This window comes from Lissotriton vulgaris, chromosome 8 (assembly GCF_964263255.1).
Source record: "Lissotriton vulgaris chromosome 8, aLisVul1.2, whole genome shotgun sequence".
NCBI lineage: Eukaryota > Metazoa > Chordata > Amphibia > Caudata > Salamandridae > Lissotriton > Lissotriton vulgaris.
The window spans coordinates 670,266,147-671,419,579 of NC_141696.1; the positions used below are offsets into that span (position 1 = coordinate 670,266,147).

General features: G+C 44.9%; 1 protein-coding gene across 2 annotated transcripts; it reads left to right on the forward strand.

The window, feature by feature from the left end:
- Positions 1-168,492: 168,492 nt before the first annotated feature.
- TMEM45A (transmembrane protein 45A) lies at positions 168,493-797,065 on the forward strand. 2 transcript variants are annotated; one of them, XM_086934543.1, is made up of 8 exons: positions 168,493-168,603; positions 363,400-363,490; positions 583,377-583,554; positions 584,726-584,935; positions 586,313-586,525; positions 592,226-592,410; positions 700,934-701,079; positions 795,556-797,065. In XM_086934543.1, the coding sequence occupies exons 4-8, from the start codon at positions 584,746-584,748 to the stop codon at positions 795,647-795,649; spliced, it is 828 nt and encodes a 275-aa protein (XP_086790669.1). In that variant the 5' UTR covers positions 168,493-168,603; positions 363,400-363,490; positions 583,377-583,554; positions 584,726-584,745; the 3' UTR covers positions 795,650-797,065. The 2 variants fall into 2 exon arrangements, with proteins under 2 accessions (XP_086790669.1, XP_086790668.1); XM_086934542.1 differs by lacking the exon at positions 583,377-583,554.
- The last annotated feature ends 356,368 nt before the right edge of the window (positions 797,066-1,153,433 follow it).

The window sequence follows — 1,153,433 nt, forward strand, 5'->3', positions numbered from 1 at the left end:
ATCTATGACTTCACTGAAGAACAAAGTCATTAATTGGCTCTCGGAAAACAGACCACTTCCGAGAGGAACAACTAGTGACATTTCTATGGCTAGGAGGGTATCGTGGGTGGGCTATACAGAGAAATCAATCGGGGGAGACTGTATTCTGGTCACTTTTAGAGACCCGAACACTGCCGCGTACATTTGTACTTGGCCTCCCGATGAGGACTCTGGTACTGTCGTTCAACCACTCCCTCTCTCATTTTTCTACCCTTCCAATCTCTATAACATAGAGGACCACAGATGGGGGTATCACCAAGAGCTGTTGGAGGGTAGGGAAAATTGTTATAGGGAGAGATTAGACCATCAGCAACTCAGGGGAAGACCACTAGAACAGTTTTCTTCACTCGGGAACGAGGCCGGCTGGGAAACTGTCCCGAGAAGGAGGGGGGGGGCGGTGCCCACATGAGAGGAATTCCTGGGCCATACAGAATACACTACCCTGCCTATCTCTCTACGCACAACAGATATAGTAGCCTAGAAACAGTAGACTGACAGGAGATTGAGGAGCGGAATGCTCTACTGGCAGTTCCCACGAACGAGAGCAGGACACCTCCCGACTCACCCAGCATAGTTGTCAATAAACCTACGGGCATGAATTACTCCCCTACAATCCAACAGGCGCCCATTGAGCTTACCTCTAATAACTCCGCCATTCCTGGTCAAGCCACTACTGTTTTAGCACAAATAATAGTGACCTCTTGGAATGTGGCAGGCCTTGCTAGTAAAATTGACTGCACAGAGTGGGGCTCTTATATTAGCTCTAAAAACATACTTCTCTTTCAAGAGACTTGGGCGCGTGAGGAAATATCCTTCCCGGGCTTTGCCTCCTTTTTTAAAGCTGCCAAATGGGGGGGAAGGGGCAGGCCATCAGGGGGACTCACGACATGGGTAGCTACGGACCTAGGATGTCAGGCCTCTTATCTAGAAATCGCCTCGGACGATCTATTGGCTGTTCTACTTGAGTGGCCTGACTCCACGAAGCTGCTAGTTATTAATATTTACTCAAGGCCAGTACCAATGCACAAAGAATCAGGTACTATAGATGAGTTAGCAGGGCTTTTAGAAGATATCCCATGTGAACTCGCATGCCTGGTAGGAGGGGATTTTAACTGTCACTACGAACCCCTGCCTGGACTGCGTGATGGTCCCTCCCATGAGGAAGACTCATGCTGGCTCATCCCAGAGACGGTGGCACCACCTCCGAGGGCTTGGACTCCCCTGGCCCTGCAGATAACTGCCCTTACCCTCAATTTAGGTCTAAGGGCCTGCAATGGCCGTTGTAAATCAGATATACCCAGCCTTTATACCTATAACAAAACGGGCAGTGAATCTAGACTGGACTACATAATGATTCAATTATTTATGTGGCCAACAATAGTCGATTTCCAAGTCACTGAAAGAATGGACAGTGACCATAACGCACTGGAATTGACTCTTTCCCTGCCCGGTGGTGAGGTTACACCCCACGGATCAGGCAAAGACAAGGAGGGCCTCCTACTAGAAAATAATCGGAGGAAAGTCAAGTGGGAGAAATTGGCCAACAGTCTAGACAGGATACCCCGGCTATACGAACGGATCATCCCATTTTTGGAGAATGCCTTTCAGGTAGGGAATGAGGTCCAAGACAATGCTAGCAGAGATAAGCTTGCACAAATACATGCTAATATGATTAATTCCTTAGAAGAGGACTTATTTTCCTCCTCAGGGAAAAGGAAAGGTCCCATGCCCGGGGGGCGCTAGAGGGCGCACTAGCTGATGGCCGCACCTCTGTGAGGCTCTGGCTGCCTGGCCAGCATAATCCTACTTTGCTCCGCTTTCCCCGCAGATGGATGCCTGAGGATTGCACCGCTGCTGGATATATCCGAGTTGCAGCTCCGGTCCGAATCTGGGGAGGATCCGATGTTCGGGACCCAAGTTGTGGCAATTTGAAGGTGCGCTGAGGTGTGTTGCTGCAGCGGGCCGCTGACCGGGACCGGGAGCTGTGCCACTACAGACCGCTGCTCTACACGAGGCGGCCAGGCCTCGGCGCCGCACTACCTGGCTGGACCTGCGGGAGCCCTGCTGGACGCCCAGCGTGGACGGGCGGAGGTGAGTCTTGCCCCCCCCCTGTGAACGCTGCAACAAGGGGGAGGGCTGCTCACTGTGTCAGCTCCCTTGCTGCGGCGCCGGTCTGCGCCCCTAATCCCGGCGGACGCTGCGGCGAAAGCCCCCGAGGGCACATCCCTTCGCCTGGAGGGCTCTCCCCGGACCGAGGCGGGACAATAGCTGCGCCTCACCCAGAGGCCAGTGGTGCCACCGGCGATTGCAGGCACTACTGGCGGAGCCTCACCGATGCTTGTTGTTGTGACATTCATGCACTGGACTCGCCTTCACTGATCTCCTTTGCCTGAGGTACACCGGCATTGGCGGGCGGCAGTGCTGGACCCCAGGGGGTTACGACACACCTGCGGGCGCTAGTGCTTTGAACAGAATCGGATCCCAAGACTGGGGGGGGTCGCCTGTACCCCCTTGATAAGCCGCTGCCAGGTTTATATCTGGGTGCTCACGTTGGGACACGCACTTCAAGACAGCTCAGCTGCGGGCGCTAGTGCTTTGAACAGAATCGGATCCCAAGACTGGGGGGGTCGCCTGTACCCCCTTGATAAGCCGCTGCCAGGTTTATATCTGGGTGCTCACGTTGGGACACGCACTTCAAGACAGCTCAGCTCCAGGGGACTGGCGAGCCCGCCACCCTTTTGCCGCCACTGGGTGCCAACAGCTGGGTCACCATGGGTAAGAACGACGCTAAGCAACCTAAACTGTCCTTCGAACCTGCAACTTCAAAGAAACCAACGCGTGGTGCGACGGGCGCCGGGAGCACCTCGGGACAGCCAAGTGCCGAGGCCCCTCCTGCGGTCATGACGCCTGAATTGCGCCTGATCATAGAGGAAATGCGGCAGGGCTTCGCGACTGTTGTGGATAAGGTGGATCGGCTGTCCTCTAGGATGGACGGCGTGGTGCAAAAAGTGGAGGTGCACGAAGAACGGTTGTCAGAGGCGGAGCGGCGCATCTCCACTGCTGAGGACACTGCCGCGACGCACGACACACGCCTCGACCGCATGGACAACATCCTCAGAGTGATAGCAGCGAAGAACGAGGAGTTGGAGGCGAGAAGTAGACGCAACAACATCCGCGTCACGGGGGTTCCGGAGTCCACCAACACAGGGCGCATGGAGGACTATGTCGAACATATCCTGAACACGGCTGTGGGCAAGGAGGCCTTCTCGAGCCAATTCATAGTTGAGAGAGCACACCGGTCCCTGGGCCCGGTCCCCAAGCCAGGAGCACCACCGCGGCCTATCATCGCCCGGTTACTCAACTACCGCGATAGGGACGTCGCTCTTCGAGCCGCCCGCACACATCGGAATTTGTCTTGTGATGGCGTGCAGTTTTCACTCTACCCGGACTTCACGCCCATGGTACAGGACCAGAGGAGAAAGTTCCTGGACGTGAAGAAGAAATTGAGGGACTTGCAGGTTGACTACGCACTTTTGTACCCGGCCAGGCTCCGGGTGACCCATCAGGGCAAACAACACTTCTTCACGAACCCGCAACACGCTGAGGATTATGTTAAACGGCTTCGCACTGACAGGAGAGACAGACGGAACGAGGGAGAGGATGTAGCGGGAGGGAATCCTGCTGAACAGGATGAATGAATTGTGGCGGCGCCCTCATGATGTTTATGCCACTCGCGCCCTTTAGCACTGCTGGATTGTGGGCTGGGCTCTGCTGACGATGCCATCGCCATTTGATTTGGGTATCTGCCTTTCTGCGCCATGGACCCCCAGCAGACTGCTGACCCAGCTGGTGCGCACTACTCCTTTGAATAACTGGTGCTTGCGGAGCAGGCACTGATGGTACTGCATGTGATCTTGTAGGTGACAGTTGTGAAGGGACGGGGCCATTGAAGTTGTTGTTGTTTTCTACAATTGGAGTGTTGTGGGTCCGAAACTGTTGGTCCTTTGTTGTGGCTCATATCTGCGGGACTACTATGGGCCAGGCACCACCCCTTCTTCTCTGTTTTCCCCATATGGTATATGCGGGTGGGGAGGGGAGTGTTGGGGTGAGCGAACGTGCACCTCTGATGCCCCCAGGAGGGGATTCCCCACATGGTTGTACTATGGTTATTGAGTACGGGGTTTGGGAGGGGGGGAGGGACCGTAATACTGGCAAGTTTGGGTTGCTTCAGTGGGATGGGGGAGGATATGGGGTATGGGGGTTCTGTTGCTGTGAGCGGAGTGAGGAGGGATGTTCACATGTTGGGGTGGGGAAAGTTGAGGGAATGAATGAATGTGCGGATGGTAGTCATGGCAAGCGCGCTGAGTCTGGACGTGTGAGATGTGTCAGCGTGAATGATCAGGTAACACGACGGTACTGTGAGATGTGGTATTTGGTACAGGATGCGGCACCACAGTGTGCCGGGACTCTTTGCAATCGTTGTTTACGGGGATGTGATGATGAGCATGGGTGACCATACTTTGAATAATGTGTCTATAATATCCTGGAATGTCAGGGGCCTTAATGACCCGCGGAAATGTAGGAATGTGCTGGGGTACTTAGATAGGCACCAGGTGCAAATAGCTATGCTCCAGGAAACTCACCTCAACCCGCGATGCACCCCTCGGTTTGCGAACAGGTGGGCGACGGTGAGAGAGTTTTCCTCCTATTCCACCTACTCCAGGGGCACTGCCATCTTGATTAATAAGCGGTTGACGTTCCAGAGGCTGGGGACTCGAACAGATAGCGAAGGGAGATACGTGATCCTTTGGGGTAGACTGGGCACTGATGTAGTGATGCTCATCAACTGTTACGCACCAAACGTCGACACACCTGGGTTCTTCTTGTCACTATGGGGTCATGCACTTGAGATCGAGGCCACACACGTAGTCTGGGGAGGGGACTTTAATCTCTCCCTACACCCGGGGATGGACAGGTCAGATGGTAGCGGTCAATACAACACGAAAGCTAGAGAGGCGCTGAGGGGCATACTGACGGAGGCGGGCTTGCTTGACAGCTGGAGACACTTACACCCAGGGACCAGGGAGGGCACCCACTTTACCACTCATGCGCGCTCATGGGCCAGGATTGACTACTGTTTCATCTCACGGGGTCTGGCTGGTGGCGTCACCGTGGTGCGACACCTGCCTCGCACATACTCGGATCACTGTCCTGTGCTGGCTGTCCTGGATATGCCTGGATATGCACGGGTACGCCCGCCATGGCGGCTGTTCCCCTCGGCTCTACTTGATCCGGTTTTCAAACAAGAACTCGGGGAGGAAATCGAGGCTTTCTTCCCTAGGAACAAGGGATCTGTTGCCAAGGTCTAAACGATCTGGGAGGCTTTTAAGGCCACTGTGCGCGGTGTCACAATCTCTAAAAGCTGCGGCGTGTTGAGGGAAATAGTGCGCACGCTGACGAGTATTGAGGCGGAGCTTAAAGCGCTGGAGGCGGAGATGGTTGGAAACCCTTCCCCTGACCTGGCGATCGCATTCAGGGCCAAGTTATCCAAATTTGAGGAGGAGGCGGCCAGGGAAGCCAAGTTTCGTGGCAAGTACTGGACGGCTCGTCGATATTGCGAAGGGGATAGGCCGGGAAAGGTGTTGGCGGCACTCACTAGGCACCAGCGATTTGCCACGCACATACTGGAAATCACTGATGGTGAGGGCAGAACCTGTCAGGACACTAAGGGAATACAGGACACCTTCCTGCAGCATTATAAACAGCTGTATACCACACAACAGGCTGGAGAGGTTGACCTCGGAGGGTTCCTCGATGACATCGCACTATGTTGGCTGAGTGATAGTGATAGGGCTTTCCTGGGATGTCCCTTCGAGATTGACGAAATCCGAGAAGCGATCATGTCACTGAGCAACGGCAAGGCCTCGGGGCTGGATGGCCTGCCGGCCGAATTTTATAAATGTTACATAGACATAATGGCACCAGTGCTGAAGGAGGTGTTTGAGGAGTCGTTGGAGGAGGGGATACTACCGGGCTCTATGAGGGAGGTGGCGATCACTTCACTGCTAAAGCCAGGGAAGGACCCAAAAGATACTGACGCCTACAGGCCCTTATCGTTGCTCAACTGCGACGCAAAGATTCTAGCAAAGGTGCTCGCGACTAGATTATCACTACTTATGACTACACTGGTGTTGCCAGATCAGTCTGGGTTCGTCCCGGGGAGAGCTACGTCCCACAACCTCCGCACTTTGTTCTCCCTCATACCTACTATCTCGCCGGATCTGCCGGTCGCTGCCGTGTTCCTGGACGCCACCAAGGCGTTTGATTCGGTGGAGTGGGGCTATCTCCTGGCCATATTGGGCAGGATGGGCTTCCCCCGGATCTTCATTGCCTGGGTGACATTGCTTTATACCTCTCCAGTTGCTAGGGTCATCGTCAATGGCGTGCTGTCATCACAGATGCCGATCACGAGAGGGACTCGGCAGGGATGCCCCTTGTCGCCCCTGCTTTTTGCCCTAGCTATTGAGCCACTGGCTTGCAGGATTCGGCAGTTGCATAAGGACAGCGCCTTTAATTGCAACCAGAGACAGATTGGTATATCCCTCTATGCGGATGACGTTACCTTGTATGTGCGACGCCCGCAGGAACACCTCAACCCCCTATTGAGAGAATTTGTATTATTTGGTGGAGTCTCCGGCGTGCACATTAATTGGAAAAAATCGCAGTTCTTCCCCCTCACGCCCTCGGTGCACCGGTTCCCGCTTGATTACCCGTTGGAGTGGTGTAGCACGGACTTGAAATACTTGGGAATTGTTGTGTCGCTCGCTAAGGAGGACACGATCCGACTGAACTATGGGGTGGCCATCTCCAAATTAGCCGATACGGTAACTCGCTGGTTGGCCCTCCCGCTGTCGATGGCGGGGAGAGCATCCCTTATAAAAAAGGTTGTCCTCCCACGCTTCCTATACCTTTTTCAAAATATACCCTACTACCCGGGGGCCTACTTTTTTAAGAGGCTTCGGTCTGAACTACTTCGCCTATTTTGGGGCGGGAAACAACCGCGCCTCAGCTGGAAAGTATTGACGCAGCCGTATGACAGGGGCGGGTTCGACGTGCCCGACTTGGAGGTATACTACCTCAGTGCTCAGGCTCAACATGCTTACTATTGGGTCCACCCCACTCCCTTTATGCCTCAGGTGGCGGCAGAGGATTGGATAGTTCACCCGCTGCCGCTTAAGGGCATGCTGCTGGGCTCGCCTGGCGACGTTGAGACGCCTGCCACCACTGTTACCTGTACCATGGACGCCTGGCGAAGAGTGACTAGATTACTGGAAGCCCCCATGCTATACTCACCGGCGATGCCCCTCTCCTATCACCCGAAGTTATCGCTCCTAACAGAAAATGGGTTTCATTCCATGTGCAACCGCATCCGACTTCATACCTGGGGGGACCTATTTCATGAGAAGCAGTTCCGCACTAAGGAACAGTTCTTCTGTGCTGATCCCCCGACGCCTATGGAGGTGTTTTATTACATCAGGCTCCGGCAGGGTATGAAGGAGATACTTCCTGGCTACCCGGAGGAACCGGGCACGGTCCTGCCGCTACACGTCATGCTCGTTTCGGACGGTAGACACTTGGTGTCGAAGCTATATTCGGCCATTCGAGAGCAACGCCCCCCTGTTCCGTCCAAGGCGCGTGCTGCCTGGGACTCTGACCTACCCGCAGCACTCACGGATGAACAGTGGAGATACTGCTGCTCGGTTACCGCGAGAATTTCCTCTAGTTGTAGACTGAAAATTATCCACTATAAATTTGTGCAGCGGTATTATTATACCCCAGCTCGGAAGCTGCGATTTCGACTATCGGATGACGACAGATGTGCGAGGTGCCGTGCTGAGAGCGCAGGTTTCCTCCACTTGGCCTGGGAGTGTGGAGTAATTCAGGAATACTGGGAGCAGGTTCATGCTGCGCTCCAGGTGATGGTCGATGGCCCTCTTGCCCTTGAGCCAATGGTGATGCTGCTGGGATATACCAAACACGTTCCCAAATCGGATCGCAAGTTTGTCGATCTCGCACTCCTTCTTGCTAAACGGAGAATTGCGTGCAGATGGGGGAGAGGGAGGGCACCAAAGTTTAAGGCATGGTTGGACGACCTCAAATATTGCCAAGACCAACACGGCGTTTATGCGGATCTGATGCCTGCCCGATGTAGGCCCAGTGACTTCTGGTCCCCCCTACAGGCCTATTGGCTATCCCAGGCTGCCGACAGTGACTCCTCTGGTGAGGGGGAGCCGGTACCTGGTCCATGAGCGTTTAGGTGCACACCACACAGCATTCACTGACTTGCATTCCACGCGATAGACCTGGCCCTTAACCAGCAGACATCCACCCGTAATTACCCTCCCATGAGTGGCTCCCTGGCATGCGGAGCGAGGCCACACACACTCGGCACACACGTGATGCATTGCTACTCCGGGCGCCGAGGTTGGGTCACTGAGCGGGGATGGGGAGGCTGAGGGCTGGTGTCATCGCGGATCCCTCTCTCCCTTGCCGGGGGAATGCCTAAATGCGTGGGTGGGGAGGCCCCCCCCCTCGGCTATTTGCACAGCTAGGATGGCGGGGGTATGGCTACAGGCACGGTGGCTAATGGCTCCGGAACAATGTTGGAATTCGTCTATGCTGTCCCATGCCCGGTGTAAATGATGTTTGCCCGCTGAATGTACCATGATCGATACTGTACAGGATTATTGATGTTATTACTGTCATGACTCTATGATGCACAATGTTAATAAAAAAGGTTTAAAAAAAAAAAGGTCCCATGCCCAAGACGTCTTGGTACAACGCCACTTGTAGGGAAGCAAAAACCCACTTGCTACATGCCATAAAAGAACGCCTTAACAGAGAAGAAATCCGTGCCAGGAGAAAAGCGTATAAAACTCTCCTGGAGAACGCCCGGGCTGAATGGGACCATGACTATTGGGAAAATCTCACCAAAGCACTAACAACAAGAGATTCCCGCAAATTCTGGCGTATAGTCGCGAATGGCACGGAGGACCTACCCTCCGCAATAGAGCCCAATATATCCCCTTTGGTGTGGCACAGTCATTTTGAAGCCCTGTACGCGGAGGGAGGGGGGGACCAAAATACTGATATAATTACATGCACATTCAGCGCCACTGGAGCTCCTTTTAACGAAAAAGAAGTGAGGGATGCCATAAAAGGTTTAGCTCCAGGGAAAGCCCCGGGACTAGACGGGGTGCCAGGGGACTTGTTCAAACAAGAACCTGGGATATGGGCACCTTACCTCACATTGATATTCAATGCCATCTTGGGGGGAATGGAGGTGCCCGATACTTGGAGGGGAGCTGAGGTGGTTCCAATTTATAAAAAGGGATCCCCTCTGCTTCCCTCGAACTATCGACCTATCAGTCTCATTGACATATCCCAGAAACTCTTTGGTAGACTGATCTTGAATCGATTACAGGCCTGGATAGAAGAGATGGACATCTTGTCCCCCTACCAGGCAGGTTTTAGGCAGGGTGTCTCGACCATAGATCAAATCTTCAGGTTAAACCTACTCTACTGGAGAACAGCTGTAATCGAGGGCGGCACTCTATATACCATCTTTGTAGACTTACGTGCCGCCTTCGATCTGGTACCCAGAGCGAGGCTGTGGAGGGTCATGGAAGAGCTAAACGTCCCTGGGGATATTTTGGCAATCCTGATGAGACTCCACTGCAACAACTATGCCCGCGTAAGGTGTGGCAAAGGTGGCAAGCTAACCGAAAGGTTCCCCGTTCGGAGAGGGGTGAGACAGGGCTGCGTGCTCGCACCGACCCTGTTTTGCCTCTTTGTGAACGGGGTTGTTGCTCACCTAAACTGGATTGCCAATACCGATGCCCCAAAGCTGTCAGGCAGCAGGGTGCCTGCAATTATGTTTGCAGATGACACCCTGCTGCTGTCTAAATCCCCTATGGGAATCCAACGCATCTTAGATGGCTTTCTGGAGTTCTGCTCCGAACATGGATTGGAGATCAACCCACAAAAAACTAAATTTATGATCTTGAATCCCAACCCCCAAAATCGAGCCCCACCCAGGCTAGGCACTGTCCAATTAGAACGCGTGCACAATATTGAATACTTGGGGATTACTCTAAACGAACATCTAACTTGGACGACTCACCAGACCAAAGTGACCATCAAACTGGCTCAGTTGGCGGGTGGCACGATGCGTCTGGAGAATAAATCTTCTTATCGCCCATTAACCCCAATTATTCATATTTACACAACCCAAGCCCGGGCGGGTGTCACATATGGGGGTGAATTGTGGGGGCATTCCAAACTCCCAAAATTACAGCTAATTGAAAACAAATTCCTGAGACAGGTTGTCGCTCTACCTCAGAGCACCCCCCTACTCCCCCTCAGACTAGACCTGGGAATTCGATCTATAACAGAGGAGCTGGGACTCAAACCGCTAACTTTTTGGAGGCGCCTGTGGTGTAGCCCAGACCTTATAAGCTACAGAGAGGAATTACAGGAATTTCTAGAGCTAAGGAAGGCCAAACGAATTCCGTGGATGATTTATGTTAAGGCAATGCTAGAGGAGATGGGTTTCTCTGAACTATGGAGGGATCCTCTTAACTTCTGTGTAAAGACTCCAAAGAAGGTACTCGTGAGAGCATATTATGAATTGATGTTGACAAAAGCTATCGATGCCACGAGAGAAGGATCCTTGACACATTCGTTCCTCAAAGCGAAAGACTCTTATCATCTTGAAAGTGCTCTAGACGCAATCTCCCCCACATTAACGAGAAAATTATTCTTACAGTGGAGGTATGGTTGCCTCCCTCTAGCTTCATTCACAGCGTCTTGGCAATCACGCTCCACCACAGAACTCTGCCCAGTGTGTGCTCATCCGAAAGAAGACGAAGTTCATGCCGTCTTCTTCTGCAAGGGCTACGAGAGGAGCAGGAGATACTGGCTAGTCCCGCTACTAAAAAACTTGGGCTTCAGATCTTTTCAACCTGCCTATAGAATTTTAAAGTCAGACCTCTCTCCCATTGTGGTCTTCGCCCTTTCAAAATTTTTGACCTCCATGTGGTTCATCCGGAGTCGAGCGTTGAAAAGACTTGTATAACAGTACCCCTGAAATTTTTACTGCTTTTATTGTACCCCATGTTCCCTTTTTTATAAGACAAATGTTCTTAATCATTGGATCACACTATGTTTAATCACTTTTTACTGTGTACAAATACTATGCATCTTTTATGATCTGTGATCGAAATAAAGATTTTTGAAATGAAAGAATCCTTCCTCACGACTACTTTAAATACCTACAGATATTTAGCTTTCTAAACTCGTTGTCGCTTAATGATTGCCAAGGGTTAAACATGATTCTGATGATAGAGAGTCTGTTCGTTAAAAGAAAAATAGGTTACTTTTATAACCTTCTTATAACTTTTCTTCCAGACGATCTCTCTGTGATCCAACATAGATGGGAGGAGAAATTGGGTGTAAATGACTTGATGTTAAAAGAATCAATTAAAACTGCTAATACTATTCTAATTACAGGACGATCACGAACTCAGCATTATATGGCCATGTCTGATCTCTATCATACACTAGCTAAAATTATGAAATGGGGGGGCTACTGTTGGTATAATTTTCAATCGATGTACACAGATTGGAGCAGATGCAATACATATTTTTTTTCCTGTTCCAAATTATATGGTATTATTTCACAAATCCAACTTTTCATTGAAAAAGTCACAGGGAGAACAATAATTCTTACACCAGAACTGATTTTATTTGGACTATCAATAGACACTTCAGAAAGCAAACAACAACACTTGATTTTTGTTATGTTATCTGAATTTCGGACATGTATCACTCAGGAATGGATTAATCCAGACCCACCATCGTTTTCTATGTGGAGGGCCCGTTTACTAGCAAAATTTAATTTTGAATCAGCTATATATGCAACTAAAGGAAGAAAGAAGAAACAATTAGGGATGAAAATTTGGGCTCCGATACAACAATGGATCCATGAGGAAATGACTTAAAATATTCATTTGCTTAACTTTTGTTTGTTTGTCTTGCTGTTGTGTTCCTCTTTCTTTTATTGTATTTTTTCTACATGTAAAATGTAATCAAGCTAATCTGTGTTTGTTTGCAACCTAAAAGCAATAAAAAATAAATTAAAAAAATAGAATATTACCCTGTAATAAGAAGATCCTGAGCCAATGCAAACTCAAGGAATACGCGAGCATTGTATAAAGAAGAAAAAGACTGTACAAGAGGATTAACTACCTGATCTAGACCTTAGCAAACTACAATGGCTCTGTCAGCGAGCATAAATTGCTTAGTTTATCAAGGATACATCATTAAGGGGTTTAGAGGAATCAGTATACTCAGTGAGTCGAGTAATCTGTAGATAGAATGAATCAGCGCGAGCAACAAAGCAAAAGCAAGTGTGAGAACAGCCCAGTACAAATAAAAGACACAAAGGTACTTTTGCAACAAGAATTTCTGTTATTAAGTTGTTCCATCAGATATCACAGATAAACATATTGCAGGGCAGTCCATGAAAAATTGAGTATAAAGGTGACAGGTGCTCAGTTCTGGTAACAAGGTGTATATATAATAATAATAATAATAATAATAATACTGTTTTTTCTATAGCGCGAACAGGTACCTCAACTAGGAGGTGTCCCGGCTCTGTGAGAGCAAAACAAAGCCAGACTGCCCGGTAAGCGAGCAAAGTTAATGATCCAGTGAAAATAACCAAAACTTGAGCTGTTTCCTAAAGCTCAGTTCTGACGGGGCCCTTTGCAAGTCAGGTGGTAGGGTGTTCCACAGTCGAGCCGTGTTAGCTGAAAAAGTCCGACCGCCCAGTCTTGCCCGTTTGACTCATGGCACACTCAGTAAAACCCGATCATTCGAGCTAAGAGAGCGGGTCTGAGTCTATCTGGGGAGTCGTGATCTCAGGTAGTTGGGGCATGTGCCGTGCAGAGCCCTAAAGGCCAGTGTGAGAGCTTTAAATTTAATCCTGCTGGATATCGGCAGCCAATGCAGAGAACGAAGATGGGGGGAAACGTGCTCTTTAAACGGTATATGCTTTAGCAGCCTAGCCGCAGCATTCTGTACAGTTTGCAGCCGTTGGGTCAGATATTTAGGAAGACCCATATACAGGCCATTGGCATAGTCCAGCCTCGATGTAATTGTGGCATGGATCACCGTTTTCCGACAGGACTCAGGCAGTAGTTTCAAGATTTGTCGGAGGTTCCTCATTTTACTCAAGCAGCATCCGGTGACTTGCTGGATTTGGGACGCAGAAGAAAGATTATCGTCCCATTTTACCCCAAGGTTCTTTGCCCAGTGGCTGGGGGAGGGGGGGTCCCCATCTCATATATATATATATATATATATATATATATATATATATATATATATATATATATATATATATATATATATATATATATATATATATATATATATATATATATATATATATATATATATATATATATTACCTACTGGCGGTCGCCAGTAGGTAGTTATAGTTAGGATTTTTTTCAATGTTAAATCTCAAAATTCTATTTGGAATAACTTTGGCACCGGTTGACGAATCTGCCTGAAAATTTCATGAAAATGGCCTCGTCGAGCTCCGGTCCTTCCCTGAAAGTTTGGGGGGGATACAATAAGCGGGGGCAGAGATAAAAGGGGGGTCCTAAAACGCGTTTTCCCCATGTTAATTTCCATAGGGCGGTCGATTTCACTTTTAGCCCGAACGGCTGAATGGATTTACACCAAACTTGGCAAAATTGTAGGGACTGGTAGCCCGATGTGCCTTTGCTATGTTTCAAGATATGTGCTCCAGTGGATTTTGAGTAATTTAGGTTCAAAAAAATATATATATCTATAGCAGCGCACCGGTGCGCGCACCGGAGTGCGCTCCAGGCGCGACACGCGAGGTGCGCATGGAAAGCTGATTGGCTCTCGGGTGTCTGTAAACATTCCAAACAGTCCAGAGCGGTCGCCATCTTGTGTCTCGGTAAAATCGAGACATAAGAGGTGGCTAAAACAAAGTGGGAACTGACCATAAGGCGTCAGGGATAGACCCCTTTGACCCCCTAGGTTTGATGTGGGGGCTATAAAAGGGCCCCGCGGGGCATTTAAAATATATATTTTTTTTTCGTTTTGCGCGGGGGAAGCGCTCGGTGCGCGCACCAGGTAGCGCACCGGGGAGCGTAAAATGAGGGAAAAAGATGACAGAGTTTTAAAAAAATGAAGTTTTTATTTAGAAATTGGAGGTAGTTCTTAAAAGAACTTTTTTTTTTCTTCTTTTTGTTTTATATTTTTTTGTGTTTTTGGAACTTTTTGAACTTTTTTTGGCTTTTCAAAACAGTTTTATATATTTTTTTGTATTTTTTAGGGGGAGAAACAAAAAAAGGGAATTGAAACTGGCTCAACTGGAGCAAAAAAACAAAAAACCCAAAAAATTATTTCTTTTTGGGGCACTTGTGATTATCACCTGCAAGGACGATGAGCTTAATACTTTGTTCCCCATAGGAGATAAGCTTGCCACAAGCAGTACAAGTAATTTTAAAATCAGCAAATCTCGGCTGAATGCAAGGCATCACCTCAGATGTTTCTGGTTGCGAGGAAGTGGGTTGGTTTCTTTGGGAGGGGGTCCTTGATGACTGGGGGAGGTTACTGGCCAGTTCCCGGAACTCTGCACGAGAGTAGTTGTTTGGATGTTTTCTTGTCATGTGCCGAATCATGGTATAGTTACCAAAAGAATATTTCTTGTTTGGGTTGCCCCGTGAAAGTTCATCATTGCAGATGAGGCAAGTCACCTTGGGAGCATTCACCTTTTTTTTCCCCTCTGGAATTGAAAAAAACTGCCAAACAATGTGTGGTTTGGGTTTGTAAGGTGTATTTTCTTCTGGCAGCCATCTTCTTCTCCCCTCCTCCTCTTCCTCTTCCTCCTCCTCCTATTCTTGACCACCAATATAATTTGGAGCTGGTCCTCTTGGTGGTGGTGGTGGTGGTGGTGGGGCAGATGCACCAGCTGATGCTACTACTGAAGCCATTATTTGGAGCAAAAAAGTAGAGAGAGCAACAAACAGGTCTTCCTCAGTCAAAGGACAAAGTCAGAATAAGGAAAAAAGGTGGGGTCTTTCATCATTTAGAAAAAAAAACTGTCCTGAACCAATGAGAAGTGTTATTTTCAGGTCACAAGACCAGGGGCTTCATCATTATGAAACTAAAACTGTTATGAACCAATGAAAAGTGTTATTTTCTGCTCACATGACCCGACGCGCTTACGCTACGCGCACGGGGGCGCGCAGCGTAAGCGCGTCGGAAGTTTACGTTTTGCGATCGTATTCGCTCGAGTACTTCCGGGTGCGCTTACGCCGTGCGTATCACGCGGTCGCGGCTACGCGATACGTCACGATCATGTTTTCGTTTGCGATATTGGCGCTCACGAGACGCTCCCCGGAGCGCGCCCGGGGGCGCTTTTCAGAAATACGCTTTTCGGGGCGCACTCCGGGGCGCGCTCTGGGAGCGCTCCCCCCAAAAATTAAAAAAAAAAATGGGATAATTGAAGAGACAGGTAGCCCTATTCTGAAGTGGTTTGTAAAAAAATTAACTTTATAAAAATATGTATTGTGCTACATTGGGCTTAATATATGTTAGAGCCAAAATGTAGCCCAAATGTAGCCCAAAGTAGCCCAATGTAGCCCAAAGATGGCCACCAGAGATCAAAAATTGTAAATGTAGCCCAAAATTCAACTAGATGTAGCCCAACTGTAGCCCAATGACAGAATGTACCAGAGTGTTAAAAAGAACAACTAGAGTGCTAACAGTCTTATTTATAAAGTGAAACTTATAGTAAGGAATTAGCATTAAAAAAACCTTTGAAATTCACTGAAAAAAACCATAGGTTTCACACCAGTTATAGTTAGGAATTAGCATTTAAAAAACCTATTAAATTCACTGAAAAAACCATAGGTTTCACACCAGTTATAGTTAGCTGGAAATTTTACTGATATAAAACCATTGAAATTCCCACGTTATAGTTAGTCGGACTCACTATAACTTGCGCGTGCAATGCACTGCTGATGACATCTCATATTACATCACTCATGACATGGTCAGTGACATCACTCATGACATCACTGATGACACCATCCAGTGAATATGTGTCTTTCTGAAAAATAAATATTAGTGAGTTATGTTTAAATATTTAAATACATATATTAGTGTTTCACTTTGTGTATAAGTGGCTACATGTGTTGATAAGTAGCTACATGCGTATGTATATGGGTTATTTGATAATTTTAGTAGTATCAGTATGAGTGTCTATGTGGTTTGGTGGAGGTATTACTTAGCACATAGATGCATGAGTGACTGACTCTTTGTTTGTATGTGTTTTGAAGACAGCATATGTACAGGACTGTATGGGTGGATGAGTGTCTATATGTGTTTGTTAGTGAGTGAATGACTGTCTCACTAGTGTCTTTATCAGTAACTACATATGTTTTAATCTAGTATATATGAATATTGATGTATATATGTGAGTATATGTGAGAGTAAGAGATTGTAAGATTTCCTGTTTAAATAAGTATGTGTTTCTATAAGTGATTGTTTAAGAGAATAAATATGTGTAATTTTCAGTAGAAGTAAGGTGGAAGTGTGTGTATAACTCTATATTCAAATAAATGGTTGTTCAATAGTTTATTTGCACGTGTGAATATGTGTGTGAGTAACTTTTGGATGAATGTCGGTGTGTAACAGGATGTATAGGTGTATCTCTTCATATGATGAGTGAGTATATGTATGAGTGACTATATAGAACTGTTGGTGAATGAGTGGATGTGTATATAGATAGTGGAAGTACAGAATTGCTTGTTGTAACTGATATAGGTATGTCCATTTTTTAAAAATTTCAGTTTCTATTTTTGAATATGTGTCTCAAGGGTTACTTTACACTGAGAGGAGGTCTGTGACTGTGTCACAAGGATGGTGTCATCAGTGATGTCATGAGTGATGTCACTGACCATGTCATGAGTGATGTAATATGTGATGTCATCAGCAGTGCATTGCATGCGCAAGTTATAGTGAGTCCGACTAACTATAACGTGGGAATTTCAATGGTTTTATATCAGTAGAATTTCCAGCTAACTATAACTGGTGTGAAACCTATGTTTTTTTCAGTGAATATATATATATATATATATACAATTGTCAAGCTATGTACACGTATATACAATTTTCAGGTATGGTCAGAACAAAGATTAAAAGAATCTAGACCTTGGCAAATCTGGTCCTGCTGTTGCTTTTCTGTCAGTTTCTCCGTCCTACCTGTTCAATTTAGATGCTGGTGGGTCTATGGATGATAGTCAATCTGAGTGGCGCCATGTCCCTCAGATTTTTCCTCCCACGTCAATGGCACCACAGGCAAAAGTGGCTGTAGGAGGTTGTCCCGCCAAGATTTCCACCAGGCCAATGACAATGTGCCTTCCCTCAACATAATTGTGGCAGATAAACCTCCACACCTGTGTTGGCGGTGGCAAAGGTATATAAAGTAGAAGCATACCTTTTTTATTTTTCCACTTCAATTTCCAACATGAAATCGATCGTCCAAGTCCTTCCTTTGCTGCTGCTGCTGCTTGGCCATAAAGCAAATCCACCCCGTTGTCGCCGAAATTGAAGGTAAGCTTATTTGTTACTTGTTTCCGTTAGAATTGTCTGTTTCCCTTAGCTCTGGATTCGAGCATTTTGAAATCTCTCTTACAAGCAATATTTTCTCAATGTGTAATGAATATGTATGTAATGTGGTCATTTAAGAAGTTAAAAAAGCACACCAGTATAATGTTATTTTATTTTCAAATTTGGTGCAAGCTGCCTTCATAAAAATTGACATCAATAAAAATGTCTAAATGTGTCCATATAGGTGTGTTTTTCGTAGGCTATCAAATTTAAGACATATGCATTACACATCATTGCAATAGTTTACATTTATTAAAATATAGAAATCGCACTAGACAATGAATAATAATTTCAGGACAAACTTTGTAAAACTAAAATATTTATAAATGAGATACTTATCTCATAAAGATTTTATTTATTTTTTTAAATTAAAAGGAGGACAAGCAGGATATACTGCAACAGCCTATGGCATTATTGCTCATAACTTGCCTTCTAATCATACTGGCAAAGGTAAACACCTCAGCAAGGGGCATCTATTAGGCACAGAGCAGACACCTCAATGATCTTTCTTTGGAGGGGAAGGTTTAGGTTTGACAGGGGTATGGACAGGTAAGATGTGAATTTGGTAGGAGGAGTATGTGTAGAAGGGGTGAGAGGGGGTTTGGATTTGAAGATAGAGGGAGCTCGAGCGGGTTATGTGCATGTGTCTGTATGTTTGGTAGCTGCATGTGGGCCTGGTGTATGTTGTGTATGTTTGGATGTGTGTTTTTAGCATGTGTTTGGTGTTTGGGTGAGTGTGTGTTTGGTTTTGGTTGGTGTTGTTTTGGGTATAGGTCAGTTTTTGTGGGAGTGTATTGGTTTGTATGAGTGTGCTGTAGAGGTGATTGGTGTGGTTGTGGTGCGTGTGTCGATATGTTTGGCAGTTGCACGTGGGTCTGGTGTATGTTGTGTATGTTTGGATGTGTGTTTTGTGGCAGGTGTTCAGTGTTCGGGTGAGTATCTGTGTTTGGTTTTGGTTGGTGTTGTTTTGAGTGCAGGTGTGCGTTTGTGTGAGAGTGTTGGTTTGGATGAGTATGCTGTTGAGGTGGTTGGTGTGATGCATGTGGCTGTGTTGGTCATTGTGGTGCTTGTGGGTCTGCTGGTGGTGATTGTGGTGGTTTGGGGTGTGGTGGTGGTTGTAGGTGTGGTGGTGGTTGTGGTGCTTTACAGGTGTGGTGGTTGTTGTCAGTGTGGTGGAGGTTGTTGTTGTTTTGGGTGGTGTAGTGGAGGTGGTTGCGGGTGTAGTATCAATATTGTGTGTATATTGTTTGTGTGTAGGTTTGTGCTTCTTTGTCTGTTTATGTTTATGTGTGTGTGTGAGTGTGCTGCTTATGTCTCTTCAAGTGGGTGCCTGCAGAGAAGTTTGTGTGCTTGGGATTGAGGTGGGCATTGGGATTTGGGTAGAAGAAGGGACATGAGGTGGGGCAGAAGGTTGGGCTGGTTGGGTAGCTGGGGTGAATGAGAAGGCTATTTTTGCTAGCGATCTCTGCATACCCGGCATTGAACTGTGAATGGCATTTAGAAATGTTGCATTTGGAAGCTAAGACCATGGATGATATTACCTATCACAGTTTGGCCTACTAAGATGCTGTATAAGAGGTGAATAGCCTCCTGAATCAGCGCTGCTAGAGTGACAAGACCAGGGGGTGAGGTGCATTTGGCAAAGGAGACCCCAGCCCTTTAAAGGGGTCAGATTGGACAACTAGAGGGGAGCAAAAGGGAGGGTAGAGATAGTTCTCTGGGTGGCAGGACAACAATGAGGTTGGTGCAATTCCTGTAGGGTGCACCACCACTAGAGACTGCTACCTGTCCACAAAAACTCTGAATTTTTTGGTAAGTGTAAGAAGATGTTGATCTGTCTCATCATTGTAGAAATAACATCTTGTAGCAAACCACTCAAAGTTAGTTGTGACATTTCAACAGATATTACAACAGTGTATTGGAATGATTCTGTGGCCACACAATGGAGTACTGCCATGAATTTTAATTTTAGTGTTATTGATGTGGTGTTACTATTGTGAGCCAGAGGATCTGGCTCCAGCTGATGACATAAATCAATATTAGTTGGCCTATTTAATCTGATTTATTTGATTATATTCCATCCTTCCAAGGTGGCCTGGTCTGGAACTTCAAATGAAAAATTGGCAATAAGTATTTTAGTTTTGCATGGGTTGTAGTGCTTTTGAAAAATATGATAACTAATTATTTATCCAAATTTAATAGAATACAAGTTTTTGATTTGTGTTTTTTGTTATTTTTTGTCATTTTTGAAAAATCTGTCACACTGGAGGAAATTAGGTTCTGCATCTCTTGCTGGTAGTGGTGGAGGTCTTGCCATCCTCTACTGGTGGTCAAGATGAATGTCCCCTCCTGAGGGGTGATGGTGGAGCCACAGGTACAGGGACTAAGGTGGTTGCAGGTGTTTCCTCTTGTGGCCGGCCACCCCTTTCTGTGGCTGAGACAGATGTAGTTGGCCCATATATTGTTGGACCACAGAAAGGCGAAGATCTTGATAGCAAAGCCCTTCACATATGAGTATTGTTTGCTCTTGACCCAGTGTGCCCCATCCCACTGGTTTCTAGCTGAAGTGGAGGGCTTGGTGTTGGCTCAACAGCAGCCAGGACTGGGGCCACAAGATTGGGGTGATGTTCCATGGGAAGTGGTGGTATCCATAGGTTGAGATGTGGTAACGGCTGGGTTTGGAGGTATAGGTGTGAGCCGTGTGAGACTCACATGAGCTGTATGCCTAGGAAGGCGAGACTGCCCCTCATTATCCTGTTAGATTTTGAAATTTCCCCTGCCTATCATGCACTCGTTATGCCATATTAGGTTAGCAATGTGTGGCTGTTAGATTTGGGGGTCTCTGGTTGGCACAGGTAAATACTTGTGACAAGCAGGGACCCTCTCCTCTAGTCAGGATAAGGGGATCACCCTCAGCGTGACCATTCTCACACTGTAAGAAGCGGTCGCTCCCCACGCTCCCTGCCAGAGATCCTCAGCGCTTGGCTCTGTCTGCTCCCATATCGAATCTTGCCACCTGGTATCGTAGCGCATTGTATTAGTCGCATTGCATTTGTGTAAATGTAAATGTGTACGCCCATCCGCACCAGGACCGCATTTCAATTGCTTTCACTGATCGCATTTCAATTGCTTTCACTGATCGCAGCGCTTGCTCGCATTGTATTTTTCTGCATTTGTCCGTATTTCACTGCTCACATTTGTTTATTTGCAATTAGCATAGCGCTCGCATTGAACCTGTAATCATTGCCTCATTGTACCGGCGCCACTGGCCATAGCGTAAATCACTATTGTTCCCCAAATCTCGCCCAGTTTCAGTTTCCCTCTGCTGCCATGTTGTTTGTTGTTCTCTGAAGCCAGCCTCTCCGCCCGCACCCGCCTCCCAGCTGCTCCTCCCTCGCCCCTCCCCTCCACTATCCGCATCTGATAGATGCATTCTTGCGCAGCATTCACGCGCAGCGGTCGCGCCCCATGCGCGCCGAAGGTGCGCCAAAGGTAAGCCCGTCTACGCCCGTCAGCACCAGGACCGCACCCAGCGCCAGACCCCCTGGCCCCCGCAAACCGCACTCCTCCCGTATAACGTCTGACGCCGCCACCCTCCTAGCCCTTAACACCGGACGTACATCACAATGCTATGAAGCTGTCCTAAGCCCGTTTATGCCCATCCGCACCAGGACCGCATCCAGCACCAGACCCCCTGGTCCCTGCAAACCGCGCTCCTCCCGTATAACGTATGACGCCTCCACCCTCCTAGCCCTTACCACCGGACGCACATCACAATGCTACGAAGCTGTCCCAGGACGTACCCACGGTCCCTTCGCCTGCCGCTCCTGCAAATTTACCAGCATCTAGACCCATACCACATCCACCAACCCCAAACACAACTCCGACTGTAAATGTAAATGTAAATGTAAATGTAAATGTATAGGCATTTATATAGCGCACTACTTACCCGTAGGGTCCCAAGGCGCTTCGACCGCTGAGAAACCCTTCCTGGCTTCCCTGAGAGATGGTCCCTTAATGGGTATCTCCAGGATGAGACCAGGCCTCCCCGGCGGTCTGGTGGGGCCGTTAGTGAAGATGAGGCACGCTAATGCCCAGAGTTGCCGAGTGTGATCGCTGATCAGAGTGGGCACCGAGGCGAGAGAATTATCGAGTCCGCTGACCCTGGTCCAGAAACCTGCCACGCCGGGAATCAAACCCTGGTCCCGGGCCGTCCTCTGCTCTCGGGTCTGCCGCCTCTAACCAGTGAGCCACACTACTTCACTACAACTCTAACCACCTGAAGTGCATCCTGCTTAACACCCGCTCGATCTACAGACATGCCACCGAACTCTGGGATCTTCTCGACACTACATCACCGGACATCGCCTTCCTTACTGAAACATGGATGAACGCATCATCAACACCCGACATCGCCACAGCCATCCCGAACAATTACAAGATCATCCGAAAAGACCGCACCGTCCAAACAGGAGGAGGAATCGCCATCGTCCATAAGAACTCCATCAAAATCACGACCAGCTCCGACGATAACCTCGCTTCCGCCGAACACCTTCACTTCCAAATCCACACCGACCCTAGGACCACACTCAGAGGCTCCCTCATCTACAGACCTCCAGGAACCCGTAAACAATTCAGCGAAGACATCACTGACTTCATCAGTCCACATGCCCTCGCCTCCGAGAACTACATTCTACTAGGAGACCTCAACTTCCACCTAGAAAAGACAAACAACAACACCACCACCACCCTTCTTGACAACCTGGCCAATCTCGGCCTCAAACAACTTGTTGACACACCCACCCATGTAGCCGGACACACGCTCGACCCAATCTTCACCTCGAGCAAACGCATCTCCTTCGACCGCACCACAGCTCTCCATTGGACGGACCACAGCTGAGTTCACTTCAGCTACAAAACCACCTCGACCCACAACCCCCCACAACCTATTCCCCAAAGAAAGTGGAACAAAATCACCACCGACCAACTCCTCTCATCGCTCAACCAAAACCCACCCGTCCCCTCATCGGACCCAAACCAAGCTGCCATCAAATTCAAACAATGGATCACCCACAGCGCTGACGAATTAGCACCCCTGAAAAACCTTTACACCAAACAAGACAGCAAAAAAGCCCCCTGGTTCAACGATGACCTTAAGAAATCCAAAAAGCTATGCCGTACTCTCGAGAAAACATGGAGAAAAAACCCAACCACTGACAACATGACCACCTTCAAGACAGCCACTCGCAAACACCACCAGCTGATTCGATCCACCAAGAAATCAGCATTCAAGAATCGACTCGACAACAACGCACATAACAGCAAGGAACTATTCAACATCGTCAAAGAATTCACCAACCCCACCGCAGCCTCAAACGACATCACTCCCTCCCAAGACCTCTGCGACTCGTTATCCTCCTCCTTCTACAACAAAATTGCCGACATACATAACAGCTTCGAAAACAGTTCCAACGAACAACCCTCTCCACCCCCCTCAGAACCTAAACCGCCCCCTAACAACCTCAACGCCTGGAACCCAATCACCACTGAAGACACCATCCGCCTAATGAACTCCATCCACTCTGGCTCGCCAACCGACCCATGTCCCCACCACATCTACAACAAAGCAGACTCCATCATCGCACCCCATCTCCGTGATGTCATCAACTGCTCCTTCAACTCTGCTACCTTCCCAGAAAGCTGGAAACATGCCGAAGTCAGTGCCCTCCTGAAGAAACCCACAGCCGACCCCTCTGAACTTAAAAACTACCACCCCATATCCCTCCTCCCATTCCCGGCCAAAGTCATCGAGAAAGCTGTTATTAGCAAACTCGCCGCTTTCCTCGAATCCAACAATTCCCTCGATCCCTCACAGTCCGGATTTCGAGCCAAACACAGCACCGAGACCGCCCTCATCGTAGCAACAGACGACATCCGAACACTACTGGACGACACTGTCTGTCAGAGCACCCTCATACAATGCCTCAGCAACATCGGCATAAAAGGAAAAGCCTTGGACTGGATCATCTCGTTCCTAGCTGGGAGAACTCAGAGAGTCCGACTTCCCCCTTTCAAATCAGAGGCCACCGAAGTCATCTGCGGTGTACCACAAGGATCATCACTCAGTCCCACCCTCTTCAACATTTACATGAGTCCACTCGCCTCCATCGCGCGTCAACACAACCTTAACATCATCTCCTACGCTGACGACACCCAGCTGATCCTTTCCCTCACCAAAGACCCCAAGACCGCCAAAACCAATCTTCATGAAGGCATGAAAGAAGTAGCCGTATGGATGAAACACAGCCGCCTAAAACTTAACTCAGACAAAATGGAAGTGCTCATCCTAGGATCATCCCCCTCTGCCTGGGACGACTCATGGTGGCCCTCGGATCTGGGCTCAGCACCCATACCCACAGACCACGCACGCAACCTTGGCTTTATCCTAGACTCCTCACTCTCGATGACCAAACAAGTCAACGCCGTCTCATCCTCCTGTTTCAACGTACTCCGTATGCTCAAAAAAATCTTCCACTGGATCCCCACCGAGACAAGAAAGACCGTTACCCACGGACTGGTTACGAGTCGACTAGACTACGGAAACACCCTCTACGCCGGAATGACAGCCAAATTACAGAAAAAACTCAAACGCATCCAAAACGCATCAGCGAGACTCATTTTGGACATCCCTCGCCAAGATCACATTACCAGCCACCTGAAAGACCTCCAGTGGCTCCCCGTCAACAAAAGAATAACATTCCGTCTCCTCACCCACGCGCACAAGGCCCTCTACAAACTAGGGCCCGAATGCCTCAACACTCGACTATCCTTCTACACACCCACCCGCCAACTAAGATCCTCCAGTCAAGGCCTCGCCGCAGTTCTGCGTATCCAAAGATCCACCATGGGAGGTAGATCCTTCTCCTACTTGGCAGCCAAGACCTGGAACTCCCTCCCCACTCACCTCCGCCTTACACAGAACCACATCTCCTTCAGAAAAGAACTTAAAACCTGGATATTTGATAAATAATGATCCCCCTCCCCACTCACCTCCGCCTTACACAGAACCACATCTCCTTCAGAAAAGAACTTAAAACCTGGATATTTGATAAATAATGATCCCCCTCCCCAAGCGCCTTGAGACCCTATGGGTGAGTAGTGCGCTATATAAATTCTTGAACTTGAATTTAAAATAACCCATGCTCACCCTCTAGGTAGTGTGGCGCAAGCAGACAAGGCTTATCTCAGAAGAGTTTTACAGGTTAAGCATTTGTGAACACATACAGTAACTCAATGATAACACCACAAAAGGGATACCACACTAGTGTTTGTATCAAAAATATTTATATAAGGCTTAACACAAGATCCAATAACGTTTAAAGTAGGCCACAATACTCTCAGGATTGCAGTGATTACTTCAAAAATGTGTGTCTTTATGGTCCATGCGCTTTGCGCCGACTATGCGGTTCTTTTGAGGGCGATCATATCAACAAAAGAGTTAACTAAACGTTGCGGACTCTCTGGTCCGGTGCGCACACAGTCGGAGTGCGAATCTCAGAGTACCTTTCAATTTGTAGTTCTCAACACGGGTGATGCGTGACAGGTGAAGGCGTCCCAGAAGCGTGCGCTGGCTCTTCTCCGGTGCAAGCCCGGCTCGGGTAGGCGCCTTGGTTCGGGGCGTTCAAGCGGGGACCACAGGGCGAAGTGGACGGTCCGGGTCGTGGAACTTCACAGTGTGGGGCGTGATGCGCATCGTGCCTTTGAGCGGGAATGCCGTTCAGAACCCAGCAGAGCAGCACGGGGCGGCTGGTACGCTTCGAACGCACGAGTCGTACTCTTCAATGCGGTGCTGCGGGTTAGATTTCTGGAGTGCAGCACCAGGGGGCCAGTACGCTCCGAACGTACGGGCCGGAGTCTCTTTGTGGGACGCTCCGGTCTTTGACTGCCAGCGGCAGGGGAGGCGGCGAGCAGTGCGGCTCAAGGGGGGAGGGTGCAGCGGGGTGCGGGCAGCCCTTCAATGGACGGTGCGAGCTACAGCTCGTGCAGAGCGGAGTCACACGGTGCGGGGCGGCCACGGACACGGCTGCAGAGCGAACAGGGTTTACGAGTCGCACTCAGATCGCAGCTCTAGTGGCAGGGCAAATCTTGGCAATGAATATTCCTGGGACTCCATTCAGGGGGCAAGCTCACCTACAAGCCCTTGGAGATCTTCAGAAGAACAAGTTGATAAAAGTCTCTTTCAGTCTTTTCCTCTCCTTTCACAGCAAGGCAACTATTACAGGCCAATCCCCCAGGTAAGGGACAGTATTCCTCCTTGCAGATTTCCCAGTTCCTTCTCGTCGGGCAGAGAATCTTTTTAGTTCACGCAGGATCTAATTTCATAGGAGCAGAGCTCCTATATTTATACTACAAATCTTTAGTTCTTTGAGGCCAGGGGACCTTGGCCTACTTCAGTCTAGTTTTTGAGCACTTTGTTGACATGAGGCTGCCTTCTTCTTTCAGAGTGCAGGGCAGAGACATCAGACGCTCCACAGGAGGTGGAGCCAGCATTGTGGTGGCAGAGCACAGCCCTATTCAGAGTCCAGGGGCACTCCTCCACCCATCCTGGTGTAATCTTCCTATTCACCACCTGGCTGCCCAGCCTGTCTCCTGGAATTCCCCAGCCCTGTCACACACAGAAACCAGACAGCAGATATACATCCTGGCAGAGGCGGTCTAAAATTGTTAGGCAAGCAAAGTCCAACTTTCTAAAGGTGGTATTTGCAAACACAGGATATTAAAATAAAATGTACTAAAAGATGTATTTTATTATTCTGAGTTCAGGCATACTAAACTTGATTTTCTACCATGTTCACTGAGCCTGCTAGAAATATAGAGTGTAATAATTCCAGCAGCCCATTCTGGCCTATGGAGAAGAGGTAGCCTTACAATAGTGAAAAACAAAACTGGCTGTAATTCACTATTAAGACATGCCACACACATCAGGGCTTGTCCTACCTTAGGCTTACAATGCACCCTGCCCTTGGGCCTACCATAGGGGGGACTAATATGAAGTTAAGGGAAGGTTTAGGGACTGGCAAGTAGGTGCACTTGCCGAGTCAGAATGACAGTACCAGACTGCACGCATGTTTTGCAATGGCAGACCTTAGACACATTTTACCGGGCCGCTTCGGTGGGTGGCACAACCAGTGCTGCAAGCCCACTAGCAGAATTTTAATTTACAAGCCCTGGTACTCCTGGTGCACTTTACTGGGGTCTGACTTTAAACCAAAATAAGCCAATCATGGAAACCAATCAACATGAACACTTTATACAGGGAGCACTTGAGGTGTGGCACTGATTGGCAGTGACACAGTGCTCTGAGCAGCTAACACCAGCAAAACACATGAGGCAACAGCAATAAAAATGGAAGGGAGACCCACGCCAATGGTGCCAGGTCTAACAGTGGCTAAATAGACGCCATTTATATTCACTTTATGTACTCCACTGAATTATCCATGCCATATGTAAGCCTTAGTTAGCCAGTGTGACTCCATTTTGTATTTCGCAATCACTGGAAGACTGCTTAGGCTGTGTTCGTATTAGGCCTTATTTTCTAACTCGCTTGCCTCAGCAGAACACTGTACTTCATTATTATTTTTCCCTGTTCAAGGTTGTAACCCGACTTGCTAATGAACTGTTATTCTGTTTGCACATTCGATCTCTACATGTAGCTCTGCTCCCACGTTAGGAGACCCTGAGATTCGGCACAGTGGTCTTGAGTATAGATAGTGCACCCCTCTGGCGTGTGCTGGATCATCTTTCTGTACCTCCATTGTTCATGCCTGGCTCAAGCTGGTAACTTTTCATTAGAGGCATGGCCAAAGTCTCCAGAGGGGCTTATCATGTATTAGCGTACCCTGGGGCGCCAGCTCCCTCTGCAAACACCTTAGGGTGAAGGTCTGACTGGGCTCCTCTGCAGAGTACTTGTCGAATAAAGTAAGTTCATATTCTCTACTGTCTGACCGACTCTTCATTTTGGGAAGGCATAGCAGGTGGTTGTATATAACCCATGTGGCCCTACACGGCCCTGTCCTTCAATCCGGACTTGCATGAGTGAAGTCCTCATTTAAGACTTGTTTCTGGTCTGGATTGGAGGTATCCTCAGTGGCAGATAGTTATCCACATACTCTGGGCGTTGGGCCTATTTTAAAAGGAAAAAGTTTGAAGCTAAAAATGAAGCAGCTTAAAAGGAAAAAGATAATTTATACAATGATTATACTTTTCAGTCGAACATTACACAAACAGTTTCAATTACACACAAAACTACTTCAGTATAACAGGCAAAAAGATCTCCTGAACTGAAAAACATAATTAGAAAGTATACATAAAATATACCTAACATTCAACACAACACAGTAAAGAGGAGAAATGTGAATTAAACCATTCCAAGGCCTATCAGTCTAAAAATCTGTCAATTAAACAACTTATAAGGTTAAATAGCATTAGTCATTTAGTCATCATAAAACATTGCAAAGTACATTTATTATCAACGCAACTTATATTTAACACACATCATAACACACATTAAAATATGTAAGTCAACATAGTTTGGTTTGTGAAACAAATTACATGAATTCAATGAAATAACAAGAAAATGACAGCATACAAAATTGAGCAAAAAAATTACATTTTAAAACAGCATAAAATAGAGATTGATTAATACATAACACTTTAACATGTGTGAAAATATGAAAGACAAGCTTGCATTATTAATTTCACGAAACAAAAACAATGCATCAAAGTATTTGTAGTCATTTCAATTAAGCATTAATAACACATGCAAAATTGTAAGTTGAACATACCTAGTAAAATGTATGCAGTGAAAATGAGCAGACATTTACAATATGAAACACATATATGAAATATGTAATTAGGTGAAAAAACACTTACTTTTGCGTAATTTTGCACAAACAAGATGTGGTGATAAACTTTTACCCACTGCTGCTACTTATTATGTATTATTATGATGTACTGTGATTTTAATGTATTGTATCTTACAAGGTTTTTTTTTAAACCGAATAAAGATTGAAATGAAATGAAATGAAAAAACACTTACAAGCACCATAGCTTCATGTGAAATTAAATGGAGATTGAAACCTGTAATCTAAAATACAACAAAATGCATTCAAACAAACAAGGCAAAGACAACAAATGATACATGAAATAAACACAAATATTGACCATTGGTAAAACAAGAGAAACAACAATATTGCTAGTAATGTCCTGAAAAAATTACATTTTATAGATGCATATATGGGTTTGTATGTTTTATAAAGGTGCAAAACACCTTTATTCACACTGTGGAAGAGGTGTGGTGGCGCGGCTAGGTCGACTGACTCTGGAATATGGGGATCACCGTTCGATCCCCGGCACCAGCGGCAGATTAGCCCAGCACCATGTGACTCTGGGCAATAGCTTGCTTAATCTTCCCGACGGCCCCCAGCGCCAAGAGACCCTTGCGGGTTATTGTGCACTTTACAAATGTGGATTTATTATTATTTTATTATTAGCAACTGCTAAATTAAAAGCAAAAACAACATTTAGATTTAGTGACACATTAAAAAGTAAAACCTATCAATCTCCACTCCACCAGGGATTCCTGTCAAGCCTCCAGGATGTAGGATCTGCCAGAACCTTTCCTTCCGGGAAAAGATTTTTAAGGGGGGCTGAGAGAAACACCGCCAGTCCTCTGGGCCTCCAGGTGATGCTTGAAAGCCAGGGAACATACTCTCCCCCGCAGTCATTTCACCTCCTCCTTATTTCCTCCTGTGTGGACAAGTTGTTTGCTACAATATTCACTCTATCACCCATTCTGGTGCATATTTGCCCTTTCTGAGCTATAGTTGTATTTTGTACTTGGGCTCCAAATAATTGTGGCTCTACTCTTATAATTTCATCCACCATGGCTGACAATTCTCCCTCAGTAAAATGTGCATTTCTCCTCCTTGTCCTTATGAAATGATAAACTTAAATGATTAAAAGAACCCACAAGATAATAGACAATAAAATGCGAAAATTAACGAGAAACAGTGATGGCAAAAAAACAACATAACTTTGCTGAAAAAGTGCTCAGGAACAATGTTGTGCTGCATTGGAATGGCAAAGGATAATGGTCTGAAATGGAATGTGTTTTATAGTGTGGTATGCAAGTGCAAACAATTAGCCAAAACTCATCAGGTGGGTGATGCTAGCATTCATTCAAAATCCACAGCATTAGTCCAATGGTGAACGTGTCCCACAACAGAATACTTCCATCGGCTTTCTGCCGCTAGGGCAACTCCAGTACAACTGTGAAATATAAATAGGCTTGTCACAATCCAGCCACCCTGACGGACAGAGTAATGTTAACCAGCAGAGGAGTTCACTGTGTCGACAGCGGTGAGCAGCTTACACAGCAGAAAACACTGTCAGCGCAGATGGCGGATCAGCCAGCCCACACCTTAATATGGCGGGCGGGAATCCATCAGCTTGATAGATTACTTGTAAACTCCGCCACAGAGGGATGATGGGAGTCCTGCCAAGATCTAAATCAGGTCCTAAATCTTTGCTTGTATTGTGCGAAATCTGGTGTTTTCCTTCATGACTGTACAGCTAAACGAAAAATACTTTCAAGCGTCTGAATCAGGATTGATCTGCACAGAAAATAATCCATTCAGAAGTATCTGAGGTCAGCCTTCAAAGTGTAAAATCTTTTCAAATCTCCCATGATTTGATAAATCTAGCATTACAATTGACTATACATTTATGATATCTTTCTCTGAAACAGTATTAGATCATACACAAAATCAGATAATAGTTGCTTTGAATGATTCTGGGGCAATTGAGAATTTTATGGATGTTACATTTGTCAATTCCATTCAAATGCCTATTATATGTAAGGAGAATTCAGAGTCAGCAAGCACAATCTATAGAACAGATTTACCCCCGACCTGTTAGTCTCACAAACAGTAGTTTTGCAAATGTGAATACAGGATATCATAAAGGAAAATTTGTATCAAATTTATCGACATCCCAATATTCCAGAATATTTTGGATCTGCCATAGCTATCCAAACATAATCCTAGATTGATTGACTAGCTCATTCTTTAGAATTTAATTAAGATTTTTGTAAAAATAAATTGAGCAATAGAAAATAAATCATTATTGTTTTAGATCAATTGCTACATCAGGTGTCATTTAGGAAGCACCAATACTGTAGATGTATGAGGAATTCATAGATGCTTTTGATAAGACTAAGGCAACCACTCTCCCCCAACATAAGGAATATACTTGTTATATTGACCTACAGCCAGGTTTCACAATTTCATGCATCCATATACATGGCCTCACAGAGAAAGAGAGTGAAAACTTGAGAAAATATTTGGATGAATTGCTGGGGATAGGTTTTATTCATCATTCAAAGTCTTGCAGCTCTTCACCACTTTTTTGTCTCCAAGAAGAGTAGTGAATTAAGGTTTTGTATTGACTATTCAGCTCTAGCTCATATTACCATGTAAAGCTCCTTTCCATTGTCATTAATAATAGATTTCTTAGATCAAAGCCATAATATATTCATCTATACTAAACTTGATTTGCATTAGCCTTGCTTTTGCTTTGGGTGAAGGAGGGAGATGAGAGGAAAATGTCTTTTCAAACCAAATTTGGGTTGTCTGAATATTTATTAGTTATTTTCAAGGTTTGTAATGCACATACAACTTTTCAATTTTTCATTAAGAAAGTCTTTCTGGAATATCTGGACATCTACCTGGTGATATATTGAATTACATTTTGATTAATTCTAACTTAGAAAAGGAACACACTGAACATGTATGAACAATTATTCAAACTTTGCAAGACAACCATGTAATTGTAAAACTTCAGAAATGTATATTTAGTGTGTCTACCGTAGTAATTTCGGGTGTGTTCTATCAGCAAATAGAGTAGCTTTGGATCCTGGCAGGGTTAAGGTCATAACTGATTGGAAATCATGGGGATCTGTAAAAGATGTTTAGTATTTGGGGGATTTTTAATCTTGTATAGACGTTTCATTAATCATTCATTTGTTAAAGAAAGAGGTGTGTTTTCTTTAGACAGAGCAAAAAAATTGTTAACAAATGTATTCAACCCTACATCATCATTACACAAGTAAACCGTTTCTAGCAAGGGTTAATGCATCTCGGGTGGGAATAGGAGGAGTGATTACCCAACATGATTCTGAGACAGAGCTGTTACATCTAGTAGCCTTTTCAGCTGGGTCTGGTGGCTCAGTGGACTAAAGCAGCCCCTGTGTTCGACCTCATGGTCACAGGTTCAAATCCCGGTGGGTCCACTCAGCCTTTCATCTATTTGAGGTCGATAAAATGAGTACCATTGAGTTGGGTAACAATAAACTTCTGTTATTCAGAGCCAGGACACCATTGGGTAATCGTGTGCTTTACAAATACACCTATTATGTTCTCTTGAAAGCTGTCTCTGGCAAACAGCAATTAATCAGTAGCTGACAGAGAGTTGCTCTCCATTATGACTTCCCTCATGGAATGAAGGCAAAATGTATTGGGGGCCTGACATACAGTGACAATCCTAACTGACCATATTAACTTACCATTTTTAAAAACTACACTGGCACTATTGGCTCAGCTATAGTGGTGGTCCTACTCTTTTAGTGACTATGACTTTATTAATCCAATTTAAATATGGGGAAAAAAAATGAAAGACTGCTACTGTATCATGGTATGCTGCTGAAGAGCCTTCTCCTGTTCCACCTTTAATCATTCCTCCAGATAAATTCATTGGAAGCATTTTGCTCGATTTCCATTTTGAACTAATGATAAAAACTAACTGTTATCTCATTTGAGATTATTTGAGATTTGATGAATTTTAGCAAAAGACTTCAAAAGTTAGAGGTAGAAATAAATTGAAAGTTCCCTATCGAAAACGAATGCAACCTTCACTACGATTTTCACGAGAGTGTTTTTGCAACAAATGCTTTTTAAACTGGATACATTTGTTACCCTTGTGCCTGCCCCCAACCTGGTGAACAAGTTGAATGTGCCTCACATGGTCTCTACCCTTAGACCTATATGGCTTTGGCAGCCCTGCATTGCTCTACAGGTGACTGAAACATGCAAGCCCCTCAACCACTTCAAGGTGGCGATCCTCTGTGGAGTTTAAAGATTATGTATGTGTCCAGATGATACCAGTAACGATTTACTAAAGTATTATACTGCTTTTAAGGGGTTTCTACTTTCTGGTTATATGATAGTTAACTAAAGGCAGACTGGTTTCTAATTGTAACCAGAAAGCCGCAATTACTTATACATCTTGTGCATTCAGATGGCATGGTTTTAGAAAAAGGAAAATATATATTAGAAGAAAGCTACATAATACTGATACAGGTTTTTGAATACTCATATTCTCCGTAGTGTTTTCATTGGTTGAATTCCATAATTCACAACACTCATAATTCCATTGAATTATGATACTAAATAATTTATCAGTATTGCATAATTCATGGAAAGAATGAATGTTGAAGCTACTGCTCAAAGGGAATCATAGTCAGAATCCAAAACCTTAAAAACATACTTTTTCACAAGTTAGGGATAGCTATGACAACATGGAAAGCTCCAAATCTACTGCTCTTACTCAACAGAGAAGACCCCTACACAGTCCAACTGCCAGGTAGAACATAAAGGTGCATGCCATATGTCCAGTTCCCATCTGGCAGTACCAACAGGGCACTGGGTCAAAGGTATTGATGGTGTCCATGTGCTATACACAAAATGCTTCCATGGTACTATGACACTGGAAAGATTTCAGAAATGACACCCTGGTTGCAGAGGAATTGAGAATCCATTAAAACCAATTTCACCAAATGTAAAGATGAATGACTAAAAAACTGAGCTTTGCCATTCATGCAATTTGTCCATTGCCACTGAAAGGTCCGAAGTCTGTTTGAAAACAGTTTGTTGGGGCTACTGAAACTGATTGATCACTCTTACTGAAATTGGTGCTCCTGTTATAATCTCTCCTTGGGTGTGTCCTGAGAGGGTAGACATTTCATTGGTCTCACAACACTGCAGCCTCTACCCTATGCAATGGTGAGAGAAATGGGCAACCCAAACTACCGAATCACTGACATAACCTCGAATGACCGAATATCGACTAGACAAAATATTGTTGCCAAATTATCGACTACAAAAATATCGACTCCCAACACTTAAACAAGAAAACACAAAAATATCGAAAACATAATATCGTCTGTAATAAATATCGACTACAACTATATCGAACAACAATATTATCGCATTTATAAACATCGGTTTTCACATCTTAACATGAAACATAGCCAAAATATTGACCACAAAAATATAGAATGCAAAAATATCGTCATCTAAACATTATCGACTTTACAAAAAACATAATTAATGCACTTTATAATTAAATATCTTTAATATATTATTCACAAATAACCATAAGCTCTTTTTTAAAATATAAACAACACATAATAAATATTGCAAACTTTAAAAAATAAACATTTATATCAAACAAACATTTTAAAACACATAAACAACTTTTGCAAATTATAAAATATTTAGTACCGCACATTATAACAATTCTTGCATTTTCAATGGAAAATAAGGCATTACCTACAGAAATAAAGTCCCTTACAAATAATAAAAATAGTAATTGGCGTCACCCATATAAGGAAACCAATCAGCATGAAATTTAAAAAAATTCAAATGCACAAATAGGAATAAGCTATCAATTTAAACTACCAATAAACTTTCAGAAACAATTAAACTAATGCTATAAAAACAAGATTAAAACCAGCAAGAATTGCAGTCAAAATCTCCAAACAAAAGGAAGGGGAAACTCTGCAGGATTTCTGAAAGAAAACTGATTGACTTCAACTGAAAACCAGCTAGACCTATCTAAAGTAAGTACTACCACCTTTATATATATCCAGAACCTAACTCTAAATGGTCAAACCTGTATTTAAAAAACAAATACCTAAAACATATCTTTTATTTCTACTCTATTTTCTACAGAGGAAAATAAAATAAAGAAGACCTACACAACATCTGCACTTCCAAGAAAAAATATAAAAATTAAGTATATAATTTAAAACATGGCTTAAAACCTTAATAGAGAGTTAACAAACTACAAACTAGCTAGCAGAGCACAACCAAAGAAACATAACTGCTTTAAAAAGATAGTAACACATTTTCTCAATCTCCACAGGTACAAAAGAAATACACAGAAAAGAACAAGTTGAAGAAAAGCAACAACTGAAAAGAACAGTTAGAAGAAAAGCAACACCTGAAATCAACATAGAAATATACAGGTAAATAATAAATGTGCAAAATTGTGTTTTCAGAATAGAACATACATGATTTATATACTTTCCTAATATTTAAATTTTAATTTCTCCTAGTGCCAAAAGGCAAGCATGACTGCAGGAGCAAAATGTGTTTATTCTCAAAAAGGGAAAATGCTTTTTTGTTACATGGGATATGTTTACACTCAGGAGAAACAGAAAGATATGAACGTTTTTGGGAAGTGCACAAAGTACTATTCTAGCAAATGTTATGGTAGAGCTATCACTCAGGAGACCACTGTTACTTATACTAAGGAACATAATCACCCACCCAATGTAACTGAAATAGAGATTAGAGAAATGCTTGATTCTCTCAAAGAAGCTAGTACTAGTACTGTTCAACCAACAACTGCTATTTTGAAACAACATTTAAGTGTACTGCCCCAACATGCTTCTAGCCAACTACCATCTATAGAATGCCTTAAAAGAACTATAGCTAGACAAAAAAGAGCTACATCAACTACTCCCACACCTACAACTTTCGAAGAAGTGCAAATTCCCCCTGAACTCTCTGTAACTCACAGTACAGAACTATTTATCCTCTATGACAACAAGTCTAAAGATAAAAGAGTTATTCTGTTTGCCACAGCAAACAACATGACTAAACTAAATCAATGCCAAACTTGGATGATAGACAGTACTTTTTCTGTATGTCCTAAACCTTTTTACCAAATGTACACAATCCACGGTCATTTCCAAAATGCAAATATTCCCTTCCTATATGCCCTCCTACCAAACAAACAGCAATCTACCTATCTGGAAATACTAACCCAAGTCAAACAACATACTAATGATTATTTTCCACAAAGAATAATCATTGACTTTGAGAAAGCAATGATAAACAGCATCCTTAAAACATACCCACACACAGCAATACAAGGTTGCTATTATCATTTCAATCAATGTATATGGCGACACCTGCAAAAATCAACATAGGGGTCCAATACGCCACAGACAGCACCTTTGCTTATCAAATACAAAAAACTAATTTCCCTAGCCTATGTGCCTGTGACAGATGTTGCAGAACCCTATAACTTATTAATAGAAAGCCCCTACTATAAAAGAAACTAAGAAAGACTAAGCCCTATGCTTGACTACTTTGAAGATACATGGGTAGGAAGGCTACACCGATCTTGCCATAGAAGACAACCGAAATATCAAATAGCCTGGTGCAATGTCTACCTTAACACACTAAACAAGGAAGCTAAAAACAACAATGCAGTTGAAGGGTGGCATAATGCCTTCCAATCAACTACAGGCAGAGGGACACCTACCCTTCACAAATTACTACAATCCTTACAAAAAGAGCAGAGTTACCAAGAGCTCCGAATGGAGCAATCAGTAACCCTGATTGGACCTAAATTAAGCAAAGAAACTAAAAAAATGTATAACACACTCCAAAGTCAAGTTACCCTCTATCCAACTAGCAAAGGACTGGAATATCTCTCAATGATAGCTAAAACTATTCTATAAAATATAACATAAATATACATGCAACATTAGCCACTTCTAAATATAACATTTCCTACCTTTGTTATATCTAACAAATTGTAATTAAATTATCAAATACATTATTAAAACATATATTAAATGTATTATGATAATTTATTTACCAAATGTTACAAATAGCATAACAATATAACAAATTTAAACAGTTTTCCCACCCAAAAACATTTTATTTAAATACTTACATTTCTCTCGCTGCTTGAAAAGTAATCCAATGTCAAACAATCCATACCAAAGCTTTAAAAATATCCATACAATCCAAGGAAGCCCAAATAAAATGGAAAAATACAAGCAAATCCATGGCGACTCCTCTCCAATGTAATCCACAGGATGTACCCTTCAAAACACGAAAATAGTAATTTAAAAAAATAAACGCTCCTGGAAAACCCGAAAAACAAAGTATGTGTGTAAAAATAAGAGTACATTATACTCGTCACACAACTTTATTAAAAAAAACCGACCTTATCCAAAACATTAAACCGCGAAGATAACCTGAAAAATAGAAATATACATACCCACCCACACAAATACATCCATACAGATATAAAAACACATATTTATGCTCTGAACATATGCATTACAAACATTTAAACATATTAGCATACCTCACACACCTACAACTGAAACGCGGTAAAAGCCAAATATCGTACACTCTAACTAACACCTAAAACACAATCTAGGATCAATAATACTATCTAACTAAACCTAAAAACACCACACATACACTTAAAATAACTTCATTAACTTATAAAATATAATGAAAACAAACTTACCCTCTCCAACGTGAAGCAGCATCCAACCGCGACCTGTTCCACCACCAAATGAGCCAAAGTAACATTACGCGGTAAAAAAATTAGTCCCTGAATATGTGAAAAGGCTATTTAATTTCTACTTTTCAACACTTTAAAATTAAAAACATAGCCTTACATTATATGTTATTACTGATGATTATTTTTCAAAATATTTAAAAAATATCCTTTGTTTAGAAAAATTGTTTGCACTGTTATTTAACTAACTGTTTAAAAGAAAAATGTTATTTAGATGTACACTTTGTAATTAATTTAAATGTAAAAATTGCTTCTATATGTAACTTTGTGTTAAACATTATGTTTATAAATATGTTAATGTTATTTTGATAATTTCCTATGTATTTAAATATATTCTGAATTATTAACCTATGAAACAATTATTATTATTAATATTTTCAATATTAATTTTATTAATTTCTAAATTAACCTATTTCCATTTTGTAACCCACAAAAATGTTACTATTGTAAAAAGTTCATCAAAATGTATCTATCAATATTTTCTACTTTAAAAGATGAAAACATGTATGTACAACAAATATAACAATTATTTTCAACAAGTTTATTAATAAAATATTTCTATTTTGTATGTGATTAAAATATTTGTTATTTAATCAAATGTACACTATGTTATTATGTTTGTTATTAAAAATTACAGTTAAAATAAATGTGAATAAACAAAAACATGTTTTAATTCCAATTGAATATTTTTTTATAAATGTATATATTGACTTGCTTTATTTTTTGTGATAATAAACAGTATCTACTTATTAATTTCTCTTGCTAATAAAATTATTTTCTCTACTTCTCATGTGTTTTTCCATTTCAATAAACTGTATTTCAATTGTTCCATTTAACCCTGTGTGTGTCTAATATTTTATTATAACATTTATTTTATCATTAAGTAACATTTTTAATATTTTGAGATAATGTTTGAAATTTCATAATTGTTATGATTTATTTAACAATTTATTAGTAAACTAACATTAATTAGAATTACAACTATATTTTTTATATTTTTATACAAATAAATCTTGTAGTACTGTAGCAAACAAAAATTAATTATTTACAAATCTTTTCCTATTCCCACTTCACCAATTTTAATCTCAGAAAATGTACTAGACATTAAACCCATAAAAATTATTATTTCCACTCCACCAAGTATAAACTCAGGGAAGGGGCTGGACACTATAACCATATAAATTACTATTCCCACTCCACCAAGTATAAACTCAGGGAAGGTGCTGGACACTATAACCATATAAATTACTATTCCCACTCCACCAAGTATAAACTCAGGGAAGGTGCTGGACACTATAACCATATAAATTACTATTCCCACTCCACCAAGTATAAACTCAGGGAAGGTGATGGATATTCAACCCATATAAATTACTATTCCCACTCCACCAAGTATAAACTCAGGGAAGGTGCTGGACACTAAACCCATATAAATTACTATTCCCACTCCACCAAGTATAATCTTAGGGAAGGTGCTGGACACTATAAACATATAAATTACTATTCCCACTCCACCAAGTATAAACTCAGGGAAGGTAATGGATATTCAACCCATATAAATTACTATTCCCACTTCACCAAGTATAAACTCAGGGAAGGTGCTGGACACTAAACCCATATAAATTACTATTCCCACTCCACCAAGTATAAACTCAAGGAAGGTGCTGGACACTATAACCATATAAATTACTATTCCCACTCCACTAGGCATGGGCGAATTTTGCGAATCTCGCGTTCGTGAATTTTGCGGATTTGCGAACTCGCAATCCGCAAAATCCGCGAATTCCCGCGAATTTGTGGATTTTTTTTTGTGTGTTCGTGCGGGTTTCTGCCAGGTCGCGAGGGTTTTTGTACAATTTCGCAAACGTGAACTTACCTGTCGGGTCGCAAGTTTTGCGAACTTGTTGTTTCTACGTGTCCAGCCTGTTTGGGACACTCTTCTTCATCACTGCCACCCTCTGTCACCACATGCCACCCTCTGGCTCACCCATGCCACCCTCTGTTTCATCACAGCACCCTCTGGTTGTCCAGTGTACATTATTGTGGCAAAGCAAAGCACACCTTCCCTGCCTCAAGTGACCTGAATTAATTTGGGGCTGATTAATGTGTCACAGAATATTTTTTTAGCTGGCACCTGCTTCCTTAGTGCTTCCTGATTAGTGATCTTTTGCACTTGCTAAGTGCTTTCATTGTTGCAAAATTAGTTACAACACCTGCCCTGCCCCAACTGACAATAGTGAATTAGGGGCTGATTAATGTGTCACTGGATTTGAACTTCCAGCCTGGCTCCTGCTTGTCTCCCTTAGCTGTAATTCAGGACCTTTGTGGCATATGTGTAACTATTCTGAGGGTCAGAGCAGGGTCACATAATAGTTGCAAGTAGGCAACTGAACTCTGGAGGGGCCCCTCAGGAAGCACTACAGGAAATGGCTACTAATGATGAGCTTGAACTTTTGAACCTGGTAAGTAGTTTCAGTTTTGCTAAGATCGTATTTCTGCAATTTAGTGCTTATTCGCGGGGCGCGAAGTTGAACTCGGAAGCCGCGAACTCACGCGAACAGTGCGAGCAAGCCATAAAATCCGCTGCTCGCGGATTTGCAGATTTTGTGGGAAATTCGCGAATCTCGCAGATTGCGAATTTACCGAAAGTCCGCAAAATCCGCGAGCGAAACGGATTTTCCGCCCATACTTACACTCCACCAAGTATAAACTCAGGGAAGATGCTGGACACTATAACCAAATAAATTACTATTCCCACTCCACCAAGTATAAAGTCAGGGAAGGTGATGGATATTCAACCCATATAAATTACTATTCCCACTCCACCAAGTATAAACTCATGGAAGGTGCTGGACACTAAACCCATATAAATTACTATTCCCACTCCACCAAGTATAAACTCAGGGAAGGTGCTGGACACTATAACCATATAAATTACTATTCCCACTCCACCAAATATAAACTCAAAGAAGGTGATGGATATTCAACCTATATAAATTACTATTCCCACGCCAACAAGTATAAAATCAGAGAACGTGCTGGACACTAAACCCATATAAATTACTTTTCCCACTCCACCAAGTTTATACTCAGGGAAGGTGCTGGACACTATAACCATATAAATTGCTATTCCCACTCCACCAAGTATAAACTCAGGGAAGGTGCTGGACACTATAACCATATAAATTACTAATCCCACTCCACCAAGTATAAACTCAGGGAAGGTGCTGGACACTATAACCATATAAATTACTATTCCCACTCCACCAAGTATAAAGTCAGGGAAGGTGATGGATATTCAACCCATATAAATTACTATTTCCACTCCACCAAGTATAAACTCATGGAAGGTGCTGGACACTAAACCCATATAAATAACTATTCCCACTCCACCAAATATAAACTCAGAGAATGTGATGGATATTCGACCCATATAAATTACTATTCCCACTCCACCAGGTATAAACTCAGGGAAGGTTCTGGACACTATAACCATATACATTACTATTCCCACTCCACCAAGTATAAACTCATGGAAGGTGATGGATATTCAACCCATATAAATTACTATTCCCACTCCACCAAATATAAATTCAGGGAAGATGCTGGACACTAAACCCATATAAATTACTATTCCTAGACCACCAAATATAATTTATTTTATACCACACTATTAACATACTAAATCACAAACCAATAATAATTTTGGTAATTTAAAAATCAATTAAAAGATATAAATATGTAATAAAAATATTTGAACATTTTATTTACTTTTGAAATAAATATGAAAAATATTTATACATTTTTAGCAAAATATCCCAAAAAATATACACAAAATATTCATACATTTCACTACTACAAATAAAAATCACTAACTATTAATAACTTTTACCAGTTAAATGAAATTTCGAATTTCAAAATATTTGCAAAAATCACATTTACATTTTTTAAATAAATTTCTAAATTTAAATTTCTAACACTATAAAAATATTCCAAGCCTATTCCTCGATAATACAAAAAACCAATATTATTACAAACAATCCGTACAAAAATTAAAACATTTAATTGTTTTTATTTTTGTGATTTAAATATATTTAGAAAAATATTTCCTTACACATATTAATTTTAAAAATTATTTGGAAAATTAAAATTGAAATTAATTTCAAAATTGTAATTTTAAATGTTAAAATATTATTTAATTTTCTTAATTTAAGTTTATTTCTAAAATTTGATATTTTACATTTTGTATACACTTCCCACCCTATTCCCCTAAAAACCCACAACCCGCTCCTAGAGCATAAATATTAACAATACTGTACATAAATTTTAACATTTATTAATTTTTTATTATATATTTTAAAACACTTCCCACCCTATTCCCCTAAAAACCCACAACCCACTTCTTACCATTATTATACATTTTTAATATTTTTTTTAATTTTCAAATGAAATATTTATATATTTTATAACACTAAATTAACTAACATATTATTTATTTTAAGCAAAAATATAAATATTGCAACATTACAAACAGTCTACATTTAAAATATAAATTTTCCGACAGTCGATATTCTAACAGTCGATATTCGGACAGTCACTATTCTGACAGTCGATATTCTAACAGTCTATATTTTAATTTTCGATATTTTTTACTAATACAAATAAACAATATTTTTAACATTCACTATTAATTACTCGATATTTTTAACTTCGATATTTTTTACTAAACATAGAAATCGATAAAAAATACATCGATATTACTTACCTCGATATTACTGCCATCTCGATATTCTGGAGTCGATAGTCTGTCCGTCGAAATAGAAAACTCGATATTTTGACTGCATACCCAAACTACCCTTGAAGGATCGGGCAAAGTAAGAGGGATGGGTAAATGTGCCTTCAAGGGATTTATTCAATTGAATGATTATTTTATTTTAAGATAATATTTGAAGGCAAGATGGAAAATATGATTGTTAATTGATTTCTTTCAGCTCATCAATTCTTTTAGCCAATTTCTTGTAAACGGGTACAACTCTGTTCAAGAGCAAACAATCATATGGAGTAAATCTCAAAAAGGTGTATAGAACAGAAAAAAACGGGTGTATATATGAAAGTATAACATTTTATAATAGAATTTTTCAGGGTACTTGTATACAATACATGCAATGAAACAAGAAGGTAATTATTATGCACTTGAAAACCTTCACTGTAAAAATTGCGACTCTTTTTCTTTAAAAAAAAACCAAATCATTATCAATGAAAAAAGTGTATAAGTCGTCGTTTCGGTCTCTAGTTTTGCATTAGTGAGACCATCTTCTGGACTGTATAGTATTGAGGTTGTAGACCCCTAGAAAAAAATCGGACCAACTTGTCTCCATTTCTTTAAAATTGTGGCGCTGGATATGTGCAACTCTTAGTGGCTCTTATGGCAGTGTGTTCAGATTTTATTGGGTGTCTGTGAAAACGTCCTCGAACTGGTGGGAAATCTCAGGATTCATATGAGTGTAGAATTAGAGATGGACTTATCTATCTTAATTACGCCGGAACACTCCAATTCGAAATTTATGGCGTGTTAGTTGAAACTTCGAGCCGGCACAAGGTATCACGTATTGAATCGTGGATGCCCCAGTTATTTTAACAGTCTTATTTAAAGCGACCAGCACTTTTCGGGAGACATCAGAGATAAGAAATTCAATACTGCACTCCAAAATATTACTATTGAAATGGAGTGCTTGACAGATAGATCAAATAAATTCTGTAATTCTCCAGTCAAATCAATGGCGACCGACACTATAGCAGGGCAGAAATGCGGTTTTCTTTCGAACTCCAGTTCTAAACTTGTATGAATCCTGAAATTTCCCTCTAGGGGTCTACAACCTCAATACTATACAGTCCTGAAGATGTCTCACTAATGCAAAACTAGAGATCAAAACTTTGACTTATACACTTTTTCTTTGATATTGACTTGTAGTTTATTTTAAGAAAAAGTTTTGCAATTGTTACAGTGAAGGTTTTCAAGTGCATAATAATTACCTTCTTGTTTCATTGCATGTATTGTATACAAGTACCCTGAAAAATTCTAATATAAAATGTAATACTTTCATATATACACCCTTTTTTGTCTGTTCTATACACCCTTTTGAGATTTACTCCATATGATTGTTCGCTCTTGAACGGAGTTTGTACCCGTTTACAAGAAATTGCCTAAAAGAATTGACGAGCTGAAAGAAATCAATTAGCAAGTATATTTTCCATCTTGCTCTCAAATGTTATCTTAAAATAAACTAATCATTCAATTGAATAAATACCTTAAAGGCACATTTAGCCATCCCTCTTACTTTGCCCGAGCCTTCAAGGTTAGTTTGGGTTGCCCATTTCTCTCACCATTGCATAGGGTAGATGCTCCAGTGTTGTGAGACCATTGGAATTTCTACCCTCTCAGGACACACTCAAGGAGCGATTAAAACAGGAGCACCAATTTCAGTTAGAGTGATCAATCAGTTTCAGTAGCCCCAACAAACTGTTTTCAAACAGACTTAGGACCTTTCTGTGGCAATGGACAAATTGCATGAAAGGCAAAGCCCCTCTACCCTATGCAAGCCCTGGTTGGTTTCACAAAGAAGTCATGTGAAGTTTATTATTTTTCGTGTGTTTGGGACATTCACAAATGTTAAGAGCATTGGGCCAGATTAACATAGGGTAAACTTAGACCTAAGTCTACTTTTACTACTTTTTGGAATTCACAAAGGTAATTTAATAGGAATAATCATAAATAATAATAATAATAATAATAATAATAATAATAATAATAATAATAATAATAATAATAATAATAGACATTTGTAGAGCACACAGCTACCCCAAATGGAGTGTCCCGGCGCTATAGCAGACAGCGACAGAGAAGAGGACAACACAAGACTAGTCATTCCAACTAAAAAGCCAGGTTTTTGAAGCCTTTCTGAATTTCTGTTTCGACTGCATCATGCGTAAGTGGGGAGGGAGGTTATTCCAACATTTGGTGATACCCACGTCAAATGTTCTGCCACTCATTCTTGCTTTCGCAAAGTACGGTGTGGAAAAAAAGCGTTTGAGGTTAGACCTTAAAGGTCTATCTTGTTGATAAGGGTGGAGTCTCCTCCTCAGATAGGTAGGCCCTCTCCCTTTGTCTGTTCAAAAGGCAAACGTCAGTGCCTTGAATTCAATCCACTTGGCTATAGGTAGCCTGTGCAGTCTCCTGAGAAAAGGAGTAACATGGTGTCGAAAGCGGGCCCCGCAGACCAGTCGGCTGCTGCATTTCGAATGATCTGGAGTCTGTGGATCAGACCATGTACAGGTCATTCGCATAATCAAGGTGGGAGGTGAATAGAGCGGGGACCACGGTTTTGCGGGTTGAGTCAGGCAGAAAATGTATACATTTCCTGATGGTTTTGATTTTACCAAAACAAGCCACCAAAACCGATTGTACATGGGTCTTGAAGGACAGATCCTTGCCCCATCTCACACCCAGATTTCTGACCGAGTCCTTCGGAGTGGGTGAGTTACCCAATTCCGATGGCCACCATACATTGGTCAGGGGGTGTTGGTCGATTAAAAATATGACCTCTGTCTTGTCCGCATTAAGTTTTAAGAAATTGCGTTTCATCCAGTCAGCAATATTTTTGAGGCATTCTTTTAGCGGGTCAAATGTGAGGTCTGACACTCCGCTAAACATAAACAGTAGGTGAGTATCATCAGCGTAGGATGTCACCTTAATCCCCATTTTGGTGATAAGCTCCGTCAAAGGTGTTAAATAGACATTAAAGAGCAGCGGGCTCAGAGGTTTGGCGGGCAAGGTGAAGGGGTGGGTCATTACCTTTTAGGTAAGGCCATGCAAAAAGGATGTCAACCAGTTCAGTGCTGTATCCTGGATGCCTATGTCCTTCAGGCGATCTAACAAGATGGGGTGAGATACCGTGTTAAATGCTGCAGATAAATCTAACAACACCAACATGGCCTTACAGCCTCCATCCACTGGCCAGCGTATGAAGTCAGCCATTTCATTCAGAACCGATTCTGTACTGAATCCTGGGCGAAAACCAGACTGAGACTCATACAAAAGGCTTTTAAACTCGATAAACGCTGCCAATTGCTGATGCACTAGTTTCTCGAAAACTTTCGCGGGCCGGGGAGCAGAGAGATCGGCCTGTAGTTGCTGGTTACTTCAGGGTCAGTATTAGCTTTCTTCAATATTGGAAGAAAAAAGGCATGCTTCTAAGCTGAGGGACAGACCTCCTGTCTGATAGAAGTATTCCAGATGGTATTAAGTGGGGGTTAAGACACTCAGCGAGGGCACTGTACAGTTTGGCTGGTCAAGGGTCACCAGGGGACCCTGATGTGCATTACTGAAGCTCTCTCAGCGATGCTTCTGAAGAGAATTTACTACTAGTTACTTTACTACTGGTAATCTTACTAGTAGTATATTTACTTATAATAACTTTACTGCTAGTAGGTTTAATAGTAGTAAAGTTACTAGTTGTAACTTACCCTTGTGAATACCAAAAAGTAGTAAACTTGGACTTAAGTAGTCAGTCAGTCATAGTCTTTATTTCGTCTGATAGCCATAGAAAGACAATTTAAACATATATTCAGTATAAAATGGATACAATTACATCAAGTAATTGCCATTGAACAATCACATTCCAGCAATAGGATAAAAATGAGATTTAATCAATTAAAACAGCATAGTCATAAAACGGTTAGCAGCTAAAGAGAGAGATGGATGGAAAAGTGCAGATAATGTAGACTTGGGTACAGTGAATCATAAGAGGTGTACACAAGTTGGCTTGTGTGCCCAGGCAGTAAAGTACAGGAGCTTGCTGTGGGGTGAGAATCATTATGGGCACCCATTCTCTGGCAGCGTGGCTCTGTGTTAAGTGAGCACATTTAAGCCTAATCCTCATCATCACTAGCAAATATTATGAAACTGCAAAGACAATATTTTGCTTTGTAGCATATTTTAGAATTCAGAGTGTTTCCACATATCTCTTGACTCCCATCTTCCAACATAGTGGAACTAGCCACTTGTTTTGCCCTTTCTTGTAGGCTGGGAAGACAGGGACCACCACCTTCTTGGTTGGGTCACTCGGCAGAGCCCACCTCATGGCGAAGGAAATAAGTAGAAGTGTGCAATAGTGAAATTGGAGGTAAAGCTTCCAGGTTGCTGCAGGTTCGATCTCATCAAGAAATCACTCTGATTGGAAGATATCTTTCACCAAGAGGAAAGCATCAGTCAAGGACCCATGTAAAGGTTGTGCGTGCATTTGGGTCGTCTATGCTGACTGTAGTCCCCCTTGATTGATAACTTGTTGATAGACAGGGCTGACCGTTGCTCGTCCCACAGAATCCCATTATCTGACTTCTGGGACATACTGAATATTAAGTATATTAGTGGAGCTAGGGGGGGAGCTAGAGAGCCCACAGCAAGATGGCCACAATCTAGTGCAGCTCTGCCGGGCAGAATCCGCAATCCACCAGAAATCTATATTATGGGTAGAAATCAGCAGCACTAGGTCATGGTACTTGGAAGCACAGCGGAGAGGAGCCATAACACGACTAAAATGCAGAGCTGAAAGCATGAAGTGGCAGACAACCACAGAGCTGTATGGCCTGGAGAAGCAACTAACAGAAAAGTAAGGTGGTGGCCTGGGACAGCATCGATGGAGTCAGAGGCGCCATTACTCACAAACTTGATAGCTGGGCTTCCACCCCCTGAATACGAATATCTGTACTACCTCTGTGCATCCACACTGCAAAGGGTCCCGAGCGCTGCATTGTCGGATAGAAGCGGCAACGTGGTACGTAGGTCCATTGCGGCAATCGGAGGAGAAGCTGCTCACACACGGACTGCTCCGGATGATCGAGGAGTGAGGGATGAGCTGATGCATAGCAGACACATGGAGATGATGGACGGAGCGCTGAAACTTTTCAGACACTCACCCCCAGTCACAGTTCTGGGTTGAACCCATATTCATTCTTTGGCTCACTTTGCCACACCAGTTCCGACACAGCTATATGCAAATCAGTCTTGACCCTGTGCCTCATGGGAACAGTCCAGCCCAAACTGCTAAGCCATGTCTTCCCTGGACGGGAAACAAGAATCCTGGGAGCGGTTTTGGGGTGACACCCCTTTCAGCCGCGCTAACTTGAATCCAGTGGCAGAGTGAGCAAGCGACCCTCGTCTGGGCATACCCTCCCAACTTAGGGTGAACAAAGCAAACACAGGAGATGATGGATGGAGTGCTTGAACTTTTCAGACACTCACCCCAAATCTCAGTTGTGGATTGAATCCATCATCATTGGGTGTGGAAGGAGTTGTATTAGATAAGCGAAGGGTGTTAGAATGGAAATATTCATGTTTGTGCATTGCCTATGTAAAGTTAGCATTCGCTGCACCATTTTCTATTCATACGCCATTTTGAACCACAACCAAAACTAACCCTTTGCTATTTTTGAGAAAATGCCTATGTTATGTTTAGTTTCTGCAATGTTAGGTTTTGCTTCACTAATGAATAGACTGTTCATATTACTGCATACCTTTCTCACTGGATAGAGGCCCTCTCCCAATTGTCTCATGGTGGGTACAGGGTGAAACAACCTTGGTTTGTATTAGGTGGTGTGAGATATGAGAATCAAAACTATTTTTTTTATATTTAACTGTCCAGCTGCATTTGCTTGGACAATTTCCCTGTGGGTGTGTTTCAGCCCGGGGACAAGATGTACATAATGCATCTTTTGCTTGTCGATTTCAGACCCTCTGCAGCACTCTTAGCGACTGGGCAGACTGGGTTCCACCCTGAAGGCCCGATTCACAGAATTAACTTAAGACAAAATTCTAAACTTACTACTTTTGGTATTCACAGAAGGCATTTAGTAGTAGTAAAGTTAGGATTTTGTCTTAAGTCTGTCCTAAGTCTGTCTTAACTTTGTCTTAAGTCTGTCTTAAGTCTGTCTTAAGTCTGTCCTAATTTTGTCATAAGTTTGTCTTGAGACTGTCTTAAGTCTGTCTTAAGTCAAAGTTAAGACAAAATCCTAACTTTACTACTACTAAATGCCTTCTGTGAAGACTGTGAATACCAAAAGTAGTAGGACAGACTTAAGACAGACTTGAGACAGACTTAGGACAGACTTAAGACAGACTTAAGACAGACTTAAGACAGACTTAAGACAGACTTAAGACAGACTTTAGACAAACTTAAGACAAACTTAGGACAAACTTAAGACAGACTTAAGACAGACTTAAGACAAAATCCTTACTTTACTACTACTAAATGCCTTCTAGGAATACCAAAAGTAGTAAGTTTAGGATTTTGTCTTAAGTTAGTTCTGTGAATCGGGCCCTGAGTGTATATGAATAAACAATTATTGGTTTGCATACTCTACTGTCTGACAGACTCTTCATTTAGTATGGAAAGCTGAGAGGTGGTCATCAGTAACCAGTGTGACCCAAATCGGTCCACTTCCTTCAGTTGGTGCCTCAGTAGGAACTCCTTCGTGTGATTGATCCATTCCCTTTCCGCAGATGGATGGGGGGGCCGAGGACATCGTTGGGTCGGACTGACGGTTCAGAGATCCCTTCACGAGGTGTATTATTTGCTTGCAGCTGCCCCTTCTGTCCTGCCGGACGGTGCCTCGCCAGTGATCATCCCGACTGGAGTCCTGAATGGCGAAATCCTTGGATCTGACCATTAGGTCTGAAGAGTCAGCAGTGGAGAATTGGTCCGTTTGTGCTACTCATATCAGGTGAGTTTGTTTTGGATCTTTATGGATATGATACCATTATGGTTTGAGTTTGGTACGGTCTGAGGACCATTTTTGATAATAGTATTTGCAACTACTTTGCTAGGTAAAAATAACAAACTTGTTTTCCTTTTAAAAATGCCTAGTCTTAGTAAAATTCCCTGTTCATGTTGTCTTTGTTGTTCTGCAGATGCTTGACTGGAAGAAGCTCAGCCAGCGCCTCCTGAAGGCAGCCCTAATTTGTGTAATGTATGTGAAGCATGGTCTTGGCCCTATTATGTTGACGCCCATTTTTGATGAACAAAAAATTGGGTTTTTATAGGAGCAATTATTTAAGAAAAGAAGTAGACAGTCCATGTTTGACTAGACAAAGACGGTTAAAGATAGAGAGAGATGCACTGAAAGGGGAAATGCAAACATTGGCACAGAAAGCTGTGGCATATGCCAGAGAAAAACAAGAGTCTGGAATTGAATGTGAGGATGGGAGATTTCGATAGCATATTGATAAGTCTTATTTGACCAAATAAGAAGATGATACTTTTGTAGAGGAGTTGTTAGACACTCGACCCCCTCCTCCTTGTGCCCCGCGGAGGATATATCTCGCTATTTCCTCATAGTCACAGCAGCCTGTTACATCTGCTCCGACTGTTCCTGTATCCATAACTGTTGCTTTGACGGCTGTGACTACGCCACCTCTAGCTCCTTCTTTACCCTTGCTGTCTTTGGCAACTGTGACCCTCAGTGTGAGAAGTTGGCCTGGTATATGATGTTCACTATTCTAGTGAGCACCTTGCACCAGTCCAAACAACCCTTATGGTGATGGTTGTAAAGTCAACCTTATAGACCAGATATCCTAGTGGTAGCATGGACAAAGCAGTCTTAGGCTCAACTCAAGAGGGCATGTGAAGCCAGCTGTTTTACCATATGTAACCCCTTTCATACCAAATGAAAGGACACCACACAGGATATATATAAAATATATATGTATTTATTTCTAAACAATCCCTCTGAACTCTTTATGAGGTTACAGGCACAAACACATAACAAGATACTTAATTAAATTACAATAAGTTGCACAAAATACAGTAGAGCCCTAGGGGCACGCTAAACCATATACTAAAATAGGGGTATAAGTACCACTGCTCCGAAAATGGATAGGCCTAGGGCCTAGGGAATCGCTGGGGCTACGCTGTACTACCAAGGAATAGGAAGCAGGAGGCCCACGGGAGGCGTGTGCAGAGTCTTTACTCACATACAAGTTACCATAGAGAATGAACGGAAACGAAAGAGTTAGAAACTAGTTCTTTTAGGGCATTTCTGACTGGACTCGATGAAAGTTACTTGAAACCTAGACAGTTGGATAGTCAATACCCACAGGAGCACTGGAGTATTTGCGTTACCTCACCCACAGGAAGCGGGTGCATAGGTGTCAAAAGTGTGTCGGGTTTCGTCGCTTTATCCTATGGAGCCGTGAAGAAAGATGCTGCAGGCGACCAGGAGAGAAGTGTCCGGTTGGATCCAAGGGCGGATCGAGGATGAAGAGTATCTGCAAGCAGAGGGGACAGAGTCTTTGTCACTAGCTTGTGACCAGGAAGGAACCAGTAAGGAACCAGGCGATGTCGCGAAGCAATCAAGTGATGTCATGAAGCTTGTCTCTGCAGCCACGTGGACCAGGAGGCATCGACGACAACCAGGAGTCAAGCACAGACTATTCCACAAAGGTTCTCACTGCCTGCAGTGTCGGCTTCCGGATTGGAGTCAACAAGCGTTGGCAAAGGCAAACCACGCAGGAATAGATGTTGGCTTTTTAATCAGACCAGCAAGGTCTGATGGGCTGCTTCTTTTCAGGGACGCAGGAACCTGTCTGGAGCCACGAGACCAGTGGTGTATATTCAAGGTTTCATCGTCAAGATGGCCACTAGCCAATGGGCAAGTGACCGGACAGACGCGGCGAGCAGGAATATGCAGAAGGGCCCCACGCAGAACTCGTGGAGTGTGCAGGGCTGATCCTCAGTGCAGATAATGCTCGCGGCTGGGGCTTCTCAATCCCCAATGTACAGCTTCAAGGATGCCTCAAAAGCTGCACGGAAAGCAAGTTGTTGACTTTTCAAGATGGCCGGTCCCACGTCTCACGTCGCATCCACGGGTCTCAGCTTTGCTGGGACTGTAGATCGGGCTGAAGGAAGTCTGGAAGTCTGGTTCTTGTCAGGCTCTGTGCTCAGGCTCCAGCAGGAGCATCGACAAAGCAAGCCGTTGATCGTTGGTTGGTGCCTGCTTGTGCAAGGTGGTCACTCCTTGACCACAAGGGAGATTCTTCAGTCTTCTATCTTCAGGTAGAATGTCGAAGGTCCAGAATTTGGTTTCAAGTTTCAGTCAGGGTAAATCTAAAGTCTTGGGATTCAGCTCCTACCTATATACCAAATCTAGGGGCTGAATTACCTGCTAGGTCCCTCCTATGGGTGGGACCAGGGAAGGGGGTGGTTACACCCGTTTCCCTTTGTCCCGTTTCATGCCAGAGCTAGGGCTGGAGTGCCCCAGCACCGGTTTGAACTGGACTATGCATGGGACACCTTGTGTGCCCCAGGTAGTGTCTCATTTCTTTCAGCCCTCCCTGCCCAAATACACAAGAGCCAGTCTGGGGTGGTGCTAGCACCTCACAAGACAGGAAACCTATTGTCCAAGCCTCCCTCGCTGGAAGGACTCCCAGCAGCAGGAGGTCAGACTCGTGTCTGTGGCAGCAGCATCCATTTTGTGATGCTGACGCTCTGGTTAACTTTAACCGGGATTAGTAGGAACAATATGTCTTCTCCTTCTAGAAGGGGGAATGCTAACCCCGCCGCCAGAACTGGCGAGGGGGTAGTATTCCAAAGCGTATGACACCTTACACAACATGTTTTGATAAAGCCAAACCAGAGTTAGCATTTAACCGCATGGTTCATAATGCACTTAAGAGTATATGGTATGGCTATATCCTAGAACAGCTATAAGGACATGGTTCCGAAAGCTGCAGACAGGCTCAGCTCATGCTAGAGCACCATCTCACATAAACCAAGCACTCTACCTCCAGGATTGTTAAGGCCTGCCATAGGAGTGACTAATAGGTGAATATGAGTCTAGATATAAGGTTAGATATAGGAATACTAAATCTAAGCAAGGGGTGATTACACGACCTTGCCCCAGCTCAGTGATCAGCCAGTTGTGTCAATGTGAGTGGCCAGCCAGGGGTGGCATAATACATGCTGCAGCCCCTGGTAGGCCTTGGATGCACCTATGCCCTGGGTACCTATAGTACACTTTACAGGGGCTCATAAGGTGACCCAATGTCTCTAATTGGTAATGTACCTAAAGTGCATGGTATTGAATTTAGAGAGAGCACAGCTGGGCTGTGGGTCTGATTAGCAGGCCCACAGCCACATTAAGTCGAAAACCAGTGAAGCAAAAAGCAAAAAGTGGGGTGACCATAGGAAAGCAGACCCTACTCTCCTACACTCAGCACATCTACTGTTTTGACTCCTGTATCTTCTGTTCTCTCTCCTCTGGTGTAAGCACCAGCAACAATTGTACCTGTCACTCCTGTTGTTTCTCCTTCCATGGTATTTCACCCTCCATTACCTTTGAATGTTGAGACACCAGTACGTGGATTTGAGGATAGAGATTGGACACAATTCAAGGAGCGAATCAGCCCGTTGGTGCAATTTGGGGTGGGGGATGAAGAGAAATAAGTAATAGGTGACCAGGCTGCATGGTGGGGCTGTTATGCAATTTATAGTGTGGAGGATGTTTGGGAAGTCATTCAAGATTTTGAACCTTTTATTCATAACATGCCTTTAAGCATATGTCTGCTACATTGATTAGTCTTTGGCAGCAACACATCGGGACAGAAGCACCTAAAATTTTATTTGCTATCATGTGTATGCTGCTAACTTGGAGCCAGGCCACGTATTTGGGAATGTTACAACTTTAGTTGCTTACATAGGTAGATTACATGAGAGGAGCCCTACTCCGGTATCTCAGTTTCCGATGCGGGAGGGCCATCCTATATATCACCTAGAAATACCTGTGATAACAGACCAGCACAGAAATTTTACTAGACAAGCTGTAGACGCCCGTTTTCAGGACCAACGGGTTTATACTCCATGGAAAAGACAGTGAGGTTCCGGCCCTAAAGGCTCATTTGCCTGATCCTAGGAAGAATCCTACAGCTTATTATAAAGAATTGACAGAGGCTGCTTCTTCTACTGTAATAACTCTCGCTGATATAAAAATGTTCTTTGGTCTTCTCGTTCTGGTTGCTATTTGGAGACATGTTCATGTTCAAGACCATATCCTGAGTTGGTGGTACATGGGTTGTGATTAAAGGATGGGATCAGAAAAGATAGGCAGGCGATCAACCGTGAGAAGAGATATTAGCTTTGCCAGGTCACATTATTACATAAAAGCATTCCCTTATTCCAGCCAAGAAGGTAAGCTGGGATAAATTGAGGGCTTGTCGACAGAAGAAGGATGAAAGTGTGTCTGATTTCTTTACCCAGTTCGAAGATACGTTTTTAGACTATAATGGGCATGATATGTCTATTGAGGGAGGAGTTCGGTTTCTTTTGGTCAACAGATTCGTTTCTAATTTTCTTCCTGAAATTGCATTTCTTTTACAGGCATTTGAGAGTACTTGGTCCATCTCCTCCCCCTCTGTTATTTTGAATATGGCTCAGTACTATGAACATCGAGATCAGGAGGAAAAGGATAGGACTGATAAGAAACATAAGGATTTAAAGACGAAGGTGTTGTTACAGCAAGCGTTTCGGGTAAATAGTAGGGGATGGGGTGGTCCTTCCAGACAGCTTCCACGTACCAGTAGACAGCATTCAACGAAACCTTTAGGGCCAAATCAGTGTGCCTTTTGTAAGGAGGAGGGTCATTGGCATAGCCAGTGCCCTGTGCTTTTACAGAGATTTGCAGCTCCTAGAGGGCGAGGATCTGGTGGGAGAATTCGTGGGTCAGAGAGAGCTCTGAATGCTACTGCTTCATAGGGTCATTCTGATAATAATTGCTTATTGCTTTGATGACCCTCAAGATGGCCAGTATTATCATGATGATTATGATATCGATGAGGCAACAGGTATGTCCTAATGCTAGGACAGCCAAGGACAGGGAGAGGGACCAGTTCCAATACCTGTAAATCAGCGTGGTCCTTATGTCACAGCAGATTTGCAAGGCTTGACAAAGGAATTCTTGGTGGACGCAGGTGCAACAAAAATTTCTGTTTCTTGGCATATGGTCCCTGGAGCAGCCCTGTCTGACCACAATAATGTTTTGGTAGGTTTTTAATATGTACTGGTTGTAAGTCCCATTGCATTGGCCTTTTACTGTGGAGTCTCCATTTTTTCTGACATCCAACTGTAGTGAGAATTTGATGGGTTTGGATTTGTTAAAAATGTTGTATGCTACAATTTATTGCTCTCCTGCAGATGTCTATATCACAATGGATCCGGATGCGAGTATTAAACAATGTTTGTCCCAGGATGCACCCCTTCCAGTTGAATTTGCTGATGTTCCGCCCTCTCTATGGGCCACAGGTGACACAGATGTAGGACTGTTGCATATGCCAAGCGTTTCTTTACAAGTCAAAGAGAATGATGTTTTGCCTCGTATTCTTCAGTATAAGATACCGCAGGGAGAAGGGGCTCTTCTTCAAACTATTCAGGGTTTAATACAAAAGGGAGTAGTTGAGGAAACGTCTGGCAATATTCGTGATAGTCCTATTCTTCTGATTCTTAAAAGGGCACCCTCTGGTTCCTCTGAGGACGTGGATGATGTTTATCGCTTTATGATTGATCTGCGTGAAGTTAAAAAAATAGTGGTTCCACATTTTCTCGTGGTTCCTGATATTACTGCGCTTTTGACGCTGATTCCTTCTACTGCTAAATTTTCCTCTGTTATTGAATTGAAAAATGCTTTTTTTAGCATTCCTATCCATCCAGAGAGTAGATATTTGTTTGGGTTCACACTGGTTGGTAGGAGTTCTAGATTCTGTTGCACTCCTCAGGACTATATGGAAAGCCCTAGGGGCCCATTAGGATGGCGGGCGGATTGCCTCCGCCAGGGTGGCGGTGGCCACCGCCACCCTGGCAGAGGCAATCCGCCCACCATCCTTCCCTGCATTCCCCCCGCCATATTACGATGGCGGAGGGGACCGCAGCGGTGAGAAAGACCGCCCGCCTGTTTTTCGCCCGGTCGCATAGCGGCCGGGGCGGAAAAGGGAGAACATGGTGGCGGTGTCTATCAGACACCGCCAGCCATATTAGAATAGGCATTTGTCAATGCTTTTCCGTGGCGGCAATGCCGCCACGGAAAGGCATGTGGTGTTCACTCTGGGGGCCCCCTGTGGGCCCCCAGAGTGAAGGCCAAAGGGGGGTGGCACACGGGGGGGTACCTGTGGTACCCCACTGCCTTTGCATACTCGAAGAGGCAGGCACCGCGCGGTGCCTGCCGCTTCGAATATGCAAATGCATGCTTCTGTTTTTAACATTGTGGCGGGAGGAGCAGCGAGCACCGCCCGCCACAATGTTAAATTGAGGAATGCGCCCGCCACTGTGGCGGGCGCATCCTAATGGGAATGTCGGGACCCCCGCCCTTCAGGCGGGCGCTCCCGAGTTCCGCTAGGGTGGCGAGCGGGCAAAGCCCGCCCGCCATCCTAATGTGCCCCATAGTATTCATAGTCAAGCATTAAATGGTCAGTTGGATTCCTTGTCGCTTCCCTCAGGTAATGTCTTGGCGCAGTATGTTGATGACCTCCTAATAGCTTCTGATACGGAAAAGGGTTGTGGAGACCATACTGTTAAATTGTTGTTGCATTTGGCCCATAATGGACATAGAGTTTCCCTTTCTAAATGTCAGTATTGTTTGCAGGAGGTCACCTACTGTCCAAGGAGGGTAGGAGGTTGACCCCTGAGTGCATCAGTACCATTGTTAAAATGCCCATTCCACAAACTCAAAAAGATGTAGGCGTTTTTATAGGTATTACTTCCTACTGTTGCCAGTGGATCCAAACTACTCACTATTAATCAAACCTTTGCTTGCATTCACAACGAAAGAAGTGCATGAGCCTTTGCCTTGGACGCCTAAATGTCAGCAGTCTTTTGAGCAATTGACAACTGCCCTTTGTTTGGCTCCAGTGCTTGGAACACCTAACTATGGCAAGCTGTGTGTGCTGTGTTTCCACGAGATGACTGGCTGCGCACTTTCTGTCCTATCACAAACATTTGTGATAAGCAATGGCTCTGTGCCTATTTCTCTACTGTGCTTGATCCTGTCGCAATGGCCCTCCCGAGTTGTCTAAGAGCGGTCAGGGCTGTGGCCATTTCAATCAGACAATCGTCTGGACTTGTGCTTGATACTGACTTCACAATTATGGTACCCCATGCTGTGGATACACTTTTAAATAGGACAAAGACACAGCACTTCACCAGTGCATGTCTTACCGGCTATGAATTGACATTATTTCCTAAACACATTACAATTAACCGATGTGCTACTCTGAATCCATCCATGCTGCTATCCCCTCCCTTCTGAGAACGATGCAGTCGACAGACATGATTGTATCTACTGGATGGAAAAAGAGACAAAGGGACGTGTAGACCTGACTGATGTTCCCTTACCTGACCCCCAAGGAGAACTATATATCGATGGTTCTTGTCCTAAATTACCAGATGGCACCACAACAGCAGCTTGTGCTGTCACTAAGCTATGCACATATGTAGAGACATCAAGGGTCCCTATCAGTCAGCTCAAGCTGCTGAGCTTTTTGCTCTTATTCAAGCTTGCCAATTGAGCGAGGGACTGGTTGTCAACATAAAAACTGACAGCCAGTATGCCTTCGGGGCGGCCATGATTTTGGGCGACTCTGGGCAGAAAGAGGGTTTCTTACTTCTCATGACACCACGATTCAGCATGGATACCTCATATTGAGGCTTTTGTCCACTTTAAGGCTCCCCAAGACTTTAGCAATAATCAAGTATCGTGCCCACAGGAAGGTTACTGATGACGTGGGCAGACAAAATGCTTTTGCAGATCAGACAGCTAAGGAAACAGCCAGAACAAAGTTGAAACGCATGTTTGTAGCAAGTCCAGCTAGGAGCGTCCCTGAAGTTGGCATGTTTGAGAATAGCCGTGAGAGTTTAAAGGAGATACAAAGTTGAGCCACAGTGAAAGAATTAGCGGAATGGCAGGAAAGCACTGCACAGTTAAACGAGGAAGGTTGTTGGATTGATAAATCAGGGAAGCAGAGGTGGATGTTGCAGGATGAATATGTCCACCGTGGTGACTATGGCACATGGTCTAGCTCATATCAGTGCCACAGGCATTTGTAAATTGTTAGGCCCTCTATGGCAGAATGACAATATTTCTAAGACAGCCGCACATTCAGTGAAATATTGCATGGTCTGCATGATGCATAATTCAGGAAATTGTACCCCTACACCACCTGGTAATTTTGCACCACCCACTTTTCTTTTGAAGTCCTTCAAATGGACTATATTGAATTAGAGTGATGCAATAATCTGAAATATGTTCTGGTGGTTGTACGAGCATTTAACAAATGGGTTGAGGTTTATCCCACTAAAGATAATACAGCCATTACGACTGCAAAGGTACTCCTGAAGGAGTTCTTTCCTCGTTTAAGCTTGCCCCGAGTTATCTCGAGTGACAATTAAGCATGGGCGAATTTTGCGAATCTGGCGTTCGCGAATTTGCATATTTGCGAACTCGCAATCCGCAATATCCGCGAATTCTCGCGAATTTGCAGATTTTTTTTGTGTGTTCGCAAGGGTTTCTGCCAGTTCGCAAGGGTTTTGTACCAGTTCGCAATTGCGAACTTACTTGTCGGCTCGCAACGGTCGCGACTATGTTGTTTCTACGTCTGGTTCATCATCACAGGTTCACAGCACCTTCTGTTTCACCACTGCCACCCTGTTTCACCCATGCCAACCTCTGGTACATCAATGCCACCCTCTGGTTCATCACTGTAGATTATGGAAGGGGAAAGCAAGCACACCTGCCCTGCCTCAACTGACATGAATTAATTTGGGGTTGATTTATTAATGTGTCACTGTTTTAAAATGCCAGTCTGGCACCTGCTTCCTTATCTGTAATTTGCTTTCTGTTGCAGTGCAATTTTTTTTCCAGGACCTTTGTGGCCTACATGTAGCTATTCTATGAGCCTGCTGTGAGGGTCAGAGCAGGGTCATAGAATTGTTGCAACTAGCAACTGAACTCTGGAGGGGCCCCAGTCAGGAAGCACTACAGGGAATGGTTACTAATGATGAGTTTGAACTTTTGCACCTCCTGAGTGCTTTCAGTTTTGCAAAACTCATTTTTCTGCAGAACAGCAACTGTAATGCCCCAAACAAACATAGGCAACTGAACTCTGGAGGGGCCCCTCAGGAAGTACTACAGGGAATGGTTACTAATGATGAGTGAACTTTTGCACCTGCTGAGTGCTTTCAATTTTGCAAAACTCGTTTTTCTGCAGAACAGCAACTGTAATGCCCCAAAGAAACTTACTTGTGAAAGTTGATGTCTAATCCAAAAGTGATCCAAAGAAAGTCAAAAGGCCTCAAATCTAAAAAAGTGCAGGCAAATGTCAACCTGAGGAGTTATTCTGATAAAAATCATCATTTTCAGAAGGTCTATGCTGCTTGCTAGTGGATTTCTTGTGCAGAATTGCAAATTTTGTAATTTCGCGAGTGCAAGATTGTTGCTGCCCGAACTCTCGCGATGCGTCTCCAAACTCCCGCGGGATCCCGCAGCAAGATCCAAAATGGCGCAGCACTCGCAAAATATTGAGAAAAACAACTCGGCAAACGCTGAATGACGGTAAGTGAACACCGCACGCCGCAATATGGTATCACCAAGAAAGAAAATCCGCTGCGTGCGAATTTGCGGATTTTCGGTAAATTCGCAAGAGTTCGCGAATTGCGAATTTACCGAAAATCCACAAAATCCGCGAGCGGAACGGATTTTCCGCCCATGCTTAGTGACAATGGAAGTCATTTTAATGCAAAAGTGATTCAATTGATTTGTGAGGGTCATGTGAAGCAGAGATTTCATGCTGCTAATCATCTACAGTCAGCAGGTTTGGTTGAGAAGTGCAATGGTGCTCGCAAACTGAAATTGGCAAAAATACAAGAGATTACAGGGTTAAAGTGGCCAAATGCTTTACCGTTAGCAGTCTTGTCAACAAGAATGGCAGCATATTTTAAGACAGGATTGTCTCCTTACGAGGTGATGTTTGGGTGCCCGGCAAACGTCTGGAGCATCCCGTGTCCTCTTAAGTTCTCAGATATTAAGTATCCTGTATGGCTTGATTACCTTGGCCAGTTAACAGAGAGTTTGTGTTCTATTCACTAACAGGTACGAAAGTCCCTACTTCTACACCAGAGGGACCCGGCTACAATATCCTGCCCGGTGATTACATCCTGTTGCACAATCTTTAGAGGAAGAAAAGTTTGTAGCTGCGCTGGAAGGGGCCTGAACAGGTTTTATTGGTGACACGTATTGCTGTGAAGGTTGCTGGCTGTAAGAACTGGGGTCATGCGACCCACTGTCGGAGGGTTCCTTTACCTCTACCATACAATCAGTTGGTTAAGGACGGCATCAGGGACTCAGAGTGTGAGCAGGTGGCCCGGTTTGTTCCATTCAGCAATGCCCAGCTAACGTGGATGCAGAGGGATAAGGGGGATGCAGATGTGTTGAAGGTGGCTGTTCCTCCAAAATCCGAGCTTCCAAGAGCCTTTGTTCACTGATCATACCATGCCTGAGGCTACCAGGTACAATTTGCATCCTCGGTTGAGGGAAACTGCATCCAAGGAAAAAAAAGATTAGGGATGGACTGTGTGAGCTAGGTTGTCCTAAATCATAGTATCAACGGAATTAGTTGAGATTGGTGAGGGATTACTGTGTATTTCATTTTAGTTGTTTGAACATTAGATAGGGAAGACCAAAGTATACCCTGAAGGTTTACCATCTTGATCGACGTGGGATATGAGCTTAGGACAGGGCAAGCTCCACCACCGGTGCTCAAGAGCGCCAATATATTGATGGACAATAGGAGCCTGTACCAGTGAGGCTCTGATGGACACTGGGAACTTATATATTCTTCTTGCATTTTGATCCTCTCTTTATCATTTGTTATGCATTCTTTTGGTAGACAGGTTGCTGAGGAAGAGCAGCCAGTGATTCTTGTTGCCCGGAATAATTTAGTGAGGACTCGCAAAGAGAAAATAACATGTGTTGCTCTTGTGGTTTTACTGCTAATAATTTTGTGGAGCGTATCATGGGTTTTGAAACATGATCAGGATGTGCCTTTACGCACCAAGGTTAAAGTTATTTCCCCAACAAGGAAGATGAAAACAGAACCAAATAATGTGTTTCTAGATACACACAAGAGATGCTGTGGAGAAGAGACAGCTTGTTACCCCACTGAGTCCGTCACTAGTTTATGGGATGCATACCTATTGGGGAATATTCACAAGAACGTGTGATAACTACTGCAAGAGTAGCGTAATGCAACTTTCACCATCGCAGCCTATTGCAGGAAAATAACCCTGTGGCAACGTGGAATTCACAACACGGCGGTAGCATGCTATAGACTGCCGAAACCGCGGACATCATCCGCGATACAACCACCTCGATGGCAACAAAAACACAAACCACAACACCAAAAAACCTGCGATGGGCCAAAGCATGATGACGAAACCAGCGATAAGCAGCGCCAGGCCTGCAACACACACCTGGCACGTGGGAAAAATCAACATAAAAGTAGAAAAAAAACACAAACACAAACTGTCACACTCCTCTAAGTCCTGGCACCCTACTCCTGACATTGGGTGCTCTGTTATTTCACTTACTGCTGTTATTGTTGAACCCATAGAAATTGGAGGTTTAAGAAAATCTCTCACTCAGGAAGAAAAAGATGCTCGGTGAAAAGCAGGTTTATGCTTATATTGCAGAAAAAAGGTCACTTTGTAAGAGAGTATCCAAATAAGCCTAAAGGTTACAAAATAACCAATGTCATTGCGTCAAATCAGGAAAACTAGAAGGCTCGAGGAAGAAACAGGGGATCTCCTCGAGTAAACCTCATGATTCCTCTGGTCAGCTAATTGCCAATGCTCTCCAAAGTTCTTCCCCATACTTGAATCTCAATGCCTTATTTATTGTCCCAGAGGTTTTAAGACGAGAAGTAACCATTATGGTAGACTCAGGAGCCACTGGAAATGTTATCAATGTTACCTTTTGCTCCAAGTTACAAATCCCAACCATCAAAAAGGACAAACCCAAAGCCGTTCTTGCAGTTGATGGTTCAATACTCACCTCTGGCATGATTACTCATACCACTGTTACCTTAACTATGATCATTCAAACTGCTGAACATGGACATACGGAAGTTCTTTTTCTTGATTTGATTGATGCACCACAGTTTGGGGTTATTCTCTGTATACCCTGGTTAAGCCTACATAATCCCTCCATAGACTGGGCCAAGAGAAACATCACATTTAATTCTGAGTGGTGTCTACAAGAATGTCTCACGTCATTAAAACCTACATCTCAGGAGCTAAAAATACATAATGAAAATCAAACTGGAGCATATTACAAAGCGGCAGCTGCTGAATAAGACATTGAGTTGACTACTCAGTATGCTTCTTTTGCTGATGTTTTTTGTGTGAAAAAAGTGCGAAAATCCTACCCCCACATCGTGAATACGATTGTGAAATTGAGCTGATCCCAGGGGCTAAGATACCTAGCACCAGAATATACGCGCTCACAGAAAAGAAAAACCAACATTTGCAGGATTATTTAGATAAATACCTGAAAAATGGATTCATCAGACCTCCAAAATCGCCTGCAGCCTCTCCTCTTTTCTTTGTGCCAAAAGCCAATGGAGATGTCTGTTCTTGTATTGATTATAGAGCACTAAACAATATCATGGTTAAGAATAGATACCCCTTACCACTCATTCCAGTGCTACTTGATCAGGTTTGAACAGCTCAAGTGTTTACAAAATTGGATTTACGAGGGGCATATCAACTGATTAGAGTTCGTCCTGGTGATGAATGGAAGACTGCCTTCCGCACTAGGTATGGCCTCTTTGAATACTGTGTAATGCCATTTGGCTTGTGCAACACTCCGGCAGCTTTTCAATTTTTTTTAAAAGATGTTTTGAGGAAATTCTTAGACAAGTTTGTCATTGTCTATATTAATGACAGCCTTATCTATTCTAACTCAAATTTGGAACATGAGCTCCATGTCAAGACTATCTTAACCATGCTAAGAAAACATGGTCTCTACTGCAAATTGTCTAAATGTGAATTTTACGTTAACGAGTTCCTAGGTTTTATTATTTCTTCTCAAGAAATCATTATGGTGGATTGGAAAGTACAAGTAATTCAAGATTGGCCAGAACCTAAATCTATCAAAGATATACAAAGGTTTTTAGGATCGCCAATTTCGGTAATTCATTGAAATATGTTCTGCTAAAGCAACTCCATTAACAAAGCTATAGCAAAAAACGATCCTTCCACTGGACTTTGGAAGCACAAAAAGCTTTTCAAGATTTATTTATTTATTTATTTATTTTGAAGAGTTTTATTTAGCGCAAATTTGACCCGAATCGGGTATCAAAGCGCTTTACATAGCACCAGTTACGTTACATGGGGACACACATTCATTTTTGTTAGGCACAGGGAGATTAAGTGATTTGTCCAGAATCACAGGATGTTCAGCGTCATTTCCGAGACTCAAACCCAGTTTCCCAGACTCGAGGTCGACCGCCCTAGTCGTTAGGCCTTCATGAAGGCCCCAGTACTGAAACATCCAGATATGTCTAAACCCTTTATCGTGTAAGCTGATGCTTCTAATACTGCTATAGGGGCTATCCTATCACAAAGCGAAGAAGGTACTAACCACCTTCATCCAGTGGCCTTTCTCTCAAAAAAGTATTTACCAGCCGAGAGAAATTATACCATAGCAGAAAAAGAATTGCTGGCTATAAGATTGGCTTTCAAGGAATGGCGACACTATTTGTTAGGTGCTCACCACCCCATCACTGTATACGCTGACCATCAAAACTTACAGTTTTTATGTTGTGCTAAGCCCTTACTCCTCAGCAATTACGATGGACTCTTTTTTGCTGAATTTGATTTTAGAAATACTTTTCGGACAGGGAGTGCCAATAAAAAGGCTGATTCTCTATCTCGCTATGAAGAAAGAAACCAATCTAATCCTCAACAGGAAAGTAGATCTATCATACCAAGCAATCATATCATTGGAATAACTATGTCTGGACAGTTTTTGAACGAAATCAGAGAAATCATACCCATGAATAAACTCATGTCTTGGAAAGCCTTAGATAAACAAAGAACTATGACAGATGGGCTTCCCCTCCATGGTCGTTTACTATACATACCCAAAAAGAGACTACAAAAACAAGTTTTATTATGGTGTCATACTGTTATGTATCATTTTAGGACCCTATTGTAATTTTCCCATTTCATGCCCCTATATAGCTATAAATCACTATATCCTTATATAGGCATAGAAATCATAACCATATTTAGGCATAGCTCATGCAGTCCAAATACGGCAGGGCTACTTTCCCTAGTTCCGAAAATCTACAACGATTTCTTGGAACACTCGGCTTCAGCAGCTAGGGAATTTTTCCTTGCTCGAGAACTGACTTGTCCAAGAACTCATGGAGTTGTCAAAGAACTGAGACTCTTTGATGAAGTTATTATGTCCACCTTTACGTCAAACTCAGCAACTTCAAGGTAGAATATGCCCACACTTGCCTTAGCAAAGACACAGTAGTTTGGAGCAGTTCGACTATCTAATTGCCCGACGCATCCTGCTACAGCAAGTGCCGAAGGAAGCCGACCCTCCAGCAGATGCACTGAGAACGACGCTGTCTTTTCTCCTGCCGAGAAATCCAGCTCCAGTATTTCCAAGCGACCCTTGCGGGTTGTTGGGAAATCGAGTCCCGAGACTGACCTTCTACATTCTAAACTAAGGTACGGAGCTGATTAGACCCTAAGCGAAATCTTGGACAGATTCATGGCAAAAGAATACTACATTTATGCTACACCTCACTTACTTCTTCCCTCGTACTAAGCTTAGGTTAGGTACACAGGGGTAGGCGTATTTTAGAAGCACCAGTTGAGTACTTTTATCCTCTTTTATTTATGTATGTATTTATCTACAGTTTAGGAACCATACAATGCTCTTACAGTATTATTTTATTCTACTCTTTATACTGTATGTATTATATTTTACAACCAGTTTTACGATTGTAGCAGTTCATTTCTTATGCTTGAGAAAGAAGACTGTTCAATTAAACCTTTTATTGAAAACACCCGTCTATCTATTTCTCTGCACCTCTAATGAAACGAAGCATGCACGATTGACTGAGTGAAATATCTATCTATTGTTTCCACAACTCTGATGATCAGTTTTATCTTGGGGAAACAAAGTTGTCATGTTTATGCGGTTGTCAGAAACTAATCCCTTCTTGTGAATTCGAGAACGTTTCTAGTGACCTCTGAGCTAGCTGGCACTCACAATTAAGTCTGGTATATTCGATAGAGACCTAGTAGACCTAAGTCCTACGTCTAATCTATAGGATATATTAGTCCAATGCGCAGAGCCTATTGGGAATATAGGAACTACACTAAAATACACATCCTTTAGCTGGTCATCCTGGATGCTCAAAAACTTTAGAGTTGGTAAGTCAGAATTTCTGGTGGCCTAGTTGGAAAAAAGATGTGATCACTTATGTAAAGAACTGTGAAGCCTGCATAAGAGCAATGACTGATCACACACACATCCAAAAAAGGATTTCTATTACCCTTACCAACTCCAACTCATGTTTGGGAAGACATTTCTTTAGATTTCATTACAAACTTACCAAAAGATCACAATAAAACTGTAATCTTAGTTATTGTAGATCGTTTATCCAAGGTGGCACATTTTGCAACCTGTGAAAAAATACCTTCAGCAGCAATTCTTGTAGATCTATTATTGAATCACATTGTACGATTACATGGATTACCACGTTCTATAGCAACAGATCGTGGTTCACAATTCACCTCCAAATTATGAACTGAATGGTGTAGGGCTTTACACATTCAACAGCACATGTCTACAAATTTCAGCCCTGAATCAGACGGACAAACCAAACGAATTAACTAAATACTAAAGCAATATCTGCAATGCTACGTGGCTCATTCTCACAATTCTTGGGTGGATTTGCTATGGGAAGCTGAGTTCGCTTACAACAACCTAATGCATTCATCTACCAAAATGTCACAATTTTTTGCTACGCATGGATGGAATCCACGATCTTTGCCTATTTTCAATCAAATCACAACACAAGTTCCTCATATAACCACTAAATTACAACAAATGATGAAACTAATGTCAACTCTTCAACAAAATGTAAACAAAGCTAAAACTCCATACAAAAAATTTGCCAATAAGAAAAGGCATGGTTATCTACTCGGAATTTACAATACAAACACAAATATCCTTTTAACCCACGATTTATAGGACCATTCAAGATTCTCAAATGCATTAACCCGGTGTGTTTTAAATTACAACTTCCACAATCTATGCGGATACATCCAGTATTCCATACATCGTTATTAAAACCGGCTACAATAGCTGTTCGTCCAAAACCTCCTCCAGTGATTACTGGAAATCAGCAGGAATATGAAATACAGCAAATAAAAGACTGTAAAAGAAGACAAGGCACACTTTGGTATTTAATCTCCTGGAAAGGATATGGTCCTGATGAAGATTTGTGGAAACCAGAGAATGCAATTTATGCTCCATGACTACTTCATCTTTTTCTTCAGCAAAACCCAACAGCACCCGTTCATAAAGGTGTGAATCCCTTTTCGATGGGGAGGACTGTCACGCTCCTCTAAGTCCTGGCACCCTACTCCTGACATTGGGTGCTCTGTTATTTCACTTACTGCTGTCATGGTTCTATGAATATTTCAAGTGCCTCTATTTAATGACACTATTGTGCTTTGCCTTTATTGCATGTCACTATTGAGCTACTTTGATAAAAGAATCAAGTAACAAACTATTTTGAACCAGAGCATTACTGAAAAGTCTTTCCTATGTATTTCATTTTCCTTTGTACTTATTATTTCTAAACAAAAAACCTTGCAGCTATTTTCTTTCATGTGCTAAAAGCCCTGTTTGTTTATATTCTTTGTGCTCCAAAATGCTCCAATGTTAATATGCTAATTATGCTCCATCGGTTCCAAGCATGTTGCCTTTCATGCTAATATTTCCCTCGGCGGCTGCTGTACCTTGTGCTCCTGCTTTTTAAGGCGACCGCACCAAGACACACCCTGCAGGTTATTTTGGAGACTTCCCAGGGCTGTTTTCCTGTTTGCGCATCCTGCGCCTCTCGTCTTTGAAGTATTTCCATTGCCGGTAACATAAAGCTGCTGTGCAGTTCGTGAGGCTTTCAGCTCCAGGTAAGGAACGTTGTTTGCTTTGATTAATAGCAGCATTTCTTGGTAACTTAGCTGGCTCTTTTCAGAAGTTAAAGGATATTTAACGTGCACCATTTTCTTGATTTTTCTAGTAGAACTAAGAGAAGAATATTCATGCTTTACTGAACGAGGGTTTTACAAAATCACTTTTTTGAACATTAAGGAACGTGAAGTTTAGATGAACAAATATCTCAAGACCTTTTGACCTATGTATGTCATAATTCACAGGCTGTTAATAAGACGAACTCCTTCTAAAAGAATGTACTATTTCCTGAACATTTATTTGTCTATTTTGTGCCTGACTATCAGAATATTACAGTGTTTTGGGAACTTAAAAGCCTAAGGTGCAAAGACTAAGTTGAATTCCTGATTATTGCTCTTAAAGATCTTCAAGAAGAGATCACTTGAATATCCTAAGGCACTATATTTAAACCAACCAAAAAAACGACACGTGCATTTAAAGAACTAAATCTGACTTTGGAGCAAGACTTCTACAAGTATTCAATCAAGTATTGAATAAGCTACTGCATCTACAGCAACCTTTCGTTTGACCTTTTTTCTTTGCAGGTAATAATTGTTTATAGACCAATGTAATTTCATGCTTGTGAATTAATCAGAAATTGAAGAAGTTTCTCAACAAATATTTTACCTCCATTCCAGATCTCCCTCCCTGCAGTACCCTCTCTAATTCCCTTCCCCCCATCTGGCCATCTTGACACTCTGGTGAATTTAAAACACAGAGTCAAGGCTGCTTGGAGGTGGGCTTCTTGAGGGTACTGGTCCTGAGGAACTGGTTCTGACATAAACTGACCACAACACCCTAGCACCACGGAGGCTGCTGGAGTAGGAGCAGAGGACGAGCGCAACCCCACACGTACCCCGGACGACCAGCCCGGGACCTCGGGACGGGGACGGGGAAGGGCAAGGACAAGAAGAAGAGGAAGATGAAGTTCAGTCCACAGGTGAACAAGATCATAGTCACAGAGGTGATGGAACACCATCAACAACTGTTCGTCACCTCCAACGTGTCATTGGGCACCAAAAATGGAATATGGCGGAAAACCGTGGACAAGGTGCATGCTGTCGGGAGCACAAGAGGACAATGGATGAGATCAAGAGGCGATAGAAGGACATCAAGCGGCGGACCAAGGAGAAACTCTTGGCCAACCATAAGGCAGCAACACAGACTGGAGGTGGGGACCCAGCGCCACAGCTCAAGCTGGTGTCGACAGTCATCAGTGTGGAGACTTTGGCCGGAGTCGGGGGATCAGACACTGCTCGAAAGGACATAACACAACCGCAACAGGGTGAGTGACACCAGGTACTGGGGGACGGGTGGAGATAGGCACAATGGCACACATGCACAACCAAGCATAGCACAGTGCACTCCCACAATGACACTGGGTCCTCGCCCACATCTAATGACTGTCACAATGTACAAAGCCATGCTGGCTGAATGTCAAATTGTACCATGTGGCTGCATACATGTGGGCACATTGTAATATACCATCTCCCCTTCACATTGCTGGGGCAACGTCAACACCTCCTGCAGAGCAGTCCCAGCAACTGATGACGAGAAGGACAACACCAGCATCGACACCCAAGCCACCCAAAACATCATTGACCTCATCCAAAACTCACCGCAGGATCAGGGCAGGCCAGCTGCATCAAGGAGACCCGACCCACGACCCACTACCCAAAGCACCCAGCAAGAGGCACCCACAGCCCGACACCCCTCCAAGACCACCAGGAACAACACATGGCCTTCCAACTCTGTGTGCTGGAGGGGCAGGGGGAAACTGCAGAGTAGATGTGGGTGGGGTTCGACCTCAAGGCTATCAAACTTGATGCCATCCTTGGGTGTGTAGCCGCACTCCATGGTCTCCAACAAGCCCTGACTGACATTGGTGGAGTCATGACGCGGAGAGAAGAACACCTCTCCACTCAGAGTGGCTCCAGCGATACCAGCAGTGAGCTGGCACACATTTGGAGGCTCATAGAGGACAGGGTGTGGATGGAGGCGGAAAGGATGGCAGCCACCGCTGAACATGAGCGGAATGCAGCAGGGATCTACCATGCCCTGCAGATCCTCATTATGGCATTGCTTCCACAAGGCGTGGTGATGAGAAATGCTGCTGCCCCCACACCAACCACATCTCCGCCCCCTGGTGTGGCTATGCCTCCTTGTTTGGCAGGCCTAACCACTCCGGCACCTGATGTGTCAGTGGCACACAGTGCATCCGACAATCCACCTCCGGCCCCTGAAGTGTCAGTGGCACACAGTGTGGATGACGATCCACCTCACGCACCTGAGATGTCAGTACAATACAAAAATTCCCTGTACCCAGGACTCGAGTTAACAATTATCTTGCGGGCATGAGAACAGTCTCCACTAGAATTTTCTATAGTAAAATTCTGGATATATCTCTTAGTAACTTCTCAGAGCAGGTATTTATTGTCTCTAATGCCCCACTGTCCTAAACAAACATTTAGTTTGTAAATACTAGTAAGAGAAAGGGGGTTAACTATATATTCAACTTGGTGCAACCAATACAATCAGCACTAAATAGGACTATACCAACACCCACACGTACACGTTTCGTACCAGGAAAAAATGTGTAAAACCTGAGATGTCAGTGCCACACAGTGTGGCAGACGATCCACCTCCAGTACCTGAGGTGTCAGTGCCACACAGTGTGGCAGATAGACCACCTCCAGTACCTTAGGTGTCAGTGCCACACAGTGCCGCAACCGGTACAGCAACTCCCACAGCTGGGGCTGGGCACATATCTGGGGATGAGGACATGGATGGGCCTGTGATCAGAAGGGCTCAGTAGCATTCCCGCCACCTGGCCTGTTTCTGCCTGGTCCCGCACTCACCTTGGACAGCGACATGGACCTGTTTGATGGCCAATGACACGGCTACCAGACATCAGACTGCACCCCTCCTCTTACGCAGTACTTGTCTTCCACAGACGGACTCTGGCTGGCCCTCCAAGGGCCCATATAGTGTGGTGTATTTGGCAGTGCCCTGTACCGCTCCAGCTGAGGAACAGCCCTGGATTTGCAATAACATCCAGTGACGCACTGCTGTGTCATGTGTTTCATCATTCATGTATGTATTTGTGGATCAATGTAGGGACAGTTATTTCCCTTGCATTAAGGATGCTCATCCTGAGGGATGTTAGTCAGAGGGTGCTACATGTCAGTTTGGGTCACGGGTCCCGTGGACACCACAACCGGGACATACGCACCAGCCACTTTCTTGTCCGATCATGGACTGATCCACGCCCGTTGCCCGTGAGTATTTTTGCAAGCCCTGCCCTGTTCCAGTGTACTACAGGCCATACCACTCAGGTAACGCTCCCAGGGGGGGCCTCATTGCTACCTGTCGCAGGTGTACTCGCTGGTGGTGTGCAGGCCACTGGTCTAGTTGTCAGCATGTCACAGCAACTCCCTGAGGGTCAGTTTGCACACACAGCACACCCACCCAGCACAAAATCACATACCCCTCTGCGGACTGGATGATGGATCCGAGGTCGGCACGAGCCTACCGCCACATGTCGCTGACTGTGTTGAACAGGGTTTGTGGCATCCGAGGCCTTGATGCCGGCACGGGCCTGCCACAGGATGCTGACTGGGGTTGGACAGGGTTTATGGCAGAAGCTGCATTGCGGTCGGCAAAGGCACCCCACCACAGGACGCTGACTGGGGTTGGACTGGGTTTGTGATAGATGCTGAATTGCGGCCGGCACAGGCACCCTGCCATGAGACGCTGACTGGGGTTGGACAGGGCTTGTGGCAGACGCTGCATTGTGGCCGGCACAGGCACCCCACCACAGGACGGTGACATTGAGTCATTGGCACCTTGAGCTGCTGAGCGGGTGTGCAGCCTGCGATGATGGTCCGTCCTCCCAGTCTCGACTGTTCAGGATTTGTGTGCCTTGCTGGACAGCAGTATAGGCCGTGCCAGTGGCCTGCGTGGGCCTACCGCGATGTGGCCCCGCTTCTAGGGTCACAGAGTTAGTGGCACCCAGTGGGCTGAGCGGCTGTGCAGGCTGCGATGTTGCCGGATGCCCTGGTATGTGCTATGCCATTGTGTGATCAAGACCCAGCACCAGACGTGTGACCTGGCGGCCTGCGCAATGTGGATGCATGGTGTGAAGGTGCCATATCTGCGGGCCACAGGCTTGTGGCTTGAAGCGGCACATGGTGGGACTTGCAGTCTACACACCGGTGGTGGAAGGTGAACAATGTCGCCCGGGTTTGCATGGGCGGGCATGCCTCCGATGGGGGGCGGGAGGGCCTGGGATGCCTCTGGCTGTGTGTGCATGGGCTGGCGGGTGATGTTGTCTTGTGCAAGTATGTGTACTGTGCCAATCATGTCCCTGGACTCAGTTTCAGATGACGGCTCTGTCTAAGATATGTGACCTGGTGTGCTGCTATACGTACCGGCAAGTGGTTGGAGGCACACCTGTGCCAGCAGGTGAACAGCATGGCCTGGGTGCGCTGGGTCAGCTCTCTCTCTCTCTCTCCCTCTCTTTTTCTCTTTCTCTCTCCCTCTCCTCTTCTCTCGCTCTCTCCCCCTCTATTCTTCTTTCTCTCCCCCTCTCTTCTTCTTTTCTCTCTCTTTCCCCTTCTCTTCTTATTTATATCTCTCTCCCCTCTCTTCTTCTCTTTCTTACCCCCTCTTCTTCTCTCTCTCCTTCGCTCTCTCTCTGTTCTTTAATGTGCGCAGGCCAAACATTCTCATCATGTTTTTTGTCTTTCAGGCTGTGACCTACAGATTGTGTTGAGTGGAGCCGTCATGTGTCTTCATTTAATTTCTGTGTTGTTTCAATAAAGTTTCATTGTTTACGTCGAAAGTGAATGTGTTATGCTCATTTCTGTGACAACACATGCATGTCACCAGTTGTGATTGTGCGACATAAGGTTGGATTATTTTGTGCATGTTTAGGTGTAGCTGATGTGGCATGTCTTTGTCTTTGCCGGGGGTGGTGCTGGGGGTAATGGCGGTGGGTGTTGTGACCCTCTTGTGTGTCCGGCCTAATCAGTTGCTTCAGGGCATATGTTGGCCTTCCGATGACACCCTGGGCTGTTCTCCCTTTTGTGGTGCAGGCTGCCGTCCCACTTTACACTAGGTCAGAGCAGGTGTAAAATTCCTGCTGCTAACGCACCTTATCGCGTGTTTTGTGTTCTTATCGCCGATCTGTCTGGTCGTTGAGAATGTTGAGGTGTGGTGGTTTTTTAATTTTTTTATTTTTTATTGAAGTCCTTTAGTGACATTTCTGATTGACATCACAACAGAAATTCATCAAGAACAAAGTCAAACCTTCAAATGCAACAGATAATTACAGTTAACTTCACTCCTCAGTACCCCTCATGGAATTTAATCAAAATAAGATCCCCAAATTTTGTTAAATCTTCTTAACCCCCCCTACCCGCAATGCATAAGTTTGTTCACTTTTCTTAACTCTCCTCATTTTCTGTAATCATTCCTGCATGGATGGGATCTGTTCTGACCGGCATTGCTGTAATAACAAAGATCTGGCCACTGCCATTGCAATATAGAATAATTTAGCTAGCTGATCGGAGAGCTTAAGATCGAAGTCAAAACCATATAGCATCAATTTTACACGATAGTCTATACAAGTTCTTAGGCTACCTTCTTGCTTCTTCGGTATGAAGAACAGTGGTGAGGACACAGGAGACTGAGATGGCCGGATAAAACCATTAGCAAGGTATCGATCTAGGTATTCTTTTAGGTGTACATTTTCAGCTTCTGTCAGGACATAAATACGACTACATGGGAGAACTGCTCCGGGTTCCAAATCTATGGTGCAATCATAAGCACGGTGGGGTGGCAACAATTTGGCTTCCTGCTCACTGAACACAGTCTCTAGATCTCGATACTCCGGAGGAATTTCTTCAGTCATAACCGCTCCAATGGACTGTCCACCAAACGACAACAGCATAGATGGCGTAGATTCTTTTTCACGAGTATTAGCACCATAACAGTGAGATAAGCAAAACTCTGAATGTAGGCTGACAGTCCTGTTTTCCCAATCTATGGTCGGGTTATGAAGGGTTAACCAGGGCAGTCCCAGGATCAATTGAAATTGCGGGGCGTCGATTAAGTTGAATTGCAACACTTCCCGATGCCCATCCCCCTGAGTAATTTCCAATTCCTCTGTGTGACTAGTAATTGGTCCGGAAGTCAAGTTGGTACCATCTACTGCACGTACTGGCTCTGGGCGGTCTTTAGCGATTGCTTTGATTCCCATCTGTCTAGCGTAACGGATATCACAAAAATTTCCAGTGGCACCAGAATCGAGCATGATTGCCACTCCAAAAATTTGATGTTCACGGAATTGCATAGTCACATGGAGAATTACATGGGGAGTCATGGTCTGTAGTGTATTTAAAATTAAATGAGATTCTGGAGCCGTCTTGTCTTCTTTCACCACCAGAGCGACCCCGTCTACTGGTGGTTCGTCTCGTTTCCCTTAAACGGAGTCTTAGGACGCTTCAAGCAATCCTTAACAAAATGGCTGGGTGCGCCACAATACAAGCACAACTTCTTTTGCCTCCGTTGTTCCTTTTCTTCTTGACTCAAAGGACCTCGAACTGTCCCAATTTGCATGGGTTCCGACTCTGAATTCCCTCCAGGTCCTTTTTCACTCTTGGCTCTATCAAAGTGCGGGAAATTTATCTTCCAATCTTTCTTCTTTTCACCTTTACGTTCCGAATTCCTAAAATCCAATTCCAGCAGCAAATCCACCAAAGTGGACAAATCTGTGGGTCTATTAGGGATCTGAGCCAGAGTGTCCTTGATTTCATCCCTTAATCCACGATAGAATAAAGCAGCTCTTTTTTCCTCAAGCCAGCTAGTTTCCAGGATTAATTTGTTAAACTGCGTGAGGTACGTAATTAAGTCTTTAGATCCCTGACGCAGTTCCAACAACTCGTTATCGGTGGCCTGAGATATCCTTCTCCGATCAAAGATCCTAAGAAACTCAGCCTTAAATTTGGGGAAGTCACTAAGCAAAGGATCATCCTCACTAACCAACGGCATGGCCCAATTGGCAGCATCCCCACTCAAATATGACAGGATAAATGCTACTCGAGATTGAGCATCTGGAAAAAGAGTGGGGCGGCACATGAAGTGGAGGGAACATTGAGCCAAAAAATATTGAGCCTTTTGAGGATCTCCAGAAAACCTTTCAGGAGTAGCCAACGGAATCAGCGGGGATACAGAATGAATTACTTGAGCTACAGATTTTGGATCCACAGTAACACTACTAGTGACTGGGACAGTGGAACTCTGCACTGGATTTCCCATAGCTAACCCATCTACCTTTTGTGCTAACAGCCTTGTCTCTTGACGGGAAGCCACTAACTCTATTTTTAAACTTTGATTTTCATCACGAACTGCTCCCAAATCTCTTTGAATACCCACTAAGATTGCACCTAACTCCTTCAAATCCATTCCCTCAGCCATACTGCCCGGGCGAAGAAAAATACGTGGGCACTTCAAACTGTCACGATGTCCTGGTGCTCCAACGCTTCGCAGGGGCAGTACTGACGAATGTCCCGATCACCCCTCCACCGGTACCCTCGCTTCAAGAGCAAGACCACCTGCAGCAGGGAAAGGGGAAGTGGACAGAGAAGAGAATACCTGTACTTCGACTGGCACCTCTATCTTCTAGTGACTGCTATATTTCTTGCCGTCTACTCTGAAGGTGCCTAATACACAGAAGGGAGAGAAGCAGAGAATATACCACAAACCTTTCTTCACTACGCAGACTGTTCTTAAAAGGGTAACAAAACTTGTCCTACCAGTTTCAGCCCAGGTATTTGCCTCTCTTCTATAAGTGTATGGTTTATCTGGCTGAGCTTCCTGCAGTGAAGACATATGCGTACATTAGAATCTCTACCCCAGATAATTCCTCCCACACTCTCTCACTCTCCCTCTGACTGAACTAGTACCTGTGAAGCCTTTTGCCAGACTTGGTCTCGGGGGTTCTATGAAGAGATGTTATTCTTGGAAGCTGTACAAGAAATAGTTCAACAGATTTCCGTAGCACGCAAAAAGGATACAGGGAGGTACAAAGGGGAGGAAAGGAAAGGAAAAACGCAGGGGGGAATGTCCGGGGGAAGATACGAATGCTGGACAATTTAGTTCTTGTACTTGAAGGCTTGACGTGAAGATATAACACCTTACTTGTAGAGTTCAGGAACCTCTTCTGCTGGATACTTAATTATGAAGAGTCTTGTCGAGTCTTCTTGAAGGCAAGTCTCTTCAGGAAACGGCTATGATATCAGGTTGACAGTTGACACCGCTCTATGACAGCGGCCGAAAACTTCGTCAGGACTGTGGTACCTCTCTGAACTGTGAAAGCACACTGTGAGAATTTATACTACTAAAGTCTCTGTATTCCCAGTTACTATGACTCTCTGACTTCCTACTATAATTGCTGTAATTCTCCCGTCATGAATAGTTGACGCGGAGCAGCGACAAGGAAAAGCTTCTCGAACGGAATCTTCGTTGAAGTGCGCAGTTAGAAGCGCGCGACTTCCAGAAGCCCACTAGAAGGTGCACTTCTCAATTACTCTAAACGGGACATTGAGCGGCCATCTTAGGGAGGGGAACTATGTACAGTCTTATCAGTTCTCTTGTTCAATGACTTGGATTACCTCCGGAATTTCTCGGCTTACCAGAGGAGCAAGGGAACCAAACATTAGCTCGTGTAGAGCGGGGCAATGACAGGGATTTAGATAACTGTCTTGAGGAAACTACAGTAGACACTCGATGAATCCTGACAGCTCTGGCCGCAACGCGGCACATGCCCTTGTGTAGCATCGAACCCCTAGTCAACTAAGAGTGCCACTCCAACTGCTTAAACCTACACCTTGACCATGGGTGGAGTCTAGCTCTCCCCAAACTACTGCTGGTGTAACCCACGGACACGCCTCCTGTTCAGTTCAATTTAGTAATTCATGGCACTGACAACCAGAAGTGCCTGCTGCTGGGCTGCGTAAATGCATCCCAGGGTGACCTTAAACAATCGGCTTAGTCTGGATGGGTGCTAATATTACCCGGCTTAAGTGCAATCCCTTTGACAATCACTCCTGATGAGATGTGCCAATGCAGGTAGAAGCAAGAGTTATCCAGCCTGCCTTACTTCCTGTCCCAGTTATCTGAGTAAATTAGTGAAAGATGCATGTTTGAACTGGCAGCTGATACTGTTACTTTTGCCTGCAAATGGTTTGCTCAGAGCAGCCTGCTAGAAAATGGCTACCATTGAAAGGCAGTCCCAACAGACCTCCGAACACTTAAGGCGGTACCTCTGAGTAGGGCTCTAATTTAACAGATGTCCCTTGCATCGGATACCGCCTCTGGCTGTAAGCCGCTCAGTGCTACTGATGCCTTGGCGCTTCCTGACCCACAGCCAGCTGACCCTGATAGAATCCACTTGTGACTGGGACTCAACAGTGTGGTGAAAGCACAAGACATCCTAGCCTGACCTGAGCTCTTCACCAGGCTCCATCACAATTTTTAATTACCCTTCGTATCGTCCATACAAGAAAGACTTAGCACCATCTGCCCATATTACCCTGTGCTACCAAACCTCATCATAACATCACAGGGATTACATAACTCACAAGATCAATCGGGCCACCGTCCTACAGCTCAGGAGTGAGATAAGTCTTTCGAACGTAGCAAACCAACGGTTTATACGTAAGTGACTGCCCCCCTTATGGACGACCAAACCAAGGGTGAAGCAATGGGAGCATGAGGCCTTAAGCAACGGGTGTCTTTGTGTACTGGAAACATTAACTAACCAACAACTTATCCAGTGAGACCAGGGACCACAAGGGCACCCGCGACATGACCTGATGGCGGGACCAGGAGGAAACAAAGAGGGAGGCGGGTGACGTTTTTGAGAAGCGTGCCCGAGTAAGCGCTCTCTCCCCCATGGCGGTGCAACTTGCCATGCTGATTGCTTTTGTGGAACATGTGCCTGCGTCCCTGTCCTGCAGCAGTGGGTGACTCCAGCCTCCCACGTGTCCCGGGCCCTCACCTAGGCATTTGCCTGTATAGTGCCTGGTACATTGAGAGGACTATTCAAGGGTCAGCCACTTAACAAAACACACCAGGCGGCATGCCCGGCGCAAACCTGGGCCGAAATGGTGGCAAACCCAAATGCGGACCTAGGGTCAATGCCCAAATAATTTAACCACACCACATCCGCGGAAAACGCGCCACATGATCTCCAACAACAAACCCCACATGCAACCGCTACGCTCAGGGTAAATGCCATCCCAGCTGAACCAATGGCTGCACGCAAATGCAAGGGCATTGCCGCACATCATTTTCATACTTATTGCACAATAAGACTCAGTCCTGAAATGAGCCCATGGGGACAGCCCACACGGGCAACACGACCCGCAGCGCAAAGGAACAGTGAAAGGATTCGAGGACAAACTCACTGCACAATAGGCCAAGGCGTAAAGGAGCACACGGGGACAACCCACAGCGGCGACGCGACCCACAGGACGCCTTCTGAAACTTTGAGTTTCAGCTATACATAAAAAGCACAACGCACCACATTCAAAGCCATGCACCAAGGATTCACAGCTCTGTGTCCTTAAAGAGAGGCCACAGGCCCCCCACATTGTCCTGTGCTCGCTCACTGCAGGGACCTCACTCATTGCTCTGGGTAACACGCTGTGCATGCCCTCATTCATTGCACGCAGCCCTTCCCACTGCTCAGTGAAACGCTGAATACCAGCTGTCACCAAGTAGAGGGGTCCACAGACAGGCGTGGAAAACTACGAACATCGGCCCTCAGCTGCAGCAGCTTCAATGTCCCCCACTCGGGCACGTAGGAGATGCGAGCCTCAACTTAAGGCCCGAGCTCCGACAGTGTGTCAAGCGTCAATCATTGAGCAGCAATTAAGCGATGACCGAGGCCCGCGTTGTATTTGCCTACACACCCATTCCGTACTTCATGATAGTGTTCAAGTGAGGCCGGCCTGAACAACATACCCGGCGCATCACAGTTTGGGCTAAGGCACTCAGGACAACCCAAAGCCCCTGCCCTGGGTAGCCACTGAGTCGGATCCAGTGTTGTAGCGGGACAGCCCCACTGCAGCCAACCCAACGCCCTCATACCTCTGAACCCTGTGAAATGACCGTACCTGTGGCAACTCTGAACTGAGGGCAGCAGCACACTTCTCCTGGACAGCGCGTCCAACTTTTTGAGATAAATCGGCCAGGCATGGTTGATTTGTCGGTTAAAGTACTTGACTGGAGATAGTGGGTGTCTAGATGTGGTGACGTGGTCAACTTAGATTTGATGGCCTCATTGCATTTATCAGCTTTAGCCATAGGTGCCATCGGAATTCATTAGATTGTTCAACTCACCCAGGAACAAAGCACTGCATCCTCAATGCAATGCAGCTGTAGTATCTGGTAAACATACCTGAAAGTCCACCTTTCAGGTGCGTACTCAAACTCCGAGCTATCTCGAAGCGGTGTACACATTAACTGCTCTGTAATTCATCGACACCAAAGCAGCACAAGGGCACGTCGTCCATGTAGTTTTTAACAGATATTATTATCCATCGCCTCTTTGCCTCATGCGATGTCGCTGCATAGTCGTGCCCACCTTTCCAGGCGGGGGAGGGGGGATGCCCAACTGGAGGAGAAAGCATGGCTCCCAAACCAAAAAAGAGGGGGGCATGGGGAAGCTCCCTGCTATCGCTGCTGAAGTCTGCCGGACTCCAAGCGACAAATTCTTTAGCTGCTCTGTGCCGGACCACGGGAGCAGTATGACCATTGCGGGGAACTGAGGAGTGCCGGGAACAAGGGTTCTCAACAGCTCAAACCCGCAGTCCCCCTACCAGAGTGCCAGGCTGTAGCTATAATCGTATACCATCCTAACAGCGACTTCGGTTTAAACTCATGACAGATGAGACTGTTTGGAATTCAGACTCCAAAGGTACAATGCAACTGCCAGACAAACTAATTGTCCATTTAGCTGTTTAATGAAGGAAAATGCTGGTCAACACTGTCTAAAAATATTACTGCGCAAAAGAGGCACAATAAATATTTTCCTTGGTGAACGGTAAAATATGCAAAAGAATGAGGATTGAAAATCTGACTAAATGGACAACGCATCACAGGGATATACACTATGCCCATTCAATGAATTACATTTTGCAGAGGTCAAGCACCAGTGGAAAATAATTTAACCAGAAGCTTTCTAAGATGAAATGAGGCTGCAGGTTCTGTATGAGAGGTGGATGTGACTGGGCCCCTTGGCTTGGTGGAGAAACTTGATGTAGGGTAACAGCAGATCTATTCTTGTTTGTCTCCCATCTATTAGCAGCAGCCCTTGCTAAAAATATCCCCTTGAGCCTAGCCTTTGTTAATTCGCGTGTAGAAGGGAACTCAAATAATTCTAGGAGCCCCAACCCCTCCAGGGTATGCTTTACATATTCCAACCAGGGGATCTTTAGTGAAAAGTTAAGGTTTGGGAAGTCTACCAATACACTTTGGTTCAAGATAATAGTCTCCCTTCTCCAGATCGAGTGCCGAAGTAGAATTGGTGCAAGCCTAATAGTGTCTATAATGTATGGTAAGCCCAAGTTCGCCTGCGGGCAAGGCTAAACGTTTTTTACCAAATGCAATCTCGAATCACTGGATCAGTGCGACATCCACCATCCCCCAACCCGCAGCCCCATAAGTAACGATGGAAATAACTTTGGCTGCATAAATATCTAAAATATCAGGAATAGGTTTCGACTCCAATTCCTTGGTAAAGTTGAAATTTGGTGCTATACTTTTTTCGAACATCAGTGACGTATTAGAGGCTGTATTTTTCTAGGAGGATTTAGCATCAAAGAGAATACCTAAATAAGAAAGTAATTATGCCACCTCAGCCCTTCAATGTTCTATATGGAAAATTGGACAGTTCTTTGGGCTTGACATAGAAATAAGTACAAAAGTCTTAGCTTCCTTTATATGAAGATCCAGCTTTGCCATATAAATGGTAAACTCCTCTATGAGTATCTGCAATGCTCGACCAGCCCTGGCTATGAACACTGCGACTGCATAGAGGAGAATAGGGAAGGGACTTAATCCAATGTAAGGGATTTCTCTAGAACACCCTACTAAGACTACCTCCACTCTATTGGTGTAGAGAGAAAACAGGAGTGATGAGAGAACGCACCCATGTCTGACGTCCTATTCAATAATGATGAGCTTAGTACACTCATCATCCCTACCATAGCGAATGCTATTGTAGGCATATTAGTGCTTCCATAGCATAGACAAACTGGGAATCACATTCCTCGCAGGTATATATTTCCTTCGCTGAGTGGCCAGCCATGTGGGGCGGACTTAAAAGCTTCAAGAGGGCCAAGTGGGATGTCCCTGATATACTGAGCTGTACTGCAGTATCTGTGAATTACAAGTGTTTGTTGTGTATATGCTAAATGGGATGGAGTGGCTACTAAAAAATGGATATAGAATGTGACCAGATGCAGTGACACAGCCATGAACTAGCAGGGCATCACCGAAAGCCTAGGGCAATCCCCAGCCTTAGTTAATGGTCAGTCCTGGTGTGACCACTACACCGTGACTGGCCTGTCTCTAATATTTTAGCCCTTACCTTCCGATGTTGCTACTGTCCTCCAGTCTACTAACAGGGTTGCATCGTCTAATGTATTTAAGAAGAACAGTAAATTCCATAAACGATCAAAATATACAGGCGATTTAGTGTGGGAAGTCTCTGAAAGCACTTGTGACACTAATGGTGCATACAGTGCTATTCTTTTTAAGTTTGATTTATTGAAGAATAGAAAAAGGGGGAATGAAGGAAGGGGGTGAAGGAGAAGAGTTACAATAAGCGGATGGAAGAAATAAACAATATAATAAAAATTTCATAAAAATTAAGCTTCACAAGCATGAAGAATTATGAACATATCATAAGAATACAAATACAATAAGTAAAACACAGTATATGGAGATGCAATAATTATAGAAATCAAATAAAGAGAAATAACAGGTAATAAGAATATCACTGGGGCTTGCTAACTTCAACTGTTTCAGGATTAGGAGAGGGATGAACAGGAGCAGAGGAAGAGAGGTATGTTACCAAAGGAAGCCAAATCAGGTCACGTTTGATAGCTAGGGAGATGGGAGATACATTTTGGTGTCTAAACGATGGTTAAAACAGACTGCATTCCACCAAGACTGATATGAAATATTTGCAGCCTGTTTCCAGTTAGAAGTGACAATACGAAAAGCTACAGCAAGGAAAAGGTCAAGTAAAGGGTATTGATTGGGAGAATGAGGGAGGTCCGATGAGAGGGAGCCAAGAACGACTAGTGAGGGTGAAAAGGGGACCTGAAACTGGAAAATCTTTTGTATTTGCCTCCAAACCAACTGCCAGAACTGGGAAGTAGGAGGGCATTCAAACAACACATGTTTAAGATCAGCAGAGGGGCAAGGACAGGACCAACAGGTAGAGGGAGTGTCTGGTGAAAAACGGGATAAGGCAAGTGGAGTAAATAAAGTTCTGTGATAAATGAAAAATAAAGTTTGGGTAGTATTAGCAGCTCTAGAGGTCTTATGGAGTTTAGTCCAAATTTTATCCCAAAAAGGTACAGGCTAATTCTGAGAAAAATCCAGCTCCCATGCAAGTTCAATGCGAGATTTCAATCTATCAGTAGTAAAATGGAAAGAATTATAGGGAGCGGATGCAGAAGGAGAAGTCTCCAGTAAAAGGGAAGTGGGTCTGCGATCTAAAGGAATATCGTTGGAGGGTGAAAGAGACCCTTTATCCAAGACTGGATAAAGGGTATTGTATTGCGATCGGGCAGAAGCAGGCAAAGAGAAAAGAGATTGAAGATCCTGGAAGGAGAGAGGCGTACCCTGAGAAAGTAATTCAGAAATCCAACATATTCCTCGAGAGTGCCAAGTTTTCCAATAAATGGTACGATTACGGATTTTGAGAAGAGAGTTATTCGAAATTGGTTGTTCGTGAATGGAGAGGAGGGATGGATAAGATGAAGTTAAGTAGGGAGAAAGGAGATTACGAGAATGTGAAAGAATAGGTGAGCGAAGACGAGTTAAAGAAGACGTAAAGGACAAGAAAAAGGAGAAATGAAAGAAGATTCCATACTTAGCCAGACAGGGGGATAATGAGACAAATTAGATGAAAACCAGCGAGTCGATTGCTTCAGGGAAAAAGCACGGTGATATTGTTTGAAATCAGGAAAGCGGACTCCAGATTGAGCTTTGTCCTTACGCAAAGAGGCAAGAGCTATTCGAGGACGTTTACCGTTCCATAGGAATTTCAGTAATAAAGAGTCAATCTTCTTAAAGAAAGAAAGAGGGATGTGTAAAGGAAGCATGGAAATAATATAGAGAAGCAAGGGGGATAGCATCATCTTTATAGAGTTGAGTCGACCCCACCAGGACAAAAAGAGCGGATGCCAACGAGTGATAGCCGTATCCATTTTCTTGTAAACATTATCAAAGTTTAGTTTGAGAGTGTCAGATAATAAAGGAGCAAACCAGACCCCCAGGTATTTGATTTTGGATGGTTGCCATGAGAAACCTGTACAAGAAAAGAGATGTTTCTGACAAAGAGGATTCAAAGTCAAAATTTCACACTTGTCAGCATTCAAGCGATATCCGGAAACTGCAGAGAAGGAAGAGACCTGCTGAAGAAAAGAGGGAATGGAAGTGGCAGGGTCGGAGCAATAAAAAAGAATATCATCGGCATAAACCGAGAGTTTGACTTGCTGGGAACCAAAATGAAAACCAGAGATAGTGTCATCTAAGCAAATTTTAGTAAGGAAGGGTTCTAAGGCTAAAACAAAAAGTAAGGGAGGTAAAGGGCAACCTTGTCGAACCCCGCTATGTAGGGAAAAATAATCCGAAGACATCCCATTAACAAAAATAGAGGCTTGAGGATTAGAGTAAAGTAAAGAGATAATAGAAATAAATTTAGGAGGAATACCGATCCAACGTAAAGCTTGAAACATGAAGTCCCACCCAATCCTATCAAAAGCCTTCTCCGCATCTAGGGAGATAGCTGTGAAAGGAAGAGTGAGGGAAGAAGATTTGCTAAGAATGTTAAGAAAAACCCGGGAATTATCAGAGGAGAGACGCCCCTTGACAAAACCAGATTGTTCTGGGCCAATGATATCCGGTAAAAGGGGATCCATGCGTAATGCTAATATCTTCGCTAGAATTTTGTAATCAGTGTTAACCAAAGATATTGGTCTATAATTTTTGCATAAGGAGTGATCCTTATCCTCCTTTGGAATTAAGCAAATTAAGGCTTGTTGAAAGGAACCGCTAGAGGAACCGGCATCAGAGAAAGACTGAAATAAAAGTAAGAGTTTAGGAAGAAGGAGAGAGGCAAAGTGGCTGTAAAATTAAATTGTGAAACCATCAGGGCCCGGAGATTTACCATGATGAAGTTTCGATACAGCATGGGATATTTCAGAAAGCGAAATGTCCTGTTCCAAAGTGTGAAAATCAACATGTGAAACCGAGGGAGATGGGAGAGATTGAAAGTAAGAAAGAAGATCGTCAGGTGTTGGAACCTGTTCTGGAGTATAAAGCGTATCGTAAAATTTGGCAAATTCCATGAGAATATCTTTATCCTTAAATGTGGATTCACCGGAAGAAGTTTTAATAGATTGGATTTTTGTGCGTTCTTTACGGATCTTTAAGTAGTTGGTCAGAAGCTTCCCCATTTTATTCTTACCCCCATAGTATCTAGAATTACATTTTAGCAGAATATTAGAGGCAGCATCCGTTGTGAATTTATTAAAAGAGATTTTTGCTTCAATAAGAGCCTTAAGGGAGGAGTCAGATTTAGAAGCGTAATAAGCATGTTCTAAAGCTTTGATGTCAGCCAAAATGTTCTCCGACTTGGCCTCTTGTAGTTTCTTCCGCCCAGACACAAAGTTAATAATAAAACCCCTAGAGGCTGCTTTGAATGAATCCCAAACCATAACAAAGGGGGAGTCAGGGGTTTGATTTAAAAGAAAAAATTCCTTGGCAAAAGCAGTAAATTCGGTACAAAAAGTGGGATCCAAAAGTAAAGCATTATTAAATCGCCATCTGCCAGAGTGGGGAGAGAATGGGAGTAGGTCCAGATCTAAAAAAACTGGGGCATGGTCGGAGAGTAAGATGGAGCCAATTTCAGAACGAATAGCGTGTTGGGATAAGGATTTACTGGGAAAGATATGGTCAATACGGGATTGGGACTGATGAGGAGGGGAGAAAAAACGATATTCTCTAACATCGGGATTGCACAGTCTCCAAATATCTACTAAGGCATTATTTTGAAAGGGGTTCACAAACTGTGTGTGCATTCTAGAGGGAACGAAAGTGACTTTTGAGTGTCGGTCAAGGAAGGGATCCACAATCTGATTACAGTCTCCAGCGAGAAGAATGTAATCTCCAGAAAGGGAAGACAACTTGGAAGAGATAGCAGGCCAAAAGGATTTGTCGATTCCAGGAGGAGCGTACACATTAAAGAGGGTGAGTGGGATGTTATCGATGAGTAAATTAACAATGAGCCAACAGCCATCAACATCACATTCATGAGTAATCGAGGAAACATTTAACTTTTTATGTAACAAAAGTACAACACCATTCTTCCTAGACGTCGTAGGAGAACAAAGAACATGACCCACCCAACAGCGTTTAAGTTTCAAAGCCTCCGGTTCAGCAAGATGAGTCTCTTGAAGGAGGGCAACATCAGTTTTAAGTCTTGCTAAATGTGAGAGAACCCTCTGTCTTTTAATGGGATTATTTAATCCCTTAACTTTGCATGTCGTTACATGGAACAAAACAATTTAGAAAAACAGCTAAGAGCAACATGCTCAGTAATGCATAAGAAATACAATGGAGAGAAAATGAGAAAAATAGAAGAGAAGAGTGAAAAGATAGAGGAGTCAAGGATGAGAACAATGCTAAAACCAGAAAAGAAGAGATAAGAGCAGAGAAGAAGAAAATAAAGAAAAAGAGAAGACGAAGAAAAGAAAAGTTGAGAAGAGTCCATGATAAGAGAAGTAGGAAAGAGGAAAGCAACAATAGCAAACAAGGAGACAGTATATGTCCAAAGCGAACGACTGAAAGGCATACTTACGAAAATGAGAAAAACCAAACAGAAATGGGGGATGGTGGTGGCAGGGGACGATGAAGACAACATCCAGAGCGAACACCAAACCTCAATTGCTATGACATCAAAAGGCAGCACGAGGAAATAGTAAGGTAAAACAAGGTGATGAGGTGAAGGGGAATACCTGTTGAGAGAAGAGAAACATTAGGATAAATACACAAGTTTAAAATAAGCAAGAAGAGAGATGGGATGAACAAGAGATGTACAAATGAGGTAATAACATATAAGGACAACATTAGGTGTTTTAAAACATCAACAGTGCGAACGATGAAAAGATCAGAACCATATTATAATGCGATCAAAAAGAAAGTTAACAGGGCCAGTCAACCGGGGTTGGACATATCCATGACATCGGGACCATGCCGACGAAGAAAAGCCTGTAGGGCCGCAGGATCCTCGTAGGTGGTTGTTTTGTCTTTATAAGTAACCTTGAAGAGACAAGGATGCAAAAGACTGTATCTAGCATTAAGGGCTCTGAGTTGTGGCCTCATGTCCAAGAACTTCTTCCTGCGTTCCGCGGTGGCCTTGGAGACATCCTGCGATATGTAGAGACGATGACCTTCCCAAGTGATCTGTTTCTTGAGTTTGGTGGCTGAGAGGACCTGAAGAAGGTCAGTATATTGGAGGAAAAGCATGATAACACCTCTAGGCTTGGTAGCGACTCTAGGACCAAGACGGTGAGCTCGCTGGATGTTGATGGATGATAGGGCTGGTGCATCTAAGATCTTGGCAAGGAAGGACTGGAAGAAGGCGGTAGGATTCACATGACATTGCGGACCTTGCTTTTCTCTCAGAAATTCATGGCATTTTGCTGAACCTTATCTTTTTATGCTACTAAAGTGCCTGCATTTTGCTCTCTTTCCGCTGTGCCTGGACACCTGCGTATTTTCATTTGACTCATTGCTTCCTCTTGCTATCTGAATGCAATGGAATGGAAAAGAAGGCATGGACGAAATCAATTACAGTGAACTATCCTGCCCTCCATGGTATTTGATACAGGATCACTGCTGGGTTCGGTACTACTCGGCAACATGGGACGACAATTTTATTAGTTTTTCGAAGGTGCTGGACCACCCTGTGCTTTCCTTTTGGTTTCTTTATGCCAATTATAGGTGAATTACAAGGACTGCTCATTATTTCTTCTAGAATGCCTTGTTCAACCAAACTTTCCATTAATTTTGCAATACTTGCTTTTATTTCATGACTTATTTTGTACTGTCGAATATTTGGGTAAACTGCACCTTCTTTCACTGTTACTTTAATGGAATCGACATCTGCCATCAAACCTACTTCTTTTCCAGAAAGATCCCACACATCAGGATTCACCTAGGTTTTTAGTTCTTCTGGTAAATCTTCTAGGAACATCTTTTTAACTTCTGTTTCTTGTTTGGCTAACATAATTTTGTACACTCCATCTTCAACTGGAGTCTGAATTTCAACACCATTTGATGTGCAAAAGATTGTGCAATTCATCTTGCACAGTAGATCCCTTCCTAGCAAGTTTACAGGACTAGAGTCGCACACTACAAACTTGTGCATCTCTCTAAAATTACCGATACAGATTTCCATTGGCTCTGTGACAGGGGTCCTAATTTGTTTATTAGAAACGCCACTACTTGGATCACTTCTCCCGAGAGGGGTAGGTTTGTGATGTCTGCTGTTCTCACAGTAGAACAGGTAGTACCAGTGTCCAACAAAAAAGTAACGTCATTTCCCTCCACTTTTTCCTTTATATTTATGGACCTGACTGATCTACCGGTGAAGGATGCGCCAAGTACGCATTCTTCTTCCCCCCTCTCAGGCACCGTCAGTAAGTTTCTTCCAAGAATGTGTCCTGTAAAAGAATCTGTGGTGTTACTGTATTTTTCTTACCACGTCCCTCCCGAAATCTGGTGTCCACACTGTATTTGGCTTGACTCACAAAATCTGGCATAGGGGCTTGAGGTAACTGATACTGTATTACCTGTTGCGGTTGTCTCATTGACACCTCATTCTGCATCTGTGGATGTAAATTTTGGACATTACTATTCTGTATTAATTTACATTTTCTTCTCCAATGCCCCAATTTTCCGCACCCATGACAGGGAAACTTTTTCTTTGCCTCTTCTTTACTCATTTTTTCTCTGGCTTTGCCTCTACTTCCTTCACTTTGGCCTTCCCCTCTTTACTGATTATTTGCTTGCTGACTTAACTGACGTTCCTGTTGTTCTGCCATTTTTATTTGAGCCCACATTACCTTTTCTTCTAATTTCTTTCGCTTATTATCTATTTCATCTTCACTGTATTTTGCATACTTGAGAATCTCGTCTACAGGCTTCGCTTGCCAACATAATTTATGTTCTTTAATCGTTTGGGAGATTTCTGGTTTTATTCCGGACGCAAAACGATAAATAAAACGTGTCATGTCCTTATTATCATTGTTTTGTAAACCACTGTATTGTTTAAATACTTGCAATAGGCGTTCATAATATGCATGTACAGATTCATCTTTATTTTGAGAGGTTCTGTCTATTTTAGTCCAGTCTGTTTCTTTTGGGGGAATCTTTCCCTTTAAGTAGGTTATTACCTGATTATACTTTTTCATTACCTCTTCTGACGGGACTCCTGTCTTAGGATCTCTAGAGTATGCATTATTTGGCCAATCTACTGTGATTTTAACCCGTTAGCTGCGGCAGCTATTCCGCCGCAGCGCTAGGGGGGAGGGGGGCTGCGCGGCGCTCCCACGGGCGCCTAGCTCGTGGGAGCGCCACTCCATCACGAGCCTCAGGTGGGCTGTGCTTGTGACGGAACGGTACCGTCACGGCTCCGCCCGCTTAATAGAACGCGCCACGCAGGCGCGAATTCAGCACCGTGCAGGCACGGTGAGCGGGCCATGACGGAACCATTCCGTCACCAGCACAGCTCACCTGAGGCTAGTGACGGAGCGGTTCCGTCACAAGCACGGAATGGGTTAAACTCGGTCCATAAATCAGCTGGAACAACTATGTCAAATAAACCATCCAAATCTTTCAACAGTATCTTTGAAACTTTCACAAACCTCTCAACTTGCCTCTACCATTCTACAGGGTTTTCTCTAAGCTTTCGGAAGTCATTAGTAAATGATAATATATCCTGTCGGAACCATGGGACATGTACATAACCTCCTCCTGGTACTTCTCTCATTGGACACAATCTTTCAATCTGTTCTGTGTCCCTAGAGTTACTCAGATATAACTTTATTTGCCTGTGCTTCTTCTTTTTTCTTTGTCCATCTAGCTTTCCATTTGTCTAATTCTCTCCATTTTTGCCACAACAACAATAATTGTTTTATCTGTAATTTTCGTCCTGACACATTCAAGTTTTCTAAATCTTTGTCACAAAATTCAGCTCTATACGGTTTCTGTAATACCTTTGATTTGCCAATGTCAATTCCCATTTCAGAAGCTAAATTTGTTAACTTTTCATGGTATAGTTTTGTATTTCGAGTAATACTTCTGCATATAAACAATTCATCTTCTTTAAAAGAATTGAATCTGTCCAAGCCTACATTTCCAGCTACCATTTCTTCCAATTCTACCCTTAATTTGCATATGTCCAATACCTTTCTCTCTGATTTTGGCTTCTCTATGTCTCGGGTCCATCTTTCTAATTCTTCTGGGATTACTACAGTTTCACTTCTCATTCCTGAAGATGTTTCAATCTGAACTTCCTTTGAACATCGGGCTATTTTCCTGATCGAGTCACCCACTGGTTCTCCATCAAGGAAATTACTGACTTGCATTCACTTGCTTGATCATCAACTATTAGGGTTTCTTTCCTAGGCTTCACTATGGGTATGGTCAAAACAGAAGTTTTTGGTCTAGTCTGCTTATCTCCATATAGAGGAACCACTGAGCCTATAGTTACTGGTATTGTTAGGGCTTCAGGACTTGTATTTAATTGAGTGATTTTCTGAATGAACTCACTACTCTGTCTGTTAAAAGCTTATTTCTCTCTTGTAATACCTTTTCCAATGAGGTTTCATGTATAATCTGCGGAACCAAAGGTGGTGGTAAAAATGTAGCATTAGGAATAACTTTATTAGTTTCTTCCTGGTAAGGTGCTGGATTTTTCATTAACAAATCATCTAAATAATCATCATCCGAATCACTGCCACTAGTCATTAACCGTTCCGTTTTCTCAGTGCTTTTACTTCCAGACTCTTCTTCTGTGGTAAAAACAGTACATAATCCCTACACTAACATTGACTGTCTCCATTGTTTTATCTGTTTATCTGGAGTCTCTTTGGGAAATCTGGGATAAAATCTGCTAACATTTCTATCACGTCAAGATTGATCTCGATCAAAAGCCTCTGTTTCCCACTTTTCTAAAGCTTCATGCTGCGTTAATCTGGGTCTGGGATCTAATTCATTCATGTGAGTTCGTAAATTATGCAGTATTCTACCATTAAATGTACCATGTTCTGGAAAGGCTAATATACCACCATCCTTGGTGTATTCTATCCAATTTTCTCAACATACACAAGTGTGGTAAACTCTTTCTATCATCATGTATGATGCGGGCGTTTTTGGTGATGGAATAATAATTCCTTCTCTAGTCTTCACTGGCTTATCCTTTTTAAAGTACTTCTTGATTTTCTGAATAAAATAAATTTTTCATTTTTCTCTGTACATACTATATGGTATTCCTCTAATACTCTGCTCTTGGGCAAAACCTAAATATCTTCTATCTGGACGATTTCCTACGATTCCTGGATCTAAATGCCACATATACCGCTGTTTAATTTTCTATGAATTTTCAGTTAATTCAATTAATTCAATCTGTTTACTTGCAGAAATATTTCTCAAATACCGGCATGTCTCTTATTTTCAATGACCAATGAGGGTTTGACTTACAATCAGCGATAGCCAATGATTGCTCAGCTTTTTTTGACGTGAGTCTCACTCTCTGCACTCACCCCTCGTTTACAATTTTCTCACGGCTACACACCCGCTGCTTCTACCAATCTCATTGCTGCTCTCTATGATGTCAGTGCAGCACCCGCGACTACTCCTCCTTTGCAAGGTAATAGGACAATTCAATTTCTTTGAATTCTAATTACTCATCTCATTAATTAACAACATGAAAACATTTGATACTGTGCCTGATTCACTAAATTCAGATGAAAAGACAATTTCTTTCACAACGAGTAAAACTTCTTCCGTCTACTCTTCATGCACAACGAGTAAAATAATCTTCCGCTTACTCTTCACTCAAGCAAAAAAGAACCTGTAACTCCTTCGGACTTACCCTTTCTAGGTGAGATAAGACCAAAGTTTCACCAGCGAACTCCTTTGCTATCAATCACTCTCACTTCTATACAAGAAAATAATCCCTAACTAGTGCTTCAAGTTTTACCTAACTTTTCCGCACTTACTTCATCAACTGCAAGTAACCTCAATGCAGCGTGGCTTCCATTTACCACTCGTTATTCAGTATCCTGGGATTTCCAAACAACAAATATCAATACAAACGGGTTTTGGTTAGTACATAAAATCAATAAAAATCAATAATCAATACGCAACTACCTATCTATCTTTAACTAAGCCCTAACCATCATACTGCTACCAGAAAAGTATACTGATGCTGTGCGAGACTACCAGCTCAATTTACCATTCTCACCTGATCCCATAAACATTCACACTTTGAACTAGTAATTCTGCTTCTACTTACAGAATATCAGTTCCTTTATTCCTTTTAGGACTTATACCTGTACACCATGACTTACCAATCCTTTGTCACCTATGCTGTAAATCCTAGGGATCAAAAAGGGAGTTAGAATAATAAGTAGTAGTTAACAATTTTACCTTTCCTGTAATAATCACAGACTCAGGAGAAGTTTTAAACACTTTATCTATGCAAGTATTGATGGGTCAGCGGCCATAATACAGTGACCAGAAATTTTACAAGTAAGAATATAACCAATAAGACATATAGTTTGCATGAAATCACAGTAACAACTTTAGACATTGGTACCTGGGAAGGGTGGAAAAGGGAAATAGCACATGGACATACCACATGGATTATATTTACCTATAATTAGTATTAGTAAGCATGAAGCGGCCATCTTGGCATTAGTGTGCAGAAGCAAGAAATTCCCACCAGAAGCGACAGACGTCACACCACGTAGATGTGGCAGACACATGCGCAGAAGAGTTCCCGCGTTTTCGGCGGCCATTTTAGAGCACTCAGGTTACTGTTAGTAAAAGCAGAAGGCATGTATGCATATCGCAATTAACTCTTTCTAACATTTCTCATTTTTTTGAAGCCAGGTATTAAACGAAGGAGCTTGTATTAACTTCCAATTCTGAAGCACCAGAGACCTTGCCACTGCCATTGCAATAAATAATAGTTTAACCATCTGTTCTAACAAACCACGATCAGAATCATATCTGTACAGTATTAATTTAACGTTATTAGTAATCTGGATCCCACAATACTTTTGTAAATATTCGAAAATCTCATTCCAAAAAGGCACAATTTTAAAACAGTGAGCTATAATGTGAGACCAATTAGCAGGAGTATATTGCTGACATCTAAAACAGATGGAACTGGTATTAGCATACATTTTAGAGATGGCAGCAGGAGTGCGATACGAGATTGCCGAGTTCATTGCTCGCAATTTAGACATGGCCCCGCTATTAAACAAACTACGACTTTACTTTATCAAAAAATCCATTCGCTCACTCTGCTTCGACAATCTAATCTTTCTAGTGATGCGCAAAATAAATTAAATGAGGCCAAACGTGAACTTAGTAAGTTTTTTTTTACACAGAGTGAACAGAAATTTTTGATAAAATCTCAGAGGATTTACGAGGAGGGTAATTTCTCTGGTAAACTTCTCGCTTGGCAGGCAAAAGAGCAAGCTGCTGCAAATTTGATCCATTCTCTAAAGTATCCTGCTACTCAGGTAGAAGTATCACAGTCGGATGCTATTGGCACTATTATGTTGTCCCATTATAAACAGATTGACAGCCAGCAGCAAAAAAATAGATCATTCCAGGCTCTCAAATTTTTTAACCAGATATGATATGCTCTCTCTATCTCAGGTAAATAGTGATGCAATGATGCGCTTATTTTCTAAGTCAGAATTAGAATTAGTGGTTAAGAACTTACCACTTGTTAAGGCTTGTGGTCCGGACGGCCTCCCAGCTGAATTTTTTAATATTTTCTTTAGTGCCTTCTCTGATTTATTACTACAACTATTTATTTACATGTTAGTGGGTGGGCAAGTTCCAGACTCCTTTGGGGAGGCGACAGTTGTTAGCTTTCCGAAGAAAGGTAAAGATCTAAAAGAACCTAACTCATACAGGCCTATCACATTACTGAATACTGATGATAAGATCCTTACTAAATTACTATCAATATGTTTTAATTCTATTGCAATGGATCTTATTCATCCAGATCAGAAAGGTTTTGTGGCAGGCCGGCAGTTAATTACCAATACACATTTTCTCACTGAGGCTTTAGATTATTTTCAGATAAAAATACTTATGATTGTTGATGAATTTATTTACATGTAACTACTAATTTGATTCCTAAATGCATAATCGAATCATTGTTTTGTCTATTCAAGAATGAACTTTATATAACTCAGAAAAACATTTTATTATATTATAAAAAAATAAACAAATATACTTATCAATAAAAGGTTTGGTATATGCATATCATGTTTTTGTAGGGTGCTTGTCATACACATGTCTATATCTTAGACACAGAAGGGTATTCTTTGGTATAGAAATGGTTTAAAATGTTTTCTAGCTATAACCTTCTTATACTAGTTTTATTCCCTTTGTTATAGCTAGATTGCTGATAGGGGTCCCTTGTTTCCTAAATAGTAAAAGCAGATAGTCAAGCTTCCCTAAGATGCTAGAAATGTTGTGTAAATGCAAGTATTAGTAAACAAAACATGTTGATTAATTAATTATATGTTATTTCGAGAGGGCTGATTACAAGTAAGTTTCTGTACGTATGAAAACCTTGCTCCATCAGGATACTAAACTTTTTCAACTGGTGACAGCTCAGTCAGGGGTTGAACTAGTGCCAGTATTCTGACAATCATTCAATCAATCAATCAAGGCATTTATAAAGCGCACTACTCACCCGGAGGGTCTCAAGGCGCTAGGGGAGGGGGTCCGCTACTGCTCAAACAGCCAGGTATTGAGCTGCTTCCTGAAGGCGAGGTGGTCCTGGGTCAGGCGGAGGTGGGTCGGGAGGGAGTTCCAAGTCTTGGCGGCGAGGTAGGAGAAGGACCTTCCCCCTGTGGTGGCTCTTCGGATGCGGGGGACGGCGGCGAGGGCATGGCCGGTCGATCGAAGCTGGCGTTTGGGAGCGTAGAAGTTGAGGCGGCTGTTGAGGTATCCTGGGCCTTGGTTGTGTAGGGCTTTGTGTGCGTGGGTGAGGAGACGGAAGGTGATTCTCTTGTTGACCGGGAGCCAGTGCAGGTCTCTCAGGTGACCGGAGATGTGGTTGCGACGGAGGATGTCCAGGATGAGTCGTGCTGAGGCGTTCTGGATCCGCTGGAGCCTCTTCTGGAGTTTGGCGGTGGTGCCGGTGTAAAGGGAGTTGCCGTAGTCCAGGCGGCTGGTGACGAGGGCCTGGGTAACGTCTTTCTGGTCTCGGTGGGGATCCACCGGAAGATCTTTCGTAGCATGTGCAGGATGTTGAAGCACGTCGAGGAGACGGCGTTGACTTGTCTGTTCATGGAGAGGGAGGAGTCCAGGATGACGCTCAGGTTGCGTGCGTGGTCTGTCGGTTTGGGTGCGCTGCCTAGGGCGGGGGGCCACCAGGAATCGTCCCAGGTGGAGGGTGAAGATCCCAGAATGAGGACTTCCGTCTTGTACGAGTTCAGTTTCAGGCGGCTGTTCGTCATCCATTCGGCTACCTCTTTCATCTCTCCGTGTAGGTTGGCTCTGGCGGTGGCGGGGTCGTTGGTGAGGGAGAGGATCAGCTGGGTGTCGTCGGCGTAGGAGATGATGTTGAGGTTGTGCTGGCGTGCGATGGCTGCGAGGGGGCTCATGTAGACGTTGAAGAGGGTAGGGCTGAGCGAGGAGCCTTGAGGAACGCCGCAGATGACTTCGGTGGCTTCTGATCTGAACGGGGGGAGGCCGACTCTCTGTGTCCTTCCGGTGAGGAAGGAGATGATCCACTCCAGTGCCTTCTCCTGGATTCCGACGTTGCTGAGGCGCTGTACTAGGGTACGGTGGCAGACAGTGTCGAAGGCCGCGGAGAGGTCTCGGAGGATGAGGGCCGCTGTTTCTCCGTTGTCGAGCAGGGTTCGGATGTCATCGGTGGCTGCGATCAGGGCGGTCTCGGTGCTGTGGTTGGCCCGGAAGCCAGACTGCGAGAGGTCGAGGCATCCGTTTGTCTCGAGGAAGGCGGCCAGCTGCTTGTTGACGGTCTTTTCGGTGACTTTTGCTGGAAACGGGAGCAGCGAGATGGGGCGGTAGTTCTTGAGGTTGGTGGGGTCGGCTGATGGTTTCTTAAGTAGAGCGCTGAGTTCGGCGTGCTTCCAGATCTCCGGGAAGGTAGCGGTGTTGAAGGAGGTGTTGATGATGTCCCGCAGGTAGGGTGCGATGACACTGTCTGCCTTGTTGAAGACGTGGTGAGGGCAGGGGTCGGACGGAGATCCGGAGTGGATGGAGTTCATCGTGCGGACGGTGTCTTCGGTGCTGATTGGGGTCCAGGCGCGGAGGGTGGTGGTGGGAGGCGCTGGTTCGGTCGTGGCGTGCATCGGTTGAGTGCTGAAGCTGTTGTGTATGTCCGCGATCTTGTTGTGGAAGTAGGAGGCGAGGGAGTTGCAGAGGTCTTGCGAAGGGGTGATGTCGTTGTTTCCGGCGTTGGGGTTGGAGAGCTCTTTAACGATGTTGAAGAGTTCCTTGCTGTTGTGTGCGTTGTTGTCCAAGCGTTCCATGAATGCAGTTTTCTTGGTGGTGTGGATCAGTTGGTGGTGTTTTCGGGTGGCGAGCTTGAGGGCAGTCATGTTGTCCGGTGTTGGGTCTTTGCGCCAGGCTTTCTCGAGGGCTCTGCAGTTCTTCTTGGAGCTCTTGAGTTCGTCGGTGAACCATGGGGCTTTCTTGCTGCCGGGTCTGCTAAGCGGGGTCCTCAGAGGGGCGAGGTCGTCTGCGCAGTTGCTGATCCACTTCGTGAGGTTGGTGGCCGCTTCGCTGGGGTTCGTTGCGCTGGTGGATGGGTTCTTGCTCAGGGAAGTTGCGAGCTGGTCGGCTGTGATCTTGTTCCAGCTTCTGCGTGCAACCTGTTGCTGGTGGTGGTGGATCGTGGTCCTTCTGAAGCTGAAGTGGACGCAGCTGTGGTCCGTCCAGTGGAGTACGGTGGCGTGGCTGAAGGTGATGTCCTTGCTGGATGAGAAGACGGGGTCGAGTGTGTGTCCGGCGTAGTGGGTTGGGGTGGTCACCAGCTGCTCGAGTCCGAGGTTTGCGAGGTTGTCCAGCAGGGTGGTGGTGTTGCGGTCGTTGTTGTTCTCCAGGTGGAAGTTGAGGTCCCCGAGGAGAATGTAGTCAGCGGAGAGGAGGGCGTGCGGGCTGACGAAGTCGGCGATGTCTTCGCTGAATTGTGTGCGTGGCCCCGGGGGTCTGTAGATGAGGGTGCCTCTGAGGGTAGTCTTTGGGTCGTTGTGGATCTGGAAGTGGAGGTGCTCGGCGGGTGCGAGGGTGTCGTCGGTGTTGGTCGTGATGCGGATGGTGTTCTTGTGTATGATGGCGATGCCTCCTCCAGTCTGGTTGACGCGGTCCCTCCGGATGATCTTGTAGCCGTCTGGGATGGCGATGGCGAGCAGGTTCCAGAGCTCGACGGCGTGTCTGTGGACGGAGCGGGTGTTGAGCAGGATGCACTTGAGGTGGCTGCTGCTGTTGGGCGTCGTGGTCTTGGTCAGTGCTGGAGTAGTGCAGGTCCGGATGCAGGTGAACTTGCAGGAGTGGCAGCAGAAGGGTCCGTGGGTGCGTCTCGGGGTGGCTCGGTAGCAACCCGGGGTTCGGCCGGCGTTGAGTGCGTAGAGTTCGATGGCGTCGTAGGTCCGGCGGGTGGGCTGGAGTCTGCGGGGGCCAGGGGTCCTGGCACTGGGCACGGTCCAGGCGCGGACGGGCGCAGACGGGCTTACCTTTGGCGCACCTCCGGCGCTCATTCGGTGCTCCCCCTGCGCGCATCCGCTGCGCGGTCGCTGAGGGGGCGTCATAAGAAGGGAGCCGGGAGGGCGGGTCAGCTGGGAGGCTGGAGCGTGGGATCCAATCGGCTGGCGGGTGGGCGGGGCCGCAGGCAGGCAGCGGCGGGAAAAGCGAGTGCGGGCTTGGCGGGCGGCCCTGCGGCAGCTGGGGTGCTTACTGATGGCGTAGGCGAGCAGGCAGGCAGGCACAGCAGCAGGAGGCAGGTGGCAGGAGCAGGAGGTAATAGGAGCATTGGGGTGACCAGGCCGAGGCGCAGTGGTCACAGTGTTTTTAACTTCAATTTACCCGAACCTTTACAGTATGAGGAACGCTGCCCTCCCCCAGTAGCTGGCTTTCTACTGCTAAACTAAGGTACATACAGGAACACAAGTATTGATATCATAGGTAATCTCTGTGACCATGAACAGGATTGGGTCTTAGAGTAAATTATTGTTTGTTCTTATTATAGAACTGACGGCCAAGTCCAAGTCCTGAGGAGACCCCTACAATCGAGACAGGTTCGAAACGCCTTGACTTCTATGAGTATGGGGCATTCCAATCAGGGGTCTGCCATAAGGGAATTAGGTTAATTCTCTCCCTTGCCAGACAACACCCATAAAAACTTGTGTAATCCCATCTCTGGCTCACATGCAGGATGTATAATAGTAACCTCCTAAAAAAGAGAATGTTTGCCTAGTCCTTATTTACAGAATTAGGACTGGTCAACCAGCAGTGGCGTCACTAGGGGGGTGCGGGGGGTGCGGACCGCACCGGGTGACACCAGCACATGGGGTGACACCAATCTGGTATGCTGTGTTGGCTGCTGGCCAAACTTTGCAGCCTCGCGCCTCTGCCATTAAAAGGGCCGGGCCCTGCAGTCCTTTCAGAAAACTTCCTCAGTCGCACTCCGGTTCCGGTGGACTTTTTTATGACCAGAGCCTTTGATTACTTAAGGGTGTATAATCTCGCCCAGTGTCTGCTAAATTTGATTGGTAATGGTTTATAATAGTAGCGTTTAAGCTTAGTCATGATAAGCCGCCTGCCAGTGCCCGAACGTTCACACACAGTCTAGTGTCTTCTTTGCGCAATACACAGTACTTCAGGGGCCCTGCGCCAATCGGCATAGTTGAAGTCGCACTCTAGTCAGTGGTGACAGAGTAGCGATAGTGTCACTTATAGTCATTGAAATGTCACTCAATTACCCTGAAGTTATGAATATGTCACACATAAGCAATCTAAAACTTTGGCCATGCATGGAGCTGAAAAAGCGTGTTATGTTCAAATAAACAAAACATAGGCAACACGCCTTTGCTCAGCTGTGACAGGACTGAGTGAAAGACTCAATGAGGCATCAGTAAACCACCACAGATTGGAGAGACACGCTAAACTCAAGTAGCTAGATCATGCCCTTGGACTGCAGAGAATATGAAGGCAGAACTCAAACATGCTGTAAAGGTAAAAGGTGCATAGTTCTTTCTTGTATATTCCTCAGTATGTCAGAATACAGGGCAGGTTTTGTGACACGATTCTTATGCAATGCTGAGAATATATTTGTATTCAGTTTTATTTTGTTTGCACATGTTCCCTACTAATCAACGTAATAAATATTATTAATTTGCTGTATATTACCATCGGGTGAAAAAAACATACATAAAATGTAACCTGTGTTTTTCTGACTTCTTGGACCCTGTTGGGGAAATGTGCAGTTTCCCGCTGAGCATCAGATAGGACTGCTGTTGTCTCTTCACAGACAAACACTGTGTCACCAACACAGGAGGAGGCAACGAGGCATCATTGGGCATCAATGGGTATCCTCTGCCCCACAAACCAGCAGAGAATCCCTCAGGGTCTTGGGAACTTGAGGATATTACCGGGTCATCCAACAATTATTTGGCACCAAGAAAAGTGAACCTATAGGGGTTTCCCACAATGCCAATTAACTTAGATAATGTAATTTCCCAGTAACACAAACCCTCTCTAGCATTCCGGGGGGAGGGGGGATGCCTAAACAAGAACTCGTAAACAAAGATGGCCTGCAAGCGCGACTATTTATTTGGGACTGTGGAGGGGAACTCGGATGCTAGGAGGTGAAACCAGGAGTGCGGAGGAGGACAACATGAAGGAGGATGCGGTAGCAGGATGACCACCGGGAAGGCGTGCCGGACGAGGCGGCCTTGGCTCTGTCACAGAGGAGATCCACGGGGTAAGTCATGAGGGGGTGACACCATGAGTTACTCGCACTGGGTGACACCAACCCTAGTGACGCCCCTGTCAACCAGTACTGTATTCACACATTTTTTTGGATGAATGTTCTTCTTTGTATGTGTTTCTGTCTCTATTGTATAAACCTTCTGTGTTGTATACATTGTGCTTGAGTAATTGTTCGAACGAAAATTGTATGTCACTGTTTTAATCAAGTGATATCCATTTCACGACGTGAATAATTGAATGTAATTGTTTCTTTATACAAAATATAAAAAAATTGAGCTCAATAAAGCAGAGGCGCCCTCTAATTGATGGTTTAGGGTGCCCATCATATCTATGGCATTAGTCTTCCTGTACATTTTATTTTGCTTACTTATTTGGAGTTCATAGCAGGAGGAGGATGTTTGGGATGAGTAAATGAGAGATGGAGGGGGAAGAGTCTCTAGAAGAGGGCTAGTGAGGAAGATGAGATATCGGATGAGTCTAGAAGGGATATTTGAGGGTAGGGTTTAGAAAGGATTGTTTGGGAGATCTGAATAGTAAAAGAGGTTTGAGATAATGCAAGGAACAATAGAATAAGGAAGAGTCTGGACAGGTTTATTTTAGGGATCATAGTAGTAGAATAGGGTTTGGGATGAGTCAGAGATTGGAGGTAGGGGATATATTTAGAGAGGTATGGGTGAGAAATAGGGTAGTGCATAGGAGAGAGTAGTAGAATTAGGTTTGGGTAGAGCCAAAGAGTGTATGTAGAGGATATATTGAATGGGGTAAAGGGTGGGATATACGGTAGTGCATTGGAGATGCTGAATTTGGAATAAAGTAATAAATATAAAGATTCATAAGTGCGTGGAGGGTATATATGTAGAGGATATATTGAGAGAAGTATAGGGTGAGACATAGGGTAGTGCATTGGAGGTGCTGAATTAGTAGTAAAGTATTAAATATTAAGATACATAAGTACATGGAAGGTCTATGTGTATAAGGAAAGTAATATATCTTAAAGTAACTGAAAGCCCACTTTTCTCATCTTATACCAGTGGCCGTCAATCATATTTTTCCGAATGACTCCGTCTGTTTTTCATTTGTATCATTTATACAATTTTTGGCTTCTATTTATCATTTACAGTCCTTTTTAGGTATAACATTTTTGTAATTCATTTTTTCAATATACCTAACAGGTCGACCTTGAATCTGGGGAACCGGTTTCGAGTCTCGGCAATGACGCCGAACTTCCTGTGACTGTGGGCAAATCACTTAATCTCCTCGTGCCTATGAATGCAACGCAACTGGTGCTATGTAAAGCGCTGTGATTCCCGATACCGGGTCAAGTTCGCGCCATATAAAACCTTGTAAAAAAAACAACACACACACACAAGTAGACGCACTACGAGTGGGTACCCCCAAACGAGAGCTTTGGCTCTTCAACTTCATACTCGTTCGCTCTGCAACTTGTGCTTTGCTTCCTACTTTATTACAACTTAACACAGATGCCTTTGATATTTTTCCTCCTTTGCTAATTAAGTGACTCGTTGTTAGCTTACCCGCCTCATCCCTGCATCCAATGGAACAAAACCAGCCCCTTACTGAGGTATGTTTACACATCTTGGTGATATTTGTAGAGAGTGAAGAGCTCCATTTTTTGGCACATATTTATATCCGGCATGTGCTTAAATAAAAGCAAGTCAACACTACGACCATTAATCAAATTAACAGTGCAAGCACCCTTAACTCACTTTTCATAGCAAGCTTGTAAGCGCCTAACTGTAAAAACAAAAATTGTGGAGGCGCATAGTAAACAATGCAAGAACCTTAATTCCACCACTCACAGCAAAATGATCATCAGGCTAAAACTAACCACTCTATGGTCATTTAGTTATGCAACAAAGTTATTATTTAATTCCATATACTTTATTTGATCTCCTAACCGTTCCCGGTCTCATACCTCCAATATTGTAATTGAAATGGATTCATACATTTCACAAGGCTAGTCCAACACAGCACCATCCCTCATTTTAACAAAAATTGTATTTCCTGCTTGCTAGAGACAGCACATGGACATAGTAGTTCATTTGCAACTTATTGGGAGCCTTTGGCAGAAAATAGTAGCATCCCATAAGAAACGTCATGACACAAGGAGCGACGCAGATATACACTCGTCTTTTACCCGATTTTGTACAGGAAAAAACGCGACCCACAGCCCTTGTCACCTAAGCATCATACACTACATTCATTCTCCCACACAAAGCAGAAGGTTAAAGCTCGTCTCTTAGCTTCCCATGATTTTAACATATAGCAGTATTCTGCTACATGTTTCTCTCAAAGCACTCTGTAGCAGATATTTTGGTATACAAGTTTAAATTCTTTTATGCAGCACTAGCACCAACCACTTGTAACTGACCGCTATTATCACTGGTAACTGTGTAGGATACATACCAATTGATATTATACACACATGATAATGTTAATAATCTTTTCACTTACATTGGGTGCACAATAGTGTCTACTTTCACATCGGGATCAGTTCATAGCAATTATTGTAATTTGATTGCTTATTTATTGTTTTTCGCAAGTATTCTTCCCTTTATCGCTCCAGGGAACGGCAGAGCACAGTGCTCAAAATAGGTAAGTAAATGCACTTACTACATTTGAAAAGCGCAGAGTGAAAGCCCGCTGAACTCACAGTACATCTAAGCCACAATATGTGTAATTTAGTGAATAATTGATATTTTATATAACAAACATAACATTTTACTAATTTATGCCATAACACTTACAACCTTCAGGAGGAGAGATATCAGAAGAGAGGAAGCTGAGACTCAAGCTCGTGACCTGTTCTGTAACAGCTTCAGTGAAGGAACATTCGAATCCTTTTATTATTTTTTCTTCAATTTTCGAGTGCGGTATCACAGCTGGGAAAATAGTGCAGCAAGACAGAGCTCATGTACTTAAAAAAAGACTACTTTAAAAAAAAAGACGTACCTAAAACATGTTTATCGAGGGTGTTCTAATAATACGGATTTAAATATACGGGTAAAATATACAGGCACAATAATGAATATATATATATAAAAAAAGCAAAAATGGGGATCTTTTGCTAAAATTGAGTCTTATACATCAAACTAATATAAAAGATTGAGATGCCCATACTGAGAGCGCTACCTCAGAGCAGTGCAAACTGCCTCTGCACCAACTGAACACAGTTCATCTGATTTCAATGGAACAAAAGTTATTTATGCCCGATTACTCACAGGTAAATTAAATTTCTGAATCCACCCTCGATTGCTTGATATAGAGTATAGAGAGACTGCAAACTCACTTGGGCCTTAAACACCTGCAATACAGTATCCAAATCAATTTTGGGGAGTGATGGCGGGATTTTTTTCCATTTGCCGTTGGCGGCTGATTGAAGAGTGGGGGTGTGGGGGTTGATTGCCACCTGAATACGGCAGGTAAGACGGGGGGAGGCTGCCATCCCTGAAACTCATGCTGCCCGCAGTGGACCGCCCCCCCCTTACTAGGCCACTGCTCAAGGTTTTGCTAGGAGCTTCACCTAAAGGCAGTGTCAAGTCTCACCACCCCAACATCAGACGTCTCAGTCCTTTTGGATTCAGGGTTGGGGATTCAGTGGACAATGGCCCAGGTTCTATCTGTCCTGGATCCAGGAGACTGGATGGTATCATTGGACATTCAGAACACCGTATCCCCATCCTGCAGCCCTACAAGTGTCACTTGTGGTTCAAGGTGGGCTACAAACATTTTCAGTTTGATCTGGACCAAAGATAGCCTGGCCATCTCATTAAGGGATTCAGAAAAGGGGTGGTGATGAACAGCGTGTCTGAATTAAGCAGACCACTCTTACCCAGTCCAAAGATCAGGGCTTGATCCATCACCGTTTTTTTAGCTCACTGCATCATCCCAGCTCAGAACTTGGCTATATGCAAATTAGTCTGACCCTGGCCCAGTGCATCATGGGAACAGGGCAGACCAAACTACCAAGCCAATTCTTATACTGGGAAGGAAACAAGCTACCGGGGACCGGTTTCTGGCATTTCAGCCGTCTTCGGCCCGGCTTGCTTGAATCCTGATGGTGCAATGAGCTAGGGACTCACATCAGAGTACCCTTCCACGCTTACGGTGGACAAAAATGATTCAGAAAAGGGGTGGTGATGAACAGCGTGTCTGAATTAAGCAGACCACTCTTACCCAGTCCAAAGATCAGGGCTTGATCCATCACCGTTTTTTTTAGCTCACTGCATCATCCCAGCTCAGAACTTGGCTATATGCAAATGAGTCTGACCCTGGCCCAGTGCATCATGGGAACAGGGCAGACCAAACTACCAAGCCAATTCTTATACTGGGAAGGAAACAAGCTACCGGGGATCGGTTTCTGGCATTTCAGCCGTCTTCGGCCCGGCTTGCTTGAATCCTGATGGTGCAATGAGCTAGGGACTCACATCTGAGTATACCCTTCCACGCTTACGGTGGACAAAAATGATTCCGAAAAGGGGTGGTGATGAACAGCGTGTCTGAATTAAGCAGACCACTCTTACCCAGTCCAAAGATCAGGGCTTGATCCATCACCGTTTTTTTAGCTCACTGCATCATCCCAGCTCAGAACTTGGCTATATGCAAATTAGTCTGACGCTGGCCCAGTGCATCATGGGAACAGGGCAGACCAAACTACCAAGCCAATTCTTATACTGGGAAGGAAACAAGCTACCGGGGACCGGTTTCTGGCATTTCAGCCGTCTTCGGCCCGGCTTGCTTGAATCCTGATGGTGCAATGAGCTAGGGACTCACATCTGAGTATACCCTTCCACGCTTACGGTGGACAAAAATGATTCAGAAAAGGGGTGGTGATGAACAGCGTGTCTGAATTAAGCAGACCACTCTTACCCAGTCCAAAGATCAGGGCTTGATCCATCACCGTTTTTTTAGCTCACTGCATCATCCCAGCTCAGAACTTGGCTATATGCAAATTAGTCTGACCCTGGCCCAGTGCATCATGGGAACAGGGCAGACCAAACTACCAAGCCAATTCTTATACTGGGAAGGAAACAAGCTACCGGGGACCGGTTTCTGGCATTTCAGCCGTCTTCGGCCCGGCTTGCTTGAATCCTGATGGTGCAATGAGCTAGGGACTCACATCTGAGTATACCCTTCAACGCTTACGGTGGACAAAAATGATTCGGAAAAGGGGTGGTGATGAACAGCGTGTCTGAATTAAGCAGACCACTCTTACCCAGTCCAAAGATCAGGGCTTGATCCATCACCGTTTTTTTAGCTCACTGCATCATCCCAGCTCAGAACTTGGCTATATGCAAATTAGTCTGACCCTGGCCCAGTGCAGCATGGGAACAGGGCAGACCAAACTACCAAGCCAATTCTTATACTGGGAAGGAAACAAGCTACCGGGGACCGGTTTCTGGCATTTCAGCCGTCTTCGGCCCGGCTTGCTTGAATCCTGATGGTGCAATGAGCTAGGGACTCACATCTGAGTATACCCTTCCACGCTTACGGTGGACAAAAATGATTCAGAAAAGGGGTGGTGATGAACAGCGTGTCTGAATTAAGCAGACCACTCTTACCCAGTCCAAAGATCAGGGCTTGATCCATCACCGTTTTTTTAGCTCACTGCATCATCCCAGCTCAGAACTTGGCTATATGCAAATTAGTCTGACCCTGGCCCAGTGCCTCATGGGAACAGGGCAGACCAAACTACCAAGCCAATTCTTATACTGGGAAGGAAACAAGCTACCGGGGACCGGTTTCTGGTATTTCAGCCGTCTTCGGCCCGGCTTGCTTGAATCCTGATGGTGCAATGAGCTAGGGACTCACATCTGAGTATACCCTTCCACGCTTACGGTGGACAAAAATGATTCAGAAAAGGGGTGGTGATGAACAGCGTGTCTGAATTAAGCAGACCACTCTTACCCAGTCCAAAGATCAGGGCTTGATCCATCACCGTTTTTTTAGCTCACTGCATCATCCCAGCTCAGAACTTGGCTATATGCAAGCTTGTTTCCTTCCCAGTGTAAGAATTGGCTTTTGTAGTTTGGTTTGCCCTGTTCCCATCATGCACTAGGACAGGAACAGACTAATTTGCATACAGCCAGGTTCTGAAACTCGGATGGTGCAGTGAGCTAAAAAACGGTGTTGGATCTAGCCCGGATCTCTTGACTGGGTGAGAGCTTTCTGCTTAATTCAGAGACTCTGTCCCTCACCACCCCTTGTTGTAAATATTTTTGTCCACCCTAAGCGTGGAAGGGTATACTCAGACATGAGTCCCTTGCTCATTGCACCATCAGGATTCAAGCAAACCGGGCCGAAGACGGCTGTAATGCCAGAAACCGGTCCCCGGGAGCTTGTTTCCTTCCCAGTGTAAGAATTGGCTTTTGTAGTTTAGTTTGCCCTGTTCCCATCATGCACTGGGACAGGAACAGACTAATTTGCATACAGCCAGGTTCTGAAACTGGGATGGTGCAGTGAGCTAAAAAACGGTGTTGGATCTAGCCCGGATCTCTTGACTGGGTGAGAGCTTTCTGCTTAATTCAGAGACTCTGTCCCTCACCACCCCTTGTTGTAAATATTTTTGTCCACCCTAAGCGTGGAAGGGTATACTCAGACATGAGTCCCTTGCTCATTGCACCATCAGGATTCAAGCAAACCGGGCCGAAGACGGCTGTAATGCCAGAAACCGGTCCCCGGGAGCTTGTTTCCTTCCCAGTGTAAGAATTGGCTTTTGTAGTTTGGTTTGCCCTGTTCCCATCATGCACTGGGACAGGAACAGACTAATTTGCATACAGCCAGGTTCTGAAACTGGGATGGTGCAGTGAGCTAAAAAACGGTGTTGGACCTAGCCCGGATCTCTTGACTGGGTGAGAGCTTTCTGCTTAATTCAGAGACTCTGTCCCTCACCACCCCTTGTTGTAAATATTTTTGTCCACCCTAAGCGTGGAAGGGTATACTCAGACATGAGTCCCTTGCTCATTGCACCATCAGGATTCAAGCAAACCGGGCCGAAGACGGCTGTAATATCAGAAACCGGTCCCTGGGAGCTTGTTTCCTTCCCAGTGTAAGAATTGGCTTTTGTAGTTTGGTCTGCCCTGTTCCCATCATGCACTGGGACAGGAACAGACTAATTTGCATACAGCCAGGTTCTGAAACTGGGATGGTGCAGTGAGCTAAAAAACGGTGTTGGATCTAGCCCGGATCTCTTGACTGGGTGAGAGCTTTCTGCTTAATTCAGAGACTCTGTCCCTCACCACCCCTTGTTGTAAATATTTTTGTCCACCCTAAGCGTGGAAGGGTATACTCAGACATGAGTCCCTTGCTCATTGCACCATCAGGATTCAAGCAAACCGGGCTGAAGACGGCTGTAATGCCAGAAACCGGTCCCCGGGAGCTTGTTTCCTTCCCAGTGTAAGAATTGGCTTTTGTAGTTTGGTTTGCCCTGTTCCCATCATGCACTGGGACAGGAACAGACTAATTTGCATACAGTCAGGTTCTGAAACTGGGATGGTGCAGTGAGCTAAAAAACGGTGTTGGATCTAGCCCGGATCTCTTGACTGGGTGAGAGCTTTCTGCTTAATTCAGAGACTCTGTCCCTCACCAACCCTTGTTGTAAATATCTCATTAAGGGAAGCAGGTATACTGAGCTGGGGCCAATTATTTGAAAACGAAGTCTGATTCCTTGGAATATGGGGCAGGAGATTACCAGCAACAGGCTATCAAGATTCAAATATCTTCAAATAAAAAGTAGGTGTCTCTCTGCTGAGGCAGACATTGGTTCCTCAAATGAACTAGAGTCTTTGATGGTCCGCAGCGCCACAAGAAAAAAGTAAGTGGCAAATTGGTACTGGCTTTTGAAGGACCATTCGGATGGCGACTTTAGATTACCAACAGACCTCTGGCGGAATAAATTGTGGGGGATGCAGTTAGAGACCTATTGCAAGTATCCTGTATTATTCTGTACTCTAGGGTGTGTGCCGCAAATTTAAGGATGAACCACTTTTTCCGCCTTCACAGGGTTTATTGAACTCCGTTTAGAATGTCTAAACTGGGGAATGGCCCCACAACGAGATGTCTGAAATGTGACCAGGAAAAGGATGGATGATATCCACATGTTTCTGGAGTGTCCTGAGATCTAATGTTTCTGGACAGTTGTGAGTAATTCTAAGTCTGTGATACTTGGTGAGACACTTCAGGTATTTAAAATTCTTGTCTTTTTTGGGGTTCGGGAATTTAATGATTTCTTTTTAATCAATAAAAGAAAGTTGTTTTTTTATTTGATGTTGCTTTCTCCTAAAGAGATATGTAAAAACTGGATAAATATCACCCCTGACCAAGGCGGAGTGGATGATTTCTGTAAAGTATACAATCTGGTTGGAAAGGGCATCAAAAATTAAGAGGAATGAGTTTTCGGCTCCTTCAAAAAACTGGTAGAAATCCACTGATTTAATACAGTCCTATGATTAGGCCTTTATACCATATTACTTAACTACTCCAGTGGTGGCTTCACAGATGGCTGTGTTAGGCTGAGCTAAACACGGTTGGAGAAGTTGTGTGTAAAGTGATCCATCCTTGCCTCAAAGCAAAAGATCTCTGGCAGGTGCTATGTTAAGGGGGACTCCTAAGCACGCCTTTTCTTTTCTTTTTCTTTCCAAGGCGAATGAGGACTTCAACATTCAACGTCAATTTTGCGACCCTCCCTCCCCCCCGCCCCCAGGGAGGGGTTGCTGGTGGGATTTTGTTCCATTTGCCACCCCTCAGCAGCTGATTGGAGAGCGGGGTGCGATTGCCACCCGAGAATGGCAGGTAAGAGCGGGGAAGGTTGCCGCCATCAAAACTTGTTCTGCCGGGGCGGATCGCCCCCCTTGCTACGCCACTGCTCAAGGTTTTTGCAAGGGGCTTCACTTAGAGGCAGAGTCAATTCCCACATAACAGCACACACCCCAGTCCTTTTGGAATTAGGGTTGGGGACTCAGTAGACAATGGCCCAGGTTTTATCTGCCCTGGATCCAGGAGACTGGATGGTGGCATTGGACATTCAGAATGCCGTATCCCTGTATTCCTTTTCAGTCTCACCACGCCGAGATGTCTGAAAATGTGACCAGGAAAAGGGGATGATATCCACATGTTTCTGGAGTGTCCCGAGATCTAATGTTTCTAGACAGATGTGAGTAATTCTATGTCTGTGATACTTGGTGAGACACTTCAGGTAAGCAAAATTCTTGTCTTTTTTGGGGTTCCGAAATTTTATGAATTCTTTTCAATCAATTCAAGAAAGTTGTTTTTTTATTTGATGTTGCTTGCTCGTAAAGAAATATTTAAAAATTGGATACATTTCACCCCCCCCCCCCCCCCCGACCAAGGCGGAGTGGATGATTTCTGTAAAGTATACAATCTAGTTGGATAGGGCATCAGAAATTAAGAGGAATGAGTTTTCGGCTCCTTGTGAAAACTGGTAAAAATCATCTGATTGAACACAGTCCTATGATTAGGCCTTTATACCATATTACTTCACTACTCCGGTGGTGGCTTCACAGATGGCTGTGTTAGACTGAGCTAACCACGGTTGGAGAAATTGTGTGTAAAGTGATCCATCCTTACCTGGAAACAAAAGATCTCTGGCTGGTGCTATGTTAAGGGGAACTCCAGAGCATGCTTTTTCTTTCCAAGGCAAATGAGGACTTCAACATTCAACGTCAATTTTGCCCCCCTCCCCCTCCTCCTCTCCCCCAGGGAGGGGGAGCTGGCGTATTTTTTTCCATTTGCCGTCCCTCAGCTGCTGATTGGAGAGCGGGGGCTATTGCCGCCCCGAGAATGGCAGGTAAGAGCGGGGAAGGCTACCGCCCTTAAAACTTGTCCCCCGAGGCGGATGTCCCCCCCCCCCCTTGCTACTCCACTGCTTGAGGTTTTTGCAAGGGGCTTCACCTAGAGACAGTGTCAAGTCCCTCCACCACAACAGCCCACACCCCAGTCCTTTTAGAATTAGGGTTATGGACTTAGTAGACAATGGCACAGGTTCTATCTGCCCTGGATCCAGGAGACATTCAGCACGCCGTATCCCTGTATTCCTTTCAGCCTCACCAGTGCTCACAGGTGTTCACAAATGTGATGGCGGTGTTTGCAGCATACCTTCTGCAGTCAGGAATACCAACCTTCTGCTACTGTGACAAATACCTATTGAAGGGAGGCTTGTCACAGTCCATCATAGACCACCTCTAGATGATCGCAAACCTCTTTATATATCTGGGGTTCACAATCAATGTGCCAAAGTCGCACCTAACTCCTTTGTTAGAGGTTCTCTTTCATTGGAGCCATCCTGGATATGGTGCACTTTCGGCCTTTCCTCCGGACCAACAAGTCCTCTGAGGTTTCTTGGCCTAATGGCATCCTGCATCCTGCTTGTCAACCATGTTTGATGGCACATGTGAACTCTGCAGTGGGATCTGAGGTCTCAGTGGCCCAGCACCAAGGGACCCTGCCAGATTCCATCCAGGTTTTGGAGGATACTGCAGAAGGTCAGCAGTGGTGGCTGCTCAACCGCAATTGGACCAGCAGCTGACTCCTCTCCATACCCCACCTAGAGCTGATGGTAGTAACAGACTGCTTGTGGGGAGGTCATCTAGGAGAGGTGGAGATCAGAGGACTGTAATCTCTGGCAGAGACCAACATTCCACATCAACTCATTGGAGTTGCAGGCCATCCGCTTGACATTGCAAGCCTTCCTACCATTGATCAAGGGGAGGCTTCACAGACAACAGCACCTTATTGTTAAATTACAACAAGCAGTGCAGTCTGGGGTCCTGGGTTCTGTGCTGAGAGCACTGTATTTCTAGACCTGGTTTAATTGTCAGGATGTCTACTAGATCGTGCACAACTGGGAAGGATCGTGAAACGCCAGGGAGGGTGAACTCAGTCTGTAACGCCTAGCAGATCACAAATGGCACCTACACCTGGTGTGGTACAGGGAAGCCGGGGGTTGGTGTTTTGCACTTTTGGTGTTTTTATGTTTAAAGCTTTAAAAAAGAACATCTCTGGTTCCCCTTATTGGATTTTTGTTGTTTTGTTGTTATTTTGTTCACTAAAATATTCTTTATATTTTTTAGGTCTCACTTAGAGCAGCGCTTCCGCTGCCTCTTTGAGACATGCAGTATTCAGTATAAGTGCATTAAGCTCCGCCCATGTCTTGCCCATCTTTACAATTGGCTTTACTTCCTGCCCTTTGTAAATGATGACTTTTGATTTGTCAATAGGCTTTGTAGTCCCTACTTAGTACCTCCTTATCTCTCGTTGTAACCTCCCATGAGGACTGGCCCTCTTACTGTAGTGTTACGCAGTATGTTTTATTTACTGTCTGTGGGCCCTATTTTCTTAAATGTCTTTTTCTTATTGCATGCACAACATGGTTTCCTGCAATTTGCAACTGCTTGTTTACAATTTACTACTGACAGACGCTCCCTCCCTCTCCACGGCTCCCTCCACCTTCCTACTGCTTTTTTAATCGATGCTGTCTGCTGCTAGTTTTACATTGATACCCCCACCCAGCTTTAATTTGCACCAACACCCCCTCCTGTTGCTTGTTTAAATTACCCTACAGAAAAGCCAGTTGTAAACAGAGGTTTTAGTAGTGCATGAGGGCAGAGAAAGATTCAACTTGGAAAAAACACTTTTTTTGGCAAGCCAACATTAAATGTAGTTTTCCCCACTGTCACCTTTTCTTTCTCAAAAACGAGAGTTTTGCAGCCATTCAGATGTTCAAAACAATTTCCACAAAGGTGAAGTGTGGCATTTTTCAAAGAACAAGATTATTTATGAAGTGCCCTCTCTCCTCCTATGCCCGCAGAGACAGTTTAGCAATGCATGAAAGACACATCATGTCCAAAACGCTCTGTATCTGGGGACATAGGAGGAGGGCGGGCACTTTATAAGTAATCTTGTTAAAGAAACATTCAGCATGCTTTCTGACCAAATGTTGACCCCACAGGATTTTGTTTTCTAAACAAACTAACAGGAAGGATTGGTGGTTCGCTTTTTAAGTACAAATGAAAACGTTTTGTAAACATGCATTTCATGTACCGACAAGCTTTTTAATTTATTCTTAAAAAGTGAAACAGCATTATCTTTCCTGTTAATTGTAGGATTATTTGTGAGGTGCCCACCCTCCTCCTATGTCCTCAGAGACAGTTTAGCAATGCATTAAATACACATTTGTGTCCAAAACGCGCTGTCTCTGTGGACATAGAAGGAGGGAAGGCATGTTATAAATAATCTTGTTATGCTTAATATATGTGCAGTAACAGCCCCTTGCATCTTTCATTTACTGTCATTTAATGCAGTTTTCTGGCTTTAATGCAAAGGGAGTGTTTTTCTTTAGCACACATTCGAGTTGCTAGAACACAATGCTTTAGAAAGTGCAAGGCACTGCTCTGCAAAAGCCAGTCTTTTGTTATTCTTAAGTAGAGTTTACTGGTAAGTCTTCACGCTACTCACAAGTTTTTTTATGGGTGCTCCGGGAAGGATACCGCCCTGATAACATAGGGATCAACAATCAAAGGCTATGTCTGTTTTCAAGAAACATGTGCTTCTTTTCTGTTACTATGATATGATACAGCATGGAATGTTTGCTAAAATCATCCATTTCTTTTTCTTTTTTAACAAACATTTACCCAATACTTCCAACACTACTAGCCTATGTAAAAATATTTGTGATATCTTCTAAGGCTTTTTTTCTTTAATATGGGATAGTGTGCTGCTTTTGTAAAAATGCTCCTTTTTTAATCTCTTTATTTTCTAAAGTGTCCACAATATAATTCAAAATCCAAGGTAACTCAAGACCTATAAACAGGGAATATCAGATGTAACCAATACATCTGGGCTATCTGTTCTAATCAAACAACCATCACCCACAAGTTTCTACAAAAGGTCTCCTCCTTTACTGGAATAAAAGCAAAATTCTGCTCACTCAGGAACTGCAAACAGGGCAGGTTTCTTTCTAGGAATTGTTTGAATGTTAACATTGTTTTTCTGAAGCAGAGTTTTTAAAGGAACTGCTTTTTTATATGTACTCAGTAAGCGCTGCTGTAGATAGAAAACAAGCATTCAGTGCCACATAAACCAAAACTATGCCACACAACTTTTACTGCACACAATTCAGAGCCACATAATTCCACACCACCCAACATAATTACAATCCACATCATACCACACAACACCACATAATTCAACCCCACCTAATGGCATGCTACTCAATCCCACATAAGTACACTCCACATAAATCTGCTTTATGACACATAACAATCCACATAAATACACTCTACACCATGCCACATAATTCCATACAACATATTTTCTCTGAACACCACACTGTTCCATGCCTCATTATTCAACTCCACAAAATCCATTCCACACTACATAAATTAACACCAACCCACATTATTCCACTTCACAGCACAGAGAGAATGTGGCCTAATGGTTAGAGTGGTTGACCTCAGAGCTGGGAAACCGGGTTCGAGTCTTGGCAGGGACACTCAAAATTCTGTGATTCTGGGAAATCACTTAACTCCCTGTGTCTGTCTGTCTGTCTGTAACGTTACTTGTGCTTGTGTTAAGCACTCTGATACCTCTGGGTCTAAATCATGCTAGTTAAAACTCCACACAATTTCTTTTTTTAATTCCGCTACACACCACATATATTTCATTTAGAATACAGAATTCAACAGCACACCACATAAATAAACTCTACTGCATAACAATCCACAACAATTGAACTCCACACATTTCAAATACACACCACATAATTCAACACCAAACCACTTTATTACACCCCACAACACCATCCCACTACAACTCAACAGCACAATTACACAACACACCACATATATACAGTCCACACCCCACAAATCTAATCCGCACTACACAATTCCACATCATGTCACAGAATTCAACAGCGTACCTGTTAGAAGGTGATTCTGACACTATGGGCCGCCAGGATTTTTCACATTTTGAGCACCTAATTGTTAAGCTTTTACTGTGGGGGAGCCTCATAAGTTGGGACTCACCCACAGTCAAATCAAATCAAATCAAACAAACTTGTAAAGCGCGCTTCTCACCGGTAAGGGTCTCAAGGAGCTGGGAGGGGGGGGGGGGGGGGGGGGGGGGAGTCGCTACTGCTCGAACAGCCAGGTCTTGAAATGTTTCCTTAAGGAGAGATGGTCCTGGGTCAGCCGTAGGTGGGTGGGAAGGGAGTTTCAGGTCTTGGCCGCCAGGTAGGAGAAGGATCTTCCTCTGGCGGTGGCTTTGCGAATTCGTGGGACGGTGGCGAGGGCGAGGCTGGCGGATCAGAGCTGGCGGGTGGGTGTGTAGAATGTGAGGCAGCTGTTGAGGTATTTGGGTCCCATGTCGTGGGGAGCCTTGTGTGCATGGGTGAGGAGTCTGAACCTGATCCTCTTTCTGTCGGGGAGCCAGTGCAGGTCTTTCAGATTGGCGGAGATGTGGCTGTGACGGGGGATGTCCAGGATGAGTCTTGCCGAGGCGTTCTGTATGCGTTGGAGTCTTTTCTGGAGTTTGGCTGTGGTTCCAGCATAGAGGGTGTTCCCGTAATCCAGACGGCTGGTGACGAGTGCCTGGGCAAACGTCTTCCTGGTTTCGGTGGGGATCCGCCGGAAGATCTTTCGGAGCATTCGCAGGGTGTTGAAGCAGGAAGACGAGACGGCGTTGACATGCTTGGTCATCGTGAGGGAGAAGTCCAGGATGAAGCCCAGGTTGCGTGCATGGTCCGTTGGCTTGGGTGCGGTGCCTAGGGCAGTAGCCACCAGGAGTCGTCCCAGGCAGAAGGGGATGGTCCCAGGATGAGGACTTCTGTCTTGTCTGAGTTCAGTTTCAGACGGCTGAGCTTCATCCATTCCGCGACGTCTTTCATTCCTTCCTGGAGGCTGGGTCGTTGGTGAGGGAGAGGATCAACTGGGTGTCGTCGGCGTAGGTGATGATGTTAAGGTTGTGTTGGCCTGTGATGGCTGCGAGGGGGCTCATGTAGACGTTGAAGAGGATGGGGCTGAGCGACCATCCTTGCGGGACGCCGCAGATGATTTCGGTGGCCGCGGATTGGAACAGTGGGAGGCGGACTGTCTGGGTTTTTCCGGCGAGAAACGACATGATCCACTCCAAGGCCGTTCCTTGGATTCTGGTGTTGCTGAGGCGCTGTATCAGGGTGTGGTGGCATACGGTGTCGAAGGCTGCTGAGAGGTCCAGGAGGATGAGAGCAGCTGTTTCCCCCTTGTCGAGCAGGGACCTGATGTCGTCGGTAGCTGCTATGAGGGCGGTCTCGGTGCTGTAATTTGCTCGGAAACCGGACTACGAGGGATCGAGGGAACCGTTAGTCTCGAGGAAGGCGGAGGGTTGTTTGTTGACGGTCTTCTCGATGACTTTGGCAGGAAAAGGGAGGAGTGAGATGGGGTGGAAGTTCTTGAGGTCCGTGGGGTCTGCAGTGGGTTTGTTCAGGAGGGCGCTCAGGTCGGCATGTTTCCAGCTCTCCGGGAAGGTGGCGGATGCGAAGGAGCTGTTGATGATGTCCCGGAGTTGGGGTGCGATGATGGAGTCGGCTTTGTTAGAGATGTGGTGTGGGCATGGGTCGGTAGGGGAGCCGGAGTGGATGGTGTTCATCGTGCGGGTGGTGTCTTTGGTGCTGACCGAGGTCCAGGCGCAGAGGGTGGTGGTTGGGTGCGCTGGTTCGGCGGTTGGGAGCGTGGTCTGTGCGCTGAAGCTGCTGTGTATGTCGGCGATCTTGCGGTGAAAGAACGAGGCGAGTGAGTCGCAGAGGTCTTGTGAGGGTGTGATGTCGTTGTTGCAGGTGCTGGTGTTGGTGAGTTCTTTGACGATGTTGAAGAGTTCCTTGCTGTTGTGGGTGTTGTTGTCCAGTCGTTCTTTGAATGTTGTCCTTTTGGTGATGGGCATTAGCTGGTGGTGTTTGCGGGTGGCGTTCTTGAGTGCTGTCATGTTTTCTGTAGTTTGGTCGTAGCGCCAGACTTTCTCGAGGGTGCGGCAGGTTTTCTTGGTGTTTTTGAGGTCGTTGGTAAACCATGAGGCTTTCTTGCTGCCGGGTCTGCTGGGTGGGTTCTTCAGTGGTGCGAGGTAGTCGGTGCAGATGGTGAGCCACTGTGTGAGGTTGCGGGCTGCTTTGTTGGAGTCCGTCGTGTTGGTGGGACGGTTCTGGCTGAGGGAGGTGGTGAGCTGGTCGGCAGTGATCTTGCTCCAGCTTCTGCGGGGAACCAGTTGCGGGTGGTGGTGGGTCGTGGTTTTCCTGAAGTCGAAGTGGACGCAGCTGTGGTCAGTCCAGTGTAGTCCGGTGGAGTGGCTGAACGAGATGTGCTTGCTGGAGGAGAAGATGGGGTCAAGCGTGTGGCTGGCGTAGTAGGTCGGGGTGTTCACCAGTTGCTTGAGTCCGAGGTTGGTGAGGTTATCCAGCAGGGTGGTGGTGTTGTTGTCATTGTTGTTCTCCAGGTGGAAGTTGAGGTCCCCTAGGAGGATGTAGTCTGAGGAGGTGAGGGCGTGCAGGCTGATGAAGTCTGCGATGGCTTCGCTGAATTGTGTGCGTGGTCCCAGGGGTCTGTAGATGAGAGTGCCTCTGAGGGTGGTCTTGGGGTCGGTGTGTATCTAGAAGTGAAGGTGCTCAGCGGCGGTGAGGGTGTCGTCGGAGTTGGTTGTGATGCGGATGGTGTTTCTGTGGACGATGGCGATGCCTCCTCCGGTTTGGTTAACGCAGTCCGGCGATGTCAGGGGCTGAGGGGGCATTCATCCAGGTTTCTGTGAGGAAGGCGACGTCTGGTGCTGTTGTGTCAAGGAGGTTCCAGAGTTCAGCGGTGTGCCTGTGGACGGAGCGGGTATTGAGCAGGATGCAACTGAGGTGATTGTTGCTGGTGCTGGACTTGGCGGGTGCGGTGCAGGTTTTGAGGCAGGTGAATTTGCAGACTTGGCAGGTGAAGGGTCCGTGTGTGCGTTTTGGGGTGGCTCGGTAGCAGGCTGTGTTCCAGCCGGCGTTGACTGCGTGGAGGGTGGTGCCGTCGTAAGTCCGTCGGGTGTGCCTACATCGTTGAGGATGTAAGAGAATGCATGGGGATTTTACTGGTGTCCCCCTGGCTTAAATAGGCCACTGCGCAGCAGCTGGAGTAAGGTACACCGGGCTGGTTACATGCAGACACATGTGTACATGCGTGTGCACACATGTAGGGGCTGCGCAGTGGAGAATCCTAGTGTGCACAGCCAAGGAGCAGGTGCAGATAGACTGGTGTGGCAGGAATTATGCAGAATAGGGTGATGACATGGAATAGGTTTTATACAGTGGGAAGAAACATGCCATTGAAAGTCAGTGTGCTTTACAGTGTGTATTCCATTATTCTCTTATGGGGATAGAGAGCACATGTACTAGTTTTACTTTCTTAAGGCCTGAAAATTCAAGTCACGCACTAAGTCCCCTGTAACGGATGTGAGAAGAAGTATTCTGCAGAGTCCATAGTCATATTTGTACTGCTTTTGGGTCATCCAGAAATGTCACAGTTCTCTGAGTCAGTCATAACCAGGGCCTGGCTGAGGGCTGACCTCAGCTGTATGGATTGATAACCTTTCTTCCACAAGCTAAGGCCTCCTCTCCACAAAGAGAAGATGGGTTGGGCTACAGGCTCATTCATCAGCAGCTATCACTGAGTACCAGGCACCAGGCTGCACCAAGGAGGGAAGACAGCGAGGGGGAAAGGGCTTTTTCAGAGATCATGTGGCCAGAGATCCTGGACGACGCCATTTTGAACAAACCCAGAGGCTGGACAAGAAGGAGAGAGCAGGGGCAGGGGAGTGAAGTGTTGCTGTCTGATAGGACAAACAGAGACCTCCTGCCAGCCCCCTACTCAACTTTTAGAAAGTGCTTGCACAGGAGGAGAAGTTCTCTCTGGGGTGTGGTCTTCTGAGGCAGAGCGAGCAGGAGCCTGGCAACGGGCAGTTGGAAGGAGGAACCCCCTGACTGTCCCCAGGGCCCTGAACAGCACCAGAGGAAGAGTCCAGGTCCAGTGAGCAGCAGCCTGGGCCCCTCCACAAGCAGAAGAGAGGTGCAGGGGAGTAAAAAGCTAATAGCTGGCACAGGGAGCCAGTGAATGCAGCTCCCTGCTAAATACCCCCTCTGAGAGGCCCCGAGGGTAAAGGAGAGTGCTCCCAGTGGCTGGGGGCACCACGAGGAGCAAGAAGACACAAAAATTGAGAAATTCGGCAGCCTGGGGGCCAAGTTATGCCTCCCAGAAGGTAGGCAACCTTTGACCATGCCTGGGACCGACAACGAAGTGCATGGGGCTCCGCCGTCGGTCCCAATTATGCCCCCGGGTCAGGTCCCGGGGCTGCCGCAGTAGGAAGCAAAGTTAGGGGAGCGCCGTCGTGCCCCCACAAAGATCTGCCCCGAAAACGGGGAGTGCCGTTGCACTCCCTGTGAAAATGAGGGAGACGGGGGTGCCAGGAGCCCACCCTGTCCCCTGGCGAACAAGCAAAGAAGGGGAGTACCGACGTGCTCCCTGTGAAGAGGATGCGGGGCCCAGGACCCCATCTCCAGGCCAGAAGGGAGGATTGGTGTGGGGGGAGTGCTGTTGCACTCCCCAAGGACGGAGGAGCCGGGGAAGTCCAGCGCGCCTGCCCTGGACAGACCCGAACTGCGTTGCCGGATCCTGCTGCAGCACGCAAGGGTGCTGGCTGGGCGGGGAGCCGGCGGGGACAGCCGGGGGTGGGCTCCCCGGGCTACCCTCCAACAAATGGACATGTGGGGGTCCCGTGTGGAACCGGGACCCCCAGAAAAAGACCAAAGGAGGTGCAAGTGACCCAGGTGTGACCGGGCCCCGGAAAACATTAGGAGCAGCCGGTGGTAGGCTCCCTGAGTCGCCATCATTCACCTGGGGGTCTGGGTGGGACCGGGCCCCCCAACGAGGGCTGGAGATGCGGCAAAGCCGCAGCATGATCGCAGCTCCCTCCGAAGCAGCGTGGGAGCCGCTACTATAATATGCGCAGAGAAGGAGCCTGAAGCGCCCCATAATGCCTTGCAAGGCATGGGGAAGTCATTGTTTTTGCTGCCTGGTGGCCCCCAGAGAAGGGGGGTCAACATCATGTGGGAAAAAGGTGCTGGGGGAGCGTCTGGAGAAGCGCAGTCCCCCCCTTCCCCCCCCCAGCATGAAGAGGAGTCCCTTCCTAAGTCATATGGGGACTTGAAAAGAATAACTCCTCAAGGGCTCAGTCTCCATTTAACACATTCTGGGCTGGAACTTTTGTTCTACAGCTGAGGGTGTATTGAGAAGTGCATCCAGGAGTGAAGGGCTGAGATGTCTGGAGAATGGTATCCCCTGGGGGCGGAGAGGTGTAATTGCACCAGATATGCTTTTACTAACGTTATTTCTTTTGGAGGGACTGAAGGTCACATGTGTAAGATAATGTCATAGGCAAAGTGGGGTTATGTTGTCAGACATTCCTGCTAGGGTGTCTGGCTGTATATGCGTAATCATGTGATTTCATCTGTGATGTCTTTAGGGGCTGTAATTGCAATGCATTCTAATGATTCTCAAATGTGGTGAGTATTATCATTCTAAAGGGATGCTTAAACATGTATTCTTGCTGCTGCGCTTAGGTGAAGAACCCAGACTGCTGGCCCTTAAGATGTAGAGGTGCATACCTCATGGTCAGTAGGAAATGCTCGGTCAGGTTTGTGGGTCACCAAGGCAGGGTTACCTATTTTAAATGCTTGTTGAGATATTGGGGGGGGGGTGGTGGCCACTCAGATGGTGCCAGTGAGCAGGGCCCGCGCTTCAGTTATGTTCAACTAACTGCATTGGGGCAAGATGATGTGTATACATGGGAGTGGTGGTACTAGACCCCACCCCCCTGTGGGAGGGGTTGAAATGTTATGCAATGTCACAAAGCAATTCCAACAGCTTATGTATATTTGTACATTGGTGCATAGTATTGAGTAGTGTGTGTGTTTAATAAATGTACTCTTACTTTTATAAAGCAAAGTGCAGACTGGACAATCAATTATTGAGTATTATTTCTGCTCGCCTGCAAATGGCGATTACTAGCCAACACCACCACCCTTGAGTAAGCCTCAGACTGCTCTGCAATGCTTCCCTCTGAGAGTCAGGCACTACAATTGGGTGTTTGGTTCCCAGTGAAGGACAAATGTAGTCATGTTATTTGTGCAGGACTCACAGATGCTGCTTCATTTTCCAACAGCATCACATCATTAAACTCCACTACATACCACTCCACAACACAAAATGGCATTCATCATAATTACACTCCATAACACAGAATCCCACTCCACATGATTCCAGTACACTAAATACAACATAATTACTATCCACATAATTCCACAGTACACCATGCCACATAATTCCACTACACAAATCCTATCCACACCCCAGAATTCCATGCCACACAATTACACAACTAACTAATCCAATACAACCCACATAATTCCACACACACCACATACATATACTCCATAACACATAGGTAAAAGACATTGCCATTTACAATGCTAATAGCTCTAACTCAAACTCATACAAGACTGATCGATTTTTTTGTTAAATAAATATCCCAGCATTAACATAAGTAAGGGTGCAGTACCTGTTATGGCTAATTGAGGTCAAACATTATCATTTCCAACGCGAATAGTTGAAACTCTCAGTAAGGCGAGACCTATTGCACTGCAAATGCTTGTTATGAATTGGAGTGTGATTGTTAATGTGTTGTGTTTTCAACTTTTTTACTGTTTTGGTACATCAAAATGCTTTACATATTTTCTTAAGTTAAGACTGTCTGCTCTTTGTCATAGCTACCAGGGGTTGAGTTCAGGTCTATATTACTGTATTGCCTTTACTGGACCTAACAAGAATAGTGACATTATAACCTCTAGTGGAGTACCTTCTACTCCAAAGAATAATTCACTTTTTCACAGCACTGCTAACAGTTATCTGTTGGCCCTTTCGATGTTTTTGCATTTACCGAACCAACTGCCATTGTTCAAATCACCTGTTGTGCTGTGGTTTGATTCAGATGTTTCCTTCTAACCCTTTGGAATATTTGCCTTAACTGCCACGCCCAATGAGGGGGTCATTTTGGCCATTCAGTCCTCCGGGACTTTTTCTTCTCAGTAATTTCACAGACCCACCACCAGAGGAGGTGAGGCTTTGGTATCTCTTCTAAAGATGTGGAATCTGTGGTTAGAAGTATCCATCAGAAGAACAAGTTAATTACCTTCACTAACACTCTTTTTGGTGGATACTCGGTCTAGCCACAGATTCCTCACCACCTCCCTGTTCTGTGGCATAGACTCTTTTCCATCTAAAACGGTCCCAAATTAGAGATCTGCTCACTGGCATACTAAATTGGTTTTTGGGCTCTGGGTCGATAGGTGCAAAGGGCGTACCAAAAAAAACGGACATCAGCGCGCTTCGGTGGATGCTATATGTGACTCTAGCCATAATTCCGGGGAGGAGTGGAGCGGAGGAAGCCGCACCACATCGCCTACTGGCATGCAGCGGCTATGCTGAAAAATCTTCAATATCTAGTTTGGAGCCTGGGTTGTTCTAAAGGTAAGTAATCTGCTGTTAGATAGAGTACCTAACTGAAACGTGTTCTTTAAGCATGTTCACTGATGTGATACTAGAATATAAAATACCCCCAAGCAAGTTCCTGTCCTGTTGCCTGATGACTCATGCAGCTTGGTTGACAGGGATCAATTGAACAGTGGATCCTCAAACTAATAAAGTACTGCAAGCTGTGCCGACTAGGGGCGAGGTGAAGAAAATAGCTTCAAACTTATTTAAGGTCTTCTTAGAATCCAAGGTAATACCGCTCACTGACCGAAAAGAAACATGGGAAGAGACTCTAGAGACTGAAATATGCTAGGATGACTAGAATACCTTGACTTGTAAACACAATTGCTTCCAAAGAAATGAGTTTTGGAGTGCACTCAATGCAAAAAATGAAATAGGCTGGACAGTTTTATATACGAAAAAAATGTGCTTTTGTTTATTATAATTTACAATGTAAAAGTATGTCAAAAAGGGGAACAAGGAAATGTTATTTAATATAAAATTGGCCAGGCTACAATTACAATTTTTGCATTGACTGCACTCCGAAACTCATTAATTTGCATACAATTGTGTATATGTATTATTTGGAGGAAACTACAAGCAGGGTGATTAAGTAGGTGCCAAGTGGGAGTTTGAGCTTGGTCTTAACGGTAGTGTTACCTCTAGTAATGATTATTATCCTGCTCCGGGGGCGGGGGTGAGGGGGATATGAGACCTCCCCAATCCCCAATTGTGATCCCTAGGGATCTGCCTTGGAAACAACTCAAAGCCCGAGCACACATAAGCCAGTAAACATTAGTGATATACAGTATAGATGTGCATAACAGTATTAGTTTTTTATGTGCTTTTGTTTTATTCTTTACAGGTCCAGCCAATATGTGTTTCATCTGTCGGGTGATCTACACCCACGACTTCCTCTGGGCTGTCTTGAGGCAATGAGTCCCCTTGTAACCTCCGCGCCAGTTGCACTTCCATCCGGCCAGAAGGTAGTAGTAGTTAATTTCTAATCAGGTGACATCTTGTAGGTGGTAACGTGAGGAGTGATGTACAAAATGTATGATCTGACACACGCCGAGCCGCATCGCGCCGGTAATGGGACGCGAATAAGACGTCATTCACAGACCACATTCGGGCCATATTTACTGTTCCTTCACCTTATATCCTGACAATGGGACGCGGATCGGTGTGCTTGTCAGATCATAAACCAGACCGACGAAACACGTGTTGGCTATACCAGTAAAGAAGAAAATAAAACCACAAGAAAAACAAATACCATTATGCCCATCTATACTGTATAGCACTAATGATTACTGGCATATGTGTCCTCGGACTTTGAGCTGTTTATATGTAATATTTAGTATTCTAGCTTCCTTAGGGATACTGGAAAATACAATACTATCTTGACTGCATATAATTCACAAGTCTATAGGAATAGTAGATTTAAACTAATATACCAAACTTATTTTACTCCTTTCAAGTTACTCAGAATATTCTGAACCTGTAAACGCCAGGGTCGGAATGGCCATAGCGGGCACCGGGCATTTCCCCGAAGGGCCTGCCAGTGTGGGAGCCGGTGTTGGGCCCCTGGGGGCCTTTTTTGTTACCAAGGGCTGGCAATATCCGATAACAAAATGAGCCGAAACTGGCCGCAGCTAACAGCTTGGTGGCACCCCCCAATCCCCACCGGGGTGGGGGGGGGGGGGGCGAGCATTTTACTAGGTCTGGTGTCTGTTCTCAGTCCGGCCCTGGTAAACACCACTCTCCAGATGTCATGGCGAGGTTTTAACTATACACAAGTTTTGGAACTGCCCTTTATTGTTCATAGAGGTAAAAGAAAATGTCTGACAACAACACAGCTACAGATAGCCACCTGCCTGCTTCACATGCAGTGTGCATATTGAGAAGGTTCCCACAAAGAAGTAGGAAAAAAAACAGAAGTGGATTTGAGGACCTGATGTCATTCATTGAGAAACTTCAGAAAATACATTTCTGTACAAAACAGTGAAAGAAACTGATGGAGCCCAGAAACTAAAATTCTTTATAAATGATGACTCAATCCACTATCACACTTACCAATCAATACCAGGCCCATAAACATAGTGAGTGAGGTGAATGGATACTATATGTTGTATAACTTTTAGCAATAAACTATCTACAATAAACAAGACCAGCTTGTCATTTTAAAAGGTTTATTTTTAAAATTCATAATTAAAAAAATCTTTATTAACTCTCTTTATTAAAATCAAGCATTTAGTTTTATTAATTCAAATCACATAATCATTGGCACAATGTAAGCTGTCAAGTTAGAAATAATCAAAATGATGAATTTAAGAAATCATAGCTTTTTCTCCAAGTTAATTTTCTAACCTGTAAGAGAAACAAATAATAAACAGTAGCATGCTTACTCTCCCAAGGCAATCCGACAGCGCTTCGCCCCTCTGGAAAAGACAGTCCCAAACCCCTCAAGAGAGCCAATTTTATATCATTTTTCGCTCTCAAAACTAACTAAATGTTATTATTTTGGAAAGTTCAGCACAGTGATTGGTTTATGGCCGTCAGGCCACCTCAGCTACCATTCCAGAGAATATGCGCGTCACCGTGCCATTGTCCATTAGAGTGACAACAACTTCCGAGGCATTGCAACAAAAAGTTGCCAATCTACTTCCACCTAAGCTCGGCAGATTCACGCTTGTCACTTCCTCGGCCTTGAATAAGAACATCCAGAGCAGTTCATGAAAATATTCTCCATTGTAAGAGTCTCTTTTTTATAAAAAGTCAGAGCCAGAGAAGTAAGTTCAATACCTCTTGCATAGAAAGTTTTTTTCTTTCAACGTGCAGCTTGGCTCCAGCTCCTGCTCAGTTCAGGCCGACCAACTTTTCTCCAAAGCAAAGACTAGGCCTCAGCTCACTCTTGAGCTATTATTTAAACAAACACAAAAAGAGTGATTAATTCAAGTAAAGCAAACCCTTCTGTACCACCCAGTCCCTTATTAATTATTAATTAACCCATTAATAAAAAACATTTAGCAAAAGCAAACATTTAAAGCAGCACATAAAATAACCACCATTCTTCATGTAGTCCAGCTTTATGTTTCTGAAAGAATTAAAAGATAATTAAATGATACACGGACAGACAAACACAACATAAGACTTACATGTAAGCACATATAATAGCACATGCCATGAATGATCAGCTGCATATTAATGGTGACAAAGACAAAAGGACAGACATAACAAACAGGACAATATTAATAATGTGTTACAAAAACAGACTTGCAAATGCAACAAGAGCACAAGTAATTAGTTTCCCGTGTGTTCATGTGTGGTGCAAACTTAATCTAGGTTGGATTAATGAAATAAATCATGCAACAGTGCATTAATTACTTTTGTTAATGTTATGGGGAATTGTATCCACAAGCCAGAATAAAATATTTTCTGCAGCCCGCTTCATCAACTCAAATAAATCTCCTGCTCTAAATACATGGTAATTGATCCAAGTCAGGTTTACCAAAAAAATCTGACACTATGCCCTCTGGATGCTACTGTTGAGACCTAGAGGTGTGGATGCTTATGATTATGGTGTGAACGATGGATAAAAAAATGGAAAAGTAGTGTAAGAAATGAAAATCCTATTGATAAAATTGCCAATGTCAATGACTGTAAGAAATTTAGTTTTTTTGCCATTACCCACACAGCTGTTTGTAGAGGAGACGTTGTGTATTTGGAGGGGTCGACTTACCAGAGTTGTGCTGCACAGTGTCCAGGTGATATTTATCCACTTAGGACTGACAATACTGGGGGATTATAGAGCTTATCATTGCTACAGTGACCATTGATATGATACTTATTTTTCTTTCTAAATGTGAAGGATTGGGAGTTTAGTATTGGTTTTATTGCGTAGGTCGCAGTATCCTTATTTGGAGCCTGGTTCTACTCATAATCGGATGTGCTGCAGTGACGGATTGCATATATATAACAGTTTGTCAATTTTCCCAAATTTTGCCTTGAAAAAGTCTGTGTATCAGACTAAACACGTGTGGCTAATCATGTGCTGGGAATTTAACATTTTTGGACTTCAATAAAGTATATAAGAAAACTCTATTTGATGATCTGATTGGATTCCTTTGAATGGACTGTTTTTTTCCTTATCATCCTAATTACGCAAGAGATCCAAAACTACATCATGGGATTACTTTGACCCATGACCAATACTGTTTTTTGGTCAACTAAAACAAGCTAGGTTAATGGGTGTGCTGTAATAGCTTTGTTCTTTTGTGTTAAGAAATGATACATAATATGGAGAACTTCCTGGTGCACTGATATGAACAATTGTGAACACTAACACTGGTCTAAGCACATCTTCAAAAAACATGTCTGCTGTTCCCTGACCCCAAATATTGTAAAACCATCGGCTCATGTTCAGATAAAGCTTCAATGCCTAAACACTCCCAGATGGATCACTGACAGAATATTGACAGTCAAAATATCAACTTGCCAAAATATCGAGGTAAAAATATAGAATGCCAGAATATCGACTTCCTAGCTACAAACAGGTAAGTACAAAAATATTGACTCCAAAATATCGATAGGAAAAAATATAGACAGTCAAAATATTGAATTTTTAAAATATCTTAAAAGTAATTTAAAAGTAATATAATAATAAATATAATTAATTTAAACATACTTAAAATAATTAAATAAACGTAAAATTAATAAATAATTATTGTAACTTTAAAAAAAAACATATATATATATATATATATATATATATATATACATATTATTAACAAAACATATACAATATTTTTTCCGTAGGATAGCGAGAGGGTTAAATTTACTATTCACACTCCAGAGAGTTCAACAGTAGGGAAAGCGTTGGATAGCGTAGGGGTAAAAATTACTATTCCCACTCCAGAGAGCGCAACAGTATGGAAAGCGTTGGATAGCGTAAGGTTAAAAATTACTATTCCAACTCCAGTGAGCGCATCAGTAGGGAAAGCGTTGGATAGCCTAGGGGTAAAAATTACTATTCCCACTCCAGTGAGTGCAACAGTAGGGAAAGCGTTGGATAGCGTAGGGGTAAAAATTACTATTCCAACTCCAGAGGGTGCAACAGTAGGGCAAGCGTTGGATAGTGAGAGGGTAAAAATTACTATTACCACTCCAGAGAGAGCAACAGTAGGGAAAGTGTTGGATAGTGTAGGGGTAAAAATTACTATTCCAACTCCAGAGAGAGCAACAGTAAGGAAAGTGTTGGATAGCGTAGGAGTAAAAATTACTATTCCCACTCCAGTGAGTGCAACAGTAGGGAAAGCGTTGGATAGCGTAGGGATAAAAATTACTATTCCAACTCCAGAGGGTGCAACAGTAGGGCAAGCGTTGGATAGTGAGAGGGTAAAAATTACTATTACCACTCCAGAGAGAGCAACAGTAGGGAAAGCGTTGGATAGTGTAGGGGTAAAAATTACTATTCCAACTCCAGAGAGTGCATCAGTAGGGAAAGAGTTGGATAGCGTAGGGGTAAAAATTACTATTTTCACTCCAGTGAGTGCAACAGTAAGGAAAGTGTTGGATAGCGTAGGAGTAAAAATTACTATTCCCACTCTAGTGAGTGCAACAGTAGGGAAAGCGTTGGATAGCGTAGGGATACAAATTTCTATTCCTACTCCAGAGAGTGCAACAGTAGGGAAACATTGGATAGCGTAAGGATAAAAATTACTATTCCCACTCCAGTGAGTGCAACAGTAGGTAAAGCGTTGGATAGCATAGGTGTAAAAATTACTATTCCAACTCCAGAGAGTGCATCAGTAGGAAAAGCGTTGGATAGCGTAGGGGTAAAAATTACTATTCCCACTCCAGTGAATGCAACAGTAGGGAAAGCGTTGGATAGCGTAGGGATAAAAATTACTATTCCCTCTACAGTGAGTGCAACAGTAGGGAAAGCATTGGATAGCGTAGGGGTAACAATTACTATTCCTACTCCAGAGAGTGCAACAGTAGGAAAAGCAATGGATAGCGTAGGGGTAACAATTACTATTCCAACTCCAGAGAGTGCAACAGTAGGGAAAGCGTTGGATAGCGTAGGGGTAAAAATTACTATTCCCACTCCAGTGAGTGCAACATTAGGGAAAGCGTTGAATAGCGTAGGGGTAAAAATTACTATTCCCACTCCAGTGAGTGCAATAGTAGGGAAAGTAAATACTTCATATATAAATATAAATCAAATAAATATTAATACCAATTACAAAATGTTTAAAATATTTAACAATTTTATTAAACATATTATTAATCAATTAAAATTACAAATAAAAATTAACTAATAATTAAAATTACCTACTAATACTAATTATTTACCAATTACCAATAAATTGATTTACAATATAAAAAGAAATAAAAAATTAGACACAAAAATTAAATTACTTCCAAGGCTATTCCCCTATAAACACACAACACACTACAGAAAATAATGTAATAAAAGTAACATATTTATCAATTAATCAATTACAATAAATTACAAATTATATTTTATTTAATTACCAATTAATAACTAAGTAACAATTAATTCTAAATAAATAGCAATACATAAAATAACATATTTAATTAATTATAATTAAATTACTTCCTACCCTATTCCCCTATAAACCCACAACCCGCTACAGAAAATAAATTACTAAAATTAACGTATTAATCAATTAATCAATTAAAATTAATGACCAATTATTTTTGAAGTAATTACCAATTAATAATTAACAATTAATTCTAAATAAATAGCAATAAATAAAATAACTTATTAATAATTAATTAATTATATTTAAATTACTTCCAACCCTATTCCCCTATAAACCCACAACCCGCTACAGAATTATATTACACAAAAATAAAAAATTAATATTAACTTACCTTAAATTCGATATTTTTGTTGTCTATATTATGTCTAGTCGATATTATGTCAATTCTATATTTTTGATTCGATATTATGTCCATTCTATTCGATCTTAAAATTTTCTAGTCGATATTTTGGTAGTCTATATTATGACTAGTCGATATTATGTCTATTCTATATTTTGTACTCAATATTATGTCTAGTCGATAATAAAAACTCGATATTTTGACTCTATACCCTCCCAGATGCTTCACACGATACGGAAAATGATACCATGGAAGCACAATTGGAGCTACTGATGGACACAGTAATTTGTTTTTTTCCCAACATTTCTATTTTACTTTTTGTTTGCGTATCTTGACATCACGTAATTAACAGGAATAATAAGCCTAATAAATCATTTTAAAAACGACATACTACAAATAAAAGAAATAACCAACATATGTCCGTTCACACCTCTCCTCACACAACAATGAATCACACCAAAATACACTCAACCCCTTACCATTTATTACCAATTCACTCTGACCTAGAAATTCTCATCTCTTTTTTTTTCGACCTACATTCCTATCCATGTAAACCGTCATGTTCTACTCCACATTGACCCTGCATAATACTCCTTTTGCCACAAGGCCTCTCAATCAACCCCCTGTTCCCACCCTTAGGTGTGCCAGTATACTCACTCTTCCCCTTTGCAATCAAAACCGCAATCTCCTCTTCCCCAACCACCTTGGGCAAGGCAAAACACACCATCAACTGCTTCTCATCCAGCAGTGAATTCAGCCTCCTACCGGTGCTAGCCTTCTCAACAGTCATTACATTTTCACACATCCTTACTCCAATATGGCACGGATGGATATGATTGTGGTGTATGTTTCAGTGAGTCTGTGATAAAAATGCATCATTCACCACCAAAAGTAATTCATCATCCTGGAACAAAACTGAAATGTGATCCAACTCAATCTTGTCAGGGAAATTGGGGCCGTTGGGAAGTGAAGAAACACTGTGGGGGCAGATTTACAAGCCCCTTGCGCCACTTTTGAGTCACTTTTAACATGGAAAAAAGGGACGCAAAAGTGGCGCAAGGGGCTTGAATATCTGCTCCAGTATGTCTCGGCGGGATTCAGGAAGGTTCACACCACTCAAACTTAGCAGCAGCAATGCTCACACAATCACAGCCACATACTCATCTATTGATACAAACACACACAAGGCAACTATAGGTATCTGTTCTGTTCAATAAATATGGTATCTCAGTTCAATGGCAACGGATATGGACTCACCTCATGCTTCAAATTTAGAATGCCGATTATAAACACAGGAAGTTACCAGAGACCTTTCTCAAGCTCAGAAGCACCAGGAGACACTGTCTACTGAAGTGCAGCGGCCATGTGCGGATGTCAGATTAGACAGCCCGATCCTGATACAGGGCCATCATTAAAAGGTCATTTCTATCGAATGGAACGAAAATGAAAGGAGAGAGAGGGAGAACAAAACAAAAGTACAGAATGTAAAACATTGAACAAACTCGCTGACTGAGGGACCCTGCAACTATGCAGTTGCAAGGCAGCTTGTTCCCGCTTCCTCTGCTTCTTAATTTGTCCCAGAATCATATTTCCCATTGATCTGATTGGTCCATACTTTTTGCCTTACCTGAAGGCCCAGCCTGTGGCTTAGCTGCAGACATCACTGTCAGGTCCTTGGCAACCTCCAGGTGCTATATCTCAGTCCTTTCATTTGTATTCATGCAATTCCTCTAAGCTGCACAGAATAATCCTTCATTCCTTTCCCTTGTTTTTGTCGAGTTATGACAGTATGCCCCCAGAAATCAATTTGCGCCCACTCTTGACTTTAAGGAAAGGGTTGTTGGGAAAATGCGAATGTTTCTTCTCTATCTGGGGTCACTCTAAAGAAAGATGGTCTTCATGAGCTATCTGATCCATTGTACTATTTCCACAAGAAGAGGCACTGTTATGTTATAATAACTTAGGGCCGGATGTACGAAGTATTTTTGCATGCACAACGGGTTTGCGACCTGTTTGCACATACAAAAATACCTAAGGACCATGTGCAAACACTAATTAGCGAGTCTCAATTTACTCACAACTGGTTAATCAGGATTTGCGACTCGATATTAGGAAGGGGAGTTTCAAGGGCATCCCTTCCTAATAGTAAGTCTGAGCCCTTTGTATGACTGTTTTGTGACTGCAATTACTTCAAGTAGGTGGTAAAGCATACGCAAATGGGAAGGAGTTCACAGGGAACCCCTTCCCCTTTGGGAATGAATGGAAAAATATTTTTTAAGGGCAGGCAGTGGTCCCAAGGACCACTGCCTGCCCTTAAAAAATGAAATGAAAAAGTTTCATTTTTTAAGAAAAAGATGCATTACATATTCCTTTAAGGAAAACGGGCTGCATTTTTAAAAAGAAAACCTGCTTTATTTAAAAGCAGTCCCAGACATGGAGGTATGCTGAGCCCATGGAGGGGGCAGGAAAGTGCCCCATCGACCGCACAATTGCATAGCGCCAATATGGCTCACATTTTCTTCATCTCGTTTCATTTTGTCCGTAATTTTACTTCTTCAACCATTTTAAATCTGTTTGTCTGCAATAATCATCCAATACTTCCATCCACACTCCGGGTATTAATGCCATTTTACAAGTTTCTAATGAAAATGCTGTGCCCATCCGGACCTCTTGCACAATCATGACAGATGCTGGGGTTCTTCAAAAACAGCGTTTATTAAAAACCAATGCATTTCGAGCATCAAGTGCTCTTTATCAGGGTACGCTGGAAATAATACAAAAAATTAATTACATATTTGTTAATTACATTAAAGTGCGCAATCTGTAACATAGTCAACCTGGTATCTATACTTAGAACTCAATACATACTCTAAAACTAAACTAGCTGTCATTGCGGTACATTAATATCATCAAGTGAATAGTCTCAAAAGACATTTAAAATTAGTCTTGTATTGTAACGAGTAATTCCACTCCAACAGCCCGTTTAGCTATAATCTCTCCCTTGCCAAGAATCTTTATTCAACTCCTACTCTCGAAGTAACCGCCCTCTGTATTCCTCCGGGCTGTGCCAACTTGACACATTTTTTTTTTTTTTTAAATTCCATTCATTCCATATATATTTTACACATCTAATAAACACATGCATCATCGATCACTCTCTCACCTTCCATGCTTTCTCGTATGCATTTATTACATGCGCTCTCCCTCTCTTATTCAAAAAGGTCCTCCCTCTCTCATTCTCCCAGCACTCATCACTCAAATGTCAAGATAATCCCCCAAAGCTAAAACGAACGAACACACAAATAACCTAACAACTCCTAAACCTCTCAACCTCATTATCAACAAAACGGAATGTTTGATTTTTCTTTCCTTCCTGTGCCCATATTTCACAACTAACAGTGTCCCACATCTAATCTCGTGCATCCGCATACCTGCTTCTGGCGGTCTCGTTACTTCGTCAGCTCAATTCGTCTCTCTAAATGGCTATGGTGGTCACCCTTATTTAAATCCCTCTCTCTCAAAGTCCCTCCTTCTAATTAAAGTGGTGATTGCTAGCTTCCCGCCTGCATGGCGCTTTTTACGAGAACCTGCATTCTCCTTAAGGACTACAATTCCCATAACTCAATTCTTTCTGGTATTAAAAACATTAGTGATTCCGCTTTCAATTACAGTTCTTTCATCTATGTTACATGCACAATGTTCCTGAGTGCATAAACACTCTCCAGCAATAATGTCCCAATAAACATAGTTTCTTCCAGGAATCCAGGTGTATGCTCCGTACGTGTGGAAAAACACCTTTGTTTCTTTGTTTCTTTGTTCTTCTGTGATTGGTTGGTGCTACCCCAAGATGGGTTTACATAAGTCATCAGAAAATAGGGGGTATGGGGAGCACTCCATTTCTTTACATATTTGACATTGTTCCATCCGGTAATTACAAAGTTACACATCTGCGTGCTGGTCGGATTGGTGCCTAAACCCTTGGCACCTGTGATAAAGTCCATGGAGGGGGCAGGAAAGTGCCCCATCGACCGCACAATTGCATAGCGCCTATATGGCTCACATTTTCTTCATCTCGTTTCATTTTGTCCATAATTTTACTTCTTCAACCATTTTAAATCTGTTTGTCTGCAATAATCATCCAATACTTCCATCCACACTCCGGGTATTAATGCCATTTTACAAGTTTCTAATGAAAATGCTGTGCCCATCCGGACCTCTTGCACAATCATGACAGATGCTGGGGTTCTTCAAAAACAGCGTTTATTAAAAACCAATGCATTTCGAGCATCAAGTGCTCTTCATCAGGGTACGCTGGAAATAATACAAAAAATTAATTACATATTTGTTAATTACATTAAAGTGCGCAATCTGTAACATAGTCAACCTGGTATCTATACTTAGAACTCAATACATACTCTAAAACTAAACTAGCTGTCATTGCGGTACATTAATATCATCAAGTGAATAGTCTCAAAAGACATTTAAAATTAGTCTTGTATTGTAACGAGTAATTCCACTCCAACAGCCTGTTTAGCTATAATCTCTCCCTTGCCAAGAATCTTTATTCAACTCCTACTCTCGAAGTAACCGCCCTCTGTATTCCTCCGGGATGTGCCAACTTGACGCCACCCCCCCTTTTTTTTTTTTTATTCCATTCATTCCATAATTATTTTACACATCTAATAAACACATGCATCATCGATCACTCTCTCACCTTCCATGCTTTCTCGTATGCATTTATTACATGCGCTCTCCCTCTCTTATTCAAAAAGGTTCTCCCTCTCTCATTCTCCCAGCACTCATCACTCAAATGTCAAGATAATCCCCCAAAGCTAAAACGAACGAACACACAAATAACCTAACAACTCCTAAACCTCTCAACCTCATTATCAACAAAACGGAATGTTTGATTTTTCTTTCCTTCCTGTGCCCATATTTCACAACTAACAGTGTCCCACATCTAATCTCATGCATCCGCATACCTGCTTCTGGCGGTCTCGTTACTTCGTCAGCTCAATTCGTCTCTCTAAATGGCCATGGTGGTCACCCTTATTTAAATCCCTCTCTCTCAAAGTCCCTCCTTCTAATTAAAGTGGTGATTGCTAGTTTCCCGCCTGCATGGCGCTTTTTACGAGAACCTGCATTCTCCTTAAGGACTACAATTCCCATAACTCAATTCTTTCTGGTATTAAAAACATTAGTGATTCCGCTTTCAATTACAGTTCTTTCATCTATGTTACATGCACAATGTTCCTGAGTGCATAAACACTCTCCAGCAATAATGTCCCAATAAACATAGTTTCTTCCAGGAACCCAGGTGTATGCTCCGTATGTGTGGAAAAACACCTTCATTTCTTTGTTTCTTTGTTCTTCTGTGATTGGTGGGTGCTACCCCAAGATGGGTTTACATAAGTCATCAGAAAATAGGGGGTATGGGGAGCACTCCATTTCTTTACATATTTGACATTGTTCCATCCGGTAATTACAAAGTTACACATCTGCGTGCTGGTCGGATTGGTGCCTAAACCCTATGGCACCTGTGATAAAGTCCATGGAGCCACCATCCCAGGGAGAGCCAGCCAATCCCAATGGGGTAGCAAATTGCGAGTGGCTCATTAATATTGATACAGCGCTACTCCGGAAATGTTTTCTAAAACCATACCACGTTTCCCTGAAGTACAAAATCCTACATTTACTCATCAGTGGGGCCCATAACACCGTGAGTTACTTACAAAACACTTCCAACCTGCTTCATGAATCGGTGAAATTCAAGGGATTGTTCCTGTATCATAGTGGAGCGTCTAAATCAAAACTAAATATTTATACTATTTACACCTGCAGTTTTAAACAAGTTTTACCATGGTTTTATTAACAAAACATTTTATTCAGACACACCACCATTATGGTCAATGGGTCTGCTAGTAAAAAGTAGGCGTAGGAAAATACAAGATCAGCTTAATTTTCCATTTAACTCATTTTTATTAAAAGCAAAGTTTAGCTTGTCTAACGGTTATTTTGCTTTATTTATTTCTTTATTCAAAAGTAACTTCAAAGAGGAATTTTTCTATCTCAAACAGTTATATTCTTTTTATTTCAAAGATTCAGAAAATAGACATTTTTATTTAGCTTTCAGAACATAGGTATTAGCAAAAGAAAGATAGTTCCCAAAATTCATTTTCTCTTGATTTCTCTAACTAATAACCTCAACTAAAGATTCAGTCCTTGTTCAAAATAATAGGACAATTATTAAACCATCTTACATCACAGGAAAATCAGCAGCTTATGCAGCTTCAGCAGAAATTAAAGAGTCTATTGTCTTTATTAGAGTCCGGCACAGTCATGTCCGCAATTTGCAAGTTCAGACTTTATTCCCACATTATACAATAGAGACGTCCAATTTTGTTGGCAGTCATCTGACTTCCAGGGCAAGTTGTCCTTGAACTGTTTTCATTCAGGCACAGGCAGCTCACATTCAATCGCAGCCTTGGACTGCGCATGCTCAGTTCATCTTCCATTCACAGTTAATAAAGCAGCCATCTTTTTACTAGGCCTCACGGGCCAGAACGGGAACTATTATAGAAACAAACACAAATAAATGTTAATTGTTGAAATATAACCCTTCTTTTTTCCTCCCCCCATACTAAGGTTTCCCTGTTAGTTAATATCTAGCAAATAAGCAACACATATGCGAATTATACTCACTTATCCTTCGGTTTCTGCCACAAACACATGCACAAAAAGCACCTTTCTGCCGCTTTTGATTAATTTGAAGCTTTTGCATTATTACATATCACGACATCAACATTAATTAGTCAGTTATATTTTTGCCATACAAGCAGATTAGTATTCCCACGTGTATTTGTGTGTGCATACTATATACACTATGTTGGTTAATTTTCCAAACTCACACAATTAATAAAGGTTACAGTTATGAGGAAATGACTTCACGAGAGGTATACAAAATGTTGTTTCTCTAGCTCGCTCCATCAACTCCCTCCTTTGGTGATCTTATCACTAAATATCTCCCAACATTTTTAAAAATTTTAGACAAACATGTTTAAGCTCTTCTTATTAGTATAGTTTATACTCTAGTATCTTCTTCTCTGTTTTCTTTATAACTCCTTTCTTGAAGTACCTCCATCTCTATATCACAGACTTCCCTTTCTCTTTCTCGTTTTTCTTTGATTGCTTTCTTTAAAGATTTTCTAACATTCCTTCCTTGTCTGCATATACAACACCATCTTATTATAAAAATTGCTAATACTATTACTTTTACTGGAATTTGTATCTTACCTATAATTGAACTACCTATTTCTTGATACTAATGCTTCACAGCTGAAAAACTTCTACCTAATCACTCAAGAACACCATCAACCTCCAGTGGTACAATTTTCTTATGCAATTCTGTAATGTTCGTAATGTACTTTTGAATATTCTGACTTTTGTCTGGAATGTAGGTACAACAGTGTTGCAACTTCAAAATTCCACAAACTCCTTCTTTGCCAAAATTATATCAAGAGCAAGACGATTTTGCATCACCATAGCTCTCATAGCAGCTTTGAAAGCAATGCAACGCGTGCACATTTTTGCCGGAAAAGCTGTGCCGATTACAAAAGGTATTTTTCCTAGGCAGCGAGACCTAAAAAGGTAAAACAAGGGCTCGAAATGAGACAGGCACCGAGCCCTTTAAACACACATCCGTGGAGAAGCCAAAACGCCACGTCTTGGGCGCGCAAAAAAGCCAGCCGTGCCCAACACACCTCCCCTCCCTCCCCGGGTGTTCCCAATAGAGCAGGGAACAAACCCAGAAGTCACCACCCCACACCAGGCAGTCCGAACCCCCAACCCCATGGTCTCGCTAAAGCAGGGACTCAAACGTATATGCACATAAGACCACAACAGGCACAGAAGGGGTTTAAATGGCCGCTTAACATTGCGTATCACACTTACCCAAAAGAAGGCCAGTTCTAGCACTCCCCATGATGAAGTCTGGCCGGAAGTTATTCCGCAGAAAAAACAAACAGGATGTGGATAGGCAGGTCACAGGGTTATATGCCTCAGGGTGTGGATGTGGCCTGGAGGGATGGTGCGGGTTTTTAGTTGCTTGGGATTTTCTGGTGGAAGGATCTATGCTTATGTAGTTAGGACTGAGATTGGGAGGGCTGATGAGGAGGTAATCACAGACCATCAGTCGCTGCTCCTACTCTTCAGGAACATGTCACCCCATCCTCCACCCCGGATCCAACATTGAGCAAAACAGTCGCAGCACTACCAGTTCAAGTTGATTTACTGAAAATGATCCAGGAATCCAGCTGACTTCTTATCCAGGCACCCTCTCAGAGCAGACAGAAGACCCGAGCAGGAGGCTAGCCGGATGGAGGAGTATGTACAGTTGGTGAGCCAGGGGGCATGCCTGAGGGCTTTGAGTATTCTCAAAATCTGCCAAGGGACTGCTGATGACACAGTGCTGATGAGGGTCAGAAAGACTGATGCAAATGTGGAGAGATTGCCATAGACTCAGCTGTACTCCGTATGGTCATATACTAAAAGGGCCCGCTTAGTCATCCCTGAAAGTCTGACAAGGCGGGTTTCAGAAGTCGCATGTGGAGGGCACCAAGACACAATGAAACAATGGCCCACCAGTTCAAGACCTTGAATTCTAGGGTTTGCTCCACTGCCTGGGTATACAACATCACATTGGCCGCAAGCTAATGGCAATGTTGAGCGCTTTATGCATACATTAAGCAAGGCTATGAGAATTGCTGTGCATGAGGCAGCGAACCCGGAAACCAGCTTACACCAGTTCTTTCTAGAACACACAGGCACCCTGAATAACACAACCCAGTTCCCTCCACGGACTCTCATGCTAAAGCAGTGGTTCTCAACCTGTGGCCCAAGGACCCTTGAAGATCTATGAGGCCTTTTCAGGGGGAATGAAAATTAATGCAGGATATACAAAAAAAAAGAAGGAAAGAAATTGAAAATTGTAAAACTTTTCCAAATTTGATTGTGAATTAAACTGCATATTCCAATATTTAGTCATTTCTTTGGTGTATACTTTTTCAAAATATTATTATGTATTGCTTTGAAAGTGCTTGGGTTGAGGGTCCCAGTCTTCCAATAATGACTCAGTAAGGGTCCTCGGATTCCAGGAATGATTCTGTGGGGGTCCACAGCAGTCAAAGGGTTAAGACCCGCTGTGCTAAAGGGTTACCAGCGTAACACAATTACAGTACACCGGAGTGGATCCCGCCTGAGTATGATCCAGATGGTACGCAGAACAGGCAAGTGCAGAACAACAAAAGGGCAAGCCTTTAAAGGAGAGCAACTCACTGCAGTCTTGGACCCGGAGAACATGTGCTCCTGAAGGACTGCCGGCCGGGGTGAAAGTTGTGTACACCATACAAACCTAGAGTGTGAAAGGTAACGACTGTGGAAGGCATGATGGTAACCACCCGCAGAGGAGTGGAGACTGTAATTCTGGACTTAACCTGGTTTTAACATGTGAACGCCCCTGACAGGGCTACAGAGGTTACGGGAGGTGATCAAGAGGATGCAGACCTCACCACAGCAGACATGCCCCATGACTACCAACAGGAGGTGATCAGTCTCAAGACCAGCTCAGGAGTGAGAGTCGAACAACAGATCCCCAAAGGGAAGTGAGCCAAGAGGAACCGCATAAAAGGTCCGAGAGCCAGTTAGACAACCTACATCCAAATCCTTAACCAAGACAGAGACTTGTGGTGACGTCGGATACCAGAGTTAGGCCTCAATCTCGGGGTATGAAAATAATGGTGACACGCACACTTGATTACTCTCTGGGCCAAGACTCCGAGCGGTCTTGAGCCCTTTTATTTATACCCTTGGGCGAGCCTGCCCTCGGGGTGCAGGGATGCGTGTGGTGCGTCAGTGGACAGGTCGGGTGGCTCTGTCACTACATCCCTCCAATCTTTTAGATACATTACCCTTCCGGGTACCAGCTCAGTCCTTTTTGGCACACCATGCAAAGTCTCCATGCAAAGTCTCGTAGTCTCTGGCTGGGGGTTGGATTTGGCCGGAGACCATACTTCTGGCTCCGGGGATTCCTCCTGGACTCTGACTTTTCGACATTCGTTCTTCCACTCTGGACCTCACACCCTTTGTTCAATGGCGCTATTCCTGCTTCCATTTCTCCTTTGGCAGGGTGTTGTGTTAGTTCATCTTGTTGGGGTGCGTCACCCGCGTGGCGGTTTCTTGCCTCTCTTCCAGATCTTCAGCACCTTGAGTGGCGTTCGGCCCGCAATCTTTTATTTTCTTAAACCAGGAGGTGTTCCTTGTTACCACTTGGGTTCCTTGCACGGCCGATACCATGGTGCTGTGGACATTGACAACATCCCACGCCTCCGGTTCATACGGGGTGCAATACTTCCAATTGGGGTGGCGATCTTTTACCATGACTTGATCTCCCAAGTGGATGTTCATGGATTCTGCTCTTCGAGCTTGGCCTGCCTTGTTGTTGGACGCCTTACTTCGAGCTTGGACTGCACCTTGATCTAACGTGAGTGGACTCCACGAGCCATCTGCCGGGACGAAGTCTCTTGGTGCTCTCTTGCACACTAAATGTGCTGGGGCACATTGTGTGGTGCAGTGAGGGGTATGACGGTATGCTCCCAAGAATTGCGAGAGGCACTGTTCGTCGTTTTCTCCCTTCTCGACCCTGATCTGGAGGGTCCGGTTCATGGTAAGCATAAACCACTCCACCTCTCCATTCGCCTGGGGCTATTGTGGCGTGATCCTCCGGTGTCGGATTTCTCTTGATGCAAAATACTCTTGGAAGTCCCTGCCTTGAAATGGCTGCCCATTATCCAACTTGATCTATTCCGGGAGCCCCATCATTGCGAAGATGCACTCCAGCTCTGTTTTGACATGGTGGAATGCCGTTGATGGTACTATGTCCACCACAGAAACTTTGAGTGGGAGTCAACCGATTCCATAGTGTTTTGCCCATCTGGGAAGGATCCAAAGTCAATGCTTACGTTGGACCATGGCTCCAGGTACGGGTCCTCTGTGATCACCGGATGCGGGGCAGGGTCACTGCCAGTGATGTTGCAGGAGTGGCAGGTCTGTAATTCTTCTTTGACAGCGGCATCCATACCTGGGAACCAGACTTTGCTTCTTAGTCTAGCTTTGGTTTTCGAGATTCCCTAGTGACCTTGATGCGCCAGGCGGACCACTTCCTTCTGCAGGCTCTTCGGAATGAGGAGTTTGGTCCCTCGCAAGATCACACCATGCAGGTCTATGCTCAACTCATTCTGCACCCTCCACACTTGTTGTCGGTAGAGTTGCTCTTCTGCAGTGAGGGCGCTGACACAATCCAGGAAGTGGGGCCAGTTCCGGTTGGTTAACGTGGTCTTGATCCTGTTGAGGCACTCATCCACCTCCGTGGCTTTTCCGATGTCTTCGAGCGCGAGGGCCAAATCGTAAACTTAAGAGGGACCCTGAAATCTCAATGAGGAGGAAGAGAGCAGGGAGAAACACAGGTTAAACAAAAGAGTCTTCCGCCATGAAATTATATTCTAGAGGGTAATTACTCCACACTATATAGTTAGTTGTCCCGCAGATTATGAAACATTACAACATGATATAAATTCACATTTTATTAGTATGAAAAAAATTAAATAAGGTAGACACTTAAAAACACATTTCATGTGACAATGTAAACAGTACATAAACAGAGGCCCATGGTGGAAACACAAGGCAACATACACAACATTGCATCTCTGACATTGACATGACATTTTTTTTTAACAATAATAAATACCTAACAAAGACACCATATGCGGTAATATAATGAACAACAATACAGAAACAAAGACTAGACTGTGAAAACGCCTACATTGGAGCAACCACTGGATATGTGGTATTGCAAGCTCACAAGCCGTTAATCTGCGGGCACAACAAAGTAGATAAGAAACCTACACAGTCTGATAAATAATACCAACCCAGTTTGAGCTTTAGAGGTGACATATGTCTAAGTATGCTAACATACATGAAAACGACGCCACCAATGTTCGGCAAAAGATCAGACTGCAGAAAAGACACCACCACCAGAGGAGTAAGTAGGCACAGCTTTAAGGTGGGCAGGCACCTACTGTGACAGAGAAAAGGTTAAACAAAAGAAATAAAGGTCAGTGTCTATGTGTAGATATATTCCATATAGAACCTACTCTGGAGAAACAAAGCGCCAATGTTGTCCTTAAGTCCATGAGAGTAAGTATCAGAAGGATCAAAAATCCACAGGAGTATAATAGAAGAATAACAGACAAATGACCAGTGAGGCCCCTGCTGGTAAGACAATGGTTAAGAAAACAGAAGTAAAAAAGCAGATGTGGAAAAGCAAATATTACCACAATGTGAACCAATCGCAAGTAGGCACTAAGTCCTAGAGGCCTGCTGACAATAGTTGGACTAAAGGTAACCATCCCCGTACGGGATTTTGAGAGGAACTGGGGAGACAAAACATATACCCACAAGTTCAGATAAAATGAGGTTCTCTGCTGGATACTAATAAATAGGGAGAGTAGTATTCCACAAAGCAGCGGTGGATATAGCTTCCAGACACACTGATGACCAAGGTGGCTGGGCGCAGGATACAGCTTTCTAGGGCGCAAGTCCAAGCAGATAGGTAGAGAAAGGAGGGCGCAGGCAACACCCTCAATCTAAAGGAATAAATAACCCATAAGTGCTCCATAAGCTATCATTAAATGCTGACGGAAGGGGGCGAGCCGCCACCTCCGTCAATTGATGTCTCCACAACTAGAGGGCTCACTGGGCATCCAGGCAACGCGGCTGTGTGGAACCAGGAAGTATGGAGCACAGGCGTGCTCGTATGAAAAACGACAACTGGATGGGGTAGACAGGCGCTGCTGGCATCAATAAGCGGACACAGTAAAATAGATCAGCTAGGCATACTCCGGACACTGGAAAGGGTAACAAAAAAGGAAGGAACTAAGCGGTAATAAAGGGACAAAGAGGAGTCGATGGACAAAGTGAGAATGAATAAAGTATGTGTAATAATGATGGGGCGAATAAACACTGAAGTTAACAATGAGGGATCAAAAATATGGTCCAAGTACAAAAGAATAAGGAAAAGGAAGCGTGGCAAATAGACAATGAAGATGGGCACTAGAAAAACACAAATGTGATTCAAGTGCGAGGGCATATGCAGATGCAGAGTAAGGGTCCAGGGATCCTTTCATAACAGGGCATTCTCCCAAGGAAGATGGTCATCGAGTCCTTGTTTCGCTGTTTGGAGAGTAAAGATCCAAAAAACTTCGCTTTGACTGATGATGGTATCTCTATTGCCAGAACCGGTGTCGGTGATTCTCTCAAGTATGAGCCATTTGAGGTCAGCTTCCACATGGCCACAGATATTCCAGTGTTCTACCAGGGGTCTTAATGGCCGATTTATGTTCGCTAAATCTAACTCTTAATTCTCTGCCTGTTTCCCCCTACATATCCCAGGTTGCAGGGACAGAGTATCAGGTAGATAACATTGGCGGTCTTGCAGTTGTTCATTTGCATGAAAATGAATGTTTGGTTTCCCCATTGAAGAACGTCAGTGACCATAGCAAAACTGCAAGCATGGCATTTGCTGCATTTATGAGTCCCTGTCTCCGGGTTATTACCGGTAATACATTTTTTGACAAAATCTGGTCTTGGAGTGCAAATGGATTTAGCCAGCGAGTTGAGTAGATTTCGGTTGCGACGAAATGCAAACATGGGTCTGGGTAGGGATTTCCCTGTCCACAGTTCAGAATGTGCCAGTTAGAGGTAATTATCTGGCACAGTTTATTGTCGACATTAGAGTGTCTTGTAATGCAGACAATTTTGCCTTGCCCCGAGTTGTTCTTACCTTAAAACAATGATTCGCATTACAGCCGTCTTCAGCTCGGCTTGCTTGAATCCAGTAGTGTGGAGAGCATGGGATTCACGTCTGAGCATACCCATCCCACTCGGGGTGACAAATACAAAAACCACAGTTGATGGACAGAATGCAGAACAATGTCATACATTCACCCCACCCCAGTGCAGAGATCTGGGCCTAAATCCATCGTTTTTTTGCACTCCACACCACCCCAGTTCAGACGGTCTGACCCTGTGCCTCATGGGAACAGTCCAGCCCGAACTGCCAAGCCATGCCTTCCCTGGACCGGAAACAAGCTTCTGAGGACCGGTTTCTGGCATTACAGCCATCTTCAGCTCGGCTTGCTTGAATCAAGTGGTGTGAAGAGCATGGGACTCACATCTGTGCATACCCATCCCACTCGGGGTGACAAATGCAAAAACCACAGTTGATGGACAGAATGCAGAACAATGTCATACCTTCACCCTAGTGCAGAGATCTGGGCCTAAATCCATTGTTGTTTTTGCACTCCACACCACCCCAGTTCAGACATGGCCATATGCAAATCAGTCTGACCCTGTGCCTCATGGGAACAGTCCAGCCCGAACTGCCAAGCCATGCCTTCCCTGGACCGGAAACAAGCTTCCGAGGACCGGTTTCTGGAATTCCAGCCATCTTCAGCACGGCTTGCTTGAATCCAGTGGTGTGGAGAGCATGGGACTCACGTCTGAGCATACCCATCCCACTCGGGGTGACAAATGCAAAAAGCACAGTTGATGAACAGAATGCAGAACAATGTCATACATTCACCCCAGTGCAGAGATCTGGGCCTAAATCCATCATTTTTTTGCACTCCACACCACCCCAGTTGGGCCTCATGGGAACAGTCCAGCCAGAACTGCCAAGCCATGCCATCCCTGGACCGGAAACAAGCTTCCGAGGACCGGTTTCTGGTATTCCAGCTGTCTTCAGCACGGCTTGCTTGAATCCAGTGGTGAGGAGAGCATGGGACTCACGTCTGAGCATACCCATCCCCCTCGGGGGGACAAATGCAAAAACCACAGTTGATGAACAGAATGCAGAACAATGTCATACATTCACCCCAGTGCAGAGATCTGGGCCTAAATCCACTTTTTTTTTGCACTCCACACCACCCCAGTTCAGACATGGCCATATGCAAATCAGTCCGACCCTGTGCCTCATGGGAACAGTCCAGCCCGAACTGCCTAGCCATGCCTTCCCTGGACCGGAAACAAGCTTCCGTGACCGGTTTCTGGCATTCCAGCCATCTTCAGCCCGGCTTGCTTGAATCCAGTGGTGTGGAGAGCATGGGATTCACGCCTGAGCATACCCATCCCACTAGGGGTGACAAATGCAAAAGCCACAGTTGATGGACAGAATGCAGAACAATGTCATACATTCACCCCACCCCAGTGCAGAGATCTGGGCCTAAATCCATCGTTTTTTTGCACTCCACACCACCCCAGTTCAGACATGGCCATATGCAAATCAGTCTGACCCTGTGCCTCATGGGAACAGTCCAGCCCGAACTGCCAAGCCATGCCTTCCCTGGACCGGAAACAAGCTTCTGAGGACCGGTTTCTGGCATTACAGCCGTCTTCAGCTCGGCTTGCTTGAATCCAGTGGTGTGGAGAGCATGGGACTCACGTCTGAGCATACCCATCCCACTCGGGGTGACAAATGCAAAAACCACAGTTGATGGACAGAATGCAGAACAATGTCATACCTTGACCCTAGTGCAGAGATCTGGGCCTAAATCCATTGTTTTTTTGCACTCCACACCACCCCAGTTCAGACATGGCCATATGCAAATCAGTCTGACCCTGTGCCTCATGGGAACAGTCCAGCCCGAACTGCCAAGCCATGCCATCCCTGGACCGGAAACAAGCTTCCGAGGACCGGTTTCTGGTATTCCAGCTGTCTTCAGCACGGCTTGCTTGAATCCAGTGGTGAGGAGAGCATGGGACTCACGTCTGAGCATACCCATCCCACTCGGGGTGAAAAATGCAAAAACCACAGTTGATGGACAGAATGCAGAACAATGTCATACATTCACCCCACCCCAGTGCAGAGATCTGGGCCTAAATCCATTGTTTTTTTTGCACTCCACACCACCCCAGTTCAGACATGGCCATATGCAAATCATTCTGACCCTGTGCCTCATGGGAACAGTCCAGCCCGAACTGCCAAGCCATGCCTTCCCAGGACCAGAAACAAGCTTTCGAGGACCGGTTTCTGGCATTCCAGCCGTCTTCAGCCCGACTTGCTTGAATCCAGTGGTGTGGAGAGCATGGGACTCACGTCTGAGCATACCCATCCCACTCGGGGTGAAAAATGCAAAAACCACAGTTGATGGACAGAATGCAGAACAATGTCATACATTCACCCCACCCCAGTGCAGAGATCTGGGCCTAAATCCGTCGTTTTTTTGCATTACACACCACCCCAGTTCAGACATGGCCATATGCAAATCAGTCTGACCCTGTGCCTCATGGGAACAGTCCAGCCCGAACTGCCAAGCCATGCCTTCCCTGGACCGGAAACAAGCTTCCGAGGACCGGTTTCTGGCATTACAGCCGTCTTCAGCTCGGCTTGCTTGAATCCAGTAGTGTGGAGAGCATGGGATTCACGTCTGAGCATACCCATCCCACTCGGGGTGACAAATGCAAAAACCACAGTTGATGGACAGAATGCAGAACAATGTCATACCTTCACCCTAGTGCAGAGATCTGGGCCTAAATCCATTGTTGTTTTTGCACTCCACACCACCCCAGTTCAGACATGGCCATATGCAAATCAGTCTGACCCTGTGCCTCATGGGAACAGTCCAGCCCGAACTGCCAAGCCATGCCTTCCCTGGACTGGAAACAAGCTTCCGAGGACCGGTTTCTGGAATTCCAGCCATCTTCAGCACGGCTTGCTTGAATCCAGTGGTGTGGAGAGCATGGGACTCACGTCTGAGCATACCCATCCCACTCGGGGTGACAAATGCAAAAAGCACAGTTGATGAACAGAATGCAGAACAATGTCATACATTCACCCCAGTGCAGAGATCTGGGCCTAAATCCATCGTTTTTTTGCACTCCACACAACACCAGTTGGGCCTCATGGGAACAGTCCAGCCAGAACTGCCAAGCCATGCCATCCCTGGACCCGAAACAAGCTTCCGAGGGCCGGTTTCTGGTATTCCAGCTGTCTTCAGCACGGCTTGCTTGAATCCAGTGGTGAGGAGAGCATGGGACTCACGTCTGAGCATACCCATCCCCCTCGGGGTGACAAATGCAAAAACCACAGTTGATGAACAGAATGCAGAACAATGTCATACATTCACCCCAGTGCAGAGATCTGGGCCTAAATCCACTTTTTTTACACTCCACACCACCCCAGTTCAAACATGGCCATATGCAAATCAGTCCGACCCTGTGCCTCATGGGAACAGTCCAGCCCGAACTGCCTAGCCATGCGTTCCCTGGACCGGAAACAAGCTTCCGTGAACGGTTTCTGGCATTCCAGCCATCTTCAGCCCGGCTTGCTTGAATCCAGTGGTGTGGAGAGCATGGGATTCACGCCTGAGCATACCCATCCCACTAGGGGTGACAAATGCAAAAACCACAATTGATGGACAGAATGCAGAACAATGTCATACATTCACCCCACCCCAGTGCAGAGATCTGGGCCTAAATCCATCGTTTTTTTGCACTCCACACCACCCCAGTTCAGACATGGCCATATGCAAATCAGTCTGACCCTGTGCCTCTTGGGAACAGTCCAGCCCGAACTGCCAAGCCATGCCTTCCCTGGACCGGAAACAAGCTTCTGAGGACCAGTTTCTGGCATTACAGCCGTCTTCAGCTCGGCTTGCTTGAATCCAGTGGTGTGGAGAGCATGGGACTCACGTCTGAGCATACCCATCCCACTCGGGGTGACAAATGCAAAAACCACAGTTGATGGACAGAATGCAGAACAATGTCATACCTTCACCCTAGTGCAGAGATCTGGGCCTAAATCCATTGTTTTTTTTGCACTCCACACCACCCCAGTTCAGACATGGCCATATGCAAATCAGTCTGACCCTGTGCCTCATGGGAACAGTCCAGCCCGAACTGCCAAGCCATGCCATCCCTGGACCGGAAACAAGCTTCCGAGGACCGGTTTCTGGTATTCCAGCTGTCTTCAGCACGGCTTGCTTGAATCCAGTGGTGAGGAGAGCATGGGACTCACGTCTGAGCATACCCATCCCCCTCGGGGTGACAAATGCAAAAACCACAGTTGATGAACAGAATGCAGAACAATGTCATACATTCACCCCAGTGCAGAGATCTGGGCGTAAATCCATTTTTTTTTTGCACTCAACACCACCCCAGTTCAGACATGGCCATATGCAAATCAGTCCGACCCTGTGCCTCATGGGAACAGTCCAGCCCGAACTGCCTAGCCATGCGTTCCCTGGACCGGAAACAAGCTTCCGTGAACGGTTTCTGGCATTCCAGCCATCTTCAGCCCGGCTTGCTTGAATCCAGTGGTGTGGAGAGCATGGGATTCACGCCTGAGCATACCCATCCCACTAGGGGTGACAAATGCAAAAACCACAGTTGATGGACAGAATGCAGAACAATGTCATACATTCACCCCAGTGCAGAGATCTGGGCCTAAATCCACTTTTTTTACACTCCACACCACCCCAGTTCAGACATGGCCATATGCAAATCAGTCCGACCCTGTGCCTCATGGGAACAGTCCAGCCCGAACTGCCTAGCCATGCGTTCCCTGGACCGGAAACAAGCTTCCGTGAACGGTTTCTGGCATTCCAGCCATCTTCAGCCCGGCTTGCTTGAATCCAGTGGTGTGGAGAGCATGGGATTCACGCCTGAGCATACCCATCCCACTAGGGGTGACAAATGCAAAAACCACAGTTGATGGACAGAATGCAGAACAATGTCATACATTCACCCCACCCCAGTGCAGAGATCTGGGCCTAAATCCATCGTTTTTTTGCACTCCACACCACCCCAGTTCAGACATGGCCATATGCAAATCAGTCTGACCCTGTGCCTCATGGGAACAGTCCAGCCCGAACTGCCAAGCCATGCCTTCCCTGGACCGGAAACAAGCTTCTGAGGACCAGTTTCTGGCATTACAGCCGTCTTCAGCTCGGCTTGCTTGAATCCAGTGGTGTGGAGAGCATGGGACTCACGTCTGAGCATACCCATCCCACTCGGGGTGACAAATGCAAAAAGCACAGTTGATGGACAGAATGCAGAACAATGTCATACCTTCACCCTAGTGCAGAGATCTGGGCCTAAATCCATTGTTTTTTTTGCACTCCACACCACCCCAGTTCAGACATGGCCATATGCAAATCAGTCTGACCCTGTGCCTCATGGGAACAGTCCAGCCCGAACTGCCAAGCCATGCCATCCCTGGACCGGAAACAAGCTTCCGAGGACCGGTTTCTGGTATTCCAGCTGTCTTCAGCACGGCTTGCTTGAATCCAGTGGTGAGGAGAGCATGGGACTCACGTCTGAGCATACCCATCCCCCTCGGGGTGACAAATGCAAAAACCACAGTTGATGAACAGAATGCAGAACAATGTCATACATTCACCCCAGTGCAGAGATCTGGGCGTAAATCCATTTTTTTTTTGCACTCCACACCACCCCAGTTCAGACATGGCCATATGCAAATCAGTCCGACCCTGTGCCTCATGGGAACAGTCCAGCCCGAACTGCCTAGCCATGCCTTCCCTGGACCAGAAACAAGCTTCCGTGACCGGTTTCTGGCATTCCAGCCGTCTTCAGCCCAGCTTGCTTGAATCCAGTGGTGTGGAGAGCATGGGATTCACGCCTGAGCATACCCATCCCACTAGGGGTGACAAATGCAAAAACCACAGTTGATGGATAGAATGCAGAACAATGTCATACAGTCATCCCAGAGTAGAGATCTGGGCCTAAATCCATCATTTTTTTGCACTCCACACCACCCCAGTTCAGACATGGCCATATGCAAATCAGTCTGACCCTGTGCCTCATGGGAACAGTCCAGCCCGAACTGCCAAGCCATGCCTTCCCTGAACCGGAAACAAGCTTCCGAGGTCCGGTTTCTGGCATTCCAGCCGTCTTCAGCCCGGCTTGCTTGAATCCAGTGGTGTGCAGAGCATGGGACTCAGGTCTGAGCATACCCATCCCACTAGGGGTGACAAATGCAAAAACCACAGTTGATGGACAGAATGCCGAACAATGTCATACATTCACCCCAGTGCAGAGATCTGGGCCTAACTCCATCGTTTTTTTGCACTCCACACCACCCCAGTTCTGACATGGCCATATGCAAATCAGCCTGACCCTGTGCCTCATGGGAACAGTCCAGCACGAACTGCCAAGCCATGCATTCCATGGACCGGAAACAAGCTTCGAAGACCGGTTTCTGGCATTCCAGCCGTCTTCAGCCCGGCTTGCTTGAATCCAGTGGTGTGGAGAGCATGGCACTCACGTCTGAGCATACCCATCCCACTCGGGGTGACAAATGCAAAAACCATAGTTGATGGACAGAATGCAGAACAATGTCATACATTCACCCCAGTGAAGAGATATGGGCCTAAATCCATCGTTTGTTGCACTCCACGCCACCCCAGTTCAGACATGGCCATATGCAAATCAGTCTGACCCTGTGCCTCATGGGAACAGTCCAGCCCGAACTGCCAAGCCATGCCTTCCCTGGACCGGAAACAAGCTTCCGAGGACCGGTTTCTGGCATTCCAGCCGTCTTCAGCCTGGCTTGCTTGAATCTAGTGATGTGGAGAGCATGGGACTCACGTCTGAGCATACCCATCCCACTCGGGGTGACAAATGCAAAAACCACAGTTGATGGACAGAATGCAGAACAATGACATACATTCACCCCAGTGCAGAGATCTGGGCCTAAATCCGTCGTTTTTTGCACTCTACACCACCCCAGTTCAGACATGGCCATATGCAAATCAGTCTGACCCTGTGCCTCATGGGAACAGTCCAGCCCGAGCTTAATCCAGAGTAAAAACTGATGGAGTTGTTTGTCCGGGCCCACTCCATATGAAAAAGATATTATCAATGAATCTATTATAATGATGAATATTTTCTGAGAAGGGTGCCACCTCATTGAAAATGAACCGGTCCTCGAAATCCCCCATGAATATGTTGGCTACATTAGGGTCAAAGGCTGCCCCCATGCTGACACCTAGTATCTGCTTCAAAACAGATCCGTCAAATTCAAAGTAATTCTCCTGCAGGACAATGGCCTAAGCGCGAGGGTGACAGGGCATGCTTCTAAAGAGACCATCCGGGCGAACTTTTCATGTACTTTTCATCCGAGGATGCACACAGCGGTTGGGCCCCTGCCGGGATGCGTCCATAAAAATTCAGCCGGGTTGTCAGCTCCGGGCCGGAAGATCACCTCGAAATGGTATGTTTGCAGTTGCACGGCCCACCTTTCGAACCGAGAGAGGGCAAGTCTGGTGGTGCCAACGAAGAGTGGGACGAGTGGTTTGTGATCAGTGATCATTCGGAATTTGTGTCCATACAAGTATAGATGGAAGTGTTGACATGCCCATTTGATAGCTAGGGCTTCACGCTCTATTTGGGCATATCTCATCTCTGTGGCGGTCAGTGCTCTGCTGACGTAAGCGGTCGGGACCTATTCTTTGGGATTCTGTCTCTTGCATGAGGACCCCTCTCAGTCCTACTGGGCTGGCATCCACCACAACCTCTGTACGACGATTGGGGCGGAAGTATGCCATGACTCGATTGTTGATGAGGGGTTGTCGATGAGGGCCTCTGACATCCTGAAACGCCAGATATTCCTTCACGGACCATACCCATGGCTGGCTGGACTTCATGAAGGCGTGAAGTGGCTCAGATAAGGACGCCAGATTGGGGGTGAATCTACCTTAGTAGGTGGCCCTCCCCAGAAAGCTCCGGACTTCGGTGGCGGATGTCAGTTTCGGGACGGTGCGTATGGCTTCTACTTTCTTCGGCTCCACTCGCAATCCGTCTTTCGAGAAGATGTATCAGAAAAAGTCTATGGACTCTTAATAGAAGGAGCATTTGGCTCTGTGGAGGGTGAGTCCGTTATCAGCAAGTTGTTGCAGCGTGGCTCAGAGATATGCGCAGTGTTCTTTTATCGTTTTGGAAAACACTAGGATATCGTTGCTTAGGTTTATTAGGCCTTGCAGTCCTTATCGCGTTCTGGAATACCTCCGCCGCCAATGAGACGCCAAAGCTCAGCCTCTTGTAGTGTCGTAGCCTGACGTGGTAGGAGAAGGTCATAATATTCCTACTGTTGGGGTGGAGTTCCAGGTGGTGATACCCCGTGTTGAGGTCTAGCTTGGTGAGCCACTTGGCACCGTTCAGGTCGGCCACAATGTCATCCATCGTGGGCGTGAGATGGCGTTCCCTCTTCACTGCCTTGTACGGCAGGCGCATATCAATGCAGAGCCGAATGGCTCGCGGCGGTTTAGGCTTCAGAGCTATGACTAAGGGGGACACCCATGGCGTGGGCCCGGCTAACTTCTATATTACTCCTAGGTCCTACAGCTTCTTCAGCTCTTCTTCCACTTGTGGCCGCAGGTGGAACGGCACTCTCTGGTGCCTCAGCGCCGTGGGCCGGACTGTCGGGTCAATGTGTAATTTGAACGTTTTCCCCTTCAGGCAGCCAAGGGCATCAAATAGCATAGGAAAGTCTCTCAGCATCTCCCAAGTGTGCAGATCATGCACCTGGTTTGCAAAGAACACCAGCTTCTGCCGTGTGGCAGCTGAGGAGTGTGCCCCACCTTCCTTTAGTGACATGAATCTTTGTGGTCATGCTGTGACCCTCACTGGTGATTTCGACCTCCTTGACACCCCGCAGTGAGAGGGGCTCATCACGGTCGTATGTGTATATCTTGGCTTTAGACGGTAAGAGTGTCCGCCGTGGCGTCAGTTTGCCGTATTGTTCACTGTCCATCACGTTTATTGTCACCCTGTTGTAATTTGGCAGCAATTAGGTTAAGCATTAGCAGAAGACATCCTATATTTAGAGACTGTTTTGTGGAATCTATTTTGTATTTCGGTCAGCCATTTTGTTTGCCATGTGCTCTGTCCTACCTTTCTGTTACCTGCTCTTGAAATCTGCCTAGAGACGAGATATATTTAGCACCCTCCACCTTCGCACATACTCAGTTAAGCTTGTAGCTGCTGTAGTCTGTAACCGCCAGGATGTGTCCACCAGAATTAGCAAACTGTCAGCTCTTCCCACTTGTTGCCTGTACACTTTCTGTATGACCTTATATGTACCTAAAACCAGCATTTTGTACTTGTACCGCCTTCATTTGACCCCTGAGTGGGTATAAAAGGACCAAGCTCCTTCGATTCAGTGTGCTACTTCATACATTACCGAAGGGTGCTGTGTGAATGTATTTCCACCTCATGAGGTTTAATAAACTCTGTCTTTTCTATTCCAGTTTCTGTGCCAACTTCTTCCTATTGGTCTGAGGGCTCTGTGCAGAGAAGGGAGAACCCCTAGCACTGGTAGGCCTTGCTGAGGCCCACTACTACAAATTGGCGCTTCCAAAGTGGGGCTCATCAGCCCGAAGGAGTGGTCGAGATGAAGGATTGGAATCTCGCTTTGGACGTGATCGCTGCCGGAGGAGACACGAGTCTTGGCAACCACAGCATTTTTCCTTTCTTTCTGATCTGACCATCCAGGTGGCGCCGGTCCTCGACTGAGATCTCTTCTATTGATTCGCCCTGCAGTGACCATTTGGTTGATTTGAGAACTTGGCAGTTGGAACCTGGACTCCATTTGATTGGTAAGAGCCGTTCTGCTGCACTTGCTGTTGGTTTTTTGATGCCTTTGATTGGTAAGGTAGTTTAGTAACACTTACTGCGGCTTTTGTTTGTAAGATTGGCCAATATTAGTATTTGTTTGATAATTATATATGCATTGCAATTCATATAGGCAGGTAATGAGGAGATTTTTCTCTATTTGAATTTGTTTGAACGGCGCAACGTACGAAGAGTACCTTAAGCGCTACTTTGATTATAATACTTCATATTCTGCACTATTTTGGCATGCCTGTTTCCAGCACACTTCATAGGATGTGATGCTTTTGTAGTGGTACCAGTTTGAAACTCGACAAAGCACAACCGCCCCCCGGAGGAGACGCCTAATAGGGACATGTATATTAAGTATGGTATTTCTTCCATAATGTACAGCACGTTATGGAATAAATACACTTGCACGGATCCTGAGTTGCTTTGGCCTATGCATGGGTCATTTGGTTTATGAAATATTCAGTATGTGGAGCAATAAATGTTTAAGCAAAAGGCTAGGCAAGATATGTTTGACTCTGTGCGAATGTGGGAAAAAGAAGTGCGTGAGGGAATGAAGCGTGAGGAAGCCTTGATTGAAAAAGAACAACGAAAGACCATTCATGCAAAAGCATTGGAAATGAAAAATAGAGAAATTAAAGAAATTAAAGAGAGGGAAGATAGGGAGCGTCATTTACAGGTAAATGGCCAATACGCTGTTCGTAGACCTCTTTATCCTATTCCTAATAAGCCCCAAGATGATTCTCTCTAATTAGATCGTTGTCCACCTATGTATTCTCTTCCTTCTGCTCCTTATGAGTCAGATGAGGACTCTCCTACAGATCAGGACAAAGCTAGAGAAACTCGCTTGATGTTATCTGCTGAACGTGCGTCTCAGATTAGATCTGCTGCACGTAAAGCTGTTCGTAGTACTGTCACTGCTTCTGAACTTTTAGATAGTATAAAAGGTTGGCAGGAAAGGGAGCAAATATATTTTACTGATACATTTGCAGCAGAAGTTATCGAACCGTTTAGAAAATATTCTGCAAAAATGGAGCCCGATGATGTAGCAGTTGATTGTAAACAACTACGTGAAGGTCTTCTTGTCTTCTCCCAGGTGGTGGACACGATCAGACGCTTGGTTAAAGTGCGTGTTGAAGCAGCCCGTTTGCGAGAGGAGAAAAAGGCAGCAGATGGAGCTGCACAAACATCCCAAATCAGCATGGCACAAACTTCTACTCCTGAAACAGATAAGAATTGTGTAATTAATGTGAAACCCATGCAAGAAGCTGCGCCTTTATATGTTCCTCCAAAAGGAACGGGTACAAGTGATGATAAGACTTCTATTGATGCAAAAGGTTATTATTTTATTTATAATTGGGTTTACACTCCTTGACGTAGAGCAGATGTTATGGCCCTTAAAAATGCATTGCCTGATCCGCGAAAGAATCCAGCAGCCTTTTATGAGGAAGTTGAGGGTGCCATTAGCTCTTGTACTATGACTTTGCCTGATATTGATTTGTTTTTGGGACTAATATTACCGCCTGATATGTGGTGAACTGTGCATACAATTGATGATCATGCGACATTTGGAGCATTGTGGAAAGATTTAGAGCAGTCAGATGAAGATAGAGAACCTGCACAGAAACCATGTCAGTTAATTCTAGCTCTCCCTACAGCTATATTAGTTAAGTTAAAAACTATTATTCCCCCTAAAAAGATAGATTAGACTGTCTTAGTGTTGTGTAAGCAAAAGGCAGACAAATCGGTTTCAGATTTCTTTACACGCTTTGAGGAGGCATTCCACGATTTCAGTGGCCAGTCATTGACAGATGACACGGGTAGGCATCTGTTTGTCGATAAATATGTCGCAAACCTTTTGCCAGGAATAGCTAGTCGCCTGAAGGCCAGTGGGAGTTCATGGACTACCTCTTCTCCGGTTTCTCTCCTAACTATGGCTCAGTATTATGAACAACAAGAATTAGAAGCTAAAAGTAATGAGGATAAAAAGACTAAAGAGTTGAAAACGAAGGTTATGTTGGCCCAAGCTTATGGCCCACCTTCTAGAGGTAATGATAGAGGTGGACGTGGATCTTATGGTTCATCCTTTCCTTCCTATACTCATTCGAATTTGTCTGTTGATCAGTGTGCGTACTGCAAGAAATTTGGACATTGGCTTTCTGATTGTCCAGTACTGCGTGCTCAGCAGTGTCCACGTGGTCGGGGACAAATGAGAAATCGCTCAGGATATTCAGGGCCTAGAGGAAGCACGAATGATCGCGCTAGGTTTGATGCTAATACATGTGCGCAGGATGGGTTTAACACTTTTGATATAAGGAACCAATATCAAATGTCTGACTATGTGCCGTCTGATTTACAAGATTCTGCTTATGCATAGGATTGCCTAGGATGGGGTAAGGAATCAGTTGAAGCTCCAGTAGATCAGAGGGGTCCCTATGTTACAGCACATGTTTTTGGTTCTACTGATCAGTTTGTGGTTGATACAGGAGCTACTCGTAGCGCCTTGTCTAAACAACTGGATCCTAGGGCTCCCCTGTCTGGCTTAACTATTACATCAATAGGTTTCGATGGAACACCTTCCCTTAGCCCACTGTCGCAACCACTTGCATTCCATGTTGATAAGTTTATTGCTCCATGTCCGTTTTTGCTCTCTCCTTACACACCAGATAATATTGTGGGCCTTGATATGCTCAAATATTTCAGGGCTATGATACGATGTTCTCTGGAAGGAGTACCGGTTATTTTGAATGACAACTACCCTGTGATTGAGAGATCCTGTATTGTTAAAGAGGACATTGCATTAGCTTCACTACCTAGTACTTTGTGGGCTACTTCAGACACCGATGTAGGGCAAATGGGTATTCCGCCAGTGCATATGTGTTAAGGAGGGGGCTTCTTTGCCAAGACTGCCTCAGTATAAAATTTCTAGAGAAGGAGAAGAAGCACTTACACGCATTGTTCATGATTTGATTAAAGTGGGGGTTGTAGAAGAAGTTCCTTACAATGTTTGCAATAGTCCAATTCTTCCCATTTTGAAAAATGATACTGACACCAGGATTTATAGATTCATCATTTATTTAAGAGAAGTCAACAAGACTGTAGTAACGCAGTACCCTGTGGTTTCTGACATAACGACATTACTTACCCTGGTCCCTCCAACAGCAACTACATTTTCTGTAATCGATTTGAAGAATGCTTTCTTCTCGATTCCTATTCATCCTGATAGCCGATATTTGTTCGGTTTCACTCTGAATAATCGATCATACAGATTTTGTAGAGTTCCTCAAGGGTACACTGAGAGTCCGAGTATTTATAGTCAAGCCTTAAAACGACAACTCGATTCCTTTACTTTGTCTGAAGGAGTGGCTCTCATACAATATGTCGATGACATCTTGTTGGCAGCTGATACGCCTGAGCAGTATGAAAAATTTACTTTGTCTTTGCTTTCTTTTCTTGCTACACACCATCATAAAGTATCACGAAAGAAATTGCAATATTGTAGACCAAAGGTAACCTACTTAGGTCACCTTCTGTCTAAGGAGGGCCGTGCATCGATATCAGATCGCATTCAAGCAATTTTAGACACCCCAGTACCTTCCACACATAAAGATGTCCGTGCGTTCATTGGTTTGACTTTGCTTGGTAGGCAATGAATATTGTGCTTTTCACACATTGTTGAACCCCTGCTAGCGCTTTTGACTAAAAACACTCCGATCCCCCTTCCATGGCCAGATGAATGCCAAAACGCTTTTCGTCAGTTAAGACAAGCTCTTTGCTCTGCACCAGTGTTAGGTACACCAGATTACACGAAGGCTTTTACGCTCTATGTACACGAGAAAGATGGTTGTGCATTGTCAGTTTTAGTACTGACACAAGGGGACAAGCAGCGTCACTGCGCATACTTTTCAGCTGTCCTTGATCCTGTTGCTCGTGCGTTGCCTGGGTGCTTCCGTTCAGTTGCAGCGACAGCTGTGTCCATACGTGAGAGTGAAGGGATAGTTTTGTCATACAAACTGTTGGTGCTAGTACCCCATGCAGTAGATGCCCTTTTTAAACAGACTAAGACACAACACTTAACTAGTGCTCGTTTGACAGGATACGAATTGACATTGTTAGCACCTCATATTACCTTGAAGAGGTGGGCAACACTGAACCCAGCCACTTTGTTGCCATATCCTGCAACTCAGTCTCAGTCAAAGGAGCCTCAGAATTGTATATTCCTTACTGAGGAACAGACAAAGGGTCGCATCGATTTGCAAGATACGCCCCTTTCAGATGTAGATGGGGAACTGTGGGTGGATGGGTCCTGCTTGAAGTTACCAGATGGCACAACTTCAGCTGCTTATGCAATTACCACGCTTGAGGCAGTAGTGGAAACAGCTCGCATACCTCAGAAGTCGGCTCAAGCAGCTGAACTAATAGCTTTGACATGAGCATGTGAACTTAGCACTGACTTGTGTGTGAACATTTACACGGATAGCCGCTATGCTTTTGGAGTGGTCCATGATTTTGGCCCACTCTGGAAGGAAAGAGGCTTTCTTACATCCCACGGGATGCAGATGATGCACGGAGAATTAGTGCATAATCTCTTGACTGCACTTACATACTCAAAGAAAGTTGCTATTATGAAGCGTAGCGCACACAATAAAATCATTGACAAAATAGGACAAGGCAATGCCCTTGCAGATCACGTAGCCAGTGAGGCTGCAATGCAGCGAAGCACTACATCCATGTGCATAGTGAAATCACAAGCTGAGCGTTTGCATGATGCTAGATAGGAAGTATTGGATATACAGGGATCTGCCTCTGTGGAAGAACTTGAGCAATGGTCTAAAGAAGGAATGTTAGACGACGAGGGCTGTTGGCGTAACAAAGAAATGAATAAGTGGAAATTGCCTGCAGCCTATTTACAACATATGGTTCAAATGGCACATGGGCTGGCACATGTTGGAGCTCTAGCAATAAATAAATCGCTTACGCAAGTTTAGGAGCATCCTGGAATTGCCAGCACAGCTAAAAGAGTAGTACAGTCCTGTTTGATCTGTTGGCAGTATAATCCTGGAAAAGGGACACAGAATCCTACAGGAGGGTTTGCTACACCAACCGCACCATTTGAAGTTTTGCAGATGGATTACATCCAACTCGAACGCTGCAATAATCTGAAATATGTCCTAGTGGTGGTATGTGCCTTCAGCAAATGGATAGAGGCATACCCTACCAAGGATAATACTGCTCTCACCACAGCAAAGGTGCTTCTAAAGGAGTTTTTCCCTAGATATGGTGTTTGTAAGCTTTTGTGGAGTGACAACAGTCCTCATTATATTGGGCAAGTTGTTGAGCATGTGCTGAAAGGATTAGGGATCAAGCAGAAATTCCATGCAGTCTTCCACCCGCAATCCGCAGGATAAGTGGAAAGGTACAACGCTACTTTAAAATTGAAGTTGGCGAAAATACTGGCTTCTACGTCTTTAAAATGGCCAGATGCACTACCTTTGGCATTGTTGTCCATAAGATGGGTGCCACACTCACGATCTGGGCTTATACCGTATGAGATAGTATTTGGGAGACCGATGAACATTTGGGGAGTTCCTAAACCACGCCCCATACATGATGTTCCTTGTGTTTTGTTGAATGATTATATGGCACAGTTAACAGACAATTTGATCTCTATTCATCAACAGGTTCGAGAAGCGCTTCCTGACAGATCTACAGGTGAGGGCCACGAACTCCGTCCTGGCGACCACGTGATGGTCAAGGTCTTCGACAGATCGAACAGCTTGGAGCTGAGGTGACGAGTGTGAGAAGTTGGCCTGATATGTGATGTCCACTATTCTAAAGGGCACCATGTATCAGTCCAATCAACCCTTATGGTGATGGTTGTAAAGTCAACCTTATGGACCAGCTATCCTAGTGGTAGCATGGACAAATCAGTCTTAGGCTAAACTCAAGAGGGCATGTGAAGCCAGCTGTTTTACCATATGTAACCTCTTTAATACCAAATGAAAGGACACCACACACACAGGTTATATATAAAAAATATTTGTAGTTATTACTAACACAACCCCTCTGAACTCTCTATGAGGTCAGAGGCACAAGCACATAACAAGATACTCAATTATCATACAATAAGTTGCACAATATACAGTAGGGTCCTAGGGCACGTAAAACCATATTCTAAAATAGTGGTTTAAGAACCACGTCACGAACAAAGGATAGGCCTAGGGCCTAGGGAATCGCTGGGGCTACGCTGTACTACCCAAGGATAGGAAGCAGAAGGCCCACGGGAGGCGTGTGCAGTGTCTTAACACACACGCGAGTTACCATAGAGTTATAATGGGAACGAAAGAAATGGAAACTAGTTATTTTAGGACACTTTCGGATGGACTAGGAGAAAGCTACTGAAAACTAGGACACTAGGATAGTCAATACCCACAGGAGCACTGGAGTACTCGTGTTACCTCACCCACAGGAAGCGGGTGCATAGGTGTCAAAGTGTGTCGGGTTTTGTCGCTGAATCCTATGGAGCCTTGGAGAAAGATGCTGCAGGCGACCAGGAGAGAAGTGTTCGATTGGATCCAAGGGCGGATCGAGGATGAAGAGTACCTGGAAACAGAGGGGACAGAGTCTGGGTCACTAGCCAGTGACCAGGAAGGAACCAGGAAGGAACCAGGCGATGTTGTGAAGCAATCAGGTGATGCCGTGAAGCTTGTCTCTTTAGCCACGTGGACCAGGAGGTGTCGATGACGACCAGGAGCTGCGAACAGACTGTCCCTCAAAGGATCTCGCTGTTGGCGGTGTCGAGTTCCGGATTGGAGTCGAAAAGCCATGGCAAAGGCAACCCACGCAGGAATTGAAGATGGCTTCTTGATCAGACCAGCAAGGTCCAATGGGTTTCTCCTTTTCAGGGAAGCACGGGCCAGCCTGGAGAAACCAGGCCAGTGGTGTAAATTTGTAGGTTTGTCGTCACAGAGGCCACTAGCCAACGGGCAAGTGACCGGACAGACATGTCGAGCACAAAAACACTAGCAGGCCCCACGCGGCACTCGTGGAGTGTGGAGGGCTGTGCATCGCTGCAGAAGGTGCTCGGGCTTCTCAATCCCCAATGCACAGCTTCGAGGGTGCCTCAGGAGCTGCACAAGTAGCAAAGTGCAGGTTTTCCAAGATGGCCGGTCCCACGTTTCTCATCGCCTGCACAGGTCTCAGCGTTGCTGTGGCTGTGGATCGGGCTCAGGGAAGTCTGGAAGTCTGGTTCTTGTCAGGCTCTCTGATCGAGCTCCGGCGGGAGCGTCGATAAAGCAAACTGCAAATCGCTGGATGGTGCCTGTTTGCACAGGGTGGTCACTCCTTGACCACAAGGGAGATTCTTCAGTCTTCTATCTTCAGTAGAACGTCGAAGGTCCAGAGTTTTGTTTCAAGTTTCAGTTCAGGATAAATCTAAAGTCCTGTGACTCAGTTCCTACCTATATACGAATCTTAGGGGCTGGTTTACCTGCTAGGCCCCGCCTATGGGTGGGACCAGGGAAGGGGGTGGTTACACCCCTTTCCCTTTGTCCAGTTTCGTGCCAGAGCTGGGGCTGGAGTGCCCCAGCAACTGGTTTCAACCGGACTATGCATGGGACACCTTGTGGGCCCCAGGCAGTGTCTCATTTCATTCAGCCCTCCCTGCCCCAATACACTATGGCCTGTCTGGGGTGGTGCTAGCACCTCCCAAGACAAGAAACCTATTGTGCAATCCTCCCTCGCTGGAAGGACTCCCAGCAGCAGGAGGTCAGACTTGTGTCTGTGGCAGCAACATCCATTTTGTGATGCTGAGACTCTGGTTAACTTTAACCGGGATTACTAGGAACAACATGTCTTCTACCTCTAGAAGGGTGGAATGCTACCCCCGTCGCCTGAACTGGCGAGGGGGTAGTATTCCAAAGCGTATGACACCTTACACAACATGTTTTGTTAAAGCCAAACCAAAGTTAGCATTCAACCGCGAGGATGATAATGCACTTAAGAGTATATGGTATGGCTATATCATAGAACAGCTATAAGGACATGGTTCCAAAAGCTGCAGACAGGCTCAGCTCATGCTATAGCCTCATCTCACATAAAACCAAGCACTCTGCCTCCAGGATTGTTAAGGCTTGCCATAGGAGTGGCTTACAGGTATATATGTGTCTATATGTAAAGGTAGGTATAGGGATACTACACCTAAGCAAGGGGTGATTACATGACCTTGCCCTAGCTGAGTGATCGGCCAGTTGTGTCAATGTGAATGGCCAGCCAGAGGTGGCATAATACCTTCTGCATCCCCTTGTAGGCCTTGGGTGCACCTATGCCCTGGGTACCTAAAGTACACTATACAGGGGCTCATAAGGTGACCCAATATCCAATTGGAAATGTACCTAAAGTACATGGAGTCCATTTTACAGTGAGAGCAGATTAGCAGGATCCCAGGCCAACTAAGTTGAAAACCAGCTAAACACTAGGCAAAAAATCTGGGATAACCATAGTCAGGTATCCACCTTCCTACAGCGAGGACCGGAGCAGGTGCTCCTTGCGACAAGGGCAGCAGTTCGAGTGACGAACAAGAAGAATTGGGTCCATAGCACACACTGCAAACATGTGTCACCTGCCTTGGTGAAATCTGCTGTGCTGACCGACCATCGAGAGATTCTGGAGACGGGACCACAAGATCGCTAGAGAATCCCGATATCAGCTGAGACCAAGGAAAGAATCTGCTTTGCCGAAATAGACTGGTTGAGCTACCGCCCTGGGTTAGTGAAATGGAATGCCGATGTGACAAGGGGGGATCAGTCCTGCGTAGTGTAGTGACACCCGTCGTGAAGAAATCAACGGCTGCCCAGGGATAAGAGCTGCAACGATTGTTTTCAACGAGTTTTCAGAAAGATCAATTATCGCTGTTGCTGAAATTAATAACAAAAGAATCATTGTGCTATAGGGTTTGTTGTTACTCTGGTGGTAATGGCAATAATCACCTGGTTTGTTGAGAAAGTGGCTCCTGCTCGACAGCTTTTTGTTGCCACTACTCCAGCTCCAGTGGAACATCATTACATCATGCTTTCCTACCATGAGCAGAAGCATTGACAATCCTACCTAAATAATACATTCATCCAGATGTTGCATCATACGCACAATGCCACGAATGCTACCAACTGTTGGGTGTGTGGGATGATACCTGCACACCAAAAGAAAGGAAGAACACCTTTTATTCCTCTACCATTTCCCCATAATGGTTCTTGTCAAGCTTGGTATGCACTTCTGTTTGCTTCCGGAAAACCTTTCACTTAAATAAAGTATGCTATCAGGATAAAGATGGTTATCCTCAAGCTGAAGGGACTAAATGGGAATGGGAAGAGTATCAACCTGACAATATTTTGACACCATATGTCTTCACGAATATGAGAAACATCAAGAACACTGGACCTTTTGCAATTTCTGTGACCAGAGCTAAATCAGATTTATGTATTGGCAGTGCTGGAAGAATTCCAGTAGGACGGAGTGAATGTATTTTGACATTGACTATTGAAGGTGCTAATAACAGCAGTTTTACGTCTTCACATAACACGTATTTTGTGTGTGGTAATAAAGGATACTATCAATTACCGGTTGGGTGGTCTAGGGTACGTTAAATATCATTTTTATTACCACCTGTGTTCTTTGCCCCTACATCGTATCACCGATATTTAAAGTTGTATAATGACATTTCCAAGAATAGATACAAACGAACGATAAGTACAGATGAGGTCGATCAGACAGATACAACTTTGCAACAATATGTTGATTTCAATTTGGGACTGTTCTTCTTTGTAGGTGCTGCATTGAATAGCAGAAAGATAAGGCGATTGACTCATGTTGTGGAAGCTGTCACCAATCAAACAGCACCAACAAGAGAGTCAAGTCGTTGGATATTAAAACAGCCAGTCTCACCACCGATGTCTCTGATCTCCAGACTGAGATCCGGACTCTTCGGACCTCGAGTGATCACTTTGCTCCCCGTTTTGAGGATTTTGAAAGTCCCGCTAGGCGCAATAATGTCTGCATCGTCGGTGTTCCAGAGTCCTCAGCTGGTCAATCGACGGACCTACTCGTTGAAGATCTGATCCTCAACCACCTCGCCCCGAAGGGCCTAAGTAACCTTTTTGCGGTGGAGCGTGCCCACAGAGTTCCGGGCGGTAGACGCAAACAAGGGGCTACACCGCGACCCATCATTGCGAGGATCTTCAACTATAGGGACAGAGACACCATTTTGCAGGCCTCGAGGACTAGCGGCCCCACCAAGTTTGAGAATGCGTCCATCAACTTCTACCCCCATCGGTGCAGAAACAGAGACTGAGATTTTCTGGGGTGAAGCGGAGACTAAGAGACCTGGGCATGAAGTATGCTATGCTTTTCCCCGCCAGATTACGCATTGAACATAATGAGCGGGTACTGTTCTTTGATATGCCAGAGGTGGTCAGTGACTGGTTGGACACACTATCTATGCCACGGGACAATGCAGAACATTCCAGAGGCGCGGAAGGGGGCCAACGGGTCCAGGAAGAGTAGGGACACCGGCGAGTGTTACCATCGTACCATGCTGCGGTGGCTTGTTATCCTTTTTTGGGTCAATGATACTCTTACAGACAAACCCTGGGGCGGCGGGGAGTTCTGGACTCTTCCTCCTCCGGGGGTGTTTCCTTTTCTACTTGTAGATTAGTTTTCTTGGGTAGGGCAACAGGCACACTGCAAATTGGGGTGGTTTTTTGGTTGTATGGCAGGGGCGCAGGGTGGGGGGTTGTTGTTCCGGGCATTTTGGAGGAGGGGGGGTTCCTTTTCATTGTTTGCATTGTTTTCGAGGCTACGTATTGTTGTATGGCTTAATCTGTGATTCCTTCATGGGGCCTGGGGGACCCTGCTACTTTTTTCGGGATGGGGGTAGGGGGCTGAGAGTTTTGAGTTGGAATGTCAACGGCTTGGGGATAAAATAAAGCGGGGAATTGTACTCCAATATGTAAAACGCCATTCCCCCAACATTGTATTACTGCAAGAAACACACTTGGTGGGGAACACGTTCCACGCAATGGACCGTAGAGGCTACCGATTGGTGGCACACTCGGGATTCACTTCGGGCTCCAGAGGGGCTGGGGTTATGATCCGTAGTTCCCTTCCCTTGGAGATTGATGATACGATACTGGATGATAGGGGAAGGTATGCGGCCATTGTGGGTAGGTGGGAAGATAGAGCGGTCGCCATCCTCTCGATATATGTCCCCCCGGGTTTGCAGGCCACCACGTTTGTCGACCTGGGGAAACTGGTGTTGAGGCTTCGTGAAGGGATTCTGGTGGTTGGAGAGGACTTCAACTCGGTGGTTAATGGCCTGGAGGATCGCCACCCTCCCAGGGCTCTTACACCGTCGCAGTCCTGCCTGGGTGGTTTCTTGGAAACGTTTGGTATGCTGGATTGTTGGCGGATGCTTCACCCAGGGCAGGCTCAATACACTTTCCACTCCGGGGCCCATGGGAGCTTAGCTAGACTTGACTATATTCTTGTGCCGGCAGCCCAGGCGACTACGGTGAGAGAGGCCCGACATTTGCTTAGAGGCATCTCGGACCACTCCCCGCTATGGATCCATATAGATCTCCATTTAGATGCAGGGGGCCGGGTCGCACCAATCAATCCCTGACATCTCCGTGTTCCGGAGACCAGGGCGGGGGTGATCAAAGCCATTGATCACTACTTTGTTGAGAATGTGGGATCGGTATCTTCGTCTGTGTACCTATGGGAGGCCTTTAAAACTGTTATACGGGGTCAGACGCTATCGCTGGTCGCCAGCTCTAAGAAGCGCCACAATGGAGAGGTTGAGCTTCTGGAGTCTGATATTGTAGCTTTGGACATGGATCTTGAGTCTAGGATCGCACGTTATAAGGTGCATGTTTTGCAGCTGAAGCAGTTAGATTATAAAGCCTTGGTTACGAATGCCGCGAAAGCCATGAGTCGAGAGCAACAGGGCCGTTTGTATGATGTGGGTGACAAGGCGGGGAAGTTGATAGCTTGGCTGGACAAGAGGGAGAGACTGAATCGAGTGGTGCCAGTGGTTGAGCGAGTGGATGGTGTGCGTGTGACGGATCCGTTGGAGATTGTGGAGGAGTTCGCTTGCCACTTCCAAACGGTGTATGCGCCGGTCTCGGACCGGCCGGAGGAGGACTCCCATCTTTTGCTTAGGGATATTGCTTTGCCTTGCTTGTTCGAATCTGACAGAGAGCTAATGGAAGCGGCTTTCTCCACCGATGAAGTAGCACTCGCTATTCGCTCCATCCGCTCTGGAAAAGCTACGGGCCCGAATGGCATACCCATCGAGCTGTATAAGTTGTGTCCGAACAAAATGGTGTCATATCTTCGCTCGATGTTCTTGGAGTCCAGGGAGAGGGGTTCCCTTCCCCGTGACCAGCGTCTAGCGTCTATTGTGGTGATACATAAGGAGGGTAAACCCCTTGAATTGTGTACCTCCTATAGACCTATCTCACTTCTTAATGTGGAGCCTAAAATTCTGGCAAAAATGTTAGCTAACCGTCTGATTAAAGTGATTGGAGATTTGGTGCACCCGGACCAGTCTGGCTTTATTCCGACTCACAACACTGCGTTGAATTTACGCCGTCTTCATGGCGTGCTGGCGAGGGCAGAGACGCTACGTGAGCCGGCCATTTTGGTCTCTTTGGATGCCACTATGGCATTTGACACAGTGGAATGGCCATATCTATGGGCAGCTTTGGCGAAGTTCGGCTTCGGGCCGGTATTCATTGGATGGATCCGGCCGCTCTATGAAGAGCCCCTCGCCCAGGTGGTTGTTAACGGTCGAGTGTCGGCTCCCTTTCTCCTAGGGAGGGGTACGCGACAGGGGTGCCCTCTGTCTCTGCTGGTTTTTGCTTTGGCCTTGGATCCCTTGGACGCTTGGTTGCGATGGGAGCCGTCACTCAGGGGTATCAGATGTACTCCAGGTTTTGAAGATCGCATTTCACTTTATGCGGACGACATTCTCCTTTACCTCACCTCACCTCGGAAATCCCTGGGGGTATTGTTCTACGTCCTTAATTCCTTTGGGAGGAACTCTGGACTAGTCATCAACTGGGATAAGTCCTGTGTTTATTCTCTCACTGACGACACACCACTCGTACCGCGCAATTGCCCAATACAAATTTCGCCCTCCGGGTTTAAGTATTTAGGTATTTATGTTTCGCGTGATCCGGCAGTCAGGTATCAACGCAGCTTGCTTCCCCCGTTTCTTCGCTTAAAAGCGGACGTGAAAGCCTGGAGCAGATTGCCTCTGTCCCTGGTGGGCAGAGCAGCTTTATATAAAATGATGTCCCTTCCCAGATTTTTATATGCGCTCCAAAACACTCTGGATCTAGTACCTTCCAGCTACTTCCGTGAGATCGAGTGCCTCCAAAGAAAACTGCTGAGGGCCGGACGTCCCAGGATTGCCTTGGCTAAGCTTACGCTGCCTTGGTATGATGGCGGTATAGCGTTAACTGATATCAGACGTTATTACTGGGCCTCACAACTAAGCTTAGTCAATCATGCGATGTATGGCCCAGCTCCTAACCCAGCTTTTGCTATGGACAAATGGTTGCTGCCGGGCGGAGACTACAACAGGGCACTTTACTCTAAACGGTCGGATGCAGCGTTGACGGGGCCCACCAAGGTGGCGGTGCGGGTCTGGTACAACGCTAATGCTGCTATGGGTTGGTCGGACACTCTCACTCGAGCGACCCCACTCTATGCTGCCGAGAGGTTAGGCAATTTGTGGACTACCAAGGGTTTCGAAAAATGGGACCTCATTGGTATTAGTAGGGGTGGGGACCTTTGGCGGAAGGACAAGATGAAGTCTTTTGAGGAGCTGCAACTTGAATACAAACTCAGCGATCGAGAATACTTTTGGTACTTGCAGGTCCGACACGCCCTTTCCTCTGTTTTTCCGCCCGGCACGCTCATTCCAGAATCCTCACCCCTGGAGGACAGAGTGCTCGACTGCCATGTCGCGGACAGTACGATCTCCCTTATCTATAAAAAACTGATAAATGACCGAGCGGACCTTCTTTTACAGCTCCGTACGGCCTGGACCAGCGATGGACTGGAACTTGATGATGAGGACTGGCAGGCGGCGATATCCTCCCCGAAGGAGGTGGCAATCCCGGCCCGTCTGAGATTGGTGCAGTTGAAAATCCTACACCGAGTGTACATGACGGGTCCTCGCTTGTTACGTATGGGGTATGCTTTGGATGGTTTGTGTAAGCGCGGGTGTGGAAAGGTGGGTACATTCCTTCATACTTTGTGGGAGTGTCCGGCGGTGGTGTCTTTTTGGAATCGTCTGCATGGTGTTATGGAAGAAGTGACGGGTGTCTCGCTTTTGCCTGAGGCCCGAAGGTGTCTACTGAATGTGTGGGAGCCCAATGACTATAATGTAGCTCAGACGCCAGTGCTTAATTTGTAAAAAAGGAAGTGCAGGTTCTGAAAATTTTGCCAAGGAGGCCACCGCTCACGTCTTCCTCCGGTGAGCCCCACTTTCAACACTCTCAATGCCTCCGTCTCTATCTTCTTACCTTGATCTGTTGTCTGTCCCCTAAGTCTTTGCTCTAAGACTCTATCCTCTCACCTCTCTAATTGTTTTCTATCATCTTTGTCACACCCTGTATTTCTGATTTGCCCTTTATCCATTTTAGCCCTGCACTTTTTTCTCTTCACTTTTATCCATGCTCTGCTCTCTCTCCCCTCGATCTTGGCTCTTTACCATCACTTTCTAGCAGTGATTAGCTGTGTCTCCATTTTATCATTTGTCTGCTTTTTTTCCTCTGTCCTGTCCTCCACATTCTTTCATTCTATCTTCTCTCTTAATCTTAATGCTCTCTTCTTCACATCATGGCTGCTTTCTCTTTGTATCTGATTTGCTCTCCTCCTTTTCTTCTACTTTTCTCCATTTTATCTCTCTCCTCTCTTGTTTCTTCTCCTCTTTACTCTTGCTGTCTCTCATCTCTAACACTGCTGCTGCCTGTGGCCCCTGTCGTCAGCCTGTACATGTCCATGCTATTTTGAAATCTGTGTTTTCCTGTTGTCATTCTTAAAGAAGCGGAAGATGACATGTTTTACTTTCCTACCTACACCGAGTGCAAAAACAAAATGTACACCAAATGAAAATACTTTTTTGCATATATTAATCAGTGTAGTATGACTGGGTTTATTGCGGAACAGGTGGCTGCTTGAGCACAGCAGGTCATGTCACTGCTAGTGCTGCCTGTAATTAGTAGGTCCAGGGATGACGACGACATCGGCATCAGCATCCCCTGCTCAGCTTGCTGTGATCCTGCCTACTACAGCACAGGTATTGTCCCCAGCAGTAATGCTGCCAATGCCGGTTTGTATGGCTGTGGTGCCTACCGGACTCAATCACGCTCCGCAATTATCATTCTGGGGTGCAGCGCACAGATTCTACTGGTGACGCCATGGCACACAAAAGTTGTGTTGGTCCACAGCTGCATCGAGTACATTGAGGATAGCAGCAATGCAGGGCTGCGGGATATGGTACTTTGGCTCCGCAACAAGTAGAAAGTCCACACTTACTTTCATTTATTCTTCCTCAAGAGCCCTCACATTCAAGTTCCAAATGTGCTCTTGCAGCTTCCTTGCCTCAACTCCTTCATGAGCCAGCCCCCAGCTACAATAATCCAATGGAAGGTTTAGGCTCAGGCAGTGGCAGGGTGCAGCAGACTAGGGGAATAGAATGCAAGCCATAGTTTGTCGATGACTTCTTGGATTTGTGATCAGCGTGATGACATCATCACTAACGTGGTGATACACAATTATGCCTGCCTGGACAGGTCACCATGCAATGTATTTTATTCTTTTTATTTTGAATTGAACAATTAATATTTAGACCACCACCTGCAGGTTCAGAAATTGTAGCCCCAGCCCTGTGAAAGAAGTGCAGGTGCTGAGCACCTGAAAGCACCTGCTCAAATTAGGCACAGTCAGACGCAGTGGGCAACCTTGGGTAATATGATCGCCAAGCGTGACATTGCGCAACTGTGGGGATCGTCAAAGGCACCCAATCTGTCGGCCTGGTCTAGAAACATGGACTGGTGCATGTTTTGTGAAAAAACAGTCTACATTGCTCGGGGCAGGCCCAAGAAGTGGGGGAGGGTGTGGAATCAGTGGAACCAGTATAGTGGTGAAATTTGTACTCCCCCTTTTGTACCTCCACCGGAGGTGTTGGACCCCCCCTTAGCGTGATGTTCCTTCTGGTCTGGATTTGTGTTCAAGTATTGCTGGCTTGCTCTCTTTCCCCTTTCCCCCTCCCGTCTGCTCTTCCTATAGCTTTCAACTTCACTTGTTACTACGTGACAGTTGTGGATGTGGTGCTCCCTTCCCAGAAGGATTGCATGTGTATCAGCCTTGCGTTCAGCCTCAGCAGTTGTTTTTCTTTCAATCTTTGATTTGTTGGTTTTTCAAAAAACACAAAAAACAAAGACCTAATTTCTCCTGTGATACAATGTATGGCTATGACATGTTTGTTTACTTGCCGCCGGGCCCTAGGGTTGTCGGCTGAAGTGCTGTGTACCTCATTCATCCCGTTATGATACTTGAAATTGTTGACAGCCGACCCTGAGTGGCTGTATGATTGCTGATGTATAACCATGTTTATAAATAAAGGTTTTTAAAAATAAAAAAAAACTCTGCAGCAGTACCACCGTTCACTGCTTGTGATATAATAGTTCTTCCAGTCTCATCATTTTCAGAACTGAAGCATTTTCAATATTCTAGACTACGAAGTCATAGTTGTTGCTTATTTATCTTACACAACTAACAACCATTGCCAAAGCCACTAGCCCTGACTTATTGTAGGTACAATTCTACTTGTTGTATTATATATCTATATGCAATGACAGAAACAGCAAAAAGGCACATTATGCTAAGCACAGATTTTTAGTTTGCGTCTTTTCAAGCCACGCCCTAATTACATCGACCACGCCTTTTGAGAGACCGCCCTAGTTTTTTCATTCCACTTAAAGCCCTGGAATAAGCCTCCCCGCAAGCCATGAGTACATCACTCAATCCTTTTTGAAATCTCATTACATAGACATAACTACTTTTCTTTACTTGAAGTATCACTAAAACTAAAAATGTAACTTACAGGCGTTTGAATGACACATGCATAACATGGACCTTATTGGAAATGTCACACGTAAGCTGTCTAGAAACTTAGTAGCTGTGTACTGAGTTTGACAGGACTTTATTTTCTATTGTGTATTTATAGTGTAAAAAGGCCCGAGACAATCCTTCAAGGGAGGAAGAAGGTCCAACTCAAATCTCCGTTTCGGAATTTGTTATGGAATCTTAAGTCTGACAGTGAATACTCTCAAGTGGAGATCAGCATTTTATGAGCGTCGCTGTGAGAAATGTCGAGGCTGCGAGGCTCTCGGGGAGACCAGTTCTCGCAGATGGCTAACATGCGTCGAGCCTCTCCCTGCTCTTCCCGTCTTCTTCAGGTTACTGCAGAGCGCGCAGCCAGCGGGACACGTGGAGCTCGCGGCACGGAGACCGGGCCACCGTCCGTCCCACTAGCTGCCAGGGCTAACAGAGGAGATCCGGGGAAAATGTCACGGAGGGCACGCTGCGAGGAGGGACAGGTCCAGCCCAACAGCAAACTCTCCTTGCCAGGCATATCTAACTAAATTACTGGATGTGCTGTCATTGGTTCTTTCCGAGGTAGAGGCGTGGCTGGAACAATATTTTTTCTGTTGGTAAAGCCTAGACTATTTGTCCTATAGAGAAGACGTGCAAGCCACGAAGCAGTCTTGGTTGGGTAAGTAGCTACGTGTATTCCGTGCATGTTTGGAAAGAAAGCACTGAGGTGCGCAGGCTGTGCTTAAATCTGTCAACCTCGAAAGTCATAAGTAGTGGGGCGAAAGTGTGTGAAACGAGAGACAAGGGAAAAAACTTTCTTAATGAAAATCTGAGGGGTCAGGGGAGATGCCCTTGTTTCTGGCTGAACTCTGTTTCCTTCACTACCTCATGCCCCAGCGAGGAGCAAAAGAGGGGCAGCTTCGATGCTCCCGCACCCTTCCTCAGTCCTTACCCTGAGGGGATCCTCTGCTGCCGGGGTCAGGGAAGACTCCGAGCGAGTCACGTACGAGCGAGATGATGGCTGAGTGCTGGGCAGAGACAACACGGCTGGTTTGCTCACACAGGGAGCCCTGTGTACCGTACAGTATACCCCCCCACCCTCCAGATGTGCTTTTTTCCACCAGCCCTAGTGGGCTCCCTTGATTCGTTTAAAGCGCGAACTTTGCTTTGAAGTGGAGTGCCTTCATTCTGTTTTTTAAGCAGTTTGGAATCATGCCATTTTCTGCCAGGGCGCAGGACTCTTAACATTATAAAAGTTGCAATAAACACTTATGCGACTGAAAGAAGGTAATGTTCCAAGTCGCCGATATGACTGGTTCCTGTAATCTTTAATTTTAATGGGTATCGTGGTAGCGATGTTAAACCGGAGATGTAGGGAGGTGCATGAGCAAAGAAGAAAATACACAGAAAGCTCGAGCCTGAGGCTTGGCTCGGAGTCAGCTCGAGGTCCCCATAACAAGCCGAGCTTTCATGTGACTTCTACCTGCCTTCCTCCCTCTAGGGTTGATTTCTACAAATTAGCACTATTCAATGAAAGATGTAATTGTTTTGGTTGTGTTCTCTCTCTTACTTTGTTTTTAAATCCTTGACTTTTGGTTATTTGTTCAGTTCATGCACCTTTTTATAAGCAGCTTTTTTATGACTTTCTCAATGTGATGCTTTTTTAGCGCAAAAAGGTTTTTAATAAATAAATTGTGTCACGAATATGGATTGATTTTTGATTAAAGCCCTGTGATAAAAATATTTAGTATGTTGTGTAACATCTTACCATTCGGGATTGGGGTGACGAGTACTTAACGCATGATCATTGGAATGAGATGTTGGTTGTCTGAATGCACAACTGACTGGTGAATTGGCGAGGCAGGTTGTATTTCCAAAAGGAAAAACGTATTACTTGACAAAATTAAAAAGCTGACAAACAAAACATTTCTCCTGCAACCCTGGCTCAGAGCTTCTTTCAGGTAATACTGCAGACGCAGAACTTCGAATGATGGTAGAATCGCTTTGTAAAGTTTGCATGTGTGTAGAGAGTCTTTGCTTATTGTTCCAGAATGTAAACCAACTTCCAGGCGTATCTGCAGGGGCGGCCTTAGGCATGTGCAAGCTGTGCACCTGCACAGGGCCACCAAACCCCAGGGGCCACCACGCATATATATATTCTTAATATAATAATCCTCTGAGGATGGATACATATTTGTGTGGTGGCCCCTGGCAGGGATTTGGCGGCCTCCAGCTCTGTTCCACTTCCAAACACCCTGACCCCCCCTCTTCACTGGCCTCCGCGCTCCGCCCTGACCCCCTCTTCTGGGGCACCCTACCTACGCTCCCTGCCCAGGGCCACCATGAGCCTAGAGCCGCCCCTGGTATCTGTGCTCGTTGGATATACTGTGGTAGCTGGAATACTCATCTGTAGGTAATGCATTGCATCTTGCCTAGTAATGTGGCCATTATCCTGGGGAAAGCTGGTTGGTCATATGAAATAGAGGGTACCAATTTCGCTCCTATTGCCCTCACAATAGCTTCCGCTGAAGGGCTATATAGCTTTGTATTTAGGTGACAAATTGCAAATATTAACTTGCAGGCTTATTTTTCCAGTGATCGCGAATGGAATTGTGGTTTAATTGTGTCAGTTTGCCATATTCCTAGCTAATTGTAAGTATTAGTGTCATCGATCTTCGCTCGGCCAAGTTTCCACACTTACCTGGCTTTCTCCTTAAGCTACCCGAATATCGTTACTTTTGTTTTGTTGGTGTTTGCCCCACTCAGCTCATCAAGGGTGTACTGTTTTCTTAGTGTTTTGTGGTCTAAGACTGCAAGATCAACTGCAAATTGTAGGATCGTTATCTTGTGTCATCCTATACTAGGGGAAAATGAGTTTGCATTCTTTATTGTAGTCCCTAAATCAGTATGAATTAAACAGCAGCGGGGCAAAAATGTTGCCCTTTTTGTGCCTTTATTTGTGTCTATTTGGTTTTGTGGTCTTTTCCTTTGGCTTAGTTTTACTCACACCCTGGTATCTATGTAGTGTGCCATGATTTTATTAAGCAGATTTTGAGGAATGCCCCACCTGGCCAACTTCTTCCATAATAGTTGACGATCAACCCTGTTGAACGCTGCTGAATAGTCTACATAGCAGATATAGAGTGGTGGCTGGAAAGAGCTTTTCGTTCAAGTGGCCAAGTATGATGAGGCAATGATATTGTCTACAGTAAGGCTTTATGCCTAAATCCAGTTTGGTAGTAGGGGATCTAATTTTCTTTCTCTGCCCAGCTTTCTAGATCTTATATAAGAGAATAGCTGTGTATGTCTTAGCCTCTTCATCAAGTAAGGCTATGACCTGTAGTTTGCAGGATTCTTTGTGTTCCCCTTCTAAAGAATCAGGTGCAGTATGGATCCACATCACGATTCTGGGACCTGTGCATACTGGCTCCAGCCACTTGTTGAGCATCTATATGACGCCCCTGGTGCTTCGTCAATAGTGTACATGTTTTTTATATGTGTCATCCACGTTTCTTGTAGTATACAGTTCACCTTTTTATACATGGATTCTTTAGTGTGTTCCCAAAGTGCCAACATTCAGATTGCTTTTTGGGTTATAGTAGTGCATGCACACTGCACAATTGGTTCTCGTGGGATGTATTTTTAGCCTTTCCAGAGAGCTTTCTGATAATATCTCCTTGCCATTGGTAGCTTCAGTATTATTTCATCTTTTGCTGGTTTAAATTTATGCATTTAGTTCGCTTTTCTTAATGATGCTTTATATTTTTTTAAGTGTGCATTTATACCATGAATTCTGCCTTGGGTGGCCGCCCCCAGGCCTGTGTTGTTAAGTAGCCTAGTCTTCTTTTCCACCAGGGAGTTGTCTATAAGGGTGATTGTTTGAACTGGGGCTGTCTAATTGGCACCGGTATACACCTTTGACCAAATAGGGACCCTTGCTTCTAAGTCAGGGAAAAGGGATTACACTACTGGATAACCCTTGCTCACCCCCTTGGTAGCTTGGCACGAGCAGACAGACTTATCTCAGAGGCAGTGTGTTAAGCATTTGTGAACACATACAGCAATACAGTGAAAACACTACAGATGGACACAACACAAGTTTTATAAAAATAAGTATTCTTTATATAGACTTATCATAAGACCATAAACGACAAAAATCCACAATACTGTACTCAATAAGAATTCTTCAAGATGGTAGAAAAAGTTAAAAAAATAGGTTATTCACTTAAAAAATTACGGCGCAGACAGCCAGGTGCACAGCCTTGGGCCCAGAGTCAAAACAGACCCACAAAGAACAGCACCTTGGAAAAGCGAAAACAAAGACAGCTCACGGAATCGGGGGGATGCAGCGTCGTTGGCACGGTGCAGTGTCGGTCCCTTACTTCGGAGGAGATGATGCGTCTGTGTCCTGGATGCTTGCGCAGGTAGGGGAGGCGTTGGTTACTGACCGGAGTGGAGGTAACGTCACGATGGCGCAGAAACCACGGTTCTTTACGATGTCAATGGATTCTTGACCACTCACGTCGACGATCGGCTTCGTGATGATGTCGGCATCGGAGTCGATGCGGCACAGCAGCTGGCGTCGGTTCGGCGTCGCAAGTCGGAGCAGCGCTCGAGGCTATGGCAGGCTTACGATGTTGTTCGCTGGCGTTGATGTGGCACGGCGGCCGGCGTCGGGTCTATGTTGCAAGTCGGAACAGCGCTCACGACCTCATTGCAGATTATGGCATCGCTCGCCGGCATTACAGGTTCCTTCTGTAGCACTAGAACAGCAAGTTCCAGATGCAGGCACACAGAAGAGGGTGAAGTCTGGTATTCCTGAGACTTCGGTCAGGAGGCAAGCTCAAATCAAGCCCTTGGAGTAATATTCTGCAAGATGATGAAAGTTCTTTAAAAGTTCCTTTTCCTTTCCTTGGCAATGAAGAGACCACTGCAGGCCAACCCAGACAATAGCACACTGGCAGAGGGGCAGTCTAAACTCCTGCAGCTTCCTTGTTTCTTCTCGTTGGCAAAAGGTTCGTCTTGTGCCCAGAAGTGTTCTTAAGTCTTGGGGTCTGGGTCCCCATATTTATATTACTATTCTCTTTGTTCTCTGAAGGCAGGGAGGCCTCTGCCTAGTCCAAACCAGTTCTCGTCAGTCCTGGAACACTTGGTTGATAAGACTCCTTCTTTCCTTTCACAGTGTAAGCCAGGGACATCAGACACACCACAGGAGGTGGAGCCAGCATTGTGGAGGGAAGGCACAGCCCTATTCAGGTCCCAGGTGCAGCTCCTCCAATCCATCTACATGCAGATCTCTCTATTCCGCCTTGTACTGACTCACCCTGTGTCCTGGAATCCCCCAGCCCCTGTCACTCAAACTCCAGACAATGAATACACAACCTAGCAGAGGCAGACTTGGATAGTTAGGCAAGAAAATACCTACTTTCTAAAAGTGGTATTTTCAAACATAGAATGTTAAAACCAACTTCACTAAAAGATGTATTTTATCACTCAGAGTTCTGGCATACTAAACTCGAATTTCTACCTAGTTCCCTGAGTCAGTTAGGATTATAAGATGTACTAATCGAACTGCCGATTCTGGCCTATGGGGAACAGGTAGCGTTGCAATAGTGAAAAACGAAAATGGCTGTAATTCACCATTAGGACATGCCACACACACCAGTAAATGTCCTATCTTATACTTACAATGCACCCTGCTCTTGGTCCTACCTTAGGATTGTCTGATATGAAGAAAAGGGAAGGTTTAGGGACTGGCAAGTGGGTGCACTTGCCAAGTCGACATGGCAGTCATAGACTGCACACAGTCCCTGCAATGGCAGGCCTGAGACACACTTTACAAGCTGCTTCTGTGGCTGGCAAAACCAGTGCTGCATGGCCAACCAGCAGCATGTAATTTACAAGCCCTGGGTAAACAGGGTGTACTGTACTAGGGTCTGATAAGTAAATCAAATAACCCAATAATGGAGTCACTAATTAGTACAACAATTTACCATAGGGAGTAGTTGCACTGTGGCACTGAATAGCAGTGGCACGGTGCCCAAAGCATCTAACCATCAAAACATATCAAAAACAGAGGAGGCAATCAGTAAAAAAAATGGAACGGAGACTCACACTATTGATACCAGGTCTAACACATGTCCCCTCCAGCTGAAATGTTGGGAGAACTACCCTTCCCCTTGGGAGTCCTTTTCACTAAGGCGGAAAAATCTGGACAGACCATCCACATTGGCGTGTTCTGTACCAGGGCTGTGTTCCACCGTAAATTCCATCGCCTGTAGGGAAATGGACCACCTCAACAACTTTGGGTTCTCATCCCTCATCTGCATTAAGCATCTGAGGGGCCTGTGGTCTGTCCGAACCCGGAAGTGAGTCCCAAACAAGTATGGTCTCAACTTCTTCAGTGCTCAGACCACAGCAAATGCCTCACGCTCAATTGCACTCCACCTTTGTTCCCGTGGAAGTAACTTCCTACTGATGAAGGCTACAGGTTGATCTAGGCCCTCTTCATTATTCTGTGATAGAACAGCCCCCACACCACCATGCTCTGAAGCATCTGTTTGAACAATGAATTCCTTTGAGAAGTTGGGCACCTGAAGCACTGGTGCTGTGCACATGGCAGTTTTCAGGGCGTCAAAAGCCTTCTGACAGCTGTCAGTCCAGTTCACTTTCTTAGGCTGCTTTCTGGAAGTCAGCTCAGTCAAGGGTGCAACAATGTTGCCATACCCCTTGACAAACGTCCTGTAATACCCTGTGAGTCCTAAAAAAGGCTCTCACCTGTGTCTGAGCCTTTGGGGGTTCCCATGGCAGGATGGTATCAATCTTGGGTTGTACGGGTGCCACCTGGCTGCTCCCTACTTGGTGCCCCAAGTACACCACAGAACTCTGCCCGATCTGGCACTCGCCTTGATCATGAGGCCTACCTTTCGCAGTGCCATCAACACCTCCCAGAGGTGGTGCAGATGTTCTTCCCAACTGGCGCTGAACAATGCAATGACATCCAGGTAGGCAGCACTGAAATCCTCCAGTCCAGCCAACACCTGTTTGACCAACCTCTGAAAGGTGGCAGGGGCATTCTTCATCCCAAACGGCATAACCCGGAATTGGTAGTGCCCATCCGGTGTGGAGAATGCTGACATTTACGGCCCCATCAGTGAAGGCGATCTGACAGTACCCAGACGTCAAATCAAACATACTGAGGTACCGGGCAGCCCCTAACCTATCAATGAGCTCATCCGCTCTGGGGATGGGGTGCGCATCAGTCCTGGTGACTGAATTGAGTCCTCGGTAGTCCACACAGAACCGGAGCTCGGGTGTGGCACCAGGCGCAGCAGCGTTTGGGACTAAGACCACTGGGCTGGCCCAAGGACTATTGGAGGACTCAATCACCTCTAAGGCAAACATTTTGGAGACCTCTTCCTTGATGTAAGCTCTGACCCGGTCAGTCACTCTGTAAGCCTTGTGCTTTACAGGAGGACTGTCCCCAGTGTCCATATCATGGACATCAGGAACCAGGGAAAACAAATCAGAGAATAGCACCAACAGTTGGCGACAATCTTGCTGCTGTTCAGGGGTCAGTGTGGCAGAGAGGCTGACACCATCCACTGACCCATCTTGCTCTGTTGCAGACAGGTCAGGAAAAGGCTCTGTCTCCTCCTCCAGCTGAGGCTGTTTGTTGTGGAGGGCGGACCGGGCAGAGCGAGACACACCCCGCTGACGTGGCCTCAGCATCAGTAGATAAGGTCATTAGCCTGCACGCGCATTTAGGGATCGTGAGTAGCGCGTGGGGTGGCTGTACCCTTACACTGTTGCTGTGGGAACTTCCTTTTTTAACTTTTTAACTTGAGCATTTTTGCACAGAAACTTGAGCATTTTTGCACAGAAACAATAGAATATTTTAAATACCTCAAGCCTTGCACTCCTTTGCCGTTCGCCTCCCGCTCCACCCCGGTCCACCACAGCTGAGGCTGTTTGTTGTGGAGGGCGGACCGGGCAGAGCGAGACACACCCACGCTGAGGTTGCCTTCTGGGTATAAATGAGGACACCTCCCCGACCGCGCAGCGGACGCGCCGGCGGCAAGCCCATCTGCGCCCGTCTGCGCAGGGACCGGGCTTTGGGCCTAATACTCTGCTCAAAATGCCCCTGATTTAGGAGATCTAAAATACTCTAGCAAGGAACTATTAGCATTAAGACCCAGCCCTTGCTGCCGGCCTCATTCGTCCCTAGCAGAAATTAAGCACTGCCTGAATTGCGGGCTTATATTTGCCTTTACCCAAAGTAGTACTTTAACAGCGAGTACCCGGTCAAGGAAAATAACACAAATACCCTTTAGGGTGGGCCTTTTGAACCCACGTTCCTTAGTCAAACACAACACCGAAATGGCAGACCTCATAGACTCACAGAAATTGGATTTAATCTTCATTACGGAAACCTGGGCGGATAAAGCCTCAGATACTGACCTACTACTAGCAATCCCAGAGGGATATGGAATTACTAGAGCAGAAAGGAAGATGAAAGGGGGGGGCTAGCTACTATTACCAGGAATGAACTAATGGTGAAGGGATGTAGCTTGGGCAGCACCCCAGATTGTGAAACCATATAATTTAACATTAAGTTAACCTATAACTACACCTTCAATGGGCTCTTGTTATACAGGCCACCAAAAGCTAAAACCCAGCTGACACTGTCACTTAATCCCTTCCTAGAAGCCAGTGTGAAGCACCCGGATTTCACCATCCTGGGTGATTTTAATGTCCACCTGGAAAAAAGAGATAAGGCAGATAAGGCAGCATTGATAGACACCTTTATAAACCTATCCATGGAACAGATTGTGCATAAAGACACCCACAAAGCAGGGCACACGCTGGACGGAATTTTCATGTCCAATAAACACATTGGAATGATGGACTGCCTTCCTGTTACCTGGTCAGACCATAAGGTCGTAATCTTCTCAATAACACCAGACAATGTTGAAGGGGTAGCATTACCTCTTATCACAGATATATCTACATCATTTGTTGACTGGTCCAGATTAGACCCACAAAAATTAAAGGAACACTTGGCATCGACGATACCAGGTTAGTGCCGGATAGCAATACGGCCACCGACCAAATTTGTAATTGGATAGCAGAGGCTATAAGAACAACTGCACCGCTGGGGAAAAAATCTACTCTCAGAAAAAAAAACAGGCTTCCCAACCTTGATTCTCTGAGTCTCTTAGGGAGAGGAAAATAATTTGTAGGAACCTTGAAAGGCTGTGGAGGGTTAGCTACGATCCTAACAGTAAAAAGGAATACAAAAAAGCCTTAAACTCCTATAAACAACTAATTTTCGCGGCTAAGAGCCAATTCTTCATCCAAAGGATAGAGGAGTCAAAAAACTGTAGTAGAGAGCTCTTCTTGACAGTAAAAACATTATCTAAGATAACAACAAACAACAATACACCCAGTAGTGATTTCTGTAACTCCCTTGGTCAATTTTTTACTGACAAAGTGACATCCGTATACGAGTCATTTAAATCAAACAACCTCCAGTCAGTGACCTCAAAGAACATCCCTCCTAGGAATATATCCTCTGTTGATGAATCATCGGAACCAGAGTTCTAGTTCTGCCCTCCAGGGCTAGAACAGGTGTTTCAGGCACTCCTGTCCACAAAATCTGTGGCCCTCGGGGATCCTTATCCGCCGAAAATTCCGCATCTTTTTCCTGAGCTTCTCAGTGAGCAATTGACTAAACTCACAGAGCATATAATCACCTCCGGGGTCTACCCAACCCCATGGAAATCTACTTCGGTCCTTCCCCTACTCATAAAACCCAATTTAGATCCACTAGATCCGGTAAGCTATAGACCCATAGCCAGGATCCCGTTTGGCACAAAGGTTTTTGAAAAACTGCTGAATAAACAACTGGCTCAGATTGTTAAAGAGGCAGACATCCTGGAACCATCTCAGTATGGGTTTCGAGAGGGACATGGCACAGAGACTGCACTGCTGATGGCGGTGGAAGAACTCAGGAGTGTGCTGGATGCCGGGGGGAAGGCCGCCTTGATCCTGTTGGATCTTTCGGCGGCCTTCGATACGGTAAACCATGGCACAGTCCTGGACAGGCTGACAGCAGTAGGGGTCCATAGAGATGCAAGAACTTTGTTGGCGGCATTTCTGAGAGACCGGTCCTTCACGGTGGAGATGGGGAACTAAATCCAAACCTTTCAACTCCCCGTGTGGGGTCCCGCAGGGGTCCTCACTGAGCCAGACATTATTTAATCTATATGTATCACCACTAGCTGAAGTTATCAGGGAATGTGGCTTCCTCCCAGTATCATACGCTGATGACACACCAATCGTGGTCACAATTTCCAAGGATGTTTTAGGCACGGCCAATAGGTTTAGAAATTGTATGAAGCAGGTTAGCCTCTGGATGGAAAGGAACTGTCTAAAACTTAACAGAGACAAAAGTGAAGTAATGATACTGGGGAGTAACACTGAAATTTGGTCTCCGAGTTGGTGGCCCTCCAACCCTAGTAATTGCCCCTCGCCGGTTGAGAAAGTAAAAAATCTGGGGATGCTGATAGACAACAAACTTACTTTTGAAGCTCAAGTCAATAAATTATCATCAACCTTGTGGTACACACTGAAAATGATTAGGAAACTAATACCTTATATCCCATTGGACTCAAGGAAAACAGTGGTCACCACATTAGCTTTATCAAGACTTGACTACGGGAACGCCTTGTTTGCCGGTATGCAGACCCAGCATTTGGTGAAACTCCAACGCCTGCAAAATTCAGCAGCTATGCTGCTATTAAATATCCCCAGATAAGAACGCATTTCTCATCATTTGAATTCCTTGCACTGGCTCCCCATAGCGAAAAGGATTACATTTAAATCCTTGTGCTTAACATATAAGGCGCTGCAGGGCTCTGGATCTCTTTTTCTGAGAACACACCTGAAACCGTATGTTCCAACAAGAGAATTGTGTTCTACCCAAGCCAAACTAATTCAGGTCCCCCGCTTCAAACAAGTGAGGTGGGGCGGCAGAAGCTTTTTACTGCACGCTGCTAAGGACTGGAACCGAGTCCCCCGGGTCATTAAAAGTTGTACTTCCCTGCTGTCTTTTAGAAAATTGACAAAAACCTGGCTCTTTAACTTACAATAAACCATGCTATTCCATTAGTACTGCTCACGTGTCCTCTGTTTAGCGCTAAGACGCCCATGGGCATATGCACGCTTTATAAAACCACAAATCAAATCAAATCAAATCAAAATCCATTCCATCATCTGTTACTAGAAGCATGCCCATTTCGGACCTTTCTAAGTGGGGCTTCAGGTGGTTAACATGCAGGACAGGCAAAGGGTTCCTTGGAGACCGCAAGTTCACCAGTCAGGTGACATCACTCTTGCGCTCCACCACCTCAAATGGTCCGGTCCACCTATCCTGGAGCGCACTAGGCTCTACAGGGGCCATGACTGACACTTTCTGTCCAGGTTGAAGCTCAATCAGAGTGGCATTCTGATCGTACCACGGCTTCATTTCCTCCTGGCTAGCTTCCAGATTCGCCTGAGCGAGTTGTCTGAATCGCCGAGTCTTGTTCCTGAAGGCCAGCATGTAACTGTGCACATCCTAAGGGAGGTATCCTGGGAGATTGCTCCCAGCCTTCCTTGACCAGACTCAAAGGTCCTCTTACCGAGTGTCCATACAACAGTTCAAAGGGGCTGAACCCTAGGGACATTTGTGGCACCTCACGGTAAGCAAAAAGAAGGCATGGCAAGAGGACGTCCCACTTACGCCTCATAGGTTCCTCAAGACCCATAATCATGCCTTTAAGGGTCTGGTTAAATCTCCCAACCAGCCCATTACCTTGTGGGTGGTAAGGAGTGGTGAACTTTAATGTAACACTGCACTCCTTCCACAGAGACTTCATATAACTAGAAATGAAGTTTGTAGAGAGGTGTGGCTCACTGGTTAGAGGCGGCAGACCCGAGTGCAGAGAACGGCCCGGGACCAGGGTTCGATTCCCGACGCGGCAGGGTCTTGGACCAGGATCAGCGGACTGATAATTCTCGCATCGGTGCCCACTCCGACCGGGGAGCACACTCGGCAACTCTGGGCATTAGCTTGCCTCATCTCTACAACGGCCCCCACAGACGCCAGGGATGCCTGGTTTCACCCTGGAGATACCCAAAAAGGGACCATCTCACAGGGAAAGCCAGGACGGGTTCCCCAGCAGTCTACAGCGCCGGGACACTCGGGTAGAGTAACTGTGCGCTATACAAGTATCCCACATTTACATTTACCTCAGTCAGACACCACCTCTCTGGGGAACTCCACACAGGAGAAAATCTCCATCAGTGCACGTCCCACCACGGGGGCCTTCACTGTCCTGAGCGGGATGGCTTCCGGGTACCGGGTAGCATGGTCCACCAAGACCAGGATAAACCTGTTGCCCATGGCTGTCTTGGGGTCCAGTGGCCCCACAATGTCAATGCCCACCCGTTCAAAGGGGGTACTGAATACAGGAAAAGGTTGGAGAGGAGCCTTGTGCTTCCTTCCACTTTTCCCACCTGCCTGGCAATTTTGACAAGTCCTACAATGAGTATCTAAACTCTTCCGCATCTCGAGCCAATAAAAGGGGTTGACAAGCCTTTCAAAAGTCTTGTTCTGCCCCAGATGTCCAGCTAAAGGTATATCATGAGCCAACCCGAGTAGGAAGGCTCTGACACGCTGGGGTACCACTAGCACAAAGGCTAACCCAGGCTCAGCAACCTTAGGCTCGCTATACAGGAGGTTGTTCTCCCAGTAGGTCCAATGTGATCCAGACTGATCACCTCCTGCCTGGTTTGTGGCCTGCCTGTTGCAGCAAACCCTCAAGAGAAGGGCACTTCCTCTGTTCTGCACAAAATTTCTCCATTTCTCCAAAGAGGGTCCTCCTTCTTGCTGCCAATGGGTCAGCTCAGGTAGGTCCCCCAGTTCAGCAATTTGTTCCCCTGTAGGTTCCAGGGCATCCCCCTCAATGTCTGCCTCCTCCTGGACCGTGGGAATAATGGGGGATGTTATCCCGCAGCCCCTACCTCTTCTCTTTAAGGCAGGTACCTGGGTCATGCTTTCAGGCTCCAGGATCTCTTGAACACCCATACTGGCTGCCATAGACCGAGTGGTCACACACACCCACTCATGCAGAGCCAACATTTCCAAATGAGCCTTCTTCTCCACCTTATCCCAAGGGGAGTTCTCTAAATCATTGCCCAACAGACAATCCACAGGCATGGCTGGCCTCACAGCTACATGAAGAGTACCATTGACCCCCCCCCACTCACAGGGAACTTGAGCCACCTCACTCTGGCTCTGTGAGTTGTCTGCTGCAACTACAGGGAAGAATGCATGAGGGATAACCTGCTCTTTGGACACCAACCGGCAACTGACAGCTGTCACACTAGCCCCGGTGTCCCTCAGAACCTCCACTCTATGGCCATTGATGGTCACCCACTGCCTGTACTTTTTAGTGTTGTCAGGCAGCTGAGTCTTAGGGTCCATCTCAAAGTCTCCTAATGAGACAAGGGACATTTCTGCGGGACCCCACCCACCTTGGGCACCAATATCCTCCCCTCCCTGGGCTACACTTGCCATCTGACGGGGTTCACGGGGTGGCACATACTGACCCTTTTGGGGACACTGGGGATCATACCAATGGTGTCCCACCTGCTTATACTGAAAGCAGATAGCAGCCCCCTGTGAATTGGTTTACCTGTCGGAGGTTCCTACTTCTTCTCAGGGGAAGGCTAGGAACCCTTCCCTTGGTTCCTTTGGGAATTACTTTGGAGCCCTTTCTGGAGCTCCCTCTGTTTACCCTTATCCCCCTACTCTTCTGCTGGGGACCCTCCCCACCTTTGGAGGAGTCTCCCACATGATCCTTGTGGACCTGGGAACTGACCCAGCGGTCTGCCTCCTCAGCAAGCTTCCTAGGGTTAGTCAACTTGCTATCAATAAGGGGCTGGTGTAGCTCTTGAAAACAGTTTGCAGACAAGTGCTCCCTTGTAATCAAATCATAGAGTGCTTCAAAAGTATCCACTTTGCTACCCTTCACCCAACCATCCATAGCTCTGCAAAAGAAGGATACATTTGTACCCAGCTTCCCTCCAGCTTCTTGCAATTCCTGAATCTCTGTCTATAGAGTTCTGGGGTAAAACATTACCTTGTCATGTGGGCATAAGACATCCTATTTTCACTGGGTAGGTCTAACAAAGTATCCCTCCCCTCACTCAGAGAGCTGCCCCACAACCCAGCTCCCCAATCCTTCTCGGGGACCTGGTGGGCCAACACTGCTATCTCATAGGCTGCAAACCGCTGCCCAATATCCCCATGTTTATGGAAATCTTTGATGACATTTTTGCGGATATATACCCTGCCTTCTGAAGGCACAGATGGTGCACTGCCACCAGAGGGGTTGATCTCTAAGCCCTTTGCCTTGATCTCTAACTCCTTCAACATCCTCTCAAGTTCCATTCTCATTTTCTCTCTCTCCAAGGACAATCTGTTGTCCTCTATTTCCCTCTGACCCTTCATCTTAAGCTTAGCCATCTCCAGCTTGTGTGCTCTATTTCTCTCCCTGCCTTCCAGCTCTCTGGGGGACAGGTCTTTGGAAGAGGTACTACTGCCAGGTGGGGACTGTACCCCTTCCTTAGCTGGAAAAACTGGCCTATCTAGTTGCCCATCTCCATCTGCATCCCCAGCTGGCTCCTCCACCCGATCTGAGGCATTTCTTGCTTCTACCCAGGCCCTCAGCTTCTTTTGGTAGTCATCCTTTTTGGAAATGCCTGGTGTAGTAACTTTCAATTTCTTGCACAGATGCTTGAGCTGTTTCAAAGTGTAGGTTTCCAACCTCTCTTCCTCAAAATCTAGAGCCATAGATGCAACTGATGCTGGTTTACTCATGGCAGTAAGAATTGGCAGTTCTCAGGAAAAATAATAGTCCAAGGAAAAAAAGATTAAACCAAAAAAAAGTATGTGGTCGCTTTTGGTCTATACTCACTAGTAGTGTACACCAATTAATGTACATGAGTCACAAATGCAGCTCCAAATCTTCATCGCTGACCACCAATGTTAGAACTGGGGGTCTCTAGTTGGCAATGGTATACACCTTCGACAAAATAGGGACCCTTGCTTCTAAGTCAGGGAAAGGGGATTACACTACTGGATAATGCCTGCTCACCCCCTTGGTAGCTTGGCATGAGCAGACAAGCTTATCCCAGATGCAGTGTGTTAAGCATTTGGGATCACATACAGCAATACAGTGAAAACACTACAGATGGACACAACACAGGTTTTATAAAAATAAGTATTCTTTATATAGACCATATTCTTTACAAGACCATAAACAACAAAAATCCACAATATTGTACTCAATAAGAATTCTTCAAGATGGTAGAAATAGTTCAAAAATAGGTTATTCACTTAAAAATAGTCTTTAGTAACAAACAACCTCAACTGGAATTATCACGACGTCAAGGTCAAAGAAATCCCAAAGTACGGTGTCGACCACGAGGTGTGCAGCATCGGGCCCGGAGTCAAAACAGACCCACAAAGAACAGTACCTTGGAAAAGCGAAAACAAAGACAGCACATGGCGTCGGGGAGATGCAGTGTCGTTGGCCCGGTGCGGCGTTGGTCCCTTACTTCGGGGGAGATGATGTGTCGGTGTCCTGGATGCTTGCGCAGGCAGGGGAGTCGTCGGTTCCTGACCGGAGTGGAGGTGACGTCACAATGGCGCTGAAACCACGTTCCGTACGATGTCACGATGTATATGGATTCTTGACCACCCACTTCGACGATCGGCTCAGCGATCGTGTCCGCTTCAGAGTCGATGCCGCACAGCAGCTGGCGTCGGGCCGGCGTCGCAAGTCGGAGCAGCTCTCACAGCTATGGTAGGCTTACGATGTCGTTCGCTGGCCCCGACGTGGCACGGCGGCGGGTCTAGTTTGCAAGTCGGAGCAGCGCTCATGACTTAGTTGCAGATTACTGCGTCGCTCGCCGGCGTCAGTATTTCAGGCTCTTTCTATAGCACTAGACAGCAAGTTCCAGATGCAGGCAAACAGAAGGGGGTGAAGTCTGGTATCCCTGAGACTTCGGTCAGGAGGAAAGCTCAAATCAAGCCCTTGGAGTAATATTCTGCATGATGATGAAAGTTCTTCAAAAGTTCCTTCTCCTTTCCTTGGCAATGAAGAGAGCACTGCAGGCCAACCCAGCAAACAGCACACTGGCAGAGAGGCAGTCCAAACTCCTGCAGATTCATTGATTCTTCTCCTTGGCTAAAGGTTTGTCTTGTGCCCAGAAGTGTTCTAAAGTCTTGGGGTCTGGGTCCACATATTTATACTACTATTCTCTTTGTTCTCTGAAGGCAGAGAGGACCCTGCCTAGTCCAAACCAGTTCTGGTCAGTCCTGGAGCACTTTATTGACAAGACTCCTTCTCTCCTTTCACAGTCGAGGCCAGGGATATCAGACACACCACAGGAGGTGGAGTCAGCATTGTGGAGGGAAGGCACAGCCCTATTCAGGTCCCAGGTGCTGCTCCTCACACCCATCTACATGCAGATTTCTCTATTCAGCCTTGTGCTGACTCACCCTGTCTCCTGGAGTCCCCCAGCTCCTGTCGCTCAAACTCCAGAGAAGGAATACACAACCTAGCGGAGGCAGGCTTGGATAATTAGGCAAGAAAATCCCTACTTTCTAAAAGTGGTATTTTCAAACACAGCATGTTAAAACAACTTCACTAAAAGTTGTATTTTATCCCTCTGAGTTCAGGCAATTGGTTCCCTGAGTCAGTTAGGATTACAAGATGTAATAATCGAACTGCCCATTCTGGCCTATGGGGAACAGGTAGCCTTGCAATAGTGAAAAATGAAAATGGCTGTAATTCACCATTAGGACATGCCACACACACCAGGGCATGTCCTACCTTATATTTACAATGCACTCTGTCCATGGGCCTACCTTAGGGGTGCCTGATATGAGGAAAAGGGAAGGTTTAAGGACTGGCAAGTGGGTGCACTTAACAATAACAATAACATCTGATGGTCCAAAGAACAAAAAGACTAAGATAGAGAAAGAGTGTGTAGCAGTGATTCCTATCAGATGTATGGCATCCAAAATTGAACAGCCTGAAAGACTGAGTTAACTCTACAGGGGGAATATGTTAATTGGATTTCCATCAACTGCCCTTCGTGGCCAGTGTCATCATTTGGAATTCCAGCTTCCCTGTCACAGCACCCCATTCAATCAGGAAGTGACACTGTGATCTAGGAGTATGAACTAGATAGCCTGGAACACCATGAGAACCAATGTTAAGTGACTAACAACCTATAGTCAAATATACACAGGCCAAAAAATAATAATGCAATGCAAAAAGTAGTGAGGGATTTAAAAAGGAAAATGGCGGCAAACCCAACAATTTTATTAATGTTTGCTGCCACACCTATTAAAAAGAATGCAGGTACGGCTTCCAACAAATGTGCCGCAAATTATTGGTCAACTAGTTTTAGCCAAATGGGGAAACTTGCCCTGGCTTTCTTCAGGACCTTCTTAAGTAAAAGCTACTGTAATAAGTGAAAAATGAAAAACTAATTAAGAATAAAAACACAGTCAGTGTACACACTTGTGAACATACAGAATACCTCTACACAGGAGGGGTGAATTCCACACCTATCCCGTATGAAGTAAAAACCTCACCTCACCTGGTACAGACTCAGGTATGTAGGAGGCCTCGCCCTATCCGTCGGTGCCCCGGTCCTCCTTCCAAACCTGGGGGCACTTGCCAAGTTGACATGGCAGTCACAGACTGCACACAGGCCCTGCAATGGCAGGCCTGAAACGCACTTTACAAACTGCTTTAGTGAGTGGCACAACCAGTTCTGCAAGCCCACCAGCAGCATTTGATTTAAAAGCCCTGGACACACAGGGTGCACTGTACTAGGGTCTGACAAGTAAATCAAATAACCCAATCATGTAGTCACTAATTAGTACAACAATTTACCATGGGGGCACTTGCACTGTGGCACGGAATAGCAGTGGCACAGTGCCCAAAGCATCTAACCAGCAAAACAAACAAAAAACAGAGGAGGCACACAGTTAAAAAAAAAATAGAAGGGAAACGCACACCAATGATACCAGGTCTAACAGTGATCATTACTGGTCAACCTTTGATGTGGTGGGGCCATTAGGCTGCCATGAGAGGTTCAGCATTTGCCTGACTGAATTCAAGTTGTAATTCTTTAAACTGAGCTGTAGATATGCTATCCCATTTGAATCTCTTAATTGGCTAATAGGTTTCCAAACCATCTGAAGTACCAATAACTGGTAGAGTTGTTCCATCCGCGTGCATTATCCTAAAGTTGGCAATCAGGGGACAGTGGTTGATTTATTTTCATTTTGGGATGGAGATATTTCTGCAACACTCTCTTAGGGCTTTAGATGGAATTATATAATCTAGTTGTTAGCCACATCTATGTGTGATTTGATTATTTATTCCAGGGATTTGGCCAGGATCATTATCCTGCAATGGGTGCAGATTATATACCTGAAGAATATTATGCAGTTTACTGGACTTTTTACCAGAGCAATCAGACATGTTTATAGAATGAGCAAGGTTTTTTTATATTGATGTCACCTAGAACTAAGATCTCATTTGTGGGGAAGGCACAAAGTATTCCTTCCATTGATTCGAAGAATCTCTCAAAAAAATGTTTAAGCAGCTTCACGTATGTGTTAATAATTTGTTTGTTATGCCAAGGTTATGTTGTTTAAATACTATTGTTTGAAACACTGAGGTTTGTTTCAGCAGTGATACCCTTGCTTCTATGTTTGTGGCTTCCTAAATTGCCAGCCCTCCAGATGGTCTTGCATACTTTATTTATTTGCTAGATAGTACACTCCCTGGTATCCATCTATCGGTATCGAGCATGTTCTGCACATTTTTCAGATACAGATTATGTCTCCAGATTAAAATAAATCTAGAGTGTCCTTATCTTGTATGATCTGTTTGAGTCCCACCACATTCCAAGAAATTATTTGTTATTGGCGTATCCAGTGATTTGTTTCATTCTGGTTTTCAGGGTCTGTCTTAGGGGAACAAATTGGTCTTTGAGGAGAGTGTATATGCCAACCAACTCGTATAGGATGTATGTTCTTTCATTATTTATATATATTTTTACTTGGGTATTCCCTAATTGTAACGGAGCACGTGAGGATGTTTCAACTTTAAGTATACAATATCCATCTGTCTTTTTGTCGAGGGGCCACCCTGGACCAGACAACACTGAGGGACATCTCTCTGGCTCCCCAGGCTTGATGGTAATCCTCCATTGGTCAAACGTAAGCGCTTCCCGTAGTACCTGGGTTCTTAATTCTTTGGTTTTCCAGGATACTATTGTAGTTTCTGTATCTGGTGTGTTTTTAGATTAATCAAATCTTATTCTGCTAATATACTCTGATTTTATATGGGCTGGTGAAGGTATATATCATGACCTAACCATAGTATACTTCACCTCCTTTGGTGTATCTTGTTGCCCTTGTGAAATGTATGTTGGTATACATATTAGTTCGAGTGTGGGGAGTCTTATTCTTCCCTGTTTTTACCCCACCTGGCCTATCCTGTGTTGTTGGTAAATGTGGTCTAGTTCCCAGTTTATTGGGTGTAAACATTTTAATATTTATTTTTCTGCTTAGTAACTTAAATGTATATTTATTTTGAACAAATGCAGGTTATTTGTTACATGATTGTCTGAGGTAGGAAGGTGTTCTGAGGGCCATGTATCCATACCTGGTTCATACTGATCCTGTTTGTTGTTTACCTGATTATTTGATGTTGGGCTGGTGTGTTTTGAGCCATGCTTCCTCACTTGGTCCTTTGTATTCCAGAGGGGCACTGCTCTCACCACTGCAGGTCTTTGTCCATGCATTAACTTCGCAGGGCTATCCATTTTTGGTTTACCTCTACTTTGCCTGTTTGTTGCGAGAATTGGTCCAGCCTCCACTCTTTGTTTGTATTGCGTCCTTCTGATAAATCCAGTAGAGTTAATATATTTTCCACTTTCCATTACCATGTCTCCTGGGTCAGTGTTATTGTCGGGTTTGTTCTTTTATAGTGCCTACTGTACTGTCTGTTTCACTATTTAGATTGTCTCTGATGTTTATGTTGTGACTCCTCATGCCTTTCCTTTCCGGAAGCTAGTCTTCTTCGGTTCCGTAAACTTGTAAAAACTTTTTTGTTCTCCGTTTAATCCCTGCATTCTTTTAGTAGTGTTATGCTCTGGTAAGCGCTGGGATGCCTATTGGTAACCAGGCGCTATACAAAACTCAGAAAAAAAAAAAAATAAAGATTGGGTAGTATTTCACCTATTCATCCCTCTGGTTGGCATCTTCGCTTTCTCGGTTAGTTTGTAGCTGATCCCTAGATCGGGTTTTCTTGTATTTTTATAAATCTTTGTATGCTTTCCTAGTTAGTATTCCGGCTCCTTCTATATGTTTCTCAGCCTGAGCGGAGGCTGAAAATAATTTGGTGGCTGATAAGTCCTGTAATGTCCCAACTTCTTTGTTACAGAGGTGGACATGTGCTTCTATTATTTTTCATCCTGTGGAGGGTATTGTTCCCCTGTGTTCATCCTTGATTTTCTCTGTGAGTGCAATGGACACTGTTATAGTTCTTTTTTGGTAATTTATTCTCTGCTCCTTTATCCGGTAATATGTACCAGTTGTCCTTACTGTAGGTACGCAGGGGCCATTACCAGACTTTGCCTGGATTGTGTTAGTGTAGGCCCTGGATTATTCGATTGTTTGTCTTCGACAGGGGAGCTTGTTCCAGAATAAGATTCCTTGAAGTTCTATTTGTTTGCGCTGCCCTCCGTTTTGTTTTTGTTTTTTTGTTTGCGCCTCATCGAGAAGACATTATGGGACAATTTTCAGTTGGATTCAAAAGATGTAGATTTCATTGGGCTCCGTAGTGCCAGCGCTCTGTTTTTTTAGGTTATTGCGTATTACCGTTATATATCTGTCTGAGCTTGCTCAATACTTACCACTGCCACAGCTGGTTGCTTTTGTACTTGATTTTCAATGTTAATTTCAGTGTTGAGGAGTTAATGCCGGATTGTGTTCAGTGGGCTCCTGATATTGTGCTGCTTTCCAATGTCCAGTGACATGTATCTGGCACACCTTTGCTAATTAAAACTGGTTGGGGAATTTGCTCCGGCGGGCTCTTGATGACTTTGTGTACCTCCTCCTGGTGCTGCTGGCATAACATAACTCACAATTTGAAGGGGGGGGGGGTGGGGTACTGAATGACCACTGTAAGAGTCAGGAGGACCGTGTGTGGATGGAGCTTGACAATGACCTCGATTCCTCTTATCGCTGGGCCTTGGCTCTAGGGGTTTGGGATCGGGTGGGCCATGCCCACCCAAACATGAGCCTTGGTCCTCACAGCGAGTGGAGACTGCTCACATTGTAGTTCTGTGCAACCTGTGAGAAGTGGCGTGTCTGTGTAATCCCTAGCTGACCTCGGGATTGGGTTATGGGTGTGGAACCAAGACCTATGACCTATGATACAACAGTAAAGCACCAACAGACCGTATAGTAGGTATAAGGCTTCAATGAATAAACAATAAAGCTTCAGTGAAAGCAATCCAACGTCATGAACTAAAGAAAACGGGTTCCTAGTCACCCAAAACAAAAAACATGAACTCACACGTCCTCCGCATGAATGCCGGTCCTGGCACTCCCCAACGGAGGGCACCGTGCTAAGTAATGGCCGACAATGCCACTCGAGCTTTGTCTGGCGGCTATCAATGGTAACAGGTGAACACTTGGACTAACCGTCCCCCGCAAGAATGTCGGTCCCGACACTCGCCAACGAGGGGTACAGTGATACACAGTGGCCGACAATGCCACTCGAGTAATATACTCCTAACTCCTGAGATGGAGCAAGTGTCCTCAACTCCCCAACAAAGTCTATCTACCAGTGAAGTCTCTTGGTCGCAGGACAGACAGGAATGCAAAACGGGGCTTCCTCTTTCCTTGGCTGTCCAGGTTAGATAAACACCAAAGCCCCCCGGTTCCGGTTCACACACGCAACAAACGGGACACGCAGGAGCAGCCACTCAACTCGCGCACTTTTCCCGTTATGTCCGGCAATAGTTTCCTTACTGCTCCAGCTAGACGTTCACCAAAGCCCCTGGGTTACTCACGTACCAGTCGGGAGGCGTAGGAGCAGCTGCTCGACTTACGGTCTTCTCCCGATACAACCAGCACGCTCGGAATGGATGGTGACGGAGACGCTGCTTCTTACCTCGCGGTACTCCAAAGAATCGTCGGCTCGGGCTCTGAATATCCGACGCTGTTTGTGGAGGCCGCCATAGTTTTATTCATGTTCGGACCTGCGCATGCGCCGCGCACGGCATCCCGGGAACTGTAGTTCGTTCATGGCCGTCCATGGGAGTTGTAGTTTGTTTCGTCCACTATGGTGGCTGCGTGTTGTTTTTCCTGCCGCTTATGCTCCGTGCCCCACAAACCATGACAGTCTGTCACTGTTGTGTGCTTATTTTAGCCAGAGAGTTGAAGCTCAGGGCATCCCCAGTGGTGTAAAAAAAGTTAACAGGTCCTCCTTATAGGAATGGTGATAAGAGGGTGGGAGGGGAGCATTATTTGCTATGTTTTGCCCTTTGTCAGCCAGGATCCATTCCTATCTTTCACTTAACACTCAGAAACTCTCCAGGGACAGGAAGGTGTGCATGTGCAATGCCCCGTCTCCCAACAATTTATGTCAAGCTTTGCTGAAGTGAGATATTCTACCATTTTATATTTAATGCCAAATTGATGTTATCGGGCACACTCAGCGCTCATCCAAGCAAACTGGATGCAGTAGAGATTTCTCTGCTGTTTAAGATGCGGGACGCAGTTATTTACCTGCATTTGGTAAGGACATTTTCCTCAAGGTGGGAAGAGGCGTATTTTAATAAGATGCTTAAGATCTTCTCGAGGATTTTCTTTTAATTAAGAACCGTGGTTTGTGCCCACTCTGCTGTAGCAAATGCTCAGCTCTTATTGATGTTTAAACAGACTTGCTTTATATAATTACAGCCAATCACTCGGTGAAAAGTGGAATAGTCTGTTATCTGCGTGTGGAAACCAAAACTGAATGAGGCATATTCCCAAGGAGCCATCGCCGAATTAACGGCACTTTATCGCAGCCAAAGTGGTGATAAATTTACCTCACCATTCACAAGTAGGTGCGAACAGCCCACAGCACCAGTATTCCTGTGAAAGCAGCCACAAAAACATCGCCACAGAGGACCCCCGCAAATATCGCTAATGAGCTGCAGAGTAGGCGTTCCAGTGCAAAAAGACGCAACACCACACCACAACATTCACAACAACCAGATAGATCGGTGATAAGAACACAAAACACGTGATAAGGCGCGTTAGCTGCAGGAAATTTACAAATGCTCTGACCTGGTGTAAAGTCAGATGGCAGCCTAGACCACAATAGGGAACCCAGCCCAGGGCGCCATCGGAATGGCAACAGATGCCATGGAGCAACTGATTATGTCCACGGACACCCAAGAGGGCCACAACACCCACTGCCACCACACCCAGGAACCCCACCGCCCCCCCCACAGTCAAAGACATGCCACAACAGCTACACCTAAACATGCACCAAATAATGCGCCTGATGTTGCACAATCACAATGGGTGACATGCATGTGTCGGTACAGAAATGACCATCACACATTCACTATCGAAGCAAACAATTAAACTTTATTGAAACAACACAGAAATCAAATTTAGACACATGGCGGCTCCCTTCGAAGCATCCCGTAGGTCACAGCCTGCAAGACAAAAAACATGATGAGAAGGAGTGTCCTGCGCACATCAAAGGACAGAGAGAGCGAAGTAGAGAGAGAAGAAGAGAGGGGGAGAGAGAGAGAAGAGAGAGAAGAGAGGGGGAGAGAGAGGGAAGAGAGAGAAGTGAGGGGGAGGAGAGACAGAGAGAGAGAGAGAGAGGGCGAAAAAGAGAGGGGGAGAGAGGGAGCCGACCCTGCGCACCCAAGCCAAACTGCTCACCTGCTGCCACCGGTGTGTCTCCAACCACTTGCCGGTACGTATAGCAGCACACCAGGTCCCACATCTGAGACAGTTGCCATCTGAAACAGAGTCCAGAGACATGACAGGAACAGTACACACACTTGCACAAGACAACATCGCCCGTCCGCCCATGCACACCCAGGCAGAGGTATCCCAGCCCCTCCCGCTGCCCATCAGAGCATGCCTACCCATGCACACCCAGGCAGAGGCATTCCAGCTCCTCCCGCTGCCCATTGGAGCATGCCCGCCCATGCACACCCGGGCCACACTGCTCACCTTCTGCCACTAGCGTGTAGACTGCAGGTCCCACCACGTGCCGCTGCAAGTCACAAGGCCTGGGTCCAAAGAAATGGCACCCTCTGCACCATGCATCCATGCTGCGCTTGCCACCAGGTAACACGTCTGGTGCTGGGACTAAATGACAACATAACATGGTATGAACCAGGGCACCCGGCAACATTGCAGCCTGCACAGCCACTCAGCCAAGTTGGTGCCACTAACTCTGTGACCCCAGAAGATGGGCCACATTGCGGTAGGCCCGTGCATGATGCTGGCGCTGCCTACACTGCGGTCCAGCAAGGCACACAGATCCTGGGCAGTCCGGAACACCAGGATGGGCTATCATCGCAGGCTGCACACCCACTCAGCAGCTCAAGGTGTCACTGACTCATTGCACCCTAAGTCACCGTCCCGTGGTGGGGTGCCTGTGCCGGCCGCAATGCAGCATCTGGCACAAACCCTGTCCAACCCATCTCAGCGTCCCGTGGCGGGGTACCTGTGCAGGCCACAATGCAGTGACTACCACAAACCCTGTGCAAACCCAGTCAGTGCCACGTGGTGGCAGGCCCGTGCCGGCCTCAAGGGCTCGGGCCCACCATCCAGTCACCACCGGCATGTGACATTGTCGGCCCCTTATATTTGCAGGGTCACATGGCCTGAGATGCCTGTGCCGGGTGGGTGTGGTGTGTGTGCAGACCTGTCCTCAGGGAGTGGCTGTGACATGCTGAGAACTAGACCAGTGACCTGCACACCACCAGGGAGTACGCCTGCAATGGGTAGTAACGAGGCCCCCCCCCCCCCCCGGGAGCGTGAGCGGAGTGATCCAGCCTGCCGAATGCCGAAACAGGGCAGGGCTAGCAAAAAAATGACCCGTGGGCACTGGGAGTGGTTCAGTCCATGTCCGGACAAGAAAGTGGATGATGCGTGCATCCCGGTTGTGGTGTCCACGGGACCCGTGACACAAATTGCCATGTTGCACCCTCTAACTGCCATCCCACAGGTTGTGCATCATTGATGCAAGGGAAATCACTGTCCCTACATTCATTCACACATACATACATGAATGATGGAAGACATGACACAGCAGTGCGTTACTGGATGTTTATTGTACATCCAGTGCTTTTCAGCAGCTGGAGCGGTACAGGGCACTGCCGAATGTACCACACTATCTGGGCCCGTGGAGGGCCAGCCAGAGTCATCCGTGGAAGACAAGTACTGCGGAAGAGGAGGGGTGCATTCCGCAGTCTGGTCGCCGTGTCATTGGTCCTCAGACAGGATGTGGTGGTCCATGTCGTTGTCCAAGGTAAGTGCATCTGAGTGAATTGGGGGTCAGTGGAAGGTCATGAGGCCACGTGCGGGACCAACCAGAAAATAGCCAGGTGGTGGAAATGAATGCTACTGAGCCCTTCTGATCACAATCCCATCCACGTCCTCGTCCCCGGATGTGTCCTGCCCCACCTTGGGGTGTTGCTGTACCGGCTGCAGCACAGGGAGGCATGGACACTTCTGGTGCCAGAGGTGGTCTGTCTGCAGCACTGTGTGGCACTGACACCTCAGGTGCCGGAGGTGGTCTGTCTGCCGCACTGTGTGACACTGACACCTCAGGTGCCGGAGTGGTTATGCCTGCCACACAGGGAGGCATGGTCACATCTGGGGGCAGAGATGTGGATGTTGTGGGGGCAGCAGCATTCAACATTGCCAGGCCTTGTGGCAGCAATGCCATGATGAGGTTCTGAAGAGCATGGTAGATCCCAGCTACATTCCGCTGATGTTCAGCGGTGGTTGCCATCGTTTCCGCCTCCATCCGCACCATGTCCTCCATGAGCCTCCGCATCTGTGGCAGTACACAGCTGGTATCGCTGGAGATACTCTGAGCAGACAGGTGTTCTTCTCTCCGCATCATGACTCCAGCGATGTCAGTCAGGGCTAGTTGGAGACCATGTAGCAGGGTTACACACCCAAGGATGGCGTCAAGTTTGGTTGCCATGTTTCTGAAGCCCAACCGCACCTGCTCTGCGGTCTCCCTCTGGCACTGCAGCACAGGGAGTTGGAAGGCTATGTGTTGTTCCTAGGGGTCTTGGGGGTGCTGTGGGTGCCTTCCTGCTGGGTGCTTTGGGTAGTGGGTGGGGTCTTCTCGATGCAGCTGGCCTGCCCTGATCCTGGAGGTGAGTTTTTGATGAGGTCCAGGATGTCTTGGATGGCTTGGGTGTCAATGCTGGTGTTGTCCTCCTCGTCATCAGTGATGAGTGGCTGGGACTGCTCTGCAGGAGGTGTTAATGGTGTCCCTGCCATGTGAAGGGGAGATGTTGTATTACGATGTGGTCACATGTATGTAGCCGCAGGGTACATGTTGACATTCAGACAGCATGGCATTGTGCATTGTGACAGTATGTTTATCTGGGCGAGGACCCAGAGTCATTGTGGGTGTGCACTGTGCTCTGCTTGATTGTACGTGTGTGCCATTGTGCCCATCTCTACCCGTCCCCCCAGTACCTAGTGGTCACACACCCTGTTGTGGTTGTGGTGTATCCTGTCGAGCAGTGTCCGATCCTCCGACTCCGGCCACAGTCTCCACACTGATGACTGTCGATACCAGCTCCTCCATGTCATCCAGCTCGAGCTGTGGCGCTGGGCCCCCACCTCCATTCTGCGTTGCTGCCTTCCGGTTGGCGGAGATTTCTCCTTGGTCCGCCGCTTGATGTCATTCCATCACCTTTTGACCTTGTCCATTGTCCTCTTGTGCTTCCCGACGGCATTCACCTTGTCCACAATGTCCCACCGTATTCCGTTTTTGGTGCCCAATGACACATTGGAGGTGACGAACTGTTGTTGATGGTGTTCCATCACCTCCGTGACTATGATCTTGCTCACCTGCAGGCTGAACCTCGTCTTCCTCTTCTTCTTGTCCTTGCCCTTCCCTGTCCCCGAGGTCATGGGCTGATCGTCCGGGTTGATTGTGGGGTTGCACTCGTCCTCTGCGCCTGCTCCAGCTGCCTCCATGTTGCTTGGGTGTTGGTCAGTTTGTGTTTGGGTGTTTTTTCTACTTTTATGGTGATTTTTCCCACTTGCCAGGTGTGTTTGCAGGCCTGGCACTGCTTATTGCTGGTTTCCTCATCACGCTTGGGCCCATCGCATGTTTTTTGGTGTTGTGATTTGTGTTTTTGTCTCCATCGAGGTGGTTGTATCACAGACATTGTCTGCGGTTTCGGCAGAGTATAGAATGCTACCGCCGTGTTGTGAATTCCACGTTGACATGGGTTTATTTTCCCGCAATGGGCTGCAATGTTGAAAGTTGCCTTATGCTACTCTTGCTGTAGTTATCACACCTTCTTGTGAATATAAGTAACTGGTACTCAGGCAAAGCACTCCAACAATATGGCAACATTAAACTTGAAATGTGTCAGACAGCGCCTTATATATTAGATCACTCAAGATTCCAGGCACCTGTCCTTTGGATCGAGTCGCACCAGCAGCGCTTTGTGTTTATGCCAAATTGAGAGCTCTGGAGCGGAGACTGAGGGCCCTGCACGTTTCTCATAGTGCCTGCAGTCAGTCAAACACATGTTCAGAATACATGGCATTCCACCCTTGGCCTCTTGGCAGAGAGCACAGAGTGGTCACATACTCCTGTTGTAATTGTGATTCTGTTGAAATGGTTGTGATGGGACCCTTTTGATAGGGCTACACAGTCTTCAAAATAATAAGGCTAAAGTAGAGTAAAAGAAAATGCAGTGCTCGCTTGCTACTTAAGTCATCCCTAACTTTACGCGTCCCACTGTCAAATGTCACTAGCTGCCACTGGCAGCGACATTAAGAAGGCCAACAGAAAATGGCTGCTGAAAGTTAAAACGTTCCTATGAAAGTTATTTTTCTTCTTCTAGGTGTTGCGTTATTGGGCCTGGGCTCCTTAATGATCCTGCTGGAGAGCAATCCTTTGTCTGTTGGTAGTTTTGAGATGCAGATAAACTGTAGTTTATTTGGATAGCTCAGTGGGTTACTGCCTTGGTTATCGAGATCCTTTAGTTACTTGCAGTTCAGAAGTTACAATCCTAACAGGACAGTGACCTATGACCTGTCATCGAAGAGCCACTTACAAACCTGAAAGGTATAATTAGAACTTCTTTGTTATGCTTTAAATCTTGTGTTTGTGCTTCTCCAGACCAAACGCTCTGAAAACATACTGCCCACCAGTATGGATGACATGTGATTCCTTCTCCTGGTAATCCTTATTAGCTTATGCGACATTCCCTATAGGCTGATTTACATACTTGTATGATTCATTGTCTCTGCTTAATGTGGGCACGATGTAAAGTACTGTGACACCCTACACTATGAGTTGGGCTACACAATCAATGAAGTGCATATGAGAGAGGGGCTACTGAGATATGAGTGGCACTGGTGGAGGTTGGTAGTGAGGGAGTCTGAGGAGGAGGTCATGAAATGGAGGGGCTATGGAGAGATATGGGGCACTGGTGGAGTGTGGCAGTAGAGCACCCGAGGATGGGGTGATGGGCTATGGAGCGATAAGGAGCACTGGTGGAGGGTGGCAGTGACTGAATCCAAAGAGGTGGTCATGGGGTGTAGGGGGGCTACAGAGAGATGAGGGGCACTGGTGGAGGGTGGTAGTGAAGGAGTCTGAGAAGGAGGTCATGAGAGCGAGAGGCTATATAGAGATGAGGGACACTTTGGAGGGTGGCAGTGAGGAGATCCGAGGAGGAGGGCATGAGGGGGAGACGCTATGGAGAGATTAAGGGAACTGCTGGAGGGTGGTAGTAAAGGTATCCATGGATAAAGAGGTCAGTGGTGGAGCACCAATAAAGACTTTTGCACCAGCGCTAAAGCCGGCCCTGTCTTGGCCTTTCTGTTTTTGTTTATTTAGTTACCAGTCTGGTCATTAGAGCCACTGTGGAATATATTTTAAAGTTTGTGCTAATTTGTTTTACTGGTATATTCAATGATGTAAGTTTGAGGGTAATTTTCCTAATGTTTTTCCGGGGAATAATGAAAATGTAGTTAGGTGGTGGCTGATATGGGGTTTGGGCCCAAGGTCAGCTGTGAGCTAAGGTGCACAGGAGATGGATAGTAGAAAATGGATAGTCAGGCCGGGAAGGGAGTGTGCTGAAGAGTCCGGTGTCTCTGCAGGTAGTAATGAAGAGAGATTCTCTCTGAAGACTGGCAATGAGGGAGGCTGAGTAGTGTTACTTGCCTTATACTCCCACCTCAGAAACCTCCTCTTCCCATCGAAAGGACCTTAAAGTGGTCTGTGGGTCCACTGCCTGCTCTTAAAAAATATTTTCGCATCCATTCACAAAGAGGAAGAAATCCCCTGGTCACTCCTTCTTCTTTCCGAGAGGCTTACCGCCTACTTGAAGTAGGTGGTAAACTGCGAGTTCAATTCAATTTTATTGATATATGATTTGGAACTCGAGTGAGGTCCACATAAAAGCAAGACATGGAAAAACAACAACAGTTACAGATACATGAAATCCATAAAATACATTCTATTAACACAGAAACTAAAATATAGAGATCATGTCCATTAATACAATTCTAAAAAACATTTTAAAAAGTTAAAAATTCATTGGGGGTGGGGGGGGTTAAGAATAGCATCGACTAAAGATTTGGCAGACAAAATGCTTAATTGTAAACAAATTGGTCTCACCCACTTTCGGCGATGAGCCATTAGGGCAGGGCATACGAAGAGAACATGGGCGGTATCCTGGATCGAATTATTGCACAGGTTACATTTGTCGGAGGAACCATACCATCTAGCTAGTAATTTATTCAAAGGGAGGAGATCCTGCCTCAAGAGGAACCAAAAGCGGCGTAAGCCGTGAGGAAGGTTCCAGGAAGCATAAGGTTGCATATGTTTAAATAAATAAGAATTAACAACATGAGTAACACCTTGCTTTGAAATAAAAGAATCTCTGTCCCTTCTAAAACTTAAATTCCATGTTGCTAGTTTTAGGGTGGACTTAAGCTGATGTGTAGATAGCAAAAATAGTGTTGATTCCTCCAATTCAAGGAGTGTAACGGCCCTTCTAAAATTCTTTATAAGTAGGGAGTATTCTTTTAGGGGACCCAATAATTCTTTTTTAATGAGGTATCTTAAAGTGGCCGGTTTTCCCTTGGCCAAACAAGAGACCCAACGTATTACTCCCGCCAAGCCCTGAACCCAGCTACTTCGTATGCCAAATTCAAGTCTAAGAGATGCCACTGTACAAGCATTGTTAACCGTGGTTAGATATCGCAAAAGTCTGCCCTCGACAGTATCCAAAAAACCCCATTGCCCCAGATCAATAAGTTCAATGTCATAAAGCAAAGAGGCTGGAATTTTTGCCCGGAAAGCCTCTAGCAAATGAGCAAAATGTCTTTTGCCGGTAGCTTTATAGAGAGCACTTAATCCATAACCCTGTGTCTTGGCCTTCCGAGTATTGTTATCTATGTGGGCCTTATCACTCATATTACCGCATACTATTTTCCCTAAGAAAACATAGGATTTTATAATTTCCAGCTTATGACCGCCTGGAGACTATCTAAAATTCCCAGATTTCGTTTTTTTCTTTCCCATCATACACATTACTTTGCTTTTAGAGATATTAATCTTCAGATGATGGGACTCAGCAAATACATGTAATGCCTGCAGACGATTGTTAAGTCCTTTCGGGGTAAGGTCTAGAAGTAATATATCATCTGCATACATCAAACATGTAATTGGTTTGTCCCCCAGAAGAGGGGCAATTCCTTCGCTTGAAGATAAGGTCTGAGGGAGGTCACAAACATAAAGGGAAAACAACAGCGGGGCTAATAAACAGCCCTGTTTGAGACCATTGGCTGAGGGGATCGCTTGGGATAAGCCTCTCTCCCCTCCCAATAATACTCTGCACCAAGTATCAGAGTGGAGGTCCTGAACTAGGTCTAAGAGTCGGGCTGGCATACCAAAAGCCAATAGTTTCTTCCACAGCAGAGGACGATCAACTTTATCAAAAGCTGTGGAGAAATCTATAAAGGCTGCATAGACTCTCCCCCCTCTAACCCTGATGTATTTATCGGATATTACTTGCAGAGCTGTCAAGTTATCCATGGTGCCATGGTTCTTTCGAAATCCCGTCTGCTCAAAGGGAAGTATGTTGGTCTGGTCTACCCAATCATTAATTAGTTTCAAAAGGCATCTTGCGAAAACTTTGACAATTGCATCCAAAAGGGCAATTTGACGATAGTTTTGGGGAGACAACCGGTCACCCTTTTTAAAGAGGGGAACCAAAATACTCCCCTTCCAAGATGAAAGAACCTTTCCGCTCAAAAGGCAAATGTTAAACACGGGGCATAGCAGTTTGCTCCATTTTTTGCACAACTTTGCTTTAGGACAGAAATTGGAAGTTCATCCGGTCCCATTGCCCCAGAAGAGCGCATTTCCTTAATAGCTAATTCAATATCCTTTTCAGAAAGTGGGACCAAAGGCTGACTGTTCTCATTAAAACTTATACAGGGAACCCCTGTTCCATTACTTGCATAAAGGGCTGTGACATAGTCCACCCATATTTGCTCTTCAATGGGGATAGGGAGCGGTCTTGTTCTGGCCCCGCAGCCCTCGCCTATGAGGGACCAAAACTGTCTCATTTCTCCATTAAAGGTAGCCTCTTTTAGTTGTATCTAAATAATGTCCTCCCCCTCTTTTCGTAGTTTTGCCTGTAACCTTCTCCTCCTTCTTTTTAGTAGGGCTACTCTACGCGCTCCTTCAGCCGATTTACACAAATATTGTTCCCTTACTAACTTATTTATTTCTATATTAAGTAGTCCCAAGGGACTGAAGGGTACTGTGGTATATCTTTTCTTATTAGGATTTTTAGCGACTGAAATCACTACCTCCATCAAATCTGAGAAACGCACAATTTCAGAGCCATGCCAATTAGCAAGGTCATTATTTGCTACATCAAGAACACTGTCCAACTCTCGTTGAGCTTTTGTATTCCAGTAGCACCTTCCAGATTTAACTCCAAAACTAACCAGATCGCTGTTAAGTGACCACTGGTCTGATTTGGGGGGATTTATATTCACAGAGGTAGAAAGTATATTATGGTCACTAAAAAGAGTTTCAATAACCCTAAGATCCTTCAATAGGGCAAAGGTAGAATGCTCTACTATTACATAATCTAGAATGGATTCTCCCTGATGAGATTTATGGGTGAAATTTGCAGGGGATTTGGAAGGGAGCCTTCCATTCGCAATGATCCCATCCATATCGGACAGTTCTTTGAGAAGTATCTTCCCTCGCTTATTTGTTTTAATATTCTCAGGGAAGAAAGCTTGGGGGATCTGTTGTGATTCTTCTTTGTATTTGTCACGAAACAGGCTCATACTCAAATTAGAGATTTTACAATTCAAGTCCCCTACTAGAATTATGTTGGGAGGAGGAGTTTTCTCCCTAATACTCTGTATATAAACAAATACCTTTTTTAAAGTTAAGTTAAAACAAACTTCGGGGGGAATATAAGTGTTAATCAAAACTAAAGGTTTAGAAACTTCAACATTGTCGAAATTAAACAAGGTTACAGCCTGAAAAAGATTACAAGGATCCAGATAGTGAGAGAAATTCCATTTTATAGACAGGCAATACCCCCACTAGCATGGCCTCTCGTGGAGGGGGAAGCACAGCCCTCCAGGACAAAGTAGTCCCTTCCTACCTGAATTTTCTCCGAACACCACGTCTCCTGGAGACAGATCACACTGGCTTCTAAAGACAGGAGGAATTGAATTTTTTCAGGACTATTCTTCAACCCAGCGGCATTCCAAGATAATATCGATATGTTGCCGCTAAAGATGAGAATGAGACGAGTACTTATTAGTCGATTTCCTCGAGAGAACACCAGGTAACCAGTTCCATCGGAGACTTTCATCCCCAACCTTATCCTGGGGAGGGGGCATAGGAGGGTTAGTATATGACACAAAACGGTGATCTTTTGATATGCAGATTTTTAAATCAGCAAAACCACCAGACTGTTCTGTATTACCAGAGGCTGCCTGCAAAAATGAAAAAGGAGAGCCTAAGTATTTTGAGGTAGTACAAGGTCTACCAGAGAGGATATTCCCCCAAAAGGGCATAACATCGATCCCTCTACTCTGGAAGTCTTCCGACCGTTGCAGGATTAGATTTGCTACTAATTTGGAATAAAACTTTACCCTCGTTTGAGTTCCAGCCTCTGTCTTCAGAATCAATACTGTGTCTATATCTGCAGATTGTATTAATTTCAAATTTGCGGATTCCTGAAAATTTTTAAGGAGTAATGATCTATTTAAGATGCAGTCAGCGTCAAATAGGGGGAAGAAGTCGAGAGTAAGGGTGTCAATACTTTCCTCTTTGGGCATTTCAGGAGGTTTGTTACAGACCACTTCTCCTTCCCTCTTGTCAGAGTAAGATCTGGCCAGAGGATTGAGAACTGTTAAAGCAGGGCCAGTAAATTTAATCTCATTTCCCTGTGGTACTGGGCTAGAGAGATCCCCTTTTTCCGTATTGGGCTCGCCAAATGAGCAAGGAATTGATGATAAGGGGAGGGGCCTTTGTACTAAGGAGATTGAGGTGTCCACAGCTCCTTTTACGTCCCCACTTTCATCTTTTAATGCCAACAGGGAAACCTGATATGACTCTTTATTAGAGGGCGTATCCAAATGTTCTCCAAAAAGGATTTTTCTCCGCCTATTTTTTCAATTCTTCTATTTAATTTCCTCTTTTTCCTCCCATTCTTGTGAACTTTCCCTGATTTACCCTTTTTTCTATTGTCTTCTGGTTTTGAAACCTCCTTATCTCCCTCACCCCGCTGCATATTAAAGATCGGGAAGAGTTCCTTGCCTACCTTTGAAACAGTTTCATGTAGGACCTCTATTGCTGGAGCAAGATCAACTATACCGTTTGAGGCCGGAGCTCTCAAATGTTGGGAAATATTAGGAGCCCCGTTCTCTATCTTAGGGTCTTTCTGCAATACAAGATCTTTCTGCACTCCGGGATCTTGTCCATTTGTCTCTAAAATAGGACTAATTTCCTTCTCATGTCGGTTGCACAATAAGACCTTCAGTATTTGAGTTACTGTTTCCAGTACACAGTCAGAGCCCCGACAATTTTTTCTAATAATAACAAAATGGAGGAAAGTAAATGTTCAAGAGAGGAGAGGGAGTCAGAGACAGGTTTATCTAACCTAGGCTGGTGGATGGCATCTATGCCTGTTATTTTAAGGTTGGGGCTCATCGAAGTGTTTGACTGGGAGATATTTGAGGGGGTACTGCTATAAAGATGGAGGCCAGGGGGAACAGATATTGCTGGAGTTGTTATAGGATCCCGAGCCTTACCAGTATCAACCTCAATATATCTCCTGCAAAGCTCCATGTCTAAATCAGAAGAGGTTAGATCGTTATTTCGCACTCCTCTAAAAAAAAAAAGGGCTAAATGCATGATGTGTAGGTGGAGACTCGCTGGATTTGGGAAAAGAAACATGTTCTATCGCCCCCACTACTTTTAAAGTGGCTTCAGGCGAGGTTTGTAAGGGAAGAGGGGATTGTATATTTTTATCCCTTGAAGTAAGCAAAGGAGGAGGCACACAATTGTCCAGAAAAGCCGAACCTTCCGTTACTGCAACTAATGTAGTAGCTCCCTTTTCCTTGTTGTTCTGACCCACCAAACCCTCAGTACTCAATCCCATCAGAGAAAAGGGGTCTTTTACCACTAGGTCTTTTACATCCATGTCATCGAGAGTGGGCTCTACAATTGTAGCTCTATTCTTTCCCCTTTCCCAAAGGTTGAATAACTGGCAGGTGCCCTTAAGTTGCACAACATGACTATCCTTATTACGAAGGGGATTCGATTTAGTTTTGGAGCACGACCTTCCGACTAATAGTCTCCCAGACCTTAATTTTTTGGCCGTCATTTCAAAGTATCAAAAGGGGAGCACGAAGGATCACTGAAACTATAATGAATCACTATAATACACACAATTGCAGCCACAAACCTACAGACAGTAGTAATTAAGATAAAATTATTTTTTGAAAAGGGATGGGCACAGCACAGCCTACTTCAGCCTCTGAGGGCCTCAGAGTGCCCGCCCTTTGCCCGGGCTTCGTCCGGGTATCGTTCCGCTGCGCGTAAAGTCTACCCACAGAATAAGTAGATGAGTAGATGAGGGAGGGAGCGGGAAGAGGACCAGCTGCGGCCGATTAGCGCCGCACAGCAGGCTGGTCCTCGCAGTCCTGCTACAGTCTGTGGGTGGGGTAAAGGTGATCAGCACCTCAGGTCTCCCGTAGCAAAGTCCACTCTCCCTTGGGACTCTAGGGCACGAGCGGCACCCGGGGAACGGGGGCCGCAAGATTTGGCGAAGTGGCCCGCAGGAGGTTTAGGCACCACCTTGAAGCAGCAAAACGGGACGTTTGAATAAACAGCAGTAGTCCCTCCAAGTGTTCGCTGGTAAAAAACAACCAAACAGGTACAGCTCCACCGGATCTTAATACTGGGAGGGGCGGGAAGAGGACCAGCTGCGTCCGATTAGCGCTGCACAGCAGGCTGGTCCTCGCAGTCCCGCTACAGTCTGTGGGTGGGGTAGCAGGTGATCAGCTCCTCAGGTCTCCCGTAGCAAAGTCCACATTCGCTTGGGACTCGGGGCACGAGCGGCTCCCGCGGAGCGGGGGCCGCGAGATGTGGCAAAGTGGCCCGCAGGAGGATTAGGCACCACCTTGAAAACGGGACGTTTGGATAAACAGCAGCAGTCCCTCCAAGTGTTCGCTGGCAAAACAAAACCAGCTTGCTTACTCGCTTGTCTCCTGCAAACCACCGGACACCGGACAACAAACACCAGCAGACACCAGGCTCCACGCCCCTCAAACTCACCGGCCGCTCCTCTCCTTCCTCGGGCTGGCTGGCCAGTACTTCCGTCCTGCCGTTCGTACATGTTGCGGGAACTAGGTCACACCGGTGATTGTGCTCTGCTTCAGCTAAACGGCTAAACGGTGCTCGACTGCAGGGTGTACTGAGAGCCGAGGCACAGAGGGCGCAGAGGGCTTGGGGACCTGGGGGCTGAAGGCTGGATACCCCCGATATAAAAAAGAAAAGCCCTCTTGCCACACACCACTCGTGGCTGCCGCCTCGGCTTCTGCTCTGGTTCGCTCGCTCGATTGACGCGCACACGATTGCCACCTAGCGGTATTCCGAAACTTGCACAAGAATCTGGCTGCGAGTGTTTCGCAACTGCACTTGCAGTTGCAAAAGAATGATACATAAAAATGCGGCTCGCTATTAGGAAGGGATGCCCTTGGAACACCCCTTCCTAATACAGTCTTGCACAATAGTGTTTGTACATACCAACACCCTTTTTTGCAGTTGCAAATAGGCCAATTGCCCATTTGTGACTGAAAGAAATGGTTGTACATCTGGCCCTTAGTAAACTGAAAGGCAAGTCTCTTGTTATGGGCGCCCTACTTGTGGCTTAGATCTTAGTGCAAATGAAGCACTATTATAGTAGACTAAATCAAACAGATAATGTGTTTTTAAATAAACTCCGTGTTAGGTGATAGGCCACCATGTGGTGTTGGCGCTCACTCTTAGCTGTATTATTCTAATTTGAAAATAGTTGCTATGGTGATCTAGGGAGGGGAAAACACCGATATGTGACCGCTAGGGATCTACCTTACAAGTGAGAACAAGCCCAAGCACTCATACATCAACAGATGTATGAGTGCTCAGGCTTGTTCTCACAGAACATTTGTTTTGTACAGTGCACATCTAGAACACATGTATTTGAAGGTGCCCTCTTATGTGATGATGAACAAAGGAGAATCAGGGAAATAAAGGTTTGACTAGGATCATATAATTTGCTCAAGCATGGAAGCCAGTATTGATCCCAGGATTTCTAGTTTCACATTGTGCAATTCAGCAACTAGATGGGTGTCTCATTCTCCTGTATTTCATTTTAGATTAATGCTTTATCTTTCATAATTTGACTATTTTAGCACATGAGAAAGGAGCTCACGGAAAACTATCTATGGATGAGGTTTTAAGGGAGTTTTCAAAGAATAATAGAAGGTTGCCTCTGTGACTGGACTGCTAATTTTGAAATGGTCGGTGTGAAAACAGCTGGCAGTTTTCATGAAATACTCCTTTTTCTTTTTTCAAATACGTCACTGTTTTTCAAGAATTTGTATCTTTGAAAGTACATCACAAAAGAATGACAAGTAAGTCAAATGTATCAAGTTATATTTGTGCATAGAAATAAGTGTTGGACAAATTGCAACAAGTAAACAGCCAGTCTTTCTAATACAATGATGTCAAGGCTTTTGTGTGGTCATAGGGACTTCCTTAATCTTGAACTATTATAATATGCTTGGTATTCAAGTACTTGTATTGAAGCCTGGCCTGCTGGAATTCGAGGGTTTGCACTTAGGTCCAGACATTGCTATTACTTTCAAATAACTCTCCACATGCTCTGTATACCCACAGAAGCAATCCGTTGTATCATGGTGACTGTTTGCAAGTAGATATGCTGTAATCTAGGGCTTGTAGGCTACCTCCAGAAGCAACAAATTGGGCCCGCAGTGCAGGTGCGGCTCCTAAGCTAGGGCGGAGGAGCGTTGCCCCACTGCTTTCTCGCAGTGCGAGAAGCAGAAACATAAAATGGTAATAACTTTCAGTTATTACCATTTTATGTTTGGTTGCGGGTGGGTAGGGCTGCTCTGCGAGCAGGGAAGGAGTGGTGTGCTGACTTCTGAGTGCGTAAAGACTGTTTGGTCGGCCCTCTGGGGCCGCTCAAACCAGTCATGCACACTCTGTCCTTCTCCATGCTGATTAAATAAAATTAACGTTATTATATTATACCCCCCCCAGTAATGCTTGCCGTGACTGCTGCAGTGACCCACCGAAAAGCACCCTTGGCCCACCCAAATAAAAATTCCTAGAGCCGGGCCTGCCTGCAGGTCATCTGCAAGTTACCCCCCCCCCCCTCCAGTGTACGAAGGTGGTGGCGAGGAGAGGCCAGAAAAGCCTGACAGGGGGAGAAGGTAGTGCAGGCTGCACCGGGCCCTAAGCCTCCGTACCTATGCTATCACTACCCTACCCCCGCGCTACTCTTAGCACCTGGTACCGGGTAACAAACAGTCTGTCACTGTTGAGGTGGAGGTTGGGGGCGGCCTCTGAGGTTCTACAGAGTGGGCTCGTGCTGGATGCTGCAACGAGTCACAAAGGCAAGCGGTAGCAAACAGACAGCAGGGCAGGCGAGCGAGGGCATTCAGGGCAGAAAGTGGCAAACCAACAAGCAAGAGACAGGACGAGGGCACAGGGCCCATGTGCTGCTGCACCCCACGCCCCGCAGGACACCGTCTCCCCCCACCCCCATTCCGACGCCCTGCTCCTCCTTGCACCCTTGTGCCTCCCTTACTTCTCTGGGGTCTTCTGCCCCCTCTGCTCACCTCTCCCGCTAGCCCCCTACACCCGCTCCACTCATCTGTTACTCAACTACTCTGCTGTACCACTGTCTCTTCGCTGGCCCTCCACACCTCTCTCCACACCTTTCCTCTCCTGTTTTGCTATTCCTCTTTTGCCGCATCCGGTTCGGTTCCGCACTGATGTTTACTATCATATGACGCTGGTATACACTAACTTAGAGTTTGAATCGAAGGCTAATTTTAACTTTTGTTCTAATTGTTTTAATTCTTGAATACATGCACTTTTGAAAGACCATGAATTAGTGCTTTTGCAAATTAATTCTTCTGAAGTTCATTGGTTCAGTACTGCTTTCACACAGTTCTGATTGATGAAATCTTTAATTGTGCCCTTGACTATGTTATCCATGAGCTTTCCCCTTGTGGCATTTTCATGTTTGGCTAAAATTGTCTCAAATTAGAAATGTGGTCTGTGGAGAAATGAGAGACTGTTCAGCCCCATCCACCTCAGTCAGCTAATGATTCTTAGTATTGTCATTGGCATGTCGATCAGACCCCATTCATCAGCTTTTGGTTAGTTGTAAATGTCATATGACCAAAAACCAGGATGTTTCTCAAACATAAAAGTAGTCCTATACTTTTGAATTGACTGAAGGGCACAGAATGGCTTAATTGACAATGCTCGCCAACAGTGAAAACACAGGCCGTGAAGTAAAGAGGGTAATTAAATGCAATTTATACACACAGTACCAACTGTGTTAAGTAAATTCATCATCAAAGAACTTTATTCGGATATACAAGTATCCACAAAAGTACAAACACATAAAATAACAATGCAAAAATAAAAAACATCATAAAATCCCAAAGTACATACAAAAATGGACCAAATTTATGGGCCAAGCATCGTCTGTCTTGCTCGAACAGCTATTCGCAGAAAAGTGCCAGTACAAAAGATATTCATTCCTGTGGCTCACAGGGTTACTCACTCCATTAATCCATCCTTCCACTCTGTCACTGAACTATATGTTCCTACTTTCACTCATTTATCCATCTAATCACATGTGACTCATATATCAATTCCATTCACTCTTAACCTTACTCGCAGGTGAATCGTACTGTCCACTTACCCACTTGCATCCCTCCACTGAACAGTTCAGTTACTCCCTCATCCCACCCATTCGCCTGTTGACCCATCCATCTGTATACTCACCTACACTTATCTATTGAACCATTAATCTCTTGTCCATTTATTCAACTATCCATCTATTGTCCATCTGTCACCTACCTATTTTTCCACTCATCCAAAGTCTAGTCATCCTTCCCCTGACTTATCCATCCTCCCACCTACTCACCCATGTGCTCTTACATCCGCCCCATGTCCACCTGCACAACTCACTCACCTTTTAACTTCCATCTGATCATGCACTTATCATGTCATCCATTCACCCACACACCCGTCTATTCACCTCATCCATTCCCCTGCTTGCCACCGCTTTCATCCACCAACACAGACCTTCACCATTCACCCAATCACCCATCCATCCAGTCATTTATTTACCCCCAATCGATCTGTTAGTCAACTCAGCCATACCTTCATCCTTCTATTCATCTATCCTTCCACTCCCTCACTGATCCATTCATAGGTGATTGGGTGGGAATCTTGTACTGGTCACGAGTTCAAGAAGTCCAAGCTCTTCTTACTGGGAATATCATGATTTTCAGTAACTTCTTTAGTCGCACAAGTAATTGTACTTTTATACAGCAAGACTGAAGGTGTATATGTTGTTGTACCCCGCTCATTTATCCCCTAGCCCAACTATCCTTTCATTCAACCACTCACCTGTCAAAACACACATCACTCACTTTTCATACATTCACTGAACCATACATTCATCAACCCATACTTTCATTCATTTCTTCTCCAACTCAGCCATCTACCCACCCATCTCATCTGCTGATGCACTCACCCAGTGGTGCATACTGTTTATTTTTTTCAAACATGTAAACACGACCAGGATGATTCCTGATGGCTCTTTGGCAAGCGTCGAAAATGGACCATTTATTAATTTGGGGTTGAAGGAACAGACAAAATACAATCACGCCATGTCTCACAACTTTCCTGGAGAAATTACTTGACTCGATTTTATCACGTATTATATGCTTTATTATATCTAATGTATTTTTATTTGAGCTGTATTGCACGCTGCACTTGTATGGTCGTATGACCGAAAATAAAGTCTTTGATGATGATTATGATAATGCTTATTGGGCACATATCATTGCCAGAGACTGCCAGGTATATGAATGTATATAATGTTTTGAGTTCTGGTAGTGTTCTGCCACAAGTGCACGCTAGCATGAATACACAGATTCCACACTGTTATTTTTAAAGGCTTTATCGCTGTCAGTTTTAGTGCAGAGTCCATGAAACAAACTAATTGCAGAAATCAGTAAAATTGTAGAAACAGCTTAAGCTAAAAATGTAAATAATATGAAAATTGCCAAAATATATGCTGTACATTTTCAGAATCTCTACATGTGCAATCTTTAGAGCATCATAAGTATTTTGCTAATGAGGGTCAGTGTTTCAATAGAGTCAACACATATCCATTCCTGTACTTAATTTATATTTGTCTAAAGAAGGGCTGTAAAACAAGATTAAGCTATGTCTCTGTTGGAATATATGTCATGAGACAAATAGCCTCAGATGGCATTCAATGACTTGCCTTGGATCGACCAGTGGCAGCAATGCTAAAAATGTATCATGCTAAGTGCATATCCATAGCATGCTATGGTAGTGATCTATGGGGATATTGCAACGTTGAGGGTCTTCAAGTGACAGAAAACAACTTCCTTAAACAATTATTGAGTGTCCCCAAGGGGACCGCGAACCTGTCTGTCCATGAGGGAAAGGGCATGCCCTATTTAAGTGACATATTGGCACTACGCCCGCTAACCTTCTGGTTGCAATGTTGGCTTAACAAGCATTTACATCTTACCCATAATATCCTTAAAGAGGCCTCGAGTCTAGACCACATGAATAACATACCCTGGTTCAAATATTTAAAACCCGTTTTTGTGAGCTGGGATGTCTAGACTTGTTTTTAAATCCTGAGGGTATTAAAAGGCAGGATGTCGACGCATAAAACACACCTTCACCCAAATTCGGAAAATGGAAAGAGAAGGAAAAGAAATATCTAAACCTTGCGTGAGGGCACATCTGATACTTAGTACTACTTTGGATATTGAGCCATATCTCACGTGGCCGTTGCCTGCATATGAGAGATTCCTTTTAATCAGGTTTAGATTTAATCTCTTTCATTATTTATTGGCAGTTCCAAGGGGCGGTCATAAGGGGAGCGTGTTGGTATCCTGTGGCTGCGACTTTAAGTCTCGACAGGATCTGCGTCACTTTATGTTCTTATGTAAATATTATGAAATGCCCAGGACTATTTATCTGAAACCTTTGTTAAAAAAGCTAAACTTAATTGTTAAAACCTGATTGTATCCCTTTTGTGGCCGGTTTCCTCAAATGTGCTTTGAGTTACAGAAAATGCTTGGACCTTTAAAATTCATTGTGACTTTCTGGTTCTTACGATTAGTACAGATTTTTCACTCTCCTTGCAGTGCTGCTGTAGTTTATTTGCTTTCTCTTTTATTATTCTTAAATATTGTATTTAACTGATTGTTTTTAAGTCATCAAAGGTGATGAATTTTAAAATGTAACTTTTATGGTGTTTTAAAAAGATGCCGAATAAAGTATCTGACTTGACTTGACTTGACTTGCCTTGGAGCCAGGCTGCTCTGCTACTTGGAGTGTCAAAGTTCCAAACTCTCTTCCCAGTACTAAATATCGCTCTAACCATTTTGTTTGAGAAAAAGAAACCTCTGATGGTATGTAAGGTGTGTCAAATAATGTGCAAATTCCCTTGCACGCATATGTTAAAGCCTAAAACTAATAAACTTTTTCCTAATGGGCATCCATTGAAATGAATCCAAGAATATATGACCTAGACCCCTGCTATCAAACACATCATAAATGTAACTTACATTGTTGTACAAAAATGAACAAAATTGGAGTCATTGCAAAAGAATAATGACGTGTATGTCCTATGCAACTGAGCAAATCTATGATATTGGGGACCCTAAAAGATATATAAGAACAGTACATCCAGCTTTACACCCAACCATCCATTTACTTATTCCACTCTCCATACATCCAGTCACAACCCATAGTTCCACACACACACATTCATCCACCTGTTCACCACACATGCATCCACTTGCTCATGTATTCATCCACTCACCAAACTCCATCTGTCCAGCGATCCAACCCACACTTCCATCCACCCTTTCATCCTCCTACTTACTCACACATACATTCATAAATTCAATCGAGCCACTCATTCATTTTACAACCAGATTATTTAATTTAACTGTGATTGCATGATCTGTCCACAGTACTTGCTGACTCTCAAAATGATAAAAATGTAACATGGCAGGCAGTAATTTACAAGGTTGTGGAAAAGTTTAATGTCACTTTTAATCGATATTTAAAGCATTAGGTTTTTTAAATACATTTTCTCAATAACAAAGGATTTAGTAGCCCTGTTTTAGAATATTAGATTACAGCCCCATTGCAAGGTGATGCAAGCAGTCATTTTGCTTTTCATGAATCATTGTGTTTGTTCCCATCTTTTTTCTTACATGACACGCAGCAACTGGAGGTGATTTATCATTGAGTAAGGGGCTCTCTTGAACGTTTAGCTGAGAATGTTCTTTTGTATACACTTTCAGTTTTCAAGGTATTATAGAATATGACTGCAATTGATTCTCTTCATTAGACTAACCTGTGGTTAGTCTTTCTAATTTGCTCTAGTCTCTGTTCATCCATTCAATCTTATCTCGAACTGCTTTCACTTAAAGACAATTTGATTGATAATGTGCACATTCTACATATTTAAAATAAATAAACTTGTATTAACATGTTTTCTCTGTCAGGAAGCTTTTCCAGTATTTTTTTCAGTATGTTCCTCACTAGGTAATTCAAAAGATCTGGAAATTGTTATAATCATCAAATAATTATTTTGGCTTATCCTTTATTTTTAATGTTTTGTAACTTTTGCCTTTTTCATTATTAATCTTTGTTTAGATATATTGGATGTTCATTTGTGTATATTATCTTTATCAATCAATTAGTAATTAGTATGAAAATGTCATTTTTGATGATCACAATCCAAGGAACATTACCTAATCCCTCACATACACTCCCCACACCAGGTATTGTATTCTAATCTGTGGGGTTTCAGCTTTGAGTGTGCAAATCTTATGGAGCTAATTTCCCCGCTAATGGAGCTTTGTAAATGAAATCAGCTACCTTTTTAATAACAAATCTAAAAAGTCAACCTGAGCACTAATCTTGTGGATCAGTCGGTTTTAGATTAAAGCTATTGTATTTATCCTTACTGAATCCTTCAAAAAATGATTATTTCTTCTCATCCAAAATGAGATGCAGATCATTTGTGTAACAGACTCGGATAACAGAAGGTCTATAGGATTAAATAGTTGCTTTTGTCCATGCTATAATATCTTCCTGCCTCTCGCATAAATGCGTATAGGATCTGGTAAATGGAGAAACCAGAGCTGTTCACTTTAAATAATGATTATCATAATAGTTATAGATCAACATTACATTCCTCTGAGGCTCACTAAAATATGTTGCAAATAACTGGCATAATGTTGGTAAAAAAAATATTTTATCCCCTCAAATCGTTATGATGGGCAAGACTGGTCAGTAACAAACTGTAAATATTACTTTTCCATAGTGTGAGATACAGTTTAAAAAATGTTTGTATGATTTGTCGCTCATAGGAGCTCAGTTTATTAATTTGCCCAAAAATATTGAGCCCTATTTCTAGGGGTCATCAATGGTTATTCGACAGTATCCGTGGTGGGTACTCACTTACTCAAGGTTCCTAAATGTCTCAGGCTCTATTTCACTCCTACTGGATATCCATGCCACTCTCTTTGTGTACTTGGCTCTCCATGGTTAACTGCTGCAAACAGTCAAGGCTTACGCTTGAAGGTGGTAGCAAGTTTTGGAATCAGAAAGTATAACACACAAATAACTATTGACAATAAACTGCAAGAAGTTGCAGGAAAGTAGATTTTGTGTATTTGACACATTATTCTAAAAAGGTATACTAAAAAGTTATACACAGTAGGACCTTCTCATATGTATGTATTTGTAATAGTCATCATGTGCATAAGTCACCTATTTCAATTGAAGGACCCCTATAATGTTTGTACTTTCCGCAAAAGGTATATGGCACAGGAGTGTGCAGACACTGGAGCAGTCAATGGATTAAAATAAGAGAGCAAACAGAACACCAAGAGCTCATGAGAACTCAAGACCCTGCCTCAGACAAAGATATAGAATTTATCCAGTAACATGTCTCAATTCACATAAACTGGGCCATAAAGCCAATGTTATCCTTCTGGCTACGGTTGGGGTGACCTATGCAATCTTCAGGAACTCATTGTCTTAAGTCTTTAAAAAAACCTGTGATTAAAAATGTCAGTCTTTGGAGCAAAGGTGCCAAACTTATACTATGGATCAAGTTGGCTATGCTGTGTCTGGCCTTTGCCCTAGGCTTTTTAGGGGCCAGGCAGTGCAACTCAGTCCTTTTTTACCAGTTGCCTGAGAATCCACACAACTGTTTTATTTAGAAGTTTATTTAAGTTTTAGGTACATATCTTGAGAGAGATGAAAAAATGTGACACTTCTGAAAAAGTAAATTTCTAGCACAGCAACATGGCGCATATCATATGATGATTGATATGAGGAACAGTGTACATTATCAAGCAAGATAATAATTACAGTGTAGCAATGAGAGGTGCCCTTTCAGAGTTGTAGTGAATTCCGTCTCTGGGTTTGACAAACAAGCAGGCAAGACTCCAACCATAAGCACTTCCTCTCACATAGGACCCATCTATCTTACATGTCAGGATATAACCTTACAAAGGAAACATTGTCAGGGCAAGCGACCATTATTCCCTGCCTTCCAAATATGCCCAGAGGAGACCCCAGATATCTCATGGACAGGAGGTAGAGAGAAGAAGCTTTAAGGTTGAAGATCTGTCATGTCATTACAATAATTCAGGTCTTACACCCACACCCGTAATGACAGCCGCAGACCTCTTCCTCAGCCATCTTGACAGTTCACTTTGCTATATCCAGTAAAATATAAGTGAATCTGTGATAGGTCTCCAGAATATCCAGTACAAATCCCAGTAAAGTGCGCAATTGGGATGTGGGCTGTGTCTCCCCTAACATAGTTAAAAGTTCCATAAAGACATCAAAAACGTGTTTGCATATAAGTGAACAGTTCCTTGCAAGATGCATAAGGTAAGCATCTGCTGTGTGCACAGGAGGTTATCTGGGGTTGGATGAAACTGGCTGGTACTTATTACACTGCTGTGAAATCTATGAATCTACAGACCAGTCTGAAAACATAAGGCACACACAACCCCACCAAATGTCTAAGGCTATGAATTCAGTATGCCATCGGCAAATTCCCACATTCAAGAGTTCTGGTGCTTTAGATATGGAGATTCAGATCTGTCTCAGGCCTTACGTTCCTTACGTTTGTGTTCCAAGTCAACAACCCTCGTCCCTTGTTGTCTTTCTAGCTCCACTGGATGAGGCAGATTGTGGGTTACTCCTACAACTGAAAATTGGATGGTGGTTGTGGGTCAAAATGAAGTCAGGGGCTGTTCAGGACTCAGGCTCCCACTTCGAAGAATTGCTGGTGGGTAATGGCACTAGTATTCTCCATTGGTGCTAGAATAGGGTGTACCGCCCTCCCAAATCTAGCAGCCAAAGGAAGTAGAAAGTGATTGAATGATTGAGAAATGTGGATGTGCCCAGTGACGGGATTGGCTGACCCAGCACTCTAGTTATTTTTTTAATGAAAATTAAATTCTCTGGACATGTGGGAGACAATTGGGGCATACCCTCATTCACTCCTTGAGCAGAGCTTGCCGGGAACAAGTGCCTTATTCTTGGGTGTCTTCTACCAGAGAAAAAGTACCTGGCAGTGTGGTGTGGATTACTGTTCACTGATCACCCTACAGCCACCATCCTCAAATAAGGTTAGATTTGGAAGGGCTACCATTGGAAATTAGGAAGCAGGGTTGTGGTCACCAATGAAGCTGCACTTTCCCTCCAAAGGAGATAAATGGATCCAGTGGCTTTTAGAATCAGCATTGATGAAAGAAGCACACGGTGCAGGTGTTATCACTAAGAAACAAGCATTAAGAAAACAAATAGGTCTTGATTTTGGGACCCATTGGTTATACAATTGCCTTTTGATGATGCTGTACACAGCCAGGCTTCTCCAGAAGTGGGGCAGCATTGTCAAAAAAAGAAAGTTAAGGAAAGGCAAAACAATATGATCACCTCATTCCACTGGTGCATGCATGCATGATGACCTATAACTATGCATGCATTTGAAAACATGCGCTCACTAATAGAATGGCAAGAGCGTCATTTGCTTTAATTGTTTTTTATTCACCCGTCCAAGATGGTGTAAACTACTTGGAATGGTAAATAAAATAAATAGCACAGAAGGGAACATTTTAAAAATAGGGGATTCAGTGGTGTGGAATGAGTACAGGATTAACTAATGGTCGGGGCAATGACAGCAAGAAGAGGAAAGGCATTGTGAGAGTGCAACAAGGGGTTGACGCAGGGAGAAGCGGCCATGAAAAGAAGAACACAGAGGGAGGGGGAGAGAAGAACACATTATGTTTAGGACTAATAAGAATATTTAATAGAATTTTTTGAATAACCTCTGGAAAAGAAGGGTGGTGCAACCAAGTTAAAAAGAACATTGTAAATAGCATAGTGCGGCCATCACCAAAAATATAGGGTTTAAAATGTCACTTTATATATTTTTTATGTGGCTGTGTTTACTCTTGGAGCAATGACTTTCTCTAACAAGCCGATTTATTTTACCCTTTCTTATTTCATTTTTTCAAGTAAGTAGATCATTGTAAACACTGTTTTTGCAGATTGGTCCATTTGCCATAATCACTGAGTAGTACCATCATAATTACCAATAGAATTCTGCCTGCGCACAATGAACTAATAACTCACTTTGAGTTGTTTTCGTTCCACTTGTAGACCAACTGCTCTTACTTCAATTTACATATTCTTGCTGTGATAATGACTGAAATGCTCTTGGCAACTATAGTGATCAGATCTGATTATTTGTGTACTATTATGTTCCTGAATCCCCGAGACCTATATTGCACAAAAACGTTCTAGTGTTCTGTTGTTTTTTTCGATCATACACACCAGTGCACTCTTCTTCACTCACTGTGTGATCACCTAAGCATGGAGCACCTTGTATTATGCTGCAAAATATATGTATAAAGGGTTATAGTGGGCCCTCTTGTCTTTCATTGATGTTTTGACCTTCTACCTTTTGGATTAAATGACTGTTTATTCATTACCTTCAGTACTCTAATTGAGCACACCACAAACAACTTCTGTTCTTCATGCGCCAGAATGGGCAGGGGTCAAACCAAAGTTACTTTTAGAAATGTCTAGGGGGCTGCAGGAAGTGCAGCAGCGCTCATAAACTTTTTTCAAAAGTCGCCCTAAGTCTTATAGGGCCTTAAATTTATGACACCGGGAGAGGCTCTATATTGGATCAAGCACGCCCGGAGTTGTTGCACCAGGGCTCTGAAGTACAGGGACATCTTTTGAATAGTCCTCCAGCTGCAGTAGCAGCATAGTGAAAGTACATGAAAGACTCTTGAACAAATGGAAATTCAATGCAATGCTTCACTGACAGTGTTGATGGTTGACAATGAAAGGTTTTAGAATATATTGAACGTTAATACTACCCACAGTGATGGGTTGTGCTATTTTATGTTATGAGAACTTGTTAAGCGTATGGTGACCCGGAGGTATCCTAGTGCTGACTGAGCAACACAGGCTGTGGGCGCAGGCTCCATGGGAGTTCGTTCATAAAGAGAAAGGTTTTAAAGTGTTTTCATTATCAATTGTCTGCAAGGTAAGTGGCAGAGTGTTGCAAAGTTTTACCACATTGTACCGGAAGGATCTTCCTCCATTTCAAGCCCTCTTCACTGGTGGAACTATGGCCCATAGGGTGTTGGAGGATCTGAGAGCTCTGTCAGAATTGTAGAGAGCAATCAGCTTTCATGAGCTGGAGGGGCTTTGATTTAGAAGGGCTCTGTGTGAGATGCACAGTGCCTTGACAATGATCATCTGCATGACCGGGAGCCAATAGTGGTAGGCTAGGGGCTGACATGCCGAAATGTGTCTAGTAATATATAGCAGGGTCCTTGCCACCGCGTTTTGCACCACCTGAAGTTTATCAATCACGGTTTTTGGAGGAGGGGGGCGTGGCTAGCGCTGAACATGGTGGCAGCCTGTTAGAGGAGCTCCGGACCCGGGCCTCCAATATCCTGCCAAAGATCCGCCTAAACCACACCAAAAGTCCGCACTGGACTTCCGAATCACCAAGGAAACAACGGGTCGGTCTCCACTGCCAAAGACCAGTAAAATCGCCGAAATCTGGACCTCAGAGATGCGAGCCTGGAGTCGCACATAAAGAAAGGTGCCGTTTTGAGCCCGTGGCCGGGGACCTGTTGGAGAGCTGCTGGCTACTGCAGGGACGTGCTCGGGGGACGCTGCAGCTAACTGTATGCGGTGGATGATCGGTGCAGAGAAGTGGGGCTGGGCCGTGAGACGGCCGGGGGCTGATGCGAGAGGGGAATGGCGGACTCACGAGACGGCCAGCGGAGGTACGCTAGACTGAGGCTGCGGTGCGGCCTTCTCAGCCCGCCTCCCCTTGCTGATGTGGCGGACCACGGAGCTGAGGCGTAGAGGCGCAGACATGCAGGCGGCCTACCTCTTGTCCCTTGTTTGACGGGTGAGTGGCTACGGCTGCGGGGTGCCTCTGGCTGCCGCAGCCACGCCTGCCTCAGGCGGAAGGAGACGACGTTGGTGCGGATGCGCTTGCGGTGCCCGTATCGGGGGAGCCACCCTGGACTGAGACCGTGGCAAGTCTACACCGCATCACTGAAGCTGTGCCCCCCACTGCGCTGAAGGAGTGCCGCCCTGTATCCGTGGCTGCCCCCAGGATGTAACTGAAATGTGTTCCTGTGCTGCGGGCAGATCCGATGGGCCCCTTGTGGTGAGCTTGCTGCGCGCGAGGCTGTGGCCTACCTCCGGCCCCTGCATCTATTAAAAGGAGCAGGCGATTCCTAGGATTTATGGAGCAATGCAGACTCCACGTGAACTGGGCTGTGATAGAAAGTGAGGCTCGCCCGGTTGCCCCTGGACCTCCGCGAATGGGGTGACTGCGGCGGGTGGACCTGCGGAGACTGGGTGCTGTGTGGTGTTGCCCCCGGGGACTCATGATGGTTGCCCTGCCGAGACCCTGGGCGGCGCGTGGCCCTGCCCCCTGAGGCACTGGTGAAGGTAGGACGCGGGGTGTGCCTGGTGGGCTGGGATGTAACACTGAGGGTGTAGCAGTGACCCACGTGAGACAATCCACATGAGACAGTCATAGAGTGAGCAGGGCAGAATATATGCTGGTCGCAGTGTGGGAGAGCCCGGGATCTTTGCAGGGATACGGACAGACACACTGGGGATTGACCTCCTTGGGGTGCACTGACCCCACTGCCTAGCATATCCTTATCTAATGGCCAATGGGGCGCAACAGGGCGAGGCAGCAGGAGCAGGGCCGTACGGACCCTGTGCAGGATTGAGCAGACAGTTTGGACAGCACGATTGCCTCTGGTTGTGTCCCGCCTACGGCCTTCACTGCACCGGTGGATAAGTTGGACCTTATCCTGCAGGAAGTGCGTGATTCCAGAAAACACTCGAGCTTCAGATTGGGACCCTGTCAACTGGCCTTACTCTACTCCGGGGGGATCGTGCCAAGACGTCCGAAAAGGTAAAGGAACATGCAACGACGTTGGCTGAAGTGGTGCCAAAACAGAAGCAAATCTAAACAGATGTGAAACAACTGCAGACACAAGTGGCCACTTTACTTGACCATGTGGAGGACGCGGAAGGCAGGGCAAGACAGAACAACATCTGTGTGATAGGAATGCCAAAAAAAGCGAAGGAAATGATGCACCACCATACATGGAGCAATGCCTACGAGAACACATCATGGTGGAGGGCCTCTCAGGGCAATACTGTATTGAACGAGCACACAGAATACCGGCGGGTCGACCGAAACCGGGGGCCCCACCGCAACCACTTATCATCAGGCTGCTGAACTTCTGGCTTAGGGCACAGGGACACTCTCTTACAAAAAGCCAGGGTATCAGCCCCAATAACCTTTGAGAATGTGCGAATCTCACTGTACCCCCGATTACACAATGCTGGTGCAGCGGCAGCGGTCCTCCTTTATGACGGTCAAACGGAGACTCAGAGATTTAGGCCTGAAATATGCTCTACTCTTTCCGGCACGACTAAAAATAATGCATGAACAGAAGTCATACTTCATTGAAAGTCCTGGGGACGTAGAAGACTGGTTGGAGGTAATGGAACTGACTAACGCTGCGGAGACTTCCACACAAAACAAGAACAGGAAAAGGCAATTTATCAGTGATGCTGTGGGATGCAAAGAGGGGCAACCGCGCCACACTCCGGTGCCCAAATATGTCACTTCGCAGCAGATACGGCAAAACAAATCCCAAGCGATTATTGCTACAGCCACATTCACGAACACCTCACTGCCGGACACTACATCCTCCACAGGGGAAGACACTCCTTGTGAATCAGACTCGGAGGGCAGTGTGGCCCTGTTCCCTTCGGCTACCCCGCAGCTGATAAACTATTTGTTTGGTTAACTGGACTCATGCAAGTATACATTTTCTCTTGTTTTAATTGTAATGTGTATTACTGATTGATATATTGGTGGTGCTAGCAGACCCATAGCGGAAGGCGTAATAACATTGCGGCCCGGGGTGCCGCAGAAGCTTCAGAGTACTACTAGAAAAACGAATCAACCCCACGAGTAGCGCTGGCGTGGTCCCCCACATGGAGAAGGCTCCTTTAGTAACCATTATGTTTTTATTGGTTAAGTTATGTTTTATGGTCCGGTATAGTTCGACGACCAGACCGAGTATTGGGGATGTTAGAGGGAAGAATGGTCTCAACTTGCAAAGTATTATAGGCTTGATAACTTACCTGTGTACAATATTGCTCAGTTATCTGATATACAGACCACGTGGCGATGCATACATTGGGTAAATACATTGTTATAACATGGAACATACAGGGTAGGGGCACAATACAGAAACGCCACAGGATACATGCGCACCTGCAATGCCGTAAGGCGCAGAAAATGTACCTACAAGAGTCGCACATGGTGGAAAGTGAGGTGGTGAAACTTCGAAAGAGATGGAGGGGTCAAATATTTTCAACTCTTTACTCGAACTATGCTAGGGAAGCCACAATTTGGATACGGCACGGAGTGCCGTTTGTGGCGCAAGAACAGAGGATCGACAAATTAGACAGATATGTATTTGTAAAAGGGACACTAGACGGTCAGTTAGTAGTGCTGGGTACAATACACGCACGCAACATTGACCAAAATAAATACTGGGATGTAGTGAGCGGGGCACTGGCGGGCTGGGAAGCACACCCGTGGATAGTGGGAGGAGACTGCAACACAATAATGGATGTATCTCTGGATAGATCGCACCCACCTTTGCGGTGCACTGGGGTGGTCAAACAGGCAGAGGCATTGGGGAGATGGACTGAAGAGTGGGGACTGTGTGATGTATGGCGAATGAGACACCCCACACACAGAGAATACTCCTACTATTCCGCAGTACACGATCTGCACACTAGACTGGACGGAATGTTCTGCTCATATGTAATAGCCATGCAAGTGCTCCAGTGTACATATCTGCCCCAAACTTTTTCAGATCACAATCCACTAGAGATAGTACTCACATGGGGCAGAGTACCCTCCCGGTACCTACATGGCGGCTCTACCCGCAGTTGCTTGAGGACCCAGTGTTTCGCAAGGATCTCTCTGACACCATAAATTGTTATTTTGCAGAAAACAATGATACGGCCACGAGCAGACTGGTGGAATTGGATGCCTTTAAGGCAGTTATAAGGGGGAAAGCAATCAGTGCGACAGTGGGAGCGCGACGGGAACTGCACAAGACTCTCATGGAAGTGGAAGAGGGAATGAGTAAATTAGAGCAGGAAGCAGCGACAAATATGGAACAAAAAGGCCCTTTACAGGAGATGCAAATCAGACACGTTGAGCTTTTGGAATCACTAAGGGTTATAGGCTACAAGGCATATACGCAACGCGCACATACTGAAGCGGACAAGGCAGGAGCGTTACTTGCTAGGATAATTCGGGACATTCCCCCAGCAGTGGTCATACGTGAAATTGACACAGGGAACGGGACTACGGCGACCAGCCATTAATGCCGCATTTAGGGACTACTATACCAAACTATACAGGGCAACAGATTATGCCACAAGGGAACAAACGGAAGCTTTCCTGTCCACCTGAACATTCCAAAAACTACCGACATCTGCACAGAAGGAACTCACAGGCCATGTAACACACCACGAGATTAAGGTTGCTATAAAGAGGCTGCTGCGTAACAAAACTCCCGGAATAGACGGGCTTCCCGTTGAGTTCTATGCCACATATGAAAATTTAAAAAAAAGAATCACAGTTTTTGGAGCTCCCATATAGAGGGAGTGTCTGTAGTCCAGACAGGAAAGAATCAAAGCCTCCTGGGAAGAGAGGGGATCAGGTGCAGAATATTTTGTTGCAGTCTGAGGATCCCATAGCAGCAGGTGGAGAGTTTAGTTGCCTGGGTCTCCATTGAAAGGGTTGTGTCGAGCCATGCCCTCAAACGCTTAAAAATCATTTGGGAGGCAGCAGGAGGGCATAGACAGTTGGTACAGCAAAGGGGCTTGTGAGGGTTTGCATTGTTCACTAATATTATCAGCTCGGTTCTATTTCCATTGAGTTTTGGACAGGACTTGTCCATTCAGCTAGCTACCCTCTCAAGGTAAGGTCCAAGGGAGGGAGCGGCGTTTTCGCAGTCCGGGGTAAGGGAGAACACCAACTGGGTGTCATCCGCACAGGACAGTAATGAGATCCCAAAAGGCAGTCAAATGTTGGCAATAGGCCGCATATATAGTTAGATCAATGTGGGACTCAGGGATGACCCCTATGGGGCACTGCATCTTAACAGGAAAATGTCTGAGGCGCATGTTTTATCGAAGACCTGGAAAAATCTATCTCACAGAAATGACCTGACCCATTTAGGAGCCAGGCCTGACACTCCTGCATTCCAAATCCTCTTAATGAGGGTCCTATGATCCACTGTGTCGAAGGCATCACTTAGGTTCAGTAGGACAATGGCTGCATTACCTCCTAGATCTAGTTTAATTTTTACCTCGTCCATGACCACCAAAAAGGTGGTTTTGGTGCAAAGATTGGGCCGGACCCTTGTCTGGGTTGGACGCAGGATGTTGTTGGAGGTGCAAGTTGACATATCTTCATTCACCTTATTCAGTCCTGGGAGTAGAGCGATAGGTCGAAAATTCTCAGGGCAGCATGGGCCGAGGTTGGGTTTCTTTAATGTAGCTTTCACCATAGCGTGTTTCCACGTTACGGGTACTATTCCCTTCTCAAGAGAAAGGTTCTCCATATCTACAAAGACTGGAAGAAGGATATTAGCTGCTCTTAGGAGAATGTGTGGGGGAGCAGGGTTGAGTGGGGAACCCATTGTAACTTTCGAAAAGAGACAAACAAAATTCTCATGAGAAATACACAGACATTTTGGGTCTCCTTTCACAGTCTTTCTCCTTATCGCTGGACAGTTCCAGGTCTAGGTCTTCTTTGGATTCTTGAAATGTCAGGTAAATGTCATCCATTTTGTCTTTAAAAAAAATGAGAAAGGTCATTGCATCTTGCATCAGAGGGGTTGGGCATAGGATCACTCAAACAGGGCTCCAATAATGACTTGGTAATTCTGAACATTTTGTGGGAGTAGTTGGCTGCCCCCAGGATTTTGGTTTCATATTAGCAGGCCTGATAGGAGTTGGTTTCAGAGTGGTACTGCCTAACAATCTCTCAGTAGTTTACTTCATTACCTCTGCATATTTTTTATCTATTTTCTTTCCACTATTTTACATTGTTTTTTACGGTCAGTAGGTGGGGGGCATACCAGAGAGAAGATTTATCTGTGGTTTTCCTGGTTTGGGTTGATATAGGAATGGTCTGGTCCAGAGACTGTTTGATCCACTGAGAAATCTTAGTGTGCACATCTTGAGGATCAGGTCTCAGCTCCTGTCTGGCTGAACTGAGGACAGATGCCCATTCATTCTCATTCAACTTAGACCAGCTGTGGTCTCGCCAGGTGAAAGGTTTGGGAGTAGGGAGACAGCAAGGAATTGTCAAGGTGAATGGGACCAAGAAATGGTCCAACCAGGTAACAGGTTTTGAATCCTGTACGTTTAAACGAGGATGGTTCGTGAAAATGGGGTCAAGTAAATAACCATTTCCATGGGTGAGTCCGTTTACCATCTGAGTTAACAGGACAAAAGCAAGGTCATGTAAAATCCTGTAGCTTGGTCCATGGCGGGCTCTTCTAAATGCACACTGAGATCGTCTAACACAGTAAAATTGGGTTTATTTACCACTAAGCTGGTAATTAAGTCTGGGACAGTCTGGATAAATTGATTAGAGGGACCAGGAGGTTGGTAAATAGGTGCACCGGAAAATGTAAGTGTGGGGGCTAATGAAATAGGGAATGTGAAACCTATAATGTGAAACTATAATATTTATGGCATATTGTTAATATACCTATTGATTTCAGGTTTTGCAATGGTGAAGTATTCCATGTTGTTGCTTTTACTGATGGGGTGACAGCCTGACTAAGCCAGCAGGCATGCCGTATGTATAATGACACTCTTTACATTATGGTAGTAGAGGTGGAGGTTTCGTTATAGGATCCAAGGCTCACTTGGGGTATAACGTGAGATGAAGGTATCACCAAAGGTATTTTCATCTTCCTGACGTACATATTTGTAATTTAATTTGAAGCATTTAGTGCACATGCATAATAAGGTGCCTTTCCTTGTTTTCTTCTTAAAAAGCACTGGCTGGACACTTATTTATTGACTGTTTTTGTTGTGTACCAGCAAGCTGGTTACTAGTCCACACAATGTCCCTTGAGTAGGCCTTGGGCTAGTCTGCTTCGCTACTTTTTAGAGGGTCAAGTGTTACAATGAAGTACTTGGTTTCCAGTAAAAAGACAATTGCGGACTTATTACTTTTGAAGTATTCACATCCTTCGCAACAAATAACCACATTTCTTACCGCTTTCTTTCCAGTTGTGGAACCATGTGTGCACCTGTATTCTGGGCTTTTTACAACTAAGCTGTCCACTTTTTGGGGAAAAATTAGGTATAAGGCATTCAGACTGCCAGTCCAAGAATTAGGTATTTGTACTGATAACAATATTTTTTTTACTAGTTATGCAGTTTTATAGAGCACAAACCAGACCTACCAAGGCAACATAGCTCTTTATAAAGGATTAATAGGTAAATACATTATGAGTTACTCTAGTCTCGAATAGTGTTCCAATCAATTGAATGTGTTTACTGGGACTGGAATGAGGTGGACCTGGAAGACGATATTTTACCAGGGTGTATTTAGAGATATATGGACATCTTTCGTGAATGGGAATCTCTGGAGTTTATGCTAAATAGGAGAGTCAACATTGAGGCGTGGAAAATATAAGGGAAGATCAGCTTTAGATCTGTCCTTAGTTTTGGAGGGCCACAGATAACTTACTTTTGCCTTTTCTACATTCAGTTGAAGCAAGCTTCCTGCCATCTAGTTATGGGTTTTCTCTCTGCATGTTTGCATGTTTCATATTTACACCCTGATCCAACTCCGAGGAGGAATTTCTGAGTTTCATCAGGATTAACAGTGATTGAAATCCATGTTTTTTATTAACGTGAAAAAAGATTTAATGTAGACATTCAACAGTCGGCAAATGTAGCAATCTGTGGTAAGCCTCACAGTGGAGCAATTGAGAACCCAGCTGTGATATTTGTTTGTGATTTTCAATATTAATGAAGCACCAGATTACTATATTGAAGATCTCACTGAGGACCAGTTGTATCAGTGTGCAGACATTATCTTTACTACGAACAGGAGATTTTCCCAGAGGGCACAGCTGATTGTTTCCCATGTCTGGGTCAGAAGCAGGACTGGTCATCATCAAGCAGGTTTCTATGTGGCCTTGCGGTTACTTACTACCATATTCTCATTTGTTTTAATCATTAAAATAAGTTAATTGACAATAGTCCTTGTGGAGGTATGAAATGTCACCTTATTTCAAACATATGTGGAAGATATAAAGGCTAATTTCCAAAGCGCCAGGCAAATACTCCAATAACTGCAACACGGATGGATGTAAGATATTGGGTTTATATCTTATGTGATATAAAGTCAAACTGTGTGCTTATCCCTTCTAGATTCATGTCCACACCACTGTTACTTTGTGGTGTCTTATGAGACTTAGCAGGTTTATCAATTGACTGGATGCCTTTCTTTGTTTTGTGTTGCAGCGCTTGTAGCACTTTTATCTTTTATATCTAATTTCTTTTTTTGGGCTATGAAATAAATTGCAATGTTGTCACATTGGCGAGAGCGAGGTTAGGAGTGTTGGTTATTATATAATGCTTGTGAGTAACTCTTTGGTGTTGTGCCCATAAGATTCTTTAGAATTGGACCTGGCCTGTTGTTCAGGTGTATTTATGGTAATATTGAGCCATGAGACTGTTGCACCTGACTCTGTTCTCTTATTTCATGGTGTCCTCCATTTAGCTTCCATTTGTGTACCTGCCTATTAATTTGTTCATGCGTAAGTTCATTTGCCCTATATATGGAATGCTTGTCGGATGCATATGCCAAGCTAATCCAAAACAAGCATCAGCGAAGCCAATAGTATTGACATTGACCTCAGGACTTAAGTCTTGGGAAGTGCTTGAATATTTTTTGCCATGATTTTTGCAAAAAATGTTGTTGTGAAGCTGCCAGGCCCTCATCAATCTAAATAAAAAAAACATTGGCTGAAAGCAAAAATATTGATTTTGGCTCAAAAAGCCCCAATTGCCATGGTGGCCCTTGGCACTTCAGGGAACTATTTTTGTGTTGATTTGCTTCTCATGAAAGTGGTTTGCTGAAGTTGAAGTAGGGCGACCCACTACCCCTTGATATATACTTTGGTGGGTGGAAGAACAGTAACAAACCAATGGATGCTGAGGGCATTCTGAAAGGTTATTATACATATTTATACATATACATATACATATACATATACATATACATATACAACCCTCATATTTGGCCTTCCGCAAACAACTTAAAACGCTGCTATTCCCCAATTAGTGAGTCCAACTCTACCCTCCCCCCTTCTGAGCCATCCTACAGTTCACAGCGCGGGGATGCCTTCGGGTCACCAGGCGCTCTACAAATCCTTAAATAATAATAATAATAATAATAATATAATTTTAGTGAAATCAAAAGACCTTGGCCACCTAAAACACATTAAATCAAAGGCAGTGCTCAGTGATACATACAGAGTAATGTCTACCTACCACGATCTGAATATGTGTTTATGCAACAAAGAACAACTGGTGCATGCCCTGAAAAAATGATGGATTGTCTGACTCCTGTCTGAGCGTGTTGGTGCTAAGCCCTCTACATTGCTGATTAATTGCATGTAATTTGGTCGTCTCTAAACTGGAAGCAGAGAGACATCTGTTGAAGATACCACTTTGACATTTTCCTGTTATCATTATAGTCTTCCCTATTAGACTGTTGAGTGTTATTACCAATTTCTGCCAATTCAAGCCCTCATGATGCTAAACAATTTTGAATTATAATTTACATTTTAAGAAAAGGGGTCACACAAAACAGTCGAAATATGTCTTGGCTGGAGCTTCAAAATGTTTTCCTAATATGAATGGGCAGATTTCCTAAAATTAGAGAAACAATGTTGTTTGTATAGGTAGGCATTGCGAGGAAAATAGATTGAAATAGGAAAATTGACAGAGGTGAGATATAGACAGATCACTTTCTCTGATGGGCGGGAGGTGGGCTAGTAAGGACCATTCCACACTTTGGCCATGTCTTCAAGATCCTGTGACCATGGGCATAGGAAGTTTGGGGGAGGCAGGGGACATATCCCCGCCAGATTTTGTAGTGCGGAGTCATGAGGAAAAAGGGTCGGGGACGAGTGGACATAAGAATTTTCCCTCTCTCTTCTGTCAGTCGCAGGGTCATTGGCACATCAAAGCACTACCTACAAGGGCCCTGCACTTGACCTGTGGCCTTCCCTTTGTTGTGCTGCAGACCTCAAGGATTTTGTTCACATCTTGCCCTTGCCCCACCGGTTGCCTGCAGTATGCATTTCCGGGACAAAAGGAGAGAGGTAATTTGTTGATTGCTGCCCGACCCTGCCTTATTTGACTGTTCACACTTCGCAATTCAGCCACACAAAAGCTAATGTTTCGTTGAAAGGTTAATTTTTTACCGGGGCGCTAGGTGGCACACAACCAATATACTTCTAATTAAGGGTGAGGGAGATGGATTGTGGATCCATTCACTTTCCAAGTTAGCATTTAATCATCAAAGGGGAATGGATCACTTGTCCTGCTCAACCATTAGGTATGCAGGAATGAGGATGTCCCAGTGAAAAAAGACCCTCATGCACATGATAGGTATGGTGGTATCTGAAGCGGTATATCTTTGTTCTCCGCTTATGGATCGCGTGTGTGCATAATCATTAGGTCTATTTATTCTCTATGGGAGTGCATCACTTGAACTGAGTTACGAGTACTGGATGCACTCAGAGTGGTTAAAAAGGGGGAGTTGTGGGGTATTCTTAAAAAAAGGTCGACATGTTTCTGCCTCTGTCTGCCTGGGTTTAGGACTTACGGGCATTCATCAGGACCGGTGGTGGGAAAACGTGAGGATATACAAAATTAAGTGCTCAAATGTGATAGAAAAAGGTGTTGACCTGTTTCTCTGGACTGGAGGTCTTAAGGTACCTGTAAAGAGTAAGCACAAGGTTTTCGGCATACATACAGGGCGGGGGGAGGGGGACACATACACCGAGCAGAACGTTGCTGCTTATATCTATCCATACACAAATACATAAACAACTAAAAAATGGCAATACTTTAAAAACCGGTTAACAATCATGGCAATGTCAACTCTCTCTTTTTCTCTCCAAACTCATGCAGCGGGTATTTAGCGTGCTATTCGACAGTGGTTACATTGTATTCAGTGTCGACTTAGAACGCTGATCTTAACTATGGTGATTGTGGTGAGCCATAGGTGGGTGCTGGTGTTCAGCGGTTGCAGTGGGGACTCGAACTATGTTAGTGATTACGAGTGCTCAGGAAATGTTACCTCACGCATTTGTTTAACACGCTCCTGTCGGAACGTAGAGCTCTTGGAAGGGGCTAAAGGGTAGAGATATGGGGTGGTTAGCATGGGTGGTTCAGAATACTTGCGGTTTTTTGGAGGCGTCTTCTTTGGTCTCGCTACCTGTTGCACCCGATCCTCAGCTTGCTTCCTGAGTGCGCTGCTCTGCCCTCACTGATCCGGAAACAGTTTGTGGTGTTTCCGGGTCGTTTTTATCAGGCTGGGATACCACTGTTAGTGATTACCTATTGGTCGGCTGTAGTTGTCATGGTAACAGGGGAATGTTTACCATGTTAAGAGTACAGGGGTGATACGTACGGGAAGTTTATCTCTTAGCCAAGGTCAGCCAGGGTATATTGTCATTCAGCCCTTCGCTATCAGTTTTGAGCCTATGCACCCATCTTTGTTCTTTTTCAAAAAGAATTCTTTCGGCATTGTGATCTTTGTTTGGCAAGGTTTCAAGGATGACCCACTGTAGATCTAGTACGGTGTGGCCCTTCTCTAGATAGTGAGTGGCCATCTTCGTCGTGCTCTTTTTACATTTCACATTGCTCCTGTGTTCGCACAGTCTCTGTTTAGCTTTCCTGCAGGTCATTCCAATGTACTTCAGGTTGCACGGACATGTGATCATATACACCACGTGTGTGGTGTTGCAGTTTGTGTGGCTATTCAGGGTCCATTTGAAGTTGGGAAGCAGTTGGAGCTCTTTGGTCGGTTTTGTGAGGCTACAAACGGAGCATGAACCACAAGGGTAATGTCCCTGTACTTGTAGGTTTCCCCATAGATTAGTGTGTTGTCTCAGTGTTTTTGGTGGTGGTCTCGTGTGGACCAAGATGTCTTTCAGGTTTCTGCTCCTTTTATTTGCAAATCTAGGTTTTTGCCAAGTAAGGTTGCCTGATGTCAGTATGCGCCAGTTTTTGTTCACAATTTTCTTGATGTTATTAGTCATGGCACTATATGTGGTCACACATGTAAGGACCTCGTCGGGTTGATTTTTTGGAGTGCATTCAAGCAGTGAGTCTCTATTTTGATTCCTGACACGTTTTTTGCATTTGGCAATGACCTTTTTTGGGTAGTCTCGAGCCTCCAGTTTTTTACATAGGTCTTCAGCTTGTGATTTGTATTCCATCGTGCCACTACAGTTTCGTCGTGACCTGAGGAACTGGCTGTATGGTAAGTTCTCTCGTAGAGGTCGGGGGTGGAAACTGTTAAAGGATAGGAGGCTGTTTTTTGCTGTGGTTTTAAAGAAGGTGCGTGTTTGGAGGGTGTTAGCTTCAGCATAAATCGTAACATCTAAGAAGTCGATACTCCTGTTGTCTGCACAGTAGGTGAACTTAAGTCGTCTTTCTGGTTGAGCCAGGTGTAAAATTCTGTTAATTTCTCCCGATCTCCCTTCCAGATGACAAAAATGTAATTAATGTATCATTTCCAAACAAGGATACATTGGTGGTAGAGGTTATTAGTTGCATTCAGGATATGTGTGTCCTCAAAAGTGCTCACGTACAGTCCGGCCACGCTCGGGGCAAAAGTACTGCCCATCGAGGTGCCATGGCATTGGAGGTATAGCTTGTCCTTGTACTGAAATTTTTTTTCCATAAGTGCCATCCGGCAGCACTCCAGAACAAAGTGTCTGGGTGTCTTGTATGACCACGATGAGCTGAACAAAATGCTTTCAAGAGTCTCCATAGTTTTCTCCTGTGGTAGACTCGTATAGAGGCTCTCGACATCGAATCCCACCAAGAGCATGGTGTTGGGTGAGTATTCGATGTCTTTAAGTTGGTTAAGGAGGTCTCTTGTGTCCTTCAGATATGTAGGGGTTTTTTGGACAAGGGGTCTCAGATATTGGTCAGCGAATTGGGAGAGGGGTTCGAGGATGGATCCGATTCCTGACACAATTGGTCGTCCTGGTGGTGGAATGCGCCCTTTGTGTGTTTTGGGTAATGAATAGAAGTAAGGGGTTTGGGGTGTGTTGGTCCTGAGGTAGTCCCCTTCCTTTTTGGATATCCAGTTGTTCGTCTCTCCTTCTTTTATCATCATTGCGATCGTCCTTTGGAGTCTGGGCGTGGGGTCTTCTGATAGAATTTAATAAAATTTTTCATCTGCCAGTAGATCTATGCATTGTTGGTCATATCCTGACTTTGTTAGGAGGACCACTCCTCCGCCTTTGTCGGCCGGTTTTATAACTATGTCACTGTCGCTTTTTAGTGCATTCAGTGCTAGTTGTTCAGATCTTGTGATGTTCTGGAATGGTTTCCGAGTGTCACGAGTGAGTTCATCAATGCCTTTGAAGATCGCCTGCTCGAATGTTAGAATCTCCATTGGGACCTGGGAGTTCAGTGGGCAGAAGGATGATTTCTTCTTTAGTGAAGTATCTCCATCATTTTTTGGGGGTTGGTCTCCTTGGAAAAAAGCTTTCAGTTTCAGTTTACGGCAGAACTCTGCCATCTCGCATTTTGTCTTAAATACATCCAATTTGGGTGTTGGCACATATCCTAAACCTTTGTTTAGTACACTCTCTTCATCTTTTGTGAGAATTTTTTCCGTTAAGTTCACGATGAGGGAGTCGTGGTTGTTCCGGTTTTGGCTTTTGTCACACTTCTTGTTTGGACCTGTCTCGTTTGATCGGACCAGGTGACCCCTCTTCTCCGTGTTTTCTCGGTTATCCGGCCATTCCCTGAAAAAGGAATCCTTTGTTGAAAATTTTGACCCCCTTGGTGTTGTAACTGGTGGTTCATCATCTGTGGGCCTTTGAAGTAGGGGTTCATCCATCCTTAGAAGTGAGGGTTGTAAGGTTGAAACAGCATCCCTTGATTGCCCATTTGGAAGAAGGGTGGGCGCCAGAAGTTGCGTCCTCGTCGGTTGCCTCTTTTGTTCTGCTGGCGGTTCCTGGGACTGTTGAAATTGTCCACTTCTTGGTCCGAACTAGTGCTAGAAGCACCACTGTCCGCTCCGTAAATCCTAGATTTTCTGCCATTTTGGATCTTGGCAGGTCGAGGGATGTCCCAGTGAAAAAAGACCCTCATGCACGTGATAGGTATGGTGGTATCTGAAACATGTCGACCTTTTTTTAAGAATACCCCCACAACTCCCCCTTTTTAACCACTCTGAGTGCATCCAGTACTCGTAACTCAGTCCAAGTGATGCACTCCCATAGAGTTTACCAGACCAATAACCGGGTACAATAAAGAATCAGAACTCCTGGCCGTTGTGTCTTTTTAACAGAACCCTTATCACTGGCTCACTACTGCGTCAACCATGGGTAAGAACCTCCTGGTGGAGGCTGCATAAACCGAAAATAGACCTAATAATTATGCACACACGTGATCCATAAGCGGAGAACCAAGATATACCACTTCAGATACCACCATACCTATCACGTGCATGAGGGTCTTTTTTCACTGGGACATCCTCATTCCTGCATACCTAATGGTTGAGCAGGACAAGTGATCCATTCCCCTTTGATGAATAAATGCTAACTTGGAAAGTGAATGGATCCACAATCCATCACCGTCACTGTGGTAAATAAAATTACCTAACTATTTTTCTATACATTAAATATCAATAAAGGACAGCTCAATCAAATGAGAGGCAGAGTCCTTGGTATCTGAGTCATACGGGCTATAATTATGCTCCTCGAGAAGCAGGATATCATGTTCCATCAACACTAAGGTTCAGGAAGGGACATTCAACGTTTTATTAGCATCACAAATTATATATAGTAAAACAGTATAATTGAAATGAATACAGTAGGCGTAACAGGTGAAAAGAGAGAGATAAGAACACATGTGCGTAACAGGAGGCGTGTAAAAAGGCGTACACATGGGCGTGTACTGGACATGTCAGAGAAACGTCACAAGAAAACGTCACAAGTGGGTGGATGCATAGAGAAAGTTTTGCAGGATCAGCAGAAACTTATGACCTAGATGCGCGCGCAACTGAACATGACGTGTAACTGGGGAGAACTGGGGCTTTGACTTTAGCACTAGTAGAGGAGACTGGTGTCTGGGATGTCAGAGCAACCTGTACCTATAGCATATCTGGTATCTCAAGTTTGGAGGATGTGGTGTCTGAAGTAAAAGGTCTCTCGGGCCGAGGCCATCCAATACTGAATGCTAGGGCGTGCATACGTGTCTTGGTGCAATGCGCGGGGCCATGGGCCTACCATGGTAACGGGTTCTGTAAATCACTTGCAAGGAGGACAGGAAGGCCGGGCCCTTTGCTCTGCAGCCGGGAATATGTTTACCTATTTCACTAGACTGGAATGTGTTTTCGAGGAGGCTGAGCAGATAACTGTAGGCAAAATACGATTTTGGCAGGCAGGCCAGGCTGAGCCGGGCACCGCTTCGCTGGGCAGGAAGTAAGGCAGAGGTCAGGGATGCATACAGCTTTCAGAGACAGGAGAGACTTGGAGCCTCGTTTAAGGGCCTAGCTCGACTGAGCCAGGAAACATGGAGAAAACGTGTGCGAGATCCAAAAAGTGTACCATGTAAAGACGTTGGCACCATAGGCCTAGTAGCCTAATTAACGGGATTTTCCTGCAGGACTGGATAGCTGACATGTTAAGGATGGACGCAAATGCATATGTGTCTTTCTAGCATGTACGGGAAGGAAGTTACACGACATACAAGGAACATGGGTGCATGGATAGGGTGCGAGTGGGGGACACATCGGCTACCTAAAAATTTCTATTACCTCATCACCCTTGATTAGAAGATTATCAGCAGCGCACAGCTGTGGGAGTCTTGATCAATACCTGGATTAGATAAAATGCCTCGACCTGCCAAGATCCAAAATGGCAGAAAATCTAGGATTAAGCTATTCCATAGAAGAAATTGACAAAATACTTGCCAGACTGGCACCATAGGCCTAGAAGCCTAATTACCTAAAAATTTCTATTACCTCATTCCCTCCTTGGCCCCTACTACACCCTTTAGTATATATCTATATTCATGAGACCATCTATCTGTTCATATAGCATCATTTGTTCTTCTTTCTTTATTCGGGAACGGGAACGTGTACTTGGACGGGGAATACAAGCTGTGGCGCACAAGCCGCAAATCGCTGGTCCACATTGCAGACAGAGACAACAACTGAATACTATGACCAATATTATTCCTAGGAATGATAACAACTTCCATCCCCAGGCGGATATCACACTCCAGAGCCAACCGGACCAAGTCCAAGTGTCTGGATTCTGGTGCATCTGATGAGCTATGTTATGGAGCCTGGCTATTGCCTTATACACTGATGGCGCGTTATTAGGAATAAACACGCAACAACTGGATCCGATGACTCTACAAGCCCCGCCCCTATCGGCCAGGATGATGTCAAGGACAAGGCGATTTTGAAGAACAACAAGTCTCATAGCAGACTGCTCCTCAGTCACGTTACCTAAAGCAAAAGTAGTCTCGTTCACTACTGCTTCCAAAGTTCTGGTCAATCTTCGAATTATCTTACTGTTTTGGACAGGACCTATGAACCAAAACTATCCTTTAATATAATCCTTATACTGATCCCATGCTGACTCAGAATAATCAATAACTGGAGGAAGGTCTCTCTTATGTCTCACATGTACAAGATGCGAATTTCGGTGATAATCAGGCGGGGCTAGGAAAACAGGTGGCAATAGGAACGCAATATAACACGTCCCATCCCAATCCAATGGCAGACGTACATAGGCTGTCTGACCACATATAAAATAAGAATGGCGGGAGGCTTTGAAAGTAGACTTTCCTTTATCACTGAACTCGACCACAGTATTACAATCACTGTGTCCTAGATGTACTGAACCATTCTTTCTGACGCATAATTCGCCTTTCACTGGCAAAACTGTAATAAACGGCAAGTCCGAATTAGTCTCAGACTGCACATTCAGAATCATGAGGTTAAGTGTAAAATTACCTAATCCATACACTTCATTTTCTAGATCGGTCCCTGTCCATTGGGGAAGACCTTCCTTGTCTGGGAAACATATTTTATTCATAACTGTATTCAGGTTCCCCCATATCCAATCGCCTTGGGAAACCGTGGACTTACTATCTAGGGAGGACATTAAAGTAAACCATGCACCGCACGAACCATTATGTGTGAACGGATAAGGAAAGAGGGGCAGAGCTCCCTTGTATTTTTGATAGGGAGGGAGTCGGCCACATACCCACCAATTGGTGGCATTGCTGGTCTGGTGGGAATGATGTAACATACGGATGAATGTATTGTTGCACATTGCTATCGATAGGTTAATTCGTGGGGAGGCAAGTCGCTAAAAGTGTGCTCTACAGTGTCATTAGAGGAAGCATGTACATGAGAATCAAGAGGAAAGAAAACATGTAGCATTAAACTTATGCATATATTCGTAAGACTCAGAAGAAACATGAAAATTAATGCGATAACGCATCGGCTGTGCAGATTTTTACAATATTGTTTTCTCTTTTCGATTCGCCTATCTCTCTGACTACTTGGGTCTATCTTATACATGTCAGAAACCTGTCTAACCGCTTCACCCGAGGGGGACTTAAACAATTAAACGCTGTCTGACTTACTAGACCTCAATTTGGAACGGTACTCCTGTTGAGGAGTTTTCTCTAACAGGGGGAGTTTAGAGTCAGTGTCTGAAAGGGGGCAGTCCTTAATCGAAGTCTCTGGACACAGTCCGTGAACTTTTTTAATATGACTGGAGTGGAGCCATCCCTTGCGGCCTTCTAGCTTTACGGCGGTCCTCGTTGTCATCAACACCAGCTTTGGCTGCTTCCATCTGGGTTCCAGCGGACTTGATCTGTCGAAATTACGGACATATACGAATTCTCCTGGAACGATTTCATGCGGTTTTACTTGGGTGTTGTCCGGGAAGGCAGCCGCGACCTGTGAACGACAAGATTGTAGTGCAGACATCAAGGAAGCCAAGTAATCTGTCAGCATATTACTTTCAACATCGGTTATTTTTCTGGGCATAGGCGTACCCCACATATTTGGGGGACGTCCAAAAATTATTTCATACGGGGACAATCCGGTTCTAGAATGAGCTACCATTCGCATGTAAAAGAGGGCAACTGGCAGGGCTACTATCCAATCTACACCTTTTTCTGCACAGACCTTCGCTAAACGTGTTTTCAGGGTTTGATTATGTCTCTCAACGAGACCAGCGGCTTCAGGATGTCGTACGCAGTGGAACTTCCACTGGTAACCTAACAGGAGTGATACCTGTTTCATAAGCTCGGACGAGAATGGCTGACCATTATCAGAGTACACGACACGGGGCAAGCCATATCGCGGGAAAAATTCACGGACCAGCTTCTTTGGCAGTCGTTACAGCAGTGTAATCGGGGACTGGATATGCTTCTGTCCATCGGGAAAGAGCACATACGACTACGAGGACATACTTGAATCCTCGGCATCTGTCCATCTGGATATAATCCATCTGGAGGACTTCAAAAGGATGGTCAGGAGGATGAAATCCACCTTGTTCCACGGGAATACCTTTGCCTGGATTGAACTGACAACAGATCATGCAAGTACGCACTTTCTGTTTTGCTGCTGCTCGTAAATGTTTGTTGAACCAAAGATTCTGTAAACTGTCTAACATGGATTTCTCTCCTAAGTGTGCTGGACTATGTGCTGTGTTAATGATAACTTGAACCATAGAGTCGGGGAGGAACCATGTGGCTCTTCCCTTTGTCATCCATCCCTGATCTGTCTGGATCCCTCCTTGTTCAGTCCATTTCTTGATTTCATCTGGGGTTGCATGTGTCTGTATGTCGAGTACATCTAGTGTGGGATCCTTAACTGTCATACAATGTATCAGTGAAGTCACTTCAGTCTTTGTCATGTCAGTCGGTATGTCTGTTTGAGTCTGAGCTGTGAGTTTGGCTGTTCGATCTGCTAGGTTGTTACCCTGGGAAATAGTGTCGGTGACTTTAGTATGTGCTTTGCACTTCATGATAGCTATGGCTGTAGGCAAGTGCATTGCTTCTAACAGGGCTTGAATGAGGGGACCATGCTGAATCTTGGCACCGTGAGAAGTTAAAAAACCTCTCTCTTCCCAGAGAACACCGAAGTCGTGAACGACTCCGAATGCGTACTGTGAATCTGTGTATATGTTTACTTTCTTGTTCTTGGCTAGTATACAGGCTTGGGTCAGAGCGATGATTTCTGCTGCTTGAGCAGATAATGTGTCAATACGATGTGTTTCTATGACTTCAGTTTCAGTGGTCACTGCATATGCGGCCACTAACTCTCCTGTGCTTGTTCTCATACATGAACCATCCACGAAAAGTGTCAGGTCTGGGTCGGGCAATGCAATGTCTGTCAAGTCTTGTCTGGGCTTTGTCACTGTATTAATGACTTCTACACAGTCATGTGGTGCTGGATCTGCTGTACTCGAGGGTAACAACGTGGCAGGGTTGAGTATGTTGCAACGTCTGATTTCTATGTGTGGCTGGAACAGTGTCAGTTCATAACCTGTCAGTCGTGCTATGGTCAAGTGTTGAGTCTGGGTTCGGTTCAGAAGAACTTCCACGGAGTGTGGAACCTGTACTGTCAAGGGATGTCCTAACACTATTGAGTCGCTTTGTCTGATAGCTAGAGCTGTTGCTGCAACTGATTTTAGGCACGCAGGCAAGGCCTGGGCCACTGGATACAATATACTAGAAAAATAAGCACAAGGCTTGTGGTGTCCTGCTTGATCTTGTGTGAGAACAGATAATGCTGTGCCATCGCGTTCTGTGACAAAAAGCGTAAAAGGTTTGCTGTAACATGGTGTCGCTAAAACAGGTGCTTGACATAAAGCTGTCTTCAAGTCATTAAAAGCTTGTGTATGTTCCTGAGTCCAAGGGAGGACAGTCGAAGTCGCTGCCTCCTGTGTTGTCAACTGTATGAGTGGTTTGACTAGATATGCATATTGAGGAATCCATTGTCTGCAGTAAGAAGTGAGGCCAATGAAGGCCCGTACCTCCTTTTGTGTCTCAGGTTGTGGCAGATGTGCAATTAACTGGATACGATCTGGTGTCAACTGTCTACCCCTCTTGGACAGCAAGTGTCCAAGGTATACCACTTGCTGGGCACAGAATTGTAGCTTCGAAGAGGACACTTTATGCCCCTTTTCAGCCAGAAAATACAAGACTGTCAGTGATGCGCGTTCGCAGTCACGTTCGGTTCGTGCTGTAATTAACAAGTCATCAACATATTGCAGCAGAGCAGTGTCAGTAGGCATGTGAATACTGTCTAGTTGTCGTTTCAGTGCTTGGCTGTAAATACTAGGACTTTCCGTGAACCCTTGAGGTGCACGTGCAAATTTGAAGCTTCGGCCATTTAAACAGAACCCGAAAATGTACTGGCTTTCGGGATGAATGGGGACACTAAAGAAGGCGTTTTTAAGATCTATCACAGTGAAAAACGCTGCTTCGGAATCAATGGCAGTCAATAGTGATGAAATATCTGGGACTACTGGGTACTGTGGTATTATACATTTATTGAGTTCTCGAAGGTCGATCACCAGTCTGTAGACTGGAGGTGCATTTGGGTCAATTTGTTTAAGAATTGGAATGATTGGAGAATTACATGCATTGGAGTCGGTTTCTACAACTACTCCTTGGGCAATGAGCTCGTCAATAATTTTCAGTAAGGCTGCTACAGCCTCGGGGGGCAATTTGTATTGTCGGATTCGGGGCAGTACAACACCTTGCTTGAGAGTGACACGATAGGGAGTAATGTGCATACAACCTACATCGGTTGGACCTTGCGCCCATAAATGCTGTGGTACATTTTGCAATCTTGGATCAAAATCTCTCAACACATAATGACCTTTAAAGTCACGTAAAAACAATCTCACTCCTTCCGGAGAACAACATATTACTGCTCCTAGTGCTTTCAACGTTTTAATACCAAGCAAGTTTTCAGGACATGATTTCGTAAGTAACAAATCTGTAGTACGAGACAATGGACCAACTGCAATTGGAACTGGCTTTGACACTTCGTTAACAATAGGCTTTCCTGAAAATCCAAGGGAAACATTCTGTGAGCCTGAGAGGGGTGCCCCTGGAACCTCGTCATGACTAATGGTAGTTCTGCTCGCCCCTGTGTCAATCAAAAATTTTCTGTCTTTCCCTAATACCTGACTATGTACATAGGGACCATCTTGATCTACAGGAACCTCGATAAGGGGCAAGCCAGCCTCCCTCTCTAGGCTGTTTCATGTATACTGCTGATAATCGGGGTAATCAGACTGTGCATACTGGTACATTTGCTGTGTGACATGTTGCGTTGCGGCAATGGGCTGGAGCTGGGGTACAGCTACTGTCTGCTGTTGTGCATTCTGGGGAGGTTGCGTATTCTGTGGAATATTCTGTGGAACGTGTTCTGGTCTAGGTGGACGCGGTCTTTCTTTCGTTTTGCCTGTAGCAATATTGTGTCTTAAAACGGCACATTCATTTATATAGTGACCTGGCTGTTTACAGTAATTGCAATTCCCTTTAACAGGAGCTGCCGAATGACTAGTCTGTGTGGTACCCCTCTTCTGACCATCTGCTGGGACGGACTGGGCAACTAGTACTTTCATTTTCGTATCTTTCATACGTCTCTGTTCATGTTCATGTTCCTCTCTAATTCTGTTCTGGTGATACTGTAACATTTGTAACATTTGGGAAGGGGTATTTGCTTGCCATGTGCTTTCGACTTTCAATACTCTGTTTTTAACCTGTGGTAAGGAATTCTCGACTAATTTGGTCACAAAAAGGTGTGGATATGATTCGCTACTTGTTTTCAGGCCACTATTAATAATGAAACATTTCTCCAATCTGGAATAAAAATCACTAGTGTCTTCGTCTTGTTTCTGTTTGCAGGCTGAGATTGCATCCCAGTCTTCCTTTTTAACTGTCAATAATCTAGGCAGGACCTGTACTAATAATCCTGGTAATGCTTTGGTTTTGTCCCCAAGACCTATACCTGGGGTTCGTCCCTTTTCTTCGTCCTCTAATTCAGTCCAAATAATCTTTTTATCTCCCACCTCCCATTCTTTCTCTTTCAGTTTTTCGTAAATACCAGCCGGCAACAATACTTTTAACATTTTAAGAATGTCGGGATACGTATAGTCTCCCATGAGTAACATGTCTTTCAATTCACGGTGAAAACCTGCCGGATCTTTATCATGACTGGGCACTATTTTCTTCATTTCCAATAATTCCATTTTGGTCAAAGGAGTGTATACGAATACTCGTTGGAGCTCACCCCCTGGGGTCAGGACGGGATGAACTTCTCGTAAGGGATTCTGTCTGTCTATGTAAAATGGTTGTCTTACTAGGGGTGGAACAGGAACAAAATGTGGAGTCAGAAAAGTTCTGTATTTGTGACGTTGTTCTAGAATGGTATTAATTAAATCAGTACCTAGGCCTCTCCATCTTTTTAGGAGTAATTCTTCCAATATATTATATAGGGGACCTGGATCAGAATGCTGACTTTCATATAGTGTAATGAGATGTTGGATCATGTACATACCAGCTAATCGCTGTTCGTCTGGGGTAAGACTCAAAAATGTTTGCGCTACTGAATCATCTTTATATATACTATCATTTCCAGCCCATTGGACTGCTGACCGTGCTAGTTCCTGATCATGCATTTTACTAAGTTCACTGTAACCTATTCTTTCTCTCAGTATTTTATCGGTGTCTTGGAATACATGTTAAAGAGAACATTGTTCTGGTATGGGAGAAAGGAAACGTTTCTTGTTTTCTAGACGAATGGGTCTGTCAAAAGGTCTGTCAAAAGAATACTGTTTAGAAAGTCTTGCTCTACCTACGTACGCTATTCTATCTGGGTCTTCTACTGTATTATCTATTTCTTCCTCCTCTGAGGTTTCATTCTTGTCTGTCTCGGCTTCTCTAGCCGCATCTTCTTTTTCGCGTATTATTATGATTTCTTTACGGATCTTTCTGTACATGGCTTCTATGCAATTTTGTTTATCATGTTTACCATCAGCTATATTGTTACTCCAATTTATCAGTATGTTCATCTCTTCTTTGCTTGTACCTGGCCGATCTCGTTCCCTTATCAAACAATTAATCAGAAATCGTAAGATCATTCTTTGTGTCTCAACCTTTTGATGTGCCATGGCCTCGCGAATGCATTCTGGTCTCTCCCCTGTTCTAATAAAATGATATATATTATCTAGATGGTTAGTCATTTCTGGTAAAAGAATCAAATAGTTCGTAACACGTCGTAGACGTAACGAATATAACATCATGTCTTCCTCGCCAGGTACTGAGTCATATCTACAATCTGTGATGTACTGTCTAAGGGATTGGAAAGTCGCTGCTTTCGGCGTACGCTGTAATGCTATTTCTCTGAGTGTCATTCGTTTTACTTGAGACGGGGTGATAGGCTGACCTCCTACGGCGCCTCCTGAAGCGGAAGCGTAACCATCAATTAGATGTGTTGATACTGCTGGTGTCGTAATTTGAAAAACAGGTGCAGGTAATGTAAGCGGACTCTGGGTTGTCGGTATAGCGAAAGGATTGTAAGGACTGACAGTAGGAGGAACAGTAGTAGTAGTAGTAGTGACAGGAATAGTTGTGGCAGGGACAGTGGTGACAGGATGGGAAACGAAAACGGATGGAGAAGTCGAGTCTTGAGTGGGTGGAGGTAACGCGTCTTGAACAGACTGAACGGGCTGAGTAGGCTGCTGTATGTTTTGAACAGGCGGGATAGGTTGCTGTACATTATTAGCTGGTGGTACGAGTACATTGGTATATGCTGGAGCTACATCATCTAAATAGGAAGAAAGGAAAATGTCCGCTGCGGTCTGTTTGTGACGGAGTTTAGTCGGGACCAATGGTGGTGGCAAGTTACGGGGTACTTCCGGGTTCGCCTTGGGCAGGCCCTCGGCAAGAACAGGATACATGCCTGTAATGAGTGCATTTCTTTGACAGTCTAATTGTTCTAATCTGACTCGTTCTCCTTCATCTAGTAACTCTTTTTCTCTGGCTTTTTCAGATTCTTCTCTACTTTTCTCTGCTTTTCTGATTGCTTTCTCTGTTCTTCTATGCGCTTCTTTGCGCCACAATTCTATGGCATCTTTCTGGGATTGTCTGGCTTTCTTTTTCCACAAGGCTTCTTCTACTCTCATGATGCAATCAGCATCCCATGTCCCTGAGACAGGCCATCTATACTTCTCTTCCAGATCCCTAGTGTAATCCACCCACAAATCTAGATACAGTATGGCATCTAAGCCGTGCTTGTGGTACATAAAATGTCCAGGAGTGTCCCTAGGCGGGACGGGAACTGCTTCTTCGAGTATCCCTTTCCTAGTTCCTATCTATTTTGAGAACAGCGGCATGATTAGACTAACTTAAACGTGAGCACAGTAAACACAGTAATGAATAGCAAACAATCATTCATACCACGACATTAAAACACATTGAAACATGTCAGACTGATATTACCTGATACATAGAAAACACGAATTCTGAAAATCTCGAGATACAATACTAGAATACTGGATTACTAGATGCACTGCTAAAACAGTACAGATAATACCGGTCCCATAAAGAGACACGTCATACCGCGTTCACCTAAGTGAACACGTCCGGACCAGGTCTGTGTACCCAGACCTGTCTTGACCGGGCACAAATTAATGAACCCGTCTAGATGCGTTCCCAACAACGGTACTCACCGGGAAGCAAGAAACTGAAGGCCTCGGAAACTGGACTGGACTGGACTGGACTGCTACGGCGACTGGCTGCTACACATCACGCTACCACGCATGCGCTTCGGAACAGGTGGGCCTCCGGATACCTCGGACCTTGCTTTCTCAACTTGGGGCTCTGGTCGGGATCCTCCGCATTCCTCACCGCCTCGTCTGGATGCCGGACCGCAGTCTCCGTCTCCTCCGTGGGCCCGAGGGAGATATAGCAGGAAAACCCGCAGGTGTGAACGGATTCCGTCGCGGCTGTAGAAGGGGTCAAGGCCTGCGTAACATCGCCAGCGAGTGGGGAAGGGGGGTCCCGGTTCGGGCGCCAGATTATGTGGTAAATAAAATTACCTAACTATTTTTCTATACATTAAATATCAATAAAGGACAGCTCAATCAAATGAGAGGCAGAGTCCGTGGTATCTGAGTCATACGGGCTTTAATTATGCTCTTTGAGAAGCAGGATATCATGTTCCATCACCACTAAGGTTCAGGAAGGGACATTCAACGTTTTATTAGCATCACACATTATATATAGTAAAACAGTATAATTGAAATGAATACAGTAGGCGTAACAGGTGAAAAGAGAGAGATAAGAACACATGTGCGTAACAGGAGGCGTGTAAAAAGGCGTACACATGGGCGTGCACTGGACATGTCAGAGAAACGTCACAAGAAAACGTCACAAGTGGGTGGATGCATAGAGAAAGTTTTGCAGGATCAGCAGAAACTTATGACCTAGATGCGCGCGCAACTGAACATGACGTGTAACTGGGGAGAACTGGGGCTTTGACTTTGGCACTAGTAGAGGAGACTGGTGTCTGGGATGTCAGAGCAACCTGTACCTATAGCATATCTGGTATCTCATGTTTGGATGATGTGGTGTCTGAAGTAAAAGGTCTCTCGGGCAGAGGCCGTCCAATACTGAATGCTAGGGCGTGCATACGTGTCTTGGTGCAATGCGCGGGGCCATGGGCCTACCATGGTAACGGGTTCTGTAAATCACTTGCAAGGAGGACAGGAAGGCCGGGCCCTTTGCTCTGCAGCCGGGAATATGTTTACCTATTTCACTAGACTGGAATGTGTTTTCGAGGAGGCTGAGCAGATAACTGTAGGCAAAATACGATTTTGGCAGGCAGGCCAGGCTGAGCCGGGCACCGCTTCGCTGGGCAGGAAGTAAGGCAGAGGTCAGGGATGCATACAGCTTTCAGAGACAGGAGAGACTTGGAGCCTCGTTTAAGGGCCTAGCTCGACTGAGCCAGGAAACATGGAGAAAACGTGTGCGAGATCCAAAAAGTGTACCATGTAAAGACGTTGGCACCATAGGCCTAGTAGCCTAATTAACGGGATTTTCCTGCAGGACTGGATAGCTGACATGTTAAGGATGGACGCAAATGCATATGTGTCTTTCTAGCATGTACGGGAAGGAAGTTACACGACATACAAGGAACATGGGTGCATGGATAGGGTGCGAGTGGGGGACACATCGGCTACCTAAAAATTTCTATTACCTCATCACCCTTGATTAGAAGATTATCAGCAGCGCACAGCTGTGGGAGTCTTGATCAATACCTGGATTAGATAAAATGCCTCGACCTGCCAAGATCCAAAATGGCAGAAAATCTAGGATTAAGCTATTCCATAGAAGAAATTGACAAAATACTTGCCAGACTGGCACCTTTTGTGAACAGTGACCTCGCTCAAACTCTCTCCAGCTCTACAGAATGGGACGAACTAACCGAAATAAAAAAAGAACAAGTCAGAACAGCCGTTCACGGCATTATTATGACGGAGTATTTAAGAGTAAATACGGCACCTAGAGGGCTCTGGGTTACAACTGCTCCGAGAATCTTCCTTAAGGATTTAGCCTTCAGAAAAGACTGGTCCGCCATATCATGGAAATGCACCAGGGACTACCTAGTCCTCATTATAAAAACGGCCACCAGACTGACAGATGAACTAACAGTAAAAATCCAGATCTTAGAAACCAAACTAAACAACACTGTCAACATCACGATATACAAAACAAAATTGGACGAGATAAATAAAGAGATGAGTGAATCGTATGAATACTTGGTACAGACCAAACTACAGAAACTCGCAAAAGAACTAAAAAAATATTTCGATGGATAAGGTACATCCGTACAGCAGTAAAGACTACAAGTCTGATGATAATGCCTCTAATTACGGATCGGACAGTGGTGCTTCTAGCACTAGTTCGGACCAAGAAGTGGACAATTTCAACAGTCCCAGGAACCGCCAGCAGAACAAAAGAGGCAACCGACGAGGACGCAACTTCTGGCGCCCACCCTTCTTCCAAATGGGCGATCAAGGGATGCCGTTTCAACCTTACAACCCTCACTTCCAAGGATGGATGAACCCCTACTTCAAAGGCCCACAGATGATGAACCACCAGTTACAACACCAAGGGGTTCAAAATTTTCAACAAAGGATTCCTTTTTTAGGGAATGGCCGGACAACCGAGAAAACACGGAGAAGAGGGGTCACCTGGTCCGATCAAACGATCAAACGTAACAGGTGAAAAGAGAGAGATAAGAACACATGTGCGTAACAGGAGGCGTGTAAAAAGGCGTACACATGGGCGTGCACTGGACATGTCAGAGAAACGTCACAAGAAAACGTCACAAGTGGGTGGATGCATAGAGAAAGTTTTGCAGGATCAGCAGAAACTTATGACCTAGATGCGCACGCAACTGAACATGACGTGTAACTGGGGAGAACTGGGGCTTTGACTTTGGCACTAGTAGAGGAGACTGGTGTCTGGGATGTCAGAGCAACCTGTACCTATAGCATATCTGGTATCTCATGTTTGGATGATGTGGTGTCTGAAGTAAAAGGTCTCTCGGGCAGAGGCCGTCCAATACTGAATGCTAGGGCGTGCATACGTGTCTTGGTGCAATGCGCGGGGCCATGGGCCTACCATGGTAACGGGTTCTGTAAATCACTTGCAAGGAGGACAGGAAGGCCGGGCCCTTTGCTCTGCAGCCGGGAATATGTTTACCTATTTCACTAGACTGGAATGTGTTTTCGAGGAGGCTGAGCAGATAACTGTAGGCAAAATACGATTTTGGCAGGCAGGCCAGGCTGAGCCGGGCACCGCTTCGCTGGGCAGGAAGTAAGGCAGAGGTCAGGGATGCATACAGCTTTCAGAGACAGGAGAGACTTGGAGCCTCGTTTAAGGGCCTAGCTCGACTGAGCCAGGAAACATGGAGAAAACGTGTGCGAGATCCAAAAAGTGTATCATGTAAAGACGTTGGCACCATAGGCCTAGTAGCCTAATTAACGGGATTTTCCTGCAGGACTGGATAGCTGACATGTTAAGGATGGACGCAAATGCATATGCGTCTTTCTAGCATGTACGGGAAGGAAGTTACACGACATACAAGGAACATGGGTGCATGGATAGGGTGCGAGTGGGGGACACATCGGCTACCTAAAAATTTCTATTACCTCATCACCCTTGATTAGAAGATTATCAGCAGCGCACAGCTGTGGGAGTCTTGATCAATACCTGGATTAGATAAAATGCCTCGACCTGCCAAGATCCAAAATGGCAGAAAATCTAGGATTAAGCTATTCCATAGAAGAAATTGACAAAATACTTGCCAGACTGGCACCTTTTGTGAACAGTGACCTCGCTCAAACTCTCTCCAGCTCTACAGAATGGGACGAACTAACCGAAATAAAAAAAGAACAAGTCAGAACAGCCGTTCACTGCATTATTATGACAGAGTATTTAAGAGTAAATACGGCACCTAGAGGGCTCTGGGTTACAACTGCTCCGAGAATCTTCCTTAAGGATTTAGCCTTCAGAAAAGACAGGTCCGCCATATCATGGAAATGCACCAGGGACTACCTAGTCCTCATTATAAAAACAGCCACCAGACTGACAGATGAACTAACAGTAAAAATCCAGATCTTAGAAACCAAACTAAACAACACTGTCAACATCACGATATACAAAACAAAATTGGACGAGATAAATAAAGAGATGAGTGAATCGTATGAATACTTGGTACAGACCAAACTACAGAAACTCGCAAAAGAACTAAAAAAATATTTCGATGGATAAGGTACATCCGTACAGCAGTAAAGACTACAAGTCTGATGATAATGCCTCTAATTACGGATCGGACAGTGGTGCTTCTAGCACTAGTTCGGACCAAGAAGTGGACAATTTCAACAGTCCCAGGAACCGCCAGCAGAACAAAAGAGGCAACCGACGAGGACGCAACTTCTGGCGCCCACCCTTCTTCCAAATGGGCGATCAAGGGATGCCGTTTCAACCTTACAACCCTCACTTCCAAGGATGGATGAACCCCTACTTCAAAGGCCCACAGATGATGAACCACCAGTTACAACACCAAGGGGTTCAAAATTTTCAACAAAGGATTCCTTTTTTAGGGAATGGCCGGACAACCGAGAAAACACGGAGAAGAGGGGTCACCTGGTCCGATCAAACGATCAAACGTAACAGGTGAAAAGAGAGAGATAAGAACACATGTGCGTAACAGGAGGCGTGTAAAAAGGCGTACACATGGGCGTGCACTGGACATGTCAGAGAAACGTCACAAGAAAACGTCACAAGTGGGTGGATGCATAGAGAAAGTTTTGCAGGATCAGCAGAAACTTATGACCTAGATGCGCGCGCAACTGAACATGACGTGTAACTGGGGAGAACTGGGGCTTTGACTTTGGCACTAGTAGAGGAGACTGGTGTCTGGGATGTCAGAGCAACCTGTACCTATAGCATATCTGGTATCTCATGTTTGGATGATGTGGTGTCTGAAGTAAAAGGTCTCTCGGGCAGAGGCCGTCCAATACTGAATGCTAGGGCGTGCATACGTGTCTTGGTGCAATGCGCGGGGCCATGGGCCTACCATGGTAACGGGTTCTGTAAATCACTTGCAAGGAGGACAGGAAGGCCGGGCCCTTTGCTCTGCAGCCGGGAATATGTTTACCTATTTCACTAGACTGGAATGTGTTTTCGAGGAGGCTGAGCAGATAACTGTAGGCAAAATACGATTTTGGCAGGCAGGCCAGGCTGAGCCGGGCACCGCTTCGCTGGGCAGGAAGTAAGGCAGAGGTCAGGGATGCATACAGCTTTCAGAGACAGGAGAGACTTGGAGCCTCGTTTAAGGGCCTAGCTCGACTGAGCCAGGAAACATGGAGAAAACGTGTGCGAGATCCAAAAAGTGTACCATGTAAAGACGTTGGCACCATAGGCCTAGTAGCCTAATTAACGGGATTTTCCTGCAGGACTGGATAGCTGACATGTTAAGGATGGACGCAAATGCATATGCGTCTTTCTAGCATGTACGGGAAGGAAGTTACACGACATACAAGGAACATGGGTGCATGGATAGGGTGCGAGTGGGGGACACATCGGCTACCTAAAAATTTCTATTACCTCATCACCCTTGATTAGAAGATTATCAGCAGCGCACAGCTGTGGGAGTCTTGATCAATACCTGGATTAGATAAAATGCCTCGCCCTGCCAAGATCCAAAATGGCAGAAAATCTAGGATTAAGCTATTCCATAGAAGAAATTGACAAAATACTTGCCAGACTGGCACCTTTTGTGAACAGTGACCTCGCTCAAACTCTCTCCAGCTCTACAGAATGGGACGAACTAACCGAAATAAAAAAAGAACAAGTCAGAACAGCCGTTCACGGCATTATTATGACGGAGTATTTAAGAGTAAATACGGCACCTAGAGGGCTCTGGGTTACAACTGCTCCGAGAATCTTCCTTAAGGATTTAGCCTTCAGAAAAGACTGGTCCGCCATATCATGGAAATGCACCAGGGACTACCTAGTCCTCATTATAAAAACGGCCACCAGACTGACAGATGAACTAACAGTAAAAATCCAGATCTTAGAAACCAAACTAAACAACACTGTCAACATCACGATATACAAAACAAAATTGGACGAGATAAATAAAGAGATGAGTGAATCGTATGAATACTTGGTACAGACCAAACTACAGAAACTCGCAAAAGAACTAAAAAAAATTTCGATGGATAAGGTACATCCGTACAGCAGTAAAGACTACAAGTCTGATGATAATGCCTCTAATTACGGATCGGACAGTGGTGCTTCTAGCACTAGTTCGGACCAAGAAGTGGACAATTTCAACAGTCCCAGGAACCGCCAGCAGAACAAAAGAGGCAACCGACGAGGACGCAACTTCTGGCGCCCACCCTTCTTCCAAATGGGCGATCAAGGGATGCCGTTTCAACCTTACAACCCTCACTTCCAAGGATGGATGAACCCCTACTTCAAAGGCCCACAGATGATGAACCACCAGTTACAACACCAAGGGGTTCAAAATTTTCAACAAAGGATTCCTTTTTTAGGGAATGGCCGGACAACCGAGAAAACACGGAGAAGAGGGGTCACCTGGTCCGATCAAACGAGACAGGTCCAAACAAGAAGTGTGACAAAAGCCAAAACCGGAACATCCACGACTCCCTCATCGTGAACTTAACGGAAAAAATTCTCACAAAAGATGAAGAGAGTGTACTAAACAAAGGTTTAGGATATGTGCCAACACCCAAATTGGATGTATTTAAGACAAAATGCGAGATGGCAGAGTTCTGCCGAAAACTGAAACTGAAAGCTTTTTTCCAAGGAGACTAACCCCCAAAAAATGATGGAGATACTTCACTAAAGAAGAAATCATCCTTCTGCCCACTGAACTCCCAGGTCCCAATGGAGATTCTAACATTCGAGCAGGCGATCTTCAAAGGCATTGATGAACTCGCTCGTGACACTCGGAAACCATTCCAGAACATCACAAGATCAGAACAACTAGCACTGAATGCACTAAAAAGCGACAGTGACATAGTTATAAAACCGTCCGACAAAGGCGGAGGAGTGGTCCTCCTAACAAAGTAAGGATATGACCAACAATGCATGGATCTACTGGCAGATGAAAATTTTTATAAAATTCTATCAGAAGACCCCACGCTCAGACTCCAAAGGACGATCGCAATGATGATAGAAGAAGGAGAGACGAACAACTGGATATCCAAAAAGGAGGGAGACTACCACAGGACCAACACACCCCGAACCCCTTACTTCTATTCATTACCCAAAACACACAAAGGGCACATTCCACCACCAGGACGACCAATTGTGTCAGGAATCGGATCCATCCTCGAACCCCTCTCCCAACCCCTTGTCCAAAAAACCCCTACATATCTGAAGGACACAAGAGACCTCCTTAACCAACTTAAAGACATCGAATACTCACCCAACACCATGCTCTTGGTGGGATTCGATGTCGAGAGCCTCTATACGAGTCTACCACAGGAGAAAACTATGGAGACTCTTGAAAGCATTTTGTTCAGCTCATCATGGTCATACAAGACACCCAGACACTTTGTTCTGGAGTGCTGCCGGATGGCACTTATGGAAAAAAAATTTCAGTACAAGGACAAGGTATACCTCCAATGCCATGGCACCTCGATGGGCAGTACTTTTGCCCCGAGCGTGGCCGGACTGTACGTGAGCACTTTTGAGGACACACATATCCTGAATGCAACTAATAACCCCTACCATCAATGTATCCTTTTTTGGAAACAATACATTGATGACATTTTTGTCGACTGGAAGGGAGATCGGGAGAAATTAACAGAATTTTACACCTGGCTCAACCAGAAAGACGACTGCCTTAAGTTCACCTACTGTGCAGACAACAGGAGTATCGACTTTTTAGATGTTACGATTTATGCTGAAGCTAACACCCTCCAAACACGCACCTTCTTTAAAACCACAGCAAAAAACAGCCTCCTATCCTTTAACAGTTTCCACCCAGACCTCTACGAGAGAACTTACCATACAGCCAGTTCCTCAGGTTACGACGAAACTGTAGTGACACGATGGAATACAAATCACAAGCTGAAGACCTATGTAAAAAACTGGAGGCTCGAGACTACCCAAAAAAGGTCATTGCCAAATGCAAAAAACGTGCCAGGAATCAAAATAGAGACTCACTGCTTGAATGCACTCCAAAAAATCAACCCGACGAGGTCCTTACATGTGTGACCACATATAGTGCCATGACTAATAACATCAAGAAAATTGTGAACAAAAACTGGCGCATACTGACATCAGGCAACCTCACTTGGCAAAAACCTAGATTTGCAAATAAAAGGAGCAGAAACCTGAAAGACATCTTGGTCCACACGAGACCACCACCAAAAACACAGAGACAACACACTAATCTATGGGGAAACCTACAAGTACAGGGACATTACCCTTGTGGCTCATGCTCCATTTGTAGCCTCACAAAACCGACCAAAGAGCTCCAACTGCTTCCCAACTTCAAATGGACCCTGAATAGCCACACAAACTGCAACACCACACACGTGGTGTATATGATCACCTGTCCGTGCAACCTGAAGTACATTGGAATGACCTGCAGGAAAGCTAAACAGAGACTGTGCGAACACAGGAGCAATGTGAAATGTAAAAAGAGCACAACGAAGATGGCCACTCACTATCTAGAGAATGGCCACACCGTACTAGATCTACAGTGGGTCATCCTTGAAACCTTGCCAAACAAAGATCACAATGCCGAAAGATTTTTTTTTAAAAAAGAACAAAGATGGGTGCATAGGCTCAAAACTGATAGCGAAGGGCTGAATGACAATATACCCTGGCTGACCTTGGCTAAGAGATAAACTTCCCGTACGTATCACCCCTGTACTCTTAACATGGTAAGCATTCCCCTGTTACCATGACAACTACAGCCGACCAATAGGTAATCACTAACAGTGGTATCCCAGCCTGATAAAAACGACCCGGAAACACCACAAACTGTTTCTGGATCAGTAAGGGCAGAGCAGCGCACTCAGGAAGCCAGCTGAGGATCGGGTGCAACAGGTAGCGAGACCAAAGAAGACGCCTCCAAAAAACCGCAAGTATTCTGAACCACCCATGCTAATCACCCCATATCTCTACCCTTTAGCCCCTTCCAAGAGCTCTACGATCCGACAGGAGCGTGTTAAACAAATGCACGAGGTAACATTTCCTGAGCACTCGTAATCACTAACATAGTTCGAGTCCCCACTGCGACCGCTGAACACCAGCACCAACCTATGGCTCACCACAATCACCACTTGACAATAACCATAGTTAAGATCAGCGTTCTAAGTCGACACTGAATACAATGTAACCACTGTCGAATAGCACGCTAAATACCCGCTGCATGAGTTTGGAGAGAAAAAGAGAGAGTTGACATTGCCATGATTGTTAACCGGTTTTTAAAGTATTGCCATTTTTTAGTTGTTTATGTATTTGTGTATGGATAGATATAAGCAGCAACGTTCTGCTCGGTGTATGTGTCCCCCTTCCCCCCGCCCTGTATGTATGCCGATAACCTTGTGCGTACTCTTTACAGGTACCTTAAGACCTCCAGTCCAGAGAAACAGGTCAACACCTTTTTCTATCACATTTGAGCACTTAATTTTGTATATCCTCACGTTTTCCCACCACCGGTCCTGATGAATGCCTGTAAGTCCTAAACCCAGGCAGACAGAGGCAGAAACATGTCAACCTTTTTTTAAGAATACCCCCACACTCCCCCTTTTTAACCACTCTGAGTGCATCCAGTACTCGTAACTCGGTCCAAGTGATGCACTCCCATAGAGTTTACCAGACCAATAACCGGGTACAATAAAGAATCAGAACTCCTGGCCGTTGTGTCTTTTTAACAGAACACTTATCACTGGCTCACTACTGCGTCAACCATGGGTAAGAACCTCCTGGTGGAGGCTGCATAAACCGAAAATAGACCTAATGATTATGCACACACGTGATCCATAAGCGGAGAACCAAGATATACCGCTTCAGATACCACCATACCTATCACGTGCATAAGGGTCTTTTTTCGCTGGGACATCCTCATTCCTGTATACCTAATGGTTGAGCAGGACAAGTGATCCATTCCCCTTTGATGATTAAACACAACCAATATAGCCACACTGCTGTGAGGCGCTGGCTTCCCAGCGCCAATATCCTGCTAAATATCCTGCCCATGACTACATGAAGAGATGCCGAACTGAACCAGCTGCTTGTGACTCCTCCCGACGCCCAATGTGTGCTAATTTATTGGGCGCCAGGAGGAGTCACAAGCAGTCAGCTCAGTTTGGTGTCGCTTCAGGCAGTCATGGGCAGGATATTTAGCAGGATGTTGCCGCGGGGTAGCCAGAGCTTCTTGAGACTTTAACAGTTGTATGCTTTGTTATAATTTATGGGCGGTGGGTGTAGGCGCATAGATACCAGCATGATTGGGTTGCTTTTGTGGGTGGGGGGGGATGGTACTGGGAATGTTATCTAATAGTTTCGTAAGACATACATTGATATAGATAGATTTGTTGATATATTCACAATGCACTTTAGGCAGTGGAAATTCTACATATTCTGGTAGCACTCATACGATACTCTGCCTATGACTCCAGAGGCTGACACTCTAAAAATACACTGACTGACTTGGAATGTCAGGGGTCTGGGAGACCCACGTAAACGTAGGCAGATACTGGCATACCAAGATATACACCATATACACATCGCTATGCTCCAGGAAACACACTTTAACCCAACATATCCCCCCATTTTTGCCAGCAAATGGGCCATGCATAGGGTGTTTTCTTCTTATTCCTCATACTCTAGGGGTGGTCCCATGTTTAAATATCGATTACAAAAGTATAGATGAAAAAAATATCGATGTAAAAATATTGATTACAAAAAATCGAATCTCTGTACTTAAACAGGTAAGTACAGTAATATCGACTCAATAATATTGATGTAAAAAATATAGATGTAAAAAATATCTACTTAAAAAATAACATAACTTAAAATAAATTAATTAAATATTATTATTAACAAAATAAATTGCATTTAATATATATTTTAAATAATTATAACAAATAAACTTAATTTAATAAATATAAACAAAAAAGAATGTGAACATATACATTTATTAACTTAAATACATTTAATTAACTATTATCGTTATTTAATTTATAAACTTTTTTAATTATATAAAAATAAAATAAACACATATAAAAACAAGTTAAAATAAAATATTCTATATTTAATTAACACTTTAAACTATTAAAAAAAATACATACATTAAGTAACAAAATAAGAGATAGCGCTGTATAGCGTAGGGGTAAAAAATACTATTCCCACTCCAATGAGTGCAACAGTAGGGAAAGCGCTGGATAGGGGAGGGGTAAAATTTACTATTCCCACTCCAGTGAGTGCAACATTAGGGAAAGCACTGGATAGCGTAGGGGTAAAAATTACTATTCCCACTCCAATGAGTGCAACAGTAGGGAAAGGGTGGATAGAGGAGGGGTAAAATGTACTATTCCCACTACAGTGAGTGCAACAGTAGGAAAAGTGCTGGATAGCGTAGGGGTAAAAATTACTATTCCCACTCCAGTGAGTGTAACAGTAGGGAAAGTGCTGGATGGCGTAGGGGTAACAATTACTATTCCCACTTCAGTGAGTGCAACAGTAGGGAAAGCCATGGATGGCGTAGGGGTAAAAATGACTATTCCCACTCCAATTAGTGCAACAGTAGGGAAAGCGCTGGGTAGCGTGGGGTAAAAATTACTATTCCCACTCCAGTGAGTGCAACAGTAGGGAAAGCGCTGGATAGTGTAGGGGTAAATATTACTATTCTGAATCCTGTGTGTGCAACAGTAGGGAAAGCGCTGGATCCTAAAACAATAAAAAACAAAACCATCAACATTTTTATTGAATTTAATTTCGAATATTAACATGATTAATGTGTAAATATATTATTATTAACAAAGATAATACAAAAAAAGTAATTACACATTATTTAACACTATAAAATCCACACACACCTACGATTAATTACACAATTACATTTAATAATGACTAATTAATTAATACATTAATTATTATTTATTAATTAATCTATAAAAAATTAATTACTTACCACCTTTCACACCATTTACACATATAAACAGCCAGCCAGCCAAAAGTGGCTGGCTGATCCCATATCTCTGGAAGGGGTACTGCTTAGCATGCCCCAACTCTGTGAGTCCGACCCTACCGCAGTCACATGTACAGTGAAAACTTGGCAGCGTGTAGCCAGGCGCATGCACGTTCCCATGTTGTATTCTCCTACACTTCCATTGGTGTACCACCCCAAAATGGCAGTATTACAGGAGTTTTTTTTTTTAAAACAAACCAAAACTAAATTTGGCATACACAAATGGGGTGACTTATACTTGAAAGGGAAATTCCGCACAATACAGCTGATGTTTGTTACATCCACACCCTCCCCCATGGACATTTTTTTATATGTTAGATTGCGACAAGGCATTAAATAATACACGCCGTCATACCTACAAAATCCACAAACAGTCCCTCCATTACACATGCTGTTACTGAAAGAACAGGTTTCGCATGTTGTGTATGCGCTTTACCATATTATATATACCAGTTAGACCGCGGCACGATGTGAGGCACGGGAGAAGTGGGAAAACGAATTAGGGCAAGCAATAACTGAGAAACAGTGGCTATACTGCCGTAAACAAACAGAGCTGGTCTCAGCTAGTTGCTGCCTGCGCATTATACATTACAAAATCTTACACCGTATTTATCATACACCTGTTAAAATGTGTTTGTACAAGCTGCGGGATAACGACCGCTGTGACAGATGTGGGATGAAATGGCAGGCTTTTTACATCTCGCTTGGAATTGCCCCAGCATCCTAGACTATTAGAAACAAGTATTCGAAGTGTTGCAGCAGATGACATCATCCCTGATTCAAGTTTCACCACTGAATGCTTTCCTGAACTATACAGAGGCTATAGAGGTGGGTTATCGACGATTCACTTCCTTAGGGCTGCTACTAGCAAAGCAGGGAATAGCATGCAGATGGGGAAGGGCAGAGCCCCTAAATTAAGGATTGGATTAAAGACATGTTGTTCTGACAGGATCAAACACTCACATACGCGGAATTGCTACCAGTGGCCTCGAGGCCCAGAGACATATGGGAACCCCTCATATCATATCTCCTTGCACACCTGATTGACACCACAAATACTACATATATACGTTAATGTCTGCTACTTGGCAATGGCCCACGCATGAATAAAGATCCGGGGATAAAGTGATGTTGTCTGAATACTCCTGAATATATCATTCCTATTATTACAAATAATGTGTTAAACTAGTGTATTACAGATCTCCTGCAATTTGATACTATCAATATCGTCGAACATATGTTTCTCTCTGCTGTTGATGTCTACAATGTATAAGCATTCACCTGCCTGTGCAGTTCATGTATCATAAATGTTTCATGGTTTTAAACTAATAAAAACAGATAAAAAAATAAAAGGTTAATTTTGAGCAGTTGAACCTCACTAAAGGAAAACAGCAGCGGTTTATTCCATCAAAAAACAAACGTTTCGGTGTTAGCCTTCGTCAGTGTTTCTGACCATCAGCACATAATTCCGATTTAAATAAAGTTATGTTGAAAAGGTAAACATCGATAAGGGACGAGCCCAACAAACATTAAACACCTAAATGGGTGCCGTCTTGGAACAGGTTTGTAAATTAAGAACCAATGTGAAATGATACCGACAATCGGTATATTCACAAAAGAGGTGGGCATTTAAACAATAGAATGTATAAATACATTTCATAAAGCCGTGGATCGGCAATGTCCCTTAACAGAAGCGTACCATGCATATAATGTACACATACGTTATATGCTTGGAATTGTCCAGAGGTATTCAACACATATCATAAGACATGAATCGACTGCATACATGATTGTATAAATATAGTCAGGCATTTGCAGAGGATAAGATAAAAAGAACCACCATAAAGCGAAAGCAGCCAAACCCTTGTCACTGGGAAATGAGAAAACTCGAATACTAAATTCAGAAAATAAGAGAAAATTTCATAGTAAAGTTTCATATGCCATTTTGAGGAATAATTCATAAGCAATGTAACAGTTCAATCAGGTAAATCGAAATAAGAACTTAATCAAGACATCAGCATCATGACATCAAATCACAGCTACAGGACATAGTCCTGAAATAAGGCATTCAATTGTGTTCATGGCCAATAGCAGTAGAAACAAATCCAGATTATATAAGCAATCATGTTTATCTGGTACAATGGATAAAGAATGTCATTATTTACCAAGGTTGACTGCCATATCCTCCCCGCTATTGATAACTTTAGGGTGCTTGGAAGACAAGTCGATGATGTACCTTGATTCAAGGCGTCTAAGCCTTCTCAATCTGTCCCCACCCCGTGGATTGTACGGAAGATGATCTAACCTGAGGAAACGTAATTTGGGTAGGAAGGGTCTACTCTGTCTATTGCTCTAAGATGCTCGAGCACTCTTAGCTTAAGTTGGTTAATAGTACTTCCGATGTAGCGTAAGCCACATGGGCGCACTAGACAGTACACAGCATAGACAGTACTGCATGTTATGAATTTGAGGATCTTGTTGGTTTTGCCTGCATCCGGGATGTCTTAGTGAAACACCCTCCAGCTGTTGGCACACGCTTTGCACTTTCCACAGGGAAAGAACCTATTCATTTCTTTTAAGGTTTTGGGCTGAGTGATAGGGACCTCCGAATGGCTATGTACCAACATATCTCCTAGAGATCTAGCCTTGCTAAAGGTCACTAGGGGATGTGGTGGCAGATCTTCTCTGAGCACCTCATCAGTTAGCAAGATGTGCCAGTTCGTGCGCATCATTGCTTTGAGGTTGCCGGCCCCCATGGAGTAAGGGGTTATCATTCTAAACATGCCCTTCTCATTGGTGTTGGTCCCACCTGGTTTCATTTTTCTGGGTTTGAGCAGGTCCTCCCTGGGGATCCTCTTAACTCTCTTCAGTGTGTTCTGCAGAAATGGCTCATCATACCCTCTTAGGCAGAAGCGGGCCAGACAATCTGAGGCAGCCGCCTCAAATTCCCGATCTTGGGTACTATTCCTCTTGATTCTCAAGAGTTCCCCATAGGGGATACTCTTGATGAGTTTAGGTGGATGTCCGCTTTTAGCGAAAAGGATAGAGTTCCCCGCTGTCTCCTTGCGGTAAAGCGAGGTGTGGACATGGCCATTCTCAATGTACACCCGTAGGTCCAAGTAGTTGGCTGCCACCCCACTGATTGTCCCAGACAGGTGCACATTGTAGCTGTTATCATTAAGAGATTGGATGTACTTCTCTGCCGTGTTCCTGGTCCCCTGCCACACGATGAACAAGTCATCGATGTAGCGGTACCAGTGTACCACCTTACCACTTTCCTGGCCTTCTTCCCAGCTCCTGGGCACCTGCTCCTCCCACCAGCCAACGAACAAGTTTGCATAGCTGGGGGCAAAGCAGGTGCCCATCGCCATCCCAGAGATCTGCCTATATAGCCTATCCTCAAACAGGAATATGTTATGGTTTAAGCAGACCGCACAAATTCAAGGATCATGGTATTGTGTTGTGCAAAGCGGATTTGGCGTTTGCCTAGGTAATGTTCAATGGCCGCTAAGCTGTGAGTGTGGTTAATGATGGTATAGAGACTGGTGATATTCATCACCAAGAATAAATAGTCAGGCTCCCAGTCCATAACAGCCACTTTGTTTAAAAAGTCTTTGGTGTCTTGAATGTAAGATTCCAAGTTCAGAACAAGGGGAAAGATATAATTGTCAACGAATCTGGACATATTTTCTGTCAATCCATCGATGGAAGCCACAAAGTTTTGAGGGATCTTCGGAATTCAAATTTCGTCGGGCACAGACGGAGATGGAACGGCAATTTGTTCCACAGAAGGGAGGCACATACCTGGAAGGTTTTCCCTCCAGCTCGAGTTTTTTTGAATCTCGGGGTGACCAGCAACAACTTGGTGTTCGAGCGGAGAGCTCTAGAATGGCAGAATGGACGAAGGCTAGACATGAGGTAAGCTGATCCTAAACCTTGAGTGGCCCGATATGCCAGGGTCATGGCTTTAAAATCCATTCTTTTAGTGATGGGAGCCAATGTAGGTCCCGTAAATGGGGGGAGATGTGTTGTTTAAGAGAAATGCCAGCGACCAAACGGGCAGCAGCATTTTGGACTATCTGCAGTCTGTGGCATAGTCCAGCTTTTAAGCCCAAAAGAAGTCCATTTGCATAGTCCAAGTGTAATATTATTAGTGCATGGACTGTGGTTTTGCGGGTAGTGCTGGGCAGATAGTTAATGAACTTTCTCATCATTTTGATTTTGCAGAAGCATGCAGCAGAAACCGACTGGATTTGGTTATCAAAAGACAGGCGATTGTCCCATCTGAATCCTAGGTTTCTAACCGTTTCCTTAGGCAGAGGAGCTGTACACAAGTCACCTGGCCACCAGATATTAGAGGCTAGGGGGGGAAGGTTGATTAAAAAACAAGACCTCAGTCTTTCCAGAGTTGAGTCTAAGGAAATTGAGGTCCATCCAAGTAGCAATATTCCGGAGGCATGACTTGAGGGGATCAAAGGTGGAGGAGGAAACCTCATTAAACGAAAAAAGGAGCTGGATTTTATCCGCATAAGAAGTTGATTTAATACCCAACTTGGATATCATGTCACCCAACGGGGTGAAATAGACATTAAAAAGAAGCGGACTCAATAAGGAGCCCTGCAGGATACCCCATTTAAATGGCATTGTTGAAGAGGTAAAGGGGGGGTATAGACCTGTTGTTTTCGGCCAGAAAGGAATGATGCGATCCATTTAAGAACCGTACCCTGAATTCCAATGGACCTCAGTCGCTTTAAAAGGATTGGGTGAGGGACGGTGTCAAATGCTGCTGAAAGGTCCAGCAGCACTAACACCGCCCTCGAACATCGATCAAGTGTCCACTGCACCGAGTCGGCCATTTCAATCAGGGCCGACTCTGTGCTGTAGCCAGGGCGAAATCTATGCTGAGAGTCATGGATGAGACCCCTAGATTCTATATAGTGGGCGAGTTGTTTATAGACCAACTTCTCCATGATCTTAGCTGGAGCTGGAAGAAGAGAGATCGGTCTGTAATTTTCCGGGATCTCTGAGTCTGCATGAACTTTTTTAATATCGGTAATAGAAACGCATGTTTCCAGGTGTCTGGATAGATGCCCGATCTCAAAGATGCATTCCATATGGCATTGAGGTGAGGATTAAGGAGTGTTGCCAGAGCTTTAAATTGTTTAGCTGGCCAGGGGTCATTGGGAGAACCGGATTTACATTTAAATTATTCCTGAAGGGATCGTTCTTCAGAAATTTCAGAGAATTCTGCAAAAACTGGTGCGGAGATTAGTTTGTCAAGCAGTTCTTCCTCAATGTCAGGGCAGTTCTTTATCGGAAAATAAGCGTAAATAGAAGCAATTTTTTCTTCAAAGAACTTGGAGAGTTGAATGCATTGAGCCTGGGATACTGGCTGGCGCCGATTCAGTGCCTGCGGGTCGGTGAAGGATTTAACAATGTTAAATATCTCTCTAGAAGAGTTGCTAGCTTTATCTATTCTGTCTGATAAACAGTCTCTCTTATGTTTTATTATCAGTTTACGATATTCTTTCAGAGCTGATCGATATTTATGTGTAATTTACTTCGAGAAAGTCTGTCTCCAGCAGCGTTCAAGTTTTTTGCATGCAGACTTTTTTAGTCTCAGCTCCTCTGAGTACCAGGGAGCAGCGGGGGAGGACCTAAAGGTTTTAATCGGTTTAAGAGGGTCTAATGAGTCGATGGCATTGCTCACCCACTCCTTGAGATTGATTATACTTGAGTCCAGGTCAGAGGTCAAGGATGGAGTGGAGTCTTTGAGATAGCCTTGTAGGGATTCCACAGTGATTTTGCTCCAATTTCTTCCAAATTGCTTAGGAGTTAAAAAGGGTCTATCATAGTGAGTTAGGTGAACAGTAAAAGGAATAATAAAGTGGTCAGACCATATAACTGGTATAGGTTCCTTGACCAAAATATCAGTGAGATTAGAGCAGATAAGATCAAGCATGTGGCCGGCTTTGTGCATAGGAAGAGTAACTAATTGAGTGAGATCACAGCCTGCCAGTGTAGAAATAAAATCTGAACTAAAAGTGCACGTTGCGTCCTCCGCATGGATATTCAAGTCCCCTAGGATCGTAAAGTTGGCATACTGCGTGCAAGCCTGGATAATATGATCTGTTAAGGGAGGGGCTGGAATTAGGTGGTCGATAATTCAGTAGACCAGCACAAGAGGTAGACGCAGATAATTTAATACAGAAGGGGAGGCCCTCGATACAGTCAATTTGTTCATAATGGGGCGAAGTAACCGCCCATTTAGTTTTATGAATGATGGCCACACCTCCTCCCCGTTTGCCTGTGGGCCGATTGGAACACAAAATACTGTATCCTTCGGGAATGGCCTGAGTCAGAGCGAGGTTAGTCTCCTCACTGAGCCAGGTTTCTGTCAAGAATAAAAGATCCCAATCGTTATTCATAAGCGACTGAAAGATATCTAATGAATGTTTAACCAGAGATCTACAGTTTATAAGACCGGCTTTGAGGGATATTGTTACCCCAGGTTCAGTTTGCCGTGGAGAGACACTGTCTCGACTGATGTCCTTGTTGCAGGAAAAACGCAAACTCTGCAAGGTGAGTCCGTGCCCAGAGGCTTAAAAGAGAGGGGAAGAGTATGGGGCACTGTGTTGGTCTACGGTTGAGTAACTCTGCCTGAGTATATGTCATTCTATCAATATTATTGGGTCGGACAGCATCTCTGGACCCGGCCACGACCTGGTCACGGACGGGCTCAGACGGGATTTCCTTTGGCGCGCAGTCGGCGCGCGCGACCGCTGCGCAGCCGGAGGTGGGTAACCATTATATGCAGGAGAGGGCGGAAGAGGCCAAGCGACTAGACCGACACCCAGAGACTTCCCAAGATGGCGTCCCCCGCGACAGCACCTAGTCGGCTGAGGGGGGAGGGGTGCGGTAACACAGAGTGTAAGTTGTGCAAATGAAGCAAAGTAAAAGAATGTTAAAATCACCAGTTTAAAATCATCTCCTGACTGTTCCCGGCTTCCGCCTCAGGCAGCTATTCTAATCTGCGCGCGTGCGTCCTAGCGCGTCTTTTATGCAGGAGAGGGGGGAGGGGCCAAGCAACTAGACCGACACCCAGAGACTTCCCAAGATGGCATCCGTCGCAACAGCACCTAGTCGGCTGAGGGGGAAGGAGTGCGGTAACACAGAGTGTAAGTTGTGCAAATGAAGCAAAGTAAAACAATGTTAAAATCACCAGTTTAAAATCATCTCCTGACTGTTCCCGGCTTCCGCCTCAGGAAACTTTGGCAGCTATTCTAATCCTTGCGATGCATTAAGGGTTTTGCCACCAACCAGCCACAGGAATGCAGGCGATAGGCTTCCAGCGTTTAAGAAATTTAAGAAATTATTCTCCCTCTCCTTCTTGTGCCCTGCTAAACCAGGGGCTTTCAAAAGGGACACAGCTGACTTCAATACTCAAAAAGACACACAGAATCCTCCACCATACTAATGGCCCTTCCAGCCTTAAGGTGGTCTTCCCCCAAAACTTTGGCCTGCTTACCTCATCTTTTGCTGATTATTTTTGTTGGCCATGGGACCCTGAGCACTTTTTCACTGCTGACCACTGCTAAAATGCATGTGCTTCTCCCCTAAACATGGTAACTTTGGTATGTACACAATTGGCATATTTAAATGTACTTGTAAGCACCGTGTACAGTGGTATACCATATACATAGGGCTGAAAATTAAATGCTACTAATGGGCCTACAGCACTGATTGTGCCACCCACACTATTAGTCTCAGGCCTGCTACTGCAGACCCTGTGTGTGCAGTTTTACTGCCTTGTCGACGTGGCATTAAAAACCCCTTGCCAAGCTTTCAGCTTACCTTTATTACACATAAGTCACCTGTAAGGTAGGCCCTCTGTATCCCATAGGGCAGGGTGCTATGTAACTAATGGGTTGGAAATGTACTTTTAAGCTTTGCATGTCTTCGAGTGAAAACCACCTACAATAATTTTTCACTACAGTGAGGCTTACTCCTCTCATAGATTAACATTGTGATTTATTTAATACACTCCTGTAAGCTGCAAATCCTGGTTAGAAAGGAGTAGCTGTTTCATGTTTTAGGTCTTTGGAATGGTAATAATAAATCCCCTCTACTGGTTTGGTTGGATTTCACATTACTTTTTTAGATGTGCCACTTTTAGAAAGTGAGCATTTCTTTTTCTTTTTTTTAATTTTCAAAAACCTTTATCAACATTTGACATAGTACAACGTTACAAAGGTTATGTACACTTAAGACACATTTAGTTCTGTCCCTGTTCCCACTCACAATCCTTCACATATTCAATGTGCTGAGCACCTAGTCCCCTAACCCCCACCCGTATATCGCAGCAATATCGTAGATTGACAGTCTGCTGTATCATCTGTCGTCTCGAAGCAGGACGCATGAAATTAGCTTCACGTAAACCGTCATTATCTTTTAAAGAAACATAACATTATATTGTGTTCCCAATAGTATTGAACAATACGGTAGTCCATAGATCCCCCTCATTTATCAATCAGTACTCCTAGTCTAAGGTGTTGTTCCAGGCTAAACCTGCCCCTCCGGCCTATTACTCTCCCCCCCTTCCATTGCGTCCTCTCCCCTTCTTGATCTACCTCAATATCCGCTCTGTGCGCCAAAAGATAGGTAGTCAACGGTCCCCAGATATCTTTAGGTCTGGATGTCACAGGTAGGAGTTCTTCATAATTATATAGCTGTTCCTGCCAAGTGGTGAAAACTCGCACCCATTCCTTAAACATAGGCTCGCGGCCTCGTCCCCATCTGCATGCCACTTGTCGCTTCGCTAGTAATATGCTCAGTGCTAAATATTTCTTGTCGACAGTGACTATATTTGTGGTCAGTCCTAGGAGAGCCGTTAATGGGGATGGGGTTAATTGCACTCCTATCATGGCAGACATAGCGACAAAAACCTCCTACTAGAAGGACGCCACCCTCGGGCACTACTACGCCAGATGCTGAAGTGCGCCCCCTCTCTCCCGCATCTGTCACATCTGTCATCTTCCCTTAGGCGGAATTTATATGACTTAGCCGGGGTATGGTATAGTCTGTGTAGGACTTTGAAATGTATTAGGCGTAGCCTGCTGCTTCCCGTAACCGCTTTTGTCTACGTGCAACAAGTGTCCCACTGTTCTTCCGTCAGAGGGGTTCCTAAGACCTTATCCCATTCTGTTTTGGCCCTTAAAGGTTGAGGGGGAGCGGCACTTCGTCCCTGCTTATAAAGCATGGATATAACGTGTCTAGGTGCTTCAGCCTGCAATAATGTGTGTAGAGGCACAAATGTGTCTGGTTCATTTGGAAATGTAGGAGTTATGGCCTTCAGACTTTGCCGAAGTCTGGTGTACATAGGTATGTGTTCCCCGTAAAATTGCTCTTTAGTTCGGAATTTTCCTGCAATGTAAAGATACTCCCAAGTGACACATCGCAGTTTGTGCAATAGTCTGCGGCATATCCCCTCACACGTAACGTACAGCAGTGTGGCATTTGCTAGTGCCATTCTAGGGGAGTACATCAGTGCCACTTCCATTCTGCATGCTAACCATCTCCATGATGCAACAGTGCAATCTAAAGTGGACGGATCTCGCTCCTGATCTTTCACCAACGTGACAATGTACCCTTCCGGGGGTGTCAGGCCATGTACCCATCCTCCACTGCCAGATGCGCATGTAAGGTGGAGGGTGGAACCAATAGATGGCAAAGTGTGCCTGTGCACAGTAGTAATATTGTTCAAAATTAGGAACGTCGAACCCTCCCTGTTGATATGGCAGTATTAGCGGGGCTAGGTTAAGTCTTGCCTGTCCCCCCCCTAGATAAGCCGAACCAGTTGCGTCCTAAGTGTGTTAAAGACAAATCTATCTGGGTGGTAAGGTATATTTGTAAACAGGTCAAAAATGTTGGTAGTATTGTCATCTTGATAAGTGATATTCGACCAGCCATTGACAGGGGTAATTTTATCCGTCACTTTGCTAATGGCTTTTCCATAATTGGTGCGCATTAGTACCTCTTTGTCCCTAGCGATATGTATTCCTAAATACTTAAATTCATCTGTCTCCCACGCCAATGGATAGTCCAGCTGCTGTTGAGTGGTTTTATTCGATAACAGGAATACCGCAGACTTATTCCAATTTATTTGTATTCCGGAAATGGTCCCAAATTTTGTGCTCTTGCGTAATACGGGGTTAAGATTATCTTGTTTTTTTTTCCGGGTTCACAACTGTATTGAAATCTCCCCCGCAGATGACATATGTAGTGCCTATCGTTTGAATTTTACTCCACAACTGGAGCATGGCATGTGTGTCATTGGTGTTGGGGATGTAGTAGTTAGCAAAGATTACATAATTCGAGTTCAATTTCCCCCAGGTTAAGCAGTATCTCCCATCGGGATAAGTGTCTGAGCCCCCCAGCAGAAAGTGCACCCCTCGTTTGATAAGGATGGCCACTCCTCTGGAATATCCAGAGTACGACGCATAACAACACTGTGAATTGGGGAGTAGCTCTGGGATCTAGATGGGTTTCCTGCAGCAGGGCCACCCCAATGTGATGTCTATCTAGGTACCCTAGGACCTGTCTCTTTTTCCTGGTATTATTTAGTCCCTGTACATTCCAAGACAGAACATTAAGCGTATCTGTGTTCCTCGCGGTGTCAGCCATTCCCTCTGCGCATGGTTGTGTCCTGTACATATATGCGATATCGATTAATTAAGTGTGCATAAAACAGTGATCCCCCATAAAACTCCCCTACCCCCTCCCACTCTGGCTTCCACAACTTGCCAAGCATATACACCCTCCCCCCAACAAAATACAAATTACAAAGTCAGTTAGCAATTTCCCCTCACTTGAGGAAGGTAAGGGGCTCGCCCACATGTGCGAGTCGCTAGGGGCCCACAACATGCCCACTCTCCTCCTCTATTTCACCCACCCGCCTCCTTGACCATACAGGCAGGCAGCATTAGTGGGACGGAGGCGAGTGTCCGGGCGGAACTGATTACGCAATCATTATCAATTATAATACATCACCAGTTCAAAGCCGTTCAAGTGTAGTCTTCGATGATGTCAGTCTTTCGAACAGCAAGTGGGTTCAGTCCCTTCACTCTGGGTTCGTCATCGGAGACTGGGATCTGGAACGTCTTTGCGCTTCCGCCTCACTAGACGCTACTCGGCGGGACTGTCGGAGATAGTCTTCTGCCTGTTGAGGAGTTGTGAAAAAATGTAGTTTTCCGAGGTGGGTTATGCTCAATTTTGCAGGATACATCATGGCATACGGTATGGCCTGTGTCTGGAGCTTTTTCTTCACAGTTGCGAATTTGTGTCAAGCTTCTTGGACCGCTTGCGTAAAATAAGGGAAGAACGCCAGGGTAGTGTTCTTGTAGCGTATTTGCTGCTTCTAGCGGGCCAGGCGCAGTACTGTGTCCCTATACCGGCAGTTCAGGAAGCGCATTGTGACTGGTCGCGGCGGTGCTCCCGGCGGTTGGCGTGCAGCCAGCGATCTGTGGGCCCGCTCTACCGTCAGATGTGCTGAAAAGGAGTCCCTCCCAAAGAGTTCTATAATCAGTTTGTCCATGAAGTCCTCCATACGGCCTGTGTTGGTGGATTCCGCTAGGCCAAGAACTCGGACATTGTTCCGTCTGGAGCTGGACTCCAAATCCTTGTTCTTATCCACAATTATTTTGAGCAGTTTGTCCAGTTGGAGTTCATGTTCCCTATTCGCCACCGCTCCATCTTCCAACTTCGACACCCTGGTTTCGGCCTCTTTGATCCGCTGGTTATGTTGTTCCAATTTATTCACCACTGAATCCATCCTGGCATTCGTGGTGTCCATTTTTGCATCAATGGAAGTTAGGCTTTGTTTCATCCCCAATTGCAGTGTTTTCCAATCTTCCTCTGGACGTTCTACTGCGGACGAGTCCATCTGCTCCGCTGAGTGGGAGTGAGGCGGCCTGCCAGAGTCAAACGTTAATTGCTCTTGCTTAGCATTGGCCCGACCCATATTGACTGATCTGTGTTGCCTTTGGGCTAATTATAGGGTTATGTTCGGTCTCCACTTCTAGCCTTCATTCACGGCAGGCAGTCGCACCAGTCTTCAGTCAACAGCTTTCGTTGGGTAGTACAGGGTTTGCCTTATGGTCAGTCCCCTGTGTAGGACAGTCCTTACAAAAACTTTCCTCCTTCTCGTAGAGCTACATGCGTTGCGCTATGCATGGGGTCTATAGTCTGTTGGACTGCAGGCACCACTGGGAAAGATGAATCACAGGCCTTGTAACCATCTCCCTCCTAGGCCTGGTGCATCAATGTCTGATCCGGGTGGCTCTGCTCAGTCAATGTGACTGCCCAATGAAGCAGGTAATGGTGATTCTGCCGCCCATCTAGTCTCGCCGTTCCCCCTCCAGATTCCTCAAGAGCACAACCTGCCGCCAGGTTCGCCTTGTCCTCGATCTCCAGTTCAGGGATATTCCACAGCAGGGGGGGTGCACCATCTCAACAACGACACCCAATTCTTTTACATCCACACTTTGTGGCCAAGATGGCGGACCTCCTTCTAGGTCTCACGGGCAGTGGTAGGATATGCTGCAGTGTCTGCGCCTATGGGCACTCACGTTTCTCTACCCATCAGACTGACCACAGGGTTCTCACTGTTCCCACAGCTGTCTACCGTGTGCACTTCTTACCGGTGACTCGCCTCACAGCAATATATCAATTGCGGGGAGCCGCGCGTCTCAGGCAGTAGATCTTGGCCTCTCTCACCTCACAGCTATGCGATGTGCCTCAGTGCTTGGTGGCGGCTGCCTTGACCTCCCGCCGTTACTTTCTCAGCCTTCAGAATTTGCCCCGACTTCTCACCGGTAGTCGCTCATCTCGCCACCTCGCTTCTGCACCAGCTTATGTGAGGCCTAGTCATCCCCGGCCTGTCCTACCAACGGCAGCCGTCTCCACTCTCCCGTCCGCCGCCTCAATTCACAGCTCCAAGTTCCGACAGCTTTTTCCCCGGCACAGCTTGGTCTTTACGGCAGCATGTTGGTATCACTGATATCAGCGTTTATTCCGCTCCTCCTTGGGACATGTATAGGGTTATTAAAACAATGCAGGATGGGGGTTAAGGATAACTTTCCGCCCGGTCTGGCAAGAGCCGTACTGGTGCGCAGACATCTTGGTCGTGCGCCACCTAGCGCCCCCAAAAAGTGAGCATTTCTCTACTCTTACAGCTTTGCGTGCCTGCAGCATGTCTCCAATACACTCCAACATTAGTCTAATTGCATTTTGAGGTTTAGGAATGTCGCGAAGAGCATTCAGTTTATTCTTCCTTTTTTTCGTCCCACCTTTGTTTGCTTGGTGCACGAAGACGTAAGATTCAAAAACATGTTTTTTCACATTTGGTCTAATTACTTTGTGAATGTAAATAACAATTAAAGCACACTTGCAAACTGTGACTACATGGCTGCCTTTATCAATGTTTCACTACAAAACTATAGGATTGTATTTGTTTAACAGAGCGTACATCTCTTAGACAATAGGCGATTTCTATTGGGCCACTGGAAAGTCCAAAAGGTTGTCCTAGCCCCCCCCAGAAATGTAGTGTCTCCTACGCCCCTACCTGTGACATGCCTTCTCTATTTCCCTTTCAATATGCCTACAGTGTCATCACTGCAAAGGCACAGCAGTGCAATATTCAAAATAACTTGAACAGATGCCAGATTTGAGAGTGTTTCTCTGCAGCAAAGAGGCTTGGGAACGGGGAAGAGGAAGAGCACCTTAAGCAGCTTTATCTCTTCCTGCCCACGACTGAAATGCACACCTGCCCTGCCGTGCGCGTGCATTATGTGGCGGGCGGGTGTGGACGGTAATGCAGCACTTTGGACTTTGGAGCCTCAGTTAACTGATAATAGAAGTGTTGTGTGGTGGTGGAGGGTGTGTCTCCATGCATGTAATGCATGTAGCCAGTCGCAAAACAGATAGACCTAACGTTATCAAATTCAAATTCAAAATTAGCTTTATTCGGTGTTTTGACAAAAAACCATAAAAGCATACAAAATACAAACATAGGCAGACTAAATAGCTTTTCTCATTAAAAAAACTTCTTACAAAAATACATATCATAAAGACAGAACAGATGAAGTTCATTAAAATGCATAAAAAATTTCTAAAATTCATTTAAAAGACTCATGGAATTCATACAGTCTCCTGTGTTACGTATTATTTGATGTGATAAGGTACAATATAATACGATTTTACAATTTTTGTTTATCCATGAAGTCCTAATCATTACCCATGGTCCCTCTACACTTTACAGTGAAGGTCAAAAATGTTATCGCTGTCACTATGGTGAGTTCATCTTGCATCATGTACAGTCTGATCAGTGCAGTTTTACAGGTTCTCACTCCCCATGTCTTTAACAATGGTAACAGGTATCTTTTTCTCCCCCACTGATAATATTTGCTAAAGAAAATGCAATGTAGATTTGACTGTTTGGATAGGTCGTCACACGGGCATTTTTCCAAGTTAGCAGACCAATCATTCGGGGCAGGAAATGATATTAACCTGTAGAATGACTCTGTCCTCATTCGAGTCAAGAGCATTCTGTGATAACACGAATAGGTTGGGGCTAGATAAGCGTGAAGGCCTGTACCATGTAGGATGTTACGATGGGCTACTATTGTAGACTTGTGCCCGTCTAAGTACCATCTCCTTTCCTCCAGTAAATCAAGGCATGCCACTTTTAGGGCTTTTTTTTACTATTTGTGAGCATGATGTGGGATTTAGGTAGAGATCTGGTTTGCCAATGGAGAACAAAAACTTTTTCACGTAGGCTAACCATGGCTGCTTACTGGAAGCAGAGTGATTCAAACAGTCTTGGATTACTTCCCTGTTGAAACCTGTGTCATCGCATGTCCAGATCTTGAACCACAACATCACTGGGGCTATTTTTATCAGATCGGTGATGTGGACTCTATCCAGTTCATTGTGGCAAATTGTAGTAGACGTGGAGCGGGGGACTGATAATAGGTGTCTCAGGAAAGCATTTTCCACTGTTTGAATTTGTGTACAATCTGCCAGTCCCCAAATACCCGCCCCGTATACAGCAGTGGACACACATTTAGCTGCGTAAATCTTAAGTAATATGTCTACAGGTTTCCTCCCCAGTCTTTTAGCAAATTGTTTAAGGGCACCTATCGTGCGAGAGAAGGCCAGGTTCCGGGAGGTTATTGCTGTTGACCATGTACCCCTGTTGTTGAATATGATACCTAGGTAAGAAAAGGTTTTGGTCATAGTGTTGTTGACGAAGGTTTTACACTCTGGTATTTTTTTCCTCATTGTGCATGACATTGTGAATGTTTTTCCCTCGTTTATTTTTAAACCTCTCGTGGTCATAAAGGTTGAGAATCCTGTTAGCGCTTTCTGAAGACCCACCTGCGTGCGAGCCATGATCACGGCATCATCAGCATATAATAGTAGTGGTACTGAGATGCCATTTATTTTAGGGTAATCCACTTCAAGATCTTTTAAAAAGTCTGCTATCTCGTTAATATATAAATTAAAAAGGAATGGCGCAAGGATGCAGCCCTGTCGAACACCCTTTGCTATAGGGAATTTTCTAGTTCGCTCACCATTTTTACCGTATCTGACCGTGGCGCCTGCGTCTCTATACAGTTCCTGTATAAAATAAAGAATGTTTTTGTCTATCCCCAATTTAACCAGGGTTTTCCATAGCACACTATGGTCTAAACAATCAAAAGCCGAGGTTAGGTCGACGAATGTTAGGAACAGATTCCCTTTTTTCCTTCCAATATATTTATTTGTTATTAAGGCCAGGTTTAAACCCTGCTCTACAGTGCCTACACCAGTTTTAAAGCCATACTGTAATTTCGATAGGATCCCTTTGCTCTTAGACCAGGTTTGCAATTTGGTTAACAATACTCTGCCTGCAACTTTCATCAGGGTGTCTAGCAAGGAAATAGGACGATAGCATTTTGGGTCCTGTCTATCCCTTTTTTTAAATATTGGAATTACTATGGCTTCGTGCCATGTGTCAGGAAAACCCATTTTGCTATATGCGTTTAATACATTTGCTAATAGAGGAGCCCAAAGGTCTACATTTTCTTTAAATAAATCAATGGGAACTCCATCTGGGCCGGGGGCCTTTAAATTAGCACTCTGGGAAATTGCTAGCTCGACCTCTAGGGGGTAAAAACTACATTTAAAGGGAAGCTATTTTGCATCACTGCCTGTTCCACCTGCCTGTTATTAAAGTCATATTGTGGGGTCATAGTTATTAGATCTTTTTTATATAGGGAGGTAAAGTCATCAACCCAGACGTCTTCTGTGATGGCTATCTCCATCGAGTCAGCCTTGCTATCCGTGGAGAAGAAAGGGGCATTGATTTCTTTCCAGAAAGAAATATTATCCCTTAAGGCACTTGCCTTTACTAGGGCTTCCCAGGCCTGATTTTTCAATTCATCCTGTCTATCCCGTAGGGTCTGTTTGTAGACTCGCCTGGCATCTTTAATCAAACTAGTGTCTTTAGGGACTGTCTTTAATGCCTGTAACAGATCTTTATGGGCTTTGGAACAGGCGGAATTAAACCAGCCGTGTGCTCTCTTTACTGCCCCTATCTTTAGTTTTTTGGTTAACTTATCGTTTATAGTGGCGGTTATCCTTCCATAAGCCTCTATAATTAACTGGGGGTTAATATTAAATTCTAGGCAGGTCGTAAATTGTTTCAATTCTTTCTGGACTAAGTCCTTCAAGAAATTTGTAGAATCGATTTTTGCCCATTTTATGGCATATCCATTCTTTCTTGCCAGTGACACTGAGTGACCATGAAGAATACTAGGAATGCTTGTTACAGGGCTCTCGGACTTCTCAACAGAAATGGTGGTGCTAATCGGAAAGTGATCGCTTATTGCCAGATCTTCCGTGTTAAACTCCTCCAGAGAGCCCTGGTTCCTATTGGACACTAGGATGTAGTAAATTACTGTGCCTGACCCTCGACCAAAAAAGGTTGTCTGGAAAGCTACAGAAGGCTCACATAATTCATTAGCAAACCCCAGGTCCCAATCATGCATTAGTTGGTTTAACATGTTACCCATAATAGAGTGTTCAAAATGTGTGGTGGGGTCCCCTCTTAAGTTATAAATTCCACAGTTTTTTGTGGCACTGTAGGGACATAGATGACAATTATAATCACCTACTATTAGAGTACAATCTGCGTCTTGCCCACCTCTCGTGAGCATTGTAGTGAGCTCAGCTATTAAAGCTTTAGGATCTACCTTTGGCACGTTGATGTATATGTTAATCACAAAAATGGACCACCCCTTTGCTTTGACCATAAGTCCTTGCATTGATCTAGCCACCCCAACTTTGGGTCCACTTGCCATATATGTGGACAGTTTTATGTTACACAAATTGGAGGCAAAGATACACAAACCCCCCGACCCTCTACCTCGATTACCCTGTATCGACGGGATGTAGAAGGTACTAAAGCCCTCAATGTGGGTCTCCTCCTGGTCCCAACATTCTTGTAAACATAGTATGTCCTGTTTTTCCATGAAGGATAGGAATGACTGGGCCCTTGATTTATTGTTTAGCCCTGCGATATTCCAGGAGGTTATTTTTAGGTTGGATTTATGTTGATTGGCTTCTGGTGCCAGTGTCTGAGAAGTTAGCCTCTCAGCACCCTCTACACTATATTCTACCTCCCTTTGGGTTTGTGTGGTGTCCCGCGGGATTGTGGGTATAGCCCCACCGTTGAATTTCTCTTGGGCTACGGAACCTTCCCCTTTTGGGGCCTTAATTAGATGGTATGATGGTTGCTGAGGTGTTAGCGATGTTTCCCCTATTGGGGAATCGGGTGTGTTCCCTAATGGCACAGTGTTAGCGTTGGGAATCTGGTGGTCATTTTTACTGGTCTCATCTGAGATGCCTAAATTATTTCCTTTCTGCTTTGTTATCATTGTTGGTCAATCGACCATGTCTAGGCAGTCGTACCTATTCCTTGTGGGGGCCCCCCTCCAGTAGTCAGGATTTAAGTTTTCTCTTCTTGGTGGTCAGGGACGATTATCCCACCCTCTATTCCAGTGGTTGTTACTATTCCTATTTCTGTTTCTGTTATAGTGCCCCACCTGTGTCCAGGGCCAGTCCTGGACTTCGTCCCAGCTGTTAGGGTCACCATAATTAAAAGTGTTTATGGGTGGATAGAAGAAGGAGAGACGCTGTACGTCGACCCCCCCCCCTTCTCTCCAGAGCTGGCCATGAGGAAATGTAATCAGCTGTAGCGGGGTCCTCACAATTAAGTACAATGCAATCGCCCTGTAAACTTTTTTTGGTATCGCCAATCCAGAACACTCTTCTCATTGAAATGATTCTGCTATGATTAGATGGATGAAGAGGTCTGTTTTGGCTCAACCACTGCAGTACCTTGTTACGCAAAGACCAAGGGGGTTCGTCTGTACCATCTGCCAGCTCGGTGACCCCAGTAAGTATGACAGTGTATGGGGTCGCCTCGAGCGGCAGATGTATCGGACGCCTGTACCTAGGGCCTTTCCTCACATTGGCCTGTGGCTGGGGTGGTTGGGCTTTTTGTGATGTCTGTGGGGTATCCTTCTGCTTCGCTGCTTGGCTATTTGACTCCACCGGAGCCGAGGTTTTTTGAGGGTTATCAATGGGGCCTTTTTGTTTTCCAATCCCTTCTGTTGGGACAGGTTTTGAAGTAATTTGTTTGTTTTGCCTGTCGTTTTTTGGAGCTTCAGTGTTTGCAACTCTTTCGAGCGGCGAGGGCTTGGGTCGGGTAACTGGTGAAGACAGGGGTTGAGCCAAGTTGTTTGTGTCTTTCGCGTTCCCCAGGCCCTTGGCAGGTGTTCCCAGAGATTTCTGCTTGAAAGCTGGGGTGTTTAATTTAGCTAATTGCTTCTCAATGATCATGATGCTCTTTTCCAATGGTTGCAGGTGGTGTTTTAGCAACAGCCCCATGCTTTTTGTGATAAAATCATGTAGTGTTACACATGCGGTGCATGGTTTCTGTATGCCACCCCAGAGGGCTTGGTTCTCTGTCAGCTCTCGGAGAACAGCGTCCTGTGAGATCGCTATACAATCAGCATTACTATTGGTAGGGATCGGTTGATCTGACAGGACTATGTCAGTAGTTGGTTTAAGGGAGGTCATGATGTTATGGAGGGCTGATGTAGTCTCGTGTGGGGTCATCTCTGTGTTTTGCCTCTTTGCTATGGCACCCTCCCGCTTGCACGTAGAATTAGGGTCTGCAATATCCACGTGATCATGGGAGAATTGTAGATCTGGTGTTTTTTCCAAGTCCTCACTGGAGTTAGACCCCAGTGAGAGTTGGGTGGCGGATAGATCGACAATATTTGGAACCGTGTGTATTAATACATTCGTATTGTCAGCTTCCTTAAACAGTGGAATAATTGGACCCTGTTGAGTAGGGGTTTGTGCAGAAGCCAGGGGCCACATGGATGATCTTCTTGCAACCTCCAGTTCATGGGATACCCTACGTTCTAGGATGTGTATGCTTTTGTCTATGACCTCGTGGGTCTTAGTAATGAATAAGTCTATAGGGCCAGTGATATCGGTTAGGCTAGAGGTCTTTTTACTTCTAGTGCGCTTATTCATGGTTGCGTAAAGTACAACAAAATTAATAATAAGTGCGGGTCAAGTACAATGACAACAACCAACAGGGGGTCACAGATAGAAGTGGCGGGCTGAAAATGTGAATGTAAATACCGTGGCCCAGTCCAGTCCTGCTCAGTCTGGAACGGGCTGAAACGGGCCCGCCCTTGGCCCGGGCTTCGCCCGGCGTCCCGCTCGCGTCCCGCGAGGCGGGGCTGACGCTGGATTTAAGCGCCTCCTGGCGCGGCTTGGTACGTTGCAGCCCGCTTGGGCTGATGGGGCTTGTAGTCTCCTGCCCCGCGCTCCACTCGGCGGCTCAGCTTGACCAGCGAGCGGCGGGAGGCGGGCAGGGTGAGCAGAGACTCCGAGTTCTTTTCCCCGAAAAAGGCGTCTATAATGCAGCAGGGCTCTCGTTTCCTGTGGCGATTCCACAGTTGTCAGGGCTGACGCTGGATTTAAGCGCCTCCTGGCGCGGCTTGGTACGTTGCAGCCCGCTTGGGCTGATGGGACTTGTAGTCTCCTGCCCCGCGCTCCACTCGGCGGCTCAGCTTGACCAGCGAGCGGCGGGAGGCGGGCAGGGTGAGCAGAGACTCCGAGTTCTTTTCCCCAAAAAAGGCGTCTATAATGCAGCAGGGCTCTCGTTTCCTGTGGCGATTCCACAGTTGTCAGGGCTGACGCTGGATTTAAGCGCCTCCTGGCGCGGCTTGGTACGTTGCAGCCCGCTTGGGCTGATGGGGCTTGTAGTCTCCTGCCCCGCGCTCCACTCGGCGGCTCAGCTTGACCAGCGAGCGGCGGGAGGCGGGCAGGGTGAGCAGAGACTCCGAGTTCTTTTCCCCGAAAAAGGCGTCTATAATGCAGCAGGGCTCTCGTTTCCTGCGGGCGGCAGACCGGAGAAATGAAACTACGAGGTGCCTCTCTGTCCTACTCGTCTCTCTGGCGTGTGAGCATCACCAGGCGGCAGACCTAACGTTATCATTTTGACATTACTTAGAAACAGGAGTCACATCAGCAGCTTCTCTTTTAGCCCTCATAGTAGGGGACATAACTAAACGGTGTGGGTCCTCGCAGCCTTAAACGTTTCAGGCAGACACATATTTGTAATTTGCTTAATTACAAATGTAGAACCCTTTTGTGTTTACCTTACACTAAATGTGCTGTACACTCTAATTGTGTTCCATTTCATATGCCTGCGAAATCCGACTTTTAGTTTTGCTTGTTCTATTCAATTAAGGCTTTGTTTTATTGGCAACATGTTTACCAATTCTCTCTTGTTCCACTCTTGTTATCGACCTGGCTAAGAGACAGATCGCAGGAGTGAATGCTTGAGTCCGCTGATCCACCAGACACGGCTACACTGTTCACATAATGACTTCAAGTTTTTTGTTATCATTGATTCCGGACTGATACGAATGATGTTTAGCAAAAGTGACATTGTTATATAAGAAAAGGAATATACCTTATGTGGGGCACTTTTAGAGTCACAGATCATCTAGGTTCGCTGACGAGTGTGTATCCTGAGGTTCAGAAATGAAAACACGAAAACTGTACAGGAAATAACATTATACAGGACTAGTGTTCAGTCGGCTGCATTTCATAGGACACAAGGATGGCGTGTACTGCCTCAGAGAGAGGAAACGAAACCGCTCGTGGAAAAACAACTGAGAACCTATTGGGGTACCTTGGGGTACCTTTGACCGGGAGCACTTGGGGCAGACTGAAACAGTGCACCGTAGTACAATAAATATGATGTTGGCTCTACTAGGACATTCCCATTTGTGAAGACAGACTGGCGGGTTGAAGCAGCTGGTCTGCCTCTGACTGTGCAAGATGCAATCTGGCCTGCCTTTGAAAGAGGGGCAGCTATCCTCCTGCAGGTGGATTCAATGTGTGACTGCACCTGCCTGCAGTGGTACGGTTGGTGGTCCTTTGGATCTTATTTACCCTTCCAGGGGGGGGCCTCGGGGCGGGGGGGGGGGGGGGGGGTGGCGCTGACTTGACTGCCTCTTGGCCCCTGCGCCTATGTCTGTAATATCGCACTGTTTTAAAGGCAAAACATTCCTTATTCCCAAATTATCTAATTTGCGTGCCACCATTCCCTGTGCACATAAAGGAAGCCCCCCGAGATCACCCTGAAGCACATTTAGTGCCAATGTGATCTGTTCTTCAGAAGGGGCCGCAAGTTCTGTGCTCCCTTCTGTATTAGGAAGGTGCTCCGGGTATGCCAAGAAGTGGACATGCAAGCACACCTGTTGCACCCCTAGAACATTTTATTTAGTATGGCTCCAGAACTGCAAGCGTCAAAAGGGTTAATCTAAGGTGAATGCTCCATCCAATACCTCAGATAGGACTGTGAGTGCCAAAGTTAGAGCTAACCTGCGGATCGAGAAGAATGGAGTGTCCTTCCGCACACAACATGCTTGATTACCTACACACAAAGACATTCTTTTCAAAGGGGCGAACAGAAAGTTTTGATTTGAAATTCAGAATTGGTGACTAGTATTCGAACTAAAGACTGCTTTCTTATTAAACGGAGGTTTCTACTTTTCAACAGATAACAATTTCCAACAAAATGTTTTAAAGTGCAGAGTTTAAACAGTTGTCATCAGGAATGATGACGTATTCCTCAATGCTTCTGTCTCATTTTTGCACCCCTCTCTTTCTTCCCGTTCTCACTTTCCTCTACTTCTGTGTTACATTCCCTTGAATAGTGTCTCAGTTATCAAACAGATTGCTCTTCATGTCCACGATACTTGAGACTGCCAACTGATTGAGTTAGCATCTTGATCCCAAAATGCATTTGGAGCTCTCTTGTGCTGAGTTAGAATGCAGGGGGCCACCAGTACCGAAGAGGTAGTGCACACCACTCTTGACATCAGAAATGGAACACCGTTTTACTCAAATGCATTCATATTCCTTCGCATTTTATAAAAATATTAAAAGAAAGTTCAGTGGTTGGAATGAAAACATGTATCCTAAACTCCCACGCCGAAAGCGGTTACTAACAGTGTTCCTATTTTGAATATTTTGGAGCTGCATTTTGTATAGTGTGAAGTATGTATAAAAGGGGCAAATGTACTAAAGCATTTATGACAACAGGAATTAGAACAACAGGAGTGGTCTTCTGTGTACTCTTACAAGCCTTTGAGAATCACCCAAAAGCATCCAAATTCTAATTAGGAAAAGAGCAAAAACTGCATAGAGCTTATAATTCGAATTGTAAAAGAATATTGCCTGAGTATTTCCCATTTAGATGTTTGGACTCCAATTCACAAAGTCATATAGGGGTGTAGGAAGCTGGCTCAGTATATAGTGCCAAACTATGGTGAGGCAGCTCCGTGCACTGATCCAGCCAACCCTTATTGATAGTGTTTAGGTCTCTGAAAACCAGAGCACTCAAGAAAGGGGTAGCTGTGCAGAGCAGCTAGGGCTTATTCAGGAGGGTGTAAAGCAGGTGCGTTTACCACTATAGTCAGTCAGCAAGCTTTTCACACTAGAAAGGACCACAGCAGGTGAGTATAAACATACCTTGTATTTAATATCACACTCTAGACACTAACTTGGTATATCTCCTTTCCGGAGATATCAACAACACACAAGAAATATTTCAGAAATAGCTAAGTAGCATAAGAAAACTGGGGGGACAAACTATATACTAAAATAGTGGGATGTTAAGTAAGTACCAACATTGGACTAATACCCAAGGATGGAGGACCCCAGGGGAATCACAGAACCACCCAAGGTGAGTAGCCAGAGACTTTCCACAAATATGACCTAGACCAAAAAGGCACTTACAATTTGCTTATTTTAAAGGTGTACCTTACGTTGCAAAACCATTACAACTAACTCCCCTATTTTAATTGATGGGGTAGGAGGTACATCCACATTGTGCAACGTTTAAAAATTGCCCAGTCCCTTTTGTAAAACAACAGTTGTGAGACGACGAACAACACACACCCATGTGCCAGACTCAAGACAAAGGAAAAAAGTGTGTGTGAGCGAGATGGCGCCTCACGGGCGCACCACCGACGAACCTGGCAGGTACTTACCAGGATTGCCATGATCTCATCATTGGCACCATCAAGCTCGAAAGAAAAGATGTGTCCAATAACAAACAGAAAGTGTGTTTGTGACGATGTGCAGTGTAAATAAACCATGAACAACATATATAGTGTCAAAACAACATATAAACCACAAACAACACAGATCTTTAATTTTATTCTGTCTCTTTCGTGTTGGCTGTGGGCTCTAAAAAAAGTGAGTATGGCTACTACTTATCCAACCATACTCTACTTGCCGACATGTTTCATTGCCATTCAAAATGTAGGCAATTTCTTCAGGGCGTCACACATTTTAAGCCACTGCATTGGACATATGTAGTCTTCACAACTGTAAAAACGTATAAAAACACATGATTGTCAACCTGCCTTGTAAAAAAGCCTTATGAAAAAGCTTTAGGTGTACATTATCCCAAATGCACATAACTACACAGTATTTACCCTCAATCGGCCAACTTGACTCATACCAGCCGAGAGGACGGAACCCTCGTGTGTTTCTGAACAACTACGGATGTGAGTCACTTTTCCTCCCCTTCGGTTATTTTCACTGCAGGGAATAGAGCACATCCAATTTACATGCATATTTTATCTTTCCTCCTTCATACATTCTAGGTTTTCACTTTCCTTTACTGCCGCTTGTTAAATACTCGATATCTCCAATTTCTTGCTAGGGCATTTGCGTTTCTTTAAAACAAAACTTTCTGTTTCCCTCGTGGCTATTCCCCTTGCCCCACGAGCGTTTGATTATCAACGGACATCACCCCAATGCTAAAAAGGCCTTCTACATGTCCGGGTGTTCTATTTCTCAACCCAAATCTCGGACCCGTACTCCTTACCAATAGGTTGAAGGACACTCAGGGTTTCATCAGCCTGTGTGCCTCCCCGGCAAACTCCTTCTATTTACACCTGGCGTTCAAATGTCATAGGATGGGCTTTTAAGCGCGTAGTCTCACAAGATCATGTGGGCGCCATCTTAGAGAGGGACCAAACTCAGTCTACTCTATGACCACGCTCCTATCTCGACACTCTCGCAAGATCTCGCGATCTATTCAGGGTTTCAAGCAAAACTTTATTAAACATGTTGGAACCGATCTTTATTTAGTGGAAAAAGGTACAACGCTATAACATCATTCGTGCAAGAAAGTATGCATAATTTCATATTATGCTTAGCCACAGCTGAAATTAGAATTACAATTTTTTCCAAACCTTTCAAAAGACTGCAAACTAACACAGACCCCATTATTTAGTCCATTTGCATGATAGTGAGATCAATAAAAATTGGGGTTGCAAAAGGACAGCTAGTATCCACTCACATCTAGCCCCATATCGAATAAACATTCCATTTTACTCCAACCGCAACCTATATTTTCTTTATATTGGGTTCAATATCTGAGCCTGGCGTTACAGGAGGCTGTATTATGCGAAAAGTCTAGGATGTATATAATGGGATTTTTCGCTTAAACACCTTCACCAATGTAAAAGAACTCCCAGTCCTCCACCTAAGGGGAGTACAAGTAAAGATTACATTAGTGTACTTTGTTCCATTCCAGTAATTTGTTGAGCCCTATTCTTTCACTTTTCTCCTGAAAAATCCATCTAGCCTCCTTAGTAGTGAGCAGCCGTTCTACTGATCTGGAATCTCCTGTCACTTTCTCTAAAACCACCCACTTAAATGTGTGCTTATTGCTGTGACAGTGTTGAACCAGCTTCGTGGTCAATTTCCCTGACCTTATTGTGCTCAAATGTTCTTGAATCAGCGTTTTTATTTTGCGTGTGGTAAGTCCAATATACTGTAAACCACACTCGCAGTCTAGCCTATATACCACATTTGTGGTGTTACAGTTGCTAAACTGCCTCAAACACCATTCCTTGCCAGATTGTAACACTACACTTGTCACCTTTAATGTTAAAGGGAAGACAGAGCATGTTCCGCAAGGGTAATGTTCCATAGGGACCGTGCTGTTCCTTGCTACATTACAGACTTGTGTACGTGTATGCACCAATTTATCTTTGAGATTACTTGAACGCTTGAAAGCAAACCTGGGCGGCGGCATTTTAAAGTCTTTATTTGACAGCAGCAACCAATGCTTCCGTATTGATTGCCTTATTTTTGTAGCCAATGGGTCAAACGTCATCACCTTTTCTTTGTGGTTTACCTCCAAAAGTGCACTCCTGGGAGTATTTAGTGCTCTCTTCTTAGCTTGTTTTATGATTTTTGCAGGGTAATTTCTTTTTTTCAATTTGTCACACAGAACCTGTGCCTGCTCATTGTAAATATCTGTAGTAGAACAGTTTCTTCGATATCGAAGAAACTGACCCACCAGCAGATTATCTCTGCGCGCCCTCGGGTGGTATGAATCATAGGACAGAAAAGAGTTCCTGTCGGTGGGTTTCTGATGGACACTCGTCATCAGGCCACCCTCACTGGCTTTAATGTCTAGATCCCGATATACTGCTGAGTCCCGGCTATAGGACCAAGTAAAGCGAAGGCTTTGATCTTGCACATTAAGCCAATTTAAGAATTCCAGTAGTCTGGATTCCTCTCCAGTCCCGATGCAGAGCACGTCGTCTATGTATCTCCTCCAAAGACGCACATGGTCTTTGAAGGGATTAGTGGAGGGGTAGACAACGTGCTCTTCAAACTGGCCCACATATATGCAGGCCAGGCTGGGCGCCATTGTAGCCCCCATTGAGGTCCCTGTGATCTGCAGGAACAACTTGTCCTTGTAACTGAAAAAGTTTCTTGTTAAGGCCAGTTCAATGCACTGCAATACAAAAGTTTGCGGTGCATCATAAAACCATTCCTGCATCCTCAAGGCATGCGCTGCTGCCACCAGCGCGGCATCCTGCGGAATGCAGGAATACAAGGATTCAATATCAATGGTCACTAATATTTCTTCAGACGGATCAAATGTCATTTCCTTGATTACATTTAGGATGGCCATAGTGTCCTTCACAAAGGATCTCTGTGTTACAACGGATTCTCGCAGAAAATATTCTGCGAACTGAGATAAGGGTTCGAGAACCGATTGTATTCCAGACACAATAGGCCTGCCCGGCGGAGGACGGGCAGGCTTATGTATTTTTGGCAAAATATAGAATGCAGGAGTCCTGGGGTTGGTATTCACCAGGAACTCCGCCTCCTTAGAGGAGATCCACTTCTTCTCTCTCGCCTCACCTACCATCTCTTTTATGGTTGTGAGTAATTCAGGGGTAGTAGCCAGAGACCCCAAGGCGCCCGGGTGCAGAGTGGTTACACCGGGTCAGTCCAGGTTGGACTTTCACAGTTCTAGGACCCTTCCAAAAGGACCACAAAAGAATCACTTGGATAAAGAAAGCTTGGTGAGCTGCCCTTCCCGTGAATACCCCGGGAACCAGGATACCTACACCAGGGAGCCCAGGTGCATAAGGATGAAGTGGTGTTGGAACCGCCAGTAGACAGGATGTTCGTGGAAGATCAGCAGCTACAGTGTCTCGTGGAACCAGGATGCTGAATCCAGATGAGAAGAACCTGAAAACAGAGGGGACAGAGTCCAAAGCACCCGGAGGTGACCAGGAGGCACAGAAGTACTATAGGTGAGCAGCCATCACAACGTGGGCATTACCACGCGTTGCCATTATAACACTGCTTTTACAACGCAAGTCGTTTCAACGGCTTGTGCTGGGGGGCGCTGTTGGAAAAGGAATAGTTTAATTTTCTATTCCAACACCTTCCCTACTGTAACGTGGGCTGGAGTTGGAATAGAAAATTAAACTATTCCACTATCCAGCGTATTAAAATGATGAATGCTCAGAATATATGATAAATCCATATATTTATTTTAAGATATGCAGAAGAAGCACAGCATGTCTGTTGCGATGTAGATCTTCAGTAATAACAGTTTTTCATGGAATCTGGAACCCAACATGTAAGATGCAGGCACGCTTCATACATTCCAGGCTCCAGCAACCAGAGAACATGAATAGACATAGACAACATAATCTAAATGAATAAAGAATGTAACACATCTTATCTCTAAACAAATTAGATATTATTTAAATATCTACTGGCTATTCTTTTGGGTCTAACACTATCTTTAACTCTAGTGGCAATTGATAAATCACTTTGTACCAAATTTTGAGGACATTTTTTTAAATTGTGTACTGATCTTCCCTGGTTATTATCAGAACAGGACATCTGAGAATTATGCAGCTTGTAAGTATCACTACACTTAGCCACTCTACGAACATTCCAAACTCTTCCATCTTGAGTGACCACACTATTTTTAAAAACCTTAACCACCTTGATGGGAGGAAAACATTTAGAAAACCCTTCGACAAGAAAACCAGGTTTTTTAATCCTCACCCATTCTCCCAACACAAAATCAGGACCTTTGACATTCATTTGTTAATCAAACAAGATCTTCATTTTCTGTTGTTTATCTTCAACACGTTTGGCAATACATTCAAGATCAACAACACAACTGTTTTTGTTTAACTTTTTAATCCAACTATCAATAGGAGCACAGAGGGAATCAAACAGGGCCGCCCTCCACTCAGAACTAGATACACAACAAAAGACCCTGTCGAGTGGACGTCCACATATGTCAGTTACTCGGGGATAGACCAGTCTGACTGTACTGATAACTATTCCAATCCCTTATAATTTGTAAGGGAATACTTCACTGCTTTGCGTCCCAATTTTAATGTTAAAACAGCCCAACTTCCTTGACAGCGACACAGAACAAAGAATTGCAGATTGTCTGACCTTCCGCGGTCAATACCAGTTATCCACACCAGCAACGTTGGATCAATATCTATATAGAAAAAATGTGTGAGAAAACAAATGGCACCTCACGGAAACACCACCAACGGGGTAACTGGTATGTAATTTCCAGACAAGCCCCTGTCTCATCATCGGTAGTCACTTGTTTCTCAAAGCAAGTAGAAAAAGGAGTGTCCAAAACAAACAACCAAGAAAGTGTGACAAACAGTGGGAAGCAGAGGCATCTGCTAGTGACAAACACAAAACATAAAGTAGTGCACACAACACAGTAACCAGATCCCATTAACCAATTTTATTCATAGGGAAACAGGTGTGCTGTACCAATAAAAAGGCTGGTAGCTATTCCTGCATACCATTACCTATTTAAAATTCCGACATGTTTCACTGCCACCACAGTTTTGGCAGTTTCATCAGGGCTGCACTATATGCTGCCACTCCACTCTTGGACACTTGTTCTGTGTTAACTGCCAAGGAAAAAGGCACATATAAACCATTAAAATCATGTTAACAGACTCAATAATGCCCGTATAGGAAGTGCTGGATGAAGCCCATAGTTACCCAGAGTCAGCCTTGGTTGATCATACCGGCCGCCCCGGGGTAGAAACGGATGCTGGGGTACTCCTAATGTGAGTCCTCGCTTTCACCTGGCTTTAAAGCTCTGTGGGCACCAAGAAAAATACCCATATTTAGTAAGCTGCACACTAACTTCATGCTCTGGAACCCTTTCCCACCATACTGACCAGCCCCTCCCTTCACCTGGTCTCTCCTCATAGGGGGACATAAAGTAAAACATCGCATAGAACCCTCCAGGGGTTTCCAACCCGCGCTGTTATTTCAAAAGTCACCCTGGGATTCTAGTACTCAAAATTCAAAATTCTCTCTACACACAACACACTCCGTGATTGCAAATGTATCAATTGTAACATCTGTTAGTGCTAATCGCCTGCACACCTCGTGTGGTTGCTTGACAGAATCACGTTCCAATATGAGTCATGCTGGCGTATAGGACTGGTCACAGCCTAAAAACAGGCTAGCAGTAGAGTGAATGTTCACAGCCTCCACAAAGCTAGCAATGGAGTGGAAATATGCCTCGACCCTCTCGCTACAAAAACGGCACACTCACGATCAACACGCCGCATTTGGCTCACTCGCCATGCCAAACCCAAAAGGTACATCTCAAATCCTCGTCTCGTCCACAACATGTGTGCCGCAGACGCCGTGAAATACAAAGCGCTCCACGTCCCCGCCCACTCCAAACGGTCACATGACTGGAGGCAACAAGCGGCGGCCATCTTTGAATGGTGCAAGGCGCTGCACCTACTAATACAATCCTATAAGGTGCACCCAAATGTTCTAATACCGCTTGTAACGGTAAAAGAACCAGCAAGAAAAACACCAAACAAGCGTCCTACTCACAAACAATTGTATGGATGCGTCCATTTGAGGAGATAAAGTTATGGAAATTATCGACATGACCGGATCATATTCCACAACCTTGACACACCCAAAAATACGGCGGCCATCTTGAACTAGTGCCAACAGGGAGGACACCCCACATGACTGTTCATGACTACAGGGTCACCTTCATACACTCGCTATATGGCAAGGATTTTCCTGGATATCTAGTAGATCAATGCCCTAGCTGGTAGGTGGCACCTTGAACTTACTTTCTCTCTGTCATATTTTTATGGAATTATTCAGATCACGCTCTCCTTTGGCACCCGGGTGTTTGACTCAGCAGTACTAGCCCTATCCCCCGGTGCAAGTCTTACTGTCTATGTATAGATGTGTGCACCCCTAGGCGATATGTACATTGCCACTAGTTCAAGATGGCCGCCGTATTTTTGTGTCCAAGAGTGGAGTGGCAGCATATAGTGCAGCCCTGATGAAACTGCCAAAACTGTGGTGGCAGTGAAACATGTCGGCATTTTAAATAGGTAATGGTATGCAGGAATAGCTACCAGCCTTTTTATTGGTACATCACACCTGTTTCCCTATGAATAAAATTGGTTAATGGGATCTGGTTGCTGTGTTGTGTGCACTACTTTATGTTTTGTGTTTGTCACTAGCAGATGCCTCTGCTTCCCACTGTTTGTCACACTTTCTTGGTTGTTTGTTTTGGACACTCCTTTTTCTACTTGCTTTGAGAAACAAGTGACTACCGATGATGAGACAGGGGCTTGTCTGGAAATTACATACCAGTTACCCCGTTGGTGGTGTTTCCGTGAGGTGTCATTTGTTTTCTCACACATTTTTTCTATATAGATATTGATCCAACGTTGCTGGTGTGGATAATTGGTATTGACCGCGGAAGGTCAGACAATCTGCAATTCTTTGTTCTGTGTCGCTGTCAAGGAAGTTGGGCTGTTTTAACATTAAAATTGGGACGCAAAGCAGTGAAGTATTCCCTTACAAATTATAAGGGATTGGAATAGTTATCAGTACAGTCAGACTGGTCTATCCCCGAGTAACTGACATATGTGGACGTCCACTCGACAGGGTCTTTTGTTGTGTATCTAACTTTTTAATCCACCAGGGACAAATATCAGAGGATGGTTATCTTCCCTTAAGAAGCCTGAAAGGACTAACACCAGTGACTGAGTGAGGCGTGATGCGATATGTCCACAACCTTTTCCTCACGACTTCCAACCAATCATCACCAGAAGAATTCACACTGTTAATACAATCCTTAAGAACTCGGTTGAAACGTTCCACCCGTCCGTTTTCCCTAGGCTCATATAAGGACGTTGTATGATGTTTAACACTACAACTCTTAAGGAATTCTTCAATGTCAGAAGAAATAAGTTGTGTACCATTGTCCGTGACAAATGTTTCCGCGAAACCCTCCCTAGCAAAAATCTCCTTCAAGAATACAATAATTACTTGTGATGAGGCATTTCCAACAAACTTCACTTCGGGCCATTTCGAGTGGTAATCAACCATAACCAAAGCATAACGTGCATTTAAGGGCAAATGTTTGAAATGGCCTGAGATATCAAATGCTACCTTCTGCCAAGGAAAATTAGGCCAACTCACAGGCTTAAGAGGAGCAGAAGATAGACGAAGCATGTTATCACTACTAATACAGTGTGAACAGTCCCTTACCATTCTGTCCACCATTTTATCAATGCCAGGCCACCAAATGTTTTCCCTAACTAGGCGTTTCATAGAAGACATACCTATGTGACCTTGATGAGACCGTAACAACATTTTTTTCTGTAATGAACAAGGAGGAATTATTTTACCAGCTTTGAACAAAAGACCACCAAACTCTTCAATCTCAGAAGAAACTTGACAAAAAGGAGCCAAATCTGCAGAAATACATTTATTATTCGGCCACCCTTCCCTTACATAGTCAAAAATCTGCTGGCACACAGCATCCTTACTCAATTCTTCAAACCACTCTTCTTCACTTAAAGTTAAAAACTCTTGAGAAACACAATCACCAATAGAAGCAACAACATCAACATCTTGTTCAATACTTGAAACATTATCATCATTACAGGGTAATCTCGAGAGAAAATCAGCCGTGACGTTACTTTTCCCAGGTACATAAACAATCTCAAAATCATATTCTTGAAGACGTGAAGATAACTGAGCTATCCGCGCTGTAGAGTTCCATCCACCTCCAGGAGATAAAATACCCACCAGTGGTTTGTGATCCGTCCTCAAGATGAACCTATTTCCCCACACATAGTTTCTAAAATGTTCCACTGCCCAAATACAAGCTAGCCGATCTTTTTCAATAACCGAATACCTTCTTTCTGTAGAGGACAAGGTCTTCGATGCAAATGCAACACACCACTCATCTTTACCTGAACACTGACTCAGAACTCCTCCAATCCCATACAGACTTGCATCCACAGTAATAATACATTTTTTATTAATGCAGAACGATTTTAGAGTAGGAGGATTAATAATCTCATCCTCAATCTGGTTAAAAGCAAGATCTTGTTTGTCTGTCCAAATACATTTGGCAGAATTCCTGGTAAATTCTCTAAGCGGTTCCATTTTGTAAGCAAAATTTTGAATAAATTTGCTGTAATGCTCGCATAAACCTGCAAATGAGAGTACTATCTCCTTATTATCAGGAGCTGCCGCTTTCACAATGGCATCCACAAGGTTTTTCTTTGGTACAACTCCCTCTCCAGAAAGAGTATGTCCAAAATACTCGACCGATTTACAAAAAAATGTACATTTGCTATCCTTAATCGTTAACCCATATTGTTCTAACCTGGAACACACCTCTTTAAGGTGAGTGTGATGCTCAGAGTCATTCTTAGAAAAAACAAGTATGTCGTCTTGAAAACACTTGACAAATAATTCTAGATCTTTAAATATATGATACATGGCTCTTTGAAAGACCAAAGCGGCCGAAGCCAAACCAAATGGCATTCTCCTGAACTGAAATAAACCATGAGGGGTGATGAAGTCTGTAAATTGTTTTGAGTCTTCAGTAAGCTCGATCTGGTGATACGCAGACCTAAGATCTAATGTTGAAAACACTCATGCACCATCCAACATACACAGCATTTCATTAATGTTGGGAAGTGGGTGACAGTCGGTAACCACATTCTTATTAAGTGCTCTTAAGTCCACACATAACCTAATACTTTTATCCTGTTTAATTTCTAAAACAATAGGCGAAACCCACTCTGAAGACTCCACCTCCTCAATTATGTTCTCCTTCACCATTGTATCTAACATATCTCTAAGCTCATTCCTAATACTAATAGGAACCCCTCTTAGCTTTTGTTTAACCGGAACAGTATTAGGTTTAACCTTAATCCTGTGACTGAAACCATTCAATTTTCCCAATTTATCAGAAAAAACTTTTGGAAAAGACTGGGAAAATTCAGTGGACATAGGTAATACATTAGACTCTCCATCAGATGCAGCAAGAACCGACACAGGATCCTTTAACCTGGGATTCAACGTAACTCCTAACTTTGCTTGATCCCTCCATCCCAAAACCTTCACACCTTTCCATGCAACATATAGTTTGATAACAGCAGAACTACTTTTGAAAGTAATAAGAACTTCTTTAAAACCAATAAAGTTGATTTTAGATCCATCAAAGTTATAAGCAATGAGTCCACCATAAGTTCTAAAACCTTCCCCAAAATATTTACAAGAGTTTTAGGAGAGGATAAGCTATCAGCTTGTGCAATATCAAATGAATCTTGTACGGCTACAACAATACCAGATTCCCTAATGTCTAGGTCATTCCTCCCTTCATCAGTAACATATGACACATTACCACTAGAACGTTTAAAAGTAGGAAATGATGATTTTTTAGTATCCTGGAAAGATTTGGCAGGAGTCTTGCACAGTTTTTAAAAGTGCCCTGTGCGTCCACATTTGTTGCATTGTTTATTAATAGCCGGACATTGCGGGAAAGAAGCAATATGGTCAGGATTGCCACATCTGAAACAAAAAATTGCTTATTCTTACCATCATTTCTATTGGGATAATAACTTTTTGTTTCTTGAGATTTAACAGTACTGACTTCACTGCTAGAGGTAGAAGAACTAGAAGTAGATACTTTATCTAGTGATTTAATCCACTTATCCGACTGCTCAAGAGCTTTTGCAGTACTGATAGCTGTTTCTAAGCTTGGGTCACCCAAAACCCATAACTGTTCTTGAACTTTCTTACTCTTTACGTGCACAATGATCTGATCTCTGATCATTTCATCCGTCATAAGACCAAAGTTACAATGCAATGATAGTGCCCGTAGAGCAGTAAGAAAATCATAAAAACACTCATTATCATCCTGAACTCTTGTATAAAATTTGAATCTGTTGAGATGTACACTAGTAATGGGTTTAAATCTACCTTCAATTCTTGAAACAGCTTCATCATATACATTAGTATCACCACCAGACCTAACAGGCGGTAATGTTCTAAAAACTAACTGCCCTTCTGAACCAAGGCAATGTAAAAATATGTTCTTTTTCCTCTCTGCAGACATCCGTTCTCTATCCATTGCTTTGAGATAAGTAAAAAAATCCTCTTTCCATCCCGTCCATGGAATTGGTGGATCACCTTTAGACTGTAAACATTTTGAGGGAGGATCAAATTGCATATTTAAGTGATATACAAAACCTTAAATATAACACATATACCTAAAATAATAATACAGACTGCTTATACAATAGTTCACCAAAAACCAAAATTGAATTAACAACCTAAAACATAAAATATTATCGCCAAATAGTACAAAATGTTGTTTCAAAATAAAGCTGAATCCAAGTAAATGAACTTCCAATGTAGAAATAAGGTAATGTCATGTAATGAAGACACAGTGTATTCTTCTTCCAGTCTTCGATGTACCAAAATACCAAAATAAATAATATCCAACCGTAGTTATGATGTTGTGTAAATCCCGTGAATAATTCCAAGTGAACCATAAAATAGAAATGACAACAGTTAGTCTAAAAAAAAAAACGATCCTTGATGAAAACGACAGATGTGAATTATATTCGTTGGTATGGATAGAGTTTAACTGCAAGCGCAAAATGTTTATATAATAAAACACGCAAGAAATGTATAAGCGTGTAAAATTGTACCTTTTTTTAGCGCAAAAGTAAATGTACTTCGTGTTTCCCTCTCCGGTAACTTCGCTTGACTAGTTACCATGGAAACAAAAAATGGCGGCCAGACGTTGTGCGTGATGATGCTGTTGCGCAGCTACATGTCGTGCGTGAAGAGGCAGCAATACAAGGTGACGTATCACGCAGTGAGCCCCACGCAATGACGTGTATACTGTGCCTCGAGCTTTCCACTCACCAAAACGCCGAAAATGCACAAAATTGTACAAATGCAGATAACTTCAGCCCAAAATCGCCGTATCAAAACAAGCGTAAAGTGGAGAGTAACCCGTTTCTCCTCACAGGTAAAAGTGTAGTTTTAGAAGTATTCTTCTGTGGATTCTTGAAATTTCTGCTTCTGTGCTTCCGAATACGTGGCAGAAATATAATGTCCCTCGTCGCCAATATTAAAATGATGAATGCTCAGAATATATGATAAATCCATATCTTTATTTTAAGATATGCAGAAGAAGCACAGCACGTCTGTTGCGATGTAGATCTTCAGTAATAACAGTTTTTCATGGAATCTGGAACCCAACATGTAAGATGCAGGCACGCATCATACATTCCAGGCTCCAGCAACCAGAGAACATGAATAGACATAGAAAACATAATCTAAACGAATAAAGAATGTAACAGCGCTTACAGCATAAGTCGTTGTAACGACTTGCGTTGTAATGGCACGCGTGGTAAAAGCCCGCGTTGTAATGTCATACAACCGTACAATACCAGCCCTTGGCAGAGGTTCATTCTGTATCACTGTGAGGTTGAAGCAGCAGCCGTGGAGAACAGGGAACAATGCAGGAGCACAAGAGACATCCACAAGCTGTACCATGCCGGTCTGTGAGTGCAGGAAGGTCAGTGGCCAGCAGGACCACTAACAAGCCTTGGCAAATGCCAACAATGGTTTGCAGGAGAAGATGCTGTGTTGCAGACCAGAAAGGTCCGTGGAACTAACCCAGCAAGGGTAAGTCAGAGCCGTCAGCATGCTGGAGTGCCAGCAGTAATCGATGAAGCCCCAATAAGGACCCTCAGGCAACAGGCACAAGGAGTCGTAGGGAAGCCTCAGCAGCACACAGGAGATGCAGGACCACGATGCAGAGGATACAGGAAGGATGTCATTCTTGGAGCTGTTCGATGCTGGAGGCAGGGGCTTCTTGGAGCTTAAAGATCTTTTGTAAAGAGAGCCAGCACGCCTTAGTAACGGCAAACATAAGCCGTGCAAAGGGAGGCGGTTCTCATTGGCTGGAGAGGGATTACAGTCACCCAAGTTGCAGGGAAGACTGGTCGGGCCTCTGGAGAACCAACAAACCACCACTTGTGTTGCAGACCTGGGCAATGCCTGTGGGACAACAGGATCAACAAATCAGTCCTTGTCATTTACTTCAAGAGAGAATCCTTCTGACTTGGATACAGGCTGAGTCTTTGGTAACTCGGAGGATGCACAGCCACAGAGTTGCCGAACCGGAAGAAGCACAAGGACAAAGATTCAGCAGGAACCTTCACACCAAAAGCAGTCTTGTCTTTGGTCCTGGCACGAAGAACAGCAGAGTTTCTAGTGTCCACCAGCAGAAGAGTCTTTTAAAAGTCTTCAGATGACAGGCAGACAGATCTTGAAGTTATTGTCAGGGCCGAATCTAAGGACCTACCCTCAGAGGAGCCCTTAAGTTACCCTAAAAAGGGGAGGGACCTCTTTTGTGATGACCCGCCTATTAAAGGGGGTCATTGACAATACTTAGCTGGACTAGCCAGTCAGATGTTATGTTATGTTAATTGGATTTGTTAAGCGCAGCGGTTAGCCTGGGGTGCCCTGACACTGTGTACTGCCTGTTCGTCAACGGAGGGAAGGTCAATGAGTAAACAGCCAGGTCTTCAGTCCCTTTCTAAAAGAGAGGAGATCTGTAGCATTCCTCAAATGGAATGTCAGGTCATTCCAAGCCTTATATGTACATGTAATAAAACTCCTGCCTCCCCAACAGTTTTTTTTGAAGTGGGGATTTGGACATATTTTTGCTCCAGCGGACCGAAGGGTACTACCAGGAACATACCACTTGAACTTTTTCTTCAAATGGTCAGGGAATATTCCATTAAGGGCCTTGAAATCTGTGCATAGGGTCTTAAAGCGTACCCTTTGTTTCACCTGAAGCCAATGTAACATAGTTAATTCTTTTTTCACCTAGACAAATGTGGGAATACTTGACTACAGCCTGGCTGCTGCATTTTGAGCTATCTGAAGCCTATTGATGTGCTGTGTTTGGACATTCAGATAGATGCTACTGCAGTAATCCAATCACAACATTACAAGTACTGTGACCACTGTCCTGAGATTTTCTTCTGAAAGATAGGGTTTTATTTTCCTAAGGATTCGTAATATCAGGAAACATGCGGATACCACAGAACTTATATCATCGCTAAATGTCAGTCTGTCATCTATTGTTACCCCCAAATTCTTTGCTTTCAGAGTCGGGGAGGGCAGTTGCCCATATCTGTGGCCACCAGTCGGGTGTCCATACATGGGGATTATTTCCGCATACAATAATCTCAGTTTAGCTGCAGTGTAATTTTAAACAGTTTTTTGCCATCCATCCTGCTAGCTCCTTCATTCAGTCATGAAAGCGTACTTCTGTTTCTTTTTCCTCTCCATCGTTGAAGGATAACGCTATTTGAGTGTCATCCGCATACAAGGTTAATTGGAAGCCGAAAGATCTAATAAGGCCCGCCAAAGATATCATATAAACATTAAATAGCGTTGGGCTCAGTGAGAACCCCTGGGGGACCCCACAAGGAAGGCAGAACAGAAGGGATTTATTATTGTCCAAGTCAACAGTTTGTGTTCTATAGGATAAAAAGAATTGCAAGAGTTTCCAGGCAACCCTTGTACTCCTACCTCCGACAATCGGTCCATCAAAACCATGTGATGGACCGTGTCGAAGGCTGCTGATGGGTCTAACTAAATCAGTATAGCCTTCCCTCCACCATCCAAAGCCTCCCTTACTTCTTCCAGAGATTTAATTAGGGCCAGTTCAGTGCTATATTCTGCTCTGAAACCGTATTGAGTTGGATCAAATAAGTTGTTGGTTTGAAGATAAGTGCTAAGCTGTATATTCTTAGCCTTTTCAATGATTTTTGCAGGCAGTGGAAGTCGCGAAATTGGCCTGTAGCTGCTAGGGTCAGTGGGGTCCAAAGTAGGGTTTTTTCAAAAGAGGGAAAATAGAGGTCCTCTGCCACTCCTTTTGAAAAATCCTAGAAGCAAATATATTATTAATCAGAGGGTATAAGGCGGATCCTATGACTTCCGGAATGGATTTCAAAATCGAAACTGGGCAAGCGCCTGTGGGGTATCCTGATCGAATGGAATTCAAGAGTTTAATGGTTACTGCTATTTCTAGTGGTGTGAAATGATAAAAGAGAGGCCCAGGATTGGGTTCTGCCTGGACTATTTTCTGTGGGTATATTCCTTCTCCCTTCTGAGCTGAAGTGTATATAGAAAATATACCTTCCGCCTTATGTTGGAAGAAGGTAGCCAATTTACTCCCAAGGGCCAAGATTCAACATGGCAGAATCAAGTGGCCACCTGGAGGAGCTCAGGGAACCTCCCTAGGGAGGAGCTTGACAGGGGGGTAGACACTCTTCTGTCGTTTTGCACCCTCCTGACCTGGGCTAAACTGGTTTACACAAGGAGTGCACCAAATGTGCCCTCAATGCCATCTGGTGGTGCTCAGAAGCACCCCCACCCTACCTCATTCTAAGAAAGAGGTGGTCACACCTCTTCTTCGCAGGAAATCCTTTGTTTAGCTTTCCCTGCCCAAGTTGAGCTCATCAGCTGGGGGCAAATCCCTGTCTAGGGTCGGCAGCAGCGGGGGCTGGCAGGCAGAGAGTGTAAGGCCACACAGGTAGGTATGGGCGGGTCCTCTAAGGAGCCCCTGAGTACATGGCATCATGCAACTAACACTGGAATCGGTGTAGTTGCATAATTCAGACATGTTTGATAAAAAACATGACCAGGTTACGGGCAGCCTTTATGTAGTTGAACATCTCAACTTGCCAGTGTCCAGTACATACCTTGTAATGGCTGTCCCGTACTATGAAGTGCAGAGAATGGAGTCCGGGGTTTGTAGGAGTACCTCTGCTCATGCAGGGGTACCCACACACTTAGAACCATGCACCCTGCCTTTGGACTTAATTGCCTACCTTAGGGGTGACTTATGGGGTTAAAAGTGCAGGGACCTGGATAGAAAGGTAACCTTATATCCACAGTGAAAAGGTGCAAGCACCATTTCACACAGACTTCAATGCAGTCCTGCAGATACAGTTGGATCGGCTCCCATGGGTGGCATAATACATGCGTCAGCCTATGGGAGCCCGCTGATGCACCATTGCCCTGGGGACCTGAGTACCATATACTAGGGACCTACAATGGTACCTCAGTATGCCAATTGTGGGGTGTACAAATTTCTTATCATTGAATTTAGAGGAGAGCGCACTGCCACTGGGGTCCTGGGTAGCAGGATCCCAGTGAACTACAGTCAAAACACACTGAACCAAGGCAAAACGCGGGGTATCTATGCCAGAAATATCCTACTTTCCTATGGTATTCAGATAAAATATCGAAGTTAAAGTTTTGTCATACTAAAATATCGTCTCCCAAATATTGTGATATGGAAATATCGTCTGCAAGAATATCAATTTTAAGGTAATAATAACAATTTTTAAACTATCGGTCATTCATATAGTTTTCAAACCATAGTTATTTATAATACCGTTTTAAATTATTGTTATGTATTTTAGTATATATTTTAAATGTATATGATGAAATGTTTTGTTTAATTATTGCTTATGTCTTTTAATATAGTTGTTAAATTTTTAGTAGTTATGAAATGCAAGAAATAATTTTTTGTGATTTTTAGTACCCTAGCCTGTTGTGGTTTCATGGGGGTACAGGGTGGGAAGTAATTTATTTTAATGAATTATCAATTCATTTTTAATTCATAGTATTTATTTAACTGGTACTGAATTATGTTAATTGTGCAGTACATTTTTTAAATTAAAATTTTAGGCACGGGCTGTGAGGTTTATAGGGGTACATGGTGGGAAGTAAATTAAATGTAATTAATTAATAATTATGGGCTGATTACGATCTCCGTCGTAAAGCTTTCGACCTTAGGTCGGAGGCTTTACGACCAACATCGTCGGTTTCAATTCAGACTGGATGATTATGATACAGGCGGTCGTAATTGAAGCCGGCCGGTCATTCCGGCTGGCTTCCGACGCCAGTCAGAACCGGCCGGCAATCCATATGGACACCAATTTATTTGTCAGGATTGCGATGCATGGTTTCCGGCACGGTGTCCATGCCTGCCTTTCCGACATGGAAACCCTGACGGAAAGCATGTTTGGGGGCACCCAGCAGGGTCCCCTTTCCCTTGCGGCCTCTGGTTGGGTGCCTGTCATGGGGTGCAAGGATTAACACAAGCTCCCATTTCTCTGTGGGAGCTTCTGATACAGCTGGGTTACGGCAGTAACACAATCTGCCATAGAGAAATGGGAGAATGCAACCGCACCATGTGTGGCCGCATCATAAGTAGGCGGTCGGGAGCGCCAACCGGAGATCAGGCGGTCCTGTTTCTGCCTCGGTAACGGTCGGTGGAAACTCCCACCTATATCGTATTAGGCCTCTAAGATGTTAATTATTATTATTTATTTTAATTGATAATTAATCATGTTAATTGTGCAAATATTTTTTTAAGTTTTAGGTGTGGGATGTTGGGGTTTATATAGGTACAGGGTGGGAGGTAAATTAATTCAAAATAGTTAATAATTAGTTGTTAATTATTATTAATCATTTAATTGATAATTAAGTATGTTAATTGTGTAATTCATTTTTTATATTTTATTTTAGCTGCAGGTTATGGGGTTTATAGGGGCACAGGGTGGAAGTGAATGAATTATAAGTAAATACATTTTTGTTTTTAACTAATAATAATTCATTGATAATTATGTTAATCGTGCAGTTACATTTTTTTATTTAAATTTTAGGTGTGGGTTATGGGTTTTGTAGGGGCATAGGTTGGGTAGTAAATACATTTTATTTGTTATAATTTTTTTGGTGAAAAATAATTATTAAATTAATCATTAATTAGGTTAATTGTGTAAGTACTTTTTTGTTACATTAAAGGTTAGGAGTGTGTTTGTTGGGGGAGATTGTGGGAAGTACATTGATTATAATTAAGTCATAATTTGTTTTTACATAATTATAATTAGTTATTGATAAATATTTATGGTAATAGTGTGAATTATATGTTTTTAAAGTTTCGTTTTAGGTGCAGATTGTTAGTTGGTAGTTGAAAAAGAAAATGGATAAATAATTTTTTAATACAATTATTTGTTTAAATGTTTTTTTTCTTTTAGTTCTAATATTATTTGTGATATGTATTTAACATTGTCATATGTATTTATTTAATTTAATTTTTAATATAAAATATATTTGTATTTGTTTTTTACATATTTATATTTTTATTTGTTAACTAGGTTTTTGCAATTATTTTATTGTGTTGAAGAGAATTTGTTTGTTTCTAATGTTGCACTGACTGGAGTGGGAATAGTACATTTTACCCCTCGCAATCCAACACTTTCCCTACTGTTGCACTTACTGGAGTATTAATAGTAAATTTTACTCCTCTGCAATCCAACACTTTGCATACTGTTGCTCTGAATCGAGTGGGAATAGTAAATTTTAATCGAGTATCAAGGAGAGAGAGAGAGAGGACTGGGTAGCCTGTCCGAATCCCCAGGGAGATTATATGTAATCAAGAATGGACTGGTCTATTAATAGTAAAAGACTCACAACTGTATATATCAGGGAACAGAGTATGTTCCTTCATGAAGCCCTCACCCACCAACCTAGTTGGTGGCATGCTTCATCACCGGGCCCACCCAGTGACACCGAATGTGTCCCGGTTGTGCTTCAACCCCTGTGTTACAGCGAATCTGGTATATTACTGAGAGTGCAGTGATGGTGAAGTGATACGTGAACAGGTTAAAAATAATCCAGTGGTCTTAGTGCCCTGGAGGGCTATCTTTAATGTCCGGGCCTCTGGTAGCATTAAAAACAAGGCTGTGGATGTAGGTGGAGTGGTGATTATGAATTCCTGCATCCAGTGGTAGGTCTACATGTTTCAGCCAGGCCTTTTATTAAACTGGCTTTCCTCAGGACCAATTAACTGTGCTGGTGAATACTGTACTAATGGTGAGTATGTGGTATTAAAATGTGTTGCACGCGCTAAGGTGCCATACGTGTGGAAGGGGGAGATTCCCTCTCCAAGCATAAGCTATCGTTTTGAAGCGAATACCCCTTTAGAGATGCCCGGCAGAGGAGTGGACCGCTACTGGCGTTCACGACCCTCTTGAAACCTGTTCGGCTGCGGCAGCTCTCTGAAGGTAAATAGTCAATTTTACTCCTCCGCAATCCAACACTTTCCCTACTGCTACACTTATTAGAGTTTAAATAGTAAGTTTTACCCCTCCATAATCCGGCACTTTCACTACTGTTGCACTGACTGGAGTGGGAATAGTACATTTTACCACTCCGCAATTCAACTCTTTTCCTAGTGTTGCACTGATTGAAGTGGAAATAATACATTTTACCCCTCCACAATCCAACACTTTCCCTACTGTTGCACTGACTGGAGTGGGAATAGTAAACATTACCCCTCCGGAATTCATCACTTTTTTCTACTATTGCACTCATTGGAGTGGTAATAGTAAATGTGACCCCTGCTCAATCAAACGCTTTCCCTACTGTTGCACTGATTGGAGTGGTATAAAGAAATTATAGCTAGCGAAGATAACAATGGAACTCATTGATAACAATACCTCCTTAGACAGAAGTTATATATCTACAATTATATAGAGAGCACCCTAATATAAATCATATCTACATATAGAAAAATTCTTCTTATGAAAATATTTATTTATTTTTTGTATATTTCATGAGTTTTTTTAAACATAACAGACATTCAAATACACATATAGAATTTAAAGATAACCACTTCAAAAAAATTCTAATTAAATTAGGCAGCCAACATAGGTATATACAAATCCCAATGATAGACGAAACGTTGATTCAGGCAGTGCGGCAGATGTCTACAACGCGCGTTTCGGCATACACGCTTTCATCAGGTAGCCGTCTATTGCTCTATAAGATGTACAATACAGATGTTACTCAGGTGGCAAGGGTGCCTATATAATACATGACATGATTATAACTGGAGGTATTTAATAACACAGTACTTGATATATATCTTATTGCACTTCAATACACTTATAAAGTCGTCAGTTCTTATCTACATATATACAAATATTATACATCATCATACAGTGAATAGAGAAAGAAAAAAGAAAAGAAAAATAGAAACACTCTTCTATACATATCATAGCAAAAAATATATTCTTATTTACAATTTATTTACAGCAACTATAGATATATCCTATTTCTAATACAGTGTAGAAAATATATATACACATATAGTGGGGCACGATTAGAAATTAAATGTATGCAATTTATTTACAACATTTATAAATATATCCTATTTCTAATACAGTGTAAAAAATATTTATACACACATAGTTGGGCACAATTAGGAATTCAAACCAGCATAAATCATTATAGTGAATATTGGACATAGGGATAGCATAGGCGATAATTGTATGCAACATAGATACTCTTACCATATGACTTTATTCAGGATGTGGAAAATGATTAAATGTGGAGTGGGAATAATATATTTTACCCCTCCGCAATCCAACACTTTCCCTACTGTTGCATTGACTGGAGTGGAAATAGTAAATTTACCTCTCCTCAATCCAACCTTTTCCCTAGTGTTGTACTGACTGATGTGGGAATAGTAAATGTCACCTCTATGCAATCCAATATATTCCCTACTGCAGAATTGACTGGAGCAGGCATAGTAAATTTTACCCCCGTGTAATATAACAGTTTTCCTACTGTTGCGTTGCATGAAGTGAGAATAGTAAAGTTTATACATCTTTAGTAGAAGAATTTGCTTACATTTGAATAAATTGTAGTGGGAATCGTACATGTCTTAAATGCTAAATTATATAATTTATTTCATTTTGCTACACTTTATATTGTTATGTTTTTGCTTGTTTACAATTATATTATTTATAATTATTATTGTTTTAATGTGTAAAATATGTTTATAAAATTGTAAGAAATGTATGTTGTTTACTTTTTTGTTTTTTATTATTTTATGTTATAAATATATGTCCATATATATATTTGTAAATAGTTATTTGTTATACTATTACATCATATAAATGATTTTGAAATTATAATATAAATTACAATTATTAGGTTAATAATAGTTTTTTAACTAGATATATTAAATATATATGTCTTTAACTTTTTGTAAAGTGTATTTGTATTTGTTATATTTGATGAAATATATAATAAATCTAATTAAATGTTATTACATGAATGTTACTATTTAATATTTAAATTAATATATATTTAGAAAAATGATATTTAGTACAACGATATTAATGACAATGATATTATATTTTTGTACTTACCATTATAAGTAAAGGATAACAATATTTTTGACATCGATATTTTGCTCACAATATTTTGGCATGGGGATATTTTCATAGACGATATTTTGTCAGTGAACCCTTTCCTACAAGGGGTACGTAAATCTATGTTACAGGAGTATTCATTTACATACTCCAAAGTGCCTTTGTGAATAGACCCATTATGTTCACTATTGCTTTTTATGGCTGAAAACAGGGTGAAGCATTTGGGCCAGATGTACTAAGAATACATTTGATAAAAAGGGCTACAATTTGCTCACTGACTTATAATAGGTTGGGTCACAAATTACAAAATAGTAGTTGGTCAGAATTCAGGCTACCTCATTAATATTAATGTGGAAAGTCGCAAGCTGCAACCCACTACATTTCATTGCCATCACAGGGATGGTGGCAAGTTGGGGTCAGCAGGCCACCATGTGAGGGCTTTCAAACAACATAGCTGTTTGCAAAGTTGATTCGTAATGGAAAGCTATACTCAAAGGACACACAGGGTTAAAACGAAGAAAACCCGAAGCTAAAAACAAGCTTAAAACAAAATTGGAATGTGCAGAAGAGAAAATTTGCATCTATAATTACAACAAGTGTGAACACAAAGGCTTGACTCCTGCTGAGTGCAACTATATATATATATATATATATATATATATATATATATATATATTTATCAATCCAATCAAATAATTGCACCCTCTCAGGCTCCAACCGTAGCGACCCAGGAAATCACGCAGATCCAATGTAGCTTTTGTGCAGGCACAAGTTTATTTAAGAGTTAAACCAAACAATCTGACGCGTTTCCGGCATCCGCCCTTGCTCACAGACAGTCAGTGTTGGAAATGACCACATTTAAATAGCCTATGCTTCACAGTGAAAATACATTTTTTTCTCTCATTTTTTTGTTTAGTACCACGTGATAATTGAAAGAGAGGACAAACTACCAATACTACAAATTGTAGTCTGTTTTCCAAACATTTACACAATTAAATATCGGGAATGGAATGCAATTTATGGTTAAAATCCACACATAATGCGACATTGTTAAAAAGTGTAGTTCATAAAAAGTAATGAAAGCGAAATCCATGCATAAAATGCCTATGTTTCATTATATCAAATATTAACAGATAATGCCCCAGCATATGAATTGATATTGCAGTGCAAAAATTCGCAATAAAGTTCATAGTGCATGATTTAAAATCCATATCTGTATAGACACAATAACAATTAATAACAGTTGTTTGTGCAAAATACGCAGTATAGTAAACATATATTATTGTATCTATTCATGTTATGTGCAAATCAACGCTATTTGTAAACATATGACTCATAGCAGCATATTTATGGGGCAAAGATTGTGTAGTATTGACAACTACGAACTACTGATGTCGCATATCCGATATTGTAATGTATCTTAAGGGAAAAACAAAAAATGTCTATTGTCTATGTCTTCAAAAAAATAGTGTTACCCTAAAGGAATAATACACAAACATAACATAATTTACAAACACCATGAATCATTATCAATCCCAGGAAAAATAATTAAGTGCAAAAGCCCAACAAGGAGATTTTAAAGTTAGTCATATGGAGGTGGGCGGCCCACCAAGTCTCTGTTGCCAAAGTAATTTAGTGAATAGGTCAGTACAAAACTTAATTACAAAAACACATGTAGATCCTCCGTATTGTTAAGTCCATTAGGGTATCTGCTATCCAGCTCAAGAATAAAGTGCGATTCCAATCTTCTGAGCATCTTAACCCTATCTCCGCCCCTTCTTGGTTTTTCTATTGCAGAGATAACAAAATAGGACAGGCACTCCAAATTGTTATTGTGGACAGCCTTGAAGTGCCTGGCCACCGGGTAAGCTGGGTCATTGTATACGATGGCTCGTAAGTGCTGGAGAATTCTAACAAGCACCGGCTGTCGTGTGCTTCCGACATATCTCAATGCGCATGTGCAAGTTAGAACATAGATAGCAAATTCTGTTTTGCAATTATATTGACCCATGATCTGAATTGGGTCAGGACTGAACGGCGTATAATACTGCCGTGTACTTTTACCAAATTTACAGGCCCTGCAGGAGGTGCAGCGTTTAAAACCTGATCTGGATTTCATCCATTCCTGTTGCTTTCTGAGTTCTGGAAAGTCATGGCAGATATGTGACTTAAGTGAGGGGCCCTTCCTAAAAGTAACCACAGGTGCATCTGCAAGTTGGGGTTTGAGTACTGGATCAGTTTTAAGGACTGGCCATCTCTTGGATACAATGGATCTTATTTGTCTGGCCTGTCTACTGTAGGAGGTTATAAACCTAGGAGTCGTGGTGTTATCATCCATCGTTTTTGATAGCTCACCAGTGTTTTTTGTCTCCATTAAAGAGGCACGGGATCTACCTTTGGTTTTTTCCACTGCTATTTTTAACACTGATTCGCGATAACCTCTTTTCCGAAACCTGTCTAGTGCTTCATTGGTACAGATTTTAAGATCAGACTCTGTGCTGCATATTCTTTTAATTCTAAGGAGCTCACCCAAAGGAATATTATCAACTACATGCCTAGGATGCGCGCTGCTGGCATGAAGGATACTGTTGCCAGCAGTGCTTTTCCGGTGTAGTTTTGTGGCTAGCTGGCCATTGTGAATAAAGACTCTCACATCTAAAAAGTCAGCCTCACAGTCACTGATTGAGCTCGTGAATTTTAGATTTTCATTGTTAACATTGATGGAATTGATAAACATTTCTGCACTGTCACGATCCCCCTGCCATAACAAAAAAACGTCATCAATATAACGAAGCCAAAGCAAAACATGATCAGAAAAAACTTTGGCGTGTTGCCACCTGAGGACCTGCTCCTCCCACCAGCCCACGTGTAAACACGCGTAGCTGGGAGAGAAACAGGCCCCCATGGCAACTCCACGCTTCTGCAGATACAAATCACTTCAAAATAAAAAGAAATTATTATTGAGACACCAAGTCGTTAGCTCAATTAATACTTTGTTGTGTTGGTAACAGTTCATGGGCCTTTTACCCAGAAAGAAGTCTAATGCCTTCAAGCCAGATCTGTGCTCTATGCTCGTGTAGAGCGATTCGATGTCCAAAGTAATCATGAGCATTCCATTATTCCACGGGGCATTTTGTATCTTAGCAAGAAAGTCCCCTGTGTCTCTCACATATGTAGGTAGGTCCTGGACTAAGTCTTGCAGGAAATAGTCTATGTATTCTGTGATGTGCTCAGCCACACCCGCAATTGCTGAAATAATCGGTCGACCAGGTACCGGTCTTACCGACTTGTGGATCTTTGGAAGTAAATAAAGTTTGGGCAAAACAGGAAATTCAACATGGAGGAATTCAAATATATATATAACAAAACCTCTGTCTTATCCATGCTGCAAATTTCCTCACATGCACGAAAAGGAACGGCAAGAACCCAGGAATAAGATGCCAAAATTGCTTTATTGTTTGTGCTGTCGCCATAACGTTTCTGCTCTTCTGAGCCTTGATCACATGACAGCGTGCAGTAGGGGTGAAGGGATTTTTAAAGTGCAAGTGCTACCATTTGTTTGGGCTAACATTAAGTACACATAGTAAACAGACATGATTGTAAATATCGACTAAAATGGAAGATATATACACCATAAAGTTAAAGGCAAGTTTGAAAGTATGCAGGTAAAATACCAACATTCCTCGAAATTACATTGCACAGTCAAATAAATAAAACCTGTAAGCAAATTTATAATACTCATCTTAAAGATACTTCTAAAATAACAGGTATGTCGTAGACCAAGTAAAATAGCAGGTTAAATCCCCTTGGTTAAAGTGCAAATGCATGATGTACTAATGTTTCACTAACCAATCTAAACCTAAAGTGCTACATAGATAAGTGCAAAGTGCAATGAGTGAAAATACAATTAAAAACATCAATTTCGAACATAATTCAGTTGGACAGACTGAGCCCAATGCTGTCCATGCTGTGGATATATATTACCAAAGGTACAAACTACATAAATATTCAGAGAAAAGGGTTATATATTATTAAGACTATAACAAAAGTAATATTCAGACTAGTATCATGAGGTAGACAAAAACATATTGCACAATTAGAAGGGAAAATACTATACGGCTTCACATATTACAAATGATGTAAATACAGCGGGGGTTTTTAGTTGTTGTTTTGTATGGTCCAGGACGCACATTGACTGATCTAATTTATAAAAAATATAGTCATAAGATGGTACTTTAAGATATAGGAATTGATTAAAACAACAAGTCATGTTTAAAACAATAAATAGTAGTAAATCTTATAAAACACTATTTAAAAAAACCATAATTGTCTCTTACATTCCAAGTTGGTTCATGTATCCTATTGACACCCCACAGAGCCTAGTGTAGACATGTATATAAATCTTCGGTAAGATTCAAACCTCCAGGCTGTTTGGTATCGAGTTGTAGGATGTATTTAGTTTCAAGTTTGCGCAACTTAGACTCCCTGTTACCCCCACATCTGCTGGCCAATACTGCATCTATAACATAATACCTAAGACCCTTATTGTTGCTCGGATGATATTCTTTAAAATGTCTAGCAACTGGATAGGTATTATCTTGTGAGGTTATGGCTCTAAGATGTTGCAGAATACGCTTATGGACTGGAAGCTTGGTGCTTCCCACATAGCGTAATGCACATTGGCATTCAAGGATGTAAACTGCGTATTCTGTTTTGCATGTAACCTCTTTGTTAATCTGAGGTTCCTGACTGCAAAACCCATCCTTGTATGACTTCGTGTTGGTGCCATATGTGCAGGCTTTGCAAGTTTTACACTTGTAAAAGCCTCTATTACTCAGTAACCATGAAGTTTTGTCCAAAACTTCTGGTCCCGTGTCAACCAATCTATCCTTCATGTTGTATATGTATATATATATATGTATATATATATATATATATAATATATATACTACTATTATAAAGGAAGAGCTTTGAACCTTTGAGGCGGGTAAACTCGGGAACGACAGCGCCAATCCACACACCCGATACATCGTTGAAAGTGTCAGGGTGTGCAAATGGACATAGGCTATATAAATTAAAAAAATATACTTTATTTAAAAAATTTCCGAGAAAAAAAAAGTAGTCCAATGGAAGTAGCGCCGGCCGCGACGTGCGTGCTGACATCAGGAGGGCGGGGAGGAGCGACGTCCAGGAGGAGCGGTGGACATGAGCGCGGGGAGGAGTGGCGGACAGGCGGGGAGGAGCGGTGAGGAGCGGTGGACAGGCTGGGAGGAGCGGAAAGGATCGGCGGACAGGTGGGGAGGAGAGGGAAGGAGCGGCGGACCGGTGAACTCAGGAGCGCAGGGAGGTGCGGCGGATGAGGTAAGGCTCCGGGGGCCCCACGGACAATGTCGGGGCAGGCGGGGGCCCTGAAGCCAAGGTCGGGATGGGCTGCTACTCCGGGGGACCCACGGACAATGTCGGGGCGGGCGGGGGCCAGGGCGGGCGGGGGTCCTGAAGCCTGATTGCTCACGGACAAGGTCAGGACGGGCTGCTAGTATATATATATATATATATATATATATATATATATATATATATTGCACTCAGAAGAGTAGATTTGCAACAAATAGCTCAACGCACCACAGTAACCAAAGTTCCTATACTGTTTTATGTTAAGGAGCGAGAGCAGCGCAACACCATCTTTATTAAATCTTTCCCTGCGCTGATACATTTTTGGTTGTCTAGCACCACACACACACACACACACACACACACACACACCCACCATAGTGAGAAGGCGTGTGTGTGCTTTCTAGCATAGAGTTTTCATAGTTGCCAACATTTGAAAAAAAAATCCTGGAGCACTTTGCAGCACAGGGCTGCTGCACATAGAATTGGGGTTATTCTGATGGCGGTCGGACTGCATCAGACAGCTCACCGGATGTGGTCCGACCACCATCTGCTGCAACGGTCCGACTGACGCATTACAATGCGTGCGTTCGGAGGCAGCAGGTGCAGGGACAGTCCGATGAGCTCGCCCGTCGGAGGGTCAGTAATCCCTACAATAGGGGCAGTGCCTACTCAGGCACTGCCGTAGGGATTACAATGTCCCTTTCCGCCTGCCATTTCATGGCTGTTCGCCCGCCATGAAAAGGCAGGCGGTAAGTGACTTTGAGGGACACTAGCAGGGCCCCTTCCCCTGGCCCTCGACTATGGGGCCTGCCCCTCCCTGCACCATGTAGCAGGCACTGCATGGTGCCTGCTACATGGTGCAGGGATGTTTTTAAAGTGTACATTTTATATTGCGGCTTGTGCTGCAGCCCGCAGCACAATCCGTAATGGAAAATATATACTTTGCGACTGCCGTGAAGACATTTGCATTGTAATAGGGGAAGCTGGACCACTGACTCCTGGTCAGGCAGTGCCGCTTCCGCTATGGTGTCTGACTGGCATCGGATTGATGCCCAAAGTTCTTGTTTGCCTACCTGTGTGTAATAAAGAGGAACAGTTCCTGCAACAATATTACCCAGGACAGTCTCCAACTTGCTGGGACTGTCCCTGCAAAAACGGGACAGTTCGCAACTATGGTTTTGTACTAAATAGTACCCATCCAGTACAAAATCCTATGCCCAGACATTTTTTAAAACATTTCACACATTGGATAAGTACTGTACAGTGCCGCACACATGCAATTTGTGAAATGTAGGGAAAAATACAAATACATCTTTGACTTTGTGACTGCCTCAAGGAGGCAATCTTTGTAGCTCTGACTTTTCGTAAGTAACTACGTGTGATAAAGTTGGAACACCAAATTACCCTCCGCATGAAATGCCCTCTTATGCACAGTAGTGCTATTTGTGCATTGTGCTACTTCGGGGGCCCTTTCCAGTACAAAAAGACTTTATCAACACTTTGTGCTGCTTTGAGTCTCTTTGGGGCTGTGCGAAGTCTGTCGTGTTGGGCAATAGGCCCACATGGAGCTGCAATGAGGGACGCAGACACAAGGTAGTGGGTTAGTAAGACTGGCCTCGAGCACGAGCGCTCACCCCCTTTATTAGCCAGGTCACCTGACTTGTGACGCTGGTGGTGGGTGGGTGTATCAGTGTGGGGTTACAAAGTGAACAACTAGAACGTGTCCAGCAGGACACTACATTCCTCCCCAACTTAATAAAAGTTGAGACGAGACAAAAAGTCCGAACCTGTGGGAGGAAAAACACAAAAATATGCAATCTCCGCATTTTTGGGAGGAGTCTCTTCAGCTGCTTGCTAGATGACGACGGTGGAAAATTCCAGCTGAAATGTTCGTTCTCTTGGACTCGGCGTCCTGGTCCTCGGTGGGCGTGCTCTTCTGGACTTGCGCCATGGCAGTGTGTTCTTCAGTCCCTTGAGAACTTGCTTTTTGGGTGCGCTGAATAGGACGACCAGATGGTGGACTTGATGGAGGTTGTCTTGTACTGGTTCGTCGGGTTTCGTCACTGTAGGCAGCTTGGTTTCATATTGCAAAGGAGGGAGAGGTTGAAAGGCACCCCTCTCACTTGGACACACCTCTTGCGGGCGTTCTCCTGCCACGAGATGTCCCCGAGGCCCTCTTCTTCAGGTTTCCGCTGGGCAGGGTGTTCTCTGCAGCGTTGCTCCAACTCCACAAGCTGGTGTGAATGGAGGAGGCGATGAGATTACTACCATGCATCCGTAGCTCCACTTGGAGGGTGGCTGTTGACTCTTTCCTTTGCGCACAAGTTCCTCTTTTTTTCTGGGACGTGCAGGGTAGACAGCGACGGATCCATCTCTCGTCTCGGGATCCTTTGCCACCGGTGTCCCTGAGGCCTTTGCCCCTTGGATATCCACGGGCTGGTGCCGGGTGGTCAGTTCTCCCTCTGCCGGGCGTCTGAGCGTTCTCCCCATCCAGACTTCCGCTCAATCCCAAAGGTGGGTGTTGCCAATGGTCCAGCCTGTTCATTCCTGCAGTCGACGGGTTGTCAGAGGGCTTGTAGATAGAGGCCTGTTCTTCACCTAGTGCTACTGATGTTCCCCAGGACTTGTAGGCCCTTGTATTCGATGTTGTGGCGCGTGTCACCTTCTCTTCTGGTGGGTGTGCAGACTTGTCACACCTCTCCTCACCTTTCTGGATGTTGCTGTTCTTGATGGCGTTGTGCCACATGACTCCTTTCTTCTTCTCCGTCCCTTCGTGGTGTTGTGTCACTCGGTCTCCATCTTCTTTTCTTCCTCGCGACGCGGTATAGTCATCTTGCCGCTCTTGTCCTCCTGACCAGGTTTCTCTGAGCGGTGTGCACTCCGCCTGTTTCCTTCTGGTCTTGTCCTGGCTCTAGGACACTGTCTTTTTTTCCACTCTGTGACTGGACCGGTCGCCGCGACATTCTCCTCTTGATGGTTTTACTTCTGGTTCTTGAGGATGTCGAAGCTCGTTGGTCCCTGTTCGCGGACCACGTCTTGCTTGAACTTCTCGGACCTCTTGCTGGTCCGCACTGCCAGTATCTGGCAGTGGTGTTGTTTGGCGCAGGTGCTGATGGCTGGGGTGATGGTGGTTGCCAGCCATGTAGAGACTCGGGATGACAGGTGTTGGTGACTTGCTAGGAGTGTTGGATGTCCGGAGACATTTGGCAGCCACGTGCCTCCGCTTTGCTGATGTTGACCTTAGGTGGCGGCTTGACACGTAGAGTGTACAGTTCCTCTCTTGCCCGTTGTGGGCCCACTGCTCACTCCATCTTGAGGCGGTGAGAGGGCGGGCACTCAGTGCTGATCTTTGCCCGTGGCATCTGCGGACAGGAGCAGGGATGCCGACTGACTCAGACTGCCGATGCTCGGGGATGGACGGTCGCCTGGGGAAGCGTTGGGATGAGACGTGGACTGCGCTTGCTGCGGCTTATGTTTGGTTCATCCGTGGGGCTGTATCCTGGGATGCCGGTCCGCCTTGGTGGCGTGTCAGGGTGTGCTTCTTGGCTGGCTGTGAGTCTTCGGTCTTCTCCCTTTGTTGGCTTGTTCAGCCCACCTGTGCTCATCCGGTCTTCGGGGTGACAGAGCTGTCACTCTTCTTCTTTTCTTCGAGGGCGTTGCGTTTCTACCTCGAGGCGGCGCTGTCGTGGCGCCGGCTTCTGAATTTGCTCTGGCACGCTTGTCTGGACTAGTCACTTGGTGACGTGTTTCTTGCTTGCTGGGCGACGTGACGTTCGGTCTTGTGTCGCTGGTTGTTGGAGCATCTGGTGCTGTGGCGGCCTGCCACGTGGGGTGTGCGACTCCTCTCTTGCACGTCATGGGTCACTGCCAACTCCATCTGGAGGCAGTGCGAGGGAGGACACTGTTGGTGGTCTTCTGCCTGCTGTAGGGCTTCGTTGTGGCGGCGGAGATGTGTGTGCTCTCCGACCTGCGTTTGCAGTGTTTCCATGTGGAGAGGTTTTCCTGGGTGCTGACTGTGCAGTCAGGTTCACAGGCAACACCTCCTGCGCACTTCTGGTTTCACGTGGTCTTGCATCTTCATGCCGTCCGTGATCCCTGGGATCGTCACTTGATTCCGTTGCAGTGCTTCTGCGTTGGCGCACTTTTAGTCCGCGCTCTTCATGTGCTTTGCTGTGTCCGGAGGGTTGCGCCATCGTTCCTGTGACTTTCGCTGTTGTTTCCGTATGGGGCTCCAGGCTTTGTTGTCCGTGTGGTGCTTCAGGAGGGTTGCGTCACCGCTCCGTTGACCTCTTCTTTTTCGTGTGCTGGTGGCTGTGCTTCTTGCTTTTCTTGGGGGCACTTGTTGCGCGTACTCTTAAGTGTTCTGTGGGTCGTTGCTTCAATCCTGGCACGTTCCTCGCGTTTCTGGCGCGTCCGTGCTGTCCTCTCCTGGGAGTCTGCTTGGCTAAGCTGCAGTGTTTCCTGGGTTGTTGAAGGTTTGTTTGTTCCTTTTAGCCTGCAGTTGTGGGAACTGGTCACTAGGTGGCAGCGTTGGATAGCTTTGTTGTTAGTCCACGTCGTTTCGTGCTTTTCTGGAGCTTTCCCCCGTTCCTCCTGATTGAGCTGCCGGTGCTGGGCTGTGAGCTGCGTGGTGTCCTGGGCCTCAGGCCAAACTGGTGCTGGACTGCTTTGCTGGGGCTGCAGGTCGAGTGATGCACGGCGCCAGTGGGGCACACCAGAGGGTTCTTTGGTGCCTGGTGAGTCTGGTGAGTCACTTCCCTCTCTGCAGCCGGACTATTCCTCTGTGGTGGGATAGTCTTCATTTCTCGTTATCCCAGGGCGTGCTGGGATTGATGCACGTACGGTGCTCAGTGCTTGGATGTGCTGCGGCGGCTAGCTGTTCACACTGTGGTCTCCTGCCCCTCACAGCAGACCTCACTCCTTTCAGGCTGCGCAAAGGGGTGTGGCTGGTGCTGCTCCAATCAGCCGTGGGTGGCTGATTTCAATTTTCTGCCTTCGTACTGTGTGTCTTCGCCTGCTCCGCTGTGCTGAGACATGGGCAGGCCCTGGGGACAGCTCACTTCATGCGGCCACAGGCTGGACCCGGTATTTTGCGCTCAGGCTGTGGACACAAATAGATCTGGAGTAGGTAGGGCCTGGCGTTTGCTAGAGGCGGTGGCAGCACCTCGAAATAGCGCTCTGGGAAAGCGAGCAGATTGCGAGGGCTCTCCTCTGCTCTCCGCAGGTCCCCACTGAATTACCGAGTCTTGGAGATCTTTTACACTTCGCTCTTATAACTGGTTGTAATTAACTTTGGTGCTTTTAAAAATATCTTTTTAATATTGTTACCTTCATTGTGCTTATAACTTGGTCTCCCTGTGCCCCGGTCCACCGCGGCTCCCAGGTGCCGATTGATGTGGAGGGCTGAACGGGCGCCATCTTAAGTCAGGCTCAGACCCGGCCGGACCCGAGTTAGCGGTCCAGCGGAGGGAGGGGCTGTGGACACAAATAGATCTGGAGTAGGTAGGGCCTGGCGTTTGCTAGAGGCGGTGGCAGCACCTCGAAATAGCGCTCTGGGAAGGCGAGCAGATTGCGAGGGCTCTCCTCTGCTCTCCGCAGGTCCCCACTGAATTACCGAGTCTTGGAGATCTTTTACACTTCGCTCTTATAACTGGTTGTAATTAACTTTGGTGCTTTTAAAAATATCTTTTTAATATTGTTACCTTCATTGTGCTTATAACTTGGTCTCCCTGTGCCCCGGTCCACCGCGGCTCCCAGGTGCCGATTGATGTGGAGGGCTGAACGGGCGCCATCTTAAGTCAGGCTCAGACCCGGCCGGACCCGAGTTAGCGGTCCAGCGGAGGGAGGGGCTGTGGACACAAATAATAATGCACTCTAAGACGCGCAGCGGTCACGCGCTGCGGGCGCGCCGTCTGCGCGCCGAAGGAGCGCCAAAGGAGGGCCCGTCTGTGCCCGTCCGTGCCTCGGACGGGCCCAGGGCCAGCCACTCTGCAAACACTCCACGACGGCCCCCTAATAACTTGATACGGTATGCACCCGGGCGTCTAATGTCGTTGAAAGGCGCCTCCTGTTTGTGTGATGTTGCATGGGACGTGGCTAACAGTGCGTCCCGGATCTGCCAGACGTGCCAATTCCGTTTTCGGCCCTTTCTTACCCATCCGCCTTCCCATCCCACTGATATCTCACTGGTGAAGGCCGGCTTGATCAATGCGAGGTCATTGGTCAAACACGCAGCAGATATCTTTGAGCTGCTGAGTGACAATCAGTTGGACTTATTATTTATTACGGAAACTTGGCTTAATGATACATGTGCCCCTTCAGTGGAACTTGCTATTCCACGTGGATTCAAAATCTTTAGGTCGGACCTCCCTCTGGGTAGAGGTGGCGGTACCGCGGTTGTTTTCAGAGAACAGTGGACTCTCTCCTCTGACCCCCAGGAACAACTGGCTGAGGCGGAGCTGCTACACTTCTCTCTGAAATTCAATGCCCACTCATCCATTGGTGGCACACTGGTTTACCGTCCTCCTGGATATATTGGCAATTTCGTACAGGTCCTGGAAGAAGTTATAGTTCCTAGGATTTTGCGTCATTCCAGGTACCTCCTTCTGGGGGATTTTAACATTCATGTCGACTGCCCGGACCTTCCAGAGGCAGCTCGCCTCTTAGATGTTCTCTCTATGGCCCAACTAAAACAATGGGTGGCCGCTCCAACCCATTTGGGCGGCCATATCTTGGATCTGGTATGTACAAACTTTGACATCAACATGGCCCACCCTGAGCCAGTACCTTGGTCTGACCATGAGCTCATCAGATTCACTTGGCCTCTGTTGCTCTCTACTGCAGCCCAGCCCCAAATTGCCCACACACCAAAGATCAATTTAAACACTCTTTCAGCGGGTCTTGCTGCTTCTCGCCCATCGCTCCCCCCTGACATTGACGCTGCAGCCAGCGCATTTAACCTATGGGTGAAGCGTGCGACTGCTGCAACAATTAAGAGCAGCCGGGTTTGTAGACTTCGTGCTACCCCTTCTAAACCTTGGTTTTGTTCCGCTCTCCGAGACCTTAAATCAGGCTGTAAAAAGCTGGAAAGGTTATGGAGACTAGCCTACTTGCCTGAGGCGAAAAAAGTTCTGCGGACGGCACAGAAAAAGTATTATGCAGCCATTAGATCTGCCAAAAGTAGCTACTACGCTGGGCGCATCAGCAAAGCTAACAACAATAGCAAGGAAATATTTGCGATTGTCAATAGCTTTGTATCCCCCTGTGCCTCAAAACCTCTGCTGTCCGCATCAGAAGAATGGTGCGAAGAACTTTCTGAGTTCTTCGTTGAAAAAATTGCCAAAATTCAGGTGGACCTGCAAAATGTACGTAATGGCCCCTCCTCTCTTTTGACAACTTCGCTTCCTATAATGCCCAGTCGCACTGCCAAACTGGCCAACTTTACCCCTCAACTAGATTCTGATATCACTGCCATTGTTGCTGCCCTAAAAACCGGATCTCCCTCGGACCCATGCCCGGCCAGAGTACTTGCGGGTGTTGCGGAATCGGTGGGAAATGAGGTAACCCAAATTATTAACCTCTCGCTCCACTCAGCTACTGTTCCGGATTGTTGGAAACAAGCAAAACTGCTCCCACTATTAAAAAAAAATGGACTTGACCCGGCCACCCCGTCCAATTTTCGACCAATATCTTTGCTGCCAGCGCTTGCAAAAGTATGCGAAAAGATTGTTTTTAATCATCTAGAGAAATTTGTGGAATCTACGGAGGCCCTTCATCCAGCTCAGTCTGGCTTTAGGGCAGCCTACAGTACAGAGACGGCTTTAGTCGAAATTTCGGAGGCTATTCGGGAGTGTCTTGACGGGGGCGGCAGAGCGGCTCTGATTTTATTGGACCTCTCTGCCGCCTTCGATACGGTGCCCCACTCTCTTCTACTCTCCAGACTAGCCGATATAGGTATTACTGGCTCCGTATTTGACTGGTTGACCTCTTTTTTAAACAACCGCACGCAACAAGTTTGGTTGCCCCCCTTTGCTTCCACTCCTAAATTGCTTTCTACTGGTGTCCCTCAGGGGTCTATGTTAAGCCCTTTGCTTTTCAATATTTATCTTACCCCTCTGATCTACCTGGCTGAACAGTTAGGGGCAAAAATTATGGCGTACGCCGACGATACGCAATTGTTGTTTACCTGGCCCAAAGACAACCTAGATACGTCGGCGGCCCAACTTTGCCTATCTTCTGTCTTCCAATGGTTAGCTAATGCCCAGTTAAAATGTAACGAAAGCAAATCCGAGATCTTGCTATATGGCTCTTTCCCTGAGGACTTTAGTGACCGTCTTTGGCCTACCGACCTACCCCCTCCAAAAGCTGCGTCAGGCCCAGTGAAGAATTTGGGGGTTTGGTTCGGTAAGAATCTTAAGTTTGAAGACCATATAAACAAAGTCACTGGAGTCTGTTTTTTCACCCTAAAAACTGTGCGCAGGTTTTTCCCTCTATTACCAAAAGAAGCTAAAGAGACTGTTATTCGGGCATTGATACTCTCTCGGTTAGACTACGCTAATGGACTGTTCTCTGGCCTACCGGCTTACCTGATTCATCGCCTTCAGGTTATTCAGAACGCCGCGGCCAGACTCCTGTTCAACGTCCCAAGGCGTTCCAGTGCTCGACCTCTTCTCCGTGCATTGCACTGGCTTCCTGTTGCCCACAGGATTTTGTTTAAAATCCTAGTGCTGGCGTATCGAGCCATTCATCACACTGGGCCTGTCTACTTGAGAAATAGGTTCTCCCTGTACATTCCCAATCGCCCTTTGCGCTCGGCCAATTTGTGCCTAATGACTGTCCCCAAATTCAAATTTTGCAGACTTGGCGGTCAATCGATTTCAGTGAGAGCAGCGAATTCTTGGAATACTTTACCTCTTCATCTAAAAACTGCTCCGACCCTCTGCTCCTTTAAGAAGAGTCTAAAAACCCATCTTTTTAATATTATAGCCTAAACCTCCCCACACCCTGTATTCCTAGACATTCATGCCCACCAGTCTGCCCAGCCTTCAACGCGCCAGGATACTATTTTTTTAGTAATAGAGCGCGATATAAAAGCCTTTAATAATAATAATAATAATAATAATAATCTTGCACTCCGCCCGCGTTCCTCGCCTTCCTCACGCTGCGCGGCGGGGGAGGGGTGTCCTCAGCATTGCGGGTGGGCTCCGCTTCAGGGCAGCGTTCATTTTGGCTGAGGGGGGGTCGGGGTGGTTAGGTAATCCACTCCCTCCCCTCGCTCTCCTTATTCGTCTCGGTGGTCGCTGAGGCAGGGTGAGCTCCTGCGGACCTCCGCTCACACCCAGGTTTTTCGGGCAGCCTGTGGGCTCACCTTGGGTCCGGCTGACGTCGCGACTGTCGCGGGTGGGCTCCGCTTTGATTTCCTTGATTGCGGCTGACACGGGTGGGCACCGGTCGATCTGCTCTTCTCCCCTTGGCACTTCCTCGCCGGGGCAGCTGCGCACAGGTACTCGAGGTACAGGGTGGGCTCCTGGTCGCCTCGGGTCGCGCTGCGGGGCTCCGTCTTCCTCCACGCGGTGGGGGTCACTCACGGCCGACCTGGGTGGGCTCCGGTCGGTTTGCGCTTCTGTCCGGGGCCCTTATCTCGCCAGGGCGGCTCACGGCAGGTCTCGAGAGGTGTGGGGTGGGCTCCCGGTCACCTCCTCAATAACATGTCGGCCTGGCGCTAAGCGCAAGCCCCACAGGCCTCTCGGCGTCCGGCGCTGATCCACAGGGGGTGCCCTCTAGGCGGGCAGCTCTCTCCCCCCTTTTCTCTCCACCGACAGGCAGTGGCTACACACGCAGGCAGGACCCGCCTCGTCGCCAATGTCGTGTTGGGCCTTAGGCCCACATGGAGCTGCAATGAGGGACGCAGACACAAGGTAGTGGGTTAGTAAGACTGGCCTCGAGCACGAGCGCTCGGCCCCCTTTATTAGCCAGGTCACCTGACTCGTGACGCTGGTGGTGGGTGGGTGTATCAGTGTGGGGTTACAAAGTGAACAACTAGAACGTGTCCAGCAGGACACTGCAAAGTCTTGATAAATCTACCCCGACTGCTTTCATCTGGAGGTATAAAGAACAGTGTTAACGAAATGGCATTCTTATGATACTGCCATAAGAGAGCCCACCAATGCCACAGAAAAAAAAATACAAGGCTAACAACTTTCCTTGGAAAAACACTCAAAATGTTCCCTTCGAAATTCAGCAGTGCTTATCCTCCTCCTAGCCAGAAGAGCCGCACGGTTACATTTGTTCACAAAGATGCGCCATACAAGTACTTCATTCACTCATTCATTTGTTCCTGTTGGTAGCATTAGCTTCTCTTACAAAGACATTTTAACCACCTTCGCTCTATGCAATTCATTGCTTAAGTGCTAAAATCTCCTGTCTGCTGCTACGAAAGTAGGGAGAGCTGTGAAACACCACTTTCTGCTATTTGTTTTGTGCTGCTAAATAATTACTGTTCAGAGGCGGAAGAATATGCCTAAGAGTGTGTAATGATTGTTTCTCCTCCGCACGTAGAAGGTTAGAATAAGGCTTAAGCTCGGAATTCCCTGGGGTTATTTTGCAACAGGTAATTTAGACCTCTGTATTAAACCATCTGTGTCAAGAGACCATTCATTTCACTGTACCTTGAGAAAAGTCACGTAAACTGACTACGTGTAAACAGGCACACGCGGTGACGTTGCTCTATTTCATTTAACTTGCGCGTGCCAGTTGGATGCGGAAACTGCCGATTGCATTCGAAGAGAACAACAGCTCCTTTGTGTAGTATGAGTGAGTTCTAGTCACAGTCTTTCAGCAGCAGCGTCTAGTGTTAATTAATCCCAAGCAGGTTTTTAGGCATTCATATTTACTTGTAATGTATTTTAGTTAGTCTGCAGTGGGTCCTTCCAACTCCCGAACTTAGTGACACTGAACATGCTGCACTAATGATAGCTATGCCCCAATTGGTTATTTAACATCTTTCCAAATCCGACACGATAGGCGTCCACCATTAGATGGGTTGGGTCCTGATTACGAGTGTAAGTCGCTTAGTTGGAATACTAGAGTCTGCTGGCTGGTGTGGGGGGAGGGTTAGGAGTTTAGGGGGGTAAAATGCAGATACAGAATGATGTTATTGACCAGTTATCCCTATGGGATGATCACTGTGATGTTTTTGCTGGAAGTATGGATTAATGCACCGCCCGGCCTCCGGGTTGAGGGCTAAATGGCTGTGTATGATTCTCTGTTTATTTTATCCATGCGTTGGGACACCATGAGTGTGCTGGTTGATCTATTATGTGCACTGGTTTCTAATTCTGCAATAAAAACAAATTTTAAAAAAAACATCTTTCCAAACTGAAACCTAGAATTCCTTTCCAGTGGCAATGAAAAACAAGCATTAGCATACCCAATAGGTCTCGCTTTTGGGACCTTATAAGTGTTTAGTTATGCAGCACAATATCCTCGGTGCAACATCATCATCTGTTACATGGCTAAACACTGATAAGGTCCCAAGTGTGAGACCAATTGGCTATGCCAGTGCTTGTTTATTAAAAGCTGTGAAGCCATCTGCATTACTGCCCAACGATTAGGAAAGCCAGTAACATACACGCATCACTGTGAAGACAGCAGCACTACTTCCAGGCACACTGCAGGACCAGCTGGATACCCGTCTCATCGTGGAGCCATCGGAATCACTGCCCAGCGCACTGCAGAGACAGTAGGAAACCAGCCACACTGTCAAGTCAATAGCACTGCAAGGCCCCTGAATGTTGCGTAGCACTACCCACCACATGCATACCCAGCACACTGTTCAACATGCCAATGGGACAGCAAGCTAACAGCTGATTGATTGTGGTGGCCTCGGACACTCTCGGCACCTTCACACCCTACTCAGAGAACGCTATTGCGCCCCAAGGGCAGTAACAAATCACGCTGTAAGCCGGATACAGCTCGTGGACAGGAACCTGTGTTGTGGGGCATGGCAGTAACTGAAACTACATTTAGTGTGACCATTCAGCACGACTTAAACTTATAAACATGTAGGGCCAGATGTATCAAGATACACTTTTGCGATTCTCAAATAGCGATTTTTAAGGAATCGCTATTTGAGAATTGCAGAATGTTATGTATGTAGAAATTCGCTATTTTTTTTGCGGCGATTTCTTAAAATTCCTTAATTGCGATTAGCAAATTGCTAATCGCAATTAAGGAATAATTTCCCATTCATTTCTATGGGCCAGGAGGCCCATAGGAATGAATGTGAAATTATTCTCAATTTGCGATTCGCAATTTGCTAATCGCAAATTGAGAATTATTTCAAGGGTGCAGGGGTGTCCAAAGGACACCCTGTTGCACCCCTGAAATAAGCATGGGTGCACATGTGGTGCAAATACATGCCCTAAGGGCATGTATGTGCATCACATGGCACTTTGAAAAATACAAAAATTGGCATTTTTCAAGAGATTCGCAAATTACCACCAACTTGAAGTTGGTGTTAATTTGCGATTCCTTAAGGACAATTAGCACATTTTTTTTGCTTCATACATTGCATTTTAGGAATCGCAAATTTTGAGATTCCTTAAATGCAATCGCAAAATAATGAATCGCAAATTTGCGATTCATTATTTTGCACTGAAATTTGCTACATACATACCATTTTGCTCAAATGAGTTCGCAAACGCCAAAATTCTGCGAATTTCGGCGTTTGCGAACCTATTTCAGCTTCATATATCTGGCCCGTAATTTACACATTCTTGCCAAAGCCTCGTTTTGCCAGCACCGCAGACAAGAATCTCGTGCATGGGAAACTGCAAAATAAAAATGATACCCCATAAAATACACAGTAGCGATAGATGTTGGCCAGACGTTCCCCGTAAGCTTCATTCCCATGTAAAGAGTGTGTAGTGTAGATGTGATGCAGTGCTGAAATCATGGAGCATATGAATGGTCATAGAAATGTGGTGTTTATGTTTCATGCTTTCAAAAGAAACTGCGGCTGTTATGCACCAGCTAAGACTCTGATAGCCCGGTATTACAAGAGTACGAGAGAGGCCACAGGCGGGGGCACTCGCACGGCCGGGATGGGTTATGGCTTATGGTGATGGATCGGATCGAGTTGTCCCTTGATGAGGAGATCTTTGTGATTTCAGTGCCCACTGATTCCATGCTATACTATGACTTTAAACATTATAGGGTAATGCGTGCTATCACGTGCGGTTCGTCCATTGGGGCGTGGGGGCGTAGCCCCCCCTGCCCGACGCCGCCCGCAGCTCCCTCATGACAATCATGTCAATGAATCAACATGACGTCAGACCGCCGGGCGGGCGTCATGTTGATTTATTGACATGATTGTAGAGACGGCAACACAAGTACGCATGCGTGGGGACGGAGGGTGAATTTTTACCCGTGCCCACGCATGCGCACTTGTGTTTTGGCGGCGTTGCGCATGCCCATCAGGAGCCCTAATGGGCGTGCTGCGGGCGAGAGGGTACCTGTGCCCCTGGCGTCATGATTGGCCAGGGGCGCTGTGAGCCTGTGAAGTGTGCGGGACCGGCAGCAAGGTAAGAGTGTGTGTTTTTCGGTGTTCCAGTAAACTAGCTCGCACAAATGACTTGAGATAGTTCAGTGTGTTAAAGCATCTGCTGCAGAAATGTGTGCGTCTATTCCAGGTCACCCGTTTATTTCACGGCATGGGGTTTTGGAAATGTAAAAATTCTCAGAATTTCTTTTTTGATAGTTGCAACAAAAGGCTTCAACAGATTTCATTTTATAAACATTTTCCAGAAAATGAGTTAACAACTGTCACCACAAATATAATGTACTCTTTGAACTAAGGTTATAACATTTCAAAATGTTAACAAACGGTAGAGGCGGAATAGCATGATATATGCATTTATTATTGCATGCATGTTGGTGTATGTTTGTATGTGAATTTGTATAGTACATACCTAGGGCTTACAGGATGGCAAATACATGGGTGGTAGAAGGTTTCCAGCATAAAAAGGTAGGGGTGATGTAATATGTAAACTGGCACATCCTTCAACATCGATCCTAACGGCTTGTTAGAGTCCATAATTTATTTTTATATGGTCATAAAAATACATAAATGATGGATGGATGCAGGGTGGGTGCATTAATGATTGTTCGGTGGATGGGTGGGTGGAATGGTGCATGGATGGATGCATGCATGATGGGTGGATGGATGCATGAATGATGGATGCAGGATGGATGGGTGGGTGGATGGGTGGATGCATGAATGCATGATGTATGGATGCATGATGGATGGATGGGTGGATGGATGGATGGATGCATGAATGATGTATGGATGGATGCATGGATGCATGCATGATGGGTGGATGCATGATGGATGGATGGGTGGATGGATGGATGGGTGGGCGCATGAATGAATGATGTATGGATGCAGGATGGGTGGGTGGATGGATGGGTGGATGCATGAATGATGTATGGATGGATGCATGATGGGTGGATGCATGATGGATGGATGGGTGGGTGCATGAATGATGTATGGATGCAGGATGGTTGGGTGGATGGATGGGTGGATGCGTGAATGATGTATGGATGCATGCATGCATGATGGGCGGATGCATGATGGATGGATGGATGGATGGATGGATGGGTGGATGCATGAATGAATGATGTATGCAGGGTGGTTGGGTGGATGGATGGGTGGATGCATGGATGCATGCATGATGGGTGGATGCATGATGGATGGATGGGTGGGTGCATGAATGAATGATGTATGGATGCAGGATGGGTGGGTGGATGTATGGGTGGATGTATAAATGATGTATGGATGCATGCATGCATGATGGGTGGATGCATGATGGATGGATGGGTGGATGTATGAATGATGTATGGATGGATGCAAGGTGGTTCGGGCTCGATCGCTGCGGTGCAATATGCAAATTAGTTTACGCCTCACCACTTTCAAATGTCACCAGCCGCCCCTGCGTGCTATGCTGACTACTCCGTTTGCGATGGATGTCTCCTCCTGATGCAACTTTGTGATAATAATGTATATGTAAAGGACTGCACTGGCAACATTATCTACACTTCTTGCCCACAGGGCACTGGTGTCACAGCAGCACTGACTTCAATATATGTAGATAACCTTCTCCACACACTGATCTTCTGTATTCTTCTTTATTGATGATAAAATAAAGTTTTTTAAACAAAACGCGGGTGAAGATATGGTTTTAAGAAGCAGACTGAAGGCTAAAATAGATATTTGTGAGGAAAGCTGTAGAGGGGCGTGTGCAGTGAAAAAAGGGCCTATTGCAAGGGAGCTGTCAGAGGAGCTGGAAGAGCAGATCTGCTATCATCAGTGAAAAAGAGTGTGTGCTGCATGTGTGCACGTGCGCACATGCACACGTGTGTGTATTGAACTAAAGTTATTAAAGAAGGCTCAAGTGTTGGTGCCATGGAGCTGATATTTACCTCAGAGCTGGCACAACTTATACAGGTGGATCTTCAAGTTGTATTAAATACAGCTCAGGGAATTCTTCGAGCTGAACAATGCACGGGTCATCTTTAATGACTCAAAAAGTATATGTTTCACCAACAACATTTAAAAATTTGCAAATTATAGAAAACATTTTGCCTGAAAATGTAGATGCTCTGTACACTTTAAAAACAAAAAAGCAACTACAACAATACCTACCTTAATAATATAAGGTAGTTAGATTTAGAAAAAATGCAAAAATCCGAACATTCCAGAAAACATAAATGCAAGACAACAATTTTACATTGACCAAAGGGCAGAGAATTATTTATTTAACAGTGCTTGTCACTAAGAAGAACACAGACAACAAGTCTCTGAGGGAATTGCAATGCAACTTTTGAAATACAAAATAATGTGTTCATTAAATTACTTTATGCTAGTGATAGCTAACTTATTCTGCAATAAAAAGAATTACAACTTTTCTGCCTTTTTGTTCAGTCAACCTTCTCTGAAAACCAAGATTTGTACTAAATGTGATGAAATTAGCCAGAACCGACTGTAAAAACCAGGACTGTCAGTCCAATCTGAGACGCATAGGCACCCTACCGTAATAATAAAATATTACAACTTCCAAAAGGAATACATTAGTCAGAGTAACACACACACATATAACACGGCTCAAAGGCACCTCCAAGCTCACAACAGAACTCGACTGCACTCTTCATTGCAGAACATACTCCCCAAGATAATGCTTGACATACTAAACCAACACCTCACAGTTAGTATGACTTAAGCAGATATTGTGGTCCTTAATGAGATGGCTTAGTCTCAATCAAGTCAAACACATACTTCAACACAGCCAGTGCATATACCAATGCTTAAGGTTGCTAAACACACCAAAGAACAATAACAATGTAAGACACGCACTCCTCTCTCTAATAATCTCTCTCCTTGCTCGCTCGTGTGCGCCCCCTGCTTCCAAAAACCCTGGCGAGTTGGCTAGAGCAATACCTGAGATGGCTCTGGGCTTTAAAAATGCATTTCCAATGGTGCCAGCCCCGGGGAATCCTTAATTTGATAAGTGGCCTGCCCGGCTGTGACAGAATGTTAACCAGACCCACACGACTGATGACTGCAGTCAAACAAACAACAAGAAAAAAAGCGCTTGCGCTGCAACAGGGGGGGGGGATTCACTCGCGGGAGCGATAATTGCGACCAGGTGGGCCGCGCGCTCCTGCGAGTGGATCTCCTGACGTGCATGCGTTGCCATTGAAGGCAATGGCAATGCGTGCACGTGCTTGGCTGAAAAGCCTAAGCCCTCGGAATAGGTCGTTGCGCGCTGCGAAGGCTCGACCTAAAAAGGTGGGTAGGTTTTGAGGATTATTTAAGCATAGGGATAACACGTATATATCTCAAAACTGTGTTGGAAATGCAGTTTAACCAGTTGTAAGTTGTTTCAACTGAATCTAGTTTGTCTTTAATTTTTTCAATAGACAACTAGTTGGAAAAAGAAATATATTCGAACTCAACTACATCTTAGATCTGGTCTTAAGGAGTTTTTAGTGTGGAGGATTTACTCTAGATGTTTTTTTCTGCTGAACACACAGAAGTGTGTCCAACCATACAACAAAAATGGCTCAGTTTTGGATCCTGTAGAAATCATTTGCAACCAGTCGACTGTAATTTTAATCAGGCCAACGTTTTTCCTAATCGCTAGACATACTGATACTGGTGTCGTGAAGGATAATTTTTAGGTATTGAAATTTGGAACCAGAAAGACAGGCCTACTATCTCCCGTGGACCTCTGGCCATGCCCAGGAACTCAATGGAAATGCATGCACCCGCCTCATGCTTACTCATGAGTGAGCCATTATCGCTTCTTTGAAGGAAAGACTTCAACATTGGGAACAAACAGCCACTCCATAGCTCTACTGCGCATTTTGCTGTAGATTTGGAAAATGTAGGTTTCATTATCTTTTGGTTAGCTAGCAATCCCTGCGGTTTAGTTTTTAGCCCTTAGTGAAATAGGGAGAGTCAAAGCCCTAACTTCTCTCCAGAAGAGGGGTCAATATCAATTAACACGCTGTGCAGAGTCAGCCAGACCTCTGATGACTCCGATTGAGACAATACTAGTCTTTGGCGGCCAGTCAAGTTGAATGACTGAAGGATAGTGTCACTGCCGCTTATCACACGAGGATGGAGAGTTAACATGGCAATGATTATGAAAAATGGGTGTTTTACGAGAGTGCACTATGCGCATAGGGCTTAGAGCCCCTTCACCTCTCAATACTGCGGTCGGCTGGATTGTGGCCTCAGGACTGCAAAGCATTCCACTTACCTCCAGAGCATCTCACAGCGGGGCAGCTTGCTATTTGTTTTCATCACTTAACCAGAGCTGGTCATTGCAGTCATTTGACTTTTATTTATGAATTGACATCGCTGTTGATACATTGTGTATTGGGTCTTCGTTCAGGCGTAAGAGGTCTTGAAGTAGTCTATAATGAAGCATACAGATAGCCCTCTCTTCTGTTATGCAGTTACGATATCAAGGACGGAGGAAGGTGAGAGCTGACTGCAATGAAGCTGAACTTATTCAAATGTTTGTAGGGGGTATTGTTGCTCTTTAATGTTGTAAAGATGGTACTGGTGTTAACATTTCAAAAGATAAGGTAGTGTTCTGTGTGGATAACAAGAAGGTTTAATTTCCAGTTCCCAGGAAGATTCGTGGTGGGGAAATGATTGCACCCACAGACTGTCCAGCTCAGTGCATTGTTCCATATATAACTTGAAAGAAGTTGAGTCTTTGATTTTTCAGGATATATCTTGTTTGAGGAAGTTTTTGTTTGGTCAAACCAGATGCTCAAGTTTTTCCCAGAATGCAGAGGTGCCTGTGGGATTCTAACATGTCAAGCAAGACACCTGCCTGTGAGAAGGTGTTTGGTAGAGGCTAGTATATCAGTAAGATGAGCAAAGAGACTGAGACACACCCATTCCTACATGCACTGATTACCGTGGGTACGGCTTGGGCATCATGTGAAGTGGTTTTATGCTGCCTTACAGTTACTGGCGGCGTCTCTAGAGCCCCTGTGCGGCTTAAGAGAGAGGTGGGAAAGGAATGTGGGGGAGGTGCTTACAGATGTCGAGTGGGGCAAGATATTACAGTCCCCTAAAAAGATTTTCCACAATACACGTCTAAAATATATACAATGCAATTTCATACACATAACCAACATGACGTCTCACTGTCTTAATGTCACCCTATGGAGGGGATGTGTGGAGGTGCCCAAGATGTGCCCAACTTGATGCAGACGTCATGCATATGACATGGGAATGCCAACAACTACTCCCTGATTGGAAAGCAGTTACTGCCAAGCTTAAAGAAGTTCTGGGAAGGGACCTGGCTCTCACGGCAAGGGTATGTTTGCTGGGACTCTTCCCTCGACCACATAAACGTAAAGTTGGGAACAATTTGATTGACCTAACTTTGGCCTGGCCAGACGTAGAATAGCACTAGAGAGGAAATTTTTGCATGGCCCCAGGGTTGATCTTTGGAATTGAGGCTTGTTTAATTGGGCTGGAGCTGAGGGCAGAGCGATATACTGGGAAGAGGCTAGGGGGATGAGGAAGTGCGCCATAGCTGAGCAATGGAATTAATTGATGATGGCCTGGGAACAACCGAACCATACTAGCAGTGAGAATGGTGAGGAAGAGCGGGCAGATCCAGGAGGGGATTCCGAAGCATAATATCCCTGTCTTACTCACATGTGAGTGGGTTTGTCCATGTGAAACTCCCAAGTTTATATAAGGTGGTGGAATGGGACAGTCTGAGCGAGAGCGACCGCTGAGTTTGGAGAGCCCCTCCCCCCGTACCCGCCCACCAGTGGGTCCCCCTAAGAGACACCTCACCGGCAACGACTATGATGGTCGCTACTATATATCACTCCTCTGCACAAGTTCAAGTTTCTGTTTCTGTTTTCAGTTGTTTATTAAAAGTAAATTCACTAATTTTGGATAGCATTGTTACTCTCTAAAGTAAGGATGATAGCCGCTCATGCACAAAATCGTGAAATAAGACACTATATTGTGTACTAAAATGCTTAACTGAGCAGAGCAGGCTGGCTTTGCTACCCTTAAGTAATCTCTGGTTCATATCAAAGTGATACAACTATTGACGATTATGTTTAACCCAGAATACTTATTTGCAATGTGCCCTAATGCTTTATTGGATACCGATTTAATCATTGTTTGCGTGCTGTGAAGACTTATGCAAAATGCCAATAAAAATATATTTAAACAAACAAATCAGTAAAATGAGCAAAATGAGGAGGGCAGGTAAGAATCAGTTGAGAATGTATTTAATTAATGGAACCTCAGAGAAACCATAAAAAAGGGCGTCCAGATTGAAGAAGCAATTATGTGCCATTAGTTGTTTTTTTGAGGACAGAGGCCAAGGGTCAGGTAAACTGTATGTTACAATGGTTTAAGTGACTGGAAGCAAGAAGACTCGGTTTGCAGTAGATGAAGCACTTAAAATGAACAATACTAAGTACAGGTAAGTTCTGCTTTGGAGTAACTGCTTCCTGCTCAGATAAACCACTATTGAAAATTAAAATACGGTTAGGATTAGACTTGCAGGGACTAGGCATTGAGGCTAATGTCTTGCCTGCCACAAGACAGTAGATAGTAGTTTGTCTACAACTTAATCTTTTTCTCCACACTGTGATTAATTGTGTTTGTCCAAAGACCTTTTCTTGGTTGCTTCCAGAATTACTTTGTAATGCAATAACTGAATTTTCCCCCATCCAAGGCTTCCTGTTTCATGCTCACTTTCGTACAAGAATTTGCAGAAATATACTGACCATCCTATATGTAAACCTCCTTCAGTAATTTTTTATGCACAGTTACCAAATAATTTCAAAAAGGATATTACTATTTAACAATTTTCCCCTACTAGTGTTAATGTCTGTTTCCCAAGTTTTGGACTCAGCTTTGTTCTGTTTCACTAAAATGTCAGACGTGGTTTAAGTGGCACTGCACCCCTTTGACTGCCAATGGCATCACTGGTTGATCCTTTGACACACACCTAACATCTGGATATTTGCTTCCCTGTGGCTAGGTAGAGGGAAATGTAATTTAAATAAAGTAAGGAGACGACCTTTAGAGCACTCTTTACTTACTAATGCTGCCACCATGACCCCTAAGACAGTGGGTAGCAAGGGCAATTCCATGGGCACCAAATGGTAAACAAGGGGCAGCAATTGCTACCGCTGGTAACCCCTAAGTGAACTTCGCGTGTGATGTGGGCGTAACCTGGATAGTCATGTGTACGCTCAGTTTCTATTCTTCATGCAGACTAATACAGGCGATCTTCTAAAACATCGGTTGAGTTTCAGGCTGTAAAATGTGAAAATCATGAATATTTGACAGGAGTTATATCAATACTTATGCATACATTTTTAATAGTCTTTGTGTAACAGAACAAGGACATGGGGCATCCTCTCAGACACAAAAATAATTGCCTATTGCACTAGAATCCTATTGTGCAAATAAAATAAAATGTGTGAAGTAAATGCAGCCTGAGCAGAACAGTAACTAAAGAAATGTGGTTAAGCTGCACGATTTGCTACCAATTTTCAAAACATCCTCTGGGGAAAAATCCTCAAATATATTGTTGCGGTTGTATGTTTTTAAGTCCTATTAGGTTGATGCAAGTGATCCAGTGAGTGATGGAATGTGTGATGAACCCTTTAAGTAGAGCCTATGTTCCACCTCGTACTAGGTCTACTGGCTTAATATGTGACAAACGAAAACATTTGCCATTTATTGTACTAATATTTATTGAGGGTGAACCCCAAAACCCCTAAAAATGATATTACCTCCTCGTCCGTCTTCCTCGCCACAGTAATTACCAATGAGCATTCAGCTCCCACAGAAACTCCAAGCAAAAGTTATCATACTAGTTTCCCTATCCCTCTAATATGGCCCCAAGTGGCAACCACCAATCACATAAAAGGATACAAGATCCACACCACGACCTGTTTTTTTGTTTCTGCACTACTCCGAGTGCTGTTCATGTTCCTGTTGTTCAGGTGAGTTGGGGGGCGGCGGTCCTGCTTTAGTGGACTCTTGTGCCCCGTTCTGAAGGGGGGAGGTGGTGCTGGTTTTCCTTTTGCTTGTTTTCTTCCCCCTTGGTTGGCACTTTTGGCGTTTCCCCTGTCCTGCTCTAGCAGACCCGGGGTTTAGTCATGCCTGTCTTTATTGTTTCTGTTGCCGCGTCCTGCCTTAGCAGACTCGACGTCTGTTTCTTGATTTCCACCATGTTTGTTTTCTTTGCTGTTGCTGAGTCCTACCTTAGCGGCCTAGGCGTGTTTACTGCACCCTCACAGTTGCCTCCAGCTTACTCTTTTACGGCCACGTCCGGCTTTTGCTGGCTCAGCGTGTTTCTGCTTTTTAGTTACGGCTGGGGTGGGGGGGCTGTGTTCACTCGCGGTTACCTCCCGCATGCACTTATTCACCCGAGTCCTGCTTTAGCAGACTCGGCGTATTTTCTTGGTTTTCCTGCCTCCCGGTCATGCTGGTGGGTCGAGTATGGGTTCACTGGAATCTCCCGCATACCTCTTTCTTTCTGTGTGCTACAGAGTCCTGCTTTAGCGGACTTAGCATACCTGGTTATGGTTAAGCTTTTGGGGGCTCATGGAGGTGCCGTACTCGCTAAGGGCGTGCTGATGGCCGGCCTGGGGTGTTTTTTATGTGGTTTCCGTGGCTTTATTGTGCGCTTTTGGGTGTTCTTACTTGCCGTGGAGTATTCTGCAACCACTAAGGGGTCTTTTGGGTCTATGAACTCAGCCCCTTCTCTAATCTTTGTGTCACTTATGTTTGTTGATGCTGTGTCTCCGGCTTGCATGATGGGTACTCAGTTCCTTCCTCATAGGGGGCCGGGTGTGACCCTGGTCACTCCAGTGGATCAGTTGGGTCATGAGTGTGGGTCTTCTGGTAATTATTATGCAGGGGTCGGTCGTTAAGGTTGTCCTTCTGCACGTTTGCTTCAACCTGTTGTTTTCAGGGATCTGTGGTATGTAAGGTGCCCTCTATTTCTGTTCACAGCCTCTGTTGAGGGAGCTGCTGTCTTGCCGTTCCTCTGTCTTGTTGGTGTTGATGTCTGTATGATTGGATTCATTTTCCCTGGTTTTTCACCACTTGGCTCTTTGCTGTTGTATTTCCGGCCTCGGTGGGGTGGATTCTATGACATGCTTCCCCTGGGACCCGGTTGATATTGGGTTCAATGCGGCTGCGTGTTACACTTTGCCACTGGCACTTTTCTACTTTGTACTATTTGTTCCCCCTATGCCTGACGGTCATTGTAGGGGTCTTCCTGTCATTGGTTAGGGTTGTTGGTCCAGGTGTGGACTTATCTCCTGCTCTCGCCCTGATGGTTCTACGGGTGTGGCTCCTTTCTGCCTTTTCTTTTGCTGCCTTGGCGACTGACATCTCTGCGGCGGGTAAGCATGGGCGAATTTTGGGAATCTCGCGTTCGCGAATTTTGCGGATTTGCGAACTCGCAATCCGCAAAATCCGCGAATTCTCGCGAATTTGCGGATTTTTTTTTGTGTGTTTGCGCGGGTTTCTGCCAGTTCGCGAGGGTTTTGTACAATGTCGCAAATTGCGAACTTACCTGTCGGGTCGCAAGTTTCGCAAACTTGTTGTTTCTACGTGTCCAGCCTGTTTGGGACACTCTTCTTCATCACTGCCACTCTCTGTCACCACTGCCACTCTCTGACTACTCATGCCACCCTCTGGCCCACCCATGCCACCCTCTGTTTCATCACAGCACCCTCTGGTTGTCCAGCAGTGTACATTATTGTGGCAACGCAAGCACACCTTCCCTGCCTCAAGTGACCTGAATTAATTTGGGGCTGATTAATGTGTCACAGAATATTTTTTTAGCTGGCACCTGCTTCCTTAGTGCTTCCTGATTAGTGATCTTTTGAACTTGCTAAGTGCTTTCATTGTTGCAAAATTAGTTACAACACCTGCCCTGCCCCAACTGACAATAATGAATTAGGGGCTGATTAATGGATTTGAACCTCCAGCCTGGCTCCTGCTTGTCTCCCTTAGCTGTAATTCAGGACCTTTGTGGCATATGTGTAACTATTCTGAGGTTCAGAGCAGGGTCACATAATAGTTGCAACTGGCAACTGAACTCTGGGGGGGCCCCTCAGGAAGCACTACAGGAAATGGCTACTAATGATGAGCCTGAACTTTTGAACCTGGTAAGTAGTTTCAGTTTTGCTAAGATCGTATTTCTGCAATTTTGCACTTATTCGCGGGGCGCGAAGTTGTACTAGGAAGCCGCGAACTCACGCGAACAGTGCGAGCAAAATCCGCTGCTCGCGGATTTGCGGATTTTGCGGGAGATTCGCGAATCTCGCGGATTGCGAATTTACCGAAAATCCGCAAAATCCGCGAGCGAAACGGATTTTCCGCCCATGCTTAGCGGCGGGGTCGTCTGTGGGGGATCATCGCATGTTGTGGTTGTGTTCTGTGGAGAGGATGCTGCACAGCCGTTTGCTGCTGGGTCCCTTTTTCTGACTTTGTGCCTTTTGGTGCTACCTTGAGGGTTCTGTTTGGTGAATCTGCACTTTGGTCCTGCTCTGCCCAGGCAGGCTCCTCTGCCCCTGCGAGGGCGTGGCGGGGGTGCTCGTTCCTCTGTCGAGTCCCGGTTCCCTGCCTCCTCTTCCTCCTTCTCTTCTCCCTCCTGTTATTGTCATGGTTGTTCGGGAAATGGGTCCTGTATGGGGTCACCTGTCTCTTTTTTGTGGTCAACTGGATGGGGACTGTGTCAGTTCACTGGGGTCTCCTGGTGGTGTCGGTAGGTTTTTGCCTTGGGTTTGTCCTGTCTCCCCAGGTTGTTTCGGGTAGCTCCTTGCCCCAGGGTTGCTCTATGTTTGGGGGCTCTTTTGAGTGTGGACCGTTCCTTTATGGGATGTGGCGCTGTCATTTGGTGACTGTGGATCAGCGGGGCTGGGAGTGTACTGTAGTTTCTTCCTGGTGGAGTTTTACACCAGGGTCCTCTGACCGGTAGTAGTTCTGCACTGGTTGTTTGGTTCATTGCTCCTGTCCGGTTCATGTGGGTGTCCTTGCGGATTATTCCTGCCTCTGTTCATTTTTTGGGTTTCTAGATTCCTTGAGCTTGCTGGATGCTTCTCTGCGTGTCCCTGTCTTTCTGATTCTGGCCTATGGCCATTCCGTCTTGAATGCGCCTGTTCTCTTCTGAGTTCAGTGGTTGGGAATCCTCTTCTTTCTCTTTGACGACGGTACATGTCCAGGAGGTTTGGGGCGTCCTGGTGGGTCACAGATTTCTGCTGACTCGGTGGATGTCCTGTCTGGTTCCTTCTTCGGTTCTGATGTACATTGGGGCTCCCTTCAGGACTCCGTTGGGTTCTGTGTTCATGCCTCATACACGTTATTGTATCTGATGCTGTTGATCCGGTCCCTGTTTTCGGGGGTCTCGCCAACCTTTGTGACTTTGGTTGGGATTCCTGGGTCTATTGTCATCCTCCTTTTGATGGTTCTTTGGGCTCGTCTCCTATGGTGGTCCACATTTTGTCTCGTTTAACGCCCTTGGTGTCGGTTTTGATCAAGGGGTTCCTGTGTCAGCCTGTGTGGGTTGTTCTGGGTTAGTGGCTGGAAGTCCGTCTTCCATCCTGGAGTCATCTGTTTCTAATTGTTCCCTCTTGTGTGGTTCCTACTTATGCCAGCCGGTTGGGCTGGGGTGCTACTCCGGTAGTTCTTCAGAGTCCGTGATCACTCACCCTGCACATATGTCTTGTTCCTCCAATTGCTGGGTGCTGCAGGCTGTTCGGTTGGGTATCTTGGATTTTTCTGCCCTGCTGGGGGGTCTCCATGTTTTGGTCCAGACGGCCTACCTGGTGGTCATGTCTTACGTCATACTTCATGGGGTTGCAGTGTTTGTTCCCTCTGTTGCCTCATTCGCCTGTATTGTTCTTGGCCTGAGTAGTGCTGAGCGTCTCTGTCTGCGATTGGTCTCCCGGGTCTGGGTTATGTTGTTGCTGACTGTCTGGGCTGGGTCTTTCCCTCCATGAGATCTTTATCTCTGTCCCGTTTGCTGTTCCGGGCTTTGCAGTGGATGTTTGGCTGTCCGGTGGTGGACTTGTTAGAGTCTATGGACATTGCCATGGTCCGTTGTTTCTTCATGTTTATACCTTGTCCCGCTGCATGGACGGTTGATGCGATGTCCTTCCTGTAGTCGAGGAGCCTGTTGTATGCTTTTAGGCCGGTACTCCTGATTCTGGCTGTGTGGCTGTTGCTCAGGAGGGTGAGGGCATTGGTTCTTCTGGTGGTCCTGGGTTGGTGCAGCCGCCAGTGGTTTCCTCTCTTGTTTGAGTTAGCGATTTGTCCGGGTTGGTTGTTGCCGTTCGGTCCACCTCCTTGATGGATCCTCTGATTCCTCTTCCAGTGTTCAGTTCCATGAGTCTACAGGCTTTGATCTTGGGTGGGAATCCCTGATTCATGGTGGTTGTTCTGTGGTGGTTGTTGGTCTTATTCGACAGTCCTGGTATCCCTCGGCTTAATGTTGTGCGCTTCCCATTGGGACTGCTTTGCTGCTTGGTTTCTTCACCATGGTTGGTCTGTTGTCTCTTTGGATCCTGCTAGTGTGCTGGATTTTTTTTTTGGGGGGAAGAGGGTTTTGATTTGGGATTGGCCCTTTTCTACCCTCCGGGCACAGTGGGCTGCCATTCTGGCTTTTCATGGACTCCCTTTTGTGTCTGTGGAGTCCTTGGTGGCTCGTATTTTTCGGTCTCTTGCCCTTCTGTGTCCTCGCCTGATGCTTTCTCCTCCCCCGTGGGACCTTCCGTTGATATTGAGGGCTTTGCAGCCGGTTCCTTTTGAGCCTTCGGGTTAGGTGGAGTTGGATTATTTGACTCTCGATGTGGTGTTTCTGGTAGCCATTGCTTCTGCCTGGTGTGTTGGGGAGTTGAGTGCCTTCCTACGTTCTGGTCCCTTTTTGCAGATTCTGGCTGTTAGGGTGGTTTTCAGTGCTCATCCCACTTTTGTCCCTTAGGTGGCATCGTTCTTTCATCGTTCGGCTGAGGTTGTCCTCCCTGTGTTCTTTCCTATTCCTTCATCCCCGGAGGTATCTCTGTTACATCATTGGGATGTTGGGCGCGCTTTGGTCTTTGTTTGGCCTGCGCCTCTTCCCTCTGTAAGGTGGGAGACTTGTTTGTGTCTTTTGGTCTGGCTGGACGGGGGCAGAGGCCGTCTCTTTCCACTCTCAGTTGGTGGATTACGGAGACTGTTCTTTTGGCATGTCTTACTCTCTCTGTGGTTCCCTCTCATCCGGTTCAGGGGCGTTCTGCTAGTCTGTTGCTGTTTCTTGGGCCACCTTTGGTGGTGTTTCCATGGAGGATATCTGCAGGGTGGGCAATTGGTCTTCCCCTCGTTCCTTTCTTGTCTCCTTCCCTGCTTGGGGTTGTAGTCAGTGCTTTGGTTGCCTTTCGCTCTTCGATTCTGGGCTGGATGGTTTCTGGAGATATTTTCTCTCTCCATTGTTGTTGTAGTGCCTTCTGTGTGCGGGCTTTGTTTCTTATCCATGAAGCTGATATTGCTTTGGTATCTGCTCATTGGTAATTACTGTGGCGAGGAAGACGTACGAGGAGGTAATGCCCCGTTTACTCACGGTAATCTTCATTACTCCGACTCCGAGTCCTAGTCTTCCTCGCCACAGTATAGTTTCCCTTCCCTCCCGGCCCCCTGTTGTGGCTTCATGTATACGGCTTTGGTTTGCAAGTCGTGGTGTGGATCTTGTATCCTTTTATGTGATTGGTGGTTGCCACTGGGGGCCATATTGGAGGGATAGGGAGACTAGTATGATAACTTTTGCTTGGAGTTTCTGTGGGAGCTGAATGCTCATTGGTAATTACTGTGGCGAGGAAGTCTAGGACTCGGAGTAATGAAGATTACCGGTAAGTAACCGGGGCATTCAATTCTGTTATGCGGAAAACAATGTTATATATTCAGTGTGCTATAAAATGCTTATTTGCCGCATGTAGTCCAGACAAATGACTCCCCTTATTATACATTGCACCACACTAGTAGGGAGCCCCCAATTGCAATTTTGGCATGGCTTCAATAATGTCTCTTCTCCACTGTTTGACGTGTTAGCCTTCTGTATCTGTCCCCTCTGAGCCCCCAAACATTTGAATTCAGTTACGCCCTTGACAGGTATCACTACACCTGGCCCTGAAAAAACAACTAGTCATCACATCCAGAGCGCTGTCCTGGGACAGAAAGTTTTTTATCAGAGACAGTGCTCTTTCACTAGATTTTGAAAAGTAAATAAGCTCTCTAGCTGAAGCAGACAGTAGCACTCATTTGAAATAATCATTGACAAAGGCGGTAGGTTTGAATTGTCAAGTGACAGAGAAGCACCAGTATCCACATACCTTGGTTTATGCTGCTTTTTTGCCATTTCAAATCACTCTAAATAACTGGTGTTACTATTACCCAATTAAGTAGCACGGTATCCAGTTTACGAAGCTCAGAAGAATGAAACCCCCTGACCAGCAGATCCATGTAAATATCATTGACAATGCATCAATGGGAGAGAGCTGAAAAGCGCCATATCTACTAAGATATGGTGCTCTTCAGCCCTCTTCCTGTGCTGGCGCACTTGAGGCTCCCTATTGCCAAAGCATCATGCTGCAACGGAGCATGCTTTACGGGCAGGATTATTTTTGTGCTGGAAAGTATACCTTCCTGCAAAAAAACAATCCTGAGAGGCATATTCCACTTTCTATGTGTGCTGGATTACGCAGCACACATCGAAAGACAAAGTAACGAGGAGAAATAAACACATTTCTCATTGATTTGTCTCACTGGGGAAGGCCTAGCATTTAATTCACCAACCTTGGAACTCCTTACCAGCGAAGGTAACTCAAGGCAGTGCTATAGTCTGCCTTGCGTTACTGTGTATTTACTAAACCACACAAAGTGGCTGTGCATAACTCAGTAAATGCCAAAAAGGATTTTGCATCGGGGCTGCGCCACAAAAGTGATGCCGCCCCTATGCAGAGCCTTAGTAAATCTGCCCCCTAGTTTGTATTTTCATATTATAGCCTGCAGCAGCTCAGAACCCAATGCAACCACAAACTGTTAGTGGTGGTACACATGTAAGAAATTGACATGGCCATAAATAAATGATGGCCTTATTGCATGGGTGGTCTTCTATTTGTAGTTAACAATGGTGAATATTTTATGGATCAGCCTTGTACAACATGACTTAAATATTAAAATATGATCAACACAATCACTTTCTGCTCTATACTGAAATACTCACAACACTTATAGTTCCTTTCTTGAGGCAAACCTCCAAATTCAAAATTGATTGTGTGGTTTTGAGATCGTAAACTCTTTTCAACACCCTATTGGAAATGTAAAGTATGTAAAGTGATTTAAATGGGTATTTGTTTAGATTATACTAGCACTTGCAGCCGAAAAATAAGATAATATTTTTATTGATTGATTTAGTTAAAATATTTACCTCCTGAAAATAGGTGCTTGCATGTTAAATTAATGAATTGTATCAACCTGTGCTATTGTAACTAACGGATCTTCTGCACAGTGACTTGAAATGTGTTGTCACAGAACTAAGAATAGGCATTGCCTTCCAATCATGTTGAAACCTTTGGTTAAACACCGACTATTTAAATGGAGAGGGAGGGCATCAAAGAAAGGTATGACATTCTGAATGAGTGACTCACCACCAAATTACCTTTCATAACATAACATTGGCTCTGGTGAAAAAACATTGATAAAACCAACGGTTTTAGCTGCTGGATAGTCAAAATCTATTTGTGCACTATTGGAAGAAGGAAAAGGGGAAATCAAAAGGCCACCCTCTGGGGTAGGATAGAGTATCTTTTGGTCGTGGAGATTGAACATATGTTGGTTAGTAGGGCAGCAGCATGAACTCTGGGTAGTTAAAGGATGTAGTAGAATGCCCTTTTTTGGGGAGGAACATGCACCTTGGGAAGTGTGGTCAAACAATGCACCCTCATCGGAGGAAGCTACAGATTACTCTGGCCTGAACTAGATTTGGAACACAATAAGAATGGAGCTAATACAATTGTATTAATAAAGGAACTTTCAACAACACTAACACATAAGCCCTGTTCCTTCACCCTGGAGTATGTGGTGTAAGTAGTGTGGACACCTGTATATCCTAAACATCTTTATTGTGGAGTTTCCACTCTTGTAGAAAACAAAGCATCCAGGCCTACTTTAATGCAACATTATTCTCCTCTTTCTCGCTGAACATTGGTTGAGTTGGTACTCACCCTCGCCAGTATGGGGCTCCTTGGTTAATAAACCCGTATTGCTTCAAGGGATACAAGACATTCTAAACATGACCTACTCGTCACCGTCTTCGCACTGAAACGAAAGGCCACTTCCTCCCACTGTGTTTGCAGAGTTCACCGTCAAGAGAAGAGCTGCTGCCCACCAGGAATCTGTATTAGTCTTGTATTGTAGAAGGGTATAAAACCAAGCAAGCAACTCTCCCTTCCTCACATGCCACAACTCATGACCCTGCCTAAATGTTTTAGCCTGTACTGCAGCACATAAGGGACAGGACTACCTTGAATCTAGACATAAGTTCAGTTGGCAATGTCTTTTCTCTTAGCACAGTAGCCTGGTGGTAGGTACTGGCCAGATACATACCAGGGTCGGTGGGATCATACCTCAGTGAGTGTGGTCAGTCAGCTTTGTGTTTTTAACTTCATTCTTCCAATAATTTGAAGATCTCAGGAACATGCACACTGCTGCATGATAATCAAGGGCAGGGCCAGTCAATGTATATAAGAGTGTTTTTGGATATGTCCCGGGACGTGTTGGTAAAGGAGACAAAGGGCTTTGAATGGGATCTCAGGAGGGATGGAGTCACAACCCCTTGGAGCTCTGCACTGCTTCCTTCGTGGGGCTGTAGAAAGTGGGACAGCGTCACACACAGAAACTTTCTCATGGACCCAGGATGTTTCCCACAGGCTATGAGTGAGACTTTGATTCATGCCCCCTGATCCCTGACTTCCAAGGGGGCACAGATGTCTGCACTGCTGAAGTGCAGTCCTCTGTTGAGACAAGGGCAGTGTGCCAGAAGTACCAACATGAAACGGTACTGGTGAACACTGAAGAATTAACAACATATCAGTTCAGTTCATAAACTTTATTCGGATAAACATAGTATCTATAAAAGTACAAAACAGTAAAAGCAATGTAGATGACAAGAGAAGAGCAACAATAAATGTTAATAAAATTACAATTACAAAGCACAATGTCACAAACTTAGGATTGTAGATAAAATGAAAAATCATTATCAACAAGTATAGATTTAACCATTCATGACTTAAAAACTCAAGTGTTGAGCATTGTCCTGCGTGCCCTAGTAGCAATTCTCAAAAATGTCCTTAGATGAAAAGCCAGCTCTTCATCGGTCAGTGCAAACATACTTAAATAGGCAGATTCCAAGCTAATAGGCCTGCTCCTGTTGAAAAAAGGGCAAAGAAGCCCCTTACTATATTTCAGATAATATTTGCAGAAAAGCAAAAAATGTAGGGTAGATTGGCCACTCACCCCGTCGCATGGACAGGGTAGTGAATCAAGATTCGGATGGTAACCAGGGGGAAAACACAGTGCAAATTTGACTGTCCCTGCTCTCAAACGGAATTGTAGGCTCCTTTCCCAATAGCCCATGGGTAAAACAAGATAATTTGGTTGGGGATGGATTACCGCTCCAGAGACATGTACCTAGAAACAAAGGGGTTTCTTTGATTCAAGTGCTTTCAGTGCTATATAACAGATAAAGGGCGCTTCTGAGGTCTTTTATGTGCAGAGTTTCAGCATTACCAGTATTTGAAAAGACAGAGCCTTTATTGATGCTACATAAACTCTGATATACTCCAGATAGCCAGGGGATATCCACCCCCTTCTCACACTTCAAACAATCAGTAATAATATCTCTGGTGAGAGTCACAGCCTCATTTTTGCAGACCAATAGCCAGAAAAGAGCTGGTCTAGCACGTATACAATCAGTTATGTAATTTAAATTTAGTTCTTTGTGGAAAACTTATTGTGGAGTGGAGATTGGGATACCCAACAGCTTCCTACAGAATCTGTTTTCTTCCTGCTGTATGCAGGTACTGTTCGCAGTACCCCAAAGCTCAGCTCTGTAAGTGGCCACTGGAACACATTGTAATTAAAAAAAAATTAAGATAGCTAAAATAGCGCCTGTATTCTTTGGACGAGGAAGACTGAGAATCGAATTGAATTGATGGTCTTTGAGAACTTGCTCCTGGAAAGGGAGAGATGCTCAGTCCAGGAGCCGTTCACAGCAAAGACCACCCCAAGGTAGGGAAATGTACAGGTGCTTATCAGTTTTTGACTACCAACAACAATAGAACTGAGCTGGCATCTCCGAGGGCCACAAGACATTAAAAATTATTTTCTAAAATTAACTCTTAGGTCCAGACTATCCATGTATTTAACGAAAGACTGTGCTAAAATGCGCAGGAAATTAGGGGTGCGACATATAAGAACCGCATCGTCGGCGTATAATAACACAGGAAGGGGTTTCCCATTAATCACAGGGACATCTTGGGACATGGATACTAATGATTTGTTCAATCCATTAATGTAGATAATAAAATGAAGGGGGGGGGGCAAGACACAGCCCTGCCTGACCCTCCTTCTGACCTTAATTGGCCCTGAAGTTCTCCACCTATGCCAATCCTCACTTGTGCCTGGAGGTCTTTATGAAGATATGCCAGGAAATGAACCAAGGGCTCATCAAGACCATAGGCCAACAGGATAGCCCACAGCCTTAACCTATTTACAAAGTCAAAAGCTGAGGACAAATCCATAAAGGCCAGGTAGACTGGAGAGTTATGTGCAATGGTGTACTTTCCAATTACAAGGCTGAGGTTAAGGCATTGTGCGTTAGTGCGACCTTGCTGCGGAAGCCCAGCTGGCAAGGCTCTAAAATACTACATTCCTCTGACCATACCAGGATCGTATTATATACAAGTCTGCCTAATATTTTGAGGGTATTGTCAATCAGTGAAATAGCCCTATAATTACTGGGCTGCGACCGATCCCCCTTTTTAGATATAGGGACAATCATACTCTTCGCCCAGGTGTTATATAACGGTGCAAACATTAGGTTATTAAAAACATTCAGGAGAATACGTGATGGGATAGGTACTACACCCTGTATAGTTTGTCACCAGAAGAGCTAAAAAGGAATACTTGACTAGTAAGAGCAAGACAGGCCAAAGGACTGCAGTGCCATACAGTAGGACCCTGCAGTGAGGTGATAGACCCATAGCTGAGCTTTGAGCTGAGCTTGCCTGTGGCTCATCAGCTATGAAGTCATCAAATAGACCATGGTGATTTGTAATTTCAGGAATTAGGAAGACATTCACAGAAGTTTCTAGCATGTTCCCCTACACTGGAGGAAGTCTATGCACCCAGTGGAAATAAATCTCAAGATCCCCAGAAACACAAAGCTGTTTTCTGTGCAAGAGCCTCATTTGTTCGATAGGGCCATCACTGGTAGACATGTTGGCTTAATCCTCGCATGGATCACCTGATCCAAGGGTAGTCTGTACTGTTGAATTAAATGTATAACCTCAAAGAGACTAAAATGTATTAAAAGCAAAGTCTTCTTCATGTAAAGCTTCTCGAAGAGAAAGACTAAAGTGGAGACCGCAGGCAATCTCTGGATCCAGTGGTAGTTAAAGTGGACTCCCTAGTTTAAGCTCATGAGGTTGAACATCTGTTAAATAAAGTCTTCTTAAAATGCGTACTGTATCACAAGCTATAAAGCAACTGTAGTCCCAAGTAAAACACCTGGATAATACAGCAAGTGGTTGCATTATAGGAATGCTGCCAAGTTCCAAGGAAGAAAATATAAGATAAATTCTGCCGAGTTTCCAGTTAGCTAATGGATATATTGATGTGTATGTCCCTTTTTCCTTATGTGCTTGCCTGAAATTGTGGGCTTCTGTCTTAATATTGGTATCATATTGACCCCAGTCCTTGATAATCCTAAATTAACAGCAGAATTTCTCACAATCAATTCACCAATTCTTGTTGATCTATTATCTGTATTTGTTTTCATCAACCATCTAATTTTGCTGAAATAGTTGACTGCTATTCGATTTCACAGCAATATTTTCAGTGGCTGTTGTATCTTCTTTCCGACAGCTGACAGATAGTCCTGTTTCCCTCTTCTCCTAGGAGAATGATCTTTGGTGTCCCTCCGGGCTTATTAGTGTTGTCCAGCCAACTGAAAACATATCTTCCTAATTCCACTGCCTCTGGGTTTACACATATGTAGATGACACACGTGTTCCCTCTTGTATGAAGGCGACGTGTCATTGCATCTATATTCAAAAAGTATATCATTGAAATGCTGGCTGGGATGGGCATCTAACTGCTCAAACTCAATGCTGACAAGACTGGGATTTTTCTAAATGGTGTCAGTAGACAGTTTTGCGGGCCTCCGTTTTGGTTCCTTGAGCTCATTATTTATCCAATCTCAGTAAAAGTGGTGAAGAATTAATTGCATGGGTCTCTTTCCGTTTCTTCTTCAACAACTCAACATGGTGCAGAATACAGCAGTATCTCTTCCACTGAGGTAGGACACTTTGCTTCAACTGCCCTATCATCTAAATTGCTTCACTGGCTCTACATTAATAACTATCTTTCAGCTGTCCTCTAAATTTCCTAAATGCTCAATTCTAAGTTATACTGCTACTGGTATTTTGTGATTCAGCAACTTGCTGATTTTGCTGTTCCTTGTTTTAACCCTATCCATGCTGATGACGGAACCGCTCCGTCATCAGCCGCGGTGGCGCTGTGCTGATGACGGAGCGGTTCCGTCATAGCCAAGCCGCCGCGCTAGCGCGGCGCGTTCTATTGAGCGGGCGGGGCCATGACTGAACCGCTCCGTCATGAGTACAGCTCAACCGCGGCTGGTGACGGAGCGGTTCCATCACCAGCATGCCCCCGCCGCGCCACCCCGCCCCCTTAGCGTTGCGGTGGAATAGCCGCCGCAGCGATGTGGTTAACACAAATGTAGCGGTGGCAGCTTCTTTTCTGTGTTGACCCATACTTACAATAAGTGTTCCCTCTGTCAATTAAAAAATGAATATTTCGGATACAGGGATCCATTTATTTATTTATTTATTTATTTGAATTTATAAGGCACAACAGCTACCCGCAGTGGGTTTCCCGGCGCAAGGGATAGACTGAAGTAGAGAAAAGGACACAACAACAGTACCATAGACCAATCAAAGCGGCATATAGATCTATTGAAAGAGTAGTGTTTTCAGTTTTTTTCCGAAAACAGAATAGATTGGTCTCTGATTTCAAAGCGATGGGTAGTGCGTTCCAGTATTTGGGGCCTAGATGGGAGAAGGCCCGACCTCCCATCCTTACAAGTTTAAATCTTGGAACAACGAAGTCGCAGTTGGCAGAAGATCTTAGTGTGCGACTAGGCTTGTAAGGTTGGACAAGACTCTGCAAGTATTTTGGGGGCCGAACCCTGCTTGATTTTAAAAAGATAACACAGGGCTTTGAATTTAATACGGCTAGAGACCCTGAGGCAGTGTAGATCGCGAAGAGCCTGTGAGGCCGATGATCTCCTCGGGATATTGCAGAGAAGTCGGGCCGACGAATTTTGTGCAACCTGGAGTTTGTTAATGGTAGCAGCGTCGGCACCGAGGTAGAGGACATTTCCATAGTCCAGGCGAGAAGTTACTAACGCCTGGACAACGGTTCTCCTGGTGGCATGGAGCAGCATCCATAGAATTTTCTGGAGCCCCATAGAGAGTTTGTCGTCTATGAGAAATCCGAGGTTGCGAACCACAGAAGATGGCTGGGGGAGGGGTCTCATGTCGCTGGGCCAATGTTGCGGGCCCCAAAGGTCTTTATGCTTCCCCAAAATGACAATCTCGGTTTTGTCACCGTTTAACTTGAGGAGATGCCTCTGCATCCACTCAGCTATACGTGACAATCCGGTCTTCAGGATCGATACACTGTTGCACTCACTGCTGAAAAGGGAGAAAACAATTTGGGTGTCATCGGCGTATGAAAAAATAGTCAGCCCAGCGTCCTCCGCGATGGTAGCCAGGGGTCTGACGTAGATGTTGAACAATAAGGGGCTGAGTATGGACCCCTGCGGAACGCCATACCCCGATGGACATGTGGCAGATGTGGCTTTCGTAGAGAAGACCTGGAAAGTGCGCTCGCTTAAAAAGGAGGCAATCCAGGCTAACGCAGGACCATCTACTCCCAGGGACTGGAGAGAGTTCAAAAGGATGGAATGGGACACGGTATCAAACGCCGCGCTCAAATCCAAAAGGATGAGTGCAGATGTTTTCCTGCTGTCGATACCGTGCAGCAAACTTTCCGTCACCCCGAGCAGAGCGGTGTCGGTGGAGTGATGCGCACGAAAACCGGACTGGGAAGAGTGTAAAAATCCTGAGCCTTCCACAAGATGGTTTAACTGAGTGTTAACATGCCTTTCCAACACTTTTGAGAGAATGGGCAGCAAGGATATGGGTCTAAAGTTGGCGAGGTTAGACACATCGGATCCTGCCTTTTTTAGGAGAGGAACAACCATTGCATGCTTCCAATCCTGTAACACATGAGACTCTGTTAGAGATGCATTTAAGAGTCTCATGAGAACCCGCCGGGGCTCGAGATCCAGTTCTTTTAGGATTTTCGCAGGTACAGGATCACGAGGTGAACCAGATCTTACACTGCCCAGGCAGGAGAAGAACGAGGTATCATCAAACAGTTGCCAGTTTGTGACCTTCGCCATTGGGAGTGGTTGTTCAATCCCTACAGCCTGTCCCGATTGATGTTCATTTACTGTCAAGGGAGCGCTCGTAGAATCGTATATGCGCTCGACCTTGGCAATGAAAAATTCCGCAATGGAGTTACACTGGACTTCCTCCAAAGCTGGGGGTATCGGGATAGTGTCCGCTCCTGTCAATTTTTTTGACAACGGAAAAAAGAGTACGTGGGCAATTCATAAAACAAGATACAACAAGTTTTAAAATTTAAAACAAATAGATTAAAAGCAATAAATACATACAATCGCATACAGGCAACAGAGCCACAGTCAATAAAATAGATGAAAATAGATGAAAAAGCAAAAGAAGAGAAACTCCAACAAAATTGTAGCAACATTCAGCATGGATACAGACAAGGAGGGAGCTTTTTTCAATGCTTCATTGCTTCTATGCTTTACCATTGAGCATGCGAATAAACCAAGCAGCATGCAAAGTTACCTCTCTCGTATCTGAACGTAAAGTGCTTAGTGCATGCTCATAATGATGGAAACCCAAAAGTTTACTTACTGGACTTATCCACAGTTTGCATGGTCTATCATACGCAGGGAAGAAAAAGGCAAAATGATGTGGAGTTTGCTCCACTAAGATACATGAAGGACACTTGTTGAAGCTGCACTATTTCACACCCCATTTTATACAGAAGCTATTTAATGGCAGAACTACATACCTCCATTTAAAAAAAAAGTTGCAATGGAATAGGACCTGGAAGGATATCCAGTAATAATTAAGAGGCAGGAGTGAGCTGAATGTCTAAAAAGTAGTAGGTTAAACTTCCCGCTTTTACGTATTTATATTTCCTCAACCATAAATGCTTCTTTAATAGTTTTGCTATATTTGTGGTGTCCCACAAAGAAAAGCAGGCCTATCTCATGCAGAATGGCCTTGATATAAGCAAACCAAGCAATCCTCTCACAGCCCAGAGATTTTAAGAGGACCATGATCGCAACTCTCTACCTCGAATGAATGAAACTGTTGTAGCCACAGACCTGAGGCCCACTGCTGGGGGCACCATCAGAGCCTGCTAGGTACCCATGGGGAGCTGCCCCATCCATTCCTGGACATACTTAGGGGTAAAGATGGACTCATTCGAGCCTAGGCAACATAGGGACTACCGAACTGCTCCTATTCTGAGCCTACCAACAACACTTTCCACTAGGGATTTGAATAGCAGAGCAGCGAACTACTTGCACATTCGAATGTAAATTTTTGGGTGGCCAGCTAATGCTGGACTGTTGGGTGTTGGGGCATTTATGGTTTGGTTTGCTCTCTTGGGACTGAATGCAATTTCGGGGGACGCAAAGCAGGGGAGACCCTAGAAATCCCAAATGCTACCGTCTCTCATAGCTGGACACACCATAATGTCAATATATTGAAGGCGGTGTGTACACATCGCCATGCTCCAGGAGACGCACTTTACCGGGGTGGAGGCAAAGCGCTTGCAGTGCCGTCGGCGGGAGCAGGTCCATGCCTCGACTTACTCAGTATATTCCGGGGGGGCACTGATCTCGGTGAGGCCGGGTTTCCCCTTCAAGGCCCCAACATCAGGATTTATTAGGAAATGCGTTTTGTCCTAGCGGAGGAGCGACTGAGTGGCCAACAGGTGTTGCTGGGTAGCATCTACACTCTCAACCAGGACCACAGTTCCTTCCTGAGACTACTCTCTACGCAGCTGGGCCACATGGCCAAGGGGGCCCCGATTCTTGGGGGTGACTTCAATCGCATGGTAGATACCACACTGGACCGCTCCACCCTGTCACTGCCTGAGCAATGGCTCTGAGGGTATGAGGGATTGGATGGCATACTTGGAGTTAGATGATGTCTGGCAAACAAAGCATGGATCAGATAGGGACGATTCCTTTTACTCCAGCATGTAAAAAAAGTGCACACAAGAATCAACTGTTATGTCTGGTCCAGGGGGATGTGCAGATATGTGACTCACACCGAATATCTAGTCACACTATCTTGGACCACAGTTCCCTCTTACTGGCGTTCCAGCCAACTGCTCAACTCTGGAGGCCAGGCTGGGAGCTCCAGTGGACAACCTGGTTGTTTGACGGGATCAATCAGATGGAATTTGGCCCGAATGGGTTGAAGTCGAACCAGAGGTCATTACTGGCCAAGCTACTTAAACCAGCACTGAAGTTCCTGCATCTGGGTCTCCTGTTGTCCGCTGCACTGCACTGCTGTTGGGGCTGCATCCAACGGCTCTGCAGCACTGTACTTTATGCACCTGCACTCCCTTTAGTGGGTTTGCTACATGGTGGCCCACTGTCCTACTTCACTGCGAGGCAGCTTGCTGCATGCACTGACGTGATGATAGTGATGGTGAGTGGCTGCTACCACTTGGACACCCTGAAACCACTGGAGGACTTGTCTGCACAGACGGACCTGCTCACCAGACCAGTTCCTCACCTATGAGGTGCTGTCGAGGACATTCTGAGAACTCTGGAGCAGGGACACTGATCAACCTCTGTCCCTCGAGATGCTCCATTACTGCGTACGCTGGGGTCCGGAAGGCATCTGATTACTTGATTCTACAAAGCATTGAACATGATGGGTAGGAAACCCATGGGTGCCCTGAAAGCGAAATGGAAAACAGTGTTAGTGATGTAAATATATAATTTACCGTCGAAATTTCTATGCAGGTAAGTACTTAATCAATAATAACTCAAGTCGGAAAGAAAGAACCAGAGTCCGTGGTGTTAGAGTTCTTAGGGGTTTTATTCCTCAAAAAGGAATGGTCAAGACCAGAATATCATGTTCTTCCCACCACAGGGGTGGAAGAAGGGATAGAGCGCTACTTTTTATTGACAGTACATAGCTTATATACTTAATTCATGTCATAGAAAACAATACAGTAGGCGTAACAGCTGAGAGAAGACAAGATAACAGTATCCACGTGTTACTAGTACGTAATCAGAAGGCGTGGACTAGGCGTGAACTGGAGGTGTGTGCTAGAAACGTCACAGGTAGGTGTCACAAAAGGGGTGGCACTAAACAGAAATGTTGCAATGTCAGCAGAAATCGGAAGCTTGGATGCGCGCGCAGCTGCATGACGTGTGATTGACGTGAAACTGGAGGGTGCAGGGGATTTGACATTTACACTAACGGAAAGAGACAGAAGTCTGGCATGTCAGATCAACTTGTACTTCTATCATATCTGATATCTGATGTTTGGGAACCATATTATCTGGACGGAAAGGTCTCTGGGGCAGAAGCTATTCTATACTGACTGTGAGTGCGTGTATAAGCGCCTAAGTGTCTGCATGAGAAGCGTGGGGGCATGGGGCCTTCCATGGGAGCATGGTAACAGAGGCTATGAATTACTTGCACTGAGACAGGTCGGCCCTTTGGCTCTGTAGCTGAGGGGGATGTTTACTGAAGCTAGTAGGCAGGAATGTATTTTCGAGGAGCGGAACAGATAACTCGAAGGTCATAATCAGTCTTGGCAGGCAGCAGGCTGAGCTGAGCGCGGTGGGCCGCGCTGGAAGTAAGTCAGAGTTCACGGGTACAGAGGCAGCCTGGGCTGAGGCTTTCAGAGTCAGAAGTCAGAAAAGAGGCTCGATGACAGAAATTCAGGGCCTACCTTGCCAGAGCAGAAAAACATGTAGGGTACACTATAAAAAGACGTTGGCATGGCATACTTAGGAACGGACTAATTAACCCATTCAGGGTGGGTCTGAAAGAGGACATGTTAACGTTGGACGCAAATGTATTTGTGTCTTCATAGCTGGCACAGGAGGGAAGTTACATGCACTTTAAGCTGGTACATGGAGACGGTGGGGTACGCGCTAGGGAACACAACTTGACCATAAAATGTATATTTCCTCATTAGGCTGCGGCATTGCTGACCCCAAATGGGGTAGAATTCTAGCAAACCCCCAGAAGGTGTCCCGAACCCCTCTCCTAAAATATATTCAGTTCAATCGCACACACATGACATACCTTACCCCTCACAACATTGCAGCCATATGTGGAGCAGAGCCTAGGAGATGTCCCCTGTCTGTGCACTAGAGGCAGACTTTAGCCCTTTGACCTAAGGTGCTTTTGACTTCATGTGTACTGGGGTGTCCTGAGGCGGCTGACAGTGACTCTGAATCACACCCTAGCGAACTTTATTGAGGTATGCATACTGGAATCCTTTCTCTGCCCCAAACCTAAGAAAGTGGGAATCAGGATACCATACATAGGCCCAAGCTGAAGGATAACTGACAGAATATCGAGGAGCAAAATATCGACCTGACTAAATAATAAATATAGAATGCCCGAATATCGAATTCCTATCTTCAAACAGGTAAGTACAAAAATATTGTTGTAAAAAATATAGACAGTCAAAATATCGAATTTTTTAAATGTCTTAAAAGTAATTTAAAATTAATATAATAATAAATATAATTAATTTAAACATACTTAAAATCCGTAAATAAACTTAAAATTAATAAATAATTAATGTAACTTCTTTTTTTTTAAAATAATTTGAATACACATATATATATATATATATATATATATATATACATGTTATTAACAAAACATATACAATATTTTCAACGTAGGATAGCGAGAGGGTTACATTTAATATTCCCACTCCAGAGAGTGCAACAGTAGGGAAAGCATTGGATAGCGTAGAGGTAAAAATTACTATTCCCACTCCAGAGAGTGCAACAGTAGGGAAGCATTGGATAGCGTAGGGGTAAAAATTACTATTCCCACTCCAGTGAGTGCAAGAGTAGGGAAAGTGTTGGATAGCGGGAGATTAAAAATTATTATTCCCACTCCAGTGAGTGCAAAAGTAGGGAGAACATTGGATAGCGCAGGGGTAAAAATTACTATTCCCACTCCAGACAGTGCAACAGTAGGGAAAGCGTTTGATAGCGTACGCATAAAATGTACTATTCCCACTCCAGTGAGCGCAACAGTAGGGAAAGCATTGGATAGCGTAGGGGTAAAAATTACTATTCCCACTCCAGAGAGTGCAACAGTAGGGAAAGCGTTTGATAGCATAGGGGTAAAAATTACTATTCCCACTCCAGTGAGTGCAACAGTAGGGAAAGCGTTGGATAGCGTAGAGGTAAAAATTACTATTCCAACTCCAGAGAGTGCAACAGTAGGGAAAGCGTTGGATAGCGTAGGGGTAAAAATTACTATTCCCACTCCAGAGAGTGCAACAGTAGGGAAAGTGTTGGATAGCGTAGGGGTAAAAATTACTATTCCCACTCCAGTGAGTGCAACAGTAGGGAAAGCGTTGGATAGCGGGTGGGTAAAAATTACTATTCCCACTCCAATGAGTGCACCAGTAGCGAAAGCATTGGATAGCGGGAGAGTAAAAATTACTATTCCCACTCCAATGAGTGCAACAGTAGGGAAAGCATTGGATAGCGGGAGAGTAAAAATTACTATTCCCACTCCAGAGAGTGCAACAGTAGGGAAAGCGTTGGATAGCGTAGTGGTAAAAATTACTATTCCCACTCCAGAGAGTGCAAGAGTAGGGAAAGCGTTGGATAGCGTAAGGGTTCAAATTACTATTCCCACTCCAGTGAGTGCAACAGTAGGGAAAGCGTTGGATAGCGGGAGGGTAAAACTTACTATTCTCACTCCAGAGAGTGCAAAAGTAGGGAAAGCGTTGGATAGCGTAGAGGTACAAATTACTATTTCCACTCCAGAGAGTGCAACAGTAGGGAACGCGTTGGATAGCGTAGGAGTAAAAATTACTATTCCCACTCCAGTGAGTGCAACAGTAGGGAAAGTAAATACTTCATATATGAATTAAATTAAATATTAATACCAATTACAAATAATATTAAATAATTAACAATTTTATATAATATATAAATGAATCATTTAAAAATACAAATGAAATTTAATTATTAAAAAAATTACCTACTAATACAAATTATTTACCAATAAACACTAAATTAATTAACAATTAATAAAACATTTAATATTACAACAAAAATAAGCAATAAATAAATTTAAAAATGTGATTATTTATAATTTAATTACTTCCAACACCATTCCCCTATAAACGCACAACCCACTACTGAAAATAAATTATTAAAATTAACATAAATATCAATTAATCAATTAATTAAAACTATTGACCAATTATATTTTAATTAATTACCACTTAATAATTAATTAACAATTAATTCAAAGTAAATACCAATAAATAAATTAACATATTTAATTAATAATATTTAAATTACTTCCCACCCTATTCCCCTATAAACCCACAACCGCTGCAGAAAATACATTAATTTAATTAACATAATTATCAATTAATCAATTAATTAAAATTAATTACCAATTATATTTTAATTAATTACCAATTAATAATTAATTACCAATTAATTCAACATAAATACCAATAAATAAATTAACATATTTAATTATTTATATTTAAATTACTTCCCACCCTATTCCCTAAAAACCCACAACCCACTGCAGAATTATATTATGCTAAAATTAAATACAATTAAATTAATTAATTAAAATGAATTATAAAATAAATATACACTTTTCACACATATAGTAACATAAAAACCACTTTAAAAAATTCATATTAACTTACTTACCTCAAATTCGATATTTTTGTTGTCTTTATTCTGTCCATTCGATATTTTGTCCATTCTATATTTTGGATTCGATATTAATGCCATTCTATTCGATATTTTGCTATTCTATTCGATAATTTTGTTATCTATATTCTGTCCATTCGATATTGTGCCTATTCTATTTTTTTTACTCGATATTTTGGCCAATCGATATTTTTTATTCGATATTATGACTGTACACCCAAGCTGAAGACAGAGCGCTGTGCATTGAGGAGGCCCATGCCCTACGCAGGAGTCTGACAACGGCACTCTGGCCGGAGGTGGTGGATGAATGGCATTGCCCTTCAAGTATGGAAACCTATCCAGTGTCCCCAGGCTAGATAGCGAACCTGATGACTCTGGCTCAGAGTAGTAGGAAACGAGGGTATGCTACGGGGCTCCCCTTACTGTGGAGAGCCTGCACTGACAGGCATGCATGGGCCCACTCCTCCCCCCCTCGAGTTAATGGTCAGGAGGTTACCAGCTGGTCGCGGTTTCCTTCCCCCCTCTGTTGTCCCCTTCGCCCCCAGGCGTCCGGCACAGCCCCCCCCCAAACAGACATTGATGCGTTGCACAGATATCTTATCCTCGAGACAACTGTCACCCAGTTTGGAGTTGGTTTTTTGTTCACTATTTGACCTATCCTAAAACATGGGTTAAACCATAGACAACACAGGACTGAGATTCCTCACTAGAATGACCCGCATGACTGAGGTTACGCACACTTCTGTCATATTAGAATCCTAGGTAGCCTATCAACACCGCACTACACATATGAGGGTCAACCTGTGGAACGTTCCAGGGGGAAGGACTCTGTTGAAGACAGATGTCGTATTACATTGTTACATTTCAAGATGCACAAAACTATGATATGTATGATAAAAATGGCAATAAAAAGATTTTAACAAAACAAAAGGTACAGAACTTTTATTTTGGAAAGTTTTGTGTACATTTCTCGAAAGACAGCAAAGCTATTAGGGAAACAAGAAATGCCTTTTGAATGGAAACTAACCTTACCATAAGTACTCACTGAACACAGCCCACTTACTTATGAATTACAGATTGGCTTTAGCCACTCTATAGTTATGATTAGGAGTACCAGAGACAGGAATTCCTCAGATTTTTCACCATTAATAACTGCACCAGTTTGACGGATCTCTTCGAAACTTTGATGACCTATTCTTCCTTCTATATTAGAGGATGATGCAAACTGTCATGGTGATTGGTCAAGGGGTTGCTATGATAAAAGGGGATCTGAAAGTGCATTTTTCTGCCAATGCTTTTTCATAGCCCTTTGTATCTTACATAGCACGATAACGGCTGAACGGATTTACATGAAATTTAACAGGATTAGACATTATGGTGGGAAGATGATCCTTTTGCACACAACAGGTTAGTAGGGTAAGTATTGTTTAATTTTTCTCTTAGTGATATCTGTTGTTGCTGTATTTTAGCAAACATTTGCAGTTTTTTGCAAAAATACAGTGATATATAGCGTTGAAAAGCTATTATGTGATTGGGTAATGACTGCTTTTACAAAAGTTGAAGGCAGCCATGTTGTTTTTAGGTAGACTTTTCCTGTGCTGTGTATTTTGGTTTTAGATGTAGGTAAGTATTAAATATGTTATTTTCCCCTACATTTTACCCTTTTAATGAAGTGGGAATAGCTAGGGGAAATTATTTATATGTATATATATTTTAATTGACGGAGTACCATGTTGCCGCCTCTGGAGTTCTGTAGTACCAAAAATAAATTGGAATTTAAAAAATAAAAAAACTACACTGTAGTACCCTATATTTTACACCACTCCACTCTACACCACTCCACTCTATACCACTCCATTGTATGCCACTACACTGTACCCCCTTCAACTTTATGCCACTCTGATGCACTCTATTCCACTGTACGCTACTCCACTCTATGCCACTCCACTGGATGCCACTTCAATGTACACCACTCCACCGTATGATATTCCACTGTATACTATTACACTATACGCCACTCCACTATATGACAATCCACGGTACGCTATTATATTGTACATCCCTCCATTCTATGGCACTGCACTCTATGCCACTCTGCAGTATATTGTTCCACTATAGGCTACTCCATTCTGTCACTACACTGGGCACCAGTAGCACTCAATGTTAATCTGCTCTTCACCACGCCACTGTATTTTTCTCCACTATATGTCAAGCCACTCTACACCACTCCACTCTTTGCTACTACACTCTATACTGTTTCACTGTACACCACTCTACCCTACAACACTCCACTCCATGCCACTCCACATTACGCTATTACTCTGTATGCCACTACAGTCTACCTTACTTCACTCTACACCACACCACTCTACTACACTCCACTCTACCACACTCCACTCTACCACACTCTACTGTATTCCACTCCACACCACTCCACTTTACACCAATACACCAGTGCACTGTACACCACTCTGCTCTACTTCTGTGCTAGTCCACAGTACGCAACTACACTATTCTTCACTCTATTCTACTTCACTAAACTCCACTCCATTCTACGCTGTTGCACTTTACCACACTCCAGTGTATGCCCTTCCACAGTGTGCATTCCAGTATTGGCCACTCCACTCTAAGGCACTCCACTCTATCCTATTCCAATGTACACCACTACACTGTACATCACTCCTACTCTACGCCAGACAAGCCTACAGCACTCCACTGTATGAGAATGATGAAATAGAAAGTGCCAGCGCAAGTAAATATATTTATAATCTTTTTTTGATCCTTTTTATTGAATCCAGTGTACTTTATATAAAGCTTTTTTCTCTTCATTGTTATTCAAAGACGTAATGTAATATAGAGATACAGCCGCCAACACGTGCTCTCCCCCCCAAGATGTATTTCAGCCTGGGCTTCCTCCGGGCCTAGGGACATCATACATCAGAGGGTTCTTACAAGGTTCAGTGCAGTCCTAGGCGGGGAGGTTCTTTACAAGGTCACTTAGTAACAAAGGTCTTTCAGTTCATTCTGAGTGGGGGTATCAGTCTGCTTGAGCTCCACTGTATGCCACTCTACTCTACGCTACTCCACTGTATGCCAGTCCAGTTTACAATACTCACTCTAAGCTACTCCACTGTATGCTGATAAACTGTATTATACTTCCATCTATGCCACTCCACTGTATGCCAATACACCCTGCATTATTCAACTATACGCAAATCCACTATGGGCACTCCGCTCTATGCTAATCCTCTCCCTGCTGCTCCACTCTACGCCACTCTAATATCCACTATTCCTCTGTACGTCACTCCACTGTACACCACTTCACTCTGTGAAACTCTACTCTGTCCCACTCCATTCTATGCCACTCCGCTCTACGCCACTACATTGTACGCCACTGCACCATATGCCACTCTACTCTATGCCACTCTACTCTGCCACTCCAGTCAATGCCACTGCACTCTTGGCAACTCTACTCTATGCCAGTCCACACCACCCTACCCTATTCCACTCTATGCCACTCTACTATATGCCACTCCATTGTACACTATTCCACTCTACCCCACTACACACTATGATACTCTAGTGTACCACATTCCACTGCACACTATTCCACTCTACGCCACTTCACGCTACGCTATTGTACCGTATGCCACTACACTGTACACAATGCTACTGCACTGTACACTATTACTCAACTCCAGTGTACCACATTCCACTTTACGAAACTATACTCTACCACAGAACACTTTACTGCACTCTTCTTTACTCTACTGTACCACACTCCACTTAATGACACTCCACTCACGGACAGTAAACTCTACAATTTCAAAACATTTTTTAGTTAAAAATAGGAAAACATTGAAATTCAATGAAAAAAACAAAGGTTAAATCTTTGTTATGGTTAGGAAAATTCTACTCTATCTATACAAACCAAACTTAAATTACACAAAGAGTAGAAATGTTATACCTTAAATTTATAATTTACTCAACACTTTTAAATTACTATAACTTTATTTATTCTTTCTATACAAACAAGACAAACTACCTTTAATTTATAATGTAGGCATCACCTTCAAATTATTGTAACTCGAGCACCTCCATACACAGTGTATTCAACTCAGTAGCTACAACGCATTAACTATAACTCGTCACTCTACCATGCACTCTGTTCTCCTAAATAATGTGATTTGCGACGGCATAAGTGTTGTTGTAAATGCTATCATTTTAAATGGTAATATTGATATAATATGAAAGGGTATAAGCAGTGCATAGAGAAGGCGACAGTTATAGTTCATGGTACAGGAAGAAATTACTAGCGGCAGCTCCTCCGCTGTGGCGTAGGAGCATTGCCTCACCTCCCCGCAAAGTCAAACCAAAAATAAAATGATAAACATTTTATTTTTCGTCCTGTAGCTGAGTCTTGGGGGGGCGGGGCCACAGCATTGCAGCAGGGGAGGAGTGGTGGGCACTGCTGTCAGTGCGCATGACAGTTTGGCCGACCCTCTCAGGACGGCCTAACCGTCATACGTACTGACATCTTTCCAACCCAAGTTTGTTGCTGGATGGAGAGAGCAGCAGGCACAGGCACCCAGCTCTCAAAGGAGCTCAAAGCAAGCCCTCTCCCCCCAATCCTGACACTGCTCTCATGGGTATGAGAGCAGCGTCTGGAGTGGCCGTAGGGGAGTCTGATGGCTTCAGCCTGTGACCAGAGGAGCAGAAGAGTGGCAGGTACGTTTTTTTATTGTTTGTTTTATTACAGGCCCCTCCCCCACTGCCAACCACATTGCCCTGACACCAGCCACTACTGGAGATTGCCCTCATTTTGTTAATTTCAGTGATGTCATTTTAAGTGTCATCAGTGATGTCATCAATTATGCCATTTAACATGTTGTGAGTGAGGTAATTTTTGAGATCATAACCAGTGGTATAGCTAGCTCAGTAAACTCTAGCCAGTGAATTTCAGAAGTTATATGGTTGATAAATGTTAGTCTTCACCTTTTTTCAAAAACTAACTATGTCACTTTAACACTTGGTTTTCCATACATACATATATACATTCATACTCATATACATACATATACATATTCAGAAAAAAACAAAGGTTAAATATAAGTTATAGTTGGGAAAACTTTTTTATGTTTGCTAAACAAACCCAACTTAAACTACACAAAATTAGACATTCTAAAGTTAACGTTCTAGTTTTAATTTATCGTTTATGCATCACTTTCAAATTAATAAGTCATACTTATAACTCACATTTATGCTTATGCGCCACATTAAAATTCATATAACTCACGCACCTCCGTACAGAATGTTCTCACCTCACTCACCGTTCTACATGAACTATAACTCGCCTCTTCTCCATGCACTACTTATTCCCATGTGAAATTATTGAATTAATACCAACACTTATGACATCTGAAACTAAATAATGTGGCAAAACATAGTGCATGCTACAGAGGTGCGTTATATCCTTGGAGGCCCACCCCCCTCCTGGGGCGCCCCCACGGCCGATCATCACCAAGCTCTTCAACTTCAGGGACCATGATAATGTACTTCACTTGGCGAGAGAGAAACATCCACTGTGATACTAGGGCCACATCTCCATTTATTTGGACTTCACCAGAAATATCCAGGAGGCTATTTGTGAGTTGCTTCCCGTGAAGCGCAGGCTGTGCCAGGCTGGTATCCCATACGCCATGGTCTATCTGGCATGCCTCAGGATTATGCAACAAAATAAACCACACATCTTTGAAACACCTCAAAGTGTGAACAGCACTCTTCAGGGGGCAATTTAAATGAAGTAGAATGATCTGGAACCCATCTTTGCCCTCCCACTTTACAGTGTTGACCAGCTTTTTTGTGGGTTTCATGTGTTGACTGCTCTCTACGCATACGTGATTGATGAATGAATGAATGAATGAATGAAAGTGAATTTATAAACAGCGCGATTGCTGCCCTGAGGCGTCCAAGCGCTAAAAAAGGAACCAGTGAAGGATAAAGAGGTTGAGAACCAGAAGAGGGAAAAGAACTGAGTTAAGTTAAACAGAATTGAATAGGTGTGTTTTTAATTGTTTACGGAAGGAAACGAGATCAGGATTGGATCTCAGGTGAAACGGGAGGGAGTTCCAGATCTTGGCGGCGTTGAAGGCGTACGTCCTTCCGCCAGTTCTAGACCTTTTGACTCTGGGGACTGCTGCCATGAAGGCCTGACTAGAGCGCAAATTTCTACCTGGGTGATACTGGCTTACTAGGTCACGGGTGATTGGAGGACCCGAATCCCAGAAAGCTTGATGGGCAATACACATTGCTTTAAAAAAGACTCTCTTACGCACTGGGAGCCAGTGAAGATTGGTCAGAGCCGCCTTTACTGACAATCTGCGAGGAATCTGCAGCAGCGTACGCGCGGCACAGTTTTGTACCAGCTGTAGTCTCTTTAAGGTGTACTCTGGTGCACCCAGATATAGGACATTGTTGGAGTCCAGCCGTGATTGTATCAGGCCCTGTATGGCTATCTGCTTTGCCTCCATTGGGAGCAAAGGAAGAACTTTCTTCAGTGTCCTGAGTATTCCAAAGCAGGTGGCTGAAAGCTTTGTGGCCTGGGTGTTGAGTGAAAGACTCCTGTCCAGCCATACCCCTAGGCTTTTGATGTTATCCTTCGGGGCCGGGGGGGGACCTAGACAGGGGGGCCACAATGAGTTGAAAAATGTGGGGTCGGCAGGGCCCAGGAGCATGAGCTCCGTTTTGTCACCATTAAGTTTTAATGATGACTGAGTCATCCAGGTCTTCTCCTCCTCCAGACATTTGGTAAGTCCCCCTGATCGTGGTTGAAGAGCCTCCTGCGCTAATGAGACCACCAGCTGGGTATCGTCCGCATAGGATATGATCTTAACTCCATACGGACGAACTACCTCAGCCAGTGGCCTCATATAGATGTTGAAAAGCGCGGGGCTTAATGAGGAGCCCTGCGGGACTCCGCACTTCAGGGGAATGCTAGAAGACACTGTCTGTCCATCAAACACTTGGAATGACCTGTCGCGCAAAAAAGATTTTAACCAGAGCCACGCCTTGTCCACAATGCCGACATTCGAAAGACGGTTCAGTAAGGTGGCATGACTGACCGTGTCGAATGCCGCACTGAGATCAAGGAGGACCACTGCCACTGATCCTCCCTGATCAAGGATTTTCCTGGACTCCTCGATGACCATTAGGAGGGCGGATTCTGTTCCATGCTTAGGCCTGAACCCTGTCTGGGTGGTGTCTAGCAGCTGGTTATCCTCAAGGAAGCTGACCAGCTGGAGATTGACATACCTCTCCACGATCTTACTCACCCAGGGAAGCAGGGAAATCGGACGATAGTTCCCAAAATCCGATGGTTCCAGATTGGGCTTTTTTATCAGCGCTCGGACCATCGCCCGTTTCCAAGCAGAAGGGACAATGCCCGAGGCAATGGAGGCATTTAGCAGGTTCCTAATGATCGGTAGGACAGTCTGAAAGACCAACATCATGGCCTCAGGAGGTGCCGGATCAGATGGAGATCCGGATTTTACTTTCCGAGCCATGGACTCCAATACTTCGAGATCCATGCAAGGAAAGTGACTGAGCAGAGGTGGAGGGGCTGGAGCGGAGTCTAAGGTCTTGATTTTATCCTGAATTAGCGGAGGGATGGGAGTAAGAGTGCAGGGAAAGGAGGCATATATTTTATTTACTTTTGCTGAAAAAAATTCAGCCAAGTCATTGCACTGGGAAACAGACTTTTCCTTCAAAGCAATTGGGGACGGGAGTTTTGTGAGTTTTTGCAGGGTTTGAAAAATTTCTCTAGGTTTGGATTTTGCAGCTAAGATCTTGTCAGAGAAGTACACTGCTTGGGCGGCTTTTAGTTCCCTTTTATATGCTTTTATCTCCTCTCGATATCGAGTCTTTTCCTCTATGGAGTAGTCTAGGCGCCATTTTCTTTCGATTTGCCGGCATTGGCGCTTTTTGTTCCTAAGTGCCTCTGAAAACCACGGTGCTGTTTTATGAAGGCGTTTTACCGTTGATTTCTTGAGGGGGAGGATGGATTCGAGAGAGTGCAGGATCCAGTTTTCATAGGCCTGGTTAGCCAAACATGGATCCTCGTTGTTAGGGGGAAGTTCTTTCATAAGTAGGTTTTTCCATTCCTCTATAGGTATCCGTGCCCAGGATCTGGTGAGTCTTATCGATGGTTTTACCGGCCCGGATTTCTGAGTAGACCAAGTAAAGGGCACCAAAAAGTGGTCAGTCCACGGGAGGGGGAGCGGAAACCCAACCACAAGGTCCTCGCAGTTACTGAACACTGGGTCTAACAGGTGACCCTTCTCATGGGTCGATGCTTTTACTCGTTGGCTAAGTTGCAACGCAGCCAGGTCATCGGCTAACGTGATAGCCAGAGAATCCAGCGGTGAGTCAAAATGAAAATTGAGGTCACCTAACACGGTATAGTTGGCAGAAGTGCTAACGTGTGGTGCCATAATTACTGATAAAAGATTGTGAAATTGTTTAGGGGGACCAGGTGGGCGGTATATCAATGTGCCTGAAAAGCAATGGTTAGGGGAGAACTCCAGCGAGAAAGCGAGGCTCTCACAGTCTGGGATAGTTTCAGGGATGAGTCTACAGTGATATTGTTCCTTGAATATAATTGCTAACCCTCCACCTCTACCCTCCGAACGATCTTGTCGGATGATTTGAAAGCCCGAGGGGAGGGAGGTTACAACAGCCGGGTCAGAGTCGGGTGTCAGCCATGTTTCAGATAGAAATACTGCGTCCGGCGAACGATCTTCTAGTAGAATCGAGATTTCCACCTTATGTTTTGGCAGAGATCTGCAGTTTAGTGAAAACATACGGTATTCCTGCTGCGGTGATTTAGTTTGCCACCGGGTGAAAGGGGCGTTGCAATGTGGACAAATGGTTGGAAGGGACGTTACCTCGTAGCGATGCAGCTCACAGACCGGACCTGAGGACCTCATGCCAAGGAGGACCTCCGCACTGTAGGTTATGGGATGTTTGGCATAGGATGTAGGGAAGGTGGCCCCTGGCCCGGACTCGGCGCGGACGAGCGCAGACGAGCTTGCCTTATGCGCGCCTTCGGCGCGCAATCGTCGCGCCCGCTGCGCTCGTCCGCTGCGCTTCCTGTATGGACACATGATGTCTCCATACAATGTGACTGTAGACTATTCGAAATATCTTACCTTGTACTGTGTGCCCAGCACATATTGTTAACATTTGGGGTATGTAGAGGTTGGCTGTACCCATATGGTCCACAGGTCAATATCCCTCTAACCCAGTGGCGTAGCTAGACCTACTGCCAAGCAGGGGGGACCCTAAGTTTGTCACCCGGCGCGGGTAGGAGCGGTGGGGGTGGCGGCCGATGTACGACTTGTTCCGGGGAGGTCTGGCAGCCGACAGACACCTTGTTCACGGGGGTGGTGGTGGTAATCAGACACTACTTGCTTACCTCCGCAGCCCCCCAAAAAAGCCTCCCCTCCGCTAACTATACCACTGCCTTATCCCCTAAATTAGATGGGTTGTTCCATTAATGTCTTACTCCCATTTGGGATAGAGTTTCATCACCATTGAGAAGATTCTTACTTAGAATGTTCTTGTGGTTGGTTACCATGTTACACCTGCCCGGCAGACTCTCCTCTTTTTTGGTAGCATTGGCCAGCCAGCACTCAGCTTTTCCTTGGGGTAACCCCCATGTGGCTAAAACTATTGCTGTTTGGTTTGATGTTGTTTTTGGCTCGGTTTTTGCGCCATACTGTGGGTTTACTTGGGAAGATGACTGCTGGTGGGTAGAGTTGCTGGTGTTACGGGGGTTGGGGTTTTTTGTGGTCTACATTATTGTTTTGCAGGTATATGCCCCCCTTTCTCTGTGCTGTATACACTGGTTTCTGCTCCTCACATTTAATTTTACCTATTTGTTCTTCATGCACCAAAGCAAACCACACATCATGTCTTAACACATGAGGCTAAGTGCACTAGCACGGCATCTCCTTCTAGTAAATGAGCACAGATCAATCTACTGACATGGAATATGCGGGGGCTAAATAACCCGCAGACATGCCAGCAAATACTACCTGGACATACACAAAATTGACATAGCCCTGCTTCATGAGACCCATCTTAGGGCGGGCAGCCCTCCCAGTTTTGCCTCCAAATGGTGTGGCTATAATGCATTAGCCTCTTACTCATCATATACTAGAGGTACACCTGATTAAGCATGGGAAACCCTTCCAGTTGCTGCACGAAATCAGTGGCCCGCTAGTTCACTTTAACTTAATTGAGGCCCTAATACATGGAAACACATTACCATCATTAACACATGCAGTCCCAACACAGACAACTCTGAATTTTTTAAGACACATTTGAGGCACGTATTGTCGGTTGGCCCCCTAGAAGATACTTTCAGAAGGAGATTTTAACCAGCTACTTGACAAACACAAGGACTGATCCAATGCTGCGGCCCATACACACAATACAGCTGCAGCTACATTATTAGCGATCATGCAGGTGGAGGGTCTGGTCGATGGATTGGTGTCAGTACAACGCGTTGTGTTACAACGCATTCCGTTACAACGCAGATTTTACAACGCGGGATCCATTACAACGGATGTCATTACAATGCATGGCATTACATCGCAGATGCTATTACAACGCATGGCATTACATCGTAAGTATAGGTAAGTATACCTTTTTTTAAAAATGTTATTTAGTTTATTGTAATTAATTTTTTTTTAATTTAATTAAAAGACATTTTAAAATTGTCATTAATTTAATTTAATAAAATAATATCTATTTAATAAATGTAATTTTATTAGAAATTGTAATTAGTTTAATTTAATTTAAAAAAAGTAATTAGTTTAATGTACATATTTTTTATAATGAAATTAAATTAAATTAATAATAATAATTAATTTAATTTAATTAATTTAATTAAATAATGTAAAATAATTAATTTAATTTATTAAATTTAATTTAATTAATTTAAAAAAAAATATTAAAATAGCCAATAATTTAATTTAATAAAATAATATCTATTTAATAAATGTAATTTTAATAAAAAATGGGAATAATTTAATTTAATTTAAATAATAAAATTAACTTAATGTACATTTTTTTAAAATTGATATGAAATTTAATTAATTGAAATAATTTATTTAATTTAATTAATTTAATTTAAAAATGTAATTAATGAAATAATATTCATTTAATTTATTAAACATATTTTAATTAATTTAACAATGGTAAATATAATTTAAGTAACCCAAAACACAAACCCCTGTACCCCAAAATCCAAACCCTGCCCTAAAACCTAAAAACACCCCTGTACCCCAAAACCCAAACCCTGCCTTAAAACCTAAAAACACCCCTGTACCCCAAAACCCAAACCCTACCCTAAAACCTAAAAACACCCCTGTACCCCAAAACCCAAACCCTGCCCTAAAACCTAAAAACACCCCTGTACCCCAAAACCCAAACCCTACCCTAAAACCTAAAAACACCCCTGTACCCCAAAACCCAAACCTTGCCCTAAAACCTAAAAACACCCCTGTACCCCAAAACCCAAACCCTGCCCTAAAACCTAAAAACACCCCTGTACCCCAAAACCCAAACCCTGCCCTAAAACCTAAAAACACCCCTGTACCCCAAAACCCAAACCCTACCCTAAAACCTAAAAACACCCCTGTACCCCAAAACCCAAACCCTGCCCTAAAACCTAAAAACACCCCTGTACCCCAAAACCCAAACCCTGCCCTAAAACCTAAAAACACCCCTGTACCCCAAAACCCAAACCCTGCCCTAAAACCTAAAAACACCCCTGTACCCCAAAACCCAAACCCTGCCCTAAAACCTAAAAACACCACTGTACCCCAAAACCCAAAACCCTGCCCTAAAACCTAAAAACACCCCTGTACCCCAAAACCCAAACCCAGCCCAAAAACCTAAAAATACCCAAACACCCCAAAACATATACATCAGTACCCCAAAACATATACTCCTATACTCATACTTATTTAAAAAATTACTTAAATTAATATATTTAATTTATAATATTTAAAAACGAAATAAATATTTTTTTTATAATTAATAATAATTCAATTATAAAATATTAAATAAAAAAAAAAAATTAAATACTTACCAATACTTACGATGTAATGGTATGCGTTGTAATAGCATCTGCTATGTAATGCCATGCGTTGTAATGGCATGCATTGTAATGGTATTTGCGATGTAATAGCTGCGTTGTAACAGCATTACGTTGTAATAGTTGCGTTGTAAGAGTAACACACCCTGGTCGATATATGGCATTTAAGACAACCCTCTCTTGCTGAAGGCCCGCATGTCTCCCCTGTACACAACTCCTGGGCACAGCTGGAATATTGGCTCTGTACTCAAGATGTGGGCATCTGGACGAAAGCTATAAAACATCTCCCTGCACTTTCTCAGATCACGCCCAGTCAAGTTGACGTTAAAAGTACCATAACCTAAACAATGTGCATTTACATGGAGACTCAATCCCACGGCCCTCCTTGACACTATCTTTAATGAAGAGCTCAAGTCCGAAATAATACACTACTTTCAGGTGAATGCCAAGTCTGTCAGAAGGGTGGGCACCCTCTGGGAAAGCCTTCAAGGCATATCTGTGCAGTGTCTGTATTGCCAAACAGCATGGAATCTACAATTTCCTGCACACACTGCTTGACAAGCTAGAGGCCAAGATTAAACCCCTTCGAGCATACAAGCAGGGCCCACCAACTGCCTAGAAGATGGCAGGACTAAGCCAAATGAATTCATGGAGGTTACAGACCAGGTGGCAAAACATACCCACAGGCCCTCAAACGCCAGAGCAATATGGGAAGGCAGAGCGGCTGAGTAGAAGCAATTACTGAGCCAGGCTCGAATGCCACAAGTGATCCTCCAGATCCAAAGAGATGATAGTGAGGTTGTATATGAAGCAGAGGATATACTTGAAGAGTTTCTTCAATATTACTCCAGCATATACAGGTCCCACATCAGCCAGGCCAAGACCATTTACACTGCAGACTTTGATCACATAGCCCTGGCGTGGCTGGAGGGACCGCAGAGCCAGTTCCTTGACACACATATTGTGCTGGTGGAGCTCACACCTGTGATATTGAGTCTTCCCACCTGCAAGACCCCAGGATGTGATGGCTTTCCTACGGACTTTTAAAAAGCCTTCTCTAAGCTATTGGCCCCTAAACTCTTGAAGGTATATAACGAAGTGGGGGAGAATTACATACTTCCTCCATCTTTAATAGAGGCCATGTTTATAGCCTTCTTAAAACCTGACAAGCTCCTGTCGCCCTCTATCTCTACTCAATGTAGATGCTAAAATACTTGCCAAGGTGCTTGCTAACCTGTTCAAGCTTCATTTTCCTGACCTTGTGCTTCCCAGACCAGGCGGGGTTCATACCAGGGGGCTCAAATTCTCACAATCTGCGATCTCTCTTTGGAGTGAAGCAAATAGGTGATTTCAGACTTGAATGTGGTGGCCGTCTTCTTAGACGCCACTAAGGCATTTAATTTCTTGAAACAGGCATACATAATTTGCTGTCCTGTCGCAAATGGGATTTCCCATCAGTTTCATAAACTCGGTTAAGTTACTATATTGTGAGCCACTAGCAGGGTATGATTGAATTGCTTGCTATTGCACCCATTTCTAAAAGTAAGGGGCACTCTACAAGGGTGCAGCTCTCGCCAGTGATGTATGCGCTGTCATCAGAACCGGTGGCATCTGCAATCAGGCCGATGCACCCTGATAGAGGCTGGTTTTTCCCCTCTCATAATTTTCTGGTTTCCCTATATGCGGACGACATCACTACACTTCCATTATCTAGCTAAAACCTTGAGCCCAGTCATCAGGGAGTTCACTATCTTCAGGACCTAATCGAGGATCACTATTAACTGGAACAAATTGACCCTATTCCACCTAACGCCTAGCACCCTCATTTGCTCCCTGGAGTTCCCACTTTCTTAGTGCTTTGCATCAATCAAGTATCTGGGTGTGCAGATAAGTAGGGATAACTATGCGGTGGCTCTAGCAAAAATCGAAGATCAGGTAGCTAGATGGAAATGCATGACTCTCTCGTTGATGGGCAAGATAGCCTACAATGAAAATGATCATACTGTCCAGGTTACTTTATTTATTTCATAACATCTCCGTCACACTGCATCAAACATTCTTTAAAACATTCAGATAATATATGATCGCCTTGGCTTGAGCAAACAAACAGCCCAGAATTCGCTGGGAGGTGTCGACCCTGCCATATGAACAGGGTTGCCTGGGTGCACCAGAATTTAAACTCTAATAGAACCTTGGCCAGGCACACTTTTCCCATTACTAGCTGCACCCTTCCCTCATATATGTAATATAGCAGTAGAATAAGATACCACACTCCCCCATGCACTGAGAGCGAGGCTGGGCCGGCTGCCTAAGTGTACCCACTGTGAGATTAACGTGGTGACAACCACTCTGGTGGATTGGCATAGAGCCTGCTGATGACCTGTCTACTCTCCAGAATAACACACTTCCCATTTGTCCAGCTCACTAGAGCGGGAACTGCTCTCCATAGACTACATCTGCACTGGGGGACTATTCCTGCACTGATCTGTGATAATAACGGCTGGACACCGCTCTACTATGGACGCTCTCACTTACCTTAGACTTCGGGAGCTGTGTAGTTAATACCCCCCCCTCTTTCCCTGCCAGCCCCCAACATACAAGGCACTGGAATTCCTTCTCACTACCACATCCAGTAAGAATCTGGTCAGCATGCGATATCGTACAATGCAGTCTGAGACTAAACTGACATATCCCAGGGCTATACTAAAGTGGGAGGTGGAACTAGGTGTTGAAATCCCAGATAAAGACTGGATATACAGTTGTGGACAAACTGGAAGACTGTTGCTCTGCTCTCGATAATGACTGGCACGCAAATGCTGCCATCTCCTAAACTTTTAGCACAAATGGGAAGCCATATCCTCTCTTGAAGGCTTGGGCAGTTCAATATGAGCAGGTAGGTGCGCCTACAAGGGATTTACTGAACTATATATTTGCATCAATTAGTATATACAATTTTGACAAGCTGTATCACATAGCTTGTAATTCAATTTCTTTCAAGAGCAATTCAAATTGTTTACATATGTACAGATCTTTCACACACGATTTAAGACACAGGTGTGTGTATTCAAAAATGATTTTATATTGATCAAAAAATTCTCAAATGTAAAGGGTACAAAATCATAAAACACACAATGCAAACAGAAGTTAGTCATATGAGATGAAATATCCTTCTTAGTTGCAATTGTGAACAACTTTTCACAAATAATTTACAGGCTATCTGAACAATTCAAACAGAAAACATTGCCCTTGATACAATAAAATGAGGAATGTGTGCAGCTGTCAACGTTTCGATCTAATGATGTCTTTGTCCACTAGACCATCTTCAGGTCTTTGGATATATAGATGAATAACCCTTCAGAATTAATAAAGGTAGTAATTGCTCTCGCTAATCCAAAAGAAAGAATGGCGAAACGGTCCACTCTTGTCCGGCACTCAATGGCTACTAGGACTGTGACCGGGAGCCTAGGTATATTTGGAAACTAGTCAGAGGAACATGCATAAGTCTGTGTTCAATAGGATAGAGTTCTAGAATGATCGCGCTCGCTCGAAAATCGGCTACTAAATGAAGAGTTGCGGGCGGCATCTATTTGAACTCACAGTCAAATTATACTAATTGATGCACATATATAGACTCCTAAAATAGCCCTCAGTGGATGCACTTGATGTCGAAAGTGACATCAGGCATTTTGTGGCTTTTGAATTGCTCTTGGCAAAGCAGTGTGTGCCCAGAGAATGGGCCCCTAAGGCTAGCACCTGGCTAGAAGGTATGATATACTGTGGTGAGCAATGGGGCCAGCTACAGCGGTCTACATGAAAGAGCCTACCTACCCCACTCATTGCTCCCTTTTACACATCGGTTTGAATTATGTATGCTAGTTTACCTCAGATTCGGGATATCAAACATCAAAGGAGAACATACCTTGCTGCCATGTTTCCTGGCTAAGATGTTTGTAAATGTGAGATGCTCCTGCACAGTTACCCATACTGTCATTGTCATTAATCGGACCATTATTTTATGTTTGTAATGTTTTTCTTTTTATCTCTTTTCTTTTCATTTCTCTTTGGAAAGCTTATAAATATTTTTGTTTTAAAAAAGTACATTAGGCCTTGGCAAGCATTTCCTTTTAAATTGTGACACTTCCTTATTCTTCTCCATTTCTGTCCAGTTTCCTGACTGAAAAGTGTTTGCAAAATAAACATACCACTTGCAAAGATTGAAAATATTGAATCCAATGAACAAGTTTGTGATACCATAAGGTATGTGTTTGCTTTTCTCTTTTCTCTAGTATTTAACATTGTCTTTTATATTTTGAAACCCTGCAAACATTGGCAAAACCAACATCTCCGCACGTATTCCATTAAGGTGAAACCTATTGCTTTGTCAGTTCTTGTTCATGAGTGTACCTGCGCTGAAAATATTTGAAAGCACTTAAGCATGCTCGGTGCATGTGAGAGTAGGTCAAACCTAACATAATTAAAGAGGAAAATACAGTGTATTCACATAGCTGGTTTTCTTCACTGAATTGAACATACGTTTGTTGGTGTATCTGAGAAGTATGTATGTGCTGTATGCCCACAAAAGCATACAGCAGATGTACACACACACACACACACAAATAATCCATTCACTCAGTCCCCCATAGTGTGACTGCCAACACGGTGCCTGGAAAAAACACACTTCACCAACATAGTCTGTGCCCCCTCAGGTCAGGAAAGAACTGTTCCAGCCCTGTACAAATTAGAGAGTGGGGAAGAAACAGAGAGTGTGTGTGTGAAAGAGAGAGTGAGAGAGAAAGCAAGAGACACTGTTATTGTAGTGGTATCCATCCCTTGCAGATAGTGCCTTTCTGTGTTTGCAGTCCCTTGAATTTTGGACCACCAGTGGTATCTGATGGACCCCTTGGTACTTGGTAGGCACCATGCCAAAATGGTGACTGTTCCTGGCATAAAGCTATTTAAACTCTACTTAGAGGTGGCTCTGGCATAATAATTTTGGATATCCACGCCCCAGTCATTGCCTCCCCTGGCACAACATTAGACATCCTTGACGTAATATAACCATTTCTAGTCTAATCATGGCCCTCTCTACAAGACGTTCTCCATACCTGGCACAAACTTGGTCCTGCATAATGATGGGCAACCATGACATGTTAGCATATCTGGGCTTATGGTGTTAAGCGCTAGCATAATGGTGGCCTGGCATTATCATAGCTATCATTGGTGCTTCAGACGACATCCGTGGCCCTGCAGTTGGTATCCTTGGCATGGGATTTCAATACATGGGCAAGAAAATTAAAGGCTTTTCAGAGGATTTTGATTGATGGATTCAAGAATGAAGGGTTTGCCCGTGATCGAAAAAAGTGCGCATTTTCAGAAACAAACACACCATCACCTGGAGACAAAATGAATGTGGTTCTAAAATGTATTTAACTCTGATCTTTGGATGAAAGCAGATTTAGAGTGGATAAAGGATATTTTCTGCTGGTGTTATTTCCTTCAGTTAAGAGAGCACCTGCTGCTATGACTCCTTTCATTACTCTTGTGGGCATTTCTCATAATGGAAAATTCTTTACGTCATTATGTTGCTGGCCCTGTTGGCGTGCTGAAGTTGTTGCTACTAGCAATCATGCTTGGGGTCATCTCTCTTGTGATAGTGTTAGTAGTTGGGGTGATTTCCATTGATCAAAAGTATCTCTCATTACAGACCAGGTTGGGGATCCCTAGTCTCCATCTTCGCAATGGGCAGAAAAGGGGCAAGCAAAGGCAATCATCTTAGGCTTTCGAAAGGGAACGGCAAGCGAGAGGGAAGAGGACACTTGTATCTTACACACTATACATCTCCACCAGTCTGAAAAAGGAGCAGTTGTGACTGACACAGTTAACTTGTAGTTGTGCTGCACACACAAAATACACTGAGTTATAGCTTTTGCAAATATAACACCTATAGCATTTGTAATGCAATATGTGTTGTATTTATGTGACTTATATGTATTGATATTACAAATAACAATGGCTTTTAATTTTTTAAAATAATTAATACTTGAATAAAAGTTAATTGTAATTGAGTCGGTGGAAGGGTGAAGTGAGTGGGGCAGCAAGTTGTAGTGGAGAGAAAGGAGGGTGAAGTTGGGAGAGATGAAGGTGAGACAGAGAAACAAGTTTGAGCAATTGGCATTGTAAATGACAATGCCTTTATTTTAAGTTTTGGTTTTTAAAACATAAATGAAAGGCATTGTCATTTCCAATGCCAATAGCTTAAACTCGCGTAAATGCGTGACAATAAAATACCGATTTAAATTTAGACACCTCAGATATTTCAAAAGATTCAGTTTGACACATGTTGCATGACACAGATAAGGAACCGGCTCACCTCCTTAAAGTGCAAAGAATTTCAAGTAACTAAAATAGCCAGCTGTGTTAAAGTTAAGGGGTCTGGTAAAAATTAAATGTGTGTCCTTAAAACAAAAAAAGCCCTATCACAATTTGTACATTTTATGAAGATGCCGCTGGAGTTTTTGCAAAAACAGGACAAGTGCTTGCAGTTTTCAAACAAAATATTCTGCCCTACTCGGTAACCAATGACACATTTCCATCTGTGACTAACAGGCCTTTCATCCATCATAAATCAATGAAATTAAAATGACTATTATAAATAAAAAATATGTTACTTCTGCACAAAAATACTTTTTGGTTGGCACGTGGCTTATAAATAATAACCGTGCTTATAGTATAGCTTGATGTTAGCTTTTGAAGCTAGCTGACAATTGAATATGTGATCAGACATTTTTATTTAATTCATAATATGTATGATGTACTTGAAAAAGACACTTGTGACGTCACGCGAAAGCTACCACTGCTTTATTTTCCCAGGGTCGGCCTAAGGCTCTTTTAAGCACTGACATGCACGGGGGCACAGTTTGTGTGCCCCCCTCAACTGCTCATAGCCCACTGCAGATTTTGGACCGTACACGGGTGCTCAGAAAACGAAGATAAACCCGAGACGGAGGAGGTGGTCTGTTGAGACGATCCCGCCTGCCATTTTGCCAGAGGCCATGGTAATGATCCCCACCTACCAGTGAGCCTGAGACTAGCTCTGCACCGAGCAATAGAGTTTTGCTTGGGTGCATTTTCCTGCCCCACCGTCCCCGCTGCTGACAGCGAGCCGCGCTGGGGAAACTGAGCGGCTCTGGGGGCTCCCCGAGGCAACGGATACGGGCGGCTCTGGGGATTTCACCCGCCATTTTGCCAGAGCCGCAGGAGCGACTCCCACCTGCCAGTGAGCCTGAATCCTGCCCTACATTGAGCGACGGGGGTGCGGGTGTTGCTGGGGTACAACTTCTTGCCCCGCTGTCCCCACTCCTGCCAGCGAGCTACACCGGGGGCTCTAAAGAATCGATGGCGGCTCTCTGGGACGACCTGTACGGATCCCAGTACCTGGTACCTGCCCAGGCTCTGGATGAGGCTCTGAACCAATGAGAATTTTATAGGGATTGCATTAGAGTCGTATTAGATGACCACCATGTTAGGAAGATTCCATGGGTTGTCCATATTGAAAATTGGCTTGTCAAGCTGGGTCTGGAAGATTTTTGGCTGCAGGCTTCTGCATTACCCCGTGGTGCTCAGGATAAGCTGAAAACGTCCTTTTGGAATTTTGTATTAGGAGCCAAACTCTCTGCTGCATTCTCTGACACCCTGGTAGATTCCTACTTGATGTTTAAAAGTGTACCTGAGTAGAAGCAATACTTGAATATGGTTATTAATCCTACTGCACGTGCCCTTTATTTAAAATTTTGATTGGGGATCTTGCAATTGGCCTTGTGTACCCAGTCCTGGATGAAAAAGGAAAATTTATCGAACCTGTGCCTGATGAGTTGTCAAGTACCAGAGAATGTTGAACAATTGTACTTTTTTTGTAAGGACTATGCTAAACAGCAATTACTCTGGACTATTCCTCTCTGTAAACTTATCGGTTTTAGGGACCACCACACAGCCCTTAGAGTATGTAAAACCAACAGCGGAGAATGTGTGGTATATTCAATAGCGAGATTCCTGTCGGCAAAATGGCACATTGGGTCAAATGCTCTTTAAAACAGTAAGAATATCTTTGCACACCTAATATCTTGTCCCAAATGTATTTATGATTTGTTTCAAATCATTTTTTTTTATGTCTTATCTAAATTTATTTGCAGGAATTGAATTGACTTTATTTGCAAATCTTTTTAGCTTTGGGATGCTTTAAAAAATATTTTCTACTAATTTTTCTTTTTTGATAATGGATTTTAAAATATGATGAAACTTGTATTGTCGGTCTGTAATTTTCCCAAAATTTTTGTATTACCTAAGCATTATTTTATGAATTTGTATGTTTTATTATATCTTGATTCTGAATGTTTTACATTGCTCTACTGAGCCGAAATAAAGAAAATATGATGATGTATGCTAGGGGGTACCTTATGCGAAACATAATACATTGAAACCTGCAATCCACATATAAGGTTGCTTTCTAACCTCCTTTTTTAGGTCTCGCCTAACATTGCAGTGCATGCACTGCTCGCTGGCGAGAGATATTGTGACAGAGGGATTCCAGAAGTGGGCTTGAAGCCCCGCCCCTCATTGCCATTCTCTGGTGTCACTGTTTATGCTAAATGGTGGGCTGCCATTGGAAATGAGCTGTTTGCGTTGCCTCCCTTTCGCCTTCTGGTCCAGGCCATCTGGACTGGATCACCTGCTTCACAGCTGTCGTGAAGCAATTTTTTATCTCAAGAGTCATTTTATATAAACAAGCCGTGAGATCCAGTCCGGATGGGCCGTCCCAAAAGGAGACAGGAAACTGCGTGTTTATTTTTGCATTGCGCTTTACTTAAAGTGAAAGAGCAATGCAAAAATAAACAGCAGCTGCCTTCCCGCACGCTGTGCATGGCAGGGTGTGACTGGCTCCAGGGGAAACTTCTGCAAGCAGAAATGAAGAGTTTTTGCAGGTGGGCTGAGAGTCAAACAGTGAAACTCTGTCCCTGCTGAGGCGGCGTTAGTGGCTGCAGCTGACCAGCTTTGTGGTTTTAGTGCGAGTTCTGTCCTCGTTTTTCATATATACTCAGTCACCTAAACCGGTATTGCAATTTGGTGAGGACTCAAAGTTGCAAGGCACGTGATTTCACTGTATCTGTATATTTTTGTAGCCACATTAAAGTTGCCCTTTGTTAGCAGTCGCCCCACTTGCCGACCAGAAATGTCCGCTGCCCTGAGCTAGGGCGCGGGAAGGCAAGTCCCCATGGAGTGGTGCACCACAGCGCCTCATTAAAACACTGCTATGGACAAGTGATACCCTGACCCACTCTCTTCTTGAACTGGTGTCCGGTAGAGCTCGCCTTATGCATTATAACTCGTAAGAAGATGGCGCACATTAGTCTTTGGATTTAGAACTAACATGCTGGGATCAGCAGCCACCTCAATGATCTGCCAATATTAACAATTGCGTTCAGGTGGGATTTGTATTTTACTAGAAGACACCCAGTTTTCCTTTAGAAGATATTGTCGGTTTAACAACCATCTTTTGAATACTGACCTGCCTTTACCCAATTCTAACTCTAAAACCACCAGTGCATGGTCTGAAAACCCATTTTGGAGAATTTTCTGCTGTAAAAAAACTAGATTCCTGGAAAAAAGAAAAAACTCAATATGTGGAAAAAGTGTGAAATCTCTCTGAGAAGCAGGTATAAGCCATTTCCGTTGGAAATGCAGTTCCCCAAGGGTCACCAATATCAAGCATTGAACTATAGCTATGTACAGTATCGAGATTTTTTAGTTTTAATAGTTTTTTTGAGTTAGATGAGGAATCGATCTTGGGGCTCATTGACAAATTGAACCCCCCCCCCCCACAATCAAATCTCCCGGGACTTGGATTAATGATTGGAAACGATCCTCATATGGGAGGGGATTATCCTCTACTGGGGCATATAAACTAGCAAGTGTCAAAGGCAGATGATCTACATTACAGGTGCCCCAGCACCATCTGCCACTTTGATCACTCGCAAACATTAACCGCCTCAGCCAGCAACTGTTTACTCAGAAAGATCGCCATCCCTCTATGTGCTGCTGAGGCGGAGGTGAAACCCCTGTAGGCTGCCCAGAATCTAAACATTGCAAAATCTGAGAATTTCCCGGCTGGGATATGGGCCTCTTGTAATAAAATGGCAGAGGGATTCTCTGTTTGCTCCAAGCCTCAATGGCCCGCATTTTCCTCTTGTCATTAAGACCATTCACGTTAAACAAAACCACTTTAAGTATTTCCTTATTTCCCATTACGTGGACAGAACAAATTTCTGAATGACCGCAATTCAAAAGATATACCTTTAACAAACTCAGAAAGAAGTCTCCAACCCGAAACTCAGAGTTCTTTGAGCGAAATCATGGCTCTGCACCATTCCACGTGGTATGGGATTCGTTCAAAGCTTTCTTTTGAGGCCTAGTAATAGGTAAAGATGCAGAGAATTCATTGAAAAGGAAGGAAGATAAGCGGGTATTACAGCAAAAAGTGCAAGGTTCTCTTGATAGATTTTTTTTCTAATCCCTCGGCCCTAAATAAACATCAGGGGGAACAGGCTAAGCGGAACTGGTCTGAATTATACTATGCTAGAAGTGATACTCTTTTCCAGCACAAAAGGCAAAAGGTTTATGAAGAAAGCAATTACACAGGGAGATTTTTGGCATGGCAGGCTAGGGAACGGGCTGCAAAGAACCAAATAGCAGCATTGAGATGCCCTATTTCTGGTTCTCGCACTGAGGATCCGGGTGAAATAGGAGATATAATGGTTCATCATTATAGGAATATTTATGGCCAACAGTTACCAATTGAAAGATCGTCATTGGAAGATTTTCTTCAGGGATATGATTTACCTTGGCTAGCAGAGGAGGATAAAGGGCGTATAGTGAGCCCTTTTACAAAAGATGACTTAAGGGAGCTCATTAAATATCTTCCAAATGATAAAGCTTGCGGCCCGGATGGTCTGCTAGCCGAATTTTTCAAGACGTTTTTAGGTGTATTTGGGGATTATCTATTTTTAGTTATAAATTCAATTTTAGAGGGTGGGCCTATTCCTCTGTCATTTAGAGAAGGAAGTGTAGTCAGCTTTTTAAAAAAAAGGTAAAAACAGTGAAGATCCTAACTCATATCGCCCCATTACGCTTTTAAACTCTGACTACAAAATAATAACTAAACATTTAGCTAATCGTTTTAATGGAATTGCTTCATATTTAATTCACAATTATCAAAATGATTTTATTGCTGGAAGGCAACTTGGCACTAACACACACTTTTTAGTGGAGGCACTCAACTTTTTTGTATCCTGGGCAGATTTGGTATCCCCTCTAAAATTACAGAGCTGGTTAAGAAGTTATACTTGAATGCTGAGACCAACATTATTATTAATGCTTCTAAGGTTGGCCAAGTAAAAGTTAAAAGGGGAACCAGACAGGGATGTCCGCTATCTCCGGTGCTATTTGCCTTTTTTATTGAGCGATAGCTATTAGTAAAAACAGGGATATCTGTCCTCCGCTGCCTAATCTGGACAAAATAAAATTATATGCTGATGGCATCATGCTTATTATAAAGCCAGAGAAGGAAGTGCAGGTAAAGGCCTTCCAGATTTTTGAACGATACAAGGTATTTCGAGGGTATAAAATTAATTTTAAAAAACCTGAAATATTACTTTGCGGTGGCGGGGCATCCAGTGATCTGCACCCTGATATAATCTCATGTTTAAACACCAATCCGAAGAGGTATCGAGGGTTTTACTTTTCACCCTTGATCACGGAATGACATGATCTAAATGTTGTTCCATTATTAAGAAAAGTTCAAGATCTGTTTACCCGATTGCATTCTCTCCCATTATCTATTCTAGGCAGGGTGGCTTTAATTAAAATGTCAGTGCTTCCACTTTTTAACTTTCTCTTTTCGGCAATTCCATGCGTCCTCGTTAATTCCTTTTTTTAAAATTAGAGTCTATGTTTAAATCATTTCTTTGGGGCAAGAAGGTCCCCCAAATCTCACAGAGCACTTGGGAGAGCTAACCCGCAGAGGGCGGGTTAGCTCTCCCTAATTTGAAGGAATATTACTATGCATATTTTGCACAATATATGTCTGGATTTAAGCAGGAATTACATTCGTTTTTTTTGTATATTTTGTAATGAATTTAATCTGTAAAGAACATCAAATCCACTGCCCACTATCAATTTTTAGATCCCCCTAAATTAGTTTGTTATAAGTGTTTACATTGGTTTTATTATAAACATCAGGCTTTCTATAGAAGATACTCTATTTCTGCAATTAACAGTTCAATTCTGATAGCAGGTTTTTTTGCCGCGGCAGGAATGAAAGATTCGTCTACAATCAATCAAAATTGGTCTAAGGCAGGGTTCCGGAAACGTTCGGATTTCCTGCAGAACGATAGATGGTTAAATATAAGCGAAATGTCTTGATTAATTCCCTGTGATTTTCTTCTCCTGGGGTCAGATAATGCTCATAGGAAGTTTTTCAGCAATCTGGACTTGACCCAGATTATCAATCAAAAAAGTTTAGTTCAAGACTTATTTGAAGATACGGTTTTAAAGAAACCTGGGGAATAGAAAAAATGTCTAGCCTAAATCAAAGGGAAAGATCTAAAAAGCTAAGGCTATAATTAAATGAGAAAAATATGAGGAGTTGGAAATTATTGCAAATGTTTGGTCTACAATTAATAAATTAAATTTCAGCATGGTCAGAGGGGCTAATTGGCTGAGGATGATATTCTTCAGCAAGTGGCTTCTGTTCAGACCTCCTAGTTTTATAGCTAAGGCCTATCCGAACCAATCGAGGCAGTGTTTTCGGTGCCACAATCACCCTTCTGCCAATTGGACGCATATAATATTACTGTGCCCTCTGATCCAGAAATTCTGTATCAACATTTTTGATTATTTAGCAACAGAATGTATATCATTAAGTGGCCCCAATGCTCTGTTGATAGTGCTTGGTTATGATCCAGACCTCAGCCTACCAGACAAAACAATTAAACTTTTATATATTGGAATGGCTGTCGCCAGATCACTTCTACTTCAAAGATGGCGATCAGATTTAATACCATAAAAACACGAATGGATCCGGAAAAGGGCACAGGTTAAAAGAAGCGAACGAGCGTATGTCTTACGAACGGGTGGGCTCAAAAAGTTCGAGAAGATATGGGCTGAGTTCATTAATTGTTATGCTTAATCTGTAGAATTGGTATTTGAGCTTTCATTGGTGGTAGCCCGACGTTTATAATCTGTAGGGGGGGGGGGGGTAGTTGCACTTTATTTAGTTTAGAATAGCCTTTTCACTTTTAGTAAAAAATAAATTAGGATCAAGTTACCTATGTTTTAACTTGGTTCATATTTTAGGAATGTAAGAACTAAGGATCGGTTTAAATTGTTAGTAATATGTGGCAATGGACTTTGTTTTAAGACAACAGGCGTATGATCATGTTGGATCTAAAACGCAGCTTTTGATTTGTCAGCTTGTTGAATTCCTGATTGGTATTCTCTGTTAAATTATATGAATGAATGAATGAATGAATGAATACCTTCTTCTATAGCGCATGGCTACTCTTGAGCATCCCAGCGCTGTAAGACCAAGGGAACGGGAAGACACTATTGAAACAAGTGTGTCTTTAAACGCTTCCTGAAAGCGAGATGATTAGACTCATGCCTGATGTTATCTGGGAGTGCGTTCCATTCTTTAGCTGCATGCACAGAGAGCCGGCGGCCACCCATCCGCGCCAGCTTTATCCTGGGAACTACCAACAAGCTCCGCTGGTTGGATCTCAGAGATCTCACTGATCGATGGCGACAGAAGAGGGGATCCAGAATCGGCGGTCCAGCGCCATAGATGGACTTATGCGCCAAGCACAATGTTTTGAAAGTAATCCTTCCCTTGATGGGTAGCCAGTGGAGATGTTGAAGTGCGGCTTTCGCTGAGCATCTTTTGGGGACTTTCATGAGCAGCCGAGCGGCACAGTTTGCAGAACTTTTATGGTGCCGACTGGAGCTCCCATATAGACGGCGTTTGCATAATCCAGCCGCGACAAGATCAGCGACTGGACCAGCAATCGTCTGGCTTCGAATGGCAGGAGGTCTAGGACTTTTTTTAAGACTCTCAGCAGCCCGTAGCAGGTTGCAGCTACCTTTTTAGCCTGATAGTGAAAACCAAGGGAGGAATCTAGCCAGATCCCCAGGCTTTTTATGTGAGTCTTGGGTGCTGGGGGGGGTCCCAGGCAGTGAGGCCACCAAGGGTCCAAATTAATTGGGGCTTTGTAGCCCAGAAGCATAATGTCAGTTTTAGTCCCATTTAGCTTCAAACAGGAGGAGGTCATCCATTCCAGAACCTTGGTGAGACACGGGGTCAGATTATTGATCCCCTGATTTAGGGCATCGTTCCTCACCAAGGATACAACCAGCTGCGTGTCATCGGCGTAGGTAACAAGTTGGATTCCCCAGGGAAGAACCACCTCAGCCAAAGGTCTCATATAGATATTAAATAGAGTGGGGCTGAGGGAAGATCCCTGGGGAACGCCATGATTCAGTTGCAGCTGGCTGGATGACACCTCTCCCTCAAAGACGGAAAAGCTTCTTTCTGATAAGAAAGAATGGAGCCATTTGATGGCCACTCCGGAGACCCCTGTGAGACGCAGCCGATGCAGCAAGAGAGAGTGATTTACAGTATCGAAGGCTGCGCTGAGGTCCAACAGGACCACCGCAGCACATCCTCCTGCATCAACAATGCCCCTAACTGCCTCCACTACGCCACCAGAGCCGTCTCTGTACCTTGTTTTGCTCTGAACCCTGTCTGGGTGGAGTGTAATCCATCCGTGGATTCAATAAAGGACGAGAGAACCTGGTTGACATGTTTTTCAGCTATTTTACTGATGGTAGGTAGAAGAGAAATGGGCCTGTAATTGGCCAGGTCTTCAGGATCCAAGCTAGGTTTTTTTAGCAAGGCTCTGACCTTAGCCTTCTTCCAATTGGGGGGCACAACACCGGAGGCCAAAGATGCATTGATGACCTGCCTTATCACAGGGCACACTGTCCCTGCTACCTGTTTCAGAACTGCCGGAGGTGCAGCATCTACCGGGGAGCCTGATTTAAGATTGGCAAGGAGACTTTCTACTCCATCCAGATCCAGAGGTGGGAGGACTTTAAGATCTGCAACTGGATTAGGGTCTACTTCCTGGTCCCCCCTTTGTCCGCTCTCCCAATTATCTGGGGAATCTATCACTGGTGCAAAGCCGGAGTAGATATTCGACACCTTGGATGCGAAGAAGATAGCTAACTCCTCACAGTGTTTCTGTGGGTTCAAAACAGGGCTAATAGTCCTGGATGTATTGGCTAGGGATTGAAAGATTTTAAAAATTTCCCTGGGGGCGTTAGCTGCTTCCGCAATTTTGCTCTGGTAGTAGGCGGCCTGTGTTGTTTTTAATAGGTTTTTGTATGGTCTCAGGGATGACCTGTATTCGTTTTTCGCGGCGACTGCGTAGTTCTTTCTCCACTTCCTTTCCGCACGTTTGCACAGTTGTTTGTGTTCCTTAAGTTCCTTGGTGTACCAGGGTTGTTTGTTGGGGCCCTCTCTGTGCAATAGATCTTTTTTGGGCAGAATAGGGTCTAGTGTGGAGTTGATCCAATGCTCAAAGGCTTCATTGGCAACAACCGGATCCTCATGGGGGGCGGGCGGGCAGCTTTTCAGGGCTGCCTCCCAGTTTTTAGCGGGTAATCTAGACCATACTCGACTGACCTTCTTTAGAATGGCGGCCTTGTGGATCTGTGTTACTGGGGACCACCTGAAGGATAGTAGTGCATGGTCTGACCATGGTACAAAACTGGGCTGACCACACTCTATGTTTTCAAGATTAGTAAAAAAGTGGTCTAATAGATGGCCGCCAGTATGCGTGGGACTAGTCACAATTTGTTCCAGTTGTACCACTCTCAGGGTATCCAGTAGACATTGCGATGACACGGCATTGACTTCATCCAGGTGAATGTTAAGGTCACCCAAGATGGTAAAATTGGGGGAACTGCTGATGGAAAGGGAAATCTTATCTAACAGATTATTGCAGAAGTCATGAGAATCACCTGGGGGTCTATAAACCAGGATCCCAGAGAAGGTGCAGGTAGGCGAAAGGGATATAGAGAAGCCAATACTCTCACATTCCAAGAGTGGACTATCCGAGGTTCTACATATGAGATTGTTTTTGCTGCTAATCTGATGTTAGAGATGAATTTTGATGAATGAATATCAAGATGCTACTTTTTGTAATATATGGATTTCAATAAAAATATTAATAATAATAATTACATTTAGGTGGGCGGGGGCATTGGAGGGGGGGGAGGGCAGGGGGCGGTTAATTTCACATGTTTACTCAAGTCTCACTCTCAGCCTCCTTGCTGAGGAAGCCAGACAACCAATTAGTGCGATTGTAATGGTGATTTTAATAATTGGGCAGATGGCTCATTTAGCAGCTGCTGCCTTCCTCTCCTCCCCGCCCTAGCCCCATCCATGTCATGCTGCCCTTTGTGACAGAGTGAAGCCCCAGGAGAGGCTTTCACTGACCTCACGTCTTACCAGCCTGGGAGGAACCGCAATCCAGGAGCCACCATCACTGCTCTTTTAACACTTAAATATGTGTGATGTCTTCTTGTAATAAAAGTACAACACTAAACGCCATGATCTTCTGCTGTGGCGTTTGCTCTCCTCCCCCAACGATGACCACCTTTTAAAGAAAGAACATTCTCTTAAAGGACCCGTCTGGCCGGGTTACAGGAAACTGCGGTGGTTCAGGGTGCAATTAAATATTTTCCCCTTTACCGCCTCCTGCCTCTGAGGGGGACGCAGTTTAAGAGGCAATAAGGGGCATTACCAAATTTTACCCACGCATAATCTATAGAACTGCCCTTCCATTCTCTCTCACACAAATGTTCATGCCTCCCTCCCACCCAACTAAGGCCTCTCTACTCTTACTCACACCTATATCAAAATAACGGACACTCCATGGGTTTTTCATCAAGGCATGTATGTAAGGCATGGGTTTAAGAATGTGAACAAAAGAACACCCGCCCTTCCCTTCAACAGTACCCAACAGGCTGCCCAGAAACATTTCATATCCCTAGCGTCAAGGCTGATTCTCTCAAAAATGCTCAACAATCGCAGAGTGTGCTGGGTGTTCGCCCGGTTGGCTACCCGCTGTGATGACGATGACAAGCTCCGAAAATCACGAGGCCGAGCCGGGGCTGCACAGTACATGGATGTCTGCTCGCGGCTGTGCCACCGTGTCATAATGTTGGAATAATTAGCCCTGCTGCTATGACGGAATCTTCAGAGGAATGCAAACTAATAACTCAGAACACACAAGCATTTGCAATGCAATAGGTCTCGCATTTATGAGAGTTAAAAGCTATTGGCATTGTAAATTACAATGCCTTTTATTTATGTTTTAAAAAGCAAAACAAAAATAAAAGGCAATGTCATTTACAATGCAAATAGCTCAAACTCTCGTAAATGAGAGATCTATTGTATTGCAAATGCTTGTTACAATTGGGTTGTGGTGGCATAATGGCTGGTTCCAGCAGCCAAAGTGAACAGCAGTTCACAAAGCATACCTACAGCTGCAGTTTAAATAAGGAAAACAAGAACAGGGTGTGCATTTGTTTGAACTCTTTTTCTGAAAATGAATAATGATCAGTTGGACGGATATATTTATGGCAATGTGTTTATTTTTTGCATACTATAGATCATTACAGAAAAGATAGAATCTCTGCAAGTTTCTACACATTTTGAACTACAGCATTTTTAGGTCTGGCATGACAGCATACTTGTTGAAGCACTGTTGAGAGGAGGCTTTGGCTTCGTTCATATGTCGGTTACCCTGAGTGCAGCATTTGATTCAGAAGAATTTGTGTATTTGGTCTGGGAAAAAATCGTGTTGCACTCTTATAGGCTTGAGGGGGGTGTTCCCTCGCCTAATATGGCCACCACATTCTAAGTTAATGGCTTTGAGGCTCATAAGGGGAGAAACTGCCCCATACAGCAAAAATGTTGGCTGATAGGGTTTTCCGTTCACCAAGTGGCTTGATCCAGCAGCAGTTTGGCCTTCTGAAGTGTGATGTTGTGCTGACTTGCATATTAAATAGAGCACAATCAATACAAAGTTAAAGAACCATATGAGTATATCATTAAGTCTTCCTGCTGATGTAGAAGACCTACTTTTCATACCCAGTGTCCTTTGTAAAACCTGCCCCTCCTATTATGGGATGGCACTCTTAGAAGACAGATGTCTTTTAAATTGTTGTGGAATTACATCTTGGCGGAGTCCTCCGGGTGTGTTTAGGAGACTGAACCTAAGGCATCGTAGACCCTGCAACAGCACTGAACTGTGGGTAAGTAGAAGTAAAGAAGGAGGGAAAGAGTCACACTGGCTATATATATATATATATATATCAATCCTCTTTCCAACACTTTACAACTCTGGCCCTTTAATTGGAACTGGTGTGCAGTGCATTCTCAGTGAAAGCCCTCTTTACTTGTACCACTTTCACCCTCCCACTCCTGGCACCATATGCCACTCCCTTTTACTGGCCCCCAGTCTCGCTGCCCATCTCTGCCTTAGTACCCTCAAGCCTTTTCCTTCTTTTCTGATATACCTCTTGGCTCTTCGGGTGTGATGTGGTGCCTCCCTTCCATTCTAACCACACTGGCACTCCCCTTTTCTCTGTTACTCTGCCCTACAAGTTTGAGATATATCTGCCCTTATATATTGGCTTCTCTTTTTCCTCCCACAACCATGCTAGTGCTCTCTGCCCTTCTGCCATGGAATCAATTCTCCTTCTATGCTGCTTACCCGTCCTTCGTGTGAGTACTGGTTGAGTGGTGTACCAACAAGGGTTTAGGTTAAAGAAGTATGCATGTGCGAATGCAGTCCTTAATTTGGTCACATGACCACATCAAAAAAGCCCAGGAAGTGCTACATCAAGAAGGAAAGATCATCTTCAAAATAGTCTGTATGGTCCACAAGGCTTGCTGAAGAAAAGGACAAGGATGCTTACCCCTCACTTCCTTCACAACAGAAACCTGCATTCAACTAGAGCAAATCTGATCACTCAGCATAGTTATAAGCCACTGAAAAATTGAGGATTATGCTGGTAGTTTACGGCCCCAGACTGAAAACTCCTGCCTCCAGGCCTAAAAGCAGACCCAAATTACTGTGATGCAGAAAGGGACGAAAAACAACAATTCCAACTTCCTTTATTTGAACTTAAATAGGGAAGCAAATATTTTATTTGGGCCTCTCCAGCACTGAATTTCCTCGTTATAATGTCTTGATTCTCATCTACATCGCTCTGAAGTATAGTCGCGACATGCAGCGCTGGATAAAAAAATTCAAAAACAAATAATAGAGACTGTGAAAACTGTCATAGTGTGTGCTGTCCCGGACCACAGCAGGTATGTGTTACATAAAAAGCAATGATGAAACATCGATGGCAATTGTGTTTTATAGAGATTGTAGATTTCCACCCTGTGTTCCCCGTTCATCGATACATCACATCGAATGCGTGGTGCCGCTTGTGTACACTGACAAAATGTTGTACAAGGCTTGTAATCGCATCTTTTTTTACTTCATGTTTTATTTTTTTAACTTTTGGCCATGCTGCACAACATCTTCCTGATGTACAGCATTGTCAATAGGTATTGGCAAAACCAACAGGTACCAAAGTTGAGACCTTTAGGCTTTGCCACTACTTGTTTCATATTGGAGTTTGTGTGACCTCTGCACAATGCATTGCAGTAGTCCAGGAGTAGTTTATGTAAACTAGTGGTGATTCTATCTTAGAAAGTAAATACTGGATTCTTACCTTTTCACTCTTTAATGCTGACAAATACAGTTTCAGGTAGTAGGGAAAAAAAGATGAAATTCCAAACTACTCTTCAGTGGGCTACTGTGATTCTTCGCTTTCCCAATTCAGCTCTCAGCATTGCATGTTGTTGTGTACATGGAGTGTAAACACAATATTGTCAGATTTGCTCCCATTGCCAATATGTAGAGCTAGAGCCATCTTATACACAGAAGCTGAGAATGTGCCACCCCTATGCATTGAGATGTTGATCATGCATATGTGCCCTTCTCCTATGACCTGGCTCAAACTGCACATACTTCTTCTTTATGTCACACACTTTCCACCAACTTGGAAGATTTCAACAGTATGTGTAGGAAAGTAGGATCTGCTTCTGTAGGATGGTTATCCTCACTTTTTGCTAAATGTGAGACTGTTTTTGACTAGTCCGACTTGGGTCCTGCTAATCAGGACCCCAGTCTATCTGCTTTCTCCTTAAACTGTTATGTTATGTACTTAGGTACACTCCAGATTGGATACTGGGGTACCCTTGTCAGTCCCTAGTATATGGTACCCATGTACCCAGGGCATAGGTACCCCAGAGGCCTACCATGGGCTTAAGCATGTATTATGCCACCCGTGAAAGGCCATACAAAATGGAACTACAGGCCTGCCGTTGCAGCCTGTGTAAGTTGGTGCATGCGCTACTTACTTAAGATATAGGTTTACTATAACTAAGGATCACTGCACTTAAAACCTATCAGCAACCCCTAAAGCAAGCCTTTACTATGGTGAAGGCAGGGCGCTTAGTTCTAAGTGAGAGGGTGCCACTGCATGAGCAGAACACCCCTGCAGCCTACAGAGTACATTCTTCCGGGCTGTCAGTGAAGCAGCCATTTGCGACATATAGAGTGGCATTATGCTACCGTGTGATGACCAACTCTAAAACGGCTAAAACAAACCCTATTGTGTTTGGTGTCAAACATGTTGGAATCATACCCTCACACCGGTAACCAGTGTGGGAGGTAGGATTCCCCCCTCAGAAGCAAGCTTTGTTGGGTCCCTGGTGTTCTTGGCACCAGTCTTCTAGTCCTGGGCAGCACACAATGGTTGCGGACGACCAGAGACACATTTCTGCCCTCCTTCTGCGGAGCCAAGCCTGAGCAGGGGAAGGCAGAATAGGCATCCTGCCACAGGGAGGTGTGACCACCTCCCAGACAGGATTTAGTGTATTAGGGATGGGTGGGTGCGCTTGCCAGTGACCAATAATCTGCATGAGGGGCACATTTAGTGTCCCTGTGAATAGTCCAGTTCAAACGAGTCCTGGCAGCTGTTTACTCCTGCTCTGGTGCGAAACTGGACAAAGGACATGGGAGTAACCTTCCCACTGTCCAGTCCCTCCCATGGGATGGCCCCCTGAATCTGTCCAACCCTCTCCCATGGGTACAAAAGAGCTTACCTGGCTGTAGGACCTTAGATTCGATTTGGACAAGATTCTGAACCAGAAACCACTGAACTTCAACCGTCTGGACACTCTGAACTTTGCTAGACTTCGTATGGGCCTGACTCCGTCTCTCTCTCTCAGTCTGAAGCATCGTCTGTGCCTGTGCACCATACAGGATCCATGCAGGATCTGTGGAGCATCAAGGACGAGTTAAGATATCTCCCTTGGAGTCAAGGAGTCACTCCCCTGCATTCAGAGGCACTGCAACACTGCTGTCCGGTCTGCTGACCCTGAGCTGCTGTTGACTCTGTAGGCTTCAGTAACACAAGAGGTAGGTTTCTACCTCCCATTAGGTCCGAGCTGCACTCTCACTAAGTTTGAGGTGAGAATCCCTCGTGGGGGCTGCAATACCTGAACCCCTGTGCACCATGTACATTTACAAGTGCATATGCTTGTTGGCGTTTCCCGAACAAAGAAATTGGGCTACGAGTAGCCCCAACCTCTGGTACCATTTCCTACCAAGAACTCTGGCCTCCTCACACCGAGTGCTCTGTGGACATTTGTTTGGTGAAATCACTTGAGGTTCTGTTGCGACTCGTGTGCCTCCGGCCTGTGAGTCCACTTGAGGGTCAACTTTGCTTTTCTTGGGCTCCCCTGGTTGCTCTAGGTCTGCCCTGACTTCCCTTGCTTTGGTGAGTCTCCTGGACCTTGTTGGTCCAAACCGTACACATCCTTGACCTTCTGCGTGAGTGTCACAAATAAGGCAGGTTGACTAACCTTGTGAAGATGGTACAGCAGGAGCGATGATGCTGCTAGTTTCTCTCTTCCCTAGGAGTGGCACCTCTCATGAGTCATATAAATATATTCTCCACAGAGAGGACCTCACCAGGGGAAGGGAAAAATGGAGAAATAAAATATAAAGGACTGGCAGCCAGAAACCATCTACAGCATGTGGTGACAAGGTAGTTGTTACACGTTCGGTCTGCATTCTGTTTCCTGCATGAAGACACAAGGAACATTCATGAATACACCCCCCAACCCTATGAACATCTGCAATAATTATCGATGTACCCACTCACTTTTGTAATCTGCCACAAGCATCCGAGTAAACAAGGCACAAAAAATAAAAAAATAAAGCAAAGGTGAAGAAAAGAAATTCAGATAATCAACAGTTCTTGTAAGCTAAAGCCTTAGCCATCATTAGAAAATAAAGTCGATAGCATAGGAAGCTACTTAGCTGATGAACAATGTCTCTTCTGACTCTTAGTGTAGTATTTGCAAGAGAATCAAAAAACAGGGAAATACCACTTCTCCCCAATAAACAGTACTCCTTAGAACATGATCCGAGCCACTCAACAGCTCTGTGGTGTCATAAAATCCATCAAGTAACAATGGCCCAAAAAAGAAAGGGAAATGTACAAAATAAATGTTTAGAGCCACACAACAGCTTCACACGTTAGTTCCTTCACTAATGGCTCCAAATTCGTCTTCTTTCCGGCACTCGAAAATAAACGGAGCAGAGAACGTCTCACCCGCTCTCAGCGCATCTTCTCCAGCACGGCTTCTCCAGCGCGGCTCACCGCGGAAGGCAGGTGAAAGCTCACAGCAATGCACAACGCGATCGTGAAATTCGTCTCGCCACAAAGTTCAAAACAAACAGCAATCCAAATGAGCATCTGCTCATCCACAGCGGCACAAGAGAAAGTTTCAAGGAATCCACACAGTGTGGACGTACCGGCAAGTCAGCTTCCAAAAATCCGGAAAGGCATCAAACTCAGGTGACAAGCACCGATGGCTTCCCAGGAGGAACAGTTATAGGAAGTGAAAGGAGGTAGAGGGACATGAAAAGAAGACAGACTACGTATCAGGCATTCTGGGATATGTAGTCCTTGGTGTCAATGGGGCTGAAATCGTGACAGTGAGTTGGCATTACCAATGCTTGTTGGTGCTCCTGCCAGACATCGACCCTTCAGTACTTGACATCCTTTGTTAAACAGCTCATATCTGGCTCCTGGTTGTCCTTGAAGTCTCCTGGTCCCTGTACCTACAGAGTCAAGAACTCCATCAACCAACCTGAAGCACCCAACATCGGTGGGCATTTGTCTACAGAGCCCCTGGTCACTATGAAGTGACCCAGACTCTGTCCGCTTTGCTTTAAGGTACTCTTCGACAAGAATCCACCTTTGGATTCCAACAGACACTCTTCTTCCTTCCAGCAGCAGCTCTTCTTGGAAGGCCTCCATTGGGTTAGACGGCGGATTCTGACCCAACTTCAGACCAATGCACCCGACTTCCCTGGGATAGGTAACTCGGGTACCTCGATATCCATGGGTGGTGTGTCCCTGCAATCTCCTAACTTCCACGGGGTTTCTTCGAAGCCACTGGGAAGGGCCCTTAAACTCTACGACTTCAACCGCGTCTCTCCCATAGAATTGAACGAAGCATGCAGTCGTGTTCCCACACTGCACCCGTCCTCCGTAGGGTGCATGGTTCCTTGGGGGCTCAGCGATTCTATGTCCTCTTGAAACTATCTTGACTCGAGTCTTGGTTCATATACCACTATTTTAGGATATGGTTATTGCATTACACATATTTCAGTTTCACACCTTACCTATGAAGTTGGCTCATCCTGCACATAATAGGCTTTAGCTAGCTCATAGCTGAACCCAGAAAGGGGTATTTTCTTCTCTTGGTCTGTACACATATCACTGGGTGTTGTATCCATCTCACTGAGCTTGGTGCCTTCAGTTACTCTTCAGAATTCCTGACCGTACGAATAAGGAAAATGTAACCACTATACTCTTTAGTTTCTTATATTTTGGTGGTTCCATGATTCTCACTGGTTAATACTATTAGTTGATTAGTTCTAGATTTGTATATAAATATATATATATATATATATTACCAACAAATGATTCCTCTATCAGTGCACTCTCGACCTGTGCAAGTATCGCGGAAAGGAATCAAATACCGCAATTATTCCTCCAACAAAAATTATACTTGCATCCAGGAGTTTCATTCCATTAGATTTCAGCCATCACCATCACCAATTGTTCACCAACACATTTCGACCAAAGCGGTCTTGATCACGTGATCAAGAACACTTTGGTCGAAACAGCTTGGTTAACACTTGGTGATGCCTTAAATCTAATGGAATAAAACTGCCTGAAACATAACTCCTGGAGTGAGAGTATAATTTTTGTTGGAGATATGTATATATATATATATATATATATAATGTGACAACATTAAAGTTTTGAACTAAAAAACCAAAACAGAAATTCACCAGTTATAGTGAGCCGAGCTAACTATAACTTGCACATCCACCATGCACTGCTTATGACCTCGCATATTACATCACTCATGACAAGTTCTATGACCTGATTTATGACGTCACCGATGACATCTCAAACAACAAATTTAGAAGATTTTTTTTAACCAAAACAGATTTCTTTATCACACCTAACTATAATGGTACTAACATTTCTTTTATTCCCCATATAAACAAATTTCAACATTTGCATGGCCTCCCTGGGACCTCTTAAGGCTTGGGGAGGGGGTGCCACGTGGCCCGCCTTCCCATAATAATGAATTCCTGCCCTGGCGGTAGGCTCCCCGGAGCCTCTAGAGGCTCAAGGAGGGTGGCCATGTAGCCCTCTCCACTTTATGAACACAGCCCTGGGAGGAGGATTCCCCAGGGAATAAGCTAAGTGAATGTGTCCTGGCTGCCATTTTATTTTTTTATCCCACAGTAGTCCAGCGGGTTTGCAGGTTTTTTTGCAGATTCTTTTTTTTTATTTTGGCCATGGAAGGGGACCTAGGGGGTCCGGGTATCCCTACTCTACCCTCTTATACTGTTTTTATATTTTTATTTCATGGCAGGATACTCAGTCCCAGAGCCCTGTAATGGCTGCCAGCAACATTTTTCTCATATTGCAGGCACCCAATCAGAGCACTTGCTCCAGCAGGAGTCTGACTCCCACAGGAGCGAGATGGCTCAAGGAAAAAAAAGCTCCATAGGTCAATAAGAACGGTATATTTTTTAAATTACTGCTCTTCTTGGAGACCCAACTGTCCAGATATACAATTATTTTTTAACCTTGATTTCTCAAAAACAACCAAATGGATTAACCCCAAATTTGGTGTAATTCCGTTAAGCAGTTTTTGCTGTAGCCTTGTCTAAAGAAGTCTACAGAAAATGCATGGGGATTTTGTGTTTAAGGACCCCACTTTTCTCACCCCTCGCTTGACAGATCCCCCCCCCCCCCCCGAAACATTCCATGCACAACCTATTCAAACAGTAGCAAAATTTTGGAAAGCTTTCTGGATATTTGTCAAATGAGGCTAAAGTTATGGAACAGCTGACCTTACTATCACTATCTAGTGAGCCCGACACTAGGTAATATATATATATATATATATATATATATATATATATATATATATTCGGCTCACAACATCCACAGATTCTCACCCTGTTAAAGAATCGCAGCACTCATGGGGGTGGTTTACAATAAGTTTTTATTCGTAAACCTCATAGCATAGCAAAGACGCGTTTCGGCATCGGCCTTCGTCAATTTGTCATACAAATGCGCGAGGGGTCCATAAATGTTTTATAATCAATGCATGTGAGCGTTTCATGGTAATCGACAAAGGACACAAGCACACCCGTTACAGGTACCGCCATCTTGTAACGTGTAAATGTCATAATATATATTTAGTGGGAATCCATAAACAATTCATGTTTTTAAAGTTCATCCATGTATAAGTGAACCAAGATGATTAACTTAACTTAAATCTTGCCCTGGATGGGCATTTCCCACACATGTGTCCTAATTGTCTATACTTTGATCTTGCCCTGGATGGGCCATGCAGTCATAATATTCCATTATTTGTATTCACATGTACTTCATAACTTAGAAACAATAAATTCATAATTCATAACAATCGACATGACCATCCGGCCATGTACTCCTGGCAAAACATCTAGTTATCATTACTCATAATTCACATAAGTTTCCGTAATGGTCAGCCGACCACACTAAATAGTCAGGTAGAATAAACATATCAGAAAGCATTGAATACACACATCAACCCAAATGTACAGCCAATTCCTCGTGCATATTGAGCCCCAACGGTGTTTTGCTCTGAAGATCTATGATATATCGCGATTCCAATCGCCTCAACTTTTGCAATCGATCTCCTCCCCTTATGTTAACAGGTACACTGTCTAGACAGAAATGCGTCAACAGATCCCTATTGCGTTTGTTCTCTGTCAAAATGTCTGGCTACGGGGTAAGACTCATCATTATTGTTTATTGCACGCATGTGCTCCAAAATTCGCATTTTCACAGGATGAGTTGTGCTGCCAATATATCTAAGCCCGCAGGGACAGCTTAAACAATAGATAGCATAGGGGGTAGAGCAAGTCAGGAATTTCTGTATGTATCTCAGTGCAATTAGTCCTGGTACTTTGTACGTTAACATCCGTTTACAGTACTTGCAGGCTTTACACCGTCCACATGGGTAAAACCCATTCGGTGGTGGAAGTTTCGGTTGTACTGTATGTGCTACATGGTGACTTTTGACTAGAAGGTCCTTTAAGACTTTGGCTTTCCTAAATGTAACTAGGGGATTAGTTGGCAACTCTTCCCTAATTATTGGGTCAGTCAGTAGGATGTTCCAATTTTTACGTAATATTCTTTTTAGTTCACCAGCATTCTCCGAGAATGTGGTGATCACTCTCAAAGTACCGTTCTTTTTTTCATCTTTATGGGACACTAATAGATCTTTCCTTTGGAGTTTGCTGACCTTATTGAGGGCTTGTGTTAAAATGCCCTCATTATAACCTCTAACTTTAAACCGTTCGATGCTGGATTTGGCAGCCTTGCGAAAATATCATTTGAGTTGTTTCTTCTAATACGCAATAGTTCACCGTACGGTATGCTGTCTGTAGAGTTTCGTCTGGATTTTCCCTCTCTCATCTATATACACTGTGAGATCCAAATAATTGACAGATGTTTAGCTGATTTCAACGTAAAGTTCAGATTGATTTCGTTTCTATTCAGTATTTCAATGTAGGTGGCTACTGTCTCAATAGGGCAATCCAAAATGATAAAAAGATCGTCAATATACCGATGCCAATCTATAATTCTATTGTTCCACTCCTGATTGACATCAGCCCAGGCAACCTGCTCCTCCCACCAGCCCACGAACAAATTCGCGAAACTGGGGGCGGAGCAGGTTCCCATAGCCACTCCCAACATTTGCTTGTACAGCTGCTTACCGAATAGAAACAGGTTGTTGTTTAAGCAAAACATAATGAACTCAATTAACATTTTGTTATGTTCGTAGAACCTCACAGGACGTTGCTCCAAAAAGCTTTGTACAGCCTTAAGCCCATCTACATGTGCTATACAAGTATATAGACTAGTGATGTCCAATACCAACATACAATAGCTATCTTTCCACTCAATGTTTTCAATGCAGTTTAGAAAAGGTTTAGTGTCTTTGAAATATGACTTCAAAGAAAAGAGTCAATGTACATGGATAGATGTTCAGTTAAACTCCCATTCGAGGCCATAATGGGTCTACCCGGTGGATTGTTCTTGTCCTTGTGGACCTTGGGGAGATAGTAGAAGGTAGGGATGATGGGACACAGACACCTTAAAAATAGATACTCATCAGTGTTTAACATGTTGTTATACCACTTAGAAATCATGTTGTGGTATTCATCAATGCTTTTGTTGTATACCTCTTCTTTTACTTTCAAATAGGTGTCAGTATCACCCAATTGTCACAGTGCCTCAGTTTCATACTGTTCCTGAGTAAGAAGCACAATATTCCCTCCTTTATCGGAGGGCTTACATACCAAGGAGGAGTCATCAAATAACCTTTTCAACGCTTGTTGTTGTTTGATAGTAAAATTGGCTCTTTTTTCAATATGTTTGTTCCTATTTCTCAAGCGTGCCAAATCTCTCATCACTGCATCAGAGAAGGTGTCAATGGCATCTGTTCCTGTATTAGGCATGAAAATCGAGGCAGGTTTAAAGGTACTTGCTCCTCCTTTTTGTTGCACTTCCATGACTCTCAGAACTTGTGTATTTCCTGGGTTACCATCCGTCCCTTCATTAATTTACTGATGTAGCCCTTCCATAATCCTCATACCCACCAAATCTCTACATTACAAACCATCCTCGGCCATTTCACTTGTTTCCGGAGGCTTGCCAGGCGATGGTTTCAATTTGAAGAATATATGGAGTTTAAGTTTTCTCGCAAACTTAAAAATGTCAATTCTAGTCTGTGCAAATTCGAAATTTCTACGAGGACAAAAGGAGAGTCCCAGTTTCAAAATGGATTCTTCCTCCATAGTGAGCGTCTTAGATGTCAAATTGATGATAGTTAGATTTTTTTTCTGCTTCATTAGATCCGATTAGTTCTTTTTCTTGTAAAAATTCCTGCTGCAGGTTACTGGTGGTGAGCCTACTACGTTTCTGCCCCCCACCTCGTCTTTCTCTTCCTGTTTGTCTCTCCGGGGGCTTTCCCCTGCCTCCCTCTGTCTGTTGTACCCTCATCACTTTGAACTCTACGTGAAAAGGAGAATGTTCTTCAATATTGTCCTCACTTGATTGTTCATCCACAGTGACTTCGGATTCAGATGTTTCTGGTGCCGTGGGTGCCGGACCACTTGCCTTTTTTCTTAGTTCTTTCCTTGGGTTGTCATATTTTTTGGCAAAAGTCAGTACCCTCCCTTGATTGTAATCCTTCTCATCTCTCTCAAACTTTTCCTCTTTACGTAGTTTGATTTTTTCTTCATATTTTTTCAGACTTTTTTTCATTTGTTCGCGTTTCTCATCAAGATTTGTTTTATCCTCTTCTTTAGATACTTCCTTTTCCAGATTTTTAATCAATGCCAGTGCTTTTTCTCGGTCACTCCAAGCGAAGCGCACCAAAATTTGTAGACTCCTTTTGCACGACTCAGCTGTATGTTCTGCCCATGCATCTAGCAACAGCGGGTCCGGGTTTTCATACGCCGGTATGGTGTAAATCCTTAAGCCCCTTGGGACCCGGTCAACATCTATATAGTTTTGTAACAATGTCGCCTCCCACCATTTTCTTAGCTCGCGTTCATATAGACGCTCCAGTGCTGCGAGTCTCACATTAAGAGCTGTTGGGCCTCCGCCCGCTTGACTAGTGCCCGCTTTTTGAATATCATTCTGTTTCTTTTTGTTCTTAAACATGCCTAATTCCGCCTCGCGTCTCTCTGTTTCACAAAACACCATTTCTGTTGTCAAATGCTGCATCCACAGCTTACAATACTCTGCGCTGTATGCCCCCTCGCTCTGTGTCAATAGTAACAGTTCGTAAAAGTCAGTGAAGTCTTTAAATCGACAAGCTCTGGTGTGCCACCAGCACCTTACCCGGCCAGTAACTCGTTGTCTAATCCGGCGTTCCGACACCTCTTTTACACAGCGTCCGGTTTCCGTGCAACCAGTGGCTCCATATTCGTGACATCCACGGTGCGCCTGGATAATAATCTCGCAGCTCCCACAACACCAACCTGCCCCACTCTCGAGCGGGTGCTCGCGTAACGGGGGTGTACCCGTCAATAATATTCGGCTCACAACATCCACAGGTTCTCACCCTGTTAAAGGATCGCAGCACTCATGGGGGTGGTTTACAATAAGTTTTTATTCGTAAACCTCACAGCATAGCAAAGATGCGTTTCGGCATCGGCCTTCGTCAATTTGTCATACAAATGCGCGAGGCGTCCATAATTGTTTTATAATCAATGCATGTGAGCGTTTCATGGTAATCGACAAAGGACACAAGCGCACCCGTTACAGGTACCGCCACCTGGTAACGTGTAAATGTTATAATATATATTTAGTGGGAATCGATAAACAATTCATGTTTTTAAAGTTCATCCATGTATAAGTGAACCAAGATGATTAACTTAACTTAAATCTTGCCCTGGATGGGCATTTCCCACACATGTGTCCTAATTGTCTACAGAAACGTAGTAGGCTCACCACCAGTAACCCGCAGCAGGAATTTTTACAAGAAAAAGAACTAATCGAATCTAATGAAGCAGAAAAAAATCTGAATATCAGCAATTTGACAGATAAGACGCTCACTATGGAGGAAGAATCCATTTTGAAACTGGGACTCTCCTTTTGTCCTCGTAGAAATTTCGAATTTGCACAGACTAGAATTGACATTTTTAAGTTTGCGAGAAAACTTAAACTCCATATATTCTTCAAATTGAAACCACCACCTGGCAAGCCTCCGGAAACAAGTGAAATGGCTGAGGATGGTTTGTTATGTAGAGATTTGGTGAGTATGAGGATTATGGAAGGGCTACATCAGGAAATCAATGAAGGGACGGATGGTAACCCAGGAAATACACAAGTTCTGAGAGTTATGGAAGTGCAACAAAAAGGAGGAGCAAGTACCTTTAAACCTGCCTCGATTTTCATGCCTAATACAGGAACAGATGCCATTGACACCTTCTCTGATGCAGTGATGAGAGATTTGGCACGCTTGAGAAATAGGAACAACATATTGAAAAAAGAGCCAATTTTACTATCAAACAACAACAAGCGTTGAAAAGGTTACGTGATGACTCCTCCTTGGTATGCAAGTCCTCCGATAAAGGAGGGAATATTGTGCTTCTTACTCAGGAACGATTCAGAAAAGGGGGTGGTGATGAACAGAGTGTCTGAATTAAGCAGACCACTCTTACCCAGTCTAAAGATCAGGGCTTGATCCATCACCGTTATTTATCTCACTGCACCATCCCAGCTCAGAACCTGGCTATATGCAAATCAGTCTGTCCCTGGCCCAGTGCATCATGGGAACAGGGCAGACTAAACTACCAAGCCATTTCTTCACCAGAAAGGAGACAAGCTACCGGGGACCGGTTTCTGGCATTTCAGCCTTCTTCGGCCCAGCTTGCTTGAATACTGATGGTGCAGTGAGAAAGGGACTCATGTCTGAGTATACCTTGCCACACCTATAGTGGCCAAAAACGATTCAGAAAAGGGGGTGGTGATGAACAGAGTGTCTGAATTAAGCAGACCACTCTTACCCAGTCTAAAGATCAGGGCTTGATCCATCACCGTTATTTATCTCACTGCACCATCCCAGCTCAGAACCTGGCTATATGCAAATCAGTCTGTCCCTGGTCCAGTGCATCATGGGAACAGGGCAGACTAAACTACCAAGCCAATTCTTCACCAGAAAGGAGACAAGCTACCGGGGACCAGTTTCTGGCATTTCAGCCTTCTTCGGCCCGGCTTGCTTGAATCCTGATGGTGCAGTGAGAAAGGGACTCATGTCTGAGTATACCCTGCCACACCTATAGTGGCCAAAAACGATTCAGAAAAGGGAGGATGGTGCAGTGAGCTAAAAAACGGTGATGGATCAAGCCCTGATCTTTGGACTGGGTAAGAGTGGTCTGCTTAATTCAGACACTCTGTTCATCACCACCCCCTTTTCTGAATCTTACTCAGGAACAGTATGAAACTGAGGCACTGCGACAATTGGGTGATACCGACACCTATTTGAAAGTAAAAGAAGAGGTAAACAACAAAAGCATCGATGAATACCACAACATGATTTCTAAGTGGTATAACAACAACATGTTAAACACTGATGAGTATCTATTTTTAAGGTGTCTGTGTCCCATCATCCCTACCTTCTATCTCCCCAAGGTCCACAAGGACAAGAACAATCCACCGGGTAGACCCATTATGGCCTCGAATGGGAGTTTAACTGAACATCTATCCATGTACATTGACTCTTTTCTTTTTCCTTTTGTGACATCTTTGAAGTCATATTTGAAAGACACTAAACATTTTCTAAACTGCATTGAAAACATTGAGTGGAAACATAGCTATTGTATGTTGGTATTGGACATCACTAGTCTATATACTTGTAAGGCACATGTAGATGGGCTTAAGGCTGTACAAAGCTTTTTGGAGTAACGTCCTGTGAGGTTCTACGAACATAACAAAATGTTAATTGAGTTCATTATGTTTTGCTTAAACAACAACATGTTTCTATTCGGTAAACAGCTGTACAAGCGGGGGCGTGGCTTAGCGGGCGATCATGGCGGACGTGGCTTGCTAAAGCTCCCGCCGGCCCGACGATTATCCTTGGATTTCTCCTGGCCCCCGGACCCAAACAGCGCATCTCATCTGGGGCGAAGGTGGCGGACAGCTACGGGAGTCATCCGGTGCCGGGGCCGGAGCACCGTAACCCTTCCAGGAGGCTGAGTGGACTGTGGCAGCGGGCGGCCTGGTGCGGCTCTGACAAGCCGGGGCCTCAATTTTAGCGCACCCAGACCAGTGAACTCGCCCTGAGGTCTGCGGCGCCGTTTTCGGTCCGCGATCGGAGGCTGTCTGCAGCGGGCGGGCCGTGGCGGGGCCCCCTCGCCTTCCCTCATCCTGTCAGCAAGGCGGGCCGGTGCCTCGGGGACGCCTCGGAGACCTTGTGGCCTATCTGGCCTTGGCGGAGTCGGGGCCTCGAGTTTGGCGGCCCCTGTCCGGAGACGCCTATACCGATCCTGGGGCCCGAGGTGCGGAAGCAGAGAAACACTGGGAGCTGGTGGTCCGGTCGTGCACCCGGCCCGGTCGGCGGGCCTCTCCATCCCTGAGGTTGCCGGAGCGGTGGTCGGAGGACCGGTGCACTGGTCAGGAGTGGACGGTGCAGCGTTGGGAGTGCCGGGAGTCCCGGTTTGACCTTGGCGCCGACCCGCGGTGGGGTCCTACGAACAGTGAGTACTGGCCTCAGGCCCCCCCCCCCCTCCTATCGAGCAGAGGTGCTGCTGAGAGACACTGTGCCCGGGGGGGGTCATTGGGGGCCCTGCCCGGACGGCCGTGCTGGTGGAATTCCCTGGCAGCTACTGGGACTCACTGGGTGCACCGAAACAGGCCGACACTTGGGGAGAGGTGCCCCGGGCGGAACCTGCACACGCTGGACCTCGGCCTGCGGGGGTCGGCGGGGACGACACGGGGGACCCCCCCTCCCTATCCATCGGCGTGAGAGGCGGCGAAGGGTGTGTGGAGGCCACAACCAGTGAGGGGATTAGGTCGGTACCCTGCCCTTGTTAGCCATTGGAGAGAGGATTGCCCTACTGCGGGGAGCAGCCAGCGTATTGCAGACGCCCTCTCTGGACTCAGCCTTGACCATGACCAGAGGGGGGGGTGGGCCTGCTAAGCAAGGGCCCATCGACAAATTCACGGAGCCGCAGGGGGGCCCCGGAGCGCAGGGCGGCCAGGGATCGGGGCCAGACAACGCAGCGCTGATGGCAGCTATCACCCAATCGAGAGATATGCTGGATGCAAAAATTGGGGCTGTTGGGGCTGATGTGACACTCCTGCGGCAGGACCTGCGCAACGCTGTAGCGCGCATAACAGAGGCTGAGTCCAGGATTTCTGTGGTGGAAGATGATGTCGGGACCCTGAAAAAGAGGATGGCGGCGATGGAGAGTGTCCAGAAAGGTCTAGCGCTCCGGGTGGAGGATGCCGAAGGGCGGGCGCGCAGGAATAACCTTCGTTTTGTGGGCTTTCCGGAGGACTGTGAGAAGGGGAACATGGGACGCTTCCTTGCTCTATGGCTGGAGAGCTGGCTCCCTCCGGATGCCCTGTCACGTTGCTTCGTGATTGAACGCGCGCACCGGGCCCTGGCGCAGAAACCACCTGCAGGTGACCGACCCAGGCCGGTGATCGCCAGAATTCTAAATTTTCATGATAGAGACACTATTCTGCGGGAGGCGAGGACCAACGATTCCCTTACGTACGAAAACCACAAAATCATGATATTCCCCGACTATACCAGGATGGTGCAACAACAGAGACACTCCTTCCAGGCAGCCAAGGCTAAACTTCGGGGTCTGAAGATACAGTACTCCCTACTCTACCCGGCTCGCTTACGAGTGATCTTTCAGTCCAGAACTCACTTCTTCGACACACCGGAAGACGTCTTCAAATGGACGGATGAGACAGTGAGGGTCAGGCCGCACTCCCAACCGGGCCTTGATCCAGGTCACTCGAGTGACTCATCGCAGACCCAGGGTGACCAACGCGCCCGGAGCCAGAGGAGTAGGAAGTCCAGGTCCTGGCGCCGCAATGCCTCCAACGCGGGGCGTGGGAATGCCGAGCCAGCTGATCCGGACAACTTGGGTGGAAGTGGCTGAGGGACGATGGGTGGTCCAGCCCGCCTACGGATACCGTCCGCTCCAACAGTGGGGGATGGTCCGCCGGTGCCACATATTAACGGAAGACTACGTGCTGTGTTACTTGTTACGTTTGTGGGCCGTCCCATTACAGGCTCAGACAGTGGGATGGGTTCGGGGTGCTCCGATATAGGGGCTGCTAGCCTCCTACCTGGTTAGGGGTGGTTAGAGGGGGGGGGGTGTGCTTTAGCGTTTGTGGGTGTTCGGGATCCATTGGTATGGTAGGCTCTGGGCGCTCTGTTTTGGGCCCGGGACCGCCCATATCGCGACAGATACTTCAATGTTCTATGAGGTATTGGGGGGGGGAGGGTGGCCGCTGGGGGGCTTGGTTGGGGGACAGGTTGGGAAGGGAGTTGGGGTTGGCGGGGTAGCTGGAATGGTTGGGGGGGCGGGGGACGGGAGTTGGGGGAAGAGACGGTGGGGGGGATGGGGGTGGGTGGCACAGTGTCTGCATTGCATAGGCAATTCTCTTGTGTGGGAGTGTGGCTTCAGAAGCACAGGACCTTCTATCTCCTCCCTATTGACAATGGTTGATCCCCAACAGTCAGGCCTACCAAGGGCAAAGATACGAGTGATGAGTTGGAATGTCCGGGGAATGCTGGATAAAATAAAGAGAGGGGCGGTGCTGCGGCAGGGGAAACGGGAGGGGGCGGATGTTCTCCTCCTCCAAGAGACACACCTCCAGGGCACCAAGACCCTCAGTTTGCAAAGATATGGCTATCAACAAGTATTCCATGCCGGGTTTGCGAGGGGGTCCCGGGGGGTGGCGATCCTGATACATCGTAGGATTTCTTATGTACACGAGACTCACTGGGTCGATGCACATGGTAGATACGTGTTTGTCAAGGGTCTGGTGGGAGATGAGTCAATGGTCTTTGGTAGTGTGTATGCTCCGCCCCCGTTGCAAGATGCCCTCATTGAGAAGTTGTTCGAAGTGTGGTCTGGCGTCCCGGATGTGCTGGCGATTGTGGGGGGGGACTGGAATGATGTGATGGATGGACGGATGGATCGCTGTAGGCCCGGTAGGGAATCCCAGACCGCGGCGCCGACGAGGCTACACGGCCTAGCGCAGGGCATGGGTTGGGTTGATACGTGGCGCTACCAACACGCCTTGAGCCGGGAATACTCTTATGTGTCGGCGGTGCACAAGTCCTTCTCCAGGCTGGACTACCTGTTTGTACCGTCTCCCTGGCTGGCGAGGGTCGCTTCTACGGCCATACTTCCCCGGGGCGTCTCAAACCATTCCCCTGTGTCCTTGGATTTGCTGTTGGATAAGAGGCGACAGCCCTTCCGATGGCGCCAGTCAGCGTGGCACCTACAGCAGGATGGCTACCGCTCACACCTGCGCGAGTCTATATCCAATTACTGGACTGAGAACGACGGACCGGAGGTTGACGCCGTCACCCAGTGGGAGGCAATGAAGTCGGTGCTCAGGGGGGTGGACATTGCCTGGTGTGCGGAGTCCCGCAGGACCCGTCTGCGCGAGGTGGATGAGGCGGCGGGGCGGGTTCGAGATCTAGAGAGGGACTGTGTCGGGGGCGACTCGGACGAAGCCGTGGGACAGCTCCTACAGGCTCAGCAGTCATATTCCTCCCTGTTACACAATGAAGCGCGCCAGCTTTGGCTCGCCACCCAGAGCAGAATATATCAGTGGGGGGACAAATCCAGCACCATGCTCTATAGGCTCTGCCAACACACCTTCCGACCTCAGGCTCTACCGGGCATTCGGGATGGCCAGGGAGACCAGCTGGTGGCCCCTGAAGACATAGCTGCCAGTTTTGCACGGTATTACGCGGATCTATATGCCCCCCGGGAGGTCCTCCCTGCGGAGGAAGTTGAGAAATTCCTGGCGGACATTCCGCCGCGCGCGCTTCCAGACGAGGCCAGGGATCAATTGGACCTTCCCCTGTCATTGGAGGAACTAGGCACGGCGCTTGGGGAATTGAATACTGGTAAAGCCCCGGGACCAAACGGGTTCCCGTGTGAATTTATGAAGACCTTTCACCTCTAGCTAGAGGGGCGTTACAGGTCGGCGCTGGAGACAGCCAGGGAGGGTGGTCGCCTACCCGCGGACTGGCGACACGCGGAAATTGTTGTTTTCTGTAAGCCCGGGAGGCCCCCGGAACAACACTCCTCGTACAGGCCGATATCCCTTTTGAATTTTGAGGCTAAGATATTGGCCAAGGCCTTGGCTAACCGCCTTCTCCCGTATATAACCGATTTGGTACACCCCGATCAGGCGGGGTTCATGCCCCATAGAGCAACTCGACAACATCCGCCGGGCACAGGTGGTGGTGGAGACGGCCCGGGCCGCTGGGATTTTGACGGCACTCCTTCTGGCCGATATCGACCGGGCGTTCGACTCTCTCAGTTGGGTGTACCTTAGGGCGTTATTGTCCCGCCTCAATCTCGGGCCAGTCTTTCTCTCGTACTTGTGCCTGCTCTATACAGACCTGACCGCGTCGGTGCGTGTGGCGGGAGCGGCGTCTGCGCCCTTCCCCATCGGACGAGGCACCAGGCAGGGATGCCCTCTCTCCCCCTATCTGTTCGCTCTGGCCATGGAGCCTTTGGCGGCGTGGGTAAGGATGGATGCACAGCTCTGGGGGCTGGAATGGGAGCTGGGCCCCTCTGACCGCATCGCGCTCTACGCCGACGATGTGATGTTCTTCCTCACGGCCCTAAACAGGTCCGGACCCAGGGTCCTGGAGATAATGAGAATCTTCGGGGAGGTTACAGGACTGCATCTGAACGTGCGAAAATCCAAGCTGTGGGTCCTGGGCGACAACGAGGAGTTGGGCGACTGGGCAGTGACGTTACAGAAAGCGGCGGGGGGCCTTAAGTACCTGGGCGTCTTTATTACTGATGTCCCGGCCTTGGCATGGGAGCGGAATGTGGTGCCTGTTTGGGACAGAGTGCGCTCTGACATCAGAACCTGGTCCAGAATGCCACTGAATATATATGGCCGCTCGGCGATCTTCAAGATGGTGGCCCTGCCGCGCCTCTTATACCAGTTGCAGAACCACCCATACCCCATAGCGCCACAGTGGTTTCGTCAGGTGAATGCCGCACTGAGTCAATTCCTTTGGGCCGGGGGAGCGGCGAGAGTGGCCCTCCGCACTTGCTTCCTCTCTACGTACTGTGGGGGCCTGGCCACCTCTGACATTTTATCTTACTATCAGGCGGCGCACCTGCTGGTGCTTAACGATTGGTGGTATGGGGATCGGGGCGACCCGACCTATGCCCTGGAACGGTATCTAATGGACCCGGACACAGTCCACACCATTCTTTACTCGGCGGCTATCAGGAAACGGCTCCCCATGGTCACCCAGGTGGTCTTCCGAGTGTGGCGCGCCGCCTTGCGCCGCATGGGATGGTGGAACACGTTGACGAGGGAGACCCCGCTGTGGCAGAACGGACGCCTCCCGGCGCTGGCGTCCCTGCAGGGATTCAAGGGCTGGGATGATATTGGAATTTCTACGCTTGGCCACGTCGTGAGGGGCACCACCCTTAAGTCCTTCCAGATGTTGAGGGAGGAATATGCCATGCCCAAAACCCAATTCTTTAAATATTTGCAGCTGCGTCATGCGTTGTCTCCCTCCCTGGTGGGCCTGGAGTCTCTGCCCGAGTTCAGCCCCCTGGAGGCCAAGGTGTTTATGGGGGCACTGGAAGAGAAGAAGATTTCCAACATCTACCAGACCCTGGTCACGCACTGCTCCTCCTCCCTAGATGGTTTGCGTGGTGCATGGGAGAGAGATATTGGGGCTCTAGAAGAGGAGGACTGGAGAGAGGCCCTGGAGGCCCCTAGGGGGGCGGCCATTGCGATGCGCCTCCGCTTTATTCAGTTCAAATACTTACATAGGGCCTACTTTACTAGGGAGCGGCTGTGGAAAGCAGGTTTGATTGCCTCCCCTGAGTGCTTGAGGTGTGGCCGGGAGGCTGGGACGTTTGTTCACACTGTGTGGTCGTGTACGAACCTTGCCAGATACTGGACGGGAATCTGGGACTGCTTGGCGGAGGTTCTGGGCTGGGACCTTCCCCGGACACCGCAACTCGGTTTGCTTCATGTTATGGAGCAGGTAGGAGGTAACATATACAAGCGTCACCTACTGGTCCTTGGCCTAACGGTAGCTAAGCGGGACATAGCCAGGGCCTGGAAGGACCCCAGGGCCCCACTATTGGAAGTCTGGAGGCGGGGGTTGGATTTCTGCATGGGACTCGAGCGCCCGATCTTCGAGGCCAGGGGGTGCCCCAGGAAACACTTCAAGATATGGAAAAGGTGGGCGGATTATAGGGGACTGTGGCTGGAACCACCGATGGCCCAGGACGTTGGAGAGGACCTTTAACAGCTGTATCCTGTGCGACAAGGAGTGCACACACTTGATATTATACTTTATACCTTAAGATTGCCAGACACTGTGTGGGGGGCGGGATGGGGCTGGGGGGGAAGTAGGGAGTTTAGGGGTTGGGTATATACCACATAATGGCTTGTACTGAATGTATATCCTTTGCATGCGTATGCTCATTGGCCCTGCGTTATGAAGCGGGACGGTGTTTCTATATTCTGTAATATGTCAGTACTTGAATAAAACTTTGTTCTGAAAAAAAACAGCTGTACAAGCAAATGTCGGGAGTGGCTATTTGAACCTGCTCCGCCCCCAGTTTCGCGAATTTGTTCATGGGCTGGTGGGAGGAGCAGGTTGCCTGGGCCGATGTCAATCAGGAGTGGAACAATAGAATTATAGATTGGCATCGGTATATTGACAATCTTTTTATCATTTTGGATTGCCCTATTGAGACAGCAGCCACCTACATTGAAATACTGAATACAAACGAAATCAATCTGAGGTTTACAGGTGAAATCAGCAAAACATCTGTCAATTATTTGGATCTCACAGTGTATATAGATGAGAGAGGGAAAATCCAGACGAAACTCTACAGGAAAGCCACGGCAGGCAACTCGACATTGCATGCTACCAGCAGTCACCCCAAAAAACTGATAGCATACCGTACGGTGAACTATTGCGTATTAGAAGAAACAACTCAAGTGAAATTGAGTTTGGCAAGGCTGCCAAATCCAGCATCAAACGGTTTAAAGTTAGGGGTTATAACGAGGGCATTTTAACACAAGCCCTCAATAAGGTCAGCAAACTCCAAAGGAAAGATCTATTAGTGTCCCATAAAGATGAGAAAAAGAACGTGACTTTGAGAGTGATCACCACATTCTCGGAGAATGCTGGTGAACTAAAAAGAATATTACGTAAAAATTGGAACATCCTACTGACTGACCCAATAATTAGGGAAGAGTTAGCAACTAATTTCCTAGTTACATTTAGGAAAGCCAAAGCCTTAAAGGACCTTCTAGTCAAAAGTCACCATGTAGCACATACAGTACAACCGAAACTTTCACCACTTAATGGGTTTTACCCATGTGGACGGTGTAAAGCCTGCAAGTACAGTAAACGGACGTTAACGTACAAAGTACCAGGACTAATTGCACCGAGATACATACAGAGATTCCTGACTTGCTCTACCCCCTATGCTATCTATTGTTTAAGCTGTCACTGCGGGCTTATATATATTGGCAGCACAACTCATCCTGTGAAAATGCGAATATTGGAGTACATGCGTGCAATAAACAATAATGATGAGTCTTACCCCGTAGCCAGACATTTTGACAGAGAACATAAACGCAATAGGGATCTGTTGACGTATTTCTGTCTAGACAGTGTACCTGTTAACATAAGGGGAGGAGATCGATTGCAGAAGTTGAGGCGATTGGAATCGCGATATATCATAGATCTTCAGAGCAAAACACCGCAGGGGCTCAATATGCATGAGGAATTGGCTGTACATTTGGGTTGATGTGTGTATTCAATGCTTTCTGATATGTTTATTCTACCTGACTATTTAGTGTGGTCGGCTGACCATTACGGAAACTTATGTGAATTATGAGTAATGATAACTAGATGTTTTGCCAGGAGTACATGGCCGGATGGTCATGTCGATTGTTATGAATTATGAATTGATTGTTTCTAAGTTATGAAGTACATGCGAATACAAATAATGGAATTTTATGACTGCATGGTCCATCCAGGGCAAGATCAAAGTATAAACAATTAGGACACATGTGTGGGAAATAAGTTAAGTTAATCATCTTGGTTCACTTATACATGGAAGAACTTTAAAAACATGAATTGTTTATCGATTCCCACTAAATATATATTATGACATTTACACGTTACAAGATGGCGGTACCTGAAACGGGTGCGCTTGTGTCCTTTGTCGATTACCATGAAACGCTCACATACATTGATTATAAAACAATTATGGACGCCTCGCTCATTTGTATGACAAATTGATGAAGGCCAATGCCGAAACGCGTCTTTGCTATGCTGTGAGGTTTATGAATAACAACTTATTGTAAACCACCCCCATGAGTGCTGCGATCCTTTAACAGGGTGAGAACCTGTGGATGTTGTGAGCCGAATATTATTGACGGGTACACCCCGTTACGCGAGCACCCGCTCGAGAGTGCGGCAGGTTGGTGTTGTGGGAGCTGCGATATATATATATATATATATATATATATATATATATATATATATATATACACACAAGCAAAATCCCAACCGCTCCTGGTAGCGGTTCGAATGGGCGCAGACCTCCACTCCACAAGATGAATTTCAAGATGTTAAATCATCAAGCCATCACGCCGAATAAGGTGTCAGCAGTGCATTTTTTATTTAGCAAAAAATGAAAGAGCAAGTGCCCTCCCTGACGCGTTTCGCCCCGCGAACGGAGCTTGGTCACATGACGCGTCAGGAGTAGGCAGTGAAATAAATGGTGATTAAAAGCCCAAGCGCCTAAGAAAACAGGCCGCACGGGTTTACAAAGAAGCAAACAAGCATTAAATTGAATGTCGTATCAACCATTGATACATACATGCGCAAAATACATAGAGACAAAATGAAAGCATAGTGCTCTAATATGATGAAACAGGCCAAGTAGTCAAAAGTGCAAATAATCAAATGAAAAAACGAGTCCATTAAGATATATATAAAACCTAACCGACTCGTCGTTAGCGTTAGGAAACCCCACCATAAATCCATTCCGTCTCACATAATAACAGAAGGACTATATCAAAGGAAAATAAGTATCAATTGCTAGTGCAAAAAGAGGTTCCTAAAACAAATACAAAATGATTGGCCTAATGCAAAACTCTTTATCTCAGAGATGCTTGAATGCTAAAGTGCAAATGCTTAGATAGACCATATAATAGGATGTTAAATGCATGGAATATAATAGGCGACAGGACACTCATGTGAAAACCTACACCAACAGTTTAAAAAAATATATATATACACAAATATATACCATTCAGCAATAATTCATCATCAAAATTAGAATCAAATATCACATGGGAAAAAAACAATAATGTGTATAAATGAGTGATCATAATCAGAGGGAACACATTTCATTGATCAAAGTTAAGGAAAAACTACATCCATTACAAATAGTGGTGTAATTCATCAAACGCATATAACCCATTGGGGGATCTGGTATCAAGCAGTAAAATAAAGAAAGCTTCTCTTTGGCGTTTGCCACAATGTGATCCTGCAGATATCGAGTGCGCTCCACAGTGTGTGCTCAGCCCAGGGGTCGGATCCTGACCCATAAATTACTTTCTGTCACAAAAGAGGCGGCACAACCGGATTCCTTATTGAAGCCTTTTAATCAGCGCTTCACCCCACCAACACGTTTCAGCCACACAAGGCTTTGGTCACGGTCAGTTAGTCCTTCTACCATTTCCATTTAAATACTAGCCCATGTTAGCCTTAGGTGGCATTATGCGATACGTAGTTTGGAACAAAATTATTTTAAAATTTAAAAAAAAGAAAAGAAAGACTGGTGTGATTAAACATTTGTGATGTCATTAGTACATTTTGCTACATGTTAATTCACATGGGCAGAATTATTGATGAGAGTTCATTCTCGGATTAGTTCCTAGTCACTAGTCGCCAGTAGGTATATATAGTTAGGACCTAGTTACCATAGGAAATCCGCAACATTCTATTGGGAATAACTTTGGCGTCGATTGAGGAAATTGCGTGCAATTTCCCCAAATTTTGGCCAGCTCAGTTCTGCTCCATCCCTGAAAGTTTTGGGGGGATTCGTCAAGCGGGGGCCAAGAAAAAAGGGGGGTCCCAAAACGTGTTTTCCCCATGTTAATTTCCATAGGACGATTAGACACGGCTACAGCCCAAACGGCTGAACAAAATTACACCAAACTTGGCAAAATGGTAGGGACTGGTATGCAGAAGTGCCTTTTCTATATTTGGTGAAAATCCCTCCAGTAGTTCCTGAGAAAATTAAAAGAGAAAATTGTATATATCTATAGCAGCTTACTGTAAGCTTACCTTTCCGAGCACAAACTGAATGCTAATTGGCTGTCAACTGTTTGTCAACACTCCAAACCAGAAAGTGTTGGCAGCCATCTTGTGCCTCGGTAGACTGAGGCACAGGAAAGCAGAAAAATAAACATGTAGAACTCAAAAAGGGGGCAGGGTAGAAGCACCCTGACCCCCTAGGCATGCTCAGGGGGTCCTACAAGGACCCCCCAGGCCCAAAAAAAATTAGTACAGCAGTTTGTTGGCTTTTACTTAGCAATTAAGCCCCCGCCTCAGTGGGCGCGGCCACCCCGGTGGCCTGATGGTATCTGTAGTGCCATCTCTTCCTTCAGTGAGTAGTGTGCCTTTAAGAGTCTTTAGTCGATAATAAAACCACAGTGGTGTTTGCTGCAAAACACCTCACAACATAGCGGTCATTACCTTCCAACAAAAGCCCCTTGCTCCCAATGTCGGCGGCGTTGTAAAACGTCTCCGTAGAGAAACCCTGTAGAAAAAGCAACAAGGTGAAAGAGTATGAAGTACCAAGGGATAAAAGGTTAGGAAGAATCATAAAGCTCTTAAACTGTAATGTTGTAGTGTATGTCTTGTAGTGCCCATGTGGGAAAAGATATGTGGGGATTTCTGTCCACCCAGCAAACAAACGAGTGTTGGAACACTATTGGGCAATTGATAATCAGGACACCACATACCCAGTGGCACGACATTTAGCAAAAACACATCAAAACAGGAGCGACTTATTGAGCTACTTTTGCATTGATCAAATATTGAGCAGGGAAAGAGGCGGAGACAAAGTTACACAATTGAGACGTTTGAAATCAAGGTACATTGTGGAACTAAGAACCAGAGCTCTCTGGGTTAAAATAGTGAAGAAGAATTATGGACACATTTGGGGGACTAAGTAGAGAGTTGAGAAATTAAGAGGAACACAACAAGTGAGAGGAAAATAGAGAGAGAAGAAGGAAATCAAACAGATACATTGAGGGTACAACACATATAAACTGAACTAAGCAGAATGTATTAAACTAGAATTCACCTTCTGAGAATGGACCAAGAAAATAGGAAATGTATTGATGATGAAAGGGTGGCCCATTGAGGGCTTCAGAACATTATTGGATGAATCAACATTATCAATAGCAATGAAAGTAGATTAGTTGTATTGTAACCCAAGGTTCCTGAGCCCATTTGAGGGCTTAATAACTATAATGTGAATGAATTGATACATTTAATACATCTCATTGATTTTGTATTAAACTTGTGATTTTCCGAATTTTTAGATCCCTAACGCTGCTGCTACAGTATTTTATCAAATGAAAAGTAATTTGAATTAGACTGAAATTGTATATAGATCAATGATGGGTCATTTATGGTTTTAACGCTGTAATAATCATGGAATAGGTGGGAAAGTAAAAAATGGCCAACCAATTCACTGTGAAAATCTATGTATATAAAGAGGCATAGTCTGCTTTTTATTTCCATGTGGCCTCAACCATCCAATCTGATGTAAACATGTTAGAAGGTGTAATGGGAACCGGAGACAAACTGAAATTGACAAAGCCGAGGTAGGCGGAACGAGTTTGTCAGTATTTTTTCTGTTGGTAAACTGGCAATTAAAGAAATATTGAAAGCCCCAAGAGTGCATGGCGTTCCTTTGTGGAGGCTTAAGAAATTGATGCATGAGTTCCCGCCCTCGTGAGGCTTTGCACCCGCTGAGCAGAGAGCGGCAGCTTAAACCGCAATTTTTATATATTACCTACTGGCAGTCGCCAATAGGTAGTTATAGTTAGACCTACTTTCCATAGGAAATCCACAACATTCTATTTGGAATAACTTTGGCATCGGTGGACGAATCTTCGCGAATTTCTCTAAGGAAATGGCCTGCTCGGTTCCGCTCCTTCCCTGAAAGTTTGGGGGTGACTCGTCAAGTGGAGGCCGAGAAAAAAGGGGGGTCCCAATACATGTTTTCCCCATGCAATTTTCCATAGGGACCTTTAGATAGGGCTACAGCCCAAACGGCTGAACGGAATTACACCAAATTTGGCAGAGAGGTAGAGTTCAGTTCGCAGATTGTGCTTTTTGTTTAATGGTGTAAATCCGTTCAGTAGTTCCTTAGAAAATCACAAGTAAATTCATAGCGATATCTAGAGACTGAGTACAGCACGCGTACGGAAATGCGTACAATTACGAGCACGAGCTACATGCTGATTGGCTGTCAACTGTGTGTGAACACTCCAAACCAGGAAGTGTTGGCAGCCATCTTGTTCATCGCTAGAAGCGACTCACAAGAAGACTGTAAAACAAATTTGTGAAAGAAGGAAAGGGGGCAGGGTAGAAATTTCCTGACCCTCTAGGCTTGCTCAGGGGGACGGACATGGATCTTTAGGCTGAATGTATTTATTTTTTTAAATAAAACGTGGGGGTACGTGTATGGTATACGTACGCGGTGGAAAAGGGAAATAAAAAATAGAAGTCCGTTTTATTCATTAGGTCCCGGGGGGAAATTTTTTTCATAGTGGGGGCTTGTAAGGTGCCCGAGCACCGGGGAACGCCACCCCTCTGTGGTTTTATTTTGAAGTATGCGGGGGGGGTTACGATCCCTTCCCCTCAGTCTCGGGGACCATCTGCCCAACAAGGCTTTTTAAAGAAAGATATATTTTTTTAAAAGTGTGTTTTCAGCTCTCTCTTCCCGTACACATCGTGGGGACCGCCACCTTCCTGGGGCAGTAATATGTAAAATGACCTTCCAGCCCCGGGTACCTGCACTCCCCGGGGTTTTTTAATGTTGGGAGGGGGTCCCGGTGCCCCCTCCTGGAACCCTTGGTGGCCCTGGGGTCTAGCATCTCCCAGGGTCGGTTCTTGTAGTGTTTCGGGGTGCGTACTTCCGGGATACTGCTGTTTGGTATGGTAGGGCGGTACCATCGCCGTTCCCACTTTACCACAGCAAACCGCTTTCCTATTTGAAAAAGAGAGCAAGTTAATCTGTTCTCTCTTTCAAGAAAGCAGATTGTTTTTCGAAAGAAAGAGCAGCATATAAGGTGATGTCTCTGATAAAGCAATGCGGGCTCACGAAGGACGCGGGGAGCCGTCTGCGATCGTGGAGGCATGGGGGCTAAAAAAAAAAATAAAAAAAAAAAAAGTTTTTTAAAAACTATCTTTACTGGTCAAAAAAAGAGCTATATTTCTATGATAGTATGTAAAACTTTACGGGTTTTTTTTGTGCACCAGTTGTATTCTCTACGCATGCGCAGCCTCGTTTCCAAGCCCGCGCTTTTTTCTTTTTCTTCAAGTTCGCCAAGCAAACCTCTCCTCATTTCAGGTATTAAATTTGCTGCTTTCTTTTTGCGGGCCTTGTGTGTCATCCGCTGTTATACTTTTGTAATATATTAATAAACATATTGTATCTGTTTATTTGAAATGAAGTGTTGAGGCGCCAAACGTTGATTACATACTCCGTCCACCACCATTTTAGTAGTTTTTGTCCGTTATTTTTATTATACCTGTTACTTTCATTTTACTCTCCGCTTATCTTCTCTAAGATCCATGAGATTTCCTGACACAGACACCATGATGTTTGTCCTTGGCCTCCGATCTTATGACTTGGTCACACGTATACCTAAAAACTGATTTGAAGCATCCCAGCCTCGTTTCCAAGCCCACGTTTTTTTCTTTTTCTTCAAAATCGCCAAGCAAACCTCTCCTCATTTCACGTATTAAATTTGCCGCTTTCTTTTCGCGGGCCGTGTGTGTCATCCACTGCTATACTTTTGTAATATATTAATAAACATATTGTATCTGTTTATTTGAAATGTAGTGTTGAGGTGCCAAACGTTGAGTACATACTCCGTCCACCACCATTTTAGTAGTTTTTGTCTGTTATTTTTATTATACCTGTTACTTTCATTTTACTCTCGGCTTATCTTCTCTAAGATCCATGAGATTTCCTGGCACAGACACCACGGTGTTTGTCTTTGGCCTCCGATCTTATGACTTGGTCACACATATACCTAAAAACTGATTTGAAGGACGTAAGCCAGAGCCATTACAACGCGTGTTCGTCAACACAAAGATACTAAGATTATGCGTTTATCATGCGTGGTAAATGCATACTAGTTGTAAAAGCATGTGTGGTAAAGCCATATGCGTGCTAATGGAAAGGGGCGACCACTCGGTCCCCCCGAACGTATGGCAGAGTGCCTCGATCCCCCCGGGAAGCCATTTTGGGCGGGAGGCGCGTCTCGGCTGGTATGCCCGAAGCGGCGTAGCCGGGGCGCGCTTTTTCCCGCCCTAGAGTGGGCTGGCCTAGACACTGACGCGGCCGGCCACGCCCTCGGGGCAGGCAGGGGCGGGTTTACGCCCGCCCTGAAGATGGATAAAAAGGGACGCAAGACCAGAAGACATCCTCTTGTTCCTGTGCTCTGAAGCTGCACCTCCTCGTTGCACGTGAGCTCGAGACGGAAAGAAGAGCCAATTTTGAGCGTTTTAATCGTTCTTGTTTGTTTTGCAGTTACTTGTTGGAGAATGCCGAAGAAAGTGGGAAAGCGCATGACTACTGACCAGATGCTGCGTGTTCTCATGAAGGAGATGTCCGAGCTAAAGAAGCGGGTGGACAAGAATGAGGAAAGGGGTCCAAAACGTCCTTTGGCGGGAGCAGCCCCGGGAGGGAAAAACAAGAGGCCCAGGAGGGGGGCAGCGGGTGAAGACATCCCGGGTCCCAGTGCCCCGCTCGAGGCTCCAACTCCCGTGCCGGAGGAGGGGAATCAGATTCCCGTTGTGGTCACCCCCGTGTCCGAGGACGATATGCCGCCCGAGCTGGCAGCACAATTGGTAGCGTGGTTGGGTAAAGGCAACGAGGGCGCCACGGCTGTCGATGCGCAGGCGCTGATAAAGCAATTGCGTGAGAAACGGGAACAAGTTGGGGACAAGACACCAGGGACGATTGCGACCACAGAGGCAGCGTCAGGTGCAGGTAAGCGGCCATTGCCGATCGCGAGGGATGAGTCAACACCCTCTCGGAGAGAAAAGTTGGGGCAACATGTCCCTTTGGCAATTAAGGAAAAGATTTGGGCGGGGGAGTATGTGAATATTTTCTCATTGCTTGTTGATCATTATGAGGTGGAGCATGTAAAGAGTCAGAAGGATCTCATGCATCCGAGTGTTTGGCGCGCAAAAATGGCCGCCTTTAAAGTGAATGAGACTATCGGCAATTGGGGAAATGCTTGGGGAATCTTTACATCAATCTTGGGGGAACGTAGACCTGAGTTGCTTTCCGAGTTCCCAATCTATCAATCACGAATCATGGGGTACTCGACATCGCACCAGGGTAATCATTGGTTTTGTTACGATAATCTGTTCAGAAAGGAAAAGGAGCATAATAAAAGTTTAACCTGGGACTGTTATGATGCCTTGACTTGGGATAAAATGAAGGAGTCAGGAATGTTGAAAATGCCGTTGGTGGGAAGTAATGTTGGCGAATCCTCCCGGCAATATGCGGGGACGCCCTTTCGATCAGGTGCGGGTGCCGACGATTACCCGAAACCTACCGGCAATACCGGAAAAAGGGGTTTCTGCTTTAATTACAACAGAGGTAAATGTACTAGACCCCAGGGATCGTGTAAATTCAAACATGAATGTAGTGGTTGTGGGTCGTCCCATCCTGAGGCCTCGTGCAGAGCCAGAACGGGTGATAACGGGGGGAGAGGAGGTGCCAAACAGGTCTAATATAGTCCGAGGGGCGCCTTTACCTACTCCGATTGATACCCTGGCGATGATTCCTTGGCTCAGTGAATACCCGGATCGTACTTCTGCTGGGGTGCTGCGGAACGGTTTTTCGTATGGTTTCCGCATCCCGGTAGGGGACTTTCAGGGTGTGGAAAAGTGTAAAAATCAACTTTCCGTCCTGCAACATACAACCGTAGTACAGGATAAGATCCGGAAAGAGGTGACTCGAGGTCGGGTCGCCGGCCCGTTTAGTGTACCCCCGGTCCAGAATTTTGTTTGTTCTCCCTTAGGGGTAGTCCCCAAGAAAGACCCCGGTGAGTTCCGACTGATTCATAATTTATCAGCGCCACGAGGTCTTTCCGTAAACGATGCAATCGATCCAGAAGTGTGTTCGGTGCGGTACGCATCCTTCGATGAGGCCGTAGCCATTTTGAATTGCCTGGGGCCCGGGGCGCTGATGGCGAAGTCAGATATCGAGTCAGCGTTCCGATTGCTCCCGGTACACCCAGACGACCAGCGTCTCCTAGGATTCATGTTTCAGGGTTGTTATTACATGGATAGGTGTATGCCAATGGGGTGCTCTATATCCTGTGCTTATTTCGAGAAATTCAGTAGTTTTCTACAATGGGTCTTCACAAAGAAAACAGGTTTCCAAGATGTAATGCACTACCTTGATGATTTTCTGTTTCTTGGGGCAGCCGGGGATCTTGAATGTGGCCGGGCCTTGGCCGAATTTTGTGTGTTAATGAAACAGTTTGGTGTGCCATTGGCGCCGGGTAAAACAGTGGGTCCTACGACTTGCCTCGAGTTTCTGGGGATCGAGTTGGACTCCATTGAAGGGTGTTTCCGTTTGCCAGCTGAGAAAGTGTTGAAGTTCAGGGCTGCGCTGCAAGTGTGTATAAATGCATCAAAAGTTACGCTGCAACAATTACAGCAGTTGGTGGGACAGTTGAACTTTGCCTTGAGGGTAATACCAATGGCCCGCCCCTTTTCCCGTTCAATCGCCCAAGCGATGGTCGGCCTTAAAGAGTGCCATCATCGCACGAGACTATCGGCCGAGATCCGCCAGGACATGCGTATTTGGTTAGCATTTCTGGCGGACTTCAATGGTAGAATCGTCTGGAATGAACCAGCCGTATCTTCTGAAGAGCTGGGGCTATGGACAGATTCAGCAGGAAGCATAGGTTTTGGCGCCATCTTCGGCACGAAATGGTCGGCACAAAGATGGCCGACATGGTGGCATGAGAATGGGCTGACGAGTAATATTGCTTTCCTGGAACTGTTTCCCATCTTGGTGGCCTTGAGAACATGGCCCGATGGGTTCAAAGATCACTCTGTCATATTTTGGTCTGACAATATGACCGTGGTCGAGTGCATCAATAGTCAGGCAGCACGTTGTAAACTGATTTTAAGACTGCTTAAGGAAATTGTTTTACTATGTATGCAATTGAACGTGCTATTCAGAGCAAAGCATGTTCCGGGGGTGATGAATCAGGCGGCTGACGCACTGTCTCGTTTTCAAATGCAGGCTTTTTCGGGTTTCCTCCCCTCAGCGGACCCAGAGCCGGCACCCTTTCCCGAAGCTCTCTGGTCTCTCGGTGCCCCGAACTTCGTCACCTCGTGGGAGAGAGTCTAGCACCAAGGACGAGGAAGGCATATGAAGGGGCGTTTCGGGCCTATTTAGCCTTTTTGGGGAGTGATAGAGAGCGACTTTGGGGTCACGAGGAATGGGTAGTGAATTTCCTGATGTCCTTACGTAGGGCTGGGAGATCGGTGGCTACGGCCCAGAGGCATCGTGCTGCCATTTCCTTTGTTGCCAGAGCACACGCTATCCAGGGCCCAACAGCGTCGTTCGTTGTACAGAAAGCGCTGCGTGGGTGGCAACGCCTTGAGGGTCGCAGAGTAGATGAAAGGCGCCCGATAGGTTTGGATAGATTGTCCCAGTTGTTGGCCACACTCCCGGCCACATGTTCGTCTCAATTTGAGGCGGTGCTGTTCCGAGCCGCTTTTACGCTAGCATTTCACGGAGCGATGCGGGTAAGCGAACTAGTTGCAAGGAACAAACTGGATGTGGCAGGGGGTTTGTGCCGTGAACACGTTCAGATCAGGGGAGAAACAATGACTGTCTCCTTTGTAAAGTCCAAGACTGATCAAGATGGGATGGGTGACTGCGTCATCATACGCAGGATTCCTGGGTCCTCCATATGTCCGGTAAAGTGTTTAGAGGATTACCTAGCACGAAGGGTGGCATCATGGGGGGGACTTTGTTAAGACACGCGGACGCCACCCCACTGACGAAATTTCAGTTTCAGCGGGTGCTTGCGATGTCAATTGCCGCTGCGGGCTTGAACCCGGGCGAATTTGGGACCCATTCCTTTCGGATAGGGGCTGCTACGGAAGCTACAGCCAGGGGTCTTAATGTTGAGCAAGTGAAACGAGTGGGGCGTTGGTCCTCCAATTGTTATAAAAGATACGTGCGGTTGCACATGTTGTGAAGCTGTAATAATGTACTCACGCTTCTTGTTTTTTGTTTGGTTTTCAGTTACGCAAGCCTACGAGGCGGGGCGGACTATGCAGTCGACCCTACACCGGGCCAGCGGTGTGGGTCGTGGGCCACTCATACGTGAGGCGTGCCGCAGACGTATTCAAAGCAGGTGACATGATTCACGTAGCTGGGGAATACGGGTACAGGATGTCCTTCTACGGAAGGGGCGGTCTCTGTATTGACCAGTTTCAAACATTTTTCGAGGGTTTGTTAGGGCGGACAAGGTCACCGCCGTCTATAGTTATAGTACATGTTGGGGGCAATGATTTGGTCACCATCGGTAGACGACTACTCCTGGAGGCAATGCTTTCCACTGTAAGTTGGTTGGCGAGGAGAGTTCCGGGGTGCACGATTGCATGGTCCCATTTGATTCCACGAAAGGTGTGGCGAGGGGCTATTTCTATTCCTGCTTTGAACCATTCTGTCAGAAAGCTTAACAATAAAGTGAGTAGGTTGTTCCGTTCCAGGACATTGCATTCTATTTCTCATAGCTGTATTAATGATGACAGTATGTATTTGGGGGATGGTGTGCATTTGTCTTGGGTGGGGAATGAGTTACTCTTAGGAGACTTTTTAGCATGGTTAAAATCGTTGAAACATGACCTTTAGGTAGGATTTTTGTGGGGGGTCCGGATAGCCGGTCAACTATCCGGCCTGTGGCGGTAAGGTCATGATCGGTGAGCACTAATTGGAAGATCCCTATGAGTGGGCGTCACCCAACACGGATGGGAGCGCTCGGGGGAGGTGGCCTTTGGCCCCTCAACGGGGAGGCGGTCCCTTCTAAGGATGGGTCGCCGAAAGAAGAGGAAAGGCGGTCAAGGCCCCTTCCTGTGTAGGAGGGGTTACAGCCCCCTCCTGGGGAATTTCCCGGGGCCAGTGACATCTGCGACGGCAGATGCGGTAAGTTGTGTGGGGTTGGGGGGAGGTCTACGATACCTTCTAGATACCTCACACGAGTCTTCGAACGACCTTTAACTGGCGTCGAGTTGATAAGTGCCCCCGTCAAGTCAAGGGAAATTGGTAGTAGTTGCACTTGAGTACGCCTCAGTGCTGTCGCCCCTCCCAAGTGGGGGGGGTATGTCTGGTTAGGGATCTTGACACCGGTTACGACCTTGCCGTTGGCCCTTAAACGTTAGGATGTACAATTTCAATATTTCAAGTAAATGTTTTGTAGGATGTTAGTTCGGCTAGGAGAACCTCTGTATTAGAGAATCTGTTAAGGTTAGCCAAACATCGCAATGTGGTATGAAATTGTACATTAATGTTTAAATGTTTTAATTTTTTGTTTTAATAAATACGGCCGGGAGGGTCACTCCCTCCCACTTCCAAAAACTTCAAGAACTGTTTCCGGTTTCCCTCCTTTGGGGATTGTGTTGAGAGGGGGTGGCGGGTATCTCAGCCATATGGGTTCGTTGTGACGATCACGCATGGTTATGCCGGCGTTGTAATGGCTGTTTGCCCCCAGGACACTGTAGGAACCGGGTCTTGGCGTGGTGGACTCCAGGGCACCAGGCGTAGGGCACGCAGTCCCCCTCATACAATATAGAAATTTTTGTAGGGTGATTGTTTCCGTGGTTTGAGGGGCGTTATTAAGGCCCAGATTTAATTTTGTAGGGTGGTAGGTTTGCATGGGAAAATGTCACAAGAGGTTTTTAAATGTGGTACACATTGTTTGGTATTAGTTTGATTTCTTTACCATGTTGTAGTGTACCCAGACAAAATATAAGTCAGTACTTTTCAATCTTACTCTTGAACATCTTACTGTAGTACTTCAACATTATAAATATTATTTTTTATTGTGGATCGTCAACACCCCCACAAAAAAAAGTATGTAGTTTTTTTATTACCTTTTATTAAAAGACAAACTGTAAACGAAACTTAATGATAACTATATTTTAAACAACTAGAAGTATAACTTTAAAAAAACAATATTATAAACAAATTGTGAAGTGGACTCCAGAGGACGTTGGATTGGTAATCTGCATAATAAGAAAGAAAATTAGAGTTTAGAATTATCTAGATGTGAGTAAATGAGATGAAGCATTACTAGTCAAGGTAACAGTACGATTTTACGTGTGCAGTGTGCCTGGTACATTTTACTTCTGTTATAGTGCCGCGTTCAAGTGGTGTCTATATGGAAGTGCCTACTGCGCCACTGACACAAAAGTGGCACAACGGGATTGTAAATATGGCAACTTATTTCTAATGCATTCTAATGAAGGCATTGTATATCTAGGCCTCTGTGATTACTGTTGTATAAACACCGCGGCCAGTGGAATTCACAACGAGGACACATTTTCTTCTACAGGTCGAAGCAGATAGCATTTTCTATAAGTTTGAAAGAGAAATTATGTCACAGAGAGTGAGAGAGAGAAAGAGAGAGAAAACATTAAAACTGTCTCCCAGAGTCTGGAGTTGAGATTTTTTCTTGAAAAGTTAGACGTAGATTTACAAACTGCTTGCGTCACTTTTCCCATATTAAAAGTGACACAAAAGTGGTGTAATAAGCTTGTAGATCTGTTTGTCAGACTGTTGTAACCTATCTGTTGTCACTGGTCGGAGGTAATTATATATTTCAACACAGTGAAGCTGGTGCACACTACCTACGGTCTCCTTTCACAAATGAAGGTAACAAGACAGTTTTACGTGTGCAGTGTGCCTGGTACATTTGAGTTATGTTATAGTGCAGCGATCAAGTGGTGTATATATGGAAGGGCCTACTGCGTCACTGACACAAAAGTGGCACAACGGTATTGTAAATATGGCGACTTATTTCTAATGCATTCTAATGAAGGAATTGTATATCTAGGCCTCTGTGGTTACCAATGTATAAACACTGCGGCCAGTGGAATTCACACCGCGGCCAGTGGGATTCACAACTTGGACACATTTTCTTTTACAGGTCGAAGCAGATAGCATTTTCTATAAGTTTAAAAGAGAAAGGGAAATGATGTCACAGAGAGTGAGAGAGAGAAAGAGAGAGAAAACATTAAAACTTTCTCGCAGAGTCTGGAGTTGAGATTTTTTCTTGAAAAGTTAGACGTAGATTTAAAAGCTGCTTGCGTCACTTTTCCCATGTTAAAAGTGACACAAAAGTGGTGTAATAAGCTTGTAGATCTGTTTGTCAGACTGTTGTAACCTATCTGTTGTCACTGGTCGGAGGTAATTTTATATTTCAACACAGTGAAGCTGGTGCACACTACCCACTGTCTCCTTTCACAAATGAAGGTAACACTACAGTTTTCCCTGTGCAGTGTGCCTAGTACATTTCAGTTCTGTTATAGTGCCGTGATCAAGTTGTGTCTATATGGAAGTGCCTACTGCGTTACTGACAGAAAAGTGGCAGAACGGGATTGTAAATATGCTGACTTATTTCTAATGCATTCTAATGAAGGCATTGCATATCTAGGCATCTGTGCTTACCGTTGTATAAACACTACGGCCACCGGAGTTCACAACTTCAGTTCAACTGTTCTTCTACAGGTCAAAGCAGACAGCAGTGCTATAAGTTTAAAAGAGAAATAGAAACGATGTCACAGAGAGTGAGAGAGAGAACGGAAGAGAGAGAAAACTACATTAAAACTGTCTCGTAGAGTCTGTAGTTGAGCTTTTTTCTTGAAGTCAGACGTAGATTTACAAGCTGCTTGCGTCACTTTTCCCATGCTAAAAGTGATACAAAAGTGGCATAATAAGCTTGTAGATCTGTTTGTCAGACTGTTGTAACCTATGTGTTGTCACTGCTCGGAGCTAATTTAACCTTTTAGACAGTGAAGCTGGTGCACACTACCCACTCACTCCTTTCACAGATAATTTGTTGTTGTTTCAGAAACAAAATTGTTTGTCACCTAGTGGCATTGGCGTGATTGAAACATGGTGCTCTGCGTGTGGAAGAAGCCTTCACTGTAATCAAGAGAGTTAATTCAGATAAGGTTGTATACAGCAGAGTGGAGATAGCAGCATCCAAATCTTTAAAAAAGAAAGAGAAATGATGTGAGAGTAGGAAAGCGAAAGGGAAAAAAGGATATTAAAACGTGGGAGAGACACACACGACAGTGGAGGGGTACGAGAAGGCAAAGGCGCAACCAGTAAAAATAAAACAGGGGTGGGGGGGCTAGAAAAAAATTTAGGATGGGGGCTTTAGTTCAAGCAAAAAGAAGAGTGGAGGTGCAGGGGCTGTAAGCGGGGGTTGGATTATCAAAGCCTCATTAACAAGCAAAAGGTCTTTAAAAGATCTGTCATGTACTCAGGTGCGAGTGTGTGGGCCTAGAAAGCTATCTCATCCTTGCTGAAGCTCCGTTAGCCGAATGTTTTTTTTGCACCTGGTGCATACTACATATTCTCTCCTTTGACAGATAACTTGTTGTTGTTTCAGAAGCAAGCTTGTTTGCTCACCTTGTGCTATTGCCGTTGTCCGTGTTACATAATCCATCCTGAAGCTGTACATCTAAAAGATATTACAAGAAAGATGTTATGATTGGTATTTCTTGCTATATTAATTTGGAGTTAGATAATGTCGCACTTTTATAGACGTTTGATTGTCAGATTTTACGAACTGTTTGTATTGTGAATATATTCCGGACATTTCAGCGATTATAAAAACTTTACTGCTATTGGGGTAAAACATTAAACATGTAAATTAATACATTATGTAGGAGTGTGTTTGTCTAAAAAGTCGCATTTTTGTATGTAGTAAGCTACTACTCTTTGACTCCTTCTGATGCATACTCAAACCTCCCTGCTCACCTTTTCATGGAAAAGACACCTTCTTCATGATGTAGTTCCGATCTCCAACAAAGAAGTCTCATATATGGTGCTGAGTCTTGATATCTCTACGGCTAACGACATACTCATGCTCACATCATCCTCATTGGAGGTTCTTCACCTGCTCAGTGCTTCAGGCACCACTAACTCAGTGACCAAAGAGGCCACGCATGTGGTAGTGGGCCCCTTGTTCGGTGCTTTGGGAACAACTCTAAAATGGCGTACAACACATGCCCCAGTCTTTTTTATACATAGGGTCACGTGTGTAGTGACGGATACGCTAAATGGGTGTGGTGTGGGTGTATACCAGACATGAGGGAGTGTGTGTCGATCTGACAACTAGACCTGCAACTAAGAAATCACTACAATGGAAATCTGGGCTTTGTACTGTTGTTGTGTTTTTCTGGTAGCGTAAGAGTGGCCTGTACTAACGTATTCAGTCTCGATTAATTTTTCTCTTCCCCAGGGAATTTAAAATGTTGGGAGAGGGGTCAATAATTGTGTTGACTTTTTTTCTTTAGTGTGCAGTGCTATATTGTTTTATAAAATGTATAAGTCTTCAAACTAGCTTTACTCTTACGATGTACGTACGATATTTCCGTAATTGATTTTAAGTAATATACGTTTTTTACAGTTTTAAATAACTATTTTTATGATTATCCCACATAATGTCTTTTCTTAATATGTACATTAAATACATAAATATATGTTTTTGAATAATTAGAATCTTACATGGAGTACGTGTACGGGGCGCCGTATATGACGTCAAACGCAGGGTAAGCGTTTTGGGTGAAAAAGAAAAAAAAACGTGAAGCCCGCTTTATTGTTAATTAGCCTCGGGGGGGGGGGTAAAATTTCCGGGGCTATTTGTTTTTCATAATGGGGGGCCTAGAGGGTCTCCCCTGCGCGGGGATCGATAACCCCCAGGATGTTTAACTGTATGTATGCGGGGGGACTCATGGTCCCCCGGAGTTCCGGGGAACGCTTTCTCCTCCATTCGATTCCCTCCCCCCTCCCCCACCTCCGGGGCCTCTTTATTTAAAAAAACTGTGCAAAGGTGTTGCAAATGTAGTATTTTGGTTTCGTTTCTGTCTTGTAGAGGATCCAAGGGAAATAACAGTTTTTTGTACAGCCACTACTTTTCTGCCTGTTACCATAATAACAGTTCATGGATCAGTTGCGGGAGTACCGAGGTTAGATGTTCACTACAATATGTTGGTAATTGAAATACTTACTGTGCTGGAGATTTATATTTATTTTTTTCATAGGAACCGTTAGTCGTAGAAGAAGTTTGTGGAAAAGTTTTATTAAGGATTCCTTTCTGCTCGGGAGTATTAGGGTAACGTGCTCCAAGCGGGACTTTATGAAGTTTAATGTTCATTGGCTGCAAAGTATTAAAAGTAGAAGGCTTAGCATTCATTCCTTGCTTGTCTTTGGGGAACATGGTCATTTTATTAGCTAAAGTGTTCCGAACACAAGTTTGCTCCTTATTGGGGGGGGAACGGTTCACTGTTGTCAGTGATATTGTGATGCATTTTCCAAAGGAGTATGGGGAAAGAAAGTAGGAGAGGGTAGGTTAGGAAAACTATTAATGGTGTACAGTGCCTATAAGGTGGTGGAGAGGAATTATGAGGTAAACAATTTTTTATATATGTTTCATGGGCCATTTATATAATTGCCGTGTGGTGTTTAAATCACAGCGGAAAAATGACAGTGTTTTGCGCTGTTTTCTTTTATCAAGTTTGTTGATGATATACTTCTTAGTACTAATATTTACTCATAATGTGGTGTTTCCTTTCATTATGGAAAGTTGTGGTTCCGCAGCAAAAAATTCAGTCTAGGTTTGAAACAGTTTTTATTAAGCAAATACAAATAAACTTTCTTCAGAAACTGTTGCAGTATATATGAAAGGGGTGACAATTAAAAATGGAATTTCATAAAATATCAGTTAAGCGTCGTATATAGTTAATTTTTGTGCTACAGTTTGTAAAAGTGTTGCCCCACATTCTTGTTGATGTAAGAGGGCATCAGTTACTTTTAGATTAAGTAGAATAAAAGTGCTAATACAAACATTCCCGCACTACATTATCTGAGATCAAGAGAACAAGTAAAACAGTAAAATATCAATTGTTTCATATTACATATAAATGCATGCATTATTATTTTTAAAATTTGTATTCTGTACAATTCAGAAAAATGCTGTTGTAGTGTTTACAAGTTGCAGACTTTTCCACTAATAAATCACATACTCTAAGAATATATAGAATTCTACTCTTATAATATATTGTACAGGTCCTATATATTCTTTAGGGAGAAGGTGAATAGGAATCGCAAATAAGAATAGAAATTAGAAAATAACATTCAGAAATGTAGGGTTTATTAAATATTTAAAGTAACAAAGTATGCATGATAGCTATATTTTAATATATATAAAAATATCTGATCGTTTAAAAAAATATTTGATAATAAAATTACAGATGGCGCTGAAAAATCTCCTATTCCTGTTCTGTAGCAATAGGACAATCTATTATAATATAACAATTGATACCATTGTTACAGTAAAAAGAAAAGGAAAATAAACTTATGTATTTAACAGAACATCCATAATGAAATAGTTTCGAGCAGTAATTATTTACTGACCTTCTTGTCTACGGGAGGTGAAAAAAATTAGATCTTCATGGTGACGGGTCATAAACTCCTCTGAGATCATGACGTTGAGAATAACATGTATATATTCTCACAGCATATGAACACAAGGGGAAAATAGACTGAAAGCTGTAAGCCGGTAACGTTGCTTACATATCGTTACTGTTTGTGACAATGGATTGTGAATTCCGTTAGGATCACTAAGACTGTTAATGTTATAATGTACATATTAACAGTATGTGATCTCATGGGGAAAACATAATAACAAGTGTATCATTGTCACGTTGATTGTAAATGTTTAGGGTTTGCGTCAACGGGTTAGCAACAGTAGCGAAGTACAGTATTATTATTATAATATAAAAAGTCACTATAAGGTAAAAGGAGCCAGAAAAGGAGTAATATTTGTTATAATATATCTGTTTCTAAGAACAAGCTGCTGACGTTACAGAGAAAAAGGGAAAAACATGCAATACATTTTTTTTCTACATATAAATGTTTAAATATTGACAAATAGTCACAATTTATGAATAAGTACTTTGCCTATGCCATCTTGAAACAACTTGCAACTCCAGAATATGTTTGCTGACGCAAAAAGAGAATCTGATGCTGGGGAAAGAAACCTGTAACAGAGATTGGCGATTCTGAAATAACTCGGGAAAACGAAACCAATTGCACAGTAGGTGTGGTTTATATAGTTTTTTGTTGTTTAGTAGTCTATGGAAGGAAGATGTGGCTCCGCCTATGTAGATGGCACGTTTTGCAGTTTACACGTGCTCACGTTTTAACTGTTTTTCATGTTCATGTGTTTGTAAAAGTTTCAAACTGTGAAGCTGTAAAGGTTTTGATTTTGATAGTAACACGTATAAGGTATTATTATCTACATACTTTGGAGAGTTTAAAAAGTGTTACTCGGTAAACTGTGTTCTTAGCATTTTCATAATTAAAAGCATCTAAATAGAAGACTTATAAAAAATATCGTTATCATTAGAAGAAAAAAAAGGTTTAATATTTTTTATTTTTATGGTTCCTAATTTAAAAAATGCTAGCGTTTGTAGATCGTAATCCTACCCTCGGAGAGGTGTGCTGGCGCTTGGGACTTTCGGAAGGTTATTAAATAATAAATGCCCTTTTCTATGCACCTGTAGACTTGGCTTTTAAAATTTTAATTGCCTAGTCTGTATATTTACACTTCCTCCAAACATTTTGTTAATGCTGTTTTAGTATTGCTGTGAGCCATTCAGCAGTATGTGTTTATGTTCTAAAAGTGAAGCTGCTGTACATTTTTCTAGACACTCTACTTTCAGAATTGTAATAATTCAGCCAGTACCCAAGTAGTCATGGTGCAAAGTGGGCCTTAGGGCATGGACTGCTTCAAAGTCCTATACACTATGCATGCACTCTTCTATGCATGGGCAAACTTGTCTTTTATAGCTTTTATTATCCAGTGTATGTTCTTACACTTCCAGCAAACTCTTTGTGATTGCTTATTCAGTATTGTAGTGAGCTATTCAGCAGAATGCCGTTATGTATGCACTGTGCTAAAAATGAAGCTCTTTTAAATTCAGACAGACACTCTCCTTGCAGAACTGTAATTATCCAGTCAGTACTCAAGTAATCATGGTGCAAAGTAGGCCTTAGGCCATGTACTGCTTTAAACCTGTATAGACTATGCATGCAGTCTTCTATGTAGTTGCACATTAATTTTTTATACATTCAATTCCCCAGTCTGTATCATTAAACTTTCACAATCACTCACTCTACTGTTTTAATATTGTAGTGAGCCATTCAGCAGTATTTCCTTATTTTGATATTTTTATATTTTGAGGGGGTATTTTTAAAGCACAGCGTTCGCTCCGGAGGGAGCATCATGGCCTGGAAAATCCTGAATGCCCGGTCAAGCGGAGGCGCGGGGAAGGCTATATGGCGGCTCTGGTCCAGTCGTCAGGGAGGTTGAAGATCCAAGTTTTAAGAAGTTTTCTGAAAGGCTTCTCTAAGGTCTACTGTCTCAGGTGTTTGGGCATGCTGTTCCAAGCCTTGATGGCCAGGGAACTTAAAGTTTTTCCGCCTTTTGACTTTAAGTTGTACCTGGCGGAGGACATGAGATTGTCTTGGGCAGAACAAAGGGAGCGACTCGGGCAGTAGTGTGGGAAGCGTCTGGTTAGGTATTTAGGACCAGTGTTGTTAAAAGCCCGAAAGGCAACAGTAAGTATTTTGAAAATAATTCTTTTATGTAGGGGTAGCCAGTGCAGGGTTTTTAGGGCTGCAGAGATGGAGGATTTGCGGGGTAATTTTAGGACCAGGCGGGCAGCAGTATGGAGGACGCTTTGTAGTTTGGTCAGAGTGGATTTTTTTAGTTCCAGCCAGGAGGGCGTTACAGTAGTCGACGCGCGAGATTATGAGGGCTGCTGTTACAGTTTTCCTGGCCTCAAGAGGAAGAAAGTCGAAGAACTTTGAGAGATTTAATTATGCCGAAGCATCTGCCGGCAACAGTCCTGGCATGCTGGTCAAATGATAGATCAGAGTCAAAAAGTACACCGAGGTTTCTAGCGGTAGTGACGGTCTGGGGAGGGGCAACTGAGTTATCCCGCCACCAGAGGGCTGGGCAGAAGGAGGTGTTCTTTCCGATGGGGAGGATCTCTGTTTTGCTGGCGTTGCAGCGGAGATGGTTAGAGTCCATCCACTGGAAGACCGCAGTTAAGCAGTTTTTAAGATTGAGCTCAGCTTTGTTTGAGTTGTCCTCTAGTGGTACTATCAACTGAGTATCATCGGCATACGATGTGACTGGTATGCCGAATTATTCAATCAAGGCGAGCAGTGGAATGAGGTAGACATTAAAAAGAAGGGGACTCAGGATGGACCCTTGGGGGACTCCAGAGGAGACCTTTTTCTCCTTAGATAGAAAAGGGCCAAGGGCGACAGTTTGCGACCTGTCGCTGAGGAATGATCTTATCCATGATAGGGCTGTGTCTGAGATCCCTATATCCAACAATCCTTCGATCAAGATAGAGTGGGATATGGTGTAGAACGCTGCCGTGAGGTCGAGGAGTATCAGAATGGCTTTCTTCCTCTGGTCTTGCAGCGTTTTGATTGTGTCAGTCAGTTCAATCAGAGCAGTTTCAGTTGAGTGTTTAGGGCGGAAGCCAGATTGTTGAGGGTGGAGTATGTTATGGGTTTCCAGGTAGGTTTTGAGCTCTTTATAAACTAACTGTTCAGTTATTTTTCCCAAAGCAGGGAGAAGGGTGATTGGGCGGAGATTGGTCAAGTCCACTGGGGATTTGTTAATCTTCTTCATGAGTGGTTTGACAACACCCTTTTTCCATAAGCGAGGGACAGATCCGGAGCTGAGAGACAAGTTGACTATGTCATTGATGGTAGGGTTTACCACATCTATGATTTGATGGAGAATCTTGGGGGGGCAGGGGTCGGAAGGGGAACCGGATTTGCACGATAGAATGGCTTCTCTGGTTTGAGCCAGGGAGACAGGAGTGAAGTTTTTGAGACTACCAACTGGAGAATCAAGTTGGTCCAGAGTAGGAGGCCCTTGAGGGGTATGAGAATGGGGGAAATTCCTCTGGATGGAAGCGATTTTTCGTCAAAGTAATCTGAGATCTTGTCGCAAAGATCTTGGGATGGGGGGGATTTCGGGTTGGAGAGCCTTGGGCTGAGTGAAAGTTTTTACTATAGAGAACAAGGCTTTTTGTTTCTGACTGGCTTCATTGATGGCTATTACATAGAAGATCCTTTTGGCCGATTTAATGTTAGAGAGGTAGTTTTTCCTCTGTTGGATATAGGCAAGACGGTCGTCATTGTCATAAGTTCGGCGCCATTTGCGCTCCGCTTTCCTGCATAGTAGGTGAGCGGTAGCTAAGTCAGGGGTAAACCAGGGGGCGTTGTTTTTTGTTTTCTTATGGGTTCTGCCAGGTCGATTAATGGGGTTACGGCTCTTAATTTCTTGTGTAATCCAATTGTGGAAGAGGTCAGCATCCCTTTCTATGTTGCCAGATAGAGCAGGGAACTGGGGTTGAAGGATGGGATTGAGAGTAAAGTTTTCCTGAACGGTTTTCCAATTGACCGAGTTGTCACGATGAGGATTGGTTTTATTGATAGTTTGAAGGCGGCTGTTTGTGATGTGGAATGGGATCAGGCTATGATCAGTCCATATCTGAGGGAGAGGGGGCAGGGTAGTGAGAGAAGGAAGATTAGTGCAGACACCATCGAGAGTGTGTCCAAGTAAATGGGTGGGAGAATTGACACTTTGTTGAAGATGGAAGATTTCAAGTGTCTGTAGAAAGTTATTAGTTTGTGAGTCAGATGAGGACTCAAGGTGCAGGTTGAAGTCTCCTAGAAGAGTGAAATGTGGATAACGAAGTAGGAAGTGTCCTAGAGAGTCGCTGAGGGAGTCAAGAAATTTGGAAGCATTACCGGGTGGGCGATAAATCAGACCGCCTGAGAAGGAGAGGGATTGGCTGAGTTTGATGGAGAAACCCATACCTTCTGTGTCAGTTAGGGGGGTCTAAACTGAACGTATGACAGTTGAAGGAGCTTTTCAGAATAATTGCAACGCCTCCGCCTCTTCCTTTTGGTCTGTCTTGTCTATGAATGGAATAGCCCTGTGGGAGGGCAATGGCTATATCTGGGTTGCTGTCTTCTGTGAGCCAGGTTTCTGTAATCAGGAGACAGTCCAGATCGGAGTCTATGATGAGGTCGTGAATATCTTGGCTATGTTTACACATAGACCGAGCGTTAATCAAACCACCTTTGAAGGGTGGCTGGAGGTCCTTAGGGAGGGGGAGGGGGATTGAAGGGCTGGGACGATGGTGAGGGACCAGCGGCATTGAATGCAACAAGTCAAGCCTGATACCTTTGCTAGGTCAAGTTTGCAGGGGCAGTCAAGGTTACCTCGTAGAAGGTGGAGATCGTCAGAGGGGTACCTGATAGGTGAGGCGATTGGGGCAGAGTCTCCGGCGCCTGTCGCGGTCTTGGCGCAGACGGGCTTGCCTTAGGCGCTCCCGCTGCGCTCGTCCGCTGCGCTTCCTGTGCATACACATTTTAAACCAGGAAGGAAAGGGTGTGGCCTAAGAGGTGGGCGGGGTTTAGGGTGCACGCCAAGGCTAATGGCGGCGGCTAAAGGGAGATGAAGTGCACAACAACGTTAAAGTCGGCTGCGTGCAAATGACGAAATCTGCTATTAAGATCAGCAAGTTTACACAGTGCGCAAATGAGTGACACCACACTAAAGTTTTAAAAAAGGACAAATATACAGTTTGCAGAGTACCTCCAGAGGACACCAGTCTTTGCCATAACTGAATAGCCATCGGGCAGAGAAGAGCCGTGAGGGAAACGGCGGAGAGAATTCCGGGAGGCACCGGGAGCTACGGACCACAATCCCCAGCAGCCCCTGGGGTACCAGCGCGACCGTGACGCGCTTGAAGCGCCCGGAGGCGCTGGTAAAACGCTGACCCCCACGAGACCAGGGGGGACACCAGTCTTTGCCATAACTGAATAGCCATCGGGCAGAGAAGAGCCGTGAGGGAAACGGCGGAGAGAATTCCGGGAGGCACCGGGAGCTACGGACCACAATCCCCAGCAGCCCCTGGGGCACCAGCGCGACCGTGACGCGCTTGAAGCGCCCGGAGGCGCTGGTAAAACGCTGACACCCCCCTCGCCCCCGCGAGTCGCGCGCGGGAACGCCCGGGGCTAAGCCCGGGCAAAGGGCGGGCCCTCTACCGCCCTCAGCGGCACGAGGAGGCAGGGCAGGGCCAGAAACTCTACAGGACTGAAATCAAGTAAGCCATATCGTTGTGATTAAGTATTTAAAGTTCTAAAGGTTGGCTGTGAGTACATTGAAAAGTATGCCTGCGAAAACTAAGGAAGCCCCACAGAAGACCCTTGATAATTTTCTTGTCCAGACTGTCAGGAAAATTAATATGCAAAGGAGAGACTCTCTTGGTCTAAGCCAATCCCCAGACCTTCGCTGTTTGTCACCTACAGCTTCCACCATGATTGATGACACTATTTTGCAAGAAACTAGCCAGGAGAATGTAATTAGCGGCCCCATTCTCCTGGATGTAAGCAGTGCACCAGATAATGCAGATACGGCTATTGAGACTTCTAACACACAGGCTGAGGGTGGTATTGATACTGACACTGTCTCTGATCAAGAGACACATGCACAAGCTGCACCCAAGGAGATGACACCAAAAGGGCATGCTACAAGACCAAGACGCTTATGCACAAAGATCCCCCTAAAGCTGAGTGGCCCGCGTATAGGGGCAAGAAAGAAAAGGGTTACTACCCCAAAGTCTAAACAAGCAAACGTCATGGAGGAAAATCAGTGTCATAATTTTGAGGACGCTCTTTTCGAAAGGATCTCTGACTTTGAGCATAAAATCAATGCCATTGTCAAACCCTTAATATCTAAGTTAGACAAATTGCATGCAGAGGTCAAGAGGTTGGGTGGCTTAAGCACTAAGGTAGTAGATGGGGTGGAAAATATCACCAAGATAGTCACTATCATGCCCAACAACATAGGGGGAGATGTGATTAATGAAGTCTTTCGCGATAATGAAGGGATTCAGTTACCTGTTGATAATCCATTGCCCCAGCCATTAATACCTTTGTCTACCATCTCTGAGGGCCCTCTTTTGGTTTCCATCCCAACCGATGTTCCCCCTTCTGTTGGACCACCCCCGGCAACTACCCAAACAACGGTCCCCCACCAATTTCTAGTTGAGGCCACCCCTGTGGTTCTGGTGCTTGCAAACGTACCCCCTCTGGAAGGGGGAATAGTCGAAAGCCCTACCTCCCTTACCAGTAAGGCTCTGCACTGGCTAACCAACAATATGCGGTTAGCCCCTGGGGGGGAAACATCATCTGGCAAATGCCATTACGTCTGCGACCAGGGTCCCTTGGCTGGGAAACCGCCCGAAAAAGTTTAAGGGGGACTGCGTGGCAGTGACCCTCTCGAACCAAGACGTTCTCCCAAACATCCTGGCCAATCTATTCCCCCCTCAACGCAGAAAAGGCACTGTTGTTCCTCTTACTTTGAAGTTTTTCTATGGGGAGCAACAAAATGTCACATACCCAAGGACTCCAGCGCTGGGGTGGGACAGACCCTGGGATTCCAACCCCAGACAAGGGCAGGATATAAGGCATAATTCAGTAGCTCAACATCCCTTCCTATCACTGCAAAATTCTTTTGTCGAACCTCTCCAGTTATTTAACCGCTATGCCCCATTGTCCTTCATGGACCAGAATGATTGACTCGCTCCTATAGAAGATACTAACAATGAGGATTTTTTACCTGTTTCTTTTCCTGCCCCTGTACATTTAGATCTAAAAAATAAAAGCAACAGGGTGTGTAGTATCTTGAGCTGGAACATCGCTGGCATTAACTCAAAAATTGGTAACAAGGACTGGCTGGAAATGGTTAGTTCCTACGACATTCTTGTATTCCAGGAGACCTGGGAGACGTCCGATGGATTTGCTCTAGACGGCTTTTCTCAGTTCTCTGTACCTGCTATTCCTAGCACATCTGGAAGGGCAAAGGGAGGCTTGGCTATTTATATTTCCTTAAACGTTCAGGGAAAGCCAAGACGAATTACCTTTAACTCAACAAACATACTAGCAGTTGAACTAACTACTTTTAACTCACAGCCTATCCTATTAGTTAATTTTTATAATTCTCCTGTCAGTCAACTGCTCAACGAGCATTTGGAAACCTTAGAGGATTTTTTGTCTTCCCACAGCGAAAACAGTGCCCACGGCTTTGACGTGATTCATGGGAGACTACAATATCCACCCATGCGACAGGGATTGCCGTGAGGAATATGAAGATTTTCCCCCTTATCTCTGTATTCCGCACTTTGAACACTCACCGCGTGGGGAGGCACTGGAATCACTTTTAGCAACTTTTAATCTTTATGAATTCTCTAGCAGTAATAGAGACTTGAGGTTACCGACATTCGTGGGTAACAACTCTGGCACAATAGTAGATTATATCTTTTTGTCGTCTAGTATTTTGTCTGAGGTCTCAACCTATAAGGTAGAAACCTCAGTTTTTAGTGATCATAACCCAGTAATTTTAGAGATTTTATCCCAGGGAGTTCTTGGAAAGAGAGAAGCTGCAGCCTCATGCACGACTAATTTAGTTCTGGGAGATCAGAACCGTAGGCTGAAGTGGGATCAAGTTACCCCGATCACTTTTATACAGGATACCCTGTCCAAAGTTGAGGGTGAGGTCGCAATCTGCCTAGATAAAAACAACCCGTCTTCTAGTTTGATAGAGGCTTTTAATATTATCTGCAACCAGATTGATCTGGATCTGACTGTAAGGAATAAGGGTCGGACATGTAGAGGTAAAAAATGGTTTAACACAGGTTGCTCAAAGGCCCACTCAATTCTCCTAAAGGCTTTAAAAGCGGAGCCAAGAGATAAAGTACAGATAGCGCTGTTAAGGAAAAACTACAACGACGCCATCAAAAAGAGAAAATCAGAGATCAAAACTGAGGCCTGGAGCGATTTGCTCTCGCCCGAAATTCAGAGAGATAGCTCAAAATTTTGGGCGATAATAAATCATCCCTTTTTTGTCGATCCAGATAAGCAGAGAGCAGATTGCACCATTCCGGACGACCAATGGGTCACACACTTCAGCAATATCTACAGTTGTCCTGATAACACCTCAGGCTGTGGATTACAATCCACACAAGCAGTCCCTCCCATTTCTCCTTTTAGTATAGAAGAGGTAAAAAAAGCTATCAGCGACACACATTCTAAAAAGGCTCCAGGCCCTGACGGGGTTCCCGCTGACTTTTTTAAGAGTGCCCCTGAATAAAGCGCCAAAATTCTTACCAACATTTTTAATGCCACAAGAGATTTTGTTTTTCCTAGTAGCTGGTCGAAGTCCACCATAATACCTATTTTTAAAAAGGGACAAAGAACAGACCCAGCCTGCTATAGGCCAATCTCCCTAATCGACTCAAGTGTCAAGATTCTGGGAAGAGTTCTCTTAGGCAGATTGACCCTGCTCCTAGAAGAAAAGGGCATTTTATTGAATGCACAATACGGCTTCAGAGCAAAAAGGGGAACCCTGGATCAGTGTCTGAATTTAGAATTGATCATTAGTAAGTATGTAGCAGCCAAGGGGGGCTCCCTGTACATGGCCTTTATGGACCTCTCCTCAGCTTTTGACCTGGTCAACAGGGCTAAGCTGTGGGGGGGTCCTTTTGGCCATGGGCTTTGATGCCCCATTAGTGGGATACTTGGCAGAGTTACATAGAGACCTCAAGACGTCTGTCAGAGTGACCAGAGAAGGGAGATGTACCTGTCACTTTGATTCAGGGAGAGGGGTTAGGCAAGGATGCATCCTTGCACCCCTTCTCTTTACACTCTATATAAATGGTCTTGAGGCAGTTTTGGCTGCGTCCCACATGGACATTCCGCGCGCAGGAGAAATAAAGATTCCTGTCCTCCTGTACGCGGATGACGCCGTCCTTTTAGCACGCTCTGGAGTGGCACTAAGCGAACTACTGTCAGCTTTTGGGGATTTCATGTCCTCACTGGACATGAAAACCAATGTAGAAAAATCCCACGTAATGATAGTAGGAGCCGCAGGCAGGAAAAAAAAGTCTAAAACTTTCTTTTGCTCAGGGAAGGAGGTCAGGAGAGTTCCATCTTTCCCCTACCTGGGTGTGATCTTTGACGAAAAAGGCAAGTGGGGCCCCCAGCTTTTGGCCAAAAGCAACGCAGTAGCAAGAGCGGCTGCTGGGCTGCTTGGCTTTGCTAAAAAGCTGGGTGCTCGCCCCATGGAGAGCATTATAAAGGTCTACAAATCTAAATGTTTATCGGTTGCCCAATACGGCTCTGTCATCTGGGGGCACACTAGTCATGAGTATGATAAAATTCAAAAAGTTGAAAATAAATTCCTGAGAACTCTGCTCTCTGTCCCCCAGTCAATTTCTACTTACATAATACATACAGAGCTCGGCTTGGGCTACATTACCGACACCCTGAAGGCAGCCCCAGTTATTGGCTGGTTGAAAGTGTGGCTCAATCAGGAGCTCACTCTAAACCATCATATTTTTAAAGATTGCTTAGCCTTGGACAATGTCCATAACATTCCTTGGTTAAAATATGTCAAGACGCAGCTAACTCTAGTTGGCCGATCTGAACTTTTTTCCTCCCCACATTTGATAAATCTAGAAGACACAAAGACAGTCAAAAATCTTTTGACTGAGCGTTATGTCCTGGAGAGGGAAGCCACAGAGTTGAACAAATACACGGTTAGGAAACATTGTATGATAATAACTGTCCCAGGTATGGAACCATATCTCTGTTCGGTACATAAACCATACCATCGTTTCCTCCTAACAAGATTCCGCCTTGATTTAATTCCTTTTATACTGGGCAATTTTAAAAAGTGGTCTAGACCTGAATATGCCGATCCTTGTGATTGTGACCAATTTTCTATTCAAGACACAACGCACTTTATCCTGTTCTGTGGTCATTACAAAGAGTGCAGAAAAAAATTCCTGCTGCCTATACTGTGCAATATGGGTTTTACTCAAGTTAAACCTGCTATGCTATTTCTGCAACTTTTATCCAGTTTAAAAGTGGCATTTCATGTTGCTATTTTTTTGGTTGCTGGCGCACGTATAAATAAGCATCGCTTCAACGCCAGGCACTGTGTCCTTGATCAATGATTACCATCTATATTTAAATGAATTTTTTAGATTATGGTACAATTTTATTCTTGTATAATGTGTTTTTAGGGTTTTTTATAAATTTTAAAAAATTTCATAAAAACTTTGTAAATTCATAAATTTTCCTGTATGTATTACTATGTGTCATGATGAAATGTTACCGTGTATTGCTCGTTCTTCTTTTATGATTTTAATTAATCGAATAAAGAAATTTTGACTGAGTACCTCCAGCTCCCGGCTTCCACCTCAGGGCTGGGTCAAAGATTAAAGGATTTTATGTACTGTGGTAAAACTGAAGGTCTTATAAATTCAGGTATGCACTCTCTTTGCAGACCTGTAATCATGCAGTCAGTACACAAGTAATTATGGAAGAAAGTAGGCCTTAGTATATGGACTGCTTAAAACTCCTATTTACTATGCATGTACTGTTCTATGCACCTCCAAATTTACCTTTTATATTTTGAATTCCTCAGTCTTTATCTTTACACTTCCAGCAAGCACTCTGTCATTCCTGGTATAGTTTTGTAGTGACTCATTGATCAGTGTGTAGTAATCCATTCACTACATTCAAACAGTAATCAGTAGATGTACAATAAGTGGTGCATCCCCAGAGATATGCCAGTTATTGTGCACTGTGATATCACCACAATGGATGCACCGTATTTACAATGTGGAGTATTATACAGCAAAAACGGCCCAGATATGTGATGTATTTGTGTTGTGAAGGTGGTGCTTGAGTTGCGTTCCAAGTGCAACGCAGCTTCAGCAATGCTCTTGGGGTTCTATGCTCACAATGCTGCGTCAATCCTTACACCTGTTTCAAGCAGGTGCAGGGTTTTAACATAGCATAGGCCTAAAGTGACTGAATGAAATCTTATAGATTTCACTCAGTCATTTTTAGGAGGCGTTCCTATGTCAGAACACCTCCACTCCCTCTTCTCCCCACTCTCTGCGCAGGAAAGCCTCTTTCTGGCGCAGGGCTTTAGAATGTGATGCACCTTCCATATGCATCACTTTGTAAATATCAGACACCATGGCACATATTTTGCACCACCGCTGCATCACAAAAGTGACGGAAAAGATATGCAAAAGAGGCACAAGGGGGTTGTAAATCGGCTCGTAACACATACAAATTCTCCCAGGCAGTTTCACTAGCAGTGCAATTGAAGCACAGACTTTTAACATATTAAATGGATATGTTACATTGAAGTGCTTCGGAGGTACTACAGTATACTATAGGTAAACACCTTATACATTTATGCTGTAGGACTCCCTTATAGTTTTGCACTTTCACATTCACCATACACTACTAATTCATTCATTTATGCACTACACAATCATTTTGACAAACTTTTACACACTGATATAGAAATATAGTTATTTCTTAAGCCAGTGGAGGTAGTTCTGAAAAGAAATGTTTCTTTCTTTTTAGTTTTCTATTTTTTTGTTATTTTTCAGAAAGTTTTTTTTTTTTTAAACCAAAAAAATGAAACTGGAAACAAAAAAACTGTGGAACAGCAACAAAAAAGAAAAAAATATCATTGTTTTGGGCAACGATGCTCTTCTTTCCTCTTCACAATGAGGTGAATCGACTGCTCACCGTAACAAAGGAGTTCTCTGCAAACTTTACAATTAATTGTAAGATCCGCAAACTGAGGCACAATAATAGGATGCGGACTGCTCGGAGGAGGTGGTGGTGCAGTTGAGGTAGAAAGAACTGCAGGTTGAGGGTTTTTCTGGAACCTTTGTTTTGCCATCCTTGTATAATTATTTTGATGCAAATTTTTGACATGGGGAACCATTGAGGCTGTCCCGAAAGAGTATTTTTTAGTGGGGTCACCCCTGGAAACTGTAACCTCACAGATCTTGAAAGTTACTTTCGGCACATTCACCTTTTTCTGTCCCCCCGGATATGAAAAAATCTTCCAAATGAAAGCTTCTTTTCTCTTTTTCTGACTTTGAAAGACTACAGCTCCACAGAATAGAGGTTTTTCCTGCGAAAGTTCAAGTAGGATGATCAAAATGAGAGGGGTCTTTCAACAGTTAGAATAGGAAGTATTATGAACCAATGAAAACTCTCTTTTTATGGTCACATGACTTTGCGTACGCTTACAGTGCTCTTACGGTGCACTTTAGATGCGAGTACGTACGACGGACCTGTGCGATTTGCGTAATTTCCTTTAAAAGTAATAATCGCTTATTAAAAGATTTAAAAAACTATTTTCATGATTGTCCTAGATACTGCCTTCCCTTAATATGTACATTAAATACATAAATATATGTTTTTGAACAATTAGAAACTTTCACACTGTACGCTTACGGGGCGCCATACATGACGTCATGCAGAAAAGTTAATGTGATGCGCAAGGTCAAAACAAATATGAAAAAGGAATTATACAGAATTTAATTGTAAAAAATTGGGGGGAAAAATTATTTAGAAAAAAAAATGGGATTTAGATGTGTTATTATTTTACATTAAGAATATGAAATATAATTAAAAAAAAGTATATAAATATTTATAATAATGTAAGAAATTAGTATAAAAAGAAAGAAATATAATGATTTATACATTTAAAAATGATCATTTACATAACCTTTGAAATTCACTGAATCAAAAGCATAGGTTTTAGCCTCATTATAGTTAGGAATTAGCATTTAAAAAACCTTATAAATTCACTGAAAAAAAACATGAGTTTCACACATGTTATAGTTAGGAATTAGCATTTAAAAAACCTTTGAAATTCACTGAAAAAACCATAGGTTTCAGGCACATGATAGTTAGGAATTAGCATTAAAAAAAACCTTAGAAATTCACTGAAAAAAACATAGGTTTTACACATCTTATAGTTAGCTGGGCATTTGACTCTTACACAACATTTGAAATTCCCTTGTTTTTTTGTTGCTTTTTTTTTTAAGTGCTTAAGGTCTTCTTTTATTAGCTTTTTAGCATGCCGGCCATTACACGTTTCGGTACACAACGTACCTTGATCACATGACACAAAGTAATGTCACCTGATCCCTTAAATGCCAACAGACCACTTTTTTTCTATTTTGGTGATGCAGTGTTAAAGTGACAGTGCTCTTTTGTACATGGAAACAGTGCTACTTGGTAATCTTGGTGGTAACAGTATCGGTCTAGTGCCTTAATTGACCAGTTTTACAGTATATTCCCTGGAAAATCATATATATTGGTTATATCTTTGACAAAAATAACTGTGCAAATAGCGCATTACAGTACATATTTTTGTGCAAATCTCTGCTTATAGCCGTAATTTACAATGTGCAAATTATGCTTTTCTTGTAAACAAACATCACTTATATGTGCAAATTTACGATGATGTGCAAGGCTCGCATTGAGTCACGGTATAAATACCCTATGTGCAAAATCATGCTGTTTTGTGCAAACTTATTCCTTCATTATCATGGTATGAATGCCATATGTACAACCAATATTTTTCTGAGTAAATGAACAACTGTATGTTACAAATATTTCATATAAAGTAAAAAATATATATATGCTAAAACATAATATCCTCTATATATATATATACATACTTAAAACCATCATTGTACATTTATCACATGTATTAGCACCAACTTGGTCTTTGTTCTATTTCAACTGCCACTCACATCTCGATAACATTAGAAGCCTCTGGTGGTAATGTGGTGTGCCCTCTAAAAACTTACGTGAGAAAAAAGGTGTTTTTTTCAAAAAGTGAAGTTGGATTAAAAACATTATTGTTATACAAGGATCACTGGTGGTAAGCTAGGAATAAAAACTTTTTTGTATTTAATTTAAATAGATGGTATCAAAAAAGTTTCCTAGTTTTTGTTTATGCCTGCTTTTTCCAATGCGTGAGGTCTTTGTTTATGTGGACTCAATTACACAGGTGTTGGCGTATGTCCCCTAATTTATTTAACATTTTCTGACTGGGGAGCGTGTTTTCCACCTGTTTTATCTAAGTATTCTTACCAGTTTAGAGACCAGTGTACAGGTCTTCAGTAGCGTTCAGACCATGCGGATGTTTAGAATCTAGATCCAGGATATACCTGGTTTCTAATCTACGTAATGTTTCATCCCTGTCCCCCCTCTCTTACTTGGGGGTATCATGTCTAATAAAAAATACTTAAGTAGCTCTACATCGCCTTGATGTTTCTCATTAAAATGTCGGGCAACTGGGTATGTAGGATCTTTATTCTTAATTGCACGGATATGTTGTAATATTCTTCTATGCCCCTGCAGCTTTGTACTTCCCACATACCTCAGCTTGCAGGGGCATTCCAGAACATAAATTACATATTCTGTTTTGCACGTTAGCATTTGTTTTATTTGGTGTTCACCCTTGCCAAATGCTAATTCAACACTCTTTGTGTTTACCCCATTTAAGCACGCTTTGCACACTTGACATTTATAGAACCCTTTTCTTTGGTTGAACCAATTCTTTTTGGGGAGTTCTATAGGATTATCTACAACCAATCGATCTTTCATATTTGGGGCCCGCCTGCTAGTGACCGTTGGTTTACTAGGGAGGTGATTTCCCAATATCGGGTCATTTTTTACTAGAGACCAATTCCTCTGAATTATAAGTTTGATCTCTCTGTGCTGCTTGTTATATCTTACAATCATCCTGAAGTTCTTATCAGATTGTACAGGGAGGTCAGTTGTCTCATTGGTCGTCGGTGTTTGTGCTAGGGCTGAGTGTAAGAGTTTTGATCTCGTTATTTCATTGCTTTTGTCTATGCATGATGTTGTGTACCCTCGCTGCAGAAATCTAATTTTGCTGGCCTGTTGTGCAATTTCTAATTCCTGGGGTGTGCTGCATATGCGCTTCAGTCTGAGCATTTCCCCATAGGGGATGCTTTGCACTAAATGTCTAGGGTGATGACTGTTGGCATGCAGTATAGAATTTACAGCAGTGGGCTTCCTATGGCTTTTTGTTTCTAATTTCCCACTTTCTATATATAGCTCCACATCCAGGAATGTTGCATTTGTTGGGCTTATTCCTGAAGTAAAGTGCAAGTTGATTTCATTCTGATTTAAGTTATCAATAAATATTTCAGCCTCTCTCTTTGTGCCCTTCCAAACGATAAATAAATCCTCAATATATCTCCACCAACATCTTACATGTTCTTTAAGTGTATTCTGAAATGCCCAGCTAACTATAACATGTGTGAAACCTATGGTTTTTTCAGTGAATATATATATATATATATATATATTTATATATATATATATATATATATATACACACACACACACACACACACACATTTCGTTAAACTCCCAAATGCTTTCCGGCAAGAACGGAAGAACGGAGAAACGGACACTCCTTTTTCTTTCAATTGCAGGTATTTTTATTTTCTTTTTCTTAAGTGAATCGCATGTGCAAAAACAAAACGCGTTTCAGCGAAATCGGTCGCCTTGAGCACTCGCTAACAATGCAGAGTAACCCAACAATTTTAAAACACCAATAACCAATCATGTGCTAGGATGTCACCTGACAAGTAAAAAACATGGTGAAAAGACCTTGGACACCAAGCTTATATTACTCAGGGCACTGGCAATTACATATCATATTAAATACATGTGTATTATCGGTACAATAAACCTGAGTAAGGGATGGTCTAAAGACACAAATTTGGACAATTACTATGTGTTCAAATACATTGACAATATTTATTTTTTAAACAAAATTGTTTCCCCAAGAACAATTGTTCTCGTGTCCCTGAGAAAGTAAATCACAAATATATATATATATATATATATATATATATATTACCTACTGGCGGTCGCCAGCAGGTAGTTACAGTTAGGACCTAGTTTCCGTAGGAAATTCGCAACATTCTATTTGGAATAACTTTGGCGCCGGTCGACGAATCTTCGCGAAATTCTCAAAGAAAATGGCCTGCTCCACTCCCATCCTTCCCTTAAAGTTTCTGGGTGATTTGTCAAGTGGGGGCCGAGAAAAAAGGGGGATCCCAAAACGTGTTTTCCCCATGCAATTTTCCATAGGGACCTTTAAGGGAGGCTACACCAAATTTGGCAAAAAGGTAGAGTTTGGTTCGCAGATTACACTTTTTGTTAAATGGTGTAAATCCGTTCAGTAGTTCCTTAGAAAATCAAGAGTAAAATTATAGATATATTTGCGAAGTTGTACTGTACGCGTACCGTCCGAGGACAGTTTGCGTACCATTACAAGCACGAGCTGCATGCTAATTGGCTGTAAACTGTCTGTCAACACTCCAAACCAGGAAGTGTTGGCAGCCATCTTGTGCCTCTGTTCTACCGAGGCACAAGAAAACAGAAAAAGAAACGCAAAATGACATCACTGATGACATCTCAAATGACATCACTGATGACATCACCAATGACATCATCCAGTGAATGTGTCTTTCTGAGAAATAAATATTTTTTCATCAGTGATGTCATTTGAGATGTCATGAGTGATTTCACTGACCATGTCATAAGTGATGTAATATGTGACATCATCAGCAGTGCATTGCAGGCGAGCAAGTTATAGTTAGCTGAACTAACTATAACAGGTGAATTTCAATGGTTTGGTATGAGTGAAATGTCCAGCTAACTATAACATGTGTGAAACCTATGGTTTTCAGTGAATATATATATATATATATACATATATACAACCTTTAATTTGTTGAGAGTAGAGTTTAATTCCCAACCAATGTATCCTCTCTAGAGTGCCCAACCTTTCTAGCAATAGTGATTTATAGTAGAAATACATAGATTTTGAGTCTTGCAAGCTATTAGGTGAAGGGTGGCAGTTTGCAGAATTTATCATGTACGCACTAATTTAGCATAGGATGTGCCTTAGAGAAACGTAGGCAGCCACCTGTCCCAAGGAAAAGAAGAGGACATTTCAGCTCCGAAATGGATGTTAATGAAGAAAACCTAGGAAAATAATTTATTCATGATGCTTTCAGTAGGGTACCATACTGGATTAAATTAGTATTTAATCCTGCCTCTTTGAATGCAATGTGCTGCTTGTCACTGTTTTTGATTGCTGAGTGATTTGTTTCTGCAAGCTCTCAATATTCCGAACGATGCCGATTATGGAGGACATTTTCAGAGAACACTGAACAGTGCATTGTTCAACATTCAAGATTTGGGGAAACTCTATCCTAAACATCATCTACGAGAGTAATCCTGGACTAGACTGCATAGCAGTTAAAGGTTATTGAGCTAATTAAAATAAAGGACTCTTTAAAAGTATTGTCAATACTATGGGCAGGTGAAAAATCTGCTTCACTGGCAGAGTTCACAGAGTTTTGCCCACTCTGAGTTCCTCTTGGAGTTTTTTCTTGCACCCTGCTCGCAAACATTAAATTGGCGAGAGAGTTTTTGCATCCCCTACAGTTATTTCCAGGCACTAGAACACCTCCTGAGATTTGTCAATCTGGGTGGTCACAGCAGGTCAGGACCATTCACATTGAAAAAGCTGCTGCTCAAGTACGAAATCTACTTAAGTGGCATAAAGAAGCAGCGTTCTCCGGCACGCTGCATGGTGCTGTTGCAGTGCAGAACAAGCTACCAGTGCTAAAAAATCAGCGCGACTTGCCGAATTTCACCCTCTCGCTAAACTCCATGGACTCTTGAGGAGTTTTTATGTAGCTCTGCAAGTTCCTCCCACCCCTAGTCAATACCCTTAAATATCTTTTTAAAAAGCCAATTTGAGATCTAGCAAACAAAAAGAAAGTTGAGGAGACAGCAGAATTTTGAGCCTGTGAAAAGGAACATTAGAGATAAATCTCAGTAACCTGAATCCCAAGAAGCAAAATAGGGACTAGCATTAGATACCCTTAGACCTATTAAGAAGGTCCGAGGTAATCTGAAAGTACTCAAGAATCATTGGGCATTGCTTAAGGCTGTAGACACCAGGCACCAAATAAGAAAGACTTGTCTTTATGTATGCCAACTGTGACATTGCACTGACAACAAGCAGTGTTGAGACTTGTGGTGGTGATCCTTAAACTGAAGCAATATTAGATAGCTAATGGCTTGGTTTAGAGTCTGGTGGATGGTTACTCAGTTACAAATGTGACAGATATCCTGTCCACCTTACAATAAGTGCATGATATCCTAATGCACTTATAATAAGGCAGACAGGATACCCGTCACATTTTTTTATATCCTAATGTATTTCTAATAAGGTAGATGGAATATCTGTCATGTTTGTGATGGGTAAACATCTACATCAGGCCATAAGTGAGGAACGTTACTTTCACATACACATTCTAAAGAATCAGTGTAAAATGCTGTTGAACTTTGTGTATTTAGATGGCTGCTTTTAATGTAGTCAGCCATTATCAATAAATCATCAACATGACTTTAGTTATTTCTGTGTACTGTACACTCTGAACTTTTTCTTGTACTTGTTGATTGAATATCCAACCATGCTCTGTGTTCCAGTGCTAGAACTTGGCTTGGAAGAACTATTTTGGCAAGATGTAAAACCCTATGAAGTCATCATCATCATAAAACTTTATTTCAGTCATTACACCCCTAAAAGTGCAAATGCATACAGTACAAGGAACCAAGATAAAAGCATATCAAATATTTGTTAGCTGCAAGACATCAAGTTCCAACTAAATAAATTATCCCAAACGTTATTATTGCCAATTAAAAGGACCTTCAAAGTGGTTAGAACTGGGAGACCAAGAGCCAATGCCCTGATAGAGTTGCACAGCATGGCCCGACATACAGTAGGAGTACTAAAAAGAACTCTATATTCAAAGCTAAAAAACACATACATTATTAAAAATTGACTAATAAATTGGTAAAAAATATTACAAACAATTACATTTTTAATTCGGACCTTCGAATGATCAACATTTTACCAAGAAACTTGGCAACTGCACAAGCGACTAGGAGACTAGAGATGGATTTTAAAATGTGCAACGCTTCTTGATGGCATCGAGTGCCAAGCCTCCTACAAACAGGAGATAGCCATTTAGTTCTTGGGGAATGTTATATGGGACACTGTTAGAAATGGGGGCCACTAGTTGGCAAGGGCTTGCACCTTTGTCCAAGTAGGGACCTTCTTCCTAGTCAGGATAAGCGATTCACACTCCTAAAATAATCCCTGCTCACCCCCTTGGTAGCTTGGCACGAGCGGTCAGACTTATCTTAGAGGCAGTGTGTAAAGCATTTGCACATAACCAACAGTAATACAGTGTAAGCACAACAAAAGGACACCACACCAGTTTAGAAAAATAGCCAATATTTTATTTACAAGACCAAAAACGATAAGAATCCCCAATACAGTACTTAATACTCTACAGTTATCAAAATACGCTTTAAAAACAGTTCCTTGATGTCGATAGCTCCGTCTGGGGCTATCACGACATCGTGAGCAAACAAATCAAAACAGTTCAGGCTGGTCGTGGCCTCGTGGACCAGCTACTGTGTCGGGAAGACCCACAAACAGTACCTGTTAGAGATGCAGGGCGCAGAGGCCCTTGAAGTCACTCGCGTTGCAGGTCGAGCTCCTTTCCGTTGGGATCAGGAGCGCTGGCGTCAGCAGGCGTCGGGTGGTGCGGTGCAACGTGCAGCAGTGACGTGCCGTCAGCCGTGGTGCGAGCAGCGGCTCTGTGGCGGCATCAGATGGCGTAGTCAGTGAGACCAGGGTTGCGGTGAAGGTGGTGCTCGTCACAGTGCTGGCAGGTCACGGTGCAGGCAGCAGCATCGTCGTTGCTGATGTCCTATCGTCAGCTGACGAACTGAAGTCGATGGCTCCGGCGTCAGTAGGCCAAGGCTGCGGTGCGGGATGAGGGTGATGCGTCGTGTAACTTTATGATCGTGCCCTTGAGCCATGGTGCAAGCAGCGGCATCTATTTTGGCGTGGAGCGACGTCGTTGGGAAGGCTAAGGCGTCGACGTGAAGTGAGTCGGTGCTGAGTGCGGTGCCCACAGGTCACGATGCGAACAGCGGCTTAGTGGCGGCGTCCGCAGGCATCATTGGTGAGACCAGGGTCGCAGTGCAGCATTGCAGCTGTGCCCTCTGCAGTGCCGTCAGGACACGGAGCCGTCAGCGGCGTTGTAGACGTAGTCGGGTTGCTTTTCTTCTGTTGCAGCACAAAACTCACAGTCCCCAGTGCTGAGGTCAGAAGAGCTTGAAGTCTTTGCTGCTCGTGAGACTTCTTGAACAGGGGGCAAGCTCTACCTCGAGCCCTTGGAGAAACTCACAAAAGTAGATTGCAGAAAGTTCAGTCCAGTCCTTTTACTGCCCAAGACAGAAGCAGCCACTGCAGGCCAACACAGCAAAGCACACTGCAAAGTGGTAGTTCCTCCTCACAGCTTCTCCAGCTCCTCTTCTTGGCAGTCTTCTTGATCCAAAAGAGTTCTAAAGTTCAGGGGTCTGGGCCCCAGTATTTGTTTCCAAAAATCCTTTGAGCCTCTAGGCAGAGGGTGTCTGTGCCCAGCCTGAACCAGTTCTGCCTTTTCTAATGTGATTTCCCGGCAGGGGTTGGAGATGGCATTGTCACAGGCAGAGTAGGCCCTTTGAGGTGCAAGGCAATCTCTTCCCTCTTCCCCTATCGCAGCCCAAGTGTATTCAGCCCTTTCCTGACCTACCTAGACTATCGTGACCCACCCTTGCTTCCTATCCATCTGTTGTCTAAAACTCAGACAGACAATCCACATTCCAGCAGAGGCACACAGGATGACTGAGCAAGAAAATACCTACTTCCTAAAAGTGGTATTTTCGAACAAAGAATGTAAAAATCACCTTTACTAAAAGATGCATTGGTATATTATGAATTCAGGCATACTAAATGTTATTTTCCCACCTAGTTCCGAGGGCCAGTTATGTTTATAAGATGTCTTAACAAACTTCCCGTTCTGTCCTATGGGGAACAGGTAGCCTTTCAATAGTGAAAAACAAAATGGACTGTAATTCACTATCAGGACATGCCACACACACACCAGGGCATGTCCTATCTTTCACATACACTGCACCCTGCCCACTGGGGTACTTTTATCCTAACCTACAGGTGCCCGACATGTAAGAAAAGGGAAGGTTAGGGACTGACCAGTGTGTGCACGGGCCAAGTCTACATGACAGTTACAAACTGCTTGCAGACTCTGCAATGGCAGGTCTGAAGTACCTTTTCCGGGCTACTCACGTGGGTGGCACAATCCGTGCTGCATGCCCACACGTAGCATTTAATTCCCAGGCCTTGGCACACTCAGTGCACTTTACCAGGGGCTGACAAGAAAACCAAACAGCCAATCATGGAAACACTAATCCATAACATACTTTATCACAGGAGCACTTGCACTTTACCACTGATCAGCAGTGCGAAAAGTGCACAGAAACACTACGCAAAGAAAAACAGAGTCTAAACCGGGAGGGCAGAAAGCAAAAACTCGGGGGAAACACGCCAAAAAATGCCAAGTCTATTAACCACCTGAGGAGCGTGTGGTCTGTCTGAACCCGGAAGTGAGTCCCAAACAGGTAGGTCCTCAGCTTCTACAGTTCCCAGACCACAGCGAAAGCTTTCCTTTCTATGGCACTCCATCTCTGTTCCCTAGGGAGTAGTCTCCTGCTAAGGAAGATAACAGGCTGGTCTAGGCCCTCTTCCTTCAGCTGTGAGAGCACCGCTCCCACACCATGCTCTGAAGCGTCAGTCTGCACAACTAATTCCTTGGAGAAGTCGGGTGCCTTGAGCACGGGTGCCATGCACATAGCGGCCTGCAGGGCATCAAAAGCCTTCTGGTAGGACTCAGTCCAGATCACCTTCTTGGGCTGCTTCCTGGAAGTCAGCTCAGTTAAGGGGGCAACAATGGTGCCATAACCCTTAACGAACCTCCGGTAGTACCCGATGAGTCCTAGAAAGGCCCTCACCTTTGTCAGGGTCTTGGGGGGCTCCCAAGCCAGAATGGTGTCAATCTTGGGTTGTAGGGGCATCACCTGGCCACTCCCTACTTGGTGCCCCAAGTACACCACAGAACCCTGCCTGATCTTGCACTTGCTGGCCTTGATCATGCGGCCTGCCCACTGCAGCGCCTTCAACACTTCCTTGAGGTGCTGCAAGTGTTCTTCCCAACTAGAACTGAACACTGCAATGTCATCCAGGTAGGCGGCACGGACATCCTCCAGCCCAGCCAACACCTGGTTGACCAACCTCTGAAAGGAGGCAGGGGCATTCTTCAACCTAAAGGGCATCACCCAGAACTGGTAATGTCCTGGGGTTGAAAATGCTGACCTCTCCTTGGCCCCATCTGTTAAGGCAATCTACCAGTAACCAGTCATTTAATCAAACTTGCTGAGGAACTTGACAGCTCCAACCGATCAATGAGCTCATCAGCTCTGGGAATGGGGTGTGTGTCAGTCCTGGTTGACGGCATTGAGCTCACGGTAGTCCACACAAAACCGCAGTTCTGGAGTGGCCCCAGGTGCAGCTGCCTTCGGGACCAAGACCAGTGTGTTGGCCCACGGACTGCTGGACGGCTCAACCACCCCGAACGCCAACATCTTAGAGACCTCCTCCTTGATGCTCGCCTTGACCCGGTCAGCCAACCTGTAAATTTGTGCTTCACAGGGGGGCTGTCACCGGTGTCCACGTCATGGGTACACCAGTGAGTAACACCTGGGGTCACGGAGAACAGAGGGGCAAACTGTCCCAGCAACCGGTGACAGTCGCTCTGCGGTCAGTGTCGGGGAGAGGATCACACCTTCCACTGACCCATCACCTTCCTTGGCTGACAGGAGGTCAGGGAGAGGCTCACTCTCCTCTTCCACCCCGTCGTCTGTCGCCAAGAGCATGTTTACATAGGACCTCTCACAGTGGGGTTTGAGGCGGTTCACATGGAGGACCAGCAAAGGGTTCCTGGGAGCCTCCAAATCCACCAGGTAGGAGACCTCACTTTTGCGCTCCAGCACCTCAAACGGCCCTATCCACTTGTCCTGTAAGGCACAAGGTTCCACTGGGGCCAGGAACCACACTTTTTGTCCAGGCTGAAACTCGACCAGAGTGGCATTCTGGTCATACCACTTCTTCATTTCTTTCTGGCTGGCCGCGAGGTTCGCCTGAGCGAGTTTCCTGAAGCGGGCAGTTCGGTTCCGGAAGGCCAGCAAGTAACTAAAAACATACTCGGAAGTTTTCCTGGGATCTGCCTCCCAGCCTTCCTTCACCAAACTCAGAGGTCCTCTCACAGGGTGACCATACAGAAGCTCAAAGGGACCGAACTTGAGAGACTTCTGGGGTACCTCCCTGTAGACAAAGAGAAGGTACGACAAGAGGATGTCCCAATTACGCCTCATGGGTTCTGTTAGACCCTTAATCATGCCTTCAAGGTCTGGTTGAACCTTTCTTCCAGACCATTACCTTGTGGGTGGTACGGGGTGGTGAACTTGTAAGTGATATATTTAAAAAATGATAGGGACCCCTTGTGCCTGACCAGGGGAGTTGGGTGCTACTGAGAGGTAGAAGTAAATGCCCCTTGGTGGAAAGTTATACCAATACTGGGTCTCAAGGTACCCAGCAAGAGAATGTATAGCCCATATGTTACATCATGCAGAATTATATATACAACCATTACAAATGTGAAATGTATATTAAAATATATTGTTTATTAAAAATCTACAAGTATTGCAATTAAAAACACTGTAAAAATGATTACACTAACAATAAAGTCAAATTCATATACCCTAAAATCATATGGTCCATACACAAAGAAAAAAACAATGATTCACTATAGGAGTGATTGCAAAATCATTGATACCTGATTCATGTACACTTGGGATTATGTATCTTATCCAACAAACCTAAAGATCATATATCTAAATTTTATGTAACGGCAAACATTCAACAGAGAGACAAATACAGACAACACATCCGGTCTGAATAATTCAATTGCTAATCCTAGATACAATCTATTTTTCTTATCTGTAGGATAAGCTATTTCCAGGGATTGTGTTAGTTGAAGCGTCAACGCGTTTCGATGGTTCTATTGATATCCCATCTTTATCAAGACAAATATAAGTATCTCTTTATCAGCACTACTTGGATGCCTTTGGTCTCATTCCTGTAGGCAAATACAATGTATTCATTTTAGTATATTTAAGAGCTTAACTTCATACGTTACTTTATACTTGCAACAACTCAATAATACGTTATTACTGTTCATTGTTTCATTTCAGTACACACTTATCTGAATAGTTTACATGGTCTGTTAGACATTTTGAAAACACCAGACAAGAGATGACATACATCTCTTGTCTGGCATTTCAAATATTCCCCTAGACTCCATCATATGGGCTCGTTCTAACATGTGCCTATATTCCCATGCAACCGCCCCTTCCCCTCTGAATGAATTGGAAAAGGAGCAACCCCTGCCGATCCCAGTGTATGAGGTAGTCATAAAATTTAGGACAGAGGGTGTTTTACCTTATTTCAGTTTACTGACATATCAGTTCACTCGATTTGCCTGGCATATTGTTGTCCCTTGATCCAGAGAGTCTAAAAAATATATGTATATATGCCAGCGGTAAGTAACCCATAATTGTTTTGACATGCTTATTTGTATTTTAGACATTATTGGAAGTATGACTGTTCTCACCTGGTAAGGTCAATGGTGGAATCCTTATGTTTCTTTTTTTTTTTTAAACAGATTTTATTAGTCAAGTGGCACATATCAAGCAGCACCCTGCAATCCAGAGGCAACTGCACAAACATTGCAACAAATTCACATTTGCCCCTGACTGTTCGGTTCAAAGTCTTTCAGCCCCCCAGGAACTTCTGCCCCGAAAACAAGAGCCTATAAAAGCCCCCCTGCCCATACCCCCAACTCACCCAACTCCCCCTTAAACACCCCCCCTGGTCACACAAGTCCACAGTTCCATATTCTCAGATATGGAAAATAGCCATATACAGTAAGGCACACACGGTCCACCCCACCACCCCATCGGCACAGCTCATAGTATCCATATGTAGTCTCCCCCTAGCCCGGCAGTAACTGCTCATCTGGCACCGGGGGGGTCCAGCCGCAGTCCCCGATATTCTGCCCACCTATTCCACATTTTATAGTGCTTGCGTGGACACCCCCTTGCCACAAAGATAGGCTGCTCCAGACCCATGCAATAATCAAGACCATTTTTCAAGACCGCCACCGAGGGTGCCCTCGTCGCTTTCCATGCCTGTGCAATATTTTGCTTCGCTAAGGTGAGCCCTAACAATAAGAGGTGTTGTTTGTATAAATTGCCACCCACCCCCTCCATTACGTGTAAAAGAACCAACTGCGGTGTGCGTGCTAGCTCCCACCCCAGGACCTCCGAGAGGCATGCAAAGACCCCCCACCCCAAAAGCGCTCTAGTGAGGTGCAGTGCCAGATCGTGTGGATAAATGTGCCATCCGCCTTATCGCAATGCAAACAGATCGGTGAGGAAATCATCCCCACCCGCCAGAGGCGCATCCTAGTAAATTACACCCTGTGAGGGTATTTAAATTGGACTAGACGAAGTCGCATTGCAATGGCAGCCCTGCGCGGAGACGCCAGCGCCTCCACCCAGTCCTCGTCCTCCAGCACACCCACATCAGCCTCCCAACCCACTGAAGCTTCTGAAGTATGGGGGAGCAGTGCCTCACTAGGGTTTGGTATATGTGCGAAATCTTCCTGTCTCCCAGATCCCCCATAAAAAGTTTGGCCTCTATGGGACTGAACTCAGGGATGTCCTCCAGACCCCGCAAACTGGGGAATAGCGCGTGTCTCAACTGTAGGTATTGATAGAACTGTGCAGGCTGCAATTGGTATTCCTCCTGCAGATTCCGAAAGGACTTAATAGTGTTATCAGCCACCACATCGCCCAGCATGGATATGCCAATGGCATCCCACCCCCTGAGTCCCGACAGAGCAGCCAACTGTGGCAGCCGCCCCTTATTCCACAGGGGGGTTTCCCGAGTCAAGACACCCCACCAAACCATGCACCGAAGCGCCTGCTTCCAGATCATGAACACCACCTTCTTAGCTGGCGGCAGTGTGCCACGCAACCTGGCTGAGGAAATCCTTATGTTTAAATTCGTGTACGAGTCGGTTTTCTCTATGGCGTTTTACATTAAAATCCTTGGTTTTAGATCTAGAGATCAAGACCTAATATTAGTCCTATATTTCTTCACAAATAGAATGCTAGTAGTTTGTCAATTTAGTAGCCCAACATACTTGTAAAGTCTTGCTTCTTATGACACACTCACTTTAAATCTTATTGATAAAATATTTTTTTTAACGGCTGTTTTGTGAAGTATTTCTTGTTAAAATACACTGAAAGACAGAAGAAACAAACCCCAGACCCATTAAGGTCGTTCTAAGAATTGGATGTTAACTAAAGATAAGGTCCCCCTGCTTCGGGCTCTCTCCTTCTTTGTTACCTTAGATTTCTGCTAGAAATGCTCCAACTCATCCTTACGCTGCAAGTAAGACGACTAAATTGGCCTACGCGTTCTTGGTTTAAATATCTGTGTCTCAGACACACGATTGGCTCACCATGTTCCTCTTAACAGGTAACAGCTGTATGCTTTGGACCTCTCATGCCGGACCCGCTGCTTCTGCCACTTCTTACTCCGGAAGTTTACCACTCGGGTTATAACCTAGGAGCATCCCCTTCTCTGCCTCTATTGACCCGGAAATACTCTGGTTTAAGCGTGGAGGCATACCCTTCACTGCCTCTCTTGCCCCGCAAGTTGACACATGAATTTTAAATCATGGCTTTCTCGTCGTCCTGCTTACATTATGGTATTTATTTTGTCATTTAAGTTATTTCTAAGGGTTCGAACATAATTCCAATTAGCAATTCGCCCATGTGGAGTCATCTTTTTTGCACTGGTAAAACTATCCACACCCTCATGGTTTATTGAGGAGATCTCACAGAAAGTAGAGATTTCAATATAACTTTTACAGACGATCAATTTCCGTTTGTGACAGCTATTTACTTATACTGTTCATTCCTAACTTATGTGTTCACAGCCCTACTGTTACCCCAATCTAATACAAGCCTGCTGTTTCTATCTTTCCTATATTTGACTGCCTCCCACTATTTATTGAGTCATCAATCTCACTTGATTCATCTGTATGTCCTACTCTACACTCGTTCACGCCATTACCCCCTGTATTCTCAAGGTTGTTTTATAATAGAATTGGCGTAAAGGTGCAAAGTCCCGTTCATAAGAAGATCTATTCATTCGTTCACACTTTCTACCTTGTGGGAAACCTTCTTTGTGAAACCCATGTACCCGTTCTTTTTTTCTTTAGTTGTTGGTTCCCTAGTGTATCATTAGTTTCTACTATTTTGCTGACCACTTGATATGGGGTAAAAAGATGCTGGCTTCTTCAGGTTAATATGGGTAGCCAAGTTAACTACGCCACAAAAAAATAGAGAGAGTATGATAAAAACTATTTTGTACAGTATACAGCCTCACAGACTACTCATTTCCGATACTAGATTTACTACTGGTTTGCAATCAGTTTCATCCAGTCTTCTCAAGAGTTTAATCCTTTTTCAATGGTATCTAGGTGGCACATAAACCATTGTTCCCTCATTTTTATGATAGCATCCAGGTTCCCTCCTCTCCTGCTTATGTTCACTTTCTCAAGTATAAACCAACTGAACTGGTTACAGTTGTTGTTCTTTTTAAAGTAATGGTCTGTCAGAGGTGCATTTTCTTTTTTATTTGTCAATGCTGACTTTTGTTCTAAAAGCCGGACACGCAGTTCCCGGCTTGTCTCGCCCACGTATCCCATGGGCAGACAAGCAGGTATACTACGTTGTTGCTCCGACAATTATTGAGCATTTTTGCTACCAGTATTTTACCATTGAAGTTAAAATATTTTGCCTCAATACAGTTTGGACAAATAGAGCAGGTGCCACACCTATAGTTTCCTATCGCTTTTTGATTGTACAGAGTGGTATGACTCTCACTATCAATTTTTTTATATGTCTTGACTAAAGCATTTCTTATGGTCTTATTGCGCCTCAATGAAAAAAGGGGTTTAGCCAAAGGTGTGGTAGTACACTATTAAGGATTTTCCAGTTCCGATTAATTACATTTTTTATTTTATTGCTCATGCCTGAATACTGACTTACAAAGACTATTCTTTCTAGGGTTTTATTCTTTTTTCTTTATTGACATTAAAAAGGTGCTCCCTGTCATAAAGCCTAGTACACTTGAAAGAATGTTTTATTATTTTTTTGGGCTAGCCCCTGTCCTTCAGGTTTTTTTCCATGAGTTCTGAATGATGATAAAAATCGGTGAGATTCATACAGTTACGACGTAACCTTAAGAACTTGTCAAAGGGGATTTTATCCTTTTGTGATCGAGGATGATTGCTTTCATACCGCAATATGGTATTTTTATTAGTGGTTTTGGAAAACAGCTCAACCTCCAGAAAACTTTGCGTGTCTTTCAAACAAATAACTAAAAAATCCACACTGGTGTCACTGTACTTGGCAGTAAATTCAGTTTGTCACCCCCAAATTAAGCAATTCTAGAAACAACATCAACTCATTGCTGGCACTGTTCCAAATGAAAAAAAAGTCATGTATAAATCGGTGCCAGCAAGAGATGTTCTCATAATATGGTGCCATTTAATTATTGATGTGTTTCTGTTCAAAGTTACTCACATAGAGGCAGGTCAGACTAGGGGCAGTGGTCGCCCCCATGCTGGTCCCCTTGCTTTGTTTATACAGTTCGTCTTTAAAGAGGAAGATGTTATTTTTCAAAACCATCCTGATACAACTCAGAATGAAGTCTTTATGTCCCCCATTGAGGTTTTCCTCGTCTAAAATGTACGATATCACCCTAATGGTGTCATCTTGGGGGATGTTCTTGTATAGGGCTTCGATATCCAGGGTGACCAGGAGTTGGGTCACCCTGTCGAAGCCCTGTCCTTCAAAGATCTACATTGTAGGGGCTGTATCTTTCAAATATGATTCATGTTTTTGGACGATGGGTCTTAGGAAAAAATCAGCATATTTGCTGAGTGGCTCAAGGAGTGAACCCAGACTGCTCACTATAGGTCTCATTGGTGGATTTGCTAGATATTTATGAATTTTTGGCAGCCCGTAAATGGCTGGAATAATGAAGTTGTTATTAAAAAGGAACTTGTATTCATTATCGCAAATCCATGCCTCTTCTCTGCCACTGTTTAAAAGTTGTGCTACCTCCTTTTTTAGATCATCAATCATTGCAAATGGTACACAGTTGTAATGATTTCTTACATTTAATAGTGTCCTCATTCTATTTTCGTATTCACTAGTATCTAAAACCACAACCCCTTCGCCTTTATCAGCAGGTTTGATAGTGATTAGATCACATTCTTGCAATGATCTCAGAGCCTTTCTATGATACAATGAGAGATTATTCTTCTGACTACATTCATTTTCTACAATGTTCTTGATTTCGATTGCTACTATTTTCTCAAATATTTCCACATTTTTATCCACCTGGCTCAAGCTAGGAGTGAAAATTGATTTTGGGTTGAAACCTGAAATATTGTTTGTTGGTTCATATATCTTATCTGCAAAAAACCTGTTTAATCTAATTTTTCTAAAAAAAAAATCCTCATATTTTTTTCTAATTCAAATTTATTAGGGGAGCAGTAGGGACAACACTGAACTCTTTCTTTAAAACCAACTGCTCATCAACTGTCAGTGCCCTATGTGACAGATTAATGATGGGAAATTCCTCTACCTCCAATACTGCTGGCTCCTGGTCTTGAGGTAATCCTGGGCTTAGTAATTTTGAGGTGGATGGTTCCTCATTGGCTCTTCCCTGACATACTTTCGATAGTTCCTCTGTCCTCGGTTCTGGCACCCGCCTAAAAAAGGCTCACTGTCAAAATTGGGCACTGATGTTCCAGATTGCTCATTTGTTTGTTCTTCCTCACTGAGTGAGACTGAGGACTCAGAGAAAGTTATTCTCTTGTTGCCCCCTCTAGAATAAACTTGTTTCTGGTATTGTGGTTTATCCCACCTCTGTTCCTTTTTAGTATTATAGTATTCTTTGCCAAGGAATGGGTAAACCGTTTCTGCACTAGATTTTTCTATGTCCTTTCTCAAGTTGGTGGTCTATTTATTGGAAAGATACTCCTGGTAGCCGTTGGTTTCTAATTCTAATTCCTCGATGGCTGTGTTCTGTTTGAGTGCAGCTTCTAGCTCCTCTATTTGTTTTCTTTCAATGATTATTGCTTCCTATGCAGTTTCTATTATTAGAATTAACCAATCCCTGCTACAACGGTTTGCTATGTGTGTCCAAACCTCTAGGAATTTTTTGTATTCAAGAAATAGCCCAGGTTAATTTCTAATACGTAGTCCTATCGGTATTACTCAAGCTTTTAGATACTCAATTAGAAAATCAGCATGGAGTTCCGTTCTTATTAGCTTTTTCTTAAGGTTTAGAATTTTTATTATTTGCTCATGACTACTTCTGTTAATCTTGGATCTACCTAGTGGCTTGTAAGTGACACCACACTATTATAAGTGACACCACACTCCTTCCATAGGGAAGGTATATACTTCAATATGAAATTAATCCCCCTGTCGGAAACCACCTCTCGGGGGAACCCCACACGGGAGAAGATCCCCATTAATGCCCGGCCCACCACTGGCACTGTCGGTGCTATGAAAGGGATCGACTCCGGGTACCGGGTGGCATGGTCAACCAAGACCAGGATGTACCTTTTGCCCATGGCTGTCTTGGGATCCAGTGGCCCCACAATGTCCATCCCTACCCTTTCAAAGGGAGTCCCAACAACGGGGAATGGTTGGAGAGGAGCTTTGGCCTTCCTCCCACTCTTACCACTTGCCTGGTAGGTTTGGCAAGACCGGCAATGTACATCTGACTGCCTTCGCATTTGGGGCCAGAAGAAGTGGGTGACAAGCTGGTCAAAGGTCTTGTCCTGCCCCAAATGTCCTGCCAAAGGCACATCATGAGGCAGACCCAGTAGGAAGGTCCTGAAGCGCAGGGGTACACGGATGATCACCAGTCACCTGGGCTGCGGCCTGCCGCCGCAGACCCTCCAGAGAAGAGCTCTCTTTCTGCTCCCAGGCAGAACTCCTCCCTGGCGGGACCCCCTTCTTGCTGCCAATGGGTCAGCTCAGAGATGTCCCCCAGTTCGGCTACATGTTCCCTTGTAGGCACCGGGGCATTCCCCAAGGTCCGCCTCCTCCCGGGCCGTGGGAACTTCAGGGGTGGTTATCCGCGCCCCTTGCCTTTTCTCTTGGCACGGACCTGGGCCACTGTTTCAGGCTCCGGGTCGCTCTGATCACCCTCTCTGGCCGCCATGGAACGAGTTGAAAGGCATGCCCACTCTGGCAACCCAAGCATCTCCAGGTGGGACCTGAGCTCAACATCCTTCCACCAGGACTGCTCCAGGTCATTACTGAGCAGACAATCTACAGGCATGGAAGGGCTTACAACCACCCTCAAGGGACCTGTGACCCCCCCCACTCGAAGGGAACCTGCGCCACCAGACACTGGCTCTCTGAATTGTTGACTGCAATTACTTGGTGGAATGCCCCAGGGACTACCTGCTCCTCAGAGACCAGGTGACAACGGACTGAGGTCGCACTGGCTCCAGTATCCCTAAGAGCCTCTACCCTTCTCCCATTGATGTTCACCCAGGTGCTGCGTTTCTTTGTGTTAGGGGCACCTGGGTCCCTGGGACCATCGCACTGTCCCCTAGTGAGACGAGGGTCATTTCTGCAGGGTCCCCACCCTCCTGTGGGTACTCCTCCTCCTCCCCAAGCGCTCCACTAGCCAACACCTTGGTCTGCCCACCAGTGGGTGGCTGTGCTCCCTTGGAGTACCTGAGGTCCCCTTTCATGTGCCCCACCTGGTCACATACAAAACATTTGCGGGGTCCGGTCTCAGCAGGCTTTCCTGATGAGACCCCTTGTTTCTTATCTCCGGGAGGATGGGAACCTTTACCCTGGGTGTTAGTTTGGGGCTTTTTAGAGAACTCCTGTGCGTTACCCTTGTCACCCCCCACTTTTCTGCTGAGAACCCTGCCCACCTTTGGCTGAGTCTCCCCCAAATGCTTTCTTGTGGACCCTGGTACTCACTCAGCGGTCCGCCTCCATAGCAAGCTTCCTAGGGTCAGACAGCTTACTATCAACTATGTGCTGGCGTGGATCTGCAAAACATAGACTGGACAAGTGCTCCCATGCAATCAAATTGTGTTGCCCCTGATAATCTGTCACATTACTGCCCTTCACCCAGCCATCCAGTGACCGACAAAACACATCCACACATTCCAACCAAGTGTTGGCATCAGACTTCTTACTGGACCTGAACTGGACCTGAACTGATCCCTGTACTTTTCAGGAGTAAGACCATACTTAGTGAGGAGGGCATCCTTCATGTCAATTGTCCCTTACACTTTTTTTTGCCATCCTCTCCTAGCCAGTCTTTCACCAGTGAAATTTGTATTATCTTTTGTCTGACTTATAAATTATTCTGATTGTGCTCACTAATGTGTGTTAATAAAATACCCTTATTTATAAGAACCAAAATTGTTACTTGTGGATGAATGTTTAGGATCTATGTACAGAATAAGTCCTATTCTTGAACAAATGTGGACCTAAATTGTTACAATTGAGTGCCGGGATATTGGAATATAAAGCTTGAATTACATAGGGACTGTCTTTGATATTCCCTCTGTATTTGTGCACCTAGGTAGTAGGGTGCTTTTTTCCCGAGAGGCACCAACCCCAAATGTAAATGTGCTAATGATCTATACTTTAACATTCCCTAAATATATAGCTTAATTGTATCCAAAGATCCTTTGATCCTCTAGGCAGAGGGTGTCTGTGCCCAGCTGAAACAGTTCTGCCTTTTCTAATGTGATTTCCCAGCAGGGGGTGGAGACAGCATTGTCAGGGGCAGACCAGGCTCTTTTGAGGTGCAAGAAAATCTCCTCCCTCTTTCCCCATTGCAGCCCAGGTCTATTTAGCCCTTTCCGGACCTACCTAGACTATCGTGAGCCACCCTTGCTTCCTAGCCATCCACATTCCAGCAGAGGTACACGGGATGACTGAGCAAGAAAATACCTACTTCCTAAAAGTGGTATTCTTAAACAAACAATGTAAAAATCACCTTTACTCAAAGATGCATTGTTAGATTCTGAGTTCAGGTATAATACATTTTATTTTCCCACCTAGTTCCCAGGGCCAGTTATGTTTATAAGATGTTATAAACAAACTTCCCATTCTGTCCTATGGGGAACAGGTTGCCTTTCAATAGTGAAAAACGAAATGGACTATAAATTCACTATCAGGACATGCCACACACACCAGGGTATGTCCTACCTTTCACATACACTACACCCTGCCCACAGGGGTACTACTTTGGGCCTACCTTAGCGGTGCCTGACATGTAAGAAAAGGGAAGGTTAGGGACTGGCCAGTGTGTGCACGGGCCAATTCGACATGACAGTTACAAACTGCACACAGACTCTGCAATGGCAGGTCTGAGATACCTTTTCCGGGCTACTAACGTGGGTGACAAAATCCGTGCTGCAGGCCCATGCGTAGCATTTGATTCCCAGGCCCTGGCACACTCAGTGCACTTTACTAGGGGCTGACAAGATAACCAAACAGCCAATCATGGAAATACCAAACCATAACATACTTTACCACAGGAGCACTTGCACTTTACCACTGATCAGCAGTGCGTAAAGTGCGCAGACACACTACGTCAGCAAAAACAGAGTCAAAACCGGGAAGGCAGAAAGCAAAAACTTGGGGGAAACACGCCAAAAGATGCCAAGTCTAACAGACACACAAAGAAAATGTGGCTAATTGACTCAACTGCAAGGGAGCAACTAGGACAAAACTGCATTCCAGGGGAGGGCTGCCGCCAGGCGGCAGTGAAGGGATTCACAGGAAGGCAGCCAAACCTAAACTGCATATAAAGCTTCCTATCCTGTGGAATCGTAATGGCCTCCGGGTATTGTTTATAGACATGTAACAGTTTGAATTCCATAAAATCCAATGTAAGGTGGCCCCAAGACAAACAAGAAACAGAGGTCTGTGCCACCCAATTCCAATATTGGTTCTTAATCAGTTCTTAGTTCAATAGTGCTGGGTTTTTTGTGTCCCATGAACTCCCCAGCCCTATCGTAGAAAGCTCTGACTTCACCTTAGCGAGCCAACCAATTTTCTTAAAACGGTCAAGTGCACTAACTTCCTCGAAGGCAGCAGCATATGGGAGGAGTTCAGGAGTGGATTTTAAGTGCAACCAAAAATGCTTTGTCCATGATTAGGGGTCTACCCATATTCAATCTTAGTGGGTGGAGGGGGTGCTCTGGGGGAGTGAGCAAAAAGCTCTCAAGAATTTGTTCAGTCGCAAGAAGACCCTCCAATATTTCAAATCCCCAAAGTTCGGCCATATAGAATGCTGAGCCCACTACCTAGTGATCATAAATCTGGAGTGGGGCTGCTACTGGTTTGCTCCGGGAGGTCCTATGCTCTTTAATCAGGACCACAGTAGTATGCCTATCCTGAAGAATCTGCTTTGTGATATGGTGCTTCCAGGCCAATTCCTCGGAGCGAGTGACACCAAAATAATCAAAGGTAGTCACTCTCTCCAGGAGAATCCCACCCAATGTCAACTTGCCTTTAAATGATTTTTGGAGATTCATCATTAGAAGTTTGGTCTTTGAGGTATTAACCTCCAAGCCTCTCATTCCACAAAAGGCCTGGAAGCAATCTAAAATCAGTTGCTGACCATTGGGCTCTTAACTATCAACGTATCATCAGCAAACAATAAAGTTGTCACTTTGACTCCCCCCAAAGTGGGTGCATCAGCAGGAATATCAGTGAGATATTGGACGACTCCATATATAAAAAAAACTAAGAGTGTAGGAGCCAATACACAGCCCTGTTGGACCCCCCTATCAACTCTAATCGGGTCTGTCAATTGTCCTTGGCTAGCCCAACAAACCCTTGTATATTTGTCCTCATGGAGACGAACAACCAACACAAGGATCTGAGAGGGGAGGTCCATGTCCTTTAAGATGCACCATAATTTGTGCCTAGGGATTAGGTCAAATGCAGACTTTAGGTCAATGAATGCAATGTACAGACTTTCCTGTCCAATCGTCAGAGTTTTCCTGGCAAATAAAAGGAAGCGAAAGACCTGGTCAATAGTGCTGGTTTTCTGCCTAAACCCTGCTTGGAAAGGGGACTAGATGTTATTGTCTCCCATCCAAGTCTGGATCTTCATAAGAAGTACGCAGGCAAAGACCTTTTGAGCACTATCAATCAGCTAATAAGCCTGTAATTGGAGGGCAGTGAGCGGTCACCATTCTTAAAGACAGGAATCACCGTGGCTTCCTTGTAGGAAGGTGGTATTGGTATGCCTGTGACAATTCCATTGGCTAATACCAAGATATATGTTGAAAGGTTGTCAATGTCACTAAGAAAGATATCGCCAGGAATACCATCAGGCCCTGGGGCTTTGTTCCTAATGATAGAATTAATGCTAAAGAGAAGAGCCCGCTAGTCCGGGTACAAATATAGACCGGAATGGGGATCTCACTGGCAAACTCCCTAGGTCCAGTATACAGTGCAGAGAAGTGATCATGCCAGGTGGCAATGGCAATGTTGGGTGGCCTTGGTCTTTCTGCGTCTCCCCATGTAACTAAAAGCCAAAGCTGTTGAGAGCCATTCCTAAGTTATGTTATGTTAATGTGATTTGTAGCATGCACAGCTACTCAAAAGAGTGTCCCGGCATGAGTCTGGTAGAGGGAAAGACAGAAAAGACTACTAGATAAAAAGAAAAGTCTTGAGTTTTTTCCTGAAGAGCTTGGGGTCCGGAACGCTGCGGAGGTCTAAGGGGAGAAGGTTTCTGGCGGAAGTCGCCTTGAAAGCAAGAGAGCTCCCTCCAACTCTCTTAAGGCAAAATCTCGGAGCGTGGACAAGGAGCTGCGTGGCTGAACGCAGCTGCCTGGAAGGAACATAAAAAACCTGAAGCGCTTTCTAAGGTAGGCGAGACCGTGGCCATATAATGCTGAGTGTGCTAGGACAAGGGATTTAAGCGTAACTCTTTCTATCAGCAGTAGCCAGTGTAAACCGCACAAGTGTTGCCTCATGCTGGTCTTTATAGAGATGTTGAGAAGAGTTCTGGCAGCAGCATTCTCTACCACCTGCAATTTGTTCAAAAGATAGCTGGGCAGGCCAACATACAAAGCGTTAGCATAATCAAGACGTGATGATATCAGTGCTCGGATGACAGTTTCCCTAGCTGACCTAGGGAGAAGAGGTAGGAACTTTTAAGGGATTTTAGTATATCAAAACACTGACCTGTGAGTTTTGTGATATGGGTAGAGAAGTTCAACTTCTCGTCAAACCAGATTACTACGTTTTTGGTCGAATGACCGTCAGAGATAGGCATGGGATATTCGTCTGGCCAAAGAAATTTCCGAAACTGAGGGAGGAAGTTCCCAAAAAGATGGATCTCAGTTTTTTTCTTCATTACACTTTAACTGGGCCGAGGAAAACCATCGAAAGATGGCTGACAGACAAGATTTAGCTACGGAAGTGGAGGAGTCATTTTTGGTCCAAGTGAAGAGGAGCTGGGTGTCATCAGCATAGGCAATGATCTTGATCTTAGCACCAAGCTCCTCAGCCATCTGTATTAGGGGAGTGACATATATGTTAAAAAGAAGGGGGCTCAAAGTAGACCCCTGAGGCACTCCTGTGGTCATGGTCTGGGCGGAGGAAGAGAAAGGGGGAACCAGACTTGTTGCTGTCTGCCCTCAAGAAAGGACTGCAACCATCTCCAGACACATCCCAAAATTCCAATTTCCCGGAGACGGTCCAGGCTCAGGGAATGTGGGACAGTATCGAAGCTGCTCAGAGGTCTAACAGAATCAAGGCTGCCCTACCTCCTGCATCCATAGTTTCCCAGATGGCTTCAGCAACTTCGACCAGAGCCGTCTCAGTGCTGTACGTGGCTCTGGAGCCTGAACTAGCGGGATGAAACAGGCTCTGAACTTCTACGTAATTGGATAGTTGTTAACTAATTTTTCCCCTACTTTTGCCACAGCAGGAAGGAGAGTAATAGGGCTATGGCTGGAAAGGATAGAGGGATCCAGGGTAGGTTTTTTCAATAATAGGACAATTTGGGCCAGTTTCCAGGCTATAGGCACCGTGGCTGACGAGAGAGACAGATTAATAAGTCTATTTACCACAGGATTGACCATCTCTGTGACGATAGACAACAGTATAGCAGGACAGGGGTCAGTCCGTGATCCCGATTTGAGAGACTTTAGGACTGCCAACAAGTCTGGTAGAGCAATAGTTGTGAAAGCGGCCAATAAAGGTATAGATGGCAAAGCTGGAAGCAGATCGTTCAGGGGCGTGTTCCATACAGAGAGGCTATCGCCAACGTCAAAATTAGCCTAAAGAGCTTGGATCTTATAGATGAAGAAACTAGAAAGTTCTTCACACCATGCAGATGAGGCGGGACTGGGGAATAGCCTCTGCACTAGGAGAAAGGAAGATTTGAACGATATTAAAAATTTCTTTGCCATTGTTCCTAGAGAGCAATGCATTCAACATAGTGGAGGATTTTTGCTTGTGCGATTGATGCATAATAGGGCTTTTGAGCCTTTCTAAGGGCTGTCCTAGTCATCGGGCAATACTCCATTCTCCATCTGCTTTCTAATCTATTACATAGTTGCTTCTGGGTTTTAAGAGTGATTGAGAACCATGATTTCGAAGGGGAGTCCCTGGTACTCCTGTGATAGGTTGTTGGAGACAAACACTCTACCGCCTGAGAGATCTAATTGATGAAACGGTCAAAGGATCCATTCAAGTTATTGAAGAGAGACGGGCTTGACTCCGCAAGAGCAAGACTGAAAGCAGCAGGATCTATTTTGACTGAGGCTTTTCCCTGGGGCCCTTGACAAGTCGGACCCAATATGTGATTGTTATGGATTTGCCAGGAAAAATAGATCGGAAAATGGTTAGACCGGGGCACAGGAAGAGGATTCTTGACTGAGATAGTGAAGTAGGAACAGATTGGATCAAGAAGGTGACCACCACAATGTGTAGGGGAGCTAACCCATTGACTGAGCTGGGCAGGATTCAGAGAGTCAAGGAACTCCTGGGTGTCCCCTGCTTCCTCTCAATCCAAGTGGATATTAAGATCCCCGAAGAGTATAAAATGGATGAAACGTAACACTCGAGGGATGACTATCTCATCCAGAGCTTTGAGAAAAGGGCCTGCAGGGCTGGGCAGTCTATAGACTAGAGTACCTCCCAGTGAGAAATGAGGGGAGATGGTAATGCAGAAGTCAAAGTCTTCTCCCTTCCCAATCCCCAGATACTCACCCTGATGGAAAATCCACTTTTCACTAAACACAACCGCTACCCCACCTTCCCTTCCAGATTTACAATCAACTTGTGAGTTCTTATAGCCCCTAGGGATGGCCAATTCAATCACTGGAATAAAGTGCTCAGTAAACCAGGTCTCAGTTATAAACAGCATATCTAGAGGCTAGTCGGAGAGTAGGTCAAAGAAATCTTGAGAGTGTTTGGAAACCGAGCAAGCATTAATCACAGCTGCTCTAATTAATGGTCCCATTTATCTTATACCTGGAGGAGTACTGAGAGGGGAAAGGTCGTCTGACCCTGGAGACAAGCGGAACTTACAGTGGCTGCAGACGGTGACCGGCTTAGCTAAAACCTCCCATCTACCTGTATCATTACATAACTGAGGGCGCAGAGAGCAGCATCTCTTCCGAGCTGTAGGGCCGGTAGACATACTTGCTGTGGGGGCTTAAACAGGCAGCGTGGCTGGTCCTGGCTGCTCCCGTGACTCGGACAGGCGCAGACAGGCTTGCCTTAGGCGCACCTTAGGAGCGCCAGCAGTGCGCTACGCAAGGTACATCTTTAAGTGCACTTCCCCTTCGGACGACTAGAGCATGCACTGCCAATTATGGTGTCTCTGGTCATCCCGAAGCACCCTCCAGAAGTTAGCAAATTCAATTTCACCACAGTAAATATTTAAAAGCAAGTTAGATATTTAAAACATAGTTGATTTTTAAATGAATTGATTAAGAAATAAAGTGCAGTTAAACTGCGCGGGCAACAGGCAGACAAATTGCAGGAACCCGACACTGAACATAGTGCAGGCAGGATCGGGAATGAAAATTAACTGACCACACAGGTGGCAAGCCTCACTAATCTGCAGCCATCGATTCACTTCCCATTCCTTTTTTGCTCTGAACAAAGCGGTCTTATAGAACCTACTAGTTTCTCTTAATTCAACCACATTATTTGCTCTAATTGTGGTGGCCAGTTTTGATCTAAGGTTCCTACACGCCTCGTTAAACCAGGAGTACTTTGGCCTAGTATTTTTCTAGGTGCCCTGTGAACGTTGTGCCATTCAAAGTGGGATGCCAACTGGTCAAAAAGGTTGGTATCGCATGCCGCAATCTTAGGCGAAATAATGGTTAGATAGATGCACAGCTGTATTTTTATTCGAGGTCAATCGTTCATTGATTAACTGATTTTTTGATTAGTTTGGTGGTGCTCAGCAAGGAGGCGTCGAGGGCCCAACGACGTCAAATTTAATGCTTACTAATGTGAGGCTAGAGAGACTCTAGTCTCATCCCTTAATTGGCACACACATGTTTGTGCTTCCTTGGTTGAAGAAAACAACTTCCATTCAATATTCATTATAGATCATTTCGTTTATTTCATAGTTTGGTGGAGATATTTTTTATAGAATCAATTCAAATTTCTTCATAATCATTGTCAACATGAAAATCAGGCACTGTCTTTTTAAGATGTCCAATGCATTTCGGGCACTAATGACATGCCCTTCATCAGGGAATTGACACTAGGAACAATGATATGGGTAAACATTAGTGTAAAATAATGTCTTAGTAACATGACAAATTAAAACAACGTAATAACATATGATGCAAAATCTAATACAAGGTCATGCATTACTTTCCAAAGCCAAAATGTGAAAAAATTAACATCGTGCGTGATGTGTGCTGGGGTGGACCGAAGAGTGGTGGAAGAAAGGGGTTCAGTTGTTCACTTACATGCCCTTCGTTGGATAGTTGTTTTAGAAATCTAAGAGAGAACAGATACACGCAAAAAGATCCGTCAGTGCCTGATGGCAAAAGTGCTCCGTAGTGCACTCTAATTTAAATGCGGTACGCGATAGAAACTGACCTGAAGGGTTACGTGTGAAGGAATCTGTCCGGTACTCATCTCCGTGAAACGCCGGTGGAAGTGGTGGCTTCCCGCGTTAGTTAAGTTCGAAAACTGGGGTATCACGTGATGTATCACGTGTAATATAGATGGTAGAAAGACTGTCGGTGTCGTCGGCAGAATATTGTTTAGGACTCAAGGTCCGATAAATTGTGGGCTATGGACAAGGTTTTGTGAAATTCGGCTGCTCGTAGTGAGGGTTAAAAAATTAGAAATATGCGTGGTGTAATAATGAGGGTAGAAAAAAATTATAATTAAAAATATAATAAAACGTAAACCCTGGGATCGAACTGGGGTACTAGCTTGTGTGGATTGCAACGTGAGTTGATGGTGTAGCTATTGTAGAATGGAACTAAAGTATGTGACAGGTTAGGGTATGAGGTGTCAACGGAAATAGGAACATACACAATGACAGCAAGATCCGTGTGCAGAGCAAATACTTCACAGATAACAAGAAAATTCAATTCTCTCATTCAAACCCGTCGGTTTTTGGGTTGATAGTTTATGAATCCAATAATTCTCTCGTCTTAAGAGGAATTTATTGGTGTCTCTCCCTTCTTGTTTTAGTACAGTCTCAAGGATGATGAACTTTATTTGAGAAACATTGTGTTGCTTTTCTACGAAATGTGCAGAAAGAGCTGACTTCAAGTTTTTGAGTCTGATGTTGGACTTGTGTTCCGTGAGGCGCACTTTGATACGTTGCTCGGTTTTACCGACATACATCTTCCCACAGGGGCATTTTATCCCGTATATCAGGTTACTGGTGTCACAGGTTGCATTCACTCTGAGCTTGATGGGATTACCTTGGCTTGGATGATTCACAATATTTCCCCTGATAATGTTATTGCAATTACCGCAATTTAAACAAGGTTTGGTTCCAGTGTATGTGGCTGTTTCTTTTGGTTTATCTTGTAGAATTTCTCCCAGGTTTTTCGCTCTAGTATATGCAAATAGCGGTGGTTGGCTGAATGCATTTCTGAAGTTGGGTTCTAGGTTGAGGATTGTCCAATGTTGCATGATGATTTTTTTGAATTTTTTGCTGCTAGTGGAATATTTTGAAACCACTACTGTCCGTGATTGCTCAGGCTTTGCGATTGGTGTTAAAAGTTTAGGTCTATCCATGTTCTCAATCCTCGTTTTAGTTTCTTCCACTAGAGTTTTGGGGTAACCTCTATTCAGAAATTTGTTGGACATCTCATTGAGTCTTTGATTGAGGGTGGTTCTGTCTGAGGTGATTCTTTTGACTCTTGCCATCTGGGAGTATGGTAAATTACGTATCAGATTGGGTTCGTGAAAGCTAGAGTGTAATAGCATATTGTTCCTGTCGGTGGGTTTGACATAAAGGTCAGTAATGAATCTGTTCGGTGTTACAGTGATTTTCACATCTAGGAAGTTAACTGATGTGTCTGAAATGTCCCAGGTTAATTGGATCCGTTGGTCAATAGAATTGAATTTAATGAGTTCCGTTCTCAATGTCTCCTCTGTGTACGTCCATATGATGAAAAAGTCATCAATGTATCGTAATATCATTTTCAAATGACTGGTCCATCCGGTGTTTGTCAGTATATGTTGTGTTTCGTACCAATGCATAAAGGTATTGGCATACACAGGTGCAGCCGAATTGCCCATTGCCATCCCGGTGAGTTGTTGATACCATTCGTCGTGAACTCTGAAGTAACTATGGTAGAGGGTAAAATGCATGAGCTCCATGAGAAACAGTTAAAAGTCTTGGTCTAAATCCATGTTCAAAAGAGCCGATTCCATTGCTTCAATTCCCATGTCGTGAGGTATGCTTGTATATAAACTGCAGACGTCTGCAGTGCATAAAAGCACTTTTTCTGTTGGGTTGAATGGAATTTGTTGTAGTTTGAGTAGAAATTGTGATGTGTCCTTAATGTATGTTTGGGTAGATTGTACTGACGATTGAAGATATCTATCAATCAGTTGTCCTATCGGTTGATGTATACTTCCTCTAGTGGAGACTATTGGCCTCATGGGCGGGTTCCTGAGGTTCTTATGAATTTTAGGTACCATTCTTAGTGTAGGACTTCTGGGGTTGATGGTTATGAGAAAGTTCTTTGTCCTTTCAGTGATGGTTCCCTGTTTATGTGCTTGGTCAATAATGCTCCTTAGGGTCTTGGAATATTCCTGGGTGGGATTGGAATCTAATTTATTGTACGCTGTCCTGTCCATGACGTGTTCCGTCACTTTGTCGTTATACATAGAAGTATTCATAATAACAATCGCTCCCCCTTTATCCGCTTTGGTAAAGGTTGTTAGATCATTCGATGCTATTCTGTTCAATGTGTCCAAGTCTTTTTGTGTGATATTTCTGGGATTTCACCGGGATGGCAATGGGCAATTCGGCTGCACCTGTGTATGCCAATACCTTTATGCATTGGTACAAAACACAACATATACTGACAAACACCGGATGGACCAATCATTTGAAAATGATATTACGATACATTGATGACTTTTTCATCATATGGACGGACACAGAGGAGACATTGAGAACGGAACTCATTAAATTCAATTCTATTGACCAACGGATCCAATTAACCTGGGACATTTCAGACACATCAGTTAACTTCCTAGATGTGAAAATCACTGTAACACCGAACGGATTCATTACTGACCTTTATGTCAAACCCACCGACAGGAACAATATGCTATTACACTCTAGCTTTCACGAACCCAATCTGATACGTAATTTACCATACTCCCAGATGGCAAGAGTCAAAAGAATCACCTCAGACAGAACCACCCTCAATCAAAGACTCAATGAGATGTCCAACAAATTTCTGAATAGAGGTTACCCCAAAACTCTAGTGGAAGAAACTAAAACGAGGATTGAGAACATGGATAGACCTAAACTTTTAACACCAATCACAAAGCCTGAGCAATCACGGACAGTAGTGGTTTCAAAATATTCCACTAGCAGCAAAAAATTCAAAAAAATCATCATGCAACATTGGACAATCCTCAACCTAGAACCCGACTTCAGAAATGCATTCAGCCAACCACCGCTATTTGCATATACTAGAGCGAAAAACCTGGGAGAAATTCTACAAGATAAACCAAAAGAAACAGCCACATACACTGGAACCAAACCTTGTTTAAATTGCGGTAATTGCAATAACATTATCAGGGGAAATATTGTGAATCATCCAAGCCAAGGTAATCCCATCAAGCTCAGAGTCAAGTCAAGTCATAGGATTTGTATAGCGCACTACATACCCAGAGGGTTTCAAGGCGCTTAGGAAGGGGAGGATGATTACTTGTCAAATATCCACGTTTTAAGTTGCTTTCTGAACGCTAGGTGGTTCTGGGTAAGGCGAAGGTAAGCGGGGAGTGAGTTCCATGTTTTAGCAGCCAGGTATGAAAAGGATCTGCCTCCCATGGTGGTCTTGTTGATGCGAGGTACAATGGCGAGGGCTTGGTTGGAAGAACGTAGTTGGCGGGAGGGGGTGTAGAAGGATAGTCGTGAGTTGAGGCAGTCTGGTCCGATGTCGTAGAGTGATTTGTGTGCGTGGGTAAGCAGTCGGAAAGTGATCCTCTTATTGACGGGTAGCCAGTGGAGGTCTTTAAGGTGACCAGAGATGTGTTCGTTACGTGGGAGGTCTAATATGAGCCTGGCTGAGGCGTTTTGGATTCGTTGGAGTTTCTTCTGGAGTTTTGCGGTAGTACCCGCGTAGAGGGTGTTTCCGTAGTCCAGTCGGCTCGTGACCAGAGAGTGGGTGACTGTTTTCCTAGTATCGGAGGGGATCCAGCGAAATGTTTTTCTGAGCATGCGAAGAATGTTGAAGCAGGAAGAGGATACGGCGCTGACTTGTCTGTTCATTGAGAGTGACGAATCCAGGATGACGCCTAGGTTCCGTGCGTGGTCTGTCGGGATGGGTGCTTTTCCGAGGGCTTCCGCCCACCAGGAGTCGTCCCATGCAGAGGGGGATGTACCTAAGATGAGGACTTCTGTTTTGTCTGAGTTCAGTTTCAGACGGCTTTGTTTCATCCATTCGGCAACTTCTTTCATTCCTTCGTGTAGGTTAGTTTTGGCGGTGCTGGGGTCATTGGTGAGAGAGAGGATCAGTTGAGTGTCGTCCGCGTAAGAGATGATGTTGAGGTTGTGTTGGCGTGCGATAGCCGCGAGGGGGCTCATGTATACGTTGAAGAGGGTGGGACTGAGTGAGGATCCTTGTGGTACGCCGCAGATGACTTCAGAGGCCTCGGACTTGAATGGAGGAAGGCGGACTCTCTGGGTTCTTCCGGTGAGGAACGAGGTGATCCATTCAAGTGCTTTTCCTTGGATTCCGATGTTATAGAGGCGTTGTAGGAGGGTGCTGTGGCAGACTGTGTCAAAGGCTGCGGAGAGGTCGAGGAGGATGAGGGCGACTGTGTCTCCGTTGTCTAGTAGCGTTCGAATGTCGTCTGTTGCTGCGATGAGGGCGGTCTCAGTGCTGTGTTTTGCTCGGAAGCCAGATTGTGAGGGGTCGAGGGATTTGTTGGCTTCGAGGAAGGTGGCGAGCTGGTTGTTGACAGCTTTCTCGATGACTTTGGCCGGGAATGGGAGAAGCGAGATGGGGCGGTAATTTTTGAGTTCGGTGGGGTCCGCTGTTGGTTTTTTCAGAAGGGCGGTGAGTTCAGCGTGTTTCCAGTCTTCCGGGAAGGTGGCGGAGTTGAAGGAGCAGTTGATGACGTCTCTGAGGTGCGGAGCTATGACGGAGTCTGCTTTGTTGAAGATGTGGTGAGGGCATGGGTCTGTGGGGGATCCTGAGTGGATTGAATTCATCAGGCGGATGGTGTCCTCAGTGGAGATTGGGTTCCAGTCGTTGAGAATGTTCACGGGGGGAAGATGATCAGCAAATGCTAGGGTGGGTTGATTTCCGGGTTGGTTGTCAAAGCTGTTGTGGATGTCTGCAATCTTGTTGTGGAAAAATGATGCTAGGGAGTCGCAGAGGGTTTGAGAGGGGGTGATGTCGTTGGAGTTGGCCGAGGGATTGGAAAATTCCTTGACGATGTTGAAAAGTTCCTTGCTGTTGTGGGCGTTGTTGTCAAGTCGATCCTTGAATGCTGTTTTCTTGGCTTTTCGGATCAGTTGGTGGTGAGTGCGGGTGGCGTTTATGAAGGCGACCTTGGTGCTGGTGGTTGGGTCTTTTTTCCAGGCCTTTTCAAGGGAGCGGCAGAGTTTCTTGGACTTCTTGAGATCATCGTTGAACCATGAGGCCTTCTTGCTGCCAGGTTTGCTTTGCCGTTTTTTCAGTGGTGCTAAGGTGTCGGCGGTGTTGGATAACCATAGGGTGAGGTTAGCGGCGGCTTCGTTGGCGATAGAAGAGAGGGCTGGGGTGTTTCGAAGGAGCGATGCGGAGATTTGGTCCGTGGTGATTTTGTTCCAGTTTCTTTGTAGGGTAGGTTGGAGGTGGATGTTGGGTTTTGGTTTGTTGTAGGTGAAGTGAACGCAGCTGTGGTCAGTCCAGAGGAGGTCCGTGGTGTGGCCGAAGGATACATGATTGCTGGATGTGAAGATGGGGTCGAGTGTGTGACCTGCGATGTGGGTGGGGGAGGTGACTAGTTGTTTAAGTCCGAGGTTGGCGAGGTTGTCCACGAAGGGAGTGCAACCTGTGACACCAGTAACCTGATATACGGGATAAAATGCCCCTGTGGGAAGATGTATGTCGGTAAAACCGAGCGACGTATCAAAGTGCGCCTCACGGAACACAAGTCCAACATCAGACTCAAAAACTTGAAGTCAGCTCTTTCTGCACATTTCGTAGAAAAGCAACACAATGTTTCTCAAATAAAGTTCATCATCCTTGAGACTGTACTAAAACAAGAAGGGAGAGACAACAATAAATTCCTCTTAAGATGAGAGAATTATTGGATTCACAAACTATCAACCCAAAAACCGACGGGTTTGAATGAGAGAATTGAATTTTCTTGTTATCTGTGAAGTATTTGCTCTGCACACGGATCTTGCTGTCATTGTGTATGTTCCTATTTCCGTTGACACCTCATACCCTAACCTGTCACATACTTTAGTTCCATTCTACAATAGCTACACCATCAGCTCACGTTGCAATCCACACGTACTAGTACCCCAGTTCGATCCCAGGGTTTACGTTTTATTATATTTTTAATTATAATTTTTTTCTACCCTCATTATTACACCATGCATATTTCTAATTTTTTAACCCTCACTACGAGCAGCCGAATTTCACAAAACCTTGTCCATAGCCCACAATTTATCGGACCTTGAGTCCTAAACAATATTCTGCCGACGACACCGACAGTCTTTCTACCATCTATATTACACGTGATACATCACGTGATACCCCAGTTTTCGAACTTAACTAACGCGGGAAGCCACCACTTCCACCGGCGTTTCACGGAGATGAGTACCGGACAGATTCCTTCACACGTAACCCTTCAGGTCAGTTTCTATCGCGTACCGCATTTAAATTAGAGTGCACTACGGAGCACTTTTGCCATCAGGCACTGACGGATCTTTTTGCGTGTATCTGTTCTCTCTTAGATTTCTAAAACAACTATCCAACGAAGGGCATGTAAGTGAACAACTGAACCCCTTTCTTCCACCACTCTTCGGTCCACCCCAGCACACATCACGCACGATGTTAATTTTTTCACATTTTGGCTTTGGAAAGTAATGCATGACCTTGTATTAGATTTTGCATCATATGTTATTACGTTGTTTTAATTTGTCATGTTACTAAGACATTATTTTACACTAATGTTTACCCATATCATTGTTCCTAGTGTCAATTCCCTGATGAAGGGCATGTCATTAATGCCCGAAATGCATTGGACACCTTAAAAAGACAGTGCCTGATGTTCATGTTGACAATGATTATGAAGAAATTTGAATTGATTCTATAAAAAATATCTCCACCAAACTATGAAATAAATGAAATGATCTATAATGAACATTGAATGGAAGTTGTTTTCTTCAACCAAGGAAGCACAAACATGTGTGTGCCAATTAAGGGATGAGACTAGAGTCTCTCTAGCCTCACATTAGTAAGCAATCTTAGGCGAACCCCCCTGGTGCTCAAATAATCTATAAATCTATCTTGTGCTGTCCAGGAGATTACATTTGATTGCTTCTAGTTTCCCAGTGTACATAGCTACACATGCAAATTCGAGACACCTGTTGTCATCGGTTTGCCATACCTCCCTAGCTGTAAGAATAGAACTTGGGAGGCTAGAGTGTTTAACCCGGAGTTATATGAAAGCGAGCTCAAAGGGGTTGTGGTCGCTGTCAGTAGTGGACCCCACTGCAATGTCGATCACTCCAGGCCAGAGTGTCACATCTAGCAAAAAGTAGTCAATACAGCTCATATTGGTAGTTCTGTTGAAGGTGTTTGCCCCCTTCTTATTAGATTTAGTGTGGCAATTGGAGGCCTTCCGGCCATGCTCAAGAGTTAGAGCATTGAGCGGCAGCGCCGTTCTGATCCATTTTTTAATGGGTGGTAGATCAAGAGGGGGGACGAGCCACAGCTCATCCTTCTTCCCAATATCACATATATCTTCCTTATCTAAGGACTCAAAGGTGACCTTGAAGTCACCTGCTATAATAAATGGGAACTGAAAGCCCATAGTCAAGACAATCTTCCAACACTTGAAGAGTAGGTGATTTGCAGCCAGCCTTGGTTCCTCTGGCATAGACATTAAAATGGTCTACCCTTAGGCCATCCCTACCCCTAATTTGGATCGCTAGTATATCAGGGCTATTGGGCTAAAGCTCACGAATAGTGCATTGAAGCGCAATTTTTATCCAGATCAGTAATACACCAGCAGGTCGACCTTCTTTGCTGGTAATTGCTGGACGATGGAACATGATATAGCGAGGAATAAAAACAGGGGAAGTAGACCAGGTTTCCTGGAGGATACATATATTGTATTGTTCGATATATTGAATCGAGGCAGGCAATACTTTTGACCTTACCCCAGCCAATGTCTATGATAGTAGGCTAGGTTTTGGGGGCAGTCCTTCATCAGCTGAATGAAGAGACTGGTTTCTATCTGTAATATACCCTACTTGTGTTTCTGCGAGGGGGACTGCTGAGAGGAGGGTCCTCTCGTTGGGGCTTTCATTGCTGGTCCGCTGCTAATCGGGAGTCCCAAGGCAAATGGGTTGGTGGTGATGTACCAGTGTAGTAACTTACTTTATTTGCTGAAGGATGAGTGTTGATTGGGCTTGGGAAATGGGAAAAATGAACTTGATGTATGAGTCAGTCATTGGTAGTGAGAGGTGAGTCAGAACCCAGTAAAGTGTCAGACTGGTGGGAAGGTAGCAACAGTGATCGAGTAAATGGTCTATACTTTAGTTGGATACCAGTGGAGGTTGGTGAGCTTGTCCTTGCCTCCAATGCTATAAGATTATGAGCCAGATTCCCATCAACTAGATGTAATTCTATACATTCTGATTGAGAGTTATGGTGGGTTAACCTTTTTGCCGGTAAGATGTCCTCCTTAATCACTGATCTATACCCCCTCACTTGTTAGATCCAAAGTATAAATGTGTTTATTAGGGAGTCTGCACCTTCATATTTCATGTGGGATGAGTCCTTGGGCACATTAGTCATTTAAATGCTCATGGCGGAGCATCAGGTCTGTTCACCACTACAATTGCGATGGATGTCTTCAGAAGCGGAAAATAAAGAAGCAGGACCAATGTATGATGGCGGACCCAGTATTTCAGATCAGCCAGTACTAGCATGCACTCTGTCGCTTCTAAGTACCGGTTCTAAGGCTTTCTTACTAGCAAAGATTGTGGGATGCTGAATAGGTACTGACATAAGGGGAGCTATGCTACTAGGAAAGCTAGTGTATTCTACTGGACATCTAATTGTCAGCTTAGGTGGCTGGACTTCAGGATCACCTCTATCTAATAGAAGTTTAACCTGATCCGTGAGGGCTAAGACTAATGCTTTTAATGAAATGACTTCAGTCCTCAGATCTGCTATAATCCTGAAGGTGTCCTGACCCTTCAAAATTGACTCATCTAGAAAGCCCTTGCCTCTACAATTGGCTATATCTCTCTCTCCATCGTCTGCTACCAACCCCTTTTTAGTAGGATCCAACAACACCTCAATCCCTTCTCCCTGCTGTTTACAGGTCAGATGCTGTAGTGGAAGAACCTATTATATAAAACCCACCCCTCGAACTCCCTCACTTCCGTGTCCAGCACCACTGCTTAGCCCACATGGGTGTCCGGACGTGCAACTAGAAGTATTAGCGCACCCCAAGGCTAAAGCTACCAGTTGGTTATTGTGCCGACATTTCGAGTGGCGATTGCTTTTAAAGATTGTTTTAAAAACAGCTTTTTAGATTTTTTTAAGTTGCGTGTTTTAACCTGATTTTAAGGGTAGGGACTACTGCAGGGGGGCTTACCTTTCTATGCGTGCTTGCACTTGCACTTTTTGATTTCCTCATGAGTCCCTGGTCTATCACGGCCTGGTTGTGCCAATTACAAGGAGGGACGTGACTCCACCCCTCAAACTCCCTCACTTCCGGGTGCAGCACCACTACTTAGCCCACGTGGGTGCCCGGACGCGCAGCAGACACGCGCAGCGGGAGCACCGCTGGTGAGCTAAAGTCTAGCACGCCTGCACCCGTCCACGGCCGGAGCGCTGCCAGCGCCAGCAATACTGCCCGACTGCCCAGAGGTTTGACGTTCAGTGGGTATAGGGATGTTTTGCTGTCTTGCAGAGGTAAGACTTGTCCGATCGCCCATGCTATCAACCTAGCCACCAATTTGCTTCCATACACATGCACTGACTGCTCGTGGGAGCTTGGGAAGTACACTGGGCTCTCGGGGATTAGCGACATGGATTGCGTTGTCCGTGAGTGGGACGGGCATGCTGACAGGATCAAGGCATGCCTAGTAAATTGTAGATCCCTGCCCAAGCATGCTGAGGATCTACGGCTTGTTTTAAGAAATAATGCGTGGGATGTCATGTTTTTGACTGAAACGTGGTTGAACGCGGATTCTGTTTCAACAGTGGCCATAGCCATCTCTCCTGGTTTTAAAATGTGCTGTGCCAAGAGAGAGAGTGGAGAAAGAGGTGGCGGGGTAGCCATCATTTTTAAGGACTCCAGGGTTTTAGCATCATCAGCACCACTTAACCTTGAGGGGATAGAGGGTCTTAACTTCTGTTTTCAAATTGACCCTTCAACCTCCTTCTCAAGCTTCCTCATTTATAGGCCACCAGATTGTACTGTCAGGATTATGGGCACTGTTCAGGGCGCTAGGTCAAAATCATTAGCAAAGCCAATTCGGAACAAGAAGGTACCAGCAGTTCCACGAGGAAAGAAAAGATTCCTGGTGTCCAGGCTAATGTGGAAACTATGTTTACAGGCATTATGTAATCCACAGCAGCATGGCAGCCTGAAGTTCCGTGATCGTTGTCCAGTGCCAGCAGTCTAGTGTCTGGGAGCTCGCGCTGGTGATTCAGCTGAGGGGTTGATTTGAACTTCAGAATGACGCACTTCAACTGAACTCGCACCGCGACGGGTGCGTTACTTGTGAAGTCCGCCGTTTTTTAGACATTCGTTTTTTGTCAAGCCCTTTCTGCTGACGGAGTTTCCAACAGCCATCAGGATATTTACAGTCAAATCGCATGCGCTACGTGGGAGCACCAACAGCTGCTGAGAAGAGTCCAGTAAGACGTTTTCAAAGCCAGTTTTTAGGCACAGGATTCTAGTGCCATCTTCAGGTACTTTAGAGAAAGACAGTTTTTGTTAAAGACTTGTGTAGTTAATTCTTCCGAAGGAACATTCTATATAAAGGTTTTTGGTCGCTGTCAAGAATACTGACATTTACGTCAGAGCTTGGCGTCGCATATCTGTTTCATCATTCCTCTGAGCATCAGTTTAATTACGGGACTTTCATTTTCCACAGTTGAAGTTTAACTAGGAACTGTCAAAACTTCCTGGTGATTAAGGTGGCAGCTACATATAGATTTGGTGAGTAGGGGTTCAGGTACATGACTCAAATTAGTGGCAGTGAGACTACATAAAACGCCATAGTGATTTAAAGCTAATATATATATATATACATATGTTTTTCAGACACAGTACAGTCAGAACTATAGTAGCAGTAAGCCACTCAACATATAAGAGAGAAGCAAACAGCCAGGTCTTCCAGGTAACCATAGTAATTGTAGGATTGTAGTTCTTTAAAATTGTTAAGAGTTTTACAGAGAAGATTAAGTGCATGTTTTACTGCAGGTGCCAGTGTTAATCAACTACGTTGGCCGAAGACCAGAGAAGAATATTCTTCAACCAGGCTGTCTCTCTTTTTCTGTCCACTTCCCCTTTCCCTGCTACTTCAGAGGTGGCTTAGTGGTTTCTGGCCGTCACTGAGGTGGTGGGGCATTGGGAGCATCGTCGGCTTCGATGGACTTGGAGTGAGCCTTCTGACAGATTGAAGTGCCAACTTTCCATCTGAGCCACGATGGCAGAGGGTTTAGATTTGAAAACTCTGGCAGGAATTTTGGACGGACTGCAAAGTCAGTTGACTCAGTCCGTCGAAGATAATAGGACTTTAAGAGAAGAAATAAAAAGGTCCCAACAAGAGAACCATGTAATTAGGTCAAAAATGGAGGAACTTTTAGCCGGTGGGTCTTCAGATTCAAGTAGGAATTCAGCTTCAGAAGCTGCTACTCAGGTAATTCATTCCATTGCGCCAGTGGTTCCATTGGCTAATCCAGAGAGGTCTGGGGGGGACCCGCACAAGGCCCAGATATTCCTTACGCAGTGTTCGCTGCACTTTCTTTGTCGACCCGTTGTGTTCAAAGATGATAAAGTAAAGGTTGCGTTCATGCTGTCCTACATGAGCGGCGATGCAGCAGCATGGTCTATGCCGTTAATTTCAAGAGATGATCCAGCCCTGTACAACTTTGATGTTTTTAAAAGAGAATTTTTGCGAATTTTTGACCGCAGAACTGCAGAGCAGGCCACAGACAATGAACTCTTAGACCTCAAGCAAGGGAACCGGGAGCTAATTGCTTATATTGCTCAATTTAATAAGCTAATAGTTGAAACTGAGTGGCCTGAAAGCAAGCGATCTGCCATTTTCTACAGAGGCTTGAGGGACGAGCTAAAGGATGCATTGGCGCAGATACCCAAGAGACCTCGTGAGATATCAGAATTAATAGACCTGGTCTTACAACTGGAACACCGACTTTCCGAAAGGAAGTCAGAGAAGAAAAAAGACTTTCGAACCTATTTTCCACGTCTCGACCGGGTTAAGAGCGAAACCAGTCGATCTGAAAGCAGTTCTGGAGAGGAACCGATGCAGATTGGCTCCATCAGGGGACCATTGTCTAAAGAAGAAAAAGAAAAAAGGCGAGCCAACAACTTATGCTTGTACTGTGGAGTGTCGGGTCATTTCGTAAGAGACTGTTTGAAAAAACCCAAGGTTGGTGTAAGTTTAAAAGCCAAATCCCATCAGTAGAAGGAGTTGTCCTGGTGGGAAAAGAACAAAATTCAACTCCAGAGGTGCAGCAGGTCATAAACACTCTACAGTCGGCAGCTCCACATTTGACAGCTTCTTTCGTTGTAAGATTTGGCACTAAGGAAATTTTAGGGGTATCTGTCATGATAGACTCCGGAGCAACTGGTAACTTTTGTGACTTGTCTTATGCAAAAGAAATGGGCATTCAAGCTGTGAATAAGAGACAACCAGAGGTGGTTAAAGCAGTGGATGGCACCAATCTCACTTCGGGCCCTATTACTAAGGAGACGGAAACTTTGGAGTTGGTGGGATTGCAGGGTCATCGGGAATACCTACGTTTCAATCTAATAGATGCTCCACAATTTCAATTAATATTGGGATTGCCCTGGCTCACCGAGCATAATCCCAAAATCAATTGGGAACAGAGATCAGTGGAAATGACCTCAGAACATTGTCGCCGGTTTTGCTTTGCCCCTTCTCATCAGGAAACTATGGGTTCACCAGCTTGGGAATTGGCTCAACTCACACATCAGGTATGTGCACTGGAAACCACAGAAATTCCTCCGGAGTATCAGGATTTGGCTAGTGTGTTCGACAAAGGGAATGCTGAAAAACTCCCACCTCATCGCGAGTACGATTGCAAAATAGAACTCGAACCTGGAGCCAGATTGCCGTGCAGTCGAATCTACGCCCTCACCGAAGCTGAGAATAAGTTCTTAAAAAAATATCTGGATGATTATGTAAAGATTGGTTTTATAAGACCCTCCCAATCACCTGTTTCTTCGCCTCTGTTTTTCCGGCCGAAGAAGGATGGTACTTTGCACACATGCATAGACTACAGAGCTTTGAATTCAGTGACAGTGAAAAATCGTTATCCTTTACCACTCATCTCGCAGCTACTAGACCAAGTGAAGGGAGCGAAAATATATACCAAATTGGACCTCCGAGGGGCATACCATCTAGTTAGAGTCGCTGAGGGAGAGGAGTGGAAGACGGCGTTCCGCACTAAGTATGGGTTGTATGAATACCAAGTAATGCCTTTTGGATTAAGTAATGCTCCGGCGGCATTCCAACATTTTGTGAACGACGTGCTGAGGGAATTTTTGGACCGAGTAGCCGTCGTCTACATTGATGACATCCTTATTTTTTCGGACAGCATTGAGGATCATGTTCTCCAGGTGCGGGCAATTTTAAAAAAATTGTTAGAAAACCAGTTGTATGTTAAGCTGGAGAAGTGTTCTTTTTATGTGGAGAAAGTGGAATTCCTTGGATTCATTTTGTCGGCTGAAGGGGTGGCCATGGACCCTTCCAAGGTACAAGCCATTCAGGATTGGTCATCTCCGAAGAGCGTCAAGGAAGTACAGAGTGTCTTAGGTTTCTCCAATTTCTACAGAAGGTTTATTCCAAATTTTTCGGCCAAGGTTCAACCCATTACTCAACTCCTCAGGAAAGGGAAGGAGTTCTTTTGGTCTCCTGAAGCTGAAGAGGCTTTTCAGTTTCTTAAGAGGACGTTTGTTACTGCACCTATTTTGATGCATCCAGACCCTACGCAGGAATTTTTTGTGGAAACAGATGCTTCCGATTTTGCTACGGGGGGTATTCTGTCACAAAGAAACAAGCGTACTGGACAACTCCATCCTGTGGCTTATCGATCGAGAAAATTGTCTGAAACAGAGTTTAATTACACTATTGCTGATAAGGAGTTACTAGCAGTAAAGGAAGCATTTCAGGACTGGCGTCATTATCTGCTGGGGGCCAAACATAAGGTAACGGTGTACACAGATCATCGAAATTTGCAATTTTTAAAATCTGCCAAGACCTTGACTCCTCGTCAATTGAGATGGTCGTTATATTTTTCAGAGTTTGATTTTGTCATAACTTTCAAACCAGGAGTGAAGAACGGTAAAGCTGACGCTTTATCACGTATGAATTGCTTTGAAGAGAAAAGAATTCCTGGCGATGAACCAATCATTTCACAAGAAAGAATAGTTGGAATTATTCAGTTGGAAGACTTTACCAAGGAGATATTGAAAAAATGTTCACCGCTGGAATTGGAAAAATGGGCAGCGGACGATGAAAAAAAATCTATAAGGCATTCGTTACCATACTATGAAGAAGCTTTGTATTTGCCCACCTTGGATTTGCAGGAGAAGGCAATGGCTAGTTGTCATGACGATCCACTGGCCGGTCACAAGGGAAGTAAGAAGACTTTGCAGTTGTTACAGAGGCATTTTTGGTGGCCAGGTATGGCAGCTCAAGTGGGACAGTATGTCGCAACCTGTGAACTGTGTATAAAAGGGAAGCCCTCTAGACAGAGTCCACAGGGATTATTACAACCTCTCCCCAATGCTCCAGGTCCTTGGCATACAGTATCATTAGACCTAATTGTAGACTTGCCACTTAGTCAGGGGTACACAGCCATTTTGGTGTTAGTGGACACTTTTTCCAAAATGGGTCATTTTGTACCTTTGGAAAAGGTTCCATCTGCCTCACAGTTGGTTAAATTATTTAACCAACATGTGGTGCGAGCTCATGGTATTCCTCAGATTCTAATCTCGGACAGAGGAGCTCAGTTTGTGTCTCGATTCTGGAGGAATTACATGCACAGTTTGGGCATTGACACTCGATACTCAACCAGTTTCCATCCAGAGACCGATGGACAGACTGAACGAGTTAACCAGGAGTTGGAGCAATACCTGAGGTTATATCTAATGGAGCAAGAAGGCAATTGGTCAGACCTGCTTTGGTCGGCTGAGTTCGCTTATAATAACGCAGTTCATGCCTCTACTGGGTTTACCCCATTCTATTTAAATTATGTCCGTCACCCTACGATAACTGTGGGGAAACTCATTGAGGAAAATCCAACTGTGGTAGAGTGGATAGCTAACTTGAAAAAATCTTATCAACAGGCTCAGCTAAATCTCACCAAAGCTAAGATTTCATATAAACGGCAGGCAGATAAAAAGAGAAGGGCAGAAGAAAATTTTGAGGTAGGCGATCAGGTTTGGTTATCTACTAGACATCTTAGATTGAAAGGTAACCGAAAGTTTCAACCTAGGTTTATTGGCCCTTTTAAAATACAGAAAAAGATAAACCCAGTGGTAGTTAAATTGCGGCTTCCCCGCAGTCTAAAAGTACATCCGGCATTTCATCTATCTTTGCTAAAGAAAAATCCTCCTAAAGTTCGACACAAAAATAAACCCACCCCAATCAGAGTAGAGTCAGAAGAGGAATTCGAGGTCAGTAGAATCTTAGATTCTAAAATCTCCAGGAACAAATTGTTCTATCTAGTGGATTGGAAGGGTTTTGGTCCTGAGGAGAGATCATGGGAGCCTTCTAGTAATGTCCATGCACCAAGGTTAGTTAGACAATTTCATCAGATACATCCCTTGAAGCCAAAATTGGGAGGGTTCCCCTTGGAGGGAGGTACTGTCAGGATTATGGGCACTGTTCAGGGCGCTAGGTCAAAATCATTAGCAAAGCCAATTCGGAACAAGAAGGTACCAGCAGTTCCACGAGGAAAGAAAAGATTCCTGGTGTCCAGGCTAATGTGGAAACTATGTTTACAGGCATTATGTAATCCACAGCAGCATGGCAGCCTGAAGTTCCGTGATCGTTGTCCAGCGCCAGCAGTCTAGTGTCTGGGAGCTCGCGCTGGTGATTCAGCTGAGGGGTTGATTTGAACTTCAGAATGACGCACTTCAACTGAACTCGCACCGCGACGGGTGCGTTACTTGTGAAGTCCGCCGTTTTTTAGACATTCGTTTCTTGTCAAGCCCTTTCTGCTGACGGAGTTTCCAACAGCCATCAGGATATTTACAGTCAAATCGCATGCGCTACGTGGGAGCACCAACAGCTGCTGAGAAGAGTCCAGTAAGACGTTTTCAAAGCCAGTTTTTAGGCACAGAATTCTAGTGCCATCTTCAGGTACTTTAGAGAAAGACAGTTTTTGTTAAAGACTTGTGTAGTTAATTCTTCCGAAGGAACATTCTATATAAAGGTTTTTGGTCGCTGTCAAGAATACTGACATTTACGTCAGAGCTTGGCGTCGCATATCTGTTTCATCATTCCTCTGAGCATCAGTTTAATTACGGGACTTTCATTTTCCACAGTTGAAGTTTAACTAGGAACTGTCAAAACTTCCTGGTGATTAAGGTGGCAGCTACATATAGATTTGGTGAGTAGGGGTTCAGGTACATGACTCAAATTAGTGGCAGTGAGACTACATAAAACGCCATAGTGATTTAAAGCTAATATATATATATATACATATGTTTTTCAGGCACAGTACAGTCAGAACTATAGTAGCAGTAAGCCACTCAACATATAAGAGAGAAGCAAACAGCCAGGTCTTCCAGGTAACCATAGTAATTGTAGGATTGTAGTTCTTTAAAATTGTTAAGAGTTTTACAGAGAAGATTAAGTGCATGTTTTACTGCAGGTGCCAGTGTTAATCAACTACGTTGGCCGAAGACCAGAGAAGAATATTCTTCAACCAGGCTGTCTCTCTTTTTCTGTCCACTTCCCCTTTCCCTGCTACTTCAGAGGTGGCTTAGTGGTTTCTGGCCGTCACTGAGGTGGTGGGGCATTGGGAGCATCGTCGGCTTCGATGGACTTGGAGTGAGCCTTCTGACATGTACACCCAACTCAAACCATGAGATTTGCAATTACATTGACCAGAAATCGCTACTGTATTCTTACTGTAAACTTCACTGTATTGGGTGATTTCAACCTACATGTGAATGATCCATCCTGCATGCAGGTAGTGTAGTGTAGTGTAGTTCCTATTTTCCCAATAGACTCTGCGCATTGGAATAACATAAACAGCAGTGTAGACGTAGGACTGAGGTCATCTAGGTCTCTACTGACTATGCTAAACTTAATTTAGGTTTGCGCCAGCTAGCTCAGAGGTCACTGGAAACTTTCTTGAATGAAGAGGGATGCATAATCTTCCCTGTCTCAGACAAGAAGGGATTCAGTTTCCGACAACCGCATAAACATGACAACTTTGCTCCCTCAGAATAAGAGTATATCTCTAGAGTCATGTGAAAACAACAGACAGATATTTCACTCAGTCAGCAGTGCATACTTAGTTTCACCAGAGTGCAGAGAAATAGAGAGACTGGCGTTTTCAATAAAAAGGTGTTATTTATTGAGCAGTCTTCTTTCTCATACAAGAGAAGTGAATTGCCACAATTGCAATACTTAAAGTAAAGTAAAGTGCGTACAGTAAAAGTAGTAATATCAAATAATACTGTAAAAGCATTGATATGGTTTCTTAGCCATATGATACTTTAAAATGGATAAAATATATACATACACAAATATATTGACTAAAATACTCAACTGGTGCTTGTAACTAAGCCTACCCCTGTGTACCTTACCTAAGCCTAATACTTGGGAAGGGACAAGTAAGTAGCGATGTTAAGTTAAGTTGGTTAAGATAATTTTGCCAAGAATCTGCATCAAGAATTCTCCTAAGGGTTTAGTCAGCTCCGTACCTTGGTAATAGAATGTGGGAGGTCTGGTATCTCTTTCCTCAGGACTCGATATTCCAGCAACCCGCAAGGGTAGGCTGGAAACACCGGAGCTGGATTTTCTCGGCTGGAGAAAAAAGACAGCGTCTCTCTCAGTGCGTCAAACAGGAGGGGCGGCTTCCGCGGGCACTCGCATCAGCTGGGCTCTCGGGAAAGTAGATGGCCGCTCTGCTCCAAACCACAGTGTGTTTGCTTAAGGCAACTGTTGGTAATTTATACCTGAAAGGTGCCGGGTTTGACGTAAGGTTGGACATAAGACGTCACCAAGAACTAACAGTTCTTGCAGGACTTCAGGAGTTCTTGTTCAAATCAAAACAAAAGCAGGGGGGGTTTTCCCGGGCTGCTGGAGGCTTGGTTTGTTTAAAGAACGCGTTGTGCTTTCTAGGAGTCGATGGGAGTAGCCGTGTTGTGCTTTGGATTGCATGGGCTATTACTGAATATGAATCTGATTCTTATGCCGTTGTCAGGGCATTATTGATTATAACCTCACAAGGGCATAAATCGGGAATATAGAATTAGGGTCCTAGATAAGAACACGACACCCACTCCACGAATTGATATCCATCATTACTAAAACTAAGCAATATTAAACATTCAAAGGTGCATGTGTTTTTTTCCGACGCACCCTAAAATACATATTTCGCATTTGAAATGGTATACGGTAAATACAGGGAAAATGACTGTTTGTACTGTACGCTTTTCAAGCAGTGTTATCATTCACAGAAATGCATATATATATCAGCTGAACGAATTGCAAAATTACACATGAAATGGCTCTAAATACTGAAAAGTAGGTCGAGACCATTTCATCACATATTTATACAAATTTCTGTTATGTGTGCTAGAGGCTGAGGTAAAATATTGTCTCTAGTATCCTAAAATAGAAGCTCTGTTCTCTAAGAATAGTTTTACTTTAAGCAGAGTACCATGTGCCAAAAAAAAGGTAAATATTTTGAAAATATGGGCAAAAATAATTTCGCTTTCAGGGGAAAAGTTCCAAATATTTTCTGTAGCTTTGTTTATCAAAAACTGAAGGCCGAATTCAGAGTTCAGGGACGCTGTGTGCTCATTGTTTTTATTAAGAGCTATTCTCGTTGACTTGGAGAGAACATTATCTCAGACATACCCGCAAAAAATTGGTCTACCACATCAGGAGAAAGTTCGACCAAGTATGAAAATGCTGCAACTGTGCAGTTCTCTGCGTGAGTGCTATCATCGATGGTTGGATCAGCAATGCTCACAGAAGGCTGTACCTGTTCGGTGCTGCTTTCCTCTCTTACCTCACCCCCACATACTCGTAGTGGTGAAGTCTCAACGAATGCCGTCATCAGAATCGGTAGCCGCTGGGGACAACACGAAGCATGAGTCGTTACCGGACCTAGCAAAGTATCGATATCCATTGGTACTGCTGATTGTAGTGTAAGACAGATGTCCAACACGCATTCTTCTCCACATAGCAGACATCGAAGCACAGGTATGATGCAATCTTGCCAGATCGGTCTGAATGAAAGAAACCAGGTTGTACTTAGATCTCTTAGCCGGGCCAATCCGAGGACCTTAGTGATACGGTCTCGGTATCGTTTTGCTAGGATCGTTTCTTCAATCGTTGCTAGAGTCTTGCCTGTGGGTTGGCTTGCCATATCGGTGCAGAAGAAGCAAAAATAAAACTCCTGCCACGAGTCCCAAGATTAAGGGTAGGCAGCCAAAGACAGAGTGGACAAAATTCGGGAAGATGCCCAGAACTGTTTCAAAGGGTGCTAACAGTCCCGAAAAATTGTCTTAAATACATGTGCGATGCCACTGGTATCAGACATGTTTAAGATTTGGCTCAACACTTCTACCAAATGTACGGGGCAATTTGTTGATAAAAGGATATGTATCTCTGCTGCTGTCCTTGCAACTTGCAGATCATATGTTTCTTTTGATGACGTTAGAGGCACAGTTGTTTGTAAAAGAATAGACTTCATTCTGCTTAAAGTATCAATTCGAATAGAAGAGATATTCAACCGAGGCCATAACGCAGCCCCCATATTTGGATAGCTGTGTGGATACAATACTTGCATACAGCAAATGGCCCTGGAAGTTACAGTTGTCAGATAGGCTTTTCCTGGCAGCATGCCACAACAGCTGTGGTCACTTATTAAAATGTAACTACCGTTTGAAAGTGGTCTAAAGAATGGCTCTATCTGTTTTGCAGGCGTGCCATGCAGGTGACACGAAAGGTTGTTTGAAGACCCTTCGCAGGCTCCATGCAAATTAATTCCTTGACACAGAAGTGTACCGCTTAGGGATTTTTTACAATTTTTACCACTAAGAAATACCTTTCTGTTTCCTTCACTATAACATCTGTGTGTATAAGGTAAATCCCAGGTTGATTTGATGTATTTTTCAATGCTCAGGATTGTATAATCTGCTCCTTTTTGTGCCAAACTGATTTGTTTATCAGTAAGGTTAAAGAGACTGAATAATGACGTTGGGTTGATTTAACGCCATGGTACGTAGCCTGAACGCAGATTTTGCAACGTCCAGCTGAGCTGGACAATAGAACGTAATTGAGACTGACCATGTTGTAGCATTAGCAAGTCCTGTTCTACTGTATCAAAGGCAGACGATACAATACTGTCCAGTGAATATATTCTGGAAGACAGAGTCGTTAACCCATTGTCCACAACAGAAAGTGATTTTTCCAAATTAATACGATCAATTTCTCGTATTTTTTTCTGCTGTCTCAATTTGCATTACTTTCCATGCTTCGTTGTATGCAGCGTATATACCGGCCGCTATGAAACGTTTTTGAAGCTGTTTGCGTGGTCCCATTAAGAAATCACGCAAGTCAGCACAGTCTTTAAGTAAAGTCAAGTGCTGCTTAATTTGTGCCAGTGTGGATTTCTGTAGCCACTAAAGGCATAGTTTCCCTACACTGCATGTTGTAACTATCCCTGGATGTTGTCTCTGGGAATATCTAGGGTCTGGTCTGGTCATTTTGAACCCCTGTGTTTTGTTCAGGAATCTTTCTTGACAGTTATTTGTGTCTGTTGGCCAGATCAACTACTTTTTCCAATCAGTCTGTGTTCTGTTTTGGTATAAAATATTAGAAACGTCTATCTCCACATCAGTAGTGCTTTCACTATCAGGCATGGGTTTCGGAATTGACGGTGTGTTCATGTCTTTTATCTTAGCAAGGCCAAGACAAGTAGTTTGTTGAATTGTGTCATTCAAGAAAATAATTTGTTCTGGGATCATACAAGCCCTAAACAGTGCTTCTAGTCCTTGTACTTGCCAATCTTTGGAACTCCAGATTGTTTTTGTTTCAATGGTGTTTTTCCAAATTTCGAAACCTAATGTAGACATTTTGTCATAAAATGTTTTTGAATAAATCAATGTAGTATTTGTCAACATTGTTTTCATTCCTGTTCTATTTGACATTTTAAAATAAAACATTCTTGTGTCACTGTTATTAAGTCCTGAGAAGTATTGGAATTTATCAGAAAACTTTTTGAACTGCCTTTTGGTGGAGTAGGACAGTGTTCCCACTGGTTAAAAGATAAAAAAATTCTAGGCTGAGTACTTTTATGCAAAAAGTGATCACCATAATGGTTGTAGCAGTAAAGCTCCTCATAATTGGACGAACCCTGCAAGTAATCTTGTTCTGTAAATTTTGCTGACATTACTAAATCTGACATCATGTTATTAATGTTTTCAAAGTCCCAGTCATCAGAGAAGGTACTAGGTGTCACAAAGTCACTTAATGAAATCTTGAGCTGGTGGGGATACTTTAAAAGCTCGACCGGGCCCAAAATGTCATAATCAGTTCTGTCCCATGCTACCCCACCGGGTATTAGAATAGCTGTGATGTTTACTGATGACAGTTCTCTTTTCTCGATGTGAGAAGATGTGTGTGGCTTTAGGACCAAGTTGATGTTCTGACTTGCTGTGTCCATTGTACTATATTTTCCTTCAATTAATCTTCCCAAACATATAACCATGATGAGCCAAAGCAGGAGGAAAAGTACACCTAACACAATCCAAAATTCAACCCATGGTGAAATTAGATAAGTCTTTTTCAGTTGTTGGAAAAGTTTAATTATTTTGTTTTTAAAACTTTGTGTTGGAGGCGTTTCTTCATGTTCGCTTGAGTCTTCAGAGAAATTGTCGAAGTTAATGAAGTAGCCTGATGCAGTTCTGTCAATTGTTGGAATTGCTTCCGGATTTTCATTTGCTTTTGCATTTTTCTTTGTTTCATTAGAATAATCTGAAGCTACATCATTGTAGATTGGTGTTTCTTGACGAACTGTTATTATTTGGGTTTCCAGTTCCATGGCATTATTGCATAGTCCTTTTTTATTCATTGCAGATTTTTCAATTTTGATTAGTCTCTCAGCATGAGCCTCTTGGATTGTAGCAAACTTTGGTATTCTGCTATTTCTTGGGAGTCCACTTGGCCTACTACTTATTATTGGCCACATGATTGTGGTTTTACCAGGTCGATGGATACAACTCGATTCTCCTTTTTACCAGCAAGGGGCGGTAGTGCTACTGATCTTGTTCCGTTGATAGCTAAGACAGGTACTGCTTTTCTGTATGAAGGCCCAAATTCCTTCTTTACCGCGATCTTTTCTCTGACCAGATCCCCAATCTTTGGAATCCATGCAGGTCTTGCTGGGACAGGTGGTTTTTCTTCAGTGGATTTCGAATGTTGTTTCAACTTTATGTTACTCAGGTTTTTTCTTTTTTCATTTAGATCCTGTAAAACAGCCAAACGATCTTTGATATCAAAGCTTGTTTCTTCTACCACTGAAGTGTGACTATCTAAGTCCTGAATAAGCATTCTAGTTCCGAACAATAGTTCGTATGGAGTTAGACCTTTTAGAGAGTTTCTTGGCAGATTATTAAGACTACTTTGGACACTTGTTAAATGTTTGACCCACCCATCACCCGAACCTAATACCCTCGCCGTTATAGATTGCTTTATGTCCCGGTTTTTTCTTTCCACAACCGCATGTCCCTCAGGATGGAAGGGAGAAGAATACCGCAATGCGATGCCCATACTGTTCATGGTGTCTTTGTAAGCTCGAGAGCTAAATGCAGGACCCTGATCAGAATGTAGCATGCCAATTGCGGATGTGCCGATAAAGACTCGCAAATCTTTTATAACAGTTCTGGCGTCAGCCCAGCGCTGGGGTCTACTTTTTAAGTGAATTCAGTCTTAATTATTATGGGGATGCATTTCTCCGACTGGATTTCTGCGATATAGATAGCCTGATGCTCTCTAATAGTGGTATCTGGGCTACAGGCTGGACCGGTTCAAAACTGCGATCTCTGTTGCAGTCCTTGCAATTCTTTGCAAAATAGTAGATATCTACGCTCATTCCCGGCCACCAGTACTCCGATTGTAGTTCCATCAGAGATTTCAGGATCTCTTGGTGCCTCAGACCCAACCCCATATGTGCTTCTTGTAGTAAGAAGATTCTCCGGTTCGTGTTTGGAATTACCCTATCCCCCACTCCAGGGATTCGAGCAAACGGAACGGAGTTTGCATCAATTATGTATGTATTACTGAGTGGATAGTTGAGAGGAAGTGCTGAATAATCGCCTTTTAATGAGGCTTTTACCGCTAGCATGGTTTCCCCATCTATGTGTTTTTCTGATCGCTTTTCAGTGGCTACGGAAGCCGGTTGAACCGCTTCCGCTGTGGCTGTGTTAGCCAATTAATTCCCTGCAACGTGAACGCCATCACGTCGATGACTCAATGCGTGTATCACTTGAGTCTTTCGTAGTAGCTTTATTGTAGCACCTGTGTCATCTTTGTAACCGTTTTTGATCCATGTCTGCATGTCACTGTAATAGGATTTGACGCAGAAATACGAATCGCACACTATTAGTGTGGGGAATTCACGATCAGCATTTTCAAATGCCATCTTTAAGGTTCTTATTTCAGCTCGCTGAGCTGAACATTTCCTGAGTGATTCTGTTTTGGTAATCATTGGTTTGAATTTACCAGAGCGCCAGGGACCTTTAACAATCGCGCACGCTGCATCATAGGATTTATTTTCTACATCATAGTGTTGCGCGAATCTGTCCATATAGATTACGCAGGTATATTTTTCTAGAGGCAGAATTTCAGCTGGCAGAGGATATTCGCGTTCATATACTAGATCTGCTAGTTTTTTCAGTTTTGGGTCAAAATAGTATTTCATGTCTTCTGTAGCAAAATAAGTTTCCTATTCTATCCATTTTGGGTCTAATACCCCTTTAACCAGGTTACGAGGACTTGTTAACGCCTCAAGGGCTGATTCTGCTGAAAAAACAGCTATTCTTCTGCCTTGGGCTAGGGCTCTTTCTTTTGCTACTACAGTTTGAACTGCAGTTAGAATTTTCTCTGTGGAGCTGAATTTTATTTCAGCTTCAGTGTACAAATGTGATTTGTAAGCTATAGGTACCGTTTCTCCCTCATTAGAGGTCAGGTATGTGAATCCGCATCTTCCTGGGATGGCTCGGATTACAAGATTGCGTGTGTTCTCACGTGTTTGCAATTTTGTTTTAGTTAACATGTCTGTTTGTAGTGATCTCGAAATTTCTGTGTGTCCAATTAGTTTGTTTGAAATCTGGTTTTATTAATTCATAGAGAGGTTTAACCCTCTCCTTATAATTTAGAATGCATGTTCTTCCGAAATTCAAGAAACCTAGTAGTGATTGTAAATTCTTCAGCGTTTTTGGTGCTTGGAGTACAGCACATTTTTCTAAGAAATTGTCTGCCAGGCTTTTACCTTCACTTGATAATTCATAACCTAAAAATAGGACAGTTAGATGGGCAATTCATGATTTTTTAAAGTTGAATTTGTAACCCTCTGAGGCGAGTCCAAGTATTATGGTGTTCGCCCTTTTTAAGTAGTCTCCAAGTCATCGTCTGTGAGATAGATGTCATCGACATATGATAATGCTTCATCATCATGTATTTGTAGTAACTCTGTTAGCCTTGCTGAGAATAATCCTGGGCTATTCTTGAATCCCTGTGGGAGTCGGCAAAATTGTTTTTGCGATCCAAATATTGAGAAAGCGGTCAAATACCTGCTTTCTGGTGCAATGTTTTGACAGAAGAATCCATTAGAGATGTCTAATGTCGTTTTATATTTTTTGCGCACAATGTTATTCATTAGTGCTGCACTATGTGAGTTTTGTACTGCAAATGTTTTACAACAGGAGTTTATGTGTCTGTAGTCCAAAACTAGACGATACGAGTCGTCTAGTTTGGAGACAGGAAACAAAGGATTGTTCATTTGAGAGGTGCATGTTTCGATCACCCCTTGGTACTCAAGTTGATCTAAGATTTCCTTGACTTGTTTTTTAGCTTCTAGTTTAACTGGGTACTCCCTTTGTGCAGTGGGTTGATTTTTTAACTGGATCTTGTGGTGAGGTGAGTCCTCATCCCATCCTACATGATTTTTGTATAAAGCAGGAGCTTGGGCTACTGCCCATTTTCTTGCATAAGTAAATTTTTTATGAATCGGGATATGATTCGAGAAGGCAGGCATAATCATTTGTTCGCCATGAGGGCACTCCCTGACAAACTCTGGTGGCCAGTCTTTCTCAGCTAACAGAATGTCATAGCCTTTTGAAAGTTTTTCCCAAAAAAGACTTTTTCTTTTCCTGGTTTTATCTCCCTCTATACGTAATGTTATTTTATATAGCTTATGGGGCACACTAACTCGTGTGTCTGCAGTTTCCACTTGAATGTATTCATTCGTGTCCACTGTCTCCAGAAGATTCATCAGGGTCTTGTGAGCTATGGTCACTTCTGCTCCGCTGTCTAGCATTGTCTGTGCCCACTCTCCGTTTTTCAGCTGTGTCCTCAGAATTCTCGGCATGTTTAATCTTAATACTTGCTACCTTCTTTCTGGGAATTGTAATTTTTTACTTTGATGAGCAGGATCCTTGTCTTTGGACTTGGCGTGCTTTTCTCTGTGTTCTGACTGTCCTCTTCTTTCCGATTTCTGTGAGGAAGATCGAGAAGGATTCAGTGAGAATGCTCTAGAGGGACAAGTATCAACATCTTGATATCTGTCTGGTTTTCTTATTTTATCCCTATCTCTAAGGTTGTATCTTTTTTCAGAGGGTTCCCTTTGGGGAGACTTGTATTCTCGGCCTGGAGATCTCTCTCTACGCTGAGGAGACCTTCCTCTGGACTGGAAACATTTTTCCCTGGGAGTGGATTTTTTATTACCATCCCAGCTCTTTTTTGGAGTCTTTAAATTATTTTTAATAAATGTTTTTTTCAGGATTTTCAGTTTGTTGGGGTTTTATCGGTTTCCCACCCAAACTATCTCTTCCTAGCTCTTCATAGGATTTTCTATGATTCTGGCAAGTTCCAATGGTTGGGCTGCTATATCTGTTTCCTTCAGTTTCTGGCGGATCGCCACAGATGCTGCTTCACCTTTTATGTTGGCTAGTAATATAGCCGAGACCAGCTTGAAGTCTTTTAGTAATTTCATACCCAGAGTTAAAGCTGGTTCTGGACCGTATTCATTTTGAATCTGTCTTAATACATCTGGTATGACCGCCATAGACGGGACACCATGTGTTTTTGTGTAGATGGAAGCAAAGACTGTGCCCCAAGTGTCACAGTCCTTAACATGTGGTGCGATCCCCATTGGGAGACAGATAGTCAGAATTCTGTGTTTATCAGTAGGCGTAGTATCAGGAAATACTGCCTCTATTTGAGTAATTTTCTGTGCTAACCAAAATGCAATGTGTTCCCTTTTTATGGGTACTTTACCAAGACATGATTGTATGTTCTGTGGTGTGATTTTGTTTATGGTCCCCTGGTGAGGGGTCTGCTGTGGAATGTTAAATGTCGGTTGGACTATTGAGGTCCGCATGACATATTGAACTAATTGTCTATGTATTTTAATTAAGAGTTTTAGCTGAGCTAAAAGTTTAGGAACTGACATTTTATCAATGTCTGGATGTGGTGTGTAGCTGGCTAGAACCGGCCACGTTGCTTCTGGTCTACCTAGTGGACCGAGCCTGGTGATGTGATCATTATGTTTTAGGGCGCCTTTAAACCAGAGCAGGTGCTCTTGGTATTTTAGTGGGATTTCAATCTCCTCGAAAGGAGTGTATTCATCCGGAGGTTCCTCTATTTTGTAATAGTGGAAGTCATTTGTCGTAGCGTGTGCTACGGGAAAGTGTATCCGTGAATAGAATACCTCTGTCTGCCGATATTTGTGTGCCTCTATCACGAATATGACTGTACCACCTCGCAGTGTCAGGCCATTTTCTATAAGTTTTAGAGTTATAGTTCTTCTTAGATTGACTGGAATGAGTATTGCATTCGGTTCGGTTTCATGAAGACTTGTGTCTTCCTCTAAGATCGAGCTGCTAGTCTTGCTCGCTCCCTTTCTTCGTCACTTTCTGACATTTTACTGACTGAAAGTTTTCTGTTGCAGATTGAGTTTCAAGGAAACAAAGATTAGGTGCACAATATTTTGGAACACTGTATCCTTCAACGTTGATCAAAACCTGAAACTAATACATAGGATTCTCATCCCACTAAGTTACGGCGGTTATTAACCTTTCACCCACTCCAGACATCTATTTGAGTTTCAACGGGGAAAGGGTTCTGTGTGAAAAAGCACGACTGAGTTACTCTATTGTCTTGCGTTAGATTATCGCCTTACAAAACGTTGGGCGCCATGTAGTGTAGTTCCTATTTTCCCAATAGGCTCTGCGCATTGGAATAACATAAACAGCAGTGTAGACGTAGGACTGAGGTCATCTAGGTCTCTACTGACTATGCTAAACTTAATTTAGGTTTGTGCCAGCTAGCTCAGAGGTCACAGGAAACTTTCTTGAATGAAGAGGGATGGATAACCTTTCCTGGCTCAGACAAGAAGGGATTCAGTTTCCGACAACCGCATAAACATGACAACTTTGCTCCCTCAGAATAAGAGTATATCTCTAGAGTTGTGTGAAAACAACAGACAGATATTTCACTTAGTCAGCAGTGCATACTTAGTTTCACCAGAGTGCAGAGAAATAGAGAGACAGGCGCTCTCAATAAAAAGGTGTTATTTATTGAGCAGTCTTCTTTTTCATACAAGAGCAGTGAATTGTCACAATTGCAATACTTAAAGTAAAGTAAAGTGCGCACAGTAAAAGTAGTATTATGAAATAATACTGTAAAAGCATTGATATGGTTTCTTAGCCATATGATACTTTAAAATGGATAAAATATATACATACACAAATACATTGACTAAAATACTCAACTGGTGCTTCTAACTAAGCCTACCCCGGTGTACCTGACCAAAGCCTAATACTCAGGACGGGACAAGTAAGTAGCAATGTTAAGTTAAGTTGGTTAAGATAATTTTGCCAAGAATCTGCATCAAGAATTCTCCTAAGGGTTTAGTCAACTCCGTACCTTGGTAATAGAATGTGGGAGGTCTGGTATCCCTTTCCTCAGGACTTGATATTCCAGCAACCCGCAAGGGTAGGCTGGAAACACCGGAGCTTGATTTTCTCGGCTGGAGAAAAAGGACAGCGTCTCTCTCAGTGCGTCAAACTGGAGGGGCGGCTTCCGCGGGCACTCGCATCAGCTGGGCTCTCGGGCAAGTAGATGGCCGCTCTGCTCCAAACCACTGTGTGTTTGCTTAAGGCAACTGTTGGTATTTTATACCTGAAAGGTGCCGGGTTTGACGTAAGGTTGGACATAAGAAGTCACCAAGAACTAACAGTTCTTGCAGGACTTCAGGAGTTCTTGTTCAAATCAAAACAAATGCAGTGGGGGGTTTTCCTGGGCTGCTGGAGGCTTGGTTTGTTTAAAGAACGCGTTGTGCTTTCTAGGAGTCGAGGGGAGTAGCCGTGTTGTGCTTTGGATTGCATGGGCTATTACTGAATATGAATCTGATTCTTATGCCGTTGTCAGGACATTATTGATTATAACCTCACAAGGGCATAAATCGGGAATATCGAATTAGGGTCCTAGATAAGAACACGACAGCAGCTCACCTGGTGCTGTCTCTCGCTGGGGCCAATTTAAGGCAACATGTTATCTCCCCAACTCATAAGGCAGGGCACACCCTTGACCTTGTGTTCTCTCACTTGGAGTCACTGCGAACAGAGGCCCCTATTAAACTGGTCTGGTCTGACCACTGTCTTATTCCATTCTTCTTTAGCTTGGAAAACCCCTAGCAGAGTGGGGGTAACCAAGCTTTTATCAAAAGAAATTGAAAAAACTTGACAGCAGCTTCCTTAGACTCTATCTTACAGGCCAGCCAACCCATACTCTTATCCGATCCTAATGCGGATTCCTGGCTTTAAATCAGTGGATTTCGACAGCAGTTGAATCCACAGCTCCGGCCAGACCCGCTAGGTCACAGAGGCTCTCCCCCTCTGCCCCTTGGTTCTCTGAATCACTTAGAGCTGCCAAGAGCAGTTGCAAATGACTGGAAAGGCAGTGGAGGGCAAACTATTGTGAGCTGGCCAAAACTACTTATAAAAACGCACTGAAAGAACTGCACAGATTGATAAGAGTAACCAGAAGGGATCACCTAGCTAGCTGCATATACAAGGCTAACAACTTTATCAAAGAGGTATTCAAGGTGGTCAACTCCTTTCTTAAACCTAAGCATTAGTGATTGATGTGCAACCCTCCCTCTCTCTGTGCGAAAGTATTTCCAACTTCTTTGACAATATAAATCAGAAGGTCTACAATTCCTTCTCAGCAATATGTGAAACAGAGAAGTCTGATAGTAGGGTGGGATACACACTAGAGCCCTCACTTACAAATGTTATTCCTATCTCTCAACAGTAAGTGTTGCCGGAAAACCAGGGGTGCAAGTTAGGGCACCTGATGACCATTGCCCCCTAAACTTTGGAAAGTGATGGCATTTCGTACGTCTTGAAATATGGAAGGTGACTCCCCCTACCGGTTATATCCAGTAATCTGACATCCGAGACATTCTGGCATTATATTAGACAGTGGAGAGTGGCTAACTTGGCCGAAAATTCTTTCTGCAACAGGTGTCTATTTGATAGCCAAGAGAATAATAAGTTGAGAACCTTGTTAATGTCCCACAGAACAGAGTACCTGGGATCCGGAGAGAGAGAAAGGCGAATGCCTCTTAAAAGTTTGTAACCTAATGAACCCTCACCTACCGGGTTATCACCCACCAGTGAATGGCCAGCCGAAATCGCCAATCTGAAAGTATTGATAGTTCTACAAGCCAAGCCCTATGACGCCACGGAGGCAAGGGATTTCAAGATTTGAACAATCTCTGTCCCCAGGCGATCCAAATGTCATGTATGACACCAGCCCAACCATCTAGTCCATGCTGATCGATAACGCTTAACTATTTTGTTTGCCCATGCCTCGGAGAGGAGTGATGCAGCCTGTCTCACAAGGCTTTGGACTTTCCAACATTCCCTGTAATCCTCCATGCCATAAGAAACAGAGACCCCTCCAAAACTAAAGGATGGAGATTCCCCTACGGATCTTCGAGGAAATCCAGAAACAGGGGTAGAGAGCTTGGAGAATCCCAGGAAATTTCCAGAATAACTGGATACCAATCTTGGTTTCTCCATATCGGTGTCACTAGAACGCCACCTGACTTCTGACCTAAGTTGAAAGGCACATGATCATCACCAACGCAGGGAAGGCATACACCTGCTCCGGTTGTCAATTTTGGAGAAATGCGTCTGTGGCTGCTGCCTCCGTATCTGGGCACCAACTGAAGTACTTTGGGAGCTGGCAGTCCAGGAGGGAAACAGAGAGGTCCACCGAGAATGGGCCCCACAATTTGCATAGGGCCTGGAATACCGGTGGATGCAGACACCAGAGCCTCATGTTGTGAAGGTGACAAGAGTGCCGATGGGCTACTTGGTTTGCTGCCTCTGGGAAGTGTTCTGCCGTAACAGAAACTTGATTTTACAGGCAATAGTCCCAAAAGTTGCGGGCGAGATCCGAAAGGTTCTTGGAGTAAGTACCTCTGAGATGATTTATGTATCAAACTGCCACCACATTGTCCATCTTGAGGAGGACACAACAATGCACTTGATCCTTGGTCCTGGAGCTGACCATGAAAGAACCCACTAGGAGTTCGAGGTAATTGATATGCATGGATTTTTCTTATGCAGACCATCTTCTGCCTGTGGAGAAATCCCCACATCTCGCCACCCAGTGGATGCCAATGGCGTGGTACTCTATAACCAGGTCCGGAAGGGAGCCAAAAATCGCTTGGATTTTGCAGGCCTCCTGGTGACCCAGCTACCACTGGATCTCCTCCCGGGTGTACTCCAATAAGGGGACAACCTGAGAGTAAGTCAGGCCCCTCCTGAGATGGGAGGCCTGTAATCATTGGGGGGTCCAATAGTGAAGGGTCCCTGGAATATGGCTTAGATCGAGGGGAACCACCCTTGCTCCCTCACATAAGGAGGTGGAAGTACTGACTGCCAGGCAACACAGCTTGAGTCTGATCTTGGTCATCTTCCATGAAAGAAGGCTGAGGGTGGTCCAAACCGAACCCACAACAAAGCCCAATAACACCGGCGACTGATAGGGGGAAAGAGCTGGCATCTGTTTATTATGAATCTGAGAGACTCCGGGAGCGAGACCACCATTTGCAGATGCTGTGAGAGGCTCGGAGGGCATTGGTCCATAAGGAGCATGTTGTCTAGGTAGATGATGAGGTGAACATCCCGAGCTACTGGAAGCATCACCTTGGTGAAGCATCCCAGAACCTAAGACACACCAAAAAGGAGGGTGGTGAATTTGAAGGTCCCCCTCCTCCATTGAAACTGGAGGAAGCGGTGGTGAGGAGGGAATACCAGGACTGTTAGATAGGCATTCTTGAGGTCCAGATGCGCCATCAAATCGATGTGAAGGAGAAGATGGATGCCTTCAATCTTGAAATAATGGTAAACCAATCATTCACTGAATTATTTCAAGTTGATTACCGGTCTCTGGCCACCGTTCCTCCAATCTACAACAAAGAGATTGCTTAAAAATCCCTGTGGGTGGGTTGACGTCCTCATGATTGCCCCTTTGTTTAGTAAATCGGATACCTCCATGTCCACCAGAGAAGCGTGAGCGGGAGAGAAGATCAGGGGGATTGGGGATTTTCTTGATAAGGGGAGCCATAGAACTCTATGTGGAACCCACATAGAGTTTGTAGGATCCTGGCATCGGATGTGAGGACCTCCCAGTTGTGGAAGAAACCTCAAAGTGTATCCCTCAGGCCCTGCTGAGGGAAGGTCTGTACACTCACCCGAATTGGTACCTCGGTAGCTGGATACCCTCAGGTGGGGTAGACATTTATAAACTTGGAAGTGTCCTGGTACCGTCCCCTCCTGTTGTCTTGTCCTTTGGTGGAGGCTGGCTGCTGAGCATGGCCGGCCGAACACCCCCAACCTCGGCCAACTCCAGTGACAACCGGAGGCGTTAAGATGCGCTTTATGGATGCCTGAACTTTATCTAGGGAGGTAAAGGTCTAAACAAATTTCCCCTGGTCCCATAAATATGGTTCCCCGAACACCCCCCCCCCCTTGGGCAATGGGCCTGCCTTTGAGGTGGCTAGGTCCCCCACTTTGGAGTTGATTTTGATAAGGAGCGAAGGGTGCCTCTCCGTAGGATGGTGCAATTCACGTTCTCCAGGAGGATGACAGCCCTTTGGGCCTAACCAGCTAAGACCTCAGGAGAGATCAGGCTCCCTGATACTTTGACATCCTTCACCATACCTAAGATACAGGTTAGGAGGCCAGCCAAGTCTAAGAGATTGTCCCAGTAAGCCCACAGGACCGATCAATCCCCTTCTTGGGATCTCACATATGTTTTCCTAGGAAGGTGGCCATGTGTTTATCTAAGTCAAGAGTGAGAGCCACTTTGACTCGCAGAGATGCGCGTGGCCACTACGCCCTCAGGCAGTTACAGGCTTCCTTATCCAATGGCTTACCAAGCCGCCTGCAACATAGACTGTGACCTCGACCTTATCCGTCGGTACCCATTCTGAGGGACGGAGGTGCAGAAAGCTCTCCAATTTCAGCATATCAGATGTAGCTAGGGTGGCATCGCCACTGGCAATTTCTGTCTGAGGCTGTTTGAGGGAGGCCAGGGATTGGAGTCTGTCTCCTCCTCCCTCTGAGCCTGCGGGTAAATCTAGGCCCTGTGGAGGAATGAGGGGGGGGAGGGGCAGGAAGCACCCGAGGGTTGCAACCCCAAGGGGCCCGGCTCTGAGGGTCCAGGGGAGCAGGCTGCTCGTGGTCCATGAAGGCCCTCTTCGGCCTGTCAGAGGCATCCAAGTCAACGCAAGCTACTGGGTCCCTCTTGCGTTTATAGAGCGGTGGGAGCTGGATGGGGCCTCGTGGAGGTAAGCGGGGCGTAAGCCCTTTATTGACTTCCCTCCCAGGGAGGGCTTTGAAGCAACGCTCAACGTACTGCAAGAGTGTCTTCTACGGGGGCTGCCGCCAGCACCACTGCTTTCATATGGAGGCATCCATGGGGAGGGAAGTCATAATATCCTTCTCCGGGTAAGTCTCCTCAAAGTCGCTCATATTAGCTATTAGCATGAGGCAAAAGATAGGATGGGTTCCCCAGGCCAAGGCAGGAGCAAGTACGCTAGGATCCCAGCTGATTCCCAAAGGGGTTATATAGTGGGGGATCTTCCCAACAAACTTTAGCAGCCCAGAGGGCTAATAACAGGACTAAGCCCTGCCGTACACCAATCGCCAACTTAAAATATGTGGGCAGATGGACTCGCCTGGGCAGGTGTCTGCGCTCATAAGAAAAAGAACGCACTAAGCACGAGAATATAGAACCTGTGGGTCTCGTAGAAGCTCCAGGTGTGATGGGCACAAGCAGATTCTCAGCAGTCGGTGGTCGCGCTGATAGTTACAGGCAATTGAATGTGCCCGCCGACTCGGGGTAGTGAGATGTGCTGAGCGAAATTAACCTTGCGTCTCTTTTTTATTGGCCGGAGACAAACATTGCAATAACCCCAAATGCTGCAGCACATCAACTGAGCTGACAGCAGCCGGAAAGAGCGACAAGCGTTCCCACAACCTCACAGTATAAACAGAATCTCACACTATGGCAAATACGAAAGAAAATATCCAAACACACCCATAAACTTTATAAAAAATTAAAGAAATAAGGAGGCCAAGTGGTCGGTGGCACTTAACTCAGTTGCTGAGCAGCGAAGAAAGAGGAGGCAGCAACAGCGACGTGGGACTATGGAGGGGTCCTGGCATTGTCTGATTGGATGTTGCTATATTATTGAATTGTGACTTTTTTCCTTAGGTTTATGGGAAATTAAGTCTATTAATGTTTTAAGTAATGGATGCTGTATTAATAAAACGAAGAAATAAGAGCATAAAATCCTCGCCTCTGGTCCTGACATTCAATTTCTATAACTAATGTTCCCAATCCAGTCAGACAGTAGTGACCCTATCAACGCTCAACGTTTTTGTGCCTTCTGGCCATTACATTCATATATACTCTTCTCCAAATTCTACATTGCTAAAAACCATGTCTTCCATTCTGAAAAGGTTGGAGAGCCAAGTCTCAGCCATCTTGAAGCTATGCCCATGCGGCCACAGCTTAGATTAGTTGTTTTAGTGGTACAATGTGGTTGCCTGTGCTGGAGATGTGATGGGCAGAAGTTATATTGCTTCTCGTTTCAATATTCATAAACATTTTAGGGTTCCAACCTCCGAAGTGTTATACCTACAAAATGGGTGGGAGGGTGGTGGAGTGCGTTAAGTGCTCCTCACAGTCCTGCAGATTGATCCAGCGCTCCTATAGAAAAACTGTCTCACAAACGCTACCTATCACCTTAATACTCACCATTAATCATGAAACACTTAAACAGGCCCATAACACCAATGAGACAATTTTTGAGCAATTGAATCTAGTGGTATGATTTATAAAACTATTCAAATTATATCTACAATATTATTTACAACTGCAGATTATCATCTTTTACCATGGTTTAAAGCATTTGTCATATATTAAATCAAACCACTTAAGGCGAATGGATCAACTGATAGTAACTAGACCATGAATAAACAAGACCAGCTTGTCTTTTCAAATCTAATTTTTATTAACTTTATTCTTCAAAAATAAAGAGCATTTACGTTTTAGAATCTTTATTTTATTAGCAAATAAGAAAACAGCATTTTATTAGGAAATGAATTAATAAACTGACATTTTTTAAAGCAATATCAGAAACATGAAATATTAGCAAATAACAGTTTCCATACCCTAATTCTATTTCCCTGTCTATTTCTCGGTTTACCTGAAAAGGAAAATATAATTTAAAGTCTGCTGTCCTTACGTACGCCAAAAGTCCACCAGCACGTCATTCAGGAATCGGGAAGCAAGCATATCGCCCTGCTCATGATGTCAGATTTTATACCTTTAATCTATCTAAACTCTCTACATTCTACATTCGTTCAATGAAATCCAGGCTTCTCATTGGCTGAACCATGTCAGTCCACCGTTAGGTCATCTTCGAATTTTGACCAAGACTAGGCTTTACATAAGCCCTATTGTTCATTCAATTTCACGTTTCTCCGTTTCCTCGGAAATGTTACATTATTCGAGTTCAGAACATTACTTCCTAATCTTGGCAGACACTTTTCTTCCTGTCCTTGGGCCTTCTCTCCGTGAGCACATTTTATTCAAGCAAAAGTCTTTTCTTTCAATTAATAATGTTTGTGCAGCAAAAATCTCCATTACGTAAATGCAAGGCTCCACTCTGGACAAGGTTTCACATCTGCCATGCTGTCAGCCACATTTTCTAGGCCACCTTTTATGCCTCACTTCGGAAACTATTATTAAACAAACACAAGACATCGATTAATTAAAGAATTGAGACCCATTCTGTTACTAATTAACAGGGTTAAATATGTTACCTAGCAGAATCACATATATGCAGCTTTTATATTTACTTTTTCTCCAGGAACTGCATGAACTCCAAAGGCCTTTGTCACAGAAAGACATAACATAAGCACATATAATAAGCACATGCCATTAATTAAACAGCCGCATTTAATACTGACAAAGACAATAGACAAGGTTAGTTTATTATTTTCTTATTTGCGTTTGCAACATAAAGCACATTAGTTAATCCCGCGTGTAATGTTTGCAATTTTAAACTAAGTTGATTAATACTTTCCCCACATGCTTATTAGTTTATTTTATTCATTATGGGAGATCAACTTCACAGGTTAGAACAACATTTTGCTCTTCACCCTGCTCCATCAACTCCCATATCTGGTGATTTCAAAATCACCAAACAATACCCAAAATGTTATAAATTTTCAACCCTTGAACATGTTTTGGACTTTCTTAATATTAGTATTTCTAAACTTTAGATTCATCTGTTTTTCTGCATTTTTCATATTGGGTTCTTCGAAACTCTTCTAATTCTATCTCTTTTTCTTTCTCTTTTCTGAGTTTGTAAATTCTTTTCTTTTCTATTAAGTGTTTTCTTCTCGTGTATCATGCAACTAATTTTAAACAAAAGTATTATTATAGCTATGACTATTAAAGGAAAAACTATTTTACCTATAATTGAACTACCAGTCTCTTGAAACCAGCGCTTAATTGTTGCAAACCTTTTACCCAAGGGTTCTGAAAAACGTTCATGTTCTATAGGTACTATTTCGCTATGTAACTCTGTAATATTTTTTATATACATTTCTATATTCTGACTCTTATCAGGTATATATGTGCAACAATGTTGAACATGTAATATCCCACAAACTCCACCCTCTTTTGCTAGCAAAATGTCTAGGGCAAGACGATTCTGCATTACCATGGATCTCATGGCAACAAGTTCTGTATCCACTAATTGAAATCCACCTGCAGTGTCTGTTGACAATCTGTCAACAATTGTGGACAATTTTCTAATTTTGTTTGCATTCAGGGTTATTCCTACCATAGGTATTAACGCACCAAATATATCTCCCAATATTTCTGAAAAGCTTTCTCTGCTAAATCTACTTAGGTGATTACCAATTTCAAATGAACCCTTTGCATTTCTATCTACATGAACATTTTTTTGAAAAACTAAACCTATAAAGCATGTCCCGTACCAGTGGTCAGAAAGACTGTAATAAGCTTTATCTCCACAAATGAAATAAATTCTATGAAAAATTGGATCTTTGCCTCCTTTAAATCCCCAACCCCCTACAATAGGATATGCATCTTCACATTGACTTGCACCTACAAAATAATTATCGAATTGAGTATTATCTCTTCTTATACAAAGTTTTCCACTAACAGGTTTATCTATGTAAAGTGCCACATTTTCATTTCTACCATTTAGCTTTTCATCTTCCATCTGCCAAAATTTAGATTTAGTCTGTTTCGTCATCTCATTCCGCTTGTAAATTGCCCTTCTCTCTTCTACCATATTTAAAAAGGTTTTCTCTTCTGTTCTCAATTTACATGTTAGATTATTTTTAAAAACATACTCATATGTAAGTTCACTAATCACTGAGAAAAATTCCCTCATCTGTTTAGCGTATTTCACTTTATTCAAGCTTTGTACAATTTTTAAATTTGCAAAAATCTCATCAAAATCAGAGTAGTAATATTCCAAACATCCATTTTTATAAAACAAACTAGCTATTACACTACATGTTACGCTGTAAGTAAGAGGAAGCATATTGTAAGTTACGCCCTCAGACACAGAAGTTGGTAATTTCACACAAACATAGCAATCTTTTGCGTTCATCTTAACATATTCAGATAAAAGTCTTGAAAAAGTTTTTCTAGAAAAATCTCCCACAGATCTATCTTGATAAATCTCTGGTTTATGTACAATAACTTTATCAGGGTCATCAATTTTGTCATGATTGACCACAACTTTACTAGTCATGTTAGCTTTATACATCTCTTAATCTATTCCAAAAGGAAAAATGACTGCTAAGATTAACCAAACTAAAATTATCAAAATTACACATATTAAAGACAATTTGCAATATCTTTTGAGAATCGAGCATCTCGAATTATTATTATAAGAAGGCATTTTTACTAAAAAATAAAAAATAAAATAAAAATTGAAAAATTACTAAATATACTCCCCTATTTTTTTAAATTTTTTTTTAACAGAAAACTTTACTTTCTAACAGCTTTTCTTCGACCTTATGTCATACATCAAAATCTGTTTTTCAGCTAACACAATTTCTTCGACCTTGTGTCTCCTCAAAGAAAATCAATCATTGTCACTTTCATCGTCTAAATTAATCTGACTACTACTAATTTCTATTACTGGTGGGATCATTATGTAGGACCATTCAGGTGACTTATACTTCTGATTTGGTTTTATTGTTCTCTTTGGCCTATTACTGATCACTTCTATTCTTTTTTCTGTTTGCTTTTTCTTATTCAAGTCTTCTTTTTGACTTGAAATCTCATTCAGCGGCTCTTTTGCTCTTTTCACCAATTTGAATTTTAGGCCTTCATTTTCACTTGGCCAATTGTCTCCTTTTCTTGTTAACCTTCTTTTTGGTTCTGTCAAATTATATTCCACTCTCCAAGCTCTTTTCCTTGATCTTTTCACTTTTGATTCATCTCCACTGTCATCTGTCTCACTTTCTGTGTTATCAGCTGATTCATTAATTATCAGTTTTTCTGTATCTGATTCTTCTTCAGATCCAGGTACTTCTTTACTCAGCAGTTTCTAGTGGAGAAGCGTGGCTCAATGGTTAGAGCGGCAGACCCTGATGCAGAGGTCTGGCCCGGGACACGGGTTCAATTCCCGCCTCGGCGGCTCTTGGACTCAATTTCCCCGGACCTGATAATTCTTGCCTCGGTGCCTAGTCTAATCATGGGTCCCACTCTGTGACTCTGGGCAATAGCTTGCTTAATCTCCACAACGGCCCCAGCAGCGCTGTGGATGCCTGGCTTCACCTTGGGGTGCCCAGGAGTGGACATTTCACAGGAAAGCCAGGATGGGTTCCACAGCGGTATGAATACAGCGCTACGAGGCCTCCGGGTAGAAGTGCGCTATATAAAATACACTACATTTACATTTACATTTACAGTTTCACTTTGTTAGGAACAGCATCCTTATAACTGGTACTTGGAATTTCTTCTTCTTCTTCTTCTTCAATTACTTCCAATACACCAGTTTCAGAATTTCCGTTCCTTCTTCCAAAGTTTCCAATCTGCTTTTCAATACTCTCCTGATCTTGATCTTGAATCACTTCTTGTTCAGATTCCTCTTCTGCTACTTGATCTAGCAGATCATTATCATTTTCTTCTTCAGAATCTTGTATCACAACTTCTTCATTCTCTTCATTCAATGCTTCATTCGCATTTGAATCTTGCAGATCTCGACTTTCTGGTCGATCTTCAGAATCTGGATTTCCTTCAGGTTCTTCTTCTGAATCTGAATCAGCTGTTGTATCATCTTCGTCGTCAGGATTTGCAGGTGGAGGGACACGTATGGTATGACTAGCATGAATCCATCTTTTCAGTCCCCTACACTTTATTGCATTTGTTGTGACCAGTATCACCTGTCTTGCCTTTGCCACCTTAATACTAGGCAATTCCTTATTCGGTGTACCTTTGTCCTTACCCAGTCTCCTGGCAACAGATCATGAGCTCGTTCTTTCGGTTTTGAAAGTACTTCAGGTCCTACCTGATGGAACACAGAAGTCACCACGTCAGATAGATTTTTGCAGTAATCCATAATGAAGCTATTTTTTGGGGACTCCATTCCAACGACCGAGGCCACAAGACTTGGGGAGGCAGCTCCCATTAGTGATAATATCTATCCCATCGACCTCCACTTCGACCTTGGGGAGGTGAACGCAGCACTGACTTCCTCAAAGACCGGGAAAGCTCCCGGTCCCGATGGAGTCCCACTTGACATCTTTGTGAACAATTTAGAATTATGGTCCCCAGTAGTCATGCAAGTCATGTCCGCAGCCTCTCAGGTCGGCCTAATCGACTCTTGGTCTACCTCTGTGCTTCTCCCCATTTTTAAAAAGGGAGACCGCGACAACCCAGCCTGCTACAGACCAATTTCCCTCTTGGACTCGCTGGGCAAGGTCGCTGGGAGACTCATCCTGGAACGTCTCCAGGACTGGGCAAAGGAGAATAAGATCATTACGGACCTCCAGTTTGGGTTCCAAGAGCGATTGGGCACTGTAGAACAGGCCCTTAACCTAACACTACTTATGGGTAAATATGTCTGGGCCAAAGGCGGTAATCTTTACCTGGTCTATGTGGACTTAAGTTCCGCATTTGACTGCGTAATCCACTCCAAGCTGTGGGAGATCCTGAGTAATTTGGGAGTAGATCCTCCAATTCTGAAATTTCTCCGAGAGCTCTACTCGGATGCCAAAGCATGTGTGAGATACGGCATCAATGGAGAGCTATCAGACTCATTCAGTATTACAAAAGGCGTCAGACAGGGGTGCGTCCTTGCTCCATTTTTATTTAATATTTACACAAATGGATTGGAACAAGCGATGCTGGAAGGCAACAAGGACCTCCCTTGCATAAGCACCCGTCCAATCCCTGCATTACTATATGCTGACGATTCTGTTATTTTAGCGAGGACACCTAATCAGCTCCAGCTGCAACTGGACAAGTATTGTCAATATATGCTTTCTCTTGGCCTAAAAGTAAATAAATCCAAGACTTTTGTTATGCATGTTGGCAAGAAAAACCAGAAATGCACACCCCTCTATATCGAGAATACTAGGTTAGAAAGTGCTAGGAACTATCCATATTTAGGAATCCTTATTGATGACCAAATGTCCTGGAAACCTGCTATTAAGAAACTGCAGTTTCAGCGCACAACAACGGCGCTGACCTCTTTTTCAAGAAAGTTGGGCAAGCCCGCTCCGGCTGTGATACTGAAAATCTATCAAGCCAAATGTCTGAGTGTGGCGACCCATGGAGCAGGTGTATGGGGCTATGCTTCTACTACCGAGCTTCAAGTAATTGAAAATGATTTCCTGAAATATGTATTAGCCCTCCCCCGAAGCGCCCCCAATTACGGTAGCCACATAGAGCTCGGTTGGGACTACCTATCTGATACCATTAGATACCAACCGATCCTCCTCTGGCACCGTATATGGACTAAGGAGCAATGTCTCCTTACTCGGTCGCTAATAACAGACTGCCTGTCAGTGACCCACTGGAAAAAGATTCCCTGGCTATTTTATGTTTTTAACTTTTTGAATGATTTGAATTGTTCAGCGTTTTTTACCAATCCCGCTTCACTAATGGCCATACCCAGAAAGACTCTAAAGAATCTTTGTGTGTCCCATTTAAGAGACCTACGCATGTGTTCTGAAATTGGCAAACAGTCGACCACACATTTAGTGATGATCCAATCCTCATATGGCATCCAACCCTATCTGTCTTTTTATTTGTCAAATTACGATAGATATGTTTTAACTAGATTCCGGTTTGATTCATTTTACCGTCTTGTCTCGTTCCCTGAGCCCTCTGACTGGTCCCGCGAATTGATTAAATGCCCCTGTGACGACTGTTCTTCTCAGTCTACATTGCATGTAACTTGATTCTGTACTTTTTACGAGACCCCACGTAAACGTTGGTTGGTCCCACTGCTTAGACAAATAGGACTGAGAAGATGCAGACCTGCTCTTTTGGCACTACAGTGTTTAGACTCCCCTTTCGTTGCCAAATCAGTTGCTTGCTTTTTAAAGACATGTATGAAAATTCGTTCTCAGCTAGCGGCTTCTGCATAGTAAATTTTTTCTTCGTCTTTGTGTGAATAACTTTTATCCCATTGCCATACAGGGTACCATTGTAAAGTCGATTCCTTTAAAGATTAATTTAATGTTTACTGTATCAATCAGTCAATTTTGCTCACATGGAAACTTTTTATAAACTATTGTAAATATTTTTCTACAATGTACTTTTATGATTGTAAATTCAATCGAATAAAGTTTCTTTGAATTGAATTGACGCTATCATTTATACTCAGAAGTTTATCAACTGGAACAAATGCTTGTCTCATGACCCTTCCCATCAAAATTTCATGGGGGCTCAAACCTGTTTTTCTGTCTGGAATGCTTCTCAAAGTCATCAATACAAGTGGTAATGCATCTGTCCATTTCATTCCTGTAGTTAAACACATCTTAGCTAGCCTGTTTTTTATTGTACCATTCACTTGTTCAACAACACCTGATGCTTCTGGTCTGTAGGCACAATGCAATTTTTGCTTTATTCCTAGTGCTTCACAAATCAGTTTTAGCAATCTATTTTCAAAATGTGTGCCGCGATCTGTCTCAATCGATACTGGAAAACCATACCTTGGTATGAGTTCTCTCAAAAGCAATTTTGCCACAGTAATTGAATCATTGTGACATGTTGGAAATGCTTCCACCCATCTTGAAAACAAACAGACTATCACCAATACATATCTCAGTCTGTTTCGAGGTGGCATTTCAATGAAATCAAGCTGTATTCTGGTAAAAGGACCACCCTCCCGTCCTATGGTTCCCATGCTTACAACAGTCTTTCTGTTTGGGTTAATCTGTTGGCATATAAGGCATCTCTGGCAAAAAGACTCTGCAATTATTCTGAATTTTGGATTGTACCAAGTCTGCCTAAATAATCTAATCATAGAGTCTCTTCCGATATGTCCTGGACCATGGTACATGCGTGCCATGTCAGAAATCATGCTGTCTGGCATTACTGGTCTGTCATCTTTGTAAACCCAGATCTCATCTTCCTCTCTTTGCCTGCAACCTGCTTTTAGCCATGTGTCTTTTTCCTCATCACTTGCCTCATCTTGTAACTGTTTTACTCCTTGCCAAGTTTCAACTACAGAAATTAGCATAAGTGAGTTCAAAACATGTTCATTATTTTTTTCCCGATTTACAGACACATTTTGTTTTGTGCAAAATTTTGCTATTGCATCCGCATATGCATTTCCCAAAGTTATATAGTCCTCTCCCTTTTTGTGAGCTGTTCATTTTACCACAGCCATCTTTTCTGGTAGCTGTATTCCGTCAATTAGTCTTTTGATTAGCTGAGCATTTCTTATTGGTGATCCCGCAGAAGGTAAATAACCTCTTTGAGACCAAAGCCGGTTATAGTCATGGACTACACCATAACCATACTGACTATCAGTCACTATGGTAATCTTCTGATCTTTTCCCAATTCACATGCTCGAATCAAAGCAATTAATTCTGCTACTTGAGCTGAACAAATTCCTTTGAGACTGGAGGCTTCAATTACATCTGCAACAGTGCACACTGAATATGCTGCACACAGAACACCATCATCTGTTCTTAAGCATGAACCATCAACAAACAAAACTAAGTCTGAATCAGGCAACGGGACATCTTTAATATCCTGCCTTGGTTTTGTACAATATTCTAATACATCCAGGCATTCATGATCAACCTCATCTCTGACTTCTGTTTCAGTAGTGTCAGGTAACAATGTGGAAGGATTTAAATTCACACATCTCGAAATTGAAACGTTATCTGATCCCAGAATAACTTTTTCATATTTTGTCAGCCTGTTATTTGACAAATGCTGTGTTTTTCTTCTGTTGAGGAGAATCTCAACCGAATGTGGCACATAAACTTTAACTGGAAATCCCATTATTATTCCTTCACTTTGTTCCAAACTTACACTTGTTGCAGCTACTGCTTTTAAGCAACCTGGTAATGCTTTTGCAACAGGGTCAAGAACAGCTGAAAAATATGCTATTGGCTTTCTCAGTCTTCCATGTCTTTGAATCAGAACTGATAATGCACATCCTTCTCTTTCACTGCAATACAGCTCAAACTCTTTTTCATAATCAGGCATTCCCAATGCTGAAGCTTCACACAAACTTTTCTTTAACTCTTCAAAAGCTTCTAATTCAGTTTTTGTTAATTTAATTGGGTCTTTTATGTCTGCTTTTGTCAGTCTCTGCGGTGGTTTTCCAATTACCGAAAATCCACTGATCCATTGCCGACAATAACCTACCATTCCTAGAAACATTCTAACCTGTCTCTGTGTTTTTGGAGGTTGCATTGCTTGAATCATTTTAATTCTCTCCGTTGTCACTTGTCTGATTCCCTTTGCAATTCTGTGACAAAGATATTTGACTTTTTGTTTGCAAAACTGTAATTTTGAAGGTGACACTTTATGTCCCTCATCTGCCAGATGATATAAAAGAGTAATGGTATCTGTTACGCAGTTATCTCTTGTTTTTGCAGCTACAAGGAGATCATCAATATACTGCACTAACGTAGATCTTCCAGGTAAGTCTAGATCTTCAAAGGATTTCTATAGCAACTGATTAAAAATTGATGGACTCTCAGTGTACCCTTGTGGGATTCTAAACCATGCTAATATGCGCTCTTTGAACCGGAACGCAAAAATCTATTGGATTTCTGGATGCAATTGAACAGTAAAGAATGCATTGCTTAAATCAATAACTGTATACCATTCTGCATCATGCGGAATCTGATATAAAATTACCGCTGGATTTGGTACAACTGGGCAACATGGAACAACAATTTTGTTTACTTTTCTCAGGTCCTGAACAATTCTGAAAGTACCATTTGGCTTTTTAATTCCCATAATCGGTGAGTTATATGGGCTACTCTCGATTTCTCTTAGAACTCCTTGTTTTATGAATTTTTCTATTACAGGAGTTACACCTTCAATCACTTCTGGTTTCATTTTATAGTGAGGAATGTTTGGGTAATCTGCTCCTTGTTTTACTGTTATTTGTACTGGATCTACGTTTTTCATCAAACCCATTTCATCTCCAGTGAAATCCCAAATTTTTACATTCACTCTGTCTTTTAATTCTTCAGGCAAATTATTTTTATCAAACACAGGAAATAATTTACTTTCTTCCGCCTCAACCATTGACATTGTTAATTTGTAAAGTCCATCCTCTTCTGGAGTTTGCAGCTCTATACCATCCAGTGAGCAATATATTGCGCAATTCATCTTACAGAGTATATCCCTACCTTAAAGATTTACTGGACTGCTGTCACAAACTACAAATCTATGCATGTCCTTAAATTTACCTATTTCAACTTCAACTGGTTCAGTTAGATCTGTTTTAATTTGCTGATTAGCTACACCTACTACTTGGATCTTGTCACTAGAGAGAGGCAGGTTTTCTATTTCCACTGATCTAACAGTAGAACGGGTAGCACCTGTATCCACTAGGAAAGTAATTTCTACATCATTCACTTTACCATTTACAAATGGACCAGATTGATCTACCTCAAGAGTGGCTCCAAGCACACACTCTTCCACCTCCCTCAGGCACGGTCAGAAGTAATCCTCAGATTCACTCCCTCCATCTTCTTCATCCAAAATTGTTGAGACACATTTGACACATTCACTCTCGGTGACCTGTTTACCTGTTCCCCTCCGCAGAATCCTGTTTCTGTATTGTATCTCTGCACATTTACACAGTTTGGAAGTGGCGGTTGTGGTGTCTGACTTTGCTGATTCACTATGTGTCGCTGTAGCTGTTGCTGCTCATTTATCTCATTCTCCACCTGTGGATTTAATTATGCATTTTTTACAAAATTTCTGGGCGGATTCTTACACTCATGCTTCCAGTGTCCAATTTCGCCGCAATTAAAACATGGGAGTTTCTTTTTTACCTCTTCTATGTTTCCCATCAATTTTGGTTTATTATAATTACCTTTAAATTTTCCTTGATTCTGATCAACATTTTTATTTAAAGTTGCTAATTGCTGTTCAGCCACTTTTACCTGTGCCCACATAGCTTTTTCTTTCAGCTTCTTTTGTTTCGCATCCAATTCATCACTACAGTATTTTGCCTTTTTCAAAATATCATCCACTGTGAGTGACTGCCAGCCAACAATTCCAGATCTTATAATTTCACCAATTTCAGGTCTCAAGCCATATACAAATCTGTATATAAAATGGCTCATATCTTTCTCACTTAAATGCTCATAACCACTGTATTGTTTAAATACCAGCAGTAATCTTTCATAAAATGAATGTACTGATTCTTTTGGCTCTTGAGTTGTTCTGTCTATTTTAACCCAATCTACTTATTTTGGAGGAATCTTGTTTTTCAAAAATCCAATTACTTTATCATACAATTTCATTACATCTGGTGAAGGAGCACTTGTTACCTTATCTCGAGAAGGTTCTTCTCTAGGCCAATATATTGAAATTTTACATTCCGTCCACAGATCTGATGGTACAACTATGTCAAAGAATCCTTCAAGATAAACTCACAGGACTTTTGAAACCTTCACAAATCTGTCTACCTGTCGATACCATTCTACAGGTTTCTCTCTTAATCGAGGAAAATCATTTGTAAACATTAGAATGTCCTGCCTTGTCCAAGGAACATGCACATAGCCTCCTCCTGCTATTTCTCTCATTGGAAACTCATTTGCCACTTTCTCTTTTTCTCTGATAGGAAAAGCTAAGGTTATTGTGTCTTCATCTTTTTTCTTTGCCCATTTTGCTCTCCATTTACTTAATTCACCCCCACTTTCTCAGGATCACAATTAAATCTTTTATATGAGTTTTTCTTCCCGCAGTATTCAGATTTTCAATGTCTTTTTCAGAGAAACCCACTCTATAATTTCTCTGCAAACTCTTCCGCTTGCTTATATCTACTTCTAATTCAAAAGCCATTTCCTCCAATTGGTCATATCTGTTTTTTGTTTTCCATGGTATGCTTTTGCAAATAAATAATAATTCATCATCCTGATATGCCTTAAATCTGTCAGTTCCAATTGTTCCAATTATTAATTCCTCTATGTCAGCTTTCAATTTTGCAACATCAAGTAATTTACATTCTGGGGTTTGCGTTAAATCTATTTTGCTCAAACTTTTTACCGGAGAAAAATGGAGGCAGTCACTCTGACTAATTCTCCTTTCTTTTTTACAAGATGTGGACCCCAATGTAATTTGGTATCAAAAAGAACCCCAAGATAGGAGAACGTTTTTGATATAGGGATAACTGCTTCGTCAATTTTAAATGAGAAGTTCCTGCTAGGTTGTTGGCCTACCTGCATGATGATTTCGAGTTAACCAAAAGGTCTCTATCCGTCATGAATGATTTAAAAGCATTTAATAAAGCTTGAAGGCCCCTCTCAGTTCTAGATATTAAAACCGCATCATCTGCGTATAAAAGAACAGGAATTCCTCGCCTGCCGACTCTAGGACAGTCAGCCGCTACCTTCTGTAAGACGCTGTCTAGATCATTAATATAAAAATTAAAAAGAAAGGCGGCCAAGATACATCCTTGGCGAACACCCTTTCTAATATTAAAATTGTCTGTTACGCTCATATCTTGGGAATATCTGACATTTGGTCTAGTATTACTGTGAAGATCAACAAGAAAATCAACAATTCCACTGTCTACACCCTTTGCCCTCATGGACTGCCACAACCTTCCCCTGATCACACAGTCGAAGGCTGAGGACAAGTCCATGAAGGCGAGATAGATGGTACCCCTTTGAGCTACAGTGTACTTACTTAATATTAGGAATAAGTTAAGGCATTGAGTTATTGTTGAACGGCCACTGCGGAAACCATACTGAGAGATCGACATGATGTTATTTTCCATCACCTAGTCTAAGAGTCTCTGCAGTAGAATCCTTCCTATTATTTTAACCATAGAGTCTATGAGTGAAATGGGTCAGTAACAATGTGGGCTACCCTTGTCCCCCTTTTTAAAAACCGGGACAATCGTAGAGACCCCCTCATGATTGTGGGCAACCACTTTTTATGGCAACATTAAAAACAGACTCTAATATAGGTGCCCAGTTACACTAGTTAATCAGTGATTAGAAATGGAAAAACCTTTAATATTAATCCCAAGTTAAACAAGTTATTGTTTCAGTTGTTGTAATTATTATTATTGGGAGCTGAGTAAGACATACGTGTTCTCTTCATGTTGGATACCGTGAAGGAGCAGAGAAATTTAGTAATGTTCAAATCAAGTCCAAGAAAATATAACGCGGGTCATTAGGATGACAGTACTAAACCACTGGACACTCACTAAAAATATATTTTGGTTCTGCTTTCAAGCACCAACGTTTGACCTGTGTTTTGAATTTCCTTAAGACGGTTTGCTTTTCCTTATACTTGTGTTAAACAAGATTGTAATTCTGTACTTTGCATGAGGAATGAGCAGAAGAGGAAAACACGTAAGTTGTTTGAAGATTTTTCTAAAACATTATTTCAAAATAAGTCAACAAAATTACACTCCAGATAAGGACATTGTACATTTCCCTCTCGACTGTTTTCCCATTGTGGTTCTGTGATTTTACTTATGCAATTGTCATTGTTCACTATAAGTGATGGTTGCAATCATCCTGTTTTTATTATTTCATACAGAGCGTGGACACATTAGGATGGGATGGGCTTTATAAGCAAATATAAATAAAACAACTTAATAAAGGCATGTTTCACTGTCAGCCACATAAACAGTGTGTATAAAAGATAACTTTTTTTTTTTGGTAGCAATATCAATCGGAAACAACAGACAAAAATAACATCAATAATGTTTGTAGCTACATTCAGCATCTGTCTTAATAACACAGCATAAATGTATTTAAGAAGCCTTGACGAGTATATCAAATTTTCTCCCCTGTTTCCCTATTGTGGGAGGTTCATTTTGTTTTCCGCTGCTTGGAAATCAAAGCTCTCCCTACTATTTAACAGGAAAAAAAATGTTTAATCTTGAAATTCGCTGAAGCTCCAATCCCAACAAGATCCTTGAAAAGCAACTTAAAGAATCAGGGCTGGTTCGATCTGAATGCGCAAAGCTTTACTGACCTGCACGAAAATCCCACTTCTATATTCATGAAACTTGGACAGGGCAAGACATTAGCCCTACATTTCTGTCCCTTGCTCGTGTCCCACGGTTGCGGTAGTGGGACTGGTCACCTATGAGGCGGCCTATCCTCGGACCGCATTAGGATGTGACCACCACCGCGGCGGTCGCATTGCCTATCTACTGTATTGCGGTCCTGGGCTGAAGGGGGAACCACTACGAGCCCTCCAATCCGTTTCCGCCTGCCGTTTCATGGGGGTTGTCCGCCGCGAAATGACTGGTGAAAAGGGATATTATTATCCTGATGGCAGTGCCTGACAGACATCGCCGCAATGCTGGGCAATGCGGCTGCTGCAACAGCGGTCAGAAAATGACGGTCTGTTGGAACTGTGGTGGTCGGTCTTTCCGCCCGCAACGTTTCTGCCCGCCATTATAATCTGGCGGGTGGAAAACCGCAGTACGAATGCGGAGGGCCCACCACCGACAGGCTGTCAGTGGGGGGCCCTCCTCCATCATAATGACCCCCTTAATGATTAGATAATTATCTGGTAAACCAAATTCATACATTTTGTTACTTATTTTTTAAACAAATGTCAGTACTTTAATGGCTTTCTGCAGCACTACTTCTTCCTCGGATATGCGTCCTTCTAATTCCCTCCTCAGATGATAACTTAAACAAGCATTTGGAATGCAATAGGTCTCGCATTAGGAAAGTTTGAGCTATTGGTATTGTAAATGAAAAATGTGTTATTTGTGTGTTGGTTTTGAAAATAGCTAAATGAATAGCTTTGTCATTTACAATGCCAATAGTTATAGCTTTCGCAAATGTGACATCTATAGCATTTGTAATGCAATATGTGTTGTATTTACGTGACTTAGATGTATTAATATTACAAATAACAATGGCTTTACATTTTTTCTAATAATTGATACTTAAATAAAAGTTATTGTAATATAATGGCAATAGCTTAAACTTTTGTAAATAACTTTTGTGAAGATTATGTTCAGTGTATTTTATTGTGACGAAAATCACAAGAACAGAAGTGAAATATTAACATCTTTTTGTGACATTTGTAATAAAGCTTGAAACATTGACAGAACATATTTGAACCAGTTGTTGTTGAATGGTTGCACAGTTTGATGCTGTGGTGGCGCTGGGCGATGTTGTGGTGGCGACGAGTGATGCTGTGGCATTCAGTGATGCTGTGGTAGCGCATAGTGATGTTGTGGTGCCCGTGAGTGATGCTGTGGTTGTCCTGAGTGATGCTGTGGTGATGTGATAGATAGATAGAGTGAGGGCGACAGATAGAGGTAGGGTGATAGATAAGGGAGGGCGATAGATAGAGGGAGGGAGGGCGATAGGGGGAGGCAGGGCGATAGATAGAGGGAGGGAGGGCGATAGATAGAGGGAGGGCGATAGATAGATAGATAGATAGATAGATAGATAGATAGATAGATAGATAGATAGATAGATAGATAGATAGATAGATAGATAGATAGATAGATAGATAGATAGATAGATAGATAGATAGATAGATAGATAGATAGATAGATAGATAGATAGATGGATAGATAGATGGATAGATAGATAGAGTGATGGCGATAGAGTGAGTGCGATAGATAGTGTGAGTGCGATTGATAGTGTGAGTGCGATTGATAGTGTGAGTGCGATTGATAGTGTGAGTGCGATAGATAGTCTGAGTGCGATAGATAGATAGAGTGAGTGCGATAAATAGTGTGAGTGCGATAGATAGATAGTGTGAGTGCGGTAGATAGATAGAGTGAGTGCGATAGATAGATAGAGTGAGTGCAATAGATAGATAGAGTGAGGGCGATAGATAGATAGACAGAGAGATAGACAGAGAGATAGACAGAGAGATAGACAGAGAGATAGATAGATAGATAGATAGATCGATAGATAGATAGATAGATAGATAGATAGATAGATAGATAGATAGATAGATAGATAGATAGATAGATAGATAGATAGATAGATAGATAGAGTGAGGGCGATAGATAGATAGAGTGAGGGCGATAGATAGATAGAGTGAGGGCGATAGAAAGATAGAGTTAGGGCAATAGAAAGATAGAGTTAGGGCGATAGATAGAGTGAGGACGATAGATAGATAGAGTGAGGACGATAGATAGAATGAAGGCAATAGATAGATAGAGTGAGGGCGATAGATAGAGTTACGGCGATAGATAGACAGATAGATAGAGTGAGGGCGATAGATAGATAGAGTGAGGGTGATAGATAGATAGAGTGAGGGCGATAGATAGACAGATAGATAGAGTGAGGGCAATCTATCGATAGATAGATAGATAGATAGATAGATAGATAGATAGATAGATAGATAGATAGATAGATAGATAGATAGATAGACAGATAGACAGATAGATAGATAGATAGATAGATAGATAGATAGATAGATAGATAGATAGATAGATAGATAGATAGATAGATAGATAGATAGATAGATAGATAGATAGATAGATAGATGGTTGTGTGTGGTTGTGGTTGTGTGTGTGTGTGTGGGGTTGTGTGTGTTTGGGGTTGTGTGTGTGTGGGGTGTTGTGTGTGTGGGGTTGTGTGTGTGGAGTTGTGTGTGTATGGGGGTTGTGTGTGGTTTTGTGTGTGTGGGGGGCTGTGTGTGTGGTTTTGTGTGTGCGGGGTTGTGTGTGTGCGGGGTTGTGTGTGTGCGAGGTTGTGTGTGTGCGATGTGTGTGTGTGCGGGGTTGTGTGTGTGCGGGGTTGTGTGTGTGTGTGTGGAGTTGTGTGTGTGTGTGTGTGGGTTTGTGTGTGTGTGTCTGGGGTTGTGTGTGTCTATGAGAGTACAGTAAACTTTGTTCAACCAGCAAAAATATTGAGCTATGAACTGTCACAAGAAGGCACTAGTGCACCCTCCCACCTTCGAGAGGATTAGGTTTAGACCCATGACTTGTAAATAGTCAAGAACGTGGGCCTGTGCTCTCAGTGCAACAAGTCAGTGGCACCTTGGCCAAGATAATTCAGCTCGATCCAATAACGTGCAAGCAGCATGGTACCTCTGTGCCCAGATGCAATGTGCCACTCGGACCGATAGTACAAGGATGATGCCACCACTGTGAAAACTGAATCTAGCTAAAAGTGTGTAACTGGGGAATGTTGTGTATCCAGCCACATCCATCCTCCCTAAATTAACTAGAACCACCTATTTAAAACAAGATGATCCATTGATGTGAACCAGATGGAAAGAAGAAATAAGTGGCCTTCCAGTGAAACTCTCAGCAGCCATCATTTAGAACCTGGGGATTTGCAACCATTTTGGTAGACTGTTGTTCGTAAAGCTAAGGTCTTATGTTCCTATCCCCATTTGTTCAATGATGTGAAATATGTTCCAATATAAGCAATGAACACATTAGAAAAGCTAATAGCTAATGTGTTTCTTGTTTATGTCGCCATGTGCACAGCCCCTGTAAATGTTTCCTTGCAGAATAGGTAATGATTAACGCTGATACTTATGAGAACTATATTACGAATGTGACATTTAAAACAAGTGATATGCCGACTATCACAAATTTTTGTGAAGACGGTAAGCCGGCACTAGGTAGGTCTCCCCTCCAGGAGGGACAAGAGAGGGGAGGGGGGGGGGGGGGGATCAAGCCCTCTTGAAGTGTCATCGGCCGGGCTCTTCATTAACCACAACATGTGGAAGAGTCATTGTGGCAGGAAAGGGAAGCAAAAGGTTGTACTGAGCTCCCCCAGAGGAGGGGAGGCAAGGGGGGAGGGAGAAAAGGGAAAGCCAGATTCAGAGAGATCAGGAGGAGAAGTGGGCAGAAGGTGAGGCGGGGGAGGAGGCAGGAGAGTGATTATGACGGAGAGAAGAGAAAACGGAGGTGGAAACAAAAGACAACTCGGGAGAAGGTGGTGGAACCATTGAAGGGGAGGAGAACACGAGAACGAAAGAAAAACAAGAAGGCAGATGGAGACCTCCTGCATAAACCAACCGTTGATGGGTACAGATTGAAACCAAGGGCATAAACATATCATCAAATTAAAAGAATGGGCGACCCTCTCTGTCATGAGAACTCATGCTGGTAAGGTGTGCCCCAAGTGTATAGATGAAATGTTGAGAACATCAAAACACATTAATAATTTCGTTAACACCTGAGAGGGACAGTAGATTATTTTTTGTGAGTTTGTTTGTAAATCTCAAATGGAAACGTTTGTTGCATTTTAAAAGTAAAACAAACTGCGCTTTAAGCGAAAATAGAGGTTCTCCGAGTGGCACGGTCTGCGTGCTAGTATTTATATTGGGGCAACAACTGTGTTTAACTGTTGTCCCACAGCTGACATGAGCTCCAGTTGCTCAATTTAACTTTGCTATTTAAAGGGCAGCGCTCATGTCTTTTACAATAAATGTCATCTTAGTGGCTTATGAGCTGGGATAAATGTCAGAGATTCAGCTTGAAAACAACCAACATGTTGCTTCCGCTCTGTGCCCACGGGCTCGCCTCCCCACATGAAACATGGCAGCTTTTCATCGGAAGCCGCGAATACTAGTGATTGTCATGTACAAATGTACATCACTTAGTTGAATGCCTATAACTTAGTTGAATGCCTATAAACATGTTTAATGAAGGTGGCAATAGGGAAAGTAAATACATCTTTATTGTAAATAAAAGAGTGGTCTTGCGATGTGACAAACATATGCGCTTAACCTGACTACTGAACCATGTAATCAATTCGAAAGAGAAGAGACTCGCTTTCTTTTGGACTGGTGAACAAATAGTTTAAGTGCACCCCAAGAGTGAAAATGGCCTGCTTTTGAAAGTGGTGGGGCGTAAAAGGTTAGGGGTGAGTGTTGGGCCGCGAGTCCGGCCGACATAGGGGGAGTTCGAAGGGGTTCTGACCACAGGAGCATTTAGAAGGGGAAAAAGTGCAAGCATTGGCCTCTGCCGGGAGCTGTGTGCGTGCGCATGCAGTGAAAGGAGAAGGAAAGACAACAAGCTCTCTGCATTGCATAGTGGGGGGGCGGGGAAGCGGCGCCATATTTGCAAAATGCTTACCGACTCCAAAGCGTAACCTAAGCTTCTCCAAATGTAAACGACGGTTGCATCCAACGTTCGGAGAGAAACGCTGTGGAACACACATATGGTGACCGGCTGAAATGTATGCCACATCATGGGCATGAAAAGCGGACTACCGGAGAAACGAGTACACAATCTTGGAAAAGACTACAACAGTCACTGGTCACTAGCACGATACATCGAACCTCTTTAAGTAAACACAATAATGCAAAAACTGTACTGGAACAACAGAAAGCAAGAAAACAAAATGAGAGTTAAGGAGAGAGAGAGCTGGATGAAGAACAGACATGAAAACAAATAAATGGGGCGGATGAAACAAGCTCTCGGCATTGCTGTGGCGGGGGGGTTGGCGGGGGAGCGGCAGCCTTTGAAGTCTGATGCCGAGGCTCAGACAAATGGTGGTGTGCGAGCTGCTTCCTTTCAAGTCTGATTGAGGGGGGGTGGGGGAAGAAATGGCAAGCGCGCGCCTGGCGCACATGCACTGGCCATAATCCGCATTCCTAAGCCCTTTTGGTTTGATTTTCTGGTGACCTTCTATATCTCTCGTCAGCAATGCGCAAGCGCATTGGTAGGCAAGATCTAAAAAACCTTCCCCTGATAACAGCTCAAACAACTATGGGATTAGAAATATGAATGGGCTGATTTAGAGTTTGCAGAGAGTGTACTCCACCACAACAGTTCTCTGTATCCTTTTTGCCAAAGTATTGGTCCTCCTGCCTGATTTTGACTTGGGCATACCACCAGTATGTCGGCAACAAAGCCTACTCCAGCTTCATTGCTGACATACTCCTCCAGCAGCCAGACAGAGTATAAGCCATCGGACTGTATGCCCAATTTAAAGAGCGTGGTTGGATGGCTTTTTTTGTTGTCCGTCACCGCCAGGTGGTGAGGGAGGGTTAAAACAAAATTACCCTTACACCATGGGAGAAAACTCTCCTGGTGTGGGCGCCATTAGTTTTATAGTTATCAAAGCAAACTCCGGTAATCATAAAAAAACGCAGGCCCTATTCCCACAAGGCAGCCATCCGGCATACAGCCATAAAATGACAAGTGTGCATAAAATTACTTCTGACAAAACAATACAACACCTGTGTATTCAGTTTATGCTCTATACAAAAAGCGTGATGTGCTTACAATAGCAAAAACAACAGGCGATGGACCGAATGTGGATCAACGTCACACACTCACCCCAGTCCAAAGATCTGGGCCCAAATCCATCGTTTTTTTGCCCTCCACACCACCCTGGGTTAGACAATGGCGATATGCAAATCAGCTCTGACCCTGTGCCCCATGGGAACAGTCCAGTCCGAACTACAAAAGCCATGTCCTTCCCAGAACGGAATCAAGCATCCGAGGACCGGACCGGTTTCGAGGTAACACCTCTCATCAGCCTACAATAGCAAGCCAAGGCATCATTCTATCGGCCTGATCGGTTTATTGGTAAACAATTATGTCATATGCCATATGTCTGATATGTATATTATGAAAAGTTATGACAAATGCGGTAGGCCTGGATCATGTAATGTGAAAATCACATTGTAAAGCCAGTAGGCATTCAAGGGTAGATTGTTATTATTGAACTGTAGCATACAGGTATTGTGGTACATAGTATCTCACAGATTACAATAGTATGTATAGGTTTTGGTGTTGGTTACCCCTCTGGCAAACCTTGCGGGAAACAGATTTGCAATGTAAGAATCCTTGTTAGGCCTCCCCGTTGAGAACAGTTATGTTAGATGCCTTGTATCAGATCTACTTATTATTAAATGTGTACGACAAAAGTAGTAGCCTTGTTTACATTTTTGTAAAGATCAAATGATAAGCCTAGTAGACCTTTACAGGTGGGTTATTATACGGTGGTAAAGCCTGTTCATAGATATATTATTACAAGGTATCTCCCAAATTGCTTTGGTAGGTGAAGGTTTGTTATCCCTCTCTAAAAGCCTTCTGGGTAGATTTGCATGGTGAGAATCCCTGCTACTCCATCTTAGAGGGGGTTCTATACGGTTTTGCTAATTATAATCTTGTACATAGTTGTAAATGTATATGTTACATATAGCTATGTATAATGACATAATTTTTAAATCTGGCTTGACATTTTTAGCCGTCCAGGTCTTCAAGGATCTTGTAATCAGAATTCTGAAAAAATTTGTGTATGCAAACACATACATAGAAGAGCTTTAGATCATCCCCGTTCAGCTATTGGTCTGTTTAGTGTTATTCGCATTCACTCATTGGCTCTATTGACCCGTGAGTAACAGCAGTGTGCCATTTACATGTGTCCATCCTCCTGAAATGGAATGCACTGTAGCGTCAAGTCTTGTGTGCCGTCCCTTTAGTTCTTTATTTTGTATTTTTATGACTCACCTTTATTTACTTTTATTTCATTTGTAAAAAAAAATATTTTTTAATGGGTCACAACTCCACAGGCAGTGCTGTTTGGCGGCTCGCTGGCCACATATTTAATTTGTAGAACACTGCATCCCATTCAGCCTCTGCTTGTAAACCAGGTCACCACTGTAGTGTCCTGATTGCAATAATGACAGACACTAGGTATGTTGAACATAGAGCTTTATTAGCTACCTGTTATCTTGTCCTAGTCCCTACTCTAACTAACGCCTTCCTGTCCTCGCTCCTCCTCTTCCTCTAACCCCCTAGCTCCGCCCACGCCCAACTACTAGAATGCACACATCATTACATCTCCCCCTTTGTTAACAAATGAAATGACTGACTTGATCACAGTTCTTCAATCAACCACACGGGTCTGCAGACCGCCCATTTAAGCTATGGAGACACCTATCCATTTCCGTGGTGTGTCTTTCTCCTGCCTTGACAAGAGTCTCTTTGACTACAGGAGTGCCTCTTTGAACTCGCGAAATGTCTCGTGTGATCTTCTTTTTCCCAGATTCATGCTGGTTTCCAATGGGCTTCTGGGTTATCCATCCATCTTCAGTCTCAGAGGCAATCATGATTGCCCCTTGTGAGGTGACTGTGAATGGCTCAACGTGATGGCGGCAGTCTGTCTTCCTTTGTGGCTCTTGTTCGATTGACGCTCGATCTCCTTCATGAGTGGATATTGTTCTGGTTCTCTTCCGAACACCCACGTGTGATGTTGCGTCTCTTTGTCTTGTCCAGTCGAGGGTAACACTGTCCTCCTGTTCAAAGTCATGCATGCCAGACGGCACGTCAATGTCTGAACGAGTCATCCTCGTTTGGTTCGGGGACTCATTTGCGGCCTCTGGTTGATTTGCGACCTCTGGTTGTCTCACCCACTCCCACTCGCGTTTAAGACTGATTAACCCTGTGACTATCTGGGCAGGTGCATGTTCTTCTCTCATCCGATGATGATCCGTCTTTGTCAATACGTCTTGCCTTCCGTGCAGAGTGACTGTATAGTCCTTTCTCATCCGGTGTGTAATGTCCCTTATATCTGTTTTCATTCGGTATGTCCTTTGAGTCAGCCTCGCTGACCCCATCAGGGGTGACGGTATCTTCCTTATGTTGTGATATACCTGCGACTGGCATGACAAGTTGTGTTGTGGGGTGATTGAGTCTTCGGAGACATTGGTGTGAGATAGGTTGCTCTTGATGGGACAAATGTCCTTTGGTTCTATGGTGTGTTCTGGTGGTTGATGCCATGGCCACTGTCGGGACCACGACTCAATCGACTCAAAGGATTGGACAGACATGCTTTCGGAATCAGAGGAGTCTTTTGTCAACTTCCAGGATCGGATGGACATGCTTTCTGAATCGGAGGAGTCTTTTGTCATTTTCCGTTGAGAACGTTCCTTTGAGAGTGTCTTGAATGGTAGAGTTCTGAAATGGGTAGGCCGTGACAAATTGCTCTTCAAATTGGAGTTATCTTTGGGACGTTTCTCCGGGTACCTTTCTCGAGGTGTCTTCAGTGTCATTTCATTGGAGAGGTTGTTTGATAACCACATGCTTGTTTCTCGTGTTTGATCCCAGGGTATTTAATCTTTGCCTTTCTCGTATGATGGTAACAACCTCCTCTCAATTTTCTCATGATGTCATGGATGTTTTTGTCTTCCCTTTTTCGATGTCTGAGTGAATCAGTCAGTCTTATGCGATCTGTTTCTACTTCCCTCTTGTTTGGTGTACTGACATCTGTGCTACGGGTGTGATATGTTCTCCTGCTTGATACTTCCTCGGACTTGTCCCCAGAATGTGACAAGCAGTGAGGTGCTCGGGTGTGGTTGTGTCCCGAGTTCCAGTGTTGACGTGACTGGTCTATTCTTGTATAGTTTGCTTTTCTTGCACCGTTGTTGGGCAGGCTGTCATCGGGTCTATTGATGCGATCTGACCCACTTAACACTTCATCCTCTTCAGAATAGTTTGTGCCATACTTTGAATGACTCCTTGAGGGTGAATAACTCCTTGAGGTCGTCTTTTGTATTGCTGACTCAGAGTATTCCATGTCACCTTGTCTCTCCCGCTGTCTTATCTCTGGTCTGGTCTTATCTCTGGTCTTTCTAGTTTTGTTTATTTCCTGAGCTTTATTCCTGGTCATGAGTAATGTCTCTTTCCAGGTGTCTTGGTGTTTTGTATTCGGGTGCGATTCCTGTGAACTGTCTCTTGCTTTGACCCGCATCCCAACTTCGGCCTTCCTGATAATTTCCTTTGGCAACATTCATCTCCTCATGCTTCTGGATCATTTATTTTCTTTGCTTCTGGTACTCTCTTCAGCAATTCTGCCCTCTTTGGGATCTTCTGCAGGACTGCCATCTTCTGGGTCTTCTGCACTTCTGCCCTCTTCGGGGTCTTCAGCAATTCTGCCCTCTTCGGGGTCTTCTACAGGACTGCCCTCTACTGGGTCTCCTGCACTTCTGCCCTCTTCGGGGTCTTCAGCAATTCTGCCCTCTTTGGGGTCTTCTGCAGGACTGCACTCTTCTGTTTGTGCTCAACGTTGTCTTTATTTATCTCTTGCATTTGCTTATGTTTGTTTGATCACGTTTCTCGCATCTGCTTAGGCTCTTTTTCTCACACTTCTTACATCAGCCAGTACTTGTTTTCTTGCATCACTTGCATTTACATATGCTTGTCTGTGTTGACTCTTGTGTTCGCTTGTGCTTGTTTACTTGTTTGATTCACTTCTTGCATTTGTCAAGGCTTGTTTCCTTCACGTTTGTCAATGTTCGCTCATTTGCCTTTGCCAGTGCTTGGTTCCGTACACTTGCCACTGATTGTTCCTTTAGATTTGCCAATGCTTGTCCTTGCTGTTCACTTACAGCTGCCTGACTCAAAGATGGCCGCTCACCTGGAAATCTCACTCCTCGAGATTTCAAACTCATTCGACTGCAGGCTCACAGGGAGTCACTCAGCACTCACCAGAAGCCAGTTGTTTGCAGGCAGCAAAGTTTCCTCAATCCCTCACACGCTCTTTGATCCAGGAACGTTCATGTAAGATCGGGATGGGCTCCCGATAGCGCTTCTTTATGCACCTGCTATTCCTCACGCATAGGGGGTGAGCTTTTCACTTTTGTCGCGCACCGGTGCTCTTTCTTCAGGGCACGTTCACGAGGCTTTGACAGTGCCTCAGACACCTCTCTGTCACCGGAGCAGCAGACAGGATCGGGGTAGGCTCCCGATTTCTCCTTATCGAGTGCGTGCCATTTTACACGCATCGGGGATGCGCCCCTTTTTGGCACGCACCGGTGTTTCACTTCAAACGCTCTCAGCGATCAATGACGCTTCTCCCTCGGTGCTCTACGCAACCGGCTGATCGCGGAGCAGGGGCAAATACTGCTGGCCCCTTGGTCTGGGCGGCGGCCTCAATGCAGACACACGTGTCTTTAGCAGCGTGTTTCTCTTTCTGCGCTGCAAGGGACGGGACACTTCTTCGTGGGGTTCTAGGGATGGCAGACTGCACTATCACCCCCTCGTCGCTAGCTGTAGTGTCCTGATTGCAATAATGACAGGCACTAGGTATGTTGAACATAGAGCTTTATTAGCTACCTGTTATCTCGTCCTAGTCCCTACTCTAACTAACCCCTTCCTGTCCTCGCTCCTCCTCCTCCTCCTCTAACCCCCTAGCTCCGCCCACGCCCAACTACTAGAATGCACACATCATTACAACCACCATCCATGAAAGACAGTGTCCACAGCCTATCAGTGTTTTATTGTCCAAGATGGCCCCCGCTTCCGAAACAACACATATGCCATCTAGGCTCTATGTAGCAATGATACACTGTGCAAAATACCGTTCCAGGATGGCTACTCTTTGCTATATTTAATATCTTACATATTTTTCATTGCAGGCACTTTTCTTGCGGTAGCATGTTTTCTACTGTTATGATTTTAACTATTTGCTAATGCTTCTTTTGTGTGTGTGTGTGTTTTACTGTAGATGGATGAATGGACGAATGAGTCAGAGAGTAGATGAACAGTGAGCAAGTTCATGTTTGAAGAGGTATTAAGTGCCTGAATTCACCAGTTCCTGTAGAGGCACTTTCAGTTGTAAGCCAGACTTACTGTCATTGTCAATATTTGTTGAAGTTATGTATAATTACAATCTTCCGAAGTACCTGGCATAAATGAAGAATAGCAAGCAGGATCTCCTGCTCGATCTTGGCAGATGTATACTTTTTCTACGTGGCCCCTGGCTATATTTTTTCCTGCAAATACTTTGAACGCATTGTTGAACGGTGTGTGATTTGGAGGTGATAATGGGTTGTTTAACGAGCACAATTGCCCACGTTCACAGTAGTCAGAAATGGCACATTTCCTGCAGAATTATAATTTCCCAGGGTAATGCAATTCGAACAGGGTGAAATAGGGTGACTATATCTTCTCTAGCTCTGCTTACGTCACCCGTAGAGCTCGCCCAGCTGCCACAGAGTGGCCTGCTCCTCGCCTTTTATCTACGACCGCCCTCGGTGTATTCATTCATAGGTGCATCTGCCGAGAACAAAGACATGAAAGACCAATGCATATATGTATGTATTCAGTGAAGAACAAACGCAAGCTCTGGTACACGTAGGTGACACAGGCCTCAAACACCGAGGGCACTCGATTCATGCGAAAGGAACAGTACTTGTTTATGCAGTTCATTATGCTTAAGAAGGCGAGAAAGAAAGAAAGACGCAGATATGGGCTCGTTTTACAGGCCAGCTTGCACCACAGATTTCTTGAAGAACAGCCATGAAAGAATGCGGACCCTTTTAATAATAATGAACTGGGTGATAATAATAGTAAACTGCTGAAAATGAAGTTATAGGTCTGGTCACGTTAATCCTTTTTCGTATTGGTGATTTATTTGCTGCCAAATAGTGCACGTTGTTATCTCAGTGGTGACCACATTAGCAGGTGTGTGCGCTTGGCAGGCAGGCACATTTACCCTTCAGGTACGATAAATGCATAGTTATACATTGACCTCGTCATTTATGTACTCAGCTGGAGCATCATTATGCAAAGAACTATAAGTAAAATAACCATTCGTTGCTTAATATTCTACACGCCTTCCTACTTCTCATATGGCTGTGGAAAACAGTTTTCAGGACTCCTCGAAAGATTACATGGTCTTTTGTATATGTAACAAGTTATTATTTTTTTTGTTTAAGACATTTTTATTAAATTTTTGCAACAGAAAAGCAATAGCCAAATCATATACAAATTGGGGTAATAACATAGGAGCATCAATCATAAAACATATGCAGATAGTGGAATGTAAAGGTAAAGAGGGGGAGGGGAAGAGGAGAAGACCAGGGGGATAGAAAAGAAAAAAAAAGAACAGGATAAAGAAGAGAGGAGAAGAAAAGAAGAAGAGAAAAGAAAAGAAGGGAGGATAGAATGTAACCCTGTGGGGATAGGAACGAGTCGATCAACTAGGAGATTTGGGAGAGAGCTAGGTAGTAAAGGGAAGCCAAAGAAGGTCAGATTTGATTTTCAAGGGGATAGAAGAGGAGGAAGCAATAGCAATTCTATGTTCATCACATATGAAATTCCACCATGTATGTACAGAAAGTTTAGAATTATCCTTCCAACAAGCTAGGATAACTTTAAAGGCAAGAGCGATAAAAAGGTCCAGTAATTTAGCAGATGAGGATACAATGTCAATATCAGTAGAGAGAGAACCTAAGAAAACATTTAATAGTGTAATGAGGTGGAGCACTGAAACATTGACATGCAAATGTGCCAAACCTCCTTCCAAAAGGATAAAACACAAGGGCATTCAAATAACTGATATTTAAGTGTACCTAATTCTTTAGAACAGGACCAACATAGTGGGGAGGACGTTTGAGCAAACTTGGTAATACTAACAGGAGTAAGAACAACTCTATGATAGATGAAAAACAGAGATTGAGTAATTCGAGCGGCAACAGATGTTTTTAACAATTTGGACCATAAACGATCCCACAGCTGGATAGGCAGGGAAACAGAGGGATCAGCTTCCCAAGCAGTCTCAGTATGTGATTTAGGGCGATCCGTAACATTTGACATCAGAATGGTATAAACAAAAGCAGCCTTCAGTTGCGGAATTGTGAATAAGTGGTAAAGTTGTGTGGTTGGAGTGTAAGAGGGAAACACATCAGGTAGGGTGATAGAGGATTAATGTGATTTAATGGTGGATGTGATAATGATGTATTTAGGAAGTAGCATAGAAGGCAAGTGGTATAAAGTTTGTAGCGCCTCGAAAGGAATTATGGAGTTATCAGTGAAAAATTGATGGGCAAATAGAATATCCTTTTCCTTCCAATATTTGAAGTAGAAAGATTTGCCTTTGTACTTAAGAAACTTATTATACCACACAACAGAGAATAAGAAACACTGAAGGGGAGAAAAGTTGGAGGAGAAAATACCATGTAGCAGTGTTTGGGAGTATTTTAGAACAGGGTATTTAGCTAGAAAAGAGCAGTTTGACATAAAAACAGTGTGTTGGAATGAAAAAACTTTTAGGAGTGAACGTTCCAGAGAAACCCAACTGGGCACAGGATTATCAGAAAAATCATAGGCTAATGAACAGGACTGTTTAATCAAAAAGGCTGAATGGTACATTTTAAAATTGGGGAATCGGAATCCACCTTCGTTTTTAGGACGAGATAACTTGGACAAGGCAATACGAGGGTGTTTATTGTTCCATAAGAATTTGATACAGATGGAATTAATGCGAGAGAAATAAGAAATAGGGATTTTAAAAGGGAGCATGGAGACAGTATAGAGGACATGTGGGGTAATCATCATTTTGATAGTATCTAATCTACCCCACCAGGATAGGAATAAGGGTGACCAGAGTTGGAGGAGGACTTGAATTTTCTTAGACAGGGAGTCGAAGGTAAAGTTGAGTGTATCAACCAATGAAGTGGAGAACCATATACCAAGGTATTTAATTTTGGAAGGGCATCATGCAAATTCAGTATTATTAAACATATGTTGAAAGCACACAGGATTCAATGGCAGGACTTCTGTTTTAGATAAATTAAGTTTATAACCCGACACAGAGGAATACAATTGCACTTCTTCTAAAAAGTGTGCAAGGGCATTGATGGGATCGGCCATATAAACCAAAACATCATCCGCATACGCAGATAATTTAGTTTCGGTAGAAGAGAGTTTGAAGCCTACAATGTTAGAATTGGAGCTAATCCGTTCCAGAAATGGTTTGAGACCTAAAATAAATAATAAAGGGGAAAGAGGACAACCTTGTCGTGTGCCCCTAGACAAAGAAAAAAACCTAGAAAACTGATTATTCACAAAAAAACTGGCCCGAGGAGAAGAATACAGGAGTTCAACCAAGGAAATGAAAGATGGACCAAAACCAAACCATTGGAGGGTACAAAACATAAACTGCCAGTTTATACAGTCAAAAGCCTTTTCCACGTCCAAAGATAAAGCAGCAATAGGGACATTACGTTTTTTACAATGAGCAATTACATTGGAAAACATACGAGCATTGTCTGCAGCAAGTCTACCCTTCACAAACCCCACTTGGTCCGTTTTAATGAGGCGGGAAATAATGGAGTCAAGGCGTGAAGCCAAAATTTTGGCGAAAATTTTACAGTCATAATTAATCAATGATATGGGGCGATAATTTTTACATTGCGAGTGGTCTTTGTCAGGTTTAGGAATTATGATAATTAAAGCATCTAGAAAGGATCCAGAAGCTTTAGCTGCTGTAATGAAGGAGTTAAAGAGTTGTAATAGTTTTGGTGCAAAAAAGATGTGAAAGGTAGAATAAAATTCAATAGGTAGGCCATCAGGGCCTGGTGCCTTAGCTTTTTTAAGGGAATTGATGGCCCGAGTGACTTCCTGTAAGGTGATGTCCTTTGCCAGAAGGGCTAACTCATTAGGAAGGGATGGGGGAGTGGGGAGGCCGTCAAAAAAGGAGGACAAGTTTTCATCCGAGGGGTGTGTGTCATCTGTGTACAGGGATTGATAATAGTTATGAAACACTTCTGCAATATCCTCGTCAGATGAGACTAATTTATTTAAGGAATCATTAAAAACAGGACCAACAGTTTTACGTTCTGATTTAATTTTTAAATAATTTGCCAGCATTTTCCCCACCTTATTCTGACCTCCATGAAATTTCGGATTTAATTTTAAGAAGGATATTACATGCTTCATTAGTGATAATTTTATTGAGGTCCGTTTTAGCCAGCATTAAATCCTGAAGGGCAGGGGAGGATTTAGAGGAGAAATAAATATGTTCAAGTTGTTGAATTTTTTTGAGTTGTTCTTCATATTTTTTTCTATTGAGTTTCTTTTTCTTGGCTACATAGGATATAGTAAAGGCCCGGAGGGCAGCCTTAAAACCATCCTAATTATTAGAGATAGATGTGTCAGCTGGGTTAATAAATAAGAAGAATTCATCAAAAAACTTTTCAACTTCTTTCATAAAGACAGTATCAGACAGGAGAAATGCATAACATTTCCAACAATTGAATTTAGAGGAGATGAGGGAGAGTTCAAGAGTGGTATAAACAGGAGCATGGTCGGATATAAATATGGAACCAATTGTCGATTTTTGGATAGATGAAAGGAGGGATTTACTAACCATGATGTAATCAATTCTTTGAACGTGTCCTATGCACATTCGAAAAGAACGTATATTCTAACAAGTCAGGATTACACATTTTCCAAGAATCATCAAAAGGACGGGCAGCAATGGCAGATTGGAAAGACTTATGAGTTTTGTCGGGTTGAAATTTGGAAGAGGAGAGTCTATCTGAGAAAAGGTCTAACCATTGGTTAAAATCACCAGCAATTACAATATCAGGGCAGTCAATGGAGGAAATAAGAATTGTAACATCCTTCCAGAACTGCGGATCAGGTCTTACATGTTAAGCAGGACCAGAGTCTTGTTCTGGATGACAACCTTAGCCATTGCCCACTGTCCTTCATCATCATGCTGAGATGAAACTATTTGTACATTTAAAGCTTTATGGAATAAAATAGCAACTCCCTCTTTTTTATTAACAGCAGGAGAAAACACAACTTGGCCCACCCAATGCCTTTTCAACTTAAGAGATTCAACATCCGAACAGTGTGTTTCCTGTCGAAAAATAACTTGTGAATTGAGTTTCGATAAATGGGACAATACCTTTTGACGCTTGACGGGGTGACCGAGACCTCTGACGTTCCACGAGACAAAGTTACACATGTTGGTAGGGAGGGAGGATGGGCGACATATGGAGATGACACACGTCAGGGAAATATCTACAAAAAGGGAGGCAATAAACAAAAATATCACATAATAAGGCGGTAATCAACATACTCATATTACTGAAGTATACAGCAACAAGAATCGGAACAAACAACCACAGAGACTGCAATTGATGAAGGAGAGACTGTCCGAGAAGAGAGAACCAGAGACAGAAGAAGAACACACAAAAACATAAAAAGGGAAAGAGCAAGGGATGGAAAAGGAAGAGAGGAAGCAAGAGAAGAGAGGAAAGAGAAAAGCAAGCAGATCAAGACACAGAAACCTGATCTGAGAAGCACAGAACGACCGAGACATCAGGGACAAAGATACACTAGAGAGGGGACATACCCCTACCAGCTGCCATGGAGAGGACATAATACACAACATAAGATGTATAAAACCGAACCACAAGAAGAGAAGCATTGAGCAGAAGACAAAGATGCAGAGAAACGAAAGTGAAACCAGAGTGAGCTACACTGAAGAGCAGGAAGGGCAAGAGCCATTAGCTAGCAGTATCCATGTTAGAGGGAGAGACACTTTGCAAATACGAGTGGAGTTTTTGTGGGTCATCAAAAGATCTGGTACGACCATTGTGCGTGATCTTGCAGAAACACAGATGGAGGATACCATATTGAATGTTCAACTGTCTCATTAGTGGACGAAGTTTCAAAAATTCCTTGCGTCTGGCATTTGTTGCTGTCGAGAGATCTTTGGAAATAAAGATGTCATGACCAGACCATTGAAGACGACGTTTGAGTCTAGCAGCCTTCAATACCGACATCAATTCTGTAAACTCGAGAAACAACATAATGATGCCGCGTGGTTTGGTAGCATTAGAGTTCAAACGGCCTAGACGATGAGCTCTCTGAATGTTGAGAGGATGAGACGTAGGTTGAAGGTCCAAAAGTTCTTGAAGGAATTTCCGTATAAAAGCCACCACGTCAGGACCTTCCACATTTTCCGGAATACCATAAACACCTAGATTGTTCCTACGATTACGATTTTCAAGATCCTCGGTATGTAGTTTCAGTTTGTGGATCTCCTACTCCAGCATAGGTATTTTGGCAGAGACATCTTGGATATCACTTACACGCTGTTCCTAATTGAGCACTTTGCCCTCCATAATGACCCATCGATCCTCAATCTGTTTAATTTTCTCATTGGTGGCAGTCATAAATGGTTGAAGCCCTCTAATCTCCTCTAAAATGGATCCAGGATTGGATTTGAGGAAGACTGGATAGGAGAAGGCAGGGCGTTTTTAGGTCTTTTAGGCTTAGCACCTGTATGAGATAGTTTGGAGGTTGATGAGTCATGTGACATGATGATAGCGTAAGGGTGTGTGCACAGGAAGGCAATGCCAGGTACCAACAAGCACACACTATATATACCAAGCCAATGACTATACTGCCAACGTGACCTCTGATGCAGCAGGATAAAAAGCTGCTGTAGATATAAAAAAACAAGCCCGTTGGTAATAGAGAATAAAGTACATGTGCGCAAGGAGAAGGAGTGACCTTAGATGTTGGTTAAACCATAGAGAGCCTCGCATAGATATCCAGGCAAAAGGAGCAGAAATTCCAAAGAGCGTCTCCAGCAGGTACAACACAGGTTAAAGGACAAAATAATGAGGCATGCTTCACTTCAGTACTCAATTGAGGAAAGAGAGACAGGAACGCAACAAAGTTACACTGCGCAACATGAGACCTAAAATGGCGGCCACTAATCCTCACACAGGCAAGAGGAAATATGCATAATCTTAAGTAGCAACATTAAGGCTCTAGGATGCAGCGCAGGTTAAGCCCTAAAGACATTGAAGGTTGATGTAGCACATTTGGTAGATGGGTTGAGGCATTAAGCACAGTAGCCGTGCAAAGGACATTGAAGGGTGCGAAAATGCCATTAAAGAGAAAAACGTGTAGTCTGCAATCCGAAATGGCGGCCGCCCGAGGCAGAGTACTGAAGGAAAATTACTGTTTAATAAAACCTTCGAGAAACAGCATAACCAGGACTCCCAGCGGTCTCCTCTTAATCAGGACACCTTCCGCCGCTCCTTCATGACCATTAAAACGTCAAGTGGTTGATGCATGAGGCTCTACGGCATTTGGGGTATTTGTCCGCCGCGGAGCCTACGGTAAAGCCGTTCTCGCTCTCCTGCGCGCAAGCCACACCCCTCTGAACAAGTTATAACATTTCCACACAACCAGTGTGGGTGCTTTTAGATCTAAGGTTCGATAGTATTATATATAGGTGGGATATTGCTAGTGTGAGATTTTAATCCACATCAAACCTCACATTGGGGTCCTGCTTGAAAAGTTGGGGAGAGGCTACATACTGATGGCATTCGCGGTCAAGAAGAGCCCAAAACGGCAGGATTTCTCCATTTCTCCGAGGAGGAGATCACACGTCCAGGACCTGCCAGGCGCCACTTGGGGATCAGGAACCCGCTCTTGCAGAGGCCAGCAGTGCTCAGGCAGGTCCAGTTGCAGGTCGAGGGCAGCAGGCCCACTGGACAGTTGTAGGGAGGCCTCTGGAGCTTGTGTATGACCCTGTAGCTTTGAACAGGTCAGTCAGCTGACCCTTGAAGTCACTTCAGGTAGTCTGGGATGCAAAAAAGGCTTTCAGTCTTCCTTCTCAGACAACAGGACACGTCCAAGCAGCAAGGCAGTCCTATTGTAGTATTCAAACTTTCAGGAGTGTACTGAAGAGTTGGTCTGAGAGTCTAATATTTATACACGGTGCGAGTTTGAAGTAGAAGGAACTTCTAGATTTCCCTTCATATCTGATTTTGAAATGTCCTACATCCCTTTCCTGGTCCCAGGATGCCTGGAGTCACAAAAGGCTAGTGTAAAGGTCTTTTGATTTGTGTGCTGAGGCATCTTCTTTGAAGTGCAAGTATTGTAGGTGACCGCTCCGTCACCTCCCAGGAAGTCTGGATGGCCTATCCTGCCAACACCCACTTCCCCTTTGCGATACAGTCTGTAAGGAATACACCAAGGCCACCTGGCAACTACACCTTGTCACGTGGCCCAGAATGCTGATTGCAGGCACTAAATTGTTAGGACAAGAAAATGCAAACTTTCTCCAAAAGTGGCATTTTCAGCATTATGACTTGAAATCCGACTTACCATTAAAGAGGGTTGAAATTAAAATGTATTAGAGACCGAACATGATATTTCTACCAATTCTTAAACAAAAGTTATCACTTATTAAATGTAATAAGGGCATCCCTATGTTATTCCAAGGTAGGCCTTACAGTGCTAAAAAACAAATTTGAGAGTTTTAAAAGTACATGCCCAACCTTTTAAATACAATGCACCCTGCTCTTAGGGCCGTTTAGCGCCCACCCTAGTAGTGACTAATGAGTTTCAAAAAGGAAGATTTAGGCAGGGCAAAAGTTTTTTTTTGCCAGGTCAAAATGGTGGTTAAAAACTGCACACAAGCTGCAATGGCAGGCCTGAGAAATGTTTTAAAAGGCTATTTAAGTGGGAGCCACAAGAAGTGCCTCATGTCCACTAGTAGCATTTAATTTACAGGATCTGTGTACATGTAGTACCACTTTCCTAGGGACTTATACATAGATTAAATGTGCCAATTCGGTGTAAGGCAATTTTATCATGTCCAAAGGAGGAAGCAAAAGCACCTTAGAACTAGTTAGCAATGGTAAAGTACACAGAGTTCTAATGTGCACAAAAACAAATTCAGCAACACATGAGGAGTGAAGGAAAAAAGTTGAGCGGGAAACCATGCCAAAGATGTCTGGTCTAACATGTATCCCTCCAGGTGAAAGTGGGTAGAACTACCCACCCTCAAGAAAAGTCTCATCACTAAGGTGGAAAAACCTGTGAGGAACATCAGTGTCGGCATGGGCAGTTCCAGGCTGTGTTCCTCCATAAAATCCATTCCCTGTAGGGAGATAAACCACCTCAATAATTTGGGATTCTCACCCCTCAATTGCATGAGCCATGTAAGGGGCCTGAGGTCTGTCTGAACCTGGAAGTGAGTCCCAAACAGGTATGGTCTCAACTTATACAGTGCCCAGAGCACAATAAAACCTTATCGCTCAATAGCACTCCACTTCTGTACCCTGGGAAGTAACCTTGTGCTAATAAAGGCTACAGGTTGATATAGGCCTTCTAGATTTAACGGTGACAGCACAGCCACTATGCCATGCTTTGAAGCATATTAATCCGAACAACAGTGGTCCCATGCATGGAGGAATTTCAAACCAAGGTTAAATATAGACACAATGGAAACTATATTGTATATTGACTTGCCCAGCCGGGCAGCGGTCCAATATTTAATTTACAACAACAATTTTCAGAAAGAATACCTTCAGCAATTTCTTAGAGACGGGCACAAGCCTGTACCCAAACATTTACAAATTGTCATGGTTAGCAGAGTGGACAGAAGATAGAGCGAGATTCTTAGGCAAGAGCTATTGTATTCTGTGAATATTACAATAACAGAATTTTCATTCACACCATTACTGCAATTATAGTAATTAATATACAACACAGTATATGGTGTAGTAATTGTCGACGGCGTTTCGATCCCATTAAAAGGTTACAGGGCTCATCATCAGGACTGAATAAAGCCTAATTATTCCTAGCCATGATAGCCTAAAGGAAAGGGGAAAAATAAAGAGATTTGTCCAAGGGAGGACGCATATTAGAGAAAGCTTCAAGCTTACACTGTACATGATCTTAATATTAGGACATGAGTGACATTCCGTGTCGCCTTATGGGCCTATGTCGAAGGTGTTGTGCGCAGGACGTGAAGTGCAGTTTATATACAATTTAAGGAGAGTTAAAAACTACCACTGTGAAGCATACCCGTCAAGTATCATAAAAATTGAGAAAATACTGTTTCTCTTACAGGACTAAACACATAGCATTGCTGGTGAATTTTATATAGCAACAACGTTCATGCGGTACCCGCGCTTTTCCAAATGGACACAGTGAAAACACGGAGTCCCTTAATGGGAATACATAATGCCCTACGGGCCTGCATGCAAAATGTTAGCCATAAATTAAGCAAGTCATACATATTGAAGATCCTGATGTGGTTGTGAAAAGCCCCGTGATCGAGACTAAGGGATGAACGGCAATGGTGCAAGATGTGGCGTGGGGAGTACCCAATGGTGCATGAGGGGTGATTTAGACCGGAAATCGGCGCGTCAAGATATTGAATAGTGCCTGGGGAGCCCGTGAAAGCATGCCGCGCGAATTACAATCTTACCACGATAGTCAGCTTGCACGCTGTTGGTGCCGGCCGGTACAAGGTAAATAAATTATGGTTGCAGTCATGACCTACAGGAGACCAAGGTGGTCTGTTAGCAATGTATACTCGCTAGGAAAGAAAGAAAGCCAGCGGGGTCGCGAGCGGGGATTCTTACCCGTGAAGGAACACGTTGTTCCGTTTTATTCCGGACAATGTTTTCAACAATGGGACGGAGAACAATCTCCTAAATATAAAACAGCAAGTCAGTGCCGGGGATTATGGAGGGCCATGCAAAGTGGGAAGGAATTGCGCTGTAAGTGGGCTTACCCCGTTTTTTGATAAGACGCGCCAGCAGTAGGGTTGGTCGTGTCACTTGGAGCCTGGGGGGAAAAAAGGGAAGGCGTTTTAAGGATACGGGTATTGTGAGGCCCGAAAACTCTTGGCAGCAGTACAAGCTGGAGCTTACCTTCACAATGGACTGCAACCGCTTCCCGGGTCGGTGCATAGGCAGACCAACCAGGAAGCAAAATGTAGCTCACCCATGATTGGGAGAGAGGATAACATGGTTGAATAAAAATAAAGGAAGGACACGGAGGCGGCCATATTGGGTGAATGGAAGTATTGAAAATGAATGGGTGTCTCATTGGCCAATTGTGACAGTGATTTGGATGACAGAGTGACGGGGTGAGATCATGCAGTGGCAGTAGTGCAGATAAAAACAGGGTTTAACATACACAGGTTAACGACCCACACATTTCCCTTGATAATTGACTAAATAATTCCAGTTTGTAACAATCTATGTTAAGTTGGTCCAGTCCTCTTGTTGGTTGAGTCTAGAATTCAGGCTGTCAGTTCGTAGTATCCATTTAAGTTCTTCCTTATTGAGAAGTTTGGATAGGTCCCCGCCTCTGAGGGGTAGGATTATTTGGCTGATCACAGTCCATCTCACATAGTTTTTGGTATGACCTTTGTTAATAAAATGTTCGACGAGAGGGGCTTTTTCAGTTTTGCATCTAATCCTGCTGCGGTGTTGTGAGATTTTCAGTTTTTAATTTTCTGTTTGGTCTGTCCCACGTAGATTAAATTGCATGGGCACAGTATTGCATAAACCAGATTGCAGCTGTTACAATTAGTAAAAGTTTGTAACACATTTTTCGCTTCACCGAAGACAAATTCTTTTGATTCAATGCAGAAATCACACACCACACAACAACCACATTTAGAATGTCCTTTCAATGGGGGAACTTCCCATAGATCTATGAGAGTGTTAGACGGTTTGGGAGGTGGAAGAGCGGCCCTTACCAAATGGTCTTTGAGATTTTTACTTCTCTTGAAGGCAAACATGGGGGCTTCAAGTTTTAAGTCTCCAGAATTAAGAATGTGCCAATTCTTCTTAATACTTTTTCGAATTTTGTTTGACACTGCAGAGAAAGTCGTGACACATACAATTGGTCGGATTGCTTTTTGTCTTTAGGTTCAAGAAGGGACTCACAAGGGCAATACCAGGCCCTTTTCATGGCATTTCTGACTAGCCGTCGAGGATAGCCTCTAAATCTTAGTTTATCAGCCAGTGTGTTGGCTTCCCTAAAATAGTCCGTTTTGAGAAAGCAATTCCGTCACAAACGTAGGAACTGGGAGTAGGGTATGCTGTCTTTCGAGGCTCGTGGGTGACAACTACTGTAACTCAGTAGAGTATTCCTTTCCGTAGGTTTACGGAATAAGGATGTGAACAGTAGGCCATCCCTGTGCTGTATACAGAGGTCCAGGAATGGAATGCTAGTTTTGCTGTGGGTTAAGGTAAAAGTTAAACCATTACAGTTATTGTTAAGCCAATGCTGGAATAGTGGCAGGGCTTCAATCAGTCCGTTCCAAATCATAAAAATATCGTCTATATAGCGTTTCCATTGTACCAGTCCTAGATGGAATGGGTTGGTAGAAGGTAAGATGATGTCGCATTCAAGCCAATCCATGTAAAGAATGGCCAGGGTGGGGGCAAAAATTGCACCCATCGAAGTGCCTTTCACCTGCTGATAGTATTCACCATCAAACATAAAGAAATTTTGGATTAAGCACATTTCATATAATTGAATAATGAAAAGAGTTGCTACAGTGTGTGGGCGTGGCCGGGTATTACGAATTTTTTCCATGACCAGTAGGGCTTCTGTTTGGGGAATGTTCGTATATAACGATTCAACATCAAGAGTACATAGAGTTTCACTAGTTGGGTCAAAAGGATGTTTCTCGATCAGGTTAATCATATACATGCTATCACGCACATAACAGGCAGTACAAGGTACAAAATCTTTCAAAAAATAGTTCACATAGTGACCAAGGGGTTCCAACACAGAACCACAACCAGAGACTATAGGGCGGCCGGGAGGACCGCTGCCCGGCTGGGCAAGTCAATATACAATATAGTTTCCATTGTGTCTATATTTAACCTTGGTTTGAAATTCCTCCATGCATGGGACCACTGTTGTTCACATTAATATGTTCCCCGAGGTCCTGTGCTGACTCGATTGGGTGCCCTTGTTGTGTTTCATAAATGCTTTGAAGCATATGCCTGCACTAGGAATTTCTTGGAGAAGACAGGCCTTGAGCACAGGTGCCATGCACATGGTCTCCTTGAAGTGTGAAAGGCAGTCGGTCAGGCCTCTCACCATACCACCTTCTTCAGCTGCCTCTTGAAAGCTAGCTCAGTCAAGGGGGCAATAGTGGTGACATACCTCTTGGCACCCTCCTTTAGTAACCAGTGCGGGCCAGGAAGGCCCTCACCTCTGTCTTGACTTTATGGGGGTTCCCAGGCCAGGATAATCGCTACTTGGCTTGAAGGGCCTGCACTCTGTCCTGCTCTCAGGTGGCACAGATACACCACGGTTCCCTGCCCTATCTGGCACTTGCTGGCCTTGATAGTAGTGCCTGCTGTAAGGTGTGAAGCACTACATGGAGGTGAAACAGGTGTTCCTCCCAGCTGAAGCTGAAGGCAGCTATGTTGTTTGTCCAGGTAGGCCGAATAGAATGTCTCCATGCCAGCCAGGACCCTATAGACCAACACCTGCAAGGTAGCAGGGAGATTCTGCAACCCAAAGGGTTTCACCCTTAAAAGGGAAGTGGCCCTCTAGGGTAGCAGATGTGGAACTCTATTTAGCCACCTCAATCAGGGCAATCTGCTATTACCCTAAGATCAATTCAAAGGTACTCAGGAACTTGGCAGCTCCAAGCCTGTTGACAAGCTCTTCAGCTCAGAGGATGGGGTGAGCATCAGTTTTTGTAATTTAATTGAGGCCACTATAATCAACATAGAACCTGAGTTCTGAGGTGGTGCCCAGTGGGGCAGCTTTGACTACCATCACCACTGTGCTGGACCAGGGACTATTGGAGTGTTCTATCAATCCCAAGTCAAACATCTTGGATATCCTCTACCTTAATGTAACCCTCACCTTGTCTGACAGTCTATAAATGTTGTTCTTTACAGGCATGCTGTCTCCAGTATCTATCTCATGGGCACCAAGATATGTAAGCCCAAGGGTGAGGATGAACAGAAAGGGAAACTGCCCCATCAACTGGCGACAGACCCCCGCTATTCAGGGGTAAATGGTTGATTCCCTCCACTGGCCCTCTTGCTCCTTGGAGGGTAGGAGGTCAGGGAGGGGGTCACTCTCTTGTTCCACCCCATCATCTGTCACAAAGAGCATTGTGACTTCAGAGCTCTCATGGTGTGGCTTTAGGTGGTTTACTTGGAGTACCAACACAGGGTTTCTGGGGGTATTGAGGTCCACCAGATAGTTGGCCTCCTCCTTTCCCTCTCTCACCTCATAAAGCCCTGACCAATTGTCTTGAAGGGCCCTGGGCTCTACTGGCTCCTTTACACACACTTTCTGGCCAGGCTGAAACTTTACTAGAGTGGCCTTCTGGTCATACCAAATTTTCATGACTTCCTGGCTGGCACCAATGTTCTAAGAAGCCATCTTCCAGAAATGTTTGCATCTGGTTTCGGAAAGTCAGCATGTAGCTGACTTCATCCTGGGGAGGGGGACTTCTTGGGAGTTTGCTCCTTGTAGATCCTTGTAGGCAAAAAGGAGGCATGGTAAGAGGACATCCCACTCCCGCCTGATGGGCTCAGGCAGGTCCATAATCATGCCTGTAAGGGTCTATTTGAATCTCTCAAAAATCGCTTTGGCAGAGCATGGTAGGATGTGGAGAACTTGTAAGTTACTTCACACTCATCCCACATGGACTTCATATACGCAGAAATGAATTTAGTGCTGCTGTCGGATACTACCTCTTTGAAGAGCCCCACCTGGATAAATATCCCCATCAGGGCCTTAGCCACTGCAGGTGCAGTTACAGATCTCAGAGATATGACCTCTGGGTATCTGGTAGCATAGTCTCCCAAAGTCAGAATAAACCTGTTGCCTAAGACAGTTTTGGGGTCCAGCAGTGCAACAGTATTGATGCCCACCTTTTCAGAGGTGGCGCCAACAACAGCTTAGGAAACCAGGGGAGCCATTACCTTTTTTACTGTTTTCCCAATGGCCTGGCAGGTGGGGCAGGACCTGCAGAATGTATCTGAGGCTGTCTTCATTCTGAGACAATAGAAGTGGGTGATAAGCTTTGCCAAGGTCTTAACCTTTCCCCAGATATCCTGACAGGGGTGTATTGTGAGCCAGACCCTGTAGGAAGGCTCTATAGCACTGGGGGTTCACCAATATGTGGTTGTCCCAGGCTCAGGAACCTTAGCCGCACTATATAGGAACTCATTCTTCCAGTATTTGATGTGATCTCAATAGGTGTCACCAGCTGGCTGGGTCTCAGAATGCAGCCTCAAGCCCTCTATAGTTGGGCTGTCTTTCTGTGCTTTACAGCATTTCTTCCTAGTGGGCCCACCCTCGCCGTGCCTTCAGCAACACCAGACAGGTCTCCTAGGGCGGGAAAGTCCTCTCTGGTAGGTTCCAGAGTTAGGCCCTTAGGTTTTGCTTCCTCATGGATCATGGGATTTTCAGGAGCTGGCCCCCCTTGACCTTCCTCTTTTTGGTAGCGCCCAGGGTCATTTTTCCAGGATCCAGACCTCCTCTTGGGCAGCCATGGACCATGTGGTCATGTACATCCACTCATGCAACCCTAACAACTCTAGTTGTGACATCATCCCCACTTCTTTCCAAACAGTGTGCTCCAAATCTTTTCCTAACAGACAATTCGCAGGCATTGCAGGGTTCACAGCTACCTTTAGAGAACCTGAAACCAGCCCCCTCACAGGGAACCAGTAGAACAGGGTACTAAATGTCACAGTGGTCTTCAACTACAACCTTTTGGAATGTATTGGGTATTAGCTGCTCTTAGGACACCAGATGACACTTTACAGTAGTCATACTAGCTCCCGTGTTGTCAGAGTCTCCCCCCTGCCCATTGATGGTGATATACTGCCTATACTTACAAATATTTGAAAGTATGTGGGCTTTGGGCATCATCTCCTTATCCCCAGGGGTGCTAAGGTAACCTCTGATTTCTGCCCCATGCTAACTGGGACCATCTGCTCCCCAAGCGCTACACAGAGTAACCCCATTGTCTGCCTACCAGTAAGGGGCTGTGCCCTCTTGAGCTATTTGGCATCTCCCTTCACATGCACATACTTGTAGTACTTGGTACACTGAGGGACAAACTTTTCTGTCTTCTTGTCGAAGTACCCCTTCTCCTTCTGACCAAGTTGGGACTGGTTACCTCTCCCTTGTGAACTATTTTGGGGACCTGTAGAGAACTCCTTATTTGTAGGATTTTCTCCCCCCTCTTTCTTCTTTTGGGGACCCTGTCCACCCTTTGGATTATTCTTTCCACCCCCACCCCAAGATACCTTCTTGTGGACCCTGGTGCTCAGCCAGCCACCTGCCTCTTTAGCAAGCTCCCTGGGGTCAGTGAGCATATTATCCACTAAGTGTTGATGTAGCTCTAGAAAACAATTGCTGAACATGTACTGCCTGGCAAATAAATTGTACAGCCCAAGGCAATTGTTAACTTCACTGCCTTTCACCCAACCATCCAGTGCCGTACAAAAGCAATCCACACAATCCACCCAGGACTGTTTAGGCAACTTCTGGCTGTCCATAGACATCTGCATGTACTTCTCAGATGTGAGACCATATTCCCTGGTAAGAGTGTCCTTTAAGAGTGGATACTTTATCCTGTACCCTTTCCCTAGGGTATGTGTCTCCAGAGATTAGCTCCAAATTTCCCTAAGGGATCATTTACATCTTTAGGGCAACCTCATTGACCTCATGCCACTTATCTATATCATCCCACAAAACAAAGTTAGGCACAAGGTTCTTGGGAATGTGGACCCTCCTGTCTCCATTTGGCACTGGGGTATCGCTGTCACCAAGGATTCTGGACACTGAGGCCTGCTTGTCTTTGGGGTCCAGCTCTTGGTTACTCATTTCATGAGCCAGCAGAATTTTCTTCTTTTCCAGGGTCAGTTTAATTTCCTGCCAGGACCGTGTCAGTTTCTGCCTTCTGCTTTGCTAAGGCTTATTCTGCCTCAGCCTTCTCCTTTGCCAAGGCTCTCTCTGCCATAGTCTTTCTTTCTTCAGCCTCCAGTTTTAGGTTGACCAGCTGCCTTCCTATCATCCAGCTCCTCTGGGGATACATTGAGTGTAGAGAACCTGCTGCTGGCTTGGAATCTGGCAGGGAACCTCACTCCTGAGGGTCCCTCTCTCTCTTCTGGAACCACACATGTGACATGTTCTGTTCAGTTTCTGTGTAACTCTGTGTGCGTTTTGCTCTTTGTTGATTGCACACTGCACTTTGCTCTAATTTCTTTTTTAAATAATCAGTTTTAAAAAGTAATCTGCATCGTAGTCTTAATTGAGCTAGACCCGCGGTGCCCGTAAATAAGAGCGGGCCCACCGTTGATGGAGCGTGATAGTGCTCTAAAATTGTAGGGGTGCATCCTAATCATAGATAGTTCGCACCCGCATATATTCATGTGTTGTATTACCTTTGATCATTAGAAATGTGTCATAATATTAAAAATTTGCAAAAGAATGGATAGAAAAGTATTTCGTGCCATGTGAAAGAAACAAAATGACATCTATGTTGGAAAGTGTAACCTCCAGTATATTTCAGTTGCCTAACCAAAAGCCTACGTGTAATGTAGTGCACTTTGATGTAAACGTGCACCATGATGAAGATTGCACGTGGAAATGATAAGTTGTGCTAAATGTGTAATAATTGTAGATGGTTGCAAAGCAAAGGCATTATTAACATGTGTGTATAATGTGAAGTGTAAAGGCCTAAATGAAATATTCACGTTTGTGTATATGAAAGGCCTATTTGTTGATTTATTATGTTGGCCGATTTGTGCAGGCCTGAAAATATAATTTCCCTGGTAAGCTCACATTTGGAGGTAGTCAGCGAATTTCATGTACATGCAAGGTAGTTCTATTCACAGATTTCATTTGCAGGTGGAAGAAGCTGCCTTTGTTAGTTAGAACTAACGCCTTTTGTTTTAGGAATTAGGCATGGAGGAGAGGAGTTACATTGTCTACGGAATGTCGATAATTGAAAGTTGGTGTTCTTTCTCAATGGGGAGGCCTGGGAATCAAGGTCACACAGCTGAACACTGGCTGGGGTGCGGAAGACGGCGGAAAGCTACCTAGGAGAGGTGTTTGTTGAGATGAGGTGATCTGTGGGCGTTTTTTACATTTGTGCATTTTATATTAGGGACAAAGCCCCAAGGGAAGAGAAGCAGGAGACAGGATGAGTTAGGAGAAGGGATTAGAAGATCAATTTGGAAAGAGCATCTTAGAGCAAGATCTGTAGCTTTGGCTGCTTGACCAAAACGATGTGAATGTACTTCTTAGAAAATCTGCACAAGCTGACACCTTTTACTTTTACTGATCTTGTCTGTGGAATGCCAAGTAAGGATGTCACTTTAGAGATAGAGTTAGAGTAGGGATAGTCTAATGTTTTTCACTTTTCAGAAACAGATAATGTCATACTTAAATATTGGAGCAGTCCTTGCTTGCGTCATATTCTTGGAACTTTTCATTCTTTATATGATCCATCGAATTAGGCTCACTTGTAGATATGGTTTTGTATTAGTTCCTATGTACTTCTACAACCTCGTCTGGAGGCGCTTGTACATTCAGTTGTTTTTGGCTTTGAAATAAACCCAATAATTTGGAACTTGGAGTCGAAATAAGTTATTTCTCCCCTTTACACTTCTCAGCAGGTAATAAAGACCCATCGACCCAGGGTTCCTAGTACATTTTAGGTTTTGGAACCCGGCTTAATCACTGTGCTCTGGGATCAGTGCTCTAGTTCTTAGCCCCATCCTCTATACAAAGAAATGCTGGCGCCCACGCAGCATGTGACATGCTCTGTTCAGTTTCCGTGTAACTCTGTGCACGTTTTGCTTTTTGTTGATTGCACACTGCACTTTGCTCTAATTTTGAAAAATAATCTGTTTTTTAAAGTAATCCGCATTGTGGTCTTAATTGCGCTAGACTCGCGGTGCCCATAAGTAAGAGCGGGCCAGCCGCCCTCTGGGATCAGCGCTCTAGTTCTTAACCCCATGCTCTATAACATAGGTCTTCAAACTGTGGGACTTGCCCCCCTGGGGGGGGCAGCATCATCTCAGCGTGGGCGCGCACTCCACCCCACCACGCCACCTTTCATTGTTGATTCTAGGTGCGCAACGCCTATTAGGCTGAAAGGGCTTCAGCAGCCCCCTGCTGTCGTGTGTCTCAACCGGGCTGCTGCTACAGCTCCAGCTACTGTGTGTTTGTGCGCATATTTCAGGAGCCCCTTATGGGCTACTCAAGGTGTGAAGACAAGCGCTTCAACCCCTTGGCAGTAAGTGTTATATAAATGCAATTGCAACATTACAATACAATGTAAAGAGTTCTAAGCTGTCAAAAAACGCTTGGTGCACTGAGTCGCCAACTGTGGAGGACAAACAAATCTTTGCTGCTCTCTTGCAGGAGTTCAAGGGGGCAGAGATCTGCACCATCAACCCCTGCATGACACCTGGACTAGGTTGGGGGAACAACTGGAGGCAGCTTGAGAGACAGCATATTAGTTTCTCCATAGAGGTCAGTGTTAAATAAAACCACAGAAACTGACCATGCTTATTTTCTAGCTTCAGGGACTACCCAAATGCCTAAAGCAAAGAGGGACACGAAGGACACAGGGGCACAAAGAAGGGGAATTCTGGGAATGTTTGTTTTAACGGAATTCCCACCACCCATCAGGGTCAAAGAGTTTCTGCAAATGCGCAGTATGTCAACACTGAGCAGCATGATGTTCTAATGCAGACCTGGGTTCTCACTCCTAAGTTCACACTGGCAGAGAACGACTACAGAAACATTTGTTGTTTGTGAAAAAGGTCTTTGTTTCAAAAGCAATTTGAGTGCACAAACACAACATCCTTCGGTTTATACGTACATTCTAAACTGACATAATGTAACTACATCCTAACATGGTCAAACTAGCCCATCTCTTCTCCCCTGATACACCACTCACCAGAGGCACAACTAGAGCCTAAATTCGGGGGGGTTGTGGGGCGGTGGAAGTCTAATTCTTCCACCAATAGTCAGAGTGGAGATGCAGGGCCTCTTAATAGGGGTGAAAAATAACAAAGCCCTATTAACAAGGAAATGGTCTTTTAAAGACCTGTGAAGTACTCAGGTAAGGCTGTGTGTGTTTACCTGGGAAGCTGTCTCAGCCCAGGCTGCCACACACAAGAAGGGGGGGCTGAGGCCTTTTGAGCTCAATGGATGTTGCGTGCCTGCCACTCACACCCATGAGGTTCTAAAATCCGTCCTTTAACATCAACTTCAAAAATATGTCCACCGTTTAGCCTGCTGTTTATTTCCTCAGTATCAATTCCTTCCACATTCCTGACCATCTAGCCCACGCTAGGCCCACGCTGGGCCAATGCTGCATCCTCTTGCTTTTTGTTAGGGTCTCTCCTTCACTTTTTAGTTTCTAACCTGCTCCCCCCTCGCTCAGTCTGCGCTCTCTCTTCCCATTTGCCTCTTGTGACAAAACCAAATATGCCATTAACCCCCCTGTCCAACCAATTTGGAACATAGCTTGACACTCTGTGCCAGAGTGGGAGTTTGCCTTGGCTTCTCCGAGGGATTGTGAACATCCGTCTGTGTAGGCAAGAGGGCTTTGCTCTGCTGAGGGACTGTGATAATCTATCTGTGCATGTGTGGGCTTCACACACATGCATAGAAGTGCATGTGTGAGGGCTCAAAGACACAGACACGTGTCTTTGAGCCCTAACATCTCTGTGCTGAAAAGGCCATTCCTTCCCCCTCCAAAAGGGACCTGCCTTTAATGAGAACAACTCCAGACACGTTTGCTGTCTCTAAAACAAGTATTGGCAAAGCCAAAAGGTCTCAGCAATCAGTGGTAATACATTTGTGGATATCAATAAAAACAGCCCCTGAACCATAAACAAATGCAGTTACATTGCCATTGTCTGTAGCTATCTGATTGCCGAGACCTATTGACTTTGCCAATGCTTGTTCTGATATCTTGTCTAGGGCAAGGATGTGGCGCAATAGCCAGAGCTGATGACTGTGGAGCTGGGGAACCAGGTTCAATTCTTGGTGTCTGCTCAACATCCTGTGATTCTGGGAATATCACTTTATCACCCTGTGGTTACAAAAAATGAGTGTGTGCTTGTGTAATGTAAAAGATGCTCCTGCAAGCGCTTCTAAACCTTTGGGTCATGTTCGCTCTATATAAACCTGCAAAAATATATTAAAACATTTTGTGAGCACTCCAGTTTCCAGGTACTACTCAAAATTGGAAGTGGAGCTCTTTATTTTATATTATTTGCCCTTACTACCTGGGCTCTGCAGGAATGGTCATCAATGATGCAGAGTACCAGCTTCCCGAACTTTTTTGTCAGGTGGTGGGGGGGTGGGGGGGGCTTGACGTGTAAAAAGGTTTAGATGGGGGTCTCAGCTGACAAAAGTTTGAAGACCTCTGCTCTATAAAAAAAGACAGCTGGCGCGACCAGGCAGCGTGTGACGTGTTCTGCTCAGTTTCCGTGTAATTATCTGTGCGTTTTGCTCTTTGTTGATTTTACACTGCACTTTGCCATAATTTTTACAAATAATCTGTTTTTAAAAGTAATCCGCATCATATTCTTAATTACGCTAGAGCTGCTGTGCCCGGAAGTAAGATCGGGCCTGCCATGCTCTGGGGTCAGCGCTCTATTTCTCAACCCCATCCTCTATAAAAAGACACGCTGGCGCAACCGCACTGCCCGTACGCCGATTGTGCGCCAAAGGCAAGCCCGTCAGCCCCATCGGTGCCCGGAGCGCGTCCAAGACCAGAACCCCAGCCTGATATACTCTACGTAGCTTCACAAACAACCAGCTGCAGGAGCTCAGGAGCGGTGAGTCCTGTCTCCCTGATGTCTGTTGCTGGTTGGGGGTTTCAGGGGTATTTGAGTGTAGCAGTTGCGATTTTACGTTTACCAAAGAACTTAACAACAACCATGCTGCCCCAACTGCTACAAAAATAGGGTCCAGCCACCTAGAAAGAGACAATGGAGCACCACCGGTCTCCTCTATTGGCCCAGAGTCCATATCAGCTAACTCCCTATAATTAGGCACAGTCTCCAGGGCCATTTCTGAAGATTCCCTTCAGTGTATCCTGCTTAACACCCGGTCACTGATTAAACATAAATACGAGTTTGAATGTATGATGCAGATCTCTAACCCCGACATGGTATTCCTGACCGAGACCTGGACAAACCAGACAATTGACTCTGACTAGAATACAGCACTTACGGCAGGATATTCAGTGACTGGCCTGGACATGATTGAGAAACAAGCATTTGCAATACAATAGGTCTCGCATTTACGCAAGTTTAAGCTATTGGCATAGTAAATGACAATGCCTATTAGTTTTGTTTTGTTTTAAAAAAAATAAATAAAAGGTATATGATAGATTTAAAAGGCTCGACCATGTTTATTCTGGGATAATCACTTGGGATGACATCTGTGCAAACTATCATACCTTTCACATTCAAAGGAAATTATCTGGCAACGTTGGCTTTTTCACAATACATACTTTCAAAAGTGAATCTTTCATGACATTTGCAGTAGAGGACATGTAGCTTCTAGAAAACGCTTTCCCTGTGATGAGTGTACTGACGGAGCCACCCGACCCATCCACACACGCACACACGCACGCATACAGCCTGGGGGCGGGTCAAGCCCTCAGGTATAAATAAACGGGCGCAAGACCGTCTCGTGGTCTTCGGCCCCTAGCACGTAGCTAAGTGTCAGCGTCGTCATTTATAAAAGTGTCCTGTAGGCCCCACTCTGAGGCATAGGGATTCCATACCCCTAGCAAACTCTACACTGGCAACGAGGCGGGTACTTTGCCCACGCCTGGCCCCCGCGGATGCGATTGCCGTGTCCCACGGTGTGCTGATTGCCGCGCTCGCTCTGCCTGCGCTAGAGCCCGTGGCTGGGGCCCAGTTACCTCGTGGGTGCCACCCCGCTGAGCTGGCCGGTCCAGCCCCCCCTACGGCCTGCTGTATCTTCACGCCCGTGGTGGCGCCAAAGGTGAACCCTCCCGAGTGCCGGCATCCGCCTCCTGCCTCACGACAGCGGTTGTGCCCTGCAGTGCTCCTACGAGGCCCTGCTCCACCTCTCTGCTACCCCAGCGCGCCTGCCCATCTGCACCTGGGGGAGGGTGTCAAGCAGCGACGCGATCCGCGTCTATCGGGGGGTTTGGATCGGCCCTCGTCGCTCTCCCTGCTCCCGCTCACGCATCTCGTAGAGCCATCGTTTCCCACGTTTTGAAGGGCAGGTCACGCCCAGGGACGTTCAAACCGGATCTCGGGGCCCAGGAAAGTCTGCTAGGGCCGGGAGGCCCCCAAGGAAACACAGACTTGGCCCAGGAGGACAATACAGGCTCGCCAAGCTGCCACCACAGCAGGCTGCCGCGCGCTACAGCCACACACCTGCATCAGTGCATAGCCCACGCGCCACCACGCGCCAAGGATGAATCGACAGGCAGATGCAGGCAATGCGGCAGCCAACCCGACCCTGCAAGCCCCTGCTCAACAGCCGGTGGTACCGCAAAATGTGCAGGCTCCGGCCCCAGTTGTCAACACCACGCCAGCTCTTCCGGGACACGCCATGGCGGCTCCGCTCCCGCCATTTAGAGAGCTGTCGGACCCGCCCACGGCCGCCGCGCGGTGGCGCCTTTGGTTAGGCCGGCTGGAACATTATTTTGTTGGGGTCAGAGAAACATACGCAAAAGTCAAGCGCTCGTTACTCATGTGCTACGAAGGCGACGAGCTGTATGAACTATTCGAAACCCTACCAGACAGAGGGGACGACAACGACTACAAGGCCGCAATCACGGCACTTAATCGCCACTTTGACCCCGCGCAAACCCGGACTATGAGTGGTTCAAGTTGCGCCAGGCCTGCCAAGCAGAAGGCGAATCAATCGACGTCTACTACGTGAGGCTTCGCAAGCTGGCAACCTCCTGTGAGTTGCCGGACAGAACACTGGAAATCAGAGCGCAGCTCATCCAAGGCTGTCGGTCGGTTCAGCTGAGACGCCTCATCCTACGACAGCCCCGAATAAGCCTGGACGAGATTCTGGTGTTGGCCAGGTCGCACGAACTCTCAAATGCCCGAGCGGAAGCGATGCAGGCCGCATTGGACAGGCCTGCGATGCCAGCCAAACACGTGTCTGTTAAGGAGGAGCACGTCGACGTCATCCGCAGAAGACCATTTCCGTCCGCCCAGAAAGGCCAACAAACGGGAGCCTCGCTCTACACATGCAGGTACTGCGGAATGGACCACCCTTCGAATGGCCGGTGTTTCGCACGAGGGAAAACATGCTCCAACTGTGGAAAGATGAATCATTTCGCGAAAGTGTGCCGCAGCAGTGGCAGCCGACGTGCCGGTCCGAGTGGAAGGGGCGTCAGTCAAGGAGTGCGTCAAATCTCGCTCGAAGACCCCGGACCCTGCGGACACAGTGCACAAGCAGCATTCCGCATGGACGAGGAAGAGGACGACTACGTATTCTTTGTCTCTTTCGTGGGTCGTGATGGATCGAGGAGACGACCCCCGCCAATGTGCGAAGTCCAGATCGAAGGCTCCCCCGTACAAGCGTTGATTGACACGGTGGCGTCCGTGAACGTGATGGACAACTCACAGTATGAACAACTGTCCCCCGCCCGCCGCTGTCACCCTCAAGAGCCAGGATATACACGTACAACAGCGACGATCCTTTGCCTCTACGAGGAGTAATCGACGTGACGGTAACATGCAACGGCCAAGAGGTGAACACGAAATTTCACGTGACCGGAGACAAGCGAGGCACGCTCCTCAGCTGCCACACCGCGGAGTACCTCCGATTAGTATTTTTCGCCAACCAGATACACGAACGGCACACGGACGCCATGCTGAGTGAGTTCCTGGCGCTCTTCCAAGGACTAGGCCGCCTAAAAGGGAAGATGTTCAAGCTACACATTGACCACACGGTGAAGCCGACAGGATTGCGCCACAGGAGAGTGCCCTTCCACCTGCGGCCGCAGGTGGAAGAGGAACTGAAAAAGCTTGAGGAACTTGGGGTAATCGAAAAAGTGTCGGGCCCTACACCCTGGGTGTCGCCCCTCGTGGTGGCCCCCAAGCCCAAACAACCAGGCGCCATAAGACTCTGTGTGGACATGCACCTCCCTAACAAGGCAGTCAAGAGGGAGCGACACCTCACGCCAACTATGGACGATATAGTGGCAGATCTAAATGGGGGCGGTGGTTCTCCAAACTGGACCTAAATGCAGGCTACCACCAGCTTGAGCTACACCCCGACAGCCGGAATATCACAACGTTTTTGACCCACGTTGGCCTCCGCAGGTACAAGCGCCTGAGCTTTGGCGTCTATTCGGCCGCCGAAGTGTTCCAAAATGCGATCAGAGAGACACTATCGGGGCTCCCAGGGGTCATCAATTTAAGTGCCGATATTCTGGTCTTCTCTAAGACGCTAGAAGAGCATCATGGACACCTTCAGGCCACACTTCGAAGGCTGGCTGACCATGGACTCACACTACACCACGAGAAATGCTCATTCTACAATGAGTCGGTGGAATTCTTTGGGTACATATTCTCCCGTGACGGTCTGAGAGTGGACCCGAAGAAAGCTGACGCCATTCGTGCAGCACCCAAGCCGACGTCCGCAACCGAAGTTCGCAGTTTCTTGGGGATGGCCACGTACTGTGGCCGCTTCATCCCCAACCTGGTGTCCCTATCGGAGCCCCTGCACGCACTCACCAAATCGGGCCACCCATGGACGTGGTCCGTGAAAGAGGACGAGGCATTCCGGGCCGTAAAGGACGCCCTCATAGACGACAAGGTCATGGCGTACTTCAGGCCACACAGACAGACGGAGGTCGTCGTAGATGCTAGCCCGGTAAGGCTAGGGGCAGTCCTGATGCAGAAGACAGAAGACCAGGAATGGGTACCCACGGCCTACGCCAGCCGAGCGCTGACAGCGACGGAGATGCGCTATGTGCAGATAGAAAGGGAGGCGCTCGCCATAAAATGGGCATGTCAACATTTTCATTTGTACCTGTTCGGTCACGAGTTCAAGGTCGTCACGGACCATAAACCACGGTGCCGCTATTCGGGGGGGTCAGCCAGGCTGGCGCCGCCCCGGATCGAAAAGTGGGCCGTCCAACAAACTTACAGGTTCGAAGTCAGTTTCCGCCCAGGAGCAGACAACCCGGCGGACTTCCTGTCGCGCCATCCGGGGCACACCTCCCTCGCATCAGAGCTGGATGATCTGGAAGACGTGGAGGAGTTTGTCAGGGTGCTGTCGCAAGATGCATGCCCCAAGGCCCTCACGCTGGAAGAGATTGGGGCAGCCACGGACCGGGATGAATGCCTCCGCAGGGTGAAGACCACGCTCGAGAATCGCAACTAGAAGCGTTTCCTGGATGGAGCTAGCACGCTAACGCAGGAGGAACAGACATTTCAACAACAGATGTGGCGGGCCCAAAGTGAACTTTGCACGGGACCCCACGGGGTGGTCCTGCGTGGTGAAACCATTGTTATCCCCTTGAGCCTACAGCGGGAAGTAGTCCGCCTCGCTCATCAAGGTCATCAGGGAGTGGCCAAGACGAAAGCTCGTTTGTGCAGCAGGGTGTGGTTCCCGGGCATCAACGGTGCTGTGGAGGAGGAGATCCGCAACTGCCATTCGTGTGTTATCACAAGCCAGGAGCCAGCGCCACACCCCGTCATCACGGAGGACCTTTGTGACATTCCATGGTCAAAGATAAGCATCGATTTTGGTTCATTTCCTGATGGACGAAAAGCCCTGGTGCTGATCGACTCGTGCTCCAGATTCCCGGTGGTGGAGGTGATACCTTCCACCGCATTCAACCACGTGAAGCCAGCATTGGATCGGACATTTGCCATGCTAGGTTTTTCTGATGAAATAAGGTCAGACAACGGGCCACCCTTTCAGGGCAGTGACTTCAAGACATACCTAAATAGGCGAGGAATAAACCATTGGAAGATCACGCCACAGTGGCCTCAAGCCAACGGCGAGGTCAAAAGGTTCATTCGGACAATGAACCGGGCGTTGCAGATCGGCGTAGAGCAAGGGGAAATGCCAGAGGAGTGTCTGGCGCAGTTTCTGAGCGCCTACAGGCAAACACCACATTGCACCACCAAATGTGCTCAGGCGCACGTCATGTTTCGGAGGACACTACGAGACTGCATACCAACGAGCGCGGCTTGGCAATCCCCCGAGCTGAACCATGAAGCAACCCAAGACAGGAGGCGACACACTAACGAAAGAGCAAGCCGGGCGAGAGGGGCCCGTGTTAGACCACTGGCGATTGGAGACCATGTAGTGCTGAAGACTCGACACCGCAACTGGAAGTATCAGACGACGTACGAACCTGAAGTGTGGGAGATCGTGAACATCCACGGCACAATGGTATCAGCCTCCCACGGCACAAGAGCCGTGACAAGGAATGTGTCGTGGTTTAAGCGTGCCTCCACAGAAGGGACCCCGAGGGGACCGACGCCGGAAGATATGGAGTGCGGTGATGATGACCCAATTCTCCCCGGGACGCCCGCGAGCCATCAGGACCGGGAACTGTCGCCGCCCAGGCCAGCAACAGGGCCAAGTGTCACCCGGGCAAGTCCCGCACGCAATGCCGAAGAACCAAGGAGCGAAGAAATGGCAGGAGGGCAGCGAAGTCAAAGGTACCATCTCCGACCAAACCCGACCCCCAGTCAGAGACTCAAGGACTACGCATGGGGTCTCCGTGCTGCTGGAACATCCAGGTAGCCAGGATTAAAGAACTGTGAGTTTGGAGGGATGTACAGACAGAGCCACCCGGCCCGTCCACACACGCACACATGCACGCATACAGCCTGGGGGCGGGTCAAGCCCTCAGGTATAAATAAACGAGCGCGAGACCGTCTCGTGGTCTTCTGCCCCTAGCACGTAGCTAAGTGTCAGCGTCGTCATTTATAAAAGTGTCCTGTAGGCCCCACTCTGAAGCATAGGTATTCCATACCCCTAGCGAACTCTACAATGAGGACTCCGTGCTCACGCAGGGCTTTGGAATGTGTATAGTAGGACGAGAAATACACCGCCAGCACCAGAATAGCGTGCAGGTAAAAAGAAATGCATTGAAGAAGTCTTGGTTTCAATAATACTGCGCTGTTGCCATTTTCCTGTGGTTAATGTTGATCCCTAATGTATCCGCATGAAATTAACTCTTGCATTTTTCAGGAGTAAGCTAGAGATCTAATGCGCTGCGAGATGCTCTTTACCCTCTTGCAGAAATGGCAGGGTCATCTCAGAGGCCCTGTGCCAAGATCAACAGTAGAGCCAACCCCCCCACTCTCACCCTTCAAGAGCAGCAGCCAATGATCTCTCAGTACCGAACTCCAATCCGAACTCACTCAGTGTACAACAAATGGCCTCAGACGCAGAAAAATCAAGCCCACCGCCACCTTCTTCTGTTAAAGTGTCCAAGCACAAGGGGCACAGCAGCCCCAGGCCCTCGGTGGCAACAGATGCGGGGAGGAAGACGATAGGGAAGAGAAGGAAGGAAGATCAGAGATAGGTGGAGGACCTAAAAGAGAAGTGGAGACTGGAAATGGGTGACAGACATGGCAGAGGAGGCAAACGAGAGGAAAGGAAATACAGATACAGTGACAATGGGAGAGGTGAGATACGCAGATGGCATGGGAAAGAAAAACATTTTGCAAGGAGAGGTGGAATTTGAACGGGCGTCAGAAGCAAAAAATATAAAAGTAAAAGGAGCTGCGAGGCAAAGAGAGAAATAGGTGCAGGCAGATAGAGAATGAAGAAACGAGTTAAAAAGGGAAAGAGAACAACAGCAAGCACAGCAGCAAATTGAAAAAATATAATTGTATTAGCTGTCAGTTGTGCCTCCTTCCGACTTTGCAGTGAACGGGTGCGCTCTAGGACCTGGGGGAAGCCCGTGGATCCTCCGCTACTCGTACACACACCAAAAATGCCATTAGAGTGGATTGAATTGCCGGCACTTGTGCGCTGCCTGCTGCATCCTTTACGCTGGGGCAGCAGCCAACGAGGGGAAGGGTGAGGAGGCAGCCAGCTGGCTGTTTTATTGTATGGTTTGCATGCCTCTGTAAAACCTCCTCCTGCTCCCTCCTCCTGAACACTGCGAGCCTCTGGAGCTGGTATCGGCTGCAGCACCTCTTTCATTTGCTGTCACCTTTAAATGTGGTATTTGCAATCTGCGGATTCCCTGCTCCATCCAGGGTGCGGCGCGGCCGTGCCAGCTTGTGCCAGCTTGTGCCTGCATGGCAAAAAGGATTAATGCTCCTGTGCGTTGCTGACTGCAACAGATAACAAGCCCAACCCTCCTTAGAACAAAGCACAAAACCAGACTGACACCCTACTAGAAATAGCCCAAATGATGATCGACATACAAAATTGCTAGAAACCTAAACAATATAAACAGCAAAGCGGGAGGCATGGCGCAAGACGTACCCCCAGTACAACTGTGGAATTAAGAGGAGGTGGGGGGAGGAAAACTGTATTTAAATGTAATTAGCTATGGAACGAAAACTACACACAGGCAAACAGAAACAGAGCAGGAAACAAAGTAATAAAGTAGTCACCCAGAGAAAAGACAAAGATCTGTAGTGTGACGAGACTGTACTTAGTCCCTGCTGCATGGGAGGAATGGAATAAAGAAAGGAGGGACAAAGAGGCAGGATGGACCACTGGCAAGCAAGGATTTTTGAAGGACACTGAAACAAACAAATAAAAAGCTGGGGGATGGCTTTAACCCAACATAAGAAATTACAATAGTTCTCAAATGCTCGACCTAAAAAAGGAGGGCATTGCTGTAATATATCACTCCCACCTAAATGTCAGAGTAAAGCCCACCATACAATTTCCGACTGAGGCTTTGTTTTTTACCATTAAAATAAATAACATCCTTGCCTTTCCCAGCCTACTCCTATATCGACCACTGGGGCCTAAAGCGGCCTTTACCTTAGCTCTCCAGATCTTTCTTGAATCCTGTTTAGAATCTACCATGTTTACTATTCTGGATGGTTTTAATTTTCACCTTGAATCTGATTAGAACCCAGACATTGAGAAGCTACCAGACAACCTGGCAGCGCACGGTCTAACCCAAATTGTTTCGGAATCTGCTCATTCGGCCGGTTAGACTCTGGACGTCATATTTACTAACAACTCACTCTGGTCAAAATTTTACCACTACTCTGGACTGATCACAAAGCTGTACATTTTAAAATCAAAATAACGCAGCCCAACTGCCACAATTCAAACAAACCACTTCTTGTAAACACCCGACCCTGGCATTAAATACAGAAGAACGACCTAGAAGAGCCTCTTGACAAATGCCTTCCCTCACAGGCTGCAGATAGCAATGAGACAATTTGAAGAATGGATTAGATTAGCGGTCAATCAGGTAGCCCCAGAAAAGACTATTAGAATAAGAAGACGCCAGGTGACATCTCCATGGTACGGACCAGACCTTGAAAACCTAAAACCCAAATGCAGAAGAGTTGAACGACTATGGAGGGCCGACTATAGTAAGGAACATAAATTGGCATATAACCTAGCCTTAGAAGAATATAAGGAGGCTTTCAAAAAAGCTAAGACGGATTAGTACACAACCAGAATTGGGGCTGCTAAGAACTCCTCTAAGGAGCTTTTTAAATCAGTCCAAGCCTTATCCCAGCATCAGCAGGATAATCAGTTTAGACCTCACCAAATCTTCTGCAATAAGATGGCTAACTTCTTTCAAACGAAGGTGCAATCAATCCACGATTACCTCCTCAAAACAGCCCCCTACGCTGTTAAAGTCAATAGTATGACCGTCAAGGAGAATTCAACTCAGGGTTAACTAACCAGCTTTTTGGGTTTTACCCCAGTGAAAGTAAATAACCTCTGATGGAGCAGGATTTTGTGAAAGAAACCTGCTCAATTGAAACCCCCTATAATACGTACTAACGTAAGTAGTGTTAGAACAACTAATGCGCACATTAACACTACAAACGGGAAGCTTGCTTTGCGTATTGCATGAACTAACCAGAATTAAAGCGTAAATAACCGGAAATGTAATAATCTTGTGTTTAGAGCGAATGAAAAGGATTTGCATGGTAAGGCCGCATGTGTATTTAGTAAAATGCATTGTGTGTGTTCCTTTATCCTAATAAATAATGCCATTTCCAGCTTATATTATGCTAGGCTAACCATTAATAATGAAGTAGAGTTAAAGTGGGTAGTAACCAGTGAGAATTTTATTGTCACATAACTAATGAATGTCTGTTTTCCGTACTTTTAGTAATGGACGAGTCCTCCATTTCTGAAAGTTAGCCTAACCGTGGGCGGGTGGATTTATGTGCGAGCAGGAACCAGGTGACCACGTGACTTAACTGCTGAGCAAAGCTGAGAAAGCCTGACCTAGTGAAGGACAAAAACGTTGAAAGTCAGCCAAAGCCAGTGTCATCGTGGGAACGGAACCTGTAGTCGTTGAATTTAACAAAATGTCAAATAAATTGTTACATGTGTACTCATGAGAGAGAAGCTGTATTGATGACTGTATAAAAAGTTATTTAGGACAATGGTGTAGTCAGAAGTAGATGATTTCATAGTGGGGTGACATCCCACCCTTGGACTCAACCAATCCCTTAGCTAGAAAATATGAGTTTAGCACCTGTTGCAGGACGGACATGTACTTTTAGGGTATAAGAATAGGTGCTTTAGGGGTGTAGTTTAGGTCGCTTAGGCTGAAGGTGTCTGAGAGAGGGATAAGTCACTGTTTGTCAGTTTTGCTGAGAAGCCTAGCTGTTCATGCCCTGTCCCTGTCCTGGTTCTTGAGTCTTTGATCCCTGACTCTTGGTTCAAGGGTCCTCCACTGCTACCTAGGCCTGGGTGGTGGTTTTCCCTTACAGATCCGTTGGGTTTGTATTTCATCTAACTTAGCATTGCAGAACACATTTTGCAGTCATATTCTTGTCTTTATACCAACAAATCGGAGGGATAGATGAAGAGACAAAAGGTACAAAGATTGATATATTTTACTTGCATCTAATGTCTCTTCATCTATCCACTCTTTGCAACATATATTGGAAATGATAGTTCCATTGTTACAATGATTAGATTGTTGCTCTCTTTCATGAGATTTCCAGTATTTTGAATTTATGAATGATGTCACTATGAGCATTTAATATTACTGGATACAATTATTAAATCTCATTACGAGTCTGTGGTTAGTTTTTTTAGTTAAGTTTATGAATAAATTCTATTTACCATTACCATCAACTCTTCAACTAATTGGTTCATCGACCAAATAGATTACTAATTGTTCAATACGCAAAGGCACAGGATGTTTATATTTTGTAACAAGAGTAAATTGAAGTAAAAGTTAACACACTTGACCGCAGCGCCCCAGGGAATTGGGCGAATGTGTATGGTCCATGGCATAAGATGTTATTTAATATTTAACCCTAATCAATTTATTGGGTTCGTGCTGGATCACCTCCTTCTACAAAGACGGGATCTCCCTGACCCGCCACTCTACATCTGGTCTCAGAAAAGATCCGTCCCCATCTAGCTCCCCTCCTAAATGAAGTAATTAAGTCAGGGACTTTTCCTCTGCCATGGCAGAAGGCTTGTATCAGGCCGATTTTGAAAAAAATCCCGCCCTGGATCTGACTGAGGTCAAAAACTACAGACTGATATCGTGCTTGCCAATAACAACCCAAATTCTTGAAAGATTACTAAACAGTGAATTAATTCAACATCTTGATTCAAACAATTATTTAGATCCCAGCCAGCATGGCGTCAGACAACGTCATTCTCCTGAGCCTGCCCTGATAATAGCCACAGAGGAGATTTGCAGGCAGATTGAGGGTGGGCAGAGCCGTCCTTTTCCTACTAGACCTATCAGCAGCATTTGACACTGTGAATCATGCGGTGTTAGTGCGGCGGCTGAAGGCCATGAGGCTACACTGGGATAATCTTAAATCTGACATCTTAAATCTTTCTTGCGGGGTGCCACAGGGATCAACTTTATCACCAACCCTATTCAACATCTATTTCACCACGCTGGCCAGACTCATCAGAGAGCATGGCTTCATTTTGGCCTCGTACGCTTATGACTCTCAGATTGTCATATCCGTATCACAAAAGCCGGAGGTTACAGCCATCAGCAATCAAAACTTCCTTAAAATGAACACCGATAAAACAGAGGTTATGGAGTTTGTTAAGGGCCTAACCCTGTGGAATTGAACATGGTGGCCAACAGAGGTAGGTGAGTGTCCGTGCCTGACAACTAAGACAAAGAACCAACCTAGGAGTGATTTTCGACAATCAGCTAAACTTGGCAGGCCAGATCAATCAGTCCTCCTGTTTCTTCTTACAGAAGACCTTACGTAAGATCCTGCCTTTCATTCCATAGGAACCCAGGAAAACTGTTGTGGTTGCTCTCATCCTTTCCAAAATAGACTATTGCAATGCATTATTCCAGGGTATTGACAAGGCGCACATGGCCAAACTGCAATCTCTACAAAACGCTGCAGTGGGACTACTACTAAATATTACTAAAGGTCATCCAACTTCCGCTAGTATTAGGCTACTACATTGTCTGCCAACTCAACAACGGGTGGAATTCAAGGACCTCTGTCTGGTTCACAAGGCATTGTATGGAGGGGATATGCAGAAACAGTTTCTGTGGTATTCGCCTACTAGAAAACTTAGATCTACTAACATGGGTCTGGTTCAGATTCCGAAAATTCTCAGAGCTAGAAGGGGAGGCAGGAGTCTATCCCACTGTTCAGCTAAATTGTGGAACAAGCTGCCGGCTGAAATGAGGGTAAAGCCAAATATGCAGCATTTTAGGAAAATGCTCAAAACCTGCAGCTAGATTCATGAAAGTAAAATTGGCTCCCAAAGGGCCAGATTCTGAGAATCTGGCCCTTTGCGAGCGCAATTTTTGCATTTGGGATTCATCATCCCAAATGCAAAAATCGGTAATTGCGAAATCGCATATTTGCGAGGAATTGCATTTAAGGAATCTCTATTTGAGATTCCTTAAATGCAATTCATGAACCATTTAAAAATTGCAAAATCGTAATTTTGGGCCGCTATTTACCGCGAGGTCAAACCTCGTGCTAAATAGCGAAAACTTAGAAAAATGCATTTAAATGCATTTTTCTAAGTTGCATGTTACACACACACATGTCCTTTGGACATGTGTGTGCGCAACACCAATGTAGATTACATTTCAGGGGTGCTACAGGGTGTCCTTTTGACACCCCTGGCACCCTTGAAATCGCTTCCTTATTTGCGATTAGCTAATTGCTAATCGCAAATAAGGAATAACTCCCCATTCATTCCTATGGGCCTAAAGGCCCATAGGAATGAATGGGGAGTCATTCCTTATTTGCGATTAGCAATTAGCTAATCGCAAATAAAGAATCAGTGGGAATCGCAAATTCAATTGAGATTCCTACATGAATTCTGTTTTGCGAGTCCTTAATAGCGAATCCTTAAAATTCGCTATTAAGGACTCGCAAATCCTTCCCTTGATGAATCTGGCCGCTGGTTGTTCCCTTCCAACTAAGTTCACAACCGAACTGAGCAGCTCCCCTCTCACTTTCTCAGCAGCAAGACACTGCGGCATTGGAGCGCTTTATAAATATATTTTACCTACTTACCTACTAACCATAATCAGGGGTTGTCCTCCTCCCTTTCCATCCCTTCTTCTTGCTCCTCCCCATCCTCCTTCTGTGCTGGAGCCTGTAACTGGCAGGCCTCCAACCAAACATTGAGGGCCTGCTAGAGCTGCCGCATCTTGGAACTCATATTTGCTAAAAGCCTCCTCTCCCTGCAAATTCCCTTAGCTCATCCACATTGTAACTCTCCAGGTTGTTGAGCTCAAACTTCATGCTTGCAGTAGACAGGGTCACAGGTGCATTGAGTCAGGTGGAATAGAAGTGAATTTGGAAAAAGCAAAAGAGGTCAATCAAGAAAAAGTTAAAAAGAAGTTGAATCTGGAACCAAATTATTTATATGGGAGTTCAGTGTTAGACAACATCACTGGATTGCTTTGCACAAACACAAGGACTGAATACCACCACTCAGCACCAATGTGAGAAATTAAGTTGTTGGTTGAGGCCTTCTCAAGTCACGGCTACAATCCTTGTCAGGAGGAACTTCAGAAAGTCTCTAAATTAAGCTATGCTTAACCCTCTGGGAGTTTATCAGAAAAGCAGTCATGATTAACTCAGAGGCAATGTGTAAAGTATTTATGCAGCACACAAACATTAATAAAGTGAAAACACATCACAAGAAAAATCCCACACTAATTAAAAAAAATAGAGTAAAATTTAATAAACTATTTGAAATCAAAAGAAGAAAATGTAATCAGTAAAACCGTACATATGCAATTTTAAGGATTTTAAGGTAAGCATAACACATAAAAGCACAAAGCTGCACTCGCGGTTATCTGGTCATGCTAAACAGGAGTAAGTCACAAGTTCCTTCTGACTGCAATAGAGCATGGGTTGGAAATATGGACTAGGCCTATCCCACTGAGAATGCTACCTTCTGAAAGTATGGCCCAAAGAAACTCTTTGCGATGGAGGATGTAGCACAATGAGCAAGTTGCGTGTCATGTACGGTCGCTGCTATAGCGTGATAATCCTGTCGGATGTCGCGGACAATCATTGCTGGAGCTTCGTGTTGGTGGTCACCACGGGCACTCAATGATGTAGAGAGATCTTGCCTTGCCGGTCGTCGCTGTAGCATGAAGAGTCAGGTTCACCGGAGCTTCGTGTTGGTGGGTGGCATAATTTGGGTATGCATGGTCCTATTTGCAGTCCCAGAGAGCCCAAAACTTCAGGATTTCTCCTTTTCTTCCGGAAAGACCTCCACCAATGCCAAACCAAGGACCCAGGACCTGGAAAGCACCTCTTGGGGATCAGGATTTCACGCAAGCAGGACTCAGGCAGGTCCAGGTTTGTCTACTGCAGCATGTAAGAAGTTGCAGGGAGGCCTCTGGAGCTGGTTGTGTTCCTTTAGCTCTGAACAGAAGGTCAGTCAGCTGATCCATGGAGCAGTGCTTAGTTTGTGCCAGTGTGTTCTGGTGCTTAGCACCGGCACATTTTTTTTAGGGTTAGGGCTGGGTCTACATGCAATATCAGCTCACTTTGTGCACATGGTCTCCCCAGTGAAGAGCTGATAGCGCATGGTAAATCCATACCTGTGTTTCAGTGTTGCCTGATTGGGCTGGATTTGTGAGTAAAATATATAAATTTGGATGTCGCGGCCACCCACCTTATAAGGACGCACACGGAATGGCGGAATGTTCTGATTACTTTCTAGCCCTCCGTAGCTGAGCTATACTGGCATTAACGTCACTGTTGTGATGTAAGATAAGTAGCAAATTAGTATCTTTGAAGTTTCTTTAATGGTCTTAGTTGCTGGATGGTATCCATGTACAGCAGCCCCACTAGGAGCAGCCTGCCTGCTGCTCAGCCCATACTCCAACTGTCACACCTCACCACACAGGCACCTAAACATTCCACTCATGTCCATCACACCAACATTCCACTCAGAACACTCCCACTTGCTGAGTAGCTAGGAGCCAACTTAAAAGGGAAGATGCATAAGATCTAAGCAGGATTTAACATATCCTCTCCCTTTTAAACAAAAAGTAAAATTAAGATACTACGTGGGAACAATTATGCACAACAATTTACACATGAAGGAAAATAGTTCAGAACCCAGGGATGCAAGGTAAAACGCAACATCTCAAGAGGAACTGAACACTTAAGAAATCAGGAAGGAGAGGAGGAACCGCGCACCGGACCGAGATGTCCGTGTGAAACCTCGGCTCCGGGGCCACTATCCCCTGAACCCAGCAACCTGCCAATGATCCTGCCTTTGGAGCGCGGAAACTGAAAGAGGAGTGTGAACGAATTTGACGGTTGCAACCCAGGCCCCCCAGCGATGTTGTAAACTGGAGCTATGAGCTCCATCATCTGAGGCCTGCTAGGGCTCTGAGACCAGGGACTGGCGTAAATTGGTTGCCGGCCCGGAGTGTAATAACAGCGGGACCTGGACCAGAAGTCGCCGGTGCCCCCGTGTTCACCGGGACGAATTGTGGCTAAATCCTATGGCTGCTCCTGGCGGTGAGTGGAGGTCATCATTAGAGCCCCCTCCCCGTGGAACTCACCCCCCTCTGAGACTGGGCGACTGTAGAGACCCGGTGACGCAGCAGTATCAGTGCGCACTGTGGGGCTTGGGTGGCGGGCGGTATCCGATGGGCCAGCTCGAGACAAGGGGTTGGTGACGGATCACTTTCCCCCCCTTGCAATACTTGGAGGGGGGCAGCTGCTGAGTAAATTATGGTGGGTGAGCAGCGCACCTACAGAGCCACCTCTGTCAGTCCTGGGATTGCCATATGGGCCTGCACAGGGGGTGTGAACAGCCGGAGGTGCCTGAGGGCAGTGATTGGCCCCACAGAGGCCGTTCCCCGGCCGCGGAGGACCGCGGCGGCGTTAAGCAGACCGGGAGGTTAAGGCCCGGGCGGATTGCTAGAGAACTTGGGTGAATGTGCACTGATGGAGGGTGTCTGGACTGTCCGGAGGGGATGATCCCTCCCCCACCAATATATTTCCACAGCAATAGAGCCAGGGTATTGGGTGCCATATTGGAGGAAACAGTGGGCACATTTACAAGAGGTCACCAGGCGCGCTGGACAGATCACTGGGCGCACCTGCCCCGCGCTAGCACTGACGCTAATAGCGACCCTCCGAGGACTACCAGACTATATATCCCCAGTGGCCTGATGATCGTGTGGACGGCCCTCATCGTCCTTGCAGACCTGTGCCCCCTGCAGTGAGATCTCGGGGGAGACGCCGCTTTGTCGTGCTCTGAGCTGGTGCATAAATCGCGACCAAACTGGACTCAGAGAAACACCCACCTAGGTCCACTAGGGGATTGGGGCAAGTCCAGACCAACAAATTGGATCGGCACACCCTCCCCAAGAGTTCGCTGGTGGACTCCAGGCACACCAAAATGGTCGGGGGAGATCCCAAGAGCCCTGTATTGGACCTGACCCTGCATGACGTCATGTTGGCTATAGATAGGGTCAAGTCATCTTTAGGGCAAAAAATTGAGTCGTTGGAACACAAGCCCGACACAGCCTCCAGTGAAATGAATCTCATACATGCGGATCTCACCAAAGTCAACGAAAAGGTCAAATCCCTAGACATAAAGACGGCCAGCCTGACTGACTATGTGGCGCAGATTCAGCAGGATGTACGGGCTGGGGGACAAAATAAAGCGGGGAATGGTCAATCAATTTATCAGATGACTTCCCCCAGAAGTAATCCTTCTACAGGAAACCCACCTGATAGGAAACACATGTATGGCCTTGCACAGGGGAGGGTATAGTTGGTGGCACATGCAGGATTTACCTCAGGAGTAGGCATTCTAATAAAAAATTCATTCCTCTTCACAATACATGCCACGTGGACAGACCAAAGAAGCAGATATGTAGGGGTCTCGGGCCAATGGGCAGGTAAGACATCCACATTTGTTTCAATATATATCCCCCCTGGTCTACAGACGGAAACGTTTAAGACCTAGTCACGGTTTTCCTCACACTTCCTTTGGGAGTCCTGGTATTGGGGGAAATTTCAATGCCGTCTAGGGATCTGGAATGGCATCCCCCTCGCGTAATCAGACCTGCTCAGAGGTGGCTCCCTGAGTTCATAGACACAATGGGGCTAGTGGAGGATGGAGGGCGCACAACCCAGATAGAAAACAATTCACACATATATCGGGGGCACTTCACATTTTGTCAAGATTAGACTATGTTCTTGCCTTGGCAGTACAGGCCCATACGATCTGAGAGGTACGTCATTTGGGGCGGGGCATCTCAGATCACCGCCCATGTGGCTGAAACTGGAGTGGGAGTATGTGAACGCGGGTAGAATAGCCCCCATCAATTCATGGTACTTGAAAGATCCACGTACCCGGAAAAGTATTGTCAAAGCCACGGATCACTATTTTCAGGTAAACAAGGACTCTGTAGACTCTGCACAGACAGTATGGGAAGTGTATAAACAGTTATCCGAGGTGAAACGCTCTCCTTAATAGCTGGGAAAAAGAAGGAGAGACATGCTGACCTTGAAAGGGCGGAAGAAGATGTAGTAAAGTCAGAAGAGGAGTTGGCCCGGGCGGTTTCCCCTGAGGGCCTTCATCTTCTCAGATTGAGATAGGATGAGTTTCATAGCATCGCTAGGGATAGAGCCAGGGCGCAGGGTAGAGAGGTCCAAGGCAGAGTCTATGAGCTTGGAGATAAAGCGGGAAGACTGATAGCGTGGTTGGATAGACGTGAGTGGGCATCAAGACTGGTGCCCTACGTTTTAGGACAGGATTCCAGTCCTATAACAGACCCGCAGGCCATAGCCAACACATTTGCCAACCACTACCGTACAGAATATAGTACGACCGGTAGGTTCACTGAAGATGAAAATGCGGAAATGTTACGAGACATAATACTTCCCACACTCTCGGACGAGAACATGGACTATCTGGACTCCCATCTGACCGATGACGAGGTGGCACAGGCAGTACGAGTGAGAACTCAGTTAAAGTGGCAGGTCCTAATGGTATTCCCATTGAATTGTATAAACTGAATTCCAATAAACTTGCCCCCCATTTCAGAGCTAAGTTGATGGAGAGTGAGGGAAAAGGACTGATTCCATACGACCAACGAGTGGCCAACATAGTGGTCATACACAAGGAAGGCAAACCCATAAATAGTTGCACCTCCTATTGACCAATATCACTTCTGAATGTGGAGCCTAAGGTCCTTGCCAAATTACTGGCGATGCAACTGATTAAAGTAATTACCACTCTGGTTCACCCGGATCAGTCGGGTTTCATGCTGCACCGAAACACAGCCCTCAACTTATGGCACTTACATGGAATATTGAGTATGGCATCTACCATACTGGAGCCGGCAGTTATTGTATCATTAGACGTCACTATGGCGTTTGATATGGTGGAGTGGCCCTATCTGTTTGCTGTCTTTAGCAAATTAGGTTTCAGGCAGGAATATATAGGTTGGGTTTCCCTCCTATACTCCGGCCCGATGGCCCGGGTAGTGGTAAATAATCGCAAATCCTGGGACTTCCTGCTTAGTAGGGGCACTACGCAGGGTTGCCCACTGTCTCCGCTCCTCATTGCGTTGGTGGTGGAGCCTGTGGCGGCCTGGATCAGGCAAGATTTATCTATCTGCGGATTGAGGTGGTCTCTGAAATGGGAGGGCAAGATATCTTTGTACGCAGATGACGTCCTCCTATACTTTATGAATCCTAGAGGATCACTGATCTGCCTCCTAGATGTACTGGGAATATTCAGCAGGTACTCCGGATTTACAGTGAATTGGCTCGAATCTGTGGTTTATGTCCTTATGGGTGAACCGCCTGTGCTACTGAGTGGTTGCCCGATCCAGATCGCTTCTGGCGGGTTCCGATACCTCAGAATCTTTGTGACACTAGATCCGAAACTCCGCCATGCCCGTAACTTGAACCCACCCATGCAGAGACTCAAGAACGACGTAGAGCATTGGAGATCTTTACCCCTCTCCATGTTAGGCAGGGCGGTCCTTTTCAAACTTATGGGCTCTGCCTCGCAAAATGTGATGGATCCGGTTCCCGCGTCCTACTTTAAAGAAATCGAGAGTCTAGAGACAGCTTTTATGGGAGGACAGACCTCGCATAGCATTTCCCAAATTGACTCTTAACTGGTACGACGGTGGAATCAGTCTATCAGACTTAAAGAAGTACTACTGGGCTTCTCAACTGGCAGCCATCAATCACAGGATCTATGGACACCCAAGTGATCCCGGATACGCCATGGATAGATTGCAGCTCCCAGGGGGTGACTACACTAGAGTGTTGTATGCTAAACCCCGTAGGTACCCGCCGACTGGACCTAACGCTCATGCTGTCCAAGTATGGCACACCGTCACTAAACACCTAAAATGGGAGAACAAACTCACGCTAGCCACACCGCTGTGGAGTTCGGGGAAACTGGGAAACCTCTGGAGACCCAAGGGTTTCGATAAATGGGAGCTCATGGGGATCTCCCTAATTAAAGACATCTGGCGGGAAGGAACGGTGCACTCATTTACGTCACTTAAAACTCAATATGAATTGACAGACACTGAGCATTACCGTTAACTTCAAATCCGCCATGCCCTACTCGCTCATATTCCCAGTGCCACGACACTCCCGGAAGCCTCCCCCCTGGAGGATAGAGTCCTAGACGGGCATCTTCCAGAGAAGACTACTTCCCTGATATACAGGAAATTAATAAACAACATGGAGGATCCGCTACTGGCCCTCAGTGGACCGGGGATTGTCTAGAAATCGACGATGAAGATTGGCAAGAGGCGGTCTCCTTCCCACGCGTAGTCGCAATCCAAGCCAGGCTGATACTAGTATAACTCAAAGTATTGCATAGGACTTATGTAACAGGTCCTGGCCTAGTTCGAATGGGGAGGGAGGAAAGTGGTGACTGCAGGAGGGGGTGTGGGGAACTGGGAACATTCATCCACATACTATGGAACTGTCAGCAGATACAACAATATTGGAGGGACATTCACCGCACATTGCGATCAGTATTAGGGGTGGATATGCAGCTGGAAGCCCGAAGATGCTTATTAAATGTCTAGGAGCCTACAAATCTAACACACATACGCAACGCAATGGGCAACATTAGCATATATGATTGCGAAACGTAACATTGCACAGCTGTGGGGGGCTAGTCAACCACCCCAACTGAGGAAATGGAGGGAGGATCTGGACTGGTTTATGTACAGGGAAAAGTCAGTCTTCATAGCTAGGGGTTGCCCCGGGAAATGTATTAAGATATGGGGAAAATTGAACCAATACAGAGGCGACATTTGTCTCCCCCCAAGTCGCCAGCTTGACGACGACACTACTGATTCCCTTTTGATCGAATCAATATAACAACTGTAATATATTTCGTATACTGTATACGGTCGCTGTGACAAATGTAGTAGACTGATTGTACTTGATTGATATGCTTTGTTTGAACTATTTAATAAAAAGAAATATAAAAAAAAAGAAATCAGGGAGGATGAATAAATAGATACACAAGAAATATCCCCAATCCTCCCCATTATAATAAATTATTAAAATAAAGAAACAATGTTAACGAAAACGTCACAAGAAACAAACCCGCTGACAAGGAAATATTAAAACACTAAATGAGGAACTGATACACAACAAGAAACGTGAAAAAACAGCAGGCAAGGGTGTGAAGCACCCGACCATACATCACAAACAGAGCAAAGAAATTTAACGAGTAGCCACGGGTGACACACACTCTCAGAACTCTATCTCTACAGATAGGGAAACAAGAAAGAGAAAAAAGAATTGACAAGAGTGAACTGCACATGATGTAGAGATCCCTCGTGTAAGGAATAGAAAAGAAAACTATGAAAATGGGACTAAAACCCATCTTGACACCCCTCATGTAAGGGTAAAAAACGTGCAGAAATGGGACTGTCACCCATAAAGATATCCATTGTGTAAGGGTTTTTAATGTAAACCGTGTAAATGGTACTGACACCCATTAAGTTACCCCTCAAGTAAGGGTCAGAAAATAATGGAAATGGAACTATGTGGCATATGTAGGTAATTTCCATTTTGCGATTCCCAAATAGCGATTTTTAAGGAATCGCTATTTGAGAATAGCAAAATGGAATGTAGGTAATAATTCGCAATTTTTTTGCGAATCTCTAACATTCCTTAATTGCGATTAGCAAATTGCGAATCGCAATTAAGGAATGAGTGTCCCATTCATTCATATGGGCTAAGAGGCCCTTAGGAATGAATGGGTATACATTCATAAATTGCGATTTTCTATGAGAAAATCGCAATTTGAGAATCGCAATTCCAAGGGTGCCAGGTTGTCCAAAGATGATTCAGAAAAGGGGGTGGTAATGAACAGAGTGTCTGAATTAAGCAGACCACTCTTACCCAGTCCAAAGATCAGGGCTTGATCCATCACCGTTTTTTAGCTCACTGCACCATCCCAGCTCAGAACTTGGCTATATGCAAATTAGTCTGACCCTGGCCCAGTGCATCATGGGAACAGGGCAGACCAAACTACCAAGCCAATTCTTATACTGGGAAGGAAACAAGCTTCCGGGGACCGGTTTCTGGCATTTCAGCCGTCTTCGGCCCGGCTTGCTTGAATCCTGATGGTGCAATGAGCAAGGGACTCACATCTGAGTATACCCTTCCACGCTTATGGTGGACAAAAATGATTCAGAAAAGGGGGTGGTGATGAACAGAGTGTCTGAATTAAGCAGACCACTCTTACCCAGTCCAAAGGTCAGGGCTTGATCCATCACCGTTTTTTAGCTCACTGCACCATCCCAGTTCAGAACTTGGCTATATGCAAATTAGTCTGACTCTGGCCCAGTGCATCATGGGAACAGGCCAGACCAAGCTACCAAGCCAATTCTTATACTGGGAAGGAAACAAGCTTCCGGGGACCGGTTTCTGGCATTTCAGCCGTCTTCGGCCCGGCTTGCTTGAATCCTGATCATGCAATGAGCAAGGGACTCACATCTGAGTATACCCTTCCACGTTATGGTGGACGAAAATGATTCAGAAAAGGGGGTGGTGATGAACAGAGTGTCTGAATTAAGCAGACCACTCTTACCCAGTCCAAAGATCAGGGCTTGATCCATCACCGTTTTTTAGCTCACTGCACCATCCCAGCTCAGAACTTGGCTATATGCAAATTAGTCTGACCCTGGCCCAGTGCATCATGGGAACAGGGCAGACCAAACTACCAAGCCAATTCTTATACTGGGAAGGAAACAAGCTTCCGGGGACCGGTTTCTGGCATTTCAGCCGTCTTCGGCCCGGCTTGCTTGAATCCTGATGGTGCAATGAGCAAGGGACTCACATCTGAGTATACCCTTCCACGCTTATGGTGGACAAAAAGGATTCAGAAAAGGGGTTGGTGATGAACAGAGTGTCTGAATTAAGCAGACCACTCTTACCCAGTCCTAAGATCAGGGCTTGATCTATCACCGTTTTTTAGCTCACTGCACCATCCCAGCTCAGAACTTGGCTATATGCAAATTAGTCTGACCCTGGCCCAGTGCATCATGGGAACAGGGCAGACCAAACTACCAAGCCAATTCTTATACTGGGAAGGAAACAAGATTCCGGGGACCGGTTTCTGGCATTTCAGCCGTCTTCGGCCCGGCTTGCTTGAATCCTGATGGTGCAATGAGCAAGGGACTCACATCTGAGTATACCCTTCCACGCTTACCGGTCCCCGGAAGCTTGTCTCCTTTCGGGTGAAGAATTGGCTTGGTAATTTGCACTGCCCTGTTCCCATGAGGCACGGGGTCAGACTAATTTGCATATAGCCAGGTTCTGAACTTGGGTGATGCAGTGAGCTAAATAACGGTGATGGATCAAGCCCTGATCTCTTGACTGCGTAAGAGTGGTCTGCTTAATTCAGACACTCTTTTCATCACCACCCCCTTTTTGAATCGGTTTTGGCCACCACAAGTGTGGCAGGGTATACTCAGACATGAGTCCCTTGCTCACTGCACCACCAGGATTCAAGCAAGCCGGGCCGACGACGGCTGAAATGCCAGAAACCGGTCCCCGGAAGCTTGTCTCCTTTCCGGTGAAGAATTGGCTTGGTAGTTTGGTCTGCCCTGTTCCCATGAGGCACGGGGTCAGACTAATTTGCATATAGCCAGGTTCTGAACTGGGGTGATGCAGTGAGCTAAATAACGGTGATGGATCAAGCCCTGATCTCTTGACTGGGTACGAGTGGTCTGCTTAATTCAGACACTCTGTTCATCACCACCCCCTTTTTGAATCGTTTTTGGCCACCACAAGTGTGGCAGGGTATACTCAGACATGAGTCCCTTGCTCACTGCACCACCAGGATTCAAGCAAGCCGGGCCGACGACGGCTGAAATGCCAGAAACCGGTCCCCGGAAGCTTGTCTCCTTTCCGGTGAAGAATTGGCTTGGTAGTTTGGTCTGCCCTGTTCCCATGAGGCACGGGGTCAGTCTAATTTGCATATAGCCAGGTTCTGAACTGGGGTGATGCAGTGAGCTAAATAACGGTGATGGATCAAGCCCTGATCTCTTGACTGGGTAAGAGTGGTCTGCTTAATTCAGACACTCTGTTCATCACCACCCCCTTTTTGAATCGTTTTTGGCCACCACAAGTGTGGCAGGGTATACTCAGACATGAGTCCCTTGCTCACTGCACCACCAGGATTCAAGCAAGCCGGGCTGACGACGGCTGAAATGCCAGAAACTGGTCCCCGGAAGCTTGTCTCCTTTACGGTGAAGAATTGGCTTGGTAGTTTGCACTGCCCTGTTCCCATGAGGCACGGGGTCAGACTAATTTGCATATAGCCCGGTTCTGAACTGGGGTGATGCAGTGAGCTAAATAACGGTGATGGATCAAGCCCTGATCTCTTGACTGGGTAAGAGTGGTCTGCTTAATTCAGACACTCTGTTCATCGCCACCCCCTTTTTGAATCGTTTTTGGCCACCACAAGTGTGGCAGGGTATACTCAGACATGAGTCCCTTGCTCACTGCACCACCAGAATTCAAGCAAGCCGGGCCGACGACGGCTGAAATGCCAGAAACCGGTCCCCGGAAGCTTGTCTCCTTTCCGGTGAAGAATTGGCTTGGTAGTTTGGTCTGCCCTGTTCCCATGAGGCACAGGGTCAGACTAATTTGCATATAGCCAGGTTCTGAACTGGGGTGATGCAGTGAGCTAAATAACGGTGATGGATCAAGCCCTGATCTCTCGACTGGGTGAGAATGGTCTGCTTAATTCAGACACTCTGTTCATCACCACCCCCTTTTTGAATCGTTTTTGGCCACCACAAGTGTGGCAGGGTATACTCAGACATGAGTCCCTTGCTCACTGCACCACCAGGATTCAAGCAAGCAGGGCCGACGATGGCTGAAATGCCGGAAACCGGTCTCCGGAAGCTTGTCTCCTTTCCGGTGAAGAATTGGCTTGGTAGTTTGGTCTGCCCTGTTCCCATGAGGCAAGGGGTCAGACTAATTTGCATATAGGCAGGTTCTGAACTGGGGTGATGCAGTGAGCTAAATAACGGTGATGGATCAAGCCCTGATCTCTTGACTGGGTAAGAGTGGTCTGCTTATTTCAGACATCTGTTCATCACCACCCCCTTTTTGAATCGTTTTGGCCACCACAAGTGTGGTAGGGTATACTCAGACATGAGTCCCTTGCTCACTGCACCACCAGGATTCAAGCAAGCCGGGCCGACGACGGCTGAAATGCCAGAAACTGGTCCCCGGAAGCTTGTCTCCTTTCCGGTGAAGAATTGGCTTGGTAGTTTGGTCTGCCCTGTTCCCATCAGGCACGGGGTCAGACTAATTTGCATATAGCCAGGTTCTGAACTGGGGTGATGCAGTGAGCTAAATAACGGTGATGGATCAAGCCCTGATCTCTTGACTGGGTAAGAGTGGTCTGCTTAATTCAGACACTCTGTTCATCACCACCCCCTTTTTGAATCGTTTTTGGCCACCACAAGTGTGGTAGGGTATACTGAGACATGAGTCCCTTGCTCACTGCACCACCAGGATTCAAGCAAGCCGGGCCAACGACGGCTGAAATGCCAGAAACCGGTCCCCGGAAGCTTGTCTCCTTTCTGGTGAAAAATTGGCTTGGTAGTTTGGTCTGCCCTGTTCCCATGAGGCACTTGGTCAGACTAATTTGCATATAGCCAGGTTCTGAACTGGGGTGATGCAGTGAGCTAAATAACGGTGATGGATCAAGCCCTGATCTCTTGACTGGGTAAGAGTGGTCTGCTTAATTCAGACACTCTGTTCATCACCACCCCCTTTTTGAATCGTTTTTGGCCACCACAAGTGTGGCAGGGTATACTCCGACATGAGTCCCTTGCTCACTGCACCACCAGAATTTAAGCAAGCCGGGCCGACGACGGCTGAAAGGCCAGAAACTGGTCCCCGGAAGCTTGTCTCCTTTCCGGTGAAGAATTTGGCTTGGTAGTTTGGTCTGCCGTGTTCCCATGAGGCACGGGGTCAGACTAATTTGCATATAGCCAGGTTCTGAACTGGGATGATGCAGTGAGCTAAATAACGGTGATGGATCAAGCCCTGATCTCTTGACTGGGTAAGAGTGGTCTGCTTAATTCAGACACTCTGTTCATCACCACCCCCTTTTTGAATAGGTTGTCCAAAGGACACCTGTTGCACCCCTGTAATGTGCCTCTAAGTACATGTGGCGCACATACATGCCCTAAGGGCATGTCTGTGCGCCACATGGCACTTTGATTTTTTTTAAATATGCATTTTGAAAGGAAATCGCAAAATACAATCTACTTGGAGTAGGTGGTATTTTGCGATTCCTTAAGCCAAAATCGCATTTTAAAATTCACTCCTACATAGCATTTAAGGAATCGCAAAATTGTGATTCCTTAAATGCTTGAACAAAATAAGGAATAGCAATTGTTGCGATTCCTTATTTTGCTAATATGCACCTACATACCAAAATACCATTTTCGATTCGCAAACCGAATCGCTAACGCCTACCTACATATGCCCCTGTAATCCATATTGGCATCCGTCATGTAAGGGTTTGTCATGTAAGGCGTAGAAATGGGACTAAAATCCATTCCCGTCCCTCATGTAAGGGAGTGTGACGTGCAATGCAAAAACAGGCAAATTGCACCCATACAACAATCTCCCAATGTAAAGGGTGTGTAACATAAAACCAAGAAATAGGTGTAAGCCACACACTAAAACATTGTGACATCCCTAGTGTAAGGGTATAAAAGCAACACAAGAAAAGGGGCAAATAAAGCCCATAATGGAATACCACTTGTAAGGGATATGTTAACATTCAACGTAGAGACGTAGCGTGCATGTGATGTAAGATACCAATATACCAAATTAGTGTAGAATGAGAAACAGAATCCCTACTAAACACCAACATTACAAGTGGCAACTCTCAGGACTGCATGCTTCAGCACAGAATTTGACAGGCCATAATTAGAATGTTACCCCAGCAAGAACACCAAAAATTTAAATAAAGGAACGCACCAGAAATACACGAAGAATACCCCAGAGTGCAAACCTTGGACCCCGTAAGAGCTACATGATAGACGAGAAATTAGCACTCAAAACGTCACTGTAACCTGAGCATACTTTTGAGAATGACAACATGTACGAAAAAGGCCTAACATGATAGAATCACACAGCATAGCAGTAAATAGAAAATTACTCTACAAACACTAAATCAACAAAAATGTTTTGCTGAATATGGCCAGTGTCCATACAAGACAACACAAGAACTACTGTGAGCAATATCTCCCACAGCTTGCTTGAAATGTTAAGCATTGAGAGCGATGGTAACTGTATCAAAACAAGTAATGTACAAAAACACCTCTGTGTTGTTGAAGGTCATTTATGTGAATACATCCTCAAAGGGTTTTTAGAAATAGTACTGTTGGTCAGTCACGCACCCTCGTTAAAGGCCCTCACCATTGGCTCAGGCCTTTAATGCTGGGGCAGGCCTTTAATAGCCAGTATGGCCCGCTACAGCGGGCTATAAGGCTATATTGTTGCTGTGCTTGTGATAAAAACATGTTGTGTCATTGATTAAGTAATAGATTTGAGTTACTTTACTACAGTAATTTGTAACATGTCATTCTGAATGCTCCCTTGTCTGTGTTCTTGTTTGCTGTGTCAGGGTCTCTCCCTCTCCTCATATATGTTTTCAACTTCTACAGGTGATTATTTTAATGAGTAGATATCATTTCACTGCTCTTGACTGCCTGGGCAGCAATACCGCAGACTTTATGGCAAGACAGGAGGCTAGCATTATGCATTAACTTTTATTTATTACCTCCAAGCAGCAAATACTTCAAAGATACAAAGTAGAACAATACTTGAGTCATAATAAAACTCTAGAACAGATAGTCCATTAACTGCAGCAACATTCCATCTCTTCTCCCTTTTTTGTTTGCTGCTTCTGAGCAGATAAGTATATTCATTTGTATTTGTCTTAAGGAATGATGATATTATTTGAAGTTTGTGAAGGGTGTCAATCCAATTAATGGATTTTTTTTAATTTAGGTTTACTTTTATATATTAAGTGGAGATTTGAGGTAATTAAGGATGTATTACTTGTTTTTGATTAACCCGTTGGCTGCTCCTGCGATTTCGCGGCAGTGCGGCCGTTTTAAAAAACGGGCGGGGCCGGGTGGGCCATTGACCGACGGCAGCCCCAGCGAGGAAGTGCTGCCGTCGGCCATTGGCCGACGGCAGCATGGAAGGGGTTAAAAACAGTAGATGTTGGCATCACCAAGAAGGGTTTTTTCTTAGAAATATTCAGAAAGTAATATTTATTATTGATAATTAATACCTTGGTTTTGGGTTGTGTTGTGACTACCGGAAGGTAAATGCAATACAGATGAGGCTAAATTTGAAAGACACTTCTCCCGCCAATTGAGGTCAAGTATCCAGGAAATGACTTCCTATGGGATTTAAACCGGGAGGCCATCCTTGAAGTGGGCACCAACTGCTTTAGGTCCTATTTCTAAAGAAAATAGGCCTTGTAACACGTGTGTGTTAGAGGAAAGACCATTAAGCTTCAGAAACATGAGTAAGTGATCATTTAACAGTGGATTTGAAGTTTTTTTAGGAGAAAATGGTGAGAGTTGCAAGGTGTGCCATATATGGGCTAGGAGTAGCAGAATATTTCAACTGCTCCCTAAAAGCTTTAAAAAAACTATTTTGTATAAGGAAAATAGGTTTGGATACAGTGTTGTTAGTTTGGCTGAGGAGCAGGGAATAAGTGAGGAAGTTAGGTTAAGGGAGACTGTGAGGCAAGAGATTAAGGATTCAGTGGATTAAACAAATCCATTTTAAGGAGTAGAAAAAGGAGAAATATAGGAAATGATGAGGAAGAATTGTTATTGTTTTCGGAGGAATTTTTGAATATGGGTCCTGAATATAAGTGTCAAAGAAACAACACTTGGCATTGAAAGGAGGAGGCTGAGAATTCAGGGAAAGGAGTCTAACACGACTAACAAAGGAAGGGTGTCCTCAGCAGCATGTCAAGAAGACAGGACTTCCTTGCAAATGATGGGGTGTTGGTACATACCAAAACGATTGAAATGCCAGAGAGTGGGATGAGTATATTTGTGATTTGGAGACCAATAATTTACCGGTAATTAATTTGGAGATTTAGATGGGTTGGAGTTCTAAGAAAAAGAAGTAAAGGACCCTGTAGGGCAAAAATGATTTCACACTAGAGAGTTAAGATATCCGAGAAGTTTGGATTGGTGGCCCATGAAACGTGACACACTATATAAAGTATAACATCAGGTGGTCACTTGCAAAAGAAGAGAGAAATGTAATACAGGCTGAATCCTCATGGCCTGTAACTTGAGAAAAGGAAACCATGACTCCTAATCTAGACCCAGAATTAATAACATATCTGTTTAAGCTTGGAAGAGATCCAAGAAAAGGTCTAGAACGTGCATTGGAACAATAAAGGATAAGTTATTGGACATTTTGGGTCCATTAGTGCGTATAATTGATTTGGTAGAAGAGCCGTATGTCAAGGGAAGTGACACAAATAGAGAACTACTAATGGGTTGGAGTTAGATGGTGATCTCATCCTTAGGAATGCGAAAACAGGCTTAATTGCGAAAAGAAGAAAGGTGATTTTGATGAACTTCAGCCTAAAGTTGCGAGAATTAGCGTGAAATGACTTCTCTCAGTAGGCAAAAGGTTTGCTATTTGGTGATGGCATGGTAAAAATCCTGTGACAAATATGTATCCACTTTTAAAGCTTTGGACAAAGCACAAACATAAATAAGAAACGTTTTTAGGGGAGGAAATGTATATGGTATAGCTGGAAGGAAAGGGCAACATTTCAGCTATAGAAATTAGAAGCCCAATATAATCAAGAAAGGGGCCTGTACAGAGGAAGCCAGTCAGTAGGAGATTTCTACCCTCAAAGGCGTAGAGGAGTAAGAACAAAAACCTCAAGGGGAAGAGGTCCACAATCTACAAGTACTCAAGTTGAGTATGAGACTTATTACTGATTTTATTCAGGGAAAGCTGGGAGGAAGGATACAGCACTTCTCATAGGAGTGGAACTTGCTCACGCAAGATCCATGCGTGATTGCTGCAATACAAGGATATGTTATAGAGTTCGACAAGGAACCTTTTCTGGGAAGAGGATCAATGGAGTTGCTGTTCATTCAAACTCAAACACAAGTTGTAGCAAAATAAAAACAGGTTTGTAAATACCCTTGTCTTGGTAGACAAGAAAGACAAGCGTTGGAGACTGTGATACATTTAAGAGATCTAAATCACTATGTAATGTACACTTTTCAAAATGGAGGGAGTACACATGCTGAGACATTTTACAGAAGTTGTATTGGATGGTGAAGCTAGATCCTTATATTACGGTTCCAATAGACAAGGAGAGTCAAAGTTCTCTGCAGTTCAGGTGAGAAGGTCATTTGTACCAGTTCAAATATCTTTTATTTGGGCTTTTGCCGGCATCATTGTGATTCACAAAGATACTGAAACCTGTGGTAGGTTTTTTCCAAGAACAGGGAGTGTGGTCGATTATGTACTTGGATGATATTTTCATCATGAATCAGAGTTTGGAGCTGTTGTAAGTCAATTTGTCTATGGTGAAAGGTTTACTGGAGAGAATGGGTTTTTTGGTCAACCAGGAGAAATCAATTCTACCGACTCAAACTAAGGCATTTTTAGGGTTTGTAATAGATACAGTGATAGTTTAATTACAGTTGCCAGAGAGAAAGATGGGTATGATAAAAAAGTAGGTATGTCAGTTAATGAGGAGGGAGAAAGTGACTTTAAGAGACGTTGTTTGTGTAATCAGACTTCTGTCTTCGTGAATTCAGGCAGTTTTTCCAGGACCATTATATTACAGTGTGTTGCAGTGCTTAAAAGCTAATGGCTTAGCAATAGGTTTGTGGTATGCAGACAAGATAAGGATGACAGCAGAAGTGAATTTGGAATTGTCTTGGTGTTTGGAAAACCCTGATGCTTGGAATGGTCGAGCAGTTATTGGGACAGGTAACAATTTGTGGTGGAATCAGATGCAAGCATCTTCAATGGTGAGCATTGTTTCTAGGTCAGGAAATTGGAGGGAAGTTGATTGGGTAGGAAATTGATAGCAGGTCTGTTTGCTCTATGCAGTTTCAAGGAAAAAATTCAGTTTTATTGAAGATGGACAATGTGACAGCAGTAACTTATATAAACAAGTTAGGAGGGAGCAGGTTAAAGAAATTGTCAGAGATTGCGAAGGAGTTATGGGATTTCTGTCACAAGAACAAAATATATGTGTTAGCCCAGTACTTGCTGTTGCAAACATGAGCGTGTCATGCTTGTTGCGCTTGTCCATTGAAGTTTTCTGAAGTAGGCATTTTATGTTGCGCTTGTGTCTATTTCATATGATGTGGACACATGGGGCTTTGGCAGTAGTTTTGCTCATGTGTTGCAGCATCTTTTGAACAACTAGGTTTGAACTTAAATGGTAGGCGGGGCAGTTACTGGCAGAAGAAGACCGGACTTGTATGAGATGACGTGTACCGTGCTAAATAAATGTTTCTTCTGCTACACCTTGGATCCTGTAAATGAGCGAAAAGCTTCTAGAGATTTTTTTTTTTTAAATGGTTTTTATTGATTTTTATATAAAATCATAGAATACATAAATTTACACTGAGAGAGTTCACCATAACCCCCTAACACTCCCCCACCCCTTAGTCTGGCAGACTTCTTTATGCAATATGGGTACCACATTATGCATCGTTTGGCCCAGTCTAATAACTGTGTGCTGTGCCCTAAAGTCAATCACAGAGCTGACATTTAAAAAATAATAATTCAAACTACATCAAGCAAGGCACAAGTACAATAATAGCACAGCATAAAAGTAAATAAATAAATAAATAAATAAATAAATAAATAAATAAAGTCTTCAAATAAGAAGACAGAGGCAAGTTCAAATACAAATACAAGAGCAGTTATCAGTTCCTTTGTTCCTTACTACCTGGTTAAATAGTTAAATAGTTTAATTCCATATATAGACTTCACTAAGAGTGACCCCAATAAATCTAAATTTAGGTTTGAGGGAGTTCCCTGTTATTATTATTATTATTGCCTTGATTATCACACCATTCCTGTAGCGGAGCCCAAATTTTCAGACCAGCATTGCGTTTCTTTCTACCTTTCCCTTTATAGATTGCAATTTCCAACTTAAATGTGGCTAGTAATCTAGCAAGCCATTGCTGAAATGAGGGTGCCAGTTCATCTAACCAGGCCGATGCAATACACATCCTAAGAACAGCCATTGACATAAATATAAATTCCGCCCCTTGTCGATTCCGGTTTGGGTCATTCGCTCCTAAAAGCATCGTTTCAATACTCAAGGTAATGGGATTTTTCACCACCGCTGTTATAAACCTCTCAATATCGAGTTTCAATTGGGATAGGCCGTCGCAGGTAGCAAAAATATGTATACAGTCTGCATTCGGAAAGTGGCACCGGGGACAATGAGTTCCTTCACCCGAGCCCCATTTTGCAATTTTGTCAGGAGTGTAATATAACATAAAGAGGGTTTTATAAAACTGTGTTTGAAGTTTAGTTGATAGTAAATAATTTTGTGACATTACCATTGTACTTTCAATTTCAGCTCGGGATATGTCAATTTTGTTTTCCCATTTCGAGGCTATCTTTCCTATATCAACAGGTACCAAGTTACTTAGTAGGATATATATTTCACTAATGGTGTTAACTTTACTGGACGACAGTGTCTCAAATATCTCACATTTTATGCTGATGATTTCACAGAGATTTCTTTTTGTTATGAAATCCAGTATTTGTAGGTATTTGAAGAAGTCTCTGTTGTTAATTTGAAATTTCATTCTTAGTTCCTCGAATGTGTGAAACCCCGAAGAAGAGCAGAGTTTGCCGAAGTGTGTAATTCCGGCTGCTCCCCATTTCTTCATACAGCTATCCCTGAAAATAGCGGGCAGATCTAAATTATCTTTAAAGAGTGTATAGTATGAGATTCGCCCAATATCCATCAGTTTTCTTATTTTTTGCAATATTTTAAAAGAATGTAGGAGCGGCTTGAATTTAACTTTTTTATGGTAGCTGTCATGTAGATGACGCCATAGATATCCAGAGTTTTTTTCACCTAACAACAGGTTATAAATAGATGGTTGCCCACCCTGTGATGCTACATTCGCTAAATCTATTTGAAGAAGTTCTTGACTGTTAATCATGTTTGCTGCCCAATAATAAAGCCGCAAGTTTGGTAAACCTAAGCCCCCCCGTTCCTTTGGTAGAGTAAGGAGTTTTAATGCACGTCTTGGTTTAGAATATGACCAAATAAATTTTGAGAAAGTCTGTTCCATTGATTTTAAACAGGAGTCCGGGAATTCTAGGCATATTGCTCTAAATAGGTACAGTAATTTATGGAAAAACGCCATTTTAATGGCGTTAACTCTACCAATCAGGGAAAGGTGCAGGTTATCTAGTCGGTGGAGATCCTTTTGTATTGTCCTTAAAACAGGTTCTACATTAATATCTACCAGATCTTCTAATTTGGCGGTGATAGCAATCCCCAAATATGTTGCGTTTGGAGTAACTCTAGGGTCGGCAAGAGTTAAATTATCATTAATCACAATTTGGGTTTTACCTTGATTAAGGGCGTATCCGGAAACAACTCCAAATTTGATGGCCTCGTCAACGATAGCAAGCATAGTTAATGCTGGGTTCTTAGTGACGATTGCTATATCATCAGCATAGGCTAAAATTTTAGTGGAGAGATCTCGTGATATAATAGGCTCTATTACCAAATTCATTTCCAGTCTTTGTAGAAAGGGATCTAAATAGAGGGCGAATAGCAGTGGCGAGCAGGGGCAGCCTTGTCTCGTCCCTCTAGATCTCTTGAATGATTTGGTAAGATTGCCATTGACAGAAACCATAGCGGTCGGGTTGACATATAATTGTTGTATTGCCAGGTTAAAGCTTGGGGGAATTCCAACTCTTTTCAGAGCTGCCCAAAGGAATTTCCAGGAGACCCTATCAAATGCCTTTTCCGCATCTAAAAGTATGAGGGCCATAGGGTCTCCTGTAATTCGTGACTGATCAAAAAGAGTAATGACTCTATGGACGTGATCAATTGTAGATCTTCCTGGGACAAAGCCATGTTGGTAATTGGCTATAACTAAATGGATAATTGGGGCAAGGCGATTTGCTAGTAGTTTGGAATAAATTTTAGAATCCGTATTAATCAAGGTAATTGGTCTATATGAGCCTAATTGATCAGGGGGTTTGCTTTTTTTGGGAAATATTATAATTTTTGCACTAGACCAAGATTTAGGAGGGGTTCCCTCTCTGAAAATATAACCAAATAAAGTTACCATTATATGTTGAAGTTCGGTTAGGAAGGTTAAAAAAAATTCCGAAGGTAGACTATCTAAGCCTGTCGCCTTTCCCTTTGGTAAATCCTTGATTATTTGTTGGATTTCCTTCAAATTTGGATCATCTGTTAATACCGATTGGTCTGTTTCATCAAAGCTTGATGTGTTTTGTAGATTAAGATATTCATTTATCATATTTTCTGTATTGTTATCCTCACTTCCCTCAGTATATAATGAGCTATAAAAGTGAAAAAAGGCTTCCTTAATGTCTTCAGGATTAGTAACTATACCTTTTGTTGGATCTGATATCTGCTGAATAGTATTGGTTGTCTCTAGTTGGCGCATACGGACCGCTAGTTGGTGACCCATAAGTTTGTTTACCTCGTATATCATCTCTCGATTAGCAGTTGCTTTTTTTACCGCTTTAGCTGTGATATCATCTATAATTTCTGCCCTGGCTATTGCGACTCGAGTTTGATTTCTTTCAATTATTTCTGTCCCAGCATGCGTTTTGATAGCCTCAATTAGACCCTCTTCCGCCTGTCGAAGTTCTTCTTGTTGAGTCTGAGATTTGATGTGAGATAATCGATTTGATCTTACGGAGTATTGTAGGGTTTCCCCCCGAATCCCTGCCTTTAACGCATCCCAGACCACGTCTATTCCAGTGCTACCCAGATTCTCCTGTATAAAATTTGGGATCCACTCTCGCATATGTGAACAATAGTTTGGGTCAAGTAACAGAGTTTTTTCAAAGGTCCATGATCTTATTCTTTTTTCAGTGGTGCCTGTGTTCACCATACACATTAAAGGATTGTGATCGGAGAGTATTTTGGTTAGTTTATTAATTTTACTTATATTTTTTAAAGAGTGAGAAAGGAAAAAAAAATCAATTCTGGCATATGTGTGATGTGGATATGAGTAGAATGTATACCCAGTGTCATGAGGGAGTTGTGTGGTGGATTGCCATCCATCTATCAATCCATGCATGCAGCACAGATCTTTTACTGCCCTAAAAACCTTTGGTTTGCGGCCCTTATATACACAGCGGTCTTTAGACGACCAATCATAGGGCAAATTTAAATTAAAGTCACCACACAGTATAATTGGTAATGGCCAGTGTGTTAGTTCATTAGAGATTTTGTTGATGCTTGAGGTATCATCTTCATTGCTACCATAAAAGGTGCAGATCGTCATTTTCCTCCCTTCAGTATCTTGTCGCATTGTGATTGCCCACCGCCCATTTTTGTCAACTTTGCTTTTCGGGAATGTTTGTCCCTGACCCTTAAACAAAATAGCAACTCCCTTAGTCCTAACGCCTTGAGTGGTAGCACATACAAGCCTAAACCCGAGTGATTTTAAAAGGTGGGTTTGAGCTGCCTCAATATGAGTTTCTTGTATGCATACAACGTTTGCCCCAGTTGATTGAAGCCAGATGGCAACATTTTGTCGTTTATTTATGTCGTTCAAGCCACAGATGCTAACAGATAAAATTTTTAATGAAGACATAGTAAAGTCTTAGATATAGTTTTCCAAGTTTGTTCGTTCATTATAGCCAGCCGAGAATTTTTCTTCTGTAAGAAGCACTTCGCCTGTGGTATCCCTTTTATTAATATTAGCCAGACTGCCCCTACTGTCCCTCCCCTTTGAACCCCACCCCTTTGCAATCCCACCCTGTCTGTAGGATCGCCCTCCCCCCCCCTCCCATTCATAGAGGTGTCCTGGATCCGAGGGGATCCAGGTGTGGGCATCTGGGTGGTCAGGTCGCCGAAGACTACTCTCACAGCCTCCTACCCTGCCTGTTGCCAAAGAAAAAGATAAATAACTATCGAGAGCTATATTTCCATACCTATAAGAAGGCATGAATACACATCAGCAGTAGCTAGATTGAGCCCAAGACTGGTGTATGTAACAAAGAATATGCTATTGCACAAGTTAAGTGGGCATAGATAATTGTGCAGTAAAACATATAGCCGAGTAACGACCATAGGTATATATGCAGTTAATAGTATATAGTCTTTATCAGTTTGGTTTCCTAGCGGCATCAGTGAGTTCTTGCAGGTAGCTTTCCGCTTGGATTTCACTGTTGAAGATACGCGTTGTTCCTCTAAAGATTACTTTCAGACAAGAAGGATTCTGGAGGTACACTGTTGCACCAATTTTTTCAAAAGGGGTGTAAAGTTGCCGCATTCTCCACCTTCGTTCCACAGTGGGATGTGCGAAGTCTGGTCTGACAAAGAATAGAGATCCGTTATACTCCTGCTTGCTGGTAGGCCGTGCCAGGTCATAGATGGCCTCACGAAGCAGAAAGTTCCCGAAACAAACCAGGATAGCTCTTGGGAATTTAGAGGATTTCTCGGTATATTTCCGTTGTATAAAGGGAAAGCGATGTGCTCGCAGGATTTCCTTGTCCATATCCCACTTCGTTAGTTCCGGGAAGGATTTTTTCAGGAGATTACTTATATAGCCTCTGACGTCATTATTCTCCACAGATTCTGGGATACCCAGAAAGCGGAGATTGTTTCTTCTGGATCGGTTCTCCTGATCCTCAACTTTAAGCATCTAAGTCTCTAATGATTTCGTCTTGAGTTTTATCCTGCTTTTGTAGAAGAGCTAAATTTTTCTCTAAATATTCGGTGCGGCTACAAGAGATTTTGTTTGGTAATTATTTCAATTGATTAATGAACATAAGTCTTTGGAGGTTAGTTGTCAACAATCTACCTGAAATGTATCCATAGGATAACTGCAATGAATGTTGAAATAAATCACAATAAATGTAAAATCAATAGCAAAAAACAGTTAAGAAAGCACACGGAAAATCCTATTTATATGAAAATATATTGTATTTTATCAGTCAAAGAAAATTGAAGGAGATGCAGCAAAAAATTCAATATAAGCAAAAGAATGTCATGAACAGATGTGTGAACAAATCAGCAAATCACTTCAAAACATGACATCAACTCCTTTAAATTAAAGTGAATAACTGAGTTCATCAATGTACAATAGTTACTCATAAGAAAATGGATTGCTTAGGAGATGATGACAGAGTCGACGTTTTGGTCTTTCTCGCAGTTGTCTATAAGATCATCATCAGGACAATCGTATATTGCAGAGGAAACCCCCTATATGAAGACAATGTAATCAAATTAACAACTCATTTTATGTGCCAAGAAGATACAGTGACATCAAAAAACAGACCAATATATTCATAAAGGATAACCGTGTGCTAAACACAAAGAGACAATTTTTAAATTGTTCAACAGTGTACATTTCAACAATGTCAGTCAGTTACTGCTATACAGTCTTTGACTTATAAAGGCCATATTATTATACAGGCATGTGCATATAGCTTGTACACTTTCAAGAAAAGTATCACCAGCGTTCATTATTCCATATGTTAGAAAGGTTAAGACTTACTTAACAATGAAGGAAGAGTTAAAAAGATAATTCAAAACAGGGTAGATGTAGTACGCGCAGGAACCTGTCAGATACAAGGGAGGATATTCTGTCACATTATATTGATCGAGCTGTCTGTTAGCTAAACCACGGGATCAGATATTCTCATACCTGCAGGGTTTAAGACATCAATGATCGATTGATTCAAATCGGCGATTCAACATAAATCGGGTAAAGCTCATCAGATCTCAGGTAATTTCTGTTACTTAAAATAGAACGAAACCAGATTGATGGTTTACTGTAAGTGAGATTTATTAGGTTGGTCTGGCTGTCTACTAACTCAAACACAGGATCGATTAATTTCATACCTGCAAGATTTTGAGCATCAATACTCAATTGATTTAAGTCGGCGATCCAACATGAATGAGGGAAAGCTCTTCAAGTTGCAAGTAGTCTTTGTTACTAAAAATAAAAATAAGGATAATAATAATAAAACGAAACCAAGAAAATGGTTAACTGCAATGAAAATGGTTAACTTCAAATATAAATAATCAGTGGTTCATTCATGAGAAATTAGTAACTCAGGAAAAATTGAATTTGGCGGATGCCGCACCTTTGGGTAAATTTATGTGCAAAAAAAAGGCCAAACCTTGTTAAAGTGGCCACATCAAGAGGAAATTTGCATCAGATTAGACCCAAGACCTGCAGGGCGGGACTGGCAGTAGACGGCACCAGGCATTTCTCCGGTGAGCCGCGAGGGTGGGGGCCCATTTTGGCTTCCTGGAGGCCATTTCTGCTACAAGGGGGGCGGTTTTGAAGCATAGCCGGAATATCGGTCCCCCGTAACAAAATCAGCCGAAACCAGTCCTGGCAAACAGTTCGACCGCACTGCCCCCCCCACTCCTCCCTTCCCTGGGGCTGGTCAAGCAGTTTGCCAGGGCTGGTTTGGGTTTCCCAGTATGTCACTGAAGACCTGATCCTTCCGTATACACTGTTGGACCTACTACCAATGTCATGTCTGGGTATTCATCGTGTATGAGTGATGTTCAAATTTCATGTAAGGTTTGAACCAACAATTTTGTGATGTTTTCAGTCGCAAGTTAGGGGAGTATCACGGCTTTAAGCACCATATTAAATTGCATGATAATGCTACAAATTGACGCCACAGAGTAAGGAACGTACCATTGTCATACAGAGGCAAACTTAAAGACATGTTGCAGGATTTATATTAAAAAAATTATTGAACCTGTAGAATCTTCACCAAGGCTTTCTCCAGTGATGATTTCAGTTAAATCTTCTGGTGAATTGAGGCCCTGTGGTGATTTACACAGTCTTAATAACGCCAATTGAGTGGATGCTTATCCTCTTCCTAATCTCAATGAAATGGTTACCACCTTGGCATTAACGCAGGTGTTCTCTTGTTTAGATCTGGCTAGTGCCTACCATCAGCTACCTTTGGATGAGGGATCCAAAAACCTCACAGCATTCATTACTCCAGAGGGATTGTTTAGATTGTGTTGCATGCCATTTGGTTTAGCTAATGCATCTGCTGTTTTCCAAAGGCTAATGAAAGAGACTTTGAATGGTTTAAGTGGCACTGTTGTGTTTCAGGATGACATATACTCTGCGTTCTGAGAAATGCAAGTTAAAAAAAACAAAGTAGAGTACCTAGGGCTGTCTGAGTTTTACGCCACGTGTATCCCCAACTATGCATCTAAAGTGGATAAATTCAGGTCTTTATTAAAGAAAAATGCCAAGTTTGAATGGACTGATAACATGTCAGTGGTGTTTGAAGTGTTGAAGGTGTTGATTATAAATGCTCCTTATCTCAGACCCTTCATTGTTGGGAAACAATGTATTGTAATGGTGGATACCAGCAATTGTGGATTGGGAGGTGTGCTAATGCAGAAGACCAGGGTAAAAAAGGACCGTAGCCTATGCATCCAGGGGAGTGGAACATTTTAGAATCTTTTTGTGGGGGACTAAATTCATTATCAAAACTGATCACAAACTTGTGGTGCACTTGATGGCACCAGGTGGGTGGAGGAAAATGTCTGCGAGATTGACAAGGTTTGCTTTGCGTGTGCAGATTTGTTGGTACCAGTTGTACCAGTTACATGTCTAGGTTGCTGTTACCTGGTAGGGATTGTATGGAAGGTGACACAAACAAATGTGAGGTAGCTTTTACGATGCAGGATGTTAGTCTGGTAGATCTGAGTATTCCTATTGTCCAAAAACCTAAGTGGAAAGAGGAAATGGAGGAAAATGGTGAGCTGAACAGAATGTTACAGTGTATCTTAGTGCGATGGCCTGATGAAAGGAAGGTGTCAGGTGAATTGATGGGGTATTTCAAGGTATGAGAGGAACTGGCTGTTGAAAATGACATAGGGGTGCGTGGAGACAAGTTCATTCCTCCTTTTAATTTAAGGAAAAATATTGTGGACATTGCCCTTGGTGGTCATCTTGGTATATTGGGCACAAGGAGGCATGTTAAAGTGAATTTTTGGTGGCCTGGAATTGATACCAGGTAAGAATGTGTAAAAAGTGTGCATCTAGTGACAAATCGGCTAAGGCTTTGCCTACTTACCCGCAACCCGTGGACCTTCCTGTAGCACCTTGGCATAAGCTGGGTCTCGATATCATTGGGCCTTTTGCAGTGTTGCCAAGGCAGGAGGCTTTTGGTATTGTTTTAGTTGATTATATTGTAAGTGGCCCAAAATCAAAATGGTGTGAGATGTTACTTCAGAGGTTGTTGTGGAATTTCTGGATGAAGTTTTTTGCAGGGAGGGCATTTCCCCAAGAAATTGTAACTGGCAACTGGCCCCGATTTTCAGCAGGTATATGGAAAACTATTTAGAGAAGTGTGGTGTGGAGCACAGGAGAATTGCAGTATTCCATCCCAAAGCGAATGGTCAGGTTGAGAGATTTAACCAAGTGGTTTAGGTGGCTATCCAGCTCTCTGTAAAGGTGGGTTGATTTGGAGAAATGCATTGCAATCCGTGCTATTAGCATATCAGACTTTGCCCAATTTGGTGACTTCTGTGAGCCGTTTGAATTGTTGAGGAGACATAAGCCCATCACCAGCTGGGAACTGTGGTGGTTAAGGAACAAAGTAAAGGCGGAACGTGAGACAGCAGAAGTGTATCTTAAAGAGATCAGGAGTAGGGTGGAAGACTACATAACTAGAATGGAAGGATAATTTATGGAAAAGAAAGGGTGCAGTCAGCAGACAAGTTGTTTTGGTTGGCGACATGGTTTGCCTTAAGAAGAAGGGCCATGGTAGGGAAGGGGTTTGACAGTTGGTCATTGAAGTGTTCAGGAGTGCAGTACGTGTGGATGGTGGTAGTGTCTGGAATCTGAGCAGGGTCACTTTTCAAGGGTAGAGGGTTGTACCATGACAACTCAGGGAACAATCTGTTTTTTAGGATGTGTCTGAAAAGGAATGTGCCAAGAACACTGGAATGAGTGTTTCCTCTGGTTCGAGTAGGACAGAGGTAGTCAAGACAGCCTCTAGTGTTAGGTCACATTGAACTCCATTGTTCCAGGATTTTAAAAAAATGTAAAGGGTAAGGTGTGTTGTATACTGAGCATGTCATGCTTGTCATGCTCATGTGCTGTTGTTTTATGAGGTATACATGAGCAGACATGCTGTGTTGCGCTTGTGTCTATTTCATATGATGCGGACATGTGGGGCTTTGGGCAGTGGTTTTGCTCGTGTGTTGCAGCATCTTTTGAATCACTAGGTTTGCAATTGTATGCTTGGCGGTGCATGTTACTGGCAGAAGAAGATTGGACTTGTCTGAAATGACATGCACCTCGCTAAATAAATGTTTCTTCCACTATACCTTGGGTCCAGCGCTTCGTTCGCTTCTTTACTTTTGTCTGGGAAGGAAAATGCAGTGGTGGATTGGGATTCTTGCAATTTGAGAGATTCCAGCGATTAGATGTTGCAGAGAGACATTTTTCAAATTATAGAATCGTGTTTAGGTCCAATAGAAGAGGATGTATTTGCATCCCGTTTGACATTTCAAAAGGAGAAATATTTTAGCTGGCAGAAAGACTCCTGGGCAATGGCAGTGGATGCATTCACTCAGAATCTGGAAGTGTCAGATTGATTTGACAACTCATTTTTGGGTAATGCAAGTTTGGTTTCCATCAGTCTTGGAGTTGGTTGTAGAAGAACCTCTGTTAAGTCAGTCACACAAAGGAATGTTGATAGGTTCTGATGGAGAGGATCATTCTCTGTTAGAGTCAGGTTTGCTCAACCTTATAGTCTGGACGATATCAGGGCAAAAGAAAGGCTCCAAAGTCTTTCTGGAGAAGCTTTGCAATTGCTCAATGACTCATATGCCCCAGGAACAAAGAGGAAGCATGAAAGGGCATTGAGTGTATGGGTACGTTGGTGCATAGAAAGCGATTTGGATCCCATGGAGGCTGATGAGGTTGAGGTAGCTAATTTTTTGACAGGATCATTTTCTAAAGGTTTTTTATACCTCCACCACTCCTCCTCACGCTCACGTCCGCCGCTCTTCCTCTACGCCGCTCCTCCCCTTGCTCCTGATGTCAGAACGCACGTCGCGGTTGGCGCTACTTGCAAGGGACTACTTTTTTAAATATTTTATTTTTTAAACAACGTATATTTGTTTTTTTTATATAGCCTATGTCCATCTGCTTGCCCTGACGTTTTCAAAGATGTATTGGGTGTTTGGATTGGTGGTGTAGTTTTCGAGTTTACCTGGCTCAAAGGACATAGTTCTCTCTTTATAATAGTAGTATAGATATATATATAACGTGTATACTTTACAGATTGAAATTGTTTTTCAATAGGACATATGTTTCACTTTAAATTTTCTCTTTCAGATAATTCTTTGCAGTAAAACTATTTTCCTGTCAAGACTGAGAATAATCCTATGTTTTGTCACAGCCTAAGGAGGAATGTATTTCTGTGACATGGACTTATATATTCTGTTCAAGGTTCCAACTTGAAATGTTTGTTTATGGTGTATTTAATGTTCTTTAAAGGGCTGCATGTTGGGACACCAATAAAAGGTTTATGCATATTGTTAGCCTCCGTTGTCTTTAGGCTAGCAGTAGCCCACCCTCCATACTCAAAAAAAAACTGAGGAAGTGGATTGTTTTGGTAAACAAAGTATACATTTGTGCATAAAAAATGATTAAATATTAAAAGATCTGCAAAAGTTATCGATAATAGGGTTGTATTAAGGAGATATATTTTTGTGTAGAAAATATGTAAGATACGTGACTGATTTTTTTTTGTTTTGTTTTGTTTCAGAAGCATGAGGAACAATTTTTTTATCTACGGATGCGGTGGAAGATTGGTTAGATTACAGCAGCGCCAAAAAAGGGAGAAGATGGAATGATGCTGTTCTTTATGGACTACGTGTTCTAGAGTTATATTATAAGTCGAGAATTGTTGTACTTGGGATCTTTTTCGTGTTTGCTGCTTGGAGGTAGTAAATAAAATTAATGCATAATGCTAGCCTCTTTGTCTTTAATAAAAACACGATTCTTTATTCACTAAAGCTATGAGAATCAACATTACTGTAATAGTGTGCAGTGTTTGGTTTGGCTTGTTTGCTTTTTCTGTAGAGTGAATTAGCTCAGTCTGTGCCTCGTTGTTTCTTGTTCCATTAGCTCCTTGATAAAGTATGCAAGTAGCATGTAAAACACAAGATACCTGGTTGGTTGGTTACAGAACTTACATTTTTAAAGGAATGTTCTATCAATAATACAAATACGTACATTCAGCACAATAATTATGGCCATGTGGTCATTTGTGTCCTTCCATCGCTACTGGCCCCTTTACTTCGAGTGTTGCAGGGTATGTTTTGTTCAGATTGTGAGCACTAGTTAATTTCCGTGACTCCAACCCCCCTCCTCCCCCCCAGTCTGTGCCTTCTCGCCCCGCCCCCTGCCTGCCTGCATTCCTGTGTCCGCACTCATGTTTGCAATGCAATAGGTCTTGCGTAATGTGAGTCCTATTGCATTGCAAATGCTTGTTTTGTTGATTGTCATTCTTGATATTATGAAAGGCCGAAAGATGTTTACAAAAAACCTGGCTCCTACAACTATGCCCTTATGAAGGTTGCAAATGATCCAGTATTTGTACTCAAACAGCTTCTAATTTCACAAAAAATAATAATTTCCCTGCTTAATATTTTGTTAGTGTTTTGTGTTATAATGAAGTAAACACCACCATTGTCACAAAAGAGGGTGGGTCACGATACAATACCAAAAAACGTAAGTTACTAGAGATAGCCCCATATTCTTCTCTAGTTGCAAGCATCCTATGGTATCTTCAAATGTCATGTCTAGGGTGTAGGCCCAAACATCAAACGTTAAAAGATTGAAGCAATATTTTTCCTTTTATGAATTACATTTACAAAGCTTTAACTCTTCTGACCTCTTGTGCCCATGGAAACCATTCCAGAAAACACCAATACACAGCCAGATGGAACACAAAAATGAACTAGCTTTATAGTACTAAGAAAACGAATTATACTGCTTTTTCAAAGCCTGGCTAGCACATAGATGTTATGCTTACAATTGTTGAAATACTCACATTAAACTTAATTGGACTTTTCTATCCAGCTTTAATAAAAATGGTTTTATATTTTTTAGGTTTTCATTTGTAACCTATCATGGCCACTTTTATAGGCCATGCCCTTCCAGGAAGCTTCTTCCTTCTTTTTGGTCTTTGGTGGTCTGTGAAGTACCCATTAAATTATATATGTCGAAAGAACAAAAAAGCATGTTACCTTGGAAGTAAAGCAGGATTTCAGCGTCTGGAACTTATAGAGGGGATAACAAAAGCAACATTTGCACTTTTTGGTAAGTAAAGCTCTGATTGAAAACACAGGTAATGCAAATTGTATATTGGATTCAGGAGGGTAGACAAAGGCATACATACCACTGCGTAATACAGCTTTTCAATAATTTAAAAGAATTGTGTGCTTAAAGGAAGAAATCGTCTCAGTGTTCGTAATTTTAACTTGCTCGTCAAAAACACTTACATGAGTCACATCATATACAATATTTCACATAAGTAGATTACAAAGTGTTCTAACGAAAGACCATCATATATTATAATTTGTGTATTGTTGATTGTTTACAGGATTGCATTTTGTTTATTTATAACGTAATATTCCAAGCCATTGTGAAGGAAAGTTACGATTCTATTAAGGTCGTGCTGGAAGTCATTATGCTTTACTTTAGTTACTGGTTGTCAGTAGCAGCCTTTAAGAAGACAACAAACTACAGTACCCATGAATCCGTAGTAAAATAACTACAAAACACACGGTCATAGTAACAGCCAATAACAGGCCATTAAGTCTTTGAAAAACCTGTGGCACCATCCCTGAATCCTCTATCTTTGCGATACTGCGCCCACATATCATCTCACAATACTCTTGACTTCACACTTCCACATTACTTCTGTTTCCCGTATGTTTCTGTAAACTTAAAATTGTAAGTTGAGAACTTGACACCATCTTGAAGGCGTCCCTAAAGTTATCTATAACATATTCAAGAGTATTGATGTACACAATTCACATGTTATAGCGTATAAATACCTAAATAAACAAAGATGTGGAAAATGAACCTCAAAATTTCAGGGTGGATATTCCATGACTCCATGTTGCTGTGGTAAAAATGATGCTTGTTCAGAGCTTACTTCTAAAGAGTCAAAATCCAAGAATGGCTGAAAGTAAAACGTTTTAAAAGAGGACTCAAATAATCAGTCTTCTGCCCATAAAATAGGGAGAAAGCCTAAGAGGCCAGCACTACCCTTGACGAAGGAGCCTATATTTATGGCACTTTCGACAAATACTAAAATAACCGACAGAAGACAAAACCACCAGAAATCAGAGATTACATAAAACTTTTTCTCCTTAATTCTGTTGCATACCTTATATAATCCCACTGCTGTCCTGTGCATCCGGCCATTTAATTCTACATTACATTTTAAGAAAGGTTTTGTTGTAGAAAATTGTAAAGCTATTGAATAGAAATATCAGTCTACCTCGGTATAAATTGAGGGTGACTACTGATATCTCAGAAGTGTGATACATTTGGCAAAATTGCAAACCCCACATTTTGCAAATGTTAGCTGACTAACCATGTGTTTTAAAACTTTTGGTTTATTTGTAAAGCACTATCCTGTTTTCTTTTTTTTTTTAGCATTAAGCTGTTTTTATTTCTGTTCTGCAGGTATGTTATCAGAGCAGTTTGTTCCCGGTGGACCCCACCTCAATTTATACAATCGTGAAGAACATCAGTGGGACCATCTCATGAACTGGCAGCACTCTACAATGTATCTGTTCTATGGTCTGTCTGGATTGGTTGATATTGTGGTCCATACAACTAATGCTGTTCCAGTCGCATTTGATAGGATGATGCTTTCAATAGCCGGCTTTATTGAAGGTCAGTTTTATTCTTTGATTAATATTTTGCGGAGATACCATCTGTGATATTATAAAAAGTCTTGATCAATGGTAATCATTGATTAGCTAGATTACAATCCTCTAAGGCCATTATTACAAGCTCTTCAGAATTTAGTTCAGGGATAAGGGGGGTGGAATGTTTGGTTTTGGCCTGTATCCCCGCAAACAGATTCCAGCAATAACAATGCTTTTTTTCACTTAGAAATGGGAATAACGGTTTGGGTACTGAAAACTGGGTTCTTGACCACGCAATTTTTCCTGATTCTTGCAAAAAAACACGGACATGTTCTGCCGGATCTGAGCAGACAAGTCAGCCGGAGGGCCATGGGTGCGTGTGGAGTGTCATGTGTGGTCATGTGGTGTGGGCAAGCTACAGTCTTCTCAGAGGGAGCATATACCTGCTCCCTCGTGCTTCGGCAGGGGTCGGGCTGTGCTGCAGCCCACGGTCCCTGCCCGTCCAGCAGCAAAGTCGTGCCAAGTGTCCCTGGTCCCAGAATGATCTGTTCCACAGTTTGGGGAACTGATAATTCCGGGCTGTAGAGAGACTTGTACGAGTTGTGGTATTTCACCCAGTGCTCAGTGTGAAATACCCAAACTCAATATGAGGATCTAAGTAATAAAGAGTCCCACTGACTTCTCGTAAATGATTTTAGATATCGCCTAACACAAAAGGTAGACAGCAGTTTCAGACAATATACATTGACCTGTCTAAACAAAGTGTCATCCCTTTTTGCTTATGAGCTTGCAGTGCAACAGATTTCGGGCCTAATTACAAGAGATGTGAGACTTCCGGTGTTGTAAAACTGCACCTGTACATTTAAATGCAGTACATAGGACTGCAGTCATTTGAAAGTGCGTTACTGCGACGCTATTGCAAATTTGCAACTCAGAAACGTGGACTAACTAAAGCAATTGAGGTTTCTAGACAATTGGTAATTCCGTTTTGACCAGTAAATACCGTTACTTACTGGACAGTTCGTGATTCCCCTGATTCTAATAGCAAACTACATTTTAAATATGTACCTTGCAATGTGCATATATGTCACTGGTGACAAAGTCAGAAAGAACATTGAAAAATCTTTGCCAGTTACAGATCTTTACAACTTTTCGATAGGTAGCATTAGATCAGCACAAGCAGGGTTTCTGGCATAAGGCAAGTTCTTCTACACGCCCAGTGACCAGTGCCCTCATTCAGCAGACTTCTCCTCCTCTCGCAAGACCCCTGAGGTTGACCTGGAGGCTGCAGGTGTAAAGGAGACTGGTAGGGTTTCCGTTTAGCTTAATCTGTCTTGAAATTTCTGATCAGAAGTCAGTCCTGTACGTTTTTCAGGCACACTACCAGACACACACAGGTCACACTTTGAAGATCGTCGCTGGTAATGCAGTAATCGGGGCATGTCCAGGTACAAAAGATTACACTGTGCTATTAAAGATAACAATTTCATGCAGTTCAGGAGAATGCTGTACCAGAATGGGTATCAACACTCAATGCACTGGCCTAACTGCCAGTCCCCAAACACAGAGACATGCAAAAATATTCTATTTTTCCTCAAATGTACAGATTTGGGGGAGCATGTGACATAGCTAAATGTATATTACAACATGATATGTCTCATTATAAGAAAATAATGTTTCTGATGGATACTTTTTCCCCATAAATTCCTCACATTGTTAATATCCTTGGTGGCAAACTGCATCCAAACATTTGCAAAGCATTAGCTCCCCAGCACCAACAGAGTACCATATGAGGCTCAGGCTGTGGCTCTGCAAACCTCCAGAAGAGATGCCATTATCCTATATAAGGCATACCTTTGTGCAGTGGCTCCAATTCTTTCTTTTCCTGCCTCGTAGTATGAATCCAGAGATCCTGCAGTGATATTATGCTAGCTTGGGGTGTACCTACGTTAAATGTTGCCTCCTGAGGGTCCGCCTCGAAGCACTGTTTGAGTCGTTGTAAGGAGAAGGTGTTGTTGGACCGGGACAGCATCTGACTATGGTGATTGGGATTCAATCACTACCTAGGGCTGGAGGGGGTTGTAAGTGCACACTCATGCGCCAAAGCCAATGGAAAGAGTGAGGCCACGTTGTTAGGGGCCAAGGCCTGGTGGTGCGCCCGTTTCACTCACTCTCTAGATAATGTTCCTAGGAAGCAGAAGAAGCACCACAAGAAGGAAGCATCTTCTTCCTGTGGGAAACAGTCATGCTCCCGGGACTGTTCCAGGAGTCAGCAATGCATTTCCCTAATGCCCAGTGCTTGAAAAACTCCATCCGCGTTTCCTCACAAGGCAGTTGATGAGACACAAGTGCACGCTTTCCAGCATGCATGTTGGAATTGTTTAATTGCGGTCTGCCTACTCTGCTATAATTCCACCCTCTAAGGCATAGGTCTTCAAACTGTGGGGCGTGCCGCCCTGGGGTGGGCACAGCATCCCCTCAGGGATGGGCGCACACTCCACCCTACCACATCACCTTTCATTGTTGATTCTAGGTGCGCAACGCCTATTAGGCTGAAAGTGCTTCAGCAGCCCCCCGCTGTTGTGTGTCCCAGCCGGGCTGCTGCTACAGCTCCAGCTGCTGTGTGTTTGTGCGCACATTTCAGGAGCCCCTTATGCGCTACTCAAGGTGTGAAGACAAGCGCTTCAACGACTTGGTAGTAAGCGCTATATAAATGCAATTACATTACAATACAATTTAAATAATTCTAAGCTGTCAAAAAACGCTTGGTGCACTGAGTCGCCAACTGCGGAGGACAAACACATCTTTGCTACCCTCTTGCAGGAGTTCAAGGGGGCAGAGATCTGCACCCTGAACCCTGAATATTGCATGACACCTGGACTAGGTTGGGGGAACAACTGGAGGCAGCTTGAGAGCCAGCATATTAGTTTCTCCATAGAGATCAGCGCTAAATAAAACCACAGAAACTGACCATGCTTATTTTCTAGCTTCAGGGACTACCCAAATGCCTAAAGCAAAGAGGGACACGAGGGACACAGGTGCACAAAGGAGGGGAATTCTGGGAATGTTTGTTTTAACAGAATTCCCACCACCCATCAGTTTCAAAGAGTTTCTGCAAATGCGCAGTATGCCGACACTGAGCAGCATGATGTTCTCATGCAGACTCCTAAGTTCACACTGGCAGAGAACGACTACAGAAACATTTGTTCTTTGTGAAAAAGGTCTTTGTTTCAGAAGCAAGTTGAGTGCACAAACACAACATCCTTCGGTTTAGACGTACACTCTAAACTGACGTAATGTAACTACATCCTAACATGGTCAAACTGGCCCATCTCTTCTCCCCTGATACACCACTTACCAGAGGCGCAACTAGAGCCAAAATTCGAGGGGGGGTGGGTTGGGGGAGTGGTGGAAGGCTAATTCTTCGACCAATAGGCAGAGTGGAGATGCAGGGCCTCTTAGAAGGGGTGAAAAATAACGGAGCCTCTTTAACAAGGAAATGGTCTTTTAAAGACCTGTGAAGTACTCAGGTAAGGCTGTGTGTGTTCACCCTGGAAGCTGTCTCAGCCCAGGCTGCCACACACAAGGGGGTGGGGGGCTGAAGCCCTTTGAGCCCAATGGGAGTTGCGTGCCTGCCACTCACACCCATGAGGTTCTAAAATCCGTTTTTTAACATCAACTTCGAAAATATGTCTACCATTGAGCCTGCCGTTTATTTCCTCAGTCTTCATTCCTGTCCAGCTAGCCCACGCTAGGACCACGCTGGGCTAACGCTGCATCCTCTTGCTTTTTGTTAGGATCTCTCCTTCACTTTTCTGTTTCTAACCTGCTCCCCCCTCTCTTCCCATTTGCCTCTTGTGACAAAACTTAATATGCCAATACCCCCCTGCCCAACCAATTTGGAACATAGCTTGACACTCTGTGCCAGAGTGGGAGTTTGCCTTGGCTCCTCCGAGGGATTGTGAACATCCGTCTGTGCAGGCAAGAGGGCTTTGCTCTGCTGAGGGACTGTGATAATATATCTGTGCATGTGTGGGCTTCACACACATGCATAGATGTGAGGGCTCAAAGACACAGACATGTGTCTTTGAGCCCTCACATCTCTGTGCTGAAAAGGCCATTCCTTCCCCCTCCAAAAGGGACCTGCCTTTATTGAGAACAACTCCAGACATGTTGGCTGTCTCTAAAACAAGCATTGGCAAAGCCAATAGGTCTCAGCAATCAGTGGTAATACATTTGTGGATATCAATAAAAACAGCCCCTGAGCCATACACAAATGCACCTACATTGCCATTGTCTGTAGCTATCTGATTGCCGAGACCTATTGGCTTTGCCAATGCTTGTTCTGATATCTTGTCTAGGGCAAGGATGTGGCGCAATAGCCAGAGCTGATGACTGTGGAGCTGGGGAACCAGGTTCAATTCTTCTGCTCAACATCCTGTGATTCTGGGAATATCGCTTTATCGCCCAGTGCTTACAAAAAATTAATGTGTGCTTGTGTAAAAATGTTGTGAGCACTCCAGTTTCCAGGTACTACCCGAAACTGGAAGTGGAGCTCTTTATTTTATATTATTTGCCCTTACCACCTGGGCTCTGCAGGAATGGTCATCAATGATGCAGAGTACCAGCTTCCCGAACTTTTTTGTCAGGTGGTGGTGGTGGGGTGGCTCGACGTGTAAAACGGTTTAGATGGGGGGGCTCAGATGACAAAAGTTTGAAGACCACTGCTCTAAGGTGTTGGTGGAACCTTTGGCTGTGGCTTCACGGGCAACAACAGCTCTGGTGTCACCCAGACCTGTTCAGAGTCCTCTTCAGTCTGTGCTGAGGGACCCAAATCTGCCTGCACTGCAGCACTCCCTTTGCTTGTGGCTCAATTTGTGACTCTGGTGCACTGGAGATGCTATAGGATGAGTACACCTTTACAGAGAATGATGGCTGGCACAGTGCTCTGATACATGTCTGTACTTAGACCTGCAGAACACCACCTGACTTGAAACATCACATGTGGTGAATAATACTTACTCAATAGGGCCACCCTCTGTGAAAGCTGGTTCTTCGCATGACAGCATCTGGTGATTTTGGAGAGTTAGTGCTTTGGAAGTTTCCTTATCCTGCCTTTCACCTGGGACATTCACTAGGTGAGGAATCTGCGGAAATATACAGGCCCCTGTTATGAGTTCTCTGTTAACTCCAAAGGGAGAAACTAGGGCTGGAATTCATGAATCCGGCTGGCATATGTTAAAGGGATTGCATGTTAAACTTCCCAAAATGAGAACTAACTTGTCAGACTTATAATTACTGGGTATCGTTGTGCAGGTTTTCCTTGATTTTGGGGATTTCAATGCTGATATTTACCACCTACTTACTTTGTGCAGATTGTAAATATGTGTGGGCCCTGTGGGAGTAGAGGGTGTTGCACGGGGTTGGGTACGGTGTTTCGGGGTGGAGAGGCTGTGGCCTCTTTGGGAGCATTGCCTGCTCCCCCATAGTGCTGCAGGGTGCGGGTAGTGTAGGACTGTGCCTCATGCAGAGAAAACGGGGTCTCTTTCTGGATGTACAGATTTAGGGTCAGGTAACATCAGGACATTTGGAACTGTCCAGACCAGTATCCTCGCAAGGTTACCACTCCGGCAACTCATAATGGAGGCTATAGTGTCCATCTGTAATATTGAGAAATTGGCCTGTTTTAGCGTTTTCGAAAACTGATCATCGTTTTTTCCACCAGGTTTCATCTTTTATTACCATGTCCATGGAAGAGCAATGCTGGATGTCCATGTTCATGTTCTGCTACTCGTAGCTGTGTTTAGTGGAGCACTTTGCCTGTTCCTTGAAGTTTTCTTCCGTGGTAATATTGTGCTCGAGGTCTTCCGGTCAAGTTTCTGTATTCTTCAAGGAAGCTGGTTCTGGCAGGTATGTGAACCTTCTCACTTGTTTAGTAGGGTAATCTGTCTTCCTGTTACGTCCTTCAGTGTTTGATATTTCAGGATAATGATTACATTCATGTTTTTAATGAAAAACTACAGTTAAAGGTTATTATGGTTATACCGCAAATCCTCAAAACAATACACATTGCTCAATTATGGTATACTACACAGCCACAAAGCCTCGCTACAGGACTACTCCTGACCAAATGACCTTGCAGATCATATTTGAGAAAGACATGTTGAATTCACCAAAGTTGTCATAGTGTTTTTCTTGTTGATGTTTTAGACCTGATAACAACATTTGACTTCCATAGACCCTGATCTGAACATCTGGAACGCATCATCTCAGGCTCCACCAAACCGCTCTAGCAAGGCCTCTCACTCTACCGACACATTGTCACCGGAGGAGGACAACACCTGCGCCGCCTGCAACAGGTCCATCAAGACCAATCTAGCATCAAGGATGCAATGGCTGAGATGGACCCAATCCCAATGCAAGCAACCACACAGACTCAGCCTACTACACGCTTTACATAAACAAATTTTTGGTTGGACCGCCGGCAGACCCACTCAATCCACACGATACCGCCATATGGATAAATCACAACCTCGAAGCCACTCACCCACTGCAGACATGCTTGGGAATGATCCCTCTATGGAGAACTCTGCTTGGGGAAAAACACAACAAAATGAAATTGAACAGATAACAAGCAGTGCTTAGCAAGGCATAATGATTGCATAGCCCACCATAACGTGCAGATATTAGTGGTTTTTAGGTTTTGGATAATAGCCATCATGTTCTGTCACTAAAAGTTCACATCAGCCTCCAAAGGAAAAAAAGATGCTGCACTATAGACGAGTGTACAAAAATTAGAAAGCCACGGCCTTGATAAAGCAACTGCTTTCTTTCCTGTGTAGAGAAAATCTGAACACAGTCATTTATTCATAGGGCATGCTGCTTGGTGGCAGATATGAATTGCTCTGCAGATATGAATTGCTTGAACAATGGTATTGATATTTCACAAGCACAAAACAGGATTTTGTTCAGCATACCCGAGAAGGGGAAATGTCACAGCTGAAGCACAATGTAGTTATTTGCGTATGTATGCACAAAGCATGATGGCATGTATGAGGGTGTTTAAGATAAACATTATAAAATATTCAAACACATATTTTGCAGAATGCAAATAAGGGATCATCTCATGTTCTCCACTTTACATGCTGGCAGGCGATTTGGTCCATTAACATTAAACAAAATTTCGCTATGCAAAAAGATTACTACAGTCAATATTACTATGAATATGTATTGTTTAACTATTAACAGTGCTGTGCATAGCAAATGAATAGTTTTGATTCCACCTCGTTTTCCTAGAGAGGGGTAAATACATTTTTTTTTTTTTTTGGAAGACCTTTATTGCACATTGTTCATATACACAGCGGTGTGCCTACAACCCACTGCTGGGGCCGGCCGCCATCGGAGTACCACATATATCATACAAGCTTGAGACCATACGCCAGAGGCTCATGTGCCGAAGTCCAGAATTCTTAGCTCATGTAGGCACTACAGTAGATCCATATACAGTAAGTTCAGCACTCCCATTGAGTGCGGTCGTTACGCCCCCATGTGATCTCGGTCTAATTTTCGGTTTTTATAAAGCAAGACAATGCCAACAAATCCCAACCCCCCCCCCCCAACTTATCCTGATCATAATGAGTATTCCAAGTCCAAAAGTCATAATGTAATAGGGTAAGCAATATTTCAGAGATCTGACAGGGCCTCCCAAGATAGGAAACCTTCACCATCTTCTCAGAACTTCCCAGAAGCCCTAGCGAGTAATAGTAAAGCATACCAGACCAAGGGGTAAATACATTTGCATTAGAAATTCTGCTTGATCAATGCTTTCATAAAACTAGAAGAAGGATAGCTCTTGAGGAAGTTTAAGATCTCTAAATTTAAAATTTAAATTTAAAACATTTGTAGAGCGCAGCGTTCACCCTATGGTTTCTTGGCGCTATAGTGGTAGGTCCAGCAATTGAGGGCAGAGGAAGGAGGGACAAGTTACAAGGAGAAGGCCTGTTTGAACAAAAACGTTTTTAGATCTTTGCGGAAGAAAGAATAGTGTGTAGCAAATCGTAGGTGGTCAGGGAGGGAGTTCCAAAAGGTGGGAGCCAAAGTTGAAAAATTGGCTCCTCCCCACTTTTTACGTTTGAAACGTGGGATTTGCAAGAGGGATTTAGAAGAAGAACGAAGCTCTCTGACCGGAACATATTAGTTGATCAGAGAGGAAATTAAGGCGGGGGCAGTGCCCTGGCGGGCCTGACAAAACCATACAGCCGGTTTTAAAAAGGGAGCGTTCCTTGATAGGAAGCCAATGGAGCTCCTTGAGGAGGGGAGTAGAGTGATGAAAACGTGGGAGACCATACACAAACCGAGCCGCTTGGTTCTGGACCATCTGGAGCTTCTGCAGGCTGTATGCAGGGATGCCGTTGTACAGGGCATTGGCATAATCCAGCCGCGAAATCACCAGCGCGGACATGATCAGTTTAAGTGCCTGGGGGGAAAAGAAACGGGAAACAGTGCGGATTGTTCGGAGAGTGAGGAAACAGGAAGAAACCACAGAGCTGATTTGTGAGTGTAAAGTGAATTGGTTGTTCATTTTGACACCCAGGGTTTTAACTGTGGAGGAAGGAGTGGGGGAAGGACCAAGAGAAGGGGGCCAGAAGAGAGAGTTCCAGGGACTGGAAGAACCACCTGTGAGAACCAACTCGGTTTTGTCCGGGTGCAGCTTGAGATGGTTGTGGTTCATCCAGTCCCTGATGAAAATCATAGTGGACTGGAAATTTGAGATAGAGAGGGGAGAAGATGAGAGGTTAAAGATGAGCTGGAGGTCATCCGCATAATTGTATACGGTGACCTCCAGCTGCTGAAGTGCAAAGATTAGAGGAAAGATGTAAAGATTAAACAGTAAGGGTGAAAGAGAGGAACCCTGAGGGACACCGCAGGTGACTTGAAGTGGGGTAGTCGTGAAGTCCCCCCGCCGAACCGCCTGGGTGCGGTCCCTCAGGAAGGAGGATAGCCAGACCAGGGCTGAGCCCTCAATTCCCGCCGCCTTGACACGTGAGAGCAAGATGGTATGGTCCACCGTGTCAAAGGCGGCGGAGAGGTCAAGGAGCACCAGAGCCTGATGTTTGTTGTAATCCATGCCCTCCCTGAGGTTGTCCAGGACCGACACCACGACAGATTCGGTAGAGTGCCTGGGGCGGAAGCCGCCCTGGCGAGATGCCAGACCCCCATTTGCTTCTACGTGGTCGCTGAGTACCGAGGTGACATGGCGCTCAAGCACCTTGCCCAAATAGGGCAGCAGGGAAATGGGGCGGTAGTTAGCTGAGATGGACGGGTCAGCACCGGGCTTCTTTAAAATGGGCACTATTGTGGCTGATTTAAGAGCGGGGATCACCACTCCCTGAGACAGGGAACTATTAAAGAAAGTAATGGGGGGGCTGGGGACAAGTAGAGTAGATCTGTTGTAGGATTCGTGCCGGACAGATGTCTGCCGGAGAACCTGATTTGACCTTAGGAAGTATCTCCAGAAATACTTCCTCAGTAAGGGGAGGAATTGGGGTAAGATGGCATTGAACAGTGGGAGGGGAAGGATCAACAAAAATAGAGAGGGGGGGGATGTTAGCCTTGATGGTTGCAATCTTGTCCAGAAAGTAGGAGTTTGTTTGGTCACACAGGGGCTGGGTTGGAGGGATTTGGGGTGAGGCTCTATCGGAATAGGCTAGGTCGTTGACTATACCGAAGATCTCCCTGGATTTATTTTCCGCTGTCATAATTTTTGTGGAGAAATAGATGGTTTTGGAAGCTAGGATGGCTTTTTTGTACTCAATTAGTAATGTTAAGTAATGAGTTTTTAATAAGGGGCAGTAATTTCTTCTCCACTGCCTCTCTGCTTGCCGTACGGTCAGTTTATGTACTTTTAGGTCGTCATTGAACCACCTGTTGGAATCCTTGGGTCGTCGGGTAGAGATACGACGTAGTGGAGCAACCGAGTCGCAACCTCCGGCCAGCCAGGTATTAATAGCAATGGCTTGAGAGTTGGATGATAGACCAGTGAGGGTCGGAGAGGAGTTCTGAAGCAGGGAGGTCAGGGAAGGAAGATCAACTCGATTCCAATTCCGCGCCCAGGTGTTTTTGGCATGTGGGACCTTAGGAACAGGGTTGAGAAGGAGGGAAAAAGAGATAAGGGCATGGTCAGACCAGGCACAGGGAGATACAGACACCGGGGAAACAGAAAGGTTGAGGGACCAAACCTGGTCGAGTATGTGACCGTGAGAATGTGTGGGGACGGATATGTGAGGGACAAAGTTCAGGGAGAGGAGAGATTCAGTGAATTGTTTAGATGAGGTGCATTCCAAAGGGTCCGAGGGCCAGTAATTAAAATCGCCTAGCACCAAGACAGAGGCATAGTTGACCGCCAGGGTGGCCAATAGGTCTTGAAATGCTGGCAAAAACAGAGAGGAAGGCTGGGGTGGACGATACATCAAAAGGCACGTAATTGGAGGCACGTAATCTCTAGTTATTTGGTTTCTTTTTCTGTATGTGCTACAAAGTGAGAGAAATCTAAAAGTCTAATTTTCTGAGCCTAAAATTTGTCTTGCGAACAGTTTAATTGATTTCCTTGCTGAAATGTCATGTGGGAGACAGAAGAGACGTGAGGATTGAGAATATTGCCCAAATCAAAAGAGACTTTTGCAGTAGATTGCATCACGGCACCAAATGCACCTTATGGCTAGTCCTTTTAGGTCTTTTACAGGCAGTATTTAGCTATCTTTTGTTGAAAGCCTCTTTTGTGCAATACCAATGCTTACAATGGGCAGTGGGCCAGCCCACTGCTTAGCATTGATTGGTTTTCTTGTCTCAATAGCTTTTATCTTACTCACTGGCTTTCCTTCCTGTTTTTGTGTTTGTGCCTCCCCTGAAGTATAGCTTCTTTACCAGCTTTTTGATGGGATGACTTGTATCCTTCCAATGCCCACATTCTAGAAACCATTTTTTTCATTTTCTTTCAGCATACCTTGTGAGTGCATGTGTTTTCTTGCACTCTCCTATGTTTACTGCTTCCCCGCTCAAATCCCTGCACCAGCAATTGTGAGTCTCCTTCCTCCACTTCTAGCTTGTTCATTGCTCCCCATCCACCCCACAAAACTCTTCATGGCTTTTTGTTTGCGTTGCATCAGATCAATGCCTACCATACAGCACAGCTGTCTTGTTTACTAACAACTTCTTGCAGGCGTTCAGAAAGCTTCTTAGGGAATGCATTCTGCCCATTGCTGACCGTTGGTTCTGTGGTATGTAACTCACATTTGCTTGCTTTCTATTTACTGGCTTTATTTGTTTTAGGGTGTCCAGCGTAAGTTTGTCTGACCGATGGAGAATTGCTTGTGTACTATCCCCCACATGCATCAATGTAAGGTTTTGCGATTCCTTATTTGCGAAAATTAGGGAATCGCAAATAAGGAATCACAAAACGGGATGCAACAATTAATTCGCATAATTTTTGCGATGCGGTAAAAATCGCAATTTTTACCGAATCGCAAATATTATGCGAATTCTAAATTGCGATTTCGCAATTCCCATTGATTCCTATGGGCCAAAAGGCCCATAGAAATCAATGGGAAGGCATTGACATTTTGCGAATTTCTATTAGCGATTCGCAAAATGTTAATGCATTCCATGGGTGCAGGGGGGTCCAAATGACCCCCCCCTGCACCCCTGAAATGGAATTTTAAGTGCATGTTACACACACACATGTCCTAAGGACATGTGTGTCTGTAACATTAAAGTGTTTAAAATGCAATTTTGTGCATTTTAAAACTTTTTTGCAAATTACCACGAGGTTCACCCTCGTGGTAATTTGCACCCCCTAATTGCAGATTCGCAATTTCAAAAGCAATCATGCATTGCTTTTAAGGAATCGCAAATTTGTGATTCCTTAAAAGCAATCGCATTTTTGGAATTCGCAAAAAATAGCGATTTTTTCAAAAATGTTTGATGCATACTAAAAAGATATTTAGGAATCGCAAACGGCCAATTTTACCAAATCGCACCGTTTGCGACTCCTAAATACCTTGATGCATGTGGCGGCTAGTGTCCTAGTTTCAAGTGGTTTGTTTCTAATCCAGTCGGAAGACTCCCAAACCTTTAACTTTGTAACTTTTACGTACTCATTGACTTCTATGTGTGCACACGTGTGCCTTTAGACTCTGCACACACATCCCGTGGGCCTCCTGCTCCCTAACCATTGCTAGTCCAGTGTAGCCCCAGCGATTCCCAAGGCCCTAGGCCTTACCATTGTTCGTGACGTGGTACTTATACCACTTTTTTAGTATATGGTTTAGCGGGCCACCCGGCCCTATCCATAATTGTGCAACTTTTGTATGTTATATTAAGTCACTTGTTATGCGCTTGAGCTTCTGTGCTCATAAAGAGTTCAGGGGATTTCTTTAGAAATAAATACATATATATTTTGAATATATATCCTGTGTGGTGTCCTTTCATTTGGTATTAAAGGGATTGCATATGGTAAAACAGCTGGCTTCACATGCCCTCTTGAGTTTAGCCTAAGACTGCTTTGTCCATGCTACCTCTAGGATAGCTGGTCTATAAGGTTGACTTTACAACCATCACCATAAGGGTTGTTTGGACTGGTACTAGGTGCTCACTAGAATAGTGAGCATCAAATACAAGGCCAACTTCTCACAAAGTCTACTATGACTTACATTGGAAAACTACACAGAGCATAGGGCTTTACAGCAAAGATCTCATGGTTTCATCCAGTATTCTTGAGACAGGTAGGGGTGAGTAGTTCACATCCTACTCCCTGTATTATATAAACGCAAACTAACACTACTTCCACAGGTATACTACAGCACCCAGAGCATATCACTTTACAGCAATGAGCTTCCGATTTAGGCTCACGTTTAATCCCGAGTCTTCAGACCAGTAGGAGAGAGTAGTTCGCTATCCACTCCCTATATACTCTAAACGCATACTAACACTACTTACACAGTTATACTACAGCGGCTAGTATCCTACAGCGCCCAGAGCCCATCACTTTACTGCAACCAGCTCGGTTTGATCCCAGAGTCTTCACACCAGTAGATGTGAGTACTTTGCTTCCAGTACAGTATAAATACATGGTAGCGGTCAGTAGTTTGCTTCCCACTCCCTGTATGGTATAAACGCCTACTAACACTACTTGCACATGTATACTACAGCGCCCATAGCCCATCCCTTTACAGCAATCACCTTGGTTTGATCCCCAAGTCTTCACACCGGTAGGGGTGAGTACTTCGTTTCCTGCTTCCGGTATACTATAAATGCACAAAAGTGGTCAGTAGTTCACTTCAAACTCCCTGTATGGTATATTCGCCTACTAACACTACTTGCACACGTATGCTACAAAGACCAGAGCACATCACTTTACAGCAATGAGCTCATGGTTTAGGCTCTCGGTTTCATACCTTAGTGTAGCAGCATATCATCTCTGCACCATGTCAGTCTGAGCAACACCGCACTTTCTGACCGGTAGGAGTGAATACTTCACTTTGCACTCCCCCACAGAGGTTACAGTGCTTCTTCCCTCCTTTCCTACTTTTTTGCCCATTTTTGCCTTACTCGATTCAACGGAAGCACAAAATGGCAGCCAACACTTCCTAGTTGCAACCGCTCGGAGCACTCGCAACCAATAAGCAGCAAGCTCGTGCTCGTAACGCCTCAGCCAATCAGATGGCAGAATTCCCAAATATCATTATGTGTAAATTTGGATATTTCTCCAAAACTACAAAAAACGGATTTACACCAAATAAACAAAAGTGCGCTTTCTAGACCAAGACCCTTCTCCCTGTCAAATTTGGGGTAATGCCAAGTCTAAAGTTTCCTTCGTTTTGGGACCCCCATTTATCTCGGACCCCCCTTGACCAATCACCCCCAAACTTCCAACATAGGAGCTGATATAAACAATGAGTTTTGAAAATTTCATGAAGATTCATCAAATGACGCCAAAGTTATAAGCAAAACAAAAAATGGTCTTCCTATGGAAACTTGGTCCTAACTATAACTACCTACTGGTGACTGCCAGTAGGTAATATATAGTTAGGATTATTTGTCTATGGAACTTTTGAAAATTCTATGTCTAATAACTTTGGCGTTTGTGGACGGAATCGGCTGAAATTTTCAGGAAAAAGGCACATTTTGTTTCTGAGCAGCCCCCGAAAATTTGGGGGGGTTTCGTCAAGGGGGGGCCGAGAAAAAAGGGGGGTCCCAAAACGCGTTTTTCCCATGTTAATTTCCATAGGGCCTTTGGCCTCACTTTTAGCTCGAACGGCTGAATGGATTTGCACGAAACTTGGCAAAATTGTAGGGACTGTTAGCCCGATGTGCCTTTGCTAGGTCTCAATATATGTGCTCCAGTGGATTTTGAGAAATTAACGTTCAAAACAAGATATATATCTGTAACAGCGCTCCGGGCTGCGCTCCGGTCCGCTTACTTTTCGCGAAACGGAACTTTGCGCGCAGAAAGCTGATTGGCTCTCCGGTGTCTGTCAACATTCTAAACAGTCCGGAGCGGCCGCCATCTTATCTCTCGGTAGGATCGAGAGAGAAGAAGAGGTGAAAAACGAAGGGGGAATTTAATGAAAGGGGGCAAGGTATACCTCTCTTGACCCCCTAGGAATGATGTTGGGGTTATTAAAGGGTCCCGTGGGGAAAATAAAAAAATATATATTTTTCACGGTAGAAGCGCTTCCCGGGCCGCGAACTGGGCCGCAAACTGGTAGCGAAACGGGAATTCGCCATTTTGTGTTTCGTTTTAATTAAATTACTAGGTATAAGGGGGTGCGGGAGACGTATCCTGACCCCTTATGTTTTCTGAGGGTGGCTGAGGAGGCTCATATATGTTGATACATGTGTTCCAGCGGCTGTGCGTGATCTTTTTTTTTTTTTGCTGCGTGACGTCTGTTAACGTTCGATTCGATGGAAATCAGGATGTGTTGACCACCATTTTGTCACTGCGAGTAAATATTTTGTTATAAATGAATCCTTATTGATAAACATTGTCTGCGCCATCTTGCCTTTTTGTCCAATGCCACAATTTTGTCGTGCACGGCAGCCATTTTAGATGCCTTGACCAGACCCACTCTCTGCACGCCGTCGATTCTCAGCACGGCTCCCCACCCTCGCAAGCATCTCCCCCATGCACTGGTCACCCCCGCTCTCTCTCTCATGCATGGGCCATATACTTCCCCCCATCTGCGCTGCTCTTCCCTGAGAATCACACCCTGTGCCCGCCCGACACCTCCCTTTCACCCTATTCACTACCGCACCCTCTGACACTCCTCTTCCTCTGTGTCCGATTGTCCAGGCCGGACCCAGGCTATCACCTAGCCCTGCGGATGTAGTTTATGGCCCCAGCTGTAGAGAATCCAGACATACCAATCCTCCCGATTCAGGCGTGAGACTACTGATTTCAGTGCTAGTCTTCCGCCTCCCGATTCCTGCAAGGAAAAACCCGGGGGCATATTACCAACAACTAGCGATAATTTTTGTCTCTAACTTGTTTAGAGACAAAAATTATCGCCGCACATCGGCGAATTTTATCGCAGATAAACCTTGCTAATTACAAGGTTTATCGCAAATGCGATAAAAAACGGCCGCAATGCATGAATATCGCTGAAAAGTCAGCGATATTCATGCATTATCCAGCAAATGCTCTTAGCCATGTTATCCACCTTCCATTGGATAACATGGCTAAAAACTGCTCAGGGCAGGTGTTAGCTTTTGGAGATATTCGCGCTTAGCGCGAATATCTCCAAAAGTTGGTAATAGGAGATAGCGATGGTTAGGGACTGTTTCCAGTCGCTAACATCTTGGCACGCCCACTTTGCATGTCATTAGTGATAAATATCACTGACATGCAAAGCGGGGCCCAATGAATCCTTATTGATAAACATTGTCTGCGCCATCTTGCCTTTTTGTCCAATGCCACAATTTTGTCGTGCACGGCAGCCATTTTAGATGCCTTGACCAGACCCTCTCTCTGCACGCCGTCGATTCTCAGCACGGTTCCCCACCCTCGCAAGCATCTCCCCCACGCACTGGTCACCCCCGCTCTCTCTCTCATGCATGGGCCATATACTTCCCCCCATCTGCGCTGCTCTTCCCTGAGAATCACACCCTGTGCCCGCCCGACACCTCCCTTTCACCCTATTCACTACCGCACCCTCTGACACTCCTCTTCCTCTGTGTCCGATTGTCCAGGCCGGACCCAGGCTATCACCCAGCCCTGCGGATGTAGTTTATGGCCCCAGCTGTAGAGAATCCAGACATACCAATCCTCCCGATTCAGGCGTGAGACTACTGATTTCAGTGCTAGTCTTCCGCCTCCCGATTCCTGCAAGGAAAAACCCGGGGGCATATTACCAACAACTAGCGATAATTTTTGTCTCTAACTTGTTTAGAGACAAAAATTATCGCCGCACATCGGCGAATTTTATCGCAGATAAACCTTGCTATTAGCAAGGTTTATCGCAAATGCGATAAAAAACGGCCGCAATGCATGAATATCTCTGAAAAGTCAGCGATATTCATGCATTATCCAGCAAATGCTCTTAGCCATGTTATCCACCTTCCATTGGATAACATGGCTAAAAACTGCTCAGGGCAGGTGTTAGCTTTTGGAGATATTCGCGCTTAGCGCGAATATCTCCAAAAGTTGGTAATAGGAGATAGCGATGGTTAGGGACTGTTTCCAGTCGCTAACATCTTGGCACGCCCACTTTGCATGTCATTAGTGATAAATATCACTGACATGCAAAGCGGGGCCCAAGATGGTCGCTATCTCCTTTTAGCTGTCACTAACTGGTGTTAGCGACAGCTTGGTAATAGGGAGATAATTTTATCTCCTTTTTTTGGGCTTTTAAAGCCAAAAAAGCGGAAATAAACCCCCTTGATAATATGCCCCACGATTCCTCGGGGGTTTCAGCTGACAGGGCTTGGTATTGTGTTACGTGCTAATTCTTCCAGGAAACGTCAGAGGGTCGATGTAGGGGTTCTAGAAGGGGTGATAAACCATTTAAGCCTCATGAACAAGCGCATGGTCTTTTAAAGATTTGTGAAGTACTCGGGCGGCGGTGTGTGTGTGCCCTCTTTCAGGAGCGGGCGGGGGGGCACTGCCAGCAACTTGCCAGGCCAGGCAGTGTTCAACACGTGCATCACCCTTTCTCTGCCTGCTATTGCGCTCCATGCTTCGGAAAGGTAAGAAAAAGAACGTGCATTTGAGTTTGAAATGTCCGATCCTGTAGCAGTACACTTGCAAAGCCCACACATGACAATAACCCGATTCAAGGCCCCATTCACCCGATTTTTAAAAAATATATAGTACTCCAAGAAAGTTGGATTATAAAACTTTATTAACTTTTAAATATAACGAACGCAACAAAAACTGTAAATATATTTAAACATTTTTTGATAAAAAAAACAACAATGGTCAGAAGCTGTCTTTTGTGCGAATAGTCCCAAGGCAGCACAACGTGCTGAGTTGTGGAAGGCACCCAGGTGAAGAACCATCCCTTCTTTAAACCCCATGGTGACCAACTATAGTTTCAATGAGTGCTATGTCCCAGGTTTTACATAAAGTAGTGTTTACCTAGAGTGGTGCTGTGTAGGACACTCTGAATGGAAATTAACCAGAACTATAACGATAACAACAACAACAACAATAATATAACTTTTATGCCCAAATTACGCAAACATTTAGCTAATCTGCTAAAGGGGGGAGTCGCCATTTCTTTACAATAATCAATAATGAAAAATCAACATCAATAGGGTTGTCCGTATTCCCGATGCAGCACTATAGTGCAACATACACAGCACCTGGGGTGTCAAGAGTGAACAGGTCCTAGCTGCTTAACCAATGACTGACAAATGCTATATTAAACACTTACTATGTATAATACTTGCGTTCACAATAGTTTTACTTTACAAAACAGAACAAAAGATGTCCCCTGTAAGTAAACCCATATTAGCTGTTTCAGTTATTGAACATCCTAAGGTTTTATGACATGGGGAACAGTGGTGATATCCTGGGCCACCCATCCGTAGCCTCTCTAATCTCCATTACAATGTGTTTCTTGCTAAAATTAGCCAGAACTATAACCATAACAACAACAACAACAATAATATAACTTTAACGTCCAAATTACGCAAAGATTTAGCTAATCTGGTAAAGGGGGGGAGTCGCCATTTCTTTGGATAATTTATTCATCCATCCGTAACCTCTCTAATCTCCATTACAATATGTTTCTTGCTGTCGCTAGCTGATGAAAAAACTAAAGTGATAACTTCCTCATCCTTATTTTGTCTTTCTTTGTTCCTTAAGATGTTATCTGTGTCAACCTCTTCCGAGAATGCTGATGCGTTAGGGATTTCCTTGTGTTTCTTAATATCATTGGTGTCTGCACACTTCTTTGTCAATTCTGTGAACATGATAACTCGGACCAGATCTCCGCATCGCTCCTTCTAAACACCTCAGCCCACTCTTCTAACGCAAACGAAGCCGCCGCCAACCTCACCCTATGGCTATCCAACACCGCCGACACCTTAGCACCACTGAAAAAACGTCAAAGCAAACCTGGCAGCAAAAAGGCCTCATGGTTCAACGATGATCTTAAGAAGTCCAAGAAACTCTGCCGCTCCCTTGAAAAGGCCTGGAAAAAAGACCCAACCACTAGCACCAAGGACGCCTTCAAAAACGCCACCCGCACTCACCACCAACTAATCCGAAAGGCCAAGAAAACAGCATTCAAGGATCGACTTGACAACAACGCCCACAACAGCAAGGAACTTTTCAACATCGTCAAGGAATTTACCAATCCCTCAGCCAACTCCAACGACATCACCCCCTCTCAAGCCCTCTGCGACTCCCTAGCCTCATTCTTCCACAACAAGATTGCAGACATCCACAACAGCTTCGACAACCAACCCGGAGACCAACCCACCAGACCATTGGCTAAACATTCTCCCCCCGTGAACACCCTTAACAACTGGAACCCAATCTCCACTGAGGACACAATCCACCTGATGAATTCCATCCACTCAGGATCCCCCACAGACCCATGTCCTCACCACATCTTCAACAAAGAAGACTCCATCATAGCACCGCACCTCCGAGACGTCATCAACTGCTCCTTCAACTCCGCCACCTTCCCGGAAGACTGGAAACACGCCGAACTCACCGCCCTTCTGAAAAAACCCACAGCGGACCCCACCGAACTCAAAAATTACCGCCCCATCTCGCTCCTTCCATTCCCGGCCAAAGTCATCGAGAAAGTTGTCAACAACCAGCTCGCCGCCTTCCTCGAAGCCAACAAATCCCTCGACTCCTCACAATCTGGCTTCCGAGCAAAACACAGCACTGAGACCGCCCTCATCGCAGCAACAGACGACATTCGAACTCTACTGGACAATGGAGACACAGTCGCCCTCATCCTCCTCGACCTCTCTGCAGCATTCGACACAGTCTGCCACAGCACCCTTTTACAACGCCTCAATAACATCGGAATCCAAGGAAAAGCACTTGAATGGATCACCTCATTCCTCGCCGGAAGAACCCAGAGAGTCCGCCTCCCACCATTCAAGTCCGAGGCCACTGAAGTCATCTGTGGCGTACCACAAGGATCCTCACTCAGCCCCACCCTCTTCAACGTATACATGAGCCCCCTCGCGGCCATCGCCCGCCAACACAACCTCAACATCATCTCTTACGCGGATGACACTCAACTAATCCTTTCTCTCACCAATGACCCCAGCACCGCCAAAACTAACCTACACGAAGGAATGAAAGAAGTTGCCGAATGGATGAAACAAAGCCGTCTGAAACTGAACTCAGACAAAACAGAAGTCCTCATCTTAGGAACATCCCCCTCTGCATGGGACGACTCCTGGTGGCCGAAAGCCCTCGGAAAAGCACCCATCCCGACAGACCACGCACGGAACCTAGGCGTCATCCTGGATTCTTCACTCTCAATGAACAGACAAGTCAGCGCCGTATCCTCTTCCTGCTTCAACATTCTTCGCATGCTCAGAAAAACATTTCGCTGGATCCCCACCGAAACAAGGAAAACAGTCACCCACACTCTGGTCACGAGCCGACTGGACTACGGAAACACCCTCTACGCAGGCACTACCGCTAAACTCCAGAAGAAACTCCAACGAATCCAAAACGCCTCAGCCAGGATCATATTAGACATCCCACGCAACGAACACATCTCTGGTCACCTTAAAGACCTCCACTGGCTACCCGTCAATAAGAGGATCACTTTCCGACTGCTAACCCACGCACACAACTCACTCTACGACATCGGACCAGAGTGCCTCAACTCACGACTGTCCTTCTACACCCCCTCCCGCCTACTACGTTCTTCCAGCCAAGCCCTCGCCACTGTACCTCGCATCAACAAGACCACCATGGGAGGCAGATCCTTCCCATACCTGGCTGCTAAAACATGGAACTCACTCCCCGCTTACCTTCGTCTTACCCAGAACCACCTAGCATTCAGAAAGCAACTTAAAACGTGGATATTTGACAAGTAATCCTCCTCCCCTGTCTAAGCGCCTTGAGACCCTCTGGGTATGTAGTGCGCTATACAAATTCTCTGACTTGACTTGACTTGACTTCATAAACAGACGATATCCTTGTTAAGTCATTAGTGTTAAGTGTGTCTGAAACTACAGTGCCCTTCTGTTTTTCTTTCTTCAGGCTCTACAGAGTTTTGTGTGTTGTTCTTTTGAGCGACAATTATTCCAGAGGTTTCAGGTTCACTTGTTTTGTCCTGCAGTGAGTTAACAGCTTTAGAGACTTCATGTTTATTTGCTATGTCCTGCTGTGCGTCAACTGCTTCAGAGACGTCAGCCTCATTTGTTATGTTTGACTAGATCCTGGACCTGCCCGGCCGCGCCCAAAATGGCGCCGGTGTAAATGGGACTCGTAACTGCTTGTTGTGTACTGGTTGCCCAACCTTGATATCACGAGATACGTATGCAGTTTTGAAGCACATGGCGGAGGCTCGTTTGCTGTAGTGGGGCGCCCCTTTATCGTTTCAGTCGCCATTCCGCCCGCTTTTGCTACACTGTGCCTTTTCCGCCATTCAGCTGTTTACCGCCCGCTCTTACGGCTACAGCGTCTCGCTCACCATGTAGTTGAGTTGCTCCCACTCTTGCGGTGCAGCGATAGGCGGCTGCCACAGGACTCTTAAAATGGCGGCCGGCTCTTCGGATTTGGGCCTGGTCCAGTAAAATGGCCCTGGGACACCTTGGAACTCGGACGCTTGTCTGCCAGGGCTTGGGTCCTATTCTCGAAAGCGTCCCCTCAGCCTTGAAGATTGTACAAAAGTCTTGGGGGCCCTCTACTCCCGCAGGCTTCCGGTGGGGAGCGGCTGCCATGATTGCTTGCGGAATGGCCACGACGGAGCTACGAGATGGTGGTGCTCTCATGGTGACGCCAGCTTCAGTCTGAAACATCCAGAAACAAGGTGGGGCTTTCATCGTTTGGGAAAAAAAATGTTTTAATCCAATGAAAAGTGTTATTTTTAGGTCACATGACCTAGTCTTACATCATTAGGAAAACAAAAGTAAAATGAACCAATGAAAAGTTTTATTAACAAGTCACATGACCTGTTATGCTTACGTTACTCGCTGCGCGGCGCGCTCTGGATCGTTTCCGGGAAGCTGCGCCTTGCGCACCGGAGCACTTCCGGGTGCGCTAACGCGGCGCGTCATATGACGCATTACGCGACAACGCAGGTCCAGAATATAGTCAAAATGTCTTCACCAACCAGCGGTCGGAATACAACCGCTTTCAGCAGTCCAAAAAGTTCTGTTAAATCTTAAGAGCGGGAGCAACTCAACTACATGGTGAGCGAGACGCTGTAGTCGCAAGAGCAGGCGGTAAACAGCTGAATGGCGGAAGAGGCACAGAGTACCAAAAGCGGGCGGAATGGCAACTAAAACGGTAAAGGGGCGCCCCACTACAGCGTGTCTTCAGGTCAAACGGATTGTGGGACAAGGTCCAGAATGGAAGAGTCATCAAAAGGCAAAAAATTCCGCCGGACCCCGGGAGCCGGCCGCCTATGTTGGGGGCGATCTCAGGCCACACCAGGGCAACACGACTTGGGGAGGGGGCAGGAGCCAAGCGCCCCCTCCCAGTCCGCGCCATCTCACCGCCCCTCGGGGGCCTCCGTCAAGCGGTTTAGGGAGGCACCGTATCACATTGTTTTCCAATGCAGTCAGGTCCACAAACGGACCCCACTTACTTTGAATAGTGAAGCTGCAGCAGGTGCAAATAAGGTTTAGACAGTGTTACAAGCGCTGCTTAGAACTCTGAAGTATGGCACTCAACATCCAGAACTTATGCCATTTTTGTAAGGCAGTGACATCGAAGCAACTCAGGAACCAAAAGCATGAACGAACACTCACGTATGAAAATCTTATTTGGGGAAGGGGCAGGATCCAAACGCCCCCTCCCAGTTCGCGCCACTACACCGTATGTAGAAAATCTGAAGCCATCGTTCTACAAACTCTCAACGCTTGCTATCAGTGCATGAGTTTCATGCTCGATCGATTGAGCTAGCCGGATCGGGCAACAAAAAGTATAAAATAGTTATGTAAAAAGTTATTTAATAAAATGTTTTACCCTGTTTCTTTGCTGGTGTGTTGTCTATATTTATAATATTTGCATAGGGTTTGTCGTTATTTTGGGCGGGGTGGGTGACGGAGCCGAGCTGTCTTGCAGCCCTCATGGTGTGGAGCTCAGTTCATTTCACTATTTTCGTATTTCTCATGAAGGGTTGTTCCTAATGTTTGTATTTTAGCGAGGTCAAAAAGAGATCCAATTAGTGGTCTACTGATTTTGCATGATTACTTTTATTTTTTTACACGATTTTTCATATCTGCAAAGACTAAACAGAGTATTGCGACTTTGTGCTTGTTTGTAAATAGAGAATGATCCAAAGAGAACCAATTCTAAAACAGTAAATGCTTGGATAACAATCAATCAAATGGAGAGACAAGCAGGTACGACGGATTACAACGGGGGTAAAGGTCTGCGTTAACTACCCTTCACTATCTGCAAAGAGAGTACTACTAAGAGAAAAGAGGGGAGTGGGGGGGGGGGAAGCGTTCAAAGCACATGAGCGTGCATAAACACGAAAACGTTTTTACCTATCACGTACTTGACATTTGACAGCTTTTGATATTTGCTATTAAAAAACCATTGAAATTCACAGAAAACCATAGGTTATAGTCCATATATAGTTAGGAATTTGCATTTACAAAACCTTGAAAATTCAATGAAAAAACCATTGGTTATAGAACATATATAGTTAGGAATTTGCATTTACAAAACCTTATTTTACTCGCATAAAACCATTGAAATTCCATATATAGTTAGATGCGCTAACTATATATCGCGCACCCGCAATCCACTGCTGATGATGTCACATATTACATCATTCATGACATGGTTAGTGACATCACTGATGACATCACTGATGACATCTCAAATGACATCACTGATAAAATCACTGATAACATCTCATTTGACATGACTGATCACATCACTGATGATATCATTCATGTGATAATACCATGAACCTCTTCAGACTCTAATATAACCTTAGATACAATCAGTGTAAACAGACAGTCACAGACTGTCACTCATCCATGGAGTTACTCACACACCTAGTCAGTTATGCAAAAAATCAATCACACCTCCATTTTCTCAACTATACAGTTATACACACCTTACTTATTCAAACATATACTAACACATATTTACTTTACTCTCTTATACAATCCCTGATACATGTTCACAATGATCCATACAGCCACTCACACATTCACTGGCTCTTATGCACAGTTATTTATAGATGTCAACTCTCACATGTACTGTGTTTTACATATGTACTTACTTTGACATGTAGCACTGAGATATCCATTCACTCACTAATACACTCATGCACAGTCAACCGCCCATACAGCTGTTTCCACATGCACTTTTGAACCCATACATATAGTGAATCAACTACTCACACATCTATGTACAGAGTCACACACCTCCCAGCCACCCATACACACACACTCAGTTTCCCATACAAATACTTGGACAACCAATGAATAACCCATACAGTTCCTAATATAGCTACTGATCAACATATGCAGCAGTTTGTAGAACAACAGATATAATGATGCACAAATTAAAACAGTTTAGTCACTAACCCATGCACTCAGTGAGACACATTTAATCACTCACTCATACAGTCAGTCATGCACCTACTAAATCTTTCATCCAGACACTTATATATCCACTCATTCTTCAATATGTAAGACATATTTTAACTTTACAGAAACAAACAGTCACTGGATGTTGTCATCAGTGATGTCATCAGTGATGTCATTTGAGATGTCATCAGTCATGTCATCAGTGATGTCACTAACCATGTCATGAATGATGTAATATGTGACATCATCAGCAGTGGATTGCGGGTGCGCGATATATAGTTAGCGCATCTAACTATATATGGAATTTCAATGGTTTTATGCGAGTAAAATAAGGTTTTGTAAATGCAAATTCCTAACTATATATGTTCTATAACCAATGTTTTTTTCATTGGATTTTCAAGGTTTTGTAAATGCAAATTCCTAACTATATATGGACTATAACCTATGGTTTTTTCTGTGAATATATATATATATATATATATATATATATATATATATATATATATATATATATATATATATATATATATATATATATATATATATATATATATATATATCGACAGTCACTCCTGAAGAACCACCTCCGAACCAGCAGGAACGGCGAAGCAGGAGACAGACCACAGCTTTCAGGAAAAAGATTTATTGTTCCAGATTATTCTGTGAGTAACCAGACATGACGCGTTTCAAGCTAAACAGCCCTTGTTCACATGCAAGGCAAAAGTGCAATGATAGTGCTTATAAAGTGCTTAAAGTGCTCCGCCCACCATTCTGTTTCCCAGTGAGTCACGTGACTCGCATCACAATGGAAAACAGACTATCTCAAAAACATATATATCTACAGGTATGTTGAACTGTCACTGTGAATATTTACAATTCCTGCATCAATGCGCAATGTGTAACAAAGATCTAAAAACAATATTTAGAATCCATTTAAAATTATTATACACACAAAAAATACATATTCTGAGGACATTTGTCCAAAGGAAGAAGTTATAACTGGATGAATCCAGATAGCAAGTATTCACAGCTGCAGAATAGAGCAGTCAAATTGAACGTAAAGAGATAGAAAAAATTCTTGGGGTGGCCAATATATACCTAATCATTACAAAGGAATCAACCTTTGACAAAGAAATATTGGCATGGCAGAGCCATATAACTAACAACCACAAACATGCTAGGACAAACCATGCCTAGTGTGCAAAGGAGGCTAAGGATAAAGTGCATACTGTCTGTTCAACTAGATTAAGCATATCAAGTTCATGGTATTATGTACATAAAGCACTGAAATATGAAAAAACATTATTATTACCCATGATAAAATCAGGAACTATATTATGTTTTTCTGTCTAAAAAGTGCAATCTTAAAACCATGAAATTCATAAAAACCACATCCAAAAAGAACATAACAGACTATGATATAAACATTAAATAGTGTTAAAAGTGTAAAAAACGTGAAGAGAAGATATATCAACCCCAGATATAAAATTGGGGATGGCACAATATAAGAAAATTCAAAATACACAACACATAAATATGCAAATAAATAATCCTATTATACATATAAAGTGCTATGAACAGATGAGTGTCATATAAACCATGAAAGACAACAGGGAACCTGACTGTCTTTCAACATTAACCAGGATCTAAGAGAGACTCATACTCTAAACATCCGTCCTGTGTTATAAATTGAGTTGTACTGAGCAACAGGGAACCTGACTACTCGTGGACACAGGGCAGATAATCCGTACTGGAGAGAACCGAACAGCTCATTTCCAATCAACAGGTGTTACAGGTATGGGCACGGGGAGCAAACCATGTAACTGGAGTTCGTAATACTTCTAGAGAAAGTTGTAAAAATCCTCAGTGTTATTAAGGCCATTAGGCCACTTACTATCGAACTCGAGTATAAAGCGAGTTTCGAGCTGTCGTAATAACAGCTCTCTGTTCCCTCCCCTGCGTAAGGGCAATACAGATCCTATTACAAAGTATCTCAAACAATTGAGATCTTTGTTGTGCTTAGCCGCGAAATGGCGTGCTACAGGATATGCTGTATCTGTATGTAGTATGGCCCTTAAATGCTGGAGAATCCTGACGTGCACCTGGGCAGTAGTACTACCGATGTAATGTAGTCCACAGGTGCACGTCAGAACATAGACTGCAAAATCTGTTTTGCAGTCATACCTGCCTTTGCTAGGGATGTCATTAGAGCAAAATGGAATACGATAGTGAGTTTTGTTCTCCCCAAATTTACATGCTCTACAGTGTGAACATTTCCGAAATCCTGGTGTGGCCTTCAACCATATTTCCTTCTGTTTTAATTCAGGACTGGAGATGTCAAGACAACTACCCATGTTTCTTGCTCTACGGAAAGTCACCACAGGTCTAACAGGTAAAGTAGGGCTTAGAATATGGTCAGTCAGGATAACAGGCCAATTTTTTTGAATTATTTTTTTAATGGCCTGTTGATCACTACTGTACGCGGTGATAAACCTGGGACAAGTGTGGGTAGTGGAGTCAGACATCACGGAAATATTAGCATTATCAGAATTGGATGTTGAGAATAGACTCTCTCTACTTCTCAGCCTTGCTTTAGCCAAAGCTTGGTTGAAAATGTGATTGGAGTAACCACGTTCCAAAAATCTGCCTCTGAGATCAGTGATACACTTATCAAATTCTAGTGTAGAGCTGCAAATTCTTTTAACTCTCAAGATTTCGCCAAGAGGGATATTGTAAATAGTATGGTTCGGATGGAGACTGGAGGCGTGTAGCAAGGTGTTACCTGATGTCGGTTTGCGATGCAATGTGGAAAAGAGTTTGTTTTGTTCCACATAGACCTGAACATCAAGGAATTCTATTTGGCAAGCACTAATATGTGAAGTAAAGTGGAGGTTTAACACATTGTCATTAATCTCAGTAATAAACAACAAAGCTTCCTGTTCACTTCCTTGCCAAAGAATGAAGATATCATCTATGTATCTCAAATATTTGATGATCTTCTCTCTCACCCAAATTGCGTGTGTGGTGCCCAGGACCTGTTCCTCCCACCAGCCCATGTGCAAAATTGCATTTACAAAACCTTGAAAATTCAATGAAAAAACCATTGGTTATAGAACATATATAGTTAGGAATTTGCATTTACAAAACCTTATTTTACTCGCATAAAACCATTAAAATTCCATATATAGTTAGATGCGCTAACTATATATCGCGCACCCGCAATCCACTGCTGATGATGTCACATATTACATCATTCATGACATGGTTAGTGACATCACTGATGACATCACTGATGACATCTCAAATGACATCACTGATAAAATCACTGATAACATCTTATTTGACATGACTGATCACATCACTGATGATATCATTCATGTGATAATACCATGAACCTCTTCAGACTCTAATATAACCTTAGATACAATCAGTGTAAACAGACAGTCACAGACTGTCACTCATCCATGGAGTTACTCACACACCTAGTCAGTTATGCAAAAAATCAATCACACCTCCATTTTCTCAACTATACAGTTATACACACCTTACTTATTCAAACATATACTAACACATATTTACTTTACTCTCTTATACAATCCCTGATACATGTTCACAATGATCCATACAGCCACTCACACATTCACTGGCTCTTATGCACAGTTATTTATAGATGTCAACTCTCACATGTACTGTGTTTTACATATGTACTTACTTTGACATGTAGCACTGAGATATCCATTCACTCACTAATACACTCATGCACAGTCAACCGCCCATACAGCTGTTTCCACATGCACTTTTGAACCCATACATATAGTGAATCAACTACTCACACATCTATGTACAGAGTCACACACCTCCCAGCCACCCATACACACACACTCAGTTTCCCATACAAATACTTGGACAACCAATGAATAACCCATACAGTTACTCATATAGCTATTGATCAACATATGCAGCAGTTTGTAGAACAACAGATATAATGATGCACAAATTAAAACAGTTTAGTCACTAACCCATGCACTCAGTGAGACACATTTAATCACTCACTCATACAGTCAGTCATGCACCTACTAAATCTTTCATCCAGACACTTATACATCCACTCATTCTTCAATATGTAAGACATATTTTAACTTTACAGAAACAAACAGTCACTGGATGTTGTCATCAGTGATGTCATCAGTGATGTCATTTGAGATGTCATCAGTGATGTCACTAACCATGTCATGAATGATGTAATATGTGACATCATCAGCAGTGGATTGCGGGTGCGCGATATATAGTTAGCGCATCTAACTATATATGGAATTTCAATGGTTTTATGCGAGTAAAATAAGGTTTTGTAAATGCAAATTCCTAACTATATATGTTCTATAACCAATGGTTTTTTCATTGAATTTTCAAGGTTTTGTAAATGCAAATTCCTAACTATATATGGACTATAACCTATGGTTTTTTCTGTGAATATATATATATATATATATATATATATATATATATATATATATATATATATATATATATATATTACCTACTGGCTATCGCCAGTAGGTATATATAGTTAGGATTAATTCCCTATGGGACTTTTGAAAATTCTATGTCTAATAACTTTGGCGTTTGTGGATGGAATCGGCTGAAATTTTCAGGAAAATGGCACATTTTGTTTCTGAGCAGCTCCTGAAAATTTGGTGGGGTTTCGTCAAGGGGGGGCTGAGAAAAAAGGGGGGTCCCAAAACGTGTTTTTCCCATTCATTTTTCCATAGGGCGGTTGGACTCACTTTTAGCTCGAACGGCTGAATGGATTTGCACGAAACTTGGCAAAATTGTAGGGACTGTTAGCCCGATGTGCCTTTGCTAGGTCTCAATATATGTGCTCCAGTAGTTTTTGAGAAATTAACGTTTAAATCAAGATATATATCTGTAACAGCGCTCTGGGCAGCGATCCGGTCCGCTTACTTTTCGCTTATCGGAACTTTGCGCGCAGAAAGCTGATTGGCTCTCCGGTGTCTGTCAACATTCTAAACAGTCCGGAGCGGCCGCCATCTTGTCTCTCGGTAGGATCGAGAGAGAAGAAGAGGTGAAAAACGAAGGGTGAATTTAATGAAAGGGGGCAAGGTATCCCCCTCTTGACCCCCTAGGAATGCTGTTGGGGTTATTAAAGGGACCCGTGGGGAAAAGAAAAAAAAAATGATTTTTCACGGTAGAAGCGCTTCACGGGCCGCGAACTGGGCCGCAAACTGGTAGCGAAACGGGAATTCGCCATTTTGTGCTTCGTAAATTAAATTACTAGTTATAAGTGGGTACGGGAGACGTATCCTAATCCCCTATGTTTCCTGAGGGTGGGTGAGGAGGCTGATATATGTTGATACATCTCTTCCAGCGGCTGTGCGTGAGCTTTTTTTTTTTTTTTGCTGCGTGACAGTCCGGAGCGGCCGCCATCTTGTCTCTCGGTAGGATCGAGAGAGAAGAAGAGGTGAAAAACGAAGGGTGAATTTAATGAAAGGGGGCAAGGTATCCCCCTCTTGACCCCCTAGGAATGTTGTTGGGGTTATTAAAGGGACCCGTGGGGAAAAGAAAAAAAAAATGATTTTTCACGGTAGAAGCGCTTCACGGGCCGCGAACTGGGCCGCAAACTGGTAGCGAAACGGGAATTCGCCATTTTGTGCTTCGTAAATTAAATTACTAGGTATAAGGGGGTGCGGGAGACGTATCCTAATCCCCTATGTTTCCTGAGGGTGGCTGAGGAGGCTGATATATGTTGATACATCTCTTCCAGCGGCTGCGCCATCTTGCCTTTTTTCGAATGCCACAATTTTGTCGTGCACGGCAGCCATTTTAGATGCCAGGCTGGTCCCAGGCTATCACCTACCCCTGCGGATGTAGTTTATGGCCCCAGCTGTAGAGAATTCAGACATGCCAATCCTCCTGATTCAGGCGTGTGAGTACTGATTTCAGTGCTAGTCTCCCGCCTCCCGATTTCTGCAAGCAAAAACCCGGGGGCATATTACTAACAACTAGCGATAATTTTTGTCTATAACTTGTTTAGAGACAAAAATTATCGCCGCACATCGGCGATTTTTATCGCAGATAAACCTTGCTATTATCGCAGAAAAGTCAGCGATATTCATGTATTATCGACCTAATGCTCTTAGCCATGTTATCCACCTCCCATTGGATAACATGGCTAAAACCTGCTCAGGGCAGGTGTTAGCTTTTGGAGATATTCGCGCTTAGTGCGAATATCTCCAAAAGTTGGTAATAGAAGGTAGCGATGTTAGGGACTGTTTCCAGTCGCTAACATCTTGGCACGCCACTTTGCATGTCATTAGTGATAAGTATCACTGACATGCAAAGCCGGGCCCAAGATGGTCGCTATCTCCTTTTAGGTGTCACTAACTGGTGTTAGCGACAGCTTGATAATAGGGAAATAATTTTATCTCCGCTTTCATGGTTTTTAAAGCCAAAAAAGGGGAGATAAACCCCCTTGCTAATATGCCCCACGATTCCTTGGGGGTTTCAGCTGATAGGGCTTGGTATTGTGTTACATGGTAATTTTTCCATGAAACGTCAGAGGGTCGATGTAGGGGTTCTAGAAGAGGTGATAAACCATTTAAGCCTCATGAACAAGCGCATGGTCTTTTAAAGATTTCTGAAGTACTCGGGGCGGCGGTGTGTGTGTGCCCTCTTTCAGGAGCGGGCGGGGGGGCACTGCCAGCAACTTGCCAGGTCAGGTAGTGTTCAACACGTGCATCACCCTTTCTCTGCTTGCTATTGCGCTCCATGCTTCGGAAAGGTAAGAAAAAGAACGTGCATTTGAGTTTGAAATGTCCGATCCTGCAGCAGCACACTTCCAAAGCCCACACATGACAATAACCCGATTCAAGGCCCCATTCACCCGTTTTTCAAAAAATAGATAACACTCCAACAAAGTAAGATTATAAAACTTTATTAACTTTTAACGATAATGAACAGAACAAAAACTAAAAACATTTAAACATTTATTAACACAAAAAGCAACAATGGTTAGAAGCTGTCTTTTGTGCGAATAGTCCCAAGGCAGCACAACGTGCAGAGTTCTGGACGGCACCCAGGTGATGTCGCCTGGGTGCCGCACTGGTTTAGGGATCCTACAATGCTGCTCCGAAAATTGGCGTGGGGCGTCCCGGGTGGGGCGGGGGGAGGCCTCGTCAGTAGCGGTCTGTTGTGCGAATAGTCCCAAGGCAGCACAACGTGCAGAGTTCTGGACGGCACCCAGGTGATGTCGCCTGGGTGCCGCACTGGTTTAGGGATCCTACAATGCAGCACAGAAAAACAGCGTGGGGCGTCCCGGGTGGTGCGGGGGGAGGCCTCGTCAGTAGCGGTCTGTGTCCAGTGTCACATGGCTGACACAACATGTACGACAGGCACCCAGGTGATGTCCAGTAAACTGCCGCACTGGTTTTGGTATCCTACAATGCTGCTCCGAAAATTGGCGTGCGGCGGCCCGGGGGGGGGGGGGGGGGAGGCGGCGTGAACGGGTCTCCCCTGGTGGCGGCCATCTAGCTGAGTTGCGCTCGCTCTTGCGGCCACAGCGTCTCGCTCACCATGTTGTGGAGTTGCTCCCACTCTTGCAGTGCAGCGATAGGCGGCTGCCACATGGCTGTCAAAATGGCGGACGGCTCTTCGGTTTTGGGCCTGGTCCACTGAAATGGCCCTGGGACACCTTGGAAGTCGGACGCTTGCCTGCTAGGGCTTGGGCTCCATTCTCGAAAAGCGTCCCCTCAGCCGTGAAGATTGTATAAAAGTCTTGGGGGCCCCCGACTCCCGCAGGCTTCCGGTGGGGAGCGGCTGCCATGATTGCTCGCGGAATGACCACGACGGAGCCACGAGATGGTGGTGCTCTCATGCTGACGCCAGCTTCAGTCTGAATGATCCAGAAACAAGGTGGGGCTTTCATCGTTTGGGAAAAAAAAATGTTCTAAACCAATGAAAAGTGTTATTTTTAGGTCATATGACCAAGCCTTCCATCTTTAGGAAACCAAAAGTAAAATGAACCAATGAAAAGTTTTATAAACAAGTCACATGACCTGTTATGCGACATAGGGCTACAAAAAGCGTAGAAAATCCGTTGGCACGTGAGGCGGCGTCAGTAGCGGACCGATGTGCGAATAGGCCGAAGGCAGCACAACGCGCCGAGATCCGGATGGCACCGAGGTGGTGTCCAGCAAATTGCCGCACTGGTGTGGCCATCCTACAATGCTGCGCCGAAAGACGGCGTGTCCAGCTGAATTGCGGTCACTGTTGCGGTACAGTGACTCGAACGCGCCGAGATCCGGATGGCGCCGAGGTGGTGTCCAGCAAATTGCCGTACTGGTGTGGCCATCCTACAATGCTGCGCCGAAAGACGGCGTGTTCAGCTGAGTTCCGGTTACTCTTCCGGCACAGTGACTCGAACGCGCTGAGATCCGGATGGCACCGAGGTGGTGTCCAGCAAGTGGCTGCACTGGTGTGGCCATCCTACAATGCTGCGCCGGAAGTCGGCGTGGGGTGCCCCGTTGGCTTATGAGGTGATGTCAGTAGCGGACCGATGTGTGAATAGGTCGGAACCAGCACAAGGCGCCAAGATCCGAATGGCAAGTCCTGGATGTTGAGTGCCTCAGTTGAGATTTCTGAGAAGTGCTTGTAGAACTGTCTGAAGCTTATTTGCACCTGCTGCAGCTTCACTAGGTCCGGCGGAACTTGTTGCCTTTTCCTTTGTGCTTCTTTTCCTACAATGCGTTTCTTCTGAAGACACGACCAGGTCCCTGAATGTGTGCAGGGGGACGCTATTGAATGAATGAACGCGCCGAGATCTGGATGGCACCGAGGTGGTGTCCAGCAAATTGCCGCACTGGTGTGGCCATCCTACAATGCTGCGCCGAAAGACGGCGTGTCCAGCTGAGTTGCGGTCACTGTCAGTAGCGGACCGATGTGCGAATAGGCCGAAGGCAGCACAACGCGTCGAGATGCGGATGGCACCGATGTGGTGTCCAGCAAATTGCCGCACTGGTGTGGCCATCCTACAATGCTGCGCCGAAAGACGGCGTGTCCAGCTGAGTTGCGGTCACTGTCAGTAGCGGACCGATGTGCCGAGATCTGGATGGCCAAGTTTCAAGTTTCATCTGGCAGTTTTTCTCCATCCCTCCTGGATCAAAGAAGGTGAATGCTAAATATGCCACCTGCCTCATCTGAACATATGAAGTTAACTTGTATACACTGTGGTGCTATGCTGTCCTATGGCAACATGAGCATCAACCTGATGAATACGGCATTCGAAAATCATAAATGCCCTAATGCACCCAAGAAGTAATTTTTTTTTTTGCTCCAGTTGAGCCGTTTTCAATGCCTGTTTTTTGTTGTTTCCCCTCCATCAAGAACAAAACAAAAATACAAGGCGCTAAGATCCGAATGGCAAGTCCTGGATGTTGAGTGCCTCAGTTGAGAGTTCTGAGCAGTGCTTGTAAGACTGTCTGAAGCTTATTTGCACCTGCTGCAGCTTCACTAGGTCCGGCGGAAATTTTTTCCTTTTCCTTTCTGCTTCTTTTCCTACAATGCGTTTCATCTAAAGACACGACCAGGTCCCTGAATGTGTGCAGGGGGACGCTATTGATTGAATGAAAATGGCGGCTTGACACAAAGCTGACTCAAGCGTTACTGTTGGTGCTATACAGACAAAAATTGGTTTTCAGTTTGTACATTCTTCAGGTTTTTTTTCCATCTAAGTCTGATTGAGAGTTTGTAGAAAAATGGCTTCAGATTTTCCACATACTACTCTTCAACATTCTTCCTAAATGTAACAATGTGAAACTCACTAGGAGAACGGCTGTTTCTGTTTCCTTTCAAAATGCTGCCACCAATATTTTCTGAATAGAAGACACCATCTTGTAACATAAAGGGCCGAAAGGGGTTCTGGTCTGGCCGATGGTTGGTGGAGACATTTTGACTATATCTTGGACCTGCCCGGCCTCGCCCAAAATGGCGCCGGTATAAATGGGACTCGTAACTCTTTGCCCGCAAATGTATATCTAGAAAATGTTATTGTAAGTGGCCCTGTCGTATTTTAATTACAAAATGTACGTCCACCGATTCCGCAACTGTTAGACACCTTTGTTCTTGTCACCTAATGGCCCGCTCGTTACGTTCTTCTACAGTGTAAATGTCTCCTCATCATATACGATTTGAGTTTGCTCCGTGGCCGGCCCACGTGGTTATAGGCCCGTATTTGTATACTGACATTTTCACAATAAAGGTTTTTAAAACAAAACACGGTAGTAGTATTTTCATTTGTAAAGTTTTTACTTTTAGTGACTGTTTTGGAATCAGTAAAAGGCAAGTGAAATAAAGCAGTCCAATTACATGACGGATAAAAGGTATAATATGTAGGAACGCAGTAAAGATAAATGGTCAAGGGCAGTTGTGTTTTTCATGTCTGCAACATAAAGTGATCGATAAGAATCTGATAATCAGGCGTATCGGCGACTAAGACAGCAGGCCGAATCTCTTTTACTCAACGGCTCCGTCATGGAAGGAAGAAACGCCCTTTTTCTCGAAAAAGGAATATATTTTACTTGCAAGACAGTTGTAAATTTTCCGGGAAAGTACATTAGCCTGGAATATTATAACATATGTTTGAAAAAAAAATATTGTTCGAAAATAATAAAAAGCGTAATTTTTAGGTCATAAGACCAAGCTTTTCATCATTAAATTAACAAAAGTAAAATGAACCAATGAAAAGTTTTATTAACAAGTCACATGACCTGTTATGCTTACGTTACGCGCTGCGCGCCGCGCCTCGGATCACTTCCGGGTGCGCTAACGCGGCGTGTCATAAAACGCATTACGCGACAACGTAGGTCAAGAATATAGTCTAAATGTCTCCACCAACCACCGTTCAGAACACAACCCCTTTCAGCAGTCCAAAAAGTTCTGTTAAATGACAACAGAGGGGACAGGCAACAAGAACCATCAGTCAAAGAGGGGAGGGCAAGTTCTTCTCTTCCGGGTCATGTTGGGGCGCTACCGGAACTGATCGAATTGGTAGTCTACAGTGTTTCTGGATGTTTCAGACTAAAGCTGGCGTCAGCATGAGACCACTACCATCTCGTAGCTCCGTCGTGGCCATTCCACGAGCAATCATGGCAGCCGCTCCCTACCAGAAGCCTGCGGGAGTCGGAGGCCCCCAAGACTTTTGTAGAATCTTCACGGCTGAGGGGACGCTTTTCGAGAATGGGACCCAAGCCCTAGCAGACAAGCGTCCGAGTTCCAAGGTGTCCCAGGGCCATTTTAGTGGACCAGGCCCAAAACCGAAGAGCCGGCCGCCATTTTGAGAGTCGTGTGGCAGCCGCCTATCGCTGCACCGCAAGAGCGGGCGCATCTCAACTACATGGTGAGCGAGACGCTGTAGTCGCAAGAGCGGGCGGAAAACAGCTGAATGGCGGAAGAGGCACAGTGTAGCAAAAGCGGGCGGAATGGCAACTAAAACGATAAAGGGGCGCCCCACTACAGCTTGTCTTCAGGTCAAACGGATTGTGGGACAAGGTCCAGAATTGAAGAGTCATCAAAAGGCAAAAAGTTCCGCCGGACCCCGGGAGCCGGCCGCCTATGTCGGGGGCGATCTCAGGCTACACCAGTGCTATAAGACTTGGGGAGGGTGTCGGAGCCAAGCGTCTTCTCCGAGTCCATGGCCATCACACCGCCCCTCAGGGGCCTCCGTCAAGCTGTTTAGGAAGGTAACATATCACATTGTTTTCTAATGCAGTCAGGTCCACAAACGACACTCACTTACTTTGAGAATAGTGAAGCTGCAGTAGGTGGAAATAAGCTTCAGACAGTGTTACAAGCGCTGCTCAGAACTCTTAACTATGGCACCCAACATCCAGAACTTATGCTATTTGAGAATGGTAGTGACATCGAAGCATCTCAGGGACCAAAACCATTAACGTACTTTCACGTATGAAAATCTTACTTGGGGAGGGGGCAGGAGCGAAGCGCCCCCTCCCAGTTAGCGCCACCACACCGTATGTTGAAAATCTGAAGCCATCGTTCTACAAAGTCAACCAAACTTGGATTGAAAAATCTAGAAAAATGTACAAACTGAAAACCAGTTTTGGTCTGCATAGCATCAGTAACAACGCTTGAGTCAGCTTTGTGTCAAGCCGCCATTTTGATTCAACAAAGCACAGGCATTGAAAAAGGCTGAAATTCAGAACTCTAAACTATGGCACCCAACATCCAGGAGCTTGCTATCCGGATCTTGGAGCCTTGTGCTGTTTTCGATCTATTCACACATCGGTCCACTACTGATATCATCTTATAAACCAACGTTATGTAAATAGTTTTTTAATAAAATGTTTTACCCTGTTTCTTTGCTGGTGTGTTGTCTATATTTTTAATATTTGCATAGGGTTTGTCATTATTTTGTGCGGGATGGGTGATGGAGCCGAGCTGTCTTGCAGCCCTCATGGTGTGGAGCTCAGTTCATCTCACTATTTTCGTATTTCTCAAGAAGGGTTGTTCCTAATATTTCTATTTTAGCGAGGTCAAAAAGAGATCCAATTAGTGGCCTACTGATTTTGCTCGATTACTTTTATTTTTTTACACGATTTTTCACTATCTGCAAAGACTAAACAGAGTATTGCGACTTTGTGCTTGTTTGTAAATAGAGAATGATCCAAAGAGAACCAATTCTAAAACAGTAAATGCTTGGACAACAATCAATCAAATGGAGAGACAAGGAGGCACGACGGATTACAACGGGGGTAAAGGCCTGCGTTAACTACCCTTCAGTATCTGCAAAGAGAGAGTACTACTAAGGCAAAAGAGGGGAGGGGGGGGGCAGCGTTCAAAGCACATCAGCGTGCATAAATACGAAAATGTTTTTATCTATCACGTACTTGACATTTTAAAGCTTTTCATATTTGCTATTAAAAAACCAATGAAATTCACAGAAAAAACCATAGGTTATAGTGGATATATAGTTAGGAATTTGCATTTACAAAACCTTGAAAATTCAATGAAAAAACCATAGGTTATAGGCCATATATAGTTAGGAATTAGCATTTACAAAACCTTATTTTACTCGCATAAAACCATTGAAATTCCATATATAGTTAGCTAACTATAAGCGCTAACTATATATCGCGCACCCGCAATCCACTGCTGATGATGTCACATATTACATCATTCATGACATGGTCAGTGACATCACTGATGACATCACTGATGACATCTCAAATGACATCACTGATGACAACTCAAATGATATCAATGATGACATCTCAAATGACATCACTGATGACATTACTGATGACAACTCAAATGACATCACTGATGACATCTCATTTGTCATCACTGATCACATCACTCATGTGATAATACAATGAACCTCTTCAGACTCTAATATAACCTTACATACACTCAGTATAAACAGACACTCACAGACTGTCACTCATCCATGGAGTTACTCACACACCTAGTCAGTCATGCAAAGAATCAATCACACCTCCATTTCCTCAACTATACAGTTATACACATCTTACTTATTCAAACATATAATAACACATATTTACTCTCTTATATAATCCCTGATACAAGCTCACAGTGATCGATACAGCCACTCACACATTCACTGGCTCTTATGTTCAGTTATTTATATATCTCAACTCTCACATGTATTGTGTTTTACATACGTACTTACTTGCACATGTAGCAATGAGAAATCCATTCACTCACCAACACACCCATGCACAGTCAACCGCCCATATAGCTGTTTCCACATGCACTTTTGAACTCATACTCCTAGTGAATCAACTGCTTACACATCTATGCACAGAGTCACGCACCTCCCAGCCACCCACACACACACTCAGCCTCCCATTCAAATATTTGGGCAACCAATCAATAACCCATATGGCCACTCTTATAGCTACTGATCAACACATGCAGCAGCTTACACAACATCAAACATACTGATGCACGAATTAAGACAGTTTAGTCACTAACCCATGTACTCAGTGAGACACATTTAATCACTCACTCATACAGTCAGTCATGCACCTACTAAATTCTTCATCCAGACACTTATACATCCACTCATTCTTCAATATGTGAAACATATTTAAACTTTACAGACACATACAATCACTGGATGTTGTGATCAGTGATGTCATCAGTGATGTCACTGACCATGTCATGAATGATGTAATATGTGACATCATCAGCAGTGGATTGCGGGTGCGCGATATATAGTTAGCGCTTATAGTTAGCTAACTATATATGGAATTTCAATGGTTTTATGCGAGTAAAATAAGGTTTTGTAAATGCTAATTCCTAACTATATATGGCCTATAACCTATGGTTTTTTCATTGAATATATATATATATATATATATATATATATATATATATATATATATATATATATGTAGGAAGGTGGATACCTGACTATGGTTACCCCAGATTTTTTTGCCTAGTGTTTAGCTGGTTTTTGACTTAGTTAGCCTGGGATCCTGCTAATCAGGGTCCCAGGCTGTCTGCTCTCTCTGTAAAATGGACTCCATATACCCGAGGTACATCTCCAATTGGGTTTTGGGTCACCTTATCAGCCCATGTACAGTGTACTATAGGTACCCAGGGCATAGGTGCATTCAAGGCCTACCAGGGGCTGCAGCATATCTTTTGCCACCCCTGGCTGGCTATCCAAACTGACACAACTGGCTGATCACTCAGCTGGGGCAAGGTCGTGTAATCACCCCTTGCTTGGATATAGTATACCTATATCTAAACCTATATCTGGACACATATGCACCTATAAGTCACTCCTATGCCAGGACTTATCAATCCTGGACGCAGAGTGTTTGGTTTTATGTGAGATGGTGCTCTAGCATGAGCTGAGCCTGTCTGCAGCTTTCGGGACCAACTCCCTTAGCTGTTCCGGTATATTGCCATGCCATATACTCTTAAGTGCATTATAATCCTCGCAGTTACTTTCTAATTTTGGTTTGGCTTTATCAAAACATGTTGAGTAAGGTGTCATACGCTTTGGAATACTACCCCCTCGACAGTTCTGGCGATGTGGGCAACGTTCCACCCTTCTAGAGGGAGAAGACATGTTACTTTGCTTAAACGTGGTTAAATCTAACCAGAGCCCCAGCATCACAAAATGGACGCTGCTGCCACAGACACGAGTCTGGCCTCCTGCTGCTGACTGAAACTCCGGCAGGGGAGGCCTGGGCAAATGGTATCCTGTCACAGGGAGGTGTTACACCCCCCCAGACAGGAGATAGTGGATTGTAGCAGGGAGGGTTGAATGAAACTAGACACTGCCTGGGGCGCACAAGGCACCCCATGCATAGTCCAGTTCAAACTGGTGCTGTGGCACTCCAGCCCCAGCTCTGGTGCGAAACTGGACAAAGGGAAAGGGGTGTAACCAACCCCTTCCTGGGTCCCACCCATAGGAGGGACCTAGCAGGTGATCCAGCCTCTTGATTTGGAATAAAAGTAGGAGCTGGACCAATGCAATTTAGATCATCCTGACTGAAACTTTGATATGAAACTCTGGACCCTTCGACATCCTACTCAACGTAGAAGACTGAAGAATCTCCCTTGTGGTCAAGGAGTGGCCACCCTGTGCAAGCAGGCACCATCAGCGCGATGAGGCTTTTTTAGACGTTGCTCCCGCCGGAGCTCGAACAACAGAGACCAACAAGACCTGGACTCCCAGACTTCCAACAGCCCGATCCACAGTCCTAGGAAAGCTTAGACCCTTGGAGGCGACGAGAGATGTGGGACCGGCCATCTTGAAAAGTCAACCAAGTGCTTCCAGCGCAGCCCTCGAGGTACCCTCGACGTTGTGCTTTGGAGTTTGAGAAGCCCCTGCTCTGAGCAGCCTGTGCTCCGAAAATCACCTCTCCACACTCTCCGAGTTCTGCGTGGGGCCCTTTTGCACTTTTCCTGCTTGACGCGTTGTCCGGTCGCTTGCATCTGTGGCATCTGTGATGACAAAATCCCAAAACTACACTGCTGGTCTGGTTGCTCCAGACTGGCCCCAGCTCCCCTGCAAAGGAGCCCTAGATCTGACCTTCCTGGTCCGATTGCCAAGACATCTTTGAATCCTGCGTGGGCTGCCTTTGCCAAGGCTTGGTGACTCCGAATTGAGTACCAACACCGCCGACAGCAAGAGCCTTCGTTGGACAGCTCATGATCACCAACTGGACCACCTCGATCCCTCCTGGTCTACGTGGCAGCGGAGACAAACACCTCAACATCACCTGATTGCAACCCGAAATCGCCTGGTTCCCTCCTGGTTCCTCGCTGGTCACTGGCTAGTGACCTGAACTCTGTCCTCTCTACATCTTCGATCCACCCTTGGATACAACCGGACTCTTCTCTCCTGGCCGCCTGCAGCATCTTCATCTACAGGCCCCATAGAACTCCACGACGAAACCTGACAAACTTTGGCACCTATGCACCCGCTTCCTGTGGGTGAGGTAACGAACTAACTCCGGTGCTCCCATAGGGGATTACACCTCTAGTGTCCTAGTTTTAAGTGGCTATGTTCTAGTCCAGTCGGAAGTCTCCTAAACCTATAACTTTCTGATTTTTACGCACCATTGACTTGTATGGTAAACGCGGTTGCCTATAGACTCTGCACCCGAATCCTGTGGGCCTCTCCCGACCTAACCTTCGTTAGTCCAGTGTTGGCCCAGCGATTCCCAAGGCCCTAGACCTGTTCATTGTTCGTGGCGTGGTACTTATACCACTTTCTTAATATATGGTTTGAGTGGCCACCCAGCCTATCCATAATTGTGCTTATTGTATGTTATACTGTGTTCTCTGTTTAACGCTTGTGCTCCTGTGCTCATAAAGAGTTAAGGGGATTATTCTAGTAATAAATACATATATTTTTATAATATATAACTTGTGTGGTGTCCTTTCATTTGGTATTGAAGTATTACATATGGTAAAACAGCTGGCTTCACATGCCCTCCTGAGTTTAGCCTAAGACTGCTTTTGTCCATGCTACCCCTAGGATAGCTGGTCTATAAGGTTGACTTACAACCAATCACCGTAAGGGTCGTTTGGACTTGTGTAAGGTGCTCACTAGAATAGTGAACACCATATACCAGGCCAACTTCTCACAATATATATCAAAGCTCGTTCTCCACTGATGCACGGCGTAATGAATTACCATTCCTCCTCCCCTCTATATATTTCTTTCCAGGTATAATCTGAAAACAATGTAGCTATGGGTGTACTACTGACGTACTCGATACATAGTGTTGTTTTTTTTTATTACTGCATATATTTTGAACTACTTAAGCAGTGATGTTGGAGGGGTGTTCTCTACTCGCAATTGTAGTAGAGATCAGCGCCAATACACTGCTCGATTGTGTAACTGAGCATACTGTGCAAAGTGTATTTTGTGGATAATGTTTAATCACACTGGCGGGCCACACAGTGTAATAACACCTTAAAGATGGCGCCCATAAATGCAAAAGTTACGATGTCCCTTTTCTGTGTTGATCATACTGCAGGCTGTGACGAAAACTTTATCAATGCTCCAACTTCCGGGTGTTACAAACACCGACAAAGGCTTGACGTTGAAACGCGTCTGTTTACAACGTGTTAAAGAAGTTCTGCTAAGAAGTTTTCCCTCCGTGTGAGTGCGGCTTATTTTGCGTACAATGCAGCAAGATTTGAGCGCGATATATATATATAAATATATATATAAATATATATGAACACAATTCTCCCTTTGCAGTGTTTGTCTTGTTCTGCATAATTCTATCTGTAGGCTTAAAAACTAAATAAAAAAAGCATAATACCCTTAGCATGCAAGTTCGTCCCGTTTTTCTCCCTGCAAAGGGAGAATTGTGTTCATATTGGAAGCTGTGTGGTTCTGCCGCAGGGACTACGAACTGAACATAGAGCGCTGCATTTCCCGGACAAAGAGAACCGAGGGAAGGAATATAAATATATATATCTCACCTACTGTATCACACTTTTTAGGTACCCTGGTACTGCTTTTTGTAACACTAAATTATCAACAGTAGAACAGTCAGGAATCTGTTGTACAGTAGATTCTATCTGGTGCGTGTCAGAATTGGTAATAGTTCTACCTACATTGGAACTTTGAGGAGGCATACAAACAATTTGCTTCTGAGAAGGACATTCGGTAGCCTTCTGGTCAAACCATATTGTCTTCAGCTCTTTAAAAAAAAAAATCTTGTGCAGAGAGCTAAGGCATAGAGCTGAGGCAAACTCCAACCGCTTCTGCTGTATTGAAACCGAAGCTCCTGTATCAGTGAATTCCACTTTACATGTTACATGTTACAGTTCCATGTGACATGAACAATAGCTATTAAACATGAATGACTAAATTGTATAATGAAAATAAAGGTAGGATACGATTACCACACTGTGCCAACCAGTTCCTAAACAAAGTTGTGTTTTTTGATCTTGATCGTCAGCTTGTTAGCACAGGCTGAGGAAGAATAAATTTGTGTGAATGGGCTTTGTGGATAATAGGCAGGCAGAGAGGGAAGTATGCACAAAGAATAGACATGGTTTCAAAATGGATGTCGGGTTTAGGCTAATTTAGCAAGTAAATAGCGTACTTGCATAGGCCATACATCACCGATACCTGGTTAGAGTGGAGACGTAAGGGGCAATAATGAAAACAGAGTTCAAATGCGTGAGCATACTTAAAAAGTTATTATATGAAAATAATTCAATGTAAGCGTATTAAAAAATTTTAAAGGAAAAAGTACAAAAAGTTGGAAAAAATCAATCCAAGAATGACATGAATTTCTTACAAGTCTTGGAGATTGCAGTCCGGAAGTTCTTCAGCGGCTTGAGATGCGTAATGTTCCAAGAGGTCATTGTTGCCACTGTGTGAGAAAAGCGAAGCGATCCAATTCATATCTTCGAATGGACCGTAATGTTCCATGAATGTTGAAGAGGCAATTTGAATTGTCAGGCAATCTGCGATGTTGTCAAAGGTCGCACGTTGCAGGAGATCTTTTGCGGCTGTGCAGAAATCCCATTCCGCCACAATACTTTTTTGCATTGCATCCGCCATTCTCCACTGCCTGAACAATCAAGTTCATGGTTTTCAAGATACTCCATTACTTGCTGGATATCGGGAGCAATTGTTGGGATGTTGGCACGGCATAGATCCATTCGCCAGTCAAATGGGCAAGTTTTGCAAAAAAAAGATGGTTGTAAGCAAATTGCATATGTGTAAATAAATGTTATGTTGTAGCTGGCTCCGATAATAGATAGAGGCAGGCAGCCGAAAAGTTGTTCCATTTTTTGACAGTATTGATGTAGCTTCGCGTAGAGGCGTATTCTGTCGGACATTGTTGTTAGCACAGGGAGCACAGCCATTTTTTAGAAGCAAAAATAGTAGTAGGATGGCCGCAAAGAGAGCGAGAATTATGGGCGCTGTTCCTGTTATTCCATAGATGATCGAATAAATGAGTATGAGAAGGCCGGAGGAGACCATGTTGAAAAAGTGTGCCAGACCTTGAGTGTGAGATGTGTTGAAATTTGTGTAACAATTCACAAAGTGTAATGGGAGGTTCGTATTTAAAAGGGACTGTATTTTACTTGAAGTTCGTGTTATCTGCAGTCAATACATTTCTTTTGCAGAATTGAGGGACACTTCTGTTCTGATCAAAAGCTGTTTCACTTTGGTTAGGTTAATGAAATCTGTTTTCAAAGTAGGTTTTGTAGGTCAAGTTGAAGTTTGGGAGTTGTTTTGTGTGGGTGGGAATAGACATTGCCACAGTAAGTTACTCAGTTTGAAATAGTAAGGACAGACGGGATGCCAGCTCATATTCTGTAGGAGTGCATGTTATTGAGAAGCAGATAAGTGCTGTTAGAAAGCTGTGTGAATGTTGGGCTGATTGTGGGAGTTGGCGTGGTTTTAAGAAGGCACGCAAGATTGGGGGCTGTAAGCTTAGAAGCGTTGTTGAGTTGAACATTCTTGGATAGTAATGAATGAGTGCCATTGTGGTCGCACTTTTCACCTGTGATAAAAAGTTCTGTATCCTCTTTAAGACAGCGATATGTAAATGGGAGAAACCACTGCTCGTGAATAAACGCGCATCCTTATATAATCACATGCAACATGAAAAACAACATGTACACCTAGCAGACACAACAACACTACGTACTGTGGGAACCGTGGCTAGCCATGTATACAAACCAAACATGGCATGGCACCTCTGCCACACAATGCAGAATGTGATGAGAGATGGAAGCAAAGTATGTGCAAAGGTGGGAAGTGATTCTCTATTATAAAAGTATACAATGCAAAGTGTTGAGGGGATGTGCCGGACAGACTTGAGTATGCAGAGCGCAGACATGTACATGTGAACATACACTTATGGTCTATTGAGTGCAGTAGACAGTGGACGCAACCATGATAGTACAGTCAGTAGGGAAGATTATGAAAACATAGCGGGTACGTGCCCCCTCCCCCCCAAATCTTTAGCGTAGTGGGCTGGCTCGGTGTACGCAAGGCGAGCGTAGGGGTATGAATAAAAGGCATGTTTGTGTGGGTGTAGTTTTGCTCAAGAATGGCAAACATGTCTGCGCAGCTTACATCGCCATGAGGTTGAACCCGTGAGCGAAGGTGGGTGCGTGAATGATCCTCTCAGCCTGCTGGTATTCAGAAATCGTCATGGCAGCTGCGACGCACATATGCCGCACAATTCACCTTTCGCTACCGCATTATGTGAAAGAGGGCCCACCACGTGCCGGCCGAAGCTCCTGGCCTGAGGTCTGTGAGGTCGGAAGGTTCCTGAGATCAACGCTGGCTACCGCAACACAGGCACACAGCGCCCAGCCACTGGATTCAAGCAAGCCGGGCTGAAGATGGCTAGAATGCCAGAAACCGGTCCTCGGAAGCTTGTTTCCGGTCCAGGGAAGACATGGCTTGGCAGTTCGGGCTGGACTGTTCCCATTAGGCACAGGGTCAGACTGATTTGCATATAGCCATGTCTGAACTGGGGTGGCAGAGTGGGCTAAAGAACGGTGATGGATTAAACCCAGATCTTTTGACTGGGTGTGAGTGTTTGATTGATTTAGATGCTCCGTCCATCACCACCCCCTTTTGTCCCACTTTTGGCCGCCATAAGTGTGGCAGGGTATGCTCAGACGTGAGTCCCTTGCTCACTTTGCCACTGGATTCAAGCAAGCTGGGCTGAAGATGGCTGGAATGCCAGAAACCGGTCCTCGGAAGCTTGCTTCCCGTCTAGGGAAGACATGGCTTGGCAGTTCGGGCTGGACTGTTCCCATGAGGCACAGGGTCAGACTGATTTGCATATAGCCATGTCTGAACTGGGGTGGCAGAGTGGGCTAAAGAACGGTGATGGATTAAACCCAGATCTTTTGACTGGGTGTGAGTGTTTGATTGATTCAGATGCTCCGTCCATCACCACCCCCTTTTGTACCAGCCTGAGGCCCAGCACCATGGAGTGCTCTGTATACTACTAACACAGTAGTCCAACAGGTACCAACAGTGGAACGGTGTTTGTTTTGATGCGTTGTGGATGATGTTAGAACTGTATCTGAGAGTGGAGATGAAGGTGCTCCCTTCGACCAGGTGCAACCAACTCTAGGTCCCAACAGTGGAACAGTGTTTTGATTCCACAAGGACGATGTTAGAACTGTATCTGACAGTGGAGATGAAGGTACCCCCTTCGACAGGTGCTTCCAACTCTAGGTCCCAACAGTGGAATGGTTTCTTGATCCCACAATGGACGATGTCCAATATTACCTCCTGCTTGCTTTTCACAGAACTCCCTCCATTGAGGTGCATCACACTGTGCTTCTGTAGTTAACTGCTGGACATGATTATTGGGTTTGGCTGACGGCAGTCACTGGACTACACTGTGGTACAGCAGGTCCGAACAGTGAAACGGGGTCTTGATTCCATGATTGAGGATGTCAGAAGTTAAAGTCTTTGATCATTTCTGTGTACCCCCTCTGACCAGGTGCAACCCACTGTAGGTCCCAACAGTGGAACAGTGTCTTGATCCCACAATGGACGATGTTAGAACTTCATCTGAGAGTGGAGATGACGGTACTCCCTTCTACGAGGTGCAACCTACTCTAGGTCACAACAGTAGAACGGTGCCTTGATCCCACAATGGAAGATGTCTGATATTAGTTGTTGCTTGGTTTTCATAGAACTCCCTCTGTTGAGGTGCATCAGACTTTGTGCTTGCGTAGCTAACTGTTGCACATGATTATTGTTCCTAGTTGACACCAGTCGGTGGAGTACACCGCGGTACAGCAGGTCCGAACAGTAAAACGGGTTCTTGATTCTATGATTGAGGATGTTAGAAGTTCAAGTCCTTTCAGGGGGTCAAGCAGAAACTTCATGAAATGCAATTGCAGTACATGCTGCTATACTTGGCTAAGCTCAAGGTGCTTACCCAAGGGAAGGCATATTTCTTCGAATCCCTGGGGGAGGTCTGGAAGTGGCTAGAGATCCAAGGAGATGACCACCCGCCGGGTGAACGAGGTGGCCCACGGGAGAAGTGGGGGACCCACCCTCCACGGAAACGCCCCTACAAACGGTGGCGCCGCTGGGAGACCTCCACGAGCGAGGAGCGCCGTAGAGTCACGGTGGGGGTCGACGGATGCTGAAGATGGCTCGGAGGCTTCAAAGCCCCACGGATCGGACAACATCCTGGTCCCGGACACGCTGCAGACTGCGGCGCAGGACGTGACTCTCACCGCTCCGGTGATCCCAGAGACCGGGGGGACAGACCAGCCTGCAGAGGTGGTGCCACATTGAGGGAACTTTATGGAGGACATGTGATGTATATTTGGCTTTTGAGGGCCTCTCGCACTATGGTAGCGTTGTATTACTCAGCAATAACCTTAAAATTGATTCACTGGAGGGGGGTGTGGGGGTTTCCCCTTCCCGCTAGGAGCGATTGAGTGTAGGGGGCGGGGTGTATGGATGGAGAGATGCTAGAGGGGAAGCTCGGCCTTTTAGTTGAGTCTGGTGCTCTATGTTAGGTCTATGGGTTGGGATGGGAGCTGGGGGGGGAGTTCATTTTACTGTTTTTCTGTGTGGGTGATTGAAGTGTGGGGTGAATGGGGGGGCTGTGTACATCCTGGCGCCAGCAGGGGGAGAAGCAGATTGGTGTGTTTGGTTGTTTCCTGTATCATGCTCGTGGGTGGGGGGGTCCTGTTTCAAGAATTCGTTGTGGGGAAAGGTTTATGGCATTGTTTGTATTACAGGTCGGGCACCGGAAGTGACGTACTCTGTATATAGCTGGGCACGGCCGAGTGAGTTATATTGGCAGTCATGGGGTATACGTTATTGACTTGGAACGTGAGGGGATTGGGCACATGCACAAAAAGGTACAGGGTTCTCTCCTTCCTCCGCAGGCACAAGGTGTCTGTAGCTTGCCTGCAAAAGACCCATTTGGTGGATGAGGGGGCGCAGAAGTTGGCAAAGAAATGGAGGGGTCAACTGTTTCACACGTCTTTCTCCTCGTATGCTCGGGGGGTTCTGATCTGGGTGGCACCCGGAGTTCCGTTCTCTCTCCAGTATATGGAAGCGGATATTCATGGACGTCATTTGTTGCTCAAGGCTAAGCTGGATGGCGAAGACATGGTCATTTTGAACTCCTACGTGCCCAACATTGATGACCCGGCGTTCTTCGGGACTCTGCAGGACACCCTGATAGCCGACCTGGGACTCCGCTCTTCTGGGTTGGAGACTTTAATTGTGTACTTGACCCAGAGCTTGATAGGTCCCCGCCTCGGGCGGGCATTAAGCCCCCGCATCACGGCGCAGCTTAGGGCGGGCATGGATAATGTTATGTTATGTTATGTTATTGGATTCTTCTATAGCGCAACGGCTACTCCAGTAGGAGTGTCCCGGCGCTTTGGCGAAGAAGTCCTTTAGGGCGAGGAGACATAACTGCAGAACATAAAGGAGCAATGAAGTTAACTGGAAAAAAGCCAGGTTTTCAAGGCCTTTCTAAAAGACATCAGATTAGGGGCCTGTCTGAGAGAAATGGGAAGCTCATTCCAAGCGCGCAGGGCCAGGTAATGGAAAGAGCGCCCCCCTTGTCTAGTCCGCTTAATGGATGGAACGACCATTTTGGACAAGGAGGCAGATCGCAAGGCTCTGTTCGGTTTGTACAGAACAAGACGTTTCCTAATGTACCTAGGGCCAGAGTCATGAAGGGCCTTGTAGGTCAGCGTCAGGCTTTTGAAAAGAACCCTCTTGGCTATGGAAAGCCAGTGCAGTTCTTTTAACAGGTCAGAAGCACTAGCTCGTCTAGGGAGTCCATAAATAGCCCTGGCAGCTGAATTTTGGACTACTTGGAGTCTCCTCACAAGATATTTAGGGAGTCCTAGATAGAGGGCATTAGCGTAGTCTAAACGCGACCCAACAAGTGCTTGGACAATGACCCTTCGATGGTTAAACGAAATCAAGGGGAGAAATTTCCTAAGCATCCGGAGGATCCCGAAGCATTTCCCCGAAAGACAGGCTATTTGAGGCCCGAAGGTTAACTCATTGTCAACAATGATGCCTAGATTTGTAGCCTTGGTACTTGCGTTTGCAGGTGGAAACAGGTCTTGTGGCCACCAACTTTTCCAGTTTGGTTCAGAGACACAACCAAAAAAAAGCAACTCCGATTTATCGGAGTTGCATTTTAAGCCATGTCGTTTGAACCAATCAAAGACTGCTTCAAGGCAGCCTCTGATGCGGATCCCATCGAACACCTCATTCTTGTCATATGTGAACAAGAGCTGGGTGTCGTCAGCGTAAGACACGATCTGAGCGCCAAACGACTCCGCAACCTCTGCAAGGGGGGCCAGGAAGATGTTAAAGAGCAGGGGGCTAAGAATAGACCCCTGAGGGACCCCCACTTCCAGAGGTGCCATAGCTGCGGAGTGAGGTGGCGCCCAGATCGTTTGTCGACGGCTGGCAAGAAATGATTTAAGCCAGTTCCACACCGTCCCCCGAAGACCACAATCCCAGAGTCGAATTAGGAGGGTATCATGGGGAACGGTGTCGAACGCCGCCGACAAGTCCAACATAACCAACATGGCCTTTCCTTCGATATCCAAGACCTCTCTGATGGCGGTGGTGACTTCAAGTAACGCGGTCTCTGTGCTGTAATTCGCACGAAACTCACATTGAGTATTGTGCAACAGATTATTATTCTCGATGAAGTCAGAGATTGACCTGAGCACATGACTTTCCGCCACCTTCGCTAGAGCAGGGAGGAGAGAGATAGGCCTGTAGTTGGCATGTACGATGGGATCCAAAGCTGGTTTTTTTTATGAGTGGAAGGATGAGAACACTCTTCCAAGCCTGGGGGACTATGCCAGAAGACAGTTGTGGGTGCAGTGGATGTGTGGCGGCTTAGGCACCCAACACAGCAAGCGTACACATGCTATTCCCTTGCACATAACACACATAATCGCCTAGACAGGGTCTTGATTGCGAATACGGACATTTGTATGACGGTGGAGGTAACACACCAGGCCCGGTTCTTGTCTGGCCACTCCCCAGTGACCTGCGTAGTGCAGAGGGGTTCCCCCGCTGTTTGGCCCCATACATGGCGGCTCCCTGTCGACGTCCTCCGTGTTCAGGTAGGGAGGGAACATGTAGGGACACCCATTTGAGATTATATTGACCTCAATTGGGGAGCTGGGGGCATGTCTGTGGCCACTAAGTGGGAGGCCTTGAAGGCGGTAGTGAGAGGCGCCTGCATGGGTCTTACATATGGCGTCAGGAAGCAGCTCCTGAGGGACCTTCAGGACGCGGAAGAAACCCTCCTGCAGGCCCAGCGACAGGTGGGCCCTGGTGGAACTCAAGGGGCGGAAGAACAGGTAGCCAGAGCACAGCTTCATGATATACTGGACAGACTAGACAAATATACGTTGACCCAATATAGGCAGCGTCTCCACAGGGAGGGAGATAAGACAGGGAGGCTACTTGCTTGGATTCTGGGGTGGGAACAGACCCCTGAGCGCATAGTGACCCTTCGGGACTCATTCCCATCTGCGGCATGTGTACACAGTGGACCCGGATATCACGGAGGCCTCATACCTCCCCTATTTGCAGGGACTGCCCGTCTCGACCCTTTCGGACTCGGACCAGGAGGAACTGGATATCGACCTGACGCTGCTCGAGGTTCACGGGGCGTTATCATGCCTGCCGCGAGCGAAGTCGCCGGGTAGTGATGGATTCCCCCCGGAGTTTTACCATGAGTTTCGGGATATGCTGGCACCGCTCCTCCTGCAGGTCTTCCTCGAGGCGTTCGAACGTGGGGAGCTCCCCCGAGCATGGACCAGGGTGAAATATGCATGATCATGATCGTCGTAGTAGAGTTGCCTTGAGTACTGTGGTGCGCTCTTACGAGGAGGGGGGTTTGGAGGCCCTGCGGTTTGATCTTTATTACTACGCTGCGCAGCTCCTCCCGGCCACGCAGTGGTTCGCGGGCATGGAGGTCTGGGAGACTCGGTTGCTAGCAGGTAGGGACACAGTGCAGGAACTCCAGATAGCTCTGAAGCAGGGCTCTGGGGCTAGCCCTAACCTCCCCTATGTGGTCAGACACACGACTGCGGTGTGGCAGCGCTTTGTGGAACGGATCCTCCGCATGGCGCCCTTCCATAGGGAATTTCCCATCTGGATATTGGCACCCATAATTCAATTGGAGCACCATTTATCTTTCCGTAAATGGAAGGATGGAGGATGCGAGGTCCTCACAGATCTTTACCCCGCGGAGGTCTTTCTCTCCTACGAACAGGCGGGGGAATTGTTTGGCTTGAGTGGTGGGCATTACTTGCATTACCAGGGCCTGCGTTCCGTGGTCCGTTCAGTCTGGCCGCAGTGTCCGGAGATTCACCCGATGACCCACACTTTACATATTATGTTGTCCTGTGGCAGAGGCTGATCGCCTTGCTCTACGCTGCGATGAAGCGCGACTCGCTTCCCCCGGTGCCGCCCTCCTGGGCGGCTTGGGAGGCGGACTTGGGAATCCCCCTGGATCAAGGACCGCGCAGGCGCGTCAGGGTGTTAACGCACCGGGTGTTTTGCAATGTTCGCTTTAAGCTTATCTACTTTAACTTTTTAGAATCAGACAATTTTTATTCAGCAGACATATAGCAGTGAACACAGCTAGGCTGCCTACATCCACTGGCCGGCAGAGCGGAGAAGAACAGCACAGAAACACATCCATAAGGTCTACAACCCGGAGGGTGACCCGGCGATGATGGGCTGACAGCCAGGTGGTCCAACCATGTAGGGAGTTGATGCTGCTTTTTATCAAACCAGAGAAGAGAAAGACAGCCCAGAGGAAAGAAAAGCCTACCCACCCCTCCCAACACCCAACCGTCCCGGACCCACCTCCCACCCACCCCCCCACCCTCTCCGCATCAGCATGGTTCAGGCAGCCAACTAAGTCCGAATTCCCAGGGACCCCGTCACCTTCCACGGGCAAGTCAAGAACACTCAGGCGGTCGCCCCTGGCGGTTCCAATGGAATGAGTTGCAATATCTGTAGGAATTTGGGGCATGTGACCTCTCGTAAGTCCCGAGCTAGCAAGTGTATGAAGGGTGCCCAAAGCTTTGCATACGTGTCCCCTTTACCATCCACACACAGGGAGAGCCGCTCCATGCCCAGCAGCAGCCAAAGTCGCCTAATCCAGTCCCTCGGGTCCGGGGCGTCTGGCGAGCACCACCGTGTGAGAATCACCAGGCGTGCCGCCAGAAGCGCCGGAGCTATCTGTCTACCCCATGGGGAGCGCAAGGGAAACGCCTTAGGGTGAGGCAGGCCCAGCAGTACATGCTCTGGAGTCCTGGGGAAGATGATACCAAAAGCGTTGTCTATGTCGTCTAGGACCTCCTGCCAGTAACGCACTAATTTGGGACAGTGCCAGGACAGATGAGTTAGAGTGCCTGTCGTGCCGCAGCCCCTCCAGCAGAGACTCGAGCACTTGGGGTCCCACCCACGGATCCTCGCCGGCGTGTGGTACCAGTAAGTAACAATTTTAAAGGCCGGTTCAGCTCCAGCCACATTGGCTGCGGTGTGGTGTGCGCGATAGTGTATCTTGTCCCATTCCTTACGCGTCAATGGGCGGCCCAACTCTGTCTCCCATCTAACCTGCGCCTTGGAGCGCTGCGTGTGTTGGCGCTTCATAATGAAGGCATACAGTTCGGAGATAAGTCTGCGATCATCCTTCTTGAAGGCCACCCAGCGTTCCAAGGGCGTCATAGGACGGGACATGTTAGCTATATTGTCAGGGAGTGTCACCCAATGTGCGACCTGCGAGTAGTGGAAGGCGTCGGCGGCGGTCAGCTCAAAGTACTCCTGGCGGAGAGTGGAAAACGGTATCAACCCCTCCGGATGGAAGAGGTGACCCACCCTCTTACAGCCTAGTTCCCTCCAGTGCTGGAAGACCGGCGAGGCGCATCCCGGGGGAAGTCCGAATTGTCAACTATAGGCATCAGTGGAGATGGGAAAGTGGTCCAGCCGCGTCTGTACGCCAGACGATCCCACACCGCTAGCGTCGGCGAGGTTACCGGGGAAGAATAAAGGCCCCAGGACCGGTGTTTACGCGGGAGCCAGAGCTCACGCCAGATGTTACGTCCCGCCACTGACTGGTCCATGAAGAGCCAGTGCTTGGTGGACATGGGCCTGTTCCAATCCAGGATGAAGCGTAAGCACGAGGCCTGGTAATACGCCTCCACGCACGGGAAGTTTAGCCCGCCCTCATCTCGCGGTGCCATGAGTCGGTCGATAGCGATGCGGGGGCGCTTGTGGTTCCACAGGAACGTGGTCAGCAACCGCTGGAGCTTCCTCAAGGCCCCTGGGGGTCGCAGGGGTAGCATCTGGAAAAGATAAAGGATGCAAGGGAGGATCGTCATCTCTATCGCAGCTAGGCGGCCAAACCAGGCCAGCTCCAACCGGGACCAGTCCGAGACAGACTTAGCTGTTTGGTCAAGGAGGAGCCTGTAGTTGAGAGCAACCGTTTGGGTGAGCGTGGGTGCCAACTGGATCCCCAGGTACGGGATGGCCGTCTGCACCCATTGGAATGCAAAATCTGCCCGGAGGTCCCGGACCTCCTCCTCCGGCACCGAGAGATTCAAGATTTGGGACTTCGAGTAGTTGACCTTGAGGCCAGCCACTGTTCCGAATTCCTCCAGCTCCCGGGAAAGATGTCTCAGAGAGGAGCGCGGATGCGTGAGGGACAGAATGACATCATCCGCGTAAAGGCTCACCTTGTGCTCCTCCGCCCCAAAGCGTACCCCCTGCACGTCCACATTGTCCCGGAGGCGCTGCGTGAAAGGCTCCATATAGAGCGCAAATAACAGGGGCGAGAGAGGGCAACCCTGCCGAGTCCCCCGCGTGAGCGGAAAATATGCAGACCTGCAACCGTTCACTCGGACAGCGGCCCGGGGGAGGCATAGAGGCAGCGGACCCAGTTGACAAACGCGTCTCCCAGACCCAACTTACGTAAGACCGCGAACATATATGACCAATCGACCCGGTCGAATGCCTTCTCGGCATCAATGGAAAGAAAACACGCCTGCGTACGTGACCGATGTACTGAGTCCATCAGGTGCAGGAGCCTCTTGGTGTTCTCGCCACCCTGTCGTGTCGGCACGAAGCCCACCTGGTCAGGTTCGATGATGCCGTCCATAAACGGGCTGAGGCGGGCAGCCAGGACACCAGCGAACAACTTCATATCAATATTAAGAAGTGAAATGGGGCAGTATGAGCCGCACTCTTTGGCGTCCTTGCCTGCCTTGTGAATAACAGTGACCACAGCCTCGGCCATGGACGGAGTCACGTTCCCGAATCCTGAAAAGAGTTAAAGAGACGCGTCAGGAAGGGGGCCAGGGTACCACAGAACTTTTTATAGAAGGCGGCTGAGAAGCCATCAGGGCCCGGTGATTTAGCCACCTTCAGGCGCGCAATCGCTGAGATGACCTCTTCGATGCGTATCTCTGCATCGAGAGACGCCGCCGAGCTCTGGAAAAAGGGAGTAATATCACAAGACGCCAGGTATGCCTGGACCCGGTCCGGGTCCGGGGGGTCAGATGTATTAAGCGCACGATAGAAACGTTGAAAGCTGTCCGCGATGCGCGCGTCGGCCGCATGTTCTTCCGCGTGTTCGTCCCTGATGGCCGAGACCATCGTCTGTTGTGTCTGGGCTCTCAGACGATGCGCTAGCATCTTGCCCCCTTTATCGCCACTAAGATAAAATTTGTGGCGCAGGCGTAAGAGCGCGTATTCAGCCCTATCGAGGTCTAAGTGTTTTAGCATGCGCCTCTTTGTCTCCAGTTCCCTCCAAACCCTCTGCGCCCCAGTCCGTTTGTGTATTGCCTCTAGCCCGCGTACGTCATGCTCGAGTTCCTCGCGTTTCTCCTTGCGCAGCTTTGCCAAAGAAGCTGAGATCGCGATGCATTCGCCCCGTACGGCCAGCTTAAGCGCCTCCCATACCGAGCTAAGGGACATACCGTCGATATCGTTGGAGGTAAGGTATTGCGTAATTGTGTCTTGTAAGCGGTCCACCACAGAGGCAGAGTTGAGCAGAGAATCGCGCAAGCGCCAGCCCTTGCGTGTCTGCCCTCCGGTCCCCCCAGACATCACCACCGAATTGAGCGCGTGATCAGAAAGGGAGCGCGGCGCAATCTCCGCAGAGGAAAGCTGGGGACGCAGGGAGGTGGAGGCGAGGAAGTGATCTAGGCGCACGTAGGACTTGTGCGCTGCAGAGTAGTAGGTATAATCGCGCTCTTCGGGGAGTAAGTGGCGCCACACATCATGAAGTCCCCCCTCCTGTAGCCAAAGCAGGCCCCCTTTGGAGATAGCGCCAGTCGAGTGGGAGCGCGCTTCGGACCTGTCAAGCGCCGGGTCCATCACCATGTTTAGATCACCTCCCACCAAAACCCAGGGATCAGGGGAGGCCAACACATCCGCAAGCGCTGAGGTCAAAAAGGGTTCTTGCTGCACATTGGGGGCGTAAAGGGAGCCTACCATGAAGTGGGAGTCGCCCCATTGAATCCTAACCTCTAGAAATCGACCCTTGACGTCTACTACCTGGGACAGTACTTTACAATGCGCCTTCGCGCTGATCAATATCGCCACCCCCTGTCTCTTCATGCCACAGGAAGACCATAGCTGGGTGGGGAAGCGCCTGTCTTTCATCCTTCTCGTTTCTTTGGCGAGGAGATGTGTCTCCTGTAGGAGACAAATGTCGCTTTCTGATCCCTCCAGTAGGGACAGGATCGCCGCTTGACAGGGCTGTTGAGGCCTCGAACATTCAAGCTAACAATTTTCAAATCCTTCCCCATCGAGAGGGCAAGACATGGATCTCGCTAAGAGAAACCAGCAGCTGATGCGGAGCGCCCTCCCTCCCCCCTCCCTTCCCCAACCCGTCCCCTGAACCCCCCCACCCCGCCCCTCCCCCCACAAACCAACCCCACAACAACAACAACATCCTGACAAGGCTCCCCCATGAAAGGAACATCAGGAGGAAACAAGAGTTCGTCAGTGGAGTCCCAAGGGCTGGGGGCATGGACTTACTCCCACCAGCCACCCAGATCCTGATACAAGACAATATACAAGGGGAACGTGTCAGTACATTACCCATCAGCATCCTGTAGACGGGTCCCTCCACCGCCAGCCAGTAACTTGCAGAGGGAAAATGTCCGGCCACATTGCTCAGGTCCCTCCGGGTGCCTCGGTAACCTTTGCCACTGAGGCCACCGCTGCATCCCGTTCTTGCAGACTGACGGACAGGTCTGGGCCTGAGGGCTTCGATGGTTTGCCCACGGTGTGCCATTCCACGGAGCGACGACGAGACCTCGGAGGAGGCGATGAGGACTCAGCAGCAGGGTCTGCGCTCTCCATTCCCAACAGCTCACGGGCGACCTCCACAGAACGCACCTGGACCAGCTTCCCCCTCCATCGAAAGACCAGCCGGAAGGGGTGCCCCCAGGAGTAGGGGACGCCTTGTTCCCTCAGGAAGGCAGTGACTGGGCGGAAGCCCCTCCGCTTGGCCAAGGTGGAGGCTGCCAAGTCCTGGTAGAGCACTGGGCGATGCTCACGGAACAAGAGGGGATTGTGCTCACGGGCTTTTTTCAAGATCCTTTCTTTGAGCTGAAAGTCGTGTACGCACACTAGGATATCGGGGGGAGGTGCGTTGGCTCCACGCGGCAGGCCGACCCTGTGGACTCTGTCCAGCTGAATCTCGCAGAGATCTTCATCCTGCAGGACGTGGCGGAACAGGCCATCGACACACTCTCGCAAGTCCGACCCCTCGCCTTTCCAAGGGACCGCGCGAATACGAATGTTATTGAGCCTGGATCTATTCTCTAAATCCTCAGCGTGGGTCTGCAGGTCGAGATTCTGCTCAGTAAGGCGGAGCATATCCTGTTGGAGCCTATGGATGTCCCTGGCCGTCTCCAAGTCGTGGTCCTCGAGGGTTGCCACCCTATCCCCAATGGCGTCGACGTCTCTTCGGACCTCCTTGAGATCCGAGGCAAGTTGCGACCGCAGCTCTTGAATGTCCTCCTTAATGGCTGCAAAAAGTTCTTGCATAAAAGCTTTGGTGGCCGGAGCCTCGCTCTCCTCTGGCGCCGCCGCCTTGTCTGTCACCGCAGGCGTCCTCAGCGGCGAGCCTCTCTGCACGCCCTCCTTCAGGGCCTTCTCCTTCTCCTTGTCCTTCTTAGTCCTGTTGGCTGCCATGGCAACGCTGTCCCCCCCTCACACCAAAGCAGCACCCTCTTTCTTCAACTGCGGGGCCAAGAGGGCCGCGGTCGCAGGGCACTCGTTGCCACGCACCACGGGGCGTTCACCAGGTGCAAGGATCGCTGGCTTCGCTGTCCAGGGCAAGGGCTCACCACCTGAGGTCCCCGGCCTGGCTCACCCCGGCAGCTGCTCCATAGGCTGAAGGGCCGGTCAGTGGAGTCCAGAACCGGGCACAGGTGCAGGGGGGAGGGGGCGCCGTCTCCGGTCTCCAGCCCCTTTCGCGCTCTCACCACCGCCGGCCCAGGCGAGGGGGTGCAAGACGGCGCCGCGCGGCCCTCCTCGCAGCGCGACACAGGCCAGGCCGCGGAACCCCCAGGGCACTCCCAACCAGTCCCCGGCCTCACCGCTCCTCAGTGATGGGATGACTCCTTCCACCAGTGCGTGCACCCAGGCCTGAGCGCGATGCAGATGGTCTCCGGCGGCACCCGGGTGGCGCGGGGGCCGAATCCGCCTCTGTCGGCCACACGCAGCTGGGCACCTTCGCTGGGCACTATGGCTGCCTCCACCGCCCGCCGACTGCGGTTGGTCCTCTGCCGCGAAGCGGCGCAACAACAATGGCGCCTGGCGCGAAACACCGCCAGGGTAGGCCTCTGAGCCGGGACCCACAGGGGTCGCCCGCCGGCGACGTGCACCACGCACTCCGGGCACTGTTCCCGGTCTCGCTGGCGCGAGGCGCCGCGTCCGCTTCCGCGGGACCAGGGGGCTGGAAACTTCACCGGCGGCCGCTCGGCTGTTTCTGGATGGCCTGCGGCGGCTTCTGGGCGAAAGCAGGACCCCCTGCAAGGCTAAAACAACGCAGTTAGGGAAACGGCAGCGGAGGGACCGAGAAAGACGTCTCACTCCGCCGCCATCTTGGCCACGCCCCCCTACTTTAACTTTTTACACCCCACGTACCTCACCCTGCTCTCCCTTAGTCGCTTTTCCGACACTGATAGAGACTGATAGAGACAATTGCCCCAGATGTGGCGAGAGGAGAGCCGGGTTCCTACATCTGGCCTGGGAGTGCCCGCTGGTTGCAAATTTCTGGGCGGACGTGGTGGTCCGTATTCAGACCACTACTGGTCTCCGTATTGCTCTCTCCCCCTTGCACTGCATGTTAGGGCTGATACCCAGGCCCAAAAGGCGGAAGCTCCCATTCAAATTGTTACAATTGATGTTGGTTCTGGCAAGGCGGAGGGTTGCCATCACTTGGATGGGACAAAGGGCCCCTGACGTGGATGTGTGGCTTAGAGATGTGAGGGAATGGACACTTGCGGAGGAAACGCATATGCTGCTCTCTAGAAAGGATGAGAAGTGGCGGGTCCTGTGTGCGGGGGGTCTGAGCACAGAGGGTCACTCGTCACATAGTGACTCGGAGGGGACTAGTGCTGAGTTATTTTCATCGTCCGAGAGGGGGTCAGGAGGGGAGGGGGAGGAGGACAACTGAGGGGGGTATTCTGGGGTTTATACCTGATGTGGGTCATGGCCTATATCTCACTCACAATGTATTTGATAATTGCTTTATGTGATGCTGACCCGTGACTTTTTTGTTTTATTCCTTTTTATGATTCAGAGACTGTCCTAATATGAAATGTGCCGAAATGAGTCAGTCGCCCTGTAAACAACTGTTGTTTTTTAAGATGCCTGGGGGGGGGGGGGTTGTTTTCCTTGTATTTTACAAAACTGAAAATAAATAAAGTTTTAAAAAAACAATACTGCAGATAGCAGTGTTCACAATTCAGATAGAGTCGCTATTGTAGATGACGCAGCCCTTTAGGAAAAGACATTGCTGCAGTGCGCTCTGTCTGCACCATGCATACGTATCATTACAGGCTCCGCACACACTTTTGTTGCTTTGCTTATGACAAACTGGGGAGCTCAAGTCCATGTTACGTAGCTGTGGGTCCTTGCTGACCGCTCTCTCTGGCCTACACTGGAGACATAAGTGTTCACAATTCAGATCGAGTGGTGATTGTTCAATTACAGAATCCAGTGGTCAAGTAACTACAACATCTATTGAAATATACACATTATCCTTTTTGTATACTAGGTTGAAGAATTTTTTTTAGATGACTTATAGGTTAAGCACAATGACCAAATTTATCTTGCAAGTGGAAAGGAACATTGAATAGTCTAGATTGAGGACAGCAAAAATCATAATTCGAATTGTGTTGATTTATTTATTGCATAGTTTTCTGTAACTTATGTTGTATTATTTTGTGAAGAGGAAGTAAGAAAAAGTATTCATGGAGGTCTGTGTGAGTACTGCCTTCAATTAACACTGCAGACAACAATGTTCACAATTCAGGTTGAGTCGGTATTGTAGATGAGGCAGTCCTGTTGGAAAAGACATTGCTCCAGTGCGCTCTGTCTGCACCATGCATATTTATTTATTTATTTATTTATTTTTTAAATTTGTATGGCGCTACAGCTACCCAAAAAGGGTTTCCCGGCGCCTGAGTCATTTGATTAGATAGAAGGAAAGTTGCCAAATTGTAGTATTACTGCAGTTGTTTCTGGAACAGCCAGGTTTTTACATATTTCCGGAATTTCGTATAGCTCTCTTCTTTCCGGATCTGAGGGGGAAGTGAGTTCCATAGAGTGGGCCCTCTCACAGCAAAAGAACGCCCTCCCGTTTTTTGGAGTTTAAATCTAGGAGTAGCAAAATTTGCTGCTGTTAGAGATCGGAGATTTCTTGTTGGAAGGTAGGGACAAGCCAGGGTTTGTAGGTAGGCGGGTGCAGTTCTGGTTTTAATTTTAAACATATATGTCAGGGTTTTAAAGCTGATCCGATGTTCTATCCTGAGCCAATGTAGGTCATTCAGATGTTTAGATATTCTCTCAAACTTTGGGATCTGACACAGGAGTCGTGCAGCCGCGTTTTGGATCATTTGGAGTCGTTTTATCACTGCAAGATTTGAGCCCAAGTAAAGAATGTTACCGTAGTCAATGCGTGATGTTATTAGTGCATTGACTACGGTCTTTTGGGTGTTTTGGGGCAACATCCAAATAATTTTCTTTAGCCATTTTATTATGGTGAAGCAGAGGCCAGCGACTTTATTTGCCTGCTGCTTCATCGACAAAGTATTGTCGATAATGACTCCTAGGTTCCTTACTTGAGTGGCTGGGATGGGAAGATTACCCATCTCTGCTGGCCAGTGTAAGGGGCTCCAGAGCTCTTTATTTCTTCCAAGAAGAAGAACCTCCGTTTTATCCCCGTTTAGCTTCAACTGGTTAGTTGACATCCAGTTGAAGATTTCCTGAAGACCATTTTTCAGAACAGAGGGGGTTGAGGGGTTTGAGTCAGATAGGGAAAAAATGATCTGCGAGTCGTCAGCGTATGACATTAACGCGAGGCCCATGCTGTCGGCTAAATCGGCCAGTGGTCGCAGGTATAAATTAAAAAGCAGCGGGCTCAAGATGGAGCCCTGTGGAACTCCATGGGGGGTGAGGAACGTGTCCGAGCATGCAATGCTGGATTTGATCTGGAAAGATCTATTGGTTAGAAAAGACTTTATCCACTGAAGGGCCTCATTTCGAATGCCAATTCTCTCTAGTGTAGTCAAGAGAGTTGTCATTACAGGCTCTGCACGCGCTTTTTTTTTGCTTTGAGTTTGAGAAACTGGGCAGCTCAAGTCAGTTCAGTTCAGTTCAGTAATTCCTTATTCGATGATTGAAAAAACATCATAAAAGTACAGTATATTTACAAAGTTAAAATAGAATTAAATTACAGCTAAGGATCATCTGGAATTACCAATACAAACAGTTAAAAGGATAAAAAATGTACATGCTTAAAAACCGCATAATTTTACCTAACTCCTCTTGAGTTCCTTAACCTCACAGCGAGCCTCAAAAAATTCATAATGCAATAGAGTGTTCATGGGTCATTAGCTCTTTGCAGGTAGAGTAAAGCCCTTTTGGCATGCCTAAATTTTTCTTTTTCTAAAATTTGTACCAAATATTTACACTGGGGATATTTAAAAAAGGGCACAGAAGTACAAAATGAAGGGTGTCTTGCGGAGATCTATTATCGCAGCAGCAAGCACCCTTCTGCGCAATTGTTGGTGTAAATCCAGCAGGATCCGTTAATAAGTGTGGTAGTAGGTTAAACCTGAGGCCGGTCATTAGAAATCTGTCATGTATGTTATGCACCAGGTACAGGTATAGCTCCATGCCCTCATGATTGTTTGGTTGCTTCCCCTGCTGATCTGCGTTTCACAAAGTGTTCAGAAAGCAATTATTTAATTTTTAATTTATCCAAGGGTAGAATAAGCTTAGGGTTGATAAACAGATACTTCCGGTCAATACTTTCCAGGGTTATCTTAACATAATTTAGCCAGGGGATATGTAACCCTTTATCCCTGTGCAAGCAGTCTTCCAGAATTTGTCTACCTAAAACTGCCTCAGGATCTGTCCAGGTATTCAACCATGCCAATATGGGTCTTAACTTGATCTGGTCCTCAATAAATGGACTCCCCAATTCACTATGTATATTTGCAGCTGAGGTACACTGAAGGACTTTTAGGATCCTTCACATATATTTATTTTCCTCAACTTGTAATTGCTCCACGTTTACATAGCCCCACACGTCCGACCCATATGTTACTCTTGCACACCCTATTCATCTATAGAGGTTAAGAATCTGTTCAGGAGACCAACGACCCAGCCTGCGTCCGTAGTTTGCTATGACACCGTTTGTGGAGATTAATGTTGAGCAGCGGTCCTCCACTAAGGATCTGAATTTGAGTGCCCCATCAAACAATAACCCTAAATAGGAAAAAGACTTCACCTTCTCTAATGTATGGTTCCCTATCCTATATGAGAATCTTTTGCACGGTTTAGTGCCTGATAACATCACGAAGGATTTGCTCAAATTTACTTACAGATCCAGAGTCCCCATAAACTTCACAAAACCATCGATTAAGCATTGCAGGTCCCTCTGAGTGCATGCAAGCAGGACCGCGTCATCCGCGTACAAGAGCACCAGAATATGACGCGATCCCACTTTTGGGCAGTCAGAATTTAGAGCCAGCAATGCCTGCTCTAGGTTATTAATGTAGAGCGAAAACAAGAAGGGTGCTAGGATGCACCCCTGTCGCACTCCACTTGTACAGGGAAATGAATCTGTGTTCCCCCCCTCCATATTATAACGTATCCTAGCTGTTGCATCCTGATGCAATTCACTCAAGATGTTAATCAGGCCTGAGTCAATTCCCATGTCCCACATCAGGCACCATAGCTTATTCCTATTAACATGGTCGAAGGCTGCAGCCAAATCCATGAAGCCCAGATACATAGCCTCATTTGCTGGCTTTGGTATATTTAGCGACAAGCAAATACAAATTCAGGCATTGATCGCTTGTGGACCTTCCTGTTCTAAAACCATATTGAATATCCGTAATTAGATGGTGTTCCTCAGTCCAGTTCATGAGCCTTTGCAAAATTACCCGGCCCAAAATTTTTGCTGAGACATCAATCAGGGAGATTGGTCTATAACATTGCGGGTTGTCCCTATTACCCTTCTTGAAGATAGGGACAATAACCGCAGTAGACCTGGAGCGGGGCAAACCAATTTGAACAGCAGTGTTTAACACTCTGGTGAGGATGGGGGCCCAGAGATCTACTTTACTCAAGTATAAATCGGGTGGAGAGTCATCAGGGCCTGGCGCCTTGTTGCGAGATAGGCCTTGAATGCCTGCCGTTATTTCAGCAAGGGTAAACTCGATGCCAGGACCCTGTTGGGCATCCCCCCCAATCCATTTCAGTGTCCTGATTGTGGTTATATAATCCTTCGAAGTGTGTAACCCATTGTTCTGGTAAAATACTAGACCCGATCTCAGGGGTATTGCTATCCTGGAAGCATGGATTATTAACAATCCTCCAGAATAGGGTCATGTCCCTTCTTTCGCCCGCCTCTGTCAAGTCTGTCTAAGCTTCCATTTGTAATGTGATCTTTCTTTGTTTCAGTGCATTTTTATACATAAGTCTGCACTGAGCTATTCTATAGGAGTCCCTGGGCTTCGATTTTAAACTAAGTTTTAAGTCTCTGAGGGCTCGAGAAACCCTTGCCATCAAACCACCTTGGCTGCATGTTATTCCTCTTGGGAGCTTTTGTTTTTAATAGGTCATCTACCAGCTTGGTCACTGAGCTAAATGCCCCGAGCAAATTACTCCCCTCTATCATAGGATCTAAACATTCCTCAATCTGAGCCTTCCCTTGTGTCAATAGTTCTTTATAGAAAGCTTCCCCTTCAATTTTTGCCCATCTAAGCCGCCTTGCTCTATCAGTGACCCTCAGTACTCCATCCACCTGGGGGCTAGACTTAGAACAGCCCCACTGTTTAAGTGTTAAAGTTAGGGGGTTGTGATCACTAAATGCGCTCCATTCAATCCCCACTATACTAATTGATCTTTTTATATGCCTAGACACCAAGATATAGTCTATATGAGAGGAACAACCTCTACCTTTGATGTTGGAGTGAGGGACCCAACCTCTGCTAGGCGGACCAAATCTATTGTATGTTCCAAATCATACGTCTTTAGTATATTACTGAGAAATAAACCTTCTGTAGAGTGTTCGAAGTATGGACCCTTCTCCATAGAGCATCGGGACCAGTCTTCATACAGGGGGAACAGGGTTGGACATAGGTGACAATTAAAATCACCAAGGACTACCAAAGATTTTTCCGTAGCCCCTTTTCTAAAATCCAGCTCCTGTTGGAATCTGTGGTCTAGTTCCTGTAGTGTGAAATTTTTTCCTTTTACAGTCCCTTCATTGTATAGATTAAACAGTGTTAGTCTAAGACCCGGTCTTACAAACCGTAGCGCCTGTATATTATATGCTGTCCATGGTGGGCTCGTCCATACTCCTTTCATATTCAGGTCTACGTATACCACCAGACCTCCTATAGCTCTTCCTGAGCTAACTTTTTGCGCTGGCACAAAAAAGCATTTGTAACCAGCCATGTGAAAGGGGTTATTATCCAAAGTCCACGTTTCTTGCAAACTAATTATCTGAAACCCCCTATATACTCTCTCCATTCTTCAGCTCCCCCTCAGTGCCCCTACCTGGGTTTTTATTTCTGTGGCAATCAGGTATAAGCCCTTCCTCAGGCCATGGGGATGAAATATGAATCCCAAGATTCTGTGTCGGATGCTGCGCTGAGGCCACCCTCCAGTTTACCTCCTGTGTACGATTTATTTGGGGGATATGATGCTTACCTGCCTTCTGGGTAACCTCCCTATCGGGGCTTGCCTTTGGGAAATGTGTTTGGCTGATAATCGTCGTGATGGACCATTATTCTTATTTGTCAGCCTCGTGGCTCCCCCTTCCCCCCTGAATGTGCTTATTGTGTCACCCTCCATATCAATGGGATCCTGATGTGTTTGTGGTCAATCATTGTCTTCTAAGCTCAGTAAGGGACTGAATCTATTCTCCCAAATAGCTGCGCCTTGTTCTTGCGCCATTGCGGTGCTGGTGGCAAACCTGCCCATCCCATTAACAGGTTGGCCCATACCTACTCTACACAAATGATGTCTAAAATCGTAAGGGGCATGTTGTATGAGATAGAAATATCCCAGTGGCAGCGTTTTGATTTTACTTGATAGATGTAGAGAGCCACTTAACAATATATATTCCACCAATCTCTTGTCCCGAAAGTTCACAATTCTACAATTACCTGGCAGGTCTTTATTTCTACAGCCTATCCAATTCACCCTCCTGATGTGCATAATTTCTCCGCTTTCATTCCCTCCCAGCGGTCTATTTTTATTCAGCCACGCCATTGTCTTATTTTTAAGCTCGAGGTAGGATTCTTTCTGCTCAGGCTTTAATTCAGGGACCCCCCGAGTACCACAACATAGGGACAAGCCTCAGGTGGCACATTTATACTGGGTAAAGGGTTTGCTACACTTGAGTTAATTTCACTTCTTGTTTGGTGTAATGATTTTCCCTTTTGCACAGGTGCTATTTGTGTGCTTGGTCCCCCTTCGGTTACACTTGGCCCTTTGCCCTGGCATGATACAACATTCGTGGGTATAGAGGAATCAGTAGATGTTATATCATGTACTACAGTATGCTGATTACTGGCCGTGCGGTCGGTTAGTGTAGCAGGCTGAATGACTGGGCTGGTAACTGTAGTAGAAATGCTGCCATTAACATTATTATTCACAGGTTTAACCTGAATCTTTCCCCTCTTGTTTAACTTCTTTATGATTTTATCCAGTCTACTGATTATAGGGTGATCTGGCTCGATATGAGTAGTTCTACCGAGTTTTGTAGGTTTGTGACTACCACAGTCATCCAGAGTTGGGGACCTATGTAATGGCTCTCAGAAACCTCAATATTCTCTACCTCAATGAGTTTCTTTTGTGAGATTAGTGTTCGGGATTTCGATTTTTTGGGCCTAAGGTCTTCTGACGAGGTCTTCTTTTCTTTGTAGTAGATGCTTTCTTGCATGGCATGACTATACCCTCAAGTGTGTTAGTGGCTGGCTGTGCGCAAGGAATATCCTGGGTAACGGGTTCTATACCGATATGTGAAGAGTTAGCTATCAACTCATTGGTGATAACCTGTGATGAAATAGTGCAGTCAAGTAAAGGAGTTATCGACAGTCTTCTCTCTGTGCGCTCTATTTCATTGTTCACTTTCCGCAGCATTAAATCTATCGCAGTGGGCTGTATATTAAAAGGAGACCCTATGTTACAGTTGTGTACAATTACCTTGTGGGTTAAAGGAATATTTGTTTTCACTTTCGTGGAACGGGTGTTAATTTTGGGAGCCATACTACACCAGCTATATCGTCCAATATGACAGCTGCACCAAGTCCCGGATAGCGTTACCTTGACTCAAACTATTAAACCCCCCTTGAAAATTTGTGTTTCTGGCTAATTGTTTTTATTGGTCCAATGTCCTTATCGGTCAGCCTTCTGTTCCTTCTGCTTGCTACTTGTGGTGCTCCAGTCAATGCTCCAGGGGAGTCTGGGTCCCGGGGAGCCAGGGGGGTGGCCCGTCCCATCCTCCTCCGTCCTCGGACGGCCACAGACGGCCCGCCCTTTGCCCAGGCTTAGCCCGGCACTGCCCAATCGCGTTCTTGGGACGCGGGAGCTGTGCTCTTCTTTTAGCACCTCCGGGCGCCAGTTGATGCTGGCGGCTTCCTGACGCAAATGCTCACGGGAGGTGTAGCCCTCCCCTCCATGCGGCCGTGCTAGTATGCCAGTAAGCTGCGGCGGCGGGGGGGAGATCTACACCACGCCAGGGGCTGCAGCAGCAAGTGGCAGGGCAGCGCGATATCAGGAAGGGTGACAACAGGATCCGGTGAGTACCCCCAAGTTCGGCAGAGCTTCCCACTCCACCGAGGCTCTGCTCTTCTTGTAGCGCCTCCAGGCGCGAGCTGATGCTGGCGGCTTCCTGCCGCAAATGCTCACGGGAGGTGTAGTCCCCCCCCTCTCTGCGGCCGCGCTAGTGTGCCAGGAAGCTGCAGGGGGGGGGGGGGGGGATCTACACCATGCCAGGGGCTGCAGCAGCAAGTGGCAGGGCAGCGCGATGTCAGGGAGGGCGACAACAGGCTCCGGTGAGTACCCCCAAGTTCGGCAGCTCAAGTCAATGCCACGTGGCTGTGGGCCCTTGCTGAACGCTCTCTCTGGCCTACACTGCAGACAGCAGTGTTCACATTTTAGATTGAGTCGGTATTGTAGATGACGCAGTCCTGTAGGAAAAGACATTGCTGCAGTGCGCTCTGTCTGCACCACTCATACGCATCATGGCTGGGTCTGCACATGCCTTTTTGTTGCTTTGCGTACTGCAAACTGTGGAGCTCAAGTCAATGCCACGTGGCTGTGGGCCTTTGGAGGCCACTCAGTCTGGCTTACACTGCAGACTGCAGTGTTCACAATTCAGATTGAGTCGCTATTGCAGATGATGCAGTATTGATGGCAACATATGTTGCTCCTAGTACGGTCCGCCCGCAGCACGCATCATCGCTGGCTGTTCACATGGGTTTGTGAGTGCACTAGAACTGATGGATCTTTTTGTGTATTATTTCAGATCTATTGATTGTGTCTCAGTATACCACAAGTTGGGGTTCTTTTACAATAGAATTTTTTCTGTATTATTTCACATCTACTGTCCATACCTTACTGCAGCACAAATTATTGATTCTTTTAATATTGAATCTCTGTGTGTGATCCAATGATTACAGTTGTAGTTGATGCTAGCAGCAACTGCCCCCTGCTTTAAACTCACCCCACATGCATCCAGCACAGACGTCACTGGATATGTGACGCTGGGAATAAAAATGAGTCGAGCGCACGTGACCGTACCCACTTCCACTATCTATCTGTGTCCCTGTGTTCCCTATCGATGCATGATACTGCCTCTGGGCTGTACTACATTACATTGCGCTGTGGACAGCGAATGCAACCATGTTACCTCTGGCAGTGGAGAAAACGTTGGTTATGTAACTTTTAGATGTATGGCTATCACAGGTGGAAGGCTACTTTACAAAGTATGAATATTGATGAAGATGATGGTTGCATGTTGTGTGTAGTGTAAGAAATGTGCACATTGCAAAAAGTTTAGAAAAAAGCTCTCTAAGCAGAAGAGGTGTGTCTCATCAAACGCAAGGAGACCGCACCCGATGGGATTTTGAGAAAATATATTTACTATAATATAAGTTTATTACATTTAGAAAAATATAAATGTTTAAAATGTTTTTCATTATCGCTTGCTCTCGTATACACTTTAAAGTTATTTAGATATAGTTTTGAGACAAAAAAAATGAGGGAATGGCGTACGCGGCACAACACCGTATGTCTATGATGTACCACAGGGCGTGGCAGCGTGCATTCTTTGCATACGCAACGCGCAGCGGGCGCGACCTCATACGTATATGACGTAACGCGTGACCTTATATGTATATGTTGTTACGCAGGACGCGGTGCCACAAACCCGTCAGATACGAAACGCGCATCATTTAAATGGGGTGGATAAAATTTGCATGCTGATCGAGCTTGGTAGACTACCGGTACAGGACTGTAGTTTTCTCCCCCCCAAAAAATAAATGATAGACATATTTTTGGGGACGATATAAAACATTACATCATCTTTAAAGTTAAAAAAAAGGATAATAGAGTTCCAAAATATTACAAATAATTAGAAAAAATATAGGTTTTATAAATAGTAAAATATGAAATTAACATTTAAAAAAACCTTTGAAATTCACTGAAAAAAACGTAGGTTTTACAGACGTTATAGTTAGGAATTAGCATTTAAAAAACCTTAGAAATTCACTGAAAAAAAACATAGGTTTCAGGGACGTTATAGTTAGTTGGACATTTGACTCATATAAAACCAGAAAAATTTGCCAGTTATAGTTAGTTGAGCTAACTATAACTCGTGCGCCCGAAATGCACTGCTGATGATGTCACATATTACATCTCTCATGACATGGTCAGTGACATCACTGATGACATCACTGATGACATCACTGATGACATCACTGATGACATCATCCACTGAACTGAACTTTAGGACTCCTAAATGCCTCCTGTGAATACCGAAAGTCTTAAAGTTAGGATTTTCCTCACTTTAGGAGCCCTAAAGTTAGGAGTTCTATCTTTACTACTCCTAAACTGAGAAAAATCCTAACTTTAAGACTTTCGGTATTCGCAGAAAGCATTTAGGAGTCCTAAAGTTAGGACTCCTAACTTCTGTGAATACCAAAATGAGTAAGTGCCTTCTGTGAATACCAAAATGATTAAGTGCATTCTGTGAATACTAAAATGGTAGTAAGTTTAGGATTTTGTCTTAAATTAGTTCTGTGAATCGGGCCGCCTAATTTTAAGACTTTTGGTATTCACATAAGGCAATTAGGAGTCCTAAAGTTAGGAGTCCTAACTTTATTGCTCCTAAACTGAGAAAAATCAGAATTTTAAGACTTTCGGTATTCACAGAAGGCATTTAGGAGTCCTAAAGTTAGGACTCCTAACTTCTGTGAATACTAAAATGAGTAAGTGCCTTCTGTGAATACCAAAATGAGTAAGTGCATTCTGTGAATACTAAAATGGTAGTAAGTTTAGGATTTTGACTTAAGTTAGTTCTGTGAATTGGGCCCGAAGTGTTTAATATCGTTTGCAAAAATATAGTTGTTAAAAATATTGATTTCTTATTAATGTGATGTATTTTAGTATATATTTGATATGTGTGTGATGTATTTTCTGTATAAGAATTGTTTGTATGTTTTTTATATGTGTTAACATTTTTGTAGTCTATACTACTATTATAAAGAGAGAACTGTGTCCTTTGAGCCAGGTAAACTCGAAAAGTACACCACCAATCCAAACACCCAAGACATCTTTGAAAACCTTAGGGCAAGCAGAAGAACATAGGCTATATAAAAATAAAAAATATACGGTCTTTAAAAAATGTAGGAATAAAAAAAAAGTAGTCCCTTGCAAGTAGCACCGGCCGCGACGTGCGTGATGACATCGGGAGCGCGGGGAGGAGCGGCGTTCAGGAGCAAGAGGAAGAGCAGCGAACATCAGCACGGGGAGGAGCTGAGGACAGGCGGGGAGGAGCGGCGAGCGGCGGACAAGAAGTGAGGAGCGGCGAGAAGCGGAGTAGCAGTGGAGCGGTAAACTCAGCAGCGCGGGGAGGACCGGCGGCTGAGGTAAGTGAAGCAGCCGCTGGTGCGCACCGAGGGACGGGCGGAGGGACGGGTGGGGGCCATGAGTGCTCGCAAGCCTTTTACTCAAAGTCGGGACGTCGGGGGAAACAGCGGACCAGAGCCGCGGGTGCGCACCGAGGGACAGGCGGAGGGACGGGCGGGGGCCATGAGTGCTCAGAAGCCTTTTCCTCAAAGTCGGGACGCCGGGGAAACAGCGGACACGAGCGTGGGCAGAAGCGGCCAGGACCAACAAAACTGGTGCAAGGAAACACTGTAAGTGCGCTCTGCTGCTCCCGGCCGCTCTGCTGCCCCTCTCCTGCTGCGATGCTGCCCCCAGCTCCCTTCTGCCCCGGGCAACGCCGGGGCGGGCTGCTAGTTATTAATGTTTTTATAGTTGGATTTTGTGTTTTTAGTTCTGTAGCGGGTTGTGGGTTTATAGGGGAATAGTGTGGGAGGTAAATTAACAATATAAAATGTATTGATTATTTTTTTGTAGTTATTATGTTATTTTATTTGAATTTTGCGTTTTTAGTTTTGACTGACCTTGCGGTATCCGCCTGTAAGAGTGGACCCGCCATTTTTGTTTGGTCAGCCTTGTAGTCTTTCTCGCCTAAACCTACTTAAGCAGCACACTGGCGTGGCTGCACACCAAAGCTACGTGAATCAAACTGTGTGGTGGTGACTTTTATTCTGCGCATTTGCACATTGTTAGGGAACAAATTCTTGTTTTAGAATAATATCTTGTGTTTTTATTGAATTTTTAGTTTTGCTTGCACTGCTGTCTGGAACGTGTAAGTTTTGACTGACCTTGCAGTGTCCGCCTGTAAGAGCGGACCCATCATTTTTGTTTGCTCAGCCTTCTAGTCTTTTTTGCCTACACCTACTTAAGCAGCACGCTGGCATGGCCACACACCAAAGCTACGTGAATCAAACTGTGTGGTGATGGTGACTGTTATTCTGCTCATTTGCACATTGTTAGGGAACAAATTCTTGTTTTAGAATAATATCCTGTGTTTTTATTGAATTTTTAGTATTACTTGCACTCCTGTCGGAACATGTAAGTTTTGACTGACCTTGCGGTATCCGCCTTTAAGAGCGGACCCCCCATTTTTGTTTGGTCAGCCTTCTAGTCTTTTTCCCATAAACCTACTGAAGCAGCACGCTGGCGTGGCCGGCAGCGGAAGCGCACAGCGGACGTGCCTTAGGCGCGCCGAAAGCGCCTAAGGCAAGCCCGTCCTATTTTTCAAATGTATTTTTGGGAAGGGGGGGCCGTGTGTCCCCCCTTCCCTGGGCCACTTTCATACCCGTGAGCCTAATCCCCCGGGGCATGGCCTCCTTTATTTTATTTATTTCTACGGAAGTGGAGCCGCGTGGCCCCCCTTCCCTAGGCCACTTTTGGCCCCAGGGAACCCATCCTCGGGGCATGGCCTTATAAAAAAAAAAGAAATTAATGGGAAGGGGGGCCGCGTGGCTCCCTTCCCTAGGCCACTATTGTCCCCGGGACCTCATCCCCCAGTGCCGGCCTGCCTTTTTAGTTTTTTTATGTAAATGGGAGGGGGGCCCTAGTGGGCCTCCACCCGGGCCACTACTGGCCCCTGGGACCCCACCGTTGGTGACCGTGGCTGGAGCCCCAATGCCCCCACGGTCACGCCGCCTCCCCACCTCCTGCGGGAGCGGACATTGCTTTTGAGCAAGGGGAGATGGTGACATGCAGCTCCCCTTGCTCAAAAGCAATCCTGCTTTGTTTTTTTGAAGCAAGAGCCGGATTTCCTGCTCTCGCTTCAACGAAGCGAAGCAGAGTTTGCTATGGCAGGGTGGGCATCCCGGGACATTGTAGGAGCTGGCCTTGGGGGGTGGCGGTCCCATGGGCCATCATGGGCTCCAGGAAGGGGGCTGCACGCCCCCCCTCCCTCCATTTGCATAGCCCTGGGGAGGTGGTGGTCCCCGGGGCCGGGGGTCTGCAATCGGACCCCTGTATTTTAATATTCAATGCCTCGGGGAAGTGGTGGTCCTCGGGGCAGTGTGGGGTGGCTCGAGCCCCCCTACACTAATTATTTATCTCAGCACCGGAGAAGTGGCGGTCCCCGGGGCTTGGGGGGCCCATGAGGGCACCCCTAATTTAATAAACCCTGGGGAGGTGGCGGTCCCAGGGGCTTGGGGGGCCCATGAGGCTCCCAGTCCTTAATGTAATAAAGCCTCGGAAGGTGACGGTCCCCCGGGCTGGGGGGGCCGAGTGCCCCACGCATAAATAATCAAGCCCCGGGGAGGTGGTGGTCCCCGGGGCTGCGGGGGCACCCACGGGCCCCGCAGATTAATTTGGCTTTCCCCCCGGGGCGTGGCCCACCCGGGGGCTTTATGAAATGAAGCGCAGGAGCTTGCGCTTCATTTTTTTTAAAAACAATTTCAGCCGGATTCGCACACCGAGCGCGAATTCGGCCGATGTTTACATGAAAAAAATGCTTTTTATGGCCCTGGGGGTCCTTGTGTGACCCCCTGAGTAGGCCTAGGGGATCAGGGTGTTTCTATCCTGCCCCACTTTCTTCATTTTTCGCTTATTTACTCCTTTTTCTTTTCTGCCAGCACTTCTTGGTTTGTATAAGAATTGTTTGTATGTGATATATATGTTAAAATGTTTGTAGTGTTTAATGTTCTTTATTTGGATTTTGCGTTTTTAGTTCTGTAGCGGGTTGTGTGTTTATAGGGGAATAGGGTGGGAGGTAATTTAATTATATAAAATGCATTGATTATTTTTAGTAGATATTATGTTTTTTATTAGAATTTTGCATTTTTAGTTTTGACTGACCTTGCAATGTCCGCCTGTAAGAGCGGACCCACCATTTTTATTTGGTCAGCCGTCTAGTCTTTTTCGCCTAAACCTACTTAAGCACCACCCTGGCGTGGCCGCGCACAGAAGCTACGTGAATCAAACTGAGTGGTGGTGGTGACTGGTATTCTGCGCATTTGCACATTGTTAGGGAACAAATTCTTGTTTTAGAATAATATCTTGTGTTTTTATTGAATTTTTAGTATTGCTTGCACTCCTGTCTGGAACGTGTACGTTTTGACTGACCTTGCGGTGTCCGCCTGTAAGAGCGAACCCGCCATTTTTTTTTTGGTCAGCCTTCTAGTCTTTTTTGCCTAAACCTACTTAAGCAGCACGCTGGCGCCGAAGGCGCACCTAAGGCAAGCCCATCTGCGCCCGGCCGCGCACCGGCCGCGCTCAGCACCAGCCATGTCGCCCGTTTTGAGGAAGGGAAGGGAGCCTATAAGAAGGTCTGTTATACTAGCGAGGCACTACAAGAGATAAGTAAGACCATGGGCTACAGGGCGGACATGTTTAGATTTGAGGAAACTGTTGGTTTAGAGTCTGACTTTGTCAGAGGAGATGTCCTGGTAGGAGGGCTGCTTAATGTCAAATCCTTACCTAAACATTATGTGGAGATCATGTTGTTACTGGAAAATCACTGCTTAAATACCCTCTTCATGACCAAAACTTGGACATACCCTGGATCTGATCTAGAACCACAAATGACATGTCCTTCAGGCTATAAAGTCTTACATAAACCACGAGTTGGAGGTCGGGGAGGTGAGGTAGGGATTATTTTTACGGAAACATGGGACTTTGCCCAAATGGATATTTATGAGGTAGAGTGCTTTGAACTCTTGGGATTTTCACTTAAAGACCCAAAAGGACATATATTGACTGGCATAATTTGTTATAGACCTCCGGTAGTAATTAGCTCCTTATATATGCAGGGACTGACAGATGTCATTTGTAACATGGCCCTCACTCATTCTTAACTTGCTTATCATGGGCGCTTTTAATTTATTTATTATCAACCAAAGAGAGCCTACTATTGTGGATTTCTAAAAGACAAAATAGCCTAGGTGAGAAAACACACAGTGACGGGACTATATCTGTGGTCAAAAAACAAACGGAAAAGAAACAAGGAGAAAAGACTATCTTCTAAAAGAACCCTCACTCACCCTAGTGTGACATGCTTCATCATGGGATTCGTCACAGGAGGGACCGAATATCCCCCCTGTGTGCTTGGACGCCTGCAATTGCAGCAGAGCTGGTGTTTATGATAGTGAGATGAGTGATCTGTGATTAGTGAATTAAAAGATCCCTAATTGGACCCCAACAACTTTATTAAAGGGCCAATTGTTCACAATAAATAGGGAGGTCACTTAGTGGAATAAATTAGAACCCTAGTGACTCAATGTGGGTGGTCAACATGTTTCTGCTGTATTTGCTATCTCAGCTCAGCTTTCATCAGGACCAAATTAACAATCAAAAAAGCCGTCCTCCGGGGGTCCACACACGCAAAGGTGTGCCCACACCGGTAGGACCAAACAAAGAAGAACAAAATTTGATACTCTCCTTTGGTAAACTCACGGTTTTACCCGCAGTCAGTGTCCCAGCATTTTGCCCGGATACAATCTGTAAATAAACACATTTATTTTTAGATGTAACTATGTCCGTTGTCTGACCTACTTTTACCAAAGTTACTTCTTTATATTACATTGTACTGGCTAATATTCAGTCTATTCATAAAAAAGTGCACAGTAATTAAGCTGAATTAGCTGCCCTTTAATTAAAGGCAAATGTATCAAAGGTTTGATAATTCATCTAGAACACCGATTTTTAGCCCATAAAATCCAGTCCTTTTACCTCCTCTCAGAGGTTTACAGGACAGACCAAACAGACAAGTTTTATCAAGGAAGGAAGGTCACATTTTCAACACTCACTTAATCTGGAGATACGACGTGCCACATAGACACTCAGTGTGGCAATGTCTTCACGTCCCGTTTTTACTGTGGAGACAAACCAAACGGGGCGAGTTGCCAAACATTAGTCCTCCGTGCTGTTATCATATTTGTCACAGCAGTGAAGAATCAGGGTAAAAAGCGCGATATAAGCATTTGTAAGCACGCTTACTTTCAAAAGGACGACTCGCCGCCTGGAACCTAGTAAATCTCTCACTGGCGTCTGGATCTTACTCGCAGTGAAGCCGCGGTTGTGTTTAAATCAGCATTACCGGTACGTGACTACGTCATGATCACGTGACCGGGAGATAAATGCCGAAAAAATATATTATCTCAGGATAATCCATTTTTTATGTCCAAGATATTGAAGATTCCAGTTTATAACTATCTTTAATAGATTGTATGATCTTTGTGAGATTATTAAGGTGGTTATAAACATGAGGAATAGTCCCATAACGTTGACTCCGTGAGCAGTAACAATACTCTTCCGGTGGAGTCAAACGGGAGGCTAGACCGCTAACTTCTTTCACGGCTCGTTATACAGATTCATTATGCCGTTGGAAAATGAATTTTGTCTCGCAACAAGGACAGGATACTCTACACAATGCACCCCGTGTCAGAAAGTGCCCAGTCCTGAGCCCAATTACGTAAATACACCAAAAAGATGAATAATTGTGCATAGTTTATGGAAATACATGATTTTGTAGGGCTTTGAAACTGAGTGGATGGGCATTATCTCAATACTCTACCCCAGGGGATATCATCCTTAAATCCCTTTTGATGGGACAACAAACGGTATACCAATCTTTGTTCCTGTTCAAATAATTTTTGTTCATTGCCCTTCTGCAGGTGTTCAATCACTGTCCAGTGAATGTCGTTGGGGGAGTGCTTATATTCTAGAAAGTGTGTTGTCATTTTTGTGTTGCTTTTGCCACACCTTATGCTGCTCCTATGTTCGCATCTGCGGAGTTTGATCATCCTTTTAGTCATTCCCACATAATATAGCCCACAGGGGCAGGTTATTAAGTAAACAACATTGGTAGTGTTGCAATTAGTGTGGCTTCTTTGCTCCCAGATCTTATTGGGTTCCAGTTGTAAAGTCTTGGAGCTTGTAGTAAATGGGCACACACTGCAACTACCACAAGGGTAGTGCCCCACTACAGGTGGTAAACCCCAGGCATTCAGAACACTTCGAGCAGATTCCTGTGTCTTCCGGGGGCGAGTGTGGACCAAAGAGTCTTTGAGACTTCTCGCTCTCTTGTACGAGAAAAGGGGCTTTTCCCAATTACAGTTGTTGGAGGTGAGAATTCTCCAACGCTTATTAATACAGCGACTCACTACATTAGATGCTGTATTATATGTAGTGACGCAAGTCAGAGGTGTCTCATTGATCTCATTGACTGGTGTTTCCTCTAACAGGGAGTCTCAATTTTGATTCCTTGCCCGTTTGTAACTCCTTGTTAGTAGATGTTCTGGATAGGCCCAATTAAGCATTTTGCCCGTCAGGTTCTTGGATTGATCTTTATAATCTTCCACATCACTGCAGTTCCTCCGTATGCGGAGGTACTGCCTAAAAGGTAAGTCCTCCCTTAGTGGTTGAGGGTGGAAGCTGGTATAGTGTAGAAGATTATTTTTGCTGGTTGACTTATAGTAGGTTTTGGTTGTTAACTTCTCACCTACCCGTGAAATTTCCACATCAAGGAACACTACTGTTGATTCATGGAATTCATGAGTGAATTTGAGATTCGAATCACGACCTGTGATCCAACTAAAAAAGGTACCTAGTGTCTCTTCACTCCCTTTCCAAACCAGCAGCACATCATCTATGTATCTTTTCCATAGAATGATGTTATCAGCAAACGGATTGTCAGATGGTAAGATGTGCGTTTTCTCAAAATTAAAGACATACAAGCCGGCCACGCTCGGGGCAAAGGTGCTACCCATTGAAGTACCAGTGGCTTGTAGGTATAACTGGTCTTTATACTGGAAAAAATTCTTCTTAAGGGCTAAAGAAGCACAGTCAACCACAAAGGATTTGGATCTCTTATAATCCCACACGCATGTCTCTAGGGTGTCAGCAATTACTTCAATGGTTGCATCTTGCGAAATGCAAGTGTATAGGCTCTCAATGTCTAATGTTGCCAAAAAGCATTGACCTTCTGGCAAAATTACTGTTTCCAATAGGGTGAGTATGCTTTTAGTGTCCTTAATGTAAGTGCTGGTAGCCTCAGCTAGTGGTCTTAAAAAGAAATCACAATACTTGGACAAAGGTTCAAGCAAAGAGCCCAAACCCGAAACAATGGGTCTCCCTGGTGGCGGTAGGACCCCTTTATGTGTTTTCGGGAGAGTGTAGAAATAAGGTATTTTACCTTCTGAAACTGTCAAAAAGTCAGCCTCCTGTTTAGTAACCCATCCTTCCTGTTCCGCTGACATTACAAGTTCAGTTATTTCTATCTTTAAACTTTCAGATGGATCCTCTCTCAACAGGATATAGTTGGTTTCATTACTCAACAGTCGCCTACATTCCTGGTCATATGCCCTTTTGTGTTGGATGACAACACCACCCCCTTTGTCTGCGCTCCTTATAACTATGTCAGAGTTTTTCTGCAGTGACTGTATAGCTTTAAATTCGCCAGCTGTGAGATTTTTATACGGACTAGGGGTATCAATAGACTCAATTTCTTTGACCACAGCCTGTTCAAAAGCCAGTATTTCTGGTGGAACACTGTGTGGTGGAGGAGTGAAAAATGATTTAGATCTAAAATTTGTATCACCCTCTATTCTCTGTGTTGAATCCGTCACCTGTCTTTCAAAAAAACTTCTTAGTCTCAGTTTTTGAAAGGAATCAGTAAGTTCACAATGTAGTTTGAATATGTCGAGACCAGGAGTTGGGACAAACCCAAGCCCCTTTTCCAAAATTCTGGTCTCATCCTCTGTTAAAGTAACATTAGTCAAGTTGGTAATTAGACTCTCTGGTTGCTTAGACCTGGTCTCTGTTCCACGGTCTTGCTCCTCGTGTTGTGCCAACCACTTCGTCCTGATCCCAGTAGACCTGATTGGACCCCTTTCGCTTTCCTCTAGAAGGCTGATCATTTTAATGTATGGCTTAATGGAAACCTGGATTCAGGATACAATAATCTCATCCACTCTTGCGAGAGCCTGAACCTGCCCCAATGGATCACAGAGGCTACCCATAAGGGGGGGAATATACTATACTTGGTTTTCTCCAAGGAACAGGCCTTGGGAGCAGTAGAAATCGACTGGGCTGATCATCACTTGATCAAGTTTCAGATACATAAGCCTAGGAAGATGCTGTTGGCCACTAGTGAGACTAGGAAGTTCAGGAGTAGAGACTGGAAGGGACTTCTGAAAGGAAAGCCTGCATCATCTTCGATCTTTTCCATTGAAGAGTATTTTTACAATGGGAAGCGAGTGGATGATAATTATGCAGATTTTTGTGATCAGATTAAGTTTAGGCTTCATCAGGTTGCTCCCATGAAAAACTGTAAGAAGACTGGCAGACCTTCAGCTTGCTGGTATAATGAACATCTTAAATCTCTAAAACTGAACTGTCAGCAGGCAGAGAGGAAATGGAGGAAGCTATATTCTGATGAGGACAAATCTGCATGGAAGGCTGCAATAGTGGATTACAGGAAGGGAATTTGTTTTGAAAAATCAGAATACTTTGCAGACATTATCTTGAACTCTAAAAACAACAGCAGAAGTATTTTTAAAATAGTGAACGGTATTGCTACTCCTGAATGTGCGCAAACTAAGATCTTGTTAACCCAAACTCTCTGTAACAGTTTAGCGACCTTCTTTATGGAGAAAATAAGTAACATCATTGATGGATTGAAGGTGGACAATCTTACTGGGAAGGAGAGTCCTACTAGTAGAGTTGATAGGACACAAGGTATAGGGAAGGAGAACGGGGCAGAGATTGGTACCTTGACCTCTCTGAACCATTTTGAGCCACCCACAGAGGAGAATTTTAACAGAATCGCCTTGGGTGTGTCATCGGGCTCTCCTTTAGACCCTCTCCCACATAAAATCTAGAAGGAATTGGGCTCTTAACTCTTCTCCACTCTCTGGTAGATTTGCAATAGCTCTTTGACTTCTGGACCAGTACCAGCCTGTTGGAAACAGGCTGTGGTTACTCCACTTTTGAAAAAAGTGACACTTGATCCTACCTTCTCTAGTAACTACAGACCTATCTCTCTTTAACCTTATCCGGTCAAGATCATTGAGCGACTGGTCAGTAATACCTTGTCCCAGTTCCCTGAATCCAACCCCATGCTAGATGATGTGCAGTTTGGCTTTCGTCCTGGACATGGAACTGAGACTGCATTGGTAACGTGTTGGACGATCTTCGATTGCATGCGGACAGGGGACAATCTGGCATTCTCATTTTGCTTGACCTGTCTGCCACCTTCGACACAGTCAATCATGACATCTTTTTGACCAGACTTGAATAGGTCGGGGTATTGGGCATGACTCTAGATTGGTTCCGTTCCTACTTATCCGGTACGTGTCAGGCGGTTTCCCTCCCTCCATATCAATTCGAGTTTTCCAACATTCATCATGGTGTTCCTCAAGGATCTGCAATCAGCCCCATTCTGTTTAATATCTATATGAGACCACTGATCGATATTATAAAGGCGCATGTTGTGAAACTTGTGAATTATGCTGATGACACTCAGCTTTTTTTCTCCTTATAGGGAAGTCAGTCTATATGCCAGATTCATCAAAGGAAATTCGGCTTGCAAAGGGCCAGATTCTGAGAATCTGGCCCTTTGCAAGCGCTATTTTTGCATTTGGGATGGCAATTATAGAAATCGCTAAATTGCGATGAATTGCATTTAAGGAATCTCAATTTGAGATTCCTTAAATGCAATTCATGAACCATTTAAAAATTGCGAATTTGCAACCTGGGGCCGCTATTTACCGCGAAGTTAAACTACATGGTAAATAGCAAAAACTTTGAAAAATGCACTAAAGTGCATTTTTCAAAGTTTCATGTTGCGCACACACATGCCCTAAGGGCATGTGTGTGCACAACATTTGTGCACACATCAATTTCAGGGGTGCAACAGGCTGTCCTTTGGACATCCCTGCACCCTTGAAATCGCAATCTCAATTTGCGAATCGCTAATTGCGATTAGCAAATTGAGATGGTCTTCCCATTCATTCCTATGGGCCACGAACGGGGAGTTATTCCTTCATTGCGACTCGCAATTTGCGAGTCGCAATCAAGGAATTATTAGAAATCGCTATTTTCGAATGGATTTCTTGATGAATAGCATTTTGCTATTCCTTAATAGCGAATCGGTATTTTTCGCTATAAAGGAATCGCAAAATGTGTTCTTCATGAATCTGGGGGTTTATCTCTAGAGACATTCCATTCCTGCATGCAAGATACTGCTCTCTGGTTAAGAGCAAACTCTCTACAATTTAACTCGAATAAGACAGAAGTCTTATACTGTGCTGTTGGGAAAGTTCCCTCCAAATTTGCTGACAATTTTTGGCCATCTTGAACAACCTCCACTCTGGTTTCTGCTAAATCAGTAGGCAATCTGAGAGTTATGCTCGTTGCCAATCTGAATTTGGAAGTACAAGTAAATACATTGGTGGGGAATTGTTTCTCCCTTATCAGAACACTGAGGAAGATCCTCCCGCTGCTGCCCAACACGGCTAGAGCCTTGGTAGTTGGAAGTATCATCCTCAGCAGGCTGGATTATTGTAATGCACCAGTGGAGTCACCAAAATTCCTGATTGAACATCTTCAAAGAGTCCAAACCTCAGCGGCTAAACGGCTCTTTGGCCCTTGCAGAGTTGCATTGGCTCCCAATATTGCAAATAACTCAGTTTAAATCTCTTTGCATAGTGTTTAAAGCCCTTCATGGTATTGAACCAAACACTTACAGGAGAAATTTGCCTGGTATATTCCGACGAGGTGTTTTCGCTCTTCCTCTGCTTACTTGGGGAGAATTCCTAGAATTCGAAGAGCTAAATCAGGAGGTAGGGCGTTCAGCACAGCCACCGCAAAGCTTTGGAATATAAACTTCCACTTGAAATCAGACAGTCCCATTACCTTTTGCGGTTTAGGAAAAAGGACAAAACATGGCTGTTCCCTAGAACTTGATCTCTCTTAATGTCTGAGGACGTTCACTGTCAAATCACACCCTCCACCATCTATGAGTGTTCACGCCATGTACTATAGCGCCAAGATACCCGTTGGGTGATAGCTGAGCCTTATAAATATTGCATACAATACAATACAAATGTGAAGATTAATACAATTGTGTCCTGTATAACTGGAAATTCATCTGCAGTTGTTGGAACGATTTGAGGGTAGTGCCCTGCATAACATCTCCCAGAGTAGAATCATCCACCGTACACGTACACCGTACCGTACCCAAGGACCTTTCAGCTGCCATGCCTGCAAGTTCACCTGCATCCGGACCTGCCTCGCACCAGCACCCGCCAAGTCGAACACCAGCAGCACCCACCTCAAGTGCATCCTGCTAAACACCCGCTCCGTCCACAGACACGCCATCGAACTCTGGAACCTCCTAGACGCCACAGCCCCTGACGTTGCCTTCCTCACGGAGACCTGGATGAACGCCTCTTCAGCTCCCGACATCGCCATCGCTATCCCAGAGGGCTACAAGATCGTCCGGAGGGACCGAAACGCCAACCAGATGGGAGGAGGCATCGCCATCATCCACAGGAGCACCATCCGTCTCACGACCAGCACCGACAACACCCTGACCAGCGCCGAACACCTGCATTTCCAGATCCACACCAACCCGAACACCACCCTCAGAGGCACCCTGATCTACCGACCCCCTGGACCACGCACGCAATTCAGCGAGGACATCGCCGACTTCGTCAGCCCGCATGCCCTCCCCTCCGCTGACTACATCCTCCTGGGAGACCTCAACTTCCATCTGGAGAACAACAACGACCGCAACACCAGCACCCTGCTCGACAACCTCGCCAACCTGGGACTCAAGCAACTGGTGTCCACCCCCACCCACCTCGCCGGACACACACTCGACGCAGTCTTCTCCTCCAGCACAGACATCGACTTCAGCCACGCCACAGAGCTTCAATGGACGGACCACAGCTGCGTCCACTTCACCTTCAAGAGAACGACGACCCACCAACACCAGCAACAGGCCGCCCGCAGAAGCTGGAACAAGATCACAGCAGACCAGCTCGCCACCTCCCTGAGCCAGCACCCTCCTGCCAGCTCAGCGAACCCCAGCCAGGCCGCCGACAACCTCACGAAGTGGATCAGCAACTGCGCGGACGAACTCGCCCCACTGAGGACCCCGCCGAGCAGACCCGGCAGCAAGAAGGCCCCATGGTTCACCGACGAACTCAAGAGCTCCAAGAAGAACTGCCGAGCCCTCGAGAAAGTCTGGAGAAGGGACCCGACACCGGACAACAGGACCTCCTTCAAACTTGCCACCCGGAAACACCACCAGCTGATCCGCGCCGCCAAGAAAACAGCATTCAAGGACCGGTTGGACAACAACGCACACAACTGCAAGGAACTCTTCAACATCGTGAAAGAGCTTTCCAACCCCAGCGCAGGAAACAACGACGTCACCCCATCGCAAGACCTCTGCAACTCCCTCGCATCATACTTCCACAACAAGATCGCGGACATACACAACAGCTTCAACAACCAACCAACGCACACCATGACCGAGCAACCACCCTCCACGCCTGGACCCCGATCAGCACCGAAGACACCATCCGCACGATGAACTCCATCCACTCCGGATCACCGACCGACCCCTGCCCCCACCACGTCTTCAACAAGGCCGACGCTGTCATCGCACCCCACCTGCGAGACATCATCAACACATCCTTCGACACCACCATCTTCCCAGAGAGCTGGAAACACGCCGAACTCAGCGCTCTACTCAAGAAACCAACAGCGGACCCCACCGACCTCAAGAATTACCGCCCCATCTCGCTCCTCCCGTTTCCAGCCAAAGTCATCGAGAAGACCGTCAACAAGCAGATGGCCGCCTTCCTCGAGACGAACGGATCCCTCGACCCCTCACAGTCCGGCTTCCGAGCCAACCACAGCACCGAGACCGCCCTCATCGCCGCCACCGATGACATCCGAGCCCTGATGGACAATGGAGAAACAGCGGCCCTCATCCTCCTAGACCTCTCCGCGGCATTCGACACGGTCTGCCACCGTACCCTAGTACGGCGCCTCAGCAACATCGGAATCCAGGACAAGGCGCTGGAATGGATCATCTCCTTCCTCGACGGAAGAATGCAGAGAGTCCGCCTACCACCGTACAAGTCAGAGGCCTCCGAAGTCATCTGCGGAGTCCCCCAAGGAACATCTCTGAGCCCCACCCTCTTCAACGTCTACATGAGCCCCCTCGCGGCCATCGTACGCAAACACAACCTCAGCATAATCTCCTACGCCGACGACACCCAGCTGATCCTCTCCCTGACCAACGACCCCGCCGCCGCCAGAGCCAACCTGCACGAAGGGATGAAAGAGGTAGCCGAGTGGATGACGACCAGCCGCCTGAAGCTGAACTCGGACAAGACGGAGGTCCTCATCCTGGGCTCCTCACCCTCCGCCTGGGACGACTCCTGGTGGCCTCCCGCCCTGGGCACCGCACCCAAACCGACAGACCATGCACGCAACCTGGGCTTCATCCTGGACTCCTCCCTCGCCATGACCAGGCAAGTCAACAACGTCTCCTCGGCGTGCTTCAACATCCTACGCATGCTACGGAAGATCTTCTGGTGGATCCCCACCGAGACCAGGAAGACCGTCACCCAGGCCCTCGTCACCAGCCGACTGGACTACGGCAACGCCCTCTACGCCGGTACCACCGCCAAGCTCCAGAAGAGACTCCAGCGGATCCAGAACGCCTCAGCCAGACTCATCCTCGACATCCCACGAACCAGCCACATCTCCGGCCATCTGAGAGACCTTCACTGGCTCCCCGTCAACAAAAGAATCACCTTCCGCCTCCTCACCCACGCACACAAAGCCCTACACGACCAAGGCCCGAGCTACCTCAACAGCCGAGTCAACTTCTACACTCCCAAACGCCACCTCCGATCAGCCACCCACGCCCTCGCCGCCGTCCCCCGCATCCGAAGAGCGACTACAGGAGGAAGGTCCTTCTCCTACCTGGCCGCCAAGACCTGGAACTCCCTCCCTCCCGACCTGCGCCTGACCCAAGACCACCTCTCCTTCAGGAAGAAGCTGAAGACCTGGCTGTTCGAGCAGTAGCGGCACCCCCCCCCCCCAGCGCCTTGAGACCCTACGGGTATGTAGCGCGCTCTATAAGTGTCACTGATTGATTGATTGATTGATCCAACAAATCCCACGTACAGAATCCTGATAGAGCCGCAACAGGACGTAGATAAGTGCCATGCCACAGTGGAGTCGCATGTGTCAGACGGCCCTGTGTGACAGGGCAGGTCGTTCCTCTGAGGGACAGGACAATATACGAGACTGGTGGTCAGCTGTCCCCCTGTCACCCTCTTATGTCCCCTCTCAACAGCACTCCTCTCCATACCTCCACGAAGAGTGGCAACCCAAGGAAAGTGAACACCTTTGGGAATACGATGAGGAAAAGGGACATGGCTCCTTTAATTGGGCTTTCCAACACGACAAGTCTCCTCCCCTCCAGGACGTCATCGAGTCAGCTGCGTCAAAAGAGAGATGAACCCGGAGGAGGACGGACGGCTTTTCCCCGGAGGACGAAGACGACGGTGAGCAGAGAAGGAGTGAGAAGACGAGGATCCCTGATGAAGGAGAGGACGAGACAAGCCAGGAGGCCAACGTCTTCACGAGCCGCCCGCCACGCTCCAGCGGGAGGAGCGTGGCTATCACAGGTAGCAAGGTAGCGGGTAGCGGGTAGCGGTAGCGGGTTGGGTGGGACGGCGTGTCCAGCCTGCCGAGTAGTAGCCTGCCTGTAAATACAATTGTACAGTCTTCTGAATTCCCCCCCCCCCCCCAACACGAGCACCTGAGCACTATCGTAGTACTGTACAAATACCCGTGCACTTGGTTTCCCTCACTCCTGGTCCCCGCATATACATAACCCGGACGTCCCAGTAACTCCTTTTGTTTTCCTTTTTTTGGGGGGGATTACCGGTCTTCACGGAGGATCCGACCTATTTGGCTTCTCCACTCTGGAGCCCATCAAGAACCTAAAAATGGACACTGCCGAGTTTGCCAGAGAACGACTGACGAGCCGAAGAAGGAAAGCATACATAAAAATAAAGCCTTCATTGAAATCTTTAATCAAGGTCTCTGACTCAGTTACTCTCCTCCCAGCTGCCCCATTACACCCTGATATCCCATGTATCTGACCGTATACCTCCAGAGCCAAACCAAGGTTCTGCTGGCTGGGGATAGCAAATCCAGATTCCCGTGACTGCACAGGAGCTGTAGAAGGGGAATGTCTGACATAATATCGACAGACAGAATATCGATATGCAAAAATATCGGAGCAAAAATATCGACAGCAAAAATATCGGAATCCTATCTTCATTAAGGTAAGTACAAAAATATCGAAAAAATAATATCGAAGTACAAAAATATCGGAATCAAAAATATTGTTTTTTTAAATGTATTAATAATAATGTAAAAATAAATTTAAAATACATATAATTTTACAACTATTAAATAAAAATATTAAAACAAAATTAGAACTAATACATATACATTTAAAATAAATAAAACTCGCAATAATTTAAAGTAATTTTATTTTTTTTCATGTAATTTATTTGATTTAATGTAATTTTTTTTGTTTTTACCCTGTACGCCTGTACCCCAAAAACCCAAAACTGACCCTGAACCCTAAAAATATCCCTGTACCCCAAAAACCCAAAACTGACCCTGAAACCTAAAAATACCCCTTTACCCAAAAACTGAAAACTGACCCTTATCCCTAAAAATACCCCTTTACCCAAAAACTGAAAACTGACCCTGAACCCTAAAAATACCCCTTTACCCAAAAACTGAAAACTGACCCTAAACCCTAAAAATACCCCTTTACCCAAAAACTGAAAACTGACCCTGAACCCTAAAAATACCCCTTTACCCATGAACTGAAAACTGACCCAGAACCCTAAAAATACCCCTTTACCCAAAAACTGAAAACTGACCCAGAACCCTAAAAATACCCCTTTACCCAAAAACTGAAACCTGACACTGAACCCTAAAAATACCCCTTTACCCAAAAACTGAAAACTGACCCTGAACCCTAAAAATACCCCTTTACCCATGAACTGAAAACTGACCCTGAACCCTAAAAATACCCCTTTACCCAAAAACTGAAAACTGACCCAGAACCCTAAAAAACAACCTTTACCCAAAAACTGAAAACTGACCCTGAACCCTAAAAATACTTCTTTACCCAAAATTAATTAATATTATTTAATTACCAATTAATTATTAATTAACAATAACAATAAAGTAAATATATTAGCACATTTGCTGTAATTAATTTAATTTAATAATTAATATTATTTTTCCCAATTAATTAATTAAGAATAACAATAAATTATATATAAAAAACATTACTATAATTAATGTAATTAAATAACTAATATTAATTATTTACCAACTAATTAATAATTATAAATATGTCAAAAATTATATTAATTAATTAACTAATTAATAGAAATTAATTACCAATTAATTATTAATTAAAATATGTACAAACATATATCAATTAATTAATTATTATTAAATTACTTCCCACCCTATTCCCCTATAAACCCATAACCCGCTACAGAACATATTTATCAATTAATCAATTAATTAAAAATAAATAAAAATTATTTCTCAATTAATTAATAATTCCTACTAATTAATAATTAATTTAACATAATTAAATTACTTCCCACCCTATTCCCCTATAAAACAACAACCCGCTACAGTAGTAAAAGACAATATTTAATTAAATTACATTAAAAATAAATAATAAAACATAATAAATACAATATAATATACACTAAATTTATTTAAAAATTGATATTAGTAACATCAAAGTTATTAATTTCGATATTATTGACATCGATATTTACAACTTTGATATTACTGATATCATACCAATATCGATATTAAGACTGTCGATATTACTTACCTTCGATATTTTGTCCCATCGATATTTAAACTTCGATATTTTTGTATATCGATATTTAAAAATCGATATTTTGTCTGTGTACCGTAGAAGGGGGTACCCTGCATTGCTATGTGCTCGAGTGCGAAAGCAGGGTCTGTGGGCAAGTTATGCCACCATTCGCTAATGATCAATAGATGGGATGCTGCATAGTAGTCATATACATCAGCTGCTGCAATGCCTCCACAGTACGTAGACTGCATGCATGTACTCAGTGGCACCCGGACCACCCCTCCATTCCACAGAAACTTATTGTGTATAGCATTAAATTGCGAGAACCACATACGTGGTATATGGTATGGGAAGTTCTGTAGCCTGTATAGAATTCATGGTAGAGAGACCATTTTAAAAATCGCTGAGCGGGAATGCTAGGGATGAACAGGCCGCACTTCTCCTGGCGGACATGGACCGGGCCTTTGACTCGGTGAGCTGGGCGTATCTCTTCACCTTATTGGCCCGCCTAAACCTCGGGCCGGTCTTTCTGTCCTATGTCCGCCTCCTGTATACCAATGTCACGGCGTCGGTCCGGGTGGCAGGCGCGGTCTCAAGACGCTTCCCAATCGGCCGCGGTACGCGCCAGGGTTGCCCGTTGTCCCCATACCTATTTGCCCTGGCCATGGAGCCCCTCGCGGCGCGGGTGCGGCTAGATGCCCAGCTGCGTGGCTTTGTCTGGAACGATACTCTTACAGATAGAATTGCACTCTACGCGGACGATGTCCTCCTGTTCCTTACGGATCTGCGGCGCTCTGGCCCCCGAATCCTGGAGATCATGCGGGGGTTTGGCGAAGTCTCCGGGCTTACCCTTAACCTATCTAAGTCGACCCTGTGGGTTTTGCATGGCGGAGTGGTGGCCGAAGATTGGGCTGCTGATCTACGAGTGGCGACGGACGGCCTGAAATACTTGGGTGTTTTCCTCTCGACTTCGCGGGCCGTGGCTTGGACGCGTAGTGTCCTACCGGTGTGGGAACGGGTCCAGACGGATGTTAAAACGTGGTCCAGGATGCCGCTTACGATCTTTGGGAGGTCGGCCATCTTTAAGATGGTGGCGCTGCCGAGACTGCTGTACCAACTCCAACATTTCCCGCATCCTATAGGCATGGAGTGGTTTCGCCAGGTGAACTCTGTGCTGGGCCGCTTCCTGTGGGAGGGCGGAGCAGCCAGGGTGGCCCTCAAGACCTGTTTTCTATCCACCTACTGTGGTGGCTTGGCCACGTCTGATCTCCTCTCCTACTACCAAGCATCACATCTGCTTGTTCTTAACGATTGGTGGTATGGGGATAGGAGTGAAACGGCATATGCCCTGGAAAGGCATCTTATGGGTGACCATACACTCCACACCGTTCTATACTCGGCGCGTATACGCCGTGGGTTGCCATCGGTGACAAGGGTGGTCTTTGCAGTGTGGCGGCAGTCCTTGCGCCGCATGGGATGGTGGGGCAAGTTAACGGCGGAAACGCCGCTGTGGCACAACGGTCTGCTTCCAGAGCTGGCGACTCTGGCTGGGTTCGAGGGTTGGGAGACTATCGGGATTACTCAACTGGGCCACGTCGTGTCCGGCGCAACCCTCAAGTCCTTTGCAGACCTCCGAGTGGAATTCCAAATGCCTCAGTCCCAGTTTTTCCGTTACCTACAGCTGCGACATGCCCTCGCCCCAAGCATTGCCGGTCTTGACTCCCTTCCGGAGTTTAGCCCAATTGAGGCGAAAGTCTTTATGGGCGACCTGGGAGACAAGAAGGTTTCCAGGATCTACCAGACTCTGGTTACTCACTGCTCGTCTACTCTCAGCTCCCTACGGGAAGCCTGGGAGGTGGACGTGGGCACTCTGGACGAGGACGACTGGAGAGAGGCCCTGGAGTCTCCTCGCGGCACCGCTATCGCGGTTCGGCTCCGTCTCATACAATTCAAGTATCTACATCGTGCCTATTACACACGTGAACGACTGTGGAGGGCTGGTTTGATTGAGTCATCGGAGTGCCTGCGCTGTGGTGAAGTGCCTGGCACCTTGTTGCACACAGTATGGTCATGTGGTCGCCTGGCTGGCTTCTGGAGGGGTGTATGGAGTTGCCTGGCTGAGGTCCTGGGCTGGGATCTTCCCCGTACCCACCGGCTGGGCCTGCTGCACGTCATGGACGGGGTTGGGGGCAACATCTATAAACGTCACTTATTGCTTCTGGGCCTGGTGGTGGCTAAGCGCGACTTGGCTCGGGCCTGGAAATCTGTGAGGCCCCCCCCCCTGTCGGCATGGAAGGCGGGACTGGACTATTTTATGGGTCTTGAGAAACCGATTTTTGAGGCGCGGGGCTGCCCACGCAAGCACTTCCGGATCTGGAAGCGGTGGGCTGACTACCGTGGCCTATCCTTGGAACCCCCGGCGGAACCGGAGGAGGACATTTGATCGCAGCGCTGTCTCTGGCCCTAAAGGCACATCCCAGGTTGCTTCATGCCTGCTTCTCTTATATGAACCATCTCTGTATTGCCTCTGTACATGTGTGGAAGGGGGGGGGGGATAGTGGGTACGGGTGGGGGTGTAGTTGGGGTTGGGATGGGTAGTTGGGATTTTAAAACTGAGCTTCATTGATACTTGCTTAAGTATTTCTTGTGTATGTGATCCATGCATTGATCTTGATGGGGTGACCTTGGTGTGGGAAGGTGCCTCATGCTTGTTATTCTTTTGCTCAATAAACTTGGTTGTGAAAAAAAAAAAAATCGCTGAGCGGCCATATAGCGAGAGTGGAAGGTGAGACCATATTGCCGTCTCTTAGGCTGGTAATGAGTGGATTAAAGTTGTGTGCCCACAAGGTCTTCGGACAGAGTGAAATGAAGAAGCCCAAGGGGGGTCATTAGGATGACTGGCGGACTTAGTCTGCCCGCCATCCTATCGTTAGTAGGGACTGCCTGCCATAAGGGCGGGGGTCCCGTGGGTGGCATTAGGATGCGGCTGCCACAGTGGCGGCCGCATCCTGCATTCATAACATTGTGGCGGACGGTGCTCCCCTGCACCGCCCGCCACAATGCTATGAATGCTTGTATGCATTTGCATACACAATGCGGCAGGCACCGCGCAGTGCCTACCGCATTGTATATGCAAATGCAGGGGGGTACCACAGGTACCCCCCCTGTGTGCATCCCCCACCCCTCCTTCACTTTGGGGGCCCGCAGGAGGCCCCCCAAGTGAAGACCGCATTCCTTGATGCCGCCACAGAAAGGCATCTGTTTCACCCCATCCTAATATGGCTGGCTGTGTCTGATAGACACCGCCACCATATTATTCTTTTTCCGCCCCAGCCGCAAGGCGACCGGGGCGGAAAAGCAGCAAACTGACTTTCCGTCCGCCGCGGTCCCCCGCCATTCTATTATATGGCGAGAAGAATTCGGGAAATGATGTCGGGCGGATTGCCTCCGCCGAGCCAGCGGGGGCTACCGCCAGCCTGGCGGAGGCAATCCGCGCTACATCGTAATGGGCCCCCAAGTATTTAAAACCTGCTGTCGCGTGCGACAGCTGTGCCGCCCAGGCGCTGTGCCACTGAAGAGGCTGAAATGCCAGAAACCGGTCCCCGGTAGCTTGTCTCCTTTCTGGTAAAGAATTGGCTTGGTAGTTTAGTCTGCCCTGTTCCCATGATGCACTGGGCCAGGGACAGACTGATTTGCATATAGCCATGTTCTGAGCTGGGATGGGGCAGTGAGATAAATAACGGTGATGGATCAAGCCCTGATCTTTCGACTGGGTAAGAGTGGTCTGCTCAATTCAGACACTCTGTTCATCACCACCCCCTTTTGTAAATCGATTTTGGCCACTATAGGTGTGGCAGGGTATACTCAGACATGAGTCCCTTTCTCACTGCTCCATCAGGATTCAAGCAAGCCGGGCCGAAGAGGCTGAAATGCCAGAAACCGGTCCCCGGTAGCTTGTCTCCTTTCTGGTAAAGAATTGGCTTGGTAGTTTAGTCTGCCCTGTTCCCATGATGCACTGGGCCAGGGACAGACTGATTTGCATATAGCCATGTTCTGAGCTGGGATGGGGCAGTGAGATAAATAACGGTGATGGATCAAGCCCTGATCTTTCGACTGGGTAAGAGTGGTCTGCTCAATTCAGACACTCTGTTCATCACCACCCCCTTTTGTAAATCGATTTTGGCCACTATAGGTGTGGCAGGGTATACTCAGACATGAGTCCCTTTCTCACTGCTCCATCAGGATTCAAGCAAGCCGGGCCGAAGAGGCTGAAATGCCAGAAACCGGTCCCCGGTAGCTTGTCTCCTTTCTGGTAAAGAATTGGCTTGGTAGTTTAGTCTGCCCTGTTCCCATGATGCACTGGGCCAGGGACAGACTGATTTGCATATAGCCATGTTCTGAGCTGGGATGGGGCAGTGAGATAAATAACGGTGATGGATCAAGCCCTGATCTTTCGACTGGGTAAGAGTGGTCTGCTCAATTCAGACACTCTGTTCATCACCACCCCCTTTTGTAAATCGATTTTGGCCACTATAGGTGTGGCAGGGTATACTCAGACATGAGTCCCTTTCTCACTGCTCCATCAGGATTCAAGCAAGCCGGGCCGAAGAGGCTGAAATGCCAGAAACCGGTCCCCGGTAGCTTGTCTCCTTTCTGGTAAAGAATTGGCTTGGTAGTTTAGTCTGCCCTGTTCCCATGATGCACTGGGCCAGGGACAGACTGATTTGCATATAGCCATGTTCTGAGCTGGGATGGGGCAGTGAGATAAATAACGGTGATGGATCAAGCCCTGATCTTTCGACTGGGTAAGAGTGGTCTGCTCAATTCAGACACTCTGTTCATCACCACCCCCTTTTGTAAATCGATTTTGGCCACTATAGGTGTGGCAGGGTATACTCAGACATGAGTCCCTTTCTCACTGCTCCATCAGGATTCAAGCAAGCCGGGCCGAAGAGGCTGAAATGCCAGAAACCGGTCCCCGGTAGCTTGTCTCCTTTCTGGTAAAGAATTGGCTTGGTAGTTTAGTCTGCCCTGTTCCCATGATGCACTGGGCCAGGGACAGACTGATTTGCATATAGCCATGTTCTGAGCTGGGATGGGGCAGTGAGATAAATAACGGTGATGGATCAAGCCCTGATCTTTCGACTGGGTAAGAGTGGTCTGCTCAATTCAGACACTCTGTTCATCACCACCCCCTTTTGTAAATCGATTTTGGCCACTATAGGTGTGGCAGGGTATACTCAGACATGAGTCCCTTTCTCACTGCTCCATCAGGATTCAAGCAAGCCGGGCCGAAGAGGCTGAAATGCCAGAAACCGGTCCCCGGTAGCTTGTCTCCTTTCTGGTAAAGAATTGGCTTGGTAGTTTAGTCTGCCCTGTTCCCATGATGCACTGGGCCAGGGACAGACTGATTTGCATATAGCCATGTTCTGAGCTGGGATGGGGCAGTGAGATAAATAACGGTGATGGATCAAGCCCTGATCTTTCGACTGGGTAAGAGTGGTCTGCTCAATTCAGACACTCTGTTCATCACCACCCCCTTTTGTAAATCGATTTTGGCCACTATAGGTGTGGCAGGGTATACTCAGACATGAGTCCCTTTCTCACTGCTCCATCAGGATTCAAGCAAGCCGGGCCGAAGAGGCTGAAATGCCAGAAACCGGTCCCCGGTAGCTTGTCTCCTTTCTGGTAAAGAATTGGCTTGGTAGTTTAGTCTGCCCTGTTCCCATGATGCACTGGGCCAGGGACAGACTGATTTGCATATAGCCATGTTCTGAGCTGGGATGGGGCAGTGAGATAAATAACGGTGATGGATCAAGCCCTGATCTTTCGACTGGGTAAGAGTGGTCTGCTCAATTCAGACACTCTGTTCATCACCACCCCCTTTTGTAAATCGATTTTGGCCACTATAGGTGTGGCAGGGTATACTCAGACATGAGTCCCTTTCTCACTGCTCCATCAGGATTCAAGCAAGCCGGGCCGAAGAGGCTGAAATGCCAGAAACCGGTCCCCGGTAGCTTGTCTCCTTTCTGGTAAAGAATTGGCTTGGTAGTTTAGTCTGCCCTGTTCCCATGATGCACTGGGCCAGGGACAGACTGATTTGCATATAGCCATGTTCTGAGCTGGGATGGGGCAGTGAGATAAATAACGGTGATGGATCAAGCCCTGATCTTTCGACTGGGTAAGAGTGGTCTGCTCAATTCAGACACTCTGTTCATCACCACCCCCTTTTGTAAATCGATTTTGGCCACTATAGGTGTGGCAGGGTATACTCAGACATGAGTCCCTTTCTCACTGCTCCATCAGGATTCAAGCAAGCCGGGCCGAAGAGGCTGAAATGCCAGAAACCGGTCCCCGGTAGCTTGTCTCCTTTCTGGTAAAGAATTGGCTTGGTAGTTTAGTCTGCCCTGTTCCCATGATGCACTGGGACAGGGACAGACTGATTTGCATATAGCCATGTTCTGAGCTGGGATGGGGCAGTGAGATAAATAACGGTGATGGATCAAGCCCTGATCTTTCGACTGGGTAAGAGTGGTCTGCTCAATTCAGACACTCTGTTCATCACCACCCCCTTTTGTAAATCGATTTTGGCCACTATAGGTGTGGCAGGGTATACTCAGACATGAGTCCCTTTCTCACTGCTCCATCAGGATTCAAGCAAGCCGGGCCGAAGAGGCTGAAATGCCAGAAACCGGTCCCCGGTAGCTTGTCTCCTTTCTGGTAAAGAATTGGCTTGGTAGTTTAGTCTGCCCTGTTCCCATGATGCACTGGGCCAGGGACAGACTGATTTGCATATAGCCATGTTCTGAGCTGGGATGGGGCAGTGAGATAAATAACGGTGATGGATCAAGCCCTGATCTTTCGACTGGGTAAGAGTGGTCTGCTCAATTCAGACACTCTGTTCATCACCACCCCCTTTTGTAAATCGATTTTGGCCACTATAGGTGTGGCAGGGTATACTCAGACATGAGTCCCTTTCTCACTGCTCCATCAGGATTCAAGCAAGCCGGGCCGAAGAGGCTGAAATGCCAGAAACCGGTCCCCGGTAGCTTGTCTCCTTTCTGGTAAAGAATTGGCTTGGTAGTTTAGTCTGCCCTGTTCCCATGATGCACTGGGCCAGGGACAGACTGATTTGCATATAGCCATGTTCTGAGCTGGGATGGGGCAGTGAGATAAATAACGGTGATGGATCAAGCCCTGATCTTTCGACTGGGTAAGAGTGGTCTGCTCAATTCAGACACTCTGTTCATCACCACCCCCTTTTGTAAATCGATTTTGGCCACTATAGGTGTGGCAGGGTATACTCAGACATGAGTCCCTTTCTCACTGCTCCATCAGGATTCAAGCAAGCCGGGCCGAAGAGGCTGAAATGCCAGAAACCGGTCCCCGGTAGCTTGTCTCCTTTCTGGTAAAGAATTGGCTTGGTAGTTTAGTCTGCCCTGTTCCCATGATGCACTGGGCCAGGGACAGACTGATTTGCATATAGCCATGTTCTGAGCTGGGATGGGGCAGTGAGATAAATAACGGTGATGGATCAAGCCCTGATCTTTCGACTGGGTAAGAGTGGTCTGCTCAATTCAGACACTCTGTTCATCACCACCCCCTTTTGTAAATCGATTTTGGCCACTATAGGTGTGGCAGGGTATACTCAGACATGAGTCCCTTTCTCACTGCTCCATCAGGATTCAAGCAAGCCGGGCCGAAGAGGCTGAAATGCCAGAAACCGGTCCCCGGTAGCTTGTCTCCTTTCTGGTAAAGAATTGGCTTGGTAGTTTAGTCTGCCCTGTTCCCATGATGCACTGGGCCAGGGACAGACTGATTTGCATATAGCCATGTTCTGAGCTGGGATGGGGCAGTGAGATAAATAACGGTGATGGATCAAGCCCTGATCTTTCGACTGGGTAAGAGTGGTCTGCTCAATTCAGACACTCTGTTCATCACCACCCCCTTTTGTAAATCGATTTTGGCCACTATAGGTGTGGCAGGGTATACTCAGACATGAGTCCCTTTCTCACTGCTCCATCAGGATTCAAGCAAGCCGGGCCGAAGAGGCTGAAATGCCAGAAACCGGTCCCCGGTAGCTTGTCTCCTTTCTGGTAAAGAATTGGCTTGGTAGTTTAGTCTGCCCTGTTCCCATGATGCACTGGGCCAGGGACAGACTGATTTGCATATAGCCATGTTCTGAGCTGGGATGGGGCAGTGAGATAAATAACGGTGATGGATCAAGCCCTGATCTTTCGACTGGGTAAGAGTGGTCTGCTCAATTCAGACACTCTGTTCATCACCACCCCCTTTTGTAAATCGATTTTGGCCACTATAGGTGTGGCAGGGTATACTCAGACATGAGTCCCTTTCTCACTGCTCCATCAGGATTCAAGCAAGCCGGGCCGAAGAGGCTGAAATGCCAGAAACCGGTCCCCGGTAGCTTGTCTCCTTTCTGGTAAAGAATTGGCTTGGTAGTTTAGTCTGCCCTGTTCCCATGATGCACTGGGCCAGGGACAGACTGATTTGCATATAGCCATGTTCTGAGCTGGGATGGGGCAGTGAGATAAATAACGGTGATGGATCAAGCCCTGATCTTTCGACTGGGTAAGAGTGGTCTGCTCAATTCAGACACTCTGTTCATCACCACCCCCTTTTGTAAATCGATTTTGGCCACTATAGGTGTGGCAGGGTATACTCAGACATGAGTCCCTTTCTCACTGCTCCATCAGGATTCAAGCAAGCCGGGCCGAAGAGGCTGAAATGCCAGAAACCGGTCCCCGGTAGCTTGTCTCCTTTCTGGTAAAGAATTGGCTTGGTAGTTTAGTCTGCCCTGTTCCCATGATGCACTGGGCCAGGGACAGACTGATTTGCATATAGCCATGTTCTGAGCTGGGATGGGGCAGTGAGATAAATAACGGTGATGGATCAAGCCCTGATCTTTCGACTGGGTAAGAGTGGTCTGCTCAATTCAGACACTCTGTTCATCACCACCCCCTTTTGTAAATCGATTTTGGCCACTATAGGTGTGGCAGGGTATACTCAGACATGAGTCCCTTTCTCACTGCTCCATCAGGATTCAAGCAAGCCGGGCCGAAGAGGCTGAAATGCCAGAAACCGGTCCCCGGTAGCTTGTCTCCTTTCTGGTAAAGAATTGGCTTGGTAGTTTAGTCTGCCCTGTTCCCATGATGCACTGGGCCAGGGACAGACTGATTTGCATATAGCCATGTTCTGAGCTGGGATGGGGCAGTGAGATAAATAACGGTGATGGATCAAGCCCTGATCTTTCGACTGGGTAAGAGTGGTCTGCTCAATTCAGACACTCTGTTCATCACCACCCCCTTTTGTAAATCGATTTTGGCCACTATAGGTGTGGCAGGGTATACTCAGACATGAGTCCCTTTCTCACTGCTCCATCAGGATTCAAGCAAGCCGGGCCGAAGAGGCTGAAATGCCAGAAACCGGTCCCCGGTAGCTTGTCTCCTTTCTGGTAAAGAATTGGCTTGGTAGTTTAGTCTGCCCTGTTCCCATGATGCACTGGGCCAGGGACAGACTGATTTGCATATAGCCATGTTCTGAGCTGGGATGGGGCAGTGAGATAAATAACGGTGATGGATCAAGCCCTGATCTTTCGACTGGGTAAGAGTGGTCTGCTCAATTCAGACACTCTGTTCATCACCACCCCCTTTTGTAAATCGTGCCACTGATCCCAGCACACTGGTAAGAGTACCGATTTTGAGGGATTGATATTGAGTCTGGAGGTCTGTCTGAACACTTGGAGGATCTGCAGGATTCGGGGTCCCGAGAACCACGGGTCAGTCATGTAAAACAACACATCGTCCATAAAGCTCGATGCAGTCGTATTGGGACTGTCGCCGCTCGAAGCCTCGGATTAGAGGGTCTCCTCACACCCAGGCCGCCAAGGGCTCCACGCCAGGGTGAACAGTAGCGGAGACAGGGGGCAGCCCTGTCTCGTGCCGCGGCCGGTAGGGAAGGGGGCCGATATGTGTCCTGTGATCCGGACAGAAGCTGTTAGGTCTGTATAGAGTAGACATACGTAGGATACATTTGCATCAACTAAGAGTGGAGCCCCCAGTGACCCAGTTCCCATACGGTTCGTCAAAGACATCACCCGGACCATAGTGCCCCAACTGACTGCCCTCATCAACATCTCATTAGCCCAAGGAGAAGTCCCTTTAAGCTGGAAGGAGGCTGTTGTAAAAGGGCTTCTCAAGAAACCATCGCTAGACCCTGCGGATCTATCCAATTACAGACCAATCTCACTCCTCCCCTGGATAGGTAAGGTGGCCGAGAAACTAGCGAATAAAAAGCTGTCACACTTCCTAGAATCAAACCAACTTGAAGAGAAGTAGGATCCACACGGCAGGTAAGTGGAACTACAACTTTTTTAGACGTCCAGTCACAGCAACTCCCCGGCAGCAACTGCCAAGGAAAGAATCAACCAAGTGTTCCACGCAGGGAACATTCTACATAGAATGCGAGGAGAGGGAGAAGTCCCAACACACCTCCCTTTCTTCACAGAGAAAACAAAAGAGAAGAAAAGGAAAGAAGGAAAAAGAATGCTAAATGGAAAAGAATAGAAGCTGAAGGAAGAAGGGAACAAGGTAAATGAAATGCATCAATTATGAAGAAAAGCAAACATTGAATGACAACACAACATACACAGAATTACTTCATCACATAGTCTTGAAATTTGGCAGGAACAGATCTGACCCTGGAGGAGGTCTCTCTCCGCGGATAGTTTCCATCAGAGTGCACCACACCGCCCACCTTGGGATCGGAAGGAGAAATGCTGACCCCCAACCGCTTCCCAACACTCTCAACCATGGGCCCAGGAACGATAGAAACCATACTCTTACTCCAAACCCTTCCATCCTCCAAGACCACCACATAATCCCTCACAGCAGTCACCTTCCTGGGAGAATAAAACCGTCACTCCCCTTTACGGAGAAATCCAGGTTTCTTTATCCTCACCCAATCGCCAACCTTCACCTTGCAAGAAGACAACACATCTGATCTGCTACCATAACTGTTCTGAACCGAAGCCCTGACATCAGCTACTCTAGCTAAATCAGTAGCATCCACAACCTTCCTGGACATCCACTCTTTGTTCAACTTGGTACCAGCGACCCTCCCACGCAACAAGGTAAAAGGAGCGACACCAGTTGAAACATGCGGAGTAGTTCTTACAGCCCATAACATGTCGGCAACCGCTTGACGCCACTGCAAACCATTCACCAAAGCCAGTTGAAGATGCTCTTTGACAACACGGTTGAAACGCTCAACCAAACCGTTGCTGCGAGGATGATAGAGCGACGTGCAAACGTGTTTGATACCAACTTCTTTGAAAAACAAAGACATCTCAGCAGAAACCAACTGCGTACCATTATCCGAAACTATCTCTTCAGGAAAACCCTCCCTAGAGAAAACATCACGTAAAAATGAAATCACCACAGAAGAACTGATGGAATCAACAAATCTCACCTCAGGCCGCTTGGTCATATAGTCAATCAACACCAAGATAAATTTGGGAGTCGAACCAACGAGACCGTAAGGTCCAGCGATGTCCAAAGCCAATTTGGACCAAGGAACACTCTTCACAACGATTGGTTCAACAGGCAGAGGACAGGTGACTTGTGACTTGTCACTGACAATACATTCACAACATTCACGAACAAAATGCTCAACATCCTTGTCCACGGATGGCCACCAAAAATCTTGCCTCACCCTGCGCTTCATGGAGCGAATGCCTGGATGGCCTTCATGAGCCAAACCAAGAATCTTTCCACAAATAGAAACCGGAACAGCCAAAAGCCCACCCCGCCTCAAAATTCCATCAACAAGAGACAACTCATCCTTGACCCGCAAATAAGGAATAATAGCAGCAGGACAAACTTTTTCACACGGCCAAGGTTTAGAGAGAAGATCAATAACAAACTGCATGTCCACATCAGAGGCAATCCCCTCCAACCACTCACACTCCGAAAGAGCACACCCCACAGAATCACATAAAGAACCAACAGCACAAACTACTTCCAAGTCGTCACACACGACACTGTCGTCACCATTGGAAAGAGGTAGTCTGGATAAGTAATCAGCAACCAAATTCTTCGCCCCAGCCACGTATTCAAGCTGATATTGGAATTCCTGCAATCTGAATTGCCACTTAGAGATCCTTGGAGTCGCCCTGCCACCACCCTTGGTCGTGAATAGATCAATCAAGGGCTTATGGTCAGTCCTCAAGATGAATCTATTCCCCCACAAAAAAAATTTGAAATGCAAAACTCCCCACCACATCGCTAAGGCCTCCTTTTCAATGGTAGAATAAGTCCCCTCAGCACCCCTCAAGGTTCTGGAGGCAAAAGCAATGGTTTCTTCGCGACCATCACCCCTTTTCTGCATGAGGACAGCCCCCAAACCCACATTGCTAGCATCGGTGGAAAGAATGCACAAGTCATTTATGTTGAACAACTTCAGAGGGCGAGCCTCAATAATCTCTTGCTTAATGACATTGAAGTTGCTCTCACAATCATTATCCCAGACAAACTTGGCATTTTTCTTGAGCAGACCACGCATAGCAGCGGTTTTGGTAGAGAAATTCTTAACAAACTTGGAGTAATACTCCACCAAACCAAGATATGAACGTAATTGATCCTTGTTCGTAGGAACAGGAGCATTTTGAATGGCGTCAATGATCTTGACTTTTGGTTCAACCCCATTTTGGGAAATGTGGTGACCAAGATAGTCTACTCCGTCTTGAAGAAATTTGCATTTATCCTCCCTCAAAGTTAACCCACTAGATCTTAGTATGCTGAGAACAAGTTTAACACGCTCATCATGTTCAAGTTCGGTTTTGCCATGAACCAGAATGTTATCCTGGAAAAAGACAACACCAGAAATGTTCTTGAACAGGTTGTTCATTAACCTCTGGAAAACAGCGGAGGCTGAAGCTAAACCAAACGGCATGCGAATGTAACGATAAGCACCCTCCGGGGTTACAAAAGAGGTAAGGTGTTTGGAATTAGGACACAACTCAATTTGATGATATGCAGATGATATATCGAGGGAGGTGAAAAATTTTGCACCTTCGAGGGTGGCTAACATCTCGTTAATGTTAGGGAGTGGTTGCCGGTCAATCCAAATATTGGAATTGAGATCACGCAGGTCAACACACATCCTCAAACACTTGTCAGATTTCCTCGCTAAAACTATGGGAGCAAGCCACTCTGAACCTTCAATCGGCTCAATCACACCAGCAGCGCATAACCGCTCTAATTCTTTCTTTAACTCTGCACGTAAGCTCAAAGGCACCTTGCGCACCTTATGGGCAACAGGAATGGCACCCTCTTTTAAAATTATCCTGTGCTGGAAACCCTTGAGTTTGCCTAATTCCCCACTAAAAACTTCAGGAAACATGAGAGCCCACTTGGTGTTAGACACATGAGATACAGCAAGAGTCTTTGGTGATGCCAACATTGCAGAGTAAAATTCACACAATTCATTGCGAGATATTACCATGTTTGGATGGTTGGGATCTAAAACAATGTTCAAATCTCCTTGTTCATCCCACCCCAACAAATTGGTACCATCCTTAACTATGAACACAACACAAGTAATGTGATCACCATGAAACTCAAGTTTGACAGAACATTTCCCCAAAACCTCAACTCTCTTGCTATTATAAGCCAAAATCTTGATACTAGAAGGTTCTAAAAGTACATTAGAAAGCTTGCTAAAGTAGGTGAAATTCAACAAAGTAAAAGGAGAACCAGAATCCGCAAGGAATTTGCAGACAACGCTATTTACAGTTATTAAACAAGAGGGAGACTTTCTTTTCCGAAGGCCAGACAAAGCGGACAGTTCTACCACTCCAGCCTCGTGCACAGTCGAAGACAGCATCAGTAGTTCATAACATTCCTCATCAGATTCTTCTGAGATATACTTCACAGAGGGAACAGGCTTGTTTGTGGAAGTAGCTTTGCACATGCGGGAATAGTGACCTTTGTTCCCACACTTGTAGCAGGTTTGATTGAGAGCAAAACAAAATTTAGCAGAACCTAAATGTGAGCTACTGCCACAACGAAAACATTAATTCCTTTTGCACAGGTCTGTTTCTGGAAGAAAAGTTAGATGGGACAGAACGAGGAACACTAGGCAAAATAGGTGCTTTAGGTTTGAAAGGAGGTTTAGAATTCAATAGTTTGACTTCAGTAGAAGAAGAGATCGTTGGTGAGAAGGAAGAATTCATTTCTTTAACGCAAAATTGAGAATGTTCAATACTTTTGGCTAAACTGAGAGCAGTCTCTAAATCAGGATCGCCAGAAGCAAGTAGTTTCTCTTGAATCTTCTTGTTGGAAGTCCTTTCAATAAGTTGATCACGTATGATCTCATCTCTGAATTCTCTGTAGTTGCAGTTGATAGCCAAAATGCGAAGTGCTGCCAGAAAATCATCAATTGATTCGCCAGGGGTTTGGGCGCGTTGAAGAAATTTATGGCGTTCGAGAACGACATTTCTCTTGGGAGAGAATCTCTTGTCAAGAGTTTTGATCAAAGTGGCATAATCGTCAATAAGAAGTGATTCTCCAGCATCACCACCACTAACTGTAATGCTGACTACTTCAAGAGTCAACGTTTTTAATATGTTTCTGCCTTCATTGCCTAGGTTATAGATAAGTAGGGCTTTTTTCTTTTTGCCAGTAAAGGTATCGCCATCGATAGCTTCTAAATACGCTTCAAAAGTGTCCTTCCACTGCTCCCACGGAATAGGGGGAGTGCCAGCTGTCTGTAAGAAAGGAGGAGGAGCCAAAATATGATCCATTGCGTGGGTGAGTTGCTGCCACAGTACACACAACAGAAAATAATTCGAAAACTTTTTTAAATTTCAAATTATTCACATAAATATGTTACATTTAACAATGTATTGTAATGTATAATATACTCAACAATACTGATGAAGAAAGTTTGCTCGGTGAGCCAAAAAAAAAACGTTGCGCTAGTGAATAGCGTTGTGCTCACTTAATATGGGTCACTAAGTAAGGAAGTGCATTGCTGTGCACATCAGCGTAGAATCAAGGATTTGAAAAGCTTAGAAGATGAGCTGTGCGCATCAGCGATAAAACATAAGTATAACTAGCTGTGCGCTCGAGATTTGCCAAGTTATGCTGTGCGCATCAGCGGAGAATTCGTTGCGAGGCTTGCTTACGGTTGCTAGGATGCAAGTAAGGCCTAAGATGGCCGCCACACGCAACGTCAATTGTCCCGCTAGCGTCGTCAGGCAGGTCAGACACGATCGCGTAATAACGCGAGAGTAGCGCAAGGCTTGGACGCGCAGGGAAAACGAAAAGAGTACCTTAATTCTTCAGTCGGGAAGGATCGAGGAGGTTGACGGGCCAACTGGACACCATATGAAGCTTTGGGGATGAGAATGGGCCCGAGAATAGCACTTTCCACAAGGAGATGTCGATTCCAAATTTCGACGAAAACAGGGGTGCAGAGGTCTTCCTCGGAGTTGGGGAGGCTGGGAACTGGAACCAATCGTCGCCACTGAAGAGAAGTAGGATCCACACGGCAGGTAAGTGGAACTACAACTTTTTTAGACGTCCAGTCACAGCAACTCCCCAGCAGCAACTGCCAAGGAAAGAATCAACCAAGTGTTCCACGCAGGGAACATTCTACATAGAATGCGAGGAGAGGGAGAAGTCCCAACACAACTCCTTAAAAACTCACAGACAGGCTTTAGACCAGGTCAGGGCACTGATACTGCTCTCCTCGCAGCAGTAGAGAAGACCAGGGAAATCATCGATACAGGAGGATCAGTGGCAGTGGTCCTCCTAGACCTGAGCGCGGCCTTCGACACGGTCAGCCACCAGGTGCTAACCCAACGTCTAGATAACATCGGAGTGAAAGACAGAGCGCTGAAATGGCTCACGTCCTTTCTCTCCCGACGCTCCTTCCAAGTCTGGGAAGGTCAAAGCCGCTCCCCCTCCATCCCCCTCCGGTGTGGTGTGCCACAGGGCTCATCACTAAGCCCAACGTTGTTTAACGTGTACATGGCCCCACTGGAGGAGCTGGTCTCACCATTTGGAGTCACCATCGTCGGCTATGCTGACGATACTCAGCTGGTGGTGACGCTTTCCCACCCCAAGCTAGAGCCTTCCAATCTCCATGACTGCCTCTCCAATGTCCATCAATGGATGAGTGACTCAGCCCTAAAATTAAATGCATCAAAAACGGAGATCCTGCTCCTAGGACACAAAACCACGAACCTTCCCCCTAACATCTGGCCCGCTTGTATGGGTGAACCCCCTACCCCCAAGACGGAGGTTAAGAGTCTGGGAGTGTGGTTGGAGACAGATCTCACCTTCAGAACACAGGCAAGAAAAACGGCCGGCATCTGCTATGGCCTACTCAGATCATGCAGAAAGGTACTCCCCCTACTCCCATTCCAGTCCCGACTTCTGCTGATCCAAGGCCTAATTTTATCAATGCTGGACTACAGCAACGTCATTTACCTGGGAGCCCCGGAATCCACTCTCCAAACACTGCAAAAAACCCAGAATGCCGCAGCCCGACTACTTACGAATACTCCAGCCAGAACATCAGCCAAGCCTGCACTGAGGAAGCTACACTGGCTCCCAATCAGGGAAAGAGTAACGTTCAAGGCCCTTTGCCTGGCCCACAAGGTACTGCACAACGCAGGCCCCCCAATCCTCAACAACTGGATCACACCCTACAGACCTACGAGAGCGCTTCGGTCAGAACATGGAAACCTTATCATGATTCCCAGGGTGAAGAAGGCCCGCGCAGGGGGCCGCCGCTTTTCAGTCAATACAGGAAAAAAATGGAACGCGCTCCCCCCGAGTCTCAGAGCGGAACCAAACCTCCTACAGTTCAGGAAGTCCCTTAAAACCCTTCTCTTCCCTTGAGTCGTCGACATCCCCTACCTTCAACCCTTAGGAGTATGAGGTTTAGCGCTGGGATACTCTTGGGTGACTACGCGCTCTAGAAAAACCTAAAATAAAATAATAAATAAATAAAATAGATAGGAAGAGTGGGCCAAAGGTAATGGCTTCAAGGAGTTGGAACACATACATCCAACTGAGGGAGTCGAACGCCTTATCTATATCAGCTAACAAGGTAGCCGTGGGGCGACACAGCTCCGGGGCCTTCGCCATAGCATTGTGGACCCGTCGAATGTTGTGTCGAGTGGAGCGGTTTGGCATTAAGCCAGATAAATCCGGGTGGATCAGATCTTGGATGCAGGCACAGAGACAGTCTGCAAGGACTTTGCCCAGCAGTTTAGGCTCAAAATTTATTAGGGAGATGGGTCGATACGACGATGATTCTTCTGGTGGACGGCTGGGCTTCAGAAACAGAACAATCTCCGCATGTCGCCAGTCCTGGGGCAATATGTGTTGGTCGAAGAAGTCATGCATCGCCGCCAGTAAGTGTGGGCTGAATGTGCTCATGTGGAATTCAGCGGGGAAGCCATTAGGTCCAGGGGCCTGACCTGGGCGTAAATTGGGAAGTGCAGCACTGAGCTCATCTACAGTAATGGGGGCATCAAGCTGATCCTGCATATGCTCTGTGAGTGTGTGATGGGGAATGTCTCTAAGAACTTCAATGAATAGGGCCTCCGATAGCTCTTCCTGTTCTGTGTAGAGTGAAGAGAATTAGTGCTCAAACTCCCTGGCGACCACCGCAGGAGATGGGCACAAGGTTTCATCTACCCCTTGAAGTGTTGGCACATTTGGGGGAGACTTCACAACCTGGCACAGACTGTGGAGCATGTTATTGTATTTGTCCCCCATTGGTAAATCCGGTGTTGTGCTGCTAGCCAGATTTCCTTCACTTCATTGGCAAGGTATTGCTGTATGCTCTGTTGCGCCACAAGTAGATTGCTCTGGAGGGATGAGCTAACGTTAGTGACGAGCAGAGCTTCTATGTTCCTCTGGTGACTTTCCAGCTCGACCAATTGTGCTATGAGTTTGCGCTTTCCTCCCGCAGGGAAACTTATATCTACCCCACGGATCATAGGTTTTAAGGCCTCCCACAAAATCATCTCAGATGGGGCCGAGGCTGTGTTAGACGTAAGGTAGTCCGACACCGCCTGGGCCAGGGCCTCCTGATAATCTGGGTCACAAAGGTGCCATGGGGACATCCGCCACCTGAAGGGGGGTTTCTGAGAGCTGATACAGAGTTTGAATAGGACCGGAGAATGGTCGAATAGCTCCCTGGGTAGGTGAGAGATATGGGAGATCTGATGGATGAAGCTGCATGGTGGGAATACGTAGTATAGTCAGGACAGCGATCCATGGACTGTGGACATATATGTATATCCCAGCTCAAAGGGATGATACTCGCGCCATGTATGGGACTATCCTAGTGTAGTGGCCAGGAGGTGTAATTTGGTTCTTCCTGTCTGGGGTTCCCGTCCGGGTTTGCGCCACTTGTCCATGTCCCTTCCCCACAGCGTGAGGCTCTCGGAAAGTTCTCCTCACAGTTGTGTGATTGTGTCGATAAAGGTATTTCCCAGTGGGGGTGGGGTTGGGGGCATATATGCTGCCTATGTTGACTTGATCCCCGTGCAGTATGCCCAATATAACGGTGTATCGTCCCCCGGGATCTAGCCGGTGCTTAGTGTGGACAAAAGGGACGCAGCAGTGTATAAAGATGGCAGTGCCCCTGGATCCCCTAGTGAACCCGGTAAGGTCTATTGTATGGTATCTGAATCTGGCAAGGCAGGGAGCTTTATTACCCAACAGGTGAGTCTCCTGAAGGAGAAGGATCTCTGCTTCATATCACTTGGCTTGGCGAAGGACAACGCCCCTCTTAATTTTGTTTAGCAGCTCTATGATATTCCAGGATACTACGGTCAATTCCCTGAGTAGGGGAGAGAGTGTCTGTGTGGTCTCTTCTACCGTTTATGTGAGCAATCTTTTTGGCTGATATTGTGAGGTCATGGCGTAGCATCTGTACGCGTGTAATAAATATAACAGTGATAAACTGAAATCTCAGGAATATCCTTCCCTCACCTTGATACGGCCACAAACGAGGAGCATCTGTCACGGTGAAGTAACCCCTAAGCCCCCAACAGGGGGACCTAGGGAACCTCCTCCAATTGTACCCCAACCTCCCATGGAACATGAACATGAATGTCTAGGGGTGTGATGATCCTGTGGCTAGGCATCCACGCCAGCATAGTGTTCAAACAGAGCAGGATATATCAGCAGGATAACAACCTATTTTCAGTCTGAGTGTTGGTGTCCATGGCCCATGTTGGGATGCTTCCTCTAGGGCCAAGGAGCACCAGTTGAATCTGGATCTCTGCCTTCTTTTGGAATTGTTCCTCTTCAGCCTATTGCTCTGTGAGCTCTGAGAGGAGTCAGATTCTAACAGTGGCAGAGTGTGTGGTCAAAGGCGAGTCCTCTCATCTGTTCAGGCAAAGGTCGCCTCTGGTGTGTCAAAGAAGTAGGATTTAGAGTTGTAGGTGATGCGAAGGTACAGTAGTATATATTGCATATTGAGGTCTGTAAGCCTGCGTTGAGCCGCCATGAAGGACTGGCATTGCCGTTGCAGCAGCCGCTTGTTATCTGGGAAAATCATATTAGCGCGCAAATCAAGCAGTAGTTTGTCTTTGTGAGTCCTAGCAAACTGAAAAATGGCGTCCCGGCCAGTATAATTCAGCAACCTGGCAATCACTGCTCTTGTGTTTTTACCAGGGGGGCTTCTTTGTTAGTGACCGATACGCCCTTTCCATGACAAAGCAGGTAGATAATGTGTCCTCAGGCAGGAGGGTTTCCAGACATTGGGTAATGAAGCGGTCCATGGAGGAACCCTCGCAGCCCTCCAGAAAGCCAACAAAGGGCAGATAATTATGTCTTCCATCCGAGAGGCCAGCTACGGCGCCACCACCAAGAGTTTGTTCACCTTCTTCTGCAGGGTGGTTACGTGATCTTCAACCATCGAGACACGTGTATCTGCCTCAGTGATGTGGTCTACAGCCTTCTGGAGGACCTGCCGTAGAAAGGAGACCTCGGTCCCCACAGCACCAATCTTTGCGTCAAGGTCATTCCTTGCCTCCGTAATTGCCGCCAGGAGCACCGCGTTGTCAGATATGGAGCCACCAGTATCCCACAAGGGACGCTGCTGGGGGTCGTAGTATAGTGATCTAGGGTGCTCTGCTTGGCGCCTGCACCCCCCTGCTTGTATTTGCCCATGTTGGTTAGAGGGAGGTCTTCCAAGTCTCGGGGCAGTGGGGATCTCATGTCCAGGGGGTATTGCGGTTTATCTGGTCAGATCTGTAGGATATCACCATGAGCGTACCCCTTCAATCTTGTCAGGGAACGGTACCACAGCCCTGGGCTCACGGATTCCAGCCCACCCAGGACCACAAGCCGCACCGAACCTAGCCCGGCTGCCTCCGCAGCCCAAGGTAGCAAGTCAAGTAGGCCCCCTAAGGGGACCAGGCTCTCTAGACCCCCGGCCTGCAGCCCACCCCGCAGGGTCCTTGCGCCTCAGATATGTCTTTGTCGCTGGGGTGCCGCAGGGGTATCGCCTCCCCACAGGGATGTGTGAGGCAGCGCTCTCTCACAAAGCTCAATACACCCGGTCTAGGAGGTCAAGCGCATCCCCTGTCGCTGTATGGGTCCTACTGCGCCTCTTCCGTGGGTCTCTGCCTGGGCCCCTAAATGAGGAGTCGCGGCTTGATGGTGGGTCCGGAAGGCACCCTGTTCACCCCGTGGGGCCTGGTCCCACTCTTTATTGACTGTTGGCTCGCAGGTAAGTCGTTCAATTTCCCCTCTCCTGGATATATTGCTGCCCGGGGCACATTCTCACCGGGCACGGACCCCGCACACTGGGGCAGATGGATTCCGGCAGGTGTATGTGAGCCACAGCTGGGCTGTGCTAGGCCAGGCGCGGCATCGCCACGTGTCTCTCAGCCCTAGCCCCAGCCCCGCCAAAGCAGCTGTTGCATCAAGTGGGCCCCTGCACCCTGAGCGCTGTATGGTGTGGGACGGCCTAGTTCAGACGAGGATGCGCGCCGTGGAGCATGTGCAGCCTAGGACTCCCGGGCACGACCGGTCCTGCAGCGTTTCGGGCCCGATCGACCACAGGCCTGCCATACATCGCATCAAGTTCGGAATTGGTGAGCATCCCCGTGGCACCAATCTTTTGCGGCCTCATCTCACTTTCGCAAGGCTCGATTAGCCCCCGCCTTGGCCCCGGGGCCTTCCGCCAGGTCATGGATGAGCGGCACCGGATGGGCACCAGCCCGAGCAGGCCGGGATTCGCGCCGCACTCCGGTCGGCCACAACCCACGATGGGCCGACCGGGCGCAGGAGTTGTTTTGCCTTGGATGAGGCGCATATTCTTTCTGGCTTCCTGGATGGCGGATATGTGCTCCGTGCGATCGAGGATTTAGGCGGATTTTAATGAATTACTGGAGTGGATAAAGGAGATAATCAATTATTGATATATCGTATAAAGAGCCAGCTTCCTACAAAGGAGTTACTGGAGGAGTGATCTTTCAAACATTTCAAAACAGTTCTTTATTGCCCATGTGCGAATAGATTAGTGGAAAGGATGAACCATATGGTAAAAGAGTGTTTGCAAAGAGCTGAAATGTTGCATTTGCTAGCAAATAGAGTTTTGCAAGAAACCCTATGTATGTATCATACTACACCTAACAGCAATACAGGAGTTTCTCGTTTGTATCTCTGAAGAGCTGGATTCTGCATACTAAAATCATGGCTTCATGGGTTAACAGAACCAAGTCAGTAAGTGTGAAAAGATCTGAAGTTGCAGAAAGAATAGTTTCTCGTCAGAACAGGTACAAGAACAGATACGACAGATTGAAGTGTGTGTAAGAACCTAACTTCCGTAAAAGAAATTGGGTCTGGGTTAACATGCTAAAAGAGAGATGGGTATGTGGGAGCAGATTCTCATCTCTTGTGAAAATTGACCATGTGGTTAGAAACATTGTAATTCTAGAAAATGGTCAAGTGTGGGGAATGGACAAGATTGTCATGTGTAATCCTGGTAAGGGGCGTACCCAATCACAGAAGGAACCTATCCCAGAGACTGTAGATGAAAAATGAAACCAACACTCTAAGAGTAAAAGTTTGGAACCAAAGTGGCATAAAGAATTCATTATGAAGTAATTCTTAAGAGCATTTGTTCTGGCTTACTCTTTTTGTGGAGTTATACACATTATCGTCCATCGCACATAGTACATTTGTTATGTATAACTTATATTGTTGCAGAATTTAAGATAATAACAGTTTCATACTCTCTAGTAAAGCTATGTTTTTACTTTTTAGGTCGAGCTGGCGTAAGCAGCTCGAAGAGCTGCTGTCTCCAGGGAGCTCTATTGTTAGGGACTTGCTTTGGAAGCGGGACAGGAGATGGGCACGCACATTGCGATTTGCGCAGGTGTACGCGCACCTACACCCATGCGCTGTGCACATCTCCTGTCCCGCTTCCGAGGCAAGTCAGCCTCCTGCAATCAATCACACACACATGCGCGCACACACACACACACATGCACACACAGACACACAAACCTGCGCACACACACACGCGCACACACAGACACACACACACGCACGCGCACACACACACACGCACACACACACACACACACACGCACACGCAGACACACACATGCACACACACACACACGCGCACGCACTCGCATACACACACGCACACCCACACACACACACAACGCCGCCCCTCCCAGCCCCCACGGTACAACCAAGCCCCACTCACTGCATTGGCGACCTCAGCCGCCACTCCTGACTTCTGACTTCTTACTTCTGCAGCCACCGCGGGGCTCTCCCTCAGGCATGAGAGCTCACCACTGCTCCTCTGGGCCAGCCATTCCGTGGGTGCGGGCTTCCCGCAGGAGACCGAAGTCCTGCCCCACGACAGGCGTGACGCTCCCGAACTTCCGGTTTTTGCCCACAGGAGATGCTGTACGCTGTCAATCACGGGTATTTCAGATTTCTTTCCTACGGTGATTGACGACCTTTTTAGATTTACAAGTTAAAAGGGTTCGTGGTGTAATTACACCCATCTCTCGTTCAGAGGCTTTCAATTTATATGTCCTTTTAAAAAGGGAGAGGCTCTCCTACCTGAAGAGTGGGGAGTAGCTTTGTTGGGGTGTCAGGGAATATCGGTTCCATTAGCCTGAGGACCCATCTCAATTAAAATAAATGGACCTCCGTGCCATTTCGCTGTTATTCTGAATGTGAGGCGATGGGGGTGGTTTACCGGCGCTTAGTGCGGTTTACGTCTTTGTCTTGGCAGGCGGGTGTGCAAAGATCTATGCCGGGAGATTAGATACCTGTTCATTGACTTCATTCATTTGTCCGATGTGAGCCTTTGAACAAAGTGCACTTCTGTCTGAATCACTATAAGGCTACTGACCAAATACCTAATAGATGCGAAAGGCAAATCCGTGCCTATGAGCGGCTGACCCCCGACCTAGCATGCCTGGAAGGCAGGGTGTTCGCAGAGTGTACTTCCCTTCTTCGTAGTGCGCCAGGGGTGCTGTAGTGGGCAGTGGTGGTGTCAGACCTGACCCCTGCTTCGTGCCACAGGCTCATTGATTCATGTTTTTTAGTGTCTTTCTCTTGCAAACTGTTTAAGCCGATGCCTGGCAGACCAATGCATGGCGGCTGAACACGGAGGGGGGCAGGCCCTGGTTTTTGTGGGAAAGGTAATCCAGAATAAATACAAGCCAAAAGTTATGAAAAAGAAACACAGTTTATTCAGGTAGGTGTTGCAGGTCAGGCAGCCGGTTACAAAATCCATCCCCCAACGTGATCCATAACACAACCCGACTCCCGATATTCCAAACAATAACATTCTTCTTCCCACTCTCTCCACAATGCAAAACAAGTTTTATTATAAGCATGAGCGTGATAGCCATCACGCTCATGCCCTCGAGAACAGAGTACCGGTACTAAAGGGGGTGATACTGGACGGAACATCTGAACCAATCAAACACTCACACCCAGTCAAAAGATCTGGGTTTAATCCATCACCGTTCTTTAGCCCACTCTGCCACCCCAGCTCAGACATGGCTATATGCAAATCAGTCTGACCCTGTGCCTCATGGGAACAGTCCAGCCCGAACTGCCAAGCCATGCCTTCCCTGGACCGGAAACAAGCTTCCGAGGACCGGTTTCTGCCATTCCAGCCGTCTTCAGCCCGGCTTGCTTGAATCCAGTGGCAAAGTGAGCAAGGGACTCACATCTGAGCATACCCTGCCACACTTATGGAGGCCAAAAGCGGAGCATAAAAGGTGCCCGCGAGCACACAACAGTTTTTATAGTCATTAATTTGCGGTAGCAGGACAAAGACACCCCCTGCCATGGCTTACATCCACAAATAGATGTATTTCTACCCCATCCTTCACACACAGACCTTGTCTTGCTTGATTCACGTCGCTCTTCTTTATAGGACTGGAAGTCTAACAGGAACTATCAGTACTGTATTAAAACGTCCTGCGTGGCATCAAGGTGTCTTCTCACAGTACCAGTACTCATTGAAACACACTTTGATAACCGAGGAAAGATGTTATTCCTTTATCTCATCAGGCTTGTGAAACAGCCCTTCTCCCTCCCCGGGGCCCTGTTCTGAATTAAGTCACGCACTCTGTTGTCAGACATTCCTTTCAGGTTTGAGACGTTATTCAGAATAACAATCTCAACCTTTGTTTTCTTTTAGAAACTCAGCTCTGCAAGGATGATAATCCCTCCTCTCTGATCTCGCTCCTGATGGCTATCTTCGCCATGCACTCCGATCAGCTAATCTCCTTCTGATGTTTACGCCTAAAATCAGATATGTGAGATTGGGTGGTCAATCTATTTCTGTCCAAGCAGCTCGATCCTGGAATGCCCTGCCGCTCTCTTTGCGTGTGTCAGCCACACTGGCAGAATTCAAGAAGGGGTTAAAAACTCACCTTTTTAATCTCAGTATCTAGTTGCTTCCCTTCTTCCTTGGTTCGGCTCTGTTCTAGTTCACATATCGCGCCAGGATACTCTGTAGTAGCAGAGCGCGTAATAAAATCTTTTATACATACATACATCTTGTCCTGCTGTCAGGGGGTGAGGGCGGGGGCAGTGCAGAGATGGCGCTGACTTTTTGAGCGTGTCTTTTTATTATTTTTTTTATATAGGTTTTGCAGTGAAACTCTTCTGTAAAAGCAAATTCGGTTCATTTCTGAATACTTTCTCTCTGATGGTGGGTCTACGCTCTCTGACAGTGTACAGTGACTTAGCCTAACATGGTACACCCCCCCACATCCCCATTACTCATCTCAAACCATCTTTTATTGCTATAGGTAAAAAAATAACACTTTCAAGACTTTCTATCTTCTATCCCTCCCCTGTCCTTTTCAATCCAACTAACAGTTTCACATTTCCACTGCTTAAATTAATTTCATATCTACCTATACTGATTCACCACTAATCCTCTTTGTGTTTCGGAGTAGCATTCTACTTGCCAAAAACGCTTTGACCCCTTGTCAGGCGTAGTAAGCGCTATATAAATGAAATTACAATTACTTCAGTTGCAGTGGTATCCTGGCCTAAGTGTGTTTGTGTGACTCACTGCACCCAACATATGAACATGTTTGCCCAGCACCTGACCTTTCTTAAATAATTACTGCAATATTTTTTTTATAGATGTAATGTTATCCAAGACCTTTTCATTTAACTTAAATTATATACAAAATATACTTATTAGGGCTTTCGTCCAGCGCTCTTCATACACTGGTCTGTTGTTGTTTCACTTAGATGGCTGTTCTGCCCATTATAGCATGCGACATGTTGCAGTGGGTCAGGTCAGACCTCATCAGCAATTAGCTAACTTCACTGTGTGTGACTGCTTTTTGCCCTTTTCCAAGGATTACATCTTGCACTGAGCCGTTCTTAGACTGTGAGTTGTTCTTTCCCTCTCTCACTTACCGCGTAATCATGAGACACATCGAATCTTTTAACCTCAGAACATTGCTTTCAACACCTGTGTTCCAAGTTGAAATAATTACTCTAAAATGCTCCAAAACAAATGCAGAAAGTGACATTCATCTACTTAGAAAAGCCTTGGCATCTTTGTTAAAGCAACGTCACTGAAATACCAATTAAATGAAGCAGGCCAACAATTCCTATGCGAACAGTGTACATTGTAGAACAACCACCCCTCATTTTTATGATCCTATTCCCATGGAAAAAGTTGGAATTTACCTACTCAAATCCTTCACCCTCACTCTATCTATCTATCTATCTATCTCTCTCACTCTATCTATCTATCTATCTATCTATCTATCTATCTATCTATCTATCTATCTATCTATCTATCTGTCTGTCTGTCTGTCTGTCTGTCTGTCTGTCTGTCTGTCTGTCTGTCTGTCTGTCTGTCTGTCTGTCTGTCTGTCTGTCTGTCTGTCTGTCTGTCTGTCTGTCTGTCTGTCTGTCTACCTATCTATCTATCTATCTATCTATCTATCTATCTATCTATCTATCTATCTATCTATCACACTCACTCTATCTATCTCCCTCACTCACTCTATCTATCTATCTATCTATCTATCTATCTATCTATCTATCTATCGCCCTCCCTCTATCTATTTATCGCCCTCCCTCTATCTATCTATAGCCCTCCCTCTAGCTATCTATTGCACTCACCATATCTATCGCATAACCACAGCATCATTCAGCACCACCACAACATCACCCAGGGGCACTACAACATCACTATGCGCTACCAAAGCATCACTGAACACCACAGCATCACTCGTTGCCACCACAACATCACTCAGCGCCACGACAGCTTCAATCTGTGCAACCATTCAACAACAACTGGTTCAAATATGTTCTCTCAATGTTTCAAGCTTTATTACAAATGTCACAAAAATATGTTAATATTTCACTTCTGTATTTGGATTTTCGTCACAATAAAATACACTGAACATAATCTTCACAAAAGTTATTTACAAAAGTTTAAGCTATTGCCATTATAAATTACAATAGCTTTTATTTAAGTATTAATTTTTTTTTAAAATCCATTGTTATTTGTAATATCAATACATCTAAGTCATGTAAATACAACACATATTGCATTACAAATGCTATAGGTGTCACATTTGCGAAAGTTAAAACTATTGGCATTGTAAATGACAAAGCTATTAATTTCGCTATTTTCAAAACCAACACATACATTAAAAAAATTAATTTACAATACCAATAGCTCAAACTTTCCTAATGCGAGACCTATTGCATTGCAAATGCTTGTTACACATGTGATGTATAACATTTACTTTTCCTTTCTAAGCAAGGAGGTGTGTTGTAACCGGTTTCCCTCTCCCTATTTGGCATCTCTTTTTCTCCCCCCCCCCCCGCCCTCAGCTGTGAATTTGGAATCTTCCTACTCCCTAACTGTCAGTTACCAACATTCTATCTATGACTGAAATGTGATGGTGAACAAAACCGCTTAGATAATCGACGTTCGAGGAGATGTATTACAACAAGTAGCTGTAAAAAGGTTAAGAAATAAATGCACTTTACTGAGCTTTGTGCCATGCAAGATAATCAGTAGCAGCTAAATGTGTCATAAACATACCTGCTAGATGTCTTTAGTTCATTTTATAACTGTGTATTCACAAGACATTAGTTTTGAAAAGCTAATGTGCCAATGTACTGTATTACAATTTTCTTTAAACATTGCTATACCTATATATGTTTTTAAATTGTCCATCTCATTTTTTATAGATTGGCTTTGTATTGTATCCCCCTGGCGGAGGCCCTGCATGGGACCAGATGGACCACAATAATGTGATGTTTGTTACAATGTGCTTTTGCTGGCATTACGCGTTTGCTCTTTTCATCCTTGCACTAAATTATACCATTGTGGCTTGGTAAGTATGGATTATTTTTCAAAAAACATTCTGCTAGATTTTCAATTACATCATTTAATGAGTTGTATTATGCAAGCATAAAATGTGCAAATATGCAATACGTGTTGCACACAACAAGCAATTTGAAAGCAATGGCCTCATCTCATTAGTGAGCATTTCGAACCGACTCTAGCAGCTCTGAGCAACATATTTGAGCACAAGAGGGTAAAAGGGGATAGTACTGAGGAGCCATACTATCTCCCAGTCGCAATTAACAGTCAAGCAAAGTAAGGTCAAAAGATTAAGGGCCTGAGTTAAAGCTTGGCGGATGGGTTACACCATCACAACAGTGACGGATATCCCGTCCGCCAAAATATAAATACTATAGGATATAATGGGCTTTATATTTCAGCGGATGGGATATCCCTTCCCATTCTGACGGAGTAATCTTTCCACCAAGATCTTAATCAGTTCCTAAGTCTGAGACCATGCATGTACATATACACACAATGTGGAAGGGGCGAAATGTTCTAACCTTCCCTTGTCCTCCCTTCCAAATCTCTTAACACACACACAAAGGGAAAGTGATATATCCCATATGATAGGAGGGAGAGGAATATTCCTGGGAAACCCTTTTGTTTCTTAAGATTGCCCTCACCCACTAGTTAGTGGCATGCTTCATCATAGGGCCGCTAACACACCCTGAAGCAGACCAACGCTGAGGTTGGAGCGCTGTGTTTTTTTTCATATAACGAAACAGACTCAAAAAGGGATCAAACATTGTGCAGAAAAAGTGATGAATAAAACTGTCTAAGGAGATACCCTCTTAATTTCATTATGGGCCCTCCTTGGCAGGGTTAAAATCTTAAAGGCGGGATGCACTTGGTAAACTATATCCCTGTCCCCCTATCTGTTAATATCAACATGTGTCAGCCATAACGTTGCCACTGAGGGTCATTGGCCTTCATCAGGATTCCGATTATTTAGCTATTATCTTTAAATAAAGTCCCTACTTCTTACTCTCTATATGGAGGTGATCACTGGTTAACAGGCCATACTTGCCACTTGTAACACTCCAGGAAATATCTATAAGATAAATGTAACATCATTATTCCAAGAACCTTAAAGGGTAGGAGTTTTTCCTTCTTCTATCCCTCTAATCGCTACAACCTTTCACTCAATGAACCAGTGTCACCCAGATATTCAACGTGTCCACCCTGACAGTGCCTAGGCGTGAAACATGCACATATATGTTTTCTCAACACCCTGTGTAAAACAATAAAATCATTCCTTACCAGGGTTTCACAGCATTTGTGGCAAAACCGGGGAACGTCGCCCTATAGTCAAACACAGAACAGATGCGTGGAGAGATGGTGATTGTGAGAGGCCGACTTGGTATATGATGCACACTGGCACCCTGCACCAATCCAGACAACCCTTATGGTGGTTTTCGTGGTCTTAGACAACCTTAGAAAGCTCTCTAAGTAGTAGATGTGAAGAGCAGCCTTCAGGCTTACTCCAGAAGGAGTGTAAAGCAGCTTGTTGTGTATTAAGAGAAAAGGAACCAGACAGTGTATTTATAAAAATATGTACTTAATATAAGACGCTCACTAACACATACAGATATCTCCTAGCAGGAGATATACATAATGCATACAATACTTTCCACTAGTAACAGGTAAGTAGCACCAAATACACAGTGATCACCGGGGGGAGACCAACCCAAATACTAAAATAGTGGTATGCGAATCACGACTCGAGTGAAGACTATCCCCAGAGGACGTAGAAGTGCCGGGGACCCAAGGAACCACCCAAGGTGAGTATCTATTAGCCCCACGGAGGTCATGTGCAGTGTGGGAACACAACAGCATTCTTAGTACACAGTACGGTTGCATTTTTAAAGAAGGATCCTTCCCAGCAAACCCTGAATAAACCCTGTGGAAGACAAGAGGTTGGAGAGCCACCCCCGTGGATACCCTAGGAACCAGGATGCCTACACCAGGGAAGCTGGGTGTATAGGTGTGAACTGGCGTTGGAAACCATTGTCCAACTCAATGGGAGACTTCAGGAAGATGCCACTGCTGGAGAAGGTGAAAGTCTTTGGTGGAATCTCAAGGTGGATTCGAGGTGAAGAGTACCTGCAAGCAGAGGGGACAGAATCTAGGCCACTCAGGAGGGACCAGGGTGCACTTAAGACGAATGCCCACCAATATTGGGTGCTGCAGGGGAGATGATGGTGACCTTGGAGCTACAGCTATGAGGACCAGGCAATGCTGTGGAAGACCAGGAGCTGTTCACAAGCTGTCCCACATCGGATGTCGAGATTTGAGGGGTCGTGTGTCCGTCGGGAGCAGCAACAAGCCTTGGCAACTGCAAACAACATGGAAAGTGAAGAAGGTGCAGTGTCGGTACCAGAAAGGTCCAGGTGACTCACCACAAGCAGGGGAGTCAGGGCAGTCCCTGAGCAATCAGGAAAAACCCATAGAAATCAAAGGGGGGCCTCAACAGGACCCACAGGCTGGAGGCACTGGAGTCGCAAGAGGACCTCGAGCAGCTCACCAAAGATACAGGGCCATGGTGCAAGTGATTTGGTGAGGATGAAGATCTTGGTCACAGGAGATGTTTGAGGTGGGGACTACTTGGAGCCCAAAGATCTTTATGGAAGGAAGACAACAGGCCTCTGCAACAGCAAGTGGATGCGGTGCTCTGACAAGGGATACTGGCCTCAAACCCGGTGAGAGGACACTTCAAGGGAGATTCCTTCAGGTGACTTGGATGCCCACAAGCTTTGGAAGGTTTCTGTATTGAGCACAGGCACTGATGTTGCAGCAAACGAGCAGGGTGACGAGATCAGGAATAACAGGAATCTTTCCAGTTGCAGCCTTGATGCCCAGAGCGACATCCAGTGAAGTCCAGAGTGCCCAGATGGTCGAAGATTAAGTGTGTCTTGAAATTAATCTTCAGGTAAGCCCTTAAGTACCCTAAGGAAAGGGAATGAGAGGATTCATGGTTCCCCCCAGGGGATGAGTCGGACAGTGGGGCGGATACTCCAATGTTCATTGTCCAGTTTCACGCCAGCGTGGGAGCCAACGGCTCCCTGAGCTAGTTTGAACTGAACTATGCAAGGAGGGCAAAAATGTGCCCTTCGAGCAGACAGAGTGGTGCTGGCAAGCGCTCCCACCCGGCCCCAATACACTAAACCCTGTCTGGTAGGTGGTCACACCTCCCTGTGACAGGATACCTATTGTTCTGCCTTCTCCTGCTCGAGCTTGGTTCGGCAGCAGGAGGGCAGAATCGTGTCTCTGGTCGGCAGCAGCCATGTTGTGCTGTCTGGGTCTAGAAGACTGGTACCGGGAGCACTGAGGGCCTCTCAGAGGGACTTTACATTGCACAGAATCATACCTCCCACACCGTTTATGGTGTCGGGTATGATTCGAACATGTTTGATACCAAACATAATAGGGTTTGTTCCAGCCAGTTTTGAGATGGTCATCGCGTAATGATGCGGTGCCGCTCTATATGTTATATGGCTGTCGCACTTACAACCCAGGAGAATGGACTCCGAAGGCTGTAGGGGTGTCCTGCTCACGCACGGGCATCCTTATACTTAGAACCGAGCACACTGCCTTAAGGATTGGAAATGCCTGCTTTAGGAGTGACTTATAGGATTTAAGCGCAGTGACCTTACATATAGGGAAACCTATATCTTTCGTAAGTGGTGCTAGCACCAGCTTACACAGGCTGCAATGCTTGGACTGTAATTACAGTTTGAGTTGTCCCTCATGGGTGGCATAATTCATGTTTCAGCCCAATGGGACCCCTGGTGTACCTGTGCCCTGGGTACCTTAGTCTCATATACTAGGGACTGATAAGGGTACACCCGTATCCAATCTGGGATGTACCTAAGTACTTACCATACCAATTTAGGGGAGAAAGCACAGAGACTGGGGACCTGGTTAGCAGGATCCCAGCCAGACTAGCCAGAAACATCATAGCACCAGGCAAAAAGTGGGAATAACCATAAAATCAGATCCTACTTTCCTACAGTGAGCCTACATGGATATTCTTTTGAAAGAATCCCATAAATCATGTTTAAAGTTATCCCTCATACCTTATACCTTTAATTCTGTCATCTATGTGGTGTAAGTAAATGCTATTTGTTACACCTCTCCCCCTCAGATGCACGGTGCCACCTTTCCAACTCTACTATATTCAATGTCACAGCATTCACAGGTTGAAAACGCAAGCTACAAAATTCCTTTTGAACTTATTACAACCCCAATGTCTTCCAGCATGCTATTGCTTTTTCCAAACTCACCATGACAGCAGCTTCGTGATTGGTCTGAGAGCGTGATGGAGAATATACAAAGTGCACATGCATCATGCGCACTTAGAAAGTGCCCCAACCATTCCTGAGCAGCCTTGCCCCCGCAAAACTGCCTCAGCAGGAAAAAATAACATGATAATAATATTGTGTTATTATCATTTTATTATTCCTTTTTTGCACTTCTGATAAGCAGTTGAGCGACGCTCCTCCGCCTTAGTGTAGGAGCTGCCACTGTGACCCCATCCTGTGTATTTCATCAAAAACTACAATGTATCTCCGCGGCATTCCCCTCTAGTTTTTTCGAATTTGTTCTAATCCTAAGTGAGTACATATTAATACCATATGTCTGCCTGTATATAGCAAGCACCCAAATGCACATTAAGTGCCTGATCGCTTTTGCATGAAGCCTGATCATTAACTTGTCATAGTGTGCATGTGTTTCTCAACACTAGTCTGTGTCCTCACTGGTGTAATTATTTATGGCCCCCACCATGGTCATCCTGAAAAACTGTGAATTCCAAGTCCCTCATTTGTTATTGTCTATTTTTCTGTGTATTTTTTCACACCATGATCATTCTAATCTTCTGCTTAAGTAACTTCTCACGGGTAAAAATCAGATGTTGTGAACATTCCTAGCTACTGGTACTGAGCTAAATCCACATGTTATATTCAAGGGAGAGTTCACCTCTCAACTTCACCCTACTGGGTCCAATTCAAATAGTGCCAAGAGATGTAATCATTTAACCCTCTCTCGCTACTATTCTATCCATGTATCCATCGTTGTTCGCATCAGACAGGAAGGCTTTAATATCTCTCATGGTGTTTGAAATGAAGGGTGTGTCAGTCACTATCCATTTTAGATCTTTCTCTGAGTGTTTCACATCAGCACAATGAGAGGTCAATCTTGTCATCGTGTTCTTGCACCTCATATTACTCATATGTTCCAAAATTCTGACTCTTATTCGTCTCATTATCATCCTCACATACATAAGGTTGCATGGGCCCTTAATTAAATATATTACATTCTCTGTGTTACATGTAGTATGACGTGTTAGTATCCAGGGGTATTATAAGCCCTACTCCACCGATTGTGTACTGCTGGTAAGTGGACAAGCTTTGGATGATCCACAGGCATAATGTCATGTTACCGGAGGAAGCCCCCATATGTTAGGTCCTGGTTTTGATTTCAGCCCTTGTGGTCTCGGGTGTACCAATACGTTCTTAATGCTTGCACTTTTCTTAAAGGAAAACAGGGATGTTCCAAGGTTCAACCTGTTGGAATTCAGAATATGCCAATTTCTTGTCACAATTCTTTTCACACAGTTTGAGGCTGTGCTAAAAGTAGGCACACAGATATTCCTATCTACCTTAGGTTTTTCTAATGTCTCCAAAGGGGAGTCCTTATTGTTGTTACTTGCTCTCTTCCTAGTCATCTTGATTACTTGTCTGGGGTAAAACCTTTCCTGCGGATTTGTACTGAGTCTTTCTGCTTCCATTTCATAGTTACTTTTCTCAGAGCAGTTCCTTCTCAAGCAAAGAAACTGCCCAAAGAGCAGGTTCTGTCTGATAGGTTTCAGATGGAAGCTCTAGAAGGATAGCAGATTGCTCTTATCAGTCAGTTTGTTATATACTTCACTCTCTAACCTGCCGGCCTATAATTTAATCAACAAATCTAAAAATGGCAAAGACAGGGTGGAGATTTATTTATTTATTTTATTTATTTTATGTGCTTCTATAGCGCCTGACTAGATCCCCGAAAGGATATCTCTGCGCTTATGATGGAACAATTACATTTGACCTGTGCCTGATCATAAACAGAAATAGTAAATCATAAACTGATTAGTTGGAAGAGAAAAGGTGAGTCTTAAGGTTTTTGCGAAAGGATAAATGGTTGGTAATGAGTTTCAGTTGAATGGGAAGGGAGTTCCAAAGGACAGGTCCTGTATGTGCCAAAGCACGACCTCCCTGGCGAGATTTTTTTATTTTTGGGACCTGTAAAAGGTGAAGATTACTTGATCGAAGTGATCGGCCTGGTACATAGGGTAGAAAAGCTTTAGTCAAATATTTGGGGCCCTTTCCTATCAGACACCTATGAATGGTGCACAGAATTTTAAACTTTGTGCGTTGCCGCACTGGTAACCAGTGAAGTTTGGCTAGTAGGGGGCGGGAGGGAGTTCTAGATGGTACATTGAGAACTAACCTCGCCGCCGTATTTTGGACTACTTGTAGTTTGTTTAATTGGCCTTCATTAGTTGACAAAAGAAGGCCATTACAGTAGTCCAATCTACTGATCACTAGTGCCTGGACTAAAGTTTTCCTGTGACCATCGGGTATATAGGGGAACGGATGTATGTCGTTACAACGCATACTTTTACTCCGCATACCATTACAACGCGGTTTTTACAACGCATACCATTACAACGCATAGCGCTTTGAGGTGCTGGATAGTGGTAAGTATAATTTACTATTCTAACTCCAGTCCCCGTGGACCCTAGGGAAGGTGTTGGATAGTAAATTAAACTTACCTCTTATCCTAGAGCGCCCCCCAGCGCAATGCGTTGTAATGTCATGCGTTGTAATGCCTGCGTTGTAATGGTAGTGCGGAGTAAAAGTTGCGTTGTAACGGGTGTATACCATAGGGGAACACCCTTTTCAAAAGTCTGATGGCTCTGAAGCAGGTGCCTGCAACTTGGTTGACATGATGTTTAAAAGTCAAGGCTTGATCGAATAGCACCCCCAAGTTTTTGACAGTCTGCTTTGGGACAGGAACTGGTCCTAATTCTGTGGGCCACCACTCCCCAGACCATAGTGTTGCTGCCTCCCCGAACAATAAAACCTCTGTTTTGCCCACATTGCATTGTAGGCAATTCTCAGCCATCCAACATGACACAGCCCTCATGCCTTCTGCAAAAGATTTTTGCAGAGCAGGTGAGAAGGTTTTAAAGGGGAACAGCAGCTGGGTGTCATCAGCGTAGGATATCGGGCTAAACCCAAATGGCCTCACTAAGTCGGCCAGGGGGGCCACATACACATTAAATAATGTGGGGCTAAGGCATGAGCCTTGTGGCACACCCCTGGTGAGCTCCCTAGAGATGGATTTATGGGAGCCCAGCCTGACTTCTTGAGAGCGGCAGGAAAGGAAGCTTTCTACCCAAGACAGGGCCGTTCCTCCCAGCCCTACACCCCTCAGACGACCGAGAAGCACTTCATGAGACACCGTATCGAAAGCAGCAGACAAATCCAACAGCACCAGAATCATAGACCCTCCACTATCAAGTGTCAACCTGATGTTATTGGTCACTTCTAGTAGGGCCGATTCGGTACTGTGGTTTGGCCTGAACCCAGATTGAGAGGGGTCCAGGCCTTCTGCTGCTTCAAGGTGATTCGATAGGTGGGTGTTAACGTGCTTCTCCGTCATCTTACCGATGTAGGGTAGGAGGGAAATGGGCCGAAGGTTGGACAAATCTGTCCAGGGGAGAGCCGCCTTCTTCCTAATAGGGTTTACCACCGCTATCTTCCATTCTCTCGGGACTTGTCCTTTCGACAGAGAGATGTTCATAACTGACTGGATGGAGGGCCCCAAGATGGAAATTAACGGGGCCACCATTTTTGCAGGAAGGTGATCGCTCGGGGAGCCAGTTTTCATATGGTTGATGAGGAGTGGGAGATCTAAATCACTAACAGGAGGAATGGTAAGAAAGGTGTTTTTAATCTGTGCAGGAAGTGCACATGGAGGGGGGGCCCTGTTACTGCGCCTTGTGAAGCCAAGATTTTATTATAAATCAGATTTATTTTGTCCTCAAAGAACATGGAGATTTCGTCACACAGTGTCTGTGAGGCATCGTCAGGGCTCTCACTAGCTGATGGCTTGACAAAACTTAGCAAGATTTTAAATAATTCCCTCGGACAGTTGCCCGCCTCTTCTAGTTGTAGGGATAAATCATTTTTCCTTGCGAGTTTTATGTTTTTATAATATTTTGACTGAGCTTCTAAAAACATTTTCCTTTCTTGCTCGTTTTTTGATTTCCTCCATGCTTTTTCTAATCTCCTGCATTTCTGTTTTTCCTTCCTAAGATCCAAAGTGTACCACTTCTCATGTTTGGTAGGAGGGTACTGTTTGTGAAGTTTTAATGGAGCAAGAGAATCAATAGCTGATTTAAGAGACTTATTGTATTTTTCCAGTGCCTCTTCAGCTGAGTCTCCTTCGGGGATTTGGGGTTGTTGCCAATGTTCACTCAGATTCTCAACTGATATTTTGTGCCATTGGCGACGGAAAATAGGAGGAGATGGTGTTCTGGGTAGTTGTTTGGTGGGTCCTGCCAAATAGAATTCAATCAAAAAATGATCGGTCCAATGGATTTCTGTAGCAGGAAGGCACCTTATTTTGGTACAGTTAGTAAAAATAGAGTCAAGGGTATGACCAGCTGTGTGAGTTGCCCCTCTGTTTCTTATCTCTAATCCAAGATTGGACAGATCTGCTGTTAATTGTATAGCTTCATGATCTTCGGGGTTATCCATATGTATATTAAAGTCCCCAAGGAGAATAAAATCCTCCTTAGCTCTGACATGGGGGGCCAGTAATTCCAGAAGAGATAAAGCAAAATCTGGATTCTGTCCCGGTGGGCGATATGTTAGTGCGCCCTTCCATGAGATATTACTAGTCAGGTTAATTTTGAAAATCATGATTTCCAGAAGGGGGGTAATACTCTGTTCTATCATTACTATTTTAAAGGAGTCTTTAAAAATGATAGCTAATCCTCCACCAGTTTTGATAGGCCTATCCACATGTATAATTTTATAACCCACTGGGACCCCTAGTGTAATAGCAGTAGTGGTATGGGGTTTCATCCACGTTTCAGTGAAGAAACATATATCAGGTTGCTTAGAAGAAATCAGATCCCAGATCTGGAGTTGGTGTTTTGGAAGGGATCGTACATTAAGGAGAAGACACTTAAGTTCTATGGGGGAGGCAGATATGGAAGCATTGGCATGAGAACAGTCAATTGGCACCATAGATTGATAGTGACATTGTCGACAAGAAAAGCAACCTTCAAGTATCTTGCCGGGTAATCGTGTGGCGCAGATGCGCGTGGGTTGGAGCTGGCGCAGGAAAGTAGCAGGATACGAAATAAATCGAGTACCTGCAGTAGCGGGATCCATAGCACAAAGAGCCCTAGCCCCTACGCCGCGTCCTGTCGCGGACGGGCGCAGACGGGCAGCTCTTTGGCGGGTCTTCGGCGGGGCTGCGCGCGACCGCTGCGCGCTCGTAAACCTGCGAGGGCTAAATACCCCCCAGGAAGTCAAACACTAGAGCGCTACCCGCTCTTCGTGCCGTCCGACCGGAAGTGCCTGCAGGTCCCTGCAAGGAGTGTCAGGGAGGCGGCTTCGGTGATTAGTAGTGGCGTGGGGTGCAAGGGGGAAGTGAGATTTTAAAAAACACAAGTTACACGTTTTAAAATACTACAACAGTAAATTACTAAGCGCTAACAAGCACTTACTGCCCAGGACAAGTCAAATGCAAAGCGGGTCGGAGACACTGCCACTGTCTCCTTCCCACAGCGAAATGCGCTCCTGCTCCGCCTAAATACCCCCCAGGAAGTCAAACACTAGAGCGCTACCCGCTCTTCGTGCCGTCCGACCGGAAGTGCCTGCAGGTCCCTGCAAGGAGTGTCAGGGAGGCGGCTTCGGTGATCAGTAGTGGCGTGTGGTGCAAGGGGGAAGTGAGATTTTAAAAAACACAAGTTACACGTTTTAAAATACTACAACAGTAAATAACTAAGCGCTAACAAGCACTTACTGCCCAGGACAAGTCAAATGCAAAGCGGGTCGGAGACACTGCCACTGTCTCCTTCCCACAGCGAAATGCGCTCCTGCTCCGCCTAAATACCCCCCAGGAAGTCAAACACTAGAGCGCTACCCGCTCTTCGTGCCGTCCGACCGGAAGTGCCTGCAGGTCCCTGCAAGGAGTGTCAGGGAGGGGGCTTCGGTGATCAGTAGTGGCGTGTGGTGCAAGGGGGAAGTGAGATTTTAAAAAACACAAGTTACACGTTTTAAAATACTACAACAGTAAATTACTAAGCGCTAACAAGCACTTACTGCCCAGGACAAGTCAAATGCAAAGCGGGTCGGAGACACTGCCACTGTCTCCTTCCCACAGCGAAATGCGCTCCTGCTCCGCCTAAATACCCCCCAGGAAGTCAAACACTAGAGCGCTACCCGCTCTTCGTGCCGTCCGACCGGAAGTGCCTGCAGGTCCCTGCAAGGAGTGTCAGGGAGGCGGCTTCGGTGATCAGTAGTGGCGTGTGGTGCAAGGGGGAAGTGAGATTTTAAAAAACACAAGTTACACGTTTTAAAATACTACAACAGTAAATTACTAAGCGCTAACAAGCACTTACTGCCCAGGACAAGTCAAATGCAAAGCGGGTCGGAGACACTGCCACTGTCTCCTTCCCACAGCGAAATGCGCTCCTGCTCCGCCTAAATACCCCCAGGAAGTCAAACACTAGAGCGCTACCCGCTCTTCGTGCCGTCCGACCGGAAGTGCCTGCAGGTCCCTGCAAGGAGTGTCAGGGAGGCGGCTTCGGTGATCAGTAGTGGCGTGTGGTGCAAGGGGGAAGTGAGATTTTAAAAAACACAAGTTACACGTTTTAAAATACTACAACAGTAAATTACTAAGCGCTAACAAGCACTTACTGCCCAGGACAAGTCAAATGCAAAGCGGGTCGGAGACACTGCCACTGTCTCCTTCCCACAGCGAAATGCGCTCCTGCTCCGCCTAAATACCCCCCAGGAAGTCAAACACTAGAGCGCTACCCGCTCTTCGTGCCGTCCGACCGGAAGTGCCTGCAGGTCCCTGCAAGGAGTGTCAGGGAGGCGGCTTCGGTGATCAGTAGTGGCGTGTGGTGCAAGGGGGAAGTGAGATTTTAAAAAACACAAGTTACACGTTTTAAAATACTACAACAGTAAATTACTAAGCGCTAACAAGCACTTACTGCCCAGGACAAGTCAAATGCAAAGCGGGTCGGAGACACTGCCACTGTCTCCTTCCCACAGCGAAATGCGCTCCTGCTCCGCCTAAATACCCCCCAGGAAGTCAAACACTAGAGCGCTACCCGCTCTTCGTGCCGTCCGACCGGAAGTGCCTGCAGGTCCCTGCAAGGAGTGTCAGGGAGGCGGCTTCGGTGATCAGTAGTGGCGTGTGCTGCAAGGGGGAAGTGAGATTTTAAAAAACACAAGTTACACGTTTTAAAATACTACAACAGTAAATTACTAAGCGCTAACAAGCACTTACTGCCCAGGACAAGTCAAATGCAAAGCGGGTTGGAGACACTGCCACTGTCTCCTTCCCACAGCGAAATGCGCTCCTGCTCCGCCTAAATACCCCCCAGGAAGTCAAACACTAGAGCGCTACCCGCTCTTCGTGCCGTCCGACCGGAAGTGCCTGCAGGTCCCTGCAAGGAGTGTCAGGGAGGCGGCTTCGGTGATCAGTAGTGGCGTGTGGTGCAAGGGGGAAGTGAGATTTTAAAAAACACAAGTTACACGTTTTAAAATACTACAACAGTAAATTACTAAGCGCTAACAAGCACTTACTGCCCAGGACAAGTCAAATGCAAAGCGGGTCGGAGACACTGCCACTGTCTCCTTCCCACAGCGAAATGCGCTCCTGCTCCGCCTAAATACCCCCCAGGAAGTCAAACACTAGAGCGCTACCCGCTCTTCGTGCCGTCCGACCGGAAGTGCCTGCAGGTCCCTGCAAGGAGTGTCAGGGAGGCGGCTTCGGTGATCAGTAGTGGCGTGTGGTGCAAGGGGGAAGTGAGATTTTAAAAAACACAAGTTACACGTTTTAAAATACTACAACAGTAAATTACTAAGCGCTAACAAGCACTTACTGCCCAGGACAAGTCAAATGCAAAGCGGGTCGGAGACACTGCCACTGTCTCCTTCCCACAGCGAAATGCGCTCCTGCTCCGCCTAAATACCCCCCAGGAAGTCAAACACTAGAGCGCTACCCGCTTTTCGTGCCGTCCGACCGGAAGTGCCTGCAGGTCCCTGCAAGGAGTGTCAGGGAGGCGGCTTCGGTGATCAGTAGTGGCGTTTGGTGCAAGGGGAAGTGAGATTTTAAAAAACACAAGTTACACGTTTTAAAATACTACAACAGTAAATTACTAAGCGCTAACAAGCACTTACTGCCCAGGACAAGTCAAATGCAAAGCGGGTCGGAGACACTGCCACTGTCTCCTTCCCACAGCGAAATGCGCTCCTGCTCCGCCTAAATACCCCCCAGGAAGTCAAACACTAGAGCGCTACCCGCTCTTCGTGCCGTCCGACCGGAAGTGCCTGCAGGTCCCTGCAAGGAGTGTCAGGGAGGCGGCTTCGGTGATCAGTAGTGGCGTGTGGTGCAAGGGGGAAGTGAGATTTTAAAAAACACAAGTTACACGTTTTAAAATACTACAACAGTAAATTACTAAGCGCTAACAAGCACTTACTGCCCAGGACAAGTCAAATGCAAAGCGGGTCGGAGACACTGCCACTGTCTCCTTCCCACAGCGAAATGCGCTCCTGCTCCGCCTAAATACCCCCAGGAAGTCAAACACTAGAGCGCTACCCGCTCTTCGTGCCGTCCGACCGGAAGTGCCTGCAGGTCCCTGCAAGGAGTGTCAGGGAGGCGGCTTCGGTGATCAGTAGTGGCGTGTGGTGCAAGGGGGAAGTGAGATTTTAAAAAACACAAGTTACACGTTTTAAAATACTACAACAGTAAATTACTAAGCGCTAACAAGCACTTACTGCCCAGGACAAGTCAAATGCAAAGCGGGTCGGAGACACTGCCACTGTCTCCTTCCCACAGCGAAATGCGCTCCTGCTCCGCCTAAATACCCCCCAGGAAGTCAAACACTAGAGCGCTACCCGCTCTTCATGCCGTCCGACCGGAAGTGCCTGCAGGTCCCTGCAAGGAGTGTCAGGGAGGCGGCTTCGGTGATCAGTAGTGGCGTGTGGTGCAAGGGGGAAGTGAGATTTTAAAAAACACAAGTTACACGTTTTAAAATACTACAACAGTAAATTACTAAGCGCTAACAAGCACTTACTGCCCAGGACAAGTCAAATGCAAAGCGGGTCGGAGACACTGCCACTGTCTCCTTCCCACAGCGAAATGCGCTCCTGCTCCGCCTAAATACCCCCCAGGAAGTCAAACACTAGAGCGCTACCCGCTCTTCGTGCCGTCCGACCGGAAGTGCCTGCAGGTCCCTGCAAGGAGTGTCAGGGAGGCGGCTTCGGTGATCAGTAGTGGCGTGTGGTGCAAGGGGGAAGTGAGATTTTAAAAAACACAAGTTACACGTTTTAAAATACTACAACAGTAAATTACTAAGCGCTAACAAGCACTTACTGCCCAGGACAAGTCAAATGCAAAGCGGGTCGGAGACACTGCCACTGTCTCCTTCCCACAGCGAAATGCGCTCCTGCTCCGCCTAAATACCCCCCAGGAAGTCAAACACTAGAGCGCTACCCGCTCTTCGTGCCGTCCGACCGGAAGTGCCTGCAGGTCCCTGCAAGGAGTGTCAGGGAGGCGGCTTCGGTGATCAGTAGTGGCGTGTGGTGCAAGGGGAAGTGAGATTTTAAAAAACACAAGTTACACGTTTTAAAATACTACAACAGTAAATTACTAAGCGCTAACAAGCACTTACTGCCCAGGACAAGTCAAATGCAAAGCGGGTCGGAGACACTGCCACTGTCTCCTTCCCACAGCGAAATGCGCTCCTGCTCCGCCTAAATACCCCCCAGGAAGTCAAACACTAGAGCGCTACCCGCTCTTCGTGCCGTCCGACCGGAAGTGCCTGCAGGTCCCTGCAAGGAGTGTCAGGGAGGCGGCTTCGGTGATCAGTAGTGGCGTGTGGTGCAAGGGGGAAGTGAGATTTTAAAAAACACAAGTTACACATTTTAAAATACTACAACAGTAAATTACTAAGCGCTAACAAGCACTTACTGCCCAGGACAAGTCAAATGCAAAGCGGGTCGGAGACACTGCCACTGTCTCCTTCCCACAGCGAAATGCGCTCCTGCTCCGCCTAAATACCCCCCAGGAAGTCAAACACTAGAGCGCTACCCGCTCTTCGTGCCGTCCGACCGGAAGTGCCTGCAGGTCCCTGCAAGGAGTGTCAGGGAGGCGGCTTCGGTGATCAGTAGTGGCGTGTGGTGCAAGGGGGAAGTGAGATTTTAAAAAACACAAGTTACACGTTTTAAAATACTACAACAGTAAATTACTAAGCGCTAACAAGCACTTACTGCCCAGGACAAGTCAAATGCAAAGCGGGTCGGAGACACTGCCACTGTCTCCTTCCCACAGCGAAATGCGCTCCTGCTCCGCCTAAATACCCCCCAGGAAGTCAAACACTAGAGCGCTACCCGCTCTTCGTGCCGTCCGACCGGAAGTGCCTGCAGGTCCCTGCAAGGAGTGTCAGGGAGGCGGCTTCGGTGATCAGTAGTGGCGTGTGGTGCAAGGGGGAAGTGAGATTTTAAAAAACACAAGTTACACGTTTTAAAATACTACAACAGTAAATTACTAAGCGCTAACAAGCACTTACTGCCCAGGACAAGTCAAATGCAAAGCGGGTCGGAGACACTGCCACTGTCTCCTTCCCACAGCGAAATGCGCTCCTGCTCCGCCTAAATACCCCCAGGAAGTCAAACACTAGAGCGCTACCCGCTCTTCGTGCCGTCCGACCGGAAGTGCCTGCAGGTCCCTGCAAGGAGTGTTAGGGAGGCGGCTTCGGTGATCAGTAGTGGCGTGTGGTGCAAGGGGGAAGTGAGATTTTAAAAAACACAAGTTACACGTTTTAAAATACTACAACAGTAAATTACTAAGCGCTAACAAGCACTTACTGCCCAGGACAAGTCAAATGCAAAGCGGGTCGGAGACACTGCCACTGTCTCCTTCCCACAGCGAAATGCGCTCCTGCTCCGCCTAAATACCCCCCAGGAAGTCAAACACTAGAGCGCTACCCGCTCTTCGTGCCGTCCGACCGGAAGTGCCTGCAGGTCCCTGCAAGGAGTGTCAGGGAGGCGGCTTCGGTGATCAGTAGTGGCGTGTGGTGCAAGGGGGAAGTGAGATTTTAAAAAACACAAGTTACACGTTTTAAAATACTACAACAGTAAATTACTAAGCGCTAACAAGCACTTACTGCCCAGGACAAGTCAAATGCAAAGCGGGTCGGAGACACTGCCACTGTCTCCTTCCCACAGCGAAATGCGCTCCTGCTCCGCCTAAATACCCCCCAGGAAGTCAAACACTAGAGCGCTACCCGCTCTTCGTGCCGTCCGACCGGAAGTGCCTGCAGGTCCCTGCAAGGAGTGTCAGGGAGGCGGCTTCGGTGATCAGTAGTGGCGTGTGCTGCAAGGGGGAAGTGAGATTTTAAAAAACACAAGTTACACGTTTTAAAATACTACAACAGTAAATTACTAAGCGCTAACAAGCACTTACTGCCCAGGACAAGTCAAATGCAAAGCGGGTTGGAGACACTGCCACTGTCTCCTTCCCACAGCGAAATGCGCTCCTGCTCCGCCTAAATACCCCCCAGGAAGTCAAACACTAGAGCGCTACCCGCTCTTCGTGCCGTCCGACCGGAAGTGCCTGCAGGTCCCTGCAAGGAGTGTCAGGGAGGCGGCTTCGGTGATCAGTAGTGGCGTGTGGTGCAAGGGGGAAGTGAGATTTTAAAAAACACAAGTTACACGTTTTAAAATACTACAACAGTAAATTACTAAGCGCTAACAAGCACTTACTGCCCAGGACAAGTCAAATGCAAAGCGGGTCGGAGACACTGCCACTGTCTCCTTCCCACAGCGAAATGCGCTCCTGCTCCGCCTAAATACCCCCCAGGAAGTCAAACACTAGAGCGCTACCCGCTCTTCGTGCCGTCCGACCGGAAGTGCCTGCAGGTCCCTGCAAGGAGTGTCAGGGAGGCGGCTTCGGTGATCAGTAGTGGCGTGTGGTGCAAGGGGGAAGTGAGATTTTAAAAAACACAAGTTACACGTTTTAAAATACTACAACAGTAAATTACTACGCGCTAACAAGCACTTACTGCCCAGGACAAGTCAAATGCAAAGCGGGTCGGAGACACTGCCACTGTCTCCTTCCCACAGCGAAATGCGCTCCTGCTCCGCCTAAATACCCCCCAGGAAGTCAAACACTAGAGCGCTACCCGCTTTTCGTGCCGTCCGACCGGAAGTGCCTGCAGGTCCCTGCAAGGAGTGTCAGGGAGGCGGCTTCGGTGATCAGTAGTGGCGTTTGGTGCAAGGGGGAAGTGAGATTTTAAAAAACACAAGTTACACGTTTTAAAATACTACAACTGTAAATTACTAAGCGCTAACAAGCACTTACTGCCCAGGACAAGTCAAATGCAAAGCGGGTCGGAGACACTGCCACTGTCTCCTTCCCACAGCGAAATGCGCTCCTGCTCCGCCTAAATACCCCCCAGGAAGTCAAACACTAGAGCGCTACCCGCTCTTCGTGCCGTCCGACCGGAAGTGCCTGCAGGTCCCTGCAAGGAGTGTCAGGGAGGCGGCTTCGGTGATCAGTAGTGGCGTGTGGTGCAAGGGGGAAGTGAGATTTTAAAAAACACAAGTTACACGTTTTAAAATACTACAACAGTAAATTACTAAGCGCTAACAAGCACTTACTGCCCAGGACAAGTCAAATGCAAAGCGGGTCGGAGACACTGCCACTGTCTCCTTCCCACAGCGAAATGCGCTCCTGCTCCGCCTAAATACCCCCAGGAAGTCAAACACTAGAGCGCTACCCGCTCTTCGTGCCGTCCGACCGGAAGTGCCTGCAGGTCCCTGCAAGGAGTGTCAGGGAGGCGGCTTCGGTGATCAGTAGTGGCGTGTGGTGCAAGGGGGAAGTGAGATTTTAAAAAACACAAGTTACACGTTTTAAAATACTACAACAGTAAATTACTAAGCGCTAACAAGCACTTACTGCCCAGGACAAGTCAAATGCAAAGCGGGTCGGAGACACTGCCACTGTCTCCTTCCCACAGCGAAATGCGCTCCTGCTCCGCCTAAATACCCCCCAGGAAGTCAAACACTAGAGCGCTACCCGCTCTTCATGCCGTCCGACCGGAAGTGCCTGCAGGTCCCTGCAAGGAGTGTCAGGGAGGCGGCTTCGGTGATCAGTAGTGGCGTGTGGTGCAAGGGGGAAGTGAGATTTTAAAAAACACAAGTTACACGTTTTAAAATACTACAACAGTAAATTACTAAGCGCTAACAAGCACTTACTGCCCAGGACAAGTCAAATGCAAAGCGGGTCGGAGACACTGCCACTGTCTCCTTCCCACAGCGAAATGCGCTCCTGCTCCGCCTAAATACCCCCCAGGAAGTCAAACACTAGAGCGCTACCCGCTCTTCGTGCCGTCCGACCGGAAGTGCCTGCAGGTCCCTGCAAGGAGTGTCAGGGAGGCGGCTTCGGTGATCAGTAGTGGCGTGTGGTGCAAGGGGGAAGTGAGATTTTAAAAAACACAAGTTACACGTTTTAAAATACTACAACAGTAAATTACTAAGCGCTAACAAGCACTTACTGCCCAGGACAAGTCAAATGCAAAGCGGGTCGGAGACACTGCCACTGTCTCCTTCCCACAGCGAAATGCGCTCCTGCTCCGCCTAAATACCCCCCAGGAAGTCAAACACTAGAGCGCTACCCGCTCTTCGTGCCGTCCGACCGGAAGTGCCTGCAGGTCCCTGCAAGGAGTGTCAGGGAGGCGGCTTCGGTGATCAGTAGTGGCGTGTGGTGCAAGGGGAAGTGAGATTTTAAAAAACACAAGTTACACGTTTTAAAATACTACAACAGTAAATTACTAAGCGCTAACAAGCACTTACTGCCCAGGACAAGTCAAATGCAAAGCGGGTCGGAGACACTGCCACTGTCTCCTTCCCACAGCGAAATGCGCTCCTGCTCCGCCTAAATACCCCCCAGGAAGTCAAACACTAGAGCGCTACCCGCTCTTCGTGCCGTCCGACCGGAAGTGCCTGCAGGTCCCTGCAAGGAGTGTCAGGGAGGCGGCTTCGGTGATCAGTAGTGGCGTGTGGTGCAAGGGGGAAGTGAGATTTTAAAAAACACAAGTTACACGTTTTAAAATACTACAACAGTAAATTACTAAGCGCTAACAAGCACTTACTGCCCAGGACAAGTCAAATGCAAAGCGGGTCGGAGACACTGCCACTGTCTCCTTCCCACAGCGAAATGCGCTCCTGCTCCGCCTAAATACCCCCCAGGAAGTCAAACACTAGAGCGCTACCCGCTCTTCGTGCCGTCCGACCGGAAGTGCCTGCAGGTCCCTGCAAGGAGTGTCAGGGAGGCGGCTTCGGTGATCAGTAGTGGCGTGTGGTGCAAGGGGGAAGTGAGATTTTAAAAAACACAAGTTACACGTTTTAAAATACTACAACAGTAAATTACTAAGCGCTAACAAGCACTTACTGCCCAGGACAAGTCAAATGCAAAGCGGGTCGGAGACACTGCCACTGTCTCCTTCCCACAGCGAAATGCGCTCCTGCTCCGCCTAAATACCCCCCAGGAAGTCAAACACTAGAGCGCTACCCGCTCTTCGTGCCGTCCGACCGGAAGTGCCTGCAGGTCCCTGCAAGGAGTGTCAGGGAGGCGGCTTCGGTGATCAGTAGTGGCGTGTGGTGCAAGGGGGAAGTGAGATTTTAAAAAACACAAGTTACACGTTTTAAAATACTACAACAGTAAATTACTAAGCGCTAACAAGCACTTACTGCCCAGGACAAGTCAAATGCAAAGCGGGTCGGAGACACTGCCACTGTCTCCTTCCCACAGCGAAATGCGCTCCTGCTCCGCCTAAATACCCCCCAGGAAGTCAAACACTAGAGCGCTACCCGCTCTTCGTGCCGTCCGACCGGAAGTGCCTGCAGGTCCCTGCAAGGAGTGTCAGGGAGGCGGCTTCGGTGATCAGTAGTGGCGTGTGGTGCATGGGGGAAGTGAGATTTTAAAAAACACAAGTTACACGTTTTAAAATACTACAACAGTAAATTACTAAGCGCTAACAAGCACTTACTGCCCAGGACAAGTCAAATGCAAAGCGGGTCGGAGACACTGCCACTGTCTCCTTATATAGATAGTTGAGGTAAAAAATAAGAAAGTGTTATCACTATTCAACCATCTGAGAAATTCCTCCACTGACTGTCTATGTGGGTTTTTTACAACAATGGTCTCCCACGTTAACTAAGACCCTGGTGACACAGGACAAGTGGTCCATTCTCCACCCAACTTGATCTTTGTACTACCCATTGGAATCCGAATGGATCACAGATTCTCTTTCCCCCTCCATTGATGTTTTGTGTCTGTCACCTCGCCAGATCAAAAGCACATCGTCAATATAACGATGCCAAATCCTGATTGATTCTGAAAAGGGGTTTTCCTTGGGAATAAATATGTTCCCTCTTGAATTCTGAAACATAAAGGCATGCCAGACTCAGTGCAAACGTACTCCTCGTAGAAGTACCATGTGACTGAAGGTACATTTTTTATCAAACTGGGAGAAATTCCTGATAGGTGCCACTTTTGCTAGGCTCAAAATAACCAGTATGCATGTATAACCAGTAAAGTTATAAAACAGTCCTCACCCATGAAATTTTGTGGCATGCTTCAGCATTGAACGCTCACCCTAAAATGACAATGCATTAGGGTTGGCTCAACCAGACACTTGGGAGGTCTTTGATAGCGTAGGGATGAGGGAGTTAAAATAATCTATGATGTAACCATAAAAATATTATTTAATTAGGGTTATCCTGTTAAGATTGAATCTAAGGAGTACTGAAGTAGTACTATAATGAAAAACTGAGGGTAACAATGGCTCATACCTCCTCTCCTGTAGTCTGCATATTAGGGCCATCATGAATTGCCCAGAAGGGTCATGCGGCCTTCATCAGGACCAAAATATCCCTAAACAACATGGAGTAGAATCCCCTAATGATTTCCTATAACGTATCTAGTTTTATAGATATACAAAAACATGTGCACTGTAATGCAAACTTTCATATGCGGGAGAACACATTGTTCACTTGTGGCAGCAGGGTAGTAGGACACAAAATATTATTTATTGAGGGCTCTCATTTCTTGCATGTGAGAAAACGAATGTGAAAATGTGTGGTCACTGTACACTTGTTGGACGTGGTGGTGGCAGGCGTGAACATACATTATACAGATCGAACAGCTAGGAACAAAGCAAACATAAGACATATTAATCTTGACGAAATGGACTGACTCTTTTATCAGACTTACCCCAGCTTAGGTTATGTACTAGCCCCATAGGGTGCATTATTTATTTATTTAGAGTTTTGTATAGCGCAAACAAGACCCAGAATTGGGTATCAGAGTGCTTCACAGTTCAAAAGCATTATAATTCTAAAACCGTTTAGTTGAGTCCTATAGATAGTTACCAAGCATCTCCATACATTTAACAAGTAAGTGTACATTTGATAAAACAGTCTAAAAGAAAATAGGTTGTTAACTTCTAGTACAGTCGAACGTGTTCTAAGTAATAAAAGTTCACATTTAGAAAGGCTGTCCTCAATAAGATATCACAGAACCGAGTTTAGTATAGAGGATTGATTCATAGCAGAAACACTTTTTATAGAGTCAGGTCACGTATGAAGCTATCAGAGAGTATCCCTCCAAAGAGAAGGTAAGGTTGAGAGATTATCTGTTGGAACTTTTAGAGTAAAGGTGAGTACGGGCTGCTGTGGATTTAAGGGAGGAATTTGCTCATTAGAAAGGACTTAGCTTCCTTTTTAGGTCGAGAACCTAAAGGCTGCGCTTGCGCAGTCTGGGGTCGGAGAATTAATGTCCCTTAGTAGCGCTTTGGAACCCGCCTCCCTGCCCTGTCTCTCCTCCATTGGCTGGCTTCCTAAACGGAGGCCAACCATTGGAGGAGAGATCGTCACTCCGATTTAGCCCCGTCTTTTTCGAATTCGGGGGCGTAAGTTTTGCTGTTCTTTAGCTTGTGACGTCGTCCGTCACTCAGGAAAGCAAAACACGCCCCCGAATCCGAAAATTTCCTAAGCTTTGTGGCCGCCATTGTTGCCCAGCCAGTGCCGAGTACGGTGATGCAGATCACACATGCTCTGGCACAAACGGCGGATGGGGCTTCCGCCCAGCGCCTCGGAGCCCAGCTGCAGTCTTTTCCGCCCACACGCGATGCAAGGAGAAGTAAATTGCACCTGCCGCTTCCTTGCACACACGCTGTGCTGATTCAGAGACTAACGGCTCCTGCCGCTTTTCCACCCACAAGCGGTGCAAGGAAAAGCACACGGCTCCTGCACTTTTCTGCACACACGCTGTGTTGAACACAAGGCCCATAGCTCCCGCCACTGCAGAAGGGTCCCAGCACAGGAAAACCACAGAGACTCCAAAGCAAAACCTCTGATGTCTCTCCCACTGCAGTGGAGCCCAGCCGGGGGTAGAGCCTCCGAAAAACAGCCGGCCCTCAAGGTCCACTCTACGTGCAGAGGATCCGGCGCTCCCCCCGCCCACACATTGCCAAGGCTGTATCTCTAGCAGCCAGTCTGGGGAACCCTGCTTGTGCCCGCTCCCGTGCTCTCCCCGCTGCTCCCCAGCGTGCAGACGCCATCCAAGATACGATCTCCGTCCACCGCAGTTTCCTCGGTTGACAACGAAAACTAGAGCCGCTTCCTCTGCTCTGGCGCAGACACGGGCAGTCAGGTAAGTTTTGTTGTTAGTTTGGTGATCGTAACGCCTACATTCTCTCTTAGAAAAGGCCAGACTAGTTGCAGTAACATTAGACTCGGTAATTGCGTTAACAAAACCGACAACAGTGCTATTGCCACACATGTAGCGTCAAACTGGGATTACCATGCGCGGGTTTCCACATTCGAAACAGCGCATTGAGCGCTCCTTTCTGCAGGTTCTGGCCGTGGGATTCCGGATGACTGCTAAACCTTTAAAGGAGACATTGGTTCATGAAAAAGTTTATTTGCAGGGTTTTAACCGTGCCCTGTCTCTTATTGTAATGAGTAAATTAAGTATCAGAGGCTAGCTTTTCATCACCCGCACAAACTGTAGTTTTTCTCTCGCTTTGGTGTGTTATTTTGCTGTAATACCACAGAAAATCAAGTCCGTGTAATTGTTTTGTAACCCCCTTCCTGCTGGTTTAACAAGACTTTCCTTTCTTCGACCTTTTCTACATAACTGGTATCCGCAGCCTTCGAATGTACCAGAGCGGTCTCCACCAGCACCAGTAACGCACAAATGAATGGGTTATTACCCCAATGAAGCGCTTCAGGGTAGGTAAGTGTCCCTCGGTGGAGCGGCCGGTGCTAGCCCCACAAACAGACACACACAGCTCCTGGGGCAAAACGGCTGCCCGATACACTCGTGCAGCACCCCCCTGCAGCCACCTCTACTCCCGTGACACATTCAAGTCCCAGGCAGTCTCTGAACTCGGCGCACTCACGCTCCCTAATCCCAGTGACAGATCGATGCCGCGAGCCCGGGGAGAGATGTAATGTGGCGATCAGTGACAAGTGCACCCCGAGGTGCACGGAGCGCACAAGTCTCGCTGCGCGGTAATGGCTTGCCTCCTGCTGCTGGCTGCACAATCTATAGTTTATGGAAGGCATCCTTGTGAATATTACACATTTTACTTTCATATCAATAAATACTTTAACTGGAATTGTTTTAAACGTTCTGCCTCACATGGCAAGACTTTGTTGAAAAGCATCTCGATCCTGCATGCACAAATATACATTGTAATTGTATTTATATAGCGCTTGCTTCCCCTGAAGAGTCGTTTAAGCGCTCAAAATACGGTGCACAGTTTGAACGGCGAGAACTTTTCAGACAGGTGTTACTGCCACTTTAACTGGAGTTGGCTGAAAAAAGCAAGTTGTTACAAAAGGGGTGGTGGGCATAGTGGAATGGCACCCCGGACAAGCACACGAACACATCTTACGCCACATACACTTATGCCATTACGCTGTGGACCAAGCAGAGTTCTCGTAAATTGCAATGGACATTGAGTGGAAGCATAAGGGACTTATTGACACAAAGACTGGTGGCCTCCCTCAGTCTTTGTTTGGTATTTTTTAGGTCTGGCATATAGGCAGTTTTGTCCAGTGTCCTATTGTGTACAATATCAATACTTGGAATGGTCTTCGGATCAACCCATTGGTTATGATTTGTTGGCTTTCTTGTCAATCTCATTTGCTTGCTTCTTAGTTAACGCAGTTCCTTCCTCTTCTTGTTTTTGTCCCACTTCTGGATCATTGCTTAATTGTCGTCATTTTAATTGAATGACTTGTAGCTTTCTGTGGCTGACAGCAGGGAACCATTTACTTTTTCTTCCAGCATTTCATGAGAGTGCATATGTTTTCTTGATCTGTCCCCTGTGTAATGCTTCCCATTCACATGGACACCCCCTCAAGCCCTCTGTGTTGCTCCAACAACCCCTTACTTTCTTGGTACCGACTTGCCCCTTTCAGAATACACACCCTGCTCACTGGCATTGAGATGATCTAAATCAGCTCTTCTATTTTTATTTTTATTAATTTTATTTTTTGGAGGGCCCGGCAGCTGCAGTTTGTCACAGGCTTGTTCCTTCTCTGAGAGGCTTCACACACTTTATGTAATGCTCAGTTATATCCGTTCACAATTGCAGTTCCCCTTAGTTTTCTAAAAAATTAGGCATTCCATAGATCTCATTCACATTCCATAGACCTAATGGGATTCATTACATTTCATAGGCCTCATTCACAGCCAAAGTAATGAGGCAGAAGTGGCGGAGTCCTGTGTCCGTTTTCTCCAATATCATATTCCCTTTTCCTACTTCGGCAACTGGCCTTCATATTCCTGTATATGTGGTCAAAGTGTAGGGATGGCGAGAGACGCAAAAGATCTTCGCTCCTGTTGGGTCCTGAGCACGGGGTTAAAAGGGCAGGCGGGAGGTCCTAAAGCAGCTCTGGTAAATTTTGTCAGGCAGTCCCTGTCCGGTGCATAGTGAGTGCAGCAAGTAAGTCCGACCACTACAAGGAAGGGTTAGGGAGGGGGGAAGTCCTTACCCCCACGAAAATGTGGGCAAAAAAAGCACATTTTAAAACACATTTTTCATTATATATTCAGCTGTATCAGCTTTTAAAGCAGTAAATAATGACCTTAGTAGTGCACCAGGATATAACAATCTTTGTTTGCAGCCCTTCAATGATTCCCTTACTAAATTGCGTAATAATAAAATGTTATATCCAGAATTTCGAAACTGCTTGAGTGTGCTGAAAAGCTTCATATAATACCAAGTTTCTATTATTGGTGAGGTGCAATTTAAGTTCTACAGGGGTAGCATATTTGAGACCGATGTACAAGTGTGTGTAGCTGTTGCTCCTGGTTTGTTTCATTTAGAATGTTATTTCTAGAATGTCTGAATCACTGGTGCGTTGCATTCTGAAATTTCCTATAAAACCCTGTAGTCCTTTGTCGACTTAAGTTGCACCTTTCTAGGTACGTGAATGAGAACGTTTGTGTGTGTGTATGACTATGGGTGTGTGTGTGGCTCTGGGTGTGTGTGTGTGGCTCTGGGTGTGTGTGACTCTGGGTGAGTGTGTGTGTGTGTGGCTCTGGGTGTGCATGTGTGTGTGTGTTTGTGTGTGTGTGGCTCGGTGTGTGTGGGGGGGCTCTGTGTGTGTGGGCTGTGTGTGTGTGTGTGTGGGGGGGCTGTGTGTGTGTGTGGGGGGGTCTCTGTGTGTGTGGGGGGGGCTCTGTGTGTGTGTGTGTGCGGGGGCTCTGTGTGTGGGTGTGGGGGCTCTGTGTGTGTGTGGGGGGGCTCTTTGTGTGTGGGGCTCGGTGTGTGTGTGTGGCTGTGTGTGTGTTTCTCTGTGGCTCTGTGTGTGTGTGTGTGTGTGGGTCTGTGGATAGCTTTTTTGTAGGTGGCTCTATGTGTGGGTGGCTCTGTCTGTGTGAGGGTGGCTCTCTGTAGGGGGCTCAATGTAAATGAATGTGTGGGTGGCTCTGTGTGGGTGTAAATGCAATAGGTCATGCATTTGCGAGCGATTAAGCTATTGGCATTGTAAATGGCAATGCCATTTATTTAACGATTAAGCTATTGGCAATGTAAATGAAAATGCCATTTATTTATGATAAAAAAAGTCATGAGCAATGCCAATAGCTCTACCTTTAATAATGCTGAGACCATTGCATTGTAAATGCTTGTTAAATACAGTAGTCGACTGGATTCTACTGATGCTCAGGGGGGAGCAAGTTCCAAATTCTCAGTGCAGCTCCAGAGAATACTCTATCGCATGTTTTTTTCTTACGGAAGAATGAAGGTTTCAGTAGAAGATTACCGGAACTCTGAGAGAGTCTGCTTCCTCCTGAAATCGTAGGTTTCTGGGCTAGGTACAGGGCAGTATTGTAGTGTATTGCTTTATGTGTGATACGGCGATCTTTAGTTGTATTCTTGCTTTGTATGGCAGCTAGTTGAGCACCTGCTGGTGCGGCGTGATGTGGTCATATTTTCTAGATCCTGTTATGAGACTTGCAGTTGCATTAAGACAGGCCTTGCTGGGCAATTTCAAACAGTTATTCCAAGGCATCGGATGCCTAAAAGACTGGTCGAGTCTGGTGCGATTTCTGTGGTAGGTCATCGGGGCTCCGCCCCCTTTACTTTCATCCCACCCTGCAGCGGCATTAAGTTAAAAGCAACTCTTTAAATATGTTTTTTTTATTGTACACACAATTGTTGGAGATTGGGCTGTCTTGATGTGATTACACACTGCCAGAGAGTCCGATGCATTCCTAAACCTTCTGACTCTGGGCGGGCCCTGAGTCTACAGTATTTACCGGGCTGAGGAGCTCACAGCCATGAGGCCTGTGAGGTCATCAGCTCGGCAAAGACATAGACTCGAGATCCAGTCTCCACCCCCTGATGACGTGTGGATAAAGTTTGGTTTGCACCCGGTGCTTCAGGTTGAAGCCCTGTAGCACTGGGGCTTCACGTCAGTCAGGGAGAGGAGATGATGATTACCCCACCCTTTCCCAATTCGTCACAGGGGGGCGGGTCCTGCTCTATGACGAGTTGTTAAGGTGTTGGGTTGGCTGCAGGCAGGTCGGAAGCTCAAAAGTCACAGTCTGCCATATGGACTTCTGAAGACACTTTACAGACTGGAGGAAGTGTCGGCTTCCTGCGTTGCTAACTGCAGGACTGCGTGAAGGCCGCCATTTGATCTCCAGCGCTTCAACTTCAGAGACCGAGCTGAATGGTCCTGCTGAAGGGACAACACCGCTGGAACCTGGCAGGCCTCACTCGCACTGGCATCCTATACCAAGGCTTCAGGAAGGTAAGCGCCATGAGGAAGCTTGGCAGTGCATATGTTTGATTTCATTTGTCTTAGAAGTCTTTTTCTGTTGTGTTAATTTAGTGCACGTCATGATTGTTTTTCAACACCTTTGGAAGAATTTTTTTTTAAGTCAATTGTATGTAATTGGGACACGCCATCCTAATTTAGTATGACAGGGTTTGTCGGAGCTCAACTGTGAAGTTTGAAAAGGAAGATATGCTTTATTTGACAGAGGGAAGGACAGAATGCCTAAACGGTCTATATAAAAAAAAACGCATGATTCATTGCCATATTTAATGTACTTGGTTTACCCTCATCGGGATGGTGGAACTCCAAGTACTTCTTGCTGGTATTCAAACTCGTGACCAGCTGATCACCTCATGCTTAAACAGAGCGTTCAGCGCGTTATGGAAGCATAATGTATCACTTCAAAGAATTTGCGTTTGCATGCATTAGGAAAGCAAGCATTGCTTTACTGCAAACAATGTATATGTGATTGATATTTGAGTGCAAGACTTGAACAAAATGCGGAAGTGAAATAAAACACATACCTACTGCAGAATAACGGTCGAGGACCGGAAATGCTGGCTTGCCAGCTTCCAGGAGGAGATCGTATGCTACTTAGTAGGGATCTGGAACCCGCCTCCCTCGCCCGTCTCACCTCCATTGGCTGGCTTCCTAAAAGGAGGCCAGCCATTGGAGGAGAGAGCCGTCCCTCCAAATAAGCTCCGTCTTTTTCGGATTCGGGGGCGTGATTTTTTGCATTCTTTAGCCCTGTGACGTCGTCTGTCACTCAGGGCGCAAAAAACACGCCCCCGAATCGGAAAATGGCGGCGCTTTTCTTTAGGCCATTTCTCAACAACAGCCGCCCCAAGAAGTCGCAGCCTCCTCCACCTGGCAGTCTGTGTGCCCATTTTCTATTTGCGAGAGAGAATCGAATCGAATCGGCAGCCCCTGCACGCACGCCGTTCCCGCCCCCCCCTCCCGCTGTCCGTGCGCCGTTCGCCCCCCCCCCCCCTGTCCGCCGTGCTTCATGCTTGTTAAGTATGCACGCGAGTTGAGGTCAGAGAGCGGGCTTCGCATTTCCCTGAGTTAAATGGTACCCCAGCACCTCGGACGCACAACCGCATAATTGCCGTGGCCTTAACTGACGGGATTCAGTCAGGGCGACAAACACACTTGGATATACATTAAAAGAGCTCTTTTCACTTTTTAACTGCATTATGTAGACAGATCAGAGGCATCGTCCGGCGGAACGGCCCCACCCACTCTCAGAGCCGGGAAGCGGAACAGTAAACGCCTGAGCCACCGTACTGGAGCTGCACGGAGGGACTGAGGGGTGCGCTGCACACTGTATTCACCACGGGAGTGCTGAGGGCGAGTGTGAGCACGACTGTCCCCAGATTCCACCGTGAATCAGATAAAAGGCGCCAGCGCCTGACAGGGCCCTCCCTCTCTTTGAGGCGCTATGATTGATATATAAGAGAATTCCCTGTTTATACCCGGTCAGCCGAGGAGATCCGGGGGTTCACCCTGCTCCTGACCAAGGCTTGCCCCCCCCAAACAGAGCACCCCCAAAAGGGTCAGAGGTCTGTTGCACCTTTAGGAGACTCGAGACGTGTAATTATTAAGAGAGCTTAGCTGACAGCTGTCGCTCCGACCTGGGTTCTTCCCATTGCGCCTAGAAGCCAGCCGGCGGCGCTAATGTCTACCACACGCCATTGGAATGTCTATAGCGCTTACTTCCACGCCTAAACTTCCTAGCACACTCTCACTGTTGCATCCTTTGACTAGGATAGGGTTTCAGTGTGTAGTGCCGGGTTATCAGCGCTCGTTCAATGCTCAGTGGGTCAGTGGTATGTGTAGGTTAGAATGACAGTAACGTGACATCAGCCTTGGCACATCTTTGTGGAGTTTCAAGGCGCACGGAGGGTGTGCGAGGGACTCTTCCTGTTTTTCGTTGGATCGGATGAGCGCTTCGCAGGGGAGTAAAGCGTCTTCAATGCTCGCCTCACACTTCTGTGCATTGGCGCTACTTGTACCTGCGTGCTTCTAGGCGCACTTCAGTGGGCATGTCTCACCGCACAGTGTGTGCAGAGACCCCTGAGGAGACGCAGGCTTCAGAACCGGCCCATGGATGGCACACCATGACAGCACTTCATCTGAGGCTCAAAGTGTGTGTGTCAGAAACACCACAGCCAAGATTCGTTGTTACCACCATAAACAGAGCAAAACAGCAGATCCATGCACACCTGTGAACACACCTCATTTCACTAAGCTTGAAGGTAGGTGTGTGCACAGCAGATGCTCGGGCTGGCTGCCCTGTAGGGGTTTCCAGATGACCTATGACCCACTAGCCATACACGTCCATTCCGCTGGCGTAATCAGAGTAATGACGATTATTTTGAGTTAATCTTTGACACATAACTACTGATAGTATGCCAGCTTGTGTCATTAAGAGTAATTTAGAGAAAGAAAATCTTACGATAAAAGCACACTTAGCAAACAACTGCTACTTGCCCTGCTGTGTGCTATTTTTTTTAGCACAAAACGCTTCCTAGGATCTATTTTTGACACAAGAGTGTTGAATGACAGGAGTAAGTAAGGGGAACATCCTACCTAAAGTGTAAATTAAGCAAGTGTACGCGGCTGCTCAAACTTATGTTCATGCTCTGTTGCATTTTGACCTATTTCTTACTGCAAAATGCATCCTAGCATCTATTTAGGGCGCACGAGTACTAAATGACAGGAGTAAGTTGGGGGAAATCCTACCCAAAGTGTAAATTTAGCAAGTGTCAGCAGCTGCTTGTGCTCCTGTTCCTGCTCTTTTGCATTTGGCACTATTTCTTAGCGCAAAATGCATTTTAGCATCCATTCTGGATGGGTGAGTGCTAAATTACAGGAGTAAGTTGGGGGAAAATCTTATCCAAAGTGTATATTTAGCAAGTGTGAGCAGCTGCTCACATTTCTGTCGGTGCTCTGTGCATTTGTCACTATTTCTTAGTGAAAAAGGCACCCTACTATCAATTTTGGATGGAAGAGAGCTAATTCACTGGAATAAATTGGGGGAATATCCTACTCAAAGTGTCAATTTAGCAAGTGTCAGTAGCTGCTCGTGCTTCTGTTCATGCTCTGTAGTATTTAGCACTATTTATTAGCACCAAATGCATTCTAGCATCCATTGTGGAGATGAGAGTGCTACATTACAGGAGTATGCTAGGGGGAAATGTTATTCAAAGTGTAGATTTAGCAAGTGTGAGCAGCTAGTCACACTTCTGTTCATGCTCTGTTGTATTTAGCACTATTTATTAGCACCAAATGCATTTTAGCATCCATTGTGGAGATGAGAGTGCTAAATTACAGGAATATGCTTGTTAAGTATGCACGCGAGTCGAGGTCAGAGAGCGGGCTTCGCATTTCCCTGAGTTAAATGGTACCCCAGCACGGGACACAATTTGTGTAAAGTTTACACTGGGTACAGTTCCTTATAAACAGTGCAGGGTGCACAGTCTGCCTGACTCTAGTCAGGAGAAGGCTCCTATAGACATTTTGTGAACACCTCATAACTTTTCCCAACCCATCCCCAGCCTGGAAACGTCCCACTGACACGGGCAGGAGTAAATCAAGGATAAAACAATGTGTCGTCTTAGTCACGAGGTGGAAGTTCCCCATTCACAACACCCCCACGAAAGCGTCTCTCCAAGGGCTGTGGCGTCAGGTGGGGGAGGGGCCTTCTTCAGACCCCGAGAGAGATGCTTCCGGACAGGGGCAGGGTCCGGCTGCCACCCGCACAGTCCAGACACTGGCAACCGGAGCTTCTCGACTACTCTGCATTCCTACGAGGGACGTCATGCCCTCTGTGCTGTAACACTGTGTTGTGTTGCGTAGTACTGAACTCAAAGGCATTTTATTGTATAGTATGGTGTTGTGCTGGCCTGCACTGCATTGTACTGTCAAGGTACTGTACTCAGAGCATGTTATTGTATGGTGTTGTGCTGTGCTCAAGGTATGATATTGTGTGGTGTTGTACTGCCCTGCACTGCATTGTACTGACAAGGTACTGTACTCAGAGCATGTTATTGTATGGTGTTGTGCTGTCCCAGACAGATTTGTTTAGTTCTACTCGGAGTTTTTGGTGAGGGTGTTGTGTTGCACAGTACTCAATTGTATTTTATTGTTTGGTCTGCTATTGTACCAAGGTGCGCGGTATTGTACGGTGTTCTGTAGTAGACATTTGCATCAATACCTTGAGGGGTGTTGACACCCACAGTGCACTAAGGGGTGTTTAGAAGTCGCAGACCGCCCTAAAAGCAGAGACTGATACCCTTGACCGTAGACCTCAGAAGGATGAAAGTTTAGTTTGCCCTGTTAGGAAGCGAACCTGTGACCAGAGCGCCAAGCAAGCACAGACTGACGTCACAGGTAAGGCGCGCTGCAGGTGTGTTTGGGGTTTGTCCTTTCCTTGTTGTTGTAAATGAAGCCGTTCGGGGTGAAGATGTTATCCACCTCCCGCAACCGGAAGTGCGCCAGACTGTCCTGCCGCAGCGTGGCAGCAGTATCACCACGGCGACCCCGAGATAGCAGTGACCTTCGCATCGTCTAGATATATTGGCAGTATGCCAGGAACGAATATTTCGCTTTTTTAAATTGATGATAATGGATATGTTTATAACTTGTTTGAAATATAAATGGGTAAGCTAATGAAGTACTTAGTTAAAATCCGTTTCTGGAGAGAAATCTGCATCACTTTAACCTTCTGTAAGGATGTGGTAAGTGCATAAGAGATAACATGTACGTACCTACCACTTGTTAAGAAGCTGCATGTGATTATCAGACAAAGAATTGAAATGCAGATGTATACTGGAGGCTAGTTCTGGTGTTATGTTGATACAATGGTTGTAGCAAGACATATTTCCATTGGGGAATTGGCAGTAGGAACGCTAATCCCCAGAGGTGTCTTAATGGTTATATCTGAAGGCCCAATACATCAGGTGGTAATATAGCTGAGAGGGTTAGGACACTTGCAGTAGTTGTTTATTCAGCAGGTGACAGCTTTCAATCATAGTAAAATAGCTTTGCTGCAGTGTGCTCTGTTCAATCTGCTGGGTACAGGTTTGAATCCTTGAAGGTTGCTCAGTGGGTTGTTGCAGAGATACGGGTGTAACCTACAGGTCACAAATTCGAATGCTGGGAAGTTTGCTGAGTTTAGTGTGCAGATGTTTCCAAGAGCTGAATGTAAAGCTGGTGGCATAAGCTTGACACCCTAGAAAATTACTTCTAGCTTTCAGTCATCTGAGCCATTGATTATGAGTTATGGGCAGTGGTAATTACTGCAGGTTAGGCTAGGGCAAATAGCGCATGATTTAAGCGACTTACCTGATCATAACATAACATGTGCATTTGTAAATTAAACGTTCAGCCCCAAAGGGGCATCTTGATGCTGAATAACAGATGTTTATTGTTAGCCAACTATAAGAGGCTATTACATTGATTACCCAGACAGGCAGGCGTTTGACTGCACACTCTCCCAGATGCCTTTGTGGGTGGGGATGTGGGGGATTGTTTAGTGCGCAGATTTAACGATTCCCCTCAAGGTTCATATGCTGCATTTACTCTCGGTGTGCCTGAAAGGTGACAGATTGGGAACACTGGAATCTGAAGTCTTGTGCAGCAATATAAGCTCTCTGACTGCGCACGTCAAATCGGCACACAAAAGTGAGCAGGGTCATGCTCCTACAATTATAGGCCTCTTAGTAAGGGCTGTTGCTAAACGATGACATGTTTTGTGCCATAGAGGTGCACCTCTCGGGAGGCATACAGGGACATGCAGTGAAAATTATTGCTCAGCACACTGGGCTGGTATTGTCATAACAGCATTTGGGCCTTTATCATAACTTCAGAGTGAAAGGCATATATTAAGCATTTAGATGAAAATCATCTTCTGGATGAATAAGAAACTATAAGTGCTGCATTTAAGTGGCTTCTGCGTGCGTGAGCTCCTCACCCCACTCCCCCCCTCGTTGCTTGTGTGTGTGTGAGCTCCTCCCCCCTCCCCCTCCGCCTTCGTTGCTTTTGTGCATGAGCTCCTCACCCCCCTCCCCTCCTCTTTGCTTGTGTGCGTGAGCTCCTCACCCCTCCCCCCTTTCCTCGTTGCTTGTGTGCGTGAGCTCCTCACCCCCCTCGTGGCTTCTGCGTGCGTGAGATCCTCAACCCCCTCTCCCCCCTTGTTGCTTGTGTGGGTGAGCTCCTCACCCCCTCCCCCTCCCCCCTCGTTGCTTGTGTGCGTAAGCTCCTCACCGCCCTCCCCCCTCGTGGCTTCTGCGTGCGGGAGCTCCTCACCCCCCTCGTGGCTTCTGCGTGCGTGAGCTCCTCCACCCACCCCTCGTTGCTTATGTGTGCGTGAGCTCCTCACCCCCCCCTCGTTGACTTTTTCTTTTGATAAGGTGGTATAATGATAGTTAGGGCTTATGCTGCGTTACGACCCCTGGCTGTGCTTGCTCCCCTGCCCCCTGGCTGTGCTTGCTCCCCTGCCCCCTGGCTGTGCTTGCTCCCCTGCCCCCTGGCTGTGCTTGCTCCCCTGCCCCCTGGCTGTGCTTGCTCCCCTGCCCCCTGGCTGTGCTTGCTCCCCTGCCCCCCTGGCTGTGCTTCCTCCCCTGCCCCCTGGCTGTGCTTCAGATTCCAGTGTTCCCAATCTGTCACCTTTCAGGCACACCGAGAGTAAATGCAGCATATGAACCTTGAGGGGAATCGTTAAATCTGCGCACTAAACAATCCCCCACATCCCCACCCACAAAGGCATCTGGGAGAGTGTGCAGTCAAACGCCTGCCTGTCTGGGTAATCAATGTAATAGCCTCTTATAGTTGGCTAACAATAAACATCTGTTATTCAGCATCAAGATGCCCCTTTGGGGCTGAACGTTTAATTTACAAATGCACATGTTATGTTATGATCAGGTAAGTCGCTTAAATCATGCGCTATTTGCCCTGGCCTAACCTGCAGTAATTACCACTGCCCATAACTCATAATCAATGGCTCAGATGACTGAAAGCTAGAAGTAATTTTCTAGGGTGTCAAGCTTATGCCACCAGCTTTACATTCAGCTCTTGGAAACATCTGCACACTAAACTCAGCAAACTTCCCAGCATTCGAATTTGTGACCTGTAGGTTACACCCGTATCTCTGCAACAACCCACTGAGCAACCTTCAAGGATTCAAACCTGTACCCAGCAGATTGAACAGAGCACACTGCAGCAAAGCTATTTTACTATGATTGAAAGCTGTCACCTGCTGAATAAACAACTACTGCAAGTGTCCTAACCCTCTCAGCTATATTACCACCTGATGTATTGGGCCTTCAGATATAACCATTAAGACACCTCTGGGGATTAGCGTTCCTACTGCCAATTCCCCAATGGAAATATGTCTTGCTATAACCATTGTATCAACATAACACCAGAACTAGCCTCCAGTATACATCTGCATTTCAATTCTTTGTCTGATAATCACATGCAGCTTCTTAACAAGTGGTAGGTACGTACATGTTATCTCTTATGCACTTACCACATCCTTACAGAAGGTTAAAGTGATGCAGATTTCTCTCCAGAAACGGATTTTAACTAAGTACTTCATTAGCTTACCCATTTATATTTCAAACAAGTTATAAACATATCCATTATCATCAATTTAAAAAAGCGAAATATTCGTTCCTGGCATACTGCCAATATATCTAGACGATGCGAAGGTCACTGCTATCTCGGGGTCGCCGTGGTGATACTGCTGCCACGCTGCGGCAGGACAGTCTGGCGCACTTCCGGTTCCGGGAGGTGGATAACATCTTCACCCCCGAATGGCTTCATTTACAACAACAAGGAAAGGACAAACCCCAAACACACCTGCGGCGCGCCTTACCTGTGACGTCAGTCTGTGCTTGTTTGGCGCTCTGGTCACAGGTTCGCTTCCTAACAGGGCAAACTAAACTTTCATCCTTCTGAGGTCTATGGTCAAGGGTATCAGTCTCTGCTTTTAAGGCGGTCTGCGACTTCTAAACACCCCTTAGTGCACTGTGGGTGTCAACACCCCTCAAGGTATTGATGCAAATGTCTACTACAGAACACCGTACAATACCGCGCACCTTGGTACAATAGCAGACCACACAATAAAATACAATTGAGTACTGTGCAACACAACACCCTCACAAAAAACTCCGAGTAGAACTAAACAAATCTGTCTGGGACAGCACAACACCATACAATAACATGCTCTGAGTACAGTACCTTGTCAGTACAATGCAGTGCAGGGCAGTACAACACCACACAATATCATACCTTGAGCACAGCACAACACCATACAATAACATACCTTGAGCACAGTACCTTGACAGTACAATGCAGTGCAGGCCAGCACAACACCATACTATACAATAAAATGCCTTTGAGTTCAGTACTACGCAACACAACACAGTGTTACAGCACAGAGGGCACGACGTCCCTCGTAGGAATGCAGAGTAGTCGAGAAGCTCCGGTTGCCAGTGTCTGGACTGTGCGGGTGGCAGCCGGACCCTGCCCCTGTCCGGAAGCATCTCTCTCGGGGTCTGAAGAAGGCCCCTCCCCCACCTGACACCACAGCCCTTGGAGAGACGCTTTCGTGGGGGTGTTGTGAATGGGGAACTTCCACCTCGTGACTAAGACGACACATTGTTTTATCCTTGATTTACTCCTGCCCGTGTCAGTGGGACGTTTCCAGGCTGGGGATGGGTTGGGAAAAGTTATGAGGTGTTCACAAAATGTCTATAGGAGCCTTCTCCTGACTAGAGTCAGGCAGACTGTGCACCCTGCACTGTTTATAAGGAACTGTACCCAGTGTAAACTTTACACAAATTGTGTCCCGTGCTGGGGTACCATTTAACTCAGGGAAATGCGAAGCCCGCTCTCTGACCTCGACTCGCGTGCATACTTAACAAGCATACTCCTGTAATTTAGCACTCTCATCTCCACAATGGATGCTAAAATGCATTTGGTGCTCATAAATAGTGCTAAATACAACAGAGCATGAACAGAAGTGTGACTAGCTGCTCACACTTGCTAAATCTACACTTTGAATAACATTTCCCCCTAGCATACTCCTGTAATGTAGCACTCTCATCTCCACAATGGATGCTAAAATGCATTTGGTGCTAATAAATAGTGCTAAATACTACAGAGCATGAACAGAAGCACAAGCAGCTACTGACACTTGCTAAATTGACACTTTGAGTAGGATATTCCCCCAATTTATTCCAGTGAATTAGCTCTCTTCCATCCAAAATTGATACTAGGGTGCCTTTTTCACTAAGAAATAGTGACAAATGCACAGAGCGCGGACAGAAATGTGAGCAGCTGCTCACACTTGCTAAATGTACACTTTGGATAAGATTTTCCCCCAACTTACTCCTGTAATTTAGCACTCTCCCATCCAGAATGGATGCTAAAATGCATTTTGCGCTAAGAAATAGTGCCAAATGCAAAAGAGCAGGAACAGGAGCACAAGCAGCTGCTGACACTTGCTAAATTTACACTTTGGGTAGGATTTCCCCCAACTTACTCCTGTCATTTAGTACTCGTGCGTCCTAAATAGATGCTAGGATGCATTTTGCAGTAAGAAATAGGTCAAAATGCAACAGAGCATGAACATAAGTTTGAGCAGCCGCGTACACTTGCTTAATTTACACTTTAGGTAGGATGTTCCCCTTACTTACTCCTGTCATTCAACACTCTTGTGTCAAAAATAGATCCTAGGAAGCGTTTTGTGCTAAAAAAAATAGCACACAGCAGGGCAAGTAGCAGTTGTTTGCTAAGTGTGCTTTTATCGTAGGATTTTCTTTCTCTAAATTACTCTTAATGACACAAGCTGGCATACTATCAGTAGTTATGTGTCAAAGATTAACTCAAAATAATCGTCATTACTCTGATTACGCCAGCGGAATGGACGTGTATGGCTAGTGGGTCATAGGTCATCTGGAAACCCCTACAGGGCAGCCAGCCCGAGCATCTGCTGTGCACACACCTACCTTCAAGCTTAGTGAAATGAGGTGTGTTCACAGGTGTGCATGGATCTGCTGTTTTGCTCTGTTTATGGTGGTAACAACGAATCTTGGCTGTGGTGTTTCTGACACACACACTTTGAGCCTCAGATGAAGTGCTGTCATGGTGTGCCATCCATGGGCCGGTTCTGAAGCCTGCGTCTCCTCAGCGGTCTCTGCACACACTGTGCGGTGAGACATGCCCACTGAAGTGCGCCTAGAAGCACGCAGGTACAAGTAGCGCCAATGCACAGAAGTGTGAGGCGAGCATTGAAGGCGCTTTACTCCCCTGCGAAGCGCTCATCCGATCCAACGAAAAACAGGAAGAGTCCCTCGCACACCCTCCGTGCGCCTTGAAACTCCACAAAGATGTGCCAAGGCTGACGTCACGTTACTGTCATTCTAACCTACACATACCACTGACCCACTGAGCATTGAACGAGCGCTGATAACCCGGCACTACACGCTGAAACCCTATCCTAGTCAAAGGATGCAACAGTGAGAGTGTGCTAGGAAGTTTAGGCGTGGAAGTAAGCGCTATAGACATTCCAATGGCGTGTGGTAGACATTAGCGCCGCCGGCTGGCTTCTAGGCGCAATGGGAAGAACCCAGGTCGGAGTGACAGCTGTCAGCTAAGCTCTCTTAATAATTAGACGTCTCGAGTCTCCTAAAGGTGCAACAGACCTCTGACCCTTTTGGGGGTGCTCTGTTTGGGGGGGGCAAGCCTTGGTCAGGAGCAGGGTGAACCCCCGGATCTCCTCGGCTGACCGGGTATAAACAGGGAATTCTCTTATATATCAATCATAGCGCCTCAAAGAGAGGGAGGGCCCTGTCAGGCGCTGGCGCCTTTTATCTGATTCACGGTGGAATCTGGGGACAGTCGTGCTCACACTCGCCCTCAGCACTCCCGTGGTGAATACAGTGTGCAGCGCACCCCTCAGTCCCTCCGTGCAGCTCCAGTACGGTGGCTCAGGCGTTTCTGTTCCGCTGCCCGGCTCTGAGTGTGGGTGGGGCCGTTCCGCCGGACGATGCCTCTGATCTGTCTACATAATGCAGTTAAAAAGTGAAAAGAGCTCTTTTAATGTATATCCAAGTGTGTTTGTCGCCCTGACTGAATCCCGTCAGTTAAGGCCACGGCAATTATGCGGTTGTGCGTCCGAGTTGCTGGGGTACCATTTAACTCAGGGAAATGCGAAGCCCGCTCTCTGACCTCGACTCGCGTGCATACTTAACAAGCATGAAGTACGGCGGACAGGGGGGGGGGGGCGAACGGCGCACGGACAGCGGGAGGGGGGGGCGGGAACGGCGTGCATGCAGGGGCTGCCGATTCGATTCGATTCTCTCTCGCAAATAGAAAATGGGCACACAGACTGCCAGGTGGAGGAGGCTGCGACTTCTTGGGGCGGCTGTTGTTGAGAAATGGCCTAAAGAAAAGCGCCGCCATTTTCCGATTCGGGGGCGTGTTTTTTGCGCCCTGAGTGACAGACGACGTCACAGGGCTAAAGAATGCAAAAAATCACGCCCCCGAATCCGAAAAAGACGGAGCTTATTTGGAGGGACGGCTCTCTCCTCCAATGGCTGGCCTCCTTTTAGGAAGCCAGCCAATGGAGGTGAGACGGGCGAGGGAGGCGGGTTCCAGATCCCTACTAAGTAGCATACGATCTCCTCCCGGAAGCTGGCAAGCCAGCATTTCCGGTCCTCGACCGAAAAACAACTATCAAGCTGGCCTGCTGTGTGCTTCAAGCAGAGTTCCACCCACCTCTCTCAGACCCATCTCTCGAGTTAGTGCCATCTTAGCCGTTACCCCTTCTCACAGGCCACACATCAGACTATCTGCCAAACGTGCCTTCCTCTCTGTTTCTGAACTTTAAGAAAGATGTGAAAATGTCCCTCTTCATGCAACACCTCATTATAAAGTGGTAAACTTAAAGCCACTGCCATCCACCTAGAAGCACCTCTTCAATCTGTTTCTTAGCGCTCAGAATCTTGACGCATTTCTTACTCGTGCACAGCACTGCATCGCATCCAAGTTAGGTGTGTGCTGTATAGGTACAGATGCAAACAGAAAGGAGTAAAAAGACACCCTTTCAAAACCCCATGGCGCAGCTTCCGCTGTTCGCATGGCACTCACCCCTTGTCACAAGCCAGGGTGCTGCAGAGCCTCACAGTTTAACATGTTCAATGCTGTATAAACAGGTCTTTGGGCCTATCTTTGAAGATACCCTGAATGCTTAGCTGCCCTATAGTGTGGAGGATTAGCTGCTGGCTTTATTTTCACCTACAGCTATTTGTAATTCTGCTCACCAGGTCATACTCGAGCGGCCTAGTGAAGCCTCAAACCAAGTGCAGCTGCTTCTCTGTAAGGAAAGGATAGCCACAAAATTCACTGGGTGAAAACACTAGCTCATCCGTGGTTAGTGGCCTCAGCAGGAGTCCTTGGCAGTGCCCTGAAGCTGCCAAGAAAATAGCTCTTTTCTCAAATACTTGCTTCCATCAGCAAAGTGACGCGAGACTGTTGCTAGGAGCACTGCTCTGTTCAGTGGTAAAGGAATTGCTCACATTATGATGGGTGGCCTCAGAGTGCAACTTTTCCTGCCAGGGGTCTAACAGATCTGTAAGCCAGACTTCCATGTGCTATGTGAGAGGCAGGTACAAGGATCCCTGGCATCCCATCCAACGTCAGAATGTCTAGCCCTCCTGCATAACAATTCAGTAGACTAGTGCTGGTGCTTTGAGGGGCAGCCTAACACCCTTTGTCTTTCACGGCTGTAGTGGCTGACGCAACTGCTGTACCAGATTCAGTCGAGCCATAGGGTAAATTATTTATCGACCCTTCTTAAATTTGATTTTTGATTCACATAGAAGCAGTAACTAATACAAATTGGAGCAATACATCTCTCTTTTTATCAATTTGCAGTAAATATGTGGTGTAAAATCCGCCATTTGAATCGCATTGTTTTTTGCAGGGAAGAACCCCCCCCCCCCTGCATCCCCCTTTTGCACCGGTATAAAACTTTCGCCTCACCACTATTAAAATCCACCAGCCGCCACTGGGTCAGATCTCCTCAATAACGACCAGACGTTGCAATCAGTTGCGCTGCGCTGCACCACCGGTGAGTGGCTTTCCTCATACACCCTCAAAGAGGAAGCAGAATTATTCAAGTTGGAGAGGGCCGACATCATTAAAAGGTGGAGGGACCGACACCATGGGTGATGTCCATCATCATCACGCGCAGGCCCAAGCAGCGGGGGGAAGTGCAAACATACGTTAACATGAGAACTCCAAGCACTGTGATCAAGAGAGAACACAACATAACAGCCACAGTGGATGACATCAAGGGGGAGCTGGCAGGCTTCCAATGGTCCAAGATGGACCTACGGTCAGGATACCACCAGATTCTCCTCGCATCAGAGTCACGACACGTGACCACTTTCTCCACTCATATGGGACCCGATACAGTGCGCCTCAATTTTGGCATCTCCAGAGAAGCGGAGGTATTCCAGGATATTATCAGAGGGGTTTTGGTGGGCCTGATGACGTCACTGACTGTCAGTGACGTCATTTTGGTACTTTGGAAGAATATCTCCACCAACTGCAGTCCATGTTCCATCGTCTCCAAAGCTGCGTCCTCACTCTGCACAAAGAGAAGTGTGAGTTTCTGAAGCAGGAGATATGCTTTTTTGGATACCAGTTCTATGCGAAAGGAATCATGCCTTACCCAGCCAAAGTCGGCAACATCCAAAACGCACCAGCCCTCTCCATCATTACAGGAGTAAGAAGTTTCTTGGCAATGGTAACATATTGTGGCCTTTTTATCCGGAACCTAACTCAGCTCACTGAACCTCAGCGAGAATTCACCAAGACATTAATTCTATGGCAATGGGATCCGGAACAAGAAAAGTCATTCCAGGATACAAAGCAAGCTCTGTCCGCTGACACTACCCTTATTCTTTTTGATCCCTGCAAATACCCTGAGGTATCAGTGGAAGCAAGCACCACAGGTCTGTGTTGGTCCTGTCCCAGAAGCAGCCGTGTGGAGTTGGCTCCCATTGCTTACGTCAGCCGGGTCCTGACTTCCACTGAGCAAAGGTACTCCAACATTGGGTAAAGAGGCGATCACTATCCATTGGGGCTGCAGACATTTCCACGTCTACGGTCACCCCTTTGTGGTCAACACCAACTACAAGCCTCTTTTACCACTCTTCAAAGGGTCAGCATCCAAGCCTCCACCGAGGATCGAGAAGTTGATACTACAACTCCAAGAGTATCACTTATCTGTGGAATACCAACCCAGATCTCATAACCCAGAAGACTACTTATTGAGCCACGCCTGGCCCACTACCCCCCGAGAAGAGCAAGAGGCCGAAAAAGCCAAGGAGTGTGTGAGAGTCATGGTGTAGAGATTGCACCCACTTCCCATCTCACTGGCCAAGATCATCGAAGCAACCCAAGCTGATGACTGCCTCCAACAAGCTATCACACCCAACCAGTCAGGACAGTGGGACATGATCACGGCGAAACTGCCTCAGAGTACGGCAGAGGCCCAGAACACACTCAAATCACTGCGTCAAGTGTAGGAGGATCTCACCATCTCAGATGACGGATGTCTGCTCCTCGGACCTTGCTTGGTGGTGCTGGCCAACCTGACCCAATGGATGGTAGATATTGAACAAGGGTCACACAAAGGGGTCGTCAAGATCAAGAGCAGGATAAGAAACAAGGTGTGGTTTTCCGGCCATGATCAGAAGGTCAAAAGGACAGTCCAACAATGCAGCCTCTGCCAGCCACCAGGGAGGTGACCCTCATCAGCCCATCATCACCAATCCATCTCCCGACTGCCCCTGGCATCACACCAGTGCTGACTTCGGCAGCCTGCCTGACGACAACCATCTCCTCGTTGTCATGGACTACTCTCGCTAGCTAAAAATAGAGATTGTCCAGACCACCTCAGCCGAGGAAACCATCCAAAACTAGAAAAATTGATGCCAACCTACGGCCTATGAGAACTATGCACCGTCAATTGCCCAACATTCAATTCAGAGTGACAAAAGATTGCCGATTACCCTTGTTGGCCACAATTCAACGGTGAAGTTGAATGAACCATACAAACCATCACGAAGACTATCTGCATCACACAGGCCGAACAGCAGTGCGTCGAGAAAGCCATCTACACCTTTTTGAAAGACTACCATCTGACACCACACACAACCACTGGAGTGGCCCCAAGCACTCTCTGCTTCAGAAGGAAGGTCATATACATCATCCCCCATAACATCTATGACAGCAAGCCCTGGAGCCACAGAACCACAACCAAAATGGCTGCAAGGAACAAAACCACCAAGTGTCACAGTGCGGAAGAGTGAGAAACTTCAAGCTTTCCTTCGGAGACTGGGTACTTGTGAAAGACCAACACCCCGGGAGCAAGTTTAGGCTCCCTTTTGAACTAAACCTGTGGAAAATATTGAATGTCAGCAGGACCATGATAACCGCCTCTCAAGGGCGAGAGACAGTCACACAAAATGCATCCCACTTCAAACTGTTCAGAGGAATCCCAGGAGCCCCACATGAGCCGGGGGATCAGTACATGTTGGAATCGCAAGTTGACCATGAGAGCGATGACCTACGTTTATGTTTATGTTTGGGGAATTTGTTAAGCGCTCGTATACCAAAAGGTGTCTTGGCGCTGTGGGGGGGGGGTGGGGGGGGGGGGGGTAGAGCCTTAATGAAAAGCTCTAACAGTAGCCTAGGGTGAACAACCATGTTTTTAGTTTTTTCCTGAAGATTGTGTACCCAGATGTTAGTCTGATGTCTATCGGCAGAGAATTCCAAAGTTTAGGGCCAAGTACAGAAAAGTGAGAGCCACCCATTCTCTTGCACTTAAATCTAGGAATAGTCAGCATATTCATTGTGGCTGATCTGAGATTCCATTTGGGTAAGTACCTTGAAATGTTTGCGCATATATACATTTGGGGCCCATCTCGTAAAGCGTGTTAAAAATCATACAACCTGTCTTAAACATGGACCGCTGAATCACCGGAAGCCAGTGCAGCTGCTTCGTAAGTGGCTTGGTGTGACAATGTCTTGGTTGTTGAAAGACTAGCCTAGCCTTAATTTTGAATCAGCTGCAATCTATGGGTTTGATTGGCAGGGAGCCCTAAATAGATGGCCTTTGCATATTCCAGCCTGGACAAAATCAAGGCCACCATGATTATCATGCTTGCCTCCCTAGTGAAGAATTTCCTGATTTTCTTAAAGGTCACAAGATGTGGTAACCAGGTTGATCTGTTCATTCATGGATAGATTGGCATTGATTTTAATCCCCAGACTTTTGACTACATTTTTAGGGATAGTTGGAGTACCCAATGCAGCTAGTCAATGCGCTGGCGTCCACTGGTCGAGTCTGTTATTGGAAATAACTATCTCTGTTTTATCAGAGTTTAATTTGAGATAGTTGTGACTCATCCATTCTTTAACTCCTTGGACGCTCATGACGAGCTCAGCTCGTCATGATGTACACCTCCATACACTCATGACGAGCTGAGCTCGTCATGAACAATGGGAAACAATGATGTTCAGCACAGGAGGAAAATAACACTAGCATCGATGTGGTTAATGAAGAGCATAGTATGTTGGAAGAGATCCTTGGATTCCTCTGTCTCGTCAATCGCGAAAATCAGCTCCATAATTATATACCTTGAGCCGTTTTTCTTGAAAAGAGGAGCACTTGCTGTCTGTTTTGAGGGAGGAGAAGCTGTGAAACAACCATACTTCACCGCATCGTCGCTGGGAGTCTCTTTAACCTACCTCTGGAATTGCTGCCGTTTCTGTCCTGGGGCGATTGGGCGACGAGGGAGATTGCGCTTGCTGCCTTCAGGGACTCGTAGTACCAGGAGTCCCTGCTCTATCATCAACACCTGATCCTGCTGCAAGCCCCGCCCCCTGGCCCGCGAACGCAACGCATTTAATCCACTAACCAGTGCAGGTGAATGGGAGCTGTTTTTCTTGAGAAGAGGAGCCCTTGCTGTCTGTTTTGAGGGAGGAGAAGCTGTGAAACAACCATACTTCGCCGCATCGTCGCTGGGAGTCTCTTTAACCTACCTCTGGAATTGCTGCCGTTTCTGTCCTGGGGCGATTGGGTGATTTGGCCACGAGGGAGATTGCGCTGGCTGTCTGCAGGGACTCGTACTACCAGGAGTCCCTGCTCTATCATCAACACCTGATCCTGCTGCAAGCCCCGCCCCCTGGCCAGCAAACGCAAGATATATAACTGTCTCAGGCCCCAGCTGCGCAGGAGAAGCCCGGGCAAAGGGCAGGCCCTCTGTGGCCCTCAGAGGCCAGAGGAGGCTGGGCTGGGCCACCCCTTCCATCTTTTACAGGACAGATTGGAACTGCAGTGAACTAGATACGGTAAACTGAAGGGGGGCCTCCTAAACTACCCTCTAGTACTAACTGTGTTACAGTGTGTCCTTGGTTTTGTCTTATCGTACTGTAAAATTCTGTCACATATGCCAATGTCAACCCGCTCAGGAAGGAATGGGACGAAGGGAGGGGGATGCGTGAGTGGTACCATGGACCAATTTATCACTCGCGCTTTCTCTGTCTTGGAAAAAGAGATCGCTCTAACAGAGTGGCTCCTTTCCCTAGAATCAATGCATGTTAAACGTTCCTCGCTGGGCCCTCTATCTAGAGCTTTGTTGCCAGTCATGATCCAGGCGCAAGCTGATTCCGAAGGCACCCAGCCGGGGAATATACCACCCAATGAGGGGAGTCCTGGGATCACTGCATGCACGCCTACTGCACTAGGCAGTGGGCCCGCCTAGATACACAGTCAACACCGCAGAGGGTTAGCTTGCAGATAATGCTCACATCGGACCTAGATCTATCATCATCTTCGGCTGTATCTGAGCACCCTGAGCACTCTGAGCATTCATGTATGGAAGGGTCAAGCTTAGCTACCAACAAAAGGAAGAGGGCCTCTAGTGGCTCTATGGGGGGAGGCCCTCCAATACCAAAAAAAGCCAAAACTAAAAAAACTGACCCATGAGGGCGGAGAGACGGGCAGGGGGGGATAGTAGACCTAAACTCTCCTCATTCGTATCCTGGAGCTGCTGGTAATGACTGCCCTTCGATGGTCGTGGCAGCGCCACCAGTTATCCATTCTAAATTACCTGTATCTACCCCCGGGTGGGACATTCAACAGCCTCCCATTTTGATCCAGCTAGAACATATCCTGACCTCACTTACATTGCCAATTCTGCAGAGGGTCAAGGTGCTGACAGAGCGGCTTGACCGGTTCAAGCAGGCCACCCTGGACAACTTGTTCTCCCTCAAAACCCTTCTCAAACTGCAGTCAAAAAACCATCAGAGCAATGATGCCCGCCCTCAGAAATCCTCAGTAGATCCTATATCTCCCAGAAGCCGGTAGGAACTAATGCTATTTCAGTCCCCAGAATTCACTACGGTTATGGAAACCAAAATAGGTATCCAGGCGCAGGGAAAGGCGAGCCCGTCTGCGCCCGTCCGCGCCGGGACCGGGCCTAGGGCCATAACCCCTGCCCCTCGCCTCTCTTACACCCGTAACGCACTTCTGGAGGCCTGTCCACCTCACGCCCCGTTGTGCACAAACTCGATGTATCCCTCATGCAGCCGGCACCACATATACAATGCTCACACTGTAATATTCCGTTAGCGTTTATCAACCCAACCATGGACGTCAAATCCTTCACTACTGAGGCTGACACGTATGTCTCCATGGCACTTATTAACGCACGCTCCCTGGGCAAACACTGCCAAGATATAGCTGACCTCATTAGTGACTTTAATCTAGATATGCTTTATATTACAGAGACATGGTCCGATGAGGCATCTGCCCCTGACTATGTCACGGCAGTCCCCCCAGGTTATAGTGCCTACCGACAGGACAGGCCCATAGGAAAAGGAGGAGGGATAGCCATAATAGCGAGAGACCATTTCAAAGTCCGCTGCTCGCCAATTCCTATCAACTCATGCGAAGCCATGCTTTTTGATATAAAACTATCCCCCACCTATAATTTCAAGGGAACACTGATTTATAGACCCCCGGGGACAAGTTCTGCGTTCCTCGCAAATCTTAGCAATATCACTGAGTCTATAGCATCAGAAGACTCTACTACGATTATGGGAGATTTCAACTTCTATCTAGAGCTTCTCAGTGATAGGGATACCACAACCCTCGTATCTGACCTTGACATAATGGGCCTCAGACAACTGGTCACAACTCCTACCCATCAGGCAGGCCATACGCTGGACGGAATTTTCACGAATGTGGAAGGACTGTGTATCACCTCAGTTCTCCCCATGACCTGGACAGACCATTCAGTCATTTTTAGCAGACTCACTATCAAAGGTCCACAGAGAACAAAATCGGCCCCTGTGAAAAAGGGCACGTTCAAAGCATGGAAGGACATTAATCCCAATGACCTAACGCTGCTTCTCAATACCGCAACTCCGGAATTATCCACTGACCCCACTACTGCAACCAATCAATTCCAAAAGTGGTTGGGTGAAGCCACGACTCAGCTGGCACCTTCCAAATCAATATCTAAAAATAGAAACACGCCTAAAGCTCAGTGGTATACGGCAGAACTAAAAATTCAAAAACAATTAACCAGGAACAGAGAAAGACACTGGCGAAGAACCTATGATAGTGAAAACAAGGAAAAATATAAGAAAGCTCTGGCTACTTATAAAGCTATGATAATAGCAGCAAAAAAATAATTTTTCACACGTCACATAGAAACTGCTAAAAATTCTAGCAAACAGCTTTATCACATTGCCAAAACCCTTGCTGGCAATGCCCCGGATCTTAACCCACCCCCACCGCAAACACTATGTGATGCTTTATCGGAGTTCTTTTTTGGAAAGGTTAACGACATCTATCAAGCCTTTAACTTAGACTAGGCTAGCAGTAGTGCTACTACCCCCATTATCACTCCCAAAACCACCATGACCTGCTTCAGCCCCCTTACCACTGACCAAATTAAGGGCATAGTAACAACGATTAAAGCTGGTTCAGCCCTGGATCCATGCCCAACTTCCGTACTCGCCACTGTACCAGATACAGTAATCCCAATTATTACCAAGGTCTGTAACACAATTCTGGCATCTGGATCTTACCCTGATTCACTAAAAAACACTTTGATCAAGCCTCTGCTTAAAAAGCCTGGTTTAGATAAAGGTGAATTAAAGAACTATCGCCCTATAGCAAGTCTCCCTTTTCTAGCTAAGGTTATAGAAAAGGCTATGAACCAGCAGCTATCAGCCTACATAGAAAACAACAATCTGCTAGATGATACGCAGTTCGGTTTCCGTAAACATCATGGAACAGAAACCGCTCTCATCAAAGCAGCTGATGACATAAGAGTCATCCGTGATCAAGGAGGAACTGCTTTGCTAGTTCTCCTAGACTTGTCAGCTGCTTTCGACACGGTTGACCATAAGATCTTGGTCAACCGTGTCGAGAGGATGGGCATTACGCTCACGGCTAGGGACTTACTTGCTTCCTTCCTGGCCAACAGAACTCAGGCGGTCACAGTGGGCCTTTTCCAGTCGGCTGACCTGTCGTTACCGTGCTGGGTCCCCCAAGGCTCATCCCTAAGTCCGACACTTTTTAATATATATGTGTGGGACCTTGCTAGTGTCATCAAAGCACATGGGATGGGCCTAACCTCATACGCTGACGACACTCAGTTGGTGCTGGCTATAAAGGGCGATGGACAGAGGGTGGCAGAGAGATTCCAAGGTGGGATGATTGCTATCGGCGAGTGGATGGCAAAGAATTGCCTAAAGCTTAACTCCGATAAAACGGAGGTGGTCATCTTTGGTAATCTCTCCCCAGCTTGGTCAGCAACCTGGTGGCCATCGGCCCTGGGCACACCTCCCAGTCCCACGGTCAAAGTCAGAAACCTAGGGGTTACTTTCGATGACCAGCTTAACTTTATGGCCCATGCAAACAAGGTGGCAGCTAACGCCCATTTTAAACTTAGAATGGTAAGAAAAATCACACCTTATCTACCAGACTCAGCAGCAAAAACCTTAGTCACCTCCCTAGTGCTTACATCGCTAGACTACTGCAACGGTCTGCTGCTCAATGCTCAGAGCAGAGTTACCAAAAAACTACAGACCGTGCAGAATGCTGCCGCTCGCGTTCTGTCAAAAAAACCTAAGTTTGCACCTATTTCGGACACGCTCAAAAGCTACCACTGGCTGTCCATCCACAACAGGGTAAAATTTAAATCTCTGTGCACAGTATACAAATCTCTACAGGATCAAGGACCTCGATTCCTCAAAAAGCAACTTATTCCCTATAACCCTTCCAGAACTCTCAGATCCACTTCTCATAACCAACTAGTGGTTCAACGAAGCCGAACAGTTTCTTGGGGCGATCGCCGCTTCTCAATCGCGGCCCCTAGACTTTGGAACACCCTACCTAACCATATAAAAACAAGCCCCACACTTCTCCAGTTCAGAAAAAAACTGAAAACATGGTTATTCAATCAGTAATCCACATCTCCGTACTTTCTGATCATGGTGAGACATCAATGCACTTTTAGCGCCGAGACGCCCAAGGGTATTTGTACGCGCTCTACAAATGGCATTAATAAATAAATAAATAAACCCTGGGGAAAAAACCAAACCCAAGCCTCCAAGCTCCCAAAATAAGGCAAAAGAAGCCCCTAGGGGCCCCTCCTCTCATTCCAAGGGTGAAGCTAATACTGCTGACAAAACAATAGCGGTTCTCCAGGGTGATCGGTCACCGATAGATCCAAGCCTGGGGCAGCACCTTCCAACCCCCGGACCGTGGTCCATGTTAATCTACCTCCGGGTTGCCAGCCTTACGTAGTGGTACTGTCTGGAGTGCCAATGCTTGAGCCTGGGAAACCCGAGTTGAAAAATAAAACCATGCATTGGCTGGATCATAATAGACCCCTTCCAGCCTACCTGGATGGACAAATTTTGCATGTGAAGGACCTTTTCTACTAAACCCACAGTACTGTACCAGCTGCACAGCTTCTTTTTTAACTTTTTTAAATGTGTTTCTTAATTGCTTTGCAAAATTGTTACATTTACACACCAGCTTCCTTCCTGTTTTTATTGAGTAATTGCAAAGATTTTAATTAATCACGCAATAAAGATTATTATTATTAAATTTTGCATGTGAGGAGGGTGGATTGGGTTGGGAGCAGGGTCAAGGATATTCCGGGGGATTGCATTCTTGTTAATTTTAGGGACCCTCAGGTATCCGGTTACATCTGCAGTCAGCAGGGCAACTACAGCTGTAGTGGGATCTGAACTTTCGAGCTGGGCCATTTCTACATGCAGTTTGATGACTACCAGTCCCATAGAAACCCTCAGTACTCTCTTGGGTGTGGGAGCACCAGAGAGCTAGCCCGCACAAACCATCTTGCATATCGAACATGCACCCAGAACCAATTCTTAGGGTCCTATGGAGGTCACATTAGCTACTGACAGGTAGACACCTGCCCGTTAGCTGTGTCAGCCATGGAAACTGGAGGGACTCCATTCCGAGGGAATAGGGTATCACAGCAACAACGGGGTACCCCAGCATTTACTACTACTACCGCCACTACTTGCAAAACCAATGATCCCTGTATTTCCCGGTCTATCCCAGTCCCCCGAATTCTACTTAGTTACTCCGTTAGTGGTGAGGAAGGCAACCATGTGAGGAGGATGAATATCCCTACAGAATCAGTAGCTTTGAACATCCTGTAGACGACCCTGCAGAGAGCCTCCTCCTACAAGCGAAAGCTCTAATGACTGAGGTTGTAGCTCCCCCATTTGAAGGAGAAACTATTCACAACCCAAGTCAGTGTATACCAGTACAGCGGATATTGGCCCTCTCCTAAAGTCCCCTTCTACTTCTGGGGGCACAGTAGTGTCCGGCCGCCCGATTAAGATCTTGTCCTGGAATATTGCGGGCATTACAAAGAAACTTGACCAGCCGGATTGGAATGCCCTAGTCGATGCCTATTCTATCTGTATCTTCTAGTAAACCTGGAGTTTAGTGCCTCACCATAAAGTGGGTTATACCACGTACCATCTGCCGGCTATACCCTCAAAAACAGGGAGAGGTCGCCCATCTGGCGGACTTCTAGTCTGGGTGAGAATCTCATTAGGGTGCTCTTTCAAGCAAATACATTGCAGCTCACCAGACATTCTTAGGATCATAGTATATGGTGGTCGGAGGGAGAAAGTCCTTGAAGTATTTAATGTGTATGCTCGTGGCACCCAGGGCGGCATCCCATCTCCCACTGTTGCTCTATTAGAAGACCAACTCAGGAGATGCAACCAGGACGCTTATATCCTGGTAGCAGGGGATTTTAATTGCACTTTCGAGCCCTTGGCAGCCGATGATTTTCTCGGTACAGTTGAAGATAATGCCAGGAGAGGTATACCCGCTCTCCAAATCGACCCTTGGAATTTGGCTTACGAGTGTTAGGACCACCTCTGATCCGATTGGGTATTGCACTTATAACAGGATAAACCATGCCACAAGGATAGATTACATTCTCCTCGATTTAAATCTGTGGCGCTACCTGATGGATATAGAGGTATGTACAACAACTGATAGTGACCATAACCCCCTTTCACTGAGTCTACATCCTTTTTGGAAGGGAGTTGAAGAACACGTAACGGTGCCACTTATCCTCACTAAGGAAGTTACTCCATCTAACTGCGGTAGGCGCCTTAAATGGTGTAAACTTGTTCTGGGTCCAGGGAAAATGGAGAACATTGAGGTAATCCTGTCTGCAGCGCAGGTTAAAATGCAGGCAATAGATATATACCAATGTGACCCATCTAAGGTATCAGAAATATTCCAAGAAACCATCCAAGCACTAGGTAGTATATTCCTAGTCCGAAGCAGAGGCTCCGCACAGAGGAAACCCCGTAGGCGCACCGCCAAGGAGGGGTGGTACACACCTAAATGCCGGCACACAAAAACAATGTTGATAAAAGCTGTGAAAAGCAGGTCCCTAAGATCCATTCAGCAGGCGCGTAAGGGATACAAACAGGCTGTCATTGAGGCCAAAAGAGATTGGGAAAACGAGTATTGGTGCTCCCTTAAGGAGGCTAGCCTAGGGAGAGATTCAGCCCGCTTCTGGAATCTCATTAGATTAAAGAACAGATCCACCAGTGAGTGCATAACCTGCAACATAGTGGGTGAAACCTGGTTTGACCATTTCTCGAAATTGTATTCTTGCTCCCAAAGTAGGCACCCTGAACCAACTCCCCAGATGTGCTTGCTAACTTTAAGGGATGTGGATGGTACCCATTTTGCGGACAGGGAGGTGGAGGATGCCATTCGAGCCATCGTGCCGCAGAAAGCCCCTGGGCCCTATGGTATTATTATTATTATTATTATTGGGCATTTGTAAAGCACCTGGTTACGCCACTGGCGTGTCCCCGCGCTGTGATAGGTGAAGTGGCTGTCCCCCCCCCCTCCTACAGAAGGCTACCTGCTAAAAAGGTGGGTTTTAAGCTTTTTCCTGAACAGGACTTCAGATGGTTCTAGTCGCAGTTCTAAAGGAAGGGCATTCCAGCATCTGGGAGCGAGGTGTCTAAAAGATCTTCCTCCCATACGTGCCTTTCTTACTCTGGGGACTTTTAGCAGCCCAGTCTGCGAGGACCGTAGATTGCGTGTGGGCTCATAGTAGGTCACCAGACTCTGGAGCGGAACAGGGGCTTTACCACTCAAAATGCGGTGACATGTGGAGAGGGCTTTGAACTCTACCGTCTTCTCCACGGGGAGCCAATGGAGGACAAGTAGAGCTGGTTTGGAGGGTGACCTCCTAGGGAGCCTGAGTACCAGCCGCGCCGCGGCATTTTGTAGCACTTGCAGGCGACCCATGACCTTGCTCGTGGCCCCCAGATATAGCAGTTTTCCATAGTCAAGTCGCGAGGTGACCAGGGCGTGCACCAGCGTCCTCCGAGCAGAAATAGGAAGAAGGTCTAAAACTTTCCTTAAGGCTCTCAGAACACCGAAACACACCCCGGCCACCCGGCTGATCTGGGGACCGAAGGCAAGGTCCTTGTCCAGCCACACACCGAGGTTCCTGGCCTCATGGCAGGGAATAGGGACCTCACCCAGGCAGGGCGGCCACCACGTCGACGACCACGCAGATGGCCCTCTCCCCACCACGAGCACCTCAGTCTTGCTACCGTTCAGCTTTAAACAGTTTGCGGACATCCAGGTTGCCAGGTCTTGCATGCAGTTCCTGAAGATGTCCGCTGCAAGGCCGGGTGCACGCGATAGGGAGATGACCAGCTGCGTGTCATCGGCGTAGGACACCAGGCGAAGACCGTGTCCCTCCACGATGGCTGCAAGGGGGGAGACATAGATATTAAATAGGGTTGGGCTCAGGGACGAGCCCTGAGGCACGCCCTGGCCCAACTCAATCTCCTTTGAATAGCATTCGCCCAGTCGGACCTGAAAACACCTGTCAGACAGGAAGGATCCGATCCAGCCAAGCGCATCGCCTGTGACCCCACCTTCATTCAGACACTGTAGCAAGGTGGAGTGTGCTACAGTGTCGAATGCCGCGCTTAGATCAAGTAGGATCAAAGCCATGGTTTGGCCCTCATCCACGCACTGTCGTAGCGCTTCAACTGCCACGAGAAGCGCTGATTCCGTCGAGTGACGGGGGCGGAAGCCAAATTGCGAGTCATGGAGTAGCGAAGCCTCCTCCACGAACTGCATAAGTTGTAGGTTGGCTATTTTTTCCGCCACTTTAGCCATATAGGGCAGGAGGGAAATTGGGCGAAGATTGTCAAGTTTCTCAAAACTGACATTGGCTTTCTTCTGCAGAGGGAGTACTACTGCTTGCTTCCAAGCAATGGGGACACTCTGGGACTTGAAGGAGGCATCTAGCAGGTGGCGAACATAGGGTTCAAGTACTTGCAGGCTGCCCTTCAACCGACTGGGAGTGGTCGGGTCTCTTGGGGAGCCGGATTTTATCGATCCGCAGATGCGGAGAAGTACCTCCGTAGGAGGGGTGACGAAGGTGACTAATCGTTGTTCCCCTTTGATTTTAATGGCCTCCGGGTGTAAATGGCTATTGTCTGCCTTCTGAGGGAAGGAATTGTAGATGTTAGTGACCTTATTTGCGAAGAAATCTGCAATACGGTCACAACCCTCCGTTGTGCAAAGTTTCTTGGGCACCACAGCGGGCTTCCCTATCGCAATAGATTTATAGATTGAGAAGAGTTCCTTAGTGGACTGTTCAGCTTCTTCAATCTTATTGCAGTAGTACAGTGATTTGCCCTTTCTTATTAATTTGTGGTAGTTGCGCCTGCATTCTATGTACTCTGCTTTGGCGTGGGCCGAGTAGGCAGTTCTCCATTGCCTTTCAGCACGTTTACACGCTGCTTTGGCTGCCCGCATGTCCTCGTTGTACCAAGGCGCCGATCTCTGAGCTCGGCCCCCCATTTTTGCCGTACCGAGTGGAGCCACCAGATCCAGGGCCTCCGTGATTCGTTGGGCTAGATTGAGATTAATTTCTTCTACCCCCTCATCCCCAGGGTGACCCTTCGCAGTTAGCGCCTGGTTAAATTTAACTTGGGAGAACGCCGCCCATCTGCGCCTAGGGTGTTTATCGGCAGGAGGTTCGGTCGGGCGCGCTCCCTGTATCTCAATAGTGAATGGGATGAGATGGTGGTCGGACCATGGAATGGGGACCGGGATCTGAGCTTCCACTTGATTCCAGTTTGCGAAAACCGGGTCAAGAAGGTGGCCCATCTTGTGGGTGGAGTGCTGTACCTTCTGCTCAAACTGCAGACCTGCCATTGTTTGACAGAGATCACTCGCCACCTTGTCTGTAGGGGTATCTAGGTGTAGGTTTAGGTCACCCAAGACTAGATATTTATCAGTACTTAATGCGGCCTCTGTGACTCCTTCTACTAGCTTCTCGATGAAAGCTGAAGTAGAGCCAGGCGGTCGATAAATCAGAAGGCCTTTCAGAGTGAAATTGCCGCTTATCGAGATAGAGAAAGCACTGGCTTCACTGTCCTCAATAGTAGTCCGTTCTAGCTGACATTGGTAGGCCTGTTTAGCAACTATAGCTATGCCACCCCCTCTCCCTGATATTCTATCTAATCTCTGCAGGCAGTAGCCCTCTGGGATGGCTTCAATGATCTCCGGCATGGAGTCTTGGTCTAACCAGGTTTCCGTAAGGAAGAGCAAATCCCAATGCTTTCCGCTAAGGAGGTCATGGATGTCAAGACAGTGTTTACGTAGGGAGCGTACGTTCAACAGGCCACAGACCAGGGTGTGTTGGTCTCCGAATTTAACCTCCCCTATATGGAAAGCGAAGTTGCAGTGGCTGCAGCCAGCGGTGTTTTCTACCTCCATACTGTGTGAGCAAGGTCCAGAAAGCTCACTGCGGAGGAGAAGAAGATCCTCTCGACTCCAACAGACATGGTCTAAAGGAGGGGCAGGGGGTCTGGCCCTGGGCCGCAATCGGCCGCAGACGGGCTTAACTCAGGCGCAACTCCGGCGCGCCTTCGTCACGCCCGCTGCGCTCGTCCGCTGCGCTGCCTGCAACACATCCGCCTTATATCCCCCCCAGCGTCCCAACAACTAGAGCGCTGCAGGTCTCTGGCGGAAGTGTCTGGCTCGGACCCTCCACGCCCTCTGCTCGAACGGTGCTAGTCACCGGCGTCAGAACGAGGCGGGAGGGAGGGGCGAGTCCAGCACTCCGTTGCTAGGTAGCAGCAACTGCTTGTCAGCTTTGAGGAGCTCAGCCGAGCGAAATGCAGAAAGCAAAACAACACACAGTGCAAAGTGGCTTGCACGCGCTGGCTCACCACAGTGCCAGGTGAGGAAAAGAAAGTTTTAAAATTTTAAAATGGCTCACGCGCTAAGTCAGCATACGAGTCTTGTTCACTAATACGCTGGAAGCGCTTCAATAAAAAGCGGTAGGGACACTGCCACTGCCCACTTACCACACGGGGATCCTGGATCCAATGCCTTATATCCCCCCCAGCGTCCCAACAACTAGAGCGCTGCAGGTCTCTGGCGGAAGTGTCTGGCTCGGACCCTCCACGCCCTCTGCTCGAACGGTGCTAGTCACCGGCGTCAGAACGAGGCGGGAGGGAAGGGCGAGTCCAGCACTCCGTTGCTAGGTAGCAGCAACTGCTTGTCAGCTTTGAGGAGCTCAGCCGAGCGAAATGCAGAAAGCAAAACAACACACAGTGCAAAGTGGCTTGCACGCGCTGGCTCACCACAGTGCCAGGTGAGGAAAAGAAAGTTTTAAAATTTTAAAATGGCTCACGCGCTAAGTCAGCATACGAGTCTTGTTCACTAATACGCTGGAAGCGCTTCAATAAAAAGCGGTAGGGACACTGCCACTGCCCACTTACCACGCGGGGATCCAGGATCCAATGCCTTATATCCCCCCCAGCGTCCCAACAACTAGAGCGCTGCAGGTCTCTGGCAGAAGTGTCTGGCTCGGACCCTCCACGCCCTCTGCTCGAACGGTGCTAGTCACTGGCGTCAGAACGAGGCGGGAGGGATGTGAGGACTGAGGCCAGCTGCGAGGGGCGCGAAGGTGTCAACAGAAGGATAAACGGCCCGACTGTAACGAGCTGCCAAAGAGCCCTGCCACTACATGGAAATGCAAGGAGCCCCCCCCCCCACTGCCAAAGCCCAGGACTGAAATGGCAGCGGGACGGGAGGTGCTCCGATAGAAGGAAGCGATGCAGTGCTTAGAAAGGAGTGGCAGTAAAGCGCCCAGCGAATAAGTACATGAAGCGGAGCCCACCCGCAACAGCGTCGACACGAGCCCCACACACAGACACACTACCTGGGAATAGACTGCGTCCAGTTTAGTGCAGCATCGAGGTACGTGTGGTAGTGCATGCCCCACATCAAAGGACAACAGAAACGCTTACCAAGTGGGAAAGGAGGAGGTTGTCAGGCCTTTCGTCGTTGCTCCTCAGGATTGGATTGATGCTAAACAGGGGCCCACCTCTAGATCGTCCCAAGTCTGGCTCTGTGTAACACAGACTATTAAGGAAATCAAGCGGGGAAAAAATAAGGTAGTCCGGAGGGGAACAGCTGGGCAACTGGAGCTGGAGACCTGTAATATATAAAGCAGGGAATAAATGGGAGAACCACTCTATGCCTAACTACTCTCTACCAATATCGTTATGTTTGACACCCACCTGAAGAATTCTACAGGTGAGATGGAACGAAGAGTGACAGAACAGGCGTCTTCTCAATTCCCAGGCTTTCCTGCTTAAATATATAAAGAAGACCTTAAATATGCCCCTTCCTTCCCACCACTATGCATAGGGTTTTAAAAGCACGAGATGTAAGGAAGAACATTCACCACCTACCCACTGAGAACTGGAAGAGAACCTAAATGCCAATGAGGGTTCACATCGCCTGTCACTGTGTAAAGAAAATAACATTCCCCTCCGACTGTACAGGGAGAGATAGTACCAGCAAGTACCAAAAACACCCTAAGAGTTTCTCAACCAACACAGGAGTCAATTAGGGTATTTATCCAGGAAATATGACATAAACGTAACTATTGCCCAACGAAATCAAAAATGAGGAGAAGGACTTAACTCCCCTGCAGATACGTCTCTGCAGGGAAACAGCAGGACCACTCCTCCCCTGAAGTACACGGATACTTGGCTTCAGTATCCGACCAGACTTCCGAACTCAGCCGAGTTGGAAACAATTGTCAACAGTAGCACAAAGTACAGCACAGAATTAGTACCCCCCTTGCTCGGGGAAAACCTGTAGCTGGAACACGCAAAACGCGATGTGGGCGCTTCCTAAGCCCCTCCGATTATTCCACACGAGCGGTGCAGAACTGGGTTCCAAACGCAGAGGATCAGCAACCGGAACAGGCGCTTCCTAAGCCCCACCTGTTAATCCAGCAGGTTCCCAAAATCAATCCGGCGTGAGCTTCCTTCAGCCCACCCGAACAAACACAACACAAAGAACTGGTCACACGAGCCTCTTGCATGAACGTCAGGATCGAATAATCGGCAAGGCGTCTTCCACTAACGCCATGATATCCCGTTTCCTGGTCGCGCATCGTCATTCTGACGCGCCGCGCTATGAAACATGGGAAATGTAGTTTTCGTTCATGTTCAAGATAAATACGCATTGCAGGCAGTGATTTACCGGCGGCCGGGGATTCCTGACAGAACACCCCCCCTTACAAGATTCACTGACTGCCTCCAGGTTTACCGGGATGAGACAGATGGAATTTCTTCACCAGCCTAGGGGCATGAACAGCACCAGCAGGTTCCCAAGAGTTCTCCTCAGGCCCATACCCCTCCATGCCACCAGATATTGGAGCTGACCCCTCACCCTACGGGAGTCCACGATGCCCCTCACCTCGTACTCAACGTCTTGTTGCACCCTCACAGGCTCAGGGGTTTTAGTTCGAGGACCCTTCGCGGGTTTGAGCAGAGACACATGGAATACAGGATGTATTCTGAAATGTCCTGGAAGGTGCAGTTTCACGGCTACAGGGTTGATGTGACGAATCACCTGGTAACGGCCAATAAACCTAGGGTTGAAGACACTATATTTGCGGAAGCGAATATTTCTAGTGGACAACCATACCCAATCACCCTTGCCGTAAAGAGGACAGGATCTACGATGTTTATCAGCCTGCGCTTTGTATTTCAGTTTAGCCTTTTCAAGATTCTTCCTCGCTAGCAGTACGGTTTTCCGCAACTGAACTAGCCGTGTCTGTAACTGAGGGATTGGGACTTCGGAAGATGGGACACTCAAAGGGGCGAACCTAGGGTGAAACCCATATGTGCAGAAAAACGGGGTGTAGGAAGTAGAAGAGTGCGCAGCATCATTATATGATACCTCAGCAGTCCATAGCCAGTCAACCCATGCCTCAGTAGTAGTATCAACAAAACATCTCAAGTATTGCTTGAGTGTTTGATTCAACCTTTCGGTTTGCCCGTCTGTCTGGGGATGAAAGCTTGTGGACAAGGAAGATGCTATGCCTAACCTGTTGCACCACACTTTCCAAAACTTAGCGGTGAACTGGGCTCCCCTGTCCGAAACTATTACCTTAGGTAATCCATGTAACCTGACTACATGAAGGAGCAATAGATGAGCAAGTTGGCTAGCAGTTGGGACCCCTTTACACACAATGAAATGCCCCAGTTTAGTCAAATAGTCCACGACTACTAATATAGCGGTCATCCCCTGATCTTTAGGGAGACCAACCACAAAGTCCACAGAAAAGCTCTCCCAAGGACTCACAGGAGTGGGCATGCTTTGCAGAAGTCCTTGTGCTGGACGATGGTCACTCTTGGCCTGAGAGCAGGTGTCACATCGCTGCACCCATGCAAAGACGTCTGGACGGATGGTAGGCCACCAATACGTGCGTAGCATTTTCTCCAAAGTTTTCTTTCCTCCTGTGTGACCTGCACATGGCAGATCGTGATACCATTGAAAAGCCTGTTGTCTTAACGCTAACGTGGGCAGGAGCAGCTGTGAGCCCTTTCTTGGCAAACCTTGTCGGATTTTCCACTCAGGATGTAGGCGGATCCATGTCTTCCAGATAAAGGTTTGCATACCTTTTTTGACTTTGTGAAGAAACTCCTCAGTGTGTATCGCTCCTACCACCTTCTTGGGATCAATGATGCTTTTCTCTGGTAAGACCTCCATGGATGGGCTGTTTTCTTGACGCGAGAGTGCATCAGCCTTCCGGTTGTCACAACCCGGACGAAATGTTACCATGAAGTGGAATTCGGCAAAAAACAGCATCCAGCGTAGTTGTCTAGGAGTAAGGTGACGAGCAGCTCGCATAAACTGTAAGTTACGGTGGTCTGTGTACACCGTGATTTGCTGAGAGGCTCCCATCAACCAATGCCTCCATTCTGCGAAGGCGTCCTTGATTGCAAGCAGTTCTTTTTCCGCAATGGTGTAATTACGCTCCGCTATGTTCAATTTTCGAGACATGAAGGCAATGGGATGGAGATGACCGGTACTCTCATTCCTTTGGGAGAGCACTGCACCGACAGCTAGTTCGGAAGCGTCTGCTTCTACTACAAACGGGAGGTTCGGATCGGCATGGGTGAGCACAGGAGCAGTAGTGAAAGCTTTTTTCAATTGTTCAAAAGCTGTCTGTTCTGTCAAACCCCACACAAAAGGAGTGTTCTTCCTAGTGAGCTTAGTAAGCGGAGTTACCATGTCCGAGAAGTGAGCAATGAACCTCCTATAGAAGTTTGCAAAACCAAGGAGTCTTTGAATGTCTTTGATGTTGTGAGGTCTCGGCCACTCCACGATAGCCCGCATTTTTCGTTCAGCCATAATTTGCCCTGAAGGAGTGAGCATAACTCCAAGGAATTCAACAGTGGTGACATGGAACTCACACTTCGTTAACTTACAATATAGATGATGCTGTTGTAAGGCGTGAAGGACTTGACATACATGTTTTTGATGTTCCATCTCCCCATTGGAGTAAATCAGGATGTCATCAATGTAGACGACTACGAAGATGTCCAAAAAGTCTCTCAACACCTCATTCAAAAAAAATTGAAAAGAGGCTGGGGCATTGCAAAGCCCGAAGGGCATCACCAGGTACTCAAAAAGCCCGTACCGCGTTTTAAAAGCAGTCTTCCACTCGTCGCCGCTTCGTACTCTCACTAAATGATAGGCTCCTCTTATGTCCAATTTGGTGTAAATATTGGCGGATCTCACTTGCTCCAATAACACCGGTATCAAGGGGAGCGGGTACTGATTTTTTATCGTGATGGCATTTAAAGCCCTGTAATCGATGCAGCAACGGAGCTCCCCGTTTGCTTTCGGGATAAAAAAAAGCGGGGAAGCTGCTGGTGATCTGGAGGGACGAATGAAGCCCAACTTAAGAAGGTCATCCAAGTATTCCCGGAGATGTGCAGTTTCGGGTTGTGATAAAGCGTAGATCCTACCACAAGGAACCACAGACCCCGGCGTCAAATCTATACGACAGTCGTATTCACGATGCGGAGGGAGGACTTCCGCCTTTACTTTACTGAATACTTCTTCATACTTCTGATAGCAACGAGGTAGCGTTACTTCTTTCTCAGCGGCCGTGGAAATGTAATGAGTAGCTGCTAAAGACATGGAAGGTCGGGAATTCTCTCTAAGGCAATGGTCTTGACAATAAGCGGAGTGAAATTGCAAGGACTGATCCGTCCAACTGATGGTGGGCTCATGTTTTTTCAGCTATGGAAGTCCCAAAATAACCCCGTATGTAGGGGCATGAATGAGGTTGAATGATATGTTTTCTGTATGATAGTTCCCATACCACATCTCATATTCTGGCGTATGTTGGTTGATTGGGCCAGATTCCAGTTCATGTCCGTCCACCGCAAAAACTGCCTCAGGAACAGATTTAGTAACGGGAACTACCCCCAACCGCCGAGCTTCCGCTAGATCCATAAAACAGCCAGTGGCACCAGAGTCTATCATGGCTTGAATGTTCTTGGGAGTGTTGTCTATCCATAATTCCAAGGTCAAGAAGAACAGGCGGTTTTCCACGTAGTCTTCTTCTGTTACTGAAGGGATGAAATGAGTGCTCAAGTTTCTCCCTTCAGGTAAACTCAAGCGTTGGAGTTTTCCGACCCCTTTTCCACTGTGGACACTGCCACCTGTCCTGAACGATAACGACCGCCCTTAGGTTTCACAGGGCACTCCCTTAAGAAGTGTCCTTTCTTTCCACAATAGAGGCAGAGCCCAAACTTACGGCGATGTTCTCGTTCACTCTGGGTTAGGGATGCCCGTACCACTCCGATCTCCATAGGTTCTGTTTTTCCTTCAGACTTCTCCCCTGTGACGGTCTTTTCACCCAAGAGTAAAGGTCGGTCCTTTCTGTTTTGTTCTCCTTTTCGTTCCCGTAGACGATGGTCTAAGCGTAAGGCTAAATCAATAAAGGCAGCACATGTCGTAGGTTGGGGTTCGACTTGAGCGATGACATCTTTAAGGTTTTCTGTGAGTCCCTGGTAGAACAGAACCATTTGTTTTGCTTCAGGCCAATCGGTTTCCGCTATTAACCTCCAAAAGTGGTTCAGGTAGGTGACTAAATCGGAAGAGCCCTGTTTAAGGACAAGTAATTCTTTATCCGCTGAAAAGGTTTCAGCTCTCCTGTCAAAGGTTTTTTCGAACTCAGTCCTAAATAGATCCCAATCATAAAGAATAGCGTCATTATTCTTCACTATGGGAACCGCCCACTGAGCTGCCTCTCCACCCAGGTAAGAAATCAGGAAAGAAACCCTGGCTTGGTTAGTTAGAAAACACTTAGGTTTACAGGTGAAGTGTAACAATACCTGGGTCATGAATACTTGTACCTTTTTTCTATCACCCAAAAACCGCTCAGGAGGGGCTAAAGGAACAGGGGAAGGCATTTCCACCACTACTGAGGCAGGTTGAGGGGCAGGAGCCCCTGCATCAAAAGGGTTACGCTGCGAGGCATCAAACCAAAGCCTGCAGTGCGGCAGTCTCTTGACGAGAGGTGGCTAGTTCTGTTTGCACCAAAGCTAGTGCAGCCAGGACATCATCCAAGGTGGCCATCCCTTTATTCAACCCAACCAGGAGGAGATGAACTTGTGAGACGATTATTTTGTCAGGCCTTTCGTCGTTGCTCCTCAGGATTGGATTGATGCTAAACAGGGGCCCACCTCTAGATCGTCCCAAGTCTGGCTCTGTGTAACACAGACTATTAAGGAGATCAAGCGGGGGAAAAAATAAGGTAGTCCGGAGGGGAACAGCTGGGCAACTGGAGCTGGAGACCTGTAATATATAAAGCAGGGAATAAATGGGAGAACCACTCTATGCCTAACTACTCTCTACCAATATCGTTATGTTTGACACCCACCTGAAGAATTCTACAGGTGAGATGGAACGAAGAGTGACAGAACAGGCGTCTTCTCAATTCCCAGGCTTTCCTGCTTAAATATATAAAGAAGACCATAAATATGCCCCTTCCTTCCCACCACTATGCATAGGGTTTCAAAAGCACGAGATGTAAGGAAGAACATTCACCACCTACCCACTGAGAACTGGAAGAGAACCTAAATGCCAATGAGGGTTCACATCGCCTGTCACTGTGTAAAGAAAATAACATTCCCCTCCGACTGTACAGGGAGAGATAGTACCAGCAAGTACCAAAAACACCCTAAGAGTTTCTCAACCAACACGGGAGTCAATTAGGGTATTTATCCAGGAAATATGACATAAACGTAACTATTGCCCAACTAAATCAAAAATGAGGAGAAGGACTTAACTCCCCTGCAGATACGTCTCTGCAGGGAAACAGCAGGACCACTCCTCCCCTGAAGTACACGGATACTTGGCTTCAGTATCCGATCAGACTTCCGAACTCAGCCGAGTTGGAAACAATTGTCAACAGTAGCACAAAGTACAGCACAGAATTAGTACCCCCCTTGCTCGGGGAAAACCTGTAGCTGGAACACGCAAAACGCGATGTGGGCGCTTCCTAAGCTCCTCCGATTATTCCACACGAGCGGTGCAGAACTGGGTTCCAAACGCGGAGGATCAGCAACCGGAACGGGCGCTTCCTAAGCCCCACCTGTTAATCCAGCGGGTTCCCAAAATCAATCCGGCGTGAGCTTCCTTCAGCCCACCCGAACAAACACAACACAAAGAACTAGTCACACGAGCCTCTTGCATGAACGTCAGGATCGAATAATCGGCAAGGCGTCTTCCGCTAACGCCATGATATCCCGTTTCCTGGTCGCGCATCGTCATTCTGACGCGCCGCGCTATGAAACATGGGAAATGTAGTTTTCGTTCATGTTCAAGATAAATACGCATTGCAGGCAGTGATTTACCGGCGGCCGGGGATTCCTGACAGAGGTCTCTGGCAGCCTGCATGCATCTCGGGCAGTGGCGGTTGAAGAAATACCCCGCCCCCTCCATCAGGGTTCAGGAACGAGACCCGCAACACGAGTGAAGCTCCTGGGGCCGATCGGAGCTCTGCCGGGAATCAGAAGGAGCAGCAACACCATCTGGTGGCCATTTTGAGCTACTGCAGGGAGAAACAGTATTTTAGGCTCAGCAGTCAGCACCCGCCTAGCACAGGAAAACTGGATTGAGCAGCCTACTGCAGTCAGGTGCAAAGGAAAGCTGGTGTGACCTGCAGGGAAAGACTGAACACTATAGCGCAAGGCCAACCCAATGTCACGTGGGCTGCCTCCAGAAGAAAGAAATAGCCTGTGACATCCCGAAGTACCTTCACCCACAGTGATGCCTAGAGACTGACGGAGAACCACCTGCTGGCAGGTGGTTATTCCCAAAGAGAAGGAACCAGAGAAAGGCAACACTACCACAGCATGTGACAGAAGGACGACTACCACCAGGGGAGAGGAACGAAAGACAACGGTGACCCCGTGAAGAGTGCGCAAGGACGCCTGAACGCCACCAAGAAATCACACAGCCTGAAAAGATAAAAGGCGACTGCGCAGGAGCGCACCACAGCAAAAGGAACACCCCAGAAGCACAAAAGAGCGCGAAGACAACCCCAGAAAAGTGCCAGAAACCCCAGAAGTGCGCCAGGAGTGCTGCGACTCCTCACAGGATATCCAAGAGAACGCGCGACAAGTGCGCCCACGCGAAGAAGTTCACAAGAATCGCAACTAGCACCAAACAGAAGAAGCAAGACCAGAAGAACATCAACGGAGTGGTGATGCAACCCTCCAGAAGCAAACACCCAAGAAGCATCTACACCACGCCAGAAGAGAAGACAGCGATGCCTGGTGGCCACAGGCCATCGCTGCAGCAGAATGGCGAAAGTAAGAACACCCCACACAAACCAACGATGGTTCTAGAACCCAGCACCAGGAAGTGCGAAAGCGCATGACGCAAATGCACAGCAGTGCGGACAGCACTAACCCAAAGCAGCAAGTCACAAAGAAGAACGAAGAGGGCACCCAGTTGCGCACCAAAGCAATCAAACGGAGATGAAAAGAAAATGGTTGCGCAGTCAACCCGCAGCATTGAAGAATCCGCACAACAGCAACATGACCAACCAGCATGGTCACTAAGCACCAAGAAGCTCAGCACCACAAATCTTACCTGCCAGACCTCGGCAGAAGGGACCAGCACGAGGTCCAAGAAGTTCAGACAAGGCGCGGTCCGAGGACCTGGACCCACGAACTTCAACAACACAAACTAACGAAAGCAACAGGAAGAAGAAGTGAAGGTCGTGACGCTAACCCTGGAAGTGAGTGACAAGAAGACAGTGTCCTAGAACTAGGACAAGACCAGGAAGACACGTGCAGAGTGAGCACGCTGCATGGGGAAGCCTGGCCAGAGAAGATGAAGAAAAGGGGACAAGGGTACGTCGCGAGAAGAGAAGAGAAGAAGAAAGATCGGAATGGCATGCCGCCACCGAAGAAAGGAAGAAAAGAAGAAAGGTGAAAGAACAGAGTGGCCACCGCCACTAAGGAAAAGAAGGAAGAAGTAATCAGAGTGGCACGACTGTCAGGTTAAGAAGAAGGAAGAAAGGACAGAGTGGCCGCCGCCACTAAGAAAAGAAGAAAGAAGCCACCCCTGCAGAAAGAAGGAAAGGGACAGGCACTGGAACACTTGAGTGCAATGGAAGACAAGCCTGGCAAGAGCACCGGCAGCGCAGACCAAAGACAACCACCTACGAGCCATCCATCTACATGGCGAACGCAGAAGAGAGCAAGATACTGTTGGCGACATCTACTCTGAGGTTGAGCAGAAGATTGGATGGCGAGAGTGCTCACACATCCGGCTGATGAACTGACCACTCCATACCGACCCGTGGCAACTCAAGAAGATGAGGCTTCAAGGGACTCTGGTGGCAGCAAGTCCCGCACGGGAAACAGATCTACAGAAGCACGTCTGCAGGACCCCAGAGGATGAAAGCCTCGCGAGCAATGAAGAGAGTCAACAACTCAACCTTCAGTTGGAGCTAGGACACAACGGTGAGGCTCGTGGAGCGCCCTGCTCATGGCCCAAAGGCTATGGTAGAGCAACGCGACCAAAAACACTAGTCCAGTGGAAACCTGGCAAAGAGGTCCTCCCGGACATCTTGTGGCAGAAGAAAACCGGCGAGAGGGACATCCTAGTGAAAGGGATGTTCGCACCTACTCTCTTCACCTGCCAAGAAACACACTGAAGCCTGCCCGGAAACATCACGCAACCAGCATGGAGAAAAGAAGCCGGAAGACAGACAACAACCATGTCATCCATCTTAACTATTCGTCACCAAGAGAGCAAAGCAAAAGGCAGGGCTGAGAACAGTGGACAGACAGCACAAACAAAGAATGAACCCGCCGAACAACTGCGAACCGTGCCACTGAGAACTGTTAGTCCGAAAACGCAAGAACTATACTGCCTGCGGCTTGCAAGCAGCCAAAGAGACTCGTTTGAAAACGCAAGTCCAATGTTATTTTCTGTGTTTTCTTTCCCCCACAGGTTTTAACCAATTTGGGGAGGGATGTAATGCCCAGCATAAGTCAGCATTCTATTGCGGAAGCCTGTATCCACACTAAACACCCACCCACCACTGATGTCACTGGTCAGGTGGCACAGCTTCAAAAAAAGAGGCAGAGCCCACGTGCTCTGGGCCAGTTGCACCGAGTAGGCAGTGTGTCCTGCGTCTCAGTTATTTCCAGCATGAGGGCCTAGGGCCCGCCCTTTACACAGCCCAAAAACGTCTCCCACTAGACCATCCCACCCCCCATGGAAGATGTCAACGCAGGATTCTGCAGCTAGGGTTTGTGAAGTCATGGTCTGTGCGTCCCTCACACACTGCCCCTCCCACACATACATCTCTCGTCAGCACCTGTCTCCTTGCTCCCTCCCATTAGTAATTCAATATACATTAAAAATGACTGATACCTGCTCCTCAAGCCATTTTTATAGATTTGGTGGCATGGAATAGTTCGTACTGTGACACTTGAGTGAGTGTGATGGTTATCAGTTGTGTTGTTACTGTCATTGGCAGTGCTGGCATGGGCAATGGGTGATGCCAGCTGCAGTAGCCTCCTGACGAGAGCCCCGCCACTTCTCTTATTACAAATTAAGCGCTGCAGGAAAGCAACAGTTACAGGCACTGTAGATGTAGACTCAATAATACATATAATCTCAAACAGACAATTCTCTCTGCACAAAAATCGGTTGAAAAAATTAGATAAAACAGGGTTTGCTTATAGCCAGATTCCTCCATTCCTAAAACGTGGGCGGACTGCCACCTTCTGGACACGAAGGAGAATTATTTTACATGTGACTGCAAGTTTGCAACCACAAGGTAGAGGTGAAACGGTGTCTTATGCTGGCAAAACTGTCACGAAGAAGGGGCAATTTAAATGAATATTAACTATAAAATAACGCTAAGATACACGTAGAGAAGAATAACCTACGTTACTGCACATTTTTCCCACTATAATGGAAAACAAAAAGGAACAAGCATTGGCAGATCTAATAGATTTGACCAGGGCACAAGTCCTAAAAAAAAGGAGGGGGACTAAATTAGACAGTATGCAAGTGACATAGCGGTGCATGACATCACAGCACATGACATCACACATGGCATCGCAGGAATTTACATCATAGGAAGTGGCATCACAAGGCACAACTTTACCGGAGTGGCATCACAAGAATTCACATCAGATCTCAAGACCTCACATATATGTTTAGCAAGTCAATCATAAGTACATATGATCGCAATTTGAGTATACATGCAAACCCTCCTGATTTATTTATTGCATGCAGCTAAAGAATGGAACGCACTCCCAGATAACATCAGGCATGAGTCCAATCATCTCGCTTTCAGGAAGCGTTTAAAGACACACTTGTTTCAATAGTGTCTTCCTGTTCCCTTGGTCTTACAGCGCTGGGATGCTCAAGAGTAGCCATGCGCTATAGAAGAAGGTATTCATTCATTCATTCATTCATTTAGGCAAAAGATTCACACTTTTGTAAGCTACACATAAAACAATGTTGCATTTTGTTAGTGTAAAGCTTCCTTTACCAAAGGATTGAACAAACTAACTCCACCTCCAGCCTAATCAACAAGGCATAATATTCCATATGCAGCACATATCCATGTAGATGTGATTATCTTAACTGCTCTCCAGAAGTTAGATCACTCTCCTAAGTGAAGTATTCTTACTCAGCCTTACCCACCTGCACTCATTTTGCGAGATTGGAGCTAATTTTTCACCAACAGACCATGACCTAAAGCAAGAGAGAAAGACAGAAAGGGAAGATAGGAGACAGATAAGAAAACTATGGTTAATGCATAAAAGGGGCTAAAAAAGAGCCTGCAAGAATAAGCAACTTTAGGGTAGTGAAAGAAAAAGGTTATTGCAATCTTGGCATTCATCAATAGGACCCTAAGGACCCTAAGAACAAGTTTGCTTATTTGTTTTTCCCAAAGCCACACAAAAACTATCCTATGAGTCTATTTTCTCTTTGTACATGTGCTGCAGAACGCACCATACATGCAAAGAGGAAATAACGGGGAGAAATGGATACATTTCTTCTTGCTACACCAGCCTGAGGTAGACTCACCAGTCTGGTGTAAAACTATATTTACAAGTCTTTGTAAATATGGTTTTGCATAAAAATATATTGAAGGATGCACAGCACAATCCATATAATGCCTGCCTGGCATAAGATAATGCAAGGCAGGGCAATGTGTGGTACTGTAAATCCCAAAACAGAGTTTACACCAGGGTTGTACCAGAGACGTGACTTAACCCAGAGAAGTGACTTAACCCTGATGCAAAATCTGGGACTCAACTTATACATTTATTTTTATTTCAACTATGTCACAAAGAAAATGGCAACAAGAAAAAACTTACAGTAAATCTGTTCCAGTTAATTGGTTGCAAAGACTGTATTTTAAAATATCTTATGGGTTTATGGCACCTGCTGCAGAGATCTGTGTGTTCCCAGTAAATCTGAGTAAATAATAATTGTAAAATAACTCCTGAGATTAATGCACTTGCTGGAAAGATATGTGGTTTGTCTAGCATCAGTTTTGACTCAAAGCAGGATAGAGGGTTAATGCAAAGCACATCAGAATTTATTTTATGGAGATAGGTAAGTGGGTTACTGCTTTGAACACAGAGATCCTTATGTTACTTGCAGTTGCATTGCAAACCTAATATAGCACAGTGAGCTATGAAAGATGATATGTGACTTCAACACCTTGTAATCCCCCACTGTTTATGTAACACATCCCGTAAAATGATTTACAAATGCATATGATTTATTGTATATGTAATATGTACGTGGGATGTAACGCGCCCCGCACCCTGCATTGGGATAAGCAGCGCTATGCAAGAAACAATAGTGGTACTTAAATCATTTCAACTCAAGGGCAGTAAGCGCTACATAAATTAAATTTATTTTGTGTAAATACTGGGAAAGACCAACACATCAGACATACATACAGTGCATGCATATCTCCTAAACAGACCCTGAATAAAGCAAAAAGCTGCATCTTTTAAGTATGTGTGAAGTGCTAACAAGGTGTGAGCCTTTTTTCCCGTCTGCTGCATTTGCTTCTAGGTATGAGGCTCCTAACTGCTCCCAGCCAGAAGACTCGAACAAAAAGAGGCCTGATGACCCCTCAAATTCAGCCTTTGTTATGGGCCCAGCAGGAGTCTGAAATAAGAAAGCCCCATCCCGTCCCCGCCTGCACGTTGTTGCTTAGCGAAAGCGGATAATGTGCAGGCTCTGCTGAATGTGTTCAGCACATTATTCAGTGGAGCCCAACTTCTTGGCAGGGTGGACGCCATCCACCCGCATGTGCCCTCGACTTGTGCCCTGTATTTGACCTTTCTGGGGCATGTGGATTGAGTATGCACACATCAAATCTATTGGCTTTACTAATTCTTGCTTGCCTGGCAGCACATGGGAGCAAGTGAAGACAAACATATCTGAAAAGTGGTGCTATAAAAATAGGGTATCTTTTTTTTCTGTAGCATCTATTTTTCCGATGCTTTTGCCGTAGCTCACTCCCCCATCCTACCAGACTGCTCTCCGACTGATTTCGGATGTAAAAATGTAATATAGCCCTGCATGTATTCCAGTGGATATAGCAGGAATTCTTCAACCTGCTTTCAGAGAAACTGCTATTATATTGCTCCTGTGTGTGAGTCAAGATTTGACTAACAATGTCTGAAGCCAATTGCTAGGCATTTCAGAGCGCAAAAAGTGTGTTGCTGGAGGATGCATGTAGCAGTAGAGGCTGCTACTAATAAAAAATGGTGAGAGAGCGTAGGGGAAAGAAAGTAATTTAAAAAAAATAAAGTACTTCCTGGCCACCACCTCGGTGCTCCTCAGCTCCCGGCACTCCATGGACCATACTGCACAGGCTCCCATACTCCCCACCCAATCCAGACACTGCTCTCATGTTGGTAAACCTATTAGCCAGCATGAGAGAAGCACCAGGATTGGTCTCAATGGGCAGGATTGATGTTCACTCAGGGAAAGAGAGCCTGTGCCTCTTCTCCACTCGTCTGTTCAACACAGCTCGGGTTGGAGAAATCTAAGAGCACATTTTAGGTTTGGACTTCCCAATACAACCGGCCAAACTGAGATATGCTTTTGCAGTGCCCACCTCTCCTCTTCCATGCTGCTGTCCGTAGAGGATGGCCCGTCCCGCCCTAGACTTTGCCCACATTCAGCTCAGTCTGTGAAAAATCACATGATAATAACATTGTTTTAGTATAATTTCATTTTTCATCACCTATCAGCCGTTAGGCAACAATCCCCCCACACTGGCTTGTAGTGCCCTACAGGACACGTAATGCAGCAGCCCCTCCCTAGGGGATGTGCTGACACCCACCCCACACCCATCCAGCATAAGGTGTGTGATCTGTCACGTAGCATTTGGGTCTAGGGCCCACAACTTTACAATGACAATGAGGCAGACAGACTCTGCCTGCCGCTTCAGCCTGCCCACCTATTAGCGAGGCCGGCAGGGCTCTTCTCCTGCATGGAGGGAGAGGCATTGCAGCAAGTAAAGACCCATGTACATAGGATTTAAGTCGAGGTGAGCCTAGGAGTTGTAGTGTACGTGTGGGTGGGGACACTGGTCACGATGGAACTAGGCCACAGGTTTGGGCCACATCAAATAATTACACACACACTAGATTCAGGTACTGGGCCAAGACCCAGAGCGGTCCTGAGCCCCTTCACTTAAAGCCTCGGGTGAGCCCGCCCTTGGGGTGCGTGGGTGCGTGCATAGCATAACTGAATGGGCCGGGTGGCTCGGTCACTACATCCCTCCAATCTTTTAGATACAAAGAACCTTTCGGGTGGGTGTTCAGTCTCTCTTGGCACACCACACAAAGTCTCTCAGTCTCTGTCTGGGGGTTGGATTTGGCCAGAGACCATACTACTGACTCTGGGAGTTCTCCCTTGATTCCAACCCTTCCGTATCCTTCTCTAGCTCGGGGGATACAGTTCTAGAGTTTTGGGATTCTTCCACCACTCCCACTTCTCTTCCGGCTTGATGTGGTACAGGCTCAGGGCTTCCTGGAGGGGCATCTGTGGGGGCTACCCCATCTCCGTCTTTCAGATCTTCCCTACCTTGGTCAATAGGTGGTGTTCCACTTGCAACCTTCTTGAACCAGGAGGTGTTTCTTGTGACCACCCGGGTTCCATGCATGGCCGATACCATGTTTCCGTGTACATTGATAACCTCCCACACTTCGTGCTCATATGTGGTGGATTACTTCCTATTTAGGTGACGGTCCTTCACCACAACTCGGTCCCCAACATGGATGAGCACTTACTGGACTCTTCCCGCTTGGCTCACCTTATCATTGGACGATTTTCTCCTGGTCTGGACTGCACCTTCATCCAGCGCTGGGGGACTCCACGATGCATCTGCAGGAATACTGTCTCTTGGCGCTCTTCGAAACACTAGGTGAGCCAGCGCACACTGGGTGGTGCAAATTGAGGTTTGACGATAGCCACTGAGAAACTGCAAGAGGCACTGCGCAGCATCTTCTCCCTTCTCAACCCCGATCCTGAGGCCCCGGTTCATTGTACGCATAAACCGCTTCACCTCCCCATTCGCCTGCACCCACTGTGGCGTGATTTTTCGGTGTTGAATTCCTCTGGTGGCCAGGTATTCTTGGAAGTCTCTACCTTGGAACAGTGGCCCATTGTCAGATTTGATCTCTTCTGGCAGTCCCATCATGGCAAAGGCAAGCTCCAGAGCTGTCTTGACGTGGTGGAATGCTGTTGAGGACACTACCTCCACCACCGGGAACTTCGCGTGGGAGTCGATGAGCACCAGCGTGTTTCGCCCATCCGGGAAAGACCCAAAGTCAATGCTCACTTTGAACCACAGCTCCAGACTTGGATCCTAAGTGATCAGTGGGTGGGGTGCAGAATCGCCGCTCATGATATTGCAGAAGTGACATGTGCGTACGGCTTCCTCAACCATGGCGTCCAATCCCGGGAAACAGAGTTTGATCCTTAGTCTGGCATTGGTTTTTGAGACTCCTTGATGGCCTTGGTGCACTAGACGGACCACTTCCTTCTGTTCTGCAAGCTCCTCGAGAACACGAGTGTGATTTCACACAACACAACACCATGGAGGCCTTCGCTGAGCTCGCTATGCACTTTCCACACTTGTTGTCGGAACAGCCTTTCATCCGCAGTAAGGTAGCTGACACCGTCCACGAAGTGATGCTAGTTTCTGTTGGCTAATGTGGTCTTGACCTTGATGAGGCACTCATCCGATTCGGTTACGTTCCCGATGTCTTCTAGCGTGAGGCCGACGGCACATGCTTTGAGAGAGAACATCCGGATGAACTCCTCTGTGTAGTCTTTGTCTGCCGGTGCACAGCCTAGCCAGGCCGAGCCAGGTTGGCGTGACAGGAAGTCGGCAGGGTTGTTTGCCCCCGGCCAGGAAATCTCCTCAAAATGGTATGCCTGCAGCTGTATTGCCCACCTCTCGATCCGGGAAGGAGCAAGTCGAGATGTGCCGGTGAAGAGAGGGACAAGAAGCTTGTGATTGGTGACCTCTTGGAACTCATGTCCATACAGGTACAGATGGAAGTGCTGGCATGCACATTTGATGGCCAGGGCCTCCCGTTCTATCTGTGCGTGCCGCATCTCTGTAACAGTCAACGCCCTGCTGGCATACGCGGTAGGGACCCTTTCCTTTAACTCGGTCTCTTGTATCAGGACAGCCTCTAGTCCTACGGGGCTGGGCATCCACCACTACCTCTGTGCGCCGATGTGGGCCAAAGTATGCCATGACTTGGTCATCGATGAGGGCCTCTTTGACGGCATGGAATACAAGGTCTTCCTTTGCGGACCAGACCCACGGTTGGCCGGACTTTGTGAGGGCCATGAGCGGCTCGGACAGGTTGGGAATGAACCGGCCACAGTACGGGCCCATTCCCAGGAAGATACGGACTTTGGTGGCTGACGTGGACCTCAAGGCTGATCGTATGGCCGCCATTTCTTCGAGTCTACTCGCAGCCCTTCCCTGGAGAAAATGTATCTGAAGAAGTCTACCTACTCCTGATAGAACGAGCACTTGGCTCTGTGCATGGTAAGTCCATTGTCCGCAAGTCATTGAAGGGTGACCCGGAGGTGTACATGGTGCTCCTTTAGCATCTTGGAGAACATGAGAATGTCATCACTTAAATTTATCACGCCTTGTAGTCCTGTGAGGGTCTCCATTATGGCATTCTGGAACATCTCTGCAGCCAAAGAGACGCCAAACCTCAACTGCTTGCAGCTAAGTAGTCCTACGTGAGTGGAGAAGGTTGTGATGTTCCTACTATCGAGATGGAGCTCCAGCTGATGATATCCAGCATTGAGGTTGAGTTTGGTGAACCATTTGGCACCGTTCAGGTCGGCCACAATGTCATCCATCGTGGGTGTGAGATGGTGTTCCCTCCTCACGGCCTCATTCGGCAGGCGCATGTCGACGCAGAGTCGAATGGCTCCCAGCTGTTTATGGTTTTAGGGCTACGACGAGAGGAGACACCCACGGTGTGGGGCCCAACACCTTCTCTATCTCCCTTAAGTTCTCCAGCTTCTTCAGCTCCTCCTCCACTTGCGGCCGCAAGGAAAATGGCACCCTCCAGTGCCTCATCACCATGGGCCGGACTGTCTTATCAATGTACAGCTTAAACGTTTTCCCCTTTAGGCACCCAAGGCCTTCAAACAGCATAGGAAAGTCTCTGAGTATCTCTCGAGCATGCAGATCATGCACCTGGTTCGCGAAGAACACAAGCTCCAGGTCCTCCGCCATGTGGTAACTGAGGAAAATGTTTTGTTTTCCTTCTGTGACATGGAATTTTCTGATGAGACAATGGCCTTCACTGCTAACTTTGACCTCCATGACTACTTGTAGATGAAGAGGCTTGTCGCTGTCATATGTGTATATCCTTGCCTTGGATGGTATGAACGGCGGGCGTGGCGACAGTTTTTCGTATTGGTCGCTGTCCATCATGTTGACTGACGCTCTGGTGTCAATGAGGGCACTTACGGGAGACACTGCTACGGTGATGTTGCACATGGGTGATGGTCGGCGCTTTGTTCCTTCCCAGCCGACAAATGACACAAAGAATACGTCTTTGTCTTCAGTTCCTAGGCCAAACCCTGGTGGGGTGTTGTCTACTTGGTCTATTGGGTCCTCCATCGTCAGTTGCCTCACTTCCGTCGAGAGCCCATGTGGACCCAGGGCGTTACTGCGTCCTCTTCCACTCCTGCAAACTTTTGCAAAATGGTTGAGTTTTCCACACTGGGAACATGTCTTTCCTATTGCGAAGCACCTTCCCGCTGGAGGGTGGTCTAGGCCACAGTTTCCGCACGTGCTCCTCTGAGAAGGCCTTGTGGATCCTTTCGATCGAGTTGGATGTCTTTGAATCGCATCCACTCTCTCCTCGTTAATCGCGGGTGTCCGCTGTAATGCAGGCTGCGAGGACGGCCGGTTGAGGGCCGCTTCCATGTCGCCCGCGTGAGTGTTGGACAGCTCGTGGGACCTGGCGAGCATAAGGATTTAATCGAGGCAGATACCAGTTTGTCGCAGTATCAGGCGTCGCAGCGTGACCGCCCAACATCCCTGGATAAGCTGCACCCTGATCTCCTCCCTCTGGTCTGGTAACGTGCATGAGTTTGCAAGTTTCCGTAACCGAGCGTAGAAGATATCGATGGTCTCCGCCTTGCCCTGCTGCACCTGCCGGAGCTTGAAGCACACGAAATCTGGGTTTATCTGGAGATCAAAATGACGGTTTAGGGCCATGACAGCCTTGTTGTAGTCGCCATCTGCCCCTCTATCTGGTAAAGTCTCAAAGAGACCTTGGACACTCATCCTCCGCTGCGGGCCTGCTTAGTGAGGTTCTGAGGCAGTAACGACTGGTGACGCCAATAGGCGTAGGGCCCGTGTGGGAGAGGATCTCTCGCCGGTCTGTGGTGTGTAGGGATAGCACCAATGGTGTTGGCTTCGGCGCACGTGCCGTGAGTACGCGCTCCGGCTGCTGGAGTTGAACTGGGGAGCCTCTGAGCGTTTGTGGGCCTGGCTGCGTGGCTTGACTGTCCCAAGTGTGCGTGTGTCCACACTGGGTTAAATCCCTTCCATGAAGGACCAAACTGTAGGGAGGCGTGTGGATGATTGGCTGTGTTTCCTGTAGTGAATGTATCCCTTTGTGTGTGGCACTACAGTGCAGGCGTTCTCCCCCTGGGCATTGCCGGGCTGTGGAGTCCAAATCTGATAGGACTGTATTGAGGGCTGCTTTGAGTGAGTATCGCGCCCTTGCAGGGCAAACACATAGCCAGACGCTGGAGACGCCACAACCACGTGACTGTGGGAGCGAGGCCGTGCCGAGATGCAGCGGGGGCATGGGTGCAAGGGCACAAGCAACGCAGCAGTGGGCCTGGGCGGCGCGCGCACACAAGCGAGCAGGGCAGGCCTCACCTAACAGCACCGCTCTGCACGCCGAAGACACCAGCCAGCAACGATGAAGGAGTTAAACCCGCCGAGGAGACGCACACTGGTGTTCCTCCGCTCCGGACAGGCAGATTCTCGTGGGGTGGGCACCCGCAGCAGCTGGCCGTGAGTTGCAGGCACCAGGGAGCACTACAGGTATGGACACGGCGAGGAGTGGGAAAGACCTGTCTCGTCGCCAGTGTAGTGTCCGTGTGGGTCGGAACACTGGTCACGATGGAATTATGCCGCAGGTTTGGGCCACATCAAACAATTACACACACACACTAGATTGAGTTACTGGGCCAAGACCCGAGCGGTCCTGAGCCCCTTTATTTAAACCCTCGGGCGAGCCCGCACTCTGGGTGCGTGGATGCGTGCAGAGGGTACGTGAACAGGCCAGATAGCTCCTTCACTACAGGAGTGGTACCGATTCAGCTCCCGATTGTTCCACTACTGGGGGGTAAGAAGCTCGCTGCGGCACAGCCTTTAGCATGTAAAGACCCTGTAGATCTCCCTGCAACCACCCGCCAGACAGACCATTGCTGCTCCGTTTGACAAGGCTGTTGTCTGCATGAGCCTCGCTGCTGCACTAAACATTAGACAGTCACTGGCGTGAGGAAGGAATGGCACCCTTCACACTTGGCGGTGAAAGAGCAGCGGCCTACTGTCACCAGCAGGAAGAGTACCCCTGTGCCTCCTCCCCATCCACACCCAGCAGAGCCAGTGCCTCCAACTGAGGAGGTGCTAGAGACCGACGGTCACCACCACGGCCTCAGCAGCGCAGACTGGGAGCACCAACACAGCTCAGAGGACACCCGGCTTGTGAGAAGGCTGTGGAGCTGCTGCAGCCCATTGTCCACAGCTGGTGTCTATCCCATCATATGAATGAGGAGCATCGTAACCAGGAGGAAGGCATAACAAAAAAGTTGGCCCATCCGATCCTGAACGAGGCCAAGGATCTAGTGATACAGCTCCTGCCTCTCTCGCAGTGACCAAGGCCACGTGCATTGATCCATTATGGGTGTGGAAAAAGTTGCGTGCCCCCTAGTGGCAATCTGCTGCTACCGCCAGTAAAAGGAGATCCTCGCCTCCCACAGCAATCCTTCTTTGCATCCTGAATACTTTGCCCTAAAAGAAGGAAAAGAGGGAGTCCTCACAGGGAATTACTCCTTCCAAGCCTACATGAAATGATGACCCAGATGGAAGCTGCCCACCAGAGGGCGCTGTGTGTGAAGTACCAGCAGATCGGCCCTGGGCCGTGGGACAGTGAATCTGAAAATCTTCTGACATCCCTGCAGGCGCAGGGCAGAACCCATATCTGGCCAGAGTTCCAGGGCAGGACCGATTGACACCAGCAATGGTGGCTGCAGGCAAGAAGAAGAAGCTATGCTACACAATACTACATCAGCAGTGCAGCCTGAAAGGCTAGCATTGGACAGAACCAATCAAATAGGTCACACTGTCTGAAGCCAAGGTGCTAGCAGCTGGCGAGAAGCAGAAAGACCTGCTCTCCATTGGGCTCGGAAAAGTTTGACTCAACCCCCGGACATTTGTAAAGACTGCATCAAGTGCATGCAGTGCAGTGCTGTCAAGTAAGACATTGGGCCCAAATGGGAGATTTTAGCCTCAAAGCTACATGCAAGATAAAAAAGACAATCATTTGCAATGCAATTGGTCTTGTCTTTGGGACCTAATACGTTTTTAGCTATGCAGCATATTATCCTGGTTGCTTAGAAATTCAAGAAAGACACATTTATTTTGAGCCCATGATGAAACTGTTAAAAAATAAAATACAAGGCCCACAATGAACTTATTCCCTTACTGCTAAATCCATTTGTGATTTGCCCCATAGAAATTTATAACATGGTGCAAGAGTGACGCAAACCGTAAGACATATTTTTGAAGCCACGCAAAGTCACTTTGCGTGGCCCTGAGTATCTCTAAAAATCTGGAGTAAAGCAGCGCAGCGAAAATCGCTGCGTAGCTTTACTCTGCCCTGGCAAGGCAATCCATTTTCTTTGCTGGACGTTCCCGTGCAAATCCCATGGTTTTCCATGACACATTCCCAGATCTACAAGAACTTGTAAACTTGAGAATGAGCCAAAATCTTATACCTACCCAGGAGAGGCATAACAAGAAGCAATATCTCTATTTGTCCTCGTTTATTCCTCTTTCTATGAGTGCTGCATTTGCAGCACACATATTAAGAGGAAGAGGAAGAGGCCTCTCATGATTGTTTTTGCACAAAACAATCCTCTATGCAATGCAGGCACTTTCCACTATGGTGTAAGGGCGCCAGTGCAGGGGAAAGGCCAGGAATGCATCATATTGCTTTAAATACAGCTCATTCATGCCTCATTCATGCAGTTCACCGCAGCAATATGACGTGCTACGTTGCATGACTTCCTGATAATTAGACCCTTATGTGTTTAAGCAAATGAGTGCATGCATTTAGCTTTTTTAGGTTTCAACCTGGCGAGGGGCACAGCCCCTCCCAGTTTGAAAACTTTTGTCTTCAGTATGGATGTCGGCAACGCCTCTGCCTCTCATTGGCTAGCTCCATAAATGGGGGCTAGCCATTGGGAGACAGAGGCTGTCAATCGCGCTTTCTCTTGAAAACGCGATTCGGGGGCGTTTCTGGTGCTTTTTTTAAGCCCCGCCCCTTTGTCCCGGGCCGCGCTGCGATTGGCTGCCGGCCCGGGACACCCCCGTGACGTCATTTCCCGGGCCGCGCTGTGATTGGCTGCCGCCCGGGACACCCCTGTGACGTCAGCCAATCACAGCACGGCCCGGGACCTGACTTATATTGCGTGAGATCAACGTTATCATAATGTGTTCATCTTGGTCTAATGATGTCACATTTCAACTGTTTCCTCTGAAATGAGTCTTCTACAGTTGCCTGTGCAGTATTGTGATGGTTTCTCACGGTCAGCACGAATTTTGCAATGTCCTCCCACAATGTATTGGTCGTTATAAACGCTCCACATTGCTGTGGTCTGCAGATCGCCAGCAAATACAACGTAACATGTACAACAACAAAAACAAAGTAGCGCTGCTCTTCCATAGTTTATATACGTTTTGCCTGACTCGAAGATGGCCATAACGCTGACTGGCAATATAAGCGTAGCAAACGGTAAGTGTACAGTTTTGGATGACCTCTGACTGGATTGGGTAAGAGCGCGCATGTCTTCCGGTTTCAGTGACTCCTCTGTTCCCGCCTCTTTGTGACGGACGTCACCTGACCTCGATGCCCGCCCCGCAGCCGCAGACAGCCTAACGCTGCTGATAGGACAAATTCTCGTGCAGACTAAGTGACTTTGGAGCAGAAAGGAAGATCGAGGGTGCTGTACCGGTAGCTGCTGTCAGGTGAGCGTGGTCTTCGCATTTTCGAATACAAGAGCCCACGAGCTCTTGCACATAGGTAAACATGCATTTTAAGAAGCTCCCTTCTTGGACATAAGTCATGCAGGAGTCCACCGAGGAACCACGCGAGCCCTCCAGGTGCTGCACATTTTCCGGGCATGCACAGTAGGACTGGCGGAGTCAACTAGTGCTCGTCACATGGAACCCCCCACATCACTCTGGCTCCGGGTATTCTTGGGTATTCCGGTAGTTAATGCGCATGGATTCAAATCCACTCACGCCATGCCCCAGCCACGGCCCCTTCCATTCCTACTGTAAACAGAGGCAATAAAGAGCAGGCTGCACCTCGCACATCCTAGAACACAACCCGAGCTACGCTTCACTGCCAATTCATGCCCTACAATCAGCACAATGGGCAGGAGTGCCTGCACTGGCCGTCTTTATTCAGGAAGGGAGGAACTCACATGGTCTACTGGGTTTATGGTGACATAAACCAAGCTCTGCAGCGCATCACACTGACGGCTGAACCACAGGCGGAGCAAAGGGTCAACACGAGATGTTTTATCATCCCGACACCAAGCCATGCACGTGCCAAACAAGTGTTCATGAGAGTCCACATCCATAATACAATGGATGTACATAGCGGCCATTCCACGCACACGGCAGACTTACAACTGTATGCAGACTAGCACGAAGAACCAGCAGCGATGGAATGGAATGCTGCTTCACGGACGGCAGCGCCATCAGATTCCTTCACACAGAACAGGCAGGTGCATACAGCGTCAGTGCAAGCATCAGCAGTGGAGCATTCTTCTTGACTCACGACAACTACAACTTGGCGAACAGGGTTAAATGAAGCTGTGGCATAACGGCCAGAGCTGCCGATTTTGGCACTATAACTAAAGCTTGTAGAATCATGAGGACCAAGCTGTGCCCTCAGGCCTTACAAACCGAGGCTGATAAGAGGGAACTCGGGGCTGGGGAGAGAAATCTTTTGAGCTCACGATCTGTACGTTTTATGGCCAACTCGTGGCAAAATAAGCAGCATTTCTATTATATTCGTAGACTACCATGTCAGCAGATAAGAAGAGAATTGATCAGATTAAGAATTGGTGTTAACCCTTTATGCAAACAACGGGTAAAGTTCATCTAAATAAATAACACCAGCGAATCTGCCTCTTCTTGTCCCATTTCTAGACCTCATGTTAATGTTCCCTCGAGGTGCAGGTCAAACGTGAATGTTTATAATTAACCTTTTCCAGATTGCGCTGTGTCGCCGTATGGATTATACTAGTGAAAGGCTGGCAGGGACAGGGTAGGATCAATCATTGCTTTCATCATGCTTCAAACGAATGTCAAGGCCACTGGAACTATGAGATTTTCATGTGCAGCGTTTTTCGCACAATTATGGAGTTACCGTATTTGCCACGTAATCCTTCAACTGCTGCTTAATTTGCAGATTTTAATGGAAACAATTTGTATGTAGCTCAAACAGAACAAAAATGACAAAATGTGCAGCAAAATGTGCTGTTGTCCAGCAGAAGGTTGTCAGGTAAACTTTGTTTAGCCTAATACTGTTTTTAAGTGCTAAAGTGGTGCAAATGCATCCTATCATTTTCTAAGACAGTGTTAACATTGGTAAATACGACAAAATAAAGAAGAAATACTATCACAAAGTGCCATATTCCAACACATAATTTGCCATTTTTAGACACATGACTTAGTTAACTCTGCCACACTCTTGCCACATAATGGCGACCACTTTTCAGAGTATTAGTGCTGTAGTTATCTCTTTCAACAAGAACAACTATTTTCCGAGTGGCTCCTGGGAAGAGTCCAGTTAATATTGCAGGCCTTTAGTCCTGAGGGGTCCATATTTCCCGGGACAGTCTTCTATCACAGTTTAGCCTCACTACGCCGGCTGATGTGCTTGGAACGTTGAAATCGCATTTGCGAGAGATTAAGCTATTGCTATTGTAAATGACAATGCCATTTATTTATCTGTTTTCAAAACCAACACATAAATAAAAAGTTTGTCATTCACAATGCCAATAGCTCAAACTTTTCCAAGGGTGAAACCGTTGCATTGTAAATGCTTGTTTAAGATTGAGTCTGCAGCTGTTATACTTTAATATCCTACAAGCTTAGCACATGAGGGTATATCTTACTGCAGTCAGTTAAGGACATGTGCTTTTTTACTCTAGATAAGGTGAACTTTGTAGAAGGTCTAAGGCGCTCTAATAAACGTAAATGTATATATTTTTAATGCCTGTTTTTAAGCGGTGCTATGAGGTAGGGAGGTCACCCTCTACCGAGTTAGATGACCACAGGTCAAACACATTTTGCAATTATTGAATCCCCCAGCACACGCTAATGTCAAAACATATGCATATTCATATAATGCACATAAGTGACATGATCACATCAATTCCTGCTTTTATTGTATTCTTTAGTTTATTCTTGAAGTTCTGGTCTTTAGCCTCTATAGCCAACTCGTGTTTCGTCACCAAAGGTAATTAACCGAAACTTCCTCAGATCTAAAAAAATGTAGACATAAGCATTGCTGGGATCCATTCCTTTCTTACATTGCTTATAGAATGAAAATTATGTGACTCTTGTGCCTCTATTAACCGTATTTTAAGTTTTGGTGAAATCATAGTGGTAACCCATGCACAGTATTTGGATCACATTGTTAGCGTTGGTCATCGCAAAGGATTCAATTCTGATTTAGGCAGAATTATTTACATAATATTGTTTGTTTACAGTTTTGATTATCATAAACATTGCAGTGGACTGTGAAAAGCACTAATATACACTTCATAAGTAATAATCTATATTTATTACATTCTAATATTCACTTGCAAACATGCATCCCAGTGTTATAACGTGTTATTCTGACTTTCTTATGTATCCACCCAAAATCGTGATAATACCCTAATATGACTCCTTGTGACCTCCTGAGCAATAAAGTACTTGTAGCTTGAGTAAGTTGTATCTATCTGCAAATATACCATAAATAAGGTTTTGTCAAACAAATGTACCAATACTGCATTCCAAAGTCATTACTTACAGATAATCACGTTTCTGCAAGTAATTACTTTTCTGGTTTCTGTGTCCTTTGTATGTTTTTACCACCGGTGTTAATAACTGATGATGCATGCATGTCGTAAATCACATTCACGATGAAAATCCATGTGCGTCTAAATCGCCCATTGTCATAAGCCCACAAATGTGGTCCCTCATATTAACAGTGTGTATGATGTTCATATCTGTTTACATGTACTTAACAATTTACATTATACTTCAGCATATGAATATGTAAAAAAGAAACTGTATAGTTAATCAAATTCATGCAAAACATTCTATATATCACATTATTATTTGCCTACGAATCTCTTTCACAGGCAAGTAAACCCTTTATTCTTTTCTTTATTTATTACGCTTTTTCATTCACCAAGGAAGTACTGAAGCTTGTGATCTGTGTTCAGACCCATTTCCACCAATCTCAAGTGTAAAACTTCACATTGCTTCCTTCCTTCTTAGGGTACGTTCTCTGTTACCCCCACGGGAGTCTCTAGGTATGTGCTCTATACCATAAAAAATTGAACGACCTATGTGTCCCTTGTTTATCGCATTCCGCAATATGTGCAGCCATGGGGTGTCTTAAGCAATTATGTACAACAGCTCTCATATGTTCACTAATCCTTTCCCGGAGGGTCCTGATTGTGCTGCCGACATATCTCTACCTGCACTTGCATTCTAAGGCATATATTACGTATTTTGTGTTGCAATTAATACTTGGGATGATTTCAAAAGTTTGGTTATGGACACCCTCAAAGTCCTTCTATTGGGGGCGTGGCCTGGTGTCAGCCAAAATGGCAGCCTAGAAGGAGAGCTCCGCAGAGGCCAAGGCGAAAAGCCCTTTATATGCTGCATTTCTCCTCCAGGGCAGTGTTACAGTTGTCTGCAGTGCCAGCGGAAACTAACAGTAACGAATTAGCCCAAAAGTAATGAGCTGCACCCTGTAATGGCCGAGTTCGCTGACTACTAAGCCGTGAGAGGGAATACGTGTGGAGGTCTTCGGCGGGGAGGGGCAGAGCTCAAGTGGCACCCGGCAGGAGCATCTTGTTGGGAGAGGCGGCGGGACTGTTGCACAGAAAAAGTGGCAGCCTGACCTGTGTTCATGGGCCCCTGCATCGTGCTCTCACCCGCTCCGTATGAGCTGAAGATCCGGACGACATCGAGTGACTGAGGGATAGCGGCGTTATCGGCGGAGGCGGTCGGTGCCTCACTGTGAGTACCCCAGGCAATCGGGGTGGACTGGGCCCTCCGCTGAGTCAAAGTGTCTCCCTACGAAGCCTTGACCAACGGTACGAGGTAGCCTTGAATTGTGTAAGAAATGGAGAGACCCCGTGAGTCTGAGATACCGCTCCGACGCAGAATTGGCCCAGCATAAAAAGACAAATTGATACTGTACGGGCACATCCGCCCATGGGAGACGGAATCAATGGGCTGTATATGAAAGGCAGTGTAACTGTGCAAGGGGCCGCACGGGAAGAACGGGGTGCTTGCCTATATCACAACAGTGTTCCTGAGCCTGTGAACCGACGGAGCCCCCCCAATCATAAACAGGCCCCGATTATGCTCCAGAGCACGGCAGAATACAGCCCAAGAATGAAGTAGCGACATCCGACCTTGTTGCAGTGCCTGGCCCGAGCTCTCTGACCCAGGAGAGAGAGGGTGGTCTTGCTGGGGCACTGCCACACCTAATGAACCGCAGCTTTCCGTCGGGGCTACGTCAAAGGCACCCATCATTAGACTGGCCCATTTTTTACCTTTTATGTGAGCCCCTCATGTTTTGCCCCCAAGGAAGCTGTAAAGGGGGCTACATCCTCCTAGTGCCATGTCTGATCAGTGGAGCTAAGGCCTTGAGCAATTAATTACGCAGCAGGGAGGATCTTGTAGCCATTGCATACTGCGGCGTCCCTGAAATGGTTAAGGTGTAGTTGATACTGGATGAGACCCATCTGAGTGGCCGAGTCTTGTGGCACGCCTGACTTCGCACCCCGACGGCCTCGCCTAAGGGCCTAACACTCTCATTGCAACCCGGTTGGCCGGTGTGGTCTCGCTAGGCCACACTGAAGAGAGGTATGTCAGAATGCTCCATGGCGATTATCGGGCCCACGGGGATGTACACCTGGGCCTGGTAGGCACTGTCGTTGCCAGATATTGCAGAGGCGTAATGAACACAGTGGGAGGGGAAACGACCCCACAAATTGCTCCGATAGAGCAGTCACACCCTGTCCACACTGTGTGATGTAAGTACCTACGAAGCGGCCATGTAATAAGGGTGCAGGGTTCAGCGATAGCCCTCCCCCCCACTGAAAGTCATCAGTGACCCACCCATACAGCCAGGGGCATCCAGAGGGACGGAGAGAGACCGGGCTATGCTTCTGGAAATCGTGTACCGATCCAACAACGTCTGGGATTCTCCCACAGTGAAGCCGAAAGGTGCCCCACCGGTGTAATCGAACAAACCGGACAAATATTCGGTCCCGAAACAGCCTTCCACGGATGACGACGCCTCAGGTGGTCAGGCTGAAACCTGCGAGCCATCTCTCAGCTCAATTATGGCAGCTATTCAGGTCCTGGGAGCAATGTTGGAATCAAAAATCGAGCAAGTATCGATTGAAATGAATCTCCTAAGAGCAGTAATGAACAAGACGTCGGAGCGAGTCACAACGGCGGAGACGAATATTACAGAGCTACAAACTACCACACGTAAATTAGAAGAAAAAGTTCAACAACTGATCCACCAACAACGCCAGGTGGCCCTGAGGATCGAAGATCAGGAGGGGCGGGCTCGCCAAAACAATATCTGAGTGATGGGGGTCCCCAAAGGTGTTGAAGGCCCCAGTATGGACCTTTTTCTTGAGAACTTAATCCTGAATCACCTTAAACCAAAGTGGCTCTCCACCTTCTTCACAGTGGAAAGGGCCCACAGAGCCCCGGTTCCCCCACCGAAACGTGGGGCTTCCCCAAGAACGATCATCGCAAAGATCCTCAACTATACTAACCAAGACGCCATCTTGCAAACTGAGCAACTCCATGGAGACCTCCCATACGAAAATTTACATATTTATATGCTGAAGTATAATGTAATTTGTTTAGTATATGTAAATGGATACAAAAATCATACACACTATTAATATGACTAACCAAATTTGTTGGGCGTATGACAATGGGCGATTTGGATGCACTTGGATTTTCATTGTGAATGTGACTTACGACAAGCATGCATCATCAGTTATTGACACAGGTGGTAAAAACATATAACAGACACAATAGTAGATCAAACAGTTTCGCAGCCATACACTGGGGTACATACTTGACTAAATGTATATTAAGTATTGACAGCCACTCTTGTAGAGGTTACGTTAAAATGGTGGTCATGTTAAGGTGGATATGAAGGGACATTAATCCTGTGTATTCACAGATAATTGGTTGCCTTTATTGATACATTGGGGGCGGTTTATTTTAGTTAAAACGTGATTGACCTTCATGACGTCGCATTTCATTCCTCAAGGAAACAACTTAAAGGTCGTTTTATACATATAAAAGTACATTACACCCAATGTTCAAGTGGTATATATAGATGGGAATATGAGTCAAATTGATTATAAACCTTATTTGTCCTGAAACCTTTTGGTTACAATTACATAACATTATCAGAACATATATATTATTCAATTAACATGTCAACTGGGTACTAAATCGAGTATAATTTCTCATTCTATTGCCACTTCAAAATGGCGACCATTTAGACATAGATAAGATGAGAAGACAGTTCGCCTTCCATACCCATGTTCGTTCTGTCTTTATTGAGACACAGCGCCAAACTCAAGAGGGAGACACCAGAGCGTGCTCCCTTGTATCACCAGATGCCATGAAACCAATACTCTGGTAAGAGACCATGACGGTTCTTAAAATTACGTTTTCAGTAGGAAGAGGGGCAGTTACTAAATGTGGCCACTTATGAGACAAGACGCTGTAAATTGTTTACGTTGGGTATTTCCAGAGTCCAGAATACAGACATAGTGACAAATGGAAGCAACAGATTTGGAGTTGTCTGAACTTTGGAAACATCCTCTGACATAGGAAATTAATGGGATACCGGGACGGAAGAAAAACTTCAGACCTTGTTCACATGTGAAACCTGATTATCGTAACGTAATGACTTTGAAATGCAATAATGGAACATCTGACTGACAAAACCTTATTTATGGTATATTTGCAGATAGATACAACTTACTCAAAGCTACAGGTACTTTATTGTTCAGGAGGTCACAAGGAGTCATAATAGGGTATTATCACGATTTTGGGTGGATACATAAGAAAGTCAGAATAACACGTTATAACACTAGGATGCATGTTTGCAAGTGAATATTAGAATGTAATAAATAAGGATTATTACTTAAGAAGTGTTTATTAGTGCTTTTCACAGTCCACTGCTATGTTTATGATAATCAAAACCTTAAACGAACACTGTTATGTAAATAATTCTGCATAACTCAGAATTGAATCCTTTGCGATGACCAAAGCTAACAATATGATCCAAATACTGTGCATTGGTTGCCACTATGATTTCACCAAAACTTAAAATACGGCTAATAGAGGCATGAGAATCACATATTTTGGATTATATAAGCAATGTAAGAAAAGAATGGATCTGAGCAATGCTTATGTCTATATTTTTTTAGCCCTGGGTAAGTTGCGTTTAATTACCTTTGGGACGAAACACGTGTTGGCTAAAGAGGCTAAAGACCAGAACTTGAAGAATAAACTAAAGCATACAAGAAAAACAAGAATTGATGTGATCATGTCATTTATATGCTTTATATGAATATGAATATGTTTTGACATTAGCATGTGCTGGGGGATTCAATAATTGCAACATTTATTTGACCTGTGGTTATCTAACTGGGGAGTGGGTGACCTCCCTACCTCATAGCACCACTTAAAACAGGGAATAACAATATCTACGTGTACGTTTATTAGAGCGTCTTAGACCTTCTAGAAAGTTCACCTTATCTAGCGTAAAAAAGCACATGTGCTTAACTGACTACAGTAAGATATACCTGCATATGCTAAGCTTGTAGGGTATTAAAGTATAACAGCTGCAGACTCCAGGATACCGGGACGGAGGGCAAATGGCCTTAAGGTAGGGTCTTTCAGACCTTGTTTATATGCGAATCCTGATTATCTGCACGTAATGACTTTGAAATGCAGTAATGGAATATTTGACTGACAAAACTTTAGTTATGGTATATTTGCAGATAGATACAACTTACTCAAAGCTACAGGTACCTTATTGTTCAGGAGGTCACAAGGAGCCATATTAGGGTATTACCACAATTTTGGGTGGGTACATAAGAAAGTCTGAATAACACGTTATAACTTTGGGATGCATGTTTGCAAGTGAAAATTAGAATGTAATAAATATAGATTATTACTTATGAAGTGTATATTAGTGCTTTTCACAGTCCACTGCAATGTTTGGGAAACAGCATTTACATCGCATGCGCTTCATCGCATGCGATTACAACGCGGTTGTGACAATGACCACATGGTTACGAAGCAAACCATTACATCGCACGTCGTTTCTACGACTTGCTATAGGGGGCCCACTAAACTAAAGAATAGTATAATTTACTATTCCAGCACCTTCCCTACTGTCACACGCGCTGGCGTTGGAATAGTAAATTATAGTATTCCTAAGTCCAGCGCACACCCTACATCAAGTCGTAGGAACTACTTGCGATGTAATGGTTTGCGTTGTAACAATGCGGTCGTTGTAACAAATGTGATGTAATTGCATGCGACGTAGCGCATGCGATGTAACATCACATATTCCAATGTTCATGATAATCAAAACCTTAAACTAACAATATTATGTAAATAATTCTGTATAACTCAGAATTGAATCCTTTGCGATGACCAACACTAACAATATGATCCAAATACTGTGCATGGGTTGCCACTATGATTTCACCAAAACTTAAACTACGGCTAATAGAGGCGCGTGAGTCACATAATTTTGATGCTATAAGCTATGTAACAAAAGAATTAATCCGAGCGATGCTTATGTCTATATTTTTTTAGCCCTGAGGGCGTTGCGGTTAATTACCTTTGGCGATGAAACACGTGTTGGCTAAAGAGGCTAAAGACCAGAACTTCAAGAATAAACTAAAGAATACATGAAAAACAAGAATTGATGTGATCATGTCATTTAAATGCTTCATATGAATATGATTATGTTTTGAGATTAGCGTGTGCTGGAGGATTCAATAATTGCACGTGTTTTTTGCCCGCGGATGTGATTTGACTGCTTCTGCCTCCGCCTACGCTCAACACCGACCGTCCGGTGGACTCGCCTGTGATACTTTGTTTCCCCCGCCTCCGGGGTCTGTTACATTGATGCCTGCGCCTTTGTTATTGCCCCTAGACTTGGACATGCAGCCTCCGGCCCTGCCGATGGAGTTTCCCTCGTGTGTTACATTTGCTAAGCTGCAGAGCCTGTGCGTTCCGGATCGACGAGGGAAACGACTCATGAAGGACAAGGGACTATGTGGTGATATTCAACGGCCATTTTATGCTTCCACTTTACTCTCCTTCTTTGTGCGGCCATGTTGTCTTTTGTTCTCTGAGGGGGCGGGCTTTCTCCAGGAACTCCAGTTGGGAACGCATCCGAGATCGGGCCAGGGCTAGATTGCTCTTCTCTGTTATCGATTGATTGGCTGGTTGAGCTGAGGCTTTCGCTGTTTATGCAATTGTACAAGTCACGCTTTGCGAATTGTTTTTCCCCAATTGTGTCTGCATTGCTATTCCCTTCTCTGCTGTCATAAACAGGGTGGGGGTCGAGATTTCGGCTGCGGGGCTGGGATCGGTTAGAGTTGTTTATCCTTTCGTTATACTCTTCCCCCACTCTTTATTTCCATTTCGCTCCTTAGTTGTGAAGGGGATTGATATTTTACGAGGGGTGCGCCCCGGGGGGCATCTGGGATCGGGCTAAGGTTCGGCGGGCTCTTAATTGCATTGCCTTCTCGCTACTATCGGTGGCTGTGTCTTCTTCCGGGGGATGGAAATATGGGGCCACTTAAGATCGGGCCAGGGCTAGGGGATCTCTTTAGTGTTATAGACGCATCGACGGGCTGGGGTGAGGATGGGTCTGCCCTTTGTTTGATTCTTCGCAGATTTGGTAATATTTCCCCACCTGCAGTTCTACTTGGAACCACTGTTTTGCCGATGATACTTTTGGTGGGGGATGCTCATGGGGCTGGTGGGGACCGGGAGTATGTTTAATTTTTCTTCTCCTCCCACTTCTTCTGAGAATTGGGGAGTGGGATGTCTCTTCTCGCTCCCTGTATTCTCTTTCCCACTTGGGGGTTCTCTTGGGGCGACAGGCATGCCTATTGGGGGGGGGGTGGGCCGTGGCCTTCCGCTGGTATGCAGGGTGGGGGGATGGGATGTGTTTTGTGTTTTCTCTTTGTTTCTATGGCCCTCTTTTTCTTTTTCTCTTCTGCTGTTCCTTTTTCTCTACGTTTCCTTGCTTCCCTGGGGTCGGGGTTCAGCGCTCCTTGAATGATGATAGCTATCCTGGTCATTTATTAGCCTCTACTCTCCTTGTATTGATGTAATTTGTACTCGACAAAATCATAAAATTAAACCTTTACCTATCCTTTTACTATGGTTTGCGGCCCCACACGACACTCCTTGTTCAGTGATGGCTTCAACGGTGTTCTGCCCTATTAGCTCCTTTCTCTCCTTTTTCCATATGTCATAGCGGCCGGCCCTGCGGGGTTGTAGGCAGACGCTGTGTACTGTGCATTTTATCAATAAAGGTTTTAAAAAAAAAAAAAAAAAAAAAAAAATAATTGCACGTGTGCTTTTTTCCTGGTATTGAAGGCCATTTCTGCGAGGGCAAGGTAGTATTTTTGTATTGGAAATGGGGATTTTCAGTTTAGAATTTACTGCAATAATTTCACATTTTGGTGGCACAACTAACGTGTTTCATGAAGAGATATGTTAATGGTGTAATGATGTACTTCCTTCCCCCAATAACTCTCGGAGTCGGGTATCGGTGATACTCTCTTTATTCAAGTGATATGATACAAGGAGCGCAAAGCATGTCCTTCGCCCAGCCAGCTCACGCTCTAAATGCCGCGCTGCGCACCTCGCGCCCCTACGTCACCGCACGTCACGTGGTTACGTGACGTGCTACGTTAGCGCGCTCACTACATATCTCCCCTTTTTCCCAACAAACTATATGTACAAGTCCTGGCTCATGTCGTAGTCTCTGAACCTCGCTGGTTGGACCACCGCCCTGCCCCTTCTCGTCAGTCTTACCAGGGACGTGGCAGTTGTTGCTTCTTCTCTATGACCACTCCCTAGCGCAGCCGCGCTAGGCTCACTCCGGCTCCTATCCTCTTCAATCTGCTGCTCTCCACTCGCCTCTTGGTCCTCTTGCCTTCTCTCACCAATGTCTATGTCCTCTCCCCCATACTCGCAGGGGTTGTCAATGCTGTTCTCACACTCTCCTTCATTTCCATTGCCTCTCCAGCAGAGTATTTTGTTGCACCTGGCCATGCGGTCCTGCGACCACACCTTACCGTCGCTCAGCAAGGCCGCCCTGCCCTTGACTTCCACTACCTGTAGGGGCTTGCTGTACTTGCTTTCACCCTTTTTCTGCAATGTGGCCAGTCTTACTCTCACCCATTCTCCTTTTTCTAAAGCCGTGTCCTTTACATTCCTCCGTGCATCGTAGTGTTTGGTGTACACCGCTTGTGCTCTCTCCAGATTGGATTGCACCACTGCCGGTGACCACTCGCTCTTTATGACTCTTTCTTTCCATATCCGGTTGTCCTGAGTGAAGGGCTCGCGGCCTCTTAGGATCTGGAAGGGACTATAGCCGGTGCTCGTGGGCGTTATCGTATATGCCCATACCATGTGCCAAATCTCTGCTTCCCAGTCTTTGTTGTCTGAGATCGCCGCTTGTATCGAGCCCATCACCACTCTATTGAAACGCTCCACCAGGCCATTTCCCGCTAGATGGTATATGGAGGTGTGTTTTGCCAAAATGCCATTTCTCCGCATGAACTGAGACCATTTTTCAGAGCGGAATTGGGGTCCATTGTCACTGAGAACACTCTTTGGAATGCCCTCTCTCACGAAAGTCTCGGCCATGAAGCTCACTATCATCTCTGTGTCCATGGTTTCTTCGATCCTCAATTCCGGCCATTTGGAATAGCGATCCACCATTACGCAAATGTACTTCTGTATCCCTTGTGCATTCAGTACTGGACCTAAAATGTCTATGGACAGTTCCTCCCACGGATTTTTTGGAGGATCAATTTTTCCTAGGGCAGGGCGTAACGGTTTGAGTGTTTTGTCCGCACCCTGGCACCTCGGACATTCTCTAACGTGTCTCTCCGCTCTAATGTCCATTCCCGGCCACCAATAATTCTGCTTGGCTCTTAGTTTCAGCTTCCCCGCTCCCAGGTGGCCTTCGTGTAGCATGTCCATCAACCGGGAGATCACCCTTGCCGGCGGTATGACTCTTTCTCCTCTGTATACGAATATGCCTTGGTCATCCATAGATAATTCCTCTCTCACTTCGAAGTAAGGGATGAGGCCTCGCCCTGTCTTGTTTTTGTCTGGCCAACCCTTTACTATATAGGCCTTCACTTCTTCCAGGACGGGATCCTCGTCTTACGCTAATTTCCATTCCTGCTTGCTTATGGACGTTTCTAGGTCTTCGGTGAGTGCGACCCACTCTTCCGTCGCCTCACTGCGTTCTGTACTGGGCTCCATTGCTGCCGCCCTGCTCAGGTAATCAGCCACTTTGTTCTTATTTCCTGGGATGTGTTCCACGTCGTATCGAAACTCCATTAGTTTGAGTGACATTTTTGAGATCCTTGGAGTTGCGTCTGCGTGACCACTAGATGTGAGTACCTTGAGGAAGGGCTTGTGGTCGGTCCTCAACCGGAACCTGGTGCCCCACAGAAATTGCCGAAAACGAGACATGGCCCACACCACTGCCAACATTTCTTTTTCGATCACACTGTACTTTTTTTCGGTGTCATTAAGGGTGCGGGACGCAAAACATATTGTTTCTACTCTCCCCTGGCCGCGGTCTTGCATGAGGACTACTCCCAGTCCTTTCTCACTGGCATCCGTCGTGAGTATTGTGCTTCCTTGGGGGTCGAATCCTTGCAGCGGAATCGCCCCTGCCACTTCTCTTTTTACTTTCTCAAATTCTTGCTGGGCTTCCTCTGACCACCGGAATTCACTGTTTTCTCTAGGTAGTAGCCTCATATGATTGGTTTTTGAGGCGAAGTGTTCTATGAACTTTCCGTAATACTCTGCCATACCCAGGAATGATCTGACCTCCTCCTTGCTGGTAGGTGGGGGTGCGTCGCAAATCGCCTTCACGTTTTCCCTCTTGGGGGTCACTCCTCGTGCACTTATCTCGTGGCCCAAGTACGTCCCCTTTTCCATTCCTATGCGGCACTTAGCCCACTCTGCCGTGAGGCCCTTCTTCTCCAGGATACTCAATACCACGTCCAGTTTCTTGTCATGGTCAGCTCTGTCGCGACCCATCACCAATATATCATCCTGGAAGTATTGGACCCCCCGAATGTCCTGGAACAATTGGTGCATGAGTTTTTGGAACACCGCAGCCGCCGAGGCTAGCCCGAACGGCATGCGGCGAAATCGATAGCACCCGAAGGGAGTTATGAACGATGTCAAACTGCGGCTCTCCGGGTGTAGGGCAATCTGGTGATACGCCGATGTTAAGTCTATGGTGGAGTACCACTAAACTCCCTTCGTGCTGGCCAGCATCTCCTCTATCCGGGGAAGGGGGAACTTCTCAACCACTATGTTTTTGTTCAGCTCGCGCAGGTCAACGCATAGACGGACCTTGCCATTGGGTTTTTTCACCACCACCAATGGCGCCAACCATTCGGCGCAGGTAATCGGCTCGATGATCCCTCTTTTCTCTAGCTGTCGTAGCTCCTCCTTCACGTCATCTCTCACTGCCAACGGGATGTTTCTCACCTTGTGGGCTACCGGCACTGCTCCTTCTCTGAGTATGATCTTGTGCGCGAATCTGTCGAGCTTCCCTACTGAACCCCCAAAGACCGTTGGGAACTCCTTCTTCCACCTGGCCGTGTCCAGCTCTTCTCCCTGCTCCGTCAGCAATATTTGCTCTTTGCCGCCTGGATCCAACTTGATCCCCAAGTCTCCTTGGTCGAGCCACCCCAGGACAGAAGGGCCTTTCTCGGAGACGTACAATTTACACCTGGCGGACCTGCCCCTGAACTCGAAGTTCAGCTTCCTGCATCCGGCCATGGGGATTCGATCTCCATTGTATGTAACGGGGCGTATGTCCAGCTTATCCAGCTCGGGGCCCAGTTGTGGAGCAAGCTTCTCTTCCCATACGTGTCTTGGAATTATGGTGTAAGGTGACCCTGTGTCTGCCACCACTTGGATTTCTACACCTCCTATCATCATGTCCATGATTGGCTTCATCGTCCTCCTTCCGTCGGCGCCTCGGACAGGGTCGTCCACGCTCAAGATCTCATCATATATGCAGAGGACTGTGACCACCTCTTCTTCAGCCACCTCCTCTGGCTCCTCTACTTCTTGGCCCACGTACTTCACTGCGTTCTTGGATGCCTTCTTCCTGCACACTTTTTCGTAATGGCCGACAATTCCACAAAACAAGCATTTGGCGCGAAGCGCGGGGCACTTCCGGTCGTGCGCCTCGTGCGCCCAACTGCCGCATCTGTAGCAGGGCCGTTTGTTACTCCCGGCCGGTTTGCCGGATGAGCTTGGGTTGCTTTGCCCTTTGTTCGGGCCCTTTTCCAGCTGTTTCCGCGCCAGGTGATCTTTGTGGTGCTCTTCATTGTCCACCTTGTTCACCACCCCGCTGGGCACGTTCTCTTTCTTCGTGGCCGCTGCACACCTTCGCGCCAGTTCGGCTCTCTTGACTATCACCAGCACATCCTTGAGCGAGGTGTCTCCTGCGGCCCATAGCTTGTCCTGTACGTTCGTGCACGTGGTGTGCATCACCACTTGGTCTTTTATGAATTCACTTTCCCAGTTGGCGTACTTGCATGAGGACGCCAGTTTCCTTAACGCTGCCACATACTCTTCCACGGTCTCCCCTGGTAGTTGTTTCCTTTGTTGGAAGTTAAACCTGTCCACTGAGACACATACCGATGGTTTGAAGTGTTCCTCCAGGTCTTCCATTGCCTGTGCGTATACATCGTCGTCATCCGTCTCTCTCTTCTTGGGAACCAAGCTTTTGTATATTCTTAGGCCTTCTGGGCCCAGGTTTAGCAGCAAGATGCGTTTCTTTCTAGGTGGCTTGAATTTCTCCTCGCTTTCGTCTTCCAGTACTTCTATGAAATTATCTATGTACTCTTTCCAGTCCACCCATTTCATGAGCAGCTCCCCTGGTCTGAGAAGGAACTGGACTGGCGCTATCGCAAACCCTGCTTGCGCGCTCATCTTCTCGCCTTTGGATGTGGGCAGCACACTGTCCGGGCTTTTCGGGCTCCCCGGCGCGCTGTTTTGTTCCTCCTTATTGAGTAAGGGTGGAGGGCTGCTCCTTCCAGCCCCTTCCTGCTCGGGTGGGGTAGCCAGTGCGGTTACCTGTGGGCCTTGACCGTGACTGGTCTTCTGCTTTTAGGCGTGTCGCGGTCCCCAGCAGGTTGATCTCTGCGCGCCTGCAGTGCTCTGTTCCACGTGCTGTTGGCTGCGTCGCGCTCCTTGCGGTGCCCGGTCAGGGTGTGGTCGTGTGCGTTCCCTCGGGCCTTCCTTGCTCACTCTGCAACTCCGTTCCGTTCTGCCGTTCTTCACGTCGGCCACGTGGAGGGGGTCGTGGGTTGTTATCCCACCCTCGTCGCCACTGTAATGATGTACTTCCTTCCCCCAATAACTCTCGGAGTCGGGTATCGGTGATACTCTCTTTATTCAAGTGATATGATACAAGGAGCGCAAAGCATGTCCTTCGCCCAGCCAGCTCACGCTCTAAATGCCGCGCTGCGCACCTCGCGCCCCTACGTCACCGCACGTCACGTGGTTACGTGACGTGCTACGTTAGCGCGCTCACTACAAATGGCTTCTTAGAATGCCATCTGTTTGAAACTCTGTCTGTTGAGAACATTTTAAATGTTTTAGACCAATGTGCAGATTGGGGAGCGTGGTGCTGCTGAGTGGAATAAACCTGCACCCATAATGCGTTTTAAAAACAGCACCGAAAAGCTATCTATGTATGGTATACTAGGAAATAAACTATTTCTGCTGTACTTCAAATAAATGTATCTTCTTATTTTTCAGGGTAGTGCAACTCCGGTTAAAGGAGGAGCAGCCAATGGAATTTAAGAGGTTAAAAACATCAGAACAGGATCATGAATCAGAAGAAGAAATGTAGCATCATTGCCTGGAGCTTCGATCGTTTCACCAGTGGGCCTTCTTTTCAGTCATGCTTATTAGTACCTCAAGTTCTTCGATTTCATTTTGCCAAATTTGCTGTTATAAAAATGGAATTTCTATACTTTTATATCTATATGTTGAAGCCTAGGTCTTATTTGAACATGTGCAATAGACCTTTTAATGTACTGCGTTTCTTTATTTGATCATGATTTATCAAAGGGACTGTACACATGATATTAATATATCACTGTTTACGTGTTAATAAAGGGTCGGTATTTATATTTCCATGTATAAAATGATCATCTTCATGTAAAGTGTGTGCTTTGCCTCTGTTATTATCAGTAAATCGATTAACTTTTGAAACTTCCGCATTTTGATGCCATCATCAAAGGAGTAGGTGGAGTTAGAGAGAGAAATAACATTGTCCCACTTCAACAACACTCATATAACTTTTAAGAAATGTTGCAGTTTATTTGGTTTTGTCATTCACTGAAAATTGGAATTAGGATACACTAATGTGTTAGCCTTGAATTATGGGGTCTTCCGGGTCCTGTTACACTTTAGTGATAGGCAGCTCAATATATTTTCTTTTACATGTTTGTGTTTTTTCTTGCCAAAATGAAGACAGTCAAGAAGAGTTTTGGAAGCAGTCAGAGACCAAAACATCTCTTATGCCAGCTTACGTTCATAATTTACTTTTTGCCTCCCCTTTGCATTCCTAAATGTGCTGGGGGAGCCTGAAGTCCAAGTGCAATCAAAAGCGTCTCCTTAAAACTTACTGCTTTTCTCTAACCTGCCTACATGCATCAGCAGAGTCCGGGGAAGGAAAGCCGTATTAATTGAGCAGTGTTGTGCTTTTTCTGACCACCTCTTGGGTGACAGGAGTGGTATATTTAGGGAGGGTTGTTAGGGATCTGAACTCACTAAGTAAAAAGGGACATTTTGGAGGCAGCCATTTGATAGTTTGGGACAGAAAAACATTTGCAGTGATACTTTTCAGTGATCAAACAATTTATGAATGAAAAAAATTATTTCTAATTCAAACGAAAGATGGTTTGTGGAAAAGTGGGGGACATTTTTCAAAGAATGTTAACATCATTTTGGAAAAGACTAGGCACATTTTTACATGAAATTAATGACATTTAAGGTCAAATTAAAAGCAAATTTGAGGTAATGTCAGAGATGTACTCCACTTCTTTAACTATAGGGAGGGTATATTAGCTTTTTTAGTGGCCAAGCAGGACAATATTCTCACTGTGAAATCAGGATGTTGTCTCCTGTTAATAGTCACCGAAGGTGAAGGTAGAACATTTTGGAGTAGAGTAAAATTAATTTATATAACATGCGTTATTCTTACACAGAGTGAATGATTACAACTGAGAGTAAAGCTAAGAATAAAGAATATGATATTTCATACAGTCATTGTCTGGTGGATTTGTCATTATAGTTGCTGTTTGTTTTTAAGGTAAGACGATGTTATTGCTCACTGACATTTGATATCACATTTATTGGCTTAAGTTCCATTTACCTACTCAGCTCACACCTCTTCTAGATTGGGATGGACCACATAAACACCTTTAAAATAAGTGCTGATAGATCCTAGGCACCATGTTGTGTTTATCCTTGACTGGACCAAGGTTGATGATGAGCCAGGTTCCTTAGGGAACATGTGCACCAGTTCAGCATGCCAATCACAAAGTGTCTCCTTACCACGTGCCTCCTCTTGAACCACAGGAGTCCAATCAAATTGAATTTGAAAGCAATAATGGTAGTTTTAAATAGATGGAATTCTGCACAAAAGCTGTATTGAAGTAGGCTCTCATCGTGCACATAGAAGAAGAAACTAATCAATGTGCTGAAGCCAACGACCTCTAACATTCCTCTGGAATAATGGCACAGAGGTAAGATTTAAAAACCTAGATGATTGCAGTATTTATCTATGTGCAGGTGGGAAATAGTTCTGGGAGCTACTTAAGGCTCGTGGAATTTGTTTATACCAATTTAGCCAGTGTAAAAAACAAAATAGAACACCTAAGATCCGGAAGTGTTGTCTTCTGTCTTGGTTTGATAGTTCTGTACCATGGTGATTTCTCAGGGCAAGGAGAACCTGTTCCTTTATGACTGAGGTGTATAGAAATCTTAGATGTGCCCCATGCAAAGATTTGCGTAATGGGGATATATCCTGTTTCAATCTCATTGCAAGTTGTGAAGCCTAGATCACATTCAGCAAGCAGGTCATCTGGCCTTCATACATCACTGCTAGAATCTCAGATAGTAGCACCTTTGTCAATTTGATATGGAGATCCGCTCTGCAACCTTTTTTTCCTGCACAGGGAGATTCTGTGTGACTTTGAATTCGTGTATGTGTTTTAGCTACCTTTGCAATTCAGCAGGTGGTAAAGATATTGACATCTCAGTATTTAAGCATGAAATAAACTCTGCCTTGTAGTATCACATAGTGTTCCCTCTTAACATAATTTCTATTTTATCTATTTCTAAAGGCACTTATAAATATTATTCAGTTGCAATTATTGATCCTCCTTTACATTACTGAAATTCACTTAGGGCAAAACTCACTGGTGCCTTGTAAGGACATATCCAGTGAGGTTTCAGGACATTCACAAAGAATATTTATGAGAAAAATTTACAGAAGTAAGTTTCACTTCAAATTTTTTGTTTGCTTGTTGTTCATGTTGAAACCCCAACTTCTTATTCTTATGTATGGTGTTCTCAGTATTTTTGCATATGTTAGGTCAAACGTTCTTTGGTGGCATGCCAAATTGCCAGAATCATATTGGGGAAATATTTCTCCAAGATATGAGGGAAATAGTTTGAAACATTTAGCTGCAAAAGTATGTTTTTCACTTTTATTCTAAAAGTTATATTTTGAAAACATATAAGGCTTTATGTAGACTTGTTGGTGCAGGTGGCCTAAAGGGTATGCTGAGCAGGCGAAAACCTGCCTCTGGCACCCCACAACAGCAGGCTGTCCACCTAATTAGGAAACCCACACCGTATTAGTGACAATTTTACTTTTGTACATCCACTTCTCTGGCTGAAGAATCTTTGGCAAATCTAAAATACCATGTGGTTCCTGTGGCATGGCAGCTGTACGATATTTTTTTTATTGCAGAAACAAACTCCCAAAGTTAGGTATCATAGTGGCACTCTGATCCCTCACATTCAGACTAGCAGCTGACCTCCGCTTCACCCAAGCACACTAAGCCGTAGGATTTGTGAATATTTCTTCCTCAACCTCTTAACGAGAGACCCTCAAAGAGACCATGCCATATTAGTACAAACCTAGCTAGGAAGCAAAGGAGTTCTGTACATTACATAGGGGTGTTGGTTATCTACAAGACAATGACAATGTACATCAAGGTGGGGTTCCGGGCCAGTCACAAACTCTCTATACAAACATGGGTGGTTTTCTTTGTCTATGCTGGTAAGGCACTGAAGGGCTGGGTGAGGAGCAGCAAAGTTAATGACTATGATGAGTTGTACAACTTGTTTTTGAAGGAGCACATTCTTGACACTTGTTTTCCAGAGCTGTGCCAACACCAGGTTGATAGCAAGCTTATTGGTGCCGGGAAGCTTACTGATGAAGCAAACCTCTGGAATAGGACCAGAGTGTCCAGAAAGGTATCAGGGGGGACTCCCAAAATGGTGGTCAGGGTTTCCACCAGAAGAAGGAGAAGGGAGAGAAAAATAAGGGGGCATATTACCAAGCATAAGCGATAATTATCGCTATGTTTGGTTAGCGGCAATAATTCTATCGCCGTGCTTCATCTATTTTTATCACTTAGGAGCCTTGCTATTATCAAGGTTTATCTCCTAAGCGATAAAAATTGGCCGAAATGCATGAATATCGCTAAAAAGTCAGCGATATTCATGCATTACTGAGCTATTGCTCTTAGCCATGTTATCCACCTACCATTGGATAACATGGCTAAGTACTGCTCAGGGCAGGCGTTAGCTTTTGGAGATATTCGCGCTTAGCGCGAATATTTCCAAAAGTTGGTAATCGGAGGTAGCAATGTTAGCGACTGTTTTCAGTCGCTAACATCTTGGCATGCAAACTTTGCATGTCATTAGCGATAATTATCGCTGACATGCAAATTGGGCCCCTAGATGCCCGTTATCACCTACAAGCTGTCGCTAACTGTTGTTAGCGACAGCTCGGTAATAGGGTGATGAAATTATCGCCGCATTAGCGGGAAAAAGACCCGCTAATGCGGCGATAATGGCCCTTGGTAATATGCCCCAAGGAGTTCTCTGTAGGCTCCAAAAACAGCTCACTGGGGAACGGTCTGGTTCACATTCCCAGAATTCCCAAGTGCTAGGAGAGCGGTGAGTATAGACACTACAAGGGGAATGCCAAGTGTCAAAGAGGAGCACAACCTCCCCCTGGAGGAAAGATGCCAGAGGTGGCTAATATAGTCCTGGGGGGAGACGTTTGTCCCAGTTAATGGGGGGGGTTACCCTACTGTCCCTGGGTGACAGTGAGATGGTTCCTAAGATCCATGTGCCCTCAAATACTAGAAAGTATAGGCAATGGGCCACCATCAATGGGTGAGGGGTTGAGGCTGTGAGGGATACAGTAGCTAGTATGACTATGATACAAAGTCAGCTGGTTTCCCTAGACCAGGTAATGTCCCATGCATTCCATCAGGTTGTGGTGGCTGACAACAGAGATAGTCACTATCCTGTGGCACTTGTTCCATTTGTGTGGGGCGACGGTCAAGTCTTCTGAAAGTTGCAGTGAGCCCTGCCATGCCTGTGGACTGTTTTTAGGTGATGACCTGGAGCACACTACTTGGAAGGAAGTGGGGTTCAGGGCTTAAGTGGAGATGTTAGGGATACCTAACTGGATCTGTGCTATGACACAGTCCATAGCTGCCTAGGATGGGAAACAAAATGGGCTGAAGCCAGCCTGGAACAATGGCCCAGCCCGCTGTTAAGAAGGGGAGAGTTAGAGGGCATGGGGAAAGCAGTCCCTGAATGAACCTTCAGTGAGATAAGATAGATGCAGTGGCCACCCGGAGTCCACTGAGTAGGACATTGCTTCCCATGGTGACTTGCCTGAGCTTGCTGGATGGCATGTGGAAAGAGGACTCAGCAGGGAGGAGTTTTGTAGGGCACAATGTGAGTGCCCAACTCTTATGGGCATGAGGAAACAGGCTGAAGCCCAAGCAGCAGGTGATGCCTCTGGTAGACAATACATTTACTGGGAGTACAACCTCTTGTATAGTGATCCTAAGGCTCCTGGGCATGGGACATCTTGGGCCCTGGTGCTTCCCAAATGCTACACGGCCTTCCTACAGGAGAGGCTCATGAACCTCTCCTGCCAGGAAACCTAGACCAAGACAAAACCTGTACCATGCTTTTTTTTTATTTTTTAAAATTTTTAAAACCTTTATTGTAAGAAAGCACACAGCTATTCAGCCTAACATCCCAGAGGCAAGGCAGCACAATGTCAGAACGGTCATAGTGCCTAACGATTCATGTCAGGACAATGCAGGTTGTTTTTTATTTTTTCACACAGAAACTTAAACGAAGCGCCCGAGGGCGCGGAAAAGGCAATGGAGGAAAGGAAGACCACGAGTCGGTAGGAGTCGGCAGGGGTTAGAGAAGTTGTAGAAAGAACTGAGACAGGATGTAGCAAAAGCGGGGGGGGGGAGGAAGAACAGGAGAATCAATACAAGAGTAACATAGCTGTAGTCAACGTCTATGGCGACAAGCGTTCATCCCGTGGCAACGGTGTAGGTGGTAGGCACAAATCTCCTCTATAGGCATTCCAGGCACCCCATACCTTGCTCCACGTCTGAGGCCGCCCCCTGGCAGTGTACACAGTCTTTTCGCGCAACATACACCAGTCCATGTTGGCCTTCCATTGTACCACCAGGGGGGCCACATCCGAGCCCCACCTCTGTGCTATGTCCCGCTTAGCGACCATATTGCCCAGTGTGGCCCAGCGGGTCTGCGCCGTGCTATAGTCATTAGGCTCCCAAACATTCAGGAGGCACCTACGCGCCTCCGCAGCTAACTCCACTCCAGTCACCTCCCGCATCACTCTATGGATCCTCTCCCAGTAAGGGGCAATAACGGGGCACTCCCACAATATATGCAGAAAGGTGGCAAGGGCTCCGCAGCCACGACGACAGAGGCCATCCGGCGAGAAGCCCATGTGCACAAGCCTGGGGCCGGTGACATACACTCGGTGGAGAATTTTAAACTGGACCAATCTCAGACGTGAGGAAATGGCTACCTCCTTAGGGGAGGAAACAGCACTCTGCCAGTCCTCATCATCCAGTTCCAGCCCATCGGCCACCCACTGCTCTCGCAAGCGCTGGAGGAGGTCAACCTGAACGTTGATCAGCTTCTTGTAGGACAGAGAGATGGCGCTATCCGGCATATGCCCGTCCAACACCCTGTCCTCCAAAGGCGAGCTCTCGGGGATGTCACCCTCCTCCGGCCTGGCAGCAGCTATTGCGTGGTGCAGCTGGGCATAGCGGAAAAACTCCGTACCACTCAATTCATATTCCGCCTGCAGCTGTGGGAAGGTCTTGACCACCCCCCTGGAGAGCATGTCCTCAACCCTCGAGATGCCTATGAGATCCCACTTCTCAAAGCCCTTGGTGTGCCAAAGCTTGCCCAAAATGTCGGAGTCAAAGAGAGGGGTAAATCTCGTCAGTCTGCCCTGCCAGCCCTGTATCTTAGTGACCGTTCGCCACGTATGGACCGCCGCCTTGGTCGGGCCTGTGAGGTTCCGATCAAAGGATCTAGAATATAGGGCGCGGTAGTAGTTGCCTCCGTGTAAAAGCCAGCGGTCCATGGCATAACCGGGGTTGTCCACGGGACCATAAAAACCATGATTGATGGCGGTAAGTTGAGAGGCCCAATAATATCTCCGCACGTCCGGTAACGCAATGCCCCCGTCATACCATGGCATGGTAAGCTTCCGGACAGCGACACGGGGACGTCCATCCCAAAGAAGGGCACGCTGCAGGCTCTCAACCTCCCTGAAATAGCGGGCCGGGACAAGGTCCTGAGTATTCTGCAAGGCGTACAGGAACCTGGGCAGGGACATCATTTTAAATAACGCCGCCCGGCCCAGCAACGAGAGAGGGAGCTTACGCCAACCCTCCACATCTCGCCGCAATCGGTGGAGCGGGGGGAGCAAGTTGTGGTCGTACCTTGCCTTAGGGTTGTGTGAAATGTAAATCCCCAAGTACTTAAAGCCTTGTCCCGCCAGTTGGATGTAGCAGCCTCTAGGGAGGCGCGGCGTGTCACCCTTGAGGATGTAAAGGGAGGATTTGGCCCAGTTAATAATCAGGCCGGAGTAGCGCCCAAACTGCCTGAGCACATCGCACGCCACGATAAGCGTCTTGCAAGGGGAGGTGAGATATAGCAGGATGTCGTCTGCGTACAGGGAGACCCTGTCCTCAAAGCCCGGGGACCAGGAGATCCCATGCAAGTCAGGGTGCGAACGCAGCATCGCCGCGAGGGGCTCCAGAGCCAGCGCAAACAGGAGCGGAGACAAGGGACAGCCCTGTCTGGTGCCTCGTTGGAGCGCGAAAGGAGCAGACAGGCGACCGTTCACCGTGACAGCAGCCAGGGGGCTAGCATAAAGGAGTTGCACCCAGCCCAGGAAACCCGGTCCAAATCCAAGTTTCGTCAAAACTGCCCACAAATAATTCCATTCCAAGGAATCAAAGGCCATTGTGGCATCAAGAGAGGCCAACACCGCCGGTTCCGTAAGGGCGTGAACCCTGGCCATAACGCCGTGCAAGCGCCTCAGGTTAAGGGCAGTATTGCGGCGAGGTATAAAACCGGACTGGTCCGGGTGCACCAGGTCGCTAATAACCCCGATCAATCGATTAGCCAACAGTTTGGCCAGGATCTTGGGTTCAGCGTTGAGGAGAGAAATAGGGCGATAGGACCTACAAACGTCCCGCGGCTTGCCATCCTTGTGAATAACCACTATAGTGGCCAGTCGCTGGTCCAGGGGGAAGACGCCATCTTCACGGGCACGGAGGAACATGTCCTTCAAGTGAGGGGAGATCACGTCCGGCCGGATCTTGTATAGTTCAACCGGTATGCCATTGGGTCCGGTTGCTTTACCCACCCGCAGAGCGCGGATCGCCAGAGCGATCTCGTCTGCAGTGATGTCCCGGTCAATGTCCTCCCTGTCCTCCTCGGAGAGGCAAGGAAGGTCTATCGCCGAGAGGAATTCTGCCGAGTCAGCCTCGGAGCGATCTGAACCGGAGGTATAGACCCCCCGGAAATAGTCAGCAAAAGACTCGGCGATGGCGCTCGGATCAGTAACCACCACTCCGTCCTCACACAGGATCTCCGGAACCACTCGGCTTGCCATTTCCCGCCTGTCCAGCCAGGCCAGCAGTTTACCAGCCTTGTCGCCGACGTCATAAATGCGGCCTTGCTGCTCCTTCGCTAAGATCAGAGCTGCGTTCGTGGCGAGATCGTGATACTCCGATTGCTTCAGAGAGAGTTCATGCAGGAGAGAGGGTTCGGGCTCGGGCCCCAGACGGGACTCGAGGTCCAAGACCTCCTCCTCAACTTGCATGAGATCCGCATCACGAGTTCGTTTGGCCGCCGCGATGAGAGTCAGGGCCTCACCCCGCAACACCGTTTTAAAGGCCTCCCAAAGGGTGACCGCAGAGCCCACTGAGCCAGTATTTTCTGTAAAATATAGGTCGATGGCTTTGGCCAAAAGTGCTCGCGTGTTGTGGTTCCGGAAATACCAGGGATTCACCGCAGCCGGGCGGCTGGACAAAAGGACCCCGAAGTCAAATGAGATCCACAACGGCGAGTGGTCGGAAACGCCCCTCGCCAAAAAACGCGCCTCAGAGACGGCAGGCGAGTGCGCCGCCAAAGTGAGGACATAGTCCAGGCGGGACAGACTTCCATGGGCACCGGAGAGGAACGAAAACTGGCGAAGCGCCGGATGCAATAGCCGCCAACAATCTATCAGACCCATAGAGTCAAGGAAGGTCGGCAGCCACGTTTGGGAACCCGGGAGGTCTCTCGGTGGCTGACGATCTAGAGCGCCAGAGCAGACTGAATTGAAATCACCCCCTAGGATCAGCAGGCCCGAAGGCAGGGACAAAATGGCGCCACCAAGGTCCCGGAAGGTGCTAGATTGGAGACCTGGGGGGACATAGACCGACAACAGGGCCAGGGAACGCCCCTCCCACCTCCCCGCCACAGCTGCGTAGCGCCCCCTATCATCTAGCAGGGTGACGTCTATCTCAAGCGGAAGGGACGCACGTACAAGGATGCCCGCCCCCCGGGAGCCCGAGGAGAACCCAGAGTGGGCGACCATTTTGTAACCCTTACGGTTCAGGGCCCTACAAGAGTTACCCACTAAGTGCGTTTCCTGCAGTAACACAATATCAGGCATGTTCCTTTTTATCAGCTGGAGCACCACTCCTCTCTTAACCCTGTCACCCAATCCATTGACATTCCAGCTAAGCACTTTTAGTTTCCTACCCCCCATCCCCGAACAACCCGCCTCACCCGACTCCGTCCAACCCAAACGTCCATTGTACAGTAATACACACAGTCCATTGCCTCAAGAAAGAAAAAGAGATAGAACAAACAAACAACAAAACTCGCAAAATTGCACCCCCCACCCTGCACCCCTGCATGTGACTAAAAAGCCCCCCCAACCAGCAGTGTGCCTGTCGCCCCATAACTACTCTACAAAAAGACACCCAGAGGAGTAAGGAATCTCCGCGAACACCTCCCGCCACCCTCCATGTACTGACAGGAAAGATAATACGGCATCTAAGAGCAACATTAGATAGCCACTGAGGCAAGCAAGAGAATCAATTAATCACCCAGTACAGAACCAAGTCTCATAGGTCCGAGCCGCCAGCCGCGCCACCCTCATGGTCCTCCTGTGCTTCTCGGCGCGGTGGCAGAGTGTCCAGCCAGTCACTGACGTTCTCAGCGAAGTCGAAGAACAGGGCACGGCCCTCATATTCGATCCGGAGCTTAGCAGGGAACATCATAGAGTACTTGAGGCCCAAGTCCCGTAGTCGTCGCTTCACCCCAGAGTAGCTTTGGCGCTGTCGCTGAACTGTCCTGGTGAAATCCGGGTAAAAATGGACATCAGCGTTTTGAAATTTAAGTGGGCCATGTCGCCTGGAAGCCTGCAGGACAGCATCCCTGTCGCGGAAGTTAAGCAGCCGGGCCACGATGGGTCTAGGTGCCACGCCAGTCTTCGGCGGGCCACCCGGCACCCGGTGGGCACGCTCCACAGAGAAAAAGTTGCTGAGGCCAGGCGGGGCCAGATGTGTTTTGATCAATTCTTCAACGAGGAGGTCCGTCGCCGCCTCCTCCGAACCCTCCGGTACGCCGACAATGCGGACGTTCTGTCGCCTGGCCCGGCTTTCGAAATCGTCCAGCCGCCTCGTGAAGTGCTCCGCCGTCCTCTGCAGGTTCCGGACCTCCGTTTGCAATTCCGAAACGTCTTCCGTGAGACTGGCCGTCTTGATGTCCAGATTCTTAACCCTGTCATTGGTTTTGCCCAAGTCGGCTCTGATGAGGGACAGATCAACGGCCATGCCATCCACCTTGTGCGTGAGGACTTCATGTTGTTGTTGCATGTCCGCCCGGAAACTAGTGATGGCTCCCAAAATGTCGGTCAAAGTGGGCTCAGACCCGTCCGGCGAGCCCGAATGTGGGATGCCCTTGGCAGAGGGACCTGCAACAGGCGGTGTTTTCAGCTGAGTGTAGCGCTCAATTCGATTCTGCTGCTGTTGCTGCGGTTTACTGCGCCCTCCTCTATTAGATGGCTTGTCGAGGTCCCCCTTGCCCGCCATGTTAGGTCTCAGAGAACAAAGGGCTATGCCAGGCAAGTCCAAGCCCAGAGACCCGGAATGAACTCCGGGACGTCAATGGGAGACAGTTTCAGGCGTGCCCCGCCGTCCAACTAGCACCGCTGTCCAGCACACTTCTCCGTTGACGAAGGCAGGCTGGCACGCCGCAGGTCAGCAAAACGTAGAAGCGGAGTCCGCAGAGACAATGGCACGGAGCTGGCACGGAGTCCCACTCGACGTAGCTCCGCGTAGGAGACACCGATTTGAATTCTGAAAACGGTGCTCGCCTCAGGGGGCCATCAGCAACGAGTATCCACCCTCGTGGATCAGGATTACGGACAGGATAGTTGCGGAGGATCGGAAGGTCCGCGGAGCTCCGAGCTTACGCGGCCATCTTGGTTGCCCGCGAAGCTCCTCCCCACCTGTACCATGCTTGTCCCCCACTTCTATTGGCCTAGGATCAAGAATTCTTCAGATGCTTTCTGTAGGACTTGTGTGACCTGCCAGGCCTGCGGGAAGGCAAGGCAGAGGCTTTAAGCCCCTCTTAATCCCCTGCCTGTTAGCACCCCCTTTTAGAGGGTGGCCATCAGCAGTGTACGGTGTATGGAACCCCAGACTGCATCAGGCAACAAGTTTATCCTGGTTCTGGTGGATCATGTCACTAAGTATCCAGAGGCAATCCCTCTGAGGACTAATACTGCAATGGCCCTGATGGGAATTTCTACCCGAGTCGGTTTCCACAAGAAAGATGTGTATGACAGGAGCACAAACCTCATGTTTGCTTATGTGCAGCCAGTGTGGAAGGAGTGTGGGGAAACATGCAAGTTCTCCACCCCTTACCATCCACAAACCAATGGGTTTATAGAGATGTTCAACAATACCCTTAATGGCATGATCAGAGGCCTACCTGAGGACTTGTGGAAAAAGTGTAATATCCTCTTACCATGCCTGCTGTTTGCTTACCAAGAGGTACCATAAGAGAGGAATGGGTGTTACCATCTTTGAACAGTTGTATGCACACCCACTCAGAGGACCTTTGAGTCTGATGAAAGAAGGGGGAGTAAGCCCCTAAGGAAGGTACCCCAGGTTGTAGTCAGTTACATGCTGGTCTTTAGATGCAAAGTTATTGAAGCAAGCTTCCAGTAACCTTAAAGGCATCCAGGAAGTCATTAAGGAGTGGTATGACGCAAATTCTACCACTGTGGTGTTTCAATCTGGACAGAAAGTCGGGCGATTGAGTGGTAGAGCCGGACTGCTGGAATGGACCATACGAGGTGAATGAAATAAAGTATTAGGCCACATACCTGTTGAACTTCAACATCCTAGGCAACCATACAGGGCGCTGCTTGTAAATCACCTCAAACCACACTTTGAGAGGTCGGAGCTCATAATGCTGTTGGTGACTGATAAACAAGAGGAAGAGGAGAGTGAACTTCTCCCTGACCTCTTGGACTCCAAGGATAAGGATGAATCTGTGGAAGAAGTAATCCTTTCCACCACTCTAACTCCTGAACAGCAGAGAGACTGCCACCAAGTGGTGGGACAATACCTTTCAATGTTCTCCCTTATCCCTTGGCCTGAGTTCAGGTATTGCTGAGTACATGAAGAAGTCCAGCAAAAACCTTGAGGTCAACCAGAAGCTTCAGAAAGTTTGGCATGACCAGAAGGCTGTACTGACAGTTTACCAGCCAGGACAGAAAGTGTGGGTCTTACAGCCTGTGGCCTCAGCAGCTCTCCAGGACAAATGGAGTGGCCCCCACACCATTCTTGAGGAAAAAGGTGATCTCACCTATTTGGTTGACCTGGGTACTCCTAGAAGTCCCCACAGGGTACTTCATGTGAACCGCCTAAAACCTTTTGTTGACAGGGCTGACCTGATAGCCACTAATGGCCATGGATGAGGTACTCATGGTCACTGATGAGGGCGAGGAGGATGAGAGTAACCATTTCCCTGATCTCCTCTCTCAGGACCCTGTAGATGGGATGGCTGATGGAGTATCCTTGGCAGGCAGCCTCACTGGCCAGCAGCAAGCTGATTGCAGAAAAGTCTTCAACCAGTTTGCTCACTTGTTTTCTCTGACTCCCAGTTAAACAACCTGGCTTTCCCATGAAGTGGACACAGGTGACAGTCTGCCAGTGAAGAATAACATTTACCGACAGCCTGACCATGTAAGAGATTGCAACAGAACTGAGGTCCAAAAGATGCAAGAATTGGGAATCATTGAGCCTTCAGGTAGCCCTTGGGCTTGTCCAGTAGTCCTTGTACAAAAACCTCACACCCAAAATGGTAAAAGAAAGATCAGGTTTTGTGAAGACTACAGAGCATCATTGCAGTCACTAGGACTGATTCCCATCCAATTCCTAGGACAGATGAGCTAATTGATACTCTGGCCTCAGCCAAGTATCTTAGTACGTGCGGCCTGACTGCTGGCTACTGGCAGATCAGACTCTCTGAGGATGCCACGCCAAAAACAGCATTTTCAACCCCTAGTGGTAATTATCAAATTATTGTGATGCTTTTTGGCTTGAAAAATGCACTTGCCACATTTCTGAGGTAGGTGAACAAAGTTCTCACAGGTCTGGAAGCCTATAGTGCAGCATATCTAGAATATATTGCTGTCTTTGGTTCCAGCTGGGAGGATTACCTGGTCCACCTCAGAAATTTTCTGGAGGCACTGAAAAACACAGGCAACACTATCAAGACCACAAAGTTCCATAAAGGGAAGAACAAGGTTGTGTACTTTGGTCACTTGGTAGGTGAAGGTTAAGTTCAAACATTGGAGAACAAAATCCAGTTCATAATGGACTGGGTTGCTCCCACTACCCAGACTCAGGTCAGAGCAATCAAGTCAAGTAGCTTTATTTCGACAATTGTCATAAAAGCATGTTCAACATATAAAAGTACATGTATAGACTTCTAGTAGTAAAACCATTAAAAAAACAAAATACCAATTTCATAATAAATAATTTAAAAAACGTAAGAAAACCTTAAAAACTGTACAAATGAGCAAAATATTGTTCCTACAAGAGGCAACCAGCTTACAACGTTAGGTACTGTGTTATTCCTTCAGAAGTCGGGCTCTGATCGTCCATGCCCAACCTAGGTATTTTGCCACCGCAATATACACAGACATATTAGGACTGGTACGGATAAGTCTAACTGCAGTCATTCCTTCCCTTGTTCCCAATGACCTACACATCGGCTTTAGCCACTTCCGCCTTGGTGCTGCATACATTGGGCACTCAAATAGAAGGTGGCCTATGGTTTCAGGAACACTTGGGCAAGCTGGACAGTCCACCATGCCCCCACTACACCATCTATTTGAGAACGACCTTACGGGTAGACTTCCCACTCTTAACTGAAAATAAAGCTTTCGGTCAAGGGGCTTTGAAATGACATCCCAGAATTCCTCAAGTTTGGGACAGTCTTTGATTTCTAGAAATAAACCAGCAAGGGATTGTGAGGGTGTGGTACTAAAAATCTTTGAAGACACCATATTCCAATACAAAGCCTTTAATGTCTTCTTCGGAGGAAACCTGGCGTGCAATGGATCCTTCCACAATTCACCTAATCCTAGTTCAATTAAAAGATTTTGAATGTGTCCCAACCATTTGACTTTCCGGGAACCATCACTTTTGATCACATCCATCAGCCCTCTAGTGTATGTTTCCAATTCCGGTGTAGTCCAAATTCGGCGCCAGTATAGTATTGGGCGGAAAGATGCGATTTGGGCTAAAGGTGTTATACCCAAATCATAGAACAGAGGATACAATGGAGTGCTTTGAGGTAGCCTTATTAACTTTCTAAAAAATGTGTTTTCTGAGACAGTCATCCCATTTAACTTTTCACTACCCCACAATTCCACACCATACAGAGTAGAACTGACTACCTTACCATTGTAGACCTCTAATACCGGACTTACTGGTCTAGTCAGAGACCTAGAATGCTCTACAGTCAAAGCCCCTGATAGTTGGCGATGTTTCAGGGTGGCCAGATCAATCTGTTGCCTCCAGGACAAATCCTGTTGAATACAGATACCCAGATAGCTAAATGCCTCTACCTTCTCAAGAGGGCCAGTGCTCATGTGTACAGTGCCCCTACTTACTTTGGGTGCATTAAAAGACATGTACTTGGATTTAAGAACATTAACTTCCAAACCACGGGCGGCACAGAAATCCTCAAAAATTTTCAGAGCTTTCTGTAACCCGCTCGGGGTCTTTGAAACTATAAGACAATCGTCTGCAAACATTAATATGGGGATTTTGCCTCCAGCTAGAATAGGAGCGTCCACATTAGAATCGATTAAAATTTTTGCAACATCGTTTATGTACAATGAAAATAAAGTTGGCGCCAGGACACATCCCTGGCGGACTCCTGTTTCCACGGGGAACTGAGATGTGACGTTGCCAGGACTACCCCACCTAATCTGGGCAAAGTTCTCCTGGTGGAGCCTGACTATCAGAGACAAAAGATCCCCTGGCTTTCCCATGTCAGCGAGTACTCTCCATAGTGTATGGCGAGGGACCAGATCAAATGCCGCCCTTAAATCTATAAAGGCGGCATAAAGGCTGCCTTTACCAATTAGAATGGTCTTCCAGTATAGCATGGTGAAATGCAAAATCTGGTCGACCGTGCTAACGCAACTTCTGAAGCCAGCCTGCAGATGGGACAAAATGCTGTGCTCCCTCTCCCAAACCTGGACCTTGTTTAGAATAAGCCTACCAATGATCTTCTGGGTAGTATCGATCAAACTGATTGGTGATAGTTTCCAGGCAGGGATTTATCCCCCTTCTTATAGATAGGGATTATTTCAGCCCCTTTCCATGATTTGGGGACCGGTGCTCCTCTTGCCATTGCATTTGCCAATAATAATATATATGCTCCCCACGAATCTCTCTCTTGGAGGAATAGGTCAGCTGGGATTGCGTCAATTACTGGCGCTCTACCAGGAACAACGTTATCCAATGCCAGCTGGACGTCCCCCAGGGTAAAGGGGTCCTCCAAAAAGGGTATACAAGACGCCCCGACATGAGAGTCTTGCCCTGGTGCCATCGCAAACTGCGGTTTAAAATGGGATACCCATTTATCCTGTGGAACCCAATTCTGCGGCTTATCGGAGTTGCTATCCACCCCCCTCCTATAGGTGTTCCAGAACTTTCGTGGATCTTTATGATGTCCTGCTTCCAGCAAGTCTGCCCACCTCTGCTCATCCCACAGGCGCTTGGATTTAAAAATGGCTGATTTATACGCTGCCCTGGCTACACAAACATCTAAACTCAAACCGTTTTTAAGGGCTCTATCTAACTCCAGGCGAGCCTGCCTGCAGTCTGCTGAATACCAGCGTGGGGAGACTTGTTTACAAGGACCGCTTTTTAAGGAAGGCTTTACAAATACTGATCGTAGGTACTTAAAAAAAGCCTCATGTATCTTGGTTGCGTATTCCTTATTATGGGTTGGACACTCCGCTACCAGTATCCCCTTCATATCTTTTGTTGCCTGCGTAAGCTTACCAGCTATAAAATCAACATTCTCCTGATTGATCGCAACTTTAGCCCAGCGGACGTGACGCATATCATTAGTGATAACCACGTCCACTGGAGTAACAGCGTCAGTCGCCCTAATTAAAGGTACTGGTGATTCCCAATAAGATATTTTGGCCGATAAAGGATTGTGGTCACTCTCTAGTCTATCCATAACCTGCATATCCTGAAGATACCTCCACAGGCTCAGGCTAACTAGAATGTAATCTATTCTACTCTGCCGGGCACCAGTCTTGAAGGTATTTGCCCCACTTTTGTCACCCTCCGTTCTACCATTGGCAGATCTGACTCCCTTGTTTAAACAAAGAGAGTTCAGTTGGATAGCAATTTGAGTCCATCTTTTAATGGGTGGTAAATCCAGTTTAGGGACCCCCCATACCCTATCTTCTTCATCTGAGAGATCCCAGTTGTCATTCAGGAGAGGTTCAAAGTTTACATTAAAATCTCCTCCTATAATAATATTATTAGTTTGGAGAGAATTGCTTTCTAGGAGTTCCTCCAGAAATGCTAAAATTTCCGAGTTCTTACCCCCGGTACTTCTGACATATACATTGTATAGATAAATAGGGTCTTGCTTTGGGAACTCGAGCAGGAGCGCCTGTAGATCCCTGTGCCTAGTAGGAGTTACCTTAACTGGTACATCAAGATCTTGCCTAATCCAAATAGCCAGGCCACCTGATGGTCGACCTTTCCCTTTCTTTACCGCAGGGATTGCATAGTTCAGGTACCCTGGGAAATGTAACTGCTCCAGAGCCCAGGTTTCCTGGAATAGACATATATCATGTCCATTGATAAAGGAAGCCCACTCTGGGGAGTCCATTTTTGCTCCAAGTCCTGCAATATTCCAGGAGAGAAGAACCCCTGTAGTAACAGGGGAATTTACAGAATTGTTAATATCCTGGATGGTGCCTGCTACTCTATTCTGTGCACTTAACATCCCTGTGGGCGGTATTTCTGAGCTAGAGAAAGTGTGGTCCATTACAACAAGTGCGAAATTTGGAGCCTCATTGCTACTTATCTCCCTGGGTGATACTTCTCCAATCCGGAGTCAATCGTTCGTTTCCAATCCTGAGGAGGTATCACATGTGATCCTCTCTGACATTACATTAGTTTGTGACATTCTTTGGAAGGGTTGAGATCTCATTTGAATCCGGGAATTATCTGGGGAGCAGGTCCTGTATTCCAGGGCTATCAAGCCCTCTGCTATCTTTGGATTTTTTAAGACTACCTCGATGCAGTCATAGGTGTCGCCGGGACTTGTGAATCTTGTGGTTTTGGAAATATCCTCCCTGATAACAGACCTACACCCCCTGATGTGCCTAATCCAATGGATTGTCTTATTCGTTAAAGAGTCCGGAGTTTCATGGTCTCGCCCCATTAATATTTTAGGAACGTTCACCATATAAACAGCCCTAGTATGATTAGGGTAGTCATTATGGTGAAGACTAAAAGGTTTAAGAGAACCCAATCTAGGATCATGCATGCAACCCTCCTTTCTATTCTCACCCCTTCTGCTTCCATCTATTTGAGAAATTCTGGGTGTGGCATTAGGTTTTGTAGGGATGCTTTTAGGCAAGGTTGTCGTAATTTTTCCCTTCGCGTGCAAAATGCCTACCGGTTGTGTGTTTCCCCTTTCGTTCCTGATAGGCAAGGTAAGTGTTGGTGGAGTAGCTATTAGAGGTGCAGGTGGAACACAGTTCTTCCCTCTAGCCATGGTATTATTCATAGAGCCTGTCAATTTCGCTTTTGATGGATTAGGCGTGTCAAGTTCAGGTGTAATCTTATTGGCGTTAGCTAGGACCGTTAGGTTATCGACTTTTACTTGCAATGCCTCCACCAACCCACACAGTTGTTTAATAATTACCCACAGGGGATCAGTTGTAAAATCAGGGGAGATCGGCATGCCAATAGGGCCAGGCACAGATGTAAGATTTTCACTGACAGTGGGCATCATCGAGTCTCCTACTGGGTCCTCACATCCTGACTGAGACAAAACAGAGAACCTATTGCTACTAAATAACGGTTCTAAGTCCACCACACTACCATCTAGAACTATGGGTGGGTCCAATTGATCTACACATGATTCTTTCTCAACATTTGTTACGGTGTGAGCCTCTGACCCCTTTGTGGATTTACACATAAACATATCAGGAATTTTTACCTCCCCCTTATCTAGCTTTTTGTGCAACCCAGACCCTGTTTGAATAGACCCCTCATCAGGTATCTCAACAGTTATAGGAGCTTGGGTCAGTATGTCTCCACAATCTTGTATCAAATCGTCTATTCGGTCCATGGCACAGTTGGCTCCCGCATTAGGCATTCGTTTGGCCACTTGCTTGGTTTTGCATTTTTTTGCTTTTTTCCCTCCCTTGGGTGCCCCCACTGCTAGGTCACTTGATTCTTCTAACAGCTTCCGTTTTCCCATAACTCCGGCACGATTGCCAAAACTTTAAAGATAAACGACTCACAAAGTACCTTTAAGGAAGATCCAGAGGACTTGGCCCAGCCCAGTCCCTGCCTGTCCCGGACTGTCACAGACTGTCCGCCCTTTGTCCGGGCTTCGTCCGGCATTGGTCCCGCGCTGCGTCCCGCGCTGCGTCGACCTGACGTTGTTATGTACACCGGTGGGCGGGTGGGCGTGCCTCTGACCAGTCGCGCACGGTCTCCTGGACAGTGGAGTCCCGTGCGGCTTCCAGGCGGGTGTTAGAATGCTCCTCCAGGAGCGGAAACTGCCTCCTTTCCTTCACCGGCACTACCGGCGCTGCGGGACCCGCGCCAGTGGGTCCGGCGAGGTATTAAGAACACCGGTGAGCGGGTGGGCGTGCCTCTGACCCGTCGCGCATGGGCTCCTGGACAGTGGAGTCCCGTGCGGCTTCCAGGCGGGTGTTAGAATGCTCCTCCAGGAGCGGAAACTGCCTCCTTTCCTTCACCGGCACTACCGGCGCTGCCGGACCCGCGCCAGCGGGTCCGGCGAGGTATTAAGAACACCGGTGGGCGGGTGGGCGTGCCTCTGACCAGTCGCGCACGGGCTCCTGGACAGTGGAGTCCCGTGCGGCTTCCAGGCGGGTGTTAGAATGCTCCTCCAGGAGCGGAAACTGCCTCCTTTCCTTCACCGGCACTACCGGCGCTGCGGGACCCATGCCAGCGGGTCCGGCGAGGTATTAAGAACACCGGTGGGCGGGTGGGCGTGCCTCTGACCAGTCGCGCACGGGCTCCTGGACAGTGGAGTCCCGTGCGGCTTCCAGGCGGGTGTTAGAATGCTCCTCCAGGAGCGGAAACTGCCTCCTTTCCTTCACCGGCACTACCGGCGCTGCGGGACCCGCGCCAGCGGGTCCGGCGAGGTATTAAGAACACTGGTGGGCGGGTGGGCGTGCCTCTGACCAGTCGCGCACAGGCTCCTGGACAGTGGAGTCCCGTGCGGCTTCCAGGCGGGTGTTAGAATGCTCCTCCAGGAGCGGAAACTGCCTCCTTTCCTTCACCGGCACTACCGGCGCTGCGGGACCCGCGCCAGCGGGTCCGGCGAGGTATTAAGAACACCGGTGGGCGGGTGGGCGTGCCTCTGACCAGTCGCGCACGGGCTCCTGGACAGTGGAGTCCCGTGCGGCTTCCAGGCGGGTGTTAGAATGCTCCTCCAGGAGCGGAAACTGCCTCCTTTCCTTCACCGGCACTACCGGCGCTGCGGGACCCGCGCCAGCGGGTCCGGCGAGGTATTAAGAACACCGGTGGGCGTGCCTCTGACCAGTCGCTCCCGGGCTCCTGGACAGTGGAGTCCCGTGCGGCTTCCAGGCGGGTGTTAGAATGCTCCTCCAGGAGCGGAAACTGCCTCCTTTCCTTCACCGGCACTACCGGCGCTGCGGGACCCGCGCCAGCGGGTCCGGCGAGGTATTAAGAACACCGGTGGGCGTGCCTCTGACCAGTCGCGCACGGGCTCCTGGACAGTGGAGTCCCGTGCGGCTTTCAGGCGGGTGTTAGAATGCTCCTCCAGGAGCGGAAACTGCCTCCTTTCCTTCATCGGCACTACCGGCGCTGCGGGACCCGCGCCAGCGGGTCCGGCGAGGTATTAAGAACACCGGTGGGCGGGTGGGCGTGCCTCTGACCAGTCGCGCACGGGCTCCTGGACAGTGGAGTCCCGTGCGGCTTCCAGGCGGGTGTTAGAATGCTCCTCCAGGAGCGGAAACTGCCTCCTTTCCTTCACCGGCACTACCGGCGCTGCGGGACCCGCGCCAGCGGGTCCGGCGAGGTATTAAGAACACCGGTGAGCATGCCTCTGACCAGTCGCGCACGGGCTCCTGGACAGTGGAGTCCCGTGCGGCTTCCAGGCGGGTGTTAGAATGCTCCTCCAGGAGCGGAAACTGCCTCCTTTCCTTCACCGGCACTACCGGCGCTGCGGGACCCCAGGTCAGAGCTTTCTTGGGCCTAACTGGGTACTACAGGAGGTTTGTTAAGGGATATGGGTCCATAGTGACTCTGCTTAATGATCTCACCTCCAAAAGGATGCCTAAGAAAGTTCAGTGGACAGTTTCTAGACCGGAAGCAGGCCATGTGCTCTGCTCCGATTCTGCAAAGTCCTGTTCACTCCAAAACCTTCATTGTCCAGACAGTTGCTTCTGAGATAGGAGCAAGAGCTGTTTTCTCACAACTTAATGCAGAGAGCCAGGACTGACCAGTAGCTTTCATAAGCAGAAGGTTGACCCCCAGGAAGAAACGTTGGTCAGCTATTGAGAGGGCGGCCTTTGCTGTGGTCTGGGCCATGAAACAGGTGAGGCCATACCTGTTTGGTACTCACTTCATTGTTCAGGTAGACCATAAGCCCCTCTTATGGCTTAAACAGCTTGATTGCTGTGGCACAGCAGCTCTAATTTTACTGGACTTGAATGTGGTATTTGACACAGCCTCACATTCCATCTTGGTTGATCGTCTTGAAGCCTCAGGTATTGTGGGTGTGGCCTTGGTGTGGCTGATCTCTTTTCTAGAACATCGCTCATTCCAAGTCTTCTCACACACCACAAAATCTAATCATGTAGCCTTAACATCAGGAGTGCCGCAGGGTTCAAGTTTGAGCCCTTTGCTTTTCAAACGTTTTCAAAAGTCGGGACGGACCATTTTTTCCTATACAGATGATACACAGGTCATATTTTCTCTTTCTGCTGCTCAGCATCAGGACCCCTCCCAGCTCCAGCTCGGACTGAGTAATTTCTCCCTGTGAATGTCCAGAAACACCTTAAAGCTGAATGGCTCTAAAACTGAGGTCCTCATTTTGGGAAAAATCCTGAACTCTGGGTAATCACCCATTGGCCTGACACTCTGAGACCTTTACCCGCTCCAGTCCCTAAAGTCAAGAATCTAGGCTTTACTATCGACAACAATCTTTCCCTTAGAGCCCAAGTGTCTGGGGTCACCGCAACCTGCTTGGCGGTCCGCAAGTGGCTAAAAAAATCCTCTGGTTAAATGCTCCGGCTGCCCAGAGAACAGTAATGCAGGCGTTGGTGATATTCAGACTCAATTAGGACAATGTATTGTATCTGGGCGTCAATAAAGCCTCCATCCATCATTTACAGCTTATACAAAATGTAGCTGCGCACCTTCTTTTCAGCTACCTCTGCATGCCTCAGCCCCAACTTTGCTCCATCAACTCCATTGGCTAAAGGTGAACAAGCGTGTTGAATTTAAGGCTTGATGATACATGTTCCAGGCCAAATATGGCTTGGCACCCCCTACATACAGAGTCTGGTTGAACCTTATGTGCCCACTCGACAGCTGAGATCAGCGTGCCTCTCTCTGTTCTCTGTTTCCAGAGTCCATCTTACTCGTATGAGAGGCCACTCGTTCACCTGTCTCAGCCCCAAACTATGAAATTCTCTTCCTTTGGAACTTATGTTGTGTCACTCGCTTTTAGTCTTTCGCAAGAAATTAAAGACCTTCCTTTACAAGCAAGTTTAATACTTCTGCGCTTTTATATCTGCAACCCGTGGCTTGCATTTTGTCCTGCTCAGTGCCGGAAAACCCTGTTGGGTAGCTGCACGCTTTTTAAATCTATAAATAAATAAAATGAGGAAGGGTGAAAATCCCAAACTATTGGTGTGGTCCATTTCCCTACTGGTGATAGACTTTTCTGTGGAACATAGACCTGGGAGTAACCATGCCAACGCAGATGGACTCTCCAGATATTTCCACTTAGAAAATGAAGACTCAACTGGGTAAGGTTAGTCTCATCGCCTTTTGTTTTGGAGGGGGGTTGTGTAATAAAGTAGGATCTGCTTTGATGGTTACCCACACTTTTTGTTGTTATTCTGTTTTCTGACTAGTCTGATTGGAATCCTTCTATTCAGGACCCCAGTCACTGTGCTTCCTCCATAAATTTGTTATGGTAAGTACTTTGATACCGCCACAATTGGCTACGGGTGTCGCCTATTATGTCCCTAGTATATGGTACTGAGGTACCCAGGGCATAGGTACACCAGGGGTCTCCCGTGGGCTGCAGCATGTATTATGCCACTCATGAGAGACCACTCAAACTGTGACTACAGGCCTGCCATTGCAGCCCGTGTAGGTAGGTGCAAGCACCACTTACAACAGAAATACATTTCCCTATATCTGGGGTCACTACACAAAAAACGTATAAGTTACCCCTAGGGCAGGCCCTTCAGTCCTTAGGGCAGAGTGCCTGGTTGAGAGTGTGAGGAGGACCCTCCATGAGCAGAGCCACTCTACAAATCCTGGAGTCGATTCTCCAGGTGTTGTAAGTGCTGTCATTAATTTAATACATATAGTAGACATGAAGTCAAATACGAGATGTCTAACTATATATTGGCTGCACCAGAACCGGTCATGTTTGGTCTCAAACATGTTGAAATCCTACCCCAACACTGATTCCAGCGTTGGATGTAGGATCCCATGTACTGTGGGGCTCCCCTAGGGTGCACCCCTGTATTCCCGGAATCAGACTCAAAAAGCAAGTTAGTGCTTCTGCTGACCACCGACATGATTCTGCCATCAGGCTGCGGAGCTGAGCTTGAGCAGGGTATGGTAGAACAATAGAATTCCTGTCACAGGGAGGTGTGACCACCTCCCAGACAGGACTTAGTGTATTGGACTAGGGTGGGTCGCTTGTCAGCGCCCCAGACAGCTTTGAAGGGCACCTTTGCTGCCATCCTTACATACTCCAGTTTGAGCCAGTTCAGAGAGCCATTGGCTCCCGCTCTGGTGCAAAACGGGACAAAGGACATGAGAGTATCCTCCTCTTTGTCCAGCCCCTCATCTTGAAGAGATCCTTGAATTGCCCCAAGCCTTTCCTCAGGGTATTTAAGAGCTTACCTGTAGGTGGCTCTTCAGATTTGTCGTGGGAAAAGATTCTAATCTGAAACCACTTAAACTTCGACCATCTAGCCATCTTGGACTTCGCTAAACTTCACCTGGAATTGACACTGCATCAAGGAAGACTCCTGGTGCTCCTGGTCTCGTCGTCCTTCTGGTATTCTGCGTCATCTGTGCCTGTGCTTCATCCAGGTTCTTCTCCAGGTCTGTGGGCATCAAAGACACCCTAAGTACTCTCCCTTGGAGTGAAGGAATTACTTCTCTGCATCTGCAGGCACCCCAACCAAGCTGACTGGTATGCTGTTCCTGAAGTCCCACAGACTTTGAAAGGCTCAGCAACACCAATGGTGGTTCTGAAACTCCCTTGAGGCCTGCACTCTCTTCTCAGCAGGTTTGAGGCCGGTATCCCTAATCAGAACCGCTGAAACAGAACCCCTGTGCAACGCATTGACTTCCCTTTGCCAAGGCTTGTTGACTGCTCTCCAGAGATCTTCAGGCTACAAGAAGCTCCAGCCTCCAGCATCTCTTCCTGCCAAGATTTTCATCCTCACCACAGCCTCTGCACGGTGGGCCAGCATCTTTGGTGAGCTGCGCGAGCTCCACTTGTGACTCCAGTGCCTTTTGCCTGTGGGTCCTCTTGAGGATCTTATTTGGCTTCTCTGGGCTCCTCTGCTTGCTCGGGCCTGCTCTTACTCTCCTGTATTTGATGAGTCCCCTGGACCTTGCTGGTACCAAAGCTGCACCTTCTTCATTTACCACTTCTGTTGCTGCTTCCAAGACTTGTTGGACACCTACCTTCTGGTTTTTGACTACCGACATGGGACAGCTTGTGAACTGCGCCTGGTCTTCTACAGCATTGCCTGGTCTGCACAGCTGCAGCGACAAGGCCAATATCATCACTTCGGCATCTTCCGTCATGTGTGGTTATTGGTCTTCCATGCCTCCTGGTCACCTCTGAGGGGCATAGACTCTGTCCCCTCTGCTTGCAGGTACTCCTCTTCAGGAATCCACCCTTGGATTCCATGGACTCTTTCACCTACTTCTCCAGCGGCATCTTTACTGAAGTCCTCCATTGCATTCTACGGCGGTTTCCGACGTCACTTCACACCTATGCACTCGGCATCCCTGATGTAGGTATCCTGGTTCCTGGGATATCCACAGGTGCGGTGACTCACCAAATTACTATATTCCACAGGGTTACTTCAGGGTCCACTAGAAAGGGTCCATCTTCTTAAAAACTGCAACCGTGACTTTCCCATTGACTTGCATTGAGTACGCAGCTGTGTAATACTCCTTTTGGACTAAGCCTAAAGGCTGTTCTCCACAGATACCAATTAGAGAGCTTTCTATGGTTGCCTAAGACTACTATAATCACCATAAGGGTTGGCTGGATTAGTACAGGGTGCTTCACTTTAATAAGTGTGCACCATTGACTAACCCAGCCTCCTACATCCCTAATATACCTTCTTGTGGACCCTGGTACTCACACAGCAGTCCGCCTCCATAGCAAGCTTTCTGCGGTCAGTTAGCTGTAAAGTGCTGGCACAGCTCTGCAAAACATAGACTAGGCAAGTGCTTCCACACAATGAAATTGTAAAGCCCCTGAAAATCTGTCACATTGCTGCCCTTTACCCAACCATCCAGTGACCTACAAAAAAAGACACACATTCTGACCATGTCTGGTAATTCGTTTTCTTACTGGTTCTAAACTGATCCCTGTACTTTTCAAAGGTATTCAGACAGAATATCGAATTGGAAATGTCAACTTACACAAATATTAAGTTGGAAATATCATGACACAGAAATATTGACAGCAAGAATATTGTGGTCAAGAATATCGAATTTAAGGTAAGAAATAGAGTTTTCAAAAGTATAGAAGTCGTTTACAAAAACATAGGGGCAAATGCATCAACAGAAGGAATTGTGATTCCTTAATAGCGATTTTTAAGGAATCACTATTTAGGAATCGCAATTCCTTATGCATGTAGGAATCGCAAAATAAATTGCGATTCCTACACATTACCTGATAGCGATTCGCAAATTGGGAATGCATTCGCAAATTGCGATTACCAAATTGTTAATCGCAAATTGTGAATGCAATTGCAGGGGGGCCAGGGGTCCTTAGGGCCCACCTGATGAACCCCCCCAAAAGGCAAGTATGCACATGTGGTGTACACACATGCGCTAAGGGCATGTGTGTGCGCCACATGTCACTTTGAAAAAGGCACTTTTGTGCATTTTTCAAAGATTTTGCAAATTACCATCAACTTAAAGTTGATGGTAATTAGCGCTTTCTAAATGCAAAGTCGCATTTAGGAAAGGCTTGATGCATCTCAAATAGGGAATCACAATTTGCGATTCCCTAAATGCATTTGCAATTTAGGTAATCACAATAAACTGCAATTACCTATATTGCGAATGCAAAAAGGTACATGCATCAGAAAAGGACTTTTTCCAGTCGCAAACGGGCCAATTCTGCGAATCGCCACATTTGCGGCCGGAAAAAAGCTTGATGCATGTGGCCCTTTGTTGTTTAAAATATCGATTTTAAGCCCTAAGTCTCAGAAAGTGCAGCTCCGATTCGCTCACTTGGCCCTACTTATAGGGAAGTGCTCTATCACAATGAGGTGGAAATTGGCTCTTCACCCAACAGTATTTACCTGGCATGGGGAGACATCCCGCTGGGTTGGAGCAGAAAGCGTAGTCATTAGAAGGGAGGAATACCGTGGGTTACAAAAAACACCGATCGCCATGGAATGGGATCTGATGATGGAGGCATTCAAGGCCATCGATCCCCCCATACCAGACCGAGCATATATTTGTTACATTTTTAGTAGTTACCAATTTAATTTTATTTTTATTTTGCATTTTTTAGTTCTGTAGCGGGTTGTTGGTTTATGGGGAAATAGGGTTGGTAGTCATTTAATTATTATAAACTAATGATTGTTTTTTATTCATTAATATTTATTAAATTGAGATTTTATAGTGTCAATTGTGGGAACTAATTATTTGTAACTAATTATTCGTTGTTAATTAATATTAATTAATTGGTAATTAATTATGGAAATGGTGTAAAAAAAATAGGCGCAGGTTGTGGGGTTTATATGGGTAAAGGGTGGGCAGTAATTTGGGATTCATTAATTAATAATTAGCAGTTAATTGATATTAATTAATTGAAAATTGTATATGGAAATTGCGTAATTAATTATAATTGTGGGGGTTATGGCGTTTATAGGGGTAAAGTGTGGGAATTAGTTTATGTTTAATTAATTATTATTAGTTGATCATTATATTAATTAATTGATATTTAACTAGGGTAATTGTTTTTATTTTTGGGTGTGTTTCTTTTATAGGGGTAAAGGGCGGGAGTAAACTAATTATACTTTATAATTAGTTGTTAAATACTATTAGTTTTTTAATTGTAAATAGGTTTTAATTGTGCAATTAATGTTAATACAGTTTAATTTTAGCTGTGGGTTGTGGAGATTATAGGGGTAAAGTGTGGGAAATTCATACATTTTATGAGTTTTAATTTCATTTTTAATTAGTAATATTTCTTTAATTGGTAAATAATTATGTTAGTTATGGAAGTACATTTGTTTTAAAATTTAGATGTGGGTTGTGAATTGTGTGGTGTTATAGGGTAGGAAATAAAAAAAAGTACATTTATGTAAAAATTAATGTTTTTGTTTCTAAATAATTTCTAATTAAAAATATTAATTTGTTTGAAAATTATTTTAAATTGTATTTAATATAATATTTGTAGTTTCTTGTCAAATGTGTTTAACATTATAATCTTTTTGTTTTAGTTCTTAATATTAAATATAGTTGTAAATTAATTTTTAACATATTTATATGTTTTTTTATTTATTTTGTTGTTTAAATATTTTTGTTCATATTTTGTTTGTTCTTAATTTCTAACTGACTGGAGTGAGAATATTCATTGTTACCCCTCTGCAATCCAACGCTTTCCCTACTGTTGCACTCATTGGAATGAGAATAGTAAATTTTATCCCGCCATTATCCAACACTTTCTCTACTGTTGCACTCATTGGAGTAGGAATAGTAATTTTTACCCCTCCGCTATCCAACACTTTTCCTATTGTTGCACTCATTGGAGTTGGAATAGTAATTGTTACCCCTCTGCTATTCAACACTTTCCCTACTGTTACAATTATTGGAGTGGGAATAGAAATTTTTACCCCTCCGCAATCCAACACTTTCCCTACTGTTGCACTGATTGGAGTAAGAATTGTCAATTTTATCTCACCACTACCCAACACTTTCCTTACTGTTGCACTCACTGGAGTGCGAATATTAAGTTGTAGGCTTCTGGTATCCAACACTTTCCCTACTGTTACCCTCACTGGTGTGGAAAGAGTAATTTTTACCCCTCCTCTATCCAACACTTTCCCTATTGTTGCACTAATTGGAGAGGGAATAGTAATTGTTACCCCTCTGCTATTCAACACTTTCCCTACTGTTACAATGATTGGAGTGGAAATATTATTTGTTACCCCTCCGCAATCTAACACTTTCCATACTGTTGTGCTCACTGGAGTGCAAATACTAATTTTTAGCCTTCTGGTATCCAACACTTTCCCTACTGTTACCCTCCCTGGAGTGGGAATAGTAATGTTTACCCCTTCGCTATCCAACACTTACCCTACTGTTACACTCACTGGAGTCGGAATAGTAATTTTTACCCCTCTGCTATCCAACACTCTCCCTCCTGTTGTAATCACTAGAGTGGGAATAGTATTAGTTACCCCTCTGCTATCCAATGCTTTCCCTGCTGTTGCACTGACTGGAGTGGGAAATTTAAGTTTAAAGATTTTTAAATAGTTTAGTGTTTTAAGATATAATAGAATGTTTGTTTAATTAGATTTTATGTTCAGCGACGGCTCGTGGAGGGAGTTACGGTGGGGCAGGAGGGCGGGGAGGGGGAGGGGCAGGGTGGAGGTTGCTAAAAACCGGCATATGGATAATTGCAGGTAAGTAAACAATTTAATTAATAAAACGAATTTCGTAGTGCGCCTTGCATCGCAAAATGCAATGCAGTGCGAGCTACGAAATTCGTTTTATTAATTAAATTGTTTACTTACCTGCAATTATCCATATGCCGGTTTTTAGCAACCTCCACCCTGCCCCTCCCCCTCCCCGCCCTCCTGCCCCACCGTAACTCCCTCCACGAGCCGTCGCTGTTTATGTTATATTGTTATATGTATATACATATATGCATATATATATATATATATTACCTACTGGCGATAGCCAGTAGGTATATATAGTTAGGATTTTTTTCCTATGGGATTTTTGAAAATTCTATGTCGAATAACTTTGGCGTTTGAGGACAGAATTGGCTGAAATTTTCTGGAAAATGGAACATTTTGTTTCTGAGCAGCCCCTGAAAATTTGGGGGGGTTTCGTCAAGGGGGGGCTGAGAAAAAAGGGGGGTCCCAAAACGTGTTTTTCCCATGCAATTTTCCATAGGGCGGTTGGCCTCACTTTTAGCCTGAACGGCTGAATGGATTTACACCAAACTTGGCAAAATTGTAGGGACTGGTAGCCCGATGTGCCTTTGCTATGTCTCAAGATATAGGCTCCAGTGGTTTTTACGAAAATTAACTTTGAAAAATATATATTGGGCTACATTGGGCTATATATATGTTGGAGCCCAAATGTAGCCCAATGTGGCCCAATGTAGCCCAATGTAGCCCAAAGATGGCCACCAGAGACAAAAAAAACAAATGTAGCCCAAATATCAGCCAGATGTAGCCCAACTATAGCCCAATGACAGAATGTCCCAGAGTGTTCTAAAGAACAACTAGAGTGCTAACAGTCCTACTTATTACAAAGGTATGGCACACCTGAAGCCATCTTGATTGGAATAAAGTGGTAAATCTTAAAACATTTAATTTAAAAAGGAACAAACTGCGGGGGTTCATTTTGCCATAGAAAGTATGATTAGCGAATATATGACGAAATCCCGCATACCATCAGTCCGCAAAAAAAATCCCGCATGTACTATTAGGCCGCAAATTAAAATAACGAAACTTTTAGAACGAATATGCCTTTAGCATACACTAAACAACTAAACTACCCTAAACCCTAAAACACTACCCCCAGCATGACCCTACACTACACAAACAGTACAACACTACCCTAAACCCTAAAACACTACCCCCAGCATGACCCTACACTACGCAAACACTACAACACTACCCAAAACCCTAAAACACTACACCCCAGCATGACCCTACACTACGCAAACACTACAACACTACCCTAAACCCTAAAACACTACTCCCAGCATGACCCTACACTACGCAAACACTACAACACAACCCTAAACCCTAAAACACTACCCCCAGCATGACCCTACACTACGCAAACACTACAACACTACCCTAAACCCTAAAACACTACCCCCAGCATGACCCTACACTACGCAAACACTACAACACTACCCAAAACCCTAAAACACTACACCCCAGCATGACCCTACACTACGCAAACACTACAACACTACCCTAACCCCTAAAACACTACCACCAGCATGACCCTACACTACGCAAACACTACAACACTACCCAAAACCCTAAAACACTACACCCCAGCATGACCCTACACTACGCAAACACTGCAACACTACCCTAAACCCTAAAACACTACCCCCAGCATGACCCTACACTACGCAAACACTACAACACTACCCTAAACCCTAAAACACTACCCCCAGCATGACCCTACACTACGCAAACACTACAACACTACCCTAAACCCTAAAACACTACCCCCAGCATGACCCTACACTACGCAAACACTACAACACTACCCTAAACCCTAAAACACTACCCCCAGCATGACCCTACACTACGCAAACACTACAACACTACCCTAAACCCTAAAACACTACCCCCAGCATGACCCTACACTACGCAAACACTACAACACTACCCAAAACCCTAAAACACTACCCCCCAGCATGACCCTACACTAGGCAAACACTACAACACTACCCAAAACCCTAAAACACTACCCCCAGCATGACCCTACACTACGCAAACACTACAACACTACCCAAAACCCTAAAACACTACCCCCAGCATGACCCTTCACTACGCAAACACTACAACACTACCCAAAACCCTAAAACACTACACCCCAGCATGACCCTACACTACGCAAACACTACAACACTACCCAAAACCCTAAAACACTACCCCCAGCATGACCCTACACTACGCAAACACTACAACACTATCCTAAACCCTAAAACAGTACGCCCAGCATGACCCTACACTACGCAAACACTACAACACTACCCTAAACCCTAAAACACTAGCCCCAGCATGACCCTACACTACGCAAACACTACAACACAACCCTAAACCCTAAAACACTACCCACAGCATGACCCTACACTACGCAAACACTACAACACAACCCTTAACCCTAAAACACTACCCCCAGCATGACCCTACACTACGCAAACACTACAACACAACCCTAAACCCTAAAACACTACCCCCAGCATGACCCTTCACTACGCAAACACTACAACACTACCCTAAACCCTAAAACACTACCCCCAGCATGACCCTACACTACACAAACAGTACAACACTACCCTAAACCCTAAAACACTACCCCCAGCATGACCCTACACTACGCAAACACTACAACACTACCCAAAACCCTAAAACACTACACCCCAGCATGACCCTACACTACGCAAACACTACAACACTACCCTAAACCCTAAAACACTACTCCCAGCATGACCCTACACTACGCAAACACTACAACACAACCCTAAACCCTAAAACACTACCCCCAGCATGACCCTACACTACGCAAACACTACAACACTACCCTAAACCCTAAAACACTACCCCCAGCATGACCCTACACTACGCAAACACTACAACACTACCCAAAACCCTAAAACACTACACCCCAGCATGACCCTACACTACGCAAACACTACAACACTACCCTAACCCCTAAAACACTACCCCCAGCATGACCCTACACTACGCAAACACTACAACACTACCCAAAACCCTAAAACACTACACCCCAGCATGACCCTACACTACGCAAACACTGCAACACTACCCTAAACCCTAAAACACTACCCCCAGCATGACCCTACACTACGCAAACACTACAACACTACCCTAAACCCTAAAACACTACCCCCAGCATGACCCTACACTACGCAAACACTACAACACTACCCTAAACCCTAAAACACTACCCCCAGCATGACCCTACACTACGCAAACACTACAACACTACCCTAAACCCTAAAACACTACCCCCAGCATGACCCTACACTACGCAAACACTACAACACTACCCAAAACCCTAAAACACTACCCCCCAGCATGACCCTACACTAGGCAAACACTACAACACTACCCAAAACCCTAAAACACTACCCCCAGCATGACCCTACACTACGCAAACACTACAACACTACCCAAAACCCTAAAACACTACCCCCAGCATGACCCTTCACTACGCAAACACTACAACACTACCCAAAACCCTAAAACACTACACCCCAGCATGACCCTACACTACGCAAACACTACAACACTACCCAAAACCCTAAAACACTACCCCCAGCATGACCCTACACTACGCAAACACTACAACACTATCCTAAACCCTAAAACAGTACGCCCAGCATGACCCTACACTACGCAAACACTACAACACTACCCTAAACCCTAAAACACTAGCCCCAGCATGACCCTACACTACGCAAACACTACAACACAACCCTAAACCCTAAAACACTACCCACAGCATGACCCTACACTACGCAAACACTACAACACAACCCTAAACCCTAAAACACTACCCCCAGCATGACCCTACACTACGCAAACACTACAACACAACCCTAAACCCTAAAACACTACCCCCAGCATGACCCTTCACTACGCAAACACTACAACACTACCCTAAACCCTAAAACACTACCCCCAGCATGACCCTACACTACGCAAACACTACAACACTACCCAAAACCCTAAAACACTACACCCCAGCATGACCCTACACTACGCAAACACTACAACACTACCCTAAACCCTAAAACACTACTCCCAGCATGACCCTACACTACGCAAACACTACAACACAACCCTAAACCCTAAAACACTACCCCCAGCATGACCCTACACTACGCAAACACTACAACACTACCCTAAACCCTAAAACACTACCCCCAGCATGACCCTACACTACGCAAACACTACAACACTACCCAAAACCCTAAAACACTACACCCCAGCATGACCCTACACTACGCAAACACTACAACACTACCCTAACCCCTAAAACACTACCCCCAGCATGACCCTACACTACGCAAACACTACAACACTACCCAAAACCCTAAAACACTACACCCCAGCATGACCCTACACTACGCAAACACTGCAACACTACCCTAAACCCTAAAACACTACCCCCAGCATGACCCTACACTACGCAAACACTACAACACTTCCCTAAACCCTAAAACACTACCCCCAGCATGACCCTACACTACGCAAACACTACAACACTACCCTAAACCCTAAAACACTACCCCCAGCATGACCCTACACTACGCAAACACTACAACACTACCCTAAACCCTAAAACACTACCCCCAGCATGACCCTACACTACGCAAACACTACAACACTACCCTAAACCCTAAAACACTACCCCCAGCATGACCCTACACTACGCAAACACTACAACACTACCCAAAACCCTAAAACACTACCCCCCAGCATGACCCTACACTACGCAAACACTACAACACTACCCAAAACCCTAAAACACTACCCCCAGCATGACCCTACACTACGCAAACACTACAACACTACCCAAAACCCTAAAACACTACCCCCAGCATGACCCTTCACTACGCAAACACTACAACACTACCCAAAACCCTAAAACACTACACCCCAGCATGACCCTACACTACGCAAACACTACAACACTACCCAAAACCCTAAAACACTACCCCCAGCATGACCCTACACTACGCAAACACTACAACACTATCCTAAACCCTAAAACAGTACGCCCAGCATGACCCTACACTACGCAAACACTACAACACTACCCTAAACCCTAAAACACTAGCCCCAGCATGACCCTACACTACGCAAACACTACAACACAACCCTAAACCCTAAAACACTACCCCCAGCATGACCCTACACTACGCAAACACTACAACACAACCCTAAACCCTAAAACACTACCCCCAGCATGACCCTACACTACGCAAACACTACAACACAACCCTAAACCCTAAAACACTACCCCCAGCATGACCCTACACTAAACAACCACCACAACTCTACACTACACTAACACAACACTACACTACACAACACTACACTACACAATCACTAACCCACGAAAAAATTAACACAAACCCACTTACCTCTCTCGTCATCGTGGTTTTCACAACGCAAATGCATTTACCATACATGCCTTTAAAACGTAATTCTTTGTAAAGGCATGCGCGATAAATGCACATGCGTTTTGAAAAAATGCGGGATAATGGTATGCGAGGTCAATGACCTTGCGGGATAATGGTATGGGGACTGAAAGTCTGCGGGATAAAAAATGCGGGAAAATGGCTGCAAACCATGATTAGCAGCAGACTTCCCTGGTGAGCACTAGCTTTACTACAGTGATCTAATGAGCAACTAGAGTGCTAACATTCAGAATTTATGGCAAATGTGTGAAACATCTGAATGCCTTCTTGATAGAACCAAAGTAAACAAGCATTGAAAATGCAATAGATCTCGCCCTCGTTTAAGTTAAAGCCATTCTGTTTGTAATGAGGTGGCTTTTTAGCTTTGCTTTTATTAGTGTTTTTAAAACTTTCATGTAAATAACATGCATATGTATGCATATATGTATATGTATGCATGCATTTATATTTATATAGATATGCAGATTATATATGTTTATATATGTATATTACCTACTGGCGATAGCCAGTGGGTATATATAGTTAGGATTTTTTCTCTATGGGATTTCTGAAAATTCTATGTCTAATAACTTTGGCGTTTGTGGACGGAATTGGCTGAAATTTTCAGGAAAATGGCACATTTCGTTACTGAGCAGCCCCTGAAAAGTTGGGGGGGTTTTGTCAAGGGGCGGCCGAGAAACAAGGGGGGTCCCAAAACACGTTTTTCCCATTCATTTTTCCATAGGGCGGTTGGACTCACTTTTAGCTCGAACGGCTGAATAGATTTACATGAAACTTGGCAAAATTGTAGATATGGTTTGCCCGACGTGCCTTTGCTATGTCTCAATATATGTGCTCCAGTGGATTTTGAGAAATTAACGTTTAAAAAAATATATATATCTGTGACAGCGCTCCGGTTAGCGCCCCGGTTTGCGTACCTGACGCGTAACGGAACTTCGCGAAGCGAAGCTGATTGGCTCTCCGGTGTCTGTCAACATTCTAAACAGTCCGGGGCGGCCGCCATCTTGTCTCTCGGTACGATCGAGAGACAAGATGTGGTGAAAAACGAAGGGGGAAATGAAGGAAAGGGGGCAAGGTAGACCACTCCTGACCCCCTAGGATTGATGAGGGGGATATTAAAGTGCCCCGCGGGGCAAAAAAAAAAAATATACATTTTTTTGCGATTTTACGCCGTAGAGGCGCGTCCCGGTACGCGAACCGGGCAGCTCAACGGGCAGCTAACCGGGCAGCTAACCGGCAGCGTAGCTGTCAACATTGTAAACAGTCCGGAGCGGCCGCCATCTTGTCTCTCGGTAGGTTCGAGAGACAAGATGTGGTGAAAAAAGAAGGGGGAAATGAAGGAAAGGGGGCAAGGTAAACCCCTCCTGACCCCCTAGGATTGATGAGGGGGATATTAAAGTCCCCCGCGATTTTTCGCGGTAGAGGCGCTTCCCGGTACGCGAACCGGGCAGCTAACCAGCAGCGTAACGGGAGTCCGCCATCTTGTGTTTTTGGAGCGTCCGGTTCGCGTACCGGGTAGCGTCCCGGTAAGCGTAACAAGGGGAAAACCAAGAGAAACAGTAAAAAAAAAATTAAGGGAATAGATTTCCAGCAAACTTGACAAAATTGTAGGGACTGTTTGTTTGATGTGCCTTTGCAAGGCCTCAAGATATGTGCACGTGTGGATTTTGCCTAATTAAGGTTAAAAAATATATATATATCTGTAAGCGTGCTCCGGCACGCTTACGTTACGGGTTTTGTTTGTGCTGCAGAGCCGATACGTCACGGTTATGCGACGCGTCATGAGGCGTCTCACGTGGCTACGTGATACGTCACGTAATAAAGAATATATTTTACAGCTATAGATATTAGCTTTTAAAAAACCAATGAAATTCACTGAAAAAACCATAGGTTATAGACCATATATAGTTAGGAATTTGCATTTACAAAACATTGAAAATTCACTGATAAAACCATAGGTTAGAGACCATATATAGTTAGCTGGACATTTTATTGACATAAAACCAATGAAATTCCATATATAGTTAGTTGCACTAACTATATATCGCGCACCCGCAATCCACTGCTGATGATGTCACATATTACATCATTCATGACATGGTCAGTGACATCACTGATGACATCACTGATGACATCTCAAATGACATAACTGATGACATCACTGATGACATCTCAAATGACATCACTGATGACATCATGACACACCAATACCAGTTACTACATACGCACTCACTGATTCCTACGTCTACACACACATTCACTCATTCACCCATACAATCACTCATACATACAGTCACTCATTATTACAACACTATCATATGCACTCATACACCTATGCAGACACTCACACACTGCCACTCATCCATGGAGTTACTCACACATCTAGTCAGTCCTGTAAAGAATCAATCACACTTCCATTTCCTCATCTATACAGTTAAACACAGAACACCATACTTCAGTGACATCACTGATGACATCACTGATGACATCTCAAATGACATCACTGATGACATCTCAAATGACATCACTGATGACATCATGACACACCAATACCAGTTACTACATACGCACTCACTGATTCCTACGTCTACACACACATTCACTCATTCACCCATACAATCACTCATACATACAGTCACTCATTATTACAAGACTATCATATGCACTCATACACCTAGTCAGTCCTGTGAAGAATCAATCACACTTCGATTTCCTCATCTATACAGTTAAACACAGAACACCATACTTTTCACACATATACTAACACATACTTACTCTCTTATACAATCACTGATACAAGTACACATTGATATGCACAGTCACACACCTCCCAGCCAGTCACACACACACTCAGTCTTCCATACATCCACTCATTCTTCAATATGTAAAACATATTTAAACTTTACAAAAACACACAGACACTAGATGATGTCATCAGTGATGTCATTTGAGATGTCATCAGTGATGTCATCAGTGATGTCATTTGAGATGTCATCAGTGATGTCATCAGTGATGTCACTGACCATGTCATGAATGATGTAATATGTGACATCATCAGCAGTGGATTGCGGGTGCGCGATATATAGTTAGTGCAACTAACTATATATGGAATTTCATTGGTTTTATGTCAATAAAATGTCCAGCTAACTATATATGGTCTCTAACCTATGGTTTTATCAGTGAATTTTCAATGTTTTGTAAATGCAAATTCCTAACTATATATGGTCTATAACCTATGGTTTTTTCAGTGAATATATATATATGTATATATATATATATATATATCCAAAAAAATACCGTCATTAGTCGTTCGTATGACAGAGAGTCGAGGCCCCGTTCAGCTTTGTTTAAGTGATTTTATTCGGCAACAACACCCAACGCGTTTCGCAGCCTTCGCCGCTTTCTCACGAGTGATAGGTTGTGTTAATTCAATAAAGATATATACAAAAACAAAAACGGAAACTTAGTCATGTGACTTATTGTGTTTTCTCCTCCCACCACCCCATGGCGGTGCAGGCATAGTTAGGGCTGAAGGAGAAGCCCATCATGGTTAGGAGCATTTCATTATGCTTCTGATAATGGATATTCCGTTCTCCAGAAGCATAATGAAATGCTCCTAACCATGATAAATTGTGTGTTAACAAATAACATCTTCATGTTTGGGGATAAACTGTACAGACAAAAGAACGGAGCCGCGATGGGCTTCTCCTTCAGCCCTAACTATGCCTGCACCGCCATGGGGTGGTGGGAGGAGAAAACAGCCTGGCAGGACAAGTATGGAACTTACACCAAGCATATCATCACTTGGAAACGTTTCATCGACGACTTGTTCATCGTATGGGACGGAGGGGAAGAAAAATTCATGGAATATTTCACAATCCTCAACAACAGTACTTCCTGCATAAAATTCACCCACACCATAAATCACAACAGGGCTGTTTTCTTGGACACGGAAGTGTACATAAACAACAATCAGGTACACACCACACTCCACCGGAAAAAGACAGCAACAAATGCCACACTGGAAGCGACTAGCTTCCACCAGCAGTCCTTAATCTCCAGCATTCCATACGGTGAATTCCTCAGACTAAGAAGAATCTGCAGTGAAAACACGGAATGGCAGGATCAAAGTGCTAAATGCATAAACCGCTTCCAAAGGAGAAAATACAATAGAAAAATTGTACAAAGATGCTGGGAAAAGGCAAACACAACGACGAGAACGGAGTGCCTACAAAAGAAATCTAAACAGACAAACGTGGAGGAAGAACCCATCAGGCTAATACTGGATTACAGTATGGAGGCAAAACAAATAAACCGTATTCTGAGAAAGAACTGGAAAATTCTTCAATTGGACCAAACAATTGGTCACAGAATGGGCAACCATCCAGTCATCACATACAGGAGGGCCAAAAATCTGCAGGACCAGCTGGTCCACAGCCACTTCCAAACAACAAAGAAAAAAACAAACTGGCTAAAAACACGGGGCTTCATCAAGTGCTACAATTGCAAGGTATGCGAGATTGCGAAACCGACCACAGAACTTACAATGCCAAACAAGAAAGTTTGGAAAATCCAAGAATGCATAACCTGCAATAGCAAGTACACTATTTACATGATCGAGTGCCCCTGCAACAAAAGGTATATCGGTAGCACCATCTGTGAATTAAAGAAGAGAATTCTGGAACATGTGCGGGCGACAATCCACAGAGACAGGAGTAATGCTGTTGCCAAGCACATGGAGGCACACCACAACGGGGACTGGAAGCAATTACGCTTCTGGGGTCTGGAAACAATGGCTCTCTCAGACAGGGGAGGCCATATGGAAAAGCTCTTAAGACGCAAGGAATCCAGACACATCTTATCTTTCACAACAATGACCCCATTCGGCCTCAACCAGTCAGAGGAACTTTACATTCACTTATAGCGGACTCTAAAGTAAATCCAATCATTATGCTATAACTGTTTTGCCTCCGCCCGCTTATTCATAATTTTTAATTCTTCATCTTTATGAACTTCACTAATTTCATTTTAAATTTACCCCTGCACGTCATTTTCCCTCACTCTTTGGCACACGGGCTCACTAAATACGTATCAGGAAATTAGCCCACTGGAGGGCAGTACTTTTATTGTTTCAAAACGAATCAGTAATGAATTGCAAGTTTCCTTATGTATAAATTTTGATATCATGCAGGTACCTAGCTATTGGAGATATTGTATAAATGAACACAATTCCAACTACAAATCCCATAATGCTGATAATTGTGGTAGATACACGCCCACTGGAGGGCAGGACTTTAAGCTTTAAGTTTTCAGTTTTAAGTTTTAAAGCTTGACATTTTTGGTTTCAACTTGAAATATTGTGATAAATATTGTCCAAAAGGGATTGAGAAACAATTTAAATGTAATTGACTAAATTTGCGTTTTATAATCATGCTTAGAACTCCAAATCCCACAATGCTTGTAAATACACCCCTAGTGGGCGGTACCTGTAATGTTTGAGAAGGTTTCATAACATTGTGAGCCACACACACAAACTGACCGTGAGCAAGACAGCGGACGCTGTCGAAACGCGTTGGTGTTTGTTGTTTTTTTGACCCCATGGATAAATAAACCACGATGAAACTTGAAATGCAGTGAAGTGCTGGAATTGTTTTCAATAGCGACTCCGTGTTTTCGCCCTTGATGGGAGAGATATTGTGCAAATGAATAGCAGTTGGGCTCAACTGCGGGAGTGACGCGACCACGTTTGCAGCGCCGATTTGGGGAAGGAGAGAGCCATAAGGAAGTGATATATATATATATATATATATTCCACCAACTTGGCTCGTCCTTGTCAACCCCTGGCGCTTCTTGGACCGGTGCAATACTCCTCAGCAGAACCCCACCGTGATTCATGTACACACCTCCTTTGCAGGAATGAATACGCACTCTCAGGATCTTCCATTTTTTCAAATTTTTAATCTTCAGCAATTTCCAGTATAATACAAATACCGACACGTTTCGCCACCAAACTGGCGGCTTGTTCACTGTGAACAACGCGCTAGGGGGCTGCGTTGCAGAGAGGTGTAAAAAGGGGCGTGGCCTCATTACATCTCTCTGCAATGCAGCCCCCTGGTGCATACTGGAGGTTCCTGGTGGGCTAGTTGGCTCCAAGGGACCCTCAGTATGCAAAGGGAATTAGTTCCCCCTCTGCAAACGCGACAGGGGGTTGCGTTGCAGAGAGGTGTAATGAGATCACGCCTCTTTTTACACCTCTCTGCCACGCAGCCCCCTGGCGCATACTGGAGGTTCCTGGTGGGCTAGTTGGCCCCCAGGGACCCCCAGTATGCAAAGGGACTTAATCCCCCAACTTAGAACGCACTACGGGCGCATTTGCACAGTGGTGAAGGTAGGGGGCGGGGCTTGACGTGATATGTGTGTAACCACTGTGAGAAGTTGGCCTGGTATATAATGCTCACTAATTCTAGTGATCACTTTGTACCATGCCAAGCAACCCTTATGATGATGGTTGTAATTCAACCTTGTAGACCAGTTATCCTAGTGGTAACGTGGACAAAGCAGTCTTAGGCTAAACTCTGAAAGGCATGTGAAGCCAGCTGTTATACCATACACAACCCCCTTGAATACCAAATGAAAGGGACACCACACAGATATATATTGAAAATATATATTGATTTATTAACTATAAAATCCCCTGGACTCTTTATGAGCACAGAAGCACAAGCGTTAAATCACAAGACAGTTTAAAATACACAAAAGTTGCACAATATGGATGAGCCCTAGGGGCCACCTAAACCATATACTAAGAAAGTGGTATAAGAGATACCAGGAGGAAAGTGAAGAGGCCTAGGGCCTTGGGAATCGCTGGAGCTATTCGAGACTGGCAATGACTAAGTCGGGAAAGGCCCACGGGACTCGGGTGCAGTGTTCAAAGTGCACGCACTTCTCAATACAAAGTCTATGGTGCGTAAAAAGCACAAAGTTAGAAAGTTAGGAACCTTCCGAGTGACCTACGGAGTTAAAACTTTAGACACAGGCCCTTGAGATGTGTACCAGTGCAGGAGCACCGGCGGAGCTGAGTTACCTCACCCACAGGAAGCGGGTGCACAGGGTCGAAGTAGTGTCGGGTTTCGTCACGCTGGTCGATGGTGCTTGGAGCTGAAGATGCTGCAGGCGGCTCGATGAGAAGAGTTCCGGTGGATCCAAGGGTGGATCTGAAGATGTGAAGACCTCAAAGCAGAGGGGACAATGTTCAAAGTCACTAGCCAGTGACTACCGTGGAACCAGATTGGAACCAGGCGATGTCGGGTGCAAACAGGCGTTGTCGGGTAGCTTCTTTCTGCAGCCACGTGGATACCCGGGGTCGAGGACGTCCAGGAGTCGGTCACGAGCTGTCCCACGTAGGCTTCTCGCTGTTGGCGGTGTCGGCGACCTGATCGGAGCAAACAGGCCTTGGCAAATGCAAGCCACGCAGAAGTTGAAAGATGCTGTTCACTCGGACCAGCAAGGTCAGAGCGGAGCTTGGGTAGGTCTGGAGCAACCAGACCTGCTGTGTAAATCTTCGGGTTCGTCGCCAAGATGGCCGCTGACCACGTGGCTAGTGGCCGGGATGGTGCGTCGAGTGGCACAATGCAAAAGGGCCCCACGCAGATCGTGGAGATGCTGGGGGGCTGATCTTCGGTGCAAGGGCTGCTCGGTGGTGGGGGTTCTCAGTCCCCAAAGCACAACGTCAAGGATGCCTCAGAAGCTGCGCAGTCAGCTTTTCGAGTGTCTTCCAAGAGGTCCGGTCCCACGTCACTCGGTGCCTCCACGGGTCCCTTCTTTGCAGGGACTGTGGATCGGGCTCTGAGAGGTCTGGGAGTCTGGTTCTTGTCGGGCTCTGGGCTCGGTCTCCGGCGGGAGGCGGCGGCAAAGCAGACATCGAGGTGCTGGTTGGTACCTGTGTTCACAGGGTGGCCACTCCTAGGCCACAAGGGAGATTCTCTTCAGTCTTCTGTGCAGCAGAATGTCGAAGTCCAGTCTTCTTCTTGTTTAAAGTTGATTTCAGGATGATCTGCTGTGCAATGGCACTGCTCCCCCTCTTATTCCCAAACTGGGGGTGGATCACCTACTAGGTCCCTCCTCTGGGAGGAACCAGGAAGGGGGGCGGTTACACCCCCTTTCCTTTGTCCAGTTCCGCGCCAGGACTGGGGCTGGAAGGCCCCAGAACCGGTTTGGACTGGCCTATGCACGGGGACACCTTGTGTGCCCCGGGCATGTCTGATTCTATTCAGCCCTGTCCTACCCAATACACAAAATCCTGTCTGGGGTGGTGCTCGCACCTCCCAAGGCAGGAAACCCTTTGTCCAGGCCACCATCTGCCGAGTTTCGGTCAGCAGCAGGAGGCCAGACTTGTGTCTGTGGTGGCAGCGTCCATTTTGTGAAGCTGAGGCTCTGTTTAACTTTAACCGGGGTTAAGGCTACACACATGTCGTGTCCCTCTAGAAGGGTGGAATGCTATCCCCGTCGCCAGAATTGGCAAGGGGATAGTATTCCAATTCGTATGACACCTTACTCGACATGTTTTGATAAAGCCAAACCAAAGATAGCATTTAACCGCGAGGATTATAATGCACTTAAGAGTATATGGTATGGCAATATCCCGGAACAGCTTAGGGAGTTGTTCCCGACAGCTGCAGACAGGCTCAGCTCATGCCAGAGCACCATCTCACATATTTCCAAGCACTCTGCCTCCAGGATTGATGAGGCCTTCCATAGGAGTGGCTGATAGGAACATATGTGTCCAGTTTAGGGTTAGGCACAGACATACTGTACCTAAGTAAGAGGTGGTTACACCGACTTACCCCAGCTGAGTGATCAGCCAGTTGTGTCAAATATGGAGGCCAGGCCAGGGGTGGCATAATACATGCTGCAGCCCCTGGTAGGCCTTGGATACACCTGTGCCCTGGGCACCTAGGGTGCACTAATACAGGGGCTCATAAGGTGAACCAGTTCCAATTCGTAATGCACCTAAAGTGCATTGGCATCAATTTAGAGAGAGAACAGCAGGCTGTGGGTCTGATTAGCAGGCCCACAGCCACATTAAGTCAGAAACCAGTGAAGCAAAAAGCAAAAATTTGGGGTGACCATAGGATAGCAGACCCTACTCTCCTACATAACCCCCCCAAACGCAGGGACATTAGACTAACCTTGACCAGTTGTGTCTTCATGTTCTAAGTGGAAGTACCTGGAGAGACCATCTGCGTTGCCATGGTCAGTCCCTGGGCGGTGCTCCACTGTAAAGTCCATCCCCTGTAGGGAAATGGACCACCTGAGTAGTTTGGGGTTTTCACCCTTCATCTGATTAAGCCATAGGAGGGGCTTATGGTCGGTCTGAATCTTGAAGTGAGTACCAAATAAGTATGGCCTCAACTTCTTCAGGGCCCACACCACAGCAAAGGCCTCCCTCTCTATAGCTGACCAACGTTTCTCTCTGGGGGTCAGCCTTCTGCTAATGAAAGCAATGGGCTGGTCCTGGCCATCTACATTAAGCTGTGAAAGCACTGCTCCCACTCCCAACTCAGAAGCATCTGTTTGGACAATGAACTCTCTTGAGTAGTCAGGACTCTTCAGGATAGGTGCAGAGCACATGGCCTTCTTCAGGTCATCAAATGCCTTTTGACAGATTTCTGTCCACTGAACCTTTTTGGGCATCTTCTTGGATGTCAGATCATTAAGAGGAGTCACAATGGACCCATAGTTCTTAACAAACTTCCTGTAGTACCCAGTCAGGCCCAAGAAAGCTCTGACCTGAGTCTGGGTAGTTGGAGGGGACCAGTCCTTGATGGTCTGGATCTTACTCTCCAGTGGTTGAACTTGGCCTCCACCTACAAGGTGGTCCAGGTATACAACCTTGCTCTGCCCTATCTGGCACTTTGTTGCCTTGATAGTGAGGCCTGCTTTCTGCAGAGCCTCAAGCACTTCCTTCAGGTGGACCAGGTGATCCTCCCAGGTGGAGCTAAAGACAGCAATACCGTCCAGATAAGCTGCACAAAAGTCATCCAACCCAGTGAGGACTTGATTCACCAACCTTTGGAAGGTGGCAGGTGCATTTTTCAAACCAAAGGGCATCACCACAAACTGATAATGCCCACTAGAGGTAGAAAATGCTGTCTTGGCTTTAGACTCCTCAGCTAACCTGATTTGCCAGTAGCCAGCTGTCAAGTCAAATGTGCTCAAATATTTGGCAGAAGCCAACTTGTCAATGAGCTCATCTGCCCTTGGAATAGGGTGTGCATCTGTCCTGGTGACAGCATTGAGTCCTCTGTAATCCACACAGAACCTCATCTCTCTCTTGCCATCTTTGGTGTGAGGTTTGGGGACCAGAACCACTGGGCTAGCCCAGGGGCTCTCTGAAGGCTCAATGACACCTAATTCCAGCATCTTTTGCACCTCAGTCTTTATACAGTCCCTGACGTGGTCAGGTTGCCTGTAAATTTTGCTCTTTACAGGAAGACTGTCACCAGTGTCCACCACATGTGTACACCAGTTAGTCTGACTGGGTGTCAATGAGAACATATGCCTGTATGCCTGTAGAACTTGTCTGCAGTCATGTTGCTGATGTTCAGTGAGGCTGCCACCTAAGGCCACACCATCAACTGAGCCATCCTCAGGGTTCTGAGTGAGCAGGTCTGGGAGAGGGTCACTCTCTTCCTCCTGTCCCTCATCTGTAGCCATGAGCAAGCCCATGTCTGCCCTGCTGACATATGCCTTCAATCTGTTTACATGGAGCACCCTGTGGGGGCTCCTGGGAGTTCCTAGGTCCACCAAGTAGGTAACCTCTCCCTTCTTCTCCAGAATTGTATGGGGTCCAGACCATTTGTCTTGGAGTGCTGCTGGGGCCACTGGCTCCAACACCCATACCTTCTGTCCAGGCTGAAACTCAACAAGGACAGCCTTTTGGTCATGTCAAGCTTTTTGTAATTCTTGGCTAGCCTCAAGGTTTTTGGATGCCTTTTCCATGTACTCTGCCATCCTGGAGCGGAGACCAAGTACATAGTCCACTATGTCCTGTTTAGGCTTTTTGAGAGGTAACTCCCATCCTTCCTTCACTAGACACAGGGGTCCTCTTACAGGGTGCCCAAACAACAATTCAAAGGGGCTGAAACCAACCCCCTTTTGAGGGACCTCTCTGTAAGCGAACAAAAGGCAGGGCAGAAGGATGTCCCATCTTCGCCTGAGCTTTTCAGGTAATCCTTTAATCGTGCCCTTTAGGGTCTTGTTAAATCTCTCAACAAGCCCATTGCATTGTGGGTGATAAGGAGTGGTGAACTTGTAGTTTACACCACATTCCTTCCACATAGCTGTCAAATATCCAGACATGAAGTTGGCACCTCTATCTGATATTACCTCCTTAGGAAACCCCACTCTGGAGAAAACTCCAAGTAAGGCCCTGGCCACAACAGGAGCTGTTGTGGTCCTAAGAGGAATTGCCTCTGGGTACCTGGTGGCATGATCCACTACCACCAGTATGAATCTGTGCCCAGATGCTGTAGGGGGATCCATTGGACCAACAATATCAATCCCCACTCTTTCAAAGGGAACCCCCACCACAGGTAGTGGTATCAGGGGGGCCTTTGTTGTTCCACCTGCTTTACCACTGGCTTGGCAGGTTTCACAGGAGCGACAAAACTCCTTGGTGTCTTCAGACATGTGAGGCCAGTGAAAGTGAGGGACAAGCCTGTCCCAGGTCTTGTTCTGGCCTAGGTGTCCTGCTAAAGGAATATCATGGGCCAAGGTGAGTAGGAAGCCCCTAAATTGCAGAGGTATAACCAACCTCCTGGTAGCACCAGGCTTGGGGTCTCTAGCCTCTGAATAAAGGAGTCCATCGTCCCAATATACTTTATGGGCACCTTGAGCATTCCCAGCAGCCTCAGCAGCAGCCTGCTGTCTGAGGGGTTCAAGAGAAGGACAGGTTAACTGAGCCTGCCCCAAGTCTGCCCTAGAAGGTCCCCCTGTCCCCAGAAACTCAACCTGATCAGGTTCAAGTTCTTCAGGGACAGTTCCTTCAGGGGTCTCAAGATCAGTTTCCTGTGAAGCCTGATCCTCACTTGTAGGCAGTTGGGAAGGCGCAGCCTTAACCCTCCTGTTCTTCTTCTTGGAAGGTACTTGGTCCATTGTTCCAGGATCCAAGACCTGAGGTTCAGAGAGGCACTTTTTGGCCTGTGACCTGGTCACAGCAAGGACATGTGATGATATCCCTAACATCTCTGCATGAGTCCTGTACTCAACTTCTGACCATAGAGAGTTCTCCAGGTCATTTCCCAACAAACATTCTACTGGGAGATCAGCACTAACCACAACTTTCTTTAGGCCAGTTACCCCTCCCCAGGAAAAGTTAACAAGTGCCACACTATGTGTAGTAGTGACATTGCTGGCATTGGTCACCAGGTAATCATCGCCTGGCATGTATTGTCCAGGGTCCACAAAGTTAGGTGTCACCATAGTGACACTGGCACATGTGTCCCTGTAAGCTTGAGCCACTTTATTGTTGATCAAAGGTGTCTGTCTGTATTTGCCCAGGTTACTGGGACTTATGTCAGGGGTCAAATCTATGTCCCCTTCACAAACCAGAACAGCCTGTGTAAGGGTTCTGACTAGGTCAGAATCTCCTTCAGTTCCCAAAGTGATTCCCACTAATCCCTTGGCTTGAGGACCAGCACTACTAACTGTACTAGTGGGTGCAGGTGCCTTAGGGGCTGCAGTGCTGGGGGCTCCACCCTTTTTACACTCACTTGTCCAGTGAGAGGTGTTCTTACAAGTTTTACACCAGGGTTTCTTCTGACCTTCTTTCTTCTTCTTCTTGGAAGTTTGGGACCCACCCTCTGTCTCAGTTTGGGGCCCTGTTGAAGACTTCTGGTCTTTAGCTTTCTGCTCCCCACCCTTCTGGTCTGTTTTCTTCTGGTCACCACCCTGGTTCTGGTTCTGGTTCTTTTGCTTAACTCTGGTTCTTACCCATTTATCTGCCCTCTTTCCCAATTCTTGGGGAGAGGTCAAATCTGAGTCAACCAAATGTTGATGCAACTGCTGGTTCTGACAATTATTTAAAATTTGTTCTCTCATCAGCAAATTATACAATCCTTCATAGTCTGTAACCTTGCTTCCCAGCAACCATCCCTCCAGAGCCTTAGTGGCACACTCAACAAATTCAGACCAGTCCTGAGTCTGTGTCTTCTGGGTATCTCTGAACATTAACCTGTACTGTTCAGTGGTTAAGCCTAACCCATCAATCAGAGCACTCTTCAGGACCAGGTAGTTTCTAGAATCCCCATCACTAACTGTGAGGAGTCTGTCTCGGCCTCTACCTTCAAAGGAGAGCCACAAGATTGCTGCCCACTGCTCCTGAGGGATCTGCTGTACTCTGCAGGCTCTCTCCATTGCAGTAATCCATTTATGGATATCATCCCCAGCTTTGTAGGGGGGCACAATCTTACTCAGGTTTCTATTATCAAAAGACCTGTCTTTATCCTTGTGGATATTGCTGCCACAAGTGGGTTCTATGTCCCCACTCTCTCTAGGCTGTCTTGCTCTAGCAAGTTTCTCCTTAGCCAGGGCAACCTCTAACTCTTGCCTCTGGATCCTAAGCTCAGCCTCTCTCATCTTGGCCTCATGTTCCCACGACATGTGGCACATTTTAGGTTGGGGAATTAATTCCTCTTCAATCCAGAGGTCCCCTAGGGCCAACTAGTCCAACAGGTACCTCCAGTAAGCACCTCTGAGTTGCGTTGCAGAGTGTTGTAAAAAGGGGGCGTGCTCTCTGAACACCTCTCTGCAATGCAGCTACCTGGTGCATACTGGAGGTACCTGGTGGGCTAGTTGGCTCACAGGGGACCTCAGTATTGAAGAGGAATTAATTCCCCAACCTAAAACACACCACATGGCGTTTTTGCACAGATGTCACCTCAGGCCTCGCCCCCTTCCTTCACTGTTGAGCACAATATTCATCTAAAATTAGCGGAACTATGAATTCAGATTTACTCACCTGTCATCACGAGAGATGTCAGTGCTGCATCGTTGAGCCTAGTACGGACCCTAAAAAGTAAATCTAAGCGTACTTACAAGTAACTTGTATTTCCTTCCATAGAAATCTATTGTGTGGTTTTCACCAGAAAAGTTTCTAAGTGTCTATTTTTGAAACGTACAAATATTCCTCTAAAATCAGCCTAACTACGAATTCCGATTTGCTCACCTGTTATCAGGAGAGACCTCAGTGCTGCATCTTTCAGCCCACTACTGATCCTGAAAAGTAATTCTAACCATACTTACAGTAACTTGAATTTCCTTCCATAGGCTAACATTGACTGGTTTCACTTGGAAATTCTTCTAAGTGTGGAATTTTGGAACTTTAAAAACTTCGTCTAAAATCAGCCGAACTACAAATTCTGATTTACTCACCTGTTATCAGGAGATACCTCAGTGCTGCATCTTTCAGCTCACTACTGTCCCTGAAAAGTAATTTTAACCATACTTACCAGTAACTTGAATTTCCTTCCATAGGATATCATTGCCGGCTATATAATATATATATATATAAATTAAAAAAATATAAAATTAAAAAATATATTATAATTTCAATATTTTTAAAAACATTTTTTTCAATTTATATTAAAAAATATGTAATGTAATTTAAAAAATAAAATATCTTAAAATAAATACTTTAAAACAATTTAGTAAATCAGTATAAAAAATATAACAATTAATACATTTAAAAATTATCATTTACAAACCTTTGAAATTCACTGAAAAAACCATAGGTTTCAGCCACGTTATAGTTAGGAATTAGCATTTAAAAAACCTCAGAAATTCACTGAAAAAACAATATGTTTCAGCCACGTTATAGTTAGGAGTTAGCATTGAAAAAACTTTAGAAATTCACTGAAAAAACCATAGGTTTCACACATGTTATAGTTAGCTGGACATTTCACTCATACAAAACCATTAAAATTCCCCCGTTATAGTTAGTTCAGCTAACTATAACTCACGCGCCCGCAATGCACTGCTGATGACGTCACATATTACATCACTCATGACATGGTCAGTGACATCACTCATGACATCACCGATGACATCTCAAATGACTTCACTGATAACATCATCCAGTGAATGTGTGTCTTTCTGAAAAATAAATATTTTTATATATGTATATCTAAAGGTCGATGGAAGAATAAATGGGTAAAGAAGTGTCTGAATGGATGTTTTTTTTAATAAAATTGATTGTATAACTGATTTATTAAGTGTATCTTAGTGAATACATGTATTAGCACTGAGGCATTGCTGCCACCATCTGAGCTGGATTTACTCTGTAGCTCCAGCTGCTGGAGACCACGCTCATGGTCTAAAACCATCTTCTGTGATTCCTTCCATCTTGAGCCTCTCACGCTCTATTTGATGCCTCCTTGCTTCCCTCCTGTCATCAATCAATCTAAGGTTTTTTAAGTGCAACTACTCACCCGAAAGGTGCTCAAGGCCTTGGGGGAGGGGGGCGCTGCCCAGCCCCTGGGCGTTCACTGTGGTTCGTCAAGGAGCCAAGTCTTCAGGTCTCTCAGAAACATGGAGAGTGTTGGTTTTAGTCATGGAAGTAGAACTGAAAGTGACCACTGTCCGCAAGAAATATCGCTTAGGACTAGACTAATTCAATATGAAGAAGACAGGGCAATGCCATCTGACTGCTACACAATCAACTTAAAACAAATTGTGTGCTCCTTCAGCAATTTTCAACAAATAGCAACAGATGCCAAACTAATTATGGAGAACACTAGTAGGTTCACTAATGATGTAATTGTCAATTGGTCAACATTTGCAACCAAACTGATTGATAAACACGCAAAACCAATAAGGCAGGCGAACCTGAAAGGGGCAAAGGCAGACGCCCTGTCATAACCCCGCAATACAATCTGCTACAAGACACATGAAGCAGACATGGCGGGCTTTAAAAACAAATCCAACGGATCCTCAGTTAATAACAAAATTGAGAGAGGCTCGCAGCTATCTAAAGAAGGCTAAAAGCGAACAACGCAGAACTCTCATGAACTCCTTCTGGGCTAGGCTGCAGCAAGATATTAAAACAAACAATTCCGCTAGGTTCTGGCGAACCATTAACAGCATTTCTGGGCGAGCCCCGAAAGTCGCGTCTTTATGCATACTGGAGACCGAGTGGGTCGACTCCTTGTATCTTCACTTTAACGACCAAAAAGAAAAAACCTTTCATCAGAATCCCATCGTTGAAGTCATTTCTGCTCAAAAAGTGGCAGTTAGGCCAAGTGATTGTAACATCAAATCCCCTTCAACGAAGGAATCTTTCAATGTTGGCCAGAAAATTGTACCATCAAATGAGTACCCCACGACGCAAACCAGCAAAGAACTTACAACAATCCAGGAGGCCCAAATCAAAAATCTTATCAAAAAGGGTCGGAAGGACGGTGCCCCAGGCCCTGATGGAGTTCCTCAGGCTTTGTTTAAGGAGGACACAACCTTCTCGGCCTCGAAGCTAACCACCCTCTTTAACTGTATCCTGCAAAATAACCTCATTCCACCCTCCTGGCAGGGATTAATTCTGGCACCAATCTTCAAAGGTGGGGACAAAAAATCTCCTGTGAATTACCGCCTCATAGCCCTCATGGACAACGAAGCAAAGTATTTTGCTGGTTTGATTCTTAACTCACTTAGGGCATGGGCATCCTCCAAACCAAACTGGCTTTACAAGTAATACTAGCACCTCGGTCAACCTTATGACCCTCTCTTGTCTGATTGACCAGGCGGAGGTTAGCACCTGCCCACTCTATATGGGATTTATTGATTACAAAGATGCCTTTGATAAGGTGAACAGAGCTAAGCTCCGGCAAAAGCTGCGCAGACTAAACATCCCAAATGACCTCTTAAGAGCCATACAGCTTCTCCATCAGGACACATGGGTCAGGATAAAGATTGGGGACGGCTCTAGACTATCAAGCAAAAATTCTGACGACAAAAGGGCTTAAACAAGGATGTGTCCTTGCCCCTATACTTTTCAATTTGTTCCTATCCGACCTTCCTGAAGCCTTAAATAAGGTAAATTCTCATGCTCCCAAAGTAGCTGGTTTCTTGTTGTCAAATCCTCTATACGCCGATGATGTCGTCCTTCTTAGCAAAACAAAGATCGGCCAGCAAAGAATAATGGACGCCATCTCTGACTACTCAAACAAGAATGAGCTCCAGATAAACAGCATAAAGTCAAAAATTTTGGCGGTATGTCCAGGAAAGGCCAAGAAGCTGGTTTGGGTCTTGAATCAAGAAAGGATCGCTGAATCCAAATTCCATAAGTACCTTGGTGTCTCTTTTAATAACAACGGTAGATACAAAAAAGATCAAAAAAAAGAAGGGTTCTGCGCTTGCTTTCGCAATTAGTTCCATACATAAGAAATTACAAGGCCCAACATTTTCTCCTACAATCCAGGTAGCGCAAGCAAAAATTATTCCCACATGAACCTATGGAAGCGAGGTTCTGAAAGGCTTGGACAGCGGCCAACTGGACAAAATTATTACAAAAATTTATAGAACAGTGTTCAAGCTACCAACTCAAACATCACCGGCCCAAATCATGTTGGAACTGGGAATCTGCCACCACCCACTTGCCAGAGCCATGAGTTTTCTAACGTGCTGTCACAAATTGAGGTCATCGAAGGAAAGCAGCGTAGCGCAACACCTACGGTCTTGCCTTCAAATTAATCTATGGCGAGCAGGGCATGAATATTGGGAAAGAGGCTTAAGAACTCTAGGCCTAAAAGACCTTTGGAAGGAAAGTGGTCCTAGATATAGGTTTTAGACACGACTAGTGGTGTGGATGTTATTACTTCATATTCAACGAAAAAATCAGAATTAATCTGAATATACAGACACATGGAGATGTATTGTAAGCTTAAACAATTCAAGAAATGCAATAAATGCAAGTAAATGTAAGTAACCCAACACAGTAAATTTCAACAAATGCTACTGCAGTTTATTTACAAATTCATAAAATCCAACAAAGGGAAAAATGGAAAGGAAAAAGAGTTGGTGCTCGAGTAAAGAAGAGGTAAAGGGATAGATTTAAGGGTGATTGAGTGCAACAGAAGGCTTATTTATACATTGCACAAGTCAAGCCTACCCATTTACAATCTATATACAATTATATACAGGGGGACAGGGAAGGGCAGGTGTAGGCTTTAAGTAAATAAGGGGGGGATCGTCGACGTTTCGACCCTGGCGCAATATGGGGAAGTCACGACCTCTGCTGCGGGTCTTCTTCAGGACGGTAGTGGGGGCAGGGGACGGGGAAGCACCAATTAAAATTAGAACTGTATCACGATCCCAGATCAGTTGGGCGGTACACCTCTAGCTAAGAATTTCAACTCAGAAATGGGGGTTCGATCAAGAGACAGTAAGTCCTCAATGGGCACTCAAATTCCTTCGTGCCTAGTCCGATATCATGATGGACATAGTAACAGGTGACTGAAGAAGAATATTGGTTCAAATGAATCTTTGGTCTAGGTTTTTTGTCCAAAATGTGGGGAGACAAGGACAGCAGTGATTCAAGTCGCTCGGACCGGTCACGTGACACGGAAGCTGCCGGGACTCTCCGAGCTAAAAGACAATAATGATGTGATTACTGTAGAAGTAGCGCCACACCACTCAGGTCCACCAGGATGGAAGGATGAGGTAATTGGAGACCTACAAAAACACCTGGAAGTCTTTATCATAAGCCAGGTAAAACCAAGTATTAGCAGGCTTGATAAAATTGCAAATGAACTGACCAAACAGGGAAAGTCAAAGGGCCCCACAAGTAGTAATGTTACCCCAGACCCTATTCAATCAACTACTACGCCAGTTGGTTAAATGGTGGTTAAAAACAACTGCGTTAGTAATATGCAATGCACCATCACACAGGTATATGATTTACCAGAGAGGGGAAACAATCAGAAGGAGAGCAATAAGAACTTAGATAAGGCTCAACAACATATATGTACGCAAATGGGGCAAACAGGGAATCCCATAACCCAAGATCTGTTTCAAATAAACCAAACAGGCCACCCGCCAAATGACAGACCAGAAAACTTTCCACCACACATAAACCTGCCCCCTGAAGCATGCCCTTACATCATTGTCTTTTCTGGGGTACCTGAACTTAGGGCTGTAGAGAAAGATTCACACTCAGAACTGAAAAACAAGATTATCAAATGGCTGAATACACATAGGCCCTTGAAAGGTGGGGAATGTGGGGAGATCCTTCATGTAAGACGAGTAAATTGGTTAGGCGGTAGAAGGAAAGACATTACAGGGAATTGTATTGTGGTGAATTTTAGGGACACCATTCTAGTGGAATATATACTAGGTAACCCAAACAGAAACCAGACCAGTACCATACGCACCTTACCATTGGGATACTTTTATCCAAGGAGACGGATTATTCATACTCAGACTTACTCCAACCGTAGTATAGGAAGGGCACCAGCCAGACAATGGGTCAGAATGCACGACCAAATAGGTCAGTTCTTACCAAACCTAGATTACCCCCAGTGGGCAAACAGATTCCGTCCGCTACAATCTCTTGATGAAAACGACTGACTACTCCCACTAGGAAATTGCCCAGAAAGGGTGGGTACAAGGGTGGGAATTGAACATATTAAAAAGGGGACCAGGGAAAGTCATGAAGTAATGAGTAATGAGATGAGGAGGAGAGGGCGACCATGGGGTGACGCAGCCTAGGAAGGTTGAGCCCGGGCCAAATGACCAGGATCCCAAGGGAGGAAAATCAACTAGGGCAGGGCTTTTTCTACTGTCTTGGAATATAGCAGGACTGGGGGGGAAACTTGAAAATGAGGAATGGAGGAAGTACATCTGTGGATTCCACATAATAGCTCTTCAGCAGACGTGGGTGGTTGATTCCTCACCCTACCAGTTAGAGGGTTTTAAATGTTTCTTTGTCCCAGCCCAAGAAGGCAGATCGGGCAGAGCAATGGGAGTGTTAGACTTTTATGTAGATCTTGATTTAAAAGGCACATGGACACAACTACCCTGGACCTCACATACTCTCCAGGCAGCGCTATTCCAAGGGCAAGGACTGAGGTTGGTGATATTAAATTTCTACAACTCAGGGCCTGTAGATGGGAATAGCGCAGTTATTCAGGAACTAGAGAGTAGATTAAATCAAGAAACCGAGCAAAGGAAAGGGGGTGGGGAACCAATTGTCCTGGTCATGGGGGATTTTAATTGTCATCTTTGCCCAAAACTTTTCCCTGTAAGCCCGGGCTGGTCATCCTGCCCGATAGAAAGCGGACCACATTTTAAGCATATCAAAGAGGGCACTTCATTAATGAAGTTACTAGACACTTATGCCCTCACACATACAATTGATTTGGTGGTCCCGGGAAAAGATGGTACTCTTATACCAACATTCAAAGGCAGAGGTTGCTCATCCATTATAGATTTCATGATAATATCTACCTTTGCTAAAGATCAGGTTAAAGAGGTGAGAATGGACTGGAGTCCTTTTAGTGACCACAACCCCCTAATTCTTGAATTTATATATAATGGTCTCTCAGTAAGGAGTGATCCGGCAGACACCGAGGTGCGGCCAACGGATCAGGGGAGACGATTAAGGTGGTCAAAAATCAATGCCCAGGAATTCTATAGAACCCTAATAGTAAAAGACAATAAACAGATACAAGATTGTTTAGAACCCACAGTAGAGGGTAGTGAGGTGGTCTCAGCGTTTGAGTCCCTAACCATTCTGGTTGATGCTCTATTGAAAACTAAAGGACCCACAGAGAATTCAACACAACCACAATGGTTTGACACTAGTTGCTCTCGGGCACTGAGAGACCTAAAATTCTATCTAAAAACTGTCCCGATGGACAATCAGAAAATAGCCCTCTGCAGACATATTCATAAAACTGAGGTCAAACAAAGGAAGATCACGCTCCAAACGGAGGTCTGGGCTGATCTGAGGGAAGCAGACGAAAACAGGGACTACAACGAATTTTAGAAAATTATCAATAGGCCGTGCTTTCAAGACAGTAGTGCCCCTGTTATCAGTACTAAGATACTTCCCGAGCAGTGGGTGACCCATTTCAAGGGCCTCTATAATCACCCCTGCGACCCAGTTTCGGTAAGGGTTCGGAAGGCGTTCGGCCTACGGAACCAGAATTTTCATTACAAGAAATTACCGAGCCTATGCAAGGTCTGACTCGAAATAAGGCCCCAGGGCGTGACGGTACGCCGCCAGACCTCTACCTAACCAACATTGATCTCTGGGCTCCCAATATGACTAGGGTATTAAATGCAGCCATAAAATCCGGACTCCCACGATCTTGGTCTACAGCATTAATTGTCCCTATCTTCAAGAAGGGGAGTAGAGACAACCCTCAATGCTATAGACCAATATCGCTCATAGATGTGTCAGCCAAACTATTGGGGAGGGCGGTTTTAAACCACCTTACAGCATGGACAGAAGAACATCATATCTTAGCAGATACCCAATACGGATTCAGATCGGGTAAATCAACCAGTGATCAATGCCTCAACCTCTATCTATTAGTTGCTAAGTATACAAAAGCTAGCAATGGAACAGTTTACATGGGATTTATGGACATGGCTGTGGTCTTTGATAACGTGAACAGGAACAAACTCTGGACCCTGATGAGTAACCTGGGGATTGATCCCGGACTTATATAAACATTTTAAAAGAATTACATTGGAACACCACTGCTAAGGTCCGTTATAGCACGGGGGGGAGTACTGATCCCTTCCCATGCAATAGCGGAGTGAGGCAGGGGTGTATCCTTACTCCCTTTTTATTCTCATTGTACATAAATGACCTAGAAAGAACATTGGTCGCCCTGAATACTGATTGCCCCAAAGTAGGAATGCATCATATACCGGTACTGTTGTACGCGGATGACGCGGTCCTGCTTGCACGAACAGCATTGAGTTTGCAACATCTTGTTGATGGATTTGTGAAGTTCATGGACAATTTAGATCTGTCCGTGAACTTGAGCAAATCCTTTGTGATGGTGGCGGGCAAAAAACCCTCTAAGAAATATGTATTTAAAATAGGGGCCCACATTCTAGAAACCGTAACCACCATCTCCTATTTGGGTCTTCTACTCGATGGGGAGATTAAGTTTGATTCTTTAATTGAGGAAAGGTGTAGAAAACTGGTTTCTGCAAATGGTGCGATATTACATTTCGCCCGTAGGCTGGGTCGCTGGTCACCAGAACAAGTAATGAATTCATACAGAGCTGTAAGCACCGCAAAGGCTATTTACGGGGCAGAGGTCTGGGGTTTTAGGGAGGTAAAACAATTACAAATAGAGGAAGACAAATTCCTTCGTAGGATCCTGAAGACACCACAGAGTATCCCAGCAGAAATTGTACACACTGAGCTAGGGATCCCATATATTACCGATCAGGTAAGGTGAGACCCATCCTGACATGGCTCCGTATCTGGGTAACCCCGGAAGCGGAACTAAGCAGGATAATAGTCAAAGACTGTTTACAAAAAGATAAGTGCCTTCAAATCCCATGGTTAAATTATGTCAAGGACACACTAGGGAGCATAGACCAGCATACACTTTTTAGGGATCCGATTCTGATCACCACTTCTTGTAAACATCAGATCAAAAAACGGTTATTAGAAAAATATGAACGGGGCAGATCAAATCCAGACTCACTAAAAAGATCAGTAGTAGCACACCGCTTAGTAAGCAATGGGGAAGGTATGGAACCATATTTATTTCTGATGCACAGTCAGCAAGATAGATTTTTAATGTGCCATTTTAGGCTCAATTTGTTACCTAATATTTTAGCTTATCCCTCAGGTTTTACCTTAACAATTGAGCAGAAGGGTGCCTGAGGCTACAATAATAGGTCTCCGCAGGTCACCCTTCATTTTGTACTTTTATGTTCATTTTATCGAATCCCTTGACGTAGATTTCTTGTGGATACTTTAAAAGAGTTAAAATTCCGCCACACTAAAACTGCATTACTTTTTCTGCAAAGAGCAAATAACATGCGCACCTTATCCTCTATTATGAGCTTTTTAAAAGTTGCAGTAAGATTAAGAAATACAAGAGGTTGAGTAATGATGTATAGAACACCACATGTTTTAATTGCATAAAATTTGCTTTTAATGTATTAAGGTTCAGAAATGTAATTGATGAATTTTGTATAATGAATTTTTATGATGGTTTTTAATCATCGAAATAAAGATTTACTGATACTACTGATACTGAAGTACTGTACTAGAGTTGCACTGTTGTCTCTGCTACATTCTTTACATTGGTCAGGTACTTCATTTTTCCACAATTCAATAGTGCATTTCCTCTTCATTAGTCCAGGTCTTTTTATATATGTGGAATGTGTTTGTACATTGATTTTTTCTGTCATGTATTTTACTATGTATATAATTATTTATGAGATCTGCATACTGACTGTTTTCGGCATGTATTCTATTTTGTTTATTATCAATTGTGAAATTTGGTTTTGTAGACCCTTGTGTATTTTTTATGTGGACCTCTTTGAGTTCCAAATCATAATAAAAAACTTTGAGAAATTTGAGAACGAAAAAAGAGGTTTCTTAAAGGACAATAGGTTACGCCAGTGCTGGGGCGTGGCCAAACCACCCTTAAGATGGCCGCAGGTAGGTGAAGCTCAGTTTGCTGCTGGAGACTTTCACTCCTTATGGGCAGTGGTTCGCCGATAAACGAGGCATGCTGTGAGGAATTTGGTGCGCAAATGCAGAGAGAGCAGGTATTTTTCTTATATGGTTGAATTTAAGCCATTTTACCTTGCTTTTCCTCTCCCGCCAATTTATGCTTAATGAGGGTGAAGGAGCCAGCTTTTCCCGCTCGGTTGCGCTAGCTGCTTATGGCCTCGTGAGCTTGACAGATGCTTAAAAGCTCATTTTCATAGCTTTTTTACAGTTTTTTCCCCGCAAGTTAAAGGTGATAACAGCAGGGAATGCTGCTTATTAAGGGGCCGATTCAGATCTGGGTCGGAAAGCACTCCAACCGAGCTGGCTGCAGTCCGACTGAGCGAGTACGATGCGGCCGTATGCCGTCGGGCTCGGTTCAGTCAGACTCCCATTGAAGTCAATGGGAGCTGGTCGTACAATGCGTACATTGGCTCCCATTAACTGAATGGGTACGATGAGGACAAGTGCGCCCCCTGCAGTTGGTACTTGTCAGTGCCATCCGCACCATACATGCCTGTGTTGGGAAGACCCATGGGTCCCCCCCTGTGTCCAAGTGGTAAGGCGGCAGGTAACAGGGGATCCGACGCGGATCCCCAAAGTCCAACTCCGGGAGCTATTGTGAACCGAACGCTCTGACTCGATCCGGCTGTCCAAATTGAGCATCGTACTAGCTTGGTCGTGAAGCGTATCCATTGCACGCCACGGTTTGCTTGTGACTGAGTCTTACGGAGCGATTTGGACCAGGAAACGATTCGGACAGAGATTTCGCGCTTGTTCGCATCGTACTCCGATGTCCGGACCCATGTACGACTCGAACAGAAATTCAGCCTCCTAATCGGATTCGCTAATGCCGAACCCGATTCGGTGCCCTTCCAACCGAGATTGGAATAGGCCCCTAAGATGTAAAAAACACCGAGGACTTGAAATTCTTATCTCGTGGAGCTACAAAATAGCAGTATGCTAATGATATTCACTCTATATGATCTCGCTCTTTTTTGAGCAGTGTACTTAAAGTAAGAAAAGCTAAGCGATCCAATTCATATCCTCGAAAGGACAGTAATGTTCCTCAAATTTTGGAGCAGCAATTTGAATTGGCAGGCAATGTGCGATGTTGTCAAAGGTTGCATGTTGCAGGAGATCTTTCGCAGCTGCGCAGAAATCCCATTCTGCCACAATACCTTTTTGCATTGCATCCGCCAATTCTCCACTGCCTGAACAATCAAGTTCATGGTTTTCAAGATACCCCATTATCTGCTGGATATAGGGAGCTATTGTTGGGATGTTGGCAAGGCATAGATCCATTCGCCAATCGAATGGGCAAGTTTTGCAATAAAAAAATGGTTGCACGCAGATTGCATATGTGTAAATAAATAAAAACCAAAGGAGATCATGGACGTAGCGTTGAAAATACAAACAATCACCCCCAGCCAACTGATCTGGGTTTAATCCATCACCGTTCTTTAGCTCACTCTGCCACCCCAGTTCAGACATGGCAATATGCAAATGAGTCTGACCCTGTGCCTCATGGGAACAGTCCAGCCCGAACTGCCAAGCCATGTCTTCCCTGGACCGGAACCAAGCTTCCCAGGACCGGTTTCTGGCATTACAGCCGTCTTCAGCCGGGCTTGCTTGAATCCAGTGGCAAAGTGAGCAAATGTCATGTTGTAGCTTGCTCCAATTATAGATAGAGGCAGGAAACCGAAAAGTCATTCAATTTTTTGACAGTATTGATGTAGCTTCGCGTAGAGGCGTATTCTGTCAGACATAGTTTTTACCACAGGGAGCGCAGCTATTTTTTACAAGCAAAAATAGTAGTAGGATGACTGCAAAGAGAGTGAGAATTATGGGCACTGTTCCTGTTATTCTATAGATGAGCGAATAAATGAAGTCAGGTATTATACAAAAAACAGTTTAAAAGAGTGTGGGAAGGCCAGAGGAGACCATGTTAAAAAAGTGTTGCAGGCCTTGAGTGCGAGATGTGTTGAAAATTGTGTAACAATTCACAAAGTGTAATGGGAGGTTCGTATTTAAAAGGGACTGTATTTTACTTGAGGTTGGTGCTATCTGCAGTCGATAAATTTGTTTTGCAGAAGTCAGGGACACTTCTGTTCTGAACAAATGCGCTTTCAGTTTGGTAACTTTAATGAAATCTGTTTTCAAAGTAGGTATTGAAGGTCAAGTTGAAGTATGGGAGTTGTTTTGTGTGGGTGGGAATAGGCATTAGGATTCTATCAATGTGTGGAGGTGCAAGATATTTTTAAGGATTTTTACAAAAATTTAATTGGAGTGAAGTGATAGACTCTCTCTTAGAGATGGAAAGATGAGAGCACATGTGCTTGTTTAAAATACCCCTCACACACTAAAAAAATCCGTTAGTGTCATGCTTCATCATAGGGGTCTTCCCGTCCCTATAACGGGGCGGGGCGTGCTGCGACCAGACGGACTACGCGGGAGCACTATAAATCGTGACAGAGCTATGTGTAGGTGTAGTGATGAAAAGTGGAGTGTAGGGATCTAACTAGTGAGTGCAAAAAATATAAAAAATTAAAAATTCCCTGGCTAGTAGAACAAATACACTTTATTGGAGTCTCTGGCTGGGAATGTTAAAAAGGGGATGTAGGTAGAGCAATTACTGACTACCAAGTCGACATGTTTCATAGGCAGTCCCCTGCTGCCTACTCATCAGGACCAAATCGTGATCCCTACTGTGAATAGCTCAGTTCTAAAGAAGTAGGCCTACTGTCCTACAAATATACCGGCAAAAATAAGCTGGATATTTGTGCCTCAGGGCATGAGCTGGCCCGGGTGAAGCAAGGCATCAAAAAATAAGTGCCAAAAAACGGTGACCCTTGGTCTCTGTAAAGGAAAAGGAAGAAAACGAGGGAGAAAGCACAGACATATTCATGTCATTACTGCTGGTCATGAAATGTGCATCGTTGATACGCTTTGATATTCACAACCATAGCCAGTTTGGTAGAATTCGTAATGCTAGGTACAATTACCTTCACCGCAGGTTTGAATATATTAATCAAAATGCACCTCTTGTTGTTGGACAGAGTGTACGTCATATTAACCAGAACCATCCAAATGGACGTGGTTCATTCATAACCCATCATACATACATTAGTGGCTCAACACATTCATACAAACGATCCCAAAAGCATCAAAAAGGACATCAATATTTCGTATTTTTTCTAGATCGATATTCTAGACACAGTATATCGTATTTTCTCAGCATAATTATTCTAGAAATAATACCAGTGTAGATGGTCACAAAATACACTCGTTATATACATACTTTTTGGTAGTTCTCTCAGTGCCCCATGAGCTGGCAGGAGGAGGGAGATTAGCGCGGTCTACTGAAAAATAGAAGTGGCCGCCCCCACTGTTAGATGTGGTTCGTTCGTTTCCTGACAGTGAAATGGCCCAGTAACCCGTTTATTAAAGACTCGGGGTCTGAGTCTATCACTTACGTTACCGGCTCGAGCGATTCGCCTGGCATTCCTCCCGTCCGAGCTCCGAGGATAGGTAGTCGCTCGTCTGCCGGTGGAGTTATATTGTGCCTTCCGTCATGCTCATTGTTACACGGAGAAACGCCCAAAATGAACACTGGAATGGGCAAATCCAAGATGGCCGCCGCAAAACGGCTCAATGTGAGGATTATGACCGATAGTCTTTTCTCGCTTTCTGTCGCCAGCGTGAGGGACCCGGATTAACTTAATGCAACTAAATACAAATTGTATACTCGGGCTATGCCTCATTATTAAATACTATGCCTCATTGTTAAATGTTTTACTCTTTGATGTTCACAGGTCAGACAGAAAAATAAAAAACTAAATGTAATGTATTATCACATTCACAGGACACCTCATTGTTGAATGAGGTGTCCTGTGAATGTGATAATACATTACATTTAGTTTTTTATTTTTCTGTCTGACCTGTGAACAGAGATGGGTGTTTCGCACAAAAAAAACCCACCAGCTGAATGACAAATTTGACCCATGATAATCAGAGTGACAACATTTTTGTTTCCTGAAACTGTGATTATTCACTACATTTTATTTTTTATTTTATTATTATTTTTTTGACCTAGGAACACCAATTAACAAGCATCAACAATGAGGTGTCCTGTGAATGTGATAATACATTACATTTAGTTTTTTATTTTTCTGTCTGACCTGTGAACATCAAAGAGTAAAACATTTAACAATGAGGCATAGTATTTAATAATGAGGCATAGCCCGAGTATACAATTTGTATTTAGTTGCATTAAGTTAATCCGGGTCCCTCACGCTGGCGACAGAAAGCGAGAAAAGACTATCGGTCATAATCCTCACATTGAGCCGTTTTGCGGCGGCCATCTTGGATTTGCCCATTCCAGTGTTCATTTTGGGCGTTTCTCCGTGTAACAATGAGCATGACGGAAGGCACAATATAACTCCACCGGCAGACGAGCGACTACCTATCCTCGGAGCTCGGACGGGAGGAATGCCAGGCGAATCGCTCGAGCCGGTAACGTAAGTGATAGACTCAGACCCCGAGTCTTTAATAAACGGGTTACTGGGCCATTTCACTGTCAGGAAACGAACGAACCACATCTAACAGTGGGGGCGGCCACTTCTATTTTTCAGTAGACCGCGCTAATCTCCCTCCTCCTGCCAGCTCATGGGGCACTGAGAGAACTACCAAAAAGTATGTATATAACGAGTGTATTTTGTGACCATCTACACTGGTATTATTTCTAGAATAATTATGCTGAGAAAATACGATATACTGTGTCTAGAATATCGATCTAGAAAAAATACGAAATATTGATGTCCTTTTTGATGCTTTTGGGATCGTTTGTATGAATGTGTTGAGCCACTAATGTATGTATGATGGGTTATGAATGAACCACGTCCATTTGGATGGTTCTGGTTAATATGACGTACACTCTGTCCAACAACAAGAGGTGCATTTTGATTAATATATTCAAACCTGCGGTGAAGGTAATTGTACCTAGCATTACGAATTCTACCAAACTGGCTATGGTTGTGAATATCAAAGCGTATCAACGATGCACATTTCATGACCAGCAGTAATGACATGAATATGTCTGTGCTTTCTCCCTCGTTTTCTTCCTTTTCCTTTACAGAGACCAAGGGTCACCGTTTTTTGGCACTTATTTTTTGATGCCTTGCTTCACCCGGGCCAGCTCATGCCCTGAGGCACAAATATCCAGCTTATTTTTGCCGGTATATTTGTAGGACAGTAGGCCTACTTCTTTAGAACTGAGCTATTCACAGTAGGGATCACGATTTGGTCCTGATGAGTAGGCAGCAGGGGACTGCCTATGAAACATGTCGACTTGGTAGTCAGTAATTGCTCTACCTACATCCCCTTTTTAACATTCCCAGCCAGAGACTCCAATAAAGTGTATTTGTTCTACTAGCCAGGGAATTTTTAATTTTTTATATTTTTTGCACTCACTAGTTAGATCCCTACACTCCACTTTTCATCACTACACCTACACATAGCTCTGTCACGATTTATAGTGCTCCCGCGTAGTCCGTCTGGTCGCAGCACGCCCCGCCCCGTTATAGGGACGGGAAGACCCCTATGATGAAGCATGACACTAACGGATTTTTTTAGTGTGTGAGGGGTATTTTAAACAAGCACATGTGCTCTCATCTTTCCATCTCTAAGAGAGAGTCTATCACTTCACTCCAATTAAATTTTTGTAAAAATCCTTAAAAATATCTTGCACCTCCACACATTGATAGAATCCTTATGTTTAGATGAACTGTTCAGGAGGGTGATTCTATCTCAACCTCTACGCTTCCCTCTTTTGATTTTTTGTGGGAATAGGCATTGCCACAGAAATTTACTCGGTTTGAAACACTAAGGACATAAGCTATGCCAGCTCACATTCCGTAGGAGTGGATGTTATTGAGAAGCAGATAACTGCCGTTAGAAAGCTGTGTGAATGTTGGTCTGATTGTGGGAGGTGGCGTGCTTTTAAGAAAGCATGCAAGATTGGGGGCTGTAAGCTTTGAAGCGTCGTGTAATTGGACATTCTTGGATAGTAATGAAGGACTGCTATCGTGGTCGCACTTTTCACCTGTGAGAAAAACTTCTGTATCCTCTTGAAGACAGCGATATGTAAATGGGACAAACCACTGCTCGTGAATAAACCTGCTACCTTGTATAATCACATACAACATGAAAAACAACATGTACACCTAGCAGACACAACAATACTACGTACTGTGGGAACCGTGGCTAGCCATGGACACAAAACAAAGATGGCATGGCACCCCTGCCACACATTGCAGAATGCTGGGAGAAATGGGAGCAAAATATGTGCGAAGGTGGCACGTGGTTTTCAATTACAATAGTATACAATGCAAAGTGTTGAGGGGATGTGCCGGACAGACATGAGTATGCAGAGCACAGACATGTACATGTGAACATACACTGATGGTCTTTGAGTGTAGTAGACAGTGGACGCAACCATGATATTACAGTCAGTAGGGAAGATTACGAAAACATAGTGCGTACGTGCCTCCTCCCCCCCAAATCTTTAGCGTAGTGGGCTGGCTCAGCGTACGCAAGGCTAGCGAAGGAGTATTAATAAAAGGCACGTTTCTTTCTCTGGGTGTTGTTCTCTTCGGGAATGGCGAAAGTGTCTGCCAGGTCTGCGCAGCTTAAACCGCCACGTGGTTGACCCCGTGAGCGAAGGTGGCTGCGTGAATGATGCTCTCAGCCTGCTGGTACTCAGAAACCGCCAAGGCCGCTGCAACGATTATATGCTGCACAGTTCACCTTTCGACACCGCTGTATATGAAAGAGGGCCCACCATTGGCCGGCGGAAGCTCCTGGGCCGAGGTCGGAAGGTTCCTGAGATCAACGCTGGCTACCGCAACACAGGCACACAGCGCCCAGTCTGAGGTCCAGAAGCATGGAGTGCTCTGTATACTACTAATACAGTACTCCAACAGGTACCAATAGTGGAACGGTGTCTTGATCCCACAATGGACAATGTTAGAACTGCATCTGAGAGTGGAGATGAAGGTACTCTCTCCGACCAGGTGCAACCAACTCTAGGTCCCAACAGTGGAACGATGTCTTGATCCCACAATGGACGGTGTCCAATATTAACTGTTGCTTGGTTTTCATAAAACTCCCTCCGTTGAGGTGCATTAGACTCTGTGCTTCCGTAGCTAACTGCTGCACACGATTATTGAGCTTGATTGACTGTAGTCAGTGGACTACATCGCGGTACAGCAGGTCTGAACAGTGAAACTGGGTCTTGATTCTATGATTGAGGATGTCAGAAGTTAAAGTCTGTGATCATTTCTGTGTCCCCCCTCTGACCAGGTACAACCAAGTGTAGGTCCCAACAGTGGAACAGTGTCTTGATCCCACAATGGACGATGTTAGAACTGCATCTCAGTGTGGAGATGAAGGTACTCCCTTCGACCAGGTGCAACCTACTCTAGGTCCCAACAGTGGAACAGTGTCTTGATGCCACAATTGACGATGTCCGATATTATCTGCTGCTTGCTTTTCACAAAACTCCCTCCATTGAGCTGCATCACAGTCTGTGCTTCCGTAGCTAACTGCTGCACATGATTATTGAGCTTGATTGACTGTAGTCGGTGGACTACACCGCGGTACAGCAGTTCCGAACAGTGAAACTGGGTCTTGATTCTAAGATTGAGGATGTCAGAAGTTAAAGTCTGTGATAATTTCTGTGCACCCCCTCTGACCAGGTGCAACCAACTGTAGGTCCCAACAGTGGAACGGTGTCTTGATCCCACAATGGATGATATTAGAACTGCATCTAAGAGTGGAGATGAAGGTACTCCCTTCGACCAGATGCAACCTACTCTAGGCCCCAACAGTGGAACAGTGTCTTGATCCCACAATGGACGATGTCCTATATTACTTATTGCTTGGTTTTCATAAAACTCCCTCCGTTGAGGTACATTAGACTCTGTGCATCCGTAGCTAACTGCTGCACATGATTATTGGGCTTGATTGACTGTAGTCAGTGGACTACACCGCGATACAGCAGGTCCGAACAGTGAAACGGGGTGTTGATTCTATGATTGAGGATATCAGAAGTTAAAGTGGGTGATCATTTCTGTGTACCCCCTCCAATCAGGTGCAACCAACTCTGTGCTTCGGAATCCAATGGCACGTAACTGTGAGGCGTTAATGACCACTGACTATGGCTTACACTGCGGTCAGCATTGCTCACAATTCAGATCGAGTGATGATTGTTTAAGTAGATAATCCAGTAGTGAAGTAACTACAAAGTCTATTGAAATATATACAATATCCTTTTAGTATACTTACTTGAAGAACTTTTTTTAGATGAGTTATAGGTTTAGTACAATGACCAAATTCTTCTTGGTAGAGGAAAAGAACACTGAATAACAATCTACACTGTGGACAGCAGAGATCGTACATTTAATTGTTTTGATTTATCTATTGCAGAGTTTTCTGTAATTTATGTTGTTGTATTTTGTGAAGAGGAAGTGAGAAAAAGTATTCATGGATGTCTGTGTGACTACTGCATTCAATTTACACTGCAGACAGCAGTGTTCACATTTCAGATCGAGTTGCTATTGTAGATGATGCAGTCCTGTAGGCAAAATATATTGCTCCAGTGCGTATCACGGCTGGCTCCGCACATGCTTTTTCTTGCTTCGTGTATTGCAAACTGGGCAGCTCAAGTCAACGCCACGTGACTGTGGGCCCTTGCTGACCCTTCTCTATGGCCTACACTGCAGACAGCAGTGTTCACAATTCAGATCGAATCGCTATTGCAGATGATGCAGTGTTGATGTCAAGTCAAGTCAAGTCATAACATTTATATAGCGCGCTACATACCCAGAGGGTTTCAAGGCGCTTAGGAGGGGAGGAGGATTATTTGTCAAATATCCATGTTTTAAGCTGCTTTCTGAACGCTAGGTGATTCTGGGTGAGGCGAAGGTAAGCGGGGAGAGAGTTCCATGTTTTGGCAGCCAGGTATGAGAAGGATCTGCCTCCCATGGTGGTCTTGTTGATGCGAGGAACAGTGGCGAAGGCATGGCTGGAAGAGCGAAGTTGGCGGGAGGGGTTGTAAAAGGACAGTCGAGAGTTGAGGCACTCTGGTCCGATGTCGTAGAGTGATTTGTTAGCGTGGGTAAGCAGACGGAAAGTAATCCTCTTATTGACGGGTAGCCAGTGGAGGTCTTTAAGGTGACCAGAGATGTGTTCGTTGCGTGGGATGTCTAATATGAGCCTGGCTGAGGCGTTTTGGATTCGTTGAAGTTTCTTCTGGAGTTTAGCGGTAGTACCTGTGTAGAGGGTGTTTCCGTAGTCCAGTCGGCTCGTGACCAGAGCGTGGGTGACTGTTTTCCTTGTTTCGGAGGGGATCCAGCGAAATGTTTTTCTGAGCATGCGAAGAATGTTGAAGCAGGAAGAGGATACGGCGTTGACTTGTCTGTTCATTGAGAGTGAAGAATCCAGGATGACGCCTAGGTTCCGTGCGTGGTCTGTCGGGATGGGTGCTTTTCCGAGGGCTTCCGGCCACCAAGAGTCGTCCCATGCAGAGGGGGATTTACCTAAGATGAGGACTTCTGTTTTGTCTGAGTTCAGTTTCAGACGGCTTTGTTTCATCCATTCGGCGACTTCTTTCATTCCTTCGTGTAGGTTAGTTTTGGCGGTGCTGGGGTCCTTGGTGAGAGATAGGATCAGTTGAGTGTCATCCGCGTAAGAGATGATGTTGAGGTTGTGTTGGCGGGCGATGGTCGCGAGGGGGCACATGTATACGTTGAAGAGGGTGGGACTGAGTGAGGATCCTTGTGGTACGCCGCAGATGATTTCAGAGGCCTCGGACTTGAATGGTGGGAGGCGGACTCTCTGGGTTCTTCCGGTGAGGAACGAGGTGATCCAGTCCAGTGCCTTTCCTTGGATTCCGATGTTTCTGAGGCGTTGTAGAAGGGTGCTGTGGCAGACTGTGTCGAAGGCTGCAGAGAGGTCGAGGAGGATGAGGGCGACTGTGTCTCCATTGTCCAGTAGGGTTCGAATGTCGTCTGTTGCTGCGATGAGGGCGGTCTCTGTGCTGTGTTTGGCTCGGAAGCCAGATTGTGAGGGGTCGAGTGATTTGTTGGTTTCGAGGAAGGCGGCGAGCTGGTTGTTGACAGCTTTCTCGATGACTTTGGCCGGGAATGGAAGAAGCGAGATGGGGCGGTAGTTTTTGAGTTCGGTGGGGTCTGCTGTTGGTTTTTTCAGAAGGGCGGTGAGTTCAGCGTGTTTCCAGACTTCTGGGAAGGTAGCGGAGTTGAAGGAGCAGTTGATGACGTCTCGGAGGTGCGGAGCTATGACGGAGTCTGCTTTGTTGAAGATGTGGTGAGGGCATGGGTCTGTGGGGGATCCAGAGTGGATGGAATTCATCAGGCGGATGGTGTCCTCAGTGGAGATTGGGTTCCAGGCGTTAAGGGTGTTAACGGGGGGAAGATGGTCAGCTGATGGTAGGGTGGGTTGGCTTCTGGGTTGGTTGTCAAAGCTGTTGTGGATGTCAGCAATCTTGTTGTGGAAAAATGAGGCTAGGGAATCGCAGAGGGTTTGGGAGGGGGTGATGTCGTTGGAGTTGGCCGAGGGGTTGGAGAATTCCTTGACGATGTTGAAAAGTTCCTTGCTGTTGTGGGCGTTGTTGTCGAGTCGATCTTGGAATGCTGTTTTCTTGGCTTTTCGGATCAGTTGGTGGTGAGTACGGATGGCGCTTTTGAAGGCGTCCTTGTTGCTGGTGGATGGGTCTTTTTTCCAGGCCTTTTCAAGGGAGCGGCACAGTTTCTTGGACTTCTTGAGGTCGTCGTTGAACCATGAGGCCTTCTTGATGCCAAGTTTGTGTTGACGTTTTTTTCAGTGGTGCTAAATTGTCGGCGGTGTTGGATAACCAAAGGGTGAGGTTGGAGGCGGCTTCGTTGGCGTTAGAAGAGAGGGCTGGGGAGGTTTGAAGGAGCGATGTGGAGATCTGTTCTGTGGTGATTTTGTTCCAGTTTCTTTGTAGATTTGGTTGGAGGTGGATGATGGGTTTCGGCTTGTTGTAGGTGAAGTGAACGCAGCTGTGGTCGGTCCAGAGGAGATCCGTAGTGTGGCTGAAGGAGACATGGTTGCTGGAGGTGAAGATGGGGTCGAGAGTGTGACCTGCGATGTGGGTGGGGGAAGTGACCAGTTGTTTAAGTCTGAGGTTGGCGAGGTTGTCCGAGAGGGTGGCGGTGTTGCGGTCGTTGATCTTTTCAAGGTGAAAGTTGAGGTCTCCCAGAAGGATGTATTCTTTGGAGGGGAGTGCATGTGGGGTGATGAGGTCCTTGATGTCTTCACTGAATTTTGCGCGGGGTCCTGGTGGTCTGTAGAGGAGGGTGCCTCTGAGTGTGGTCTTGGGGTCGATGTGGATCTGGAAGTGTAGGTGTTCGGAGTTGGCGAGGTTGGCATCAGAGGTGGTTGAGATGCGGATAGTTTTCTTATGGACGATAGCGATTCCACCTCCAGTACAAGTTCCACACTCTGTAGAGGTTTTGTTAAACAGAACCCAAACTCAACACTTGACTATAGCACGACTGACAGGTTATGAATTAACACTATTCCAGCCACACATAGAAATCAGGCGCTGCAGTATATTGAATCCCGCAACATTGTTACCCTCAGTAATGACAGATCCAGCCCCGCATGATTGCATAGAGATCATTAATGCAGTAACAAAGCCTAGACGAGATTTAACAGATGTTCCACTGACAAATCCAGACCTGACACTTTATGTGGACGGTTCATGCATGAGAACTAGTACAGGAGAATTAGTGGCCGCGTACGCCGTGACCACTGAAACTGAAATCAAAGAAACATATCGTATTGATACACTGTCCGCCCAAGCGGCAGAGCTTATTGCTCTGACCCGAGCCTGTATACTAGCCAAGAACAGAAATGTCAACATATACACTGATTCCCGTTATGCGTTCGGAGTTGTACACGACTTCGGCATGCTATGGCAAGAGCGAGGTTTCCTGACCTCTCATGGTGCCAAGATTCAACACGGTCCCCTCATTCAAGCACTGTTAGAGGCAATACACCTGCCTTCAGGAATATCAGTCATGAAGTGCAAAGCACATACTAAAGCTACAGATTCTGTTTCCCAGGGTAACGACCTGGCAGACCAGACAGCAAAGCATACAGCACTGACTCATACTCAGACAACTGATATGACAAAGACAATAGGACCGACCAAGTGTATGTCAGTCAGGGATCCCACACTAGATGTTATCGATATTCAGGCACATGCTACCCCAGATGAAATAAAGAAATGGATTGAACTAGGAGGGATCCAGACAGATCAAGGTTGGATGACAAAGGGAAAATCTACATGGTTTCTCCCTGACTCCATGGTTCAAGTCATGATAAATACAGCACATAGTCCAGCTCATCTAGGAGAGAAAGCGATGTTAGACAGTTTACAAAATCTTTGGAACAATAAACACTTACGAGCAGCAGCAAAACAGAAAGTGCGTACTTGCATGATCTGTTGTCAGTTCAATCCAGGAAAAAGCGTCCCTGTAGAGCAAGGTGGATTTCATCCTCCTGATCACCCTTTTGAAGTCCTCCAGATGGATTATATCCAGATGGACCGTTGTCGAGGATTTAAATATGTTCTCGTAATTGTCTGTGCTCTGTCCCGCTGGACCGAAGCATACCCAGTTCCCGATTACACTGCCCCGACCACTGCCAAGCAGCTGGTTCGTGAATTTTTCCCACAATACGGTTTGCCTCGTGTCGTGTACTCAGATAACGGTCAGCCATTCTCGTCTGCATTAATGAAAGAAGTTTCTTTACTGCTAGGATACCAGTGGAAATTCCATTGTGTCCGACATACCGAAGCAGCAGGCCTGGTAGAAAGGCATAATCAGACACTAAAAATACGCCTTGCAAAGATCTGTCAGGAGAAGGGGGTCGACTGGATAGTGGCCTTGCCCGTGGCACTATTCTACATGAGAATGGTTGCCCATTCGAGATCGGGGCTATCCCCGTACGAAGTGGTCTTTGGCAGACCACCGAATATGTGGGGGACGCCCATTCCGAAGAAAATCACTGATGTTGATTGTAATATGTTGACAGATTATCTTGCCTCCTTGATGTCTGCACTCCAATCATGTCGTTCACAGGTTGCCGCAGCTTTCCCCGACAACACCGATGTAAAGCCGCACAATGTCCGTCCTGGCGATCTGGTATTAGTGCGCAATTTTGACAGGAAAAGTCCGTTGGAGCCCCGCTGGAAATCCCCGAAGACCGTTCTTCTCACCACCAGGACTGCAGTGAAAATCGAGGGGAGAAAGGGGTGGGTCCACACGAGTCATGTGAAGACATTTTTCGACCTGAAACCTGACCGAGACTCGTCCACCCCCACCAAAGACTGTGTCCAGCCAAAAGACTTTACAGTAACTGAAAGAGAAAAAACTCCCCAAGAACAATATCGTATGAAACTCCGATCTAGCAAGTCAGACAGTTTAATTGTTTAAGTCCTCCCCTAGGTGAATCGGTTAAATAGTTTCTGACATGTATCCCCTAGATCGAGATAGAGAGAGAGAGAGAAGATTTAAGAAAAGTGCCTATTGTAAATCACTTCGTAGTCACTGTATAGTGACACTAATAATCATGTTTTTTCTGAGTGTTTTAATTATCATTGCCAGCATTCTGCTACCTATCTATTGGCCTATTTTCAGGCGTGAACAATCTGCTTACAATGTATCTGCTGAACATTCTTTTAGCGAATTACCTCCACATGAGCTTTCTTACAGACTCGCGCTGCGCAACAATACATTCATTAGTATGTTACATCACTCTCATCAGACCAGCAATGCCACCAATTGCTGGGTATGTGGCCGACTCCCTCCCCATCAGAAATATCAGGGAGCCCTGCCTCTTTTTCCGTATCCATTCTCGCATAATGGCTCTTGCGGTGCATGGTTTAAAATGATTAATGACTTAGATTCTGAGATTGCTGTTACCCCCGAAGGGGGCTGGATTTGGGGAAACCTGAATTCAGTCCTATACTATGCCTGTTACCCTGACAGTAGCGGTCAATGTTTCACCATACTGTGCTATTCCCTACTATGCAAAAACCAAGAACAAAAGTTGATATGCTCACAGGGATCTCTTTCTCTCTTCATACCCCAGATATATTAATAGTGTCGGGAAGAACCTAAATAATAGGATATATTGTAGCTGGCAAGGTGATCCCAGGACCACGCTTCTATTCTCTTCTCCCAGGCACGCGACGTCCGACCAACTTGACGGTAATAGAGTTTGATGACCTTATGCGCCACTAGTGATGGAAACAGACTCTTTAGGAGTCTTACATCCCCGTGTTCTTCTTCTTCTTTTCTCTCTGGGTGATACAACCAGACTCATGCCATGCTTTTATATATTTACATACAGGGTATCTTCTCCCAATGCGTTCTGTCTGTGTCAGGGTCAAAGACATGGGTCTAATGCCAAATGTTGAATTTTGTCTCTAATATCTTGATACATGGGCCCAATGCCAAATGTTTAATTTTGTCTCCGAATTTCTTGAAAACGTAAGATATATGCGTGTATTTTCCAATCTTGTACATCTGAAATGTAGAGATATAGATTTGATATGTAAATACTGTATATACACCTGTACATAGCTCAAGGCTATCGAATATTACCCTGCTGTCAGATGGACAGCAAACACATGTATAGGCTCCGCGTCTATGGAAGTAATGTGTTTTTTAAATTGGTTTTGCTAAATGTTTTTAAATTTTGTAAATTGTATATGTATTTCAGTACATATAATACTGATCTTATGTATATATGTTTTTTACCGACAGCCCTGAAGAAGTCCCAGTTTGGGACGAAACGCGTCGGCTGTTTATGTTTGACTAAATGTTTTGAATAAAGGATTTGCAGAAGAACTCCAACATCTACAAGATTGATCATTATTATCACAACTGTTACAATTTCTGTGGTGCACCTTTGCTGTTGTTTGAATTCTAAATAATTCCCTAGGGATAAGGCACAGTGATGATGGGTGCCATTCAGTGTGCACACAGTCCCCTTGTTTGAACTTAAGGGTTAAAATATTGCATGGGGGAAAGACAGTCAGGTGCTTAGCCTAGAAAGGGTCCATCATCTTTGTAGTTTCTGACTTTGGTTCACCCTTATTAGCACTGACACACCCTATACCCAAATTGAGTACTTTTTGTCACAGACGTGTGATCATTTGAGAAGATAAGATTGTCCTAAACATGACTAGCTTTAAAGATAGACGCCAGGAGCTTGCCCAGGATCTATTCACACCTGGGGCAAAAACAACAGGCACATCAATCCCGAAGGAAGATGGCCTTAAAGTCAAGTTCAAGAAATTGGAGAAACTAAAAATGAATGAGATGTCCCGGTGGTGGGATGGCACCACTTTAGGAAAATATTTAGAGAATGAAAAAATCCCACGTGGGTTGAGAATACTTATTTTCCCCACATTTGAAGACCTAGACACTGAACAACTTGAAGATTGGGAAAACAACCTTCGGAACGCATCATTCACAATGATGCGGATCCTTATTAAGAATGCCGAAAAAAAGGGAGCAAAGGCCCAGCAAGAGATAGAGGAACTAGAAAAGGAAATAGCACAATCAGAACTGAAGGATGTCATAAAGAAAAATTACGCCATATTGGATGGGGTACTGGAAAAACATCAAATTTACCTTAGAGATAAGAAGCTAAGGAAGATTAAGAGGGACGACAAGGATTACAGCGATGGGAGGGTCTATACCTTTTCCAAGAAATACGATAAGGTGAAGGTCCCAGGGGAAGGTAAGAGGCAGAGAGCAGAGACCCCAGAACTAAGCTCAGCGAGCAGTATCACATCACTCTCGTCTGCGGCAAGCAGTGCTTCCATAACGGAACCAATAAGCTCCAACACAACTGATATAAGACCCAACAATTTTTTATTGGAGATGGAGAGGTGGAGGCTAGGGGCACGACCGGCTCAAAAAGAAACTCAAAGACAAGAAGGGGAGGGAGGTTCTGGCAGAAACGCAAACAGAAACTCAAAAAAACCAAATCTGGAAACGGCGGAGAGGGTAACAAGGTCCAAAAAGAAGGGGAACCCGCCGCAGTAGTTGATTCTGAGAATAACAACACAGTTGAGTCGATTGTGGTTAACCTTTCAGAGAGAATACTAGATCAGGATGAAACCTCTGTCCTCAATAAGGGTTTAGGTTTTTGCCCCAACCAAAAGGGTGGAGATGTTAACATATTTGTAGATTTAATGAAATTTGTTCGTTTGCTTAAACTTAAAGATCATTTTGCACGTAACCCTTCTAATCATGTCATAGAGCACAATGTCAACAATGTCACTGATTACACTGTCAACGAAATAAATACTTTACAAGCAATGATCTCTGTTGAACTTGACACTTCTGTTGACATTGAAAATGTGAGACAGGAATTGAATGTTTTTGAAGATGTATATATTGACAGTGGGTTAAAACCGAGATCTAAATTTACCCCAACTGGTACCCATCCAAATATAGATACCTTCAGAGAGAAAGTTAGCCATTCCCTCCACCAGATGCTTGAAAACCCAAAACGTGCTCCCCCGCCTAAATTTAACCTTACCCGGACAGAATCAGAAGCTCTGAAAAGACTGCAATCAGATGAAAAAATTGTTATCCGTGAAGCTGACAAAGGGGGGAATGTAGTCATTATGAACAGGGATGATTATATGAACGAAATCTCCCGACAGCTTTCTGATTCCACCTGCTACACCAAACTAGGCCATAACCCCATTGAAACACTCACATCATTTATAAACATGAAACTTACAGAGTGGCGTGAGATAGGTTTACTAAGTGCAGAGGAGTGCCAATATCTGACAGTAACAACCCCGTCTTATCCCTGCATATACATACTCCCCAAAATTCACAAAGGGGGTCCCTTCCCACCTGGCCGCCCCATCATCTCCGGAATCGGTTCGCCTACAGAAAGGCTTTCAGAATATGTGGATACCTTCATCCAACCCATGGTACAAAACCTCCCTGCCTACCTGAGGGATACCAAGGACATATTAGGCAAATTGGAAGGCTTTACCTGGACAGATTCTCTACATTTGGTTACACTAGATGTAGTAGGACTCTACACTTGTATCAAAAAGGAGTTTGGAATAAGGGCTTTGGAAACTTTCCTAGACAAACGTACAGCAGACCACTTGTCACACAATGGTGTTCTCCTTGAGATGACAGATATCATACTGTCAAAAAATTATTTTCTTCATGACTCAGCATGGTATCACCAGATACAAGGGACCGCGATGGGCTCCAAATTTGCTCCCGCTTACGCCGGCCTATTTATGGGCTGGTTTGAGCGGGAGCATGCATGGGGTCGCCATGCGGCCGCTTGGATGAATAACATCATTTTCTGGGGTAGGTACATCGATGATGTGATCATGATCTGGGATGGACCTACCCCAGTCCTCCTTGACTACTTTGGCTATCTCAATGATAACCCGTTCAATGTCCGTTTCACCCTGACACACAACCAGAGAACTATTGACTTCCTGGATGTAAACCTTTTTGTGGAAAACAACAAAATCCAGAGTCGCACACATCGCAAAGCAACAGCTTGCAATATTATCTTACATTACGAGAGCGCACACCCCCGGCATATCATTGAGAACATCCCCTACGGGGAAATGATCCGGATGCGCCGTAATTGTAGCACGGAAGACGCCTTTCAACATAACATACAGGAAACAGAAAAACGTTTCCTTGAAAGGGGCTATCCAAGGAAGACACTTGAGAAAGCCAATAAAAAAGTCCAAAACGTGCCCAGAACAAACACTTTGGCCCCCAAACACAGGCCAGCAGATACTAACAGACCCCTGTCATTCACCACACAATACTCAGATCAGAGCAGCACAATTTTTAATATCCTAAGAAAACATTGGCACCTAATTGCGGACATACCGAGCCTACAGGATTCTGTGCCGAGAAAGCCAAAAGTCTGCTACAGGAGAGGTAGAAACCTCCGTGATATCCTCTGCCCCAGTTACTTAGAATCGAAAAAGCGGACCAACTGGCTAACGACCCCCACCAAAGGTTTCTTTACATGTAGCGATTGCAATATGTGTGCACTAGGCAAAAACAGAACTAAGGAATTTTGCTTCAACACAAGCAAAACCTATACAATCGATCACTTGATCAACTGTAACACAAAATATGTAGTTTATGTTTTGGGTTGCGGCTGTGATAAGATTTATGTTGGGAGCACCAAGAGAGCCCTAAAAATCCGCATCCAAGAACATGTAAGAGCAAGACGCAATGGTGACCTAAGATACCCCTTGACCTTCCACATGCAGGAACACCACAAAGAAACAGACAACATGTGGTTTATGGGTATAGATCATCAACCCATACACCCAAGGGGAGGAAATAGAGATCTGGCATTACGACAACGGGAGGCGGGATGGATATGCAGACTTCGGTGTATTGAACTTGGTCTTAACACCGAAGATGAACTACATTATTTCCTGGAGTAGCCCGCACTCACCGCTCGCTTCATGTCCCCCCTTTTTTGTTCTGCTCTGTATCTGCCAGGCTGCTCTCTTGAGATTACATTCATGGTGATTATGACACTGGTGTATACCTTAAACCTCGAGGGCATTTCTACATGTTTGCAGACTGTACATATCTGTATATACCTTCTCTCTTCACATTTGAAAAGATTTATTTGTCTGTGACCCATGTAACTTTGTTGACTCACTTCTTTGAACCATGTAACCTTGTTGGCTCTTTTCTCTGACTCACTTTGATCAAGCTTACATTCCCTTGCGCCTTCCTCCTTGCCCCTTTCTCCATTCCCTGTCTCTCCTCTTTAAAAGCATGCGCCCTGATATGGGGTAATTTTGCCCAGGTATAATGCTTGGGAAACCTCAGCACACATTTTTTAACACGTATGTAACGTTTCCGGGGTCTATATTCCACTGACCTCTCCTTATGCTCTTTTACCGCCCCTCATTCGACATTACCACCCTTTTGCTAAACACAGACAAGTGGATGGTCAAAGATGGCCGCCGAATTCACATGTCTTTTCCATGCATTTGCCCTTGCCTTGTTCACGCTCTTTTGGCTCACCCTCATCTCTGCAGTTTCCAATTTCTTTGAATCCTAGGCTTAGGGAACATTAGGCTGACATATCAGGCTCATAGATGACACATGCCGTTTTCTTAACATCTTACCCCGTCACACTGACCCCATCCAAACTGTTTTAGCTTATATTAACTCGGACCACAGCAGTGAGCCTAGCATTAGGTTTGTGATCCTTGCCGTCTTCAAAATATTAAATCGGGTTCTACTCTCAACCAATCCTCAGGGATCTCTATTCATCCCAGACACTCCAAGATGGCCGCCAACGTCAGGCTCACCCCGATCGTGACCTGGCGAGATAGGGCTGCTTCACTAGGAAAAGCTGCACTAACATGCTATTTCTATCCTACACATAAGGGTCCGATATTCGGGTCTACCCTCATCTCGGGTTCGCATTTTTCCCCTTAAATATATCGATGCGATTTTTGGCTTTTTCCATTTATTTTGACGGCCGGACTCAATATGGTTAATTTTTCAAAGAAAGTATCAGGTTTGGCATATGCACATCGAAGAATACTACGTTCAGTTCGTGGGATGGGCATCCACGTTAAAACAGTTGGTTCTATGGGGATTGAAGTACAGAAAAAACGCTCGTTTAGCCATTACAAGATGGCCGCCAATGTCAGGCTCACCCAGATCGGGATCTGGCGAGATAGGGCTGCTTCACCAGGAAAAGTTGCACCAACATGCTTTTTCCCACCCTACACATAAGGGCCCGATATTGGCTCTACCCTCATTCCGGGTTCGTAAATTTTTATTTTTTTTCCCCCTAAATATATTGATGCGTTTTTCGCTTTGTCATTTATTCTGACGGCCGGACCAATTATGGTCATGTTTTCAAAGAGAGCATCAGGTTTGGCATATGCAAAACAAAGAACATTATATTCAGTCCGTGGGATGGGCATCCACATTAAAACAGTTGGTTCAATGAGGTCTGAAGCATAGAAAAAACGTTCGTTTAGCCATTACAATATGGCCGCCGCCGTTCTAACGGTCAGCAACACGCTGGGTCCTTCGCGAAGGCGGGAATCGTGGGTCAGGTGTAACCCATTAGTTCAATCTCCCCTACTATAAAGGGAGCAGCATGGACCCACATCTTCAGCACACGACGTCGCTGCGGGTGTTGGTCAGGACGAGGGCTGTGGATGGGCGCCGGCCGATTTTGACTATAACGGTGAGTTTATTTGTAACCGGTCAACCCTGGCTGACCTTTGTAGACTTACCTATGTCTCCAGGTTCAGTCAGGTCTTGGGCACTTCCCTTTTCAATGGGGATACTCTGTTCTTTGTGGACTAAACTTCCCCTTGGGAATCTAGGTTTGGGAGACACTGGTTCCTCCCTCCCCCTCTATATATTCAATCCTTTATTGGATAAGGACTCATCAGTTAATGCCTTAGGGTGGTGTGCATAATATACTCATCGCCTTGATCTTGTTACTGGGGGCAGTATAATTGGGCACATGACAACTTTTCATCTCTACTCCATACTGGGGGCTTTGAAATATATGATACCTTTTAACCAAAAACCTCTCATGTCCTTGGAGCTGGAGGCTTTTTTGATAAACAGGATCCTGTTTACTTCTCATTAACAGGCCTGCTGGGATACAGTGCCCACACCCTCCTCCAAAGGACTCACAGGACCTCCAGTCCAACATCATTGACACATCTAACTCAGGTAAACCATGTTGGAGAGCCACTTTCTCCTTTCTAATCAACGAATGATTGATTACATATCTATAGGAAGTGCCGTTGCACAGGGTACAAGCCCCATTCTTGCCTTGTTTATATCTTGCAGCACTTGGACTGAGACAGTACTTACAGTAAGGGGGCACATTCAATCAAACCTCCGAAGAATTCTTAAGAAATCTGCATTGCTGTCGCCCGCTAGCACTTACATAGTAAGTAGACTGATCATAGGAATGACTTTTGAGCTAGGTAGTCAGAGGTGCCCCGCACAGGAGTTATCATGTTTCACCATACTGTGCTATTCCCTACTATGCAAAAACCAAGAACAAAAGTTGATATGCTCACCGGGATCTCTTTCTCTCTTCATACCCCAGATATATTAATAGTGTCGGGAAGAACCTAAATAATAGGATATATTGTAGCTGGCAAGGTGATCCCAGGACCACGCTTCTATTCTCTTCTCCCAGGCACGCGACATCCGACCAACTTGAAGGTAATAGAGTTTGATGACCTTATGCGCCACTAGTGATGGAAACAGACTCTTTAGGATTCTTACATCCCCGTGTTCTTCTTCTTCTTTTCTCTCTGGGTGATACAACCAGACTCATGCCATGCTTTTATATATTTACATACAGGGTATCTTCTCCCAATGCGTTCTGTCTGTGTCAGGGTCAAAGACATGGGTCTAATGCCAAATGTTGAATTTTGTCTCTAATATCTTGATACATGGGCCCAATGCCAAATGTTTAATTTTGTCTCCGAATTTCTTGAAAACGTAAGATATATGCGTGTATTTTCCAATCTTGTACATCTGAAATGTAGAGATATAGATTTGATATGTAAATACTGTATATACACCTGTACATAGCTCAAGGCTATCGAATATTACCCTGCTGTCAGATGGACAGCAAACACATGTATAGGCTCCGCGTCTATGGAAGTAATGTGTTTTTTAAATTGGTTTTGCTAAATGTTTTTAAATTTTGTAAATTGTATATGTATTTCAGTACATATAATACTGATCTTATGTATATATGTTTTTTACCGACAGCCCTGAAGAAGTCCCAGTTTGGGACGAAACGCGTCGGCTGTTTATGTTTGACTAAATGTTTTGAATAAAGGATTTGCAGAAGAACTCCAACATCTACAAGATTGATCATTATTATCACAACTGTTACAATTTCTGTGGTGCACCTTTGCTGTTGTTTGAATTCTAAATAATTCCCTAGGGATAAGGCACAGTGATGATGGGTGCCATTCAGTGTGCACACAGTCCCCTTGTTTGAACTTAAGGATTAAAATATTGCATGGGGGAAAGACAGTCAGGTGCTTAGCCTAGAAAGGGTCCATCATCTTTGTAGTTTCCACCTCCTGTATGGTCGGTGCGGTCCTTGCGTGTGATCTTATAGTCATCAGGGATAGCGATGGCGATGTCAGGGGCGGAGGAAGCGTTCATCCATGTCTCCGTTAGGAAGGCGACGTCAGGATAGGTGGTGTCTAGTAGGTTCCAAAGGTCAATGGCGTGCCTGTGGACCGAGCGGGTGTTGAGAAGGATGCATTCTAGGTGGTTGGGAGTCAGTGTTGTGGTCGTAGCGGGGAAGTTGTCGGTGCCGCTAAATTTGCAGGAGAGGCAGGAGAACGGTCCATGGGTGTGTCCGGGAGCGGCTTGGACGCAGTTGGGGGCGCGACCGGGGTTGAGGGCTAGGAGGGTGGCAGCATCGTAGGTAACGCGGGGGGGCTGGGCAGCGCGAGGGGCAGGGGGTCTGGCGCTGGGCGGACGGGCGTAGACGGGCTTACCTTTGGCGCACCTTCGGCGTGGCCGAAGCGCGTGGACGCTGCGCGTGGGACCATCTGACATATATGGACAGTGGAGGGGGCGGAGCGTGGGCGGGTCAGCTGGGAGGCGGTAGCGGGGAGGGTAGGCGGGCCAAAGGAAGGCAAAACAAACACGAGAAAATGGCTCCTAGGAAAAGTGAAACTCCTAGGAAATTGCTTCTAGTATGGTCCGCCTGCAGCACGCATCATCGCTGGCTGTGCACATGCTGAATGCTTTTGATGTGGTTATCTGAGTGCACTAGAACTGATGGTCCCTTCATGATACAATCTTTTTGTGTATCATTTCAGAGCTATTGCCTGTGTTTCAGTATACCACAAGTTGTGGTACTTTTATGATAGATTTTTTTCTGTATTTTTTCACATCTACTGTCTGTACCTTACTGCAGCAAAAACTATTGACCCTTTTATTATTGAATCTCTGTGTGTGATTGATTGGTTACTGTTGCAGTTGATGCTAGCAGCAACCATTTCCTGAGGGCTGGTTTACACTCACCCCACTTGCATCCAGGAGAGACGTCACTGGATATGTGACCCTGGTATTAAAAAGGTGTTGAGCGCACATGCCCGTACCCACCTCCACTATCTATCTGTGTCATTGTGTTCATTATCTAAGCATGATACAGCCCCTGGGCCGTACCACATTAGATTGTCCTGTGGACAGCGTATGTAACCATGTTATCTCTGGCAGAGGGAAAAAGTTTGGTTATGTAACTTTTAAGTGCATGGCTATCACAGGTGGAAGGCCACTTTACAGACCATGCATATTGATGAAGATGATGGTTGCATGTTGTGTGTAGTGTAAGATATGTGTACATAGCAAAAAAATTTCAAAAAAGCTCTATAAGGAGAAGGTTTGTGTCTCATCAAATGCTGTAGGGAGAATGAGTAAAATGGGTGCCGTTTTCCAACTGCTTCAATGGGAAATGTTATGAAGTAATCACATGCTTTTTTTTTTAAGGTCACATGGCAAACGTGCAGACAGTGCGCAAGGAGACCGTACCTGACGCTATTTTGAGAAAATATATTATTTACTACAATATAAGTTTATTATAGTTAGAAATATATAAATGTTTAAAATATTTTAAATTATCGCTTGCTCTTATATACACTTTGAAGTTATTTAGATATAGTCTTGAGACATAAAAAACATGAGGGAATGGCGTATCCGGCGCAACACTATACTTCTTTGACGTAACACAGGGCCTGGCAGTGTGCACTCGTCGCATACGTAATGCGCAGCGGGCGCAATCCTATACGTACATGACATAACGAGCGGCTTGGTACTGTGTATCCGTCGCATATGGTAGTAGTAGTTGGCGCGACCCTATACGTACATAATGTAATGAGCAGCTTGGTACTACGTACCCGTTGCATACCAAAGTAGCAGCTGGCGCGACCTCATACGCGTATGTTGTTACGTGGGATGTGGTGCCACGAACCTGACGGATACGAAATGCGCATCATTTACGAGTTTAGCAATATGGCAGATAGGATTCGGGTGCTGATGGAGTATGGTAGACTACCAGTAGGGGATTCAAGTTTTCTCCCCCCCAAAAAATTATATACATATTTTTTTTGAAGATATAAAACATTACATAATTTTTAAAGTTAAAAAAAGGATAATAGAGTTCCAAAATATTATAACAAAAATAGAAAAAATATAGGTTTTATAAATATTGAAATATGAAATTAGCATTTAAAAAAACACTGAAATTCACTGAGAAAACCATAGGTTTTACGGATGTTAGAGTTAGGAATTAGCATTTAAAAAACCTTTGAAATTCACTTAAAAACCATAGGTTTCAGGGATGGTATAGTTAGTTGGACATTTGACTCATATAAAACCAGAGAAATTCACCTGTCATAGTTAGTTGAGCTAACTATAACTTGCACGCCCGCAATGCACTGCTGATGATGTCACATATTACATCACTCATGACATGGTCGGTGACATCACTGCTGATATCACAGATGTCATCTCAAATGACATCACTGGTGACATCATCCACGTGATAACCTGATGTACATACTGATGCTCTAATATAAACTTTGATACACCCACTCTAAAATACAGACTACTATTTTTGAAACCATACATACAACAATGCCAGATACTACATACCATTGACGTTTTCCTAGGTCTATACACACATCAAGTCACTTATACATACAGGTACTCATCAATACAGTATTATAATATCCACTCATACACCTATACATAAAGTCACACTCCACCACTCATCCATAGAGTTACTCACACACCTAGTCAGTCATGCAAAGAATGAATCACATTCCCATTTACTCATGTATACAGTTATACACACCAACTCAGTTATTTATACACACACACCACATCACTTATTTATGCAGATACTAACAAATACTTACTTTCTTATACAATCACGGATACAAGGACACACTCATTTATACACCCATTCTTCAAATAACTTACTCTCATGTATAGTCATTTATATACTCCAACACTCACACATACTGCCTTAAAACATATGTAGATACTCACACATATACCATTGACACATTCTTTCAATCACCAACACACCCATACACACACTAACTCACCCATACAGCCCTTCTCAGATGCACTTTTGAATCCATACAACCATTGAATCACCCACTCAGACATCTATGCACAGAGTCACACAACAACCACCCACCCACACACACACTCAGGCACCCATACAGATACTTAAACAACAAATCAATAACCCATATAGACACTCATGTAGCTACTCACCAACCCATGCAGCTGCTTACACCCCAACTGAGAGACTAATACAGACTTTCACACAGTTTAGTCACTAACCCATGCATTCAGTAAAACACGTTCAATTAATCAGTTATACAGTCAGTCACGCACCTACTAAATAATCCATTCAGGCACTTGTAAATCCACTCTTTCATCAATAGACCTTAGCATAGATATATATGAAAAATATTCAAACTTTACAGAAATACACCTTCACTGGAAGATGTCATCAGTGATGTCATTTGAGATGTCATCAATTATGTCATCAGTGATGTCACTGACCAAGTCATGAGTGATTTCATTCATTCATTATTTCTTTATTTCGGCATTCTTTTGCCATAAAAGTTTTGAACAGCAAACATTTCATTTAAAAACAATCCAAAATCCAGTTTACATACAATAATAACAATAATAATTGTCATATATAAAATTAATAAGTTAAGAATCCTAAAATGTTACAGCATGGCTGTCTAATTCAGTCAACTCAACCAACTCTTAAAATACATGTAAGCACCCCTTGTCATTACAATTTTAAGCCTTTTTTCCTACAAACAAAATAGATGGAATAGAGGTATCTGCTGGCACTGAATACAATGGTCTGTGATGTATCAGATTTGATTATTCTAAGTGCTGTCATACATGACCTAATTCCTAAAAGATCACACAAGGGTTTAATCCACTTTCTTCTCGCCAGCGTATATGCTGGACAGGAGAAAAGAATATGCATGTCATCCTCCTTGTGATTGCCCTCGCACAAGGTGCATATATCTCGTGCAGTTGGAATATCATTAGCGTTTTTCCTAGACAAGCATGCAAGAGTTGAATTAGTCATGAGGTTGCCATATCTAAATTTCATGAAAAGGGTTTTAGCAAGTGGGGGCTCGCCTTCATCAAGGAAACTCTCAAATAGGGGTACGTCCTTGAAGGTTAAGAAGTTGCTAACAAGTGACCCACCACTGTTGCTATTGAATATTTGATTATTTATAAAACCCCAAAAAGCCTTTTTTACCACTTTTTTTTAATTTGGCAGCAACCTTTCAGGGCTTTTCCAAAATTGAGGAAGACCTATTTTAATGAACCACATTCTGATATGTTTTAGCCAAGCATTGGAGTTGGATACATCTAAGCACAGTAATTCTTTTAGCCCATTCCTATAATCCAGCAGATCAGGAGTCTGCCATAGTGTGACCCAGAACATCAGCAGCCATACAATAGTGTAATGATCGGTCCTCTTGAAGTCCAAGTCTAACTGGAGGGGTACCAAGGGCATGCCTTTCAGGGCCCTTACGATGCAACGCATACATTTATTATCCAAAATATAAAAAGCGTCCTTTGACATCGGCCCCCAGATTTCGGAGCCATAGAGAGCTGCTGGTTGGACTTTATGTTTAAAAAGCTCTACAGCTGGTGATACCGCTTTACTGGTACTTAAATTATGCTTTGTGAGGATGGGTTTTGTATTCTGTGCAAAGATCACCTTGCTTTTTTCAATCTGTGGGTTCCACGTGAAATTAGAGTCAAGCGAAACCCCCAGGTAAGAAAAAGATTTGACTGATTCTAACATTTGGCTATTTTAGAATAGAGATCCTTTATCAGATTTAATGGGATTTAGAGTCATGCATTTTGTTTTTTTTTGCGTTAATTTCTCACCCTTTCTTGCTACAATAGTCACTAAACGAATGGAGTAGTGCCTGGAGACCTTTCCTAGTTTGCGAAATTAGAATGGTGTCATCCGCGAAAAGTAACGCAGGCACCCTCTCTCCATTCAATTTCGGTAAATCATTCAAGCAACCATCTAAATGTTCGGGGATGTCAGTCACAAAGAGTGAAAATAATGTCGGGGCCAAAACGCAGCCTTGGCGGATGCCACGCTCAATTGGTATGTTCTTGGTAAGTTCACCGTTGGGGCCCCACCTCACTTTGGCGAAGTTCCTGGCATGCAGCTCGACTATCTGGGCTAACAAACAGCCGGGTAATCAGCGTTATAAAGGGACCTCCAAAGCAGTTCTCGCGGTACTAAATCGAATGCCGCTTTAAGATCTACAAAGGCGACATACAAATGGCCCTTTTTAATGTGTACATATTTCGAATAGAGGCAGCAAAACCTAAAGACTTGGTCGATGGTGCTCACTTTGCTCCTAAACCCGGCCTGGAACTTTGTAAGGACCATCTTGTTTTCCTGCCTCTCATTTACGGGTTAAGGTATGTCTTGAGTAGATTTTCTGGAGAATGTCCATTAGGCTGATTGGTCGATAGTTCGAAGGATCCGACCTATCGCCTTTTTTAAAAATTAAGACAATCTCGGCTCCCCGCCAACTATTGGGTAAATATTTGCTGCGCGACAGTGTGTTGCATAAATAATTTATATAGGGTGCCCATATCTTTATATTGTGTTTATAAAGGTCCCCAGGTATTTTATCTAACCCTGGCGCCTTACCATTTTTCTTGGAGTTTATTGCCAACTCTGTTTCTTCAATTGTGAAATCCAGAGAATCAGTAGGGACTATGTGCCATGGCACTTCAGCGCTAATCTCACTGGGATTCCCATCATGTTTTTTATATAGGGTTGAAAAATGGTTGACTCACATCATTTCATCAAGGTAGACGTCCTTGACAACCCTCCCTACATGGTTCTCCTTCGCAACTAGCCGCCAAAACCCTACTGTATCCTTTGCTTTTGCAGCTTCCAACATGTCAGCCCAGCTGCCCTCCTCCCACAGCTTCTTTGATGCAGCCTGTACTCTCTTATACTCTTCCCTTGCAATTCTGACAGCTGCTGGTGTTTTAGTTTTAATCGCCAACAGGAGTTTCCTCTTAGATGCCCTACAAGACTTTTCATACCAAGGTTTACTATGGGACATATTACTCAGATTCTGATGGCTCTTTTTTGGCATTTTTGTCACTAATACTTTTAATGCCTTAAAAAATGTGTTATGTAGAGCAATAAATTGTTCAGAGGTATTGGTCTCAGGAGGGAAATCCGTAAAGGCTTCAAAATACCCAACACGCTGTGAATATATTGCTGCAAGTATGTCGCCATGCTCTAATATATGAGACCACTTTAATGTACGCCTATTATTACTAACCAGGACCTCATCACTAATTGGACTATAAGAATCTGGTGGTTTTGCAGTCCCATCCTCTATGACTAAACATTCTTTTATCAATAGGTCCAGAGAGTAGTGATCACTCGCTGTCCTATCCTTCACCTCAAGGTCAACCATGTGGTGCCAAATGGACAGCGAGACAATTATAAAGTCTAAATGACTTTTACAGTTGTTCCTAAAGAAGGTCGGTTTTATTGAGACATCCGACAGAAGACAACCGTTACAGGCCCTAAGCCTGTGTTCCGCAGTCAACTTTACTAGTTGTACTGCCAAGGTTGTACAATTTACAGACGCTAAGTTGTCCAGCAAAGGAATATTGTTTGCTTGGTCTTCCTTCTCAAATATCTCACTAAGCCCTTTAACCGGTTAAAAATTACAGTTTAAGTCACCGGCTATGATAGTCGCTTCTTTGCCAACTGATCTACCCAAAAGGCAATCCAACTTTGTTAGGGCAAGCGATTCCTTAGATATAGATGCAGGTCTGATGTAAACATTAATTAAATAAAGTGGTTTCCCTATATCATTAGTGATTTTTAGAGCTAATAGATCTAAAGAACCAGAATCTATGACTTCGACCCGGATCCTCAGTGTTACTTTAACCCAGGTAATAAGGCCACCTGATGGCCTGCCCCTTGTAGATGGCACTGCTCCAATCCCGTACATTTTAAAGCCCACCCTATGTGGTGTATCTACTGTCCATGTTTTTTGTAATAGGCAAAAATCACTAGAGTCAATGTACTCTGCCCAATCGGGGTCCCTCAGATTTTTGGCTACGCCCGCTATATTCCAAGATAATAGTCTCAGGGTTGCCTCGCTGCGACTGTTTGTCGATACTAAATCTAAATTTAGTCGCCTTGGATTAGGGAGGATCACTCCCGTTGTATGCACTGTCTGTGGGTTCTGTACAACATGTGATATGTCTTGCTCTCCATGTATATTGTCTATATGTATACAGTGTGTCCCGTTCTTTACAGTAATGTGGGGGTCATTCTTCCCTCCCTGCTTATTTCCTTCAGCACACACCTCCTTAGCCTCTTCTATGAGACATTCCCTGGGATTATGCACAGGCATCGGGCAACATATGCAAGATGGACCAATAGTGCTGGTTTTGCAACCCATCATAGGCCTCAGTCAATCCACTGCTTCCAAACAGCTGAATCTATTATATGTTGGGGCACCCATCCATCGTCTTTGATTGCCCTGTCTCTCACCACTGGACCCACCCTGGGCATGATAGTTAACAAGAGTCCACCTCCCTCCCCCCTCAATGCACTTTTTTGGCGGATAAAAGAAGGAAAGTGGTCTAGTGTCAATTCCAGGCGTTCCACCAAAAGAATTCCACGCACAGATATAATTCACAGGACGTGGATCTTCAAATGTTACAATAATGCAATCGCCAGCAATAGATTTATTTGTGGGGCCTATCCAAGGTGTCCTACCAACCATTAGGATTTTGCTCTTTACGTGAAGGGGTAAGGGTCTTTTTGCATTCAGCCAGTGTGAGACTTTGTTTTTAAGTGACCAGAAAGGTATCCTCATGTTGGTTATTTATTTCAGGAACCCCCGTCAACACTACAACAAGGGGACTAGCATCCGGTGGTAAATTAATATATCCTCCCCTCACTTTTCCCCCTTTTTGAATCTCCTTTAGGTTCTGTTGGTCGGGTTTAGTGAAATTTGTACACTGTCCTGAGATTCCTTGGTCTATTTGAACAGTGGCTGCGTGGTTCGAGGTGGTTGCTTTTAGATTATTATTAGCAGTCTTACCCTTTGCCGGGGAATTGGATTTGGTCACATATGGTACCAGCAAAGCCAATGAGATCTGATCACCATCTGAAGTGCAGTTAGGCGTTGGTCCCACTATGCGAAAGCTTGTTAATGTTATTAAGCTGTTTTCCACCTCAAGTAACTGGTTTTCTATAGATGTCAATCTTGTTTCAAGAGGGGTTAAGAGTTTTTTTAAGATGTCACCTATGTTCTTCAATAGGATCTCATTCCCGCCTTCCACATTCCTAATTCCAACACCTCCCAAATTACTGAAAAATTCCCAAATCTTGCGGACCCTCAGGTACATCTAAATTTACAACAGTTTGGGCCTCTTTGTGCATAATTAATGAGTTGTGGGGAACCAAACCAATCCCATTTCCTTCGTTAATCACCGTATCTCTTGACACCTGTTCTTTTACAATTTTAGATTTTTTCCTAGCAAAAGCTGAGGCATTGGGGTGTTTCCTTTTTGGTATTGCGTCCTCCTGCCTCCCGCACAATTGCCTCGAGCTAGTCTCATCTCCATGAACGTCTATTTCATTGAGTTCGGCTAAAGTGTCACCCGTCACAGCTAGCCCTACAAGACTTGTATTACCAGTAAAAGATTACATGGTTGCTTGTGTCGGAGTTGGTGTTCTAGAGTGTGGAACTGGAATATGGTGTATATCAGCGTGCATGGTGAGAAGAGCAGAACTAATTACACGTTCGGGGGTTCTAACCGATGCTATGTGACCCAACGAAGACTTTTTCGACATTACAGGGTCCTGAGACAATCTTCTTGCAGCTGCTAAATCTAGAGATACTCTGTGTTCCATTAAATGTATGCCCATGTCTATTACAGAGTTGGACCTAGTGATGAAAACATCAAGGGTGCCTGTAAGCTGTTTCCCCCCTTTAGCAGCCCTGCTTCTGCTTTCCCTAGTGCCCATCTTTTGTTATCCTATCTATATTGTAATAGGCACACTACAAACAATACTTATATATAATGTGAGTACATAATTTAAGTTACAAGAAATCAAACCAAGGGGGATTGCCCGGTCCAGTGGGGAACGGGTAGAACGGGCCCGCCCTTGGCCCGGGCTTCGCCCCGCTCCGTCCCGCGCGCGTCCCCCGGAAGCGTAATGGGCGTACCTTAAATAGGAAAGGGAGGAGGAGTTAAGGGAAGAGGCACCAGGTGCGCGTGATGGTAGAAGCGCACTGACCTGTGGGCCTCGCAGTCCCGCACCGCCGAGTCCAGCAGCAGTTCCAAGGGCAGCGGCAGCAGTCCCAAAGTCAAAGCAAAGGAGAGTTCAGCTCCCAATTAACGAGACTACGAGCGGCTCCCGCGAAGCGGGGGCCGCGAGTTGTGTTATAGGGCAGCAGGCTCAGCAGGGAGGAGTTACGGGAAGAGGCACCAGGTGCGCGTGATGGTAGAAGCGCACTGACCTGTGCGCCTCGCAGTCCCGCACCGCTGAGTCCAGCAGCAGTTCCAAGGGCAGCGGCAGCAGTCCCAAAGTCAAAGCAAAGCAAAAGAGAGTTCAGCTCCCAGGTAACGGTGAACTTAGACTACGAGCGGAATTTAATATCTTCCCCATTTAGATTGATTTAAGTCAGAGACCTTATGCCCTAGGGGGAGTTTAACATGAAAATGACAGCGTTTAAAATAGCTATTATGGCTATTGTTCAGCACATAGTCGACCACCTTCACATTAAATCCTCGCAATGTCCGATGGTAGAATGGTAGAATGCCAAAATGCTAACAGGTCTTCTCGGGCTCCTGAGCGCTCTTGAGCACTGGCTTCCTTATACTCGTACTGCCACTGAGAAAAAGAGCCACCCTGGAGAGAACCGCAACGACTGGCCAGACACAAGGAGAAAACGCCTGTTAAGTCGAGCATGGCAGGAGATCTCTCACCTTTCCTCCACCTCGCCGCCACCTCGCCTCACCTAGGGTGGTGAATCTGTTCTTGACAGCTGCGATCTTCCCCGGGTCTCGGTTGCCTTTGTTCTGCTTTCACCTCAGCTGTTGGCCGTCCAAAGCAGTCCAGAGCAGAACGCCGTTATTAGCGAAGCCGGGTTCCCATGTGCGGGCCCGCTGAAAACTGCAGCTGTAAACCTTCCTGCTCCGCTCTCAGCTCTCCACATGGGGAAAGGAGACACCTACGGCGAAAACCACACGTGCAGACGAAACACCGGGAGGATACAGGGTACGTGCTCAAACAGCTTCTGTCTGCGCCGCCATTACCGGGGGTGGAGCTACAAATGCAGGCAAATAGACAAAAGTGATTTAATATGTGACGTCATCAGCAGTGCATTGCGGGCCCGAGAGTTATAGTTAGCTCAACTAACTACAACAGGCTAATTTCTCTGGTTTTATGAGTCAAATGTCCAACTAAGTATAACATCCCTGAAACCTATGGTTTTTTAGTGAACATATATATATATATATATATATATATCGCAAAAACATCCCTCCAAAAAGAAGAACGCGGAAAGCCAAGGGGAATACAGGTCAGGTAGGCACGCTTTATTCTTGCTACAGCAATGGCGGCGAATGCATTTCGGCAACTCTCGCCTTCCTCAGCGCCCAGTCATTGCAGCATGTCCTTATCCACTAATGTTCCTTCCTGCTTTAAATCGCTCCAGCACATGGCGCTCCTCCCCCTCATGCGGTCGGCCCATCCTGTCGGTGTCCGTTTGATGTGGGACTTCAACTCCCAGAAGGCACTGTATCGGCTCAGCTGGGTGGATGGCGTGGGGAAGTAAGGCGGACTGTGGGTCTTGCTGGTCACAGGCTGGCAGTGAATGGTAGCATGCCTCGGGAAGCAGGAATGTCCACGGCCGCTGTCCTGTGTCCCCTTACAACCTCCGCTACCAGTGTACCAAAGATTATTAGTTGGGTCCGGGCAGTCAATCCGGACTGTAGCATCCCTCGAAGTGAAATACTTCGTTTGTCCCAACAAAAAAACATCCAGGTCCTCTGGCGGCTCCAGGAGAATATCGATCCCTCGATACAGTTCAAAGCTGCAAGCAGCTGTTTGCCAGTTTTTTCTCCGAAGCTCTTGGTGCAGTGGGGCTTTCCGTACTGTGTCGCTGGCAGGCACAGGAAACATCGCAAAAACATCCCTCCAAAAAGAAGAACGCGGAAAGCCAAGGGGAATACAGGTCAGGTAGGCACGCTTTATTCTTGCTACAGCAATGGCGGCGAATGCATTTCGGCAACTCTCGCCTTCCTCAGCGCCCAGTCATTGCAGCATGTCCTTATCCACTAATGTTCCTTCCTGCTTTAAATCGCTCCAGCACATGGCGCTCCTCCCCCTCATGCGGTCGGGCCATCCTGTCGGTGTCCGTTTCCAAACCACAATTTGATATATATACAAATCGAGTAAAAAAGAGGTATTGTTGTATTGTTTAAATTTTGTTGCCCAAATTTACACAGACATTTCCATTTTTTAGGTTGTCATATTTTACATTGTTTAGATTTAATATCAGACAACTGTGGTCCGTGCCTATTTAGAATGACACATATATATATATATATATGTGTCATTCTAAATAGGCACGGACCACAGTTGTCTGATATTAAATCTAAACAATGTAAAATATGACAACCTAAAAAATGGAAATGTCTGTGTAAATTTGGGCAACAAAATTTAAACAATACAACAATACCTCTTTTTTACTCGATTTGTATATATATCAAATTGTGGTTTGGAAAACAGACTAGCTATGTCAGCTATATGTAGTGTGTCCTCAGTTTTTACTTTTCAATCACATGGTGTTGCAAAAAGAAAAAATCATTAATTGAATTTGTGCAATGTACCCTTTAAAAGGGATGTTCCTTTATTTGCTTGACGATCTGTGACCAAGGGAGGACGCCCGAAACGCGTCAGATTTGGTGAACTTGCCTTTTCAATAAAACTTGCTGAAAGAAGACTGGGACTCGCGTGGTTTTTCCTCTCTGCTGCCTTGCTGGTGGTTTTGTGGTGAAAGATTGCTGTTCGCGTATACAAATTCGGGAGGAGGTTGCTCCCGAGGCGAGTCCACCCCCCAAAAGCAGGCTGACTGCATTCAGCCTTCTACTTTTCACTTTCCTGGAGGGAAACTCTTTAGCGACAGCCCCCGCACAAGTAGGAACCTTCACTGCACCTGATTTTGATCTGAACGGCAGCGACGGCTGGAGAGAACGCGGATGGTGTGTTCGGCGGAAAGTAGCAATTAATCTTTTCTCCGCGGCAACAGTATCTCTGCCCAAATACAAGGCGGCCGTTCATGAACATTGCTGGAAGAAATTAAACGGCGGCGGCACGTCTGATTAATGAGACGGTGGAAAACGCCGAGTACTTCTTAGCACAAGCAGTGGTGAGTGTTCCTTTGTACACGTGCGGTGGAGTGGGAACCGAAAGTGGCAGAAAGCGTTTTGGACTCTGTTAAAGATCGTTTTGGGTCCATCGCTTTGTTTAAAAATATCTCAAGGCAAATATAAGTTCATCACCATGTCAGATGAAATTTTAAGGGGAAGAGAGGCAGCAGCAGATGCCCTATATTCTAACCTCCCCAAAGTGGCTTTAAATTCTGCAACAAGCAGCAAACATGTGTCCAACGAACAAGATGGCAGCGTGGAAAATCAAATCAAATTGGCCTTAAAGCGTTTGGAAAAATGCATGCGGCAAGAAATGACAAAGTGGTGGGAGCACAAATCTCTCACCAAATACTTGGAGGAAGGACGTGTTCCACGCGGTTTGCGCATTCTTCTGGCTCCAAGCTATGAAAACCCCAACCCGGAAATGTTACGTGAATGGGGTAAAACCAACCTAGAATCATCGGCCAAACTGGTTCAAATCCTCATCAAATATGCTTCCATTGATAGAGACAATTTAATGAAGGAAATTAATGAACTGCTGGCAAAGTTTGAACCAAGAGACATTATTACCAAAACGCGCAAAGAAATTGATGAAAGGCTTTTAAAACAGGAGGAGAAGATAAAAGCGCGCAAAATATACAAATTCGCCCGAGACAAGGAAGATTATGCGCAGGGCAGAATCTATACTTTTGCGCGCAAATATGAAAAAGCCAAGAGTAATAAACTTGCGCAGCAACAAACTAAAGCTGCCCGACAAACCAGCCAAGCAGTAGCTACAACATCAACAACCACTGACTCTGCCAACATTGTCAGTGATGAAGAAATACTTACCAGTGGTCCATCATCTGAAGATGGTGATTACTTTACAAGAAATCCAAATGCAATGATTCTGGACTTGGGAGAGGAAGTGGATTTTTTAGTCTCGGACCGCCTGCAAACACTCAGGCCCCTAACGAGGCAGCAGAAAAAAAGTCAAGCCGTAATAAAAGAAGGAGGGAACGTAGAAAAAAACCCAAAGTCGCCGAAAAAAACAAAAAAGCAATATTGGCGCAAAAAGCGGTAGAGAACAATGCTATAACCAACCTATCCAGCTTGTCCCTCAACATGGCTGAAAAACAACTACTCAGCCTTGGTCTTACTTACTGCCCAACATCAGACTTTAACTATGCCAAAACCCGGGTTGATGTTTACTGTTACATCAGAAAACTTAACTTGCAAAAGTTTTTTAACATCAAGGATGGTCCTTTAGGCAACAATGCAAAAAGCAACACCAGTGGAATCACTACAAATTTAAATTTAAATATGCCTGCTCGAGACGCCAAAGCATTTCTAACCTTGCATCAATTGGCCAACAATGACACATCCAACCCTGTTTCAATTTCTACCCAGGAAGAGCTGAGAGAGGCCTCAGTGGCTCAGATGGGCGCAAACAGCAGTCCATTTAAACCTAAATCAAAGTTCATGCCTGTAATGCCAAGAGACTCGATAGATGTTTTTCATGACGTTGTTGTGGAAGATCTCAAACAACTACAATACAAGATCAAGCACAAGAAGCGTTATAAAAGTCAACAAGAGGAGCAATATCTATCTTTAGTCTCAAAACTGAATAAAGACCACAAAAATATCATCACCACTGCGGATAAGGGAGGCAATGTGGTTATTTGGCATCAGAATGCCTACATTGAGGAGGCCATGAAACAACTAAATGACGCCTCGTGTTACATCAAATCCACAGGCAAGGATTACAATCTGGCCAAAGAATCACTTTTGAAATTGCTCCATAAATGGAAGAGGGAAAATATGATCTCAAAGCAAGAATTTGACTTCCTTTATGTGGAATTTCCTATAATACCAAGACTCTATCTCCTCCCGAAGGTGCATAAACAAGTGACACCAGTACCTGGCCGACCGATCATCTCGGCCATTGGTGGAATGGTAGAACATGTTACAGAATACATTGACTATTTCCTACAGGATTTAGTAAAGGATTTACCAACATATGTAAGGGACACGGGAGACTTCATTGCCAAGATCAAGGATATTCCGTGGAGCGATGATGTTTTATTGGTCACCCTAGACATAGAGTCGCTCTATACCAGTATTGTACACACAACTGGTCTAATTGCATTAAAACATTTCCTTGGGAAGAGACCTGTTGAATGCTACATGCATAATAAGATGATTTTGGAACTTACTAGTTGGTGTTTAAACAACAATTTCTTTTTGTTTGGTAACAATATCAACATACAAAAACGAGGTGTGGCGGTTTTGTGGTGAAAGATTGCTGTTCGCGTATATATATATCAAGTTTATTAGAAAATTGAAGTTACGCAAATACTACGCCATCAAAGGGGGTTTAACTCAACCCAAAAAAACCGGGTCAACCACACTCAATACAGACAGAAGCGGTCTGCAAGTCAGAGATGTCCCCCTTCTGAAATCAATGCATGGATTGCGTAACGAGTTGACATCAACTCCTAGCACTCAGGAAGTGGCCGACGAGGGAAACATCGAAATCAGCCAAAGTGAACCTAGTGGCTTTAAACCACCCTCGACATTTATTCCGTCTATGCCCAAGGATGCCATAGACACCTATGCAGACCTACTAACCGATGGTTTGAAAAAATTGAACATTCAAGTTAGTAGAAGTAAGAATCATATCAACCCCAAGACCAAAGCTTACAATGATTTAATGTTGAAATTACAATCTGATAACACCATCATCATTAATCAATCTGATAAAGGTGGTAATGTGGTCCTTTGGAGCAAAGCCGAATACATGGAGGAAGCTTACCGCCACCTTAACGACACAGCTTGTTATGAACCTTGTGACTCAAGAACAGTCAGAAATATCCAATTGGAATACTGGAAACAACTCAATGGTTGGAAAAGGGATGGCCTTCTTACCAAGGAGGAAATGAAATATCTGTATAAAGAACATCCGGTGATACCGAATTTATACTTCATCCCCAAGGTCCATAAAAGGGTAAGACCGGTACCTGGCAGACCGATAGTGTCAGCTATTCATAGCCTGTTTGAAAACACCTCGAAATACATCGATCATTATTTGCAGGACTTTGTGACCACCCTTCCAGCGTACATTAGAGACAGTACGGACTTTCTAAATAATCTGGAACAATGCAAATGGTCTCCAGATTTTCTGCTGATCACTATGGACATTGCCAGTTTATACACTAGCATATCACATGAGGATGGTATGAAAGCTTTGAGATTTTTTCTTGGCAAAAGACCGGTTGAATTACACAAACATAGTGCTATGTTGTTATCCATGGTTGAAATATGCCTCAATAATAACGTTTTCTTGTTTGATGACAAAATGTATAAACAATTGCGAGGTGTGGCCATGGGGGCATGTTTCTCCCCGACCTACGCGGGGCTCCACGTGGGTTGGTGGGAGGAGCATGTCCTCAGGACGCAGTTCTCCACCATTTGGCAGGAAAATGTAGTTAAGTATATGAGGTATATTGATGACATATTCATCATCTGGAAAGGGAGCAGAGAGGAGGCAGAAAGTTTTGTCAATGCTATTAATGTCAATAACTCCAACCTTATCTTTAGTGCAGATATTAGCAAGACTGATGTCAGCTTTTTGGATGTTCAAGTGAGCATAGTGAGTGGCTCCATAACAACAAGCCTGTACAGGAAGAGCACTGCAGGCAACACCATTCTGCACGCTCAAAGCTTTCACCCGGGGCACACGATTCGATCTATCCCGTATGGAGAATTCCTTAGGATACACAGAACGTGTAGCTCAGTAGAACAAAGGAATTTCCACCAAATGGAAGCTATGAAGAGGTTGGAAGCTAGGGGTTATAAAAGCAGTGCCCTGAAAATAGCAATGAGCAAAGCTAATAAGATTGATAGGACTAGTCTCCTACAGGCCCCCTCTGACGTAATGCCTTTACTTGACAACCGTGATGAAAACCAACAAGCAATAAGATTGATCACTGGTTTCAGTCGTCAGGCCAGTCAAATTTCAAAGTTAATCAGGAAACAATGGTCAGTTATATTGACTGACCCCATTCTTAAAGAATTGATGCCCAATAAACCATTAGTGACTTACAGGCGAGCATACAGCATGAGAAATGCTCTAGTCTCGAGTTCACCAGAAACAGCTAAGAAAGATGATTGGTTGTCTCCTCGGAAGGGTTTCTTCCGCTGTATATCGTGTAGAGCGTGCAAGTTTGGCACCAACACCAAATCATACACGACACCATTCAGCGATAAACCAATCAATATAAGGTCTCATTACACCTGTAAGACTGAATTAGCAGTTTATGTTCTCACTTGCTCGTGTAATCTGAGGTACGTTGGAAGTACAAAATTACCAGTACACCAACGTATTCTACAGCATTTGAGAGCTATAGTGAACTGTGACAAAAACTACCCTGTGGCTCGCCACTTCGATCAATTTCACAACAGAAATGTATCCCATCTTAGCTACTATGTTATAGATGCGGTAAGAACTAGCAAGAAGGGTGGGGACTACGAAAGGAAATTAAGACAGATGGAGTCCCTGTACATAGTTCGCCTTAATACCAAGATCCCAGGAGGGTTGAACATGGGAGAAGACCTTAGCACCTTTCTGTGAATATTTCTAGTTCTGTTGATCGGGCATAATGGAATGGGCAAATGTGCATTGTCAGTCCGGCTACCTTTTCTGTATTGTATTTTTAGTCGCGTTTTTGCTGTCTTTTTGAAATTATTACTGTATATGCTATTCTATTGTTCAACATATGACTCTGTTTATCCATTGGTAGATCTAGGGTCTGTGGCAGGGACCTTAGAGTACCAACATATGTCATATCCACTCACATCCACCTGCGGAACTAATGGGCAATGTTGAAATTCTATGCAGTAGCATATTTTAAATGTAACTGAAGCAGCTAAGCACAATGATTTAATGTTTTTTTGGATTATTTTTGTTTCACATAAACCTTGATGTTTTCTTGTTTAGTCTAGCAGGACATCTTAGCACTCCCTCACCTTCACATTATTTTTGCACTTTTTACGGTACATGAACACTTAAACATCAATTGGATTTATTTCTGTCGCGTACTTACATAGATCCTCTAAGTCTAAATCTTAGGAACCCGAGCATGGTGATACATTAATAGAGCCCAAAATATGCCAAATATGAAGGTTATTGCATCATATGGAGTCTATGTTTCTGTATATATTTGCGTATTTGCACAAACTAATGTGGTTTTTTATGTATGACAAATTCCGAAACGTTGGTACAAAAGAATGAGTATAAAGAATAGATTTTAATGTGTGTATATATATGAAATATTTTCATTTGCAAAGTAATGTATTTGTACAGGTATTATGTTGCGTATTTGCACAGTTATAAATCTTTGCGTATTTGCACATAACAAGATTTGCACTTTGAGAACTTCTATGCATTTGCACTTTATATTGGACTATTCTTTAATCAAATGTACCATTGTCATAATCACCAAACTCTTGACTCCGGTTTTGACAACGTAAATATCACAGTTGTCAAATTGTATAAAAATGGCTTGTTTTAACTCAATCACACACCACTCCAAAATGGCGGGACCAATATGTGTGTGTTTTGGAAATGGGTTCCCACTTCAGTCCTATTTTGATTGCACTGAACTGTTTGAGGAGCGTTTTAGGCGCGCACTGTTGTAATTAAGTGATGTATTTAACTAGATGTTGTACCGTTAACCCGCTGACAGTGAGCAAGGGCGTTCACGCCCGAAACGTGTCTGTTTGGCAGTGTGTTGCACCTCTGCACCTTATGAAATAAAGGAGTTATATCCGAAGAAAGTCTGGCTTGGATTTAATCAGCTGTGTCTGCGCACTGGGTTTGGTGCAAAAGGCGTTGCACTAACCTTCCGGTTGGAATTCATATATATATATATATATATATATATATATATATATATATATATACATATATATATATATATATTACCTACTGGCAGTCGCCAGTAGGTAGTTATAGTTAGGATTGTTTTCCATAGGAAATCCTCAACATTCTATTTGGAATAACTTTGGCCCTGGTGGATGAATCTTTGTGAATTTCTGAAAGAAGATGGCTCGGTCCGCTGCGCTCCTTTCCTGAAAGTCTGGGGGGGATTGGTGAAGTAGGGGCTGAGATATAAGGGGGGTCCCAAAACGGGTTTTCTCCATGTTATTTTCCATAGGACCTTTAGACTCGGCTACAGGTCGAACGGCTGAATGGATTTATAAGAAATTTGGCGAAACTGTAGAGTCCTGTTCGCAGATTACCCTTTTTTTGGAATGGTGTAAATCCGTTCAGTAGTTGTTGAGAAAATTAAAGTTAAAGTCAATTATATATCTATAGGTGCGCACGCGTGCGCGCACCCAAGCGGCTGCGCGTGAGCGGAATTTTTTTTTGCTGCGTGACGTCTGTTAACGTTCGATTCGAAGGAAATCAGGAAGTTTTGTCACTGCGAGTAAATATATTGTTCATTTCAAAGCGTTGAAACATGGAAAGGGGAGAAGGTAGAGATTGTCTTGCTGCGTAGGTTTTCTCGGGGTGTGTAGTAAGGCCCTTAAACGCAAAAAGATATAATTTTTTCCTGAAAAAAATACGGGGTGCGCGCACCCGGTCGCGCACACCTATTTACAAGAGTGTGAAAATGGAGATGAATCAGAAGTTTGAGTGCTTAGATATAAGGTGGCTCTGAAAAGAGCCCTTGTGTTAATTGAGTGTTTTCTGCATTTATAAGTAAGTACCGATGCAGAGCCTGATGTTGCAGAGGAATATTCTGTTTCCCTCATTCGTGAAATGAACACCGTCTCTCCTATAGACGTCTTGCATGTGGTATCGCAAGTTGTTGTGGTAAATAGAACCCATGCTATAATCTCTGAGGAACGCAGAAACAGATTTATTTACATGCCTCCTTGCTTTCTCAAATTGTGCACAATGTTGATTGGACCAATTCCATCTCTGTCTTTGGCATATATTGGAATATACCAAGGCAGATCGAGGAAAAAGTGTCATCAATTGTCGAAAGGTGTCTTTTAGAAGCATTTCCAGACCTACCCCAGTGATTGTGCCTAGATCGTTCCCACCACAGTGCACAATTATAAGGTCTGGTTCTGGGAGATGCATAAAAGTTTTCACCAATGGAATCAATTGGTGACATTTCAATCCTCTTTTGGCAATCCATGTTATGTGTACATTTGGTAAGCCAAGGTTGCAAATTCGTCTGCTTACTGCATATTTTTCACTCCAGTGAATATAACTGTGTCCTATTAGCCAGACCTTCATTTTCAATGGATTTGTAGTCGTCCTCCGATCGGTTCTGGAAGTGGAATGGTAGTTAGAAGTTGAAATTCTAAATAAAAAAAAAGGAAGAGGCTGGGTGTGGTTAATAAAATAAAAATGATTGGTTGATTATAATAAGTGGAGATTGAAGAGTACGTTGCATGTTAATGTTTATGTTAAACGAAAAGTATTATTGGGTGTGAAAAAAAAGACATGTAACAGAGCTGTGTATTGGCAGGTGTTTCTGGAGGGAAAACAGTATTCTTAGTTTGTTGTAGAACGTTGAGACATGAACTTTTGACCTGTGCCTTCAGCAAGGTGCAGAATGAGGTGTTACCATGGAAACAGCCAGAGATGGCAGTTGGTGATGGGTGTCTCTCACGTGAGTCTGAAAATATTGTGAAGGACAACCAATTGAAATGAAAATTTTGATTTTACAATTTTGCGTCAGGAAATGTGATTGGTTGAAGAGAGTTATATGAGTGTGTATTGACTGGATATCTGTGCCATTGAATTTTGGTTGCAGTGATAGAAGCAATATTCAGAGTTCCGCTAATGAATATCTGTTTTGTGACTTTCACTGTTCTACATCGTTCAAAGCATTGGTAAAGGCAAGTGCGTAACTGTTTGTTTTGTCATGTACCGTATAATATAGTTTAATCAGAAACAATGATTGATTTTCCATGTAAAAACTAATTTATGGCTGTCATAATGTGTTGTATTTCTAAAAGTAATTTCTTCCATTTAAAGGTTGAATACGCAGTAAAAAATATTTTTAATATAGAGTAATTAATTTTGAAATTTTGAAGCATTTATATATAATGAGAGAAGTTGTTGAGGATATGATGAAATAATATTAGCAGAGACACAGATAATGCAGAAAGAGAGAGAAATGGTAAATTACTAGTGATACCGTTGTGAAAAAATGGTAATGGTTAATGAATTCGTAAACTTTTTGTTAGTCGACAAAATTTCAGGCTGGTTGGTGGCCGTGGCCTGCACTGGTGGGGGTGGGGCGAGAGGGTCGGGGAAGGGGGCTAAAGTGGTAATGATTAAGGTATTCACAAAGTTTCTGTTAGACGTCAAAATTATAGTGCGGTTTCTGGTCGTCGTTTGCACTGGTGGGGTGAGGGAGGTGGTCGAGTGAAATAAAACGAAAAGTTTTGACCATGAGGTTGTATAGAGATTTGTGTAGTAAATGTGTTCGTACATTGAGGTTGGAAACAGAGCATAAAAATATCTCTCTCAGTTCTGCTGTTTGACTCCATCTTCATGTCCCTTCTGTTTTGCATCTCCGTTGCCCTGTGTTATCTTATAGTCTGTGTGTTTGCCTTCAATCCGGGCTGAGGAAGTTTGCTGTGGAGGCACACACAGATAGTCCTATCAAAGTGATTGGAACGTTTTCAAAAAAATAATTATATAATTGCATTTGTATTTTTAAAGCGCTACTGAATGTTTTGTTTCACAATTACCGCTTGGTTGCTTTCTCAGAGCAGAGTGTATGTCATATTTCACTCTTTGGTGCCTCTGCATCTGAGTCTGTTCTCTGGTGGCTGGCGGAGAACTGTTTGTTATTGTGGAGATGAAAGGGTGATAAGGAGAGAAATACGACATAGCGTCTGGCCTGTAGAAGCGTGGGAGCAGTGATTAACTCTGAGTGAAGCGGAACTGTGGCGGTGCTTGGTAACAGTAAAAAAAAAATGTAACAGTGGTATAACTGTCTGTACGGTGTGCGACCTACTAAGAAAGAGTTCACGGGCCGTAATTGGCTTGTAGGTTCTAGTATCAGTAAGTGAGGTCGAGAAAAGAAAACATTCAGGACTTTATTTATGAAGACCTTGCGCCACCGGTGCGTCACTTTTTCTCATTTTAAAAAATGAGGCACCGGCGGCGGAAGGTCTTCATAAATAAGGTCCTCAGTGTCTATAGTTAAGGTTATGTGGAACCCATGAATAATTTTTCAATATGAAATCATTTCAGTTGAGATTATGGATTAAAAGAGAAACCGTGAATATTTGAAATGTTTATTTAGAAATGTACTGTTTTAAAGGCAAATCATTATGTAATATGAGTACAGAAATTGCAAAAAACACAGTAATTGGTATTGTCAGTAGTACATGGAAGTCAAAGGGGGAATCCCTGGAGTCTACTTGTTCACCTATGCCCTCAGCCCTGTCTTATCAGGGAAGAAGGACCTGTAGTGCACTGTGTATCAGGTGATATAAAAAGGTTTCCACAAAGAAATAGAATCGTTAACAATCTAATTTTATTAAAAACCAATGTCTAGACAGTAAAAAAACAAGGCAATTTCATACAAATCATTACAATGCAGTTTAAAATCCAAGGAATGTACCTTGAAAGGATTATACACAAATGAAAACAATGTTACACAAACACAATATTAAAATGCACAGCTAATAGAGACATATCCAGAACATATTGGCAATTTATGGGCAAAAGACAAAACTACATAACATGACAAACCCCTCGTATCACTGTGGCTCACAGATATCTCTGCCACTTAATATTCCTAGATCCAACGGCCTAAACCACTTTGACTCATGTAAACATTAGTGATAATATTGGGTATCCATCTAAAGTTTACCAGGCCCTGACTGGATTCTTTCTGTCAAAAAACAATGCGTCGACGCGTTTCGGTGCGGTACAATTGATTCTGTGGCACCTTCCTCAGGACTTTTCTTGCTGGGGTTTCAAGAAGCGGTTAGTTACACCGTATCCCCAACTAATGTAGGAGACGTTCCAGTGTAGGATCAGCTTTGCGTTACACTCTGATTCTGCAAGCTTTAGTGTGGATGTTTCCTCTCTCCTGACCTAGGAGCTCCTTCTCTTGGGGTGTCTTCCTTTCGTATTGTCAAACTATTTCACAGTTTTTTGGATATCTATAGGGGTAAAAAACATGGTATCTTTTCTGTGTCTTGTCTATATTCCTGTTTATAACCTAGTGACTGGTATGTATATGTCTTACCTCTTAGTGTTTTAAAACGTTCCTTGAATGGACATAGAATATCGTCGGTATTCCCAAGAACTGTATATGTTCTGGATTTCACCGGAATCACGTGTCTGCCTCGTTCCCTCACTCGAGCGAAGGAATGGGAAAATTAGTGAGAAAGTTGTACTATGCAAAAAGTCCAGCACTTAAACTTAAACAGTTAAATAGTGCTCTTTTGTATGGATGTGAATTAGATGTTAAGAAGATTTGTGCAGAAATTGAGGTAAGTTATTTTGGTCCCGAGGAAGATAATGCAGAAGGTGATATAATTATAGAAGGAAATGTGTTAGAAAATGTTGGGAATGTAAATATTGAAAACTTTGAACAAGAAATAATAAAGTTTAAGGTAATTGCAGGTGAGAAACCAAATTTTTCTTGTGTCTGTTGTCGACGAATTCATTACAAAAGTCAAACGAGGTTAGTTGATTTATATTTAAAAAGTGAAGATGAAAGTAATGGTCAATGGAAAGATTTTCCAACTTATTTGTTGGTGGAAAACTATTTTGATTTGGGTTTTGAGCAACGTGTTTGTAAATATTGTTATAATAAATTAGATGAAAATAAAATGCCTGCTAGAGCTGTTCACAATAATTTAGAGTTGGTAAATATTCCATCTGAATTGATGAATTTAAATACTTATGAGACGATTCTGATTCAATGTGTACATCCTTTTCAGGCTATTGTTCGAATGGAGCCTAAGACTGGTAAATTAAATCCTTCAGACTTACTAAAAGGATTAAAGGGTAGAGTTGTGTATTTGCCTCTTGATCTTAAAAAAAATATGGAAACAATTGGTGTTGAAAATGTAGAAGAGGAACCTCTAGTTATTCTAGTGAATGGTGTACCCACAAAGAGTAAGAAAATCTGGCAAGATTTAGTGGATGTTAGGAAAGTGAAAAAGGCAACATTGTATTTAGTGCAAAATAATAAGTATTACAAAGATGTAAACGTAGAACAAGAAGATGTAAGTGAAGAAGATGATAGTGATTTGTGTAGTGGACAAATTGAAAAAGTTGATGTATCTAGATCTGAAGAAATTTATGAACATTACAGTGTTCATCCACTGCATTCCAAAGAAGCAATAGGGAATGCTATTGAATTATTTCAGATGAGAAAGGCGAAAGGAAATCCTATTAGTGTCTGGGAAGAAAGTTTGGAAGGTCGTTGTTTTCCACAGTTATTTCCTACAGGTGAAGGTACACGATATGATGATCGACCTATGCAGATTCCTGCATCTGAGTACCGGACAACTAGATTATATGCAGAAGATCCAAGGTTTCGCCAATGCATTCCATATCTGTTTCATCTTTTGTTTGAGAGTGACTTATCTGGTCTGTCTTATGCAGTAAATCATATCTTAAAAAGTGGTGTACATCTGCAAAATATTTCAGCAAAGGAATTTATGGATAGAGTGCATCATAAAGATAGTGTGTTGGATTCTCATTTAATTAATTTAATGGCTTGTCAGCGGGGTACTAATGAGTATTGGTACCGTCGTCATGGAGATTTGAAGTGCATGCTTAGAAACTTAGGAGCACCAACATGGTTTTTAACTCTAAGCTGTGCAGAGTATGCTTGGGAAGATTTAATTGAATTTCTTCGGGAGGCAAATGCAAATATAGAAAATATAAACTACAAGACACCTGGAGAACTGTGTTCATTAGATCCAGTTAATGTTTGCAGGTATTTTAATCATAGATTTGAAGCTATGATGTCTTTCATTACTAACAAGAAAAATCCGCCTCTTGGTGAAGTACTGGATTTCTTTTGGAGAAAAGAATATCAAGCAAGAGGTGCTCCTCATATTCATATGCTTCTATGGATCAAGAATGCTCCTAAATCTGGAATAGACTCGGATGAGACTGTACTGTCTTTTATTGAACAGTATGCCACTTGTGACATACCTAATAGTACCACTGATAAGGACTTAAGAGGAAAAGTGTTACGTTTCCAAAGTCATCGCTGTGGAAAATATTGTCGGCGAAAATTCAAATCAAAGAGCAAATTTTATACCAAATGTCGCTTTGGATTTGCACGACCGGTACTTTCAAAAGGAAGAGTCAACAATTTGATGTCATGTTTGCGACATAATATCAGAAGGAGGTCACCTAAAAATACATACAATTTAAGAAGAGGTGAAGAATCGAAATATATTAATGACTATAATCCAGTCATTTTGTCCATGTGGAATGCTAACATGGACATACAATATGTTGCAGACAACTCTATTGCTGTGGCTCGATATGTAACGTCTTACATCACGAAATCTGAAAAGACGGAACTGAAGGAGATGTGGGAAGACATTTCTCATGAAAAGAGACCGAGCAAGAAATTATATACGTACAGTTTGAAGATGCTGTCTCATCGAGAAATTGGAGCATATGAATGTTGTGATAGATTATCATCAGCAAGTCTTTATGCGAAGTCAAGGACTATTCTCTGGGTGAGTTTGGGCCTAGCAGAAACACAAAACCGTGTTCTAAAACCTGTGCAAGAAATTGAGTACTTAGCCCAGAAAGAACCAAACAGTACAGACATTTTGAAAACAAATATTTTGGATACATACTATCCAAATAGAAGTACTGTGCTTGAAAACATTTGTCTGTATGAAATACTTCAAAATTATACTTTTAAGAGAAATGTTACCGAGAATATTGATAAAGGTGTACATGCTGTAATTGGGCATGAAGGATGTCTGGTAAAACAAAGAAAAGAACACTTGATAAATCATCGGAAACTGAGTTGCGAAACACCTGATAAAAGAGAATTTTACTATTTTGCTCTTTTGCAACTCTTTAAACCATGGCGTAGAGAAGAGGAACTACTTGGAGACTTTGATAGTTATGAAGATTCATTCAACGCATCTAAAAGTAGTATTGAATGTCCTGTTTTCAGCAATTATCTCCAAATGTTGAATGACGAAATAGAGCAAGAAGCAACAATTGCAGCAGAGATTGCTAGAGATAGTTCACAAGATAGTCAAAGTTCGGCATCATTAAGTCAAGATCCACTGGGACAACCAATTATTCAAAATGAAGCAGCCACCGCCATGGATGAGGGTGAAAGCGCAATGCAGCAAGGTCAAGAGGAAGTAATCGACTTAGAAGAATTAAAGAAGCAGTTTCATGTTGAGCAAAGACAGATATATGATGAAGTGACAGAGCACATTGAGCATGGCTTTCGTCATGAGAGAAAAGATTGCTCATGTATGTCATTTGAGCCTATTCGATTATATGTAAGTGGAGAAGCTGGGACTTGTAAAAGTTTCCTAATTAAAGGAAATACTACATATTTACAGCAAACAACTCAGTCAGCACTGTCGTGTGTTGTTACTGCTGCAACTGGATTTCGAAACCGGTCCGGTCCTCGGATGCTTGATTCCGGTCTGGGAAAGATATGGCTGTTGTAGTTCGGACTGGACTGTTCCCATGGGGCACACGGTCAGAGCTGATTTGCATAAAGCCATTATCTGACCCAGGGTGGTGTGGAGTGCAAAAAACGATGGATTTAGGCCCAGATCCTTGTACTGGGGTGAATGTAAGACATTGATCTACATTCTGTCCATCAAATTGTTTTTTGTAATTTTCGCAACTGGATTGGCAGCACATAATATAAAAGGTGTAACTTTACATCGTTTGCTGATGCTGCCAGTTGAACATGAAAATAAATTACAATATCAGAAGCTATCTGGAGAAGCTTGTCTTGAAGTTTCTAGAGTCCTTAAAAAAATGAAACTTCTTGTTATTGAGGAAGTAAGCATGGTCTCCAATTTAATGCTTGCTTTTGTGCATTTAAGAATGCAACAGACACTTAAGACAGAGTATGATGTGTTATTTGGAGGTAAACATGTCATAGTTTTTGGAGATCTACTGCAGCTGACTCCTGTGAAAGGACAACCTGTACTTGAAACTGTTACACATTAGGAGACCAGAAAGTGCCTGGGCAGTATTGTAAATGTAAATATATGGTCACATTTCAAATATACTGAACTGATTCAAAATATGCGACAGGCAAAGGATACTAAATATGGAAGTATTCTTCAAGATATTAGGATTGGAAAATTAACTGAAGATGCGAAACAGACTCTACGAACGCGATTACTTTCCAAGCTGTTTCCTAATGAAGATAATGTTCCTGAGAGAATATATAGTAAAGAGGTAGTAGATAAGTCAGTGATATGCTTGATGCCAACTCTGAAAGAATGTTCAGTTTTTAATGAGAAAATGTTGAATTTAGAAAAGCAAGAAATTAAGAAACTGGAAGCTAAAGATAGAATAGAGCATGAAGGTAGTACTATTGTTTTGTCTGAAAAGTTGAAATTGAAATTGGATTCTCTTCAAAAAACTATATCTAAAACTGCTGGTTTAGAGAAAAATCTGTATGTATGTTTAAATTGTCGGATAATTTTAAGAAGAAATTTACATGTAGAAAGAGGATTGGTAAATGGAGCAATGGGTAATGTTGTTGGTTTTGTCAATTATACCAATAGAGATGGGATTGAATTTTTGAGGATAAAATTTGATGGGATTGAGGAAGTTCAACAAATTAGTCGATGTTCAACTCGTTTTTTACTTGTGAAAGACTTATATGTCCGTCGTAAGCAATTTCCAATTTGTTTGGCATATGCAGTGACTATACATAAATCTCAAGGTTTAAGTGTAGATTGTGCTTTGATAAATATTGGAAGTACTGTATTCAAAGAGGGCATGGCGTATGTTGCTCTGTCGCGTGTTAGAACTTTATGTGGACTTTATCTAATTGATTATGATGAGACAAAGATTAGTGCAGATTTAAATTGTGTGAAGGAGTACAATAGTTTAAGAAGAGAATATGCTCCAAGTTTACCTCAATATGCTTTAATTGAAAGGCGTATAGTTGGTCAGAAAAGGAAAAATGAGGACAAATGTGCTGAAGTAGTCCAGAAACGACGAAAAAAAGATGTAGCTGTTTTTGGTAGCTCTAGCAAAACTGTTAGTATTGAAGAGATTGTTGGATTTAAGTTGGAAAATAGGTGTGGTGTCAACTGCTATGCAAATGTAGTAGTTAATGTTGTTTTCTTTCTGAAAAATGTTAAGGAACAGATTATAGAAAATCAGGAGCATACCTTTTGTCATTCTTTAAATTCTATATTTGAAACGTGTAGTAGTGGTAATAATGAAGTAGGAAGTGTTTCGGAATTAAGGAATGTTTTAGATATATGTGCAGAAGTAAATCAGTTTTCTCAGAATATACAGCAAGATTGTCAGGAATTTATTATGTATATGTTTACAGCTTTGGAAGATGAAGGTGTAGATATTGATAGTCTTTTTGGGCTTTCTTATAAATGGGAACATAAGTGTGATAATTGCTCATTTTTAAGTAGTACTGAGATACCCAGTGAAAGATTTTTATATTTGACATTACCAGACTGCAAAGAAGTGCCTTTTCATAAACTAGTTAAAGATGCGCATCAAAACATGGTCTGTTCTCAATGCAAGTCTGAAATGTTATCAACTTTATTTATCCATAGATACGGACAATATGTAATTTGAATGTTTCAACGATGCAGAGCTGATGGGAGTAAATTATCCACTTTAATTAAAAATGTTGTGGCTTCTCAAGTTTCTATTTCTAGAAGAACATTTGTAACTGCAGCCATTATTTATCATGAAGGGCATTCTACATCATCAGGACATTATACGGCTTATTTGAAGTGTGCTAGTGGCTGGACACTTTGCAATGATATCCAATTGACTTTTAAAAAACGTTTGCCTTTTGCCTTAAGTAACTCTTATTTGTTATTTTTGGAACCCAAATTTTAGTAGAATGATTTGCTGTAGGAATATGTATACTATAAAGATCTGAAACTTACTAGTTTAGAAATATCATGTAAATAAGGGTGTACAAATCTATAAATGAAATTTGTGTTTTGCATATTGATAACATCAGGTACAAATTTACTTAATGTTTGATTGTAAAAGTACAGAAAACAATAGATAAGACTAAGATTACATAATTTCAGAAAAAAACTACTTAACATAGTATTTGGCCACGTGGAAAAATATGAGAGAAGAAAATGAGTACTTTTGAGAATTATTTAGAAACTTATATGGACGTAAGTGTTTGGGAGAGGTATTTAAAAGATAATGAGTTAGCTTATACAATTTGGCCACGCGGAAAGGTATGAGAGAAGAAACTGTGTCTTTCAAATACATTTTTTATAGGAGATTGCTGCACGGGGTTTTGTTGAGATATCTTGAAAAATAAGTGGTATACTTTAATTAGGTTGTAACTGTGGAAGATGTAGTGTGCTTACTCAAGAAATTGCGAATTTGAGGAAAACATTTAAGACATGTTTTTTTCAAGTATTTATAATATGTATGCAGATTTTGTATGGGTTTTTTAAACACAATCATTTTTATTGTGGTTTTTTTTCCCCGCTGTTATATGATGATTAATATTGAAATCACTCTTCATAGTGAAAATCAATGTATTCTGAGGACAGCAAAAATAAATCATTTAATATGTTGTTTACTTATTTTGCTACATTGCATTCAGAAATATGTATTATAACAGATTTTTTTTTTACTCTCCTCCACAGATATTATATTTATAAGGTAAGTTTAATTGATAATATTTGACAGTTTTCTTTGCATCTGTCTTATTGTTTCGTATTGTTTTTTCTATAAATAATATACTTTATAATCTTATTTTTAATTTCTTTCCACAGGTGCTACGTTTTAATAAGAAATTTACTTTTTTTTTTCTTTTTATTAGGTAAGTATATATAATAAAGAAATTTTTACAACATTGTGTTATTTATTTCTCTATCCTTCTTAAAGCAATGTCATCTTTTATATTGAACACTTCCACATAGGATTGGGTGCATTGTTAGAAGGTATGCTTTAAAAGTGATTTAATAAAATGAGCGATATTTCACTGAGTGAGTTTAGCAAAAGTGATATATGAAAACAATGGTGTATATGATATTAAATGTTACATGGTGTTCTTTGCAGGACTTTAAATCCTGTGTTGCAGTTCCAATTCTGACTCAAGATTAGGGGGCTGGGGGGCTTAGTGGGACTTGCATGGTCATGATTGAGCTACTCCTTTTATGAGTCATGGTTCAAGTGTGTTTATGATAGAGTGGTTCCGTCATGGTTCTGCTTAGTGAATAGAACGTGTTAAGGAAGCACAATGTTAGTGTTCTGCATGCACAGCGGCAAGTTCATCACAAATGTTGTCCGTCCTGAGGACAGATGAGGAAATGTTCATGATGGAGCAGCTTTGTGATGAGTATGGAAGCATTTAACAGCTGTTAAAAAAACCTGAAGGGTTTCTATAAAGACGAGATATGTGTGTCATTCTAGAGCCCTGTATCATAAAGAACTGTTCTTCTGAAGTAATACGTATTGAAATTGGTTGACTGTCATTTATGAGATTTTACTCAGTGACTTTCTGGGCCATATTCTTTCAAAACTGTGCATGTGATTGCTGCGTGAAGACCTACGCCTACTTCAATTTGAATATAGAGGTATATTATGAAGGGTGTTTATCTGTGTTTTTTTTGCTTTAAACGTCAAGAAAGCAGAGATAAAATTATCTCTCTATTACCTAGCTGCTGCTAACACCAGTTAGCAACACTTAGTAGAAGATAGTGAACATTTTGGGCCGCACTTTGCATGTCAGTTGCATTTATATCTAATGAGATACAAAGTGGGCGTGCCAAGATGTTAGCGACTGAAAATAGTCTTTAACATCGCTATCTCTTATTACTAGCTTTTGGAGATATTTGCGCTAAGCGGGAATATTTCTAAAAGCTAACACCTGCCCTGAGTAGTTCTTAGCTATGTTATCCAATGGGAGGTGGATAACATGGCTAATAGCATTAGGTCGCTACGCATGAATAATCCTGATTTTTCTGTGATACTTATGCTTTGCAACGATTTTTACCGCATTTGCGTTAAACCTCATTAATACCAAGGTTTATTTGCGGAAGAAATCGCTGCAGCGCTGCGGTAAATGTTTAGTCTCTAACCAAGTAGAAGGAATGCTACATACTTGAATATTGTTTAGTGCTTATTTTCATTGAGACCATCACAGAAGTTCAATGGTTCCGAGACGCTGTTTTTGTGCATCTTGGCGACTGCCAAGCCTTTGTAGCAGTGGGAGTGAGGCCTCTCCAAGGGGCGTAGCGTAGCTCCTTTTGATGTTTATAATTGCAGATAGCAAGGTAGAAATGTCCGCGGATTTTATGGATGCTTAGTCACAGTATAGTGTACGTGCTGCTCTTAGCACCTCATTACGACACACAGGGGAGTCACGTTGCACAGTTGGAGATCAGAGACTTAGGAAATAAAACTTTATAATAGCAAGGGCTCTAAGCGATAGAAATCGCCCGTTGTCGGTGTACAAAATGTCACCGCTATTGGTGGTATTTTCTATGGTGTTAGTGGTCGAAGGAGAATAGTAACATATATGTGAAAAAAAATTCTGTAACAGGCTCAGCATTTCACATTATCACGTGAAAACAAAAGTTTTTCTCACATACCAATAAGTCTCTTATAATTAAGGGATGGAGTGTATCTAGTGCTATTTACTACACTGCTATGTGAACGATGTCGAATGTTTCATAAGGGGAGGCTTTAAAAGTTTTTCGATAAACTGGTTTTCTAGGGAGTGGGTGGAGTGTTCCGTGTAAATTGCAGAATAGAAACTAGTAAGAACCAATTGGAAGTGTTGTTTTAAAGTCACATAACTGCATATGCGTGTGTCGCTGCTTCTACGCGATAGGTGGGTGCGCGCACCCGGTCGCGCACTAAAAGAAAGCGGCGAGAAAATATCAGCTAATATGCTCTTGGAGCTCGTTTTGTTACAAAGAGTTAGTTCTGAAAATAACTTTTTTTTTTTTTTTTTTTTTTTTGGAAACAAGTGTTATGATGCTTTTGATTTCTTAAGGTTCCTAGGACATTTTTCAGTATGTCATACTATCCAAATAAAGTGAAGAAATTTAAGTTTTCTAGGAGCATTTATGACTCTCAATTTTGTGTTTAATTAGAATAAAGCTTTGCTCTCCGTATACCAGAAGTTTTCCACAGTTGTTGCATTTCATGTGCACGTTCGCCAGACATGGTTTCAAGTCCATTTCGGCACTCGATGGAGATACAGGTCGTCCATCGGAAGATGTGCTGGTTACTTCTGATGGTAATAGCGTGGCCTCCGTTTTTCTTGTGAAAGGTGGTCGCTCATTTTCTTCAGATTCGGAAGATGAACGCGGAACGGTAGCCATTGCAGCGAAGTCTTCGGGAAGATGTTCGACGTTGTTCTCTCTAGCGAGTAGAAAAGAAAGTGATGGAAGTGGGTGGAGTGCTGCGTGTAAATTCCAGAATAGAAACTACCAAGAACCAATTAGAAGTGTTGTTTTGAAGTCACATAACTTCACATGCAAGTCTCAGGTCCTGTACGCGATAGGAGGGTGCGCGCACCCGGTCGCGCACTAAAATAAAGCGGCGAAAAAACATGTCATAATATGCTCTTGGAGCACGTTTTGGTAGAAATAGTTAGTTCTGAAAAGAACTTTTTTTTTTTTTTTGGAAACAAGTGTTATGATGCTTTCGATTTCTTAAAGTTGGTACTACATTTTTCAGTATGTAATACTATGCAAATGAAGTGAAGAAATGTATCTTTTCTTGGGGCATTTGTGACTTTCAATTTTGAGTTTAATAAGAAGGCGGCTCTGCTCTCCATACAAAAGAATTTCTCCACACTCGTTGCATTTCATGTGCACCTTCGCAAGATATGGTCTCAAGTCCATCTCAGCACTCGATGGAGATACAGGTCCTCCACCAGAAGATGTGCTGGCCACCTCTGATGGTAATAGCGTTGCCAGGGCTCTTGTCGATGCTTTTGCATAATGCTCAGGGTGCCTTTCTTTAACATGCCGCAGCATGGTGTGTATAGAAAAGGAATATTTTCTATTTGGATTTCCCCTTGAGAGCTCCGAATTGCATATCGTGCAGGTTACTTTTGGCGCATTCACTTTCTTTTGATCTTCAGGATAAGTAAAAAATTGCCAAATGAAAGATTTTTCTTCTTAACGGTGGTCGCTCATTTCCTTCAGATTCGGAAGATGAATGCGGAACGGCAGCCATTTCAGCAAAGTTTTCCGGAAGATGCTCGACGTTGTTGTCTCTTCAGAGTAGAAAAGATTGTGAGGAAAATGGGTGGAGTGCTTCGTGTAAATTCCAGAACAGAAACTACTAAGAACCAATTGGAAGTCTTGTTTTCAAGTCACATGACTTTACATGCGCTTCTCAGGACGTGTAGGCGGTGACACTATCTAGTTACGAACGTGATTTGGAAGTAGCGATGTTCTTTACTGAAGTTTAAAAACGTGAAAAGAAGTGAATTCAAACACATACGGATTTCACATATTTTTACAGCTCGATTTAAGTATACAATTAATAAATTATAAAACCTGTTATATTTTTCAAAAATAAATATTAAGGTTTGTACAATCAGTCACGCACGAATGATTAAAAAAAAATTCGGCTCCATTTAATTAAAAGGTTTATATGACAAAAAAAAGCCTAGGTTCAATGTCTTAACGTACTATAAGTTCTTTCATTGGTCTATGAAGAAATTCATTAGGTTTAAATTGGAAAGCTTTCATGAAATAAATAGGTGGGTGCGTGCACTCGGTTGTGCACGTAAGTTTGCTATGTCGATATTTATTTTAGGTATATCTTTCAAAGTTAGGAACTAGCATTCAAAAAACCTATGAAATTCACTGAAAAAACCAAGGGTTTTACACACGTTATAGTTAGGAACTAGCATTTGAAAAACCTATGAAATTCACTGAAAAAACCCTAGGTTTTACACACGTTATAGTTAGGAAGTAGCATTTGAAAAACCTATGAAATTCACTGAAAAAACCATAGGTTTGACACTAGTTATAGTTAGCTGGAAATTTTACTGACATAAAACCAATGAAATTCCACGTTATAGTTAGTTGGACTCACTATAACTTGCGCGTGTAATGCACTGCTGATGACATCACATATTACATCACTCATGAGATCACTGATAACACCATCCAGTGAATGTCTGTCTTTTTAAAAAATAAATATGTTTTATATATGTATATGTAGAGGTCGATGGAAAAATAAATGTTTAAATAAGTGTCTTAATGGATGTGGAGGACTGTATGGATGGCTGAGTGTGTATATGTGTGTGTTAGTGAGTGAATGCCTGCCTCACTAGTGTGTTTATCAGTAACGACATATGTTTTAATCTAGTTTATGTAAGTATTGATATATATAACTGAGTATATGTGACACTGAGAGATTGAAAGAGTTCTTGTTTAAATAAGTATGTGTTTCTATAAGTGATTGTATAAAAGAGTAAGTAAATGTAAGTTTACTTAGAAGTAAGGTGCTAGTGTGTGTATATCTGTCTATGTAAATAAATGGATGTTTATTAGTTTATTTGCAAGTGTGAATATGTGTGTGATTTACTTTTGGATGTCTGTCGGTATATAACAGGATGTATAGCTGTATCACTATATATAATCAGTGAGTATATATACGAGTGACTATGTAGAACTGTTAGTGAATTATTGGATGTGTATATAAATGTTGGAATTACTGAATTGGTTGTTATAACTGGTATAGGTATGTCCACTTTTTTTATATGTTAGTTTTTTTTTCAAAATGTGTTTTAAGGGTTACTTTAGAGTGCAAGTAGGTTAGTCTCTCTGTCACAAGGATGGTATCATCAGTGATGTCATGAGTGACGTCACTGACCATGTCATGAGTAATGTAATATGTGATGTCATCAGCAGTGCATTACACGCGCAAGTTATAGTGAGTCCAACTAACTATAACGTGGAATTTCATTGGTTTTATGTCAGTAAAATTTCCAGCTAACTATAACTGGTGTCAAACCTATGGTTTTTTCAGTGAAAATATATATATATATATATATATATTACCTACTGGCGGTCGCCAGTAGGTAGTTATAGTTAGGATCTACTTTCCATAGGAAATCCGCAACATTCTATTGGGAATAACTTTGGCGCCGGTGGACGAATCTTTGCGAATTTCTCAAAGCTCGTGGCCCGCTCCGCTCCTTCCCTGAAAATGTGGGGGGATTCGTCAAGCGGGGGCCAAGATAAAAGGGGGGTCCCAAAACGTGTTTTCCCCATGTTAATTTTCATAGGGCGGTTGGCCTCACTTTTATCCCGAACGGCTGAATGGATTTTCACCAAACTTGGCAAAATTGTAGGGACTGGTAGCCCGATGTGCCTTTGCTATGTCTCAAGATATGTGCTCCTGTGGATTCTGAGTAATTTAGGTTCAAAAAAATATATATATCTATAAGCGCGACCCGGTACGCGCCCCGGGGAGCGCAACGGGCGCGCCACGGAAAGCTGATTGGCTCTCGGGTGTCTGTAAACATTCCAAATAGTCCGGAGCGGCCGCCATCTTGTGTCTCGGTAGGATCGAGACACAAGAGGTGGCAAAAACAAAGAGGGGAATGACCAAAAGGGGGCAGATTTCGATTTGCGTGGGGGGAGCGCCCGGTACGCGCACCGGGGAGGGTACCGGGGAGCGTAACATAGGGAAAAAAGAATGATAGAGTTTTCAAAAAATGTAGCATTTTTTTTATAAATTGGAGGTAGTTATAAAAAGAACAGTTTTTTTATTCTTTTTGTTGGTTTAAACTTTTTTATTGTTTTTTTGAACATTTTTTCCTTTTTTTTTTGTATTTTTTATGGGGAGAAACAAAAAACAGGGAATTGTAAATGGCTCAACTGGAGCAAAAAAAAAATCAGGAACATTTAGGGTTTTCTTGGACACTTATGGTTATCACCAGCAACCATGATAAGTTCGATACTTTGCTCACCATAGCAAAGTGTCTTGTTACAATATTTACACACGATTTTGTAATCGGAAAACCTAGGTTGAATAGTAGCCAATGTGTCTCTTGCCCCCCTGACCCGATGGAGTGGGTTGTTTTGATGTTGAGGGTCTAGACGTTGATGGGGGTAGCTTACTGCAGAGGTCCCTTATCTCTGCATTAAAATAATTGATTGGATGCAAACGCATCATGTGGCTAATCATTGTATGATTCCCGAAGGAATACTTTTGTTAGGGTTCCCCCTTGACAACTCAGCACCACAAATTAAACAAGTCACCTTTGCAGTGTTGACTTTTTTAAAACCCCTTGGGATTTTGTAGAACTCCCAAATAAAGTGCTCTTTTGGTTGGTAGGGCTGTTTATTTTCAGGCAGGAATTCCCTTCTCTGTTCTTCCTCTTCATCATTCTCCTCCTCATCCTCTTGACCACCAATGTAATCTCCTGGTGGTCTTTTAGATGGTGGTGGTGGTGGTGGTGGGGCAGATCCTCCTGTTGCTGCTGCTAATGTAGCCATTTCAAACTAGTAAAGAGTAGAGATAGAACTCCAAAAAGGTCTTCCTTAGTCAAATGACAAAGTCAGAATAAGGAAAAAAGGTGGGGGCTTTCATCATTTTGAGGAAATATAAATTTTATGGTCAAGAAATGTTCCCTAACGTGTACCCCACCGTCTCCATGTACCAGCTTGAAGTGCATGTAACTTCCCTCCTGTGCCAGCTATGAAGACGCAAATACATTTGCGTCCAACGTTAACATGTCCTCTTTCAGATCCGCCAAGAACGGGTTGAATATTCCGTTTCTAAATATGCCATGCCAACGTCTTTTTGTGGCATACTTTACACGTTTTCCAGCCCAGGCGAAGTAGGCCCTAAATTCTGCCATCAAGCCTTTTCCTGCCTTCTGACTCTGAATGCCTCAGCCTGGTCTGCCTCTGTACCCGTGACCTCTGCCTTACTCCCTGCGCGGCTCACGGCGCTTAGCTCAGCCTGTTGCCTGCCAAGACTGTATTCAACCTTCGAATTATCTGCTCCGCTCCTCGAAAATACATTCCTGTCTCGTAGTTCAGGTAAACATCCTCCCAGCTGCAGAGCAAAGGGCCCGGCCTTACTGTCTCCGTGCAAGTAATTCATAGCTCCTGTTTCCATGGTAGGCCCATGCCCCCTCGCATCCCATGCAGACACGTAGACGCTTATACACGCACTCACAACCAGTATAGAATAGCCTCCGTCCGAGAGACCTTTCCCTTCCAGATAATACAGTTCCTTAAACATGAGATATTAGATACGATTTGGGATTAGGTTGATCTGACATCCCAGACTTATGTCTCCACTTGTAGGGCTAAATGTCAAGTCCCCTTCACCCTCCAGTTACACGTCAATCACACGTCATGCTGCTGCGCGCGCATCTCTGCCATGTATTTCTGCTGACACTGCAGGATTCTCTTGTGGATCCACCTACTTGTGACATCATGTTAAATGACGTTTCTAGTACACGCCTTCATGCACGCCTATTGCAACGCCTTTTCTGTTACGTATGAACATTTTTATCTCTCTTCTCAGCTGTTACGCCTTCTGCATATGCCTTTACTGTAATGCATTGACTATATATATGAATAACTGTCAATAAAGTATTGTCTGTCAGTCCCTTCCCGAACCTATGTGGTGACGGAATGGTATGCCACCTTGGCTCGAGCCAAATACCCAATTCCTTTTTAAGGAATAAAACCCTTTTTGAGAAACCTCAAATATCACGGATTTTGCCTCTTATTTTCTGAGTTATTCTTATTGAACTTTACCGCATAAATTAAGCATGGGTAATTAGAATTTACCACATAATTGGTGCCCGAATAGGGACCCCTCCCCCATCTCACGCGCCGGAGGTGCGTTGCAGGCCTGGCCCCCTGCCACAGCCGGACGGACAACTACGCGTACCCGCAGGATTTCCTGTATCTCCCTCAGGCCAACGGAGGTGACTGAGGCTGCGATCAACACCCAGACGAGGCGGTGAGGAGTGCGGAGGATCCCGACCAGAGCCTAGCTGAGAGAGCAAGATCCGAGGTATACGGAGGCCCACCAGGTTCCGAAGTTCCGAAGTATCTGCGTCACGAGTTGAGTCCGAATCCAGTCCGGTCCAGTCCAGTCCAGAGTTTCCGAGGCCTTCTGTTTCCGTGCTTCCCGGTGAGTACCGTTGCTGGGGACGCATCTAGACGTGCGCATTAGTTTGTGCCGGTAAAGACGGGTTTGGGTACACAGACCTGGTATGCACTGTTTAGCAGTGTATCTGTACTGTTTTAGCAGTATATCTTGTCTGCACTGTTTACGGTGTATCTGTACTGTTTAGCAGTACATCTAGTGTCACGTAGTTAGTAAGTTTTATTCTAATTATTGTTGTTCGTTTTGAAATGTTTTAATGTGTTATCTAAATGTCGTGGTATGAGTGATTGTCCGATCTTCATTATTGTAATTATTGTGTTCATTGTGTTCATATCTGAGTAAGAACCAAGTAGCCAGATTTTAAGATGCCGTTATTCTCCAAATTAAGACAAATAAAAACTAGAAAAGGGATACTAGAAGAAGCTGTCCCCATTCCACCTAGGGACACTCCAGGGTACTTTATGTACCACAAGCACGGCCTAGATGCCGTTTTATATCTCGATTTATAGGTGGATTACACTAAAGATCTAGCAGAGAATCAGAGATGGCCCGCTGCTGGGACATGGGATGCAGATTGCATCATGAGAGTAGAAGAAGCATTATGGAAAAAGAAAGCCAGACAGTCACAGAAAGATGCCATTGAACTATGGCGTAAAGAATCGCATAGGCGTACAGAAAAAGCACACAGAAAAAAAGAGAAAAGTAGAGAGGAGTCTGAGAAGGCCCGAGAAAACGTATTAGTTGAGGAAGGTATCCGAGTAAAAATAGAACAAGTAGATAGACAACGAAACACCCTTATGAATGGTATGTATCCTCTTTTGGCTGAGGGTTTGCCTAAGGCCACCCCGGAAGTACCGAAAGATCTACCACCCCCATTGCTCCCGACTAAAGTGCATCAGAAAACAGCAAAGGACATTTTCCTTTCTTCCTACCTAGACGATGTAGCCCCTGAATATGTTAATACCGCACCGCCACGCACACCTCCTCCTGGCGGCCAAGGTGGGCAGCCCCCACCTCCGCGACAAGCTACTCCTCCTCCCGTTCCTCCTGGTCTTCCAGCCGTTCTTCCACCTCTTCCTGGACCAAATCCCCCTGCTTTACACCCAACGAATCCCTTCGGAGCCGGTGCCTCAGGAGGCGCGTCCGGAGGGGAGACAGGTTTCCAGACCCCGCCACCCACACATCGGTGGACTTATAGAGACCTAGCACAACAACGTACACCTCGAACAGCCGATATTACAATATATGGAGATCGTCTTGCAGACTGTAGATATGACCCAGTACCTGGTAAAAAGAATGACGAAAGAATGTTGCTCGCATCAGTACGATTGCGACGAGTCACAAACTTTTTATTAACACTACCTGGAATGGTAGATCACCTAGATAAAATATATCATTTTGTCCAAACAGGGGTAGGGCCTGAAAGTATTAAGGAGGCCTTGGCCTACCAGAAAGTGGATACTCAAGCCAAGATATTACGGTTTCTTATAAACTGTCTAATTAGAGAAGTGGATAGGCCGGGTATGAACCCGGATGACGTAAAAGCACTCCATAGGTGGGGTCAGAATATAGCAGATGGGAATCATGACAAACAGGCCTGTATAGATAATATGTACCGAAGAATCAGAAATGCAATAACAAAAATGCATGAAAGAAGACAGCCCCCACCAGAAATAGATTCAGACAAACTTGAATCCTCAGAGGAGGAGAACGAACAAGAAGAGACACCAGAACAAACACAGTTACCAGTTAGGGAAATGATAGCTTATGTAGGTAAAGGAAGACCCTATAATAATTCAATGCGTCCAGTACGTCCAGAAAGTAAAAGAATTTTTCAGGAAGCTATGTGTAGCTCGAGAACTCCTGAACACTTATTCCAAGCCACTGACAACAGGCTTCGAGAACGAATGGGGTACCATGTACTCGATTCTATGGACGAACAAGAATTAGCCAGGTCAGCAGTACAATGGGCTGACGATTCAGGGAAATATAGTGATGATGCGTTAGCACACACGTTTTTGAACATGACACCGAGTGAACAGCGTTTAGCTGGTACATACATAATACAACACCTACTCCTATTGTATAGAAGCCAACATTCCGATCCAGGTCCCCTGCCTGATATATTAGCAGAACTGCTCATGAATAAATGGAGAGGTCTAGGTACCGATCTAATTAAAGTGATTCTAGAACATCGACACAGATATAGTGCTTTCTTGTGTCCACAGACCGATTCAGTACATCCCATGGAAAGAAAAATGTATTACATAGACAGACAGAATCCGTTGCGAGAAGTGCACCCAGTTCAGAATACAGACAATACGCTTAGACGCGTGTTTGTGTACACACCCATAACTAAAATAGAATTATTGGAAATGAAAAAATTAGTACCTAGCCATGACAAAGATCCCGCAGGTTTTCACCGTGAAATAAAAGACATGTTACTAATGGGCGATTACACCTATCCCGACCTTATGAAAATATTGAAAGTATTACTGCCTCCTGGTATATACGAGAAACTCAAAGAAAAAGAATGGGAGGTGGGAGATGCAAAGATTGATTGGGCTGCATTAGAAAATGAAGAAAATACTCGAGTTGCAGGCCTAGGGCTTGGAGACAAAGTTAAGGCGTTACCAGGATTGTTAGTACAAGTATTGCCACGTTTATTAAGTACGAAAAAGGAAGATTGGGGTGCAATCTCAGTCTGCAAACAGAAACCCGATGAAGACACTAGTGATTTCTATACCCGATTTGAGAAATGTTTTGGTATTAATAGCGGCCTGAAAGCAAGTAGCGAGTCATATCCACATCTTTTTGTAACGAAATTAGTCGAGAATTCCCTGCCCCAGGTTAAGAACAGGGTACTGAAAGTCGAAAGCACTTGGCAAGCTTATACTCCTTCACAAATGTTACAAATGTTACAGTACCATCAGAATAGAATTAGAGAAGAACAAGAACACGAACAAAGACGTATGAAAGACACAAAAATGAAAATGTTAGTTGCCCAGTCAGTTCCTGCTGACGGTCATAAAAAGGGTGCGACCCAGCCCAGTAATTCGACGGCTCCTGTTAAGGGAGTATGTAACTATTGTAAACAGCCAGGTCATTATATAAACAATTGTGCAGTTCTGAAACACAATATCTCCACTGGTAAGACCAAGGAGAGACCGCGTCCACCTAGACAAGATCAAGCCCAACAACAAGTACCCCAGAATATACAACATATTCCGCCTATGCCAGCTTCAGCACAGACCGTAGCAGTACCCCAGCAACAGCCTATTACCGCAACACAAAACACGACACAACAGATGTACCAGTATGCACAAAATGATTACCCCGATTATCAGCGATACACATGAAACAGCCTAGAGAGGGAGTTTGGCTTGCCTCTTATTGAGGTTCCTGTAGATCAAGAGGGTCCTTATGTACACAGTCAAGTATTAGGGAAAGACATAAAGTTTCTCATTGATACAGGGGCAAGCAGAACCACGATAAGCCACAATGAAGTTCCAGGGGCACCCCTCTCAGGCTCACAGAATGTGTCCCTTGGATTTTCAGGAAAACCCATTATTAATGAAGTATCACAACCCCTTCCTCTTGCAGTTGGTCCTTTGACACGGACTACAGATTTATTGCTTACCAAATCATGCCCAGAAAACTTGCTAGGTATAAAAACATTGAAAGCTCTAGGAGCTATAATATGCTGTTCTCCGGAAGGAGTACGATTATTCTTGCGAGATTTTAAAGGCCACTATGTATTGAGAGACATGGATCACCGGTTACTGATTGTCCCTGCACATTTGTGGGCACAAGGCCCCACTGATGTAGGTTGTATGCACATTACACCATATCGAGTCACACTCAAAGCAGGAGTGGTATTACCACGGATTCGACAATACAAGTTACCCCCAGATGCTGTAGTGGCTTTACTGAGAATCATTGACGAGCTCATTGCACAAGGAGTGGTTGTGGAAACCGACTCCAATGTATGTAATTCTCCTATCATTCCAGTTCTTAAACGTACTGATCCAAATGCACCACCTGTCTATCGATTAGTTATTGATCTGCGCGAATTGAATAAATGCATTATACCACAGTATCCCGTGGTCCCAGATATCTCTTCATTACTGACAGCCATTGATTCAGAAGCGACGTTCTTTACTGTAATTGACCTCAAGAACGCCTTCTTTAGCGTCCCAATCGATCCGGAAAGCCAATACCTGTTCGGATTCAGTTTAAATGGACGAAGTTTCAGATTTGCACGCGCACCTCAAGGATTCACAGAAAGCCCCAGCATCTATAGCCAAGCATTGAAAAGACAACTCGACAGTATCCACATGCCAGTTAACACTGCCCTACTTCAGTATGTCGATGATCTGCTGATCACCGCTCGAAGTGAACCCGAATGTGAAAAAGCATCACTAACAGTTTTGAATTTCCTGGCTGACAAGGGGCACAAGGTATCCCCTTCGAAGCTGCAATTCTGTGTTCAGCAAGTTGTGTACCTGGGTCACTTGCTGTCCAAAGTGGGGAGACAGCTCACTCCTGACCGCATTCAGTTAATTGTAAACATGTCACCACCCAAGACACAGAAGGAGGTGCGGGCTTTCATAGGCCTCACTTCGTACTGCAGACAATGGATTCCCCAATATGCATTTCTAGCAAAACCACTCATTCAGTTGACAACTCAGGAGGCAGCAACATCGACTGTCCTCCCTTGGACTCAGGAACACACACAAGCTTTTGAAGACTTAAAGAAAGCCTTATGTCAAGCACCTGTTTTAGCAACACCATGTTACAGTAAACCTTTTACACTTTTTGTCACAGAACGTGAAGGTACTGCCTTGTCAGTACTCACTCAGGAACAAGCAGGGTCACACAAACCGTGTGCTTACTTTTCTAGCACATTAGATCCAGTAGCCCAGGCCCTCCCTGCGTGCTTGAAATCAGTTGCAGCGACAGCTTTAGCAATCAGACAGAGTGATTCCATAGTGTTAGGACATCAATTGACAGTACAAGTTCCACACTCCGTGGAAGTCCTTTTAAATCGAACACAGACCCAACACCTGACTATAGCAAGACTGACAGGTTATGAATTGACATTGTTTCAACCATACATAGAAATCCGACGCTGTAGCACATTAAATCCTGCCACGCTTTTGCCATTAAATGGAGTAGATCCATTGGCACATGATTGTATTGAAGTCATTACTATTACAACAAAACCCAGACAAGACTTGACAGATGTTCCATTATCAGATCCAGACCTGACACTTTATGTGGATGGTTCATGTATGCGAACAAGTACAGGAGAATTAGTGGCAGCCTATGCTGTCACGACAGACACCGAAGTTATTGAAACCAATTGTATTGACACCCTGTCAGCCCAAGCAGCAGAGCTCATCGCTCTGACACAAGCATGTATTCAAGCCAAGAATAAGAAAGTTAACATATATACTGATTCACGTTATGCATTCGGAGTCGTTCACGACTTTGGAGTCCTCTGGCGAGAGAGAGGTTACTTGACTTCTCACGGTGCCAACATTCAACACGGTCCCCTCATTCAAGCTCTGTTAGATGCAATACATCTGCCTACTGCAATCTCTATCATGAAATGTAAGGCACATACAAAAGTCACCGATACGATCTCCCAGGGTAACGATCTGGCAGACCGAACAGCTAAACAAACTGCTCAAAATCGAACTCATGTAACTGACTTAACGAAGATAGTAGTACCGACACACTGCATGACAGTCAGGGATCCCGCACATGATGTAATTGACATACAGACACACGTCACACCAGACGAAATCAAGAAGTGGACTGAACTAGGAGGGATCCAAACAGATCAGGGATGGATGACGAAGGGAAAATCTACATGGTTTCTCCCCGACTCTATGGTTCAGGTCATCATTACCACGATACATAGTCCAGCACACCTAGGAGAGAAAGCCATGCTAGACAGTATTAAACACATATGGTACAATAAAAACTTACGAGCAGCAGCCAAACAAAAAGTGCGTACTTGCATGATTTGTTGTCAGTTTAATCCAGGTAAAAGCATTCCCGTAGAGCAAGGTGGATTTCAGCCTCCCGATCACCCTTTTGAAGTCCTCCAGATGGATTATATCCAGATGGAACGTTGTCGAGGTTTCAACTATGTCCTCGTAGTCGTATGTGCACTTTCCCGATGGACAGAAGCATATCCAGTCCCAGATTACACTGCTCCGACCACTGCTAAGCAGCTGGTTCGTGAATTCTTCCCACGGTATGGTTTGCCCCGTATCGTGTACTCAGATAACGGTCAGCCATTCTCATCCGAGCTTGTGAAACACATTACACTCCTGTTAGGCTATCAGTGGAAATTCCACTGTGTCCGGCATCCCGAGGCAGCAGGTCTCGTGGAGCGCCATAATCAGACTCTAAAAATCCGACTTTCAAAAATCTGTAGAGAGAAAGGCGTTGACTGGATAGTCGCTTTGCCAGTTGCCCTTTTCTACATGAGGATGGTGGCGCATTCTCGAACCGGGCTATCCCCGTATGAAGTGGTCTTTGGTAGGCCACCGAATATGTGGGGGACGCCCATACCTCGCAAAATCACAGATGTTGACTGTATTATGCTGACAGATTACCTTGCCTCCTTGATGTCTGCACTACAATCTTGTCGTTCACAGGTAGCTGCAGCTTTTCCCGACAACACCGAGGTGAAGCCCCATGAAGTGGTCCCTGGCGATTTTGTCTTCGTGCGCAACTTCGACCGGAGAAGTCCACTGGAGCCCCGCTGGCAAACCCCGAAATTGGTTCTTCTAACGACGAGGACAGCTATTAAGGTTGAGGGCAGGAAAGGGTGGCTGCATTCGAGCCACGTCAAGAAGTTTCACGGACTCCCTTCGGACTTGGACTCTAAGCCCTGCCCTCCTACACAGACTGATTCAAAACTCCCTTTGGTTGAGAAAACCGCCTCCGAAGAATACAGACTAAAGGTATGATCTAGCAAGTCAGACAGTTTAATTGTTTAAGTCCTCCCCTAGGTGAATCGGTTAAATTAGTTTCTGACATGTACCCCCTAGATCGAGATAGAGAGAGAGATAGACAGAGACAACTCAAGAAACGTGCATATCGTAAATCACTTCGTGTCACTGTATAGTGACGTTATTGATTATGTTTTTCCTAAGTCTTCTGATTATTGCTGCTAGTATCTTACTGCATATATACTACCCTATTTTCAAGCGTGCACAATCTGCTTATAACGTCACTGCCGAACATTCCTTTAGTGAATTACCTCCACATGAACTGTCTTACAGACTTGCGCTGCGCAACAACACATTCATTAGTATGTTACATCACTCCCATCAGACTAATAACGCTACCAATTGTTGGATATGTGGCCGACTCCCTCCCTACCAGAAATACAAGGGAGTTCTGCCCCTCTTTCCGTACCCGTTCACTCACAATGGCTCATGTGGCGCATGGTTTAGATTGATTAATTCCCTAGATTCTGATATTGCTGTATATGAAGGAAGCTGGGTTTGGGGAAACCTGAACTTAGTCCTGCTTAAAGTCTGCTACCTTGACAAGAAGGGACTTCCCGTTAGGACAGGAACTGATCTAGAAAATGAAGTATATGGATTAGGTAATTATACAATTAACCTCATGATTCTAACTGTTGAATCCGAAGCTGCACCAGTCCTACCTGCTATGTCAGTATTACCAGTTACAGGTGAATTATGTGTCCGAAAGAAAGGTCATAGTAAATGCACTTCTGTGGTCGAATTCAGTGATCAAGGCAAGTCTACATTCAGAGCTACACGTCATTCCTACTTCGTTTGCGGCCATACCGCATACATACGCTTACCTCCAGATTGGGATGGTACCTGTTACATTGCATTCCTTTTGCCACCTGTTTTTCTAGCCCCTCCTGATTATCACAGAAATACCAATCTAGTAAACAATAGACTCCGAAGGGATCTCCCGATTGTCGATTACACTGAAACGGCATGGGAGCAATACACCGACTTCAATAAAGGTTTTTTTCCCTACTTAGGTGCTGTCTTCAATAGTAAACTGATACGTAAATTAACTAGAACACTCGAAGCAGTAGTGAATGAAACTACTTCCGCTCTAGGCAACTTAACAGAGGAGCAGTCTGCGATGCGGGTTGTTGTCCTTCAAAATCGTCTTGTTATTGACGTCATCTTGGCAGATAGAGGCGGAGCTTGTAAGGTCATCGGGTCAAGTTGCTGTGTTTTCATTCCAGAAAACGCGCCAACTGTATATAAAGCTATCACACGTCTTCATAAAATTGCAAGTTTGATACATCAGAATCCAGGCACCTGGACTTGGTCCGGTTGGTTCTGGACAACGTTGACCGCTTGGGGATGGAAGATCCTATCCTTCCTAGGCATCGCCCTTCTCATAGTATTCAGTTGCTGCCTGTGTCTACAATGTGGGCCGGCGATTTGCGGCCTGTGCGCCACATCATGCATTCCGCATTCAAATTCCCATTCAAAACGCGAAAAGAAGAAAGAAGAGCAAATGATGTTACGTGAACAGATTGATCGATTCATGAGGATCGATGTATCATGAAGGGTCCGTAGGGAACAAGGAGGGAATGAGGAAATATAAATTTTATGGTCAAGAAATGTTCCCTAACGTGTACCCCACCGTCTCCATGTACTAGCTTGAAGTGCATGTAACTTCCCTCCTGTGCCAGCTATGAAGACGCAAATACATTTGCGTCCAACGTTAACATGTCCTCTTTCAGATCCGCCAAGAACGGGTTGAATATTCCGTTTCTAAATATGCCATGCCAACGTCTTTTTGTGGCATACTTTACACGTTTTCCAGCCCAGGCGAAGTAGGCCCTAAATTCTGCCATCAAGCCTTTTCCTGCCTTCTGACTCTGAATGCCTCAGCCTGGTCTGCCTCTGTACCCGTGGCCTCTGCCTTACTCCCTGCGCGGCTCACGGCGCTTAGCTCAGCCTGTTGCCTGCCAAGACTGTATTCAACCTTCGAATTATCTGCTCCGCTCCTCGAAAATACATTCCTGTCTCGTAGTTCAGGTAAACATCCTCCCAGCTGCAGAGCAAAGGGCCCGGCCTTACTGTCTCCGTGCAAGTAATTCATAGCTCCTGTTTCCATGGTAGGCCCATGCCCCCTCGCATCCCATGCAGACACGTAGACGCTTATACACGCACTCACAACCAGTATAGAATAGCCTCCGTCCAAGAGACCTTTCCCTTCCAGATAATACAGTTCCTTAAACATGAGATATTAGATACGATTTGGGATTAGGTTGATCTGACATCCCAGACTTATGTCTCCACTTGTAGGGCTAAATGTCAAGTCCCCTTCACCCTCCAGTTACACGTCAATCACACGTCATGCTGCTGCGCGCGCATCTCTGCCATGTATTTCTGCTGACACTGCAGGATTCTCTTGTGGATCCACCTACTTGTGACATCATGTTAAATGACGTTTCTAGTACACGCCTTCATGCACGCCTATTGCAATGCCTTTTCTGTTACGTATGAACATTTTTATCTCTCTTCTCAGCTGTTACGCCTTCTGCATATGCCTTTACTGTAATGCATTGACTATATATATGAATAACTGTCAATAAAGTATTGTCTCTCAGTCCCTTCCCGAACCTATGTGGTGACGGAATGGTATGCCACCTTGGCTCGAGCCAAATACCCAATTCCTTTTTAAGGAATAAAACCCTTTTTGAGAAACCTCAAATATCACGGATTTTGCCTCTTATTTTCTGAGTTATTCTTATTGAACTTTACCGCATAAATTAAGCATGGGTAATTAGAATTTACCACAATTTGGAAAACAAAACTGTTCTGGACCAATGAAAAGTGTTATTTTCAACTCACATGACCCAGGCTTTCATCATTTTGAAAACAAAACTGTTCTGGACCAATGAAAAGTGTTATTTTCAGATCACAGGACCTGATGCGCTTACGCTACGCGCCCGGGCGCGCGGCGTAAGCGCGTCGAGACGTTGTGCGATCGTATGCCATTGCGTGCTTCCGGGTGCGCTTACGCAGTTCGTCATATGACGCATCACGCGACTGCGCGAAATGTCACGATGTTGTTTTCGTTTGCGGCAATAGCGCTAATGGGATGATCCCTGGTACGCGCCCCGGGCCGCGCGGCAAAATTGCGCTGACCGGGGCACTCCCTGGTACGCGCCCCGGGGCAACAAAAAAAAAAAGTAAAAATATAAAAAATATTATTACATAATTATACAATATAAAATTTGTTATAAAAAATATTACTTTTCATACCTATAGAGATTTGCTGTTAAAAAACTATTGAAATTCACTGAAAAAACCATAGGTTTCACACCAGTTATAGTTAGGAATTAGCATTTAAAAAGCCTATTAAATTCACTGAAAAAACCATAGGTTTCACACCACTTATAGTTATCTGGAAATTTTACTCGCATAAAACCATTGAAATTCCCACGATATACTTAGTTGGACTCACTATAACTTGCACGTGCAATGCACTGCTGATGACGTCACATATTACATCACTCATGACATGGTCAGTGACATCACTCAGGACATCACTGATGACACCATCCTTGTGACAGAGTGACAGACCTCCTTTCACTGTAATGTAACTCTTGAAACACATATTCAAAAATAGAACCTTAAATTTACAAAAAAATGGACATACCCATATCAGTTACAACAACCAATTCAGTAATTCCACCATCTATATACACATCCACTCATTCACCAACAGTTCTATATAATCACTCATACGTATACTCATTCATCATATGTAGTGATACACCTATACATCCTCTTGCACACCGACAGTCATCCATAAGTTACTCACACACATACTCACACATGCAACTAAACTATTGAACATCCATTTATTTGCATATAGAGCTGTACACACACTGTCACCTTACTTCTATGGAAATTTACACATATTTATTCTCTTAAACAATCACTTATAGAAACATATACTTATTTAAACAGGAACACTTACAATCTCTTACTCTCACATATACTCACTTATATGCATCAATATTCACATATTCTAGATTAAAACATATGTAGTTACTGATAAAGACACTAGTGAGACAGTCATTCACTCACTAACATACACATATACACACTATTCAACCATACAGTCCTGCACATATGCAGTCTTCAAAACACATACAAACAGAGAGTCAGTCACCCATGCATCAATGTTGTAAGTAATACCCGCACTAAACAATACAGACACTCATACTGATACTAAAAAAACATCTAATAACTGATATACATACACATGTAGTTACTCACCAACCCATGCAGCCACTTATACACAAAGTGAAACACTAATTCATATATTTAAATATTTAAACATTACTCACTAATATTTATTTTTCAGAAAGACACACATTCACTGGATGGTGTCATCAGTGATGTCATGAGTGATGTCACTGACCATGTCATGAGTGATGTAATATGTGACGTCATCAGCAGTGCATTGCATGCGCAAGTTATAGTGAGTCCAACTAACTATAACGTGGGAATTTCAATGGTTTTATGCGAGTAAAATTTCCAGATAACTATAACTGGTGTGAAACCTATGTTTTTTCAGTGAATATATATATATATATATATATATATATATATATATATATATATATATATATATATATATATATATATATATATATATATATAAAAACCTATGTTTTTTTCAGTGAATATATATATATATATATATATATATATATATATATATATATATATATATATATATTCACTGAAAAAACATAGGTTTCAGGCACGTTATAGTTAGAAATTAGCATTTAAAAAACTTTAGAAATTCACTGAAAAAACCATAGGTTTTAGGGAAAGTTATAGTTAGTTGGACATTTCACTCATAAAAAACCCATAGAAATTCCCCTGCTAAAGTTAGTTCAGCTAACTATAACTCGCGCCCTGCAATGCACTGCTAATTACGTAGCATATTACATCACTGATGACATGGTCAGTGACATCACTGATGATATCACTGATGACATCTCAAATGACATCACTGATGACATCATCCAGTGACTGTGTGTTTCTGTAAAGTTTAAATATGTTTCATATATATATAGGGAAAGGTGTATTGAAGAATGAGTGGGTGTATAAGTGTCTGAATGGATGATTTATTAGGTGTGTGACTGACTCTATAAGTGAGTGATTAAACGTAACTTACTGAATGCAAGGGTTAGTGACTAAACTGTGTTAATGTTTGTGTCTGTCTGTCTGTTGCTGTGTAAGCGGGTACATGGGTTTGTGAATAGCTACATGAGTGTCTATATGGGTTATTGATTGGTTGTCTGAGTATCTGTATGGGTACCTGAGTGTTTGTCTGGTTGGAATGTATGTGACTCTGTGCATAGATCTGTGAGTGGGTGATTCACTGGGTGCATGGTTTCAAGAGTGCATCTGTGATGCACTGTATGGGTGGGTGAGTGTGTGAATGGGTGTGTTAATGAGTGCATGTATATCTCAGTGGTACATGTGTGAGTAACTACATATGTGAAAGGCAGTATATATGTCTGTTGGAGTATATAAATGTATATAAGTGAGAGTGTGTGATTGTGAGAGTGGCAGGATGGATGAGTGTGTGCTTATATCAGTGATTGTATAAGAGCGTAAGAATGTGCTAGTAGTCAGTCAGTCAAATATCTTTATTTCGGTTAATAAAAACCATAAAAGCAATGCACAATTCATTATTAAACATACATACATTATACAAGTTAACATTTACAAATATACAAATATACACATGATTACAGTTAGTTTATGGATAAAACAGTTAAAATCTTTGATACAAAGAGTAAATACTAAGCAGTCAAAATTCAGAGAGACCACCCCTGTTTCCCACTGTTCTTGATACATTTTGTCCTAAAACATAGTTGGCAAAATATCAACCTCGTTGATTATTCATCTGGGTGAGTCTAATTTTATTTATTCGCGCTGCCGCTACCAAAAAACTGGCTACACTGTATGTGACCTGCACAGAGTTAAGCATTTGCAGATGTAAGAGGGCAGGCCTAACCTGGACAAAATTAAGATCCTTCAGAATTGGATATAAAATATTTTTTGCGGGCCACCAGATAATGTTCACAAAACATCACTAAGTGAAGCTTGTCCTGTGTAGAAAAACTATCACAGGTACAAGGTGGGGTATTTTCTGGGGTCCCCCACTTTGGATAGGCGCCAAGCACAAGGTGAATGAGGTTGAACCTGAACCTAAGTAAGAGAAAACGATGGTATGGTTTAGTCACGTATTTTAAGTTAGGTTCCATGACTGGGGACATTGCCAGTTGATATATTGATCTCACCATTGGTTTCCTAAGTTCGACCTCCTCCCTTTCTGACTCCAGCAATTTACGGAAATGCAGCTTGACCCACCCTACATCCTCTTTCCTGAGGCCCTGTGGTAATAAATACATGTCCGGACGCCCCAGCCTCACGCATGCCGCTCTAACATACGCAAGCCAGGGTATTCTATCCGCTTTATCCAAGGCCATACAGTCTTTAAGTATGAGGTGGTTCAGCGTGATCTCCTCATTTGTCCAAGTTTTAACCCATAGTAGCAGGGGGGTCATTTTTAAGAGATCAGTGATATATCCCAAACCCACTTCACAATGAATTGAATATGTAGGGGATGATTGTGGGAGTGACAAAAGAGATCGTATAAACTTGTTTTCTATAGTTTGAATGCCTGATGTTGGTACATAGCCCCAAATATCGGCCCCATATGATGCAATTGCTAAGCATTTTGATTTATAGATACGGATCATAGCCTCCATGGGTCTCGAGCCAAGTCTTTTAGAGAAATTCACAAGGGCTGTGGTAGATCTTACAACCACATTGCCCTTAAGTTTCAACTGAGGACCCCAGGTTCCCCTTTCGTCAAAAGTAACACCTAAGTAACAAAAGAAAGGTACCCTGGAGATTGGTGTTTCATTACATCTAAAGGTTTTGATCTTCATAGTTTTTCTGCGTGGACCAGTCACCATGACGTAGGATTTTGATGTATTAATTTTTAAATCCAAGGCTTCCATAAAGGAGCCAAAGTGGTCTAGCAGTCTTTGTAAGCCATGCCTGTGCGTGCAAGTAGAACGGCATCATCCGCGTACAGGAGGACCGGGATGGATGACCCTCCCATATGCGGAACGTCAAGGGTGGCTAGGTCCAGAGATTTACCCAGGGAATTGATGTAGAGTGTAAATAGGAGAGGGGCCAGGATACAACCTTGTCTGACCCCTCTCCCTGATCTAAATTTCTCAGTACACCTGCCCTCCCTTGTTACCCTAACAGAAGCCGACAAATTCTGATGAAGATCATGTAAAAAATTAACCAAAGTAGTGTCCAGACCCATGTCCCGCAAAATAAACCATAGTTTAGAGCGATTAACCAAATCAAATGCGGAGGATAAATCCATGAAACCTAAATATAAAAGCCCCTCCTTCACCACTGTGTATTTACTAATAATAAGGTGAAGATTTAAACATTGGTCCATGGTCCCCCTATGTGCTCTAAAACCATACTGGAGGTCAGAGAGAACCCCATTCCCGTCAAGCCAATCCCCAAGTCTTTGTAGGATGACTCTGCCCAAGATTTTAACGGCAGAGTCCAACAAGAAAATTGGCCTGTAGCAAGCAGGATCCCCCCTGTTCCCCTTCTTGAAAATCGGGACAATAATGGAGGTTGACCAGGAGGATGGGAAGCCTGCGGAAGGTATTGCATTAAAGATGTTAGTTAATATTTTAGACCAAAATTGTGGGTACAGAATGTAAAGATCAGCAGGGACCCCATCGGGGCCAGGGCCCTTATGTTTGCTTGTATCTTTAATCGCCCTTTCCACCTCGGAGATATTAAACTTAATGGTCATAGTATTTCGGGGAGCAGATATTTCTGAGGAGGTAGAAACTCCTGACTCATTTTCATAGATTTGTTTAAAATGGTTAAGCCAACTCTCATCTTCGATTACACAGTCTATATCTGTTTTCCCATCCTCGGTGAAAAATGACTGATTAATAATGGCCCAAAATGTTTTGCTATCCCTCAGTACGTCTGTAGATTGTAGATTATCCCAGGCTTCCTCCTTGATTTGTTTCTTACGTTTAGCAAGTGCCAGTTTATATTCCTTGCGAAGGCTCGCCACAAGTGCCTTATCTCTAGGTCTGTGTTTAAGTGCTTTAAGTAAGGCACTATGGGTGAGCAAGAATGTGCTAGTATTTGTATGAGCGATTGTGATGGTGTGTATAACTATATAGGTGAGTAAATGGCAGTGTGATTAATTATTTCGTGACTGACTAGGCGTGTGAGTACCTCTATGGATGAGTGGCGGTGTGTGAGTGTCTATATAGGTGTAGGCGTGCATATGATAGTCAATCAATCAATCAATCAATCAATAGAATTTGTATAGCATGCTACTCACCCGTAAGGGTCTCAAGGCGCTGAGGGGGGGGTCGCTACTGATCGAGCAGCCAGGTCTTGAATTGTTTCCTCAAGGAGAGATGGTCCAGGGTCCGTAGGTGAGTGGGGAGGGAGTTTCATGTCTTGGCAGCCAGGTAGGAGAAGGATCTTCCTCCGACGGTGGATTTGCGGATTCGTGGGATGGAGGCGAGGGGGAGGCTGGCAGATCGGAGCTGGCAGGGGGGGTGTGTAGAATGTGAGGCGGCTGTTGAGGTACTTCGGGCCTGTGTCATGGAGAGCCTTGTGTGCGTGGGTGAGGAGTCTGAACGTGATCCTCTTGTTGACGGGGAGCCAGTGCAGGTCTTTCAGGTGGGCAGAGATGTGGCTGTGGCGAGGGATGTCCAGGATGAGTCGTGCTGAGGCGTTCTGAATGCGCTGGAGTCTTTTCTGGAGTTTGGCTGTGGTTCCAGCGTAGAGTGTGGTCCCGTAGTCCAGATGGCTGGTGACGAGGGCCTGGGTGACCATCTTCCTGGTTTCGGTGGGGACCCATCGGAAGATCTTTTGGAGAATGCGCAGGGTGTTGAAGCAGGATGACGAGACGGCGTTGACTTGCTTGGTCATCGTGAGGGAGGAGTCCAGGGTGAAGCCCAGGTTGCATGCGTGGTCTGTTGGCTTGGGTGCGGTCCACAGGGCCGGGGGCCACCAGGAGTCGTCCTAGGCAGAGGGAGATGGTCCGAGGATGAGGACTTTCGTCTTGTCTGAGTTCAGTTTCAGACGGCTGATCTTCATCCATTCCGCGACGTCTTTCATTCCTTCCTGGAGGTTGGCTTTGGCAGTGGCGGGGTCGTTGGTGAGGGCGAGGATAAGCTGGGTGTCGTCGGCGTAGGAGATGATGTTGAGGTTGTGTTGGCGTGCGATGGCTGCGAGAGGGCTCATGTACACGTTGAGGAGGGTGGGGCTGAGTGAGGATCCTTGCGGAACGCCGCAGATGACTTTGGTGGCTGCGGATGGTAACGGGGGGAGGCGGACTCTCTGGGTTCTTCCATCGAGGAACGAGATGATCCACTCCAGGGCCGCTCCTTGGATTCCGGTGTTGCTGAGGCGCTGTATCAGGGTGCGGTGGCATACGGTGTCGAAGGCTGCTGACAGGTCCAGGAGGATGAGGGCAGCAGTTTCCCCGTTGTCGAGCAGGAACCTGATGTCATCGGTGGCAGTGATGAGGGCGGTCTCGGTGCTGTGGTATGCTCGGAAACCAGACTGTGAGGGGTCGAGGGATCCGTTGGTCTTGAGGAAGGCGGAGAGTTGTCTGTTGACGATCTTCTCTATGAATTTGGCTGGAAAGGGAAGGAGCGAGATGGGGCGGAAGTTCTTCAGGTCCGTGGGGTCCGCGGTGGGTTTCTTCAGGAGGGCGCTCAGCTCAGCATGTTTCCAACTCTCCGGGAAGGTGGCAGATGCGAAGGAGCTGTTGATGATGTTCCGGAGTTGGGGTGCGATGATGGAGTCGGCTTTGTTGAAGATGTGGTGTGGGCAGGGGTCGGTAGGGGAGCCGAAGTGGATGGTGTTCATCAGGCGGGTGGTGTCTTTGGTGCTGACAGGGGTCCAGGTGCAAAGGGTGGTGGTGGGGGGCGCTGGTTTGGTGGTTGGGTGCGTGGTCAGTGCGCCGAAGCTGTTGTGTATGTCGGCGATCTTGCGGTGGAAGAATGAGGCTAGTGAGTCGCAGAGGTCTTGCGAGGCTGTGATGTAGTTGTTGCAGGCACTGGGGTTGGAGAGCTCTTTAACGATGCTGAAGAGTTCCTTGCTGTTGTGGGTGTTGTTGTCCAGTCGTTCTTTGAATGTTGTCTTCTTGGTGGTGTGGCTCAGCTGGTGGTGTTTGCGGGTGGCGTTCTTGAGGGCGGTCATATGTTCTGCTGTCTGGTCATGGCGCCAGTCCTGTACTGAGTGACCATAAGTATGAGTGACTGTACAGGTGAGTGAGTGGATGTGTGTGTGAACCTAAGAATAGTGAGTGTGTATGTAGTTATTGGTGTTGGAGTGTCTATGGTTTTGAGAATGTCAGTCTGTAATATAGAGTGGGTAAATCAAAGCTTATATTAGGGTATGAGAAGATGCATCAACTTATCATATGGATGATGTCATCAGTGATGTCATCAGTGATGTCATTTGAGATGTCATCAGTGATGTTATGAGTGATGTCACTGACCATGTCATGAGTGATGTAATATGTGACGTCATCAGCAGTGCATTGCGGGGGCGCGAGTTATAGTTAGCTGAACTAACTATAACGGGGGAATTTCAATGGTTTTGTATGAGTGAAATGTCCAGCTAACATGTGTGAAACCTATGGTCTTTTCAGTGAATTTCTAAGTTTTTTGAAATGCTAATTCCTAACTATAACGTGGCTGAAACCTATGGTTTTTTCAGTGAATTTCAAAGGTTTTTAAATGCTAATTCCTAACTATAACGGATGTGAAACCTATGGTTTTTTCAGTGAATTGCAAAGGTTTTGTAAATGATCATTTTTAAAGGTATTCATTATTATATTTCTGTCTTTTTATACTAATTTCCTACATTTTTATTATAATTATTTATAGTTATTTTATTTTTTTAGTTATATTTCATATTCTTAATGTAAAATAATAAAACAACATTTAAAAATATTTTTTTATTAATTATTTTTTTTCCAATATTTTAAAATCAAATTCTATATATTTCCTTTTTCCTTTTTGTATAATCGTACTGTACGTGTACGGTGATCGCACATACTTTGTACAGGTAATCGTACACTGCGCGTACAAGTGCATACGTTATGAATACATTTTGACGTTACGCGTCGTATCAACGCTTCCGTGTGATGTCATGTCCGACGCCCAGTGCGCGTACGGTGCGAGAGTTTCTAATTGTTTAAAAACATATATTTATGTATTTAATGTACATACTAAGGGAAGACATTATCTGGGATAATTATGAAAATTCTTTTTTTAACTTTTAATAACCGTATATATTACTTTTGAAAGCAATTACGATAAATGCAACTGAACGTCGTACGTACTCGCACCGTAAACGCACGGTAAATGCACTGTAAGGGTATGCAAAGCCATGTGAGCATAAAAGGAAAATTTTGATTTGTTCATAATACTTCCTATTTAAACTGTTGACCCTTCCCATTTTGATCATTCTACTAGTCCTTAGAACCAAACTACACAATGGCTGCTCTTTTTGAAACTTCATCAGAACATTCCTCTGAGGAAAAATTTGTGGCTTAGCAACCTCAGAAAAAAGAGAAAAGAAGCTTTCATTTGGAAGTTTTTTACATATCCTGTGGGACTGGAAAAAGTCAATGCACCGAAAGGAACTTGCAAGATCTGTGAGGTTACTCTTTCCAGGGGTGATCCCACTAAAACGTACTCTTTCAGTACAGCCAGCATGGTTCAACATGTCAAAAATGTGCATCCAAATAACTATGCAAGGATGGCAACACAAATTTTGCAGGAGAATCCTCAACCTGCAGTTCCTACTACCTCAACTACACCACCACCTCCTCTGAGCAGTCTGCATCCTATTATTGTGCCACAGTTTGCAAATCTGAAATTTCATTGTAAATATTGCGACAAATTACTTTGTTACAATCAGCAGTCTGTTGATCCCATTGTGAAGAGGAAAGAAGAGCACCGTTGTCCAAAACATACATTTTATTTTTAACTTTTTTGTTCCTGTTCCACACTTTTTTGTTTCCAGTTCCATTTTTTTTAAACTTGTTGAAAAAATACTAAACAAATAGAAAACTCAAAAGACAAATAAAACAGTTCTTTTGAGAACTACCTTCACTGGTCAAAGAAATAACTATATTTCTATGTTAGTCTGTAAAAGTTTGTCAAAATGAAAGTTTAGTTCATAAATGGATGAATGAATACATTAGAAGTGTATGGTGAATGTGAAACTGCCAAGTGAAAGTGAAAGTGAGAGTGTCTGGCTGAATGTATAGCAGCTTCACTTTTAGAACAGTATATACATAAGCACATACTGCTGAATGACTCACTAGAACATTGAAAAAGTAGTGTGAGAGTGTTTGGTGAAAGCTAATGATACAGACTAGGGAATAGAACCTATAAAAGACAAATTTGCAGGTGCATTAAAAAAATACATATGTTGTCTATCAGGGGTTCAAACAGTCCATACCCTAAGGCCCACTTTGCACCATGAGCACTTGGGTAGTAGCAAAATGATTACAATTCTGGAAGCAGAGTGTCTCAAACCATTATTATTATATAATAATACATTTATTCTTGTAATATTTCATAAGTTAATACAGCTTCTATTACAATTTCATCAGGTATTTCATTTTGTGGTTATCATTTTTAAAAGTCCTCTGATGAATCTCAATCTCATCTAATGCTTCCATAAAAGCATCATCCAAGGTTTCATCAAGAAAATCACACCTAATATCTCCAGCATTCATTTCTTCCACTTCAATGACGTTGCTCATAAAAGATATATTCATCTGTTCTACGACAGTGTTAGTATTTTCAAAATCGTGTTCCATATTGTTTTCTTGATTTCCATTGTAAATTTGTTATACTGACCTCCTTCTACAAAAAAATAAACACTTTATTTTATCTTTTTTCCTAATACAGAACACAAAACTAGCTTTATCAACTGATTTGCCCTTTAATAAATATTATATAAATACCATTCTCAACTACTTTATAACATTATATAATTATAATTATTTATATGAATGTTCAGTTTAAAACTTTCTTAAATTACCAAACCAGTCACTCCTTATCACTATCAGAAAAAAACAGGCTGTTATTATAAAATGCTGTAGTAAAAAAAGTACAATATCTCTATTCACCTTACCTGGTCCAAACTAGTAGATGTGTTGTAGTGAAATGCAAAGAATACTGGAACACTCAGTATATTTATATTTTAAGTTTTTCAAATCTATATAAAAGATACAAACCATCTTTGTATCATTGACATGGATACATAACGAAAACTAACAAACAACAATTATTTAATAACCTACCCTACTCTATCTCTATTCCTTATCTATAATTTAGACTAACGCTACTAAGTACCTACTCCTTGGTCTTTCGAGCTAGCCTCTCCTCTAGTGTTTATATGCAACCTTTCTGCTTTCTCTTCAGGAATATCTATGAAGCAATTGAAAACGGGTCTGAACTCGGGAACGTCTCAGGTGAAGTGCGCACTCGTTAGGGAGCGCGCGCCTCACCAAGGATTCCCCACAGGTGTGCGGTAAATGACTGGACCGCCACTGCGTCTTTCCTCGAAGGCGGCCATCTTAGAATTCCTCTGTTGCACTAAACCACTCCAACTCTGTTTCATTGCGGATTCTTCATCTCTCCTGCGCCAGCTACGGTTTAGATAAGTCATTATCGTATCCACTGATTGATTAGGGGTTCTGACAGGTACACTCAGTTTATAATTTTTTGAAATGTCTTTAAAAGATACAAACCATCTTCACACACTTATGTTCTCCATCCATGTTTTATTACTTCAGCTCGGTTGAAGCACATTCCATCGACCATTTTTAACAGTTACTTGTACTTACCTTAAGCATAACAAATAATAAGAAAATTATATATTATAAAATTACCATGTATGGAAGATACAAAAAATACAGTTACAATATATATTTTACAACACAAAATAATTTGTAAAGTATTACATTTGCCTTTTTTCTGTTCTCAGAATATATTGAATTTCACTAGAAACAGTGAGTTCAATAGAACTCATCTCATTAACAGCGGGCAAAAAAAAATCAATAAGATTATCATAAAAAAACATTCAACATTCTCAATAACAATCTAAAAAATAGAAATAAAACATATCTTAAATCCTTTTTTCTAACAGTAATTTCTTACGTAAATATGATACATCTCAAACAATCATAAAATAACAAAACATTATGATTAATTTTCATACACTGAAATTAATGTTACTTACAAATATATACTGGCAAAATAAACAACAAAAACTCGTTATTTGTTTCACATACTTTTGCACATGGCCAAATAGTATGCGTCAAATTCTTACTTTGGAAATTGTTCAACAGTAATCCTGAGCATCTGCCTCCCAGCGTTCTGATCCAAAACCACCAACATAATTTGCTCCATCCCCCAGTGCTCATTCCTCAACCCGACGCTATTCAACATCTACATGGCCACCCTCACACAAGTAGCCCACCATCACAACCTCATTAACATCTCCTACGCCAACAACACTCAGCTCATCCTCTTCCTCACCAAGAAGCCACATACCAAAGAAAGCAACATCCATGACACAATAAAGGATGTCACCAACTACATAAAGAGCAGCTCTCTAAACATGAACTCACACAAAATGAAGGTACTCATCCTCAGACCCACCCCCTCAGCCTCAGACGACTCCTGCTAGCTGACTAGACTGCAGACAGTACCAACACCTACCAACCATGTCCACAACCTAGGATTCATCCTCAACTCCTCATTTTCCATGTGTAAGCAAGTCTACACGGTCTCCTCGTACTGCTATAACACCCTCCACATGCTCCGCAATATTTACAAGTGGATCCTGACCAAAAGAAGAAGAACAGTGTACAGGCCCTCATCAGCAGTAGACTACACTGTGGCAAAACACTTTACACAGGAATTCCAGCCAAACAACTACAACAAATCCAAAAGACCTCCACCTGAGGGATCATCAATGTCCCCTGCTGCAGCCACATCACCCACCACCTGATACACCTACACTGCCTCAATATCAACAAGAGGATCACCTTCAAGCTCCTCACCCTCACTTACAAAATAATCTACAACACCAGACTAATCTACCTTAACAGCAGTAATCCTGAAAGCCAAATTTTGATCTTAAAATTTTGGCTTTAAAAATATTAGGTAAGAATTTGGTAACTCTTTAGGCAAACGTTGCTTAAAAACTAATTGACTATCATTACAATGTATCCAACCTTTCAGACACTTTAAATAAACAGTGTAATGTCCAGATGTTGTAGAAGGTCCATCACGAAAAATAATTGCAACAGCTACAATAGTTCTTCCTGATATTGAAACTTGACCAGCTACAACATTTTTATTTAAAGTTTCCAATTTTGTTCCATCAGCTCTACAACCTTACAGCATTAAAATGACATACTGTCCATATCGTTGTATAAATAATGTTGATGACATGTCTGAATTATATTGGCTACACTCCATGTTTTGACCTGCTCCTTTAATTAGATTGTTAAAAGACACTGATTCACAGTCAGGTAAAGTCAAATATATGAATCTTTGTCTATGTTAGTGCTACATGTAAACAAACAATTATGACAGTCATGTTGCAATTTATAAGAAAGGCCAAAAAGGTTTTCAATATCTATACCTTCATCTTCCAGTACACCAAGCATAAACATTAAAAATTCCTGACAATCTTGCTGAATATTCTGGGTAAATTGACTATAACCAGAACATATGTCCAAAACATTTCGAATATCAGAAACATTTTGTATTTTACTTTTATCACTACTACATTTCTCATAAACAGAATACAACAATGAACAGAATCTTTCGTCCCGATTTTCAACAAGTTGCTGTTGCAAACTTTCAAGAACAAAAACAACATTAACAACTACATTAGCATAGCAGTTGACAACAGAACTATTTTCAAACCGATAACCCACATTCTCTTCAACACTGTCCTTTTCCTTTTTGCTTGCAGGCGCAACTTCATCTTGTTTTTTTTCTTTCTCTACAGTTTCACTACAGATATTCTCAAATCTTCTTTTTCTATCTACCACACGCTTTTCAAATACTGGATATTGACCTAGATTGGGTGCATATTCTCTTCTTAACCTATTATACTCTTTCACACAATTTGCATCTGCACTAACCTTTGTCTAATCAAAATCAATCAATTACAATCCAGATAAAGTTCTGACTCGAGACAAAGCAATATATGTCATACCCTCTTTAAACATGGTACTTCCAATATTCACTAAAGCACTATCTACACTTAAACCTTGAGATTTATGAATGGTCACCGCATATGCCAAACAAATAGGAAACTGTTTTCTGCGTACATACACATCTTTTACAAGCAAAAACTGAGATGAACAACGACTAAATTGTTCTACTTCAGCAATTTCATCAAATTTGATTTAAAAAATTCAATCCCATCTCTATTTACATAATTAACAAAATCAACAATTTTACCCATTGCTCCGTTTACTAAACCTTTTTCCACATTCAAAATACATCGTAAAATTACCCTGCAGTTTACACATGCATACAAATTCTTTTCTAAACCAGCAGTTTTACTTATCGATTTCTCTAAAGAATCCAATTTCCTCTTCAACTTTTCAGTCAAAATAATAGTGATTCCTTCATGTTCTGTTTTATCAATAGCTTCCAATTTTATAATTTCTTCATTTTCCAACTTTAACATTTCTTCATTGAATATAGAACAATCACGTAGTGTTGGCATTAAGCAGATTACAGATTTGTTTTCTGCAATTCTCATGTATATTTTCTCTGGAACAATATTTTCATTTGGAAACAAATTGGAAAGTAATCGTCTCTGTAAAGCTTCTTTGCCATCTTCAGTAATTTTTCCAATTCTTATATCTTGAAGAATAGTTCCATAATCAGCATCATTTGCCTGTCGTACATTTCTAAAAAGTTCCTTATACTCAAAATATGACCACATGTTTACATTTCTAATGCTCCCCAAAGACTTTCTGGTATCTTCATGCGCCAGTGTTTTAAACACTGGTTGTCCTTTTACAGGAGTACGTTGTAGAAGATCTCCAAAAACTATGACGTGTTTTCCTCCGAATATTACGTCATACTCTGTTTTAAGAATTTGCTGCATTCTAAAATACACAAAGGCAAGCATTAAGTTTGATACCATGCTTACCTCATCAATAATGAGAAGTTTAATTTTCCTCAAGACTCTTGAAACTTCAAAACAAGCTTCTCCAGATAGCTTGTGGTAATCAAATTTGTTTTCATGCTCTACTGGTAGCATTAATAAACGATGTAAAGTAATTCCTTTAATATTGTGGGCTGCTAATCCAGTTGGAGCAGTGACAACACAAGACAAATGTGACTCAGTTGTTTTCTGTGGAAAAGTTGTGATTACTTGAATTAAAAAACTTTTGCCTGATCCAGCTTGTCCACTCACATACATTTGGATAGGTTCAAATGATGAGCAAGAGCACTCTTTCTTCTCATGAACAATCCATGGTCAATCTGTTCTCTCACTTGCTTATATATTTCTTTCTGCTCAAGATTTAGTTGTTCTTCCACGTTTCCTAAGTTTGTTACATCTTCTTGAGCTTGATACATTGCTGGTTCCACCTCTTCCATAGCAGTTGCTGCTTTATATAGAACAATTGGTTCTCCTATTGGGTCCTGACTCAACGGAGCAGAAGTTTGACTCTCTTGAGAACTGTCTCTAGCAATCTCAGCTGCAATTGTAGCTTCTTGCTCAATTTCATCATTCAACATATTCACATAATTAGCAAAAACAGGACATTCTATAGTATCTTTAGTTGCATTAAAGGAATCTTCATAGCTCTTGAAATCTCCTAGTAATTCCAATTCTGAACGCCATGGCTTGAAAAGTTGCAAAAGAGCTAAATAGTGAAATTCCCTTTTGCAGGTGTTTCGCAACTCAGTTTACGGTGATTAATCAAATGTCCTTTTCTTTCTGTCACCAAACATCCTTCAGAACCAATCACAGCATATATACCATTATTGATGTTTTCTGTAATATTCTGTTCAAAAATATAGGTTGGAAGCACTTCATAGAGACAAATGTTCTCAAGATGATGACTTCTATTTGGATAATATGTATCCAACATGTTTGTTTTCACAATATCTGTACTTTCTGGCTCTTTTTCAGCTAAGTATTCAATTTCTTGTACAGATTTAAGAACTCGGTTTCATGTTGCAGCAAGACCTAGACTGACCCAAATGATTCTTCTAGATTTGGAGTATAGACTTGCAGATGATAAGCGATCCGAGCATTCATATGCTCCAATTTCTCGATGAGATAACATCTTCAAACTGTAAGTATATAATTTCTTACTTAGACTCTTCTCGTGGGAAATCTCTTCCCACATTTCCTTCAATTCCGTCTTTTCTGATTTTGTTATGTACGATGTAACATATCGAGCAACAGCAATGGAATTGTCTGTAACATATTGAATATCCATATTAGCATTCCACATGGACAAAATGACTCAGTTATAGTCATTTATTTATTTTGACTCTTCATTTCTTCTTAAGTTGTAGGTATTTTTTGGTGACTTTCTTGTGATAGTATGTCGTAAAGATGACATAAAACTGTTCACTCTTCCTTTCGATATTACTGGACGTGGAAATCCAAAACGGCATTTGGTGTAGAATTTGTCCTTAGATTTGTAATTTCGATGACAGTATTTTCCACAACGATGGCTTTGGAATCGTAAGACTTGTTGTCTTAAGTCTATATCTTGTGTACTTTTAGGTATTTCACATGTAGCATATTCTTCAATAAAAGACAACACAGTATCATCTGAGCTGTATCAAATTTGGGAGCATCTTTGATCCATATTAGCATGTGTATGTGAGGAGCATCCCTTGCTTTTTACTCCTTTCTTCAAAAGAAGGCCAGAACCTCTCCAAGAGGAGGATTTTTTTTATTAGTGATAAAAGACATCATAGCTTCAAATCTATGATTGAAATACCTGCATACATTAACTGGATCCAAAGAGCAAAATTCTCCAGGTGTCTTGTATTCAATATTTAGTATATTTGGATTTGCCTCTCGAAGAAATTGAAGTAAATCATCCCAAGCATATTCAGCACAGCTTAGAGTAAGGAACCATCTAGGAGTTCCTAAGTTCCTTAGCATACATTTCAGTTCTCCATGACGACGGTACCAGTACTTATTAGTACCACGTTGACACGCATTGAGATTAATTAGCTGAGATTCCAAAACATTTTCTTTCTGCAGTACTTTATCCATACATTTACCAAAACATTTTGCAGATGTACACCTGTTTTCAATATATGGTTTACTGCATAAGAAAGCCAGACAAATCACTCTCAAATACAGAATACATTGTTGAAATATTGGATCTTCTGCATATACTCTTGATGTCCGGTATTCAGATGCAGGAATCTACCCAGGTCGGTCATCATATCGTCCTCCTTTTCCTGTGGGAAACAATTGAGGGAAACAACGAGCTTTCAAGCCTTTTTTCCATACACTAATGGGACTTCCTTTTGCTTCTTTCATTTGGAATAACTCTATAGTATTCCCCATCACGTCTTTAGAATGCAGTGGATGAACACTGTAATGTTCGTAGATTTCTTCAGTTCTGGACACATCCACTTTCTTAATTTGTCCAGATGGCAAGTCACTATCTTCTTCTACAGTTATTTCTTCTTCTCTCACATATACATTTCTGTAATATTGATTATTTTTTTACCAGATACAACGTTGCCCTTGCACTTTCCTAACATTCACTAATTCTTGCCAGATTTTCTTACTCTTAGTAGGAATGCCATTAACAAGAATAACTAAAGGTTCATCCTCTACATTTTCTACACCAATTGTTTCAATATTTTTCTTTAAATCTAGAGGCAAATATACAACTTTTCCCTTTAATCCTCTTTGTAAATCAGAAGGAGGCAATTTTCCTGTCTTAGGCTCCATACGAACAATAGCCTGAAATGGATGCACACATTGAATAAGAATATACTCATAGGTATTTAAATCCATCAGTTCACAAGGAATATTTACCAACTCAAGATTATTATGCATAGCTCTAGCAGGCATTTTGTTCTCGTCTAAATTTGTTATAACAATATTTACAAGTATGCTGATCAGAGCCCAAATGAAAACAATTCTCTACCAACAAATAAGTTGCAAAATCCTTCCACTCATTATTATTTTCCTTTTTACTTTTTAAATACAAATCAACAGTCCTGGTCTGATTTTTATAATGAGTTCATCGACAACAGACACAACAATAATTTGGCCTTTCACCTGAAATCACCTTAAAGTTTGTAATTTCTTGCTCGAAATTTTCTGTACTACAGTATTGTACATTCTCTTCTACATTTCCTTCTATTAATATCTCAATTTCTGCACTGTCTTCCTCAGGACCAAAATAACTAACCTCAATTTCATCACAAACGTTCTTTACATTTGATACAGATCCATGCAAAAGAGCACTGTTCAACATTTTTTACCAGTAGAGCTAGACTTTTTGCATAATACAATCTTCTGACTAATTTCCTCATTTCAGAATGATGTACTGCTAACATCCTGAAATAATGAAAAAAGCCAGAGAATAACCTTGCAAACCAGTATTTTCTCTCACTCTGCAATGGTCTAGTCCTTGCAACATCTTAATCTTTTGTTTAACACTTTTCTTAGTATTGTTACGTAAGAAATTGGTAAAAAAAATCAATAGATTCTTGCTGTACACTACAAATACTGCTACAATTCCAAGTGTACACTGGAGCTTTAGGACGTCTCCCTAAAACTTCATCAGCTAACACCTCTTCTGCATTTCTAGGAACAATTTTCTCTTTCTCAATAGGACAACCATTTCTAACCTCATAAGCACGACCACTAGTGTCAACTGTATGCAACAAATCATTACTCTGAAGATAACTTTCTTCATTAAAAAAAGGCTCAGAACTTGAACTATGTTTCCATTCACCCAAAAAAAATCACAAAAAATACTTCTGTTAATTACTCTTCTCCACTTACTTTTGGCCTTCATTAAATGGATTGGCATATCTAGTGATCGAATTCTATTGATTATTAAAATAAACAATTTTGTTTTCAATTCGAAAGCTTTCTTAACTACATTTTCCATACCTTTCTTCTTCTTATAAAATGCTGGGTTTTTTTTACATCCCTTAATTTCTTTAATTAAATTTAATACAACTCTATTAAAAAACATTTTTTTCCTAATTTCCATAAATTGGTTTTTCCTCCATTTACTATACACTATTTTGTCTGCAGTTGACTTTCCATGATTGTTCTCTTTATTCTTCTTTTTCTTTTTCGTTGCAGATACACTAATACCATTTTTCACTTTGTGCAGACTACTCTTAGTCTTTAATATTTTCCTCAGAAAAGTGTTCCTTCTCTTACCAGGACTTATTTTCTTTTTCTTAACACATGGTTCTTCATGTAAGTCTTGTGGATGACTTCTCTTCAAATAAACACCTTTCTTTCGTTGTTTCCTCTTTTGAGATTTGGTAGGCATGATACCGTTTTTTCAGTATTGATAAACAGAATCTATTAAACAATATATATAACATTACAAAAATAAATATATGAAATATTCTATAATATTACTTATGAGAACACAGGGAGGATTATGAGGACAAACGCGAGACTATGAAAATAAAAGAACTTACAACAAGAGAGAAAAGTATGAAACACAGGGAAAATAAAACTAAAAAGGGGAGCATAAACAGACACTGCAATATAACGGGATAAAGGAAGTATGAATAAACTGCAAAGTATCAATAGGTAAGGGAGAGTATGAAGAGAAAAATGGAAATATGAGGAGAGAAGAAAGAGTATAAGAAGAAAAAAAGAGAGTAAGAGGACAGAGGGGGCACTATAAGAAGAGAGAGAAAGACTCTAAAGAAAAAAGAAGGAATATGTGAAAAGACGCGCTGCTATAAGAACAAAAAGGAATACTAGCAAAGGACAGTGTGTATAAGGACAGAGAAAACAGTAACAGAAGAGAGCACGAAGAATGTGGGGAAAAGTGGAGCATAAGGAAAAAAGGGGTGTACAAGAACAGAGGATACAGTCTGAGGAGAAAAGAAGGAGTATAAACAGATGGAGGATTATGAAGAGTGAAAAGTGTATGATGAAAGAGGCAGAGGTATGACAAGAGAAACAAATATAAAGATAGAGATCAGTATGAAAAGATGGAGAGTATGAAGAAAGTGCTGCAGAGTGTATGCAGTGAGTCAAGGAGGAGTAGGAGAAGAGAGCAAACAATATGAACAAATTTAAGAAGTATAAACAGAGAGGACAGAAAATGAAAATGGAAAAGAAATATGAAGAAAAAGATGAAAATATGAACACAGAGAGAAGGAGTATAGGACAAAAGGAAACATAAGAAAAACTCAGTAGTATGAGGAGACATGGAGAAGTAAGAGAAGAGAGTGGAGAATATGAAAACAGGGGGAGTATAAGAACAGGGAGGAAAATGAGGAGAGGAATATGACAATAAGAAAAGACTGCAATATTAGTAGAGAGGGAAAAGTATAAGAAAAGAGAGGAGAAATGTGAGTACAGTGAAAAGAGTATTAGAAGAAAAAGAAAAGTATGAGAAAACAATAGGGAGTACCTGCAAAGAACATTGAGAATAAGAAGAAACAGAGAATATAAGAACAGAAGAGTATATATGAAGAAAGAGGAAGGAATGTAAAAAGACACGGAGACAAAAATGTGGAGAAAAGACAATTATAAAGGAAGACAGAGAGTACTATGAGAAGACAGTGAGAACTATGACAACAGTGGTGAACATAAAGACAAGAGAGAATATAAAGAGGAGGACAAATATGCAAAAAGAGGAGAAAGTATGAAAAAAAGTATAAAAAGTGAGCAGAATATAAGAAAAAGAAGATAGTATAATGAGAGAGGGTGGAGTAAGACGAGACAGGAGGGAGTAAAACAAGAGAGTGTCGAAAATATGCAAAAAGGTGCGAATATAATTCCTTAATGTACACACATGCACACTGTGATATTACCCCAAAAATTATAAGAGCATGCATTTTACCAAAACACATTTTATACTGTAAAACGTTTACAAAGGAGCGAATATAGGGGCATATTATTAAGGACCGGTGTTAAAATTATCACCGTTTTATCGGCCGGGAACCGCAGATAAAACGGCGATAATGGGCTTGATAAAACGCCCTTGTTAATTCCCTTAGAAATCCATGTTCTCGTGTTAACATCGGCTTCTATGGGAATTAACAAGGGCGTATTATCAAGCCCATTATCGCCATTTTATTGGCAGTTTCCAGCCGATAAAACTGCGATAATTTTAACACCGGTCCTTGATAATATGCCCCATCATTCCTTAATGTACACACATGCATAGTGTGATATTAGACAAAAAAATATGAGACCATGCATTTTACCATTTACTACTGAAAAACGTTTGTGACTATGCATATTCCATGTATATAATTACTACATTTCAGTGAACAACACTGACTCATTTTCCAAATACATATGCAATTTACTACATTATTTCTGCCACTATTACATCAATAAATCAAACACAATAACACAACAAAGACGCACAAGGGGCGTGTAAATCGACCCAGACTATATACAGAGGTAGAGAATTAAGAAAGGGGACAGAACAGGGAGTATCAAGAAAAAAATTAAATACGAAGAGAAAGGGAAGAAATTGAGGAGACAGAAGGAATAAGAGAAGAAACAGGAGAATATAAAGACAAAGAAGGGATATATGAGGACAATATAAGAAAAAGACATTAGTACAGAGAGAGAGAGAAAGAAGTAAGAGGAGAGAGAGGGAAGTATAAAAAGAGAGTTTAGAAATTATGGAAAAAGGGACAAATATGGGGACATATTATGAAGAAAGGGCGACACATTATGAACGCTTTTGTCGGCAGGAAACGGCTGCTAAGCGGCGATAATGGGCTTGATAATATGGCCTTGCGAATTCCCATAGAAGCCCAGGTTAACACCATAACTGGGCTTCAATGGGAATTCACAAGGGCATATTATCAAGCCCATTATCGCCGCTTTAGCGGCAGTTTCCTGCCGATAAAAGCAGCGATAATATATCGCCCTTTCTTGATAATATGGCCCATAATTCCTTAATATACACAGACGCACAATGTGATATTAAACAATAAAACATAACAGCATGCATTATAGCAAAACACATTCACTATTAGAAAACGTTTAACAAGGGATGAATATAGGGGCATATTATCAAGACAGGCGATAAAATTATCCCTGCTTTATCAGCAGAAAACTGCAGATAAAGCAGCGATAATGGGCATGATAATATGCTCTATGGAATTCCAATTGAAGCCCATGTTAGATGTCCTTCACGTCTAACAGGGGCTTCGATTGGAATTCCATAGAGCATGTTATCAGGCCCATTATCGCTGCTTTATCAGCAGTTTTCTGCCGATTAACCAGCGATAATGTTATCGCCTGTTTTGATAATAAGCCCCATAATTCCTTAATGTACAAAGATGCACCACATACATTCCCACACAATTTATCAACTCACCTTTCAAATTGATTTGTAGATTTAGTAGAATGCCACTCACACAGTAGATATTCTTATACAGAATCTCTCTAGTTCAGTGTTTGCATCAGAACCACGAAATGGAACATTTTCCCTCTCATTTTACACATACATACATATAAACAACCAATTAAATTCCTTGACACATTAATTCAAAACAAAACACACATTTCTATTGCTTTAACATTTCAAACCTTTCCAACTGACATAACTTTCCACCCTACCCCCGACAGATTATGCAAAAGTCAACTGTCAACAGAGGTCAAAAGTGCAGCACTTTTGAACTTGGGGGCGTGGCTAGGGAGAACTTGACGGCCAGCTAGAGGGACTGGTCGGGAGTGCCGGTCAGAGGCGGCGTGCAGCATCGTAGAAGCGAGCAAATTGAGCAAAACGGCGGCGAGAAAAATCATGGAGAAGCGGCGACTTTAAGGCTTGCTAATCTGTTTATAAAAGGTGGAATTCCTTTGTGAACCCGTGAAAAGTCGGTAACAAGAAACACAGCGATATAGCGGTACAGCGGAGAACTACCGCTTGATTGGAAACCTGATAGGCTCTGCCGGCACACAGACAGACAGAGAAGCAGACGAGGCGGTTTAAAGCGGCGACGGCTTATGGATAACATCGCCACAGACGAGGGCATCGTAAGCTGCATTGCACTAGTGGCAGTGAAGGCAGCCGAGAAAGGGGAAACAAGGAGCTTGTCAGAGGTGTCCTCGCCGGGAAGTTTTGAACGCTGGAGCCGTGCTGCTTTAGAGAGAGGTAGAGGTAGGCGGGCTGCAGCGAGGTTCGAGTTCTCTGCAGGTGGGGCCGTGGGGAGAGGGCTAGCACAGGAGGGAAATTCTCAAGTGACTGTTTTTCACCCCTCTTAAAAGTAGGGTTCAACCAGGCTCTGAAATTTGTGTGCAGGAACAAGAGGGACGAGAACTACTAGCTGGGGGGAGTCTTGTGAAATTAAATGACTGTAAGGATCAGGCTACCCGTTTAAAAGAGAAAGGAAAAAGCCCGCAAAAATTTAACTCAGGATACGCGCTGAGGAGTACAGGGAAGGCAGTAGAGGGGGGGTGGAGTCCTCATAACCCATATCAGAAACAGCAGAAAAGTAAGGCTTTAAGCAAACCAAATATAAATTCTAAAAAAACAACAAAGCAAACAAGCAGGATAGGAATTCTAGGGAAGAAAATCTCTACCAACCCATCTTTAAATTCTTTCTTTAAACCTGTTCCTAAGACTTTGGTCCTTACTAGAGGGTGTAAGAAAGGAGAGTCAACAACTGAGTTGAACAATAGTTGGGCAGACTGGGAGGAACACTTGAGTCTGAACAGATACAAAATTTTGGAAGTGGAGGGGGAGGAGGAGCTAAAGGCAGAAGGGGGAGAGATGGAGGCTAAGGAGGACAGTTTGCCAGTAACCCCAACAGAAAGCGGCACGTTCAAAAAGCGGACAGAGAAAACTCCAGGAGGCGGAGAGGCAGAGAATGAGGATAAGACGGGAGGGGCTGGAGAGGAAGGAGACAAGTTAGGAGATGGGGTGATCCACTCAGATACCGTGGTGATAGACCTTCTAAGAAAATTTGATTCAGATGTACACAGGGGGTTTGAGGAATCTAAAGTTAAGCAAGATGGAATTAGGGAGGCAGTGGGATTACTGGAGGCTAAGTTTGATGAGCTAAACATAAGGACAGGAAAACTTGAGCAGGAGGTTAAGGAGATACAGGCGGCTGTGGAAGATAACTGTAAGGAGTTAGAAGAGGCTAGATCTAGAGAGAGAGCATACGAGGACCGGTTAGAAAAGTTGGAGAATATGCAGCGAAGGAATAACCTGAAAGTGTTGAAGCTGCCTGAAGGAAAAGAGGGAGAAGATCTAAAGGGTTTTGTGGTCCGTTTAATAAAATCTGAATTACAGATAGAAGAGTCGGAAGAGGAATGTGTGTGGGGGGCATTTTGGGGGAAGGGAGGGTTCTTTCTTTCTGTTTGAATTGTTTCTGAGGCATATTGTGATCTGTGTTTCCTTCCTGGGGTTTGGAGGACCCCGCCACTACTTATGGGATGGGGGATAGGGGGTTGAGAGTTTTGAGTTGAAATGTCAACGGCTTGAGGGACAAGATAAAACGGGGGATCGTACGTCAATAATTGAAACGCCATTCCCCTGACATTGTACTATTGCAAGACCCGCAGTTGGTGTGGAACACGTTCCATGCTATGAACCGGAGGGGCTACAAGTTGGTTGCACACTCGGGGTTCACCTCGGGATCCAGAGGGACCGGTGTTATGGTCCGAAATTCCCTCCCCTTTGAGATTGATGACACAGTATTGGACGATAGGGGACGATAGGGGACGATATGCGGCCATTATTGGTAGGTGGGAGGGGAAGGCAATCTCCATCCTCTCAATATATGTTCCCCCGGGTTTACAGACCACCACGTTTGCCGACCTGGGGAAACTGGTGTTGGAGCTTCCTGAGGGGATCTTGGTGGTTGGAGGAGACTTCAACTCAATTGTTAGCGGCTCGGAAGATCGTCATCCTCCCAGAGCTCTCACGCAGTCGCAGTCCTGCCTTGGTGGCTTCTTGAAAACGTTTGGTATGGTTGATTGTTGGCGGATGCTTCACCCCGGGCAGGCTCAGTACACCTTCCACTCTGGGGCACATGGGAGCTTGGATAGACTTGATTACATCCTCATGCCTGCAGCCCAGGCTGTATCGGTGAGAGAGGTCCGACATTTGCCCAGAGGCATCTCAGAACACTCCCCGCTATGGATACTCATTGATCTCCATCTGGGTACCGGGGGCCGGGTCGCCCCGATCAATCCCTGGCATCTCCGTCTTCCGGAGACCAGGGCTGGGGTGTTTAAGGCTATCGACCATTACTTTGCTGAAAATGAGGGATCGGTGTCCTTGTCTGTGTCCCTGTGGGAAGCTTTTAAAACTCTTATTCGGGGTCAGACGCTATCGCTGATTTCCGGTTCAAAGAAACGCCATAATGAGGAGGTTGAGCAGTTGGAATCTGACATCGTTGCTCTAGAGGCAGATCTTGAATCCGAGGTCACACGAGATAAGGTACATGTTTTGCAACTGAAACATTCTGACTATAAAGCCTTGGTGACGAATGCTGCGAAAGCCATGATCGGGAGCAACAGGGCCGTTTGTATGATGTGGGCGACAAGGCAGGGAAGTTGATTGCATGGTTGGACAAGAAAGAAAGACTGACTGGTTGAACACCATTGCTAACTAAAGTGTTCAACCAGGTGTTTACCGAAAGAATGGAGATTCCTGCATCATGGGATTAGGCAACTATAATAGTAATACCTAAACCTGGGAAGTCTCCAAAATTTATGGATTCATACAGACCCATTTCTCTGCTAAACTGTGACTATAAATTGTTTGCTAAGATTCTGGCTGATAGATTAGGTAAAGTGATTCCGTATTTCATTCACGAGGACCAAAAAGGGTTTGTAAAATGTAGACACTTAAATGAATTAACGTTTTCTTTGATAGGCAGTATAGATGTTGCTATCGACCAGAAACTCCCTCTGGCAGTGGTGGCTTTGGACGCTGCTAAGGCTTTTGATCGTGTAAATTGGGAGTTTTTAAAAGTTTTAATAGCACATCTTCAGCTAGGAGGGAACTTTTTGCAAACTGTGTCACGAATATATCAAACACCGAACTCCAAGGTATTGGTTAATGGAGTCCTTACAAAATCTATCAGAATCATGCGGGGAACTAGGCAGGGATGCCCTCTTTCTCCGCTTTTATTCGATCTCTATATCGAACCATTGGCCTGTAAAATAAGAGAGACAGAGAACATTCCTGCTTTTACGTTTCAAGGTTGGTCAAGAAAGATAGGCCTATATGCGAATGACATTGTAATTCTAACATCAAACTTGACAAAATCACTGGTTGAAATAGAAAATATTACAAAGACGTATGGAGAAGTTTCAGGATATCGGTTAAACTCTGACAAAATGGAAATTATGGCTTGGAATATGGTTGTGGAGCCTGGAATCTCAAAGAAACAGATAAGATATTTAGGAATACAAGTCCCTCAGGATATAAAACAGGTAGCAATGGTAAATCTAGCCAAAATAAGGAAAGATATTTCAGCTATTTTGAGACATTAGAGTTCGATACAATTAACAATGATTGGACGGGTAAACTTAATCAAAATGATGGTGCTTCCAAAGTTGACCTTTTTATTTGACTCTATTCCTCTTATGTTTGAAAAAGAGGGACTAGTTAAGTTACAGAGTGAAATTGGTTCATTTATCTGGGGCTCTAAAGGGTCAAGGATATCTTGGAAAAAAATTCGGAGAAGATATGTCAAAGGTGGCCTGGCCGCCCCAGATTTCCAATTTACTCTTGGGCTTTCTTGCTTAAAAATTGTAGAATGCTCCTCGGAGTTCCCAACAATACAGCAACGGGGGATCTCTTTTCTGCCATGCTGAAAGTAGAAAAGTCCCACTTGCGGGGTTTTTTGTATAAATTCGCAGACCCAAAATACTTTAAAAAGGTAAGACTGAAGGTTTTAAGAGATTTATCTACAGTGTGGTACCGTATCAGACGTGTGATAAAAATCCCATATTTCAGTGTGGCTGCACCAATTTGGGACGCTCCGGGGGCCCCAAGCTGGACCGAGGATGCTCTGGCAAGGGTATTAAGAACAGAAGGTCCACAGGTATGGGGCGAACTGTTCTGTGAAGGAGAGTTGCTACCATGGGCGGTCTGCGAGGAACGTTGGGGTCAGAACTTTGCAAAATTCAAATATCTTCAGATCCAAAGCTGGGCGGTAGGAAAAGATAGGTTAATTGGACACCATAACGAGTTTGAAGAGAAGCTGGCTGTAAACACATGGATGAAGAAAGAAGTGGCGACATGGTATTGGGCAATAGTTGAAATGGAGGATGGCCCTTTTCTACTGCCAGAGGCCCTGTGGGGAGAGTGCTTGCCGAGGATCGCCACAGAAGAACAATGGCAAGTAGATATGTTGATTCTTTATAAAGTGGTTAAACCTGCAAATTTAAGGAGGAATCACTTGTTCACTCTCCACAGGGCATATTGGACCCCAAAGAGGCTCGCTAAGTTTAAGGATGGGGGCAAGGTGCTATGTCCTAAATGCAAAAGCCCAAATGAAGACGATATTCACATGTTTGCGACATGCCCGGAGATCCAAGAATATTGGGTAGCTGTAAGTATAAAGCTATCAAAAATGATGGAGCTAGATATTAAGGTAAGCCCTGAACAGATCATCTCGGGCAGATTGGACATACAAGGTAAGGGCCTTGATGATAAATCTAAGTTGTTTTTTTATGCTATTTTGATTGCTCGGAGAGAAATCTGCAAATTATGGGTATCGCCAGACTCTCCGACAGATTTATTGTGGATTAGAGCTATGAGAGGCATAGCTAAATTGGACATGGCCGGCCAATATAAAAGGAAACACCAATTTTGGACATTATTTCTAAATCACTTTGGGTAAGGGTAAGGGAAGTTCTAATAATAACAACAACAATATATGACACAATGGGAGAATAAGTACTGGTCCAATGATTAAGTCACTTTTGAAGCTCTTGGAGGTTAATATAGTCTATATTCTTTGCTGCATTGGGCAGGGCAAGATGGAAGTACCTCTCGCTTGCCTAAAGCTCCAAGCCTGCAGCTTAAGCAGTAGGTAATAACCTCTCATAGTTGAGTTGAAAACCATCTAAGGGCGGAACAGGAAAAGAAGAGGTGGAAAGTGGCGTATGAGGACTAAAAAAAAAAAAAAAAAAAAAGTTCAGCACTGTATAAAACACTGCTCCTCAACAATTTTAGACTATGCATAATCACTTACTTATAAGTACCAATAAAAAGAAAAGGTCTCATTACAAGCAACCAACAAATAAACACATAAACTTGATAGATATTTGTAAAATAAATATTTTTTATTTTTTTTCTTGCTTACGTACGCTTATGAAAAGACTTTAAGAATTCGCACAGTACGTGTACACTAAATATACCGTAAAAAAGTAGCATCTATCACTAATGTTTTTCAATCCCTGGGGACCCCATCCCCCGGGGCTCAAATATAACGTTCAGCACCGTGGGGGGAGCCCCAAAACCCCCACGGTCACAGCCGGCTCCCTGCGTCCTTCGGGAGCCGGCATTGCTTTTTGTCAGAGAGACCAGCTTACATGCTGCTCTCTCAGACAAAAAGCAATCTGCTTTCCTACTTGAAAGAGAACTCGTGCCCTACCATAGCAAACATCAGTGTCCCAGGGATAGGCACTCCGTAACACTACAGGAGCCGGCCCTGGAAGGTGGTGGTCTCCACGGCCATCAAAGGCTCAACAAAGGCCATCAAAGATTTTGACCTTGGGGATCCCTGAGGAACTGTTTTGCCGCCGTACCTGCTCTCCCGCTGTCTTCTGAGGCTAGGATCACTGCCTAAAGCACTTTCCAAAACGGCTGTACCCGCCCGCCAGTCTCCAGCTGCCCGGCCGCTCTGAATACCATCAAGAGCGGGGGCGCCAGGAGGAGACCGGCGAGGGGCTTGACTACGAGGACCAGAAGCCCTTGCGAGGTCCTGCAAGGTCATCGTGCGCCAGGCGGCGCTATAAATCACCACCAATCTCATCGAGTGGGTGAATCCCTGAGGAACTGTTTTGCCGCCGTACCTGCTCTCCCGCTGTCTTCTGAGGCTAGGATCACTGCCTAAAGCACTTTCCAAAACGGCTGTACCCGCCCGCCAGTCTCCAGCTGCCCGGCCGCTCTGAATACCATCAAGAGCGGGGGTGCCAGGAGGAGACCGGCGAGGGGCTTGACTACGAGGACCAGAAGCCCTTGCGAGGTCCTGCGAGGTCATCGTGCGCCAGGCGGCGCTATAAATCACCACCAAACCCGTCTCGCGGGACGCGAGCGGGGCGCTGGGCGAAGCCTGGGCCAAGGGTGGGCCCGTCTTAGCCCGTCAAAGACCGGAGGAGACTGGGCTGGGCCCACCCCCCCTAAGACCTCACATCAAATAAGAACCGGAACAGTAAGTAATACGTGACCACAAAGTCATCTATGTGTTGATTAGAAATCACACTTCTGCACTGTCTCTTTTCTCCATTGGTATACAAATGTCTACCAGAGGCTCTAGGAGCAAAACCCTGAAAAACATGACATCTACTGTTGGTCCAATCGATCTCTTCCTAACTAAAGTGAATCAAACCATCGACCAAACGGTAATGCTAATCGATCGACGAGTCTCCTACGAATTAGACCAAGCTAGGCGCTCATCAATGGGAATGCTGGCTAATGCACAAACCCCGAACGTTCCACTGCAAAAATCCCTAAATCTGGAAACAAACGCGGACATCCACGTGATCCCAAACACTGTTGATCTTTCTGTATCATTACAACTTTCAGACTCACAACTTAGTCAAGGTCTCGAACAGACCCCTGATATCTTTGCGAGTCCTAAGCGAATCTCTATCGAACTCACACAATGTGAATCTAGAGGGATTAGGGAAGGAGCAATTCCCAAAGTGCAGCATCATAAAGACAAACCCCAAAAAAACTTAACAACTAAAGAAACTGCCAATTCAAATACAGATCCACCTACAAAAACGAGTGATTCAAACAATGCTTCAAATTCAAACAAAGACAAAACTGCAGCCTCTTTGATACCCAATAGTAACACCATTGCCGAGGTATTGTTAGTTGAAGATCACAACGACAGATCTAATCATAAGCAAACTCACAAGAAGTCGGCAGCCTGTACCACAACAAAAAACGTAATTAACACCAAAACACAAGCTTCTTTACTAAAAGAAATTGCGGAAATAGTTAAACACCAGCTCCAACCGCTTCAAAAAAGTATACAAATCATAGAAAAGCAATTAGCAACACTGGTAGCAATCTCAAAAACAAATCCTATTCAGAGAAACAAAGAACATTTAAACCTCTCTGGACCTAAGGTTCTATCAAATGTCGTAAAATCTACAGATAAACCAAAACAACCAGCTAGTAGTATGGCTACTACAAATAACACCAATGCAAAACCAGTAGAGAATATAAACAAAAATACGAACAATTCGACATCATCTTCAAAAAATAGGATTTCTCAAGAAACCACTAAAACAGTTATAGGCACACAAAACAAATCGCCAGGAAAACTCCCTAGTCTGGATGGCACAGATAAAAAACCTCCTCCAACGAAAACCCCTTCTACAGGTCCCACACCAAACACCTCTGGCCATGACCAGACACAGAGACAATCTAACAAATCAGAACGGTCAAATAAAAAACGGTCAAAATTGGTAAATCTTCCACCGGAAGCAGCATCTTTTGTGGTCATCTTAACAGGTGTCCCAGAACTGAACTACGACACAGAAGAACCAACATGGTCATTATTAAATAAAACTCGATATTGGTTAAACACCAACAGACCTAACCATCCAAATAATATTACCAGAATTTCGACTGTGAAAAGGGTTTCATGGATAGGTCATCAATCAAAAACAATATCGGGAGACTGCATAATAGTCAACCTCGAAGACCCCAGTGCCGTGGAATACATATGTTCATGGGACTCATCAGGTAATACAGGAGGAATACAGGTTAAACGTCTATCTTTCTTTTACCCCCAACAAACTCGCCGTTATGATGACTTCAACTACCCCCCAGAATGGTCCTGGAACCATCAAGATCACGAACAAAAAAACTGGAACCAGGGGCATTGGGGGCAGGGAAATAACCAGAGAAACTGGAATCAGGGGGATTGGGACCAAGGAAATAACCATTCGAGTTGGCACCCGGGAGATTGGGGACATGACTACAACGAACGGGGTGATTGGAACAACTATGGTAGAAGGCCAAGACAACCACACCATAGAGATACATGGGCTGGAATACCAACATCAAACAGTTATAGCTGCCTGGATATGGTGGACTGACCATCATCAGAGCCCTGTACCACGCCCAGCCCGCACAATAATGGATCACACTTTGAAAGTCCAGTCAAACATCTTGTGACTACGACCTCAAATAAAACCCAAGGTATATCAAAAGCGAGACAACTGGAACCAAAAGTAATGACACAATCTCAGCCCATTGTAAAACTGGCTGAAGCATCTCAGTGCATAACCGATGCAAGCAACAGATCAAAAACCACTCTACAAATCCCTCTAAGCCCGCCTGCTATTTCTAGTAAACATCACGACAGGAACCTGTTATCCTGGAACGTGGCAGGACTAGCAACAAAACATATGGAAGGCAGTTTTTTAGACTTGGTTTACTCAAGCGACATAGTCTGTCTACAAGAGACATGGCTAAATAACCCAATCCATTTTGTGGGATACAGAACATTCTTCTCCCAGGCAATAAAATCAACATCAGGGAGAAGCAAAGGAGGTTTAACAATATATATCTCCAATCTTTGGACATGTCACAAAGTAACTCCTGTCATACTCCATCAGAACTACCAGATTTTGAGCATTGAAGGTACTAATCAAGAGGTTTACATTCTTGTAAACTTCTATAACAACATGACCACAAATGAGCAGTCTAAAACCTTAAAAGAAATTCTTGAGGAGATTAACGAATTAAGGAGAAAATACGCCAGAACATCTCACACAATAATCTGGGGAGGCGATTTTAATCTTCATCTATGCAAACACAGCGACGCCTCCATCTGCGGGATTACAGATGAATATGAAAATCCGATACCTCATTTTTCTCATACCAACGAAGGCACCAATATGCAGGCCACTATGGCTGAAATAGACATAGGGTTTGCAAATATGCTAAAAACACCGATTACTAAGTTTTCTCCTACTTTCCATGGTAGAGGATATGAATCGCTAATTGACTACATTCTGATATCCTGCAGTAAAGCCAAATGTATAAAATCATTTGAAGTGGAGAGAAATGCACTTAGCGACCATTTCCCACTTAGACTAACATTTCAAGAACCAGAACTTCAAAAGAACTCTGAAAAGACTTTGCCCGGCTTGCTACATCAAGAAGCACTAACTTTGAACAGAAAAAACGGATATACCCTTAGGTGGGGCAATTTAGATCAAGAACTTACCAGTGAGAAAATAATTAAAACATGCAAGAATGAAATTGACAAATGTCTAGATCCTTCCTCAAACTCAGTAGAGATTATCAATAGCTACCAAGAAATAGCAAATATAATAAGTCTAGAATTAACCAGACCTGTCAAAAAAAAAAAACAACAATAATCCGAAAAGTGGGTGGTTCAACACAAAATGCACAAAAGCATACTCAAATCTAAAGAAAGCTTTAACAAAAAAACCAAGAAACAGAGAAGAGGCAATAAAACTAAGGAAAGCCTACGCACATGCAATTAAACAAAGGAAAAAGGAGGTACAAGTACAACTTTGGACACAACTCCTAAAAAGCAGTGCCCTAAAAGACAGCACAGCCTTCTGGGAAACAGTTAAAACTCCATTCCTAACTGATAATAACGCTGGCCCCTCCTTGGATGTTGCCATAAATGCAGAAGACTGGGTAAACCACTTTTCAGGGGTTTTTGGGGAGGTTAGGACTGAAGACTCAATTTCTCAAGACCTTCTTCCGCCGGTGCAATACCCGATTGAGATACAATTTACACTCAAAGAAACAACCAATGCTATAAAATCTGCAAAAAATGGTAAAGCGCCGGGACCAGACTCTATCCCTATGGATCTCTACAAAATCCTACCTGATTTATGGGCCCCTCTTCTGACTAAAGTGCTTAACGCAGCAAAAGACACTGGCTTTCCTGATTCTTGGTCAACTTCGATCCTGGTCCCCATATTCAAAAAAGGCAACAGAGACAGTCCAACCTGCTACCGCCCCATATCCCTCCTGGATTCAACTGGAAAGATGCTAGGCCGCATACTTCTAAATCGACTCCAGGAGTGGTCAAAAGAGCAAGGGGTACTCTCAGACCTCCAATACGGCTTCAGGGCCGACCTAAGCACCGTGGATCAAGTCCTAAACTTAACATTACTTGTAGGGAAATATGTAACAGCAAAGAAATCCTGCCTGCATATGGTGTATGTCGACCTTACAGCAGCCTTTGACTGCGTGGAACACTCGAAGCTCTGGGCCATCATGTTACAAATGGGGATAGAACCACCTATAGTGGACATCCTTCGTGAGCTATATTCTGGCGCTACTGGAAAGGTCAGATATGGAATAACAGGACAACTAACTGACAGCTTTCAAATTCAGAAAGGGGTCAGACAAGGCTGCGTGTTGGCCCCTTTCCTATTCACACTTTATACGAATGGCCTAGAGGTCGCGCTGCTAAAAGGCGTTAAAGATCTGCCGGAAGCCGGTCGTCGACAGATTCCAGCGTTATTATACGCCGACGACGCGGTAATCCTGGCAAGAACACCCGTCCAGCTTCAGAAGGCCCTAAACAACTATTGTTCCTTCATGACCAGTCTCAATTTAAAGGTGAACATAAGGAAAACCTATGTAATGCACGTCGGTAATAGAGGAAAAAAAGAGAAAAACATTTTTGTCGACAACCTGCCTCTAGAAAGAGCTAACACCTATCCTTATCTTGGTATAACCATCGATGAGGCGTTTAATTGGAGAGAGGCAATTAACTCCAGAAACTTAGCCTTCACAAGAACAGTTGGCGCTTTAAAAGCATTCTCACTTCGCTTGGGAAAAAGACCACCTAACGAAATGATTAAGATATATAACGCAAAATCGATCAGCACCGCCACCTTTGGAGCAGGAGTCTGGGGTACAACGAACGTAGAGCAACTTCAAAAGACTGAAAACTCCTTTTTAAAGTTTCTCTTGGCGGTTCCTAACAGCACTACCACATTTGGGTGTCACCTTGAACTCGGAGTACACTATATATCGGACATAATTAAGATTCAGCCTATCATGCTATGGCGTAGAATATGGGCCACGGAAGAATGCCACCTCACGAGAACAATAATAGAGGATTGCATGAAACTAGACCATATGAAAAAGATAAAATGGCTGGCATATGTAAAATCATTTTTCACTGACATTGGCCGTCCGAGTTTCTTTGAAGACCCATTATCCGTAACAGACATTTCAAAAAAAGACCTAAAAACACTGTGCCTGTCACATTTATCTGAAATCCGAATGTTATGTGAAATAGGTAAACCCTCAGTGCAACAATGTTTAATGATACAGTTGGTTCCAACTATGCAACCTTATTTACAATACGATTTATCGCAATATGAAAAGCTACTCCTTACTCGTTTTAGGCTTAACATATACCATATTCTGGTTTTATTTCCCATCCAGAATGTATGGACTCACAATACTGCAGTATGTCCATGTGACTCTATGTCCTCACAGTCCACAATCCATGTCATATTTTTTTGCAAATTTTATATGCAATTACGCAGGAGGTGGATATTACCACTACTAAAAGTCATGAACATCCGTAGATGTCGCCCTGCCTATTTAGCTCTGCAACTTTTGGAAAATTCGATGATGACAAAATCTGTGGCACAATATCTAAAACTTTGTATTAGGCACCGTACGAACCTGTAATGATGTGTAACAGTTTTTAATAACTTTTTATATTGAATGAAAAATGATTTTTTAACATTTTATACTGTTTTTTATGTACTTTTATGGTTTTCACATATGGAACCCGAATAAAGATATTTTGTTTGATTTGATTGACCTTGGGGATCATTGTAAACCCCCCTAAGTAGTCCTAGGGGGACAGGAAGTCCTATAGCAAATAGCAAACTTTTCCTGTAAATGTACACACTCAATCTACACACATATACAAATAAATAAAAAATCACATTTATTCCCACATTAAATCAAAACGAAACACACTTTTATATTGCTTGAACTTTTGCACTCTTTCCAACTGACAAAACTTTCAACCCTTCCCCCATTCCACAATCTGCCACTTACCATAGAAACACTTCAGGGAACACCTTACTCAGCACACAGGTGAAAAGTAATCATACATTGTTGCAAATTAAAACAGCAAGTGTGCTTGACTTCAGAATATACCAGCTTATATTATGTAACGTTCTTTTCTGTCAGTTTTTCTTAACCAATAAAAATCAGGCTTTTAAAAAACAGAAACATGCATCCTAGCTTAGTGTAGAATGTTGTCGAACAACCAATCATTTCTTTTCTTTTTTCAAAACTGCATGTTGTCCACCATTTGAGAAAAATCTTACTTTTCAAACTGCCATTTCATTTACAGAGACCTTTAGAGTGCATCCAGACCTCTCTTCAAGGTGCTTACAGTGTGGATTGTGGGACACAGCTATGTTTTCTGGAGTCAAAGGTACGCAGAACAGAAAGGAATTCACAAAGACCTACGTTTACCAAATGTAGAGATTAAATGGATTGGACAGAGAGGATTAAAGTGTCACCAATTGATGCCATTGGTGAAATCCTTTTTTGCATCTCCAACACCCTGACCTCATAATTGTGCACCTTGGTGGCAATGACCTAGGCACTTTGACAGGGGTAGGTCTTGAAATGCTTATGAAGGACACCTTTGCAAAATTGATGACACTGTGCCCCAAAACTGCCTTTGTCTATTCTAATATATGCCTAAGGCAGAAATGGAAGTGGTCCAACCACTATTGTCCACAGACTGAAAAAGCTAGGGAACATGTGAATAAATCTGTTTCTGCCTTTCTCCGAGACTATAGAATGGGGTCCATCTACCACAACAATCTGCGTTTCAATATCCATGACATCTATAGGAGAGACGGTGTACATTTTACAGATGAGGGAAACAGAGTCTTCCTCTTGAACTTTAGACTCTGCATTGGTACTTAATTGTAGATACTAAAATTTAGAGCCACCCAATATCTAAACACATACACTTCATAAATATCTGAAAAATATTATTTTTCTTCCTTCAGTACGCTTATGGGACGACTTCCAATCTTCGCACAGTACGTCGTCCATACGTGCTTGGTACGCGTACGATAAATCTAACATAAAATAATAGCCTTTATCACTAATTTTTTATAGTCCCCGAGGACCCAATGCCCCGGGGCTCAAATGTAACATTGCGGACTGTGGGAAGAGCCCCAAGGCCTCCATGGTCCCAGCCGACTCCCCACTTCCTGTGGGAGCCGGCATTGCTTTTCGTCACAGAGAGCAGCTTCCATGCTTCCATTCTACTTTCAAAGATGATTTCAACAGTTATACATTTTTATAAAATATTATAGTACTGCACGCTAAAGGAGAAAAGTCAGCACAATTATGATACAATAGAAAATAGAAAAAGAATAATACTTCTACACTCAACAAACTCGTAAGCAGAGTACACCTATTAATTTAAAAACACCCTACCACAACTAGTTTTTTAAACGCATTATACAATAAAATGCGTCACAAAATAGGCTACATACATGGTGACTGTATTGTAAAGTCACATAGAAAAAAGAAAGCCACTCTTACGCTACCAGGAAAACACAACAACAGTACAAGGCCCAAATTTCCATTGTAGTGATTTCTTAGTTGCAAGTCTAGTTGTCAGATCAACACACACACTCCCTCATGGCTGGTATACACCCACACCACGCCCATTCAGCGTATCCATCACTACACATGTGCCCCTATGTATAAAAAAGACGGAGCGCACATGTTGTACGCCATTTTAGAGTTGTTCCTAAAGCACCGAACAAAGGGCCCACTACTACATGCGAGGACTCTTTGGTCACTGAGTTAGTGGTGCCCGCTCTTGCAGCGTTGGGCGTAGCTTGGTGGTAAAAGGTGACAGCGAACCTGAAGAAAAAGAAAAAAAATGTGGGCTTGGAAACGAGGCAGCGCATGCGTAGAGAGTACAACTGGTGCACACAAAAAATAGGAAAGTTTTACATACTATCATAAAAATATAGCTCTTTCTTTGACCAGTAAAGTTAGTTCTCAAAAATAACTCTTTTTTTTTTTTTAGCCCCAATGCCCCCGGGATCCCAGACGCCTTCCTGCGTCCTTCGACAGCCCGCATTGTTTTATCAGAAACAGCAGCTTGCATGCTGCTCTCTCTGACAAAAAACAATCTGCTTTCTTACTTGAAAGAGAGACCAGATTAACTTGCTCTCTTTTTCAAATAAGAAAGCAGTTTGCTATGGTAAAGTGGGAGCGGCGACGGTACCGCCCTACCATAGCAAACAGCAGTGTCCCAGAAGTACGCACCCCGAGACACTGCACTGAGAGATGGTGGACCCCTGGACCATCAAGTGTTCTAGTAAGGGGGCCGCGCGACCCCCTCCCAACATAAAAAAAACCCCGGGGGTGCACGTACCCAGAGCTGGAAGGTCATTTTACATATTACTGACCCAGGAAGGTGGCGGTCCCCGCAACATGTACGGGGAGAGACGGAGGGAGAGCTGAAAACATACTTTAAAAAATATATATTTAAAAAAAAAAAAAGCCCCGACGACTGAGGGGGGGAGGACCGTAACCCCCGCATACTTCAAAATAAAACCACAGAGGGGTGGCTTTCCCCAGTGCTCGGGGCACCTTACAAGCCCCCCATTATGGAAAAAAATTGCCTCCTGAATTTGCCCCCCCCCCGGGACCTAATGAATAAAACGAATTTCTTTTTTTTTTCCTTTTACCACCACATACGTGTACCATACGCGTACACCGCGATTTTTTATTTAAAAAAAAAATTAAATTAAGCCTAACGATCCATGTACGACCCCCTGACAAAGCCTAGAGGGTCAGGATGTTTCTACCCTGCCCCCTTTTCTTATTTCTCAACTTTGTTTTACTGTTTTCTTGTGACTCGGTTCTAGCGACGAACAAGATGGCTGCCAACACTTCCTGGTTTGGAGTGTTGACACACAGTTGACAGCCAATCAGCATGCAGCTCGTGCTCGTAATTGTACGGATTTCCGTACGCGTGCTGTACTTCATCTCTAGATATCGCTATGATTTTACTTTTAATTTTCTCAGAAACTACTGAACAGATTTACACCAAGCACAATCTGCGAACGGCACTCTACCTCTCTGCCTCTCTGCCAAATTTTGTGTAATTCTGTTCAGCTGTTCGGGCTGTAGCCCTGGCTAAAGGTCCCTATGGAAAATTGCATGGGGAAAACACATTTGGGACCCCCCTTTTTTCTCGACCCCCACTTTCAAAACACCCCCAAACTTTTAGGGAAGGAGCGGAACCGAGCAGGCCATTTTCTTGGAGAAAGTCGCGAAGATTCGTCCACCGGCACCAAAATTAATCCAAATAGAATGTTGTGGATTTCCTATGGAAACTTGGTTCTAACTATAACTACCTACTGGGGACCGCCAGTAGGTAATATATATAAATACATATATATATATATATATATATATATATATATATATATATATATATATATATATATATATATATATATATATATATATATATATATATATATATTACCTACTGGCGATAGCCAGTAGGTATATATAGTTAGGATTTTTTTCCTATGGGACTTTTGAAAATTCTATGTCTAATAACTTTGGCGTTTGTGGACGGAATCGGCTGAAATTTTCAGGAAAATGGCACATTTTGTTTCTGAGCAGCTCCTGAAAATTTGGGGGGGGTTCGTCAAGGGGGGGCCGAGAAAAAAGGGGGGTCCCAAAACGCGTTTTTCCCATGTTAATTTCCATAGGGCGGTTGGACTCACTTTTAGCCCGAACGGCTGAATGGATTTCCACGAAACTTGGCAAAATTGTAGGGACTGGTACCCCGATGTGCCTTTGCTAGGTCTCAATATATGTGCTTCAGTGGATTTTGAGAAATTAACGTTTAAATCAAGATATATATCTGTAACAGCGCTCCGGGCAGCTAACCGGTTCGCGAACTTTTCGCGTATCGGAACTTTGCAAAGCGAAGCTGATTGGCTCTCCGGTGTCTGTCAACATTCTAAACAGTCCGGTGCGGCCGCCATCTTGTCTCTCGGTAGGATCGAGAGACAAGAGGAGGCCAAAACAAAGGGGGAAATGAAGGAAAGGGGGCAAGGTAGACCCCTCCTGACCCCCTAGGATTGATGAGGGGGATATTATAGAGCCACGCCGGGCCCAAAAAAAAAAAAAAAAAAATCCGATTTTTTCGCCGTAGAGACGCGTCTTGGTTCGCGAACCGGGCAGCTAACCGGGCAGCTAACCGGGAAGCTAACCGGCAGTGTAACCAAAAAAAAAAAAAAAAATCAGATTTTTTCGCCGTAGAGACGCGTCTTGGTACGCGAACCGGGCAGCTAACCGGGCAGCTAACCGGGAAGCTAACCGGCAGTGTAACGGGAGTCTGAGGAGTAGCTGATTGGCTGTCAATATTGTAAACAGTCCGGAGCGGCCGCCATCTTGTCTCTCGGTAGGATCGAGAGACAAGAGGAGGCCAAAACAAAGGGGGAAATGAAGGAAACAGGGCAAGGTAGACCCCTTCTGACCCCCTAGGATTTATGAGGGGGATATTATAAAGCCACGTGGGGCCAAAAAAAAACAAACGCCGTAGAGACGCGTCTTGGTACGCGAACTGGGCAGCTAACCGGGCAGCTACCGGGAAGCTAATCGGCAGTGTAACGGGAGTCTGAGGAGAAGCTGATTGGCTGTTATCATTGTAAACAGTCTGGAGCGGCCGCCATCTTGTCTCTCTGTGGGATCGAGAGACAAGAGGTGGAAAAAAAAAAGGTGTAAATGAATGAAAGGGGTAAGGCAGACCCCTCCTGAACCCCTAGGATTGATGAGGGGGCTATTAAAGTTCCCTGGGGGGTGAAAAAAAAAAAATTGCGATTTTCGCGGTAAAGGTGCTTCCTGGTACGTTAACCGGGCAGCTAACCGGCAGCGTAACGGTAGTGCGACATATTGTGTTTTTTGAACGTTTGTGATATGTGCACGTGTGGATTTTGTCTAATTAAGGTTAAAAAAATATATATATATCTTTAAGCGTGTTCTGGCGCGCTTACGTTTTGGGTTTGGTTTGCGCTGCAGAGACGATACGTCACGGTTATGCGATGCATCATGAGGCGTCTCACGGGCTACGTGATACGTCACTTAATAAAGAATATATTTTACAGCTATAGATATTAGCTTTTAAAAAACCAATGAAATTCACAGAAAAAACCATAGGTTATAGACCATATATAGTTAGGAATTTGCATTTACAAAACCTTGAAAATTCACTGAAAAAACCATAGGTTATAGACCATATATAGTTAGGGATTAGCATTTAAAAAACCTTATTTTATTTGCACAAAACCATTGAAATTCCATATATAGTTAGTTGCACTAACTATATATCGCGGACCCGCAATCCACTGCTAATGATGTCACATATTACATCATTCATGACATGGTCAGTGACATCACTGATGACATCACTGATGACATCTCAAATGACATCACTGATGACATCACTGATGACAACACCCAGTGACTGTATGTTTCTGTAAAGTTAAAATATGTCTTACATATTGAAGAATGAGTGGATGTATAAGTGTCTGGATGAAGGATTTAGTAGGTGCATGAATGACTGTATGAGAGAATGATTAAATGTGTCTCACTGAGTGCATGGGTTAGTGATTAAAGTGTCTTAATTTGGCAATCAATATTTATGTTCTTCTGTAAACTGCTGCATGTTTAAATCAGTAGCTATATCAGTAACTATATGGGTTATTGAATGGTTGCCCAAGTATTTGTATGGGAGACTGAGTGTGTGTGTGGGTGGCTGGGAGGTGTATAACTCTGTGCATAGATGTGTGAGCGGTTGATTCCCTAGGTGTATGGGTTCAAAGTGCATGTAGAAACAGCTGTATGGACAGTTGACTGTGTGCATGAGTATATTGGTGAGTGAATGGATATCTCAGTTCTACATGTCAAAGTAAGTACATATGTAAAACACACTCCATGTGAGAGTTGACATATATAAATAACTGAACATAAGAGTCAGTGAATGTGAGAGTGGCTGTATGAATCATTGTGAAGTTGTATCAAGGATTGTATAAGAGAGTAAATATGTGTTAGTATATGTTTGAATAAGTAAGGTGTGTATAACTGTATAGTTAAGGAAATGGAGATGTGATTGACTCTTTGCATGACTGAATAGGTGTGTGAGTAACTCCATGGATGTGTGACAGTCTGTGAGTGCCTGTTTACACTGAGTGTATCAAAGGTTATATTAGAGTCTGAAGATGTATTATCACATAAATGATATCATCAGTGATGTAATCAGTAATGTCAAATGAGATGTCAGTGATGTCATCAGTGATGTCATTTGAGATGTCATCAGTGATGTCATCAGTGATGTCATTTGAGATGTCATCAGTGATGTCATCAGTGATGTCACTGACCATGTCATGAATGATGTAATATGTGACATCATTAGCAGTGGATTGCGGGTCCGCGATATATAGTTAGTGCAACTAACTATATATGGAATTTCAATGGTTTTGTGCAAATAAAATAAGGTTTTTTAAATGCTAATCCCTAACTATATATGGTCTATAACCTATGGTTTTTTCAGTGAATATATATATATATATATATATATATATATATATATATATATATATTCACAGAAAAAACCATAGGTTATAGACCATATATAGTTAGGAATTTGCATTTACAAAACCTTGAAAATTCACTGAAAAAACCATAGGTTATAGACCATATATAGTTAGGGATTAGCATTTAAAAAACCTTATTTTATTTGCACAAAACCATTGAAATTCCATATATAGTTAGTTGCACTAACTATATATCGCGGACCCGCAATCCACTGCTAATGATGTCACATATTACATCATTCATGACATGGTCAGTGACATCACTGATGACATCACTGATGACATCTCAAATGACATCACTGATGACATCACTGATGACAACACCCAGTGACTGTATGTTTCTGTAAAGTTAAAATATGTCTTACATATTGAAGAATGAGTGGATGTATAAGTGTCTGGATGAAGGATTTAGTAGGTGCATGACTGACTGTATGAGAGAATGATTAAATGTGTCTCACTGAGTGCATGGGTTAGTGATTAAAGTGTCTTAATTTGGCAATCATTATTTATGTTCTTCTGTAAACTGCTGCATGTTTAAATCAGTAGCTATATCAGTAGCTATATGGGTTATTGAATGGTTGCCCAAGTATTTGTATGGGAGACTGAGTATGTGTGTGGGTGGCTGGGAGGTGTATAACTCTGTGCATAGATGTGTGAGCAGTTGATTCCCTAGGTGTATGGCTTCAAAAGTGCATGTAGAAACAGCTGTATGGACAGTTGACTGTGTGCATGAGTATATTGGTGAGTGAATGGATATCTCAGTTCTACATGTCAAAGTAAGTACATATGTAAAACACACTCCATGTGAGAGTTGATATATATAAATAACTGAACATAAGAGCCAGTGAATGTGAGAGTGGCTGTATGAATCATTGTGAACTTGTATCAAGGATTGTATAAGAGAGTAAATATGTGTTAGTATATGTTTGAATAAGTAAGGTGTGTATAACTGTATAGTTGAGGAAATGGAGGTGTGATTGATTCTTTGCATGACTGACTAGGTGTGTGAGTAACTCCATGGATGTGTGACAGTCTGTGAGTGCCTGTTTACACTGAGTGTATCTAAGGTTATATTAGAGTCTGAAGATGTATTATCACATAAATGATATCATCAGTGATGTAATCAGTAATGTCAAATGAGATGTCAGTGATGTCATCAGTGATGTCATTTGAGATGTCATCAGTGATGTCATCAGTGATGTCATTTGAGATGTCATCAGTGATGTCATCAGTGATGTCACTGACCATGTCATGAATGATGTAATATGTGACATCATTAGCAGTGGATTGCGGGTCCGCGATATATAGTTAGTGCAACTAACTATATATGGAATTTCAATGGTTTTGTGCAAATAAAATAAGGTTTTTTAAATGCTAATCCCTAACTATATATGGTCTATAACCTATGGTTTTTTCAGTGAATTTTCAAGGTTTTGTAAATGCAAATTCCTAACTATATATGGTCTATAACCTATGGTTTTTTCTGTGAATTTCATTGGTTTTTTAAAAGCTAATATCTATAGCTGTAAAATATATTCTTTATTAAGTGACGTATCACGTAGCCCGTGAGACGCCTCATGATGCATCGCATAACCGTGACGTATCGTCTCTGCAGCGCAAACCAAACCCAAAACGTAAGCGCGCCAAAACACGCTTAAAGATATATATATTTTTTTTTAACCTTAATTAGACAAAATCCACACGTGCACATATCACAAACGTTCAAAAAACACAATATGTCGGACTCCCGTTACGCTGCCGGTTAGCTGCCCGGTTAACGTACCAGGAAGCACCTTTACCGCGAAAAATCGCATTTTTTTTTTCACCCCCCAGGGAACTTTAATAGCCCCCTCATCAATCCTAGGGGTTCAGGAGGGGTCTGCCTTACCCCTTTCATTCATTTACACCTTTTTTTTTCCACCTCTTGTCTCTCGATCCCACAGAGAGACAAGATGGCGGCCGCTCCAGACTGTTACAATGATAACAGCCAATCAGCTTCTCCTCAGACTCCCGTTACACTGCCGGTTAGCTGCCCGGTTCGCGTACCAAGACGCGTCTCTACGCCCAGCGTGGCTCTATAATATCCCCTCATCAACCCTAGGGGGTCAGAAGGGGTCTACCTTGCCCCTTTCCTTCATTTCCCCCTTTGTTTTGGCCTCCTCTTGTCTCTCGATCCTACCGAGAGACAAGATGGCGGCCGCTCCGAACTGTTTACAATGTTGACAGCCAATCAGCTACTCGTCAGACTCCCGTTACACCGCCGGTTAGCTTCCCGGTTAGCTGCCCGGTTCGCGTACCAAGACGCGTCTCTACGGCGAAAAAAACTGATTTTTTTTTTTTTTTTTTTTTGGGCCCAGCGTGGCTCTATAATATCCCCTCATCAATCCTAGGGGGTCAGAAGGGGTCTACCTTGCCCCCTTTCCTTCATTTCCTCCTTTGTTTTGGCCTCCTCTTGTCTCTCGATCCTACCGAGAGACAAGATGGCGGCCGCACCGGACTGTTTAGAATGTTGACAGACACCGGAGAGCCAATCAGCTTCGCTTCGCAAAGTTCCGATAAGCGAAAAGTACGCGAACCGGATCGCTGCCCGGAGCGCTGTTACAGATATATATCTTGATTTAAACGTTAATTTCTCAAAATCCACTGAAGCACATATATTGAGACCTAGCAAAGGCACATCGGGCTAACAGTCCCTACAATTTTGCCAAGTTTCGTGCAAATCCATTCAGCCGTTCGAGCTAAAAGTGAGTCCAACCGCCCTATGGAAAACTCAATGTTAAAAACGCGTTTTGGGACCCCCCTTTTTTCTCAGCCCCCCCTTGACGAAACCCCCCCAAATTTCCAGGAGCTGCTCAGAATCAAAATGTGCCATTTTCCTGAAAATTTCAGCCGATTCCGTCCACAAACGCCAAAGTTATTAGACATAGAATTTTCAGAAATCCCATAGGGAAAAAATCCTAACTATATATACCTACTGGCGACCGCCAGTAGGTAATATATATATATATATATATATATATATATATATATGTATATATATGTATATATATATATATATATATATTACCTACTGGCGATAGCCAGTAGGTATATATAGTTAGGATTTTTTCTCTATGGAACTTTTGAAAATTCTATGCCTAATAACTTTGGCGTTTGTGGACGGAATTGGCTGAAATTTTCAGGAAAATGGCACATTTTGTTTCTGAGCAGCTCCTGGAAATTTGGGGGGGGTTCGTCAAGGGGGGGCCGAGAAAAAAGGGGGGTCCCAAAACGCGTTTTTCCCATGTTAATTTCCATAGGGCGGTTGGCCTCACTTTTAGCCCGAACGGCTGAATGGATTTCCACGAAACTTGGCAAAATTGTAGGGACTGTTAGCCCGATGTGCCTTTGCTAGGTCTCAATATATGTGCTTCAGTGAATTTTGAGAAATTAACGTTTAAAACAAGATATATATCTGTAACAGCGCTCCGGGCAGCGCTCCGGTTCGCGAACTTTTCGCTTATCGGAACTTTGCGAAGCGAAGCTGATTGGCTCTCCGGTGTCTGTCAACATTCTAAACAGTCCGGAGCGGCCGCCATCTTGTCTCTCGGTAGGATCGAGAGACAAGAGGAGGCCAAAACAAAGGGGGAAATGAAGGAAAGGGGGCAAGGTAGACCCCTTCTGACCCCCTAGGATTGATGAGGGGGATATTATAGAGCCACGCCGGGCCCAAAAAAAAAAAAAAAATTCCGATTTTTTCGCCGTAGAGACGCGTCTTGGTACGCGAACCGGGCAGCTAACAGGGCAGCTAACCGGGAAGCTAACCGGCAGTGTAACGGGAGTCTGAGGAGTAGCTGATTGGCTGTCAACATTGTAAACAGTCCGGAGCGGCCGCCATCTTGTCTCTCGGTAGGATCGAGAGACAAGAGGAGGCCAAAACAAAGGGGGAAATGAAGGAAAGAGGGCAAGGTAGACCCCTTCTGACCCCCTAGGATTGATGAGGGGGATATTATAAAGCCACGCGGGGCCCAAAAAAAATAAAAAATCTGATTTTTTCGCCGTAGAGACGCGTCTTGGTACGCGAACCGGGCAGCTAACCGGGCAGCTAACCGGGAAGCTAACCGGCAGTGTAACAGGAGTCTGAGGAGAAGCTGATTGGCTGTTATCATTGTAAACAGTCTGGAGCGGCCACCATCTTGTCTCTCTGTGGGATCGAGAGACAAGAGGTGGAAAAAAAAAGGTGTAAATGAATGAAAGGGGTAAGGCAGACCCCTCCTGAACCCCTAGGATTGATGAAGGGGCTATTAAAGTTCCCTGGGGGGTGAAAAAAAAAATTTGCGATTTTTCGCGGTAAAGGTGCTTCCTGGTACGTTAACCGGGCAGCTAACCGGCAGCGTAACGGGAGTCCGACATATTGTGTTTTTTGAACGTTTGTGATATGTGCACGTGTGGATTTTGTCTAATTAAGGTTAAAAAAATATATATATCTTTAAGCGTGTTCTGGCGCGCTTACGTTTTGGGTTTGGTTTGCGCTGCAGAGACGATACGTCGCGGTTATGCGATGCATCATGAGGCGTCTCACGGGCTACGTGATACGTCACTTAATAAAGAATATATTTTACAGCTATAGATATTAGCTTTTAAAAAACCAATGAAATTCACAGAAAAAACCATAGGTTATAGACCATATATAGTTAGGAATTTGCATTTACAAAACCTTGAAAATGCACTGAAAAAACCATAGGTTATAGACCATATATAGTTAGGGATTAGCATTTAAAAAACCTTATTTTATTTGCACAAAACCATTGAAATTCCATATATAGTTAGTTGCACTAACTATATATCGCGGACCCGCAATCCACTGCTAATGATGTCACATATTACATCATTCATGACATGGTCAGTGACATCACTGATGACATCACTGATGACATCTCAAATGACATCACTGATGACATCACTGATGACATCACTGACATCTCATTTGACATTACTGATTACATCACTGATGATATTATTTATGTGATAATACATCTTCAGACTCTAATATAACCTTAGATACACTCAGTGTAAACAGGCACTCACAGACTGTCACACATCCATGGAGTTACTCACACACCTAGTCAGTCATGCAAAGAATCAATCACACCTCCATTTCCTCAACTATACAGTTATACACACCTTACTTATTCAAACATATACTAACACATATTTACTCTCTTATACAATCCTTGATACAAGTTCACAATGATTCATACAGCCACTCTCACATTCACTGGCTCTTATGTTCAGTTATTTATATATGTCAACTCTCACATGGAGTGTGTTTTACATATGTACTTACTTTGACATGTAGAACTGAGATATCCATTCGCTCACCAATATACTCATGCACACAGTCAACTGTCCATACAGCTGTTTCTACATGCACTTTTGAACTCATACACCTAGGGAATCAACTACTCACACATCTATGCACAGAGTTATACACCTCCCAGCCACCCACACACATACTCAGTCTCCCATACAAATACTTGGGCAACCATTCAATAACCCATATAGTTACTGATATAGCCCCTGATTTAAACATGCAGTCAAGTCAAGTCAAGTCAAAACATTTATATAGCGCACTACATACCCAGAGGGTTTCAAGGCGCTTAGGAAGGGGAGGAGGATTATTTGTCAAATATCCACGTTTTAAGCTGCTTTCTGAACGCTAGGTGATTCTGGGTGAGGCGAAGGTAAGCGGGGAGTGAGTTCCATGTTTTAGCAGCCAGGTATGAGAAGGATCTGCCTCCCATGGTGGTCTTGTTGATGCGAGGTACAGTGGCGTAGGCTTGGCTGGAAGAGCGAAGTTGGCGGGAGGGGGTGTAGAAGGACAGTCGAGAGTTGAGGCATTCTGGTCCGATGTCGTAGAGTGATTTGTGTGCGTGGGTTAGCAGTCGGAAAGTGATTCTCTTATTGACGGGTAGCCAGTGGAGGTCTTTAAGGTGACCAGAGATGTGTTTGTTGCGTGGGATGTCTAATATGAGCCTGGCTGAGGCGTTTTGGATTCGTTGTAGTTTCTTCTGGAATTTAGCGGTGGTACCTGCGTAGAGGGTGTTTCCGTAGTCCAGTCGGCTCGTGACTAGAGCGTGGGTGACTGTTTTCCTTGTTTCGGCGGGGATCCAGCGAAATGTTTTTCTGAGCATGCGAAGAATGTTAAAGCAGGAGGAGGATACGGCGCTGACTTGTCTGTTCATTGAGAGTGAAGAATCCAGGATGACGCCAAGGTTCCGTGCGTGGTCTGTCGGGATGGGTGCATTTCCGAGGGCTTCCGGCCACCAGGAGTCGTCCCATGCAGAGGGGGATTTACCTAAGATGAGGACTTCTGTCTTGTCTGAGTTCAGTTTCAGACGGCTTTGTTTCATCCATTCGGCGACTTCTTTCATTCCTTCGTGTAGGTTAGTTTTGGCGGTGCTGGGGTCCTTGGTGAGAGATAGGATCAGTTGAGTGTCATCCGCGTAAGAGATGATGTTGAGGTTGTGTTGGCGGGCGATGGCCGCGAGGGGGCTCATGTATACGTTGAAGAGGGTGGGACTGAGTGAGGATCCTTGTGGTACGCCGCAGATGATTTCAGAGGCCTCGGATTTGAATGGTGGGAGGCGGACCCTCTGTGTTCTTCCGGTGAGGAACGACGTGATCCATTCCAGTGCCTTTTCTTGGATTCCGATGTTTCTGAGGCGTTGTAAAAGGGTTTTGTGGCAGACAGTGTCGAAGGCTGCAGAGAGGTCGAGGAGGATGAGGGCGACTGTGTCTCCATTGTCCAGTAGAGTTCGAATGTCGTCTGTTGCTGCGATGAGGGCGGTCTCAGTGCTGTGTTTGGCTCGGAAGCCAGATTGTGAGGGGTCGAGTGATTTGTTGGCTTCGAGGAAGGCGGCGAGCTGGTTGTTGACAGCTTTCTCGATGACTTTGGCCGGGAATGGAAGAAGTGAGATGGGGCGGTAGTTTTTGAGTTCGGTGGGGTCTGCTGTTGGTTTTTTCAGAAGGGCGGTGAGTTCAGCGTGTTTCCAGTCTTCTGGGAAGGTAGCGGAGTTGAAGGAGCAGTTGATGACGTCTCGGAGGTGCGGAGCTATGACGGAGTCTGCTTTGTTGAAGATGTGGTGAGGGCATGGGTCTGTGGGGGATCCAGAGTGGATGGAATTCATCAGGTGGATGGTGTCCTCAGTGGAGATTAGGTTCCAGGCGTTAAGGGTGTTAACGGGGGGAAGATGGTCAGCTGATGGTAGGGTGGGTTGGCTTCCGGCTTGGTTGTCAAAGCTGTTGTGGATGTCTGCAATCTTGTTGTGGAAGAATGAGGCTAGGGAGTCACAGAGGGCTTGAGAGGGGGTGATGTCGTTGGAGTTGGCCGAGGGATTGGAAAATTCCTTGACGATGTTGAAAAGTTCCTTGCTGTTGTGGGCGTTGTTGTCAAGTCGATCCTTGAATGCTGTTTTCTTGGCTTTTCGGATCAGTTGGTGGTGAGTGCGGGTGGCGTTTTTGAAGGCGTCCTTGTTGCTGGAGGATGGGTCTTTTTTCCAGGCCTTTTCAAGGGAGCGGCACAGTTTCTTGGATTTCTTGAGGTCGTCGTTGAACCATGAGGCCTTCTTGTTGCCAGGTTTGTTTTGACGTTTTTTCAGTGGTGCTAAGGTGTCGGCGGTTTTGGATAACCAAAGGGTGAGGTTGGAGGCGGCTTCGTTGGTGTTAGAAGAGAGGGCTGGGGAGGTTTGAAGGAGCGAAGTGGAGATCTGCTCCGTGGTGATTTTGTTCCAGTTTCTTTGTAGAGTTGGTTGGAGGTGGGTGATGGGTTTCGGCTTGTTGTAGGTGAAGTGAACGCAGCTGTGGTCAGTCCAGAGGGGATCCGTAGTGTGGCTGAAGGAGACATGGTTGCTGGAGGTGAAGATAGGGTCGAGAGTGTGACCTGCGATGTGGGTAGGGGAGGTGACCAGTTGTTTAAGTCCGAGGTTGGCGAGGTTGTCCAAGAGGGTGGCGGTGTTGCGGTCGTTGATCTTTTCAAGGTGGAAGTTGAGGTCTCCCAGAAGGATGTATTCTTTGGAGAGGAGCGCGTGTGGAGTGATGAAGTCCGTGATGTCTTCACTGAATTTTGCGCGGGGTCCTGGTGGTCTGTAGAGGAGGGTGCCTCTGAGTGTGGTCTTGGGGTCGATGTGGATCTGGAAGTGAAGGTGTTCGGAGTTAGCGAGGTTGGCGTCAGAGCTGGTTGAGATGCGGATTGACTTCTTATGGACGATAGCGATTCCACCTCCTGTATGGTCGGTGCGGTCCTTGCGTGTGATCTTATAGTCATCAGGGATAGCGATGGCGATGTCAGGGGCGGAGGAAGCGTTCATCCATGTTTCCGTTAGGAAGGCGACGTCTGGAGAGGTGGTGTCTAGTAGGTTCCAAAGGTCAATGGCGTGCCTGTGGACCGAGCGGGTGTTGAGAAGGATGCATTTTAGGTGGTTGGGGTCGGGGATCTGTGTTGTGGTCGAAGCGGTGATGTTGTCGGTGCCGCTGAATCTGCAGGAGAAGCAGGAGAACGGTCCATGGGTGCGTCCAGGAGCGGCTTGGACGCAGGTGGGGGCGCGGCCGGGGTTAAGGGCTAGGAGGGTGGCGGCATCGTAGGAAATGCGGGATGGCTGGGCAGCGCGAGGGGTAGGGGGTGTGGCGCTGGGTGCGGTCCAGGCGCGGACGGGCGTAGACGGGCTTACCTTTGGCGCACCTTCGGCGTGTACGTAGCGCGTGGATGCTGCGCGTGGGGGCATTGGCCATAAATGGATGGTGGAGGGGGCGGAGCGTGGGAGGGTCAGCAGCTGGGAGGCGGTAGCAGGGAGGAGGGGCGGGCCAGGGGGTCACACAACAAGATGGAGGGTCACAGGGCACCGGGGGCTAAAGGCAGAATTCAATAAGCAAACACAGCGCGAGGCTGAAATAATTAAATTAATGCAGCGCGAGGCAGAATTATTTAATTTAATGCAGGTAGGGAGCACTCTGTTCGTGGGTGGGAGGGTCAGCAGCTGGGAGGCGGTAGCAGGGAGGAGGGGCGGGCCAGGGGGTCACACAACAAGATGGAGGGTCACAGGGCACCGGGGGCTAAAGGCAGAATTCAATAAGCAAACACAGCGCGAGGCTGAAATAATTAAATTAATGCAGCGCGAGGCAGAATTATTTAATTTAATGCAGGTAGGGAGCACTCTGTTCGTGGGTGGGAGGGTCAGCAGCTGGGAGGCGGTAGCAGGGAGGAGGGGCGGGCCAGGGGGTCACACAACAAGATGGAGGGTCACAGGGCACCGGGGGCTAAAGGCAGAATTCAATAGGCAAACACAGCGCGAGGCTGAAATAATTAAATTAATGCAGCGCGAGGCAGAATTATTTCATTTAATGCAGGTAGGGAGCACTCTGTTCGTGGGTGGGAGGGCCAGCAGCTGGGAGGCGGTAGCAGGGAGGAGGGGCGGGCCAGGGAGTCACACAACAAGATGGAGGGTCCCAGGGCATCGGGGGCTAAAGGCTGAATTAATTACACAGACACAGCGCGAGGCTGAAATAAATAAATAAATGCAGCGCAAGGCAGATTTAAATAAATAAACACAACGCGAGGCAAAATTACATAAATAAGTAGTTACAGCTCTGTAGTCTCGAAGCGGTACCACCAGCCGGCCAGATCGTCAACAGGAGCTGGGATCAGGGAGCATGGGGGGAGCGACCGTGCTGGATGAGGTCCAGGTGATGCAGCAGTTTACAGAAGAACATAAATAATGATTGCCAAATTAAGACACTGTAATCACTAACCCATGCACTCAGTGAGACACATTTAATCATTCTCTCATACAGTCAGTCATGCACCTACTAAATCCTTCATCCAGACACTTATACATCCACTCATTCTTCAATATGTAAGACATATTTTAACTTTACAGAAACATACAGTCACTGGGTGTTGTCATCAGTGATGTCATCAGTGATGTCATTTGAGATGTCATCAGTGATGTCATCAGTGATGTCACTGACCATGTCATGAATGATGTAATATGTGACATCATTAGCAGTGGATTGCGGGTCCGCGATATATAGTTAGTGCAACTAACTATATATGGAATTTCAATGGTTTTGTGCAAATAAAATAAGGTTTTTTAAATGCTAATCCCTAACTATATATGGTCTATAACCTATGGTTTTTTCAGTGAATTTTCAAGGTTTTGTAAATGCAAATTCCTAACTATATATGGTCTATAACCTATGGTTTTTTCTGTGAATATATATGTATATATATATATATATATATATATATATATATATATATATATATATATATATATATATATATATATATATATATATATTCACTGAAAAAACCATGGGTTTCACACCAGTTATAGTTAGGAATTAGCATTTAAAAAACCTATGAAATTCACTGAAAAAACCATGGGTTTCACACCGGTTATAGTTAGGAATTAGCATTTAAAAAACCTATTAAATTCACTGAAAAAACCATAGGTTTCACACCAGTTATAGTTAGCTGGAAATTTTACTGATATAAAACCATTGAAATTCCCACGTTATAGTTAGTCGGACTCACTATAACTTGCGCGTGCAATGCACTGCTGATGACATCACATATTACATCACTCATGACATGGTCAGTGACATCACTCATGACATCACTGATGACACCATCCTTGTGACACAGTGACAGACCTCCTCTCAGTGTAAAGTAACCCTTGAGACACATATTCAAAAATAGAAACTGACATTTTTTAAAAATGGACATACCTATATCAGTTACAACAAGCAATTCTGTACTTCCACTATCTATATACACATCCACTCATTCACCAACAGTTCTATATAGTCACTCATACATATACTCACTGATCATATGAAGAGATACACCTATACATCCTGTTACACACCGACATTCATCCAAAAGTTACTCACACACATATTCACACGTGCAAATAAACTATTGAACAACCATTTATTTGAATATAGAGTTATACACACACTTCCACCTTACTTCTATTGAAAATTACACATATTTATTCTCTTAAACAATCACTTATAGAAACACATACTTATTTAAACAGGAAATCTTACAATCTCTTACTCTCACATATACTCACTTATATACATCAATATTCATATATACTACATTAAAACATATGTAGTTACTGATAAAGACACTAGTGAGACAGTCATTCACTCACTAACAAACACATATAGACACTCATCCACCCATACAGTCCTGTACATATGCTGTCTTCAAAACACATACAAACAAAGAGTCAGTCACTCATGCATCTATGTGCTAAGTAATACCCCCACCAAACCATATAGACACTCATACTGATACTAATAAAAATATCAAATAACCCATATACATACGCATGTAGCTACTTATCAACACATGTAGCCACTTATACACAAAGTGAAACACTAATATATGTATTTAAATATTTAAACATAACTCACTAATATTTATTTTTCAGAAAGACACATATTCACTGGATGGTGTCATCAGTGATGTCATGAGTGATGTCACTGACCATGTCATGAGTGATGTAATATGTGATGTCATCAGCAGTGCATTGCACGCGCAAGTTATAGTGAGTCCGACTAACTATAACGTGGGAATTTCAATGGTTTTATATCAGTAAAATATCCAGCTAACTATAACTGGTGTGAAACCTATGGTTTTTTCAGTGAATTTAATAGGTTTTTTAAATGCTAATTCCTAACTATAACCGGTGTGAAACCCATGGTTTTTTCAGTGAATTTCATAGGTTTTTTAAATGCTAATTCCTAACTATAACTGGTGTGAAACCTATGGTTTTTTCAGTGAATTTCATAGGTTTTTTTTAATGCTAATTCCTAACTATAAGTTTCACTTTATAAATAAGACTGTTAGCACTCTAGTTGTTCTTTTTAACACTCTGGTACATTCTGTCATTGGGCTACAGTTGGGCTACATCTAGTTGAAATTTGGGCTACATTTACAATTTTTGGTCTCTGGTGGCCATCTTTGGGCTACATTGGGCTACTTTGGGCTACATTTGGGCTACATTTTGGCTCTAACATATATTAAGCCCAATGTAGCACAATACATATTTTTCTAAAGTTAATTTTTTTACAAACCACTTCAGAATAGGGCTACCTGTCCCTACAATTATCCCATTTTTTTTTTAAAAATTTTTGGGGAGCGCTCCCGGAGCGCGCCCCGGGGAGCGCCCCGAAAAGCGTATTTCTGAAAAGCGCCCCGGGGCGCGCTCAGGGGAGCGTCCCGTGAGCGCCAATATCGCGAACGAAAACATGATCGTGACGTATCGCGTAGCCGCGTATGCGTGAAACGCACGACGTAAGCGCACCGACGCGCTTACGCTACGCGACCCGGAGCACGCCCCCGGGCACGCCCCGGGGCGCGTAGCGTAAGCGCGTCGGGTCATGTGCCCTAAAAATAACACTTTTGATTGGTTCATAACAGTTTTTGTTTCATAATGATAAAACCCCTAGTCATGTGACCTAAAATTAACACTTCTCATTGGTTCATGATATTTTTTTTTTCAAATGAGGAAAGCCCCCACCTTTTTTCCTTATTCTACCTTTTTGCTTTGAGAGAGGAAGACCTTTACTTTTATCTATAGAAAATGGCTAAATTAGCTGCAGCTGCTGGATCTTCTGGACCACCACCACCACCACAAGGACCTCCTCAACTTCACAGTGGTGGAGATCCAGAACAGGAGGAGGATGAGGACGAAGAGGACAGTAGATTCGTCCCAGAGGACAACATAACATACATACCAAAAGAGCACATCATTTGGCAATTTTTTTCTATCCCGAGTGACAAAAAAAAAGTGAATGCACCTAAAGCAACCTGCCTTATCTGTCATCAGGAGATGTCAAGGGGGAATCCCAACAAGAAGTACTCCTTCGGCAACCACACAATGATTAGGCATATGGTTAGAAAACATCCCAACAACTATTCTAGGGCAGAGGTCAGGGAACTGGCCAAAAACCCTGTACAATCTTCTGCCAGAACCTCCAAAACTACTGTTCCCACCCCATCAGGACCGGAAGTTAGGGAGACATGCTCCATCATACAAACCAACTTTTCAAATTTTAAAATGGTTTGTAAATTTTGTGGTCAAACGATTTGCTATGGTGAGCAATGCATCACTCTTATTGGGAAAACCACAAGTGCCAAAGGAAATATTAATTTGTTGCCCTTTTTTTTTTCTCCTGTTGAGCCCTTTTGAAATGCTTGGTTTTTGTTTCTCTCCTTAAAAAATACAAAAAAAACAAAAAATGTTCATAAAAACCAAAAAAAAGCAAAAAAAGTTTAAAAACTCCGAAAAAAAATATAAAACAACAAAAAGAATAAAAAAACTGTTCTTTTCAGAACTACCTCCCATTTATATAAAATGACTTAAATTTTAAAACTCTGCCATTCTCTTTTCTCCCTGGTGCGCTCCCCGGTGCGCGTACCAGGCGCTTCCCCCGCGCAAAACGAAAAAAAATATATATATTTTAAATGCCCCGCGGGGCCCTTTTATAGCCCCCACATCAAACCTAGGGGGTCAAGGGGGGGTCTACCCTGCCCCCTTATGGTCATTTCCCTCTTTGTTTTGCCCACCTCTCGTGTCTCGATCCTACCGAGACACAAGATGGCGGCCGCTCCGGACTGTTTAGAATGTTTACAGACAACTGAGAGCCAATCAGCTTTCTGCGCGCAAGTCGCGTGGCGCGCCTGGAGCGCTCTCCGGTGCGCGCACCGGAGAGCGCCTATAGATATATATATTTTTTTGAACCTAAATTACTCAAAATCCACTGCAGCACATATCTTGAGACATAGCAAAGGCACATCGGGCTACCAGTCCCTACAATTTTGCCAAGTTTGGTGGAAATCCATTCAGCCGTTCGGGCTAAAAGTGAAATCGACCGCCCTATGGAAATTAACATGGGGAAAACGGGTTTTGGGACCCCCCTTTTATCTCGGCCCCCGCTTGATGTATCCCCCCCAAACTTCCAAGGAAGAACCGGAGCTCGACGAGGCCATTTTCAGGAAATTTTCAGGCAGATTCGTCAACCGGTGCCAAAGTTATTCCAAATAGAATTTGGAGATTTAACATTGAAAACAATCCTAACTATAACTACCTACTGGCGACCGCCAGTAGGTAATATTTATATATATATATATATATATATATATATATATATATATATATATATATATATATATATATATATATATATATAATGTGGCTCCTTTTTCCTTGTATTTTTCAAAGAAAACAAGCACTCGCGGGAGGAGGATCAAAAATTGGTGCTCTGAGGGTCGGTAATAAAAGCAATTGATCCTCCTCCCGCGAGTGCTTGTTTTCTTTGAAAAATACGAGGAAAAAGGAGCCACAATATTAGCGAGGTACGCCCCTCGCAACAAAGCACCCGTGCTTGAGTGCACGACCTGGCGTGAAGAGGAAGCAGATATATATATATATATATATATTACCTACTGGCGGTCGCCGGTAGGTATATATAGTTAGGATTTTTTCTCTATGGGACTTTTGAAAATTCTATGTCTAATAACTTTGGCGTTTGTGGACGGAATCGGCTGAAACTTTCAGGAAAATGGCACATTTTGTTTCTGAGCAGCCCCTGAAAACTTGGGGGGGTTTCGTCAAGGGGGGCCGAGAAAAAAGGGGGGCCGAGAAAAAATGGGGGTCCCAAAACGCGTTTTTCCCATTCATTTTTCCATAGGGCGTTTGGCCTCAATTTTAGCTCGAACGGCTGAATGGATTTGCACAAAACTTGGCAAAATTGTAGGGACTGTTAGCCCGATGTGCCTTTGCTGGGTCTCAATATATGTGCTCCAGTGGATTTTGAGAAATTAACGTTTTAAAAAACAGATATATCTGTGACAGCGTCCCGGGTAGCGCTCCGGTTCGCGAACTTTTCGCGTAACGGAACTTTGCGAAGCTGATTGGCTCTCCGGTGTCTGTCAACATTCTAAATAGTCCGGAACGGCCGACATCTTGTCTCTCGGTAGGATCAAGAGAGAAGAGGAGGAGAAAAACGAAGGGGGAATTTAATGAAAGGGGGCAAGGTAGACCCTTCTTGATCCCCTAGGAATGATGTTGGGGTTATTAAAGGGTCCCGTGGGGCAAATAAAAAAAAATTGATTTTTTGCGGTAGAAGCGCTTTTCGGTTCGCGAACCGGGTAGCGAACCGGGTCGCGAAATGGGAATTCGCCATTTTGTGTTTCGTTTTAATTAAATTACAAGATGGAGGAAAAACAATGTGAGAAATGGGTATAAGGGGGTACGGGAGACGTATCCTGACCCCCTATGTTTTCTGAGGGTGGCTGAGGATGCTCATATATGTTGATACATGTCTTCCAGCGGCTGCGCGTGAGCGTTTTTTTTTTTGCTGCGTGGCGTCTGTTAACGTTCGATTCGAAGGAAATCAGGAAGTGTTGACCGCCATTTTGTCACTGCGAGTAAATATATTGTTAAAAATAATTGTTATAAATGAATCCGTATTGATTAACATTGTCTGCGCCATCTTGCCTTTTTTCCAATGCCACACTTTTGTCGTGCACGGCAGCCATTTTAGATGCCTTGACCAGACCCACTCTCTGCACGCCGCCGATCCTCAGCATGGATCCCCACCCTCGCAAGAATCTCCCCCACGCACTGGTCACCCCCGCTCTCTCTCTCATGCATGGGCCATAAACCTCCCCCCATCTGCGCTGCTCTTCCCTGAGAATCACACCCTGTGCCCGCCCAACACCTCCCTTTCACCCTATTCACTACCGCACCCTCTGACACTCCTCTTCCTCTGTGTCTGATTGTCCAGGCCGGTCCCAGGCTATCACCTAGCCCTGTGGATGTAGTTTATGGCCCCAACTGTAAAGAATCACCCCTCTTCAAAAGAGTTACAGTAGATCAAGGCCCCCACCCCATGAGATCCATCACACCACACGCGTTCCTACTATCTGATAACGATCCTGTATTGTGATTGGGGAGGGGATTCTCACTGTGAGGGTGTGCGGGACCGAGCCTGAAGTGGAAGATTCCAGGGATGCCTTTTTGTACATCAAAGTCTTCACAAATATGTGTCACATTAAAAATATATAGCACTCCAACAAAGTAGTAGGATTATAACACTTTAATAACTTATAAATATATACAACGCTCCAACAAAGTAAACACGTTAAAAAAATGTTTTTTAAACAAAGCAACAATGGGCTGCTGTGAGGTGGCGTCAGTAGCGGTCCGTTGTGCGAGTGGGCCGAAGGCAGCACAACGCGCTGAGATCCGGACGGCACCCAGGTGATGTCCAGTAAGTTGCCGCACTGGTCTTGGCATCCTGTAATGCTGCGCCGAAAAACGGCGTGGGGTGCCCCAGGGGGGGGAGGCAGCACGAACGGGCCTCCCCAGGTGGAGGCTCCTCTGCTGCAGTGGGGCGCCCCTTTAGCGTTTCAGTCGCCATTCAGCTGTTTACCGCCCGCTTTTGCAGCACTGTGCCTCATCCGCCATTCAGCTGTTTACCGCCCGCTCTTGCGGCTACAGCGTCTCGCCCACCATCCAGTTGAATTGCGCCCACTCTTGCGGTGCAGCGATAGGCGGCTGCCACAGGACTCTTAAAATGGCGGCCGGCTCTTCGGATTTGGGCCTGGTCCACTAAAATGGCCCTGGGACACATTTGAACTCAGACATTTGCTTGCTAGAGCTTGGGCCCCATTCTCGAAAGCGTCCCCTCAGCTTCGAAGATTCTACAAAAGTCATCGGGGCCCCCGACTCCCGCAGGCTTCCGGTGGGGAGCGGCTGCCATGATTGCTTGCGGAATGGCCACGACGGAGCTACGAGATGGTGGTGCTCTCATGCTGACGCCAGCTTCAGTCTGAAACATCCAGAAACACTGTAGACTATCAATTCGATGACTTCCGGTGGAGCCCCAATGTGACCCGGTAGGGAAGAACTTGCCCTCTCCTCTTTTGACTGATGGTTCTTGATGCCTGTCCCCTCTGTTGTCATCTAACGGAACCTTTTTGGATTGCTGAGTGAGAAAAAAAAAGGTGGGGCTTTCATCGTTTGGGAAAAAAAAATGTTTCAATCCAATGAAAAGTGTTATTTTTAGGTCATATGATCAAGCATTTCATCATTAGGAAACCAAAAGTAAAATGAATCAATGAAAAGTTTTATAAACAATTCACATGACCTGTTATGCGGCTTTGGGCTATAAAAAGCCTACAAAATCCGTTGGCCTTTGAGGCGGCGTCAGTAGCGGACCGATGTGCGAATAGGCCGAAGGCAGCACAACGCGCCGAGATCCGGATGGCACCGAGGTGGTGTCCAGCAAGCTGCCGCACTGGTGTGACCATCCTACAATGCTGCGCCAAAAGACGGTGTGGGGTGCCCGGGGGGGGGGGGAGGTGGCGCGAACTGGCCTCTCCCGCCTCCCCAGGTGGAGGCACCTCATCTGCAGTGCGGCGCCCCTTACCGTTTCACTCGCCGTCCAGCAGAGTTGCGCCCGCACTTGCTGCTACAGTAGGCCGAAGGCAGCACAACGCGCCGAGATCCGGATGGCACCGAGGTGGTGTCCAGCAAGTTTCACTGGTGTGGCCATCCTACAATGCTGTGCCGAAAGACGGCGAGGGGTGCCCGGGGGGGTGAGGCGGCGCAAACGGGCCTCTCCCGCCTCCCCAGGTGGAGGCACCTCATCTGCATTGGGGCGCCCCTTAGCGTTTCCCTCGCCGTCCAACAGAGTTCCGCCCGCTCTTGCGGCACAGTGCCTCACCCCCCATCCAGCTGAGTTCCGCCCGCTCTTGCGGTACAGCTTCTCGCCCGCCATCCAGCTGAGTTCCGCCCGATCTTGCGGCACAGGTAGTCACCTGCCATCCAGCTGAATTGCGCCCACTCTTGCGGTGCAGCGATAGCCGGCTGCAACAGGACTCTCAAAATGGTGGCCGGCTCTTTGGATTTGGGCCTGGTCAACTAAAATGGCCCTGGGACACCTTGGAACTCGGACGCTTGCCTGCTAGGGCATGGGCCCCATTCACGAAAGTGTCCCCTCTTTTGACTGATTGTTCTTGTTGCCTATCTCTTCTGTTGTCATTTAACGGAACCTTTTTGGACTGCCAAAAGGGGTTCTGGTCCGACCGCTGGTTGGTGGAGACATTTTGACTATATCCTGGACCTGCCCAGCCTTGCCCAAACATGGCGCCGGTATAAATGGGACTCGTAACTCCTTGTTGTGTACTGGTTGCCCAACCTTGATATCACAAGATACGTATGCAGTTTTGAAGCACATGGCGGGCGGGGACGAGTACTGATTGAACATTTGGACATCCCTATTCATATTAAGTTCTGATGTGTTATTGATTACTGTACTATTGAAAGTTCGAATTAACGTCACCCATGGTACTTGCCCGCAAATGTATATCTAGATAATTTTATTGTAACTGGCCCTGTCGTACTTTAATTATAAAATGTACGACCACCGATTCCTCAACTGTTAGACACCTTAGTTCTTGCAACCAAATGGGTCGCCCGTTACGTTCTTCTACAGTGTAAATGTCCCTCATCATATACGATTCCAGTTTGCTCCGTGGCTGGCCCACGTGGTTATAGGCCCGTATTTGTATACTGACATTTTCACAATAAAGGTTTTTAAAACAAAACATGGTAGTAGTACCTAGATTGGTAAAGTTTTGAATAATAGCCACTGTTTTTGAATCAGTAAAAGGCAAGTGAAATAAAGCAGCCCGATTACATGACGGTTAAAAGGTATAATACTGAGGAACGCAGTAAAGATAAATGGTCAAGGGCTATTGTATTTTCCACTCCTGCAACATAAAGTGATCGATAAGAATCCGATATTCATACCTATCAGCGACTAAGACAGCAGGCCGAGCCTCTTTTGTTCAACGGCTCCCTCATGGGACGAAGAAACGCCCTTTTTCTCGAAATAGGAATATTTTACTTGCAGGACAGTTGTAAATTTCCCGGGAAAATACATTAGCCTGGAACATTGTTAGTGATAAACTGTAAATGCATCTGGGTCCTTTGCTTTACAAGTCAGAGTGAGAAAAAAAAAGGTGGGGCTTTCATCATTTGGGAAAAAAAAATGTTCGAAAGCAATGAAAAGTGTTATTTTTAGGTCATATGACCAAGCCTTTCATCATTAGAATAACAAAAGTAAAATGAACCGATGAAAAGTTTTATTAACAAGTCACATGACCTGTTATGCTTACGTTACGCGCTGCGCGCCGCGCTCTGGATCATTTCCGGGAAGCTGCACCTCGCGCACCGGAGCACTTCCGGGTGCGCTAACGCGGCGTGTCATATGACGCATTACGCGGCAACGCAGGTCCAGAATATAGTCAAAATGTCTCCACCAACCAGCGGTCGGAACACAACCCCTTTCAGCAGTCCAAAAAGTTCTGTTAAATGACAACAGAAGGGACAGGCAACAAGAACAATCAGTCAAAGAGGGGAGGGCAAGTTCTTCTCTACCGGGTCACATTGGGGCTCCACCGGAACTGATCGAATTGGTAGTCTACAGTGTTTATGGATGTTTCAGACTGAAGCTGGCGTCAGCATTAGAGCACCACCATCTCGTGGCTACGTCGTGGCCATTCCGCGAGCAATCATGGCAGTCGCTCCCCACCGGAAGTCTACGGGAGTCGGGGGTCCCGGTGACTGTTGTAGAATCTTCAAGGTTGAGGGGACTCTTTTGGGAATGGGGCCCATGCCCTAGCAGTCAAGCGTCCGAGTTCCACGGTTGCCCAGAGCCATCTTTGCAGGCCAGGCTCAAGTCTGTGGAGCCGACCGCCATTTCGTGAGCTCCGTAGCAGCCGCCTGTCACTGTACCGCAAGATTGGGTGCAATTCCGTTGGATGGCGGGTGAGAAGTTGTAATAGCAAGAGCAGGCGCAATTCAGCTGGCCGAGCGAGGCACTGTGTCGCAAGAGCGGGCGCAAGTCAGCTGGTCGAGTGAAGCGCTGGGGTGTAGCTGAGAAACCTCCACCTGGGGAGGTGGGCGAGGCTCGTTCGCGCCGCCTCTCCCTTCTACTGCACCCCACACCGTCTCCTGGCGCAGGTATATGTGATGGTCGGACCAGGGCACCGCAGGACGTGTCTTCAGGTCAAACGGATTGTGGGACAAGGTGTGGAGCAGGTGCAATTATCTCGGGGGCCTCCGTCAAGCGTTTTACCCTGTTACTTGTTGATTTTGAGCCCCAAATACAAAGGCTTGTTTGGATCGATGTTGCAGCAGGCTGCCATGTAAATAGTTATTTAATAAAACGTTTTACCCTGTTAGTTTGCTGGTGTGTTGTATATATTTATAATATTTGCATAGTGTTTGTCGTTATTTTGGGTGGGGTGGGCGGCGGAGCCGAGCTGTCTTGCAGCCATCATGGTGTCGAGCTCAGTTCCTCTCACTAGTTTCGTATTTGTCATGAGGAGTTGTTCATAATGTTTCTATTTTAGCGAGGTCAAAGAGAGATCCCATTAGTGGCCTACTGATTTTGCTTGATTCCTTTTGTTTTTTTAACGATTTTTCACTATCTGCAAAGACTAAACAGAGTATTGTGACTCTGTGCTTGTTTGTAAATAGAGAATGAACCAAAGAGAACCAATTCCAAAACAATAAATGCTGGGATAACAATCAATCAAATGGAGAGGGAAGCAGGCACGACGGATTACAACGGGGCAAAGGCCTGTGTTACCTACCCTTCACTATCTGCAAAGAGAGAATACTCCTAAAAGAAAAGAGGAAGGGGGGCAGCGTTCAAAGCACATCAGCGTGCATAAATACAAAAATGTTTTTACCTACCACGTACTTGACATTTTACAGCTTTTGATATTTGCTATTAAAAACCATTGAAATTCACTGAAAAAACCATAGGTGATGTCATCAGTGATGTCATCAGTGATGTCACTGATGATGTCATGAATGATGTAATATGTGACATGATCAGCAGTGGATTGCGGGTGCGCGATATATAGTTAGTGCAACTAACTATATATGAAATTTCAATGGTTTTGTGTGAGTAAAATAAGGTTTTGTAAATGCTAATTCCTAACTATATATGGTCTATAACCCATGGTTTTTTCAGTGAATTTTCAAGGTTTTGTAAATGCTAATTCCTAACTATATATGGTCTATAACCTATGGTTTTTTCAGTGAATATATATATATATAACCTACTGGTGGTCGCCAGTAGGTAGTTTTAGTTAGGATCTACTTTCCAAAGGAAATCCGCAACATTCTATTGGGAATAACTTTGGCGCCGGTGGACGAGTCTTCGTGAATTTCTCCAAGAAAATGGCCCGCTCCTTCCCTAAAAGTTTGGGGGGGATTTGTCAAGTGGGGGCCGAGATAAAAGGGGGGTCCCAAAACGTGTTTTCCCCATGTTAATTTCCATAGGGCGGTCGGTTTCACTTTTAGCCCGAACGGCTGAATGGATTTCCACCAAACTTGGCAAAATTGTAGGGACTGGAAGCCCGATGTGCCTTTGCTATGTCTCAAGATATGTGCTCCAGTGGATTTTGAGTAATTTAGGTTCAAAAAAGTATATATATCTATGGCAGCGCTCCGGGGAGCGCTCCGGGCGCGCCACGCGACTTGCGCACAGAAAGCTGATTGGCTCTTGGGTGTCTGTAAACATTTGAAACAGTCCGGAGCGGCCGCCATCTTGTGTCTCGGTAAAATCGAGACATAAGAGGTGGAAAAATTAAAGGGGGAAATGACCATAATAGACCCCCCCTGACCCCCTAGGTTTGATGTGGGGGCCATAAAAGGGCCCAGCGGGGCAAAAAAAATGTTTTTTTTTATTTGCGAGGGGGGAGCGCCCGGTATGCGCACCGGGGAGCGACCGGGGAGCGTCCCATGGGGAAAAATGAATAATAGAGTTTTTTAAAAATGTAGCCTTTTTTATAAATTGGAGGTAGTTCTAAAAAGAACTGTTTTTTTCTTCTTTTTGTTGTTTTATATTTTTTTATTGTTTTTTTAACATTTTGTACTTCTTTTGGGTTTTCTGAACAGTTTTATCATTTTTTTTGTATTTTTCATGGGGAGAAACGAAAAAACAGGGAATTGAAAATGGCTCAACTGGAGCAAAAAAAAAAGAAAATAAATGATTAGGGTTTATTGGGGCATTTGTGGTTGTCCCCAGCAAGGACGATGAGCTTTACGCTCTGTTCTCCGTAGGAGATGGTCTTCCCACAATATTTACAGATAATTCGGAAATCTGCAAATCGTGGCTGAATGCAAGGCATCGTCTCACTTTCCTCTGGTGCCGACGGAGTGGGTTGCTTCCTTTTTGAGGTGGTGCTTGTGGATTGGGGAGGGTTACTGGCCAGTTCCCTCATCTCTGCAGCAGAATAATTTATTGGATGCTTGCCCTGCATGTGGCGTATCATCGTGTTGTTTCCAAATGCCGCGAACACGCCACCGAACTCTGGGATCTACTTGACGTTATATCACCAGACGTCGCCTTCCTCACTGAAACATGGAGGAATGCATCATCAACACCCGACATCGCCATAGCCATCCCGGACAATTACAAGATCATCCGTAAAGACCGCCCCGTCCAAACAGGAGGAGGCATCGCCATCGTCCATAAAAACACCGTCAAAATCACGACCAGCTCCGACGCTAACCTTTCCACCGCCGAACACCTCCACTTCCAGGTCCACACAGACCCCAGAACCACACTCAGAGGCACCCTCATCTACAGGCCTCCAGGAACACGTAAACAATTCAGCGAGGACATCACTGACTTCATCAGTTCACATGCCCTCGCCTCCGAGAACTACATCCTACTAGGAGACTTCAACTTCCACATGGAAAAGAATAACGACAGCAACACGACCACCCTACTGGATAACCTAGCCAATCTCGGACTCAAACAACTTGTCGACACCCCCACCCACATAGCCGGACATACGCTAGACCCAATCTTCACTTCCAGCAAACACATCTCCTTCGATCGCACCACAGCTCTCCATTGGACGGACCACAGTTGTGTTCACTTCAGCTACAAAACCACCTCGACCCACAACTCCCCACAACCTATTCCCCGAAGAAAATGGAACAAAATTACCACCAATCAACTCCTCACATCGCTCAACCAAAACCCACCCGCCCTCTCATCTGACCCTAACCAAGCTGCCATCAAATTCAAACAATGGATCACTCACAGCACTGATGAATTAGCACCCTTGAAAATCCATCACACCAAACAAGACCGCAAAAAGGCCCCCTGGTTCAACGATGACCTTAAAAAATCCAAGAAACGTTGCCGTACTCTCGAGAAAACATGGAGAAAAAACCCAACCACCGACAACATGACCACCTTCAAGGCAGCCACCCGCAAACGCCACCAGCTGATTCGATCCACCAAGAAATCAGCTCTCAAGAATCGACTCGACAACAATGCCCAGCAAGGAACTATTCAATATCGTTAAAGAATTTACCAACCCCACCGCAGCCTCAAACGACATCACCCCCTCCCAAGACCTCTGCGATTCGTTATCCTCTTTCTTCTACAACAAAATTGCCGACATACATAACAGCTTCGAAAACAATACCAACGAACAATCCTACCCACCCCCCTCAGAACCTATACCGCCCTCCAACAATCTCAACGCCTGGAACCCAATCACCACCGAAGACACCATCCGCCTAATGAATTCCATCCACTCTGGCTCGCCAACCGACCCATGTCCCCACCACATCTTCAACAAAGCAGACTCCATTATCGCACCCCACCTCCGTGATGTTATCAACTGTTCTTTCAACTCTGCTACCTTCCCAGAAAGCTGGAAACATGCCGAAGTCAGCGCCCTCCTGAAGAAACCCACAACAGACCCCTCTGAACTCAAAAACTACCGCCCCATATCCCTCCTCCCATTCCCGGCCAAAGTCATCGAGAAAGCCGTCAATAGCCAACTCGCCGCCTTCCTCGAAGCCAACAACTCCCTCGATCCCTCACAGAACGGCTTTCGAGCCGAACACAGCACCGAAACCACCCTCATTGCAGCCACAGACGACATCCGAACACTACTGGACAACGGAGAAACAGTGGCCCTCATTCTACTCGACCTCTCCGCCGCCTTCGACACAGTCTGTCATAGCACCCTCATACAACGCCTCAACAATATCAGAATACAAGGAAAAGTGTTGGACTGGATCGTCTCCTTCCTCGCCGGAAGAACCCAGAGAGTACAACTTCCCCATTCAAATCAGAGGCTACCGAAGTCATTTGCGGTGTACCACAAGGATCATCACTCAGTCCCACCCTCTTCAACGTTTACATGAGTCCACTCGCATCCATCGCGCGTCAACACAACCTTAACATCATCTCATACGCTGACGACACCCAGCTGATCCTTTCCCTCACCAAAGACCCTAACTCCGCCAAAACCAATCTTCATGAAGGTATGAAAGAAGTTGCCGAATGGATGAAAACCAGCCGCCTAAAACTTAACTCAGACAAAACAGAGGTGCTCATCCTAGGATCATCCCCCTCTGCCTGGGACGACTCATGGTGGCCTTCGGCTCTGGGCACAGCACCCACACCCACAGATCACGCACGCAACCTGGGCTTCATCCAAGATTCCTCACTCTTGATGACCAGGCAAGTCAACGCCATCTCATCCTCCTGCTTCAACGTACTTCGTACGCTCAAAAAAATCTTCAGTTGGATCCCCTCCGAGACAAGAAAAACTGTCACCCACGCACTAGTCACGAGTCGACTGGACTACGTAAACACCCTCTATGCCAGAATTGCAGCCAAATTAATGAAAAAACTCCAACGTATCCAAAACGCATCAGCGAGACTCATTTTGGACATCCCTCGCCAAAATCACATTACCGGCCACCTGAAAGACCTCCACTGGCTCCCCGTCAACAAGAGAATAACATTCCGTCTCCTCACCCACGCACACAAGGCCCTCTACAAGCTAGGGCCCGAATGCCTCAACACTCGACTATCCTTCTACACACCCACCCGCCAATTAACAAAGTCAGAATAAGGAAAAAAGGTGGGGTCTTTCATCCTTTTGAAAAAAAAAATGTATTGAACTAATGAAAAGTGTTATTTTCAGGTCACATGACCAGGGGCTTCATCATTATGAAACCAAAACTGTTATGAACCAATGAAAAGTGTTATTTTCAGGTCACATGACCCGACGCGCTTACGCTACGTGCTGCGGGGCGTGCCCAGGGGTGCGTCGCGTAAGCGCATCGGACGCCTACGTTGCGCGATCGTATTCGCTCGAGTGCTTCCGGCTGCGTTTACGCCGTGCGTATCACGCGGTCGCAGCTACGCGATACGTCACGATCATGTTTTCATTCGCGATATTGGCGCTTCCGAGACGCTCCCCAGTGCGCGCCCCGGGGCGCTTCATAAAACTACGCTTTCCGGGGCGCTCACCGGGGCGCGCACCGGGAGCGCTCCAAGGCAAATAATAAATAAACAAATAAAACAATATAAAAAAAAAATTGGCAAAATTGTAGGGACTGCTAGCCCGATGTGCCTTTACTATGTCTCAAGATATATGCTCAAGTGGTTTTTACGAAAATTAACTTTGAAAAAATATATATTGGGCTATATATATGTTAGAGCCCAAATGTAGCCCAATGTAGCCCAAAGATGGCCACCAGAGACAAAAAAAACAAATGTAGCCCAAATATCAGCCAGATGTAGCCCAAATATAGCCCAATGACAGAATGTCCCAGAGTGTTCTAAAGAACAACTAGAGCGCTAACAGTTTTACTTATAAACTGAGACTTATAGTTAGGAATTAGCATTTAAACAACCTTTGAAATTCACTGAAAAAACCATAGGTTTCACACCAGTTATAGTTAGGAATTAGCATTTAAAAAACCTATTAAATCCACTGAAAAAACCATAGGTTTCACACCAGTTATAGTTAGCTGGAAATTTTACTGACATAAAACCATTGAAATTCCCACGTTATAGTTAGTTGGACTCACTATAACTTGCGCGTGCAATGCACTGCTGATGACGTCACATATTACATCACTCATGGCATGGTCAGTGACATCACTCATGACATCACTGATGACACCATCCTTGTGACAGGGTGAAGACCTCCTTTCACTGTAATGTAACCCTTGAAACACATATTCAAAAATAGAAACTAAAATTTATAAAAAAATGGAGATAACCATATCAGTTTCAACAACCAATTCAATAATTCCACCATCTATATACACATCTACTCATTCACAAACAGTTCAATATACTCACTCATACATATACTCACTCACCATATGTAGTGATACACCTATACACCCTGTTACACACCGACAGTCATCCAAAAGTTACTCACACACATACTCACACATGTAAATAAACAATTGAACATCCGTTTATTTGCATATAGAGCTATACACACACTACCACCTTACTTCTATTGAAATTTAAACATATTTATTCTCTTAAACAATCCCTTATAGAAACACATACTTATTTAAACAGGAACTCTTACAATCTCTTACTCTCACATATACTCACTTATATATATCAATATTTACATATACTAGATTAAAACATATGTAGTTACTGATAAAGACACTAGTGAGACAGTCATTCACTCAGTAACACACACATATACACACTCATTCACTCATACAGTCCTGCACATATGCTGTCTTCAAAACACATACAAACAGAGAGTCAGTCAATCATGCATCTATGTGCTAAGTAATACCCCCACCAAACCATATAGACACTCAAACTGATACTAAGAAAAACATCTAGTATCCCATGTACATACACATGTAGCTACTCACCAACCCATGCAGCCACTTATACACAAAGTGAAACACTAATACATATATTTAAAAATTTAAACATTACTCACTAATATTGATTTTTCAGAAAGACACACATTCACCGGATGGTGTCATCAGTGATGTCATGAGTGATGTCACTGACCATGTCATCAGCAGTGCGTTGCACGCGCAAGTTATAGTGAGTCCAACTAACTATAACGTTGGAATTTCAATGGTTTTATGTCAGTAAAATTTCCAGCTAACTATAACTGGTGTGAACCCTATGGTTTTTTCAATGAATAAATATATATATATATATATATATATATATATATATATATATATATTCGGTAAGCACAAACGTCAAAAACAAATCGATGTCTTGAATGACGAGGCAGGGCCCATAGGTAGTGCAGGTTTTTCAATTTATTGTGCGACCCAACACCAGTCCGACATGACGCGTTTCGGCTTTTACAAGCCTTGATCACATGACACATACAGGTGGCTGATGACCCTTATTTAAATTGCACAGTGCTCATTTGCATAATGAAGAGTGAAGACATACTTTGACATTGGTAGCGTAATGCTGCTTGAAAGCGATTTGCTTATTCTGTCAGTATGAACAACAATAATAGACATTATTGTACATACAGTCAGTGGCCAGGTAATGTTGTACTTTGGATTGAAATGAGTCCAAATTTACAGGATAGCCAGTAATGGGGATACAGAGATAAAAACCATCATTTTAAGTATTATATTTTTAAAACAATAAATATTTACTTTCATCACCCAAAAACTGTTTAAAGTGCATTTAGTTATACCGTATGCAGATTTAACTGCCACAATAATTATCAACAAAAATGCAATTCCTGTTTTGAAAAACAACTCTTTAAAATTGAGTTTCAAAATGGACAACAATAAAGCCCAAGTGGGCTACGGCCATATTGATTCTGTATGGGGTCAATCGTACATATTGGTGTAAAATACAAAGCAACAGATTATACCGCCCATGTGGGCAAGAACCCTTAGTGCAAAATACGCAATTTTGAATTGACAAGTAGTATGCCTTCATTATGTAAATCTTAAAAGTGCTACCAGTGAATTTTAAAAACCATGTAATCGATGTTAAAATTCATGAAATAACAGATGTGTGGAGGACTTATACAGAGGGGCACAATCAACCTAAAGTTAATTAACTCATGTGTATACAGTTTTATATATATCTCTACTAGGTACAGATCCTTCTCATACAGTAACGATGACAATTCTTAGAGAATGGAAACCTATAGATACGTATAGGAATCATCACTTGTGTTCAGCCCATTCGGAATCTTTGTGTCTAGTAAAATTATATGTCTGGTCTCCAATTTTCTCAGTAAGACTTCCCTGTCGCCACCTCTCCGTTGTGGGGGTACGCAATCTATTACAAAATAAGTTAATAGAGAGGCATTTTTTGCGTGTACCTGATTGAAATGTCTAGCGACCGGGTACGCGGGATCAGCATTGGTGATGGCCCTTAAATGCTGTAAAATTCTTTTGTGCACCGGCGGTCTGGTGCTGCCCACGTACCGCAGACTGCACGGGCATTCCAGGACATATACCGCGTACTCAGATCGACAGTTCAATTTTTCTTTGATCTTAAATGGCGTAGGAAAGAGAGGAGACCGGTATTCCGTTTTACTGACACCATTCTTGCAGGCCTTACAGGTCGAACAGCGCAGAAAACCTTTACTGCCTGTTAGCCACGATCCTGTGACTAACTCTGGGCTACTACTGACAAGGTTATCCTGCAGAGATCTGGCTTTTTTAAAAGTTTTATTGGGAGAATTATCCAGTTTAGCACCAATAATGGGATCACTTTTGATAAGTGGCCAGTGTTGTTTTACGATTTTATGTATGGTTTTATGCTGGCTATTGTACCCAATAATTAGGCGAACCACATCGGTTTTACTGTCAACCCTCACAGTATTAGTAGATGGAACTAAGAGGGTTTGTCTATCCTGTTTGTTCGCTCTCAACATAGCACTGTCAATGCAGGAATTAGAATAGCCTCTCTGTTGGAACCTGATTTTGCACTCGTTCTGCGCTGCTATACAGTCAGACTCACTGCTGCAAATCCTCCTGATACGGAGCATCTCCCCATAGGGGATGCTCCTAATTAGGTGCGCCGGGTGATGGCTGCTGGTGTGGAGCAGGGTGTTGCCCGCCATTGGTTTGCGGTAGAGTCTGCTGTGTAATCGACCATTAGCAACATAGAATTCAACATCTAAGAACACTACACTTTCCTCACTCATATTACAGGTAAAATGCAAATTCAGTGTGTTAGTATTCAAATCTTGTACAAAAGATGTTGCCTCTTGAATTGACCCCTCCCAAATAAAGAAGAGGTCATCTATGAAGCGCCACCATGATTTGACCCTGGTAGTCATGGCCTGATTGTGTTCTACCATGAGGACCTGCTCCTCCCAGTAACCCATGTGGAGACATACGTAACTGGGAGAAAAACAGGCCCCCATGGCGACACCCCTGACCTGCAAAAACAATTGGTTGGAAAACAGGAACACATTGTTCTCAAGACAAAGTGAGATCATGGCTAGAAGCATTTTTGAATGTTCTGAGTAGCATGGTGCTCTATTCATCAGGAAATGTTCAACAGCTCTTATGCCATCCCTGTGGTTAATGCTGGTATAGAGTAATGACACGTCCATTGATACCAGCACATATCCTGTTTTCCACTCAAAATCTGCCATTTTCCTTAGTAGGTCGCCTGTATCCTGGATATAGGATGGAAGAGATTTCATGTGTTCTTGTAGGAGGAAGTCTATGTATCTGCTTACGTTCTCCAATATGCTGTTTCTCGCCGATATAATAGGGCGCCCAGGAGGTTTTATTGGGTCCTTGTGCACTTTAGGAATAAAGTAGATGACCGGTGTTGTTGGGCAATCTACTTTAACATATTTGTATTCATCCATGGTAAGCAGACCAATACTTTTCCAAGCAATCAGACTGGAATAAATAGTCTTGTGTGCCTGTTGTACTTCCAAGGCATTAGTTCTTTTATAGCAATCCCGGTCTGTTAGTTGGCCTAATGCTGTCTCCATGTACAGGTTTCTTGCCCATAACACAACGCCTTTATCGGATTGGCGAATAATCACATTCTTGTTTGTCTTGAGTTTTTTAATCAATTTGAAATATTGTGTATCATTGTAGTTCCTTTTCCTAGTAGTGTTGCATACTTTGATGTGCAAGCTTTTTAAATCTGCGCAAACCTTATCATGAAAGCTGTCCAAGTTGTCTTTGAGCAAGAGTGGGCAGTATTTGGATTTTGGTTTAAAAGGGGTTGGTTGCAGTTTAGGTTTTTTAAATACTAAGTCCTAACTATATCATGCCTGAAACCTATGATTTTTTCAGTAATTTTCTAAGGTTTTTTTATATGCTAAATCCTAACTATAACGTGCCTGAAACCTATGGTTTTTTCAGTGAATTTCTAAGGTTTTTTAAATGCTAATTCCTAACTATAACGTGCCTGAAACCTATGGTTCTTTCAGTGAATGTCTAAGGTTTTGTAAATGATAATTTTAAAATGTACTAATTATTATATTTCTTTCTTTTTATAGTAATTTCCTAAATTTTTATTATAAATATTTATAAATATTTTTAAAGTTACATTTCATATTTTTAATGTCAAATAATAACAAAAGTAAATTCAAAAGAATACATTGTTAGTGAAACTGCCTGGGTGAATTTGTAAGTCTTTGTTAGAGGCAGATTTACAACACCCTTTTTCCTCTTTTACACCACGTTGCATCACTTTTTTGATGAAGCGGTGGTGCAAAAGATGCGTCATGGTATGTGGTATTTAGAATGTGACGGATCTGGAAGGTGGGTCACTTTGTAAATCCTGGTACCAGAAATAGACATTCCTACATAGAGGGGGGGGGGGGCGTTCCAGCACAGGAACACCTCCTAAAAGTGGCTGACTGAAATCTACAAGATTTCACTTTGTCACTTTTGGTCTCATGCTGTGTCAAAACCCTACACTACCTTGAAGCAGGTGTAAGGATTTACACAGCAGTCTGAGAATAGGGCCCCCAGAGCATTGCTGGAGATGCGTTGCACTTGCAACATAGCTCAAACAATGCACCACCTTTACAGCACAGATACATCACATATATGTGCCATTTTTGTCCCATGGAACACCACATTTTATATAAGGTGCATCCATGGTGGTGGTGTCGCTTAGCACAATAACTGACATAAGTTCAAGTTCAGAAATTTATATAGCGCACTACTCACCCAGAGGGTCTCAAGGCGCTTGAGGATGCGGGAGTAATTACTTATCGAATATCCACGTTTTTAATTGCTTTCTGAAGGAGAGGTGGTTCTGAGTTAGGCGAGGTGGGTGGGGAGAGAGTTCCAGGTCTTGGCTGTTAGGTAGGAGAATGATCTTCCCCCCATGGTGGATCTGTGGATGCGAGGAACGATGGCGAGGGCTTGGTTTTCTGAACGAAGTTGGCGGGTGGGGGCGAAGAAGGACAGTCTCGTGTTGAGGCATTCGGGTCCTAGATTATAGAGGGCTTTGTGTGCGTGGGTTAGGAGACGGAACGTTATTCTCTTGTTGACGGGAGCCAGTGGAGATCTTTCAGGTGGCCGGAAATGTGAGCTTGCCAAGGGATGCCCAATACGAGTCTTGATGATGCGTTTTGGATGCGTTGGAGTTTTTTCTGTAGTTTGGCTGTGGTTACGGCGTAAAGGGTGTTTCCGTAATCCAGTTGGCTGGTGACCAGTGCATGGGTAACTGTCTTTCTTGTTTCTGTGGGGATCCAGCAGAAGACTTTTTTAAGCATGCATAGGATGTTGAAGCAGGATGATGTGACGGCATTGGCTTGTCTGGTCATCGAGAGGGGGGAGTCCAGGATGAAGCCCAGATTACGTGCATGGTCCATTGGAATGGGGGCGTTCCCAGGGCTGGTGGCCACCAGGAATCATCCCAGGCCGAGGGGGATGACCCTAAGATGAGGACTTCCGTTTTGTCTGAGTTCAGTTTTAAGCGGCTGTTCTTCATCCACTCGGCTACATCTTTCATTCCATCGTGAAGGTTGGTTTTGGCTGTGTTTCGGTCCTTGGTGAGGGAGAGGATTAGTTGGGTGTCGTCTGTGTGGGAGATGATGTTGAGGTTGTGTTGGCACGCGATGGTTGCGAGGGGACTCATATAGACGTTGAAGAGGGTTGGACTGAGTGATGTCCTGCATACTGCCGCCCGGCTTGTCTTAAAACTCCCACGAAAATCTTCAATCTCCTCAGCCCTTAAAACCTTACATTGGCTCCCCTTGCACAAGAGAATCCTCTTCAAGATTCTCATTGTAGCCTTCCGAGCCTTCAACAAATCCGGTCCCTCCTACTTGACTAGACGCTTCCCCCATTATACTCCGTGCCGCTCCCTCAGATCTTCACAAGATAACCTCATGACCCCCTCTAAATTCAACCTGAAATCTAAAGGCGGCAAAACTCTAAGCACTTTAGCTATCAAAGCCTGGAATAGTATGCCAAGGCATCTCAGGCTTCAAACAGTCGAGAAGCCATTCCGGAAGCTCCTCAAAACCTGGATTTTCAATCTTCCCGATGACTGGGCTAAAGCTGCCATCTAGCCTCCCTCACTTCACTCTGTGAATTGGAAACAGGACTCATAGCGCCATGATGCTCCCTCCGGAGTGACCGTCTGCGCTTTATAAATACCTTTCCAAATTCCAAATTCCAAATTCCAAATGATCCTTGTGGAACGCCACAGATGACTTCTTTGGCTTCTGATTTGAAGGGAGGAAGGCGGACTCTCTGGGTTCTTCCGGCGAGGAATGAGATGATCCAGTCCAAGGCAATTCCTTGTATTCCGATGTTGCTGAGGCGTTGCATTAGGGTGTTATGACAGACAGTGTCGAAGGCTGCCGAGAGGTCAAGTAAGATGAGGGCAACTGTTTCTCCGTTGTCCAGTAGTGTTCGGATGTCGTCTGTTGCTGCGATGAGGGCGGTTTCGGTGCTGTGTTTGGCTCGGAAGCCAGATTGTGAAGGGTCGAGGGATTTGTTAGATTCGAGGAAGGCGGCGAGCTGATTATTGACGGCTTTCTTAATGACTTTGGCAGGGAATGGGAGGAGCGAGATGAGGCGGTAGTTTTTAAATTCAGTGGGGTCTGCTGTGGGTTTCTTCAAGAGGGCGCTGAGTTCGGCATGTTTCCAGCTTTCCGGGAAGGTAGCGGAGTTGAAAGAACTGTTGATGACGTCGCATAGATGGGGTGCGATGATGGAGTCTGCTTTGTTGAAAATGTGGTGGGGGCATGGGTCGGTAGGCGATCCTGAGTGGATGGAGTTCATGAGGCGGATGGTATCTTCGGTGATGATTGTGTTCCAGGCGTAAAGGATGTTAGCGGGCGGTGTTGGTTCGGAAACTAAAACAACAGTGACAGAGTGTTTGCTGGAAGCGTAACAATACAAACTAGTAAACTGAACGTATAAAACACAAATTTGCAAGTATATAGAAGACTGCATACATCTTCTATAAGGGTTTTGAAGCAGTCTATGCCCTAAAGCCTATTTTAATGTATGAGTACTTAGATAGTGGGTTGATGATTACAAGACTGCAAGGAAAGAACCTGATTGAATTTATAACAGCCTCAGTTGTACCACAGTATACAGATAAACACATACTGCTGAATGACTTACTACAATTTTGAAACAGTAGTGTGAGAATGTTTGCTAGAAGTATTAGGATACACATTGAGGAATTGAACGTATAAAACATAAGTTTGCTGGTGCATAGAACAGTGCATGCGCAGTCTATAAACCTTTGAAACAGCCTATGCACTAAGACCTCTTTTAATCCATGAGTATCTAAATACTGACAAGATCATTACACTTCTGCAAAAGAAGTTCCTCACTAAATTTATTACAGCTTCAGTTTTACCACGGTACAATGAAAAAGAACATACTGCTGACTGGCTCACTACAATACTAAAACAGCAGTGTCACAATGTTTGCAGGAAGTCCAAGGTTACAGACTGAGCAATTGAAAGCATAGAACACAAGTTTGCAGCTGCATACAAGACTGCATTTATACTCCATACGGATGTTAAGCAATCGATACCCTCAAACCCACTTTGCATATTTTAAATCAATACAAACATTTAAAGAATATATAACTGAATCTATAACTGCTTCACTTTTAGTACAATAAATACATTAGTAGATAGTGCTCAAACTTTTATTATTTTTCAACAATAAATGTATTCTTGTAACATCTCATAATTTAACAGACATTCCAATGCAACTTCATCAGATATGTCATTTAGATAATTTTCCTCGTCAGCAGGTTCTGATTTCATTTGTACTAAAATGTCAACATAATTTACAACTTGCAGAAAATCTCCATCAAAGCATTTGTCTTCAAAATCACAATTCATGACTGCAGCCCTAATTCCTCCTTCTTCACTCTCATTGCCTGTGACAGATACAATTAGTTCTTCAATTATACTCAAAGTAATATCCAAAATCTCCTGAGTATGAGGCTGTTCACTTTCCATAATTTTTCCTTTATGTTCTTGCACTTAACACTTTTCGTAATATATAATACAAAACTATTGTTTTCACCTATTTTGACCTACAAAAAACACTGTATAAATACTATTATCTAATAACATTCTATTAGTAGAGTTTTACCCTTTGCAAAATTATACAACTATAATTACGTAACATTGATTAACCTAGGCCTCTCAGTTTATTGTCTAACTTTTATGTTATTAATTTGCTTTTGTTCTTCTACTAACATTTCTTTATGAAGTTGCTCATTATCTATTCTCTCAATCCTTCAATATCTTATGTTTTTCATTAATGTTCCTTCTTAATTCAAAAGTCGTCCTACTATCTCTAACTCAATGTATTCTTTTCCATTAAGACCTTCCTTACACAAATTTTATTGTTTCTTATTTTAAGTTAGAGAAAATACATCGACTGAGTACATTCAATATTGTCCATAATGTCAGGTAAGTTTACGTACTCACTAACTTGTCAAATAACGTTCTTTAACTCTCACAGAAATATTTCCAATTTCTCTTCAGGAATGTCTAAGGACCAATTGAAAACGGGTCTGAACTCTGGAACGTCTTAGGTGAAATGCGCACTGGTTGGTGAGAGCGCGTCTCACCAACGATTCCACACAACTCTGTGGTAAATGACTAGATGGCAACCGCGTCTTTCAGCCGTGGCCCTGCAGGGACTTGTGATGGGGCAGGCATGACGGGCGTGGGAGGGGCAGTGTGAGGGGTGATAAACAATGGAATCTGCATAATTGCAGGTAACTAAACAATTACATTAATAAAACGAATTTCAGGCCACATTCTCAACAAAACGCGATATCATCAAAAGGCGACACATTATCCCCGCTTTTATCAGCAGGAAAGTGCAGATAAAGCGGCGATAATCCATCGTGTTTTGTTGATAATATGACCCGAAATGCATGCTAATGGCTTCGTGGTGACGATCACACGTGGTTAGGGGGTTGTACATGCATGTTTAGGCTCAATTTTTTTTTTTTTTTTTAAGAAAAATCACAGCGTACGCTTACAGAAATATGTACAATTACGAGCAGGACCTGCATGCTGAGTGTCAATACTCCAAACCAGGAAGTGTTGCAAACGATCTTATTTTTCACGGAAGCCGAGTCACAAGGAAACAGTAAAACAAAGTTGAGAAATAAGGAAAGGGGGCAGGATAGAAACATTCTGAACCTATAGTGTTGCTCAGGGGGTGGTACATTTATTGTGTGCATACCGACAACGTACAGCTGTAATGTTGAAAGTCGTCACGTAAGTGTACAAAAGCAAGAAAACTAAAAATCATTTTAGATATTTATGAAGTGTATTTGTTTATATGTTGTGTGGCTCTAAAAAGAACTGTTGTGTTTATTGCAAGATTTTAGCACCTACAAGTAAGTACCAATGCAGAGTCCTAAGTTTATGAGGAACACTCTGTTCCCCTCATCTGTAAAATATACATCATCTCTCCTATAGATGCCATGCATATTGAAACGCAGATTATTATTGTAAATGGACCCCTGTCGAGATTGGCAGCAGCGCAAGAATAAAGAACGCCACTAACCTTGTTCTTGTGCCAAGCGGAGACGAGGGTCGAAGCTAAGCCCCCCAATCCCTCTCGACACGACCCCCAGCAGAGAGGAATACACTCCCTGCGTGAATTTGTGCCCCGGGGGAAATGGGGAAGTGGATAAAATAATAAAGAGGCTGTGGTTTCTGTATTCCTCTCTAGGGCGTGGTATGCTCTCTGCGCTGTGTCGGAAAGGACCTCCAATGCTGTATAACAGGGCGACAAAACAGAAGATTACTCACTGTTCTATTATCTATGTATACAAGGTATTGTTCATCCCCTCCTCCAACTCACCAAAGTTCCATAAACTCCTGCAGTTATTCGGATTCCTCAAGTACCTTTGAATCCAAAGATCAGAAATAACTTCAGCCCAATTTCTGAGGATTAATATCAGTGTCCAATCAGGTGCACAATCTTAGAATGCTGCCAAACACCAAAGTATAAAAGGTCACTAGAAACAGGATTATTTCCTTCCTTTCGAACAAAGCGTTGTTGCAGTCACAACACGGTTTCCATGGATCATTTCCAATTGTTCCACTACTTATTCTTAATTCCGAGCAAAGGTCCAGCTCTTTCCAAACAGGCTCCCACGGAAATGAAAATACACTGTGCCCACAAAACACTAAGGGATTCTCCTCTAATACTGAAAGTAAGTGCGCCGAATGTGTCTTTCAGTCAGACGCAAGGAACAGCACAAATGCGTTCTTTTACTCACGTGCCTTTGAAACGCGACTCTGCGCGTTTAAGTGCAACGCAGCTTTTCTTTCCACAGGTAAAATAATTGAAACGAAGGAGGCGAGCCCGCTCTCCTTCGACAGGTACTGCGTGACGATTGTCTCAAACACTCTCTGGATTCTTCAGAGGTCAAGGTTTCATCAGGTTCAGAACAAGAAAACAGAGGCTCGAATCTTCACGCTGGAATCCAGCGGGGAATACCATCCGCCTTTCCTCTCCAGAAGCAGGTTAATTGACTAGCACCTTTCGCCTGTGGAGTAGGGACTTAAGTCCGAGGAGAAGGCCCCAAGGCATTCTGGTAGCTGTAGTCCGAAGGACGCTTCCCGTTTTCCGTGCATAGTAGGGAATCAGCCCTCTCAACCTTGCAATCGCTACAACCCCTTTCGGTAGTCTCGGAGAAAGGCAGAAACTGATTTATTCACATGTTTCCTAGCTTTTTCAAACTGTGGACAATAGTGGTTGGACCGCTTCCATCTCTGCCTTTGGCATATATTAGAATATACATAGACAGTTTTCGGGAACTGTGGCATCAATTGGGCAAAGGTGCCCTTCATGAGCATTTCCAGAGCTATACCAGTCAAAGTGCCTAGGTCATTGCCACCACAGTGCACAATTATGAGATCAGGGTGTTGGAGATGCATAAAGGATTTCACCAATGGCATCAATTGGTACAACTTTAATCCTCTCTGTCCAATCCATTTAATGTCTACATTTGGTAAACCTAGGTCCTTGTTATTTCTTTTCTGTTGTGCGCACCTTTGACTCACGAAAATATAGCTGTATCCCACAATCCACACTGTAAGCATTTTGAAGAGAGGTCTGGATGCACTCTGATGGCGTCTGGAAATGAAATGCTAGTTTCAAAAGTAAGATTTTTCTAAAATGGTGGACAACATGCAGTTTTCAAAGAAACAAAAGAAATCATTGGTTGTTTGACAACATTTTACCAAAAAGTAGGTTCCATGTTTCTGTTTTTTAAAAGATTCTGAAAAGGGGGTGGTGATGAACAGAGTGTCTGAATTAAGCAGACCACTCTTACCCAGTCCAAAGATCAGGGCTTGATCCATCACCGTTTTTTAGCTCACTGCACCATCCCAGCTCAGAACTTGGCTATATGCAAATTAGTCTGACCCTGGCCCAGTGCATCATGGGAACAGGGCAGACCAAACTACCAAGCCAATTCTTATACTGGGAAGGAAACAAGCTACCGGGGACTGGTTTCTGGCATTTCAGCCATCTTCGGCACGGCTTGCTTGAATCCTGATTGTGCAATGAGCTAGGGACTCACATCTGAGTATACCCTTCCATGCTTATGGTGGACAAAAATGATTCAGAAAAGGGGGTGGTGATGAACAGAGCGTCTGAATTAAGCAGACCACTCTTACCCAGTCCAAAGATCAGGGCTTGATCCATCACCGTTTTTTAGCTCACTGCACCATCCCAGCTCAGAACTTGGCTATATTCAAATTAGTCTGACCCTGGCCCAGTGCATCATGGGAACAGGGCAGACCAAATTACCAATTCTTATACTGGGAAGGAAACAAGCTACCGGGGACCGGTTTCTGGCATTTCAGCCGTCTTCGGCCCGGCTTGCTTGAATCCTGATGGTGCTATGAGCTAGGGACTCACATCTGAGTATACCCTTGCACGCTGTTTTTTAAAAGCCTTATTTTTATTGGTTAAGAAAAAGTGATAAAAAAGAACATTACATAAGATAAGCTGGTATATTCTCCAGTCAAGCACACTTGCTGTTTTAATTTGCAACAATGTATGATGAACTTTTCAACTGTGTGCTGAGTTAGGTGTTCCCTAAAGTGTTTCTATGGTAACTGTCAGATTCTGGAATGGGAGAAGGGTTGAAAGTGCTATTAGTTCGAAAGCTTTGGAATGTTAAACCAATAGAAATGTGTGTTTTCTTTTGAATTATTGTGAACAGGATTTTAATTGGTTATTTATATGTATGTATGCGTAAAATGAGAGGGAACATGTTCAATTTGACGGTTGTGCTGCAAACACTGTACTCTAGAGATTTTGTAGAAGAATGTCCACTGTGTGAGTGGTATTCTTGTTAATCTAGAATTCAATTTGGAATGTGAGTTGAAAAGTTGTATGGCAGTGCGTCTGTGCGGTATATCTTTGTACATTAACGAATTATGAGGTATATTATCAAGATGTGTGTGCAATAGCGAGTGGAAAATCCACTGGTATACCAAACGCACAGCGGGATTTAAAGTATCCCAATGAAATCACTTGAAAATATTTTTGTTAAAGCAACCATAAACCAGAATAATTTACTTGTAAATCAGATTGATTCAACTCGTGTTTTCATTGATATTATCATAAATTGCATGAAATAGTTTGACAAAACTGTCAAAACATCACTCGTATTGCAAACATTTTTTTTCACAATCTCATAGGTAAGAAAAAAAACTTACAAGTAGTCTAAATCATGAATACATTATATTAGTCACACAACCAAATAATAGATGAAAAAGCCCAATGCATTTCGGGTAGATCCCTTCCTCAGGGGCTCTGTAAAAACAAAAATAAAACAATAGAGAACTCTAAGAAAAAACTGTAAATAATGTACTCTCAATTCATGTTCAAGTCATAAACAATACCACAATATTTACAAGATGCATGCTCGTTCAACGTTCAATAAGCAAGCAATAGTGTAAAAAATTACCGCCTTATGTGTTATCTAGGGGTCAAAAACAAAGGGAATGAACAAATGTGCGTCCAAGAAATCTGCCACCAAGTATATCTGAAAACAAAAAAATAAGAAATGTGAAAGTCCATGCATATGTGTACCATGCCAGTGATTCTCTACTACCACCAATTTCCTTGTCAATGGTTAACTCACTGTGATTTTCAGTTGTGTATAGATCATAGGAGTCCTCAAGAACAAAATCTATCACTTCATTCTGTGTATACAATAAAGATAAAGATCATTGATAATCAAGATCGCTGAAACTACAACACCTGTAAAGCCAGTAGATGTTGCTGGATAAATGACCGTGAAAAGAACACTTACAAAAATGAAGTGCAGCTGTAGGGACCTTCATTCGATGGTTAAAAATTCCTAACTGTCCTGGTGTAGAAATATTCCCAATACAACAAGTAACCTACAATAACAATGAAGCTGCCCTTAACAGAACATCCTGAAAACAACGTACCAGATATTCCTGGGGTAGTGGCGATATTCAGTGAACCAAGACTCACCATATAAAGTATGGCGCGAGAAACGGTGTATTGAAGCCCAAACGAATAGATGCAATCACGTCATTGAATAAAATACCCTGAAAAAAACTAGTAACAACCTTTTAGTGTGCACCTGTGTACACTGACTACTCATGATGTTAACTCACATGACATACATTACGCCAGTGCCCTTGTAAGTGTATATGCTCACTGCATTCTCAAAAATGAAGTACCTCTGTGTAGATAGTTGCAGATGAACAATGCGAGTGCCGCGAGTGCCCTCCGACACAAAACCCAAATGACGATATGTCCAGTTCCTCACAGAGGAATTGTAATCCTCTTGTGGTCCTTATAATCTAAAAGGAAAGCGAAAACAACCTTAAGCGCACGAGATGACAAGATTGTAACATGAGCTACGCTCTGAATACAAAACGACTGAAACCTTAAACCTGTGTGGTCATAGGTTCACTGTGTGAACTTGCTCAACGAGTAATTAAATTAAATCCACGAAAACCCGTGAGCTCACCTCCTCGATACAAAAACGTGTCCTCCTTGGCCTTGTGACTTCCCCCAACAGTGAGAAAAGACACGGTCGCTACCAGCGCCTCCGTACTAAATAAACGAGGGTAACTACAACAGACAGTGAAATGGGACTTGCGCGATCCGCCATCTTGGAGTGGTGAAATTGGTGAACCTGTGTGGTCATAGGTTCACTACGTGAACTTGCTCAACGAGTCATTGAAATAAATCCACGTAAACACCTGAACTCACCTCCTCGGTACAAAAACGTGTCCTCCTAAACCTTGTGACATCCCCCAACAGTGAGAGAAGATACGGATGCTGCCAGCGCCTCCGTGCTAAATAAGCGAAGGTGACTACAATAGGCCGTAAACTGGGACTTGCACGATCCACCATCTTAGAGTGATGAAATTGATTAACTAAGGTCTTAATATTCCCCTTAAGGCCACACCGTTACTAGCAACTGTGTAGACAATCGAAATTCATATAAGCGGCGGGTATATTCATCACATTCTCCGCAAAGATAATTGTCATCCAGAATAAACAAAATAATCCATCTGTAGTACATGATGTGATTGAGAAGCCATGCGTGGTGTGCAAACTATTTCATTGTGTATGAATTGATAAGATAGTCGAACCCGAAAGGACCGCGAAATAAGCCACTAGTAGTTATCTTGCTTCAATGTCCACAAGATGTCCGTGGACAAGGAGCTGACAGTCACATGATAGTGTGGCAAAGAACAGAATCAGTGCTATCGTAATAAATGTAACTAATATCTCACTGAAGCCACACTGAATAGAAAGATAACTCTCGAAAGACTGACAGAAAAGACGCCACATGAACCCAACCGTCACCTAGTATTATTAACTCAACAATTATGTGCCAGTGTAGAAAAAGTTTTGCTGTATCTTGTATATACTGGTTAGATGCCAAAATGCAGAAAAATGATGTGCAACAATGCTGAAGTAGATAGTAAACTACTACACAAGCAAGGACAAAACAGGAGCATACAACCAAATGACAAAGAGTGGAAAGTGTGAACATGGACCACGAAGTGTAAGATGAGTGTATGAAGTGTATATTTTGACCACTAGATAATCACATTTACAACACTGAAAGTAGAAATAAACAGTATCATAAGAAACATTGCAGTTCAATCCTATCATTGAGCCCACATGGTACCAAAGTCTGCAGATACTTGATCCACCAAGCTTCTCTTTGTGCAAGTAACGTAGTGTGATTGTAGTCAGCCCTCCAAATCAAGGACTCCAGAATAGTGAATCTCAATTGTGCATTGGTGTGCTGGTGTTCTACCCAATGTGTCAAAAAATATGATTTGATTGACTTGGTACGAAATGTACTTTTGTGTTCAGTAATGCGTATTTTATGTTTTCTCTTAGTTTTACCTACGTAAAGTAGTCCGCAGCGGCATTTTATTGCATAAATTACATTTGAAGAATTACAGCCCCCATTATGTCTCAGTGAGATTGCTTTGCCTGACTGTGGATGATGAATTATGTTGCCAGTTATTACATTATTACAATGTACGCAATTGTAACATTTACGCATACCTTGAAAACGTTGATCAGTTACCATTATGGTTGCCAAAATGTCTTTAATATTTTTGCTGCGGGAATACGCAAACACCGGTTCGTCATCAAAATGACCTTTAAAGTCAGGTTCCTGTATCAGTAATTCCCATCTTGATTTAATGATGTTTTTGATCGCATGTGATCTAGTGGAGTACCTAGAGACAAAAACGTGACGTTTAGACTGCTCCTTAGTTTTAGAAGTGAGTAAAGATTCTCGTTCTTTTGCTTGTGTCTTATTCATTGCTTCAGTTCAAGTCTTGGGGGGGTAGCCCCGTTCGCTGAATTTGACTTGTTATTTTTGCAATTCCTCTGTTATAGTGGCATCATTCGAAGTAATCCGTTTAACTCTCAACATTTGCGAGTATGGTAAGTTTCTGATTAATCATGGAGGATATAAACTCGAATGCAATAGAAGATTATTTCTATCTGTAGGCTTCGTGAAAACAGACGTCTCAAGTGTGAAATCTTGTTTGCAGATTAAAACGTCTAGATACTTGATGCTCTGCTGGCTAATGGCATGCGTGAATTTCATTCGTTCATGTTTGCTATTTAGATCACAGATGACCTTTTCCAATAAATCCTTTGAGTTGTTCCATATAAGAAAAATGTCATCTACTGGCTTTACAGGTGTTGTAGTTTCAGCGATCTTGATTATCAATGATCTTTATTGTATACACAGAATGAAGTGATAGATTTTGTTCTTGAGGCCTCCTATGATCTATACACAACTGAAAATCACAGTGAGTTAACCATTGACAAGGAAATTGGTGGTAGTAGAGATTCACTGGCATGGTACACATATGCATGGACTTTCACATTTCTTATTTTTTTGTTTTAGATATACTTGGTGGCAGCTTTCTTGGACGCACTTTTGTTCATTCGCTTTGTTTTTAACCCCTAGATAACACATAAGGCGGTAATTTTTGACACTATTGCTTGCTTATTGGACGTTGAATGAGCATGCATCTTGTAAATATTGTGGTATTGTTTATGACTTGAACATGAATTGAGAGTACATTATTTTCAGTTGTTTCTTAGTGTTCTCTATTGTTTTATTTTTGTTTTTACAGAGCCCCTGAGGAAGGGATCTACCCGAAATGCATTGGGCTTTTTCTTCTATTATTTAGTTGTGTGACTAATATAATGTATTCATGATTTACACTACTTGTAATTTTGTTTCTTAACTATGAGATTGTGAAAAACAATTTTTTTGCAATACGAGTGATGTTTGACAGTTTTGTCAAACTTTTTCATGCAATTTATGATAATATCAATGAATACACGAGTTGAATCAATCTGGTTTACAAGTAAATTATTCTGGTTTATGGTTGCTTTAACAAAAATATTTTCAAGTGATTTCATTGTGATACTTTAAATCCCGCTGTGCGTTTGGTATATCAGTGGATTTTCCACTAGCTGTTGCACTTTCATTCGGGTTGGCTGCCCTTCCACCGAACAGCACGCACGCTTAGCTAAACACTAATACACATTTTGTGAACTTACTATTGAAAAGGGTGTGCACACGTTAACTTCCTGTTTTTGGTATATTATCAAGACTCAGTGATACAATTATTGCCACTTTATTGGCAGGAAACTGCCGATAAAGTATTGATAATGTTATCGCCTGTATTGATAATATTCTCCTATATTCATCCGTTGGTAAACGTTTTATAGTAGTAAATGTATTTTGCTATAATGCATGCTGTTACGTTGTTTTCTTTAATATCATTTTGCCGCTTTTATCGACAGGAAACTGCTGGTAAACCATGCTCTCGATAATATATCCTTATGAATTCCCATAGAAACCCAGGTTATGGTGTTAACATGGGCTTCTATAAAAAATTCACAAGGTTATATTAGCGAGACCATTATCGCCGCTTTATGGCAGTTTCCTGCCGGTAAAAGCGGCAATAATGTATCGCCCTTTACTGATAATATGGCACTGATAGGCATATTATTAAGGAGCATTGTTAAAATTATCTACGTTTTATGGACAGGAAACTGCTGATAAAACATCAAAAATGGGCTTAATATTAGCTTCTTGGAAATTGCTATAGAAGCCAAAGTTCTAGTGTTAACCTCGGCTGGTATGGGAATTCTCAAGAGCATATTATCAAGCTCATTAACGTCGCTTTATCAGCATTTTCCTGCCGATAAAAACGACAATAATCAATAGAATTTTGTTCATAATATGTCCCGAAATGCATTTTATTAATTTAATTGTTTACCTACCTGCAATGATCTAAGGGGCATATTACCAAGGGGGGCGATAGCCAATTATCACCGATTTAGCGTCCTTTTTTGGCCGCTAAGCGACGATAATTCAATCGCCCTATGAGCAACCTGCCACTAACTGATGTTACCAACAGCATAGAGATGATAGCGAGCAGTGTGGGACCCGCTTTGCAAGTCAGCGATGTTTATCGCTAATGACGTGCAAAGTGGGGGTACCCAACCAGCTAACATCACTATCGCCTATTAGCAAGGCAGGCGTAGGGTTGCAAATATTCACGCTAAGCACGAATATATCGAAATACTAACACCTGCCCAGACCAGTTCTTAGCCATTTTAGCCAATGGGAGGTGGATAACATGGGTAAGACCATTTCGTCTCTAATGTGTGAATATTAGAGTATTCTCAACGATATTCACGCATTTCGCCGCTATTGCTGAATATTTTAGCACAATAAAGAAAAATGTTGCTAATAGCAGGTTTTCTCCGCTGCCATATCCAACCATAGGCAGCAATAGAAAAATCGTCGCTAACCCTATTTAGCAATAAATATCGCTACTTGTTGGTAATATGCCCCCAGATTGCGTTCTTTATCACTCCTCACCCTGCCCCTCCTCCGACCCACCTGCCTGCCCCATCGCAACTCCCTCACGGGCCGCGGCTGTTTCTATATTCTGTTATATTGTACTGTTAGTGTCTATTTATACTCTCATTTCTTATAAAATTTTCCTTGCTTCATACTCCTTGTTCTTTTGCTGTAAGTCCTCTTATTTTTATACTCCGAGGTTTGTCCTCATACTCCTCCCTCTGATCTTTGAAGTAATATAATAGAATATTTGATATATATATTTTTTGTAATGTTATATATATTTTTTTATTATAGGTTGTGTTTATCGATACTAAAAATACTGCATCATGCCAACAAAGGACCAAAAGAGAAAGCAACGAAAAAGTCTGTATTTCAACAGAACTCACCAAGAAGATTTACATGAAGAGTGATGTCTTAACAAACAGAAAGAAAATCCTGGTAAGAGCAGGATCACTTTTTTGAGGAAAATACTAAAGACAAAGAGTAGTGTTTAGAAACAGAAAAATGTCTTTAGTGTATCAGCAACGAAAAAAAAACTACTAATAAAGAAAAGAATAATGCAAAATCAAGTGCAGACAAAACTGTGTACAGTACAAGGAGAAAAAAGAAATTCATAGAAATAAGGATTTTTTTTATAATAGATTGGTATCAAATTTAATGACAGAAATTAAGGAATATAAGAAAAAAACAGTATTTTATAAGAAAAAGAATGCTATAAAAAATATAGTTGAGAAAGCTTTGGAATTAAAAAGAAAACTCTTTATTTTAGTAATCAATAGAGTTAGATCACTAGATAAGCGAATCCATTTAATGAAGTCCAAAAGTAAGCGGATAAGACTAATTAACAGAAGTAATTTTTGTGAGTTTTTTTGGGTGAATGGAAACATAGTTCAAGTTCTGAGACTTTTTTTAATGAAGAAAGTTATCTTCAGAGTAATGATTTGTTGCATGCAGTTGACACCAGTGGTCGTGCTTATGAGGTTAGAAATGGTTATCCTATTGAGAAAGAAAAAATTGTTCCTAGAAATGCAGAAGAGGTGTTAGCTGATGAAGTTTTAGGAAGACGTCCTAAAGCTCCAGTGTACACTTGGAATTGTAGTAGTATTTGCAGTGTGCGGCAAGAATCTCTTGATTTTTTACGCAATTTCTTACATAAATATACCAAGAAAAGTGTTAAAAGATTAAGATGTTACAAAAACTAGAATCTTGCAGAGTGAGAGAAAATACTGGTTTGCGAGGTCATTCTCTACCTTGTGTTTCTAAAAAAGTATGTTGAAGTGTTTTCCACCATTTCAGGATGTTAGCAGTTCATCATACTCAGATGAGGAAATTATTCAGAACATTGTATTACGCTAAAAGTCCAGCACTAATATTAAAAACATTGAAGAGTGCTCTTTTGAATGGATCTGTATCAGATGTAACAATTGTTTGTGATGAAATTGAGATTACTTACTTTAGTCCTCAGGAAGACATTTCAGAAAGTTAGAGATTAATATAAGAAAATGTGGAAGAGAATGTAGGACAGTGCAGTGTAGAATATTTTGAGCAAGAAATTATACAGTTTAAAGTGATTTCAGGTGAAAGGCCAAATTATTCTTGTATCTTTTGTCAATGAATTCATTATAAAAATCAAACCATGACTGTTGATCTGTATTTAAAAAGTAAAAAGGAAAATAATAATGAGTGGAAGGATTTTGCAGCTTATTTGTTGGTAGAGAATTGTTTTGATTTGGGTTCTGATCAGAGTATTTGTAAATATTGTTATAACAAATTAGAAGAGAACAAAATGCCGGCTAGAGTTCTGCATAATAATCTTGAGTTGGTAAATATTCCTTATGAACTGATGGATTTAAATACCTATGAGTCTATTCTTATTCAATGTTTGCATCCATTTCAGGCTATTGTTCGTATGGAGCCTAAGACAGGAAAATTGCCTCCTTCTGATTTACAAAGGGGATTGAAGGGAAGAGTTGTTTATTTGGCTCTAGATTTAAAGAAAAATATTGAAACTATTGGTGTAGAAAATGTAGAGGATGAACCTTTAGTTATTCTTGTTACTGGCGTTCCTACTAAGAGTAAGAAAATCTGGCAAGAATTAGTGGATGTTAGGAAAATGAAAAAGGCAACGTTGTATCTGGTAAAAAATAATCAATATTACAAAAATGTGTATGAGGGAGAAGAAGAAATAACAGTACAAGAAGATACTGACCTGCCATCTGGACAAATAGAAAAAGTTGATGTGTCCAGAACTGAAGAAATCTACGAACATTACAGTGTTCATCCATTGCATTCCAAAGAAATGATGGGAATGCTATAGAGTTATTTCAAATGAAAGAAGCAAAAGGAAGTCCCATTAGTGTATGGGAAAAAAGCTTGGAAGCTTGTTGTTTCCCTCAGTTGTTTCCTACAGGAAAAGGAAGACGATATGATGAACGACCTGTCCAGATTCCTGCATCTAAATACCGGACATCAAGATTATATGCAGAAGATGTAGGATTTGGACAATGTATTCCATATTTGTTTCATCTTTTGTTTGAGAGTGATTTGTCTTGACTTTCTTATGCAGTAAACCACATATTGAAAACAGGTGTACATCTGCAAAATGTTTCAGCAAAGGAATTTATGGATAAAGTACAGCAGAAAGATAATGTTTTGGAAACTCAGCTGATTAATCTGATGGCATGTCAGCGTGGTACTAATGAGTACTGGTACCGTCGTCATGGAGAACTGAAATGTATGCTAAGGAACTTAGGAACTCCTACATGGTTCCTTACTCTAATCTGTGCTGAATATGCTTGGGATGATTTACTTCAATTTCTTTGAGAGGCAAATCCAAATATACCAAATATCGAATACAAGACACCTGGAGAATTGTGCTCTTTGGATCCTGTTAATGTATGCAGGTATTTCAATCATAGATTCGAAGCTATGATGTCTTTTATCACCAATAAAAAAAATCCTCCTCTTGGATAGGTTCTGGATTTCTTTTGGAGAAAGGAGTATCAAGTGAGAGGTGCTCCTCACATACATATGCTATTATGGATCAAAGATGCTCCCAAATTTGGAACAGACTAAGATGATACTGTGTTGTCTTTTATTGAAGAATATGCTACATGTGAAGTACCCAAAATTACACAAGATAAGGACTTAAGACAACAAGTCTCACAATTCCAAAGCCATCGTTGTGGCAAGTACTGTCGTCGAAAGTACAAATCTAAGGACAAATTCTACACCAAATGCCGTTTTGCATTTCCATGACCTGTAATATCGAAAGGAAGAGTGAACAGTTTTATGTCATCTTTGGGACATAATATCACAAGAAAGTCTCCAAAAAATACCTACAACTTAAGAAGAAATGAAGAGTCAAAATACATAAATGACTACAACCCAGCCATTTTGTCAATGTGGAATGCTAATATGGATATTCAATATGTTGCAGACAATTCGATTGCTGTTGCTCGATATGTGACATTGTACATAACAAAGTCAGAAAAGACGGAATTGAAGGAAATGTGGGAAGAGATTTCCCATGAGAATCTAACTAAGAAATTATACAGTTACAGATTGAAGATGTTATCTCATTGATAAATTGGAGCGTATGAATGCTCGGATCACTTATCATCTGCAAGTCTATACTCCACATCTAGAAGAATCATTTGAGTGAGTCTAGGTCTTGCTGCAACACGAAACCGAGTTCTTACATCTGTACAAGCAATTGAATATTTAGCTGAAAAAGAGCCACAAAGTACTGATATTGTGAAAACAAATATGTTGGATACATATTATCCAAGTAGAAGTCATCCTCTTGAGAACATTTGTCTCTATGAAGTGCTGCAAAACTATATATTATTACCGAGAACATTAATAATGATATATATGCCATTATTGGTTCCAAAGGATGTCTGGTGAAACAAAAAAAATACATTTGATTAATCACCTTAAACTGAGTTGCGAAACGCCTGACAAAAGGGAATTTTACTATTTAACTCTTTTGCAACTTTTCAAGCCATGGTGTTCAGAATAGGAATTACTTGGAGATTTTGACAGCTATGAAGATTCCTTCAATGCAACTAAAGGTACTATAGAATGTCCTGTTTTTGCTAATTATGTCAAAATGTTGAATGACGAAATTGAGCAAGAAGCTACAATTGCAGCTGAGATTGCTGGAGACAGTTCTCAGACAGTCAAACTTCTGCTCCGTTGAGTCAGGACCCACTGGGAGAAACAATTGTTCTAAATGAAGCAGCAACTGCTATGGAAGAGGTGGAAACAGTAATGCATCAAGGTCAAGAACATGTAACAAACTTAGGAAACTTGGAACAACAACTAAATCTTGAGCAGAAAGAAATATATGAGCAAGTGAGAGAACAGATTAACCATGGATTTCTTCATGAGAAAAAAGAGTGCTCTTGCTCAGCATTTGAACCTATCCGTATATATGTGAGTGGACAAGCTGGAACAAGAAAACGTTTTTTAATTAAAGTGATCACAAGTTTTCTACAGAAAAGAACTGACTCACATTTGTCTTGTGTTGTCACTGCGCCAACTGGGTTGGCGGCACACAATATTAAAGGAATTACTTTACATCGTTTATTAATGCTACCAATAGAGCATAACAACAAATTACAATACCACAAGCTATCTGGAGAAGCTTCTTATAAAGTTTCAAGAGTGTTGAAGAAAATGAAGCTTCTCATTATTGATGAGGTAAACATGGTCTCAAACTTAATGTTTACCTTTGTGCATTTAAGAATGGAGCAAATTCTTAAAACAGAGTATGACGTATTATTCGGAGGAAAACACGTCATAGTTTTTGGAGATCTTCTACAACTTACTCCTGTAAAATGACAGCCAGTCTTTAAAACACTGGTACATGAAGATACTAGTATAAGGAACTTACTACAAACATGCGACAAGCAAATGATGTTGATTATGGAACTATTCTTCAAGATATAAGAATTGGAAAATTTACCAAACATGGCAAACAAGCTTTACAGACACGATTACTTTCCAATTTGTTTCCAAATGCAAATATTGTACCAGAGAAAATATACATGAGAATTGCAGAAAAGAAATCTGTAATCTGATTAATGCCAGCACTGCATGAATGTTCTATATTCAATGAAGAAATGTTAAAGTGGGAAAATAAAAAAAATTATAAAATTGGAAGCAATTGATAAAATAGAACTTGAATGAATCAGTATTATTTTGAGTGAAAACTTGAAGAGGAAATTGGATTCTTTAGAGAAATCAATAAGTAAAACTGCTGGTTTAGAAAAGAATTTGTATGGATGTGTAAATTGTAGGATAATTTTGTGACGTAATTTGAATGTACAAAAGGTTTAGTAAATGGAGCAACGGGTAAAATTGTTGATTTTGTTAATTATGTAAACAGAGCCGGCATTGAATTTTTGAAAATCAAATTTGATTAAATTTGCTGAAGTACAACAAGTTAGTCATTGTGCAGCTCGTTTTTTGCTTGTATAAGATTTGTATGTCTGCAGAAAACAGTTTTCTCTTTGTTTGGCATATGCGGTGACCATTCATAAATCTCAAGGTTTAAGTGTAGATTGTGCTTTAGTGAACATTGGAAGTACGGTGTTTAAAGAAGGTATGTCCTATGTTGCTTTGTCTCGAGCCAAAACTTTATCTGGATTGTACTTGATTGATTTTGATGAGAAAAAAGTTTCTGCAGATACAAACTGTGTGAAAGAGTATGACAGGTTAAGTAGAGAATATGCACCCAATTTAGGTCAATATACAGTGATTGAAAAGCGTGTGGTAGGTAGAAAAAGAAGACTTGAGAATATCTGTTCTGAAACTGTAGACAAAGAAAAAAAACAAGATGAAGTTGTGCCTCCAAGCAAAAAGACAAAGGACAGTGTTGAAGAGAATGTTGGTTATCGGTTTGAAAATAGTTCTGGTGTCAACTGCTATGCTAATGTAGTTGTTAATGTTGTTTTTTTCTTCAAAGTTTCCAACAGCAAATTGTAGAAAATTGGGACAAAAGATTCTGTTCATTGTTGAATTCTGTTTATGAGAAATGTACTAGTGATAAAAGTAAAATACAAAGTGTTTCCGATATTCGAAATGTTTTGGACATATGTTCTGGTTCTAGTCAATTTACACAGAATATTCAGCAAGATTGCCAGGAATTATTAACGTTTATGCTTGGTGTATTGGAAGATGGAGGTATAGCTGTTGAAAACCTTTTTGGCCTTTCTTATAAATGGCATAAAGACTGTTGAGATTGTTTGTTTACATGTAGCACTGACATAGACACTGAGAGATTCATATATTTGACTTTACCTGACTGTGAATCAGTGTCTTTTAACAATCTAATTAGAGGAGCAAGTCAAAACATAGAGTGTAGCCTATGTAAATCAGCAATGTCATCAACATTATTTATACAAACATATGGACAGTATGTTATTTTAATGCTGCAACGTTGTAGAACTGATGAAACAAAATTGAAAACGTCAATTAAAAATGTTGTAGCTGGTCAATGTTCAATATCAGGAAGAACTTTTAAAGCTGTTGCTATTATTTTTCATGATGGACCTTCTACCACATCTGGACATTAAATTGTTTATTTAAAATGTCTGAAAGGTTGGATACAGTGTAATGATACTCAATTAGTTTTTAAGCAACGTTTGCCAAAAGAGTTACCAAATTCTTACCTAATATTTTTAAAGACAAAATTTAAGATCAAAATTTGACCTTTAGGATTACTGCTGTTAAGGTACATTACTCTGGTGCTGTAGAGTATTTTGTAAGTGACGCTGAGAAGCTTGAAGGTGATCTTTTTGTTGATTTTGAGGCAGTATAGGTGTATCAGGTGGTGGGCGATGTGGGTGCAGCCAGGGACATTTATGATCAGTCACATAGTGGTCTTTTGGATTTGTTGTAGTTGTTGTAGGTGTTTGGCTAGAATTCATGTGTAGAGTGTTTTACCACAATGTAGTCTGCTGCTGATGAGGGCCTGTGTCACTGTTCTTCTTTTGGTTACAATCCACTTGTAAATGTGGCAGAGCATGTGGAGGGTGTTATACCAGTACAAGGACATGGTGTAGACTTGCTTACACATGGAGAAAGAGCAGTTGAGGTTGAATCCTATGTTGTGCACATGGTTGGTAGGTGTTGGTACTCTTCACATTGTAGTCAGGTAGCAGGAGTTGTCTGAGGCTGATGGAGTGGGTCTGAGGATGAGTACCTTCATCTTCTGCCAGTTTGTATTTACAGTGCTGCTCTTACAGTGCTGCTCTTCATGTACTTAGTGACGTCCTTCATTGTGTCGTGGAGGTTGCTTTTGGTGGTATGTTGCTTCTTGGTGAGGAAGAGAATGAGCTGGCTGTTTTTTGTTGAAGTTGTGATGGTGGCTACTTGTTTTAGGGTGGCCATGTAGATGTTGAACAGCGTCGGACTGATAGATGAGTCCAGGGGGACCCATAGATGATGTCGGAGGTTTTGGATCAGAATGCTGGGAGGCCGACGTTCAGGATTACTATGAAACAACTTCCAAACAAAGCACTTGATACATACTATTTGGCCGTAAGGAAAAGTGTGCAAAACCATTAAAGACTTTTTGCTGTGTATCTTGTCAGCATCTATTTCTAAGTAACATTATTTACAGTGTAAGAAAATTCATCAGAATGTATTGTTATTTTATGATTGTTTGAGATATGTTATATTTAAGTAAGAAATTACTCTTAGAAAAAAACATTTAAGATATGTTTTATTTCTATTTTTTATATTGTTATTGAGAATGTTGACTGGTTTTTTTAAGATATCCTTTTTTTTTGCCCGCTGTTATGTGATGAGTACTATTGAACTCACTGTTTGTAGTGAAATTCAATATATTCTGAGTACAGCAAAAAAGGCAAATGAAATGTTTTACAAATTATTTTGTGTTGTAAAATATATCTAGTAACTTTGTTTTTTTCTATCTTCCACAGGTGACAATTATATAATATATACTTTTAAAAAAAATTTATTATCCTTAAGGTAAGTACAAGTAACTGGCTCAGCCGCGTCCCGTGGAGCGAGTTGTAGTGAGGTAGACAAGTGGCTCGAGGAGGGGCAGGATGGGCGGTTATAAACAGCAGAATGTGGATGATTACAGGTAAGTAAACAATCAAATTTATAAAGTGAATTTTGTATCCTGCACCCTGCATCGCAAAATGCGATGCAGGGCACGAAACAAAGTGGCATATTATCAACAAAAGGCGATACATTATCGCCGCTTTTATCGGCAGGAAAAATTCAGATAAAACGGCGATAATGGGCTTGATAATAGGGCCTTGGAAATTCCCATAGCAGCCCAGGTTCTCGTGTTAACTTGGGCTCTTATGGGAATTCACAAGGGACTATTATCAAGCCCTTTATCGCCACTTTATCTGCAGTTTTCCTCCCGATAAAAGCGGCGATAATCTTAATAATGTCTTTGGGGCATATTATCAAGCCTGGGTGATACGATTATCGCCGATAAAGTGGCGATAATGGGCTTGATAAAATGCTCTATGGAATTCCAATCGAAGCTCATGTTAAATGTGAAGGACATCTAGCAAGGGCTTCAATTGGAATTCCATAGAGCATATTATCAAGCCCATTATCGCCATTTTATCGGCAGTTTCCTGCCAATAAAGCGGCGATAATTTTATCGCCCAGGCTTGATAATATGCCCCATAGTGTTGATGAACACACGTTGTAATGGCTGTGACTTACGTCCTTCAAATTAGTTTTTAGGTATACGTGTGACCAAGTCTGATAACAACAGAGTTTAAGGACAAACACCGTTGTATCTGTGCCTCGAAATCTCGTCGATCACAAAGAAAATAGGACGATAAAGTGAAAGTAACAGATATAGTAAAAACAACAGTGAAAAACTTCTAAAATGGGGGTCAACGGATTACCTCATCAACTTTTGGCGCCTCGACACTATGTTCCAAATAAATGTACATAAAATACGATTATTGATATATTACAAAAGTACAACAGAGGATGACACACGGCCCGGGAAAACAAAGTGCCAAATTTAATACCTGAAATATAGAAAGCTTTGTTTGTTGAACTTGAAGAAAAAGAAAGAAACGTCAGCTTTGAAACAAGGCTGCGCATGCGTAGAGAGTACAACTGCTACACAAAAAAAGGAAAGTTTTAGATACTATCATATAAATGAAGGGGCATATTGTCAACAAAAGGCGATCCATTACCGCCACTTTTATCGCCAGTAACTGCTGATAAAGCGGTGATAATGGGCTTCATAATAGGCCCTTGTAAATTCCAATAGCAGCCCAGGTTCTACTATTACCATGGGCTGCTATGGCAATTCACAAAGGCATATCATAAAGACCATTATCGCCGCTTTATCGGCAGTCTCCTGCCAATAAAAGCGGCAATAATGTATCGCCTAATGTTGTTGATAATATACCCAGAAATTCGTTTCATTAATTTAATTGTTTACATGCCTACAATCATCTAGATTCCGTTCTTTATCACCCCCCACCCTGCCCCTCCCCCGCCCCACCTATCCCACTGCAACTCCCTCCAAGGACCGCGTCTAGGCTTGATAATACGCCCTTGTTAATTCTCATAGAAGCCCATGTTAACACCAGAACATGGGCTTCTATGGAAATTAACAAGGGCGTATTATCAAGACCATTTTTGCCGTTTTATCTGCACTTTCCTGCCCATAAAACAGCAATAATTTTAACACCGGTCCTCGATAATATGCCCATCAGTGCCATATCATCAGTAAAGGGCGATACATTATCGCCGCTTTTATCGGCAGAAAACTGATGCTAAAGCGCCGATAATGGGCTTGATATTAGGCCCTTGTAAACTCCCATACCAGCCCAAGTTCTAGTGTCAACATGAGCTTCTATGGCAATTCACAAGGATATATTATCAAGCCCATTGTCCCGCCGATAAAAACAGCGATAATGTATCGCCTTTTGTTGATAATCATGACCCATTGCTCTTTTTTTGACCAGTAAACTTAGGTGCATATTATCAAGGACCGGTGTTAAAATTATCACAGTTTTATTGACAGGAAACTGCTGATAAAACAGCGATAATGAGCGTGATAATACTGCCTTGTTATTTCCCATAGAAGCCCATGTTAACACCAGAACCTAGCATTCTATGGCAATTTACAAGGACGTATTATCAAGCCCACCCTCCCAACAGTAATAAAAAATTCCAGACAATGCAGGTCCCCGGACCTGAAAGTTCATTTTACACATCACTGCCCCAAAAATGTAGCGTTCCCTGCGACATGTATGGGGAGAGAGAGAGAGAGAGAGCTCAAAACATATTTTTTTTAAAATAAAGACCCGAGGGGTTGTTGAGAATGCACCCTTATCTTCTGGCTCCGTGTGGGCACTTGTTACATTCATAATAAATACATCTTTCAACTATTCTGGTGTCATCAATTACTTTCCACAACAGGGGTGCCGCTCACCGAGACTGTGAAGAGTAGGACCGTAACCCCCCCATACTTCGAAATAAAACCAGAGTAGTACCATTCCCCAGTGCTCAGAGCACATTGCAAGCCCCCATTATGCAGAAAAATTGCCCCCGTAATTTGCCCCCCCGGGACCTAATGAATAAAACAAACTTCTACTTTTTTTCACCTTTTCCACCGCGTACAAGTACTGCACGAGTACCCCGCCATTTTTAATTCAAAACCAAAAAAAAATTACACTGACCAAGACTATAGGGTCAGAATGTTTCTACCCTGCCCCCTTTCCTTATTTCTCAACTTTCTTTTACTGTTTTCTTGTGACTCTGTTCTCCCGACAAACAAGATGGCTGACAACATTTCCTGGTTTGGAGTATTGACAGCCAATCAGCATCCAGCTCCTAATTCTACTTATTTCCATAGGCGTACGCCGCGATTTTTCTTTAAAAAATAAAAAATAGAGCCTAAACATCGATATACGACCCCCTGAGCAAGCCTTGATGGTCAGAATGTCTCTAGCCTAACCCCTTCCCTTATATCTCAACTTTGTTTTACTGTTTTCTTGTGACTCGATTTTAATGAGGCACAAGATGGCCGCCAACACTTCCTGGTTTCAAGTGTTGACAGACAGTTCACAGCCAATCAGCATGCAGCTCGCGCTCGTAATTGAACAGATTTCAGTACGCGTGCAGAACTCCATCTCTAGATATCACTATGATTTTACTTGCAATTTTCTCAGAAACTACTGAATGGATTTACAGCATTTAACAAAAAGCACAATCTGCGAACAGCACTCTACCTCTCTGCCAAATTTCGTGTAATTCCGTTCAGCCGTTCGGGCTGTAGCCCTGGCTAAATGTCCCTATGAAAAATTGCATGGGGAAAACAAGTTTTGGGACCCCCCTTTTTGCTTGGCCCCCGCTTGACGAATAACGCCCAAACTTTCAGGGAAGGAGCGGAACTGAGGGATCTGCCTGTAATTTTCCTTAAAATGGTCTCGCTGCGCTCCGCTTCTTCCCTGAAAGTTTCGGGGGGATTCGTGAAGTGGGGGCTGAGAAAAAAGGGGGGTCCCAAAACGTGTTTTCTCCATGTTAATTTCCATAGGACGGTGTGACAAGTCTACAGCCCGAACCTCTGAACGAAATTCCGCCAAACTTGGCAAAATTGTAGGGACTGGTACGCAGATGTGCCTTTGCTATGTTTGGTTGAAAATTGCTCCAGTGGTTTTTATGAAAATTAAGTCAATAAACACATGTATATCTATAGGCGCGCAGCGGGCGCTCACCGGTGCGCGTACCGGGGAGCGCACCCGGCGCGCTACGGGAGTGCGCGAGCGAAAGCTGACTGGCTGTCGGGTGTCTGTCAACATTCTAAACAGTCCGGAGAGTCCGCCATCTTGTGTCTCGGTAGAATCGAGACACAAGAGGTGAAAAAAGAAAGGGGGAAACAATTAAAAGGGGGCAGAGTAGACACCACCTGACCCACTAGGTTTTCTGAGGGGGCTTAGAAGGACCTTGAAGGACTAAAAAAAAATGTATTTATTTTTTTCAATTTTCGTGGGGTAAGCGCTGGCGGCGCTCCTGGGTACGCTCTCCGGTACGCGCACCGTGAGTGCACCACGGGGAAAAACAGTGTAAAAAAATAGAGTAAAAAAAAAATGTTGAGTGTTTAGAGGAAAGTGATGCATTGCTGGAGTGTATCACAAAAATGATGCAACTCGAGCAATGCATCCTTTCACATGGGGCCAGGCCCATGTGAAAGGGCCTGATCAGTCTTACGCCTGCTGTGATACAGGCGCAAGATTTGGACGCAACAGCGTCATAAAAGTGACGCAGTGATATCTCTTAGATTTCACTGCGTCACTTCTACGACCCTTTCTTGCGTCAATACACCCCTTTTGTATACATTACACCTGACGTAGGTATAATGTGGCACAGGGGTTTACAAAGTGACGCATCTACCTAGATGCGTCACTTTGTAAATATGACTCAATAAGGTGCATTTTTTACAGCACTGGTGCGTCACAAAAAGTGATGTACCGGTGGCGTAAAAGTGACGCGTGGCCTCTTAAATGAGGCCTTTAGTCTTCTACTCATGCGTCATATTAAATATATGACGCATTATGTCGCAAGTACTTACAGATACGTCAGTATTTCAGACGTATCTGTAAGCGCAAAAGTGATGCATTGCTGGAGTGTGTCACAAAAATGATGCAACTCCAGCAATGCATCCTTTCACATGGGGCCAGGCCCATGTGAAAGGGCCTGCATCAGTCTTACGCCTGCTGTGATACAGGCGCAAGATTTGGACGCAACAGCGTCATAAAAGTGACGCAGTGATATCTCTTAGATTTCACTGCGTCACTTCTACGGCCCTTTCTTGCGTCAATACACCCCTTTCATATACATTACACCTGACGTTGGTATAATGTGGCGCAGGGGTTTACAAAGTGAAGCATCTCCCTAGATGCGTCACTTTGTAAATATGACTCAATAAGGTGCATTTTTTACATCACTGGTGCGTCACAAACAGTGACGTACCGGTGGCGTAAAAGTGACGCATGGCCTCATAAATGAGGCCTTCTTTCTTCTACTCATGTGTCATATTAAATATATGACGCATTATGTCGCAAGTACTTACAGATACGTCAGTATTTCAGACGTATCTGTAAGCGCAAAAGTGATGCATTGCTGGAGTGTGTCACAAAAATGATGCAACTCCAGCAATGCATCCTTTCACATGGGGCCAGTCCCATGTGAAAGGGCCTGCATCAGTCTTACGCCTGCTGTGATACAGGCGCAAGATTTAGACGCAACAGCGTCATAAAAGTGACGCAGTGATATCTCTTAGATTTCACTGCGTCACCTCTACGACCCTTTCTTGCATCAATACACCCCTTTTGTATACATTACACCTGACGTAGGTATAATGTGGCGCAGGGGTTTACAAAGTGCCGCATCTACCTAGATGCGTCACTTTGTAAATATGACTCAATAAGGTGCATTTTTTACAGCACTGGTGCGTCACAAAAAGTGACGTACCGGTGGCGTAAAAGTGACGCATGGCCTCATAAATGAGGCCTTCAGTCTTCTACTCTTATTTTTTCTTTCACTTTCTCTGTTTCTACACTGCCTTACTTACCTGGTCTCACACTTACTTGTCTTTATCCAGTCTGTATCTCCACTCTTTCCAAAACATCACTGCTATTTTCTTACCCTTCCACACCCCCGTTCCTTTACTACATTTTCTTTGCATATCCACATTCCTCATGTTCACTCTCCTTCTCGATTTGATAAAAAATTTATAACGCGCAAAACAATAACCCGCAGGTATCAAGGCGCCTAACAATACAATCAGAAAATTGAAACATACATCCTTACACATAGGCTTGCAAAAAGAGGCGAGTTTTAAGGGCACAACGGAATTTCTGTAGGGAAGGTAGAGACCTAAGATCCAGAGGAAGATCATTTCACCATTTGGGAGCTAGGGTAGAGAAGGCCCTGCCACCCCACTTGGCTCTTCGTATGCGGGGAACTGTCAGGAGCGATTTCCCGGAGGAACGCAAGTTCCTTCCAGGAGTGTAGTGGGAGATGATGGAACCAACTCCCACGTCACTGTTTTTTGCAATGGCTCTTTAGGTCATGCATAAGACTTTGAACCGTACTCGGTGTTTCACCGGTAGCCAGTGCAGCGTTTTCCTGGCCAACGTGGCCGAGGAGCATCTGGGAACATCCAGAACAAATCTGGCTGTGGCATTCTGAACTACCTGTAAGCGCTGCAGGAGGCTCCTGTTTAGCCCTGCATACAGAGCATTACAGTAGTCCAGGCGTGAGCCAATGAGTGCGACAGCTATTTGCTTTCTGGACTGCAAAGAAAGGTATTTCCTAATGCTCCTCACTCTCCTTCCCCACACTCACCTTCTTTCACTCCCCCTACTACACTTCCCTTCTCCTCTCGTCCCTTTCTGTGCTTTCTTACTCATTTTCCTCTCCTTTATCAATGCACTCCACTTCACTTACTCTTTTTCATTTTTTTAAGAACACAGCTCTTTGATGAGAATTGGAGTTAGTGCTGAAAATAACTTTTTTTTTCTTCTTTTTTCCTTTTTCAGAACAGGAACAAAAACATGGAATGGGAAACTGCTCAACAGGAGCAAAAGCAGAAAAAAACAAATTTAGGGCTGGGAGCGGCAGCGATGGTTCTCCAATGCTCGAACCATGAGCAGAACACTTTGTTCCCCATAGCAAAGTAGCTGATCACAGTCTCTGCATTTAAGAACGCCTTTGTTAAAAGCAGGCTGAATGTTCGGAATCAGCTCTTGCAATCGCCCCCTCACCGATGTTGTTGGTCCTCCAGTTGATGTAGAGGCCCCATCCCTGGGAGCCTCTTGTGCTAGAGCCCTAACACTCTCCAGGGCATAGTTCTGGGGGTGCCTCCTTTCTACTTGGTGAATCATAGTTGAATTACCAAAACTGTACTTCTTTTGGGGGTCTCCACGGGAAAGTACAATTTGGCAGATTTTGCATTCAACTTTTGATGCATTTACTTTTTTATGCCAGTCAGGTATAGAAAAAAATTTCAGATGAAATGTTCTTTCACCTTCGGCTGAGGAGGCTCTTCATCGATGAATTCATTTAAGTCCTCCCTGCTGCTGGATGGTCTGACAGTCATTCTTTCCACAAATTCTTAGCACAGAAAAAAAGAGGTCTTGCTCTCACCAAAGTGAAAGAAGAAGTGAAGGAAAAGGGTGGGGTTTTCATTAGTTGTAAAAAAAAACTGTTAGCAACCAATGAAAAGAGTTATTTTAAGGTCACATGACTTGACGCGCTTACGCTGCGCGCACCGGAGCGCTTCCGGGGGCGCTTACGCAGCGGCGAAGGTAGGTGCGTCCGGGGGCGCTTACGCGGCGTGAACGTAGGCACTTTCGGGGATACTTACGCAGCGCGCAAGAGTGACGTTTTGATAGCTTTACGGAAATGAAAATTCATTTTCATTTCGTAAATTATAAATATTGCTTTTATAAGTATGGTACTAAATGTCTTGCGTTATTATTTACTTTTTATACATATTTTTTTTAACAAACGCAGAAATAGCGCTCTCGTGCGCTCTCGGGAGAGCTTACCGGTGCGCGCACCCTGAGCGCCCCAGGTAAAAATGATTAAAAAAAAAATACATTGGAAAAATATTAGTATTAAAAAATTATTAATAATTAATACTTACACAAAACAGCAAATAAAAAAAAATCGTAGGTTACAAACTCGATATAGAAAGGAATTAGCTTTTGAAAAACCTTTGAAATTTAGTGAAAAAACCAGAGGTTTTACAATCGTTATAGTTTGGAATTAGCATTTAAAAAACCTTTGAAATTCACTGAAAAAACCATAGGTTTCACACCAGTTATAGTTAGCTGAACAGTTTACTCATACAAAACCATTGAAATTTCCACGTTATAGTTAGTTGGACTCACTATAACTCGCGCGCCCGCAATCCACTGCTGATGATGTCACATATTACATCATTCATGACATGGTCAGTGGGTTATATGTGAATGTTGCTATTTGAGTATTTTTATGTCTGGATATATTTAAATGTTTTTTGCAAAATCAAGAAATAAGTAAAAATTACTAAATGAAAAGTTTGCCCGCTTAGGATTATTGGCTAGGTGTGGTGACAATATATTGTACTAATCTATCTGGCCATCCTGTTGTTGTTCAATAAATTAGAGTGGTCTAGGCCAGGTAGTTAACAGACCCAAGCCTTCTTTGGCCCCACTGGACTAAAAGAAGCAGCACTGAGGTCCCTCCTGATAACAGGTGAGTAAATCGGAATTCGTAGTTCGGCTGATTTTAGAGGAATATTTGTATGTTTCAAAAATCAACACTTAGAAACTTTTCTGCTGAAAACCACACAATGGTTTCCTATGGAAGGAAATACAAGTATGTAAGAACGCTTAGAATTACTTTTCAGGGACAGTACTGGGCTAAAAGATGCCACACTGGGTTCTCTCCTGATAACAGGTGAGTAAATCAGAATTCGTAGTTCAGCTGATTTTAGAGGAATATTTGTGCAATGGTGAAGGAAGGGGGCAGGGCCTGAGGTGACATGTGTGCAAACACGCCCTGTGGCGCGTTTTAAGTTGCGTGATTAAGTGCCCTTGAATCCTGAGGTCCCCTGGGGACCAACTAGCCCTCCAGGTACCTCCAGTATGCGCCAGGAGGCTGCGCTGCAAAGAGGTGTTCAGAGGCCACGCCCCTTTTTACAACACTCTGCAACGCAGCTCCGTGGCGCTTACTGGAGGTAGCTGGTGGGCTAGTTGGCCCCCAGGGACCCTCAGTATTGACAAGGAATCAATTCCCCAACTTAACCCCTTCGCTGCGGGGATAATTTCCCCGCAGCGTGGGGGTGAGGGGGGCCGCGCACAGCGCCGCGGTGCTGATGACGAGCCCAGGTTCATCATGCAGAACGGTGCTTGTGTGCTAGTGACGAGCCTGGGCTCGTCATGAGCCCGCCCACGCAATGGAACGCTCAGCACAGCGGGGGAATTATCCCCGCGTGTGAGCGTTCCACGGCTCATGACGAGCCCAGGCTCATCACCAGCACAGGAGCACCGTGCTGCATGACGAGCCTGGGCTCGACATCAGCACAGAAGGGGTTAAACCGTGCCACAGGGCGTGTTTGCACAAATGTGAACTCAGGCCCCGCCCCCTCCCTTCACCACTGTGCAAACGGCCTGTGGAGCATTTTAAGTTTGGGGATTAACTCCCCTTGAATACTGAGGGTCCCTGGGGTGCAACTAGCCCACCAGCTACCTCCAGTAAGCTCCACAGAGCTGCATGGCAGAGGTGTAAAAAGGGGCATGGCCTCAGAACACCACTCTGCAATGCAGCTCCCTGGCGTATACTGAAGGTACCTGGTGGGCTAGTTGGCACCTAGGGGACCTCTGGATTGAATAGGAATTCATTCCCCAACTTAAAACGCCCCATGGGGCGTGTTTGCACACATATCATCTTATTCCCCGCCCCCTACTTTCACCACTGTGCAAACGCACCCAGTGGCGCATTTTAAGTTGGGGGATTGAGTCCTCTTGAATCCTGAGGTCCCCTGATGGCCAACTAGCCCACCAGGTACCTCCACTAAGCGCCATGGAGCTACATTGCAGAGAGATGTAAAAAGGGGTGTGGCCTCAAAACACCTCTCTATAACGCAGGCCCCTGGCACATACTGGACGTTCCTGGTGGGCTGGTTGACCCCCAGGGACCTCCAGTATTCAAGGGGAATTTGTTGCCCCTCTGCAAACGCACCAGGGGGCGTGTTTGCAGAGTGATGCTGTGTAGCCCCCCTTCTTTTTCTAATATATTGGCCCTGGGGACCCTATCCCCCAGGGCTTGCTCCCAATTTTTTTATTAAAAAAAAATTGGGAGGAGGGCCGCGAAGCCCCCTTCCCGAGGCCATAATTTGCCCCGGGGACCCCATCCCCCGGGGCATGGCCCTTTTTAAAAAAAATATATATTTTTGAGGGGGGCTGCCTTGCCCACCTTCTACGGCCAGTTCTGGCCCGGGGACCCCATCCCCGGGGTCGTTTCTTTTAAAAAAACATATTTTTTTTGGAGGGGGGCCACGTGGCCCCCATCCTGGGCCACTACTAGCCCCGGGGGCCCCATCCACCGGGGCTGGCCCTCTTCATTGGGGACCGTGGGGGGGTCCCCACCATGGTCCCGCCGGCTCCCCGCCTCCTGTGGGAGCCGGCATTGCTTTTCCATTGCTTTTCCATATGGGGAGCAGCTAACATGCTGCTCCCCATATGGAAAAGCAATTTGCTTTGCTTCATTGAAGGGAGAGCAGGTTTCCCTGCTCTAGATTCAATGAAGCAAAGCAGTTTGCAATGGCAGGGTGGGAGCCGCAAGGCTCCCGCTCTGCCATTGCAAACAGCAGTGTCCAGGGCTGAGTACCCCTGGAGACTGCAGGAGAGCCCTGGGGGTGACGGTCCCCAGGGCCTGTACAAGGCTCCAGGAGGGGGCGCGGCCCCCCTTCCACATTTTTCAGAAGCCCCAGGGGGTGGCGGTCCCCGGGCTGGGGGGCCTCAGAGCCCCCCACCCAATTTTCTTAAGCCCCGGGGGTGGCGGTCCCCGGGGCTGGAGGGCCTGAGAACCCCCTACCCATTTGTTTAAAGCCCCAGGGGTGGTGGTCCCCGGGGCTGCGGGGGGCCCCATGATCCCCCACATACATTTAATTCTTGCCCCGGTGGGTGGCGGTTCTCAAGGCTATGGGGACCTGAGACCGCCCCACCCATTTGTTTAAAACCCCGGGGGTGGCGGTCCCCGGGGCTGCGGGGGGCCCTGTGAGCCCCCCGCATACATTTAATTCTTGCACTGGGTGGTGAAACCCCCAGCATGCATTAAAATCGAGCCCCGGGGATGGTGGTTCCGGGGTTGGGGGGCCCTCAGAGCCACCCCGTTAACATTTTAAAGCCCCGGGGGCTGCGGGGGGCCCCTGAACCCCCACATATATTTAATTAGAGCCCCTGGGTGTGGCGGTCCCTGGGGGAGTGTGGTGGGGACCCCCCACTTTTTTTTCAATAATATCCCTGGGATTTGGCCCCCTGGGGGCAAATTTACATATTTTCCGAGGAAGACCGCATTTCTTTTTTTTTAATATCGCAAGGATTCGCGGATCCTACGCAAATCCCGCAATTTAAAAAAAAAGAACAACAATTTTTTGGGGGCCCTGCGTTACTTGTGGGACCCCCTGAGCAGGCCTAGGGGGTCAGGGTATGTCTATCCTGCCTACTTTTAACGTTTTGCGGCATTTGTTTTTGTTTTTTTGTTCCTCGGATCGACTGAGGCACAAGATGGCTGCCAACACTTCCTGATTTTGACAGTTGTTAGCCAATGAGCATTCAGCTCGTGCACGGCAGGGTGCTTGTAGGCTGCACTTAGGGCACGCGGATAGATCAGCGGATCCACCGCGCCCATAGATATATAAATGGCTTTAACCGTAATTTTCTCAAAAACTACTTAACAGATTGACACCAGAAAAGTGAAAGGCACAAGTCCGAACTGAGGAATACCTCTCTGCCAAATTTGGTGCATTTCCGTTCAGCCGTTCGGGCTGTAGCCATGACTAAAGGTCCTATGGGAAATTGCATGGGGAAAACATGTTTTGGGACCCCTTTTTTTCTCAGCCCCCGCTTGACCAATACCCCCAAAAGTTTGGAAAATTTCGCGCAGATTCATCAATCAGTGCCAAAGTTATTGTCAATAGAATGTTGTGGTTTTCCTATGGATAATAGGTCCGAACTATATCTACCTACTGGCGACCGCCAGTAGGTAATATATATTTATATATTACCTACTGGCGGTCGCCAGTAGGTAGTTATAGTTAGGATTTTTTTCAATGCAAAATCTCAAAATTCTATTGTGAATAACTTTGGTGCCGGTTGACGAATCTGCCTGAAAATTCCCTCAAATTTGCCTCGCGGAGCTCCGGTCCTTCCTTAAAAGTTTGGGGGGGGATTCGTCAAGCGGGGGCCGAGATAAAAGGGGGGTCCCAAAACGTGTTTTCCCCATGTTAATATCCATAGGGCGGTCGACCTCACTTTTAGCCCGAACGGCTGAATGGATTTCCACCAAACTTGGCAAAATTGTAGGGACTGGTAGCCCGATGTGCCTTTGCTATGTCTCAAGATATGTGCTCCAGTGGATTTTGAGTAATTTAGGTTAAAAAAAAATATATATCTATAAGCGCGCGCCGGTACGCGCACCGGGGCACGAACCAGCGCGCTACGCGAGTTCACGCGCGGAAAGCTAATTGGTTCTCGGGTGTCTGTAAACATTCCAAACAGTCCGGAGCGGCTGCCATCTTGTGTCTCGGTAGGATCGAGACACAAGAGGTGGCCAAAGCAAAGGGGGAAATGACCAAAAGGGGGCAGGGAAGACCCCCCTGACCCCCTAGGATTGATGTGGGGGCCCTAAAAGGGCCCCGAGGGGCAAAAAAACAATTTAATTTTGTTTCCGATTTGCGCGGGGGTGCCCTTCTTGGATGAAGTGCTGACAGCCAATCAGATCAGATGTGTGGTTAGGCTCCGCCCAGATATATATCTTTTTTTGAACCTAAATTACTCAAAATCCACTGGAGCACATATATTGAGACCTAGCAAAGGCACATCGGGCTAACAGTCCCTACAATTTTGCCAAGTTTCGTGCAAATCCATTCAGCCGTTCGAGCTAAAAGTGAGGCCAACCGCCCTATGGAAATTAACATGGGAAAAACGCGTTTTGGGACCCCCCTTTTTTCTCGGCCCCCCCCTTGATGAAACCCCCCCAAATTGTCAGGGGCTGCTCAGAAACAAAATGTTCCATTTTCCTGAAAATTTCAGCCAATTCCGTCCACAAACGCCAAAGTTATTAGACATAGAATTTTCAAAAATTCCATAGAGAAAAAATCCTAACTATATATACCTACTGGCGACCGCTGTGAACAAGGCTTCCTGTAAGCCGAAACATGTTGTAAGGGGTCATTAAACACCCTTGGAACCTGCTGATGTCTGGCGTTTTTGAGTGCCTGAGAGCGTGGTATAAGTTGTTACGAAGCGTCTGACAATTGGATTTACCGGCTGGCTCTACCGGCGCCCACGCCACTTCCCGCGGGGCCGACCGCAACCTTTTGGAGCAACCGAGGGATTGAATATATATATATATATATATATATATATATATATATATATATATATATATATTACCTACTGGCGGTCGCCAGTAGGTATATATAGTTAGGATTTTTTCCCTATGGGATTTCTGAAAATTCTATGTCTAATAACTTTGGCGTTTGTGGACGGAATCGGCTGAAATTTTCAGGAAAATGGCACATTTTGTTTCTGAGCAGCTCCTGGAAATTTGGGGGGGTTTCGTCAAGGGGGGGCTGAGAAAAAAGGGGGGTCCCAAAACGCGTTTTTAACATTGAGTTTTCCATAGGGCGGTTGGACTCACTTTTAGCTCGAACGGCTGAATGGATTTGCACGAAACTTGGCAAAATTGTAGGGACTGTTAGCCCGATGTGCCTTTGCTAGGTCTCAATATATGTGCTTCAGCGGATTTTGAGAAATTAACGTTTAAATCAAGATATATATCTGTAACAGCGCTCCGGGCAGCGATCCGGTTCGCGTACTTTTCGCTTATCGGAACTTTGCGAAGCGAAGCTGATTGGCTCTCCGGTGTCTGTCAACATTCTAAACAGTCCGGTGCGGCCGCCATCTTGTCTCTCGGTAGGATCGAGAGACAAGAGGAGGCCAAAACAAAGGAGGAAATGAAGGAAAGGGGGCAAGGTAGACCCCTTCTGACCCCCTAGGATTGATGAGGGGGTATTATAGAGCCACGCTGGGCCCAAAAAAAAAAAAAAAAAAATTCCGTTTTTTTCGCCGTAGAGACGCGTCTTGGTACGCGAACCGGGCAGCTAACCGGGAAGCTAACCGGCAGTGTAACGGGAGTCTGACGAGTAGCTGATTGGCTGTCAACATTGTAAACAGTTCGGAGCGGCCGCCATCTTGTCTCTCGGTAGGATCGAGAGACAAGAGGAGGCCAAAACAAAGGGGGAAATGAAGGAAAGGTAGACCCCTTCTGACCCCCTAGGATTGATGAGGGGATATTATAGAGCCACGCTGGGCCCAAAAAAAAAATTCCGATTTTTTCGCCGTAGAGACGCGTCTTGGTACGCGAACCGGGCAGCTAACCGGCAGTGTAACGGGAGTCTGAGGAGAAGCTGATTGGCTGTTATCATTGTAAACAGTCTGGAGCGGCCGCCATCTTGTCTCTCTGTGGGATCGGGAGACAAGAGGTGGAAAAAAGGTGTAAATGAATGAAAGGGGTAAGGCAGACCCCTCCTGAACCCCTAGGATTGATGAGGGAGCTATTAAAGTTCCCTGGGGGGGGTGAAAAAAAAATGCGATTTTTCGCGGTAAAGGTGCTTCCTGGTACGTTAACCGGGCAGCTAACCGGCAGCGTAACGGGAGTCCGACATATTGTGTTTTTTGAACGTTTGTGATATGTGCACGTGTGGATTTTGTCTAATTAAGGTTAAAAAAATATATATATATCTTTAAGCGTGTTTTGGCGCGCTTACGTTTTGGGTTTGGTTTGCGCTGCAGAGACGATACGTCACGGTTATGCGATGCCTCATGAGGCGTCTCACGGGCTACGTGATACGTCACTTAATAAAGAATATATTTTACAGCTATAGATATTAGCTTTTAAAAAACCAATGAAATTCACAGAAAAAACCATAGGTTATAGACCATATATAGTTAGGAATTTGCATTTACAAAACCTTGAAAATTCACTGAAAAAACCATAGGTTATAGACCATATATAGTTAGGGATTAGCATTTAAAAAACCTTATTTTATTTGCACAAAACCATTGAAATTCCATATATAGTTAGTTGCACTAACTATATATCGCGGACCCGCAATCCACTGCTAATGATGTCACATATTACATCATTCATGACATGGTCAGTGACATCACTGATGACATCACTGATGACATCTCAAATGACATCACTGATGACATCACTGATGACATCTCAAATGACATCACTGATGACATCACTGACATCTCATTTGACATTACTGATTACATCACTGATGATATCATTTATGTGATAATACATCTTCAGACTCTAATATAACCTTAGATACACTCAGTGTAAACAGGCACTCACAGACTGTCACACATCCATGGAGTTACTCACACACCTAGTCAGTCATGCAAAGAATCAATCACACCTCCATTTCCTCAACTATACAGTTATACACACCTTACTTATTCAAACATATACTAACACATATTTACTCTCTTATACAATCCTTGATACAAGTTCACAATGATTCATACAGCCACTCTCCCATTCACTGGCTCTTATGTTCAGTTATTTATATATGTCAACTCTCACATGGAGTGTGTTTTACATATGTACTTACTTTGACATGTAGAACTGAGATATCCATTCACTCACCAATATACTCATGTACACAGTCAACTGTCCATACAGCTGTTTCTACATGCACTTTTGAAGCCATACACCTAGGGAATCAACTGCTCACACATCTATGCACAGAGTTATACACCTCCCAGCCACCCACACACATACTCAGTCTCCCATACAAATACTTGGGCAACCATTCAATAACCCATATAGTTACTGATATAGCTACTGATTTAAACATGCAGCAGTTTACAGAAGAACATAAATAATGATTGCCAAATTAAGACACTTTAATCACTAACCCATGCACTCAGTGAGACACATTTAATCATTCTCTCATACAGTCAGTCATGCACCTACTAAATCCTTCATCCAGACACTTATACATCCACTCATTCTTCAATATGTAAGACATATTTTAACTTTACAGAAACATACAGTCACTGGATGTTGTGATCAGTGATGTCATCAGTGATGTCACTGACCATGTCATGAATGATGTAATATGTGACATCATTAGCAGTGGATTGCGGGTCCGCGATATATAGTTAGTGCAACTAACTATATATGGAATTTCAATGGTTTTGTGCAAATAAAATAAGGTTTTTTAAATGCTAATCCCTAACTATATATGGTCTATAACCTATGTTTTTTTCAGTGAATTTTCAAGGTTTTGTAAATGCAAATTCCTAACTATATATGGTCTATAACCTATGGTTTTTTCTGTGAATATATATATATATGAAACAAATGTGGGATCACACTGCTTCACCTCCCAGCGGGTTCACCCCTAAGCATTATGGTGGATGGAGTTCATCAAGCACAGGTACTTGCACAAAAGTTCTTTCGAGTGTTTCACCAGGTTGGTGCAGATCAATGCTGGCCATCTCTAAACATGTGTTTCTGGATTATTATCCGTCATCAGTAGAGATTAGGTATGAAAATATTTGGGGTTGCTGAGCAGGCTGCCAAAGTCTTCTCGGGTCACAGTACCTCTCCAGGCGCGCAGGTGCCTTTCCACAAGCTCGTCAGCCCAAAGCGACTAGAGGGAGCCTTTTAAACAGGAAACAAATGTGGGATCACACTGCTTCACCTCCCAGCGGGTTCACCCCTAAGCATTATGGTGGATGCAGTTCAACAAGCGTGTGTACTTGCACAAAAATTCTTTCGAGTGTTTCACCAGGTTGGTGCAGATCAATGCTGGCCATCTCTCAACACGTGTTTCTGGATTATTATCCGTCATCAGTAGAGATTAGGCATGAACATTTTTAGGGTTGCTGAGCAGGCTGCCAAAGTCTTCTCGGGTCACAGTACCTCTCCAGGCGCGCAGATGCCTCTCCGTGAGCTCGTCAGCCCAAAGTGGCTCGATGGAGCCTTTTAAACAGGAAACAAATTTGAGATCACACTGCTTCACCTCCCAGCGGGTTCGCCCCTAAGCATTATGGTGGATGCAGTTCATCAAGCGTGGGTACTTGCACAAAAGTTCTTTCCATCCAGTCTAGAGACTGGATGGAAATGACTCAGATGAGAGTTATTGAAAGTGCCTAGGAGAGGAAGTGGAGTGCGTGCTTGGCGCAACTCTAGAGGTAGATCAGTCTGGTCCTTTTGTAAATGGAAAGGTGAATTGTGTAAATGTTACTTTCCTAGTGGACACAGTTGCTACCCGATCTACAGTTAGATCAGTAGAAATTCAAAACCTTCCTCTCACAGGAGAATTCATCCAAGTTGTAGGTGTAACAAATAGGCAGATTAAAGCCCCTCTTACTCAACCCGTGGAGGTGGAAATTGGTTCTGTTAAAGAAATGCATCGCTTTGTAGTGTGTGATAGTAGTCCTGAAATCTGCTTGGACACGATATACTCTGTAAAATGAATTGTGCCATTTACTGTACACCAGATGGCATTGCTTTGCAGACAGTAGATAATGATATTTTGTATAAAATGACAATGTCAATAATTGATTCAGAAAAGAGTGATTCATTCCCTGTGTTCAACAAAGAGAACATTCCCATTGAATTGAAAGGAACAGTTAAAGATGAGATGTGGGATTTTACAGAAGAGATAGGTCTAATGAAAGGAGTAAGCCCAAGAGAAAATTACTGTAAAAGAAGATGCCATTTATCCAAATACCACACAGTATAAACTGACACCAGAAACAATTGAAGTAGTAACTCCAGTAATTACCAAAATGATTGAGCAAGGGATCCAGAAAGAAATAATGAGCAGTCCATGTAATTCACCAATAATGGGACTGAAAAAGCTGAACAGAACTTTTAGAATTGTGCAGGATTTAAGAAACGTAAACAAAATTGTTGTTCCATGTTGTCCAATTGTACCGAATCCGGCTGTGATATTATAGCAAATTCCGCATGATGCAGAATGGTACACAGTCATTGATTTAAAAGAATCAGGATTATAAGAAGAATGAGCACCCCAAAGACACAGAAACAGGTTTCTTGAAATGGTTGGTGACTGCCGACAGTGGATAAGTGGATTTTCATTAATTGCACAGCCTTTACTGCGATTAACTAAATGGGATGTGAAAGACCCTATAGGACTAAATGAAAAAGAAATGGAAGATTTTGAACAATTGAAAACCAGTTTGTGTGAAGCGCCCACGTTAGGCATGCCTGATTATAAAAGAATTCGAACTGTATTGCAGTGAAAGAGATGGGTGTGCATTGTCAGTTCTAATTTACAGGCATGGAAGAATGAGACGACCAATTGCATAGTTTTCAGCTGTTTTGGATCCAGTAGCCAGAGCATTGCCTCGATGTCTGAAAGCTGTAGCTGCTACGAGTGTGAGATTGGAACAGAGTGAAGGCATTGTGATGGGATATCCAGTGAAAGTTTACGTGCCACATTCAGTTGAAATACTCCACACTAGAACGAAAACGCAATTCATGACAAAAGGTCGTTTGACCAGATATGAGAAAGTGATTCTGGGTGCAGACAATGTTACAGTTGCAAGATGTGTAAATGTGAATCCTTCCACTTTATTGCCCGATGCATTGGATGTTGAAGTCAAAAATGACATTGATCATAAATGTTTGAATGTGCTTGAGTATTGTACAAAACCAAGACTTGACATCAAGGATGAACCTTTGGAAGAATCAGATGTTGTGTTGTTTGTGGATGGTTCATGCTTGAGAACAGACAAAAGAGTTTTGAGTGCTGCATATGCTATATGCATAGTAACAGCTATCATGGAAGCATCTTGTTAGAAAGGAATACGTTCCGCCCAAATGGCCGAGCTGATTGCCTTGATTCGAGCATGCAAATTAGGAAAAGATGTCCGAATTACTATAGTGACTGATAGACAATATGGATTTGGAGTTGTCCACGACTATGGACAACTATGGTCCCAAAGAGGATATATGACTTCTGCAGGATCTCCCATAAGACCTGGTAAATTTGTGAAGATGTTACTTGAGGCGATGCAGATGCCTAAAATGATTGTGGTTGTAAAATGTGCGGCTCACAAAAATGGAGATGATTACATCACTGAAGGAAACAGGTTTGCGGATGCTATAGCTCAATACTGTGCAAGGCACATGGCATCCATGAATAGGGGGAGAGAAAAAGAACAGTTTTCAAGTCCTTTAATGCTTACTAACATAGTTGAGACCTGGCAGGAAGTGAGACAATTACAAGAAGAGGCAAGTGATGAGGAAAGGATAAATGGATAAAAGCAGGTTGTAGACAAAGAGGGGAAGATGAAATTTGGGTTTACAGAGATGAAAGATCAGTTATGCCTTTTAGCATAATCTCTAACATGGCCCGGATGTACCATGGACAGGCACACATTAGCAGGGATGCAATGATTAGACTTTTTAAACAGACTTGGTATAATCCAAAGTTTTGCATAGTTGCGGAGAGCTTGTGTCAAAGATGTCTAATACGTCAACAATTAAATCCAGGAAGGAAAACTGTTATAAGTCTGGGATCCATAGGATAGGAGGGAGGTCCTTTTACCAGAATGCAATTAGATTTCATTGAGATGCCACAATGCAATTGATTGCATTATGTTCTTGTGATTGTTTGCTTGTTTCCTGATGGGTGGAGGCATATCCAACCAGGAGGAATGATGGAGTCACTGTAGCAAAACTCCTTTTGAGAGAAGTCATCCTCATGTTCGGATTTCCATTAACAATCGAAACAGACAGACAAAGTCACTTTCAAAATGAGAGCATACAATTGATATGTGAAGCATTGGACATTCGACAGAAGTTGCATTGCGCTTACAGACCAGAGGCTTCTGGGGTACTTGAACAAGTACATGGAACAATCAAAAACAGACTGGGAAAAATGTGTTTGGCCACAGGACTCAAATGGCCTGATGCTTTGTCACTTGTTCTAATGACCTTAAGAAGAATACCAGACAGAAAAAACAGGTTTTAGTCCTCATGAAATACTGATGGGACAAGTAATGAGACAAGCATTTGCACCTGTCAACAAACTGCTGACTATAAATGATGACCTTATACTGGATTATTGGAAGGGACTGGCTGATGTAGTGACTTCTGAGTGTCACCAGGTTTGAACTGATGCGAGTACTCAGGAAAAACATCAAGCTCATGACCAGAACCGTAGAGACTGGGTTTGAATAAAGGTGCACAGAAGAAGAAACTGCCTGGTTCGGTGTTGGGACAAACCACGCCAAGTGATACTAGTCAGCACCACAGCAGTGAAGTGCGCAGGTGTGAAAGGTGGTTTCACCCAGCCACACGATCAGAGTTCTAGAACCTGAAGATCGACATGCGAGTCGACATCTGGAAGAGGCAAATACTAGTTCAGACTCTGACACAGAAAGTGAAACTGAAAGAACTCCAGATGCGGGAGCTCGACCTGTGAGGCGACATCTGGAGATATCAGATACAAGTTCTGCATCAGAAGCAGAGACTGAGATAGTGGAGATTCCAGATCCTGAAGATCGACCTGGTAGTCTACATCTGGAAGTATCAAATACCAGTTGGGCACTGAGAAAGAACAAAGTAAAACTGGTGAAAGTGAGAACTCTGCAAATCAAACAGAAAATTCGGAGAGACGGAATAGTAATCTTGAAACTGGTGAAAAAGAACTAACTCACGATGAGGCTGAGATTCCAAGCACCAGCCATGGAAAGATTCCTTGTAAAAGAACTGAATTAACAAAAGAAAATCAAACTTCAGTTGTGGAACATGAAATCATAAAGTTCAGGATAAGAGGAAGTGAGATAAGATCGGAAACAGAGTCTGATGAAAGTGAAGGAGAAACAGCTCAAACAAAAAGTCCCAAGAAAAGAGCTTGGAAAATTGAGCGTGGGATAATAGAATAACCAACAAGGTATGAAGTTCCTAATGAGACAAGAAGGTAGAGGTCAGATAAAAAGGATAGTGTATCCTAGTGTGTTGGGAAACGTAAGGTCAGGAGAAGGGATTCCTCCTTTCTGAAATCATCAGGCTTGCTCCTACTTGGGTCAGCGATGCAATACCCGAAAAGGCGCCCTTAGAGGGGCCTACGTGGCGGAGATTTTTTTTCCAAGCCGTTGGGTGCAGTGCATGTGAGGGCCCTTAGTATGAATATGAGTGTAGGTAATAATAAGGTGTATGTGTGAGTTAAAACAGGAAGCAATGGTCCACTCCGAACAATTTTAATAAGATGTGGCCACTACCCTGGTTAAAAAGTAAAAGACGCACCCTTCCACTTTAAGGTGTGTGGGAATGTGTGCTAATTTAACAGGTCGACATGTTTCTTGCCTTTATTCTAGTGATGGTAATTCCTCAGATCCAATGAAAAGTGATTTACCTACAATTTTTGGTAGCGGTCAAACCCCAATGAGGTGAAATATGACCACCTGTACAGCACCCTAAAAAGTGGCACTAGTAGATCTAACCCAACCCTAGTTGAGCCGAGACTTGTGGCAACCAGTTCTGGTGGAGGCAGACACTAAGTTGTAGTGTTGGTTTGCAGTAACAGGATCATCCGTGTCCTACCCCGGCGCTTCTACCAGATGTGGGATAATAGACCCTGAAAATAAAAAGCCAAGAAAAGGAGATAATTGGCCTAAAGAAATCAAAGGACTGAAGTTCAAATTGATAAATGTGAATAGAAATCAAAAGGAACAAGTGAATGAAATAACCAGCCAAGAGGATCAATTAAAAGAAATAAAGAAATTTAGCAAAGGCCAAAAAGAGTGAGGAGACCAAATCTGAAATATAAATCACCTGAATGGACTTATGTTGCACTGCCTGATATAGAAGAAGTGGAAAGCAGTCAAGAGAATCAAGGGGACTTTGGTGAGTGAAAAGGTGATTAGAAATAAACTGTTATGGTACTGAAAACCAAAGGATGACAAATTAAAGAAGGTCGACAAAATAGAAAGGAAAGAGACATTACAAAAGAAAATAATTTAAAGGCATACTTTTAAAGAGACATCACAAAAGAGAAGGATTTAAAAGGACACATATTTAGGTGTAAAAAAAGACTTTGAGTAAATAAAAAGTCTGAAAATGGTAATAGAAGATTTATATGTGCCATTTTTGCGTAAATGGTGTAGAATGTGGTTTTATTGTACAGGTTTATTAATGCTTTTATGGTTTATTTTACCAATAATTATTCCATTTAGACTATGTTCTGAACATTCACATGGAGAACAAAATAACACCAAGAGTGATAAGATACATGATTTAAGGAGTGATGTAAAATTTGTAGATGATACTGAGCTTCATAGAGATAAATCAATTAATGATTTTTCAAAGAATGTTTTTACTAGATTGTTATATGAATATGTGGAAACGATGGACATTTGTGACTGCTATGTTTGTATGCAGTTACCTGCATCTGTATCGGACGGTGTTACGTATCATCACCTTCCTTTGACTTATGGAATCACTTGTAGTGTTAGCCAGGTTATTTTATAAAACAGGCAAATTAGAATATTATTATTCAGATGTAGATGATGTTTTTGCAAAACTTTCTATAACACATGGATTGAACAAAGTGAAATCTGGTAAAGTTTTTTGGTGAATATTTTCTGGAAACAAAAGAAATGAATTTAGAAAATGTTTTTAGATATAATCTAACATGCAAAATGCGTAAGGAGGAAAAGGTATTTTTAGATATGGTTGAGGACAGGAGTATTAAATATCAAAGAAAAGCAACTGACAGCAAAACAAAAAACCCAATATGGAATTTTGAAGATGAAAACCTTGAGAAAGGTAATATTAATGTAGCAATAGGTTTAGATTTGCCACAACAAGGGAATTTGTGTATTCGAAGAGATAACACTATGTATGACAATTATTTTGTGGGTGCAAGTGAATGTAAAGACACGTACATAATCAAAGAGGGATGGGGATTTAAAGGTGAAAATTATCCTGCATTTCCAGGGATTTATTTTATAAGTTGAAACAAATCTTATTATAGGTTGCCTGATCATTGGTACGGGACTTGTTATGTGGGTCTGGTCTTTCTAAAAATATTTCATGTAGATAGAGGAACTAAAGGAATTCATGAAATAGGTAAACCATTAACACGTAGAGGAAGGGATCGTTTTGTAGAGATAATAGATTATATATTTTGAGCATTGATACCAGCAGTGGGTATATCATTTAATTCAAAGACATTTAGAAATTCATCAACAATAGTAGATCGTTTATCAACAAATATTGCCGGAGGATTTTTAATGGTAAATACTAAAATTGTTGCCATGAGAGCTATGGTGATGCAAAATCGACTTGCTCTTGATATTCTGTTAGCAAAAGAAGGAGGAGTTTGCGGAGTGCTAAAAGTGTAACACTGTTGTACCTACATACCTGACAAAAGTCAGAACATTCAAAGATACATTAAGAATATTACTGAATTACATAAAGAAATTACTCCACTGGAGGTTGATGGTGTTCTTGAGAAACTTGGTAAGTGTTTTTCTATTGTAAAGAAGTGGTTGGCAGAAATAGGTAGTTCATTAATAGGAAACATTCTAATACCAGTAACAATAGTAATATTGATACCATTAATACTAAGATTAGTGTGCATATGTATTAGGAAAAGAACAACTAAAAACAGATAAAAAAGAAAATTGAGAAAAATAAGCAGAGAGAACGTGAAATGGGAGAAATAGAGTTGGAAGAGTATAGACAGAAAGTGTATAACAACTCAAAAAGACAAAGTATGAAAGATACTAATGTTTAAGCCATAAAGGAAAAAGAACCTGATACATGTTTTTAGAAATTTAGTTTGAATGATATTTGGTGATAAAATCACCAAAGGGGGGAGTTGATGGAGCAGGGGAGAGACCGAAATATTTGTATACCCCTTGTAAAGTCATTCTCTCATAACTGTAATATTATTAATTGTGTGAAGCATGTAAGCTAATCAACCAAAACACCTGAATTTAACAAAACACGTGGGAAAACCAACTGCTGTCTTGCAAAACAATAATTTGCTAAAAAAAACAATGAGTCTTACTAATATAGAGCTGTGATATTGTAGATATAACTGAATAAACACACGTGTTTTGTGCTTATATTAAGTTTTGTGGCAAATATTGCAGATGATAAGTAAAAATCACCAATATGTTTGCTTAGCTAGGTAATACCTAACAAGGGAAAAATCAGAATAGTGGGAGGTAAACAGAAGGGCTTAATTTCTACATCTAATTTCATCATTGATAGCTTTATTTCGACCACAGTGGGCCATAAAAGTACATATTAAAACAAACAATAAAACATTAAAATCCATTCATGAATGATACATAATTTAAGCTAAGAACACAATTCATATATTTACCCATATTTACGATAAAACACTCATGACTAAAAATAGAATTAAACCATGTAAGTAGTTATCAATGCGATTCATGAAATCTGTGGAAACCTTTAATCTAAGTTCAAATCATTATAAAGGCTCTATGTTTCATCCACATACCATGTAAAAAACGGGAAACTGCAAAAGCAACAGGTGGGTGGGTGTCGTGTTTCAGTACTCTAAGCGCATTTTCGCGATTGCGAAATCCCAAATTTCTGCAGATAGGTTTAACCCATCGATTACAAGACAACCTGTATGCAGGGCAGAAGAAAAATACATGAGTTTCATTTTCCAGCGGGTGTTCACACGCTGGGCACTCAGTACTTTTGTTTGCATCCCATTTACTGGTCAATGACCTTAATGGCAAACTGCCCATTCTTAGTTGCAAATACAACTTTCTCGCTTGGGGAGGGTAAATCATGTCGAGAAATTCCTCCTTCTTATACTTAGCTTTTATATCGAGGAATCGAGTTGTCAGTCTCCCAGCTATCGTGCTGGCATGGAGAGTCAACAAATTGTGGTACCTATACCTTTTTACCAGGTCAGCTCTGGCAAAGGCCAGGCAGGCTGACTCCGGAGATTCCCATAGCTCAGGAATACTGATCCGTACACACAGATCCTTAATATGGAATAACCATGGAATTTTCTTTGACCTAGATGCAACCCATATCTCCTGAAACTCTTCACAGTACGGGGAAAGCTCTGGGACCGACCAGAGGCTTCTCCAGTAAGTTAGTGGCCTCAGGGCCACCTCCTCTTCCACGGGGAGTAGCCCTAGGTCAAACCTTAATGGGACCAGGGGTGTGCTGACAGGTCTCTCATGAATGAATGTTCGACCCTTGCCAAACTTTTTGGCAGGTAATGTCCCCAAGGTTCCGCCCCATATAATGCGGCTGCCCTAGCTTGTACCTTGTATATTTCTACAATGGGGGCAGCCGGATTAAAGGCAGAAGTTCTATACATTTTGGATAACCCACCCATAGTCTGTGTCAGTTTCAATGCAGACTTGGCTAACTGTGCATCCCACCCCAGATGTTCCTCAAGAGTAATACCTAGATATTCAAAGGTCTTTACTCTCTCAAGGGGTGTACCGTTCAAGTCCGGGTTTGGTCGCATCTGCCTCGGAGGGTTAAAAATCATGAAATTTGTTTTGGCCAAATTAATGTCCAGCCCACTTAGGGCACAAAAATCTGCAAAACCATCGAGGATACGTTGGATACCAGTAGCTGTTTACAACAGTAGAGTGTAGTCCGCAAACATTAGTGCATGCACTCTTCTTGTGGCTAGTCTCGGGGCATCCGTATCCTTTATGCCTAAAAGATGTTTAACAAGCCCGTTAATATAGAGGCAGAAGAGAGTGGGAGCCAGAACACATCCCTGGCGTACCCCCCCCCTGTGCACTGGAAAACGTGCTGACAATTCTCCCGCTTTTCCACATCTAACCTGCGCAAAATTTCCTGAGTGTAGTCTGATCAGTACTCCCAGAAGGTAGTGTGGCATACCGTGATCGTAGAGGACTCTCCACAGTTTGTCCCTAGGAACCAGATCAAACCCGGCCCGCAGGTCCACAAAGATGAGGTAGAGGCTGCCACCCTCCACACTCACTGTTTTCCAAAAAAGGACCTGTAGCCGAAAGATCTGATCGATGGTAGATGTACCAGTTCTAAAGCCCGCTTGTAAAATACTCAGGATCTCGTTTTCCCTTTCCCATAACTGAATTCTATCCAGAGGTATCCGCCCAAATACCTTCTGTGGGATATCTATCAGGCTAATGGGCCTGTAGTTCGAGGGTTGCAGAGGGCAGCCTTTTTTAAAAATAGGAACTATCTCTGCTCCCAGCCACGTCTCTGGCGGGTCTGTCCCCATTAAAATCACGTTAAACAGAACGCAGAGATAAGGGGCCCATATTTTGGGTTCAGACCGAAACAAGTCCCCGGGGATTTTATCAAGCCCCGGGGCTTTGTTTGGTAGTAGCTTCGCAATGGCAACTTCCACTTCCACGGTCGATATCTCCTGTGCCCCCCCCCCCCCCAGTCGATACTCATGGAGGAGGTTCAGAGACACCAACTCGGAATTGCCATTGCACGGTCGGGCGTAAAGGCTGCCAAAATGTTCTTCCCATACTGCTGGGGCTATGTTGGGTCTTACTGCATTCTTCCCACCCGACCCTCGTTACTAACAATTGCCCAGAATGTTTTGAGGTCTCTGCACTGTAGCGCCGAACTCAACTCTTCCCTCTTATCTGCCTCCCAGGACTTTCTTTCTCTCTCGATGACTTGCTTATACAGCACCCTAAGGGACTTAATCCGGGATTTATCTTTAGCCTTGATTGCTTTAATCTGATCCCCTTTCAATTTGCGGCAATCAGCAGTGTAGCAGGGGTGGGTCTTGACTAAGCTTTCCCTATAGATCTGAAGTGGAAAAAAAACCTCTAACATTATTGAGGCTAGCTGGTTATGAATTTCAACGGGCCTGTTGTCCCTTCCGTCTACAGGCCCCATAGACCCTACCTCTGCCATGTCACTGAGATGGGGCATGACCTGAAGATATATGTGCGACTGCCGGTTTGGAGAGCCCATTATGTGGGGCCATTGTATTCTCTATTGTGGAGAAGAAGGGGCTGTGGAACAAAATTCGGCTCTATCATATTATTAATCAATCCCCAACTCCCTGGCTTTAGTGACATAACCAGGGCATTGTGGTCGCTATCCGTCCGTTGATGGATCTTAAAATCCTGTTCCTTGTCCCATTATCTGGATTCAATCAAAATATAGTCAATGATTGATGATTGACCTGCTCTATTAAAGGTCACATTTCCAGGTCTGTCAGATTTTAGCCGACCATTGCAAGGCCTTACGCATAGAGACAGCATAAGGGAGGTAATTTGTAGAACCAACGGGATCCACGCTTTAACTGGAGGGATTAAGGTTTCCGGTCTGTTCCAGTATTGATTCTCCTTGTCAGGGTCCTCCAAGCTTGAATTGCTGAGGGGTTCAAACTGACAGTTAAACCCCCCCCCCAATAATTATACCAACCTCGGGGTCCAGAGTCTTTACAAATCCCCTCAGTTGTTCGATAATCATAGACTCCTGGCCCCTCTGGGTTGGCTTTGAATAGATGTTAATTATGTCCAAGTGTTTATTCCCCGGGAGGGTTAGCTGTACACATTGGATATCTGGGGAATTAACTGTCACCTGCTTAGCCGTGGCTCCCAGATGAGTAGCTACCCATGTACTTAGTCCTCCTGACGGTCTTCCTCTACCTCCTTTTATTGCAGGAAGATTGAATGTGGCAAACCCACACCGCTGATAGTTGTCCAGGGCCCATGTCTCCTGCATAAGTCAGATATAGTGTTTGTCCATGAACAAACCCCAGTCATCAGATGTCAATTTATTTTTCAGTCCTGCCACATTCCAGGAAAGTATGTTGATACTCCTGTTTACCTCACTGTGTGTTAAACTTATACTTTCACCACAGTTAATTCATCGGTACACAGAGTCACCCGTCTCTGTAGTTCCCTTCCTCTCGCTAGCACAACTGTCTCCCCAGCTCCCTGACTCTCCTACCCCAGCACCTCCCTTTTCCATATTACCTCCTAACCAGCTGCTTGTGTCACCTCTGTTATAACCATTTCTGTCCCCTAGTATACCTTCCTCTCCCACTTATCCTACCACAGTAAGGAGGCGCTTCTTCTCTATGAAGTTAACTTTTACTTTCAGCAAGCTCTCACTTTCTACTGCAGAAGTGGGGGGCTTCTTTGTTTTCATCAGTCACTCAACAGATTCCAAGTTGCTATACCTGTTGTGGTGATGGAACATGTCAAACGACATGGGGCTATTTAATGGCCCATTCCTGCTAACATTTCCATAAATGGGGTTGCCTCCCTGGGTTTCATTGCCTGCCCAGTTTATCCCCTCCCAATTATGTGCAAAATGGGCATTGCTATGAGTGCCCGGATAAAAATAAGTTAGTGGCAGGGATTTTATAAGTGTTTCTGGGCCGCCTGACTCCAAATTGAAAATATACTTTGTGTCCATCTATTCCTAAAGATGATCACTATGCAATCAATCCCCTTCTATATTTTTCCGTCTGGGCCCCACCTAGTCTACTCTTCTAGTGAATACAATGTTGCTGGTTCCCCCATTTGAAAGGGGTCTGTTACGATTCAACCAGTGAATACATTTGTTTTTGAGTTCTCTGTAGTCCTCGACCTTACTCGGACTCAGGGAAGGGACCCCCGCAAGAACCACCACATAAGGTACTGACTCCGGGGGCAAGGCTAGGCGAGACAACAAGGGCCTACTAGGACCCAGCGATCTCGTCCCTTGACCCAAGTTGTTACCTTAATTGGGCCTGGTCAGAGCTATTAGCTCCCGTATCCCCCCTATGCCCCACATTCCTTATGTTAGCCGGGGCACTCGATGCAACTGTCACTGGCTGGATGATTGGGTGGGTGTCCGTCATACCAATTTGGACAGGTGGAGCCCTTTCTGCATTTATATTCACCAGAGTTATATTCTGCGTGCCTATCTGACTGAGGCCAGTCGTTCCTGTACCATTACGGGCAGGTTCCAAGACCCCTCTGCCCTTCCCTCCCAATTTTGGTAGACACAGTGATTCAAGACAAGACAGTCTTTTCTCGATAGAGTTCAGTCTTTCATGGATCGGGAGACAGGACTCTATAAATATCCGTTCCATTTTTGCCCAGAAATCCCCTCCTCTCTCTGGCGGTGACATATCTTCATGGATTTCAATAGGTGGCGACTTGTCCACTCCAGTTTGCTGACCATCAAGAACAACCACAGGAGATTCATTATCCATAATTGCACGTTTTTTCTTTTTTGATTTCTTGTTTACTAATTCAGCTCCCTTTCTTTTGGCTGATTGGTCCGGAACTTTGCTCATGACCCCTGAATTGGTATCGGAAGCCAACGGAATTGACTGACCGGATCTGGTGGTTCCTGGGCTTAGAGGGGGCGTTACCGGATCTGATACTATTAGGTCTATATTAGCTGGAGGGCTATGAGCCATGACTGCTACCTCTATCTGCTTTTTGCCCTCTCCCGCCGGTCTAGCAGGTACAGTATAGGCCACTGTTTGTATTTCCGATAATGGCATAATAGGTGAGGGTTCGGGTGTTGGAGATAGGGCCTTAGCTAGTTGGCCCAGTGAAGAACGTTTGTCAAAGATTGGGTCCATGGATAGCCTTCTCTCAGTGAGTTCGATTTCCCGTTGTATCATAAACGTTGTCCTAGTTAGGAACTGGTCGATTGTCCCTACAACACTTCCTGTAGGGGACTTCCTCCCCTTCCCCGCATCTTTAGGAGCCATAACCCCATTTGTTCAATATATATTAACTCCGGAATTTGATATCCAGGAAAATTTTGATAGTAATGGTACAATGCAAAACAGGGCTTAGGGGTACACAGGAACACACTGACCTTATTGAGCAGTTCTATGTCGAGAATCAAAGAGGAGGGTCCTGTCCCGTTCTCGTTCATACTCGGACGGGCTCAGACGGGCCCGCCCTTGGCCCGTGTTTCGCCCGGCGCGCGTTCCGCGGGACGGAAGTTGAAGGCTGGTTAAATCCAATTTGACAGGGGGCGTGGTGGTAGGGCGTGTCTCCACTGGCTGTTAGGGGAGCGTGGCTCTCCCCGTTCGTATTCCCCCAACCTGCCTGCTACTGCTGCCGGTTACGTGTCCTCACCAACACTGAGACTGGAGCGTCTCCCGCGGAGCGGGAAACGCGAGAGGTATTTATATCCCACAAGCTGGAGGCGTGGTGGTAGGGCATCTCTCCACTGGCGGTTAGGGGAGCGTGGCTCTCCCCGTTCGTATTCCTCCAAGCTGCCTGCTGCTGCTGCCGTTTACGTGTCCTCACCAACACTGAGACGGGAAACGCGAGAGGTAATTATATCCCACAAGCTTGAGGCGTGGTTGTAGGGCGTCTCTACACTGGCTGTTAGGGGAGCGTGGCTCTCCCCGTTCGTATTTCCCCAAGATGCCTGCTGCTGCTGCCGGTTACGTGTCCTCGCCAACACTGAGACTGCGTGCGTTTCTTCTAATTTCGATTGTATTTGTTTTTATATTAGTTCCCATTGTGGCCTGCGTGGCCTAGTCTGAAAGTGGCTGTTTAAACGCAAAGGTGGAAATGGATTCCAAAGATGTCCCCCACACATTCGCGATAGGAGTAACAAGTTATGAGTGCATGGCCTATGCCCGGAGCAAGGGAAGTTAAGGCCAGCCTGGCCTATGAACGGGAGATGTGCCAAAGGATGCCTGCATTTAAAAGCCTGGGAAAGGATGAAGTTGAAACTTGAATATTTAGAATGGTTACAAGAAATGAATGACAAGTACAAATGTGAACATTAAGTCATGAGAAAGCCTTGAAAATGACTGTGTAAATTCAGGAACTGGTTTGAACAAGGAGGACATGAGGTGATCATCACCACCCCTCTAATGGATCAATAATAAATGAGTGCGGACCCTAAAAGTTTCAATTTTGAGTTTAGATAGTTAGTGAAAAGGGTATAAAAGAGCTTGTGCGAATGAGGTAAAAAAGTTGGTTCCATGGACTTTATTACGCACCACGACATGCTGTCAGTTTGAACAATTTTATGATGCAAGAGACTTTGAAATATTTTGGACTTTAAGCTTCTGATGGGGAAAAGAAACGAGATTGGTCGCGGATATTTTATGTCAGGAGGGAGACATCGAGGAGGTTTGAAAGACAGTCTGCTCAGGAACGTGTTCTATGCAGTTCTGTCATCTTCCTATGGCAGATTGGTAATATGTTTTCTAACAATTTCATTTCTTAAATGTATTCAATACATTTTTAGAATGTGTTTGTCTAATAAGAATTTGCTATTATAAAATTTTCCTTCCCTAATGAATCTAGATAAAATTCTGTAAAATTTAAACTTGAGTCTTTTTTTATTTGAATAAAAAGTCATAACAATTAAATATTAAGAAGTTATGGGAATATTGTGATTGAGCTGGACTTAAACACCATCAACTAATTCCTGCTAGTTGGTCCATTGACCAAATAGCAGAGTACCTTGATGTTAATTCCTTATGACTGTTGAGTATTTGAAATGTATATAATGTATAGAAATACAGTATAGGTTAATGAGGTACCTCTGTTATCCAGCAGCTCGCCTTCTTTTCACTGATTTAGGGGCAGTGTGTTCTTGTGTGTGAATGTGTGACTTGCAGTGCTATGGGCCCCAACGTCAAGTAAAATAAGTTGCTCCTGGGTTAGTGAGATGAGTTTAAGGGTTGTTTGAAAGCCGTGCTGCGTCATGTACAGTGCCTCTACATCTATGCAGAGCATGATTTCAATGTTCTAGTCGTAATCCATCTCACTAACGATATTGAGACAGTGTTTAGTGTCTTTGATGTGAGACCTACCCTTTTCAACCAGGAGTCCTAATATTGGGACAGTGGTTCCAACATGGATCCTATACCCAAGCAAATTAGTCTTCCGGGAGGTGGTGATCTCCCTTTGTGTATTTTAGGGAGGGTGTAGGAGTGGAGAACCCTTTGTTTTGTAGTGACCTACATCCATCCATGCTGATGAAGAAACTCCGATTCCCCAGAGTTTCTCGTCACGCACAAGGCATAAGAGGACGCTCAATGTCATTACATGGTCAACATCAAACTATCCTGGAACCGCCAGAAAGCATTTTTAAAGCCAGCCTCCCCACATAACGAATTAAGATGAGCCAGGAGAGTGTAGGCACTGAGTTAGGTAACTGAGAGGCAAGTTGCCCTTGATGACGTGAGTAGAAGACTCTATCTCCATAAATTCAGGGATTAAGTACATTAATTTGTCTTCCTTGCTATCTTTCGGATTCCTGTTTAATACCTTGGCTCCACTATTTACCTTCCATGGTGGCTTGAAAACAGCAGTGTGTGACTACAGGGACTTGCTCCCCTACCCCCGATGGGAAGGACTATAATCCCAAAAGGGGTAAGTGACAATATACAGTATGAATTGGGGTGCTTTGCCTCATGAATGTTATTCTGTATGTTAGTTTTTTGTTGCTAATGATGCATGGTTTGCGAAGAAAAAGAATAATCTTTAAGTCATTGTGTATTGCGTTCAAGGCGCTCCAAGTCAGAGGCCCTTTGTACCTGACATCACATATAAAATACTATGTGCCCTCCAGGAACTTGAGATCTGCTCAGTTAAAACTGCTGCAAATTCCCAGGTACAGACAGGCACGTTGGGGAGGTAGGAGTTTTCTGCTAGTAACTGCAAAAATAAGGAATCGCCTGCCACTGACGATCAAAAACAGCACTTCACTCAGACTCTTCAGGAAATCATTAACCGACCTATAATACATGCTTACAAGCGCATTCTTCTTACATACCTCCAGCCAAGGTCTCAGCACCCCTGGCATTAGTTACGCTTTATAAATTTAAAAATCAAATCAAATCAAATTAAGGTATGGCAACAATAATCACAAAATATGCGTAGGATTTGATATGCAAATGAGTAAAACACAAGTGGGTTTCCTCACATGACCTCGGCATCAATCGTACACAAATATGCACGTTTGGCACTCCTTAGTTGATGGTCACCTATACCATCAAGTGCGTGCCCTGGGAAGCATACATTGTCTTGTTCCACTTTCTTTGCCTGTGTGGGATCCCACGTTAAGTTTAAGTTAATCAGAGGCATTGATGATGTATTGCTTTTTCTTTTCAGGAACATAGATCGTAATATAAGGTGAATAAAACTACTCACCTTGCATTCAATTAAGCACTGCATGCCTTTTATAAAAAGTTGTTAATGAATGTGATACTAAGGCAAACAACATTGCAATATTCCACAAAAAATCCTTGGACCAGGGAGGCCATAGAATCCGGGATGAAATATGTTGACGATTATTTTAAAGCCATAGGACCATTACATCCTAACCCTTTTCAAGATAAGTTTTAAACTATACCCACCCAGACCACTAATAAGGGAAAACCTAGGTCTTTCAGTGGTATTTTTTATGTTTTCTAGGTACCCCAGTCACAGAAATATCAACCGTGTTCCCTGGAATATGGTCAAGCCCATCCTGGTTTTTGAGGACAAGGATAAGACCCGATGATGAAGCATGCCACTACTAGAATGGGTGAGGCTCTTACAAAAAGAAAAAGATTCCTTTTAATGTATGAACTAATCAATGGAGATTCACTTGGGAAAGGACTTTCTCAGAACAGGCAAGGGATACCCCATGTTTGATTTATGCCAGTAACAGTCACTTGTACATTGGACAACTGAAAACCCATGCAAGAAACACTAGAGAGAGTGTATCCCTTGGGCCAATTGACTCAAAAGTCTCCTTCCCCGACCGTAGACAGTGCTCCATTGAGCCCCTTACCTCCTGATTGTTTGACTGTTTCTGGAAGCCACACTCAAATGTGTGACAGGCAAATGCCCTTGAAAAGCTGACACATACTCAGTAGGCAAAAGCCAAAGGCGTTGAACCTTTCTTGCTGGATGAAGACTTCACAGGGTTGAAGAAAACCAGGAGTCCAGAATCCAGCATTGGAATTCTTCAGGAGTCAGGATCAGCAAGTGGAGGGAGTGAGGAAACAAGCAAAGGAACACAGCACCCTCCAACCAGACTGAAGCCTTTATATAGAACAAGAGCAGAAAAAGGAGATGACATCAAATATCACATGATAGGAAACACAAAGGATTGGAAATACCAGAAAGGAATCAGGGAAGAAACAGCCACAATGGGAAAGAGAAAGAAACAGGAACGAAAACCTGAGCCGCACTTGCTGAGGAGCCGCTTTAAAATACAGCTGCTATCCCTAGGGCAGGCCTCTTTGTGGAGTGGGAGGAAAAAGGAACAGCAGCTTGGAGCCAAGGAGCAAGAGAGAAGGCAGTACCCAGGTGAATAAAACGTGCAGGCTGCAGCTGTGGGCTTCATGCAGCATTTCTTGAGACCTGGGAACCCCATAACCACAGTTCTCAGGTTCCTGGGCAGCTAAGAAGCTGCGGTTGCAACACATCTATATTCACGAGTTTTTATAAAAAATGACTCATTAGTGTTTGGTCAGCTTGCTCTTTGCCTTTGTTTTGTTTAGAACAGATTAGATATAAGAGGAGCAATGTTCATGTTGAAAGAGTACTGACACCAAGAATTGGGATGATGTTAGCTTTGGCTTTGAGGCTGCTGATCTATTATCAACAAGGCTCATTGAAATGCTTGCCTGAGATCGTTCTGCTGATGATCCTGCTGAGCCACAAGCCCTGCTAAATTTAGTAAAATCATCAAAAGACAGGCAGTTGAAGGACAGGATCCTCATTCATTGTATAATTTAACTAGTGAAAACCTAGGTTGAATTGATCAAATGATTATATTTGGATTTTTTGGCTTTTGAGATGAAGTGATCTGCTAGACGGCCATATAGTGGTTAAGAGTCACTGTTTTTGGAGTCACTGCATTCTGGGTTTTTCTATTTGGAAATCATTTTTGGAAGTTAATTTCAGGAGCAAGTGCATTCTAATTCAGTGGATTGCACATTTGTAAACGAAAATGCATTTAATGAAAGTTTGCACAATTGTATGGAAAATAATGTATACGTATAATAAATGCAAATTTGTAGTAAGTAGACATACATAAGCATTAATTGCATATAAGTGAAGCAACATAATGAACTGACTTAAGTTACCCTAACTACGCATCTATTGGATGACTTTGGGGCCCTGTCTGGGCTGCAGATAAATCGCAATAAATCCCTGGTATTTCCTCTTGCTACATTGGTGGGGACTCCGGTGGAGCACCTGCCTGACATGGGCTTCTGTTGGGAGCTGGATCACTCTCGCTACTTGGGAATTATGGTTGCGCACTCCAGCGCCAAGCAGTTGCGTCATAATGTGCGGAGGGTGATGGACTCGTTGCGAGCACCGGTCGCCTTTTGGAACACACTGCCGCTATCACTAATGGGCAGGATAGGGATCTCCAAGATGGTGCTCCTTGAGAGTTACTTGTACACCATAGAGAATTCCTGGGGGCAACCATGGGGGACATTGATTGGGCTCACATTTGCGCCCTACGAGGACTGTCTCAAGTAATGCTCAATTTAAGTTGATTCATTACAGTTTTTTTACATCGTACCTACCTGAGGCTACTGACATTACATACCTTAAGGCCTCTTGGACGAGTGCCCTCGCTGTGGGTCCCACGGGGCTGACTTCCTTCTTTTGGCCTGGAGATGTGAAAGAGTACAGGACTTCTGGGTCTGGGTAGGGTACTAACGCACATGCATCCGTATGCTGCAGGCTGCCCTCAAGCCACAGTTCTGTTTATAGGGAATATAAGTAGGCCCAAAGGCTGTAAGATGGCTCACAAATTCTTGCAGCTTACACTGGTTTTGGCCAGGCGCAGGGTGACCATTACATGGATGGGTCAGCGCGCCCCACAGATACTACATTAGCACAGAGATGTAGAGGAATGGATGCTAGAGGAGGAGATCCACATGAAGCTTTGCAGAAGGAATGATACAATAGTGGATCATTCAATTACAAGTAGGGACCTGGTAGACACGTTTACAGCCCTAGATACTGTTTTGTTAAGCGATGATAGAGCTGACTCAGATGATTAGACCTCTGCTTTGCAGGGTTTCTGGAGTGGTAGCAGCAATAGGTCCAGTCTGCACTGCTTTACAGATACTGTGTATAAGTCTGATTGCAAATGGTGACTCTTGGATTTCTGTATGGTAACGGTTAAAAACAAAAAAAAAACTAGCCTACCGACGTGTGTTCCTAGAGTAGCAGCGGCACTTGGGAGTCCCTCTTTCTGGGAATCTTGGGATATAATCTCTCTTCATGGGAGATTTCTTTTGAGCCCTTTCTGTAGCTCTGTGTCTGTAAAGGCAGATATAATTGTCCAAACATCTGCCCAGATTAGGGAATTTCTTTATGGAACACGCATATTGTATTGTCTCTATTTTGACTATATTATTTACTAATATTGCATTTGACCTTATTTGGAAAGTTCGATTAATGGATTATTTGAACTTGTAATGATGAGGAACGAAAAGATTAATATTTACTGAATAATAATATAAACCTTAATGTGTTGCTAGTAAAACCCTTTAACTAACATACATTCCCTTTGTCGACTATAAAAAGCTTACAGTAATCATATTAAGAAAGAAGGTTTGATGTAGATGATTGCTCCTGTTAATTTCTCCTTGTCGACGAACAAAGTTTCATACAACCTGTGATTGGGTTATTTAATAGTTACACTAGAAGACTAAGATACAAAGATCCCTGCTTCCGCACTTCTAAAATGATGTGGGAATGTGTCTTTTTGCCTTTTGATGCTGGCTTTATACATTGTCTTGCACTATCTCTCCAGGATTCTTTTAGTTGGTTTTAGAAATTTTTATATTTAATTCAAGTGTCAACCAACCTGCATCAAGTAGTTCGGGCTGTCTGGATTGGGAAAGGTTGTTCAGGATGCATATAAGTCAGAGTTATAGCTAAAGAACAATTTTTTTGGGTTGTAAGGTAAGAAAGTGGTTAGTTCATAGCAGAAGGTAGGTAGGTCGTGGTTCTTCCCAGATTTAACTCATGTCTTGCGGTTTGCATCAATTGTAGCCATCAGTGACAATGAAATGGCAGTCTTTAGGTGAATCATATAATGGTCAGTTCATATGAGTGAATCGGAATATGGGGAGTGAATATTGCATCAGGGAGGTGTTAGAGAGCACCATACAAGATGGCCGCCAGAAATTACGCTCCACGGTCGAAGCTTAGTATCCATTTAATACCTCCATCAATATTAATCATCGGCAACCCACAGCACTGTACTTGAATTCCAATAACTCCATTGCAGGAATTGATGTTTCCTAAGCTGGGTGGACAAGCCAGATACCGTGCCCAGACCAGAAGGAAGGATTATTAGCATGGCCAGAGCCTGGTGATTGCAGATCATCAGCCATGTGCCCAGGGATAGAACGCTCCTTGAGTAGACACCATGGGTTGCTTCAAGCCTTGTGCCGATGGGGCAACTACCGGTTGGAGAGTGACGGCTTTGCTGCACCTGTGGGTGCCGAAGCACCTACTTTGTCCCACAGGACCGAGCTGCCTCACCTGGCCTGAATGTTGTGTTGACGCGGACTGCTCTCCAGACCGGCAGGACTACCCACCATGGGCATGGTGTCTATCCTGATAGTCATGGGACACCGGATATTGTCCCTCCTGCTCCACAATGGGGAAATCAGATGGAAGGCAATCCACACTCACATTTTATGCAAACAAAAGGGGCCCTAACAGACTCTGAACCTCCCTTGCAGCCAACTTCTCAAGCAGATTCCCAGAAGTCAGCAGCTGTACAGAGGCAGGATGACAATGACAAAAAGGGCCTGCTTCTTGAGATGAGAGGTAGATTGTTAACGATAGAACCCAAACTAGACATTTAGAACAGCCGCCTTGATGCCATGAAGAAACGCCTTGGTAGGCAAAATGTACGCATTGATGCAGCGGAACAGCACATATAAGATATAGAAGATGATGCCAGTCAACAGTGTAAACCACCCAGGGACGTAATCTTGGAGTAAGTAAAAATACGAGCCAAAAACAAAGACCTTGAAACTCAATCATGTAGGAATAATGTGAGAATTGCGGTCATTCGAGAATACACAATTATGAAGCGAGTCGAAGACTATGTCAAATCAATGCTACTGTACATATTTGGTAAGGAAAGCTTAACTACGGTACTTATGATTGAAAGATCCCACAGAGCCCTGGTACCCATACCATAACTGCTCTCGATCTATCATTGGTAAACTACTAAATTAGAGACAAAGACACTGTATATTGCCTTGCTAAAGACAAAGCCCAAGTACAATATGTGGGATCCATGATCTTGATCTTACTGAATTTTACAATGGAGGTGCAGGAGTGATGAAGGAAATTCATGCTGGTCTAACAAAAACTGTGAGACCATGGTGTACAATACGCCATGATGTGTCCAGCTCAATTCCAATTATCACATAATGAAGAGGTAAGAACCTTCGCTAAGCCGAATGACACCTCTGACTACATCAAACAAGCCATGGCATGAAGCGCGCACTGACACCTGTCAAGGATCCCCTTCGAGAGAGGAGGTAGTTCGTCCACAGGAGCAAAGATGAATGTCCCACACACTTCCAGACAACAACTACCACAGCGAGAAGGTATAACGTTGCTGACAGGCAGCTGCTACCTAAAAGTGTGGGGGGAATTTTCCCAGGGAGTATACCACTCTCCCCCAGCAAGGTGGCGTAGCTGCAGTCTTGATGGCAGGAGACTGGAAAATAAATATACAACAATACTAACCTCACCAATACTTTACAAGGCTGGTACACAAGTGTTTAACATAACATTCCACTTACCACATAGATGGGTATCAGGGCTTTAAACTAGGAGTCCAGGCAAGAACCAGGAGATACAGCAGAGAATCTGGAGGACACCTAGCCAGGATATCTCCAAGGTAGAATGCACCAATGCCCGTTCTACTCATAAACTTAAGACAGAGCAGAACTGGGCGCCACAAGTGCAGCTGATGACAATAGTATCACTCATAAAGCTAAAGACAAAGTGATACAGAACTTCCCACTCCAGCGCATAAACTTAAGACAGCGTGGAGCGAGGGACAAACATAGAACACAGACACTTCCTTCCTCCGACTCATAAACTTAAGACAGAGGGGAGAAAGGAAACAAACAACATAAAACGCGGACAATAGACACCCCCCGTCTGAATAGGTACCGAAGATCAGAACGGAGTGGGCGTAACTACAAAAATACGTGATAGCCAAAATACGCTCCACTCGTAAGCTAAAGACGGAGTGAAGCGCAAAATCACAAATATACACAAAACCTCCTTGATCACAAAGGACCGCGGAGAAAACACACGGTGATTGGATTTGCCCGCTAGGACACTGACACTACAGAGGAGAGAAGGGCAGGCGGGGTATTCAGGCTGAAGGGGACGCCCGGCACCGGGGAAGGGCGTGCCGAGACGAGGAAAGGCAAAGGAACAGGGCGGAAGGCAAAACAACAGGCAGGACACAAATCCAACACAGAAAAATACCGTGACCCAAAAGGTGGAAGAGTCAGGAACTGGAAAGGAGCACAAACGGGAACAAGAGAATTCAGCAGGAGCTCTGAACAATACGGGAACCTCACGGAGCAGAACGCTGAGTAGAGGGGGCGTGGTCACTAACCGAACAGTAAGCCAAGCACTGATTCGTGGGTGGGATTCCTCTTTAACCTGCCTAGGGAGCGTCAACAAACTCCATACCATACACAGTAATAGACTTTAGGGAAAGGAGCAAAAGTCTGATAGTAACACAAGAGGGTTTCTATACTTGTGCATTCTACGCCCTGTGGAATTCATCTTGAACACCTATGATTTAGGGTCTAATTCGACCACCCCTAACAGTTCTCCCCCTCAAAACCCCCCTCCCGGGGCCGGGGCCAGGTTTCCTTGGATGTAGTCTATGGAACCTCCTGATCAATCTAGGAGCATGTACATCTTCAGCGGGTTCCCAAGTTCTGTCTTCTGGGGGATATCCTACCCAATCTATAAGGTATTGGAGTTTGCCTCTAGACCTTCTAGAGTCTAGGATCTGTTGTACCTCAAACTCTTCTTCGCCTTCAATCACTACAGGAGGAGGAGGTGGTTCAGGGGACAAAGGGGGAAGATATTTCTTAAGAAGGGAACAATGAAACACAGGATGAATTCTGATGTGTGGAGGTAACTGCAATTTAAGAGTCACTGGGGTTATGACTTTCAGAATGGGATAGGGACCTATGAAGCGAGGCTGTAATTTCTTGGACCCGGGGAGTCTGAGATTCTTGGTGGATAACCATACTTTTTCACCTACAGTGTACTGAGGTTCCTCCCTGCTGTGTTTATCTGCTTGATATTTCATAGTTTCTTTGGCTTTGTTCAGTTCTTGAATGGCCTTTTCCCACACAACTTTTAAGTGTTGATGATGCTCCTTTAGTGCAGGTATTTTGTCTAGATCAGAAGGGAAGGGAATAGGAAGGAACCCAGGATGTTGACCATGATTGAAGTAAAAAGGGGACACTCCTATGGCTGAATGTGTGGAATTATTATAAGCAAATTCTGCCAAAGGTAATGCTTCCAACCAAGTGGAGGGTAAATTGGTCAATAAGCAACGCAGATACTGTTCCAGTGTTTGATTGGTCCTTTCTGTTTGACCATCCGTTTGAGGATGGTATGCAGTGGACAATCTATGATCCATTTGTAACACGGAACAGACTCCTCTCCAGAATTTTGAAACAAATTGAGGACCCCTATCAGAAAAGATTACTGCTGGAGTACCATGTAAACGTATTACCTGCTCTAGAAAAATGTGTACCAATTCTTGTGCTGTTGGAATCTTTTTAAGTGGAACAAAATGAGCCATTTTGGACAGCATGTCCACCACTACTAGTATGGTGTTGTACCCTTTAGTATTTGGCAGTTTGGTGATAAAATCCATACTAATGGTATGCCATGGTTAGGGAGGAGCTGGTATGATCTTCAATAACCCTGTGGGGGCGCAATGTGAAGACTTTTGCCTAGCACATACAGAACAGACCTTCACAAAAGTCGTTGTGTCTTTAATGATAGTATCCCACCAAAACCATCTCTGACAGAGACTAACTGTCTTTGCTACTCCAGGATGTCCGGCGAGTACACTATTGTGACACCAGTTTAATACCTGAGCATGTAAAGGGGGACAAGGTATGTACAAGCGGTTGTCATGAAACAATAGATCTTCTTTGACCGTATTCAACGGATTCTTTATCCATTCTTGGTTGTCTATTGCGGCATACTGTTCTCTTAGTATATCCAAAAAGGAATGAACAGGATGTTCTTCAGCACAGATGATGTTATGTTCTGGAATGATAGGAAGTGTGCTGGTCGGGTTTTCCATTCTAGGGTTGTTTATTATAGAGAGAGCATCATCTTTACCATGTTGGCCAGCAGGTCTATATGTGATTATGAAATCATATTCACTAAAGAAGGATACCCAACGCATCTGTCTTGGGGTCAGAGCTTTAGCGGATTTAAAGAACTGTAGATTCCGATGGTCAGAAAATATAGTGATCACATGTGGAGATCCCAATTAATAGTGTCTCCATTCCTGAAAGGATAGTTTAATTGCAAGGAGTTCTCGTTCGCCGATTGTGTAATTTTGTTCAGCAGGGAGTAGCGTCTTAGAAAAGTAGGCCACCGGATGCAATTGTCCAGTTACAGAATCTCTCTGTGACAAGACCGCACCAACAGCTGCTTGTGAAGCATCGGCTTCCAAAAAAAATGGCAAGGTGTTATCCACATGCCGAATAATGGGGGCAGACATACATTTATTTTTGAGATCGCAAAACGCCTGTTCTGCCTCTTCATTCCAAATAAACTTGCTTCCTTTCTTGAGTAACTTGGTTATAGGAAGAATGGTTTCTGAAAAATGATCTATGAATCTCCTATAGAAGTTGGAAAATCCTAGAAAGGACTGTACTTCTTTGACCGTGGTGGGGCTAGGCCAATCCATCAACGCCTTTGTCTTCTTAGGGTCCATAAGTATCCCTTTAGGAGAAATCACATACCCCAAAAAATCAATGGTATCCGTGTGAAAGGTGGTTTTATCCAATTTGGCAAACAAGTTATTGTCTTGTAATTTCTGCAACACCCTTTTTACATGTACAACATGTTCTTCTTCTGTTTGAGAGAAGATTAAAATGTCATCAATATCTACGATGACAAACACATCAAGGTATTCTCGAAGCACTTCATTGATGAAGTATTGAAAGGCTGCAGGCGCGTTGCATAACCCAAAGGGCATCACGCAATATTCATACAACCCGAATTTTGTGCGAAACGCCGTCTTCCATTCGTCACCTTCTTTAATCCGGATGAGATGATAGGCTCCTCTTAAGTCAATCTTTGTAAAAATCTTGGCTCCTCTTACTTGATCCAATAACACCGGAATGAGCGGCAAGGGATATTTGTTCTTTATCGTGATCTTGTTTAATGCCCTATAGTCCAGGCATGCTCTCAAGCCCCCTTCCCTTTTTGGTATAAAAAAGAGGGGCGAGGATACTGGGGACGTTGAATGTCTGATGAACCCTTTTTGTAACATGTCATCCAGATAGTTCTTTAGATATTCGGTTTCTGCCGCAGTCAGTGCATATATCCTACTGTTAGGAAGTTCAGATCCAGGTAATAAATCAATGCGGCAGTCGTAGGATCGATGTGGGGGCAATTGAGTGGCTTCTTTCTCATCAAAGACAGACTGGAATTCGGCATAGCTGTCTGGTATCTCGGAATCCCCGGCTGCTGCCTGAACTGAGCAACATAAGGGGTGTAAACTGTCACTGGCTTCTTGGTAACAATGAATCATGCAATGGGGTAACTTAAGCGTCACAGTTCTGTCTACCCAATCAATCTTTGGATTATGGATTTGTAGCCAAGGAACTCCTAATATTGCACCAAAATTAGGGGTATCTACCAAATCAAAAATGATTTGTTCGGAATGTCCATTGCCACAGACCAGGAGCAGGGGAGGTGTTTGATGGCTGATCAATCCAGATGATAGTTCCGAGCCGTCTACCGACTTGACAGGTTCAGGTTTCTCTTTTGCCACAAAAGGTATGTTCATCTTCTGAGCGAGTCGTATGTCAAGGAAATTGCCAGTGGCTCCCGAATCTAAAAGAAGTGTCATATGATGTCTATCTTGATTACTGACCACTAAGGTGATATTCAATAAAAAATGTTTCACCGGTCTCAACAAGGTTTTTTGGTTTTGAGAGATCTGACAAAGGCTGGTACTTGAAGAATCGATCTCTTCATTCATCAAGCTTGATAGTTTTCATGAACACCAGCAATTTTCTTGGAAGTAGTAGAAGGACAGTTGGGACAGTCTCTGGCATAATGGCCCCTCTTGCCACAGTATAGACATAAATTATTCTTTCTTCTTCTAGTTTTTTCCTCGTCTGATATAGGTCCCCTCACTCCTCCAATTTGCATAGGTTCAGGTACATCTTTGCTTTCCTTTTTCTCAGTTTTCTGTAGGACCAACCTGGGAAATCCAATACGATTCTTTTCTCCTCGTCTCTCTTGTAGTCTATGATTGAGTTTGACAGTGAGTTCAATGAATGAGGGACAATCTTCAGGCGGATTAACTATTTGAGCTAGGATATCCTTTAACTCATCTGACAGCCCTCTATAGAATAAAGATGTTCTCTTGTCTTCAGGCCAATAGGTTTCAGCCAGTAGTCTATTAAACTGAGTTATATATGTGAGGAGATCTTTGGACCCCTGTTTAAGACTAAGCAGGGCATTATCACTGGCTTGCATATAAGCATGCTTAGCAAACAGGCTTCTAAACATAAGCTGAAAGTCATTGTAATTATACAACAAGGGATCATCTGTTTCAACCAAAGGACCAGCCCATTCCGAAGCATTTCCTCCTAAGTAGGACAGAATAAACGCCACTTTTGATTCATCATCTGGAAAAGCTGCCGGCTTACATTTGAATTGCAGATGACACTGAGTCATAAAACTGTTAAACTTGGCACTATCTCCTGTAAATCTCTCTGGCGTGGCTAAAGGAACAGGACTAGGTGTGTGCACCGTGACTTGTACAGGAGTGTTTACGTTAGCCGCTTCAACTGGGGAAGTAACAGTGGGTGCTTGTACAGAAAACCTGGCGGGTTGAATATAATTTCTCTTGGGTACCGCTCCTGTAGTAGTCCCACCCACAGCCCCTGTATCTTGAGCTTGTAAATGGGCTACCTCAGCCTGTAACTTCAGGTTTTCTGTTCTTAACATTGCCACTTCCTGTTGTAAGCTGGTAACTACGGTGTTGAAGGAGTATGTTCAGTAGAACCCACACTTGGGTCCACATTCATCTTTGCTCGGGTGAACTAGATATACTTGGGCTTGGCTTTCTGTCAAGGATCCCCTTCGAGAGAGGAGGTAGTTCGTCCACAGGAGCAAAGATGAATGTCCCACACACTTCCAGACAACAACTACCACAGCGAGAAGGTATAACATCGCTGACAGGCAGCTGCTACCTAAAAGTGTGGGGGGAATTTTCCCAGGGAGTATACCACTCTCCCCCAGCAAGGTGGCGTAGCTGCAGTCTTGATGGCAGGAGACTGGAAAATAAATATACAACAATACTAACCTCACCAATACTTTACAAGGCTGGTACACAAGTGTTCAACATAACATTCCACTTACCACATAGATGGGTATCAGGGCTTTAAGCTAGGAGTCCAGGCAAGAACCAGGAGATACAGCAGAGAATCTGGAGGACACCTAGCCAGGATATCTCCAAGGTAGAATGCACCAATGCCCGTTCTACTCATAAACTTAAGACAGAGCAGAACTGGGCGCCACAAGTGCAGCTGATGACAATAGTATCACTTATAAAGCTAAAGACAAAGTGATACAGATCTTCCCACTCCAGCGCATAAACTTAAGACAGCGTGGAGCGAGTGACAAACATAGAACACAGACACTTCCTTCCTCCGACTCATAAACTTAAGACAGAGAGGAGAAAGGAAACAAACAACATAAAACGCGGACAATAGACACCCCCGTCTGAATAGGTACCGAAGATCAGAACGGAGTGGGCGTAACTACAAAAAGACGTGATAGCCAAAATACGCTCCACTCGTAAGCTAAAGACGGAGTGAAGCGCAAAATCACAAATATACACAAAACCTCCTTGATCACAAAGGACCGCGGAGAAAACACACGGTGATTGGATTTGCCCGCTAGGACACTGACACTACAGAGGAGAGAAGGGCAGGTGGGGTATTCAGGCTGAAGGGGACGCCCGGCACCGGGGAAGGGCGTGCAGAGACGAGGAAAGGCAAAGGAACAGGGCGGAAGGCAAAACAACAGGCAGGACACAAATCCAACACAGAAAAATACTGTGACCCAAAAGGTGGAAGAGTCAGGAACTGGAAAGGAGCACAAATGGGAACAAGAGAATTCAGCAGGAGCTCTGAACAATACGGGAACCTCACGGAGCAGAACGCTGAGTAGAGGGGGCGTGGTCACTAACCGAACAGTAAGCCAAGCACTGATTCGTGGGTGGGATTCCTCTTTAACCTGCCTAGGGAGCGTCAACAAACTCCATACCATACACAGTAATAGACTTTAGGGAAAGGAGCAAAAGTCTGATAGTAACACAAGAGGGTTTCTATACTTGTGCATTCTACGCCCTGTGGAATTCATCTTGAACACCTATGATTTAGGGTCTAATTCGACCACCCCTAACAACACTCAAGGGAGAGCCATCTAACTTCTTGTTGTTAGACATCCTGGGGCAATGGACAATGGTACAGTCCCAGAGGCACAGAGACTATCTGACTTATGTATCAGATTGGTGCCCAGCAAAACAACTTGTATACTGTGCTACTCTGCTCCCCACAAGTTAAAGTCAATGCAGGTACTCACATTAGTACTACAAACAGATTAACGTTTGTTGTTATGTTTATGAGTTCCTTATGTTGAGATATAAAATCATATGTAATCATGTTTGACCCACTATGTACCATATAATCGCATATACGCATTCATAATCGTAAAGAAATAAACAATGTATGTTAACTTAATGCTAGGTCTATGTAGGGCCGTTTAGACCTATTGTTATAGCCGGGGCCACTGTGTTTCGTTTCCCTTCGTTCATGTACTGCTTCCCAGAAGTCACATGGTTTAGCTCAGGGTACGAAACCAGGCTACATTGCCCTGTCTGCTTCTCTGATCTTTTGTGTATAGCTCAGGGAAACCCAAGGTCACACCTGCCCTTCTTGTGGGATGCGCACATTATAGCGGGGCCCGTTCCTGTACTCCCCGGGTTTTAGATAGATGACAGGGGGCCTCGCTGACCTACCCCGGAATAGCTTCAGCCTAGCTACCAACAATTAGTGGTGCCTTATATGGACCTTCCTGTTGGCTTACTGACAACCTGTTCTTTTCCTTGTAGGGTGTTAACCTGAATGTGTGAAAATGTATATATGCTTTGTATCATTGGTATTTCGTCAGTCTCCTCTGCGCACCTCCATGGGTCGTGTAGACCGAGGCTCCCCTGTCAGGGCTTGCATTTGATTCAATAAACGATTCGATCTTCTCCATTGCAGACTGCCTTATTATTCCTTGATGATTTATATATATCTATGGGCTATTGGTAAGTATAGTCCGGCCTTGTAAAATTTGGTTCCTTCAGTTGGCGGCTCCGCCGGGACTCCGCGTTAGGGTCGTCCCCTCCTGTAATCAGGAGCAGAAGGGACAGGGAGGAGTTCTGGCCGAGTGGGTGGACAAGAAGTATTTTTGATTCAAAACACCCGTTAGTGGAGAGTCCGCCCTCGAGCCCAGTATCCCTCCCGGCTGCTGAAGACCCTACGCCGGAGTCCTACGGGCTTAACCCGAGAGAAACACAGACTGGGTCGGTCTGTCTAGAAATCGGCAGTGGAGAAGTCGGGATCGGCCTGAGTGCACCAGGTGAGTGAACCTTTTGATTAGATTTGGAAACGGATGCTTGGAGGAAGTGTCCATTTGGAAATAGCAGTCTGTTTTTTGTCGGTGGCCGGGGAAGCCGGTCCACGAGGGAATCAGAAAAAGGGTCTGGCGTCGCTGTGCAGGGGCTGCACGGGCAGACACCTTTTGGATTTGTTTGGTTTTGCAAATCGCACTTGGTACCTTGCGAAGCACGGGGTGCTCGCTCGGCAAAACTCACTCAGGGGAAGCCCTGGGAGCAGCAGGGTAAGCTGGGGTTCTGGAGCTTTGTGCCCCGAAACACCGGCCCAACCAGAATGCGACCAGGGGATACCTAGGAAGTGGGTTTGTGGTTTTCCTACCGAGTGGTTTATTTGTGGTTGGATTTCGGATTGGTCTGGAATTCTTTTGAATTTGATTCCCCGAACGGGAGACGACGGGCTCCGTTCGTATTAAAAGACATGTCATTTGCATTTGAATTTGTATAGAGCTCATTTTGAAACCCTGACGCATTTTTGCGGCACCTTGTATGGGAGAAAAATAGGAAGAGTATCAGAGAGTGAATGGTGAAGAGGGCGCGCCCGCATGAAAGGAATGATTGAAAAATTATAAAACTTGCGATATCATTGTTATCATGCCTTGTTTTAGCAAAATATGTTTTGGGTGCTGCTGTCGGAAAAGTGCTCGGCTGGAAGAAAGACAGCCAGCGCCTACCGAGGGAAGCCCCAGTTTTGATATGTATGCTAAACATGGTCTTACACCAATTTTGTTTAATACGTTATGGCACAAATATTCAAAGAACAATGCTGAATTGCAATGGCCTCTAACAGGGTCGTTTGATGAAAAAAAGATTACGTACTTACAGAATAAAATGTTTATGAAGAAAAGTCGCCAGTCAATGTTTGACTCCTTGAACCTATGGTTAAAGGAGTCCAAGCGACGGCGAATAAGGGAAGAGAAACTGGGAAGGATTAAATCTGGGCAGACTACAACTCAAAAGGCTATAGCGTATGATAAAGGAAAAGTAGAGGAAAATATTGCCCAAATGGACAGACAGTTTCGTTTAGAGACAGACAAAAGTTATGTGGCTCCACCCGATACTGGAGATGAGATAGAGGATTTGTTAGAAGCTCGTCCACCTCCTCCTTACGCTCCACAGGGTTTATACCCAGCGGTGCCATTGGCCCAAATAGATCGCCCAGGGACTGCGTCGGCCATTCAGGATCTTACGGGAGCAACGGCTACAGCCCCGCTGGACGGGTCTGTACGGAGTGAGCTGCTTCCCCCTCCCTCGCTCCGACCATCTACCTCACCCTTGGTTTCGTTACAACCGGATTCAGTTGTCCCTTCTATGTTAAGCCCAGTATTTCTCTCCCCTCCGGCTCGAAGCACTATAGATCCTCGAGCTTTGGCTACCCTAGACACAACACCTAAACGTTTGGGGTCGGATTTGAATGACCCACGGATTTATACCAGATCCTCGTTAGGTAAGGAAGAACGGAAGACTATAGTAAATCAGGCGTCCCAATGGATGCGGAATGCCATTTATACAATGGAAGATATTTGGAGTACTATGAAAGATTACGAGCCTGTTGCGCAACAACTAGCTTTAGAAAATATGGCGATCCGTTTGATTTCGCTATGGGAACAGTGTTTTGAGGAGGGGTTCGCCCCACAAATATTGAGAGATATAAGGGAACGAGCCCACAAATTCCAACTGCAAGCCGATGAGGTATATCAGAATGTAGCAACTCTCTTGCAGTATCGAGAGCGAATGCATCGGAAATGTGCTGATTGGGGAACACAGAATCCTATGAGAGAGGTGCATCCTCTTTTCTTTTCAGAATTACCTGAACTTAAGGATAACGGGGGCAATGTAATTAGAGCTGGGGAGGACGCAAGGCTTCAGGAACAATGGGTTTATACCCCTTGGAAACGAAGCGAGGTCCTTACATTGAAAGCCCAGCTCCCAGACCCTCGTAAGAATCCCACTGCTTATTACAAAGAATTGGGCGAGGCTGCCAATTCCGCGATCATGACCATACCCGATATTGAGTTATTTTTCGGCCTTTTGATCCCGGTCGATATTTGGAGACAAATACATGATACGGATCATGTTCCCGAGTTAGGGGGAACGTGGGATCAACTGAAAAACTGGGATAAGGAAAGAAAGCCTGGAGAGAAACCACGAGATGAAATTTTAGCAGTACCAGATAAAATAATTACATACATGCAAACCCTCCTGCCTCCTAAGAAAATAGATTGGGATAAGTTAGCTGCCTGTAAACAGAAAAAAGATGAGAGTGTCTCGGATTTCTTCACCAAATTTGAAAAAACATTTATAGATTTTAGTGGGCAGGATTTATCCACGGATGGGGGAATACGATTGTTTGTAAATAGATTTGTGACAAATCTGTTACCGGAGATTATGTCACGCCTTCAGGCAGCCGAGAGTACATGGAGTACGGCCACCCCGTCCGTGATCCTCAGTATGGCTCAGTATTATGAGCATCGAGAGAATGAAAGTAAGGAAAGGATTGAGAAGAAAACAAAAGACTTAAAGACTAGAGTCTTGTTGCAGCAAGTTAGTAGAGGACAGAATGCAGGACGAGGTGGGCGTGGTTACTTCCAAAGAAGGGCAGGCAGAGAAAGAGGAGGTCCCCCGAATGTTGGTCTGAATCAATGCTCGTATTGTAAACAGGAGGGGCATTGGAGAGCGGACTGTCCTTTGTTGATGGCGAGAAATGGCCCCAGTAGGGGACGAGGCCGGGGCCGGGGAAATATTGATCGAAATAGCATGCGGAGGGAAGACGAGGATTCCCGGAAGAATTATTTTGATAATCCACAGAACAGACAGTACTATAATGAGAATTACAGGGACGATGAATACGATGAACAAAATTATGCATGAGACAGCCAAGGACAGAGAAGGGGCCACATTACAGTACCAATTGACCAAGAGGACCTTATGTACAAGGGGAACTGTTGGGTGCATCAGGAAAATTCCTAGTAGATACTGGAGCAATGAATAGTTCAGTTGCTCATACAATGGTCCCAGGGGCTGCTCTGTCTGGCCACAATAATGTATCAGTAGGATTCTCTGGAATACCCCATTTCCAAGCCTTTGCCTTTTACTGTAGGTCCTATTTCTATACAGTCACCTTTTCTGTTGACATCTAGCTGTGGCGAGAATCTTTTGGTTTTAGATATCTTAAAAAAATTACATGCTCGGATTTACTGTTCACCGGATGGCGTATACCTGACAATGCAGAAACCTTCTTTGCAGGACGCTCAATATTTTGCGAAAAATGAGCATCTTCCCCCTGAATTCTCTACAATTCCTCAGACTTTGTGGCCAACAGGAGACACTGATGTTGGTCTGTTAAAGATAGCCCTGTGTCCATTACCCTGAAACCTAATGCGCAGCTGCCTCGCATTCCACTGTATAGAATTTCACCAACGGTGAACGGGCTATGTTAAACATTATTCGTGACCTTATTAAAAAGTGGGTAGTAGAAGAAACAGCAGCAAATACTTGTAATAGCCCGATTTTTCCAATTTTAAAGAAAACACCAGTTGATGGGGCTCCAGATTTTAAGAACACGTATCGTTTTGTGATTGACCTTCGAGCAGTAAATAAAATAGTGGTTCCACAGTATCCAGTGGTACCTGATGTAACTGCTATTCTGACCATGATTCCTCCCACGGCGGAGTATTTTTCGGTAATCAATCTGAAGAATGCCTTCTTTAGCATCCCGATTCATCTAGATAGTAGGCATATCTTCGGATTCTCCTTGGCTGGCCGAAGTTTCAGATTTACACTCGCTCCTCAAGGCTATACTGAAAGTCCCGGTATTTATAGCCAGGCATTAAAAGTAGTCCTTGATGAATTAATTCTGCCAGCCGGAAATTCCATTATCCAGTATGTAGATGATATACTAGTGGCCTCCGATACTAAAGAGGGATGCAAGGAGGCTACGGTAAAATTGTTACACCATTGGGCTAAGAAAAGAAATAAAGTGTCCCTTTCTAAATTTCAATATTGTCGACAGGAAGTGACCTACTTAGGCCATTTTCTGTCGAAAGCGGGGAGGTGATTGACTCCAGAGCAAATATCTGTAATAACTAACATGTCTGTCCCTCGTACACAGCGTGATGTTCGTGCTTTTCTTGGTATAACCTCTTACTGTCGCCAGTGGATTCCTAACTATTCACTTCTCTCTAAACCCTTGTTGCAATTGACAACCAAAGATGGGCATGAGCCCCTACCCTGGACGGATGAATGTCAAGAAGCCTTTGAATCTTTAAAGTCTGCTCTTTACTCTGCACCTGTGTTGGGAACTCCAGATTACCGGAAACCTTTTTCACTTTATGTGTATGAGGTAGACGGTTGTTCATTATCAGTGTTAACACAGACTTTTGGTGGGAAACAGAGACCCTGTGCATTTTTCTCTTCGGTTTTGGATATTGTGGCACAAGCCCTCCCAAGCTGTCTGAGGGCCACTGCTGCAGTAGCACTGGCCATCCGACAGTCAGAAGGAATAGACCTTAACACTGATCTCACAGTCATGGAACTGCATGCTGTGGATATCCTTCTGAATAGGACTAAAACGCAACATCTCACGAGTGCTAGATGGACAGGATATGAATTGACATTGTTTGCCCCTCACATTACTATTAAGAGATGCACTACTTTGAATCCCGCCACATTATTGCCCCTCTCTGAGAAAGATGAAAGAGTCAATGTACATGATTGTGTGTTTAGAACAGAAGAAGAAACAAAAGGACGTGTGGATTTAACTGACACCCCTCTACTCGAACCAGATGGGGAATTATATGTGGATGGCGCTTGCTTTAAGTTACCAGATGGCACTGCGACAGCTGCATATGCCATTACCACTTTGAAGACCGTAGTGGAAACCGCAAGGATTTCACACCACTCAGCCCAGGCAGCTGAACTAATAGCCTTGTTAAGTGCCTGTGAAATGAGTGAAGGTCTAAGGGTAAATATGTTTCCAGACAGCCAATACGCCTTTGGCGTTGCCCATAGTTTTGGAAGGCTGTGGAGGGAGCGGGGTTTCTTTACTACTCATGGCCAGAAAATTCAGCATGGTCCCTTGATGGATCGATTGTTATTTGCCTAACCTTACCAAAGAAGTTAGCCATTATTAAATGCAGTGCACATAAGAAGGTTGTAGATTTTATTGGAAGGGGGAATGCCTTTGCCGATTCAGTAGCAAAAGAGACGGCTCAGGCTAAAGGAAGTCCCATGTTCTCTAGTACATCTGCCCGATGGCCCACCGAAACATCTCTTTTTGATAATACCCTCGAAAGTGTAAAACAATTACAGAAAGAAGCAACTGCTGAAGAAATACAGAAGTGGGAACGGGAGGTTGGGAAATTAGATGAGAATGGGTGCTGGATAGACCGATCTGAGAAACAGCGATGGTTGCTCCCTAATGCAATGGTATATGCAGTAGTTACGATGGCGCATGGACCGGTCCATATCATTGTTAAAGGAATTAGCACAGTACTAGATCCGGTATGGAATAACCCCAACATTTCCAAAATAGCAGCCCACATTGTCAAATATTGTCCGGTGTGTTTACGACATAATCCTGGAGGTAGAGAATCTGTTTTGAGAGGCAATTTTGCCCCGCCATCCTTACCCTTCGAAGTCCTACAGATAGATTTCATACAAATGGAACGTGTGAATAATTTGAAGTATGTATTGGTGGTGGTGTGTGCTTTCAGTAAATGGGTTGAGGCCTACCCCACCAAAGATGCTACTGCAATTACCACTGCCAAAATTCTGATCAAAGAGTTTTTCCCTAGATTCTGTTTGCCCCGAATTATCTGGTCGGACAACGGCCCCCACTTTAATGCCACACTTGTACAATGTGTTTGTGATGGACTAAAAATTAGACAAAAATTCCATGCTGCTAGACATCCACAATCCGCAGGGCTGGTTGAAAAATATAATGGCATATTAAAACTTAAAATGGCCAAAATCTGTGCAGACACTAGACTAAAGTGGCCTGATGCCCTCCCAGTAGCTTTGCTATCTCTTAGAATGACTCCTCATTCAAGGACTGGCCTGTCCCCTTATGAAATCATATTTGGCCGTCCTGCGAATGTGTGGGGAGTCCCTAGACCTAGATCTTTTAGAGATATTGATTATCCTTTGACTAAAGATCTGCGTTCTATTCATCAACTGGTATCGGACACATTGCAGCCACTACCGGAGGGTCCTGGACATCGGTTGGAGCCTGGCCAGTGGATACTGGTGAAGAATTATCAACGAACATCGACTTTGGAGCCCAGATGGTCTTATCCCTTTCAAATTCTATTGGTGACGAGGACGGTGGTGAAGGTGCACGGCCACAAACACTGGATTCACGCGAGCCACGTCAAGCGCCGCCCACTGCCCCTGCCCTCTGACCGGCAGGACAAACACGGAGTGCCGAGTCAGGAAGGAGAACTGATTCGGAGCTTTGTGCCCTTTTCGGATGCTCGAGAAAAAGGGCGATCGAGTGCAGTGTTGCCTGAAGGGGAAGGTGAAATAGCTCAATTAGAAGCAACTGCCAGTCCCGAGGCAGCACGAGAGGTGACCGAGTCTGTTACCCATGCCATTGAATTGTTTTCTGACCAGGAGCAACCTGGTCGTTGTCGATATGATCTGCAGCCCCGAAAACAGCGCGGCACCCCACTCTCTGATGGAAGAAAGTAGATCGAGACTTTGTGATAAAAAACGTCGAGTAGAGTGATTGGGGTGCTGAGCGAGACACTGGACTGAACTCGCAGAGAGCTTGGAACAATGTGTAATAAGCTCTGTTCAGAAAGAAAGACTGAGTTAAAGGCCGCGATCGTACCTTCGGAATCTAAAAGTTTGCTTTTTCCTTGAATGAGTGATAAGCGTCTGCCTGTGAGGCTCTAAAACGGACACAGGGAGAAGATCCCTCGGTGGGAAGAAGAAACCCTCTGGTGGTTGGCGTGCTTTGTGGATACAAAGATTAGTTGTGGACTTTTAGCAAGGGACCGAGATAGATTTGGACTTTTAGAGAGTATGTTTCCCTTTGATTGATTTATGATGGAGGATGAAAGACCACTGGCCCCTCGGCGCCAGGTTCATGATATGCAATTGTTTTCCGGATGGCCCACCAGAGTGAAGGCGGCATTTGTTGTTTTAATTGCCCTGATTACTGTAATAATGATGTGTGTGTTTGTATACTTAGAATTTTAACATCCAGTCCAGAAATTGTTGAAAACTACTCCTGCTCAAGAGGAACACCATTTTTATTCTCTGCCCCGGCATAAGGCTAGGCATAGGGAGACTTATTCAAAGAATGTATTCATTGAAATGTTACACCAGACCCACAGTACCACAAACAAAACAAACTGCTGGGTTTGCGGTTTGTTGCCGTCAGTTATGCATCAACATGAGTTATTTATCTCTCTCCCTTTATCGTATTTAGCCAGTTGCGAAGCATGGTGGCAACTGTTATCGTTGATGTACTCCCACTATGTTGTAAATCCCAAAATATATTCTGAAAGAGATTATGAAGCTATTTTAAAATATATAGAGAGACACCAAGGATTTGACGTTGAAGGAGATGAAGGCCAGGGTTCTTTAGATCCAAATGTCTGCATGAATGTATATACTGACTCCAAAAATGATACCTGGTTGCAAGAAGAGATGCAGGATTTTGAGCTTTTTAATTCTACTTTGTATTTTCAGCATTTTAAAGCACGCAATGTTACTAATGACAGAGCCCTGCCAATCCCCATAATAAATTCCACTTCTTTGTTTTGTATTAGGGGGCGAGGTCACATTAAGGTAGGGAGTAGTACCTGTAATTATACTTACACATTGCAGACCGATAGTACTCCCCCGATGATCACTCCCCCTAATGTATATTTTGTCTGCGAGGAAAATGCCTATACTTGGCTCCCACGAGGATGGGCAGGACAGTGTTATCTGTCTTTTCTTTACCCTCCTGTTTATGTTGCCCCTTCTGATTACCATAGGACTCATCAGCTGATGAAGAGAGACATAGAAACTAATAGGACTATTCGAAGCTATGATACTGATAGTACTGATCAGACAGATACCTCGCTACAACAGTTTGAAGACATTTCTAAGGGGCTGGTCCCATTCTGGGGTCCGATTTTTAACAGTCGGAATATAAGGCGCTTGTCTAGAATTGTGGAAAATGTGGTCCAAACAACGACTGAAATTTGAACTAACCTCACTGTAGAGCTTCAGGCTACGAGGCTTGTTTCTCTTCAAAATCGGATGGTGTTAGACGTCATCCTGGCAGATAGGGGCAGAGCTTGTCGTGTGATCGGCAGCCCTTGTTGCGTTTTCATACCTGATTCGGCCCCTACCATACATCTCGCTATTAAAAAATTACATCGACTAGCTAGCGAGCTACATATAGAGAACGGTACTTGGTCCCTCAGTGGGTGGTTCTGGGGCCTCTTAGCTACATGGGGCTGGAAGATATTCATGGTCTTGGCAGGAGTATTTGGAATAATTTTCACCTGCTGCTTATGCCTTCACTGTGGCCCGGCATGCTGTACCTTTTGTGCCACTAAAATAACGTCAGCTCTGACCCTTTCTCGACAAGAAAAGGTAGAGAAACAAATGATTCAAAAAGAAGTAACAGACCTTATGCAGATTGATGAAGGGGTGTTTGTAGAGTAGAGTAGAGTAGTTATATTGGCCATAGTAGGCCAAAAGGACCGTCTGTTGAGATATAAAATCATATGTAATCATGTTTGGCCCACTATGTACCATATAACCGCATATACGCATTCATAATCATAAAGAAATAAACAATGTATGTTAACTTAATGCTAGGTTTATGAAGGTCCGTTTAGACCTATTGTTATAGCCGGGGCCACTGTGTGTCGTTTCCCTTCATTCATGTACTGCTTCCCAGAAGTCACATGGTTTAGCTCGGGGTACGAAACCAGGCTACAATGCCCAGTCTGCTTCTCTGATCTTTTGTGTATAGCTCAGGGAAACCCAAGGTCACACCTGCCCTTCTTGTGGGATGCGCACATTCTAGCAGGGCCCGTTCCTGTACTCCCTGGGTTTTAGATAGATGACAGGGGGCCTCGCTGACCTACCCCCGGAATAGCTTCAGCCTAGCTACCAACAATTAGTGGTGCCTTATATGGATCTTTTTTTTTTTTTACAAGCTTTATTCGATTGTTAAAATCATAAAAGCAGAGTCAGGCAATAAAAAAGACAATGTCACATTTCATCAGTTTTAAAAAGACATTAGACATTAGTAGTAATATTGAATGCATACAAAGATTATTAAAAATGGGCATGCTAAAAACAGTTAAAAACAATAAGAAGGAACACAATATATTCAGTCACCCCCCAGGTTATTCGGGGATAGCTTCCTGGTCTTAACACGCATGGCAGGTACCAAAAGGCTAGCAACCCCGAAAATGACCCTTGTGGTTCCTAATAGTTGTAAGTAAAAGAGAGCTGGGCGTACTTGTAAAAAGCCCGCTTCTCTTAGAATTGGGGCTAAAAACCGCCTTCTACCCTCCTTGAAGTGGTCACAGAACATTACAAAGTGCATGAGAGACTGCTCTGAGAAGTTGTCACAGCTGCATGGGTTTAGTATATCAGGTACCCCCCCACACTGGGAAGTCACCCAGGGAGTATTGTATGATGTTAAACCTGAATCTGTTGAGGAGGTGGCAATGGAATGGTTTACTAACAATTTTTAAATAGGGTTTTAAAGAGGGAGTAGTTAGGAGCAAAAAATTTGCTCTAACTTTTGGCTTAATTAATTCCTCCTCTTTCCTTGCCTGATTCGCCCTAAACAGAAAGTTATCCTTAATCCATTTTACGTCTCCTTTAACTATGTTGTTCGGGTATTTGAAGAGATCTGGCCTGCCCATTTTAGTCAACGTGTTCTTAATGTATGCTAGCCATGGAATTTTGGACACCTTGTCTAGCGCCATGCAGTCCTTAAGGATACAGTGGTTCAATAGGATTTCATTATTTAACCAGGTTTTTGCCCAGTAGACCAGAGGGGCCAATTGTAGCTCATCAGTTACATAGCCTATGCCTAACTCAGAATGGAGGGAGAAAACTGGTGTTGATTGTGGGACTCCTAGCAATGTTCTGAGGAAGGTATTTCCGCAATTTGTATTTTACCTTTTGGCGAAAAGCCCCACAGGGGAGCACCATACATAGCTATGGACAAACATTTCGTCTTATACACTTTCAAGAGAGCGTCCATTGGACGCGAGCCCAATCGCTTTGCAAAGCTCATTATGGATCTTCCTGTTGGCTTACTGACAACCTGTTCTTTTCCTTGTAGGGTGTTAACCTGAATGTGCGAAAACGTATATATGCTTTGTATCATTGCTATTTCGTCAGTCTCTCAAAATACTTCAAGGAAAAGATAGATCTGCACCGTATTTGATCAAGGATAGGCTCCTATAGAGTCCAATCTTTTTCAGTAATCACCCATTTGAGCGCTCACCAAATAGTCAAAGTCAGATTAGATTTAGAAAAAAGCATTTTTATGAAAAATATATCGTTTTTATTATTATTTCATATTTTTTATATAGCATATATGTTCAACATCATTTTTAGAAAATTTCACAATTCTAAGATAAAAAGAATACATATACAACCCATCAACCTTCCAACATTCGAACTACAACAAATTCATACATCACAAACAGTCATACTCGTACAAGATTCATTCATGCATTCAACTCAGGTAAAATTTAGGACAAATTGCTCTGAGAACATCCTGAACATTCCTCTCAGCCATAGGCCGGGGATAGATGATAGTAAGTTCAGGGCAGATGGTTTCAACGCCGACGCGCGTTTCGGTGCCTGGCCAAAATGTAGGCCGCACCTTCGTCAGGGCAAGGGAAAGGAGGAGGGGGTTGTACTCAATCGTAGGAAAAATGCTTCTGATATTCAGGCTCTCTGTAAAAAGAACACATCTTTCAGTATAATATTAGACCACCATTCAAAAAAACATTTTTTATATATGTACAATTACATTTTATATAGATATTTCGTCAGTCTCCTCTGCGCACCTTCATGGGTCGTGTAGACCGAGGCTCCCCTGTCAGGGCTTGCATTTGATTCAATAAACGTTTCGATCTTCTAGATTGCCGGCTGCCGTTTTATTCCTTGATGATTTATATATATCTATGGGCTATTGGTAAGTATAGTCCGGCCTTGTAAAATTTGGTTCCTTCACTTAGGGTTAAGTCATCAAGGAGTTAAGGCTCGATGTGGGTGGGGGATGGAGGGGAATAGTTAAAGTGGCTAACCATGAGTGTAATTTATCAGTTTTCTTGGTATCACATGCCTACATATGCACATGGCCAAAGTACAGGACGAATACATAAACATGCTTACTGCACCACCACATACAGACATCCAGTCTCAATACAGACTGAACCTGTTTACCTGGAACATACCAGGAGTTAATGACCACCAAAAATCACGATACATCCTGGCATACAATGGACATTGCTCTTATACAAGAGACCCATTCCCCACCAAATAAACTCAGCTGGCTCACTCGATCCTGGAGTGAACAGATCATTGCTGATCACACTCAACTTACCATAGGGAGGGTAGCAACACTGACTAAACAAAGAGTACCCTTTCACCTTCTACACCAGGAGACAGATACCCAAGGCAGGGTTGCACTTATTCAATGGCAGGGTCGCACTCATACAAGGAGTCCTAAGAGGCACACATGTCACACTCTTGATTATTTTGTCGTCCTAATCATGACGACCTCACCTTCTTCTCGATGATTGCAGCCTTTCTTCAGAAACTAAACCTACACAGTGTACTCCAGGTGGGCGATTTTAATGCAGAACGAACCCTAGACTGTATACATGTGTACCCTCTGCATAACAAACAACCCAGGCAGGAATTGAAGACCACTATGAAACAGCACTCGTCATTCACAAACAAGAGAATACTTCAATCACTCTTGGGCACATACCTCCTTTTCCCGACTAGATTACTGGATCAGCGCAAAGGGATGTAGTAGGATGAGTTGACACTGTGAATTATCTCTCTAGAACCTTTTCGAATCACTCACCAGTCCACATGCATCTCAACATCTCAGAATGCATAGCCTTCCCCCAACAACAGAGATTGAGCCCAGAAGAACTCCTAGACTCAATGAAAAATGTCCTAGCTAACGTAACGGAAAGTTTCCATTCTATTAAGGACTCGGAGGTGAGGATTATGCCTTTTTTCTTCACTTTATTGCATAGCAGCGAAGACAAACACAACTACACTTCCCATGAACCACAGGGAAGGGAAGTAAACAAAGAACAATGGCATCAGCCAATCACAAGTCCCAAATACAGTGTCCAATAGGGGATCCAGTCAGCCCACATAGTCCATCAACTGTGTTCTCTCCTCCTCTTTCAGAGCGCGTAGCACAGCATTCCTACACTCTTCAGGAATCTTGCTTGTGAGAGTCTGAGCCTGAGGACAAGAAAAATATCTTTACCATCGGCAATAGAAGAGAGACCTTGTCTTGACCAGCAAACGTGAACATGAACAGCATGATCAGATTGAATACATGGACAGAAAATTCAAAGCATATCTGTACAAACCAACTTACTTACTGCAATACGGAGAGGGATATCCTCCAGGAGTTCAGGGCGGGATAATCCTTGCCTCCGAGTCCTTAATAGAATTGAAACTCCTGGTTCAACGATGATCTTAAGAAATCGAAGAAACTCTGTAGCTCCCTCGAAAAGATCTGGAAAAAAGACCCAAACACCAGCACCAGGGACGCCTTCAAAAACGCCACCCGCATACACCACCAACTAATCCGGTCTGCCAAGAAAGCCGCATTCAAAGACCGACTAGACAACAACGCCCACAACAGCAAGGAATTATTCAACATCGTCAAAGAATTTACAAACCCATCAGCCAACTCCAACGACATCACCCCCTCCCAAGCCCTCTGCGACTCCCTTGCTTCCTTCTTCCACAACAAAATCGCAGACATCCACAACAGCTTCGACAACCGACCCGGAGACCAACCCACCCAACCTTCTGCAGGACCTTCACCCCCTTGAACATCCTTAACGACTGGAACCCAATCTCCACTGAGGACACCATCCGCCTGATGAACTCCATCCACTCAGGATCCCCAACTGACCCATGCCCTCACCACATCTTCAACAAAGCAGACTCCACCATAGCACCACACCTCCGAGATGCCATCAACTGCTCCCTCAACTCCGCCACCTTTCCGGAAAGCTGGAAACACGCAGAACTCAGCGCCCTCCTTAAAAAACCCACAGCTGACCCCACCGAACTCAAAAACTACCGCCCCATCTCGCTCCTTCCATTCCCGGCCAAAGTCATCGAGAAAGCTGTCAACAACCAGCTCGCAGCCTTCCTCGAAACCAACAAATCCCTCGACACCTCACAGTCCGGATTCCGAGCCGAACACAGCACTGAGACCGCACTCATAGCTGCAACAGACGACATTCGAACTCTACTGGACAACGGAGACACAGTCGCCCTCATCCTCCTCGACCTCTCCGCTGCCTTCGACACAGTCTGTCATAGCACCCTTCTACAGCGCCTCAGAAACGTCGGAATCCAAGGAAAAGCACTGGAATGGATCACCTCGTTCCTCACCGGAAGAACCCAGAGAGTCCGCCTCCCACCATTCAAGTCAGAAGCCACGGAAGTCATTTGTGGCGTGCCACAAGGATCTTCACTCAGCCCCACCCTCTTCAACGTATACATGAGCCCCCTTGCGGCCATCGCTCGCCAACACAACCTCAACATCATCTCCTACGCTGACGACACTCAACTGATCCTCTCACTCACCAAAGACCCTAACACCGCCAAAACCAACTTACACGAAGGAATGAAAAAAGTAGCCGAGTGGATGAAACACAGCCGTCTGAAACTGAACTCTGACAAAACAGAAGTCCTCATCTTAGGCACCTCCCCCTCCGCCTCGGATGACTCTTGGTGGCCAGAGGCCCTCGGTAAAGCACCCATCCCGACAGACCACGCACGGAACCTGGGCGTCATCCTGGACTCCTCACTCTCGATGACCAGACAAGTCAACGCCGTCTCATCATCTTGCTTCAACATTCTTCGCATGCTCAAAAAAACATTTCGCTGGATCCCCACCGAAACTAGAAAAACGGTCACCCACGCACTGGTCACGAGCCGCCTGGACTACGGAAACACCCTATACGCCGGTAGCACCGCAAAACTCCAGAAAAAACTCCAAGGCATCCAGAACGCTTCATCCAGGCTCATACTAGACCTCCCGCGTAAAGAACACATCTCTGGTCACCTGAAAAACCTCCACTGGCTCCCCGTAAACAAGAGGATTACTTTCCGCCTCCTAACCCACGCACACAAAGCACTTTACGAACTTGGACCCGAATGCCTCAACACACGACTGTCCTTCTACACCCCCTCCCGTCAGCTACGATCCTCCAACCAAGCCCTTGCCACTGTACCTCGCATCAACAAAACCACCATGGGAGGTAGATCCTTCTCCTACCTGGCAGCTAAAACTTGGAACTCTGTTCCCACTCACCTTCGCATTACTCAGAACCACCTAGCATTCAGAAAGCAACTCAAAACTTGGATATTTGACAAGTAATTCCCCACCCTTCCTCAAGCGCCTTGAGACCCTATGGGTATGTAGCGCGCTATATAAATCTCTTGACTTGACTTGACTTGACTCCGTTACGTTAGCTAGGAAATTTTTCATTCTATGTCAGGACTGGAGGTGAGGATTATGCTTGTTCAAAGATTGCCCACAACCAAACTGGCCACGTTCGAAATCGGTTTAAAATAGAACCGTTTGAACGTGGGTCCGAGGACCAGTCGGTGGCGTTAAGAATATCATCTAAACGCGCGCCTAGGATGAAAGCTTTTGAGGCCATGGCACCCCTCACGGAGAGGGCGCCAAACTGGCTAAGACTGATGCCTGACTCCTGCATCACCCATCACACCCACCTGGCTATAGTGGGTGAAGAGACTGCCTTAAAGGGCTTATGCAAGAAATAAGAAGCTGTCTTTCTCCAGGAGGTCTGTGTTCAAAAGTCATCTCCTCATAAGCCTTGAGATAATCAACCACACAGAGCTTCGGGGAATCCGGAAATTACGGATAGGTAATGGACCTGGAAGTGCACTTTGTGCGCCTAAGTAAGGTGAAAGTGACTCCATCCGGAGAGAAAATCCTACTCGAGACGTTTAAAGCATGGACGTCCGACACCCGTCTACAAGAAATGAGACAGAGAAGCATGGCCAACTTCACTGACAATTGCTTCCTAGAAAGGTATCTGTTCAGATGTCATGATAAGAAAAGGTTAAGGACCTGATTCACGTCCCAAAGGGCGGAATTGCGGGGCTCCGGAGGTAAAGACAAGTGGATGCCACGCAGCAACCTGCAGACCAAAGAGTGCTCATCCACTGGAGCTCCGTCGACCAGGACATGGCCCGAAGAAATGGCTGATCTAAATATATTCACAGACCTATAAGCCAAGCCTTCCGAAGCCAAGTGAGCCTGGAGGTTTACGACGTGGACCATATCCACGACCAAGGGATCAGCACCCCGTCGCACACACCAACGTGTCCATCTGTTCCATGCAGATTGGTATCTTTTAACCGTACTGTCTGCCCACGCCTTGGAGATAAGAACCTCAGCCTCTCGCGAAAGGCCCGGGGTTTCCCATCTACCCCTGAAATCCGCCACACCATGAGTCTCAGAGAGCTCGTTGATTCTAGAGGGTGGCGAGACCCATCCGGAGCTGAGAGAAGGGTCGGAAAGTGGGGGAGTAGGATTGGAAAATCCCAAGAAAGTTCCAGAAGAACTGGAAACCAGACTTGGTACCTCCACAGGGGAGTGACTATAGTCAAATCCGCCAACTACCGACATGCTTGGGCTGAAACCCTTGTTATCATCGTGAATGGAGGGAACGCGTAGCTCAGCTCCCTGCTCCAATCTAGGAGGAACGCATCCGTTGCCACCGCCAGGGGGGCCGGAGGCCAACTGAAAAACCGGGGAACTTGGTAGTCCAGACTGGTCGCAAAAAGATCCACTGAAAACGGACCCCAAAGGGCGCTCAATCAAGCAAAAACAGAAGGTTCCAGCCGCCAAAGGCGGGAGTGAAAGTCGGCTTCCAGATTGTCCCTGCCCGAGAGGTACCCTGCCGTGACTGACACCTGATGATCGAGACAGTACTGCCAAAAACTCCTGCCAAGTCCGATAAGGCTTTCGACCTGGTTCCCCCCAGGTGATTGACATAACGGACTGCTGAGACATTGTCCATTTTCAAAACTACACATGACTGTACTGAATCTTTCGTCCAGCAAAGAACTGTGAATGACCCCGCCAGGAGTTCTAAACAGTTTACATGAAGCTTCTGTTCTTCGGGAGACCACAATCCTCCTGTAGAGAGATCTCCGCACCTGGCGGCCCAGCCAAGTATGCTGGCATCCAACTCTATGATCAAATCCGGAGCGGAACCAAAAATTGATCGTCCATTCCAGGCCTCCATGTGGTCAAGCCACCACCTGATCTCGGAGTAGGCTTCGTCGGACAAGGGGTGAGAGTACGGGAACCCCTTTCACAAGAAGAAACCTTTCAGGCACTGCAAGGTCCTGTAATGGAGGGGGCCTGGAAAGATGGCCTGGATGGAGGCTGACAAAAGGCCTATCACCCGAGCTAGATGTCAGAGGGAAATAAACAGCCTCACCAAAACCCTCCGCAGCTTGTGTCGAATCTTCGGCACCTTCCTGGTCGGAAGGCTGAGCGTGGATTCGGTGAAGTCTATAATGAATTCCAAGAATGTAATATTCTGGACAGGTTGTAACAACAATTTCTTCTCGTTGATGACAAATCCGAGGTCCTGGAGAAGGGTGCCCGCCAACTGAAGATGACTCAGGAGATGCTGGGGACAGACGCCATCAAAAGGAGGTCGTCTAAATAGACGATCATCCTGACACCGCTGGACCTCAGAAATTCCATCGCAGGCTTGAGCACCTTGTTGAAACACCAAGGGGCCGAAGAAAGGCTGAACTGCAGAAACTTGCGATGAGGAGAAAAAATTGGTATCACCAAAAACGCGTCCTTCAGGTCCAGACGGACCATCCAGTCGAAAGGACGGAGTACATCTCGGAGGAGGTGGATCCCCTCCATTTTGAAATGGCGACCAGCCACTGGTTGAACTCGCTCAGGTTTATCACCGGCCGCTTGCCACCATCGGTCTTGTTGACCAGAAAGACGTTGCTCAAAAACCCCTCGGGTGACGGGAAGTAAGGGTGATAGCGCCCTTCCTGAGAAGTGAACCGACCTCCTCGTCCACTAGGACACGGTCCTGAGTGGAAAACTGAATGGGGCGTGGAGAAACCCTCTGCACCGGGGTCCCTTTGAATTCTATACGGAAACCCCTGACCATCTGCAGGACTCACGCATCTTGTGTAATAGTCAACCATGCCTGAAAACACCCTCCCAACCACCCTCCTATTTCTTGAGGGGAAGAAGGGAGAACTCTCACCTGGGATGGAAGTTGTCGTTCCTCCACGGAAACCTCTGCCTTTACCCCTTTTTCCTCGTGTGGGGTAAAAGTTTCCAAACCGGGATTGATCCTGGTACTGTCCGGAGCCTTTTTGATTGGTCTGGTGCTGCTGACAACCGGCCAAGCGGCCCCTTCCTCGACCGACCCGTGAAAAATACGGGGGAACACCTTCTTGATGGTCGACTGAGCATGGTCTAAATAAGTGAAAGTGTTCACAAATTTGCCCAGCTCTTTGACAAAGGGCCCTCCAAACAGCCCACCTTGGGCGAACTGGCCCGCCTCAGAATCCGCCAGGTCCCCAAGCTTTGGATCAATTTTAATGAGGAGGGACCGGCGGCGTTCTGTAGAAAGGGCACAATTGGCGTTGCCCATAAATATGATGACTCGCTGTGCCTCACCCGACAAGGTCTCGGGAGAAATCATGGACCCTGACTCCTTGGCCTCCTCCGCCATGTCGAGAATTTTTGTAATCGGGCCCAGGGCATCCAGGAGTTTATCCTGGCAGGCCCGCCGGGATCTATCTATGCCCTTCTTGGGGTCCCTTATGAATTTCTAGAGGAACATACCCATCCGGGAATCTATCTTGGGCGTAAGGGCATCCTTACCATCCAATGAGGGGCGAGGACATTCTGCCCTTAAACAATTATGTGCCTCTTTTTCTAGGGGGCGGTGAATATGGGCGGACACATAGGCCGCAACCTTATCGCTTGGGGACCACTCCGATGATCTCGGGTGCACAATATCATTTGGATCCAACATAGCCGAGGTATTTGGGGGGTCTTGGGAAGTACCGGGGGAATCCTGAGGAATTGGGTCTGCCGGGGCGGGTGTTGGGTCGGAACCTGGCGCCGGGGGCGGGCCAGAAGGCACAGGAGATGTGGTCAGGGAAACCCCAATGTAGGAGCGCTGGACGACTGGCAAGGAAAGCCTGTCAGAGATGATCAAAAGCGTCTACGTCCACCCCTGATTCACGGATCGTTTAGGTGGCGGGGAACCCATGGTGCCCTGGAGCCCACTGGCGGAAGGGGCTTGGGGCGGGGAAGCCAGTTGCTGGGACAGCTGCGTAAAGGCTTGCTGAATTAGCCGGGAAAGCCTATCTTCTAATGGGGACATGGCTTGGTCCACTGCCCTATAAATAGAAGAATCCACCGCCTCATAAAAGGCATCGCCCCAGGGCATGTCAGCGAGGGAGTCTTCCTCCTCCTCGTTGTAATCACTGTAATACTTTATCCTGGGAGGCTCTTAACTACAAGAGGGAACTCCAACATGGCCATACACAAAGGCCTCGCAAGGTTGGGTGGCAACCAGAATGTTTTTAAGTGGTAAAGACTACCGAATTATCGGGAAAAAACCCCAGGGACTAATTGCTGGCACAAATGGATTATTGTAAAGTAACCCCCCTGGAGAAGGGAGTGATGGCCTGGGTTAAAAGTCCCTAGCTGCAGCGCTAACAATACCAGACCTCTCAAGATGAGGCGTTCAACACACCGCAGTGGATACAGGCTCTCCCTCAATCAAAAGACTGGGCACGAGGGAAAGCGTAGCAAGAATGGAGCTGAGAGGCATTTATTTAACTAGAAAAAACGCCACCTCACCGCTCTACACCCATCAGGCGTCTACCTCAGACCAGGGCTCGGATAAAGACGGAGGCGCTGTGGTGTTGCGCTCTAGTCTGTGGACGCTACGCGATGACGCGCCACGTCCCAGACGAGAGCGGGACAAGCGCGTAAGCGCGGGGCGTTATAAGAGAAGAGAGCGAAAGAGAAAAGTTGGCGACCGGAGCGCATGTAACCCAAACGCTCGGCGCTCTATGTCTTGAAGACTTCCAGTTGAATTGCAATAAATCTATTGTGCATACTCCGGCGTTGTGAGCTGTGTATGGGGACGAAATAACGACATTATATTGGCGACGAGGCTGGGATTCACCCACCGTCCAAACACAGCCATTGCAAACGCTCAGCCCGGAATCATCTCCGTCCTGGGCCGAAGAACCGCCAAAGGAGCAGCCAGGAAGCACAGGCATAGAGCGTGGCAGCAGCGTACTGGAACTAGTGACAGCCGTCGCAACACCAGCGGGACGCAGGTCAGTGCAACCCAAGGGCAAGAAGCCAGTAACCCAGCAAGCTGGCAGCTAAAAGCGACAGCCAAAAGCCAGAGGAGGGGGCGCAAACCACCGATCCTTCACAAGAGGTAGTGGATAATACCCCAGGCAGCCCCAGAAGCCAAGGCGACACTGCAACAAGAGCAGAGTCCTCCAGCACACCCCGCGACCTCAGGGCCCGTACAGAAGCTCCCAGAGGTGAAGCCAAGATGGCGAACCAAGCCTCAGCGTTAATGGCCCCCATTCCGTTCCTACCCAGACCAGGGGAACCCCAAATGAAATGGGAGGATTGGAGGGAGTATTTTGAGAACTACATAGAAGCACTAGAAGACGAAAATGGAGAAGCGTACACACCTGCAAGGAAAAAGAGACTCTTGCTCCATAACCTGGGTCCGGAAGGGGTGCGAGTGTTCAAAAACATCGTGCCCAAGGAAAGAGAGGCGACAGAAACGGACGTTTTCAAAAACGCGCTAGACGACCTGAACAACCACTTCCGCCCAGCAGTATGTGTCTCCATAGATCGTTACAATTTCCAGCAGAGGAAGCAAGAACCCGGGGAACCCATAGATGACTATGTGGCTGCTCTACGTCGCCTGGCCATTACATGTGATTACGGAACACGGCAAGATGAATATATAAAAGACCAGATAGTCATGCATACCACCAACAGATCTGTACAGGACAAGCTGTGGGCACAAAACGAAACGTCACTCAAAGAAGTAATAGCCATGGTGAAGAAGGCGGAAATGTCAAAAAGGTGTGCGGATGCGGCCAAACGTGATAGTGCTCCCAAGCAAATGGTCAACAAAATCGACGAAGCCCCGGCGACCATCAAACAAAAGAACACGAACGGGGATCAGAAACGTGACGCCAAGTGGTCGAGCAAACAACCTGTACGCACAACCGGAGACAGGAAATTCTCGTGTTACAGGTGCGGCAGCACGGCGCACTCAGCCCAAGATAAACGATGTCCAGCCTTTCGCGCCAGATGCGCGTTCTGCGGCCTAGTCGGCCATTTTGAGAAAGTGTGCTGCAGGAAGGGCAACAAGTCCACCGTCAAGTGCGTCAAATCTGCGACGACGGAATTGAGCGAGGAGGAAGTCCAAGAAGAAGACGAAATGGTACTGTGCATTGAAGGCCAGGTCCTCGATGTGGCGGGAAAACGCAGGGACAAACCCCGCACGGACATGCTCATCGGTGGTGTCAAGGTCCACGTAGCAGTTGATTCGGGATCTCCATGGACGATAATACAAAGATCCATATGGGAAGAGGATTTTGTGCCCGTGGTGGGGCAGGAACTTTGGCCGCCGGACATCAGAGCTGTTTCATACACGGAAAATGCCATTCCCCTGGTGGGCTGCAGGAACTTCAAATTCGAGTTCAGAGGGAGATCCGCCACATGTACATTGTACATAGCCGAGAAGGGCCCGTCTGTCCTGGGGTGGAGAGACGCCGGCGATTTGGGTATCATACTCAACCCAGGGGGTAAAGAGCAGATCCTTCTAACAGACGAATGGCCTATTCCCAAGAGTGACGACTGGAAATCCAATTACCCTAAAGTCTTCGGAGGAACGGTGGGGAAACTAGACAAGTTTGTCCACAAGATTGTTCTCAAAGAAGGGGCGACACCTGTGATCCATAAGGTCAGGAACATTCCCATGTCCACCAGTGAAGCCGTACAACAAGAACTTCAGAAACTAGAAAAACAAGGGATCATAGAACCGGTGGACAGTGCAGAATGGTTGTCTCCCCTAGTGGTTGCCAAGAAACCCAATGGAAAGGTCCGTCTATGCGTGGACCTCCGCGAACTCAACAAATGTCTCATCATAGAAAAGTTTCCCCTGCCCAGGATAGAGGAGATGCTAACGAAGACCAAAGGAATCAGCCATTTCTCAACCATCGACCTCACGTCGGCGTACCACCAGATAGACCTGCATCCCTCGAGTAGGAAATACACCGCCTTCATCACGCCGTTTGGATGCTACCAATTTCGACCCATGCCCTTTGGGCTGGCCTCGGCGGCGGCGGTGTTTCAAAAGTTGATGCATCGGTTGTTCAAGGAAATACGAGGAGTACAGTATTTCCAAGACGACATACTGGTAATGGGAGCCACCAAGGAAGATCATGACACGAAGCTGACCCGGGTCCTGGAGATCTTACGTGACAAAGGCCTCACAGCAGAATGGAGCAAGTGCAAGATTGGAAGGAAGTCCGTCACATACCTGGGACATGAAATTGGCACGCATGGCATCACCACCAAAGAGCAGAAAGTGAGGGCAATCAGAGAAGCCAAAGCCCCGACGACCAAGGAGGAAGTGCGGTCCTTCCTCGGGATGGCCGAGTACTATAGTAAGTTTGTGAGACACTTTGCCACCAAAACACACAGAATGCGGCAACTCATCAGGGACAAGTCAAAATTCCAATGGGACCACGAAGCACAGAGTGAATTTGAGACAGTGAAGACCTGCATCAGCGAAGCCATTCCCTTGCAAGGGTACGTTCCCTCCGGGAAATCTGTACTGACGACAGATGCAAGCGACAAAGGATTAGGAGCTGTGTTAGCACAAGAAAGAGATGACGGGTCCAAAGAAACCATCAGTTTTGCCTCTCGTGCTCTCACCCCGACGGAACAAAGGTACAGCGTCATAGAAAAGGAAATGCTGGCGGTCACCTGGGCTATGGGCAAGTTTCGACAGTTCATCTGGGCACCAGGTTTAAGCTCCAGACGGATCACAAACCGTTGGTCAAAGTCCTAACATCCTCGGGGCATGATACAGCGACCCCACGCATAGCAAAGATGACACTCAAATTATTGGATTACACGTATGACGTCGAGTATTAGCCAGGCACCCAAAACAAGGTGGCGGACTACCTTAGCAGGGCCTCAGCTATGGAGGACGCTAAGGAAGGCAGTCCCGAAGAGGAAGAAATGGTGGCGAGCCTGGAGGATGTTGAAACGGCCATCAGCAGGCAAGAGTGGTCTGCCGCGTATGATCTATATGCAGAAAAAACGGAAGTGAAGCGATACCTTACCTCTGGTTGGCCGGACAAAAAGAGACTCACTGCAGGCGTTCGGAGGTTCTACGAAATGAGAGAAGAACTGTCGTTGAGCGACTCAGGAGTCTTCCTGTACAGGGGAGAGAGAGTGGTTCCACCCGAGGGCCTGATACCCACACTACTGCAGATGCTGCATGAAGGGCACCTGGGCATAGTGAAGACAAAAGCGAAAGTGAAGCTCATGTATTGGTGGCCGGGCATGGATGCCCAAATAGAAAGACAAGTGAGAGAGTGTGAGCAGTGCCAAGGGGCAGACAAGATACTAAAGCCCCTCAGACCGGCGCTAGGAAAATTCGAGAACCCACTCAACCCTTGGGAGAACCTAGCCATAGACATCCTGGGCCCGGTGTTAGACAACCGGGGGGTGAATAAGTTCCTATATGTGGTCATCGACAAATATTCCAAATGGCCGGAAGTCGACATACAAGAGTCCATGGACACCGAGACAGTGCTGAGGTTCTTGACATCTTTGTTTCTGAGAGAAGGAATACCCAAGTCCATGCTAAGCGACAACGGACCGCAGTTTGTTTCTGAAAAATGGTAACGGTTCATGAAAAGGAACGGGATAGAGTCGAGACACACAGCCATCTACCACCCCGCATGCAACGGCCAGGTCGAGCGGTTCAACCGCGTATTGATGGGGTCCATCCAGGCAGCAATCTCACAAGGAAAGGACTGGGAACTTGAGGTACAAAGCATGCTGTGGGCGTATAGGATCACCCCCACGGTGGTAGGATACAGTCCATTCCAAGTGTTGCGGGGCCGACACCCGTTCACAAGAGACAACGTGGTGTGGAGGGAAAAGACCATAACCAGCAAGTGGTCCCCAGCAGTGGTGCTGCATAACCTGGAGAAAGCCCAAAAGATATATGCCGACCAGTACAACAGACGACGCAACACCAAGGAGACAGAACTGGAAGAAGGAGAATGGGTCCGTGTCAAGCTACCGACTATGCAAAAGAAAGGAGAGAGCAAGTATAGCAGGCCGCTACTGGTCAAAGAAGTGCGAGGAAGGGCTGCCCTCCTAAGCGATGGGAAGGTGTGGTCCCAAGACCGCATGGCGAAAGTCAACAAAGTTGTGAGGTGGCCAAAACCGGAGGAAGGAGAAATACCTATTGATGAAGGAGGAGAATTACCAGCACTGGAGGAGTGTGCAAGCAGAGCACAAGGAAATACAGGAGAAAATGAAGTAAGAGACGCATCCACTGCAGGCACAGAGCAGGGTCAGGACGCATCTGCTACTAGCGGACAGAGAGAGGGAACCGAGGAGGTTGCAGAGACGGGTGGTGAGAGTGGAGCAGGAGAAGACACGATGGTAAGAAACACCCGCTCTGGTAGAAGAGTAAAGCTGCCGGCGAAATATAAGGACTTTGAGATGAATGGAGCATAGACTCTGGACTGCATTTTATATTTCTGTTTAATAATAAAAAGGGGGAGATATGTGGTGTTGCGCTCTAGTCTGTGGACGCTACGCGATGACGCGCCACGTCCCAGACGAGAGCGGGACAAGCGCGTAAGCGCGGGGCGTTATAAGAGAAGAGCGCGAAAGAGAAAAGCGGCAGTTGGCGACCGGAGCGCATGTAACCCAAACGCTCGGTGCTCTATGTCTTGAAGACTTCCAGTTGAATTGCAATAAATCTATTGTGCATACTCCGGCATTGTGTGCTGTGTATGGGGACGAAATAACGACATTATAGGCGCGGCGTTCGAAACTCCCAGAAGAGAGCTTCAACGTTGCGCCGCTCGTCAAGACCTCCGCGCCCTCAAGTGGCGGAAGGACCGGGCACATGCCAGAAACCCAGCCGCGTAGGTACGGATCTGACCGTACCCGTGGCCTGCCTCTCCGTGGCGCAGCCCCTGCTGGGGGAGGAGGGAACAAAGACGCCAAGCGTCCAAACCAGCGAAAATATTCACACAGTAGAGACGGGGCCGGCCCGCGGTAATGAAAACCGGAGCGACACCTGTCAAAGAAATCACTACGTGCACCGCGCTGACAAGAAAAAACGTCAATGATCAAATTTCAACAGCGTGTCATACGCACAAGCGACAGTGATAATAGCATAGCATATAAGCCAACAGTGAATTAATACCAACAAGGAAACAATCCTAAGCACAATACAAAGCATTAAACAGTCAGGAAAAAACTGAAGAGTACTTATCTTGCTGCGTAGCAGCAATGAAAGAGGAGGAGAGAACACAGTTGATGGAATGTGGGCTGACCGGATCCTCTAATGGACACTGTATTTGGGACTTGTGATTTGCTGCTGCCATTGTCCTTTGTTTACTTCCCTTCCCTGTGGTTTATGGGAAGTGTAGTTGTGTTTGTCGTCGCTGCTATGCAATAAAGTGAAGAAAGAAGGCATAATACTCGCCTCCTGTCCAGACATAGAATTCAACAGGCTATTACTGCAAAGTTAACAGATAACAAAGTATTGGCTTCAGCCTGTGCTACCCTCTGGGAGGCATTTGGGGTGGGTATTCAGGGGGAATGCATCTCTAAACGTTGAGGTACCCTCAGATCTCTCAATTTACAGGAGATCTTTATAAACTTGAGCAAGAGATCGTTGCACTAAAAAGCGTAAGCCTGTCAGACGGCACTGAGAGTGGGCTGAGGGAACTTAACTTGAAACACCTAGAATTTAGGGAAGTTGCCGAATGAGAAATTAGATTTCATGGACCATGCTAAGAATGAAAATATACATTCCAGGTAGATGCCTTGGCTCAGCTACTGCAAACTTCATTTGCGTTGCAAAGATCAGGAAAAAAGAGAGGGGGTTCATGATCAGAGCTGCTTAGCTTCGTAATAATCCTCCAGATGCAGTAAGATCTGCTATTCAGAAAAGCCTTCCTTAGAAACCTGGGTCTTTCCCATGTAATTCTATGTTCACAGATTCAACTCGCTCAATAGCACTTTGCTTCTTGTCTATGTAAAAGCCTTCAGCACCAGGATACCTTTAAGGTGCTAGTACGCTCTATAAGTGTTATAAATTAATGGAAAATACTATGCAGCTAGACAACATGGAGAGGGGAGAGAGGCTGTGAAGCACCCTCGCATAGCTGATCTATCCACCTCCAACATTTGCCAAGTCGAAAATCAAAATGGCACAATGGTACACAATCGAATAGATATTCTGAATGCCTTTGCTGAATTCTGTGCTAATCTCTACATGACACAGTCCAATGTCAATGGCATGGAAGTAACCACCTACCTAGATAGAGCCACCCTAGCTTGGCTGGAGCCCGCACAGTGAGAACCCCTCTGTGCTCTTATTACCCTACAAGCGGTAAGAGCAGGGACAAAATCACTGAGGAATGCGCAGTGCCCTGCAGGAATGGCCTCCCGGCTGAATTTGACAAAGAATACACGCAGAATTGGCATCCTTCTTACTGGAAGTCTATACTGAGGCATGTAGTTAGAGAATCTTCCACTAACGATTCGAGAAGCCACAGTAATCCCATACTCAGACCAGGCAAATCATCACAATACTGTGATTTCTAATGACCCTTCTAACTAATAAATAGGGACAATAACCTGCCAACCAAAACGATAGCAAACAGGTTGCTTCTAATACTTCCTGCAATGGTCCACCCTGGCCAATCAGGATTTATATCAGGATGTTCAACTGCAGATAATTTGTGAACTCTGTTTGCTATCATCCATCAAATAAACCCCCATCTAGAGGTTGCAGCAGCATTCTTAGACACGTCCAAGGCCTTCTATTCCATCAAATTGCCATATTAACTCAAGGTCTTGGAACGAATGTGACTAGGCAAGTCACTGTTGAAATGGATCTCCCTCCTTTGTACTTCCAATATGACTAGAATATAGGTCAACAACCACTTTTCAGATACTGTACCAATCCAAAGAGGCACTAGACAGGGGTGCCCACTTTCCCTGATACTTTTTGCTCTGGCACTAGAACCAATGGCATGTATACTCAGGGAATGCCATCACCACAGACGTATTCAATTTGGACATCGCATAGTACTCCTTTGCTTATATGTAGACAACATACTCTTGAAAATCAAAAACCCTTCATCTAACCTGAAGCCCTATTAAAAGAAATATTCCATTTAGGAAATGTTCTGGACTCACTATAAATTGGATCAAATCTGTCCTAATGCCGTTAACCAGTGCCACTGAGTCGCCACGACTACAGTATCCTCTCGTAATTGCAGCAGGATCTGATTCAATACTTTCATATACAGTACCACTGGGATATAGATACAATTCTACGAGAAAACTGTGGGTAAACTATATCAGATACTACGGAGAAAGTGGAGAAATGGGTTAAACTACCCCTGATGGTCGCATGGCTTATAGCACTTATGAAGGTGGTTGTCCTCCCTAAGGTACTCCACCTATTTAAAAATATTCCCATCCCTCTCATTGAAACTTTGTTTACAGAATTAGACTACCTTAATCATGTGTTGCTTGTCTCAGCTGGAAAACAGCCCAGAATAGCTTGGATGAAATATGCCTTGGACGGGTTCACAGCCCCAAATTTGGAATTCTGTTACTTGGTGGCTCAAGCAAAATATACATGCACACCTGTGGTACTACTCAGACAGGATCCCTCCTATTGAATATAGCATGCTACAACGCATGCTATTACATCGCGTTCCATTACAACGCGATCATTACAACGACTGCATTGTTAGAACGCGATACCTTTATAACGCAAGTCATTAGATCAGCTTTCTCTAAATAGCGCTCCAACCTTAGGAATAGTATAATTTACTATTCCAACTCCAGCCTGTGCAACAGTAGGGAAGGTGTTGGAATAGTAAATTATACTATTCCTTAGATTGGAGCACCATCTAGAGCAAGTCGATCTAATGACTTGCAATGTAAAGGCATCAGGTTGTAACAACGTGGTCGTTGTAAAGACCACGTTGTAAAGGTAGCGCAATGTAATAACCATGTTGCAAAGGCTGTTTTCCCTCCCATCTCTCACTTGAAGTAGGCCTCATATAACTTAGTCCATTACATTCTGCCCTACTGCCCCAGATGTGTTACCCTGCAAGGGAAAAACATACTGTAAACTGCACTAAATGGTCAAAGCGGAGACTGACTCATTTAACACATAATACAGATACATAATAACCACATGCACTGATAGCCTATCATCCGAGACTGCCACTTGACCCATGATCACTCAAACATTTGGACAATAAACAACTGAGAACCCTAAGTGATTCGTTCCTAAGTGAGAAAAGAATCTCATATGCTTAATATCTAGGAGATCACCCTATCACTATCATGACTACACTACGAAGCTATCGGCTAAGGGGCTCAATGTGAGATGTATTTCTCACATTACCACAGGCACCACCTGAGTGAACACTATTGTCTTTGATTACATCTAATCATGGCAAGGCCAACAAAGTAACCAAAATGTAGAACTGCGAGATGGCCGCCATCACACATAAAAATCTCAATATGAGGGACAAGTGGGAAATAGGTCACAGGATCACAGACACACAATGAGCATATTGCTGCATGCAAACCAAACACATTTCCCTAACGGAAAACTGTGACTCATCCAAGTTAAACTCATACACAGCGCATTTCACACTCCTCTCTTTATGCTCAAATGTGTCCGACAACAAGATGCACATTGCTGGAGAGATCATGCTTTAAGTGCGGATTGGCTCCACATGGTATGGTCCTGCCCTCCAATTTAAAAAAAAACTGGGCAGATGTTTGGACAATTATATGTGACTTTATAGACACAGAGCTACAGATCGCTCTGATGCTGGCTTTTATGAGATATGTAAATTACATTACCAATTCCACACATAAGTAAAGTTCGATTGCCCTCTTGCTCGGAAAATGTAAATTAACAAAGCAAAGGAGGCGCAAAACTGCACCAACCACTGACACCTGGCTAAAAGAGTTGGGTACGCATAATGTCAACACTACTCCTTTACTGTCTACTTTATCTAGCCAAACTTTGCTGTAGAATCTGCTATTTCTCTCCCGGTGGGGTAGGTTAAACTCCATTAAGATGATGTTAGTCCCCATCATTCTTTTCTATCTTTCTGCAATTCCAATTAACATTCCCACCACTACTTTTTTTTAATGTATTCTATTCTCACTGCATTCTTATGGAATAATATAAAACATTGTATATCTTTGTCTAAATTACAAAGGAAAACGCAGTAAGGGGTAGATATTTTTTCCTTATTTTCAGTCTCATCAAAGTGCTTTCTTTTTAAAACAGTCAATACATTTTCAAGACGGCCCAATCTCCATCTCCCTTATGAACAGAACTGGAGTTATCTTTTATTTAACATTTTTCCTCTGCAGAATGTTTGTCCTTTTGTCAATGCCTTCTTTCATGTCTCTTCATATTTTCAAAAATGCTTGCAGAATATTACATCCATTTTATATTTCTTCTCTTTCACCTCTAGATCAAGTCCGTCAATTCTCGATCTGGTATAATACATTCATTACAATTAATAATAAAACTATCTTTTGGAAAGCCTGGAGAGATAAAGGTATATTATGGACTCATCAATTGATATATAACCACTCACCTATCTCTTTTGTTCAAGGCTCAATCAATTGTTCACTTTCCTCTTTCATATCAACATAAATTTCAGTCACTTATCTCTTCTATTTCTACCATTTCCCGACTTCCTATTTCACCTATACCATCATTACTGCTAACTGCCCCTACTCCTTCTCGTATTTATACCCACCTTACCTCCCCCGCTGTTGATTGACAAGAATCAATCCTAGAATTATGATGGGAAGCAGATCTTCAAGCCTCCTTTCCTATTTCCTTGTGGAACAAATTATGGCTTATAATTCGCAAGACATCACGTGCTGCCAAAACAACTCAAACACTCGTTTTTATTAGGTTTCGACCTGGCGAGGGCACGCAGTGCCCCGCCCAGATCGAAAACTTTTGTTTACACTATGGGGGACTTGAACACTCCCCTTCTTCCATTGGCTAGCTCCATAAATGGAGGCTAGCCATTGGAAGAGATTGGCCGTCAATCACGCTTTCCAGAGAAAACGCGATTCGGGGGCGTGTCTGGGTCTTTTTTAAGCCCCGCCCCTTGTTGCCGTGTGTCCCGGGCCGCGCTGTGATTGGCTGCCGGCCCAGGACATCCCAGTGACGTCATTTCCCGAGCCGCGCTGTGATTGGCTGCCGGCCCGGGACACCCCCGTGACGTCAGCCAATCACAGCACGGCCCGGGACCTGACTTGTTCCAGTTTGCTCCCTACCCTTCCCCCCTTGTAAGGCAGCCCTTCTTTTACTTTATCTTTTAAGTGATAGCGTTATGGTGGGGGTCGCTACGCTAGGGACACGATGCGCATAATATTATCAGGGCATTGGAAATGGGCAGTTATCATTGCTCAATAAATACATACATTTAAAAAATACGTGTGCCCTGGAGTCAAGCTGCACCTCACTGATGAGGCTCAGACAATGCTAGTGGGGTCTGAGGTGCAGTATTTCCCAGACCTTCTTACCCAGGTCCTCGGTAGCACCCACGTGAACACACATTTCACAGTCTTGTGCAGGCAACAGGATAGCCGGGGTGTATTTCTCTCTCTGCTCCTTAGCTCCGGTGTATGACAGCCGGGGCCTTGGGGTATAATTTTTCTTCAAAAGACACGGACAGTCATATGTTCTCGTCTGCGTCTTGCCATCCCATGATCATGGAGTGAGTGATGCATGGGAGGGGGTGGGGCGGGCCCCGCCGCAGACCTCCCAGCGAGAGCCGTCTGCAGTCGACGCTCATATCTTTCATTAAACCTCCACGGATGGCATGTTATCGAAAAACATCAAGCGCGCGCTGATTATATACTTTGTCCGTCAGTCATACCAAAGTGTCTCGGGTCAATTGGAAACAAATGGCGGAGTCATGAGCGCGCGCGCGCCCACGGGCGGGCTGCTGTGAAGCCGAGCATGATGTTGACGAAAAGTAAACCGTCTATTAGCAGGTACCGTCGCAGCTGTTTGAATACCTGGCCAGCCTCGTTTTGATGTCATTGTGTGTTTGTGGTTTTAGAGCTTTTTCACCACTGCAGTCGACTTCAGCGGAGAGCCTGCTTTTGCAAACAAGCCGGGCAGGTGATGGTGCTGAAGGCTGCGGCAGAAACAACACGCACATGCATGATGACACCCGATAACGGGCCATTTCGCTTTTTGACACTGTGTGATTCGCTGTGGTGATATTTCTTGGCTAGAGATGCAAAATAACACTTTTAGTGCTGCCAAGCGTTGATCTGGTCACCCGATGTAGTTAGTTAGTCGCTGAGCAGCGCTTTCAAGCTTCCCAGCTCCCCAGCTCCAGGTATGAGAAACTCAACCAGTTACGTTTTTTTCTTTGCATTCTTATGCCTGTCGTCCTGTTTCTCTCATAATAAACGTAACACAACAGGTACCTGAATGAAAAAAAGAACCCTGAATTTTGTCAGTTACTAAAGCATGAAGCTGAGAAGCTTGAGAACTCGGTCTTCGGCTAGAACCCTTTTTTGGGTGGTGAAGGGTGTTGTGAGTGGGGTAGGATGGGGGGCTGGCACAACACAAAGTATCAGAGGGGCAGATAGGAAAAGGGTCTTGGGGATCTGCATATGAGGGACGGATCTTGAGAGCATTTTACCCAGCTTTTAGGCATCTGTATACTTTATTTTTATGTCACTGAACAAGGTCCTTTTTGTGTCCCCTCTCTTCAGTTTTAAGTGTTACTGGGCATTGTCACACTTGACTGCTTGTTAAAAGGACGAGGTTTTAGCCCTATTACAAGAAAACCAAATGGTGTAGGATATGATAAGTTCCCTAGGCTGGGCTTACCATAGGGCAGCCCCTTTCACAGAATAGAAACCAGGTTCTTCATGATCTTCTACAAGTGTGACCATATTGGCCCAACCCTTAAAACTCCCCATTGGCTGTCAGCGGGTGTGAGGATTACGTTAATGGTCTTCTCCATTGCTCACAAAGCCTGCTCGGGGAAAGACTCGCTGTATGTATCTATGCTCAATGTCCTATGCTCTACGACCACATACTTCACAGCTCAACACACTTTAAAATGGCTAAAGTATGGAAGCAGGTCCTTCATCTTTGGAACACATTAAGCCCAATGCTGTGAGCTGAACCAAATTAATCTATTTTAGAAAACTGCTGAAAAGTGGGCTCTTCAATTCTGCATGCAGCTGAACTTCTTTCAGGAACTGGTGTGGCTGAAGGAGCCCGGAAAGTGCTTCCCTATGCATTCGGACTCTAAAGCCCAGTAGAGGCTGGCATCTACTTAGGGGTGGGGGATGGGGGGGGGGCGGGGGAGAGGAGTAGGGCAGACAAATGCGTGCGTGTACGCTCGGGTGAATAAAATAAAACAAAATACATAAAAAAGAAAACACTTACGACCGTGACAAGACGGCATCCACCGCACTCCAGACCTCTTCTGCTGAGACTGCAGTGCAGGCCCCAGCAAACTCCCTAGACCAATCCTGGCCTGCTCACATTATGTTTACAAATGCAAAAACAACAGTTGATGGACAGAATGCAGAACAATGTCATACATTCACCCCAGTACAGAGATCTAGGCCTAAATCCATCGTACTCCAACTTTCCAAATGCGAAACCTATTGGCAACGCCAGTGCTTGTTTATAACTGCCTTCTAATCACTCCTGCTTCTTTACACTAGTTTTATAGTGCCACTCCATCATCGTGTTGGTCCTGTTCTGAATCAGTTTTTATATTAAACACATTTTATATGAAAGTCCCATCACCTATCAATTTTAGTTACAAGTATTGAAATAAATTAACTCTATTTTTCATATACATACACAATTCTCCTTTACTAAATTCTTTTTTAAGTAGTCTTTCTGAGGATTGAAATTGTTGTACTTTTAATATCCAAACTGTTGGCTTATTCATTGCTGTCGCATTTCAACAGGTCACAAAAAATTGGAAGAATACTTTGCACACACTAAGCGGCATGATGTTTGGGTCAAGGTGCCGGTTGTGTTGCTTATTCACTTTAGGAGGATTGACTTGGTTAGACAAAAAAGGGTGTTGTTGTTGAGGTCTATGGTAAGGTACTTGTTTGGAGATAAAAGAGCAGTGGGCAGAGGTTTTTGCACTATGGACTGAGTTTGGGCCGAGGCGGTCTTAGAGAGAGGCCTGCAAGCCAGCGGCAATAGACAGGGCTTGGAGGAAAATCAACAGGGATATGCTGCGCTTTTGTTGGGAGATCGGTTTTGGTTGAATTTGTCATTCTGACATTAAATTTGAGGCCACATCGTATTTTAGGGATGATGGGGTACATTTGTCTCAAATGGGTATGGACTTGTGTTTGTTGGTGATTAGAGAAGTCTTGACCAAGGTGTTGAAAGTTTGTTAAGAGGTAGGTTAACACCATACACCAGACGTAACAACAGGGAGGGGAGCAGAAAAGGGGGTTAGTTTCACAACCCCCCTTGTCTTGTTGGCAAGGGCATGAACAGTTTGATAGGAGTTGGCATTGCCAGTTGGGGAACCATGGCCAGGGTAGGCAGCTAGTTAAAGGGTCAATGTAGGGCATTTGGTTATTTACAGGTTCATACAGATACTCATAGAATGTAGGATGGGATGTGCTAGGGGCTAGTTCACTGGATGTATAGAAAGGTTTAAGTTTTGTAAGGGGGTTTTGCTAGGAAATGTTGTGATGTGCACCTGTTTCAATAAAGCAGCCTTTTTCAAACACAAACATTGGTCAGTGTCTGTTCCGAACCCCTTCCTCTCAAGGGCCCATAGTAGCTCAGTGTGTAGCATTGTATGGCTAAAGTGCACTAGACACCTGCAGCCATCCTGAACACAGAGGCCCCTGGTGTTAGGCCGTGCAGCCTGTTTTCTAGGGGGGAGCAGCAATTTGCCTCATTGCTCCACCGCCATACCAACAAATGGGCCACAAATGGTCCACAACGGATTATAATGGCCTATCTCCCTGTAGAGAGGACAGGAGCAGGGGACACACACCACATATTAATAAAAAGCAGGGATGGAGTCTCACCAGCCCACCAGAGACTAACAGGCAGCCACCAGGATAGATAGCTGCTTACGGATAGTAGCAGCTGCACTCAAATGTGCCACAGTGGAGAGGTTAACATCGGGGTGGGGTGAGGGGAGTCCTGCAAGCTGGCTAATGAAAAGAAAGACTGTTCCGCTTCTCTTATGAATCCCGTTGCAACTTACTCCCTAGATGATATTACTTGACCATTGTCTATCCTATGAACTACTAAGTGATACGCTGTGTAAGCTCTTACTATTAGTAGTAGCTCAACCAAAACAGTACTTTTTGACAAAAGAGCAAAGTAATAAAAAGGATAAAAGGACAAAGGGAAAACTTGGTAGTTAGGTTATTAGAATAAACATGGTCAGGGAGAGTTTTGGCTCTCCAGCATACCATAAAAAAGTAGAAACATTGCACCCTCTAACTACAAAAAAAAATTTGCCCGCGAGCAACAGGCATAATCTCTCCCCTGGCTTGCATGTTCGAAAAATGCACAAAAGTGCCAACACAATTTTGATCTGAAAGATCCGTCCCATGTTATTCTTTCCATAACAGAGAGCCTTGCGTGTCCCCCAACACTGATATACCCGACTGTCAGGGCAAACAGCCCAATTTGCGAAAGAAAACATGACATGGTGGTCTCTGAGGAAACAAAGGTCACTGAGGGAATACAGGACAAGAAGGACAGTAAGATACACACTGAATATGTCTGGTGTTCCATACCCCATGTGGAGCTGCTTTCTCTCAGATCACCTCCCTCTTCCCCACAACTACTTCTAATAAGTTGAAGCCTGATACGGATCGAGGTAAAGGCTGTGGTAAATGCTGATCTTAAGACAAAGGATAAAAATGAAGGCCAACAGCCCACTTCCCAAGCAAAATGGCTTCAAGTGACACATGGGGCGTAGCTAGCAGGGCCAAAATGGCAGACGCACACTAAAGAAGCTCTGCACAACTACCCAGTTATCCGTCTTTAATCCTGGCCAATTTAAGCTATCCACTATCCAGAAGTGCACCGCTTGCTGCACACAGCTATCCCCTGTCGGCACATCTAATAGGTGTGCAGATTGCCCCACAGGGCGGTTGCCAGGACGAGAACTCAGCGGATGCTCACACTAGCATGGTGGAGGATCGTTGGTGACTGCAGTTGCGGAGCTTGCCGGGGAAGCTGAGATGGATTGGTGGTCCAGACTGCTACCCGCTTGCCTGGCAGTGCATCTGCGGGGGTGACCACGTCAGAAGCTGCCTGAAATGAGCTTCCAATCAGCACAAACTGCGGGCTGAAGTACCCGGCTTTGATAGGTGAGCCGGGAAGTGCTGTTGCTGCAGTTCTCCTGCCTGCATGCCCTAACTCACTGGATGCAGTGCCGGTGGTGAGCCCAGAGGCCGTATCGGGCCTAGACTCTACCACAGGGGTGATGCAGATGGCACTGGGGTAAGTGGGCGCACCCTCTCTGTCTATCATGCTGTTGTTTCCCTCTGGGCTTCCAGTTGGGGCTCCGTGCCTGCTGGGCCATCAGTGGGACTGCTGCTGGGACTGTGGCTATGGGAGAGTGCATCAGGGTTGGTCTGGACCCAAGCTCTCACCATCAGTGGTAAAGTTACATAAACAGTAGGTGTGCCGCCCCCTGGAACTCTTTATGCCGCACTGGGCTTTTTTCACCTTCCGTCACTGACGCTGGTGACTGGAGTTTGACCAGAAGATGATCCGGGCCTGGCCCCAGCCATCATCAGTGACAGTGAACTGTTTATAGCAGCCCTCACACCTAGGATCTGCACCTACCTTCTGAGACTTTCCACAGATAGCCCTGCTGCTGTACCGGCTAGCGTGGTGGTGCGGGAGGCTCAGGCTGCCTGTGGGGAGAATAATAACCAGTCACACAAGCGCTGAAACACCAATCTCCCCTTCAGACCCTACCCAGAGATGCTCCCTCATAAGAACAGGCCTGGAAGCCCACCTGACTAACATGTCGAATTTGCTTGGAACCATACACAAATATATAAATAAATACAATGGGGCTGCTCTTGCTGCAGCAAGCAGCCCGTGAAGTGTGCGACTTGCCCTGTGATCTCCGGCAATTTAATTTTTCTGGAAAATAAGGGCTGCTCATGCTGCGACGCCTATCACTCCCTATGGCGCATGCAAGCGGGCCTATCCTGGCAGAGAAGCCATCAATACTTGGCAGCCCAGGTGAAGTTGATAGAGGAACTCTCACCAACATAGGATTCGACCCCAGGAGATCAACACATATCACTCAGTAGGAGCCTCTTGGTGGGCTAACAGGAGGACATCCTCAGGAGTCACCTATGCTTGTGAATTCAACAGGCAACACCACAGCAGCCGTCAGTCATGGAGCAGCGGACTGGAGACAGCATGGTGGCAGGACAACTGGGCTCTGCCAACTACTATAGCGCTAAACTTGACACTGTACTCCAAGCTATGGAAACAATAGGAACCACCCTGGAGTGGTCGACTTTTTAGTGGAGGAGGTCAAGGCCTATACTGATGTTATGTTATGTTATGTTATGTTATGTTATGTTATGTTATGTTATGTTATGTTATGTTATGTTATGTTATGTTATGTTATGTTAAAATGCGTTTGTATAGCGCTCGGCTACTCTAAAAGAGTGTCCCGGCGCTTTCCACGGGCTGAGGTGTAGAACAACATAACAAGAAAAACAGATTCCAAAGAAAAAGAGACCCGCCTAAACAGAAAGATTAAAAAGCCAAGTCTTCAAATTTTTTCTGAATTGAAGCAGATTGCGGGTACTGCGAAGTGCCAGTGGGAGCGAATTCCACAGCTGGGGGGCCTTGAGTCTAAAAGAGCGCCCTCCAATGCGGGCCTTCCTCACACGCGGGACCACGGCAGTGAAAAGGGATTCAGAACGCAGTGAGCGAGCAGGGCGATAGAAAGCCAATCTCTTCTGCAGATATCCCGCGCCTGAGCCAAACAGAGCTTTGTGCACCAGCGTCAGGGATTTGAACATAATCCCCTTTCCGGATCGGCAGCCAATGAAGCGTCTGCAGCAGCCCAGAAGCCCGTGCTCGTCTATGCAGACCAAAAATCGCACGGGCAGCAGAGTTCTGTGCCACCTGCAAACGCTGGACCAAATAATCAGGAAGGCCTAAGAAAAGGGCATTGGCATAGTCTAGCCTGGATCCGATGCGCGCCTGCACCGTAATCCGCCTGTGCTCCGCAGATAATAGAGGAAGAAATTTGCGGAGCATTTTCAGAATGCCGAAACAAGTGCCGGACAGGCCAAGAACGTGCGCTCTCAATGAGAGCTTGTTATCCAGCTTAACACCAAGGTTCTTGGCAACCAAGGAGGATTGTGCCGGGGGACACATGGCAGCCGGCCACCATTGCGGCCACTCAGGATCGATGGCACAGCCGAAAAATAGAACCTCCGACTTACTGGAGTTGGCCTTCAGACTATTCCGCTGAAACCACCCAAAGACCATGTCCAGGCAGTCCCGAATTCTCTCCCCATCAAATGGCTGATCTTTGCCACATGTGAAGAGGAGTTGCGTGTCGTCGGCGTAGGACACGATCTGGGCTCCGTAAGCCTCCACCGCAGCCGCCAGAAGGGACATAAAGATGTTAAACAACGTCGAGCTCAACACAGAACCCTGTGGAACCCCGACTCCCAATGGCGGCATCTCGGCGGAGCTCTGGGAAACCCAGACCGTCTGGCGGCGGCCCTCCAGAAAGGATGTAAACCATCTGAACACCGTCCCCCTTAGGCCGATGTCATAAAGCCTGGCGAGAAGCGCCTCGTGGGGGACGGTGTTGAAGGCCGCCGACAGGTCCAACATGACTAATATGGCCTTACCACCCACATCCAAGGTCTCCCTGATGATCTCGGAGACCTCCACCAACGCCGTTTCCGTGCTGAAATTCGGACGGAAACCGGATTGGGATGGATGGAGCAAATTGTTGGATTCTAAGAAGCTCGACAAGACGCCATGGACATGTTTCTCAGTGATCTTGGCCAAAGCCGGGAGCAGTGAAATTGCCCTATAATTGATGGTCAGTATGTGTTGATTCATGGCCGACTTGATGACCGCCGCCTGCTGCTGGGGCCAAAATATGCCCCTAACACAGATAACGGTACAAAAGGGGGTGGTGATGGACAGATCAACTGAATCAATCAAACACTCACACCCAGTCAAAAGATCTGGGTTTAATCCATCACCGTTCTTTAGCCCACTCTGCCACCCCAGTTCAGACATGGCTATATGCAAATCAGTCTGACCCTGTGCCTCATGGGAACAGCCAGCCCGAACTGCACAGGGTCAGACTGATTTGCATATAGCCATGTCTGAACTGGGGTGGCAGAGTGGGCTAAAGAACGGTGATAGATTAAACCCAGATCTTTTGACTGGGTGTGAGTGTTTGATTGATTCAGATGCTCCGTCCATCACAACCCCCTTTTGTACCGCTTTTGGCCGCCACAAGTGTGGCAGGGTATGCTCAGACGTGAGTCCCTTGGTCACTTTGCCACTGGATTCAAGCAAGCCGGGCTGAAGACGGCTGGAATGCCAGAAACCGGTCCTCGGAAGCTTGTTTCCGGTCCAGGGAAGACATGGATTGGCAGTTCGGGCTGGACTGTTCCCATGAGGCACAGGGTCAGACTGATTTGCATATAGCCATGTCTGAACTAGGGTGGCAGAGTCGGCTAAAGAACGGTGATGGATTAAACCCAGATCTTTTGACTGGGTGTGAGTGTTTGATTGATTCAGATGCTCCGTCCATCACCACCCCCTTTTGTACCTCCTAACACAGATAAAGCATCATTCCTGCAAGCATTGTCTGGAAATCTATCCCGTTCGAGTGGGGTTGCATGGCTCCTAAGACGGGATTCCACCTCTGTACTGGACATGGCCCTAGACCGATCTTTCCCTCTCCTACCTCACACGTTAGCCACAACAAAGCCCAGATGCTCAGCGACTCAATTCTACACTGGCAACTCATAGGTATCTGTCCCAACCACAACTATACCACGCAAATATAAGTATTTTACTCATTACCACACACCTTGCATGTTCAACTCGACCGAATCGTGGGGTTGGCCTGCCTACAAACCCACAGTCCAGCAAACAGATTACCTGGGGCGTACACGTTCCGATCATAACCTCTTCTTGCAACTAGCATGCAACAATAACACAGCTGTAAGAGGCGCCTACAACGTACAACGCAAGAAGATCTTCCATTTCGCGCATCCTTGGAAGCCGCTGCAGCAGACTATTTTGAGAATACCACCAACATTGCCACTGACAAATGGTTTGAATTGGATGCCTTTAAGTAACCATCAGGGGACATTGCTTGGGACTGAACTGGAACATTCGCAAACAACTGGATGAGACATTACGTGCATTGAGCGCATGCTCATGACACTAGAGACTGGTTCATTGACTGACTGTGTATTCCTGCCTTCTGACAGAGGCGCGCTGCGAACATACTTCACTGTTGGAAAGACTGCAGTGCCTTAACTACATGGCACAATCAACTCACACTGACGCAATGGCGGACCAGCCTCAGCACCCTATCTTTTCTTTATACTCCTCAGCGGGGCACCTTCTGCACACTCAAAATGAAATACGGGAGGAACTGACGAAATACTACACCTTGCTATACAAGTCGGTCACTAGCACCATCCTGGGTCATCTAGAAGACTTCTACTCCATGATCCGCCTACCCACGATCACACCTGAGCAGTGCACGGAACTAGATGAGCCTATCACGCTCTTTGAAAACCATGAAGCTATTAGAGCCCTAGCCACAGGAAAGTGCCCGGGGCCCGGTAGCTTACAGGCCAAATATTATAAAGCATACGCTTCTATACTGGCCCCCCAACTATTTGCCCTTGAGGAGAAGGAAAAGTTTAATAAGTTCTTAAACACGTTTATGGCTTAGCACTAATTGTAATTTATGGTACTGCATTAACTTGTGTATGAAATGTCGCTTTTATGATTTTATAAACTTACCTACCTACCTATTTGCCCTCTATGAAGTGTCCCTATCAGCCTCCTCCCTTCTGAGATTCTTGAGCGAGGCCCTGCTCATTCCCTTTCCAAACCGGCTAGAGACACCATCGCCCTAGGTTGCTACTGCCCACTGGTGCTGCTCAACACTTATTAAAAGATCTTGGCTACAATGCTAGCAAACCGACTGGCAATATTAGTCCCGTTCCTGGTTCACACTGATCAGAATAGGTTTGTGCTAGCCTGAAACCAGTCGCTCAATCTACTGTGTATCTTCCGGGTCTCAAAATACGATGGCCTCACTCATGGAGGGCCTGGTCCTTGACCTCGAGAAGGCCTTCGATACACTTGAGTAGGGGCTCCTGTTTGATACTCTACCACGCTATGGTATCAGGGCACACTTTCTCTGCCTGGTCAGGCTACTATACACCACATAAATTGGCCAGAGTTAGGACAGGCTTTCAGGCTGCCCGCTGTCCATCTTGCAGTTTTTCTTAGACATTGAGCAGCTTACCATGGCTATCCAAGTGAGCGCTGCGGAGTGCAGTGTGACTCTGGGAGACGGAACTCACATGATCTCACTACATGCTGACGACCTGCTCCTATACATTCAAGACATGCGGGTGGGGCCTGACACATTGGCAGAACTCTCAACAATTTTGCAGCCCTTCCTGGCCTGAAGGTCAACTATGCCAAGTACTGCTTGTTCCCATTTGCCCCTTCATATCCCAATCCCAATTTTGTCCTTAATGGTGTTCCAGTGATATGGCAGCCCACTGCTTTCCGGTACTTGGGAATCAGAATGTAACATCAACCAACAGATCTGTTGAAGGGAAATCTGTTGAAAGCAATAACTGCTATTAGATCCCAGATGTCGTTTTTGGGCACACTCCCTCTGTCTATTATGGATCGCATAACCCTGCTTAACCACATCGCTGCGGTGGTTATTTTTCCGCTGTGCGGCAAAATTCAAACAGCAATGTTACATGACGAGCTCAGCTCGTCATCAGCACACGACCACCGTGGCTGATGACGAGCTGAGCTCGTCATCAGGAGCGAAGGGGTTAAAATGATAGTCCTACCACAGCTACTCTATTTTTTCACTAGCCTGCCATTATATATTCCATCCCCATTCAAGAGCACCATGAGAGAATTTATTTGGAGCGAGTCCCGTTGCAGGGTGGCATTGCCTAAAATGTACTTACCCACTAATCAAGGCGGGCTTGCTGTACTAAATATGGAGCAGTATTACTCTGCCTCACAGCTTAAATGGGTGGACAAAATGGGTGGCGGGGTTGCAACTTCAAGACACTGCCGCACTATCAACTGCCTGGTCCTTTTTGTCGGTCCTTTGTCTTTTCCACCCCTGCAAGCGCTGGAAGCCACCAGACTGATTGCCGCTGAAAGTTGTATATAAATGTTTTCGTCATAGTCTATACACGATCCATCGTCCCATATGCACCTGCACTACCCCTGCTGGGCACGCCTTTGGATGGTGGTCCCACCTCAAAAGCAGAATTTCTACTTGGCCGGAGGCAGGCCTCCATATCCTGGGGACTTTTGCAGAGATGGCGCCCTAGCACCCTATGAAACATTGGTAGAGGAATTACCGCAGGTCAGTTCCTTTTCACAACTCATTGATTACAGACCTGGGGAGACATGTCAAGGGAACCCCCAATACACCTCACTGTTAAAGACCTGCATGTCATGGAGATGGAAAGACAACTCACGAAATGGTTTGCAGACTCCCTGCGTCACTACACAGCTCAGCCGCTCAAGTGCCTGAGGCATCACTGGAACACTGACCTGAACTGCCCATGCACAGATCAAGAGTGGGCTGCCATATTGGAAAGCTGGGTCCAGATCCCCAGGAATGCTCGCCTCTGCCTCATCCAATAGTACATTATTCAAAAAGCCCAGCAAAAATAAACAGATATTCCAACTGTGCTGATGTCCACATGTCATTTACAGCAGTGGCGTAGCTAGGAGGGGGGGCGGTCCGCCCCAGGCGACACCATTTTTGAGGCGGCAGCGCAGCACTGGAGGCCCGTTGCGGCCGCGGCGGCCTTTATTATTTGGGAATGAACACAGTGTCACGGTCACCAAATAAATTATAAAGGCCGCCGCGGCCGCAACGGGCCTCCAGTGCCGCGGCCACCCGGGGCCATTTAAAAGTGCAAAGCCGCCGGGTAGAAGATTTAAAGAACAGGGTATCACGCATGCGTCGCGTTTTACCGAGGTGTTTTTGGCTTCGCTGACAAAAAGAAGGGTGAACATTACTCCGTGGATCTCCAGTTAATCTTGGTCAGTAATATTGTCGTACGACTTTAGAGTCCTTCCGAGTGATTGTAGCTTATGTTGGTAGAACTTATTTTATTTATTTTGGCAGTCTGGTGCTTCCACGAGGATAACTTTTTGGATCAGTGTAATCGTTAACAAAAGAGCAGCCCGAATTTCGAGATAGAACTCCCAGGTTAGTAGAGAGCCGAGTTTTTTCAGTACTATGTGGTTTATATTTTACCCATGACGAACCATGACAGATATCTACATTCTATGTTCATTGTAGATCACTCCATTGATTTTCACGTTTTCAGGAGCACTTTCAAAGTAAGATTTTATCTTATCTTTAGTGGTTCAGTTTTCACGAGGCTCTTCGATTTAAAGTTTGGTGACTCGAACGTGGTTTTTTATTTATTCTTTGAAGTGTGCATCCAGCACTGAGAACCCTTATTTTCCACAGTTCACTTTTCAAATTTCTTGAATGTGGCCTTTCATTTTTGAAGTGTGCATTCAGACTGATAACTGAGCAAAGATGCAGTGTTCACAAAGGCAATAGTTCTGACTTGTATGTATGATGTTACTTATCGTACCATATATCTGGATGCAATGACAAAACAGCAAAATACAACTCGGGCGGCACACTATGTGAAACACAGATTTTTAGCTTACATGTTTTTCAGCCATGCACTTAATTACATTGTCTATGCCCTTTTGAGAGACCCTCCAGTTATTTAATTCCACTTAAAGCCCTATTAGTTTATAATCTAAACGAAGTAAAGGGAAAATATGGTTGCCCTGTTTGGCACTTCTAATTGGGGTGAAACATGAAGTAAAGGGTGCAAGAATATTCAGTGAATTTACACATTTCTTAAGTATCATAATTTCAGGTTTGAATAACCTAAAGGGGGATGTTTGACTTCCACTGGTATAGTTTCAGTAATAGTAAATGCATATTTCTCTCCCTAGGCCAGGACAAATAATTAATAAACATGATAGATCTGGATGAGAAAATTATCCTGAAATTTCCAAAGGTAACAATTCTCCTGTTAGGAGACTTCGATGCAAACATTTCCAGCCAACCCATTTGAGACAACTTCCAATCAGAAACTAGAAATTCCTTGGGTATTCTTTGCCAGATCCTAACTTCAAACCTGGGATATGGTAAAGGTAGAAAACTGGGCACAAACCTTGAAAGTCTCAAAAAAGGGAGGGTGTTGGCAGAATAGCTATTCAATACAGTGGAAAAAGAAATGGCAGATCATATGAGCAGCAAGCCTAAAAACACAAAGGATAAAAAAAAAATCTGCAACCAACTGAGAGCATATCAAGATAAAACCCCTAGGGCAATATTAGAGGAATACAAAAGATTAATTTACTCAGTGAGAGATACTGCATCTAAGGCCTTAAATTATGGAAAGAGGCCCAAGGGTAAACAATGGTCAGCTAGGGACAAGGCACAGACAGAGATAAATAAACAGATAAGGGAGGCTTTTAAATTGAGCGTGGCCAACAGAAAAGCCCTCATTAAACTATACAGGAAGGAGTTTAGAAAGTAGATAAGTAAGACTACCTGGACAGAGAAAGACACAGCCTGGTCCAAGGTTATAACAGATTTACGTAAAGGAAGATCAAAGTGTTTCTGGGACACTGTGCGCAAACATTTGGGATCAATGAGTAAACCAGTAGCAACTCTTGTGACTGAGGAAGAATGGGTCATAAGAGAGCTATGTAAGGAAAAAGAGTCCAATAAGAATGTAGCCCTCATGGAGATCCCCATAATTCAAATGGACAATATAGAACTGATTTGGAGTAACTCTCACTGAATCCAATGGTGAGAGAACCTAAATAGTTTGCAGGCACAAGGCATAGTTGGATTATCTGCTGATATACTAAAGCTTAACCAAAACCTGTGGGCCGAAGTGTTGACCCCAGTTTTCGAAGCTGTAATAAGAGGTCAAGAAATTCCAGAATACTGGAATAGAAGCATACAGGTCCTGAATAAAAAAGAAAAAAAGGCCCTCAAGAGTTACAAAGAGCTACCGCATAAGCACCCTGTTGGAAATACCAAGCAAAATCTAAGTTAGATACCTATTACAATCACTGGATGCATAGGCTGTCGAGGAAGAGTGTGCCCGAAGGCACAGTTAGGCTTTAGGAGAGGATATTCAACGGTGGAAGGTTTCCTGATATTGAAATTGCTGGCCAAAGAATATGCCTTTAGATGAAAACAGACCCTCTATGTCTCATATAGAAACTTACCTACAGCATACAACACCATTAACCGTGCCCTCCTTTGGGGAAAAAATATAAATAGGCGTTTATATATATATATATGTATATATATATATATATATATATATATATATATATATATATATATATATATATATATATATATATATATATATATATATATATATATCAGTTATTGAAATTGATCATTCAACTTCATGACGGTCATGGATTAGAATTAAATTGGGCAGGAATTGAGCTTTATTAAGAAAAATACTCAAACCAAATAACTTAAGGCAAAGATGTATATTAAACCCACTCCTTTTCTCCATATATATCGCAGATGCACTTACAACACACTTCACTGACATGAAGCACGTTAAGTGTGATTGTCAGCTGCTAAAATACAAGTGAAATACATCTATATTAAAGGAAGTAGATGTACATAGATGAGTCTTGAGCAAACCAGGTAGGCTGCATTATGCAGCTAAACTTACATGAGATGCTTTAGGTGTGTTTATTTAAATATATTGCCAAAATAATACCACACATTATGACTAAATTATACATTAGAGAAGATGGTTCCCTGAACAGTGTCATGTATGTGCATGTTTGCATTGTGCTCTCTGATGGATGTCACATGCGGTTTTTCTGAGTCCCCAGATAGTTCATGCAGTCTGTGTGTTCTCTTTTGTACTGCCAGTCACCAGTGTATTCAACTGTGTAGCCTTTGACCGTGTCATGTATGTGCATGTAACTTGCATGATCGAGGTAACTATTAGCGGCAGTACTACGTGTCTCTCTGACATCTTTCAGGTGCTCGCCATCCTTTTTCCCCAGCACCCCCCCCCCCCCAAGGGGCGGCAATCTGAGCGATAGCCCCGGGCGCCACAAGCTCTAGCTACGCCTCTGATTTACAGGATGTTGATTTTCCTCACATGCTGTGGACATGCCCATCTCTCGCCATCTACTGGCAGCATGTAACGACCCAATTATCGGCATGCACCGGACAAAAGGTGAAACACACATGGGAGACGTGTATCCTGGACCTATTCTGCAGGCTTAAGGGGCAGAGAGTCTTGTCTCACTTTATTGATTTAGGGCTACAGACGACCAAGCACTTAATTACCTGGCCATGGAAGTCGCCTGAACCTCCCCCTATGCTAGCCTGGCGGCATTTGCTGTCAGTTTGGTTTAAGCTGAAAGCAACACGCTACATAAGGAAGACACCCTGGACTGCGCAAGATCCCAATTGCTACCTTCAGGGAACTATACTACAGGACATCCATAATAAACAACATCCAGACTCTGACCACTCAACCACCACAGACGGGGTAGAAATGCCCGACACAGTGCCTCAAATTATCGCGCGGAACAAACACGTACGAGGGACGTTGGTTCAAGCTCGCCCCTCTCGCAGTCCAGGTTCTATTGGGTTGCCTGAAGAGTAATGTGCATGCTGCTACATCCCTACTAAGAGCCAGAAGGAGGCACGGGATGGGCCGGATGGACCAGAGGCAGGCAAAATGATTCCCCCAGTTCTTATTGTCCTTCCCCTTCACCCTTCTACCTTTCTGGCAATTACAATCGGCAATAATCTCAATGCAGTCTTCACCTACATCCACCGCACAAGTTTTATTCCCCAAAATTATATGAGCATCAAATACAGGTTACTGCGCCTTGTAAATTCTAAGCATCCGGGCATCACAAATGCTCCAATGTGTGCTCACTGCAGCACTTGCCTTCAACATACTTGGTGTGCTTTGCCTCACTTGATTATTCAACATATGCTCTTTCTCATGCAATAATGATGTATGTCTGGCGAAATGTCAACCCTGTACTATGCTTATGTACTTTTTCTGAAAACCAATAAACAGATTCAAACAGAAAAATGGATCCAAGTGACACATGGGATGCAGGGGACACAGTTCTCAACCCTCAAACCCACATGGTACATGCCCCTATCTGTACAAGAAGGGACAGAAGAAAATTTTGTGAACTCACCAGAGCACGGTTTGACCGTGAGAAGAGCGGTCCAGTGGAACAAAACTTTGGTCAACATATCTGCAGCACTGAGGCACAACGAAAGTAGCAACGATAACGTACCAACAAGTACCGAGACCCAGTTGGCATCGCTTGCACCAGAGGAGCAATGCCCCAACAACAACCAGAGCTGTCTTGACAGTCAAAACTCCCATGTAGGCTCAACCCGGGCTCCGTTCAGACAGGGTTATAATCAGAAGTAGTCTGAGAGGACAAATAGAATGCAACAAACATGCCAAATCATCACTACCGAAGATGTCAAGATTCATCTACTTTTACCACGTAAGGGAGAGGAGGAAGTAAGACACCGTATGCCCGTGTATGAAGACACAACTACCACAAATGGGCACTGCGTCTGTAGGTAGAATACAAATAACAGTATTACTACACTGAAACAGACAGACGGAAGTTCAATTTAGACATTCCTAGAATTCTGTGCAAGTGCATAGGAAAGGCAATGTTATCCTTACGGAAGAGGAAGCCTCACACACATAATTGTCATGCTTCATCATCGATAACGGCTCCCCACTCTGGTAGGGAAATGCCACCAGGGCAGACTCAACCTACTGTTGGACACGGCACAGGAGGGAGTTCTTGGATAAAAACTACTGGATAAAAGCGAGATCCAGATTAGTGAGTTAAAAATACCTTACGGTTCCCCTGTGAATTACCTTTATTAATGGGAACTGTAGGTAAGATTTAAAAGAAGTGGGACGGTTGTTGAGGTCAATGGCTCACACGGTCTAAATGACGGCGTGCATGCACTATGCACAATATTATACTAAAGTCAGTAATAATGAAGAAACTGCTACACTGTAGTCGCTTCTAGTCTGATGGGAGCAAAAGAGCTCCCTTACAGCCGTTAGGAGAACCACCTTCAACTGGAAAAAGACATGGTACAAGGCATCAAATGCCTAAAATAGAAAGGCTGATTGTAACTTTGGTTGGTACTAGCACATGCACAATGGATCGATTGGCAAAACCAAATAATCCCACTGGGAGGAGGACCGGGACATCTGCCCTCCTTTTGCCGGTTCCGAGCCCTTTTTTTTAGTTCAAGAAAATTGTATTGAAATAAACAAAGTTGTCATTACAAAGAACAAAGTGAAATACAACATCATCAAAAAGGTCAATAAACTAGGTTCCGAGCCCTTTATTGTGATGAAACAGACTGCCACCACATCTAGACCACGGAAAGGGTTAACGTTCTTTGCCTCCTCTCTCGAACAGGAACCAGAACGCCCCTCTGATGACATCACCCAATCACGGAGGAGCACAGAGGCGGGGCCTCCCCTCGAAAACCCGGAAGACACAGGAGGAAGATCGCTCAAGGGAAGTCCAGGGGACAAAGCAGGCTCGGAGCAACCAGGACGAGAAGCAGATGCGGAACCACCAGGATTAGAAGTAAACAAGGAGCAACTAGGACGAGAAGCAGACGCGGGAGCTGTTGACGCCGCCAAGCGGGAGGAGTGGACCGAAGATTGGGGACCGAAGATTGGTGGACACCCCAGGAAGAAGGCCCAGACACCTCCGCGGTTCAGGAGGACTGCGGCTACCGCGGTACATGAATCGGGAAAAGGGGCATTGTAAATAAAGGGAGGCGGGAGGCAAGTCCAAGGGACTTAAGGGACACGGAGCTCTGCTGCATGCACCAAAGCTAAGACCTCACACCCACCACTACCCTTCCCGTTTTTCTGCACGTTATATTGACTGGCACATCCCTCACCATACTACGCTTGTCCGGAACATTAGGTTTTTACGCCATTTTAGTTAAAAGAGTCTCGCAAGGTACTGACTGATCTGCCTGACTATAAGAGGGCTGCTTTTCATTTTTTTTTTCTAGACCATTTTTCCTTTTATTTTGTGGCCTACTCCTTCTGGAACCAGGTATTAAGTTCCATCACTCCCTGAGCACTTTTGGGACGCCCGGTGGTGGGAACTCTGTTCCCTGAAGAAAACAGTGATCTTGGCTGCCTCTTCTCTTCTTTCTTTCTACGGCGTTCCCGGGGTGGTGTCACACCGAAGCCTTGCAAAGAGAAGAAAGACCCAGTTACCACCTCAGAAAGGAAGAAGACGACCCAAAAGACTCCTCCACCGGATTTTTGTTATATTGTTTACTTTCTTTTGGTACTTTATCAATAAATGAAGCCATTATTCAGCCACACATAACACCTCCTCGCTTTACTTTCTGACCCTCCCTCTCACACCCACCCAAGCCGATGCCTGTATCCAGGGCTTTAAGTGGGCTGGGTCTCACCGGGGCGGATCCCTTGCAGTTTTTGTTAAAGGAGGCCTCAAACAGGTTTCTCTCGGGCTCTGTTTTGTGCCCCGGCACAGACAGTCCGTTTTTTTCTGCAGTGACAGCAGGCACATCGATGTGCACATGCTCACACTGCTCCCTTCTCACTAGTGGAGAAGTTATGGCATGACGTCATGCTGGGTGAGCGTTGTAGGGGAAGGGAAATACTTTAAAGAGAGTCATTTTCTCTGTAGATTTCCCTTCTCCTTTTGAAACTCAAGAGCAGCAACATCGTTGTCATGTCACCAGGGCTTTAAGTGGAAGCTTTTTCAATATTATATACAAGCCATAGTTGCTGCCTATTTATCTTATGCAACTAACAACCATTGACAAAGCCAATAGTCCTGATTTGCTGTAGGTATGATGTTAATTGTTGTATCATACGTCCCTTTGAGAGAGTAGTTTCATCCCACTTAAAGCCCTGACTGTATCCAAAACTTTGAAGTATAAGGAGCGTGTCCCAATTGCAGATCCATTGGAGAGCGATCTCCAAGCTAGAGAACCTTCAGCAATCAGAGACAAGGGAGTCATCCATGAGTCCAGGTATGATTCCCCATACGGCCAGCAAGTGTAGGGTCTTCAGCCTAGAATACCACTCCAAGGGCATGTATGATATATTCAATTGTGGTAACATCCTAAAGCTCCTACATGCCGTGCAAACGCTTGCAAATTTGGCCTTAACAGACATCAAACCTGTGGCATTTCTATGTCCATTCGGGTACAATGCAGGGAAGTCGACGCTTGTGGCCTGGGCTTCGAGCTCAACAGCAAGTCAAGTACTCCTAGAAGGAGAACGTTTTCGATCATGGGAAATTATGGTTCAAGCGCATAAACCTGCGGCATACCCTGACCCGCTTTCCCAGCAACATGAAAATGATCCTCAAATACCGCATGATAAAATCTGTCTGGACCAAGTGTATTCTATTCTTATAAATCCAATTGGTAGACCCTATAAGGAACCGATCAACCCTAGAACCAACAGGCTTATCTCACTTGACACATCCTGGTTGTCACTCAGCAGCTCTCCATTAAAGTAAACAGTGCTGACACGTGTTACCCACCTCGTTCAGTAGGCCGATGCCGACCTGAGAATCTGTTCTGGGAATATAAATGACCTGCAAAAGAAAATCAGCAATAAGGAACTGGTACACTATATTAAGTCCTTCCAAATAATTATCTTGCATGAAACAATGAAGCATGGTCTATACTGCCACTCCCGCTTGAAGGCTTTGTTGGCTTCTTTACACCAACCAAGATCAGGAGGTAGGGCCGCCTGAAGAGGGGCCCAGACACCTATGTAACTATCGGCATCAATAAACATAGAAAGTGAGCTAGTGGTGTGTAATGAAGAAGTAATACTAATGGTGAAGCTGAAGAAATGGCATCAAAAATTAAATACATCTCTTTTGTTATTTAGAATTTGTATCCATCCAGATTGCAGAGCAGGGAAAGTCAGGTAACAAAAACTGTCTACATTGCTTTCAATTAACTACCTGTTAGATTTGGGGGTCTCTAGTTGGCACAGGTAGGTACATATGGCAAATAGGAACCCTTGCCTCTAGTCAGGATAAGGGGATTACATTCCTAAAATAACCCCTGCTCACTCGCTTGGTAGCTTGGCACGAGCAGACAGGCTTATCTCCGAGGCAGTGTGTAAAGCATTTGTGACCACATTCAGTAACCCAGTGACAACACTACAAATGGACACCACACAGGTTTTATATCAAAAATAAGTATACTTTATATAGAGTTACCACAAGACCAATAGCAACAAAAATCCACAAAACTGTACTTCTGGATGCTAGTTTTAGCTTAGGTAAGCCCAGTTCATAAGATGCGACACTTTGCATCAATGTACCTTACGATGCGTTGAGCTTCCACAACAAGTAATGTTGCAGCGATGGAAATGCGGCAAAGTTCTGGTGCAAAGAAATAAAGACGACGCACTCTCCTTGACGAGCCATGCTTTCCTGTGATGCGGCGGCGTCTGCGGCTACGTCGATCCTCTTCTCCGGTGATGCGAGATACTTTACAAGATGCGTACCGCGACCGGCCCTGCGATAAGCTTCCCAGCGATGCGGCGGCATCTGCGGCGATGTCGATCCTCTCTACTGGCGATGCGAGTTGCTTCCACAACGATGTAAGCCGCGACAGGTCCTGTTACACTCCTCCCAGTGATGCGGCGGCGTCTGTGGCGACGTCGATACTCTTCTCTGGCGATGAGCCGCGACAGGCCCTGCGACACGCTTCTCAGAGATGCAGCTTCATCTGATGCAATGTCGATTCTTCTCTCCTGCAACACGCTTCCCGGCGATGCGTCGGCCTCTGCTGTGACGTCGATTCTCATCTCCGGTGATGCAGGGCACTTCATGTTGTGAAGCGGCAGCAGCAGTTCTGAGACACGCTTCTCCATCTTGAGTCGCGCTTCCAGCTCCTTCCGACACGCAAATCCTCCACAAAGTCCAGCACAGCTGCAGGCACTTTAGGAAGACTTTTGGGGAGCTGGTGGTTGAAGTCTGTTGTTCCAGAAACTTCAGCACGAGGCAAGCTCTTTTCCAAGCCCTTGGAGATCCTTCACAAGTTGAAAGTAAAGCACACAAAGCTCTTTCTCCTTTCTATGGCAGTCAGGCAACCACTTCAGGCCAATCCCCCAAGCAGCACTTCAGCTTAGAAATAGTCTCTCCTCCGTTTCTTCAGGTTCCTCTCCTTAGCAAAGGTTTCTTCTTGTAGTCCAAAAGGGATCTATTTCATGGGATAAGGGTCCCAATATTTATACCCCAAAATCCTTTGTTCTCTGAGGGGAGAGGGGACTTTGCCCAGTCCAAACCAGTTCTGAAGTACTCTGTTTACCAGACTTCTCCTTTCCTTTCACAGTGCAGGACAGAAACATCAGACGCCCCAAAGGAGGTGGTGACAGCATTGTGGAAGGCAAGTACAGCCCTGGAGCACTTTGTTGACAGGACTCCTTCTCTTCTTTCAGGGTGCAGGGCAGAGACATCAGCCGCTCCACAGGAGGTGGAGCCAGCATTGTAGAGGGAAGGCCCAGCCCTATTTAGGTCCCAGGTGCAACTCATCCCTCCAATCTAGATGCAGATCTCTCTATTCACTACTGGGCTGCCCCAGCCTGTCTCCTGGGATCCCCCAGCCCTGTCACTCACAAATCCAGACAAGGAATACACAACCTAGCAGAGGCAGGCTTGAAAGGTTAGGCAAGAAAAGACCTACTTTCTAAAAGTGGTATTTTCAAACACAGAATATTAAAACCAACTTTACTAAAAGATGTATTTTATTATTCTGAGTTCAGGCATACTAAACTCGAATTTCTACCATGTTCTCTGAGTCAGTAAGGATTATAACAGCCCATTCTGACCCATGGAGAAAAGGTAGCCTTGCAATAGGGAAAAACGAAAATGGCTGCTATTCACTATTAAGACGTGCCACACACCAGGGCATGTCCTACCTTATACTTACAATGCACCCTGCCCTTGGACCTACAGTAGGGGTGTCTTATATGAAGAACCCTGGGAGTAGCACCTAGCAGGGTACAACACAGTTGAGTAGATAAATGGCTTGGTCTACTGTTACGGGCTTTAACCGCACCATGGTTGCCTTTATTGAAAGCTTTTTCTGCTAATATAAAAGGTTTTTTATCTTCATTATTTTTTTTACATATGGGTCGATAATGAGACTCATTTGAGATAAGTAATCCCTTAAAACTGAGTTTGAGTTTAGTCAATGGGTCTTCGAACTACACGCACTTCAAATACCACAGTGCTTAGGGGCGATCCGGAGGAGGGGCTAGCGGATTGCGATCCATTGCAGTATTCTACTTAACGCTCCCATGAGCGCCAAGCTGACGAGCTTCTGGAGACGCCCTGCGAGCCGGAGAGGCATCGAGGCCTGTGACGGAAACTTGGCGGCCTTCTCATCCACTCCAAACTTGTTCTCTACTGATGAGGGAAACTATCCCGAAACCCGAGCCATGTCTCGGGTCTAGAGATTTTGGGAACAACGAGTACCTACTCGCACCAACTTTGGTGAACCACTCATGAACTTGATTTCTATTCTTCGAACTACACGCACTTCAAATACCAGAGTGCTTAGGGGCGATCCGGAGGAGGGGCTAGCGGAGTGCGATCCATTGCAGTATTCTACTTAACGCTCCCATGAGCGCCAAGCTGACGAGCTTCTGGAGACGCCCTGCGAGCCGGAGAGGCATCGAGGCCTGTGACGGAAATTTGGCGGCCTTCTCATCCACCCCAAACGTGTTCTCTACTGATGAGGGAAACTATCCCGAAACCCGAGCCATGTCTCGGGTATAGAGATTTTGGGAACAACGAGTACCTACTCGCACCAACTTTGGTGAACCACTCATGAACTTGATTTCTATTCTTCGAACTACACGCACTCCAAATACCAGAGTGCTTAGGGGCGATCTGGAGGAGGGGCTAGCGGAGTGCGATCCATTGCAGTATTCTACTTAATGCTCCCATGAGCACCAAGCTGACGAGCTTCTGGAGACGCCCTGCGAGCCGGAGAGGCATCGAGGCCTGTGACGGAAACTTGGCGGCCTTCTCATCCACCCCAAACTTGTTCTCTACTGATGAGGGAAACTATCCCGAAACCCGAGCCATGTCTCGGGTCTAGAGATTTTGGAAACAACGAGTACCTACTCGCACCAACTTTGGTGAACCACTCATGAACTTGATTTCTATTCTTCGAATTACACGCACTTCAAATACCAGAGTGCTTAGGGGCGAGCCGGAGGAGGGGCTAGCGGAGTGCGATCCATTGCAGTATTCTGAGTTTGAGTTTAACATTCTCGTCAAAATCTTAGCGAATCTATCAAAATATACATTTTTGGTCACATTTCCGACCTGCGATTAAAATATGAAAAAACGACACTATTGTCTTGAAACTACATGCCCCAGAGACACCAGGGGCCCAGTAACGTAGGTGACGCACATTCTCCTAGTAGCCACGTAAGGTAGTATTGTATGCAACCGCTATTCCTAAACCTCACGTTAGATCCTGACGATGTAATGAAGGGCCAATGAGAACGCATCTTACAACTAGGCAACTCCATCGCCTGTGATACTACGTCGCACTTTTACTACGTAACCAGGGTCCAAACAGATTGCACTCTGGTAAACAAAGATGGCCTCCCGCACTGTCACGGTACCTCCCCAAACAGCCCAGTTGGCTGCGTGGAGTACCGACGGACAGGTGAGTGCCGCGATTAGAGCCTTAGACAACCTGTGTCTAATTCATTGTGTGCCTTATTTTTAACTATGGGCTTAGATATTTATTTACGGAGTTTATTTCGTCATGTAAATAACGGTTTAGACCGGTAGTTGAGCACCTGTTTCCTGTAACTGTTCACTTGCCCTTGCCCTTACTATCCTGAGTGAGTACTTTATCTTGAGAGTACATCTATCTAGTACGCCGCTTCTGATTTTCTAAGCGGTACATTTACCGATACGATCATAGAGACACTTTCTTTCTTGTGAACGCCGATTGTCGCTAGAGGTCAGCAGAGGTCAGCAGTGAGCCGCAAGCAGCCGCGAGCAGCCGTCAGTGTGCAGGACAAGCTGCGAGGGGAAGAGGGAATTTCCTGTGGTCCGCCGGAGCCGCCAGAGCTGTTTTTGGAGCCGTTTTTGGAGCCGTTTTGAGCCGGGGGCAAGATGGGGCACTTGTGAACTCTCTGCTCTCTGCCCCGCTAGGTGCTCGCTGCTCCGAGCCGCTCCCCCTCCCGCTCCTCAGTGCGGTCTCTCGCACGGCTGCGGCCAAACGTGAAAACGACCCGGTGGAGGCGGGACCCACAGAGAGGCTCTCGGGAGAGCGGGGGCCACGGGAGCAATTGGCATTTGGCAGCGGCAGCGGGAGCACGGGGTCAGCGAGCATACCGGTAAAGTCTGTAAGGCCGGTACTGCTGTGAGGAGCATTTGGCATTTTGGCGGGCGCCCTTGGGCAGAAAGACCCCAGGCATCAGGCACCAGGCAAAAACAACAGTAGCACCAGGGTCACCCAGAGGCGCTGGGGCCATCCAGGAGCCCAGAGCCTGGAGATCACTGGAGGTCACGGTTCGCCAGAGGAACTTCAGAGGGACCATCCGGAAAGACAGCAGACAGTAAACCCCTGACCCCAGCAGAGGTGAGCAAATAGTCTCTGGTGTCGTGGGGGAACTACAGGGGCCAAAGGGAGGAACGGGCCACATTTTAAACTAGAACTGGATGCCGTAAGGAACGCACTCACTCTAGAAGGGGACCAGGAACAATTCAACTGCAATGTTGCGTAAGCACTGCTGATTTGAGTGTGCCGCTCGCAAGCCGCGAACATTGTGGTGATTTCTGCTGCCCTGTAATCTATTTCCTGGTCTTGCCATACCTGTGTAAGGGAGGACTCTGCATCGCTTTGAAGTGTGGCATTCTCTTTCGAATTTTGAAGCATTCACCGGGACCTACGGGAGAGTGTGGACGGGGCTGGGACTGCGAGGCCCAGCATTCAGAGCGGCCTGCCACTCGCCGCAGCTGGAGCCACTTCCCGCCCCGTTCCCCTGCAGCACCTGAAAACGGCTCGCGAACATTGTGGTGATTTCTGCTGCCCTGTAATCTATTTCCTGGTCTTGCCATACCTGTGTAAGGGAGGACTCTGCATCGCTCTGAAGTGTGGCATTCTCTTTCGTATTTTGAAGCATTCACTGGGACCTACGGGAGAGTGTGGACGGGGCCGGGACTGCGAGGCACAGCATTCAGAGCGGCCTGCCACTCGCCGCAGCTGGAGCCTCTTCCCGCCCCACCCCCTCCTAATTTAATCCCGCCCCTCTCCACAAATGCGGGACGCGCGTGGGACTCAGCCCGGGCAAAGGGCAGGCCCTATGAGGCCCTCTGAGGCTGAAAAGGCTGGTGCGGTGCGGACCTCTGCACCATTACTTGTTCATTTGTTATTCTCTTAGCACATTGTATTGTTTCCTTCTGTGCTAGTACCATTAAGTCATGACTGATAAGAAACTGAGGTCTGGGCGACTTTTGGTAGGGAGGTCCTGCTCAAAAACTAAGTCCAACCCTTTACGTAATAAGGACGGCCAGGCGTCTTTTGTAAAGGGAATAGCTCAACTATTTAATCTATGGGAAAGAGGCAAGGATAAAATCCCTACTGGAATACCCTCGCTAAAGGATATTTCACAGGTTGGAGATGAGGCGGTACAATATGTAGAGAATAGGGACACTATTCCATCTCTCTCTAAGTCCACTCCTTTGAGGGTGGTATGTTTAGGCCCCTCGAAAGAGGAGCTGGGGAATTCTACAGCTTTATTAAAAATTTCGACACCAGGTCGGGAAACTGTCGTCCCTTTGAATAAATCTAGCATTCCCCCTCTCCTAGACTATCCGCCCCCAGTTTAAGCACTACGGATGTCATAGGGCATAATAAATCGTTTAACTCCGGTGAATCCTTAATTCCCCTAGAGAATGCTTCTGGGGTGATACAACATACTGATTCCCTCTGTCTTGATATAGATATGGACTTATGCAAAAGATATACAGAGGAAGTAATTAATGTGCCATTAGATCCAAGGAAAACCCCGGTGGTCCCTGTTCCATCTGGGCTTCAACTATACAACAGTACCCCCTCCAATAACTCTTTCCTCTCTATGCCCCAACTAAACATTTCCCTTAGCCCTCATTTTAATACATTGAATAATGATCCAACTGGGCCCAGTAGTCATGATAATCCAGTCTCAGAAACATTGGGTTGCATTGAAGGTTTGCTTGCTTCTATTCTGTCCCTGCTGGAAAAGTTTGTTGGTGGCTCTGATTGCGTATTGGAATCTGTGACTCAAATATTAAAGGTCCTATTAGAAAGAAAGGGGGGGAGGACATTAGCCCTTCCCCCGTGATTGTTCAACCGGTATCGGAAGAAATTGTAACTACTGCTTCAGTCCAAACCGATCTGATGGAGAACCCTCCAATTTTAGATATAGAAAAGGTATTATCAGTCCAGGGGATCTCTCCAACAGATCAGGCGGAGGCTTTTAGGGATAACTGTGTGGTGGAGGGTCCTTTGGAAATTGAATCTATCTGTGTCTCGAGTAAAGGGATACCTCAAGAGCTATTTCCCATCTTCTGTCCCCCTAATAAAGCTGAAATGAAGGAGGCTCTGGTGGTATCTAATAAGGAAAAGATAATGCATCCAAAAAAGAACGGTGGAAAAAGGAGGAAACAACTGCGTAGATTTGCAAAAAAGAGGCGGAGGAAAATTAATTTTGAAGACAACCCCAATATTACGGTTAATAATTCCACTGAGGAAATCCGGGTGGATAAATCTTTGCATGAGACACCGGATCCTTCAGTTATGGGTGTTGTTTTCCCTTCTCCTCATAAATCTCCTTTAATCCCTTGTCCCTCCACTTCTATGCAGCCCATATTAGGCATTTCTTATCCACCCCCTGGGGGATCTGTTATTATTGCTCCTCCTGTGGAGTTGTTAAACCCTGTAGATCAAGTGCCAGTTAGTCTTAATCCCTTAGCGAGGCCATTCCATGCTTTTGCAGGAGGGGAAACAAAATCAGTAAGGACAACTACGGGAATTGAGGAGGAAAACATTGATACTTTTATTTTAGACTTTTTTCCGTTATTTGATTCTGATTTTATCTTAAATAGGTCTACCCTTCTCCAATGTTTTCACGAGACGGATGGTTTGAAATTGTTACAGTCCAACGATATAGATTTAGTAAAAATCTTGAATACTGATACTGGGTCTCTAACCAGAGTAAGATTCTACTCAAAGTTAGTTGTTAACCTTATTCTCCAAAAAACAGAAAGCTTTCAGCGCAGAGGATCGATGTAATGCCTTTTCTGGTAGAGCCTCAATCTAATCGATCAATGGGCAAACCTTGGCTCTCTCAAGCTGTAGTTGGAAATGGGGTTATCCTTCCCGACTTTGAAGATTTAAAAATCAGTATTGTAAAAAATGGGCGGCAGGTGGAGTATTTAAATCCTCCTTGCTCCCACCTCCAAAGTGCTCCTGCAGAGGTTGATCATCAATGGAACTGGTTACCTGGAATTTTAGCCAGTAAATCCTCCCATAAATTTCAATCACAACCATATCTCTAACAATGATTTCAGGATTCTATCCTGGAACGCGGCAGGAATACGAAATTGCCCAGAAAAACTACTATTTTTACTCTCTTTGGAATTTAGTGTTATATGCCTTCAAAAAAACCTGGTGTATAGAGAATTTTCCTACAGGAAGGAACTGTTTTGTTCTGGAGGGCAAAGCAAGCCCCTCTAGGAGAGGCCATGCTAGAGGGGGAATAGCATGTCTCTTGTCCTCCAAGATACAATGGAATTTTTCCCATTTTTTAGACCCTAGTAACCTGTTTCAAGTAGTTACGTTATTTAGCTCTGCTAATTCCAAAAATAATCCTATTATTCTAATAAATGTTTATATTCCTCCTGACGTTTGCCATAACGAGATCTTAACTAGGGTTTTCTCTTATATTAAAGCACTTTTGGTAAATGATGCCTCTCCCCATATACTATTAGTAGGTGTCTTTAATTGTAAAGTATCCAACTCTAGTTTAGAGATCTTTCGTAAAGTTCATAAAGAGATTCTTTACAGATACCTCAAAGTTTTTTTCCCGGGAATATTAAAACAACAAAGAGAGGGAAAATATTTCTTGAAGCGCTCCATGAAATAGATGCAATCATAGTGAATGGTAGGCTTCCTTCTGATACTCCTGCAAACTTCACGCACAAGTCCACCACTGGTGAATCTATTTTAGACTACGTGGTCGTAGACATGCCAACTTTTGCCCTTCTTAAGGACATCACGGTTGCTCATACTCCTCTTAGTGACCATAAAATAATAACCATCCTATTAGATTTAAATCCCCCTCTTACAGATCATTGGTCCTTTGATGGTAATTTGGTTAACTTTGGAGTCCATAGTGGGAGATGCTTCTGGAATTTTAAAGCAATCAAGGGGATTAAGAGCCTCTTAGATAGTGCAGTAAATGACGTAATCATTTGGAAGGGTTCCGAATTAATTTGCTTCGCTAACTTCCTGAATAAGGTGTTATCGGTCGCAAAAAAAAATCTAAGAAAGACTATATTAAAAAGCTTCCTGTTTCTCAGAAGTTGCTTAATGTAGAAATTAATAAACTTATAAGAGAACAATATCTGAGGTATTGCCCATTAAGACATCAAAGACTGGCTTTGCTAAAAAGAAGGAGGACAAGGCTAAAAATTAAGCTAAAAAAGGAAAGAGAGGACTCGGTATGGATCAAACTGCGGGAGGCTGTCTTTAATGGCAAACCTAGGCTATTCTGGTCTCTGATCGGGGAAGGAAGTGGTCTTAGATCTAGATCCTTACCTGTCCCGATTGAAGAACAAAAATGGGTAGAATATATCTTGAACTTGTACGCTGGAAATGGAAGGGTAGTTGTCCCAAATAGGAAAAAAGAGAACAATTCCAGCCTTGTTGCACCCTCCGAAAAAACTATTGAATTAGCCATCAAGGGTATGCGTTCGTCTGGAGCAATGGGCCCGTACGAGCTCCTCATTTCTGTATTAAAACAGAATAGTGACATCTGGAGTAAGATTCTTTTCCCGGTGTTTAAATTTTGCTTTTTGCATAGCACTATCCTTCCTTCCTGGAAGGGTAGCATCCTGGTCCCCCTGTATAAGAAGGGTGACAGAAATGAACCCCAAAACTATCGACAGATTGCCCTCCTCGATGCTGTTGGCAAAGTTTTTTCTAAATGTCTTTTGAAACTAATCAATGATTGGGTAGCCGAGAATAATATTTTGCCTCTTGAGCAGACGGGGTTCCGGAAAAAACATGGCACCATGGATAACCTGACCGCTCTACAAGTTTTATCGGAGAAATACATCACGCTCCGGGGAGGGAGAATATATGCAGCTTTCATAGATTTCTCCACAGCCTTTGATAAGGTGGATCGCCCTCTGCTGTGGAGAAAGTTATTGGATCTAGGCATGCCCCCCGAGCTTTTAAACTTGGTTCGGGAGCTTCACCCCGATACATGGTGCAGAGTGCTCTTGGGAGGGGAAAGAGGTCTCTCTCAAGCTATTCCGTCTGCCAACGGGCTAAAATAAGGATGCCTTTTGGCCCCACCATTGTTTTCGTTATACCTGTCGGACCTTCCGCAAATCTTATCGTCAAGTGATGGTATTGCCCCGACTCTGGGGGGCAAACCGATAGTATGTCTGTTATATGCAGATGATATACTAATCTTGGATTTGACCCCCACTGGATTGAATAATCGGTTGCACGCGCTTCATGGATTTGCAGAATCGCACCATTTAAGGATAAATGTATCCAAGAGTAAAGTCATGTGTATTACAGGAAGGAAAAAGCTAAAATATGGGAACTTTTTTTGGAATATAGGGGGCCTTGGTTTGGAAGTTGTACATTCCTATACTTTCTTGGGGAAAATAGTATCTAGTACATTAAGCAATAAGGCCCATATAGCTAACAATATCAGGAAGGCAATGTCCCATGAGAGGGGACTAAATACCCTCTATAGATCTACAGGACAGAGGCATTTCGCCTACCTATTGGAGGTTTTTAGAGCTAAAGTCCCATCTACCTTACTATATGGCATAGAATTACTCGAAGTGGGAAGTTGGTTTTTTTTTAATACTACTGAGGGATAAATCCTACGGAAATTGTGTATGGTTAATACTGCTTGTAATATAGCAGCCTTTAGGTTGGAATTTGGTATACGAAGCACTTGGGTCCAGGGTCTTGCTGGGGTAGTACGGTGGGTCTCCAGCTTGGCGAATGGTGAACCTGGTACCTTAAGAGACCTGATCCAAAAAGAACTTCTAGGACCCCTAAAAGAACATTCCACTATTGTCAAGAATTTTAGATTAGCAGGTAAACTTTTGAAATTGGCTGAATTGACACTCTTTTCTTTATTCACTTATCAGTTAAAACAGACTCTAAAATTCGCCTCATGGAACCTAAGTTTTGATTTAGATAAAGAGGCCCTTACTGCAAAAAGGGGCCCACTACCGGCTATTAATCATTACCAAATTAGGATTTCTCAACCTTATGTTTCCTGGAATCTCCCCCATGGGATGCGCCGATTTCTGTTCCTCCTGAGGCAAGACTTACTACCATTAAATAATTTGTTATCAAAATGGTATGGCTCATCAGTGATGTGTAATTTTTGCAACAAAAACAAACAGGATGTTAATCATGTGTTATTCGTTTGTTCGGCTTTAAAACAACAGCGCCTCAAATGGTTGAGACCTATCTGTCTAAGACTAAATATTTCTTCCGCTTCTGCTCTCCTCGATGTTATCCGTAATCCACCAAATGAGAGGTTTTGTTGTATAATTTTTAACTTTTTAAAAAGTTTTTTGGATATATATTAGATTTGTTTTTTGTAAATTGTTGATAATGCTTCAAATGTCAATGTTGGATGATTTTATGTGGACCTCTGTAAAGAGTTCCAAAACATAAATAAAATAAACTTGAAACTTGACTGTGAAACTTGACTGTTGTGGTTCCTACGTATACTAGAAATTCACTTGTCAACAATGATGGCAGGGTGTTGAACATGATAGACAACGACTTTCTTGGACACAGTGGGACAGCCTTTTTCTAAACAAAGGGGATCTAACAAATATTTTTGCAAGAACGAATTCATCCCCCCTTTGATAATAACGCCCTGAATTTTTTAACAACGCTAACATTGAGTTGAATTGACTAAACTTAGCTGTTCTGGAGCTAGTCAGTTTCAATCAAGAGCAGACAATTACGAGGCACCTTAAAGGATAAATCACAAATTATTCACACCTCCGTCAGCAGTTTCCTATAACTATCTTGCTGCATTTTACATTGAACAGTTCTAAATCACAACTCAAAGATTTGGAGGGAATAATCTATTTTAACACTTGTACAATACTGTTTAGCTGTCGCTAAGTTAATCATCACACTCTTGCATATATCATTTTTAACATACAGAGCGGTGCCCCATAATCCTGAGCTGTAGCCTGGTGAGGAGATGCATGTTCCTCTTTCATTCAAGGTGAGCTAGAGGTTTTCCCACCACTTTTTGAGGTGGGCAGAGCGGAATCATAATCCCCTGCAAGATAACTTAACTAATGAAAGTATCGTTATCTTGATCTCTTTGTCTGTCTGTGTTGTGTCTTTGTTGATGTTTTGGTGTCTTGAACGCTTGGAAACATCTCTACACAGGAGGACTCGAAGGACTTAACAGGTGATACCTTTTTCATTTATTTCAGTCCTTCTTTTACACTAATAAGCAGTAGCAAAGTCAATAGTGATCCTGATGAAGCAGTAGATACCTGAATGGATCAGTAAATCTGCAGAAACATGTCGACCAGAAACATCTAGTCAGTAGCTATTTGTTAAACCTATTGAATAAAGTGTCGTTTACGTTCCCTCTCCAATTTTAAAAAGCACTTTTTCTTTTTATTCACTCACTTTTTTCATGCACTGCTTTCAGTTACCAATACACACTAGCTGTTAATCTCCAGAGTCCTAACACACACTTAGTCAAATCACTTCACTATCCATCTCTGATGAAGTGGCAACAACATGGACTCCCCACTCTGTGAAGTGGTCCAAATGATGAAAAGGGCGGTACAGTTTGAGTAACTGATGGATATTCTTCCACACTGTGAAGTATCACGTTGTATGCCTTGTTAATAAATATGCTGTACACCCATAATTGAGACACACACAGACTACTTAGATATTTTGTCTTCAGTAGACCCACAGTTACTTTTTTGTAGTTCATATGTTCTCTTAAGGGGGCTGTAGCCGTGCCTTTGTGTTTAAATATTCCCTTGGACTCTCCTCTCACCCGTTAGTTGTTGTTGGAGTGGGCACAATCCCTAATCCTGATTGGAGAGTGCCTGCCATCTGCAAGATGGTGGGCACTTAAGAGTGGGATTCACCTTGCCGCCCCCACCTGAGGGGTGGAGTTGGCAGAGTTGGGCACACTCTCTGGGCTGTGCTAATTTTTCCCGGCTGTCGACCCGCCGAAAAGGGGGGAGAAACAGGAAGGGGGCCTGCTCCTGATAGCAGGAGAAGCTGGTGGGCAGCGTTACAAAGGCAGGAAGGCCTTTGAAGCTCCCCTGCCACAGATGGCTCTTCCTGGCCTGGGGGAGGTGTGACCACCTATACCAAGGAAAGGCTTAGTTTCTGGGCTCAGTGAGTGAAGGCACCCACCCCGGGGGTGCAGAAATATGTCTTGTGGTGGCAGGCTGGTGTGTACCCATCAGAAAACCCACCAGAGGCTGGTCGCTTTTCAGGAGGCATCTCTAAGATGCCCTCTGAGTGCATTGTCTAATAAATGCCACAGTGGCATCAGTGTGGGTTTATTATGCAGAGAAGTTTGTTACCAAACTTCCCAGAATTCAGTAAAGCCATTATGGTGCTGTGGAGGTCGTAATGACAAGCTCCCAGACCACATACTCTATATGGCTTTACTGCACTTGTAATGTCCAAGAATGGACTTAGACACTGTAGGGGTACGGTGCTCATGCAATGGTACCATCATCAGTGGTATAGTGCACCCAGCTAGAGGGTTGTCTTACCTATACCATACGCAGTGGGTTGCAGGCATGGCACACAGGAATGTGTTCCATGTCGACTCTTCACTTTTCTCTGCATCAAAACACACAGCCTGCAATGGCAGTGTGTGTGTGTTAAGTTACAGGACCTCTAAGGGTGATACAAAATGTGCTGCAGCACTTAGAGGCCTTTCCTGGTCGCAGTGCCCTTGGTACCCACGGTACCTTTTACAAGGGACTTACATGTGGCCAGAGAGGTGCCAATTGGGGGTACAAAGGTACAGTTTTGGGAAAGAACACAGGGCCTGGGAACCTGATTGGCAGGGACCCAGGGCACATCAAGTCAAAGTGCATCAGAAATCTGGCAAAAGGGGGGGGGGGGGGGTCAGTGAAACAGAAACCCAGCTTCCTACACTTGGTGCAAGCATTTGTATGGGGGACTCCCTGTCCTACCCCACATGTGGCTCTGGAAAGTTCTTCCACTGCAGCAGCACTAGCTTGCTTTCACACCCTAAAAGGCTGTTACCGGGAATACAGGGGTCCCCTAAGGCCCCGGTCCTATACATGGGAACATACTTCCAACACTGGAATCGGGGTTGGGGTATGATTCCAACATGATCGGGTTCGGAGAAGCCAATATACAGTTAGTGTCTCGTAATGACTGATATCCACTATATGTCTAAAAATGGCTGACTGCATATACAAAGCCTGGAGAATCGACTCCAGGGTTTGTAGGGGTGTCCTGCTCATCCACGGGCACCCTCACACTTATAACCCAGCACTCTGACCTCAGGACTGAAGAGCCTGCCATATGGGGAGTTATAGTTTTTAAATGTAGTGATCTCAGATATAAGGAAACTTATATCTGTTGTGAAAGGTGCAAGCATCAATTCACACTGGCTGCAAGGGCGGGCCTGTAGTCGCAGTTTAAGTGGGCTCCCATGAGTGGCACAATACATACTGCAGCCCATGGGAGAACTGTGGTGTACCTCTGCCCTAGGTTCCCTTTTACCACATACTAGGGAGTTATAACGGTACGCCAGTAGCCAATTGTGAAGGTACCAAAGTGCTTACCATGTCAATTTTGACAAGAAACCTGAGTTGCTGGGGTCCGGATTAGCAGGATCCCAGCAGACTAGGGCAAAAACACACTGACACCAAGCAAAAAGTGGGGGTAACCATGAAAGCAGATCCTACTTTCCTACACCAGCTTACTAATTTAAGGATCTGTACAGAAGATAACCCCTACCAGGAGGTGAGGCTACTGATCATACAAGGATGTCAGTTTGTGGTCCTATGCCGTCTCATACTCCGGCAGCTTGGTATGATGATGAATGTCATCCTTACAGTGGAAAGAGTGCATCAACTCATTAAAGCATGTGCAGAGAAGATGGAGTCTGCGTTCACCAAGATCAAGAAAAGGAACAAGAATGTTGTAATGCTGGAAATAGCAGATACAAATCAGAGGCCAGCAGGCGCCATGACGTTCTGACATGCATTATATGGATCCAGAAGGTGAATATTGTGGGCATTGTTCCTTTCAGTGGCAGATTTAACCTGCCCAGGGCAAGATATGCTCTAATTGTGGCAATATGAATACTGGGGTTGTACTGCGCACTCAATTTTCTCTAAGTATTCTGAAGTTCAATAGTTTTTTTTCTATCTTTTTACTATGCGTGCATGGTTGGGAGGAGGGCGCTAACCTCCTATTAATCAAATGGAAGGTATAAGTGATAGATAATCACTTAACCCAGCCTGCACTGCAAATTGCTAACCTGTCGGATTAGCTCCTTTTTATGTACCTATTTATATGTTATTCTTAGATGCGATTACTATACATCATTTTTCAATAACCATATTTGACCTTTTTCTCATTTATTCACTTGTTTTTAGTGAGATCAAAAAAATTCATTTTTACATCAAAAAACATAACATTTAGATTCCTAACAGTATAAACTAAATCATGAAATTACAATACATTTAATGTGGTATTGCTGTAAATCCCAATGCATTTCGAGATCATGCGATCTCTTCTTCAGGGGAACTGAAATATAAAACATAATTGTATGTATTTCATTTCATTCTACATGGCAAAAACAACAACAAAATGGATCGATTTCTATTATGTCATAAACATTGAAGAAGAGTGGTTACATGAACATGAAACTACTGCATTTTATCAACTTACATTGTTACATGATTCTATTCATTTAATGCTGCTTGTGATCTACATCCTATTAAATACTTTAATGTAAGCTCTTTGATGGAAACAAAACTCGCCGATTGATTATGAAAATTGTGTTGATTAGTGCTTACCAGCAATGTGCCTCAATGGTGCTATCAACCCTATCTGGAAAATTACTGGCCCCTTTGCTGTGTTTTTTAAGGAAATGAAAACGAGAGGAAATAACGGTTGTTGTAGAACACTGCCTTTAATATGCTTTAACTGTCAACTCTGGGCGAGGCTCAATTTGTGTCTAGGCGTACCGTTAGAGGAGCGAAGACCGATGTACCTGGAAGTCGGGGGCGTGAGAAGAAATCCTAAAACAATATTGAAATACTCATGTGAAGTACGGTCACATCTATGACTCTAGGTGGATCTAATACGTAAAGCGCATGTACAAAGTACCTGTTGTGCTGGTCACTATTCTTCCCAGATTAATTTTTTCGGTAATAGTAATTTCGATGTCCTGTGTTTAAATAAATGAGCCAAGGTCATCCAAGTATTCAATAAATAATTGAGGGTTGAGCTAGATAATGTAACTATCACAAAAATTTACCTCCGTATTTGTTTGGAAGAACGTTCACAAACCCTCCGTCAATGATAGCGTGGCTACTCGAGTGCTGAGACGACGTGTCCTGTAATTAAAAATGGACATGGTAATAAAAACCTTTTATCCCAAGATCATCACTAATATTAGTTTTCTAACTGCATGATTAGCCGTTTTACCTGAATGTTTTCTTCCGAACGCGAACGCCGACTTTCCAACTCTCGATGTGCTCGAGTTGATTTACCAGGTGTGTTTATGCGCATAGTAGTCAACAAAGGACTAACTTGTACACGAAGAATGTGTCGGCCATATTGTAGTTGGGAAAGTAATCCAACGTAGAAGAAATACGGATAGTTTTTATTACTATAAAGCTAAGTTGTCTATGCATTGTTCACGATCACGTCCGTATTGGTGTATAAGTATCAAGAATGTGACTCTTAGGAGGAGCTTAGCGCGCATCCAAGATGGTCGCGTGAGCTGAGAGCTCCCGAAACCCTCGCCGCCTCCTACATCTATCCTGTCACGGATCCTGTTTCTAACAACGGGTTACTGTAGCCGTGTCTCTCCTGACCTATATGGCCTTTTTCAAAATTTGAATCGGACGCCGGACAAGTGAAATACTCCGTCCTGAAGCCTGAAGGCCTACACCGTGAGATATCCAGGGACTTGGGCATCCGAAACACCCCTCGAGTAGTTGAACAACAACGGCGTATGGAAGGAGATAGCTACCAGGGGTCTACTTTCGGTTTCGATTTTTCCTGCCCACGACAGCTGGGAGACGACTGTCCCTTGATCTAGCCGGCCCATGTGCTCACTTGCTTAATTGCTCTTCACCGGCGCCCAGCACTTTGATTTTTTGCTGTTTCTCTCCGTGGGGAGCCATTTTCACCAGGTCCCAAAAGCCCCTAAGGGGCGCGCAGCCCAACATGGCGGGCAAGCCTGACAGCGACAAACGGACGACCAAGAACACGTCTCGGGGTGGCATTACTCAAACCACCATTATGGACCGATTTGCGTGCCACAAGGGTTCACCCAGCGGAACCGGCAAAACTTCGGAGGACCTTGGTGGTGGCCCCCCTGAAACGGAGGAGCTGACTCTTCGAGATGTGATGGGCGCTATTGCGAGCATGAAGTCATCCATGGGCCAACAATATAAAACTTTGGCCGCCAAGATTGACACAGTGGCTGTGGATGTCAGTTTGATTAGGGCGGACTTGGCTAAGACTAACGAGAGAGTCAAGTCGCGGGATATCAAAGCTGCCAGTCTCACCACCGACGTTTCCGATCTCCAGACCGAGGTCCGGACCTTACGAACCGCGAGTAAACAGTTTGCCCGCCGCCTCGAGGATTTTGAAAGCTGCGCTAGGCGCAATAATGTACGCATCGTCGGAGTTCCGGAGTCCTCACCCAATCAATCGACGGATCTCCTTGTGGAAGACCTGATTCTAAACCATCTCGCCCCTAAGGGCCTCAGTAACTTTTTTGCGGTGGAGCGTGCCCATAGAGTTCCGGGCAGAAGACGCAAACAGGTTGCTACACCACGACCCATAATTGCGAGGATCTTCAACTTCAGGGACAGGGACGCCATTTTACAGGCCTCGAGGACCAACGGCCCCACCAGATTTGAGAATGCATCCATCAGCTTCGACCCCGACTTCACTCAATCGGTGCAGAAACAGAGAATGGGATTTACCGGGGTGAAGTGTAGACTGAGAGACCTGGGCATGAAGTATGCCATGCTCTTCCCTGCCCGACTACGTATCGAACATAATGAACGTGTGCTATTTTTTGATATGCCAGAGGTGGTTAGTGAATGGTTGGACACTTTGTCGACGCAACGGGACAATGCGGAGCAATCCAGAGGCGCAGAGGGAAGCCAAGAGGACCAGGAGGAGTAGGGAGACAGGCGTGTGCTACTACCGTACCGCGTTGTAGTGGTTCGTTTTCTTTTTGGGTCAATGACACTTTCACAAGGCAAACCCTGGGGCGGCAGGGGGATTGGGACTTTTCCTCCTCCTGGGGTGTTCCTTTTTAGGTTTCGCCTAGCGGAAGCTGCGCTCTGCGCAGCTTTTCCGCGCAGGCGAAATCCTGTTGAGAACCGTAATGTGGCTTTTGTTCGGCCCTCGTCCTTGATTGGCTGGCTCCGTAAACGGAGCCTTGCCATTGGACGAGGGGCCTGTCCGTCAATGCCGGACCAGACACGGGGGCGTTCCCGACATTCTTTGGCTTTTGCCGACGTCACGCGACGCCGGGAACGCCCCCGTGTCTGGTCCGGCATTGCCGGCACTTCTACGAGAGCGCTCCAGCCCCTCCCGCTGGAATCCTTTAGCGGTCGGGTCCAGCAGGCTGCAAACGAAGCCCCCGCCCGCGTGACTGAGGCGGCGCTGGGTCCTTGGGCCTTCCCTCCCCCTGGATAGCCCTGAGGTCGGTGGTTCCCCCCCCCGAGTGGGTCCTGTAGACCAGGGGGGCCATCGGTGCGAGCCGCCCCTTCCCGCTGACTCGCACCGCTCTGTGTCTCTCTGACTGCCTGCAGCTCCGCGCTGCGAGAGCGCTCCAGCCCCTCCCGCTGGAATCCTTTAGCGGTCGGGTCCAGCAGGCTGCAAACGAAGCCCCCGCCCGCGTGACTGAGGCGGCGCTGGGTCCTTGGGCCTTCCCTCCCCCTGGATAGCCCTGAGGTCGGTGGTTCCCCCCGAGTGGGTCCTGTAGACCAGGGGGGCCATCCGCTCTACAAGACCCGACCGGGCCGATCGCGTCTCACGCGGGAAGCGTGAGACTTGTTTTATGTCTGACGGGCTTGTCGCGGGGTCCATTATTTTCTTTCTCTCCGGCTTCTCCGAGGCCGAAGAGAAGAAGATGGGACCGAAAGTTACCCACAAGGTGAGTCCGTAAGAAAAGCTAAGTATGGGGCGCGTGATTCAACAAGGGTACTGTACGGCACGGCACGGCCCAGCCCATGACGGGGGGAAGTGGAGGTGTAAGGTACCAGGCTTGTAATGCATTTGTACGGTCTGGCTGCGATTAAGGCCCTCCATTTCCCCCATGGTGGGTCACAATGCACCTTACCGGGTGGCCCGGGATGCTCTGTCCCGAGTTCAAGCGCACTTTCTTTCAGCCCTTGACAGGGCGCATCTAAAGCTACATTTCGGGGGGGCTACTAAAACAGATTTGCCACAGAATTAAGGCCCCACTTGTGTTGTCCTCAAAGCGAGGTCAGACCACCAAGTGCAAACGGAACTAGTCTTGGAAGGGTTTCAGCTTCAGATTTTTCGGTTCTGGCATCAGCTCCCTGAAACAGTTTCCATTTCATGCGAACTCTCTGCAGCCCTGCCTGCTAGTGTGCGTCTGCCAGTGCGCTCCGGAGCGCCCCGACTGCAGCCTCGCAGCGCACTGCCTGACTTCTGGCTCAGCGATTGTGTGAGTAGCCTTGCGTCTTTTTTTGTTTATAGTTTTCACATTCATCCCAGTGGCGCGAGGTATGCTGTACGTTCTATACAACACAGCAACAGCATACCAGCACATAACTTCAGGTTCTACGTTGGTATATTCAGGCTTTGTGGGGGAGTGAAAGGAGATGGGTTGTGCCAGGGTCCTATTCCATTTCGGGCTTGGGACACCTTCCGAAAATGCCCCCCCTCAAGAACGCAATGTTTCATTTTAGAGGCGGTGACTGCAGCAAATTAGGAACACAGATATATATATATATATATTGCGTTGGTTTTTTTTCTTGTAAAAAGATCAAAATGATAAAAGGATGGAATTGTGGAACGGACATAACTATTTAGACCAATAAGAAAGGGGATTTCATGTTAAAAAGCGGCTTTTTGGATATGTTAAAACCTGTATTGTGACGGGAATTGAAAATGCATAAAATATTCATTTTTTGCTTGCTCATCAGTCCATGCAGAGATGGGTTTAAAGAGCAGCACGTTTCCCATTGCACGAGGGCATGTCTGGGTGATCATTTGATGAACGCCTCGGTAATCACACAAATAGGAAAATAAGTAAACAGGAAAACAAATCCCCAAAGAACTTGCTCCTAAAACAGCTTCGAAGCTATTTGACTAAAATCCATAACGGTATAATTGTGTTATATTCAACCGCACCTTCCGTTGTTTATACATGTATGGGGCTAGACTAGGCATGTGTTGAATTGAAAAGATTGTTGAAATGTGTTCTCTCGGATTTTCAACGTTGTGTTGAGATGCATGCTTTTCTATAAGGAGATTGAGGTAGTGCCTTGAAAATACGTTTTTAGAGCGCTAAAGGGCGAGGCGTCCTCACAACAAGCACTTCAGCAAAGTAAGTTGAAACGAAACAACAGTTCAACACCAAATTCAAAAGTTAAGCACAAACACCAGGGGCACTTTATTTTCTGTGTAGCGCTTTAATTACTGCTATATTCTCTCTCTGAGTATCTTTCTTCCTCGATAGTTCTACAGAGGTTAGGAAGTAAGGGATTAAAGAAACGGACACTGTATATTGCCCGGATTTACATCAAAGAAATGTCGAACGGATGATTACGCCACACTCTGATACACATCCCAATTGACGTGCTTGCTCCAAAGCTTCCTTCTCTCGTGTGGTGCAATATCGTGATTTCTAGTGCCAGCCATGTATGCTACTCACCAAACTTCTCCATATCACACTTTATGTTTCGCTTTAAAATTAGGTGCTTGCCAAGGCTGCTCGATTTCTGTTCGATGTTGTGCGCTGCTTTTCCAATTGACAATGTGTTTTCACATGAATGTTGAATTTCAAGCAGTGGAGGCCTTTCTCATTTAGGCAACATTCTGCATTGGACGAGTTGTCAAGGGTCTACCTCCCCATTTTCTCCTCACTCTCTATCCTGCACTCCTTAGATTTTCTTTTCACACTCTCTGGCTTCTGCCCTCCTTCCTGCTCTCTTCTTCTTACCTGTCCTCCCTATCCCTTCTGCCTTCTCTCACTCTATTCCCTCTGCCCTCCTTCTTGCTCTCTCTCTTCTACCATCCCTCTCGTTTCTGCCTTCTTACTCCCTCCTGCCCTCCCTTTCCACCTCTCTTCTGCTCTCTTTCACCTTCTTGTCCTCCATCTCTCTCTTGTTCTCTCTCCTTCCTGTCCTCTCCTCCTCTAGCCCTCATTCTCCTTCCTGCCCTCCCTCTCCTACCTGCCGCCCTCTCCTTTCTGCCCTCTCTCACACACTCCTACCTTCCCTCCTGCCCTCCCACTCCTTCTTGCCCTCCCTCTCCTTCCTGCCCTCCCTCCCTCTCCTGCCCTCTCTTCCTTTTGACCTCTCTTCCTTCTTCCTTCTTACTCCTGTTCTCCTTAACTTCTATATCTATCACTTCTTCTCTTGCACTCAGTCTCCATCTCTCTCCCTCTTGCCCTCTCTCTTTATCTTACACTCTCTCCTTCTTGCCCTCTCTCTCCTGTCTTCTCTCACACTCCTGGCTTCACTAACATGATTTATGAAATAACTTGTATTCTAATTCACTGTGCATCTGCAACTAATTGCATTATAAATGCGATCCATATTTCTGTGTAAAGTAAAACACATCAACGTTTTACACATAATTCAAAGAAGTTAGAAAAGACCATTTGTCAAAAGCAATACCAAAAGCTCAAACTTTAACAAAGGCGAAACCATTGCATTGTAAATGCTTGTTCTTCCTGTAGATTAGTTTTCTAGGGTAGGGCGACAGGCACACTGCAAATTGGGGTGTTTTTTGTACTATCGCAGGGGTGCAGGGTGGGGGGATGTGTGTGAAGAGGAAATCGCTGCTGATATACAGAGGATACATAGGGACCCCTTCAGATTGAATCCAAATCGGTCTAAACCTAGAAGGATCTTGATTAACTTCCTTACATATAGTTTAAAAGAAAAGATTCTTGCCCTGTCATTGAAGAAAGGTTCCCTAACGGTGGGGGGAGCTAAAATTGAAATCAGATCAGATTTGTCGGTAGTCACCGCAAACAGGCAGTGGGAGCTGGGGAAGCGAATCGAGCCTTTAAGGAAGTTGGGAGCGACGGTGCAGCTAAAATTCCCAGCTTTCTTATATATATATATATATATATATATATATATATATATATATATATATATATATATATATATATATATATATATATATATATATATATATATATAAAAATATCGTTTTTCAAAAGTTTTGGGTAGCACGCACGCTGGAGACCGGCACTCACTGGGCCTAGGCTTTGGGCCTTAGGAATCTGGTAGGGTTCTCCCGGGAGGGGGGAGAGGTACAAAGGGGAGGGGGGGGGGGGACAGTTAGGGCACAGGTATGGGTTGGGTGGGTTGGGCAGAGGGGTGGGGGGTGAAAAACAAAAATGTTCTCGTATGTCATTGACCTACTTAAGGTTAAGAAGGTCGAAAGGAACATATGATGATGGAGGCTAAGAGTACGAGGGGAAAAACACAGATGGTGAAATGGTTGTCATGGAATGTCAATGGTTTAAGGGTAAAAGCGAGAAGGGACAGGATTTTGAAGTATTTAAGAGATACTTCAGCGAATGTAATGATTCTTCAAGAGACTCATTTAACAGAGGATGAGTGTAAACAATATCTGGGTAGACTTCGTTGGATTAGACACTTTTACAGTTCCCCACAAACAAGGGTTACTAGAGGAATACTGGTGATAATAAGAAATGGGCTGGATTGCCAGGTAGAGAGTAGTATAGCGGACAAGAAAGGCAGATGGCTGATTGTGACCCTAAAGTTAGCGGGATTATTATACAATATTATTGGATATTATGGCCCAAATCAGGATGATAATACTTTGTTGTTAGAATTAACATCAGAGATGACAGGGCTATCAGGTTACGTTGTTCTTGCAGGAGACTTTAATACAGTACTAGATGCCAAGCTTGATAGATCAGCAAATAGTAGAGCATTGGGAAATTGCAAAATGGCGTCTAGTGTAAAAAATTTAATAGAACAGTTTGGATTATGTGACATCTGGAGGAAACGGGCCGGGACTGGGCTTGGATTTACATGTCTATCATACAACAAGCAGAAGCAAAAGTGGCAACCATTCCCAGGACAAACTTACCACAAACAAAAGAAAAAGCTAAAGAAGAACGATTGGTATTTGTCTCAAAATTCTCAACTCAATCGTCACAGATTAAAAACATTATCAATAAACGTTGGGAACTACTTGAAATAGAGGAAGATTTTAAAGGGATATCAGAGACAAACCACTATTTGCCTATAAACGCAGTAAAAATCTAAAGGAGATGGTAACCAAACCCACTACAACCAAGTTGAACTTGACCCAGACAGGCATGAAAAAATGAGCTAATTGTGTCCACTGCAACAACGTAATTGTAGGAAACACAATTCAACATCAACAAACAGTAAAGACGATCAAGATACGACATAAAGCTGATTGCAATTCTACCCACGTAGTGTACAGCATAAAATGCCCATGTGGCAAACTGTGTATAGGGAAAACGGACAGAAAAATTAAAACTCGAATATCGGAACACAAAAGCCGGATCCCGAACATATCTACCATCTCCAGTTTAGCAACACACTGGAATGAAATGAAACATACCATACCACAATGATACCGAAAGGCCTCAATGATAAAATTGACATGATTTGCTTTTTATAGAGCACTTGATACTTTCCCCAGAACATCATACGAGACGGAAAATTCAATAACAATTGACCCCACAGTCTAACACCTTACGATTCCAACAACATTTGAAAGAAAACAATAATGCACATATACTTTAACTAACTCCAATTAGTTTCGATAGTTCCATGAGTCAGTGAAAAGTAATAAAACAGATGTTATGTTAATTCTTGTCCTTTTTTTTGAGTCAGTACAGTGATAAGCTTTATCAAGAATAACAACATGGTCATACACAATAGTCATCGATAAGATGAGAGCAAACAAAGATGTATGTTAATGCAGAATAGTATCAGAGTAATTAGCATGTAGTTTATGTAGCGTAGGATTGATAAACATGTATGCACATTGACCTAGTGCTTGTTTCCACGGTATTGTAACAGGGTTGATCATGCTTACAATCGATAAATATAAAAGTTAAACTGCATAGATGTCAGATCCATACGGGTGAATGTACATTGATCTATCGCTTGTTTTCATGTTATTGTAATAGGGTTGTTTATGCTGACCATTGATAAACATAAATGTTAAATTGCATAGATGTTAGGTCCACAAGGGTGAATAAGGTAGATGTAACATATGTCTCACTCCGTTATACAGCAACAAGCATATTCACCGACATGGCCGCCACACACAGATTCTTAAGCAGGACCGTTTATATTCGCGAACTTAACCACTATGAACTAGTATGGTAACGTTTGTGTTTAATAACAAACAAGAGTAACATTCTTGATACTTATACACCAATACGGACGTGATCGTGAACAATGCATAGACAACTTAGCTTTATAGTAATAAAAACTATCCGTATTTCTTCCACGTTGGATTACTTTCCCAACTACAATATGGCCGACACATTCTTCGTGTACAAGTTAGTCCTTTGTTGACTACTATGCGCATAAACACACCTGGTAAATCAACTCGAGCACATCGAGAGTTGGAAAGTCGGCGTTCGCATTCGGAAGAAAACATTCAGGTAAAACGGCTAATCATGCAGTTAGAAAATTAATATTAGTGATGATCTCGGGATAAAAGGTTTTTATTACCGTGTCCATGTTTAATTACAGGACACGTCGTCTCAGCACTCGAGTAGCCACGCTATCATTGACGGAGGGTTTGTGAACGTTCTTCCAAACAAATACGGAGGTAAATTTTTGTGATAGTTACATTATCTAGCTCAACCCTCAATTATTTATTGAATACTTGGCTGACCTTGGCTCATTTATTTAAACACAGGACATCGAAATTACTATTACCGAAAAATCTAATCTGGGAAGAATAGCGACCAGCACAACAGGTACTTTGTACATGCGCTTTACGTATTAGATCCACCTAGAGTCATAGATTTGACCGTACTTCACATGAGTATTTCAATATTGTTTTAGGATTTCTTCTCACCCCTCGACTTCCGGGTACATCGGTCATCGCTCCTCTAAAGGTACGCCCAGACACAAATTGAGCCTCACCCGGAGTTGACAGTTAAAGCATATTAAAGGCAGTGTTCTATAACAACCGTTATTTCCTCTCGTTTTCAGTTCCTTAAAAAACACGGCAAAGGGGCCAGTAATTTTCCAGATAGCGTTGATAGCACCATTGAGGCACATTGCTGGTAAGCACTAATCAACACAATTTTCATAATCAATCGGCGAGTTTTGTTTCCATCAGAGAGCATACATTAAAGTATTTAATAGGATGTAGATCACAAGCAGCATTAAATGAATAGAATCATGTAACAATGTAAGTTGATAAAATGCAGTAGTTTCATGTTCATGTAACCACTCTTGTTCAATGTTTATGACATAATAGAAATCAATCCATTTTGTTGTTGTTTTTGCCATGTAGAATGAAATGAAATACATACAAACATGTTTTATATTTCAGTTCCCCTAAAGAAGAGATCGCATGATCTCGAAATGCATTGGGATTTACAGCAATACTACATTAAATGTATTGTAATTTCATGATTTAGTTTATACTGTTAGAAATCTAAATGTTATGTTTTTGGATGTAAAAATGAATTTTTTTGATCTCACTGAAAACAAGTGAATAAATTAGAAAAATGTCAAATATTGTTGTTGAAAAATGATGTATAGTAATCGCATCTAAGAATAACATATAAATAGGTACATAAAAAGGAGCTAATCCGACAGGTTAGCAATTTGCAGTGCAGGCTAAGTGTGGCAAGACAAATCTCTTTACGAGGGTGTGCAGACGCAAGTGGATCTTGGAACACAGTAGAAATACATCCATAGCAAGCTGGAGAGCCATTGATTTTCCTGCTTTGCTTGTCAAATACGGGATCATGGTACAAGCAAATTAAGAAGGAGAGGCGTTAGCCCTCAAATAGAGCAAAAGACACGTCCACCTTTATGTATTTGGACAACATTTGGGGTAATTTCTGGCCACAAGCCCCTCCTGCCCTTCTTTAAAGGTACAGCGCATATTGAGAAGTGCATACTCCAATTTAAAAAATACTGGTTCACCGTGCCTTACAATCCTGCTGCAGCAACCCTGCAGATCACTTGTCAAGACATCTGCCCCAGGACACTCCAGTGCAACCCTCACTAAGCAATGAAGGCGATGAACACATCAGCAACGTTGCTCAGACAGCTTGCTACAAGGCTCTTTCACTGACCCACATAGAGTGCAGTGAGACAGTCCTGGTAGATGTTCCTGTCAAAACTCATACACACACACACACACCCCTCTCCCCAGCTAATGGCAAAGCCATACATACCCAAGAGAAAAGGTGTAGGTCCTGAGCATGAGCGAACTAGTGGACCTTAGGGTGGATGAATACCAACAGTACCAAGAGACTCTGGCCTAGTCTCAGTCGGCCATCACCTCTTAGTTGTGTCAAGCCCTTGCACAGAATCCATGGGTGTCGATATAGTGCAATCGGTGACTTTCAAGCATGTTCATCTAAACCTAGAAAAGATCTTTGGCACACTTGGGCTGCCTGTATGATAAAAATAGACACTTTGCAACCCTTTTTTGGGTCCAAATTTTGAGTACTCCTTCAGCTGTTAGGCATTCAACACCAGAAAATCACCTCACAAAGGCCAGAGGCTAATAGGTAGTATGAACACATAATGAGGACTCTGAACAAATCTATAAGAACCTGCATGGAACAGAATGACGTGCTGGAATACCCACAACCTTATACGACTACTGGTGAAATCTTCGGCTTTCGCCCATAGGGTATGACATTTGTTGAAGAGATATTTAGGGTTATGTGTGAAATGTTGAGGCAACATTCGGTAGAAGATTGGGTTTGATTGACCCTTTCCAGGCACAGTGGACTGGTCATCAATCAGATTTTCCGAAAATTCCCGTAGAATCTTATGTTGGAAAGTATTTTCTTTTTTTAATTTTGAAAAATATTTATTGTTTCTAATCAATTGTACACAGCTGGATTGTGCCTACAACCCTGAGGCCGGCAGCGTGAGATAACATCAAATTATAGTTAATTACACAGCTTGAACGCCGAAATCCCGGGGGCCCAGCAGCGCAAATAAAACAAATCAAAATCTATAGTAGTATGACTTTTGCATTAACAGCAAGATGAGTGACTAGAAATAACGACCATTTCAGTCCCTACAATATCAATCTACAAAATGCCAAGTGAACTTGTATATAACTCCCTCCCCCGTCCCATCTGCCAACAGCTCGGTCAGTCTTCCCACATCCAGTTCCACACGTCCTGCCTGGCTACATCCAACAGTCTGCCCTTTTAGCTGGTATTGGCAACATCTCCCCCCATCTCGTGTCTAGGGGGTGCCAAACAGATATCTCCTTCATCGAGTTCTCTGGTTATCAACGCACCCAGGTCCCAGCATAGTTATGCCCATCACATTTCAACACACTAACTATGATAAATACCCCCCGACTCTAACCATGTAACGTACGGTTCCCAAATATAAACCGGCCGGGAGCGGCTAGGCATCAGTTCCCAATACCGGGAAAGGTGATCTGTACAGTATGTTACCGCATGTACCCAGCCGGCTACCGCGGGCTGACACGATTTCTTCCAGTGTATCGCCACTTGGCGTTTAGCCAGCAACAGCAGCATTGCCACTAATTTCCAGGAACTTTTTGGGACCTCCTGGACATATCCCAGTAGTACTACCAATGGTACGAGCGGAACCTGAACAGTAGTAATATCCCCAATGTGCCTTGCTATCTCCTACCAAAACTGCGCTACCAGTCCACACGACCACGCTAAATGGAGGAACGTTGCATCTCCAACATGTAGTGTCAGTATACAGACCCATCCAGCATAGCTGCACCGGCGTGCGGTATACCCTATGCAGAAAGTTGAAGTGAATTAATCGGAGTCTATAATTTGGTGACAAATGTTTCAGCTGCGAGCAGCTATATTCCCACTGTTTGTCTGTGATTGATATTGCAATTGCCCGTTCCCAATCTGCCCTAGAGGTGTGTGCCGTTATCGGGGATGTGTCCTGTGTAATACTATAGATTTGTGTAATCAGTTTCTTTGGAGAGGGGTTACTCAAGATATTTTCAAGTGCAGGAAGAACCTGCGGTTCTCGGGGGTAGTCGGTATAGCGTGCTTTACAGGCCGCCCTAATTTGGTAGTATAATAACGTGTCCGATAACGGAGGCGTTCGCTCACCGCACATGTGCTGTATCGTTAAAAAAGTGGCATCTGGATATAAATCACTTCTCTTTGCCAACTGGTGTGCCGCAGCTCGCAAGGTAGTAGCCTTGTCCATCAATGGAGAGAACAACGGGTTACCTTCCAAGGGCATGGATGGGGCATATAGTTCCCTGACTCCTGCCGTTTTCGCTATTCCGTGCCATGCCCATCGTGCTTCCACTGTGTCTATTTCCTGATGAGGTCGTTTGTAACTCTTGTATACCGCTACATTCAGCGGGTTGGAGCAACTCTGTCTATCTCTATCGCCACATGCGGCTGAAATGGTGTCGGGTGATGCCAAAAATGCAAAAACTCTGCCTGCGCACTGTATGCATAGAGTTCAAAATCAGGGGCACACAGCCCGCCCTGTTCGAAGGGCAATGTCAGCAGGCTCCAAGAAACACAAGGCTATTTGACTGCCCACACTAGCTCCAGCACCACTGTCCTGAGACGTCTAAAGAACGAAAAAGTGAGGGGCATCGGAATATTTACGAAGAGGTATAGCAGCTTAGGTAATATGATCATCTTTACAATTGCTATACGCCCCAGTAGCGATAGCGGCAGTAGCTTCCACCTCTGTACCTTGGTTTCGATCCAGTCTATGGCCCTTCCATAGTTTGCCGTCCATAGCTCCTGTAGAGACCTACTCATGACAATACCTAGGTATCATGTTTCAGAATCCACCCACCGTATGGAGTATTCAGTATCCCAATTGTCAGTCTCATCCGTGAGAGCACGTATTGTGGACTTTGCCCAGTTGATCTGGATCCCTGTCAGACCTCCATATCGGATCAATTCCCTCATTAGTTCGTTAAAGTTATCTTTGGGATTGACCATGTATATGGCCATGTCATCTGCGTACATTGAGAATAAAAGTCCTCTGGACGTGAATCCTATGCTCCTGTGTGCGTGATGCTGGCGAAGTCTTGCTGCCAAAGGTTCAATGGCAATGGCAAAGAGCAGTGGCGACAGGGGGCAGCCCTGCCTTGTGCCACGTGTAATGTTAAAAGGATCCGAAACCTGGCCATTAATTCTCCCTCTCGCCGTGGGGTTTACGTATAAAATTTGAATTTGTTTGATGAATGTCGGGCTAAGTCCCATGCGGGCCAACAATGCGAACAGGAATTTCCATTCCAATGAATCGAAGGCCTTTCTGGCGTACAGCAACGCCGCTACAGCCTGCACATGAGGGGCCAGGTAGTGTAGGGTTCCGAATAATGTTCGTAGATTATGTGCAGTGGATCTCCCCGGTATGAATCCAGATTGGTCTGGGAGTGAGATCTGTGGAAGCATCGGCTGTAGTCTATTCGCCAGTAGCTTTGCATATATCTTAGAATCAAGGTTTATCAGCGAAAATGGCCAGTATGAGTCAGGGGAAGTGGGATCTTTATCAGGTTTCAGTAAGGCTATATTCATTGCTTCTTGTAGAGTAGGGGGGAGTACGCGCGTATCCATTGCTTCTTGGTATACATGCAATAGACGGGGCAAGGACATTGACATACTCTTTGTAAAAGGCAGCCGTGAAGCCGTCCGCCCGGGAGCCTTACCCGATGGCATGCTTGGCGTATGTCCTCCACCGTGATCTGCCAGTCTATGTATTCTCGGGCTCCATTATTAAACCACGCAAGGGCCAACCTGTCCAAGTAATCCATTATGTTTTCCTCTGAGGGTTTCGTATTAGACGTATATAGGTTACGGTAGTAGCTGAACATAGTGATTAGGATATCTTGCGGCGTCCTGCCCATCTCTACATCCGTAGTCTGCAGTTCCGTTAGGTGCCTCTCAGGGTGCGTAAAAGGCCTTCCAGCATCCTCCCTGCCCTGTTGCCTTCACCATACCTCCTAGCCTGGGTATATTTATGCAGGTAAGCCGTCTCTCTATCTGCCTCTTCCTGAAATTTTGTCAATGTTGATCTGATGAGGGCATTTGTGGAAGGGGAGGGGTTCGCCTGGAAGTCCCTCTCTAGTTTCCCTATTTCTAATTCCAGTTTCCCCAGGGTGTTCCGGATATCCCTTAGGACCCCAGTCTTTAATGCTATGCATCTCCCCCTGATTACAACCTTGAACGCCTCCCAGAGCACCCCTGGCGAATCTACCAAACCCCTCATTTAGCATAAAATATTCCTCTATTTTTTCCCTTAGGTTTTCCCTGAAGATCTGGTCTAGCAGTGCTCCTGATGGAAACCTCCAAGCAAACGGTTGTATGTATGTCTCAGGGACCTTAAATATCAATGCCACTGGTGCATGGCCAGAGAAAGTACGTGGGTAGTGTGTGGCATCCAAGACCCAAGTGTGTATGTCTTTCGACACCAACCAATAATCTAATCTCGACCACGAACCCCTGTGATGTGTCACACATGTACCTTCTCTCACTGTTGGATGCATGGCCCTCCAAGAGTCATTCAGATGTAGGTCTTGTATAATGTTTGATAATGTCAGCGCAGCTCTAGGATGATGCTCTTGGGACACCCCTGCCTATCTAGTGTGGTTGATAATACCACATTGAAGTCTCCTCCCCAAAGGATCGCCAACGATCCCAGTGACTGTATCTTTTGACAAATATGATGGAAGAATTCCGGGATGTCCGTGTTCTGGCCATATACATTCACTATCAACAATTGGGTATTGTATAACGTGCCCTGTAGAAGGATGTACCTGCCCTCCTTATCCACTACCACATGGTGTGTTTTCCAGTGCAGGCTCTTGCACATAAGGATGGCCACACCCCTGGAGTAGGTTGAATATCCTGCTACAACTACCTCACCCCATCTGGCACCTCCGAGGAAACCTGCCACAGTCGCTGGTAGATGTGTCTCCTGTAGCAGACATATGTCAGCCCCACGTCTCAACAGGTAGGATTGGACCAATCTAACTTATCTATGATCGTTTAACCCTCTCATATTCCAGGATATGCATTTGAGTGATGGTAAGTGGGTTGCACTAGAGCCCATGATATATGGATGTGGTCCTATGCAAGCAGCACCTACAGTGTAGTGTAACTAACCAGGTGGACGCTTTCATGTCACTCATGTGGGACACAAACAGACTGCTCAATACAATACGTGGCAGATCCAACTTATGTAACTTAACTCCCCAGCCCCCCCCCACCCACACCAACCACCCAATCAGGTTGTGACTTCACCCTCCCCATCCCCAAAAACCAGAACCTATCGGTCCACAGTTGTGGATGCTTGGGACTCATCCCTTGGGGGTATTCATGAGTTCGCCGACACTTCTACCCCACTCTCGGGGGGCGGAGCTTGCCAGCGTTGATGGCGGACGTCTAGGTGCAGAGCTCCGCGCCATTACCCATATCAATACTGTTTAATATTCTCTATTAACGGAGTCACCCGGTGCCTGAAGGAGGTTTCGTCCCCTGGGACCTTAGCGACAGCAACTGAGGTCCCTCCCTGCGCCAAACGGCACCCAGAGGCGAAGATTTGCTCTGACGCGGCATCACCGCGGACCAGGCCGCAATCCCCGGTCTCTCCTGGGGAGCAGCCCGGTCGACGTAACTGTGCGTGCGGCCTGCTGAGCAGCGACGGGCCCGGTCTTGCCGGGACACTTACAACAAGGAAGAAGCTAAAGGCAGGTACTGATTGCGCTGGCCACAGGGGGTGAGAACAGCTGCTGTGCAGGGCGAGACAGGGCACATATTCTCTTGTGACCCCCACTCATCGAAGGAGACCCGGCGAGGGCCTAATTATTGGCGGCACGCTAGGCCGGGATCACACTGCTTGCTTTGCCTGACGACTCCTCGGGGCTGCCGCGCTATAAGCAGGATTGGCCCCAGAATAGACCCGGCTCACACTGCCCACGACAGTGACCTCACACCACGGCGGCGTGGGCTGTTGGAAAACGTGCGTGGCAACCGCTGCAGAGGGAGGGCACTCCCGGGTGTGTACTCTCGCCCCCCCCCCCCCGCCTCCACAACGTCCCGAGCAAGCGGGAGCCCGGATACAAAAGGGTCAAAGCGGGCACAGGCACCCAAGCGGAAAGGGGGCGAGGGCCAGGGACTGAGTAAAGAAGGTGCTTTTCGTGATTGTTGGAGCTCAACCCCTTCGCCCTCACCATCATCTTGCGACGCAGCGACAGGCTGCCAGCCCTCACACCAGCACAACTTTTTCGGTGGAGTAGCGCAGAGACCTGCTTAGCCCATCAGTTAATGACGGATGCCTGATCGAGCTGTGCTTCCACTCTAAGCCGTGCTACCTAAGAGAGTGCTGTCACATCAGGCAAGGGGGCTTGGGAACACTTGAGCTTGCGGACACGACGGACGGGCCCCTTTATTATTGCACCGGACACTGCGATTGCCTCATTGAGCAGCGTGATTGGGAGGAAGAAGGAGGCACTTCAATATACCAGCTATCAGGACATAAGGGATCTGCAGAGCGGAGTACATGCTGGTTCACGGGAGCGGTCTGACTCGGAGTAGTTGGCTGGAGTGTTCTCCCCAAATTGGCCTTGGTCCAGGTGCAGTGAGGCCAGGGGTGGCCTTCTAACTTGGACGACCTGTCTGTTCGTCATGGGAAGAACGACAAGACCCAGACCAAGCTGACATTCGACAAGCAGCGGGCGAAGGGCCCGGAATCTCAGGCACCTGAATCATCACCACGGGGTAGTGCCCCTGAGACCTCGCTGTGTGCGGATATCAGAGAAATGCTGGTGTCCATGGAGAAGGGCTTGCAGGACAGCATGGCGTCCATCGGCTCCAAAATTGATGCCCTCGCGTACCGTATGGATCGTATGTCAGAGCGGGTAGACAAACACGCGGAACGCCTTGACATGTCCGAAAGGCGTTTAACCGAGGTTGAGGAAGCCCAGACGGAATGGGACAAAGGCCGCAAACAGTTTGGTAGACTACTCCAAGTCATCCAGGATAAGTCGGAGGACTTGGAAGCGCACTCGAGGCGCTCGAATATTCGCATTACAGGGGTCGCGGAGACGACGCAAACTGGAAAAATTGAACTCTTTGTGGAGAAACTCCTCATTACTCTCTTGGGAGAAGACGTCTTCTCGCTGATGTTTATCACGGAAAGAGCTCACCACACGCTGGGTCCTCGTCCACGTCCAGGGGCACCCCCAAGACCGATAATAGCAAAACTATTGAACTACAGGGACAGAGATGTGGCGTTGCGAGTGGCTAGAGACAAAGGGAAACTGCAGTACGAAGGCATGGACATCTCCTTATATCCTGACTTTACCGCGAAAGTCCAAGAGGAAAGACGGCACTTTGCCCCGTACAAGAGGCAGCTTCGTGAACTAGGCCTGGACTACGTGATGATGTACCCGGCGAAGCTGCAGATTAATAGACAAGGTCACTCACATTATTTCACGGACCCCAGAGAACTTCAAAAATCCTTAAAGGAATGGTCGAAGGAGCGGAGGAAAAACTCGAGAAGTCAGGATGGGGAACAAGGCAAAGCCACCCAACTGGATGAGCAAGACTAGTAACGCTGTGAAGGCGCAGGCCTTCTCTTTGTTAGGCTGCTGAGGCGGACTGTGGGGGTGTGCACGGGGCCCCCTTCTGCATTGCACTCTGGAACAGTTCAGCATCGAGTTACGGACCCTAAGGGCGCCTGCACACGAACTGAGCTGCCATGGCTGGGTGAGACCATTTCATTATATATGTGTTTCCCAATAGACATGTTAATCTGATTTCTGTAGGAGGACTTGGCTACAGGGTATGCTCAATTGCTGATAGTGGGTGAACTTTAATAATACTGGGTGGAATGAAGTGTTGATGAGGAGATGCCCACTGAAGACTCTTGGAGGAAAGGTGTTGACTCATGTTAATAGTCACTGTGAGAAGTTGGCCCGATATGCAACGTTCGCTATTCTAGCGACCGCTATGTATCGTTCCAACGACCCTTATGGTGTTTGGTTGTAAGTCAACCTATAGACCAGCTATCCTAGTAGCGTGGATACGAGCAGTCTAAGGCTAAAGACTCGAGAGGGCGCGTTAAGCCAGCTGTTTACCACACATGTACCCCTTGAACACCCAGTGAAAGGACACCACACAAGTGTTATGAAAATAAACAGTATATTTATTAAGAATCACAACAGTCCTGTACTCTTTATGAGGACAGGGTACTAAGCACAAACCAAATCTCTTTAGCAAATACTTCAAGTGCACAATTAAAACAAGTGTCCGAGGACACGGAAAGGTTAAGGTCTCGGGCGGACCCGATAAGGCAAGTCGGAAGCGAGGGACTCGGGACCCTAGAGTAAAGAGGCTATGCAGGCACCGAAATGCCGAGTTACCTAGCCACGAGGGCTGCGGCTGCACAAGTCTTACAGGCGTCGGGGTCTTCGCTGACGAGCCAGGAGCCGGAAGAAAAGGAGTTGCTGGCCGGCGACCAGTGATGAATAGTTCGTAGAGATCCAAGCCTGGATCGGAGATTGATGAAACCTGAAAGCAGAGGGGACCAAGTTCGTACTACTAGCCAGTAGTCAGAGGGTACCAGGAAGGCACCGGTTGGCCGTCACCTCGACCAGGTGAGTGGGCGACGCTAGGCTCTGCAGTCTCACGGACCAGGAGGCGTTGTCGGCGACCACGGTGGAGGTGCGAGCTGTCCCACGAAGGATGATGCTGTCGGCGTCGCTGGGCCCAGGATGGGGCAACAAGCCTTGGCAGATCTCAGGGCCACGTGGTGGGCCTAAGATGGCGTCTTGAGTGGACCAGGAGGGTCCGGGGTGCTTCTCGCAAAGATGGAAGCAAGGGCCAGTCTGGAGCAACCAGACCAGCAGTGATGTTTGTCGGTCGTCGTCAAGGAAGGACACAAGCCAGCGGCTAGTGACCAGACAACGTGCTGAGCAGCGAGCAGAAGGCCCCCACGCAGATCGTGGAGATGCTGGGAGACTGCACTTCGGTGCTGGAGCGGCTCAGGGTTGGGGCTTCTCGGACCCCAGAGCACTCACCAGAGAGTTACCTCGATGGTCGTGCTGGTTAAGAGCGTGCAGGTTCTGATGATGGCCGGTCCCTCGAGGTCTCGTCGCACCCACAGATCACAGCTGAGCTGATGACGTGGGTAGAGGTCAGAGGTGCCAGGGAAGCCGGTTCTCGTCGAGCTGGGCCGTCGGATTCCTTGAGGAAGGACTTACAGCAAACCGCAGAGTTCTTAGATGGTGCCCGCTGATGCAGGGTGACTACTCCTTAGTCACAAGGGAGAAATCTTGAGAAGAGTCTTGAGTGTCCTTTCGTAGAAAGTAGTTCTTGATTCAAAGATGATCTAATTTGGAAGGGTCCCCGCTCCGGCCTTTATCCTAAAGGAAGGGGTGGGTACATGACTAGGTCCTGCCCTAAGGGTGGGACCAGGAAGGGGGGTAGTTACACCCCTCTCCCCTGCCGGACTTTCCCCAGGCCAGGGCTGTCGCCCCTGGAACTGGTTCTAACCGGCAGATGCGTAGTGAGCACCGGGGTGCCACTCCGCAGTCACCTTCTCGCAAAAGCCCTACCTACCCAGAATACACAAACCCTGTCTGGGACGGTGCGAACACCGCCCTCGACAGGAAACCCTTTGTCCAAGCGCTCCTCGCTGGAAGGACTCCCAGCAGCAGGAGGTCAGACTCGTGTCTGTGGTGGCAGCATCCATTTTGTGGAGCTGAGGCTTTAGTTAACTTTAACCGGGGTTCACAGTTACGTACATGTCGTGTCCCTCTAGAAGGGTGGAATGCTAACCTCATCGCCAGAATTGGTGAGAGGGCAGCACCCCGATTCGTATGACACCTTACTCGACATGTCTTGATAACGCGACACCGTAGTTACCGATGTGGTACGCGTTATCATGGAACAGCCATTGGGTCTTGATTCCGCAAGCTGCAACCGGGCTCGGCTCGGGCCAGAACACAGTTCACACGAGCCCACGCACTCTGCCTTCAGGATTGTCAAGGCCTGCCATAGGAGTGACTGATAGGAACTCGGGTGTCCATTGTATGGTTAGATATAGAGCTACTATACCTAAAGCAAAGGGTGATTACACGACTTCGCCCCAGCTGTCATGCAGCCAGTTGTGTCAAATTTAGGAGGCCAGCCAGGGGTGGCATAATACATGCTGCAGCCCCTGGCGGCCCTGGGTACACCTATGCCCTGCGTTACGGGGTCTGATAAGGTGGCCCAGTACCAATTGGAAATGCACCTAGGGTACATGGAATCCATTTTAAAGAGAGAGCAGTAGGCCTGGGGTCCTGATTGGTAGGGTCCCAGGTCGACTATGTCCAAAACCAGCTAAAACACAGGGCAAAAAGTTGGGGGCAACCATAGTCAGGATGTACCTTCCTACACAACCCCCCCCCCCAAACGAAAGGAGATAAAGCTATCCTTGTCCAGGCAAGCCTCTATTACCTAAGTGGCCATATAAGGAAGGACCAGCTCTGGCTTGGTTTCCCCCTGTGTCATGGTCCACTAGGCAACCCCTCACCCTAAGGGTATCTGAGGGTCTCCACCATAGGGAATCTCTGTCTCTGGTGTGTCTTGGGAAAGAAGAAGGCTGATGCTGGGATGGAGTACTGAAGTGAGGCTCCTCTACCTTTGGGCTCAACTTCCTCCAATCACCATTCATCATGTGTGCCTTCCTTTCTTTAGCTGAGATGCACTGAGCTCTCAGGGTCAGCCTCTGGCTACCTAAAGCTGGAGGCTGAGTCCCTCTGTTTGGCTTACTGGAGGGACAGGTCAGGTCTGGGGTTTTTAGGCCCCATGTTTGGCTGTGTCCAACAGTGTCCAGCTGGGGGAGTTCCCTAACTACTTTTAAGGGGGATCCCTCAGGAGTCTGTTCTATTCTCACTTGGCTAGGTTTACCAGCTTCAGTGATCCTAATCTGTTGATTAAGGGGTTCTTTTGGACAGGGGGCCCTTTTGGGTCCGCCACTGGCCTCCCTGTCCTCTTCAGCCCTGGGCTGACTGAGGCAGGGTAGAGAGGTGCAGGTTACCTGCTCCAGACTGGGTCCCCCTTGGGAAGGGTCCACTGCCATCAGGGGCTCTGCCAGGCTAGGCCTGACTACCTCTGGGGCAGTTCCTTCAACAGGGGTAGAGTCAGTTCCCTGAGGAGGCTGGCTCTCACCTAGTGTCTGGGAGGGGGAAGACTCTTCTTCCTCCTCAATGCTCTCTGTTTGAGTGGAGTGATCCATTGTTTCAGGCTTCACAACCTCACTATCGGTTTGAGTAGAGGCTGAGACCATTTCAGCCTTGCCAACCTTTTCAGGAGGGCACTCAGTTTGGGTTTGGGCTGTGACTGTCACAGCCCTCCTATCCTGTTCGGTAAGGTCTGTCTGAGCCTGGGCAGTGGCTACCACCGCTCTTCCAACCTTTTCAGGGAGGAATGGTGCTTGGACTGGGGCTGTAGCTATTACTGCCCCACTAACCTGTCTGGATAGGCCTATCATTCTGGAATGAGTTTCTTGCTCCACCTCAGCCCATGCTGAGAGTTCCAGGTCATTCCCCAGTAAGCAATCTACAGGTAGGTTATCTGTCACTGCCACTCTCATAGGCCCTGTGACATTACCCCAGCTGAGCTTGACTACTGCCATGGGATGCCTTCTCTTCATTCCATGAATGTCCGTCACCTGATAAGTAAAAGCAGGGGTCAGTTGAGCAGAGGGGACCAGATGGTCACTCACCATGGTGAGGCTGGCCCCTGTGTCTCTGAATGCCTCAACTTTCTGACCATTCACTAAAACTTCTTGTCTATACTTGCCCAAAATGTGGGGTCCAGTAGTGAAGTTGGCAAACCCCATGCCAGTCTCACAGACAAGAGTGTGGTCAGGGAACCTGGCTAAGCCATAGTCCTCCTGATTGCCCAAAGTAATGCCCACCACATTCTTGGGGGCACTCCCACCACCTGGGGGATTACCACTAGTGGTAACAGGAGGTCTGGGAGTGTTACTTGGGGGTATGTTTTCCTTATTGCTATTTTTAGGGCACTTGGCATCACTTTTGTAATGGCCCACCTGTTTACAGGTATGGCAATAAGGTTTCTTCTGTTCGGAAGGAGTGTTCTGGGACCCACCACCCTTGTTGGAGTTTTGGGGCCCTTGGGAAGTCTTCTCTGTGGATTTATCCCCCCCCTTCTCTTGAGGCTTGGTCGATTCCTTTTTCTGGTCACCACCCTGGTTTTTAGGCCTAACCCTGGTTCTGACCCATTTGTCGGCCCTCTTACCCAATTCCTGTGGAGAGGTCAACTCAGAGTCTACCAGGTGCTGATGTAATAGCTGGTTCTGACAATTATTTAAGATTTGCTCCCTCATAATTAGATTATACAGTCCTTTAAAATCAGTAACCTTACTACCCAGTAGCCAGCCTTCAAAAGCCTTAGTGGCACAATCGACAAAATCAGACCAATCTTGAGACTGCGTTTTCGGGGTATCCCTGAACAGCACCCTGTACTGCTCAGTGGTTAGGCCGAACCCTTCAACGAGTGTATTTTTCAAGACTTGGTAGTCGTTAGCATCCTCCACCCTTGTGGTGAGGAGCTTGCCTCTTCCTTTACCTTCAAAGGAGAGCCACAAGATAGCTGCCCACTGACTCTGGGGAACACCTTGCACCGTGCAGGCCCTCTCCAAAGCAGTAATCCATTTGTGGATGTCGTCCCCTTGTTTAAAGGGGGGCACTATCTTACCAAGGTGTTTCGTATCGAAACTCTTTTCCCTATTGCTAGGTACATTGCTGCCACCAGTGGGGAC

Bases quoted from the DNA above. Each gene is read 5' to 3' on its own strand.
- TMEM45A (XM_086934543.1), top strand. From the start codon at position 584,746: ATGGCCACTTTTATAGGCCATGCCCTTCCAGGAAGCTTCTTCCTTCTT. The intron at 584,936-586,312 runs GTAAGTAAAGCT...TCTGTTCTGCAG, and splicing joins AGCAACATTTGCACTTTTTG to GTATGTTATCAGAGCAGTTT. The intron at 701,080-795,555 runs GTAAGTATGGAT...CTTATTTTTCAG, and splicing joins AATTATACCATTGTGGCTTG to GGTAGTGCAACTCCGGTTAA.